Source organism: Schistocerca nitens, chromosome 5, assembly GCF_023898315.1.
Source record: "Schistocerca nitens isolate TAMUIC-IGC-003100 chromosome 5, iqSchNite1.1, whole genome shotgun sequence".
Lineage (NCBI taxonomy): Eukaryota > Metazoa > Arthropoda > Insecta > Orthoptera > Acrididae > Schistocerca > Schistocerca nitens.
Window position 1 is genome coordinate 373,808,025 of NC_064618.1, and position 1,153,433 is coordinate 374,961,457.

The following is a 1,153,433-nucleotide window of genomic DNA, read 5'->3' on the forward strand; positions in this document are numbered from 1 at the left end:
TTGGGATGTTTTGAAACGCTGACTTCGTGCCAGGCCTCACTGACCAACATCGGTACCTCTTGTCAGTACAGCACTCCGTGAAGAAGGGACTTTCATTCCCCAAGAAACCTTCTAGCACCTTATTGAAAGTATGCGTGCTAGAGTGGAAGCTGTCATCAAGGCTAAGGGTGGGTCAACACCATATTAAATTCCAGCATTACCGATGGAGGGCGCCACGAACGTGTAAGCAATTTCCAGTCAGGTGTCCAGGTGCTATTGATCACATAGTGTATGCATAATATGCAATGCATAGACAATTGCTGAGACATGCACTGCCAATAGCCAAGGGCAATAAATATAACATCAAATTCTGTGTAATAAATTCCTAGGTATCATATAGTGAAACATATCAATAATCTATGAGAAATTTGGTGCAACTTACAACCTGCGTGCATGGAGAAATGATGGAAAAAGGCAAGGCTCTGATGCAAACAAATGACATTGAAGTTCGGTCAAATTGAACTCCATTAAAACGCTCTGAACGTATTGTGCAGTAGTTTACTGATATGCTATATTTCGATGCAAAGCCTTGCTCCACAGACTTTTCCTTGAACTGTCGTTCAAGAACCTACACATTGTAAAAATAAAAATCAGTGAGTGAGAACATCGAAAGGATTAGTCCATATTTGTCCAAAATCATTATTTTAGTTAAAGTACTTTTATGTAAACAGTAACAGAAGACATTCCGATTCTGTTTATGCATTCAAAAGTGTTTTATTCTCTTTAGCTGCATCTATGTTGTCTCGTTGTCACTGTAGATCTGTACCATGGGAAGCAAGGAGAGGAGGTTGGTTGGTGGACGCTATCCTCGTTCTATAACACAAACTGCATGCAGTTAATAACTGGGTTCTTTATTCATAAACAAAGAGCTACTTAACTTTAGTTTCCATGTGCTGTGATACAAGCTCTCTTCTGTGTAGTACACGAAGCTTCAATGCTGTTGAAGTAGAAGTCCGCTATATACGCTATAAGGTTGCTGTGTGCTGTCTGTGCTAGAGAATAAGTCTGTGGCTCCATCTCGGCAAAACGCTGGAACTCCATGGCATACAGACTCGCAACTGGCTAAACTCGAATGAACTGGCTAAGTAACTGGGCGTAACGGGCTCGAACTAACTGGCTAAACTGACGGGCTAAAATGGCCCTCCGGTCCGTGGGCGCAATCGTAAATACTGTCGGCGGAGATGGCATTGGCGGCCCGTTCCCACACCGTTGGCCTCTATCGATACTCTCGTAACCTCTATGTCGCATGGTGTGCTGACGGCAGCGTACGCCAGTACAAAAAGTAACACGAGTAATCAGCTTTATACAATTTTACGTTTGTATTTCGATAAATAATAGTGTAGTACACACTCGCTAGTCACAATGTTTTGGTCGAAAACATATGGCGGAGTACGTAAGTCGCTGGCTTCACGTTTTCGGCGTTAAGGCATCTCCATGGATTCTAATCTCTTTGGTATCCCCGTTGAGTGAAATGAGAAACGAAGAAAATGTGGGCGCACTGGGCTGGGGTTGATGATACGAACTGAAAAGGCACCAAGAGAAAGATGACCAAGCCTATTTTATTATATTTAAGTATAAACGACAATTCCAACTCACATTTCATTAAATTTACACATTGATAAGCCAAAGCATTGTGACCATTGCCCACCCGACGTTACAGACCGCCTTGTGACGTTGTGGGCACGTGACGCGGTAAGAAAAGTATGTAAGCGAAGCAGACACTGACGGGGGACCATCCTAGCGAAGATATGGGCTCTAAATGGGGAAATGCATTGAGATAAGCGACTTTGACAAAGGGCAGATTATTATTACACGTAGCCTGTGAACGAGTACTTCCAAAACGGCGAAGCTGTCCAAATGTTCACGTGCTACTGGCGTGAGCATCTACAGAAACAGGTAGAAGGACAGTGAAACTACCATTAGGCGCTAAATATGGTTGGACGCCCACGACTCTTCACAGAACGTTGTGTTCGGAGGCTTCTCTGTAAGATAGACAGTGATCTGTGACATCTCTGTCGAAAGAGCACAATGCTGGTACATGCAGCAGTGTTTCGGAGCACGCCTTTCACTGTATACTGTTGAACATGAAACTCCACAACCGACCACCCCTAGTGTTCACATTTTGATCCGCGACATTGTCAATCACAATTGCAGTGGGCGCAGGACGATCTGGATTCGACTGTCGATCTATGGAAACATATCGGCTCGCCGGGTGAATCACATATTGGCTACACTAGGTCGATGGTCGTCTCCGTAAGTCTCGTCATCGAGATTAATGGCAGCTCGAAACGTGCCGCGCGCCATGGACGCAGGCTGGTGGGAGCAGTATTATGCCATTGGAGATATGCTTCTGCACTTGCGTGGGACCCAGGGTAGTAATCGGAGACTGCTGACAACGCGAACCTCCTGCATCCCATCTTTCCCAACGGCCATGCCATTTTTCGGCAGTATAAGAAGACATTTATGATTTGAATGGTAAATTAGATTTCTGACAAAAGTACAGTTTAATGTTTCAAATTCGTGTATAATGTTAGAAATTCTTATAAAAATGCATTCTTTCCTACGCTATGTGCACGGGAAACGTGCGTTTCACTAGACTTTAACAATGTCGATACGAGCAAATACACTGATCACTTGGCATGGAAATTTCGTAAGGGAATATATGATTTGTGGTATCCTGAATTTACTGTAGTTAAAAGATTTATAAAAATTATGCTCCTCCAACACAAACTGCCTCAAACAAACCTTGGTACAGTATGGACGACTGGTTTGTGAAATCAACTTACCTTGAATATGACTGAAGTGCCGAAGATTTGCATATTCATTATACACTGTAGGGCCAAAGAAACTGTTAAGGGCGTGAGTATTCAAACATGTAGGTATGTAAACAGGCAGAATACGGCGCTGTGGTCGGCAACGCCTATATAAGACAACAAGTATCTGGTTCAGTTGTTAGATCGGTTACTGCTGCTACAATGGCAAGTTATCAAGATTTAAGTGAGTTTGAACATGGTGTTATACTCGGCGCACTAATGATGGGACACAGCAACTCCTAGGTAGCGACGAAGTGGGGATTTTCGTGTGTGGCCCTTTCACGAGAGTACCGTGAATATAAGAAATCAGGCAAGACATCAAATCTCCGACATAGCTGCGACCAGAAAAAGATCCTGCAAGAAAAGGACGAACGATGACGGAAGAGAATCGTTCAATACAACAGAAGTGCAACCCTTCCGCTAATTGTTGCAGATTGCAGTTCTGGGTCATCATCAAGTGTTAGCGAGCGAACCATTCAATGAAACATCATCGATGTGGGCTTTCGTGTACCCTTGATAACTGCACGACACAAAGCTTTATGCCTTGTCTGGGCCTGTCAACACCGACAATGGACTGTCGATGACTGGAAAGCCGTCCGCGGTGGTCTCGTGGTTCTAGGCGCGCAGTCCGGAACCGTGCGACTGCTACGGTCGCAGGTTCGAATCCTGCCTCGGGCATGGATGTGTGTGATGTACTTAGGTTAGTTAGGTTTAAGTAGTTCTAAGTTCTAGGGGACTGATGACCACAGCAGTTGAGTCCCATAGTGCTCAGAGCCATTTGAACCATTTTTTGATGACTGGAAACATGTTTCCTGGTTGGTCGAGTCTCATTTCAGATTGTATCGAACGGATGGACGTGTACGGATACGGAGACAACCTCATGACTCCATGGACCCTGCACATCAGCAGGAGTCTGTTCAAGTTAGTGGAGATCTGTAATAGTGTGGGGCGTGTGCAGTTGGAGTGATATGGGACCCATGATACGTCTAGATACGACTCTGACAAGCGACACGTACCTAAACATCCTGTCTGATCACGTACGTCCATTCATATCCATTGTGCATTCTGACAGACTTGGGCAATTACAGTAGGACAATGCGACACCCCAGACGTCCAGAGATACTACAGAGTGGCGCCAGGAAGACAAATCTGGGATGCCTTGAAACATGCTGTTCAGAAGAGATCTCCACGCCTTTGTGCTCTCACGGATTAATGGACAACCCTGCAGAATACGTGGCGTCAATTCCCTGTAGCTGTACTTCAGACGTTAGTCAAGTCCATGCCACGTCATATTGCAGCACTTCTGCGTGCTCACAGGGCACTACACAATGTTAGGCAGATGTATCAGTTTCTTTGGCTCTTCATTGTATACAGATGCATGTTTCATGCCTCTGCAGAAAGGTGCAATCAATTTGACACCCGTGTTTGAGAGCTTTGACACCTTGCTGCCATGGACTGGGGGAAATCAAATGTTTGTTAATGGTTTACTTTCTGATAGCTATCGGTGCTCCTTATTCTTACTGCCTTTCATGGTTTTCTTCAGATTTTGCTGACTGGTGACGGAGAAATTCATGTTGCTCGCCAATCGTCTCCTATCTCGCCAAGCAAAGGCATAGGCTGCCGTATTGCTGCTGTATTATTGAGAACTGCGTCTCGTCACGATTTGTTGTTTACTCTAGCAGATTATGTGGAAAATAATCACCACACAATTAAGGAAATTATTCTGTAGTAATAGTAGGGTCATAAAGAGACTGGGGCCAGGGGGTAAATGCCCCCGACGGTAAAGAGCCGCTTGAATTTTTTTTAAACGGAACAAAAATTAAACCTAGAAGGTAAAGTGTAAAACTTAGTAAAACTTATCAGTCAAGACAAGTCTTTCCCTAAAATGATGAAATATGGATTTGGAAACCATTCTGAGGAAAGATTTGTAAGACATTTACCTCTTTCATGCAGGTCAAAAATTTAACCTGCATTAGGATATGTACATCAGTTAATTGAATATACAGGGTGTTCTTGTGTACTGGTAAAAATTAATATAGGAGGTAGGGAGCATCTCAATAAATACATTTCGATAAAATGGTTCAAATGGCTCTGAGCACTATGGGACTCAACTGCTGTGGTCATCAGTCCCCTAGAACTTAGAACTACTTAAACCTAACTAACCTAAGGACAGCACACACATCCATGCCCGAGGCAGGATTCGAACCGGCGACCGTAGCAGTCGCGCGGTTCCGGACTGCGCGCCTAGAACCGCGAGACCACCGCGGCCGGCTTTTTCGATAAGGAAAGTATGGTTTCTAAAGTCAGCTTGTAATGTTGGGAAACATTTTGTCATTTATACAAAACTGCAATGCTTTTTTTGTTCAGAAGACCGGTGCAATGTTCCTTCGGACATTCATGCATGCATACATGCATGCCATGCCCATAAACAAAGCACAAAGCATTTTCATTCGTAAACAAAACGAAATCAGCATAATAAGTAGATACCCAAATCACAATGCATACTCAATAAATTGGTTTTTCCTACCCAAGAAGTCAAATATAAGTAAAACCTACTGAAAGAAGAAAAAGAAATTTCGCTAAGTTTTTAATACCCATGTCAGGTTATCTGTATATACTAGCAAAGTGAATTCAGAGTTAGTTTGTAAAGATAAGATTGTAGCGCTTAGCTCTATCACTGATGTAAACATCAGAAAATACTTCTTTCAACTACGGTCGCAGGTTCGAATCCTGCCTCGGGCATGGATGTGTGTGATGTCCTTAGGTTAGTTAGGTTTAATTAGTTCTAAGTTCTAGGCGACTGATGACCTCAGAAGTTAAGTCGCATAGTGCTCAGAGCCATGTGTGAACCATGTGAACTTCTTTCAACGAGATAAAAGAAAAAAAAAAAAAGAAAATTAACAGGGCCATTTATTGGTTCTTTGGTGTACTACGAAACTAACAGAGACATCTATCGATTCTTTGGTGTACTGCACCATGATGATCGCGTCACTGAGGAAAAAAGTTGAACTACTAAACTGAGTAGACACCAAAAAATTTAAATTAAGAATCTTTTTTCCAGAGATCCGCTTTGGTGAAATAATTGCGATGTGTTGCCCCAAGCTATGCTCAAGTTACCTGTGAAACTCCCATCAAAACGTCTCTACTAGTTTTGGAGTTTAGCGTGTTCAAACAGACAAACAGATGGAGAGCGTTACTAAACATAGTCTTATTGTATTCTGTTACAATGCTTACATCACTCGCAATCAGTTATTGGCAAATAATTTGAATGTATAGACACAGCAGTTTTACAAATGGCTCTGAGCACTATGGGACTCAACATCTTAGGTCATAAGTCCCCTAGAACTTAGAACTACTTAAACCTAACTAACCTAAGGACATCACACACACCCATGCCCGAGGCAGGATTCGAACCTGCGACCGTAGCAGTCCCGCGGTTCCGGACTGCAGCGCCAGAACCGCTAGACCACCGCGGCCGGCAGCAGTTTTACAGTTTTGTTATTAGTGTAGAAGAAGAAGGAGAAGAACAACAGGAAATATAGAAGAAGATATCTGCATCCGCATAGACAGTGTGTGAGACAGTATGGGAGACAGTCCTGACAATGTGGGATAATTTTATTCAGAAGTCCCACCATACATGGAACGACTATCAGAAAGCAACCTTCAACTGTGAAAATAGAAAATCTCCCGCGTTTCCCAGCCTATTTTACGGTAGTCAGTCTTCTGTGCCTGATGATAATGGCAATGAAAGACATATATATACCAAGATGGTATCTGTTCTTTCGGACATGTCCAAAAGTATATATATAGTTAAGGCTCACTGGCCACTTGACCATCTTCTTCTTCCGTGAGAATGCACAAACAGTGCCCGAACTCTTACGGGAATCGGCAACACGCCGCGAGTAATGAGTATAATGGGCGGGGGCACTACGGATGTAGTGCGGGACAATACGTTGAGAATGTGGGTTTCGCGGGAGGCGTGCCAGAGATAAATCTCTGCAGTCGCGCTATCTTCTGTGTCCTCAGTGGCTCAGCTGGATTACTGGCACAGTAGCTCATCGTGTTCGATCAGAGGGTATGCTGCCCTCTGTAATAAAAAAACTGAGTTAATCGATCAACAATGAACTTATACGGATGTCTTCCGACGTCCGCCCCGAGCACATGCAACGAACAAAAGCGAACAAAATGAGATTAAAAAAAATGGATAGAGCGTCTGCCATTTAAGCAGGAGATCCCGGGTTCGAGTTCCGGTTGGGGCACATATTTTCATCTGTCCCCGTTGACGTGTGTCAATGCCTGTAAGCAGCTAAGGATGCTCATTTCAATGAAAGACATTTTTTTCATATAAGTACTGGTATCTGTCAGCTCAGGTTTTTATTTCCAGTCATTAGTCTCCTGAATTATTTGACACAGTCCGTGACCATTCCCACTCATGTAGTATATGAAATGATTACATTTACCGATCAATAGCACAAGCGGTTCTGAAGTACCAGGGATCAACACATCCCTATCAGAATGTGATGTAGCCCCCACTGGCACCAACGCAGACGCTGACTCTGACATCCAGTCGATCATACAGATGGCGATTACTGTTCTGGGATACATTATTCTACACCTGCTCGACCTGTTGTTGTAGTTCGGTAAGAGTTGTTAGTTGACGCCGGCCGGAGTAGCCGAGCAGTTCTAGGTGCTACAGTTTGGAACCACGCGACCGCTACGGTCGCAGGTTCGAATCCTGCCTCGGGCATGGATGTGTGTGCTGTCCTTAGGTTAGTTAGGTTTAAGTAGTTCTAAGTTCTAGGGGACTGATGACCTCAGAAGTTAAGTTCCATAGTGCTCAGAGCCATTTTTTTGTTAGTTGACAAGTCACATGAGTCACTTCTTGTTCCACCACATCTGACACTTGCTCGCATGGAGACACGTCTGGAGATCATGCTGGCCAACAAAGTTGCTGCACATCTTGCAGAGCATGTTGAGTCTCACGGGCAGTGTGTGGGCGATCATTATCCTACTGGAAGAATACATCACCTTCCTGTTGCAAGAATGGTAAAAGAATGGGTCTAACAACATTCTGAAAGTACTGAGTGCTGCCTAGCGTCCCCTCCAGAAACACCAAAGGTGAACGAGAGTTGTAGGTTATCGCTCTTCAGACCATAAGGCCTGGGATGGGGCCATTGTGCCTTGGACAATTTCACTCTACGAGACAGCGTTCACAAGATCTACGTCGTATGTGGAAATGACAATCACTTGTATGCAGACAGAATCTGCTTTCATTGCTGAAGATCGCAGCGCTCCATTCCATCTTCCAAGTCATCCTCTGAGGGCACCAGTCGAGCCGTGCACGTCGATACTGTGGCGTGAGTGGAAGACGGGTAGAGATGTGCATCTCCATAGTCCCACTGCTAATAAGCGGTTTGCTACAGTTCGTATAGACACGTCTGGGCTCACAAACACTCTTATCTGTGCTGTGGTGGTCATACAATGCAACTATCCTGGCGGGTGTCTGTGTTGCGTGGATGTCCAGAACCTCGTCTACAGGTGTGAGAAAGTTCAACTGAGCACTGATACCAGTATTGCTGCACAACTGACGCAGCACGTCCATCTTGTGTCGCAGTTCTCCGAAAGGACCGTCCTGTCACTTGGAAGACCACGATTTGATCTCTTTCATACTCACTCAGTTAGCTGTAGGAAGTGCGAGTGCATCTCCGTGGCGTGGTTGCCTGCTTGCTTCACACATTTGCACCACATGAGCCTCCTGGCTGTGAGCATTCCCTATTAAAGGGTAGACCAGATGACGCCCTGGCAGCTGTGCCACTGTGCTGTCAGTAGGCGGGCGATGTTGAAACCTTCAGTACGTCTACTATCCTCCAGGTGGCATGTACCATCATTGGATCAAAATCGATGTCGGCTTACCTGGAGTACTATTTTTTATTCCGGCATTATAACCACCCAGTAAATAACCGCCAAATTATGACAATGAATTTTTTTTGTAATGGGACTGTGAAATTGGAAAGAGGACTTTGACGACATAACATTGTGTTGAACTCGATCAGTTATAAGAAGACTACAGCTCCGCAAAACCCGCAGAACTACTAATGCTGTGACCCTCCTCCTTCTCTTCACCTCCATAAAACTATTTTCTGCCATTTTTTCTACACAGATTTAAAAAATTTAATAATTTTGTTAGTACGTTCAATAAACCAGAGGCTTTATTGGAAAATATATGAGATTTATCGATGAAAAATATTACACACAAAAAATTAAATGTGTCTGCGTTACGTAAACTGTCTGACAAAAATAGTGAAGCACCCAGAAGATATGGTAGGATGTAAGTGTAAGTTCAAAACCGTACACGACATAGGCGGGTATGTAAATGAAGAGAATTGAAAGTCTCTGTGACTGCTTGAACGGCCCACAGATTGCAATAGTGTTGTTCCATTTTAGTGACGTTACTAGGTCTGCAATGGTATTACAAGGGCGTGAATAGCGTGGGATGTTGAGAGATCGCTATGAAGGCACTGAGGTGTTGCGTACTCGAGTACGAGTAACACCAACAGAGTTTGACAGAAGCCTCATTGTGGGGTCACCATTTGGCTGACTGGTCGAATCGTGCAATATCCAGATTTGTGGGGCATTCGGATGTAGCAGTGGCCCAATGAAGGACTGCATGGGAACCTCATGGGAGGCATACCCGTCGTCAAGATGCCGATCGCCCACGTCTGACCACCACAAGGGAGCACCACTGTACCGTGCAGCAAGCACTTCTTAATCCCGACACATCTGTGCCTGCCATCTGAGAACAAGTAATGGACTCCACGTTTCATTCTATGTCACGCAGCACCATTTGTCGGAGACTAGCAGCAGCTAAAATAGGGAATTACCGTTCCATGTGTATACCGCTGTTAACACCACAGCACAAACGGCTACATTTGGAGTGGGGTCATTACCGGGAAACGTGGACTGCTGATGAAAGCCGTTGCATTGTGATCAGTGATGAATTGTGCTTCTCCACGACCCTTGATGACCATCGTCGGCGAGTGTGCCTGCGGCGTGGAGCGGACCCCACTCTTTTTCATGTTTTGGAGAGCCACAGCTATGTTATTCCCTGCGCCATGATGTGGCGAGCCACTGGGTGTGACTTCAAGTCACTGCTGATAGCGAAAGAGGGAACTCTGATGGCAGTTCATGTGTTGCCTCTCATGTGACCATACCTTGGTGCCAGTTTTCCGCAGGACCACGTGCAGCCGCACGTGATGTTGTAGCCCAGGAAAAGAAGCCCGATAGCCAATAAATATGCACAAGCTAGAAATAATTCTAATCGACCTTAGACACCCCAAATAAGACTTAAATGAGTTGGCGACGGTTTCTGGCTTGTGCTAAACTTTTGAGAGCCGAAATACCAAGAAACTTTTAGACTTTTCTCAGTTTTTCGCTTGTAACTCGAAAACGATACATCGTACAGAAAATTTCGAAAATCACTACAATGAAATAGCGTAAAATTTCGCGTAGGATGTATCACTTAAATCTTAAAATGTGTTCAGATGTTTAGCCACAATCGATTGTCAAAGACGAAATTTTTACAACCTTGGTGGAAAAGTGAATTATGCTCATGTTCCAACGCCTGTTATTCAAAATCGGCTATTCCAAATGAAAAGTGTCATTCGTGGAAGTCATGGACCATCAAAACCTGAGGAAAAAGGGCTCCTAAATTTTAAAATTCACTCACTTCCCTGCGAAGATACAAATAAATGACGTGAGAGTTTTCATAGCGCTAAATTTTTCCATTCCGTGAAGTCAAATTACTTTTGAAAGCCAGATCATTCACATTCTTCCAGATATAAAGATTTAAGGGCAATTTAGTTAGGTACTTAACTACTTAGGTAGTTAGTTCCGTTCATTGATTTAATTATTCAAGTAGGTAATTTATAGTGTTTTGTGTTAATCATTTGTGTTTATGGTAATCATACAAGGAGTATCCAACAAAAGGGGATAAAAGCATGGAAAATATTGCAGGGAAAAACTTTAAGGAAGTGCAGTTCCTGAGGAAAAACCGATTAGTGCCGTGAAGTGTACTGTGAAGATGACTGGTCAGTCATTCCCTGTCTGTTCTGATACAGTTTTCTGTCGAATACGCCTCTATATGAGGTCACCACAATAGCTTGAGTCATACTTCGCCTTTGAGTTAGCCTCATATCCATTAACTCTTTTTGATGACGACGTAATAATGTGCAAGACAAGAAAATCAGACCTCTTTGTACCGATCAGTACAGTCAATGTTAAAATCACAACACAGACTTCGTTCTTGACAGTGATTAAGTGTTTCCTCCATGCTTGAAAAGAATGCGAATTCCGTCAAAAACACTTTGGGTCAAGCTGTACCATAGTTTTTGACGGTTACCGTGAGGAGGGAGCTGAGAAAAGCATTAAATCTTCTGTTTATTTGATGAGACAAAGTCACCAACTGTGTCAAAAGAATGTTTCTTACTGTACGAACTTACTAAAAACATCTTATCTCAACGCTGACAGAAAAAATTGTTCATGAGGGGTATCATGTCAATTAGGCTAAGGTTTAGCACTTCATATCGCGCTTATGTTGAGTAAGAGAAGGTAGCGGACATATAGCTTCAGGCAATGAGACAAGGTTACCTTAGTTGCAGACAATGAGTCATGGTTGTTCTGACAGATGCTCTCTGAACCAGTGGCTAGCTGCAAGTAGTTACAACTACGGCCGAAAGATGTCAGCTTCTGACGGACTATGAAACTATCAAGCCGTTAAACCGTATTTTGGAAATAAAACTGTTGTTATTGTGATTATTACAACTGTCTTTAACTATTGCTTATTTGTTTATGACGGTGTGAAAGGAAAGTAAGATGTTATATGAATATTGTTTTGTCTGTTATCTGAGAACACATTAGTGTGAGGACAGGTTATACAGAGAAAGTGGTAATACTCAAAGTGAAATTTTGTAATGTACAACTGGCCATTTTGTGGTTCTGGAAAAACAAGAACAATTTACGATAATTTTACTATTTAGAGAGGGAGTTATTTTAGTGATCGTGGGTTTCTGTTCATACAAGCTCTGAGATGGTTGGTCAAGTGCAAAAGACGCGGGAATGCGCGATTTAATTCTGATATCGGATTGGCTGTTACGTACCTCAGCCAATCGGATGACTGTAAGTTCGCGTGTGTAATGTGCTCTGCCAAAGCTAAAGAGATTTCGGAGGTCAGCCACCACTAGGATTCGAATGTAAGGAGCTCTGAGTAGGTGTGATAATTTTGCGGACTACTGACTAAAACTAGACCATGGAGTGCCGCGAAGTGGATGCGATCGTGTTAGAAAAACGAGCACTTGAAATTCCGATTTTAATATGTAAACCATGACTTTTGAATCCCCATAATCCGCTTGGCATGTTATACGAGCCGTGACCGCCATCGTAGTGGTCAAATAGTATGATATTTGAGCGGGCATCCTGTCACAGATAAGCCGTTTGGTAATCCTTTTGATAACGGGTTCGGTTAGTTACCATTAAGCTGGGTATAAACTAGTGGATGTGATTGCGTGTGAGTGTTGAAACTGGAAATTATGATTAATACGGGCTTGACAGTGTTCTTGCATCAAACAAGTGCCAATGTGTAGAAGTCTTCATTCACAAACTACCTTTCAATCAATCGCTCAGTTAACCTGATGCTGAAAACAATTGTTTACCCATTGGATACGTGTAATGCTACTGGTTCTACTACAGCTTTTCCATTAGAGTAGGTCAAGCATACAGTAAACTACACCATGTGATCAAAAATATCCGGACACCCCCACAAACAAGCATTTTTCATATTAGGTGCACTGTGCTGCCACCTACTGCCAGGTACTCCATATCAGCGACCTAACAGACTTCGAACGTGGTCAGGTGATTGGGTGTGACTTGTCTCCTACGTCTGTACGTGAGATTTCCACACTCCTAAACATCCCTAGGTCCACTGTTTCTGATGTGATAGGAAGTGGAAACGTGAAGGGACATGTACACCACATCTGTTGACCGACAGAGACCGCCGACGGTTGAAGAGGGTCATAATGTGTAATAGGCAGACATTTATCCAGATCATCACACAGGAATTCCAAACTGCATCGGGACCCACTGCAAGTACTATGGTAGTTAGGAGGGAGGTGAGAAAACTTAGATTTCATAAGCCACACATCACGCCGGTAAATGCCAAACGACGCCTCGCTTGGTGTAAGGAGCATAAACACTAGACGATTTAACAGTGGAAAAACGTTGTATGGAGTAACAAATCAAGGTACACAATGTGGCGATGTGATGCCAGGGTGTGGGTATGGCGAATTCCCGGTGAATGCCATCTGCCAGCGTGTGTAGGGCCAACAGTAAAATTTGGAGGCAATGGTGTTATGGTGTGGCCAAAAGTAAAATTCGGAGGCAGTGATGTTATGGTGTGCTCGTGTTTTTCATGGAAGGGGCTTGCACCTGTTGTTGTTTTGCGTGGCACTATCACAGCACAGGCCGACATTGATGTTTTAAGCACCTTCTTGCTTCCCACTGTTCAAGAGCAATTCGGGATGGTGATTGCATCTTTCAACACTGTCAAGCACCTGTTCATAATGCATGGGCTGTGGCGGAGTGGTTACAAGACAATAAAATCCCTGTAATGGACTGGCCCACACAGAGTTCTGACCTGAATCCTATAGAACACCTTTGGCATGTTTTAGAATGCCGACTTCATGCCAGGCCTCACCGACCAACATCGATACCTCTCCCCAGTGCAGCACTCCGTGAAGAATGGACTGCCATTGCCCAAGAAACCTTGCAGCACCTGATTGAACGTATGCCTGTGAGAGTGGAAGCTATCATCGAGGCTAAGGGTGGGCCAACGCTATATTGAATTCCAGCATTACCGATGGCGCCACGAACTTGTAAGTCCTTTTCAGCCATGTGTGTGGATAATTTTGATCACATAGTGTACGTTTTCCTAGATGCGGGAATCCGTCGCAGTGTGCTGCGGAAGACACTTGCGTCTTCTGCTGTCCAATGTGAGATGTAGGAAGCTGCATGAAACGTTTTCCTAGGTGCAGGGTGGTGTGCGTCAGAACGTAAAAAATAAAATCGATGTTTTTTGTAATTTGACATCAGTACATGGTAAAGTGATATGCAAACTATCTTCTGACATCCTTTTTATAATTCAATGAAAATTTTGTGCTATTGTAATAGAGAAATATTTAACCTTTTAAGAAAAGTTGGTTTGTCACGCTACTCAATATTTATCACGCCATGTCTCCTAACCTGTGTGGTGTACAACAACATAATTTTGTAGTTGGCTTCAGTAATACATGTTGATAACATGTGCAAACTTTATGACCAATAGAGTCAGTAACAACGAAGTAATAAGTTAAGATGCCACGTGTGACTCGGAGTTTTTAGCAAACCAACATCCGAAATGTTGTAAGCGACCAACTTTTTCGCTTTGTACTTTTTGTGTGGGTTCAAAGCAAGAAAAAATTTTGGAACTTTTTAAATTTAGTTTTATAGTTTGTTGGATGTCAATGGGTGCTACAGTTTACCTAGATGAGTGCAATATTGTGTGGTTTATACGTAAATTGAAGGTGGAGAGGGAAAGAAAGGAAAGGGAGTGGATCACTGCTGTGAGCTGCATTGGGAAATTACGTGGAATCAGCGACGATGAGTGAAAATATGTAATATGTACCAGACCAGGATTCGAACCCAGGGACGACTGCTTACTGAGCAGTTGCGTCAACCACTGCGCCAGCTGGGACTCAACAATGTTGTAACTGCATGAACTATCTCTGCACACCTCATGGCCAATCCACATTCCCATCGAGCACCACCAATCCGCAGTCCTTGTGGGGCTTAACTCTTTCACGTACAACTAATCTGACCAAAAAACAGCTCTAGAAGTACACGACTTACTTTTATTGTCAAAAATTCATACAAGCAACATATTTATAATAGAATGAACATAATTATTACCATTGTACACAAAAATTGCTGCGTGGGATTAGCTGAGCGGTCTTAGGCGCTGCAGTCATGGACTGTGCGGCTGGTCCCAGCGGAGGTTCGAGTCCTCCCTTGGGCATGGGTATGTGTGTTTGTCCTTAGGATACTTTAGGTTAAGTAGTGTCTACGCTTACGGACTGATGACCTTAGCGGTTAAATCCTATAAGATTTCACACCCATTTCAACATTTTTGAACAAAAATTCAATTTTTATAATCATTGTTGGTCACAAGGGAGGTGGTTCATTTTTTGTACCACCGTGCATCGAGATGCATGATAGTCTTGGAAGCATGTCTTCCTTTTCCCTAAGCATAGAGGAACCTTACACACACTACAGATCCAGTCGGTGCGAATTTGTTGTTTCTTGGAACTACATGCTGCACATCTCCTCCTTGTAGATCTTTCTGGCTGATGAGATGAACTTTCAAGATGCACAGATTTCGGAACATTGGGTTTATTCTTGTTGAACTGGAGATGGCTGCTCGGACTTCGCTTTTTACCTCTTGAAGCTACCAAGGCAGGTGCCACTAAATCCCTTGCAATTTCTCTTCCGAAGTCATTCTGAGTCATCTTAGGCAACTTCATTTCTTTATGGGTGATGAAAGCATTCACCACGGTGGCATCAATAAAGTACCAAAATATTCTGTGCCACCACTTTCTGCTCTTTCTGTCAGTTTCATATACACCCTTCAGCTGGTCAAATTTATCAACACAATTCATGTTAACTGCTCTTTCTGTCAGTTTCATATACGCCCTTCAGCTGGTCAAATTTATCTACACAATTCATGTTGGCATTGTAATCGGAGAGAGCAATGGGGCAATAAACTTTTATTTCATTTCCATCTTTTTCCTTCCTTGTAACCTCTGTTGTTTGAGTTGGATCATGGAAATTTGAAAGCAGATGGATGGATCTCCTCTCTTTCCACTTCATCACACTAAGGTCTGTATTGATAGTAGCCCAATCATAATCATCCCTTTTCATTTCCTTGTCACTTTTCAGCATAGCAAAGATTTTCTACTTGGATTCACTGTACCACAAGCATGTATTTTGTTTTCTTTCAAATCTCGAAGGAGATCTGGGCCACTGAAATAATTATCAAAGTAAACTCTGTGATCTTTACCTTTAATATTTTCAGTGAGGTCTTTCACAACTCTTTCTCCCAATTTCTTTCTTTTCCACAGCATTATCTTTCTTTCCTGTGTAAATATCCAATTTCCATGCATAACCAGATTTGTCTGCTAGTACCAACACTTTGTAGCCTCTATTGATAGGCTCCTTTGGCAAGTACTGTTTTATAGAAGATCTTCCTTTAAATTTAATCATACATTTGTCCACTGCCATACATTCATTTGGATTAAGTGCTTTCTGAAAGTTATGTGAAATTCTTTCAAGGAAAGGACGCAACTTATAAAGTTTATCATAGTTGGTGTCCCCTTGTTGTGGCATTTTACTATTGTCATTCAAATGTAAGTTGGTGAGAAACCATTCGAAACGCCTCCTTGACATCGGCTGACTCACATGACTATCATGTAGATCAGCACCTGAACTCCAGTAGTCTCTGTAACTAGGAAGTGGTTTTATGCCCATCAAGATATTTATCCCTAAGAAAGTTTTTAATTCTTCCATGGATACTGGCACATAAGGTTAACCAGTAGTCAGAGACAACTGTTGCGCATATAAGTTCGTCTGAAACAAACCCCTCCCCCCATGAACCATGGACCTTGCCGTTGGTAGGGAGGCTTCCGTGCCTCAGCGATACAGATGGCCGTACCGTAGGTGCAATCACAACGGAGGGGTATCTGTTGAGAGGCCAGACAAACATGTGGTTCCTGAAGAGGGGCAGCAGCCTTTTCAGTAGTTGCAGGGGCAACAGTCTGGATGATTGACTGATCTGGCCTTGTAACATTAACCAAAACGGCCTTGCTGTGCTGGTACTGCGAACAGCTGAAAGCAAGGGGAAACTACAGCCGTAATTTTTCCCGAGGACATGCAGCTTTACTGTATGATTAAATGATGATGGCGTCCTCTTCGGTAAACTATTCCAGAGGTAAAATAGTCCCCCCTTCGGATCTCCGGGTGGGGACTACTCAAGAGGACGTCGTTATCAGGAGAAACAAAACTGGCATTCTACGGATCGAAGCGTGGAATGTCAGATCCCTTAATCGGGCAGGTAGGTTAGAAAATTTAAAAAGGGAAATGGATAGGTTAAAGTTAGATATAGTGGGAATTAGTGAAGTTCGGTGGCAGGAAGGACAAGAATTTTGGTCAGGTGATTACAGGGTTATAAATACAAAATCAAATAGGGGTAATGCAGGAGTAGGTTTAATAATGAATAAAAAAATAGGAGTGCAGGTTAGCTACTACAAACAGCATAGTGAACGCATTATTGTGGCCAAGATAGACACAAAGCCCATGCCTACTACAGTAGTACAAGTTTATATGCCAACTAGCTCTGCAGATGATGAAGAAATTGATGAAATGTATGACGAGATAAAAGAAATTATTCAGGTAGTGAAGGGAGACGAAAATTTAATAGTCATGGGTGACTGGAATTCGTCAGTAGGAAAAGGGAGAGAAGGAAACATAGTAGGTGAATATGGATTGGGGGGAAGAAATGAAAGAGGAAGCCGCCTGGTAGAATTTTGCACAGAGCATAACTTAATCATAGCTAACACTTGGTTCAAGAATCATAAAAGAAGGTTGTATACCTGGAAGAATCCTGGAGATACTAAAAGGTATCAGATAGATTATATAATGGTAAGACAGAGATTTAGGAACCAGGTTTTAAATTGTAAGACATTTCCAGGGGCAGATGTGGATTCTGACCACAATCTATTGGTTATGAACTGCAGATTGAAACTGAAGAAACTGCAAAAAGGTGGGAATTTAAGGAGATGGGACCTGGATAAACTGAAAGAACCAGAGGTTGTAGAGAGTTTCAGGGAGAGCATAAGGGAACAATTGACAGGAATGGTGGAAAGAAATACAGTAGAAGAAGAATGGGTAGCTCTGAGGGATGAAGTAGTGAAGGCAGCAGAGGATCAAGTAGGTAAAAAGACAAGGGCTAATAGAAATCCTTGGGTAACAGAAGAAATATTGAATTTAATTGATGAAAGGAGAAAATATAAAATTGTAGTAAATGAAGCAGGCAAAAAGGAATACAAACGTCTCAAAAATGAGACCGACAGGAAGTGCAAAATGGCTAACCAGGGATGGCTAGAGGACAAATGTAAGGATGTAGAGGCTTGTCTCACTAGGGGTAAGATAGATACTGCCTACAGGAAAATTAAAGAGACCTTTGGAGAGAAGAGAACCACTTGTATGAATATCAAGAGCTCAGATGGCAACCCAGTTCTAAGCAAAGAAGGGAAGGCAGAAAGGTGGAAGGAGTATATAGAGGGTTTATACAAGGGTGATGTACTTGAGGACAATAATATGGAAATGGAAGAGGATGTAGATGAAGATGAAATGGGAGATAAGATACTGCGTGAAGAGTTTGACAGAGCACTGAAAGACCTGAGTCGAAACAAGGCCCCGGGAGTAGACAACATTCCATTAGAACTACTGATGGCCTTGGGAGAGCCAGTCATGACAAAACTCTACCATCTGGTGAGCAAGATGTATGAGACAGGCGAAATACCCACAGACTTCAAGAAGAATATAATAATTCCAATCCCAAAGAAAGCAGGTGTTGACAGATGTGAAAATTACCGAACTATCAGTTTAATAAGTCACAGCTGCAAAATACTAACGCGAATTCCTTACAGACGAATGGAAAAACTGGTAGAAGCAGACCTCGGGGAAGATCAGTTTGGATTCCGTAGAAATGTTGGAACACGTGAGGCAATACTAACCTTACGACTTATCTTAGAAGAAAGATCAAGGAAAGGCAAACCTACGTTTCTAGCATTTGTAGACTTAGAGAAAGCTTTTGACAACGTTAACTGGAATACTCTCTTTCAAATTCTGAAGGTGGCAGGGGTAAAATACAGGGAGCGAAAGGCTATTTACAATTTGTACAGAAACCAGATGGCAGTTATAAGAGTCGAAGGGCATGAAAGGGAAGCAGTGGTTGGGAAAGGGGTGAGACAGGGTTGTAGCCTCTCCCCGATGTTATTCAATCTGTATATTGAGCAAGCAGTAAAGGAAACAAAAGAAAAATTCGGAGTAGGTATTAAAATTCATGGAGAAGAAGTAAAAACTTTGAGGTTCGCCGATGACATTGTAATTCTGTCAGAGACAGCAAAGGACTTGGAAGAGCAGTTGAACGGAATAGACAGTGTCTTGAAAGGAGGATATAAGATGAACATCAACAAAAGCAAAACGTGGATAATGGAATGTAGTCAAATTAAATCAGGTGATGCTGAGGGGATTAGATTAGGAAATGAGACACTTAAAGTAGTAAAGGAATTTTGCTATTTAGGGAGCAAAATAACTGAGATGGTCGAAGTAGAGAGGATATAAAATGTAGACTGGCAATGGCAAGAAAATCGTTTCTGAAGAAGAGAAATTTGTTTACATCGAATATAGATTTAAGTGTCAGGAAGTCGTTTCTGAAAGTATTTGTATGGAGTGTAGCCATGTATGGAAGTGAAACATGGACGATAACCAGTTTGGACAAGAAGAGAATAGAAGCTTTCGAAATGTGGTGCTACAGAAGAATGCTGAAGATAAGGTGGGTAGATCACATAACTAATGAGGAGGTATTGAATAGGATTGGGGAGAAGAGAAGTTTGTGGCACAACTTGACTAGAAGAAGGGATCGGTTGGTAGGACATGTTTTGAGGCATCGAGGGAACACAAATTTAGCATTGGAGGGCAGCGTGGAGGGTAAAAATCGTAGAGGGAGACCAAGAGATGAATACACTAAGCAGATTCAGAAGGATGTAGGTTGCAGTAAGTACTGGGAGATGAAGAAGCTTGCACAGGATAGAGTAGCATGGAGAGCTGCATCAAACCAGTCTCAGGACTGAAGACAACAACAACAACAACAACGGAAACAAAAATAAATCCATAATATCATCTGAAAGCAGAATTCCAAATAACTGATATGATGATGGTGTGCCTAACTCCACAATAAAAACACAGGGACCACACTGGGAAGTAAATGCAGGGGCATCAGCAGAGCCTTCAGGTTTGCTCCACTTATGTTCAGTCTTCGACTGATGATTAGCAATCTCAGATGGAATCTGATGCTCTGTGATGGTTTGACTTAGCTCAGTCTCTGGTGACCTAATCACTGAAATGGTAGCTGGGCACTCATCCTCAGAATCACTTGACATATCAGGATCAAACAGAATAGTCTTGGATGTAGTTGGTTCCAGACAATAAGAATTGTCATTGGTGTCATCACTGTCCCCACTATCAAATGATATGTCAGATGGAATATCCTCTTCAAGGGCTTTCAAAATTTCAGACTCAGTCAGCTTTCTCTGACCCCTCATTATTACTGAAAAGTAAAGAGTAAGATTTACCTATGTTTGAAGTAGACTGACTGTTGTGGTACAGTGGTACATATTTTGAACTGATGTATAATTAGCTACATTTTAATAATATCTCATAGAAATAGTCTGAACAACACAAAAAACTACAATAAACAAATGTACTTACATATTATAATAGAAATTTTGTTGGAAACTTCCGTTAGCTGGTAACAAATAACAATGTTGCACAAACAATGTCTCACAGTGTACTTGAGCACACCTGACGTAGAAATATGAAGTACTCGCGCTGCTACAAGAACCCAGTAACAACTCCACCTGGTGCATACATCTAAGAACTACAAAGAACATGCCCTGCTAGTAGTTCAAGTAATCTAGCATGACAATGCGCTGTTCTACGCATCCAAATTGGTGGTACAAATAATGTACCACCATACAACCTTGGTGCAACATAAGGTGGTACCTAAATTGTACCACCAAACTTGAAAGAGTCAATGTGGATGTGGATCAGCCGTGAGGCGTGTCAAGATAGTCCACACAGTTACAACTTTGTTGAGTCCTGGCTGGCACAGTGGTTGATGCACCTGCTCAGTAAGCCGGAGATCCTGGGTTCGAATCCTGGTCTGGTACGTATTTTCACTCATCATAGCTGATTCTGCGTAATGTCCCAATGCAGCCGACAGCTGTGATCCCCTACCTTTCCTTTCTTTCCCTCTCCACCTTCAATTTACATATAACGTACAACAGCAGCGGATTCTGTGTGGTGTCTGTTCTTTCGGACATGTCCGAAAGAACAGACACCACACATCCATATAACAGTACTGTCTGGTTAATTGGCGTGACGCCAGTTCCAGTGCTCTACAAGGAACATTTTGCTATTACAGATGCAGTGCAGTACGATGCAACAGAAGTAGCGGAGGCAGCAAAGTCAAAACGTGCAGCACAGTAATCGATTTAATAACCTCTTAATTCTGATATTTTGGAAGTTAGGGAAGGGAAGGAAGACTGTATAATTTTAGAAAGAGTACTCAGAAAACATAAAGCAGTGACAAAAATGTGCTTACATTGTGAAGAAGCAAGAGCGTATAAAATTTTAATAACAAAACAGTTGCTCAGCGATGCAGAAGAATGCCAGTTCCCACTGCCTTGTAACACAGACATATCTGTAATTAATGAGGTGTCCAAGGACAATATGATGATACCCTTGGTTGGTGTCAGTAGTTACACCAAAGTTGAGGGATTCACAGTGAGGTGAGGATCAACTGATTGCTTTAAAGGGCCAAATTTTAATCATCGTTCACAGCACTGATCACGATATCAACATTCAACTCATTATAACTTTGGTTAAAAAAAAAAAAGCTCCGTCTTTAGGCCACAAGTGGCCCTTCCGGGACCGTCCGGCCGCCGTGTCATCTTCCGAGGAGGATGCGGATAAGGAGGGGCGTGTGGTCAGCACACCGCACTCCCGACCGTTAGGACGGTATTCTTTGACCGAAGCCGCTACTAATCGGTCGAGTAGCTCCTCAATTGGCATCACGAGGCTGAGTGCACCCCGAAAAATGGCAACAGCACATGGTGGCAGGATGGTGACCCATCCAAGCGCCGGCCACGCCCGACAGCGCTTAACTTCGGTGATCTCACGGGAACCGGTGTAGCCACTGCGGCAAGGCCGTTGCCTCTTTGGTTAAAAGGTTAGTACAAATATAATTACAAATGTATTACACTGCACATAAAGTCTTTTCTTTTACATGTTTCATTCATTTTTCTTCTGGTTGCTACCCAAATTAATTCCTTTTGCATTTAGTTTTTCAGCTCGGCGTCAGCCATGTTCCACAAGATATGATCTTCGGATACCAGCTTGATAAGCTGCTCGTCCTCTGAGGCAGGGAAGCAGTTAGCCGACATTTCTGGTGAATGTTTCAGTAATGATCAGAGAAATACCCACTCTACTGTTGCCCTTGCACTCCAAACAAATACTGCAGCTGTCACGTAGTAGTCACTGCTCCTTAACTTGACTTCCCTCACTCCTCTAACTAAGCTAATCGCTGCTACGTGTGGGACAGTGTAACGTCCCTTAGCAAAAGACATATTTTGTAGTAAAGAGAGAACATTGTGCATCATATTCTGTTATTGTATGGAATTATGTATTTTTTTATTATTATTTATTTTAGATAATATCTGTTTCGGCGAGTACTGAAACCGCACAGACGATAAATATCATACAAAGATAAGAATATACCACTAGTATAAATAATACAGAACGAACATTAATTTCTCTGTCTTCTTCTTGGAGTTGTACGTGTAAGATAGCCTGTGACGTTGCAGTGTATGCTAACGTAATCTTCTTTTGTCATGGTCAACAGATGTACGCCATTACGTACTCATTGCAAAAGGTGTGTATTAGTTAACATATTTGAATGTTTTGAATAGAGTTATTTAATGAAACCTTGCATTATTATTTGTAGTAGCTTGCTTGGAATATTATCCCATCCTTTAAGTAGCAAACACTAACATGGTAGACGAAATAGGTGTCTTAGCCAACCGATTAGAAAAGCTAGAAGTAGATTCCACACAGCTTGTAGAGCAGAAGTGGAACGAACAAGCAACTAAAATTGAAACCGAATTCAACTCATGGCTAGAAGTGAAGGAGAGTGAGATCGAAAAAAAAATATTAATTCTAAGGTACAAGCAGCCATAGCAGATAGAAATTCCGAATCGTTCAGTACCGCAGTGAATAGTCAGGTACAGAACGACGTGCAAACCATCAAACAAATACTCAGTGAGGATATTCCGCAGTGGCAAGTGAATATTAACAAACGGATATCCGACTTGGAAAAGGGTTTAGCGCAAAGTAGCAAACATCTTGAACATGAAACTGTGTCGCCAACAGCCAATGTTTTTGGCAACGCACAAACTTATATGCGACGCAACAATGGTGAATCTTTAGGCGATAATGCGAAGAGCTGTAGCTTCGGTTCGGAGCACACAGCCTATGTCCCAGGAACAAACCAGTACAGTCCAAAAATATTAGTTGAAGAAAGTTTGATAAAAAATAGGCAATTTCAAACGTTTACTACTGAATGGAAGTCAGTACACCCAGTAGTATTCATAAAAAGCTTTAAAAATATCTTGCCTAGTGTGTGGAACGAAGCACAGAAAATTCAATACGTAATGTCATACATTCAGGGTGATGCAGCATTGTGGGCTACGGAAGTAGCAGACAGCTGCATGACATACGAACAGTTCGAGAGGGCGTTTTTGTCGAAATACTGGTCGCCTTGTATACAAGAGCGGCTAAGAAAAGAAGTATACAATCCCGAACCGTACTCACCCCGTCTTGGGAATCTGAGATGGTATTTCGAGAAGTACATAAACAAAACGCGCTACTGGGACGAGCCTATCTCACCAAGAGACATAATAAGACTCCTAAAATCACATTTACCCATCCATATCAAAGAGAAATTAATACACGTACCAGAAAGCGACATGGAACCTTTCCTGTCTGTTCTAGATTCAATAGACTTAATCCAGGAACGCAAAAGCAGCGTGTGATCACTCGCGGAATAATGGATCAGGGTGTAAACCTGACAGAAATAATAGTGCACAAAACCACAACCATGGAAATGGTGGGGGTGGTAACAAGCGGCAAGAGCATTCGCAAAATGGTAATAATGGTAGAAGTCAGAACGGGTATGGTCAGCCGTCCCATAATAAAAAGCGTCGATTTGACGACCGGTACGATTCCGGACTGCCAGGGACCAACCGCTGGAAAAATGCGCGAGGTCAGTGGCATAGCAATTACAACGACGGTAATCGTAATTGGAATCAGAATCAGCGACCAAGCCCAGAGCGGCAGGGTAATGACCGGTACGATAACAACAGACCACCACTGCAAAACGCGCCTATTGCGCAGTCGTGGCGGCCCACAAACCAAAACGTAAACATAGTAGAGGTCGCGGACAATAGCCGTCCAAGTACCTCGCAAGTAAGCCATCCAACAAACTAGAATCGGCCTCGATATGCTCTCCATCGCTGGCCGAGGGGTGGAGTGAGAGCAACACGAATGACAATAATATCCCTGGAGTACATATGCTGCGATACAACGACGGTATCAGTATAGATAAAGATCTACTGACCGAACCGCATGAATGTAAGAAGGATAGCAACGAAAATGTGCAAGCCATAATAGAAGCGAAAATCAATGATATTGCAGTGAATATAATCATTGACACAGGTGCCTCAGTGAGTGTAATGAGTACAGAGTTGTTTAAAGTGCTAGGGAAGGGACGTAGCATACCGACTTTTCCGGTTAATAATTGCAAGGTGTCTGGAGCTATAAGTGCACAGAGCCAATTAGTTAAGTACCAGGTGCAGGTGGAGATTTGTAAGGAGGGCGAAGCCATAGTGAGCTGGTTCCTCATTTTTAAAGGGTTAAAGGTGGCCTGCATTCTGGGAGTAGATTTTCTACGTGAGAGGGACGCAGTGATCGACCTCTCCTCGGGAAAACTAAGCATAGTTAATAAAGGTAGGAGGATTGAGTTGTCTATGATGAAATCGAAGGAGGTACTTGTGCCATGTTGCAATCGAATTAATATCAAATGTAGGAACCCCTGGGTACTACACCTCAATGATTATTCACCTGTGACGGATCTCTATTATCCGAATATAGAAGATAGAAATTTTGAACCAAATGTTGATGAATTTCAAACCAAAGTACAGGAATCTGAAAGTTTAAGCAACATACAAAAGCAACAGTTTACGCAGCTGCTATCAGAATATAACATGGTATTTACCGACCGATCAGGAATAGTCAAAGGGTACCACTATCACATAGAGGTGATGCCTCACAAAACATACTGTCGCGCATCTTACTCCATCCCTTGGTCGAGGAGGGAGGTAGTGGCTAAAGAGATTTGAAGGATGTTGGAATGGAATAGTAAAATTATTTGTTCAGTGACATGTCTGATGTAAATAGTAGTAGTAAGAAGATTTCAATTGTGTTTTAGAGTATAAGTATGTTGGTTTTAAGAAAGAATTTGTGTGTAATTAAACTTTGAGGAAGTAGAATCAGTAAACTGAGCAATAGCATGCAAATGGAAGACTTTGTTTACAGACAGTTAGTGTCATTTAAATACTACATGCTCTTCAAGCAATGAATAATCTTTTTGTTGACACAATAATGATAAATTTCTTGAATCATTTTGTAGTAAGTAAGTACAATTAATGATGAAATCTCATATAATTATGTAACAGATGTAATTGTGTTAGAATTAAGGAACCCTGAGAGAGAGTCTCTACTAGCCAAAAATTGACTTTGTAGTACGAAATAATTATGTGATGTAATGTTTACTGCCAATAGTGATCTGAGAACGACACTGGAGCAGAATCCAATCAAAAACAAACCCGTTCCGTGTAACCTACGCTTTGTATGTATCGATGCTTCAATTGGAGCCTGTGTACTTGGTACACGAACTTGAATATTAATTACGCGGTACGCGAATCAAATTACGCGGAAACTGCACTGTAGTTCTGTAGGACAGACCGTTAAAAAATAATACTAGTACTAAATGAAGTATTTATTGAGCAATATGCCCAAGTCAAGCTGTCATGCACATGGTAAAATCTGTTTGCTAGATGGGTGATAACCTGGCAAGCTACACTGAAAACGGAAAAGAAAGCTATGTACCAAAAATCACACACCTTTAAATAATTACAAAAAAGCCATATATGTCTAGTAATAGTATTAAAAGTGTGTAATGACAGGGTAACACAATGGACTCAATGTAAATGAGAATGATTATGCTAAGAACAGTTGTTATGCATTAAAAATAAACTGTGTGCATAAACAATCTAGGAAAGGACGGAATATTGTGTGTAGTAGGGACAGAAAATGACTGTTGTACCTGCACCAATATATACGTCGGTATAAGTTAAGTGTTGAGTGACTAACTGTCATAGTGCAGTGCTCAACGAACAATACACTGAGTAAAAACGGTAGTTAGTGATCCGTTCGGAGTCGATACAAACAAACATCGCTCAACGGAAACATTTAGTGTGTGTGTGAACCGAAACATTTTCGCGTGTTGAGAGACGCTCTGGCAGCGAATCGACCGTGAAAACAAATGAAAGTGTGTAGTACAATGTGTGTGTGACGAACCCTAAATACCAGTGTCACAAGAGACCCGTTATCATGCCAAAACAGACTGTGCATACCAGCGAAGCGACGGCGTAATGAACAATAAACGCTTTTAACCAAAGTGCATTTTCTTCCACAGCTAATAATTTGTATCCTTAAAGACAGTACACCGTTGTGGAATATTTGTTTCATGCTTACGACGGGGAGCCATGCGGAGAAGCAGAGACGGGTGCCGTGCCACCAGCCAGCCGGTCGCGAGAAACTACCACCGCGCGCCGACATTGGTGAATGGTTCGGCGCGGTTCGCGGCTGCTCGGGTGCCACCTCAGCACGCCGTCGCTGTTACTGCGTTCCAGACGACGCTACGCAACAATTGCTTCGCGCCGCCCGCTCCGTGCGACATTGTTGACATTCAACCGAACATTACCAACTACGTTGTTGATGTACTAATATAAAAATAATTTATTGGACACGAAATTACGTGACAAACATTTTTTTTCCTCCTTTAATTTACTGTGTATAAACTCAAAACATTCACTTGTTCGATGATATATGTCATATGTTTTCGTCATATTAGTGAAACAAACTGACACCAATGCCATACCATGGTAGAACATTTGTCGTGAGTAAGTGTAGAGACAATCCATTACATTACTATAAAACTGTTGAATGATTGACTTTCATAGTTACACAGAACACAAATGTGAAAGAGTGTAGAAGGTACATTTTTAACAAGGAGACTAAAAGTTTAACATTGTGTAATAAATAACCTTTGTTATCTGAGAACATTGGATAAAGTCCAACCTTTTTTGATGAACAATCAAACTGTGTGTTAAGACAAACCAGGCGAGATGACCATGGCTCCGGCGCAGTTTTCCCAGGTTTTCTGACCGCACGTAGCCCAAATGGGGGAGCCAGAAAACTGTAATGACCCTGGGACTAGGTTTACGGTCACCTCGCAAAGTGTGAAAAAACCATAAAAGAGTGTAATTAAAACTATAATGTAAAAGAGCAAAGAAGTGATCAGTGAATATTCCAAACAAGGTGATAGACAATGACAAAACCGACGTTAGTGGCAGCATATTGCCGAACATTCTTAACGTTAGTCAATTGCTGCCAGGGGGCATTGTAACGTCCCTTAGCAAAAGACATATTTTGTAGTAAAGAGAGAACATTGTGCATCATATTCTGTTATTGTATGGAATTATGTATTTTTTTATTATTATTTATTTTAGATAATATCTGTGTCGGCGAGTACTGAAACCGCACAGACGATAAATATCATACAAAGATAGGAATATACCACTAGTATAAATAATACAGAACGAACATTAATTTCTCTGTCTTCTTCTTGGAGTTGTACGTGTAAGATAGCCTGTGACGTTGCAGTGTATGCTAACGTAGTCTTCTTTTGTCATGGTCAACAGATGTACGCCATTACGTTCTCATTGTAAAAGGTGTGTATTAGTTAACATATTTGAATGTTTTGAATAGAGTTATTTAATGAAACCTTGCATTATTATTTGTAGTAGCTTGCTTGGAATATTATCCCATCCTTTTAAGACATTTTCAGTTATTTAAATATTATCCGTGGTGCAGAGCTGCGCTACGAACGAACGAGCCGCTGCCGCGGCGCACTCAAACTGCATTAAAAGAAATCTATCGTACCGCAAAGAAGCGGGAAGGTAAAAGTGAAATAAAATCATCTCTTTCAGCTTCCGGACTTGCAGAGCAGAGCAGCAGATTTTATGATGTGTTTTGCAGGTTGACGCGGGCTGCTGATAATAAATTGCTAACAGTACAAAAGAGATAATTTACCTTCGTAACTTAATAGGAATTTTGCTGTGCTTAGTTCTGGTCTGGCAAACCTTATAGTGAAAACGTATTTTTCTCCGACAATAGTCTCATGTTCTTGTGCTAGTCGTGGTAATTATTGGTGTTTTACTCTTAACAAAAATCCACTGCAAAATTTTGATGTGAAAAATCTTCGTGAACTGTAACATCAGTATTCGTAACAAAGTAAATTTTCATTTTCAATAACTATAAAGTAGGGAAGATATGTTGACTTTTATAGTGAGTTACAGTAACGAAAAATGTTCCTTTAATAGAAAGCCAGATACAGAACAATAAGAACCCAATATATTCCGTTTTGTTGAAAATTAGTGATTATAAAGAAATTCAAGGCACAGCATTACTAAAAGGTATTTCGTGACTCTTTTCGTATATGCGTTGTTACCCAAATAATAATCACAATAATAAAACAAAGCAAAAATAATAGAAAAGAGTCTTTTACGAGAAGCGAAAACAGGCAGATTCCTCCCAAAGCACACAGCTTGAGGCTGTTGCCAATGGGCATCACTGTGGGGGTCCAGATAGGGGTTTGTCGGGGACGGCCAGCTCGTCCCACGCATCCCCCGATCGGACTGCCGCCGTTGGATAAGCAGCTGCAGCAGCAAGTCGTATACTCCTAGCTCACTCATTTGTTAGTACCTGAATAGTGTAAAATCGCGTAGTCTCCTTCCGCCGCCGAGCAGTGTGTCAGCAGTGCGCAAGTAGCAGCATTACTGCATTTACTAGGCAATCTTGTATTTTAATAACCGTTTAAATTTTGTCAATTTGTTTGCACTCTCTGTAGATTAGTTCAGACGTTCTTTGCACAACAGTTTTTAGCATGGATTGGGACTGCAACTGCTGAGTTCGGATGCAGTCTGAGTTGACATCCCTTCGCTCCCAGCTTCAGGCAGTGTTGGCTTCGGTCACACAGCTTGAGCCTGTTACCAATGGGCATCACTGTGGGGGTCCGGATGGGGGTTTGTCGGGGACGGCCAGCTCGTCCCAAGCATCCCCCGATCGGACTACGACTGTGGTTGCCCGGGATACTGTCCGCATTGAGGCTTATCCCTCACCTGTGGTAGAGTGGGAGGTCGTCTCAAGGTGTGGCAGGGGGCGAAAGACATTCCGGAGGGCTGAACGGAAGGCCTCTCCAGTTTGTCTGACAAACCGGTTTCAGGCTCTGTCTCAGGCTTTTGTCTAACAAACCGGTTTCAGGCTCTGTCTCAGGCTGATACTGATCTTCGGCCTGACATAGCTGCTTGTCCTGTTGTAATCTCCCCACGGAAAATTACCCTCTACTACGCAATAATTAATAATGGTCAATCAAATCATCCACATTTATTTACGTTTGAAAAGTATCTAATCAGATTTCCTAGTAATATATGCGCCGACAGCTCGTCGACGCCAAGGTATTTTTCTAGTACGTTTATTCTTTGGGAACAACAGAGGTACGGAGATGTATGCTCCATGGTTATTATAGCGAGAGAAAGGAACAGCTTCGGAAAGTATCGGTTGGGAGTTTTTTCGGATTGCTAAAAGAGATTTATTTACTCTTCTTCGCGCTAAAGCGAGAAAGGAAGTTTGTGCCGCTAGCGTGATAGGTCAAGAGAAAGAGAGACTGTAAAAACAAATTTCATGAGACTGAAAATCCACAGAAAACGGAACATGTACGGAAATGGATTCAATAGACAATTTTCCTCAGAAATAAGGTTTGTGACCATTTTATTCTAGAGTGAATGACGAATGAGTTCTCTGTCTGAATCATTGATGATTGTCTGGGCCCTGTAATTAATTGGGAAGTTTCAGCTGTGACGGAGAGAGCCTGCAATCTCTGAGTTTTTATAAATCGTCCAAAAAGGCTTCGTCTACATCTGAAATTTTAGATCTGTCGTAAACTGAACGAATTGTTCAAACGATCGATTTTCCCAACTGAATGCAGCGCTTAATAATAATAACAAATGCAAAGATCTTTTCTAGCAAGCCAGCCGTTGAATATTAAGACGAGGGGCTCCACCAGAGATTCTACTAGGCTGATTTCATGTAAATAATAGATTTAAACTGTACACAGATAAAGGACAGAGAGAGAGAGAGAGAGAGAATGAAATTCTAGAAATTACTCAGAATCCTCAATTAGCATAATTGTTTGTCTGTCTTTTCAAGGATCAGCCTATTAAGAAAACATAAAGCCCTGACTTTATTGTAACGATTTATGTGTGAGAGTGAAAGAGCGATAAAGGCGACAGATACACTTCTGTACAGACAAAACATTACACCAAGTTAGCGGCAAGCTGCATTCACATAGACTTTCATCATTTACAAAAACAGTAGTGAGAATTCATTATAATGGCCAATCCGTGACAGGACACGTTTTTGGACGTTGTTAAAATAATTTTGTTCTCTGTTTCATGTGAATTACGACGAGCCAACTTAACTTGGGAAAGAGAAGAAATACTCGCAGTCAAATCTACACAGATAAACAGCACGCTGGGCGCAGAAAAAAGGCCAGATCTATAATTTTTTATTAAAGCTTGCTAGTATTCTGGAAGCAGACGTAGATTTGAACATTTACTAATTGTGTTCATGCCAGACGTAGATTGATTGAACTGCCCTAGTTGCATTTACCTGTATAAGTACTATAAGAAAGTAGCCACAGAAGTATTATTGTGTGAAGGGAGATATATACATATTGACTGTAGAATATTTATATGGTTTTAACTAGGGCAATGTTTAAGATGAGTCAAGCAGAGCAGAGCAACACGCAACAGCCTTCAGCTGTTAGCACTGAGGATAATAGAGGATAATAGTGATGTAGTAAGAAGTGTTATAGAACCGATCGCTACAGATAGCGCGATAGAACGCCCTGTAGACACGGTTGGAGATGTAACAGCAAGTATGCAACATGGATTAGATCCATTGGTCATTATCATGAGGCAGATGCAGATGTAAACTGAGACCATGAATAAGATGAATACAAAATTAGCTTCAGTTACTGAAGGGCAGGATAATTTGAAAACCGACATTAATGCGAAGTTCGCCTCAGTTAATGAGGGGCAGGAAAATCTGAAAGCTGAGATTAAGCAGCAGTTACACGACAGTTTTTCCGAATTAGAGCAGCGGATAGAGGCAAAGACAAAGGAACTTAAAGATCAGGCCGAAGAGACGGAACGAAAATTAACTGCACAAATAGAATTGGTTAAAGCTCAATGTGAGGAATCTACTCACCGCGTACGTGTAGAAATGAAGGAGTATGTGGCCATTAAGATAGATACCGTACGGGAACAGGTGGAAATGGTTCCGCAATTAGTACAAAAGCAAGATGCCATGTCATGTGCAATTGCGCAACTTCCTGAATTGGCACGTACGCAGACTAACCTAAAGGAAAGTGTCGAACATCTGACAGAACTTCAAGACGTTATAGACCACCAAATTAATGTATTAACGGGTAAATTATCCGAAATCACATTAGAAAACAAAAGGCTAATGTGTGAAAACGTTGAGCAAAATGTTAAAGCAGCATTCCAGAGTCTATGTGGCAAACAGGAAGAGAATTTGTTTGCTAAAGGACTTGAGGAAGTGCGACAGCAGTTAGGTGCTGATTTCGAGCATTGGAAACAAACGATCGCAGAGTCGATACGCGTTTCACAACAAGGCTCAGAACAAATGAATACAGGCCAGCAGCAGAAGTTGCCAGCGACTATAGAGCCAGTTACTGCACATTCGCACACAATACCGACTTGTGTAAGTAACTCAAATATTAAATTGCCACGAGCTAGTTGTTCGCGTGAAGTTTTATCTGACGGAGATTACGAAAGCCTTTGCCATGCCGAAGAAAAAATGATAAAGCATCGGCAATTTCAGATTTTTAACACTGACAAAAGGGGGGTCCATCCGATTGTTTTTATTCGAAGTTTTAGAGGAGTGCTACCCAGAAATTGGTCGGAGTGGCAGAAGATCAGTTTCGTTACTGGGTATATACAAGGTTCGGGGGCGATCTGGGCCTCGGACATGACTTCTGTTTGCTCGACCTATGACGATTTTGAGAAAGCGTTTTTAGCAAAGTTCTGGTCAGAAGGGGTACAGGAACGCCTAAGGCAGGAGGTGCTCTACCCAGAGCCTTTCTCTTTTTCGAAAGGAAGCCTTAGGAAGTATTTTGAAAAATATATAAATAAAACCAGATATTGGGACAGACCTATGCCTTTGCCAGACATAATAAACATACTTAAGGCAAGATTACCAACTAGTATACGGAATCAATTAATTTACGGGAACGATACATATGCCATCTCTACGTTAAGCCGCACGAAACATATTGTAGAAAGACTCACGACGTTAGATCATATAGACATTATAGAAGAGAACAACCAGAAAGCCCGTAACAATAGATTCCAATATAGGGAGATAGAACCTCCGGCAAATGGTAGGCAAGGGAACGCACAGAGATCGATAAATAGTGGAGAAACCCCTCAAAATCTCAATAATAATACCGGCAATAGTCTTGCGAGGGGCTATCCAAGGAACAACAGGAATGGGAAACGATACAATCCCGTATGGGGAAACGAAAGGAATTTCAGACCGCAAGCTTGGAACAATAACGGTAATAGAAAGTGGAATCAACCGGGGGGAATAAACTCAAACAATCAACATCAGTGGGGACGGACATCTGTGAATCAACCGGTAATTACCGAAGTGACGGACGATGTCAACCAACAGGCGAATCAAAATCCAACAAACTTGTAAGGACCCACTCGTGCCCCGGAGGAGCGGTCAACAATAGGTTGAGGGGCAACAGGATATGTGTACCCATGCTAACGTATAATGATGGACGATTACTGGCAGATGAATTGACCGAGGACTTAGAACTCCAAGATGAGGATAAGGAACAGGTGGCAGTAGTCGAAGTGCAAGTCATTTTGGAGACTGTACCTACAGTGGCGGTTTTAGACACAGCTGCAACCACAAATGTTATTTCGGAGGCTCTATTCAGCAAGATCAGAAATATAAGACGAGTACCAATTTTTCCAGTTCAAAATTGCAGAATAATAGGCGCCGTTGGGTCTAGATCGGCTAATGTAAAAGTGCAGTAACTACTTAGTGTAGAAGTCGGAAATGTAGCAATATTAAGCACATTCCTTGTTGTAAAAAATTTGGTGGTAGACTGCATTATTGAGTCGACAGCCTACGTCAATACGGATGCAGAATAGATTTTAAAACAGGAAAAATTTGGTTAAATGTAAATAAACAAGAAATTGAGTTGGACTTGTTGAAAAAGGAAAGCCTTACCAGAAAATATAATAGTGGGATCAGCGTGCAAGTAATCAGGACTGCACAGAATTCTAAACAGCATGTAAATAATGAGGTCCAAGTCAAAGGAGATTTCGGTCAATTAGTGTATGAGAAGTTAAATGAATCCGACTGCATTACTGAAGATCAGAAGAAGCAGCTCAAAGAATTATTATTAGTCTATGAAAACGTGTTTGATGAAAGGCCAGGTGTTATTAAGGGATACATATGCCATCTCTACGTTAAGCCGCACGAAACATATTGTAGAACTTTCTATCCTGTTCCCTGGAGGTTAAAGGCTCAAGTTCAAAAAGAAATAGATCGCATGTTGAAATGGGGTTTGATCGAACCCTCTACAAGCCCATACTGCTCCCCATTGTTGGTCGTGCCAAAAGCATACCCGGGATCGAACAAAATAAAAGGGTTATTTTCTCATAACGACTTAAAAAAATATAATGAAGATTAGAAGATAGTGAGGAATGGTGTTCCGAGTGACAGAAATGAACGCTCGTAAAAAACATAATAATAAACTGTGTGTGTGTAGTGATAGAAACCTTTAAATTGAAATAGTTAATCAGTGACATAGAGTATAGAAATAGTGACTAACTATTATTATCGAGTGTTGTAAAGAAGATAGTGGAGATAGGCTTCACTTGTGGTTTGGGTGAACATAGAACTTTAACATTGCTAATGTCATCAAGAATGATTAAGGATCTAACTGACCTTCAAGAAGAATGAAATGTTTCCCGCAAATGACGCTGAATAATCAAAAAAGGTTCCGAGTGAATATTCATATATAATCTCATGTGAACGCTTAGATGTGTAAACGAGTGAAGGGATGTGTTGTGGTAGTGAATCGTGAGTGACGGTTAACGCCGCCAAGATAATTTCCCGCGCAAAACAGTTGACGTCGGCGCGAGAGGTAAAATCGATATAGACGATACAGATATGCTTTGTAAGAGACTCGCACCAAACGCGAGGATAAACTGATTCATGTTAAACTCTAAAAGGAATAGGTGTTATAATTAGAAGTTAAGAGTTTTTAATTTATTAATGAATGATTAAAGAAAGTAATATTCATAGATTCAGTAGTAATTTAATGGTTCGTGTTCGTTTGGGATTTTTGTGTGAAAAATCCATTTCCATATATGAGCATGGATGAACGCCGTATGAATCAGAGAGTAAATGAAAGAAGCAAATCCGCATTCCTCAATGCTAATAACTTTTACATGTCAGTACTCAAGCGAAAAAATATATGTATTTAGAAGAAAAGGTTTTGAGTATAGCTAAATTATATGACTTATCAAGGAAATATGGATGATGTCTTGGTGTAAAATGAACTACACTTTCCATTATTCGATGATTTGAATCCAAAATCTGTAGTAAGTTACATGAATCCTTTAAATTACGAAGAACAAATCAGTCATAGTAAATCTGTTAAAATTTTTGGACTTATAAGCACAAGTGGGGAGGCAAAGTCAAAAGGAGTATTCAAACGAGAGTAAATCGGATGATGCTTTTGGCAACATCATTAGTTAATGGTTGAATTCCTTGAAGTACGTCGTAACAAAAAGGACCCATGAAGCCATAAGGATTTTGCTTTCAAAAAGGAGAATCTTGGACGGTGCAACCTAATCAGTTCTCTTACAGGAAGAGTTTTCCTTTTGGTCATTGCTAATTCTTTTGGAATGAATGTTGCATGTGAATTCGAGTATCCCTGTCTCTTCTACTCTTCCCATTGTGGGCCGCGTAGAAGATCAACTACAAAGGGGGCCGCGTAGAAGATCAACTACAAAGGGGGCCGCGTAGAAGACCGACTACAAATGTGGACGTCGGGGACATGCAAGACCCGGGGGAGTTTAGCACCGCAAGATATTGTACTTGGAGCAAGATTGTAAAACGAGAATTTACGTTATTTATTGTAAAACGTTTTTTTTTTTTTTTGCTAGAGGCACAAACCACTCTTTTCCAAATCGTGATACAAATTGATCCCTATCTTTCCTTTAGAGATGAATTTCAAAATTATTTTTGTTCTTCTATAGGCTTTCCTATCTTCTATGTACCGTAGGCTGGGGGTCTAAGCTTAAGAGGTTTTCCAAGGTTTCCCTGCTTAAGAAAGTTCCCGAATGGGTAGACCCTGACATCAGTTCATGAAAGATCATCTTCCTTGGTTGTGCACAGCAAACATAACACCTAGATGCACGTAAAAGCAATACAGCCACGGTACCTGTCTCTTCATTTCTTCTGTCTTCAACATTTCTTTTCTTCGTCTGTCTCAAACATAATATTCCCTTTCAGTCGGAGGACTGACAATCATCACTTCCGGGTTATCCACGTTAACAGATAGCTCGCGAAGTGTGTTCGATGAATCAAAATTGAGCTCACAAACTTCGCTCGCTGCGAGGGGCATTGTAATCTCCCCACGGAAAATTACCCTCTACTACGCAATAATTAATAATGGTCAATCAAATCATTCACATTTATTTACGTTTGAAAAGTATCTAATCAGATTTCCTAGTAATATATGCGCCGACAGCTCGTCGACGCCAAGGTATTTTTCTAGTACGTTTATTCTTTGGGAACAACAGAGGTACGGAGATGTATGCTCCATGGTTATTATAGCGAGAGAAAGGAACAGCTTCGGAAAGTATCGGTTGGGAGTTTTTTCGGATTGCTAAAAGAGATTTATTTACTCTTCTTCGCGCTAAAGCGAGAAAGGAAGTTTGTGCCGCTAGCGTGATAGGTCAAGAGAAAGAGAGACTGTAAAAACAAATTTCATGAGACTGAAAATCCACAGAAAACGGAACATGTACGGAAATGGATTCAATAGACAATTTTCCTCAGAAATAAGGTTTGTGACCATTTTATTCTAGAGTGAATGACGAATGAGTTCTCTGTCTGAATCATTGATGATTGTCTGGGCCCTGTAATTAATTGGGAAGTTTCAGCTGTGACGGAGAGAGCCTGCAATCTCTGAGTTTTTATAAATCGTCCAAAAAGGCTTCGTCTACATCTGAAATTTTAGATCTGTCGTAAACTGAACGAATTGTTCAAACGATCGATTTTCCCAACTGAATGCAGCGCTTAATAATAATAACAAATGCAAAGATCTTTTCTAGCAAGCCAGCCGTTGAATATTAAGACGAGGGGCTCCACCAGAGATTCTACTAGGCTGATTTCATGTAAATAATAGATTTAAACTGTACACAGATAAAGGACAGAGAGAGAGAGAGAATGAAATTCTAGAAATTATTCAGAATCCTCAATTAGCATAATTGTTTGTCTGTCTTTTCAAGGATCAGCCTATTAAGAAAACATAAAGCCCTGACTTTATTGTAACGATTTATGTGTGAGAGTGAAAGAGCGATAAAGGCGACAGATACACTTCTGTACAGACAAAACATTACACCAAGTTAGCGGCAAGCTGCCTTCACATAGACTTTCATCATTTACAAAAACAGTAGTGAGAATTCATTATACTGTTCCAGAGGTTGCCCCTCAGTCTGCAAGATCTGGACGGTCGCAGAGGGTGGGCTTACTGGTAGTTGGGAGCTCCAACGTCAGGCGCGTAATGGGGCCCCTTAGGGAAATGGCAGCAAGAGAGGGGAAGAAAACCAATGTGCACTCCATGTGCATACCGGGGGGAGTCATTCCAGATGTGGGAAGGGTCCTTCCGGATGCCATGAAGGGTACAGGGTGCACCCATCTGCAGGTGGTCGCTCATGTCGGCACTAATGATGTGTGTCGCTATGGATCGTAGGAAATCCTCTGTGGCTTCCGGCGGCTATCTCATTTGGTGAAGACTGCCAGTCTCGCTAGCGGGATGAAAGCAGAGCTCACCATCTGCAGCATCGTCGACAGGACTGACTGCGGACCTTAGGTACAGAGTCGAGTCGAGGGTCTGAATCAGAGGCTGAGACGGTTCTGCGACCATGTGGGCTGCAGATTTCTCGACTTGCGCCATAGGGTGGTGGGGTTTCGGGTTCCGCTGGATAGGTCAGGAGTCCACTACACGCAACAAGCGGCTACACGGGTAGCAGGGGTTGTGTGGCATGGGTGGGCAGTTTTTTAGGTTAGATGGCCTTGGGCAAGTACAGAAAGGGCAACGGCCTCAACGGGTGCGGGGCAAAGTCAGGACATGCGGAGACCAAGCAGCAATCGGTATTGTAATTGTAAACTGTTGAAGCTGCGTTGGTAAAGTACCGGAACTTCAAGTGCTGATAGAAAGCACCGAAGCTGAAATTGTTATAGGTACAGAAAGCTGGCTGAAGCCAGAGATAAATTCTGCCGAAATTTTTACAAAGGTACGGACGGTGTTTAGAAAGGATAGTTTGCATGCAACCGGTGGTGGAGTGTTCGTCGCTGTTAGTAGTAGTTTATCCTGTAGTGAAGTAGAAGTGGATAGTTCCTGTGAATTATTATGGGTGGAGGTTACACTCAAAAACCGAGCTAGGTTAATAATTGGTTCCTTTTACCGACCTCCCCATTCAGCAGCATTAGTGGCAGAACAACTGAGAGAAAATTTGGAATACATTTCACATAAATTTTCTCAGCATGTTATAGTCTTAGGTGGAGATTTCAATTTACCAGATATAGACTGGGACACTCAGATGTCTAGGTTGGGTGGTAGGGACAGAGCATCGAGTGACATTATACTGAGTGCACTATCCGAAAATTACCTCGAGCAATTAAACAGAGAACCGACTCGTGGAGATAACATCTTGGACCTACTGATAACAAACTGACCCAAACTTTTAGACTCTGTATGTGCAGAACAGGGAATCAGTGATCATAAGGCCATTGCAGCATCCCTGAATATGGAAGTTAATAGGAATACAAAAAAAGGGAGGAAGGTTTATCTGTTTAGCAAGAGTAATAGAAGGCAGATTTCAGACTACCTAACAGATCAAAACGAAAATTTCTGTTCCGACACTGACAATGTTGAGTGTTTATGGAAAAAGTTCAAGGCAATCGTAAAATGCGTTTTAGACAGGTACTTGCCGAGTAAAACTGTGAGGGACGGAAAAAACACACCGTGGTACAACAACAAAGTTAGGAAACTACTGCGAAAGCAAAGAGAGCTTCACTCCAAGTTTAAACGCAGCCAAAACCTCTCAGACAAACAGAAGCTAAACGATGTCAAAGTTGGCGTAAGGAGGGCTATGCATGAAGCATTCAGTGAATTCGAAAGTAAAATTCTATGACTGACTTCACAGAAAATCCTAGGAAGTTCTGGTCTTACGTTAAATCAGTAAGTGGCTCGAAAAAGCATATCAAGACACTCCGTGATGATGATGGCATTGGAACAGAGGATGACACGCGTAAAGCTGAAATACTAAACACCTTTTTCCAAAGCTGTTTCACAGAGGAAGACCGCACTGCAGTTCCTTCTCCTAATCCTCGCACAAACGAAAAAATGGCTGACATCGAAATAAGTGTCCAAGGAATAGAAAAGCAACTGGAATCACTCAACAGAGGAAAGTCCACTGGACCTGACGGGATACCAATTCGATTCTACACAGAGTACGCGAAAGAACTTGCTCCCCTTGTAACAGCCGTGTACCGCAAGTCTCTAGAGGAACGGAGGGTTCCAAATGATTGGAAAAGAGCACAGGTAGTCCCAGTCTTCAAGAAGGGTCGTCGAGCAGATGCGCAAAACTATAGACCTATATCTCTGATGTCGATCTGTTGTAGAATTTTAGAACATGTTTTTTGCTCGAGTATCATGTCATTTTTGGAAACCCAGAATCTACTATGTAGGAATCAACATGGATTCCGGAAACAGCGATCGTGTGAGACCCAACTCGCTTTATTTGTTCATGAGACCCAGAAAATATTAGATACAGGCTCCCAGGTAGATGCTATTTTTCTTGACTTCCGGAAGGCGTTCGATACAGTTCCGCACTGTCGCCTGATAAACAAAGTAAGAGCCTACAGAATATCAGACCAGCTGTGTGGCTGGATTGAAGAGTTTTTAGCAAACAGAACACAGCATGTTGTTATCAATGGAGAGACGTCTACAGACGTTAAAGTAACCTCTGGCGTGCCACAGGGGAGTGTTATGGGACCATTGCTTTTCACAATATATATAAATGACCTAGTAGATAGTGTCGGAAGTTCCATGCGGCTTTTCGCGGATGATGCTGTAGTATACAGAGAAGTTGAAGCATTAGAAAACTGTAGCGAAATTCAGGAAGAACTGCAGCGGATAGGCACTTGGTGCAGGGAGTGGCAACTGTCCCTTAACGTAGACAAATGTAATGTATTGCGAATACATAGAAAGAAGGATCCTTTATTGTATGATTATATGATAGCGGAACAAACACTGGTAGCAGTTACTTCTGTAAAATATCTGGGAGTATGCGTGCAGAACGATTTGAAGTGGGATGATCATATAAAATTAATTGTTGGTAAGGCGGGTACCAGGTTGAGATTCATTGGGAGACTGCTTAGAAAATGTAGTCCATCAACAAAGGAGGTGGCTTACAAAACACTCGTTCGACCTATACTTGAGTATTGCTCATCAGTGTGGGATCCATACCAGATCGGGTTGACGGAGGAGATAGAGAAGATCCAAAGAAGAGTGGCGTGTTTCGTCGCAGGGTTATTTGGTAACCGTGATAGCATTACGGAGATGTTTAATAAACTCAAGTGGCAGACTCTGCAAGAGAGTCGCTCTGCATCGCGGTGTAGCTTGCTCGCCAGGTTTTGAGAGGGTGTGTTTCTGGATGTGGTATCGAATATATTGCTTCCCCCTACTTATACCTCCCGAGGAGTTCACGAATGTAAAATTACAGAGATTAGAGCGCGCACGGAGGCTTTCAGACAGTCGTTCTTCCCGCGAACCATAAGCGACTGGAACAGGAAAGGGAGGTAATGACAGTGGCACGTAAAGTGCCCTCTGCCACACACCGTTGGGTGGCTTGCGGAGTATAAATGTAGATGTAGATGCATTGCCCGCAGGTAGAGCCCATGGCGGCATTGCTTTGTTCTCATGCTAGGAAAACGGTCTGGCATGCCTGCATTGTGCGGTTGGTGAGCGCAGTCTTGCACGAGTTTTACACAGCATGTTGAGGGCAATTCCTGCAGCTAGAAAAATGTAGCTTCCCGTGATGCTGTTAGACCATTGAGGATGCAGACCCCTTCATTATTGGTACTGATATTGAAAAGTCGAGACAGGAAGGCACCGTCTTCTTTGTCGGGGAAGATCCTGATTTGTTGGTCCTGCTGACTGAGCAGATAGCTAATAGTAGGGAGCAGGAAGAACCCATCACCAATATGTTCCTTATGAAACCTGGAAAAGGCAACCAAAACACAGTCATTTACTGCCCCAAGAGTTCCTAAGTTCTCCGAAGAAGCCAAAAAACGTGTTATTTCTATACACCTTCAGTGGCACTCCTGATAAGATCACTGAGGCAGGAGTGAAGTTTGTTGTGTGTTTGTACATGGGTGACAGCTCCAGACCTTTGAATAAATTTGTCTCCACAACTCTTCCAGAGAGCTTTATCGGAAAATATTTACTTCAGTTTGATATGTTTGCCTTCCGTCAAAGCTGCCGTTCGCCAGCACTTCCTCAGGGTCTTGCAGATTCAGATCTGGAGGAACAATCAGTTGGATCCACTGAAGTGGGGCTGGAAGACCGCATAAAATGGCATGATTCCCATTTCAAAAACCCAACCACCAGCGCCCCAGGAACTGCCCGAAACGATATCCTGCACATGCAAGAAGGTATGCCAAGCAGTTTGTCCCTGCAGGAAAGCGACTAGAAAGTGTTCACCTATAAGCAACAATTGTGGGGAGCTTTCATGCGTGACTCACAAACAGAAAAGGACACTTTCCTTGATTCGTCACAAATCTACAACAAGATTGGCATCACCGAATGGGAAATTGATTCAGAATATACAACAGTTTGTAGGTGGGAGCGGGGGAAGGGGGGGGGGGGCTGGGCCTGGTGCTATAGAGTAACAGAGTATTTTTAATATTCTGGAAGACAAATGGTGACTTTTAAGTAGCCGTAAAAAAGTTCGTGTTCCTGTGCAATACTGACTTTTGAATGATTTTCTTGAGAGTCAAACATCTGATCTCATTATCCTTGTTTCTTCTTCCTACAATGAGAGCTGGGTGGGGGGGGGGGGGGAGGGAGGGGGAGGGCGAGGCTGCAGACTACCCCCCTTGGCCCCATATATGGGCACCCTTGATGATAGAAGATAACGAAGAATTCAATGACATTACCTTCCTGGAACCCTCTCCCCTGACACACAGAAAACACACACAAAAAAGAATTTAAATGAACGTAGATAAAATAATAACTGCTTAAAGAATGTTTGTATAAAGTTTATCTCTCGTCAGCTTTATACGAGAATTGAAATATTTTTCCATTAATGAAACCTTTCATTTGATGTGTTTTGTTTTTAAAGTTTGAGTTTGTTTATTATCACCTTGGACAGTATAATAATTAATTGACATAAATGCATAGAGCTAACTACCAAGGCAGGTAGTTACGTAGCTAAATTTCCCTTAAATTACATGGGTAACTTTATGAAGTAGGGTGAACCTATGTGTTGTGCAACCTGTGCTGGCAATATGCAGATATCATAGGTGTAAGTTGTTGCCTGAATCCAGCATATTGCAAGCATAACAGAAATTAACTTTTAATTATTGACAAAATTATTTAATTGGATGGATAAAAATCTACTCACCAAGCAGCGGTAGAACACATGCATAAAAGACAATTGTAATTGGCAAGCTTTCGGTGTCAGTGGCTCCTTCTTCAGGCAGAAGGGTTGAAGGGGAAGAAAGAAGGTTGAAGGAATAGGACTGGAGAGGTCTAGAAAAAGGGATAGCTTTCTGACCGTGGTTCAGGAGAGACTTACCATATGGGATAAGAAGGAAAGACTGATTTTTGGAGACTGCATCAGACGATATTTGAAAACCTGAGAGGTTAAAGGCAGAAGATAGGGTAATAAGCAGACAGAGATTATTGCTTAAACATCATGTGTGAGTCAATAAGAGTTAAAAGCTAAGTGCATTGTATGTAACAGAGGTGGGAGGGGAGCAGTGAAAAATAGATGGGAAAGACAATGAAAGATGTAGAAAACTAAAAGAGTGAAGCAAAGAGAAGTTACAGTGAAGAAATTTTTAGACAGAAGAAATTAGTGTAAATTAAGGCCAGGTGGGTGGCAAGAACAAAGGACATGTTGTGGTGCTAGTTACCACCTGTGGAGTTCTGGGGAACTGGTGTCTGGGGGAAGAATTCAGTTGGCTCATGTGGTGAAACAGGCACCGAGGTCACAAATTTTATGTGTTCCGGTTGCAATGGATTTATTTATCAATTGTTATTTTTCATTCATAGTTCACTGTTGCTATTTGAGTTTACATATTGTGGGATAGTGAATGGAGCTGTGAATGCTAAAAAATTGAGTGCTAAATGGAAACACTGGAACGTTTCTGACATATTCTTCTGTTTGAGTTCAATAGAGGGGTGACAGCAGCTGAGGCAGCCAGAAACAGTTGTACTGTGTATTGTAAAGTGGACAGAGCATGGCAGGAAAATGGTTTCTTCATTATGAGGAGGAGCATTTTGACATTAGTGACTCTCCATGTACAGGAAGACCTTCAGGGTGTGGTGAAGACCATTTAAATGCATTAATCCCCAATGATCCATATCAATGTACTCAAGAACTGGCAAATACGATGAATTGTGATCATTCCATCATCATGAACATTTGAATGCAATGGGGAAGGTTCAAAAATTGGGCTTATAGGTATCACAAGCTCTGAGCCAAAATCAGCAGGTATCCATATGTGCACCTCTGCTTTCTTGTCATCAATTGGCTCATGAACACCAACCATTTCTATCCAGTAGCATTGCTGGTGATGAGAAATAATGTCTTCCTGTTAACCTAAGGATAAAAATGAAATGGTTGAACCCAGAAAAAACAGCAATTTTCCTTACAAAGAACTGCACACATCCACAAAAATAAAGTTATGCATCTGGTGGAAGAGCAACCAAGTGGTGTTCTACGAACTGCTTGCCCAAGTTGTAACCATCACTGCTGACATTTATTGTCAACAACTGAGACAACTTGCAGATGGAATGCAAGAACAATGACTAGGAAGACTGCATGAAGTGATGCTACTCCATGGCCCGCATTGTGCTAGACTGGCGAATGACATTTTACGGTAGTTGGATTGGGAAGTCATTCCACACTTACCTTATTCACTTGATTTTGCACATTCAGCTTTTCACCTTTTCTGTTCTCTGTACAACAAACTTCAAGAAACTTCCTTTCAGAAAGAAAATGCACTCTAGGCATGTCTCAGCAACTTCTTCTCCTCAAAACCACATGAATTGAAAAGTCCCCCCTGCTTGGCAGACATGAAAATAGTGGAGGAGCATATACAGGGTGTCACAAAAAGGTACGGCCAAACTTTCAGGAAACATTCCTCACACACAAATAAAGAAAAGATGTTATGTGGACATGTGTCCGGAAACGCTTAATTTCCATGTTAGAGCTCATTTTAGTTTCGTCAGTATGTACTGTACTTCCTCGATTCACTACCAGTTGGTCCAATTGAAGGAAGGTAATGTTGACTTCGGTGCTTGTGTTGACATGCGACCCATTGCTCTACAGTACTAGCATCAAGCACATCAGTACATAGCATCAACAGGTTAGTGTTCATCATGAACGTGGTTTTGCAGTCAGTGCAATGTTTACAAATGCGGAGTTGGCAGATGCCCATTTGATGTATGGATTAGCACGGGGCAATAGCCGTGGCGCGGTACGTTTGTGTTGAGACAGATTTCCAGAATGAAAGTGTTCCGACAGGAAGACGTTTGAAGCAATTGATCGGCATCTTAGGGAGCATGGAACATTCCAGCCTATGACTCGCGACTGGGGAAGACCTAGAACGATGAGGACACCTGCAATGGACGAGGCAATTCTTCATGCAGTTGACGATAACCCTAAGGTCAGTGTCAGAGAAGTTGCTGCTGTACAAGGTAACGTTGACCACGTCACTGTATGGAGAGTGCTTTGGGAGAACCAGTTGTTTCCGTACCATGTACAGCGTGTGTAGGCACTATCAGCAGCTGATTGGCCTCCACGGGTACACTTCTGCAAATGGTTCATCCAACAATGTGTCAATCCTCATTTCAGTGCAAAGGTTCTCTTTACGGATGAGGCTTCATTCCAACGTGATCAAATTGTAAATTTTCACAATGAGCATGTGTGGGCTGACGAGAATCCGCACGAAATTGTGCAATCAAGTCATCAACACAGATTTTCTGTGAACAGGCATTGTTGGTGATGTCTTGATCGGGCCCCATGTTCTTCCACCTATGCTCAATGGAGCACGTTATCATGATTTCATATGGGATACTCTACCTGTGCTGCTAGAACATGTGCCTTTACAAGTACGACACAACATGTGGTTCATGCACGATGGAGCTCCTGCACATTTCAGTCGAAGTGGTCGTACACTTCTCAACAACAGATTCGGTGACCGATGGATTGGTAGAGGCGGACCAATTCCATGGCCTCCATGTTCTCCTGACCTCAACCCTCTTGACTTTCATTTATGGGGGAATTTGAAAGCTCTTATCTACGCAACCCCACTACCAAATGTAGAGACTCTTCGTGCTCGAATTGTGGACGGCTGTGATACAATACGCCATTCTCCAGGGCTGCATCAGCGCATCAGGGATTCCATGCGACGGAGGGTGGATGCATGTATCGTTGCTAATGGAGGACATTTTGAACATTTCCTGTACCAAAGTGTTTGAAGTCACACTGGTACGTTCTGTTGCTGTGTGTTTCCATTCCATGATTAATGTGATTTGAAGAGAAGTAATAAAATGAGCTCTAACATGGAAAGTAAGCATTTCTGAACACATATCCACATAACATATTTTCTTTCTTTGTGTGTGAGGAATGTTTCCTGAAAGTTTGGCCGTACCTTTTTGTAACACCCTGTATTATTGATGACTAAAGTCCTTATTATGTGTGTATGTTGTGTTTTATTAAATTTATGGAAAAACACTATGAACTTATGCAACAACTTAATACATTATGTTTATTATAGACCTGTTTATGAATGACATGTCTCTATTATTGTACATGATGATGCAATGAAGAACAATTATTTTTATTATTATTATTGCTGTCATTATTACTACTATCATTATTATTACTACAACTGTGATTACTACTACTACTACTGTATTCAAAAATAGATTAAGAAGACAGCTCATTTAGCATTCATTCATAAGTACTTATAGATGAGTACCTGGAACGTAGAATCCAAAATGTTTCTTAATAGGCTCAGATAGAAGCTTTCGGAGTCAGTGGCTCCTTCTTCAGGCAGAAGAGTTGAAGGGTAAGGAAGAAGGTTGAAGGAAAAGGACTGGAGAGGTCTAGGAAACAGGATAGCTTTCTGACCATGGTTCAGGAGAGACTTACCATATGGGATAATAAGGAAAGACTGGTTTTCGGAGACTGCATCGGACTCATTTAAGAGATTATGCTAGCAGGTGAAAGACTTGTGGACAGTTTAATCAAGAAAGTATTAGCTTCTCAGAAGCTGCCTGTTTCACCTGATTAATGGGAATACATTAATTTACTGCTGTATAAAACATTGTTAGAGCAGGATTAATTGTTGTACCATGAACAAAGTTGTGAAAGAATTTTTGTATAGTTATTGCTAACTAAGGAATCTGTTTTGTAAATATGTTTTCCTTTCTTATTGAAATTATTGATATGTTTAATCATGTAGTGGGTAATGTACTTTTTTAACTTAAAACTTATCTGCTTTAATGAAAGTAATTATACTTGATTTGAGATATACTGTTTTGCTGTCAGAATACAAGCTTATTTTGTTTTCTTGCACCTTATAATTTATGTACTTATTTTACAGTAAATTCACAGTGCACACGTTACATATGTGCACTGACAGTCCTAGAAGGAAGGAAGGAAGCAAGCTGGGGTTTAACATTCCATTGACAATGAGGGCAATAGAGACTGAGCACAAACACAGACTGGGGAAATATGAAGGAAATTGGTCACACCCTTTCAAAGGAATCATCCCGGTACTGACCCTTAGCAAATTAGTAAAATCATGAAAAATTTAAATCTGGAAGGACAGGTGGTAATTTGAACCCCTGTCCTTTTGAATATGGGTCCAGTGACTTACTCTCCATTGCTGTATTCATTATCATTGCAACTTTTAATTTTTTTATAGGCAAAATGAGGCCATCTGATGGGAAGATTAGAAACAACACTCTGTTCCTTCAGAATCATTCAGTATTTATTTATGTAATAAATAAGCTCTACAGTGGTATGTACATATAATTTACATGTTTAGCACTACTGTCTATCAGTATTCAAATGAAGTTTCTCTGTTAAGTGCTGGAGCTGTATAAAGAAATATATATTTTCTGAGAACCTTTGTTTTTCAGATATCTGAAAATCACAAAATTTCATCCACACATTTTTTGATCGTTTGAAACAAATAAATTGTTACATCAAACATTTTCTGGGCAATATTTTCTACAATCTTTAGAACATAAATAGTGAAAAACTAATTGTGCAATAATCACAAGGGCTTTTCTTTGGTGGTGATAGATTCTAGACTGTAGTAGTAACAAAATTCACACTTGTCTTTTGCCCAAAACAGGAAGAAGTGGATTTTCTTACACATCAAATATTGCATAGCACATTTTATGCAGTAGCAACATATAAAAATTTTATATAGAAAGGTCTTCACTATATCTTTAATGAATGGTAACATCCATTCTCAAACACTGTGTGCCTTCAATCACTTGTGCTCACCCAGGCATTGATACGTAAAATTCTTTTTCTGTTTAAACTGCTTTGTTCACAAATTTTCTGGAATGAAAAAAGTACATGATACTTTACTATAATGTTGTTTTACATTGGTATTGCACTGTATGAGGCATTAAATAACAAAACAAAACATACAATGCAGTGTACAAATCCTGATGCAAAGAACATATGAGAAGATTTTAAATGTGAAATTTAAATCTATCTGTACCACCTAATGCAGATTCTTCATATGTCAGTACAACAGGTTTACCATACCACATATTTTAATGTCCCCACTGGGCAGTTAGTATCATCGATTTGTTCACAAAGCTGAGTATATTACAAGGACCTGAAATGTTTTAAACAATAATTGTGTGATTCTAAAAATGTACAATCATCAATACTGAATTAGCAGAATTGGTAGGTAACCAAATTGTGAGGAGCTAAATAGACTGAAGAATGAAAGCACACATTATGACCACATTCTGAAACATTTCCCATTCCCAGCTGTGAGATACAAACATATATTTTCAAATATAGTATGAAATTCATGTAAAGTTTCCTGAAAAGTTAGTTATTTTGTCCAGAATCCTCTGCTTTATGCAAGGAAAGTATTTTCTGATGGAATAAATGTGCCACTTCTTTGTGGTTGTATCTACAAAATATACTTTACATGTGCATGTATGTATGCATTATAGCTACATTGTGATTCATTATTTTCGTCTTTAATTCCTCATCACTGTTTCAAGGCCAAGTGCTGAAATCAAATCTGTCTTCTATTCTCATTTGATTGCCTTAGCTAATCTTACAAATTTCCAGGTAAATACTTAAGACTCCGCTTTGTTGTTAGTTCAGGTACATATCTTTCTGGACTAACATGCCAGAAGGTAAATATTAGCTATCTTTTGCAACTACAGAGATCATAAAAGTGCAGAAGAGGCAGCTGAAACCTTGGAAAAATCACAAGCGTTTAATCCCATACTGTATTAACATGTGAAGGAAGATTTTATATTTTATAATCATAAGATAAAATTGTATATTAAAATCCTGTTACTATTTACAACTGTTGCACAGCTTATCAATCTAACAGAAGATGGAGGAGGAAGGTAAAGGAACAGGAAGGCTTTCCTGACTATAAATGAAAGTCTACTGAGTATTCCAGGTTAACATATGAAGGACATTATCATGTACAATATATACAATTACAACATTTTGACTAAAATACTTAAATATTTATAGTCATGTACAATAGATAATGGTATTCAGAAGTGTGGTGAAAAACTTGTTTGAAGTTAGTAAATCATCTGTATCAGTTGATTGCTAAAGTAAACCAAACAACTGCTTAGTCATGAATATATTAGCTACCTATGTATAAACTACTTTATGTATATAAAGCTATGTTCCCCAATCAGCTGGTACCACAAAAGTGGTAATAAGCATGGTCCCTTCATTTTATAATTATAATATAGGTAACTACATTTTAATTTCAGAAAAAGAACTAAATTTTATGTGATGAGAAAATAGATCACAAGCAGTAGTGCAACCAAAAATATTACATTTTTCATACTAACAGACCAAAGCCATGGTTCCTCTCTAGAATGCTAAAATATTGTCGTATCAACCATTTACAAACACTATTTTAGCATGTAATTTTCTCAATAAACTTAAAGTAAGGTTATGAAATTAATTTTTAAGCTTGAAGTTATATTAAAGAGAAATAAATTGATTGCTGCTCTGTAAGTTCCTACAGAGCAGGAATTCAGTTGCACTCTGTATTGGTTAAGCAGATTGCTTATACAAGTGCTATTGATAGCTACGGCAGTTTGATTTATATATTGTTGTATTAACTGGTTAATTACATTCAGACAAACATTATCGTAGATTAGAAGTCTTTGAAACTGTGGTATATGACACAGAAACTAGAAGATAAAATGAGAGATGTGATTAAAGCTACGCACATCTTCAGAATAGGCAGTCCATTATTTACTGTTTTAGTAGCAAGCTCTGCATAGAAAGATGTAGCATGATGTATTGGAATAGATTTGCTCAGCTACTACCCTCTTCCTAGGCTGTCCACTATATTTACAATTGCACAAGCCAAAACATTATTTTTACTTAATGCTTTCTATTAGAAGGAGTTATTAGAGAGATGGTGTGAAACAGAAGGGACTGTGGTAAGTTATACTTATTGAACACAGGAAAGTGATGCAACTGGAACAGATTGGAGAACACATTTCAGTCTGCTTCAGAACATAAATTCTTGGAAAGAAAAAAATGAAAGTGTAAATTGAGTAATCAAGTTAGGTTGATTTCCACAAAGTGACCTGCAGAATTTTAATACTACATCATAAAGATGGGTGCATTTACCTTGGGAAAAGAACTAATAAAATGATATGTTTTGGAAAGTATTTATTTATTTGCTTAACAGAGTGGTATGAATACACTGCAGTCTCAACTTTATCATGCCGCTGCAGCAAACAAATAAAAAAAAAAGTAACTGAATTTTATTGACTGCTAAAAGAGAAGAGAAGAGAAGAGAGAGAGAGAGAGAGAGAGAGAGAGAGAGTGGGGGAGAGAGTATGACTACACATGGATCTTTCATTCTCCTGCACAGAACAGACTATCATGGAAAAAGAGAGGGAAGAACACTGTTGCTACAGATGTGAGGTAAGGCAAGGGCAGACTTAAAGAAATGAGTCAGTACACAATTGTATCCTCTGAAAATGAATACACATCAATACTCTTCTGTCTCTTGTATAAGGACTTTTGTGTGTGCTTATGTTTTATGTACTTGTACAACATGTTCTGATTTTTATTAAAATATGTCCACAGTCAGCATGGTAAAGATCTTAAGGGCAACAGAAGTGATGTCCAAGCCAACTAGGAAACAATAATTTGTTAATTTTGCACAGGATATACATATAGTGGAGGTGTGAATTACTTGACTAATGTATAAAGTTCTTGATGAACTTTATTCTGCAATTGCAGGCTGGTTTTTTGGGTTAAATTTAAAAACTTAATCATCATCAATGGTGAAATATTTCCTATTTCAGTACAAAATAATAAAAACAGTTTTCTGTGTCCTTTCATTAGTACATTCAGTGCATTTCACTGTATTTTCTTCTTATAGGTGTAACACCTACTTCCACAGAGTTTCATATAATGTTTGTAAAAACTCAGTTACTAATAAATATAGAGGAAACTATGAGATTAGTAGAGAAAGGAAGTTAGTAGTAAGGATGTAATAATCATCAAAATTCATTCTGTGATGAAATTCAAAATGGGTAAGGAATAATCCCAAGTTAGTATTCTTATGTATTTATTTTCTGTTATCTGTTGTCAAGGTTAAAAACTTTGTTGTATGTTTCTAGTAGTGTCAAGGAACATATGTGATACAGCTAGATTTCTGTCTTTATGACAGCATTTTATCATAAAACAATTTATGTTAAATGTATGGTGAAATGGTTATAAAGCTTATCTGCAAGGCAGCCATCTGCTACCATGCTGATGGAGCCACATGTTTCTGTAGTTCCTGACTTTCACACATCAAAATATACATAACCTCACTGATATACAAAACAGATTATTGGGTAAAACTAAAACCACAGAGGAATGTAGTAACAGATCGTATTTTCTGGTATATCATTGACTTTATTCATAAGGAGTTTTCAAAATCATACCTCATTTAAATACTTTCCTTTTTTGGGGGGTTATGCCATCTGTTCACTGTTCAGGCAGTCATCTTCAGAGATGTTTTGTTCTGTAATTCCACTTGTGATATTCATCTGTAAACTCATTTTCAAAACTTGTGCACATTCTAAGCTCGAGATCTAAAATATACCTTCCGTCTGGAAAGGGCAGTGGTTCTTCAAGTAAAAACTGTTTAGTGTCCTTCCACATACATTAATTATGGGCACTAATAGAACTTATAAGACAATCAAGAAACTTCTTTTGGAATGAAAACATAGTGAAATGGAAGTTAGCACTCTAAAAAACATTTATAGGTAATTTTGGATTTTGTCAGACCCATGGTGTATAATGAGATAAAATGAAGCTAGTGTAGAAAACTATCAATTTTTACCTTCATTGTCTCTACTGTTAGTTTTCTGCAGTGTCATTTTTCTCCTACTTATGACATCACAAAGTATTCTTATACTAACGTTATATGGTTTTATTATTCATTTTGTCATTTGTTTCTGGTTACCCATCATTGATGCCTTAATAGCTCAAAATCTGTTTTCCCAGGTTATTCTTCCAATTAATGTATTCTACCATTTTATACATCTTCCTCTGCTATGGTCAGAAAAATGTAACAGACTTATAAGTTATTTATTTTTTCGAGTATTTAGAGGTCCTCGGCTTCCATAAAGTATGATGAGCCATAACATACCATGTACACAACATCTGTATCAAGATATTCTCCAAGGCTCTCAGTTTTATCCTGAATAATGTCTTGTAAAGAGACTGGAGACAGTGGTACACAAATATGCATCACATATATATATAAGTTCCTGAATTAAAAACAGTGAATTGATGTTAAAAATGTAGGAAGGACTTCAGTAAGCATGATGACACATTTTTCCAGATCAACAATGACTCATTTAAATAAAGACCACTAACAAAAAAAAAAAAATTGGAATAACTTATGGAAGGCATAGCAAGAGGAAAATTAATAAGTACAGAGCATAGCAAAAACAGCTTTAAAAACGTTGATGAAATTAGTTTCTTCTAGATTTAAGCATTAACCCTTTAACTGCTCTAGATGTGTTAATGCACGTGCCTTTGTACCTGTCCCTGTGTGCTCTGAACGTGTTTACGCATGCCACCAGTTCTTCTGTCTACGCGTAGACAGAAGAACTGGTGGCACGCATAAACACGTTGAGAGCACGTGCATTAACACGTCCAGAGCAATTAAAGGGTTTAGATTCAGGTATATAACCAGGAAAGTGTGGTGGATATACTTCTGATATGTGAGTCATATTAAGAAGTTAACGCTCTTTGAGAAAGTGTTAATAGTACTTATGGCAACATATATGAAGTTTCAGAAATTTACTACCATCATCTTGTGTGCACCAATATTTTTGGATCTGCAAACACAACAATCTAAAGCAATATCTTGCTGAAATGCTGAACTATGACTGCAATTATTGAATTCATTAAATGTAGATTTATGTACTTTTATTTCTAGAAGACACCGTGAGAACACAGATTTCCTTAATCACAAACCTTCTTCTCTGTATAATGGAATGCATCCTATGAAAAAAGTAAGCACATTTCATACTGCTTACGATAACCTTAGTTGTCAGTACTTTATGTACTGATTATGCAACTGTTTATGCAGACTCATAATGCAGCATGGAATTTTTTTTTTTTTCGTTATATGTATTGTATAAGGTCCAGATAATATTAAAGAATAGCAAGGAATAACATGTAATGGAGAAAGTATATGTTGATGGTTAGAGAACTCAGTTTTTGTAGCCATATAAATAATGTGTACCTATCTTCACTGATGTTAAAAGCAGATACATAAAGCTTTGCACCTGAAATTATCACCATAGGAAATGTTTCACGTTCAAATTATAAGTGGCCAATCTTGCATTACCCTGCATACAGAATACATACAGAAGTTACAATTTTACAAGCAAACATAGCAATTGTTCTTATTATAGTTTAGATTCTGTACCATTATAACTTATGTAAACATTGATGTACCTCACCTTATTTACTATTTAAACCACAGCAAAAGCATACAGGCACATGACAGATGTTAAGGAACTTTTATAACATTTGTTTCCTATTTGTGTTGTAGGTCTTAATAATATGAGTAATGGGGGTTAAAGAACATAAAGATATACATGTGGAAAGAGTAAGCAGTGGCAAAAAAAAAAATATGGAAATTTTTTTGGATAATACCAGCAGCATCATCTTTAAAAGTCATAGCTACAATAAGGCCTATTTCAACTTTTTAGTGTTCAGTCTGTTATACAACTACTATTATGTTCAATAGACTTTGCTTATAGATGTGATGGTTTCATACGTGTTTTCCCACTCACTTGCATACTGAATAACTGGGTTGTGAAATTCAGCTTACTATCGATGTAAGGCCTGAACTATCATAAAAAATGGTTTTTGCTATGTGTGGATTTTAATACCTTGATTCTGGATACAATCATATTCCTAAGGAGAAATATTATTTACAGTAGTTTGTATGCATAAAAATAGCTACATTTTTATTAATTTATCAATAAATAACATTGTTTTCACATTGTTTATTTTTGTACACATAATTCATATCTACAGTGTTATGTACAAATGTATAAGCTATCTCAAAATGAAGTAAATAAATATGATACATTTGAACTATTAGAGCAGGTTATTTACCTCTTTCACACATAATAATCATATGTAGCAATTGAAGTGCCAATAAGTATGATATTTTTGAGCAGATGCAGGATTGTTTCTTAATGCACCAGTGACATTAATGCATTATCTCATGGAAAGAAAGTAAATATTCCTAACATTGTGAGGTTTCATAAGTAAGTGAACTTCCATGTCAGTGCCCTAACTGCTTTCTTAAGTTCAACACTTCACTTCTTTCTGTGGCATTACACATGTTGATTCATTTGTTTAAAAGTAGTCTACTATGACCATAATGTGCAGTCCACAGCCTGAAATCCCATGTTTAAACTTAAGGAGCAGGTAAGGATACTTAAGGAATATTCCTAAAAGGCCCTTAAAGTGTTGATACAACTATATTTAATGCAACTATTTGTTTTTCATTTTGTATTGCACTATTCACTTCGTGCTACTGTACAAAAATTAGGTATTCACACTTACATTCCAGTTTTACACATTTTTGTTTGACCAATATACTGAAGTTGACTAATTTCATCCAGCACAATGAGGATATAATACATAATGTGGCGCAGTTTTTATTGTGAAAATGATGTTTTCAGTATAAGTTTGTGTGAATATATGCAGCAATGAAACTTCCTAGTAATTGAAGCTGTGCAATAGCTCTGAAATATCTGTGGTATATTGAGTGATAAAATACTCCTATCTCTGCAAAGAAAAGAATGAAAGTGAGGTATTACTTGGTATTTCTTTTATACAACTGTTTGGTATGGAGAGAATAGGAATTTTATTGCACTTCTGTTTAAAGAAAGTTGCTGTTACTTTAGTACAGAGTTCTATCTTTTGTTTTGGCAGCAGGACACTTTTGGTTCTCCATTCTCAAAATATTTCCACACTTACAAACATTTTCACTTCATGTTGTATTTCTGTACTCTACATTATATTATGTTTCCCAACAAACTGCTGTTTGCTTTGATGAGTGAATAACATTTTGTTTAATTATGCTCCCTTTTGTTTTCGAGCAGTAATTTAAAGTTTTCTGTCTGTAGCACAATGTCAGCCTTACTTGGTGATTGCTCCTATGCCAGTTGCACAGTCTGTCAATCATTATTTTATGTTCACAACACACTCAGATTTGAAAAAAATTGACAAAAAAAGAAAAATAAACTTGAAATTGATACTTCATTACAGATGCACTAGTGATGTAAAAAAAGTGAAATTACAACAATATTAAGAAACTGTTGCTGTACTCTGATGGTAACATGCAAATTCAGAATTACACTCACAACAGTGCTATAAATACAAAATGGATGTTATCATTTTTCTGTTTCTTTACAAGCTATTTAAGTACCATAAAATTAGCTGCAGTGATAACACAGCACACTACCCAGGATATAGATTTGAAATAAGTGATTTTATGTATTTTGCTCTTTCTCCCTCATGTTTTGACCTACAGTTCCCTTGGAGCCAAATGAATATGTCCTCAAGAACCTCTGTTTTCCTTAAAATTAAATCTGAATGCAAAAATGTGCCTGTACCATAAACAGATGCCTTCTCATCTGCAACTTTGCAAAATATATAACCCAGTCAATTTCAAGATAAAAGCCATGTTTCACAGAATCATTATTACAATTATTATTTATTTACAACATGGAAGGCACATTTTATGTTTAGAATTCTGTATCTTTAGACCTGAAGAATCAACTCTGTGCATGGTACATTCCAATGACCAAAAATGCATATTATTTTCAATGTTAGATTAAGCTTGTTATGTATGTGTATCTGCAGAAAATGATCCAGTGCAAGAATTTGTAGCAAAATGAACACAGAGAACACACTATTCACCTTAATAAATAATTTTAGGGACATTAGAATACTCACTTCTGTGACAGTCTTGGGGTCACTGAAGACAATTTGAGTGCCAATAAGAATTGATGATCCATAGGGTCTTTATATTTGAACAACTGAATTAAAGAAGTAGTATTTCAAACTGTGTAGAAAGAGTGACACATTGATCAATGACGCTGATGGACTGTAATCACAATAAAGTAGAAGACCAGGAGATACATATCACATACCTCTTGATGGCGTACATCCAGTTGTTTTTAGAATCAAGAAGAAATATTTTTACATCCAGTGTAGAATATATATAGAGCATAATACCTTTTTTAAATAATATGAAGGTTTACTAAAATATCTGTAAATTACAAGAAGTACAGTCAATGTACTGAGTTAATACTATGACTTTCTACATTGTAATTTGAATTCAGTGAAAGAGAACCATATTTATGTTAAGAAATATTCATGATCAGTGGAGAGAAAGGAACTGCAGATACTAGAAATTGATGAATGAAATGCAAATACACCACAAGAAATGTTAAGGCAATTAATTAAAATGAGATGTTAAATGATTGCAAGAATTTCTTTCTTTCTTTTATGTTTCTTTAAGAGAAAGTAAAGCCAAATATAGATGTGTTAGAGAGAAGCATAACCTATTGTCAATATAATTTATTTTTACTGCAAAGAAAGGCTAGCAACATATGTAATAGGCATATGATCACACTAATAGATATCATCATGACAGCAAAATAAATTAAAAAACCGCATATACGATGACTAATGTAGATCCAATTGTCTTCTCTTTGCCACTGTGACAATAGGAAAAACAGATAATATGCACATACTAAATGACCAAATAAACTCAAAAAGTCACTTTAGACAGACAAGGCTCAAATATCAGTTTAAACAAAGATCCTGCACTTATATAAGATCCTCAGAAACTATTTCTCGTATGTATGGAGAAATCACAGCAAAATCTGAGAAAGAATTGCTAACACAGAAATTAAAGTAAGGTTGTTGGGCATACAGATGTAAAACTAGATGTTGGATCATTTAGGCAATTCCTGCATCAGAAGAATTAGAAAGATCTGGAATAAGGATATGGAAAAAGAGTAAGAAATGTAAGTGACCTTAGAAGAAATAATCACTCTAAATACTTGAATGAGAATGAAGCAATGTGTAGAAAGAGAGACTGAAGTACCATTTCTTACTATTTCATTGAATCCTTCTAATCAAGGTAGTGTCAATGACTGGGTTATGATATGCAAAAGATGGAAAGGATTCATATTCATCTAGGTAATGCATAGACCATTTGAAGTATATGGTGGCAATAAATGATAATTACTAGGCATCAGAGATCCCTTTTTAAGAAAAATAGTGTGCATTAAAATATAGATGTTGAGACTAACACAAAAGGAGTATTAAATGAAGAATTATGTCAATGAGAAACCAAATTCACTTTTAGACCACATGAACTACTGTCAATAGAAGCAGACTAAATGTGAATGTGGAAATGTGGGTGGCAGTGCAATATATTCATGTTGTGCAAAGTATGAATTTAGGCATTGTGCAGTTCTTCTAAAATTGTGAACAAAAATAGCAATGACAACTATTTTGTTAGAAAATCATAAGGATTCATTTTGTCTACATGCAGAGAGGAGGAGAACAGAGGATGAATGAACTGTAGTATGTTTGGTATGGTAATCATTAATAATAATTCTGTGTTATCACAACTGTTATCAGTTTTGAATCAAAAGCAACTGTTGTCATTGACCTCATCTGGCAGACATTTCATTAACAGGTGCTATCTGAGACATCATATGAACTATTTGCTTCTGTTTTACAGTACAGGTTATTAATTATGTGCTAAGCAATCATACAACAAAGGTTTTAATTAATCATTAAAATTTCTATATTCAGAAGCCTTACCTACTGTCACAGAATATAGTTAACATAATGGAGAGTCCTGGAACTAAAATACTTTGTAATTTAGACAAAACTGGGAAGTTTCTTTCAAACTAAATCAAAAGAATTCTATCAAGGGAAACTAAATTCATGGAAGGACAACACTACTGATTTGTGGAAATAATTTCTCAGGAAGTTTACAATTTTGTAGTAGATAACATAAAGAAATTTATCCTTTTGGGTCAACAAATATGAACTTGAATCATAAACACTTGAATCATAACACTGGATAACAGAACATAAGTATTTTGTAGAAAGATTAATTGTGTATCCCTATCAGCTTTGTGATACTTTGGTATAAGATTTATGATTTAGTCTGAATGTGCTTTGCTTAGCAGCCAGATACATGTCTCTGTGGCCAGGAACATATGTTTACACCTTTCCAAAAACACAAAATTCAAAATCGTATTTTTTCTTAGAAATCAATTGAACTGCTTACATTTTCATTATGAATTTAAATGGTATATCATTCAACATTTAATGTTGTACTTCAAGTAATGAAGGTATTCCAACTTTTAATCAAATAAGTCATGGCTATGAAGTCTACCAATAAACTGATAGTCAAAGAAAGGTTCATTACAACTGCTATGAACATGCTGTTATATAGGTTTCTCAAAAAATTTCAGTTACAACAGTCACAACCAATTGTAAATTAAAGTACATATAAAGATTACCTTAAATAACAATCTTTTAAATGTGCAGTTCTTAGTGTTGAGTTTGTAAATATCTGTTGATTTCCTGTTGCTCTCTGAAACAAGAAACATCACTAAGCTGTTTCGCTATTTTATGACAAACTGGTCGAACTACTAACAGACTTCGCTTGTGCCTGCAGTTTGCTCTTGCGTTTAGAGAACATTTCTTTCCTTGAAGTGGATTTTGAGTTAATGTTTAGGGGTAGACAGCTGCTGCGGAACCAAATATTGTTATTGAAAATTAACTGTTGTAAAACACTGGTGTTTCATTGTTTCTTTCTCCTTCTCTCACATATTGTTCAAAAGATGCTACTGAAATTAAGTATCAAAGTGTAAGAGCAGAACTGTTAACCATATAATATAATATGAGAAATATGCATAATATTACAACCATATCATGTCATGTTTAAAGGGTTATGGGACAGGGGATTGCAATATTATCAATTACAGAACAAAGAGCTCACAATTAAGATTTAAGAAATTAGTGGCAAAATGCATATATCATAATAAACTATTGTTGCACAGTTTCAAAGTAAAATGAAATGATGTCACCAGGACGCATGTTTCACATTAATAACTAATTATAATGCACTCTAAAAGTATCAAGTTATGATGTCCTAGTCTGGCAAAATTCAACACTGTTTACACTAAATGCAGAAGACCTAGCACACAGAACAATATCAGTTGCGGCTGGTATTTGTGATCTTACATATCTGAGAGCTCTGAGAGCTGAGTTTGTGTGTCCATATAATCTTTGTACCTATTCCAGCTGATCTGTGGAAAATAAAGTAGGATATACATACGCTTGATTCCTACATTTATGACTATAAATATATATTATCAAAGAGTGAAATAATTAAGAGCAGAACAAGATTCACAACAGCTGAGATGTATCAAAACTCATACATGAATTCCATTTATCTCTGTGACATTATACAGGTATACCAAAAAGTGAAACCAAAATAATTAAATGAGGAACTCATACAAAAATGTCTAATACATATGAAGAATTAATTCAGTTTAGGTGATCAATGTAAAATGAAACCATATTTTTGTATGCGAAACACTACTGCTTTTCAGTGATCCACACATCAATTTCAAAATATTTTATTTTAGACAGAAACCAAAAACTGAAATTCAAACATCTTGCACTGCATGTGACATATATCAATTCCAAGAATATTTCTGTACTTGCAAAATATATGAAATTCACAGTATAAATATTCCAGTGCAAATGCTATGTCATGTGAAGTATTTATACTGAGACACACTATGCACAAAGTGTTCTGTAGCCTACAAAAAATCACAAGATAATACATTTCATTTCGCTATTAATATTGTGAGTATCTGTTTTATACAAAATATTGCTCTTCAGTAATACCCTTATATTCTGTGCTACTTGTTTTATACATTATTATGCAGTATTTATTTTATATTTTAACCGATTATAGAGCTGTGTAAAGTAACAGTGATTTTTTAAAATTTTTGAATTTCTATGAAAACTGCCCCATCACATTAGACTTGTGTGGTTTTTACTGAATTTCATTATCTACACTTTCTTATTTGCAATCTGTTGGTAAGCTCAACTCATGACTCTTACATTCTTTCAATAGCAACAATTATTATGAAATGAAATTACTAATTAAAGTTATTCATAGCTTGGAAAAGCATGTATAAAATTCAGAAGTACATTTTACCAATGTGAATCCTTATAAAATATAAATTAATTGGTGTTGACATTCAAGGTAAGTAGAGTTCAATTTTCTTAGGAATGCTCATTGTACTTTCACAGAATTTCCAAAGTACAAAGGCATGTTTACTCTGTCATAGTTGTAATGTTTCATGTCTCATTGTTACACCTACAACAAAGATTAACTTGAGAAAGAGTGCTACCATGATGGTATTAGAATGATACCTGATACAACCATTTCCAGATTCAGTAATATTTTTAAGCATACCTTTCCTGAATGTCTTACAATAACACACGATTATTTTAATTTAGGTAGAAATATAGTACATCAAGGAGCACTCAGTTACACTGGTTGATCCTCTGTCACATAATTTATAATAATAACTGTAGGAACTGGCTCATATTTACTGTGTAAGAAACAGACAGAGAAATATCCCAAATTGTGGATAACCACTTTTCCTTTTAGTCAGGATTGTAACAAATAATCAATTGAAGTGCACCTTGTGAGTGGTAACAGTGAACTTAATATAAGTGAAATATAACATCAGTCTTTGAGTTACTTAAAATGTAACAAAATGAATTAGTAATATTTAAAATGTACATAATAACAAAGACATTTCTAACATCTGAGAAACTGAAAGAAGAATGTGTAATTACTGACATATTTATGCAAATATTAATTAAAATAAGACAGATATAACAGTGTGAGAGAATACTGATTTTATGAAGTCACCAGTCACTGTTAGAAGTGATCTAATTATTTAATCTGTTATTTTCAAACCAAAATGAAATAAATAAAAATATTTAAAATTTTATCATTATAATGTCATTTTGTGAAAAAAGTATGTTTTGAAGTTAATGGAATAACACAATAGCTTTTTCCAGGTATCTTCTGACATATTTCAAATGAACTTTAATCAACATCAAATCACTTCAAAACTAATGCTCCCCTTTCTGTTTCCCTCCACGGTTATCAGCTTCCTGATACCCTACACTCTTTTCTCTGCAGTTGCTTATCAGTTGCAGCTATGATACAACAGATTCAGTGTGCTGCATAATGGAGGTTTTGGAATGCAGTACATACATTTTGAATATCTTTAAGGAACACACTTCTGATTGCTAAACAGGTTCACCAGCTCTTTAATATTTTGTTCAAACTTCAACTTGCCTAGAGCTAAAATATATCATTAGCTTCATCAGTCAAGTGCAGTGATCTTGCTGAAGTTCTGAAATGACTTTATTTCACATCTGTAGAGTTGTTTTCCTCAGCATTTTGTTGTTGTTGAGCACGAGCTTCAGCATCTGGAAAATGAATTTAAAGTTCTAACTTCTGCCGTGACTTTTATGCTTCTGGGAAATACACATAGGAAATATTTAGTGTGTATGTACAGGATTCAACAGAGGAATGTTTGACTATATATGACAGTAAAAGTAAAACAAACCAAATAACAAATTTCAAGCAATTGACTTTCGTACCTCCAGGACAGGGGAGTTGTGAAAGCTGGAGGAAAAAATAGTTATCCAAACCTCAGGTGGAAAGAGTGTGCCTCAGTATGTAATTCCATTTCCAGTATTCTGATAAGCCCTATTTGTATTACATGAACAAAATTGTGTACCTTTGGTTACTAGTATATGTATAGTGTCTGTTGTTGTGGTCTTCAGTCCTGAGACTGGTTTGATGCAGCTCTCCATGCTACTCTATCCTGAGCAAGCTTCTTCATCTCCCAGTACTTACTGCAACTTACATCCTTCTGAATCTGCTTAGTGTATTCATCTCTTGGTCTCCCTCTACGATTTTTACCCTCAACACTGCCATCCAATGCTAAATTTGTGATCCCTTGCTGCCTCAGAACATGCCCTACCAACCGGTCCCTTCTTCTTGTCAAGTTGTGCCACAAACTTCTCTTCTCCCTTATTCTATTCAATACTTCCTCATTAGTTACGTGATCTACCCATCTAATCTTCAGCATTCTTCTGTAGCACCACATTTCGAAAGCTTCTATTCTCTTCTTACCTAAACTATTTATCATCCACATTTCACTTCCATACGTGGCTACACTCCATACAAATCCTTTCAGAAACGACTTCCTGACACTTAAATCTATACTCGATGTGAACAAATTTATCTTCTTCAGAAACGCTTTCCTTACCATTGCCAGTCTACATTTTATATCCTCTCTACTTCGACCATCATCAGTTATTTTGCTCCCCAAATAGCAAAACTCATTTACTACTTTAAGTGTCTCATTTCCTCAACTAATTCCCGCAGCATCACCCGATTTAATTCGACTACATTCCATTATTCTCGTTTTGCTTCTGTTGATGTTCATCTTGTATCCTCCTTTCAAGACACGGTCCATTCCATTCAGCTGCTCTTCCAGGTCCTTTGCTGTCTCTGACAGAATTACAATGTCATTGGCGAACCTCAAAGTTTTTATTTCTTCTCCATGAATTTTAATACCTATTTCGAATTTTTCTTTTGTTTCCTTTACTGCTTGCTCAATATACAGATTGAACAACATCGGGGAGAGACTACAACCCTATCTTACTCCCTTCCCAACCACTGCTTCCCTTTCATGTCCCTCGACTCTTATAACTGCCATCTGGTTTCTGTACAAATTGTAAATAGCCTTTTGCTCCCTGTATTTTACCCCTGCCACCTTTAGAATTTGAAAGAGAGTATTCCAGTCAACATTGTGAAAAGCTTTCTCTAAGTCTACAAATGCTAGAAATGTAGGTTTGCCTTTCCTTTATCTTCCTTCTAAAATAAGGCGTAAGGTCAGTATAGCCTCAAGTGTTCCAACATTTCTACGGAATCCAAACTGATCTTCGCCGAGGTCAGCTTCTACCAGTTTTTCCATTCGTCTGCAAAGAATTCGCATTAGTATTTTGCAGCTGTGACTTATTAAACTGATAGTTCGGTAATTTTCACATCTTTAAACATCTGCTTTCTTTGGGATTGTAATTATTATATTCTTCTTGAAGTCTGACGGTATTTCGCCTGACTCATACATCTTGCTCACCAGAGGTATAGTTTTGTCATGACTGGCTCTCCCAAGGCAGTCAGTAGTTCTAATGGAATGTTGTCTACTCCCAGAGCCTTGTTTCGACTCAGGTCTTTCAGTGCTCTGTCAAACTCTTCACGCAGTATCATATCTCCCATTTCATTTTCATCTACATCCTCTTCCATTTCCATAATATTGTCCTCAAGTACATCACCTTTGTATAGACCCTCTATATACTCCTTCCACCTTTCTGCTTTCCCTTCTTTGCTTAGAACTGGGTTTCCATCTGAGCTCCTGATATTCATGCAAGTGGTTCTCTTTTCTCCAAAGGCCTCTTTAATTTTCCTGCAGGCAGTATCTACCTTACCACTAGTGAGATAAGCCTCTACATCCTTACATTTGTCCTCTAGCCATCCCTGCTTATCCATTTTGCACTTCCTGTCAATCTCATTTTTGAGATGTTTGTATTCCTTTTTGCCTGCTTCATTTACTGCATTTTTATATTTTCTCCTTTCATCAATTAAATTCAATACTTCTTCTGTTACCCAAGGATTTCTACTAGCCCTCGTCTTTCTACCTACTTTATCGTCTGCTGCCTTCACTACTTCATCCCTCAGAGCTACCCATTCTTCTTCTACTGTATTTCTTTCCCCCATTCCTGTCAATTGTTCCCTTATGCTCTCCCTCAAGCTCTCTACAACCTCTGGTTTAGTCAGTTTATCAAGGTCCCATCTCCTTAAATTCCCACCTTTTTGCAGTTTCTTCAGTTTTAATCTACAGTTCATAACCAATAGAGTGTGGTCAGAGTCCACACTTGCCCCTGGAAATGTCTTACAATTTAAAACCTGGTTCCTAAATCTCTATCTTACCATTATATTATCTATCTAATACCTTTTAGTATCTCCAGGGTTCTTCCATGTATACAACCTTCTTTCGTGATTCTTGAACCAAGTGTTAGCTATGATTAATTTAAGCTCTGTGCAAAATTCTACCAGACGGCTTCCTCTTTCATCTCTTACCCCCAATCCATATTCACCTACTATGTTTCCTTCTCTCCCTTTTCCTACTCTCGAATTGCAGTCACCCATGACTATTAAATTTTCGTCTCCCTTCACTACCTGAATAACTTCTTTTATCTCATCGTACATTTCCTCAATTTCTTCATCATCTGCAGAGCTAGTTGGCATATAAAGTTGTACTACTGTAGTAGGAGTGGGCTTCGTGTCTATCTTGGCCACAATAATGCGTTCACTATGCTGTTTGTAGTAGCTTACCTGCACTCCTATTTTTTTATTCATTATTAAACCTACTCTTGCATTACCCCTACTTGATTTTGTATTTATAGCCCTGTATTCACCTGACCAAAAGTCTTGTTCCTCCTGCCATCGAACTTCACTAATTCCCACTATATCTAACGTTAACCTATCCATTTCCCTTTTTAAATTTTCTAACCTACCTGCCCAATTAAGGGATCTGACATTCCACTCTCCGATCCGTAGAACACCAGTTTTCTTTCTCCTGATAACGTCATCCTCCTGAGTAGTCCCCACCCGGAGATCCGAATGGGGAACTATTTTACCTCCGGAATATTTTACCCAAGAGGACACCATCATCATTTAACCATACAGTAAAGCTGCATGCCCTCGGGAAAAATTACGGGTGTAGTTTCCCCTTGCTTTCAGCCGTTCGCAGTACCAGCACAGCAAGGCCGTTTTGATTAGTGTTACAAGGCCAGATCAGTCAATCATCCAGACTGTTGCTCCTGCATCTACTGAAAAGGATGCTGCCCCTCTTCAGGAACCACACATTTGTCTGGCCTCTCAACAGATACCCATCCATTGTGGTTGCACCTACGGTACGGCCACCTGTATCGCTGAGGCACGCAAGCCTCCCCACCAACAGCAAGGTCCATGGTTCATGGGGGTCTATGACCATGAATATGAAGCATTTAAATCAAATGTGAGCCGAGAGAGCAAAGCTTCTGACATGTAGCTATTTAATATTTTAAAATGTTCTTTTGGGTTAAACTGAAGAAACAGGCATGTACAAAATGAACAGTAAATATAAAATTAATCAAGCAATGAAGTAACTGTAAACACAGTCTTTCACTGCTCATTTATGACAGGATGTGGTACTGGAACAATGGTTATTTGCCAACAGTGCTTTTCAACTGAACCACCTGAGCTCACCTCACAAATAACTGAGAAGCTTCAACTTATTGTTCTTCCCTCTTCATACCTTCCAAATGCAATCAAGCCTCTCCCACAATGCTTAGGAACTTGCATACTTGCATTCCTGAGGAGTTCCTCTCCACGTCTTCTGAAGTTTAAGTCACACAGAGTTTTGGCTTGTCACATATGATCAACAAAGCTTATTCACTACCGAAGTAAAATATTTTAATTGAATCAATGGTGGGTTCTTGGTGAAACATTGTAAACTAACTAAGCAAATGTGTGAAACAAGGCAAAAAAAACAGTGTTTATTTTGTTAAAAGTAAAATAATTTAATTTCCAATGCATTTGAACATTGGCTGCTGCAACAATAATCTCTACTTGAATGAAAGGTGTCTCCTTTTTATTATAATTTTTAATATACATTCTGACTACCAGTAGCTTTAGTATCAAGCCACTTGCAGTACTCTTATACAAAGCCAGAAAAAAATAATTTGTAAAAAAAATACATGTGAAGTAAATGTTAAGTAACTGTAAATAAACATCAGGTGTTACCTTACATACAGAGACCTTTGACACGTACAGATTAAAAATTTGTGTATGAAACTTTCTTTTGCAATAATATTAATAGGATGACAATCGTCATACACCAATGTATTTTTACTAGGTAAGAAAAAAGATGTTTTAAAATAAAACAGTGTAAGAATTAACTCTTCGTTAGATGAGTGTATTGCTTTCTAGTTAGAATATGGAAAGACTAAGAGTCTTCACTTTACACTTATTGGAAAAGGTATATATGAGACTGGTAAGTAACATTAGATTTATTCTTAACATAAAAAAGTAACAAATGATTTGAATATCCCAAAGAACTACTACCACATGCACAGAATCTGGTGTCCTTTACTTTCAGTTTATTAAGATAGACCATGAAAATGCCATCACTGAATCATATCCTGATTACTGATGATATAATTTTCCTGCTGCATCTAAAGTTATGAAATCATGAGACACTTGTAATGTTAGAGCCATCCATCCATCCATTCATCCACAGAACTGACCTTTCTTTTCACTACTTACTGCAACTTGGCTTGCCATTTTGTACAAGCTCTCTTGTTTATTATTGTCATGAAATCTGCATGTATGGGAATGGAAGCTGAATAATTTCACCATTGACTATTTAGCAAGTTTACCAACTTTCTCATTAAATTCTGTATTATGGTGTGCTTTTATCAACAGAAAGTTTATTCCTTTACTTCTTATACAACATTCTACTACCTCTTGAGCAATATTTATATGTACCTATATGAAGTATAGTTCCAGTTATGGTCTTGAAGTGCTCTCAGTACACATTGTGAGTCAAATGCAATAAGAACTCTCTTATGCATGAATCTTTTTTGCATATCTTTCACTATTGCTATAGCTTCAGCAGTATATTTGGAGGCACATTGTGGAAGTATATACTTACGTAAGTTTTCTACAATGAGTTAGAATCCTAAAATGGGACAGTTTCCTTCCTTTTAACCCAAAAATGGACAACTTGAGTCAGTATGAGGCAGCTGGACATTGTGTTCATTTGTACAATAGCTGTATGTGGTCTCAGAGGGATGGTGGACTGGCTATCAGTCTACAGTGGTTTATTTGAGGAGCACATTTTTTCCAGACAAATGTGTTAGTGCCACAAAACTATTGCATGTGGAGGGTATTTATGTCTGTGAGGAATTATGTTGTAAATATCACTGAGTTTAATTCAGTTTCCCTTGTAGAAAAATTGTTGAAATGAATATCTATTTGTTAACACTTGTCTTCTTATGTGCAGTAAAATTACTTTCACCTCCACCAATAGAACACTTGTTAGAGTACATTTCATTGTCCTCAAACAAGTGCACACACAAAAAACTGTAATCTTTGTACTGTACATCATATTTCATTCCAAACCTCTTTGATGAGCTTGTTAACAAATTTTGAGGTTGCCTTCAAGGGCAGATCACTGAGATCCCATGAGGAAAGGGGCCCTCTCATTCTTGATCTGAGTGACCTTCCTCTCTTTCCTAACGTTCTCCAACTTCTTATCCTTCTTTCCTCCATGAAGAAGTAACTAATAGTTACAAAAGCTAAAAATATTATTTAACTTCTAAATGTGTCCATCAGCAGTAAGTAGTTGTAACCATTATGTCTCGCTGTAAGTTTGAATTTGTTAAAGGATAAGTTGTTTTAAGATGACAAAGTAGCCCAAACTGGCTATGATAAAAGTTAAGATGTTTCATGAGAAGTGTTCAGAAGTGTCACATCTATAACTGATGACTGTATGTGGACAAGCCTCATGTGTTACAGAAGCATGACCAAAATTTTAGAAATGAAATGAAGAACAAAGACAAACTAATAAAAGTGTGGTAGAGAGACAGACTCATTAAATAGTAAATATAATATTCTAACAAAAATATTCTGATATAGAAAAGAATCAATGACCTGACTATTGTCATCACAAAAGCATCTCAGAAATAAAAAAATAATGAGGAGTGCTATAAATAACTAGGGAATACATGATGTATTTCTGTAATAATCAAAATTAAAACTGTAAGTGATATAAAACTGATGAACAGATTTGCTGCTCTTGGTGTGGAAGATGACTTACATGTGGTCATAAACAAAATTAGTGTTAAAAGGATTAGTGTAGGTAATATGAGTATTAGCTCCCCAATTAAACATCCCCCCCCCCCCCCCCACACACACACACAGAAAAAAGTAAACACACAAAATTTGGAAAATTCAGTGCACACCGTGACACAAAGTGTAAACATGGTTGTGATTTGATACTTACAGTTACAGACACTCAGTTGATACTGCATACAGTGACACAAAGTGTAAACATGGTTGTGATTTGATACTTATAGTTACAGACACTCAGTTGATACTGCATATCTATCACCTAACTGGTGTTGTATACTCCATGATGTATGTTCATTTTGGAAGAAATAAATCAATATTATACTGAAATCAGGGCATGTATGTGTGTGTGTGTGTGCGTGTGTGTGTATGCAATAGTCTGGCACCAAAACTTGTGTAGAAATTATGATTTCCTGTATGAGTTCAGTGATTAACAGCTTACTTCACACTGCAGGAAACAAGTGACAGTGTCAGACCACATCATAAGACAAGTACATTCCAACATAACTGCATGAATTGCTTCCTTCAAAAGAATGTTTTTGGCATGGTTCATGAATTTTCCTTTGTATTGCAAGAATGAAAACTTTTGCCCTGAGCACCTAATTTACTAACAAAATTTTGACCCATTTTACATTAATGCTTATGCTCTCTATTCACAAAAAGAGTCTTATGTCTAGCTGTTTTTATTAAGACATAATCCTAGACAAATCAGACAACCAGCTAGCAAACTTCAAAAGAAAGTGAACTTGGGACAAGACTAATGAATGTAAAATTTGCTTGGATACCCAAAGTGGTTAAGGTGACCACTTGCAACATGCAGGAAATCCGGGTCTGAGTCCCAGTCCAGCAGAAATTTTCAGTGTCCACATTATTACCTCGTTACATACAGGGGTTGACATTCATTGGTGCTATCTCTTGCTTATTTGGTCTGGCAGTTCTGGCTGCTATAAGCTGCTTTATCTCTTCTCTTACAACCTGGTGTATGAGAAAGATAAGGTCGTGTTGGTCTTCCACGACTGCCACAGGGACCATATCCAGAAGTTGGACATATCTCCTTCATCTGTTGTCGCCCCTCCCCTCTCCATGCACTGATACCACTTACTAATTTCTCTGTCTAATTTCTCTGCCTTCTCTGACAGCTTTCGTCAAATGTGATATTTCGACTACTTCTGTCATACACAGATTCACAATGTGGCACAGGGGCAAAACATTCTGTATGTAAGACTGTGTCATTTTCCCCATGTGTTCTTCTGTAAGAGTGGACTTGCTGCTTATTGTTGCCAATGGTTTTATTCAGTTTGGCATGGAATTTGTTCCAGGTACTGTGCTTCTCTTCATGTTTCTTAAGCCATTGCTGGGCTGTGCCATCCATATAAAAGTACACATTTGCAAAACACATCATGTCTTCTGAATATATGGATGACAGGAATGATGTACTGCTTGTGTTCCAGTTCCTGGCCATGTAGGTGATGGCTTTTACATTGCCTAATTGGAGCCAAAGTAATATTATTAAGTACCCAGCCAATTACTGTCATTTAATTACATCCCTATCCAAAATTAAAGTCACTAATGAAAAACAACACTTCTTATTGAAAGCACAATTCTTATGAACATGGCCACAGCTGAACATAACATGCACTCATGGGTGGAGAATGGTGATATTTATAAAAACTTCAAATATTCCAGAATATACAAACATTACAAACACAAGAACTTTTGAGAACCATCCAGAAATGATACATATTAAATAATAAGTAATCACTTGTGGCTGAGATTGAATTGGTTACTTGCAGTACACCAGCCAGCGATGCTAACTTTTATGCCTCACCACATATAGCACAGCTCATGGCAATATAATAATGCTTGCCATACAGTAAGCTCCATAATGATTTTACTTAAATGTAACAATTGTTTATTCATTAATTCACCATGTTAAGCAGACCACATCTTAAGAAATAACCTTAATGGTTGTGGAGTGAGTCAACACAGATGTTACAAAAATAAGGTATCTGTTAAAAAAATGCATTTAATAATTAACTGAAATTGAACTGCTATAATCTATTTGTGTTTACTGAAGTTGAGTTTAACATAGCAGAGTTAACAGGACACCTAATACTTTAAAAAAGAGATTCTGCTCCCTTAGTTATCTCCTCTTGTTTGATTTATATTTATGTGACCGCACTACAGATATTTATTATACAACACTCATCTAGTTCTAACAAAGGCCTGTTTACAATGAAAAGTTCTATTTGTCTTGCAGCTAATAGAAATTTTAAATTAGACAATTTGTAGGAGTAGTGTGTAAAGCAGCAGAATGGGAACTCTCTTAAGGAAAACTGCGATTCTGAGTATATTGAGGTACCCGATACTATTTTGCGATGATTACGTGAAGTAGCACAAATGTATCAACATCCTTTGGAACACTATGAATTTGACATACTCATGAATTAATTATATGATGAAATATAGTTGCCACCTGTGAATCAGTACCAGAAATGTAAAAATGTTAAAACCTCTACTCATCTATTTGCAGACAAAACCTGACTGTAATTATTGTTCAACTAAGTGTGAAGATGCAAGATTCATGTTCAGTATCAATACTAACCCATATTTAAAATTTATTAAGATATCTATATCAAACATTAGTGTAGAAAGGTATTTCACATAACTGGGCAATGATAACTGTAATGTTTCATTTTAATTATTCTTGAAAGATTGTAACAAATTGTGGATCCAAATTCTGTAATCTGTTCTGAAAAACTAATTAAATTTTAACTGTAAACTTCAAAGTTACCATTGGAAATAACGGATTTATTCACATTTTGATTGATAAAAGCTATATACACAACAGCAGCAATAGCCAATCAGAGTTAGTTTTGAGTCAGTATTGTTTGAGTTCAGTGCACTATGAGTGTCAACTCTATGGCGCGAATAAACACGTTATTAAGTACATTTTCATTCTGGCCACTTCATTTACTACATTTGATTAACTTGACAAGCCATTCCTGACACACAAAGAGCCCAGATTTTCTTTCAGATGGAGACAATTTGGAGCAAAGATATAAGATTTACAACTTTGCTTACACCGTTTGCCAATAGGTGGCGACAACGGTAAGTAGCGGTCAAAAGAAACAGATCGCAGATGTCAGGCATTTAGCTTGGACCTTGGTCAACATAATGTCATTCAAATATTAGTTGATTTGTGTCTGCATCATAAAGTTGTCCTTGATTGAAAATGTCAGTTTACGAGCTTAATTCTCGTCATTTGCGGGAGGTGTTACTGTTTTGTTTCAATATGAAGAAAACAGTGGCTGAGTCTCATTGAATGCTCTCAAGTACATATAGTGAGGATGCTGTTTGTCAAAGAATGTGCCATGAGTGGTTTCAACGTTTCAAGAACGGTGATTTCAACATCGTATACTGGCATAGTGGTGGAAAAGAGAATGTTTTCGAAGATGCAGAATTGGAGGCATTGCTGAGCGAAGACTCACGTCAAACTCAAGAAGAATTGGCATGATTAGTGGGAGTGACACAGCAAGCCATTTCAAAATGTCTCGAGGCTATTGGCATGATTCAGAAAGAAGGAACTTGGGTCCCATGTAACCTGAAACCAAGAGACGTTGAACGGCATTTGTATGTTTGTGAACAATTGCTTCAGGGAATTTTGCATTGCATTGTGACCGGGGACGAAAAATGGGTTCATTACAATAACCCTAAATGCAATAAATCATGGGAATATTCAGGCCATGCTTCCATGTCGACAGCCAAACTGAATGTTCATGGCTCCAAGATCATGCTCTGCATTTGGTGGGACCAGCTCGGCATCATGTACTATGAGGTGTTGAAACCAAGTGAAACAATCACAGGTGCTCTTTATTGAATGCAATTAATGTTTAAGCAGAGCATTAAAAGACAAATGGCTGCAATACAGTGAGGGGCACGATAAAGTGGTTTTGCAGCACAAAAACACTCGACATCACGTTGCAAAAGAGGTCAAAATGTACTTGGAAACATTAAAATGGGAAGTCCTACCCCACCCATTGTATTCTCCAGACATTGCTGCCTCTGAATATCATCTGTTTAGATCAATGGTGCATGGCCTGGCTGAGCGACACTTTCAATCTCATGAAGATGTCAGAAATTGGATCGATTCATGGATTGCTTCAAAAGATGAACAATTTTTATGACGTGGGATTCGTACGCTGCCCAAAAGATGGAAGAAAGTAGTGGCCAGTGATGGAAAATACTTTGAATGATACATGCATAGCCAAATTGTTTCACTAAAGCCTCAAATGTTGGGGAAAAAATGGTGGAAGCAAAGTTGTACGCCTTGTATATACACCTCAAATATGATCATCGAGAAACATCCCGTTAAGTATCCAGTTTGGTAGACATGAAAAGTTGTTACATTTCAAGTGTCTATTAAGAGATTTGTGATTTTCTTTTGACATTATAGGAATTCTCAAATTATTGCTTTATGTCAGATGATATATGGTTGATGACCTTTGCAAAAGGAAACAGGAAACTATTCTGAACCCTTGAGAAAGAGGCAAAGTTTATAGGGTCAAAAAGGGACTTGATGTCAACAATGCACCACATTTTGGTTACAATCCAAGTAAGCGTGTACAAGGCACTGCTTGCAGTGCTATAAGTACGAGAGTGGAACAAATACAAAAGGGATTTTATTCTTTATTTAAATTCATTTATTTAAAAACTCAAGGTGATTATAATTTATTTTTCCACATAGTCTCCTGCTTTGGAAATCCATTTGTTGCAACATATGGACAGCTTTTTGATGCCCTCATCATAAAAAGAAGTGGGGCAGTCACCAGCCAGTTGCACATGAAATCTTCCACACTGTCGTTATCTTCAAATTGTCGCCTCCTAGAGCTCCTTCAAGCGATCCAAATAATTAGAAATCACAGGGTGATAAGTGCAGGCTGTAAGGAGGATGATCAAGTGTAGTCCATTGCATTTCCTGTAGCTTGGAGACAGTTAGAGCTGTAGTATTGGGTTGTGTATTGTCGTGGAGGAGGATGAGTTGTCAAATCAATTGGTCTCATTTTTTGTGACAATATGCAACTCTTGCCTTGTTCAACAGTTCACAGTAGTAAGCAGCATTGATTGTGCATCAATCATGCAAAAAATCAATCAGCAAAATGCCTCGCTGATCGAAAAAAACGGTTGAAAGAATCTTGCCAGCTGGTAGTCAAGTCTTGGCTTTCACTGGTTCTGCCTCCCCTTTCCTCCGCCACTCCTTACTGGCTTGTTTGGTTTCTGGAGTGTAGTTGTGAACCCATGTTTCGCCACAGGTGGTGATCTGACTCAAAATGCATCACCTTCTTCTGCAAACTTTGCTTTAAGCCTCTGACAGACCTCCAAATGTCTCAACTTCAAATTTTCGGCCAAAAGATTAGGGGCCATCCGGAACACACTTTACGGAACTGTAGAACTTTTGTGAAGATTGCTTGACAGCTCCCATAACTGATTCTGACTTTTTGTGCAATTTCTGATACCATCACCTGTTGATCTGTCAATAATTTCTTTAACCGCACAAATGTTTTTGTCTGTAATGTTGGTCTGAGGATGGCAATTGTGTTGCTGATTTTCCACATGTTCTTGTCCTTCCTTGAACTTTTTATGTCTGGCAAACACGTGTGTCCTTGATAATATTTTATCACTGAACTGTGCAGTCAATCTCTGGCAAATTTCCGCTGTTGTAACTCTTTCACAAGCAAGAAATTTGATAATTATCTATCGCGCAATGGAGGGGTGCACCTGCTGCTCAGACATTATGAGTGTTACTGACAAAATGGCAGGAAATATCTAACAGCCTGCTCTCCTCACTTATGACGGTTGTGCCTAAGCATAGCAGAAGTGCGGGACCAGTCCTACCAACTGTTGATGTTGAGGAACAAAAATCCTGTTTATATTTGATATCCCCTCGTAGATGACTGGATCAGCTGTCAAAGCAAAAAGAAATTGCAAACTCTGCTAGAAACCCTTGGATATACCAGCTGAAGTGAAACTGTTTGGACGGTTGATGTAATATTAATAACACTATGTAAAAAAAAAAAAAAAAAAAAAAAAAACTACTACTAAGTAAGATAAAGTCATTACCTTTAGCTGCCTGTTCCTTCCATATCCTCTTGTTTTCTGCTAAACAACCAATCCATGGCTTTTTAATTGTATACTTCTGGCCTCGTTCTGGGCTCCGTGTGGACCCTGAAACCAATTTGTTAGTGTAATTTTCTGCATGATTTTCGTAGGATGTTATAATGTCCTCACAACCTTAACAGCGATAGAGTATATTTCATTTACAGGATTTTGTATCAAGAAATTACATCAAACTGAATGTTAATCTGTTGTTGCTAATAAACTCACACACCCATGCACATCTGTATGCAAGTGTGTAAGCACACACACACACACACACACACACACACACACACACACACACACACACAATCTGCAATACCCAAAAGCAAGCTTCAGTCTTACTGTCGCAGATATCAGTCTGGTGTAGTAATCATTTCTTCCAGTTTGTTGGATGTTACTGAATCATTGGAAGCTTCTGTCTTTGAAACAGTATAATTTGTAATAGATTTCACAGTTGAATAAATTATTTTCTTTGTCACCCATTTCAACTTTGCGAATTCAGGTTTTTGTAAGTGAAACATTTGCATCCACCAACTGTTTTATTTATTTATTTATTTTGATCCAACATCAACTGATTACAAAAAAGGTTTTTTTTTGTTCCAGTCTTCTGGATAAGTCAGAGCCTTCTAAATTATCTAAAAATATTACACCATCTGGTCATGAGTAAACTGTTCATAACTGCCGTTATACACCGTAACACAAAGTCATTGAGATGTGACACAGTATTTGCATTATATGTTGGTTTACAATTCAGTAGCTCAGGATTCATTTTCTAGTTGACCCTAAGCCATTTCCTGGTGCTAAACATGACTTTCGACATAGGAAATATTTGTTAAAACCCATGTTGGACCACAATTAGGATTTCATACTAAATTGTGTGATTCTCTCTTTGTTACTTCTTGTCAATTTGCACTTACCTCCTCAATTAATCGCTCAATCACTTTGCCCAATTTTTTTCCCAGAGTGTACATTGCCAGTATGTGGGCATTATAAAAACACCAGTAGAGAGGATATGAAATTAATGTCGTGTGCACCCAGACCTTGCAAGGCCAATTGAGGAACTACTTGACTGAGAAGTGGTGGCCCTGATCACGAAAACTGACAATGGCCAGGAAAGTGACATTGAACTTTTCTGTCCACAGGGATCCCTAATTGGCCCATTACCCTTCTTATAACATAAAAATACACCTTAAGCACTGATAATGATAGCAACATTGTTATATATGCAAATGACACAGCTCTATTCCCCAAGAATAATAATAAAAACAAAAGTATGTAAATAAAAGCCAACTTGGAAATAAACAATACTATTCAAAGGTCTGCAGAAATAAAGTCACAAAATAATACTACTAAATCACTTCTTTTTCTCTAATTTCAGACTAAATAAAAGACACAATCAAGATATCAACTTTTGCATAGCTGCTATCCTTGCGTAATCATATGGCAAATATGTAGTCACGTCCAGAGGCTCTGCCTCAGAAAACTTTAAAAATTAGAATCTTGCTTAGCCAATGGCCTTGCCACTTTGGTAACATCAGTTCCCATCACATAATTGAAGTTAAGCACTGTCTGGCTTGGCTAGCACTAAGAAGGGACACCATCTTTGTCTGCTGAGTGCTGTTGGCAAGTGAGATACATTAAGCCCTTGTGAGGCCAATTTTGGTATCACCAGCAATTTGGAGGCCAAGCACACAAATGTAATTTGTCATGCGTGTATGTCAGCAATAAACATCAGATGGATGTAGATGTACCAGGTCATCCTTCTGCACTCCTATCCAGTCAGAACAAAAGTATCTGAGCTCAAGATTCTGCCATGAGGCAAGCTACACAAGTACCATCCAGCAACCATGTTTTGACTGTCAACTGCTAACAGCTCTGTTATCATGATGTGCAGCACGCCACTTAGAACTGGACCTAGGACTGAGGTGCGCTTTGGTATAGAACTCTGTAATTGCAAATGTGACAGAGCCTATCTTCAGTTCAGGCCTCTTGGTGCATTACCACCTGATTCCGAACATTGTCAACAATTAGCTAATGGACACCATCACCAGGCTGTCCACCATTAGGTTGCAGCATCACACTGCCACATTTGATGCCTAGGTCACAAAGGCTGCATGAAACAGGTACTCCAAACTGCTCAACCTGCTATTACAAGGCCTCTGGGGGTTCTGCAATAAGTACCTCATTATACTGTGGCCCTCTGATTTCATGCAGGCCCAAATGATTAACTCCTGAGGTGTACACAATCGCTAAGTCAGAGTTTGACACTATGCTAACCAAGGCTCACCCACACCTCTACAGGGCTGTGGTCATCACTTTTGCATTTGGTCCCAAACAAGAATGGCTTGTGGTGGCCATGCAGAGACTACCAAGATTTAAACGTGAAAATGATCCCAGACAATTATCTGGTGCCTTTGCTATGAGACAATAACCACGCATTGTGAGGGACACGGGTATTTAGTGTGTTATATTGTGCCGAAGCACACACACATATCATAGTTGCTGAGAAACTCATTCAAAAGACAGCCATTATAACACCTTTTGGTTTGTTCAAAGCTTGTTCATGAATTTTGGCCTGAGAAACACCGCGTAATCATGGGAATGATTCATTGATTCAGTGTTATGAGGCTTACCATGTTATTTTGCCAACCTGGATGGCATACTAGTATTCTCAGCAGCGCCACAGGCACATGAGCAGCATCTCACTGGAGTTTTTAAGTGCCTTGATGCATATGACATTGTTTTGAATGTCTCTAAGAGCATCTTTGGACAACCAGAGATAATGTTTTTGGGCCACTCTATTTCAATAGCGGGCTCATGCCCCCAGCTGGAGAAAGTTGAAGCCTTTATGAATATTTCTTGCCCAGAGACAACCAAAGAATTATGTATCTTTCTTGTAGTGCTTAATTTCTACTGCTGCCAACAGCCACACGCATCAGAAATTCAAGAGCCACTTATGACAGCTCTAATTGGTCTAAAAACAAAAGGCAGGGTGCTTGTGCAGTGGTCACAGTCAATGAAACATGCCTTCAAGGCCGCCAACAATGCTTTTGAGGCCGCCAACAAGAGTATAGCAGAGGCTGTGCTTCTCATTCCTCTTCCTTTAGGTGCACCCCTCATGCTATTGATCGATGCTAGCCAGGTAGCCATCAGTGTAGTGTATCAAAACTATGTTAAAGAGACCTGAAAACCCCTCGTTTTTCTCTAGGAAGCTGTTTCCAGCTCAGCAACAATGGAGCATGTGTAGCTGGGAATTGTTGGCAATCTGTGCGTCCATGAAATTTTTCTGTCTGCAGCTGGAGGCAAGAGTATTCAAAATCTACATGGGCCACAAATCTCTGACCTTTGCCTTCTGCCAGAACAATGAATAATGCTCTCCAAGGCAATTTAATCACCTGGAATTTATTGCCCAATTCTCTATTGACATGAAACATATCTCAGGGTTTAATAATGAATTGACAGACTGTTTGTAGTGAGTCAGTGCCATCACAGAGAAAATTAATTTTGCATGCCTAGCTCAGACTCACCAGTCCAACAAAGAAATCCAAGATTGCCAAAATGATACTACAGCAGGCCTGCTGCTAGCACTCATTAATGTACCAGAGGCAAATACCAAGGTGTATTGTGACACCTCCAGTGGAAAAACTTGCCCATTATGGCATAACTGCGCAAACAAGTGTTTCATAACCTCAACAATTTATGTCACCCCTGAGTAACGGTGACAACAAAGCTCATATCTAATTGTTACATGTGAACTGGGATACAAAAGGACTGCTATCAATGATCTAACACACATGTGAATTGTCAATGCAGCAAATTTTCATGACATGTTCACATGCCAATAGGCAATATCCCAGACATGACCAACAGGTTTGTCCACATAACTGATGTCATGGACCACTACCACCATCAGAAGGTCAATGATATTTGCTAACCATTGTTGACAGATTCAGATGCTGGTTGGAAGCTATTCCTAGAGATAATATCTCCATCGAGATGCTAGCTGCCATGTTTATATCCAACTGGGCCACTCACACAACTGACAGATGATGCCAATTTGAGTCTGATTTGATTACACAACTGAGCTAGTTTTGCAGTGTGTCAAATCACATAACAAAGAGTTATCATCCAGTCAGCAGAGGCATGATCAAGCAGAGGCACTGGTCTCTAAAAGCCATCCTCATGTGTCATAAATGAAAGTGGACAATGACCATATCGTTAGTTCAGCTTGGCCTCCATACCATAAGTAATCTGGACCTCAATGTATGCCATGCTGAACTGATCTATGGGGAAATGCTTTGGCAGCCAGGTGGAGTTTGGTGATCTGGGTGCCACAATGGGGGGCATATCACAATCACATCAGTTCATAGTCATTTGAGAGATTCGATCTTGGACATGCAACTGCAACCAGCATCCCGACATGGCACACAGCAAATGTTTGTCCATAAAGAGTTGAAGAACTGCAGCCACGCCATGCTATGAAAAGACAGTGTCAAGGCCATGCTCACAGCACCATATACTGGACCACACTGTGTAGTAGCTAGACAAGATAAGACAATGGGCATTTTAGTTAATGACAAGAGAAACAGCGTGTCTATCGATTGAGTTAAACAAGTGTTTGCCCTTCTTCCACTCTGATCAATGCCATCCCCAACAATACAGATGCAATATCAGACACAGTCTGGACGCATTTCTCAGCAAAATTCAAGGATGGCACTATATTCAACAAATGCAGATGATGCTCTACTTCCCCAAGGGGAGTTGTGTGGTGACAGGTGGTCATACAACTCTCATTGCATGATCAGCTGATTCCTTACAAAGTGTCAATAGAGATTGCATGTTGGCCACTAGGAGTGCCGAAGTGTGGTTAATCCTTGCTGCAGCATGCAGGCATTCTGTTGTTTTTGAGTGTTATATTTTAGATTATTCCGTTTTTTGACTACTTTCTGAGACTCCTGCTCTCAGTGTCAGTCAACAAATTGTTTCCACTAGTTGTGTTACTCTTATTTGCATTTTTATTATGATTCCTGTAATTTGGCAGCACTCTACTTACAAAAGTAAAGTGCACTGACTGTAGGAGCTGCCTGAATGCAATTCTTCCACAGTAAGAACATGAAATTAAGCAACAAGCCTCAAGCAAAGCAAGGCTTGTGACAAATTTATAGTTAAAAACATATTTTGGTTTCTGTATTTTCTTCAGATCTTTGTCAGTTCCAGTAACTGTTTGCCATAGCCCCTCCTGGTTTAGGTGCATTTGTTGTGACTCGCCGATCATTCAAAGCACCGCCGCACAATTACGTGCATACTCTACGTGCGGTGCTGTCTGCCAGCCATGCAGCAGCTGCGCCACCTAAGCGGCCAGCCGAGCAGCGGCCGCTAGACTGGGACTCAGTGCTCATTCGAATGTTAACGTGTGTGCATGTATTGCTTGTCAACTTACTCTGTGACTTATAAGTGTTGTGTCATTCTGAAATATATGTGTTCAACTTGACGTTACAACAATTGGTGAAGAGGATGGGATTTTTCCTTTTCACCGTTGAACCACAGTTTTCCATGGCTACTATCAAGCAACTATTGCAAAGTCTCCTTGAACAGCAAACGCTTCTAACAGCGGCGATTCGTGATTTCGTCGCTGCATCAAATGCGGGGCGTTTCTCGTCATTGGCTATACCTCCTTTTCCTCCTTACGACGAGATGGCGGAAGACTGGTCTGATTATGAAAAATGTCTTCGACAGCACTTCTTGGCATTTCATGTCACGGATGAACAACCATGTAAGTCTCTGTTCCTTTCCTGGATTTCACCTCAAATGTATCGGTTGTTGTCACAATTGGCTCCTTTGAAGGATCCTGCGTCTTTGTCCTCTGCTGAAATGTGCTCACTTCTGTCTGTCTATTTTCAAAAGCAAATGCATGTGGTAGCCTCTCGTGTTGCCTTTTATCATTGTCAAAAACAGTCGCATCAATCCTATCATGCTTGGGCTGCTGAACTTCAAGGCTTCAGTCGAAAGTGTCAATTTGTTACTGACGTTCACAAAGAATCCTATGCCAATTCCATGGTATGGGATGCTATTACCCGGTCGGTGCTGGACAAACAAGTTCGGCAACGTGCCCTTAGTTGGCAAATCCGACTCTAGATGAAGTTCTCTCCATTGTGCAGTCTTTTGAAATTTCTCGCGCCACTGGGGCACAAATAGAGGCGTGGGGTGATGTCGGGAAAATACAACCTCTGTGCGCTGTTGACGACGTGTGCGGTGCGTCCCCGCCAGCCGACGTGGCCGCAGTGCGCTCCCACACACAGCCTCGGCCTACCCGTAAACAACCCGCTAAGAAACTGCAGCAAAACCCCCGGCAACTTCCTTCATGTCCGCGGTGTTTTACGAAACATTCACGCGAGGATTGTCGCAAACGTTGGGATGTGTGTCACAATTGCAAAAAGAAAGGTCATGTGTCTTCCATTTGCAAATCCGACCACATACATGATGTTCATGACCATGATACTGATTCTGATTCTGTGTTGTCTGTCAATTGCACTTCTTCCCTTTCAGGGAAGTTATTCCTCAATGTCCAAAACCTTGGTCAAGATGTTCACATGCAGGTGGATACTGGGTCTGCTGCCAGTATAATTAATTCTCAGACGTATCTTCAGTTGGGTTCTCCGCTCCTGTCACCTGTCACTCAGCAATTATGGACGTACAATAAGCAGAAGATTTCTCTCTTGGGACAATTTAATGCTGAGGTATATTACAAATCCGTCGTTCACACTGTTCCCATATTTGTGGTCGACCAGAGTAATGCAGAGAATCTTTTTGGTTTCGATGCCTTTCGTGTGTTTGGGTTCTCCATAGATGACTCTTGTCAATATCGTTTCTGATGCTATTCCTTATGCTCAATTGGATTCCTTGTCAACGACGTTTTCATCCCTTTTTTCTCCTGGGTTAGGCCGTGCAAACGCCTTTGAAGCTCATATCACACTCAAACCCTCTGCTCGGCCTAAGTTTTTTCGGGCTCGGCCCATTCCTGTGGCCCTTCGTGATCAGGTAAAACGGGAGCTGGATCGTCTCACTACTTCAGGGGTCTTGATTCCTGTCACTTCCAATGAGTGGTCCTCTCCCGTCGTTGTCGTTGCTAAGCCAAATGGTGATATTCGTCTCTGTGGCGATTTCAAAGCCACTGTAAATGCTCAATGCCTCATCGACACTTACCCTATGCCCCGACCTGAAGAACTGTTCACTAAACTTGCTGTAGGCCAGTATTTTTCTGAAATTGACCTGTCGGAAGCTTATCATCAACTTCCTCTCGATGCTGCTTCCCAGCAGTTTCTGGTCCTTAACACGCCTTTTGGCCTCTATCAATACCAACACTTGCCTTTTGGGGTGGCTAGCGCCCCTGCTCTCTTTCAGCGATTCTTGGAACAATTGTTGCTCCCTGTCCCTGGGTGTATCAATTACGTGGACGACATTGTTGTCACTGGCTCAACCACTGAAGAACATCTTCAAAATCTCCGCACACTTTTTCATGTCTTACAGACTGCCGATCTTAAGTGTAATCTTCAGAAATCACAATTTTTTCAGGCATCTATTACGTACTTGGGGTTTCAACTCTCTCGGGATGGTATTCATCCGCTTCAGCAAACTGTCGCTGCAATCGATGCCCTTCCTCGCCCTACATCTGTAAAGGAACTGCAGGCCTTCTTGGGGAAAATAGCATACTATCACAAGTTTTTACTGTCTGCGGCTTCGGTGGCTCAGCCGTTGCATCGCCTGTTGCATAAAAACGTGCCTTTTCACTGGTCTGCGTCATGCGATGCGGCTTTCCAGAAATTGAAGACTATGCTGAAACAGGCCCCGTGCCTGGCTACTTATCGATCTGGCCAACATCTTGTTCTTGCCACAGATGCCTCTCAATATGGGGTCGGTGCAGTCCTTGCGCACCGTTTTTCTGACGGTTCGGAACAACCCATTGTTTATGCCTCCAAAACGCTCACGGATGCCCAACAAAAGTATTCTCAAATTGAAAAAGAAGCTTTGGCCATTATTTATGCTCTTCATAAGTTTGGTGTTTTTCTCTATGGATCCAAATTTCATCTTGTTACGGATCACAAGCCACTTGTTTCCTTGTTTCATCCATCAATGTCACTTCCCGACAAGGCTGCTCACCGCCTCCAGGGGGCTCTTTACTTGTCTCGTTTCAATTATGAGATTCATTTCCGGCCAACGGCTCAACATGCAAATGCTGATGCTCTGTGTCGCCTTGCCATGGGTCCTGATCAAGCATTCGATAGGGGACGAACTTTTGTGTTTCCACCTGGATGTTGCCGAGCAGCGGGTTGTGGACGGGTTCTCCATCACTGGGGACAGGCTGGCGGCTGCTACGGGTTCTGACCCAACCCTCTCCTGGGTTTTACGCTGTATTCAGAAGGGTTGGCCAGATCGCCCGTCCGCTAAGACTTCTGATCCGTTGCGGAACTACTACGCTTTGCACTACCGCCTCACGGCTAGGGATGGTGTTATCCTCCTTTCCACTGACAATGCTTCGCCGCGTGTTCTGGTACCTGCGTCTTTGCGTGCTTCGGTCTTGCGCCTCCTTCACCAAGGGCACTGGGGTGTGTCTCGCACAAAATCTCTGGCACGCCGTCATGTGTACTGGCCTGGCATCGACTCTGAAATAGCACACATGGTCGCCGCCTGCGGCCCTTGTGCGTCACAGGCCGCTGCCCTGAAGTCATCTTTGTAACCGTGGCCTTCGCCTGAGAAGCCCTGGGAGCGCATTCATGCTGACTTTGCAGGACCCTTTTTAGGTACTTATTGGCTCCTTGTAATTGACGCCTACTCTAACTTTCCTTTCATTGTCCGTTGCACGTCGCCTACCACCACGGCAACCACAAGTGCTCTCGCCCGCATTTTTTCTTTGGAAGGCCTCCCCTCTACTCTTGTTACTGATAATCGTCCGCAATTTGCCTCTTCTGAATTTGCGGATTTTTGTGCTCGTCATGGCGTTATGCATTTCACGGCCCCGCCATTCCATCCACAATCAAACGGTGAGGCTGAACGACTGGTCCGCACATTTAAGGCTCAGATGCGGAAATTTCTGACTTCTTCTGCTGCTGATGAGGCGCTTCTCCAGTTCCTGGCGTCTTACTGTTTCACCCCCATGGGTGACCACAGCCCGGCTGAGCTCTTGCATGGCCGAAAGCCCCGCACGCTACTTCATCTTCTGCGGCCTTCCACCTCACGGCCGCGGGTGCCTTCACTTGGCCGGTCCGCTGCCGATGACCTTGTCTAGGTACTGGGATATGGTAGGTGGCCAAAATGGAGCCCGCGCCACATCTTACGACACCGTGGCCGACGCCTGTATGAAATCCAGATGGACATGGGTGTTGCAGTGCGTCATTCAGACCAGCTTTGGCCTCGTGTGCTGGCAACGCCTCTTCCGAATGCTGCTACACCACCTTCAGCTCTACCTGACGCTCGGGATCTTGGCATCTCTCAATACTCATAATGCAGCCCTCTCACCATCATCGCGATGCCAGCACAAGAACGGATGCCACCAGGAGACGTGCCCATGCAGGAACCGGATGACCATTCTCTGTCAGAGCAAATCTACTCGCCTCATCCTCCAACGGATGCCGACACATCGCCCATGTCTCCTGTCATATCAACTGGACTTGTCACAACAGGCAGATTGGTGCATGGGGCCCCAGCAGATTCGACCCCTACGTCTCCTGTCATCTCAACCCATTATCATCGGGGACACTTCCGTCCGTACGGGAAGCCTCCTCCTCGAGACTTTACGGCGAGTCAAACAACGCCTATGGACGTTAGCCATCTCCAGGACACCTCCATCAGGACCAGTGCAACAATTTCAAAGGAGGGAAAAGTGTTGTGACTCGCCGATCATTCAAAGCGCCGCCGCGCAATTACGCATGTCCTCTACGTGCGGCGTTGTCTGCCAGCGATGCAGCAGCTGCGCCACCTAAGCGCCCAGCCGAGCAGCGGCCGCTAGACTGGGACTCAGTGCTCATTCAAATGTTAACGTGTGCACATGTCTTGCTTGTCAGCTTTCTCTGTGACTTGTGTGTGTTGTGTCATTCTGAAATATATGTGTTCAACTTGACGTTATACCAGCATTTCCATCACAAATTCCCAGTCGTTGTAGTTAGCCATTCCATGCACAAATTCCCAGTCATTGTAGTTAGCCATTCCAGTCAACTATTCAAAATTAAACTGTGATTGTCCACCTAAAGCAATCTTAAATATATTCAGCTGGTTCAACAATAAATCTTGAATGATTCTTGAAAAAAATATGATAGCAGAAAGTCAAAAATATGAGAAATTTGGTAACTTCATCAGTAAAAATCGCAATAACAATCACAACAATTGATTCCATGCAGATATCAGTGATCTTGTTTTATTAGTTTCTGAACAGATGGTACTTTCATCAGTCTGGAAACTTCACTAATTCCTTCCTGGGCCCAGAAGCTGTTGGATATTGACTCCAGTTAGTCCTGTGAGAGATTATAAAGTTGGCTTCTTTGATGAATGAAATTCATGTACAACATACTGCCAGGAACATAGATTATCAAACACAATTTATTGAGAAAATTACTAACAAACAGAACAAATACGAAAAACCAAGAAGCTACTACACAAGGTGTCAGCGAAAGAAAAACCACTGTTGTTCCCTAAAATGCTGAAGGAGTCTCTAAGGCCTTCACACACAGGCACTATCCCCTCAAGCTAGTCCACAAACAGATATACTGCATAATTTCCTCAAAAACCCCTAATACTCCACCACCCCTTAGAACCACCTGCAAATGAGCAGCCCCTCATCGTTCCAGAGTGCAGCAACTGCATCAGGTATTTCACCAGGGCTTCAATCATCTATCTATCATTCTTGGAAATGGCGACATCCTACACACAATCCTTCTCAACCCTCTTACAGTGTTATTCTGCTATCAACCCAACATATACAGTACTGTGGCCCATCTCTGTGCTACTCCCACACCCATTCCTTGCCTGTTGTGTCCCTGTGACAGACCCAGGTGCAAGACCTGCCCACTTCATCCATCTGCACATCCTACTTCAGTCCCATCACAAACTTATCCTATCCTATAAGAGGTAGGGTCACCCGCAAAAGCAGTCACATCATATACTCACTCTGCTGTTATTTTTGCACAGCATTTTTTGTGGGCATGACAAGCAAGTACTTGTCCACCCAAATAAATGGACACCACCAAACCATGGCCAAGAGCAGAGTTGAACAACCAATGGCAGAACATGCCGCTAAGCACAGCATGCCTGATTTCAGTGTCTGCTTCACAACACTTGTGCCATATGGACCCCCCCCCCCCTCCCCCTGTCCCCACACCAGGTTTTCTGAATTATGTAGATGGGAGTTATTCTTGCAACACATTGTTCATTTCCCTAAAGCTCCTGGCCTCCATCTCTGCTAGCCCCGACACTACACTAACAGTCTCCCTTCGTCTGCTCTGTCACCTCCTCCCAGTCCATTCCTCATGTCATTATCGTCATGTGCTGCATAAATTCATGTGTCTCATTCCTATCCTGTGTACTTGCTGGCTCTCTCTCCCCATTCGTACCTCATATACCTGCTGCCTCTGTCTGAGCCATCAGCCATACTTCTACAACTGTTCACAGTGCTTCCTGCCTTTTTTCTCCCCTCTCCCACCTCACTCAGTATAATGCTCATTTTACATGATAAATCAAAATGGTGTGGAATGGGTAACTTTACACTCATATCACAAATTAATAATTGATTTGTAAATATGGCTATATGCTGAACATTTTTTTTAACTATACAGACCTGAGTTAGTAATTTCTGCATAACACTTTTTACACATTACAGAAACAGAAATTCTTCTGTGGAACAGAAAGAGTTGTCAAATTGTTCCCAATTTTACCTTGCTGTCCAGCAAATTTTATATCTCTGGGTAAGTGAGCAAAAATTTTTGTCACAGCATTGTGCACCTGTTTTTGTGCTGGAGACAACCTGGTATTGTAATTATGTACATCATTGTTCCTTTTGAACTGTAGTGGATTATTTACAACAAACTTCATGAGGGAATAAATGTACTGTAAGCAGTAGTCATTCTTTAAACAGATGTCTACCAGTTGATCATGGATGAGCACAATATATTATTTTTGAAGTACATTTCTGAGCAACGGCTTTCTTTCTTAAAAATGAGTTACTGCAGAAGATTCTTCTATATGAAATTATTGAATGAAAATATGCAAAATATGTCAACTTACTGATTTGTCTCACCTGAGGATTTGAAATGATTCTAAGAGCAAATGTGGCTGAAATTAGTTGTTTTACAAGTTCCAAAATGTGCTTTTTCAAGTTTAAATTCTCATCAACATGGTTACCTAAGAATTTTTAAGTTTCCACCTTATTTATTACTTCCTTACTACTTGTTACACTTATCACTGTTGCAGTAACCCTAGTTTTGCACAACTGAATATGTTGTGCATGAAATGTATTCACAGTAGCAAATATGAACAACAGTCAGCTGAATAATGGAATGACACTGAAAATTTGTCTCAGACAGGGAATGGAACATGGATTTCCCACTTATCGCGAGCAGTTCCCTTATTTTTAAGCTATCTGAGCACAACCCAAGGTCAGACCCAAACTTCCATAATTCATCAACCATTTGTCTACAGCCTGTACTTATACATCCATTATGTATATCCCCATACAATGGAGACATTTCACTTGAAGTTCGCTTGCCTGATGTCAGTAGATAAATACAATATTGCACTGCCCATGTTTTTCCAAATTACAATGTAATGTTTCTTCATATATGCACGCATGGTTGTAGACATATGGTTGACGACATATGGAAGTTTGATGATGGCATGATATTGCAGTCCCTGTGTTATTCTGATTACGATGCAAAGTTCCTTTGGACACGAACACATGTTCAAAGGGACAGGAACTGTGGTGACTACAGCCATTACAAAACACATAAAATGAATTTGCAGTTGTGAATAAGGACTACCATTGACTGTAGGATGGAACGACAATGATGAAGATTTGTGCCGGACTGGCAGAAATTTTCATTGTCATCACTCCATTCTATACCTGACGGTAGTCCTTATTCACAACTGCAAATTGATTTGACGTGTATGGAAATTTGGGTTTGGCCATGAGTCACACTTGGACAGCCCAATGGTGAGGCAACTGTTCACGATAAGCATGAAATCTGGGTTTGAGTCTCGGTCCAGAACAAATTTTCATTTAACATCATTCCATTATGCAGCTGATGGTTGTTCATAGTCACACTGCAAATACATTTCACGTATTTCATAATGGCTGTAGTTGCTGCGGTGTCTGTTCCTTTGGACATGTATGTTTCAAGGAACATTTCATCATAATTCAGAATAACAAAGGCACTGCAATATTGTATTTATCTGCTGACACCAGGCAAGCAACTTTCAAGTAAAATGTCTCTACTGTACAGTAATATACATAATGGATGTGTGAGTACAGGTTGTAGACACATGACTGATGATATAATGGAAGTTTGGGTCTTGCCATGGGTCATGCTTGGATAGTCAAATGGCAAGGTGACTGCTCACGATGAGTGGGAAATCTGGGTTTTGGCACAAATTTCCATTGCTGTCATCCCCTTACACAGCTGATGGTTGTTCATATTCACAATTGCAAATACATTTCATGTACTTCATAACAGCTGTAGTTGCTGCAGTGCCTGTTCCTTCGGACATGCGCGCATGTCCAAAGGAACACTGCATTATAATTCAGAATAACACAGGCACTGTGTTTCTACAATTGAGAGTGAGACCATTCAAACAAATCCAGTCAATGATAGTATTAAGAACACTGTTTACCATTGCACCTGTTTCTGTATGTATGCTTGGACTGATGACAATATTAGTGCCACCTGCAAATAGAACTACTCTGCTTGTTACATATTGTACAGAAGATCACTCACACATACAAGTTACAACAGTGGGCATAAAACTGAGTCTTGAGAAACCCCATAAGTAATTTTTCCCCAGTCAGAATTACATCTCCAGTCTATATGGGTTCAATTACTAAGTATAACCTTCTGCATTCTTTTGGTTAGATATGAAATTATCCACTTGTTAGTTAAACCATCAACCCCATAAAACCTCAATTTATCTGGGAGAATGCTGTGACTCACAAAGTCAAATGCCTCAGATAGGTCACAGAAAACACCAACCAGCACTATTTTATTATTTAATGCTTGTAAAATTTGTCGAGTGAACATTTAAATGGCATTCTCAATAGAGCAACTCTTCTGAAAGCCCAACTGTGTTTTGCTGAGGATACTATTGTTGCAAAGGTTCTAGACTACATCACTTTCTCTAAAGTTTTGGAAAATGATTTCAGCAGTGAAACAGGTTGGTATTTATTGACATCTGTTATCACCTTTTATTAAAGAGGGGTTTAACAATGTCACATTTCAGTTTCTTTGGTAAATTGCCTTAAATTAGTGATGCATTACATATTTCAAACAAAAATGGGCTTATTAGATGGAAAGAAATGTTTAGTACCCTATTATATTTGAGATAATGTATAATTTTCTTAATTTGAGAAAGATTCTGAGTGCTTTTTGTAGTGTGCAACTACTGCAGGACTCTATTTGTTCTTGTCAATAGATACACTTCCCTTTTCCTTTCACAAGATAATTTAATCGCTATAGTGATTCATAATTCTTTGTATGGCTGTTGAATGTCCTTTCTGATTAGCTTAAGTGGAAAGATATTTTCAAATAATGATATGACTCTATAATATAACAGATGAAATTTTATGTTAGAATTTGGTTTACTATGAATTTCATCCCAGGTCATCTCCTGTAAACTATTCTTAAAAACACTTGCCCTGGAGTCATTAATTACTCTCACTGATTTCCAAAGAGGAGTATCCATACTGTTTAAGTCACTGAATTATTTATCCTAACAGTGGATCATGATCAGAGTATCTGCTACTGGGTAAACAGTTATTTTGTTGCATTGAGTATTACCAAAAAAACATAATAAATTAGGGTCCTACAGACTTTATCCACCTGTGTTTGAAAGTTAAGTTAATTACTGAGATCAAATTGTAGGATCCAAATTAGGAATCTACATCATTTTTCCTAGCACAATCCTCTAGAGGATCTATGCTAAAGCCTCCACAGACTTTTAACTGCATGCTGCTGTCCAATAGAGAGCATGGTATGGAATCCAGATCCCTCATAAACACTTAAAAATTTCCCAGTGGGGCTCTATACAGTTACAATTAGAAGTGAACCATTTTTCAGAATTTATTCACATGTATATCCATCTATGTGCTGATCACCAAAAAATCTACTTATCTCAATATTTCTGAACTTGTGTTCTTTCTTAATATACATAACAACTCCTCCTTTACCCATGTTAATTCTGCAAGAGTAATCTGCTAGGGTGTAATCTCATCATTAAATGTATAGCAAATAAATGTATAGCAAAAGAAATTGAAATGCCACTTCTCTCACTATCAAACAGAGTACTTGATGAAGGAATATTCCCCAACTGTCTTAAGCTCACAGTTACATTGCCTGTGTATAAAAAAGGTGAAAGAAACCTCCCAAATAACTACAGACCCATTTCAATAGTACCAATCATATCCAAGTTATTAGAAAATTGTGTCCATAAGCAGATGTACAGGTATTTTGAAACCAACAAAATTTTAAATGAACAACAGTTTGGCTTCATGTCACACCTATCAACCGTAAAAGCAGTAGAAGCTTTGGTAGGCAATGTTTATGAAGGGTATGAAAAAAGGGTATCAATGTCTGGAACACTTATTGACCTAAGTAAAGCTTTTGACTCCGTGTCACATGACATACTCATCAAAAAGTTAAAATACTATGATATTGAAGATGACACACTCCGACTATTCAGATCTTATCTAAGCAATAGGTTACAACTTGTATATGCAAATAAGCAGAGGTCAGAAATACTCCCTATAGAAAGAGGAATACCCCAAGGCTCTGTTCTTGGACCTTTTCTGTTCATTGTCTATGTTAATGACTTCTCGAATTACATACCACGTAAGACCATACTATATTCTGACGATATGACATTAATAAGTACAGGAGAGAACTTACAGAGTGTACTGGACAAAAATAGAGACATGATGCAAATGGCTAATTACTAGTGTCAGGCTAACCAGCTGTGAATAAATCAAACAAAAACAGAAGAAATAATATTTAATCTCAAAGTAACTAAAAATGAAAACAAAACAGTGAAATCACTTGGACTAATAATAGACCAAATGCTCTCATGGGAAGGACACACCAATTATCTATGTAGTAAACTAGCACGAGTACTTTTTTTATTGTATAAATTAAGAAACAGTGTGAGAAAGCAATTGCTACTCCACTCATATTATGCTTTTTTTCATTCCCAGCTGCAATATGGAATATTGCTTTGGGGTAACTCCCAGGGGCTGAATGTATTTTCAGATGGCAGAAGAAAGCAATCAGGTGCGTGGAGGGGTTAGCACCCAGAGTGTCTTGCAGAAATTATTTTAAATCTCTTGGCGTAATGACAGTGCCAAGCATGTACATATATAACTGTCTAATATATGCCAGAGAAAATCTGAAAGAATTGAACACGATATGTGATGTGCATGCACACAGTACAAGAAACAGTCACCTGCTGGACTTGCCTTCCACAAGACTTGCTGTAGTCCATAATAACTATAAGTATTTAAGCATAAAATTTTTCAATAAGTTACCATGCTCAGCTCGTACAGTACCACTAAATAAATATAAGAATACACTGCAAACTTGGGTAAAAAACAACGAATTGTATACAACTGAAGAATTCTTAGAAACTAATCATCAAAATATATGTTTTACCTAAGTTATGAAGAAAATTTTTTGATATTATATGACCTAGTTATTTACTGTGATTCTTTTCTTATGTGTGTTTAATTACTGTATAAAACATTGTTTTACATAATTCTGAAGAAAACGTCTTTAGTTCCTTTTCTCCCCTTTCTGTAACTACACTCCTGGAAATGGAAAAAAGAACACATTGACACCGGTGTGTCAGACCCACCATACTTGCTCCGGACACTGCGAGAGGGCTGTACAAGCAATGATCACACGCACGGCACAGCGGACACACCAGGAACCGCGGTGTTGGCCGTCGAATGGCGCTAGCTGCGCAGCATTTGTGCACCGCCGCCGTCAGTGTCAGCCAGTTTGCCGTGGCATACGGAGCTCCATCGCAGTCTTTAACACTTGTAGCATGCCGCGACAGCATGGACGTGAACCGTATGTGCAGTTGATGGACTTTGAGCGAGGGCGTATAGTGGGCATGCGGGAGGCCGGGTGGACGTACCGCCGAATTGCTCAACACGTGGGGCGTGAGGTCTCCACAGTACATCGATGTTGTTGCCAGTGGTCGGCGGAAGGTGCACGTGCCCGTCGACCTGGGACCGGACCACAGCGACGCACGGATGCACGCCAAGACCGTAGGATCCTATGCAGTGCCGTAGGGGACCGCACCGCCACTTCCCAGCAAATTAGGGACACTGTTGCTCCTGGGGTATCGGCGAGGACCATTCGCAACTGTCTCCATGAAGCTGGGCTACGGTCCCGCACACCGTTAGGCCGTCTTCCGCTCACGCCCCAACATCGTGCAGCCCGCCTCTAGTGGTGTCGCGACAGCCGTGAATGGAGGGACGAATGGAGACGTGTCGTCTTCAGTGATGAGAGTCACTTCTGCCTTGGTGCCAATGATGGTCATATGCGTGTTTGGCACCGTGCAGGTGAGCGCCACAATCAGGACTGCATACGACCGAGGCACACAGGGCCAACACCCGGCATCATGGTGTGGGGAGCGATCTCCTACACTGGCCGTACACCACTGGTGATCGTCGAGGGGACACTGAATAGTGCACGGTACATCCAAACCGTCATCGAACCCATCATTCTATAATTCCTAGACCGGCAAGGGAACTTGCTGTTCCAATAGGACAATGCGCGTCCGCATGTATCCCGTGCCACCCAACGTGCTCTAGAAGGTGTAAGTCAACTACCCTGGCCAGCAAGATCTCCAGATCTGTCCCCCATTGAGCATGTTTGGGACTGGATGAAGCGTTGTCTCACGCGGTCTGCACGTCCAGCATGAACGCTGGTCCAACTGAGGCGCCAGGTGGAAATGGCATGGCAAGCCGTTCCACAGGACTACATCCAGCATATGATCGTCTCCATGGGAGAATAGCAGCCTGCATTGCTGCGAAAGGTGGATATACACTGTACTAGTGCATGCTCTGTTGCCTGTGTCTATGTGCCTGTGGTTCTGTCAGTGTGATCATGTGTTGTATCTGACCCCAGGAATGTGTCAATAAAGTTTCCCCTTCCTGGGACAATGAATTCACGGTGTTCTTATTTCAATTTCCAGGAGTGTATTTGAATATCATACTGAAACTAAAACCCTCTGTAAACTTTGACGAAGCCAATTGTATGAAAAATACTGAAAGGCTAATAAAAATATTCTATTCTATTCTATTTTATATGTAACTTATCCAAACCAGTGGTTAGTGGTGCTCAGAAAGGCATACAATTTCTCTCTTTTCGGAGCTCTCTAAATTTTCAAAACAGACAAGAAGCTCTTATACCTTATCACTCAGTCCTTTAATATTTTTATAGAGTAAGCTAATTTTATTTCTCTGTGCAGTTGCAAGCATTTTGTCAGGCTCTTCTGTTATTCTGCCTTATTTCAAAACATGGTGTCTGAATCCTGATTCTAACCTAAAAAGTATGCCTCTCTGACATCAGTAACACAGGAATCTTTAATTGCGTGATGATGCCCCCCCACCCCTTATTACCTGCCACAAGCTCAGCCTATCTATCTTTCCCTCTCCTATGCAGGTGTAGGCCATGTCTATATCTCCATCTTTTAATTGTAGCAACAAGCACTGCACTCATATGATATTTCATTTCAGTCTGCATTCAACTTGGTGTTCACATGGCTCACAGCAGTGTTAACCCAGGGGTCGTCATGGTGCTGCAAGACCTCCACAAAACTCACATTTGTGCATATAGTTGCTACTCATACTTCATTCGGGTCACCCCTAAATCTGTAATTACTGTCCTTAGTCATGCTGTTCCCTGCTCCACCTTCTACAATAACCTGATCCTCTTTGCCAAACCCTTTCCACAAATTCCTTATGTCCTCTGTCACCTGGCTACAGTCAGCACTTAGTTTCACAATACTTGTGACTTGGTACCATGTTTTTAATCTTTCCTGTATCATCAGATCCCCTGCTTTCTTCTCCATAGCTGCAGCAATCTCAGAAGTAAACCACTGTCCCACATAATAAACTCTTCATTCCTCAATGACATATTTCCTAATAAACTCAAGACCACAAAAATCATACCCTTTCATAAAAAAGGAAGCAAAGATGATATCAGCAATTACAGGCCAATAGCAGTACTCAGCAAAATATTTGAATATTTCATCAGTAACATTACCAGATGCTCAGCAAAATATTTGAATATTTCATCAGTAACATTACCAGATGCTAAGTTCGTTTTGTTTGCTGTATATGTGTGGATGGATATGTGTGTGTGTGTGAGTGTATACCCATCCTTTTTCCCCCCTAAAGTAAGTCTTTCCGCATATACATACTGTATATGTGTGGATGGATATGTGTGTGTGTGTGAGTGTATACCCGTCCTTTTTCCCCCTAAGGTAAGTCTTTCCACTCCCGGGATTGGAATGACTCCTTACCCTCTCCCTTAATACCCACATCCTTTCGTCTCTCCTTCTTTCCTGATGAGGCAACAGTTTGTTGCACGGGCTTGAATTTTGTGTGTATGTTTGTGTGTCTATCGACCTGCCAGCACATATAAACAAAGATGATGTGACTTACCAAATGAAAGTGCTGGCAGGTCGAAAGACACACAAACAAACACAGACATACACACAAAATTCAAGCTTTCGCAACAAACTGTTGCCTCATCAGGAAAGAGGGAAGGAGAGGGAAAGACGAAAGGATGTGGGTTTTAAGGGAGAGGGTAAGGAGTCATTCCAATCCCGGGAGCGGAAAGACTTACCTTAGGGGGAAAAAAGGATGGGTATACACTCGCACACACACACATATCCATCCACACATATACAGACACAAGCAGACATATTTAAGACAAAGAGTTTGGGCAGAGATGTCAGTCGAGGCACTGCCCAAACTCTTTGTCTTAAATATGTCTGCTTGTGTCTGTATATGTGTGGATGGATATGTGTGTGTGTGCGAGTGTATACCCGTCCTTTTTTCCCCCTAAGGTAAGTCTTTCCACTCCCGGGATTGGAATGACTCCTTACCCTCTCCCTTAAAACCCACATCCTTTCGTCTTTCCCTCTCCTTCCCTCTTTCCTGATGAGGCAACAGTTTGTTGCGAAAGCTTGAATTTTGTGTGTATGTCTGTGTTTGTTTGTGCACTTTCATTTGGTAAGTCACATCATCTTTGTTTTTAGATATACTTACCGAACGTATATATATATATATATATATATATATATATATATATATATATATATATATATATATATATATATATATATATATATATATATATATACAAACAAACACAAACACACACACAAAATTCAAGCTTTCGCAAGAAACTGTTGCCTCATCAGGAAAGAGGGAAGGAGAGGGAAAGACGAGAGGATGTGGGTTTTAAGGGAGAGGGTAAGGAGTCATTCCAATCCCGGGAGCGGAAAGAGTTACCTTAGGGGGAAAAAAGGACGGGTATACACTCGCGCACACACACACATATCCATCCACACATATACAGACACAAGCAGACATATTTCCCACGTGGAATGTTTCCCTCTATTATATTCATATATATGACATCTGTCCAATATAATAGAGCGAAACATTCCACGTGGGAAAAAATATATCTAAAAACAAAGATGATGTGACTTACCAAACGAAAGCGCTGGCACGTCGATAGACACACAAACAAACACAAACATACACACAAAATTCAAGCTTTTGCAACCAATGGTTGCTTCGTCAGGAAAGAGGTTGAATCTAGGAGTAGGGCTGAAGGAGAGGCCTTTGGATAGGACAGAGGTTTCAGATTGGGAGAGAGGTTTGGAGGAAAGGTTAACTACTGAATTAGGGTGTTGTGGTTCCAGATTGTATTGATTAGAATTTTGAGGTTTTGGGGGGAATGGAGCTGGAAGTGGGAGATTGAGTACCCCTGGAAACCATCCTTGTAACCATTGATGCCACTTCCTTATACACAAATATTCCGCACGTCCAGGGCCTCGCTGCAATGGAGCACTTCCATTCATGCCGATCACCTGCCACCCTACCTAAAACCTCTTTCCTCATTACCTCAGCCAGCTTCATCCTGACTCACAACTTCTTCACTTTCGAAGGCCAGACATACCAACAATTAAAGGGAACAGCCATGGGTACCAGGATGGCCCCCTTGTATGCCAACCTATTTATGGGTCGCTTAGAGGAAGCCTTCTTGGTTACCCAGGCCGCAAACCTGAAGTTTGGTACAGAGTTATTGATGACATCTTCATGATCTGGACTCACAGTGAAGAAGAACTCCAGAATTTCCTCTCCAACCTCAACTCCTTTGGTTCCATCAGAGTCACCTGGTCCTACTCCAAATCCCATGCCCCTTTTCTTGACTTTGACCTCCGTCTGTCCAATGGCCAGCTTCACGCGTCCGTCCACATCAAACCCACCAACAAGCAACAGTACCTCCATTATGACAGCTGCCACCCATTCCACATCAAACGGTCCCTTCCCTACAGCCTAGGTCTTCATGGCAAACGAATCTGCTCCAGACCGGAATCCCTGTACCATTACACCAACAACCTGAAAACAGCTTTCGCATCCCGCAACCACCCTCCCGACCTGGTACAGAAGCAAATTACCAGAGCCACTTCCTCATCCCCTCAAACCCAGAACCTCCCACAGAAGAACCACAAAAGTGCCCCACTTGTGACAGGATACTTTCCGGGACTGGATCATACTCTGAATGTGGCTCTCCAGCAGGGATACGACTTCCTCAAATCCTGCCCTGAAATGAGATCCATCCTTCATGAAATCCTCCCCACTCCACCAAGAGTGTCTTTCCGCCGTCCACCTAACCTTCGTAACCTCTTGGTTCATCCCTATGAAATCCCCAAACCACCTTCCCTACCCTCTGGCTCCTACCCTTGTAACTGCCCCCGATGTAAAACCTGTCCCATGCACCCTCCCATCACCACCTACTCCAGTCCTGTAACATGATCAAAGGCAGAGCCACGTTTGAAAGCACCCACGTGATTTACCAACTGACCTGCCTACACTGTGAAGCTTTCTATGTGGGAACGACCAGCAACAAACTGTCCATTCCCATGAATGGACGCAGGCAGACAGTGTTTGTTGGTAATGAGGATCACCCTGTGGCTAAACATGCCTTGGTGCACGGCCAGCACATTTTGGCACAGTGTTACACCATCCGTGTTATCTGGATACTTCCCACTAACACCAACCTGTCAGAACTCCGGAGATGGGAACTTGCTCTTCAATATATCCTCTCTTCCTGTTACCCACCTAGCCTCAACCTCTGCTAATTTCAAGTTGCCGCCCCTTGTACATCACTTGTCACTCAACAACATCTTTTCCTCTGTACTTCTGCCTCGACTGACATCTCTGCCCAAACTCTTTCTCTTTATATATGTCTGCTTGTGTCTGTATATGTGTGGATGGATATGTGTGTGTGTGAGTGTATACCCATCCTTTTTTCCCCCTAAGGTAAGTCTTTCCGCTCCCAGGATTGGAATGACTCCTTACCCTCCCCCTTAAAACCCAAATCCTTTCGTCTTTCCCTCTCCTTCCCATTTTCCTGATGAGGCAACCGTTGGCTGCGAAAGCTAGAATTTTGTGTGTATGTTTGTGTGTCTATCGACATGCCAGTGCTTTATATACACTCCTGGAAATTGAAATAAGAACACCGTGAATTCATTGTCCCAGAAAGGGGAAACTTTATTGACACATTCCTGGGGTCAGATACATCACATGATCACACTGACAGAACCACAGGCACATAGACACAGGCAACAGAGCATGCACAATGTCGGCACTAGTACATTGTATATCCACCTTTCGCAGCAATGCAGGCTGCTATTCTCCCATGGAGACGATCGTAGAGATGCTAGATGTAGTCCTGTGGAACGGCTTGCCATGCCATTTCCACCTGGCGCCTCAGTTGGACCAGCGTTCGTGCTGGACGTGCAGACCACGTGAGACAACGCTTCATCCAGTCCCAAACATGCTCAATGGGGAACAGATCCGGAGATCTTGCTGGCCAGGGCAGTTGACTTACACCTTCTAGAGCACATTGGGTGGCACGGGATACATGCGGACGTGCATTGTCCTGTTGGAACAGCAAGTTCCCTTGCCGGTCTAGGAATGGTAGAACGATGGGTTCGATGATGGTTTGGATGTACCGTGCACTATTCAGTGTCCCCTCGACGATCACCAGTGGTGTACGGCCAGTGTAGGAGATCGCTCCCCACACCATGATGCCGGGTGTTGGCCCTGTGTGCCTCGGTCGTATGCAGTCCTGATTGTGGCGTTCACCTGCACGGCGCCAAACACGCATACGACCATCATTGGCACCAAGGCAGAAGCGACTCTCATCGCTGAAGACGACACGTCTCCATTTGTCCCTCCATTCACGCCTGTCGCGACACCACTGGAGGTGGGCTGCACGATGTTGGGGCGTGAGCGGAAGACGGCCTAACGGTGTGCGGGACCGTAGCCCAGCTTCATGGAGATGGTTGCGAATGGTCCTCGCCGATACCCCAGGAGCAACAGTGTCCCTAATTTGCTGGGAAGTGGCGGTGCGGTCCCCTACGGCACTGCGTAGGATCCTACGGTCTTGGCGTGCATCCGTGCGTCGTTGCGGTCCGGTCCCAGGTCGACGGGCACGTGCACCTTCCGCCGACCACTGGCGACAACATCGATGTACTGTGGAGACCTCATGCCCCACGTGTTGAGCAATTCGGCGGTACGTCCACCCGGCCTCCTGCATGCCCACTATACGCCCTCGCTCAAAGTCCGTCAACTGCACATACGGTTCACGTCCACGCTGTCGCGGCATGCTACCAGTGTTAAAGACTGCGATGGAGCTCCGTATGCCACGGCAAACTGGCTGACACTGACGGCGGCGGTGCACAAATGCTGCGCAGCTAGCGCCATTCGACGGCCAACAACATGGTTCCTTGTATGTCCGCTGTGCCGTGCGTGTGATCATTGCTTGTACAGCCCTCTCGCAGTGTCCGGAGCAAGTATGGTGGGTCTGACACACTGGTGTCAATGTGTTCTTTTTTCCATTTCGAGGAGTGTGTGTGTATATATATATATATATATATATATATATATATATATATATATATATATATATAGGGAAACATTCCACGTGGGAAAAATATATCTAAAAACAAAGATGATGTGACTTACCAAACGAAAGCGCTGGCACGTCGATAGACACACAAACAAACACAAACATACACACAAAATTCAAGCTTTCGCAACAAACTGTTGCCTCATCAGGAAAGAGGGAAGGAGACGGAAAGACAAAAGGATGTGGGTTTTAAGGGAGAGGGTAAGGAGTCATTCCAATCCCGGGAGCGGAAAGACTTACCTTAGGGGCCAGCACATCTTGGCACAGTGTTACACCGTGCGGGTTATCTGGATACTTCCCACCAACACCAACCCATCCGAACTCCAGAGATGGGAACTTGCTCTTCAATATATCCTCTCTTCCCGTTACCCACCAGGCCTCAATCTCCGCTAATTTCAAGTTGCCGCCACTCATACCTCACCTGTCATTCAACATCATCTTTGCCTCTTCACTTCCGCCTTGACTGACATCTCTGCCCAAACTCCTTGTCTTTAAATATGTCTGCTTGTGTCTGTATATGTGTGGATGGATATGTGTGTGTGCGAGTGTATACCCGTCCTTTTTTCCCCCTAAGGTAAGTCTTTCCGCTCCCGGGATTGGAATGACTCCTTACCCTCTCCCTTAAAACCCACATCCTTTCGTCTTTCCGTCTCCTTCCCTCTTTCCTGATGAGGCAACAGTTTGTTGCGAAAGCTTGAATTTTGTGTGTATGTTTGTGTTTGTTTGTGTGTCTATCGACGTGCCAGCACTTTCGTTTGGTAAGTCACATCATCTTTGTTTTATATATATATATATATATATATATATATATATATATATATATATATATGTGTGTGTGTGTGTGTGTGTGTGTGAGTGTGTGTGTGTGCGTGTTTGTGTGTAAGTACAATCTAACTTCTGCACCATTTCAGTGCAGTAATGTGTTCATTGTAAATAAGTATTATAGTAGTTGTATTACATGTTTATTACCTTATAAATAAATAAAAAACTTTTTTATTTTAAATTCAGTGCATTAGTATTTGTAAAATGATTTTCATATAGTGTTCATTAAAAAATGACGATCATTCCACTTGGGACCTGTGGAATGGTACATTAGCTTATTTGTTTTAGTTGTAAATATTTGTCATGTATTGTTGTTTTTCTGACATGTTCCACATCCTGGAGGACCCCCTCACTACGGATCAATTGGAATGAAAGTAAATCTAATCTAATCTAATATAGTATGGTAGACAGACTAAATTCATTTCTGAAAAAAAGAAAAATTCTGTATCACCTGCTCAGTTTGGTTTCCAAGAAGGAAAAACCACAACTGATGCAATACAGCAACTCCTAGATTACATCTTAACACTAGCAGACAAGAAGCTTTCAGCCAGAGGCATTTTTCTTGACCTAACAAAGGCATTTGATATGGTCAATCACAATATAATGCTCCAAAAAAATTTATTCCCATGGAATAAGGGGCACTGGCCATGACGTTAAAAGCTACTTCAAAGACAGAAACCAATATGCCCAAATGAATGTAACCAATCGATCAGGAATTGCTAATACTGTACAGTCATCTACCCAAATCACAGAACATGGAGTTCCCCAACGCTCAGTGTTGGGACGCCTTATTATTCTTACTTTATGTAAATGACCTCCCCTTAAATTCACACAGCAACAGAACCTTCCTCTTTGCTGACGATACCACAATTATGATATCCAACTCAAATGAACATCTTCAAGATACAATAAACAGGAGCACAGCATGACTAAACTCATGGCTTAATTCAAACAGGCTACTCCTAAATATAAAAAAGACAGCTGGTATTACTTTCCACACAGTCCAAAGTAAAAACCCACCAGTACCAAATACATCACTGAGTGATGATAAAATAAACTATGTAAAGGAAACCAAATTTTTGGGGGTTACCATTACTGACACACTTGCATGGAAAAGTCATGTTGATATAACCTGCACCAAATTGAGTAAAGTATGTTTCATGACTAGACAAAATGGTTCAAATGGCTCTGAGCACTATGGGACTCAACTCCTGTGGTCATTAGTCCCCTAGAACTTAGAACTACTTAAACCTAACTAACCTAAGGACATCACACACATCCATGCCCGAGGCAGGATTCGAACCTGCGACCGTAGCAGTCGCACGGTTCCGGACTGCGCGCCTAGAACCGCGGGACCACCGCAGCCGGCCCATGACTAGACAAATAAGGAATATTGTTAATACCAGCACCCTCACATCAATGTACTATGCTCTTTTCCACTCTACATTAAGCTACAGAATTATCTTTTGGGGCCACAGTGCAGAAGCAGTGAGGTTGTTTAAACTCCAAAAAAAGTAGTTAGAATAATATTATTCAGACAACAGTGAGAATCTTGTAACCACTGTTCCAGAATCTGAACATATTTCCCCTCCCATGTCAGTGCATACTGGACATACTATGTTTCACCAAGAAAAATATTAGCAACGTACATATAAACTGAGACTGGCACCAACATGATACAAGGTCAAAGAACTCTCTACGAGTAATTCTGCATTCAACAAAACTATACAGTAAAGGTGTCAAATATATGGGAATAAAACTCTGCAATCATCTCCCAATAGCAGTGAAGAACAATACACAAGTGAAGGATTTTAAAGTAAAACTATGGTCACTCCTAAGGAAACAATGCCTCTATAGCATACAGGAATTCATTGAAAACAACCTGCTTTAAGAAACTGCTAGAAGGAACTGCTCAACAAAACATCAGATAATGGATCTCAAACTAATGACTTTTGTAACATAACTGAATGTAAGTTTTATTGGTATAAATGCTAAATTATGGTACAGAATAAATACAAGACCTAAGTACATTACACAAGTGATATAAATATGTGATCATTTTATAGATTCATAGGCATGTACCTCTTCTATAAATGCCTAATATGTATCAAATGACCTGTTCTATATCATGATGTGCATTTCTGTACAATGTGTGATTCAGAGGATCAAAACAAATAAATAAAATAAATAAATAAATAAATCTGGCCTACATCCCTTCCATGGCTACTACCTAGCAGCAAGACTCTTTTCTTCCTCCTCTATTTTGTTGGCGACATACTTCGATTTTCTTTGCTAGAAGTCTGCTGCACCCTACTGTGACCTGCTGAATGAGCTCTTCCCCTCCTACTTCAGGTAACAACTCAAATTTATTTTATACTGTAATCTTAAATGTAGATGAAGTTGAAGAGCTGTTGCCCTTTCACTCATTGCTTGTTACCTTTACTCTGTTCCCATAATCTTCTTCCTCCTTCAACTTCTCTAACTCAAATTTCACATGTTGTAATTCAACCTGAATGGTACAAACCTTTGCCTCCTGCTCAATGATTCTCTTGTCTTTTTTGCAGAGCCTACAGTTCCATGGAAGAGCCTTGCTGAGTTACACTTCCAGTTTCCCACTACAGTCACCAAGTGAAATTCCAAATCACATTCTACATATGCCACTCCTTCTTTGACTATCACAGAGCAATGTCCACACTTATCACACATTTCAACACAGATTACACATTTCAAAATAGAATTAAACCACTTAACACTTATTACACTACACAAATTTTTGTTATTTACAAGCCACAAAAATTTGGCATACAGGTCACTGCTTCAGGTGTGTGATATAATGTAAAAAGTTAATTATTTCTGCTAACAACAAGAACTCAGTACTCACTTAACTGCAGTATCTGTAAATTAACTTAGTCACAATATAGTGTAACTTTAATGTACTAAAACTATATGTAAACAAACCATTATCCAAAATTTTCTAAATCAAACAACTTAAGATTTATGCTACTTTCTGGAAAAATGAACTTAATAATGAATGAACATGCTTTACTTAAACTACTGGAAAAAAACAGAACATTGTGTAATCAGACAGCATATTATAGCTATACAGGTGTGTGTGTGTGTGTGTGTGTGTGTGTGTGTGTATTCATCCAAGGCAGTTAAGTTCATTCTTTTTGTGTGCCTGTCTACCATTCATTTGCACTGAGCAAAATTCAAATATGTTCCTAACACTCAGGACATCCAGATATGACACAAAGAAGCTGAACTACTTCCATGGGCCCACACAATGAAGCAAACAACAAGATATAGTTTAAAACATACATAACATTCTGGTGAAAAAGTGTTACTGTAGCACAGATTATTTTCTTTGCAATAAAATGTTAGCTGAATTGTAATGAAATACCATGTACAACATGTGATGTAGTTTATATTAACAACAAAATATGTATTTTAAAAAACCACTCAAAGCAGCTGGACATACAAGATATAAAGGGAGATCTTTGGTGGAATATAAATAATGGACAGAGTAAAGTTAACAACATAACACGTAGCGGAGGTGCTGAGTGATTAACAGGCACAGAAACAAGGCTTAGAATGTTGCTGACTGTCAGAAGAATTCTTCTTCAGAACTAATAGATTACACATACACCTGAACGGCTACATTGTCCTGACTCAATACATTGTGCTGACACGGTAGCTTGATGGGTGTGAATGGTTTTGTATGCTGGAGTGGGTATTGGAAGAAAGCAGATGAGGAGTGAAAGGAAGGGTTTGGGAAGTGCGGTTGGTGGTTCAGATGCAGCAGGAGCAGGGGATAAGAAAGTGGCAATGATAAGCTCATTCTGGTCACAGGCAGAGGGAGTTATGCCCAATTCTCATGTACATAATTCAGAGAAGTTAGTATTGATGTATGGGAGGGAAGGATCCAGATGGCACAGGCCACAAAGCAGCCACTGAAATCAAGGACGCTGTGCTAGGCAGTGTGTTCTGCGACTGGCTGGTCAACTCTGCTCTTGACTGCAATTTGTCAATAGCCATTAATTCCAGTGTAAAATTGGCTAGTGGCCATACCCACTTAAAATACTGCATAGAAGTTACAACAGAGACAGTATATCACAGGACTGCTTTCACAGGTAGACTTAACTTTAATAAGGATAGGATGTGCCTGTGATGGGATGTCCTAGTTGGGCATATCAGACAGGTCTTGCACCTGGGTCTTTTGCAGGGGTGTGATCTTTGAGGCAAGGGGTTGGGAGTAAGTGTGGTGCAAAGATAGACTATTACGGTATATTTCATGGACTGACTGGGTGGCAGGTTACTGCATTAGGAGAGGTATGAAGGATTGTGGGTAGATGTCCCTCATGTTTGAGCATGACGATAACAGTCAAATTTGAGGAAAGATATGGTTTAGTTGTAACAGTCTGAGATGACACTGGGTGTTTGAGTGGTTGCTTCTTTGCAGCTCATTCATTGAGGCAGTCTGAAGCAAGGGGCACGGGGGGATAAGGCATGGAAAGCTGTTTGTAGACTTTGTTTGGGTATAATAATCCCAGCCTCATCACATGTGTCATACTGCCAGGGAAGGTGCAGATATAAGTTCTGTCGGATAAACACATCCCCTACTCCAGTTTTGCTGAATTATTTAGATGCGAATAGCCCTTGTAAAACAGTAACACATCCTTTGATCCTTCTGGCCTGAATCTATGCCGTACACCTATCTTCATGCTCCTAACAACTTCATTAGTCCTACACCTATACACTCCTCTTGACAGTCTCCCCCCCCCCCCTCCCCCCCCCTCCCCGTTCTACCACCCTCTCCCAGACTACTACTCCACGTCACTGTGTACAACTCTCCCCCAGCCTGTGGGTCGAATGGGCTCATTGGTACCTGCTGTCTCTCCCTCCTAGCTCTCAACCACCTTTATTCCCCCCCACACACACACTCTTTCAACCTGTCCACACCACCTGATGCAACTTCTCATCTCCAACAAGTTGCAGTGTCAACAGGAAACATATTTATAAACATGGAAAATAGAGTAAATAATGACCACAAGAACACTGTGTAATCAGCCAGCATATTATAGCTATACAGGTGCGTGTTTGTGTGTGTGTGTGTGTGTGTGTGTGTGTGTGTGTGTGTGTGTGTTTGTACATACCCCAGCTTGGAAAAGGATCCATCCAAGGCTAGTTAAGTTTGTTCTTTTTGTGTGCCTGTCTACCATTCATTTGCACTGAGGAAAATTCAAATATGTTCCGATAAGGCCAAGTATGTGCTTTTAGAAGCACTGTCAGAAGAAGTGATCTAGAGGGCATGAGTGGTGAAACTAACATCTATTGTTATTATGGTTCATAGCAATATTTGTAGCAAGACATTGTGTGATGCTGATGTCAACAGTTTGGTTGGGGCAATTCATTTTGACTGATAATGTGGTAGTATGGAATTTTAAGCTCAAAAATGAGTCTGGTATTATTTCTGAATCATCTGAAGTACACCAGGTCTCTCTGGAAGACATTTCCCTTTACTCAAAACATTCATTTTTCTGTCTATCTTTCTTTGGTTTTCTAAATTACTCTTATAGTTAATGAAATTCTAAGATTGCCAGCTATCTGCAAAAATTTTATGTATGTATACTTGTTTTAGCCATTTCAAACAATGGAAAATCCAGGAGGGAATGCAACAATATTATGAGAAGGAAAGCTGCCACTCGCTATATAACGAAGATGCTGAGTCACAAATGGGCACAACAAAAAAAATGTTTTAGCCATTTATATTTTGGTTACTGGTAAGAAGGCTACAGTAACATGTACAGTGAGTAATCAGGTGTAAAGACTAGCAGTTGATCCTAAACACAAACAAATGTACCATACTGCACATACATAAGGAAAGAGCCCCCTTATATCAATAGGACTATAACTAATCAGCTAACAACCAGGAGGTCTTTATGTATGAGACTAGTATAAGTTATTTGATTCTCATGTCAATAAAATTCTCTTCCCCATGCAGGTTGGTAAGGCAAGTCCCTCCCACCAGTGTTTTCCCAGAGAGTAGTGAAATGTATACCAACTTGTGCTGAAACTGTTCCATACATTCCATATTACATATATCATCCTATTTCCTCCACACAGCCACAATTAATGAAAAATTTTCATTAGAGCTGTTACCATTTGGCTTAGCAACCCCAAATATTATGGATGTGACAGAAATATTTGCCATTTTTACTAATTTAATTACTCTTTTCTGCACCCCGCCCCCTCCACCCATCATCTGTTGGTGGCAAACACCAGTAACTATAGATTACACCAATATAAACTGTTTCCCATCGTAATGTGTCACCTCCTTACCACTCTGTTGTTTTAACATGTAACCTTCTTCCCAAGCCTAAACCCATTCCTAGCAGTGCTTGTCATCCCACCCCATCCTATCACAAGTATTTTTTCTGGACAGTCAGGCATATCTGTAGTGCTGTTGAAATTGCTTCAGGTGTCCCCTTTTGCCACCCCAAACCTACAAATGGAGGTTTGCAGGATATCTCACCACCACTGTACTTATTCCTAGGTAGTAAGCCTTACTTGTACTAAGTTAGTTTGAAATTAACCCAGGCAGTCTAAATGCTTTACAAGTCATCTCACTTACCATCACCCCTCCACCACCCTCACTCCCTAGATGTTAAATGTCACTGGATCTGTCACCAATCAGTATACTGATCATGAGAACTAATGAGAACTAAGGATTTGCACTAATATAGTTTGTTTTCTATTATTTTTATATGGCACCTCCATCACAACACTACCCCACCCTTAATCTGATAGTCTTACCTCGACAATGTATTTCCAGATTTATTCTCTAATCAATTTTTTTTCTTTGCCCCTTCCTTCTTCCTAATATTATTTCTCTCTGATTTTTCTGTGTACTTCATGAAACCAGCTAGATGCATGGAAATCTAAAAAACTGCAACATGTCTGTTGTTTAACACTAAGAACTATAATTAATGACTGGTTTAATTCATATCTCAATCATAAGCAAGTTGAGAGTTTCCTGGTATGAATAATGGAAGGTTTATGGTTGCACATATGGGTTGATGATTCCATTTTTCTTCACAATATTTCAATAAATTTGGGCAGGCACTGCAAGCGATGGTTTGGTTAGTATCCAGACAGTGAATACATCTACTGCTGTCATATGTAGCACCTGACAAAAAACAATGAGTCAGTTTCTAAAATACTGAGCACAAGAACAAAATTGTTAAGCCAGTTGGATATTTATGAATATATCTTTTTCCTCATTCCATGCCAGTGTGTGTGATTTATGTCATTATTAATATGCCCACCAAGAAACAAATTTCAGTTCCTATTATTAACAAATTTTGTTCTGGCCTTCACTGCACTGTCATGTGGTTTATACATGAAGAAATATATAAGAAGAGTACACTGCTATAAAGACGTGAAAGTCTTCTACTTTCCTGGTCACAGCACATTGAGAGGAACATTAAAAAAGAAGAAAAAATTTTTACAGAAATATGTCAATCGATCTGCTGTTTCCCAGTAAGCAATAGACCTTTCTATCATTTAATTGCAGTATAATTCTGAAAATTCTTTATTTATATGTTTCTTTAAATGGAATAAGTATGTAAGTGAATGAAATAATGATAATTTTTGTACCATTCTTAGATCTGTCAATTTCAGCACTTTCTGATCCTGTACTCTGGATGCTTTCAGCAGATGTTGGTTTACAAGATGAATGAAGTGGACCCAAAATTGCTTCCAACATATCACTGCATACTGCCATGCTTGGCTCAACAATAAATTCGATGAAACCTAAAACACACATAAGTTTTTTTTATAGTAAACTTCATAGATTTACTTTATTGGGACTAACAAATGCAACCAGTATTTTAACAGAATACGAAGAACTAAAGTGATATGCTATCATTACAACAACTTTGTCTTACAAAAAATACCTTTCTTTAAATTACAGTAATTCCAATGATCAGAGTAAAGAAAATTTAAAGTTAGTCTTCTCTTTTTAGTCTGGAAACTAGCTGACTTAAAGAATAACATCAAACTTCAGATATCTTAACACTACTCTTGTTTTTGAAGTAAGTAAAATTATAATAATCTTATAGCTGTAATTAAAAATACATCATTACTAAGACAACTTGAATGTAAAGGAAACTGTTTTAAACTTGGCTCATCAAGTGTTACTGTGATCACTATCACAAATATACTATGTCTTATTTTATAATGTGAATATTGCACACAGTAATATTACAGTTAAGCAGAAAACTTTGGGAAATATGTGATTAGATGGAAGTAATTTAGTTTTAATTATATCATGTTAAATTCAGAGCTTCACTCCCTCCCTCACATATATCAGTATATATTTCCTGCTAGATTTACCTGTTCTGGCGCCAACACATTCTAAGGCAGAATGTACAAGTATTTTGTAAACAATCTTCTTTCTTAAGCGATAGCATTTTCCCAGCATCCAACCCATGAAACGAAGTCTGCCACTTTCTTTACCTTTGAATGAACCTATGTCATCATTTTGTTTTTCCACTGTTACACCAAGTTATTCATACAAGTTGTTGCACTCTAATAAGGATACTATGTGTGTATGTGGGTTTTTTCTTTCTCTTTTTTTTAAATTGCACAATTTTACCTTTTTGGACATGTAAAGCAAGTTATCAGCCACTGCACTACTTTGATATCTTATCAAGATCTGACTGAGTATTTATGCAGTTTTCTTCAAGTTTCCCTTGTATAATATTCTATAAGCACCAACAAGCAGCTGTTAGACCAGGAAATACATCTCTATGGATGTCTACATTAGTAATATTCCCCTGCACATTGTTTTGTTGAATGTCAGTCATTGACGTTTGACATCAAAGTTAAGTCTGCTACCTCCTCTGGTGGGCATGGATGGGATCAGTTCAAAGAAAGACATGATTTCCACCAGGTTGTTTGGTTAAAATGAGTACTTTATTTAACACTATTGGCCATTTTTCAGCTTTAGTTCACATTCAAGTGCACAAAGGGACAAGTGTACAAATGGATGTGGATATCTCCACCTAAAAAGTATTAATAAGCCAGATACCATGATTATTTACACATGGAAGGGCCACTAACAGACACAACCTCTTAACAAATAGTAAGAAAAGAAGCATGTACAACTGTTTGCAGTCAAACCACTTGTCTTTAGAAGTACAAGCAGTCAAGTCTTTATTTGAAAGATAAATCTCTGTTACTGTTAATTTGATTATCCAGAACTATTTTAGGTGTGTGCACACATGTGAAAGGCACCCCCTCCACCCCAACACACACTGGAAAAATTAGCTCTGTGTGAGGGTGGGGAGGGGTGGGGGGGTGGGGGGTGGGGGCACATGTGCGGGCATACACATTCACAATGATGTAACATGATGATTCTGTGGAATAACATGTTCCATTTCTAACCATTTAGACCAATGGAAGATGTTCATGGAAATCCTACATGTCATTTAGGCACATGTTAAGTGTGGAATATCTCACTACATGTTGGATGGAAAAGATGGAAAAGAAATCACTTCAGAATATTGACAAGGCGCAATAGCGAGTGCCCCTCTCCACCTGCTGTGGAGGCCCACTTATGTTTTGGCATCATGGCTTGGCAGTGCCTTGGAAGTTATGGAACAAAGGGTGTGGGCAATATTGTCAATGCCAGAACAATTGAAGAATACAGGACAACTGTCAGTCTGAAATGTCAAATTGTAACAGCAACACATGTTATGATCTATCTTTGAGCTACAAGTTGTGTGAGACTCACAACTAAAACTGAAGTTGTATTTTGGAAACATTGTGAATATAGTATGGAAGAGCTATCACAAAACCAATTATTTCATTTTAGAAGCTTCAATAAAGTGAAGCTCTTTTCAGCACCCATCCACAGCAAAAAGTGAAGTCACATGTCATGTTATAATGACACTGTGTGCAGATCCACTACAAGCAGATAAATTCCAGAATGGCAACCTCAAGGTATTTGTAAGATATAAGTCAGCACATATACCAGCTGGGTGACAAAATGTGCATGAAGTGGTACACAACATACTAAAACAATTCACACATAACACTACATTTGGCACTGTACAACAGGACATGAATTACAAGTTCTAAAAGAAGAGAGCTTTAGTAATAATAAAAAGAATTTTCAAGAATTTTGATGGTAATGATAGAAGATATAACTTTGTCCAGAGCAACACATGGCAACAGCTGATAAGTTTAAGTGGGCACACACAGTGTGTTGACTAAATTAATTTTAATAGTTATGAAGAAAGAAGTTTAATTTGGTTAAGATCAAAGAAGCATTCATTGACTGACCATAGTGTCAAATGATGATTGACCAAACATAGCAATAAGATCAACAGCAAAACATATTTGGGTGGTTAAGCAACTTTGAGACATGACTAGAGAATAATATCATCAATAACACAGAAGAATTTCATATCGTGATTTTGAGACTACAGTGGCAGCAGCAATCCCAGATGTCATCCCTATTGTGGCCAATGAGAGCAACAACATCCCAGCTCTGCTTTGCAGTGCAGCAGCTGATCAGCTGGCTATGCAATGACTATGCAGCAGTTCATCACAGTGTCATTCAGTGCACATGTAATGTATCAGCAGTGCAGTGCAGTGCAGCTAGCAGTATGACTGATTATGTGAGCTGTAAACAGCACTGAACTGAGATTTTTCTTATTAGTAGTTCGTTCTGTGAAGGGTAGTTAGGGCAGAATCTAATGATATTGTTTAAATACAAATGAGGATATACTTATTGTTGTTAACATTTAAAAGAATACTGGGCCTAGGAAACCAACCATTTATGCCAATATTTAAAGCATGAGCACGTGATCGCACGTGTGCATGCATGTTTATCTCTTTTACAGACAATAGCTGTGGCTGAATTGTGTCTTTTAATTAAGATTAAACAAGGAATAAGAAAAATAACTTGGAAATTAGTCTCAACACAGCTCAAAAACTACTTTTTGATATACTTACCAATTATTTGTCTACAGAAAAGTAGAAGAAAGACTATGTTCGCAACATTGATTCCCAGCAGGGATTGGTTTTTGATGTGGGTGGAGTGTAACTGCTTTGATAATACAGAATAAGTACAAACTTAATAATCTAGTAGCAGCAAATAGATTCCTGGTGGACAGTCACTGACAATAAGTATTTAATGGAGGGTGAAGACTATTTCGAAAAGCATGAAGGGGAAATAAAATTAATAAAAAGAATTATTACTAGATGATTTAATATATGTATGTTGTGGCATTGCAAGAAGTGTAGGTAAAAAGGCACAAAAAGAAAGAACCAGGAAACAAACGTTTGAAATAATCAGGTAGAGTTGATATGCTATGGAGAAACTTCATCACTGGGATGTATGATGATAAGGGTCAGAGGTTCTACATACTGTTAAAGATTTATGATGAGGTGTACACAATTTTATGTAGGCACTGGAGAAAAGGAGGATGGTCGAACCCAAGGAAGGGACAGCCTAATCCTTGGTCACGTACATCAATCATCAGAATGACCTGAACTGTTTTTTTTTCTTTTTATGTATAGATGGATTAATAAAGGGATACTCACTCTGAAAGGATAAAAAGTTATTTACACAGTCTCTGCTCATAGGAGAAGGTGCAAGCACAGCTCTTATGTAGGCAAGAAGCTGTACTTTGACTGTTGGTCACACTATTGATGTGTTCTCCAAAATAGTTAAAGGCTAAGAGACTTACCTGGGCACTGATGATTCTTTGCATTTACATTTCTGCACATTTGACTTAGCACAGATCTGAGATTTGAAATTGCTGAGAGTAATGTAGGTTAAAATGGCAGCATGCAACTCCTTATAGTAAAGATGAACATAAACATTTTCTATCTCAATAAATTTGAGGAACTTATGCTGTTGTGATCAGTGAATTAAAAGCAATGTAAATGCAGTTACCTTTGAGAAAGAGTACTGGAATAATGATGTAGCCTGATCAAACAGTACAAATATCTCATATTCTTATGTATGAAAAGAATGTACATATAAAATAACTGGATGATAATAAAAGGGGAATCGAATACAAACAGAGCAATAAAATGCAAAATGGGAAAGTCAATAACTAGATTATATCATGTAATGAACAGTGGTGTGGTTCAACATACACTAGTACTTTGAATGAAGTATGTTACATGTGAAACAAGGTCATAAAAGAGATACTTCATCTTTTATCTTAGCACGCTAAATTACATGATAAATGCTTTTCTACGGTGAAAATGCAAAGGGAAGAGCTCTGCTCTCACAAATTTTGAAAAAAGAAAGTACATGTATGAAATTATGAGTCAAGACATTTGTTACAAAGAAAAGTTATAGTAAATGTGATGGTGGTTTTTGAAATGTGTACAGATAAGTAAGTAGAGACATTGTGGATCATAACTGCCAAGTGTATCCTGTGGAATCACATATTCATTAATTAAAAAGGATTAAAAAAATGAAATATGTTTATACATGGTTCAGCTGTTTGAAGAAATAAGAAGGGTTTGGTCTTAAGGGATCTTACGTGGACTTAATAATATAATCTGGTGTGCAAAATATCATAAATATAATATGATATATGACATTTCATGAATCCATAGCTTGAATTTCCTCAGTTCACTAAACTCTGTATTCTATCAGATAGTTTGGAATATAGTATTGTGCAGCAGAATAATTTTACTGCACATGTTTAAATTTTTGAGTTCTATCAGGTGAATTCATAACAGAGAAGGCTAGCGTTGAGTCAGTGTGCCAGTGAGAATGCCAACAAGGCATACCACCAATGTAACAGCTGTCAGGACATGAGGTGAGTACTGCCACACAACCTCAGAGTGAGGCAGGCAGAAATGCAAACACTGCTGTGCTACATAACAAATCACAGTGATATAACTTCACCACGAAGTGCCATTGAAAAATCAAATATAGGCAGACCAAACTGAGCCTGCTGACCCAGAATAATTACTGAATTACCACAGAGGGGCAAGAAGCATTGGTTGGTCTGATAAATGAGGGCAAATGCACTGCATCATAGGTGCAGACTTGACCATTTAAATAAAAAGTAGCTGAAGACAACATTCTGTCATGGTGCCATTCTGTCAGTGTCCCTAAACCCAGAGACAATGACGGTGAAACCACAATACCCTGATTGATAATGACCAGCCTGCTACCTGCTTGCTGAGTTCAACACTCAGATGCAGCCAACCAGAGGCACACCAAAGCTATGGTCTCCCACTGTTGCCTACTGGGCCATTGCAAATGAGAAGACTGATGGGCGGCCAGTCTTCCAACAGTATGGGTCATCGAAGATGATCTGTAAGCTGCCATATCCACACCAACCAGGTATGATGTATCTGTGCAGCCTCCTGGCTGACTCATGAGCATCTGACGCCCTTTGGTTGCTCCATGGTGAATGGCTAGGATCTAGTCTTCACGGCAACTGATATGCTGGACCTCAGTTGGCAGTCTCCACCTGAGTGCACAACAGACTTCTTTGAGAGTATTCAGGTGGAAGCCTCACTGGGTTATTGCGGAATGTCCAAGTACTGGTGCTTTCCTCAGCCTTCTACCACAGCCAATATAGCATGTGGCCATGGCAGTAACCTGTGGGAGTGAGGTTATGATGTGCTGACAAGGCATTAACACTTCTTCTGCGTTTAAGCTCGGCCACTGACCGCAGCTCTGAACGCACTTATAACTCTCTAAATTTTGTATCGTACATAAATGTTATTGCAAATACCACTGCATTAATGACACCTCCGGGCATGAACTACACCCCTCACCAAAACTCTGCACCCGACCTCCTGTTCACAATGTGACCGCAGCTTCCCAGATTGCAACTTTGGCATAAGGAACTGGCCATCTTATGTTCAGACATCAGAATTGGTGTCAGAATTGGCTATCACATCAGGACTTTGGCAACAGTGGAACCATGCTGACTGCTGCCATTCCTAGGAAGACTGCTCAACTACAGCAGGGTTGCAGTTTCATCAACACATGGTATGGAGAGTGCAGTATCTATTTTTGTGCTCTTGTTTGACTATAAGGATCATAGGGATGCAATGAGGTTTTTTTTCTGTGTGTCCAGCTGCATTGATATGTATTTTATAAAGGAAGTGAGTGCAAATAATGATCAAAGATGGTGTCTATCAATATGTATTGTTTTCAAGGGACACTGTGTTTTATTGTGAGTCTAGCTCATTCATTATCTTTTAGTATGGGTAAATGATATTCCTGAGTAGCTATTCTGGTGGAACATTATGTTGTAGTAAGTGTATGAGAGTAGTGTATTTAAGTGTCTGCATCATTATTTCATGTCTCTCTCTTTTGTTGGGTTTTGTATTATTATTGGGTCAAACACGTCATCATCGATTCCACACGGTGCTGCCATGGAGGAAACATTGACGATTTTATCTGCACCAGTAGCTCGTTTTCAGGAGAGCAATGCATAGCAAATCACAAGCACTAGGGATAAGGCTGTAGGTGCAGATTGTGCAGTTACAGAGTACTGAAGAAGAGAGAGAGAGAGAGAGAGAGAGAGAGAGAGATAGCTTATTTAAGATTCTGGAGTATGTGGAGGAATTTCAGAGCAGTTGTGAGGATGGACTGGTTTCTTGAAAATCGTGACATAAGGAACAACATTATTACAGAGGGGGACAAAGAAGAGATAGAGAGGAATCTGAGAGGAGGAATCAGGAACAATTATGGTTGAAGAGCATTTGTAGTGGACTAGACAATGCAAAAAGATGTTAGTAATGAAAGGCTGTGGAAGTTGCTGTAATTTTACTTGATATGCAAAGTATTAGCATTGTGGAGAGTAGTGTAAAGGTATCAGATCCAATATCCTGTGAAAATGTGGAGTCTGAAGTACATGAAGTGTCAAACAAAGTGAGTGAGTGCTGTACAGAAGTAAATGGGTATGTGAGCAGCAATGTGGGTAATACTGAAATAGGTGCAGTAGTATCTAAGCCACTGGTTGATAATGGTTGTTGTTTTGAAGCTGTCAAGACTAGGCCAAATTTACAAGGAAGTGCATGTGCCACTGATTTTTGTGTCATGTAGAGCGGAACAGCAGCCTGTGTTTTTAACGTAGGTGCCATCAAGAATGCACAAAAAGCTGTTGATAATGTTAGTTGTATAGCAAATTTTATGAATAATGAAGGGGTACAAATACATTATTTCTGAAGTATGCTGATTCTTCACAATTTGGTGTGGCACAACCTTCTCCAGAGGGGGAGAGGATGGAACAGAAGAAAGGAGAAAAATGCTTGTAAGGCTAAAAATCAAGCCAATGAGACTGAATCATTTCAGGAATGTGAGTCTGAGGATCAGAGTAAATCTGACAATACTTGCAATGTTGTAAGTAAAGAGGATAAGAGGAAACATTGTGTAATTATTCATAAAACCACAGCAGCTGAGTGAGACAGTTGCAAGCAAGGCAACATGTTGTTGTTGTTGTGGTCTTCAGTCCTGAGACTGGTTTGATGCAGCTCTCCATGCTACTCTATCCTGTGCAAGCTTCTTCATCTCCCAGTACCTACTGCAACCCACATCCTTCTGAATCTGCTTAGTGTATTCATCTCTTGGTCTCCCTCTACGATTTTTACCCTCCATGCTGCCCTCCAATGCTAAATTTGTGATCCCTTGATGCCTCAAAACATGTCCTACCAACCGATCCCTTCTTCTAGTCAAGTTGTGCCACAAACTTCTCTTCTCCCCAATCCAATTCAATACCTCCTCATTAGTTACGTGATCTACCCACCTTACCTTCAGCATTCTTCTGTAGCACCACATATTGAAAGCTTCTATTCTCTTCTTGTCCAAACTGGTTATCATCCATGTTTCACTTCCATACATGGCTACACTCCATACAAATACTTTCAGAAACGACTTCCTGACACTTAAATCTATACTCGATGTTAACAAATTTCTCTTCTTCAGAAACGCTTTCCTTGCCATTGCCAGTCTACATTTTATATCCTCTCTACTTCGACCATCATCAGTTATTTTACTCCCTAAATAGCAAAACTCCTTTACTACTTTAAGTGTCTCATTTCCTAATCTAATCCCCTCAGCATCACCCGATTTAATTTGACTACATTCCATTATCCTCGTTTTGCTTTTGTTGATGTTCATCTTATATCCTCCTTTCAAGACACTGTCCATTCCGTTCAACTGCTCTTCCAAGTCCTTTGCTGTCTCTGACAGAATTACAATGTCATCGGCGAACCTCAAAGTTTTTACTTCTTCTCCATGAATTTTAATACCTACTCCGAATTTTTCTTTTGTTTCCTTTACTGCTTGCTCAATATACAGATTGAATAACATTGGAGAGAGGCTACAATCCTGTCTCACTCCTTTCCCAACCACTGCTTCCCTTTCATACCCCTGACTCTTATAACTGCCATCTGGTTTCTGTACAAATTGTAAATAGCCTTTCGCTCCCTGTATTTTACCCCTGCCACCTTCAGAATTTGAAAGAGAGTATTCCAGTTAACGTTGTCAAAAGCTTTCTCTAAGTCTACAAATGCTAGAAATGTAGGTTTGCCTTTCCTTAATCTTTCTTCTAAGATAAGTCGTAAGGTTAGTATTGCCTCACGTGTTCCAACATTTCTACGGAATCCAAACTGATCTTCCCCGAGGTCCGCTTCTACCAGTTTTTCCATTCGTCTGTAAAGAATTCGCGTTAGTATTTTGCAGCTGTGACTTATTAAACTGATAGTTCGGTAATTTTCACATCTGTCAACACCTGCTATCTTTGGGATTGGAATTATTATATTCTTCTTGAAGTCTGTGGGTATTTCGCCTGTCTCATACATCTTGCTCACCGGATGGTAGAGTTTTGTCATGACTGGCTCTCCCAAGGCCATCAGTAGTTCTAATGGAATGTTGTCTACTCCCGGGGCCTTGTTTCGACTCAGGTCTTTCAGTGCTCTGTCAAACTCTTCACGCAGTATCTTATCTCCCATTTCATCTTCATCTACATCCTCTTCCATTTCCATAATATTGTCCTCAAGTACATCGCCCTTGTATAAACCCTCTATATACTCCTTCCACCTTTCTGCCTTCCCTTCTTTGCTTAGAACTGGGTTGCCATCTGAGCTCTTGATATTCATACAAGTGGTTCTCTTCTCTCCAAAGGTCTCTTTAATTTTCCTGTAGGCAGTATCTATCTTACCCCTAGTGAGACAAGCCTCTACATCCTTACATTTGTCCTCTAGCCATCCCTGCTTAGCCATTTTGCACTTCCTGTCGATCTCATTTTTGAGAAGTTTGTATTCCTTTTTGCCCGCTTCATTTACTGCATTTTTATATTTTCTCCTTTCATCAATTAAATTCAATATTTCTTCTGTTACCCAAGGATTTCTATTAGCCCTCATCTTTTTACCTACTTGATCCTCTGCTGCCTTCACTACTTCATCCCTCAGAGCTACCCATTCTTCTTCTACTGTATTTCTTTCCCCCATTCCTGTCAATTGTCCCCTTATGCTCTCCCTGAAACTCTCTACAACCTCTGATTCTTTCAGTTTATCCAGGTCCCATCTCCTTAAATTCCCACCTTTTTGCAGTTTCTTCAGTTTCAATCTGCAGGTCATAACTAATAGATTGTGGTCAGAATCCACATCTGCCCCTGGAAATGTCTTACAATTTAAAACCTGGTTCCTAAATCTCTGTCTTACCATTATATAATCTATCTGATACCTTTTAGTATCTCCAGGATTCTTCCAGGTATACAACCTTCTTTTATGATTCTTGAACCAAGTGTTAGCTATGATTAAGTTATGCTCTGTGCAAAATTCTACAAGGCGGCTTCCTCTTTGATATCTTCCCTCCAATCCATATTCACCTACTATGTTTCCTTCTCTCCCTTTTCCTACAGACGAATTCCAGTCGCCCATGACTATTAAATTTTCGTCTCCCTTCACTACCTGAATAATTTCTTTTATCTCGTCATACATTTCATCAATTTCTTCATCATCTGCAGAGCTAGTTGGCATATAAACTTGTAGTAGGCATGGGCTTTGTGCCTATCTTGGCCACAATAATGCGTTCACTATGCTGTTTGTAGTAGCTAACCCACACTCCTATTTTTTTATTCATTATTAAACCTACTCCTGCATTACCCCTATTTGATTTTATATTTATAACCCTGTAATCACCTAACCAAAAGTCTTGTTCCTCCTGCCACCGAACTTCACTAATTCCCACTATATCTAACTTTAACCTATCCATTTCCCTTTTTAAATTTTCTAACCTACCTGCCCGATTAAGGGATCTGACATTCCACGCTCCGATCCGTAGAACGCCAGTTTTCTTTCTCCTGATAACGACGTCCTATTGAGTAGTCCCCACCCGGAGATCCGAATGGGGGACTATTCTACCTCCAGAATATTTTACCCAAGAGGACGCCATCATCATTTAATCATACAGTAAAGCTGCATGTCCTCGGGAAACATAGCAAGGGTCAATTATCATGAACATAGAACAATGTAAACTGTGTATGGCATCACTAAGTGCCAATGCACATGGTAAAGTGCCAAAGAGGATGAGGATGTTGGTTCTAGAAATGTAAGAATAAGAAAGCGTGGCACTGAAAGACATAGTTAATCTGCAAATAACTGTAAGATAAGGTAGGTAGCTACTGGCCACTACATTGTATATGGCAGTACTGCAAGTAGTTGTTGTCTAAGCTTAGTTTTAAGGCTGTACATTTTGAGGAAATGTACGGGAATTTTTTGTTTAAAAGACAAAGATTCAGACGATATACCAAAACAATGGGTTAAAAAACCACAAGACTAGTAAAACTGTAAAATTAAGTATAACTTGTAAACATAGAAAAAAGGATAATGTAGCATACTATAAAAACAAAAAAAGGGATTGACAAACTGAAGTTTAAGAATTATGATACAGAATTTGGAGACAAAGAGACAATCCATGTAAGTCAGCTATCACAAACAACAAAATTGGTGCAGTAGGCACAATGTACAATTGTGAAGTAGATATATGAGCTTAGCACAGAAGATAATCAAAGGAAAAATCTGTGATGAATTTTTCAAAGGGAGGAGTGTTATGTAACAGAATAAAATAGTTTAATTTTTCATTTTACATGTTATCATCAAATTTCTAAATTATTTCACCATTCACTGAGGACTATTTTCCTTGCAACTGAAAATTCATGAAACGTTATAGGATCCCTGAAAGAATTATGTGTAGTTTTAAATAGCTCTTTACTGATTTAGTTTAAAATTATTGGTAACACAATGTTATGAATGAAATATCTTTAATTTTTGCAGAGTGGTGAGTCTCTCTTTCCATCAAATGGCACAAAACTGTGTGCTCTAATTCCATGTTTTGTTCCATGTATTTGTACATAAGAAAGTAACTTTATAACAACTGAAGTGCTGCTGCGCCACATTCTTGTTTTAATTTGGTATATATCATTTTAAAAATCTTTGTTCTGTGTTATGTACTTACCAATCTGTGACTCAGCAACAAGTGTGTTGTTGCGATCACATAGAGGGCTGAATGGCAGTCCTAACTCACGTTCCTTATCTCCTTGTCTGAAGAACTCCTCAAGAAGTTGAGAAGTCCATCTATGGTGGAGATCCCATCGCTTAGCAGGATGTGATATGTCACAACAGTGAAGCACCAGTGATAGAGCCTTGGACTTGTCCACACTGCAAAGACATGATCATGCAAAACAAAATTCATTAAAATACATGAGCAAAACACAGGCAAGGAAGAAAATATGTTTTCTTTGAACAAGATAGTCAGGTAACAATTACCTTATAGTAAAAATACAACTGAGAAAATTTAAAATTATATGGAGGGAATAGGTGGTCAATACTTACCTCCAGGAAGTAAAACTTCGAGTACTTACTGAAGGAAACACTTATTTAAGTGAAAAAAACTAAACCGAATTTTTGGAACTTGTATGTTCTTTCCTTAGTGAGAAAATAGGGATAGGTTGGGAAATTTTGGAAAGGAGAGGTGGGTCACATAGGCCCTAGGTTGAGGTGGATCCAACTACAAAGATGAGGGGAAACTCACCACAAAGGTAAGCACCAGTCTGTCATGCTGTCTCTCTAATTTCATAGAAAAAGATACATACTTTTTCTGACTAAGTTCACATGACTTCAATAGTTCACTTTCACTCTAGGCTTTGGTGAAATGCTTGTAATTGTGAAGGATACACAACATTTGGCAAAACATTCTTTTTCTCAAATAATGTATTGTAGCTTAGACAAAAGCCTTCTTCATTTCAACTTGAAAGAGTTGGAGCTGGACATGAATCCATGTGGAAACTACTGAAGAAATGTGGAGGTGAGTCTGCAAGGTGAAGACTGTTTACATTATTTGTATCATTCATGTACTCCTATAGACACTGAAAATGCACTATAAAATTATTAGCAAAAAAGGAGAAATAATCCAGCATTTCCAAACAATCTGAAAGCTGCATTAATGGAAATTTCTCAAATGCTGAATGTCAAAGCAATCATACAATAGATACATGTTACACTGTTAATATAACAATTTTCATTTAGGCATATCCAACAGCCTGAAAAATCAAGAGGGGCCTGGCGCTTGCCAGTAATCAGAGTAGGTATGTGGAGAGCCTATTGTGGATGTCTTTGTAATTTATAGTCATTATTGTCTTAAATATGAATACTAGATTTAGCAGTAGTATTTAAAACTTAGGCCCTTTGGTAAAAGGTTTAACCCATGATGATCTATGCAAGTCTATGCAAGAATAAATAGGTGTGACATACTGTTAGGTATCAAGGAATGTATGAGTACCATATGATTTATGAGAAAAACCAAGAAAAGCATGGGCAAACATTTGTGGAGCTCTGTATACCAGGAAATAACATGGTCCCTGCATGTGAATGCAACTATCAGTCATGGCTATTACATAAAGTCATATCTTATCTGCTGTATAGACATCAGTCTTTCATTACTGTGAGATAAAAATGATAGAGACTACAAATCATTGTGAATAAAAATAAAACTATCACAAATAAAACACAAAAATAATTTCTTAAAATCCATTTCCAACATACTGACACACTAACATTTGAAATTAATGAACCTTACCTGGCCTCAGCGAGTGTCAGGAGATTCCTCATGTTTTTCAGCTGCTGAAAATGGAAACTCATGTCTGTTGCTAAAACCATATCAATAACAAGAGTGCGGAACTCCCGAAACTCTTCACGTGACAGATTTTGGAGGATGTTACATTCCTCATCCCGCATCACCCTTTAAAACAGAAAAGAAAATGGGTAAGTTCTCTTCAATAAATACACAACTGTAAAAGGTATAAAGCTGAACATTAAACTGGAGAAATTTCCCTGTCTGGCAAATACAAAGTATTACTTTTTTGTTAATTGATAACTGTTTCTCAGATTAAGAAAAAATCTATTCTCCTTTGCAATTCTAAGAGAAAATTAGAAATCAACAATGTATAATTATTATAATAAAGGAAAACAATTAATTCAGAACTGTAGATCAGGAAATACAAATAACATATACACCAGTAGTCAGAGGTGACTATGGGCCCAGATTTTTTTAGTCACTCAAGATTTAGCTGTGTTAGTGCCTTCTGCCAAATCACCTCCACAATTGTCAATGTTGATAGACTCAGAGTGGTAAAGAACTTCATAATCTTTCTGTTACATTGAGTAACTGCCGGCCAGAGTGGCTGAGCGGTTCTAGGCACTTCAGTCTGGAACTGCGCGACCACTACGGTCGCAGGTTTGAATCCTGCCTCGGGCATGGATGTGTGTGATGTCCTTAGGTTAGTTAGGTTTAAGTAGTTCTAAGTCCTAGGGGACTGATGACCACAGATGTTAAGTCCCATAGTGCTCAGAGCCATTTCAACCATTGAGTTCCTTTGTCATTCCTTTCTTGGTCTTTCTGTTGATTTTGTACTACTTCTCTCAAGATCAATATTTATGTCTCCAGGTCTGCATATTTAGTAATGTAAAAGTGTAATTAGCTTTGAAGTGTGACATAACAGTTTTCTCTGTTTTATTTATCAGATGACTGGGAAAAATATATGCTACATTCATCAAAATTATTAATGCTTAGTATTGTGTTGCACTATAGAACCATCCCCTTTTGTCATAAGCATCATCACCCAGTTTCATTATCCACATTAAATTCCAATAGAGAAATACACAATGGAGCGAATTCAGTAGTTTCTACAAAATGAAAAGCAATTCTTCTACTCATTTATGATTTATATATAATATATTTTTTGAAAAGCATTATAAATAGGAATTTATAATTGTTTCATACCTAAAAGAGGCACTTATATGATGATTTTCTAGGACAGCACGATCATTATATAATAATGCTGTCTCTGTGCCTGACATGACATGGAAGTTGTTGGTTGTACCTGTATGTTCATAGTCATGAATTAAAGCTGCAACAAGGGTTGCAAAGATCTCCAGATCTGTTAGCCAGTTCTGAAACAGAAGATATGCACGGAAAGATATAAAAATACTTAACTTTAGTGAAAAAAATATAGCTGTTGTACATGAAGTAATAGTGAGATAGAAAAAAGTAATACAAGCAAACATGAGAGCAGGATGAAGATAGAATGGAGTTATAACCAGAAGTATAACAAATATTCTATTTACACCACAGCTGTAAGTCTGATCCTGGAGTTGCTGCTTCCATTAACTGGGACAGAACTCCAGCAATGTAGATGATGATGGCTTTAAGAATGAATACTTGACTAACTTATTAATATTATGTTTTGTATTGTCTTAATTTCTTCTATATTACAAGTAAGTTGTTTGTTCACCGTGCCTATCAATGTTCAAGGAAGTTTAACCAGAATTAAAACATGAGCATGAGAAGGCAAAGAGATCTGTATCTTGTTCATTACAAAGATATTGTTTTTTACAATCAGAGACATAATCATGGCCACACTGTGTAATACATGGAGCGCCAGTATCAGCCTCAAATCTATTGTTTTAGTATCATTTCAAATAGTCAATAGCCAGGGTTTCTGAAGCCATATATCTACACAGAGTATACATTTTTATATATACCCTTTACTTGCATTCTCTAATTTTCAGACATGTATAGGATATCTTACTGTTTATCTAGGATGGAATAATGACAATATTGTGAAAGGGACAGATTGCTACTCACCATGTAGAGGGAACACTGAGTTGCAGGTAGGCACAACAAAAGACTGTTACACATTTGAGCTTTTCGCCAAACACTCTCTCTCTCTCTCTCTCTCTCTCTCTCTCTCTCTCTCTCTCTCTCACACACACACACACACACACACACACACACACACACACACACACACACACACACGCACGACCACTGTCTCCAGCCACTGATTGCTGGTATGTATTTCAATCTCAGTGGTCAGAGACAGTGGTCATGTGTGTTTTAGTTGTGCTTGTGAGAATATGTGTGTGTTTTCTACTTTTGAAGAAGGCCTTTTGGACAAAAGCTCAAATGTATAGCAGTTTTTTTGTTGTGCCTGTCCGCAACTCAACATATCCTCTATAAGACAAATAGCAATATATCCTTTAGTTTTCATTTGCTGAATATTAAATGGTGAATCAGTTCTGCTTCTACATTTATAACTACAGATACAATCTACAATCTTCAGTTATGAAGGTACATGCATAGTAGAGATGAATCAACTATAAAATATCATATTCATGTCTGAAGTATATGAAAGTTATAGAATGCAAGTAAAAGGTGTACATAAAAAAATCTCAGGAAAGACTCAGTAAACTATAAGACATAAATAATTTGAGGCCAGGTCTAGATATCATTCCCAGATAATCTAAAGAAGGAACATTCTAGTTTTTTCATGAGATCCAGTAGGTTTAACAACTTCATTGTCCATTAACCAAGCACAGGTCAAAATACAAATAAATGTCATACTGTCATCAGATATCTCATGAAAGGAAAGTTGGTGTCTCAAGATGTCTCCTACTGTTGAGAACCACCTACTACTGACTTCCACTGTTGAGCTACTGTGAATGGGTTCAGTGCATGGTGACAAACTGGAATCAGATATGGTGAAGAAAACAGGGTTTATTTGGACAATGATGATCCCTGTATGCAGTGTGGGAAGTCTTACTGTGAATAGATCAATCCAGTGTTTTCTACACCTACATCTACATGGATATGCTGCAAATAATATTGACGTGCCTGGCAGAGAGTTCATCAAAGCACCTTCACAAAAACTGTCTATTATTCCAATCTCGTACAGCATGCAGAAAAAACGAACACCTATATCTTTCGGTGCAAGCTCCGATTTCCCTTATTTTATTCTGGTGGTTGTTTCTCCCTGTATAGGTCACATCAACAATATTTTCACATTTAGAGGAGAAAATTGGTGATTGAAAATTCATGAGAAGATTCCACCACAACGTAACATGCCTTTGCTTTAATGATTTACACCCCAAATTTTGTATCATTTCAGTGACCCTCTCTTCCCTATAATACAAACCTTGCTGCCCTTCTTTAAACTTTCTCAATGTACTTCATCAATAAGTGTCCTGCCAATAAAATGCAGTCTTTAGTTAGCCCTTCCCACAACATTTTCTATGTGTTCCTTCCAATTGAAGTTGTTTGTAATTGTAATTCCTTGGTATTTAGTTGAATTTATGGTCTTTAGATTTGACTGATTTATTGTGTAACCAAAGTTTAATGTTTAATAGATTTCTTTTAGCACTCATGTGGATGACTTCACACTTTTCACTATTTAGAGTCAACTGCCAATTTTCAACCCATAAAGATACCTTTTCTAAATCATTTTGCAATTTGTTTTAATCTTCTGATGACTTTACTAGCGATAAACAATAGTGTCATCTGCAAACAACCTAAGATAGCTGCTCGGATTGTCTCCTAAATTGTTTATACAGATGACAAACAGCAAAGGGCCTCTAACACTACCTTGGCAAATGCCAGAAATCACTTCTGTTTTACTCTATGGCTTTCCGTAAATTACTACAAACTGTGACCTCTGACAGGAAATCACAAATCTAGTCACTTAACTGAGATGATATTCCATAAGCATGCAATTTCACTGCAAGCTGCTTGAGTGGTACAGTGTCAAAAGGCTTCTGGAAATCTAGAAATATGGAATCTGTTTGAAATTCCTTGTCAATAGCACTCAACATTTTGTGTGAGCAAAGAGCTAGTTGTGTTTCACAAGAATGACGTTTTTTAAATCCATGTTGACCATTTTCTTTGAGGTAATTCATAATGCTTGAAACCAATATATATCTCAGACCAGCCTTCTAGGAACCATTTTACAAGCAGACAATGTTGCTCAGATGCAGAAAATACATTGTAGGAATGTCTCCATACTATTATCTAATTTCTGTGGCCTGCCAAATGATAAGGCCATGTATGGCACTACCCAAGAATCCGCTTACATCTCTTTTGTAGAGGACTAAAACAACTGGTCCAAGTGCAGCAAATATGGGTGGTCTTTCACATATTATTGTTAAGAATTCCTATACCTAGCAAACAAGTGGATTACATTTTGTATCCAATGTGGTGGTCTATGAAGACACTGGAGCTCAATACTGCCTTGCTCAAGAGAGTCATTGAATTTCAATGGTTGATTTCATATTTATTTAGATCTGCCTCAACCTGCCATTTATTTAGTAGTTTTACTCAAAGCAGTGGCTTTGACTTAATTATGAGTTTATTCACAAGTTAATACATTTGAGAATGGTTTGAAATTGAGTCATACCAGCTGTATGAATGAAACTACAACGTTACTGTCAACTGAAGCTTTTGATTTCAGTAATCATACGAGAGTGTCACTAAATGTTTACAGACTTCATACAGTAAATAATTTTCCTGCTTTAATGTGCTAATCACTTCTTGTGCTCGACAAAAAGTTTCAGGTGAGTGATCCTCCACCTTCTCGGTACATAATTATTTTCAAGATATGGTTAGTGAATTTTGTCATTTACCTCTTGACATTAGGGGGATATTTTTGGGGGATATGTCCTGAACATAGTTGACTGATACTCCAGTTCATAGGCAACATGTTCTTAGTGCGTTCAACTTCTATAGAAGTTTAGAGGTGTTGGCTTGTTTGCTATTCAGCTGTAGTGAAATACAAATTTCATTATATTGGAATGCTACTTATGAATCACCATAGTGAACAAAAAGCTGCTGACCTCCAATGAACATATCAGCTTTGTGAAATATTGACAGCATACAAAGATGCTTCTCATCCCGCCATTTCAGACTGATTAGTTTCTCTAATATTTATGACTGGAATGTCATTTTTCCTTTCGTCAATTTCCCTGTCATTAATAGCATTTGTTTGTATGTTCACCTGACTTTACCAGATTTTGATGGAGAGTGCTCCTGAAGTAATGTTTATTTGTGGAACAGAGACAAATTTGGAAGGATTAGATTTTTTTTTTTTTTAATTTATGATCCACACATGCTTTTTCTTGGTCTTCACAGTCACTAGTGCAGTGCCTACAACATCACAATACTAATGACCTGAAATTAAAACCATGTATGGTAACTGGTTCTAACAAGTCAACGGGAATACTCAACCAAAGTGATAAGTTCATCAAAACAGTGGAAAGTATAAGGAATTTTCTAAGTAGTATAGAAAATTATTCTTCCAGTTTTCAGATGTGGCGATGTTAACCCATCTTTAATATTCTGAATATATGAGAGAAAAATGGAGTATGAAACACTCATTCAATCTAACTGGAGAAATTACTGAAACCTTTGACATCAAGCAAAAGAAAGCAGAGGGTGGCAAACATCAAGAATGCCCTACAAGACTCGCTGGGTCAATGTATTTACCATATAAGTGGTAAAAGTACAAGAAGTGTAAAAATGATGTTCAGAAACAAATTCTTATTGTAAGAAATATCATTTGATTCACTGTGGATATGTGGGCTTCAAAATGTGCCACAAACAACTCCAGCAGTAAATGGTCTTGTTATGAGTGAAATTGTGAATATATCACAACTGTAACTTACCTGTTTTTGTTTATGTACAATACAAATACATCAAAAATGAATCTAAAAAGTGTAAATTTTATAGATAACTAATTTCAACTCTTCCAGTGTCTGCACAAATTACAGAACAAAGAATCAGTTGGGAATGATCTTTGTATGAGGAAGCATTCAGCACCTGAGGCAATGCCACCGAGTCTCTCAGGTCAAAGTTGTAGTGTCAAATGAGTAATCTGATTCACAACTTAAAATTTACATTTAAATTACATATTTGCAACTGGCAATTAACATTATTCAGCACTGTAGTAAAATCTTCTTGGATTTCTGTGTCAATCTTCAGTGAGTCAGTGTGTTTACTGAAACATCATGAACGTCTTGAGGATTGACGATAAAACCAAGAATCATTCACTGCGGAGCTTTGCTCTGAAAATCTTCAACTACACATACAGAGTAATGTTTTGGAACAGATTTTGTTGATAAAAAATGCAACTGGAAAATATCATTGAGCAAAACAAACTTGTGTTGACATGAAATGCAATTAGGATATCTCAGCAGTCAACAGAAAGTAATTTTATAGATATTCCTTTGTAACATTGGTATTTTGTTTGTTAATGACTACAGCAATTTAACACTCTGTTTGTTATTATTTTTGTGCTATGGAATGGGCCAATTATTACGAAAAAATCCAATCTGATTGCGAATGCTGAAAATATGTCCTACTAGCAAAAACCAATAAAAACAATAATCTTACTTGAATAGACCTACATTAAAAACAAATGTTAAGTATATGAAAAAATGATGAAAATCATCACACAGGTCACTGTTAGAGGGCATAATCATCTTTTTTGGCACAACAGATTAGTTCCTTATCTTCTCCCAAGTGAGAGATGTAGGCAAGATTTACAAGAGGGAGGGGGTGGAATTATAGAGCATATTTTTAAAACAACAAAAAAGTAGTAATCTGGTCTTTTAGTTATTTGTGACTGTAATCACACAAACCTGAAACACATATTTTAAATCCTCAATATTTTGATATTGGAGTAATACTGCAAATGGAACAATTAACATCTACATATTGTTATGACTCATTTATCAATGATTACAATTGAGTCCACTTTAACTCATAACAAACACAGATTACAAACTGAGTCCTCTTCAACTCATAACAATAAAAAATAATAATAAAGAAGAAGAAAAATTTTCTCTTAAATGTGTGGAAAGTAATGTAATTAGGAACAACATTTAAAACAGAAAAATAGCATGTACAACTTTTTAAAGACTTTAATAAATAAGGAAGAAATTCTGTTTACTGAAAAGTCACTACATTTCAATATATTGGTTGATACATCCCTTCAAAAACTAAAATGTGATTTGCATAAAAGAACTGATAAAATCTTACCATGAGCCCTGTTTGGCACAACATATAGTGGACGGTCTGTGCCACATCAGCTGCATGTAGGTTGTTATGATATGGATTTCGGTAACGACAATAACCTTCCTCTATTCGTGTAAGAAACGCCTCCAGTGTGGAAGGTGGAACCTGAAAGATATTACATAGAATATAAATTAATGACTATAAAGGAAATTCATCATAGTTGTGAGAACGATATAGAATATTCTTCAAATATAAATAACTGTGGTTAGATGCCAAAATGTATAACATGGGTACTCTTGGTGAAGTTGCAAAGACCTGAGTGTTTATAATTAATGGAACATGATACAAAGAATGTGATTTGTTAAACTTCTTATCTAGAAAAAAGAATTCACTATTTGTCTCAGTAGGTGAAAATAAATATAATGATAAATTCATACTGCAGTAATGGTTCAGGAACTCTCAGGTTTTTTTACTTAACCAACTGATTTTCTAAAAAATATTAACAAACAATCAAGTAAGAACAGTGACTTTGGTAATAGTACATGCTTTTTGACCAAATATTCTAAGTTGACAGTACAAAATCATATAAAATAACTGTAAAGTAGAAGAAAATTATTCACACCAAACAGTTTTATTCCATGTCCTCTACGTACATCTACACTTCACACAGCACTGCAAATTGTATGGCAGAGGTGCTTTCATTATACAATATACTAGGGTTCCCTCAGACCAAGTCACAGCTTATTTTATTCCACACCATTATCCAACTACATTTGTGTTCTGTTTCTAATGGCTTTAGTATTAGCACAATATTAAATCATAAACTTTAGTCACCAACTAACAAGTTGTCCTATTTTCCATTCAAATAAAGGTGTAGGAAGAAAGGTTACTTGCGGGTTAGTTGTTATGTCTAATTTTATCGTAACGGTGTTCGAATGGGAAAATGGAGAGGCTGTAATATGTATGTTAATAGATAGTTCTCAATTGCACTTCTTGGAATTTTCTAGTACAAGTGCAGGAATCTGTCAGTTGAGATTCTGTTGTGTGACAACTTATTTTGTGCCACATTCTTATCCAACTGAATTTGTGTTCCATCTCTAACAATTTCAGTGTTGGCACAATGTGAACAACATTTAATCATAAATTTTAGTCATAAATCAACAACTTTTCCTCATTTCATTCAAAGATAGATGTGGGAAGGAAGATTATTTCTGGGTGAGCCCATCCACAAGACAAACAAGCCTGTAAGCATTTGTAAAGCACTTCTATGTATATACTCAATTTACTGCAATAATCCAAGCTTATAAAGAGCCCAAGTATTTGAGCAATATTCCAATATGGGTAACACAAATGTTTTGTATGAAATCTAATGACTAATAAGACGAAATTTTCTATTAACATATAAAAATAGAAATGTATGGCTACAATTCAGCATAAACACTAATTTTATGATGTGTGTTAAATGTTATGGAACACTATTTAGAAAATTTATGTTGGGAATTAAAATCAGACAAACAATATATTCATTTTCAAACACAGAGATAAGATTAACTGTAGTTTGGTCTGTTGTCAATTCAGAATTGGGAACCAAGGTTGAAGATCAAGATATTTTTAAAGTTAAGCTGTGTCATCATCATCATCATCATTATCATAATCAGAAGTCATTCTGCCTTGCGCCAGATCTAGGCCTGGAACTTTGTCACCTCTGGTTGTTTTGTACGTTTCTCTTCAATGCTCCTTAATTATCACTTTTGTTCTTAGCACTGTCCATTAATTGATATTCTCTTCTTCCTCACCCTTTCTTTCCCTTTACTATCTATTGAATTTCTTACCGGAGTAAGCACTGTCTTATCACATGGGGCCAAGTCTATTTTTCTTCCTTTTCCTTACAGTGTCTAAGCGGTTTCTGTTCTCCCCCACTTTTCTCAACACCCCCTCATTTCTCAGTCCTTCTACGCACCTCACACCCTCTAGTTTCCCCCATACTTACATTTCCAGTGCTTCTGGCACTCTTTCCTCATCATTTTGTGAAGTCCATGTCTCTGCCATATATAAAGCCAATCCTTTCACCAGATTTTTATTCTCGGGTCTGCATAGTAATTTCCACTTTTTTTGTTGAGCACTTCCTTGGATAATGCTATTCATGATCTTATATCATGACACATTTTATTTTCCAAGAATCTGAATTTTGGAACCATCTATCAGATTTTGAACTTCTCTCTTTTCCACTCAGTTTTATGCTTTTGGACTTTCTCTTATTTATTTTCATTTCAGATTCTCTACATTTATTATTTAGGTATTCCAAAATTTTATTAACTACCTTCTTGGATTCTGCCAAGATTATAATGCAATCAGCAAACCATATACTCTCCACCCTTTTGCATCTTACACACATTCCTCTTGTTTCATCTGTATACTCCCCTATGATCTCTTCCCTCCACTAGTTCCCCACTAACTCTAACTTTTTACTTAAGGTATATCTCCTTAGTCAATCTTATTTCTTTCCATTCAATACTGTTGTCAAGCAAACCATGCATGCTCATATTTAGCCATGGTGGTGTACTTTTTTTCATCACTGGTTCTCTTAGAGATGCTGCACAACTGGCACTAGCTGGGGAATTGTTGTGGTACAAAACAACAATGTGGGTTAGGAATGCAAGGCATTTAGTTACCGTAGAGGAGAGATACACTGAAGCGATGTCATAGAGTATGGCCGATATACCCCCCCCCCCCCTTTTTTTGAGTCATCAGTTTTCTGATTGATTTGATGCAACCAGCCATGAATTCCTCTCCTGTGCCAGCCTTTTCATCTCAGAGTAGCAATTACAACCTATGCTGGATGAATTCCAATCTCTGTCTTCCTCTACAGTTTTTACCCTCCACCCTGGTACCATGGAATTTATTCTCTCATGTCTGAAGAGATGCCCTTTCATGCTGTCCCTTTTTCCTGTTAGTGTTTTCCATACATTTCTTTCCTCAATGATTCTGCACAGACCCTCCTCATTCCTTACCTCATCATATCACTTAATTTTCAATATTCTTCTGTAGCACCAAACCTCAAATGCTTTGATTTTCTTCTATTCTGGTTTTCCCACAGTCCATGTTTTACTGTCATAGAATACTGTGCTCCAAAAGTGCATTTTCTGAAATATCTTCCTCAAATTAAGGCCTATGTTGATACTAGTAAACTTCTCTTGGTCAGGAATATGCATCAATCCAAAAAGTTTCACAGTATTGGTAAATAACAGGGAAAGCATAAGACAGTGGTTAGAATGCTTCACATGTTCTGCATGCCCCCTCCCACCTCCCTCTTGAGTACACTGTACAGAACATTCATATAACCATGTGATACTGTCAGAAAAATATTTCTTTGGGATGTTGCTCAACACATGCGTCACATTGGCTTGAATGTCAAAGTTGTCAAGGCACTGACCTGTCAATATGAATTTCTGCCTTTGTTGTTTTGTGGTAGGTTCATTTTGATAACACAAAGTCGCATTGCCCATACGGATTTTCTTCAGAAAAGAATTGTTCACATTTTGAATTTCTATCAGCATACATATACTGTCGTTTCTGTTCAGGGTATGTGGGCCAAACTTTGCACACTGTTTTCTCATCTTCAAAACATTCTGAAGTATGCCTAGAAGACTTGATTTAGAGATGTTACTCCTTTAATTTGTGACACAACAATGTTGACACACTATGGGCACATATCCTCTATTTAATACTGCCTGCTCACAACTAACTGTTCGATTGCACATTTGTTGTTAACAGTTGTTAATTCAAGCTGCCACCTTAGTTACTGTGCTTGTACATCATGACTAAAATCAGTCTCAGAATGTTTTGGATGGACAGTGTATATCAGAGACACAGAACATTTTCTAAAATGATTAACCTTGTGTAAAAAGTATATATTTCTAATAATCTAATTATATCAAGAATTAAGATTTCACAACATGTTATGGATGGTCACGTTTTACTGGATTTACCTGAAATTCTCATCAACTGTTCAAAACTTATAATGGGCTTATAGTGAGTGTTGAACAATCTTAGAACATTTACTATATAAGTTTGTGACTGTGAGTGACTGGAGCAGCAAACTGAACTCACGTTAAATTTATTTTGAGTGTGTTAATAATCCCACAGGTCGAGTAACGCATTATCCAAAGAGAAAGTAAGACTTGTGAAACCGAAACTGTGTTTGGGCACCTACGAACTGAGAGGTGTAAATGACTGTTTACAAAGTAAACCCAAATAAAAGTGAAGCTAAGTTCTAAAACTGTTTATATTTCATATTCTCTTCACACTGGGCTATACTAATAAACAGGGAGTTAAAAAAGTGTAGAATATTTTGAGTGGTGATAGTATCTTCCCCCTCCCCCCCCCCCCCAAAAGAGAGAGAGAGAGAGAGAGAGAAAGGAGAATGGGAGGTATCTAGGAAAAACAAAAAAAGAAAAAAAAAGTTCCCGGTGAACATGGGCTCTAAAACACACACCTTAGGAGCTATTAGCACTTGTTCATCTTTGCTACTGTGAAACACATCTCTTCTACTGAATTTGTGCTCATACTTCATAAAGTATGCATTTTAAAGCATATGTTTATGGGTACTTTTCTTTTTTTTCTGTTTCATCCAAACTACCTCATCCCAAAATATGGAAAGCAAAGAGCTTGCAGTAGAACAGATGAGTTACACAGTATCAAAGATGGACAAGTGCTCATAGCTCTTAATGTATGCATATTAGAGGCCTTGTTTAATGGACTTCTTTTCTTGTTTTGGTGGGTGCTACCACTCACAAAATATTTGACACCTTTTTTTAATACCCTGTCTAAAGGGGGGAAACTGTTAGCAAAAATATCAAAAACTTCTTGACCTATTTACTTCAAATTTGTACATGATACTCTAATAGACATCATTTGGATGAACATAGCCTGTATATACATATTTTTAAACAACAATGTACAGGTTTCATGTTAAAGGTGACTGACAGAAAGAAAATGCTGTGTTGTGCTATGAGAATGTGTGGTTTTCTTTTCTTTCTTGCAGTTGGTTTCAAGTACAATAGCAGGGCATTTAAATCATTAGATGAATTGTTTCTCTCATATGTACTGTTTCTCTGCATAAATAATTTGAAACAAAAACTGTATGCACAACAATGTGTTGTTTTGTCCCTCACAGTTGTTTTCAATAGAAAACTTGTGTATTAGGAATATTGTACTTATGATTTTCAGCTTATGATTAGAATAGAATACTGCTATGCATTCTGAATTGTCAGATATTATAATGCTATCTGCATGCAGATTAAAACTATGCAAAATACTATCATTGATGGTAATATCCTCACAGATCCCACAGTTGGAGAGATCTCCCTCCTACCTCTTATACCAATGACCCTACCAATATACATTTCAAATTAAGCAAATAAAGGATTTCTTTGCAGTACCAATAAGGGAGGCAAAGGTCTGACATTCAGATATGTCTGAATCAATTTACCAATTCATTTTAAGCGACTGCAATTCCCAATCCAGGTTTCATTTGCAATAACAATAAACAAGGCTCTACGTAAGACATTCAAGTACTTTGGAACTGATTTACAATCTGTGTGTTTTTGCATACGGTAGTCAGTTGTCTGTTGTCCTTTCACAAACTGGTGGTGCAGAAAACCAGTTCACATTAATACCATACAGTGTCAAAAAAGGTAAAAAATGGTGAATATTCTGAAGTTCTGTAATTGTAGTGGGAAGAATACATTTAAAAAAATGAAAATAATAATAACCACAAATGAAAGCAAAGGAATCTTCTTCATTCCTGACCTACATAATTTTTTACAATTTGATGCCATCTCTTTAATGTGAGCAAAGTTGCAATGAGAAACTAAAATCTGGGTCCTCACACAATTCCCAAGGATACCCCAGACTGGGACACATATCCATTTCCAGTACATATTCAGCAATTATTGTGGAGCATTGCCAGTTTTGCTAATAATATACAATTTGAACAAATAATCTAATTTAGATTGTCTGTGAAGATAAATGATTATTTTTAGCAATGAATATGAACTACAGATGTGAACCCTGCTACAAGTCAGTTGGGCTGACTCATAAATTCGGAACATAATACAATAACAAAATGTGGTAGGGGGCTTACATGTGGGTTACTGTCCTATGACCTCAAACTTTGGTGACAAGTGTTATAGCGCCTGCTAGAAACTTTGTGTCAAACAAGAATAATGGAACTGATAGGAACTGGAATAGCTCTAAACAGCATATGGATTGGTTGTTATGTACAACAAGAAGTAGTTTTCCAGAAATTTAACCATCACATTGCTTTTCATCAACTATAATCTAGCAACAGCTGTTGAGTGAACAAGCTATGTTCCTACAGTATCAAAATGAAGTGGTACTGTAGTCACTATAAAGAGCATTTTCAAGCATAATTTGCTTTGCAAGGCTTCAGAGGGCTTTTTGAAATGGAAATAATCTGGGATGGTGTATTGGTCAGCGATTTTGGCAAAATGTTATGTAAACTGTGTGATACAATTGCAACATTGTGACTGTGATGAAGTCTTCTCAGGTTATCAGCCAAGTCAAGGCTTCATTCTGTGGCAATGTTTCAACAAGTTCCCTATTTTTCATCCTCAGGTGAAGTGTTGGGTTTGCATCCTGCCCAATTCTTTATCACTGCTGGACCACAGGCTCCTCTGCCTTGTCTGCATCGGCAGCACCAATCGCATGACTCTGGAAGGGATGTCACAGCACCTGGGGTAGGGGGAGGGGGGGGGGGGGGGAATTATGGCCAATGATGGTGGGGGCATGCTGACAAGTGCGGGCATCGCATCCTGGTGAGGTCTGGCCTTCTGTCCACTGCCTTCGCAAGTTTTGCATCAGAGCATTCTTGTTGTATTTTTGTTACTGCCGCATCCCATGTGGTGCTAAGTTGGAAACCGCTATCTCGATTGACAAGGTAGTCAAGGAATTGTATTTTACAACCTTCTTGAAGGTCAAATCCCAGAACCCGTGTCTTCTCCATGTATGTCTCGTCTCTTCTTCTTGTTCAGTTGGAAAGGCCATCCTATCTACATCTCAGAATAGCCTTTCTTATAAAAGTTTTTTCTCAAGTGTTGTAGTTCAGCAGGTAGACTCTCCTTGTTGGATATGTCTCATGCTGTGTGCACTAAGGTGGTGCACACAGATCTGTGTTGTTGCTGGATGGTGGCAGCTGCTGGCATTAAGGTACAGGGCGGTATGTGTCTTCTTCCTGTAAACAGAATGATCTAATGTGCCTTCAGTCTTCCTCTTTATCATGATGTTGACGAAAGACAGACATCCATTTTCTTCCACCACCATGGTCAATTTAATGTTGTCTTACATGCCCTTGATTTGGTTGAGAAATTCTTGTAGATTTTTCTTCCTCATATGGCTAAATCACAAACATGTCATCCACATAGTGATAGAACACCTTCAGATTCAGGCACACCATTTCAAGAGCCATTCCTTCGAAGTGTTCCATGCATAGGTTTGCGATACATGGCACCAGGGGGAAACCATGGCCACTCTGTCTATCTGTTGGAAGAATTTTCCACCACACTAGAAGTATGTGATAGTGAGTGTGCAGCCAGCAATTCCACTGGGTCTTCATTAAAGTGGCCCTTAAGTATTTTCAAGGAGTCCTCAAGAAGTACCTATGTGAACAGGGATGTGACATCAAAGCTGACCAGGATGTCTCCTAGGTCCAGATGTATCCCTTGAAGTATCCTCACTTGGAACTGGTATCCAAACTCTCACCTTGCTCATGGGAGTGGGTAAACACTAACATAGGCACTAAAACCTTCACAACCAGTGAATTCTGTAAACACAGACACCATGAAACAACAAAACAAGTTCCATCAACTGCCGGGGGCTTAAGTGCAGAACATTGATACCAAGATGTCAAGGACTGTTATCAGTTTAACTGGAAAGGAACTGGACAAGGCAACAACATCCATGCTGTCAAAAGAATGAAATTTTGCATCAGCTCCAACTGTGGCTCTGTGCAGTGCCTAGACTTTATGAACTGAAAACACTGTCAGTTGATTGTGTACTCATTTGTGAAAAATAAAATGTATTACTTGGCAAACATGCTCTACATCAATTATCATTTCTATAGACTACATCCTGAACACAGTGCTTGGGTGCGATGGTAAAGCCAGCTCACAGCACAACTGTCTTGTAAGTGGCAAAACCTTGCGTTATCACTTCAGTAGCATTTCAGTGCAGTTTCAAAGTTGTGTTACCAGACAGCTGGCCAGAGGGACATCACATCACATATGTAGCAAAAATCTTGGAAGACAAAGTTGTAAACTGTGGAGAGAGGCCAGAGAAAGGGAAGGTGATGTATGACAACTCTGAAGCTAAATTTCTAGCAAAGTATTGGCCCAAGAATTAACAAAATGCAAAAGTGAGTTCAATTAACAACAGACTGTATAACCAAGTACAAGATGTCATGTATTCAGAATTCCTGGAGAGAGAGCATGAGCAAAATCAACTCCTTGACACCTCAGTTGAAAAATGTGTGGCACTAAGATAGGTGATAAACCTCTTGCCACCGGATGTACATGAAAGATTGATTGGAATGCTCATTGAAATGGCTGAACAAGTGAGGAAGGCTCTTAAACAAATTAACTGGCACAGTGGGAAATACCATTTGCCAAGCACTTCACAGTGGTTTACATAGTATGTATGTGGATTAAAGAAACATGACATTGGCACCCAAAGTATTTCTTTCAGCACTAAAACAAGATTGCAAGACAGTGAAGGGACATCAGATAGAAGAGAATATTATGAACACAATGATATCAGGCAAACACCCACAAATAACTGGCCAAACAGATGTGGGTGAGGTGGTAGATCAATACCAAATAGATCAGGAAATGAGTGACATGGATCTTGCCAATAAACTGACGGAAGTTTTGTTGACAGAATTCCATGTGGGCTAAGGCTGAATTGTTATAAGAACAATGAGAGGGTTTGCAGCCAGTAAGGCTAAATATTATTCCAGAAATGCCCCACCCTGGAATTTTGCTGAAGGGGTAAACAAGGCAGTTGTGGGTACATAAGAAGGAAAGAGTTAGCTATGCACAAGAGAAGTTGTTGGTTGAAGAAAGGAAGGTAGAAAAGTTCACTTGCACTCGGTCTTGAAATTTATGGTCAGAGGATTCTTCTTTAGGAGACACAGGATTGTGCAACATCTAATGTTCAATACAAGAAGCTTTGGAAGTAAAATGAAAATGTGCCTAGTCTACCCATGAGTGTCTTTAAAGTGGACAGTTCTGTCAGACAAAACAGTAAAGCTATTAGACATCATGTACTGTCTAGATGTCGAGGTAAGCAAGAAGAAATATGAGATACCTGCTGTGATTCCACAAGGACTTTAGTGTACCTACAATAATTTGTGCAGACTGGTTCAGTGCAAATCAGCTTCAGCTCAATTTTTGCACAAGGAAAATATTAATCTGTGTAAATGGAGAACTGCATACTGTGCTATTTAGTACAAAAACTGTGGGTAAGTAGGTGGAAGAAATAAACAAACATAGCCAAAATAACAAGGGAAGATGGTGTCTCAAATGAAGCAGGAAAGTATTATGCAGCAGAAGAAGAGATGGGTGAACTCTTGTATCCTAGCCCAATATCAGCTCAGACTGTGACTTGGACATCAATATTGACAGAGCATAATCTCTGACATACACTAGTCTGTGGTAGGAGCTGCTTACAACACACCACAACTTGCACTAGGAGTCACTCACAACCTCAACTATAGTGAATGGCCATTCTATAGGGATCAGCATCAGCCATGCAAAATTACTTCAGATCATCAAGCAGCTGGTAACGTTACCTAAACTGATTGAGTAAACTTCCTGTTGCTTGTAGACTTCGATATATAGGAGACTACTAAATTGGAGGACTCTGCTATTGTGTACGACAACTTGGATTTGGATCGCTTGGACATACTGGTGAACTATCTTGTTCTGTTTTTGGTTCTTGTGGACTCCAACTCATCATGGACAGGATGTTATTGTTGTGGTCTTCAGTCCTGAGACTGGTTTGATGCAGCTCCCCATGCTACTCTATCCTCTGCAAGCTTCTTCATCTCCCATTACTTACTACAACCTACATCCTTCTGAATCTGCTTAATGTAGTCATCTCTTGGTCCCCCTCTACGATTTTTACCCTCCACACTGCCCTCCAATGCTAAAATTGTGATCCCTTGATGCCTCAGAACATGTCCTACCAACCGGTCCATTCTCTTGTTAGGTTGTGCCACAAACTCCTCTTCTCCCCAGTTCTATTCAATACCTCCTCATTAGTTATGTGATCTACCCATCTAATCTTCAGCATTCTTCTGTAGCACCACATTTCAAAAGCTTCTATTCTCTTCTTGCCCAAACTATTTATCGTCCATGTTTCACCTTCCATACATGGCTATACTCCATACAAATACTTTCAGAAACGACTTCCTGACACTTGAATCTATACTCGATGTTAACAAATTTCTGTTCTTCAGAAACATTTTCCTTGCCATTGCCAGTCTACATTTTATATCTTCTCTACTTCTACCATCACCAGTTATTTTGCTCCCCAAATAGCAAAACTCCTTTACTACTCATTTCATAATCTAATTCCCTCAGCATTACCCGACTTAATTCTATCACATTCCATTATCCTCGTTTTGCTTTTGTTGATGTTCATCTTATATCCTCCTTTCAAGACACTTTCCATTCCATTCAACTGCTCTTCCAAGTCCTTTGCTGTCTCTGACAGAATTACAGTGTCATCGGCGAACTTCAAAGTTTTTATTTCTTCTCCACAGATTTTAATACCTACTCCGAATTTCTCTTTTTCTTTTGTTTCCTTTTAAACAACAATGTACAGGATACAAACTACACTCCTGGAAATTGAAATAAGAACACCGTGAATTCATTGTCCCAGGGAGGGGAAACTTTATTGACACATTCCTGGGGTCAGATACATCACATGATCACACTGACAGAACCACAGGCACATAGACACAGGCAACAGAGCATGCACAATGTCGGCACTAGTACAGTGTATATCCACCTTTCGCAGCAATGCAGGCTGCTATTCTCCCATGGAGACGATCGTAGAGATGCTGGATGTAGTCCTGTGGAACGACTTGCCATGCCATTTCCACCTGGCGCCTCAGTTGGACCAGCGTTCGTGCTGGACGTGCAGACCGCGTGAGACGACGCTTCATCCAGTCCCAAACATGCTCAATGGGGGACAGATCCGGAGATCTTGCTGGCCAGGGTAGTTGACTTACACCTTCTAGAGCACGTTGGGTGGCACGGGATACATGAGGACGTGCACTGTCCTGTTGGAACAGCAAGTTCCCTTGCCGGTCTAGGAATGGTAGAACGATGGGTTCGATGACGGTTTGGATGTACCGTGCACTATTCAGTGTCCCCTCGACGATCACCAGTGGTCTACGGCCAGTGTAGGAAATCGCTCCCCACACCATGATGCTGGGTGTTGGCCGTGTGTGCCTCGGTCGTATGCAGTCCTGATTGTGGCGCTCACCTGCACGGCGCCAAACACGCATACGACCATCATTGGCACCAAGGCAGAAGCGACTCTCATCGCTGAAGACGACACGTCTCCATTCGTCCCTCCATTCACGCCTGTCGCGACACCACTGGAGGCGGGCTGCACGATGTTGGGGCGTGAGCGGAAGACGGCCTAACGGTGTGCGGGACCGTAGCCCAGCTTCATGGAGACGGTTGCGAATGGTCCTCGCAAATACCCCAGGAGCAACAGTGTCCCTACTTTGCTGGGAAGTGGTGGTGCGGTCCCCTACGGCACTGCGTAGGATCCTACGGTCTTGGCGTGCATCCGTGCGTCGCTGCGGTCCGGTCCCAGGTCGACAGGCACGTGCACCTTCCGCCGACCACTGGCGACAACATCGATGTACTGTGGAGACCTCACGCCCCACGTGTTGAGCAATTCGGCGGTACGTCCACCCGGCCTCCTGCATGCCCACTATACGCCCTCGCTCAAAGTCCGTCAACTGCACATACGGTTCACGTCCACGCTGTCGCGGCATGCTACCAGTGTTAAAGACTGCGATGGAGCTCCGTATGCCACGGCAAACTGGCTGACACTGACGGCGGCGGTGCACAAATGCTGCACAGCTAGCGCCATTCGACGGCCAACACCGCGGTTCCTGGTGTGTCCGCTGTGCCGTGCGTGTGATCATTGCTTGTACAGCCCTCTCGCAGTGTCCGGAGCAAGTATGGTGGGTCTGACACACCGGTGTCAATGTGTTCTTTTTTCCATTTCCAGGAGTGTATTTATTTGTTGTCCTGTGACTGTATTGAATAAATCAATGTATTCAACAACTTCAGTGCCTAATACCTCAGTGGCAACATGGACTCTAAGTCAGTATGTTGACTGTACTTGATCACTGAACTCTAAATGCAACACTCAATGCTGCCATGGACTCAAAATTCTTGAAATTGTGGCAGCTGCAGCAACAGTCTGAGCAACATTCACAGTGACAAGCTACATAACAAGCTACCTTAGAGTGGGTTGCCCTCCAGTGCAGTGTCTGCCTGAAGAAGGAGACTGGGACAGCTTCCATCACATACTATTCCTGCACTCTCAATCAGCTAATATCAAAGGTATTGTTATTCACTGCATTTGTCTTTCAGCAAATAATCCCAAGTTTCTCTCTGTTCTTCATAAATTGCATTCTCTTGCAGATTCTGAGACACTAGCTTTTGCAGATATTTGTTTCCTCTTGTCGTCCTACTATGAACAAAAGCATCACATGGTCACTGATAGGCTTGAATTTTTTTCAGTGTCACAAGATATCTTCAAAAACTTACATATCTTGGGTGGCAGACTGAAAAGGTTTGCTGCAAAAGTATCACATTACAAGCGATAATATTATCTGTAAACAATTACGTGTGGTATCTTTAGCCTTTGATGTCATAAATCATTACATTCCTAAATAGGATTTTTCATTACAAATCTTAAGATTGGACAACCCCACACTAGATGAAGTTATTGCAATCACTAGACCTTACAAAATCTTCATGTCAGCACGTTTGTGCAAAGAACACACCATGTCCTCTGTGTCTAAAGCATTTCCACTAGTGTAAAACTGATTGGGATCATAAATCAGATCAGCCTTCAAACAATAATTCTTGTCAATGCCTGTTGTCATGTTACTGGAATTCAGAATGTTCATCAATGGAAAGTGATACAGCCCAGCATGCTATTAACAGAAACTCTTATGCATGCAGAGTGCATACTTCAGTGTGAACTTCAGTTCCTGCACATGAGCAACTCAGGATTTCCCAGCTTTCTGTCATTGTTTCAATAGGCATTCTCATTTCCAGTCTCCTTCATAGAATGAAGATAGTGGTCACTGTGGGAAAATCAAACATACAGTGTTTATCGTATCACACATTAGTGGCCGCTGCAGTCTTAGTTGCTGCAGTCTACATCTACATCTACATTTATACTCCGCAAGCCACCCAACGGTGTGTGGCGGAGGGCACTTTACGTGCCACTGTCATTACCTCCCTTTCCTGTTCCAGTCGCGTATGGTTCGCGGGAAGAACGACTGTCTGAAAGCCTCCATGCGTGCTCCAATCTCTCTAATTTTACATTCGTGATCTCCTCGGGAGGTATAAGTAGGGGGAAGCAATATATTCGATACCTCATCCAGAAACGCACCCTCTTGAAACCTGGCGAGCAAGCTACACCACGATGCAGAGCGCCTCTCTTGCCGAGTCTGCCACTTGAGTTTATTAAACATCTCCGTAACGCTATCACGGTTACCAAATAACCCTGTGACGAAACGCGCCGCTCTTCTTTGGATCTTCTCTATCTCCTCCGTCAACCCGATCTGGTACGGATCCCACACTGATGAGCAATACTCAAGTATAGGTGGAACGAGTGTTTTGTAAGCCACCTCCTTTGTTGATGGACTACATTTTCTAAGCACTCTCCCAATGAATCTCAACCTGGTACCCGCCTTACCAACAATTAATTTTATACGATCATTCCACTTCAAATCGTTCCGCACGCATACTCCCAGATATTTTACAGAAGTAACTGCTACCAGTGTTTGTTCCACAATCATAAAATCATACAATAATGGATCCTTCTTTCTATGTAATCGCAATACATTACATTTGTCTATGTTAAGGGACAGTTGCCACTCCCTGCACCAAGTGCCTATCCACTGCAGATCTTCCTGCATTTCGCCACAATTTTCTAATGCTGCAACTTCTCTGTATACTACAGCATCATCCGCGAAAAGCCGCATGGAACTTCCGACACTATCTACCAGGTCATTTATATATATTGTGAAAAGCAATGGTCCCATAACACTCCCCTGTGGCACGCCAGAGGTTACTTTAACGTCTGTAGACGTCTCTCCATTGATAACAACATGCTGTGTTCTGTTTGCTAAAAACTCTTCATTTCAGCCACACAGCTGGTCTGATATTCCGTAGGCTCTTACTTTGTTTATCAGGCGACAGTGCGGAACTGTATCGAACGCCTTCCGGAAGTCAAGAAAAATAGCATCTACCTGGGAGCCTGTATCTAATATTTTCTGGGTCTCATGAACAAATAAAGCGAGTTGGGTCTCACACGATCGCTGTTTCCGGAATCCATGTTGATTCCTACATAGTAGATTCTGGGTTTCCAAAAACGACATGATACTCGAGCAAAAAACATGTTCTAAAATTCTACAACAGATCGACGTCAGAGATATAGGTCTATAGTTTTGCGCATCTGCTCGACGACCCTTCTTGAAGGGTCACTGCCACAGCCAGCTTACTCTCAGCAGAAACAGCACCAAACACTACAGCATAAACATGTCAACAAATTGTTCACAAAGTTCAACTTGTTCACATAAAGGAAAAAGCAAATATTCTTTCACCTCATTAAAAGGACTCCCTATTCAATTTCAGCTTGATGTGGGAGTCACTGTCTTGTTAATAAATGAACTTCAAGAAACTTTGGACATCACCCATTAAATCTACTGCACAGTGTCTCCATTATTATAGTGAACAAAATTTTCTGCCCCAGAATGTCTGTGAACTGGAGGCAATGTGCAAAAATGTCTCATACTGTCTCTCTTTACTGGATGCTGTGTCTAGCCACAAACAGAAGTTTTTGACTTAGATGCCTATCAGGTCATGTGTGACAAATTCTCTTCTCTCTTTGATGCTGGCCTGCAGGGTCATATTTAGGACCTGTATGCCACAAGGTTGCAACTGTCATGTGGATTCTGCCAGAAAAAATGTTGTGGTAAGTAACCCATGAAAATAGCATTTTTGAGCAATTTTCAAATTAAAAAGCTCATAATACAGCATTTAAGGTTTATTATTTAACTGTATAAAACTTTGCTACAAAATGTCTGCTTTAATTTTCATTTAGCACTTTTGCTTTTCAATTGTTCTTCCTTTTTATGGCAATTGGTTCTGGTTTTATGGTGGTTCATAATAAAAGATAATATAGAATATGCAAAACAGCATTATTACAGTGACAGCTTGACTTTATTAATTGCTGTTATGTTCCTACTATCAGGGACAGAGTCATCTTTGGTGTGTGTGTGTGTGTGTGTGTGTGTGTGTGTGTGTGTGTGTGTGTGTGTGAGAGAGAGAGAGAGAGAGAGAGAGAGAGAGAGAGAGAGAGAGAGAAATGGTGATACCTACAAACCCACCCACAGCTCATTACTTGTTTCTTTAGGTCTGGAACTACCTCTGTTGTGCTCTACAGTGGTTGTGCAGAGGTAGCTGTTCTGGTTACGGAGATACGCCAACACATCGTGGTCACCAGGATGTCTTCTGTCTTTTTCACATTAATGTATTTTTCAAGGAAAAAATTTGGGATTGTTCTATACTGTTCTGAAGCTTTTATGAATATTCTCAAATGCTAGAAAATGGCAGTTCAAATCTGCCTACAACCTCCAGAATTTGGTTTTTCACAATTTCCCTAAATCAACCCATGCAGATGTCGAGATGGTTGATGTGAAAGGCATGGCTGATTTCCTTCCCAATCCTTAGCAAAAAGAATCTGAGCTTTCACTCCAACTGTCGTAATCTTATTGTCAATGTCATGTTGAACACTAATCCTCCTTCCTTCCGTTTTGAGAAAAAAACTACAAAATGTTACATGTTGCACTGATTCACACTCATGCAAAATTGTCATGTCCAGTGTGTTGTACAATGTATGCTCATTGTAGCCAACTCATCAAATAAGTTTATCCACTTACTGAGAAAAACTACATAAATAAAGAATGCTTCTGTGAGCAAACAATTTTAGCAACAAAAAGTGATGTAGTTCAATAAACAAAACAACAAATACAGAATATGTTGCTGGGGTAAAAAGCTTTATGCATTGATGCAATGATGGACCAAGATGAAGGCATCAACTTCCCCATAGAATTTCTAAATTCCCTCAATGACTCTGCTATGCCCTTACAAGAAACTCTGTAAACCATACCACAGAGTTGGCAAAATTAACTGAAAAAAAAAGGCAAGTCAGTATTCATACCACAAATTCCACTCATTTCAATTAATGTATCAATTCAGCTTAAAAGGCTCCAATTTCTGATAGGTTAGCATACAATACGACTATCAATAAATCACAAGGGCACCCATATTGTATGACTATCAATAAAGCACAAGGGTACCCATTCCAGTGTTGCAAAGTGAATTTATGAGAATCATGTTTGTAGCATGGACAACTACATGCAGCATGTCTGTGTGTTGGACAGCCACAAAACACATTCCTTTTGGCAACCAAAAGAAAAACACCAAATATAGCTTATTACAATATATTTTGAATAAGTTAGAGATTATTAATTGCACCTTTTTTTATTTAGAAAGTAAATGGGACTGCAGAGGCCAAATGAAGCATGTCCTTCACAGCACTTATATTATTTAAATAACACTTTTGATTATTTCATTTTTTTCCTGCTAAAATGCTCACAGTGGTTGCATGACATTTATGATGTCATGAGTCAGTATGCTATCTTGTCAGACTCTATGGGTTTTAAGACACTTACACATTTCCTGCATTCTCTTAATAACAAATAAAGTTGCCTGAAAATTGTTTTCTGCAACTTTAAGAGCTCAAGAATCCAATATTTTATTTTATTCATGGCTGTAATTTTCAGCAACTGTAGTATGTACTCTTTTCACAATAAAATTCAGTTGTCAGTTGCAAATATACTTTTATTATGTTTTACCAGTTCTCACAAACTAATTTATAATCTTGAGAAGCCTACAAAGTTAGTGAGATTATTGTAGGCTTCTGTAGGTGACAAATTACATTGTCAAAACTGGTAAATCATAGTAGAAATATATTTGCACCTAATGACTGAATTTTATTGTGACAGGAATCTGATGTATCAAATCCTGAGTGCCAACAAAATGGCATCTGAATGGTTTTGTCACAAAAGAATCTTGACAGACCTGAATAACACATTTTTAGAAAGAACAGCCACCACTGGTAGCAACAATGGTTCTGATCCAGCTGGGCATCAATTCTAACTGAGCTTGGATGAAAGATACAGTTATGTCATTTCATGCTGCTTCAACCCTATGCCAGAAATCATCAATCATAATGGCTGATGAATGTTGGCATGCCAGTCTCTTGGCATTCCATTACCAGATGCTTTCAATGGGTAAGAAGTCTGGGGAGCATGCTGGGCAGGGCAAGAGCCAGACACCTTCTGTATCAAGTTACACCAGGACAGCACAAGCAGCATGTGGTCTTGTGTTATCTTCTTGAAACATAGCATCAAAGAACCTCAAAGCTAGGGCACAGCCACCAGCCTCTACATACTGAAAAGATAAAGTGTGCAGTCCAAATTAAAGACTATGTGAAGCAGAGAAGTTTGTGTTGTGTATCCAACTGCACCTCATACCATAATGCCAAGTACTGGGCTTTTGTGATGTTGAGGAATATAATCTGGCAACATCCATTCTCCCCAGAGCCTCCACAGATATGTATGTTTATCATGATGCTGCATGAAAAACAGTGACGTGTTTATGTTGGGTGCATCACTCCCAGCACACCTCCCTCTACTGCGATGTCAAGGGAAGCTGCAACAGTGATTACTATGCTGAAAGTCCCTATGCTCCAGACATCGTAGCACTGTCTATGTGGATGCCTGTCTTTCTGCAGACAGGACAATTTCCTGACTCAGGGTATGTGATGTGGCCATACCATCCTCCATATCCCAGGTAAACAACCTGACTGCCTGATACAACATTGCAGTACCTGTGCTTTTTCAAAGTAAAATGTAACGTTCCTTCGGACATGCATGCAAGCATGTCTGAAGTAACAGGCACTGCAACAACTACCAGCATTATGAAATAAATTAAATGTATTCACAGTTATGACTATGGACAACCATCAGTTGTATAATGGAATGACGACAGTGAAAATTTGTGCCAGATCGAGTCTTGAACTCAGGTTTCCGTTTATTGCAAGCGGTCACATTAACATTAGGCTATCCAAGGAAGGCTCATGGTCAGATCCAAACTTCAATATGCTGTCAACTATGTGTCTACAACCTGTGTTTGTACATCCATATATATATTCCTGTTCAGGGGAGACATTTTAACTGAAAGCTAAGTGGGCAGATAAATAAGATATTGCAGTGTCTGTGTTTTTCCAAAGTATGACAGCCTTCGGGCATGCACTCTTGTGCAAACAGGCACTGCTGTGACTACAGCCATTATGAAGTGCCTGAAATGCCATCACAGTTGCAAAAATGACATATAATGGAATGGACCAGGGCTCGAACCAGGATTTACCACTTATTGTGGACGGTTGCCTTACCACTAAGCTATCTGAGCATCAAACTTCCACACGTTGTGCTTGCATATTCTAAGGAACTTCACTGCAATATTGTATTTATCTGCTGAAACTGGGCAAGTGACTTACAATTAAGATGCCTCCCAGGACAGGAATGTGCATAATGGATGTACGAGTACAGGTTGTTGACACATGGCCGATGACATGTGGAAGTTTGGGTCTGGCCATGAGCGTGTTCAGATAGCCTAATGATAAGGCAACTGCTTGTGATAAGTGGGAAAGCTGGGTTTGAGCCCTGGTCTGGCATAAATTTTCACTGTCGTCATTACATTATGCAACTGATTGTTGTCCATGTCTACAACTTCAAGCACATTTCATACATTTCATAATGGCTGTAATCACCCCAGTGCCTGCTCCTTGGACATGCACTCGTGTCTTATGGAACAATGCATTGTACCTTGGAAAAACACAGGCACTGCAATACCGTATTTATCTGCCGATACCGAGCAAGTAATCATCAATTAAAATATCTGCCTTGTATGAGAATATATATAAAAAATGTATAAGTACAGGTTGTTGACACATTGGAGATGACATATGGAAGCTTGGGTCTGGCCATGAGGTAGTGCTTGTGTAGCCTACCTGTAAGGCGACCATTCTCAATAAACACAAAATCAGAGTTCGAGTCCTGATCCAACACAGATTTTAACTGTCATCATTTCGTTCTACAGCTGATGGATGTCCACATTTGCAACTGTGAATACATTTCCTTTATTTGTCTGTCCTATTGGGCGCTAGTCATATGGGGCTACTGAGATCCTGCAAGGCAGTGATGCCCATTAATGATAGTTGTATGATACTGATCAACACATGCAACAATATTGTTGAACAACAGACCACAATGACAGGCCACAATGCAACTGCTGTCAAATTCTGACACATTCTGGTAGTCATTTCTCCTTACACATAACACAACTGCATCACAAACAAATAACATTGAGATGTAATTTCTGATTTAGAAATTTGCTGCATAATCTTTCCTTATACACAAAAGATAGGTGCCATCACTCCTATCTACTTTCTGCAGTCACACTGAGATATTAATCATTTGAGTATCCAAAAATGTATTACTTCTAATGCCATTTGATGTTCACTGCATAGTGCCTTCATGATGTTGCAATTTTAATGATCAGCCATGTACAAGTTGCTCTTTAATGGACAGAAATCTGTCTTAAATTCATCCATCCACTTCCACATACTGTTTTTCTTTATCAAATAGTTCAACACATAGCTGTTCTGTATTTCTATCCCAACAAATCTTCTATAGAAATTGAAAATCGGTGCAACCAACTTTGACAATTAGGTCTTGGAATATCACTGACTGCTCATAGTTACTCATCATCTGGTTTTATTCCTCAGTTTGTAATAGTGTAAACTTAAAATTTTGCCTCTTGCCTTGTGAACTCTGTCTTATTAAAACTGACAGTAATACTTTCTTCTTGAAATCTTCAAAGTATTTGTTCTAGTAACATTGTACACACTTGCCACATCACAGTAGTTATCAATATATCATCTACATACATTATAATTTTACTCCTTTCTTCCTCACCCAGGACTACATCAAGTTCCCTTGTAAAAGAAGTGACTGACAAGTTTAATCCAAATGGCATCATGCACATTTATAGCATTTTCACTCAGACATAAAAGCTGTGTACTGCCTTGAATCTTCCAATCTGAAGATATCCTGCTGCCATGTCTTGGTTATAGAAGATTTTAGATTGGTTGAACTTCTACAGTAATTCATCCAATGATGTGTGTGCAGTCTGTTGACATCTTGAGGTGTCGGACATTCTGCACAATATCAGAGCCATTCTTGCATGTTGCCTGAGACTGCAGTCATAGGTGTGTGTTGCATTTGTGTGTGTGTGTGTTGAAATATGATTCATTATCTTCATCAGGTAGCAATGAAGATAACATGTCACATTATTGAAATATCACGCAAGAATGACACTGATATCTCACAGAACACCCGACACATCAAGATGTCAATTCATCTAATGTTTCTGACTGATCTCTTTCAGGCTCAAAGATTTGGTTTGCATTGAGGGCACTGAGAACCAACACCATTTTTCTTGTCTACTGAATTTAAAGGATTATAGTGTTGACTGTGTCCTCATTCAACAGTTTTTTGATAACATGCACTGTTTCTCTTTCTCCACAATGAACTTCTTTGCCTGTAGTACAGGGTATTGTTTTGTGTAATGTGGCTTACCATGTTTAATCTTAGTTTTGTACAGTGGGTCTTTTATCACAGCTGGTTTCTTTGAGAAAACATTTTCAAATAAACAATTCACACATCTTGTTCACCATTTATGACTCCATTCTTGCATTTTCTTTATAATCATTTCCTCTTTGTCTTGCTCCAGTAGAGATTCACACCAACCTGGTTCATGAAGTATTCTACACTTAAATTGAAAAATACATGATTCATTCAACACAGTCACACGACAACAAGTCAATACTTTGTATCCTCTCCATGCTGAATCAATGTCCACTAGAGCCAAAAACAGAACAAGACAGTTAACCAGAATGTCAAAGGGATCAAAAGCCTAACCATCACAGCCAATAGCAAAGTCTGCCAATGTAGTAATCCAGTGTGTATTCAAGTTAGCAGGCAATGGCAGGTTTTTTTATTTAGTATGCTAGTTTGAAACATGACTTGGGAGTCCATTTGCATCAATCAGAAGAAACTGAGGAAGTATAGAGAGTCAGGACCACTGGTTTTGTCAGTAGTTCTTTAACATATGGAAAAGAAAATGCCCTGTGACTGAACGAAATTTGATTGTATTACTTGCATTCAGATAATTTTATATTTATCTGGCTGGAAGAAAAACAGAAGTAGTGGCAGACCACCAAGAATTATTGTTTATAATGACTACAACATTGTGACACAGCAGAGTTGTTGTTTTATTGAACAGTGGTTTGATCCAGCAAGGTCAAGCATTCTAAATAAATGAATGATCTGCTTTATTACAGTAAAACTTGATCCACAAATTTTACTTGCAAATTTTGTGTATAGTGGGAAGTGAGTTCACAATACCAGAGTCTCTTTTTAAAATGGCACAACATGATGGCAATGAATATACTGCAAACTCCAATGCAGGTATGATGCCACGGGAAAGGTAGATGGAAGAAAAACCAGACCATTTCATCCTCATATTGGTTGTTAATATATCCTTTTCTGTGATTTCTTCCATTTGTCTTTTGAAGCAGACATCTTAAGTTTTCATGAGTATAGGACAAATTAAAGGACACCAATTTGAAATGTAACACAAATGTTTCTATTTCTCTGTACAAATACTGAATATCTTACATACATTTTTTATAAAGTTTATTATAGTAAAATTTGATCAACCCGTTATGTATATAATTCAGAAAGCTGACTAAACAGTACAAATATTTCAGTCCTGACACACTCAACACACTTTTATGGGCAAAGTTTTTTTGTATAAAGCAGAATATACCTAACACAGAAATGGTACGCGAATTTTAAGACTTCTGTATCTACACCTGTTGTTGTTGTTGTGGTCTTCAGTCCTGAGACTGGTTTGATGCAGCTCTCCATGCTACTCTATCCTCTGCAAGCTTCTTCATCTCCCAGTACCTACTGCAAGCTACATCCTTCTGAATCTGCTTAGTGTATTCATCTCTTGGTCTCCCTCTATGATTTTTACCCTCCACACTGCCCTCCAATGCTAAATTGGTGATCCCTTGATGCCTCAAAACATGTCCTACCAACCGATCCCTTCTTCTAGTCAAGTTGTGCCACAAACTTCTCTTCTCCCCAATCCTATTCAATACCTCCTCATTAGTTATGTGATCTACCCACCTTATCTTCAGCATTCTTCTGTAGCACCACATTTCGAAAGCTTCTATTCTCTTCTTTTCCAAACTAGTTATCGTCCATGTTTCACTTCCATACATGGCTACACTCCATACAAATACTTTCAGAAACGACTTCCTGACACTTAAATCTATACTCTACGTTAACAAATTTCTCTTCTTCAGAAACGATTTCGTTGCCATTGCCAGTCTACATTTTATATCCTCTCTACTTCGACCATCATCAGTTATTTTACTCCCTAAATAGCAAAACTCCTTTACTACTTTAAGTGTATCATTTCCTAATCTAATTCCCTCAGCATCACCCGATTTAATTTGACTACATTCCATTATCCTCGTTTTGCTTTTGTTGACGTTCATCTTATATCCTCCTTTCAAGACACTGTCCATTCCGTTCAACTGCTCTTCCAAGTCCTTTGCTGTCTCTGACAGAATTACAATGTCATCGGCAAACCTCAAAGTTTTTACTTCTTCTCCATGAATTTTAATACCTACTCCGAATTTTTCTTTTGTTTCCTTCACTGCTTGCTCAATATACAGATTGAATAACATCAGGGATAGGCTACAACGCTGTCTCACGCCCTTCCCAACCACTGCTTCCGTTTCGTCCCCCTCAACTCTTATAACTTCCATCTGGTTTCTGTACAAATTGTAAATAGCCTTTCGCTCCCTGTATTTTACCCCTGCCACCTTCAGAATTTGAAAGAGAGTATTCCAGTTAACATTGTCAAAAGCCCTTTTCTTAATCTTTCTTCTAAGATAAGTCGTAAGGTTAATATTGCCTCACGTGTTCCAACATTTCTATGGAATCCAAACTGATCTTCCCCGAGGTCCGCTTCTACCAGTTTTTCCATTCGTCTGTAAAGAATTCGCATTAGTATTTTGCAGCCATGACTTATAAAACTGATAATTCGGTAATTTTCACATCTGTCAACACCTGCTTTCTTTGGGATTGGAATTATTATATTCTTCTTGAAGTCTGAGGGTATTTCGCCTGTCTCATACATCTTGCTCACCAGATGGTAGAGTTGTGTCATGACTGGCTCTCCCAAGGCCATCAGTAGTTCTAATGGAATGTTGTCTACTCCCGGGGCCTTGTTTCGACTCAGGTCTTTCAGTGCTCTGTCAAAATCTTCATGCAGTATCTTATCTCCCATTTTGTCTTCATCTACATCCTCTTCCATTTCCATAATATTGTCCTCAAGTACATCGCCCTTGTATAAACCCTCTATATACTCCTTCCACCTTTCTGCCTTCCCTTCTTTGCTTAGAACTGGGTTGCCATCTGAGCTCTTGATAGTCATACAAGTGGTTCTCTTCTCTCCAAAGGTCTCTTTAATTTTCCTGTAGGCAGTATCTATCTTACCCCTAGTGAGACAAGCCTCTACATCCTTACATTTGTCCTCTAGCCATCCCTGCTTAGCCATTTTGCACTTCCTGTCAATCTCATTTTTGAGGCGTTTGTATTCCTTTTTGCCTACTTCATTTACTGCATTTTTATATTTTGTCCTTTCATCAATTAAATTCAATATTTCTTCTGTTACCCAAGGATTTCTATTAGCCCTCATCTTTTTACCTACTTGATCGTCTGCTGCCTTCACTACTTCATCCCTCAGAGCTACCCATTCTTCTTCTACTGTATTTCTTTCCTCCATTCCTGTCAATTGTTCCCTTATGCTCTCCCTGAAACTCTCTACAACCTCTGGTTCTTTCAGTTTATCCAGGTCCCATCTCCTTAAATTACCACCTTTTTGCAGTTTCTTCAGTTTCAATCTGCAGTTCATAACCAATAGATTGTGGTCAGAGTCCACATCTGCCCCTGGAAATGTCTTACATTTTAAAACCTGGTTCCTAAATCTCTGTCTTACCATTATATAATCTATCTGATACCTTTTAGTATCTCCAGGATTCTTCCAGGTATACAACCTTCTTTTATGATTCTTGAACCAAGTGTTAGCTATGATTAAGTCATGCTTTGTGCAAAATTCTACAATGCGGCTTCCTCTTTCATTTCTTCCCCACCAATCCATATTCACCTACTATGTTTCCTTCTCTCCCTTTTCCTACTGACGAATTCCAGTCACCCATGACTATTAAATTTTCGTCTCCCTTCACTACCTGAATAATTTCTTTTATCTCGTCATACATTTCATCAATTTCTTCATCATCTGCAGAGCTAGTTGGCATATAAACTTGTACTACTTTAGTAGGCATGGGCTTTGTGTCTATCTTGGCCACAATAATGCGTTCACTATGCTGTTTGTAGTAGCTAACCCGCACTCCTATTTTTTTATTCATTATTAAACCTACTCCTGCATTACCCCTATTTGATTTTGTATTTATAACCCTGTATTCACCTGACCAAAAGACTTGTTCCTCCTGCCACAGAACTTCACTAATTCCCACTATATCTAACTTTAACCTATCCATTTCCCTTTTTATTCTGCAAACCACCATGAAATGCATGTGGAGGGTACGTCCTATTGTATCAGTTGTTAGGGTTTCTTCCCATTCCAGTCATGTATGGAATGCAGGAAGAATGATTGTCTAAATGCCTCTGTGCATATTGTAATTATTCGAATCTGGTGCTCCTGATCCCTATGAGAATGATACATAACAGGTTGTAGTATGTTCCTAGAGTCATCTTTTAAAGGCAGTTCTTGAAATTTTGTTAGTAGACTTTTCTGGGACAGTTAACATTTGTCTTCACAAGTCTACCAGTTCAGCTTTTTCAGTATCTCTGTGACACTCTCCTATGGATTATATAATGCAGAAAGAAAGCTTATACAGTACTACTGTATTACAATATACCTAAGTTACTGATGTCTATACCAGATCATTGCTTTTTAACACAAAGAATGTAGAGCCCTGACGATGTTGTTTCATAAAAGTGTTGTTGTCTCATTAAACAATGGTTTGATCCAGCAAGGTATAGCATTCCAAATAAATGAACAATCTGCTTTATTATCTGCCAATTTATGTAGGCTTATAGCATTTTAAGTGACAAATTGATGTTGAACATGAGGCAAGTGAGAAAGACAAATTATCTGTGTGTGAAATATTGTTGCATTGCAAATGTGTTAAAACATAAATTTATGAAACCTTATGAAACAATGGTAATAAGGATAATATATGGGATGACTGGATGAAAGTGAATGGGCAAATGAAAATAAAAGGCAAAGGTGATGGAATTGAAGAAATTAATGAGATAATGTGGGAACAGTTTGTAAGTGTGTGGGCAATGTTGCAGAGTGAGGCACTGAAATTCACTAAAGGTCTAAAGCACCTACAATACTGCTGGACAGTGTCAAAGCTAGATACGACATCATGTGGAATGAAGTGCATGGGGAAGCTAAAGATGAGCAGGAAAATGTGGCAACAGAATGGAAGACAATACCGCACAAGCTAATTGTGAATTATGACCCAAAAGACATGTTCAGTGTTGATGAAACATGACTGTTTCAGGGCACACTGCCTTCAAAATTCCTAGTAATTTGAGGTGTAAAGTGCTTTGGCAAAAAAATGTCCTAGGAAAGACTCCTACACTGCTGTGTCAAAACATGTTAGATGAAATGGAGAAGCCCACGATGATTTGAAAGGCAGCAAAATCCTGTTGTTTCAAAAATATAGATGTCAGTAAGCTCCCAGTCACATGGCAAGCAATAAAAAGACATGAATGGTGAGTGGTCTTATTGAGGACACTTATTCCTAGACAGTGAGACCTGACACCTGAAAGTCAAGTTAATAAATGTGAAATCAGGTTCAATCAGCCTTGCACAACACAAGGACCAAGGGATTATTTATACATTCAAGCCCTATTAAAGACAAATATTGATGCTGTATTTTATTCTTAGTGTTGAAGAAATGAAAAGTGCTTTTGCTCTTGCATAGTCAGTTTCTGTTTTGCATGTAGTGAATTTGATTGGCTTGGCAATAAGTGAAATAAAGCCCAAAACTGTCACTAAGTGTTTCAACAAAGAGGGGTTTGGAGGTGATGAACAACATGCTTCTCCACTCTTTGAAGCTCAAGAAAAGCAACAGTAATTGCTGAATTAATTCAAATCCAAAACATTTCATGTAGTCCATATGACTACATCTGAAAAATCTGAAGTGATGATTTTCTATCAATTCACTCAAGTTTTACTTTGGCAACAGATCTGATAGAAATCTCCAATACAAAAGGAAACAAAGGAGGAGAAGTGGAACAAAATGTTGTCTCTAGAAAAAAATTAATCCACCTAAAGAAGCTATTGCATGCATAAATGATGTTATGCAATTTGTGGCACACTCAAATTCTCTCAAGCTGTTAGAAATATTGTATATTGCAAAAAGTTGTGTACAAAAATAAATAAATATATCTAAAAACAAAAATAAATAAATAAATTGAAAAGGAAATTTAAACAGCTTTCCTCTCTTGATAAGTGGCAGAAAAAGTGAAATGTTAAGTAGACAAACAAAGGAATAATATGTATGTACAACAATACATGAATTTAAACAATACATGAATTTAAAGTAGAAATACACACATGGCAAATTATGTATTAATTAATGTAATACTCTATAGTGTTCCACTATACAGTAGACAGAAACTGAACACCTACTGTACAGGAGTAAAAATACATAAATATTAGCATAATCACAAATTTAAACTTTTGTGCATATTGATTGACAAATTGTATGTAGCCTAGTGCTGGAAACTTGTGCAATTTGGAAAACTATTGTGGCCCCATGCCATTCTGTTTCGACCAAGTTTTACTGTATTAGATTTCATAATGACATAAATATTTACATCTATGTGCTAACCAATAGTAAGTACACTTGTGTGGCAGTTACAATATTTCTAATTCAATAATTTCACTTTGCTTACAATGAAACTGGATGTATACTCATGTGGCAAGATGTGGGAACATGTAATGCACTGAAGACCATTGTCCAACATGATCATGTTGGTGGTCCAGGTGTTATGGTTTAGGGAGGCATAATTTGCAAGAATGCATTGATCTCACTATCTTTGAACATGGTACACTCACTGATCAACATTATTGTGACACTCCTTTCCCACGTGCAGCTTTTCAGGAGTGCACTCAGCTCTGACTTCATTTTTATGGATGACAATGTGCAAATGCCTTAAACAGTGCAGGTGCAGGAGCTCTTGGAAGAAGAGAATATTCAGTGATGGACTGGCCTGTCCAGTCCCTGATTTAAATCCCATCAAGCACATGTGAGATGTGTTGGGGGAGACATATTGCAGCATACCCACATGTACCTTCCAGCAACTATGAATCATGCTGTTGGAGGAATGGAACATAAAACTACAAGAACTCCTTACCAGTCTTGTGGTCAGTGTGGGAACATGTTGTAAGGCATGCATTGGCACCTGTGGTACACACACCCTTTTAAGAAACATATCCCATCTTTTGTAATGTCTAGGAGACAATCATGAATCCCGATCACTTCAGTGTGCTTGTTGACTTTGAATAAAAGGGCCATTTCTGTTCATCTCATTGCGTATTTCTTTCATTTATGTTCTTTACTATATTGCAGCAGTATGACCCAAGTTTCTTTGAGCTATGTTACTGGTAGTGAGAAATCATTCAAAAGTTACATTTTAATTTTCTTCAATTTTTTTAAATTATCTGAAGACAATTTTGAAAACAAGTTCATATGGGGGTGTAAAAGTGCTGCATATGCTCACACTTAGCCAGGGCGGTGAACTTCTTCTTCTGTTATTGGCTTTATTTGAGCTACTATACAGTCAACATGATTTTGGGCATTGACATTGTGCAGAATGGCAGTGTGGGTTTGTAGGGTGAGGTGTGTAGTTGTATTGGAGGAAAGGAGTCCCTGAAGTGATATAATAGAGTACAGTCAATATACACAAGAGACAAGGAATAAAGTCATGACTCAAGAACTGAGGTGTCACACACTGTTATGGAGAGACTGAGGTTTATTGGATTTAATTAATACTATCTGTGATTGCTTCATTCTTATAATAGTCATACAGTGATTATAGAACCAATTTGTTATACATCTTTTTATTCAGCACTCGCAGTAAATCCTTGGCTGCATGTGGTAACAGGCTTAAAGATCTAAGTTCTTGACAAGTAGTTGTGTTGGTTTTCTTTTTGTGGGATACCAAGATTGTTTCCAAAATGTCATTAAGTCAATATCCCATTGAATATATTTCCCTGCATATTCCAAATAGCTCTTCCTTTACTATTCCAACTAAGGATTTTTCATACTTTTCTTGGCAGCTCATCATTTCCTGTGGCTTTCTAGTTTTTTATCCCCATAATAGCTGCCTCTAATTCATGCTTTAGAATTCTGTAGCTCTTCTCTTCATCCTTCGCTATACACTTTCTAGTTCCAGTTCAAGTTGTTCCGACTCCAGTCTTCTCCACCCCTCCTCCCCTCCCCTCCCCACTTCTCATGGCAATATAACCACTCAATGTATTTGTTCCACCTCTTTTACTTTGCAGGGATTGTTCAACACCCTTTCATGCTCAGTCTCTGTCTCCATGACACTCTCTTGTCCCTCCTCATACAGCAACCCAACTGTTTCTTTATACAGTACTGGTCATTAATGTCCATAAACCATGACTGTTACCTGATACTTCAAATATGAACACGGACAAAAATTTATTTCTCCAAAAATATAATTATATATACTTAATATAATACAAACAGAAAAATTATATTTTACTTTCATCAAAGTACCCTCACTTGACTGCCTCACAAGCTCAATTCATATGATCAATCGGTTTATGTAGGTATTGTGAGTCTATATGACTCAACATATCCTTAACGACATTCCGGAGATATTTCTTTCTTGTTGTGTGTACTTCCTGGACAAGTCTGTCCACTTCATCCTAGAACATATCAGTAGGATTTCAATCACGGCTTTGAGATGGCCACACCATGTCTTTCAGCACCTTCTGTTTTTCCTTTGATGCAATGTACTTCTTACAGAATGTGACCAATGTTTTAGGTCATTATCCTGGTATGTTATAATACTCAGGTATGCAGTGGTAGTGCTTCTGGTCCATATACACTCCTATTTTCACAATGATGCCAAATCTATCTTCCACGAAACACCTCCAAACTGCTATAGAATCCCAATTGCATTTAACTATAGGTAGAATGCACTGCTGGGACACCCTTTCTCCTTTGGGTTGCTGAACAAGTGTCCTCCTTCTGATATCAACAATCTTCAATTTCCATTCATCTGTGAATAACACTTTCTTCCACAATTCATGTGTCCCCTTACTATATTTCCTAGCCTGTTCAAGTCTCTACATTTTATTTGTGGGCTTCATAAGGGATTTCTTCGCTGCCACACACAGCCAGCATCAATCAGTCTGGTTTTTACTACTGCAATATATATGGTTTTCTTATTCATTTCAACTAATTCTGCATGAATTTTTCCTACTGTTGTGAAATTATTTCTCTTACCAGCAATTTCAATGAATTTTTCATCACTTTTAGTCGTTTAAAACCCCGTTATGGTTGTGGTAGGTCCTTATTGGTACCAGTTGTCTTCTGGCAGTGAAGATGTATTGCTTTCCCATTGTAGATACACCACATTGTTTTGCGATTTGGGGCATAGATACACCTGATTGTCTGAATGTTACAACTGCAGCACATTTGTCTATGGACCTCCACTGCTGGAGCCATAATAGAGATATGTAAACTGTTAAACATCACTAAGGAACTGTACTGCAGTAACCATATAGTCTGTATTGTACCAATAGCTTGGGGTACATTGTGGACACCACAATAATACAGGGAACAAGAGGGCAATATGGAATAGGTATTACTTCGCCACACAGGTAAACAAACATACCAGTTCAGGAAACTATTTCGCAAGTGTACAACACTCTTCTGGATAATACTGCATGTAGATGAAAACAAACACATAAACCTGACATGTTCATCAATGCTGTACTATTTCTTTGTTTACTGAACTATAGCTGTGGTATCATACAGTAATTACAAGGAATTAGATGTCAGTTATTAGTTTTATGGAAATTAATGAGTGGTAGTGTACATTTAGTCATATTCTCTCTAACTGTTGTCTGATGTCATTACATTTCTTCTCTACCCACATCTGTATGGTTTTACCTGCCTCTATTATGAATTTAACAATATTACGAGAAGTAAAGTTGCTACTCACCATATGGCGGATATGCTGAGTCACAGATAGACGCAACAAAAAGATTTTCATACTTAAAGCTTTCGGCCAATGGCCTTTGCATTTGTGTGTGTGTGTGTGTGTGTGTGTGTGTGTGTGTGTGTGTGTCTACTGTTGACAAAGGCCATTGGCTGAAAGCTTTAAGTGTGAAAATCTTTTTGTTGTTCCTATCTGCAACTCAGCATCTCCACTATATGGTGAGTAGCAATTTTCTTTCTCATAATATTGTTACATTCCATCCTGGATTTTCTATTATGAATTTATTATGTAAATCATTGTACATTCTTTGCCTTCTTTGTGTTCAGATTCTTCTATGTCCTCCTTTCCTCCATGTTATTGACCTTTTCATCTGCTATCCATATGTTTCCTTTTCTCTTTATTTGTAGCACTTGTTTTGCTGCCTCTTTTAAGTTATATTTGTTACCTGGCTTACTCTTCCTGAATTATGCTACAAAATAATCTTCTTTTCCACCTTTATTTGATATTTAAAAATTCAATATTTCTCTTTTCTTACCTTTCCAAACCTTCTTCAGTCTAACACACTGTTCTCTGATGGCTATATTATGATTTTTGCAGATATCTTCTACGGGATGACTGATATCATTTCTAATGCTATTTTTATTTACTGTTTGTGTTAATAAAAAGTCAAATTGGTAACATTTGTCATTAAGACTTGATTTACTGATTTATCTTCTTCTTTCATAGTGCTCACACAAGGTGTACTCTACCATGACACTGTTCCTACATTTTCTCTCTCTTGTTCCTTCTTCCAAGGCCAAAAGTTCCAACATATCTGTCCTTCTCCTCTTGCCCACTATTGTTCAGCTGCAAAACGTGAGATTGATTTGATGAATTTTTCATAAATGTAATGAAAACTGATGTAAATGTTACAACCTATGAAGATAATGTGTTTCATATTGCCTATAGAAGACAAAAATTGAATTCATTCGGAACAGAATACACAGCACTGTAACCATCTATGTGTATGATATGATTCCACACTTATTGATTGTCAGTTGGTTGGTTGGTTGATTTGGGGACGAGGACCAAACAGCAAGGTCACTGATCCCATCAGATTAGTGAAGGATGTGGAAGGAAGTCGGCCATGCTCTTTCTGAGGAACCATCCTGGCATTTGCCTGAAGTGATTTAGGGACATCACGAAAAACCTAAATCAGGATGGCCGGATGTGGGTTTGAACCATTTTTCTCCCAAATGTGAGTCCAGTGAGCTAACCACTGCACCACATCCCTCAGTCTGATTGATTGTAATTAATGTCCAGCCCTCTGAATAAATGTGTTTCTCAAATAAGCTTAAATATTCTGAAGTACACAAAGAAAGGGTTGTGTGAGATAAAGAAAAGTTGATAGGCATGTTTCTAAATCTGAAAAATTATGTTTATTCAAACTTCACACCAGTCACATAAGAGTGACACTAGCAGTGCCACTATGAGAATGTAAATCAGGTTTGCTCTAAATACATGCTGTAGCGTTCATGAGCATTATTCACCTTCGTGATTGTATGAGGTGAGCTGATGTTTGCTGATTTTATGATAATTGTTGAATGTTAGATAAAAACCTTCATGTTAAATAAAAAAAGACACTCTATTAAAGTTAAATTAGGTAGTTGGTCACATTTTATTGGAGTAAAATTTATGGCCTTTTATAGTTGTTTTGTATCATCTATCAAACTAGCAACATTCTACATGGGAAAAAAAAGAAGAATGTCATTACCTTAAACTTATGTATCATCCCATATCGATTGAGGAGATCATACCCAAGATACTTGACAGGCATATTTGTGGCTGTCTCGCTAAGTGCAAACACATCAAATGACCACTCGTCCAGCGTCTGAAATGATACAAAAAGAGTTGGTGTGAATTTTATGTGACATCTGAATAATAATATATAAATATACTCAAAATGGTAAAGAACCATTAGTCTATTTGAAAATAGTAAATACATGGCATTTAAATATTTTGATGTTTTGCAAAACTTGTAGTGCCTATTTTAATGACAAATGAAGAGCTACATATACATACAATGTAGAAGTTGTAGGGACAGCAACATAAAAATATAACAAAATCTTGAACATGTTTCATAGACTGAGGAAAAAAGGAAATGATTTTGGAAAGAACAAACAACACGTAACAAACTACAAATTTCTTTTTGTAGGCTTGTTTAATAAGCACATCTGCATTACTAAGCAACTGTCCCACAACCCAGTACCAGTTGCAAGTTACCTTTCTGACTGCTTCCAGGGGCAACAGAAATTTGGTTTTCAATATTTCATTTAATTATTGAATGAATTTAAAAAAAATTAAATGCTGTCATAATCTACACATTAAAGAGAGATAATCTTATGTTAAAATTCCATCACAATAAGACAAATAGTACAGTTAGAAACTGGGCAGCATTTGTCTTGAGGCGGTGTGTCAATATCAGTGTTTGGCAATGAGAGCACTCAGCGACTTCAAACACACTTCACACATACTTTTAAATCTTTACAACCTTTCTCTTGCTGACTGCACCCACAAAATGATGAAAGGTAAAAAGTTTATTGCTTACTTTATTTTAGGTGTTCATGCAGTAAAACTTCAGCAGCAGACATTGTGTTTGATTTTTTCAATTCTTTATTACCAACCCTATACATAACACAGTTTGCACACAGTATTCACATATACCACTGAATGTACCTGAAAAATTACGTAATTGTACAATAAACAATTCAGGGATAGTTCAGGAGATATAATAAAACATTGAGATGTGTGAAAAACTTGTCTTTGCTAAAAATGTAATGTAAATTACCTAGAAAATATTGATCCAGTGTTTCATGATGAGAGCACTTAGCAACTTCCAAAGAACTTTAAGCATAATTTCAAATCTTTTCTAAACTTTTGCTCACTTACATACTTAGTGTCAAATATTTAACTCATTAACCCATTTGTAATGCACCCATGTTTGAAGCTGTTTTATACATGGAAGTACAATTCCTTAAAGAATCATGGTTACTGGTGTTTCAGTAATCTAATTGATGATATGGTTCCACAACTGGTTGCATTTGTAACCTTTATTTATGTTACTGCAGTTTAAGCTGTTAAGCCATTTTCAACACATAAGCTAGTGCAAACTATACAGTAACATCAATAAAAAACTAAGATGGCCCAATTTTAAATGATAAATGTCATAGAATACCAATGTTTGTCAGCATGATCAACAACTTACTTTACATAGTGCCTCTGAGAAACAATGACTAGTCAGAGAAACTTGGCAATCAACATTTAAAACTTGTGTCTTCTTTTTATATTTATGAGACTACATAATCAGAACAAACCTATGTACTGATGGAACTTGCTTTAGTTCAAGTAAGTTTACACATTTATGTAATTGCCTAGCTAACCATGTAAGTATTTAAATTTCTGGTATGTGAATTGAGGCATCTGAAAATGATCTAACAGCCATAACTGCAGAACATCAACAACAAGATTATGAGAAAGATAGTTGCTACTCACCATATAGCACAGATGCTGAGTCACAGATAGGCACAACAAAAAGACTGTCACACAGTTTTGTTGTGCCTCTCTGCGACTCAACTATCCTTAGCAGTATGGTGAGGTAGCAACTATCCTTTTCATAATATTGTTATATTCCATCCTGGATTTTTCACTGTTAGAAACATAAATAAGGGTTACAAATTCATCCACTTATGGAACCATGTTGTAACTTAAAAAATTCATAGTGACTCAAGGCACAATTAACTATTAGTAAGTCCAAACAATACTGACTTAAATTATATTGTCAGGTAGGTTAGATAAGAAAAATGATATCTGTACCTCTAAGCTATCTCTGGCTGAACTTGAAATATCCTATTTATCCAATCTGCTTCCCTTATAATTTAGCAGAAGTGCTCCTGCTCAGTTCTCATTCTTAAGTTAACATTAACTTACTACAAAAAATGTAACAAGTTTATGAAAACGACAGATTGTTGTACATGGTATAGAGGACACACTGAATTGCAGAAAGGCACAATGAAGAGATTGTTACAAATCAGCTTTAGGCCAAGTCCTTCTTCAGAATAGAGAAATGCATACACATTCACACAAGCAAGCACACCTCACAGAAACAAGACCACTATCTCTGGCCACTCCAGCTAGACTGCAACAGAAAGGCACTGCCTGAGAGTAACAGTCCAGAGTTGGACAGGGACAGGGGAGGGGAATATCAGGAAATGGGTGGGGGAAGAGGAATCGGCCCTGCATGGTGGAGCATCATGGGCTAGAGGTGCAGGACAGGGCTGATAGTCATCATGTGGCTGTGGGAGAGGGAGGACAGGAGGAAGGGAAAATGGGGAGTGGAAAGGAGAGGAGCAGAGAAGGGGAGAAGACCAGTGGGTGTTGTGGCAGAGAGTAGCCCACGATATCAGTGAGGGGAGGCAAATTGTGAGGAGGTGACAGGACAGGGAAGCAGTAACAATTGAGAGTGTGTGAATATTAGATTGCTGTTGAGTTGAGGCTGGGATGATTTCAGGAGCAGACGAAGTGTTGCCTGTGTAACCCCCATCTGCACAGTTCAGAAAAGCTGGTGGTGAAGGGGAGGATCCAGGTGGAACAGGTTGTGAAACAGGTATTAAAATCAGTTGCATGTTGTACTACAGGGTGATCCACTTTGCTCTAGGCCACAGTTTGGTGGTAGTCTTCCATCCTTGTTGACAGCTGGTCGGTAGTCATACAAATATAAAAAGCCAAACAGTAACTGCAACAGAGCTGGTATATAACATGGCTGCTTTGACCAGTGGCCCAGCTGTGATAGGGTAGAGTATATTCATGACAGGAGAAGAATAGAAATGTCTGGGTGGGTAGACTGGGCAAGTTTTACACCTGGATCATCCAGAGGGATATGATCCCAGTGACAAAGGGCTGAGATTGGTGATGGCACAGGAATGAACTTGGATGTTGTGCAGTTTTGGTGGGCAGCAGAACACCACTTTAGGTAGAGTGGGAAGAATCTTGGGTAGGAAATCCCTAATTTTAGGGCATGATGACAGAGAGATAATGATATCCTTGAAAAGAATATCCTTCAGTTGTACCAGTACAGGGGGATCGGATGACAAAGGGGGCACTCCTTCATAGTTGGTTCTTGGGTGTAGTCAGTGGATTGGGGGTGTGTTGGGATATGGAATCTGTTTACAGACTAAGTCTGGGGGAATGGCTTAAAATACCTTCAGCATACTGGGTAAGGAAGCTCCAGTCAGTGCAGATACACCGTCCCCAGTTGGCCAGGCTGTATGGGAGGGATTTTTTGATGAGAAAGGGATGACACTAGTTGAAATGCAGGTATGGCAGATGGTTTAATGTGGTCAGAAATGTGAATTGAATCATCAGAAAGGAGGAGGACAATGCCCAGGAAAGTGGCACAATGAGTTGAGGACCACAAGAAGTTGATGGGAGAGAAATTGTTGAAGTTGTGAAGGAATGAGGATAGGGTGTCCTGGCCCTGGGACCAGATTATGAAGATATCATCAATGAAACTGAACAAGACCATAGGTTTGCGATTTTTGGAGACTAGGAAGGTTTCTTCTAGGTGGCCCATAAACTGGTTTGCATAGGAGGCTGCCATGTGGATGCTCATGGCAGTGCCATGGATCTGTTTATATAATTTTTCCTTCAAACAAGGAATAGTTGTGTATAGGATATAGTTAGTAAGATGTATGAGGACTGAGGTAGTGGGTTTTGAGATGAAGTGCATTTGAAGAAGTAGTGTTCAATAGCAGCAAGGCCATGAGCTTGAGGATGTTGGTGCATAGAGAAGTCACATCAATAGTGACTAGTTGGGGTACATGAGGTTAAGGGGTGGAATGGAGGGGAGTTGGTGAAGGAAGTGGATGGTATCTGTCATGTGTGAGGCTAGGCTTCGGACAGTAAGTTGGAGGTGTTGGTCAATGAGTGCTGAAATTCTTTCAGTAGGCACATGGTAACCAGCTATGTGATGCACCAAGGATTATTGGGATCGTGGATTTTGTGGAACTTGTAGAGGGTGTGTGTGTGGGGTGTCATAGGAGTGAGGAAGGTAATGGTTTCAGGGAATAGGTTCTGGGAAGGGCGTAAGGCTTTAAGCAGAGATTGGAGGTTATGTTGGACTTCTGGGATGGGAGACCTTATAGGTGGATGTGTCAGACAATTGTCATTCATAATGACAATGTTGGAACTTTTGTCTGCAGGTAGTATGATAAGGTCAGGATTGGGTTTCAGGTTGTGTATGACTGTCCTTTCTCCTGCTGAAAGGTTGGTGTTCTTGGGAAGGGGTTGGAGAATGATAGTGAGGCCACGCTGGAGGTATCTTATTCCTGAAAAGTGACCAGAGTGTGGTTATGTGAAGGGGGGGGGGGGCATCGCAGTTGGATGGTGGTGTGTGTGTGTGTGTTTGGGGTTTACGGGCGCTAAACAGCGGGGTCATCAGCGCCCAAACGCATAAAAAACTGGAACACATGCAGTGAAGGGACTAAGACGTGCAGCGAACAAGGAGAACGGCTAAAAGGCACGGATCTGACGCAGTTTCAAATCCTCACATACAGAGGCAAAACAAGAGGAGAAGGAACACAGTAAAAAGGAAGGGAAACAAGGAATAGAGAACAGAAACCGAAGGGAAACAAGGAGGTATTCGTGACTGGCTGACCTCTTACCTAAAACCTGGGTGAGCCAGTCACCCAGCAGCACATTAAAACCCTCTCCCTAAAATCCGAGGCAACAAATTGGACAGGATTGGATGGTGGTGTGAAGAGGGACAGGGATGAGGGTTCAATGTTGTGATTAGGTTGGATTTGGTTGGACGAATTGGTGGCAAAGAAATGTGTCAATTACAAGGATTGGAAGAAGGAGAGTAGGTCTCTGACAAGGCTGAAGTGGTTAAATTTGGGTGCAGGGCTGGAAGTTAGATCTTTGGATAGATTTACACTTCTGTGGGACTGAGGATTTTGGTGGAAAGGTTAACGAGAGTGTTCTGGGATTGTTTCAGCTCTTTATTTAATTGAGTGTTAGAAGGGAGTTCAGGGAGATGTGGCAAGTTGAAAAGATCAGCTAGGCAGGGTCCAAGTGCTATGAGGTATTGATAAGGAGGAACACATTGGATAGGGTAGGGGTTGCACAGTGGCTGGGTAATTCTGGAGGTGGTACAGCTTTTTATGGATATGCATCTTTTCCTTCAATCCAGCTTTCCTCATACCACCTAACAATTTCATCTGCCCATTTCCTGCATCATTTCCTGTTCCCCAACTCATTCCCTACCACAATGAACCCCTTCTCTATCTTTCTGCACCAGTTCAGAAAAGTATATCTTCCCCTGGCTAAAACCTAATAACCCCACATCCTGTTTCTTAAATGCTACCTAAACCATGGACCCCCCTCCAAAGGCCTAACCAAAACAGTTCCATTTTGAATCACACTCCTCCTTTCACAATGACTTCAGCTTTTCAGATTCTACCAGTCCTTGTCTCTCACAAACCCAATTTTGCAAAGCACATCTCCATGGCACAGGCATCCCAGAACCACCTCTGCTCCCTCCACAAGATACTGATACTGTGCAGTCCCCACTACAAACATCATGTCTCTGAAACTGAACCTCTTGCACTCCAGCATATCAAAGAACTTTCCAAGTACCACCTCCAGTTATCTAGCCAGCTGACATTGTAATATCTCTTGCAGCGGTCTCTCCGCAATATTTTCAGAAATTTTATAAATTATATAACTTAGTACATATCTCTTCTTATCTTACCGATTCCTAAACTTTAATATACGATGATTATCAATGCAAAGTAGTTTCAAGCCCTATTATTCCTTGGAGTGTCCATTTACTCCATGGAATAGCTTCTCTGCTATCTATGTTTTCTCTTATGAAAAGAATGAAGGAGATCTTGCCGATTAGCCGTGAAAGGAGGAGGATGTATATGTATGTATTGTTGAGCTAGTCACCATCTTGATGAGATTCTGTATGAGAAGGAATTTAATACATGAACTAAACTAAAGTAAGTGTGTTCGCATATTATTTAACTGATTATTATTGACAGTGTCTGCTTACTACGGTGTGTTGCACGGGATCAGTGGGGAACATCTGATTTACACTGGGCGAACCTGCCATTTTGTATGCTCAAGATATCCAGTTTATTACTTCAAAAAATTAGGCCAACACGGTCTTACCAGCAGATCTCTGGTCTTCCCCCTGTGATCACCGTAAGTTAATAATTATTACAAATGGTTCAGGAGATCGACTGACAATTTTTGTCGCACCGAGACTTCGAAATTGCTTCACTGCCTTATGGAATTTAAGTTAAGCTCAATTTAATCAGGATAGAACAGTATTGAACTGTGTGAATGTGATAAGCCTGCTTTGTGAATGAAAATTCCCTTAATATACGCATGTTTTTACTATCCTGATCAGTGAAGCTAAATCAGGCCGGTGTGAGAGAGGTTTTTTAAATTTTAGATCCCACTAAAAAAAATATTAAATTTGGCTTCACTGTGACAGGACACATTTTTGAGCATTGCTTAAACACTGTGTGAATTTTATGTTGCATGTGCACGAGAGGAAAGAAGACGAGGCCTGTTCCAGAAGTCACAATTTCGCCACAACCTACGAGAACGTCGTTCAGGCCAGACAATATACAATTAAATTTTTGTAGATAGAAATTTAGAATAACTATTTAAATGTCTATTGGTTTGAATCACATTGATTGAGTGACTGTTGGGTTGAACTTTAGATAGGAAGTGTTTATTATAAGTGAGCATTATGCAAAGTTTAGGTCAGTGACATTATTAACTCAGATGCGAGTGACTTTATATATTTGTTGTTCTGTGTATTAATGGTTCTTACTAGGGCGGCTTATAAAATGGCAATGCAACAGCAGAGTGAATCACAACAGCCCTCAGCTGTTTCTGAGGTTAGTGAAACATTAGACGCTAGCTTAACTGAAGTAGTGCCTAGCGGCAGCATTAATCAGGCCCCACAACAAAGCTTAAGTGTTTCGATGTCATCTGAGCAGGACGATATAAACCCATTGACTGTAATCATGCAGCAGTTAACACTGTTAGCCAAAAATGTAACAGACTTAACTAAAGCGCAAATAGAGACTAAAAGGGAATTATATAAAGCGCAAATAGAGACTAAAAGGGAAATGAATGAACAATTAGCAGCCAATCAAGTGAAAGTGGAACAATTAGCAGCCAATCAAGTGAAAGTCCAGGAGCAATTACTAGCTAATCAAACAAAGTTGAATGAACAATTAGAAGCTAATCAAGTGGAATTAAATAATAAATTAGTAGAGAGTTTTCAGAAACTTGATGATAAATTAAATAAAACTACAGAAGAATTGAAAATTCAGAATGAAAAGACAGAATTAAAATTAGCTGCTCAAATTGAGCAAGTCACTCAGCAGTGTAATGAAAATGTGAAGAAGTTACGCCTAGAGCTAACCGAGTATGTTGCTACTAAGCTTGATACTATTAAACAGCAGGTCAAGTCAATCCCACAGATAGTTCAAGCACAAGAACAGATGCAATGTTCTATGGCGGTAATTCCGGTATTAGTTGAAGTTCAAGATGAATTAAAGCAACAAGTAAATGAGATGTCAGTAGATATGCAAGATTTGAGACAATCACAAGACAAGATTCCGAAGGACATCCAAAATTTGGATAAATCCATAAATAACATAAAGGAGAGACAAGACGAGGTTGATCATAAGGTAAACATTCTCGCGGGAAAATTCTTGCAGTTAAGTTTGGAAAGGCAAAGCATTTCTTCAGACAATATTGAACAAATGGTCAGAACCGCTATACAATCTATGACCAAGAGTTCTGAAGAAAATTTATTTAATAAAGGTTTGTGAGAAGCCAGAGAACAACTAGGCGAAGAACTTAAACAATGGAAAGAAAACATTGAGAGATCTTTAAATCTATTTCAAGAAGATTTGTGTTCCACGCAAGGAAATGAACCCATAACAAGATCTATCAATGAAGCTACATTATTTAACCAATCAAGTACAGAAAGGGACATTAATGCAAACATTCGTTTTTGCAATCAACATCAATCCCACCACTATGAGGGTAGTCATAATGACTGTAATTGTAAAGGCAATACTGTAGAGAAAATGCTGAAACAACATCAGTTCCAGATCTACAACCCAGACAAGAAAAATGTTCATCCCATAGTGTTTATAAGAAGTTTTAGGGGAGTATCACCAAAAAAATTGGAGTGAGCGGCAAAAGGTTAGTTTCGTGACCGGTTATATTCAGGGGTCAAGAGCTATATGGGCATCTGATATGATATCAACTTGGGACACATATGAAGATTTTGAACGAGCATTTTTATCCAAATATTGGTCCGAAGGAGTACAAGAACGTTTAAGGCAGGAGGTATTATACCCGGAACCTTTTTCCTTTTCACGTGGGTCTTTAAAGAAATACTTTGAGAAATATATAAACAAATCGTGGTATTGGGATAAGCCTATGCATCTACAAGACGTGATTGGCATATTAAAATCTCGACTTCCGCCCAGCATCAGAAATAGAATGCTGTATATTAATGAGCATGACCTTGACTCTTTCATGACTACGCTTGATGCTATAGATATGATCGAGGAAGATGAACATCAGCCAAGACAATCGGTTATGCAGAGGAGAGCGATTGAGGCGCCAAACACAAATCGGAACGGAAACAGATTTAATAATTATTATACTAGGAATAGTCAGAGATTCAATGGAAACAATTGCAACAGAAATGGAAATTTCAATAACAGTGCTGTGAGGGGTAGATTCAGAGACAATCGAACAGGTCGCAGATACAACCCAATGTTTGGAAATGCAAGAGATTATCAGAACCAGCACTTTTCAAACAATAATAATGTGTACAGAAATTCTGACCCTCTATTTGAAGCAAATAACACAAGCAGTCATCAACAACAACCAATCATAACAGAAGTAGTAGATGATTCAAGAGGAAATAATAATCGACATTTAAACTGAAGAGGGCTGCTTTATGCTCCATAAAGTCGGCCGGGGAATACAAAAGGGGCAAACCTGTTTTAAACGAAATTAATTCCGTGGCAATGTTGAGATATAATGAAGGCAAATTAATGACAGATGAATTGACGAGAGACTTAGAGGCCTGTGTAGTCGAAGATAAAAGGGTTCCTGTGTCTGAGATCATCACAGAAGTGGGAGGAATTTTAACCAATGTTGTAGTGGACACAGCTTCATCTACAGACGTAGTATGTGGAACTTTGTTTTGCAGAATTAGTAAAATTAAGAAAATCCCTGTCCTACCAGTACAAAATTGCCAAGTTATAGGTGCAGTGGGAGCAAAATTCCGGAACGTCAAGATACAAACGCTTGTAGAGATAAAATTGAGAAATGTAACTAAACAATGCACATTCCTTGTAGTGGAAAAGTTGTTAGTAGATTGTATTCTTGGCACTGGAACTTTGCAAGCCCGCAATTGCAAGTTGGACTTGGTGGAAGGAAAGGTGCATTTTAGAATCAAAGATCAATTTCTTACACTGATCTTACTGAGAAAGGAGGCAGTGTATGAGCGATATTTCCATGGTGCTGGTGTGCAGTTGATTTGTGCTGAAAATAATAATATGTACCGTCTACCGATCAAGTCAATTCAAGTAGAGGATTTCAGACAAACAGTAGAACAGAAGATTGCTGAGTCAGATTGCCTAACGGATAGTCAGAGGGAACAATTATTCAATATATTAACAGAATATGAGTCAGTTTTTGATGAAAAGCCCTGAATTATTAGAGGATATGTTTGTACATTACAGATTAAGCCCCATAAGACATTTTGCCGCACACACTATCCCATTCCCTGGCGATTAAAACAACCAGTTCAGGAGGAGGTACAAAAAATATTAAACTGGAATCTTATTGAATCGTTGAACAGCCAATATTGTTCTCTGTTGCTTGTTGTACCAAAGCCAGGAGGAAAAGTTTGATTAGTATTAGATGCAAGGGAAATTAACAAAATTATAGTACCTTTGCACACACATCCGGAGAACATCGATGAGTTAATACAGAAATTTCAAGATGTATCCTATTTAACCAGTATTGATTTGAGAAGTTCATTCTGGCAAGTCCAGTTAGACAAGGACTCAAGAAAATATACTGCTTTTATATATGGAGGGAGAAGCTATCAGTTCAAGGTCGTTCCGTTTGGTCTCAATATCAGCTCTGGAGTTTTTATTTCTGCGTTGGACTATGCCCTTGGACCAGAACTACGTAGTTGAATAACAATTTTTGTGGGCGATCTATTAATTGCCTCTAAAACTTGGGAGGAACATGTACAACTTATTATGAGAATTTTTGCTGTGTTCAAACAAACTGGTATAACTGCAAATCTAAAAAAATCCCAATTTTCTCTACAGAGAATTAAATTCTTAGGACATATGATGAATGCAAAAGGCATTCTTCCTACAGAAGCGAAGATTAGTGCGATAAAAAATTTTTCAACTCCAAGAAACAGAAGACAACTGAAAGGTTTTATAGGCTTGGCTTCATTTTTTCATCGATTTATTAAAACTCAAGCAATGAACTCTGAAGCAGTAAACCGGCTCCTGAGGAAAGATGTACCATGGCAATGGTCTAATGATTGTGAAAAGGCTTTTTGTGAACTGATAAATGCTCCGTTATTATACCACCCTGATATGAATGTTGGATTCTGTTTAGCCACTGATTCATCAGATGTGCGATCAAAATCTTGTTTATTTCAAATTAGGTACATCGATGGTGTAAAAATCTTTTGTCCAATTGCATTTGCTAGCAGAGTTTTATCCACCTGTGAAAGAGCATATACCACTACGGAATTGGAAGCTTTAGCAGTTATTTGGTCTTTGAAAAGGTTTAATTATTATGTATATGGCTCAAGGATAACTGTTTATTGTGACCACCAATCACTAGCCTTTTTACAAACTTGTAAGTTGCTGCATCCTCGATTGTCAAGGTGGACGCTGGCGCTGCAAGAATATCAGTTTCAAATTATTCATGTAGCCGGAAAATAAAATATTATAGCTGACGCGTTGTCAAGATCTCCAGAAGGAATAACACCTGAAATGGATGTAAATAATAAGGCAGAATTTCCAGTGCTTCTTCTTCAAGAAAATAATTACAAGTTATATTATATTCATTTATGTAAGACAATGGCTCAGCTTCAGAAGAAGGATCGGCGATGGAATGCTATAATACGACAATTCAATCAACAAAATCCTACGGTCAATTTGGAATACTACCAGCTTGTGAATAATATTTTATTTTTTAAATCTGGGAAGACCGAGAATCCAAAGTGGTGTGTCTGCATACCCGAAGAATATGAAGAACGATTAATTTGGTTTACACATTTGACCCGGGGTCATGTTGTTGCTGTAAAGTGTGCTCATAAGATTAGATATTATTGTTACTTCCCAGATATAAGGCGAAAAGTGCACAAAGTCATACAGAAATGTGTTCTCTGTCAAAAGGCTAAGCCAGACAACAAGGGAAATAAAATTGCGCTTCACTCAATAATACCTGAACCACCAAGATCACTTATATCATGTGATATTTGTGGACCACTTCCTAGAGCCAGAGGTGGTGTTACATACATTATTGGATTCTGTGATGTGTTTACAAAATATGTTAAACTATATCCTATAAAATCAGCAACTGCAAGAGCTGCCGCAGTAAAGTTTGTAAATGACTACATTTCTCATGCAGGGATTCCATAATCTATAATCTCTGACAATGCGAAGATATTTACTGGATATTTATGGAGAAAATTAGTATCACAACTAGGAATAAAACAGATATTTACATCTTGCTATCATCCACAAGGGAATTTAGTTGAACGGGTTTTTCGAGAACTAAACAGATTCATGAGAACGTACTGTCATGATAAACAAACTACCTGGATAAACTATTTGACCGAGTTTGAGCAGATTTATAATAATTTACCACATAGTTCTACAAACTTTACCCCGAATGAACTGATGTTCAGAGATAACGAAATAAACTTTTGGGTAGATAACTTGCCTAAACTTGAGGACACCAAAATGTCATGGGAAGAAAGAATTCGCAATTCTCTCATTAATATTACGGAGAAAGCAAGACAGCGAAAGGAAATCCCTGATAAAAACATCAAACGTATTCAGACTTTCAATATCGGACAAAAAATTCTTATAGGAAGACACATCAAGTCATCAAGGTTGAAGAAGACCATCAGAAAATGGAATCTAATTTATACAGGTCCATATATAATAGTTGGTATACCGAATCCTGGTGCGTATTTATTAGCATATCCGGATTCTGGAAGAATTAAAGGATTATTTCCCCATGTAGACCTAAAGAGGTACTTTTAAGGAAGGTGTTTCAAATTAAATGAAAAGTCTGTATAAAGTATTTGGGTGTTAAAAAAAAAATTGAAGTGCGAAGGACAGTATGCCTCAGCTACTGTGATAGGTTAAATGACAGCATGCCAAGCATCTGTGATAGTTTAATGAACAGTAAGCAATTGCTACTGTGATAGTGTAGGAATATTTAGAAAAGTAAGTGGAACTGTAGCTATTGCTGCTGTGAAGACTTACGGGTTATCTGTCTACGCGATGACCACCAAAGAAGCTTGTGCGTGTGAAATAATATACATTCAGGGAGTGTTAATCTCCAGTGATAATAAGTTTACTGAAACTATATGATCGAATATGGCGCTTGCATGTGAAGTTAGTGTTTGTAAACTAACAGTTCACAGGGGAACAAATGAACCACGTTAGAAAATTAGAATCGATTGCAACTGTCCACAGACATAAAGACTTGCTGGTTTCTTTTCTTTTCTTTTCTTTTTTTTCTTTTTTTCTTTTTCTTTTTTTTTTTTTTCCACGAGCTAAATTCTATTCTAGAGAATTTAATTAACTAGCTTAGTGTGTGTTTATAAAATTAGAGTTAATAAGAAAGTTCTTCATTGAATTTATAATAATGTGTCATTTTCCAATTGGATTTGTTTATTGTTTTATTGCATTCATATATGTTCATGAGAAAATGCGGCAATCAAAGTATAAAAGAGAAAATTTTGATCGTCAGTCACTACTAGCAAAGATTAATTTCAGCTGGAGAGGTCATGCTGCAAGACTTAATTAAACGTTCTCTTTCAGCAAAATTTCATTGTAATAATGTATGAATAAGATATAATTTTTTTTGAAATTGTCTCAAATAATAAAGTTTTTAATATTCTGACATGCTATATCCACCTGGAAAAGCCCCCCCCCCTCCCAAAAAAAAAAAAAAAAAAAAAAAAAAAAAAACAGGCTTAGAACCTTTCGGCTTACTCAAGGAGATGGATGAAATTATCCATGTTTTCAAAAATTGTTTTCTGATCTGGAGTTGTGATATTGTGCAACTACAGTATCGATTAAGACACATAGGTGTGGAAAGTAGGAAAGTATAAGACGAATGGATTTTCCCATTCCTCAGATGGAAGATTGGATGGATCAGGTCCATATTTGAGTTCAAAATGAATCTGGAGAAATTCGACTAACCCTTCTCTTCCAGGAATCTTTAATAGCTGACCATTCCTTAGACGAATTTTGATTGTTTCATGCCACAATCCTGAGTACCTCTTCCTGAGGTTCCTTCTGGTCTCTCAAATCCGTTACGTCTCCTGTCTGGTACGCCAATGTGACATCTGTCCTCTGTGCCGTGTCCCATGTTCCTGTTCAATCAGTTACACCGCAGTTCAGCATGACATTGATGAAGAAAATTTTTCAGAAGATTGCAAAAAATTTGCATGTGTAAAGATTTTTTTTGGCTATGAGGCAGATTTTATCTTTCCTATGAATTCTAGAATATCTCTCAAATTTCTACATTAATTTGTCTTTCCTATCATCTATGATACCCAGTTGGGGTCTAATCCTCCAGATTTTCTGGGGTTTCCCTGTGAAGGCCAGTTCCTGAATAGGTAGACCTGATTAACAACTATATAAGTCCATCTTCCCTGGTTGTGTACGTGGGATGTGGGTATGCCCCAGTACACGTGAAAGCAACAACTAGGTATCTAGGTAACGAAGATCGGTCTTACCTATACCAAATCTCTTTCAGTTCTTGTAATCAAAAAATCTTACTAACTTCTTAAAAATTTATAGGCACGTATGTTCCACAAATTCTAACGAGTTAGCTAAGCCAATAGTTAGCTCGCAAAGTGGATACATATCAACTTTGCTCGCTGCGAGGGGCGATGTAATGTCTCTTACAGTGGTCTCTCCACGATATTTTCAGAAATTTTATAAATTATATAACTCAGTACATATCTCTTCTTATCTTACCGATTCCTAAACTTTAATATACGATGATTATCAATGCAAAGTAGTTTCAAGCCCTATTATTCCTTGGAGCGTCCATTTACTCCATGGAATAGCTTCTCTGCTATGTATGTTTTCTCTTATGAAAAGAATGAAGGAGATCTTGCCGATTAGCCGTGAAAGAAGGAGGATGTATATGTATGTATTGTTGAGCTAGTCACCATCTTGATGAGATTCTGTATGAGAAGGAATTTAATACATGAACTAAACTAAAGTAAGTGTGTTTGCGTATTATTTAACTGATTATTATTGACAGTGTCTGCTTACTACGGTGTGTTGCACGGGATCAGTGGGGAACGTCTGATTTACACTGGACGAACCTGCCATTTTGTATGCTCAAGATATCCAGTTTATTACTTCAAAAAATTAGGCTAAAACGGTCTTACCAGCAGATCTCTGGTCTTCCCCATGTGATCACCGAAAGTTAATTATTATTACAAATGTTTTCAGGAGATCGACTGACAATTTTCTTCGCACCGAGACTTCGAAATTGCTTCACTGCCTTATGAAATTTAAGTTAAGCTCATTTGAATCAGGATTGAACTGTGTGAATGTGATAAGCCTGCTTTGTGAATGAAAATTCCCTTAATATATGCATGTTTTTACTATCCTGATCAGTGAAGCTAAATCAGGCCGGTGTGAGAGAGGTTTTCAAATTCTAGAAAAAAAAAGAAAAAAAAGAAAAGAAAAATTAAAGCATCCTACTGCCACTTTGAGGCACCACTAACAAACTCATATCCCCCCCCCCCTCATCCTCCTTGTAAACCTCTCATAACACCCAGACCCCACATAATTGACCTTTTCAGCTTATCAAATACCCCCAAATTCCCTTCTAACACTCCATTAAATCCAGAGCTGAAATAATTCCAGAACACTGTTGTTAGCTTTCTACCAAACTCCTCAGCCCCAGAAACCTCACCTTCAGCCCTACAGCCAAATTTAACCACTTTGGCCTTGTCAGTGACCTACTCTCCTTCTACCAGTCCTTGCTATGGAAACATTTCTTTGCCACCAATTCATCCAACCAAAATCCAACTAATACCAACATTGAACCCTATCCAATTTTACACCACCATCCAACTGTGATACATACCCATATGCTGGTCACTTTCCAGAAAATCAGTACCTCCAACTTGGCCTCACCATCATTCCCCAGGCCACTTCCTAGAACATTGACCTTTCAGTAGAAGAAAAAGATAATCATGCACAACCTGTAAACAGATCCTGAACATGACATACTATCTGCAGATAAAAGTTACATCAGTTTCATTATGAATCACAGTGACTGCCTGGTTGAAGCCATCTGCCTGCCACCTTCGCCTATAAGCTCTGCCACTGTGATCGCATACCAGAAGTACAACATAATCTCCAATCTCTGCTTAAAGCCTTACGCCCTTCCCACAACCTCTTCCTTGAAACCATTTACTTCCTCACTCCTATAATACCCCACACACCCACCTTCTACATGGTCCCCCAAAACACACAATCCCAATGATCCTTGATGCACCACATAGCTGGTCACTGTGCACCCACTAAAAGAATTTCAGCCATTATTGACAAACACTTACAACCTACTTCCTGAAACCTAGCCTTCCACATCAAAGATACCAACCACTTCCTTCACCAACTCTTTTCCATCCCACCCCTCAACCTCCTGGATCACTACTCATCACTACTGACACCACTTCGCTATGCACCAACATCCTTATGCCCTTGCCGCCACTGAACACTACTTCTTCAAATGTACTTCAGATCAAAACCCACTACCTCAGTCCTCATACATCTTACTAACTATATCCTATCACACAGCTATTCCTCCTTTGAAGGAAAAATTATATAAACATATCCATGACACGGCCATGAGCAGCCACATGGCAGCCTCCTATGCAAACCTGTTTATGGGCTATCTAGAGGAAACCTTCCTAGTCTTCCGAACCCCAAACCTATGGTCTTGTTCAGTTTCATTGATGATATCTTCATAATCTCGACCCAGGGCCAGGACACCCCATCCTCATCCTCATCCCTTCACAATTTCCACAACTTCTCTCCCAACTTCACTTGGTCCTCCTCGATCTATTTTGCCACCTTCCTAGCTGTTGACCTCCTCTCTGATGGCTCCATCAACATCTCTGTCCATATTAAACCACAAACAGTACCTGCATTTTGACAACTATCATCCCTTTCACATCAAAAAATCCTTCCTATACTGCCTGGGGACTTAGTATCTGCACTGACAGGAGCTCCATTGCCCAGTATGCTGAAGGTCTCACAAAGCTGTTCAAAACACACTATTCCCCAGACTTACTCCATAAACAGATTTCTCGTGCCATATCTTAACACATCCCCAGTCCACCAACTACCCCCACGAACTAGCTACAAAGGAGAGCCCCATTTGTCACCCAGTACCACCCCAAACTGGAGCAACTGAACCATATCCTTTGTCAAGGCCATCATTATCTGTCTACAGTCATGTCCTGAAATTAGGGATCTCCTCCTAAAGATCCTTCCCACCCCTCATAAAGTGGTGTTCTCCCAGTCACTAAAACTTCACAACATCTACTCCATCCCTACATCACCCTCAATCCCAGCTCCTTGCCACCAGGATCATATCTGTGTGAAAGACCCAAGTGTAAGACCTACCCAATTCACGCCCATCCTGAACTTCTCATTCCAGTCATGTCATGAGCTTGTCCTACCCCATCAGAGGTTGGGCCACCTGTGAATGCAGCCGTGTTATATGTCAGCTCTGTTGCAATCATTGTTCAGCTTTTTGTATTGGTATGACTACCAACCAACTGTCCACAAGGATAAATTTCTGTCAGATACTTGATTTCGATGTCTGTTTCACTACATGCACCATCTGGATCTTCCCCTCCACCACTGGCTTTTCTGAATTGCACAGATGGGAGTTATCCATACTACACATTCTCCACTTCTGATATCATCCCTGCCCCAACATACAGTAACCTACTGTCTCCACATCCTCCACCCTACTATTTCTACCTCCTCTGTCCTGTCACCACCTTACAATTCACCTACCCTCACCATCATTGCAGGCTGCTCTCTGCTGGTGCATCCACCGGTCTTTCCCCTTTCTCTGCTCCTCTCATTCCACTCCCCATTTTCCCCCTCCTCTCCTTGCTACCAATTTTCCCCCTCCTCTCCTTCCTCCACAGCCTCCTGATGTTGCGCCTTGTCAGCTCTGTCCTACCACCTCTAACCCCTGATGCTCCACCAGGCAGGGTTGATTTCTCTTCCCCCACTCATATCCTGCTATTCCTTCCCATTCCCCTTCCCACTCTGAGTTGTTGCTCTCATTTAACACCTTTCTGTTGCACTTTGGTTAGAGTGGCCAGAGGAAGCTGTCATGTGTGTGTGAGGAGTGCTTGCTTGTGTGAATGTGTGCATGTGTTTCTATTGTTTGAAGTAAGCTGTGGCCTAAAGCTTATTTGGAACAGTTTTTTCATTGTACCTGTCTGCAACTTAATGCTGGACTTGATGGTCTTACATGTTTTCATCAGTCTTACACACTGCTACACAAAATTGATGAGAAATAAATGGTTGTTCAGGTATGAAAATGAATACATTTCATTTTTGTTTTCTTAGGAAAGACAAACCTTCCATTTCCTGCTCCATTTAACAGTCCTTTTTAGACATAACATTTACTATTGTATATAGGAACTTCTCTCATACTATCTTCAATAATGATGTACAGTTTTACAGGACTCTTCTTCAACATGAAAGAATGAGAATGACTTACCCATAGAATGTTGGCAGGGCCTCAGTGAAAAACTTGACACATGCTTATCAAAGCAATTTTAGAAAAAGTGATTCCTACTCACCTAGAGCTGAAATGATGATGAAGTTGAAAGGAAAATGAGGCTATAGGTAAACTATCACCAGTTTCCATGTCACAAGTTCTCTTCCAGGGAGACAGGAAAGATAAAGAGAGAAAGGAGGAGTCAAGGCAAAATCTTTCTCCCTTTGTCTGTCTCATCTCCCAAGGAAGCAATCCACTGCTCCAAAAGCCGCAGAAGTCATTTCTTAAAGATAATAGTAAAAGAATAAAATAAGAAACACGGATACATACAAGTAAGAAATTCATACTCACCAAAATACAATGTGTTGAGTGACCACATGATATTCTCAGTAAGAAAATTCAGATAAAGGCAGTTACAGTTCTGTAATGAGAGTGCTTAAAATAATTTTTCAGAGGACACTCAGAGCAAAATAGAAATGAAAAGCAATAGCAATAAGTGTGAATTGCTGGCAATTCTGTCTCATAAATGCTTTTAATATTCTTGAGTGAAATTTATTCTCAGCATACCTCAGATAGAGTGTCAGGGAAACCTTAGTTTTTAAATATGTTATTTTCTTCCACACAACTTAAGTTTCAATCTTTTTCTTTTGTGTGTGAATCCTTCCTTTCTCAAATAGGGCTATACTCATTAATAGTACTATACTTCCAGTCTATATTTTTTTTTTTTTTTTTTGTTGCTCATTTTTACCACTCTCTTCTGTTTTCACAATGTGATGTACTTCCTGTATCTCTTTTCTTCATGAACTACATATATATATACTCTTTTACATTATAATATTACAAATTTTCACTTAACTTTGAGTGTATAGAAGGTGTGGTTCACATTCTCATCATGATTTTAATTTATGATGGTTATTTCTCATGTGCTTAGTGACTCTATTAGTGATTTAGTTGCAGCTGCCTTATCCATTTTTTTCCCTTCTTCCCTCTGTGAGTTTGACCACATCAAGTGTATGCTGTAGAGTTGATCTCAGTATTTATTTACTGTGTTTGTTTCTTTCGAATTTCTTCAATGTTTATGTACTTTAATTTTTGTATGTTCATTCTGCTAATATCAAGAATTTTGTAACTGTTACATGATGACTGAGTTTCTTCCATGAGCATTCAAATTTATCACCACTTTAGTGCTATATGCTAGTTTACATTAACTGTTATCAGTATCATTAGCACAAACTAAAAGTATGGCACTTGGCATATCATTTGTGAAATGACTAATTTAATGACAAACAATTTTCAAAGGCATACTCCAATGTTCCTTCACACACAAAATTATAAAACATTATACAGATTTAGTTTAACACACATAAATATGCACTGACATAACTGAGACTGATTCTATGAACCTATATATTACAAATAAATGCACCAGCTACTAATTAATTGGTACTTTTATTTAATACGGTATCATATAGAATTGTATATGATGACATACACCTGTGTAATAAAATTCAGTGGTTTAGTGTAGCTGAGTGATATATTTAGACTCCATGTACCATTGCAATATCTGCATGTTTCAATGTAACACGTAATAGGTACTAATATAACTCAATGGCATAAGGAAAATGAATATCTACCTTTACAGGGGATAATGAGTAAAAACTTAGTCTGTATAAATGAAGAAACTTACAAATAACTATTAGTGGTTGTGGAACTTTCCAACATAAAGCTTATTTCATTCACTGTTTACTAATTTTCAGCATACTGGAAGGCATGACATCAGCAACAATTCTGGTTAACCAAATTATGCAATAAATTGCAGAGAACCATCTAAGTTGTAATATTAATTTCCTTTATTACTCTTGATGACTAGTTTTTTGAGCCTAAGCTCATTATCAGATCATTATTTCATTCACTTATGGATTTTACTGCAGAAACACTTCTCTTCTCTTGGGGAGGTGGGGGGCGGAGGGGGGGGGGTGGAGGAGGAGAAGGAGATAAGATGCCATTAGAGATTAGAGATGTAGCACAAGCTTGTATAATGCAAAGAAAGAGAATGAAATTGGTCACATCCTTTTCAAAACAAGTATTCACCTTAATCAATTTTGGAATTTTGGGAAACGATGCAAAGTTTAATTCAGGTTGAACAGCTCAGTATTTGAACACCCACTACTCTTGAAAGTGAGCTCAGAGTGTTAACCACTTGCTGTGTTTGGGAGGGAGAAGGCTCAAGGGGGCACACAGTAGCACTCAGTATGTGAAAAGTGAAGGTTTGTGTAAAGTAATAATGATATTGTGTTGATGATGGAAATTAACAGTAGAAGTACACAGAGAGGCAGCAGGAGGGTTTCAAAATGTAACTAAAACAGTTTGTATTTATCCAATAGAAATGTATAGGTACCTCTGTTGAGGAAGCCACACACAAATATAATGATTTTTTTCTTTCCTCATGGATCTTTAATGTGATCCACCTTAATTAGAAAGTGGCACCTTTTAGTGTGTTTTACTGACTTACTGCACAAATGTCTCCAAAATGCAGAACAGAAGTATAAGAAATTTAAGTATGTAAAAGATAACACCTGAAGAGCATTTTCATAGAGAGTAATACCTCAGTATGGTACAATAGATTTCTGGAGTATATAACATGAAAATACTTACTGTGCCTGCTTTCACACAATGTAATGTGCAGCACACTTACTCCTGAGACAGGGAACTGTACCTGACTCATATAGAATATATCCAGTTGATTAGCATTTACTGTAATATTACATGAATTACATGGATGAAATTTTTAGGTGATATTCCTGTCACTTTAGAGGATTTCATCATGCTAGATATAAATTTTGATTCCATATGAAAAACATACAAACAACAAAAACAGAATATTTCTAGCTTTCCCATAATGATATATGAGAGTCCCTTTTTTCAGAGTTCAGCCCAGCTAAGATTTTGTTTTATTTTACTTCTGTCAAATGATTATTCAAGTTGTTTTATTCAATCGTTGAGTTCCAGAGATAGCATGGAGGAGACAACCTTCATGCATGTGGAATAATAATAACAACAACAATAAGATAATAGTAGCAGTAGTAGCAGTAGTAGTAGTAGTAGTAGTAGCTTCATACTGCATTAAACTGCCACAAATTATTTTTGCTTAATTACATAATCAAGCTAAATTTGAAATACCAGTAGTAAAATTAATAGGAAGAGAGAGAGAGAGAGAGAGAGAGAGAGAGAGAGAGAGAGAGAGAGAGAGAGAGAGAGAGAGAGTTCTTGTTTCCTCAGTCATATTAAATATTTCAGTAACTTCTGTTTATCTCCCATGGCTAGCTTAATATGTACAAGAATAACTGAATGATATTTATCTCGGATAATAATCATCTGGGTGCCATAAGAATAGAGACCAGTTTACAATGAGCACTGCTAATCATAATGCAGTTAACAGCAATATTCAGTTTTTGAGCTAGATAATTAGATAGTTTGTAGAAAGAGTGGGTAATAAAAATGTTTCCAATTTAGTTTAGTACCAATGCAATAAAATGATACCTGAGATAACAACAGGAGTTTTATGCTTACATCTAAATATACATGACAACTCTGCAATTCACACTTAAGTGCTTGGCAGAGGATTCATAAAATCACTTTCAGACTATTAACTATTTCTCAATCATTCCACTCTCAAACAGCGTATGGGAAAAATGAATACCTAAATATTGCTGTGTGAGCTCTGATTTTTTAATTTTTTTAATGATGGCCACTTCTCCCTATGTAAGTTAGAAAAAGGAGACATTTTTGCATTCAGAAGAGAAAGTTGGTGATCAAAACTTCAAGAAAAGATTGAGCTGCAACAAAAAACACTTTTGTTTTGATGACTGACACCCCAACTCATGTATCACATTAATGACTCACTCTCACTATTTCATGATAATAAAAAACAAGCCACTTTACATTGAACTTTTTCAATGTTCTCCAAGGATTCTATAATGCAGCAATACTTCAGAAAAGGGTAGACAAGTGTAGTGTAGGCAGTCTCTTTAGCAGATTTGTTGCATCTTCTAGATTTTCTACCAAAACACACACACACACACACACACACACACACACACACACACACACACAAAACCTCTATACAGCTACACTGTGCTGAATACGTAATTCTGGGGCTGTGGTTTGGCATGCAGATGGAGGTGAGTGGTGGTTGTGTTGGGAGGAGTGGAAGTGGGTGAGGAGAGAAAAGAGTCAAGGAGTGGGAGAGAGGGTTGCAGAAGCATGGCTGATGGCTTGGAGGGAGGCAGCAGGTGTGTCAAATAGGAATGTGGCAGGGAGAGGGAGCACGTGCATGGGATAGGAATGCTCTATTCTGTCATATCCTCCCAATACATATGACCCCCACTCCATTGAGCACTACCGAGCGAGGTGGCACAGTGGTTAGCACACTGGACTCACATTCGGTAGGACAACGATTCAATCCCATGTCTGGCCATCCCAATTTATGTTTTCTGTGATTTCCCTAAGTTGCTCCAGGCAAATGATGGGATGGTTCCTTTGAAAGGGCCCAGCCAGCTTCCTTCCCCATCCTTCCCTAATTCGAAGAGACAGATGACCTCGCTGTTTGGTCTCCTCCCCCAAACAATCCAGCCTCATTGTGCACTGCATGAACTCTCTCCTGCCGGTGTCTATGTGTCACATTCCTATCCCATGCAACTGCAGCCTCTTCCTCCTGCATACCATCTCACACACTTACAGCCTCCCTCTGAGCCTTCAGCCACCCCTCCCCAACCATCCACCCCAAACCCTTACTCTTTACTCCCCTAACCCACTCCATCCAACACAACCCCTCACCACAGTCTACAAGCTAAATTGCAGTACCAGCATTATGATTTTAGCTGACACAATGTAGCTGTACAGGTGTACGTGTAAATCTAGCTCAAAAAAGAGTTTGTTGAAAAGTTAGCTTTGTTTCCATTCTTGTTTTGCATGCCTGTCAATGACTCGGTGGTACTGCTTTCCAGTGAGTTTTTACATTTATTGCTAAATTATTTGCATTCTGCTGGATCTTTCCATATTGACCTACAAATTTGTACGATTTATTGTTTAAACAAAATTCAATGGAATTTTTTAGCACTAATCCAACTCTCACTTTCTATTGCTGCAGGTAAACGGCTTCTTTTTGCTCCCTACAGATATCTTGTATTCACCAGTTTGCAATATATTCTGATCTTCTAATGCATTTTCTAGATGGTAAATGACAGCATCATCGGCAAACACTTTAAGAGAGCTGCTATAATTGTCTCCTTAACAGTTTATATGGGGTGAGTCAGAAGGAAAGGTACATGCTTCGAGGGGTGAAAGTGATTCTGTGAAGAGGGGGAGGGGGGAGGGGGGGGGGCGGAAGAATGCTTCATATGGACTCTTGCCCTATTCTGTATGCTACATTCCGGATGGTTTCCAAGATAGAACACATTAAATGTACACTGTTATTTATTTTCCATATTATTCAGTACATTGTCACAGTCTGCAACATACCTCAGTAGTGTAGAGGAATTTGGGATGAACAGTTTGGTATAGGACACTTGTGGTCTATCAAGTTTGGAAACTTACCTCAAATTGCCCTACAAAAACTTTCTAAACTACAGAGCATGCTCATTGCATGAGATTTCCAATATTCTCTCACTCTCTTTGGAAAAATTACTAGGCCTAGAGAAAAAATTAATACAACCTTTTTTGTAGGATACATAATGTAATTATCAATATACCATAATACATAATGTAATTTAATTTTGCACTGCAACACATTTTCACTTGAGGCTGCAGTTTTCGAGTTATTCAAGAAAAACATACAGAACTGCCATTAAAGGTGTTCAATCTAAGAAACCATTCAGAGTAGGGCATATGTCCACATGAAGTTTTTTGTTCTGAATTACCAATGGTCCCTTTCCTCCTGATTCACCCTCAATAATTAAAACATCAGAAGGGCTATAACACATACTTGGCGAAGTCCACAGGCTCATTTCTCTTTCACTCAATAACTTCACATCAGTTACTTTGAACTGTGACTATTCTAACACGAAATCATGTATCCAGTCACACAAATGAGATGATACAACATAGGCACACAATTGGATTAGAAGCTGCTACTGAGGAACTATATCAAAAGCCTTCTGGAAATCTAAAAATATGAAATCAACTTGAGATCCCTTGTCAATAGCACTCATTACTTTGCATGAATAAAGAGCCAACTACTCTTCACATGAACAGTATTTTCTGAATCTGTGCTCAATTTGTGTCAACAAAGTATACGTTCCAAAATTGAACAACATTCTACGTCAGTGATATGGGGCCATAATTCAGCAGAATAATTCTATTTCATTTCTTTTGTATTGGTGTGATATGTGCAACTTTCCAGTCTTAAGGTGTGGATCTTTCATCATGAGAGCAGTTGTAGATAACTGTTAAAACTGAGCTATTTAATCAGTATACTTTTAAAGGAGCCTAACTGGTATTCAATCTGGACTATATCCCTTGCATTTGTCAAATTACTTATCTTACTTCACTCCAATGATGGTGTAGACCGCCTCCCAAATTACTCATGTTGGCAACTGTTACTTATTCAAATTCTGGAAACTTTATGAAATATTCTATGGTGAGGTTATTTTAAAAAGCCGGTGCTGTCATTGTTAACATTACTATTGCTGTCATGCAGTGAAGGTATTGATTGTGTCTTGCAACTGGTAAACTTTGCTTATGACCAGAATCTTTATGGATTTTCTGACAGATTTTGAGTCAGAGTATTGTTGTGGAAATTATTAAAAGCATCTCACATTGAGGTCTTTGCAAGTTTCAAGCTTCTATAAAACATTTTCAGTCTTGGAGATTTTGCATTTTTTAAAATCTGGCTTGCTTGAAGATTATTTGTAAGTCATTAAAATTGAACATAAATGTCTATATGGATACAAAGTAACATAATAATATTGTATAAATAGTAAAAGGAAGGGGAAATGATTATAAGTACAAGAGTAACTATTAAATCACAGGCCCTCAAAGTACTTAAATATTGTTGTACTGAATAGATATTTGCATATTGTGCCACAACAGTGTATCTGGACATACACTACTTGTAAATGAGTTGATGTAAGCTGACAATTGCAGTGGACTAAGTGCACCAGCTTTGCATGCCCACTTCAACCAGTAATGTAACCTGATTTTATCAAAGTCTCTAAGGAAATGAGTCTGTGTTGTGAGAGCTCTGTAGATGGCTGCTGTTTCAGTCTGCAGCTGATAGCACATTCCATTTGAAAGCTGGCAGCACCACTGTGAGCTGTCAGGGAACTTTTTATGTCATTTCAGATATAGTTATATTCACAATTTACAGGTTTCATCAAAAAGTTATACGAACTTAACTAAAGATTCGCTATATGTTGTGACTACATATTGATTTTCTGTCTGATAGTAGCAATAACGGACAAATAGTTACTGATGTTCATCTTTTAATTATTTCCCACAGAGAAATTCCCAACAAGATTTGAAGACCATAGTACAACAGCCACTGACAACTTGTTCTTAGGGAAATAAATCCATCAGTGATTTATATGTAAAAGTGGCAGAAAATCTTTTATGTAACCACGATGTCAAATTTTGGCAACAAAACATGACAAGCAGTTAGGCTGATATCATAAAAGGTCTCACAGGGTTTCACATTAGGGCAACACCTACTCCTAATCTAGATAAATGACTTTCCAGTAACTATAAAGGACTGTTCAAAGACTGTCATGTTTTGTGATGATACAGTCACAATAACCAACCAAACTAGATTCAGCACAGTGAATAGCAGAACACACATACAATTAGTTCAGAACAATAGTTCGATGATAATCTCACAGAGGCTCACATTACCCAAATTCAAATGAATCAAAATGGTCTGCTGGTGTGAGAAACTGACATTAATGTTATATGTCAACTGAAATACTATGTGTTAAATTCTGTGAGGTTTAACTGAATAAGAAACTAAAGTGCAACCAAGACTTTTTTCCTTAAAATATTTGTTTCAATAAATCCAGTTTAGCATGTTTTATATTTGGAAGTATCTATCTCTCATGGAATTGATTGAAGACATAGAGCTGCTTCTTTATGGAATTAACTTTTGTTGCTGAGCAGCTACAGTACATTAAATACGTATTTATTAAATGAAAGTGAGCAAGAAAGCTACCAGACACACTTTCTCCTTAATGAATGGCGCTGCTAATAATAAAAGTCAGTTTGAATTATACAGAAAAAAAACAGAAAAAATAATTCTACTGCTTCCTCCTAGTCTAAGGTTCAGAGTGTATTTCTGTATTCTGATGCAAAGGTCTTCAGTCAGCTAACATATGACTTGAAATAAGAAAGTGAGAGTCTCTAAAATCCAAAATAAAATGAAAATCATCCTTTACTAACTGCTGTTACAAATTGTCTTACCACCCGCATTCGATACCTGAAGATTCTTGTTAGCAGTATGACAAGGATATATTGTGAGTGAAGACAAGTAGCTGTTCTTTGCTGGCTGTGCAAAATTAGTTACTTATGGTAATGTCAGGTTCCAGGCATCATTTGTACAATTACTCACAATGATGTGGAACGAGTGATTTTACATTCATATTACACATTCACATGTAAATACGAGGTGTGGCTAGAAAAAAACCGGACTAGTACTGGTGAAGCAATAAAACGAATGCAATAAGGCTGAAAGTCGCGTGGCCTGTCACGTGACTCTCGCTCCGGCTACTGCTCGAGTTTCATCTGCCTCCTGCACTCAGTCTGCCCATGGCGTCTGTTTTAAGTAGTTGACGTTTTGTCTGTGCATCGGAAAATGTTGAGTGTACAGAAAGAACAGCGTGTTAACATCAAATTTTGTTTCAAACTAGGAAAATCTGCAAGTGAAACGTTTGTAATGTTACAACAAGTGTACGGCGATGATTGTTTATCGCGAACACAAGTGTTTGAGTGGTTTAAACGATTTAAAGATGGCCGCGAAGACACCAGTGATGACACTCGCACTGGCAGACCATTGTCAGCAAAAACTGATGCAAACATTGAAAAAATCGGTAAACTTGTTCGACAAGATCGCCGTTTAACAATCAGAGCAGTGTCTGAGTTAACAGGAGTTGACAAGGAAAGTGTTAGGCAGATTCTTCATGAAAGTTTCAACATGAACAAAGTGTGTTCAAAAATGGTTCCAAAGTGTCTCACAATTGAACAGAAGGAACGCCGAAGAATGATTTGTTCTGACATCCTGGAAAACATTGAAAGTGATCCCACCTTCTTACAAAATGTTATTACTTGCGATGAATCGTGGTTTTTTACTTACGATCCCGAAACTAAACGCCAATCGATGCATTGGAAAACTCCTGGTTCTCCATGGCAAAAAAAAGCACGAATGTCAAAATCGAAATTCAAGGCAATGATGATTGTTTTTTTTGACATCAAAGGGATTGTACACATTGATTGGGTACCAGAGGGACAAACAGTGAATCAGCATTACTACATTAGCGTCCTGGTTACCCTATGTGAGCAAGTACGGAGAAAACGGAACGATTTGTGGAGAAAAAAGTCATGGATCCTTCACCAAGACAATGCCCCAGCTCACAGTGCGTTGTCAGTGAAGACGTTTTTGGCAAAACACAACATTCCCATCTTAGATCATCCACCCTACTCACCTGATTTGGCCCCCTGTGACTTTTTTCTTTTCCCTAAAGTCAAGTCAGCTTTGAAAGGAACTAGATTTGAGACTGTTGAAGCAGTAAAAGAAAAAGTGACGGAAGTAATGTATGGACTTACCGAAAATGATCTGCAGCATTACTATGAACAGTGGAAAATTCGTATGGAGCGGTGTAGAGACCGAGGAGGAGAGTACATTGAAGGAGATAACATGAAATTGTAAATAATTGTAAATAAATGTTTTTTCCAGCATCAGTCCGGTTTTTTTCTAGCCGCACCTCGTATGGCTACATTCTGACCATTTACACTAAAAAAAAGAGAAAAAAAACTATAGTTGTCAGTAATTCTTGCCCACCACCTTTTATCAATTTCAGAAATAGTAAGTCTTCTATTGACTAGAAGGAGTTGTCAAAGAGAAGCCTTTTCAGTTTATTTTCAAATTAAACTTTATTGTCTGTCACACATTTTATATCACTGGGTAAGTGATCTAAAATTATGGTGGCAGTATTGTGCACCACTTTTTGTGCAACAGACAAGCATAATGCACCATACTGGATCTCAATTTTTCTCCTGGTACTCTAATTATCTACAAGGCGCGTCAAAAAAATGTATACACACTTTGAACTGTCATAGACAATTTATTTCACGTTCTACAAAGTTAAATATCTGTGAGAAAGTAACGTTATGTTTCTTCAACAGGTGGCAGCAGAGGAAAGGAAGTAACTGCAACATGGCGGACATGTGTTAGAGCTTAGCAGCGCGGAAGCAGATAATTAAGTGGTACTGGAAGTTTGAGAATGTAGCTCGGGTTCGAAGACAGTGCAGAAGTGAGTATGGTACAGAACCACCTTCAAGATTAACAATTACACATCTACAAGACAAATTTGAAATTCATGAAACAGTGTGTGATGTGCATAAAGGTTGATCAGGGCAACCTCGTACAGCTACAAGTGATGATTCCACACCTGTGGTCTTGGAACTGTTTCAGCGATCACCTCAAAAATCTTCAAGGCAAGTGGCACATGAGAGTAATGTAAGTGCTAGTAGTGTGCTACGCATTATGAAGAAAGGCAAGTTTCATCTGTACATTCCAAGGCTGGTGCAACAGCTAAGTGACAACGATCCAGATCAAAGGCTAGAATTTTGTGAATGGGTTCAGGAGATGGTGAGACGTGAACTGGGATTTATGGGTAGCATAATTTGGTCGGATGAAGCCCAATTCAAATTCAATGGAACTGTCAGTAGGCACAATTGTGTGTACTGGGCTGAAGATAATCCTCACATTACAGTTGAAAAGGCTGTGAATTTGCCTGGTGTAAATGTGTGGTGTGGTTTGTCTGCAAGGGGACTCATTGGGCCTTTCCACTTTGAAGGTACTGTTACTGGAGAAATGTACCTAACAATACCTGCTGACTCCATATTCCCTGCCATTTGTGCATTATACGGTAATGATGAGTTTTATTTCCAACACAATGGCGCCCCGCCGCACTATCATAGGGACGTATGAGCATACCTGGATCACAATGTGCCAGGCCAGTGGATAGGACGCAGGGGACCAATCGAGTTTCCTGCACACTCTCCAGACCTCATGCCACTGGATTTCTTCTTATGGGACACAGTAAAAGATGAGGTGTACAAACATAAACTACATAACCTGGACACACTTTGGAATGAGATTCAGGTGGTGTGCACAGAAATCTCATTGGACACTTTGGTACAATGTACGGAATCAGTGGTGACTCGTACTCAGAAATGTATGGATGCTAAAGGCCACCAGTTTGAAGATTAATCACATTTGCAAAGTACATTTATTTTTCCAATTGGACTTTAAGCTTTCCATTTCCAGAAATTTAACATTGTAGAACGGAAAATAAATTTTCTATGATGCTTCAAAGTGTGTATACATTTTTTTGACGCACCCTGTATATTATTGTTCTTTTTGAACTTCAGTAGATCACTTACAACAAACATCACGAGGGAATAAATAAGCTGTGAGGCAGTATCAGAGTACCTAACTCCTTAAACAGAAGAGGACTGTGAGTGAGTCCACCTATTAGTTTTACAGCATGTCTTAGAGTAATGAACACTTTCTTTCTTAAAGATAAGTAACCCAAATCATTAAGTATCAGAGGATAATAAAAATAACAGTTGATGTTGTTGTCTTCGGTCCAGAGACTGGTTTGATGCAGCTCTCCATGCTACTTTATCCTGTGCAAGCTTCTTCATTTCCCAGTACCTACTGCAAACTACATCCTTCTGAATCTGTTTAATGCATTCATCTCTTGGTCTCCCTCTACGATTTTTACCCTCCATGCTGCCCTCCAGTACTAAATTGGTGATCCCTTGATGCCTCAGAATATAACAGTATTCTGAATAAAAGAAAAACTGGTATCTTTCGGCTTGTGCCATACAGTTGCTACTGCTACCTTAATATTGACTTATAGACAAGTGCCTACTTACAATGAACTTTATCATCTACTATTCTGTCATTATGGTTTTGCAGCATCTAAATGAAAATCATTAGATGATTTATATTAGTAGTAAAGAAATTATGATTTTAAGTAACTTTTGAATTTTCAGATCATGCCATAAAGGTTTTCAGCCCCTTATTCTATGCTGTGAACAGTCCAATTGCCAACAATGCAGTGTCATTACATCTGCAGTACTAGTTATCCATACGAACAACATGTAAAAGTCCATTGGATAATATTTGTGAAAGGCCTGGAATATTAAATCACACATTCATTCAAGTAATCAACACTAATAATTAATTACTTTCTGCTAATAAAAAAATCTTACAATGGTATGTTTAAATGATGTCAATCCGATTAATTTCAAGTACTAATCTTGTCCATCCATCTATCCACAATGTCCTACTCTAGTTCTGTCAATGGTATATTACATTCCATTTGAGGTGGAACTACTTCTGAACACAGCCATTCCAAATACCAACTTCACTATGGCTACCACAATGCCTTGTATATGAATACAATCAAAAAGAAACTCGTGTCCTGTACGAATGCTACTGGCCATATTGCAACCAAATACATGCTTGACATCCTAGCTACTGATGCTGATGTTCAGCAACATGTGGTGAATTTTAATAACTGTGCCTCTGTCTATGCCACCAAGATATTCCCCTCAAACACATGCTTTTCAGAAATGTAATCTGGATACTGTTCCTTCAACAAATTCTTCAGTCTTCCAAATCTCCTGGTATTGGATTCTATTCCTGTTATGTCCACCACTTTATACTGTTCATCTTCATACTTCTGTCTGATTGTGTTGCCATCTTGTGATTAGAAATCCTCCCTTTCACTACATAGTGTTCTTCATGATCTCCATCTATCCTCAGCCATTTCCTTTTCTCTATCATGTATCCCGCTATTCCAACTGTGAGAATTGTGCTCAAAAAAATATATTCCTATTCTTCTCCTTCCTGACACACTATCCTCATATCACACACCTCTTCCTATCTTTTGACACTTCCTAGTTGACATCATACTCTCCATTTGAGACACCTAGAACACTTCTACTATAGCCTTGTGAGTACTTTGTAAGTAAGTACTGCATGTGTGTTCTATGACAAAGAATGCAAGTTTGACACCTGAATTACATCTGTAACACATTGTTTGTGTGTCTATATATTACCTAGTGCTTCTTTTATGTGGATAGTTTACACAACTGTTTATATTTTATCTGGGACTTTCTATCATTGCATTAATGAATGCCTTGACTCCTTTTATAACTCCCAAGTTTATAATGTTTAGTATCCCCACCAGTGGCATTGACAGGGATGTAGGAGAGCTAGTACGGGTTCCCACAGCAAAGTAGTGTGGCAAGCTGTCACAGATGGCATGTTCAGAGCATTGTATAGGCAGAAACCCTGAACCAGATGTTTACTTGCCAGCAGAAATACACCAGGCCTATCAGTTCTAAGGCTGACAAGCATCAACTTGGACCTGGCTTTTGCATCATGCAGTGCTCTTGGTTCCACATGCTAGCTCTTCAGTCATTCACACTGGTCATTTTTTGTGACTTTCTCCATCCTGTCTCTACATCACATTTGAACTCTCTACTCTCTTGTAGACTAACCTGTTTGTTGAGCTTTGTTTTGCTCTTCTAGGAACCAGTTCCCTGGTTTCTGTAGTCAGGCCATTGCTGGCTAGAGTAGTTGCTTTTGTTCTGACAGGACTGTTTCATGGCAAAAGTGACATGGGAGGATGTTCTTATGCATGTGATGCATCTATTCTTTTTTGTGTGTTAATCTGTGGTCACTATGGACCTGCATTTTTGCAATGCTGGAAGGAAAAGTTGTGGCACCAGGAGCTACTCAAACAGCATGCAGAATCAATCCATTCTCACACCATGCTGGTGGTGGGCCAGGCACCTGCAAAGAAGCCTTCTCTCTCACTGCCCATGATGCCATTCACTTGTTCCAATGAACCTATGGAAAGGTGGGAGAATTACCTGAGCTGGTTCTTGCTGCACTGCCAGGTAAGACTTATCACCAATGCATCTGATAAGGTCACTTGTTATTGTCAAGCAATGTGGATTCATATGAAATTTTACAAAATTTGAAGCCTCCCTGAGCCCAAGAAACTTAACTTTGAGGAATTCTGTCAGTTGATCACACAGCATTTTGGACATTGAACCCATGTGGTGGCAGAATGGTTGCAGTTTAACCAGCACCATTCACCCTCGGCACACCCTATGCAGCCTGGATCACTGACCTGCAAGTACTCTCGCGCAAGCACTGGTTTGAATGTTCCCACAATGTGCTACCTTGTATGCAGATACACTGATTAGGGATGTGATTGTTTGATTAGCAGAAGACCTAGTGTCCATATTATGGCATTGGCCTTGCCTGTCCCTTCTTTAGCTGAAATTGCTCAGACTGCTGAACCATTTCAACTTACTGCAGTGACAAGGCACATACTTTCTGACAACTGGCAGCTGGCAAAGTTGGATATGCATGGTAAATAGCCACTGGTACCCCATGGGACTGGCCAAGTGACCTCACCTTCTCCTGGGCTGCCATGTGCTGCACTGTTGATAATGCTAATGAATTAACTTCACGGTGCAGCCCAACTTCACTCATTTTGAGCTCGGTCAGTACAAGCTGACACACTGTCAGTCCCACTTGTGACATTTTTTGGGATCTTAGTCTTGTTCTCCTTCTGAATCTGTTGCCCCTCAATGGGCAAGCTGGAAGTCTTGTACCAGTTGTCAGTTGGTGCACATTTGACAGGCTTGCCTGCATGTGGATACCATGTGGGGAGTATGCCTTAAAATAGGCCATGTGGCATAGGTTTGTAACAGTAAGTGAGCCACAGGGTGTCAGAGGCCACAGTGTTTTCCCTGGATTCAAGGAGGCTGTCTCTGATGCCTCAGCATATTCTGCTAATGTTGGCTGTGGGTGGGCGACTGATTGAGTTTTGGGTCAACAGATTTTCGGGTGGATGTGGGGGCAACAGTCAGCATAATTAACTTATACAAATGTCTGAAAGCACAGAAACCATGCATTCATATAATTAATAGCTCTCTCAGTGGGCTATAATCCACAACCATCAGTGCTGATGCACATTTATGTTCGACTTCCAGTACGAATCTAAAATTAGGGAGCACCAAACACAGGGACGGGGACAGCAGATAAGTGGTGGCGCTGGGAGTCAGCCAAGAACAGGCTGAAATAGTTCACACATTAGTCATTAACACTGTTTGTGGGTGACACAGTGGTTAACGCAACTGCCTAGTAACCAGGAGATCCTGGGTCAAGTCTCAGTTCGGCACACATTTTCACCTATCGAATAAAGTCCCTATGCAGCTGATATCAGAAGTTCCTTCGCTTTCCTTTCCTTTAACCCCCCTTCACCTTCAATTTACATTATTATTTAACTTAGATGTGTACAGGCTCCTAGGTTGCCCTGTGTGCAACAGCCACTATATCAAATTGTATCTTATAGTAAACAGTGTATTCCATTTTATCTGTCACAGCATTTAACACGTGGAACAGAACCTTACATTGTTAGGGGTTAATACAGTGCTGGTGCATAATATTTTTGGCTAGGTACTTTTTCTGTTTTTGGCTTCTAGGTTGATGACAAAGTCCACTTAGATTTTGACTCTCTTTAATACAGTCACATGGCCAGCTGTTTGAGATTACCTTGGGTTGTACAGAAAATTTTGAGGCTCATGTTCCTCTTAAGCTATCAGCAATACCTAAATTTTCTTGCTCTTGCCCTCATTCTTTTATCATGTGAAATGAGGTCACGACTGAGCTGTAGCCTTGGTAGGAATTCCATGTAGTCTCTCTTATTTCATCTAGTCACTGAGCCACCCCTTGGTAGTTATTGAGAAGCCAAAAGGCACTTTGTGCTTTTGTGGCAATTTTAAACAGGCAGCCAAACCCAATGTATTGTGGATTCATATGCCATTATGTGTCAGGGGAATTGTTGATAAAGTTGTCTGGGTGCCAATGTACCCACACTACCTTTCACAATGCATATCTGCATCTGTTGCTGGACACCATTTCTTAGTGTTTCTTAGTGCTCAGTACTCCCTTTGGGCTTTACCTGTTTAATCACTTTGGAATTTTGCCTGCTGCAGGAATTTATCAAAGATATTTGGAGCATTTTATTAAGGTTATTACCTGTTGTGTGTGTGTGTATGTTTTTTTTTTTTTTTTAATCAAAGATACATTTTTTGGGACATATGCTTAGGGAAGATGGCCTTATACCTATGAATGAGAACATCAGGGCCTTTTTTCAACCTGCTGCACCCAAGAACCTGAAGGAACTTTTGTCCTTTTTGGGCAAGATTTCTTACTGAGCTATGTTCATTCCCCAGGTTGTGCACATTTGCCATCCTTTTAATTGGCTTTGCTACAGAGTGCAACTGTATGGTCTGCAGCCTGTCAATGGACTTTTCAGTCCCTCAAGCAGTGCAAGCAATGTCTATGCTCTGCTCCCAGTTTGGCATCTTTACAGCAGCTATATGAATTCCTATGTTGTATAAAATTCAGATATGTTCCCAATACTCAAGACACAACACAACCATGACATGAGAAAATGGAATCTATTCCATGAGCCAACACACAACAGTATGAAATGCAAATCAAAGCAATCACATGCATGATGAAAAGTCCTAGACTCCCTTCAAACTTGAGAGAAATAAACAATAAAAATATTTTCAAAATATAGCACAAAGTTTTTTTGATAGAAAACTGTTACTAAGGTATAAATGATTTCAAGTGCACTACTGTTTAAGAAAAACTACAATGCATTTACTGTGTCAAAAAGAAATGTAATTTACATGTACATAAAGTAAAAATGATGTAAACAAAATTTTAATTTAATATGAAATAGACCTGGAATATAATTGCACAAAATCATAATTTGCTAAATGTTAATTATTAAACCATATATACTTATCAGTGCACATAATACAATTTTACCTGATCCATGTAATAAATTCTGCCTGTGGATCCAATAAATAAATAAATTAGCTTTGGTAAATTTGTTCAAACTGTAAGGGGCCAAATCATTCAACTCAGCAGGAGCAGAGTACGTGGATTGGGAAACACAGAAAGACCCACATTTTGGCAGGATTGTACAGCTGCTAGAGGCAGGAAAGCATGCACTCAATACAAGACCCTATAGCTAAGTACATATTGTAGCTAACTGCTCACTGTTTGGGTATCTTATCATCATTCCACCTGCACTTTGGGAACAATCCTGAATGACTATATGCAGCTCATGCATGAATTGTTGGGCAGTGCCCATTCATTTGTCTGGTATTACCACAGCTATGGAACTGGCTGCAAATTTTAATGCACTCAACTAGAGTTAAATTTGGAATATTCATAGCTCCTTATCATCAAACAACAAATGAATAGGCTAAAGGTTCTGTAAAGACAATTAAAGGCACACTTCAATTCATGTTTATAATATCTGTATCATTACAAGTAAAATAAATAAATTTCTTCAGCAACATAGAAATGTTTCAGATGCTACAGTGGGATAAGCACCTGCTCATTTGTTCTTTGGACACAGTATGTGAAATAGACTACACTAGTTTGGCATAATGGCATATATACAAAGATGGTAGGAAAACTTCACTCATGTGGGTTCCCACAAGGCTCAGTCCTGGACCCATGCTTGTCTTAACATACATAAATGACTTTCAAGAATTAGTCTCAGTCTGTACTGTTTGTTGATGACACAGGTTTATTAACCAGTTGTTCAAAGTCAGCCTTACCATACACAGCTCAGATGATAGATGAACAGACCTATGCAATTTCTCAGGCTCTTCTGGCATTGTTGGTGATGATTTGAGTCCTCCAAGGATTCCAGCCATATGACCATGCCTCACCAGCATAAAAGTTCATAGAAGTACCTCAGCAACATCATCACATTCTCCCCATGTACTGAGCTGCTGTGGGATCTTGTCCTTCCTTTATTCCTGCCCCCTACCCTAGCCACTCGCCCATGTTCCAGCCAGTAGTGCACCATCATGCCATCTGCAAGTGTGTACATACCCATGATCACTTACAGCTGAATTACTAATGTCTAATGTTTTGTGCACCAATGGTGGATGAGCCAAGGCAAGAGATACCTCAATTTTCATAGTTGTAGGCTCTGTTCACTTCGTACAGATGCTATTGCTCCTTCAGCAATTTGAACATTGTGTTCCATGCCTAGCTGGGCTGGTAACCAGCATCCCTCTTGCTCACATTTTCCCCCAAATCTATTTTTGCCCAACTTGATTTCATTCAAGTTCTTAACAATACTGTTTCAAAACCTGGAAGACTGCACCAGGATTTGTGTCTTGTCATACTTCATGGAGTGCTTGTATTCCAGACAGTGTTCACCTATTGCAGATTTACTGGGTTGTCCTTGGCTAGTGTGGCACTGGTGTTCCACACACTGAACTTTCAATGGTCTAGTTGTTTGGTCAACTTATGACATCCCACACTCACAAGGAATGTTATAGATACCTGGATTTTGCAAGTCCAAGTTGTCATTTGCACTGTCAAGTAGGGTGCCTATCTCGGTGACTGGGCATACCACACATTTAGTATCAAATTTCTTTAGAAATCTGCTGATCTGCATGGAGACAGCTGCTGCCTAAAGCAAGTACACTAATGCTTTTGGTTTGTTCTGTTCTACTTCTTTTTTTTTTTTTTCTTTCTAGGAGCTGACTGATATACAGCATGTTCAATTTGGGCTGTGGAGCAGCCATTTTTGTGGAAGACCTATACCCAAACCAAGGAATGACTATCAAAAGCCAGTACTTATCATTTTACTGAGTTTTTTGTCCTGTGTTGGAGAAACTATGGAGAGGTTACGAAAACAAAGACTGCAATGTTGGTTGGAAACACCCAACATTAATTCAGCAATAGCGTACAGTTTTAAGAAAGGCAAGGAACTCACAGATAATTTAGAGATATTAAGCCTGAATGTCACTTCTACCTTCCAAAGGAACCACGCTGTTGCATCCATCTTTCTGGAAATTAACAGAACTTATCACTATGTAAATGTGAATAAACTCTTCAGACAACACAATAGTCACCACCTTAAGAGAGCACATTGGTTTCTTTGGAGTGCCGTAGAAAGTGTAGGACTAGTACCACGTGGCCACATGGTCCTCTACCACTGACATAAGTTGTGGCAGTGTAATGATTTGCATGTGCCATTCAGGTGTAAGGGATCAGTGCTGTAAGATGGGCTGATGTGGTAACATGGCAAAATGGTCGAAATGAGCTATGTTGTTTGGACATGCTCCTGTCCACATAAGGAATGAAGTTGCCTGGTTTATGGTGTATCAATGTGAACTGTCCAATGTGTTTACAAGGAATGATATATCCTTGCAGCCAGGAAACACAACTTAAGAACGGAGGTTGTAAAAAGATCCTAAGTAACAGGTACTCGAGATGAGTGTCACACCTTGTCAATGACAACTGGTTTCACATTCAACAGTAACTGATCTTCCCAGTGAATGTTAGCCAATTTCCTCAAACAGTTGCTGAGGGAACATTCTGAAGGGAACTGCATGCAATGGACATTTGGAATCAGGTACCTTGCAAAAGGCTATTGGTCCAGTGGCACATAAAGTTGCACATCTTTGATGGGCTGTTACAAATTGGAGGCATGTAGTGTGGCACAATAAGTCAGAGTTTTGTGTCTTTTTAAATGATGCAAAGTGTCAAGTGTACCTATAGTCCAATGAGGTGTTTGACATGCAATGTGTGGAGTGTTTTTGTTTCTGGTTGGAGGAGTTTCTCTATGTTTTGGTGATGTATTTTGTACCACTACCTGGGTCCACTTATTTATATTACCATGAACATGAATGATGCTGTTTACTTCAAAATTCTCAGTGACTAAGGAATGCCGTTCATTCTACATATTCACAATGCTTATGCTCTGGACATTTTTAACTTCCAAGACAATAACTGCCATGCTCATAGCATTGAATACATACATTCTCAGTTTGAGGCACACTCAGGCACCTTATCAACTTAACTGGTATGCTAAGTCATCAAATTTCAATTCTGCAGAAATTGTCTGGGACTATTTGGAACAACAAGTGAAATGTAGTAATCAACATCCTCACAAATTAATAGCTCTACAAGATCTAATCCTCAGTGAGTAGTTTCAACTGGATGTGGCATATGCGAAGAAATTATGGAGTCTCTTCTTCACTGAATTTAGGTCATTATCAAGGCTAGAGGTGGTGTTACTAAGTATTAACATGATTAATGTTTTGTCCAGTGCACTTACATTGGCAGAAAAGATTGTTGCAGGGCGCAACACTAAGCCGCTTGCTCTACATTATTTATTCGTATGACCTCAAGGTGTGTGTCCCAGCTACAGTTCACAGTCTTCAGTACACATATGTTGTCTGCTTCCATTCAAGTCAGAAGATCAAACAGAGGACTATCTGAATAATGCAGTGAAGAATGTTAATCAATGGTTGTTCAACAAAAGGGTTTCAATCACAGCAGAAAAATAATCAGTTACACAATTTTCAAAGAAAAGAATTAGATGGTTCTTGCGTCCATCTGATTTGAATTAAATCCACAAATTAGATTCCTGGGAGAAACTTGATACCCAGCTCACATGGATACCTCAAGTCAGTGATGTAATTGGAAGCTGTGAACTGGCACTTACTGTTGTTCAATCTGTCCCAGAAGTATGGTGGAGACTACATCTCATTTGGTTTATCATGTTCTGATCTCTCATTTTGTATAGAACAGATTTTGGCAGTATTTTATACCATAATAATCACCAGACCAGGCTGAGGAAATTAGACCAAACATGTATTTGATCAAAGAGGAGCACACTTGTGAATAGCACTGGAGAAACCACTGGGTCTAAGAAAGTAATAATTATCTAATAAATATGTCTTTCCCAGGTTATTTATTAACAAACATTCTGCATATATAAAAATCCTGGCATTTTTATACATACTGAGCAAAAGGAGAACTAACAAAAAGCAACTGGCATTATATGGTAGTTACTTGGGGCCATTTACACTACTGGCCATTAAAATTGCTACACCACGTGCTACAGACGCTAAATTTAACCAACAGGAAGAAGATGCTGTGATATGAAAATGATTAGCTTTTCAGAGCATTCACACAAGGTTGGCACCGGTGGCGACACCTACAACGTGCTGACATGAGGAAAGTTTCCAACCGATTGCTCATACACAAACAGCAGTTGACCGGTGTTGCCTGGTGAAATGTTGTTGTGATGCCTCATGTAAGGAGGAGAAATGCATACCATCATGTTTCCGACTTTGATAAAGGTCGGATTGTAGCCTATCGCAATTGTGCTTTATCGTGTCGTGACATTGCAGCTCACATTGGTCGTTATCCAATGACTGTTAGCAGAATATGGAATCGGTGGGTTCAGGAGGGTAATACGGAACGCCATGCTGGATCTCAATGGCCTCGTATCACTAGCAGTCGAGATGACAGGCATCTTATCTGCATGGCTATAACAGATCATGCAGCCACGTCTCGATCCCTCAGTCAACAGATGGGGACGTTTGCAAGACAACAACCATCTGCACGAACAGTTCGACGACTTTTGCAGCAGCATGGACTATCAGCTCGGAGACCATGGTGGTTGTGGTTACCCTTGACGCTGCATCACAGACAGGAGTGCATGCGGTGGTGTACTCAATGACGAACCTCAGTGCACAAATGGCAAAACATCATTTTTTCGGATGAATCCAGGTTCTGTTTACAGCATCATGATGGTCGCATCCGTGTTTGGTGACATCGCGGTGAATGCACATTGGAAGCATGTATTCGTCATCACCATACTGTCGTATCACCCGGCATGATGGTTTGGGGTGCCATTGGTTACACGTCTCGGTCACCTCTTGTTCGCATTGACGGCACTTAGAACAGTAGATGTTACATTTCAGATGTGTTACGACCCGTGGCTCTACCTTTCATTTGATCCCTGCGAAACCCTACATTTCAGCAGGATAATGCACGACTGCATGTTGCAGGTCCTGTATGGGCCTTTCTGGATACAGAGAATGTTCGACTGCTGCCCTGGCCAGCACATCTCCAGATCTCTCACCAATTGAAAATGTCTGGTCAATGGTGGCCGAGCAACTGGCTCGTCACAATACGCCGGTCATTACTCTTGATGAACTGTGGTATCGTGTTGAAGCTGCATGGGCAGCTGTACCTGTACACGCCATCCAAGCTCTGTTTGACTCAATGCTCAGGCGTATCAAGGCCGTTATTATGGCCAGAGTTGGTTGTTCTGGGTACTGATTTCTCAGGATCCATTCACCCAAATTGCGTGAAAATGTAATCACATGTCAGTTCTAGTATAATATATTTTCTAATGAATACCCATTTATCATCTGCATTTCTTCTTGATGTAGCAATTTTAATGGCCAGTAGTGTACTAGAATCAACTGTCTGATGGATCTGTGATCCAGTGTGTGAAAGTGCTTACTCTGTAACAACATTTTGAGCTTCAGCTCATATAATGGAAAGGTATGGATTTCATGATCTCTCTGATACATTGAATCATTTACTAACACTGCAAACTGAGTGGAGATAATATCTTCTCATTTACACCAATTGATCAAAACTCAAAGTATGTAGGATGTATACTTTGCTGTGCACTGATTTCAATAGAAACAGTGTTCCAAATTACCTGAGAATCTTCTATGAGGGCATGCTGAAAAATAACGCCTCTCAATTTTTCGTGGGAGAATTCTTAAAACTTTTTAAATAAAACAATAGTCATTAATATTCTACATCTTTATTCTTAATGTAAACATATTTATTTCTCAACACAGTCAACCTAGCAATGAATGAATTTGTTGCAGCGAGAGACTAGTTTGTTGATACCGTTATTGTAGAATGACTGACTTTGTTGATGAAACGTCATCACCTCTGCTTGCACCCCTTCATCAGTATTGAACTGAAGTCCTCTGTTGTGACTTGCCGATCATTCAAAGCGCCGCCACGCAAATATGCCCGTATTCTACGTGCGGCACTGTCTGCCAGCCATGCAGCAGCTGCACCACCTAAGCAGCCAGCTGAGCAGCGGCCGCTAGACTGGGACTCAGTGCTCATTCGAATGTTAACATGTGCACATGTCTTGCTTGTCAACTTACTCTGTGACTTATGTGTATTGTGTCGTTCTGAAATATATGTGTTCAACTTGACGTTATAACAAATGGCGACGAGGATGGGATCCTGCGTCTTTGTCCTTTGGTGAAATGTGCTCACTACTGTCTGTCTATTTTCAAAAGCAAATGCATGTGGTAGCATCTCGTGTTGCCTTTTATTGTTGTCAAAAACAGCCGCATCAATCCTATCGCGCTTGGACTGCTGAACTTCAAGGCCTCAGTCGAAAGTGTCAATTTGTTACTGACGTTCACAAAGAATTCTATGCCGATTCCATGGTACGGGATGCTATTATCTGGTCGGCGCCGGACAAAGAAGTTCGGCAACGTGCCCTTCAGTTGGCAAATCCGACTCTAGATGAAGTTCTCTCCATTGCGCAGTCTTTTGAAATTTCTCGCACCACTGGGGCGCAAATAGAGGCATGGGGTGATGTCGGGAAAATACAACCTCTGTGTGCTGTTGACGACGCGTGCGACGCGTCCCCGCCGGCCGACGTGGCCGCAGTGCGCTCCCACGCACAGCCTCGGCCTAACCATAAACAACCCGCTAAGAAACTGCAGCAAAACCCCCGGCACCTTCCTTAATGTCCGTGGTGTTTTACGAAACATTCACGCGAGGATTGTCCCCAACGTTGGGCTGTGTGTCACAATTGCAAAAAGAAAGGTCATGTGTCTTCCATTTGCAAATCCAACCGCATACATGATGTTCATGAACATGACACTGATTCTGATTCTGTGTTGTCTGTCAATTGCACTTCTTCTCTTTCAGGGAAGTTATTCCTCAATGTCCAAATCCTTGGTCGAGATGTTCGCATGCAGGTGGATACCGGTTCTGCTGCCACTATAATTAATTCTCAGACGTATCTTCAATTGGGTTCTCCATAGATGACTCTGTCAATATCGTCTCTCATGCTATTCCTTATGCTCAATTGGATTCCTTGTTGACGACATTTTCGTCCCTTTTTTCTCCTGGGTTAGCCCGTGCAAATGACTTTGAAGCTCATATCATGCTCAAACCCACTGCTCGGCCTAAGTTTTTTTGGGCTCGGCCCATTCCTGTGGCCCTTCGTGATCGGGTAAAACGGGAGCTGGATCGTCTCACTACTTCAGGGGTCTTGCTTCCTGTCACTTCCAGTGAGTGGTCCTCTCCTGTCATTGTCGTTGCTAAGCCAAATGGTGATATTCGTCTCTGTGGCGATTTCAAAGCCACTGTAAATGCTCAATGCCTCATTGACACTTGCCCTATGCCCCGACCTGAAGAACTGTTCACTAAACTTGCTGGAGGCCAGTATTTTTCTAAGATTGACCTGTCGGAAGCTTATCATCAACTTCCTCTTGACGCTGCTTCCTGGCAGTTTCTGGTCCTTAACATGCCTTTCGGCCTCTATCAATACCAACGCTTGCCTTTCGGGTTGGCTAGCGCCCCTGCTCTCTTTCAGCGATTCTTGGAAAAATTAATGCTCCCTGCCCTGGGTGTATCAATTACATGGACGACATTGTTGTCACAGGCTCCACCACTGAAGAACATCTTCAAAATCTTCGCACACTTTTTCATGTCTTACAGACTGCCGGTCTTAAGTATAATCTTCAGAAATCACAATTTTTTCAGTCATCTATCACGTACTTGGGGTTTCAACTCTCTTGGGATGGTATTCGTCCACTTCAGCAAACTGTCGCTGCGATCGATGCCCTTCCTCGCCCTACATCTGTTAAGGAACTGCAGGCCTTCTTGGGGAAAATAGCATACTATCACAAGTTTTTACTGTCTGCAGCTTCGGTGGCTCAGCCGCTACACCACGTTCGGCTCTACCTGACACTCAGGATCTTGGCATCTCTCAATACTCACAATGCAGCCCTCTCACCGTCATCACGACGCCAGCACAAGAACGGACACCACCAGGAGACGTGCCCATGCAGGAACTGGATGACCATCCTCTGTCAGAGCCAATCTACTCGCCTCTTCCTCCAACGGACACAGACACATCACCCATGTCTCCTTTTATATCAACTGGACTTGCCGCAATGGGCAGATTGGTGCATGGGGCCCCAGCAGATTCGACCCCTACGTCTCCTGTCATCTCGACCCATTATCATCGGGAACACTTCCGTCCGTACGGGAAGCCTCTTCCTCGAGACTTTACGACGAGTCAAACAATGCCTATGGACGTTAGCCATCTCCATGACACCTCCATCAGGACCAGTGCAACAATTTCAAAGGGGGGAAAAGTGTTGTGACTCACCGATCATTCAAAGCGCCGCCGCGCAATTACGCGCATCCTCTGTCTGCCAGCCATGCAGCAGCTGTGCCACCTAAGTGGCCAGCCAAGCAGCGGCCGCTAGACTGGGACTCAGTGCACATTCGAATGTTAATGTGTGCACGTGTCTTGCTTGTCAACTTACTCTGTGACTTATGTGTGTTGTGTCATTCTGAAATATGTGTGTTCAACTTGACGTTATAACATCCTCGAAGGTGTTCTTTAAGTTTAGGATGCAGATGAAAATCAGATGGGGCCAATTTGATACTGTATGGAGGATTATCAATGACAGTGTACCCAAGGCACTGCAACACACTAAAACCTCCAGCCTAAAAACTTAGCCCAGACACAGCTCAGAACCCTAAAACATTTGTCACACACCTCATCATGAACTAAAATAGATGACAGATCCCCACCAATATTTGCTTCTGCCCGTGTATCACAGTGTAAAATACACTCTGTTAAAATGTGGCATACAGAGTTTTACATGCCACAAGCACTACAAAACAGAGGGCCCTCTCGTCATAATAAAAAGCCATGTGTAAGAGGGCAGTGCACAATTTGAAGATGTGAGGGTCATTTTATCCTGCTTGAGCAACTGGCAGGAGGAATGCCATAACCAAATAGTTGATTTCACCAACATCAGCTTATTGTTCATTACTGCCAGACATTCCTCATCTCACAACTGCATGTACTATGTAGTGCAGAAACAACAGCCTGCTGGGGAGTAGGACACTGTTCTACATCCTGTCCTCTGCAGGCCTCCTTGGCAGCCTGACTGGGCTGTTCATTTCCCTGTAACCCCACATGCCCTGGCACTCAACAGAATGACACCTGCTTTTCCTGCTGTTGGAGTAGGTGTAGTTGGTCATTTATCAGTTGGGCCAACATCTCAGCTGGATACTGGTTCTGTAATGATTGTAAGGCACTAAGGGAATTGGAGCAGATGAGAAACTGTTTGTCCTGAATATGTCACATTTGTTCAAGTGCCTTCAGGATTGCATGGGGCTCCACTGAGAAAACTGTACATTCACCACAAAGGTGAATCCTGGTGACATGGTCAGGGAACACTATAGAGCAGCCAAGGGAATTCCCTTGTTTGTTGGAGGAATCAGTGTACACTACTGTGAAACTGTGGTGTATCTAAAATGTTAAAAAACAGAGATTGAAATGTAAAATCTGGTGCACTATCTTTCTTAAAATTGGTCAAGCCCTGCAGGAGCCAAGGTGGAAATCTGCTCCAACCTTGATTTAGACTGGCCCCACCCATATCTAAAAGGCAATCCTCTGTGCAACTCCCCTAGAGCCTCACCACTCATTGCCGGTTACAAAAAAGTCTTTCCATTGGATGCTGAGCAGCAGTATGGTATGCAGGTGTGTATGGTGTGGACAGTGTTTTATATGCCTGTTGCACTGTAAGTAGCTGCCATCTGATGTGACACGGCGGTATACCAGCCTCTATACAGAGGCTTGGTATGGGGCATGTTCTGAACATACCAGTGGCCAACCAAACCTTTCATGGTGTGCCACAACCAACATGTTTACATACGAGACCCATACACCCATACAGATCCATACACTGTACACCCACCATCCAGCCAAGATCACATAAAGGCTTTGTAAAACCAGAGCAGAAAAGTCCTGTCTGCTCCCCATGTACTGTGACTAATAAATTTTATAATACTTAGAGCATTAAGGAACTGTATTTTTAGGCCTTTAATTTGTGGCAAAAATGTAAGTTTACAGTCAATTATGAGGCCCAGGAACCTCACTGTGTCCTTAAAATTAAGGACAGCATCCCTCATCCTCAACTCAGGGAAGTTTTAAATGAAACAAGACCAGTTAAAAAGAACACACACAAACTTCTCGGTTGAAAATTTAAAACCACTCTTTTGCGCCCATTCACCCAAACATTGAAGAGTTAGTTGCAACTCATGTGTTGTCATTGCAAGTCTTGAACAAGAGCAAAACACAGAGAAGTCATCTACAAAAAAGAACACGGGACAGAACTTTTCACTACTGATGTAATACTACCTTGAGGGACACTGCTCTCCTACTCAAAGTGATCAGACTGGATGTCACTGACTCGGTAATGAAAATAATTTGGCGAGTTAAATGACTGAATAAAAATGGGAAGACATTCACAAAAAAACCATTAGTGAAGCTGCTCGAAGATAAGATGCATCTAAGTTGTATTGTAGGCTTTCTCTATGTCAAAAAATATACCTAGAAGGTATCTAGGGAGTGTGCTACCATCTAGTGGGATTTATGTCAAGCTAATGGGGATAAAGTCTGCTGCAGCATGCTACCACCTAGTGGCAGTGACATAAACTTGTAGCTGAGTGACTGCGGCTAGTTTTCACACCATGAACTGTGCACATTGTTTCCCATATCCATATGTATTTGACCCGTAAGGCAATTATGTCACACCAGCTGTGCATGTGCAGAAGCTCCTTAAAATGTGTGCAACTGAAGGTGGGCTCACGAAGATGATGCCAAGTTTCATGGATCTAGAAGAATAGCAATGTAACATAGCTTGGTAGATTTAGTGCCTTTTATTTCAGATTACTGCATCTATGTTGTGTTTAACAGCATTCAAAGAAAAATAACCAATAAATCTGCAAGGTGTCCAAAGTTATGATGTTCAAATGCTCTTGTGTTCTTACAGAAAAGCCTGCACTGACACACACACACACACACACACACACACACACACACACACACACACACATTTGTGCCTCAACATGATGCTAGCTTGACACAGTGCTGCATTTCAGCAGGTGGATAGCTGGTGGGGATTGTGTCAGGGTGCATGCAAGAAGAGAAGAGGTGAGAGGAAGGAAGAGGGACAGGTGGTGCGTGGCCAGTGGCTCAGATAGAAGGAGCTGGTTTGCTGGCTAAGAATGTGGTGGTGGTGGTGGTGGTGGGGGGGGGGGGCGGTGGCAAGTGCTTGAGTTAAAGATAAGATGCACAGTTGTCAGAGCCAGTGGGCAGTGAATAACGCTGAAGTTGATGTGGGGCATGAATCGAGAGGGTGAGACATGATGGTGGAAGGGGAAACTGTTGAGTGGAGGGTGTGGAGCCAGTGGGTTACCAGAGATAACTGTTGAGTGGAGGGTGTGGAGCCAGTGGGTTACTGGAGATTGATATCACTAACCTTTCAACAGCAGAAAGGACAGTCATACACAACCTGAAAACAAATACTGACCTAATCATCCTCCCTGTAGACAAAGGCTCCAAGACAGTCATGATGAGTTGCAGTGACCACCTGACAAGGCCTCTACAACTGTCTGTCTCCTCCTCCTATGATCTCTGGCATAGTGATCCCATCCCAGAACTCCAACATAATCTCCAGTCCCTACTGAAATCCATACACTCTTCCCAGAACCTCATTCCCAAGTCCATCTCCCGCCTCACCACAATGCACCTCACACACCCACCTTCACATGCTCCCCAAAAACCAACAAACTCAACAATCCTGGATGCTCCATTGTAGCTGGCTATTTTACTACCACTGAAAGAATTTCTACTTTTGTTGATGAAGACCTCCAGCCAATTGCCTGAAATCTAGCCTTCACATCAAAGATACAAACCACTTCCTTCACCAATTCTCCACATCCCCACCCCTCTATCTCCTGGATCCCTACTCATCACTGCTGATACGATCTCCTTATACATCAACGTCCCTCTTGGCCATGGCTTTCCACTACAGAAAACTACCTCTCTCAATGTCCTTCAGAGTCTAAACCTATCACCTCATTCGTTATACAACTTATAAACTATATCATGCCTCTCAGCTACTTTTCTTTTGAAGTGAAGGCATACAAACAAATCTGCAGTACAGCCATGGGCACCCACATGACACCCTCCTATGCCAAGCTGTTCATAGGCCTCTAGAGGAAACCTTGATCTGAACTCAAGGCCAAGACACCTTATTCTCATTCTTTCATAGTCTCAATACATTCTTTCCCACCGGGTCCTCCGCAACCCAACATGTTACCTTCCTGGACACTGATCTCCATCTCTTTGACTGTCTCACTCACATCTCTGTCCACATTAAAGTCACTAACCACCAACAGGACCTGTGTTTCCACAGATCCCACCCTTTCCACAACACAAAATCCCTCCCATACAGCCTACCCACCCGTGGACACTGTATTTCCATTGACAAGAAATCCCTTGACCTCTATCCTGAAGGAATCATGAAGGCCTTCATACACAGGCACTACAACCCCAGGTGTAGTCTGCAAACAGATTTCCCGTGCCATATCCTCACACACACCCAACAGCCCCAATAATCAGCTACAAAGAGGTGCCCCCCTTGTCACCCAATATAACCTTTGACTGAAACAACTGAACCATATCCTTCATCAAGGCACTGATTATGTCTCATCATGCCCTGAAATGAGGGATATCCCACCCAACAACCTCCCAACCCCTCTTAAAGTATTGTTCCACTGCCCATCCAACCAACACAACATCCCACTCTGTCTCTATGTACTCTCACTCCTAATCCCTGGCCACAGGGGCATACACCTTTGGTAGAGCAAGGTCCAAGATCTATGACAGGACTGGAGTAAGAAGTGCTACCTAGTCCATCTGCCAAAATGCAGCTCTGTCACTGTGTGTCCAACCAGCACCATGTAGGGGCACAGGTGTGTGTAAGTTTTCTTTCTTTTTGCGTGTGCCTATTGATGACTCAATGCTTCTGCTTTTCGGTGAGTGGTCTCCTTTAATATAAAAGTATTTACATTTTACCAGAACTTTCTTACAACATCAATAAAGGTTAACAGCTAAATAACAGACTATAAACTGTAATAAGCAAGGTGTAGAGTAGAATAGCAGTAATTAAATCTGGGAGAGTGGGTGTTAGAGTGAATGTAATGCTTTCTTTTCAAAGACAATATACAGCAAGTACCACGGATTCAAGGTTGCTAACATGTAGATATCTGTCTTTGGTGCTGGAACTCAACCTCTGATGGGCCCTGTTGAAGAAGAGAATAGAAATTGAAAGATGTCACATAGCTCAGACAGTTCTGTAGTTGGTGATGATGATGTCTGGTTTGTGGGGCACTCAACTGAGTTTTGTAGTTGGATCATTAGTTAGTGGAGGAAGTCAGCAGAGTTCTTAGGGAGCTGATAAAATCTTGACACAGAGGAAACCTAGGGCATCTAAAACAAATCTCATTAATGAGAGTACCTGAGTGGAAACAGTCCTTCCACCAGCAGCATCAGAGTCAATGGAATCAATAAGAAAATGAAACCACAGAGCTGGTTAAAAATGAGAGGGCTAGAAAATTGGGAAAAGCAGGTGATTGACAGATTGCAAACACTTCATTCCTATAACACTGCTGATGAAGTGGAAAAATATAGATCTTTCTTGGGATTCAGATCAGCTAAACCATCCAACATTATGCTGTAGAATTCAAATGTTATGAGCCAGATGTCTGGCTGATTGGTCCTGAGAAGAACTGTTGTAGTTGTGCATTCTTGTTTAAGCCAGAAGATCTGTAATAGATAAGTCTGGCTGCAAGCTTTGATACTCATTTAGCACCACACATAGGGAGGGATATATACTGCTGATGAAGGGATATTTTGCAGAATTAAGTAACACACAAATACATCAAGAAATGGAGGTTATTATCAAGTCCATCAAAGACCTAAGTTAGTTGTTTCCATCTTAAAAATAGAATGGCCAATGCAAAGCTAAATGTCACTTTTAGTTGTCGCATCCTCCACCACCAAGATTTACTAAAATATTTTGGTGTTACTCTTGCTAGAACCTTGTTCTACAAGAAACACACAGAAAACACTGCTGCAAAGCTGAGATCACACAGTAACATCATACAGAAGCTGAGTGGTACCTCATGGGATACAACACAACAATGTTCTTCCTCAGGACTCATCTAATCTGCTGGGGAATAATTTGCTCCAGTATGGCTTAACAGTTTGCATGTGAGAAAAATCAATATTCAGATAAATGCTCCAATAAGGACAACAGGATGCATCAACTTACTCCTCTTCACTGGTTACCATTTCTAAGTCACAACGCACCACTAGATCTGTGAAGACAGAATGCCCTACTGAAGGAATATTAATAATTACTTAAAATTCCCCAGCTCCCAATCCACTATGACGTGCCTGTATGTTTAATGATCTGATTAAAATCCAGACAGTCACATATCATACTGGCAGAATCAGTGCAAGCAATGGCTTTCAATGTAAACAGGAAGTGGCCAGAAACATGGAATAACATTGCCCCTGATGAATATCAGACTCTCAGACCATCTGGCACAAGCTATCTAGCATGGAATTTAATTCATGGGAGCTGGTTGTGTTACTACATTATAGGTCAGTAGCGCAGAACTTTTAGAGAGCTAGTTTGATGTCCCCTCCCCCCCCCCTCCCCCCCCCCTCCCCAATTCAAGTCAGAAGCAAATACAACACATTGTAATTCCCATTACAAACAAAGAGACAAAGAATTATTAAGCTTCACTACTATTGCCCAAAATCTTGCGACATTGATTGCACTTGGAGTTGTGAGCAGGAGATCTTCTTCTGTGAAAGATGCAGAGAATAGTTGCTCCACCAGTAGGTGGTCCATGGTACATTCTTCTCTGCAGTCAAGTTGGTGGTATCATCATATGATACAAAATATCATACTCTCATGCAGCTGTTCCTAGCTAAAGTATCTCCTACTAGATTTTTAGAGATACAGTACAAAATGGATGAAATAATTTTGCTGCTAATCGGAAGTTAGTTAGTTTGCTTGTTTCATGTTCATGGATCATTTGCATGATAAATGGTAATGATGTGGAACAAGTCATTTTATGTTCACATCACAAAATTAATTTGTAAATATGGTTACATGCTGAACATTTATATGATTTTTTTAAAAGAAATATACAGATGTGGGTTATTAATTCATACTCACACCTTTTACGCATGAGAAGAGTAGAAAAAAATGAGTTAGGCAACAGCTCCTATAGATAATAGCACAGACTATAGAGCAATTTAGATGACTTCTAGTCTGAAAGAGTAGTTAGGAATGCTGAAGGGGATGGAAATAATAGTGCATCAGAATTACCATAGAATCAGGAGACTCATTAAAATATAAATACAGGGAATTCACAAGTTGTGTGGTAACGAAGTCATTCTGAACACCAGCTAAGGGAGCTTTAGGCTAAACTTAAAAAGAAGAAGCATAAGCTGCAGAGTATGTGAAATTGGTTTAATGAAATATCAAAGGTACAGGACGTGACACCAGGCAACAAAATGGAGATTCCCTAGTCCTCTCAGAAATCTTGGGCAATCAGGGAAGCCAAGCACAATATATTGTTCTGCAAAGCACTCAAAATGAGTGTATTACCTTCAACAGTTCAAGGAAATCTTGAATCACCTAATACATTCATTTAGAGTATAAACACCTGAGGAGCTATAAACAGGGGAACCACTGAGAACTTTGACTGGGGATGCAGGTAAGTTTCTAACAAAAATGTTGTGGTTGTGAAATGAGAAACTTCAAATGGCAGCAGAGCAAATCCAGGAAAGATAGAAAATAGGAAGAGAGCGCTTTACTCTAGTGCATGGAAGATAGCATCTAGCTCTACATGTATGTACATGCTCGGCAAGCCAAAGTACAGCTTGTGGTGGCGGGTACCCTGTACCACTACCAGTCATTTCCTTTCCTTTTCCACTAACAGATAGACTGCTTATACACCTCTGTATGAACCTAGATTTCTCTTATCTTATATTCGAGGTCCTTATACAGTAAGATTATTCTGGAATCAGCTTCACATGTCTATTCTCTAATTTTCTTACTATTATTCCTTGAAATGAATGTCACTTTCCCTCCAGGGATTCCCAATTGAGTTCCCAAAGCATTTCTGTAACCTTGTGTGTTGTTCGAACCTACCAGTAACAAATCTAGCATCCCATCTCTGAATTGCTTTCACTGCATCCTTTAATCTGACCTGGTGCAGATCTCAAACACTTGAGCAGTACTCAAGAGTAAGTAGCACTAGCATCCTATATGCAGTCTCCTTTACAGATGAGCTACATTTTCCTAAAATTCCCCCAATAAACCAAAGTTGAGCGTTTGCCTTCCCTTCCAAAATCCTCATATGCTTGTTCCATTTCATATCACTTTGCAATGTTATGTCTAGATATTTAGACTATGTGACTGTGTAAACCAGGACACTACTGATGCTGTATATGAACATTACAGGTTTGTTTTTCCTACTCATCTACATTAACTTACATTTTTCTACATTTAAGCCAAATGCCACTCATCACACCAACTATAAATTTTGTCTAAGTCATCTAGTATCATTCCTAAGTAACTCATCTCTGTCATCTTCCTGTACACCAAAACACCATCAGCAAACAACTGCAGATTGCTGCTCATCCTGTCTGCCATATTATTAGGTACACAGAAAATAATAGTAGTCCTATCACACTTCCCTGGCATGTTCCTGATAATACCCATGTTTCTGTTGAACACTAGCTGTCAAGGACAACATACTGGAGATTATAGGTGAGCACATCTATAAACTGGAAGCTCCAGTAGAAACAGAGGCTATTTACAACATAGCCAACCTTTAAAACTTCCAACAATAAAGGTAAAAATTTGAAACCAGCAAAATTGCCAAAGTGGTAGAGAAAGAAGTACATGAAAGAACAAAAGTGTAACAATAAGCACATTAAGGAAAGAGTAACAGATGCATGAAGCCCTAGAAGGGACAGAGCAAAGGACTTTTCAAGAATTTGATGGAAATCCACGAAGTACTTTATAGGGTATCATTAGGCTGAAAGGTCATTTGAATGATTCTTTTATGGAATAGTAGAATGAGTTGTTTACAGGAACTGGGGCAAAGATGCTGCAAAGAGAAATACTCAGTACTGCTCCAACGTAAGCAAATGAAAAGAGAAGAAGGGGAGACATTTCCTTAATTAATCCTTAGTACCATCACATGCTGAGTTTCAGTGGTTGCTGCAACGTTTAGTAAATGATTATGTCTCTGTCCCTGGAATGAATCGGGTTGTTGAGGAAACATGAAATTCCATCAGAAACATTTACCCTTCCACAAAAATACTAAAAATGTAATAAGGTATTTCAAAGAAAATGCCAAAGGAAAATGGCTACAACACTAAAGTGAGCTGCTATCTTGTTGAAAGTGGCAGAAAAAGGTTTGTTTCAAATGCTTATAATTTTTGGATGAAGATATCTCAAAAAGAATGTAGAGCCCTGCTACTCAAGTGACTGATGTAAAGGAAAGGTAACTCAATGTTTACGAGTCGAGCACTGGTATCCTCACGAATTCCAGATGAATATAGATGAATTTAAGGAAAGAATATGGTAGAGAAAGGGTAGTAGAGATTATATGACAGCAGTTTCAATGAGAAAGCTAGTAAGCACTTGTCTTACTTTGTAACTGAATAACTGTAGATTAAATGTAGTAATAAGGTAATTACAAGAAATGATTGTAGAAGATGACAAAGATGTGGGAGTATAGACTCTATAGGCCAGAAATATTACTCTACATTGTGTTTTGTTCTTGTTACATTATAACCAGCAAATCCAAAGGCTGTTGCATGAAAACATTCCAAGACAAAAATGTTATACTGCATGTAGTAGTGGTAGATTTGCCACAAGTGGGGACTAAGGTTTGCCTGGTTCAATGTAAAAGAGGGACTGATGGCCCCAATTTTGCCATGGATAATGCTTAAGCAGAAAGGTGGCAAGGAATGCAAGGGAAAGCAGAAAGGTGGAAGGAATATAGAGGGTCTATACAAGGGCAATGTACTTCAGAGCAATATTATGGAAAAGGAAGAGGATGTAGATGAAGATGAAATGGGAATATGATACTGCGTGAAGAATCTGACAGCACTGAAAGACCAAAGTTGAAACAAGGCCCCAGGAGTAGACAACACTCCTTTAGAACTACTGATAACCTTGGGTGAGCCAGCAATGACAAAACTATTTCATTTTGGTGAGCAACATAAATGAGACAGGCGAAATTCCCTCAGACTTTAAGAAGAATATAATTATTCCAATCCCAAAGAAAGTAGGTGCTGACAGATGCAAAAATTACCAAACTATCAGTTGAATAATTCATGGCTGCAAAATACTAACACAAATTATTTACAGACAAATGGAAAAATTGGTAGCAGCCAACCTCAGGGAAGATCAGTTTGGATTCCATAGAAATGTTGGAACATGTGAGGCAATACTGATCCTATGACTTATCTTAGAAGATAGATTAAGGAAAGGTAAACCTACATTTCTAGCATTTGTAGAGTTAGAGAAAGCTTCTGACAATGTTGACTGGAATACTCTCTTTAAAATTCTGAAGGTGGCAAGGGGTCAAATACAGGGACCAAAAGGCTATTTACAATTTGTACAGAAACAGTTGGCAATTATAAGAGTCAAGGGGCACGAAAGGGAAGCAGTGGCTGAGACAGGGTTGCAGCCTGTCCCTGATGTTGTACAATCTATAGATTGAGCAAGCAGTAAGGAAACAAAAGAAAAATTTAAATAGGAATTAAAATCCATGGAGAAGAAATAAAAACTTTGAGGTTTGCTGCTGATATTTTAATTCTGTCGGAGGCAGCAAAGGACCTTGAAGACCAGTTGAATGGAATAGACAGTGTCTTGAAAGGAGGATACAAAATGAACATCAACAAAAGCAAGATGAGGATAATGGAATGCAGTCAAATTAAATCAGGCAATGCTGAGGGTGTTAGATTAGGAAATGCTACACTTAATGTAGTAAATGAGTTTTGCTATTTGGGAAGCAAAATAAGTGATGATGGTAGAAATAGAGAGGATATAAAATGTAGACTGCCAACGGCAAGGAAATCTTTCCCGAAGAAGAGAAATTTGTTAACATCAAGTATAGATTTAAGGGTCAGGAAGTCTTTCCTGAAAGTATTTGTATGGAGTGTAGCCATGTATGGAAGTGAAACATGGATGATGAATAGTTTAGACAAGAAAAGAACAGAAGCTTTTGAAATGTGGTGCTACAGAAGAATGCTGAAGATTCGATAGTAAACATTATGGCCGTGAGAGTAGAAGTGTGTGATTCTAACTTGAGAAATAGTTATAGTTATGCGGTTAAAAAGGAGTCTGTAAGAATTGTAACACTGAAATAACAATGCTAAAAGAATGAACTGCAAGCTTACAATTCAGAGTCAGTGCCTTAAGAAGCGATATTGATTCACTCAAGAAAGAAAATCGGGATCTACGATCGTAGCCAACACCAAGTAAAGTGATGCAAGTCAAAAGTAATAAATCATCCGAGTGGATAAAAGTGTCACATGAAGATAGTTTTCTGACTGCAAAAAGAACAACAAACTCTGCTAAAACTGTCACATTTTCCGATAAAAACAAATATCATGTTTTGCAAACAAGTGACTGTGAAGACGTCTCTCCAAATGATTGTGAACTTGAAAAATCAGTGAACTGAAAATGAATAGCACTTTTGCAAGAAATGTGAACTGCAAACACAGATCATCATGGAAAAAGTGTAATGTATTATTACTAACAGAGAGTCATGGCAGAAATCTATACAGCATGCTCCTGAGAAAAATCGTGACATAGCAGTGACTAGCATAGTGAAACCAGGAGCGGGATGTAAAACTGCTGTAGACGCTAACTCTCAGACGAAATTAATGCAGGAAAATGACTATCATCTGTATAATGGGTTCAAATGATGTGGCAGAAAATGAAGCAGAGGTTAGCGTGAAAACGTTGCAGAATTTTATACAAGCTAACAAATGCAGAAGCACAGTAGTTGCCACACTGCCTCATAGGCACATTCTAATTTATAGTTCATATGTAAACAAAGAAATTCAGAAAACAAACATTAAAATAAGGAATCTGTGTTCTCAATGCGCTAAGTGCGATGTACTGGATATAAGCAAGCTGCACCGAAATCTGCACACGAAGCATGGAATACATTTGAACTATGAAGGGAAAAGGTTTATTTGTGATCATGTTAGTGGAATAATTAAAGAAATACTTCTATGGAATAGAACAATCTATCAGCTTCCTGTACATTCTTCCAACAACAGCGAGCAGACATAACCTGCTAGTGCAAGACAACCACCATTAAGAAGTGAGGATTTTTACTGGCCACAGATGAAGACAGCACCTAGCTTAGTTCATCCCAGAAGTGTTCTTCAGATTAAAATGAAAGGAAGGTGGAGACAAATAAAGGTAAGTGATGAATCAGATATGCCAAGCAGAAACCCCAAGTTAATAATTGTCCATCAACATGTGCAGTCATTGTGAAACACAATTAATGAGCTAGAAGTATTACTGCCAGATCAATTAAAAGAAGTATCTGTAGCGTGTTTCAGTGAACATTGGCTAACTGATGAGATATTAACAACTACAAGTATACAGGGTATAGCGGAGATGCTGAGTCACAATAGGCACAACAAAAAGATGCACACAATTATAGCTTTCGGCCATTAAGGTCTTCCTCAGCAGTACACACACACACACACACACACACACACACACACACACACAACTTGCATACAAATCTGCACACACACACACACACACACACACACACACACACACACACAACTTGCATACAAATCTGCAGTGTTAGAGAAGTGTAGTTTCAGTTAACTGAGACTGTAGATGTGTGTGCAAGTTGTGTTTGTGTGAGTGTGTGTATGCATGTCTATTGCTGACAAAGGCTTTAATGGCTGAAATTTATAATTGTGTGACTCTTTTTGTTGCGCCTATCGCGACTCAGCACCTCCGCTATATGATGAGTAGCAACTTTCCTTCTCTGGTATTGTTACATTCCATCCTGGATTTTCCATTGTTTGATAAATATACAGGGTTATGTTATGACATCTCATTTCTTTGGAAAAATATCTACACATGGAGGAACATGTATATTTGTGAAAGACAGTATCAGCTATTGCTGCCTAAAAACTCTCCAAAATTTAGTAAAAGAAGGCGACTTTGAAATCTCTGCTGTATAACTAACCTCAATAAAAATGATCATCATTTGCCTGTACAGAAGTCCAAACTCAAACATAAAAATATTCTTTAAGGGGCTCCGGAACGCCCTATACTTGCAATGTTAAAATAACGCTTATAAATTACATCTTTCCTCACAAAGTATTTGAGGTAGGAAGTTGAACTTTTTACAGATTATTTATTAGAATATGGGCTACAACTTAACACAGGGATTTTACAAAATTTTAGTTCAGTTATTAAAGATGATTTTTTTTTAATTGTAATGAAAATTCACAACATTTTTTTGCAATTTTTTATTTATATATTCAAAAATATACAGTTTTTTGGAAAAAGGCTGTGTTAAATTATGCAGAAGGTACTATGTAACATTTACTGAAAGTTTGAAACAAATATGTTTGGAAGATCCTTAGAAAACATGTAATTAGTATGAGAAAATAAAAGTTTTGGGAATCGAGCAACAAAGATTGGATTAACTTTTTAGTGCATTCCAGGTCCATAGGATGGATTATCTTCATCCTCTGCAAACTCCTCCTCCAGCTTCCTCTTGTTCCTCCTCCAGTTTACTCTTGCTTGTATTTCTAGACTCTTTACAGCCCTGTCTGCAGCCCGAAGGCGTTCCTTGTCTAAAGCAAGCATCGCTCGTACCATGTTAGAACCTATCTTCATTCCCATACTTCTAAATACCTTGCACCTTACAATGTTGCCATCATTGAAAGTCGCAACAGCATCATACACACCAAAGTGAAGTGTTTCTATTCCAACAAATACAGTCTTGGGGATTCTCGACCATATAACACTATTTACACTTTCATTGGGGTTTTGAGTTTTTCCGTGAATATACTTTTTCAACAGTTCAGGTGCTGCTAAGTCTCTGAAAATAGGTTTTATCACCTCCATTATTGCATGAGGCAGACTATGCTTATGAGTGTACACTTCACCAGTTAGCAATCCTTTGTTATATTTACACCAACTGTCTTCTTCTTTGGGACACAAGCTATGTTGGGGATTTTCATCGGTTGAAGAAGTATGAAAAAAAAGAGCCCAAACAGCCTTCTTCATTTCGTCGACACTTTGTGTATTTTGCCTAATAGCCATTCCATAATAGTTCTGTATTTTGTCAATTACACTGTCAGTTAACCTTCCCTTCCCATCCAACTCTTTACCATCACTGAGTTTTTGTTTTTTGTACGAAGCTTTCAGTCGCCGAAGTCTTGTTCCCATTTGCTTCTGTACGTGTCCAATACACTCAAATTTCTGCACTACAACATCATCACCATAGGGCTTCAGTCCTTGAACATGTTTGAAACTTTTAGAATCACCGTCACCAAGGTAATTAACTTATCGCACTTTATCACACGCCTCAGAACGCTGGAATATACTGGCAACACCAGCCACTTACATTCCTCCACTACTGCCACTATAGTTACCTTTGCAATTATTTTCATGTGTACCTTTATATTTTTGTGGACATCTACAATACTTTGATATTACTGCTACATCTAAAACTTTCCCTGTATACATACTGGTGGCAGATACTACACCATGAAGAGATGTGTGTCCCCATTTATGCCAGGTACCATCGAACGCTGCAGTCAAATCTCTGTTACCATTATTTTCCATTACTGCCTCTTCCACAGCGTTCTTCATAGATTCTATACAGACATCTTCTACTTTAGACACTATTAATTTATTATAGGTCATAAACTTGGTTGGGGGATTTGGAAGATTCATGATGCCACAGAAAATTGCACCTGCAGTAGCACCCTTACCAACTGAACGCAAGGAATAAACAAATCTAATGTTGTGTTCGTAGATTTTGCTACCATTTTCTTCAGTTGCAGTTACTGCAACACTGTTCCAAAAGGTGGTCATGTATGAACACTTATCACATTTCAGTTGTATTTCACTAGCAAGTCCTACGTGCTTTATTATGGAGAGTTCCAGACCAACTTCACTACAATGAATACATCTTACACAGTTTGAAAAAATTCCTTTGAGAACCGACATATCAAATATTTCATTCACATCCGATTCGCCCATAAAACATTCATAGTTTTCACTCATTGAACCAAGCTTCTTCTGTGAAGTATTTTCTTTCCCAATTTAACTGCTATGGGCAGGTGTACTTGAGAGGTTCGGTTCATTCACTTGGTTATCGTCTTTATTGTTTACAGTAATAACACGTACCATTGGCTTTCCAACATTTCTCCTTTTCTTAAAAGCCTTCAGAGGATTTCTAATAACTTTACTTTTACTCATTATTATACTTCAACAAAACAGAGACTCAAGAAACAGAATTAATTACGAATATTTTTGAGATAACGACAGAGTAAATAAACATGAAACAATCGACAATCACACCAGCGATATATATTGAACCATTACAGGTTAGCCACAACACATACTTTATCTCACATCACTAAAATGTACCTGATGAACACGGACGTTAATAATAACACCATTTGACAGCAGTTTAACAGCGCCACCGTGGGTCACGCCCATGTAGAACACATTTCAAAAAAAATTTAAAAATAGTTGTAGTCTTCGGAATTGAATAAATTATATATCTATTAAAAGGTAATAGTCTGCAGATTCAGAAAACGCAAAAAAGTAAAAATTGAACTTTTCATGATTTTGAGCCTTTCTGGAGCCCCTTAACCAACTTGAAGGTAGTCTTGACAGTATCAGGGACCTAAACACAACAGTTATAATATGTGGAGACTTCAACATTGACTTTAACAAAGTTTCAAAAGATAGAGATGATCTTATGGCTATTTGTGCATCATACAACCTGCTCCCAATTATAAATTGTGTATCCAGCATCACTGTTGATGTGATACTGATAAACAAGGATAGCCATGAATATGCAGCTAGAAACTTCAACACAGGCTTTAGTGACCACTAATGCACAGCTTCTTGAAATATCTTCAATGTCAAACTTAATTAAACAAGCAGAAACAATAAAAATTGGAAGAACCTTCAGTCATCAAAATATTGAATACTTTAGGAATTTACTAAAGAAGGAAACATGGACTGAAATGTACAGATACGAGAACACAGATAAGAAGTTAAACATATTTATGGATATATTTACACATTCTTTTAACATGTCATTTCCAGCTAAAAAACAGAAAATCAAGTATAGTAGGCTGGTTGACAACAGGTATAAAAAAGTCATGTGCTGAAAAGCGAAGATTATATGAATCTCCAAGTCTTCCGTAATATCCAGTGAATTCCTTGCATATTTCAAGAATTATAAAATGATACTTAAAAAAGTGACCAAAGCAGCTAAAGTAATGGCAAATGACTGCTATATAAATAATTCCAATAACAAAAAGAAAGCTGTGTGGAGTATAGTGAAACAGCAAACAGACAATGTATCTCCTCAAAATTCCAATATTAAATTGAATTGTAATGACAAAGAAATTAATGATCCTAAAGAAATAGCAAATGTGTTCAATACTTATTTTAGCAATATAAGTGACCAATTAATCGCTGAAATCAAACATTGCAATACAAACTGCCCAATATCATCTGTAAATACCAACATAAATCCTACTTCACTGTTTCTCTTTCCAACAACCAAGAAAGAAGTTCTGTCAGTTATCAGAACTTCAAAAGTGAATCATTCCACTGGAATAGATGGCATCCCAGACAGCCTTATTAAAAAATTTGGAGATCTCATTAGTGAACCATTAACTCGCCTTTATAGTAGTTCCTTTCAAACCGGAATTTTCCCATAAAGCCTAAAAACTTCTAAGCTCAAAACCACTATTCAAAAAAGGTAAAAAGGATGAAGTGGCTACTACAGGCCCATTGCCCTACTATCTGTATTCTCAAAAATCATAGAAAATTTTTTTCAAAGAAGAGTAGTAGATTTTATGGAAGAGCACAAAATACTATCCACAGCACAACATGGGTTCAGGAAAGGCCGATCAACTGATACAGCCATTTTTGAACTATTAAGTGAAGTACTTCACAGACTAGATAATGGTGAAAATGTCATTGGTATATGTCTAGATCCCTCTAAGGCTTTTGATATCATAGATCATACAAAAATATTGCCTAAGCTTGACAACTTGGGGATTAGAGGAACATCTAACAACTGGATAAAGTCATACCTAAGCGGTCGAAAACAAGTGGTTGAAGTACAACATCAAAATTTCATCAAACACTATTCAAACTATGAAACCATTAAATATGGAGTGCCACAAGGTTCAGTTCTGGGGCCTCTTCTATTTCCGTTATATGTGAATGACAAACAAATTATGCAGGAATGTCATCCAATTTGCTGATCATAAAAGTGTGCTAGTGAGTAGGAAAGAAATGGAAATGCTTCAGAAGTCTACAACAGAGACACTGAACAATACTGAAAACTAGTTCAGGCACAACAAATTGGTAATAAATGCAAGTAAGACACTGGCACTAAATTTCCATAATGTGGAAAAAGGTGAGCAAACTGTTCAGATTCAGATATCTGACAAAGACCTTCAGAATGCACACAACATTAAGTTCTTAGGAGCAGGGCTCCAAGGTAATCTTAAATGGGGGACACAAATTGAAAAAGTTTGTAAGAAATTAAGCACTGTATGTTACTTAAAGAGAATATTAGAGGGATGCTGCAACAAAGATTTTCTGGAGTAACTCTTCTTATTGCCAAAACCTCTTTAGAAAAGAAAAAAAAGAATAATGGAAGGTGTAACATGGAACAAAACCTGTAGACCACTCTTTAAAAAGCTAGAAATCCTCCCACTTCCATGTATATACACTCCTGGAAATTGAAATAAGAACACCGTGAATTCATTGTCCCAGGAAGGGGAAACTTTATTGACACATTCCTGGGGTCAGATACATCACATGATCACACTGACAGAACCACAGGCACATAGACACAGGCAACAGAGCATGCACAATGTCGGCACTAGTACAGTGTATATCCACCTTTCGCAGCAATGCAGGCTGCTATTCTCCCATGGAGATGATCGTAGAGATGCTGGATGTAGTCCTGTGGAACGGCTTGCCATGCCATTTCCACCTGGCGCCTCAGTTGGACCAGCGTTCGTGCTGGACGTGCAGACCGCGTGAGACGACACTTCATCCAGTCCCAAACATGCTCAATGGGGGACAGATCCGGAGATCTTGCTGGCCAGGGTAGTTGACTTACACCTTCTAGAGCACGTTGGGTGGCACGGGATACGTGCATTGTCCTGTTGGAACAGCAAGTTCCCTTGCCGGTCTAGGAATGGTAGAACGATGGGTTCGATGACGGTTTGGATGTACCGTGCACTATTCAGTGTCCCCTCGACGATCACCAGTGGTGTACGGCCAGTGTAGGAGATCGCTCCCCACACCATGATGCCGGGTGTTGGCCCTGTGTGCCTCGGTCGTATGCAGTCCTGATTGTGGCGCTCACCTGCACGGCGCCAAACACGCATACGACCATCATTGGCACCAAGGCAGAAGCGACTCTCATCGCTGAAGACGACACGTCTCCATTCGTCCCTCCATTCATGCCTGTCGCGACACCACTGGAGGCGGGCTGCACGATGTTGGGGCGTGAGCGGAAGACAGCCTAACGGTGTGCGGGACCGTAGCCCAGTTTCATGGAGACGGTTGCGAATGGTCCTCGCCGATACCCCAGGAGAAACAGTGTCCCTAATTTGCTGGGAAGTGGCGGTGCGGTCCCCTACGGCACTGCGTAGGATCCTACGGTCTTGGCGTGCATCCGTGCATTGCTGCGGTCCGGTCCCAGGTCGACGGGCACGTGCACCTTCCGCCGACCACTGGCGACAACATCGATGTACTGTGGAGACCTCACGCCCCACGTGTTGAGCAATTCGGCGGTACGTCCACCCGGCCTCCCGCATGCCCACTATACGCCCTCGCTCAAAGTCCGTCAACTGCACATACGGTTCACGTCCACGCTGTCGCGGCATGCTACCAGTGTTAAAGACTGCGATGGAGCTCCGTATGCCACGGCAAACTGGCTGACACTGACGGCGGCGGTGCACAAATGCTGCGCAGCTAGCGCCATTCGACGGCCAACACCGCGGTTCCTGGTGTGTCCGCTGTGCCGTGCGTGTGATCATTGCTTGTACAGCCCTCTCGCAGTGTCCGGAGCAAGTATGGTGGGTCTGACACAACGGTGTCAATGTGTTCTTTTTTCCATTTCCAGGAGTGTATATGTATGAGATAACTGTGTTTGTGAAAAAATATTCAATTGAAAATGGGTTGATCCATTACATGCAGTCTCCCATCCTTCATAAAAGACACCAACCACTTTCTCGAACGCCTGGAATCCTTACCCAATCTGTTACCCCCAGAAACCATCCTTGTAACCATTGATGCCACTTCCTTGTACACAAATATTCCGCACATCCAGGGCCTCACTGCAATGGAGCACTTCCTTTCACGCTGATCACCTGCCACCCTACCTAAAACCTCTTTCCTCATTACCTTAGCCAGCTTAATCCTGACCCAAAATTTCTTCACTTTTGAAGGCCAGACATACCAACAATTAAAGGGAACAGCCATGGGTACCAGGATGGCCCCCTCGTACGCCAACCTATTTATGGGTCGCTTAGAGGAAGCCTTCTTGGTTACCCAGGCCTGCCAACCCAAAGTTTGGTACAGATTTATTAATGACATCTTCATGATCTGGACTCACAGTGAAGAAGAACTCCAGAATTTCCTCTCCAACCTCAACTCCTTTGGTTCCATCAGATTCACCTGGTCCTACTCCAAATCCCATGCCACTTTCCTTGACATTGACCTCCATCTGTCCAATGGCCAGCTTCACACGTCCATCCACATCAAACCCACCAACAAGCAACAGTACCTCCATTATGACAGCTGCCACCCATTTCACATCAAACGGTCCCTTCCCTACAGCCTAGGTCTTCGTGGCAAACGAATCTGCTCCAGTCCGGAATCCCTGAACCATTACACCAACAACCTGAAAACAGCTTTCACATCCCGCAACTACCCTCCCGACTTGGTACAGAAGCAAATAACCACAGCCACTTTCTCATCCCCTCAAACCCAGAACCTCCCACAGAAGAACACCAAAAGTGCCCCACTTGTGACAGGATACTTTCCGGGACTGGATCAGACTCTGAATGTGGCTCTCCAGCAGGGATACGACTTCCTCAAATCCTGCCCTGAAATGAGATCCATCCTTCATGAAATCCTCCCCACTCCACCAAGAATGTCTTTCTGCTGTCCACCTAACCTTTGTAACCTCTTAGTTCATCCCTATGAAATCCCCAAACCACCTTCCCTATCCTCTGGCTCCTACCCTTGTAACCACCCCTGGTGTAAAACCTGTCCCATGCACCCTCCCACCACCACCTAATCCAGTCCTGTAACCCAGAAGGTGTACACAATCAAAGGCAGAGTCACGTATGAAAGCACCCACATGATTTACCAACTGACCTGCCTACACTGTGAAGCTTTCTATGTGGGAATGACCAGCAACAAACTGTCCATTTGCATGAATGGACACAGGAAGACAGTGTTTGTTGGTAATGAGGATCACCCTGTGGCTAAACATGCCTTGGTGCACGGCCAGCACATCTTGGCACAGTGTTACACCGTCCGGGTTATCTGGATACTTCCCACTATCACCAACCTGTCAGAACTCCGGAGATGGGAACTTGCCCTTCAGTATATCCTCTCTTCTTGTTATCCACCAGGCCTCAACCTGCGCTAATTTCAAGTTGCCGCCGCTCATACCTCACCTGTCTTTCAACAACATCTTTGCCTCTGTACTTCCGCCTCGACTGACATCTCTGCCCAAACTCTTTGCCTTTACAAATGTCTGCTTGTGTCTGTGTATGTGTGGATGGATATGGGTGTGTGTGCGAGCGTATACCTGTCCTTTTTTCCTCCTAAGGTAAGTCTTTCCGCTCCCGGGATTGGAATGACTCCTTACCCTCTCCCTTAAAACCCACATCCTTTCGTCTTTCCCTCTCCTTCCCTCTTTCCTGATGAAGCAACCGTTTGTTGCGAAAGCTTGAATTTTGTGTGTATGTTTGTGTTTGTTTGTGTGTCTATTGACCTGCCAGTGCTTTCGTTTGGTAAGTCACATCATATTTGTTTTTAAATATAATATTATATTTTGTTATACATTGACTTGTCCTACATCAGAATGTACTATTTGTGTACTATATGATTACCAGGACCAATAAATTCTACTCTACTCGACTCTACTCTACTAGATGGGTAGATCATGTAACTAATGAGGAGGTACTGAACAGAATTGAGGAGAAGAGGAATTTGTGGCACAATTTGACTAGAAGAAGGGATCGGTTGGCAGGACATATTCTGAGGCATCAAGGGATCACCAATTTAGTATAGGAGGGAAGTGTGGAGGGAGACCAAGAGATGAATAAGCTAAGCCAATTTAGAAGGATGTAGGTTGTAGTAGTTACTTGGAGATGAAGAAGCTTGCACAGGATAGAGTGGCATGGAGAGCTGCATCAAATGAGTCTCTGGACTGAAGACAAGAACAACAACAAAAACAAAGCTCATTCAAATTTGTTGCCTTTTTCTGATTGCAGTCTGTTCATATGAAGTACATTAAGAATATATGCAATTTTTAACAAGCTGTGTGTGTGTTTCTCTTCTCACCTACAATACAGCTATGGAACTGATCTGCAGTTAAAACAGTAATATTGAATCCTGCTTATAAGACTGAACTGATGCCCTTGATGAAGAGCATGAATGTAATTAATTTTCTGATTAATGTAAGCAGTTACTCTTGCTGAGGATTCATCAAGTAACTGTAATATTGTGACTATAAAGGAAACATGTAGTAGTGTTGCCTTTGTCACTGGTAAGAATGCAGATAACATGTCTGAGTCAGAATACGTCATTAAGAGAATAATTTAACTGTGGAGAAAGTTAAACAGAGAGTTCCTGACTACTGCTTCAGTTTATGCAGCACAGTTTGGATGCATTCAAAAGGAGAAAGGTACTTTTCTTGGGGACCTTAAAGAGTGTGTACAGGAAAACAATATAAATGTGGTAGGAGATTTAAATGTCATAACAGCTGAGGAAGGAATAGGATATGAAAATGTGATTGGTTCTAATAAGTTTGGAACCAGGAACAGAGTAGATGAATATCTTTTGGATTTCTGCCTGAGGAATGTGCTCATCATTATGAGGAAATTGTTTGATTGCTGAAAACAAAGGGATTATCTACCACTGTCTTGATGGGCCTATCACAGCTTCACCAGAGCACATTTGGCCATCTTTTTTAGTGTTCCTATAAGACTTTTACAGCTACAGTAGTGTTATGGGGCACACAGATTCTCCATAGTCCTACACTTCTACTGGCAATCCCTTACTTCCCTTTGTTGCCCATCTCCCACTGTCAGAAGGGAAGAGATAGGGCAAGTTCTGGATAGACTGGAACTATTACAATGGATGCAACTCAGAATCAGAAACATGTATAACAAATGACTGAATTGTAGGCCTATTGAAATAGATGGCAAAATGTCTGAATGGCTTAGAAAAAATAGATGGGTTCCACAAGGAAGTGTGCTCTCACCAGTGCTCTTCAACAACATCATAAGGGAAGTTCACCAAGGATTAACAGCAGAGATACGAAAATCATAGCTTATGCAGATGATGTGATGGTTTGGAAGACAATGAGCATAAATCAGAAGAACAGCTAAACATGTGGCAGACAGTAATTGAAGAAGCAGGTATGGAAATTAGCTTAACAAAAACTGAGACAATGAAACTCAGCAGTAAATATGAAACAGTAAAGAATGCAAGTTATTATTAAAGAAGTAAGTGCTTTCAAATAACAAGGAAGTAAGCCAACCAAGAAAGGAAATGTCAAGGAAGGAATTTCTGAGAAACTGTAAAATTACTCCAAATTTTATTATTCTGTATTGGAAATAATTATAAATTGGAAAATACTTATCAAAGCAAAGATTATGATATATAAGTCATATTATCTAACAGTTTTGATCTATGGATCAGAATGTGGGACTTGGACAAAGAAAGATCTGAGCGGAATACAAGCAACAGAGCTGCACTTTCTATGAAGGGTCTGGGGTGGGACTAGAAGGGACAGAATAAGCAGTGAAACAATACAGAACATGCTTCAGTTTAGTCTCATAAAAGAAAGTATGGAGAGAAATAGGCTGAAATTGTTTGGCCACATTAAAAGAACTGGTAAAGAAAGACTTCCAAGAAGAGCTCTGAAATGGACAGAATCTGCAAGAAGACCAGTTGGAAGACCAAGAACTAGATGGGGAGAAGAAGAGGACTACAGAGCAAGGAAATACTGAATGCTGTGGGAGAGACAAGAAGATTGGAAGAGGCTCTGTGAACAACCTGCATAAGTAGGAATCTTTCAAGAACAAGAAGAATAAGAACAAGAATAATAATAATAATAATAATAATAATAATAATAATAAGATTATTAATACCTATCCAAAAGCCATTCCTGAGGAAAGTTTGAACAGTGTTCATAGGCGTCTTACACCCACCACAGGAATTATCCCAAAAGAAGAAGTGCAAACAATATGGAAACGCAAAATAAAAGTTTGGGAATTGGAGAAACTTGGGAAAAAAGCATCAAAAGAAGATTTGTGATCAGTCATACAAAACTGAAGGAAAGAATTGGACAAAAGTTTAATGAAGTCCTTGTGGCTACTGGAAGAGACTCTGTGGGAAAAAATAGTACAGCAGTGGAAGAGGAGGAGATACACTGACAGAATGATTCCATTCAGTGTGTTATAAAAAGCAAGAAAAGAAAGGAATAATGACAACCAGAAGCATGCAGAAAATAACATGACCAGGCTTAGAGAATTACATAAAAATGTAGAGATCTGAAACTAAGAGCAAAGAGAGTAAGTCAGGAAAACAATTTTGACAGTGTCTTCTAGGAATCTGGCTGAAGACTATGTAAACAACCAGAAACTACTGTAAAGAACCATGAACAATTGTTCCAATAAAAGTTATGGAGATGGAAGATGGACCATCATTTGGAGGTATTGGACATACAAAAAGAAATGTATTTTATATAGCCCTATGTTAGAATGGACCTATCAGAGACTAAGGTAGGAACATAAGAAACTCTGACAAAGAAATAAGTAAGAGAAAAGCCACTGACTTGGTCTGAAGCTGAAAATGCTTTGAATAGCATGAATAAAAATAATCACAATGCATGTGTGACGACTCAGCATCTCTGCTATATGGTGAGTAGCAACTTTCATTCTCATAATATTAATATTCATTTTATAGTATTGTTTGTGTGTGTGTGTGTGTGTGTGTGTGTGTGTGTGTGTGTGTGTGTATGTGTGTGTGTGTGTGTGTGTGTGTGTGTGTGTGTGTGACTGTGTGTGAGAGAGAGAGAGATCAGTGTTGTCTGACAGCTCGCAGGCCTTCGGAGCTTTTTCAAGCAAATTTGGTTAATCATTTCCGAACCAACATCGAGTGGGCTCGACACTGCAAATTTTCTTTTCTGCTCCTATGTTGGCCCTCATTCAACACGATTATACATAGCTCTAACATACTTCACTGTCGATTCTGACAGCATCAATGCTACATAGTGCTGCCATGTAGGGCAACTGTTTGGATGCACAGGTATATAAAATGCTGTCCATAAATCCATATGAGTATGAGGGGGTGGAAATCTCTTCCCAACAGCATGTTGCAAGGCATCCAAAATATGCTCAATAAAGTTCATGTCTGGGGAGTTTGATGGACAGTGGAAGCGTTTATAAACTCAGAAGAGTTTTCCTGGAGCCACTCTGTAACAATTCTGGAGGTGTGGGGTGTCATATTGCTCTACATGAATTGCCCAAGTCCATCAGAATGCATAATGGACATATATGGCTGCAGATGATCAGACAGAATGCTTACTTACGTGTCACCTGTCAGAGTCGTATCTAGACGTATCAAGGGTCCCATATCACTCCAACTCCCGCCTCACCACTACAGAGCTTCCACCAGCTTGAACAGTCCACTGCTGACATGCAGGGTCCATGGATTCATGAGGTTGTGTCCATACCCTTACATGTCCAAATGCTAGATACAATTTGCAACGAGACTCGTCCGACAAGGCAACATGTTTCCAGTCGTCAATAGTCCAATGTCGGTGTTGACGGGCCCAGGGGAGGTGTAAAGCTTTGTGTCATGCAGTCATCAAGGGTACACGAGTGGGCCTTCGGCTTTGAAAGTCCATATCGATGACGTTTCATTGAATGGTTCGCATGCTGGCACTTGTTGATGACTCAGCATTGAAATCTGCAGCAATTTGTGGAAGGGTTGCACTTCCGTCACACTGAACGATTCTCTTCAGTTGCCGTTGGTCCCGTTCTTGCAGGATCTTTTTCCAGCCAAAGCAATGTCGGAGAGTTGGTGTTTTCTGGGTTCCTGATATTCATGGTACGCTCGTGAAATGGGCGTATGGGAGAATCCCTACTTCGTCACTATCACGGAGGTGATATTTCCCATTGCTCGTGCACCGATTATAACACCATGTTCAACCTCACATAAATTTTGATAATCTGACATTGTAGCAGCAGCAACCGATCTGACAACGGCGCCGGACACTGGTTGTCTTATTAGACTTTGCCGACCGTAACGCCGTATTCTGCCTGTTTACATATCTCTGTATTTGAATACGCATGCCTATACCAGTTTCTTTAGTGTTTCAGTGTATGTAGTAAGGAAAATAGATACTTCTTTTTTGCGTAGCTCAGTTCAATGTATTTAAGAGGGGTAGGACGTCAAATGGGTCAACTTGGAGCAGGAGAGGCACCATCGGACATTTTAATTTCCACTGTCTATACTTTTACAAATAAATTCATAAAAATTTGTCAGCTTGACCATGAAGGATTCAGGATTCACACTCATAGCGTTGGATGTTCAAAAACATAACAAAATAATTTTTTTACATATGAAATTTCATCATATTTTCACCTACTATTGGCTTCATTTGTTGCTATAGGTACACTTTTCTTCATAAGTAAGAGAGATCCTTCGATGAATTTTGCACAGGATACAAACCATACTTACAGGTGTATGAAACTCTAGAATCTACTTAATTTATGAAAAAATGAATGAGCTGTTGTATCACAAACTTCTTGTTTAGAAAAAACTCAAATTTTATAGTTAATTATCTCAATTTTTAACACAGTTTTTAATAGATTTGAAAAATTATAGAGTTTCATACACCTGTAAGTATGGTTTCTATTCTGGCAAAATTCACCAAAGTATCGCTCTTACTTATGAAGAAAAATGTACCAAGAGCAACAAATGCAGCCAATAGTAAGTGAAAAAATGATGAAATTTCACATGTAAAAAATTATTTTGTGATGTTTTTTAACTTCCAGTGCTATGAGCGTGAATCCTGCATCCTTCCTGGTCAAGCTGACAAAGTTTAATGAATTTATTTGTAAAAGTATACACAGTGGAAATTAATATGTCCTGTGGTGCCTATACCCACTCTTAAGAATTGTTTCAGTCTTTTGCAGTGTGCAATACAGAATAAGATGAACCGCGTGCTACCCTTATGCCACACACACAGACCAATAACTCGAGAATGAAAATAGATATCGCTTTATGGCAACTATAGTAAATCTTTGACATTTTAGCTACATTTCAAAGTCAATAATGTACGAACTAAAGTAAACTAGCACCAACATGAAAAATTCACTGTAAGCACAGGCAATGGCATACTTCATTTCAAAGCTGAACAATAAACGTAATAAATTACGAAAAGATTGTCAATTCGTTATCAAGCTAATAAATTTTACTATGAGATGTTTAAAGTTCCAATTTTATATACTGAATAGTTTCCTTAAATTTGAATAAGAAGTATTTCTGAGAGGCAGTCACTTCCCCGCTAGCAAAGTTCCTATTGTAAAAATGTCAAACCATGAAAAGTTTTTACTGTAATGTTTATGTAAACATATTTGAATGAAAGCCACTTTTTGTTTTAATATGTATCCTAACTGTTGGTCAGTGGCCTCATTGTTTCCATAAAGATATCTGCGCAATTCTCTGTGGCGCACTTCAGCCCAGGCAGCGGCGATTTAAACAAGAGCGCGCGATGCCGCCGTGTGTCTTCTTTACGGGGTGCAAAGGATTGACTTCTCGCTTCCTTCCCATGTTGCGCTCCTTGCATTAAAAATAATAATATGTTATCCGCATTTACACAGAGGTAATAAAATAACAAATTTTTCTCACCGAACGCGACACTAGGAATTAATGAGTTGATTGATCTAGCTTCATTTTATTCTTTTTGATTAAGTATGGTGTTAGGCATTGGGTTGCCAGGATTGCCGTATAAACTGCCGTATAAATATTTACATGTATATTTATATAATTTTGTAATGTTTTTTAATTTTATTTTGTGGATGTCTGGATGAGATGATAGGACGACTTGACATGATGGCATGGCTTGGCATGGAATAGCGCGACGTTTTTCTCTCTTCAGAAAACAATTTACCACAATGAGTGCTGCTGAAAGTGACAGACTTGACCGCGATAGCCAAAGATCCCGCGTTTGAGTCTCGGTCCAGCACACAGTTTTAACCTGCCAGGAAGTTTCATATCAGCACACACTCCGCTGCAGAGAGAAAATTTTATTCTGATGAAAAGAAACAGCTTTCGAGAAGCACATCGAACTTAATGACAACTTTTTTTCCAAAATGTTAATCAGCAGAATTAATATGATACTCCCGGCTGAATTAACAGAAACATATCATTGTGTTAAACATGATATTGCATTCTGATACAAGGACTGTGCCATGAAATTTTGCTTCCTCATATACTACCTGATTTAGCTATTGAAAAAAAAAGGGGGGGAGGGGGAAATCCTGTGGCCGAACAAAGTCTGAATGTATAATAACAGATGTACTGGCCCCAAAGCTGAGGAAATTGCAGTGACAGGTCATAAATCTTGTCCGCATCTTGTGGTCGTGCGGTAGCGTTCTCGCTTCCCACGCCCGGGTTCCCGGGTTCGATTACCGGCGGGGTCAGGGATTTTCTCTGCCTCGTGATGACTGGGTGTTGTGTGCTGCCCTTAGGTTAGTTAGGTTTAAGTAGTTCTAAGTTCTAGGGGACTGATGACCATAGATGTTAAGTCCCATAGTGCTCAGAGCCATTTGAACCAATCATAAATCTTGTTGTTGTGACGGTTATACTAAAATTTACTTTAGTACTACAGATGCATCTAATAAAGGACATAGAAAAAGTACCCCCTTTTGTATTCAATATTTTTCCCATGGAGACGGATGTCAAACAAAATTATTGGATTTTTTTGCGTCCATTCGAAATGGCTGATGCTATAAGCGATGCTATTGTAGCACCGCTTTCAAAGTTTGATTTAGATATTTCATGTGTTACGAATGTCAATTCTGAAAAAAAATAGATTTACGTTTAACCTTCTGAAGGATAAAAATCCAAATATATTTAAAGCTGAAGGCCTAGCTTATGTTTTGAATAATTCAAACACGCTATGAACCAACTGGAACGTGATGCGGAATCTGCGGTTTTCAAAATTTACAGTCGTTTCTATGGCTTTCTTGTGGTACAGCTATACAAAAGAGTTCGAAAGCTTACCCAGCAATAATTTGCTATTTCATATCGACTGGTAATGAATGTCCCAAAGCAAGTAAGACATTGATATCCATTACGATGAAAGCGACGTGAAATCGCATACGTTTCGTAACACGTCTTTATGCTTACATTTTGTTGCCAATGTATGCACAATGTTCGAAAAAGGTGTTACAAGACACGACAACCGCTTCAATCCAATTATATAGAATTTTAGAAGATGTGGCGGAAGGTCTGCAGACAAGAACTAATGAAAATTTTTTGGATCGTATTTACGTGTTGCACGAATCAGCGTTGATGGGAGAGTTTATAAAGCATCTGCTTTAGATTATTTTACCAAAATTCACTTGCTTATCTCCAAAGCCACTTTGATTTTAATGAATCAAATCTATTAAAAAAAATTGGAACCATTGTCACCTACTTGCCAGTTGACGTTTACAGAACTTTCTGATTCTGCTTCTGTTTTAGGATTCGATACAGATGAAGGATTTTCAAACGATGAACTATTTTAAGACTTCGTTGTTTTAAAGAAAATATTGACTCACATCGATCAAAATCAAAGAGTACATAAAATATGGGTACAAATATTTAAAACTGCAGAAGGTCATAAATTAAATATGGTATTTGGTATTGCAGCTCGCGCTCTGAGTAAACCGCCCTCAAATGCATACGTGTTTTTTTGTAATGACCATGAAATGGACAAATATTCGTAACCGTTGCTCTGTGGCCTTAACAAAAGCAAAATTGCAAATTTCGCTTAATATGAAAGTAACGTGTTCGGAATTTGTTAGTATCTACAAAAATAGCGCCACATTGAAACTCTCTGGCAGATTAAATCTGCGTGCCAGACCGAGATTCGAACTCGGGACCTTAGCCTTTCGCGGGCAAGTGATCTACCTTTTTTTTTTTTCGTTGTGTTTGGGCTTTGCGGACGTCACATGACATCCGGTCAAGTTCGTTTGGTGATCCTTCCACTCAGTTTTTCATCACAGAGGCCAACCAGCTCTCTGACCGAACACGCCGAGCTACAGTGCCGACTAGACCATCTGAGCTACCCAAGCACGACTCACGCCCCGTCCTCACAGCTTCACTTCTGCCTGTACCTCATCTCCTACCTTCCAAACTTTACAGAAGTTCTCCTGCGAACCTTGCACAACTAGCGCTCCTGAAAGAAAGGATATTGCGCAGGCATGGCTTAGCCACAACCTGGGGGATGTTTCCAGAATGAGATTTTCATTCTGCAGCGTAGTGTGCGCTGATATGAAACTTTCTGGCAGATTAAAACTGTGTGCCGGACCGGAACTGGAACTCGGGACCTTTGCCTTTCGCGGGCAAAGTTTGAAAGATAGGAGACGAGGTAGTGGCAGAAGTGAAACTATGAGGACGGGGCGTGAGTCGTGCTTGGGTGGCTCAGATGGTAGAGCACTTGCCGGCGAAAGGCAAAGGTCCCGAGTGTGGGTCTCGGTCCGGCACACAGTTTTAAACTGCCAGAAAGTTTCACATCAGCGCACACTCCGCTGCAGAGTGAAAATCTCATTCTGATAACGCCACATTGTTGGAAGAGACTCATAGTAACAAAAAATATAAATGGAAAAATAATAAATATATTAATGTAATTATAAAATTAACACATAAGTATAACGTGTTTTTATTTATTTTCTTACACTCGATGGTCCATAATCCCCACCCCCGCCGATCCTTCGAGCAATTGTCCCGATTTCTGTACCCCGAAAGGTGGCAGCCCTTAAGTGCGGATAATCTCATTGATCGATGCATATTCATTCTAACGTCTCCTGGCAGCGAACTTTTCCTATTTCATTCAAAGCTTACTGGGAAATGACGTCAAAATAACGTGTGCTTGTCCAGAACAGTGTTGCCAAGACAAATATTTATTCCGTTAAACGAGTTAAAATTCGGCTATAAACAAGTTAAATTCGGCTAAAATCCGCTAAATGCTTATTAGTGTTATAGCCCCTAGGAATGAAATTTCAATGGACTGATAACTTACAAAGCAATATTTTTGTCATCATCATTGATACCATTATTATTATTATTATTGGTGTTTTGCCCTTAAAGAGCGCAGTTAGACTAAACAACATGGCCAATTCTTTTGCTGCCTTCCTTGCTGCCCAAACTTCCCTCATTCGCTCGCTGTTTTTCTGTTTCCGGTCCTCTGTCCATGCTTCGTGTCTTTGGCTTCGCCGGACGCAGTGACCAAGCTGTTCTAGGCGCTTCAGTCTGGAACCGCGCGTCCGCTGCGGTCGCAGATTCGAATCCTGCATCGGGTATGGATGTGTGTGATGTCCTTAGGTTAATTAGGTTTAAGTGGTTCTAAGTTCTAGGGGTCTGTGACCTCCGATGTTAAGTCCCACAGTGCTCAAAGCCATTTGAAACATTTTTTTTCCTTCGGCTTCATCTTGGTTGCCTTTTTGATTGCCTATATTTCTTTCATCTTCCGGCTGTGATCTTGTTTGCGTTCTTTGGTCCATTTTATGCCTGTTCGTTTGTCACAGTGTATCTCATGTAGTTTACTTTTATTAATGATGTTTCTGAATTTTATTCTGTCCTTTATTGTGTCTGGTGTGATGTTGAGTTGGTTCAGGTCGTTTTTTACCTCTGCCACCCGTTTCTTGTTTCTAGTGGTTACCCAGTCAAAGATCAGTTTGGTCAATCTGTGTGATGGCATTTTGTATAGGTGTCCATAGAATTGTAATCTGCGTTTTCTAGTCTTTTCTGTGGTTGTCTCCGTATGTTTGTATAGTTCCTCTGTAGGTTTCTTGATCCATATTCCATTGTTGTTAGTTGCGCCAAATATTTTCCTAAGTATTTTCCGTTTAACTTTTTCTAGTTGTCTGATACGTGTATGCCCTAGGATTAGTGTGGTCTCTGCTACATGCAGTGCTTCGGAGAGCACCACCGTGTCGTAGTGGCGTAATTTGGCTTTTTGTGAGATAGACTTCTTGTTGTAATGGTTCCACACTACTTCGTATGCCTTGTCCAGTTTAGTTTTTCTTTCTTCGTTTGAGTCTCTGTTATGTCCACTCATTTGTAGTGTTTCACCGAGGTATTTGAAGTTTGACGTTTTGTAATTCGTGCCGTACTTTGTATTCAGAGATGAGAGATTCTTTGCGCTCATAAACTGTGTCTTTTCGTAAGAGATCTGTAGTCCACTTTTGGAAGCGGTTTCGTGCAGTTTTTCAATACCTTCTTTTTTTTCGTTTATACCTTTCGTGACAATCGTCAAATCGTCTGCAAAAGCCAGGCATTTAATCTGTAGGTTTCCTAAGGTTATCCCCTGTTGTGATATTTCCAATTCTTTTATTATCTTACCTAACACTAGATTGAAAAGGAGAGGTGAGAGGCCATCGTCTTGTCGGTCTCCTGTGCGAATTTCAAAGGGCTCTGATAGTTCCCCCACAGAACTTTACTTTGGAGGTCGTGTTGGTCAAGGTTTGCTCTATGATAGTCCGTTTTTTGTTGTCTACTTTGTATTATTATTATTATTATTATTACTTCTTCTAAAAGGAAGTTTACTAAGTTTAGATTCTAGTCACCACATTATTGTAGTTCATACCACGGTATTTCATTTTCCTCCTCATCGTGCCGTAGGGGGTCTTGCATGAGCACTGCGGAAGTACAAGGTATTAATAAATTAGTTATACAAAAGTAGCCTTTAATTGTGAAAAGAGTAAATAACTTACAGAAATGTTTGATACAGCACTGAATGCAACATATCTTCATATTTTACTACCCGCAACCTGTTAGTTCCGACGTTCCTGCTAGGTGGCATGCGCAAATGAGTGATTCCAACAGTCATCATGCAGTCGTATAACGGTGCAATGTGTGCACACTGTTGTTTATAGCTTCATGAATCCAAATCCACTACTAAAGTTCAGAGACAATTCAGGGCTAATTAACGCAAGCCACCAACTCAAAGACAAACTGTCATTGAGTGGTAAAATCGCTTCACCAGAACCGATTGTGTTTCACATAGGATGTCAGGGTCGGGCAACAGTCTCTGATGTAACAGTTGAACGAGTTCGGCGGTCTTACATATGAAGGTGGCAGGGGTAAAATACAGGGAGCGAAAGGCTATTTACAATTTGTACAGAAACCAGATGGCAGTTATAAGAGTCGAGGGGCATGAAAGGGAAGCAGTGGTTGGGAAAGGAGTGAGACAGGGTTGTAGCCTCTCCCCGATGTTATTCAATCTGTATATTGAGCAAGCAGTAAAGGAAACAAAAGAAAAATTCGGAGTAGGTATTAAAATTCATGGAGAAGAAGTAAAAACTTTGAGGTTCGCCGATGACATTGTAATTCTGTCAGAGACAGCAAAGGACTTGGAAGAGCAGTTGAACGGAATGGACAGTGTCTCGATAGGAGGATATAAGATGAACATCAACAAAAGCAAAACGAGGATAATGGAATGTAGTCAAATTAAATCGGGTGATGCTGAGGGGATTAGATTAGGAAATGAGACACTTAAAGTAGTAAAGGAGTTTTGCTATTTAGGGAGCAAAATAACTGATGATGGTAGAAGCAGAGAGGATATAAAATGAAGACTGGCAATGGCAAGGAAATCGTTTCTGAAGAAGAGAAATTTGTTAACATCGAGTATAGATTTAAGTGTCAGGAAGTCGTTTCTGAAAGTATTTGTATGGAGTGTAGCCATGTATGGAAGTGAAACATGGACGATAACTAGTTTGGACAAGAAGAGAATAGAAGCTTTCGAAATGTGGTGCTACAGAAGAATGCTGAAGATAAGGTGGGTAGATCACGTAACTAATGAGGAGGTACTGAATAGGATTGGGGAGAAGAGAAGTTTGTGGCACAACTTGACTAGAAGAAGGGATCGGTTGGTAGGACATGTCCTGATGCATCAAGGGATCACAAATTTAGCATTGGAGGGCAACGTGGAGGGTAAAAATCGTGGAGGGAGACCAAGAGATGAATACACTAAGCAGATTCAGAACGATGTAGGTTGCAGTAGGTACTGGGAGATGAAGAAGCTTGCAGAGGATAGAGTAGCATGGAGAGCTGCATCAAACCAGTCTCAGGACTGAAGACCACAACAACAACAACAACATATGTAGTCCGGGTAAATCAACGGCACGTGCCAGGCTGGAATTGAATATGCCTAGTGTTACAGTGTGGACAGTATTACAAAAACGCGTGTCATTCAAAACCGACAAACTGGAACTGCTGCAGGCTTTAAGGGAAAGTGAAGAAGAAAAACGGGCTTCATTTCGTGTTAAATATTTAACAAAACCCAAACTGAAGATGGTTTTCGTTATAAAACTGTATTTAGTAAGGAAGTCACCTCCCACATCTGCGGTAAAATGAAATGGCATAATGTTCGGGTATGGGCTGAGCAAAAACCACGTCACGCAACTGAAGTAAGAAAACTCACCTAAGGTAAAGGTTTTTTTGCACTGTACACTGTAACAAGATTTGCAGTCCTTTCTTTCTTGCCAGGTCAACTGTAACTGTCATCTCGTACCTGGACGTACACGAACATTATCTAATGCCTCAATTACTGCTGGATATGAGCACAGAATTGGTTTTCCAAGAAGATGGGCCGCCACCACGTTATCATCGTGAAGTTGTCGTGTATCTCCGTAGGAATGTGCTGAACTGGCCTGGACGTGGTGGAACAACATCCTGGCCACCAAGATCTCCTGCTTTAACCCCAATAGACTTCTGTTTATGGGGTTGCGTTAAAGACACGGTGTTTGTTCCTTTGTTTCATAACACAAGAAGTTGCCGCTATACGCCAAGACTTGCTTTATAGGATTTAGCAGGACACTGATTACAGAAGACACATTCGTCATTTTGCGAAAGATAGCCACGTTAAATATTTGTAAATAAAATTTGAAAATATTCTGCATTCAGTGATGTTTCGAAAATTACTGTAAGTTATTTACGTTTTTCACAATTATATGTTACTTTTGTGTAACTAATTTATAAGCACCCTATACTGGGGCTTGGTGAAGAAATACCTGTGACTTATGGTCTCATAGCGCGATTTCTCAGAGAACATTCCCCGGTTTTCTGTAACCGTATAATAATGTTCGCCATAATGGTAGTTAGTCTGTTCCGGAGAGACGTTTTTATCAAATTTTGTTGGCTAAATGCCCTTTCGACCTCGGCATTGGATTATGGGAAAACAAAAAGCACAATAGCCAGATCTAAAAGATCTTGGAAAGGATTTAATACGCTGGCATTTTTGTAAAGCCTAATTTCATTCCAGAACGCCGCATTATTGTTTATTTCTTTCTACTGGACAGCAGTGAGCTTCGACCACTGTAAATCAAATTTTGTCACTGTACTGTATGAGAAGTTCATTTTCTTAGCCAGCAATACAACAGGTTCTTTTATCATTCGTAAGCATTCTCCTGGAGCAGCTAAGGATACGTTTTGCAACGCATTCACATGTTGGGGCAAGAGCATTGCAGCTCATTGTTAGAAGCAAGGGAAATAAGAAAATGTTCACATCTTTTCATTAATACATTCTCAAATTCAAATGAAATATGTTGTAGTAAGACTTCGTCTTCATGACCTAAACGTCCTCTCAGCGACTTATATTTGCGAACGTTTTATGTTAAAAGATCAGCTCTATATCCTGGTGTAACAATTCTCCTTACATGCCCACTTACTGGTAAACTAGCATCGTTTAGGAGGCGCAATTGATCTGCAGATCTTGAATGAAATGTCGTTTTTACTAGCTGACGTTCTTCCAAGTGAAGTTCCAGAGCAGTAAGACAATTTTGTTTATGTTATCAATGTACATTATGTGGGTGAGTTGGGCGGTATAGCGCTTCTCATCAAGCGCTGCTATCTCAATGTGGGTATTTATTTCAAGACACCGGGACAAAACACAAGAAAATCTTCAAAATAGATATCCAACGTATGTTCCACTTCTGAACTATTTTCAATGGATTTGCTCCGTCATTTATTTCATTGAATAACTTTCTATAATTTGACGAGATGAAGATTTGGAAAAGCAAGAATACGTCTCTGACGACAGAAACTCCAAACTCTAGGGCAAAGTTTCATCTGCGATAAAAGACACCGCCAGCTGCACGGAATAGCAGACACAAGGAATTAAGACAAGATGAGAAACTTCACTTTTCAGATTCTGATACCCACCATTATTGATGCGTATCATAACTGTTGCATTGTCAGTGCACAATCCTCGCATTAAATGAATGTCCATGCTGTACTCTGTAAGCAAGGATTTGAGGCCATTGGTTATAGGCACTGCGTTGAATTCTTCTAACTCTTACCATTCTCAAGAATGTGGAACCAGTCCCCTAAACTTCGGTCCCGAGTACCATTTAAATACATGATTAAAGCGAACTAAGGCTGGAAAGGATTGTTCTGTTGTACTGAGGGTCTATATTGAAAACTGATTATTAAACTTCACTTATATGCAATAAGCACATGGATGATAGGAAGTAGGGGAATACTGAATTGCATTTTCATTACTTGGCCTTACGCGCTGAAAGGAATTCATTTGTTCTCTACTGGTCTTATGGGATCTCATGGTTTAAAACTGAGAAGAATGCAGAAGTGTGCTATTTTTTAGTAGCATTATTACTTTGGCCGAATCGTATTACGATAATAGTTCATGTAAACACATTCCTCGTAGGCAGGTTGGAATGAATAAATGACATGTAGTGTGTAACGTGTACGTTTCATGGAAATGGATGTTTGGGAGACGGGAGGTTAAGTTGCAGTCTCATTGTAATGTAATTGTAAGACTTATCTGGAGTCGTATCGTTGCCTGTTTAGGATTTTTCACACTAAATGCAATTTATAATTGTGTAATGGAACTGAATTAAACAAAAAATATTGTTGCAGCCAGCAATTCCACAAATCCGTTAACCGGTAAATGCTAAATTTCACCCCCTGACAGGGTGTAAAATCCATCAAATTTGGCAGAAATTACGCCAACTTGGTAATCCTGTCTAGAACTTGTTGACTGCTATTGAGTTTCGCGGTCGCATACAGTTTTTTGGAAATAAGAAGTGTGCGGGTTGGATAAAAGACGGAGAGGGGTTTCACTCGAAGGTGGCTCGGTAGCGAAGACGTTTCTCGTCTGCCGTTAAAGGCTCCTTGATCGTGTTGATACAACGCCAGAATGTAGCGAACATTTTTGTAAGCGAGAAGCCAATGTCACACAAAGTTTACAATGTCAGTGACATATCAGCGATAAAAGCTTTCAGGAGAACCTAAGATGAAAGACACTGCCAGAACTTGCATGAGTTCACCTTAGTGTAGCGGGTACAGGATGGAGTTACGAAGTCAAAAGAAGTAGGTTCCAGTTCTGTTCTGAAACAGACTACACTTCGCGCTTTTTGAGCTCTGTGTTTCGATGTGATATTTTTTGTCACCAGTGTCTGTTTAGAAACTGGTGAATTACAGAATACAGCAATAATGCTCTAGCAGAACCAAAATAGAATTAATTTCATGCATTCCTCAAATACGTCGAGTAAATGCACGGGCCACAAATTAAAACGCCGTATCCGAGGTTGAGGCTATTCATCAGTGACGTTACAGCGTCAGCCAATAGCATCTCAGAACGCTTAGTGCCCAACCTTATTTTTCTGCGGAACTACGTCTTAATTTCACTTAATGTGGAATTAGACACAGATCTTTCAGAAAAACTGTTAAGCATGAATGTATACCGACAGTATGAGAAGATGTACTAAGCAGTCAGTGGTATGTATTATCGTTTATTAATATTAACATTAAAAGTAAATATGCGCTTAATTTTATTATCCTACTTCTTCGAAAAACATTAGTTCTTTAAATTTTGAAAAAAGACCTCATATAGCTGGAAAGATTGTTATTATTATTATTATTATTATTATTAACGCAGAAAATGAGTTCGGTAAGCTGGATTTCGTATTTTATCACTACTGGGACGCTTCCAAGCATCTAGGACTACATGATATATTGGCATTTAATTTCTGCAGATCCCAGAAAAAATGACTTTTTGCAGTTGGCAGATGGATATTTATCAGTACCAATGGTTTTTAAGTGTCCCTCCAAGATCCTTTGGCGCTGTTTCGAGTAGCACTGGGACCACTTTCGTTCCAGTTCGATTTTCAAGTGCTCGTATCTGGCAAGTTGTTTCTTGTCAGTTCTGCTACCATCTGGGATGGCAATATCAATGACGCATCCTTGTTTCTCTCCACAACTGTGACGTCTGGCGTGCTGTGTTCCAGCATTCCATCCGTGTGAATTCCGAAGTCTGACACTAATTTGGCATGTTCGTTTTCGACTACTTTTCCTTGTTTGTGGTCCCACCAATTCCTTGCCACGGGTAGACAGTAATTTTGGCACAAGTTCCAGTGGATCATTCTTGCCACATCATTGTGCCTCTACTTGTAATCAGTTGAGTGAACTTTTTGCAACTGTTGTTACATTAGCTTATTTGCAAAAGTCTACACTTTGGGTATTTGCAGCTTTCTGGGTTCTGGCTTTGAGGTGTTAGTTCTGATAGCTTGGTCCTGTGCAGCGAAAAAGTTCCTTTCTTGATGGCTCTATTGGTCAGCCAGGACCAACCTTTTCTTTATCTATTTTGCCTTCAATATTCTTCATACACTACTTATGCAATTCTCTATTGCGTAGGTTGTAAGTCAGTCATTGGGGTACAGGTTTCTGGTATTGGTTCTTAGTTTGCTGTACCTTTAGAAGCTTTCTGTTGTTGATTTCAGTCAGAGCTGATAGTTAGTTATTTTTCAAAAATCGGTCAATGCAGGCTTCTCTTCTTCCAATGTCAGCCACACTTGCAAGAGTGCTCTGCCGACTGATTTTCTTGTCAACTAAAGCCTCTCGATGTCATTGTCAGGGTGGAGTACGTGGTGAATTGTCAAGAGTTTCTTGTTCAGATTATCCAGATCTACTTTTTTCAAGTTCACAATGCCTGCTGTGCATCTAATGACGGGTGTGGTCAAGACACACAATACCTGGACCATACCATTCATTAGATACATTGTAGGTATTGAGAACTAGACGACAAGCGGAGTTGGATAATCTGGACAGGAAAACAAGAAAATTCACGCCAATTCAGCTTACAGCAACATCGACAGGTTGTTCTTGTTCGGAAAAGCAGACACTAGGGGACTCTTTCAAGTGAGACAGACCGTGGAAAAAGAGAAGCAAGCATTGGCTGACTATGTGAAAGATGGCAAAAGTCAGGACCGATTATGATTATTATCAAATCAGAAATTATTATTATTGTTACTGTTTTCGAACACTGTGCATGACATCTTAACGGGAAAAAATATTTCTTTGAACAAGAAGAAGATATTTATTTTATCGCTTTTTAGACTCTGAAAATTATACATACGATTTCCGAGGATAGTTTTCTTTATCACAGTTTGGGAAGCAAATTCTCAAAGCCCGGTCTTGATGAACGTGTAAGATTAGAAGAGACGAACCTCGAATGTGTCATTGTCAATATGAGGCAAGTTTTAAGTCGACGCAAGGCGCTGAATGACTTTTCAGAGTATGTTAACGTTACTGACACTGTCATAAAAAGAATGAAATGGCAAATAACTTCCTGAAACAGTGCGTTCATCTTACCACGTTTAACACTGATGTCCAATAAAGGATGGATTACGTGGCTGTACGCCATTCGTAATGGTTCGCAGCAGCTAGAGCTGTGTATAAAGCCTGTCAAAGTTAATCCCCTGAGCATACTTCAAGCAAACGTCGTGTAACGATTTGTTTGGGAGGACGTAACAAGTATCTCTTAATGACTCAATAGTCATTTTAGATGCTCTTACTTGAACCTTCGATCAATCGCATTCAGAAAGATACCAAGAATTTCATATACATCTTCCTTATATCTTCGTTCGTGGGGCAGTTCTTGTGAACATATGATGTCTCTAAGAGTTTCAGTCTGACTGATACTCTTCTTGACTTTGAGATATTGAGTGTTTTCGATTTAGGTTCTCTGAATAATCCTTGGGTTTTTCTAACATTGTAACAAAGTCTTCCGCACTCGTAAGGCTCCGAAGAGCTGCGTCTAGGACCTCTACACAAAGTTTCACCCTGGCTGTGGTAAAATTTGGCGCGCTACTCGGCCAATGTATTGCTTACACAAAAGAGGTATCCTGAATTTGCAATGTATACTGAGAAAGCTTGTCTCCCATCTAGCATTTTTCTTTGAGGTGTGTTAAGAGAGATGAACTGAAAAACTGGGCCGAGGTGGAAGGACAGGAGAGAATGTAGTTGGAATTTTACTTGAAAGATGCAATAGCTAGATTCAAACATACGTAACTGTTCCTGTCGATCAAAGTACTAATCCCGTATTTGCTGACGTGCAGCCACCGACTCTGCCTGTAAATCACGTACATCTCTAAACGAATAGTGAACTGAACAGAGAGAGAGAGAGAGAGAGAGAGAGAGAGAGGGGGGGGGGGTAGAAACCATATCTGGACCACTCTAGACTTCGAAGTTTGAAGGAATGGCGAAATATTTCGGTCTTCATGATTTAGGTGCTTATAATAACTTTCGGTTTTCTGTGACAGCATAACCCTCCTTCCCGGCTGACCGACTGGCCTTCTTTGCAGAGAAGCATTCTGGTATTCGCCTGCACTCGTAAAACTGAACAGAGCCGGAGATCTAAACGTTCTTCAAGGCTGAGTACAGTGTGGTGACAACTCTACCACCTCGTTTAGTAAATTTGAAAAATCGATACGCCAATCTGTAGCAGATCAAGTAACGTCAACATGGAGTGTGACTACCGCGAACAGTAGTGATCTGTAACGCTTTTCACGAAAATAGTATAACACCTGTAAAGGATACTACTATAACCAGCAGTAGCCCCCTATCTCGTAGTAAATTCTATCTTTCGCATCGCTGGTTCTCTGGAACTTTAGGAGATGATGACGCATTTTTCCACCAGGGAACTGTTTCGCTATTTTTACGTTTAACAATGACCGAGCACTCCCGGCCACACGCCAGGTCCGAGAAGGGAGTCGTCGTTCGGGTTTCGCATAAAATGGTCTCCTGTAGGTGCGTAGCACGAAAATTGTTTGAGCGAGCTTGGAAGATTACGTCGTTTGGTAAGGCAACAGTGAGTTGGTGGGGCAATAGTAAGCAAAGATAAAGTTTATTCGCAGAAGGTGGACATAATTATATATGAAATCTGTGGACGAAACAAGTATCGTCGTTGTTTGTCAGTAGCTTCCGTTGGAGGAACATAGTACTGTTTGAACTGTTATGAAAAAAGTTTACCACGGACAGTTATAACCTGAAGGATTCATTTGGAAAAGGAATACAGCAATGTTAAACTTCAGTGTGAAAATGGAATAAATGAATACGAGAGTGGTTGAGTCTAGGCATTATTAGGAAGCATGTTACTTGTAAAAAAAAAAAAAAGTCAATAAAGGAAGTAAGATGGTCTGTACTGATATTCTTTTAAAGCAACATTTTTTCCCTTAAAACTTAGGAACATTAGTATGGTGACACAGCGATCTACAATACATTGGATTACAGCAGTTCGAGACGACCAACACGATGACACATAGGGAGTAGTGCAGTTTCAGCACCACATCACTGCACAGCAGCCAACTATTGCAGAAAGAAAAGAAGTAGTCACAAAAACGCCAACTGCACGTAGTTTGACATTGCTGCTGAAAGCAAAACTTTTGAACCAAGTGGAATGTGATGAAATCTATGTGGAGGAAGACAGTCAGGATTTTGTTCCATACCTTTGATTTTCGAGTTTAAGAACGTCGATGAGAGAGCAGAATACCTGTAAGTAGTATTTTGGGAGATTGGCCTGGTAAAGAGGGGGAATACAATATTGCAGGATAACTGATAAAAGAAAGGGCAAAGGAAGTGAAGAGAACTTCCTTAAGGAATTAAAATCAGTATTTAAAGAGCGCTGAGAGGAAATCGTGTAAGCATTTAAGGAAAGTCAAGAGAAAGTCACACAAGAATTTAAAAAAATTTAAAACAGAATTAAAGAAAGACAGAAAAAAACTGTAAAGGAATATAAGGAAAGTTAAGAGAAAAACTCGAAGCAAATTAAGGAAAGTCAAGAGGAAATCTTCAAAGTATGTAAGGAGAGTCAAGAAAGGAAATACACAGCCAATACATAATGAAACACAAAATGCGCCTATTCTTTTTCACGAATGCTCGCTACTAATGAAGCCATGTTTGAAATCAACATCAGACCCAGACTTCTTGAATGAAATACCTAGTTCCGGTCGTTGGATGTCATGCAAAGTGCCTGCTACTGTTATTTCTGATGACAAAACGAATAACATCTGCACAGGTAATGAAGGTACTGAATTGGTGCTAACATTCTCCATACGGATTCGAACGTATGATCAGTGCACAAAGAACGTACTTTAAAGTGGAAGGTTAAGACAAAGCATATGAAAACTATTCTTAATAGAAAAGCTGAAGCAGATGATTAAAAAGCAAAAACAAGATTTAAAAGAGTAGAGTCACATGAAACTTCCTGGCAGATTAAAACTGTGTGCCGGACCGAGATTCGAACTCGGGACCTTTGCCTTTCGCGGCCAAGTGCTCTAGCGACTGAGCTACCAAGCACGACTCACGCCCCGTCCTCACAGCTTTAATTCCGCCAGTACCTCGTCTCCTACCTTCCAAACTTCACACAGAAGCTCTCCTGCGAACCTTGCAGAACTATGGACCGAGACTCGAACTCGGGACCTTTGCCTTTCGCGGGCAAGTGCTCTACCGACTGAGCTACCAAGCACGACTCACGCCCCGTCCTGACAGCTATAATTCCGCCAGTACCTCGTCGCCTACCTTCCAAACTTCACATAAGCTCTCCTGCGAACCTTGCAGAACTAGCACTCCTGGAAGAAAGGATATTGCGGAGACATGGCTTAGCCACAGCCTGGGGGATGTTTCTAGAATGAAATTTTCACTCTACAGTGGAGTGTGCGCTGATATGAAACTTCCTGGAAGATCAAAAGGTCACTGGCAGATTAAAAGGCAAAGGTCCCGAGTTCGAGTCTCGGCCCGGCGCACAGTTTTAATCTGCCAGGAAGTTTCATATAAGCGAACACTCCGCTGTAGAGTGAAAATTTCATTTTAGAATAGAGTCACAGTTATATCTCGAGAAAAATACTTGAAGACGTGTTATATTTGAGGCAAGAAAAAGGAAGTTTGCTTTACACGGAGTTTGAGATGATATTCCTGGCATAATGCTGGACTAAAAGCAAGCAAGACGAGAGTTTAAAATTGTTTTGAAACAGTCGATACCACTGGAGATATGGTGAAATGTACTCCACATATGTTGAGGAAAAAATTAGCAAGAATCCAGAATCTGGAAGTGCTGTATGAAAAACGCCACGTTGTACGCTGAGCGGTGAAATGCCTGTCATGCAAAGTACGTAGTCACCAGATTGGCACAATAATTGAAGCAGTAGAGCAGGCATCACATATATTTGAGCAGATCGAAAGAGAGGAAAGGCAATGGGAGACAAGGGAAAACGCTGGTGGAGGAAACGGGAGACGGCAACATTATTGCAGCGAACATGCTCGAGAGAATTACGGTTCACATAATTAAAGAGAAGTACACGGGACAAAGCGAAATGACTGTGGGATGCAGCAAAGGGCAACTGTATGCTTGTGGGCTGGTACGTAGCATAACAGAAAGAGCCGAAGACGTGCGTCCCCTTCCGATCGTTAATTAACGCTTCGACAGTGATGTGACTGAGCATGATGTAGGCCAGGAAGAAGACTGAGAGATACCTACAAAATAAAAGATCTGCCAGTTGTTTATGAACAGTGCTGTTAAAGTTTGTGTTAAGAGCATTGTATGTGTAACGCTAGCAGCAATGCAAGATGTCCACTGCACTGCTGACCAAACAGTTATTTATTTATACTATGACGAAAACATATACTAGTACGCAACATTTGTGGATAAATGTGGACAGCCACAAGATCGTACAATCTTACAGCTACAGATCCAGCTCTCTGAGTCATTCGATCACTTCAGCCGATGCTTGGTGACCAGGACTACAGCATGACACTGTTGTCCATCCATCTGTAAACGTCCACTGCTATGAACGGCTGTAACACGCGGAGCTGAGGTTACGACAGAGTGTCCACACTCTGACGAAAACATATACTAGTACGCAACATTTGTGGATAAATGTGGACAGCCACAAGATCGTACAATCTTACAGCTACAGATCCAGCTCTCTGAGCCATTCGATCACTTCAGCCGATGCTTGGTGACCAGGACTACAGCATGACACTGTTGTCCATCCATCTGTAAACGTCCACTGCTATGAACGGCTGTAACACGCGGAGCTGAGGTTACGCGTTGGCGTGCGCATCTCTGATTCCACGACAGAGTGTCCACACACAAGAACTGCAGTCATGTGATTCACTTTCTGTTTTATTCTTCTGCCATCGACATCACCCGCACAGCCTACTGCCGAACAGTGTCAGCAGCTGCGTAAGCGCCACAACGAACTGGCCGCTCCAGACATCATAATCAGCTGTCATATCCATCCATCAATGAGTTTTGTGTTGTTTAACGTGTCGTGTGGCAAAGGAAAACACCAATTACGTGTGTGTTAGTGCAGTATTTTCTTTCAGTATCACTAATCGCTACTTGCATTATTTATTTCTGAATCTTTTCCCACTACAATTACAATTTTTTTCTGTCTGTAATTATTTACTGGATGTATTCCAATCTCTGTCTTCCTCTACAGTTTTTACCCTCTATAGCTCCCTCTAGTACCACAGAGGTTATTCCCTGATGTCTTAACAGATGTCCTACCATATTGTCCCTCCTTCTTGTCAGTGTTTTCCATGTATTCCCTTCCTCGTCGATTCTGCGGAGAACCTCATCCCTTACCTTATCAGTCCACGTAATTTTCAACATTCTTCTGTAGCACCACTTCTCAAATGCTTCTCTTCTGTTCCGGTTTCCCCACAGTCTATGTTTCCCTATAATGCTTGCTCCAGACGTACGTTCTCAGAAATTTATTCCTCAAATGAAGACCGATGCTTGATACTAGCAGACTTCTCTTGGCCAGGAATGTCCTTTTCGCCAGCACTACTCTGATTTTTATGCCCTCCTTGCTCCGTCCGACGTGCGTTATTTTGCTGCCTAGGTAGTAGAATTCCTTAACTTCATGTACTACTTTCGTCTTTCTTCGATTTACTCTCAATCCATATTCTGTACTCATTAGACAGTTCAATCCATTCAACAGATCCTGTAATTCTTCTTCACTTTCACTCAGGATAGTAATGTCATCAGCGAATCTTATCGTTGACGTCCTTTCATCTTGAACCGTTCTTCTATTTCCATCTGTACTTATTCGATGTGTCAACTGAACATTAGGGGCGAAAGATTGCGTCCCTGTCTTCTGCTCTTTTTAATCCGAGCATTTAGTTTTTGGTCTTCCACTTTTATTATTTCCTCTTGGTTCTTGTACATATTTTATTTTACCCGTATTTCCCTATAGATTACCCCTATTTTTCTCAGAATTCAGAACATTTTGCACCGTTTTACATTGTCTAACGTTTTCTCCAGGCAGACAAGCCCAGAACGTGTCTTGATTTTTCTTTAGTCTTGCTTCCGTTATCAACCACAACCTCAGAACTGACTCTCTGGTGCCTTTACCTTTCCTAAAGCCAAACGGATCATCATCTAACAGATGCTCAATTTTCTTTTCCATTCTTCTGTATATTATCGTTGTCAGCAACTTGGATGCATGAGCTGTTGAGCTGATAGTGCGATAATTCTCGCACTTGTCAGCTCTTGCTACCTACGGAATTGTGTGGATGACGCTTTTCGGAAAGTCTGATGGTATATCGCTAGTCTCATACATTGTACACACAAAAGTGATTAGCCGTTTTGTTACCACTCCCACCAATGATTTTAGAAATTCTGATGAAAGGTTATCTATTCCTTCTGTCTTATTTGGTCTTAAGTCTTCAAAAGCTCTTTTAAATTCTAATTTTAATACCGGATGCCCTGTCTGCTCTTTCTTCTTCTATCACGACATCAGAGAAGTCCTCCACTTATAGAGGCATTCAATGCACTCTTTCCACCCATCCGCTCTCTCCTCTGTCTTTAAAAGTGAAATTTCCATTGTATTATTAATGTTACCAATCTTGCTTTTAATTGCACCGAAGGCTGTTTTGACTTTTCTATTCGGCGAGTCTTTTCTTCAGCGAATCATTTCTTTTTCGATTTCTTAACATTTTTAATGCAACCGTTTCGCCCTAGCTTCTCTGCACTTCCTATTTGTTTCATTCCTAAGTGACTGGTGTTTCTGTATTCTTGATTTCCTGAACATATTTGTATTTTCTTACCGATATGAAAACAAATTTTTAGCTATTCCTTAATGTCACGCTAGGTAATAAGCTTGGTCACTGCTCACACCATATATATTTGTGTCATATTGTTTATCCTTGATATAATACATTTTCACTTTTGCTTTTGTGCTTAAGATGTGGCAATAAACAGAAAAATGTTTTCTTCTCTTGATTAGAAGTAGTGAATTAGAATAGTAAATGTATTGTTCTCTGTTTTCTACTAAGTCCTACTATTATACATCCAGTAAATTTGTCTTAATTTCCTTTTGAGAATTAATACTCATTTTACGCATAGTTTTAAAATGCTTTACTATGTTAGATGAACGATTGGTAGCTTCCCATTCAATGCGAAGAATATATATATATATATATATATATATATATATATATATATATATATATATATATATATATATACACAGGGTGAGTCACCTAACATTACCGCTGGATATATTTCGTAAACCACATGAAATACTGACGAATCGATTCCACAGACCGAACGTGAGGAGAGGGGCTAGTGTAATTGGTTAATACAAACCGTAAAAAAATGCACGGAAGTATGTTCTTTAACACAAACCTACGTTTTTTTAAATGGAACCCCGTTACTTTTGCTAGCACATATGAACATATAAACAAATACGTAATCAGTGCCGTTTGTTACATTGTAAAATGTTAATTACATCCGGAGATATTGTAACCTAAAGTTGACGCTTGAGTACCACTCCTCCGCTGTTCGATCGTGTGTATCGGAGAGCACCGACTTACGTAGGGATCCAAAGGGAACGGTGATGGACCTTAGGTACAGAAGAGACTGGAACAGCACATTACGTCCAAATGCTAACACCTTTTTATTGGTCTTTTTCACTGACGCACATGTACATTACCATGAGGGGTGAGGTACACGTACACACGTGGTTTCCGTTTTCAATTACGGAGTGGAATAGAGTGTGTCCCGACATGTCAGGCCAATAGATGTTCAATGTGGTGGCCATCATTTGCTGCATACAATTGCAATCTCTGGCGTAATGAATGTCGTACACGCCGCAGTACATCTGGTGTAATGTCGCCGCAGGCTGCCACAATACGTTGTTTCATATCCTCTGGGGTTGTAGGCACATCACGGTACACATTCTCCTTGAACGTACCCCACAGAAAGAAGTCCAGAGGTGTAAGATCAGGAGAACGGGCTGGCCAATTTATGCGTCCTCCACGTCCTATCAACCGCCCGTCGAACATCCTGTCAAGGGTCAGCCTAGTGTTAATTGCGGAATGTGCAGGTGCACCATCATGCTGATACCACATACGTCGACGCGTTTCCAGTGGGACATTGTCGAGCAATGTTGGCAGATCATTATGTAGAAACGCGATGTATGTTGCAGCTGTTCGGGCCCCTGCAATGAAGTGAGGACCAATGAGGTGGTCGCCAATGATTCCGCACCATACATTTACAGTCCACGGTCGCTGTCGCTCTACTTGTCTGAGCCAGCGAGGATTGTCCACGGACCAGTAATGCATGTTCCGTAGATTCACTGCCCCGTGGTTTGTGAAACCCGCTTCATCGGTAAACAGGTAGAACAGCAACACATACTCTGTTAATGCCCATTGACAGAATTGCACACGATGATTAAAGTCATCACCATGTAATTGCTGATGTAGCGACACATGAAACGGGTGAAAGCGGTGACGATGCAGTATGCGCATGACACTACTTTGGCTCAGTCCACCGGCTCTCGCAATGTCCCGTGTACTCATGTGTGAGTTCATGGCAACAGCAGCTAACACACCAACTGCACCCGCTTCTCCTGTGACGGGCCTGTTACGGACCCGTTTGCGTGCTACGACCATACCTGTTGCATACAGTTGGCGGTAGATGTTTTGCAATGTGCGGCAGGTTGGATGCTCTCTGTCCGGGTACCGTTCTGCATACACCCTGCAGGCTTCAGCTGCATTTCGTCGACACTCGCCATAGATTAGTATCATCTCCGCCTTTTCAGAGTTCGACTACACCATGGTCATAGTTCCTACAACACTACACTATCACAGACGTCTGGTAACACGGTGTACTACAGTTGGTCTGCGTGCGGAGACGAATGCAGAATAACAATAGCAGCAAGCGCTACATTCGGACACTGCGACAGCTAGACCAAACCACAACAGTGCACTACAGCCACACTCGTAAACACGGTCGTCATCGTAAACATGTCCCTGCAGATGCTATTCGCCGACGTGGCCCGTGTTTGTTACAACACGCAACTGAACGTCGGAGGTTTCAAGCGTCAACTTTAGGTTACAATATCTCCGGATGTAATTAACATTTTACAATGCAACAAACGGCATTGATTACGTATTTGTTTATATATTCAGATGTGCTAACAAAACTAACGTGGTTCCATTTAAAAAAACGTAGGTTTGTGTTTATATATATATATATATATATGGTGAGTCACTAACTATTGGCACCGAGAATAACTCAGAAAGTATGATAATAGCTGAAAAATTTGTGGGACAAATGTTGCATGGGGCAACGGGGGGTAATAAAATGTCGTTAGTTTTTTGTTGCTAGGTGCGGTCGCGTCAGAGATATGAAGGTCAACTTCGTTTTTTGGCTATCGCAACGAATGCAATGATGTGTAACAGTAAGGTCTTTGAAGGTCAACGAAGGTCAAAAAGGTGGCATGAACGCCCATTTACAGAAGGTGTTCGAAGTGATGACCGTTGGTATCAGTGCCGTGCTGTAAACTTCTGATCACGGATTGAGTGGTATTCCCTATCACTTCGGCACTTACCGAAGCACACGCTCTGACAATTCTCTCTCGTATATCGTGCAAACAGTAAATTTTCACCGAATGCGGCGTATCCATTTAACATGCCATAGACATGTAAACACCATACGACGGTTTTACAATACAACATTAATAGGAACGGTAAGACCAGTAGCGCGAATCAAGCGAATGTGAATAATGTATTCCTTGAAGAAGAAGTCGATATGCTTCTCATATACGGAGAATGCCAACGAAATTCAGTGAGAGCTAGAGACTTATACGCTGAAAGATATCCCCAAGGTATTCATCCTACACGTCGTACATTTAAATATGTGTATGATATATTGAGAACAATTCGATCTTTAATGCATAGGAAACATATCCGGCAAAGAAAAGTTACTAACGAGAAAACGGAGACTGGTACTCTTGCCATTGTGGTTCGAGATCCTTGTGATAGTTCGCGTCAAATCGCAAGGAAATATGGCATGAGACAGAGTAGTGTTGTTCGTGTTCTGCTTCGCCATAAATATCATCGTTACTATATCTGTCTCCACCAAGAATTAACTGGTACGGATTGTATGTGTCGCATTGAATTCTGCCGATGGGCTCAACTTCAGAGTCAGAGGGATGAAACATTTATTATTTTGATTTTATTTAGCGACGATGCTACATTCACGAACCATGGAAATATTAATTTGCATAACATACGTTATTGGGCAACTTTAAATCTATGTTGGCTGCGCCGGCCGGGGTGGCCGAGCGATTCTAGGCGCTACAGTCTGGAACCGCGCGACCGCTACGTCGCAGGTTCGAATCCTGCCTCGGGCATGAATGTGTGTGATGTCCTTAGGTTAGTTAGGTTTAAGTAGTTCTCAGTTCTAGGGGACTGATGACCTCAGAAGTTAAGTCCCACAGTGCTCAGAGCCATTTGAACCATGTTGGCTGCGGCAGGTTGCACACCAAAAGCCGTGGTCGGCGAATGTACGGTGTGGGATTTTGGAGGTCAGAATTATACGCTCCTATTTCATCGAAGGAAATCTTAATGGTAGGAAGTACAACACATTTCTACAAGAAACACTAGATCTGTTATTGGAAGAAATACCTATAGAAACAAGGAACAGAATATGGTATCAACACGGTGGGTGTCCGGCATATTTTTCGCTGATGGCTAGAAATGAGTTGCAGAGAGAATTCCCAAATCGTTGGATTGGACGCGGAGGAGATGTGTCGTGCCCGGCTCGTTGACAAGACATAACGCCTCTGGATATTTTCTTGTGGGTTTCGTAAAATACATTGTTTATAAAGACGTTACAACTACCCCTGAAGATGTGCGAGAGAGTCAGAGCATGTGCTTCGATAAGTGCCGATGTGATAAGGAGTATCAGAAAATAAGTACCAAACTATAGCATCCCATTCAAAAAAAAAACAGTTGACCTTCATATCTCTGAAGCGACCACACCTAGCAACAAAAAACTAACGTCATATTATGGCTCCCGTTGTCTCATGCTACTTTTGTCCCACAAACTTTTCAGCTCCTATCATACTTTCGGAGTTATTCTTGGTGGCAATAGTAAGTGACTCACACTGTATATATATACAGGGTGGTCCATTGATCGTGATCGGGCCAAATATCTCACGAAATAAGCGTGAAACGAAAAAACTACAAAGAACGAAACTTGTCTAGCTTGAAGGGGGAAACCAGATGGCGCTATGGTTGGCCCACTAGATGGTGCTGCCATAGGTCAAACGGATATCAGCTGCGTTTTTTAAAAAATAGGAACCCCTATTTTTTATTACATATTCGTGTAGTACGTAAAGAAATATGAACGTTTTAGTTGGACCACTTTTTTCGCTTTGTGATAAATGGCACTGTAATAGTCACAAACATATGGCTCAATTTTAGACGAACAGTTGGTAACACGTAGGTTTTTTAAATTAAAATACAGAACGTAGGTGCGTTTGAACATTTTATTTCGGTTGTTCCAATGTGATACATGTACCTCTGAGAACGCATGCTGTTACAGCGTGATTACCTGTAAATACCACATTAATGCAATAAATGCTCAAAATGATGTCCGTTAACCTCAATGCATTTGGCAATACGCTTAACGACATTCTTCTCAACAGCGAGTAGTTCGCCTTCCGTAATGTTCGCACATGCATTGACAATGCGCTGACTCATGTTGTCAGGCGTTGTCGTTGGATCACGATAGCAAATATCCTTCAACTTTCCCCACAGAAAGAAACCCGGGGACGTCAGATACGGCGAACATGCGGGCTTCGACGACCAATCCACTTGTCATGAAATATGCTATTCAATACCTCTTCAACCGCACATGAGCTATGTGCCGGATATCCATCATGTTGGAAGTACATCCCATTCTCTCATGCAGTGAAACATCTTGTAGTAACATCGATAGAACATTACTTAGGAAATCAGCATACATTGCACCATTTAGATTGCCATCGATAAAATGGGAGCCAATTATCCTTCTTCCCATAATGCCGCACCTTACATTAACCCGCCAAGATCGCTGATGTTCCACTTGTCGCAGCCATCGTGGATGTTCCGTTGCCCAGTAGTGCATATTATGCCGGTTTACGTTATCGCTGTTGGTGAATGACGCTTCGTCGCTAAATAGAACGTGTGCAAAAAATCTGTCATCGTCCCGTAATTTCTCTTGTGCCCAGTGGCAGAACTGTACACGACGTTCAAAGTCGTCGCTTTGCAATTCCTGGTGCATAGAAATATGGTGCCGGTGCAGTCGATGTTGATGTAGCATTCTCAACACCGACGTTTTTGAGATTCCCGATTCTCGCGCAATTTGTCTGCTACTGGAGCATCATCATTTGTTGCAGGTCGTGGTTGACGTTTCACATGTGGCTGAACACTTCCTGTTTCCTTAAATAACGTAACTATCCGGCGAACGGTCCGGACACTTGAATGATATCGTCCAGGATACCGAGCTGCATACATAGCACACGCCCGTTGGGCATTTTGATCGCAATAGCCATATATCAACACGATATCAACCTTTTCCGCAATTTGTAAACGGTCCATTTTAACACGGATAATGTATCACGAAGAAAATACCGTCCGCACTGGCGGAATGTTACGTGATACCACGTACTTATACGTTTGTGACTATTACAGCGCCATCTATCACAAAGCGAAAATAGTGGTCCAACTAAAACATTCATATTTCTTTACGTACTACACGAATATGTAATAAAAATGGGGGTTCCTATTTAAAAAAAAAAAAAAAAAACGCAGCTGATATCCGTTTGACCTATGTCAGCGACATCTAGAGGGCCAACCAAAGCGGCATCTGGTTTCCCCCTTCAAGCTAGACGAGTTTCTTTCTTTGTAGTTTTTTCGTTTGACGCTTATTTCGTGAGATATTTGGCCCAGTCATTATCAATGGACCACCCTGTAGATTTCCTTATTTAACTGCTGGAAAATAGTAAGTGGAAGTTAACATGAAAGGTGTTTTTCGATATTTTATTGTTGTTTAGTCAAGATATGTAACTAAATAGATGTTCTTGTGTATCCTATGTCCACTTACGACGATTGTAACTTCAGATATAGGGATGAGAGAATGTGAAGTGTGCCTCATATTTTTATCGTATTGCGGCTATGATGACTTGGGAGGTGAGAGCCATTGATGGGTTGTTGGTTAGTGTAAAATTGTTTGTTTTACGGAGGATCTTGCTGTTGGATACAGATTTTCTTTGGGATTCCTTATCTCTCGATTTTCAAAATATATTTTCTTGGCATTTTTAGAAAAATTCTAGTGGGGAGATGTAAGTGTTCCTTCTATCGATAGTAGTGTCGGAAACTAGCCGCGTGTTTGTTGTCGTGGGAGCCTTAACGGATATGCAAGTTAGGGACAGAATCACGATGTTACGCAAATCACACCCAAGTGGGTTTATGTTGAATCTGCACAGGGTGTGTAACGCGATCTTATAATGGCCCTGAAATAAATCTTATGGGGGATGAGTAGCCTCTCACATAATTTATTCATTAAATAAATTGACCAAAGTCTGGTGAATGTGACTCTTTAACAGATGAATGTCGTCATAAAAACTTACCACTACATTTATTTTCTTTATTGACCATGAATTTGTACAAGGAAAAATCATGAGTATAAATGCAAGCCAAACACTTAAATAGGCATCACTTGACAGAGGTGTTGGCAAGAACTTAGTACAAACGATACTCCATGGAATCTAGTGTGCTTCTCTACTACCAGAAGGGAGAGCAATAAGAACAGGTAAAATGTGTAATAATGGTAAACTAATGGGTAATCGGATGCAGAACCACGATGTCACCTAAGGAGGTATACTGTTCACCAGATGCTTCCATTGAGGAACCTCGCTTCGATTTTTGGGCGGCTGAAAAATTAGCTGAAACCCTACAGGCCGGAGCTGCGTGTATTACCGACAGTAGGATGCAAGGTGGGGTACTGATGATAGCTGCTACTGGTGGTCGCCTCCGCTGCATGGAGATGGGTCCCGCCTTAGAGACCGATCGAAGCGCGACCACGAAAAAAAAAAAAGTGTTTGTCTTGGTGGCCGGACAAGTGAAACTGTTATGCAATCACTCTGCAGCAAGGGTGGCAATGTACACGACCGACTCCTGCGGTGGCCAAGAACCAACTCCTCACTCTCCTGCTCAGCGTTCAGAGAGCGACCGCTCTGCTTGTGCCAGAACTCTGCCAATCGTCGCTGATAAACAAAACTTTCGCCAAATATGATCTTACAACATATTCATCTAGACTCCCACTACTGTTCTCCGCCAACCTAGACGCACCATTACTTCCCGCCATTTCCCGACGGTGACAGCAAACATGTGCCGATGTAACAGTCGAGCGGCGTATCATAGCCTCCACCAGGGTTTTGCGCGGTAATCTTTCTGGCGACGGGCGCTATCGGAGTATGATAATTGGAGTGCGACGTGTGGCGTTGTTCTGTCAAGTATCCCGTGGATCTCGGTGACCATTGTCCTGGAACGTATCAGTCAATAGCACAGTCCCATTGTAAAAATAGCGAGCGTCCATCGGTCTGGTCCCTGAGGCCCCACATCAAATGAGAAAGTCACCAGCCCGGGGGAGAACTCTGTCCGCAGTTCCCAGTGACCGGATGTCCTGCCACCTCTTGTTGTTGTGAGCGGTTGGCCTCCTCACAGCCCAAAAGTTCCCACTCATCTCCTACGTGAAGTGAACAGTATTACGATATGCATGTATTCTACTCCCGTCATTGACATGCCGGTACATAGCGTCCGATTACCTACTTTGCATGACAGTGTAATATGGTAGAGAAATGACGCTAATTTGCACGTATGCGAATTCAGATTTTACAGATGCAAGATGGGTTGGTTTGATGGTCCTCAATAATTGTATGACGAGGGCAGAGGGCCCTGCCGTCTTGCGGTATGAAACCTAAGGAGACAAAACTCAACACACCGAACGAGGTGGCGCAGTGGTTAGCACACTGGACTCGCATTCGGGAGGACGACGGTTCAATCCCACGTCCGGCCATCCCGATTTAGGTTTTCCGTGATTTCCCAAATCACTCCAGGCAAATGCCGGGATGGTTCCTTTGAAAGGGCACAGCCAACTTTTTTCCCTGTCCTTCCCTAATCTGATGAGACCGATGACCTCACTGTTTGGTCTCTTTCCCCAAACAACCCAATCCAAAATTCAACAAGTAGTAGCACATCTAGAGAGAGAGAAAAAAACGTGCTGCAGAAAAAAATGGCACTAGCAGGAAGATACCACAAACTTTGACAGAAGCTGAAAATTACAAGCTGATTTCCTCATTTCTACTTGTGACCGCCATGGCTGAATGTCTGCATCACGCATTCAAATGATCAGTGGGGGGTAGGGGGCACGGGAGGACAGCTTTCCCGCATCCAATCTTTCCATCTACAAAGAAAATCTTCACAAACCGAACTTGCATCCTTCTTCGCCAACAGACAGACGTATCAATTCAGCATTAGTTTTAGCAAGTGTACCAATCTCAAAATTATTTCGTCATTCATCAAAAAAGCAAACCGAGACATACGCCCACCCCTCCCGGGTATGCTGAGTCATAGCCTATGTTGATTAGCACTGGGAACAACCTCGATTTTTTGTCATGAATACAATTTAGAATTCTAACCGAAAACATTATCCTGTCTGTCAGTCTACTGGTGTGTAACTGTCCTTTAACGTACCACCTCAGATGTTTTAGTAAACTAAAACGGAGTGTGTGATACTTAAATAGTGCTAACATTGTTTCCGGTCAGTGTACGGACTTTCCACGACTATATGGCTTAAGTTCGAATACAGAATTCTTACGTAGGACTTAATTGAAGCAGTCAAAAACTGATAATTTAGAAGCCGGTAAAGCTGAGTTGTCAGAGGAGTTATTATTGGGTCTGAATTTCAGAGTGGATATTACTGTTACGTGCGTTTATTCAAGCGTGAGAAACAGCTGAAGTTATTGTAACGAGCGTGGGCGTCAATGAGATTTTCAGAAGACATTCCAAACTGCCCGGGAACTGTAAGGTCTGTAACAGTAACGACTAAATTTTGTACTATATGTATTTCGGTGTTCTCGAGAAATATATTCGTTACTAGTTATTTTCATAACTGAAATGTTTTTATCTTACACTTCTTGTGAATGAATGACCACGGTTGTCGACGCAATCACAATTTATTTTATTTCCTGGCTCTTCGAAAAAAAGAAAAAAAAAGAAAAAAGTCACATCGTTGCTTCTTTTGTGGTTCATGATGGTCCTACTGCATAGTGAGAAAATATACTCAGATCCTCGTTCATGCGAACTCGTACGAACAGTAGGAATAATGAGTTGTTGTAAAATAGGACCAATCTCCAACAGTTTAATTTTATAATCGGTCTGAAACACTTTGTAAGAAATGTAGGTAGGTCGAACTGATTGATAACGGAAACATACTGTTCCGTTACCCATCATTCACTCCATCTATTGCTCGCCCACTGTGTAGAGTTCAAGGGATTAGCGAAACGTATCTGGCAGAAAGGAACTGGAGGTTTAAAAATACTGCTGACACTGCCTGAACTGGACACGAACAGCATGCTGGAAAGGAAACGTGGTGAGTGTCAAACTGTAATCGGCACTTCATGTCACTACCGACTAGACTTGCCGAGAATAAGAAACTAGAAGTGTTCGAAAACTACATAATCGGGTCGAACTGCGTTGCGGGTTAAGAAGACATGCGAGTAACCAAACGTTTCAGGCAGCATCTAAATGATTTCACAGCATATTCGTTGCCCAATAATGCACATACATCATATGCAACAGCTGTAACTGGGATATTCCCTTAATAGATAAGTTCGTGAGGAAGTGCAGATTTTCCACAACCGAAGCGTAGTGTGGTATCTGGGGAAGACTTCAATACATGGTAATACACAGGAAAACAAATAATGAGAGAATAATTTGGGGATGAGGACAATTGCAAGGCAGGCTATAAAATGCTGCAGAAAGCACTCCTATCTACCGATCAGCTCCTCGTGCATGTCCATCCACACACTACTTCAGCAATTTATTAATCAAAAGGGTTTATGCGTCATTTGTAAATAGTACTGGCATAGAAACACAGATCCTTATTTCTCTACTATGGGCCGTACTCACCAAAGGATCAGCTTAAGACACCCAGACGGAAGTAAAATGTTCTGCATGAAGGTCTTCGTTTTCCTGGCGATTCTTCTATTCATGAATCGTCTCCTAGCAACGGTTCTGGATAATTCATCGTCGATTGATTGTAGGGGATTTGGCGACCGGCCTACCAGACGGGAGGCCCTAGCCACACGACATTTCATTTCATCGTGTTATTTAGGACAAAGACAAAGCACTATGAAGTAGATGCAGATGGCAGATGTAGAAAACGTGAATCAACCGAAGCTACAATAGTATACATAACAGCTAGTTTTCTGCGCTCTCAAATGACGCTCATTTCAGCAGATATAATTTATTTAGTAAAATTAGTCCACAAGCGATTATTCTGCGTGGCTAATAGCTCGATACCCTTTCTCTCGCCAGTCGTTGTAGCACCAACATCTCATGTCACCTGTAAGTTTTGTGCCAAATTCGATAATATTTGAAGAAAAGCCATGTGTGAGTCATGTAAGTACTGAGGAAATGTCTGCTAATAATAGCCGTCACTCACACAGCATCGTTGCCTCCAGGAAAAGTAAGCCAACTCTTTTCATTATGGCTGGAAAAATACATCTGCTAGCATTTATTGAGTGTTTCTCATGAGTGCAGAATTTCAGTTACATGTTACCAATGATAGGATTCCGGCCCGAGTCATAAAATCTATTTTAGTATTATAATCATAACGAAAGACAGTAAAATTTATTCCAACAAAAATTGTTAGAACTGCTTGAGAACTGATTTACAGAATGAGGAAAGCAGAAAAAGATTTAAAGTGTACAATTGTGCAGTGTTGAAGAAAATTTTGAAATTAATTAAAACAGCCATTAATTTGAAAATAACTTGAATTTTACAGTTCTATTCAATAAATTTAGGAAAAACGTCTAAACTACGTTTGGTATTGCATTGCTTTGTGTGTGACTGAACATATGTACTTGTCTATGTAACAAAAAAGTGGCCCTGCAGGTTAACTTTCTTAATAATTTTTGATTTTGGTTTATTCGGAACTTTCCAGGTTACTTTATTAAGGTTTGTTGTGAGGAAGCAATTTTTCTGTTAATTGGTATTCCATAGTAAAGAGCAAAACTAATACTTCAGTTAACACTAGATTTCACGAAATAGTTCTCGCACGAAGTTTTTAGAGAAGAAACCCAATATACTTATTGAAATTTTGACTTCAAAGATTGTAGTTGTTTTTTACCGAAATATTTGTCCAGCTTGGACTGGTGTCCGTCCCATTACCTTGCAACAACTAGTAACAACTAATTTATCTGACTTAACTAAAACATCCCTAAATTCACATTTTTTTGTAAACTGATTACGGTGTGTCTCGGAGACGAGGAAATAACAATAGCAGGATCACTGTCAAAACCTAGTAAAATACGTAATAATGCAGGAGAGAGCGTGCTAGATAATCGGTTAACCTAAGGGAGAAAAGCCGTTTGGGTCTAGTGCAGCAGGGGATACAACCCGTCGGCTTTGAACAATGACGTCATTCCTTAGTCATAGATCGTAATGTCTTCACTTCGAGGCATAGATAATAAAGCAGTTCTGTGTTCTAATAAGCACTATCATTAAAATAATTGAATGTTAATCTAAAAGCGATCGCTTGATATTCGGTGCATCATTAAATGTGTGATTTAGTTAACTTAATTGTTTGTTTTTTATTCGTCCGGTACTTAATATTTTTCGTAATGATATTGAGGTAATGTGGATTGTGTTTTTTGGCTTTTTTTAAAAAAAATCTCACGAGATAGAATAAACTGATCCTACTTTATTCAGCAATCAAAAAAAAAAAAAAGTAAACTAAAACATAACAGCTTTTGCTGTTATCTTTCCATTTCGTTTTTTTACTGATTGCTTAATAAAGTAGGATCAGTTTATTCTATCTCGTGAGATTTTTTTTAAGCCAAAAAACACTTATCAGCTACTGAAGGCAGCTACAACACTACGAAGAATCGCTTCTCGGCTTCTGACAAGATATTGCTTAATAAAGTAGGATCAGTTTATTCTATCTCGTGAGATTTTTTTTTAAAAAAAGCCAAAAAACACTATTGCTTAATAAAGTAGGATCAGTTTATTCTATCTCGTGAGATTTTTTTTTTAAAAACCCAAAAAACTCTTATTACGTACAGAAGGGAGCTAGAACACTAAGAAGAATCGCTTCTCGGCTTTTGACAAGATATTGCTTAATAAAGTAGGATCAGTTTATTCTATCTCGTGAGATTTTTTTTTTTAAAAGTCAAAAAACACTTATGCTTTTGACAAGATCAATGTTTATCTCTCTCGCATTCCTTTGTTTCTCAACATTCTCCTCAGCTCTTTCATCTCTGTAATACATGCTCTCTGGCGACTTGTGACGTCATTGTTCAAAGCCGACGGGTTGTATCCCCTGCTGCACTAGTCCCAGCCGTTTGCACCATTCATGTGTGAATCGTGCCAACTTTGATTTATGGATTATAGTATTTTAACTGTTTGTGTATCGTATTTTCGGAGGCGGAGATTGAGACCAGCCCAGAATTTGACCAATCGAGCGTGTAAAACCACCTAAAACCCACACGCAGGCTGCCGATCAACTGTCGTTGTCCGGCGTGGAGATTCAATCCAGGTCTGGCTCTGCTTCCTGTCTCGCAGCTAGCGGGTTACGAGCAGGCCAGCTGAACTAAATTCAGTGAAATCAAATGAGCAGAATCAAAGCAATGAGCAAGTGGCACAGGTTTAAGTTCCGGCTGGGAGTGCGAGTGTGATAGTAATCCCCTTCGAAATATGGCGACAGCTGCTGTGTAGCATACCCTGCTGTATACGGTGGGATGGAAGGTGAAAATGTGGTTGAGAGTTAGCGAAGCCAACGAATGTGAATCTGAAATAAAGATTTTGGTAACATACTGGTCTCTAACGTAGTCCCAAGTTCGACGTTTGCTCCATATTCAAACACTCTTAGAGATAACTAAAACAACACAGTAAGTCCATGAAAGTTGTATTAAATAATTGCGATTCCACAGATAGCACTTCGGATATTAAGTACATATACTGTAAATAAATGACGAAAAATGTACGATCTCTTTTGTGTGTGTGTGTGTGGGGGGGGGGGGGGGGAATGTCACCACGTTACTCTTACCCCAGGGTGGCCCGAATCTTCGTTTTAAGAACGGTTGCCCAGCAAGTTCAGAAGTTCTAAACGGTTTTCGCTGATATCATTTCACGTCATTCCATCGTTGGTGATTTCATCATCACTGCCTCTAATTATTTCTTTTCAAATGAGTCTCTTTCAACTTGTGGTAGCGTAAGCTGTCAATCCAGAAAAACCATTCCCTCTTGGTCCTATTCCGGCACACGCCATGGGAAAGCATATGTGGAAACCTCGGTGACAATCTAAGTTTAAATTATGCGTGGAGGTGTGCTTAGACAGTCTAATGGTTAAAGGGACTATCCAAAGAAAACAGGAAATCCGAACTTGAATTCCAGTGTACCAGAAATTTTTTATATTTGCAACAATCTATTAGTTTAGCACCACGACTCTGTTGGGTGTGATGAACCAGTCACCTACCAACTACTTCGTCTTCAGCAGCAGCAGACAACCACCAGAGCTGGGGACCGTACGTAGACGTCATGGCACTTTCGCACTGCTGAATCTCCCTCTGGGTCACTACTTCCTGCTGGTGGTCTGTCTGTAGTGGGACGCATGTCTGAGTATGGGCTGGATGTGGCTTGACCTCTCTGTTGCCCTACACTGGTTCCTGAAGGATTCCATCATAGTTGATCACCACCCAGCATGGGCATATATCTTCAACTTTGGCTGTGCTGGTGGTTATGGTTTGAACACCACCCATCCCAGTGCGGTATGCGTCGACTACTACTTAGGTAAGCTGCTACAATCTGTGTCAACACAATTTGGGGGAAAGCTTCGCTGTCACTACTGCCCATCGCCACTGGCATATGTTGTGCTGGCTCCCAAGCTGGCATTTGCTGACTACAGTGCTTGATGCACAGGCAGTCAGCGGTTACATCAAAGGCCAAAAACCTCCCAGTTGCTGCAATTACGTCTCAGTACTAAAATGAATAAAAGGCTATTGTAAATCGGGATGCTTCCTTAAAAAATCGACAAGCAGTTCCAGTTTCACTGAAACCCATGTCTCGATGAGACAGCTGCACCTTCTTCTGACCTACGAACAGCCGAGTCCTCCACTGCTTTGGGGGTCACATCCGGACCCCAACATTCGTTGCGATATAAACTGTTTCTGTCTGACAATGTTTTGGAAGTGAAATGCAAGCGTTGCACAAAATGCAGTATCATGTGTTCTGGCCTCTACGTATGATGGTCATATATTTGATGTGCAGATAATGTCATCATTCCACATGCAGAACGAAACAAACGTGACTCTGTGTGTAATACACAGATTGTGGGTATGGTCATTTACATTAATAAGGAAGAAAGACAGTTTTATACAGACAAGCACACGTTAATGGTTGGTTAATTTGGGGAAGGACCAAACAGTGAGGTCATTGGTCCCATCGGATTAGGGAAGTATGGGGAAGAAAGTCGGCCATGCCCTTTCAAAGGAACCATCCTGACATTTACCTGAAGCGATTTAGGGAAATCATAGAAAACCTAAAACAGGATGGCTGGACGCGGATTTGAACCGTCGTCCTCCCGAATGTGAGTCCAGTAAGGACACTGAGATGTATTCTGTGCAACAGGGTAAGTACAGTTGTTTATGTGCGAAACATTGGGCGTTACTCAAACTAGGAACAAAAGGAAAAACTGTTCATGTATGGACACATAAATAGCAATGGGCCTAAATATGGAGCACAGCAGCAACCACCGTTCAATATATTTGTGGCATTATATCCTTTGTTTCTTGTCTGAAACAAGTATCAGTCAACTTGGTAAGTTACCAAGATCAGGCACATGTCGGTATAGTGTTTTTTTCCTTGTGCCCATGCCACCAGCAGAGGGTGCAGGGTCATGTGTAAGGAAAAGACCTCACAGCCATGGAGGCTGCTGTGAGCAGTGTGGCACTGTACTAGCCCTCAGCTGACAGGCATCACTCAGTGTGTGCACTTTGCAGGTGCATTTTCTGCTCCAGTGCTCATGTGGAAATTGTTTGTGAAAATTGTTTATAAATAATAATAATAATAATAATAACAATAATAGTTCGCACAGCTTCATCACTCCAAAATTAGTCAGGACTAATACAAACAGGAGCAAGGGATTTGCTGTCCAATAGGAAGAGGTGGGACAATTTTGGGTGTTTTAATTAGTAGAAGTAGACAATCTCCAACATAGTACTAGATATAAAACATTGATTCAAATTCTTGACATTTCAGATGTCATTGATGTTCTTATATTCAACAGTTTCTCATTGTATTTTACCATTTTGAGTTCTAAGTAGCACAAGTGAGCTACATCCACAATACTGGATGCATGGGAGGATGACCATAAGAGGTGAGGGTAAGGGATTGGGTTGAACCCTCACAACACAGATTATCATATGATCTTGATCTGTTCTGGAAACAATGCTGCTCCACTACTAACTACATAAGGAAACTCGGTGATGCCTGCATGAGAACTGCCTGCTGAGGTTAGAGTTGCTCAGAAAATGCTGCTTCCCTACAAAGTGTATTGCGTGTTCAAAGCAGTTAGTCGGTATGGCATACAACTCTTTGCATGCATGAAATCCTCAAAACTGCGACTTGAATAAACGAACGAGTTTGATCTTCAAGGATGAATCTCTCATCAGATGGCAGAATAATCCATGTTATAACGACTGTTTGGTAGAAATAAGGGAGCAGCAGCCGTTACACTCATTTGCACATTATGAGACGATTATGGTTTGTTATGACAGTAAGTGCAATGTTCGTGGGATGCATTGCTGGAAGAGTGTAAAGAGCTTAGCACCTTCATTTGTGAATTAAGAAATGATGTTAACGCACTGAGACACAGTCATAAAATACTGCTGTCAACTCTGTGAGCTTTCTGTTGATTCATATGCCCTGTTCATGAGTGACAGCGCCTGTACACATTACGATGGTCTGCTGCATAAACTTATGATGGGTGAAGATATTTACCATACGAACTGGCCAACTTTCTCTCCAGATCTGAATCCTAAGAACATGCATTAGATGCATTCCAGTGATGAATACCAATCTGTCATCCATCACCAAAGGTTTTCTCCTGCCCCTCGCTCAAATGTTTTTCAAGAATAGGATTCACTGCCCAAACATGTCTTGTACCACCTCTGGAGGGCATGTTGCAATTCTGCGAAGTGTGTGTGGCAATTGGAGGTGAACATAGTGTGTGTGGCAATTGGAGGAAAACATATGCAGTTTTAACTGTACCGTTATGGGAGAGAATAATTGGATATGCAACTTTTCTAAGTTTGTATCTTTCGTTTTGTGACATTTTTGATTAGGTGATTTAGATAATAATGAATTTGAAACGTTTTGCGATAAAATTTTACCTTATTCTGTACTCTTTCCACAATTCTGTTGACTATGCATAACCTTTGGGTACAGGGGTTTGGAAATATCACAGCAGTCAATGGGAACAACATTAGTAAGTTTCTCTAACATTTTTAAATCAGCCAAATCAAAACAGAAAGACCTGTTACTCCATTCTTCAGTAATAATAGGCTATGAATGTCGCTTCAAGCTACGAGCACATTCAAATGGTCAATATGACATATTTAATCTGTTTCAAACAGCTGTCTCACAGAAAAAGTTGAAAATGGAGCTTATGTTTGCAAGATTATTTACCTCTTATTGTACCTACTAGTGTAGCCAAAGTAGATAATATATCTTTTTTAGTGACATTAATCTTGGAGACAGCCCAAAGAATCCTGATGGATAAATTATGTTTGACTGTCAGGGAAGACGGGAGATGGTTCAAAAATGGCTCTGAGCACTATAGGACTAAACATCGATGGTCATCAGTTCCCTAGAACTTAGAACTACTTAAACCTAACTAACCTAAGGACATCACACCATACCCAGGAAGGGAGATGGCAAACAGTTCTTAATCACTCGACCATTGGTTAGACTTCATCAACATTTACATCTACATGGGTACTCTGCAAATCACATTTAAGTGCCTGGCAGTATTAAATACCAATCCACTCTGAAATGCTTTGTGGGATGAGAGCTGTAATACACTGTTGTCGGTAATCCATCCGTCAGATGGGGACATTAGACTCAGTAGTCCCCTAATTGCTATTTTGGGGGCTGGCACTAGGTTTCACTCTGTTGTTGTTGTTGTTGTGGTCTTCATTACTGAGACTGGTTTGATGCAGCTCTCCATGCTACTCTATCCTGTGCAAGCTTCTTCATCTCCCAGTACCTACTGCAACCTACATCCTTCTGAATCTGCTTAGTGTATTCATCTCTTGGTCTCCCTCTACGATTTTTATCCTCCACACTGCCCTCCACTGCTAAATTTCTGATCCCCTGATGCCTCAGAACATGTCCTACCAACCGATCCCTTCTTCTAGTCAAGTTGTGCCACAAACTCCTCTTCTCCCCAATTCTATTCAGTACTTCGTCATTAGTTATGTGATCTACCCATCTAATCTTCAGCATTCTCCTGCAGCACCACATTTCGAAAGCTTCTATTCTCTTCTTGTCCAGACTATTTATCGTCCATGTTTCACTTCCATACATGGCTACACTCCATACAAATACTTTCAGAAATGGCTTCCTGACACTTAAATCTATACTCGATGTTAACAAATTTCTCTTCTTCAGAAACGCTTTCCTTGCCATTGCCAGTCTACATTTTATATCCTCTCTACTTCGACCATCATCAGTTATTTTGCTCCCCAAATAGCAAAACTCCTTTACTACTTTAAGCGTCTCATTTCCTAATCTAAATCCCTCAGCAGCACCCGACTTAATTCGACTACATTCCATTATCCTCGTTTTGCTTTTGTTGATGTTCATCTTATACCCTCCTTTCAAGACACTGTCCATTCCGTTCAACTGTTCTTCCAAGTCCTTTGCTGTCTCTGACAGAATTACAATGTCATCGGCGAACCTCAAAGTTTTTATTTCTTCTCCATGGATGTTAATACCTACTCCGAATTTTTCTTTTGTTTCCTTTACTGCTTGCTCAATATACAGACTGAATAACATCGGGGAGAGGCTACAACACTGTCTCACTCCCTTCCCAACCACTGCTTCCCTTTCATGTCCCTCGACTCTTATAACTGGCATCTGGTTTCTGTAGAAATTGTAAATAGACTTTCGCTCCCTGTATTTTACCCCTGCTACCTTTAGAATTTGAAAGAGTATTCCAGTCAACATTGTCAAAAGCTTTCTCTAAGTCTACAAATGCTAGAAACGTAGGTTTGCCTTTCCTTAATCTTTCTTCTAAGATAAGGCGTAAGGTCAGTATAGCCTCAAGTGTTCCAACATTTCTACGGAATCCAAACTGATCTTCGCCGAGGTCGACTTCTACCAGTTTTTCCATTCGTCTGCAAAGAATTCGCGTTAGTATTTTGCAGCCGTGACTTATTAAACTGATAGTTCTGTAATTTTTCACATCTGTCAACACCTGCTTTCTTTGGGATTGGAATTATTATATTCTTCTTGATGTCTGAGGGTGTTTCGCCTGTCTCATAGATCTTGCTCACCAGATGGTAGAGTTTTGTCAGGACTGGCTCTCCCAAGGCTGTCAGTAGTTCTAATGGAATGTTGTCTACCCCCGGGGCCTTGTTTCGACTCAGGTCTTTCAGTGCTCTGTCAAACTCTTCACGCAGTATCATATCTCCGATTTCGTCTTCATCCACATTCTCTTCCATTTCTATAACAATGTCCTCAAGTACATCGGCCTTGTATAGACCCTCTATATACTCCTTCCACCTTCCTGCTTTCCCTTCTGTGCTTAGAACTGGGTTTCCATCGGAGCTCTTGATATTCATGCAAGTGGTTCTCTTTTCTCCAAAGGTCTCTTTAATTTTCCTGTAGGCAGTATCTAGCACGACTATGAGGATGCAAATCAGGTTTGCTTTAAATGCACGCTGTAACGGTCGTGAGCGTTCGTTACCTTTGAGATTAGACGTGATGATTTGATGTTAGTCAAGAATTCCTTTAAGGCAAAGGAGACGCCATTGTCAACACCTCAGTGAGTCCGAACGATACCCTGTAATAGCGCTACGAGAGGCTGAATGTTCCTACTGAGATACTATAGAAAAACTTGGCAGGTGTACAGCCACTCTACATGAGCTGCATCAAACCAGTCTCAGGACTGAAGACAACAACAACAAGTCTACAAATGCTAGAAACGTATGTTTGCCTGTCCTTAATCTTTCTTCTAAGCTCCTCTAGCTTCACACAATACCACCAACATGAATGTGAGACTGCACATCCACATACTGCATTCACACACATAAGACAAGTACACTCGAGATACATGACACGGAAGCCATACAAGAGGCAATAATTAGAAAAGGCTTGCACTAGGCGATGAACTGCTAGAGTTGTTCCTACCTCTCAATAAGTGTCAATATCCTCTTCGAGCACTCTGTACAAACTATTCAGCCCAACAGTTGTTTTCATTGGCCCAAAAACTTTGCTCCCTACGTCTACTACTGTTTGTATTAGAAATTCTGTGCGGTTGTGAGAGGTAAGGGTGACAGGTGAGGCGACAGGCAAGTACATATACTGACCTTGAGCACTTTAACGACGTCGGGCGGGAACTGCATAAGCGAGGTGCTGGTGACGCGGCGGTAGATGCGGTCGACGAAGATGCCGGCGCGGATGGCGTGCGCCACCGACCGGAACTTGGGCTTCTCGTCGGCCTTGCGCCTCGTTGTGGCGAGCTGGCGCGTGAAGGTGGACGCCAGCCACTCGCGCACCTCGGGCGGCACCGCGTCTGGCTGCACCTCCGACAGCTCGTCGTCCTCGTCCGCCAGCCGCCTGCAACGGCGCCACGAGCGTGTCAAGCCGACGAACCCAGCAACGCGCGCCCAGCCCCGGCCCCCTCACACCTCACTGGTATCTCCGCCTCCATAATGTACGTCGACTATCACTTCGCAGCAAGTTTCCAAATTTCTCCTTCCACATTGTTCCAAGAAGGTTACTTCGCTTTCCTCAGTTATTTTTCATACACAATGTCGTGCTTACATTTATACAGGATGTTACAAAAAGGTACGGCCAAACTTTCAGGAAACATTTCTCACACACAAATAAAGAAAGGATGTTATGTGGACATGTGTCCGGAAACGCTTAATTTCCATGTTAGAGCTCATTTTAGTTTCGTCAGTATGTACTGTACTTCCTCGGTTCACCGCCAGTTGGCCCAATTGAAGGAAGGTAATGTTGACTTCGGTGCTTGTGTTGACGTGCGACTCATTGCTCTACAGTACTAGCATCAAGCACATCAGTATGTAGCATCAACAGGTTAGTGTTCATCAAGAACGTGGTTTTGCAGTCAGTGCAATGTTTACAAATGCGGAGTTGGCAGATGCCCATTTGATGTATGGATTAGCACGGGGCAATAGCCGTGGCGCGGTACGTTTGTATCGAGACAGATTTCCAGAATGAAGGTGTCCGGACAGGAAGACGTTCGAAGCAATTGATCGGCGTCTTAGGGAGCACGGAACGTTCCAGCCTATGACTCGCGACTAGGGAAGACCTAGAACGACGAGGACACCTGCAATGGACGAGGCAATTCTTCGTGTAGTTGACGATAACCATAATGTCAGCGTCAGAGAAGTTGCTGCTGTACAAGGTAACGTTGACCACGTCACTGTATGGAGAGTGCTACGGGAGAACCAGTTGTTTCCGTACCATGTACAGCGTGTGCAGGCACTATCAGCAGCTGATTGGCTTCCACGGGTACACTTCTGCGAATGGTTCATCCAACAATGTGTCAATCCTCATTTCAATGCAAATGTTCTCTTTACGGATGAGGCTTCATTCCAACGTGATCAAATTGTAAATTTTCACAGTCAACATTTGTGGGCTGACGAGAATCCGCACGCCAATTGTGCAATCACGTCATCAACACAGATTTTCTGTGAACGTTTGGGCAGGCATTGATGGTGATGTCTTGATTGGGCCCCATGTCCTTCCACCTACGCTCAATGGAGCACGTTATCATAATTTCATACGGGATACTCTACCTGTGCTGCTAGAACATGTGCCTTTACAAGTACGACACAACATGTGGTTCATGCACGCCGGAGCTCCTGCACATTTCAGTCGAAGTGTTCGTACGCTTCTCAACAACAGATTCGGTGACCGATGGATTGGTAGAGGCGGACCAATTCCATGGCCTCCACGCTCTCCTGACCTCAACCCTCTTGACTTTAATTTATGGGGGCATTTGAAAGCTCTTGTCTACGCAACCCCGGTACCAAATGTAGAGACTCTTCGTGCTCGTAGTGTGGTCGCCTGTGATACAACACGCCATTCTTCAGGGCTGCATCAGCGCATCAGGAATTCCATGCGACTGAGGGTGGATGCATATATCCTCGCTAACGGAGGACATTTTGAACATTTCCTGTGACAAAGTGTTTGAAGTCACGCTGGTACGTTCAGTTGCTGTGTGTTTCCATTCAATGATTAATGTGATTTGAAGAGAAGTAATAAAATGAGCTCTAACATGGAAAGTAAGCGTTTCCGGACACATGTCCACATAACAGATTTTCTTTCCTTGTGTGTGAGGAATGTTTCCTGAAAGTTTGGCCGTACCTTTTTGTAACACCCTGTATACATTTACTGGCTCTGCACTCGCTGCTTCACCTGTATAGGCTATGGTCTGCACAGATTTTCTTGTTTTTCTTTAATCGAATTTTTATGTTGTTCACAAATTGCAATTCCTTCTAAACTTTTCACGCCAATTGAGACCAAAACCATGGTATTTTCCAATGAGCGATTCTGACAGGTGGCGTCCTCTAAGTGTTCGTGAACGTGTTCTTGTGGCGATATTTCCATTGGAACTTTCATGCCCTAACATGCATTTCTTTATATCTAACCGAGAAATGCAGTTATCTATTTACACGGATTTAACTTCTAAAATTTTTTAATATAACGAAATATTTTCTTAAAAGTTTTCATCCCCTATTTCACCCTCTTTGCGGTTGAATTTCAAGGAACAGTGAAACATATTTTTACTATACGGAGAATCCAAACACAAATTTTAATGGATTCAGCTTGGAAAATGCTTTCATAATAAAATAATTTCATAATACTTGTCATCTCCTATTTCTCTCCCTTGCGTGATTGAATTTCCGAAATAGTGTCACATGTATCTTTTTATTTCCAATTGGGAAGTCAAATTCAAATTTTCATAGATTTAACTTTAAAAATGAAATAATTTCATTAAACATTAATCCACTATATCACCCACTTAGAAGTTGAATTTCCGAAAACAATGAAAATGTATTTTTTATTTGTACCCAAGAAGTCCAGTGTCCATAGATGCAGCTTTAAAAAGACTTTACTTCTTTAATAATGTTCCATTTTTTAAAGAAAATTTTAACACACTGTTTCACCTCCGTAGCTATTAAATTTCCAAAGTTGCTGAAATACGTATTACTTTATTTTTGAACGAAGACTCAAATACCAATATTCATAGATCTTGCTTCAAAACTGCCGTAATAACGACATATTTTCAAAAAACTTTTCATCTCCTATTTCACTCCCTTAGGGGTGCACTTTAAAAATCTCTTCTTAGACGACGCCTACAATATAAAATTAACACATTCTCCAAATTTCAAATTTCTATCCTTAGTGGTTTGAGTTGGCGGTGATGAGTCAGTCAGGACTGTGTAATTTTTTGAATGATTTTGTGATGCCTTCAACAACCATTCTGTTTATTTCATGCACGATTGTACAATTCCGACGTGAGGCCATTTTAAAGTATGTACATTTGACACATTATTAACCCTTGTGATTCTGACATAGGAACAAATCGTATCTATAGACATACTAGATGCATTACAATTTACTTTATGGATGATTCTTTAGCAATATATTATGCCATGTACATCCTTGTTCCTATGACTGTATGTAATGGTCATAAAAGAAATTAGAAAGGTTTTTCGCTATTTTAAGAGCACGTTACTTTCGATTAGTTGTTGCAAAGCTTTTATACATAATGTCGATGTTTTCACGTACTTAACAACAGGAAGATTATAACTGTTTTACAGAAATTCGTTGATTAACCAATTTGTCTTTCTTCTCAATTATATCTTATTATCATTCATCATTGATGTAAATATGTCTGTATGTAATTTCTCTGAAGTAAGTTCTAATATTTGTTCTCTTATTGTGGGAATACGTCATTTTTGAAAAGTTGTTACAAAGATCTTATATACAAAATCGATCACTGTACTTTAATCAAGCAGTGAGGTAAACTATGAGAATCGAGTAAAAACTGCTTTATGGTTATTTGATCTTTCACGATACAGTCATATTTATTAATGAGTGTAGCGATAATTTTACATTCTGTGGTTCCGTAGTGCATTGTCGTAGAACTGGTAAAACGTTATCTAGGAATTTCTCACTCTGCGTTGATCTTTTTACTCATTTGAAGCTCTGTCTGACTGGTCGCTTAGATGGATGAACCTTCAATTTTCTACATGTAGTGTATTCTTTCTCATATGCATAATATTCCTTAAGGAGTATGTTGCGTTTTATAATGACAGCATGTGCTGGGCTATTAACTATGAAAATAACAGGGCTAACTGGGATTTGTCCTTTATGTGTCTTGGGCTCGGCATACAATGATGATGCTGTTGGATTCATCATTATGGAATCTCTTATGACTTTTTCTGTGAATATAAAGTTGCATCCTTTTAGTGCTTTCTTTAACTGTGCATTAAATTTGTTGACTGGGTCCCAGTCGACGCTTTTAGTATTATTTTGATCGAAAAATTCCAGTACTTTTCAAAAAATGGTTCAAATGGTTCTGAGCACTATGGGACTTAACATCTGTGGTCATCAGTCCCCTAGAACTTAGAACTACTTATACCTAACTAACCTAAGGACATCACACACATCCATGCCCGAGGCAGGATTCGAACCTGCGACCGTAGCAGTCGCGCGGTTCTAGTACTTTTCTTTTGTAATTGTATGTCAGAGGAATTCTGACATATTCGTCAATGTATTTCCTTTTTCTGATTCTTTACTAATTGTATTATGTTCTCCAAGCTTGTTATTAATCTGACGTATGATACTACTGTCCTCTGCTCTTATATTGGTGCTACTTTTTTGTATTATTTTTGCAATTTTGCAAGTAGTGTTGGTTTACTCATGAGGTGGCAACTGGGCCATACAAAGCGCTACTGTACTGTTTGCAATAATATTTTTAATAATATTTTTAATCAATGAGGCTGTCTCTGTTATCTTAAATCAGTTCTATGAACTAAATTAGGTATATTTCAATGTTTCCTTTAGTCCGAAGTTTGGTGCAGCTCACCACGCTATTCGTCCTGTGCATGCTCTTCGTAACTGCTGCAACCTAAATGTCTTTGAACCTGCTTAATGTATTCAAACATTGGCCTCTCTGTATAGTCTTTGCCATCCCACACTTTCTTTGATTACCAAATTAACGATTCCATGTTACCTTAGGGTGCGTCCTATCAATCGATCCCTTTATTTAACACAAATTGTGCCCCTAGACTTCTTTTTTCCTCAATTAGGTTTAGTTTCTCTTCATTATTTATTTAATCTACTTATCTGATTTTGAGCTCGTTCTTCCATAGCACCAAATTTTAAAAGTTTCTATTGTTGTTTTGCCGGCTGCTGTGACCGAGTGGTTCTAGGCGCTTCAGTCTGGAACCACGCGACCTCTACGTCGCAGGTTCGAATCCTGCCTCGGGCATGGATGTGTGTGATGTCCTTAGGTTAGTTAGGTTTAAGCAGTTCTAGTTCTAGGGGACTGATTACCTCAGATGTTAAGTCCCATAGTGCTCAGAGACAATCTTTCCATTGTTTCCTTGTCTGAACTGTTTGCCGTCCGCGTTTTACTTTCGTACAAGGCTACACTCAAGAAACATCGTAAGTTATTTTGCTTGGTACGCGCAGACTATTAGTCCTACAGAAGACAAGAAACAGGACCTTTTAGTAGGAAATCTAATATAGTTAAATTTCGTACTGGGATACGTTTTCGCTAGAGGCCGTAGTTTTCGAGTTATTCAAGAAAAACGTACCTGTGGCCTCCAGCGAAAACGTATCCCAGTACGAAATTTAACTGTATTAAATTTCCTACAAAAAGGTCCTGCTCATTTCTTTCTACAGATCTAATAGTTCGCTCATATTGTGCGAGAGAGTTTGAAAATCTCGCATGTTGTTTGAGGAGGCCACCTATAACACTACTGGTTGCATAGAACGTAGGTATAGGGGTAACTGAAGCACCCTCGATCTGAAGAAGATGCTTTTATAAACGTTCAAATCATGGTAAAGAGGTTTTGATAAAGATTCCATATTTCCAAGTGGGTTATTTTGTATAAATTGCTGCAAATTATCAACAATAATTTTTCTTTTTACAAATCAGTTTGTTGATAATTTATACCTTCCTTTACTCTGAGCGTGCTTTACTCAACCGTCAATACAGTTCGACGAAGGCGTCCGAAGTCCTCTTCCGTTCAAGAAACGTATGATGATGTGGAGCAGATAACTACTGCATAGAGGATAAATCGCATATAACTTCAGCTTTTACTTTGTGATCCGTTCAAGATATGGGAACAAAGTTTCTCGGAATATAATAGGGCGCAAAGGAGCACGTATTTGTGTTGCACATTTAATCCACTTAACTTTTGTATCAGCCGTGATATTGAAGCAAAACCGTTCTTTTAGTGGAACGATACAGTTTTTTAACGACATTCGAAAGTTGGTGAAAGACGAGTAAGTGATGTAACAGGCATTAATGTCGGAATTGAAAGTTTTTGCAAAAGCATTCGAGAGATAGGATAAAATTAAAAGCAAGGCAGCCGCTAGTACTGGCTATTGCGCGTAAACACCGCCAGTTTTTATACCTTGTCGACATCGAAAACGATTTTACTAAAATGTTACTGGATAATTATTCGTCATGGATAACCTCACCCACCTGAGAAAAACATAAGATTCAACTAACATAGTCTACTGTGTGAATGAGGTAAGACATGAACATTGATGGAGGAACGTATCATAGCCCTGTGATACAGCTGAGTTTGCACCTATGTTGCATTCTGTCTGTCAAAAAGCTCTTAAAACAGTCGCAAATCTACCTTGGTAAGCCATATTAATGCATTTATTTTAGTAGACCTTCGCTGCCGAAATGGATCAAAAACTTTATTGAAAATTTACAAATACTGAATGTATCTCAAAGTGAATCCAGTTACTAGAATGAAAAAAAAAATGTATGGTAACAAGAGCTCTCGCTGTCGTTCCACTCCAACAGGTGATTGTAATTCCGTCTGTGACCGTGGCAGATGGCGATTGTATTACAAGAGAGTCGATAGATACGATCATATTTGGATCACCCGTTGAAAATCGCTCTGTCGTTAAAACAATTGTCGTTAACTACAATATTGTGTACTCTGATCAGATTTTTGCCTCTATAAGGTATCACACTAGCAGAAGGATCCGCCACATTGGCCGTAGTAGCTAATGTAACGTCGCCCTACCTTGGAGTAATCGGTTCACAAATGTTTGGCAGGCAAGAAGGATGGAAGCCTGACTGCACGCCAGCGATTGCTAAATTCCAAACCTGTCCAACGTGTCTCATATGGTGAGAACTCTGTTGAAGATCCACCGCTCACATGGAAAGATCAAACTTGTTAGCCATTTTGGTTCTGTTTTAAATCATAGAAGATGTAGCGTCCCCGAATTCCTTATTGTACCTTTTTTCGTCACGAGGCGAAACAATGGCGATCTTAATGACACAGTTCGCCAAGCATTACAAAACTCGGCAGTGTGCTGATATATCAGTACATCGATTACAGTGAAAACATATCGTCGCTACTGGAACCAAAACGGGAATGTGGGTGCTTCGGGGCCCTGTGCGAACTCAGCAACCGCGATGAGAAAGAAAAGAGTTTGCGATGAGAAATAAAAAGATGTTAAACCTTATAAAAACGAGTACCTCCATGCATAATAGTTAACCACCACAATAACTGGAATGTAGCTCACATGTAGAACGCGATATAATTCAAATTAATTGTAACTGAACTATTGTATCCTAACACTTCCTGGCAGATTAAACCTGCGCGCCACATCGAGACTCGAACTCAGGGCCTTTGGTTAACTACAATCTCGGTTTGCGCCGCGTATAAGAGCGATCGGAATTTAATCGCAATTAATATAAAAAAGGAGAAGGCAACAGTGCATTGTCACCTTCACTTGGACTGAATGTCCCTCGAGCAGGTTGACACACATTTCAAATTAATTTGCGCTGCACTGTATAATTTAAGCTAATCACAACTTACTTATTCACTCTGCTTTGTAAATAAGAACTGCCAGAAACAGACAGCAGCTATCCCACGTTAACTGATTTGTGCTGTTTGTGATGCTATTATGGATACTCATTCTGCAAAATATATTCTCATTGAAAAAATGATGTGAAATGGTTATTATTCCACGAAATACTAATCACCACGATTTTTCCTCTTTCTTTCGCTTTGATCGTATTGTTTGCTTCATCCACATAGTCCAAATGCAATGGCATTAAATATTGGTTCTTGTAATATAATTTTCGTCTCAGTTACAGAAATATGTTCCACACGTCTGTACATTGCTACGCTTCTAAATATGAGGGAAATGTGACGTCATAGTCGACATGTACACCGTGACGCCCTTAGCCCTATTGTTAACTCGATCTGTGATCATTGTTAAAATGATCTTGCGCACAGCCTCCAATAAACTCGACATCAAAAATATGTTGAACTTACGCTTTTTTCTTTCCTCCTGTTGAACTCTATGCCTCTTTCCTTCCTGCCTTTTATATAATACAGACAGTCACTAACGTAAGTCCTGTACGAAGTTGTCTCAATTATCTATGTTAAAATGTCATACTTCACGTCGCATATTCTTCGCGAAGAGACGGTTTGAATCAACACGAGTGAAGAAAATAGCCTTTCCAAATTCGGAAACCGAATCTCTTCGCTGGTTTCCTGGAACAACAGTGGATTATTTTTTATCAGGAAAATCCCTCTGTAGACTTGTGTGCTAGCGAACAACACATATGAATTGTTGGGGCAGTTTGGGTACGTGCTTTTGGACCAAACACCCTGAGATACAGTTTCAGCCTCTGGGATTACTGAAGAAATACTTGTATGATAGATTCACTGTTCACTTACAGTTCAACACGTAGTCATGATATCGATACAGCTGTCCGACACTGTTTTTCCAGTGTTGTTATGAATGTTTTAACATAACTATGAAACAAAATTTATGGGGGAGCATAGTATTACTTGAGAATGTACTAGAGACGTACTATAACATATCAGTACTAGAGCTTGTGGAACAAAATTTGTACACGAGAGCTCTTGTTACCTTAATTTTGATTCACCCTCTCAGCCGATTTAACTTGGTGAACGAATATTCCTGCTGCGTACCTTCCATCCCAGTATGCCATACTCGAGGAATTGCCCGCAGCACACGCGTGAGCATTTTACATTCACTCAGTCAGTAAGCGTGTATACAGCCAGAGATAATAAAACTCACAGATGCTAATAATGAACGTCAGAGATTCCAGTACTGTATTACGAAAACGATTAGTGTTTGTGTTTAAAGATCGTTTGCAGACCATGCAACGCACATACCAGCCAAACTACACGCACCATATTCCCCTTCGTCACTTCGTCCAGATTCGCGAAAATTTTCACAGCAATCTCTGACAGCCCGTGCACGTTTCGAACACGGTTGAGCGTTTCACATGGGAGCGAGTATCGATAGTGGAAGAGGAAATCGGCAGCATTTCCGAATTCGATATGTCCAGAAAACAATTTGTGATAACCGGACTTCGGAGCCCTACGTAAACGAAGTGATTGATCACTGTCTGACGGCGTATAAGCTTTATCGCTGACCGTGAATATCTAATGTTAATGAGTACAAGAATACGCAGTCTTTGACTGACTTACTCACTCCGTCTTCATGCCACGAATGGCCTACAGAACATAACTGGAAAACGCCCTGCCAAAAATTTGTTCAGTCAACTACTGGGTGGTTGTAATTAAAGTGCGATTACTCATGGAAGTCCAATGTGAGCTGTAATTATTATATGGCAGCGAAACTTTAGTAGATACGCTGATGCGTTAATGCGGAACCGATTTACTCTGGAAAAAAATTAGTTCCAGGTATGGCCACCAGGTGAAGTTTGGCGCAGTGCACTATATGACGGTATGACATCCACGCTGTTATTTGGCAAGCTATAACGTGAGTGAAGAGTCTGGCTACTGGTGGTTACCGAGAAGAGAGACCGTGAGCTGTTAGTGAAACTGTTATATGTGAAAGGCAGTGGTGCATTGAGAAAGTATCGCCGGCTTACAGGTTCATTTGTTATGCCAACCTTCTTCGTCCCTGAAGCTTACTTTGTGACTTTTTACGACGTGGGCCTCTGCTGGTGTCACAAAGGTTTGCTGTAGCCCAATGTTAACTTTATGTTTACTTTTTGTTCTATTGTTTTGAAATTAAATTAGTAGTTCTTACGGAGGGGAGGGGGGGAGAAGGAGTGTTGCGGCCTTTGCACTGCAGCGCGTTTTATGGGCTTTCTTATTGGAGGTTAGTCCACATTTTATGACGTTGATTGTTAACAGCGATTTCTATTTTTTGTGTTTTGTTTTAGATGTTATTAATGTTGTCAGTGCTGATGTGAGCAATGTTCCTTAAAAATCTTTCATTGCGCTTTATATTGTAATGACTGTTCTTAATGTGATCAGCAGTGCTCTAGCTTAACCGCTTCTGCTGCAACTGCTCGTAGGCTGTAACTGTTTTATTGGTTTCTTTCCAATCGCATTAGTTGTTCCACAACTTAGTACATGTACAAATTAGTGACAATCTGGCACTGTTTGTTTTTTCTTAGGCCTGTTGTTGACGGGTACTAATTTGACCGTCAGATGGCGTGAGCAGTCCACTCGCTTAACTACGCGCACACGGCCGCTCCAGCCGGCATTTCACCTTCGCTTTGTGCTTTGTAGGAGTCTGATAGGTGTCTCTGCAGCACTGGTGACTCGCAAACTTTTCTCAGGGGGTTATATTGTGTCTTCACACATGCCTGCAGGCACACCCTTCATTGGACGTTTCAGTGTTCGAAAGTCCGCCTTTTTATCTTCAACAGTCAATAAATAGGTACCTGTTGAAGTTTTTGAAAGCGAAACCACAAATGAAAACATCGAAAAATTGGTAGTGGACAATTTGCTATTAAAGGCGTATGAAGTAGATGACGTCATACGCGTTAGGAGAACAAGTACGATTTATTTTACGTGAAGAATTAGCTATGATAAAGCTTTGTTCAAGACGGTTATTTGTCAAATACTGACCAAAAGTAAAGAGGAAAAGGAATCTCTCTAACATATTTGGACCGTTTTGAAAAGAATCCAAGTGATTTAGAGGGCCCACCTGGTACACTTCACGCCAGAAACAATCTAGCAACCAAAGCAGTAGTAGGAAATCAGTCACTCTGCAGAAAATAAGGCGGGATTGGCTTTCATCTTTCGGAAAGCTTCTGGCCAATCTCTCCTACAACATTAAAATGATTTAATCAATTCCAAAGAGCAAAATAACAACTAGGGAATCCTACTCAAGTCTTCGGGACCTAGGGGATGAGAATTTGTTGGGGAGGGCGCTAATAGACATGGGATGAGAATACACTTGAGAAGAAGCCTGGTTTGTAAAAAAGACACTTTCCTACCCAAAGACATGGTATGGCAATGGTAAAACTGAGAAATGTGCAATGTGAATTACTGCAACAGTCAACCTAATCAACAGATTTGGTACCCTTCCACGTCGGTATATTATCACCTCGAAAGGAAATTGTGGCTGGCTAACGTTTTGAGTTGAGACAACCATATGTGGATATTTTGCAGATCTACCTGAATAGCTCTTCAGAGGTAGAATCTACTCACTGGAAAAAAGAAATCTGACGAAGAAAGTTGACCTGAAACGGGAATACGTCGTGTAGTAAGCGCATTTTGTCTTGGAAGGAAGAACATTTTCCCTACCGGACGGAGAACTTTTCATCCGTTTCCCACACTGATAGGCTGCGTGGCTGGAGGACGCCACGTTAATATGCGGTTTGAGCACCCTTATAAACTACGCCTTTTTTTTTTGTATAGTGCATACCGCCATCATCTCATGGTGTGTGGGGGAGGGAGGCTGTACTCCGAAACTACGTGGGGTAGTCATGAAGTTTTAATTATCACCTCGAAGAAATAAGCACTCCGTCTTCAGGCCACGAGTGGCCTACCGGGACCATCTGACCGCCGTGTCATCCTTAGGGATGATGCGGATAGGAGGGGCGTGGGGTCAGCACACAGCTCTCCCGGCCGTTATGATGGTATTCTTGACCGAAGCCGCCACTATTCGGTCGAGTAGCTCCTCAATTGGCATCACAAGGCTGAGTGCACCCCGAAAAATGGCAACAGCGCATGGCGGCCTGGATGGTCACCCATCCAAGTGCCGACCACGCCCGACAGCGCTTAACTTCGGTGATCTCACGGGAACTGGTGTAGCCACTGCGGTAAGGCCTCGAAGAAATGAAGTACTTATTTTTTCTATCACAGGTACATGTCTGCTGTCCTAGTACGAATTGAAATCCCCGTGTCACAGTACGGTAGCACACTGCTGTAGCTGAAGTCAAGAACGATGGCGGTCGAGTTTAGGTAGGAGGGTGCATCCCGGGTTCCCGCGCGTCTGCCGAGGCGTGACGTCATTGGGCAGCTACTGTGCTATGTCCACGGGATTCGCGCTGTTGTTGCTAGAGCTGTGTTGTCGCTTGCTTGAATGTAGTGCGTGACCTGTCTCGTATTCCGGTACCAAGTAATATCTTTTGTAATCATGCCAGTTGTCTACAGTATTTTCCGAGTGAAATTAGCAAAAACACATCGTACTGTGCTGTTGCTAAGTGCAGCAACTTTGGGCTTAGAACTGAAGGGCGTTCTTTACCATTGGTTTCCGAAAGACTTAGAACGCCAACGTGAATGGTTGTCTCGTTGTAAACTAGAGGACAAGATCAATATTAAAAATGTAAGGATACGTTCTGAACATTTTCGTCCTCAGGATTACAAACGGGACATGCAAAATGCTGAAATCTGCTGAAGTCAGATGTAGTTCCATCTCACAAAATACGAAGCCAGGACGGAATTAAACCTGTTTCTGTAAGTTCTAACAACGCGAAAGACAGCGAAGCAGAAAGAGAACGTCGTAATATCAGAGCAGTAGGGAAGAGGGCTCTCAAAACATTAGAATTTTTCTCTACCAAGGAAACAAAACTGGACAAGTCAGTCAACACATAAATTCCTTCTAACCCCACTGTTATAATCAAAGAGCAATAAATTGAGGACTTGCAAAGAGAATTGGCTACTGTGGAAGAGTGGAAACGCTTAACTAGAACAAAAAATTACAGCTATGAAGAAAGCTAAAAAACAGGCTGTACCTTTCAAGACATCTGTTCCTCCCAGTAAGAACACGGGAAGACTAAGTAAAGAAGTTAAAATTATATTGGCTCAGTGCTTCTCACAAGGACAAATTCGATGTCTGATGGGGGAAAGAAAAAAAAAGTGTACAATGGAGTTCAGAAGCCATTCCAAATACCTTACTTTTACAGCACTGTCTTCAAAAGCATATGCTTATCTAAAAAGAGCGAACTATCCTTTGCCCTGTCTATCAACGCTCCAAAAATGGAAAAAGCAATTTAAGTGTCAATCAGGCATTTAAATGGAAGTACTAGATTTAACTAAGGCTAGGTCAGATATGTTTACACCATTTGAGGCCATGGCTTCTAATTATTGATGAGGTGAACTTCGACAGTGGTGCTGCTACTATTCATCTAAGGATGCTAGTAGTCATGATAAGAAGTATATTTTCAAGGTGGGAGCAGCCAATATACACTCCTGGAAATGGAAAAAAGAACACATTGACACCGGTGTGTCAGACCCACCATACTTGCTCCGGACACTGCGAGAGGGCTGTACAAGCAATGATCACACGCACGGCACAGCGGACACACCAGGAACCGCGGTGTTGGCCGTCGAATGGCGCTAGCTGCGCAGCATTTGTGCACCGCCGCCGTCAGTGTCAGCCAGTTTGCCGTGGCATACGGAGCTCCATCGCAGTCTTTAACACTGGTAGCATGCCGCGACAGCGTGGACGTGAATCGTATGTGCAGTTGACGGACTTTGAGCGAGGGCGTATAGTGGGCATGCGGGAGGCCGGGTGGACGTACCGCCGAATTGCTCAACACGTGGGGCGTGAGGTCTCCACAGTACATCGATGTTGTCGCCAGTGGTCGGCGGAAGGTGCACGTGCCGTCGACCTGGGACCGGACCGCAGCGACGCACGGATGCACGCCAAGACCGTAGGATCCTACGCAGTGCCGTAGGGGACCGCACCGCCACTTCCCAGCAAATTAGGGACACTGTTGCTCCTGGGGTATCGGCGAGGACCATTCGCAACCGTCTCCATGAAGCTGGGCTACGGTCCCGCACACCGTTAGGCCGTCTTCCGCTCACGCCCCAACATCGTGCAGCCCGCCTCCAGTGGTGTCGCGACAGGCGTGAATGGAGGGACGAATGGAGACGTGTCGTCTCCAGCGATGAGAGTCGCTTCTGCCTTGGTGCCAATGATGGTCGTATGCGTGTTTGGCGCCGTGCAGGTGAGCGCCACAATCAGGACTGCATACGACCGAGGCACACAGGGCCAACACCCGGCATCATGGTGTGGGGAGCGATCTCCTACACTGGCCGTACACCACTGGTGATCGTCGAGGGGACACTGAATAGTGTACGGTACATCCAAACCGTCATCGAACCCATCGTTCTACCATTCCTAGACCGGCAAGGGAACTTGCTGTTCCAACAGGACAATGCACGTCCGCATGTATCCCGTGCCACCCAACGTGCTCTAGAAGGTGTAAGTCAACTACCCTGGCCAGCAAGATCTCCGGATCTGTCCCCCATTGAGCATGTTTGGGACTGGATGAAGCGTTGTCTCACGCGGTCTGCACGTCCAGCACGAATGCTGGTCCAACTGAGGCGCCAGGTGGAAATGGCATGGCAAGCCGTTCCACAGGACTACATCCAGCATCTCTACGATCGTCTCCATGGGAGAATAGCAGCCTGCATTGCTGCGAAAGGTGGATATACACTGTACTAGTGCCGACATTGTGCATGCTCTGTTGCCTGTGTCTATGTGCCTGTGGTTCTGTCAGTGTGATCATGTGATGTATCTGACCCCAGGAATGTGTCAATAAAGTTTCCCCTTCCTGGGACAATGAATTCACGGTGTTCTTATTTCAATTTCCAGGAGTGTATTACGATTACGATGTGATTATGAAAAGCAATTTTTTGTAGGCTGTCATTACAGGACTTGAAGAAGTTGGGTTCGTATTGGAGAAATTATGCGAGTATGTAATACGGGAGTGGAAAATTGAAAAGTGTGAAAACGACATGGGTAATCCAAAACTAAGACTTGTTTTTCGAACTCTGCGGATAATGGAAGGAAAATACTGTATTTTTTTACGATGTACCGCATTTCTTAAAATTATTAAGAAACCACTTTGTTGACGACGGAATCACCTTGACCGACGGTTCCGTACTTACGAAAGAGTGTAGTAGGAGATGATCTGAAAAGTTTAGTAGGAGATCATCTGCAGCCTCAGACAAGTGATCTTTCGATCATCTGTCACTTAACGGAAGTTCACTAGACTGTGAGTGCACGTGCACGTCAGAACACTAGAATGACTGTATAGCTATTTTCATATTGCACTGCCCAAGCTATGAGATACGTCCTCCATAAAAATCGCGAAGGAAGCTTCATCGAAATGATAAACTATATTTTTGATGTGCTGAACTCGAGACACACCCAAGATCAGAAAGCACCTCTTAGAAGTGATTATGGTTTCAACGTCAGAAGTCAAGAACATTCAGTGAAGAGTTTTTCGGAAATTTGCTCGGATACGTCAATAAATGAGCTTTTTGGACTTTTTACAGATGTGAAAAATGCCGTTGCAACCTACATCCTGACTGCCAGATTGAATCAAGATTGTCTCGAAAATTTATTTTCTACGATTCGTGGTCTTGGTGTATTTTATAATAATCCGACACTCTTCGAGGTTAAAAATGGAATTCGCTTACTAATATTGACTGACAATGCGACAGATATACATTTGTCCCTTGGTGCTTCCAGTGCACAGGACAAAGAGCAAAATTCTGCAGAAGAAACAGCGGGCCAATTCGAGAATTTTATTTATAGTAAATTATTCAAAGAAGTAACTGCCACGTCACGTCGCGACAATCCGATTAAGAAGAGTTGCATCGAGATTGCGATCTTAATGAACTCCAGAGAAGACGTTACTAATGATTCCTTAAAATACTTGGCGGAATACACAGCATTAAAGTGCAAATAAATGGACCATTCATTAGGAATTAGAACAGCAAAATGCCATGTCGACGCAAAATTAACAGCTAAACAAAAAAATAAGGCTTACTTCTCCATCTCCTGAGTGGTTTGCTACAATACCATATTTCAAAATTAATTTTGCGTCTTTTCATGGAGCAAATGTTTTACGTTGCAAACATGTGATGGAATCATTAGCAGCGCTAGTGCAATAAGGATTTCCCACAATCGAAAAGAAAATCATTGGTTTGAATGTAAGAACGCGAACTTTCAACCAAATTAGATTTTTGAATAAAAGAGCCAAATGGCATGCAAGGAAGCTGGCTTTGGCGAAAAGATATATTCTCTGGACTGCGCCGTCTTCAGCAACTTCGAACTAAATTTTGCGCGTCAACATCTATATCATAATAGTCTCATCTACGACCAGCTTTGGATGTTAACAAGTGTTGTCATCAGTGCTTTTACAGCTTAACATTCCGTTTAGAATATTTCGGAAATTACTTCTTTCGATTCATCTTGAACCACATCACTGAGATGCTGAAAATGGAATTAAAAAGAGACTTGAAAAATTGTTTTACAGTGTGAAATTCCCATTGCCGAGAACGCGACTGCGCCAGTACTGGTTGCCAAGTGACGTATCACGTCGCTGACCAATCAGAGCGTACGCGCCGGAATGGTCTACATTTCTAGTCTGTATACCTAGGAGTTTAGGGGCCAAACCGCATATAACACTGTATTCGGTGTGGGGCGGCGGCGGGGTGAGTGGACTGCTGTAGCCTGTTGTGGGGTTGTGAACCACTGAGTGCTATGGCGGGGACGAAGCGTCGCCGTCGTTTCTAGGTCCCCAGTTCAATACAATACAATACACTGTATGTCCATCTTTTTAGGCATGGTTTCGGGACTCGGCTGTTCGATAGAGGATGTCAAATTAAATACCTTTCAGCGGTCAGTTTTCAACCTTATTTTATTTGGCAACCAATTTCAGCGGTTTACTACGCCATCTTCAGGCCCTTAACCGACGTGTAGGGAGAATCTACCTCATTTGTGATGAAAACAGGAGCCAGCACTACTGGTATTAGTAGATATTTGCTACAGTTGTCACTTCAAACGTCCCCTGCAGGCTCGTTCGCGAATGGAACTACAAGGGAGCCACAACGAAATGGCCCAGCTTTTTGAGAAAGTATTGGTATCTTTTGGTAGTCCGGCCATCCTGATATAGGTTTTTCACCATTCCCCTAAATCTGTTCAGGCAAATGCCGGGATGGTTCCTTTGAAAGGGCATGGCCGACTTCCTTCCCCATCATTCCCTATTCTGATGGGATAGGTGATTTCGCTGTTTGGTCCTCCCCCCAAATCAGTTAACCAACCAAACAACCGTCGTTTGGTAGATCGTTTTTTGCATTTGAAAGGAAACTCTGCTGAGTTGGTGAAAGTTTACGGCAACAATGGCACCATCATGCGACTTAATGGTTAAAGGGTGCAGTCGCTTCGAGTGATCAAGCAACTCTGAATGATGAAGAAAAACCGGCAGAGCAGCTCTCTGTAAAGAATCAGGAATCGCAAGGGAAGAGGAGGCATGGTCCTCCAAGACGAGTGCATCACTATCAAGACGGTAGCAGAAAAAGTCAAAGTCAGTAGCGGATCAGTTTTCAACATGTTGAGCGAGATTTTTTAACATGCCACAGATCGCCCGCTGGATTCCGCGACTGCTCACATCTATTCACTAATCAAGTCAGGCCGAAGCAGTAGCGAAAATGTTGCTACTGTGTCAGGCCAACCCAGACGCCTTCCTTAGCTGCCTAATTACAGTGCTAGGTGAAACACTATGACACCAACACAGAAGAGAAAAGCAGACACGTGCATCCACCGCCACCGGAGAAGGCGACGACCCAACCATCATTGGGCAAGTGACGCCAAGTGTTCTTTTGGGACTGCCATGGTGTGGTGTTAAAATATGCTCGTAATGGGCGAACCACCAGTGGAGCATACTACCGATATCTCCTGTCGGGACTGCGGGAGGCTTTCAAGACGACAGCGCTGCACCTCATTCTGCAAAGGACTCAGTCAAATACGCTGCTTCTACGGGTAATCAAAGTTTTCCCCAGCCAGTTATTTTTCTTTAACTCGCTTGAAGAAGCCATTGCGTGTAAAGCATTTACACAATGACGACGATTTTCGAGGTGGAACGTTACCTGAATAGCCAAAATTCAGACTTCTACAACTAAAGGCTCCGTCATGTCACTCATCGTTGGGAAAAACGTGTCGCATTGAACGGTTAATATGTAGAGGAGGTGTAAACGCCATCACTAGGTTTCATGGTAGCAGCTTGAGGTTTTCGTGGTAACAATTAAAACGTTATGACTACCACTGTTTACCGTGTCTCAGAAGAGTCAAAAGAGTATTATATTTGTGTATAAACGTTACATCTCGACTGCGAATATTGCTTCCAGCCACAACACAAAATAGCGCGCTACAGTATGTCTTTAACCCTAGCATTATCAGCGGGTGGGGGGAGGTAGTTTATGCACATCTTTTGAAAATACTCTAATCTGGCGAGTTTATTTATATTTTAAAATTCTGAAAAAATTCATTGTTTTTAATGACTTCTTCTAGCAGATTACATGCTTTTAATTTTTCATTTAAACTTAACCCAAAAGTTCAGTTCTCCGTAGTTGACATCATGTTCCCCAATGAATGTCGTGTTCAATATTCCCAGGTTCAGCGCCTTACTTACGCTTCGCTATTTCTTTTAAAAGGATACAGAGTGTAAAAGTGAACAACAATAAACGAAATTGGCATTTAAAAAAATGAAATGATAATTAAATAGACACCCTAGCTGCAAACAGGCGTTGATATACTTCATTGGGGACATGCTGAAAATGTGTGCCCCGACCGGGACTCGAACCCGGGATCTCCTGCTTACATGGCAGACGCTCTATCCATCTGATCCCGGGTTCGAGTCCCGGTCGGGGCACACATTTTCAACATGTCCCCAATGAAGTATATCAACGCCTGTTTGCAGCTAGGGTGTCTATTTAATTATCATTTCATTTCTAGCAAAGCTGCATGGTCATCCACGGTATGTGTTCTTTCGAGAACAGATACTACCGTCATATATATTTAAAAAAATGTTTTCGTGGTCATAAAGTATCCCCTCTGCCACCCCCTTCCGTAACAAACGTTACAGAACGTTCGTTGATACTGCTAAATGTGTGCTAAAATATACTTTCAGCTGATGAACTCTACTTAAAAATCAGTAAGTCTTTAACAGGTATGTTGTACAACAGCTAATGATTTTTTTTTAATTTTTAGGGTTCCATGCCTCAATCAACAAAAAACGGAACTCTTATAGAATAGCTTTGTTGTCCGTTTGTCTGTCTGTTCGACTGTTAAAACCATTTTTCTCAGGAACGAGTAGACGTGTCAAGTTGAAATATATGTCACATAGTGATGTCTGTGACCCTATGGTCCCTTGCCGGCGTAAAAAATTGAAGCTTATAAGTCAATGCATTCAAAAGATAGATACTCGCAAACTCACTCATTAAAACCGATAGGGCACTTCCCCCTGACGTATAATCAAGAAATTTGGCAAGAAGCAAGGTTTCACAGAACAAGTAAAGGGAAAAAACATGAATTTGTTAATTTGTAAGATATCTTGTTCAAAAATGGTTCAAATGGCTCTAAGCGCTATGGGACTTAACATCTGAGTTCATCAGTCCCCTAGAACTTAGAACTACTTAAACCTAATTAACCTAAGGACATCACACACATCCGTGCCCGAGGCAGGATTCGAACCTGCGGCCGTAGCAGTCTTGCGGTTCCGGACTGAAGCGCCTGGAAGCGCTTGGCCACCGCAGCCGGCAGATATCTTGTCAGTATCAATGTCGATAACAAGTTTGCATGGATGCCGCAGTGGGCGAGTCTTACTCGCACCTGGCCAGTTTTTATTTTCGAGTGGGCAGAAAGTACGCCTCCCCCCTGTCCCGCACCCTCGGTAATGTGCATTATGGAAAATGCGTTGATACTGCTAGGGTTAAGCACGAGATCAAGTGACCCGTAAGTTTCAGTAGGAGTGAAATCTGCGTACGATATCGATCAGCGAAGTGTAATTGGCCAGCACGAACACTGATGTTTGCGTTGGCAAAGTTACTGAGGCTGCAGAACGAAAGGTGTATTCCGCGGCGGGCGCTACAGGTGTCCGCCGCGAGGCCCTGCAGCCCGGGGGTGGGAATAGGCGCAGCGGCAGCGGGCCTTACCAGCTCCTCCAGCGGAGGGCAGCGGCCAGCAGAATGGCGGCGATCGGGTCCATGCCGTCCGCTCAGAGGCCGGCGGCACACTGCACGCTGGACGCACGCCCCCGCACACGCCTCTCCGCTATCGAGCGCCTTCCGACGTCACCCCGCCCCCACATAACCCCCCACCTTTTCCCGTGCCACGATGCTTCCGACCGGCTACTTATGCTATGATCTATTGAATCGTTAAGGTAACTTACGGGAATGCAGCTGTGAAACGCCCATATTTCGACAGGTGACACAGTCTGCCATTTTAGAGGCACAAATGAAATGAGAGGTCGCTGTGTACTGCTGTTTTATTCCCCGCTGAGCGGCGCTACATCAACCAGGAAACAAAAAGACAGTGCTCTATTAAACTTCCTGGCAGATTAAAACTGTGTGCCGGACCGAGACTCGAACTCGGGACCTTTGCCTTTCGCGGGCAAGTGCTCTACCAACTGAGCTACCCAAGCACGACTCACGCCCCGTCCTCACTCGGTCCCGAGTTCGAGTCTCGGTCCGGCACACAGTTTTAATCTGCCAGGAAGTTTCATATCAGCGCACACTCCGCTGCAGAGTGAAAATCTCATTCTGGAAACATCCCCCAGGCTGTGGCTAAGCTATGTCTCTGCAATATCCTTTCTTTCATGAGTGCTAGTTCTGCAAGGTTCGCAGGAGAGCTTGTGCAAAGTTTGGAAGATAGGAGACGAGGCACAGGCAGAAGTAAAGCTGTGAGGACAGGGCGTGAGTCGTGCTTGGGTAGCTCAGTTGGTAGAGCACTTGCCTGCGAAAGGCACAGGTCCCGAGTTCGAGTCTCGGTTCGGCACACAGTTTTAATCTGCCGGGAAATTTCATATCAGCGCACACTCCGCTGCAGAGTGAAAATCCTCATTCTAGTGCTCTATTAGTTTCCGTCATTATGTCATCAGACTGCGCCTACCGAGCCGGGACCGATGACCGTAGCAGTCTGGTCCCTTTAATCCCCCAAACCAACCTACCGAGCCACTTCTCAGAGTGCGGTGCTGAGCTGGGGGCAATCTAGAGCCTACTGGGAAATATGCATAGCTGGGCATAAGAAGCTTCATACGTTAATCGTTAATCGGTAACTGACGAAGTTAAGTTACCGAATATAACTTTTAAGTTACTTTAGAAAACTTTAATGGACTCTTTTAACTTCTATTACCTTTCACCAAGTCCTTTCTTTCTTTCTGTCACTGGTGCCATGTCCCTCGCTGACGCAGGGTCGGCATTGTTAGGAACGGATTTTGAAAGGGGTGGCCGGATGCCCTTCCTGCCGCCACCCCGTACCCCCCGGGACGGAATTAATGTACCCCTACTGTCTGCGTCGAGTGTAATTAATGGAACAGTGCGAGCGTGTTCAGAAGTCTGCGAGTCGTGTAACTGAGGCGGAACGTGGGGACCAGCCCGGTATTCAGCTAGTGGGATGTGGAAAACCGCCTAAAAACCACATGCAGGCTGGCTGGACACCAGCCCTCGTCGTTAATCCGCCGGACGGGTTCGATCCGGGGCCGGCGCGCCTACCCGAGTCCAGGAAGCAGCCCGTTACCGCTCTCGGCTACCCTGGCGGGTACCTATCACCGAGTCCGTTAATCCTTAATTAGGTACCTACTATTTATACCACAAATGACGTGGGAATCACGTTCTAACAAGTTCGGGCCATGCATATGTGTGGCTACGCAGGGGTCGCGCGTTTACCCTAAACAATAAAGTGCGAGCGAGATTAGCATGGTGTTAGCTGTTTATTGTTGTGTTTACTGCGTTCGCATGAAGTACTACTGTTTCTTAGTGGACTGACTGGAAACTAAGTCATGAGATCTGATTCTAGCTCTAACAACATTGTAAAGAGAAGCCCAGTAGTAACACCTATGTAGAATGAAAAGCCCACAGTCTTAGTCAAAATGTGGCTGGATATGCAATCAAAAGACTCATTCAGCGAAGCGCTATTTCTTTTGGAACAGATTTTAGTAAATTAATTTGTTAAATGTAATACCCCTATACCCTCGACTGCTGCATTCAAACGACTTTTTCGTGGGCAAAGACATTTTGCCTCCAAAAGTAGCCTTTCTCTCGGATGAAAACTTCAATATGTTGATATTCGTGAATGGAAATACGCATCTGATGTCGAATACTTTCTGATTCTTTTAAATTTGATTCTCTCGTGATTTAAAACTGATAACTAAAAAGTATAAAATTTATAATTATCTAATTATACAACTAAATGATTATTTATTTTTATTGTTATTTATAATTATAAAAGTAAATGATAAAATAATTAAACTGTTTTCGTATTTATCTTCAATGAGTTACGGAACTTGCCCAACCAAAATACTTTTATTTAAGCAACGGTAATAGACTTCATTCACTTGGTAAGTTCACTACAACCGGCAACATAAAGCTTACGAGTACGAGTTAGCAATTGACGATTAACTTTAACTTCCGATAAATCTCCTGCAAAGTAACGCTTTAACGTTAACGAAGGTAACTTTTTCAGAAATGGATTAACGATTAGCGAAGTTAACTTTTGATTAACGTTGCCCTGCTATGGAAATATAAGATCGCTGGGTTGTGGGAAGCTACTTATCTGCTCCGACTCCTTTTCTAGTTTACAATTCGCGTACTCAACAGAGAACCTAGTCCAGACAGTAAAGAACTTTATCCTTTTCCAAAAAATCAAAGGGAAGGTCGAAGTGTATCGCTGGGTACTTGCATACATGCTAATCAAGGGAAATGAGAGAGCAGACAGAGCAGCGAAAGCCAACAGCGAAAGCAGCCTGAAAGGTAATGTATTTGATGGTTATCACTGTTAGCATTCAACCGCGACTCTTACACATATATTTTAACAACGCGTTTCAAGAGACAACGCTCCCATCATCAAATTGTAAAGTCTATGTCATGAAATTAAACGGACTAAAAAGACAAAATTGTTGTGGACTACAACAGCTTCCGAGCCGGCACAGTGCGACATCATATTTGGTAGCTATGGGACGGCCATCGACTTGTGTCAACAACTTCAATGTAAGACGAGGACCCACAGTCCAATATACTTTTAATTCTGTTTTACTCTATGGACTTCCCAACTATTTGTGATGGTATTTTGTCTTTTTAGTCCGTTTAATTTCATGACATAGACTTTACAACCTGATGATGGGAGCGTTGTCTCTTGAAACGCGTTGTTAAAATATATGTATAAGAATCGCGGTTGAATGCTAACAGTGATAACCAGTATAACGACAACTGCTACCTCGACTCCATAACGGATTATATTAATGTATTTGAACTGCAGGGCTTCGTACAAACGGGTATTGGTCTCTTTATTTCATATTGCGATGCGGTACCGGTAAGTTCAGTTCGTCGTTTTGTATCCAGAATTCTCAGAAATAACTATAGATTTATTTTCGAAGTAAAGACTGCGTAAAGAACACTAACCACCTATTAGAAATGTTTTTATTTAATCTTCCTAAGAACAATATAAGACTGTTTCAAAATAATTCTTTCATTTCATAAAATTAATTTCTAGAAATCGGAGTTACTGTAACAAGTATATGAAAGACTTAAAACGAAAGTTATTATTATTTGTTAATTCACAAAAACCGTATTCCACGATCATTTTATGTGTCGACTCATCAGCATCAGCACATTAACTAGGAATGGGGCTGGTTCGATAGGCCCCGGGGCGATTGTAATGCTCTCATGTTGGATCACATCCAACATCCTTAAACTGGAGGATCTGGCTGCTTCGTACAGTGTGTAGCTATAGTGAAATCGCGTTTGAACGAAGGTTGTGCAAACCATGAGGAGGCATTCGTTTTGCATCCCTATTCTTGTCATAAACAAAATTTAATACTTTCACTGCCTTCATACATCAAAGTTTCAAATCGAATAGGCTGAGGAATCCATGACAACGTCTCGTAAAGATCAAGACCAATAACTTCACTGGGGTTTTGAAATAGAGATCGGTGCGTCTCATCCAATGTTCTGGTAAATCTTAAAGGAACGATATGCACGGCTAATAACATGCAAACAGGTTTTCCAGTATAAAATTTAATATTTGAAATCTCTGGAATGCCAGATGGAGTTGGCCAGCAATGGTTGGGACAGGGCAGAAAGAAAAATCGCCCATAAATAACGAATGTTGAGCTGGACTCCTAAGTCTGGAAGAAATTCTGCCTGTTACTGTAGTGAAAAGAATAATGATGACAATGCTACTCTGGGGGAATCGGTTGAAAGAATAACTAATGAATTTTTTGAAATGTGTAAGTAAGATCAACTTCATATTTGTAATAGTCGTAACATATGTGCTATGCTTTGCTTTTATCTGCGCTATAGCTATTTTATGTGTAGTAGCGAGCATAAATTTTCACCACAGGCTGCCCTGAGAAGCCAAATTATGATTCGTGAACAAATGAGATTGTTACAGAATTGTTTTTCCTTTATTAATTAAATATATTGTCTTCTTTTAGAAACGTCCTTGATGTGTGCTAGTTTTTTTGAAGAGCTCGTATTTCCTTTTTCAATAATATTAAGTGTGTTGCTTCCTACAGGGTAGTGTCCTTTCATTTCTTCTATTTTTTTTTTCTTGTTACAGTCTTACTTTCTGCTGATACTAATTCCTGTTGTTGTACTGAATTTCACCCTTGACCCAGTTTCTATTCTAGAAAGTTTCTCTGTTATACCTGCCTGGAATTGTGATTTTATTTAACAAACTCCTGGCCTCTTCTTTTATTTATTCCATTGTTCCCTTCAGTATATAAGGTAAAAAGTAGATAGAAACTACAGTCCTTCATGATATCTTTCTTAATATATGCTTGTCTTATGTCACTTCATTTTGATTATTTGACTTCAGACTTTTCGATATTGTAACTCATTCATATCTTTGTCGCTCGCCCCTGCTGTCCATAAGATTAGAAACACGCAAGCCTTTCTGCTTTAAAACTGTAAGCATATGTGAAAAAGTGTAATTGATAACTAAATATGTTGTGGTCCGTTTGTGATAATGTATCAATTTATCAGCTGTCTTAAGCAACTCCAAGAGTAGTGGTTTGTATTCAGTGTTTTTACTTTTCTGCCTTCTCGATTAAAGTGCTTACGGCTGAAACTATTGTCAGTACTAATATGAATACAAGACTAACAACAAATAGTTGCATCGTTTTAACTTTGGAAATATGCCCTAAGAACACAACTAGTATTTAGTAGCAAATGGATATTTTGTATTTAACGATTAAGGCAAAAAGAAAAACTGATATTTTTTTTAATGGTAAAGTCAAAACGACCGTAAAGCGAAGTTATTGGTTACTTACAACAACAGCTTTTAACACAGAGGCATACTTAAATGCAGTATGTTAGCGGGCCAGTGAGGCGGAGGTAGTCCTCTGAGGCTGTAACTTAGAACTATAGTTAAAAACTATCTAATACACTAACTATTCCTGCTGCTAGTAACAAACCACTACGAATCTACCGCTAATTACACACACTCTGGTTACAGAAACAATAGTTACACATAAATAAACATAAAAATTAATCCAAGTCGTGTACACACAATCAAATCTTCAAAATTTAATAGCACAATTACTGAGGTGTGAAGCACTACGTGTGAGACAGTGTAAGCGTTACTGAAGGAGCACCTCCTGCATCGCTGACGCCTTGTGCAGCTGTATTTATATTTTTTTGCACACGTGACTGTAACTTAAGTCTAATGTAAATAACGACCAGTGAAACAAAATAAAAAACGTGAGATGTGATTTGATATAAGGATGATTAGATCGTTTTAATAGTGTGTTGAAGAGTAATGGTTCGTTGTTTCACTTATGAAAAGTAAAAGAAAAGAAAAACTCAAACCAGAAAACAAGTTTCTTTTTTATGTTAGAGCTTACCAGCAGGCAGGTATAAATTCCTTGTTTCGTGCACAAAACTCACAACTTCATGCAGTCAATATGCAATGTGTATCACCATCGTGCAACGCCTACATCTGCTGTCATTATCTTGCTTTATCTACCATTCACATTATACAAGGTGAGTGAAATAAAACAGGCCCTGAAAATATGTGCCCTGGGCGAGAATGATGTAAGTTGGGTTATCTATCTTAAGGTGCACTAAATATTTTCACAGCCTGTTTTATTTTACTTATCCCGTATATGCAACTAACAGGTGTACTAATGGAAAGACACATCCAGCTGAAAGACATACGTCTGTTCCAACGTAAGCAGATAATTGGAATAAACTGATCTTTGTTGCTGCATCAAAAATATTAAAAGTATCTTGGGAGATATTTTACATCAGCGGTTAAACTCTGCAGTCACAATACACAAAATTTCTGTTGTTAGGCTATGTAGAATCCGAAAGGTTCAAAGATTATCTGACTCTACATGAATTCTCTTTTCCGCAGCCAAGTAAATCTGTACATTGACGGGCTGAATGACGCCAATCAACCGTCCGTATGTAGCAAGGAAAACAAATTTTTTCCTGAATTTCAGCAGAACATTGTACGTTTTTGTCCACATCGGAGAATAATAGAATCATCTGTATGATTTAGTTACGCAAGTCAAATAAGAAAGTTGCTTTCTGTGCGCCCAATCTATGTTCTGGGGTCTGGTTTATGGAACGAAAATGAATCTGTGGTGAGCCGCATCATGCGTTAATTTCTCAGCTACGAGTTGTAAGTTACCTTACCCCTGATACTGTAGTAGATATTTCAAATTTCGTTCTTGTGATGTGTGACGTGCTGCACAGGTACCACTCAGTTACAGCTGGAGATACTGATATCTCCGTTTTTTGCTGCCATCAATAATAAATATCCTTGGGATGATCATGAAACCAGACAAATCTGAGATGATTTCATCGACCAGGCACAACTGATTCTTGAAACAGCTATCTTTTATTAATGAGTACCAAAACGATGTTTCACTTGACGTATGGCGTAACGAGAAACACACTCGCAAAGAATCCTTATTTTGGTCATTTTGATCAAAACATCAGAAGAATGACATTGACACTATCTTTACCATTTAAAGAAAAAAATCGGAGGAATCTTGATAGAGACATGCGGTTAAGAGGAACACTGCAAAATTCATAAACGGTGCAGTTATATCGTCTTCAATGCTATTTCGTAAATACTAATTTTCCGCCTTTGTTTCTCGAATCTCATTAAAACTGACTTAATAGCGTATGAATACGCACTGATTTTGCGTTTTGGAGATGAATCAGTGGTCATTGTAGAAATTTTGCGTCACGAGCCTGTAGAGAAGTGGAGAGAATGTGGGGCAAGCACATAGGATGTCGCAAGGCGCGCGGCTTGCGTTCACCCCTTGCATGACGCACAAAACGTAATTTTCTTAAGAGACCGTAAGAGATTGGAGCCGCTTTTCTCCGTCTCGTGGGACGGTGCCCTCATCTTATGACTATGAAGCACTGAACCCTGTCCCTTCCAACACCCGCGCAATCTGCCCCGTCGTTGTACGTCTTTTATCTTTTGCACTGGTACCTTCTTCGGTTAATAAAACTTTCTTTACTCTAAATTCTAACCGTCTGAAGTTTCACTGCGAAGTTTGATATGCAAAAACGTGATATGTGCAGTCCTACCCCAGACGTATAACGTTAAAAAGGAATGGAAAATGGTTTAACAACACTAGCATCTTCGCTCCGTCTATGTCAACTTTTTGGCTTATGGAGTTCTCCGAAGAGGATGGCGAAGAGTTCGTCTCGATTATTCTATTCAGCTGAAAAATCTACGAATATGTGCGGTGAGATCGACTTACAGTTTATTGCTCCCTGCCCCGCCAACGACGTCACTGGACGGTTCTAGTGCAATGGCGTGTGGTTAGTACAACTCATTTATGGCTGTTTATAATGGTTTCCCGAATAACAGCAGCTACTTCTTCCTCAGCCAGCTGCAAAGTTTTCCTATTAGTGTTTGGGACTGAACTCAGTTCTACAGATTCTTACTGAGTTATGCAACTGTACAGCTACGAAGACTTAAAAGAAATGGTTATTCAGTATACGAAGGGTACGTCTTAATTAACAGTGAAAACCAACACAAGTGAATATGTAGTATAATAAAAGCAAAAAAAAAGTTTCGGTACATGTGGGTCCGAGATATTTGCGAATGAATGATTACTAACCGCGACTCATTTCAATATGAAATATTGCCCTAGTTAGTCAGATGTGTTTGAAATGTAAACTTTTCAATTAATTCATCTCCTTGGGCTAAAATTTGACGTACACGTACATGCTGTTCATGAATCGCCACATCAGGAGCGTTTCTCACTGCTTGTATGACTGGGGTCGGTTGTCTCTTTGGGCCACAAGTTCTTCCAAAAAAAGTTGATGGACGAGGCTATTTCAATTTGTGTTTGAGGATGTACTCCCTTCTACAACGTCAACGAATCTGATGCAAGCATGGCGGGGACCGGTAGCATTTTCTGTGTTTGTAAGGCGACAAATGGCGCGCTAAAATCGACCAAAATGTATATAGATCGAGCAGCGTCCGTACGTTGGTCTAGAAGATCACTGGACCTCAGTCTTGTCAATTTTTCTGTCCGGGGCTGTCCTAAAAATGTAGTGTACTGCACTCACGTTGATGCGGTTGAAGAAACGGGGTAACGAATTCAAGATATATATCTACGTTGTCTACATCAATGCTTCGCAAGCCACCGGAATGTGTATGACGGAGGGTACTCCTGGTACCGCTGATTAGTCCCTCCTTCCCTGTTCCACTCGCGAATGGAGCGTGGTAGAATGCATGTCAATAAGCCTTTCTATTAGCTATAATTTCTCGGATTTTCCCGTCGTGGTCATTTCGCGAGATGAATGTTCCAGTCGCGAATGGAGCGTGGTAGAATGAATGTCGATAAGCCTTTCTATTAGCTATAATTTCTCGGATTTTCCCGTCGTGGTCATTTCGCGAGATGAATGTTCCAGTCGCGAATGGAGCGTGGTAGAATGAATGTCGATAAGCCTTTCTATTAGCTATAATTTCTCGGATTTTCCCGTCGTGGTCATTTCGCGAGATGAATGTTCCAGTCGCGAATGGAGCGTGGTAGAATGAATGTCGATAAGCCTTTCTATTAGCTATAATTTCTCGGATTTTCCCGTCGTGGTCATTTCGCGAGATGAATGTTCCAGTCGCGAATGGAGCGTGGGAGAATGTTTGTCGATAAGCCTTTCTATTAGCTATAATTTCTCGAATTTTCCCGTAGTGGTCATTTCGCGAGATGAATGTGGAAGGAAGTAATAATAGCTTTCCGACTCTTCTCGGAAAGTTCTCTCTTGAGATTTCAGTGTAAACGTCTCCATGATGCATAACGCCTCTTTTGTTGCGTCTGCCACAGGAGTTTGTTGAACATCTCTGTAAATTTCTCACGATCCCGTGACGTAACGTGCCGCTCTTTGTTGGGTCTTCTATATCTCTTTTATCAGTCCTACCTGGTAAGGTTCAAGATTGCCGAACATGACTTAAGAATTGGTCGAACGAGTGCCTTATAAGCTACTTCTTTCGTGAATAAGTTACATTTCCTTCAGTCTTCCCCTGAATCTCAGTTTGGCATCTGCTTTACCTACTGTTTGTTTCATGTGGTCATAAGATAGCTCTGTATAGTTATTCCTAGATATATTACAGAGGTTTCTGTTTCCAGCAATTTGTCATCAATAGTGCAGTTGTACAGAACTAGATTTCTTTTCCTATTTATGCACAATACGTTAACGTTTATTTACGTTCAGTGATAACTGCCAGTTCCTGCACGATTCATCAGTTCTGTGCAGGTCATTCTGCGAATCGATACTGTCTTCTGGCATCGCTACTTTCTTATAGACAACCGTATCATCTGCAAACAGTCTCGAAAAGCTTCCGACACTTCCTGCTAGATCATATACAGGGTGAGTCACCTAACGTTACCGCCTGATATATTTCGTAAACCACATCAAATACTGACGAACCGACTCCACAGACCGAACGTGAGGAGAGGGGCTAGTGTAATTGTTTAATACAAACCATACAAAAATGCTCGGAAGTATGTTTTTTAACACAAACCTACGTTTTTTAAAATGGAACCACGTTAGTTTCGTTAGCTCATCTGTACATATAAACAAATACGTAATCAGTGCCGTTTGTTGCATTGTAAAATGTTAATTACATCCAGAGATATTGTAACCTTAAGTTGACGCTTGAAACCTCCGACTCAGTTGCGTGTTGTAACAAACACGGGCCACGGTCGGCGAGCAGCATCTGCAGGGACATGTTTACGATGACGACCGTGTTTACGAGTGTGGCTGTAGTGCACTGTTGTGGTTTGGTCTAGCTGTCGCAGTGTCCGCATGTAGCGCTTGCTGCTATTGTTATTCTGCATTCGTCTCCGCACGCAGACCAACTGTAGTACACTGTGTTACCAGACGTCTGTGATAGTGTAGTGTTGTAGGAACTGTGACCATGATGTATTCCAACTCTGAAAAAGCGGAGATGATACTCATCTATGGCGAGTGGCGACGAAATGCAGCTGAAGCCTGCAGGGTGTATGCAGAACGGTACCCGGACAGAGAGCATCCAACGTGCCGCACATTGCAAAACATCTACTGCCAACTGTATTCAACAGGTATGGTCGTAGCACGCAAACGGGTCCGTAACAGGCCCGTCACAGGAGAAGCGGGTGCAGTTGGTGCGTTAGCTGCTGTTGCCATGAGCCCACACATGAGTACACGGGACATTGCGAGAGCCGGTGGACTGAGTCAAAGTAGTGTCATGCGCATACTGCATCGTCACCGCTTTCACCCGTTTCATGTGTCGCTACATCACCAATTACATGGTGATGACTTTAATCATCGTGTGCAATTCTGTCAATGGGCATTAACAGAGAATGCGTTGCAGTTCTACCTGTTTACCGATGAAGCGGGTTTCACAAACCACGGGGCAGTGAATCTACGGAACATGCATTACTGGTCCGTGGACAATCCTCGCTGGCTCAGACAAGTAGAGCGACAGCGACCGTGGACTGTAAATGTATGGTGCGGAATCATTGGCGACCACCTCATTGGTCTTCACTTCATTGCAGGGGCCCGAACAGCTGCAACATACATCGCGTTTCTACAGAATGATCTGGCAACGTTGCTCGAAAATGTCCCACTGGAAACGCGTCGACGTATGTGGTATCAGCATGATGGTGCATCTGCACATTCCGCAATGAACACTAGGCTGACCCTTGACAGGATGTTCGACGGGCGTTTCATAGGACGTGGAGGACGCATGAATTGGCCAGCCCGTTCTCCTGATCTTACACCTCTGGACTTCTTTCTGTGGTGTACGTTAAAGGTGAATGTGTACCGTGATGTGCCTACAACCCCAGAGGATATGAAACTACGTATTGTGGCAGCCTGCGGCGACATTACACCAGATGTGCTGCGGCGTGTACGACATTCATTACGCCAGAGATTGCAATTGTGTGCAGCAAATGATGGCCACCACATTGAACATCTATTGGCCTGACATGTCGGGACACACTCTATTCCACTCCGTAATTGAAAACGGAAACCACGTGTGTATGTGTACCTCACCCCTCATGGTCATGTATATGTGCGTCAGTGAAAAAGACCAATAAATAGGTGTTAGCATGTGGACGTAATGTGCTGTTCCAGCCTCTTCTGTACCTAAGGTCCATCACCGTTCCCTTTGGATCCCTACGTAATTCGGTGCTCTCCGATACACACGATCGAACAGCGAAGGAGTGGTACTCAAGCGTCAACTTTAGGTTACAGTATCTCCGGATGTAATTAACATTTTACAATGCAACAAACGGCACTGATTACGTATTTGTTTATATGTTCAGATGTGCTAACAAAAGTAACGGGGTTCCATTCAAAAAAACGTAGGTTTGTGTTGAAAAACATACTTCCGTGCATTTTTTTATGGTTTGTATTAACCAATTACACTAGCCCCTGTCCTCACTTTCGGTCTGTGGAATCGGTTCGTCAGTATTTGATGTGGTTTACGAAATATATCCAGCGGTAATGTTAGGTGACTCACCCTGTATATACATTGTAAACAGCAACGGTCCTATCACACTTGCTTAAGGTACTCCTGAAATTACATTTACACCTGCAGTTTTTGTTACGTTGAGAGCAACGAGTTGAGTTCTATCTGAAGGCAGGTCTTGAATACAGTTGCAAATCTGGTCGGATACTCGGTAAGATTTTTTCTCCCTAAACGGCAGTGCTGGACAGTCTAATGCCTTCCTGAAGTCGACGAATGCAGCGTCAACCTGAGCGCCGTTGTCTACAGCAGTATGGCTCTCATGGAGGAACAGAGAGAGCTGAGTTTCGTAAGATCTCTGTTTGCGGAATCCACGTTGATTTTTATATAGGAGATATTCGTCCTCCAAAAACGACACTGACGTCAAGGATATAGGCCTATAATCATGTACAACTGCCCTACGACCCATCTTGAGAATGGGAATGACTTGTAATTTTTCCAGTAGCTAGGTACCATTCGTTGCTACAGCGGACTACGATAAACTGCTACTAGAACGGGAGCATGTTGTTTCGTATAATCTTTGTAGAATCCTACAGGTATCTCATCTGGTCCAGATGCCTAACCCAATACTAAGCGACTGTAGTTCGTTTTCTGTTCCACGATTGGTTATCTCAGTATGTCACATTCCAACTTTCGTACGATAATTGAAAGGAGGAATGATCTTCCGCGGTGAAACTAAAGACGAGTCCAAAAAAATGTATCCACTATTTAAAAGTCCATAACTTGCAAACTAATTGACGAAGTTGTCTCATTTTTGGTGAAAGTGTAGCTTAAAGTCCAACTTAAAGATATCACTGTAGGTGTTCGGAATGGTCACCATTAACATCCACACACAAACGATGCCGCCGAACTGCAGCACGACCTACTGACTGCAACATGTTCAGTTGGATATTTGCACATGAATGTACGATGGATTCTCGAAGTTCATCCAATGTGCGTGGCTTTTGTCGATAAACGACGTCCTTTAGTATTCCCCACAGACAAAAGTCCAGAGGAATTAGGTCTGGGGAACGTGATGGATACTCCACACCACCTCTACGGCCTATCCATCTTCCTGGTAGATTTTCGTCGAGATACGCCCTAACACGATTTTGGTAGTGGGCTGCGGCAACATCTTGTTGAAAAAAAAAAAAACTCTTCCGTCTCCATACAAGTCTCAGATGGCAGATAAAATGGATGTCTGAAGCTTCTGAAGGTACACCTCACCGGTAACTGTGCCGTCAAAGAAGAGTGGCCCAATCAAGCCCAGGTAAGACAACCCACACCACACATTTACTCCTGGCAAATTCACGGCTTTGTCTACATGGACGTTCGGATTTTCGGCGGCCCAGTAGATGCAATTGTGGCGATTTACTGTACCATTCAGTTTGAACTGTGCCTCATCAGACCACACAATCATCTCTGCAAACTCTTCATCGTTGCGCACATTGTTAGTAAATCACTCGCAGTACTCCATTCTACGATCTGGGTCGCCCTCGTTCATTGCATGTAGCAATCGTGGGATGTAGCACTTCCATTTTGCTGTCTTCAAAATTTGCCGAACACCTGAGCGACTCACTCCAGTTTCACGGTCACACTGTCTCACAGACTTCTGTGGTGAGCGAGTGAATTTTTGCAACACACGACGGGAGTTAGCTGGACTTGTTACTGTTACAGGTCGTCCAGATCGTTGCTTGTGTACATCTTTAACAGAGACTTCGGCTTCAAATTTGTCTCGAATGCGACGAATCGTTAAACGTGTTGGTGGCTCTATTTGATACTCATTTCGCCATTGCCTTTGAACCTCATTAATGTTTTCGTACTTATAATATCACTTCAAAACTGACTTCCTTTCATCGAATGTAAGCCTTGCGGCAGCCATGTTTACTAGAGTAAATAGGTGCAACTTAGAACAAAACACTGACTATCTGGCGACTGTCATCTGACAAAAAAAAACAACGCAATACAATGCTTGTGTGGCGATTACCGGAACTACAAACTATTACACTACCAAAGATGAGACAACTCCGTCAATTAGTTTGCCAGTTATGGACTTTTAAACAGTGGATACATTTTTTTGTACCCCTCTGTATTTCGGAAGATCGAATTCAGTACTTCGGACTTCTCTCTGTTATCTTCCGTCTTGCTGCCAGTACGGTCACAGTGATTGAGTAGGTCCTTTCGATCCGCTTACTGATTTTACGTAAGACCTGAACCTCTTAGGCTTTTTAGGCAGATTGGATAAGAAAATTAAGTCTTGTCAAGACTTACGAGATGATTCTGCGTCGTTCGTGAGAAATCGTAACTCACTGAGACGAAGACACGTCCAGCATCTCCTTTAACACGTTGTGTTGTTGTTGTGGTCTTCAGTCCTGAGACTGGTTTGATGCAGCTCTCCATGCTACTCTATCCTGTGCAAGCTCCTTCATCTCCCAGTACCTACTGCAACCTACATCCTTCTGAATCTGCTTAGTGTATTCATCTCTTGGTCTCCCTCTACGATTTTTACCCTCCACGCTGCCCTCCAATACTAAAGTGGTGATCCCTTGATGCCTCAGAACATGTCCTACCAACCGATCCCGTCTTCTGGTCAAGTTGTGCCACAAACTTCTCTTCTCCCCAATCCTATTCAATACCTCCTCATTAGTTATGTGATCTACCCATCTAATCTTCAGCATTCTTCTGTAGCACCACATTTCGAAAGCTTCTATTCTCTTCTTGCCCAAACTATTTATCGTCCATGTTTCACTTCCATACATGGCTACACTCCATACAAATACTTTCAGAAATGACTTCCTGACACTTAAATCTATACTCGATGTTAACAAATTTCTCTTCTTCAGAAACGCTTTCCTTGCCATTGCCAGTCTACATTTTATGTCCTCTCTATTTCGACCATCATCAGTTATTTTGCTCCCCAAATAGCAAAACTCCTTTACTACTTTAAGTGTCTCATTTCCTAATCTAATTCCATCAGCAGCACCCGACTTAATTCGACTACATTCCATTATCCTCGTTTTGCTTTTGTTGATGTTCATCTTATATCCTCCTTTCAAGACACTGTCCATTCCATTCAACTGCTCTTCCAAGTCCTTTGCTGTCTCTGACAGAATTACAATGTCATCGGCGAACCTCAAAGTTTTTATTTCTTCTCCATGGATTTTAATACCTACTCCGAATTTTTCTTTTGTTTCCTTTACTGCTTGCTCAATGTACTCAATATACAGATTGAATAACAATGGGGATAGGGTACAACCCTGTCTCACTGCCTTCCCAAACACTGCTTCCCTTGGATGTCCCTCGATTCTTATAACTGCCATCTGGTTTCTGTACAAATTGTAAATAGCCGTTTGCTCCCTGTATTTTACCCCTGCCACCTTTAGAATTCGAAAGAGAGTGTTCCAGTCAACATTGTCAAAAGCTTTCTGTAAGTCTACAGATGCTAGAAACGTAGGTTTGCCTTTCCTTAATCTTTCTTCTAAGATAAGTCGTAAGGTTAGTATTGCCGCACGTGTTCCAGTGTTTCTACGGAATCCAAACTGATCTTCCCCGAGGTTGGCTTCTATTAGTTTTTCCATTCGCCTGTAAAGAATTCGTGTTAATATTTTGCAGCTGTGGCTTATTAAACTGAGTGATCGGTAATTTTCACATCTGTCAACACCTGCTTTCTTTGGGATTGGAATTATTATATTCGTCTTGAAGTCTGAGGGTATTTCGCCTGTTTCATACATCTTGCTCACCAGATGGTAGAGTTTTGTCAGGACTGGCTCTCCCAAGGCCATCAGTAGTTCTAATGGAATGTTGTCTACTCCGGGGGCCTTGTTTCGACTCAGGTCTTTCAGTGCTCTGTCAAACTCTTCACGCAGTATCGTATCTCCCATTTCATCTTCATCTACATCCTCTTCCATTTCCATAATATTGTCCTCAAGTACATCGCCCTTGTATAGACCCTCTATATACTCCTTCCACCTTTCTGCTTTCCCTTCCTTGCTTAGAACTGGGTTTCCATCTGAGCTCTTGATATTCATACAAGTCGTTTTCTTATCTCCAAAGGTCTCTTTAATTTTCCTGTAGGCAGTACCTATTTTACCCCTAGTGAGATAAGCCTCTACATCCTTACATTTGTCCTCTAGCCATCCCTGCTTAGCCATTTTGCACTTCCTGTCGATCTCGTTTTTGAGACGTTTGTATTCCTTTTTGCCTGCTTCATTTACTGCATTTTTATATTTTCTCCTTTCATCGATTAAATTCAATATTTCTTCTGTTACCCAAGTATTTCTACTAGACCTCGTCTTTTTACCCACTTGATCCTCTGCTGCCTTCACTACTTCGTCCCTCAAAGCTACCCATTCTTCTTCTACTGTATTTCTTTCCCCCATTCCTGTCAATTGTTCCCTTATGCTCTCCCTGCAACTCTGTACAACCTGTGGTTCTTTCAGTTTATCCAGGTCCCATCTCCTTAAATTCCCACCTTTTTGCAGTTTCTTCAGATTTAATCTACAGGTCATAACCAATAGATTGTGGTCAGAGTCCACATCTGCCCCTGGAAATGTCTTACAATTTAAAACCTGGTTCCTAAATCTCTGTCTTACCATTATATAATCTATCTGATACCTTTTAGTATTTCCAGGGTTCTTCCATGTATACAACCTTCTTTCATGATTCTTAAACAAAGTGTTAGCTATGATTAATTTAGGCTCTGTGCAAAATTCTACCAGGCGGCTTCCTCTTTCGTTTCTTACCCCCAACCATATTCACCTACTACGTTTCCTTCTCTCCCTTTTCCTACACTCGAATTCCAGTCACCCATGAGTATTAAATTTTCGTCTCCCTTCACTATCTGAATAATTTCTTTTATTTCATCATACATTTCTTCAATTTCTTCGTCATCTACAGAGCTAGTTGGCATATGAACTTGTACTACTGTGGTAGGCGTGGACTTCGTATCTATCTTGGCCACAATAATGCGTTCACTATGCTGTTTGTAGTAGCTTACCCGCATTCCTATTTTCCTATTCATTATTAAACCTACTCCTGCATTACCCCTATTTGATTTTGTGTTTATAACCCTGTAGTCACCTGACCAAAAGTCTTGTTCCTCCTGCCACCGAACTTCACTAATTCCCACTATATCTAACTTTAACCTATCCATTTCCCTTTTTAAATTTTCTAACCTACCTGCCCGATTAAGGGATCTGACATTCCACGCTCCGACCCGTAGAACGCCAGTTTTCTTTCTCCTGATAACGACATCCTCTTGAGTAGTCCCCGCCCGGAGATCCGAATGGGGGACTATTTTACCTCCGGAATATTTTACCCAAGAGGACGCCATCATCATTTAATCATACAGTAAAGCTGCATGTCCTCGGGAAAAATTACGGCTGTAGTTTCCCCTTGCTTTCAGCCGTTCGCAGTACCAGCACAGCAAGGCCGTTTTGGTTATTGTTACAAGGCCAGATCAGTCAATCATCCAGACTGTTGCCCTTGCGACTACTGAAAAGGCTGCTGCCCCTCTTCAGGAACCACACGTTTGTCTGGCCTCTCAACAGATACCCCTCCGTTGTGGTTGCACCTACGGTACGGCTATCTGTATCGCTGAGGCACGCAAGCCTCCCCACCAACAGCAAGGTCCATGGTTCATGGGGGGCCTTTAACACGTACGGCTGTAAAATTGTAACATACAACATACTGACGTGCTTTTTTTATTTTTTGTTGACGTAGGCCATGCTGAAATCTGAGCCGAATTCGATTGGAGTTTGTTTTTGTTGTTGCTGTTGTGGTCTTCAGTCTTGAGAATAGTTTGATGCAATTCTCCACGCTAGTCTGTCCTTTGCAAGCCTCTTCATCTCTGAACCTCTGTAAAATACACCGAAATGAACCTACATACTGTATTCATGCCTTGATCTCCTCCCAAAATTTGTACCTCCCACACTTTCCTCTACTACCAAACTCAAAATTCCTTGCTGTCTCAGAATAAGTCCTATCAACCGACCCCTTCTTTTGGTCAAGTTGTACCACAAGTTTGTTCCTTCCCCAGTTCGATTCAGCACCTCCTCGTTAATTGTTAGATCTATCGATCTAATCTCCAGCATTCTTCTGCAGCTTCTTGATCGAAAAGTTTAAATTTCTAATAAATTTGCGCTAACTACGACAGTATTTCATAGTGAAGCCAGTGGCGGCTAGTAAAATATATTCGCAATTATCTCGCAAGCAGCTTGTTTGAGATTCGCATTTAACAGAACGTTTTTGCTGGTATTATCGTGTTACTTTTCGCTATAAATTGTTAGTTTTCATTTCCGATGACATTCTGAATAGCAGTCTATGCTACCAAGCGATTTAAAACACGATAGATTTCAAAATTATTTGGACGTCTCTATTCGAAACAAGAAATTATACAAATTCTTCCAGAACATAAGCTGAACTGTGGAAAGGAGAAAGCACACGTTGGACTACTCGAAAGAAAAGGTGTACTTAATATTAATAACACCTACATGCATTACATATATGAGAGGTAAGTATAGAAGCAGTAAAATGAAAGCTACAGTTCTAACCCTACATATTTACTACCTCAAACATTTAAATGCACTGTAATAAGTTAGTCTACTCAATCATCTCCGCATAATTTCTAGTAGGACTTCTAACGCTATAAACAAAATCTATTGCGACAGCGGTCACCTACTAGCATTAGCACGCTGCATACACAACAGTTACCTCTCGGCACGCTAAAAGCGCCGCAACTACAGCCACGCAAACACAACGCACAAGCGCACGAAGCGAATTCAACTAACCGTAGAAGATCTGAAAGATAGACACACCTACTAACAAGAGTGGCGGCTGCCTTTAGTTTTTCGTCGAGAAATCTACAAGGAAAGACAGAAACATGCTCAGGCTGGTTGCATCACCCTACATCGTGGCGCCCACGCGCGCAGGGCCTAGCTGCAGCAGACACACACACAGGAATCCCTTTTAGATGCAGAGAACAGGAGTCAGTCAACAAAGTAGAGCACCACACAGCACAAAGAAATCTCTACTCACTCTCAGGGCAAATGCAGGAATGCACGCAGTGAATAAAATAACAGGAAAGAGTTGAAAGGTATTTAAGGCACTGGCGTAAAATTCACTCGAATGCTGATGCTGTATCTTTCTGAGAAAAAATGGCTAGCGGATGACAGGTTGCATAATCCCGAGAGAGTGCTTACTTCAAACTGAGTTCGTGGCAAGAGAAACTGGAGAATGATCTTCACGATTCCTGTATGGGGATACACAGCTTCCACACACCTGGACCGCCTCCAGAAAATACATAGCAAGGTATTACGCATCATAAGCAATGCTCCCCGATACACACGGACAGCGGACCTTCACCGAGAATACCTACTGGAGACTTTCCAGGAGGTATTCAAAAAACTTGCCACACGACTGTACAAGAAATCAAGTCACTCGAACAATCCTCACATCCTACACCTGGGCAACTACCATAGATGGAAACACAAGCGCCCAAAGACACTCCTTAGGGACAACCATCTATGGTAACTTCGTAACTACGCAAACGACACAATGAGGCGAGCCCCTGCACTTCAGCCACTGACTAGGTTGCTAGCTGAGCCTCTGCCAAGAGAACTGGCAATCGCAGGGAATCCATACACGACTCACAAAAAAACTCCCAACACATATCACACTGCCAGTTCCTTCGAGGACCATCGAAATGACAAACCTACAACGACATGGCTATGTTACAGGAGCAGCAGCAGCAGCAGCTGGCCCAGGAGACATCGTCGGCCCAGCAGCAACAGCGCTCACCTCCTCGACAGGACTGATCATTCCATGACAATCTGGCATTGCTTCTATGGTACTGATGTATGATACCTAACTGCTAACATAACCTTACCTTGCACGATCTGTAACAGATAGCAAGAAACCGCTACTGCCCTTACTATCCAACCTGACACTGTCGCAGAGCTTTTTTCCCTTGGCACTTTTTTCCCTCTGCCTTTTAAATCGCTCTTCTTTCAAGCTTGATTCTGTCAAGCTTTTGCGACCACTTCTATCACCCAGATGCGCCCGCATTAATGGGTAACCTTACCCAGACGTACGGATAACATCGCAGTTCCTCGCTCTTGCGATCTCCTCGATTCTAAATACTAACAACGCAGAAGTGGCAGTAGACTTTCTGAGTTGGTCACCATGCTTGTGCGAGCATGGAGGGGCTCACACCTATATACAAAAAAATGTGTATCACACCGTAGTGTCACCAGGTTAGCTTCAATTCTTGCCGAAACGGAATGAAACGAAATGGGCAGGGCATGACAGTTTCTCGAACGGAATTACCAATCTAAGTAGCACTGAACTATAAGATGCCGCGAAAGACATATAGGAATTCTATGGAACATTTAAAGGCTAATGAACTCAACTGAACAAATTACGTTAGTAAAATCACCTTATTTAACTGTGGAAAACCACTCTACAATTAGTTTGTAGCTACGCTAAAATAAAAAAGTCTGCAAGTTCTACATAGCTTGGCAAAAAGTTAACGAAAGCTAAGCACTGCGCAAAAGACAAGTAATTTTCTTTAGGTTCAGTGTCTTGAGCAGTGTTACAGGTCTTCGCTAGAGGACAGCTCCACCACTAATAACGTAAAGATGAACCTCTCTGCTGTTCAAAATCCCACAGGCTACGGAAGTCAGCATCTATAAAAGAAATCATTAACGTTTGGTGGCGCGGCATCTTGCGGCAGTATTGGCGCTGGCGCCCGCTTTTGTTGAGGACTGACAAAATGAATCATAAGAACTCATGAAACTGTCCCATATAATACCCTGCAGTATACCAAGATGTGCATAAATATAAAACTGATAATTCTAGGGATGTCAACGAATAGTTTATTTTGTTCTGTGGGTAACCACAATTTTATATTTCTCGAAAGTGGATCTGTTCTGAATACACCCTCTGATCAAAGATATCCGGACACCGCTACGCAATGTGGAATGGACCACAAGATGTCACAGGAGGCGGACCAGCGAGTATAAAAGTAGTCAGGAAGTGTGTTGAAGTACAGAAGCAGTAACGGCACAATGGGTCGGTCAGGAAACTTCAGTGACTTCGAACGTGGACTAAAAATTGGATGTCATCTGAGTAACAAATCAGTCAGGGATGTTTGAAGAGCTGTCCAAGTCGACTGTTTATGATGTGATTATGATCAGGAACAGCCACCGCTGAACCAAGACCAGGCGCACCTTATGTACTGACGGTCAGAGGCAGTCAAGGTTTGCGGATTAAATCAGCAGAAGACATCACTCGTGAGTTCCCAACAGCTACCAGCAATCTGGCTAGCATAACCGCTGTGTTCAAGGAATTAAAAACAATGGGGTACAATGGTGGAGCAGCTTTTCATGAGCCACGCATTGTTATAGTCCAGAGCTTTCCAAACTGCGTGTCTCGACACCCTGGGATGTCGAGTAAGATGTAGCGAGACTAGTAAACTCAGAATGTAAACCAAATGAAAAACTTGTAAAAAGTGCATTGAGAAGTTTTGTACCTGCGAAAAGGTGTTTAACGTGTAATTATACAGTATTTAAAAGTTAAATATAAAAATGAATATTTCTTTACAGTATGATCTGTAGTAAATAAAAGTCTTTTGTTAATATTTGTGAAAGGGTGTCTCGTGAAATTGTATATACGAGGGTGAGTCAAATGAAAACCTTAAATTTGTAATAACAAATCGAAATTTCGCGCCGTTATCCTGTACGTTGGTAAGCATGCTACAAACAGCGTGCAGAATGGCCTGTACGTGGCAGCTTAGTGCAGATGCACACATACCGTCGCAGTATCAATATAAAGATGGCCGCCCCACTTGCGACTTGCACCAGGGAAGAACAGCGTTCTGTTATTCGGTTTTTGCATAGTGAAGGTGTGAAACCTATTGAAATTCATCCACGAATGAAGGTTCAGTACGGTGATGCATGTTTGTCACAGCAGCAAGTCTACGAATGGAGTAGGAAGTTCGCAAATCGTGTGAGTTCAATGGAAGATGCTCCTCGTCCAGGTCAGGCACAACGAGTTGGACTCCACAGAACATTGCAGCAGTGAAGGAAAACCGCCGAGTGACACTGAATGACATTGCAGCATGTTTACAGATTAGTCATGGGTCAGCACACCACATTGTGCATGATGTGCTCCAGTTTCAGAAAGTGTCTGCAAGATGGGTGCCACGGCAGATGACTCCTGAAATGGGAGAACGACGTGTTGATGCTTGTGAAGAACTACTTCGGCGCTTTGAACGAGAAGGTGATGGCTTCGCTGCAAGAATCGTTACTGGGGACGAAACCTGGGTTCACCAACCGGAAACGAAGAGAGCGAGCAAGGAATGGTGCCATTCCTCATCGCCAAAACCAAAGAAGTTTCGAACAGAGCCATCAGCAGCGAAGGCTGACACTCTTTTGGGACAAAAAAGGCGTCATTTTGGAGCATTACATGCCTAGAGGGACCACTGTCACCAGTGCATCATACACACCAGTGCATCAACTACTTCGACGCTTTGAACGAGAAGGTGATGGCTTCCTTGCAAGAATCGTTACTGGGGACGAAACCTGGGTCCACTTTTACCAACCGGAAACGAAGAGACCGAGCAAGGAATGGCGTCATTCCTCATCACCAAAACCAAAGAAGTTTCAAAAAGATCCATCAGCAGGGAAGGTTATGCTCACTCTCTTTTGGGACGAAAAAGGCGTCATTTTGGAGCATTACATGCCTAGAGGAACCACTGTCACCAGTGCATCACACACAGATCTCCTAAAACATCATCTGCGGCCTGCAATCAAATCAAAGCGACGTGGATTGCTGTCAGATGATGTCCTTTTGCAACATGACAATGCAAGGCCTCACACTGCCCGTACAACAGTTGCAACAATCAGATACCTGCATTGTGAGCGTCTTTCTCATCCACCATACTCACCAGACCTTGCCCCAAGCGATTTCCATATGTTTGGACCACTCAAAGATGCATTGGGAGGGAAGAAGTTCCTTTCTGATGAAGAGGTACGCCACGCGGTGCATGAGTGGTTGCGCAGACTACCAAAAGAATTTTTTTATAAAGGAATTTATGCACTTAGTAAGTGCTGGAGGACTTGCATTGATCGTGGGGGAAATTATGTTGAAAATTGACACAGCTTTGTACCCTTCTGCACAATAGATAATATTTTAAAAAATATTTAAGGTTTTCATTTGACTCACCCTCGTACTAGAAGGGTGCCGCAATGAGGATAAGTTTGGAAAGCTCTGCTATTGTCAGTTGTAGGCGTCGGTTGAGATGATGTAAAGAGCGACACCACTGGGCAATGGATGACTTGCAACGAGTGATTTGGGGTAATGAATCACACTGTACCCTGTGGCAACCCGATGGAAGGGTTTGGGTTTGGCGAATACCTGAAAAAGCGTTACCTGCCGACATGTGTAGTGCCAGATGTGACGTGCAGAGGAAGTGGAGTTACAGTATGGTCTGATTTTCATGGTTCGGGTCCGGTCCACAAACTGCGCTTAAGAAAACGATAATACGGAGATTTTACAGCATTGTGTACTGCATAAAGTGGAGGAACAGTTCGGGGACGATGGTTGTTTGTATCAGCATGAAAATGCCCCCTGCCATAAGCAGCATCTATGAGGCAATGGTTTGTGGCCAATAATACCAATAATATTTCTGAAATGGAATGGCCTGCCCAAAGTCCAGACCTGAACACAATGGAATACCTTTTGGATGATTTGGATCGTCGACATCGCTACAGAGCCGAGCGTCCGACGTCACTACCTTCTCTGGTTCCGGCTCTTGAGGAAGAATGGACTGCTATTCCTGCACAGACATTCTGACACATTGAAAGGGTCCCTAGCATAATGCAAGCATTCATAAAGGCGAAGGGTGGACACATGTTCATGTCCACTAACAGGCGTCCGGAAACTTTAGATCAGGTAGTGTATATATGGTAGTCGTACTCATCGTAATCGTCATCGATATCTAAGTCTATTTTCGAGAGCAAATATTACATCCAAGGGAAGCTGAATCCTGCGAATGAATCTATTATTTTTGAAATCGAAAGTGAAATACTTGGAAGAGAAGCTTTTAAAAAAGGGAAACTGAATGCCGTATCAGGATAGAATCATGAACTCCCTCCACCGATACATTTCTTCCAACTATTAGTCTGTACAGGTCGAACATCTCAACGCTTTAATCTGTTAAGGATATAACTGAACATGGTAGGGATACAAGGGACTTCGAGATCTCATAAATCTCTGCGTTGGAGAAATAGTTTACGTAGCACAGCAGTCAGTGAGGTGGTCCAGTGCCCCTGCTAGCTAGAGAGGAGCCGCCAAGAGCTCGTCAGCGTGCCAAAATGTAGGGGTTGGGGAGTAGGGAGGAGAAGAGGGGGGCGCATGCGCAGGCTCTTCTGGGTACACACTCTGGGCGCCATGCAGAATGGATCATTTTTCCACTGCCAGGACTCCACAAGTACTCGCAACAGTTGACGTTCTCACACTGTTTATTCTACTTCCTTTGACAGAGGGGGGACAGAAGCATGTGAGGAGGAGAACAGAGATAAGAAGATGAAGGAGCAAAGGTAACAGGAGGGAGTAAGAGAACGTAGAGAAGGACGAGAATAGCAATAGGTTAGATAATAGGAAGGAGAAAGGTGTGAAGAATGGGAAAATATGGAATGTGAGGACAAGGATGTAAGGTTTGAATAGGAAGGAGTACAGCAGTGGGAAAGAGAAGGGACACAGGAGCAAGAAATAGAAGGGCATAAAAGGGAATGTAGGTAATAGGTTGGGCAAGAGAGAGAGGGATTAGAAATAGCGAAGGATGGAGTATTAAAGGGAATGGGGAGTACGGAGGGAAACTTAGCAGAAAGGGTAACTGGGAGGTGAGGCAGGGAGAGAAAGGGGGAGGAAGAGTGTGAATGACGGGACAAAAACAGGAATGTAAATGGTAAATAGTATGAGGTGGAGAACAAGATGGAGAAGAGAGTGGGAAGGGACAGAGCAAAGGCATTGAGAAGGTGAAAGAAAGGGCAAATAACGTTTAGAGGAAAGATAGGTGTAGGATAAAAGGAAAGTTACAGAAAGTGAAGATGTTGGAAAGAGAGGATTTAGGGAAACGGAAGAGAAGGGGAAAGGATAAAGGGAAAGATATGGCCCAGGGAACTGGGAAGCTTAGGGAAAAGAAAGAATGTAGAAAATGGGGCAGTAAAAAGAGACAAGAAAACATACAGGGAAAAGGGGAAAAATGAGAGTCTAACGAAGTCAGAAGGAAAAAAGACTTTCAAGGCGTAACGGAGAGGAGGATAAAGGTGGAACAGAAAGTGACAAGAGAAAGGAACAAGGGTAGGGGTAGAAGAAACGAAGTGAAGTGATATTTACTTCTTTTCTCAAGAAGAGCAGATTTCTCAGTCGGAGATTTCCTATTACTCTTCCGTCCGCAAGTTACGGCCGGTAGAAGATGGCTTGTGTCAATTTCGGCACTTGACAGCTTGCGTTGTACTTGGAATAAGGATGAGTGTGAGTGTACGATGATACCAAGCATGAGAATCTTTCATCTTATTTTGTGCACTGATAGGATGACGAGTGGGGGTTAACGCAACGTCATGTAAAGCAATATCGGACACTCTGCCCACAGTTTATTGACGGCTGAACTTTGAGGCATACAGTAATCCGTAGTTGAACGTAAGGACGTATTTACGAGGAGGTCATCAGATGGTGATGTTCCTTAAAGATTTTGTACACTGTTGTGGAGTCCTGGCGTGGCAGACTAAAATGCTGTGGCGTCGACTGCCGGTAGCGTCTTGTACTGCCGGTCCAGGTTTAACAGGCAGGCAGCAGGCAGGATTTGTGGCAACCCGTAGATGGGTGCCCTAGGGGGCATTCCGTATAGGGTACAAATCATCACACACAAGAGTCAGGCCATACACGCAGTTCACGGCAAGAGAAAAATAATTAGGTAGAACATAATCTACAGCAAGACAGCACAAATAATAAAGTAATATAGTCTGTTCATCACATCTACAACCAGACAACTTAAGTCATATAAAACATTCCGCATACAGTATCTGAAAGAAAAGAAAACTGAAATAATATCATGTTGAAAGATGAGCGTGGTGGGGGGAAAGAAGGTGTGTGTAGTAATGAATGCAAGATCAGACGTGACACGCAAAAATAATCAAAAGCAGAAACACTTCGACGTGTGTGGTGAACAAGTCTCCAGACGATGCTGTAAGGCCACTGGTGGAATGGCGTGGCTGATAGGAAATAGGCAGGAAGCCCGACATCCATATTCGTGTGCCGAACTGCAACTCTGCTTGGTTACTAACACTACAGTGTGTGTTACTTCTTATCTCGTGACTGCACTTATTTTTTGATGTTAGTTTTCATCTGCGTAGTACGTATACGATGGGAAAGGAGTTCATAGATGCATCACAGACAACTGTCTGTTGTTTCTTAAGGTAGTGGCATTAATGTCGACACGGTAAGCAGTTGTTTGTTACGAAACTTGAGCAGTTTACAAACACTTGTCTCATACAAATGCTCTTTAAAGGCCTTGTACCCCCTGAAATTTTTATATTTAGGTTCTCGATAATTGTCATCCTAACGTTCTGTGACGTGCCGTGTAGATCATGCTGTTGTTGTGGTCTTCCGTCCAAAAAATGGTATGATGATGCCTTCCCGGCTAGCCAGTCTTCTGCAAGTACGTTCATATCGGCATAACTACTGTAACCTAAATCCACTTGAATGCCCTTATTAAATTTAAGCTTTAGTCTGTCTCCCTCTACAATTTTTACGTCCAATACTTCCGTCCATTACCAAATTAACGATTTCTTGACGTATCATAACATGGCCTATCCACCGATCCCTTCTTTTAGCCAAGTTGTAACACAAATTTATTTTCTCTGCGATTCGATTCAATACCTTTTCATTCTCTGATCTTCTCTTTCATGTCTGTGCTATTTATCGTCCACGTTTTACGTCCATATAGGGCAACACACAAGAAAAATGGTGCCTCCACGAATCATGGACGTTTTTCGGCTGCGGTGTGTGTCACGTAATTGAACAATATAGTCGTACGTAGCTACAACTACACGTGAGAAATATCTATGGAGAGGACAGACATATTTTCTGTGAGTTGCAGGGACAACGGTCTGGATGATTGATAGATATGGTCTTGAAATATAAGCCCACATGTCCTTGCTATGTCGGTACACCCACACGTTCGAAAGCAAGGGCAACTACGGTCGCAACATACCCCAACGGTATGCAAATGTACCTTAAATATGATTTAGTGTGGAATCCGAATTGAGTTCGCCTTCGTGACGCGTTCTCTACATTACTTCATTTCGTGAGTCAAGTGTTTTCTCATAGGACGATAACATCATCTGATCGGTATTTGCGATCTTTGTAACTATGTCCAACAGTCTTTTGCTCTGGAAAGTGAGCTATAGTACATACCTCAAAAGAACATCCCTGGCGGCTAGCCGCGCGCCGCTACCAGCTTTCACCTAAGCGTAGTTGATAACTATCGTAACGTCCGCCCCCGATAAGTGAGGTCAGCGGGACAGAATGTCAATCCTAAGGGCCCGGGTTCGATTCAACAATTTAAAAAAAAGGAAAGCGTTCTTGGTTTGTCACTAAAAGACGCCTCAAAATTCAGTTTCACAAATTTTTTGGCTACAGTGGGGTCAGGGCGTTATGTGTTACACCGCAGCCGTGATTCACAAGGAGACCGTCAGACCTGTTATGTTAATCACGGGTTTTGATGTATCTCAGGTATGTTGTAGAGGGGTCTGTCCTGCGTACCTGATTATAAGTTTTTCATGTGACGACAGCTGGTTTCCGGGAAATTCTATGCTGACGTGATATCCGTACTCCGTATACCTGTAACGTTTTACATGTCACCATCTAGCAAAGGTAGTGCAGCGGCTAAGGTTCACGGCTATAACGCAGAAGTTACACGTTTAAATCCAGCACATGCACTTTTTTCAGTTTCAATACACAGAATATCATTAAATAGAATTTAGATACTCATTCAAAATAATTCAAAATAGTCATTTTTGTCGTCTAATTCCATTAACAAATCCATCTTTGCAGGAAACTTCCTTCACATGTGTATTTCGTTTGTTACAGAATCGTCTTACTCGGCATCGCTTGCTGTGCTAGAACAAGATTCATGACGGTGCGAGCCGAGCGGGGTTGCCGCTCGGTCCGCGCGGCTCTCCCCGTCGGAGGTTCGAATCCACCCACGGGCATGGGTGTGTGTGTGTAGTACATAGCGTAAGTTACTTTAAGTTAGATTAAGTAGTGTGTAAGCTTAGGGACCGATGACCTCAGCAGTTTGGTCCCATAAGATCTTACCGCAAATTTACAATTTTACATGACGTTGTTTGTCGTAAAAGCGACGGAAACACAAATTCATAGAGCTCCACGCACTTTTAATGAAAGCTGTTGCCTTGCTGGTATACTGATATTTCCAGATTCGATCGCAAAACGCAGTTCGTTTGAATTCAAAAATATTGTTCTTTCTTCGGACTACTTCAATGCGTTGATCATTCCTGGGAAAGCAGGTGCACTAAATCGATGCAGAATTAAAGAATGTATTTTGTGGACTTTTCCCTAGAAGCTATTTCTCCGTTAGCCTTTAGCAAGTTGGGAGAATTTTTAAATTTTTTCGTGAATGCCTGTAAAAATAAACATCACAGGGTTGGCAAAGTGGAGACCATTTGGGTGAGATAATTTTTAAGGTGCAGGTGCTTACTTTCCTCTCATCAACAAAGATTTGTTCGTGAAGTGTCCGATTAGTCTGCCTTCCCCACGAAACAAGTCAATGTTCTCCAATTATATGATATTTTAACAACAAACCACAAACAATTACATATCTGAAGAAGGTTTGCTGTAATTATTGATATATTAACGAAATTATTGAAGAGAAAATGACTATTTTTGACTAATTGTGTATGACTTTTACTATTCATTGTATTCTGCACGACGAAATTGAAAAAAAAAAAATAGACGGATAGGATTTGAACCGATCCGATCAGAGTAACAGCCTTGAATCTTAGCCGCTGTGCTGCTTTTGCTTGGTCGTAACGTGATAACGTTACAGGGAAGGGGATACGCATAAAACTTCAACATCGATCTTCTCGGAAACTAGGGGCCGTAGCATTAGAAACAGCTAACCAATTAAACAGGGCAGGTCGCTCTACAACATATATGAGACTCACTGAAGTCCGTGACTAGCACGTCTGATGGTCTCCTTGTCAGTAATAGCTCCGTACTATGTAGAAGCGAACTATTAAATAATTAAACGAATTAGCTGGATGTAACTGCAATTCTAGTACAAGTGCAGTCCTTACCTACTTTCATCCTTGGGCTCCAAAAAGCAGCCACATTCCTGGCACTAAGTCATAGCCCCCTAACACTGCGGCAAGTCTGAGACGTTGCCATAGAAACGCAAACAAAATCGTGTTTTGTTGGGTGGTCGCAGCAGACACGCGGCGCAGCTGCGCCGGACACATTTTGATATGGGGGTCTTCTCGTGCCGTTTGGAGGCTACATCGCACCAATATTATCTATTTTGTGTTCTATTCGATTCGCGCATTGAGTGCGGGAGAAATGACTGCCTGTATATCTCTGCACACGCAATAATCTCTCTTATGTTATTCTCGTGGTTGCTACGCGTTATGTACATGGAATGAACAAAAATGCGGTAACACGGCCAAAAATGAATGCTTGAACATAAATGCTGGAGGTTGCCCTGTTGTATTCGACTACGAACGGCACCTGTGTAGTGTCCTCAATGCGTTTCCAGTGTCAGTCGTGGTCAGGACAGTGTTCCGAATAGTTGTGGCTGCGGTAACTTCCAAGAAGCCTCGGATATCGAAGTCGCGACGTTGGGTATCGATATGCGCCATCAACGTTGTGAAGAGCCATTGGAGAGTCTCTTGAAATCGCGAGTCCTAATACCCTTATGTGGCTCCAATTAGTTCCACGCATATGCACAGTAGGTAAATGATTACAGTTCTGTTGGGAATATTGTTTACTGACGAACCAACATAAAAGAAATTGCGTGGATTGTCACGGTGAATCATAACTGAGTTCAGTGTGATCGAAAGGGAATCCAAAAAGTGTTTTATACTTCGTGTTTACTTTGGGGGTAAGACAACGCTAGTACCGCTTATAAACCTTTTCATTATTCTAGGTACAAAAATTGTACGATTCTGGCGTTTTTATGTTCGGTTTCTTCTAGACGAATTCGTGTGCGTTATTTCTTAATTATCTTGTATTTTCGGTAGGGGGGTGTCTGGTATCGTTGTCTTCGTTTGAGCAAAAGGTCAAGCGAACTATTCGATTCTAGTTTTGTGATTTCTGTCTCTTTACTTTCAGCTCCTTCTAGACGATCTTGCGAGTGTGAATTTTCAATTTTTAGGTTGCTATGCAATGGTCTCAGCTTTATTAACGTTTTAAAGTTTTGTTCCTGCCCCAAACGTCCCCATCCCCATGGTTGTCCGGTCAATTTTTTCTTCAGGTACAAGGGAATTACAGGCATTGGCTGCGAGTGGGCATTGATTTAAGTAATGGAGAACACTGAAAATTTACTCCGGACCGGGATTCGAACCCGGGTCTCCTGCTTATTAGGCACATGTGCTGACCACTGCGCCATTCGGACACAGTGGTCATCGAAACTGCACGGACTACCTCTGGTACCGCGCTCTGCGGAATTTGAATCCCCGCCAGACGTCACGGACGTCGAAGACCCCTGGTGGTCTCTGCACCATCGCGCCGAAAGTTGTGGCGGCGCGCGCCTCCTGGCCCGCTTTTAGTGTGAGGGCGCCACAGTGGAACACGTGGTTCCAGCGGCCAATAGCGGCGCCCCCGATAGACTATTTAAGCGCCTGCCTCTCGCTCAGCCAGCCAGTCTAATCTCCGTACGTCTGTGGACACATCGCCTCGCGTTAGACAGCTTACTTACTTTCTTATTCTGTGTACGAGTGGACGTGTTTGTTAGGTTTCCTTGTGACTCCGTTGTTCGATCTTGTTGCTCGTTCTGTCCTTCGTTGGTCGTGTCCGTCCTCTCCTATTGTGTTGTTGTTCGCTGGCCTCTCTGCGGGTCCCGCCGCGCTTTCCGTCATTTCAACCCCACGACCGTCCCGGTCGCAGTTATAACACTACCCCAGCACGCCTTCCATCGGACCCAAATTCTCAACTTATCCACATACTAATGATGTAGTGGTCCTTGACCATTATCCTCATTACTAGCGGCAGTTCGCAGATTCCCGTAAGGGTCGAACATGATTTCTATCTGCTCTGAAGAGATCAATTGGTCGGCCTCACCTTAATTATACCGGATGATCAAAAGGTCAGTATAAATTTGAAAACTTAATAAACCACGGAATAATGTAGGTAGAGAGGTAAAAATTGACACACATGCTTGGAATGACATGGGGTTTTATTAGAACCAAATAAAAGGAAAACACCCCTATATTGCTAGACGCGTGAAAGATCTCTTGCACTCGTCGTTTGGTGATGATCGTGTGCTCAGCCGCCACTTTCGTCATGCTTGGCCTCCCAGGTCCCCAGACCTCAGTCCGTGCGATTATTGGTTTTGGGGTTACCTGAAGTCGCAAGTCTATCGTGATCGACATCTCTAGGAATGCTGAAAGACAACATCCGACGCCAATGCCTCACCATAACTCCGGACATGTTTCACAGTGCTGTTCACAACATTATTCCTCGATTACAGCTATTGTTGAAGAATGATGGTGGACATATTGAGCATTTCCTGTAAAGAACATCATCTTTGCTTTGTCTTAGTTTGTTATGCTAATTATTGCTATTCTGATCAGATGAAGCGCCATCAGTCGGAGATTTTTGAACTTTTGTATTTTTTTGGTTCTAATAAAACCCCATGTCATTCAAAGCGTGTGTGTCAATTTGAACCCTCTATCTACACTATTCCGTGATTTATTCAGTTTTCAAATTTATACTGACTTTTTGATCACCTGGTACGTGTGGTGTTGGACTGAAGTACTTCACGTGTTTTTTTCATCTCTTTTTGGGCGTAATAATCTATCATGTGGTGGCTGTCTTGAAGAGTGGAATCGGTCTTCGTATGTAAGGTAAGCGACCGTCTTTATTGGAAATATTACATCATTGGTCAAAGAAGACGGGTGTAATCTGATCTCTATTCCGCAGGTTTCCACCGAACTGTTTTGTCTTAACACGATCGCGGCCAAGCAGAGATGCAGAGCGCGGCACGCGAACTTCAGTCGCAGGCGTGGATTGTGGAAGTGTGGTGGTGTGGTGTGGAGGTGTGGAGACGGTGAGGAGGAGTCGGCGACCTTGCCCAGACAGGCGTCCGCAGGCGGCGGCGCTGCACGGGCTGGGTGGCAGAGGCCGCGCAGGTCGCGGCAGTCTCTCCGTGGCGAGGGCCCAGCGCCGACGGCTTGCGCGACGGCTCCTCGTCGGCGGCGCGCTCCCTGGGGACACAGACACTCTGCAGCCGCGGCGCAGCAGCACCACACTGCGCGGCCTCTCGTCACGCCTTATGGCAACCGTTCTACGGCAGAGGCCACTGCCGCTGCCCCTCCACCGTAGCGGACGTACGTAGTCTCCCAGAGTACAAATCCCTCTGCCCCCCTCCCCTTCCCCCCCACTCTCTCGCTTTCTCTCTCTCTCGCTTTCTCCCCCCCTCTCTCTCTCTCTCTCCCTCTCCCTCTCCCTCTCCCTCTCCTAATACTACCCTCTATCTGAGTCTCACCCTCTAGTACATGGTACAACATAACTAGTAGCGACAACTGACACAACTGAAATTATACTGTAACAGAAGCAAAAACGTTCCTCCAAACATGGGTTCCCCAAATGAAACGTCAACCAGATAATAGTGAATTTTTGTTTACGAGCCACCAGTGACTTCAGTTCAAAATATTGGTCTGGTTAGTATGGCTGGTCCCGGTGGAGGTTCGAGTCCTCCCTCGGGCATGGGTGTGTGTGTTTGTCCTTAGGATAATTTAGGTTAAGTAGTGTGTTTAAGTGTCAGGAAGTCACTTCTGAAAGTATTTGTATGGAGTGTAGCCATGTACGGAAATGAAACATGGACGATAAATAGTTTGGACAAGAAGAGAATAGAAGCTTTTGAAATGTGGTGCTACAGAAGAATGCTGAAGATTAGATGGGTAGATCACATAACTAATGAAGAGATATTGAATAGAATTGGGGAGAAGAGGAGTTTGTCGCACAACTTGACAAAAAGAAGGGACCGATTAGTAGGACATGTTCTGAGGCATCAAGGGATCACAAATTTAGCATTGGAGGGCAGGGTGGAGGGTAAAAATCGTAGAGGGAGACCAAGAGATGAATACACTAAGCAGATTGAGAAGGATGTAGGTTGCAGTAAGTACTGGGAAATGAAGAAGCTTGCACAGAATAGGGTAGAATGGGGAGCTGCATCAAACCAGTCTCAGGACTGAAGACCACAACAACAACAATAGTGTGTAAGCTTAGGGACTGATGACCTTAGCAGTTAGGTCCCATAAGATTTCACACACACACAATCTGGTTAGTAGAAGAGTAAAAGAGTCCAAATACGAGGGTAGAACTTCGACAGTGGCAACTAAATTCTCGAGCCTCATTAACCTGACCATTTGTCAAAAGGCTCAATAACCACCTTCGGCAGTGCAGACCGCTGCGAGACAAGCAGCAAGAGTCAACGAGATTCTGGAAGGTACCAAAAGGGATGTGGAGCCATGCCAAATCCAGAGCCATGGACACCTTCACCAGGTGTCTCGATTGAGACAGGGAACAGCGCGATCGCAGAGGTCCCACAGATTCTCGATAGTAAATTTTTGGTTATGAGCCACCAGTGACTTCAGTTCAAAATATTGATCTGGTTAGTACGGCTGGTGCTGGCGGAGGTTCGAGTTCTCCATCGGGCATGGGTGTGTGTGTGTTTGTCCTTAGGATAATTTAGGTTAAGTAGTGTGTAAGCTTAGGGACTGATGACCTTAGCAGTTAAGTCCCATAAGATTTCACACACACACAATCTGGTTAGTACTAGAGTAAAAGAGTCCAAATACGAGGGTGGAACTTCGACAGTGGCAACTAAATTCTCGAGCCTCATTAACCTGACCACTTCTCAAAAGGCTCAATAACCGCCTTCGGCAGTGCAGACCTCTGTGAGACAAGCAGCAAGAGTCAACGAGATTCTGTAAGGTACCAAAAGGGATGTGGAGCCATGCCAAACCCAGTGCCGTGGTCATCTTCACCAGGTGTCTCGACTGAGACAGGGAACAGCGCGATCGAAGTGGTCCCACAGATTCTCGATTGGGTTTGAATCTGTGGAGTTTGGTGGCCGGGGGAGAACGGTAAACTCAGTACACTGAAAGCTCTGTGACACATTGTTCTGGTAGATCCCACCGTGTCAAGGAAAAACTAATTGCATGTTGGTGTGGACATGGACCACAAGGATAGATGCATACTTGTGTTCGTCCATCGTCCCTTCCAGAATGACGAGTCACCCAGGGAGTGCCAAGAAAACATTTCCCAGACCATAACGCTCCGTCCTTGCTTGATTTCAGACGTTTCACGTGATACATGCCAAAGGCCATCTGCTCAGTGGAGCATAAAACGTAGTTCACCTGAACCGCTTGGTTCATCTGGGTGGTAAGTTGCTCAACAACTGCACTTCTAATCGTCGTACACATCTCCGAAGCCGTCGTTCAACCTTGTCATCCATGGCCTGTGATGCACCACAGTTGCTTAGGCGTCCGTTTTGGATAGCGCCACTTTGCCATGCATGGTATATATTAACCACGGCGACATCCGAACAGTTTAAAAACTTAGCCATTCCGGAAACGCTTCCACCCTTGGCCTGAAAGCCACTGATGATACCTTACAACTTACACTGAACAGATACATGTTTCGAAGTTTTTTTTCCTTCAGGACTGCCACCAGCACCGTGTATTACCCGCTGCCAGCGATGTGGATGTCGTAGTATACCATTAGTAGCGCCAGTTGTGTTGGTAGTTCGAGTGGAGCGATCTATTGCCCGACGAATCTCTGTAACAGTTCTCAAGCGCGTGCCATAAGTGCTTCCTTCATCTTAGGAATCAATTTGAAGTCACTAGTGGTTATGTCCGGAGAGCGTGATAGGTGGTACATCGCTACCAGCCACATCCACAGAACGAATCAGTTACAACTTGTGTAACATGTGCTGGACATTGTCCTCCAAAATTATGAAATGGTCCTGCAGAAAGTGTTGAAGCCGGTCGCCGACTGTGTTCCAGAAATGAACAGCTTAGAGAAAGAAGCGGCGACACTTTCTGCAAGGCCCTTCCATCGTTCTGCAGGACAATGCTCGGGAACATGTGGCACGAACTCGTTCGATCTAAGGGTCTAGGAAGTGCACTACCACGCAGCACACTCCCCGTCATTAACTACTTGTGACGTTAACTTCATTCCTAAATTAAAGGAAGCACTTCATGACATTCGCTTCAGGACCGTTACAGAGAATCGTCGAGCAACAGATGGCCCCACTCCAACTATCATCACAACAGGTGCTACTTGACATTTATATCGCTGGCAACGGGTTATACACAATACTGGTGATTACTCTGAAGGCCATTAAAACTTTGAAACACGTATCTATTTTGTATAAGTTGTAAATAAATAATGACCACTATTAAAATTCAAACCCTCGTGTGTTGGGGCACTATTCAGTGACAGGAATGAGACGGATCAGGAAGTAACGGCAAGAATTAAAGCAGGAGACAGGTCAACGTTTGCACTCGGAAAACCGCTCAACTATCGTCTTCTATCGAGATCTAGGAACATTAGGATCTACACCTCTGTAGTCCAAACCGTGATCCTATACGGAGCAGAGACGTGGACTTTGACCCAAAAGACAGAAAGATGGCTCCTGACATTTGATAATCTGTTCTGGAACAGATTTTTGGACAAGCGAAGGATAGAGACGACTGGAGGTACAGGAAAAGCCGAGAAATGCATGAATTACACAAATCGCCAAACACTGTGCCAGTGATTAAAGAGAGGAGATTGCAGTGGTATATGGACGTAAAGGGTCGAAAAGGACATATCATCAGGCAGTTGGTGGCAGAAGACATCAGAGCAAGGAGAAGATCACGGCTGAAATGGATAGACAGTACGGTATCAGTGAGGACACAAGTACAATGGGACTAGCTGGACAAGAATACATGGGCCATAGAAGACTCATGATGTCGACTGGCGAGGCCAAAGAGCGACTGCCGGTTTTGTGGTCAACCTAGTAAAGTAGTAAGTACAAATGTTCTTGAAATGTAAATTTCTCTTTTAAGTCTTCATCTACTTTGGCTGAATTTTGACACACAGTCGCAAGATCTTCATGAACCACATCGGCAGCGTTTCTCATCGAAGGCGTGGTTATGGGTCGTCTCACTGGGTCACACATTCTTCCAAGAAAAGTATAGATGGACGAGAGTATTTCAGCTTCTCCAGCTTCCAGGATTGCTTGAGGACCTTCTGCAACGTTGGAGAATATAGTACATCCATGCTGATCAGCGCTGAACATTTTTCTGCTATGTAACAGCCATCTCCAGGATGGTCCAAGATGGACTGAACTGGACCCATACCTTGGCGTCCAATATGATCTGACATCAGTGCATCGGGTTTTTCTGGCTGGGCCATCTTGAAAAATCGGAAGAGAAGTGTACAGTACTCTCATTGACACGGTAAATAACTGGAGCAGGGAACTGTACGGTCTTATCAAGCTTTACGAGATGCTTCATGGGTGTTTGAGAGAAACTGTAGCCCACTGCAGTGGCGAGTGCAGTATAACACACAAACGCGAGGGCGATACGTGGAAATCCCCTCTAACCCTTTCGCTACCATTTTAACGTATATGTCCCACGACAGGCTATCAGAAAATCAGTGAGAATTTTCTGCATGTTATTGCTATATACTATGTGTCAAACTGCTTGGAGCAAAAACTGCCTCACACTGTTTCACAAATAGGTGGTTCGATCTGACTGTCACATGAAACGTTCGAATTTGCATGTAGTAATAAAGAGCTTGCCATTTGAAACAATGTACTCAAATGTCAAATATCTATAATCATGAACTCGAACCAAGTGCTTTTATGAAAATATATGTCCCACCCATCCCTGCATTGGAAAACGAAAGAAGAGCGGGAAATTTTTTTTTCATATTATTACTTCGGACTACGACATTAATTAAAATAACCAAACGTTAATCTTTTCCATTAAAAAAAAATTGGTAGCGAAAGGTTTAACAAGCTGGAGTATACACTAAACTGCAACGCGTAACATGCTGAAGCAGTATTTCATTTCTTGTTAACGTAGGCCAAGGGTGAAATATGAGCCCAATTAGATGGGCAGTTAATCGAAAAGTTTGCATTTCAAATAAATTTGTATTGACAGGGAGGCGAATGCTTCATTCTGAAGCCGTTGCGGCTCAGAACCACCCACCTGTAATTATCTCACTAACAGTTCGTTTGGACACGCATATTTAGTGGAACGTTATTGCTTCTGATATAGTACACTTTCACCTGTATCAGTTTTCACTGTTCATTAGGATACACTCTGCGTAGTCTCAGAAATTGCAATGTGCAAATCTATCTATCTCTCTCTCTCTCTCTCTCTCTCTCTAGATGATGTACACATGCGATAACATCAACTTTGATCATCACACACACACACACACACACACACACACACACACACACACACACACACACACACCGACGGGGAACAGAGACATGGTGAAATTTTTCTCTCTTGGTAGTGGCTTATTCACTGGTACGAAGCATAATGACTTGTAATATATGCGGAAGAGCGAGCCCCCAGATCGCCTGGGGACACAGACAAAGAGAGCATGAACACGGCTGATTCGAGAACATTTTTCCACACAAGCAACTCATCATCATTTGCCCCCCCCCCCTTTCCACCCTTTTCTCTTGTACACTACAGCGCATGTCACTTTTCGCCACTTACTGCGATACGCACAGTATTCAGATCTTGCATTTGACCGCCCCTCTCTTATATGGCACTATTATTTGTGATAGATCCTGTATAGAAACCTTACAGTCATGACGCTTCTGGCGCTCCTCTCAGTTCGACACCCCAAGCGGCTAATTGTGACGCTTTGGTCTTAAACCGGCCCCGGCTATGAGGAAGTTGCTGGCCATTGTCACCCCAGACAGTCTCTCTCCTCAGCTGTCCCCAGTTATTGTATGTGTGGACAGTCTGGTCAGGAACCCAGAACATGTTGTCTTCTATAATGCAGTTGGTGCCCGCAGAACAGATCCGACAAATGGACAACACAACAGAACACAGAGTTTTCTAGACATCGGCCAATTAAACATTAACTAAGATTATGCAACAGTGCTTATATAAAGGAACAGTCTGCGAGTGTTCGTTTTTTTTAGTATGGGAAAGGTGGAAATGCGAAACGGCTACAAAAGCTACTGACAAATAATTCGATTTGGGAGATGAAGAAGCACAGCTTGCCAATCAAAGTATAAAAATGCCAATAGAAAATTTTGCGAGCACTACGGAAGATCCGACACACTGTGGCACAGTTCGCTGCTAGGTCTGATGTAAGACACTTTAACTGCATTGCGGAAGTTACTCAAGGCTTTTACGTAGGGAAAGTGTCCTTGAGACAGTTATTGACTTAATGGGCATATTGTTGCTTACTTTTTAATGTTAGTGTGTCACAGATAGGTATGAAAATTGTTATAATTAATTTTGCGAAGGGTAACTACAATCAATGTAGTGTCAGCAAAACACAAAATAAGTATAAAAATAAAAGCAGTGCAGTATACTTTAATTTTCTTCCTGCAGCTGATGAACCTAATCCTTTTATTTGTTATTTAGTGTAAATTTTGCACTCAAATACCAACAATTCTTTATATTAATAAATGTCGTTTATGTAATAAATCCATTACAATTAATGAACTTCAATAGTGGACATAAAAAATTGTTCGCGATAGAATTATTGAAACTATATGCCTAAATGGAACTTTACTCGGATATGTGCGCATTGAGGAAAAAGACTCTTTTTGGCATATCAGAATGACTGGAGGCTTCATACTAGTGCTTATTCACCGAGCGAGGTGGCACAGTGGTTAGTGCACTGAACTCGCATTCGGGAGAACGACGGTTCAAACCCGGGTCCGGCCCTCCTGATTTAGGTTTTCCGTGATTTCCCTAAATCGCTTCAGGCGAATGCCGGGATGGGTTCTTTGAAAGAGCATGGCCGACTTCTTTCCCCATCGTTTGGTCTCCTCTCCCAAATCAACCAACCCACCCAGTGGTAATTCTCTCTCCTACTCCAAGCTCCACACAGGGTATCCCATTAACAATGCATGGCCAGCATAGCATGCATAGCGGGAACAATACGTCAGAAAGAACGCTTTAGCTGTAGACTAACAGGTTTGAAGAACGAAATCTCTTATTGCTTGGTAGATTATTCGCTGCGTCGTATCTACGACATCAGTGAATACTTGTCGGGTATGGAAATAAATCAAATTCGCCAGAGGACAGAAAGAGTAAATCTGATCTAACAGCCGAGGAAACCCTTTGTATCGAATTCTGATAAGCTTGTACAGCAATAATCGGACAGGATGGTATTTGAGTAACAGCAGGATAAGCTGTCTACAAAAACATGAAACATTCGGGTACTTTAGGTCATGAGAAGCTTACAAAAATGTGGGGAGTATGGAATAGTGACCTGTATAAGGGATTACCTGAACCATGAGGCTCTCTGTGATTAACAAAGTCTGAACGTTTATGAAAGCTATCATATTTTTTCTGTACAGTTGTCTTTGAAATTGTAAAACCTAAGACAGTGATATATAGAACAACAGATAAATGACAGCAATGCCAAAACAGGTCATGTGAAAGATTACAGTGATATCCAAATGGAAGATCAAGAGCGTCGTGAGCAATGAGTTTTTGCAGCCTGGGAGCAGCAACCGCTCACAGGTAATCATCATCTATAGGTTTGATGCCAGGGACATGTTTATGCAGTGACTCGTTTTTTGCTGCACTGTTCTTGTTGAAATTATTTTCATCGTTTCGATCTTGTGAAATGCGTTTCCAACGAGATACAGCCCGTCTATATTCTAAATAGTGCTCAATGTATTTATTGTCTTCGCGATGACTTTATTGTCTTCTCATTCGTGGTGTTTCTTTTAACTAATCATCGAACAGACACCTGCTTTTAATTACCGTAATGCTGAATTTGCTGTTCAAATAGAACTTCTAGACAGCGCGTAATGATGGAGATTTGGAAAATTAAATATAGTTATCTATTCTGAAAGTGTATGTGCTGGTCTTTTGAATTTATAATAATTTTTAAATCGAATCCGTTTCTCTACTACTATTGCAGTTCATACGATTCCCACTGTACGTTACTGTTTGATAACAGTGAGTCTACTGGCAGTACACGCCCTCGAAACGAAGAGTTCAAAATCTATCAGAATGTTGAAGTACAACGTTTCAGTAGACAGTTGGAGAGAGCCAAAATTGAGTAAATGTTTGATTCTTTTATTCCGCTTGATTTTTTCCAACTTCATATTTACAGAAGTGTGTTTTTAGTTCATCTAGCGCCTTGTTCATTACAGGGATTGTAACTATCACATCTCTCGTATCAGTTCTGGCATTAAGTTCGAAATTTCCTAAGGAACAGCCGTTTTTCGACGTTCTGAATTAAAGCTGTCCATTGTTAACATTTAATAAGTTATACATTTTTACAAATGTTCCTAATTTTTCACAGAAATTTTAAACTTCTGCATCAGAACATGAGGACATCGAGTCGCACTATTGTTTGATTATCTTGAAGTATCCACAATTTATCTTTAGTAAAATTTTTGTTATACCGCTTCAGATTATTTCAACTTCTAAAGTTCTACTTTAATTTTCTTGTTGATACAAAAATGTAACGCTGTATTCTCCCTAAAACATATTAACTGTTAACAAACCGGTTGTGAGCTCCAAAATGTTTTTATGCATTCTCATTGAGTCGCAATACGCTAGATTATCTTCAGGACCGTTGTAGATGATCGTAACAGAACGTGAAACGATTTGATAGGGAAAGAGGCTTAATTTTTAAAATCTTATGAATCAGAAGAGAATAAGAAAGTGTGAAGGTGATGTGACAGGCGCAAGTGCTTTGAGGTGAGACAGCTGATAAAGACACTGAAGGTGTCATCAATTTCGTACGTTGTCACTAAATTATGGGCGGGAGGTGTATTGAGTCACATACTTCGATATTTTCAAGGAAGTGACATCTGGTAAGTCACAGGTGTCTCTGAACAGTTAGATGATGAAAGCACTTCCAGGGAACAAGGGATTATGAATGCCTATTAACAAATGGAGCCTATTACTGATATGATATCCGGACATTTCTGATAAATTTCAATAGTTTATGACCCTTTTCACATAACTGTTTCTCAATTCCGTGTTGTCTATATCAAGTCTATGGTCAGATTGTAACAATGGATGTTGGTCTGTTTATGAACGCATCCTAGTATACGGGGCCAATTTAAGGCTCGAAACGACACAAATTGCTTTTGGGGTGCCAGAGGGAACCAAGTGAAAATTTGTATACTGGGTGTATCATAGTTAGTATCGGAAATAACCCAGTTCCATTATTACTAGATTTAAATTTATTTCGAAAGGTGTTACGAAGAGCCTAAGGGAAGGCAATTTAATGTCTGAGGGGAAGGGGGTGAGGTGCCAAATGACATGTCGCTTCCGCTGGAAAAAATGTTTTCGAACCAGCCCTGCAAGTAAACGCCTTTTTAAGGAAACAGCTGAGCAGCAGAATGAAAGAAACGGGATTAACAAATATTTCTAACATTAAAAAAACTAAGAAAAGTATTTACTGTACAATCAATAATTAAGAACTTACTTGTTATCGTATCTGGAGAACCAAAGTAATATATGTACGTGTGAACATACATCAGAAACACACTTGTCTTATGGCTAAAAGGAAGAGTTCGGCTTACAGATTTCTTTTTTAAGAACACCCTGATAGGATCATACCTCTCTTGTCTCCTCCCTCCGCCCTCTCTCTCTCTCTCTCTCTCTAACACACATTTACACAAACACACACACACACACACACACACACACACACACACATACATGTTCACACAAATGTTCATATATTCACATATAAGCACTCAACGCTCATCTGCATGCACAAGTAATGTCCTTCTTTCTTTTCTACATCGTTCATTCTTTTTTTGCAGTTTATTTTTATTATTCTCTGCCAGTAACTGTTATGACAACCATATTTCGTGAACGTACAACTTTCTCATATTTAGGACAATGAGAAAACGAACATTTATTTCAAATCTGAGAAAAATTTACGTTGGAAATAGTGTCACATACCCAGTTTCCCGACCTGATACAGTCTTAAAACATGTGAAACACATTTAAGAAGAAGGCAATAACATAGGTGATAGTGTACTCTTGTAATGGAATGCATGAGGCAACAACATATATAATAACAGTTTCTTACTTGTTTCTGCAGTACAACAGTACCTGTACAAAATCACAGGATTACACATACAAATGGTTCTTAACATTACTTCGAATTTCAATGCATATGTAAGTTAATTGTATACGTAATGCCTTACCGATAATGATGTCTCTGTAAAAGAAATTTCGTTGTACATCAGTCTGATACATATTCATATGAACAAGAAGTGTGAATGTTATTGTGGGTTAGCGTAGGAACATACTTATAAAGACATAACATTGTTGATGTTCAATCTTCGTATAACGCGGTGTTGCGCTCCTTAATGCTGTTGCGCACTGGTGTCTGTTATCAAAGTTGTGACGAAGCTACGAGACATTGTATAACATACCGTTTTATAACAAAGAGGTAGTAAAAGTATTTCAACTTAAATATAAAGAGAATGAGAAATATCACTCTTTGTTTGAATTGAATGCTGTTCCATTGATACAACCAACAACTGCAGTGGTGCTTTTGTTACTGCGTATGTCGCAGGAAACCCGAATATTTTTGTTCCATGTGAATTGAGATATAAGCGACCGCACATGACGACCATGTAACGTACCTTTTTTGCGTGTGTACTAGCATGCGGCATCCTCAAACCTTCAAAGCGGAGGCATCGTACCGTACACAGCTTATAAATGAAGTGATTTCAGGAATCCCAAGTTGGACAATAGATTTTTCAAGTCCTCCAGAACGACGGAACTGCAGCACAAAAAGAAAATGAAAATATTCTCAAGCCTATTCTTCTGGCTGCCGCAGCAGCAACACACGCCCGTAATTCGCCGACTCTTCTTGGCGCTAGTATACCACGTCATCGCAGTTTCGTTAGGACTTGTTTGTCTTACAGTATTCGTGATGTAGCTATTGTCACTGTTACTCTAGCTTGCATAGAGTCAGTTCCTTGTCTTCCTTGCAAATAGTACTTATTGTCTCCTTTTCTTAGCCTTAAACCTAAATATCGAATACTTACATTTGTTTACTTGACTCTTCGATTTGTAATCAGTCGCTGTCATCTACATATACTACATCTATACTTCTCAACTGTGACGGCGGAAAATATGTAGCGTCCCAGTAAATCTTCACCCCCCCCCCCTTTCCTATTATTTTCAAGAATGATTAGCGGGAAGGAAGACTGTCGGAATACCTCCGTATGGGTCCGAATTCCTTTAAAGTTAGCATCGTACTCATTACACGAGGAGAAGTAATCGGTGCGCAAGCGATAACTTAATGTTAACTAATACGTTCCAAAATTCCGTGCATAATTCTTCCGGGGCTCATACCTCGGTTTCTATTGATGATAAAAAGGTAGGGTCAAAATTTTTGGGTAGCCGTTGAGCTTGGGACCATTTGTATACCTAACAAAGGAATCATCACAGTGTCACTATCCTACAGTACGAGGTCAAAGTTTGAATATTACACACTTTATCGTGCTTAGGCAAATGGAGCAAAAAGTTTCGTTCTTTTTGCATTTGATGTGGCCTCCTATGGGTCTTAAGGGACTCACGGAGGCACCATTAGTTCATGGTCGGTTCCTTAGAAAACCCTACAAAAGGACATTTTTTACCATTTTTTCGAACCAAAACTGAGCAGCGGTTTCCGACAAGACTACAACAAATGGTTGATATTTTTATGATATATTTCCAAGATCCCGATCTCGAACAGCCATGAAAATCTTCTCGATGTCTTTATTCGCTTCCGAGGTACGGAAGTTCAGAGTTCTCCTATCTGTACACGTAAAATAGGCACGTAAAATTCGGTGTGAGGCGAAAACGTAGTTTATAATGTGACGTAGCACGGGGAAACATGCCGTAAAGTGTATCCGTTATCATTAGAAGTGTTCTGGGAACTCCATGCCGTAGTACTGAAGCACATTCAAATATTTCATGCACGTAAATCCGGTCTGAGGGTAAAATTAGATTTGCGTTTTTTCGGTTTCATATAAGTAAACCATCAAAATTTTACTGACCCATAAAGTTCTTTTCAAACGAGCGATAGGTCCAACTGTGGTAGGGAAAAGAAGGGAATCAGCAGAAAAACGCTCCTATCGGCGCACAAAAAAGGCGAATATGCTCCTGTTTAAAAGATTCTGATTGAAAAGTGTGGTACCAGGTGTTTCACTCTACCTCCCTCAGCACCTTTAACGATATTGCCAAAAAATTTGGCATGCGAACATATTTGCGCTTTTTTTAAGCCGAGAGATATGGGACAGCGGTAATGGAAAGGAAAAATAGTAACACTGGAAGATAGTAGACAATGCTTGTGCTGTAGGAAGGACAAAGGAAACAATTGCAGTGTGAGAGGAAGAGAGGGACTTAGTGGCAGTAGAACAGACACCGACGGAAAAAATCGCAACCGTAAAAAGTAATTAATGTAGAGTAATTTAGGGACTACATTTGACAAGGTAAAATATGTAAGTGATCAACACTGCAACATCACAGGTTAATGTATGCGCGAGATAAGCTATTGCAAATGTGAAATGCTGGTACATTAATAGCCGCCAGCATGTTGAATGCAAAAGTGCATGCATTGTGTTGTACAGGTGGCGGTGGCATTTTGCGGGATAGAGTTCCATGCCTGTTGCACTTGGTCGGTCATTACGGGAACGGCTAATGCAGGTTGTGGATGACTATAGAGTTGCCGTCCGATTATGTCAAATATGTGCTCTGTTGGAGACAGATATGATGATCAAGCAGACCAAGGCGACATGTCGACGCAGTATAGAGCATGGTGAGTTACAACAGCGTTATCCTGTTGGAAAACACACCCTGGAATACATTTTATGAGTGGCAGCACAACAGGTTGTAACACAACAAGTCTATGGGCTACCAAAACTTTTCCTTGCAATTTTACTTTTCAATGTACTTTTGTAAGAATCAAAGTTTGTAAATAAGTGTACTAATGTTTCTATGATGAAATGAAATGTTTCCTCATTGTAAAGCTAAATAACTGTTATTTGCAAGGTAGTGTAAGTAGAGACGCTGGCTTAGTCAGGGCGATACGATATTGTCAGAGAGTACAGTGAACTGGCAGCATCAAGCGCGCCAGCATTTCAGTACAGTGCAGAGGGAACGCAGGACACCGTTGGGAGAGACAGTCGGGTCAAGTCACGCAGTGGCTCTTTTGTTGAGAAATGGTCGTAACGCAGTGGTGCTACAGTATGTAATGGCTTGGCGAATAATTTGGTGTGGACAGGTGAAGTATATGGCATTAAATGGCCTCAAGGAGATGCAAATCAACATAAAGAGTACTGCAGGCCCAATTTCATTTGTTACGGAGTTTCAAGAAGAAGAGCCTGTGCCACACATTGCGAACGGACACCGCCTTACATTACACTGACGACGTCTCAGCCTGCAATAAGATCCAACTAATTACTTGGCCAGACTTGTGTATGGCTATCAGGTATCGCAGTTCATTTTGTGTTTGAATAATACCGAGTTACACTAAAGTGTTGACCTTTAATTTGACCCAAGACAAAGTGCCTAAGAAGGATTCATCTTATTCTTATCCATTATTGATGATCCGCGAGATTCCTGATGATTGAGAAACTATTGCAGTGTTTTATAAAAAAATAATAATTAAAATTTGAATAATTTGCAAGACTACTATTAACAGAAGTGAAAGAAGGTACTTGACAGAGCAATATTCAGTAAAAGACATTTTTGTGTGTTTTTCTAGGGATAAATAAGTTTCCAATTTTACGCAACTTCAATCAGTCAGAAATGTTTGTTAACGCCTTGATCAAGTAATAGTAATAAATGCACAAAGTGATTAGTAGTAATTGTTAATGAATAGTAATAAAATATGAATCTGCATGACAGCAACAAGTCACTAAAATCGTATCACAAACTTTGCGTCTTTTACAACTGAAATTTTAGCTTTGCAAATTATCTAACTGTAACTTTTTTTTCACTATGGGACTAACTGTAACTCACAGGAAAGTGATTATTGAATGACGGCAAATCAGTACGATAATTTTCAAGCTAAATGACAACATTAAGTAATGAATAAACATAAATAACTTTCTGAGTAAAACTGAGGCAGTAAGCATTACAGTGAGCGACGTCACGAAATTCTTGCGTTTACGTAACTGTTTAATACTGTCGAGATTTTGTTGTTCTTTGATTATCAGTAACTGATTTCCAGGACTGCTAACTAAGTGACGTATCCATTTGAAATTACACCAGGGCAAAATTTATCAATTTTGTGCTGTTTTAACTTTGCAACAAAACAAAGCATTTTAGGTAAGCTTCTCAGTATTAAATGACAGTAATTAGACAGTAATTTTGCTCAAGTAGTGTTCTGCCGACCGTTAATTTTCATCGATTCGTTAATTAAATATGCCCATTTTCAACTTTAAGAAACCACTTTAATTCCATCCAGCCCTGTTTTATATTCATTTACTTAACCGAGTTTTCCTTTCTTATCGTCAATGCTGCCAAGTAATGAAGATTACCGATTCGATTATAAGTGCACAAACATTTCACGGATATCACTTGATCTTCGGAGTAGATGCCCTTCCCACACAACAGGGAACTTTAGGTACACGGTTAGTTTAGGTTCTAAAGACCGGAGATGTAGGAAGGAGGTGGTTATGAGGTCCAGTTACGAGACTGGCGTACAAATTTGGAATCAGGTTGTGAGCCACGATTGTGCTCCTGCTATCATACGAAATCGAACCCCAGACTATAACTCCAGGTGTTGGTTAAGTGTGTCAAGCACACAGACTGATTGGTACCAGCCGCTCTTCTGGCCTCCTCCTAACCAACACACGGCATTCACTGGAACCGAAGCAGAACCAGCTTTCATCAGAAAATACAACAGACCTCCACCTTGCCCTCAAATGAGTTCTCAGGTGACACCACTGAAGTTACAAATAGCGGTGGTTGGGGTCAGTTGAATGCACGCTACAAGGCGCTTAGCTAGGAGTTGTCCTTGAAGTAACCGATTTGTAACAGTTCGTTGTGTCACTGGTGCCAACTGCTGGTCAGATCGGTGCTGCAGACACAGTTCGATGCGCCACAGCCATACGCAGAACACGGAGGACTTCCCTCTCAGCAGTACCACGTGGAATCCAGAGCCCGGTCTTCTTGCGACCATACATTCTCGTGACCTCTGCTGCCAACAATCATATGAAGTGGTTACTTTCGCGCCAAGTCTTTTTGCAATGTCGCAGAAGGAACATTCAGCTTCTCGTAGCCCTACTACACAGCCATAGGCAATTCTTGGCTAACATCAACTCACCACGTCCAATCTCAAAGGCAGCTAACGACCGCTACAGCGTGTTTTTAAAGCATACCTGATTTGCATCCTCAGTGTCGCTACTGCAGCCGCTCTTACTGGCGCGAAATTTGAGCAGACATTATCTTTCAGCAATAGAAACACGCCTACCAACTTTCCTTTATGTCGCACGACTCCTTATTGGTGTTGCGATTTACTTTTCTGTCAGTATGGTTGACAGTGACAGAACAGTACTAGGAAAAGAGTGGAGGAGGCGGTGCCTGCGGGACGGGAATGAAGAGAAGGAGTAAGTGGAAGGGGGTGAGAGCCAGTGATAATGAGGGAGATAGTCTATGACAATGACAGCGAGGAAGAGAGAGGTAGTACAGTGGGAAGAGATACCAGCAGTGGGGAGGATTGAGTGAGACAGTAGCAATAAAATAGAGCAAGAGGGAAATGGTGACAATGAGAGGAGACAATATTAGTAGGAGAGAACAGAGGAGACAGTGGTTGTGAGACACGGAACAGTGACAATTAGAGAGGCACAAAGAGATGTCAATGAGTTGGGCTGAATGAGTGAGTGAGAATGGGCAAGTGGGAGTGGATGGGTATGAGCGGCTTACAGCGAGGGAGTAATGGGCGTGAGGGAGTTACACTTAGGGGAGCATGTGCGAGTGAGAGGTGAGTTTCATCTTAAAAAGAGCTCGAAGATGTTCGCACGCCAAAATTTTTGGGAAAGTTTTTCAAAATGGTGAAGAAGATAGAATGAGGCAGTTGTAACCCCACTTTTCAGTCAGTCTTATAAACAGGACCATGTTCGCCTTTTTCTGCTTCGATAGAAGCATTTTTCCGCTTATTTGTTTCCTGACTCGGTTTGGAACGTGGGTTCTCGGAATTTTGTGAGACTCTCTGCAATGTAAATCATCTCTCTTGCAAAGTCTCCCATTGCAGTTTGCGTTTGCGTGACTCTCCCACGCTGACAAAACAAATCCGTGACGAGTCGAGCAGATCTTCTTTGAATCATTGCTATTGTTGTAGCCAGCGACTCAGCGAGCGAAACTATGTATTCATTTCCACAACTGTCTGGGCGATATAAGCGCAGCAGGCATTGAGCACATCGCAACGGGCCGGGAACGTGTTGTGTGGTCCCACGGTCTCCGGAGCGGAATAAAGCTGCCTGTACAGCGACAACAGGCCAGTGTCGTATTCTCTGTACAAGCCTATAACGTGCGCGCCGGCTACTCTCTTGTTGATGAGCAGTGCTGCGAGCTTGGACCACGTTTGGAGTTTGACCATGGCTGGATTTCTCATAGCAGTACGACGGACTTGGGCTTTATTCACAGACTTGCAGTATTTCATAGTGATCAGTCTTTGTGTAACTATAGCGAGCCAGACGGTGGTGCTACGTACCAAACTCCGAACTTGTACCGAACTTGTAACTAGTGTTCTTGTTCAAATAAAGAAAACGGAAGCACAGCTCCAACATCTGTATTTTCTGATAATTCAATCTGATAAGCACCGCAAAGTGGCGAACGAAACTCAAGAATCGATCGAACAAGATTTTTTAAGGATTTCTTTCGCATCTGAATTAAGCTTTCTCAGGGTTAATGTAATAAAACTAAGTCTAGCGTCTCCTTACCCCAAGGCTACGCCACTTTAAATGCTTCGAACAATATTGTCACTGATTCCAGGGATATATATTTCGTGAACAACAGCTGAGTTACGCGGGACGTTACCTTTACTTCTCACGATGGCTCCTCACTGTCATTTAGTATTATGCATAGACGGCATTAATAGTTTGAAACAAATAATACATTGCACATTACAGATTTTAATACTAGGCTCATATGGCGTTCCTGTCTTTTAGTAAGCTTTTGATAACGTTGCAAGAGCTAAACGCTGGGGAAAATAGAAAATAAAGGCTGTTTCATACATCCAATAGCAACATAAAAATCTCCATTACAGAACAGCAATATTAGATCTGGTTGGACGCGAAGCAAAACAAACTACAATAATAAAGGAGTGAGACACGATTGATGGCTGTCCCTTGCACTCCTTTAATATTTACTTTGACTTCCTCTTCAGGGAGTGAGAGAAAACACGATTAAATCCAGATTTTCTGAATTTTGACGCACGTGACATCATTAGTATGTAAAGATTTGAAGATGACTCTAAAGAACGACGTGAACTACGCACAAAAGTATCACTTTTTAAAAACCCTGTAATTGTCTCCTACTACGACGCGTGAGTCTGAAATTTGGCTCAGAGGTGCCTGCAACCTTTTCCTGTGATGATGCAAAAGGGTGGCACTCTGTGACGTTGGCCGCACACTCGGTGACATTTCAAACAGCATGCGAATAAAAGGCTACAGTTCATATGAGGTTAAATAGGTTAATGATATCGCATCGGCACCAACTTTCACCACAACTCTGCCCAGTGCCATCCCGGGCCTGTCACACGATTTCAAGGTCTCACACTCCCTCTCACCGACATGTCACCCCTTCTTTTGACGCCTCTGCGATGGAGGTCAGACCAGCGACGTCCAGCGTTGAAATCGTGCGGTTTTCTTATGGGTAGTCGCGGAAAAAGCTTCAGACACACCGCCGCGACACGAAAAACCCTCAGGAGGTGGCATAAAGGGAGTCAATGAAACCATCCCTTCGCCGGCTGGTGTGGCCCTGCGGTTCTAGGCGCTTCACTCTGGAACCGCGAAACCGCTACGGTCGCAGGTTCGAATCCTGCCTCGGGCATGGATGTGTGTGATGTCCTTAGGTTAGTTAGGTTTAAGTAGTTCTAAGTTCTAGGGGACTGATGACCTCAGATGTTAAGTCCCATAGTGCTCAGAGCCATTTGAACCATTTTTGAAACCATCCCTTCCCGTTGGGTGTTGATCTCTACATATTCACGGTCGAAAACGACAGTTCGCAGTGTGGTGAACAGCAGTTCGACGTTCTTGACAACGTTCGACACTACTGACACACCAAGAATTATTCAACCCTGCTCTGAACGTGATCTAATCCGTCTGGATTAGTGTGACCGCAACTTTTGGTCTGGTGTGCAAAGTGGAACCACCGGGACCGCCAAAAACCATTCAACGAAATTCGAACGTGATCGGAAGTAGCAAAGGGTTCTTATGCTTTTTCTGCCTTCGTGTTTCGCGACCTCCTTTGGCGTGATCACGGAGGGGTGCAACATTGACATCTGCGTGAATAATACGGCAGAGGATCTAAGACCCCTCCCCTCCAGTTCCACAACGCCCTCGATGGCACCCACACATCTTTATTAAGCATGTTAAATATGTAGCTGTCAGAAACTTCGACACCTACTCAACTGAGCGGTGCCTCGCGGCTGCTCTAGCAACTCCTTCGACACACCTTAGGTGGTGTTGCCTGCGATATGGAAGAGGTCGCAGCTATTCTCACAGCAGTGTGGGACTTCAGACATCGCCATAGAACCGCTCCCATTGTGTCTCTCGTGTGACCTCTTGGCCATGATTTGCAAATAAAAAGACCGACTCTACAGCTATGTGGCCTACAATCAAAGGTATAGACGTGTACACTGCACATGTCTAATAGTGGACCGACATTGCTGTGTATATACATAAATACCCTTATACATACACTAGGTGTTCATATTTTTTATCTGGGACATATTGTCCCAGAATTAAAATAAAACAGTTTCCATCCACTGGTTCATACCACTGCTTCCAGAAGGCTTTACTTGGTCACATGGCAAATGTTCGGACTGGAAATCGTTATCCCAGATATTCCCAAATAGGGCTACCTATGTCCCACCATTATCTCTCATAGCATTTGGCTGAAAAGTCCCAGACTATAATGGGTCAATGCTTGAACATCCCTAACCAGAGAATGAAAGGATATAATTTAGAAAATTGTTCGAAAAATGGTCAAATGTTCTCTGAAATAATTTCTCTAAAAATTATAAATAAAATAGATTAGGGACACATTTGACACACCTATGAACGATGCTCGAAATCATCTACAGCAAATGAGGCTGCACTGTCTATACAATCTATCAGACGAATATCTTCCAGTGCTCTTTAAAATTTTAAGATTCAAAGTTAAACATTGAACTTTAAATTCTCAGTTGACACGTCAATTGCTGTATACAACTTCGAGCATCATTCAAGGGCACGTAAAATGTTTCTATAATCTATTTTATTCCTTACTTTTAGACAAATCAGTTGTTAAAACATTTGACCTTTTTTCCAGAATTTTTTATTTCAAAGATTTGTTTTACTGATAGTTGAATATCAACACAACGTAACTTCTTATGCACAAAATAACTAGTGTTCGAAGAGGAGAACGTTCTGAAACGTCATTTACATAGACAGGAGCTATGTGTGAAATATTTTAATTTTCCCCCATATATCTAAGTTTTCCTAACTATTCTGATTATTTTCAGGTAGTTAAATTTTTTTCCAAAAGTAGACCTCATGCTGGTAAATTTGATACAACATTTATTCATTTTCCACTGTTCATGTGGTTGAACAAAATCCATTGCTTAATTAAGTTTTATTTTGCTACCATCAAACATTTAGGGAAGAAAACTTACAAAGAATGCTGTGTGTATAGAGAGTGCTTTCACCACTTATTTGAATCTTCACGATGGATTGTTTATGCCTGAATAGCTCTTTGGCTGTTTACTTGTTACTCTCGTATTGGAAGTGTGCTGCTGACAAGTCTTCCTTGCAGCGGCCCTACAGCTGATTTCTCTTTAGCCCAACTGCGCAGCACCAGACTATCACTATATGTATCCATATCCACTCCTCTGGGCATTATAATGTACAGTTTTAATTTATCTTGTGGGTACAGATATAAAACTGGATATCCTGTAACATGAGCTATTTACGTAATGCTCAGATGAGCTGCAGAATCCCACTGTGACTGGCTACGGCCAGGCGATGCATGCAGAGAAGAAAATGAACAGTCAAGAAAGGCAGAAAGATGTGTGAGAGGGATCTGACGGATTCCTTTCATCACACCAACCTCGCGAAAAGAAAATGTATTGAACATCCCTGCAGTGAAAGGTTATATACAAACGCATATATGAAAGCCTTATTTCAATAGTGGTACACCTCCAATTTTATTTATTTCGAGATATTTGAGGCTTAAACATAACTGAGTATTGACAATAGAAAGAAGCAGTAATCCCTTGGAATGAGTGGTGGACTGCAATATTTCAGGTATCTCAGCCAGAGAATTGGTCGTCACTCAATTATGTTTAAGCCCCATTATCTGGAAATGAACAAAATTATAGATGTTCCACTACTGAAATAGGCCTTCTATGTTTCTGACTTTCTTGACTGTTCACTTGCTTTGCCACTCGCTGCCTATTTGAGAATGTAGTAAAGCCTCTTGGAAGGAAGTATATCATTGTTTTCTACAAGTTTTTATGATGAAGAAATAACGATATGAGCCCAAGCTCCCTACTACTACCCGACCCAACTAATAGCAAAATTCAGTCTTACAATGGATAACGGAGAGAGAAATTAAAAAAGTGAACATAGGAAGGTGCGCCCATGTGTCTCATTACCTTTAGTGAGACATCCCCTTGCTGTGATGAAACATCGTGCTTCACGTTAATTTGACTAGTTATTTCAATGTAAGCATGAGCAGACATTAGTTACAGCAGCAGTAATGGCAATCAGCCTAGTAGCTAGCGCCTTTTTACAATCAAATAATAAATAGATGCTCCTCTTGACTTGGCAAGGAATAATTAAATAAGAGTTTATTAGAAAAATAAAATTTTTCGTCTCGTGCAATTTTCGTATGACAGGGTTCTCATTTGAGTCACATGTCTCCTGGGAGACCAGCCTTTATGTTCCTCAGACAATGAAGACTACTTCCACATAAGATACACAGGCATCACAGTGGTGACGAGGGGCCCTCGCGTGCTTCTTTCATGTTAGACAGGGAGCCGATACGTGAAATTTTAGGCTGGAATGCGCTGGAGAAGCCAGTCTTATGAGTGACAAGGGTAATGTCTATAGGTGACTCGATGGCACCAGTGGTGGCTGTTCCCTCTCTACCGCCCAAAATCATTCCTTTTACGTGGTACGTTAGTCTGATCAAGACATTTCAAGAATACTCAGAATGGAAGGGGAGGCACAAGCATTTCCTCTTGTCTCATAGGCTAACAACGAGCCGAGAGCTCTGATTGGCTTCTAATATCATGGCGTGGATTTTTCTCTGGGACATAACGCAACAGGAGGGTATTACGGTGGAAATTTTCCTCTTCTCTGATAGGTCAAGAAACACCCATGAGCGTTGGCCGGGCGACGCTGGTCTTCGGCAGATTTTTTCGGTGGGACACAGAATTTAGAGACACGCACACTTTTTCGGACATTCGGGGCCCAGTTCCGGAGCATTTTACATCGGGTTCCGACTTCGGTATGGTGAAGACTGGTAAGAGTTCTCGTATCAGAGTTGGAATGTAACTGACAGGGTTGGATATAGCTGATCAGGCATCATGTGAGATTTAGGAACGTCACGACAACGTCAGATTTTGCTCAAATCCGTATTCATGATTCTTATTTTTGTTATTTCAATTCTTTCACTTATTACATTGAATCTCGTGTTACCATGTATTGCCTAGTTTCACGTGTTAAATACTGTGCATGCATGACTGAATAGCACCTCACCTTGTACCATGGGTAAAACAACTATTTCTGCCCTAACTGATATCTGCTTATGCTTACAGTTAAATAACTGGTGGAAATTAATATTAAACGACGTTTCATAACAGCAAGGAGATGTCTCATCCAAGGTGCAATAGTGAGAAATGCAACAGCATCTTACAGCATTCACTTCTGCAGTTTCTCTATTTGTTATCCATTGTCGGACTGAATTTCCATATTAGCTGGCTTGGGAAAGAATGCGACACTCTTCCTTCCAAGAGGCCTTACTATCTTCGCGAACAGGTTGCGAATATGAAAGCAAGTGAACAGTCAAGAAACGCAGAAGATATGAGGGCTTGTTGATAAATAATGCCTTTGAATTTTTTATGTGCAGACTATTACAGCTCTTTAAAAAAACGAACTTTATTAATACTCTACAACTTCTTTCTTAATATCTACATACACTACTGGCCATTAAAATTGCTAGACCAAGAAGAAATGCAGATGATAAACGAGTATTCATTGGACAAATATATTATACTAGTACTGACATGTGGTTACATTTTCAAGCAATTTGGGTGCATAGATCCTGAGAAATCAGACCCAGAACAACCACCTCTGGCCGTAATAACAGCCTTGATACGCCTGAGCATTGAGTCAAACAGAGCTTGGATGGCGTGTACAGGTACATCTGCCCATGCAGCTTCAACACGATACCACAGTTCATCAAGAGTATTGACTGGCGTATTGTGACGAGCCAGTTGCTCGGCCACCATTGACCAGACGTTTTCAATTGGTGAGAGATCTGGAGAATGTGCTGACCAGGGCAGTAGTCGAACATTTTCTGTATCCAGAAAGGCCCGTACAGGACCTGCAACATGCGGTCGTGCATTATCCTGCTGAAATGTAGGGTTTCGCAGGGATCGAACGAAGGGTAGAGCCACGGGTTGTAACACATCTGAAATGTAACGTCCACTGTTCAAAGTGCAGTCAATGCGAACAAGACGTGACCGAGACGTGTAACCAATGGCACCCCATACCATCACGCTGGGTGATACGCCAGTATGGCGATGACGAATACACGCTTCCACTGTGGGTTCACCACGATGCCGCCAAACACGGATGCGACCATCATGATGCTGTAAACAGAACCTGGATTCATCCGAAAAACTGACGTTTTGCCTTTCGTGCACCCAGGTTCGTCGTTGAGTACACCATCGCAGGCGCTCCTGTCTGTGATGCAGCGTCAAGGATAATGGCAGCCATGGTCTCCGAGCTGATACTACATGCTGCTGCAAACTTCGTCGAACTGTTCGTGCAGATGGTTGTTGTCTTGGAAACGTCCCCATCTGTTGACTCAGGGATCGAGACGTGGTTGCACGATCCGTTACAGCCATGCGGATAAGATGTCTGTCATCTCGACTGCTAGTGATACGAGGCCGTTGGGATCCAACACGGCGTTCCGTATTACCCTCCTGAACCCACCGATTCCATATTCTGCTAATAGTCACTGGATCTCTACCAACGCGAGCAGCGATGTCGCGATACGATAAACCGCAATCGCGATAGGCTACAATCCGACCTTCATCAAAGTCGGAAACGTGATGGTACGCATTTCTCCTCCATACACGAGGCATCACAACAACGTTTCACTAGGCAACGCCGGTCAACTGCTGTTTGTGTATGAGAAATCGATTGGAAACTTTCCTCATGTCAGCACGTTGTAGGTGTCGCCACCGGCGCCAACCTTGTGTGAATTCTCTGAAAAGCTAATCATTTGCATATCACAGCATCTTCTTCCTGTCGGTTAAATTTCGCGTCTGTAGCACATCATCTTCGTGGTGTAGCAATTTTAATGGCCAGTAGCGTACTTCTCAGCACGCCCTCGTTTATGAGATGGATCTGTCGGATTGCTTAGTACTGCATTCATAAATAGCCCTGGTTCCAGATTTAAATTTCGCGGGGTAAATTTGTTTGGAATCATCTAAGTAAATCCCAGAAATAGGCTCGACTGGTTTCATCCGTTTCAACTAGTCTATATCTGAAACTATACAGTAGTCAAGACCAAACACGTTAACGAAAGCAACAAAATTGCTATCGTTCTGTAAGGTGACCTGCCTTGCACAATCGACAGCATTACTACTAACGGGAGGTGCGCTGACGCAATGATAATTTAGTCAATCGTTATTAGAAAGTAGTCGTCAGCAGCTGGACGAGAAAGGGAGTGCGAATTGTGAATGATGTATAATTTTATTACGAATTTCGATTTTCGAGAATGAACCGTGAAACAAAACAGCTATGAGAAAATTCGCATCTATCACCAGCAGTCAAACTAAGCTGCCTAAAGCGCAGTTTAAAATCCAAAGGCGTTTATTGCAACAACATTGAGTCCGTCCGTGTTATAAAACTTTTGGTTTACTCAGATATCATGACTGAGTTAACAGACCTGTGGTATCTAGTTGTGCAGTGCGAGAGTGAGTAAAAAAACGATGTTAACAAAGTTCAGAACTTTAAACTGTGAAAAGTGAAGTTAGGACAGTGCATCACCGTCAGTCGGTACGTGGGATGTAGCCATTAAGGTTAACTCAACAGTGCGTTTGTGAGGGGGCTGCCGCATGCATCAGTAAGGGTAGGGTCCGATAGTTCAAACTGTGGTGGCAGCAGGGCTCTATTGATATTCTGCCCCTGGAACTTTGTTTACACAGCGTCTCGGGAACCTAGAACCAATTACAGGTTTGCACACAGTGTATTTAGGAACAAGCATCTTGTTCTCATATGCACCTGCCAGAGCATGCCAGTGTGTTTGTATTTAGCCCCCAACTGACCGTGTTCTCACACTGGAACAGCTAAACGGTGGTTTAATATCTTCTTTCAGATCTGCAAACAAGCGATGGACACAGTCAGAATGCAGATGCTTATTTTATTTATTGGCTACTTCACATAAATGGATAAATTTCACATTTATTTGGTAAGCGTACAGAGCAGCAGCATCCTTGTCATAGGAATTCTTGTGTACCACGTAGTTTACTGTATAAATTTTTTGCAGTAAGCTTCACATTATTCGGGGCATGGATGCTACGATGGCATTTGTACACATTCGGCATCCTACATAAAGAACTTTCATTCACAAAAATTCGGCCCTTGGTGTCTCAACTTCCTACCAAAGATCAGTCTAAAATCTGATGCTCCAAAACTGCTTATCGGATTTGCTTTCAAGAGTGTAAGCATAAAAGGAGCTCAGCGATGACGGTAAAGAAAGTGGACTGCAATTGTAACGAAAGAAAGAGGGATTCAATAGAAGTAAAATATTTTAGGTCGGCTTTACCGTGATTGTTATTGGCACTGAATGAAACAACAAGTTTACTGTGACTGGTAACAGTGAACTAGTTTCATTCAATGTCAATAACAGTCACGGTAAAGCCTAACCTAAAATGTTCTCATTTAAAGTTAATCAGGCAATCAAGGCTATTTTCGTGTGCAATAAACAGTGACTGGTAAAAGTAGGCAGTCTTAAGTAGAATAAACCTGAGCGAAACATTATATTTTTTTTTGTAGGAAAGTTGACGACGGTGCGAGTTATTAGCGTAGAATGACATGGAAGGGAACCAGTTCCAGTGATCAGGATCGCTGGACACTGAAAGGAATAGTTACGAAGTACGGTGAACCTGATGTTAATGCCATTATAACAACTCTATTAGAATCTCCAGCAACTTACAAACACAATCTGATGCAAGCTGCACATACAAGACATCTATCACAGGGCATAATTCTTAAACTCTCTTACCATCATCAAGACTGAGCTAGTTCCTTGGACATCGGGCTAAGCCTATGCGCCGGCCGGTGTGGCTGTGCGGTTCTAGGTGCTTCAGTCTGGAACCGCGTGACCGCTAGGGTCGCAGGTTCGAATCCTGCCTCAAGCATGGATGTGTGTGATGTCCTTAGGTTAGTTAGGTTTAACTAGTTCTAAGTTCTAGGGGACTGATGACCACAGATGTTAAGTCCCATAGTGCTCAGAGCCATTTTTTTAAGCCTATGCAAAAGCGGTAGTGGATGAAAAACAGTACGAGCTCAGAGAATAAGGTTTCGTCTGCACTAGTGTCATGAAGATCTGTTCCCATTCCTTCACTCTTAAGGTCACCCACTCCACCTCCCTTTCCCCCATGCTTCGTAAATCCAAGATGGCGGATCTAGCCTACTTACTGAACTTAAAAAATTCAAGATGGTGGAAATAGGTGGTGGAATCGGCTTTTTACTATTTACTCATACACAATTACGCTGCAGCAGGCAGAAGCACGTGGGCCGGGAGACAGATATCGAATTGAGGCCTGCGCCAAACCGTACTACGTCGCTATGCAGCAGACACAATTGAGGCCACCACTGAATATGGTTAGCAGCAGACCCCGCAGAGGCCTCGCTCATCCCTGTTGTCACCAGGAGGCGTGGGCTGTGTATTCTATATGAGACTCATCTGCAGGGAAGCAGCCGGTCCACCTAGCTAATTAGTATCAGAATAGCGTCATTTCTGCTGTTACTACAAGTGAACTTCCAGTGGTTCTAAACGTATGACTGCTGGCATGTTGGCATGGCACCTCATAGTGGATGTGAAGCTGTAATGGAACTAGAGCATCCTCAGTAGAATGGGAAGATGGTGTTCACCGCATGTTCACGATCCATATAAACACAGTGGACTAATGGTTCAAATGGCTCTGAGCACGATGCGACTTAACGTCTGAGGTCATCAGTCGCCTGGAACTTAGAACTAATTAAACCTAACTAACCTAAGGACATCACACACATCCATGCCCGAGGCAGGATTCGAACCTGCGACCGTAGCGGTCGCTCGGCTCCAGACTGTAGCGCCTAGAACCGGACGGCCACTAGGGGCGGCACAGTGGACTAAAAATTAATCTCCTCCAGCAGACATCGCGTCAATGTCGTGTAACTGTCTACAGTCTTGATAACGACCTCATTTCGGTGAGGAAGAGAGTCCACAGGTATCTTCAGACATGTGATATACATCTGAAGCCACTCATTCACGATTAGATCTCGAAGAGCTAACATCTTGCGGGTAACTGATTGCTATGTTTCATCCGTTCCAGATAGTCCTAGACATATTCTATGGGATTAAGTCTGGGTGATTTAACGATCTAGTCGATGTGCGGAAGGGTGGCAGAGTGTTTATCAAACCAGGAATGTAAGCGTGCTGCCCTGTGAACAAGGTCGTTCTCATATTGGAAGATGGCGATGGCTACCACATACTTATCGTGGAGATGTAGAAGAAAAAGCAACAATTGGTCAATGAGAATGTTGAAATAAACACCAGTGCTTCATGTTCACCGCCATCTGTATAAGTGGACCTACATATTTTACGAAAAACACCCCCGAAAGCATCGCGGAATTACCTCCGGCGTGTTGTACACTCTCCACACATTGGGTGTTAAACGTCCCGTCAGGCCCTCGATCCACTCGAGGCTAAGCATAATTTAAAAACAGGTAAAATTGCGATGTTTCGGACCACATTACAAGCCTTAACCATTCGACTGTCCAGTTTCTGTCTTGTTTGGCCAATTGAAGATTTACGTCATGCTTTGAGCAATAGCCTTATGCGAGGTACCCTATTCCAAACGCCCATTTCATGCAGTTCGCTTGGCTCGGAAAATGGTTGAGACGGACCTACATTCACTGACAGCAGGAGATCCTGCTGGGTTTCAAACCAATTATCAGTAACAAGGTTTGAGACTCGTATCTTGTCTGTGTCAGTTAGAATCTTTATATGACTGCTGTTTTTACATAGTGTTGCATGGCTGCGAGTGGTAAACCATTTCTTATAGAAAAAGTGGGACGGTCCACCTCACATATCAACGAGTAAAATATCATTCACGGTGTGATCAATGGCACATAAAATACGATAGCTCCTTTCTGCCTTTCTGTTACATCTCCAACTCGATCTATCTTACTTCATGGACTCCATACAACCAACTGGCACATACACTCCTCTTCACCGTTGTGACGTTTTTCCTGTAGGGGCTGCCTGAGATGACGACCATGTGGAGTGAAGTGTGCTTATTAGTGTGATTGAATGAATGTGTGTGCGTCTGTATCTTTTCTCTTCTGAATAAAGCTTTGGCCGAAAGATAAAAGTGTAACAGTCTTTTCGTTTTGCCTGTCTGCACCTCATCGTGTCATCTTTACGCTGAGTAACAATCTGTTCTTTTCCTTATTCACTGAAGTTCCAAAGAAACTGGTGTAGGCATGCGTATTCAAATACACACATATGTAAACAGGCAGAATACGGCGCTGCGGTCGGCAACGCCTATATAAGACAATAACTGTCTGTCGCAGTTGTTGGATCGGTTACTGCTGCTTCGATGGCAGGCTCTCAAGATTTGAGTTTGAACGTGGTGCTGTAGCCGGCTCAGGAGCGATGGGACACAGCATCTGCGAGGTGGCGATGAAGTGGGGATTTTCCCGTACGAAAATTTCACAAGTATGCCGTGGATATCACGAATCCGGTAAAACATCAAATCTTCGACGTTACTGCGGCTGGAGAAAGATCCTGCAAGAACGGGACCAACGATGACTGAAGAGAATCGTTCAAAGTGACAGAAGTGCAACCCTTCCGCAAACTACTGCAGATATCAGTGCTGGGCCATCAACAAGTGTCAAAGTGCGAAGCATCGCTACGGTCGCAGGTTCGAATCCTGCCTCGGGCATGGATGTGTGTGATGTCCTTAGGTTAGTTAGGTTTAAGTAGTTCTAAGTTCTAGAGGACTGATGACCTCAGAAGTTAAGTCCCATAGTGCTCAGAGCCATTTTTGAGTGCGAAGCATTCAACGAAACATCATCGATATAGGCTTTCGGAGCCGAAGGCCCACTCCTGTACCCATGATGACTGCCCGTCAACACCGACATTGGACTGTTGATGACTGGAAACATGTTGCCTGGTCGGACGAGTCTCGTTTCAAATTTTATCGAGCGGGTGGATGTGTACGGGTATGGAGATTACCTCATGAATCCATGGACCCTGCATGTCAGCAGGGGACTGTTCAAGCTAGCGGAGGCTCTGTAATGGCGTGAGGCGTGTGCAGTTGGAGTGATATGGGACTCATGATACGGCTAGATACGATTCTGACAGGTGACACGTACGTAAGGATCCTGTATCGTCAAGTGCATCCATTCATGTCCATTGTGCATTCCGACTGCCTTGGGCAATTCCAGCAGGACTTTGTGACACCCTCATGTCCAGAATTGCGACAGACTGGCTCCAGGAACACTCTTCTGAGTTTAAACACTTCTTTAAACACTTCGGCTAGCCACCAAACTCCCCAGACATGAACATCATTGAGCTTATGTGGGATGCCTTGCAACTTGCTGTTCAGAAGAGATCTCCACCCCCTCGTACTCTTAACGGATTTATGGACAGCCCTGCACGATTCCTGGTGTCAGTTCTCTCCAGCACTACCTCAGACGTTAGTCGAGTCCATTCTACGTCGTGTTGCGGCGCTTCTGCGTGCTCGCGGGGGCCCTATACGATATAGGGGCAGGTGTACCAGTTTCTTTGGGTCTTCAGTTTATTAAACTGCTGATAAGAAAAATTAAAATAATGCTATATAATACAATCATCAGAGCAGTTATAACGTAGGGAGCAAAAACATGGAGTTTAAATGGAAGAACGCTAGTTAGAAGGATTTGAAAACAAAGATTACAGGGATAACTTTGTTCCACACTGTAATAACGAATCGCGAAGCTAGAAAAAAAGTTAGAAGGATTTGAAAACAAAGATTACAGGGATAACTTTGTTCCACACTGTAATAACGAATCGCGAAGCTAGAAAAAAAGGTCAAATTCCACATGCTATCACAACAAGCAACAACAATATGGAAAATAAATTCTGGAAGACTTCAATGGGCAGGCCATTTGATGAGAATCAAAGAGGATCAAGTTGTTTCAAGAATATTCATGGAAAATTCATTTGGTAAGAGACCGAAGGGGAGACCAAGTAATACATGGGCAAATGAAATTAAAACAATATGCAACAGAACTGGTGTAAAGATTTGGCAGGAAGTAGCACAAAATAGAAGCATTTGGTAGCAACATGTGAGATCGGCACGAGGATTTAGAGCCTTTTAGAAGCCGAGAATAAGAATAAGAAGAAGTAGATGTAGAAGTGGCAATTTACCCTAAATAATGATTAAGTGTGAGGTCATGAGTGCTAAAAGGAATCCGGTAAACTTCGGTTACACGATAAATCAATCAAATATAAAGGCCGTAAATTCAGTTAAATACCCAGGAATTACAATTACGAACAACCTAAATTGGAAAGAAGGAATAGAAAATCTTGTGGGGAAGGCGGAACGCCTAGAAGATGCAACAGATCTATTAAGGAGACTGTCTGCATTACAACTGTCCGCCTTATTTTGGAGTACTGCTGAGCGAAACAGGATCCTTATCAGGTAGAATTAACGGAGTAAATCGAGAAAGTTCAAAGAAGGGCAGCACATTTTGTATTATCGAGAAATAGGGGAGAGAGTGTCGTGAACATAAAACAGGATTTGGGGTGGACATTATTAAAACAAAGGCGTTTCTCGTTGCGGCGGGAGCTTCCCACAAAATTTCAAACTCCAACTTTCTCCTCAGAATGTGTAAATATTTTGTTAATGCCGACCCACATAGGGAGAAACGATCATCATAATACAATAAGGGAAAATACACGTGTTCGTTTTTTCCGGCGATGTTCGAGAGTGGAATAATAGAGAAATATTTTCAAGGTGGTTCGATGAACCCTCTGTCAGACGCTAAGTGTGATATGCAGAGCAGTCATGAAGATGTCGGAAGTGGTGTGAGATATGATTTGCAGTGACTGAAGATGTACACTTTTTTTAGTCAGGAGGAATCCTTACGATTACGCACTGTGTATAAGGACACAGCTCAGAAAGAGAGACTTAACTGGGGGACGTAATTTAATAGTCCATGCCTCTTTAGTGGACGGAGAAACAAGACAGCGAGACTCTACATTCGCCGGGGCTGTCTGTTCAGGCAGAGCCCTTTGTGCCTCCGCGCGTGACAGGTGTTCCTGACAAGGCGTATTGCCGCACACAGATTCGCGCGCAGGTCCATTTCGCGTCGGCTGCCGCGTAATTGCCACGACACGGCTGTTCGTGGCAGCCCTTCAGCCGCTCGGATTAATCTCGGACGTTTTTAAAGCTCGCAGTTTACGAGGCGGCACTTGTACTGCGCACTGTTGTTAAACTGCGCCGTCCGTGTGACGTTTATGCTTCCCGGAACACAAAACTGCCCCACAGTTCACATACCTAGCCGGAAGACGTGGCGCACTGTGCCCATCGTCAGCGAGCGCGCGTCTGTGTGTGTGTGTGTGTGTGTGTGTGTGTGTGTGTGACGGGGCGGGAAGAGTGGGAGGAGGGGCACGGATGGATGTTCGGTAGGATAAGCGCACATATAAACGTGTGCATGTGTGTGTGCGTGCGTGTGTGTGTGTGAGTGTGTGTGTGTGTGTGTGTGTGTGTGAGAGAGAGAGAGAGAGAGAGATGGAGGGGGCGGGACACCTCTCAGTGTTTGGTTTAGTTACTTGCGTGTTATCACTCACTACGATGTAGTGAAACTGGGCAATGTCTCACGCAGATTTTTAGTAAACATTACGATTCACCGCTTTAGCACATTTTACGGTACGGTACATTAATTTTGTCATGCTACTTATTGGATCTGAGTTTTGATATTTGTAACTTGCAAGTACACATGCATCAATATGAAATGCTTTGATGAATTGTGCCTGCACTCAAACAATGTTAATTCAAGAATATTTCGTATATTTTGTCATTTCTGTTTGTGTTTCAATCTTTTGAAAATTTTCTTATAATAAATTCATAACTAACATTATTGTATCTTGAAATGTTTGGAAATGGTAAATCAAAAATGTGTGTTGTAAATGAACATCTTTTATTTCAGTTAAATTGTTAATGTTGAGGCCACTAGAATAAACGTTGAAGCTTTTGTCTGGGGGAGTTGTAAGTGTGACCTCGTGTCGTTTGTATGTGCTTGTAAAGTGCAGCGACAATGTGAAAGGACTGAATACAATGTTGAAGATTCAAAACTAACAGCCGGGGACATTTCATTTAGTAATTGTATGGCTTTAATTGGGACCCTGAAATCCTTTTGCAAAAATGGATCATCAAATCTGAAATCCTTTTGCAAAAATGGAACATCAAATCTACAGGGTGTACAGTCTCATGGAAAACCTTTAAAAACCGTAGTAAAATGTTACGATTACCAGTAGTGAACGGTGTCAATAACGAACAAAACAATGCTTGTTTATGTGTGGAATGTGCTGTCAATGATGGAATATTATTTTTGAACGAGAGAAAAACTCTCCAACTTTACGTATATATATAGATAGTATTTGTCCTTGTAATCTCATTTCATACCCCTCCCTCAGTGTGAATACAACTAAGTGGAAATAATCAATTACCGCTAGAATTCAAGTTTTGTCATTGGCCATCTGCCAGTCTTTTGTCGTAATGGCGCATTCGCAGCCATTATGCGAAATATAATGAAGCACTTGATTTTCGGGCTTCACCCACAAGGCAACAGAAAAAATACTTTAAACATGTCTGATATCAGGAAAAGAAAATAATTTTTGCAGAAAAGTTTTCATTAAATAGACACGACGAAAGCAAAGATAATAAATAATAATACGAAGCTCAAGCTTGCTTATGAGTACACTGACCGGTAAAAATCTTGTTTTCACTGGGGTAAGTATTACTCAAATCATAATTACCAGTATAGAAGGTCAGTGTGTAACAAAGAATTTACGTCACATTGAGAATAATAGTGCAGCTACATAGGTGATTATATCATGTCTTTCTCTGCAACAATATTTATTTATCGGTCGTTAACTACAGCAGTTCTAAACAAACCACGTATTTTTGAGATAGCCATGTTTGTTGACAATATAAGTAAATTGTTAGAACCAAACCTAATACTTTACTCGGAATTATTTGCCCACGTAGCAACAATGATGGTTATTAGCGTATATTTTAGCTGCTACTATGAGTGTGCGAAATATACGCGACGTTACGGCTTATAAATATTCTCATCCACGATTCCAAACGTAAAAAAAAGGCGAGAGAGAGAGAGAGAGGCGATATAAGTGCCAACAACGACAATGAATACTGATAGACAATCAACATGAGATACGTAGAAGAAATGTTCGATATTTAAAAACTCGATTTCATTTCACAGATAATTTAACCGTTCCTCTTATTTCTTCTCTAGGTGAAAACGAAGTGACGGCAGATATTTATGAGTAAATTCTTAAATATTAATTCAATTTAATAAAATAAAAGGTAGTAAGATCTACAGCTATATAACTATAGTACCCTCCCTCAGCGAAAAATAAGCCAACATGCTGACCATTTGCAAGACAATCTTAAACTACTGTTTAAGATACGGAATGCCTTGGGCAGTTTCATCGAGACTTGGTACAAAGATGACTAATTACAAGGAGGTTTTTACTATGGGGGTCTTTAGTAACCATATACGTGAGGATGAAGTGAGATAGTAGTAACATGTAAGTGTAACTTTGACTGTCTAGAAAAATTTCGGAAATATTGAAGCTGCCTATTTCACTCTTCTGCTTTGATAGACGACGTCATTTAAATGGCAAACAAAAACCACTCATCGAAATCCAAAAACAGTAAAATACGCGCCATAACAAGAATTAAAGCTATTCTCATGACATTTCATTCCTTGGTCTTGCCAACAAACAACCCATAACCTTCCACCTAACCCAGACCATTTGTTACCGTATACTACAAAAAATAGTATAGAGGCAAATTAAATATTACGTGAGTTCTTTCTCTCTCTACCTGCGGATATATGACGCCAAACAACACAGCATCATCACGTTATGATTCAAAATCAAGTTGCAATATGAGTAAATTCAATCCATCGACAATTTCGATCCAACATGGTGTCGTATATATATAACTTATTAACTGCAAAAATAGCATGCTGAGGTAAGAAATCGTAGTGCACGTAGGAGTCGGGTGGGGAGAGGGGGTTGTGTAGCTCAAGGGGATAACACGGAAAAATACTCGAAAACGAACTAGTGTCGAATCCTAAGTTTGTGCATTTACTAGGCTGATTCGTGGCAGTCAGGATGAGTTTGACCCCTTGACGCCTTGGCTGACTCTTTGAGGTGGGAAGCTGGCTGGTGAAAGTCCTGATGATAACTACAGCGTAGTGGTGAGTAGAGGGTTTGGGATGGGAAAGGGGGTTATCTATACACTGTAAATCTGTAACGCGTGGAGCAATTTCAACCAAACGTTGTAGTCAATTCACTATTTACCTGGAGAAACACAGGGGTAAGATATAATGTGATGACAGTGAAAAATAGTTGAAACTGACTGAAAGCTTTGATGGATTCACAGCTTTCGTGGTCGCTGGACTAATTCGTAACAGTTCCCATGACTTTATATCGTAACTGGGTGAGGTGATGAACGGAAGTCTGTAAAATGTTTTGAACTTTTAAGAAACGCGTATAAATATGTAAAGCTTCCCATAAGGAACTAAATACAAAAAAATATTCCCAAGCCAACATTTTCTGATTGTCTGGAATTGCCTATTTGTTTATTTAACCCAACCTAATAGCTGATTATTTATTATAATGAAAATAGCAATTTAATGTATGTGTAAAGTGAGACAACCGACTGACACAAGTCTGATGGTTACGGCAGTTATATGCATGTTTTCACTAAGTCTCTGGGTTTGAGTGATTTCACTTACATACTTTTTCAATATTTTCGGCTAGAAATAGCCCATGACTTGTGTTGCCAACTTTTCTAGAGAGGTGAATGAAAAGCATGTTTCTAAAAGTTCAAACTCTATGACTTTATTTACGTAACTCGAATTATTCGACTTCTGACATTAAATGTGGTTGGTTTTACATGATTAATAAGTGATGCTACATCATGAATTTATGTTTAAAAAATGAACAGTAAGTTCTTTATTTACATTTGTTGATGCTTTGACTTTCTTCTCACTGGGTTTCACCCACGACCGATAATTCCCTTTCGGTTAGTGCTGAGGTGATGTGAACAGAAAGCTTATATGATGCATTTTTTAACTGTTTCGTAACTTAATCACTTGAATTTTAAGCATATACAGTCACTTGTCGAATGCATTTTTGCCGCTAGAAATATTTGTCACCATTCGTTAATTTTCGTAATTAATGTAGTTTCAGAACATGATTCATCCTTGCAGATACTTAATATCACACTGAATTTATCTTCAGCATCACTTTTTTTCAGTCATATAATTTCTTCCACTGCCACTGAGCGTTTCGGCAGATCCTGACACGAAGTTCATTAGTAAGACAACGATTATTCATGAACACAGGCAAAAAGCTGAATAAAAAGCTGCTTATTAGCACTCAGTAAAAAGCAATAACAGTGGCGACAGGCAGCAACAGAATGCAGTCAAACGACGATTTAACAATGCCAAAATGTTGTGCTTTGCGATGTATCTGTTCCATAAACAATCTGTCAAAAGATGGTCATTAATGAAACAGAAATGAGATTATACACAATGTGATCAAAAGTATCCGGACGCCTGGCTGAAAAGACTTACATGTTCGTGGCGCCTTTTATCGGTAATTCTGGAATTCAATATGGTGTTGGACCACCCTTAGCCTTGATGACAGCTTCCACTCTCGCAGGCATACGTACAGTCAGGTGCTGGAAGGTTTCTTGGGGAATGGTAGCCCATTCTTCACGGAGTGCTGCACTGAGAAGAGATATCGATGTCGGTCGGTGAGGCCTGGCACGAAGTCGGCGTTCCAAAAAATCCCAAAGGTGTTCTGTAGGATTAAGGCCAGGACTCTGTACAGGCCAGTCCATAACAGGGATGTTATTGTCGTGTAACCACTCCGCCACAAGCCGTGAATTATGAACAGGTGCGTGATCGTATTGAAGGATGCAGTTGCCATCCCCGAATTGCTCTTCAACAGTGGGAAGCAAGAAGATGCATAAAATATCAGTGTAGGCCTGTGCTGCGATAGTGCCAAGCAAAACAACAAGGTGTGCAAGCCCCCTCCATGAAAAACACGACCACAACATAACACCACCGCCTCCGTATTTTACTGTTGACACTACACACGTTGATAGATGAGGTTCACCAGGCATTCACCAACCCACATCCTGGCATCAGATCGCCACATTGTGTACCGTAATTCGTCACTCCACACGATGTTTTTCCATTGTTCAATCGTCCAATGTTTACGCTCCTTACACCAAGCGAAGCGTCGTTTGGCATTTAGCGGCGTGATGTGTGGCTTCTGAGCACCTACTATCATAGTACTTGCACTGGATCCAGATGCAGTTTGGAATTCCTGAGTGATGGTCTGGATAGATGTCTCCAACTGTTGGCGGTCTCTGTCAGTCAACAGAAGAGGTCGGTCTGTACGCTTTTGTGCTGTACGTGTCCCTTCACGTGTCCACTTTAACATCGGAAACAGTTGACCTAGAGATGTTTAGGAGCGTGGAAATGTCGCGTACAGACCTACGACACAAGTGACACCCAGTCACCTGACCACGTTCGAAGTCCTTGAATTTTGCGGAGCGCCCCATTCTGCTCTGTCACGATGTCTAATGACTACTGAGGTCACTGATATGGAGTACCCGTCAGCAGATGGCACCAAAATGCACGTAATATGAAAAACGTAAGTGTCCGGACACTTTTGATCACATGGTGTAGTCTAGAAAAACAGCTATTGGTTATTTTGGAGGCGGCATTATTAGAGAGCGAGGGGGGGGGGGGAGGTTATATGTTGAGGTGGAAGAACCATTTGGAAAGAGTCAGCAAAAAAAAAAAAAATACGACTAGTCTTCTTCTTGCTGCGTTTTGTACCCAATTTGTAAGACTGGAAGGTCCTGTGCCTTTTATTATAGGTAATTTGGTGTGAATAATAAGAGTAATTAAGCTTAACTATGTATTCATTTATTAATAATATCGTTAAATCCTCCTGCTAATAGTACATAAAGTTTATATCTATGTCTCAGCCAGATAAATAAGTTGGAAGTGGTTGGTTTGGTGACGCAACGATCGCGCGCCATCAGCACGCTATCGTTTGTGCGATTTCACTTTCATAATTTGAACCTGGTATCTAATGTTTTTTTGCGAAGTCCGATCATCACTATTACTATCACGCAAACCATTTATTGCACTGAAACTTAACATTATGAAGGGCCTCTGTCACCAAATCTTACCACTCGCCAACAACGGCTTCTCTGCCTGATGAAACTAACATATAATTTCACATGTATTAATTAATCTGCAGACACTTCGATGAAACAGGAGAACTTTTAACTGCATCAATCAATTTCGAAGCATACGATTCTCTATGTGATTATTTTTATCTCTTGCTATCGTCAATGTGATGCGGGCTTATTTCGCATACATTTTATTTTGAATTCTAAACGTTTATAAAATCCACCCAGGTGCGGATATAAGGTAGCATTACAAATGATATCCACATTAAATAGTTCCTTTTCGCACGGTGGATCATACTACTATTTTTCAGTTGCCGTGTATCGTAGTAAAGGCGAAGTATGTCCCTTTTCTTTTAGGATTGCCCGTTTTTGCTTCATCTGAACATGTTCTGACTAAGCTGCATCTAACTGTATGAAGACACAGAGGAATCCATTCAAACGTAACTAACCTGTGTATATTTACGATAACAGTTAACAAAAGCGTCACTGCAGTATGTTGGTTTACTGTATCAGGTTGCACCTATAAAAAGCGTTAAGTCGAATAAGGGGTGAAAAACTGCATCAGTTTCAGACACAACTATACAGACACAAAGAGACACATGGTTGTGCTAAATATACCAAAGTGGTAGTGGCAGGTGCCGTGAAGCAACGTAATTAGAGTACTTACTTGGTTTCATCGATGAATACCGCTTCGAGGACGCGTGCCGCATAATGGAGGTTCTTCTGCAAGATTTCCGCGGAAATCTCCCCCCTCTGCAACTGCCGCAACAGGCAGCGTAGCCTGCCAACAGACAAAACACAAGCGAACATTGTCAGAACTGTCGTAGAAGCGCAGCAGTGGGTTATTGCGTACAGTATTGAGCAAATAAACATATAAAGAAACATTCAAAGCGATTAATCTCTGTCATCCGTTAATCATAACTAATTGTTTTCTTGTGAAATGAACATGCAATTGGGAACACATTTCTGTGACTTCAGGATTTTTAACACATTATCTTCGTTAAATAGAGTTACTATTGAAACAACCGTAGAATCATACAATTAGTTTGTAGCTTGGAAATGGGTTGGAGTCCACCCTCAGTTCCATTTGCATGAAACTTCATTGCGAAAGACAATGAAAACTTAGTGCGACATATTAATGATTTATTTGCTTATGTGTCTTTAAGTGATTTAAAGAGCTGGACTGAGTGCACGTTATGCAAAAAAGGATGCACCACAAGAGACCAAAGCATGGAGATGAAATACGTCGCCCACTGGAAATGCGTGCAGTAAGAAACCGGCTGACGCAACAAGGGACAAACGGTTTCGAGGTCTACTTATCGGTAGTAAATGTTATACAGTAGTGGAAATTAGTATAAAGACACTCACTGTCCAGTCGTGTTATTGCATTGTTAGTACTTTGTCGAACCTCCGTTCTTCGTTATTACCCCAGAAATCCTCTTCAGCATTGATTTCGTTAGTGTTTGTAGTTCTTGCTGTGAAACTGTCGCCAGTCTTCCCGTATCACTCTTTCCAGATCACATACGGCCCTTGCAAGTATACCACGTAGATTTTCGAAGGGGTTCATAATCGGGCTATGTGCAGGCCATCGGTATCTTTATCTTCAAACCACTTTTTGGTTCTAGTAGAATCATACACAGATGCGGATTATGTTGTTGAATCATTAGACTTTCGTCCCATAGATCTTCATAAATTCTAATCATTCCGTTTCTAGCGCACAGAGTTCGTCCTAGCGTTCAGTCAAGCAATGCGTGATTTACTTTCAGCGCAGAAGGCTGCCCATATCATAACGCTTCCACCACCAAAATTTTTCGTCATTCCTACATGCTCCTCTGTTCTCAGATAATGCCAGTAATATTGAAATCCATCCTGCCCGTCTAAATTAAACTTCTTCTCATCACCGAAGATCACTTTATCCCACTTTGAAATCCTTGACATTCGTTTTTCATCAAACTCCAATGTAGTCTGTTTATGTTTGGGTGTTAATAAGGGTTTCTGCTGTTATTTCATGAATGCAAGACGTATGTCATGTGACGAAATTTGTCATACAAGTCTGGCAGTTACTGGCAACTATGAATCAGTAACAAGTTGAGAATTATAACGGTTTGTGGCCCTTGCTTTGCTTTCTCTGCTTCAGATAATTTTCTACTTTGTCCATATTTTCCGTTCTGTCCACATCGTGCACCCAGTCCAACGAAATTATCAATCACTGTACTTGAACAATTCACCTTCCTGGAAATTTGACAATTAGAGAGTCCTATTTCGTTGTACGTATCGATGTTTTGCTTTTCATCAAATGATAACTGTTTTCCGCGTAGCATTGTCACAATGGTGCTTTACGTACACAACATTCACTGTCACTAATGGTTTTTGTTTCCTCTCTGCAGTAAAGGCACTTACGCACACACTAACGCTGCACAGAGCTGTCTGCCTTTGTACCGAGTTCCATCCTCTACCAGTTGAAAAGTTAATGTCTTCTTATATGCTGTACCACTGATGTCGATACCATTTGACTACGTTTGTCGGTATACTGGATTTCATACTATTGTATATACATTATGCACAATTATTGCAACCGACAACGTTGATTTTCTTCCAAATATCCACGCCTTTATACTCATTTCCACAATGTATGTTCGGTTAAATTGATAGAGAAATTAAATACAATAAGACATAAAAGTTTGTACAGGTTACGGAATTTTCTAGCTGCATACATTGGAACACTTGTTACCATCAAGTGGCTACATCCGAAAACACATTATACACCACTGGCCATTAAAATTGCTACACCAAGAAGAAATGCAGATGATAAGCGGGTATTCATTGGACAGATATATTATACTAGAACTGACATTTTCACGAAGTTTGGGTGCATAGATCCTCAGAAATCAGTACCCAGAACAACCACCTCTGGCCGTAATAACGGTCTTGATACGCCTGGGCATTGAGTCAAACAGAGCTTGGATGGCGTGTACAGGTACGGCTGCCCATGCAGCTTCAACACGATACCACAGTTCATCAAGAGTAGTGACTCGCGTATTGTGACGAGCCAGTTGCTCAGCCACCGTTGACCAGACGTTTTCAATTGGGGAGAGATCTGGAGAATGTGCTGACCAGGGCAGTAGTCGAACATTTTCTGTATCCAGAAAGGCCCGTACAGGACCTGCAACATGCGGTCGTGCATTATCGTGCTGAAATGTAGGGTTTCGCAGGGATCGAATGAAGGGTAGAGCCACGGGTCGTAACACATCTGAAATGTAACGTCCACTGTTCAAAGTGCAGTCAATGCGAACAAGAGGTGACCGGGACGTGTAACCAATGGCACCCCATACCATCACGCTGGGTGATACGCCAGTATGGCGATGACGAATACACGCTTCCAATGTGCGTTCACCACGATGCCGCCAAACACGGATGCGACCATCATGATGCTGTAAACAGAACCTGGATTCATCCGAAAAACTGACGTTTTGCCATTCGTGCACCCAGGTTCGTCGTTGAGTACACCATCGCAGGCGCTCCTGTCTGTGATGCAGCGTCACGGGTAACCGCAGCCATGGTCTCCGAGCTGATAGTACATGCTGCTGCAAACGTCGTCGAACTGTTCGTGCAGATGGTTGTTGTCTTGCAAACGTCCCCATCTGTTGACTCAGGGATCGAGACGTGGCTGCACGATCCGTTACAGCCATGCGGATAAGATGTCTGTCATCTCGACTGCTAGTGATACGAGGCCGTTGGGATCCAACACGGCGTTCCGTATTACCCTCCTGAATTCACCGATTCCATAGTCTGCCTAACAGTCTTTGGATCTCGACCAACGCGAGCAGCAATGTCGGGATACGATAAACCGCAATCGCGATAGGCTACAATGCGACCTTTATCAAAGTCGGAAACGTAATGGTACGCATTTCTTCTCCTTACACGAAGCATCACAACAACGTTTCACTAGGCAACGCCGGTCAACTGCGGTTTGTGTATGAGAAATCGGTTGGAAACTTTCCTCATGTCAGCACGTTGTAGGTGTCGCCACCGGCGCCAGCCTTGTGTGAATGCTCTGAAAATCTAATCATTTGCATATCACAGTATCTTCTTCCTGTCTGTAGCACATCGTGGTGTAGCAATTTTAATGGCCAGTAGTGTATAACATGATCACTCCAATCATTACTAAAATTGAGGGTTAACACTTTTTCTCCTCACTCTTTCAATGTGTAACTAGGTGGTGCTTGAATTTAGAGTTCTGGATGTTCTAGAATGTTAGTACATCAATAATACCGAAAATTGTTTAGTAGATGCGCACTATATCTGCGAGGATGTCCTTTGGGTACGGGAGTGGAACCATCAGTTTAGACGCCACAAAGTGTACACGTTTTTAATAATTTTATAACTGCACTAATGGGAGAAGGGAAACGAAAGAAATGTTGTTATGCTCTGACGACTTTCTTTTAACGCTTCGTGTCTGTTTTGTCCTGACGACGGTATCCGTTCACTGCTAGCCCTATAGTTGCAATTAGTACGTCAAGGAAATAAGAACTCTAGTCGAAGTTTGCAATGGATTTAAACGGCTTTGGAAAGTTGTTCTGTACAACAAATGGCGTTGCAAATAAACAGCTTATTGTGTGCGGGATCTTTCGTATTTCAGTGGTTTCATCAAGGAATATAATTTTATACTGCCTTAGTAGTGGTGATTAAAATGTGTGTGGAAAGATGCATGCTTGACATTTAGTCTTCCTGCTTTGGTGCCCTGCACAGTTGTATTTGGGGAAGTGTGTTGCCTTCAGAAGCCACAACTCTTTCAGATAAATACAAGTTCATTTCAAATGGTAGTTCAGCTCCTTGCTGGACTACCGTAACGCATACTTTCCAGATTAAAGTAACTGATGTTCTCTAACCATTTTTCTAACGCAGAAGGCGCATCGTGTGCGCATTTTGTAGCTACCAATAAGCAGCCAGGTCTCGCAGAGCTCCGATCCACGAGTAAGCGTGGGGTTAAGAAGTATGCAGACACATTATCAAGTTACCAGAAAAAGGAGGAAGGTGTCTTCCCAGTTCGACGTCTACATGCTTCTAACTTCCACTCCACCACGTCTCCGCAACCGCTGTCTCTAACTTCTACCAGTACAGTGGCGTCGACCTTCTGGTAGTTGGTTCCAGTCCTCTGGGACGAGAGAGTTCCCTCACTGGAATTTGCTCCCAAAGGCGAGAGGTTAGTGGCCTACAGTTCTTTATTACCAATGTACGCTTCATTACTCTGTGTTAAACGACGAACTCCTTTTCAGTGTCTCAAAGAGTAAGGGCGCCAACGGCCTTCGCAGTGAAGTTAAGAGCTGTCGCGCTGGACTAGCACTTGGATGCGTGACCATCAGCTCTGCCGAGCGCTGTTGGTAAGTGGGGTGCACTCAGCCCCAGCGAGACAAACTAAGAAGCTACTTGATTGAGAAGTACCGGCTCTGGTCTCGTAAACTGACGTACGGCCGGGAGAGCAGTGTACTGACCACATGCCGCTCCATATCCTCCATCCAGTGACGTGGGTAGACTGAGGACGACCCGGCGGCCAGTCGGTACCGTTGGGCCTTAATGGCCTATTACGGCGAAGTTTAGTTTTTTAAAGATTAAGGGCACTTGATATTGTTGGTTGTTATCCGTCTGTAGGATGGGCGTCTCTCACTTCGGTAATCAATCAGAACTACAGTAACACATCACTTTATTCGACAGTTTCTGATAATATACCTGCTGAACGAGTTATTTTGAGAGTTGTGGCCCATATGTACGAGAATGTGTCAATTGTGGAAGTACAAGTTTAACTGTGGCTACTAATGTCGTGACAGGTAAGTCGCGATGACACGGTGACAACTAATTACGTATGTGTTTCAAATGTTAAAAAATTTACCAGTTGATAATTATTGTTCATACAGATTAAAAAGTTAACTGCTTGGCGTACAGGGCTACAGCCAGCATAGGCGTCTTCTTGATTTTGATAAAAACCGTTCTTTACTAAATGTTTACATACTGAAGGTCCTATGATCCGACAATGAGAACCTGCTCTACCAAGCAATTATGGGGAAAGTTTCTGTTCGGAATCAGAATGATGGAGCGATTAGCAATTTTTATTTTCATATCAAGAGGTATTTCCAGAGATGGAAACGACCTAATGCTTTTTAAAAAAAGCTTAAGATCGACTGTTATTCGAACAATTATCCTTCGAAAAAATGGTTCAAATGGCTCTGAGCACTATGGGACTCAACTGCTGAGGTTATTAGTCCCCTAGAACTTAGAACTAGTTAAACCTAACTAACCTAAGGACATCACAAACATCCATGCCCGAGGCAGGATTCGAACCTGCGACCGTAGCGGTCTTGCGGTTCCAGACTGTAGCGCCTTTAACCGCACGGCCACTTCGGCCGGCTTATCCTTCGATGACAAAACTTCTTTTCCTCAGAAGAGTTTGTGTCGAAATGAAGTATTCTGGTAAAGTAAGAGTGCTTGCCAGAAGAAGCTTACGAACCCAGTTCGTTTCCGTGAAAGGAAAAATTGAGACTTTGGATAGCAGTTCGGTGCGAAGTTTTAAGTTGGCAGTGATGCACAGCAGTCGTCTGGATGGTCGTTCTGCATGATTATGCCATGGGACAGTCACTCTTTGTTAGTGATGTACCTTTCCATTTCTTTAGATGATACAAATGTTATTCCCACGCCTAGCAAAGAAGCATCAACAGGTAATATACTAAACGATACCATTGTTAAAGTTATTAACTCCATCTGAGCATCTGAGCTGGATTGCTCATATAGCTTTTACTGCAGAAAATGCCTCATATTCGAGAAATGTACTTTTCCCACAAAATATACAGTTAATTTGACCACAAGAATAACTGCCAACGTTGAAGATACTGAGAAAATGAAGTCAACAAATACAGGAAAGTTTCATTCACTGATGTACTGCAGGGATAATCTTGCTCGGGTACCTCCTCAGTGAGCCACAAAGTATCAATTGCACAAAAACTAATTAGAAATGTATGTAGGGTTCACACATTTTTGAGCTTTCTCTGGGATAATGAGTAATATTTTTCCAGAAACAAGTTAAAAATAGATCCAACTCTTGAGTCCGATCAAAGGCTTCGGGAGGTTTGCCTTGATTATAAAGCCAATTTATGATCTGGAAATCCGATCATGAGTATTCCCAGATGGGAACTTAATTCGCCCCCTACCTCATCCTAGTGGGATATTTAGCTGAAAAGAACAAAGTTCTACATAATCCCGCTAAACTCTCGTAAGCAGCGAATGAAATACATAGGCCTATGAAGAAAAAATATTTTTGTACAGAAAACTGATGAAATTTAGTGTCTATAGTCAATTGCAGTTTCAGAGTAATGGAGATATTCACAAATAAAATACTAGCTGCAAAATTGATCAGCACTGCCTCACAGTGAATCTAATTTCGCCACAAAAAGGGGTGAAACACACAGGTATAAATCTCTGACAATTTGCCAATGGAGATAAAATGTCTGGCAGACAGTGAAAATGTTTTCAGGTGCACGAGTATATTAAAATGGTTTCTTCATAATAATGACCTGTATATGACAAAGAAATAATAGTCGATTACAAGTCTGTCAATGGTCATCATATAGCCATACAAATATTTTTTTAAATGTCTGTGCTCTCTTCTTGTTCAACTGAGCATTAACGTTTATCGTGAATATATGTACCAAACGTATAAGTAGTTAACTGAGTCAATAATATGATACATATACCACTGAGATGCAAAGTGGCAAACGCTAGAGTCATGTGTCAACTGAATATAAAAAGTAAAGAAATGAATTCCATCTTCAGGTGCTGGCCGGCCACGGTGGCCGAGCAGTTCTAGGCGCTTCAGTTTGGAACCGCGCGACTGCTACGGTCGCAGGTTCGAATCATGCCTCGGGCATGGATGTGTGTGATGTCCTTAGGTTAGTTAGGTTTAAGTAGTTCTAAGTTCTAGGGGACTGATGACCTCAGATGTAAAGTCCCATAGTGCTCAGAGCCATTTGAACCATTTTTTTTAGGTGTTGTTCACAAATAACTGACAACCATTTATCAGTTAAGAAAGACTCTTGAGACTTGTGGTTACGGGCCATAAATGATTACTTTTAGCCCACCAAACGACAATGCTCCTGAATGAAAGCGAATGAAGTACACTTAAATGTTAATATGTTGTGTTAACAGGCAGAGTCAGCTACCAATTTTCGTAACATTCTCAACAACTATGTAACTTAAAGTTTCAATAAACTCATCTTGTGAATCTGTATACTTACAATTATAGCTCATCTGCAACTGGGCTCTTAATTCCAGTGATAAATCAACTGGCTGAATCACATAATTTGGAAACGAATTTAACTGAATGCGCTATGTTAACACTGGTTAAAAACCTTTTTCTCTACTCTTAACTTGTCACATTAGAATAATTCAGTCTTTCTGCATCTTTAATTGTTAAACGACATTTAGTTAGCTTTCGATAAAATTATTACATGAACAATTAATTTCAATTGCTTATGTATTTCTCGTTCAGAACAGACGCTTGAAAAAGCATGTCGTTAGGAAAGCAGCAAACGGACGTTACAGTTTGAATTGTTAACCAAATATTGATCTCAACCTAAATTCAACTGTCTATTCAGAGAACATTTGGTGAAATGTATCGCCGGTATCATTAAAATTTATGCTCTGTTCTGATTCCCTTATCCAATATTTAACTGCATTTTCATTTCGTTTTTTGGCGATCTACTGAGCCCAAAGCACAGTTTCGGAGCATTGTAATTTATACACTGCTTGACATTAAAAGTGAAGCACACAGAAGATGCGATCGGATTTCAGTGTAACTTCGAACACGTACACTCCATCGGTGGACGGGTATATGATTATAAAGTTGCAGTTCTCTGTGATATGCAGAACGGTCACCAGAGTGCATTAGTGTGGTTCGTGTTAAGTGATGTTATGAGGCCTGGTGGGATGTATAAGGGGCTTGAACAGCGTCAGATGTTGAATGATCACTGTGTAGGAAACGGAGTTGCCACGTCTGCAATGTCGTAGCGATGTGGGCTCATGCTTTCAAGTTCTTCGTAAATTTGGGTAGATTTCGTAATCACTGAAGTAACATCACATACCTGCTCAAACCGTGAAGTTTCGTTTCGTTTCGTCCTCCTCTTCTGTGTGCTTCTCATTTTTTTCCCTAGGCAGTGAATTTCTGCCATGTCTACGATTCATTATATTATTATTTTTGGTCGCTGGGCACCACCCATTAATTCATCCTCAAATACATAAACAGTCCGAATTAATGTGGTACGGAAGTTACATTCTAATTTAAGTCCCACGATTGCTCACACGTACATGCTCTCTCTCTCTCTCTCTCAAATCGTATGTATGTTCCGCAATCTGGAAACTAGGATATAATTCTTTAAACAACGTATCATTATCTGTGCAACGGTAAAAATGTCGGAGAAGCGTTTGTGTATCCTCACATCAATTTTCACTACCAGGTATTGGTTGTCCACTTTTCACTAGATGCTATAGTAAAAAACCTCTTACTTGTGATCACAGAAGACGACAAGTGCGATATGGCTAAGTGCTGCTCTGATAAGGAGGGGTGTTTCACTTCACCGCAATGGATGGAGATGCTGTCCATTATCAACACCTTTCGTAAGTAAAGTGGAGGCGGAACCCTGCCGCCAAAAAGTTCCTGCGATGCATGTGAGATTTACACCACAAAACCAATTAGAGCTGTCACGCTGACTTATGCAAATATGTTTCTTAAAGTGAGTTAGCCGATAAGGGCAAAACGTAGAAAAAATTAAAAGAGCGATACATTTGGAAGGAACTGATGTCTTCGCCGACTGAACCACAATTTCTCATATCCAGGAGTACAAATTTGTTATATGCGTCCACCATTATTAACGAACTTCATCATGCATTTCCATGAGTTTTTGTAGGTTGTTCTGTCACACAACGCGTTTTCTCAGTTTGGTGAATCAAGTGAGTCCTTTTCTTGTATGTGTGTGTCATATCTGGACGACTATGGATGTTTTTATGTTTAGATGATTACGAAAATGAAAGGTAGGAGGAGGCAACATATCGGTGCCGCCACATATTCCTCTTAAAGAGTACCAGGGAAGCTTCGAGCTTAACACCCCCGTTCAACGCATAAAACTACAACAGTCTCCATGAGGCAGGGGCAGACTACTGATCCGGATCTTCAATTCACTATCTCTCCTCACCTCGCTGCTCACGTAGGGCCACTGAAAATTGCTTCGACCTGGGTTCGTGCTGCCCCCCCCCCCCCATATGGCATAGAACCACAGCAATAAGATGATGTAGATTTCAACTACAACGTCGAATACAGTACTTATAATCGAAGCTGCCAAACTGAAATTGTAAAAAGAAACAGTATCACAAAATTACAAGGGACAACAAATGCGATGAAGATTGCACAAATGTGTAGGGCAGTGTCTCTAGTACGCCCATCGATCGCATCACTTCACTTTTTCAGTTCTAAGCGCACTATGAGCACGTAAAGGTACCTAGAAATTAGTATTTCTCGCCAAGTATGAGAGACTGGTGTGAGATTTCTCCTGATGTCATGCAGCCCACATAACATAACTGTCATGCGTTTCCTTAATCATGACAATTCTCGGCCGCACTCTGTAGGAACAATGAAGACGCTCCTGCAGCATCTTCGATTGGAAGCGTTTGGTCACACACAACACAGCCCTTAACTGGCTTCCTCTGAGTTTCACCTCCGTTCACATAAACCGCTGGCTATGAAGACAACATTGTGGCACAGACAACGAGCTATAGACCAGCGTAGAGAATTGCCGGTTAGCACAGTCACTGCCTTTTATGACGAGGGTATTGGAAAGTTGGTAAAACGCTACGACAAATGTCTAAGTCGGAGCCTCGTCTTCGTAGAGAAGTATCTGGAAAGTGAAGCTAAGTGTTGCAAAATTTTTTTTATTTTCACAGAGGTTTCCATTTCGCGACCGAGCAGGTCTTATTTCCGAATAGCCCTGGTATATTCTCTAATAAACTGTGGAAGATTGTGCAATAATTCTTTGGAATGGTTACTATCACTTCCAATGTACTTAATATTTAGTGAATACTCCAAATAAAATACCATTTATGCCTTTTTTGCTATCTATTTCATCAATTTGCAGAAATTTCCTAGCAGATTGAAACTGTATGCCACAAGCTGGTCCGAAACAGGGACCTTGCCTTTTGCGAGCACTGTTTTCACGGATTGAGCTATCCGGTTACGATTGACGTCTTCCCCTCAAAGCTTCATCTGTGTGAGCTACTGCTCCTCTGTAAATGGGCGTAGGCTATGGATAAGTCATTTATCCGTGATATCCTTTCTTCCAGGAGTGTTAGTCCTGCAATGTATGCAGGGAAGCTGTGACATCTGATATTTAGGATCTCTCCTATATTTAGGAGAGAAGCTGTTGGGGCGGGTCGTGAATCATACATGGGTAGTGCAGTATGCGAAATCCAAGGTTACGGGTTCAGATGCCGGTCCGACATACAGTTATAATTTGCCGAGTGAAAGATTTATTCTTGAAATTTACAGAGATGTTGCGAGTCGTGTTTAGCAGTGCTAATTATTAGAGAGAGGGGTTGGCGTTTTCTCAATTTGGCCACAACGAAGAAAAAAACTGTTTTTCAAATTACTGATGATTCAAGGCAACTATCTGTGAGGTAAAGTTCCCTAAATTGCTTTGACGTAGAAGCACACGAACGTAGAGTTTTCAATTCAAATCTTGGTTGGCTAAGTAGTGCACGAGCCTGTGATTAGTGAGGAAAGATGATGGCCGCCCTCTTGCAACACGGAGATCGTCCAGCGGTGAGCACGAGGATACCTATTTCAGGACAGAAACCAGCTCACTCTGCTGGAACTCGTGTCATTCTTTGTGCTCGAAGTACCTTGCATTGTGCTGACGGGCCGCGCGCGCACTCTGTCCACGGGCGCTCGGCAGCAAACGGACGAAACGTGTAAATGCTTGTAACGTATAATTCTCCGATGTCGTACTGTGTGTGTATCCTGGTGGATGAGTGTGGAATGGTCGGGACTAGAACGTAACCCACTCCTTCGGAAGAGTACTAATTTAGTCGTCAACCTTGGCGTCACTGTCCATTGGAGATATACTACCTAATAAAATGTATCCGGATATCACTATGTAATGCGGAATTGATCACTAGATGTTACGAAGAGTGGACCCGTTAGTATAAAAGGAGAGTATTGTGTTGTCAATAGACCAGCAATAACAGCAGTCAAGAGAGCTTAATAACATCGAACGTGGACTAGTCATTAGATGTAACCTAAATAACAAATCCACCAAGGACATTTTAACCCTTCCAAAGCTGGCCAGTTCTGCGGTTGGTCATGTGAGCGTGAAGTGGAAACGTGAAGGCATAACCACAGCTAAACCAAGACCTCATGTACAGACGGACGGGACCGTCGCTCATTGCGAACGGTGGTTGTAAAAAATCCGATGAAATCAGCGGAAAGAATCACTGTTAAGTTTCCAAGTGCTACTAGCCGTCTAGATGGCACAATAACTATGTGTAGGGCTTAAAAATAATACAATGGTCTTGCAGCTTTCATGAGGTACACATTTCTGTAGTCAATGCAAAGCGACGCTTGAGGTGCCGTAAAGAGTAACGCCACTGGACAGTGGATGATTAGAAACAAGTGCTTTGGAATGATCAATCACGCTATACTCTGTGGCAGTTCGATGGCATGGTTTGGGTTTGTCGATTGCCTGGAGAACGTTACCTGCCACCATGTGCAATCCCAACAGTGCAGTATGGAGGAGATGGTGTTATGCCCTTTGGTGGTGTTTTTCGTGATTGCGATGTGGTCTCCTTATCGTGCTTAAGAAAACTATAAGGCGGAAGGATATGAGCACCAACTGGAGCGCTGAGTACAGCGTACAAGAGTGGATGAGTTCGGAGGGAGACAACTATTGTTTCTATCAGCATGACGGTGCACCCTGTCATAACGCAGTGTCTGTGAGAAAATGTTTTGCGGACAATAACGTTTACTAAATAGGCTAGCCTGTCCAAAGTCCCAACCTAAACCCAATGCAACAACTTTGTGATGAGACAGAATGTTGAATCACTTTAGATATCAGCGTTCAACTTCACGACTTTTTCTGGTTTCGGATTTAGAGGAATAATGGGTTGCCATTCCTCCACAAACATTCGGATATCTCACTGAAAGCGTCTCCAGAAGAGTTCAAGATGTTATAAGAGCGATGGGTGGACACAGCCCATATTAATGTCCACTAGTAGGTGTCTGGATGCTTTTCGAATAGTGTATGGGACATTCAGTAAAAAACTTGCAGAACTGTACACATTCATTTTTCTACTTTTGTCAGTTGTAGTAACTTAATTTCGGCGCTAAGTGATTTGTCAACTGGATTTCGGTATTATATAGCCCTACTGCTACGTTTGCATACTTTCGTGGGCGTCCTGTAATGCTACTTCTGTGTGACTGAGGACTGACCGTGAAGACAGACCATTTCAGAGCCTCTAATTCTTGACAATTTGCGATACTTTGTTAGATTAGAAACGAATTTTTTCGCAATGTTGTCATAAGTTTATAATTCATTTGTATTGTTACAGTGCACTCTAAATAGCGATTTTTAGTTAGTTTATTGAGTACAATAGACAAATGTTAGAGATAAATAAATCAGCAGCATTAAACATTATCTGAAAGAGACACACAATGCTTGGATAGTTTTTGGACTTCACGCCCGTATACAATATATTAGTAGCATTTCATCTCCTTGCATGCTATGTTGTGGATGAGCAGCAAAAGGTAAGGCTGTGCAGTTGAGCATAACGATAAGGCGAGGGGACTAGCGAATACCGTCACCGACTGGCTGTGCAGTTGAGCATAACGATAAGGCGAGGGGACTAGCGAATACCATCACCGACTGTACAACCACCTGAGATGTCTAGAAGCCCCACAAGACTTAATTCAGCCTATTGCTACGAGGCCATGTAAGTAGTTGGGCAAAAGGAGTATTGGACCACATTGTGGGGTGCCTACTTTCAGGGGCAAGTATACATTCAGGGACAAACCTATTGTTCTCTTAAGAGGATTATGACCCTCTTTGGATAATCCGTCCTTTTGACTGACAGGTTCTTAACCTATTGTTCTGCTAAGCAGTTTTCCACATCACCCCGACCCCTCCTCCATCCCCCTCTCTCCACCCTCATCTCTCACTACTCTGGGAACTCCTCTCGCCGATACAAGCACACTTTTGATGTCAATCTGATTAATTAACTCAATCAATTAATTAACCCCTCCCCCTTTGTAAAACCCCCAGCCCTCCTCCACCCCTCTATCACCCGGAAATTGTCGGGAAAAAGACTCAGTTGATTGGATGTTTGTCAGGGAATCGATTGCTGTGTAATGGTATGTGGAATACAGGTTATTTAAAGAATTTGTCAGGAAATCGATTGCAGCTGAACATCACACGGTGTAAGCTGTGCTGCTCCCACAACACACAGGATAGTTGAAATAAAAGACAGAAGGGGTGTATCTTATTGACAAAAATGTGGAAGACATGATGACATATAGAAACTGGAAGAGTTTGTGGCATTGTGGGGCGATTCCAAACGGCTGCCCAACATCAGTGACCTCTACATTTAAACTCATCTTCCCAGTGATATCGTAGCAGTTGCCTCAGTGTTTCATTTTGATAGATCTCTCATATTGCAGTCATGTACATGATCACTGTTTCGTGCAGGCCAGCCCCAGAAGGTGTTGCTCCCACCATCTCGATTTCAAACAAGTTGTGTCAGTCAATCATTATGATGTAGTCAACTGTGTGCCAGTGGACAGTTGGGATGAAAAAGACACCATTGATGTACTGTAATGAGCACTACAGTTGATAGTGTGATCAATTTTAGCACTTTTATCAGTTTCTCCATAGTTTCAATGCTGACCAATGATGCAGCAGCATACTTACCATTTCCTGTACCATTGCTAAACCACACCTCCACTACTTTACATATACCATATAATGGATTGCAAATGTAGATAGATGACTGTGCAGGTATGACCATTCATGGTTAATTCTCGAACATATACACCAATAGTACCAGACAGCGTTCTATACCGCTGCAACTAGGTTACCTACATATTTCTAGCACTTCGATCATGGTACATAACTTACAATTACGATTGCCTATCTTTCCTATGTGGATAAAGAGTCACAGAGCATTCTCGCATTTTTAGGATAAAGTTGGAGATTGAAAGATCTCCCCGCATTGTCGTTGACCAACCCTCCCTGCAACATCGTCACTGATTTAACTTGCAGCTGACCAGAAGTAGGAGGTTACTATATGGACTACATCTGACGTCTCGTAGAGCAGTAGAGTGAGCCAAGTCCATAACTGCTGTCCAGTGAATACCGCTCCGCACCAATCCTAGTCATGGCACCTGTCAAAGTGCACAAGATGTGCGCATGGTGAGGAGGTTAGCACCCCTGTGACATGTTGGCGCTCCAGATGGACGTAGTTTGAAGCATTTTACGTAAATCAACTGCGCTATCAATTTTGAATTGTTGATCTAGCGTCTGTCGTCAGCACCAAGAAGGTACTGGTAAAAGAGAAATGACTGTGGAACATAAACACACGCATTCCTAAGCCTACACGTTTTACACTTAAAACTCGCTATAATGCCAGAGTGGTGTGGTTTCCGACCTATTAGTCCTGTGGAATGTAACACAGTTAATATTTCAATGTAAGAAATATATAGCCAACGCAACATTCACCCTGAAAGTTTCTCTACTATAAAATATGGTGGCAAACTGTGAAGTGATAAAACTTCTACCTTGCACACCAAAGAAAACATCGATTCTTTGTAACACAAACACTGCATAGGTTTCTAAAGGTGTATGATGCCTATTGTTTACGAATTACGAGCCTGATTATGATTCAGAATTTATGATATGTTCACACCGGTCCTATAAAATGATCGTCAGCAGCTGGGAGATATAACAGTCTTATCGCAGTTTAGCACTGGCCCTGGTAACCTTCCTCTTGCACACAGAAGTCATGGTCTGATGTCAGGCTGTATTGGTCATGTGTGAGATAATATTGCCATTTTGCCATGACGCCATGTCTCTAGAATGCCTCCTCTCTCCACTATTAAGCTGTGTAGCATCAGTCTACTCTCCTCCTCCAGAACATACAATTTTATTGATTTTGTTCAGTACTCATTTCATGATATTTGTCTCTAATTTTATGTATTTCGGTAATTGTACACGGTTTCTGGCGATTTACGTATTTATTCATATTGCCCTCAGTTTTTACGTATCTCACATCAACTATTCGCGATTACCAGATTTTCCTGGAATTTTACAGATTTTATATAATTTTTCATATTTTTTCCATAGTTTTCTATATGTATGTGGTCGGTCATATTATTGACATACCCATGAGTTGGCTGATTTTCTATAAGAGTATTTGCGCATCTTATACACCAACCTACTAAAAAATCCTAAGCCTCGTCCTCTCCCTGCTGATTCACTTGCCTGCATTTTGGGTAGGACGAACATGAAAAGTGTAGTAACAGTTGCTTCGTACTTATATGAAACTGAAGACTTGACTTACGTCCAAGATGTGTCAGAGAAATGGCCTACTTCACATACATCTTCGTTTGTCTAGAGGAGGGTTTCCATTGATGGACATATTTCATCACACATCAGCTGGAAGTCTCTGATGTCTGTGGTATCAAGAGGTTTGTTGTTAACGATCGCAGATAAATAATGCTCCAAGTCACACACAGAACATGCAATTGCATACGAGTCGATCACTGGTTGTACCACATAACTGATACACCCTGAGAGGAAAACGGGAAAAATGATTAAATGCATGATAAATGACCTGCAGCAACACCTCCCTCTCTCTAAAATGCATCATCAGTTTGCTATTAAATCATTCCTCTTTACGTCCCCCCTCAGCTGATCACTCCCTCTACTTTCTGTCATACTTTAACGCAGATCGATGTCAATTTAGAGGCAGATGGTTCTCTTTTCCAGGAAAGCAACATAGATAAAAGTCAACTTGCATATATAATTATTACCTCAATCAACATATAGTAGAATGTTGTTAAAAACTAAGCAGCAACTGTTTGTACGTTATTTGTTAGCTGACACCACATGGTTGTGATTGGTGGAGAGTACAGAGGAGCATTTTGAAAATACTGATTGTTACGGTTTAAAACACCTTAACAGTCCTGCACAGAGTGAAACACACGATCCATTCTGTAGTTGTATATTGCCATCATCCCAGCTTGTAATACAATGCTCTTTAGCTAAGGACACTTTACAAGAATTTACAAGGCGGTTGCCAATAACTTTGGGGTCACCTGGGTTTGTGATCCTACGTATATAATATTTTAATCACCCCTGTACAAAGAGAGAGATGAGCATCGTAATAAGATCAGATGTATTGCCGAATTTACAAAGTGATATGCAGTACAAACTTGATATTTATAACTTCTCTGTGCTGTTATCTTAAGAGGCTTCGGTTACTTTAAGGGAGTTCGAAAGCAAGCAGGGATCCTGTGACAGAGGTAGATCTCAGCACTCCGTCATGAGCCAAAAGTGAGTTTAATAATCTAGTCATGTGATGCATGACATAACAGATATTAAGCAAATTTTCTTCAACCTAATAAGAAAATAGAGGAAATGTAACCTATGCCATGCTGTTACAAGACTTTCACAACAAGTAACGGTACTTTAGCCACTGAAAAAGTGTGTATGCCATGATTTCTTCTCTCTTCCAAAATAACTTCTATAAAAGGGAGAAATTCGAGGCGTATGGTCAACTACATCGGTGTCTCGGATTGGGTAAGTAGATTTTTTAAACTAGGGGGCGGTGTATGTTGGGGTTGAAATGTTTAGAACTACTGTGTACATCGAAGCCACAGCTGTTTGTTTCACAGTGCACAGTAGCTGGCTGCAGGGGTGGTCATGAGGTGGCAGCGAGCAGAAGTAACGGATTAGCTCAGCCTGTGATCGGCAGTTACGTACACAGAATGCGTCGACCTGTCTGCTCTTGTCTGTAGTAGCAAGGGCTAGTGAAGTGACCAAAGTGCTGGGTGAGCAGGGGTAGAAGCAGATGTGTGTGTTGCGTGAGAGAAGATTCAAAATATTAACAACATCCAAATTCCTACCACTCTGGCCATCCCTGGATGCCCTCCATTGACGGAGGTGGTGCACTATGGCATACACGCGCATACAAAACTGTGGCTGAGTCGCAAAGGTATTTTTCATCGACCTGTGAACCTTAGCGCCGATGCCGAATGAGAGGATTGGCGCAATGTTTGTGGGCATTGTGACTTGAGGATGTGGGATGTGTGGGTGTTTCTGCAATCTCTGACATCTAGCCATAGCAACTGATACTGCAAACTGGACGGTTGTTTAAGTGTGTCGTGTTTAGTGCTTATCAATACATCGCAGTGTACTCTGTCTTGCAAAAGATATTTTTTGTTGTTATTGTTATTACTATCTCATCAGGTGGTAGACCCTTCCTCCTCCTTTTGAGTGTAATGGAGAGAACCAGTTTAGGAATTCTATAGTGCTTTAAAAAAGAAAAAAAAAACACTTAACGGGTGGAAATTTCATAACCATGACGGTACAAATTCATGTCTAAATTTGAAATTCTAACTATCATTTCATATATCACCACTTACAGTTGTGACGTCAAGTAGTAATAGGTTTGGATTATTTAAAAAATTTCTTTTCAAAAACATCACACTCTTGTATATGTATAGAATGTTGATTTTTTTATTTAGAGTTGTTTTAAATTGTGAGTGTGTTTGAAGCTAATTGTTTAAATGCCTACAGTAACGATTTAATTAATATTTCCTGTGGCATACCTTCTTAAGCAGCAACATTTGTGACATATTCAAGAAATGATATTCCGCACCAGATTTAATAACTCCTGAAGCAGTTTTTGAAGTGTACCACAAGAAAGTGCACCAAGAAGGCCGGGCAGTTTAGAATCCATGGCAGAATGAAAAAGTGTTATTGTTTAAATATCCCATGGTAGCTCCTATTTAGTCTGCTCCCTCTCTCTCTCACTTTCTTTGTAGGCAAAGTGTGTTTTGAATCAGCCTGCTACTAGTTTTGGGACATTGTCAATTTGTGTATGTGTGAAATAACTACTGTGTCTGTCTTGTATCCCCTACACCACGATCACGTGACCAGAAATTAATTATTTATTAACTTCAGCGGTATTTCTGGATCGATTCCCTGTCAGGCATTTGCTTTGGAAGGAAGGTGTCTCTAATGTGCGCTGCTATCTGACAGGTTGGTTAACACATGCAGAAACAGGACATGACCACTTGAGATGCTGGGGGACGCCAACAGGATGTGTGCCTTAGTTCCGGCAATTAGCTCGCTGCTGCTTGCAGCAGCTGGCATGGGCACCAGCAGTTGCAAGTCCTCCCAGCACACCCTGACTCTCGGCAACCTGCACGGATGGGATGGTTAGATGTGAGAAAGTTTTTCAGATATGTTTAAGTGATCTATGACAGTGTAATTATGTGTTTCCTTAAACGATAAGAATGAGAAAGAGCTTCAGTTGTTTAAATACTCTATACATTGCAATCCATTTCCTGACATTCTTTATATTAACTATATTCCACACACCACTGTGTATCCCATAAATTGTTTAAATAAATAATATTCCACACATTGTCTAAAATGTTTAAACAATATTCCACACACTGCAATCGATTCCTCACCAAATAGTCAAGCAACTGAATCTTTTACCTGCCAATTTCCGGGTTTGGAAGGGGAGGGGGAAGGCTGGGGTGTTTCCCAGAGTGGAGGCGTTAATTAATTGATTGAGTTAATTAGTTAGTTAATCAAATTTATGTCAAGAGTGCGCTTGTATTGGTGAGATAATTCCTAGAGGGGTGAGGGATGAGGATGGGGGAGAGGAAAGTGTCGAGGGGGGAGGGTGGAAATGACATGGAAAACCACTTAGCAAAACAATAGGTTAAGGACATGTCAATCAAAACGACGGATTATCCCCAGAGGGTCATAATCCACTTAGCAGAATAACAGGTTAAGGACCTGTCAATCAAAAGGATGGTCTTAATCCTCTTAGCAGAACAATAGCTTTGCTCCTGAATGTATACTCGCTCCTGAATTAAAGCAACCCGCTATACGTGCTGATGCTAACCCTTACCCCATGGCTCATGCATTCACACCTTCCGCAACGACCTGTTTATAGATTATGACAGGTGTGGCTGGAGGCACTTAAATCAATGAGGTTTCATAAAAATAGTTGATTTCTTGATAGTTGTCTCTGACAGAATTAATCTTGTCAATCATGTTAATGATCATATGATTCTGTCTTCCTAATAAAATATTTAAGTTCTTTAAATGACTTAGTCCATCGCCAAGAAAGGATATGTTTGTTTTCCATTAGGCATCACTCAGTCTTAGCTATGCCTCTCATTTCATTTCCATAGACGTAGTAGAGTATGGCAGCCGGGAACATTTTCTGTGGAGGCACAGCCGGCCGGAGTGGCCGAGCGGTTCTAGGCGCTTCAGTCTGGAACTGTGCGACCACTACAGTTGCAGGTTCGAACCCTGCCTCGGGCATGAATGTGTGTGATGTCCTTAGGTTACTTAGGTTTAAGTAGTTCTATGACCCCAGAAGTTAAGTCCCATAGTGCTCAGAGCCATTTGAACCATTTGTGGAGGCCAGTTCTGCATTCAGCGAAAAGAACGAGGAAGGGCAAAAGAAGAGGAATGGAAGGAGCACAATGGTGGATGCTCCTGAAATTTGACTAGGCTAGTATGTGTCTGTATCTACGTCTATAACTTGCAAACCACTGTAAAGCGGATAGAAGAGGTTTTCAGTTGTACCAGTTATTATGGCTTCTTCCCATTCTATTGCGAATGGAGCGCCTCTGTGTGTACTGTGATTAGTCTGTTTTTGTCTTCACAATCCATATAGAATCAGTATGTAGAATGTTGTAGTACATTAACAGATTGCACGCTTGAAGCTAGATTTGGAACTTCACGAGTAGGTTATGGAGGTTGGCTGGTGTCTATCTTCCCTTCTCTGTGAATGTTCAATATCCCCTGTTAGTCCTTTTGGTACGCATCCCACACACTTCAGTAGTGATCTAGAATTGGTCGCACATGTGTTGTGCATGCAGTCTCCTTTCAAGACTGACTACATTTCCCCAGTCTGCTGCCAATGAACCAAACTTCATCTACGACTGAGCTGATGCGACCCTTTAGTTTTATACCCTAGCAAATTTCTACACTCAGATATTTGTTTAAGTTCAATGATTCCAATTGTGACTCACTGCTACTATAGTCAAAGAATATTAAGTTGTTTTTTCGTTTTGTGAAGTGTACAGTTTTACATTTCTGAAGACTTAAATAAATTACCAATCTTTGCAGCTCTTAGATATCTTGTCTAGATCTGACCGAATATTTGTGCAACTTTTTTCAGACAGTGTTCCAATGTAGAAAATTGATTCATCTGCAAAAAGTCTGAAGTTTCGATTAATGTTGTTTACAAGTTCATTAACGAACAACATGACACCAAGGGTCCCAATATATTTCCCTGGGGAACATCTGAAGCCACGTCTATATTTCTTTGATGATTTTCCATCCATGATAGAATGCTGGATGCTCCCCACCAAGAAATACTTTTATCCAGTAACAAATTTCGTTCGACATCCCATACTACCGCAATATCGACAATAAGCGTAGGTGTGGCACTGAGTAAACCGCTTTCTGGACATCAAGAAATACTGCATATACCAGATGCCCTGATCCATAGCTTTCACAATATCACGCGAGGAAAGCGCAGTTGGGTTTCGCACGATCAGTGTTCTGGGAATGCACACTGCCTGGCATCGAGGACGTCACTCTGTTCGAAGTACCTCATCATGAATAGGGTGAGACTAAGTTTTAAGATTCTACAACAGATAGCTGTCAAGCATATTGAGCGGTAGTTCACTGGATCACTTCTACTACCGTTACTATAGCCACGCGTGGTCTGTGCTTTCTTTCAATCACGGGTCAAAGTATTTTGTTCGAGGGAACAAAGATGGATTATGGTTGAAGACGGGCTAATTCACCTGTAAATCTGATGCATCTGATCAATCAACCATAGAGCTTTATTCGGTTTCAATACTTTCAGTCGTTTCTAAACTCCTCTGACACTAATATCTATGACACTCATCATTTGCGAATATCCGGACACAGAATTCGGTGTCACTGGTAGGACGCACATACACTCGGAATTTCTTTGGGTTTTGTGAGACATATTTCGATAATATTTTTCTACCGTAGTCGTTGAAGGCTTCGTGCATTGCCTTCTTGACAGCCAAACGCTTTTCAGTCAGCATCTGTTTACCTACAGCCGCGTGCTTTATTTTACGCGTATTATGTTGTAATCTCCGTTTCTTTAGAAGTTTATTTACAGTGACTGTAGCACGGAGGGTTCCTCACACTGTTGCATCCAGTATATGGTCTACCACTGTTTCGTTAACCAAAATTCTTCTAAATGGTGCGTGGAGTTAAATGTTTCAAATTCGTCTCTGAAATATTATACTACTGCTTCTTTATCTAGTTTGCTGCAAAAAAGTTTTCTTCTTGTTTTAGTTGGCCTCTATACTTAGAAAATTATTGTTGTGCCAGTTAAGATGGTAGTTATCGCTGAAACAACCGGTTTGCCGGCCGGAGTGGCAGAGCGGTTCTAGAAGCTACATTCTGGAACCGCGCGACCGCTACGATCGCAGGTTCGAATCCTGTCTCGGGCATCGACGTGTGTGATGTCCTTAGGTTAGTTACGTTTAAGTAGTTCTAAGTTCTAGGGGACTGATGACCTCAGCAGTTAAGTCCCATAGTGCTCAGAATCATTTTAAACAACCGGTTTTCTCTTAAATCGCTTTTGTTTACCGCAAATTTAGCCTGACTATTAAAACCCCTCAGAAAGCAGGCTTCTGAAATAACCGATTTTCCTTTTTTTTTATTCCTGTTATGTCCTGTGATAAACGGAGAAACAGAACAAAGATCGACAAATTTTGATTATCTCAGTCTGAAGATATACAGAATCAAAATATATAATTAAATAGACAAAGAAAAGAAAACTAAGTCTTTTGTCGAAAAATACTAAAAAAATTTCTATAATAATGTATTACATCTCCAGTAACTTGTACTTTAGCAAATCTTCCTGCACCTTTAATAAACAAACACACACTCTCCTGTTCACTAATTTTACGATGATTCCTTGTTCTCAACGAAAACGCCTGGTTAGATATGAAGTAGGAAATACCCAAGTCCCTATTATACACTTCTCCAACATGAAAAGTGCGGAAGGCTATAACATCTCTTGCATTAAATGCTTCCAAACCAGTAACATTCTTAACTTGATTACCATCATAACGAACAACAGAAACAGTAATCCAACCATTACCAGCTTGATGTGAGTCTAATTGGGTAAGTGTAAAATTAATAATACAACCACAAAACACTGATGGCACTCGTCTTCGACGTCGGAAAGTTTTTCGTCGGCGGAAGAGGCGTCTATTAAAAAAGTATAAATTAACACGCACAGTAAATCCAGGTCTGAGGCATAAATTGTATATAAATAAAACCGGCACTACAGGATATTCTTGGTATTCAGGTTTTAATTACGATCATCAGACGTGGCCAGTTCATCAATATGGCTTAGATTACTTCTTTCCTACACCCTACACCAATGACTGGAAACTAATGAAAAATTATTTTGGTAAAGTAACAATTTCAAAAGTAATTATTAAAATATGGGATGTAAAGTACGACACATAGACTGTTTTTACAAAAACTCAAGCTGTAAAACGTAAGAGCCAAGGAATTGAATATCATTCTTTGGAGGTTCCAAAGTACGTTAAAGATTTTATATTATTTTCTTCTATTGATTGTAGTTTTTCGAAATCCTGCTCAAAAATCATATTGTAATTGGGGATCATACCAATATCTGGACTTTATGAACAATCAGTGCCAAAGGGTAAAAACTGGCGCTGTGTTGTCTGTTTTCAAGGGCTATAAGCAGATAAAGTCATATTAGATAAAGTCATGTTATGTAGACACAGGTAGCAGATCAGCTACTTTCTATTTTTACTGTATACTATGAATGAAATGTTGTTAAATTTCTAAATTATTACTATTGCCATAATTCCCTTACTCTCTTATCATTTCACGGAAACGGCAGACACATATTTAATATTTTCAAGTAAATGAAGCATTTTCCGGGCGGGAAGAAGTGCCTGGTCCCCGGCACGAATCAGCCCGGCGGACATGTTTCGAGGTCCGGATGCTCGGCGACGACAGTGAGAAACTACAGAACAGACCACGTGGGGCTAACTAAGTCTTGCACACTGCACGTACATGAGTGCCGTAAGCCACGACACACGGCCATAGAGATATTATTGTCTCAGGAATGCTATACAAAATCTTATGACCTGTGTTTGTTGCTCGTTTCAGTCGCCATTGTTATTAAAACGGCACTGATAACTTTTCCCATTTTTTATAATAACGCAATAATTGAAACCAATACATATTTCAAATATAAAAATTACTTCTTTTTAAAAAAAAAATGTTTATGCACGAACGAAAAATTTTAGCGTTGCTGCTGTGGATATTTGATATTTCGGTTTTTTTACTCGGTTATTAGTAAAAAAATAAAAGAACCTGTTACAACCAAGACCAAACAAATACCGAAAAATACCTGTTATTCGGAACTAAAATAACGCTATCGGTTTTAACTGGTCGGTTTCTCCCATCCCTGGTTCCAGCAGCCCCGAAGAAACGTTTCTAATAGTCTTCCACGCTATACACTCTTCGGGGGCTACAAATTCGTGATATTTTCGGCGCTCTGGCGCCAAAGCGCGGCGCACCACGACGGGCCGAGGATGCAGCGATTTGGCCTCGGATTGGATGCGACGCGGCGGCTCCGCGGAAGCGCTGCCGAACCCGTTTTACGGCAGTTGGCGTAAACCCGACGCCCTTCGTCGCCGTCAAATATTTATTGTTCTGTGCGGGGGCGCGTGGAGATGCATTCTCTGGCATCCGATAGTATTTATGGCAGTCGCTGCACAGCGTGAGAAGACATTCATTCCTCCGGATGTGAGCTTTGGCACAACAGACATGTCGAAGCGAGTCCAAAGTTTAACTGTTGTCTTCAGCTCAGTAGTGATATAGACGAATGAGTTGTATCAGTTATAGCCTATCTAGAAGAAAAATGTTTACCAAAGAAAGATTAGGAAGGGAGATCGAGGTTTAATATCCCACCGACAATGAGATTATTAGAGACATAACCAAAGCTCGGATTTGGGAGGGATTAGGAATAAAACTCAACGTGTCCTTTTTGAAGGACCTGTTCCTGCATTTTCCCGAGGTGATTTAGGGAACACACGGAATATCTAGATCTGGATGGCCGGACAGGGACTCCAGTGTCTTAACGGCTGCGTCAGCAATGCTTATTAGTCAGGGCATAATATAAAAAAAATTCTACACCCAATCTTCTATGAAACGAATCAGTCGTCTAGTAGGCCTAACAGTTTATCTAAGGCCTCTGAATATATTAAGCACTACACGTGATTGGAAGTACATACATGTTCATCCAAACACTCAGACAGTTCACAAGACAGAAGTGTAGAAACATGAATAATACTTAAGTTTCTTCCATAGATAGACGGAACTATAGACCTACTAACTGCACAGAAGTATGACGTATAACTATGGAAAAATATTTTGATGTCCTCTTGAAATGTGTCAGGCTGTGGTTTCCTTCTAATTATCCTTACTTATACATCAGTCCATGTGAAAGTTCCTTTTGTAAGAGGTCCATGATTAAGGAATTTGTTGCTAGCGCACTCGAGCACATGTAATTTCGATGGATTGCTCACGCGCTGCCTGCGATATGTAAGCTATAAGAGAATCTCAGACCAGAGAGCAGTGTTGTCAGCAGTAGGAGTAAGGAATTGCTAGCGAGCAGTCTGGTGTGTCGAGTTGGCTGGGCCGGTCGTGGGGAGCGATGGTGGAGCCTGAGCGATATAATATAAGGTAAAAGCAGCCTCGCGCATATGTAGTATTGTTATATCAAGTCCCATGTAAATGTTTAAAAAAATCTCTTAATAATAATCTGTCTTATAAAAATTAACTTTTGACAATTATTCATCTCAATTTAAGGAATTTACTAATTTCTCCAATCGATGGTCATCCCGATTATTGCAAAGAAAAATCAGTTGTTCTTTTTTTACATGACAAATCTATCGGCCATCATTGCACTCCGCTGTGCCAAAAAAAAAATTCGTATAGGAGCAGATATATATGCATTATCCGGCGACTTAATTGAGGTAAGAATTTTCATTTTTTTTATTCAGATTGATCTTTCAGGGCCATGACGCAGCACTGCTGACGTCCAAAATTTACCAGTTTAAATTCACAGTCAATTATTGAAAGGTTATAAGTGAGCCACGGTTTTGTTGAGAGATTGGTCACATTGTGTTATTGATAGGTTGCGGAATTTTTCCATGGGGAGGTTGCATTGAATGTGAATTAGGCTATATAATTATATTTATCTGTTGGGAGATTGCGCTGAGTGTGAATGTTGTACTTGTTATTTTTTTGTGGGGAGGTTACACTTTTTAAGCTTTTTTTCTTGGTTAACTAAACGTTGATATAAAAATGTGTGATACACGTGATTACAAAGATCAGGCCATTCCCCCATAAAATGAGTCTGATTAACTGAATATTTAGTTTGCAAGCGGTACTGGGCTGGAGAATCTGGTCAAATCTTGGCGAGCCATCTGGCTGGGGCGACTTGCTAACTAGAAGCCGAGGAGGTCTTCTCAGGAGACAGCTTAACCTGACATCTGAAGGCCCTCGCTGTGGTGCACAGCTACCCCCTGAAGCAACCGGTCACGATGACAGATGGTCGCTGAGCCACTGTTATTGCGCTGTCGGTGCTGCTGTGGTGTGACGCACTGGCTTTTCTGAGAATCTGCAAAGGCAGCTAGCAGGCAGGTCTTACTGAACAGACCTTAGCTCTGCGCACTAATGAGAAAGCCGGGACTGTGCAGAACGAGTACATTTCTTTATGTGGTGCCCTGTTCAGCTAAAACAGTACCACACTATAGCAACTGTCTGTAGGCCAAACGCTGGGCATAAAAGAATCGAGTGAGGGTGGTCATAGAGAAAGATACAATCGCACCAAAAAGTATTGGCACACGTGCATATTTATCGTTGCTGGTAGCAAACGCCGCACCTTCGGGTACACAGCACATTTACGTGCTACCTCACATGCCAGACATTACAATTCTGGTCACAGTGCCTACCATTAACAAAGAAATGCAGTGTTAAGGCAAACATGCATCTCCTCTGCACACAAGAAGTATTGGCACAGAGTGTGGCTTCTCGGTATATTGCTGGGTTTTCAGGTACCGGAACGTCATCTGCTGACGCAATAGACACTGCGTGTTGTTGACGGCCCAGTCGCTAGTATGTTGCTGTATTGCGCGATAGTGGTCAGCATAGGGCCGAAGAAGAAGGTACATTCAGTGGCGTTGCGTGGGAGAGTGGTATTGCTCCATTCACAAGGGAGAAGCCATCGACAAATCGGAACAGAGGTGTCTGTTAGCTACAGCACGGTACGAACCATCGTTGATAAATATAAAGAGACTGGAACAACAGTGAATAAGTGTCGTCCTGGACGACCAAAAGTGCTTACAACCCGAGAGCGTCGCCGTATCATCGCACTTGCTTGGAAGGAACCTGCTACAACTGCAGCAACTATTGCTGAGGTTGTTGAGACACCATCCGACAAGACGGTTAGTGTTCAAACTATACGAAATGTGTTGAATGAGGCTGACATGAATGTATGTTCTTCCAAGAAAAAGCCATACATATCGGATATTAACCGGCAGAAACGCCTGCAGTTTGCCAAGGACTAAATCAGCAAGCCGACGGAGTTTTGGAACACTGATATTTAGCGACGAATCGAAGTTCAATATGTTCGGATTTGATGCAAGAAAGAAAGTTTGGCGCAGACCGAATACGCACCTCGACATCAAACACATGCATTCCACAGTCAAACACGCTGGGGCCGGTATCATGGTCTGAGGCTGTATGGCGGCGTCCGGCGTTGGAAATCTAGCTGTAATCCACGGTACAATGGATCATATGAGATACATCGACGTGTTGCGAGGTAATTTACACGCTGGTGCACAGACATTGAGCCTTACTGGGATGTTTCATTTCCAGCAAGACAACGACCCAAAACATACTGCCATGAAAACCCGGGAGTGGTTACTGTACAATGCCCCCAAAAGGGTTCTAACACCACCTCAGAGCCCTGATTTGAACCCCACAGAGGACCTGTGGGCTCATCTTGACACACAAGTCAGAAAAAGGCGTCTGTCCGGTAAAAACGACTTGGAGAAAGTGCTCCTGGAGGAATGGTCGAAAATTACCTCTGATATCACCCGGAATTTAATACAAAACATTCCTAGGCGTTTATGTGCTGTTATAGATGCTAAAGGGATGAACACTAGCTATTAGAAGGTGAACATCAATGAAGAAAACGAACACACTCTTCGATTCATACGCGTGTGCCAATACTTTTTTGGATGCAGAAGGGTGATGTTTATTTCCATAACACTGTATGTTACTTTATGGACAGGTGACTTGGACATATTTATAACCTATGTAATGTAAGGTAGCACGTGTCTGGGTTCTGTTCTGAAATAAATGTTTCATTTAACCAACAACCATTAAAATGTAACTGTACCAATACTTTTTGGGGCGATTGTAAATGAGGTCTTGCTTGGCCTGTGAGAGTTAAAAACTCGCGGAATGTCGGCCATGCTTGGTAAAAAGCCAGTATGTGACACTCTGTTGCCAGACCATGTACCCCGAGCACTGCAGAAAATAGAAGGAAGAACTGCGATTGGACGGTGCTTGAAAAGTACGAGGAGCGTTCAAAAAGTAATACAATAAAACTTTTTTCTGAAAGCGAGTTGGTTTTATTCAGGATTCTAATACATTGTATTATTTCCCATTCTTTTGGGTACAAAATCCTATTTCTCAACAAAATCTCCGTTCAATGTGACCGCCTTATGCCACCCTACTAGGAAGGCCTGTACACCCGCATGGTACCCCTACTGGTCGACGTCGGAGCCGACGCATTGCTACATCAATAACCTATCCGTCATTCACATGCTTCTTCCCGCAGAGTGCATTCGTCATTGGGCCAAACAGATGGAAGTCGAAAGGTGTGAGGTGGGTGAGGAACAAATGCCGAATGAACTTTAATGACCATCTCTGGTGTGCAGACTTACGTGAGGCCTTGCATTGTCATGGATAAGGAGAAATTCGTCTGCATTTTTGTAGCGACGAACACGCTGAAGTCGTTTCTTCAATTTCCTGAGGATGGAGCAGTATGCTTCAGAACTGATTGTTACACTATGAGGGAGCATACGCTTCAGAATTGATCGATACACCATGAACGAGGACATCAAACAGAATAACCCCTTCAAAGTCGCAGCATCTTTTCTTTTTTAGTTACTAATCGCATGAAAAAGTCAGTATTCTGGTCAAATTAAATTTTGATAGGAAACTGGGAAATATTTATATTGAAACGAAAATATTGTGTGGAGATCAATAACAACGCTCAGTTTGAGCCTTATAGCGTCCCCAGTGAAATAATACGAAAAGACTTAAAAAACAGTATTTATAAAGAAGAGACATTTAAAAATTGAATAATATAACAAAATGATCTAAAGAGACGACAAGATGCGCTCTTTTGTTAAATTTTTAGTCGTCTTCACTTCTTCTCTTGTCTTGGTTGCGTGTAGACGGACATCTTGCGAGTGCTGGCAAATGTAAGCATATTTGTATGAGTTAAGCATATAATATATTCATTTAATATCACTGTTCACTTTTAATTTGTAAGAGGTGATCCCGATTTCATGTCCGCCTTCTTTGAATTATCTTGCATTCGAGTAATTTACAGTGTAACAATCGCAGCGGCCGATGCAGCCAACGACGCCATTACGTGGCGATATTAACTTATAAAAATTAGTGGAAGCGAAAAAGTCGCGCGCTATTAACATAATATACATTTTTCACCACAGCCGCCCGACGTTGCAGAAAATCCGTAGCTTTAAGATTCTTATTTTCAGTACCACAGCCGAGAGCCAGAGCCAGGACTCCGACTACAATGCAATGGATAACGGAGGTAAAAAGAAACACTCTCGTGCGTGTGTGGGCCGCAATTGTAATTAATAACTAAAGATTTTTTGCTTTAAGGAGAACTGATTAGCCGAGGAAATTAATATGAAAAGTTTATTCCATTGTTCAACTTATATACTCATGTTTTAAGATTCAGCGAGTCTAATTCCACTGAAGATCAATATTGTTAAAAAAAAAGAGAACTTCACCAAAGCGTTTAATTGTAAATCAAAATTAAAATGAAGTATCATCGTGATTATGGCTCACCACGTAAGTCGGCAACAATTAACGTTATCAATAAATAATATATTAAATTACGATGGCCGACGGACGCGGGAGCCTGTTAGAGTTTCTGATTAGTCTTTGTTGAAGATCGATTATGGTTCTGCATTCTTAAGTTTATTGTGGACAGAAGGTAGCCTACAGGAAAGTGGAGAAAATGTCGCTTCTGTAAGAACAGATACTGTTCAAAATTCTAATTTTACAATTTCAATTTAGTAATTAATACCGAATTGCCTGTAGTGAGAATCGAACCAGCTGCCTTGTAAGACCGAATCTACGAGGCCGTGCCAAAAAATAATGCCTCCAAATTTTTCATGTCTATACTCCTAAAGCTTTTTAAATAAACCAACTATTCTTAACATCCTACATCTTTATTCTTCATGTCTGCATATTTATTTCTCAACATAGTCACCTTGGCGGTGACCAGGCTTGTCTCAATGAGAGACCAGTTGGTTGATTCTGTCACTGTAGAATGTTTGTCTTTTTTGGTGGAACTACAACCTCACATCTGCTTGCACCGCTTCATCACTATCAAAGTGAAGTCCTCGAGCCGGCGGGTGTGGCCGTGCGGTTCTAGTCGCTTCAGTCTGGAACCGTGTGACCGCTACGGTCGCAGGTTTGAATCCTGCCTAGGGCATGGATGTGAGTGATGTCCTTAGGTTAGTTAGGTTTAAGTAGTTTTAAGTTCTAGGGGACTGATGACCTAAGATGTTAAGTCCCATAGTGCTCAGAGCCATTTGAACCATTTTTTTTTTGAAGTCCTCGAAAGCATTCTTTAAGTTTTGAAATAAATGAATCCCGGATGGGAGTCAGGTCACGACTGTATGGAGGATGGTCGATGACAATGAACCGAAGGCGTCGGATTGCTGCAGATGACGCAGCGCTCGTGTGTGATCTGTCATTGTCCTGCTGGAGGGAAGGGTGCTCCATGTGTGCACGAATTCTCTAATTCGTGCTTTTATTTTTCTCAATTAAGCACACTGTTTCTCACTCACCGACATAGTTAAGGTACATACAGCCATGTTACACGCTATATTCGGAGCCCTCTATTGGCAAAGGGCTGAAAATATGTAGCCACGAAGAATAAAGATGTAAAATGTCAATAAACTGTTTTATTTGGAAAGATTGAAGAGTTTTCACATAAAAAATTCGGCGGCGTTACTTTTCATCACGCCCTCGTAGAACTCGTAGTGCTCAGCAAAGGGAGATTCGACTAATTTTCTTGAAATGCGTTGTATGTAACAGCGTCCGAATAACTTCAGGAGCGATTTTTTCGAGCGTTTTTGAGAACTGTATTGTAGTGTTTTAGCAACTTGATGTCCATACAGAACTGTGAAGAAAATCGAAGAGCCCCATCGGTAAGGCCCATTGTCGGTGTACTGTTCTAGATTTTTATGCGTTTTTTCCATGCAAGAAATTACCAACTCGACTGGCATCCTTAATGGTACATCTGTTTGACGCGAGTAGAATGCAGGTGGGAATAACAAACACGTGCAACTAATGGATGTATGATGCTCTGCACCAAATTCCACTCGCCAAATGGGAGCACCCAGCTTAAAAGCTTTTTATGATTTATTAATGGAATACCATCACTGGTAATAGCGAATGCATTCCGAAATTATGTTTCCAGTACGTGTACAGTCAATTCACTGCAAAACGTCGGCCATCCCGCTGACGAGTAGCCCTGCAGAAATTTATGCACAGCTTCAGCCGTAAATTTCCTGCAGCTTACCAGCATTCGTGGGACACAGCGCCCTTTTTCAGCAGATCAGCGCCTGGTTTATGGGATGATCGAGGTCTGCATGTGCAGTTCGCGGGGTAAAGATACCGAAAAACACTATTCTACGTGCGAGTGTACGCAAATGGGTCGTATTTTATGGTCGGTGTTATATTGTTGGTTGCGTGAACAGATGTCAGCCAACAAATCGAAAGATCCTTGGGGATTGTATTCAATCCCAAGTTCTTCGTAGGATTTTTCCGGAAGTTGGAGCAACTTTTACCTGTGACAATGATGTGTATGTAGAAAATAATTGGAATTGTTATTCGGATTTGAAGTAAAACTTTAAGTATCATTTAACTGTTCTGATGATCGATTTCTCATCTCGAAAGAAGTAACGGATAACTAACTTCAATAGCACTGTGCCTGTTGTTGCTGTGAATCTAAACAAAAATTTACGACTTTTTTAAATTTCTGAAGGCTATTAGAAGAAAATAAAAATTGCATTCTTCAATACCTGAATAGATAAAAATGTTTCAGAAATTAGCTGCAATGAAAAATCGTTTCTTCTTTGTGTATTATCAATTGGCGAGGAGCTTGTTTCATCACTTTAAACACTACGTCAAATATTCGTGACGTCTAATTCACATGCGATATCTCGTACATGATAATAGCTACTTACCACAGAGTAGAAATTTTTGAACAACTGTCTGTTTTGCTGTTTTGGTGCTGCTATTTCAGCTTAACCCTGGCAATGTCACGGCATTTTCCGTAATACATTACCAGAGGCGGTGGGGGGGATTACTTTATGCTCATTCTAAAAAAAGTTAGGAAAAGCGAAATTAGTTAATTATTGCTGAATTAATTTAGCAATATACTTTTTAAAGAGGCACTGATGTGTAAGTAGGGTCCAGAATCTGAAAATACATTTTAACACACTCTTCTCAATAGGCGGAAGAGGTCGTACCAGACGAACTGGCTGTAAAGATGCTGCTCTACTGTCCTTGAGCTCTCGGCAGTTCGTTGCAGTTCTGGTGTCTGAAATCAAATGTCTCATACACATGTGCCATCATGAACCATTCCACAACCGTAGTGAGTGGATTACTTCCTTGCAAGTTGAGATCCACCTTAAACAAAGTCACGCGAATGGCGATTTCTCCTGTCATTATCCTTAAGGTCGAGTGGCGATGGGATAAGGACGTTGGTAGGAGGCTTGAGTGAAGAAGGAAGCCACTAATCTGGTATAAATTATACGTCGTCGTGTTGGAAGTCAGATCTGGAAGCTGGAGAGATCTGTAGAGATTGAATAAGAGTCTCTAACCGTTCTCTCCACTAACCTGTCGTCTTCTCAAGTTGTCTCAGTATTAAGAAAACAGTCTTAATCGCGATTTTTTATTTATTTAGTGCCGACCGGTTTCAGCCCATCGCATGGGCGATCTTCAGGGTGAACATACTGTGAAATTATAATATATGTCTTAGACAAAACCAGGGATAACCGTCATAAAAGAGTGGATTACGTAAATATGTTTTATCCACTGTTCGACTGCTGGTGGCGTCACGTCTACCGAGGTGTGGCAGGAGACTGTAAAGAATTTGCTTTTTTTTTCCTTTATTGTATTTCGATTCCCCCCGAAGGAGGTGGGCTGGCAGCAGCTTATTACGCTGCCCTGCAGCCTACAGACCTTTTAAAATGTAAGGAGAAGTTAAGAAACAATAAAAGCAGGCGATAAAATGGGGACTTAAATCGTAAAACGGCGGAAAATGGGGGAAAGTTAATACATAAAGCAAAGTGTTGGCAAAGCGAATAAAAATACACAGGATGCAGACAGGTAACAGAGTAGACAGACAATTAAAAAAACATGGCGACAGTCTGGTTTCTGTTCGCAAGAGATATAAAATCACACCCAGCGACAGTATGATGGCTGTTCGCAACTCTTCGGAAAAAACACACAACAATGAACTCTCACTGTAAACACTGCACTAAAATGTTGGCACAAAGAGGACACACCATAGCCTAGGGCAGATGGGGGAATGGACCTGGACAGATGAGGGGGAAAACAAGGAGGGAGGAGAGGAAAACGAAAAGGGGGGGGAACCAAAGGAGGGAGAGTACCCATAAGGGGGGGGGAGGGGCAGGGCCGACGCGAGAGGGAATGGGAAAAGCCAGAGGACGGAAATGCAAAAGGACTCGGGGGAGAGAAGGAGGCAGGGTAGGTGGGGAAAAAAGAGGATGGAAGAGGGGGAGAGGGAGCCCAAGAAAAGGATGGAGGAAAGGAGGCGGGGGTGAGGATCAGAGTTGATAGGAGGGATAAATGGAGGGAGAGAGGGCATCATTCGGGAGGAGGAGTTGATGGAAGCCACCTTGGGAAAGGAGATGAAGGGTGTAGAGATGGAGGGTAGGGGGGACACAACAGTGAAGACGCGGCAGGGGGGCGGGGATGGGAGAGGAGACGAGCAACCAGGGGGTGTGGGGGATCAAGGCGGCAGGAGGTGTAGAGGATGCGGATATGTTCGTGGAATAGGAGCAGATGGGGGAAAGGAATGAGGTCATAGAGGATCCGAGTAGGGGACGAGAGGCGTATACGAAAGACGAGGTGGAGTGCATGACGCTCAAGGATCTGGAGGGACTTATAGAATTTTGCAGGGGCAGATATCCAGGCGGGACTGGCATACCAGAGGATGGGACAGATTAAGGATTTGTAGGTGTGGAGGATGGTAGAGGGGTGCAACCCCCATGTCCAGCCAGAGAGGAGTTTGAGGAGTTGGAGGCAGTTGTGGGCTTTGGATTGGATGGAGCGGAGATGAGAGATCCAGGTGAGGTGACGGTCAATGGTGAGGCCAAGGTAGGTGAGGGTGGGGGTGAAGCGGACAGGGCGGGTGCAGACGGTAAGGGAGAAATCCAAGAGCCGGAAGGAGTGAGTGGTACGACCTACGATGATTGCCTAGTTCTTGGAAGGATTGATTTTCAGGAACCACTGGTTACACCATGCGGCAAAAAGGTCAAGGTGATTCTGGAGAAGGCGTTGGGACCTTTGGAGGGTAGGAGTGAGGGTGAGGAATGCGGTGTCATCAGCATATTGCAAGTGTACTGGTGGGGGGGGGGGGGTTGGGGCATATCTGCTGTGTACAGGAGGTAAAGGAGAGGGGGGAGAGGACAGAGCCCTGGGGCACACATGAAGAGGGGTAGAAGGTGTGGGAATTGGCATTATGGATGGTAACATAGGAGGGGCGGCAGGAGAGGAAGGAAGCCATCAGACGGATGTAGTTGACAGGAAGGGCGTAGGTTTGGAGTTTAAACAGGAGACCGGGATGCCAGACACGGTCGTAGGCCTTTTCGAGGTCGAGGGAGACAAAAATGGTGGCGCGACGAGAGTTAGACTGGAGGGAGAGGAGATGAGTGAGGTGGAGGAGTTGGTCATCAGCAGAGAAGGGAGGTCGAAAGCCACATTGGGTGTCGGGGAGGAAGTGGTTTTGGTGGAGGTGGTGATGGATGCGCTGGGAAAGGCTGGATTCCAAGAGCTTGCTGAACACCGACGTGAGACAGATAGGATGATAGGAAGAGGCATCAGATGGAGGCTTGTTGGGTTTGGAGAACATCAGGATATGGGAGGTTTTCCACAGGTCGGGACAGAAGCCAGTGGCAAGAATGACATTGTAGAGGGTGGCAAGGACTGAAAGGAAAGAGGGAGGGCAGTGTTTGAGGTGGCGGTAGGTAATGCAGTTGTGGCTGGGGGTAGTGTTGCGTTTAGTGCGGAGTGTGATGCTGATGTCCTGTGTAGTGATGGGAGTGTTAAGTTCAGATGGTGGTGTGTGGCCCTAGTACTGGAAGCTAGGAGAAAGGGGAGGAACAGAGGTATTCGTACGGTCCAGGACGTCAGGGAAGAGGGAATAATCAAAGTGAGGATCATCTGGGATGGAAAAAACATCTGAGAGGTGAGAGGCAAAGTGGTTGGCGTTACTGAGGTTGTCAGGAAAGGGACGGACATCAAGGAGGAGAGGGTACTGGGGGGTGGGGCGGTTCCCTGTAAGGCGGTGGAAAGCAGACCAATACTTGGAAGAGTTTATGGGGAGCTTGGTGTTGAGTTGTGTACGTGCCTGGCGCCAGGCACGGCGTTTCTTCGCAGTAAGCAGGTTGCGGATGTGTCGTCTTGATTGCCGGGGGCGGATAAGTGTATCCCGGTCACGAGTGCGGAGAAAAGAGCGGTAGAGGCGGCGGGACTCTCGAAGGAGAAGGACGGCCTGTGGAGGCAGAACGGGGCGGTGAGGGTGGATGGCTTTGGTGGGGATATGGGTGGCGACGGCGTCAGACAAGGTCTGGTGCAGGAAGGCAGCAGTGCGAGAGATGTCATCAGGAGATTGGAGGGTAAAGTCGTGGCCGTGAACCTGGGTGTGAATGGAGTCCCGGTAGGCATCCCAGTTGGCACGGGAGTAACCATTGACAAGTTTAGGAGGGATGTCGGAGCGAGGAGCGTTGTGGAGAGGGCGACCATTAGAGATAGTGAGGAGAACAGTAGCATGGTCACTGCCAATGAGGTCAAGGACATCTGCGGTGATGCGCCCAAGGAGGTTGGGAGAGGCAAGGACCACATCGGGAGTGGTGTTGGATTTGGGTTGGGTGTGCTGAGGGAGGGGAACCAGGTCTCCCTAGAGGATGGTGATAAACTGATGCCACCGCTAAGAATTTGCCTTATGTCTGGGTTTATATAGCAAGCCAGGTGCACGTGAGCGTAAGCAGTGCCTCCAGCGGTGACCAATGGTAGATGTCTAAGCTTAAAAATTGAAGTATAATACATTGTAAAGATACCATGTTCATTTTAAAACAACATTGTTAAATAAATAAACATAAAAAAAGTATGAGAAAAAACTTTTCAACGTCAAACTTATAAAAGAAAGTAAGTTACCTTATCTACATTCGTAATATACTATGGGAAACGGATAACAATTTCCTGTCTGTATTCTATTTAATTTGTGCTTATTTATATCCTATTTCTATTATTTAATAACTCAACAAGTTTTAGTGTGCCTATCTGTAATCGTATATACAGAGCCCTCTAGTTCATGTACTATGGACGCCGTTGCCATGGTAGCGGCCCAACATGGCTGCCCTCTCTGCTACGATGTTATCTGTTGCCTAGTCTAGGCCCTATTGACGCTGTAGTCATGGCAGCGGCGCAATACGGCTGCCCCCTTTGCCACGCTGCTGTCCATCGCCTAGGCAACGATAGGATCGATTCACACTTCGGAGGGAATCCATCGTCATAGTGTAAAAGATAATGGCAGCCTACACTGTGTATAGAGGCGTCCGCCAAAAATACGAATATTTTACCTTTATATTTAATATAATTGTATAAACGATATTTAGTAGGTGACGATGTATTGATAATCATAAAACTATGTCTCCTGTCACACCTCGGTAGACGTGACGCCACCAGCAGTCGACCAGTGGGTAAACATTATATTTACGTAATCCACTCTTTTATGATGGTTGTCGTTTGTTTTGTGTAAGACATATATTGTAATTTCACAGTATGTTCGCCCTGAATAATGGCCCCTGCGATGGGCTGAAACCGGTCGACACTAAATAAATAAAAAATCGCGATTAAGACTGTTTTCTTAATACTGAGTTAATTTATAGCAGTCGCTGTTTCTCCACAATCATGTTGTCCAAACTTCTAAAGATGTGTCTCCAGCGCAGAAGACAACTCGTCGGTCGTGGGATCTTCTTCGGTGGAGGCTGCTATGCTGTCATCTCGAACTTGAACCTGCGTTTGTGCTTTTTTTTTTTTTGTGGGATGCCACTTGCCCAGGTTAGTCTCTGTATCTATAGAGGGCAACATCTGTAGTACTGACAATGATGGTAGGCGACACCTCTCATTAATGTATCCTGTTTGTTTATATTTTATAATATCACGTTTCACGCTGTCTTCTAAAACATTCGACATAGCTTTCTTAATAGTACGGTAACTTTTCTGACAACTTCCTACACAGAGTACGACAAGTCCGTCCGAAACAGAGATACACGTCCGGCTCTGAATAACACCCGAAACAGAGTGACTAGCACAGCCGAAGTACTTCATCTTCGAGGCACGCCAAAGCGACCCGAAGGTGTCCGAAGCACTTTGGTTGTAATATAGTTACTCTTATATTTCTCAAAACTAGTCAAATTTAATAAACAAAAACGGTAGACTCGTAGGGTAACCACGAGAGACTGCGATACTGAAAACTGGGTTAAATACAATGAAAAGTATATAAATAATTAATAAGAGACGTTAGGCATTTTGGCGCCCAACACCCGAATGTGCCGATCAATCAGAAGCAAGCTCTGTACAATTGGCGGACTCTCCCACGGGAATGGTACATACTGCTGCTTGTACCACTTCTGTACCGTATGCTACTTCACGTGTATCAAGCGGCATCAAGACGGGCTTCTAGCAAGATAAAATATTGGTGGCCACAGCCAGGAATATCACACTGGACCTGCACGGTAGCGACAAGTATGTCATTGTCGCCTTCCTGAGAACTTGCGTGACCACTCAGGGATCCGGTCCTGTATCTGAGACTGGGCAGGCCAACTTATGATAACCGCTGCCCACGCTGAATGGGAAAGGCCCTAGAAAAAGTGGGCTAAATACCGGTAGTCACATTTGCACCTGGCTAGTAATCCACACCCAGAAGTTCATTCCTAATTTGCGGACGAAAACCAAGAGACAACAATATGACTTTGACTGTTGGAACATGGAATGTCAGGAGTCTTCTGGACTTAAACGTAATAGGCGAGAAAGAAGAACAGCTCTGAAACCAGACTTTTGGAGAGGAAATGATCCAGGAGAACCACGCACCCATGGTGTAGGATCTGCAGTAAAAACGAAAATAATGAAACAACATCGATCTATCAGCAACTCGCAGTTCCGCTTACGTAATCGTTATAAGACCACATGGATACATCCACGTTCCAAACACTGGCATCTCACTATGTCATCAATCGGTAGAGTGACAAGAAAGACGTCCCGATAGCAAAAACAGCTCGAAAGATCGATGATTGCTGGACTGGCCACAAACGGCTGGTTAGCCATCTAAGGATCCTCGTCTATCGCAAACCATGATCGTACTTCCAAATACTTCAACATCAAGGGCCTTCACAGCGAAACTGTTGGCTGTTTCTTGCAAGACACACTTTTGGATCGACTTAGCAACATCCCAGTTAACAAAACAGATGTTCAATAGAAATGGTTTACTTTACAAAAACCATCAACAAGGCTGCAGAGGAGGTCATTGATTTTGATGCAAAGAAGAAAAATAACTAGTTTGATGACACAATTAAGTGTCAAGCGGGATGCTTACCAATTTCTTCCTCAAGATCCATCCTCCGTGGAAAAGAAAGTAGACTTTCAAGAGCTCAAGCAGAAGTGTCAAACTGAATTAGAACAATCAAGAACAAAAATCCAAGGAACTCCTAAGTCTGTCAGATGCAAGGGGACTTGAGGAGTTTTTATGCTGAAATAAAGGAAATATGTGAGCATGTTCATTCCTTATGAGGAACCCTGAAAGCTGTCGACAACACGACCATCATAACTTACAGTAAGGTCATCTTAAACCGCTAGAAAGAGCATTTCAGCTCACTCTTAAACCATAGTTCTACTGCTGCTGACGTCTGCCTCGAACATGTTCCTTAACATCCAACACAACCTTGCATGACACTCCCACCGACATTTTATGAATGCAGCAAGGCGCTAGACAGCGTGTCACAAAGAAAGGCACCCGTACCTGGCAGAATCCTCCTCCAGATAATTCAAAGTGGTGGCTTATCTCTAAAAACCAGGCTCCTCTCTCTGTTACCTTTAATGTAGGAAACTTTTAAGGTACCATCTTTAAAAAAAGGCGACCGAAGCATATGCGGTAACTAGCGTGGCATATCCTTGCTTTCCGTGGCTGGCAAAATTTTTGCTATTAATCTGATGAATCGCCTCCAGGCCCTTCCTGAGACTGTACTTGCTGAATCTCAGAGCGGATTTCGCCCCTCCAGAGGAACTATAGATATGATCTTCTGTGCACAACTGCAGGAGAAATGCAGGGGACAACATAAGCCTTTACAATATGTGTTCTTTGACCTAGAAAAGGCCTTTGATACAGTGCCCATAGAAGCTATGAGGAAGGTATTAAAACGTTTTGGCTGCCCTAAACACTTTGTTAAACTGATCCAAGTTGTCTATGATGACGTATCTGGGCAAGTGCTATACCAGAATGAAAGATCGGACAAATTCCCTAATACTAATGGGTTCAAACAAGGATGCATCCTCGTTCCAACGTTGTTTGCTCTGTTCGTAGCAGCCATGCTTCATGAGACCTCGTCTGTAAACAATGAAGGAGTAGAATTCAATTATAGAGTTGACGGAGGACAATTTAATCGGCCCAAACTGCACTGTAAAAAGGTTACAAGTCTCACTCAGCTAACTGAACTCACATACTCACAGAGCTGCAACTGTCTGTAAATTGTGTCAGTATTGCATACAAACTGTTTGACCTCACCATTAACATCCAAAAAACAAAGGTTCCAGCACAGCTTGCTCCTGGAACTGCCTTTCCGGATCTCAGTACCTGTATTCCCAGCACACGTTTGAAACAAGTGGATTACTTCCTCTATCAAGGAAGTATATTGTCGACTGACTGTTCATCGGAAAAAGACGTGCAGAACAGGATGCATGCCGCACATGTTGCTTTTGGACGTCTTCTAGATCGGGTATTCCTGAATAAAAATCTGATACTGTGCACCAAACTGACGGTATATTGAGAAGATGTTGTTTCTACCCTGCTCTATGGCAGCGAAGCCTGGACATTATATCACCATGATGTTAAGAGTCTAGAACGCTTCAACCAACAGCAGCTTAGATACGTTATGAACATCAAATGGGATGATTTCGGTTCAAACATTACGGATCTAGATAAGGCAAAGATGTATAGTATAGAAGTCACCAACTCAGACGGATTAGGCATGTTAATCGGATGAGAAACAACAGAATTCCTCGACAAATTTTGTATGGTGCAGTGAGCACAGACAGAAGGCTCCGTGGTGCTCCTCTGAAGCACAATAAGGACCAATTCAAGAAGAATCTAATGAGTCTAAACACTGACAAAAGTAATTTGTGCGCCGTAGCAAAATATCGTAAACATTGGCGCACAACTACTTCAGCTGCTATCTCGCATTTCGAGCAGGAACGTCGGAGGCAGGCAAATGAAAAACGTCAGAGGCGCAAACTTCGCTAGGCCCAGCACGCCCTCCACCGTCTATTATAAGTAATGAATGTGGCCACATGTTTAATTCCAGGACTGGTCTGCTAAGCCATCATAGGCACCTGCATACCTGAATTGCCAAGCAATAACGGCAATGCAGAAGAAAAATGAAAACTCGGATACGAGTATCAGCCGACGATCAGTATCAAAGCACGTTCAATAACGTGTTCTACCAACTTCATGACCACCACAAAACATTTTAAAAAATGCTAATTGCGTTTATTGTTATTAACTTTTACTCTGAACACACTTTTTATAGACATACAGATGTGCACGTAAGACCTCAAACCTCGAAATACGGAATACGACACTCATTGGGGAAAGTGACATCTGCTAGGGAGACTTAAATTTTTGGCTTCAGTTTAACTGAAAAATTTAGAACATTAAAAAAATAAATATTTTTTTCAGAATTTATAAAGTGACTGACTAGATTCCAATATTTTCAAAAGGTGGGCATGCATTAAACTGTGTTCTTGGGCTGTAATAAATTTAATAACTACCGATAAATTCAGTAGCAGCGAACTACCACTGAGATGTTTTTAGAGTCCCATGCATATAAGTGTTCGAAGCCCGCCAAAAAGAGACAGATCAGGAGCGTCGCCATTTTTGCCTTCCGGTGACCTAAAGACCAAATCTGTGACAAACTGCTAGTCCAATGTTACTGAGCTGTGTGCTAATCGCTTTTGTTTAAACTTGCTAGACCCTGAGGACAGGGTTTAATTAAGGTCGGAAGTCTGAAGAGCGTTAATAAGCCAAGTCACTTTTTCCTCGGAGTTTGTGTTCTGTATAGAACCAAAACTTATACGAGGGTGGAATGAAAAATAATGTCTTTGTCTTCGCCTCTTCTCAGAAGATAGCACCACTGGTGTGCGATAATTCGGACAGGCTTTCTTATTACCAAGTGAAACGCGGCATTACTGTGCCCGATCACCATTAACGTCAAGCTCATATACTATAAAATATTGATTCGCTCTTCCCGTCTCATTCTCCTCACACTTGATCGGTAACGAATAATGTGTGTGTCGTTGTTGCTCACAGCGCTCAACAAAGTCAATGACTTCTGAAGTCCACATGACGAGTTGTGTTAAGTCCATTTCTGTATTCGCTGTCGTACAGTGGAAAATAGGAACTGAGATGAATTTTAACAATCAATCTGTACGTTTAGAAAATAAAATGAGAGTGTTCGATAAAATCCAAGTCGTGCTTCTGCCCATAGGGTTATAACAGCGAATGGTATTGTTGAGTTGACTTTTTACGGCGTGAAAATAAATGCGATAGTAAAAAAATGAACACCCAACAATAAATTCCTTCCTTAAGCTTATCAGCAGATACTGGTGATGAAAATATTGCCGTCGTACCAACATGACGCAGTAGTGCTACCAACATGAAGCAGTAGTGCTACCAACATGAAGCAGTAGTGCTACCAACATGAAGCACTAGTGCCTCTTTGGCTGCTATAGACCATATCATTGTAGATACAAATGGCAGCAGCAGTGTATCATATACATTTCCAGTACAATGAAGATTTTCATTCTTTAATGCATACGACAATGTATACGGGCAGCAGTGCACATATCACACTTGTTTAGCGTAGCATTTGAATATGTATAGTAACTTTAATTTGTTTCATTCTACTGTTTAATATTGCGATATCATCATATTCGTAGCTTTTAGTATTCCGGATGTCTCTTTTATGGGTCGTCAGGTGCATTTCTTCTGGTGTTTCAGCACATATTCGCAATGTCTTCCTTGCAATGTGTAGCTGGAACGAGCCTAAACAGACAGTGCTCATTAAGTCTCTCAAGCGAGTCCCAATTTCGATGGAAAGCATTGATTTGTTTCCTGTTCTACACAAAATGATTTTTAAATCGGATTTTTACGTGCCAAATTACTTCAATGCGACATTAGTTTTATCGATATGTGTTTGCAGGGACAGTAACACACGAAGAACAACGTGGAACTCCAGCAGCGACGGAGCAGCACTGCTCCATGGCGGTAGCAGCAGCACAGGCCAACGCGCTGTTGCCGCTGCTGGAATACTGGTTATCCTCCGTGTTTTACTGTCCCTGTAGATGAAAATCGATAAAACGAGTGCCGCATTAGACTAATCTGACACTACTTTGTCGAATGGGGACGGAAAATTCCGCTTTAAAAATCACTTTGTTTGTAATGGGAAACAAACCGACGCTTTCCGCTGACGCTGGGTGTCGCATGAAAGACATGACGAGCCATATTTGTTTGGGCTGACTCCAGCTACATGACGCAAAAAGCGAACCCGCGAATATCTGCCGAAACACCAGAGAAAATGCGTCTGATGACTCTTAGTCAAGCCTCCCTGTAAATCATGTACAGTACTTCATGTATTACAGTTCACACAGTTTTCATTTAACCTGTACATGCACTGCATGTTATATTCCTAATTATAGTTTCAGGTAACTTTTACAAAAAACTCCCGCAATTCGGTCTTTTAAAAATTCGTTGCTGTGCTTCACTGACAGTAGACTCTTCTCAACATCTCCAACTGGTAGGAACTAGAGTTGTAAATCTCCCGTGGGCTACCACGGACTATCAAAAGTAAGCATATACTACCTTAGTTTTCCTAGTAGTTTTGGTCAGTTAAGGTCGTATCCACGTTACCTGTACGTTAGGTGTGTTGCATAACAACCACTTTCTAGGATCCCCTAAAAACTGGAAGCTGTAAACCACAGAACATCTTAGAGGATATAAAGGGCCACGAGACGTACGGCATATTTTTGTTCTACATAGTTATCCTCCTGTCTGCTACTTGAAAATAAACAGTATCTATAGCAAAATTAAACTTGTCAATGATTAATTCAGGTTTTATTCGGAAACTGTTGATTTGTAATGTGAAGCAGGGAGATGTTGTAGTAAAAATAAATAAAGCAATTAAGATTTATCATTTAGCGCTACAAAACATAATTTCCACAACAAAAAGGTAAAAATAAAGGAAACTCCAAAGCAGAAATATAGCAAATATCACTTCAATAGTTCGTCGTACGTATATAAAACATGTTTCTTTTATTTAAAACAACTCTCACATTTATCAGTAATAACAGGATAACTTTGTCTTTGATCCTGACGAAGAATATTCTGTTGAGCACAAAAAAGTTTAGTAATTTTATATATATTTGTTTGCGCGTGTAAACTGTAGTTGCATAAAAAGTAATTCCTTTGGTTACATAAAAGCGCAGAAGTTATGCGATCAGCTAATTTTTATTTCATATAAAACGCAATTTATATTCTGTAAGGGTATAAAATACACAACGGACTAACAATGAATAATGCGCAGTTCTAACTAAGGAAAAAAAGAGAGGGAACTCGTCGGCTCCCAGTTTCTCTGTTACACATTCATCTATGTTTCCTTACCTACCAATGCTACCAATACCATCGGTAATCCTATAATTTCCTTACTTGGTGTACCAAAACTACCAAACCGTAGTTATGGTAGAGAACAACTATACTGGGTACATTTAACAGCGAACGGTTGAGGCCGCGCGGGGTAGCCATGCGCTCTAGGGCGTCTTCTCACGGTCCGGACGGCTCCCTCCGTCGGAGGCGCGAGTCTTCCCTCGGGCATGTGTGTGTGTGTGTGTGTGTGTGTGTGTGTGTTTTGTCCATAGCGTAAGTTAGTTTAAGTTAGATTAAGTAGCGTGTAAGCTTAGGGACCGATGATCTAAGCAGTTTGGTCCCATAAGAACTTACCACAAATTAAAAAATTAAATTGAACCGTTGTGTTGTTTGCACGTTTCTGCCTCCGGCAGCTGTAACATTCAATCGATACTTCACTTCTTACAATGGAATGCTCTGCTTGACATATGCAGTAAGAAAGTTGAGTGAGGTACAGATAACAGATAGCACAACGAGTACAAATTCCGTGAGAAACTGTGCCAACTTAGTAGTCGTACAATCTGAATGCCTGCCACTACAGAAAGCGGAGGAATTACCATTTGTCCACAGCGCCAAAGCTCAAATTTTCATTTTTAATCTTTGCTAAAGGATGCCTAAGTTCGTAGCGTTTTCCGTAAGTTTACCGAGCGAAGTAGCGCAGTGGTTAGCACGTTGGTTCAAACCCGTCTTAGGCCATCCTGATTTAGGTTTTCCGTGATTTCCCTAAATCGTTTCAGGCAAATGCCAGGATGTTTCCTTTGAAAGGGCAGGGCCGCTTTCCTTCTCCATTCTTCCCTAATTCGACACTGTACTCCTTCTCTAATGACCTCGATGTCGAGGGATGTTAAACGGTAATTTCCTCCTTTCCATAAGTTCAATAAACACAACATATAGACCTAACAGTCACTTTAGTCATCAACCATTTACAACAGTGTGCCAACGCCGGAGTAACTTTTCGATTTGCGATTGCAGCAATCACGTGGTTTAGAGGCGAACAACTCATCGAGCCGTGTTCGGAGCGCATTTTCATACGGAAAGGAAGTTCCTTGAAGGTTGTTCGATAGAGAGCGGAAAAGATGAAAATCTGAGGTCCCAAGATCAGGTGAGTAAGGTGGGTGCGGAATGACTTTCCAACCCAGCTGCTGTATAGTGTTTTTTGTCAATCTAGCAGAATGCAGGCGGGCATTATCGTGGGGTAGTATCACTTCACACAGTCTTCCTGGTCGTTGTTCTTGGATTGCGTCTGCAAGGCGTCTCAGTTCAGTAGCGATGGTTACACCTCGAAGCAATTCGTAGTGGACCACATTATCTTTTCCGGGTACGCGCAGGTCCTTGTACAGGGAATTGGTTGGTTGTTTCGACATCCATTCCGGTCCTTTTGTTGTGTTACCAAGAAGATTCTATTTCTCTTCACCAGTAACGATACAGGATAGGAACGGATGGTGTTGTTCACGAGCCAATTGATAAGAAGCAAGCAGAGATGCACATATGGCCACCCACTGATTTTGGTGATTTTAGCGTCGAACATGCGGTACCTATACATCCCATTTTTGAACCTTCCCCATTGCATCCAAATGTCGTACGGTGGTGGAATCACCACAGTTCATCACATTTGTCACTTCTCTAGTACAAGGACGTGGATTTTGTGGGTTAATGAGTTTAAACGATCTTCATCGAACTCCGAAGGTCTTCCTGAACGTAGAGAGAGAGAGAGAGAGAGAGAGAGAGAGAGAGAGAGAGAGACACTAATGTCAAAACGATCCTCCTTAAAACTGAAAACCATTTTCTTTCCGTGCTATGTCAAATGGCATTATCCCAATACACGGCAAAAATGTTCGTGGTTTCCTCCACTGGTGTCACCGCTCTATTGAACTCAAACAGAAAAAAGACTGAAGTGCCAAAGAAACTGGTACGCCTGCCTAATATCGTGTAGGGCCCCCGCGAGCACGCAGAAGTGCCACAACACAACGTGACGTGGACTCAACTAATGTCTGTAGTAGTGCTGGAGGGACTCGACACCGTGAATCCTGCAAGGGCTGCCCATAAATCCGTACGAAAACGAGGGACTGAGATCTCTTCTGAACAGCACGTTGTAAGGCATCCCAGATATGCTCAATAATGTTCATGACAGGCGAGTTTGGTGGCCAGCGGAAGTATTTAAGCTCAGAAGAGTGATCTGGAACCACTCCGTAGCAATAAATTCTGGACGTGTGGGGTGTTACATTGTCCTGTTGGAATTGCCCAAGTCCGTCGGAATGCACAATGGGCATGAATGGATGCAACTGATCAGACAGGATGCTTAAGTATGTGTCACCTGTCAGAATCGTATCTAGATGTATCATGAGTCCCACGTCACTCAAACTGCACACGCCCCACGCCATTAGAGAGCCTCCACCATCTTGAACCGTCTACTACTGACATGCAGGATCCATGGTTTCATGAGGTTGTCTCCATACCCGTAAACGTCCATCCGCTCGATACAATTTGAAACGAGACTCGTCCGACCAGGCAACATGTTTCCAGTCGTCAACAGTCCAGTGTCGGTGTTGATGGGCCCAGGTGAGGTGTAAAGTTTTGTGTCTTGCTGTCATCAAGGGTACATGAGTGGGCCTTGGGTTCCGAAAGCCCATATCGATGATGTTTCGTCGAATGGTTCAAACGCTGACACTTGTTGATGGCCCAGCACTGAAATCTGCAGCAATCTGCGGAAGGGTTGCACTTCTGTCACGGTGAACGATTCCCTTCAGTCGTCGTTGGTCCCGTTCTTGCAGGATCTTTTTCCGGCCGCAGCGATGTCGGAGGTTTGATGTTTTACCGGATTCCTGATATTCACGGTACACTCGTGAAATGGTCGTACGGGAAAACCCCACTTCATCGTTACCTGGGAGATGCTGTGTCCCATGGCTTGAGCGCCGACTATAACATCACATTCAAACTCACCTAAATTTTGACAACCTGCCATTGTAGCAGGAGTAACCTATCTAACAACTGCGCCTGACACTCGTTTTCTTATAAAGGCGTAGCCGACCTCAGCTCCGCGTTCTGCCTGTTTACATATCACTGTATTTGTATACGCATGCCTATACCAGTTTCTTTGGCGCTTCAGTGTACAAAGAGTGCATTATTCAACAAATAAGATGGAAGTATGGATTAAATACACTGCAGATTATGTATGCATTATATTCAGTACTTCGAATCATATATGTAGCAGATATCAACCAATAAAAACATTTTCACAAATGTGATGAAGATCAAAAATGAAAGAGTAAATCCTTTTTCAAAGAGTAAATATTATTCCCGTAATCCGCGTAACATTCTTCAAGTCAATAAACATTTATACTACACACTTTCTAATGTAGCTTCGTTCTGCCTCGAGGTTCACACTATCTCCATACCAAATTTCTTCGCAATCGATTCAGCAGTTTCGTCGTGAAAACGCAAAGGACAGAGTTACTTCCGCATTTATAATATTAGGTTGTTGAGGTTTTCAGAAGGAGCATTAGGCAACAGTTGACTCGAACCGGGGAAAGGAATACAGTGGAAGACGAATGGATAGCTTTAAGACATGAATTAGTGAAGGCAGAAGAGGACCAAACAGGTAAAAAGACAAGGCCTACTAGAAATCCTTGAGAAAAACTAGAGATACTGAACGTAACTGACAAAAGGAGGAGATTTAAACATGCAGAAAATGAAGCAGGGGAAAAGGAATACAAACGTTTAAAAAATCAGATTGACAGGAAGTGGAAAATTTCTGAGCTGGAATGGTTAGATAACAAATGTAAGGATTTAGAAGGTATTTAACCAGGGGAAGGATAGATACCACTACAGGAAAAGTAAAGATGTATATGAGAAAAAGAGAAGCAGCTATATGAATATCAAGAGCTCAGATGGTAAACCAGTCCTAAGCAAAGAAAGGAAATCTGAAAGGTGGAAGGAGTATACAGAGACTCTATATAAGGAAGATGAACTTGAAAGCAATATTATAGAAAGGGAAGTGGACGTAGAGGAAGATGAGATGGGAAATACGATAATACGAGAATAATTTGACAAAACTATGAAACATGTAAGTTGAAAATAGGCTCCGGTGGAAGACGATATTCCGTCAAAACTACTGATAGCCTTGGGAGAGCCAACCATGACAAAACTCTTCCATCTGGTGTGCAAGACGTATGAGAGATGCGAAATAACCTCAGATTTCGAGAAGAATGTAGTAATTCCAATGCCAAAGAAATAAATTACTGACAGGTATGACAATTACCGAACCATCAGTTTATTTTGTCATGGTTGTAAAATACTAACACGACTTCTGTACAGAAGTATGGAAAAACTGGTAGAAGTTTACTTCGGGAAAGATCAGTTTGGATTCTGCAGAAATGCAGGAACACGCATGGCAATACTAACCCTACGATTTATATGAGAAGATAGGTTAAGGAAGGGCAAACCTACGTCTATAGCATTTGTAGACTTAGGGAAAGCTTTTGACAATGCAGACTACAATTCTCCCTTTTAAATTCTGAAGTTAGCAGGGGTAAAATATAGGAAACGAAAGGCTATTTACAACTTGTGCAGAAACCAGACGACAGTTAGAAGAGTCGAGAGGCAGGAAAGAGAGGCAGTGGTTGAAAAGGGAGTAAGGTAGGGTTGGAGCCCATCCCCGATGTTGTCCAATATGTACGCAGAATAAGCAATAAAGGAAACCAAAGAAAAAATTGGAACAGGAATTAAAGTCCAGGGAGAAGATATAAAAACTTTGAGGTTTGCCGATGACATTGTAATTCTGTTAGAGATAGCAAAGCACCAGGAAGAGCAGTTTTGTGGAATGGACAGTATCTTGAAAGGAGGATATAATATGGACATCAACAAAAACAAAACAAGGATATTGGAATGTAGTCGAATTAAATCAGATGATGCTAAAAGAATCGGATTAGGAGACGAGACATTGAAGTGGCAGATAGTTTTTGCTACTTGGGTAGCAAAATAACTGATGATGGCCGAATGAGAGAGAATATAAAATATGGACTGGCAGTGACAAGAAAAGCTTATCTGAAGAGGAGAAATTTGTTAACATCGAGTATAGATTTAAGTGTCAGAAAGTGTTCTGAAAGTGTTTTTATGAAGTGTATCAATACATGGATCCGGTCTTGGAAACTGACGAAGGGAGAGCGGTGTGCTGACCACATGTCCCTCCATATCCGCATCTAGTGACGCCTGTGGGCTGAGGATGACACGGCGGCTGGTCGGTACCGTTGGGCCTTCATGGCCTGTTCTGGAGGAGTAAGTTAGTTAGTTAGCCACATATGGAAGTGAAACCTGGACGATAAGCAGTTTAGATAAAAAGAGAATAGAAGCTTCCGAAATGTGGTGCTACAGATGAAAGCTGATGATTAGATGGATCGATCACGTGAGTAATGAGGAAGTACTGAACACAACTGTGGAAATTAGAAATTTGTGCCACAAGTTCACCAAGAGAAGGGGTCGGTTGATGGGGCAGAATCGCAGACAACAAGGGATCACCAGTGTAGTATTTGAGGGAACTGTAGGGGGGTGGGGCAAAGAGTCATATAGGGAGACCAGGAGATGAATAAATTAAGCGGATTCAGAAAGATTGCTGTACTTATTTGAGATGAAGACGCTTGCACAGGATAGAGTCGTATGAAAAGCCGCATCAAACCAGTCTCCAAAAACAGTTTTGGAGAAGCGTGTTCAAACAGACAACCAGACAGACACGATAGTTTTACATATTTATTATTAATGTAGATTATAACGGACCTGAATTTCGAGTGTGAAGTATTTGAACTACCTCGCGTTTGACTTTGTCGGCGTTCGTTTATTACAACTTTTATAATTATTTTATGGCCTACATTGATACAGGTACGATTAAAAAAGCGATTGGCATTCCAGTAAACTTTGGATTTGCATTTACTAGCGTAGTGGGCCTTTTCCCACTCGCTAGCGACTTTCTTATAGCCTCATCTCAAGAACACCGGATACGCGACCTAAGTGCTACTTGTGTTCAAAAAAGGCTCTGAGCACTATGGGACTTAACATCTGAGATAGTCAGTCCCCTAGAACTTAGAACTAATTAAACCTAACTAACCTAAGGACATCACACACATCCATGTCCGAGGCAAGATTCGAACCTGCGACCGTAGTGGTCACGCGGTTCCAGACTGTAGCGCCTAGAACCGCTCGGCCACACCGGCCGGCAGCTACTTGTGTGAAGGGACGAGAACATCATTTGGAGACACAGATGGATGCACATTTTAAAACTTCAGTGTTCTACTCTGATGCGGCAAAACACAAGTAGGTCACTGCCACGTCCTGGTACTCCAGTACAAATGAAGGAATTTACCTGTAATTTTTGGTAACGCAGAGGAGGAATCCGCACCGTAGACTGACTGACGTGACATTAAGTAGCAAGCATAGCGCCGTTAAACGGATAGATCGCCGTACGTTACAATGTAAAGAATGGAATCCTGCGCACATTGTCGGTCAATTTGATTTAAGCAGCGTATGTCACTGAGTTATTATTAACAGAGGGTGTCACTTGATAGGAAACAGATCCGAGAACGGAAGTCGTTTCTTGCGATTGTGTTGATGTGAGAGTTGTGCCTCGTCGGTCCAGTAAGTTTAAAGATGGCGAGGCGGGAATGTCTGACTTGCGTTACCGAGAAAGTGTTGGACGTCCTGTGACAGCAGTCACTAAACTGAACACGTAAAACGTTGAAAGACTGCTTCAGTACGATCGTCTTGTCATTCTGACAGAATCTGAAGGCATATTTGGCATTTCACAGAAACTGTTCGTCACATTATTGTTTTACTTGGGTATAGGAAAATCTGTGCACAATGAGTCACCCATGCTCAGACTTGAAGTTTTCCAGAAACTGCTCTCACGTAATGAAAATGATGGTGACTTTTTTCTGTATTCAATTGTGACGGGTGATGAGAAACCACTAAGAACATCAGTCCACCGATTATGAGTACAAAAGCTTGCACAGAAACAGAATTCAGGACACAGTGCAAGACGCCACTGTGGTTATGGCTAAGCTTTACTGAGTGAGTCTTACCGAATATCCCATCTCGATATGCAAATCACCCCATTATGATTCAAATGTATGTAAACGATGTAAGTACAAGGGAACGAAAGGGAAGGATGGCACTGACATGTGAACTGTAGCTGTGGGTCTTGTGTAAAGTTAATAAATATGAGAGTAGCTTTGGGGAAAATGGCAACTGGAGTGAAACAGGAATTCAGAAACATGGTTGCATCGATTTTATAGGTATACGATAAAAACCGACAGCAAGGTTATGGCCAAGAAGTCGAGAACAGAGTTTGACCGATTAATATCACGAGGTCAAATTGCGCCTATTCCCTCGCGAGTGTTACTTGCTTGCCACATTGCTGCGTAAACTTACACAAGTTAAACGGAGCCAAGGCGACAAGAAGTGCAGCGGGTGATGTACTGCCAAGTTCGCGACGCATCCGCTTCTTCCTGCTGTTGTATCCTTCTCAAATGTCTCGGAAGAAGGCTACCACCTCTCTATCAAGAAGTCTCCTGTCTCATTGTTCAACAACTTGTGCTCTCGGCTTCTGCCCTACTGAAGCAGCCAAAAACTGCTGGTAAGTCTATGTACACATTTTCTTTCGCTGCCAGTTTCTGTTAAAAAAATGCGGAATTTACAGTGGAACGTCCCGCTTCTGCCCGTATAGTTTTATGACGTTCCGGTAGGTGGCGATGCTATACGTAGCCTTCAAAATAGCGTCTGTAACGAAGGTGTGCTCCAAGCAGAGAGCTGTCATTGAGTTTCTTGTGGCAGAAAACCAGAGCATTGCTGATATTCATAGCCACTTGCCGGCTGTCTAAGTAGATCTGGCAGTAAACAGAAGCACAGTGAGTCATTGGGGGAGGCATCTGTCATCTTCGCGACAAGACTGCTTAAATCTGTCTGATCTCCTGCGTGCCAGCCGGCTGCACATAGCTTTTACTCCTACAATGTTCGGACGTGCGGACACTCTCATTCGAGGTGATCGACAGACAGAATTTAAACACCTCGTTGCACAACTGGACGTCTCTGTTGGTAGTGCTGACACACTCGTCCAGGAGGCGGGATACTCAAAGACGTGTGCCTACTGGGTTCCTCGCCGACTAACAGAGTTACATCTGTTTTGCCCCATAAAAGATGCACTCCACGAGAAGCAGTACGTGGATGACGGGGAGGTAACTAATGCAGCAAGACGTTCATTCCGAAATCGACCGTACCGTGGTACGATGCAGGCATACAGGCTCTCCTAGTAAGGCTGTGTAAGGCTGTCGCACTGAATGGAGATTATGCTGAAAAACAGGGTTTTGTAGCTGAATAAAACCAGCCTGCTTTCAGAAAAAAATTGTTGCATTACTTATTGGATGTTCCTCATACTTTTTCAAGTACCATCCAATCTTAGTTCTACCTGCAATTTTCTGCAGTGCTCGGAAAAATACCATGGTCTGGCGACAGAGCGTCACGTACCGGATTTTTAGCCAGCATGGCCGACATTCCGCTAGTTTTGCACTCTCAAATGGTTCAAATGGCTCTGAGCACTATGCGACTTAACTTCTGAGGTCATCAGTCGCCTAAAACTTAGAACTAATTAAACGTAACTAACCTAAGGACATCACACACATCCATGACCGAGGCAGGATTCGAACCTGCGACCGTAGCGGCCGCGCGGTTCCAGACTGTAGCGCCTAGAACCGCACGGCCTTTCCGGCCGGCTTTGCACTCTCACAGGCCAAGGAACACCTTATTTATCTTTCTATATGACCACCCTCACTCGATTCTTTTATGACCAGCGTTTCGTCTACAGCCAGCTACCAGTGTGATAGTGTTTTAGCTGAACAGGGCACCGCATAAAGAAATGCACTGGTTCTGCACAGTCCCAGCTTTGCCATTAGTGCGCAATGCTCAGGGCTGTTCGGTGACACCTGCCTGCCGGCAGCCTCTGCAGTCTCTCAGAAAACTTAGTGCATCACACCACCATAGCACCCACATACAATAGGAGTGCCTCAGCGATCATCTGTCATCAAACCGACTGCTTCAGGGCGTAGCTGTGCACCACAGCGAGGGTTTTCAGGTGTCAAATTAAGCTGTCACCTGGTAAGATCTCCGTGGCGCCTGGTTAGCAAGTGGTCCCCATCCATATGGCTCACCAAGACTCGACCAGATTCTCCAGCCCAGTACCGCCTCCGAACTAAATACTCAGAGTTTAGCAGATTTATTTTATAGAGGAATGGCCTGAACTCTGTAATCACGTGAATCACCCATTCTTATATCTACGTTTGAATTAACCGAGAAAAAAGTCAAAAAACGAGCTGACACATCGACGGATGTATAATTAATGATAATTATAAGGAAACGACAGTCTGTCACCAACCTGACTCATTTCAAGAGGACGTCAAAATATTTTCCATAATTGTACATCACATTTATGTGCAGTTAGTAGGTCTATAGTTCCATGTATCTACGACAGAAAGTAAAGTTTCATCTATCTATGCTTCTGTCTTGTGAACTGTCAGAGTCCTTTAAAAAAAAGTGTGTTGCGTTACTTACTGACCCCTTGTAAATGAACATCTCTACTCTGCCAGTGAGAAAGTTCGTGTCAAAAATTGCGCGCTCATTTTGTATAATAATCTGATCTTTTCCGGAAGTTAATGGTACTGACGAAGATAAGCCACCGTTCCCCGTTCCCGTTGTTTGCGAATGCCAACCAATTGTAACTCAGTCTTACTCCCCCCCCCCCCCCCCCCCCCACACACACACACCACGTGGGCAGTGTTTTGAATAGCAGCCCCAACGAAGCTTGAAAGCTGCTCCTAGCGGTGGAGTTCTGCTCTTCACACATTATGATGTGGATCTTAATTTGTCAAGGGTCTGCAGTCGCACACTTTTACACCCACTATGCGGGTGGTCAATAGCTGTTTGGAGATGCTCTGTTGAAAATATCGTATCCTCTCGAAAGTGCGGGGGAGGGCGGCGGGGGCGATTAGCGGACCACACCAGCACATGCGCTGTCAGTTGGAGGAATCGTTTAATCCTCTCCAGAGAGAGACCGCGGCAAAATGGCTCGCGGCCCTCGCCAATACATATACTTGTGGGCTACGGGTCCCCGAACGCCGACCTGGCCAATAGCCCTATCCTAATGGTGTCCCGTGTACAACGCTTTGCTATTCTGCCATCTAACTACACAGAGATTAAGTAAAACAAGATGTATTACAATTGGGAATGGATAATCTCAGCAATCGTCACTCATTACCCTTGAGAATTAAACCCTACATTACGCATGCGTTACAATCTCGAGACCAAAGTAAGCCTATTGATTCAACAGATATGCATAATTAGAATCAATCGCGAGGCTGGCTACAGCCTGACGCCGTTAGATAGTCCTCGGTGTCTTGGAATGCTGATTTCTTCGAACGTGTAACAACAATTAATTGAGAGTATCACATCACAATGCTGCCAAGTTCGATATGACGACAAACAATGGGCCGAAAGAAAATGTTCTCTTGTAGAATGACAGTACTAGGCCTCATACTTCAGAAGGCACCACAGAACGTAAGAGACTCGAGCTTACCACCATATGGCATTCTCTCTACAGTCCAGATTTGGCGACGTCTGACTGCCATCTGTTACCAATAATTAAGTAAGGTTTTCAGGATGATCATTGTTCATTTTAAGAAAAAGTTGGGAGAGCTGCGAAAAGTTGGTTGTGGAAACAGAGTGTCCATTTTTTCCCTGACGGATTCAGGAAACTTATTCATCGTTGGTAGAAGTGTATGCAGGCTTCTGGAGATTATGTGGAAAAATGAATATCGATAATTAAAGAGCAAATTCTACGAATTATTTCTCTGTCTGATTTATTAAAATATGTTCATCGAAACACAAGTTCCGAAGGTGGAGGCATTACTTTAAATTTAACCCTAGTAGGATACACGAAACCTGAGTTAAAGATAATCTTACGATCTTTACAACTATTAGGACCGAACAAGTAAACCTTCATATTCTCACACTAGCTTCAAACACGAAATAAAGTAATATGACATCCATAGCATCTATAATATAAGGGGCGAGCAAAAAGTTTCCGTTTAAGGGCGTGCAGCAGCGTATGTGCAACACACCACGGCTCCGATGCGGGTATAGAAGCACCGACGTGTAGGGAAGGCATTAGTGCTACATTCGTGTTTTTCCGACGTGCGTGCGGTGAATGCGGAAACGTGAACTAAGGTGGCGTTATTAGAAAATGCATCCAAGGAAGACCAACGTGCTGTAATTCTTTTAGTGGCTGACGATGGAAAAATACCGGTAGATATCCACTGGAGAATGAAGAATGTGTAGGGGTCACCATGACTGTCGAAGACCAACGTCGTGAAGTGGTGCTTTAAGTTCCACGCTGCTCGCAATTCGACACAAAACGCCGGTCGATCTGGGAGGCCAGCCACAAGGAATCTGGTGTCTCCATAACTGAGGAAGGGTACTGCGCAACGCTAGAGAAATTACGACGTACAACTAAGACGAAACGCCGCGCGAATTGGCTGCGTGGTTTGAGGCGCTATGTCACGGATTGCGCGGCCCCTCCAATCGGAGGTTCGAGTCCTCCCTCGGGGATGGGTGTATGTGTTGTTCTTAGCGTAAGTTAGTTTAAGTAGTGTGTACGTCTAGGGACCGATGACCTCAGCAGTTTGGTCCCTTAGGAATTCACACTCATTTGAACATTTAAGACGAAATGTACGGGAAAACTATGACAAGGGGTGCTGTTGTTTCATGGAAACGCACGTCCCAATATCGCAAATTTCGTAATACAGTAATTATGCCAACTCAAGTGGGAGACACTCGAACACCCGCCCTATAGTCCAGATCTCCCTCCATGCGAGTATGACGCCTTCAGCCAGATGAAAAATCCCTTGAAGGGTCGACGATTCCTGTCGGACGAGAATGTACAGCAGACATTTACGGACTTCTTCATGCAGCAGGACACGGTGTTTGGTCAAATGAGTATCTTCCACCTGGAGCGTCAGTGGGATGATTCCATCAATGCTCACGGCGATTTTGCCTGATTCGCATACCGACTATAGACTGTACGGCCTTCGAACGGAAACTTTCTGACGGCCCATTATTTAGCAAAAGAAACACAGCTACCTTGATTAATTTTAAATCTGTGTCTGGTTTATGCCTGCCACTGCACTACATTAATACGACTGCTTTGTTTCACGTTTAGCATCCACTGTAATTGATTAAACTGCTCATCGGGTTGCAAATCAGAGTTAATAGAGTTACGGTAAATTTCATTTTACAAGTTATTTTTGCAACGACCCGGAATTTATTACAGTACTCTAAAAATATTTCGATATGAAAAGTTAATGGTTTGTAAAACCACTGCACCGAACAGGAGGGATTTTTCTATCATTAGTTATCGTTAAGTAATTAATTTCCGAAGTGCACAGCGGTAATGAATCTTCGTGTTTCCGCCACTTGCTTTACTCCTTTCCAAAAGCCCGCCGAACCGAGGCAGCAGCCTATATGTTGTAGCGTGTTAGTCCAGTCGAGGTGACGTCTTTGGCCACCTAGTCAATAAGGTGTGGGGGGGCTGGGATTATCAATATGAGACAAAGGAGCAAAGAAAGCGGTGGAAACATGTGGGATCATCACCGCTGAAAGAGGCGAAGATCCAACCGTAGGGCGAGATGATGCTGGATGTTTTTGTTTCTGACTGTCATAAAGTGATGTTATCAGACTATTTTCGTAATGGGCAGAGGATCATAATATTGCCGTGCCATGGTGACGCTGCAGGAACCTGCCCCCATGTTCCCCTGACATGTAGCCCACAAACTGCTTATCTTTCCTGGGATAAGAAACCATTGCATATTTGGCTTTGCTAGAATGACGATAAAGCGAATTCAGAAGTGGATCATTCCCTGAACGATCAAAATGCAGGCTTCTGAATCTAAAGTACGCAGAAACTGTTCATCGTTGGGGAAAATGTGTCACAGTGAAAGCTGAATACGCAGAGAAGGACTAAAATCATGGGTCTCTCTCCGTCTGATGACAGCTGAGTCACATGAGACAGTGTTCTATTCCTCTCGTCATGGGAGTAAGGAGGGGTCTCTCTCTGTCCAAGAAAGCAGCAGACTACAAATCAGAACTTAACTAGCTCATATTATATTCAGTCAAAGGAAATTGCTTTGGACTGCGATTCCATTCAGAAATTTACGACCTATTCTGGCTGCAAATAGCACAGCAATTTCTCTTCCACAGGTATAGACAATTATTCCACACTATCACTTGCAGTGTCACCAAGGTTTTGTATTGAGGGTAGAATCTTTATTCAAGAAATTCTCACTTTCTGTAATGCGAGTTATTAACTGCTGTGGCAGATTTTATATTTGAAACGCATTACAGTCCAGTTATAAATTTTAAACTACTTATGCAGAAGGAATTAACAATTATTGTTAACATATGTCGCTATGTGTAACCGAGGATGTAAGCAACACGAAAGTAAGTTCTTATGGTAGCATGTTGTTAAATTTTGCAATAACCGCTGTCATAGCAGTAATTACGGAATTGATCTTGTTGTGGTCTTGAGTCCGAAGACTGGTTTGGTACAAATCTCCTCGTGAGTATTCCCTGTGCAGATCTTTTCATCCCTACATGGCTGCTACAATATACATCCATTTTAAACGCTTACTGTAATCAATCCTCGTTCCCCATCTACTGTTTCTACCAACACACTTCCCGCCATTACCAACGTAACGACTCCTTGATGCCTCAGGTTACCCTATCAACCTATTACTCTTTTTATTCTCCTTTTATTCAAGTTGTGCCATAAGTTTCTTTTTTCCCCATTTCGATTCAGTGCCTCCTCGTTAGTCATGCCATTTACTCACCCAATATCCATAATTCTCCTGTTGCAGCATAAACAAATACTTCTATTCTCTTCCAACATTTAAGTTTATATTTGAGATAAGTAATTTCCATTCTCCAGAAAGACTTTTCTTTTTATTGCCAGTCTGCATTTTATATCCACTCTACTTAGGCCATCATCAATAATTTTGCTGCCCGAATAGCAAAATTCATCTACTAAATTTAGTGTCTGATTTCCAAACCGAATTCATTCTTCGTCACCTGATTTACTTCGACAACATTCCATTACATGTTTTTTATGTTCGTCTTACATTCTCCTTTCAAGACACCGACCATTCCACGTTCTTTGTCGCCCGTGACAGAATTACAATATCAAAGATAAACTTCAAACCTTTTATTTTGGTGTCCTGAGTTACAATTCAGTTTCCAAATTTCTTCTTGATATCCTTCTCACTTTGCTCAATGTGCAAATTAAATGATATCGCTGGTAGGCTACAATCCTGTCTCAATTCCTTCTACTACTGCTTCCGTTTCATCTCTTTTCAACTCTTACGTGTTTGTGTTCTGTAGTTAGCCTTTCGATCCCTGTTTGAGAGTTAACTGAGAAACATTATTTCTCTGAAAATCGTTATTAAATAAAATTACAGAAAAAGGCTCATATCTATACTAGCAATATATATATATATATATATATATATATATATATATATATATATATATATATATATATATATATATATATATAAATAAATCTTAGTTGCAGCATAACTGAAGAGATGGATCAAGAGGAAAATATTTATGTCATAGCGACTACGGCGGATTTGTTGACTCATTGAAGTGTGTGGACACGGGAATAAAATTCCTTCAGGTGCTTGGGATTCCTACTGAATAGATGGAGAACCTTTTTAGAGGAACGAGAAGCTGTCTAAGTGTAAATTGAGGAGAGAGGCCTTTTTCCTGCAGCCGGGGATTTTATGTCACCCAGGCGTGAGAAGATTACTTCAGTCCCACTGGCTGCGATACTCCACAGCCCAGAGAGGAAATAAAACACTGAACCTTCGATGAGAGGTAGAGGAAACGAGTGATCAGTTTCGGTGAATTACAGCATTGATAACTTATTGAGATGCCTCGCTTGGTTTTTCTGTACAGAATTTTAAACAAAAAAATTTAAAAGAGAAACTGAGCTTCTAGGTTTACATGGAAGTTAGATTATTGTGTTTTTTAGAGACCCCCTTCCTCTAAGCGATTTCGGACAGAAAATTCGCGCTGAACTCTCTTACAATAATAATATTATGTTACCAATTTTAGCTTGGTCGCACCGTCGAGGAGCAGATTCTAAGCAAATAATCCTTTTAAGCAAAGTTTACATTTTCTCTTATAAGTCTCATTAGTACTTCCCTCACCGCCCGTGGGAAAAGAGCCAGAACTTTATTTATGTATTTTTTAAATAGATCAGTCACAAAACTAGAAAAAACGTGTCGAAATTTCTGGATCATCAGATTTCTATATGACGTACTGTATTCACTTATCCAAATTTTCTCATTCTCTACCTGTAATAAGATCACCCAAAAAGAAACTATAATTCTTTTTCTGTGGGAAACATGTAGGTGACTGTGCCGGGTAGGGGGCGGACGATGACATCAAATTAAAATACAGGTAAATGAATAGAAATAAATAAATATAACATTAACAGGTTATGAGCACATGCAAGAACGCTGAATTCTCAAAACTGGTGAGATACCTATACAGCCAGATCGGCAGACATCAGTTAAAATGAATGAAGTACAATGGGTAATAGCTTGCCTGTGGCCTTTCGTCCGTTTTCCGACCCAGTCTAAACAAAGGCGGAACTGGTCTTTCATGTCCATATCAGAAACGTAGTACATCTAAAAAAATCGCGTTTGAGGATTATAAGATTTACAAGCACTGTTAAGTAAGAAGTATTTCTATAACATTGACATAATAATCGTAAAGTCGCAGGTTCGAATCTCGTTAATAGCAACTTCCTGTTTGGTTTTCTTTAAATTCCATATTTATTAACAAATGTAAATGCAAGTTAACCAATACTAAATCATAATTGTTTAGTAAAAATAACGATGTTCATTTTTGAATACTGGTCGTATGAAGGCAATTAAAATTTAAGAAAGACACGAGAAAATCGCGTTTGAGGATTATAAGATTTACAAGCACTGTTAAGTAAGAAGTATTTCTATAACATTGACATAATAATCGTAAAGTCGCAGGTTCGAATCTCGTTAATAGCAACTTCCTGTTTGGTTTTCTTTAAATTCCATATTTATTAACAAATGTAAATGCAAGTTAACCAATACTAAATCATAATTGTTTAGTAAAAATAACGATGTTCATTTTTGAATACTGGTCGTATGAAGGCAATTAAAATTTAAGAAAGACACGAGAAACGCCCAGTTCTTCTTCACCTTCTTCTTCTTTTCGTAAGCGTTTACCCCGTCTAGTCAGGAGTTGTGCTGTACTCAAATCGTGGCAAATTTATTTCATTTAACTTTGCAGGTGGATTGCCTTCCTGTCGCCGCATCGCTAGTTACCTAAGATACGAAAGTCGTGCCCGTACTTGTTTGTGAATTGTGTAAGCTTTCATCTGTTTGTGTATTGCTTTTTCTGATGGGGAAAGTGGGGACCAGTCCAGCATTTTTCTAAACGAGTGTGGCAAACCACGCAAAAACCACACTCAGACTGGCCGGTGCCCAACCACGGTACTTAAGCCGCCAAGCAGATTCGATCATGGGCTGGCTCTCCTTCCTGTCTCGAAGCACAGCCTGCTCCACGTTACATTATACCAGCTGGTGGAATTGCCTTATCGTTAAGTGAAAAAAAATTAATAATTCCGTTCGATTTCTAGAAATAAACAGTCATTCTATTTCCTACTGATGTTTCGTATTTTAGTACCAAATTTTAATTTACTTCATGCAATAAATAACTAAAAATAAAAACGGTATTTTTATTAAAGAATTATGATGCAATATTTATTAATTGATATTTCCATCTGTTAAGAAGATATAGTTGCGAACATCCTTAAAAATCAGGTATTTTTAGTCTTGTTAATGCCGCAGTTACTTGGCTACAAAAACCATTTGTTTCAGTACATCAGTTATTTGTGTTCTGAAGTAACAAAAGAAGTAGATCAATTGAATGACCGAAAATATGGCCCAGGTTTTGGTGACAGTTTTCAGAAACGTGGACATACATCTCCAAATGGTGGTGTCTCAGCCACTTCTGCTAATGTTGGAAATATCCTGGATACTTAGATAATTACTATGTTCTATGGCACATGCAGCAAAAATCCCAATATGAAACATGTGTTCGGAGAGGACTGTAATGATTCTAATGAAGCATGGAAGTGGCTGCTTTTAATGTATTCGAAAGGCCTAAGCAGTCAAGAAATATCCTGTATACAGTATGGGAACAGTAAGGCTTATTAGAAAGTCGTTGAAGAGAATTATATGAGCCCCGTCAAAATTAGTAAATTGGAGTGTATAGGGCATGTACAGAAAAGAATGGCATCACAATCTCTGGATATATGTAAGGAAAGAAAGTTAGGTGGTAAAAATAACCTGACAAATGTTGAAATACACTCCTGGAAATTGAAATAAGAACACCGTGAATTCATTGTCCCAGGAAGGGGAAACTTTATTGACACATTCCTGGGGTCAGATACATCACAGGATCACACTGACAGAACCACAGGCACATAGACACAGGCAACAGAGCATGCACAATGTCGGCACTAGTGCAGAGTATATCCACCTTTCGCAGCAATGCAGGCTGCTATTCTCCCATGGAGACGATCGTAGAGATGCTGGATGTAGTCCTGTGGAACGGCTTGCCATGCCATTTCCACCTGGCGCCTCAGTTGGACCAGCGTTCGTGCTGGACGTGCAGACCGCGTGAGACGACGCTTCATCCAGTCCCAAACATGCTCAATGGGGGACAGATCCGGAGATCTTGCTGGCCAGGGTAGTTGACTTACACCTTCTAGAGCACGTTGGGTGGCACGGGATACATGCGGACGTGCATTGTCCTGTTGGAACAGCAAGTTACCTTGCCGGTCTAGGAATGGTAGAACGATGGGTTCGATGACGGTTTGGATGTACCGTGCACTATTCAGTGTCCCCTCGACGATCACCAGTGGTGTACGGCCAATGTAGGAGATCGCTCCCCACACCATGATGGCGGGTGTTGGCCCTGTGTGCCTCGGTCGTATGCAGTCCTGATTGTGGCGCTCACCTGCACGGCGCCAAACACGCATACGACCATTAATGGCACCAAGGCAGAAGCGACTCTCATCGCTGAAGACGACACGTCTCCATTCGTCCCTCCATTCACGCCTGTCGCGACACCACTGGAGGCGGGCTGCACGATGTTGGGGCGTGAGCGGAAGACGGCCTAACGGTGTGCGGGACCGTAGCCCAGCTTCATGGAGACGGTTGCGAATGGTCCTCGCCGATACCCCAGGAGCAACAGTGTCCCTAATTTGCTGGGAAGTGGCGGTGCGGTCCCCTACGGCACTGCGTAGGATCCTACGGTCTTGGCGTGCATCCGTGCGTCGCTGCGGTCCGGTCCCAGGTCGACGGGCACGTGCACCTTCCGCCGACCACTGGCGACAACATCGATGTACTGTGGAGACCTCACGCCCCACGTGTTGAGCAATTCGGCGGTACGTCCACCCGGCCTCCCGCATGCCCACTATACGCCCTCGCTCAAAGTCCGTCAACTGCACATACGGTTCACGTCCACGCTGTCACGGCATGCTACCAGTGTTAAAGACTGCGATGGAGCTCCGTATGCCACGGCAAACTGGCTGACACTGACGGCGGCGGTGCACAAATGCTGCGCAGCTAGCGCCATTCGACGGCCAACACCGCGGTTCCTGGTGTGTCCGCTGTGCCGTGCGTGTGATCATTGCTTGTACAGCCCTCTCGCAGTGTCCGGAGCAAGTATGGTGGGTCTGACACACCGGTGTCAATGTGTTCTTTTTTCCATTTCCAGGAGTGTAGATAGGATCCAGAGTTATAATGGCATGACAATTAGGAATAACTGCAAAATGCAGAAGCAATGAGAAGAGATACCTGGACATACTTTCATAAAATCTCAACGGATGAGAATTCAAAACATCACCTTTGCTCACGGGGATCCGACAGCTGGTGCAGGTTCAACAACTGAGCCACAGCTTCCAATTATAAGCATTAGCATTTAATTCCAGAAATATTCCTACTTGCTGTCAAACCAATTTTCAGAGACTTTATGCAACAAGAGCTCTTGAAAAAGTGTCTCCATGATAAAATTCAGACTCGGAATGAAAGTTTGTAATATTTGGACAAAGCTACCAAAAACTACAAAAAACTTAAAGCCTCGTGTTCATGATGAAATGGTGAGCTTCAATAGTGGTGTGTCAAAGAAGACTATTGTGTTAAAGCTCGGAGGAATAAAGGATGATGTCAGTACTGAAAAGGGACTGTGAAGCATCGATATGGGCCGTATCCTTTGTGTTGAAATTTCTACACGGAATGCTACTAAGGAGGCCAGGATGCCCAGAAAATCAAAGAAAACAAGATACAGAGGATGATGCTGAGTCACAGAATAGGCCTGGGATGTTCTAAAACTGTATCTGTGTGGTAATGTATATTAGTTTCTTGTATGTAAAACTTTAATACGGTCTTTCTCAAAACTAATGTTCTATATTCTGTTACGCTTTCCTAAAAACTAACGCCGATAAAGACATCAAACTTTCAGAATCTCTTATTAATGAAACAATGATTAATCACATAAAAAAGGGATGAGTAGTGACACCAAGACAAATTTTCAAGCTCTAAAGCATTTAACAAGTTATAATTTTTTCTCTTAGAACCAAAAAAGCATTACTCGTAACATATATGAAATACAGTAACCAGTGTTTATGTGATTTGAGGATGGTACTTCATTTGTAATCTCTAGAAGTTTCCTGTCTTTATCTCTACCACTTTTTCAGAAAGTGTACCTGAAGTACGTTTACTTTAATACTGATTGCTTATGGGAGATTTTTCGAGACTCTGTTTCCTTAATAGATAAAGAATTTAAATCAAGGAAAAGAAATTGGTATTAGTCAGATTTTATATTTATAAAACGTTTTCGCTGCACGCTCACCTGACGACGGTGTTAGCAGAAATGTACTGTACATAACAGCGCTAGGAAATCTTCTAATCTTGAAAGGTATCTTTTTAATTTTAATTTTTATTTTTTACGTTTATCTTTTCTCCCTTTTCAGAATTGTTTCGTACTGCTTTCCAAATGCTATGAGTTTCAATTGCTATAAGTATGAAAGAAACCGGAAGGCTCTCTCCCTTATCAGACCAAAATGTATAGCATTCGCAGACGACTCTTCCTCCAACCTCAACGTCATGGACAATACGGCGGCAGGAATTGCATCCAGCCACAGAAATACAGTAATTTATAAATGCAGGATGGCCAGCCGGAGTGGCCGAGCGGTTCTAGGCGCTTCAGTCTGGAACCGTGCGACCGCTACGGTCGCAGGTTCGAATCCTACCTCGGGCATGGATGTGTGTGATGCCCTTAGGTTGGTTAGGTTTAAGTAGTTCTAAGTTCTAGGGGACTGATGACCTGAGAAGTTAAGTCCCATAGTGCTCAGAGCCATTTGAACCATTTGAAATGCAGGATGTATCACTGTCCACCACGTGCAGATTCCGCAACGCAAGAAGAAGAAATATTTCAGGCGTATCGCATGAATGGAAACATAAAGAACTTAATACAAAATTGAAACGAATGGAAGATCGCATAGAACTTGGGAAAGAGAATATTCGGCCAGCTTGTTATTAATGACTTTTACTGTCGACTTGCCATGCCATCACACACGGGCGGAAGAAAGAAGTATTTTACTGCGTTCGCAAAAAGTAACCAGGCTGAGTACAGCGGTAAATGAGGCAACCTTCATTAAATCGTAGCGGAGGCTTTGTTCGGGGCTTCACAATTTCGATCAATACCCGAGTCTGTGTTATGAAAGCAATTTAGCTCTCGAAAATTACAACACCGGGAGGAGCACAGCTGTTTTTATTTCCCTCAAGCACCTGCGAAGGGGCACAATCTCGTTGGTTAAATTTGTGAAGTCCACTAATTGTTCACGCTGGGCAGTCAGGAGCGGAAAATAAAACATTTAAAATTTTGCTCTGCCCTGAGTTAGTGCGTTCTAACAGGGCGGCATGGGAGGGCGCTGAAAAGGGCTCGCGAGCAAGCTCGCATCCGAGTCCCAGGAGTGCCTCTCGCGCTGTGCGTAGAAATTTTTTTGGCGTTTCAAGCTGCAATTCAATTTCCAACCCCTTTTCAGATACCGTGCTCTCACATTTTTCAAACGGAATACTGTTCTGTTATATGCATCTAAAATCGAAACTGTGCTCGCATGCATCTCTGCCTAGAACCCGAGTTTTTTTTATTTAATCTGCTGTTGTTAGACCAACTATTGTTCGACGCAAACTCAGATTTCAGACTGTCAGTATTAGACGAAGAACATATAACTGAAAATTTTGTGGCAGAAGCACGTGAGGATGAAAATGACGTTAAAGGAAATTCATTGCATCCTGATACTAGAGGCTCAAAAAGAAATAACTTCTAATTTGTTTAGATGAGCTGATGTATGCAATCATGTAAATATATTGGATGCATCAAACAAGAAATTACTATGTTGAAATCTGATATTGATTTATTTATTTAATTTATAGACATGGCTTTAGTTTCATTTCATAGCAAAATACATCAAGTTTTCTTACCTTACAGCTAGACAGATTCCATGTGACTTATATCAGTAATGTGGCAAACACTGAAGTTGATTTTTTGCCAAACTCACTACAGCATGTTGGGCACGACTTATTCAATTGTGCGGCAGATCATAACTTTCAGCTTTGGCAGAGAGTGCAGTAAGGGTGTAACAAGCATCATATCATTTATGAATCTCCCAAAGAAAAAGTCAAGAGATGTTAGTTGGGGTGAACATGGAGGCCATGGAATTGGTGCACCTTGGCCTATCCACGTTCCTGGAAAGCTGATATTTGGGGCATCTCAGACATCCGAGAGGCAGTGCAGCAAAGTGCCTTCTTGCATAAATTGTACTCTACATTTATGGTCATCAACATCAAAAAATTTCACACCATATCTGTCTACACTGGAAAAAAGAAAGTCCATAAGCTTTGCGCTTGTTCACGGCACAGAGCACATTCAGTTTTGGGCTGTAACTTTCATGTTCCTGGGATTTTCGTAGATTTCACTACCACAAACTCGAAACTTGAATTTATTAACTTTACCATATCATGTTCACCCAACAGATGTAACACTTCCACACAAAATTCCTTATGAGCAATCCTATCAGTATCTTTTACTTCTTGCACCATTTTAAACTAGAATTGTTTGAGATGCAACAGTTTTCTTCAAAGAAGTTAAACAATCATGTGTGGTACACCCAGCTCTCGAGAACACACCGTGTTGATTTTGTAGGACTCTTCACAAAGCTTTGCCTCACTTGCTCTGCGACATCATCAGACGCACCAGGGGTTTTGTTATGCCTTACCGAACATTCAGGTTTCAATAAAATACTTAAGGCTCTCATAAATAGTAGGCCAACTGTGAGGATACACTGTACAAAAATTACGTTGCACAGCTGTTGCAGACTAGTGCTCTTCGAACCAAACTACACTGCGACAGCCGGCCGGTGTGGCCGAGCGGTTCTAGGCGCTACAGTCTGGAACCGCGTGGCCGCTACGATCACAGGTTCGAATCCTGCCTCAGGCATGGATATGTGTGATGTCCTTAGGTTAGTAAGGTTTAAGTAGTTCTAAGTTCTAGGGGACTGATGGCCTGAGAAGTTAAGGCCCATAGTGCTCAGAGCCATTTGAATCATTTTGAACCACACTGCGACCACGCTCAAGACCGTCAAAGGCACCTATCTTGGCTGCAGCAGCCGCTAGTGCTTGCCGTAGCATGATTCTGTACAAGCGTACCATATGTGTGAAAACTTCATCTATTTTTCTGAAAGGCCACGCTAAGACTACGTCTATGAATAAGTTTGTAGTTGTGAAATCCTTTCTGATACAGCCCATAATATTCATTTCTAAACATCATTTGACCAGTGATTAGCAATGCTGAAACAAGGGGCTGTAACTTAGCATCCAGTTCTAAAGGTCAGATATGTACAAAGGAGGACTTGCCACTTACATTAAGAAGGGATACAAAAACAAAAACAAAGGTACTCATAGGTTTTGCAGTGATCCGCATTTTGGTCATACAGTGAAATAGATTTGTCAACGGCCTTGCCGCAATGGTAACACCGGTTCCCGTCAGATCACCTAAGTTAAGCACTGTCGGGGTAGGCTAGCAACTAGATGGGTGACCATCCGGTCTGCCGAGCGCTGTTGGCAAGCGGGATGCACTCAGCCCTTGTGAGGCAAACTGAGGAGCTACTAGACTGAAACGTAGCGGCTCGAGTCTCGTAAACAGATAAAACGTCCGGGACAGCGGTGTGCGGACCACATGCCCCTCCATATCCGCATCCAGTGACGTCTATGGGCTGAGGATGACACGGCGGCTAGTCGGTACCGTTGGGCCTTCACGGCCTGTTCGGGAGGAGTTTAATTTTTTTTTTCGCGAAATAGATTTACTCCCAACGTGCAGGGCTCCATCTGATAATTTTGAATTATTTATGAAACCTTTTGATCCTTTATTAAACTTTTTAACTTCCAAGCAGAATAAAATGTTATTTTTAATTTGAATTAACATTTTTAAGACTGTTCCTGTGCTAGAGCTATACTCGAGTCTTTTACCATTAACTGCAATTTAACTTTCTTCAGTCTGGAACCGCGCGACCGCTACGGTCGCAGGTTTGAATCCTACCTCGGGCATGGCTGTCTGTAATGTCCTTAGGTTAGTTAGGTTTAAGTAGTTCCAAGTTCTAGGGGACTGATGACCTCAGATGTTAGGTCCCATAGTGCTCAGAGCCATTTGAACCATTTAATTTTCCTCATGCAATCTAGAGAAGGGGCTATAGGTACCAACAGAGCTCATACTGATATCTTTTTTTATAGATTCATGGAGATTGTTAAGTCATAGTGTACTTCTGACAGTTAATGGTTCACGATGTAAATAGAGGAAACTGGGAAACTACAAGATTCAATACGAAAACATACGTACATAATTCAAGTAATATTTTCGAAATACAGACTGGAAAGATCTACACATCCTACATGGTGTTAATGAAAATGTAATGTATCCTGTAAGATAGTCATAGGTTGTTTTGAAATCTGTTGTTCTAAGAAGTTAATATGTGGATGTTGACTAAATACACCACATCCTAAGCTACAGACAGACTCCGATTATCTTATATATCTAAGAGAAGTCTAGGGACAGAGATGACGATTGAGTAAAACCACATTACAAACTTAACATTAAATTTTAAAGAAATAATTCAGAGTATCAAAAATGAATGTATTTTCAGCAAAATATAAGCTCTTTCAGTAACAAGATTAAGAATTATTTAGAACGTAGAAAAAGTAAGAAAATGAGGTGGGAAAAAAGACTCATGGAAAGGAACAAACATCTTTGAAGGAAAATAAAAATCTCATCACAGATAGCCAAAAAATGTCAGTCGTATTTTCTGTCAATAGTAAATAACTTAGGTTTGAAAATTCAAAGAGGAGGGGGAAGAAATGAAAAGAAAGGGAAGGGATTATTGATATCAGCTGAATCAGGACTTTGTGGGGATTCAGCGGCGTCGAGTGAAAATGTGTGCTGGACCGGGATTTGAACCTGGAATCTCCTGCTTACCAGGCAGCTGCGTTAACCACTTTGCCGCCCGGGATACAGTGTCGTCGTCACTGCGAGGACTATTTCGACACGCCTCTCTACTGACCCAAATTCCTACCGAGCACCACCTATCCACAGCCCCCGTCCACTTCCTCCATGCTCGCTACTCGGAGAATTCCCGCAGGAGGTCGAACGTAATGGTGCATCAGCACTGAAGAAGGTGGATTAGTTGCCCATCGAAGCAAATCAATTATTTGAATGCATGGTGTCTATTCTTTCGGACCTGTCCAAAAGAACAGACACCACACATTCATGTAATTTAGGTTTGATCGCTTTCTTTGTAGATAGTCAACAGCTTCTAAGAAAGACATTCCAAAACAAGCATGATAACATTCAGCTACATCCTACCTCTCCGAAACAAGTTTGCAATGTTAACATTTCACTTAGAAATAAATATTCAATTACATATGATGAGAGCCAAAGGAAAATAGTCAAATAATGTCGAGTTGAACTTCGTTAATGCACTAAGTTTCTCATGTGATATATCATTTCAAAGTGGTATTTTCGCAGACAGACTTAAACATGCTACTGTCAAACCAGTTCACAAAAAAGGAGACAAATATTACTAAAGAACCATTGAGCAGTCTCGTTACTCCCAATATTTCCAAGAATTTTATTCGGAAGGTAATGCACAACATGCTTCATGGACACTTTGCACAGAAAACCGTTTGGATTTCAAAATCGAATGTCAACTGAAGATGCTATATTTAATTCAACAGATGAAATACTATACTCTGTAAACTGGAATTTGTTGCCAAGGGAATGCTCTGTGACTTGGTCAAAACTTTCGGTTGTACGAACCACGATATCCCCACGCGAGAGTTAAAATATCACAGAATACTAAACACAGCATGTTCAATGTTTATATCATTTCTGAATGACAGGAAACGGAGTGTACCAGTTCCAAATCAGTTGTGTATCAACAGGCACTCAGGTTATAGAGCAATTTTTTTCAGGGCATGAAAAAAAGTGTCACTGGAATGCTGGACGGCGAAGAAATTTCTGCTTATAGCCTAACTACATACAAGGGAAATTCCCCATCGCACTCCCCCCCCCCCCCCCCCCTCTAAGATTTAGTGCTACTATGAGCCAGTAAATAGTGCTTAAGAAACTGAACACAGATCAAGCATGAAATCAGGAAGAAGATGCACTGAACTGTGAAAAAAGGGACAAAATAGAAACAGTGAACGGTCCAAGATCATATTGTGTGGTGTCCCATTTTCTTTCACAAAATTATGAACCGTCCGTTTGGTCATTGACGTGTCTGTTCGCTGTATTCATATTTGTGTCTATGTCGTCGCGTAACGTCTGTTTGCAACAGTGAGGTGTAAGGAACAGACCTATAATGAAAGTTGATTCAAAGATCTTGTGCGTTTTCACAGGTATTCGGCACTGGGATCCAATGATTACAAGACGATGAGGTTTCGTACATACTACCTCCTATTTGTTCTTAACAAGTACCACATGTTCTGACTCTTCAATGAAAGTCTATGCAGCATCTCACCTGTTTTCGCTATTCATCACACTTACTTGCGACGCTAATATATTGTTACCATATGAGTCATATTCTGTAACCAGCGTGTGGTATGACAGGTGCCAAGACTACAGAAAGAGAACAGGCACGTCAATTACCGGAAGGACAGTTCATAATTCTGTGGAAAGAAAGGTATGCTCGAGGGATATTTGAACGTGAATCTATCATGACCACATAACCATGGCACCGCAACTTTTCTAATTCGTTCGATGTTGCACATTTTGAAGCAGGACCGTTAGCTGTTTCTATTTTGCTTCATTCTTCACTGTTCAGTACACTTTCTTCCTATTTTGGTGCTTGATCTGTGTACAGCTTTTGACGGGCTATCCATTGGGCATCTTACAATTCAAACTGAGGGGGTGAATTTGGAGTCTCCCTTATTAGCGCTGGTGACCCTGCGGCCTTTCCCGCTTTAGCAACGACAGACAAATCGTCACATTTGACATTTTATTACATTTGCGATATTAATGTTGATAAAGTATATACACAAATGTGTGTTTTCTTTGTTTCGTGCGAATTTTACTGCAGCGGCGATATTCTGAGGCGAACCTTCGCAGTGGCGGACGACGTTCTCTCTTAGCTGAGACTTACAACCGCGAGAAGATGGCAGCCTGTTTGTCAAGACGTGCTATGTTCTTTAATATTTTAATGGGTCGAATGAAACCTTATTACGACAGAAGGAGTATAACACATGTAATTTTATCGTAGAAACGAATAACAGGTATTTGACTGTAAATAGAGACGAAATATCTTCCGAGTGAAAGAAATTTAATCATTCTGACATGTCGTTTTTCTGCATCAAAAACACATGAAATGAACTTAAAACTCAAGAAAAGAAATGAAGCACAATAATCATTAACAAATTCGTGCCCAGCGAAGCTGCTGTCGCCTCGTAAAGAAAAAAAATGAAATGTCAAACCTGGCTGGCCGGTGTGGCCGAGCGGTTCTAGGCGCTTCAGTCTGGAGCCGCGCGACCGCTTCGGTCGCAGGTTCGAATCCTGCCTCGGGCATGGATGTGTGTGACGTCCTTGGGTTAGTTAGGTTTAAGTAGTTCTAAGTTCTAGGGGGCTGATGACCTCAGATGCTAAGTCCCATAGTGCTCAGAGCCATTTGAACCATTTTTTGTCAAAACTGCTTCGTTATTCACTGCGGCATTAACATGTGCCAGTCCCCTCCCCCCACCCCCTGTCCATACATCCTCTCCTCCATCCCCCTCCCTCCCCCTCCCCATTTCAGAGCCTGGGTAACATTTAAAAATGAGTACAAACTATTTATTGCACAGCAAAGTATCGGTGAGAATTACATAGAATCCAAAACAAACTATAAGTTTTTTGGCCTACTTTATGGGTACTGAGAAGCACTTTCCTTGGTAATAAACGAAGTCCAAATGATAATCGATTTCATACCATACATTCTGAAGCATAAGTAGAGTTGGTTTGCCCCATAATGCTGAAGGGATGTGGTGAGTGGAATCCGTATCGGCAGTTGTCACGCATGTCCACATAATTGTACGCTGAAACACTTAGCTCGATGAAGATAAACTGACGGCAAAATTTTTGTTCTGACATCGCACAGAGCACATAAACTTTCAGTGAGTCATGTAATGAACGAAATTTTGAACTATATTTTGCATTCTCTCTAACTCTTATCAGTGTATCCTACGCATTAAACACTTACAGCCTTCTGTAATGGCTATATCATTTTTAATTCCCTTGTACATAAAGGTTTAATTTATTTCAGATGTGAATAATCTCCTGACGAGGATATCGGCGAAGTCCAATACTAACGCTCTCAATTTCGGTAAATAATATTCATACGCTATGAATATACAGTCACATTAATGTGACCACCGCCTGTGTTGGACGTCAGCGTTCAATAACCACTCACAGATGGCAGGTGGCAGCACCAGTAGTGGAGGGTATATAAAGCGCGTCGTGGAAGCAATTTGGTAAGCTGTTCGCGTGCCTCCGTGGTTACATCATACCGTGCACGGCAAAATGGCACTTTCCCAAAACCGGCCCCGGGGCAACTGTGGTGCACCAAAGGCCCTAGATGACAGGGGTGAAAGACGGTTGCAATGTTGCAGGCGGGTAGACGTGCAACTTTTGAGCAACTGACCATCCAGACGAACAAAGGGGCTATCAACAGCGTCTCCTCAATGACGGTTCAACGAATGTTGATGCTTACCGGCCTCCGCAGCAGGTACCTGATTCGTGCACCCATGCTGACTGCTTGTCATCGGCCACGGAGGCTGGAATTTGCACGCCAGTACAGGAACTGGAGGTCCGTTTAGTGGTGACGAGTGGCTTTCAGATGAATTACGTTTTATGCCCCATCGGACAGACGGCCGTTGGCGTGCACGGCGTGTAACGTCTGAAACTAGGAAGGAGGCTGTGGTCTGTGAAATGTTTTCGTGGCGTTCCCTAGATGATCTTGTCATTCTGGAAGGTACAATGAATCAACACATTTATGCATTTATCTATGGGACCATGTCAACCCCTACACGCAAGCACGATGGCATCTACCAGCAGGACAATGCAACGTGCAACGTCTCACATAGCTCGCAGAGTACATGCGTGGTTCGAAGACCAGCAGGATGTGTTTACCGTGTTCCCCTGGCCACCAAACTCCCAGGATTTAAGCCCAATCTAGAATCTTTGTGACCACCTCGATCGGGCTGTACGCGCCATCCTCATCCGAGAAATCTTGCGCAGGTGGCCACGGCCTTGGAGTCAACATGGCTCCACATTCTTTTCAGTATCATCCAGAATCTCACTTACTCTCTTCCTGCAGTGCAAAACGATCTCCAGTGTCGGTGGCGTCCCTGCTCCACCAAGAACCGACGATATCAAACATGGTACAAAAAGTTGACACACACTGTCTAGCTCAGCTGAACTACTCAGTTCTGCAGTGAAAATGAAGCTGTCTTGTTGTTCCTCTGTTGTACCATAAATTTTCATTCTGTCTGAAACTGACCTGTAGCAGTTTCGTACTTCTTGCAAGACGCTAGTACATAATTAATTTTGGTGTTGTGTATGTATAGTTGTATCACCCGTAGGACACGCACAAAAGACGCATGACTGTTTTTGACGCGTGACAGGAAGACAAGGCACATTCTGCTTTTCAGTCACGTGTACTATAGCTAATGATACACGACATGAGAATGGACTTTTATACGTATTAGCAAATCACAGCAATGCCCGTTGTTGCTCTGTTACTGTTTAATCCATATTCAGTGCGCAATTTGTATGCCAAATGGACGGAACGAGTTTATTCGGATTATCGTCAACCCAATTTCAGATAAATTGTCTGTTAATTAAGAGAGCGGAAGAGCGCATCCGCACAAATATAACTACGTTTCGAAAACATTTGTGCACTTGCCCGCCGTCTGCTGGCACCGACTATTTAGGCTTATTGTATGAGCTATTCAGTCAATTCATGTCCCTAGAAATCTGACGGATGAAGAACTGAAACTACATGCTGCACAATACAGGGTGTAAATTTTCAGTTGACAAACCAGAATAACTCGAAAAATAAGATTCACGCGAAAAAATGTGCAGAATGCAAAGTTGGTTATTTTCGATCGGGACATCTGCTTGTGCTAAAATTAGCCCGCCAGCCCAGCCCTCTGGGGGTGGGAGGGGAGGCAACTTAAAATTTCAAACGGGAATCCCCATTTTTTATTGCAGAATCAGGTTCTACAGAAAAAACTACGTACATTTTGTCGTAAATATTTGTTTTTATTCTTGGTTTTTGGCGCTGTAATTCAAGAAAATCCATGTTCTCATTTTTGCGTGGAAATTGGTTACGAATAAATAAAAAATGAGTTCACTCGTTAGGAAGTAGAATGTTTTGTTAGTTAGTTAGCTAGTCAGATGATTTGTTTGATAATTAAAAGTTGTGTGGCCTCATGACCACGAGACAAAGAAAAATTATCCGAATCTGAGGAAAAATTAATATTTGGGTCAATATTTGTAAAACTCTAATTCCTCCCTCTCAAACCCCACCATATGGGGAGAGAGGGAGAGTTTTAGTTTTAGCGAATCAAAATATTTTATTTATACGTAACCATTTTCCACGCAAAAATGAGAACATGGATTTTCTTGAATTACAGCGGCAACTACCAAGAATAAAAACAAATGTTTAAGACAAAATGTACGTAGTTTTTATGTAGAATCTGATTCTGCAATAAAAAATGGGGGTTCCCATTTGAAATTTGTAAGTTGCCTCCCTCCCCATCACCTTGGGGCTGGGGTGGAGGGCTAATTTTAGCACCAGCAGATGCCCCCCTCGAAAATAATCAACTTTGGATTCTGCACATTTTCTCGTGTGAAGCTTATTTTTCGAGTTATTCTGGTTTGTCAACTGAAAATTTACACCCCGTATAATGTTAACTGGACTTATTTTACTGAATCTTCAAGCGATGTTAATCAATCGCCGACCATGTGGCCGAGCGGTTCTAGGCACTTCAGTCTGGAACCGCGCGACCGCTACGGTCGCAGGTTCGAACCCTGCCTCGGGCATGGATGTGTGTGTTGTCCTTAGGTTAGTTAGGTTTAAGTAGTTCTAAGTCTAGAGGACTGATGACCTCATATGTTAAGTCCCATAGCACTCAGAGCCATTTGAACCATTTTTGTTAGTCAACCGTGTTGTTCACTCTGTTTTCATTCCGATTCAAATGGTTCGAATGCCTCTAAGCACTATGGAACTTAACATCTGAGGTCATCAGTCCTCTAGACTTAGAACTACTTAAACCTAACTAACCTAAGGACAACACACACATCCATGCCCGAGGCAGGGTTCGAACCTGCGACCGTAGCAGCAGCGCGGTTCCGGACTGAAGCGCCTAGAACCGCCTGGCCACAGCGGCCGGCTCATTCCGATTCGCTCTTGGTTTTCTCGGTGGTGCTGGGAGATCGTAGATACATCTTAAATGTTTGTATCACACCATTTTTTGGTGAGTGGAAATTCGATTGGTATCAAATTCAGCGTTCTGTATAGCTATCGAAGTGGATGAAAATAACATCATTGCATTTTGATTTGCTGTTTCAGATGCAGCAAAAGATCTGTTGACTTACAGTGTTACGACTACCGCGATAACGAGACACAATCTAATACTGATATTCATTATATCTACCTTCAAACTACTGGTCTTTGGTAACATTCTGTTCAAAAATTTTTCTTGTGCATGTCATCCCTTTTTATGTCCTTCTCCTCAGCAACAGTCATCCACAGTTTTCGATTAACATCGAGAGAATGATACCGGTTGCCTTTCATGTTCCAAATAAGTGGCTTTGTGCAGACTACACCAATCAGTAGGCAACTATTTAGAATGGGATTAGTCGCTTCTAGACGCTCGTCGCAAGTGCATACACAGCTACAACCAGAATCGTCATAGATGTATATCGTGAAAGGGTGCACATGGTAGCGCCACCGTTGACGAATACTGTGAGGAGCGATTTGTCACAGTCCAGAAAACTTGTCACTAAGATCTGCTACTGGGCGTGTCACAAGTGATGTCACTCCACACATCTTAAAACGTAGTTTGGTACTGTTCTCACGAAATGTCTAGATCCGGCAAGTTGATGAAACGGTCCTACAATTTGTGTTGTTTTACGTGAAGGCACGCTCAATGATTTATTATATTTGTTCTTGTTGAATTTTTGCTGGTAGCGCTGACGGCTTCTGGCGCACGCGACGTGGGACTTAAACTCCCTTCATCCATCTTCTCGCTGCTGAAGCAACCATAAGACTTTTCTTTGATTTTGATAAAAACTGTCACAGCATAGGGAAATATTTCAAGGCTGGAAAACACTAACAAAGTATGGGAAATATTTCATCGGTAGAGCGAACAGGCTCGTTTCATTTTTGAGAGAACTTTTATTTCAAGAAAATGGAACCGATGTTTTCTGCAGTATTTTAATATGATGTTAGAAAAATAATACTTAATATAACTTCATTATGTTGGCATTGTCTTTAAAAGTCCTTGGAACTATTGTCGCAATGGAAGCAAATCCTGTTAAACAGAGTACAAATGTGCAATTTCTCGGCGATTTATACTGATAAAGTGTTCTCCAGCTTCCAGGTGCGTCAGTTTCTTAAAAAGCCCCGACCTTTCGGCCGAGTGCTCCTAGGCCATGTAAGGTGACGACACTCCAGTGTTCACCGTGTGAAAAACCATCGTTCTCACGAACGTGGTACAGCGGTTGATGATATAAACAAATGAAAAGAACCGTCACAGCCATATTATTAAAGAAATTTGTTTCTACCGACCAGCTTCGGCCGAACTCTTATGCCATCTTCAGGTCCACTGGAAACCAAAATGTTAATTTTTGAGAGTATTATTTAGGTATACCGTAGTCTGAGAGTTACATCATCATTGCAGGTTGCATTCGACGAGACAACAAAAGAGTTTTGGGGTAGCGTTATAACCGAAGTTGTTGTTGTGGTCTTCAGTCCTGAGACTAGTTTGATGCAGCTCTCCATGCTACTCTATCCTGTGCAAGCTTCTTCATCTCCCAGTACTTACAGCAACCCACATCCTTCTAAATCTGCTTAGTGTATTCATCTCTTGGTCTCCCTCTACGATTTTTACCCTCCACGCTGCCCTCCAATTCTAAATTTGTGATCCTTTGATGCCTCAGAACATGTCCTACCAACCGATCCCTTCTTCTGCTCAAGTTGTGCCACAAACTTCTCTTCTCCCCAATCTTATTCAACACCTCCTCATTAGTTATGTGATCTACCCATCTAATCTTCAGCATTCTTCTGTAGCACCACATTTCGAAAGCTTCTATTCTCTTCTTGTCTAAACTAGTTATGGTCCATGTTTCACTTCCATACATGGCTACACTCCATACAAATACTTTCAGAAACGATTTCCTGACACTTTAATCTATTCTCGATGTTAACAAATTTTTCTTCTTCAGAAACGCTTTCCTTGCCAGTGCCAGTCTACATTTTATATCCTCTCTACTTCGACCATCATCAGTTATTTTGCTCCCCAAATAGCAAAATTCCTTTACTACTTTAAGTGTCTCATATCCTAATCACCCGACTTAATTCGACTACATTCCATTATCCTCATTTTGGTTTTGTTGGTGTTCATCTTATATCCTCCTTTGAAGACACTGTCCATTCCGTTCAACTGCTCTTCCAAGTCGTTTGCTGTCTCTGACAGAATTTCAATGTCATCGGCGAACCACAAAGTTTTTATTTCTTCTCTATGGATTTTAATACCTACTCCGAATTTTTCTTTTGTTTCCTTTACTGCTTGTTCAATATACAGATTGAATAACGTCGGGGAGAGGCTACAAACCTGTCTCACTCCCTTCCCAACCACTGATTCCCTTTCATATCCCTCGACTCTTATAACTGCCATCTGATTTCTGTACATATTGTAAATAGCCATTCGCTCCCTGTATTTTACCCCAGCCACCTTTAGCATTTGAAAGACAGTATTCCCGTCCACATTGTCAAAAGCTTTCTCTAAGTCTACAAATGCTAGAAACGTAGGTTCTCCTTTCCTTAATCTTCCTTCTAAGATAAGTCGTAAGGTCAGTATTGCCTCACGTGTTCCAATATTTCTGCGGAATCCAAACTGATCTTCCCCAAGGTCGGCTTCTACCAGTTTTTCCATTCGTCTGTAAAGAATTCGCGTTAGTATTTTGCAGCTGTGACTTATTAAACTGATAGTTCGGTAATTTTCACATCTGTCAACACTTGATTTCTTTGGGATTGGAATTATTATATTTTTCTTGAAGTCTGAGGGTATTTCACCTGTCTCATACATGTTGCTCACCAGGTGGTAGAGTTTTGTCAGGGCTGGCTCTCCCAAGGCCGTCAGTAGTTCTAATGGAATGTTGTCTACTCCCGGGGCCTTGTTTCGACTCAGGTCTTTCAGTGCTCTGTCAAACTCTTCACGCAGTATCGTATCTCCCATTTCATCTTCATCTACATCCTCTTCCATTTCCATAATACTGGCCTCAAGTATATCGCCCTTGTATAGACCCTCCATATACTCCTTCCACCTTTCTGCTTTCCCTTCTTTGCTTAAAACTGGGTTTCCATCTGAGCTCTTTTCCTGTAGGCAGTATCTATCTTACCCCTAGTGAGATAAGCCTCTACATCCTCACATTTGTCCTTAGCCATTTTGCACTTCCTGTCGATCTCATTTTTGAGACTTTTGTATTCCTTTTTGCCTTCTTCATTTACTGCATTTTTATATTTCCTCCTTTCATCAATTAAATTCAATATTTCTTCTAGCCCTCGTCTTTTTACCTACTTGATCCTCTGCTGGCTTCACTACTTTATCCCTCAGAGCTACCCAGTCTTCTTCTACTGTATTTCTTTCCCCCATTCCTGCAAATTGTTCCCTTATGCTCTCCCTGAAACTCTGCACAACCTCTGATTTAGTAAGTTTATCCAGGTCCCATCTCCTTAAATTCCTACCTTTTTGCAGTTTCTTCAGTTTTAATCTACAGTTCATAACCAATAGATTGTGGTCAGAGTCCACACTTGCCCCTGGAAATGTCTTACAGTTTAAAACTTGGTTCCTAAATCTCTATCTTACCATTATATTATCTATCTGATACCTTTTAGTATCTCCAGGCTTCTTCCATGTATACAATCTTCTTTTATGATTCTTGAACCAAGTGTTAGCTATGGTTAGGTTGTGCTTTGTGCAAAATTCTACCAGGCTGCTTCCTCTTTCGTTTCTTACCCCCAATCCATATTCACCTACTACGTTTCCTTCTCTCCCTTTTCCTACTACCGAATTCCAGTCATCCATGACTATTAAATTTTCGTCTCCCTTCACTACCTGAATAATTTCTTTTATCTCATCATACATTTCTTCAAGTTCTTCATCATCTGCAGAGGCAGTTGGCATATAAACTTGTACTACTGTAGTAGGCGTGGGCTTCGTGTCCATCTTGGCCACAATAATGCGTTCACTATGCTGTTTGTAGTAGCTTACCCGCATTCCTATTTTCCTATTCATTATTAAACCTACTCCTGCATTACCCCTATTTGACTTTGTGTTGATAACCCTGTATTCACCTAACCAAAAGTCATGTTCCTCCTGCCACCGAACTTCACTAATTCCCGCTATATATAACTTTAACCTATCCATTTCCCTTTTTAAATTTTCTAGCCTACCTGCCCGATTAAGGGATCTGACATTCCACGCTCCGATCCGTAGAACGCCAGTTTTCTTTCTCCTGATAACGACATCCTCTTGAGTAGTCCGCGCCCGGAGAACCGAATGGGGGACTATTTTACCTCCGGAATATTTTACCCAAGAGGACGCCATCATCATTTAACCATACAGTAAAGCTGCATGCCCTCGGGAAAAATTACGGCTGTAGTTTCCCCTTGCTTTCAGCCGTTCGCGTACCAACACAGCAAGGCTGTTTTTGTTAGTGTCACATGGCGAGATCAGTCAATCATCCAGACTGTTGCCCCTGCAACTACTGAAAAGGCTGCTGCCCCTCTTCAGGAACCACACGTTTGTCTGGCCTCTCAACCTCCGTTGTGGTTGCACCTACGGTACGGCCATCTGTATCGCTGAGGCACGCAAGCCTCCGCACCAACGGCAGGGTCCATGGTTCACGTGTAACATTACATTTCAGTTTTTCTGTTATATGAAAAGGGCATTCTAAATATCTCTATACACATTAATTGCTGTTCGGTACACTTCATACATGCAAAATTTAATATTTTATAAGAAATATTGTAAATGTTGCCTGAATAGGTTAACCACCCACAAAGTAAACATTACCGAATCCTCAGAGTCGGGGAAAACGTGGCGGATGATTCAGCCTGTTATATAGGATCTCTACGTGATATTTAAGGATAGCAGCAGCAGCAAACACAAGACAGTCACCATTTGACAATGGACAAGGAGTAATCGGCCGAAAGCTCGTACGTTTTTAACTATTTGACGCGGCTAGAGAACCTTTTAGACTATATTTATCGGGCTGGAATTCGTCTGACAGCTTCATGATTGATTGTACAGTTGTGATTCCTGAGTTTCTCCTGGCGTATTTGATAATCAATATATCCACGGGTGTACTGCCGGTCTACAGTGTCCAACGGGGACAATATTTCGGCGATCATACATGTCGCCATCATCAGCTGAACTGACGGACTGAGCTCCTGTAAACGTGCCGGCACGGAAATCCGTGCGCTATGGCTGCTCACAAGGGAACCTCCACATCGCACCCCCCTCAGAGTTAGTTATAAGTTGGCACAGTGGATAGGCCTTGAAAAACTGAACACAGATCAATCGAGAAAACAGGAAGAAATTATGTGGAACTATGAAAAAATAAGCAAAATATACAAACTGAGCAGTCAATGGGAAAGATAGGCAACATAAAGGATAATGTGAGCGCAGGAGCGCCGTGGTCCCGTGGTTAGCGTGAGCAGCTGCGAAACGAGAGGTCCTTGGTTCAAGTCCTTCCTCGAGTGAAAAGTTTCATTTTTTTATTTTCAGACAATTATTATGTCCGTCCGTCCGTCCGATGTGAGGTAACTGCACTGTAGTATGGGGACGCTACACCTAAACAAACATCGAAACACACGATGTCAGTCGACTATTCCTGCTAACGAGGCTCCCTGGCTGGCAGTTGACTGTTCGCTACTTTGGACGAGAGTGCATTAAATACGTGAGATGTATTCCGTGGGCAATATGAATCCAGCAAATATTGTCCGTGAAAATAAAGAAATAAACGGACAGATAATAATTGTCTGAAAATAAAAAATTAAACTTATCACTCGAAGGAGGACTTGAATCAAGGACCTCTCATTTCGCAGGTGCTCACGCTAACCACGGGACCACGGCGCTCCTACGCTCACATTATCCTTTATGTTGCCTATCTTGCCCATGGACTACTCAGTTTGTATATTTTGCTTATTTTTTCATAGTTCCACACAACTTCTTCCTGTTTTCTCGATTGATCTGTGTTCAGTTTTTCAAGGCCTATCCACTGGCCAACTTATAACTAAATCTGAGGGGGGTGCGATGGGGAGGTTCCCTTGTCAGAGGGAACTGGGTTCGTGGATATTTTGATTGTACAGATGTTCTGGGCGATGTTGAGAGATAGCAGCACCGTCGCCTTTTTCTCGCGACTCTCGAGCGAGAACGAATGCCAGGGCTTACCTGAGGGCAGCCTTATCGCAGGCGTCCGGCGTGTCGACGGCAGGCAGGTTGTCGGTGGACAGGTCGACGGCGTCGAGGGCGTCGTCGTCAGCGACAGCGGACGCGCCCCTGGCGAGCGGGCCCGCCTTGGCGCCGTTGCCGCTGCCGCTGCCGCCGCTGGCGCCCCCGCCGCTGCTGTTACCACCGCCGCCTCCTTTGCCGCTGCTGCGGCGGACGATCGTCAGCGAGCCTTGCTCTGCAACATCAGCGCCGCCGGAAGGGCCCGTTTCAATGCTGCCCGTCATCCCCACTAGTCTACAGATACATCTACAATACTCGACTGCTCTACAATCCAGTTTAAATAAACTCCTGGAAATTGAAATAAGAACACCGTGAATTCATTGTCCCAGGAAGGGGAAACTTTATTGACACATTCCTGGGGTCAGATACATCACATGATCACACTGACAGAACCACAGGCACATAGACACAGGCAACAGAGCATGCACAATGTCGGCACTAGTACAGTGTATATCCACCTTTCGCAGCAATGCAGGCTGCTATTCTCCCAAGGAGACGATCGTAGAGATGCTGGATGTAGTCCTGTGGAACGGCTTGCCATGCCATTTCCACCTGGCGCCTCAGTTGGACCAGCGTTCGTGCTGGACGTGCAGACCGCGTGAGACGACGCTTCATCCAGTCCCAAAAATGCTCAATGGGGGGCAGATCCGGAGATCTTGCTGGCCAGGGTAGTTGACTTACACCTTCTAGAGCACGTTGGGTGGCACGGGATACATGCGGACGTGCATTGTCCTGTTGGAACAGCAAGTTCCCTTGCCGGTCTAGGAATGGTAGAACGATGGGTTCGATGACGGTTTGGATGTACCGTGCACTATTCAGTGTCCCCTCGACGATCACCAGTGGTGTACGGCCAGTGTAAGAGATCGCTCCCCACACCATGATGCCGGGTGTTGGCCCTGTGTGCCTCGGTCGTATGCAGTCCTGATTGTGGCGCTCACCTGCACGGCGCCAAACACGCATACGACCATCATTGGCACCAAGGCAGAAGCGACTCTCATCGCTGAAGACGACACGTCTCCATTCGTCCCTCCATTCACGCCTGTCGCGACACCACTGGAGGCGGGCTGCACGATGTTGGGGCGTGAGCGGAAGACGGCCTAACGGTGTGCGGGACCGTAGCCCAGCTTCATGGAGACGGTTGCGAATGGTCCTCGCCGATACCCCAGGAGCAACAGTGTCCCTAATTTGCTGGGAAGTGGCGGTGCGGTCCCCTACGGCACTGCGTAGGATCCTACGGTCTTGGCGTGCATCCGTGCGTCGCTGCGGTCCGGTCCCAGGTCGACGGGCACGTGCACCTTCCGCCGACCACTGGCGACAACATCGATGTACTGTGGAGACCTCACGCCCCACGTGTTGAGCAATTCGGTGGTACGTCTACCCGGCCTCCCGCATGCCCACTATACGCCCTCGCTCAAAGTCCGTCAACTGCACATACGGTTCACGTCCACGCTGTCGCGGCATGCTACCAGTGTTAAAGACTGCGATGGAGCTCCGTATGCCACGGCAAACTGGCTGACACTGACGGCGGCGGTGCACAAATGCTGCACAGCTAGCGCCATTCGACGGCCAACACCGCGGTTCCTGGTGTGTCCGCTGTGCCGTGCGTGTGATCATTGCTTGTACAGCCCTCTCGCAGTGTCCGGAGCAAGTATGGTGGGTCTGACACACCGGTGTCAATGTGTTCTTTTTTCCATTTCCAGGAGTGTATTTGGCAGAGGGTGCACAGAACCACGTTCAGACTACTTCTCTGCTGTTCTACTCTCGAACAACAAGTTTGGAAAATTAACATCTACTTAGATAATACCGTAAGATATATGATTTAGGTGGGTAGTTCCTATGGGACCAACGAGAGATCTGATTTATCTTATTTTATCACGATAATTATTTCTCTATTCCTCTCTTTGTAGATGGGAGACAACAAAATACGCTGCCGGAAGAAAATTAGTGACATCTTTTAGATGTTTACAATTCACTCAAGATTCATTGTTGCAACAGTGCATATGGTTTCTCCTTTCAGTTTCTGTGATATGTGCTTTTGGTGGTGCAGGTTATCAGCCCACAGCCCCCCGAGTGTCCTGGTGGGGCTGCCACCTCATGGCCTGGACACCTGCCAAGGTTTTATTTCAGGGCCTTACCCCTTAGACAGCTTGTCTTCACCACGACTACAGAACGCTATCCATCCTTTCGCCGTAAGGCCTATGTGCATCAACGTTGTCCTGGTTTCCAACGATCTTCCGCTGTCCACATTAGGGGACTGTGTCTGCTGCCACACAATCACAGGGAGGAAAAGGAAAGGAAGTGAGTGTATAGGATGGGATAGAACAGAATAGGATAGGACAGGACAGGACAGGACACTAGACGGGACGTTGTGAGACACACTTTGTCTGGATCCTCTATGGAGACCTCTCCGGCTTGGGAGGCCCTGCTGGTAGTTACACCACCGCCGGCATAGCCCTCCACTTCATTGGATCACACAAACCCCCTCGCCCAACACGGACAGTGTTTCGTTAAGGCTGTGGCTCCTGAGGGTGAACAGTGCATATGGAGTAGATGAAATGATTACTTTTACAGATCAATAGCACAAGCGTGCCGGCCGTTGTAGCCGAGCGGTTCTAGGCGCTTCAGTCCGGAACCGCGCTGCTGCTACGGTCACAGGTTCGAATCCTGCCTCGGAAATGGATGTGTGTAATGTCCTTAGGTTAGTTAGGTTCAAGTAGTTCTAAGTCTAGGGGACTGATGACCTCAGATGTTAAGTCCCATAGTGCTTAGAGCCATTTCAACCATTTTTCAATAGCACAAGCGGTTCTGAGGTACCAGATATTGACCCATGCTGAAACACCCATATTAGTACATGGTGTAGCCTCCATTGGCGGCGATGGAGGCACTGACTCTGGCATCCAGTCGATCGTAGAGATGGCGAATACTGTCCTGATGTACGTTATGTGCCACGCCTGATCGACCTGTTCACGTAGTACTGTAAGAGTCCACTAGAAACAAGTCCGGATACCGTGCTGGCTAGGGAAGTTGCTTCACGTCTTGCAGAGCAGTTGAATTTTATGGGCAGTGAATGGGCGAGCATTATCCTGCTGGAATAACACATCACCTTCTTGTTTCAACAACGGTAAAAGAGCGGATCTATCAACATTTTGCACGTACCGAGCGTTGTTTAGCGTTCCCTCCAGACGCACCAAAGGTGAACGAGAGCTGTACATTATTTCACCACAGACCATAAGGCTTCGGGTGGGGCCAGTGTGTCCTGGACGAATGCACTCTAAGAGATAGCGCTCACCAGGTCTACGTCATATGCGCAAACGACCATCACTTGCTTGCAGGCAGAATCTGCTTTCATCGCTAAAGACCAAGGCACGCAATTCCATCTTCCAAGTGGTCCACTGACGGCTCCAGTATATCCGTGCACGTAGATGCTGTGGCAGGAGTAGAAGACGAGCTAGAGGTGTGCGTGGCTGTAGTCCCTCTGCTAATAACCGGTTCGCAACAGTTCGTGTTGACAAGCCTGGTCTCACAGGCCAACTTATCTGAGGTGTGGTAGCTGTACAATCTGCCACTGCTGCTCTTACAATACGACATCCTGGTAGGCGTCTGTACTGCGTGAAAGTCCAGAACCTCGTCTATGGGTGTGAGAATGTTCGCGTGAGCACTGATACCAACATCCTTGTACAACTGACGAAGCACGTCTAACTTGTGTGACGATTCTCAGAAAAGACCATCCCGCCACTCGTAAAGCCACAATTTGACCCATTTCAAAGTCACTTACTTGGCAGTAGCAAGCACGAGTGAGTCTGCGTGGTATGGTTGCCCGCTCGCTTCACACGTTTACACCACACTGAGCCTTCAGGCTGTGTGCATTCCCTATTAAACGACAGGCACAAAAGGCGCTCTGGCAGCTATATCACTACGTTATCTACTGATGGATGACGTTGAAACCATTATCAGTATACCTACTATCCTCACGTCACATATGCCGCCATCGGATCAAAATCGACGTCCTCTTTCCAGGTGTATTTTTTTTCCGGCAGTGTGTTTTAGCTGTGGGAGGAGAAAGTTAGTGAAACTTCCTGACGGATTAAAACTGTGTGCCAGGACGGGACTTTCACAGGCAAGTGCTCTACGATTTTTTTTCTTTTTTGTTGATCTCAATTTGGTAGTTATTGTTTGTTCAGGGGGGACGTCCCACGATACCCGTTAAAGTTCATTGTTGATCTGTTCACTCAGTTTTTTTTGTTACAGAGGACGAATAACCCTCTGACCGAACACGCTGGGCTACCGTGCCGGCTCCAACTGAGCTATCCCAACACGACTCGCGGCCTGTCCTCATAGCTCTACTTGTCACTAACTGATCTGCTACCTTCCAAACTCCACAGAATTTCTACTGTGTAGCTTGGGGAATTCTTTACAGACGAATGGAAAAACTAGTAGAAGCCGACCTAGGGGAAGATCAGTTTGGATTCCGTAGAAATATGGGAACACGTGAGGCAATACTGACCTTACGACTTATCTTAGAAGCTAGATTAAGGAAAGGCAAACCTACGTTTCTAGCATTTGTAGACTTAGAGAAAGCTTTTGACAATGTTGACTGGAATACTCTCTTTCAAATTCTGAAGGTGGCAGGGGTAAAATACAGGGAGCGAAAGGCTATTTACAATTTGTATAGAAACCAAATAGCAGTTATGAGAGTTGAGGGGCATGAAAGGGAGGCAGTGGTTGGGAAGGGAGTGAGACAGGGTTGTAGCCTCTTCCCGATGTTATTCAATCTGTATACTGAGCAAGCAGTGAAGGAAACAAAAGAAAAATTCGGAGTAGGTATTAAAATCCACGGAGAAGAAATAAAAACTTTGAGGTTCGCCGATGACACTGAAATTCTGTCAGAGACAGCAAACTACTTGGAAGAGCAGTTGAACGGAATGGATAGTGTCTTGGAAGGAGGATATAAGATGAACATCAACAAAAGCAAAACGAGGATATTGGAATGTAGTCGAAGTAAGTCGGGTGATACTGAGGAAATTAGATTAGGAAATGAGACACTTAAAGTAGTAAAGGAGTTTTGCTATTTGGGGAGCAAAATAACTGATGATGGTCGAAGTAGAGAGGATATAAAATGTAGACTGGCAATGGCAAGGAAAGCGTTTCTGAAGAAGAGAAATTTGTTAACATCGAGTATAGATTTAAGTGTCAGGAAGTCGTTTCTGAAAGTATTTGTATGGAGTGTAGCCATGTATGGAAGTGAAACATGGACCATAACTAGTTTAGACAAGAAGAGAATAGAAGCTTTCGAAATGTGGTGCTACAGAAGAATGCTGAAGATTAGATGGGTAGATCACATACCTAATGAGGAGGTGTTGAATAAGATTGGGGAGAAGAGAAGTTTGTGGCACAACTTGAACAGAAGAAGGGATCGGTTGGTAGGACATGTTCTGAGGCATCAAGGGATCACCAATTTAGTATTGGAGGGCAGCGTAGAGGGTAAAAATCGTAGAGGGAGACCAAGAGATGAATACACCAAACAGATTCAGAAGAATGTGGGTTGCAGTAGGTACTGGGAGATGAAGAAACTTGCACAGGATAGAGTAGCATGGAGAGCTGCATCAAACCAGTCTCAGGACTGAAGACCACAACAACAACAACAACAGCTTGGGGAGCTAACACTCCTTCAAGGAAGGATACCGTGGAGACATGGCTTAGCCACAGCCTGGAGGAGCGCTTACCCGCTAAAGCCAAAGGTCCTGGATTCGAGTTCCTGTCCGGTACACAGTTTTAATCTGCCACGAAGTTTTGTAACAACGCAGAGTGAAAAACTCATCCTCGAGAAAGTGACAGAAATTTCCTTAAAAGATTTCACCACTAGGAAAAAAGTCTTTGCTTCAACGACTGCCATCTCCACTAGCTTATCATATCCGTGACACATTCTCCTTCAAGATAACACGAAGCGAGCTGTTCTTCTGTAAAAGTTTCTTTTCTAGATGACCCCCGTCAATGTAATGTGAATGTAATCTGGTAAGGATTCCATACCGCGCAACCATATTCTACAATGGGATGGACAAGACTAATGCAGATAGTCTATTTGGTAGGTCTGTTGCACCTTGTGGCTATTTTGTCAATAACCGGCAGTCGTTGGTTTGCCTTTCCCACAATATTTTCTGTGTCATGTTCCCAGTTTAAGTTGTTTGCAGTTGTAATATCTAGATATTTGGTTGAACCGACAAATTTTTGTAATTTATCGTGTAACCAAAATCTAACGGATTTTTCCTACTACCCATGTGGAAGACCTCATACTTTCCATAGTTCATTGTCAATTGCCGTATTTTGTATTATGCAGGTAATCTGTCTATGTCAGTTTTTATCTTTTTGATCTTCTGATGACTTTACTGGACGACGGCATCATCTGCAAACCATCTAAGAGAGCTGCTCAGGTTGTTTCCTTAATCTTTTATATGGATTAGAAACAGCAAAGGACGTATAACGCCTCTTCAGGAACACAACATATAAGTAATGCCAGCTTGCAAGTTGCTTAAAATTTTCTTGCTTGCTAACGCCGTTTTCTTCATAAAGTGTGTTACTTGCAAGTTTCTTTTTGTTTCTTGATACAAATTTTGACGGTTCTCGCAACGTGTGGTGTTAGTTAGATCTTTTAAAAACAGGTAGTTTTTGGTAATAATTGAAGCGAAGAAAAACATTAGGGCCCTCAGGCACAAGAGAATTTGACCCATGTGGAAACCACAAACCGCGACCGTTCATAAACGAATAGAGTACAGGGAAAGCACGCGCGTGTTAGGGGATGTTGAATTCGATGAATGTGTCCAGTGTTAGAGCCCAGTGAAGTGTGGTGCCTGGTAGTAAACAGAAGCTCCAACAAATAATGCAATTCACAGGCTGTACGCCGCATTAAGTAAAAATAGCGGTTTGTCAGGTGTGACTAAAACGTGCCGACTGGGACTGTCAGCAGGAAGATAGCAATCAACGTAAACGTTTTCATATGAAACTATATAGAGTGCACTTCTTTGCGTATCACGAGATTGATTTTCATTTTTACACATACTTCCAGCTGTGTTTACAGGGAATTAGATATGGACAGAATTTCCTCTTTAGTAGCAAAATCACCCTTCATATGTCTAGTAACATGAATATTTTACCGCTACATATGTCCCTAATGTGACTAAGCAACAAGTTTATAATGGATATGTTTGTTTGTGATACGTATTCCTGCCAATTCCACAGAATCGTTACTGCTGACGTGTACGAATATCTTGATTTGCTGCAAAAATGCGTCATAGCGCAGTTACGAGGAAACAGTGAGGAAATCCACAATGAATCTTTCAATCTGCAACAGGGTGTTCGCTATTATGAAATCCGCTGGTAAATTAAAACTGTGTGGCGGACCGTAGCTCGAACCCGGCACTTTCCCTTAAGCGGGCAGCCCTCACAAGTTAATTCCAGTGGTACCTCTCTCCCATTTTCCAACCTCTAGAGGTTCTGCTGGATACCCAGCACTCCTTGCAGAAAGGATATTGCGGAGAAACTGCTTAACCACAGTGCGGGAGATAGTTGCCAGTATTAATTTCTCCACAATACTCCTATTCTTCCATCCATAAGTGTTAGCTCGCTAGATATAAAGGAGAACTTCTGTGAAGATTTGAAGGTGGGATAGAGGTATTTTTGGAAGTAAATCTTGAGGCAGGGTCGTGAGTCGTGCTTGGATAGCTCAGTATGTAGGGCTAGGATCCCAGTTCGAGTCCTGTTCCGAAACAAGACGTTTCAGTGATAACTTCGTCTTGCGGTGTAATTGTAGCTCTTCTCACTTCCATTAAGACATCAGCCATAATACTAATGTCGAACTTGTTCAACCGAATTCACAATCATCAAATCTGATTTATTTTTCTTGTTCCTTAACTTGCTTACATCGTCGAATGTTTTGGAGAAATGGCGAGGAAGGATAGGGTCTACAATCACTGACCTCGACAACTCAAATTTGAGACTTGTGCTTATGGTAGAATCTATAATGTCATATTAATGTCAGTCCCATCACAAAGGAAAGCCGCATTGAACACCTGCAAGGAATGTTTATATCTTGAAGAGCGTTTTTCCGCTTGATCATCTTGCTGACGCGTAGTCTTATGCTGAAACCTTGGAGGTGCATACTTTCATAAACAAGAACGCTGGTAGTTGATGGTCACACACAAAATACAGGATGTTTCATAACTGGAAGAAAGGACTCTTATCTAGAAAGAAGAAACAAATGTTAATTAAAGTAAATTCACTGGCATTAAATGTATAGAACTGGGGATGATGAATCGAATAAAATGCAATGATAAAAAAACGATGTTAGTGATGTATACTCAGAAAATGCTGAATCGCAATGTAATGAATACGGCATGATTAATAAAAAAATGTGCCAGACCTGGTTATGACCCATTATCCCTGTTTTTTGCGAGTAATCACCTACACCATTAAGTTACCTGAGCGTACCTCTAGGTGTGACATAAATTTTCGTTGTCTATGGTGTTATTTTCTATTGCTTTAGTACAAAAGTAAAAGCTTCTCCATTTCGGAATACGACCAACAGGGAAACGGATACGATACAGAAGCACGATTTATCCTCTCACAAGGGTTATCTGCTAACTGAATTGAACTTACTGATCAAGGCAGTTGTCTTGCCATATTCCTGAAATTGTTATCGGTAAGTGTCAAACCGCTCATTCGTCTAATTAATTAGGTGAGAATTCAAATTTCTATGACCATGAAGTTACATTTACATTAGCGGCTTGGAGATCGTTTCCGGTTATGACTGATGCATGGTAAATTGATAGAGAAATTCTGTAAGCTAAGTGAGAGACGTCGACAACACGTCGTTTCATATCCACGATACAAAGAAAATCATACAGTGGAAACACAAAAAAGGGCACAATTGTGATTCCTGAGGCTAAAAGAGACCTCATGGCGGGTCTATCGCTGCGATGCCAAGTGATCTGTCTAGCCTTGAGCATCTCGCCTTGCCCTCAGCATTCATGCATTGGGTGATCTACCCCTTTTTTTCGTAAATGATGCACGCGTCAAAGGACACCACTTTCATCAAAGGGTTGACGCCATTTCTGAAGCGCCGTAATGTTCACAACCTCAAAGCCAGCGTTCTATAATAATAATCGCTTACACAAAGAGAAAAATCAAAGGGCAGTCTCAGACGAGGCAACATGATAAGGAAGGTAGCCGTGATCCATAGCTTTCGCCTTCAAATTAGCCGCCTGATGTGTTTTAGTAACGGCTTATATATCCTACCCTAATTTGCGACCAAATAATTTTTTTGAAAATACACTCCTGGAAATTGAAATAAGAACACCGTGAATTCATTGTCCCAGGAAGGGGAAACTTTATTGACACATTCCTGGGGTCAGATACATCACATGATCACACTGACAGAACCACAGGCACATAGACACAGGCAACAGAGCATGCACAATGTCGGCACTAGTACAGTGTATATCCACCTTTCGCAGCAATGCAGGCTGCTATTCTCCCATGGAGACGATCGTAGAGATGCTGGATGTAGTCCTGTGGAACGGCTTGCCATGCCATTTCCACCTGGCGCCTCAGTTGGACCAGCGTTCGTGCTGGACGTGCAGACCGCGTGAGACGACGCTTCATCCAGTCCCAAACATGCTCAATGGGGGACAGATCCGGAGATCTTGCTGGCCAGGGTAGTTGACTTACACCTTCTAGAGCACGTTGGGTGGCACGGGATACATGCGGACGTGCATTGTCCTGTTGGAACAGCAAGTTCCCTTGCCGGTCTAGGAATGGTAGAACGATGGGTTCGATGACGGTTTGGATGTACCGTGCACTATTCAGTGTTCCCTCGACGATCACCAGTGGTGTACGGCCAGTGTAGGAGATCGCTCCCCACACCATGATGGCGGGTGTTGGCCCTGTGTGCCTCGGTCGTATGCAGTCCTGATTGTGGCGCTCACCTGCACGGCGCCAAACACGCATACGACCATCATTGGCACCAAGGCAGAAGCGATTCTCATCGCTCTCATCGCTGAAGACGACACGTCTCCATTCGTCCCTCCATTCACGCCTGTCGCGACACCACTGGAGGCGGGCTGCATGATGTTGGGGCGTGAGCGGAAGACGGCCTAACGGTGTGCGGGACCGTAGCCCAGCTTCATGGAGACGGTTGCGAATGGTCCTCGCCGATACCCCAGGAGCAACAGTGTCCCTAATTTGCTGGGAAGTGGCGGTGCGGTCCCCTACGGCACTGCGTAGGATCCTACGGTCTTGGCGTGCATCCGTGCGTCGCTGCGGTCCGGTCCCAGGTCGACGGGCACGTGCACCTTCCGCCGACCACTGGCGACAACATCGATGTACTGTGGAGACCTCACGCCCCACGTGTTGAGCAATTCGGCGGTACGTCCACCCGGCCTCCCGCATGCCCACTATACGCCCTCGCTCAAAGTCCGTCAACTGCACATACGGTTCACGTCCACGCTGTCGCGGCATGCTGCCAGTGTTAAAGACTGCGATGGAGCTCCGTATGCCACGGCAAACTGGCTGACACTGACGGCGGCGGTGCACAAATGCTGCGCAGCTAGCGCCATTCGACGGCCAACACCGCGGTTCCTGGTGTGTCCGCTGTGCCGTGCGTGTGATCATTGCTTGTACAGCCCTCTCGCAGTGTCCGGAGCAAGTATGGTGGGTCTGACACACCGGTGTCAATGTGTTCTTTTTTCCATTTCCAGGAGTGTAACAATGAGTTAATGAAAAGGCCGTTGCATGAACAATTTTCCAGGTACTGTCAGTCAAGATGCAGAGTAAGATCTATGAGAATTATCAGGATAAGGCAAATCTCGTTACGTTATTGCGATGTTTTCAATAAATCGTGAACTACTTGTCAGCAATTAATTTACACGTACTACAAGGCTACCATACTTTTTTTACACTGACACTCCTTTAAATTCACGATATGATCAAAAGTATTTGAGTACCTATTACTGGAAAATACTATGGAATGTGTCCGCCCTTCGCCTTTATGACGGCTTGAAATCTGCTGGGGACGCTTTCAGTGAGGTGACTGAATTTCTTTGGAAGAATGGAAGACCAAAAACAGTTGTCCTCTCCGATCTGTTACTCTACTGTACTCAGAACACAACGGTCCAAAATGTGTTCATATCCTTCCACATTCAGCGTTTTCTTAAGCGCAATAAGGAGACCACTCCATAACCACGAGAAACGCCACCTCTCCCGTACTCCACTGTTGGCACTACATATGATGGAAGGTAACTTTCTCCAGGCACTCGCCAAACCCGAACCCGTCCATCGGATTGCCGCAGGGTATAGCGTGATTCATCATTCCAGATCACTCGGTCCAGTCATCCCCTGGCCAGTGGCATCGGTATTTACACTACCTCAAGCGTCGCTTGATTAACATGGGGCTTATGAGGAGCTGCTCGACCATTTTATTTCACTCACTTCAAATCTCTACGCATAATCAAGGTGTTATCCGGACTGCTGCTAGAGCTTTGGGCCTCACGAGTGAGTCTTTTCCGGTGATTTTATGCATTTTTTACAACCACCTCCCCAGCGCTTGACGGTCCCTGTCCTTCAGTGTATGAGGCCTACCTGGTCTTGGTATATCAGTGGTTGTTCCTTCGCGTTTCCACTTCTCAATCACACTATTTGCCGAGGTCCCGGGTTCGGGGTACCACTGGCCTCGCCTCTGCGCTGCCGCGTGGCGCTACCGGTGTTTTGCTGTGGAGAGCACTGCCGTCCAGAGCCAAAGAAGCCATCCCGACCCTGTCTACAGCGGCCGTAGGAATTCCTGCTGAATAACGTACACCGGGGTGGCAAAGTCATGTGATAGCGATATGTACGTATACAGATGTCGCTAGTATCGCAGTATCGCGTGCAGAACATACAAGAGGGCAGTGCATTTGCAGAATTGTTATTTGCACTCAGGTGATTCAAGTGAAAAGGTTTCCGACGTGATTATGGCCGCATGACGGAAATCAACAGACTATGAACATGGAATGGTAGTTGGAGCTAGGTGCATGGGACATTCCATTTCGGAAATTGTTACGGAATTTAATATTCCGAGATCCACAGCGTCAAGAGTGTGCCGAGAATACCAAATTCCAGGCATTACCTCTCACAACGGACAACGTAGTGGCCGACGGCCTTCACTTAACGACCGAGAGCAGCGGCGTTTGCGTAGAGTTGTCAGTGCTTACAGACAAGCAACATTGCGTGAAGTAGCGCAGAAATCAACGTGGGACGTACGTCGAACGTATCCGTTAGGACAGTGCAGCGAAATTTGGCGTTAATGGGCTATGGCAGCAGACGATCGACGCGAGTGCCTTTGCTAACAGCACGACATCGCCTGCAGCTTCTCTCCTGGGCTCCTGACCATATCGGTCGGAACTTAGATCACAGGAAAACCATTGACTGATCAGATTTGTCTCGTTTTTATTTGGTAAGAGATGATGGTGCAAACCCCACGAAGCCATGGACCCAAGTTGTCAACAAGGCACTGTGCAAACTGGTGGCGGCTCCATGATAGTGTGGGCTATGTTTACATGGAATGGACTGGGTCTTCTGATGTAACTGAACCGATCATTGACTGGAATTGGTTTGCTTAGTATACTTATTTCCAAACAACCATGGAATTTTTATGGAAGACAATGCGCCACGTCATCACACCACAATTTTTCGCGATTGGTTTGAATAACAATATGGTGAATTCGAGTGAATGATTAGGCTACTCAGATTGCCCGACACGAATCCCATCGAACATTTATGTTATGGGACGTAACCGAGAGTTCAGTTCGTGCACAGAATCCAGCACCGGCAATAGTTTCGCAGTTATGGAAGGCTATAGAGGCAGCATGGCTCAGTATTTCTGCAGGAGACTTCCAACGACTTGTTGAGTCCATGCCACGTCGAGCTGTTGCACTACACCGGGGAAAAGGAGATCCGACACGATGTTACGAGGTATCCCATGTCTTTTATGATCTGATTGTATGGTGCTCTTCTGATTCCATGAAAGCGGAGGAAGTGGTTCTTCGCACCTACCGCGCAACCAAGAATCCTGATATTTTAGAGCAAAAATGAATAACATGTACATAATTGCCAAAGACTACTTCAAATATATGCTATGTGAACTTAGCACCTAATTAGGCAGTTTAAGTGCATGGCACTAGCTAGTTTTCTAACCTGGGAACAAACACAAAAAACTATACCTATTTTGTCCAGAAAAAGCGAAAAGCTGGATGACAGTAAATTCTTCTATCAATGGCAAAGTATCACATGTCATGTAACAAAAATCTTTGCACGTGAAAAGTGCACAACTTATTTCGGATCACAGCATAATAAATAATTTTTTTCGGAATCACTGAAGCTGGCAGAAACATACTTTGCTTTTCCAGGTCATAGTGCTGACGTCGAAAGGGTGTTCTCTTTCATATAAGCCCAGTGGGCAAAGGGACGCAATAAGCTGCAAAACGATACAATCACAAATACGATGTTGCTTTCGTGGAATTTGTCAAGAGTTCCACGAAATTATTTCCAAGAAATGGGTTTAAATGAGAAATATTAATATTTAACTACAGATTATTATTGTTTCTTTATAAGTCTGATTGAAATGACTGAAGTTGTTGAATCTTTTCTTTTCCGTCCTAAAAGAATAATTAATTGTTTATTCTGCTTAATGAAGAACTTTTATCTTGACATACGATTACCTAGAGAAGAAAACCGAGCAATTAAGAAGAGTGACTATCATAACTTTTTTTCTGTTTAAGTACATTTAAGGTTGATTTCACAAAAACTGACTGTAACTGCTTATTATTAATGGTTGAAAATACCGTACCGATTCTATTTCTACCTAAAATATAGTATCCGGCTTTTCTATTTTTGGACCTGTCAATCCTGTCTGCAACATACACAGAATAACCACGTTTTCTACGTAATTCTCCGCCTTGATCGCAATTATGTCTTTATTTTACAAATACAGCCATCATCAAAATCACATTTAAAAAGCTGTATTTTTGAAGTAAAGATACAATAGCGACCAAGAAGGACAATAATATTGGCTAATGATAATGATGGCGGACTTGTATAATGATTTTACGAGGGCCATTCAGAAAGTAAGGTCCGACAGGCCGCGAAATAGGTACTACAGTGAAAATCCCATGAAGCTTTGCACAGATGTGTTGGGCACTGTCTCTAGTATGCCTATCCATCGCATCACGTCGCTCTTTTCAGTTATGAGCACACAGTGGGCACATGAAGATACCTAGAACAATAGTATCTCCTGCGAAGTATGATGCCGGCTGCGAGGTTTCGTCTTATTTTATGCAACCTCACATAACGTACCTATCATGCGTTTCCTTCTTCATGACAGTTCTCAGTCGCACACCGCAGGCGGAATGAGGACGCCCCTGCAGGGTTTACGGCGGAAAGTGTTTGATCAACCACCATACAGGCCGGACTTGGCTCCTTCTGATGTTCATCTCTGGCCACATGAACCGCTGGCTATTAAGATAACATTCTGACACAAGCGACGAACTAAGAACCAGCGTAGACAAGGGGCGGTAGGCACAGGCTGTTACCTTCTATGACGATGGTATTGGAATGTTGGTACAACGCTACGACAAATGTCTAAGTCGGGACGGCGAATATCTAGAGAAGTTGCTGGAAGGTGTAGCTGATTTTCACTGTGGTTTCCTTTTCGCGACCGATCGAACTTACTTTCCACACAGCCCTCGTATGCCCTTTATAGACATAAACATGTTTTCTTTTATTTGAACGTAGCTACACCAAGAAAGGTCATCCCAAATTAGTACACGAACCATACATTGCTCCCCCAGGTAAAAATTACAATTCGATCCACTGGCCGTAAGAGCCTCGTCCGGAATCCACTGGGCTTCATAAAACTGGAAAGAAATTTCACTAACTAAGGGCGTATTTAATCGACAGTGAAAAATGAATGTTTTCTGATGAAATGAACTAGAAGTGTAATATTTTCAAAGTTAGCCAGTTCTTGGATTATTGTGTCGCGAGAAAAAATATTCAGATTCTTTCCATAGTTCTCAATAGTCGAAAAACTGTAACTTTCTTATATTGATCGAACACGGTATTAGTGTGGCATTTCACAATAAAACGTACTGTGAACCGATTTTCTGACAACAACGTTGTTTAAATCATTGTAGCTTTTTCTACAAAGAAGTTTAAAGGAATTTTTTATTTTCCCCTCAGGTCGCAACAGACTTCTCATAAAAAATAAAAAAAATCCTGTAACAATGCTAACTCATGGAGATAAGAACAACACATTTTTTTATAACGCATTAACTACTTAGCCTTGTCTAAACAAAAAACATGCGACTTCTATAGTGCATCAACAAAGGAATGGGGCGGTGCTATTACACGAGAAAGCTGTTTTACGGTCTACGAGCAAATTTATGTGGAGCGGCTCTCGACAAAAGCGCAGCAGTAAAATAACTTGTTTTTAGGAACGGCCGGTGTTCACAGCAACCTGAAAGTTAGGGCTTTTGCATTAAATCCCAACAGCGAGGAATCTCTATTAGTGTTAGTACGCATCAACGCTTCGTACGTGCGTTTACAGAACAGTGTGGGTACCTGAGGTAATGTGGCAAATATAAACGCTACGGTGTAAGTGGCAATATTTTAACCAATAAAACTCAGTGACAGCGGGATTATTTAAATAGCGCCGTTACCGGTTTCGAACCGATAGGTGAGTCTTCAGACGCATAGGGCACGTTAAGATACATTTTAGATTAGCTTTCACCTTTTGTTTCCCCAACTGATGAAATTTCTTTTGAGTGATGATGCCGATGAAAAATCCGCTCCATTATGTTCCAGTGCAGATTGCTTGTGATCTTACAGCAGCGAAAACTGCATGACGCACTTTTTTTAATGTACATGTATACACACAATCTAAAGCACCACTCACACACCAAGAAGTTTCACCACATGGAGATGTGCATGCTCTTTCGACAAAATAGCGCCTTACCGTTTCTAGTAATACTATCATTTCCTAGTTTCCCAGTTCTATTTACAAATGACACGTGGGAAATAGTAACTGTTGACAAACCTCCGTATGAGTTCTAATTTCTCTGACTTTCACTTCGGGATCATTTCACGAGACCAATGTGGAAAGCAATAATATGTTGCCTGACTCTTCTGCCAGTCTACTCTCTTGGAATTTCAACAGTAAACCTCTCCGTCGCACGCATTACCTCTCTTGTAGCGTCTGCCAGAAGAGTTTGTTGGAAATCTCCGTAACGACATCGCAGCGATCAAACGATCCCGTGACGACAGCTCTCAGTGGCATAACGAATAATAACAGACGCTTATCGTAGCCTGGAAACGTCAGCGAACGTTTTGTCTCTAACAGGAGTTATTGCCTATGACAGGATGTATCTCCACTAGAAGTCTGCTGCAAAGACTTTGAAACAATCTATTTACTACAAACATTAACGGGACCCTCATCTTGCGAAATGAGCTCGACGATAAATTGTGGAGGCTTCACGTGACACTGAATCTTCACAGTCAAAATGCAAGTACAGATCTTTTATTTGAGTCATTTACATATTGTCATAATTTTAATCAATGGAATAAATTTCTTTGTAAGCACGTATCTCCTCGGTGTTGCAGTTTTCACAAACAGTAATGTATTCGCCTGTGATAATTCATGTGACCTTTATTTAGAGTTATCGATTATGCACTTAGCAACGCATGGAAACGTGCGGCCAACAAACAAAGGTCAAAGAGAGATACATCTGAGTGGTGCCGCTGAAAATGGCGACAATGCAGGCAATAATAGAAAGCTTGGAATTTTATCCGAATATTCTCCGAGGGCATCGTACGTAACAGCTACCAGGAAAGAGGGCGTTTGCTTTGAGAGTGGGTCGTAGAGAGGGCGTTACACAAGGTGCGTCCCCTCACCCTCACCCCCATCCCTACCCCCACTCCCACCCACACTCCCGCTGCCGCCCCCGACATCCGCCGGGGAGAGTGGGGCGTGGTGACGTTGCGTCACGGCTCGTGTCCTGGCCTGTGTCACGTTTACAGCCACGAGAAGCGAAAGCGGAAATTTTCGATGGCACACCACGTGATGTTACCAATACTTTACCGCCACATTAACACAGCGAGGTCCTTCTGATTAATCTGTCACCCCATCCCAAAGATATAAAAGGACGATATTCATGAGCTTGTCTAGCAAACGTACAAGACTTTACTGACCAGAATATCTCTGACAAGAAACAATCTAAGGAATGGATTATTGCCGCACGACAATGCGTGTGGTACACGGAAGAACAGCACGGTGGATGCATGAGATTTTTCCAAGCATTTGCGATATAATAATTTATTAGGTCCCACTCGCTTAAAATATTACAATTTTCACATTATCGATTTCAGCAAAGCACAGCTGAATATATTTTGAATGTGGTCACTATATCGAACGAAGACCGGGAGTGGACATAAAATCAGAAAATGTGTATCGCACGGTCTGTAATGAAAAAATTGGCAGCTAGCTTGAGTGTATAGAGAGTAATATAATGAGCTAAACTAGATGGATATGAAAATGCAAAAAGACTAGAGCAAGAAAATTAAGTCATTAGCAGTCAAAACAGTTCATAGAAGTTTCGGACCAGCAAGTTCTAACGACCCATAAAGAGACATTATGAAGAGTTATGACAAGATCAAGATGTTGCCTTTCAAATTATGTGAGTATTTAGCTCTACAGAAGATCAGTGACAGAAGAACTACTAGTGGAAGACAATTTTTGTGAGTACAACTGAGGTGGTGGGGACAGACGTCCAGTGCCGTTTCCTCCCCGGAAATTCAAGAAGAAAAGTCTCCGGGCTAGTCCGGCTGGGGATGCCATGTTGGATGTTGTAAGAAGTGCAGTTGAGGATGTAGGGCCACCGATCACGAAACTTTCCTGAGGACGAAGTGGTCATCTATTCAAAGCGATATAATCCTGATATTTAGATTTAAAGGGTTAGGTGGTGAGTTCTTAGGGTAGATAGTTCAAGTTATTCCAGTTCTAACAAATTTATTCGACACTGAATAATGATTGTATCCTTGCGCTGGAAGGCTTCAACCGGTAGGGCCTTTAAAATGTCGCTCACATTTTTTTTAAATGTTCTCCAGAGTTCCAAAATGACGTCCTTTTTAAGACATTTTTCTGTTTTAGGAAAAAGTCATAAGGACTCAGATTAGGTGAATAGGGGCAGGGTGGGGAAGGGGGCTATCTAACCACAGGAATGTCTCTTGATGTCAAACATTTCGTAATGTAAGTGGCCGTGTGACATGGAACGTTGTCATGATGGAGCATCCATTTGTCTGCAATACCCGGTCTCACTCGATTTACCATTTTCCTAAGCCTTTCAAGGACATCTTTTTAAAACACTTGGTTGACAGTTTTTCCTGGAGGAACAAATTCTTTACGCACGATACCCCTAATGTTTTAAAAAAAGTCAGCATTGGTTTAATCTTTGATTTGCTCATTCGAGCAATTTACGGTTTACTTTTCTCACACGCGTTGTCCTTTAAGCACAGCTAGGAAGGGAAATTCAGTCTGTGTACAAGAACACCCAAAAAAAGTGACTCACTGAACAGTAGCTGGCCGCTGTGGCCGAGCGGTTCTAGGCGCTTCAGTCAGGAACCGCGCTGCTGCTACGGTCGCAGGTTCGAATCCTGCCTCGAGCATGGATGTGTGTAATGTCCTTAGGTTAGTTAGGTTTAAGTAGTTCTAAGTTCTAGGGGACTGATGACCTCAGATGTTAAGTCCCATAGTGCTTAGAGCCATTTGAACCATTTGAAACCGAACAGTAGACAAATGGTCTGAACGTGGTCCTATGCACCATTTGCCAAACACGTAAGTGTAAGTTACAGGACAGTCATGTAGACGCAGATATAGATATGACAATACTGTGTATCCTAGCTTTAATAGTGGCCTCAATCGGTGCAGAGGAGAGAGCGTCCACAATGAACTATATCCACCTAACAGGTACGATTCACCCGCTTTTCTCAATACTCCGAGGCACTTCCTATGGCATTAAGACTGATTGATTTAGTGAGCCAGTCGAGGTGCGACAGGCTACCTGAGTGTTTGTCAAAGCAGAAACCAGCGTTGGCCAGTAGTCACGTGCTAAAATGTTACAGCAGACTGTAAATATATCACTAAAATTATGCTACTTCTCTTCGAATGAGAGCCGGAAATTACACTACAAGTACGTCATTTCTCTTCAAAGGATTGCTGGTATCCAAATAAAACAGAAACATACTTTGTAGCGCTCTCTCCAAAATAACTAGAAACCCGTATCGAGTGCTGAAATGATGGTCAGCCGGACTCACTACGATAAACTCAGAGAAGGGACGCAGCTGTCTGTTTTCGACTGCATGTAGTCTGATGTGACGGCTTTCCTGCCGGCAGTATGAGTGCTAAGTTGCTGATAGCGCCAGGTCAATTTTTTTTCTTTGAAGTGCATGTGAAGTACTATGAAAGCAACATGGCGACTTCTGTAGATGATCTGCTAAGAAGGCCATTTTCCAGACTACACTAATAGCAGATAAGACGATAAAAAACAACTGTTTTTAATTCTACATGAACACCATATAGAAGGAGGAGGCTAGCCAGCATATTCCCCAGGATTAAGAGGAAAAAAGAGAAGCAGTAATATAAAAATATGACATCATTCACCTCCAAAAGCAAAGAACCAAAACAATTATATACATACACCAACAGTGTACTACAGACAGAATGCAACTGGAACCACAAGATACACTTCAGCATGAGAACAACACATAGACAATCCAGGATTTGTAATGAGAATATGACATATGGACGCACTTTACAAAACTATAAATTTGGTACATAGGAACTGAGAACAGGAGACTGATCTAGCGTCCAGCACTTACAACGAAAGAGTAGGAAAAAGTTAATTAGTATGGAATCCAAGCTCAGACTCGAACTGTTGAAGAGATTACGAACCAAACGATCGCAGTCATGATTTGATATTGTACATAATTAATGAGCAGGTAAATTTGATAGGCAAATGAAAAAGTCCATAGATTTTTAGATCTGAGTAAACCAGTTCAGTAAAATAGTCCGAAGATGACATGTTCGTTGAAAACGAAGTTGGGACTTGCTCTGCCGCCACGCTTCCACGCAAGAGATTTTTCTCCCCCGGGGGCGTTGGGCTGGTGCCACCGCAGAATGACCAACTTAAAAGCAAGGGAGCCTCCTCCGCCTATCTACATGAAACGCAACCTCCATGGTCAAACTGGCTGCAAAACTTCTGTAGACAGCCGTCAGCATGCTCTTCGATGCTGTTTTGGTAAGAAACGCGCTTATGCTCCTGTGCCTTTGTTCTCGTCTCTACTGCCCTCACGGCTCAGTAATTGCCTATTTACTTCCTTCTGAATCTCTGTCTTTCGATACAACCAATAATTTTTCCTAAGGACTGGACCAAACTACAACTGTCACTTTCTTGTGTGTTTTACGGACTCTTTTCCTGGTGGATAGCTTGTTTATGCCAATAGCAGATTAGTGGATTGTTGGCTGTTCCAATATTGCGAAGACTGCCTCACCATTTCCTATGTGTTTCTGGTCAATATACGGATTCTGAATTCAATTGTAGCATCTCTCTTATTCCACTGTAACCCTTCCATCAGTCCCTGAGAGACCCTAACAAGCTACAACTGTAGCACCTGCATTACTCCGGGAGCTCCGATGTGGAACGGTCAAGGAGATAGCCAGTTTTTACAGGTAAGCCAAAATTTCTCTGTAAAATTGCAGGAAATTCAGACATCATCAGAAGTATCTACCAATTACGCTACGAGAAATGTAAAGTATGTGTCTGGGAATGACCACCAGAACTTTTGACCTAATATACAAAGAACAGTATAGGACGTAGAAGAACAAAAGTGCAATATTATCAGTCACCAGCAAATGGGAATGATCAAAGCTGGTAATCGCAGACATCTCCCTGACAGAAGTGCTAACCAATGAAATGGTGAGAGGAAGTTCCGCCGCCGTATTGCAAGTCCTTTTTAGTTGACGCCACTTTGGCGACTTGCGAATCAATGATGATGAACACACAACACCCAGTCATCATGAGGTAGGGAAAATCCCTGACCCCGCCGGGAATCGAACCCGGGACCCCGTGCGAGGGAAACGAGAACGCTACCGCAAGACCACGAGCTGCGGACTGCTAACCAATAACTTAACGTCTGAGGGATTTGGTGTGCCCTTGTCTTCCTCCGACATTCGAAGTGATTGATAGAGTCAGTTATATGGTGGTCTACTGTTTAACGTGGTCTCCAAACCACAGTAAAACTTGTGTTTTTCTTACATAACTACATAAATCATTGCCAGAGGTGAAAGAAACGATAAACGACAGGCAAAAATCCCAGTATTAGCCGTGCGTCGAACACAGCGATCCGCACTTACGTAGAGAGTAACCGAATGTAATTTTTTGCGTAAATATTATCACTATTTTTCAGTAATAACTAGACAATCGTACAAACAGCTTAATGAACTAAAATCTTTGAATTTCATGTGTTTTGTTTTATCAAGAACACTAGAGCATTACTTGAGTTTAGATTGTCTTCTTGTATTGACTCTTATCACAGTCATAGAGTAAATATCTCTGGAGTGAGCACTCACATGCGCAGAACAGATTTTGTGTTGTCAACATACATTGCCGGCCTGGTCACGTGATTTCGGGACGTCGTGTGTTTGTTCGTATAGCGCCCTGTATATTTAGAATGTCACTACATCCCTAGTACAGACGGATTCTTTTCGTACGTGTCGTGGATTATTTATATATGTTGTGAAGACATTTTAACAGTATCCATTTGATACCGGGAATAAACCAGCTACGTAACTTTTAAGGGCAAGTGATATTACATTCCGCTTCTTTGCGATAGGTGTCATAGTTCAGATGCACTCGATTTTTGGTAGTTTTCGGTATGATACCGTACTTTATAGTATTACAGAGCCTGAAGTACATTTTTGCAGTGATAGTCCTGCAAAACGACTTGACAGTACGTTAGTACTTTCGCAAGTGTCCGAAAAACACCGAATTTACCACACATTAGCGCTTATATCCCTGCTAATTCGTCCTTTTTTTCAGCTATTTCTGCATATTTATTTTCTCGTTTTTGCGACCTAAAGCACAATTTTTCTTACTGGTGGCATTTTGAGGTATTTATTTAACGCATTTTAAGTACTTGCTCCCAGTTCATTAAATAAATAGTAGACGGAGTAATCTATATACATAATTGACAAGTCACTGATAAATGCATGGAGGATAGTATTTACTGAAACAACTAACCTTTCCCTTTCCTATTCCACTAGCAAATTTGCGAGAGGAAGCGATTGTTTGTAAGCTTTTGTACGAGCCGTAATATCTATTATATAGTTATAAAATCGTAGAAAAACAGGTCTACAGAATCAAGTCTTAATTATAATGCGTCTCGAAATTTTTAAACGTATACAGTGTCTCTTACTAAAATGAAAACTATAATTAGAGCTATATGGAATGTACTCATGAAAAGTTACTATCCCTCCTTTCACATATTTTTCTTTCCGTCCGTAGCAACAACGTAATTCACCATCGCTATTACACTATCAACAAACGGTGAAACACAACAAAAACTCTTGGTATTATAAACTTCAAACGCTGCAGAAAGCACACAGGCACAGCGAAGTCCCGAGATCACGTGACAATCCTGGTTTAATGTTGACAACACGCGCAGAACGCAATGCTCACTCCAGAGATATTTACTCTATGATCACAGTAAGACGACTTTAACGATTGCTATCTTTAAGCTTGAAGACTTATGCAAATTACATAAGTTATTCATGAAAGAATAAGAAGGTACGTAACAGAAGACGTAGTGACAGGTTTAATCATATGTTCGTATGAAAATGCGCGTCAAGAAGTTAATTAAAAGGATATAGGACAAACTCCGACTACTTACATCGATTTATTAACTTATTTGATTTTATTAACATTTGCTAAATTTTCTGTTCAAGTTAGTATGATCTCAAATACGTTGTGACGACATATTTCACGTGTGTTGTGAATTAATCAGCTGCGAAATTGGAGAACCTGGTAACGGTAAAAACGTCTTTGTTGTTACATATTCGCACTTCGTAATTATCGAAATAATTAGTCTGCACTGTTATACGGTCCCACTATTTTAATTGCGGTGACTGATTTGAGCATTTTTGAAACACTTGGGAATTTTTCCTTATTATTACGGATATTATTATATTTTCCAAAGATTAAACGTTTCTTGTTTCACGTCACCTTTGAAATGCAGCACAGTCAGAGAGTGTGTATAAAATAATAAAAAAGAATATTTTTATCAGGCGCCACATGAGCCACATTCCAAAAACCTACCGTAGTATAATGTGATTACCGGAATAAATAACACAGCTGCGAGGAAAATATATTTGGCACAATAAATAATATGATAGCTAACAATCCCAGTTTTTATTCCGTCATCTATGGAATCAACAAAATTAACACGATGTGTTGCATATGAATACATATCTCTTTCACAATATTGAGATCATATTACGAAAATAGAAGATTTGGAAAAAAAGTTTGTTTTCAGATATACCATACAACTGGTTTATAGCTGTTTGTGCAGACTTTGGAAAACTACCTGCGAATTTGCTTAGCTGTACTACCCCCACAGAAACTAATTTTAATAATTATTTTACTATTTATGTTCGCAGCCATTCGAACCTGTTCACTGTTGCACCCGCTAACAACGCATCTTTCACCGACCTGAATCAAATTTCTGCAATTCATTTAGCGTCCGAGAATGCCGATTTTATTCCATCTGCGTGAACATTGTTAACGAAGAAACTAACTGAACTTTGCTACTTTCAAGATTAATAGTGGCTGGAACACGCTAAAACTCGCTTTGAATAAGTGAATGAGCGGAAGCGAGGAATTGTAATAAAAGGGTACGAAGCATTTGCACCGGCGGAACAATCGAGTCGGAATGAAAAGCAAATGCGATTGTTCGTTCGCTGCGAATCGCGAGGGGCTGATGCCAACGAATTCGGGAGCGATAAATAATTTAAAAACGGACGCGGGAGGTCGCGGCTAATGGATCGGCTCCTAACGAAGCTCAGCGATCCCGGGAGCGCGGAAACAAAAGAGGACAAAAACGTACGTGAGGGAGGCAGGCGCTGGGGCGGGTGCAGCTGCGAAGGGGGCTGCCTATACAAAGAGCAACCAGGGGTTGACAGGGCTCACGTCGGTAAGAGGGTTGTGTTAAAGGAAACACACTGCCTTTCCGACTGGGCTCAGCCACAAATGGATGACGCTCAACGATCGTAACTGAAGAACGAAATTTATCCACCTCAGATCATTGCCAAATTACAATCATTTTCATCTTTAAAATCAGTTAACTAGGTAAACTAAGAACAAAATACAAGGTTCTTTTTAGAAACACATTCTGCATTTCATATCGTCGTAATGAACAAAGCTAAAGTTGCAAGAAAGGCAGTCGAAATTTTTAATGTACCCCTGGTAGGAAAACAAAGTGTTCTTGATACATTATGTATTTCGCATCTGGCCAAAAAGTTATTCGGGGTGATCGAGATAAAAGGGAAACCCTTATGTAAGACTTGTATTGTGTATAAAGCTATAGATTTCGAGAAATAACACACGTATTTTACATATAGTTTCCGAGACAGGTAGGTTAGCTAGACCCAGACTGAATTCTTGGCTAAAATAATACAGTTTCCCCAGTTGCCCACGTGCACTGATCAGCATTGCCTTGCTGTCAAGCAGTTTTCCTCATGCCGTTGGATAAAGAATGATAGGTTCCCTATATATCCCTTAGTAACAAAACACACAAAAGGTTAATATACGGAAATTAACAGCAGCGAATTTACTCTATTTGACGACGTGCTGCTTACACGATAACGATCACAATTCATCAAGATGATGTTATGGCATCAGGAATTCCATCTCGTCACAGAAACAAGTACAACATAAACGACGAGTATGACTCATTAAGTGAAGACCTGTAGAAGAAGAAAGAAAGGATAATGCAGTTGAAGGGAAGAAAAAAAAGAAAAATAATTAAAAATAGAAATATAAGAGGATGAAGAAGGGAAGAATGATTAAAAATTAACAAGAAAGAAGCATATGAAGAAGCAAGTAGGAAGAATTAAGGAAGATAAAACGAAAAAGGAAGAAAGTAAAAACGAAGAAGAAAGGAGGAAGGACGGAGAAAGGACGGGAATATCTAAGTGACTGCACTTGTTTTATTTCAAGAAAGAAAACGGCTACTCACAAAGTAATTCACATTGCCATCATCAACGCACGTGATACCGTGTATTAGCTTTTGAAAATAATCTTCAGCAGCAGCAGCGTTAATTTATCATCCACTGCTGATTATAAATTTGTTCTGCTTGTTTCTTTATGAACTCAATCCATCTTCCGCTAGGTTGTCCTCTAAGTCGTTCCTTATCGAGAGGAATTCAACACGGTTTCTCCCATCATTTCGTCTAGCTATGTGTCCAGATTATTTCTGTCCTCAACTCCTGTCTTTTCTGTCATCGATTTTTTATTCGCGTTATTACCAACGTGCATGTTTCCACTGCTCGCTCGGCATCCCTCACTTTTCGAACTATATTACCGTTTAACGCACGTATGACACTCCCGTAAATTAATATTGACAGTATACGCTGACTGTCGACTTTCATTTAAGGGAGATTGGGAATTTGCTTCTGAATATAACATCCAGTTTTCCGCATGAACTCCAGGTGATTTTTATTCTTGTATTTATTTCTTTAGGTACACACCCCTTTTTTCAGCTGTAATAAATAGAATAAATTGTCAACTGTTCTATAGCATCATCATCAATCTTTAATGCGCTCCTATTGGCATATTGATTTACATGTTTTGGCCATACTGTAATTAAACCTCAAACCGAGTGACACGGTGATTCAAATCCTCTACCCGTTTCTGAACTTCTTATGGATCCAAAGCCATATGCAAATCAAAGATGATTCTGCCAAGATCCATGTGTAAGGATTCCTTGTTCACCGCAGATCAATGAAAGCCTGTTCCAAGAGTACAGGATCGAGCGCTAATTGTCACAAGAGGCAGACCAACGGGTATAACACCAGGCAGGAAGTATTGTGTTGTCAGTATAGTAGCAGCAGAGCAACAGGAGGGTCGGTCAGGAGCGTTCAGTGATTTCGGACGTGGACTAGTCACTGGGTGTCACCTAAATAACAAATAAATTCTACACTACTGGCCATTAAAATTGCTACACCAAGAAGAAATGCAGATGATAAACGGGTATTCGTTGGACAAATATATTATACTAGAACTGACATGTGATTACTTTTCAAGCAATTTGGGTGCATAGATCCTGAGAAATCAGTACACAGAACAACCAACTCTAGCCGTAATAACGGCCTTGATACTCCTGGGCACTGAGTCAAACATAACTTGGATGGCGTGTACAGGTACAGCTGCCCATGCAGCTTCAACACGATACCACAGATCATCACGAGTAGTGACTGGCGTATTGTGACGAGCCAGTTGCTCTGCCACCATTGACCAGTCGTTTACAATTGGTGAGAGATCTGGAGAATGTGCTGGCCAGGGCAGCAGTCGAACTTCTTCTGTATCCAGAAAGGCCCGTACAGGACCTGCAACATGCGGTCGTGCATTATTCTGCTGAAATGTAGGGTTTCGCAGGGATCGAATGAAGGGTAGAGCCACGGGTCGTAACACATCTGAAATGTAACATCCATTGTTCAAAGCGCCGTCAATGCGAACAAGAGGTGACCGAGACGTGTAACCAATGACACCCCGTACCAACACGCCGGGTGATACGCCAGTATGGCGATGACGAATACACGCTTCCATTGTGCGCTCACTGCGATGTCGCCAAACACGGATGCGACCATCATGATGCTGTAAACAGAACCTGGATTCATCCGAAAAAATGACGTTTTACCATTCGTCCACCCAACTTCGTCGTTGAGTTGAGTACACCATCGCAGGCGCTTCTGTCTGTGATGCAGCGTCAAGGGTAACCGCAGCAATGGTCTCCAAGCTGATAGCCCATGCCGCTGCAAATGTCATCGAACTGTTCGTGCAGATGGTTGTTGTCTCGCAAACGTCCTCATATGTTGACTCAGGGATCGAGACGTGGCTGCACGATCCGTTACAGCCATGCGGATAAGATGCCTGTCATCTCGATTGCTAGTGATACGAGGCCGTTGGCATCCAGCACGGCGTTCCGTATTACCCTCCTGAATTCACCGATTCCATATTCTGCTAATAGTCACTGGATCTCTACCAATGCGAGCAGCGATGTCGCGATACGATAAACCGCAATCGCGATAGGCTACAATCCGACCTTTATCAAAGTCGGAAACGTGATGGTACGCATTTCTCCTCCTTACACGAGGCATCACAACAACGTTTCACCAGGTAACGCCTGTCAACTGCTGTTTGTGTATGTGAAATCGGTTGGAAACTTTCCTCATGTCAGTAAGTTGTAGGTGTCGCCACCGGCGCCAACCTTGTGTGAATGCTCTGAAAAGCTAATCATTTGCATATCACAGGAATTTCTTCCTGTCGGTTAAATTTCGCGTCTGTAGCACGTCATGTTCGTGGTGTAGCAATTTTAATGGCCAGTAGTGTACATCTGATCAAGTCGACCGTTGGTGCTGTGGTTGTGGAGTGGAAATGCGAAGGGACATCCACGATTACCAAGACCTGGAAGATATCATTTACTGATGATCAGGGACTGCCGAGCATTGCGGAGGATGGTTGTAAAAAATCGCCTGAAATGAGCTAAAGGAACTCTCCTGATCCCAAAGTGCTACCAGAAGTCTTAATAGAACAATGACTGTGGTTAGATAGTGAAAAGGAATGAGGTACAATGTTCGAACACCTCTTCATAAGCCAAATATTTCTGTAGTCCAGGTAAGCGACGGTTCAGGTGGTCTAAAGAGCGACGCCACTGGACAGTGGATGACTGGATGACTGGAAACGAGTGATTTGAATTGTTGGATTGATGAATCTCACTATTCTGGGTGGCAATCCGATGGATGGGCTTGAGTTTGGTGAATGCCTGCATACCGCCACCTGCCCTTATGTGTAGTGCCGGTATGACGTACAGAGGGTAGAGGGGTACGGTATGGGGGCGTTTTTTGTGATTACGGTGTGGTTCCATTACTGCGCTTAAGAAAATTCTAAAAGTGGAAGTACAAGAACATCTTTTGCAGCCTTGAGTACTGCCTACAATAGAGGAACAGTTCGGGGACGACGATTGTATCAGCATGACAATGAACCCTGTCATAAATCAGCGTCTGTGAGGCAATGGTTTGCAGACAATGATATTTCTGAAATGGACTAGCCTGTCCAGAGTCCCAGCCTGCATACAATGAAACTCCTTTGGAATGAGTTAAAACGTCGACTTTGTTGCAGACCCCAGAAAACCACGCGTCCAACATCATTACGTTCTTGGATTTCGATTTTTAAGGAAGAATGGACTGAACAGACATTGGCACCTCATTGAAAGTGTTCCCAGTAGAGTTAAAGCCGCCATAAGAGCGAAATGTGGATGACCTCCACCTTAATGCTCACTAATAGGTGCCCGGATACTTTTTGATCAGAGAGTGTAGTTTTGGTGAAATGAAATAACCTTGCTTAACTTATACCTATTTTCTGATTTTTTCACTCTTTTGATGTAATTGAAGAAGTTCGCAGAAGAACGAGCCAACCATTAATTTAGTAAGGATTAGTCTGATCACTTAATCTGTTGCGTTTGCGAATGCACCACACGTTAGTAATAAGTTTGGCATATATACTGCAAGTAAAAGATTTCTACTACATAATTTGCTTTGTACTGCTGTATTTACACTCCTGGAAATTGAAATAAGAACACCGTGAATTCATTGTCCCAGGAAGGGGAAACTTTATTGACACATTCCTGGGGTCAGATACATCACATGATCACACTGACAGAACCACAGGCACATAGACACAGGCAACAGAGCATGCACAATGTCGGCACCAGTACAGTGTATATCCACCTTTCGCAGCAATGCAGGCTGCTATTCTCCCATGGAGACGATCGTAGAGATGCTGGATGTAGTCCTGTGGAACGGCTTGCCATGCCATTTCCACCTGGCGCCTCAGTTGGACCAGCGTTTGTGCTGGACGTGCAGACCGCGTGAGACGACGCTTCATCCAGTCCCAAACATGCTCAATGGGGGACAGATCCGGAGATCTTGCTGGCCAGGGTAGTTGACTTACACCTTCTAGAGCACGTTGGGTGGCACGGGATACATGCGGACGTGCATTGTCCTGTTGGAACAGCAAGTTCCCTTGCCGGTCTAGGAATGGTACAACGATGGGTTCGATGACGGTTTGGATGTACCGTGCACTATTCAGTGTCCCCTCGACGATCACCAGTGGTGTACGGCCAGTGTAGGAGTTCGCTCCCCACACCATGATGCCGGGTGTTGGCCCTGTGTGCCTCGGTCGTATGCAGTCCTGATTGTGGCGCTCACCTGCACGGCGCCAAACACGCATACGACCATCATTGGCACCAAGGCAGAAGCGACTCTCATCGCTGAAGACGACACGTCTCCATTCGTCCCTCCATTCACGCCTGTCGCGACACCACTGGAGGCGGGCTGCACGATGTTGGGGCGTGAGCGGAAGACGGCCTAACGGTGTGCGGGACCGTAGCCCAGCTTCATGGAGACGGTTGCGAATGGTCCTCGCCGATACCCCAGGAGCAACAGTGTCCCTAATTTGCTGGGAAGTGGCGGTGCGGTCCCCTACGGCACTGCGTAGGATCCTACGGTCTTGGCGTGCATCCGTGCGTCGCTGCGGTCCGGTCCCAGGTCGACGGGCAGGTGCACCTTCCGCCGACCACTGGCGACAACATCGATGTACTGTGGAGACCTCACGCCCCACGTGTTGAGCAATTCGGCGGTACGTCCACCCGGCCTCCCGCATGCCCACCATACGCCCTCGCTCAAAGTCCGTCAACTGCACATACGGTTCACGTCCACGCTGTCGCGGCATGCTACCAGTGTTAAAGACTGCGATGGAGCTCCGTATGCCACGGCAAACTGGCTGACACTGACGGCGGCGGTGCACAAATGCTGCGCAGCTAGCGCCATTCGACGGCCAACACCGCGGTTCCTGGTGTGTCCGCTGTGCCGTGCGTGTGATCATTGCTTGTACAGCCCTCTCGCAGTGTCCGGAGCAAGTATGGTGGGTCTGACACACCGGTGTCAATGTGTTCTTTTTTCCATTTCCAGGCGTGTATGTTCACAGGGGCCGGCCGTAATGGCCAGCGGTTCCAGGCGCTTCAGTCGGGAACCGCGAGACCGCTACGGTCGCAGGTTCGAATCCTGCCTCGGGCATGGATGTGTGTGATGCCCTTAGGTTAGTTAGGTTTAAGTAGTTCTAAGTCTAGGGGACTGATGACCTCAAATTTTAAGTCCCATAGTGCGCAGAGCCATTTGAGCATTTTTGTTCACATGGTTGCATTTAACCAAACGTGCAACACACTGCAGCACAAAATACGGTATTGTGAATTAGCACTTTCTTTAGTAGACCTCTTCATTTCAATTGAAGCTGTAGCTTTATATACTGAGGCAACAAAAGTCATGGGATACCTCCTAATTTCCTCCTAATATCATGTCGGACCTTTGCCCTTACATACCTTGTTGTTGTACGCCATGCTACCACAATCTATACATGTGCATGTCACTACCCCACGACTTTTGTCGCCTAATTATAGATTGTTCAACTAACTGGTGTTAGTAGATACTCTTCCTTGCTTTTCAAGTGCTGCCAGCACAGATTTTATTGAGACAAAATGAAACTCATAGCCTACAAATCTTGTAAAAAACTGAAGCTGATATTTCGTGCTTCTTTGTGTAAATTCGTTGACAGTGTGGAGATTGGTCATTGTACTACATCCATTTTTAAAGTCAACTTGTTATTAAGTCAAAATATTTTTTTCTTCACAATCAGAAAGCATTTTGTAAACATCTTCTAAACCAACGCTAAACACTAATGGGTCTAGAGTTGTTCACTTCTCTCTCTCTCTCTCTCTCTCTCTCTCTCTCTCTCTCTCTCTCTCTCCCCTCCCCCCCCTTACTTTCTCTACATCTGTATCCTGCAGCAATGCTCTGCTTCTTTCTGTTCAATTTACGTATGGACAGGGGAAGAATGATTACGTAAACCCCTCTATGTTGCTGTAATTGGTTTAAGGTTGTCCTTCTAATCTCTACAGGAGCAATACGTAGGGTACTATAACACATACCTAGATTCTTCAGCTGAAGCTGGTTCTTAAAGCTTTGTAGGTAGGTTAATGAGGGAAAGTGTGTATCTGTCTTTAAGCGTCTACGAGTTCAGCTTTTTCAGCGTCTTCGTCACAGTTTCCAGCAGGTCAAATCAACCTGTGACAATTCGTGCTGCTGTTATTTGCAACACATTTTATAGTCCCTTTTAGTCATATTTGGTTCGGATTCTACCAAATATACTAGGATGGGTTGCACAAGTGTTTTCTGAACAATTGTCTTTGTAGCCTGACTGTATTTCACCAGAAGCCTGCCAATGAACCGAAGTCTGACACCTGCTTCGCCTACGAAAGAGCCTATACGATCGTTCTTCTTCATAGCCATACAAGTAATGTCACCCAGGTATTTGTGAGTACATCGATTCCAGTTGTAACACATTGGTATTGCAGTCATAGTATACTACATTTCTTCGTTTTGGTAAGCGCACAGTTTTACAGATCTGAACATTTAAAGTAAGTTGCCAGTCTTTGTATCAATCTGAAATCTTGTCAATGTCTCATTGCACATTTATGGTTTTAAGACAGTACTTCGTTATCCATAACTGCACCATCTGCATAAAGTCCAAGGTTAATGTTAATGTGCCCTGGCAGGTAATTAACAGACAACATGAACAGCTTTGGTCCTAGCGCAGTCCGTGGGACACATCTGAAGCTATTTCCACATCTGATGATGACTCTTCATTCAAGATAACATTCAAAGTAACATGCGGTGGCCTCCATACAGAGAAACCCTTAATCCAGTCACAAATTCTGCTTGATATCCCTACACGATCATAATAAGAGTAGGTGTGTTTCTCAATGAAGTACGTTTCCCCCTTAGCTCGTCAGAAAACCGAAATTATTATGTCTGTTCTCTTGAGATTATTAATTTTATCAAATCTGAAAGTCCGATGTCACATATTGAAGACCTGACTATTGATTTTTAACTTTTTGGTCATAAATCTAGAAATAGTTTCTTACTTTTACCATCCCAATACGATTTTGGGTCGTAATAAAGTACGGTAACGTGGTTGAAATAGGATTCGGACTTGTATTCTCTGTTAATGGCGTGGTGGTTTTATATACGAAAAACAATACTGTATGAGAAAGTGTGGGTTTGTAAAGTACTTTCGTTCACACAAAGGAAGACAAACTCTTAAATACCAGCTTAAGAAAGACAATATTTTTGATTTTGAAAGGAAACAATGTATGTACAGGATAAGGAAAAATATGGTGACGGTAAATCGGCGTTGTCTTTTCCATTGTGTAACGTAGAAAGATAGCTGCCTGGATAGAGGTCTTTCCCTCCCCAAGTATCGTACTAGAAATTCAAGGCCTTGACCGAACGGGATGCACCATCGCGCCTGACAATTGGCAGGATCTAGAAGAAGTTTGTAAGGATGGTGCCCGTTCAAGACGACTGCAAGCAAAAGAGCGGTATAAGGAGATCTGTCCGCACTGAAGAGAATATCATCATCATCCAGGGAGCGATGGTAGTCATCCCAACCAAGCCCTCGCCCAGATTCATTCTAGAGACTAATATTTCTCAAAGGTCAGTGGTTAGAAATTTGCACCATGATTTGGGAATGAAGCCATATCATTTGCAGGCTGTGCAGTATTTCAGAAAGCGGACAACAAACAAGTGAGAGTGCTGCACAAGTTATCTTAGAAATGGTGCTCGTGGAGGCCAGCCGGGGTGTCCGAGCGGCTCTAGGCGCTACAGTCTGGAACCGCGCGACCGCCGCGGTCGCAGGTTCGAATCCTGCCTCAGGCATGGATGTGTGTGATGTCCTTAGGTTAGTTAGGTTTAAGTAGTTCTAAGTTCTAGGGGACTGATGACCTGAGCTGTTAAGTCCCATAGTGCTCAGAGCCATTTTTTGCTCGTGGAACCACTCATTCTGTTCATGTTTTCTGACGAAGCGGCATTTTGTATCAGCAGTAGTGTGTACAAACGCAACTGTGTCATCTGGGCGACGGAGCAACCCCTGGAAGTTTGAGAACGTCACGTTCGGTAAGCGTTGAATTGGTAGAGGTGGTCCTCTCCCATGGCCACCACGTGCACCCGACCTGACAACATACGATTTTTGGCTGTGGGCCATGGTGAAGGATCATGTCTGTCCCAACAAACCTAGCAACTTGGACGACCTGAAACACAGCATATAAGTGTACTGAACGGGATAGATGCCAAATTGAAACCCTGTAACCAAATTCTTGCCCTTTATTTTCACGTAATTAAAAACCCATTTAATGTTACCATCTTTTTGGATCACCCTGTATAAGTTAACAGAGAAGAGTCGCCGGCGTGTGTGGCCGTGCGGTTCTAGGCGCTTCAGTCTGGAACAGTCTCAGGTTCGAATCCTGCCTTGGGCATGGATGTGTGTGATGTCCTTAGATTATTTAGGTTTAAGTAGTTCTAAGTTCTAGGGGACTGATGACCTCAGATGTTAAGTCCCATAGTGCTCAGAGCCATTTGAACCAGAGAAGAGTCGAGGGACAGAGCAGAGTCGAGGGACTGATCTGTATCTGATGTTCGCCAATGGGAGTTTCATAAGAGACTGCAGTGAACAGGAGGGAACAGACGAGCTTGGGGAGTGGGATGGGAGGTTGGGGGGGGGGGGGGGGTTCGCTGCCAAGCTACGGTCAACGACGCCTCGGGCGGAGTAGCTCGTTATCCCAGACGGAACAAACTCGTGCTTTACTACTAACACGTGTGGCAAAAGGCTATGCATACGAAAAGAGGGCGAGACGGAAGATCCGCCAAATAATACATGCTACAGGGAAAGGCAGCTGTAACTACACTGGTGTGTAGCGTAGTGGTTTCCTCGTCTTAATATTTCGAATGGCAACTGTGGCAGCCTCGCAGTAAGTAACGATTTAGATGAGCAGGTAATTGAAATACGCCCGAACGTTGTACTTACTTTTTTGACTGTAACGAAAGATCGCTGTGTGTAAGTGTGGAATACCTTGTTGTTGACGAACAGATCAATGAAAGGCAGCAGTTTTATGAAGTGAGTCACCGCTGGAAGATAACAACGGATCCGTATTTACACCAGTGGAATATGTAAACACAACATTCACTAATGCGGCAACACCTTAGATTTTTTCTCCTTTTCTGAATTTTTAAACTATATATACAGGGTGTTACAAAAAGGTACGGCCAAACTTCCAGCAAACATTCCTCACACACAAAGAGAGAAAAATTATGTGGACATGTGTCCGGAATCGCTTACTTTCCATGTTAGAGCTCATTTTATTACTTCTCTTCAAATCACATTAATCATGGAATGGAAACACACAGCAACAGAACGTACCAGCGTGACTTCAAACACTTTGTTACAGGAAATGTTCAAAATGTCCTCCGTTAGCGAGGATACATGCATCCACCCTCCGTCGCATGGCATCCCTGATGCGCTGATGCAACCCTGGAGAATGGCGTATTGTATCACAGCCGTCCACAATACGAGGACGAAGAGTCTCTATATTTGGTACCGGGGTTGCGTAGACAAGAGCTTTCATATGCCCCCATAAATGAAAGTCAAGAGGGTTGAGGTCAGGAGAGCGTGGAGGCCATGGAATTGGTCCGCCTCTACCAATCCATCGGTCACCGAATATGTTGTTGAGAAGCGTACGAATAATGGTTCTGAGCACTATGGGACTTAACATCTGTGGTCATCAATCCCCTAGAACTTAGAACTACCTAAACCTAACTAACCTAAGGACATCACACACATCCATGCCCGAGGCAGGATTTGAACCTGCGACCGTAGCAGTCGCGCGGTTCCGGACTGCGCGCCTAGAACCGCTAGACAACCGCGGCCGGCAAGCGTACGAATACTTCGACTGAAATGTGCAGGAGCTCCATCGTGCATGAACCACACGTTGTGTCATACTTGTAAAGGCACATGTTCTAGCAGGACAGGTAGAGTATCCCGTATGAAATCATGATAACGTGCTCCATTGAGCGTAGGTGGAAGAACATGGGGCCCAATCAAGACATCACCAACAATGCCTGCCCAAACGTTCACAGAAAATCTGTGTTGATGACGTGATTGCACAATTGCGTGCGGATTCTCGTCAGCCCACACATGTTGATTGTGAAAATTTACAATGAGGATTTACAATGAGGATTGACACATTGTTGGATGAACCATTCGCAGAAGTGTACCCGTGGAGGCCAAACAGCTGCTGATAGTGCCTGCACATGCTGTTAATGGTACGGAAACAACTGGTTCTCCCGTAGCACTCTCCATACACAGACGTGGTCAACGCTACCTTGTACAGCAGCAACTTCTCTGACGCTGACATTAGGGTTATCGTCAACTGCACGAAGAATTGCCTCGTCCATTGCAGGTGTCTTCGTCGTTCTAGGTCTTCCCCAGTCGCGAGTCATAGGCTGGAATGTTCCGTGCTCCCTAAGACGCCGATGAATTGCTTCAAACGTCTTCCTGTCGGGATACCTTCGTTCTGGAAATTGTCTCGATAGAAACGTACCGCGCCACGGCTATTGCTCCGTGCTAATCCATACATCAAATGGGCATCTGCCAACTCCGCATTTGTAAACATTGCACTGACTGCAAAACCACGTTCGTGATGAACACTAACCTGTTGATGCTACGTACTGATGTGCTTGATGCTAGAACTGTAGAGCAATGAGTCGCATGTCGACACAAGCACCGAAGTCAACGTTACCTTCGTGGCCGCGCGGTTCTGGCACTGCAGTCTGGAACCGCGAGACCGCTACGGTCGCAGGTTCGAATCCTGCCTCGGGCATGGATGTGTGTGATGTCCTTAGGTTAGTTAGGTTTAACTAGTTCTAAGTTCTAGGGGACTAATGACCTCAGCAGTTGAGTCCCATAGTGCTCAGAGCCATCAACATTACCTTCCTTCAATTGGGCCAACTGGCGGTGAATCGAGGAAGTACAGTACATACTGACGAAACTAAAATGAGCTCTAACATGGAAATTAAGCGTTTCCGGACACATGTCCACATAACATCTTTCATTTATTTGTGTGTGAGGAATGTTTCCTGAAAGTTTGGCCGTACCTTTTTGTAACACCCTGTATATATATGGTGTTGAAAATACGTTCTGACACAACGTATGTATCGTTTGAAACACAGGGAACTGCTGTCTGAGCTAGGAACTTGAAATATGGCCAGTTATCTCCTGTGATTCCCTGGAGATAGGTGAACGAATTATTTTAAAATTTAGTTTCTTCTTTAGCTGTCTTAATTTGTAATTTCCCTTTCATATCTAATAAAAATAGAGACAAAATTTACTTTTTGGTAAAATGGTTAGGCGTACAGTTTGTTATTTGTCCGCAATATAAATTTCCACTACAAAAATGCGTCTTAAACTGTATTTTGTTTTAACTTTAATCTTTCTTTTTTGACTGAGTTTAATTTGAACTAACGTCAAATTTGTTTTATTCAGTTGAAAACTTGAAAGAGTGTATCAAGTTTCCATCAGACAAGTAAGTTAAAAGCGTGTAGAATTCAATATCGAAACGCATCTACTAGTTATTGACTAAGTGAAGCCTCTAACAATGTAGACAGGAGAATGTTGTGAGAAATACTAGATGTGAGAGGCATAGTACATCACTTACTAACAGTAATTCAAAAAATGTACCAAGACTTAAAAACTGCAATCGCTGAAAAAAAGAATGTTACAGTAACAACATATTTAAGCTTACAACAAGGATGCATGGTTCAAAATGGCTCTGAGCACTTTGGGACTTAACAGTGGATGTCATCAGTCCCTTACAACTTAGAACTACTTAAACCTAACTAACCTAAGGACATCACACACATCCATGCCCGAGGCAGGATTCGAACCTACAACCGTAGCGGTCGCGCGGTTCCAGACTGAAGCGCCTAGAACCGCTCGGAGCAATGATGCATATCGTCTCTGATAGTTTTTACATTCTGCGCTGATTATGAGTTGAGACAGTGGCTAAAAGTATTAATGAGCTACATCCTCATATTAAACTAACGAAACTAACGAAAACACTGTTTACTGATTACTAACTTCTCACTTCAAAAAACTGTTTATAAATTATTAAATTTTACTGCTAGTAGCTATAACTTAGCAATCTGTACATAATAACAAAAATAATGACTTTTAAAGGTCCCTCGCACAATAGTAATGAACGAGCCGGAAATAGAGAGAGTGAATGAATTCAACATTTTGCGAAATACCGTACCATATCTTTCACAGACGATTAAGATTTACCGAAAAAATTAAAAGATTTAGTTATATTAATGGGACCATATAAAGAATAATGAACAAAAAGGTTAGGAAAGAAATTGTAACAAATTTGTACGAATCAATGGCGATACCATATATATTTTATGGCTGTGAGAATCGGAGGATTACAGCAGGAACTGAACGAAGAATGCAAACTGCAGAAACGAGTTTTTTTGAGAAGAGCAGATGGCTAAAGACGATCTGATGATAATGAACACGACTATGAACGAGAACTAGGACTTAGAAGCAAAACTGAACACATCAAAAATTAAATAAACAAATGGAGATATCATTTCACAACAGTAGAGAGAAACAAGAAGTCTAAAGTAGTAATGATAATCCCCCAAAAGGTGAAATATCAAAAGGTACATCAGGAAAGATATAGAGCGATCAAATGAACGGGGTTGGCAGAGGGAAGTGGTAACCTGTAAGAGCGTATTTTGAGTTGCTGCGTGTTATATGTTGGTTAAATCGAATGACAAAAACATAAACAGAATAAGACAAAATAAGTTATGTGGTAGATACCTCTATCTAGTAGCACACGCAGAAAGAAATGTTACCAGCTTATGGTGCATTCGGGGACATAATAGATAATGTGAGCAGACTAATCCTTACTAAACTGAGGGTTAGCACTTTCTTACGCCGACCCCTTCAATCAGCAATTCATCACAGAGGCACCGACCAAGAGGTCATGGCAGCCAAACGCCTAATACTTGAAGAAAGAAGGAGGGCATGAAGAAGAAGTCGAATGACAAAAACATAAACAGAATAAGACAAAATAAGTTATGTGGTAGATACCTCTATCTAGTAGCACACGCAGAAAGAAATGTTACCAGCTTATGGTGCATTCGGGGACATAATAGATAATGTGAGCAGACTAATCCTTACTAAACTGAGGGTTAGCACTTTCTTACGCCGACCCCTTCAATCAGCAATTCACCACAGAGGCACCGACCAAGAGGTCATGGCAGCCAAACGCCTAATACTTGAAGAAAGAAGGAGGGCATGAAGAAGAAGTCGAGAATGGAGCAATATTAAAAAAAACTGACAACACTTCATAGTGATAATATTATAGGATACTGATTTTAATTAGAGGTTATGCAGTAATTTTGGCGTAAAAGTGAGAAACTTTATTTTATATTATAATAAAGTTCATTTAAACAATTTTAGCAGCTCTAAAACGTCTCAGCGTAGGTAAGCAGCTCTAAGATCCTCCTACAACATTTCCATTTCTTGAGCGAAAGTGGTGGATGGAGAGGGGTAGGAAATCATTCCAAAAAAAGAATAATAAGCATTTGTATGTTATGATCTCCTACTTTTGCAGATGAGTCGCTAGTACAGGTTATAAAGGCTGCTTGAATCCCGATATTAATACGAAATTATTAGTAAACGTTTGGAAAAGGAGGAAAGGAGTCAGAGTAAAATTTTTAACCATCAGAATTTACAGGAACAACTTGGCTTACATTTCAGGACTCTTGTATTTATGTTAATGAAGGTGATCTACTCGTCATGTTGACATTAGACTAAACCATTCCCCTAGTGCTATTCGAGGGAAGTAACCTGTGCGAGAGCAGTACATCATTTTTCCATAAGACGTGGAGTTTGATAATCCACCCCCAAGCTTGGCTCTTTCACTTGACTGATATTTGTCATTTATTTATTATTATTTTTTAGAATAAACTGACGTCTCCTGCTATAGATATAGTGATTTATAGGAGGACCTTTAAATGCGAGTTTTGTACGACTGGTGTTGGGTTAGAGAAATTCGCTGAGATGTTTCCATCAATTGCTATATGAAGTCGAACGAATACGACAGCGTATCACCTACGTCGATATTATTGTAGAGTAGTTCCTACCTCATTTCGACAAGAATGTGCTCTTCGTCTTTCTAGTTAATATCCCTTCCACCGTTTCCGTGTTGGCTCCTCCGCTCCACTTCCAGTTGTCGTTTCCCTGTAGGCCTGCATTTGCATGACAGTTAGGATATACCGTGGTCTTCCATGCGACTTGTTCTTATGAAATAACGTCAAATATAGGGTGTTCTTGTCTCTGCTGCCAATTAATTTGGAGGAGTTTTAATGTAGGGTAATCAGTGCGGTCGCTTATATCGACCATAACGTGTTGGGACGTATGTGGCAAGAATTGAGCATCGTATTGACGTTCGCCACGTCACAAACGGTGTCCTTATTAAGCACCTATAACATGAGCTAAAAACTTGTGGAGATGATCTGCCCACTGATACGGGTCTATTCCCTGCGTACACTATAGTTTTCACGCAGTTGTCTTCTGGTACTCTGTACTTGCGAATAACCCTGTATTTGTTCATTCAATGTGTCACTACATTAACAATCGATCCCAACAGAGTATGTACAATGATAAATACATTTCAAAGCAAAAATAAATAAATAAATTCAGTAAAGGTGGAAGGTTGATGCTCTTCTCCGGTGTCTCACAGGCGAATGTCCAGTTCATCTAGCCACGTGAATGCCTCATAGCACACAATATCGTGTCAACATCACAACTAGTCGCCATCAACTGCATCGTCTGCGATCGACACTGACTTTACTCTGTACAAAACAAATATACTGACCACAAAAAAAGGAAACACCTAGAAGGAGAGGAGAAATCGGAATGAAACTAAACGGGTTGAGAGAATACAGAATGAAAAGTGGTGGTGATGGTGAGCGATACCTTTCCCATAGGCGAAACTGCTGCGATGATGGTCCAGGAAAACACATTAGCAGATTTCTTCAGATAGTCTAGCTATGTCAGCACAGATATCTGATTTGTATATATTTAAATTCTCGAATCGTTTGTAAAAACAACTTAGTAACACACAGCCTGTTATATGGGTGGCTGACTACTTTAACAAAAAGCAGGGGCCGAGCCATCGACTCAGAGCTCCCTGACACCCTCTGCCCAACACCACTGCACACTATTTAAAATAGAAAAGCATTAAAAAACCGCAGTTGTACCCTCAAAGCTCTATTTTAGTGCCCATAATCTTTGTGCAAAACCGACTGGCTTTAAGAACCCATGCTTCATCTGGGCATGCATCGCCTCTATATCAGTGATTGTCTTTCCTACATGCGACTTGGTGCTGAAGCGCAAATCATCGTGTACATTGTAAAGACCTGCCATCGGCTAGCATTCAGCAACGGAAAAGCTAAATCTAGAATCAGGGAGCGCTGTTTGAGATTCGGTCAGTTGTGGAGATCGTTGTTTTTTTTTCATGCAAAATACCAAGCGAGTTAGTAATGGGCCTGAACGAATCCCAATTGATTTGCTTTCGTAAATACAGAAGATCAGGATACACTCCACGCCGCAACAAAGTCTCATCGAAAATGTGAGCGTTTCCTTGTTCTAGCCGTCTAGCGGTTAGAGTTCACGGTTAGTGACACCAGAGCTTGCCGGCCGGGGTGGCCGAGCGGTTCTAGGCGCTACAGTCTGGAACCGCGCGACCGCTACGGTCGCAGGTTCGAATCCTGCCTCGAGCATGGATGTGTGTGATGTCCTTAGGTTAATTAGGTTTAAATAGTTCTAAGTTCTAGGGGACTGATGACCTCAGATGTTAAGTCCCATAGTGCTCAGAGCCATTTGAACCATTTTTGAACACCAGAGCTCCTAGATTCGATTATGTGACCACGTCAAACTTTTTCCGATGGAAAGATCTGAAATGGGATATAGTCAGCGTAAGCTAAGTAAGGTAGCTTGAATAATAAGGAGAGAAATTGATAAGCTCACTGCTGAAATTGAGTAAATCATATGGAAAATATCTTAGCTAATATTATCTAGGAGTATAATCACACTTTTTTGTAGCGTTTTATATCCTCACCTAACGCGATTCGTTGAATTCATTGTGTATATTACTAATGAGGAGCTAATGCCTGCATACAACAACATTCACAGGCCATCTTTCTGCCGCACAATATTTCTAAATCCCGCAGTGCAGTGTGAAGGAGGAGAGGGTAGGAGCGGGTAGACGAACAGGGAAAAAACATGGAGATGTAAGGGGTGACAGATAGAGCGAGAATACGAGCCAATAGACTGTCGTGATGTTCGTGCATGACGTTACTTTTTTGTAGAGCTGTTTGTTAAGCAACATACGACAGTCACACGAACGCACAATAATACAGTCGTATGGTATAATAACGACGGGACGAGACATCTCCCTTTTTTTGTCAAATGCGCAACAGTAGGTGTTATTGTAGCTCCCGCTATTGAAGCCTTTATTTGTTGCTTTAACCCTGTCGTAATGAAAGCTAATGGAACGCTTTGCACCGCTGATCTCCGGCCCTAAAAAAGCAATGGACGAGCGCAAATAAACAAAAAACTTCAATAGGGACGCTTTTGACGATGAACCGTAAGTGGCAAAAAAAAGAAGATTATTGCCAACAGCTGAACGAATATTTGTCGTGTGTGTCTATTGCGGAGAATGTTCAGTTCTCGTTTAATACTCTAAAAATCTTTTTAAAGGGAGGTATCGGAAGAAACGCGCAAATCTGGATACCTGCAAAACTACTAATTCAGGAAAACTGTCATAGTTGAATTCCTAATCTTTCTTTACTCTTCAAAACTTGCATCCGAGCCTTAGAGTTAAATAATTATACTGCATATACATGCCATAAAAGTAGTGTTTCTTACAAATATTTTAATGAGCGGGAAAAGACCGCCCATACAAATTAGATTCAGAACCAAATCAAACTTTAAAATAAAAGAAAAATGCCCTGTGTTAGAAAAATACTATGTGGCAATCAATCAGCGGCAGATGTTAAGCAAGTAGTACCCCAGATAGAGTCTCGTATCATCTCCCTCTAACGACAAAGGCCACCGCGTTTTTTTTTACTATGGTTAATTGGCATCGTTCCTAATCATAATGAATAATAAAACTGACGTCTTTGATAATGCTTCATAGAAACTGTAAGGTACCAATGGGCTATGGCTAAATGTGGACAGTGTCTCTTATCTGTAACGAATGAATTCTCTCGGTATGCAGATTAACCCCCTCCAGTTCGGATGTGATGTGACAAACTGTGCGCAACGAAAGTGATTGGGAAATGAATGGCCTGAAAACTGACTCCTGGGTGTGGTCCTTGTCAAAATCAGTAGTAATGGGTGGAGTAATTGGGTTCATCTATCTACTGAAATCAAAGGTAGATCCAATTTGAGCACAGTTTGTTATTAAAATGCAAACCGGAAACAAAATACGATCTATAAATGGAATAATACCTTCTACAAATCAATGGGAATAAGAGAAAATTGGTTCTCAAAAATCACTACAATGAATGCAATCAAAGAAACTACTCAACGGCAAATCCTCAGGGAAGGACTGGTAACTAACTCACTCTCCACCGAAATAAATCAAACACACGGTTCCGTATCGGACATGATGATTACATCGAGCCTTGTGGGGTGAAGGAAAATACACGCAGCAACTCCAAATGCCTGAATCATGAGGGAGCACACTGTAATTGCGCCTACCTCCGTCCGGTCACTAGTATCCTACATTACCCTAGGCAGCGTGAACTTACTATAAAACAGCAAGGTGGCCTGCCACCTAAGTAGCTGAAGAAGGCGGAGTCGAAGTTTCGAGCAGGAACCCGAAGAAGTCTACCAAAGAAGTTTCAATGAAACTCGAATCCCAGGGAGAACAAACTTTGCCCTCTCCCCTTCGAAAAGTTTGATAACCCGCTAGCCGATCTCTAATTTTTCCAGTTAAACAAATTACTAACAATCTGGTAGCAAACTCCCACTCTCGAAATAAGTTGTGACTCAGACCAATGCGAGCAAAACCACACTTCCTTTCCTTGGAAGACAGCACTTGATCTCCCACTCAGTCTACCATTTTAGGCAGCATCCGATCATCATGTCTTGCAAAGTGTGTGTCAGTGTTCGGGTCAACAACCCCTTTGCCCTAGCGCCACAACGTAGCGCGGCCTTTTTCCAAAAGTAGACCAAACATTCCGCAAGTATTATGCCCTCAGGACCTGGCAAGATGCTGTCTGCCGATCCAGTCTGCCCGCACTCTCTTCTCTTATGACCAGCGTCTGGCCTGTGGCCAGTAAGCACTACTGGGGGTAATCTGGTTGAACAGGACACAGCGTAAAGAAATGCACAGGCCTCCTGCTATTACAGCTATTTCATTATCCCACATTCCTGCAAGATATTTTGTGCGGATTGACTGACAGCCGCCTGTCCAGTCAGCTTGCGTCACCAACTCGGCGCCCAGTTCACAATGGGCAGCGGAGCGGTGACCCACTGCCGGATCTGAGCGCAGTAAGGGAGGGACTGTGACAGAGCTCTTAAAATTGAGAAAGTCTGTCCCTAGGAGGCCTCCAACCTATTGAGACCCACCGAAACTACTTTCGTCCCATCATAACTGTGGGCTCTTTGTTTACTCTGGGAGAAGGCTCATAACACTAAAACACATGACATATTAGTTCACTTTATTACATAAATGAACAAAAGATTTACTTGACTTTGATACAGTTCTTTGCCTGTTTTTCAGTGCCGGATAATTTACAACTGTAGTTGATTATGAAAGCTTCACTTGATGCATCATTTAACAAACTGTCTGTTGTAGTACAATGTTCGACATTTAGAACTCGTTGGTCCGGCACTGTGATGTTGACTGCAGTATCTGAGATCTTGAACTGGGGCTGAGTGCTTCTGTGCTCGAGGTGTGGTCTCCAGGAGCACCTCCCATACGCCATTGCCGATTGCAGCGAGACCTCAATAACGTCTATGGTATTAATATGGGTCACCGACTTTGGTGTGGCACTGCGATCTCTGGATGATATACATCTACATCTACATCTACACACATACTCCGCAATGCACCATACGGTGCGTGGCGGAGGGTACCTCGTACCACAACTAGCATCTTCTCTCCCTGTTCCACTCCCAAACAGAATGAGGGAAAAATGACTGCCTATATGCCTCTGAACGAGCCCTAATCTCTCTTATCTTATCTTTGTGGTCTTTCCACCAAATATAAGTTGGCGGCAGTAAAATTGTACTGCAGTCAGCCTCAAATGCTGGTTCTCTAAATTTCCTCAGTAGCGATTCACGAAAAGAACGCCTCCTTTCCTCCAGAGACACCCACCCGAGTTCCTGAAGCATTTCCGTAACACTCGCGTGATGATCAAACCTACCAGTAACAAATCTAGCAGCCCGCCTCTGAATTGCTTCTATGTCCTCCCTCAATCCGACCTGATAGGGATCCCAAACGCTCGAGCAGTACTCAAGAACAGGTCGTATTAGTGTTTGATAAGCGGTCTCCTTTACAAATGGACCACATATTCCCAAAATTCTACCAATAAACCGAAGACCACTATCCGCCTTCCCCACAACTGCCATTACATGCTTGTCTCACTTCATATCGCTCTGCAATGTTACGCCCAAATATTTATGGCTCTGAGCACTATGGGACTCAACTGCTGAGGTCATTAGTCCCCTAGAACTTAGAACTAGTTAAACCTAACTAACCTAAGGACATCACAAACATCCATGCCCGAGGCAGGATTCGAACCTGCGACCGTAGCGGTCTTGCGGTTCCAGACTGCAGCGCCTTTAACCGCACGGCCACTTCGGCCGACCCAAATATTTAATCGACGTCACTGTCTCAAGCGCTACACTACTAATGGAGTATTCAAACATTACGCCGGCCGCGGTGGTCATGCGGTTCTAGGCGCTGCAGTCCGGAACCGCGGGACTGCTACGGTTGCAGGTTCGAATCCTGCCTCGGGCATGGATGTGTGTGATGTCCTTAGGTTAGTTAGGTTTAAGTAGTTCTAAGTTCTAGGGGACTGATGACCTCAGATGATAAGTCCCATAGTGCTCAGAGCCATTTGAACCATTTGAACCAAACATTAAGCGATTCTTTTTCCTATTCATCTGCATTAATTGACATTTATCTACATTTAGAGTTAGCTGCCAATCTTTACACCAATCACAAATCCTGTCCCAAGTCATCTTATATCCTCCTACAGCCACTCAACGATGACACCTTCCTGTACACCACAGCATCATCAGCAAACAGCCGCACATTGCTATCCACCCTATCCAAAAGATCATTTATGTAGATAGAAAACAACAGCGGACCTACCACACTTCCCTGGGGCATTCCAGATAATACCCTCACCTCCGATGAACACTCACCATCGAGGACAGCGTACTGGGTTCTATTACTTAAGAAGAAGATGATATCACACACCCTCCAGCAAACAGTCCCCCGTCACTGCGATGGCTTCCTGCAATTTTGCTAATTTTTCAGCCTAGTACAACACGCAGACCGAGTATTAGTGGGGTGTTATGACCTCTACAATCATCTGTGTCCCATCTGAATGGCAAACTCTGCATCACTTCAGCAAGGAAAAGAGAAACAAATCTAATTATCGATGAGAAAATAACAGTAATAAAACTGAGACGATGGAGCGGCTTCAGCGTGACACGTTTCCAAATATGTCAAAATTTCTACATTCCACTGCAGGCAAAACGTGGTTTGTATAGAGCAGGCGAATTCATTCCCGTAAATGGTTTAACATTTTATCTGGAAAGGGAAAAAATAAATTTTGACAGTTGATTAACATTAAAAGTATGTTTACAGCGAAACATTTTCGTATGTTATTAAATTACAACCATGATCGCACTTCCATCTACCTGTGGATAAAACTGAAGTAATTATTGGAACTTCTGCGAATGTGCAGATACGTAGGCATAATATGTCAAATTTTTACCCACACATGCGTTCTTTTTCATTACTAAGTGCACTGCTTGTTCTAGTAGCTAGTTTTGTAAATGGGTAACACATTTCAGTGACACCACCAGACCAGTAGGGGACCTAAAGATCAGACTGTGAGTTTACAAAATTGAATTAATGGCGGGACCCCTTTAATATGAATACAGTTCATCTCAACAACTTTTCCTCTCTCATGACATCTGACAGAAGAATTATATTTATCTGAAAAAGCAAATTTCGCACATGATTTACACATAAATATCTTTGATACAGGTATTAAAAATTAGGGTAAGACTCACTTTTCAAATCCTTAAAATTGCTTATTCTAAGAATGCTTCTGCATCACCAACATATTTACCATCTGGAGATGAACTTAAGCCATAATGTCGATGTAATACAATACATTGAGGCAAATGTTTCAGGTTAGTTGCAGGTTCTACAGTAACTGACTTATTTACTGTTCATTTTAACTTGACATGGGATGCCAAGACAGATTCAAGATAAGTAATCTCTTTCTTTGAATTATTAACGACGAAACTGTTTTCCAAGTGCCAGAGTATTCCATCTACTATGCCCTATAACAAGTGCAATGTTTTTTTTTTGCTGAAGTTCTCTTGGACGCGTGAAAGAAATGTTTGAAAAAAATAGTATGGACAAACGGCACGTAATTTGGCCACTGCATTACGTTTCAAAATATGTAACGTTAAGTCAGTTAATATATGAACTGATCCATCAACTGATAACTACATTGCTGTTGATTAATAAACGTCTGCCAACTTGTATTTTCTCCTTCACCTGCCACATCTGATTATAGGCATCCATACTGCATATTTACGCTGATATCCCTCCACGTTCTGGTATCTAACAGACGCTGCAGATTACTGTCACTTCAACAAATAACGTGGCTTTCAAGCAAACATTTTGTATCCTTAATTCACGAAAATCAGTGGATACAACGCAACGAAAGACATACACCCTACGCGTCGTGCAAGCGCGCCACAGCTTGTGGTAACTTTAGCCGAGACGGTATAAATAGTCGCCGAGGCTGGTCGAAAGTTGCCGATCGGTGCCGAGGAGTTTTGTGTGCGAAGTCGCGCACAGCAGGAGGTGGCTGTGACGTCACAGTGTGCGTCATCCCTACCTCGCGGTGTTGAAGGGCGGCAAGGGTGCCGGTGGGCAGCAAAGGATAGACCACCCGCGGTCTTACGTTTATTCCGCCCACGGCTTCGCTGCTGTGACGTTTACTTTCTTTAGGCCCTCGAGGCAGCTTCTGAATGGACTCAAGAGATAACTGCTACTCGTGTATTTTACTGAAGCCCCCATGTTATACTTACGAAGACAATCTCGGAAACACTGAAGCTGAACCATATAGTGCTAAGTTAGACGTCTTGAAAGCTGTTTTAATACCATTACTAACCATAACCAACAACAAAAATTGAACCTTTTTTCGCTTTCTCTCGTTGTTCCGCATGTAGTGTCAGTGTGTTAGGCAAGAACGCAATTCTTATCGTGGACTTCATGTGCAAGCTCTAAGGAATACTTATAGAACCCACACCTAATGTGAGACGTGTTTCGGATTTTGCAGGTGGAAAATGTTCAGTGCTATGGCATTCACTGCAGGCCTATTGCAGTACACCGCAAAGGTGTTACGAATCTAGTGCATTCGTTTTAAGAAAAAGCGAATATATGCTTAGCCTACGTTCATGAAGCGGAGGGATGTAGGTGGGTCTTCGTTGTCATGTATGGTGCAAAGGAAAAGGTAGATTTGTTTCGTTAAACATGATTAGTAAAGTGAGCAATGAATGTGGAAATGTGCATGTAATTTTAGCTGAAAATCTGCTTTACTGCAGAACCTGTGTACAGCTGTTTGCACAAATGCTCACAGGTTTCCGATTGTTTGCAAGAGTGTGAGTTGCGTCTACATTGTGGATGCACTATCGAAGTGAGCACAGAATACTCATTGACTATCGCATTTATTTGTCCGCCATGTGGACACAGGGATGGCGAGATCCGCGGTAATATAATGGTTTAGTTTTCCCACGATATAATTTTGCCATCACTGTCCTTCTTCTCTTCCTGGAGACGAAGAAGCGTGTTGATTACTATCAGCACTATAGGACTTAACACCTGAGGTCATCAGTCCCCTAGAACTTAGAACTACTTAAACCTGACTAACCTAAGGACATCACACACATCCATGCCCGAGGCAGGATTCGAACCTGCGACCGTAGCGGTCGCGCGATTCCAGACTGAAGCGCCCAGAACCGCTCGGCCACATCGGCCAGCTCGGAACAGCTGAAACGACGGAAATCTATTGTCACTGTTTCCTAGTGACTGCCTGCGTATCACTACTAACATTAGCTAGCAGCAATAAGAATATTTCAAACTTAATTATGTCCGCCTTACCTTTTCACGACGTTAACACCGTGTTTTTTCTAGAACTTTCTTTGACGTAGACGCACTGAATACAGTGTTAGCCGTGACCAGAAAGCAGTCGATACTGGTGGTCCATTCGATTTCTATCGAATCAGCTCCATTTATCAGCGACATCACGTAGAGTTTTCTTAGAGTGCGACTGAAGTGCTTGTGTCGAGGTATGATGAATATATCAATGCTCATAGCGACTAGATGAACGGGATTGATGACAGTCATGACTGCATCGAGCTTGGTCACACAGCGGTTAGACACTGGATTTGCATTCGGGGTGTTGGATGTGTGGAGACACTTTACAAATCCGGTAGAAATTTTGTAACATTCGCAAAAAAATCTAGAGAACTTGAGCGAAGAGGTGCTTCAGATAAAAATATGGAACCACAATAAGCCGCTCGTCCTGGAAACAACACTAAATGGGGAGTGCTTTTGTACTGTACTATAAAACATGACGGAGTAGAAATCTCCCTCTACTTGTCAACATATGTGGTTGTCAAAGACAGAGTGAATCCTTCAGAAATACGGCAAAATGTCAAATATTTGTATCCGCCTTTCTCTTTTAAAATGATAGAAGTTGAATGTACTGTATTACGTCGCAGTCGAGAGGCTTTTTTCAAAGGTTGGCAACACCATAAGTAGGGAAAAATTGACTGTGTGGTAAGTTCTTAGCAGGGATTCTTTATTTGTATGGTCTCAGAATTGCAGGGAGTAAACATATTTCATTTTTTAGAGTAAAACACTGTATGCGCACGAAAGGTATCTGACTCTCACCATTACAACAGAAAAAAGCGCATTCTACAGGAATAAAAAGAATAAAAATTTCTCAGTTTGAATGAAGATGTTTCACGATATTTTAAGGCACAAGCAATTATTGAAGAGCGAGCCTATTCTGGAATTTTTTACTGTTATTGAAGCTCGCACTACTTTTCAGTATAATTCTTTTAAGAAAACACTACTTAAATAAGATTCTAAGACGAACTTTAAAAAATGTTAGTGTTTGATTTTCAAATATTGTATTTAATTTGCAGATCTGCTTTCTGTCTGATATCTATATTAGTATAGGTTTTGCATAATTAACTTACTCTATAAATTTTCTCAAAAAAGTAGTGCAAACATTTTGCAGCTTTTTTTTCCCCAAAACTAGTGCATATAAACTGACCAATCGAAACAGTAAACATCGAAAATATCGATATTTGGCCTCCAATATGTTGTCAGAATAGGTATCACTCATGTATGAGGAATTCGATGTATCGATCCACCAGAAAATGTAGTCATTTCCACGATGGCTGGCTGCTTTGATAGTCGTCTGTAGTCGACGCTTCCCACTCGCCAGTGTTGACGTACTGCAGGCTACGACTTTACCGTAAACCTTGTCATATACGCCGCCACGAAATCCATCCACTGCCTGGTGATAAACGGCACTTCACGTACAGGGTGTTTCAAAAAGACATTACAACTTTAAAAATTCATATAAATTTATTGAAAGAAGATACAGGGCTAGGTTTAGTGTTATTTTATAGGGAAACACATGTGGTTTCCGTTGGTTATCCTACACATCCCATCGGAAGTGAATTTCTTCCCAAACTCGCTGTAGCATTGCAGGTGTAACTTGCTCAGTGGCAGCGTAAATTCTTGCTCTAGGTTAAGGTAGAGAGGCCGGCACAGGTTCAAAAACGATATCCTTGATGAATCTCCATAAAAAAAAAAAAAAATCGAGTGGTGTCAGGTCTGGGGAACGTCGGGACCATGCAATTGGCGCATCACGACAACCATTGATCTGGAAAGCGGTCACTTGGAAAATCCCTGACGTTAGCCACGTAGGGGGGTGGTGTACCATCTCGCATGAAGCAAAAATTTTGTTCTTGGTCATCCTCGCCGATCTGTGGTATCAAAAATTGTAACATATCCAGATACACTGTCCCATTGATGGTTCACTCACGGAAAAAAAAGGGGCCGTACACTTTGTTCTTGTCCAATGCACAAGAAACGTTCAGTTTAGGGCTACGACGAACATGTTGCAACGTTTGATGAGGATTTTCACTGCCCCAAATCCTACAGTTATGCGTGTTAACATTGGCACTTAAGTGAAAAGTCTACTCGTCAGAAAAGATGATTTAGTCCAAGAAATTTTCATCCTCATGTAATCGATCTAACATATCCGCACAGAAGTTCTTGTGAGGAATTTTATCAGTGTCTTTTACTGCTTATGCGAGCGTCAATCCGTACAGCTTCAAATGTAAACGGTTTCTCAACACACGCCAAATAGTCGTATATGAGATTTGCAGTTTGCGAGATGCATGCCGGGTCGACTTCATAGGGCTGTTGACAAAACGTTGTCTCACTCGCTCAACGACGTCGTCAGATGTGCTTGGACGACCTGATGATTTTCTATGTCTTTATGAGCATCCTGTTTCTACAAAACATTTATGCCACTCTTCAATTGTAGGCCTACTAGGATGAGCTTTAGCATACTTGGTACGGAAATTACGCTGTACTGTTGTCGCCGACTTCAGTTCTTCAAACCAAAACACATAGCTAGCATCCTCGGGTCCTGTTAAGGCAGCCATCTTTAACGCAAGTGCCGCTAGCGCTCCTTACGATGCGATTCGGCACTAGCGAACTACACTAGACAAAACTTGATGTATTTCCCTACAAATTGACACTGCTGTCACCTCTGTAGGCACTATGAATTAATTTATAAGAATTTTCAATTTTAAGTCCTTTTTGAAACATCCTGTATAAATAGAAGTCTGCGTTTCAATGTTCCACGTTTGTCTCAAAGGTGTACAATTGAAAATCCAGGAGAATCAAGTCAGAGATAACAAACAGTACTGAACTGAAAATAAGACAAAAAAGGACCTAGTGAAAACAAATGATTAAAGGATTAAAACAGGTAAGCATTTACGTTTATTATCACATCATTAGTAAGAATACACTTCATGACAAAAATGTTGAGCGCCCAGAAGGGGACCAGGAAACAAAATGAATAAGTTGAGATGGTATGTGATATTATTTCAGCGATTACAAAATCGAGTCAAATTTACAAATAACAAGGCAGTATGAACCCACTTATCAGTATGACATTGCACACCCCCTCTTATCTGGAGCATCCACTGATGCGGCTGGGAAGAACACCAACTAGCCGCTGTGTCCTCTCCTTAGCATGATGATCCACAACTACAGCAGCTAGTTCTTGGCACCTCTATACTACTACTGGGCCAGAGTTGACGTAGGATGTGAACCCATACATGTTGTATCGAGGCTAGATCAGCCAATTTGGCTGACCGCAGGAGTACGTCAGCATCATATACAAAGTTCAAAGAGACACGTGCCTGTATAGACGCGCATTGTTCTGCTGACCGCACAACAATATTATCCCATCTGAGGTAACATGTAAGGATGCAGGATGTCCGTGACGTACTGTTGTACTGTGAGAGTTCCGTCAGTCACTGTCAGTAGTCGTTCGTCCGCCCCCAGTAGCTGAATGGTCTGCGTGATGGATTGTCAGTCCTCTGGGCCCGGGTTCGATTCCCAGCTGGGTCAGGGAATTTTCTCCGCCCAGGGTCTGGGTGTTGTGCTGTCCTCATCAACATCCTATCATCCTCATTAACTGCAGGTCGCCGAACTGGCGTCAAATTGAAGACCGGCACCCCGGCGAACGGTCTACCCAACTGGGGGCCCTAGCCAAACGATTAAATAAATAAGTAGTCATTCCATCTGTAGTCACATTTGATGGCCTTCACACCGCGACGCTATGAGTAATAGTACTATGCCTCCCCATAACATTGGTACTATGAGATCTCTTCACAGGTCGCCGCCATTCTCGCTGACAATGGTCATCCGGATAGTGCAGAACAGCTGTTCGTTCCAGAGCGCAAAGCGGTGCCATACATCAGGAGTCCCTGCTTCCTGGTCATGGCACCACTCCATAAGCAACTGTTTGTCCTGTTGTGTTAACGGCATGCTGCACATGGGACGGCAGTTTCCTAGTCCAACTGCTGCTGGTCTCTGACCAGTGGTGCAGGGAGACACATAATATTGCTCGGAGTGCATTACTTGTTCAGTGATGGCAGGTGCAGATGTGCAGACTTAGTTTTGAGGAAGTTACAGAAATGAATTATACTAATTTGTAGAATAAAATATTTTTTTTATTGCCCAGCATTGAACCTGTGTACAAATCATTTTAAATCAAATTCCCATTAATTTATAGTTAAGGAGCTAGAAACGTGTCAAGTTTTATGGAAGGATGCAACATGCTGCTAATAACTGGCTGCGTTCATGCGGACGTTGTGGTGACGGAATGTCATTCAAGTAAAAGAGTTCGAACGAATGATCATGCAATCATCACTGCCATTATTTTTTAATGTCAGCCATTCGATATCCACTACTGGATAAAGGCCGCTCTTACACGCTCCAAGGGACCGATGGCCCTAGTAGTCTGGGCCCTTCAATCCCAGAAACAAACCAACCACACGCTCCATGTATTACACTATTCCCCCCCTTTTGTCTCTATGTTGCTCGTGCATGTTCGCAAAAGTCGATGGTGTACGTACCATTATGTCGTCTTGCAGACCCTTTCTTACACCTCAGAATACAATAGAGGACTTCCTTCGTCCACCCATCATCTGCTTTAGTATACTAGCCGGAGGACGATGTTTGTAGGCTCAGTGACAATCTGTAGGTAGTCAGTTTTGCGGGATGGGATTAAAAGTAGGGAGAATGGTGCGCAGATGAGAAGCTGATTCTGGAAGCTAGAGATGCAAATTCGTAATATTTTATTCCCAGTTTTGGGGTAATGAGAGAAATGGTTCTGAGCACTATGGGACTTAACATCTGAGGTCATCAGTCCCTTAGACTTAGAACACTTGAACCTAACCAATTTAAGGACATCACACACATCCATGCCCGAGGCAGGATTCGAACCTGCGACCGTAGCGGTCGCGCGGTTCCAGACTGTAGCGCCTAGAACCGCTCGGCCACTCCGGACAGCTTAATGAGAGACGATCAAGTTATTCTTGTAATGGAGTTTTGCTGCAGCAGGGTTAGATAACCTACAGATTGTAGGGTTAAAGAGGGAGAATATGAAATGGGTATGCACCTGGGAGCCTGTGCGGCGACGAATATGGAATAAACAGAAAGTGTGACCTGAAGACGGATGTCGGGTCGTTTGGAGGGATGGCTATTTTGTAGGATTAGATCTTCTTTGGTAGGTGTAACACTAGAGCAAATACACTTCGTGAAATTATTCGACCAGAACTAGTGCCCGATTAGATGCGGTAACTAAGCAAAGTAAGAGAGAATTACTGAACTTCTATCTGATTACAGCGCGTTCACAGGAAAGGGAAGAAAATTAGGGCAGGGCTTTAACAAAAGACTGTTCTTTGAGCGTCACCTTGTAGTCTACCATGTCCAAAGCGCTGAAGTGTAGGTCGCGAAGAGTGGGGGCAGAAAATGCGCTCAGCTTCCGACAGGACCCGAAACGAGAGTAACTTACAGTAAGAGCAATTACACTGGTGGATTCCTCTCCAGTACTTGCCTCGTTAATCGCTTCCAGCAGTCTATGCGAATCCCTAAGGCTTACCAAAGACAATGAAGCCTTATAATTAAGCGAGGTCTGTGCAGGTACGGCTGCTAGCGAGGTGGCGCAAATCCTTGAGGAACGGAGCGACATTTTAATAATTGTCCGCAGATGGCGTCTTTGAAAGAACCTTCACTTTCCAGTGGGCCCACTGAAACAGGCAATGAGCGTGGGATTCGGTAATATAATATCCATACCATCACGGCAGAACATATGAACGAGTAAAGAAAAGTGAAGTAAAAAGGTGCTGCAGCACGAACAAGAAGCTAAGAATGATATTTCCGTTTCTTCGCTGCAAAAGTTCGTGAAGCTATTTAAAGTGCGTCCATCCTTAGGGAATCAATATGAGATGAAAATGGAGAATATTCGGGCAATCAGACATTAATTTCTGTCTGTTTTGCCTGTTTCATAGAAAAGATACGCAAAGCTATCGCAGCGCCTGAATGCCCGAGTCAGACGGTCAAGCACAGATGATATTGTAGCACTGGGTAGTAGGGGGTTCGTGAAGACTGTTGGGATCGGCAATAATAAGACCACGTGACAGGTAATTATTATACTGACTGAAAAATTGAATACAAAGGATACTTCTTTGTGATTAAGTGTGCTGAGTTGAGCAAACCCGAGTCAGAACTTAAATCATCTGATGTTAACGAACGTTTAGTGTCGGCTATCTCAGCAGATATTTGTACGGAGAATTGGGTTATGATATGTAAGAAAAACAATGTGTTACAATTTTTGGATACTATTTAGTAGTTTCAAAGAATGTTTCGGATTAGGCACAGTGAATTTGCGCAGCACTAGACAGTCGATCAAGGCAGTACCAGAACAGCGAGATTGGTTATACAAATTTTCACATAAAAATTGGCTAATTTTGAATGTTGTTATAATGGGAAATGCATAAAACGCAACTAACAATTTTGTTTCTTTTTTTAGATTTAATTTTTTTATTCGTTATTTGGTATCGTTATGCTTAGGTATTCTAGAGGGCTATTTTTCAAGTACAGTTATTTTCTCGTTGTTCGAAGAAAATTTACATATTTTCAACATGTGATTTCTATTTAACATACTCATTTTAGTATTCAGCTTTATGGCACCGTTCAGTAAAACAGCTATTATGGCCGATCCACATGTCTTACAGCAAATTTACATGCTACCCAGTAGTCATCAGTTTACTACCCAGTCAATGTGAATCAAAGAAGTATTCAACACTTAAATGAATACGAACGTCTAGCATGTTAGAATAATTGTAGGTCAGCAACTTCTGTTAATCAGTGCCACGAAAAACCAGCCAAAGTTGCAAGTCTTACGTTTTTTTATTTACTCGGGCCGGGACCCATTTCCAAATCATCGTAACAGATAGTGAAAATGGTATTTCCGAAAATGCGAAAACCATGGCAAAAATATATACGTGTTATGAAGCGCCAAATGAAAAGTTAAAACTATCTATATGCGCTGTAACTATTGATTCGCACTTCGTGACACGTATATATTTTTGACATGGTTTTCGCATTTTCGGAAATACGATTTTGACTGTCTGTTACGATGATTTGAAAATGGGTCCCGGCCCGAAACCAGTCATCGAGTAAATAAAAAAGTTCAATTTGCAACTCTGGCTGGTTTTTCATTATTCTGAGTCAAATGAATGTAAACTATTGAGCAGTAATCAATATGGCTTTCGTACAGACAGAGGCATAAAACTGCTGAAAAATCGGAGATTAATATAATAATAAATGTATAATAGGTTTTCCTTAAGTTCTTGATGCTGTTACACATGTTGTTGTTGTTGTGGTCTTCAGTCCTGAGACTGGTTTGATGCAGCTCTCCATGCTACTCTATCCTGTGCAAGCTTCTTCATCTCCCAGTACCTACTGCAACCTACATCCTTCTGAATCTGCTTAGTGTATGCATCTCTTGGTCTCCCCCTACGATTTTTATCCTCCACGCTGCCCTCCAATACTAAATTGGTGATCCCTTGATGCCTCAGAACATGTCCTACCAACCGATCCCTTCTTCTGGTCAAGTTGTGCCACAAACTCCTCTTCTCCCCAATCCTATTCAGTACCTCCTCATTAGTTATGTGATCTACCCATCTACACATTACTATTCAAAATGGAAGCGTGCAAGTGGCCGGTTGTCAGCAATGACTTAACTTGTCAGTTTCAAGCTGACCTCCTCGGCGCTTTCTGAAACTCAGAACACTCCCCAAGCGTTCAGATATGTAATGTAACATTTTTGCACAACTGATAACGCAGAAAGACCCTCGTAAACGAACCACGGTTGCCGGTCATGCACGAGTTATTGAACGATAGAAGCAGGGATTGCCTAACTGTGGAAAAAAAATGCAAGTCCAGATACGCCCAGTTTATTGGTTTTCATGAGCATACAAATGAGAAAAGAAATAAAACGGATATTCACATATGAGAAAGAAAAAAAATAAACATGGGAAGGAATGCTTTGATTATATATTAAGCATTTGTGAGTGGGTCTCAGGGAACTGGTAAAACAAAACGAAAATTACCATCTCTAAGGATCTCGCTAAAATTTAGTTTCACCAGTGGTGCAGGAACCATTTCATTGGACATGGTGGAGGGAAGGAGATGTTAATCAGACCTGCAAAGCGTTAATTGTATGCACTTGGCACTGCGTGAGCAATCTTGCGAAAATGTGTGGACAATGACTATAAATCCACTTGCGAGTCGGAGAAAAGAAATAATGAAACCATTAGGTACTGAATAACTCACGCATCCCCAAAAAACCCCTGAAGAATTAATAACGCCTACTCGAACCTACATCCTATCCACTACGTCGTCCACCGGATCGAAGCAGTACTTACTAGACGAAGAGTCAGCATCAGAGTGCGAAGGCAGAGTCTGTACCACTGGAAATCTGCTGGCAAAGTGTGAAGGTAGAGTCTCTGTCCATTGAAATCTGATGGCGGCGTCTGAAGGTGGCGTCTGTTCCAACTGAAATCTGATGGCAGAATCGGAAGGCAGAATCTGTGCCAGTCGAGATCTGCAGGCAGTGTCAAAAGACTTCACTTCTCTGTTTTTCGTAATGTCCCTGTGAGAAAAAAGTACCTAAATTTGCATCAGCGAATCAAGACACGTAACCAGTGGTCAGGCGAAGAGATGAGAGGAGATTGGCTCTTTGTATCACTCTCCTAAGAGAAATTTGAAAATAACTGACTGGACATTCCGACGGAAGAAGAGAAAGCTTGCTGGTAATCAATCGTTGTGCAGCACACTTTCGCTACGCTCCTTTATTCGGAAAACCTGAAATACAAACGACAGTTCACTTCCACAAAACACGAAGAACGTGCCCTGGTGTAGCAATCGCATGCCACGGTGGCAGGCTGTCGCCTCCCGACGTCGTCCTCGCAATTCATGGAAGGCCGTACGCCGGTGGCGGTCAAGCTGGGCCGACTGTCCACCATCAGTTCAAGACGAAGTAGTCGCTATTCTCAACATTTCCTATGTCCAGAAAAATGTTACCTGCAAGGTGAAAGCTTATTATTTTAGTAAAGATTAAAAATTGCTTATTGGTTGTTTGGTTAATTGATTCGGGGGAGGGGCCATCGGTCCCATCGGATTAGGGAAGGGTCGGGAAGGAAGTCGGCCGTCCCCTTTCAAAGGAACTGTCCCGGCATTTGCGTGAATCGATTTAGAAAAAACACAGAAAACCTGAATCAAGATGGTTGGACGCGGGTTCGAACCATCCTCCTCCCGAATGCGCCTCTAGTGTGCTAACCATTGCGCCACCTCGCTCGGTAAATTGCTCATTCACTGTCTCCATAGGGAAATACATCTAAATTACTAGCGGAAGAGGGGGTGTGGAAGGTGGTAGGTACTTGACTTCTGCAATTATTTCTGATACACTTTTTTTTATCACAGTGGCCGAAATTAGTATAACATTACTTTCTAGTCCCCCTAATATTACGGGATAAGCGACCCGTGGTCTCCGGCGGCAAGTTATAAAGTAATAAAGTAAGTATGATTAATCAGTCTGTTATCTTTACAACAGTGAAAAAGCCTATAATATACAACCACCTAAATGTACAACAGTGTCCTAAAAGCCCCAGTCGAAACACGTACACTGTCAAGTCGTCGCCGTCGCTGCGAGATCATCTCGGCGTAGGTTGTTGGGCTGCTTTCCGTAACATTCAGTGCAACCATATGCAGCGTGCAAATCAGATAACTCTTCATAAGTCAATCAGTCCAAAATGCAATGTGTATGACAGTTACTGTGCGACGAACGCTGCTGGAAAAACAAATCCGAGACAGAACAGTGCGGTACCGACTGACTAGCGTGAGTGAATGAAACAAATTTGTTACGAAACTAGACACACAGTGGATACATCCGTCATTTGCACTGTTACTCTGTTATTTTGGTACAAGACAGATGCAAGATACACGGCGCAGGCCCCTTACGGCAAAATGCTCAAAACACGCCCCTGAACAACCAGCGAAATTTTGCCAGTGGAGTTCGGGTTCACTCGAAGATTTTAGTGAGCGATTACGTGTCTCAGATCCGAGAACACGCCGACGGAATATCTTTTAAATGACACGATAAGAAATATTGCAACCAGCCACAAGTTTTCTTGAAATGTTTTTATTATGCCATTACTAGTTCCAGACTGAGCCCGTCGTCAGATGGTAGCGATGAGATCTCTTACATTTGTGTCCTAAGATATAATAAAATTTTTGTGATGCATAGTTTACAAAAGATTTTACATATGCGTCCTACAATAAACCTGACTGCATACTGAATGATCAACTAGCATTGAAAAACCAAATGTACCTCTAAAATTTCATACAAATCCTATAACTTGAAACGATGAAAACAATAATTGATTGACAGAGAAAAAATTCTTCCTTGCCCATTACCAGCATCTTAATAATCTAAATTATTACATGTCTAACCGTATAAAATTTCCTGTGCTATGTAGAAGGATCTCTGAAGCAACTCCAGAAGTGTAACATATCTGTATACATAACACGTTCTTTGGTACATCAAGTCAGCAGCCGACGTAAACAAATGCATCCGTCATCTTGTTTGAAGTTCAGTTCATTGATCACTAAGTACTGAAAAAGAAAATCAAACCGTTGTTCTATTATAAGCGAAGGAATCCTTTTCAGGATGTAAGTAAAACGTGTGGAGCATATATAAGAGTAAAATTATGTAATCACGAAAAATTCATTACATTTTAGGGCACAAATGTAAAACCTTATGTAAACTATACATCACAAAAATTTTATTATATTTTAGGAGACAAATGTAAAAGAAGTCGTCGCTATCATCTGACGATGGGATCAGGTCCGAAGCTAGCAATGGTATAATAAAAACAATTTCAGAAAACTTGTGGATGGTTGCAGTATTTCGTACAGTAAAATTTACGAAAACAGCCGCGGCGTACTCCAACCAAAACGTCTTTTAAATGAAAACGAGAAATGAGTCAAAATGATACCGTTATAAACAATATGCTAGGCCGGAAAGATTCGCCCTCTAGGAGGGCGACTAAGCCACAGTAGGTGTTTAACCAACACCGACTCAAAGGAAGGCCTCGGCGCTTGTTCATGACGTCACGTCAGCTAGGGACGGCGAACGCCAGGTCTGCTGCAGGCATACTCATAATGGTGGTGTCTCCCTGTCCGACACAGAAAAATGTGAAACTATTGGCGGCAGTTGACCAACACACAATGTTCTGAGAGATTTCTGCAATCAATTAATTGTGCAATTCATTACACTTCTTAACAAATAGTGAACTCCTGAACTTAAATTTCCACCTGTTTTAAGGGTTGACATACAAAAACAACATCATGGTCCAGCAGCAACAGAATTCGTGCTTCTTTACCTTATTTGTAAATCAGAGGAAGTTACGTTTGTACTGGGTTGCTTTTACAAGAGAAACTGTGAACATATTGGTGCTCTTCTTTAGGTATCTTGGTTGACTATGGGGTGAGAAGCACTGAATGTTAATGAAATATCTTGCGATTGTACACGTTGGGGGAGGGGGTGGGGGACAGAAGAAGAGGCAAAAGAGAGATACTTGTTTTATCAAATAATTTTTTTTTATCTTATAAAGTTTCTCCTTTCAGTTGCAAGAGGGGAATATTTATCTTTTCTAATGTGCATGTTTAAAAAAGTTTAAGCTAAGCTGTATTTTCGATGTATGAAGCTATTTTGTTTCCTGTTTAGAATTCCTTTCGTTGAAAACGACTGTAATCTAATGACTGGCAGCAGTTGTACATTTACACATGTAAATTAGTTCACATTTCCAGTGACGATGTCAAACGAACATAAATAAATAAATAAAAGAAACGAGTTCATTGTAAGGGGTTGGGGTAAGTTCTGATAACAAAATGGATCAAGTAAATATAGTTTCTTGAATATAAAATTTCCGAAGTTTGCAATGGGGCAAAGCATCTTCTCATATTAATCTACGTTTGTTTTGGACAGGATTCAGTAATACAGAACTATGATCTTCATTTGTAGCTTTACGATAGTAAGAAAATCTTTCATCTAAATAAAACTGCAGAATCCAAAAGAATGCCAAACAGTTTGTCCAAAAATAAGAGATTTATAGTGATAAGCACGCCCAGGCGTTTCTGCCTGCAATAGACCTGGCGTTCGCCGTGCCTAGCTGACGTGACGTCACGAACAAGCGCCGAGGCCTTCCTTTGAGTCGGTGTTGGTCTAACTGGTTGAAGCTGTTGTGTTATGACTTTCACAGCGCTTGGCAGCGCCTGTGAAGATAAGCAGTGAGCTAGACTGCCGTGAAGCACTTCCCGCTGCCGGCTGTCGGGGAATCACACAGCGCAAGTGCGACCGCTGACTGCTTTGCCGCGCCTATATATGCGACTTAAGAGACTGGACAATGCAGAACGAAGGTCGCTTAGCAGCAGTGGCCACCGGGAATGTCTTTCGCCATGGCTAGCGCTTCCATCGCCACGGCTGTCTTCATCGTGGCTATAGCTGTCGTAACCACCAGCTGTGACGACTGGCGTGAGTATAATGGTGTTTCATAATGGTATTTGTTCCAGCATTAACGGCACAAGGCGTGAGGTCACGACGTGTGTTGTGTACCCGCGGATCTACATCCGAACGACATCAAATTCGGCCATTCTTGTATTGATTGCAAGTGTTTGGTGACTTCAAAATCGATTTTGACGCTGGATCGTTTTTTCAGTGGTGCGGAGGTGTTGTTTCACATGTAAACAAAAACTGTAACGTACTGCCAGTACGCTTAGCAAACGGTAATTTGAGCAGTTAGTAAGGATAAGAGCGGAGATCTGTATTTGCAGCTTGACTGCTAGAACTACTACAGAAACATATCTATAGTGGTACTAATGGTCAGCTGTGACGTAAAGGTAAAAAATAATACAATCATTGCAGTTTTCATAATTCAGTTTATACTTTCATTTTTTCCGCTTTTATGTTACATTTATTTTTGTTTGACTGCAAAATAAAAAATCTTATCTTCCAGATTCAGTTAAAATCGGAACATATTTGTTGTGATTTCTGCTCAACCCACATGTCATTAAAATTTTAAGTATCTTATTCGATTCAGTTATGTAAATGTGCTATTTGATTAACATTAATTACAAAAACGAAACGTAAAATGGAGTACAAGTAAAAAGGAAGTACAACCCATGTGGGTTTCGAACCCGTGATACTTGTATCGGTTACACTGATTTTCAGTTGTTAGACGGCAGACGCTCTTAGGGAAGAAACCGCATGCACTGATACATTACATACGAGCTGGGTCTTTTAAACTTTAAATAAGCACTTCGCAATGTTGAATAATAACACAGGCTAGCGAAAAATATTTTTTGAAACCTTTTTTTTTTTGCTTTGATAGCTGATCTTCCTAGATTTTTATGAGCTGGATCCAAATCTAGCCTTTTTTTTTTTGTATCACCCATAGTTTTCGAGCAATATGCTTTTTACTATATAATATAAAAATCCTATGGTATACGGTAAACGGGGAAACTAGTGAAACGCTTTGTTACAACATAAGCATGGTCTGTATTTACAGTAAGCTACTTAAAACAATGATATGTGTAAACAGAGATTTCACTTGTCAGCTGGAATTGGTTTGTGTTTTGTTTCTCTTTTTTCTTTGAAGCTTCTTGTATGGCTTTTTCTACTATGAGTCGCTTGCTGAACTTCTCGGTGAAGTGACCAACAGTAGACCCCCATCATGTTGGTGTTCCAGCGGCCTTGGTAGCGTTTTACCGTCACTTTAAATCCTGGTGAAAACGCTCTCCTTGCTCCTCACTAATATCTCCCATATTGTTCAGGAAGTGATCAAGGTGATTCTTCAAAAAGTGAACTTTCAGGTTCATTAAACATCCTAAAGTTTTAAACTTCTTTAACATTGTAGCTATAATAGAAACATATTCTCGATCTTTTTCATTTCCTAAGAACTTTGTAGCAACTTGCTTGAATGATACCCATGCTTCTTTCTCATATAAGGTCATTGTGGATTCAAAGTTAACATCAAACATCAATATTCTAATGTCAGATCCGACAAAGACGTCTTCTTTTAGTTTAGCTTCTGAAAGATGTGGAAACTTTTGGCAGAGATAATTAAAACGTGATCCAACTTTAGGCAAAGCCTTTACAAACTGTTTCATTAGGTCTAACTTTATATGTAGAGGCAGTAGGAGTACGTTTTTTGAATCTACAAGGTTTTTGAGTAGAATGTTCTTCTCACCAGGATTTAAAGACTCCCTCACAGGCCACTACTTTCTGCACCAGTGTTGATCTCTAGCCCTACTGTCCCATTCACACAAGAAACATGGAAATTTGGTAAAGACACCTTGCTGACCAAGGAGCATGCATGTTGCTTTTAGATCGCCACATATCATCCATCCTTGAGCAGAATAGCTTATTTTTTCAGCACTATTTCCAGGTTTTCATAGCTTTCTTTCATATGTGCAGAATGTCCAACAGGTATAAATGCATACATGTTACGATTGTGTAATAAAACAGCCTTTAAACTAGTTTTGGATGAATCAATAAACAGCCTCCAGTCCTCCTTTTTGTATTCGGTACCAAATTCATTCATCAGACTGGGAATGTCTGAGCAGTGTACTAAATCACCTTATTATTGAAAAAACTTCGAAAATTGCTGATCTCTCTTTCTATACATGTATATGCCAATAAGTTCTTTTCTTTTAATCTAGAGCAAAGAAATTCAACTTTTTCTTTCGTTAAGGCCAAGTCTCTAACCAAATCGTTAAGCTCGGTCAGAGTAAACAATTTGGGCTCTAGACTTTTTGCATGACAATGGAATTCATCATCATCTGGTTCACCTAAATCACACTGTACATCAGACAATACTTCTGTTGGAATAGAATAAAAATCATCTGGCAGTTCAGGAACCGGCAAATCTACACTATGCCCTACTGGTCGGATGGTGGACAGAAGGTTAGGGTAGCTTATTACCTTCTTGTTTTTTGAATTATGACCAGTAATATCAACACTGCAAAAAGTAGCAATCATCGGAATGATTTCTTGGCTCCCTCCATATCATAAAACAGCAAATCTAAAGGCTTTTTCTCCTTTTTGGACCATTTCCTCAATTCTTCAACACACACATAACATACCTGATGTGGCACCCAAGATTTATCTTGAACACCAAGTTTAGATCAAAAGTATGATGGATAAACCTTTTTCACAGAGTCTGTAATGTTTCTTTGATGTTTTTTAATCACAAATTCACCGCAGATATAACAAAAACTGTCAGCAGAGTTTTTACAACCATGATTAGACATTGTAATGAGCACATGTATAGGAAACGGGAAAGTGAGGTTAGGTTGACAGTAAACAAAACACCCTCTTTTAACACAAAAATAAAATCGACATTTTTTGCCAGCAAATGTTTATCAGCAGTGCTACCAACATCATCTACATTCATTACACCTCCTTTTTAAATTATTTAAACTATATAAAAGCTGTTAAATTCTTTAAAAAATCGCTTAATTTAATAAATTCAACTGTAAAATGTGAAGAAATGGTGGGTGATACAGTTTTTTAAGTATCATATTTAGATTTACCACCCTAAAAAAAAAAAGAGTAAGGTATTTTCAGCAAAATGTTTTTCCATTGTTGGCCTGTGTAATACTTCTGTTTGAAAGTACTTCTAATGGCCATTAAACAATTAAATAGTTTGTTAAAACAAAACGAAAGTGCTTCTGAAACACGATAAATAAATGTTTCCAGTATCAATGAAGTAAGTTTAAAAATAGTTCCTGTCTGTTACTGTGGCCGAAAATCTTTCATAAGTTAAGGGAGGCAACTTGTGCCTGGGAAACAGCTTGTTGAAGTTCAGATCTTCGTTTAAGACGTGGAAACGTACTAAATGTGAAAGTCTATGGTAATTCCTCAGCATAGGTTGTCTCTTATCATTGTGTGTTTTCGCAATTAGGAAAATTGAATTACCACTTATCCCAGCAGACTCAGTTTTTATACTTAGCAAATTTCGTTACAATTTTACCAGCAATAATATCACCGAATGTGAACAGTCAATACATCACTACTCCACTCTTTCCAAAATCTCTCCGATACTGTCCGAAAAACTACAGCACTCCGTTTATAAAAAAATATAGTTTCTTCATTATCTCGGAGCACGATGTTATGCGCATTGGCCGTACAACAAAAGACTCTCCACTTGATGTACAGTCAGTTGTCGGAGATCTTGAACTGTTACTGCAGTACACTATCTGATAAAATGTCACCATGTGCCCCTACGTAATGTAGGATTGGCCAAGAAGATATCAAGAGAGGCGCCCCCGCCGATATAAAAGGAAGCGGGGAGTGTAGTATTGTCGGTAGAGAAGCGGTAACAGCAGAATTGGTCTGTTAGGAGACCTCAGTGACCCTGAACGTAGACAAGTCATTGGACGTTACCTCAGTAACGAATCCATCACCGACCTTTCAACCTTTCTAAAGCTGCCCAAGTCGGCTGCTGGTGATATGACTGTGAAGTGTAAATGGGGAGGAACAAACACAGATAAATCAAGATCAGGCGTACTTCATGCAATGACGAACAGGGACCGTCGAGCAAACACGTGTGACTTTGAAAGTTTTAACAGCAGCGTAGCTGGTGCAATGATTGCGCTTAGGAAGTTAAAGAGAACTTTGTACAATGGTCAAGCAGCTCGTCATAAGCCAAACGTTTCTCTATTCTGTGTGAAACGACGATTGAGATGAAGTACAGAGCGACACCGATGGACAGTGAATGACTGGAAACGAGTGATTTGGAGTGATGAATCAAGCTATACCCTGTGGAAATCCGATGGAAGAGTTTGAACTGGGCGAATTTCTGGAGCACGTTAGGTGCCATCATGCACAGTGCCAGTAGTGAAGCGTGGAGGAAAAATGATTCAAATGGCTCCCAGCACTATGGGACCTAACATCTGAGGTCATCAGTCCCCTAGACTTAGAACTACTTTAACCTAACTAACCTAAGGACATCACACACATCCATGCCCGAGGCAGGATTCGAACCTGCGACCGTAGCAGCAGCGCGGTTTCGGAGCAAGCGTAGAGGAGGTGGAGTTACAGTATTGGGGTGTTTACCGTGCTTAAGTAGTGGTCCACTTATTGCACTTCAGGAAACAGTACATTCTGGAGCACATGAACACATTTTACAGCCGAGTAAACTAAACTGTGTTCAGGAGAGCAACAGTCTGGAGACGATGACTGTTTGTTCCAGCATGAAAATGCAGCCTGTCATAAAGCAGTGACTTTGAGTCAGAGGTTTGTGGACAACAACATTTCTGAAACGAACTGATATGTCCACAGTGCTGCAGACGTGAACCCAATAGAATTGCTGTGGAACGAGTCACAACGTCGGCTTCGCTCCATGCCCAAGCGTCCAACATCACTGGTTTCAGCTCTTGAGGAAGAATGGGCTGCCATTCCTCCACAGACAATCAAAAACCTCACAAAAAGTGTTTCCAGCAGAGTTCAAGCTGTCATAAAGGCGAATGATGAACACACCTCACGTTAATGTCCGTCGATAGGTTCAAATGGTTCAAATGGCTCTGAGCACTATGGGACTTACCATCTGAGGTCATCAGTCCCTAGAATTTAGAACTGCTTAAACCTAACTAACCTAAGGCCATCACACACATCCATGCCCAAGGCAGGATTCGAACCCGCGACCGTAGCAGTCGCGCGGTTCCAGACTGAAGCGCCTAGAACCGCTCGGCCACAGCGGCCGGCGTCGATAGGTGTCCGGATAGTTTTGATCATAAAGCGTATTTGAAATGTTTGTGTTAGTGAGAAACGCTGTATACATTGTGTTCCAAATACTTGAGGCCGGCCGCGGTGGTCTAGCGGTTCTGGCGCTGCAGTCCGGAACCGCGGGACTGCTACGGTCGCAGGTTCGAATCCTGCCTCGGGCATGGGTGTGTGTGATGTCCTTAGGTTAGTTAGGTTTAAGTAGTTCTAAGTTCTAGGGGACTTATGACCTAAGATGTTGAGTCCCATAGTGCTCAGAGCCAAATACTTGAGCTCAAAATGATGCCAACGGCAAACTAAGTATTTCCAAATAAAAATAATGTTTCAGTTGATGACAGGACTCGAGTGACCAATGAGTTTGGTGTATTTGTTTGTTGACTTATTGCGGTTCTATATCGGTGGGGTTACATAACAAAAAAACAGCACTGAAGACTGCGTGCATTCACAGTAGAGTTTAGCACTGTTTGCAGTTGTTGAACATGGCGTGTTCTCGTTACAGGAACTTATAGATACGCAATTAATGTATTGTGCAGCTGAATTTATTTATAAGGAGGTTGACTGTGTTGTTACCACCGGATTATAATTACATGACATATTTCTCAGGATTCGTAAGCAGTGGGTCCCTGTGGTACAGAATACGCGAACACCAAGAAGTAAGTTTAAACAGTTTATTAACAAAAGACTAATTATAAAATACGCACGCTACGCGCACCCATCATTACTGCGTCTGACATCCTAACACCGACTAATGACGGTCGTATCGAAAGGCTCCATGGTGAGCTAAGAAAAGAGACATAGTCGCGCCCGAGGCCGCGCTAGTTATACGGCGCGTTGCGAACGGCGGCCAGTGGCTTACTCTCTTGTAGCGTACTGCGGACAGACGCACGTCTACTGACCAAGCAAATTGTCAGCATTCCAAGATAGGTCAGCTGGCGAGCGCGTGTTACGTACTGTACGGCTACGTGCAACCCGTAGACCCTTACATCACTCTCCCCAGAGAAAAAGTCAACCATAGGTGGCTTGGCTCAAAACGACCTCCTGTGCGTTATGAATCTATTTCGCCATTCGTGGCATGAGAAGGCATTGCAACATGTATTTCATTTCCAGACAAAGTAACGTTCGGTACAGAGAAGCGAGCTTTCAGGATGACAATTTCATACATGATAACTGTGGTGTCACAGCCAGACACCACACGTGCTAGGTGGTAGCTTAAATCGGCCGCGGTCCTGTAGTACATGTCGGACCCGCGTGTCGCCACTGTGTGATCGCAAACCTAGCGCCACCACAAGGCAGGTCTCGAGAGACTGACTCGAACTCAGCCCCAGTTGTATGGACGACAGAGCTAGCGACTAGACGTACTAAGCCTTTCTCTCTCATTAGCCGAGAGACAGAATAGCCTTCAGCTAAGTTAATGGCTACGAACTAGCAAGGCGCCATTAGCCTTACAGTGATTGTAATTAGAGTCTCACTTGTGTTCACCATAGAGATGTACAAGAAGAAATTAAAGATAAGTATATGAGAAGCTCCGTTCTTTTCTTCATAGCATTAATTACGTATCCTGTTCCAGTACTTCACGCCCGTCTGCGTTAGTCTCGCGTGCCCTTTAAGCCACCTCTATCTACAAGGTGTTGGCCCAGCTGCCGACACATCAATAACTGCTGTTGACAAAAGACAGATTAACAAAAGCAATAAAAACACAATACTGACAATCAAGTATGAATTAACATTACTGGATGAATCGAAGGACTTAATACTATTTGCTGCTTCAATGAAGTTTGACTCATTATTGGAAGAAATTACATTTTCATGGATATCCTAAATTAAATCATTGTCTTCAGAAAAACTTGATAAGGAATGCTTTCCATATGTTAATATGTATGAATCATTGTAATAAACAGATAACATTATCGTTAGTGGCCAATGTCCAGTTGCATGAAATGTAGTTGGCAATACACTAGCCATATCAAATAGTTCACATGATAAATCACAATGTGTGGTATTCAAGATTAATTCACTATTATTCAATTTGAGTGTAAAGGGTAGCTCAGGTGTATTATAATTTTTACTTGTAAATGTTGAGAGGCACCCACATGCCTTGCTCATACTGTGGCATCAAGCAGTCAGGCCTGCAGGATGAGTGGTCTGCCAAGCGAGTGGATTCATTCTTATTTATCGAGTAACATGAACTCTCGTACTCACAATTAAGTTACAAATTATCCTCCTGTATGAATAATACGCAACGGAAACGCACATCTGACTATCAGTAATTTACAGAACTCTGACTTTTCACTACGCACTGACAATACCACATTTTCTTTCTTTTTTTTATTTAACGGCTTTTATCAACACGTGGCCATCTCACTGAATATGAGTGGCGCACACATTATAAATTCTGGATATCATGACAACATACAATTCGAAAGAAAAGGGCACCAATCTTTTTCTTTTCACTATCTTATTTATTCCGATAAATTCTATAATCTAAACACACAAATTCTATAACCTACAACAATAACACATGAGAAATTCCTCCCAGTGGGCATGGCTTTACATTGGTGAATCTCTCTCTTATGGTCTCGTAATTATTTAACGCTACAGTGCACTTTCTGGATAGGATGGTTGATCTTTTATTATTTCTCACACTTCGACTCTCACAATCATCATCACGAAACTTTCCTCCAGACCGAGCAGTACAAAAGGAACACGCATAACCCACTACCTCTGAAACTACCATGCTACTCTCCCATGCAAACCACACATACTTAAATTACATGACATACACCACACTACAGCATGAAATACAACACAGGGAATAGTCACAACATTATCACTTTCAGCTTTCCCACTTCAATTAATATTTATCCCAGTTTCACACGACACTGCCCCACTTCGTAATTCTACTTTCCTACTATGAACTCTGGAGATATATGCACGTCTTCCTGTGCAATGCAAGCCAAGTGGCGTTGCTGGATAGACGGCTGACTCACCTTGTTTCTCTCTCAGAGTATTATAGTTTGAATCAAGCGTCAAACGGAAACATACCTCGCAAATTAATATTAAGAACATATTCATCACACACACGAGTCCTCAACTGATACCATGGACGAGTACTTCTCTTTATCCTTTGTCTCATACACAGATTGAGACTCACACGGTACTCACCACGTGGAAGTACTCGCCTCTAATTTCAAGTCCTGCACACGCTATTTCTTGAATATTTCAACTTATAGTACAAACGCTAGTAATTCAGCTTAACTTAAGCACACGGAAGTATTTCAACTTATTGCTACACGTGGTTTCATTGTGACCGTTGGTCACTTTCGAAGATTACTACGATCCCATTAATATTACCTGCCTGACATTTAATTCTCCCCACAAAAGTTCCTGAAATAGAGAAATTATTATTTCAAACTACTCTTAAATATTCCACATGCATACCATGTCTCCACTCTTTTGTCTTTACGGAGCACACCTAAGACAGGTCTTAACAGCACAAGATCCAGCGGCAGAGTGCCGAAACATGGCCGTTCTTCAGGTCCTCTCGCACCTCTGCAGAAGTGGGGGAGCACCTTGCTACCGTATTGGTCAGCCACATTTCAGGCGCTCAAAGCTCAGGTAAATTTCATCTCTTTGGTCCCACCAAAGGTGGCCAAAGGATCGTCTCAAAGATGATCATATATTCACATTCACTATCTGCAGTTAGCAGACGACCATACATTCATTCATTTCACAGATCTCACCAAACTGGATGTAAGGATTTATTTTGTGGGAGTGCACATGTGATCAATTAAATAAATAAATTGTCATTCTTTCCCACACTGGTATCCGGCTTCGCTGTATTAACTGAAATTGAGTTATTATTAGAAAAAATGTGTTGTTCTGACAAAAATAATGAAGTATGTTGTACCTATTTTCAATGTCGGGCTGTACTGTACCCTTTCAATGTGACATCAAGGGTGGAGTTAAATGAGAAAATTATACCTTCAGAACTTCTTTTAAGAAATGGATGATAAAGATGCGTTAAAATTCTAGGGCAGTCATCTCTTGGGGGATGATTCATAAACAATTCTTTCTCACAGCTGTACACTCTACTATCTAAGAATACTGCCGATTCAGGGGAAATTAACTTATGACTACGTTTGCACATATGCAATTCGTTTTCATTTAGGGACACAAAATATCTTCGATCGTTGCTGATCAGTAGACACAAAATATCTTCGATCCTTGCTGATCAGTAGATAATCATTTAGTGCGTACTTTACATGAATACCTGCCTGTCTCCATTTCACAGGGTAAGTATAAATCTTATACATTTCAAAACTGTGCTTTGATGTAGCAATGGGTATAGAAACAATAGCAGTTAATTCATCTTCAATCATTAAATTGTATGTGGTGGTTAACTTGTAGTAAGCATATAAATTGCAGGAGTTAACAGGGTAAATCATAGTTTGCATCTAGCTTTCGTTCAATTGATAGTAGGATCTGTAAAAATTTTTCTGGATGTAGTAGTACACTGCTCAAACAATCATTTGAATTACTTCATAAGGCTGTTCTTAAGTTAAGGGCATCAATTCTTAACAAATGAGTCTTTAAATCTAAGTGTGCACTCACAGCATTTAATCCTTGGCATAGTTCTTGGATATTTGCGTTCGTTTCATTACGAATTACATGGAAATGTGAGATAAATTGCGTTAAAATCTGTTCAATGAAAACTGTGTGGTTAGTAATGGTGCTTTGCATGTTCTTTAATACGATAATTTCATTAGAGAGGTTAGTTGAATTGGGACTGGACTGTTATTCAAGAGCTAATATTTTGCGTTTAACTTCCAGTACATCTCGACTAGTTAAAGTACCAAATACAGTACAAAGGATACTCCCTCCAAAATCAAACTAGGCACGTTCACGCCTAATTAAAGTTTTGTGTGGCAAAAGCTTGTTTCTCTATCCTTTGTGTAATTTAAAACTCAGTAGTCTTGGTCACCCTTACTGAGAACAAGAACAATGCCAGAATGCTTACCAGTGACAAAAGCTGTTAAAGTGTTGGTTTCCTATCGTTATTTTCAGTTAAGAAATAACATGGGGATATTATATCCAACGGATCGCAAATTTTGCCCATATTTCTTACGATTGTAATACACATTCAGATGTAGAATATGATGCACAAGTACGATGTGCTGCTGATGCGTTTTTTATGAATCAGGGTTCATAGTTTTACGAGTCTATTGGATACCATAAGAGAGGACCAACCGTTGAGTAGCTGCGTAATCGCAACCGGTTTCTAATTTCCTGGAGCGATTGCAGAGTTCTTCTACATTATTGCACGGCCAGGGACAAATATCACATCGTGAAGACTGCATTATTATTCCCTCCCTGTTTCAGTCGACAGCTGCGGTATTCGTACATATATTTAAGTACGCGTGTTTTGCATGAAATATTATCCTTTTTAATGTTAATGAGACGTGTTTTGCACTTTTATTATTAAAAATCAAATGTGCGTGTCAATATATGGCATTCGTAAAACATGCTTGATCCTAGTGCGTCCGTCCTATGTTTTTCATGCTTTTACGAAAAATGCCATCGCAAATGCTGTCAGCCTACGAATGATGACAAAGAAGCCAAATGATTTCACTGTGATAACATTAATACGTGTATGAATCTATCGATAAATGTTTTATTTCATCACAATCCCTTGTTATAGCTCGATTTATATCTCGCCATGAATGTACCACTATAATAACACTATCATTATTGTTCCTCTGAGGAGAATCACGAATCGTTGTAGTGTTACAAATGTTTGGTATGAAGAGTGGTAAAAACATGACGAGACTGGAAAGCAGCCTGGCAGATTTCGAGTCTGCCGCCTTTAAGACAACGGAGAAACGACGTTGCTCTACGGCTAGCTCTCTCGTATAGTACTCAACAGGCTCTTTGACCTTTTAACTCCGATTCCTCGGAAACTTTGGGCAAGCCCATCGTAGTAAATTACTAGTTTACTGTGTACAACAGTCATGCGAAAAATGAGCAAAATCCGTGACGTGTTGCATGTATGAACGCTTGTAACAGATGGGTTAATCCTAAGGAAAAGTGCTGCTGTCAGTTATTACCCGAGTATTATCTAGAATAATGGTTGTCAACCTTTCTGAGACCATTACCCTTGTATGCAATCAGATATTAGCTAGTATCCCCCCCCCCCCCCCACCTCTCCCTCCCTTCTGCTCACCATATCACCACTACTACTAACTATCAACGTAAGCGCCTAACTAATCTTCCATTGAACAGTTCCATTTGTAAATGATGAAAGTGTCTGCAGCAGTTTTATTAAACCATGAACTAGTGAGTCAATGAGACAGTTAGTACTTATTATTTCTAACACCGCTCTTTTATAGAAGGATGAAACAATTTTCAGTGCATCGCGTTTACTACAACAACTCAGTCTCGGAAAAGAAAGATAGCTGTCGACATCGAGGATAGACACTTGTAATATAACATGCTTGCTGTGCACTACTTCCCTCCCTAGCGAAACTTGCTTCACCCACAGCCTGCACCTCCACTGAAAATCAACCATGTTAAAGTACGTGAACTAGTAGCTTGAAAATCACTTTGATTGCTGGACTCCTTACTTCTGAATTGGCAAAAATTGGACAACGTCAGGCTGTGAGTGCTTTGGGTCTGAAGAACGAAGAGAAAAGAATGTCTAACAATCGAAACTGGCACCAAATTAGTACTCCAGAGGCTGAAGTCTTTGAGGCGGTCAACTTCTTGTGTCTTACTGAACGCGGATCAGTTTATGGGCGCGCAGACAAAGCAGGATGTTGTGGTCACCAGTCGGTGATAACATGGAGCAGCAGGTCGTTACATCAGGCGCGCGCGACCAGGGGAACCACGGCAGGGCCTTTCGACACACGTGTTTACAAACAGCTTCTGGTAGCGATACCGCGTCGAGCGGATAGGGGACCGACAGGCCGCAGCACTCAGCGCTACGTCGGGAGCGCTAATGTTCGAAAAAATATCCAAACTAGAGTTCTAGAACTACTATAGACTGCTATAATTAAGGGTAAACAGCGGTAGTTTTTCCTAGTAGCTTTGGTAAGTTAAGATCGTAACTGCGTTACCTGTACATTGTGTTGCATACCTATCGGGCGTTAACTCATTTCGATCGCTTTGTTTACGTAAACGATCAGTGTCTTACTTAATTCTCCTAGATACTGGAAGCGGTGATTGTCTAGAAACTGTATGTGGGTATACTGTATAAAGGGCTGCATAACCTAAGGTTCAAAATGTTTCAAATGGCTCTGAGCACTATGGGACTTAACTTCTGAGGTCATCAGCCCCCTAGAACTTAAAACTACTTAAACCTAACTAACCTAAGGACAGCACACACATCCATGCCCGAGGCAGGATTCGAACCTGCGACCGTATCGGTCGCGCGGTTCCAGACTGTAGCGCCTAGAACCGTTCGGCCACTCCGGCTGGCCGCATAACCTAAGGAACTTTTTTGGTCTACATAGTTATCCTCCTGTCTGTTACTTAAAAATAAACATAAATTATAGTAAAATTAAAAGTTATTGTTTAATACAGGTTTCATTGGAAAACTGTTGATATGTACTGAAAAACAGAGGACAGTTGTAGTAAAACTTAAAAAATTACAGATTTCTCATATACTGCTAGTAAATGTCATTTCCTCATAATGATAAAATTAAAAAAAAAATCCAAAACAAAAAATATCAGACATCGCTTAATTACTTTATGGAGGTTATATAAAACAAGTTTCTGTTATTGCTAAGCAGCTTTCGCGTTTATCAATTGTAGCAGGAAACACTTGCCTTTTGATCATGATGAAAATGTTCTATTGACTACAAAACAACAATTTCGTTGGTTTTTTTGTGTTTGTACATGTAAACTGTACTTGTATCTAAAGTAACTGCTTTGGTTACATTAAAGTGTATACGTTATGCGAGCAGATAATATTTTCTACTTATAAAATGCAATTAATATATTGAAAGGATACTAAATACACAAACAGTGCACTAACAAAGAACGATGTACGGTTCTAATTAAGTGCAAAGCAATTAAACAAACAGAAACCAGTTACTGTCTCATACATTCATTTATGTTTCTTTCGCTAACAATGCTACCGACACTACCAGTAACCCTATCATTACTATGTCATTCATGTGTTGCACCGCCGCGCGGAGTAGCAACGGGGTCTGGGGGGGGGGGGGGGGGGCTTGCCACGGTTCGCGCCATTGCCCCCGTCGGAGGTTCGAGTCCTCCCTCTGGCATGGGTGTGTGTGCTATCCTCAGTGTAAGATAGTTTAAGTTAGATTAAGTAGTGTGTAAGCCTGGGGACCGATGACCTCAGCAGTTTGGTCCCATAGGAACTTACCACTACGATGTGCTGCACCACATCTCCCGTACCGTACTTCTGGTAGAGCGCAGTTCTAAACCAAGGAGTATGGACTTCGCGAATCCTAATTCACAGGACTTTAAGAACGGAACACCAAATTGGAAACATATCGCTATCCGGGATGCTAAATAAATTCAGTTTATCGCCCGGAAATTCTGTTCATAGATCACCGTGGTACAATGTAAGCATTCCAGATCTTTTTGCTTGCACTCCAACATTTTCTTCTTTCTAAACTGGTAATTTGTCGTTACTCAGAGTATGCGGCGATTGGCGGTAAAGTTCACAAACGTTATCAGAATTTACGACAAGCAATCGAATTTATTATTCATACTCGTACATCGATGGTGCACGTTTTTATATGTTGTTACATTTAAAAAGCGCGAATACTACCACACCTTCAGTTTAATAAGTCGTGGTCGCAAAATACTGACATGAACTGTTTACAGAAGAATGGAAAAGTTGATAGAAACCGTCCTAGGGAAGGTCAGTTTGGGTAATTCTCTCAGGGACGGCAAATGATATAGAAGAGCAGATGAATAGTGCGGTTAGTGTCTTGAAAAGTGTTTATTAAAGTGAACATCAACAATGGTAATAGAATATACTGGAGGCGAATTAAATCAGACGATACTGTGGGAATCAGATTAGGAAAGAGAAATTAAAAGTAGTTGATGAATTTAGCAATTTGGACAGCAAAATAAACGGTAAAGGCTTAAGTTGAGAGGATATAATATCCAGAATAGCAATAGCAAGAAAAACAATTCTGCAAAGGAGAAATTTTTTAACATCTAATATAAATTTAAGTGTCAGAAAGTCTTTTCTGAAGATATTTGTCTTTAGTGTAATCTCGTGTGGTACTGAAACGTACTTGATAAGATGTTCAGGCAAGAGGAGAAAAGAAACTCTTGAAATGAGGTGCTACAGAAGAATGCTGTCTATTAGACTGGTAGGTCGAATAACTAATGAGGTGGTACTGAATCGAAATGGGGCAAAAAGCGTGGGGGGGGGGGGGGGGAATTGTAAAGTGTGTGCTAGGCATGAATACAGTAAGCAGGTTCAAACGCATGGAGGTTGCAGTAATTAAAAGGAACCTGCCTCTCCTTGTCCCAAGAAATTTTTAACGTTGTTCTTATTGTCAGTCACGGAAATTAATTCCCATATCGTAACGGCAAATATAATGCCGTATGAGTATAAGTACTACATCTTAAGTCTGACTACAACTACTGCCAGAAAACCGGCCAGAGTGGCCGAGCGGATCTAGGCACTACAGTCTGGAACCGCGCGACCGCTACGGTCGCAGGTTCGAATCCTGCCTCGGGCATGGATGTGTGTGACGTCCTTAGGTTAGTTAGGTTTAAGTAGTTCTAAATTCTAGGGGGCTGATGACCTCAGATGTTAAGTCCCATAGTTCTCAGAGCCATTTGAACCATTTTGTTCTTCAGACCAATCGTGAACAAGTGGGGCCCGGTGACATGACGCATTGCCATTCATAAAAATTCCATCTTTGTTTGCGAACAAGAAGTCCATAAATGGCTACAAATGGTCTCAAAGTAGTCGAACATAACCGTTTCCAGTCAATAATAGGTTTCACTACATGTAAACACCGCCCACACCCTCATGCAGTCACCGCCAGCTTGCACAGTGCCTTGTTGACAACTTGAGTACGTGGCCTCGTTTGGTTGGCGCCACACTGCAATCCCAACACCAGCTCTTACCAACTGAAATCGGGGTTTAACTGACCAGGCCATGGTTTTCCAGTCATTTAGGGTCCCACCGGCATTGTCACGAGCCCAGTAGAGGTGATGTCGGGCTGTTAGCAAAGGCACCCGCATCGGTCGCTGCTGCCATAGCCCATTAACGCCATCTTTCGCTGCACTGTCCTAATGGATACGTTCGCCGCACGTCTCACATTGACTTCTGCGGTCAGATCACTCAGTGTTGCTTGTCGATTAGCACTGACAACTCTACGGAAACGCCGTTGCTCTCGGTCGTGAAGTGAAGGCCGTCGGCCACTGCGTTGTCCGTTGTGAGATGTAATGCCTGAAATCTAGTATTCTCGGCACTATCTTTGACACTGTGGATCACGCAACATTGAAAAAAATGGTTCAAATGGCTCTGAGCACTATGGGACTCAACTGCTGTGGTCATCAGTCCCCTAGAACTTAGAACTACTTAAACCTAACTAACCTAAGGACAGCACACAACACCCAGCCATCACGAGGCAGAGAAAATCCCTGACCCCGTCGGGAATCGAACCCGGGAACCCGGGCGTGGGAAGCGAGAACACTACCGCACGACCACGAGATGCGGGCACGCAACATTGAACTTCCTAACAGTTTCCAAGTTGGAATGTCGCAGCGTCTATAATCCGTTCAACATAAGAATAAACCTGATGTAAACAAACACAAATGCGATGAGTGGTCAGAAGCCGTAGCACATGTACACTGGTGTTGTTACGCTCTTTGAAATAGGTCCTACTTGTGTACTAGATATCTTATTACTAAGTTACGTTAAGTAAAACATTAAGATATTCAAATGTATTAACAGCCATCACCGTTTTTCTTAATCACGCTTTAGTTACGTAGTTTTTATTTCAAAAACCATGTGCAGTCGCAGCCTCTGCAGTTTTGTGCTCTGATTGTCGCGCTGTTAATGCGCAGTATGAAAATGGCTGGGCTGCTTTCTGTTCCGTAGTGGAACACACAAAAATGGCTCTGAGCACTATGGGACTTAACGTCTGAGGTCATCAGTCCCTTAGAACTTAGAACTACTTAAACCTAACTAACCTAAGGACATCACACACATCCATGCCCGAGGCAGGATTCGAACCTGCGATCGTAGCGGTCGCGCGGTTCCAGACTGAAGCGCCTAGAACCACTCGGCCACACTGGCCGGCTGGACACACACTTGGAATATGTTATAAAGTGCCGAGAAGTAGGCTGTTCTTAATGTTTTTCATAAATTTATGGATATAACGGGCTTTGAAGTTTTCCTTCAATACTCTCTAACGTTACACACAGCTTAATGCAGAAAAATTACCCTGTGGTTTAGGTCAGGAATTTTCATCATTCTTGTATTTAATTACAATAGTACGTTAGCTAAAAACGATAAGTGTTTGCGGTTTTCGTCTAGTCCTCTATGGAGCTATGTAACGTAGTTTGTAACGATTCCAACATCGAATGTTTAGTGCAGTCAGTAGCATACGAATCTAACATCGAACATTTAGCGAGCCGGCACGGTAGCTCAGCGTGTTCGGTCAGAGGGTTACGTGCCCCCTGTAATAAAAAAAAAAGAAAAACTGAGTCAATCGATCAACAACGAACAGAAATGGATATCTTACAACGTCCGCCCCGAGCAGATGAACGAACAAAAGCGAACAAAATGAGATTAAAAAAAAAGCGCAGTCGGTAGCGTACTGGTGTTCCATGCGGTTGTTCGCGCTTAGGTGCGAATCACGCAGTTGGCTTTTTTTTCTCGTTCAATTTTAAATACCTAGAGCCCGTAACTATAAAACTCATCATCATTTTTTATGAATATTGCACGTCTTCTGGTTTCTAATTCCATACTGGACGCGAAATTCCTGTTTCCATTTCAAATGCAAATTCTTAATTATCGTTGTTTTATGAAAGACTGTTAATAAAAGTTGATAAAATTAAGAAAACATAACAATTTAATTTTTAAGGCTAAAACGAAAACTGAATCCTCTTTATTTGGACTATGTCCATCGTTTTATACCCCAGAGGTATGCCGGCCAGTGTGGTCGTGCGGTTCTAGGCGCTTCAGTCTGGAACAGCGTGACCGCTATGGTCGCAGGTTCGAATCCTGCCTCGGGCATGGATGTGTGTGATGTCCTTAGGTTAGTTAGGTTTAAGTAGTTCTAAGTTCTAGGGGACTGATGACCACAGATGTTAAGTCCCATAGTCCTCAGAGCCATTTGAACCATTTGAACTCAGAGGTAGGTAAGTATCGTAGAAACGTGAAAAACATTTTCACAGCATCGGGCACATCATAGAAATGCTGTATTTTTACATTTGCTACTGTACCATTACTATATGAACCCAACAGAACTGATGTGGAGCGAAGCTGCGGGATTTGGCCCGAGGAGTAACAAGACTGTTAAGCTGCCAGCCGTACTGGAACTAACGTACGCAGCTTTCTCACAAGTCACTGTCGAACGCTGTCGGGATATAGAAGGGCTGGTCATAAGAGAAGAGAAAATGCTGCGCTTGGTTGGCTTCGTAGATTCTGTTGTTGTTAGGCTCGTTATCAGCGTAGCAGGTGACACTTCCAGAACTGAAATGTATTTCTCGAATTCGGATAAGGAAGGAGTTAAGAGATTACCAGACGACTGACTGTAAGTAATACCTTCAGTGGCTTCAATATTTAACTATACGATGAAATCCTTCAATACTCTCTTACGTTACACACAGCTTATGCAGAAAAATTATCCTGTGGTTTAGGTCAGGAATTTTCATCATTCTTGTATTTAATTACAATAATACGTTAGCTAAAAACGGTAAGTGTTGCGGTTTTCGTCTAGTCGTCTAAGGAGCGTATTGTGGGAGATTGGCATTGTATAATTTCATTCTACTTAAAAATTAAATGACATTCGAACCTGTATTGCTCCCCTGCTCGTCTCTTTGTGTGTGAACTGCTGGCCAAGTCACTGCAGGCTAGCTGTACCAGCTGACAGGCCAGTGCCGTCCAAGTTAAATTCGCTGGTAAAGCTGTTGTCCCGTATTATCGCTAAGTCGATGTGCGCGTAACGCACTGCACAAAACGTACCGTTATTATCGTGCTTCACAGTACTCCAGACAGCGTGGCAGAAGTCCCACGTGAAACGGAAATCCAATGAGGTTCCAGCAAACGCGTAAGAATACATAGTGCAATGTTTACATCAGGTTTATTCTAATGATGAACGGATTATAGTGCCAACTACCACTCCGCGTTCAAAGTCTGTTAGTTTCCGTCTTGCGAGCATAATCGCTTCGGAAACGTTTTCAAACGAATCACCTGAGTTTAAATGACAGCTCCACTAATGCACTGCCGTTTTATATCTTGTGTTCCGATACAACCGCCATCTGTAAATGTGCACATCGCTATCCCACGACTTTTGTCACGTCAGTGTAACTTAACTAGCTGCGACAAAGGATAACCTCTGCTACAATGTGTAACTTCGTAACAGCCACACGTGTTATATGGGGAAATGCTGACGGTACTGGTTCCGTAAAGGCACAACTTTCGCTTTGTTTCTTCGGACAAAAAGCAACAGCACTTAACAGCTCACCATGGTGTGGAATTTTGGTTACGTGGCAATGCATTGTGCCTACAAGATGTGTAGGGAGACACTGACACGCTATGTTTACGTGATACGTAACATCCGGGCGGCAAAAACCGAATTTCGGAAACAATTTTCGTTGTTGTGTTTATATGTTAAAGTCTGAAGCGCTTTTGCTAGAGCGATTTACCGAATGTCAATTTTTTGACAAATGTCCTGTTGTAAATCATGTGCTCCAGTTTCTGATTTATTCAGTACAATTAAACACTGGAGATAGACAACTTCGTGCTTGATCTGATATGCCAGTTTCGCTTTCATTGCACAAAGAGTCAGTCCGTTCAAGTTGAGCCAAAAATTTTTAAAGCCAAGACGTCATCCAAACGGTTCTACTTCTACATGGGAGAAGGTTAGTTAATGGTACAGAAAAGAAGTCGTACAAAAATTTAAGAAAGTGTATAGTTGTGTTTATACCCACATAAACCGCCTAAACTTAAGATATTTAAGACTGCAGTCACACACCACACACACACACACACACACACACACACACACACACACACACACACACACACACACACACACACAGAAATATCTAAATGTAGTTGCAATTAAAGAATATTTACTGTTAGTAGTTCTAAAGGTAAGAAAAACTTTCCCCAAAATATAATTAACAGATGTTTCTTACGTTTTAATATCACTGGGAATGTGAGTTTCGATTGATGTACGAAGTCCGTACGTTATGCATTCGCCTGAACGCGAAACCCGCAAATGCATTTTATTAAGTGAGAAAATAATCAGTTTATAGTCCATTAATTCATATTAAGTACCTATGAGGGTATTCTAGGACTTAGTGGTGGAAGAATGCTCAAAATAAAGATCATCATCCCATCTCATCTCTACGACAGTAACAAGTATCTGAAAAATCGAGTATCCGACAAAACAGGCCTTCGTAAGTATGGTATCAATTTTGGAGTAGAAAGCTTCCAAACTCCTTACCCATGTTTACGTTTCAAGCTCCATTTGTCAACCAAGATACAGTAGATCTGCATTGCCTGCCTACACTGTGAAGCCTTTCACCTAACGGAAATTTGTTAGTTTAAAACGGCTACTTACCGAGTAACAATTTCCGTCCACACGCACATTTGTCCATTTGCAGCCGGGTCTATTCACATCATTCAAGTAGGCGACAGCGGAACAAAACTGTTGGTTTCAGCTCTATTGACAGCTACCTGGTAATCAGACACCATACACATTTCGCAAAGTTGAAAGACATCTGACCAATGCCAACGATAATTATGCTATCTACAAAGAATAATTATCTCTGAAGTGGAAGAATTTCTGTGAACTAGAAGAGCCTATGAATATGTTTTAATACTTGGAGTAGCATACATGACCACTGTAAGCCATTTGTAGTGAATTAACTACGCCTGTGATCGTTTTGGTTTATATACTGTTTCCAGAACTTAGCTGAAAACTGTCTCACAACGCTACCTGCAAGAAGATCGTATAATCTACACATTCGCTACATCCTGAATAACTGCTTAAGTTCTCTTCACGGGCTACCAAGTCTCTCTAAGCTACGACGGTTGCTAAGAATTTAAAAAATTTACTCAGACCGTACGCTCATGGTTTTCCACTTATTTTTGTGTTACATGTACTCAATATACATCAAAAGATGCTCATCTCCAAATAGTAAAAAAATTAAAAAACTATTTTCTATACAAAGAAAAATAATTATGTGCTGAGAAGTATTCATACTGTCTACATTATTAGATTTTGCTCTGCTTATAATATTTAGTATGGAGCTCTTTTGATAGCAATAGAAAGCTGCGATTAGAATTCGCCCGAACAATCATAAACAAAACTAGAGGTTTCGGTTAAAACACAACGTATTTGGTTCCGATGAGTGCCAGTGGGTTTTGCAGCTGCAGAGCCATCTGGGGGATGCTGAACTAGTCGTTGGGGAGTGATTTTAAATGCAGACTGTTGTATAAATATTTTAGGAAATGTGATTTGAAAAAGTGTACAGTAGCTTGGAGATGAGAAACAGATTTTATTCCAGTAAATTAAAGGCTGTAAATATAAAGCACGTAAAAAACGTATTGTTTGTTCTGAACGTTATTGGGATCCCTTGCTTTTCCGATATATTTCTAATTCTATATGCTATTTTATTATTGTATGATGGTGTGTACCATCTGTTTCTTTTTTCTGCTGGAGTGTGGTCCGCTGTGTTTTGCATTAAGGTGAAATAACATTCGCATATTTGTGTTTTTACGCTAACACGGACCGATGGAAGAGTTTCAAAATAAAATGATTGGAATAAAATTAGTCCCTAATGAGCCGTTGGGGACCACAGACTGCTTATACTAAAATACTCAGAAAATGTACCCGAACAATGTCTGTGGAGTTCGGAATCACACTGTTTATATTTGAAGTGTCTGCTACACACAGGACGTTCTCAGCGTGATTCTAATACGAGATGGCGAGAACAAACTGCAGAATATCTTGCAAGATAAAAGTAAAAAGCCGTTTCACAGTAGTACGTTTAAAACATTTTTTCATCTTTCACTGCTTCTTTTAAGTGGGTAGGTCGGAGTACAGGAGGATTTCAGTCATTAGCTTTTAGTCTCTTTCTTGCTGAAATAACGTAGCCTGAGGAAAAGTTTGTGTGTGTGTGAATGAATGATATCTCTCGATGTTTCAGCGTTCAGCACTAACGTCGCCTGCGAGAACGACGACGGCTTCCCACCCGTGTGCATCGAACCGTGTGCACGAAGAGGCTTCGAACTGGCGCGCTGCGTCAACAGGGAGTGCCGATGCAACACGGACGGTCAGTCGAGAACGTTTTTTCCCCTAGGTTTCAATTTTTACAGTCATAAAGCCATCTCCAGCGTATGAAAAATACTTGTACACTCACAGTACCACAAACTCAAGCTGTCTCTTTGCCAAACGCATTATTTCATTCATAGATCTACATGGCGAGTATGCCATAAAGTACTTGTACAACAATTGCTATGTTCATGATGTCTCGTACAAAGAAAACGCGTACAAGTCTTAAAAACAAGTGTGTCTCCTCTTCCTCCCCCTCCTTTCTCTTCTTCTTCTTCTTCTTTCCTTACGGCCTTTGTAGGCTCAAATGGTTGAAATGGCTCTGAGCACTATGGGACTTAACATCTGAGGTCATCACTCCCCTAGAACTTAGAATTACTTAAACCTAACTAACCTAAGGACATCACACACATCCATGCCCGAGGCAGGATTCGAACCTGCGACCGTATCGGTCGCGCGGTTCCAGAATGAAGCGCCTAGAACCACTCGGCCACGCCTGTGTAGGACCACGTGTACCCCTTTCATGGATGCATTTTCTTCTTCTCCCGCAGAAGCTGTTTATCCTTTCTTTTTTTTCTCTCGGGCTTTTCTTTCAAGGTCTTCAGCACTCCCTTCTCATGTCTGTTGCACTGGTGACGCTCTACCTTTTCCCGTATCCTTCTCTGTTATGGAATTCTTTCACTTCCACTTTGTTTGCGAGTTCGCACCACTCATTCTGGAGTGCAACAAATCACTTGGTCCTGTCTTTCCTCTTGCCCTAGCCGTTGGTTCCTATACCATTTTTAGTCATTCTATCCATATTAATCCTGATAACACGCCCCGCAAAACTTGCTGATTTCTCCTAATATTATCTTCGTGCTCAGGACCCACTAGTTTTCTCACTTCTTTCTCTAGTTGGTCCGCACCATTTCTTTCTAGTATTATCGTCTACGCCGATTATACCCTCCTGGAAATTGAAATAAGAACACCGTGAATTCATTGTCCCAGGAAGGGGAAACTTTATTGACACATTCCTGGGGTCAGATACATCACATGATCACACTGACAGAACCACAGGCACATAGACACAGGCAACAGAGCATGCACAATGTCGGCACTAGTACAGTGTATATCCACCTTTCGCAGCAATGCAGGCTGCTATTCTCCCATGGAGACGATCGTAGAGATGCTGGATGTAGTCCTGTGGAACGGCTTGCCATGCCATTTCCACCTGGCGCCTCAGTTGGACCAGCGTTCGTGCTGGACGTGCAGACCGCGTGAGACGACGCTTCATCCAGTCCCAAACATGCTCAATGGGGGACAGATCCGGAGATCTTGCTGGCCAGGGTAGTTGACTTACACCTTCTAGAGCACGTTGGGTGGCACGGGATACATGCGGACGTGCATTGTCCTGTTGGAACAGCAAGTTCCCTTGCCGGTATAGGAATGGTAGAACGATGGGTTCGATGACGGTTTGGATGTACCGTGCACTATTCAGTGTCCCCTCGACGATCACCAGTGGTGTACGGCCAGTGTAGGAGATCGCTCCCCACACCATGATGCCGGGTGTTGGCCCTGTGTGCCTCGGTCGTATGCAGTCCTGATTGTGGCGCTCACCTGCACGGCGCCAAACACGCATACGACCATCATTGGCACCAAGGCAGAAGCGACTCTCATCGCTGAAGACGACACGTCTCCATTCGTCCCTCCATTCACGCCTGTCGCGACACCACTGGAGGCGGGCTGCACGATGTTGGGGCGTGAGCGGAAGACGGCCTAACGGTGTGCGGGACCGTAGCCCAGCTTCATGGAGACGGTTGCGAATGGTCCTCGCCGATACCCCAGGAGCAACAGTGTCCCTAATTTGCTGGGATGTGGCGGTGCGGTCCCCTACGGCACTGCGTAGGATCCTACGGTCTTGGCGTGCATCCGTGCGTCGCTGCGGTCCGGTCCCAGGTCGACGGGCACGTGCACCTTCCGCCGACCACTGGCGACAACATCGATGTACTGTGGAGACCTCACGCCCTACGTGTTGAGCAATTCGGCGGTACGTCCACCCGGCCTCCCGCATGCCCACTATACGCCCTCGCTCAAAGTCCGTCAACTGCACATACGGTTCACGTCCACGCTGTCGCGGCATGCTACCAGTGTTGAAGACTGCGATGGAGCTCCGTATGCCACGGCAAACTGGCTGACACTGACGGCGGCGGTGCACAAATGCTGCGCAGCTAGCGCCATTCGACGGCCAACACCGCGGTTCCTGGTGTGTCCGCTGTGCCGTGCGTGTGATCATTGCTTGCACAGCCCTCTCGCAGTGTCCGGAGCAAGTATGGTGGATCTGACACACCGGTGTCAATGTGTTCTTTTTTCCATTTCCAGGAGTGTAGTACTGCATTCCTCGCCGTTCTCTTGTAGTGTATTATCTTTGCATCCGTAGAAATATTTTTTTATTGCATGTATCTTTGGTCCTACAGAAGGCTGACCTCATCTTCGTCATTTTGTTTATTTTTCCTGCATTGATCCTGTTTATTACTGTTATAAGTTCTCGCAGGTATTTGTATTTGTCCACCTTTTGATAGGTGTCTTCTGGTGTTGTCCTATTCTAGGCGATCCTCAGTTCCACTCTCCTGGCTATTTTCTTAGATTGTCGAATTGTTTCTTTATATCTGTTTCCGTCTCACTATCGTTATGCCCCCCGCAAAGTCCAGGCAGTCCGCTTGAACTCTATTGACTTTCTGTCTCCGGCTTGCGTCTTTGGTGTATCCATTTCCACGCTTATTGCCTTGCGCTGTCTGATCACTTCATCCAGCGCTTTGTTGAACAAAACCGGTGACTCTCTCCCTGTATGACACAGGTGTTAATCTAAAAGCTATTCACATAGTGCTCCTCTGAGTCTTACCCTTACTATCGTCTTAGCATCTCATTTTCATGAAATATCAGCTATAAAACAATAACGCAGTAAACTAAAGTTAAACTAAAGTTTACCAAGTATCTCAGCTGTAGGTTACATGTGAACTGTCAGATCTCTACTACCACCGCCGCAAGTAAGTCTGGCGACAATCTGAAGAACTTGATCTTTGCTGTTTCCAGGACCAGTATCACATTGAAATATGTGTGGTATGTTTGTTTAGCATTCCACTGTATGGGATCTACGCAAATGTATAGCGCACTACATGACCGCCCCACCCATTGTCCCAGTGGTTTCTTGATGATCCCTTCAAAGATGCTACAAAGTCTAAAAAAGGGACCTTATGGGCAGGCGCTCTTATGGCATTTGAAAATGAGTGCGTCAGCATCAACTTCTTAAACCAATACGATGCTATTTAAAAAATCGCCTTTGATCATTAGAAGGTTTCCGACCACAGTTAACTATAAAACAAATTAAATATTTCAACAAAATGCCGGTAGTTAAATTGTTAGCGTGGAAGTCCAAGAGTCGTGAAGTCATTGGTTCCGTTATCCCCAACACAAACATTAAAATGTAGCTTACCTGCCTACCTTGCTCTCACATACATAAAACACATGCCCAGTGTAGACAGAAAGTGAAGAACACGATCGTGATTCTCGTTTTTCTGTGTCTGTCAACAGCCGTGGACACGAATGAGCCGTGTTCTGCCAGCGACGGCTACCCATCTCCCTGCCGTGGTTTCTGCATGAAGCTGCTCAACTACTCCAGGGCCAGCTGCATCAACGACAGGTGTCGCTGTCTGCCCTGATTCACTTTTACAGCTGTAACCTGCGTGTGCAATGTATCTTTCACATTCTAAAATAAAACATTTCGTACCTTGAACGTATGTTTCCTGTGTGACACTCGTCTCCCTAATCAATTTAGTGGTGTCTGGGAATTCGGAAAATGAACTAGATAACGGCGTACAGAGTTATAGAGCGTTTTATTTGTTCACAAATACCGCATTCATATCTTCCATCAAGAATCCATTCTATTGTTTTTCTGAATGTGTATACCTCTAGTTTCCTGGAATCGGCTACGCACTCAATATCCACAGAACTTTCAGCTGTCATCTGTTTATTCTAACAGAAATATATTCTCTTATAGCTGCATTTTTCATTTAATTTTAATGTTTGTCCCATGTATGTACAAAAGATTCCAAGTCAATACTGTCTCATTCTCAGTTACCAGTTAGGCTTGGTACATAAATCGAATCCCGTAAGTACTGTTACTGTAACTTGATGGAACGGCAGTTTTCGATTGATGATGCCCAAGTACTGGAAGATAAGGCAATATTATCTTGGAGTCGACTACACATACGTGAGATAAACATTAAAATAAATTTAAAAAATACAATTGTTAAGAAATAGATTTCCATTTCGACAAACATATATACTTCACAAGTAATATATTGCCTGATTATCAGTATTTTAACAGTCAACCTCAGTACCACTGGTACTTAAATCCAACAGAAAAATGGAACAAAAATATGATATAGAACAATAAACAGAGTGGCAGACACACAGTTACAGAGTAGTAGCTGCAGATGACTGACTGAAAGTGTGTGTTTATTTCAAATATACTGAAAAACGTAAGTTGTAATACAAGTTTCACTTCTAAGTAGTGACGAAGAAAGTGTCCAGAATACTGATGTCACATACAAAGAATCGGAAGGCGGTTTTACCAACGCAGCATGTAAACTTACATCTACTTAAATACTCTGCAGGCCACTGTTCGGAGGCGTCTTGGGCGTCTTGTCACGGTCCGCGCGGCTCCCTCTGTCGGAGGTTCGAGTCCTCCCTCGGGCTTGGGTGTGTATGTCGTCCTTAGCGTAAGTTAGTTTCAGTTAGATTAAATAGTGTGTAAGCTTAGGGACCGATGACCTCGGCAGTTTGGTCCCATAAGACCTTACCAAAAATTTCCAAATTTCCGCTGTTCGGTGCATGGCGGATGATACCCTGTACCACCACTAGCCACTTCCTTTCCTGTTCCATTCGCAAGTACAGAGACGGAAAAACAACTGTTTATGAGCCTCTGTACTAGCCCTAACTTCTCTTAAACCATCGTCGTCGTTCTTACGCGAAATGTACGTCGGCGGGAGGAGAATCGTTCGGCAGTGGGCCTCAGATGCGCGTTCCCTAAATTTCCGCAATAGGACCTAGCGAAAAGAGCGTCGTCTTCTCTCCAGAGATTCTCATTTGAGTTCACAAAGCAACAGACTGTAAAAACACCGCTGATGAGACAACAGTTACAATTTACTACACAATTTACGACTGCCTACAGTAGTCAATAAGATGAATTATTGTTAAGTAATAAGTATGCTGCATGTACACTATTATTTTCGTGTCGATATTGTTGTTATTGTTATTTGTGTTGCAGTGTTCAGTTGCAGACTGATGTAATGAAACTCTCCACAGCAGTCTATCCCGTACTAGCCTCTTCATCTCCGAATAGCTACTGCAACCTACATCCCGTTTAACCTACTAACTGTATTTATGTCTAGGTCTCCTTCTACAATTTTTACCTCCTCCCCCGCCCCCACCAACACACAAATTACACTCCGTTATCAAACTTAAAATTCCTTATCGCTTCACGAGGTGTCCTATCAACTCATCCCTCCTTTTAGTCACGTGTTCCCTAACATTTTGAAACAGAATGTACTTGCATTCTTTTCTCTCCTCCCTCTCCCCTCACACACAAGTATCCAGATTTATATGTCAACACGTACCAGCGTCCACGCTGTGCAGTGGTAAAGAGAGGAGATTGATGAAGACAGAATCTACATCTACATCTACATGACTACTCTGCAATTCACATTTAAGTGCTTGGCAGAGGGTTCGTCGAACCACAATCATACTATCTCTCTACCATTCCACTCCCGAACAGCGCGCGGGAAAAACGAACACCTAAACCTTTCTGTTCGAGCTCTGATTTCTCTTAATTTATTTTGATGATCATTCATACCTATGTAGGTTGGGCTCAACAAAATATTTTCGCATTCGGAAGAGAAAGTTGGTGACTGAAATTTCGTAAATAGATCTCGCCACGACGAAAAACGTCTTTGCTGTAATGACTTCCATCCCAATTCGCGTATCATATCTGCCACACTGTCTCCCCTACTACGTGATAATACAAAACGAGCTGCCCTTTTTTGCACCCTTTCGTTGTCCTCAATCAATCCCACCTGGTAAGGATCCCACACCACTCAGCAATATTCTAACAGAGGACGAACGAGTGTAGTGTAAGCTGTCTCTTTAGTGGACTTGTTGCATCTTCTAAGTGTCCTGCCAATGAAACGCAACCTTTGGCTCGCCTTCCCCACAATATTATCTATGTGGTCTTTCCAACTGAAGTTGTTCGTAATTTTAACACCCAGGTACTTAGTTGAATTGACAGCCTTGAGAATTGTACTATTTATCGAGTAATCGAATTCCAACGGATTTCTTTTGGAACTCATGTGGATCACCTCACACTTTTCGTTATTTAGCGCCAACTGCCACCTGCCACACCGTACAGCAATCTTTTCTAAATCGCTTTGCAACTGATACTGGTCTTCGGATGACCTTACTAGACGGTAAATTACAGCATCATCTGCGAACAACCTAAGAGAACTGCTCAGATTGTCACCCAGGTCATTTATATAGATCAGGAACAGCAGAGGTCCCAGGACGCTTCCCTGGGGAACACCTGATATCACTTCAGTTTTACTCGATGATTTGCCGTCTATTACAACGAACTGAGACCTTCCTGACAGGAAATCACGAATCCAGTCGCACAACTGAAACGATACCCCATAGGCCCGCAGCTTGATTAGAAGTCGCTTGTGAGGAACGGTGTCAAAAGCTTTCCGGAAATCTAGAAATACAGAATCAACTTGAGATCCCCTGTCGATAGCGGCCATTACTTCGTGCGAATAAAGATCTAGCTGCGTTGCACAAGAACGATGTTTTCTGAAACCATGCTGATTACGTATCAATAGATCGTTCCATTGCTGGCCGCGGTGGTCTCGCGGTTCTAGGCGCGCAGTCCGGAACCGTGCGACTACTACGGTCGCAGGTTCGAATCCTGCCTCGGGCATGGATGTGTGTGATGTCCTTAGGTTAGTTAGGTTTAAGTAGTTCTAAGTTCTAGGGGACTTATGACCACAGCAGTTGAGTCCCATAGTGCTCAGAGCCATTTGAACCATTTAGATCGTTCCATTCGAGGTGATTCATAATATTTGAATACAGTATATGCTCCAAAACCCTACTGCAAACCGAAGTCAATGATATAGGTCTGTAGTTAGATGGATTACTCCTACTACCCTTCTTAAACACTGGTGCGACCTGCGCAATTTTCCAATCTGTAGGTACAGATCTATCGGTGAGCGAGCGTTTGTAGGGAGCTATTGTATCAGCGTAATCTGAAAGGAACCTAATCGGTATACAATCTGGACCTGAAGACTTGTCCGTATCAAGCGATTTGAGTTGCTTCGCAACCCCTAAGGTATCTACTTCTAAGAAACTCATGCTAGCAGCTGTTCGTGTTTCAAATTCTGGAATATTCCATTCGTCTTCCCTGGTGAAGGAATTTCGGAAAACTGCGTTCAATAACTCCGCTTTAGCGGCACAGTCGTCGGTAATACACTCCTGGAAATTGAAATAAGAACACCGTGAATTCATTGTCCCAGGAAGGGGAAACTTTATTGACACATTCCTGGGGTCAGATACATCACATGATCACACTGACAGAACCACAGGCACATAGACACAGGCAACAGAGCATGCACAATGTCGGCACTAGTACAGTGTATATCCACCTTTCGCAGCAATGCAGGCTGCTATTCTCCCATGGAGACGATCGTAGAGATGCTGGATGTAGTCCTGTGGAACGGCTTGCCATGCCATTTCCACCTGGCGCCTCAGTTGGACCAGCGTTCGTGCTGGACGTGCAGACCGCGTGAGACGACGCTTCATCCAGTCCCAAACATGCTCAATGGGGGACAGATCCGGAGATCTTGCTGGCCAGGGTAGTTGACTTACACCTTCTAGAGAACGTTGGGTGGCACGGGATACATGCGGACGTGCATTGTCCTGTTGGAACAGCAAGTTCCCTTGCCGGTATAGGAATGGTAGAACGATGGGTTCGATGACGGTTTGGATGTACCGTGCACTATTCAGTGTCCCCTCGACGATCACCAGTGGTGTACGGCCAGTGTAGGAGATCGCTCCCCACACCATGATGCCGGGTGTTGGCCCTGTGTGCCTCGGTCGTATGCAGTCCTGATTGTGGCGCTCACCTGCACGGCGCCAAACACGCATACGACCATCATTGGCACCAAGGCAGAAGCGGCTCTCATCGCTGAAGACGACACGTCTCCATTCGTCCCTCCATTCACGCCTGTCGCGACACCACTGGAGGCGGGCTGCACGATGTTGGGGCGTGAGCGGAAGACGGCCTAACGGTGTGCGGGAGCGTAGCCCAGCTTCATGGAGACGGTTGCGAATGGTCCTCGCCGATACCCCAGGAGCAACAGTGTCCCTAATTTGCTGGGAAGTGGCGGTGCGGTCCCCTACGGAACTGCGTAGGATCCTACGGTCTTGGCGTGCATCCGTGCGTCGCTGCGGTCCGGTCCCAGGTCGACGGGCACGTGCACCTTCCGCCGACCACTGGCGACAACATCGATGTACTGTGGAGACCTCACGCCCCACGTGTTGAGCAATTCGGCGGTACGTCCACCCGGCCTCCCGCATGCCCACTATACGCCCTCGCTCAAAGTCCGTCAACTGCACATACGGTTCACGTCCACGCTGTCGCGGCATGCTACCAGTGTTAAAGACTGCGATGGAGCTCCGTATGCCACGGCAAACTGGCTGACACTGACGGCGGCAGTGCACAAATGCTGCGCCATTCGACGGCCAACACCGCGGTTCCTGGTGTGTCCGCTGTGCCGTGCGTGTGATCATTGCTTGTACAGCCCTCTCGCAGTGTCCGGAGCAAGTATGGTGGGTCTGACACACCGGTGTCAATGTGTTCTTTTTTCCATTTCCAGGAGTGTAGTACCATCGGCACTGCGCAGCGAAGGTATTGACTGCGTCTTGCCGCTTGTGTACTTTACATACGACCAGAATTTCTTCGGATTTTCTACCAAATTTCGAGACAATGTTCGTTGTGGAACCTATTAAAGGCATCTCGCATTGAAGTCCGTGCCAAATTTCGCGCGTCTGTAAATTTTAGGCAATCTTCGGGATTTCGCGTTCTTCTGGACTTCGCATGCTTTTTCCGTTGCCTCTGCGACAGAGTTCGGACCTGTTTTGTGTACCACGGGGGATCAGTTCCATCTCTTACCAATTTATGAGGTATGAATCTCTCAATTGCTGTTGCTACTATATCTTTGAATTTGAGCCACATCTCGTCTACATTTGCATAGTCAGTTCGGAAGGAATGGAGATTGTCTCTTAGGAGGGCTTCTAGTGACACTTTATCCGCTTTTTTAAATAAAATTATTTTGCGTTTGTTTCTGGTGGATTTGGAAGAAACGGTATTGAGCCTAGCTACAACGACTTTGTGATCACTCATCCCTGTATCAGTCATGATGCTCTCTATCAGTTCTGGATTGTTTGTGGCTAAGAGATCAAGTGTGTTTTCGCAACCATTTACAATTCGCGTGGGTTCGTGGACTCACTGCTCGAAATAATTTTCGGAGAAAGCATTTAGGACAATCTCGGAAGATGTTTTCTGCCTACCACCGGTTTTGAACAAGTATTTTTGCCAACATATCGAGGGAAGGTTGAAGTCCCCACCAACTATAACCGTATGAGTGGGGTATTTATTTGTTACGAGACTCAAATTTTCTGTGAACTGTTGCGCAACTATATCATCGGAGTCTGGGGGTCGGTAGAAGGAGCCAATTATTAACTTAGTTCGGCTGTTAAGTATAACCTCCACCCATACCAATTCGCACGGAGTATCTGCTTCGACTTCACTACAAGATAAACCACTACTGACAGACACAAACACTCCACCACCAATTCTGCCTACTCTATCTTTCCTGAACACCGTCTGAGACTTCGTAAAAATTTCTGCAGAACTTATTTCAGGCTTTAGCCAGCTTTCTGTACCTATAACGATTTCAGCTTCTGTGCTTTCTATTAGCGCTTGAAGCTCAGGGACTTTCCCAGCACAACTACAACAATTTACAACTACAATTCCGACTGTTCCTTGATCCAAGCACGTCATGTATTTGCCATGCACCCTTTGAGATTGCAGCCCACCCCGTACTTTCCCGAGTCCTTCTAACCTAAAAAACCGCCCAGTCCACGCCACACAGCCTCAGCTACCCGTGTAGCCGCCAGCTGAGTGTAGTGAACTCCTGACCTATTCAGCGGAACCCGAAACCCCACCACCCTATGGAGCAAGTCAAGGAATCTGCAGCCAACACGGTCGCAAAACCGTCTGAGCCTCTGATTCAGACCCTCCACCCGGCTCTGCACCAAAGGTCCGCAGTCGGTTCTGTCAACAATGCTGCAGAAGGTGAGCTCTGCCTTCATCTCGTAAGCAAGACCGGCAGCCTTCACCAAATCAGATAGCCTCTGGAATCCAGAGAGAATTTCCTCAGATCCAAAGCGACACACGTCATTAGTGCCGACATGTGCCACCACCTGCAGCTGACTGCACCCTGTGCTCTTCATGGCATCCGGAAGGACCCTTTCCATCTCAGGAATGACTCCACCCAGAATGCACACGGAGTGCACACTGGATTTCTTCCCCTCCTTAGCCGCCATATCCCTAAGGGGCCCCATTACGCGCCTAACATTGGAGCTCCCAACTACCAATAAGCCCACCCTCTGTGATGGCCCAGACCTTGAAGACTGAGAATCATCCTCTGAAACAGGGCAGGCAGCTGCATCTGGCTCAGCCAGAGACAGTGCCTGAAATCTGTTTGTCAGACGCACCGGGGAGGCTTTCTGATCAGCCTCCGGGGACGTCTTCGCTGCCTGCCACGCCTTGGAACGACCAATCAACCACAGGCGAGGGCTCAGCCCCACTGCGGGCAGCAACCGGGGCAACCACAGCGGCAGACCGATCTGGGGACAGACGGGACGAGGTTGATATCCCCGTGATACCCAAGTCCGGCTCCCCACAGTGGTGCCCATTGGCAACAGCCTCAAGCTGCGCGACCGAAGTCAGCGCCGCTTGCAGCTGTGAGCGAAGGGATGCCAGCTCAGCCCTCATCCGAACACAGCAATCACAGTCCCTGTCGATTCTAATCGATGTTGAACAACAGTTACTGGAACACGAGTCAGTGCCTAGATAACGCAAGATAACACGTAAAGAATGTATTAACTAACCTGTACAAATGCCTTAACGACTGCGCTACAATCTGCCTGAATTTACGATTACAGTAACTAAAACTCGAAATTACACCTCCTATACGAAACTCACAAGCAATTTAAGTAAGAATCTACGAAGTAAACACTAAAGCGCGATGCTACAACTCTCAAATACTATAATACGCCCGAAATTTATGAGTTAAACAATGCAAGTACCCAAAAACACGCAAAGAAATTAAGAATTAAACTATGTAACAAATAAGTAATCTAGGGGTATACGACTTGCTGCTGCAGCTGCTTATCCAACGGCGGCAGTTTGATCAAAACCAGACATGATTGTCTTAATGGGATTTCCGTGATCGTTCATTAAATAAAAATATTGCATTTGATCGCTATTTTTATTAAAAATAGCGATCAAAGACTGAAATGCCATATTTTTATAGATTTGTTTTAGGCGAACGACAATAAGGCCTTTAGTGACTATACTATAGTCTGTTGAAACGAACGTGATTAAAATGAACGAAAATCTTACTAAATTGCAGAAAAAAATAAAACGTTATCGAGAACACAGAAACTTCTCGTCTGAAACACAGGCACAAACATCTACCCATCGATCAATCAATAAAGTGCGCGCGCTGGCTCGCTCACTCAGTCACTCGCTCACTCTCTCTCTCTCTCTCTCTCTCTCTCTCTCTCACGCACGCAGGCACGCACACACACACACACACACACACACACACACACACACACACACACACACACACGAACAAAATGCTTGCCATATCTCAATTCTTGATATAAACGGTATAACAGGAAAAAAGAAAAACTGTCAGAGAAAATATTAATAGACAGCAACAGATACATGTGGATGACGTATCGCTAAACAAAACAGGTTGCACCACCCAGTCTGCAAGCGCCAAAGATATGACAGGCAAGTAAGAGGTGTGCAATGGAAACAGACTGTCTTTACAGTAGCAGAACTGAAAGAGGCAAAAACTTAAAAACTTCTTTCTGTGTTAAGGATGAACTTAGGCAAAACTAATCGTGACTTGTGCATAGCAGACAGTGGTACAACAACACGAATCAGAGTCATGTAAGTTCCATGAACTTTTAGGTGTTAATTTTCGTTTAATTTTTCGTTTCTTACATTCTAAATAACAAACCTGTCATTCCCCGGATATTCATTTTACCAGCTTTCTATTAGAAACGGAAACAAAAAATAAATTGTGTTTGTCGTGTAACATAGCGGACAGTTTCAGCACGATGGGTGCAGCTACTTCACTTGTATACAAGGCGAGCGTCTCTGTGGCAATCCCCCATCATAGCTCTATATGCGGCGACTTTTTTCGCATACAGCTATTTGCGTTTCACAATTGAAAGCCGTCAAAGGTGCTGCCAGGTGTCACGGATTTTTTTAAGTTCACTCAATTGAAGGAGTGTCTTAGTAGTAAAGAATAAGTGTATTATAACTTCGTACATGATGCTGCATTTTTTCACGTGTGTCGTTTATGACGTCAAATCTACTGATGTATGTGTCATACTATAATTTTGCAGGTACATTCAACAGCATATGTGGATACTATTTGCAAAATGTGTTGCGAATAGCGTTAGTAAGTAAGAATTAATAAATTTGAAGGTTATGAACAATGTGGCAGTTTTTCATGTATCTCATTGTTTACGACGTCATATTTCCTGAACTATCATAGGTGGTTCTTACCTCCACAGCGACTGTTGCCTGAAAGTAAGGGATATTGGTACCAATTTTAGTTAAAATCCGTCCAGTGGTTTAGGTGGAGACGTGCATCATAAAGCACAAGCACACATCAATTTTTGTAATAAGTATGGATTTCTGTAGCCATTTTAGCATAATGTAAACGACAATGGGTAAACATGCCAGTTGCTGCAGATCAGTCGAGGTCACATGCTAAAATATTCGTAGTATTAATAAAATATCAGCAAAGGGACCCAAAAGTAATTCATCAGGCATTGTAGACGTATGAACTTTTACACAAATACGGCCGCCAGCATAAAAATGTAAAATTACTTTGGGCCGAACGACGCTCTAGCTTCAGACAAAATAAGATGGTGAATCAGTCGTCGAAGCTTCAGGTGATGGGCTGTCCTTGCATTTGAAAAAATGACGAAGCTTTGGAAAATAGAGCCTCATATACCTCAAATCCCGTGGTTCTCTCAGACATGACTAATTCGCATCAGTCTGGGGCTGGATGTCAGCAACACATCTACATAGGATGAAAAGATTGGTATCTGCATATTGCAAAGGTCACCCAGGTTAACTTGCCGGTCCCAACTACGTGATACTGGGATGCTCAATATCCGAAAGACAGCGGGTCATACTTTATACAGGATTAATAAAAAAGGGAATAGCTCTACCCATCGCATTACGACAATGCTGCTGCAGGTACGGAATGAGGATAGCGTCAGTCTGGCTAGATTTTTGGAACGAGCGGATATCCAAATCCAAACCACTTGTTTCAAGACCAAGAATACCTTCGAAGAATTAACGTACTGACAAATCTACAGTTTGAAACAAATCAGTCAATTATTGTCTACGTTACTGTAGTTTCACATTACTTTTATGTCTTACAGTTAGTTATGAATTACTAGCGATCCGTCAGGCCTTCTCACGTAAGGCACTAAGTATCTGCGTCCGGACAACTGGTCTGGCGTACTGTAATAAATTACTTAATTAGCTTTCATCATGACACGGTGTAGCTTTTAGCGAAAGCCGTATCAAAATCCGTACGGTAGTTCCTGAGATTGGTCTTTAAATACGGAAAGAAAAATGTGGTGGAGTACTTCAGTTTATTATATATAGTAAAAACAGAGATTGTTTAAATTAACTTAAATATCAGATGTAAATTAAGTCATCCAGGGCAACAACGACTCAATATACTTTTCATGGGTAAAATGAATCACGCAAATGCCAAAAAAATAAATACATAAAATCAAAATAGGGGAGAAAAAACGTACAGAGAATACATCACGGAAACTCAAGAGGGCCTAAGGAACAACTCTCGACATCTACAACAACAACAACAATAACAAAAACAACTGGCCAGGCGCGAGTAGGGCTTTCGCACTGAGGTTCCGTACAAACTTAATTGTGTATATCGACAACTCATTCATTCCGGGAATCGAGGACCTCGCCGAATTTTGTCTATTATAAACTTTTCTAATAGCACGATATTGGTCCTGGGGCTTCCAAGACTTTCAAATATTTTATTTTTAATTTCAAGCATGAAGTCGCGTAACAAATGACAAAAGAAATATTTTCTCGTATGATATTAGAGCAAATTACCAATTTCCTGATGTTTTTTCCTTTAATTGTACTGTGAAACCATTCCTCTGGCCGAATTCAGTGATTCTACGTCAAGGGAAAGTATCTGATAGGTTTCAGTGAGGGAGATTACGAGTATTAAAATACGTGACGTAAATGGCCGTATCTTCTGGTTGCGTTATTTTGGAAGCTAACATTTATTATACCACCAAGGTACTAAGATCTTCGTACGTAATATAAATTTCAACCGCATGCGTGTATGCGTTTCCGAGAAAAAAGGGGTCTTAACAGACGAAAGGACGAACAGAGAGCCTGATAACAAATGACAAAAATGTTTTTCGTCTGGTATAGCTACAAATAAACAACTGTCGGATTTTTTCCTTTGGTTGCGCTGTGAAATATTGCTTCTTAGCAATTTTCATGATTCTAGGTCAACGAGAAGTACACTTTATGTTTTGACGACCGAGTTTGTTAACATCAAAATATCTAACAAAATTTTATTGCATTAAATTGGAAGGTTCATATTTTTCTTCTCCAAGCGACCGTAGACCTTCATACGTGACATAAATTTCAACTTGACGCGGTTACCGGTTCCTCAGAAAAACGGTTTTGCACAGTCGGACAGACAGAAACGAGGACAACAAAGCAATCCTATATGGTTTCCGTTTTTACAGACTGTGGTACGGAACGTCTCTCCACACATACAAAAATTAGGCACTACAATGTTTGAACCAGAAGCTCTGTATGCCAGCGAAACTAGCACAGCTCACATAAGGCTACATGGAAAACATCCTTCAAGACGAACGCAAAATTTGGAGAAAGAGTATGGGCGAAAACGGTCAGAAGACGGTTATAAGAAAAAAAAATCAGAAAATTATCCAGTCTCGCGGCAGACATCCGGAAACAAGATTAAAATTTTACGGACGCTTCCAGAAAACTCCCAACAGCAAAACGTTCCTACAAAACTTTAACATAACCTGAAAAACCTTTCCCATGATTCAACATGTAAAAAAAAAAGATCTCTAAAGCTCCCAGATAAATTCCTCCGAAATTTTAAGCACAGGCTCGTACAGAGAAAAAATTTACGGATAAGAAATTCAGTCGGAGGACGAAACTGCGAAGGAAACATGAACAAAATGAACTGATGAAAGAAATAGAATTCACGGAGAAAAAATGAGAGTTGCATTGAAACTCAGAAAATTGAATCATTAGGGTTTGCATAATTCAAAAGGGGCCAATCACAGAAATTAGATTGTGATCTAATGATCACCGCCACGACGAATGTCTTAAGCGATCTTAAGGCAAAGAGCTACGCAGTGCGACTACGACAATTGATTTATAGAACGAGGAGATTAATCACGAACAGAAACTGTGATGGAGCATTTACTGAGAGGTTCTTCCTGCGTTAAGGCTGACGTAAAAGACAGATTATAAGAATTCGCAGTTGTTTGATAAGAATTAACGAACTGTGTAGAATAATATTTAATTCCTATGCCTTTTATTGGAAAAATCTTAAAACTAACACTAATAAGTCGAAGAAAATTTTTTTGTGTCGCAACAGGGAAATGTCATCATCCGGAAAGATATGCTGGATAGGAAAAAGACAAAAGAAAATTGCACCGTGAACAGCATTCAAGTAACCGTGGCGGAAGGGAGTAACGCTAAAACTGGGGACGAGGTGGTTCGGAGGGAGGGGTGGGGGGAACTAGGATGCCGTTAAACACAGAATGACATTTAGCTCCAGAGTACTGAGGACGCAAGTCGCCGCAGTGACTCCCGATGAAATTGCGCCGAGTGATTGTCTTTTCTCTCGCGCCAAATTCACATCGCGTAGACGGCCAATCAATTTCTACGGTCGAGATGGAGTCGGAGGGCGGGATTGTCTGCTTTATCAGCTTTGGCAGCACGTCACCGACACGGACGTCACTGATGCGGTTTCCGCGGCTGATGGGGCCTCTTTCAGGGGTCATCTCCTGTGGCATGGGGCTCACAATTCACTTTCACTCCCCGGGAATTGTCCGGGACAGGCGCAGCTCGACTCGGGTCTGATATGGCCGATGCAGTGACAGAGTGGGCAGAGAGAACTGTGTTGGTTTTCATCTCGGGGCTTCCGCAGCGGGCGAAATGAGAAAAAAAAAAAAAAACGGAAACAAAACGGGGGAAGAGGGACGTGGGCAGAAGAAAGGCCGCGCTGCGATAGCCGACGAATGCGCTGTTGGCTGTCTGTTTTATTAACACAGGCCGCGGCGCCTCATGCATATCAAAGCACTGCGGGACCGTCTGGTAGCCGAGATAGCCACACATGTGCGCGCGCGGTATGCTTTACTCACATGGCGCGTGCATACCTTTGTTTCGAAAATTACGAATCGTAAATCAGGGAGCTTAAACTTTATCCAGTTTATGAACCACTGACACAGAACAGGGTATTTAAGTAACGCTGACATCGTTAATATTGATATGCTTAATAGTCCTTACGCTGTGAGGCGTAGCGCCTTACATCGTACCTATTGAGATCATAACAGCAGTGAACAGTCCCGCAGTACGTCACGATCGGAACAGCTGGCGTCAGATGCCCAATAGTATGTAGTTCCTATGCAGTCTGGCAGAGGTCGCTAGTTGACGGACACTGATTGAGGTGCAGTCAATGTACTGTCATTTTTATTTGCAGTTCCGTTTGCTTAATTATCTAATTGTTTATGAGCTGCTATTGTAATTGTGCTTGGCTATGAGAGCGAATGAATGTGTGAATGTGAAATAATGTTTTATGTAAAGTTTTTATATTATACATTGAAGTAACTGGTTTCGTGAGGAATGTTCGAGAATGGCGTGTGTGTTAGTCATTCGTACCGCAGGATTTATTATAAACTATTTCGCCAGTTTATGGTACTGGGGATTATGATTTCGGTAAAGAATTTTTGTTAAGGGGGAATTTATTTACTCTCTTTTACGGTTCTGATTCAGTGAAAAATTTTGTCTGGTTCTGCATAAATGCGCTGGGTTGAGCGGGTTTGATGCTGCTTTCCAATTGGCTGTGATGTTTCCCTGCCATTCAGAAATTAGCATATTTGCGCGTATTTTCGGAACTAGAAACGTCTTTTGTGTTGAGAGATGAGTAGAGTCGCGGCTTGGATTTCATAGTGATCAGACCTATTGATAGATGCCCCTATAAAAATATTATTAATATTGTGATATTTCGGTACCAAAATGTTGGAGAAGTGCCGAAATGTGTGGAACAGAGTACGATTCAATGTACGGTGTGAAATTCAGAACTTTTGGTGTACTGCTTCCTTACGAATGTGAACTTTTTGTTGCGTCAGGCTGATTACAGTAACATTTGAGCGAGCTATTCTAACAGAAACAATCCATTTGTAAACTTTTCGTGAAGGATAATTAATAATTACAATAAACTGACTATGGTTATGAATGATGGTGCGTGTGGACTTTCCAGACTTAGTGGAACTAGAGTAAGACTTGGCAGTAACTGATGTATGCAAGCTTACCATATGAGTGAAATTTTACGCACATAAGTACTTTCATTTAACTATTATTAACCTTCCATCAACAATAAAAATTTTAGTGGTTACTAGGTGTACAGCTGTTTTTTTTCTATTATCGCATTTCACTAACTTTATGGAGACATGTGAGTGAGATGAGATTTACCACAAGGCGAATGGAACATTATACGCAGAAAAAATGCACCCCGCCGCCGTAGCTGAACGAGGATTTTCATAGGCGATATTATGCGAAGTTATTTTACAGTCTTCCCCCCATGAACCATGGACCTTGCCGTTGGTGGGGAGGCTTGCGTGCCTCAGCGATACAGATGGCCGTACCGTAGGTGCAACCACAACGGAGGGGTATCTGTTGAGAGGCCAGACAAACATGTGGTTCCTGAAGAGGGGCAGCAGCCTTTTCAGTAGTTGCAGGGGCAACAGTCTGGATGATTGACTGATCTGGCCTTGTAACATTAACCAAAACGGCCTTGCTGTGCTGGTACTGCGAACGGCTGAAAGCAAGGGGAAACTACAGCCGTAATTTTTCCCGAGGACATGCAGCTTTACTGTATGATTAAATGATGATGGCGTCCTCTTGGGTAAAATATTCCGGAGGTAAAATAGTCCCCCATTCGGATCTCCGGGCGGGGACTACTCAAGAGGACATCGTTATCAGGAGAAAGAAAACTAGCGTTCTACGGATCGGGAAATGGATAGGTTAAAGTTAGATATAGTGGGAATTAGTGAAGTTCGGTGGCAGGAGGAACAAGACTTTTGGTCAGGTGATTACAGGGTTATAAATACAAAATCAAATAGGGGTAATGCAGGAGTAGGTTTAATAATGAATAAAAAAATTGGAGTGCGGGTTAGCTACTACAAACAGCATAGTGAACGCATTATTGTGGACAAGATAGATGGCTCTGAGCACTATGGGACTCAACATCTTAGGTCATAAGTCCCCTAGAACTTAGAACTACTTAAACCTAACTAACCTAAGGACATCACACACACCCATGCCCGAGGCAGGATTCGAACCTGCGACCGTAGCAGTCCCGCGGTTCCGGACTGCAGCGCCAGAACCGCTGACAAGATAGACACAAAGCCCATGCCTCCTACAGTAGTACAAGTTTATATGCCAACTAGCTCTGCAGATGATGAAGAAATTGATGAAATGTATGACGAGATAAAAGAAATTATTCAGGTAGTGAAGGGAGACGAAAATTTAATAGTCATGGGCGACTGGAATTCGTCAGTAGGAAAAGGGAGAGAAGGAAACATAGTAGGTGAATATGGATTGGGGGGAAGAAATGAAAGAGGAAGCCGCCTTTTAGAATTTTGAACAGAGCATAACTTAATCATAGCTAACACTTGGTTCAAGAATCATAAAAGAAGGTTAAACTCTGTACAACCTCTGGTTCTTTCAGTTTATCCAGATGGGACCTGGATAAACTGAAAGAACCAGAGGTTGTACAGAGTTTCAGGGAGAGCATAAGGGGACAATTGACAGGAATGGGTGAAAGAAATACAGTAGAAGAAGAATGGGTAGCTCTGAGGGATGAAGTCGTGAAGGCAGCAGAGGATCAAGTAGGTAAAAAGACGAGGGCTAATAGAAATCCTTGGGTAACAGAAGAAATATTGAATTTAATTGATGAAAGGAGAAAATATAAAAATGCAGTAAATGAAGCAGGCAAAAGGGAATACAAACGTCTCAAAAATGAGATCGACAGGAAGTGCAAAATGGCTAAGCAGGGATGGCTAGATGACAAATGTAAGGATGTAGAGGCTTGTCTCAATAGGGGCAAGATAGATACTGCCTACAGGAAAATTAAAGAGACCTTTGGAGAGAAGAGAACCACTTGTATGAATATCAAGAGCTCAGATGGCAACCCAGTTCTAAGCAAAGAAGGGAAGGCAGAAAGGTGGAAGGAGTATATAGAGGGTTTATACAAGGGCGATGTACTTGAGGACAATATTATGGAAATGGAAGAGGATGTAGATGAAGATGCAATGGGAGATAAGATACTGCGTGAAGAGTTTGACAGAGCACTGAAAGACCTGAGTCGAAACAAGGCCCCTGGAGTAGACAACATTCCATTAGAACTACTGATGGCCTTGGGAGAGCCAGTCATGACAAAACTCTACCATCTGGTGAGCAAGATGTATGAGACAGGCGAAATATCCTCAGACTTCAAGAAGAATATAACAATTCCAATCCCAAAGAAAGCAGGTGTTGACAGATGTGAAAATTACCGAACAATCAGTTTAATAAGTCACAGCTGCATAATACTAACGCGAATTCTTTACAGAAGAATGGAAAAACTGGTAGAAGCGGACCTCGGGGAAGATCAGTTTGGATTCCGTAGAAATGTTGGAACACGTGAGGCAATACTAACCTTACGACTTAGCTTAGAAGAAAGATTAAGGAAAGGCAAACCTACGTTTCTAGCATTAGTAGACTTAGAGAAAGCTTTTGACAACGTTAACTGGAATATTCTCTTTCAAATTCTAAAGGTGGCAGGGGTAAAATACAGGGAGTGAAAGGCTATTTACAGTTTGTACAGAAACCAGATGGCAGTTATAAGAGTTGAGGGGCATGAAAGGGAAGCAGTGGTTGGGAAAGGAGTGAGACAGGGTTGTAGCCTCTCCCCGATGTTATTCAATCTGTATATTGAGCAAGCAGTAAAGGAAACAAAAGAAAAATTCGGAGTAGGTATTAAAATTCATGGAGAAGAAGTAAAAACTTTGAGGTTCACCGATGACATTGTAATTCTGTCAGAGACAGCAAAGGACTTGGAAGAGCAGTTGAACGGAATGGACAGTGTCTTGAAAGGAGGATATAAGATGAACATCAACAAAAGCAAAACGAGGATAATGGAATGTAGTCAAATTAAATCGGGTGATGCTGAGGGGATTAGATTAGGAAATGAGACACTTAAGGTAGTAAAGGAGTTTTGCTATTTAGGGAGTAAAATAACTGATGATGGTCGAAGCAGAGAGGATATAAAATGTAGACTGGCAATGGCAAGGAAATCGTTTCTGAAGAAGAGAAATTTGTTAACATCGAGTATAGATTTAAGTGTCAGGAAGTCGTTTCTGAAAGTATTTGTATGGAGCGTAGCCATGTATGGAAGTGAAGCATGGACGATAACTAGTTTGGGCAATTAGAGAATAGAAGCATTCGAAATGTGGTGCTACAGAAGAACGTTGAAGATTAGATGGGTAGATCATATAACTAATGAGGAGGTATTGAATAGGACTGGGGAGAAGAGAAGTTTGTGTCGCAACTTGACTAGAAGAAGGGATCGGTTGGTAGGACATGTTTTGAGGCATCAAGGAATCACAAATTTAGCATTGGAGGGCAGCGTGGAGGGTAAAAATCGTAGAGGGAGACCAAGAGATGAATACACTGAGCAGATTCAGAAGGATGTAGGTTGCAGTAGGTACTGGGAGATCAAGAAGCTTGCACAGGATAGAGTAGCATGGAGAGCTGCATCAAACCAGTCTCAGGACTGAAGACCACAACAACAACAACAACATTTTACAGTACAGGTAATTTTCATAATGTTCTTCGATACCGAGATATTGAAGCTTTATTTATTTATTGTTCAGCTAATTCAACATTTACAATGTGTAGCCACTTTAATCTTAAGCTAACAAATACAACTTCAGTCGCTCTTCGTATGCCTCTCTATCTTGCTGTCCTCTTTCAGTTGAAGACTGCGGCTTTCTCCTGACTTTTATTCCAGTGGTCGGGTGGTCTTCCTTTTTGTCCTCGTCAGTCTCTGGGTTTCCACTCTAATATTGTCTTTCCACATACCGCGGCATTTCTTATTGAGAGATGTCCAAGACATTTCCATTTTAAATCCATTACCCGTTCCACAACATCCTGGATTCCTGTTGTTGCTCTTATGTTTTTACTTCCTTTCTTATCTTTCGTAGTGAGACCTAGGAGTGTCCTTTCGTAATTTTCTTTTGAAAAATGCGTTTTAAATCCAAGTTTCACCGCCATGTATTAGTGCGGGAAGAACACATTGTCCGAATACTACTTTTTTAAGCTCCTTGGCGTATTAGATTTACAAACGATTGCGTTTCTTCCACAAGCCATCTAGCTTGATTCGGATAAAAATATTCGGGTTTTAAGTCTTTATGGATATCAATTAACTGTTCTAGATAAACATATTCGTAAAAAATTGTATAAACAGTGGCTATTCGATATTATTTTTCTTACAGTTATTCGCTTATTGTGCGTAATGCTTGTTTTGGACCGATTTACTTTAAGGACCAGTTTTTCGCAAGTATCTGATAATCCTTTATAGAGGAATGCAGTTCCACCATATTGCTGGCCAGGACTATTATAAAATCCGAAAATCTCAAATTAGTGACTATTTATGCATTTATTCTAACTTCCCTTTCTTTCCAATCAATTTTGGACATAGCTGTCCCAAGGACTGCTATAAATAGTTTCGGTGAAACGGGATCACCCTACTTTACTTCTTACAATGGAAAATTCCCTTGTGTATTTTTCCATGCTGAAAGAAGCACAACTTGTTCGGTCAGTGCTTGTATAACTGCAGTGTGGCTGACAGAATCAAAGGTTTAAGGATAGTGGCGTTCCATATTCATCGGGTCGAATAATTACTCCACACACTGTGTGTACACGGTTAATAACAGTGATGCGATTTGTCAAGAGTGTAGTGTAAACTTTGTACATAAGAGGGGGTAAACTGATAGGCCAGTAATTCTTCAAATTGCGAAAATTTCCTTTTTTGTGTAGAAGGATTGTCTTTGCTTCGTTTCATAAACGGGGTGCAACGGGTGTAAGTGCAGACTAAGGACTGTATAGTTAAGAACAATGTATCAGTATTTACTTCATTTGCAGACTAGTAATAATAGCTATTAGTAGTATGTATTTAGATAGGTAGGTACCTGCAAGTATATGTGGCAAGAGCAAGCCGTTAATCCTTATTTTCTCCTGGGCAACAGGTCAGGTGCTGTAGTACGTAAGCTTGGACACAAAATGGGTAGTCTATACTGGCAATCGTAATCCACTTAACGATGCAATTACGACTGCAGAAACCATCAGGTCATAAAGTTTGTAGCGTGTCTGTGGGAAGAACGTTCTACACAGAGAAAAAAACAACCAACGCACTGATGTGTGTCCATATTTAGGTACCATATATAATAATACCTGCACTTATACCCAGTAAACTCTGTATATATGAAGTCGATACTGTGATACTATGTGTCTTGTTGGTCCAGAGACTTATGAACAAGACGATATATGTAATCAACCATGTGGTCACTATAATGTCTTATCTCTGGCCGTAGTTCGATCCGTAAATGAAACAGGCAGTTTTCATTAAGTGAATTATCGTTTTCCGCAACTGAACATCTCACCAGCTGTTGAGGGATGCTGACGCAATTTTTCAGACGAACAATAGGAAATTGCGGTACACAAAATGACAAGCAAACACTATCACTGTGGTCTGAAATCAGCTCATAGTTCGTGTAATATTACATAATGAAACAATATGTGTATAGATGTGTGGTGACTGGCAGTGAGAAGTGAATGGACAGTAAAGCACAAACCTTTTACATTATTAAATAACTCCTTTGAATCAAGGAAATGGTACCCTAGGAATAAACCGAATTTCTGTTCTAAGTAGACTGACTTTGTATTCGGGAGAATGGGGACAGAGATTCGAATCTCCATCCCCATCTCGATTTAGTCTTTCTGTGGCTCCCGTAAATCACTTCAGGCAATTGCTGGAATGGTTCCTACTAAGAGGCCACAGCCATATATCCCATCCCTGTCAAAGTAGACAAAGTATATACGAGGGTTGGAACTTTAATAGTGACAACTATTCATTTACAGTTCGTACAAAATAGATACATGTTTCAAAGTCTTACTGACCAAAGTAGTCACCAGCATTTTGTGTAACCCATTGCCAGCGATGTGGAAGTCGTAGAATACTCTTAGCAGTGCCAGCTGTGTTGACAGCTCGAGCGGCGCTGTCTACTTGCCTGACGAATTTGTAGCAGTTCTGAAGCGAATGCCGTGAAGTGTTTCCTTCAGTTTAGAAATCGAGTTGCCTTCCGAATAATAGGAATTGACCAAGTCTGCAAAATAGCTATTAGTTGCTGCAATCACCGCCTCGTTTAAATAAAATCTTTGTCCTGCGAGCCATTTCTTCAAATTGGGGAACAAATAGTAGTCCGAGGGAGCCAAGTCTGGAGAATAGGTGGGATGTGAAACGAGTTGGAATCCTATTTCCAATAATTTTGCGACCACAACTGCTGAGATGTGTTCTGGTGCATTGTCATGATGGAAAAGGACTTTTTTGAGGTCCAATTGCCGGTATTTTTCTTGTAGCTCTGTTTTCAAACGGTTCAATAACTGTGAATGATATGCACCTGTAATAGTTTTACCATTTTCCAGATAGTCGATGAGGATTATCCCTTGCGAATCCCAAAAGACAGTCGCCATAATCTTTCCAGCCGAAGGAATGGTCTTCGTCTTTTTTGGTGCAGATTCTCCCTTGATAACCCATTGTTTAGATTGTTGTTTGGTTCCAGGAGTATAGTAATGTATCCATGTTTCATCCACAGTGATGAAACGATACTTAAAGTCTTGCGGATTCTTCCAGAACAGCTCCAAACCATCCTTGAAACACTTCACACGATTCAGTTTTTGGTCAAGCGTGAGCAGTCGCGGAACCCATCTTGCGGACAGCTTTCTCATGTCCAAATGTTTGTGCAAAATATTACGTACCCGTTCATTCGAGATGCCCACAGCACTAGCAGTCTCACGCACCTTAATTCTTCTGTTATCCAACACCATATCATTGATTTTATCAATGATTTCTGGTGTCGTAACCTCCACAGGGCGTCCAGAATGTTCAGCATCACTTGTGCCCATGTGACCACTCCGAAAATTTTGAAACCACTTATAAACTGTTCTAATCGAAGGTGCAGAGTCACTGTAATGTTTATCAAGCTTCTCTTTAGTTGCCTGAGGAGTTTTGCCTTTCATAAAGTAATGTTTAATCACCACACGAAATTCTTTTTCGTCCATTTTTTGACAATCACTCGACTTCCTTGAGTCACACGAAGGGCAAACACAAAGAAATAGACCAATATGGCTGAGACTTGGTGTGCGTTCTTTCCAAAGATGCTACAAACTAAACATGACCTCGATACACGCCGGTGGTGCCATCTCTCGGACTTTGCACGGACTTTTTAAACGCCCCTCGTATATGAGCCTAGACCAATAGTTGATCTTGTTTGCGCTTAGTTGTCGTTCTGTTATCAGTTTAGTAATTTTTGCAGTTGAAGTGCTACCGTTTGTTGTTTCTGTGCTGTGTGCTGTTTTGATAGTTTCTAATAATGGAGAAGTTTGCAAAAAGAAAAAAGAGGAAAATCGATTTTGATTCATCAGCTAGCGATACAATAAATTAAAAATACGTATGCACTACCACAATAGCCTAGTTACCTATCTATAGTAGTTTAATGTTAGCACTGGATTCGTTATTTGAAGGCTGGTAGAACTTTGGATTGCAATTTCAGTATTTCACAACGCTGCGGAGCGGTAAACATCATACAAATAACATTAAATTAAAATCACTGCATAAAAATACATTTTGATCTGTCTATGTTGCCCTAAAATTGCGTTGATCAACAAAAAAATCATCCAAACGGCGATGGTTGCATTTCTTTCAAAATTTTGCTCAATATTCTATTATTATTAGACCAAATGGCAAAATATCGCCACATATGGGCAACCAGCGGTTATGGGGTATGTGATAAAAGCATATTCTATAGTACGTTTGTTTCTAAAAGTTTTTTTTTCGGTGGGCTGCTTGAATTCATCCGCTCTGCAACCCCCTTCCCCTTTCGCCCAAAATCTATTTACGCTCTTGTAATACTTTAATAACTGAAGCCAGCAGTTCCATGCACAATCCGCAGCTCGTGGTATAGTGGCTACCCTTGCTGCCTCTGGATCACGGGGGTCCCAGGTTCGATTCCCGGCCGTGTTGGGGATTTTCTCTTCCCAGGGACTGAGTGTTTGTGTTTTCCTCATCATTTCACCGTCACCCTCATCATTCGTGACATTGGCTAAATTGGACTGTGAAAAAATTGGACTATGAAAAAATTGGGACTTTGTACGGGCGCTGATGATCGCGCAGTTGTGTGCCTCACAAACCAAACATCAACATCCATGCACAGCTAAATCTTAAAAAATGCATGCATCCATGGACTATGAAATGACCAAACATGTATAATTAACAGAAAAACAGGCAGTGTCAGAATCCAATATTTTGCTGAGATGCATTTTATTTTATTTTGAAGCAGTATAAAACAAGCAGTTATTCTCCACCGACTTGGGGTCCCTGTGCGTGTTGGGCAGCTAAGTTAGCAGTTCATGGATTCGGTTGGCAAGGTGGTTTGAAACCGTCAGCCAGCAACCTTGAAAATGGTTTCCTGCGGTTTCCCATTTTCAGTTAAAGCATATGACGAGGTTAGTTCCGCATTAAAGCCACAGCCATTTCCTTCCACACACCTTTCTTTCCTGAAAGACTGCAATTCCATTAAAGGTGCAGCCCCTCTGCTTTGATGAGAAGAACTGCAGCGAAGGCGAGCCGAGCAGTTCTTTGGAGACTCCCAACACTAAGAACCATATGATAAATAAATAATTATCCAAATTCTCCTCATTTAGGTTCATGCATTTGCCTGCGACAAGCGTTAATGCAGAAAATGCATTTCCTTACATTGCGGGAAGTTAGAGATGCATACTTCAATGAGTATATTTGTGAAAGTGTAAGGTTGAATAATTCAGGATCCTTTGCATCTTCGTTACCAAAAACTGTTCTAGCTCCTCTGTCGAACAGAGCTCTCATTATCCCAACAAATTAGCGCTCGTCCGTTCCTGATCACTTTCTCAGCTGAAATCCAGACTGGAGGAGTGTAAAATGACCTTGGAGGATGAAGTGAGACTGGAGCTTGATTGCTTCTTAGTGGTTTGTCAAAATTCAGAACTACCAAGTAACGAGATCCTATCTCCACTCGGTGAAAACTCCGAGATCATTGTCGAATAAAATTGTTAATCGTTCTTTATGGAAATTTTAAGAATAAATCAAAAACATGAGTCTTTTTATGATCCTCTTTAACGAATGGGACCCCCTTCCCCTTTGACAAAATCCTGGGTGCGTCCTTGCTGCATGTAAATATCAAAGGTCTTTGCCTTACGTGCTGAGCGGATAATACGGGCAGTGTCCGACAAGATATTTGAGAACTTTCACCTGAAATATTGTGTTTTGTGAGATGCGTTTTGCAGGATCCTGTGTATGTTTCTGTTATTAGATAAAGTTTGCTGCGTTCGTGATGTGCATGTTGAAGCAATATGCAGGCGGAAAATGCAATTACACAGCAGCTATAAATGGAGTGACAATCCAGTGAGAAAATGTCCCAGGCGCCGTAGCAGCTGTCCTAGTAAACACGAGCGTCGGGAATTCCCCGCGCCGACAGGCGTGGTGTACTCTGCTAAACAAACGACAAACAAAGCGCACCTCCCCGCTGCGAGAGGCGTAGCCGCCGACGCAGGCCGAACTGAGCCGAGCGCCCCCGCCCTCCCCCGTGTTTGCTATGCCGAGGCGGGCACAGCCGGCTGTGACGTCAGAGCTTGCGTCATCGGTCGCAATGTAGGGCTTCCTCGTCTCGCTGCTGTCGGCCAGGCGTCCTCGGCGGAGTACGCATAGCGTGCGTCGCACGCAGACACAGCTGTTCTCATCAGAGAGGCAAAGTGACGTCGTCGGCTGATGAGTCGCTGCAAGGCCAACGAAAGAGAACGACCCTCGAATACGTCACTCTGTGACTATCACGTGACAACAAGGCGATGTGCAATGTGGACGGCCAAGCCGACAGCTGCCAGCATTCACGAGGAGAAGCCAGGGTGGCACTGGTGTTTTCTAGACAACTACAGTAGCAATAACTATTTAGAGAAGGAACTTGGATGCGTTTTCTGATCTGTTCACTACTGTCCCGTGGCTCTGCTTTCTCAGGTGTCCACAATTGCAGTCTGACAAGTAAATGTTGTGATTCTATTTCATTGTGTACTTGGTGTCAAAAAAACAGTTTTCGGCAATTACACGAAGTTAGCTGCGGCGTGAAATAAGGGTATTACGGTGCTGTAAAGCAAACTCATAGCCGCACGTTCGCAAGAAAGTCTGAACATTTACGTGTTGAAACACACATTGCGCGCCTGGGTAATGCAGAACCGACAACACGGTGATTTCCCTAAATCGCTCCAGGCAAATGCCGGGATGGTTCCTTTCAAAGGGCACGGCCGACTTCCTTCCCCATCCTTCCCTAATCCGATGAGACCGATGACCTCGCTGTCTGGTCTCCTTCCCCAAAACCAACCAACCAACCGACAACACGTTATATGACCTTATCCCGCCGTTCCAATAGACAGACATATTTAATTCGATTACTACGTTCCGGGTCGGACAGGAACAGTGTCCTCAGGATATGGGCGCCCGTCGCTATAGGGTACGAAGTTCACTGACAACGATCGACATGCTAATTAAAAACTTAATATGGTGTAGCACTTAATAAAAATGTACTTTCACGGATTACTCAGTGTGCTATTGTAGTGGCTCTTAACTATTAACAGTGTGGCCTCTGACATTTCAATTAAAAATTATTGACATGCGTGACAGGGGAAAAGGCGTGTAAACATCATAACCTACGTGAAAATGAGAGCAATATTGACTGCGTAACGCGAACAATTCTGTATTCAGCCGCTACAGTACTGCACGTTATTACGTATCAAATACAGCTTAAATGAATGTAATTATATGGAGAGAATTGAGCATGTAAATGACGTCTTAATTAACCCTGCAATACTATACCTACGCATACTAGCCGTGAACGCTGTATTGGGGAACAGTAAACTCCAATTATTAAAATAATGAAATTCACTATTCCAATGGTGGAAATTCGAGTTTTATTGCTACAAAATTATTGTTAATAATCCAATGAATAGTGAAATCGAGTATCACGTGGATAATTTACATACGATCAGGGCACAAAGACACTTTGTGTGTGCTCCAAATATATCTGTTACAGCTTTCAGACCTAATGTTGTATCTCTGTCGTCCTTCCTAGGACAAACACAGCAGCGTCCTGCACTACCAGTATTCTCTTCTTGGACTGCTTGAAGCGGTGTATCTTGAGGTTCTGTTCCAAAACTACCGCTTCATAATCGACTATCACATCGTCTTCAACACGATCATCATCGCTGCACTTACCTTCGTCTATATCACTGACTCCGTATTCACTGCTCTTTCAACGTAACTTTCATCTTCACAGTAAAATGTGCTGTGATTGGGCTTTCCGGACAATTGTTTTGTCACAATTTTCAGTAAAACTAATTAATAAAATAAAATACCTGTATTACGTCGTCAACCAGCATGATTTTTTTATGTCTGCGTAATTTCCGTTGTTGTTGAAGTAATTTTTTGCTCTGATTTTAGATCTGTTGTTAGATTTAATTTTTCCGCAAGTCAAATGTGCTCATTTTTCATTTGAATCTAAGTTCCACAGAGAGAAATTGTAGTGAAAGTAAGAGAAATTTAATTTTAGTACGACGGAGTAGTTGACCACACTTGTCACACCCTTCTGGCTGTTAGGTGGAAATTTTAGTTCATTGTTGACATGCTATATGTTGTGAGGTTTTATTTGTGCTGTTAAGTGAAGTTTCGCAGTTTCTTAGAAATGAGTTCCTGCAAGTTTGAAACCAATTCTGTTATAGCCAGTAATTTTTTTTCTGGGTTTGTGAACGCATTGTCAATATGTAAAACTACCGTTGTTGCAACAGACCTTCTTCAGTGACACCCTGAAGGAGGTTACTTGCAACAGTGACCGAAACGTGGATAGTTTTACACATTGTGGTAGTTACGTAATTGCTAAGCGAAGACAAGACATTAATAGTCTCGTGAAAAATGTCTACTACTCATATTTTGGTTAAGGCTTGGTGATCAGTGCAAAAGCTGGTCTCCACACAAGACAATGGAAAAGTGGGAAAGAAGATACCAATGGCTTTTGCCATTCCTGTGGTTTGGACAGAGCTGCAAAGTCGTGTATGTGTTATTTTTGAGTGGTTAAAGTTGAAGGTCATCAACCAGAAATTGAGAAGGTTATAAAAGATCCAAACATTTCTGTGGCCTTACGGTCAGTTATGGTTAGTGAATCCCTCCCTATTCCAATTCCACCTACCATTTTTGAGGATTTGCAACAGAAGACAATTCAGAAAATCAACACGACGTTGATGATGATTACAAACGGGAAGGATTCTGCACCAGAATTATTTCGTCAAAATCAACTGAACGATTAACTTGAATGTGACAAAAGATGCTGCCGAATTGCTTGGATGAGATTTGAAACGAAAACATTTACTAGCCGGAGTATCATTCTCTTGGGATAGGAACAGTGAAAATGAATAACTAATATTCCTTAAAGAAGAAGGCCATATGGTTTTTTTGTTTTGATATCGAGGGTTTATTGAATTTCTGTAGCGTCACTTACGAACCAGGTCAGTGGAGATCGTTCATAGACTCATCAACATGTAGACTTGAAGACGCTCTTTACGTAATGGAAATCTGTTTCGCTCAATACCTGTTGTCCATGCAGTACACCACAAGGAGACGTACGAAAATCTCAACGCTTCATTGAAATACATTAATAATGAAAAAAATTCTTGGACAAATGTGGGGATTTGAAAGTAGTTGCTGTGTTACTTGGTCAACAATCTGGCTAAACAAAATGAATGGGACAGGCGAGCCGAAGTTAAGCACTGGAAGATAACTACCTGGCTTGAAGGAAAAAAAAAACCCTTAACCCAGTACACAGAATATTATAATGAAGCAATTATTCAATCAGGTAAATAGCATTTGTAGGCTTAGAGAAAGCTTTTGACAATATTGACTGGCAGGGGTAAAATACAGGGAGCGAAAGGCTATTTACAATTTGTACAGAAACCAGATGGCAGTTATAAGAGTCGAGGGGCACGAATGGGAAGCAGTGGTTGGGAAGGGAGTGAGACAGGGTTGTAGCCTCTCCACGATGTCATTCAATCTTTATATTGAGCAGGCAGTAAAGGAAACAAAAGAAAAATTCGGAGTAGGTATTAAAATCCATGGAGAAGAAATAAAAACTTTGAGGTTCGCCGATGACATTGTAATTTCGCCGAGACAGCAAAGGACTTGGAAGAGCAATTGAACGGAATGGACAGTGTCTTGAAAGGAGGGTATAAGATGAACATCAACAAAAGCAAAACGAGGATAATGGATTGTAGTCGAATTAAGTCGGGTGATGCTGAGAGAATTAGATTAGGAAATGAGACACTTAAAGTAGTAAAGGAGTTTTGCTATTTGGGGAGCAAAATAACTGATGATGCCCGAAGTAAAGAGGATATAAAATGTAGACTGGCAATGGCAAGGAAAGCGTTTCTGAAGAAGAGAAATTTGTTAACATCGAGTATAGATTTAAAAGTCAGGAAGTCGTTTCTGAAAGTATTTGTATGGAGTGTGGCCATGTATGGAAGTGAAACATGGACGATAAGTAGTTTGGACAAGAAGAGAATAGAAGCTTTCGAAATGTGGCGCTACAGAAGAATGCTGAAGATTAGATGGGTAGATCACATAACTAATGAGGAGGTATTGAATAGAATTCGGGAGAAGAGGAATTTGTGGCACAACTTGACTAGAAGAAGGGACCGGTTGGTAGGACATGTTCTGAGGCATCAGGGGATCACAAATTTAGCATTGGAGGGCAGCGTGGAGGGTAAAACTCGTAGAGGCAGACCAAGAGATGAATACACTAAGCAGATGGATGTAGGTTGCAGTAGGTACTGGGAGATGAAGAAGCTTGCACAGGATAGAGTAGCATGGAGAGCTGCATCAAACCAGTCTCAGGACTGAAGACCACCACAACAACAACAAGATACTACTACGTTCTTTTCACGTCAAGTTTGTATTAATGAAAGAGGTCATTAAAGCACTTCCAAAAAACAGTTACTGCATCCAGTACTTAGTAGCAAAATCCCAATATTGTTTCATGAGAAACTTAAAGAAAGGGTGCTTGTGTGGTCGGATATCCGAAATTTAATGAAAGACAATTTGTTTGAAAGTACAATGAATCCGATGGAGAAAAGGGTTAGTGTTTCGATTCAAAAAGGAATAGCCGACTTTTTGGGTAACAAGAAACTTCTGAATTACAAACTCATGGTTAAAACAATGTCGCAGAGCTTCATGAAATTTAGACCTAACATGAGTGTGAAGCTTCCTCTTCTAAATTCACATACTGATGTTTTCCCTGCGAATCATGGCAACGTTAATTTTTTAAGAACAAGGAGAATGGTTCCAGCAGGACATCAGGGAGAAGGGAAAGAGGCACGGAGGATAGTGGAATGCAAAACTGATGCTTCGCTACTGTTTTATGCTATACATAGATGGTACTGGTGAAGGCAGACAATTAAGGAGAATTTTCGTCCCATGTCAGAAACACCTTGATGTAGTGATATCAGCGAAGCTGAACTAAATCGTCATTTGTGTGTTTTTGTAATAACTGTTAGAATCTTTAAGTTGACCTACACCATTATTTACTCTAATGCAGTGTGGAGTGATACTATATAAGGTAACAAAGTAAATCATGTATTTTAATACAATTAAAAAATCCCCCGTTTCAAATAAAATGTGATTTCATCTAAAACTTCATACAGGATTTGTACAAAAATCTTCTTCGACTTCGGTGTAGTGAAACGCTACTCCGTAATGCAGTGGAGAACGGTATGCGTAGTGTAGAGATCGTGCTTATTGCTGCAGACAAGTTGCACTATTGCGAGAGCGGGACATGTGTGGTACAGAAGGTCGCTGGGTTACGGTACCGTCCAGCAGCCAGGAAACCCCCGGTCGGAAGATAACACACGCTGCGGGAAGTAACGGCAGTCGTTGCACGTGCGGGCTTCGTGGAAGCGGGTGCACGGAAGCTTACCTCCCAGACGCGTATATAAAGACTCCATGACAGCAGAGACGACACATCTGGGAAGAACTCCGCGCTACGCACACTAACCATGGCCAGGACGTTGCTCGTGGTCACCGCCATGATGGCCGCTGCCGCTGTTGTCTCCTGTGTGTGCGAAGACTGGAGTGAGTACAGCAATACTGGCTGCGCTGGGGGCCATATGATCGTTTCTGTTTGTAGCCTGCCTCTGGGCGTTCAGTGTGTTGACCACCTACAGCTCCCTCTAGTACTATGGAACTTATTCCGTGATGGCTTAACGGATGTCCTGCCATCGTTTCCTCGCCGATTATTCGGAGAACCTCCTCGTTCATTACCTAATCAGTCCACCTAATTTTCAACATTGTACTGCAGCACCACATTTCAAATGCTGCTATTTTCTTCTTTTCCGGTTTTCCCACAGTCCATGTTTCACAACCACACAACGCTGTGCTCCAAACGTACATTCTCTGAAATTTCTTCCTCAAATTAAGGCCTATGTTTGATACTAGTAGATTTCTCTTTGGCAGGAATGCTCTTTTTGCCAGTGCTAGTCTGCTTTTTATGTGCTACTTGCTCCGTCCATCGTGGATTACTTTGCTTCTTAGGTAGCAGAATCCCTTAACTTCAACTAATTCGTAATCACCAATCCTGATGCTCAGTTTCTCGCTTTTCTCATTTCTGCTACTTCTCATTACTTTCGTCTTTCTTCAGTTTACTCTTAATCCATATTCTGTACCCATTAGACTGTTCATTCCAATCAGCAGATCCTGCAGTTCTTCTTCACTTCCACTGACGGGGTGGCCGAGCGCTTCTAGGCGCTACAGTCTGGAACCACGCGACCGCTGCGGTCGCAGGTTCGAATCCTGCCTCGGGCATGGATGTGTGTGATGTCCTTAGGTTAGTTAGGTTTAAGTAGTTCTACGTTCTAGGGGACTGATGACCTCCGAAGTTAAGCCCCATAGTGCTCGGAGCCATTTGAACCATTTTTTGAGCAATGTTATTAGCGAATTTGATCACTGATATCCTTTTACGCTGATATCATTTTACGCTTGAACCTTTTTTTTTTTTCGTTATTGCTTCTTCGATGTATATGGTTCAAATGGATCTAAGTACTATGGGACTTAACATCTGAGGTCATCAGTCCCCAAGACTTAAAACTACTTAAACCTAACTAACCTAAGGACACCACACACATCCATGCCCGAGGCACGATTCGAACCTGCGACCGCAGTATCAGCACGTTTCCGGGCTGAAGCGCCTAGAACTGCTTGGCCACAGAGACCGGCTTCGAGGTATTGGCTGAATAATAGGGACGAAAGGTTACATCCCTGTCTTACACCCTTTTCCATCGGTGCACTTCGTTCTTGCTCTTCCATTCCTACTACTCCCTCTTGGCTCTTCCGCAAATTAAAAAAATGGTTCAAATGGCTCTGAGCACTATGGGACTCAACTGCTGTGGTCATAAGTCCCCTAGAACTTAGAACTACTTAAACCTAACTAACCTAAGGACATCACACACATCCATGCCCGAGGCAGGATTCGAACCTGCGATCGTAGCGGTCGTGCGGTTCCAGACTGTAGCGCCTTTAACCGCTCGGCCACTCCGGCCGGCTTCCGCAAATTATAAATTACCTGTCTTTCCCTATAGCTTACCCCTATTTTTCTCAGACTTTCGAACTTCTCATCCATTTGACATTGTCTAACGCTTGATCCAAGTCGACAAATCATGTGAGTGTGTCTTGACTTTTCTTTGGTCTTGCTTCAGACATTAACCGCAACCTCGAAACTGCCTCTCTGGTACCTTTCTTTCCTAAAGCCTATTTATCATCATCTAACACATCCTCAATTTTCTTTTCCATTCTTCTACATATTATTCGTGTCAGCAACTTGGATGCATGGTCTTTTAAGCTGATTATGCGATAATTTTCGCACTTCTCGGCTCTTTGCAATCTTCGGAATTGTGTGGGTGACGTTTTTCTGAAAGTCAGATGGTATATCGCCAGACTCATACATTCTACACATCAAGGTGAATAGTTGTTTTGCTGCCACTCCCTGCAATGATTTTAGTAATTTTGACTGAATGTTATCTATCGCCTCTGCAGTATTCGATCTTTTAAATTCTGATTCTAATACTCGTTCCCGTATCTCTTCCATACCGACCTCTGTTTCTTCTTTTATCACAACAGACAAATTTTCCCGCTCATAGAGGCCTTCATTGTAGTCTTTCCACCTACCCGCTTTCTCCTTTGCATTTAACAGCGGAATTTCCATTTCACTCTTAATGTTACCACCTTTGCTTTTACTTTCACGAAAGGCTATTTTAGCTTTTCCATATGCTGACTTAGTCCTTCCGACAATCATTTTGTTTTTGATTTCTTCACATGTTCATGCAGTCATTTCGCGTTAGCTTCGCTGCTCTTCTTATTTATTTCATTGCTAAGTTACTTGTATTTTTGTGTTCCTAAAATTTCCTTGAAAGTTTTTGTACTTCCTTCTTTCATCAGTCACTATTTATTACCAGATAAAACAGGTTGAAGACGTAGTCAGGATGGCAATAGCGTAGTGTCTGCACCCGAGTAAAACGTTGGGGAGGCAACAGGTAACAACGCACACTACGTATTCTTATGAGCTGGATGCTACACGCCTAATGTGGGAATGCCAGTTGCCTGAGGGGGAAAGAAATGACCAGAAATTTTGTTTGATATCACTTCCCCCCCCCCCCCTCACTATCACTGTGACAACATTTATCGACAGTGTAATGTGTCTCAACCAACGTCTCGTCTGAATGAAACGCTGGCAGCTTTAATTCAGATGGATCATTTTCTCGCAAAAACCTAAGTCGTCTCGTTCACACAAGTGGTAATTCGTTTATTCTGGCACCTTTTAATACCAGATCCCGTAGACAGAATGATTTTTCCCATGGTTTCTTAGTTATCCATGATATCTAGTTTAGTGGACCAAAAGATGCGAAATTTTCTTAAAGTTCATATTTCTTTGTAATATAACAGAAATTGTTGTCCACAAACGCATTGCCAGTGTCGTCAGTGGGATGTTTAGTGTGTGCGCTCTGGTTCTACGTACCTGATTTCCATGCCGCTCTGCTTCGTTTCCTGTCTATGTAAGTAACACGCCGTCCACTTGTGGTAAAAACAGGTCTGTGCCGCAAGCCCGTGATCGGGCTATTGGCCTAATGGGGACCTCACACGCTCAATATTTAATGTGCAATGATATTGTGTCAGTATAATGCGCGATAGTGCTAGGCGAAGAATGGCACAATATTATTGCGCAGTATTCATGCCTGGGACGATTCAGCTAGAACTCTGCCTTCGACCGAATATGTCGGCGCTCGAGGGTGTAGAAATCGTGTGTATCGCGAAAGAGTTGCTCGCCTTGCAAAATACTTGTAGGAGTTACTACAGAACGGAAGAAATAAGTCCAAAAAGCTTCCAATAAACGTTTCAATGGACATGAGGCACAGTCACTGCAAGACAGATTCGTAATGTAAAATAACAAGAAACTAAAAAATTAAACTAGTGAACAAAGTAATTTATCGTGTACAAGTATTGTTTTCTATGTATTTCTCTACTGTAACAGTAGTTGCAAACGAAATAAAAGAACGGAAGTGGTTTAGCGGGTAAAGACTGCAGCACTGCCGGTTGTGTCTGTCAATTGCAACGGAAACACAGACTAAGATCACTGAGGGTACTTGTTGCCCACTGTGTACTTTGCTGTACAGAAGCTATTCATGCCTTTTGGCACCACATGGTATGGATAGTTATGGTTTACAGCAACGCGTATATTTTGAGAATATGCGTGTCAGCCCTAAACAGATAATCACTAACGCTGAATTTTACATCAATGCAACTGGGACGGACGAAATAAAACATTATCCAATTTCCTCAGTATTGAATAGCAGCGGGCCTACCATCCCATGGCAAAACGCCTCGAATAAGCAAATGTAAGGATGTTAACAGCAAGCAGTTCCCGCGATCGCTTTCAATATTTGCGCTATTGGGTAGCAATGTGCGCTACTTGGAAACGGCACCTGTCTGTGTCTAGTCACGTGACCAAGTTAGTTTCCGCTAAGGCCAGGTTTACTGTTCGCTTTGACGAGTGATACTCAGCAACAACAAACGGTGTTGCCAAACAACTTCTAATACAGATAAGCAGAAGTTGTGTATAGGATACGTTAGAAAGGCTGGATGTACAAGATTTATTACCTTCTAACGGTTAAGTGTGTTTCTGTAGAACTCGATAAATAGGGATCGACTTCACTACATATGCTCCCCAAGCCACTGTACAGTGCGTGCTGAAGGGCACTTTGCTCCAGTGTTCGCGAATTCCTGTTCTATTCCATTCGCGTATTGAAAAAGTTACTATGGTATCTGTATGTCTCCGCACGCACCCAAACCTTATTTTATTCTCAAGATATAAGACGATATCACCAGAATTGTCGGACAGTCTTCGTCAAATACCGGTTCTTTAAATTTACCCAAGAGGTTATCGCGAAAACAACCTTGTCCTTGTGGTTTTTTTTAATAAAGGTTATTAAAACTGCATTTTTGTTAAAGACAGGATTCTAATAATGCATTGTAATAATGGCAAGTGGGTGTAGCATAAAACTTAGTCGAAGCCTCTTCTTTCGCTTATTGTTAGAATATTTCTCCTTTACTGCTTGCGACTGTATTTTATTTTATTATCTACTCGCTTAATTCAAAAACAGAATAATTTCCACACTTTACTTTGTATTCTAAGTAAGTCCTTTTTGTATTAAAAAGCTTGAAAATAGATTTAAAATAAGCAACGAGTATCCAGCAATATTGTCGATATAAATACTTTTGGTCCCAGATTTTCGAGGTATCGATACAGTTTTAGGTATTAGAGTTGATACCTTTGTCTTATCGATTCTAGTATTGGAATGTCCTTATTTGCACACTGATACTTAATCCAATGCGAAAAACGCTTTGAATCTGGCTGTATCACCTGTTTCACTTTCTCCAGTGACAACTCGAGTTGCAAAAGTGCCATAGACTACCGCAGACAATCGTAAGTAAACATAGACTACAGTATTTTTTGTAGTAGCTTTAGTCAGTTAAGGTTGTCCCCGCATCACCTGTACATTAGGTGTGTTGCATACCTATTGGGCGTGACCTCAAAACACACCCTTTTTTTTACGTATGCGGTAATTGTCCTACCGGAAGCGGTGATCCGTCTAGAAAAAGAGTGAGGATATATTAAGGGCCGGGTGATCTACGGAACGTCTAATTCTGTATGGTCATCTTCCTGTTTGTCACTTAAAAGTAAACAGTATTTATCGCAACACTGAAATTGACAACTTTTAATTCTGGTTCAAATGGCTCTGAGCACTATGGGACTCAACTTCTGAGGTCATTAGTCCCCTAGAACTTAGAACTAGTTAAACCTAACTAACCTAAGGACATCACAAACATCCATGCCCGAGGCAGGATTCGAACCTGCGACCGTAGCAGTCTTGCGGTTCCAGACTGCAGCGCCTTTAACCGCACGGCCACTTCGGCCGGCTTTAATTCTGGTTTTATTCGAAAATTGTTGATTTGTAACGTGAAACAGAGGGATGCCGTAATAAAAATGAAGAAGAAAATACAGATTTATTATACAGAGGCAGAAAACGCAAACTCCTCAACAGAAAGGTAAAATAAAAAAACCCACAAAGCAAAAATATATCAAACTTCGCTTCAATACTTCGTCAAACTTCTACAAAACATGTTTCTGTTATTCTTAAAGACTATTCAGGGTTATCAGTAATAACGGGAAACTCTTGCCTTTGATCATGAGGAAGAACGTTTTATTGAGTACAAAATAACAATAATAATTATATATGTTTTTTTTGTGTCTGCGCATGTGAATTGTAGTTACTTCAAAAGTAACTGATTTGGTTAGATAAAAGCGCAAAATTTACGCGATCAAATAATTTCTGTTACTTATAAAATGCAATTTATATCCTGTAAGGATATAAAATATACAACTGACTAACACCGAATGATGATCGGTTCCAATTATGTGCGAAACAGACAACCGAAGAAACAAAAAAAGACAGAGACGTCGTTGATTCCCAGTTTCTCTCTTACACATTCATTTATGTTTTTTTTTCTCTACCAGAACTACCAATACTACTGGTAAACATACCATTTACCACGTCATATGTGTAGCGTACCAAACCTACCGAACCGTGGTTTTGGTATGCGCAGCTATAGTGACGACACACATCTGCATGGTACTGGAGAGATGTCGGGTATCGTCAGACGACTATAGTAACTGCTGAACGTGGTGGTGTTTCAGAGCTGACGACAGATGTCGCCTGCGAGAACGACGACGGCTTCCCGCCGGTGTGCATCGGTCCATGTGACCTCCTCGGCTACGAATCGGGCCGCTGCGTCGACAAACTGTGCCGCTGCTCCACCGATGGTGAGTCTCTTTCACTCCCTTTCTCTCCTACTGTCGTCATTTTTTTCCTGTTACATAATCTTCACTGGGGGGGGGGGGGGGGGGGGTACCTTATCGTAGTCACTACCACTCGACAGCCAAGGTGTCCTGACAGCTAGGCGAATAGTCAATACGTATCTGGCGAGTTATTTAAATTTAATTACAAGAGGCTGTAGAGAATCTACAATGTCCTACTGTTTCCAAGCGTCTTGGTCCACATTTCGAACGCAGTACAGCAGCGATTTTTCGTGCCATGGATTCGATAAGTTTTTGGTACTTTTCCTACTTAGAAATCACGCAAATTCCGTACATTACAGCACTGAAAGACCTGAGTCGAAACAAGGCCCCGGGAGTAGACAACATTCCATTAGAACTACTGATGGCCTTGGGAGAGCCAGTCATGACAAAACTCTACCATCTGGTGAGCAAGATGTATGAGACAGGCGAAATACCCACAGACTTCAAGAAGAATATAATAATTCCAATACCAAAGAAAGCAGGTGTTGACAGATGTGAAAATTACCGAACTATCAGTTTAATAAGTCACAGCTGCAAAATACTAACGCGAATTCTTTACAGACGAATGGAAAAACTGGTAGAAGCGGACCTCGGGGAAGATCAGTTTGGATTCCGTAGAAATGTTGGAACACGTGAGGCAATACTAACCTTACGACTTATCTTGGAAGAAAGATTAAGAAAAGGCAAACCTACGTTTCTAGCATTTGTAGACTTAGAGAAAGCTTTTGACAACGTTAACTGGAATACTCTCTTTCAAATTCTGAAGGTGGCAGGGGTAAAATACAGGGAGCGAAAGGCTATTTACAATTTGTACAGAAACCAGATGGCAGTTATAAGAGTCGAGGGGCATGAAAGGGAAGCAGTGGTTGGGAAAGGAGTGAGACAGGGTTGTAGCCTCTCCCCGATGTTATTCAATCTGTATATTGAGCAAGCAGTAAAGGAAACAAAAGAAAAATTCGGAGTAGGTATTAAAATTCATGGAGAAGAAGTAAAAACTTTGAGGTTCGCCGATGACATTGTAATTCTGTCAGAGACAGCAAATGACTTGGAAGAGCAGTTGAATGGAATGGACAGTGTCTTGAAAGGAGGATATAAGATGAACATCAACAAAAACAAAACGAGGATAATGGAATGTAGTCGAATTAAATCGGGTGATGCTGAGGGAATTACATTAGGAAATGAGACACTTAAAGTAGTAAAGGAGTTTTGCTATTTAGGGAGCAAAATAACTGATGATGGTCGAAGTCGAGAGGATATAAAATGTAGACTGGCAATGGGAAGGAAAGCGTTTCTGAAGAAGAGAAATTTGTTAACATCGTGTATAGATTTAAGTGTCAGGAAGTCGTTTCTAAAAGTATTTGTATGGAGTGTAGCCATGTATGGAAGTGAAACATGGACGATAACAAGTTTGGACAAGAAGAGAATAGAAGCTTTCGAAATGTGGTGCTACAGAAGAATGCTGAAGATAAGATGGGTAGATCACGTAACTAATGAGGAGGTATTGAATAGGATTGGGGAGAAGAGAAGTTTGTGGCACAACTTGACTAGAAGAAGGGATCGGTTGGTAGGACATGTTTTGAGGCATCAAGGGATCACAAATTTAGCATTGGAGGGCAGCGTGGAGGGTAAAAATCGTAGAGGGAGACCAAGAGATCAATACACTAAGCAGATTCAGAAGGATGTAGGTTGCAGTAGGTACTGGGAGATGAAGAAGCTTGCACAGGATAGAGTAGCATGGAGAGCTGCATCAAACCAGTCTAAGGACTGAAGACCACAACAACAACAACAACAACAACAACACGGGTCAATGGTTCGTAAATGCAAAACTGGCTCCAGATAGCGTGCAGATGTGTTCCAGCGGTTTCACGTCAGTTGCAAATACACTGTTATGCTCTTCAGATCACTGTAGTAGGATTCTGCCATGCCACCACTGTTGGGGAGACATCAAGCGTGAAGGGATGCAGGTCATTCTCAATAATGTTCTCATGGTCCACAGCTTTTATGGTTCGTTAAATTGCTGCTACAGGTCTCGTGGAGGACCAAGTAAATGTCCCCCATAACACAATACTGCCCCCTTGATGGGGCGCGTGTTTCGACCAGCCTTTCGCTTGTATGACGGCGTATCCTGACAGGACCACATGTGTGGTGTAACGAGAAACTTATTCATTCGACCAGGCAACTAGTTTCCATTGATCCACGGTCCAGTCTCGATGATCCTGTTGGGTTAACATGCGAACACGTATGGATCCTGTGTTACAGAGCCCCGTGTTCAACGACGTGTGCTAAGTGGTGTGGTCCGAAACACTTGTGGCTGTATCAGCAATGAGCTCTGTCAGATATGCCAGAGATAACCACTTACCGTACTTTACTAAGCGGGAAAGCCTCCGACCTCTACTTTCTGTGATTAGACGAAGACGTCGAATACCTTGTCGCCTACCCGTGGTAGAGGCTCAGGGCAGTGGGAAGCTAACACCCAACCAGCTTCGCACTTTCGAGACCCTCGTTCCCAGTCTTCGGGCCACATCAGTCAGTCCTTTCCGTAAGTCGCTAATGTCAATGGGTTTCCCCATTTGCGGCCCGTATCGTCAGTAGAATGATTGCCCAATCGTCTCTGCTCCGCTTATACGAGGTTTTTCCTGCCGCGTAAGGCGCGTGCAACACCAGCAGGCGCATTCACTCTCTTGGAGCGTACCACGGTTGTGAGAAAAGTGTTTTCACATAAGAACCAAACCTGCTATTTTTTTAAAGAAATTGTAGAAATTGCAGTCTTGGCCATATTTTAATTTATTTAAACAGATAAAGGGTTTCGGTTTTGCGTCCATCATCGGTTAAGAGGAAAATAAAAATAATGTTTTTTTCAGAATTTGTGAAACATGAATATGAACCAATTAAATCTACACGAAGAACAAGCAAACCAATTTCTTCAGAAAGGCAGCGACTTAGAGGAGGCGTAAACGTTAAATAAACTGATTAACAATATAACTGATAAGCAAATAATCCCTAAAAGTTACAAGTATTCGTCCAAAAGTAGGCGTGGTGATATATCTTTAATAAACAGATACTTACAAAGAGCAACTACACGTCACAATGTGTAACCAAAAGGGAGGTTCACATATTTTACAGTTACATAATAATTTTCGTAATATTATATTATATAAAGAAACCTAGTGCAATAATCAACTTGGCACAGGCCCTTCCACCAGCGCCAGTGACACCAAGATTTGTAACTTGAACCCACTATTTAGGTATTACTTATAATATTGTTAATTTTTGCAGCAATTTCACCTCCGTTGCCATTTCAGCTACGCTTTATCATACAGATAAGAAAATTTTTATTTTTTTGCAACTAAATTTATTTTTGTGCATCAAAAATGTTTCGCCTATTTGTGTTAGACTTCTTCAGTGGTCTACAATACAAAGAAAATTATTTAATTATAGAAATAGTTACATTGAAATGAGCTGTCAAGAATCACTGCAGATCTATCAAAATATTAATCAAATAATTTTCTATGTATTATAGACCACTGAAGATTCCTAACATGAATATATGAAATATGTTTCATACATACAAATAAGTTCAGTGTGAAAGACGAATTTTTTCTTATCTATTTGGTAAAGCGTAACCACTTACAATGTTAACCAGTTCACTTCAAACCTATGCAAAAAGTTCAAGCTGATTTTTTTTATTCCTTGTGAAGTATCTCTATTTTTATTTTCCCCTTTTATGTCTAACGATGGCTGTAAAGCAGAAAATGTTTACTTGTGCAAATAAATTAAAACGCAGCCAAGACTACGAATTCTACAATTTAATTAGGAACCAAAATCACTGGGCACCTCGAAAGGTCAAAACCACATTGTGTCATGCAATTTATTTTATTAGATAACTAGTTTTGGAAATAATTTACTGTAACAAGCCCCATGAATTGAAGATTAGTGGAGAAATGATGGGATGGTTCATCCCAGTTTTGCGTAACATGTAGTATGAGTGAAGATGTATATTGAAACTGAAGAGAGGGGAGGAAGATAATTTGATAAACTGGCAGGGGATTCGTGTTGGAGAGGGTAATTGGATGTGGAAATCGAGGCGTGGTGCGTGGCGTACAAGGGGGCACAAAACTTGAGGCGAGGTGCAAAAAAGTATAATCTCACATTTCGCAAACAGTCGGGAGCACTTTCTTTAAATGATTGCACTACGCCCTCTCTTGTCTTTTGCATTTTATAATTTCGGCCTTAGGCAATTTTCGAGTATCGTGTTAAAAAGAACCGGTGAAATCAGTACATCGAAATGTGTCAGAAATTAAACACAAACTAGATCATAATATGTGCTAACAATTAAGATTAATGAGGAATTACAGGACATTTGTATACAGAATGTTTGTCAAAATTGAGTGATGGCAGATTATACCATACAAGCCTCTTGCACATGTTGTACATGAAGAATTTTCACAGCCACTGTACTTGCGACTGCAAATGTCATAGTCGTACTAAAAACCAGTACGATTAGCACCATTAATAAGTCTGCACGTTACAGTATTCAGATTTTGTATAGTACAAAATAGCATTGCACTCGACGTACAGGCGCACATCCTAAACCAAACAGCAAACATATAGCGAAGAAGCACACAATAAGAAACAAGATCATCAAATACGCACGGGTACTCTGTTTCAGTCTATTTTCTTCAATAAGTGTTAGGAATGATGGGTTAATTTCGATCAAATGGCCAGATACCAGTTAAATCAATGTACTCAAGAGACTAGTATGGGATAATGCGTCATCTCTGATTTTTGACGACTGGATTGCCTACAAATGTGTAGTAAATCTTTATTAACCTTAACGTATTTGATGATCTTGTTTCTTATTGTGTTTAATTTTTAACTGTTTTCGATGCACTGAATTCGTACATGTTCTTTGTTAACAGGGTACTTGGAAATGGCATAAGGTGAAAATGGTACAGTACTACTACTTAAAAGTAAAATGGGCAGTTACATCTACATCTACATGGATACTCTGCAAATCACATTTAAGTGCCTGGCAGAAGGTTCATCGAACCACTTTCACAAATCACTATTATTCCAATCTCGTACAGCGCGCGGAAAGAACGAACATCCAATCTTTCTGTACGAGCTCTGCTTTCCCTTATTTTATCGTGGTGATCGTTTCTCCCTATGTAGGTCGGTGGCAATAAAATGTTTTCGCATTCGGAGGAGAAATTCGGTGATTGGAATTTCGTGAGAAGATTCCATCTCAACGAAATACGCCTTTCTTTTAATGATGTCCAGCCCAAATCCTGTATCATTTCAGTGACACTCTCCCCCACACTTCGCGATAATGCAAAACGTGCAGCCCTTCTTTGAACTTTTTCGATGTACTGCATCAGTCCTATCTGGTAAGGATCCCACACCGCGCAGCAGTATTCTAAAAGAGGACAGACAAGCGTAGTGTAGGCAGTCTCCTTAGTAGATCTGTTACATTTCCTAAGTGTGCTTCCAATAAAACGCAATCTTTGGTTAGCCTTCCCCACAACATTTTACATGTGTTCCTTCCAATTTAAGTTGCTCCTAGATATTACAGGAGAAATCAATCATTTGTTTCATTTAAACAATTTGTCGCAGCTGTGAAGACAATGTTTCCACGTTAATTTATTACGCGCTTCCTTTTGAGTAGATAGTAGGTAAAGGTTCAAATCTGGCTTTCTCTTTCTTTCTGTTTCCTTTTTTGTGCCTAACCGTTATTTTTTAGGTACGATCAACCACTCATATTTCTCTTTAGTTTTCGAAACACGTTTTTCCTTTTTCGAATACCTTAAATTGTAACGGTAATTATTTTTTTCTTTTTGCAGCTATAAACACGAATCAGCCGTGTTCAGAAAGCGATGGCTACCCGTCGCCTTGCGTGGGTTTCTGCATGCGGATGCTCAACTACTCAAGGGCTCGCTGTGTGGACGATAGATGTCGCTGTCTGCCCTGAGGCTCCACTGCCTCACTCAACTCGCAACTAACTCATAATCGCTGTACTGCAATACTTACATTTCCTTCTAAAATGTATATCCAAATACATCTAATTTATTCACTATTTGTGGAATTTTATTCTCTTTCTCGAGTGACGTAATTTAGTGGGCGGTGAAGGACTGGACTCGTATACGAGAAGAGCGAAGAGAGAGCGTCGAATCCCTATCTGGTCGTTGTGAATCCTGTATCCTGAGATTTCCTTAAACTACGTCACGCAAATTCTAGAATGGTTCCTTGAACACGGACTTATCCTTCTTCTGACTTGGACGTCGGCAGGACAAAAAAATTCAAACGTATATCTTCACCGCCACGATCACTAAGTAATTTCACACGATAACAAGTTTAGTTGGTGCAACAGCCATCATGGTGCAACATTAAATATCACTGCGAGGAGAAGAAATATCACAACTTTGGCGTAATACATCAACATACAGTGCATTGTTGGTACCTAACAACCTGCAGAAAGATGACAGTAGGTGTCTGAAGATGCGTTAAACCACCCAGTTCCGTCTACACATTGATCAATTTTTTTCGTTAAAGTTTTGGGTTTTAGTCAAGAATATACGTAATGCTCGATGAAACTAGTTTGTTTATAAGTATGATAATTTAATTTGTGAAAACAATGTGAAGGCCTAAAATGAGACTTACATGAAAAATATAGGAGAGTAAGCCAAAGTTACAAGAATATTTTATTTTTTATTTTACATTCTGCAATGTGGAATCGGGACACTGTAATTGATACGATAGTTTTCCTAAACGTTGAGCTTCATTTCGTAAAGACACATTGCTCTAGAATTTCTGAGGCGTGGTCTAAAATTTTCAGTACTGATGAAGCTTTGTCACAGTTACAAACGCCGTAAAATGGTGGAAGAGAAACAGGACTACACTCAAAAGTCTGTCTTTTTTGCAGCCGTTAGAGTAGTAGTAGTAATTCATTTCAACAAAGGCAAGAGAGTTAATTGACTGAACACTTCCAAGAAATCTACCGGCATCCAGAGTATGGACACAAAAACTGTAAATCAGCTTGGCCGGCTAACAGTTTGGGGCTACACGGGTCCAGAAATTTTGGAAATTTGGGACCAAACTGCTGAGGTCATCGGTCCCTAGGCTTACTCACTACTTATTCTAACTTACACTAACTTACGCTAACGACAACGGAAACACACACACACACACACACACACACACACACACACACACACACACACCCATGCCCGGGGAGGACTCAAAACTCCGAGGGGGGGGGGGGGGGGGGAAGCCGCGCGAACCGTGGCAAGGCGCCCCTGTCCGAACGGCTACCCCGCGCGGCCTACACGGGTTCAGCACAAGCTTAGACAGTATAAAAAACGAACCATACATTCTTATCTATCATAGTTTACGAAATACCTTCATGTAAGGTGTTTCAAAGCTTAATGCCTTCTTATCATGTTCATATTTCGCATGTCTTCGATGCTTCTTTGAGAGTTAGTCTAGCCATTCTTGTTGTTCGCGATGTGATTGTGATGTTGGTTTGGTGAGACTCGTCATTTTCATTGGTAGAAAAAAATACATATTCAGTTGCATCGCTGTAGTAATTCATTCTTGTGAAATAGATCCCGTGCTGGCCTGTGTTTCAAGCCGACGGTTGTTAATCTGCCTATTGATTCGCCCCTCGCCTGGATAATCTTCCTTTCTGGAAAACCACATGTCTACGCGTTTTAGTTTACGGGCAGCTCACATATTTATTTTAACTGCCACGACGTTGTTTGCCGCTCGACGATAAATCACAGGATGACATATCTCGTTTCTTGTCCGAAGGTTTTCATCGCGCCGGGTTCCCAGAAAAGAATAGCCGGTCAAGGAGCTTGATCGATTACGCTGACGATTTTCTCGTAACAAGTAACGCCACCGATCCGATTATATGGATTGCCTGTTTATTAAGTAAACGCTTTCGTTTCAGATTCCAACTTGTCTGCTAATATACTAATGTCCACACGAACGCTCTCAAAATAACAGAGATGAGTTCCGTAAAACATGTCACAGAATTCCCTAAGGTAAAAGTGCTATAACAATTAAATGGTTAAAGTTACTTAATTATTTTTCAGAGAAGTAACAGACTCACATGAATTTAAACCTACTAGCTGTCACTGTTAATAGCATACAGTATTGTTTTAAAGTTTAAAGCATTTTTGCGAGAATAGTCCAAGAGTTTTATTTCTTTCCTGGGAGTGGATTACCTACGATTTCGTGGAAAAATTATAGACACACGTATACACAGACACAGGCATACACTGTACAAAGCTGAGTATGTCTCGCGTAATTTACAATGAGAAATTATTTTCGCAACTCCAAGAGCACGTACGTGGTTAGACGAATTTCATTAGAGCATACTGGTCTCTCATTCGGGAGGACGACGGTTCAAACCCTCGTCCGACCACCTGATTCAGATTTTCCCTGATCTCCCTAAATCGCTTCAGGCAAATACCGGGATGGTTCCTCTGAAAGGGCACGGCCGGATTCCTTCCCCATCTTTCTCTAATCCGGTGGGACCGATGACCTCGTTGTTTGATCTCCTCCCCCTAACAAACCAACCAACCAAGGTGGGAAGACAACTTCAAGTGAGAGGCTAACTAAATGTTCACCAATATGTCTGAGAACAATCGTATCCGTCAATCGAAGAAGTTTAATGATAGAGAAATTTCAATGTTTACGAGTCAGATAAGGTATTCAAACAGATAATCTACACGAAGATAAGTCCTTGGCTCATGAGAGGAAAGGCGATTACTGATCAATCAGCGACTCTTTCATAAAAATTTTGAACCTGTCAATGATATGCGGGTGGTTCAGTTCAACGAAAGTGGCGACGTCTACAGATAATGGAGAAAAGTCATCTCCTTAACGTGATATCAAATGTTCAAATGTGTGTGAATTCCTAAGGGACCAAACTGCTGAGGTCATCGGTCCCTAGACTTACACACTACTTTAAAATAACCTAAACTAACTGATGCTAGGAACAACATACACACACACACACACACACACACACACACACACACACATACACACGGGCGCGCGCGCGCGCGCGCGCGCGCCCGGGGTAGGACTCGAACCTGCGCAGGAGGGGCCGCGCAATCCGTGGCATGGCGCCTAAAACCGTGCAGTCACTCCGCGTGGCTAATGTGCATCCATTTCATTTACCTAGTCATCACGAACGAGGCAATACGGTGGTTTATGCTTATCGCTTATTAGATTTTGGAAGGTAATTATCATTTATGCAGCCAACGTGTAATCATTTATGACAGTGATGAAACAGAATAGAACACGCATCCATCACATTAACAGATCTATTTCACTTTTAGAGGTTCTTACAAGTATGACGTCATAGCTGATACTACGTAACTCTCTGTTGTGCATTTGCATGTAAAGACATTGTAAGCAACGACATTTGTGTAAATATGCATTATGCTGTTAAGCAGTACTAGCTGTCCATGATATTATTACACTTGGTCCCTTGTGGCCGTTATCGGGAACAAGTGTGACGTTCCAGTAAGCAAACACAGTGGTGATTCAGGAAAACGCATCGCATTGTGGAGGATTTCACGACAGTTGGGAATGTACTATCAACTGATTCAGGGCATCCTCTTGGAATATTTCGATAGACGTTAACTATAAGCCGACTGAAGCATCCTTACTCCCACGTACAATATTATTGTGGGCGACTAGTACTTGTCTTGTTATTGGTAGTTATACAAAGACTGCTTGGAGTTGATCCTACATCTCATCTGGCGGGTGACATGAAGAAAAGCTCTACTAGCAGCAGTAGTGACTAAAATTATGTTGTCCATACAATTCTGACATAATACGATGTGTAAAACGTGTTACAACATATTACTATTAGTAAATGAAAAAACAGAAAAGTAATTATAAGCAATGAGGTTTATTTCATTCCATGAGATACTTCATAATGTTCATAGGTTCACAATCGAGCAAATTACATTACTGCTAGTTTACTATCATGCTGTGCTTGTGAACGATTTCAAGGGCGGCACGTGGAACTATTTGGAAACAGGAGATAAAACAAACTCATAACAGAATCCGAAACAATACTGGCAGTGGTTTGAATACTCATGTCGTTTTAACAACAAACAATGAAGCATTCCAGTGGGCACATTTTGCTTTTAAATTTCTTGAGCAGTTAGCCCTAGATTGCTAAACCCTCGTAAAATTTATGACTGCAGTGTGGTATAAAACGGGACATTTTGCACTTAATTTGGTATGTAACTTACCATTGGAGATCTAATAATTGTAATTAACTACTGCATAACCTATAAATTATGACTTTGAAATAGATTTGGGGTAGTACAATTTTCGGTGGTTTGGTAGCAATGTAACATTTCCCCCGATTAGTGTTCTACGGTTAACATGCTCCACTTAACAAAAATGGTTCAAATGGCTCTGAGCACTATGGGACTCAACTGCTGTGGTCATCAGTCCCCTAGAACTTAGAACTACTTGAACCTAACTAACCTAAGGACATCACACACATCCATGCCCGAGGCAGGATTCGAACCTGCGACCGTAGCAGTCGCGCGGTTCCAGACTGAAGCGCCTAGAACCGCTCGGTCCACTTAACAGATACCGGTGATAGTGGGTTTGTGTACTGGAGAAATAAGGCGCTCAAATATTTTGTATTACTAGGATTACACCACTTTTTAAATGATAACATTGAACTGAACTGAACTGTACGTGGAAGTTATCATTTACTTTAGGTTATGTATGAATAGATTCACTGACGAAACGTTGGTCGATTTGCACTTCGTGTATGCGTTCACTGAGTGAAATAGGATATATATATATATATATATATATATATATATATATATATATATATATATATATATATGGGCGAGGCGGGGGCGGGGGAGGTGCAGGCAACACATTGGCGCTGAGGTCGCTTATTCCTAAGCGACTGATAATATGACTACAGTGTTATCACTGTTACTAATAATCTGCTGTATTGTTTTGTTCATGTTCGTGTGTATTCAGTTTTCTCATTGAATGGACTACAGAAAAAAATCAAATCTTTCTCTAGCCTTGGAAGGCGAACAGTTACATCGTATGACTGATGGTCTAGCTTTATTTTCAAGCACTAGGACTTTCGCAGGACTGTTACTGCGCACGTCAAATTACTATATCATAGGTATTACCTGTTCGTTTGTCTTTATTTTCGATTGTACTGTATGTGCCAATGCGTAACTATATGAGGGCCAAAACACGAATACCACCGACCATATTTCAGAGTTGTTCAGTGGCATTTCCTGAGTATCCACAGTCTCCGGCACCTCGTTACAAAGTTTGGTTTCTTGCCCCAATTAGCTTTGTATCGATATTGCTTTGAAAATGGCCCCCAACAGTGCTGTGTGTGTAGTCTGGAAACGCACCTGTGACGTTTGGTCATGGTACTCGCTGGTGGCAACAGTAACGACCACTTTACTCTTCGCCTTCAAGTTTACATACAGTAACGTTCGGTTCTGTCTCAGGTTTGTTTTTCAGGTAGTGCTAGTTATACGTCAACAGCGATAAACAGAATTATGAATAGATTCACTGACGAAACGTTGGTCGATTTGCACTTCGCGTATGCGTTCACTGAGTGCAATAGGAGAGAACCACAACGACCCATAGTGAACTGTTGCCGCAGCGACGGCAGTCACGCGACGGTACTATCGCATCTAAGGGTGTTGCACTACTCCGTGGTTTGTGTTGTTAATTTTAGTGAAGGCATACTACAGGAGTACTACAGGAGTTTTCACAGGTATTTTCACAGAAACAAAGGTGATTTGGTTAACAAAGCAAATAAATCATAACTACATTATTACTCCGCATCGAGTCATCTGACAAAATGTGTCTCTTACACCAAAATATTCCGGGCGGGAAGGAGCGCCTGGTCCCCGGCACGAATCCGCCCGGCGGATTTGTGTCGAGGTACGGTGAACCGGCCAGTCTGTGGATGGTTTTCAGGCGGTTTTCCATCTGCCTCGTCGAATGCGGGCTAGTTCCCCTTATTCCGCCTCAGTTACACTATGTCGGCGATTTCTGCGCAAACAATTTCTCCACGTACGCGTACACCACCATTACTCTACCACACAAACATAGGGGGTTACACTCGTCTGGTGAGAGACGTTTCCTGGGGGGTCTACCGGGGGCCGAACCGCACAATAGCCCTGGGTTCGGTGTGGGGCGGCGGAGGGGTGAAGTGGACTGCGGTAGTCGTCGTGGAGTTGCGGACCACTGCGGCTGCGGCGGGGACGGAGCCTCTCCGTCGTTTCTAGGTCCCCGGTTTACATACGATACATACAATACACCGAAATAGACAGAAAATATCCCTGAACAATGTTCGACTTTTTGTCGTTGAAGTTCGACTTCACCCTGTAATGTCCCGTCGTTGCTTCCTGTAACTAGTATCGTTAACTTCTTCAACTTAACTTTACGATGCTGCGCCTAAAATACTGACTTTGTGTATGAAGTAATAGGAGCAAAAAATAACTTTCGACATTCAAAATCTGTTTCTATCCTGTCGTACACATTATTTCTCAAGTCAACATCTCTTTTTCTGAACACATACTAATCGCACAGGGGTGAATAAGGTACTTGTAGAAAGACGTTTTACCCACGTTCTGACATTGCGTACCAATTTTGCACGAAAACTTACTACTTGTGAAGAATTTTAACAAGAATGAGACTTTTAACTATCACAGGCGAAAGGGCATCATGCATCCCCAGATTCATACAAATATTATACGAAGCTAACATATTAATCACGAATAAGAGACTCCCTCTTCATATTAATTCCACAAATACCACTTACTTACTCAACTGGATAATTTGTATACAGCATTCTCATAGATAATTACATGGGCCACTGTCGTAGTCCATTATCTCTGCCCATCCTAGAAGGAGACTTTTCTAAACGAATATACTTTCCGACACGAGAAATATTTTCGTAATTGTCACCTTGAATTGTGATTTACCTATTGCTACTAAGGCCTAATGTACTTACTGCAAGTGAAAGTGTTTGCCGAATTGTAGTTATTTGTTATGTGGCCCTACTGACAGTGCCTGATCTCGACCGGCACAAACAATCTGAATGCAAAACACATTTTTGGACACGTGCAAATGTGTATACAAAGATTCATCATTATTATTTCACGTTGTTCCGTTCATCTTTAAAGATGTTTTCTCTTCATTCCCACAACTGTCCTTATCCCAACGACTACACTTATGGCAAATACTGTCATTATTTAACACTATAAAAATTTGAATGTTTCGCAAGGGTCTCCTGATTACAAACGAATACATAAAAGCTTGTTAAAATACGAGGGCAGTTCAATAAGTAATGCAACACATTTTTTATCTGGAACAGGGGTTGTTTTATTCAGCATTGAAATAGACCAGGTTATTCCCCAATCTTTTAGCTACACAACACTATTTTTCAACGTAATCTCCATTCAATGCTACGGCCTTACGCCACCTTGAAATGAGGGCCTGTATGCCTGAACGGTACCATTCCACTGGTCGATGTCGGAGCCAACGTCGTACTGCATCAATAACTTCTTCATCATCCGCGTAGTGCCTCCCACGGATTGCATCCTTCTTTGTTCCAAACATATGGAAATCCGACAGTGCGAGATCGGGGCTGTAGGGTGCATGAGGAAGAACAGTCCACTGAAGTTTTGTGAGCTCCTCTTGGGTGCGAAGACTTGTGTGAGGTCTTGCGTTGTCATGAAGAAGGAGAAGTTCGTTCAGATTTTTGTGCCTACGAACACGCTGAAGTCGTTTCTTCAATTTCTGAAGAGTGGCACAATACACTTCAGAGTTGATCGTTTGACCATGGGGAAGGACATCGAACAGAATAACCCCTTCAGCGTCCCAGAAGACTGTAACCATGACTTTACCGGCTGAGGGTATGGCTTTAAACTTTTTCTTGGTAGGGGAGTGGGTGTGGCGTCACTCCATTGATTGCCGTTTTGTTTCAGGTTCGAAGTGATAAACCCATGTTTCATCGCCTGTAACAATCTTTGACAAGAAATTGTCACCCTCAGCCACATGACGAGCAAGCAATTCCGCACAGATGGTTCTCCTTTGCTCTTTATGGTGTTCGGTTAGACAACGAGGGACCCAGCGGGAACAAACCTTTGAATATCCCAACTGGTGAACAATTGTGACAGCACTACCAACAGAGATGTCAAGTTGAGCACTGAGTTGTTTGATGGTGATCCGTCGATCATCTCGAACGAGTGTGTTCGCACGCTCCGCCATTGCAGGAGTCACAGCTGTGCACGGCCGGCCCGCACGCGGGAGATCAGACAGTCTTGCTTGACCTTGTGGCGATGATGACACACGCTTTGCCCAACGACTCACCGTGCTTTTGTCCACTGCCAGATCACCGTAGACATTCTGCAAGCGCCTATGAATATCTGAGATGCCCTGGTTTTCCGCCAAAAGAAACTCGATCACTGCCCGTTGTTTGCAACGCACATCCGTTACAGACGCCATTTTAACAGCTGCGTACAGCGCTGCCACCTGTCGGAAGTCAATGAAACTATACGAGACGAAGCGGGAATGTTTGAAAATATTCCACAAGAAATTTCCGGTTTTTTCAACCAAAATTGGCCGAGAAAAAAAATGTGTTGCATTACTTATTGAACTGCCCTCATATATACAGATTTATACCTTTAACAGGCGAGTCTGAGGAAGGCTATAGCAAAAATAAACGCACTAATCCGTACAGTTATCGATAAATAAATGAAGTACATCTATAAAACACGAAAAGGAATTGGTATCAGTAATAGAAAGTGAATCTGAAAATCAACGATGGGAATTTCAGACTAGCAGCGGTCTCAAGCAATTGTGTTACGAGCTTGTAACCGTAAATGTACTACGTGTTGCTTAAAACTTTCCGACGGCCTAGTCCTAGGAACTATTCTCCGCCGAACGTCAGATATCGTCGTGAAATCCCCATACTGTTTAATCGACGCAGTTGATTGACATCTTCAGGAACAGACTGCTGAAGTATGGCTGCAGCCGTCTGTTCATCGCAACTGAAGATGTTGGAATGTTGTGCCTAAGAAATAGTTTTGGGTTTCATAAGGAATAGGACGTTTCTTCCGAGAACTATTTCTACAACTAGGCCGTCGGCAGAAGGCTTAAAGGGAATCGTCCCTGAACGTGCTGCGTTTTTAACATTACCTTCCCCCTCACAGTCTTACTGATCTACGAAGCAGAGGTAGCTCAGAATTTGTAACAACAATTGGCGTTATTATTGAAAGCGTTACTGACAAAATTAGGTAGATATCTGTTATACTATGATGTTGACACCAATACTTATAAAAGACTAAAAATCAGGTCACTGTTTAACTGAGCTATCATTTTCAGTGCCAACATTGGCTACACAGCTTGGAAAAGCAGAAAGCCTACAGACAACATTAAGGTAACTGTGGTATGACTTCAGTTTCGTCCGCATCTCGTGGTCGTGCGGTAGCGTTCTCGCTTCCCACGCCCGGGTTCCCGGGTTCGATTCCCGGCGGGGTCAGGGATTTTCTCTGCCTCGTGATGGCTGGGTGTTGTGTGATGTCCTTAGGTTAGTTAGGTTTAAGTAGTTCTGAGTTCTAGGGGACTGATGACCATAGCTGTTAAGTCCCATAGTGCTCAGAGCCATTTGAACTTCAGTTTCCTCTACTGACTCTAATCTGTGAAAATGTACAACATTTATTTTACTACGAGATATATGCAGGCTGAAGCGAAATCCGCGCACGCGGGCTTCGCACCGCGACTCCTCACATACCAGCGATAAACAAACGCCTGTATCAAAATTTCGTCCGGCGAGTGCGCCCGGCAGAAAAAGGACGTTCAAGAGTGGCAATCTGGCAACACTGTAACCACACGTATGGTAACTTCCTCTGTGAGCACACTTTCCTGCTGCTGTATAGTTGGTGCAGTGGATAGAGTTTTGGGTTAGCATGCAACAGGTCGATGGTTAGATCCTGGGTTGGGGTGTTTTTTTTTTTTTTTTTAATTTGCTAATTGCATTCTGACATTTCATACTGTAATATACGCCGTTTCTAACGCAACATGTATCGTAAATTTACAACATTTTGTAATTCTGAACGTAACAAACACATGGTTAGACAAATAAGAAATAGACAGTTGAAGCAAATGACCTGTCTTAGGACAGAATAACTACAAAAACAATATCCATTTCGAGATGCTAAAGATGCGCCTGTTCCATGCAATGCGCATTACCCCTTTGCAGATATTGTTCTGCATGATTCATACTTACATCGTTAATTGTGAAATGTTCTGTTTCGATTTACACTGTGTCCCTAACGGTAACAGACGTGATGTTTCCACAGTCCCATCGATATAATAATAATAATAATAATACATTGAAATACATACTAAACAGTATGCGGTTGCCAGACTCAGTGTTGAAAGGCATGGGACCATGGTGATAACACATACAAATAGTAACCGAGTTTGGACATTATTCGCAAACCACATTGGTAGTCCTCTTGTTAACGTAAGACCCGAACGAAATTTATGGACCTGAACGAGGCAAGAACAATAGTTGCTACTAATCTCTGGGACCATTGGAGGAGGATACAAAGAAAATAGGTTTCGCATATAGTGGATGCGGTAATTGTGAAATTCCATGACATGAAAAGGGCTTCTTTCAAAGCTGACCAATCTTCCATTTCTACGATTGTAGTATGTAAGTGTTTTCTAGAGGACCCGCTGCAGTCGCTGTTGACGATTAAGATGCCAGGTACCGTACCACCTGCACTAAATTTACCAAATAAAAAACATAGGCCTCAACCCAGGATCGAACCATCGACCTGTTGCATGCTAACCCAAAAACTCTATCCACTGCACCAACTGTACAGCACGAAAAAAGTGTGTTGACAGAGGTAGTTACCATTAGTGTGGTTACAGTGTTGCCATATTGCCACTCTTTATCGTCCTTTTTCTGCCGGATGTACTCGCCGGACGAAATTTTGTGAGAGACATTTTTTTTTAATCGCTGGCATGTAAGGAGTTGCGCTGCGAAGCCCGAGTAAGCGAATTTTGCTTCACCCTGTATTTAAAACTTCAGATCAATAATCACACACATTACCTCTATACTTCCGAATTTTCTGAAAATAGCGGGCAAGGGAGGTACAAAAGGTCATTCTAATTATATGTGCCAGTTTTCGTGAATCTAACTTCAATCATCAAGGAGAAAAGTGTACCAGAATGATAAAAATTCACAATCGCAAAAGATGTTTTACGAACTTATTCGCTTATCAATAAGCAGTTTTAGAACATTCCAGCTGCATATTTCTGTTGATCACCTGTTTCCTTATCCTCCATATTCTTGCTCTACATTCTTTTATTTATCCTAGCCACATCGTTAACAGCTTCTTCATCTCTCTCCTCTTTGGTTACTCGCAACCCATCACTAACAGTTAGAACTTAAACCATATTCCTTCCAGTCTTGATATCTAACTTTATCACAGTCTGAATCTTAGAAGTTCTGTCAGACCGACAAATACGGTCTTCGCTCACCTACGAAGCGCCGCGCGGGGTAGCCACGTGGTCTAGGCGCCTTGTCACGGTCCGTGCGGCTCCCCCCGTCGGAGGTTCGAGTCCTCCCTCGGGCCTGGGTGTGTGTGTGTTGTCCATAGCGTAAGTTAGATTATGTAGTGTGTAGGCTTAGGGACCGACGACCTCTACAGTTTAGTCCCGTAAGACCTTACCACAAATTTCCAGTTTCACCGACGCAGCCGTTCAAGCTTCCGTGGGGTTTCTGAGAGACTGTGGAGGTATCTCCACAGAAGATCTGTAATTGCAATATCCCTTTATTTACACTTAATTGCCTCCTTAACAGCAAGGGATGCTTGTGGGTGTGTTGTGTGCCTGTACACGCAATTTCTATAGGTGACTGTTGTTCCAAAAGGTGTGCATATACATGTTGCTTTGAATTGGTTGCCTCGAAACCTTTTTGTGTCAGACGTCTTTATTCTCGACATTTCTTTCATAGAAAACATGTACACCGAAACAGAATAACACAGAAGTAACTACGAAGCACATGTCTTTCAAATGCAAGAAATAAATATATGATAAGATGTTTGGTTGAAGCTAAGCCACAGTCTTTTGTTTACACCTGGCCTTAGATTCCGGTAGTCAGAGCCTTCTAGATTGTACCTGTGTTTACGATGCACATAAAAAAGCTAAAAAATGCAAGGAAAAGACGAGTACATCACGTACCCTGACACACTTTAAATGACAGAGGGACGTGCAGCCTGTGGAACATTACATTCAAACTAAATTTTCGAACAAACGGAAAAAGAAAATATACACAAATTATACGTTTTTGTAATGGGCGTGAAATGCTCTTTTCTACAGAGCAGAGGGAGTTTTTTTTCGTATTTTTAGTCATTTTTCACTAGCAGGTCCCCTTAGGCAACAAATCCTATCCTCCATGGGGAGGAGATGTTGAAAGAAGTGAGTGCCTTTGATAAACTTCGCAAAAATAATAGCAGACTGTTGTGGTCTGCAGTCAAAGCTCAGCCGCACCTCAAGATGTCGGTCAGTGGCGCTGAGGAACTACTGTGGTGCTTTAATAACGACATCCGACGTTTCACCCGAGAACCCTCTCTACTACAGGAACCTACTATTTGACTTGAAAGCGTTAACAGGACCTTCTGTCGTGGTTGGGAGCTGTCGTAGAACAGTCGAATTCTCTCTCCATAACTACGTCCCTTGTGTAAAACGAGCTTCAGAGGCATTACCGCCGAGGCCGATGAAGGGGCCAGTTGCGAATTAGGAAGGCGGCTTGTGAGGGCTGAGATAACTTGACCCGCTAGGGAGCCAACTATGTGGGCAGCGGCGCCCTCTCAGCAGAGGTTCTCCACGTCTGAGAGGCTTCCCTACAGCCGCACAGTGGGCCTTTGTGCGCATATACAAATTAAGGCCGAATGCGAGCGACAATGGCGGAGCTGTGCATCTCCCCGGTTTCACTCGTTATAGCTCCTAATTAATCCGCGAACGCTGCAGTACAGAGTACAAGTTTGTAATCCGCCAGCGTAACTCGGCACCGCCGTAGGTTAGTTGACGGAGCAGCTCAGAATGCGCCTCATGCCCCGAAGTAGCGTCAGTTAGGAAGTTGAATCGAGATTAGAAGGGAAATTCCCACGGCACCATGGCTGTACCGCCGCGTTAGCTGCCTTGATGCTTCAGATACTGAGCAACTTGTTCTTCGGCAACTGGCGTCGACAGCGATATAGGCGCAAGACTAGAGACGTACACCTGCATTCACAGTGGTGTATCTGGAGTACGTCAGCCGGGCACGTACCGTGAGAGTGTGGTCTTGTGACAGGCGAAAACAATGATTGGCAAAAAAAAAAAAAAAAAAAAAAAAAAAGAGGGGAAGAGGAGCAGCGAAGCGGGATGGGGAAGAAGAAGAAGAAGAAGTAAACGCTATCTGGTAAAAACAAACGTCAAAGCCATCTGAAACTGTGTATTTTTATTCCAATTAGCTTTTACTAGAATGAATTAGAAAACTTATAACTCTATACTAAAGAAGCTACCATGTGAAATTTTGTGTTGTGCCGTGCAGTGAACATTGCTACAATGTATGATGTCACAGGACGTGTCTTGCAATTCTAATACACAAAGCTAACTAAGAAAAAATCCTGCACGGAATTCCAAATCGAATTTTGAAAGAATAAATGTCAAAAATTCTTCTGTCAAATACCCTGCAAATATAAGTACTGAACCTGACAAGCAAAATTCCGAACATTAAATCACACACACGCTAACATGTAAGAGCATTCCGGGAGTAAGAATGTCTGATAAAAGAATAAGACCTGAAATAAACTTCTACTTAACTGACATTGGTAATAATTTTGAAATGCAATGCTTGAGTGTAAATAATCTTACTGTCCTAACAGTGATGTTAAACTGTCCCTAACGACCTTTTGTAACTTACCGTGCGGCAACTTAAACTAGGTACTGTACGAAAGTTGTGACTGTTAAAATGTTGCGCAGAAGCAAACCAGCTAAAGAAAAGCTTGCCCAACTGCAACGCAAGGAAAAGTATCCAGGCCAAGCACGTCCTATTTGAAGCTTTAAGTAACTGTGTGCAATGCGGTGACAGATGTTTACAAAATAAATTTTTTGTTAGGGGGCCGTGAAAGAATTGAACTTAGTGAATGATGTAGAAGAGACTAGCATTTAGAAATAGTATTATGAAACTCACCTTTATCTATTACAACAATCTCTACAAAATTCACTTCTTATAAAAAATATAACTCCGCCATGTAATTCGCTAATGAAATGGTAAAAGACTTGTGGACCTATGAGTCCGATCCATGTGAGCAGATAATTTTGCTTGATCTCGTCTCGGCAATCGAACTAAACGACCCGAATCAATAAAGAAATATCACACCGAAAATTTATCTTTCTCAAACTTATCATAAATTACGCTTGAGCTAACAATGCTATGAAAACATTACCTGAATATCTTCACACTCTTAAAATCAATCTTTACAAAACCATATTTGCAAAAATCGATATCCGCAGCGTTTGCATCTCTGTGTTTTGCCAGTTGTTCAAATGGCTCTGAGCACTATGGGACTCAACTGCTGAGGTCATTAGTCCCCTAGAACTTAGAACTAGTTAAACCTAACTAACCTAAGGACATCACAAACATCCATGCCCGAGGCAGGATTCGAACCTGCGACCGTAGCGGTCTTGCGGTTCCAGACTGCAGCGCCTTTAACCGCACGGCCACTTCGGCCGGCGCCAGTTGTTCCTAATCCGCTCAGCAGCGTGACGAACACCAGACTCTAACTTAATATTCTCGAATGTTACCCAGGCAATAACAAAACAACAAAAGATCGTATTGCCTGTACTCAGAACCTCTGTACTATTAAAGACTTGTGCCTGAAAAATATCCAGTGTGTAAGTACGAAGTGTGATTCATCGAATGAAAAGAGAACTCTCATCAATCTCATCGAATAAAAAAAACTACAAATCTTGTAATTTATCAAAGGAAATCATTAGGAGATCGGACTGAACTGTATTGAGGGCAATATTTCCGTAAGACCTACCTTCCACTGATACTGATACACAGACGTTTCCTTCTCGTCGTGTCGTGTCGCTCACGTTATGTTCAGCGTGAGCCAACGCATCGAAAACGTGAATATTATATTTTGCGACTGTTGTTTTTATTTGTTCCGGCTTTCCATTGATCAGCAATCAAACAACGAGAAAGGGACCGCGGTACCGTTGTAACAAAAGCAATTATGGACTCTCTGTTTTCCCTACTTTGAATTATATCATATAAAAAATCTCAATAAAACGAAGATTAAGCGAAAAATGGGCTGTTGTTGGCGGAGGGGAATGGAGGAGACCATGACGAATATTTTTCTGGGTTCCCGTGACCCAAATGCGCCATTGCATTTATACCTATATTTACCTGCATTTTTCATTTCGCAAGCCCCTATACGGTTAGTCTACCAGTATCATTTTTCACACTTTCTGTTCCCAGATGGTGCGCGACTGTCGGCATGTCTTCATAAAAGTCCGAACAGTCGCTGGAACTAGATGTACCTGAGACGGAGTTAAGTGTTCCTTGATCTGCCTTGGGAGAGCTTCTCTAGTAATTTTAAGATGCTCTGTTAAGCAAACCTGTGACTGAAATGAAATTTATCACGGTAACATCCTCACATAATATGCCACGTCATATTAGAGTAATAAATCTATCTTTAATGAAATTACAAAACCATCAATGTTGTACAGAAGCTTGTTTTTATTTAAGTGGCGACCAGTTTCGGACTTAAATCCGTTATCAAGCCACGCACATAAGTTCTATTATAACAGCATAATGTGTGTACGCTAGCCACTTCGCTTGTATGAGTGGCCAACGCACACACATTGTGGTGTTGTGATAGGACTTATGTGGGTGGATTATATGAGTGGCCAACGTATACGCATTTTGGTGTTACGGTAGGACTTATGTGGGTGGCCAGATAAGGTATTCAACTGGTCGACATTCAAATAAAAACCTACTTCTGTGTGCAACTTTGATCGTTTTGTAATTTAGTTGTTATCTAGTAAGTTATGCCTACCACCATCCAGTATATTGGAAGTGAGTAAACTCTATTTTTACACCCGTCTTGACGACCTCGATGTTGACATAAAGTTAATCCCTAATCTTCCTTCTTCTTCTATCTTTAGACGATTACTCCATCAGCTTTGTTAGGAGCAGTTGACTGTTGTGATTCAACGCGCAGTAGAATGGGATGGGGTTACTTCTGTCCTAGGCTAAAAGTGGAATTCAAGCTCAAAAGATATCTGACTCAAAATAATTTGTAGTCCTCATTCCTCCTCTCTTGCCGTTGCTGGCCACTCTCAAAGAAGAAAGCCCTTTACTGATAAGGGGGATGGACAATCGTTCTGAGTTCTTCAGCCAACAATGGCACACGACTTCCGTTCTTTGTCGCCAAACTCGATTGATCGATCTGAAGTTGGATTACACTGAAATTTACAGCTGGGTGAAAATCAGTGAAGTAGGTAAATAATTTGATTACGTACAATCCCTCGAACAGCTTTATACCGTTCTCTTCTATGTGAAGTAAGTAACAATAAAAAATTGAAATAAAAAACGGTTAAATGTTTTGTGAAGTCATTGGTCTAAAAGTTAGAAATAAAATATATAAAAAAGAAACATTTGACGCACCGTTAAATGATACGTGAAACCACGTACAGCAAAAGAGGTGCTGATTGAGAATGCACATTCTCTTTCTTGATATCTGAAATGTGCCGTATTGAAACATCTTTGAGGCTGAAAAATGCTTGGCAGTTTTTTACACCTTCGGGCACAGATTATCAACGTTTGTTAAGGCCACAAAGCAGGAGACTATACGGTATATATAATCCACTAGGTATATATCCTCTAGTACTCTTTAAAATTCTGCGATTCTAAAGTAAACATTAATCTTTTAATTCTGAATCGGCACTTCATTAGATGTACATGATTTCGAGCATAATTCAAAGACACATCAACTGTTTTTCTAATTTGTTTCATTTTTTGCTTTTGGACAAATCATGTCACAAAACATTTGGCCACTATTTTGTAAACTTTTTTATTATAGAAACTATTACGTGTTTCGCTATGTATCTGGGCTCATAGCCCTCCAGCATGACAGCACTGCATCGCGGGTGGTCTGTGCCGTACGTCGCAGGGGCTACATTGGCGAGCCCTGCCCCTGCAATTCCGAGAGTAATAGAGCACTGCTCCGGTGTTTCCAGCCGTTATTCGCTATTAGAAGAGTGACAGGTCGATAAGTCCATACGGAAGTCTAAGAGATATGTTCGGGGAACTTAAATGGGAATCCGTAGAAAGAAGGCTACATAGTTCTCGCGAAACTGTGTTGATTTACACAATCCTGTCATACTAACGGTACCACCGCCTATATTGGACGTCAGTGTGCAATGACCACTCACAGACAGAAGGTGGGAGCACTGGCAGTGTAGTGGACGTAAAGACTGTCGGTGAACAGAAAAACAGTGCAGACGCTTTCGAGATGGAAAAACGGAGCGATTTATCTGACGTTCGGAAAGGCATGATCATTGTCTTTCTAGCCAATGGTGGAAGCATTTCCGTGACGGGAGAGGCTTAAAATGCTCACGTGCCGCCGTGGTTAATTTTTACTGTGTGCGGCGAAATGGCGCTATCCAAAACCGGCGCCTAGAGAATTGTGGTACACTACGGGCCTCAGATGATAAAGGTGAGCGACGGCTGTGAAGATGTCACGGGCGAATAGACTTTCAGTTGTTGAGCAGTTGACAGACCAGACTAACTAAGGGGCTGTCAACGACAGTTGAGCGGACATTGTTCCATATGCGGCTCCACTGCAGGTATCTGGTTTATGCACCCATGGTGACTGCTGTTCATTGGCGACAAAGGCTGAAATTTGCACACCAGTAACGCAACTGGAGGTCCACCGAGTAGCGGGAGGTGGCCTTTTCAGATTAATCACGTTTCATTCTCCATCGGACACGCGGCTGTTGGTGTGTATGGCGTGAAATACCTGATAGCAAACACCTGGAACAATCTTCGGGAGTGTCAGGCCACAGGACGTTCCCTGTGAGATCTCGTCATTCTGGAAGACCCAGTAGATCAACAGAAATATCATCTATCCTTGGGGACAATGTCCACTCCTACAACCAGCTTTGCTTTTCCCCGGCCTGATGGCATCTACCAGCAGGACAATGCAACGAGTTACACAGTTCACCGTGTACATGCGTGGATCCTCGACTGCGAAACCTAGAGCATCTGGCCACGGCAGTGGAGTCAGCATGGCTCCACATCCCTGACCGTATCTTCTAGAACCTCACTGACTCTTCCTGCACGTCTCACAGCAGACCGCGCTACTAAAGATGGTTATCCAGGATTTTGGTTCAAATGGTTCAAATGGCTCGAAGCACTATGGGACTTAACATCTGAGGTCATCAGTCCCCTAGACTCAGAACTACTCAAACCTAACTAACCCAAGGACACCACACACATCCATGCCCGAGGCAGGATTCGAACCTGCGACCGTAGCAGCAGCGCGATCCCAGACTGAAGCGCCTAGAACCGATCGGCCACAACGGCCGGCCCAGGATTTTGGCAGGTGGTCACATTAATGGGACTGGAGAGTGTAGTTTTGAGAAACGGTATTTGACGGGAATTATGCGACCGTCCTGTTACCGCCATCGACCTCTCCCATAAGTATCATGTGAATACCATAAGAGATATGGCGCTTACAAGGATATACTGACAGTTATTTTTCCTTCGCTCAGTACGAGAATGGAACAACACAGAACATCGATAAACCAGTATGAAGTATCTTCCACCATTCAATGTTCAGTGAGTATCTTCTCCCATTCAATGTTCAGTGGCACAAGGGGAATATAGGAAAAGTGAAAATGGAAAAAGTACTAAGTGCTATTTTCTGTTTCAAAAACGCATCTCCCGTGTCATAGTGTTCTAGACACTCTGCTGCATGTCACTAGATATGTTCCAAGTGTTAAATGATGGGGAAAATGTTTCAAACATACTTTACTACAGGGTACATGGTCTTTGTGCCATGCAATGCTTCCCTCAGAATTTCCAAATGCCATTCCAATGAATAGAAATGACTTCACTGATTTTAAAAATGTAGCTGAAACATTGTGAATGCAGGCGTGTAAGATCTCCAAATGCAGTGTGGCCAAAATATTTCACACTCACAGATTTCAAATATTTCAGTTCAAAATACTTCCGGGCGACTGCTACGGTCGCAGGTTCGAATCCTGCCTCTATAAAAACATTCAGAGCTAGCTGCCATTCATCACACCAACTAGAAATTTTTTCTAAGTCATCTTGTATCTTGCTACAGTCACTCAACTTCGGCACTTTACCATACACCACAGCATCACCATCAAACAACGGCAGATTTCTGCCCACCCTGTCCGCCAAAGCATTTATTTGTATAGAAACCAACCGCGGTCCTATCACGCTTCTATGGGGCACTCCTGAGGATACACTTGTCTCTGATGAACACTCGCCGTCGAGGTAACATACCATGTTCCATAACGTAACAAGTCTTCGAGCCACTCACATGCCTCTGAACTTATTTTATTTGCTCGTACCTTCTTCAACAGCCTGCAATGGGGCACCGGGTCTGACGCTTCCCCGAAATCTAGCAATATGGACTCGGCCTGTTGCCCTTCATCCATAGTTTCCACTACATCATGTGAGAAAAGAGCAAGCTGAATTTCGCATGAGCGATACTTTGTAAAACCACACTGATTAGGGGACATAGGCTTCTCGGTCTCAAGAAAAGTTATTGTGTTCGAACTGAGAATATGTTCAAGGATTCTGCAGCAAACCCATTTTATGGATACTAGTCTGTAATTTTGTGGATCCGTTCTTTTGCCATTTTAATACGCAGGAGTGACCTGTACTTTTTTACAGTCGCTTGGGACTTTGCGCTGGGACAGAGGATCACGATATATGCAAGCTTAGTAAGGTGCCAATGCTGTAGGGTACTCTTCGAAAAATCGAATTGGGATTCCTTCCGGAACTGGTGATTTTTTGTTTTCAACTCCTTCAGTTGTTTTTCTTCGCTAAAGTTGCTTGTTACTATGTCCTCCTGAAGGGAATCTGTTCGACAGCAAAACGGAGGTATGTTTGTACGATTCTCCAGCGTAAACGATTTCTTGAACATGAAATTTAAAACTTCGTCTTTAGTTTTGCTATCTTCAGCTGCCACACCAGACTGGTCAATGAGTGACGAGATGGAAGCCTTAGACCCACTCAGCGATTTTACATAGGACCACAATTTTCTCGGGTTCTCTGCTGGATCTTTTGTTGAGGTATGACGGCGGTAGTGGCTGTATGCTTCACGCACCCGTTAACGAAGTTTCTATTTCTTTCTCAACAGCACAGGCAGTTCTACAACAAAGTTTGCAACGTCTGATCCCAAGAACGGAGTTGTGTAAGAAACAGAAGTAAATAAGGTGAGATTTTATTCATGATTTTAGTTTCGTTATTTTCTTATAAAATTGTAAAATAAATGAAAAATGCTTTTGCTGACTACCCTTCTAATAGCTTAACTATGTCTTCTGTATTTTTATACTTGTATTATCACAAATAAAACGTAGTGCTTCTGCATTAATGCCACTGGGAACAGAAACCTCCTTATTAACACTTAGCACTAGGCAGTTTCCTGGTATGGTGCTTGGTAATTTCTTAATGAATTATTTATTTTGTGACTTGTCTCAATGTATTTTGCTGAGATGAGGTGGACAGCATAATTCTGTGGTATCAGAACAACTTCCCAATATTTTTGGATACAAGTACATTTTCTACAAAAGCAGATACGTTACTTTTCATTCTCCTCACAAACTGAGATTTGGTGCTTGAAAAGTTTTCGACCTCCACTGGTCATATGTAGATGTAGATGCAAGCAGGAGAACGAGGCAGGAATTGTAGCCCAGATACCCATCATCCGACGAGCTGTAAAGTGTCACATGAACGTGGTGTAAATGACTAGAATGCTTCCACAATGTAGCGTTGCGTTTTGGTGATACGAATGCTTATGAAATGAAAGGAGCAGGAAGGGTTAAATTTTACGTCCAGTCAAAGCATTCGGCGCTATTCTTGACCAGCGTCGATTTTCAAATCTCATTCGGCCAACGGAGCACCTTCAGGCTCTGTTGAGCTCACTTCATGAGACACTGCGGAGGTTCTGAGATTTAAGTCTGGACAGTAGGACCTTGTCTGAGTGCAGGAACTTTTCAAATGGTTCAAATGGCTCTGAGCACTATGGGACTCAACTGCTGTGGTCATAAGTCCCCTAGAACTTAGAACTACTTAAACCTAACTAACCTAAGGACAGCACACAACACCCAGCCATCACGAGGCAGAGAAAATCCCTGACCCCGCCGGGAATCGAACCCGGGAACCCGGGCGTGGGAAGCGAGAACGCTACCGCACGACCACGAGATGCGGGCTACAGGAACTTTTCCCGCTAACTCTTCCCTTCATGTGCCGAACACTAGAGGTCAGCCATATGTCACCACCAGATTCGAAGAGGTTACCTCTTGTCGTTCGCGACCACGAGAACGGAGGTGGGTAGCACTTCTTAACAAATCGTTTTACAAATACGGTTCCGAGAATGTCGTTAATCAGACAGTCGAAATTCAGTCAGATGACCTCATGAACGGTGACTGCGGTTCTCCTTCAAATAAAACGTGGTGTACATTTATCACAATATTTGTGCTAAAATGTCTTGTTACTGAATGACTGTGTAGGAAAGCCGTTGGCATTCAAAACAGTTTCCAGGCGCCTCGTAATGGATAAACACGGGCCTGTATGGTTTTCAAGGGACTCTCATACCACTCTTCGAGCAAAATAGCGGCAAGTTTAGGTAACGATGGTGTAGGTGAAGAGCGATAACGCATTCTTCTCTCCAAAGGAGAGCACAAAGGGTCAATAATATTGAGATCTGGTGGCTGTGGCGGCCAGAGGAAATGTGCCAATGCATCCTCGTGCTCACAAACGCTTCCACTGGACTGTGTGAGCTCTGTCTTGGTCTTCTTGGAACACATCATCACCACTGGGAAACAAACATTTTACGACTGGATGGACCTGAGAGCCAAAAATATTGCATAAGCCTTGGCAGATACACGACTTCACAGAGTAGCTATGGGATCCATGGAATACCATGATATGGCTACCCAAATGATCACCGAACCCCTGCCGTGTTTCACTCTTGGGACTCGGCTAGAAGTTGGAAACAGTATGAAACAAGACATATCTGACTAAATAAATTTCTCCCATTACTTCATAGCTCAGATTTTATTGCTTCGGCACCACTTTTTCCTGTTACGGGCCTTTGAATCAGTGATGACTGATTCTGGAGTTAAAGCTCGCCCTGCAATTCCCTCCTCATGGAGTTGTTTTGGTGCTAGCAGGGTTCGCTAGTGCAACATACAGTTCTACAATGACATTTGCAGCTGCCATCATCTTATTTTTAGTCACAATCATCTTCAACGAGCGTCTATCACTATCACTCGACACACACTTCGTCTGTGTTGTGACGTAGACGATGATGTTTCCTCGCTTTCGCTGAATGCTCTGTAAGTCGTTATTACAGTGCCTCTTGAGACACCAAACACTTCGGCTATCTTGGTTAGCCGCCTTGGGGGACGAGCGGTTCTAGGCGCTACAGTCTGGAACCGCGCGAGCGCTATGGTCGCAGGTTCCAATCCTGCCTCGGGCTTGGATGTGTGTGATGCCTTTAGGTTAGGTTTAAGTAGTTCTAAGTTCTAGGGAACTGATGACCTCAGCAGTTAAGTCCCATAGTGCTCAGAGCCATTTGAACCATTTTTATCTTGGTTACTGAAGCACCCAGCATTCGAGCACCAACTATTTGCCCACGTTCTAATTCAGTGAGCTCTGACATAACGCACTCACGACTACACAGAACACTGTTCCGACCACGGCTGACATTTGCCACGTATGGAGGACACTGCACAGTTCCCTTTCGTGGTCAAATACAACAGTGCCACCAGCAGGCTTGGCTAGCTTCTGCATTTAACCGAGCATTTCCCACGATGTTTTCATATTTTTGACCAAATCTTGTAGGTTGTGAGTAGATGTCTAAGACGCTCGGTTGCACAAATAAGCGTCCAGTCCAAACAGCGATAGCATGGAAACAAAAGGCGTCTCGCGATCTCTGTTTCAAAAGATGCAATTCAGTTACAACTAGGACTATTAATATTTTTACAAATATCGGATATTTGATGCGTTAATATAAAAAAAAGCAGTATCGCACCTCGATATATCGAAGATCGATATATCATGAGGAAATCGTCGACATATCGATCTATAAAAATATCGGCGGATCATTGTACACTACTGGCCATTAAAATTCCTACACCAAGAAGAAATGCAGATGGTAAACGGGTATTCGTTGGACAAATATATAATACTAGAACTGTCATATGATTACATTTTCACGCAATTTGGGTGCATAGATCCTGAGAAATCAGCACCCAGAACAACTACCTCCGGCCGTAATAACGGCCTTATTACGTCTGGACATTGAGTCAAACAGAGCTTGGATAACGTGTACAGGTACAGCTGCCCATGCAGCTTCAACAAGATACCACAGTTCATCAAGGGTAGTGACTGGCGTATTGTGACGAGACAGTTGCTCTGCCACTACCAGACGTTTTCAATTGGTGAGAGATCTGGAGAATGTGCTGGCCAGGGCAGCAGTCGAACATTTTCTGTATCCAGAAAGGCCCGTACAGGACCTGCAACATAGGGTCACTCATTATCCTGATAAATGTAGGGTTTCACAGGGATCGAATGAATGGTAGAGCCACAGGTCAAAACACATCTGAAATGTAACGTCCACTGTTCAAGGTGCCGTCAATGCGAAAAAGAAGTGACCGAGACGTGTAGCCAATGGCACCCCATACCATCACGCCGGGTGATACACCAGTATGGCGATGACGAATACACGCTTCCAATGTGCGTTCACAGCGATGTCGCCAAACACGGATGCGACCATCATGATGCCGTAAAAAGAACCTGGATTCACCCGAAAAATGACGTTTTGCCATTCGTGCACCCAGGTTCGTCGTTGAGTACACAATTGCAGGCGCTCCTGTCTGTGATGCAGCATCAAGGGTAACCGCAGCCATGGTCTGCGAGCTGATAGTCCATGCTGCTGCAAACGTCGTCGAACTGTTCGTGCAGATGGATTTTGTCTTGCAAGCGTCCCCATCTGTTGACTCAAGGATCTAGACGTGGCTGCACGATCCGTTACAGCCTTTGGGATAAGATGCCTGTCATCTGGACTGCTAGTTATACGAGGCCGTTGGGATCCAGCACGGCGTTCTGTATTACCCTCCTGAACCCACCGATTCCATATTCTGCTAACAGTCATTGCATTTCGACCAACACGAGCAGCAATGTCGCGATACGATAATCCGCAATCGCGATAGGCTACAATACGACCTTAGTCAAAGTCGGAAACGTGGTGGTACGCATTTCTCCTCCTTACACGAGGCATCACAACAACGTTTCACCAGGCAACGCCGGTCAAATGCTGTTTGTGTATGAGAAATCGGTTGGAAACTTTCCTCATGTCAGGACGTTGTCGGTGTCGCCACCGGCGCCAACCTTGTGTGAATGCTCTGAAAAGCTAATCATTTGCATATCACAGTATCTTCCTCCTGTCGCGTCTGTAGCACGTCATCTTCGTGATGTAGCAATTTTAATGGCCAGTAGTGTAAATATTTTGCCGTTTTTAGATCTGTATATTTAAGTATTGATTTATTATTAGTTTTTCTGTGCATCAACAACCTAGCTGCCTGCTTATCCCACTTGAAAGGAAATCGATGCACGTTCACGCTTGGCGATAACCACTTCTCTAACAGTGGTGACTGCATGTAAGCGGCACAATAAAAGGTGTCCCATGGCTCGGTCGTTCGGTTTCGTCACATAGCGGATTTCTCTTGAACACTTCATGCTAAATTCCCTGTTCTTTCAATTCTGCAAACGCCAGCAACCTAGCAAGTGTAGTGTCAAAATTGCGTGGTGAAGTTAGACGTTGCAATTTCTATTGGTAGCGACGAGCGCCGATTACGTCAGCGTATCCACTCACATGTCTCCGCCCACCGCAAAAATCAGTCTTGTCATTTGGATTACGGTCATCTTTTTCAGAAACTGTTTTGAAGAATGCCAATATGAAGAAATAAGACCCTAGCTGCGTTAAAAAATATTTTTAACGCAGCTGGTACGCTATTTTTTCACATCGGAAATGTTGTTATTGCATTCACACCACCACCCCTCACTGCAATCGGACTTCTTGTCTGTGCCACCTATAATAGCTTCACACAGTCAAAGAGAAAGACTGGAAGTGATAGGCGCTCAAAAAGTAGTAACCTTCACACAGTGAAAGTAAAATTATGTTCTACACAGTGAAAGTAAAATTATGTTCTGCACAGTGAAAGTAAAATTATGTTCTACTACGATTTCGAAGAACGACGGCATGTATTTACCGAAAATTGCGAAGAGAATATAATATAAAATAAAAATATCGGCATAAAGTATTTTTTGGAAAAATATCGATGTATCGATATTTTATCAGCAGCCCTAGTTTCAATTGTGAGACACAACCTTTGCTGAGAGTATGGCACTGCACTGACCATAAGAGGCGTACGGTTCTCGCATTGCGCCTCCAGGATCTCTCCACCTCTGTGCGCGTCTTTTATGTGTGTGTGTGTGGGAGGGCGGGGGGGGGTGGTTAGTGGTTAGTGTGAGGTTTGTGAAAGGCTCCGTCAATGCAATACCCTACCAAAGACTTCGAGTCAACCGTGACGCTGCATAGCAACAGTAATGATTGTAGTAATTCCAAATACGCTCGCAAAAGATTGGCGTGTGTACTGTCCCGTGCACATAGAGCATTTGCGAAAGGTAAGAAAATCTTGATTCTAAACGTGAATTTACAGACTATCGTAACGTTTTATTGCATGTATGTAAAAGATATACCCTCAAAAAATCGAATGTTTCTGTCGAAAACAAAAAAAACTGTAGTCGTATGCGTGAATTAAAATTCATCCAGAATTTACGTCTTCATTCATACGGAAAATATAGCTTGAAACCAGATGAATTGTTTTGAAATACGCAGCTTTTTAAAACAATGAGTATGCTTCACAAAATGCAAGCGTCTTGCTGACTCATATCACGTATGGTTGATATTTCTTTACCAAAGAGGTCTTTCGAGCCAAGATACCGCTCACGTAGCCTCTAGTGAAGACTGATTTGCCCAGAGAAGAAAGCGTAAGAGTGAGTAATGAGAGGCAGCAGCGACGTTCAACACAAAACTAGGATAAATGGTTCACGTTGCGTAGCGCTGGCGTTCCAAATTCTTTGAAACATACAGCCCTAAAGAGGTTTCATCGGCCTGCACTCCAAAATGACATTAAACACGAGAATAAGCTGATACTGTTTCTGTCGAAAAAGGCGGCGTCCAGTTGTAGTAATTTCATTTTTCCAACCTTTTCCTTTCTGGCATTTTATGTTTAGGTATCATTTGCAATATACGTCATACAAGTAACTCCGTGAGAGACAAGCCATTCGGTATTCCAAGCTTTTAATCTCCACTTTCTTGCCTTCCTGACTGTTTACCCGAATCCGGGATAAAAGCTCGCTGCATTTAATTTTCGAAAGGTCAGAGGGCCATTAAACAAAAACAACGATACGGAGATAAGCTGATTTGTTGAAAAATACCCTTAAATCGGCTTAGTGCTTGGAAAAAAAATCTGCTCGTATGTGTAGGTCGTCTTCATCGTCGATTGGAATGGCTTTGAGTCAACAGGATTGTGTTTTTCCCTTGCGCGCTCGATAATTTCATGTTATTCGCATTTGACTTTACGTACAGGGAGCCTGCATCGTCAGAAAACCGTTAAACATATCGGAAGACGCATAGATGGACAACAATGAGTTCTGCAAAGTGTGACAGCCGACTCTCGAAAAAGGCAGATCCAACAGTATCATGAACGTAAATAAGCGAAATGACCAGACATTGTCTGATTACCTAACAACCGATAAATTACTGGAATCAGTCACTAACAGCAGTTTCTTAATGGACTGTCGCAGTCCATCTGGACTGCCGTAGTACGATTTACATACCAAGAATGTACTGAAGGCAGATCCTTAGAGACGGAGAACAAATCAATTATAACTTGTTCCGTTGAGACTCATTGCGAATAGGTACCCGACTCACACAATTATAGTTGATGCTGACTTCAGTCGATGCCTTGGCGAAAATACATGTTTGAACTCAAAGACAGACATAAAGAAACGTTCGAAGTTGTTGTAAATTCTTTTTACGAAAACTATTTGGCGCAGTTAGTTCAAGAGCCCACACGAGGTGTATATAGTTGTGATAACATACTAGATCTCTCAGCCACAATCAATCCTGAGGAAATAGAGGGAGTATTATATTTTTAATAATAAGAGATCGACCTAATTCTGACAATGTCAGGTAACCACAAAGAAAGGGCTTCATAATGGGTACAGAAATTAGTCACAACAAGATCGTTGTTACAACACTGAATACATCCAAAACAACCAAAAACAAACGCAGAATTTACGCCGATGGAAAAAAATCACATCACTAAAAAAGAATTAATGTAGAGTCATCAAATTTCGGGAATAAGTTTGTCAAGGTAGCTATCTATGTGATTAACAATGCAAGATCACAGTTTAATCTAAGCGCGAGATAAGCCATTACTAATGTGAAATGCTGTTACATTAACAACCGTTGTAAAAGCTAGAATGTTGCATGCTAGCATACGAAGGTGCATGCATTATGCCGTACAGGTGCCGAATGCCACATTGTGGGATGGGTTTCCATGCCTGTTGCACTAGCTCGGTCAACGTAGGGACGGTTAATGGTATTTGTGGATGACGCTGAAGTTGTCGTCTGAAGATGTGTGCTCGATTGTAGACAGATATGGTGTTAGAGCAGGCCGAGGCAACATATCGACACTCTTAGAGCATGTTGGGTTACAATACTGGAATGTGGGCGAGAGTTATCCTGTTGGAAAACATTCCCTGGAATGTTGTTTATGAATTGCAGCACAAAAGGCAGTATCACAAGACTGACGTACAAATTTGCAATCAGGGTACATGAGATAATCACGAGAGTGTTCCTGTTATAATACGAATTCGCACCCAGATCATAACTCCAGATGTGGGCCCAGTGATTCTAGTACGCAGACAAGTTGCTGTTAGCCCTCAGCTGGACTCCTTGTAACTATCACACGGCCGTCATTGGCACCGTGGCAGAAGTAGCTTTCATCAGACGACACAACAGACCTCCATCATGCCCTCCAATGAGCTCTCGAGTGACACCAGTGAAATCGCAAATGGCCTTGGTTTGGGTTCAATGGAATGCACGTTAGAGGGCGTATGGCTCGGAGCTGCCCTTTTGTGCTTGAAGTAACCGATTCGCAACAGTTCGTTGTGTCACTGTGGTACCAAGTCGTGCTGCTCAAATTGCTGCTGCAGATGCAGCACGATGCGCCAATGTCATATGTCGAACGTGATGGTCAGCTCTCTCAGTAGTGTACCGTGGTCATCTGGAGCCTTGTCTTCTTGCGACCGCACGTTCTCGTGACCACCGCTCGCCAGCAATCATGTACAGTGGCTACATTTCCGCTACGTCCTTCTGCAGTATTGCAGAAAGCACATCCAGCTTCTCCTAGCCTTATTACACCAACTCGTTCAAACTCAGTAACGTGTTGGTAATGACGTCTCTGCCGCCTTAAAGACATCCTTGAGTAACATCAACTTACCACGTCCTGTCTCAAAGATAACTAACGCTCACGATCGTTACAGGTTGTATTTAAAGCAAACCTGATCTGCATCCTCGTAGTGGTGCCACTAATGCTGGAAAGAAGCCTACGAACTTTGGTTTATGTCGCACAATTCCTCGTTGGTGTTGCGATTTTTCTCTGTCGCAGTATCTATTTGAAGAAGCAGATAAAAGTTTGCTTGAGAGTTTTCTAAGAGACAATTTACACTCCTTCCAAATAAACTATGGTAGTGTGGACTACAGGAAGCTTAATTTCAAGCAAATTGTATTTACGGCAAATGAGAGTTCCATACCAAGAGAATTAATGAAAGGTGGAACAGATTCCCCACGGTACACGAAACAGGCCAGGTCGCTATTGCAGAAGCAACGAAAAAAGCATGCCAGATTTACAAGAACACAAAAATCTCCAAGACTGACAATGCTCTACAGAAGCCCGACAATTAGCTCAGACTGCAAAGAGAGATACTTTTAACAGTTTCCAAAACGAATCTGTCTCTCGAATTCTTGTAGAAAACCAAAGAAATTCTAGTCGTTTGTAAAGTATGCTAGCCGCAAGACACAATCAGTACCTTCACTGCGCGATAGCAACGAAAAAAGCATGCCAGATTTACAAGAATACAAAAATCTCCAAGACTGACAATGCTCTACAGAAGCCCGACAATTAGCTCAGACTGCAAAGAGAGATACTTTTAACAGTTTCCAAAACGAATCTGTCTCTCGAATTCTTGTAGAAAACCAAAGAAATTCTAGTCGTTTGTAAAGTATGCTAGCCGCAAGACACAATCAGTACCTTCACTGCGCGATAGCAATGATTGTATTACCGACGACAGTGCCAATACTGTAGAGTTATGAAACAGAGTTTTCCGTCGTTCCTTCACCGAAGAAAATGCAGTAAACATCCCAAAAACCGAATCAAGAGCAGCTGATAACATGAGTAATTTGGAAGTAGACACCCTTGGCACAGCGAAGCATCTTAAGTCATTCAACAGAGACAAATCTTCCGTTCTAGATGGTATAACAATTAAGTTTGTTTCGGAGTATGCCGATGAAATAGCTCCATTTTAACAACCAAAATGGCGCCTTTCCTTGTCGTGAGTGAGAGCTGGGTCTTTTAAGTCCATGTGTTGAGTGTCAGAGACTGTGTGGTGTCATGCTTGTAATGTATTACTATGAGACAAAGGAGGAGTTGAAACTCCAAACCTAAAGTCGTCATCTGGAGGCCAAAGATGAAAAATGCGTCGAAAATTCTGCGGTCAGTTCGTAAAAGACTAAAAAGATTCAAGACAAAAACTAAGAGGCTCATGTTTCTTCAACATGTGGGTTATTAAACGGTGGAGACTTCTTCAGTACGGTTAAGACGGGAATAAAGAAGTGCCAGTGGCATGCTAAGGAACCAGCCCAGCACTCATCTAAACTTGTATGGGGAAGCTACAGTAAACCTAAGCCAAGATCGCTGGACGGGCATTTGAACCCTCCGCGAGAATGCCAGTCTTATCCAATATGCGTTTTTGCTCCGTAAAACGATTGTGCACTTAGCAATGCATAGTTCATTCATTTTACATTCCCCTAAGCATCGTTAGAAATGCATATCTGAGATGAGAGGATCACTCAAATAAAAACAAAATATGTTCTATCTCCACATTTGCATTACAGCTCCAGCCAATTACTGGGGCAATAATCGAATTTCCATTGAACTGACAGATGTTCTGTCAACCATGCCAGTAGCAGATGGATACGTGAAGCGTGATTAAAAATTTGGTTTTACTAACGAGAAAAGAGGAGAGTAAAAAAGAAGAGGGATGAGAGAACATAAAAAATCATAGTGCTGTTCCTACCAAACATTACAATATGTGACTGAATTTACGCCACGTTATTAACAATACACACAGAATCGGCGGATAGCAGTTAATTGTGTGTACAGACGTCGGCGATTGCAAGAGAGGATATATACTCTCGTGAGAGCAATAGGAAAAGTAATAAAGTAACAAAATACTGTCACAGAAAACAGAATAATATTACGACTGCTTTTTTTACTGTGTGCTCCATACATTCTTTGACGACGCGTTTTATTTCGAGGCGTGGATATTGGACAGTATCGGGCTGTGACACCACTTACTGAAATGAAGTTCGTAATTCGACAATTTTAAATTATAATTAATTCAATCAAACAAACAATGCAGCAAAAGCATGCATGTCTCTCATACTATCTACAGCGTCCACGGTTTTAATTAAAACGGAGTTACACAACTGTAAAAATGTCGGTTCCAGATACCAAAGGCTACTCACCTACTGGTAATATTCAGGGTAAATAAAAGAGCTACAGAAATTACATTTTCAACTCATTTATCCTGACGAGGGATTATGACTAGTTTTTATTTTTATACACTCCTGGAAATGGAAAAAAGAACACATTGACACCGGTGTGTCAGACCCACCATACTTGCTCCGGACACTGCGAGAGGGCTGTACAAGCAATGTTCACACGCACGGCACAGCGGACACACCAGGAACCGCGGTGTTGGCCGTCGAATGGCGCTAGCTGCGCAGCATTTGTGCACCGCCGCCGTCAGTGTCAGCCAGTTTGCCGTGGCATACGGAGCTCCATCGCAGTCTTTAACACTGGTAGCATGCCGCGACAGCGTGGACGTGAACCGTATGTGCAGTTGACGGACTTTGAGCGAGGGCGTATGGTGGGCATGCGGGAGGCCGGGTGGACGTACCGCCGAATTGCTCAACACGTGGGGCGTGAGGTCTCCACAGTACATCGATGTTGTCGCCAGTGGTCGGCGGAAGGTGCACGTGCCCGTCGACCTGGGACCGGACCGCAGCGACGCACGGATGCACGCCAAGACCGTAGGATCCTACGCAGTGCCGTAGGGGACCGCACCGCCACTTCCCAGCAAATTAGGGACACTGTTGCTCCTGGGGTATCGGCGAGGACCATTCGCAACCGTCTCCATGAAGCTGGGCTACGGTCCCGCACACCGTTAGGCCGTCTTCCGCTCACGCCCCAACATCGTGCAGCCCGCCTCCAGTGGTGTCGCGACAGGCGTGAATGGAGGGACGAATGGAGACGTGTCGTCTTCAGCGATGAGAGTCGCTTCTGCCTTGGTGCCAATGATGGTCGTATGCGTGTTTGGCGCCGTGCAGGTGAGCGCCACAATCAGGACTGCATACGACCGAGGCACACAGGGCCAACACCCGGCATCATGGTGTGGGGAGCGATCTCCTACACTGGCCGTACACCACTGGTGATCGTCGAGGGGACACTGAATAGTGCACGGTACATCCAAACCGTCATCGAACCCATCGTTCTACCATTCCTAGACCGGAAAGGGAACTTGCTGTTCCAACAGGACAATGCACGTCCGCATGTATCCCGTGCCACCCAACGTGCTCTAGAAGGTGTAAGTCAACTACCCTGGCCAGCAAGATCTCCGGATCTGTCCCCCATTGAGCATGTTTGGGACTGGATGAAGCGTCGTCTCACGCGGTCTGCACGTCCAGCACGAACGCTGGTCCAACGGAGGCGCCAGGTGGAAATGGCATGGCAAGCCGTTCCACAGGACTACATCCAGCATCTCTACGATCGTCTCCATGGGAGAATAGCAGCCTGCATTGCTGCGAAAGGTGGATATACACTGTACTAGTGCCGACATTGTGCATGCTCTGTTGCCTGTGTCTATGTGCCTGTGGTTCTGTCAGTGTGATCATGTGATGTATCTGACCCCAGGAATGTGTCAATAAAGTTTCCCCTTCCTGGGACAATGAATTCACGGTGTTCTTATTTCAATTTCCAGGAGTGTATTTTGTCCGCAAAATACAAGTAACTCGTCTATATTCTGTTAAAAGTTGTGTTCCATTTAGCTTGTGATATTTGAAGACGAACATTATTTCTGAACTTATTTACACAAAATTCAGTTCCTCTTCATCTTGATTCTGAACTGACGTACGTTTCCTTTTTTTTACGTTGGGAAACTGCAAGAAGTATCTTCAACCCTAGGAAACAGCGTTGCCAGTTAGTACGTCCTATGGCTATGTCATACTTCTGAGATAATGTAACACTAATACATATAGGGTGGAAAAAATGCTTACACAATATTTTACATTGTTTAAAGGAGATAAAAAGAAACGTTTTTTTTATGTGACAAAACTGCCACAAGTGCACTGTTTTCTCGCTAAAGGGTCCATGAAAGTTTTGTCGCTAGTGGTGCTCAGAGACGGTGTTCAAACTGCCCGTGATGAGTATTGCTTTAGAGATGTTGTCATTTAAATTAATGCACAACTGGCATCTGCGTGCTAAGTGGTGCCTAAGACGCTCAAAATAAGCAGTTGTTCCACCAACAAAGGCTGTAACCCCAGCTAAACGGGCAAACATCTCTTCTGGAGTGCATCCCTCGAGTGTCTACAACGCCACTATCTCCAATGGAGCAAGCAGTTCTTTGTTTTGAAATTAAAAGTAAACGTGTCCTAAAGCTGAAGGTTGGTTCTTCGGCTCTGTCCACTTATAACGCAAATGTTTTTTTTTAATATTTATTTTGCCTGTTCAGTCGTTATTTACCTTCCCGTTTTGGAGGTGAACTGAACTCGACTAGTTTGCGGATATGTAATAATATGTAACAATATGTTTCAATAGAATAAAACAACGATTCATTATATGAAGACAATGAAGTGGCGATTTCAGTTCTTCTGCGCTATGGGAATAATGATGTCGATGGGTCCTGATAAGTGTAGGTAAGGATGTTGATGAGGATGGACAGAAGATATTATACGAAAAAGGATGTGTGACTGATTTCAGTAAGGAACTGATAGTTGGTATGTATCAATACACTGCTTACTTGAATTAGAGAAAAGTTAGAAATGTAAGGAGGATTCAATATTTGTCCTACATTTTGACTGCGTTTCATCACAATCGACATACAACTTTCTGGGTATGATTATCATTTTGCTTTTTCCAGAAGTTACAGGAACCAGTATTTCTCGCTGGCAGATGTGCGTAGTCATAAGGAATTTTAGTGAATTTGGAATCACGTTAGTACTTTGTATTGTTTGAAATTTTCATCTACATCTGCATATAAAGGGTGCCTATCCTAAGAGTTATCAGGCGTATTTTCTCTGGTGTTTCAGCAGATATTTGCAATTTCATTTTTGTAATGTGCAACTGGAGTCAGGTCAAGCAAATACTGCTTATCAAGTCTTTCATGGGACGCTAAGTGTGGACGGAGACCATCGAGTTGTTTCTCATTACAAACAATATGAATTTTAAAGCTGATTTTTACGTGTCCATTCGTTAGAGCGGTCCCAAATTAGTCTAGTACAATATTCGTTACATCAATATGTATGAACGGGGACAGTAAAACGCGAAGAATAACCAGTACTTACACAGCGATAGCACTGCCCTGGCCCGCACTGAGTGCCACCATCATGCAGCAGCGCGACTCATTCGTTGTTGGAGTACTTTTATTCTTCGTGTTTTACTGTCCCTGTTAATACATATCGATAGAACGAATATCGGACTAGACTAATTTGGGACGACTCAACGAATGGGCACGCAAAATTACGCTTCAAAAATAACTTTGTCTGTAACGGGAAACAAACCGACGCTCTTTGTCTACAATGGACGTCACTTGGAAGATGTAATTATCAGTATTTGTGAGGCTGACTCCAACTACACACTGCAAAAACGAAACTGCAAATACCTACCGAAAGACGAGAGGTAACGCGCCTGACTACTCCTAAGAGGGACACACTGTATTCTCCGCAAACCGCTATACAGCTCATGGTGGATGATACTTTGCACCAACATTATGTCTTTACTTTCGCATTACCTTTATGTATTGAGCGAGTGAAAAGTGTATGTCTGTGTGCCTCTGTACGTGTCATTGTCATTCGTATCTTATTCTCAAGACCAATACGCAAGATACGCAATGATGAAAGCATAATTAAGTAATCCTCTTCAAATATGGTTCTCTAAATTTAGCAAGTTTTCATCAGAACTTTCTTGCTTACAGGGATACCAATATACGTTCCCCACGCAATTTCTTATGGTCTTCTGTTGTGAAGATGGCTTGTGTCATGCCTACTTGAAAAAGACCGTCCTCTAGACTTGGTAGCACTAGTGTTCTGTACTCGATTTCTTTTACAGATGCATTCCATTCCCCCAAATTTTCTCCAGGAAATGTACATCTTCCTTTTATCTTCCCTGATACGTTTCTGGTGTGATAGCAATATTTTACACCGCTTCTTAGTTTTAAATCCAAACGCAGGGTGCCCGAGAAGTCCCTAACCATTTCTGGGACAACGCTAATTTTTGTCCCTTTATTGAAGGTAATCCGAAATATGTTGACCACAGCGTCGTAAACTAGTGACTCAATGGACTCTTCTCTGCTGAGGTTCAAAAACAGTTTCGTCGACGTTGCCGTATAGAAGCCCTAACGCGAACAATTATTGCGGCATCCTAAAAATGCTTATCACATCCAAGTGCTCCATCACCTCGAACATGAGAACTATGTGGCACGCATGGCCATGTGCCACGACTTAATTGAGATAGTAAACAATGAACATCTGTTGACACAGGCCCTCTTTAGTGACGAGGTTGCCTCTCATGCCTGTGGCCTCGTCAATCGCCACAACAGCAGGATATGGGCTGATGGACAACCATATATCGCCATGAAATAAGAACGTAACGCTCCAAATGTTACTGTATTGTTTGGTATCAGCCAACAGCACATTTACGGTTCATTCTTTTTGCTGAAGCAACAATCACATCAACACCGTACCTGGGCGTGCTTGAGGAATTGCTGCAGCCCCAATAGTCTGACGACAACATTCTGGATTTGGTGGTGGTTCTACAGGATAGCGCCCCACCCTGCTGTGCATACATTGTGCGTAATTACCTCTAACGCACTTTGACTTCTTTGCATGGAGCCACATCAACAGTCATATGTACAGCATTTGCGTAAATGCATTTGGCAGTTACCTTTGCAATGTTCGAGGGTGCGTTCAGTTGCACCGAGGGGAGATGGCAATTCTGCTTGGATATGGAGGGCAATCATGTCGAACGAAAGTGATGTCCTCCAATTACGGTATTTTCTTCCACGCTATATTCGTATTCTTTCACATTCTAAATATTTCATTTGAATTTCAGTGCTCCTTCCCAAAAATGTTTAGAGAATTCTAGGGCACTATGTACTTGTCCTTGTGATACGCTCAAGATATTCACCACCAATCTTCTAATCGGACTTACGAGTTCTTTCTCTTTGTAGCAGGCATTAGCTGACACTTGTTGATACTGAAAGAGAGCAGACATACATTGCATTACGCGTAAATTCTCTCCGAGTCATTCCGCCACTGCTTACGATGTTCCTACGGCGACAATTTGGCAGTCACCACAGCATCTACAGTGGAGAATTTTTCAATGTTAGTGACGCAGTCTGATGAATCATTTCGGTGTACTGACAGTTCTAGAGGTCCTGATTCGGGTTCTTGGGCGCATCACATTTGACTACCGTGCCTGTGGAACTTCCATCGTCCCATACCGCGTACTGGATTCTATTCTTCAAATATTTCTCGATCCAGTCAGATGTAGCGAAGATGCTCCATATGTTCCTTTTAGCGGTGTGCAAAACTTAAGGAAGAGTGTAACTTTCGCATTATGTGTCACTGCCGAGTAACATAGCTCCATGAGACTTGGACCGAAGACTGACACAACTGCTACAGTATAGTATAAAAGGCAACTGTAAGAAATATGCAAATGAGAGGAACAGAACTGACACTTTTATTCAAAGAGAATAGATCCACATGAATCACAGCGATATGCACTGAAGCGCTAAAGAAACTGATATAGGCATGCGTATTCAAGTAAAGAGATATGTAAACAGCAACGACTATATAAGAAAACAAGTGTCTGGCTCAGTTGTTAGATCGGTTGCTGCCGCTACAGTGGCAAGCTATCAATATTTAAGTGAATTTGAACGTGGCGTTACAGTCGGCGCACGAGCGATGGGATACAGCAACTCCGAGGTAGCGACGAAGTGGGGATTTTCCCATACGACCATTTCAAGAGTGTACCGTGAATATGAGGAACCCGGTAAAACATCAACTCTCCGATATTGCTGCAACCGTGAAAACAGTCTACAAGAACGGGACCAACGACGACTGAAGAGAACCGTTCAGCGTAAGTGCAACCCTTCAGCAAATTGCTGCAATTTCCAGTGCAGGGCCATCAACAAGTGTCAGCGTGCGAACTATTCAACGAAACATCATCAATATGGGATTTCGGAGCCGAAGGCCCACTCGTGTACCCTCGATGACTGCACGGCAGATTGCACTGTTGATGATTGGAAACATGTTGCCTAGTCAGACAAGTCTCGTTTCAAATTGTATCGGGGGATAGACGTATGTGGGCACGGAGACAGCCTCATGAATCCATGGACCCTGCATGTCCGCAGGGGACTGTTCAAGCTGGTGGAGGCTCTGTAATGGTGCGGGGCGAGTGCAGCTTGAGTGATGTGGGACCCCTGCTACGCATAGATACGACTCTGACAGGTGACACGTACGTAAGCATCCAGTGTGATCACCTGCATCCACTCATGCCCATTGTGCATACCGGCGGACTTGGGCATCTCCAGCAGGATAATGGGACACCCCACACGTCCAGAGTGGTCCTAGGAACACTCTTCTGAGTTTAAATACTTCCGCTGGCCAGCAAACTCCCCAGACATGAACATTATTGCGCATATCTGGGATGCCTTGCAACGTGTTGTTCAGCAGAGATATCCACCCCTTGTACTCTTACGGATTTATGTACAGACCTGCAGGATTCATGGTGTTAATTCCCTCCAGCACGATTTCAGACATTAGTCGAGTCCATGAAATGTCGTGTTGCAGTACTTTTGGGTTTCCGATGGCGCCCTACACGACATTAGCCAGGTGTACCAGTTTCTTTGGCTCTTCAGTTTATTATAAAAAAATGGCTCTGAGCACTATGGGACTCAACTGCTGTGGTCATAAGTCCCCTAGAACTTAGAACTACTTAAACCTAACTAACCTAAGGACAGCACACAACACCCAGCCATCACGAGGCAGAGAAAATCCCTGACCCCGCCGGGAATCTAACCCGGGAACCCGGGCGTGGGAAGCGAGAACGCTACCGCACGACCACGAGATGCGGGCTCAGTTTATTATAGTCCGTGGAAATTACAAAGGAAGCGGTACGGTTTCTAATAGGATATATGATGACCACGGACAACAGTGCATGTTCTGCAAAGTGCACCAACGATGATGAAAAGGTTGGTAAGGAGTTTTGTGGTAGGGCGTTCCATTCTTCACTCCTGCGGTTGACGACTGCTGAACGGTCGTTGGTGCACGTGGTCGCGGTGCAATACGTCTCCACAACGCATGCCACACGAGCTCGATGGGATTTAAGTTAGGGGAGTGAGCAGCCGGGTCCATTCGCCGAATACTCTCGTTCCATTGGCTCCTCCAGCTGTGCTGTTCGATGCGGCCACGTTTTGTCATACATAAGAACAAAGTCAGGGTCGAATGCATCTCTGAAAGCACGCACATGGGGAAGGAGTACAAACTCACAATAACGTTGAGTAGTGAGTACCGTGTTCAAAGGTTTGGAAGAATGTACGCGCATGCAACACTGTGCCTCCCCACTCCTATGAGGATCTTTTCAGGGGTGCATTCGGCCCTAACTTCATTTTTATGGATGACAGCGTCGAACTGGGCAGGCGGAGGAGCTCTTGTAACGAGAATACATTCTACGATCTGTTGGGCCCGAAGCATAGTATATGTCATTGTAAGACATAATGAAAATGAAAGCTGCAAAACTAGCTGAAGTAAGACAATATCTACATATACATGGATACGCTGCAAAACTCACACTTAAGTGTCTGACAGAGGGTTCATCGAATCACCTTCACAATAGTTCTCTATTATTCCTCTATCGAACAGCGCACGGGAGAAACGAACACCTATATCTTTTCGTAAGAACACATTTCCCTTATTTTATTATGATGATAGTTTCTTTCTGTGTAGGTCGGCAGTTAACAAAATGTTTTAACATTCGGAGGAGAAAGTTGGCAACTGAAATTTCGTAAAAAGATTCAATCGCACCGAAAAACAGCGATGTTTTAAAAATGTCCACCCTCTTTCCGCTATTTCGCCATAATACCAAACATGCTGCTCTTCGTTGACCTTTTTCGATGTATTTCGTTAATGCTATCTGGTAAGGATACCAGAGCGCTCAGTAGTGCTCCGAAAGAGGACAGACAAGCGTAGTGTAGGCAGTCTCTTTAGTAGACCTGTTACATTTTCTAAGTGTTCTGTAACTAAAATGCAGTCTTTGGTTTGTCTTTCCCACAACATTTTCTATGTGTTATTTCCAATTTAAATTGTTCGTAAGTGTAATTCCTGTGTATTTAGTTGAATTTTCGGCCTTTAGATTAGATTGAAGTTTAACGGATGCTTTTTAGCACTCATTTGGATAACCTGACACTTTTCATTATTTAGGATCAATTGCTAATTTTCACACCATTCAGACATCTTTTTTAAATCAAATATTTAAGATAATACACGACAGGCTTGTTTCGGCTTAGTTGTTATTATCAAGTGAACCGCGGAAATAACATATTTAAGATTATTTATACGTAAAGCGTGGCTGTTTTAAGTTTAAATTTGAATAGGTACTTACGTCTAATGGCGAGTGACGACCATATTGCGTCTATAGTTTTTTCTATGACAGGATTATTACACAGTGTGCCGAAAGGACTTACTATGAACATTCTCGCAGAAGTGGAAATATGCATTCATACAATAAAATATGAACACGAAATTCTAATTGAATACACAGAGTTTAAACTTAAATTCCCTCTTGAAATCTTTATTGTCACAATATAACGCGATAAGGGGTAGTCATATGGAAAATACAACATACACACACCACAGAAAAAATTAAAACGAAAATAAAACAACGAAATGTAATATCATCTCCTGTAAGCTGTATATACTTCATAAGTATATTGTTTAAGATATCGAACAGTCAGAACATCTGCCAAGAACGTATTTTACTTTCGCAACTACAAAAAATATTATACTTACCACGAATTAACAGAAAGAAATGTATTACAAATTACATTTGGTTGTCATTTTCAACTAGACGTAAGTACTAATGCAAATGGAGACATATAACAGCCACCATTTACGTACAGATAATCTTACCAATGTTATTTTCGCAGGTCACTTGAAAGTGGCAATGTAGCAGAAACAGGGCTGTCGTATAAAAGGCGGCCGGGGTGGCCGAGCGGTTCTAGGCGCTACAGTCTGGAACCGCGCGACCGCTACGGTCGCAGGTTGGAATCCTGCCTCGGGCATGGATGTGTGTGATGTCCTTAGGTTAGTTAGGTTTAAGTAGTTCTAAGTTCTAGGGGATTGATGACCTCAGAAGTTAAGTCCCATAGTGCTCAGAGCCATTTGAACCATTTTTTTGTCGTATAAAATATTAAATATATTACTTCACTGCAGCTAGTTTTGGAGCTTTGATCTTCATTGAGTCTCATAATGAGAGTATATTCGCGAACAGACTGGCCTGTCCGTCCCGCGCCCTAAATCCCGTCGAGCACGTGTGGGGTGTGTGGGGGGAGACGTCTCCATGCACCAACGACCGTTCATCACTTGTCAACAGCGCTGCTGGAGGAATGGAATGCCGGACCATAACAACTCGTTATGAACCTTGTGGCCCGCATGGAAGCACGTTCCACAGCAAGTATTGCCGCCCCTGGTGATCACATGCCCTATCAAGAACCATATCCCGCTGTTTGTAATGTTCTGCGGTCCATCAAGGTGATTACAGTGTCATTATTACCTTTGAATAAAAGTGTAGTTTCTGTTCGATTCACTGCCTATTTCTTACAGTTGCCTTCTATACTATACTGTAACAGGTTTTCTCTGTGTGGACCAACTTTCATCGAGCTATGTTACTTGGCAGTGACACAGTAGGTAAAAGTTATTTTCGTTCTTAAGTTTTGAACACCAGTGAATGCTGGTTAGTACGGCACCGTGGGGTAAAATGTCTAACGCCTCTCGGAAATCTAGGAAGAGGAAATCTACCTGTACACCTACATCTATTGTTTGCAGGAAGATATTCTTTTTGCTGAATCAGTACTGACTCTTTGAGACAAACTTATTTTCCTTCAGAAGCGACGTAACTGTGTGTGATCTTAGACCATTCCCTAGGTTCCTCCAACTGATGGGCCTCAGCGGCAATTCTGATAGCGTACTCTGATAGAAACGTATCCACGTCTAACTGTACAGATGGTCCAGTTGTAAGGTGGACATGTCAGTTTTATTTTCGTAAGTTATCGATGTACACGTCAGAGAGAGCAAGTTATGTTACTGTTAAACAATCTTTGGTCTTGTGACACAGTCTTTGCCTCTGCGCAGACTGATACGTTCTTAGTTGAAGTGTGGTAGGTGACGGACGTATTCAGTAGTGCTGTGTTGACTTGTGATTGTATCTATTAGATGAAGAAAGATTTATTGAACAAAGTTTTTTAAGAAGAAGAAATTTGAGGTAGACTGCAGCACTGCGGAGCCAATTTGTCGGTGTGATTACTATCAGCAAGTTAAGTTTTTTCACTTGTTCAAAACTGAGAGAAACAGCACCCCACTTCCATAAGTGGTGCATTAACATATCAACTGATTAAGTTGTTTGGTTTTCATAGAAATTCTCTGTTAACATTGTACCCTTTTTAAATCACAATAGTGTTCAGACCAATGTTATGTGTGAAGATCACGCGAAGTTCTCGTCTGTGCTTCTGAATACATACTTCATTCTAAAACCGTTGTCTACGAATATCATTTCGTAGTAAGAGTTACTCTATCCATACAACTGTTTAAAGAGGGCTTTTCATTACGCATTACCACATTTCACCATGTGGTATGCAAAAGTTTGTACTGGCAGAAGTAAAGCTGTGAGGACAGGGCGTGAGTCGTGCTAGGGTAGCTCAGTTGGTAGAGCACTTGCCTGCGAAAGGCAAAGGTCCCGAGTTCGAGTGTCGGTCCGGCACGCAGTTTTAATCCGCCAGGAAGTTTCATATCAGCGCACACTCCACTGCAGAGTGAAAATAGCATTCAGTTTGAATATTGCTTGGAAATTTTGTTAAAAATAGAAATCTAGCTCAGCTGCTGCCTGGTCGCTCTTTGCTGTTGTGCTGTCGACAGATCTGCAACAATGCTGTAAAGACACGAGGTAAATGGAAATTTTGATTAGGGATAGATAATTGTTTTACTTCAGTTACCCATTTAATACATTGAACCGCCAAAGAAACTGATATAGGCTTGCGTATTCAAATACTCACAAATTAGTTACAACCGACAGAACATTTCGCTGCGGTCAGCACTGCCTATATAAAACAACTGTGCGCCGCAGTTGTTAGATCGGTTACTGCTGCTACAGTGGCAGGTTATCAAGATTTAAGTGAGTTTGAACGTGGTCTTGCAGACGGTGCACGAGCGATAGGACGCAGCCTCTCCAAAATCGCGATGAAGTGGGGATTTTCCCGTACGACCATTTCACGAGTGCACCGTGAATATCAGGAATCCGATAAAACATAAAATCTCTGACATCGCTGCAGCCGGAAAAAGATCCTCCAAGAACTGGACCTACGACGACTGAAAAGAATCGTTCAACGTGACAGAAGTGCAACCTTTGCGCAAATTGACGCAGATTTCAATGCTGGGCCATTAACAAGTGTCAGCGTGCGAGCCATTCAATGAAACGTCATCGATATAGCCTTTCGGAGCCGAAGCCCCACTCGTGTACCCTTGATGAATGCACGACACAAAGCTTTACGCCTCTCCTGGGCCCGACAAAACTGGCACTGGACTGTTGGTGACCGGAAACCTGTTGCCTGATCGGCGAGTCTCGTTTCAAATTGTATCGAGCGGATGGATGTGTACGGGTATGGAAACAACCTCATGAATCCATGGATCCTGCATGTCATCAGGGACTGTTCAATGTGGTGGAGGCTCTGTAATGGTGTGAGGCGTGTGAAGTAGGAGTGATATGGGACTCCTGATATGTCTAAATACGATTCTGACAGGTGACACGTATGTAAGCATCCTATCTGATCACCGGCAACCATCCATGTCCTATGTGCATTCCGACGGACTTGGGCAATTCCAGCAGGACAATGCAATACCCCATGCGTCCAGAATTTCTACAGAGTGGCTCCAGGAACATTATTCTGAGTTTAAGCACTTCCACTGATCACCAAACACCCCTGACATGAACATTACTGAACATATCTGGGATGCCTTGCAGAAGAGCTCTCCACCCACTCGTATTCTTACGGATTTATGGACAGTCCTGCAGGACTCATGGTGTCACTTCTCTTCTGCAGTACTTCAGAAATTAGTTGAGTACATGCCACGTAGTGTTGCGACACTTCTGCGTTCTGGCAGGGGCCCTCCTACACGATATTAGGCGGGTGTACCAGTTTCTTTGGCTCTTCAGTGTATAAAGAAAGGCTTTATTCAGAGTAGTTACAGTTCAGTTCAGATTAGATTTTGTTTAGTCAAAGGCTGGCACACGAGTTGAAGTTGGATAACAGTTTTTTTGGTACATATGGAGAGGCAATTATGAACTATATGAAAGAAAAACATAAATTAGTTAGAAACTACGGCGTGCAGATACTTTATTCAAGATGTAAACTTCACTGCTGATATTCGAATTTAAGTTATGACATGTTCGAGTATAGATTTAAGTGTCAGGAAGTCGTTTCTGAAAGTATTTGTATGGAGTGTAGCCATGTATGGAAGTGATACTTGGACGATAAATAGTTTGGACAAGAAGAGAATAGAAGCTTTAGAAATGTGGTGCTACAGAAGAATGCTGAAGATTAGATGGGTAGATCACATAACTAATGAGGAGGTATTGAATAGAATTGGGGAGGAGTTTGTGGCACAACTTGACAAGAAGAAGGGACCGGTTGGTCGGACATGTTCTGAGGCATCAAGGGATCACAAATTTAGCATTGGAGGGCAGCGTGGAGGGTAAAAATCGTAGAGGAAGACCAAGAGATGAATACACTAAACAGATTCAGAAGGATGTAGGTTGCAGCAAGTACTGGGAGATGAAGAAGCTTGCACAGGATAGAGTAGCATGGAGAGCTGCATCAAATCAGTCTCAGGACTGAAGACAACAACAACAACATGTTCGAGATGCCTGGCATCATTGCGACGACGTTTCGCAGACGAATAGCGAAATTCTGCATAACCCGCTGATGTGTCGACCCATCGATGTTGTTGTAATCACCTCCTGAGTGGCTGTTTTCAGCCCAGCAATGGTTTTGGTGTTATTGCTGTACACCTTGCCTTGAATATAGCTCCACAAGAAGGAGTCGCGTGTTTTCAGATCGGGAGAACAAGGCGGCCAATGGAGGCCCATGGCAGAGGCCTCTGGGTATCCCAGAGCCAGAATGCCGTCCCTAAAGTGCTCGTCCAATCGTCCAAGACGTCAAACACTCTCCTGCTCCGATGGGGTCGAGCTCCTTCTTTCATGGAACACATCTTGTCGAAATCACGGTCACTTTGGATAATAGGGATGAAATCATGTTCCGTGACTGGACTTTGCATACCACACAATCTCACGTTGTGGGTAAAGAGACTTCTCGATCGCGGAATGCGGATTCTCAGTACCCCAAATGAAAGTAGGCTTTGTCGTTTAACCAGTCCAAGCATGCGAATATTAATTCCCATCATGCTGTGAAGTGAGGGGCCGGTCGTGCAGTTGGAACGTCCTATCGCAAACCTTTCAGAAGTCATAACGATTTTATTTCATATATTTTAATAATTGTCACCTGTAGTTTTGGTAATACGTAGACATTTTACAGAGTGGGAGGTAAATTTGGGCAAAATGTAAATCAGAAACACATTGTGGAGAAGTTACAATGTGTCGTACCCGAAACACCCGCTTTGGAGCGAAGACGAGCCAATGGCTGTGGAGGCAGCTGCGAGGGCCACGTGCTGGGTCGCGCGGCTGTGGCTGGGGGCGGGGGCGGTAGCGGGGGCGGGGGCGCGTGACACGGCCGCCGCTTCCGCTGCCGACCTTTCACCTTTGGCGGTCCAAACGCGGCCACCGCTCGCCCTGGAGGTGGCGCGTGCTCTGAGCCACCGCCCCCACTGACGCTTCCTAGCAGCCCCTCACATCACTAATCATCGTAAGTGCCGTACTGCTGCCGTCTACATCTACATCAGTACTTCGAAAGCCACCTGACAGTGTGTGGTGGAGGGTATTTTTCGTACCACTAACTAAGCCCCCGTCCCCGTTCCAATCGGTAATGGCACGAGGGAAAAACGATAGCCGATAAACCTCTGTATTAACTCTTATTTCTCTAATTTTCTCGATTCGGTCATTTTGCGATACGTATTTTTATATGGCGACAGAAAAATAAAGGAATAGAATTTTAAACTGCGATTTACTTTGGCGAATATCAAATTGAAAATGTTGGATCTTCTATATCTCTTCTGTTACTCCAACAAGGAAAGAGTCTCTGAGTGATGAACAATATTCGAGAACCGCTCGAACTGTTATGCCTGACACTTCTTTCTTGGATGAATTACTTTTCTTGCTTCCTCCTATGAATCTTAGTCTGGCGTCTTATTTCCCCACTATTTGTTCAATGAGGTCGTTGTTCCACCCAAGGTCACTCCGGATGATTACTCCTAGATATTTTACGGTAGATACTGTTTCCACTTGTCATTGGTAGTGTAGTTGTACAACAGTGAGATTTCTTCTCCTAAGTGTGTGCTACACGTTACATTTATTTACTTCCAGCGTCAACTGCTACTCCCTGCACCATTCGTCAATCCTCAGCGTGTCCTTTCCGAGAATGCCTAATCTTCGGCCGTCGCTAGCTTTTTGCAGACAATCACATCATCTACGAACAGCCTTAGGGGCTTCCGACGTTTTCCACTAGATCATGTATTGTAAACAGTAGCGGTCCTATCTCACTTCCTCACTTTAATTCATGCCGATCCGTAATAGATAAGCCATTATCGATTAGATCAGTGTCGAAGGAGTCGCGCAAAGATAAGAAAATCTTAAATGTTACTTTTTGTATGATATTCTCCAATTTATCTGTTAAAATTATTTAGTCATGTTATCCATTGTTGCGGTTTTGACTGTTGAGCCATTTTCCAGAGAAACAACTCGAATATGTTGTGTTCCAGCAAATGTCAAAATTTTGAAATATCAGATACGTAAAGTTCCTATGCACTCACAATATGTACGAGGAATTTTATAAAATCTAAGACCATTCAGTCCAAGGCTGTCTTTTTTTTTAGCATGATAGGAGAAGAAGACACAGTGGATTCAGTATTCGATGCATAGTTTAACAGAGTTTTGAAAGATTTAACGATCAAATAAGGCAGAAAACACACACAATATTCGTTTTGAATTTCTGGAAATATTGGAGGAAATGACAACTGAATGACTGTTCAGTTTGGTGTGTAGAATTTATGAGACTGGAAACCAATCATACATTCCCAAAAATATCATCCACACAGTCTCTAAGACCTAAGTGTGAGAACTATCGCAGTGTAACCTTAACAGCACGAGCGTTCAAAATGCTGACAGTAACCATATATAGAGGAATGGAAAAGAAAATTGAAGATTTGTTGCATGATGATCACATCAGCTGTAGGAAACAAAGGCACCAGAGAGGCAGATCTTACGTTGTCCGTGATAACGGAAGCAAGATATAAGAAAATTCAACATACGTTTATAGGGTTTGTTGACGTAGAAAGCGCGTTCGAAAATGTAAAATGGGGTAAGATGTGCGAAATTCTCTGAAAAATAGTTATAAGATAAATGGAAAAACCCGTGCAATTTACAATATCTACAAAAACCAAGAACGAACAAAAAATCGAAGATCAAGAACGAAGTGTTCGGATTAAATAACAGGGTGTAAGATACAGGATCAGTACTTCGAGAGTATTGTTCAGTCTTTACATCGAAGAATTAATGACGCAAGCCGGCTGGTGAGGCCGATGGGTTCTAGGCGCTTCTGTCCGGAACCGCGCGACCTCTACGTTCGCAGGTTCGAATCCTGCCTCGGGCATGGATGTGTGTGATGTCCTTAGTTCGGTTTAAGTAGTTCTAAGTTCTAGGGGACTAATGACCTCAGATGTTAAGTCCCATAGTGCTCAGAGCCATTTGAACCATTTTTGAACACAGGCAACGAGGGCGTTTCTGACGAAAAGAATTTATGAGAGCGTACGATAGGCGCACAGTATTAGATGAAAACGGATCATGAACAAAGGGAAAAGAAATAAGTCGAAGCGTTAGAGATGTGGTGGTATTGAACGATATTTAAAGGGAAGGAATGAGGAGGTTCTCCGAAGAATTGGCAAGTAAAGGAACATGTGGCGAAGAATGGGACAGAGCGGGGTAGTGCAGTGGTTAGCATACTGGATTCGCATTCGGGAGGACTTCGGTTCAAACCTGCATTCGTCCATCCTAAATTAGGTTTTCCTTGATTTCCATAATTCATTAGGGGAAATGTCAAGATGGTTCCTTCGTAAGGGTACGGCCGCTTTTCTTCCCCATCCTTCCTTACCGAAAGCTTGCGCTCTATCTCTGATGACCTCGTTGTCGACGGAACGTTTAACACTAATCTCCTCATCCTCCACGAACAATGGAAAGAAGAAGGGACGGGATGATAGGGCTTGTGTGAGGCCATGTGGGATTACTTCGTCAGTACTAGAGGAAATTGCAAACGGTAAAAAGTATAAGGGAATACAAAGATTAGAATATATCCAACAAATAATTGAAGAATTTGAGTACGTAGGAGAGGAATTCATGGCTTCTTTGGAACACACGCCAAGAAATTTAAAAAAAATTGCGTGATGCTCTTTGTAGCCCTCCTCTACGTCCGAATAGGTCTCAGAAGGCCCGACGGTTCCGACCGACCGCCGTGTCATCCTCAGACGAGAGGTGTCCCTCGATGCAGATATGGAAGGACATGTGGTCAGCACATCGGTCTCCTGGTCGTTGTGAGCTTTCGTGACCAGGACCACTATCTTGCTTGCAGCAAATAGCTCCTAGATTGGCCTCATAACGGATGGGTGCACCCAGCTTGACAACAGCGCTCGGCGAACCCGGGCGGTTACCCATTCACATGCTAACCAAGCCGTTGGCGCCATCCTTTATAGGGCTGATATCAAATAGTTTATTCGTTATAGAATAGGGAAACCTCTATCAACATTTATTCTGTGGAAACGACGGTTAATTACCTTTCATTAACGTTAAATTTTGTCCGGACATTAACAAATATATGCTTGTACATGCAGCACTTCCTGGTACAAAATGCTTGACAGTGAAGCTAAATTTTTAATAAACAAATATAATAAAAATCTCGGCAGGTTGTTTCACATTAACTTGTACCATATGTAATGCAAAAGAAATATCTGATTCCGTTATTTAATCAGTTTTTTTGACATATCCATTCCCCTGCATATGGTCAGCGTCCTCCCATTTTTAAATATTAATTATGCTAGAAAGAGTGTAAAGTAACACGTTCCACGCGTTTACAATGTTCTTCTTAACGTGTGATTATACAAGTAAACGTGACTACACAACTCCAGCCGCTTTTTGCATGTTTCGTCCGTCATACGTTATTTTGCTAGTGAGTAGGAGAAATGTTTCAACTTTGTCTTTTTCGTTCATATTGACCCACAAACTGACGGGGTACTCACTTCTCCAAAGAAATCAGAAAAGAAGAACACAGATAGAATTCCCTTGCGGCCAGTTCGAGCACAGCGAAGTAAGATGGCGGCGCGCGAGGAAATCCGGGACGAGGGCGGAAGACCGTTGAGGCGCGCTGTTTCCGGCTGAGTGCACTACCGGCTTGGCTCGGCCATCGCGGATATAGCTGGCGCGCCTTTCTGCCCGAGATGCCGCACCTGGCGTCGAGTCGCCGCCAGAGACGCGTATTTCGCTATCGCAGTTCGGTCGGGCGAAAATGTCACCGTAAGGGGTAGCTCCGTTCTTGCAGCAGCGTACGAAAATGGAACGGGCGTCCGCACCGAGACGAAGGAGCTGACAGAATGAGGGAGAATAGTCGATGAAATTGCGGGGCTGAATATAGATGTAGCTGACGTCTTGTTCTAGCACTTCAGCTGAATGCCTTGCAACCATCTTCTGAGCGAAAAGAAGACTGTTGCTCTATATTTTTTTCCTCTCTGTCTTTTGTGCATACCGACAACCGCGTAGACGTTTGGCTGTAGTGCAGGGCAATTGGTGGTGAGATTGGCTACGGACGACGGTAGTCACGGGCCCTTCCGGAAGGGTTACACCACGAGAAGATCGTAGGATTTTTCGACTGAACCCAAAAAATAGACGAATAACGACCACTGAATTTTATGCAGAGGTTGCATGCAGGGTGTCTCCACGAACCTACGGGAAGAGATGATTGGAAATTGGGTTGAGTTCTCGAGTTGCCATACGTCCTTTAGAGCTGATACTACAGACAACAAAGACTTGCGTGGTATAGAGCCGATGTCAAATGGGACATTATGCGGTGTTCAGAGATGTGCCTCCGCTGGGAACAGCCGCACAGTCCATGACTGTAGCGCCTTACACCGCTCGGCTAATCCAGCGCGGCTCTCCGGTGTTTATTGGACAAACTGTAAACGCGGCCGTTAATAATAAAATCAACTAATGCCTTTCTCACTTGTTTTATCTTTTCCGCCCACGTCCAGTTCCTAATCCATTACCCATGGAAACATTATTATACCGCTTTCTTGCATTCACAGTGCGAGATTTACACTGATCAGCCAGAACATTATGACTTCTTGTCTAATAGTTGGTATGTCCACATTTGGTACGGATAACAGCGGCGACGCGTCATAGCATGGAAGCAACGAAGCCTTGGTAGGCCGCTGGAGGGAGTTGGCACCACATCTGCCCACACAAGTCACTTAATTTCCGCAAATTCCGGGGAGGGAGGGGTGACATTTGACGCCACGTTCAATCAAGTCACAGATATGTTCGATAGGGTTCAGATCTGGCGAGATGGGGTACCACCACATCAATTTGTACTCGCCACTGTGTTCTTCGAAGCAACCCATCACACTCATGACCTCATGACGTAGCGCACTTGTTCCACTGCTCTTGGAAAACATTATCGCCATGAAGCGTGTACGTGGTCTGCAACCAGTGTACGATGCTCCTTGGCCGTTATGGTGACTTGCACGAGTCCTACTGCACCCATGGATGCCCACGTGAACGTTCGCCAGAGCATAATGGAGCTGCTGCCAGCTTGTCCCCATCCTGCGGTACAGGTGTAAAGGAACTGTTCCCCTGGAAGACGACGCCCTTCCATCGGCATGATAGGGGTGTCGGGATCCATTCGACCATGCAACGCGCCAGAGTCCAGTGCCGATGGTCATGTGCCCATTTCAGTCGTAATTGCCATTGTTGTGGTGGTAACATTGGCAAATGCATGGGCCATCAGTTGCGGAGGCCCCATCATTGGGAATATCCGGTGGACTGTGTGTTCCGACACACTTTTACTCTGTCCAGCATCAAAGTCTGACGTTAGTTCCGCCACAGTTTGCTGCCCGTCCTGTGTTACCAGTCTGCCCAACCTACGACGCCCGACATCGGTAATGAGGGATGGCTGCCCAACCTCGCGACATCTGGACGAGGTTTCACATTCGCTTCGCCACGTGTTGAAAACAGTCGCCACGGCACTCCTCGAACATCCGACAAGTTCTGCAGTTTCCAAAACGCTCGTGCCGAGCCTCCGCGCCATCACAATCTGCCCTCGGTCAACTCAGATATAATGCGAGCCTTCGCCATTCTACACATGCCTAGCACGCTCACTGATACTACATGCACCGTCGATGTGTCTGACTAGCAGTCATTCCTCACCAGGTGACGCTGCTGTCGCTTGGACGGGTTTATATCGATAGCAGGTCGGTGGTCATAATGTTCTGGCCAACCAGTGTACACCTGATTGCCAAACCTGGAATTAATATTTTTCCAGCGTAAAACAGTTTTGCTGCATACGAAAATTGTAGCCTATACTGGGCCTCTGTCAGTAGCTGAACTTCGATTACAACCACCTGGTACCCTTACAACCCTTATTTTTAATCCTTCTTATAGATATCTACAAAGGATACTAGCTGACGCTATCAGCTGAAATGTTCATCTAAATCTAAGATCACTGTTCCGCACACGATAATTTCGAACGTAGCTGCTAACGGCCTATTGCAAGTAATTGCCAGAAACGTTAACGATGAAGATCACAAACTAGCTTTTATTTCCATCTCTTTTTAACGCGGCCTAAAAGGATTTATCGGCAGTTAAAATGTAGCATGTAGATTTTACGTAATTTTAAGTACGAGTGACAGGAAAACTACGTTGTCTCTGCCCATAACGATGATTTCGAACAGAAAGTTTCCGCCTTGTTGGGCTGCAACATGCAGAACTCGCGCGCGGGCAATTGCAGCCCACTCAGGCGTTATTCGGAGGCTGCGAAAATGTCAGACAGAAAATGGGATCCCAGAATGGTGCTTACGGGTTCGCCCCATCATTGACTGAACTGAGTTGGTGACAACCAAAGGATTTGGAGCGTTCCATTGCTTCCGTTGTCTGTTACAGATAGCTATGGCGAAATGTATTATTTCGAATGCAAATGGAGAGCATATTGAATTCCTGCGATGACATGAGACAGATGTTCTCCACTTTTACGCACACCTTTACAGTAACCTAGCATCATCCCAGTTCCGTTCATTTTACTTGTCTATCGCAGTGAATGCATTTGTTGTTCCCATAGGACCAATTCGGTTTCTTCAAGTGATATCTTGTCAGGTGCGTGCTGGATTAAACGAGAAGACGTGCAGCGATTATGTTCCGAGTTACACAGGGCGCATCCAGATGGAGTATATAGTTTAATATCTCTATGGGAAGTCTGCCAAGTTTACAGCGCTTCTTGATCTTGATATAATGCACCATGTGAATACCATTGTATGTATCTGAATACTGCAAACCAATTTTTCCACCTTGAAGCGGTCAACAGACTGAATCGGTCTAATAAGCTACACAAATTTTCTTGCTTTACTATTCTACTAAAACTCCTTAATCACAACGCGCAGAAGGTTTATTTGCTTCGGTGGGGTTCCCTTTGAACTGGACTTGCAGTCTTTCTTGTCTTATAGGAAGTACCCAGTTTTGAAAGAAAAGTGCAATAAGTGAATTGCTTATAACAAAAAAATTATAGTGAAATAAAAGCTTCCTCATAGGCAAAAGTAGCTTTTTACATTCGGCTCTGCTTTATTCGAGTACGCTACAATTCTTTCAGTAAGAAGTATCAATTGCTCTTCTGGCAATAAACTATCTATTATTCGCGGTGAAGTGAAACTTAGACTGAGGAAATCGGAGAAAAAGAGAATCGAAGCCTATGAGATGTGGCGCTATAGAAGAATGTTGAAAATTATGTGGATTGATGATCGGTTTGGAAACATGATTTTTCTTAACGTTTTTTTCCTTTCTTCTTTTCTTTCCATGGACAGAATCATCAAGTACAACTTATTAAGATTCGTAGAAACTTGCTACGAATTCCAGAGATACTCGTATTTGCAGATGATGAATGTCTACTTCAGAAATTAGCAGCTGACGCTACACTTAAATAAATACAACGAACGCACGAAAACTAGGAAGAGATCTGGTACAGTTTGATTACACGATTGGCGATCACCACTGGAATCAGTCACAGCCGTTCAGTAACTAGTAGTTTTTGTGCAGAGAGATTTAAGATGGAACAACCACATTAATGTGGTCTTAGGAATGCAGATGAATCATAAGAAAGTGTTACTAAAGCACGAAAGAGGTTGCTTACGAAACCCACGTCGAACAATTCCTGAGCACCGTTCGTCTGTCTGGGACCCTTATCAAGTTTAAGTAATGGAACAAGTAGGAAAGATACTAAGAAGAGATGCTTGGTTCGGCACGGGTCTGTAATGTTAGCGTGTGAGTATTAAAGAAATGTGAACGAACTTCAGTTGCAGACGTTGTATAAAAAACGTTGTGCATTGTGCAGAGCCTAAGAAAGCCCGCACATGGAGTACTCGAAAGGAATTGCCACTTCATGGTGACCCGCCGTACCGGTCGTCTGTGACTATATTTTCTCACATATTCTCCTTTACAAGAAATACATGTTTACGATGGCGAGTGAACAAGTTTTTAATTATACACTTCTCTGACGCCAATAAAAATGCACATTTAAACGTTTTGCCTTCTCTGCTTAGTTAGCATTAAAATATTTAATTTAACTAATTGGTCATAATTTAATTATTTTTACTTTATCTATAATTTATTTGGTGAACGGCTTCATCATTAGCGTGATGAAGGGTACGCTTCACATACTACAAAATAATATGGAAAAAGGGCTGCCGCTCTCATCGTACGTTAGCACAACTGGGAATAGAATACCAAGGCCTGAATGCGTTATCCAGCGTTTGATTGCTAAAGCGGGAAAATGCCTCCGTCACTACATCTTCCAGCGTAACTGCGTTTGTTCGTAGTAAATAATCAATCAGCACCACAACATACCGTTAACACAATAGAGTGACATCATGTATAGCTGAAGTACAGTATGTTGATCACTACTCACTAAATTTTCAACTGAGATATGCTTGCCACTCAGTGTATGAAGAGATTTGAAGATACCGTAACTGACCAAAACGTTTGCCAATATTTTCATTCCTCTCCTCCTCACAGGGACATACACCTTTCCCTTCGGTAGATATCAGAATGGTTTTTATATACTCTCTACTACGCATTCAATAGCGGTTTCTTCTCACGGAAAATATCGTGAAAATTAAACAAATGCGAAGTCCGTATCCTAGTACCTGTATATTAAACACTTCACATGCTTGTACTATTAGCTGGTGTAGTACTTGGCTGTGTTTTCCATTTCTAGTTCATATGAGCGAACTCATCTTTTTATCCAAATCCAAGAAAATGGAAACACTTACGAACTGTCTGTCTTGTAACACGAGAGCTACACTCACTTGCCCACTGCCTTACCTCAGAGTAATTCATGTCAGTTCTTTTGCGTTAAAATATTTTCTCGTGTTCGTATTACGCCCTGTGATGGTTTGAGAAACAAGCTGTACTAAATCACTGGTTAGCCATTTTATAAAAGCATATTAATTTCGAATCTGTTCATTGCAGGTCCTCTGTTGCTAAAAGCAGCTTGCAGCTTGCTTTTTCCTGGATCTTAATAATATTTTTCATATTTCTGTAATAATAATATGATACATCATTTTGCTTTGAGCTTGAATGTGTACCCGATGTATCGAGTGTAGCAAAAATTTGCTCCAGCGATATGACACGCACTACCCTACGTCCTCCTAGCTCGAGCACGAATTTAATGAAATGTATGGGGTATTCCAATAGATACGTAAATATTAAGTTACGCTCATTCCATACTCCGGTCCAGATTTTTGCACATAAGTCCAAACCTATCTGCGACTTCGTCTGTCTGAATCTACAGGGTATCCCAGAAGGAATGATCGATGTTCAGGGCAGAAATGATCATTCGAAGCAAAAAAAAGTCTAGTAAAAGCTGGCTCTAAAGTCTATACCTTAAGAGCTAAGAGCACTTGTCCATATTCGCTAATGTGAAACACATTTCTTCTGCTGAACAAGTGCTCATAGTTCTTAAGGAATGCATCTTAGAGCCCATGTTTAGCACTCCGTCTTCAGGCCACGAGTGGCTTACGGGGACCATCCGACCGCCGTGTCATCCTCGGAGGAGGATGCGGATAGGAGGGGCATGAGGTCAGCACACCGCTCTCCCGATCGTTATGATGGTATTCCTGACCGAAGCCGCTACTATTCGATCGAGTAGCTCCTCAGTTGGTATCACGAGGCTGAGTGCACCCAAAAAATTAGCAAAAGCGCATGGCGGCCTGGATGGTCACCCTTCCAAGTGCCGACCACGCCCGACAGCGCTTAACTTCGGTAATCTCACGGGAACCGGTGTATCCGAGCCCATGTTTACGAGACAAATTTTTCTTGTTCTGGTCCGTACTACCTCCTACTAAAAGACGGAAAGCAAAGAGCTTGCAGTAGAATATATAGATTTCACAGCATCGAAGATGAAGCAGTATTCATATCTCTTAAGGTATGCATTTTACAGCTCACATTCGCTAGACTTTATTGCTCCGAATGATCGTCCCCGTCATGTTCCTGAGTATTACCACTCTTCATGGGACATTCTGTAAAATAGTGATGCATTATAAATATATGTTTGTAACATTTTATCAATATTTAACATTTTGCAATAGTTACGTGTTGCAGATCGTGTATTTGTTTGTTTTATTCTTTTCCTGTTCTGAAACAACTCTGTGTGTAAAATATAAACTGTATTTGTCTAAGCACGTCTGATAATATTTGGACTGTTTCCTGACGACAGCGCCGGCCGAAGTGGCCGTGCGGTTAAAGGCGCTACAGTCTGGAACCGCAAGACCGCTACGGTCGCAGGTTCGAATCCTGCCTCGGGCATGGATGTGTATGATGTCCTTAGGTTAGTTAGGTTTAACTAGTTCTAAGTTCTAGGGGACTAATGACCTCAGCAGTTGAGTCCCATAGTGCTCAGAGCCATTTGAACCATTTTGAACCTGACGACAGCTCCCAGTAGGAGTAATGGCAACAGAGTGCGAGAATTCAGGGCTTTACTTTAGACAATTTAGCGGGTAAGAACCATTCAGAAGTAACGTTGACCTGTGTGCGTGCTGAGATCGATACCTTTGATCAAGGAACGTCTTTGAGTTTCGTCACCTAGTTACGGCCTCTATGGTGTCTTCGTAAGTATTAAGCGTGAGTTCTGTCTGTTGAGGATTGACTGTCTGCGAAGGAGTAGCTCTGGATCGCGGCCTGATCTTGCTAACCGCGGATTTCCGCTCGCCAAAATTGGATGACGGATGTTTACTTTTAGTAGCATGCCACACCTAGTGGTGAGTCACCGCGTACCTCTGTCTGTGCAGTAGCGGGCCATAGTCTGAAGGTATACTGGATTAGTTTCCTGCTGCCTTGGTTGGTGGATGTTGCCACATACACCGTCCTTAATTCTAGGCCTGACGCAGGAATAACGGCGAGTAACATTTCTTATGTGCAATGAAGCGCCTGCCGCGGCTCTTAAAATTCCCTGTACTTCGCTACTGGATTTCATTTGATGTTCTTGCCGCAAACTGATTTGGCTTGTACTGCTGGCCGCTGTTTTGGCCGAACCCTTTAACATGGGTTAGCATCCTTATAGTAAGGACGTGCCCGAGTTGAACAATTACTCGACTGTAGGAGAGCTCCCATTTTAACTTTTTTTCTGTTTATGAAAGACTTGCTTTTATCTGCTCTACTGGTGCGAGTGTTTCCTAGGTTTAGGTATCTTTAATTTTTCTTTTCATTGCCTGTTAACCTTGATCTTTATCCGCACTACGGGTGTGCGTATTTTGTAGGTTCAGGTACATTTAAAATATTTCTTAGTCAGTTAACTTTGACCTACAAAGAATGGCCTTTACATGCACTGCTGGAGCGTGCACTCTCTGGGTTTGGATATTTTTAACATTTTTCATTGTTACTTAAGGGTAAAAAACATATGGGTGTTGTAATTTAAGTAGTTATGTAAATGCTACTCAGCTACAGGTAATTGTGGGTCAAACGGACTCATTTGCCTTTCCTGATTTCGTCTGGCACGTTTGGGGCCTGTATGCTATTTGCCATTTATATATTATATAAATTTAATCTATTTTCTGTGTGTATCTTTTAGAATCTGCACTGACTTGAGCAACCATTTAGGGCGTGACCCGAGCCCAAGCCGATTAACGTGCATTGATTGATTCTCGGGTTTGAGGACTTGTCCCTGGTTGCTCTTGTATATAACTGCTCATCTTTGTTGATTTGCTAATGCTCACTTTCATATTTTAAATTCCATATAGGGGCATCTGTTACCTTGCATATTCTGTTATCTTGAAAGTTTTCTTTAATGATTAAGGTGTATGCACATTGTGGCCATTGTAACATCCATTTAAAAGGAGTCAGAACAACTGTGAGACACAGTAAATATTTTGTAGGCGATTTTCTAATGTTATAGAGTTCAAAGCGTTCATTTGATTTTAAAATTCTCTGTACTGTTATAGAACCTACTATTTAAATTTTTAGCTTTGTGGCGAATAAATATTGCTTTTCCTTGCCGAGGTTTAATTTGGACTCTGTGGTAAATAAATAATATGTTAAAAATATTATTATCTTTATGCTCAGCACCTTATCACTCATAGATCCTAACTGCCTACCATTTCAAACGATCTTTATTCTTTCCTAGCAACTTACACTTCTTGGTGACAGACATTTTGCTTGCGGAATTCTTACAATTGATTACCAATGAAGAAGGAAAACTAAGAGCTTCCGACCAGACTCGTAGGATCTTACCTTGTTAGTCTGGTGCTGATGGATCCCGGGACTTCAAGGAATTACCCGTCGTGGGTAGATGACGGCAGGTACATCACTTTCAAAATAATTCAGATATTCGCAAATCAAGTTCGCATCCTGCTCCACCATGCAGATACTCGTAGACGTATCAGTTTAATATCAGAGTGAGGAAAGCAGAAAAATGCTGTACAAGTCACATGACATGGCACTGCCAAGTAACACAGCTCGGTGGATCATACGTAGAAAGAATTGCTATAGTGAAGGACAGAAGATAACTCAAAGATATACGCAATGAGACGAGCAGAAGAGACGCACTCATACAAAGACAATAATTACACTGAATGCACTGCGACTGTTGATGGTCCGCTGGATATTAAGGATGGGACATGGTTCTGAATAGGGTGTGTGATCACTACGGACGGCAACGTGCTCTCTTGTTGGCCACAAGGTTTGTAAGGACTTCGTATGGTATGGCGTTCCATTCCCCCACCGGCGCAGTTGAAAATAGCTGGATGCTCGTTGGTGCATGAGGGCGTGCTGTAACACGTCTCTCTAACGCATACCACACGTACTCAATAGGATTTAAGTCGGGAGGAGTGGGCATGCTAATCTATTCGCCGAATTTTCCTCTCGCTCCAAGCTCTCTCCGATCTATGTTTTTCGATGCTATCGCGCATTATCACCCATAAAAATGAAGTTAGGCCCGAAAGCATCCCTGAAAAGACGGATATGATGAAAGAGTCACAACAAGCTCGACTGGTGAATTTACCGCGTTGAAAATAGAGGTCAGTTCAAAATGGTTCAAATGTCTCTGAGCACTATGGGACTTAACTTCTGAGGTCATCAGTCCCCTAGAATTTAGAACTACTTAAACCTAACTAACCTAAGGACATCACACACATCCATGCCCGAGACAGGATTCGAACCTGCGACCGTAGCGGTCGCGCGGTTCCAGACTGTAGCTCCTAGAACCGCTCGGCCATACCGGCCGGCTAGAGGTCAGTATTCACGTGCGACGTTATGCCTCCCCACACAGTAAAACATAGACTTCCAAAACAAGTACTGGAGCTATAGTCATATGGCGAGAGATTGGAAGATGTAATGCACCCAGGAACTTCTCTGGTTTCCAGAAGTACGTAGCATGGGATACTATATAAAGGTCAAACAATACTCATAAATTATGGGATGATGGCTTGTAGGCAAAGAGCTGGTGCTCAGCAGCAGTTTTATTCAAGCATGTTCAGATCAGACATAAAGCTGAGTTATCATGCTGGAATATACCATCGCGGTCAGAGAAGACAATAAGCGTGAAGGGGTGCAGGTGATCGACAATAGTGTTCATGTAGTCCACAGGCTGTCATGGGCTTCGATTACTACCAGAGATCCCATGGAAGCCTGGGTGAATGTCTCCCGCAGCCTCCATTGCCCTGCATCTGTGAGGCGGAGTATTTTTCGAACAGCCGTTCACCTGGCTGAAGGCATACCCGCACACGACCATTTACCTAGTGTAACAGGTAATGTGATCCATCCGACCAGGCGATACATTTCCACTTATGGCAGTAGTATGCCAGCCACTGTCCACACTCATTGTTCTACTCGTCCGTAATTGGCTATATAAAGAAGTGAGCAAGTAAAATAATATCTCACCACATACAGTCTTCTGCTAGAATATCTGTGAAAACCACAGCATGATCTGAGTAGTGAATGGCGAGATATTCAAGTTTTATTTCAGCTGGTTGATCGGAGTGGGCTGCGCCATCGCCGCAGAGTGGGGAGGTGCTGGCCGGAAAAATGAAAGTCACTGGGACACGAGTAAAGCCACGATGTCGAGAAAGTTTTGAAGACTAGTGGATCGGTACGAACTGCGTCCCAACCAAAACTACTGTATGGTTTGCAGCAGCGGACACCCCTTCTTCCCGACCTGATGGGAGAGTCCAAAGTGCCGAAAAAAACAGACGAAAGATAGAACACGATAAAGTTACGAACTGCAATACGAGATAGGCAAATTCTAGCAGATATCGTTCCGCGAGCATATCACATGGACTTAGGGATGGGAGATGTCCTAATATCAAAAACATTAAAAATTCCCATAGATGATGGTGTGATGCCAATGTCGCCCAGGAAGGGCATCAATGGGAAGGACACAATATTGTTCAGGCGGACGCAATTGGGGCCTGAAGCGGTCGGACACGTTGCGAGAGGCGGCTGTAAAGCTGTGATAAAATACTCTTTCTCTTTGCTCATATTACACACACAATGTATTTGCAAGTAAAGTCGCTTAGGAAAGGAATTTCCTTGGTGATTATAAGCATGTTTTGGTTTCTGACAAATTCGTCGACGTAGACGCCACTGCTACAATTCATTTGTATTATTTGGGTGTCTTTACAATTTCAGTATTTACTGCCACGGTTTTCTGACTTTAGCGTCGCTGTTGACTATTTGGTTGCGACAGGAAGAGAGGATTCTGTTATTTAGTGTTTGTTGAGAAGTGTCAGCATTTCCTATACTATCGTGACGGTCTGGTAGCAAGCCCGCATCTCGTGGTCGTGCGGTAGCGTTCTCGCTTCCCACGCCCGGGTTCCCGGGTTAGATTCCCGGCGGGGTCAGGGATTTTCTCTGCCTCGTGATGGCTGGGTGTTGTGTGCTGTCCTTAGGTTAGTTAGGTTTAAGTAGTTCTAAGTTCTAGGGGACTTACGACCACAGCAGTTGAGTCCCATAGTGCTCAGAGCCATTTGAACCATTTCTGGTAGCAAGACCTGCGTGGCAGGTACAGGCTTCAAAGCATAGTAGAATCGTGGCAGATTAGTAATATGCATTCTGGTGCAAGTAACTTTTTCTTGCATATCGACAGTGTCAGCACAAGAATAAAAAGTTACGTTCGCGAACGCACTGTGAATTCTGATCGAAGAATTTGTAACTTAATGCAACTGCTCAAATGAATGTACTTCTACGAAATTGTAGGACACAGTGCCTTAACAATAAACACTGACGGAAAAATATTGCAACACTAAAAAATAATTAATCTAGAGTAATAAAATTTCGGCAATACGTTTGTTTAGGTACCATACACTACTGTCCATTAAAACTGCTACACCATGAAGATGACGTGCTACAGACGCGAAATGTAACCAACAGGAAGAAGATGCTATGACATGCAAATAATTAGCTTTTCAGAGCATTCACACAAGGTTGGCACCGGTGGCGACACCTACAACGTGCTGACACGAGGAAAGTTTCCAACCGACTTCTCATACACAAACAGCAGTTGACCGGCGTTGCCTGGTGAAACGTTGTTGTGATGCCTCGTGTAAGGAGGAGAAATGCGTATCATCACGTTTCCGACTTTGATAAAGGTCGGATTGTAGCCTATCGCGATTCCGGTTTATCGTATCGCGACATTATTGCTCGCGTTGGTCGAGACCCAATAACTGTTAGCAGAATATGGAATCGGTGAGTTGAGGAGGGTAATACGGACCACCGTGGTGGATCCCAAAAGTCTCGTATCCCTAGCAGTCGAGATGACAGGCATCTTATCCGCATGGCTGTAACGGATCGTGCAGACACGTCTCGCTTCCTGAGTCAACAGATGGGGACGTTTGCAAGACAACAACCATCTGTACGAACAGTTCGACGACGTTTGCAGCAGCATGGACTATCAGCTCGGAGACCATGGCTGCCATTATCCTTGACGCTGCATCACAGACAGGACCGCCTGCGATGGTGTACTCAACGATGAACCTGGACGCACGAATGGCAAAACGTCATTTTTTTCTGATGAAACCAGGTTCTCTGTACAGGATCATGATGGTCGCATGGCGACATCGCGGTGAACGCACATTGGAAGCTTGTATTGGTCATCGCCATACTGGCGTATCACCCGGCGTGATGGTGTGGTGTGCCATTGGTTACACGTCTCGGTCACCTCTTGTACGCATTGACGGCACTTTGAACAGTGGACGTTACATTTCAGATGTGTTACGACCCGTGGTTCTACCATTCATTCGATCCCTGCGAAACCCTACATTTCAGCAGGATAATGCACGACCGCATGTTGCAGGTCCTGTACGGGCCTTTCTGGATACAGAAAATGTTCGACTGCTGCCCTGGCCAGCTCATTCTCCAGATCTCTCACCAATTGAAAATGTCTGGTTAATGATGGCCGAGCAACTGGCTCGTCACAATACGCCAGTCACTACTCTTGATGAACTGTGGTATCGTGTTGAAGCTGCATGGGCAGCTGTACCTGTGCACGTTATCCAAGCTCTGTTTGACTCAATGCCCAGGCGTATCAAGGCCGTTATTGCGGCCAGAGGTAGTTGTTCTGGGAACTGATTTCTCAGGATCTATGCACCCAAATTGCGTGAAAATGTAATCACATGTCAGTTCTAGTATAATATATTTGTCCAATGTATACCCGTTTGTCATCTGCATTTCTTCTTGGTGTAGCAATTTTAATGGCCAGTAGTGTATTCAAGTGATGAACATTTTAAGATCACAGATTAATGTAAGCGTGAGATAAACCATTGCACATGAGAAATGTTGGTACAATAATAACAGACTTAAGCCCCAGAATGATGAATGCACGCACTCAAATGTGCATGTGTTTGTTGTGTAGGTGCTGGATGTCAGTTTGTGGGATGGAGTTCCATGTCTGTTGTATTTGGTCGATCAATACAGGGACGGTTAACGCTGTGTGTTGAAGACGCTGGAGCTGTCGTCCGATGGTGTCCCATATGTGTTCGATTGGAGACAGATCTGGTGATCGAGCAGCCAAGGCAAGTTCGACACTCTGTAGAGTACGTTGCGTTGCAGCAGCGGTATGTGGGCGAGCTTTATCCTGTTGGAAAACACCCCCTGCAATGCTGTTCACGAATAGCAGCACAACATGTCGAACCACCATATTGACGAAGAAATTTGCGGTCAAAGTTCGTGTGAGAACCACGAGAATGCTGCTGCTGTCGTACGAAATAGCACCCGGGACCATAACTGCAGATGTATGTCCAGTGAGTCTAGCACGAAAACAGGTTGCTTGCAGGCCTTCAACTGACATCCTTCTAACCAAACGGGGCCATCACTGGTACCGAGGCACAACCACTTTTCATCAGAAAACACAACAGACCTGTACCCTTCCCTCCAATGAACCCTTGCTTGGCACCACTGAAATTTGGCTTTAGCAGGATGCAAGCTTAAGGACGTCTGGCTCGGAGGTGTCCTTGAAGTAACCGATTTGTAACAGTTCGTTGTGCCACTGTGGTGCCAACTGCTGTTCAGATTGCTGCTGCAGATGCAGTACGATGCGACAGAGTTATATGCCTAACACGATTTTCTTCCCTCTCAGTAGTGGCACGTGATCTTCGGGAGGCCGGTCTTCTCGCGACCGTACTTCCCGTGACCACCGTTGCGATCAATCAGTGGCTACATTTCTGCCATGTCTTTCTTCAGTATCACAGAAGGCACATCCAACCTCTATTACACGACCTCGTTCAAACTCAGTGAGTTGTTGACAATGCTGTCTTTGTCGCCTTCAAGGCGTTCTTGACTAACATTAACTCATCGTGTCCAATATCAAAGGTAACTAACGCTGACGACCATTACAGCGTGTATTTAAGACAAACCTAATTTACACCCTCATAGTGGCGCTACTAGCGCCACTCTTATGCGACTGGCGCGAAATTTGAGTAGACATCATGTTTCGTATGTAGAAACGTGCCTACCAACTTTCGGTTACGTCGCACAACTTTTTCTTGGGGTTGCTATTCGGTCGGTGTATTTACCTTTTACTAGAATTGACTGTGATTCATTTACTGGTGCAACAAATTCCTCAGAGTGTCATTTTTGTTGCACATTCACTCTCAGAATTCGTATGCTGGAGTGCAACGAGCCAGTAGCTGTCCTGCAGGTAACATCAGGTAACTTTGAAACCTAACCTAACCTAACCTAACCTAACCTAACCTAACCTAACCTAACCTAACCTAACCTAACCTGACACATGGGGAAGATGCAGTTGGACTTCGAAGACGCAAAATCACATTGGTAGGTCTGCTATTCACTAGGTGCTCGCACCCCTGTTAGTCTATCGCGTCCTTGTACAGGCAGTTCGCATGTGGTAAGTCGCAAGATGCAATCAGTACCTTCACTGCGCGATAACGATTGTGATGTTATTGATGACAGCGCCAGTAAAGCAGAGTCCTTCACAAAAGAAGGTGAAGTAAATATTCCAGAATTCGAATCAAGAACAACTGCCAACATTAGTAACTTACAAGTATATATCCTTGGTTTGGCAAGCAGCTTATAACACTTAAGAAAAGCAAGGCTTTCGGACTGGATCGTAAACCAGTCAGGTTCCTTTCAGAGTATGCTGATACAACAGCTCCATATTCAGCAATCATAGACAACCGCTCGCTCGTAGAAACATCCGTACGCAGGGGGTCGAAAGTTGCAAAAGTCACACCAGTACCCAATAAACGAAATAGGGGTAAAACGCTGAATTACAGACCCACACCACTAACATCGATTTGCAGTAGGATTTTGGAACATATACTGTACTCTAACATTATGAATCACCTCGAAGAAAACGATTTATTGATAAATAGCCATCACTGATTCGGAAAGTATCGTTCTTATGAATCATAACTAGCTCTTTTTTCTCATAAAGCAATGAATGCTATCGACGGGTAACCGCAAATTGATTCCATATTTTTTGATTTCCAGAAGCTTTTGATACCGTTCCTCACAAGCGACTTCCAATTAAATTGTGTGCCTATGGAATGTCGTGTCGTCGCAGTCGTGGAACTGGTTTCGTGATTTCCTGTCCGAAAGATCATATTTCGTAAATAACTAACGGAAAGTCATCAAGTAAAACAGAAGTAATGTATGGCGTTCCCTAAGGAAGTGTTATAGGCCCTCTGTTGTTCCTGATATACATAAATGATTTAAGCGACAATCTAAGTAAATCTTTTAGATTGTTTGCAGCTGATGCTGTCATTTACTGTCATGTAATGTCACCAGATGATCAAAACGAATTGCAAAATGATTTAGAAAAGATATCTGTATGATGCAAAAAGAGCTAATTGACTCTAAATAAAGAAAATTATGAAGTCATCCCCACGAAACGAAAAGGAATCTGCTAAATTTCAATCACACGATAATTCACACAAATCTAAAGGCTGTAAACTCAACTAAATAGTTGAGGATTACAGTTACGGATAACTTAAATTGGAACGATCATATAGATAGCGTTGTGGGGAAAGCAAACCAAAGATTTGTTGGCAGAAGACTTAGAAAATGTAACGGGTGTACTAAAGACTGCTTATGCTACGCTTGTCCACCCTCTTCTGGAGTACTGCTGTATAGTGTGGGATCCGCATCAGATGGGATTGGTGGAGGACATTGAAAAAGTTCGAAGAAGGGCAGTTAGTTTTGCATTATCGCGAAATAGGTGAGAGTGTGCCACGGGTATGGTACATGAATTAGGGTGGCAGTTATTAAAACAAAGGCGTTTTCGCTGCGGCAGGACCTCCTTATGAAATTTCAATTACAAACTTTCTCCTCAGAATATGAAAATATTTTGTTGGCGCCCTCTTACATAGGAAAAATGATTATCATAATAAAATAAAAGAACTCAGAGTTTGCACGGAAATATTTATGTGTTCGTTTTTCCTGTGAGCTTTTCGAGAATGGAGCGGTAGATAAATTGCTTAAAGGTAGTTCGATGAATCCTCAGCCAGGCAATTAATTTTGAATTGCAGAGTAGTCATGTAGATGTGGATGTTAATGGTTAGGGTTTGAAACAGTGCTATTTTGTCTGTTAGCAAACCTGTGTGTTTTGTTTGATACGAAGAAGATAACAAATCAGAGTCACCTAAATGGATAAGGGAATAGGGTACACACGGATAAACCTCGATGACCCCGTGCCCACTGCAATTGTAACTGATGATGGAGTTGGGTCAACATGGGAACTTTTATGCGTCGTCTGCTGCGGAGTCCCTTTCTCAACAGAGTGTGCTGCACAGTGTGCACCGAAACTCTTATGCCTGCACCACCATCATCCCCTGTTGTCCGGCCGGCCGCGGTGGTCTCGCGGTTAAGGCGCTCAGTCCGGAACCGCGCCACTGCTACGGTCGCAGGTTCGAATCCTGCCTTGGGCGTGGATGTGTGTGATGTCCTTAGGTTAGCTGGGTTTAAGTAGTTCTAAGTTCTAGGGGACTGATGACCACAGATGTTAAGTCCCATAGTGCTCAGAGCCATTTGAACCATTTGACCCCTGTCGTCCGACCTGCCACATGTCCTCGCCTATCTTACTTTACAGTGCGGGCAAGGCTCCGGCCTCCATGTTCCGTGGTAAGGCGTGTACGTAAGGCACCTTGTCATCACTCGTGGTTGCAGTGTCCTCCAGTCACACTGCAGGGATGATCACGACGGCAGCACGACGACAGCCGACCAGCTTCGACGTTTCTGAGATGCTCATTCCCAGAGGACGACCCGCAACAACCCACCCTTTGTCAGAATCGCTTATGTCAACAGATTTCATCCCTTACGGAAAGTTTTTATTAGTTCGAACAAATCTGTCTTCTGACTGGTTCGATGCGGCTCGCCATGGCTTCCTCTCCTTGCAGCCCTGTTCTTGATCTGAGAGCAGCACTTGAAGCGTATGTCCTGTGGCACGTATCATTGCTAAAATGATTCATCATTTGCCTCTGCTTCGCTTACATTATTTCCTTGCTGCGTCAGGCGCCGTAAAACAAGTAAACGGTTTTCAGCCTCGTGGTGAGCGAATGTGAATTGATAATCAGATTTCAAATAAAAATTGCTCACAAGCTGCATGTGCATAAGGCAAAGGCTTCAAGAGAGAGCCTGAACACAGGCAAAGAACCACAATAAAATTCTTACGTACATAGCTCCTGCTTACCTTGAATCGTACTCATATCTAAAATTAGATGATGTTTACGGAAAAGTTGTCAGATACGTTACTCAAGATGAAGATAAATAGATCAGCAGTTTCAGTGATCGTATACGGGAATTGCTGTGATTCTGGAAATGTTTCGGTATGCTGTCCAATTAAGCTATTTGCTTTCAAAAATTATTACAGTCAAAAAGTAAATACGGAAAAAGTCCAGATTTACACAAAATCCCACGCAATTTTCATCCTAACCGTAATTTTATAAAGTTAGCAGTATTCTAACAAAGATAATAAAATGATGGTTACATGTATATCTGGGTGATTTACAACAAATACAGAAAATATTATCCCTACGTAGTTCACGGATGTAAGAATTAGACATGGCTTGTTTTTATTATTGCAGTATCTACATCTACATTCGTACCTCTCACTACTTAGAACATTTCTGCATCACCTGCGCAGAAGATCCGCCGTATCTGCCCTCCTGCGGGGTGTAAGTAAGTCTCTGTATTAAACTGATCGTCCAGTGGTACGAAAATTAGCGATTGAGATGAAGCGTATCGCATTCAAAGCACACATTCAACTTCGGAAAACAAATTCGCACCAGTACGCCAAGACAAATAATGTCTTAGTAATGTCTACACTATCGCTTCTTTTCGGTCACACCTATTTTTGAGGTAACTTCAGTTTAAGTTAGTCACATGAGTTCTGCCCGTAAGATGGGAGAATATAGTGGCCATCGATGCTCAGTGCTTTGAATTGTAAATTTTTTGTAAGTTTCTCACAATAAAGCCTTGAACTAAGAGAAAAAACGGTAGAAGCAAAATTGTAGACTTAATATATAATACATGTTGCATGCGTTTGTCTACTGGTGTAATGATAGCAACTCATTATTGCAACAATGAGGTAATTACAAGTATTGCGGTACAAGTTGCTAGAGAACAAAGCCCAAGCTCTTTCGATGTTATCGTGTGCACATATGGTCTTTTACCGCATAATGTAGTTTCCTAGGAGGAGACGAAGGCACTCGACGTGACGGTAAAAATAAATGTACTGGAAGCATGATGTTTCCCATTAAAGAAAGAATGGTGACTGTCTAGTGTGAGTGATAGACCTAAACTACCAGTCCTATCGCTGGGAAAAATTGAGAACAACACAGCCAACGGGCATTATTGTTGACAAAGATTAGGTTAATGCAACATACAGCTGTGGAGGGATACAGAGAGAAGCAAAATGAACTTACCTTGGGCTTCGTTACCGCCATTACTGGGAGCGTTTGAAGTAGGTTGGTGTTAACCTCCGTAGGAGCGTATTTTGTAGGGCTATACATTACGGCATTTACAACGCCATACGAGCAAACGAACATGCAGGAGGGGACCGGATATGCAACGCCAGCTACAAATTACGTAGGCCTGCAGTCTGTGCTATGAGTGACGCCTGTGATACGTTATTCTCCCTGACGGCCAGAATGACCGACAAATGATAATGAGATCAGAGCTGCATAGCGGCCTGCATGTGTGCGAACAATTGGCTGGGCCGTCTATTAAATCCATTACAAACACCAGGTACGCAGCAGGCAGTACACAGCGCATCATAGTTGCTGCTGGATGAAAGAAAGCATAGCAAATAGGGCAGAGGCGTAAAGGAGCATGAGGGATGTTTACATGTGTAGATAATAAAATATTAACAAAATTTCTATCAGGAGATTTCTTCTCACATGCTGCTCTTCACCGTTTAATATCGGATCTAAATGATCTGTTCAGTTACTCGGTGGCCATAATGACATCGAAACGTAAGATGGCATAAAGAAGCGTGAAGTACGGAACTCACTATTCCGAAACTGTTTCGCCGTGAAACATCGTGACACGGCTCCTCCTATCAATTATCGCTCGAAAGCCGAAATGGCAGATACTGAATAGTTGGTAGCGGAACAGAAAATCAATTAAAACCGTTCAGTAGTGGAACGTCATCTGGACCGATACCTATGACATTCTACAGGCATTATACAAAAGAATCTCCTCTCCTTCTAGCAATAGTTTATCGTAGATCATTGAAACAAAGGTTATCACATTAATGGAAAAAGGGTAGGTCATTCCCGTTCTCAGAAAGGGTTGTCGAGGTGATGCACATATTATAAGCCTGTATCGATGACGTCAGTCTTTCGTAGAATATTTATTGACAGTCGTTATTCTCTAGTGTGGTGCAGTGATTACAACTCCAGATTTGCATTTGAGAGGAGCAGGATTCTACTCTTTGTCCGTCATCTCGATTTAGGTTTCGAATAGTTTCACTAATTCACCTAAGGCTAAACTCGGGAGAGTTCCTTTGAAAAGGAAACTTGAGGCGAACTGAGGAGCTGCTTAATTGAGAAGTAGCGGCTCCAGTCTCGTAAAGTGACAAAACGGTCGTGAGGACGGTGTGCTGACTACACGCTCTTCGTTATCCGCATCCAGTGACGCCTGTGGGCTGAGGATGACACGGCGGTCGGTCGGTACCGTTGGGCTTAGATTGGCCTATTTGGGCGGAGGTTAGTTTTAGTGTCTATTCTAGACTTCACCCTTCCCCTTCCCTTTTGTTTCCTTTACTGCTTGCTCAATATACAGATTGAACAACATCGGAGAGAGGCTACAACCCTGTCTCACATCCTTCTCAACCACTGCTTCCCTTTCATGTCCCTCGACTCTTATAACTGCCATGTTGTTTCTGTACAAATTGTAAATAGCTTTTCGCTCCCTGTATTTTACCCCTGCCACCTTCAGAATTTGAAAGAGAATATTCCAATCAACATTGTCAAAAGCTTTCTCTAAGTCTACAAATGCTAGGAACGTAGGTTTGCCTTTCCTTAATCTAGCTTCTAAGATAAGTCGTAGGGTCAGTATTGCCTCACGTGTTCCAATATTTCTACGAAATCCAAACTGATCTTCCCCGAGGTCGGCTTCTACTAGTTTTTCCATTCGTCTGTAAAGAATTCGTGTTAGTATTTTGCAGCTGTGACTTATTAAACAGATAGTTCGGTAATTTTCACATCTGTCAACACCTGCTTTCTTTGGGATTGGAATTATTATATTCTTCTTGAAGTCTGAGGGTATTTCGCCTGTCTCATACATCTTGCTCACCAGAGGTATAGTTTTGTCATGACTGGCTCTCCCAAGGCGGTCAGTAATTCTAATGGAATGTTGTCTACTCCCAGAGCCTTGTTTCGACTCAGGTCTTTCAGTGCTCTGTCAAACTCTTCACGCAGTATCATATCTCCTATTTCATCTTCATCTACATCCTCTTCCATTTCCATAATATTGTCCTCAAGTACATCGCCTTTGTATAGACCCTCTATATACTCCTTCCACCTTTCTGCTTTCCCTTCTTTGCTTAGAACTGGGTTTCCATCTGAGCTCTTGATGTTCATACAAGTGGTTCTCTTTTCTCCAAAGGTCTCTTTAATTTTCCTGTAGGCAGTATCTATCTTACCCCTAGTGAGATAAGCCTCTACATCCTTACATTTGTCCTCTAGCCATCCCTGCTTAGCCATTTTGCACTTCCTGTCGATCTCATTTTTGAGACGTTTGTATTCCTTTCTGCCTGCTTCATTTACTGCGTTTTTATGTTTCCTCCTTTCATCAATTGAATTCAATATTTCTTCTGTTACCCAAGGATTTCTACTAGCCCTCGTCTTTCTACCTACTTGATCGTCTGCTGCCTTCACTACTTCATCCCTCAGAGCTACCCATTCTTCTTCTACTGTATTTCTTTCCCCCATTCCTTTCAATTGTTCCCTTATGCTCTCCCTCAAACTCTCTACAACCACTGGTTTAGTCAGTTTATCCAGGTCCCATCTCCTTAAATTCCCACCTTTTTGTAGTTTCTTCAGTTTTAATCTACAGTTCATAACAAATAGATTGTGGTCAGTCCACACTTGCCCCTGGAAATGTCTTACAATTTAAAACCTGGTTCCCAAATCTCTATCTTACCATTATATTATCTATCTGATACCTTTTAGTATCTCCAGGCTTGTTCCATGTATACAAACTTCTTTTATGATTCTTGAACCAAGTGTTAGCTACGATTAAGTTGTGCTCTGTGCAAAATTCTACCTGGCTGCTTCCTCTTTCGTTTCTTACCCCCAATCCATATTCACCTACTACGTTTCCTTCTTTCCCTTTTCCTACTGACGAATTCCAGTCACCCATGACTAATCAGTTTTCGTCTCCCTTCACTATCTGAATAATTTCTTTTATTTCATCATACATTTCTTCAATTTCTTCGTCATTTGCAGAGCTAGTTGGCATATGAACTTGTACTACTGTGGTAGGCGTGGGCTTTGTGTCTATCTTGGGCACAAAAATGCGTTCACTATGCTGTTTGTAGTAGCTTACCCGCATTCCTATTTTCCTATTCATTATTAAACCTACTCCTGCATTACCCCTATTTGATTTTGTGTTTATAACCCTGTAGTCACCTGACCAGAAGTCTTGTTCCTCCTGCCACCGAACTTCACTAATTCCCACTATATCTAACTTTAACCTATCCATTTCCCTTTTTAAATTTTCTAACCTACCTGCCCGATTAAGGGATCAGATATTCCACGCTCCGATCATTAGAACGCCAGTTTTCTTTCTCGTGATAACGACATCCTCTCGAGTAGTCCCCGCCAGGAGATCCGAATAGGGGACTATTTCACCTCCGGAATGTTTTACCCAAGAGGACGCCATCATCATTTAACCATACAGTAAAGCTGCATGCCTTCGGGAAAAATTACGGCCGTAGTTTCCCCTTGCTTTCAGCCGTTCGCAGTACCAGCACAGCAAGGCCATTTTGGTTAGTGTTCAAGGCCACATCAGTCAATCATCCAGACTGTTGCCCCTGAAACTACTGAAAAGGCTGCTGCCACTCTTCAGGAACCACACGTTTGTCTGGCCTCTCAACAGATACCCCTCCGTTGTGGTTACACCTACGGTACGGCTATCTGTATCGCTGAGGCACGCAAGCCTCCCCACCAACGGCAAGGTCCATGATTCATGGGGGTAAGGGGAAGGATGAAGCCTAGAATAGAGTGAGGGGAAGGGAGTGAGACAGGGTTGTAGCCTCTCCCCGATGTTGTTCAATCTGTATATTGAGCAAGCAATAAAGGAAACAAAAGAAAAATTCGGAGTAGGTATTAAAATCCATGGAGAAGAAATAAAAACTTTAAGGTTCGCCGATGACATTGTAATCTATCAGAGACAGCAAAGGACTTGGAAGAGCAGTTGAACGGAATGGAGAGTGTCTTGAAAGGAGGATATAAGATGAACATCAACAAAAGCAAAACAAGGATAATGGAGTGTAGTCGAATTAAGTCGGGTGATGCTGAGGGAATTAGATTAGGAAATGAGACACTTAAAGTAGTAAAGCAGTTTTGCTATTTGGGAGCAAAATAACTGATGATGGTCGAAGTAGAGAGGATATAAAATGTAGACTGGCAATGGGAAGGAAAGCGTTTCTGAAGAAGAGAAATTTGTTAACATCGAGTATAGATTTAAGTGTCAGGAAGTCGCTTCTGAAAGTATTTGTATGGAGTGTAAACATGTATGGAAGTGAAACATGGACGATAAATCGTTTGGACAAGAAGAGAATAGAAGCTTTCGAAATGTGGTGCTACAGAAGAATGCTGAAGATTAGATGGGTAGATCACATAACTAATGAGGAAGTACTGAATAGAATTGGGCAGAAGAGAAGTTTGTGGCACGACTTGACTAGAAGAAGGGATCGGTTGGTAGGACATGTTCTGAGGCATCAACGGATCACCAGTTTAGTATTGGAGGGCATCGTGGGGGGTAAAAATCGTAGAGGGAGTCCAAGAGATGAATATAACAAGCAGATTCAGAAGGATGTAGGTTGCAGTAGGTACTGGGAGATGAAGAAGCTTGCACAGGACAGAGTAGCATGGGGAGCTGCATCAAACCAGTCTCAGGACTGAAGACTACCACAACAACAACAACAACAACAGCAACATCCTTCCCCTTATCGGTCTTGTGCTTCATCTATCTATATGGCTAAATGACTAATCCAGGGTACAGTTCCACACGAGGATCGCCATCAAACCGCTTCCAGGGGCTAAACAAATTTGATGTTAAATATTTCACGTAATTACTGAGCGAATTTAAAAATTTTAAATGCAGTCAAAATCCGTTAAGAGATATAATATTATCTTACAGGTTTAGCAGAAATACCTAGGTATTTCGGTTAGCAACTGTTTTTATGTCTTGAGGCAGCGTAACTCATGCCGTGCTTCCAATATTTGACAGTGATGGTACTTACGGACTGCCATTAAACTTTACACATACTTCCATCCTTATCGAAACTTCCTTGTTGACGCCTCCCAAAAATAATGAAAGACAGAAATTTTATCGCTTACTATATTTTCGCTGCCGGCCGCGGTGGTCTCGAGGTTCTAGGCGCGCAGTCTGGAACCGCGCGACTGCTACGGTTGCAGGTTCGAATCCTGCCTCGGGCATGGATGTGTGTGATGTCCTTAGGTTAGTTACGTTTAAGTAGTTCTAAGTTCTAGGGGACTGATGACCACAGCTGTTAAGTCCCATAGTGCTCAGAGCCATTTGAACCATTTTTATATTTTCGCCTTTCGTGCAGTAAGACTTCAGCATCAGGCAGGACGTTTTAATTTCCTGCGTTACTTCTTTACTACCAAACCTATTCGCAATAAATTTCGCAGACATATATCTGAATGTCCCTGAAAATCATACTATCCTATAACAAATGCTTCAGGAGATGTGAGGTTATGAACATTGAGGTACGTGAAACGGACGTAATACACATGGGAGTTCGATACTGTAAAGAATCTTTAAGCCACGTACCTCCATCTTCCTTCCTACCAAACTCGGCGTCTGCTTCATTTCACGCAACACAGAGCGGCAGGCTCCATTAGTGATCGGACAACCGCAGGTTTTAACATCCGTTTGGGCAGTCGATTATTTTCATTCAGTCGAATGAAACAACTGAATGAAACTAAAATCTGCGATCACGTCCCCTACGTGAATGATGTACACTCACTCACCAGCTTTGACTGGTTTCACTTAATATGAGGTGACAATCGTTGGACGCAAGTTTCCGGGTTGTGTGAGTTCACTACCTTTTCGGTCGTTCATGAACCGTGGCTAGGAAGGCCACCTTTTATAAAGACAAATAATATACCTTTTTTCAAGCGGAGATGAATAAAATGTATTTTTACAAAAATCAAAAAAATTTCAAAACTTACGTACTTATTTACTTAAATACGAATTTTTTGATCTTCTGGCATTAAATATGAATTATTTCTTGCTTTTAAAAATTTGATAACTGATGATATATTAAAAATTTATGTTTAAATAAATGAACGATTACTTTTTTATTTAAATTTATTGAAGCTGTTTTTCTCTCTTTACGCTGGTTTGTTCCATTTACCGGTAATTCTCTTTAGCTAAATGCTGAAGTGACGTGTACAGAAAATTTGTGAGGTACAGTTTCCTCATTGTTTGGTGACTTAAAAATTCTGCTTTTTAAATATATATTGTCACTTGTTGCAAGTAATTTATTTCGCGACAATATTTGTCATCATTGATTTGAATTTGTTTAAGAAATGTAGTTTAATAATATGAACCATCTTTGCAGATACGGTATATCACACTGAATTTATCTTGAGGATCACTTTTTATACTGCCATACGAATTCTTTCACTAACACGGTGCTAAACGTACGGCATTTTCATCTACATACGAAGTTCGCTATCTCGTAAACGACTATGCGTAAAGAAGGATGGAAAATTTTAAATAAAACCTAATTATTAACCATCAACAAAAAGCAAACATCGAAAAGACTATAATAGTCACTACAGACGATAAAAGAGAGCAGTCAACAATAATAATTTAACAGTGCCAAAGCGATATAATCTTTCTGCTCAGAGATGAATGCATCGAGGATCATGTGACATCAATTATCTCTCCCAGTGATCCGAGATGGGAGCGAACGTGGTTGCAAGCTGATTAAAATAATGGCTATACGCAGGTTTTACTGTGGAACTAAAATAACAATGTGTGAATGTGAATAGTATTTCAATGTGCCCGTGAAACGCTATATCTGTTACATTTCAGAGGCTGTAAAATGTAAACTGCTTTGTGTGCATGGGTCTGATATGAACGTACGTAGCTGGTAACGTAATTTTTAGGACTATATATTTACCTTCCACAAAAATAAATGTCAGCATAACGGCTGGATTCAAGCGACTTTTAATTAATGAACACCATCACACTTTTTCAATAAAACGGAATGCAAACAGTCGCTAAAATTTGCCGATTTTCTTTTTTTCCACGTATCCGTAAGAGAACTTTTATGCTTAGCTTTTTATACACAACGATACACCAGCTTAACTATTTACATTTTAATTCCACCTGAAACAGCTTAATCCGCAGCAGTATATTACATTAGTGTCTATGTTAGTAGCGTTTATGTTTTGGATGTTGATATTCTAGTTGCTGTAGTTTATTTATCGATTGTCACTATTTGTTTGTAGTTCACTGTTGCTGCCTGAGTTTAAATATTGTTATTTTGTCTTATGGACGTAGTGAGTGAAGCTGTGGATGCTAGAAAATAGAGTGCCAAGTGGAGGTATCTGAACATTTCCGATATAATCTTCTGTTTAAGGGCAATAGAGGAGTGACAGCAGCGGAGGCCGTCAGAAACTTTTGTGCCGTGTACGGGCACAGAGCCATTGGACAGAACGCGGCATGAAAATGGTTTGCCGGCCGGGGTGGCCGTGCGCTTCTAGGCGCTACAGTATGGAACCGCGTGACCGCTACGGTCGCAAGTTCGAGTCCTGCCTCGGGCATGTATGTGTGTTATGTCCTTAGGTTAGTTAGGTTTAAGTAGTTCTAAGTTCTATGGGACTGATGACCTTAGAAGTTAAGTCCCATAGCGCTCAGAGCCATTTGAACAATTTTTTGAAAATGGTTTTATCGTTTTACGGAGGATTGTTTTGACATTAGTGACTCTACACGCTCAGGAAGACTTTCGGGGTTTGGTGAAGATCGTTTAAACTCATTAATCCACAATAATCAAGGTCAGTGTACTAGAGTGCTGTTAAAAGTGATCAACTTTGATCATTTCACCATCATGCGGCATTTACATGCAGTGAGGAAGGTTGAAAAACAGGGGTATGGGTACCACATACTCTAAGCCAGGGCTTAACAACTGGCCGGTTTTGAGCGCGAGTACTCGCGTCTGCTCAGGCACGTGCTTGCGAGCAGCTGCAAGGTCGCGGAGTAGGGAGGGAGGGGAGGGAGGGGAAATGCGCGAGCATGTTTGAATAGGGCCGCAGCGTGCCTATTGAATTCGCGCCGACTGTGTAACGTTTAAAGTACTACGATCAACTCTTAACAGTCACTTCGCTGGTTAAGAATCATGTGAAGTCGCCGTTGTGTAACCCCAACCATGCTTTCGCAGTTCAACCCCTATTGGGAGGAATTTTATCTGTTTACTGAAAAAGATGGTGTTGCAAAATGTTTAGTATATCACAAAACGGTGAATTCTTTTACGAAATTTAATTTGCAGCGACATTATATGTCATACCACGCGAAAGACTACGGATGTGGAAAATGTGATTGACCAGATCGCGCACAGGAAGTTATTAAACATAAAAGGAAGCTATCCGAAGAAGATCTGGACGACGAAGAAAAATCAACTGAGGCAGCTCTCAGAGTGGGTTACAAAATTGCTTTGCTTTTAGCAAAATCCCTGCGCCCCATAACTGATGGCGATTTAATAAAAGAATGTTTGGTAGTTGCAGCGGAACATTTGTGTCCATCTCAAGTTGAAAAGTTTCGGATTTTGCCATTATCTAACATGACCATTATACGTCGCATACAGGACATGGCAGACGACGTCCAGAGCCAGCTTGCAAATATCTTTTAGGATTTTATGGCGTATTCTCTAGCTCTGGACGAAAGTGTTGATATCACTGGAACAGCGCAGCTTGCCATATTTATTAGAGGTGTTAACAGAGACCTTCAGGTGAGGGAGGAGCTCCTCGATGTAGTAGCCATGAAGAACACTACAACTGGAGGTGATATTTTAAGTAGTGTTGAAGAAAGTGTTGAAAATATAGGATTGTCGTGGAATTCTTTAGTTTCAGTGTCTACAGATGGTAGAGGCATACACTAAGCTAATAAAATTATGTGGCACGTGTACATTCTCCTTTATTTGTTTCATTTGTCGCAGTAATAATTCGTGAGTGATATCCCTGCAGCTGGCCGCGGATTTACATCGACTGGCGGCAGCTGTTGTGTACCCCACGTGACTCTCCCCACTCTCCGCTCTGGTCCGGTAGTGGGGGTAGCGTGCTCGCGCTGCTCCGTGCTCGCGCCTTGCTGCTCACAGCTTGCTCCGCGAGCACGTATGTTGTGAAGCCCTGCTCTAAGCCAATATCATAAAAATGAGCGGGGTGCCATATGTACATCTCTTCTTTCTCATCAATTAGATCGTGAACAACACCGACTATTCCTATCCTGTATCGTTGCTGGTGACGAGGAATGGTGTCTTTATGCTAACATAAGGAAAAGATAGAAATGGTTGAGCCCAAACAGAGCAGCAACTCCCCGCAACCTGCATCCATCCATAACTGATAATATTATGCATCTGGTGGAACAGCGATGCTGTGATGTGCTACGCATTCCTTCCACGAGGTGTGACCATCACTGCTGACGTTTATTGTCAACAACTGAGATATCTTGCAGTCAGAATCCAATAACAACGACCAGGAGGACTGCGTTGAAGTGATGCTACCCCACGATAAGGAGCGCCCGAGCTCTGCTAGACTGACAAAAAACTCTATACAGGAGCTACGTTGGGAAGTCATTTCGCACTTATCCTATCCATTTCATCTTGCGCCCTCAAATTTGCACCTTTTCTGCTCTCTATCGAACAATCTTGCAGGAACTTTCTTTCCGAATGAAAATGCGCTCAGAACATGGTACAGCGTCTTTGCTTCAAAACCACGTGATTCCTACAGCCGTGGAATAGAAAAGTTAACCCTGCGTTGGCACTGTGTTGTAAATAGTGAAGTAGAATGTGTTACTGAGGACTAAAATCTCTGTTATGTGTATCTGCTGTGTTTCTTAAAATTATGGAGAAACGCTACGAACTTACGCACCGACAAAATATGAATCAATTTTAATTAGTCCATTCAGTACGTAATTAAACACATATGTATAACACTTATCTTAAGTTTTGCGTACCCTGTGCGATGTCTTGTACCCATGGACAGGGATACCTTGTGTACCACTGCTTTAGTTAGAGTTACTAAGGTAATACAAACCGAGAGAAAATCTAGAGACTGATTTCAATCGAAAAGAAAGAATGAATAATCCTGTCAATATATAAAACTGCAACACAATGTGTCGACTGATTTCTTTCGAACGCTCCCAGAGTCTGGTTTTACTCTAAAGAGACGAATGAATAATAATCCAAGCAGTTCGTAAAACAACGACTGTATCGACCGTTTTCATTTGGTTTTTCTCTACACTAGTTTCTAGAAGCATACTCAGAACATTTGTGCCGAACGCTTAAAGAGTGTTCTTCACAAAGCTCTTCTGCAGTGCAAGCCGCATTGTTTTGTTAAACAACTCAACTATTCGATTACTACCAGAAATGGTCTTCCTTACAGTACACAATACTACTGGAACTACATCATTTGAAAACAGGTGGTGTTTCTGCGGTAGTATTACGACAATTAATGACGGCTACTTGCAAAAGTGGCTGATATAACGTGGTAAACATTTCTCCCCCCTAAAAAAAAAAGAACCTGTCTACAGTCGAAATTTACGAATATGAATGAAATTTTTTCATACACAACCGTTTTCTTCAATTCCGTATCCAAATATTCAGGTCTAGTGCTTTTACAGTCGTATGAGCAGCTCAGAATTCAAGGAATTATTGACGTCAAACTACCATTGTGTCAACGCATGAAAGGGGAAACGATCTCCTGAAATCTGAATAGTCATGTGTCCACAATAGATTTTGTCAGTAAGAAAGTAGACGTTTTTCTGTCACATTAATCTCACTGCTGTTGAATAAGGTTACTAATCTGAGTTTTATTGATGCTGGATACACTACCCTATCATTTTTATCAGCATGCACTTCTAGTACACCCTGACAATAATTCGCCGTGTCCGGTTGTACAGGGTGCGGCCGCGGTCATAGCGTAATTTGACTTGCGTAGTACAATGACGTACTGCAGGAATGCGTGCCAGCTCGTGCCGCATTCGTGGACTAATGAGCTGCCATTTCGAGTGTGACAGTGATATGGAGCGCTGGAGTGCACAGCATCGTGCCTTTGCTGTTGAAAGTTATTTCAAGAATAACGACGTAAGTTAATGGACGTCAGACAACCATTTTGCGTCGCACGAAATGTGATATAATTCTGTACAAAAAAAGTAAATACAATTTGATGAGAATAGCTACGTTTTTGCGAATTAATTTTTGTAATTAGAAACTTCCTGATTAGTCACCATCTATGCTTTTTCTTGAATCATTTGTAAAAAATGTGAGACGGTATCACTGTCAGCTAATGGTTTGGCCCAAAGCGGTCTGCAACTTAGGATCAAGTTTTATTCTCCTACTGGTTTAAAGGAAGCTTTAATTACTTTAGAGAGACCAAATTTTGTGGACCATTAGTTGAAAACGATTGATGTGGGTAACACCATCACGACCACACTACCAGCAGATAATGTGTTGACAATCACTACTTGCATTGCAATAGTTAACTTCATTAAAAAACAGTATCTATAAATAAAATACGAGGCGTACACTCAACCTGGAAAAATAGTTTTCTTTAAGAAACAATAATAATGATAACAATAATATCAGTTTTTCTTTAAAAAATTTCTCACACATTCTGTCGGAACAACGCCATTCGATCAGACTGTTATGTGGCACTGCGCACGATGCTGTTGTTGTTGTTGTGGTCTACAGTCCTGAGACTGGTTTGATGCAGCTCTCCATGCTACTCTATCCTGTGCAAGCTTCTTCATCTCCCAGTACCTACTGCAACCTACATCCTTCTGAATCTGCTTAGTGTATTGATCTCTTGGTCTCCCTCTACGATTTTTACCCTCCACGCTGCCCTCCAATGCTGAATTTGTGATCCCTTGATGCCTCAAAACATGTCCTACCAACCGATCCCTTCTTCTAGTCAAGTTGTGCCACAAACTTCTCTCCAATCCTATTCAATACCTCCTCATTAGTTACGTGATCTACCCACCTTATCTTCAGCATTCTTCTGTAGCACCACATTTCGAAAGCTTCTATTCTCTTCTTGTCCAAACTGGTTATCGTCCATGTTTCACTTCCATACATGGCTACACTCCATACAAATACTTTCAGAAACGACTTGCTGACACTTAAATCTATACTCGATGTTAACAAATTTCTCTTCTTCAGAAACGATTTCCTTGCCATTGCCAGTCTACATTTTATATCCTCTCTACTTCGACCATCATCAGTTATTTTACTCCCTAAATAGCAAAACTCCTTTACTACTTTAAGTGTCTCATTTCCTAATCTAATCCCCTGAGCATCACCCGATTTAATCTGACTACATTCCATTATCCTCGTTTTGCTTTTGTTGATGTTCATCTTATATCCTCCTTTCAAGACACTGTCCATTCCGTTCAACTGCTCTTCCAAGTCCTTTGCTGTCTCTGACAGAATTACAATGTCATCGGCGAACCTCAAAGTTTTTACTTCTTTTCCATGAATTTTAATACCTACTCCGAATTTTTCTTTTGTTTCCTTTACTGCTTGCTCAATATACAGATTGAATAACATCGGGGAGAGGCTACAACCCTGTCTCACTCCTTTCCCAATCACTGCTTCCCTTTCATGCCCCTCGACTCTTATAACTGCCATCTGGTTTCTGTACAAATTGTAAATAGCCTTTCGCTCCCTGTATTTTACCCCTGCCACCTTCAGATTTTGAAAGAGAGTATTCCAGTTAACGTTGTCAAAAGCTTTCTCTAAGTCTACAAATGCTAGAAACGTAGGTTTGCCTTTTCTTAATCTTTCTTCTAAGATAAGTCGTAAGGTTAGTATTGCCTCACGTGTTCCAACATTTCTACGGAATCCAAACTGATCTTCCCCGAGGTCCGCTTCTACCAGTTTTTCCATTCGTGTGTAAAGAATTCGCGTTAGTATTTTGCAGCTGTGACTTATTAAACTGATAGTTCGGTAATTTTCACATCTGTCAACACCTGCTTTCTTTGGTATTGGAATTATTATATTCTTCTTGAAGTCTGTGGGTATTTCGCCTGTCTCATACATCTTGCTCACCAGATGGTAGAGTTTTGTCATGACTGGCTCTCCCAAGGCCATCAGTAGTTCTAATGGAATGTTGTCTACTCCCGGGGCCTTGTTTCGACTCAGGTCTTTCAGTGCTCTGTCAAACTCTTCACGCAGTATCTTATCTCCCATTTCATCTTCATCTACATCCTCTTCCATTTCCATAATACTGTCCTCAAGTACATCGCCCTTGTATAAACCCTCTATATACTCCTTCCACCTTTCTGCCTTCCCTTCTTTGCTTAGAACTGGGTTGCCACGCACGATGCTAATCTCAGTTAAATCCTAGCACTGCAACGAGAATTCTTACTATTCTGACTGCCGCCTTGGATCTCAAACGAAGAGCTACTCTCCATTTGTTCCACCTATCGGAGAAGGGAAAATTTTCCACACGACTGCGCACCTCTCGTCTACGAGTCTCAGAAAGTTCCACATCACATATTAGAGGCTAGTGAGAGCTCTAGTGTTGGCGTAGCGCCGGCCGAAGTGGCCGTGCGGTTAAAGGCGCTGCAGTCTGGAACCGCAAGACCGCTACGGTCGCAGGTTCGAATCCTGCCTCGGGCATGGATGTTTGTGATGTCTTTAGGTTAGTTAGGTTTAACTAGTTCTAAGTTCTAGGGGACTAATGACCTCAGCAGTTTAGTCCCATAGTGCTCAGAGCCATTTGAACCATTTGTTGGCGTAGCGTATGAGACATGAGGAAATATTCGTTTCTACCCGACTGGCCCCGATATTTCGTCTTGGGCCGTGAACAGGCGTTAGTGCCTGAGCTGTCATTTCTAGTCTGGAGCCATCGTGTCTGCACGAGGCGTGTCACCGCAAAGTATCCACCTTGGCGCATACTGGCGAGAACGTACCACGACGAGACCCTGCCGGGAACTGACCATTCTACGCAGCGTCTCTTCTGAATGCGTTACGTGAAGGGGGTGCATTGTCTGAGTGACCCAAAGAGAGCGCCCTACCCTAAGAAGTAAATGTCTTTCGTGTGAAACTCAGCCAACCGAACATCACCTCAAACGAACCAAAATCTATTATTTCAATAAGGTCTGACTTGATTGTTCTTCGACTTGTTAAGAGAAGTATCAAACTGTCTGTCTAAATTCTATTAAAAGAAGCTACTGCGAGGAACGCTGCAATTGTTTCTGTTCTGTCCACAATGAAAGTACTGGCGGACACCAAACTTAACTGACTCTCAATTTCCGTCGGAGATGTCTCAGTCAAAGTGCATCTTCGCATGCTCCTTTTATTAATGTACCTTTTTGTCGCCTTTTCTCATACTGGACTTTCACGCTGGATGGATGAGGAAGAAAGTGAGGATTGCGCACACACATAATCATTTAAAAAACGTGTAAATCTAAGTAAAACAATGGCACACTTTTTTCGCAGAGTTTGGTCGTATTCGCAAATATTTAGTAGATGGAAAAAGCCAATAAACAATGTAGAAAAGCAAAAATGTATATGAGAGGGATCTGACAGATCTCTCTCAACATTATCAATTAATACATCAGGAAATAGATAACAAATATCGATATAATTCCTGTGATAGATTGCTTTTATAATTTAAATATATTTATCAGGTTAAATATCTGAAAATATGGATAAACTATATCGTTATAAAGAGGATGTTTTATTTTTAAATTCTGAAATCGTATGTTTGGATCCAGTGACGTGCAGACCAGTTTAGGTATTTGATTAAGGTACTCAGCTCTCTTTTTTGGTCTTGTAAAACTCGGCGCATAAGTAGAACTTAACTCGAGAAAGACATTTACTTTTTGCGCATGTTTACTATATTAAGCAGCTTCAAATTAGTAGTTTACCCTGGAAATAAGATCTGTTGATGAAAATCTGCAACACTGTAGTTCAGTTGCTGTTTCGGTCATGAGAGTACCCTATATGATTTACTTGCGAACAATGCAGGAATGATGACAGGTGCTTGTAAATACCAAAATGATCTGCTTTGCCTGGTTTTTATTTATTTGTGTAAGTGGAACTAAGTGGAGTATGATGCAAAGGGACATTCACCGCAAATTGTGAGCACAGCAGATCCTGTGAAAAGTCAGCGATGAATTCGAATGTTTAGGGAAGCCACTCATTTCACAATAAAAATACTTGTGCTTGTATGCCGACATCGAATAGTAATCATCACTGACGGTCATTTCGTTTAGCTATCAGCGTAGAAAGAAACTGACCTCCCACCTCTACAAGTGTCTCGATGGGGTCATATATCTGAAAAAAGTAGTCGAAGACGTTTTCGTCCATACGCAATAACATTATTTATGTGTTACCTTCCGTTTTATTTTCTGTTGTTGTTTTGGATCTGTTGAAACGTGACATCAGTGATGACTCGAATATTTACAAAACTAGAAGAAGTGAAATTATTACACTGTCCCTTCCTTGTCAAATGAGGTCGATGAAGTTACGCGAAAGTGACTCACCAGAACGGACTCTATTTAAAAGACACACTGTATCGCATTATGTGCTCACTTTCAGCCAACGGAAGACGTTAGTAAAGATGTCTTCATATGGCTGTGGACGTGTTTCGTTAGTAAAGATGTCTTCATATGGCTGTGGACGTGTTTCAGAAGACATAAGACTTACGCTTCAACTGAAAATAGTCAAAAAATCGATTACTCCAAGAGAAATCTGATGGATCATTAATGATTCCCTCATACCGACTGCTGCTGTTATCAGAATAAGACGTCGGTCCTCGCCCACGTACCTAGACTCAGGAGTTAAAAGTGCCAAAGATCTTTTTAAAATCTCGGATTAGAATTTGCATGTTATAATTGGATTCTTTGTGCTTGCAGTGGAATCCCTAGCGAAGTAACTTTTAATTGAGAGAAAATTTTAATTTATGGAGGCGCCGAAGACAGCATTATGTGATCCCGTGGTGCTACTTTCGCAGAGAGCGTGACGCAAACAAACAGTTACGAAAGCCACTGAAGCGCATTTCTCGCAGTAAAATCTGAGTGGACAGTTAGGTCGCTCCTCGTCTGCTATACAGAAGTGCTGATACACAGCCATTCACACAAGGTCCCTTGTCTTTCTTATTCTATGGCTGTAGACTCTGACGCTGAGAAAGCAGTGCTCCATGCAAAAAAAGGAAGTATGGTATCTATTGTCAGGGATGTGTGTGTGTGTCTGTGTGTGTGTGTGTGTGTGTGTGTGTGTGTGTGAGAGAGAGAGAGAGAGAGAGAGAGAGAGAGAGAGAGAGAGAGAGCAGTGACGTTTCAAGCTCTCTGAGATTTTCACAGACATTATATTCTCCGTGCAGCTCGTAGGCAGCTTGAGGCAGCATGACAGTCACGTAGTACGATCACTTCTTATCTTCTTGTTTATTCAAATGGGTTGACATGCATGCGACAATTCCATTTCTGAGAGCAAAAATAAAGGAATCAGAACATTCGAACACCAGTGGTCAGTAAATGTAATCGCACGATAGGCAGCCTCCTGCAGGTGAGTTATACACTACGAGGGGCATTCAATAAGTAATGCGAAACATTTTTTTTTCTGGGCCAACTTCAACTGCCGGCCGGTGTGGCCGAGCGGTTCTAGGCGCTTCAGTCTGGAACCGCGCGACCGCTCCGGTCGCAGGTTCGAATCCTGCCTCGGGCATGGATGTGTGTGATGTCATAGTTAGGTTTAAGTAGTTCTAAGTTCTAGGGGACTGATGACCTCAGATGTTGAGTCCCATAGTGTTCAGAGCCATTTTTGAACCAACTTCAACTGAATAGGTTACGGAATGTGGTGGAATATTCCCCCCCCCCCCCCCCTGCCCCTCCCCCCTCACCAAAGTTTACCGAGTAAGGTGGTGCATTGATCAAAACACCACACTGGCCTCACATTCTGGAGGATGACGGTTAAAACCCGCTTCCGGTCAATCTCATTTACGTTTTCCGCGATTCCTCTAAAATCGCTTGAAGCAAACGCCGGGATGGTTCCTTTGAAAGGGCTTGATCGACTTTCTCCCCCATCCTTCCCCAATCCGATGGCACCGATCACCTCGCTGTTTGGTCCCCTCCCCCGAATCAATCAATCAACCGCTGTACCTTCATGCAATTCTGATAGGTGGCGGCGCTGTATGTAGCCTTCAAAATGGCGTGTGCAACGCAAGTTCGCTCCAAGCAGAGAGCTATCACTGAATTTCTTTTGGAGGAAAGCCAGAGCATGGCTGACATCCATAGACGCTTGAAGGATGTCTACGGAGAGCTGGCAGTGAACAAAAGCCCGGTGAGTCGTAGGGCGAGGCGTCTGTCATCATAGCAACAATGTCGCGCAGACATTTACGATCTCCGTTGCTAAAAAATGGTTCAAGTGGCTATGAGCACTATGGGACTTAACGTCTGAGATCAAAGTCCCCTAGAACTTGGAACTGACCTATGGACATCATACACATCCATGCCCGAGGCAGGATTCGAACCTGCGACCGTAGCGGTCACGCGGTTCCCGACTGAAGCGCCTAGAATTGCTCGGCCACAGTGGCCGGCTCCGCTGCTACCGGCCGCTCACAGCTGTGACCTCTGCAATATTGGAACGTGCGGAACTCTCATTCGAGATAATCGCCGAATCATAATCAAACACCTCGTTGCACAACTGGATTTCTCCGTTGGTACTCCTGACACAATCATCCACCATCTGTGGTACTGAAAGCTGTGTGCCTGCTTGGTTCCTCGCCGCCTAACAGAAGACCATAAACAGCGACAAAGAGTCACCTGTGCAGAACTGCTTGCGCGTTACGAGGTTGAGCGTGACAATTTCTTGTCGAACAACACCACAGGCGATGAAACGTGGCTTCATCACTTCTAACCGGAAACAAAACGGCAATCCATGAAGAGATGCCCCACCATTGCTCCTCCGAAGAAAAAGTTCAAGCCGCAGCCGGTAACATCATGGCTACTGTCTTCTAGGACTCTGAAGGGATTATTCTATTCGATGTCCTCCCTCATGGTGCAACGATGAACTCAGAAATGTTTTGTGCTACCCTTTGGAAATTCAAGAATCGACTTCAGCTCGTTCGTCGTCAAAAAAGTGCAAACGAGCTTCTTCTCCACGAAAACGCAAGGCCTCACAGAAGTCTGCGCACAAAACTTCATTGAACAGTTCTTCTGCATCCACGCCACAGTTCGGTTCTCGCACCTTCCGATTTGTATCTGTTTGGGGGAATGAATGTTGCAATCTGCGGGAAACAGTACATGAATGATGAGGATCTTATTGACGTCACAAGATATTGTATCCGTCTTGCACCAGTAGATGGCACCATACGGACATGCAGGCCCTCTGAGTAAGGCGGCGTTAGGTCGTCGAATTGAATGGAGATTATGTTGAATAATAGGGTTTTGTAGCTAAAATAATGAGGAGTAATGTGGTTTACTGGTATCTTGAATGAAACCAATCTGCTTTCAGAAAAAGTATTGCATTACTTAAATAACACCCCTCGTATATACAGAGCAAAATTCATCTGATGAAACTTGCCAGGTTGATATCAAAAATGTAGTGGCAAGTTTTCGAAGTCATCCGGCTGCAATCCCGAAATCCCCCTGCTCACTAAGCCGGAAAAATTCCAGGAAGTTGCATATATAGTTAATAAATTATTTAATATATGCTGAACTGATTGGATATTACTTTGAAAAAGCCTTGCAAGAAGATCTACATTCAAAGAAAATCCCTTACAAAGGAGGTATTTGAAGAACAAGATTTCTCGTTTTGCTGTGTGTTTTACGCACTTGTATAGAGCGCGCCTCAGTGTCGAAATTTTCCTCAGGAATTCACGAGAAATCTCGAATATCTCTAACGAGAGGAAGTTGTACCTCTGTCTGCTTTTCACTATTTGTTGGACCGAGCAGGACAGTACCAGCATGTTATTAGGGAAATGCGGATGAAAGCCGGAGAGAAATAAAAATAGTGGCGTTTTTATTAATATGTTCGCGCTTTGTGCGAAACTGTCGACCGAGGTTATTTATATTTCGTTCCCTATGAATAAATTAGATGTATGCATTTTATTCGTCTCCTATTCGAGCAGATCTTCAGCAGCTTTTTGGAGAAGTACCAAACTTTATTTTTATGCTGCATTCTATAAATTTAGTATTTTCATCAACTTTTATAGTATTTTATGTTTATGATGGTACCAGCAGATAAAGAAACTGTGAAGTGCTACCAACAACTGGGTAAGATGAGGAGTGCAGGAAAACAGTTAAGACTATTGCAGAAAATTCATCTCCAGTTACAATTACCAAGCGATGCGACACTGTTTTTAACGTACGTCTGCTGAACTCGGCTGGAGAACTGTTCAAATCCACATCTACTAATACTGTTTTAGGTTTTACGCGTTTTCCACAAATTGATGTGGAAACGGTTCGTTACAGAGGGATCCGACTAATTTCATTGCTCCTCCTTCGGTATCTGAGCTCCATCTCGAATGTTCCAGTACTGCAAGGATTCCTTATCTTCTTTACATTCCTACACAGTGCCATTAACATAACTGTTTTTATATGTGACATTTACAGCGACTTACGGTCTCTGTTGACGAGTAGTACGGAAGCAGATGTGTATTTCAGCTGACATGTCTATACGTATTCCTGTCGTCCGGGATGGCCGACCACTGTTTTCTGCCGAACATAATCGAGTATACAGCTGTACTGTGCTTCGCAGTAGTCATGACAGAAGTTAAATACGCCGCAAATGTGCTGGATCGAGACATAACGAGTCACATACTAACTTAAAAGTTACTCATACTGCTCTCCGAGTTATCCGAAAACTGAAAGGCGTCACAAAAATCTCATTACGTTGAAAACTTTAAAAGCAACTTAACAATTTCATTTATATTTTAATAGCCATTTTCCTTTCAGTTTATTGCCAGTCGACTAGGATTTTTATAAACTTATTGTTATGTTATACTACATACACTACTTTATCTACTATTGTACTGTTAGAATTTTGCATTTGAAAATGCCATTAGGTTGAGGATGTTCAATGAATTTAAAGTATTCTATGGTCTACTTTATGTAGAGTACTGGAAAGAAAATAACCATATGACGAAGTGACCGCCAAATAAGAAATAATAAGTAAAATGCGCAGTGCATCGTGCGAAAGGAATGTCGTATAAAGGAGCACCTCTTCCTCATCTCGAGGTGGCACTTATCCCTTATACGTTCTTCTAGCTAGCACTGTTTTTCAGAGGCTATGTTAATTAAATTTATTTACAAGATTTATTTTCAAGCGCCCATCTTCTTACTAATTAAGTTGACTCTCGTCTGATAAACATCCGGATATTAATGAAGTAACGCAGAACGCTTTACATATTCTCTACCATTGTCCCCAGTTCTATTTTCCATCAACTTCAGCAATTAATTTAGCTGCTAGCTTGGTGACACATACTTCTCTTCGTTTCAGTGTTCCAATTTCGTCAGCGTATCGTCTTTTGCTTCTAGAATGTGGCAGCAAGTGTAGACATCTGGCCTCTTATTTCGCATTATTTCCTCCAAGAAGTTCCAAGTTCATTACCAATTTTGAACGAACACTGAATTACTGCTGTCCCTTTTAAGAAACTTTGACGTAATCTATTTGCATGGGATTAGCAGAACAATACAGACGGTTAAAGCCTTATTTACGAGATACCGAGAGCAGAGAGAGAGAGAGAGAGAGAGAGAGAGAGAGAGAGAGAGGGAGAGAGAGGGAGGGAGAGGGAGAGGGAGAGGGAGCGAGGGAGAGGGGGAGAGAGAGAGAGAGGGAGAAAGCTCCTCCGATTACTTACTGTTGCTGATTGCATTATTGGGAAGACAGAAGAGCAGTGGAGCAGTGGCTAGAAGGATGAGCACATAACAAAATACTGAGCGAAGTAGTGCAGTCTAAGGCAATGGACTCAGTTTCTGAAGGAGTTATACTGTATTTCGCGAGTGACATGAAAGTGATCACGTGATATGGAGTCAGCAAAACGTAGATGGACCTGTCAGTGTCCGATATGAGACACAGCATATAGAGGAACGAATTATACAACCCAAAATAATGAAGAGTACGTCCCACCCTTACATTAGAGAGGAAAAAAACTAGTATAGTGACGATAGACAAACACTATCTTGAGTCGTAAGTCGTGTCTGCTTATTTTCTTTTTTTTTATTGTACTTCAATTCCCCATCTGGGGCGGGCTGGCAGCAGTATAGGCGCTGCTCTCTGCTTAGTTCAGCGGTGGAGCATTTTATCGCGAAAGGGAAAGTTCCATTTGTGGGTAGTGGTCCAATACTGTTGTGTCAGGAAGTTCCTAATCAAGGCACTCTCCAGTGCAGAGTGGATATTCATTTCGTAAACAATACGTTTGGATGTGCCTAAGCCAATTCTCCTCAGTTTTTTTGATCCAGGAGTAATAGTTCCACAAGGTGTGAAGGACATTTTGCGTGAACTTTGGAAACTAGTAACGAGGTGCTCGTAGAAGTAAATCTGTGAAGACGGTTTGTGAGACTTGTCTGAACAGCAAACATTCTATCGCAATTAAATATCCAAACACAAATTGGTCATAAATTTGGAGAAATGGCAAGGGGAAGAGCGATTCACCTAGGGATCATCACTCAAACTATCACAATTTTTGCTAAGAAACAAAAAACTCCTCAGATGTGTCGGAAGTGTGTAATATTAAAGCGAATATAGCACATATAAATATCTTCGCAAGAAAACGATTACTCCTTGAAGACGGTTGAAAAAAATCTCTCTGTCATTACGAGAACTATAAATAGGATAAACGTCGATCAAGTTTTGTGGCAAGATGGGAAATATTTCCCGGACGCTAAAAATCGTGCTTTGCACGGACTGTTGGTCGTTTTACGTTATTTATAGCCATTTAGGTGCAGCGACTTACAAGAATTTATTGACTACCTCTTAAAGTATACATTAGTGTCTCAAAACTCAATCAGAAGTGATATATGTGGACAATCAGTGCACACTAATCTGCGTGTAATCTCGAGAAAATGTTGAATAAATCGTGTTGAAACCATTTACACCATCACTTAATGCAAAAAGGCAGTTGAGAAAATTCTCTTGTGGTATGACAGAGGGAACAGACTAGACTCAATGCAGATTGTGTTGGGACTGCCGCGTGAGATTAGTCGAGCGGTCTAATCACCGGCACGGTAGCTCAGCGTGCTCGGTCAGAGGGTTAGCTACCCTCTGTGAACGGATCAACACAGAACCTGAACAGGTGTCATCGGACGTCCGCCACGAACAAATTCAACCACCAATATAGAGCAGAACGAGATTAAAAAAAAAAAAAAAAAAAAAGGCGCTGCAGTCATGGACTGTGCGGCTGGTCCCGGCGGAGGTTCGAGTCCTCCCTCGGTCATGGGTGTGTGTATGTTTGTCTTTAGGATAATTTAGGTTAAGTAGTGTGTAAGCTTAGGGACTGATGATCTTACCAGTTAAGTCCCATAAGATTTCACACACATTTTTTTGTGTTGAGGCTGCATAAGAAAGACAATAAAGATAAAAGTATTATTTTGTGTAACATGAACTTTTTATCTCCCAACTTTTTTATGAAGTCGAAGAAAATAATGTGTGTGATATTTCATGTATAAATTTCATATACCGGGTGATCAAAAAGTCAGTATAAATTTGAAAACTTAATAAACCACGGAATAATGTGGATAGAGATGTAAAAATTGACACACATGCTTGGAATGACATGGGGTTTTGTTAGAACCGAAAGAAAAAAACAAAGTTCACAAAATGTCCGACAGATGGCGCTGGAAAGCAAAACGTCAGTAATTGTTACCGTGACGGGTGAGAGGTACGCTGATATGTTACAGAATCGCATCATCCCCAGCCTGGCTGATAAACATCTGCTGGAACGTACGATGTTTATGCAGGATGGCGCTCCACCCCATATTGCTAGACGCGTGAAAGATCTCTTGCGCGCGTCGTTTGGTAATGATCGTGTGCTCAGCCGCCACTTTCGTCATGCTTGGCCTCCCAGGTCCCCAGACCTCAGTCCGTGCGATTATTGGCTTTGGGGTTATCTGAAGTCGCAAGTGTATCGTGATCGACCGACATCTCTAGGGATGCTGAAAGACAACATTCGACACCAAAGCCTCACCATAACTCCAGACATGCTTTACGGTGCTGTTCACAACATTATTCCTCGACTACAGCTATTGTTGAGGAATGATGGTGGACATATTGAGCATTTCCTGTAAAGAACATCATCTTTGCTTTGTCTTACTTTGTATGGTAATTATTGCTATTCTGATCAGATGAAGCGCCATCTGTCGGACATTTTTGAACGTTTGTATTTTTTTGGTTCTAATAAAACCCCATGTCATTCCAAGCATGTGAGTCAATTTGTACCTCTCTATCTACATTATTCCGTGATTTATTCAGTTTTCTAATTTATACTGAATTTTTGATCACCCGGTATATAAAGTTTAGTTAAAGAAATGACACGTCATTTTTACGTATAACAAATTTGAACTAACCACTCTTACAGTCCACAGAAATATCACAAGTTTCTTATGGTGACCATCTATCACAGCAGCTATAAACAAGTTGCAGTAGTTCGCAAGAAAAAGACATTTTTGATACTGCACTTGAATTTTACTTATACATGTATGCACGTTTTGCGTTTATGACTAAGCATCCAGCGCCCGCCCTATATCAAATTCGCCGGCGGGTTAATGACGAATGCCGGAGTGCCGGCCAACCTGGATGTGGCATTTAGGCTGTTTCTCACAGCCCACCAGGTGAATACCGGACTGGTACCCACGTTCCGTCTCAGTTACACGATTTGAAAACATTTAGGGAACGTTCACGTACTTTAAGATGGGATAAGAATAGTGGCAGAGGGCTGAGGTACACATACTCTGTCCTGGGGATAACAGGGTGGCGACAGCAAGGGCTTTCGGCCACTCCTTCAGTTAACGTTGCCCAATACGTTATTGACCAGGCAGATGCCGGACAAAGACATAAGAAAAATAAGAAGTACCAGGAATTTTCAGTGCGTGTCAGTAAACATCTAAATGATTACTTGAACATCGAGCAGTTTCCCCTCAGCAAAAACTGGCTGAAAATCACACACACTGTTTCGTGTAGGCCCACTAGCAGTTTCTTCTCCTGTGGTGGCAAGATGTCAAAATACATTTCACGTAATCTACGCGTTCCATTCTAAGTTTCAGCCTCTTTCTAATTTGTTTGTACAGTTACGTATGCAACATTCCCACAATAGTAGCCTACTTTGTACTTATGCAGCTAAATCCTATGTATCGAAAACAGGCATGGTTTTTTCTATTGTCTGACACGAATAGAAAACCTTTACTATTCTGTACACTAATGTAAGCAACGGGCAGTGGGCAGAAACAGCAAAGCTGCTGACTTGGCACTGGGCACCAAAACTGGCGCACTAGTGGCCTTGCAGCTGTGGAGTATACAACATTTATTTTGGCTCGTTGATACTACAAGTGAAGATACTGATAGTGACTCTACCCGAAAAAATCGACTTTCAACAGCTTTTGCACATGGAGAAAATTGCATGATCCTCAAATAATGAATTAGATGCGATAATGATTGAAGCAGAAGAAATGTATCAAAATTTGTGCTGCAGCCGGGACTCGAACCCGGGTCTTCTTGCTTGCTAGGCAGGAATGCTAACCATTACACCACCACAGTCCGATGTTAACACTGATGCACAAACTACCCAAGTTGAGTGCCCTCCCCAACACAAGCAGAAGATATGAATTGAAGTTTGTGTTCGGGAGGGCACTCAACTTCTGTAGTTTGTGCGGCAACGTTAACCGTCGTGCTGTGGTGGTGTAATGGTGCGTGTTCGGTCAGAGGGCCGATTGTCCTCTGTAATTAAAAAAAAGACTGAGTGAAGGAATCAACGATAGACTTGAAAAGATGTCATGTGACGTCTGCCCAACCAAACCAAACGAACAAAAAAAAAAAATAATAATAAAAGAAATGGTTAGCATTTCTGCCTAGCAAGCAAGAAGACCTGGGTTCAAATCCCGGCTGCAGCACATATTTTGATCCATTTCTTCTGCTTCAGTCATTATCGCAGATAAAGAAGAGACTTAAATGTGTCAGGGAAGAATACAAGATCTAACGAATTAGATGTTTTACTGACACCTACTGAGGATGTTTTGTTAAACAGATGAAACGTTTCTGAGCGTATAATTGAAATTCATCTGCAGCATGAAAATTGGCGTTTCCTTGCTATCTAATATAATTCAGATATTACATTTTTCCTTCCTTGCAGTGGACCAAAATTTTAATCTTACGGTAACATACAACATTCTATGGTAATTTTTGCAATTGTACAAGGTTATTCACTAATATTTCTGGGGTTTCAGAAGAGAAATGCGTGAAAGCTGCAGGGTATACAGCTAATAGATACGTAACGGTGGACAGCGCATCGCTCAGATTACATTTGCTGAAGATGGACTTCGTTCGCGCCTTGGCGACCGTCAGTATGTGCGTGCAATTTATTAAAGGCGACGACAGTAGCACACTTTGGAAATCTCTTCATTTTTGGTTTGCCTATGTTCAGGGGCAAACTAAGTCAATGCGACTACAAGGAGCGAGTGATCCGTCTATTAGAGATCAGAAATGAGTTTTGGATACTGTTTTCAAACTCGCGGGCGAGTTCTGTGACGTCATCTCTGAATTCGCCGTCTCCGTGTGCCTGCAGACCCGACTCCTCACCTGAGTCTGCTGTCGGTTTCAAGTGGACTCGATTCACTCAGAAAAGAGAACGAGCAGGCGAGTCCACAAGTGTAACCGTGGATTCGCGGCATTCCCACTACATACGTAACCGTTTTGAAAGAAATTTCCGCAATTTAATCAAACATTACTATTCATTTATTTCAAACATAATTTCTGCTTTATAGCCTTTCTCAAATGCAAGTTGAAATGTCGCAAAATGTCCGACTTACCCTAGTGACAGAACCACGTTGTATACCAATATAACTACTGATCGGTTAGAAGAGCGGCTGGTCCCGGCGGAGGTTCGAGTCCTCCCTTGGGCATGGGTGCGTGTGTTTGTGCTTAGGATAATTTACGTTAAGTAGTGTGTAAGCTTAGGGACTGATGATCTTAGCAGTTAAGTCCCATACGATTTCACACACATTTGAACAGTTTTTGGTTAGAAGAGAATATGGTTCTGTTTATACTTATATTTACATACATAAAACTTTTTCCAAGACTGCTGTAAACTAATTTTAATATTTAATATCTATTCAGATAACGTTTAGCAATTAAACTGACACATACACACTTTCGAAGCGATACCGAGTCTGTAACGACGGTATCAGATAACATGATACGGGGAGATGTGCAATCTCTAAATAATGATTAACTATTAAAATAAATTACAGGAATCAATGATAAGCTACGCTACTCGCTGTTGGCCCATAAACGTAGGTTGCCATGACCAACGAATTCACAAATAGCGCGATTTTTTGTCGCAGCGATATAACAGTGACGTTGCAGTGCGGCCAGTTTTTGTTTGACACAGCACAAAGGTTTTCTCTTGACGGAGGTGGAATAAACAGGAATACAATCATTTTGTTTGCACTGGAGGAAAATTGTATGCTTTTCGTATGAAGCGTGGACTGCAGCACGAAACTTACTCCAGATATTACCCCTCCTCTATTGGAACAAATTTGCAGTTGTGTACTTCGCATCAATTAATTTTCACCTTACACCATACATAGTCTCACAAAAAAAAGGCTTCATTAAAGACCATCTGATCCCGACAATCGGTCATTTCGCGTTGTCAGTGTTACTTCACCGCAGCAAGATCTTGTACTCATCTTCCCTACTAATAATCAGTAACGACTGTCCTCACATCTCAGTATGCTTCGGTAGGAGAGAACGAGTCTACAAGTATGGAGCGACAGCAGCGTCACAATTCTCATACTCGTCATTCTCGCGGAACTAGAGCGAGAACGAAGGAATCTCGTTAGCACTCATGTAACAGAGGGGCCTTGATTTGTGAAGTATGCAACCCGAACACAGACCGGCACTCCCCGTTTTTCTGATCTGTATGTTTCACATGTTCTGACATGGCTGTCCCTTGCTGGTGGGTTCTATAACTACGTCAAGGCGCGTATCACGAACAGAATTCTGAAGAAATGCTCTGTCGACTGACATGTATTATTTGTCTGTGTGCCTTGTAATTTTTGCGCATTAGGTCCTCTGAAACCTTGGAGATACTTGTGAATAACTTATTTTAGTTTGAACTGCACTGGTATAGTGGCTGTGGTGGATAATAAGACTTTGGCTGTGTGGTGTGCGTACTGTAAGACCTTCGGTACACACACCATCAGATTATTTGACTTGTCGCTCTAACGAAGTAGGCGAGTGTCAGCAATATGTCTCATGGTCTTATTGTAGGCGTGTTTATCTTCTGCCGTTAGGTCAGACGATAGAAATGCCACTTGCACGCTTAGAGTAGCAGATTGACGGTGACCAACTTTAAATGGAACTTGATTAATTTTCACACACATTTATTAAAATAATAACAAGCATAAAAATTACTTAACTTGGTTCTGGATGCTATTTACAATTGACAATCTGAAGTTCCTTTGGTATTGGTACGTTAATCTTATTCTTACATATATCTCTGATACTTGACAAAGTGTCTATACATTTATCTTCATGGCTATATACAGGAATATGGTAATCTTATTAGGCGCAGACTGAAACTTGACTATAGACTGGTACAGACAAATGCAGACTGGTACAGACTGGTACAGACTGATGCAGACTGGTACAGACTGGCGCAGACTAATACAGACTGACTAATCGGAGGTCTGTACACTCGTTATAATACCTCGCGCGTTCATGTATCACTGAGCGAGTGTGATCCGCGAGGAGAAAAGGTTGTACGTAAGCAGCAATCTCATTGGCTGCGTTACATATTAATACGCGGATCGGCGGAAGCAGAATTTGGTTCGTCTCTATGGCCGCGCCATCTCGTAGTGCGGAGACGGACGAGCGCTGCGCCTGCGCTGTTGTGCTTAGCGGGGCGCGCTCTAGTGGGAAAGTTGTGTACGCGCTTACTACGCGGAACTATGTACACAACAGGCTCATAATGCAGAGCAGAGGGCTTGGCCAGCTGCAGGGCAAGCTGCGGTACTCACTGGCTAGCTGGCCGTTGCGACCGGGAGAGCCACGGGCCAGCGAGCTGTCGTCTTTGGCCACGCGGCGATCGGGCGGGCTGGCCACTGCAACACACAACACAGCACAGCCGCGTTAGCCAACAATTCTTCCGCACAACCCATCAATCAAATCTGGGTTACCTACAATAAGCACAAAAATGTCAATCTGACGAAGCAGTCAACATAAAAGTACAAAAATTATGCTGTTGTTGTTGTTGTTGTTGTGGTCTTCAGTCCAGAGACTGGTTTGATGCAGCTCTCCATTTTACTCTATCCTGTGCAAACTTCTTCATCTCCCAGTACCTACTGCAACCTACATCCTTCTGAACCTGTTTAGTGTATTCATCTCTTGGTCTCCCTCTACGATTTTTACCCTCCATGCTGCCCTCCAATACTAAATTGGCGATCCCTTGATGCCTCAGAACATGTCCTACCATCCGATCCCTTCATCTAGTCAAGTTGTGCCACAAAATTCTCTTCTCCCCAGTCCTATTCAATACCTCCTCATTAGTTATATGATCTACCCATCTAATCTTCAACATTCTTCTGTAGCACCACATTTCGAATGCTTCTATTCTCTAATTGCCCAAACTAGTTATCGTCCATGTTTCACTTCCATACATGGCTACGCTCCATACAAATACTTTCAGAAACGACTTCCTGACACTTAAATCTGTACTCCATGTTAACAAATTTCTCCTCTTCAGAAACGATTTCCTTGCCTTTGCCAGTCTACATTTTATATCCTCTCTACTTCGACCATCATCAGTTATTTTGATCCCCAAATAGCAAAACTCCTTTACTACTTTAAGTGTCTCATTTCCTAATCTAATTCCCTCTGCATCACCCGACTTAATTCGACTACATTCCATTATCCTCGTTTTGCTTTTGTTGATGATCATCTTATACCCTCCTTTCAAGACACTGTCCATTCCGTTCAACTGCTCTTCCAAATCCTTTGCTGTCTATGACACAATTACAATGTCATCGGCGAACCTCAAAGTTTTGATTTCTTCTCCATGGATTTTAATACCTACTCCGAATTTTTCTTTTGTTTCCTTTACTGCTTGCTCAATATACAGATTGAATAACATCGGGGAGAGGCTACAACCCTGTCTCACTCCCTTCCCAACCACTGCTTCCCTTTCATGCCCCTCGACTCTTATAACTGCCATCTGGTTTCTGTACAAATTGTAAATAGCCTTTCGCTCCCTGTTTTTTACTCCTGCCACCTTCAGAATTTGAAAGAGAGTATTCCAGTCAACATTGTCAAACGCTTTCTCTAAGTCTACAAATGCTAGAAACGTAGGTTTCCCTTTCCTTAATCTACCTTCTAAGATAAGATAAGATAAGATTATGCTAGATATGAATAATGGTGACGAAAATAAAAACTGAGTGTTTCAGATTGATATAAATGCATAATCACCAAACACATGGTCGTAAGTGACACACATCTTGTAACCTCACAGCCTTCTTCGTTAATTGCTGACACAGTAGTCCACTCGAAAGGTAGCGGAACACAGTGCTACGATACGTTAGTTGTATTTCACGGATCACACTGAAGGGTCTCTGAGATGTGAATGAAGCCAAGGAGTCCTTTTATTTGAAAAAATAGAGTGCTTGACTTACGAAATGTTTCTATTGCATTATTACCCACGAAACAACATAAAATATCAATTCCTGTAAAGATATAAATAAAAATTCTGTTTTAAACTCGTCATTGTGATTTTGCAGGTTGTAATACACGTGTGTATCTATATATCTAACTGCTATCGATTCTAATATGAAGCAAAAAGTTGAAGATATACAGCCAACTGCCTCTCAGTTACAGTGGCCTTCGGACGGCTGCTTCACGCTTCCACCACAACCATTCCTATAACACGATTTTATGTGCGTCTCCTGGCAACGGCTCAGTATGGCCGTAGTTCCATAAACAGCTACTGTTCTCACTGACGTGGTTTTCGTACCACTAACAACCTTTTCTGTTTCGCAGTTGAATGCTGGCAACAGCACTGCCAACTGTCATGTCTCTTCTTTCGTCATAAGAAAGGCTCTAAGCACTATGGGACTTACATGTGAGGTCATCAGTCCCCTAGACTTAGAACTATTTAAACCTAACTAACCTAAGGACATCTCACACATCCATGCCTGAGGCAGGATTCGAACCTGCGACCGTAGCGGTCGGCGGTTCCAGACTGTAGCGCCTAGAACCGCTCGGCCACCCCGGCCGGCTCTGTCCTACAACCGTTTGGACTACCATGTGTCTGGCATTTTCTTAGGTTGGTTCGATTGTAGGAGTGTCTTAATAGTAAATAATAAATGTATTAAAACTTCAAGCAAGATATCACAGTTTTTCAAGCATTTCATTATGACGTCATACTTACTGAACAATGAAATGTAAGGAGTTATCACCCCAACATCCATTGTTGCCTAACAGTAAGGGACACGTATACCAAGTTTGCTTGACAACGGTGCGGTGGAGGTGGAGATGTGGAAAACACACACACACACACACACACACACACACACACACACACACACACACAAGCAGACAGGACTATAGTCACATACTGAATATACATACATCTATATTTACAATAAGCATGCGTGTTAAGAGAGGCCTTTCCTCTATTTAGGAAGTGGCTTACATGGAGTACATGTGGCTCTTTGACATTTTGTGGCGACCCGGAGGTTTTCGCGGTGTGGCGGCCGTGCGCGGCGCGCAGGCCACGAGACGTGTGGCGCCCAGCCAGGCGGAGACCGCAATTTTGGCCACCGGCCGCAGCGACCGCGCGCTGCCGGCCGCCCGGAGCGAACCGAACGGAAGCCGCCATCAGCGTAATGAGACCGCACGGCCGCCGTAATTGGATTGGCCCGGGGCGCGGCTGACACCTCGCGCCGCCGCCCCCTTAGTCAATTAATGGACACACATGTCACACGCCACGCCACGCCGAACGTGTCTTCAGCCACGCGGCCGACGCCTCGCTTGTCATCGAGCGCGTTAGTAGGGTGCCGAGGCGCACCTGTGACCCCGGCACTGGCCGAATGATCAGCTGCTACGCTCGTCTCGTTGACATTTGACTCTTGGCCTAAACAGCCCATGATTATAATTAAAACGCAGTTACTCACGCAGGTCCATCGTAGGCTGTAATTACATTATGGCCGCGAAACTTGGTAGAAAGACTAAAGCGCTAATGTGGAACCGATTTACGCTGGAAAAGAATTACACTACTGGCTATTAAAATTCCTACACCACTAAGATAACGTGCTACGGACGCGAAATTTAATCGATAGGAAGAAGATGCTGTGATATGCTTATCAGAGCATTCACACAAAGTTGGCGTCGTGGCGACACCTACAACGTGCTGACATGAGGAAAGTTTCCAACCGATTTGTCATACACAGACAGCAGTTGACCGGCGTTGCCTGGTGAAACGTTGTTGTGATGCCTCGTGTAAAGAGGAGAAATGCGTACCATCACGTTTCCGACTTTGATGAAGGTCGGATTGTAGCCTATCGCGATTGCGGTTTATCGTATCGCGACATTACTGCTCGCGTTGGTCGAGATCCAATGACTGTTAGCAGAATATGGAATCGGTGGGTTCGGGAGGGTAATACGGAACGCCGTGCTGGATCCCAACGGCATCGTATCACCAGCAGTCGAGATGACAGGCATCTTTTCCGCTTGTCTGTAACGGATCGTGCAGCCACGTCTCGATCCCTGAGTCAACAGATGGGAACGTGTGCAAGAAAACAACCATCTGCACGAACAGTTCGACGACTTTTGCAGCAGCATGGACTATCAGCTCAGAGACCATGGCTGCGGTTACCCTTGACGCTGCATCACAGACAGGACCGCCTGCGATGGTGTACTCAACGACGAACCTGGGTGCACGAATGGCAAAACGTCATTTTTTCGGATGAATCCATATTCTGTTTACAGCATCATGATGGTCGCATCCGTGTTTGGCGACATCGCGGTGAACGCACATTGGAAGCGTGTATTCGTCATCGCCATACTGGTGTATCACCCGGCGTGATGGTATGTGGTGCCATTGGTTACACGTCTCGGTCACCTCTTGTTCACATTGACGGCACTTTCAACAGTGGACGTTACATTTCAGATGTGTTACGACCGGTGGATCTACCCTTGATTCGATCTCTGCGAAACCCTACATTTCAGAAGGATAATGCACGACCGCATGTTGCAAGTCCTGTACGGACCTTTCTGGATACAGAAAATGTTCGACTGTTGCCCTGGCCAGTGCATTCTCCAGATCTCTCACCAACTGAAAACGTCTGGCGGAGCAACTGGCTCGTCACAATACGCCAATCACAACTCTTGGTGAACTGTGGTATGGTGTTGAAGCTGCATGGGCAGCTGTACCTGTACATGCCATCCAAGCTCTGTTTGACTCAATGCCCAGGCGTATCAAGGCCGCTATTACGGCCAGAGGTGGTTGTTCTGGGTAATGATTTCTCAGAATCTGTGCACCCAAATTGCGTGAAAATGTAATCACATATCAGTTTTAGTATAATATATTTGTCCAATGAATACCCGTTTATCATCTGCATTTTTTCTTGGTGTAGCAATTTTAATGGCTAGTAGTGTAGTTTCAGTTTTGGACACCAGGTTCAAATCTGGCGCTGCACTGCATTTCGCCGACGTCTCTGGTGCCCATATTGAGCAAGTTCTGTATTTGGCGGTTAATAATAAAATGAACATTACAATGAGGTGACAAAAGACATGGGACAGCGATGTGCACATATACAAATATCGTGCACATAAGGTGTAAAAGAGCAGTGTATCTACAGAACTGTCATTTGTATTCAGGTGATTCTTTTGAAAAGGTTTCCGACATGATTATGGCCGCACGACGGCAATTAACACAATTTGAACACGGAATGGTGGTTCGAGCTAGAAGCAGGGGATATTCCATTTCGTAAATCGTTAGGGAATTCAATATTCCGAGATCCACAGCGTCAAGAGTGTGCCGAGAATAGCAAATTACAGGCATTACCTCTCACCACGGACAACGCAGAGCGACCGAGAGCAGCTGCGTTCGTGTAGAGTTGTCAGACAAGCAACACTGCGTGAAATAACCGCATAAATCATTATGGGACGTACGACGGACGTATCCGTTAAGACATTAAGGCGAAATGTGGCGTTAGAGGGCTGTGACAGCAGGCGACCGACGCGATTGCCTTTGATGACAGCACATAGCCTTCAGTGTCTCTTCTGGGCTCGTGACAATATTTGTTAGATCCTAGACGACTGGAAAACAGCGGACTGGTCCGATGACTCCCGATTTCTGTTGGTAAGAGCTGTTGGTTAGAGTGTGTAGCAGACTCCAAGAAGCCATGGACCCAAGTTGACGACAAGGCACTGTGCAAGCTGGTGGCGACTCCATGATGGTGAGGGCTGTGTTTACGTGGAATGGACTGGGTTCTCTAATCCGACAGACCCATCATTGATGGGACATGGTTATGTTCGACTACTTGTTCCCATACAGCGATGAACTTTTTTATCGATGTCAATACTACATGCCACTGGGCCACAACTGTTCACGATTGGTTTGGAGAACGTTCTGGAAAACTCGAATGAATGATTTTGTTCACTTGTTCTGCTGCTGTAGTGTCTATTGTGGCATTCAGTGTAGTGAAAGTATGTCAAAACAGTGTTAAAATAAGCAGTCCAATATCGTAATGTTGAAAAAGAGCTCTGCCAGTGCACCAACGATTCAGATCAGTCTTTAGGACATCAAAATAATGAGCGAATAACCGAGATACGAAAAGTTGTATCTCACGATTATCATGAGATAACACTTGACTCAAAACTATCTGCAACGTGTAGAAGCTGTGGTATGAACCACAACAGCAGAAGACAACATTGGACATCGATATACGGCTACCCACTGCCCTCCGCCCCCCCCCCCCCCCAAATATCCCAACAGCCACTCCACCAGCAGAAGAAGTGAACAAAACAGTTGTAGGTAGATTTAGATTAAGACATTTTCTCTTTAAGTAGCAATTGTTTGTGGAAACGCCTAATGATGAGTAATAAATGCTCGAAAAGTGTCGGAATGTGTTAAATTAAACACAAAATAAAAAAAATGTGACTGGTAGCAGAAACATACAACTAATTGTTCCACATAGTTATGGTTCTTCAAATGGCTCTGAGCACTATGCGACTTAAATTCTGAGGTCATGAGTCACTTAGAACTTAGAAGTAATTAAACCTAACTAACCTAAGGACATCACACACATCCATGCCCGAGGCAGGATTCGAACCTGCGACCGTAGCGGTCGCTCGGCTCCAGAATGTAGCGCCTAGAACCGCACGGCCACTCCGGCCGGCCCACATAGTTATGGTTCCTAACTTAGTCAGCTTGCTTTGGCAGTTAAAAAGGACGTGTTACAAAGGTCGAGTACCTTCTCATAAGACACATTTCTGTAGTCAGTACTAAACGAGGCTTTAGGTGGTGTAAAGATTGATTTGGAGTGATGAATGACGGTACACGTCATAGCAATCCGATGCAAGCATTTGGGTTTGGTGAATTCCTGGACAATGTTACCTGTCGCAATGTGTTGTGCCAATACTGAAGTACGATGGAAGTGTTACTGTATGTGAAGTTTTTCATGATAAAGGCGGGGTCCACTTGTTACGTTTAAGAAAACGCCGAGTGTCGAAGGTTATGAACACATTTTGCAATTTTGTTTTACTGCATACAGTAGAGGGACAATTTGGAAAAGACGATTGTTTGTATCTGCATTAGAATTGTCCTGTCATAAAGCAGAATCTGTGAGTCAGTTGTGAAGCGGCGTGGCCTGTCCATAGTCAGTACCTGACCCCAGTGGATCACTTGTAAGAAAACTGACTTCGCTCCACACCCCAGCGTCCAACATCACTACTTTCCCTGGTTTTGGCTGTTGTGGTGTCACAAGGCTTAGGCCTGTCCCATCCCTCATTAAATCGACCAAGCTTATACTAATAATTGTAAGAACAGTTATTATTATTATGTTCCTTAAGTTTGTTTTTGGGTTTTCAGAAATACTGTGGGAAGAAAGTTTATTTATGTTGCAAATAACGTGGAAGACGTTGCCCAACGATCACCACGAAGGTTCGACGTAGCGGCAAGTGGGCAATGAATAAAACGAATGGTGCAAACTACCGAGAGCCATGGAAGAGCCTGAGCGGCGAGGGCGTCGAGCTTCCTAGGTCGTTGTTGGACAACGTCAAAGGAAGAGAAATTCTGTTTTCTCTTTGAAAACAGATCGATCGAGTCTTGAAAGGTTCATGTAAAACGTATAGGCGGGTGACACATTAGATGGGACCTAATGCCTGTAATTATTCTACAGTTATTAAAAAGTTGTTAAACGGCAAAACCGATAGTTCATCATTTATATAGATAAAAAATAGTAAAGATATAGGAAAGGAAGAGTTGCGGCGTCAGAACGAAAAGTGATACATCGCTCAGCAACGAAGAAGGACGTGAACAGCGGGCGTTACGTGGTGATAACAAATCAACTGATAAAATAGTAAGTCTGTAATTAAGCATGAAGCCACGTAACACTGCACTGTTAAGGATGAATAATATGCTATTCCTCCACAGACACAGAGACACCTCAGTGGAAGAGTCCCCAGGAGAGCTCAAGCCATGATAAAGACAAAGTGCGGACGCGTGTAATATTATGGTCACTAGTAGGTGTATGGGTATTTTTGACCAGGTAGTGTAGAGAACGTTGTGGGGAAGACGAACCAAAGACTGCGTCTTATTGGCAGAACACTGAGGAGGCGCAACAAAAAACAAAGACCGTCCGAACAGGCCGTGAAGGACTACGGGACCGACCGACCGCCGCGTCATCCTCAGACACCACCGAATACTGATATGGAGAGGCATGTAGCCAGCACACTGCTCTCCCGGCCGTTACCAGTTTTCGGGTTCGGCGCCGCTAATTCTCAAGCAAGTAACTCCTCAATTGGCCTCACAAGGGCTGAGTGCACGCCGTGTGGCAACAGCACTCGCCAAATCGGACGGTGATCCATCCAAGTGCTAGACATACCCGACAGTGCTTAACTTCGGTGATCTGACGGGACTCCTGAGCGGTATGGGATCCATACCAGACAGGATTAACGGAGGACATCGTTAAAATTCAAACACGGGCAGCTAGTTTTGAATTATCGAGTAACAGGGGATGCAGTGTCACGGATATTATACTTGAGCTGGGGTGGCAATCATTAGAACAGGTCTCCTTCGTTGTGCCAAAGTCTTTTCACGAAATTTCAAACACAACATTTCTCCTCTGAAAAGTAAAAAAAAATTGTTGACTGCCTCCCAATAGGGAGAAATGACAATCGCAATAAAATAAGAGAAATCAGAGCTTGCACGGAAAGATTTACGAGTTCGTTTTTCCCAGGTGCTGTTCGGCAGTGGAATGGTGGAAAAATAGTCTGGAAGTAGTTGTCTGACTCTCTATCAAGCTCTTACGAGTGAATTGCAGTGCAGTCATTGCAGATGTAGATGTGCGTGTAGATGTAGATGTACGTGTAGATGTAGATGAAAATGTTTTGATAGTATGATTATGTTCCTGAGCACATAGGCCTTCATTTAATTTAGTTTTTACATGTTGACCACGCATGTATTCAATGCTGAAAAAGAAACAAACTGCGTTTTGTGCTACTAAAATTTTTATTTCGAATTTATTTTCGACTTATTGGGACATCGTCAGGAAACAGCTGCATAGCATCCATAAGAGACACTAGTGTGTTGCAAACAAAACCTTAGAAACAAAGATAGCATCAACAAACACACTTTCGTCATGGCATTAGATGAGCACAATATTACAATATATAAGTAGTATGAATGTAACACTACAGGCTGCAAGGAAAAATCTGAATAAGGTATAGTGATAATTCTATTGCGGTAAAAGTTTGTGGAGATCAATGTGGTCGTTAGGATGGAGGTCTGGAAGTGTATGGCTGATTGAATCATGTGAAGATTAAAAATGGATATGTACTAAGCTGCAACTAACCATTTAGAACGAGGTGGGGGTTTTAGCTGAATGCTTATTTACCTTATGTGCACCTAACATATTAAGCTTTTTTCCCCATGTCTGTTTTTGTTCCAAAACATATGCTGACCTATTTTAATGGTGTGTGCCCGTGTATGTATGTGTATGTGCGTGCGTGATTTGTGTGTGTGTGTGTTTGTGTGTGTGTGTACTTTTGAACAGCGCTCAGACCTCCATATAGCTTCCACCTTTTTGGTCCATATGCAGAACTTCCACTATGTGACTGCACGGACAAAATACTGGTCATCCAGATATGACGCTAAGATCATGTAACACCCACGAACTCTAGCCTTAATAACGGCCTCAGTTCTGCGAGGAAAATAGTAAACAAATTTCTTCAGATATGCCATCTCTATCTGAAACCATTCGTTGATGTTTAGATACAGTAGAGCTTCGAAGAAGAACAAATAATGGAAGAGGAGTAGATAACATTCCTCGGCAAGGTACGAAAAACACCCTCAAAACGTGAAGGGTCTACTTCCATCCTCAACTGCTACTTTTACGCACTGCAGACCTACATCTACATAGCTACTCCGTAAGCCACCGTACGGTGCGTGGTGGAGGGTACCCTTTACCATTACTAGTCATTTCCTTTCCAATTCCACTCGCAAATAGAGCGACGGAAAAACGACTGTCTATATGCCTCCGTATGAACCGTAATTTCTCATGTTTTATCTCCGTAGCCCTTATGTACAATGGATGTTGGCGCCAGTAGAATCATTTGGCAGTCAGCTTCAACAGCCGGTTCTGTAGTTTTCTCTGTAGTGTTCCTCGGATAGAATGTCGTCGTCCCTCCAGGAGTTCCCATTTGAGTTCCCGAAGCACCCGCGTAACATTTACGTGTTGTTCAAACCTACCGGTAACAAGTGTAAGCGTAGGCTTCCGCGGCCGTTGTCTTCTTCAATAAAATTCTTCAGGGTATCAGACCGCATCGTCATAATTTAAAATGCGCCAACGTTTCGGCCAGCGTTGCAGCTAGCCTTCATCAGGGCCTTACGTTAACTGCTAAATGAACACACGTGGTTCCTTAAATAGCTGCACGAGAAAACCGTGTCGTTACTTGATTGGCTGTAAAAGGAGGAGGAGGAGGGGTGAAAGGTATGCTTTATTGGTGTTTCCTTTATTATCTGTCATTGGCTGAAATAGCTGTTTTCTATTGGTCTTTATATTAATCCACCCCATTGGAGGAGACGGACGAATAGCGAACAGGTGATGGCTGTGACGTCACACTGTTTCCATGCTGTCCAGAAGCCGGCTGCGGCGTGCCATTGCTTTGTGTACTCGCGACCACTACTGCGGCTCTCCGCGTGTCTGCATGGGCCGCCACGGCTCTGCCGCCGCTCCGTAGCCCAGCTATTGCAGGCAGCCAAGACCTCGGAAGCTTGTACCCGTCCTCTCTATTCATGTTGGCGGGTCTTTTGGCTATTTCTATCGCCTCTCTAATCTTTCTTTTGAAAGTGAGAGGCTGTTTCGCCAGGACGCGGGCTTCTTGAAAAAATATTGGTTTCTCGCACTCGTCTCGGTGTTCCGCCACTGCTGACTTAGTGTGTTGTTTCAGGCGGATATATCTTTCATGTTCCGAGAGCCTTGTGCTAATCGGACGTCCCGTCTCATCTATGTAGACTAATCCACACGCACAACCAATTTCATACACGCCAGCTGTGTGTAGTTTGTCAACTGCATCCTTGGTAGAACCGAGCATGTCTGATATTTTGTTTGTGCTTCGGAAAATTGGTTTGATGTCGGCTTTTCGTAGAATTTTGCCAATACGTTCGGTGACCCCTTGTACATATGGTAACACAGCAATGCTCTGTGCCTCCTTCTCCTCTTCCCTATTAGTCTTCTCCCTTGTCGACATGGTGCTGTCTATCATCTGCTTCCCATAGCCATTAGTTCCGAAGATGGACCTGAGGCGTTCAAGTTCTGTCTTCAGATGTTCTTCGTGGCTTATCCTGTACGCTCTCTTCGTTAGCGTGTGCAGGACGGACTTCTTCTGCGTGGGGTGATGGTGGGAGGAGGCGTGAAGGTACCTGTCCGTATTAGTTGGTTTCCTGTACACTTTGTGGCCAAGTTTACCATCAGGTTTTCGATAAACTTCCACGTCGAGAAAAGGCAGCACCCCATTCTTCTCTGTTTCCATTGTAAACTGAATTTTCCTATGCTGTTGGTTAAGGTGCTTGTGGAACTTCTGTAACTCCTCTTCACCTTGGGGCCAGATGACGAAAGTATCATCGACATAGCGAAGCCAACAATTTGGACGTAATGGTGCGGACTGGAGGGCTGTTTCCTCAAATGCCTCCATGAAAATTTCTGCTGCGATAGGCGATAGGGGTGAGCCCATAGCTACACCGTCAGTTTGTTCATAAAATTGACCTCTCCACTTGAAATAGGTGGTCGTCAGACAGTGGCGCACAAGCTCACATACATCAGGTGCCACGCGTTCTTCTAGGATGTTCATAGTATCTGACACTGGGACATTCGTGAATAGGGATTTGACGTCGAAACTAACCATCAGATCTTGGTCCGTAACACGCATTTCCTTTAGGAGAGACACGAAGTGAGTGGAATCCTTAACGTAGGACTTGGTTTGATGCACTAGGTGTCGGAGGCTAGGTGCCAGTTCTTTCGCTAGGTAGTAGGTCGGCGAATTTATTCATCCCGCAAGTGACACAGGCACCAAGGATATATGGTGTACCGAAGGTACACAAAACCGACTTCCCCTTAAGGCCCATAGTAAACAGTATAAATTCGCCGACCTACTACCTAGCGAAAGAACTGGCACCTAGGCTCCGACACCTAGTGCATCAAACCAAGTCCTACGTTAAGGATTCCACTCACTTCGTGTCTCTCCTAAAGGAAATGCGTGTTACGGACCAAGATCTGATGGTTAGTTTCGACGTCAAATCCCTATTCACGAATGTCCCAGTGTCAGATACTATGAACATCCTAGAAGAACGCGTGGCACCTGATATATGTGAGCTTGTGCGCCAGTCTGACGACCACCTATTTCAAGTGGAGAGGTCAATTTTATGAACAAACTGACGGTGTAGCTATGGGCTCACCCCTATCGCCTATCGAAGCAGAAATTTTCATGGAGGCATTTGAGGAAACAGCCCTCCAGTCCGCACCATTACGTCCAAATTGTTGGCTTCGCTATGTCGATGATACTTTCGTCATCTGGCCCCACGGTGAAGAGGAGTTACAGAAGTTCCACAAGCACCTTAACCAACAGCATAGGAAAATTCAGTTTACAATGGAAACAGAGAAGAATGGGGTGCTGCCTTTTCTCGACGTGGAAGTTTATCGAAAACCTGATGGTAAACTTGGCCACAAAGTGTACAGGAAACCAACCAATACGGACAGGTACCTTCACGCCTCCTCCCACCATCACCCCACGCAGAAGAAGTCCGCCCTGCACACGCTAACGAAGAGAGCGTACAGGATAAGCCACGAAGAACATCTGAAGACAGAACTTGAACGCCTCAGGTCCATCTTCGGAACTAATGGCTATGGGAAGCAGATGATAGACAGCACCATGTCGACAAGGGAGAAGACTAATAGGGAAGAGGAGAAGGAGGCACAGAGCATTGCTGTGTTACCATATGTACAAGGGGTCACCGAACGTATTGGCAAAATTCTACGAAAAGCCGACATCAAACCAATTTTCCGAAGCACAAACAAAATATCAGACATGCTCGGTTCTACCAAGGATGCAGTTGACAAACTACACACAGCTGGCGTGTATGAAATTGGTTGTGCGTGTGGATTAGTCTACATAGATGAGACGGGACGTCCGATTAGCACAAGGCTCTCGGAACATGAAAGATATATCCGCCTGAAACAACACACTAAGTCAGCAGTGGCGGAACACCGAGACGAGTGCGAGAAACCAATATTTTTTCAAGAAGCCCGCGTCCTGGCGAAACAGCCTCTCACTTTCAAAAGAAAGATTAGAGAGGCGATAGAAATAGCCAAAAGACCCGCCAACATGAATAGAGAGGACGGGTACAAGCTTCCGAGGTCTTGGCTGCCTGCAATAGCAGGGCTACGGAGCGGCGGCAGAGCCGTGGCGGCCCATGCAGACACGCGGAGAGCCGCAGTAGTGGTCGCGAGTACACAAAGCAATGGCACGCCGCAGCCGGCTTCTGGACAGCATGGAAACAGTGTGACGTCACAGCCATCACCTGTTCGCTATTCGTCCGTCTCCTCCAATGGGGTGGATTAATATAAAGACCAATAGAAAACAGCTATTTCAGCCAATGACAGATAATAAAGGAAACACCAATAAAGCATACCTTTCACCCCTCCTCCTCCTCCTTTTACAGCCAATCAAGTAACGACACGGTTTTCTCGTGCAGCTATTTAAGGAACCACGTGTGTTCATTTAGCAGTTAACGTAAGGCCCTGATGAAGGCTAGCTGCAACGCTGGCCGAAACGTTGGCGCATTTTAAATTATGACGATGCGGTCTGATACCCTGAAGAATTTTATTGAAGACTACCGGTAACAAACTTAGCATCCCACCTATGAATTTCTTCGATGTCTTCCTTCAGTCCAACCTGCTACGGATCCCAAACACTGGAGCACTACTCGAGAATAGGTCGCACCAGCGTCCTACATGTGGTTTCCTTTACAGGTGAACCACTCTTTCCTAAAATTATCCCAATAAACCGAAGTCGACCATTCGTCTTCCCTACCAAGGTTCTCACATGTTCGTTCCATTTCATATATGTTTGCAACGTTACGCCCAGATATTTAAACGACTTGACTGTGTCAAGCAGGGCACTCGTAATACTGTATCCGTACATTACAGGTTTGTTCTTCCTACTCATCCGCTTTAACTTACTACGTTGCGCCGGCGGTGGACTCGACACCTTAGGTCATTTGAAAAGGCAAACCTGCGACTCGTTGGACCATGCTACACACCTTCAGAGACCTAATGTCTGTCCCACTGAATACCAGTAGTTTTGCACTGATGAACCAAAACATTAAGATCAATGCAATGCACACTGCGGGACTGGAAGCCTTCTGGGACTTTAAGTGTTCGTGACGATTGCAGTGAGCACGGATCGTCGATACTGGAACGGGGATCAATGTAAACGTGTCGTCTGCAGGATGAATATGTTTTTTTATTAGACCAGGGCGATGGTCGTATCCGGATACGATGTCATCCAGAGAAACGACTGCTCGAAACACTCACCGTGCCATAGACTCAGGATGGTGTGCAATGTATTGTACTATGTCGGACATTAACACAAGCTTCCATTGGACCTGCGGTAATAATCACAGGTACCATGATAGTTGTGGACTACGTGAACGTTACTGCTTATCACCTGCATCCCTTCAGCCTTGATGTCTTCACCTATGGTGACGGCATCTTTCGGCAGGATAACTGTCCATGTCACAAAGCAAGAATCGAATTACAATGCTTTGAGGACTATTATAGTGAATTCACATCAGTGTCCTGGTCACCAGATTTATATGATATGAAACCGATGAAACAATTCTGGACGTTATAGAGGGCCAGCTTAGCGTCCGCAACCCACCGGCTGATAATTTACGGAAACTGATGGCCTGTGAAGATACGTCTGGTGCCACACATCTCCGAAAACATACCAATGACTTGTTGAACCCTCACCATGCTTAATCACTACTGTATCGCGTTCGAAAAGAGGACCCACACGCTATTAAGTAGATGGTAGGTGGTAACAAAGTTTTGGCCCATCCGTGCATGTGCCGCTATCGGCAACGATCTTTTGCGAGGTGCTCGACTATATGTTTCCACTGAAGGCGGTTCCCTTGGCAGTGTTCGTTCGGAAAGTAATTGAGATTGTGTCTCATTCGCTGTCATCAGCAGTTCCTGTTGGGTTTGAAACCGTTTTTCATTGAGCCTTGTCCCCGTCTCTGTCCGTTAGGATTTTTCTACGAGCGTTGTACTAACGCAGTGTGACATGGCGACAAGTGGTATGTCGTTCCTTTTACACATATTGGACATTACACTTTAATACCTAAACAAATGGAGAAACATCGTTCATCTTGTGTCCGCCTCTACAGCTGAGTGTTGAGCGTGGCTGACTGCCATGCCGAGGACCCAGGTTCGATTCTAGGTTCTGCTGTTGATTTTTCCTTGGTGGAAGGAGGGGTAACGGGTGCACTCAACCTCATGTGGGCAACTGTGGATCTGCCTGACCGACTAGTAGCTGATCCAAAACTAAGAAACATCTGGGACAGCGAAGTGCTGACCACATGCCTCATCACTGACAGAAGATGACACGGCGGTCGGTCACGTCTCCATGTCGACCCATCTCAGTTCGCTGGTTGCATACAGTCGATTAGCACATATGCAACACTGCCACGGCTTAGTCGGCGGTGGCGGGCGACTTGACCGCCTCATACCATTTCTATACCAGCTACAGCACTCCAAGGCGATCAGTGTGCTATTTTAAGAACTCCACCCGAACATACCTTGGAAGGCCCAACGGCACCGACCGACCGCCGTGTCGTCCTCAGCGGCAATGCGTCACAGGATGCGGATAAGGAGGACATGTGGTCAGCACACCGTCTCCCGGTCGTTGTCAGTTTTCTTTATCGGAACCGCTACTTCTCAATCAAGTAGCGCCTCAGTTGGCCTCACTAGGGCTGAGTGTACCTCGCTTGCCAACAGCGATCGGGCGGTCATCCATCCAAGTATTAGCCAAGCCCGACAGCGCTTGACTTCGGTGATCCGACGTGACCCGGTGTTACCACTGCGTCAAGGCCGTTACCGTACTCTTTTAAGAGGGGGACTAACATTTTGCCCAATGATATTCTTACGACATGCGCCGGGACTACCTATCGCCATTATTTGTTAATCTTTCTGCACTGGTGTGCGGATAATGACATGCTGTAAATGGAAACATGTAACGAATTTTTTGCGTATCGTTACTTGATAGTAGAAATGGGAACGAAAGTAGATAATCACCATCGACATGAAGTGTTCATTCGAAATTTTAAAACAACTCTTACGGTGAAAAACGACTTCTTTCTAGTAGAAATTGAACGCGTGTGTGGTTGTGCATGAAATACTATTGACCTAAATTGTTGTAGGCCTCAGTTTAAATAGCGATACCTGATCCACAGAGTGAGCTTCAGCGCTCGTTTCGAACAGACCTGGCTACTGTGCGATTCTACTGAAACAAAAACACCGCCAACGGGAAATATGGGGAAGCATGTTCTTTTATTCCGTTATTTAGTATCTTAAATTTTATTTCTATTAATAGGATATTAAACATCACAAGGAGGAGTTCTGACGTCATCGTTCACAAATTTCAACACCCACCAGCACCCTAACAAAGTATTTCCAGACAGGAGTTTCCAACGGAAAAATGACCAGGTTGCCGTCCCAAGTAACGCCGTAAATAGTTTTCCTTTTTGTCCCGTCTCTTCCACCTTCCGCAACAGAGATTATTATAACGTAAGGCTCCAGAGTAGAGTAAATTTTTTCGTGACTGGAAAGAGTTTTTTGTTATAAGTATTAACTTTTGTAGCTACCCGTTAAATACAGTTTGTGAATATCAGCTTGTGCATTACATGGATCAGGTGTGGGTAAATATTGATGCTGTCAAGACATGCGAGGATCTGAAGTAAACTTATTTGCGAGGCCGAAGAAGTGACCTTTAAAGAAAGTGAAACAAGTTTAATGGTCTGTTAATTTATAGGTAAATTAGAATTGAATGTGTTGACGTCGGGGTCACTAGAGAAGAAACACAAACTCGGACTGGAGTGGTGTAAGGGAAGGAAATTGGCAGTGCCCTTTTCAAAAGAATCATCTCAGTCTTTGCCTAAAAAGATTTAAGGAAGTGACAGGAAACCTCAATCCCGAAGATATGACCTGCCGTCATTAAGAAGAGTCCAGAGTCCAGAGACTTAACCACCCTCTAATGACCTCCGTTGGTTATTAGAGATGGAATCCACGCTCGGACATCATGTTTTCCAGAATAATGTGTGTCCCAGGAATAAACCAAACCATCCAATGATGAATCGCTAGGCGATTCTAAATCGGCAATGGTGAACAAAAGGCTACTGGTTGCAGTAATTTCTGGATTAATCGTGATTAATCGTTTCCTGTGCATTTTGGATGAAACACATTTTAATTAAAAAATTCGGCACTTACTATGTTATTATGCCCAGAAATATAGTAAGGAGAGACGGCGCAACAGAGTTTTGCAGTACCTAGCTTTGAAGCCGGCGCCGACGTCTTATATGCCCCAAAAAATTTACACACTAGTGTTTACTATTTCTTCTTGTTCCTAACCCACGCCCGGGTTCCCGGGTTCGATTCCCGGCGGGGTCAGGGATTTTCTCTGCCTCGTGATGGCTGGGTGTTGTGTGCTGTCCTTAGGTTAGTTAGGTTTAAGTAGTTCTAAGTTCTAGGGGACTTATGACCACAGCAGTTGCGTCCCATAGTGCTCAGAGCCATTTGAATCTTGTTCCTAATTTCTGTGGTGTGCATGCAACAATTGTTTTAAGTAGAAATAACTTTCGTGAATAACACGGCGTCAGAAACGAATTTTTAGACATTTATCTGGTCTCAAATGCATATTTGATCCAAATATACGACTAATTTTACATCGTTAATATAACATTCGTTTTGTTACACGTTTAGAATAACCAAGAAGAAAGGTATATGATGTAAAAAGAATACTTTCGTGATCCATCATTTACCTTAATACGGACTGAAGAAGCTGTTGTTCGGTCTATGTTCTCATACCGAAAACGTAGAAAACATACTTCGCTTCTTTGGCGGGTTTTCAATCTCTTCTTCTTAACCGCGCGGGGTAGCCCCGCTGTTTGTGGCGCCTACCGTCGGAGGTTCGAATACTCCCTCGGGCTGTTTGTGTTTGTGTGTGTGTGTGTGTGTGTGTGTGTGTGTGTGTGTGTATGTGTTGTCCATAGCGTAAGCTAAAGTTAGATTAAGTAGCGTGTAGGCTTAGGGACCGATGACCTCATCAGTTTGGTCCGTTAAGACCCTACTACAAATTTCCAAAATTTCTTCTTCTTACAGCGTCGACTGAAAGTCTTTTTGAGTTGGACTGATAGTAAATCTCAAGTAAAACGATACAAATAGAACCACTAGAATAAAAGTAGACAGCCCAACCAAAACTAATGTATTAAAAAAATATATCATTTGAAGGAATCCACTTACGAATGAAATACGATTCTTTTACACTTAAGACCACAATCAGAACCGTTAGTACAGCAGTAATCGACGCAAGCCGGCAATTTTTTTGTTAAAACGGTTCCACCAGAAGCTAATCTTTGGGGGAACGAACGTGGCGGACGTCGGATTCAAGTTGCGACGTCATGACAACTCCCCCCTTATTATCCCTCCATGTTGTTATGTAACTATTATGATCTCTGGGTTACGACTGACCAAAGGTAATCGTATATTTGCCACTGGTATATCTCCCCAACAATAACTTTGGAATTTGGAAAGTGCGTGTGCGCGCTGCTTGCGGAGGGGGAAAGGATTTGGCCGCCGGATGCTTCGTTAGCCATCGCGTGCCTACGTGAGGTGCGATTTAACGGCGTGTGAACTTATCGGTGGCGTTAGTCTCGTGCGTTGCAGTGGGCAGAGAAAAGAAATCTTAGTACAGTTCGCGCCACTGCACAGTAATAATGAGTCGTCGCAAACATCACATACGAAGTAGTTCTGCACCGTTGTCGCTGCCGATAAACCTGTCAATAACACTATGATGCTCGAAGACGCCAACATTACAAGACGTCCGACTGACGCTTAGAGTCATCTGTAATTTAAATTGTGAATCTCAGTGACTCTTTTGATAAGAGTAATTTTACTGTAGTACAGTGTTTCGTTACAGTGTAGATGGCATATGGCAGGATACATTTTTGATCGCCTGGGTTAGAATATATGGCACGGGAGACGGCACGAGCACTATTCTAGATGTGAGATGAATACAGCCGAATATCTCACTAATGATATTATGAATGTAGTTATCCTGTTAGTAAGGTAGTTTGGTTGCGGTGCGTGGCAGCGTGGCAGTGGGTGGTGTGGTGGGCAAAAATCCGCGGAATATAGAGCAATTAATACTCTTAGGTAAAGCTAAATAATGTATGACCGAAGAACTTTATCGGATATGTGACAATGTTTTATTGTTTCACTCTCGATCAGGTGTTATGGTGAGAGAGTCATCTACATGTTTCATCGATTCTCTGGAGGGTGGAAGTGGCTTACTGTGATTGGCAGGTACTGAATATAATGCGCGAGATGCAGCACTTAGTTCTCCTGAAAAAGCTATATTCTCTATGACATTGGACATTACCGTATCATTGAATATACTCGCTTATTCAATTCTCACCCTGTTTCGTCCATATTGGCATTAACATTACGTAACACAGGCGTATTAAACCGCGTGTAACGCCAGGGGCCAATGCTAGTTTAGTAATATTGTCTTAACATAATAGTATTTAAATGAAGCCGGAAAGGAATGGAAATAATACTAAATCATCCGCCGTAACTAAAAGAAGTATGATAAGGATTACACTCACGAAGAATAAAGCAAAAGAAGAATAAGCGAAGCGATTGGGGAAAACGCACTCAATTCTGAAAAGAATTACACTCACGAAGAATAAGCGAAATGTTTATTCGTAGTCAATGTAGTGTACAGTTCGATTATCCATTTGTTCCTTACGAGTTTTTTTTATCTTAGAGTATATATGGATTTTTTCCTTGTGTCTCTGTTGATAGTCGGTAAAGCGCGATTGACGAAAACGCGCGGAGAGATTAAAAATTGATCTATTTGATATACACGTCGTTATTAAAATCTGGATGCCGAAACCGCGCAAGCATCGTATTATGTAGGGAGAATGAAACAATATACGTATTTTCGTTAAGTTCGTAAGTCACAGAGTATATAGCTTTTCCTAAGAGTACTGCTCCCCACACTTACCCATTGCCACGCACCGCGACCAAACTTCCTTACTAACATATGAAACCAAGGGCTGTCTACCACCGCAACCACTAGTGGGTGGGAGTGGGTGGTCCTGGTGAGAAGCCTGTCAGTATGTACACCTTCAAGCCTTTTATACAGAGAAATAGATACAGATTACCTTGGAGAAGTTCCTGATTCCAAGATTACTGTTTAAATGACTGAGTATATAAATATGTAACAGAATGTAAAACAATATCATATTTTGTCCCCTTGGAAAATTCATGTATAAATCATAAAATATTACGTTTTGTTAATAAATAACTACACAATAAGAAACAAAATCCAAACCTGGTCTTCAGCATAGTATTTTGAAGGTAGTATTTTAGTTTATTTAAACACTGGCACTAAAAATATAGAAAGAAATTTACTTTTGCTATTTTACTGTTGCTTGTAGTAATTCAGCATAGCAGTCATTGTTTCTTAGTGAGTTTCAGTAGTTTGGAGGTTTTACTTGTGTGTTCCGCCTAATTATAATGAAAACAAATTTGTAAAGGTAAGTGTTAGCGTGCTGCGACGTCTGTGTATTGTCGTGTTACAATAATAACGGTATGTTTTACTGTAATAAAAACATTTTGTCAAAATTGCTGAGTGTTTCAGGCACTTTAAATCCCTTAATCGAAGGGAATATTTGCATCAGCAGGCGCGATACAAGATTAGGTAACCAAGCTGAACACAGAGTTGTAAATTAAGTGTGTCATTATTGTAATGGACAGGATTTACAGTGAAGTTTGTTCCTTTGGACTGGCGTCCGTATTATCTCCAAATTATCAAAGTTCATTCAGCCATTGGAAATATTTACTTCCGTGAAATATCAGTACGAACTTTAACACTTTTATTGATTAATAACTCCAAATAAGAAAATGTTGCCATAGTTGAGTGAGTTGTTATTGCTATTCTCGACAGTGCTTTGCATACTTTTCCTCCCCTCAGTTCGGGAGTAGTCGGAACCGACAGCCGTACATCCGCGATCGTTAAGTACGCGACCGCACGGTGATTTAAGCGTTCGAAGTATGGGGACGCTAACAACAAGACGAGAAAGGGGGTAATGTCTGGCACCCGCCTGAAGTGGAATAACAGAAAACAGACAAAGAAGAAAAAAAATGGACTGACGGATAGTAATGAAACCCTCCTCTTGGCCAGAGGAAGTTGGGCACATTAACTATATTGCTCCATCTCAGTCTATTTGGTCAGTGGGCGTAACAGTAATCGGACGGAAATAAGCCACAGTATCGAAATGGACTGATGGACACTGTCAAATACAGATGCTCAAGCTCGATAATGAAACACAAAACTGCCCAATTATAGCTATGCATATTGGCAGAGGCAACTGCGCTACTAGCAAGTGACTGATGTCCGATATTCAAGCGGGAACTATTGCGCACAGGTCAGTTACATGTACACCAATTAGGTAATCTATGATGTAACAAACGTCACGACTGTGGTACTGTGCATTCGAAATGGAAATTTTTTAATTTCAATTCTGCTGGTTTTGACAACTTGTCAACATTTACAAATATATATCAAGCTGCACAGCATGGTTGTCTGAGAATAAGGAATTTAAGTCTAATCACATTAACTAAAAGGCAGTTGTAAAATAAAATAAGAATAATTTCTAAGGGAGGAGTATTGAAGTCTTAATCTTACGATAACTGTTGCTAGATTACTACCCGATTTCGCAGTTATGGCGAACACAGTGATGTAACCAAACCTGTTTTTCTTAGAGTTCCTTGTATGTGCTAATATTGGTTACGTGTGTATGTTACAGATGAGTGTTGGTTACTACCTTGACGTTGTTGAACTTATTTCTGTTGAATTTAAGTGCACAACTTGTGTTCTTTGAGCTCCTATACCTGACGGTAAAGGTATTAATAAAACTGTGTTCTACTGAGTAAATAACTGAAACTATTCCTCTAAAGAAATTTTGGACGAGCTTGTGCAGACGCAAGAGCAGATTTATGTTAATGTATTTTTTCTTAACAATAATTATTGCAATTGTAGCCGTTCCAAGTACATAGACCGCTATCACCACAAATGGGTGGTTATCTTTACGTTGCCTCTAGCTACCCAGATATTTAACCATATGCACATTTAATTAATATTTTTATGAAGTGTGGAGTATTTGATATGGATACAAAGCATTTTCGATACATCTCTCTCAGCTTGTTTAATACTTACTACTAAACAGAATAAAAATTTTTATTGTTGTGCAAATGATGGTCTTCTGCTGATAATTAATAATGTCAGGCAATTATGTGACACTTGTGATAAATATTACGGCGCTAATCGTTAGAGATAAATAACTAACATAGGCTGGAGGTTAGTGCTGCGAAACATACAGATAGTTAATGAATAGATAGAAGGAAAGAACCATAGAGTTTCTATCTTTCGCTGATTTTTCTCGTTCTTCTTAGGCATTCTTGTGACCACCTCCCTTCACTGCTCCATTAGGAACTGAACCTACCAGCATGTCATATCGAACTCTTCCCTACATGAAATGTTTAAATTACCCACTGTCTCATCAAAAGTATGAGGACAACCTTACTTAACTCCCCACCAGATGTCACGTGAGACCGTTTTTCTTTCATAAAAGGATGCGGAGAATGTTAAGTTGTGAGTAGAGAAGCAATAACAGCAGAACGGGTCGGTCAGGAGAACTCACTGACTCCGAAGGTGGACCACTTTTTAGACGTCACCTGAATAGCAAATCCATCAGTGACATTTCAACCCTTCTAAAGCTGCCCAAGTCGATTGCTCGTGGTGCGACTGAAGTGCAAACGCGAAGAGAGACCACGACCACTCAGACCTCATGTACTGATGAACAGGAACCGTAGAGAATTGCTGAGGGTGGTTGTAAAAAACCGAATGAAATCACCGGAAGGAATCACTCGTGAATTTCAAAGTGCTACCAGCAATCCGCGTAGCACAAGGAATGTGCTTAGAGAGCTGAATAGCGTATCATGGGGGAGCACCCATAATCCACACTTTTTAGTTGTCAGTGCTAATAAGAGAGGCTTGAGGTTGAGTAAAGAGCGACGGCACTGGACAGTGTATCACTGGAAGCGAGTAATTTTGAGTTGTGAATCACGCTATACTCTGTGTAAATACGATGGAAGAGACTGGATTTGGCAAAAGCCTGGAGAACGTTTCTTGCAATCATGTACAGTGACAACAAGACGGAGGAAGTGATGTTACGGTACGGAAGAGTTTTCCGTCGGGGGGTGGGGGTGGGGGAGGGGGTGGCGTCCTGTTACTGCGATTAAGAAAATGCTAAATGAGGAAAGACATAAACACATTTTATAGCATTTTTGTTCTGCGTACTTTAGAGGAACAGTTTGGGGATAATGATTATTTGTATCAGCGTGGCAGTTCACCGTGTCACAAACCAGCATCTGCGAGGCAATGGCTTGCTGGCTTGTAGACAGTTATAGCCATGAAATGGACAGGCCTGCCCAGAGTCTCAATGTGAACCCAATGTGATTTAGAACGCCAACTTCGCTCAAAACCCCAGCATCCAATATAAGTAGCTTCTCTGGTTTCTGCTCTTGAGGAAGAATGGGCTGCTGTCCTTTCACATACACTCAGACGCCTCACTGGAAGTGGCCACAGTAGTATTGAAGCCCCCAAAAAGGCGAAGTGTGTACATTCCATATCAAGCCCACTAAGAGGTGTCCGTGTACTTTTGATCAGAGGCTGTAGTTTTCTATATCGATTTAATCCATTATAAATGGTTTTTGAAAGCCTGCTACTGTGAAAACAATAGGTTTGTTTATAAATAAATCTTCTGCTACCTGTCACGATTTTTCTGTATTTACTTTTCGCACTACGCATTTCGGGAAATGATTCCCATCTTCAAGTGCGTTTCTTGTGTGTATTAAGCCATTTCTATTGATGTTGTCAATGTGTGAGAGTCTGCTTCATTTCGTGGACTTTTACTGCAATATATAAAAAACACGCGATTTTTTAGTTTGTTATCAATTTTTTTGGTGAAGTTAGTGGCGAAATTTATAAGAATTTGTACTTACAGTTATCTAATGGTCCATTTGTGCGCAATCTCACACACACTAAACATCACACACACCTTGTCGTAGACTTTAAACATTGAAAATATCTTATATAAACAAAACAGTTACAAAGATCTTCTTACAAGTAGTTCACAGAGATAACATTATAGGTTTTCCACAGATTATGATGTGCTTTTGTTCGGAGGTTATTTATCTTAACCAGTTGACTCATAAATTACTTCTATCGATTTTACAGTTGTGCTTAATTCTATGTTTCACTATTTTTATTGAAGTATTCTCTCGAAACATCTGAAGAAATTCACTGATTCACTTTCAAGTTTTACGTTTAATATTTTATCTTCATATTTCCTGTAGTGTGAATATATCTCCAGTTCTACAAAATCCATTTTATGTCCTTTATTTAGTCGGTGGAGTTCTTTGACATTTTGCTCTATTTTTCCAAATGGGTGTCCTGTATTATGCATATGTGTTGCTATTGCTGACGTAGTGTGTTTGTTGTGTGTGTAGGCTTTAATGTGCTCTGTGTACCTGGTGTTGAAATTTCCCCTGTTTGTCCTAAGTAGAACATGGAGCATTCCTGGAATGTCACCTTGTATATTCCAGAGTCTGAATATGGATCATGATTACACTTTATATTATATATTAGTTTTTGTTGTAGTTTATTAGATGTAGAAAACCCAATTTTTACTTTGTGATTTTTGAAAATATTTGCAATCTTCTGTGATTCATTGCCTATGTATGGCATACTAGATATACATTTGTTTTTCTCTTTTTCTTCTGTGGTGCAGTTTACACCTGGGTCTTTCTTCACTTTGTCTAGGATTGTATCAACCATGGAAACATTGTAACCACTGGCAACTCCAATATTTTTCACTGAGTTTATTTCTTGTTGCATGTTTTCTTGGTTCAATGGTATTTTTGTTGCCCTATGTAGCACTGACCTGCATGATCCCTGTTTATGGATATTTGGGTGACATGAGGTTGCAGAACTGTGGTGTCAGACAGCATGATAGTAGCTGTGAGTACAAATTCTTCTAAATTTCGCCACCTACTTCTCCAAAAGAATCAATAACCAACTAAAAAATCGCGTGTTTCTTATATATTGCAGTAAAAGTCAACGAAAGCAGACTCTCACACATTGACAACATCAATAGAAATGGCTTAATACACACAAGAAACAAACTTGAAGATGGGAATCATTTACCGAAACGCATCGTGCGAAAAGTAAGTAGCGAAAAATCTTTAATAGTAGCAGAAGTATTTATAAACAAATATTTTTTTCTATATCGATTTTCAGTCTCAGTTGGGTGTTAATTTACTGGGAAAAAAGCCATAGATTTTTGTTATTTCAAAATGTTTTGATTAGTCTGTGATCTCTCTCTCTCTCTCTCTCTCTCACACACACACACACACACACACACACACACACACACACACACACACACTCTTTACTACTACCCCAGTGTGCCTAGTTTCTCTGTACGTTTCGTACCAGATGGGCCACACTGTCCGACTGTCCGATAGAGCATCTTCCTACCTCCAGACAGCATAGTGACACATTAGAGCGCATCAATTACCTGTCACTGATTCTTCTCGTTCTTCTTGCTTACGTTTGTGACCACCCCCCTTGATTTTTTCTTTAAGAGCTGAACGTACTAGCATGCCACATGGAACTCTTCCCTGCATTAAATGTTCAAACTGCCACAGTCGACACTGATACATATATCAAGCCGCCAACGCAAGAAATTCCGGATGTGTTGATGTATCGCTGAAATATTATGTGTGTGGTTTCGTAGTCTTTTTAAACAGATGCACCAACACACATTGCAGCTTGCACAAGAGTTTGAGACACAAGAGCATGCAAATGCCCCCACAAATAAAAACCTTGGGTGTTTCATTCCGGAGAACTTAGAGCACAGGAAATTGGTCATATCCTCTTTCTATCCATCTGTTACAGAATCTGTTATTTAGAAACCAATTGGTGTTAACGCTGAAGTGGAAAGAAGCTACAACGTGCAAGAAGTATATGTTTTACGGTTCTGATAAAAGCATATCTTCACGGATGCATGCCAGTCTTTTGTTATAAGCTTGTAAATCATTAACACATTTTACGCTGAAAAATAATGCTTTGTAAAATATTTTTCGAAGTAGTATTGCAGCTTTGTAGACTAGTCTAAATTATATCTTTACTTCAGATAGTGTTACTATCACTCAGAAACCATTTTTCAAAGTACGGTACACTGCATTTAGGGCAAATATTCAGGTAATTAAACCTGAGAATATGTTGTATATATATTCGTACTAACGTATTTCATATGAAGTTACTTATGACCCATAAGAAAATCACAGACAACCAGCCTGAACAATGCAAACTCGATTTCATTGGCTCGTTTACAGTTGTATAGGCTACTGCTCCTGCGGTGCTGTGTAGGTGGTAACGTATGGTATTCTCTGCAGGCGCTTGTTCACAAAGGCTCTAGAAACACATCGGTAAGCTGCAAACAAGATGTTATGTTTTTTATGATTAGAGAAACAGTTGAACCAAGTATAACCTCAATATTGGTACCAAGTTAATGCGAGAGGCACAACCTAAGAAATATTATATAGAGGGTGAATCACCTAAAACGTGCATCGCAAATTTGCGGAAATCGAAAGTGCTGTTGACGTACGGTTATCACAAAATGAATTGGTAATCAGGCTCGTATTGTTAGCCAATAAACAGATTTTGATAATACTTAGAAAGTGTATTTTTTGTGCAAACATACACTTCTTTAAAAAGAACAATGCCTGTTGACATTAACAAACTAAAATTAGAGTAAATTAGAATGTCAGTGGTGTCAGTGTTGCAACATTCTAGTGCGAGTCGTTTATGAAAAGTTCATATACCGACACTTATATGTGCCATCAGCCTACGTAGTTGCTAGATGCGATGTTGTTATGATAGCTTACTGTGTACTAGTGTGTGCCTCGAGTGCATTAGGACTTGCTAGTCAATTAGTGTATTAATGTGCAGAAGGTCGTGAGTGGACGTTGGGATCTACCAATGCAGAAAAAGCCGACCCGCTCATGGTGTATGGAGAGTGTAGGAAGAATGTAGTTTGTTCATGTATGGTGTATGCGACAGGATATCCTAATAAATGACAACTATCTCGCCAATTATTTACCAAATTCTTCAATCATTTACGTGAAAGTGGTAGTGTAACACCAAGACAACGTAACAGGAGGAAACAAGTGACGACGGAAGAGGGGGAATTGATGTTTCTGCTGCTGTTGCAGTTGGTCCGCATGTTAGCTCCCGCACAATCGCACGAGAGAGTGGTATCAGTGAGGCAAGTGTCCTATGCATTCTACATCAATATAGATTCCATACATCTCTCTCACAATCACATCTCTCCTCATCAAGATGCTTGGAAACGGTTAAGAGAATCGCGTTAACTTCTGTACTTGGGCATTAAGATAGGATACTCCAGACGTTTCATGTATCTTGTTTAATGATGAAGCCACATTCATCAATGACGACCAGGCAAACCACCTAAACATGCGCCATTAGTCTGTTGACTATCCACGTAGTGGTGTCAGGTGGAACATCAGCATCCGTAGAGTGTAAACGTGTGGTGTGGGATAATGAACCATCAACCCAAAGCCCGTCTCTCATAGACGGACACAACACACGCACAAGTATCGCAGCCTCCTAACAGACCGTCTTCCACGGATTCTGGAAGACGTTCCTCTGCGGACTACGAGGAGCCTGTGGCACCAACATAATACCTGTCCAGCCCACAGTGCACGAAGTACTACAGCAAGTCTTCACGAGTTTTTTCCAAATCGTTGGACTGGACGCAGAGGACCTGTACTTGGCCGGCTAATTATCCGGACTCGAAGCCTGAAGACTGTTTTCTATGAAATCTGAAAGACGGAGGAGATACCAGTTACACCCCATCATATGCAAGGACTTCTTATAGCAGCGTGCTCCGTCATCTACAATGAATTGCTAGCACGTGTGCAGCAACCGTTCCATACCATACTGGAAGCGTGAACTGCAGCTGCCGATGGTCATTTTGAATACGACCTGTGATGATCAAGTCTCGTTACTGGTCGGAATCCACATAACTAGTCTATGCACTTGTGTTGTTCTTTACTGTGTGCTATCACAGGTATTGTACACGTGTCGGTGTGGTCTCGTAAACGACTCGCCCTAGAATTCTTCAACCAACACCACAGAATTCTAATTTACCTTACTTTTAGTTTGTCAATGTCAATAGGATACGCTTTCTAAGTTTTATTACAATCTCTTTATTAGCTAACAATACGAGCCCCTAGCTACTAATCCGTTTTGTGAAAACAGCACATCAATAGCACTTTCCATCATTTGTGTGTGTGTGTGTGTGTGTGTGTGTGTGCGCGCAAATACACAGTTTTTTAAAAGGAATATATATATATATAGGGTGGTCCATTGATCGTGACCGGGCAAAATATCTCACGAAATAAGTGACAAACGAAAAAACTACTAAGAACGAAACTTGTCTAGCTTGAATGGGGAAACCAGATGGCGCTATGGTTGGCCCGCTAGATGGCGCTGCCATAGGTCAAACGGATATCAAGTGCGTTTTTTAAATGGGAACCCCCATTTTTTATTACATATTCGTGTAGTACGTAAAGAAATATGAATGGTTTAGTTGGACCACTTTTCCAGCTTTGTGATAGATGGCGCTGTAATAGTAACAAACTGTGTGTTTGCACAACAAATTTGTTTTCTAGGTATCAGTACAATCTTATGTTACAAACTGGTTAAATTCTTTCCTTCGCTCTCCATTCTCCTTCGCGTCCATCTTCCTCAACTTTCAATTTCTTCTGTTTCTACTTTTTTTTGTTAAGTTCTTTGTATTGTAGCAAATTTTCGATTAAACGTTTGTTCAAATGGTTCAAATGACTCTGAGCACTATGGGACTTAACTGCTGAGGTCATCAGTCCCCTAGAACTTAGAACTACTTAAACCTAACTAACCTAAGGACATCACACACATCCATGTCCGAGGCAGGATTCGAACCTGCGACCGTAGCGGTCGCGCGGTTCCATACTGTAGCGCCTAGAACCGCTCGGCCAACTCGGCCGGCAAACGTTTGTTGCTAATGTATCCCTGTGTCAGTCAGTGACGTCCATGGAAAGTCTTACAGAGTGCACTCCGAATCCGGAATCGTTCCTGTGTTTGATGCAAGCTCTACTTACGAATTAAAGCGTAAGCTATACCCACGATGATTGGGCTAGGATTTCAATAAAGAATCATAAGAACAAGAAAACAATTTACTGATGTTTTGCATCACTCGGTACATCAAATATGCAATGAAGATGATTAAAGAAGGTGAAAACGAGAATGTGATAAAAGTGAAACTGACAGAAAAATTAAATTCAACACACGTTGGATATGAGGAATCAGGCGAGTTCGAGTGGCTTAGTTTGTACGAATTATGTAAAAGAAGGGTATAGTGTGTGTTCGAAATGATTTTCACTGACAGTTAACGGATGTTGCATGATGTCCCATTTATCTAGCGCAGATTCATATTACTTCTACAGTCCATTAACTAATCGTGAACTATAAGTGGCGCACGATCAATCAGCTACTAATTAACCTAGTTGTACTTTCACTCCTGCGTTGTTGTTTGCCGAGTTCTTTACAACGAGTCTCCGTTCGCTACGATTTGTTCAGTGTAAATGCGCATTGCCTACCTTGACATGTTCCGGTATGTGTTTTTCAATTCGCAGAAGTTAGATAAATCTCACGACTGCTCCTATAAATAGTTTCAAAAGACGCAAAAAGGAACATATTACGTGTGGCAGACCAAATCTGTTTCCAAGTCTGCTACTTTTTCCAATTATCAAATTCCATCCTGGACGTGCGACTCAGGAAGCACTGCACGAGAAACATCCACAGAAGACATAACCCCGTTACTGGACTTAGAACGTTCTGCAGCTAAAAACGTCTTCAGTGATGTGGACAGACGGAGATTATAATACATCTTATGTGTAGAATAATACGAATGTTCCAATCAGTTTGTACTTCAAACCCCATAATTTTCTAGTTGCCAAATCATCTTTGTGGCCAGGTTCATTGCATTGAAATTAGTTTCCTTTTGAAAACGAGGTCTCTTAAATATTTTTTGTACAATTGTCCGGAAGTGCCGCACTGTACTCTCCATTTACGCTTTCATTGTTCGTAAGGTAGTCAATAGGAATAATTGCTTTTGGATCTAGAAAGTACAGATTCCAGCGTTTCCAGCGGATGACGTCTCTTAGAGTTTTTGTGCATATACACCTAGTGAATTCGACTGCTGTTTTGATTTTGGTGTCAAGTACTGGACACACGTCTATCTCCCATAACAATATCAGCCAGATCCGTTTTGAAATGGTCTAATGTCATGTTTATGACTTTTTCAGGCATGTTTGTAATTCGAATTATTTCACAGGTTGTCGCAGCAATCTGATGTCACAAGAAAGTGTTTATTGCTGTATGTGACTAAGAAATGCTGCCACTTGTTGGTTTTCACCGAGCACAACAGTTTTGTGAGCCCCTCCGCGTGGCTGATGTGGAACCATCGGGGAAATACTACTCCCTGATTGGCTGCTGGGGTACAGTACGCAAGCCAAAACTCATACCTTCAAGACTTTTTATTAACTAAAGGCGAATAGTATTGATAATGAAACCCTTCCGAAAGTTCTGCAAAATTATACGGTGACAAAAAAAATCGCAGCACTAAAAGATAATATATGTAAAGTAATGAAATTTCCGGAATACATTTGTCTAGATAATCTATTTAAGTGGTAATATTGCTAGATAATAGGCTGATGTAAGCGCGAGATACGTCACTGAAAATGTGAGTTGCTGGTATGTTATTAACTGGTGTAACCGCCAAAATGTTGAATGTAAACATGCAAACGTGAGTGCATCTTGTTGTACATGTCCTGGATATCAATTTGTAGGATGGAGTTCCATGCCTGTTGCACTTGGCCGGTCAATACAGGGACGGTTAATGCTGGTTGTGGATGACGCTGGAGTTTTCGTGCGACGATGTCCAATATGTATTCGATTGGGTACAGATTTCGTGATGAGCAGGTCAAAGCTACATGTGGACTTTCTGTAGACCATGTTGGGTTACAACAGCGGTATGTGGGCGAGCGTTATCCTGTTTGAAAACATCCCCTGGAATGCTTTTCATGAAGGGCACCACAACATGCAAAACACTAGACTGGCGTACAAATTTACACTCTGGGTGCGTGCGGTAACCACAAGAGAACTCCTGCTGTCATACGGAATCGCACGCCAGATCATAACTGCCGGTGCTGGGCCAGTTTTCTAGGGCGCAAACAGATTGTTTGCAGGCCCTCACCTGTCCTCTTTCTAATCACACTGGCACCGAGGCAGAACCAGATTTCATCAGGAAATACAACAGACCTTCACCCTTCCTTCCAATGAGCTCTCGCTTGACACTACTGAAGTCGCAAATGGCGGTGGTTTGGGACCAGTGGTAGGCACGGTGCAAGGTGTCTGTCTCGGAGCTGTCCTTGAACTAACCGATTTCGAACAGTTCGTTGTGTCACTGCGGTGCCAACTGCTGCTCACATTGCTGCTGCAGATGCAGAACGATGCGCCATTGCCATTCGCCGAACACGATGGGCTTCCCTTTCGGTAGTGCCACGTGGCCGTCCGAAGGTCGGTGTTCTTGCGACCGCACATTCCCGTGACCACCGCAGCCAACAATCATATACAGAGGCTACATTCCTAACAAGTCTATCTGCAGTATCACAGGAGGAATATCCAGTTTCTCGTAGCCCTATTACACGACCTCGTTCCAACTCTGTGAGTTGCTGATAATGGCGTCTTTGTCGCCTGTAAGACATTCTTGACTAACATCAGCTCGCCAAGTCCAATATAAACTGGCGACCGTTACAGCGAGTATTTAAAGCAAACCTGATTCGCAGCCTCATAATGGCGCTACTAGCGCAACTCTTACGTGACTGGCGTGAAACCTGAATACACTTCGTCTTTCTGATATAGAAACACGCCTGGCAACTATCGTTTATGTCGCACAACTCTTTTTTGGTGTTGCGATTTTCTTCTGTCATTGTTTTTATTCGGTTACGAACCAGCTTTCGGCTGCTTAAGCCACTGTTATACGACACACCCAACGTGTAAAAGTCATTTGTAGTCGGCCTGCATCCCCCGTGGAGAACAGGAACTGGTATACTCTGCCGTGGATGCACCCATGCACAGTAAAGGAGGTGTATACGCGCATTCGCAGAACGTAATATTTCGAGCGGACTTCTTGTTTGTTATTGTTTATAATTTTGGTCGGCAGACGAGATATATGTAAGCTCTTAAGGACTCTTTTGACTATAGCTCTTGATATACGAAGCATTTTTCAGTGAGTAATTAAAAAAATACAATAATGAAACAAATGAAAATCTTTTCTTGTATTGCCGTTGAGACAAGCTGTATATCTAATGATAGCTTCTTATTGGAGAAAAGGGAAGAAACAAAGAAAATATACGCTGCTTACTGAGACGTACAGCAAGGAAAGGTGTGTGTATGATTACATAGACACCTTGTTCCATAATAAGGTACGTCTACAAATGTTTAATTCTGAATTTGTGCCGGCCGGTGTGGCCGACCGGTTCTAGGCGCTTCAGTCTGGAACCGCGCAACCGCTACGGTCGCAGGTTCGAATCCTGCCTCGGGCATGGATGTGTGTGATGTCCGTAGATTAGTTAGGTTTAAGTAGTTCTAAGTTCTGGGGGACTGGTGACCTCAGATGTTAAGTCCCATAGCGCTCAGAGCCATTTGAACCATTTTTTTCTGAATTTGTATATTTTGGGTAAATGTGCATATAATTTCACTTTCGATGTGTTTACGTATCATCTTAATTGGTAAAAGTGCCTCAAGTGTTTGATTTGACTGCACCCTGTGTATTATTGCAGCATGCCAGGAAGGGTAGTGTTGAGAAAATAACCACAAAAACCAGAGTAATTGTGCCGGCCGCGTCCAGCGAGGACTGTAAAACCCGTTTTGCATCTTTGCGGTCGCTCTATTGTGCCGATCTGAAAAGGTAAGAAACATTGAGAGGGCTGTCACATGCACGACAGAGTTGCATAAACCGACTAGGCGAAATAGGTCCCTCATTACCCTGTTACTTGTGTGACTCATATAATGTGCAATTTACGGCAGTTTGTCAAAAGAAGACACATGCATTTTGACGAAGTTCCTAAATTACGTGGATCTCTCGGGCCTGAACTTCTTCGGTATATGTACCTACTTTCACCCGCTCTTCTCAGCCAGTTTATAATCCAATACCTAGTCGCGGCATTACGTCGCCGTTCCGGCCTTCTAATAAGGACTGTGGCGGTCAGTGCCACGGCAACTGCTGCATTGCGTCCTCCATATCCAAAATGCTGTTGAAAGTGAACTTAAACACTTTCTTATACCAGCACGACATAGAACAAACACGTTAGTCCATGCTTCTTTATAATCGTAACGTAATTTCATTCTAGCTGCACAAGTTAACAGTGACCGCTTAATAAATATGAACATAATCCAAAGAGCAGTTTCAAAATCAGTAAATAGCAACTTTACAGAAGTATTAATTTTCACGCTCATCGGCGTAAATAAGCCTGCAGTTCCGAATATGTAGACTTGAAGCTCTGGTGCACACCTACACGTTCGTTGTATCATGTACTAGCGAGCTAACGAAAAAGCTGACAGTTCCAAAATTATCCGCTTGGGGCACTGGTGCAGATTTGTATACAACAGATGTGTCGTGAAATACCAGTTTTTGGCCACCTTCAGGTGACAACTGAATCTCGCAAACACAGATAAAATGACGTGTGACTTATGCAGGTATTTACAAAAAACGATACAAAAGTGATGTCATGTGGAATGTTCACATAGGTAAGTATTACATTTTTATCACACAGAAATAATAGATTAACAAAAACAGGAAAGAGTTTTTATGTGGAGATACATAATTTCGAATTTACAATTTTAGTCTATTATTTGTAACTGAAACTTATTTTAAGAGATGGGAAAAAGAAAAATTGAGATTGATCAAGTAATAGTAAGCTGTAATTCTGCCATATGTTTGTTGATTTGCAGTGTTTCCTGCAGGGCATGTTTCTCCTTTCCTTTACAGAATGTAATGCCTCACATTCTACGTCATATGTGTGGTTTTCTGTTATAAAACTTATCGGCGAAGGTTGAATCTTTCTTTGTTGATACCAAATTTTTTGCTTTTTTTCACATATGTGATGATAGGACTACACTGCTAATTAGCTCCCTTCTCCTTGTCTACCTTCCATTTCGAAGTTTTAGATGCCATAACACAAATGATTAAAACGTGAAACATTTTCTAAAACTTAGCTTTGCCAGTAACAAGATTCCTCCCCCACCCCTCTCCCACTTTCCTCCCAGATTGTCGTAATTTTTGTTTTTGCAGTGGTGACATTTTTCTCATCCAATAAAATACCTGTGTAGCAGCAACTAGAGGTCACCGTTAATAATTACGAGGATTAAAAATAAGAGCACCTGAAAACAGCATTTACCTTGAAACTGCACGCGATTGCTCCTCCCATTCACTACACAAAAGGTCTGTAGAAAAACTTACATTGTTTGTGCTATGTATCTTATTGGAGTCCGCTGTTTGTTCACTTGCAATTAGTGAGTCCTTGCAGTTTCATTCCAGTCACGCCATGTATACCATTTACAGTCGATAAACGGTAGTTTGAAATGTTGCCATCATTTGTAGTTTCTTGGGTTTATATATGACCTAGTATGCTGATAGAGGAGATCACAAGTCAATATGCTGAAAAGCTACCGAGGTAAAACAGAACCGCAAACTTGTGAAACTTACAAAGAACCTAAGCGGAAAAACGAGGATACTGGAAATTATTTGACGTCTAACGTCCGGAAAACCTTAATGCCCCTGCTCTGTTCGCTGAACTACGCCCACAGAAAGAGATACTTGGTTTAATGTCAGCCATAAAATTCGTAATAAAATTCAAATTAAACCTGGCGGAGAGCGCCGCTCATAAAGATATGAAACTTGGATGCAGCCCTCCGTCCAGCACGCCGTGAACTCTTTCTTCCCCGAAGAGATGTTTTCGTAATTTTGAAATAACGACCAAGTTCCGAGTGGCAGGCTTACGTGTGTGGCAATAGCGAAGGAAAATTCTGGCAGCTAAGTTGCTCAATAATGCAGTGGTTTAATGCGGTAGCTCCGAACCGTCGAAGCCTTTCGGACTTCATAAATTATGCACGCTCCCTTAGTGGTAGGCCAATCCGGCAACGGCCTTTTTGCCACTGGCCATGGTTCCGTTATAAAAAGTGGCGTGTATGTTAACAATAGAGAGGCTGTCAGGAGCTGTCGATGAATAAGGTGGAAAGGGACACAGCGTGAAGCGAAATACACTGACCGGAATGGAAGTGGTACACTATGAACACCTTTACCGTAGGTAAGGATAGGGAAAACAGACCTGTTGAAACTGATACCAGTATTTTAGTTTCGAATAACCGATATTTTTCGGTATTTATTTGGTCTCGGTTATTACAGGTTTTTTATTTTTTACTAATAACCATGTGAAGATCCGGTATATAAATTTGTCATAGAAGTGATGAAGAAATTTGTAGTGTTGGAATAAAACGATTTAAAAAACGAGTAATGTTTATTCGTAAAATTTCTGTTGATATGGAATACTGAGTCATTAGAAAATGGGAAAATCGATCAGAGGTCTTTTAATAATAACCCTGAAAATCAGAGACGAGCAGGAAACACATAACATAAGAATCAGTACAGCACTGCTGAGACAATAATGTATCTTTGCCACCCAGAGGCAGTGATCCTTTCTTTTTTTCGGAGCAGAGCAGAAGGTGTATGCCAGGTTTGTCATTTGTAGCCCAAAATCATTTATCGCTGCTACGAAGTTCTGTGGCTTCTGAAGATTGGTATCGGCTTCGAATGATACTGTTTGTGAAAGCAGTCTACAGATCAGCACGTAATGGAACGAGTATTTATGAATGTATTGGGAAATAAATATTGGCTAATAGATCAGTTCAATTCCGAAATTTTAGCTGTTGCCATGTAGTATTTCCTGCTATCAAAACCGGTCATCTGAATTATTGGAAACAGCATTTTAGTCATCGAAAAATCAACTGTACTCAAATTCCTGTTGAAAAGTAAGTAAATATGTTTGACTGCGAAACGAGTTGTCCATTCGAAGTAATTGAAGAAAAAGAACGCCACAAATTTTACACCAAAGCTTATTATTTGTGTGCCTTGTCTATGAAACAATAAAAGAGAAATGAAATTAAGGCAACAGTAATAGTGGGAAACGTAATGAGACTAATAAAAATGCAAGCGATCTGGCAACACTGTGCTGTTCTACTTGTGTAGAGCGATGAGTTCATCCCTTCCAGATGCTGAGGCTCAATGCAGCCTTCGTGTGATTTTAGGAGAGTGCTATCAGTGAAGCAGTGATTTTTTGTGTGTGTTACGAAAATGAAACAGCGGAATTTGTGCCATCAAATTTTCTGTTAAACTAGGGAATCCGCAAGTGGGACCTTTGAAAAGATGAAACAGACCTATGATGACCCTTCCTTATCAACAGCACAACTTCTTCGTTGGCACATACCATTTTTGGAAGGCCGAGAACACGTTAAAGACGACCCTCGCTCAGGAATACCAACTTCAAAAACCGACGAAAACGTCAAGCGTATGACTGCTCATGTTGTGAGTCTCCTCCTAAACTTAAACACTTTGACCGTACATCAGATTTTGACCGAAGTGTAGCACATAGGAAAGGTCTCTGCCAAGATGGTGCCGAAAAACCTCACAAATGAGCGGAAAGATGATCGAAGAAACGTGTGCGTTGATCTTCTTGAGAGGATTACCAATCACCACGAATGGTTCAGTCGTGTGATCACTGGTGATGAATCCTGGATTTTTGAGTACGTTTCTGAGACAAAGAGCACATCAAAGGTCAAAACATTGCTAGTTTACTTGACGGTAGCGGTATCTTGCATAAAGAATTTGTTCCTTCGGGACAGACTGTCTACCAAGTGTTTTACAAATATGTCCTTGAAAGGCTCAGGAAAAGCATGAACCGAGTGAGACCAGGCATGGGAGACAAGTGGACGCTGCATCATTACTGCTCCCCATGTCACGAATTTATGAGGTCAAAAGGTACTTCCGCTGGTCATCAGTTCCCCTATTAAACTGATCAGAGACCTTGTGATATTTTTCCTTTCCCGCAGTTGAAAAATGTCTTAAAAGGACGTCATTTTGTAGCTCTAGAGAATATTAAAAAGAATGTGGCAGACATGTTAAAGGCCTTATCAATTGAAGCCTTTCAGCGCTGCTAGCAAAACTCCGCCGGTATACGGCTGACGAAGGGAACTGCTTTGAAGGTCACTTTGTTGTTTGAAATTGTAAGAAATTTGGTAGATAATGAATCAGTCTCATTACTTTTTTCGTACACCTCGTACATTAAAGACTTTACAGGTCTTTCACTATTTAAAATAAGGATAGAAACTAGCTGCTGTGATGCCTTTGTCTACATAATAAGCCTTTATCTGTTTGCAGTTCTTAGAAACAGACAACACAACGCGAAAAACAGACTTCACCGTCATCACGCTTCAACGTTTAATTCGGAGTAGCAATTAAAATCCATGGAGAAGAAATAAAAACTTTGAGGTTCGCCGATGGCATTGCAATTCTGTCGGAGACAGCAAAGGACTTGGAAGAGCAGTTGAACGGAATGGACAGGGTCTTGAAAGGAGGATACAACACGAACATCAACAATAGCAAAACGAGGATAATGGAATGTAGTCGAATTAAGTCGGGTGATGCTGAGGGAATTAGATTAGGAAATGAGACACTTAAAGTAGTAAAGGAGTTTTGCTATTTGGGGAGCAAAATAACTAATGATTGTTGAAGTAGAGAGGATATAAAATGTAGACTGACAATGGCAAGGAAAGCGTTTCTGAAGAAGAGAAATTTGATAACACCGAGTATAGATTTAAGCGTCAGGTAGTCGTTTCTGAAAGTATTTGTATGGAATGTAGCCATGTATGGAAGTGAAACATGGGCGATAAATAGTTTGGACAAGAAGAGAACAGAAGCTTTCGAAATGTGGTGTTACAGCAGAATGCTGAAGATTAGATGGGTAGATCACATAACTAATGAGGAGGTATTGAATAGAATTGGGGAGGAGTTCGTGGCACAACTTGACTAGAAGAAGGGATCGGTTGGTAGGACATGTTCTAAGGCATCAAGGGATCACCAATTTAGTATTGGAAGGCAGCGTGGAGGGTAAAAATCGTAGAGGGAGACCAAGAGATGAAAACACTAGGCAGATTGATGTAGGTTGCAGTAGGTACTGGGAGATGAAGAAGCTTGCACAGGATAGAGTAGCATGGAGAGCTGCATCAAACCATTCTGAGGACTGAAGACCACAACAACAACAACACAGTACTGACTATTCGTAATGCCCAAATATTTGTGTGAACCTCGACTACAGCATGACTTTTGAGCAGTTTGCAAAGATTAGACTCAATTGGAGAACAGCGGTGATAATGTGTAGTATTCAATCTCTCATTCCTTTTCTAGAAAAGCAGCTAAAGTAAACAGACTAAATTTTCTGTCATCTGCCTATTTTATTTGATATTTTTACTCTAGGCATCTTGAAATGAGTACTACAGGAGTCTGAGAGTCTTAGAATTTTTCAGTCTTTGTTGTGTGTATACGTTTATTACCGGAAAAACAGCAATAAAAAACCGAAAAATCTGTTGTTTAAGAAACCAATTAATTTGAGCGGTTTTAAACTGTATATGAAAAAAAAACCGTATAGCCAGAAACAGGTTGTTACAGCGATAACCGCCATACCTGATCGGAGGATAGCAAACAAATTCTGGTATTTAACACACAGTTCCAGAAAGATAACTCTGGGGATAAAATTTAGTCTTTTCGTAAAACATGTGATGTCCCGTGTCCAGGAAATGCTCCGCTACCGCTGCTTTATGGGGTTGCCCCAGGCGTGTATGATGGTGTTCGACGCAACGTTCCTTCACGGTTCTTCATGTCTGCTCAATATAATATTTTCCACATTGGGTTCAAAATGGTTCAAATGGCTCGGAGCACTATGCGACTTAACTTCGGAGGTCATCAGTCGCCTACAACTTAGAACTAATTAAACCTAACCAACCTAAGGACATCACACACATCCATGCTCGAGGCAGGATTCGAACCTGCGACCGTATTTCCACATTGGGATGGGATCTTATGGACGCCACGTTTCCTAAGGCCAAGGCCGTTGTTGACTGAGCACAATAAATTCCTCAATTTTGCAGGTGGCCACCAGAAGATTGAAGGAAGTCCATTACCTATTTTTGGATGGTTGGGGCAGATGTGGAGGAGCTACAATAACGATGTCCTTGGAGCACAATACGCCGATCCTTCCTTGTGGTGGTCAAACGTGGTCAATCGGAGCCTTGGTGACGGGTTCGGCCCGTCGGAATGCTCCTATCTAGTCCAGCAAAGGTCTATTCTCACAAATCTGGATACAGCACGATTCGACCAGCGTCCAAATAAGCGAGAATGATGCTCCTTTCGAACTCTGTCAGGTCTGACCACATTATCTCGTACGACTACAAAGCACCACCGTGTCCTTCACAGCTGTCACTCAACATCTGGCGGTGATCACGCTCTGATATACTCTACAAGGGTTGGAAAGAACACTAAACATGAACAACAGTAATGCACTCTAATTGCCGTTCTGTATGTCGCAGAGAATTGCAACTCTAATGATTTATGTACACACATACAGTGTACATGTGAACGAAATTACATTGATATCCGACCATGTCTACTGGGTGCTTCACGTATCTGAGGAGGCAGTGTAGTTCAAAAAGTGGCTCTCCTCACATTTCCTTATTCCATTCATATACAGATTCTAGAACATCCGAAATGGACAAGCTTATAACGTAACTGTTATAAGGGACGATCAAAAAGTTTCCGTTTGAGGGAGTTGTTGCAGCGTACTGCGACATCGCGCAACTCTTATGCTGGTATATATACGTCTACATCTACATGGATACTCTGAAAAACACATTTAAGTGCCTGACAGGATTCATCGAACCACCTTCACAATTCTCTATTATTCCAATCTCGTATAGCGCGCGGAAAGAATGAAAACCTATATCTTTCCGTACGAGCTCTAATTTCCTTTATTTTATTGTGGTGATCGTTCCTCCCTACGTAGGTCGGTTTCAACAAAATATTTTCGCATTCGGAGGAGAAAGTTGGTGATTGGAATTTCGTGAGAAGATTCCGTCGCAACGAAAAATGCGCTTCTCTTAATGATTTCCAGCCCAAATCCTGTATCATTTCTGTGACTCTCTCTCTCCCATACTCCGCGATAATACAAAACGTGCTGCCTTTCGTTGAACTTTTTCGATGTACACCGCGCAGCAGTATTCTAAAAGAGGACGGACAAGCGTAGTGTAGGCAGTCTCCTTAGTAGGTCTGTTACATTTTCTAAGTGTCCTGCCAATAAAACGCAGCCTTTGGTTAGCCTTCCCCACAACATTTTCTATGTGTTTTTTCCAATTTAAGTTGTTCGTAGTTGTAACACCTAGGTATTTAGTTGAATTTACGGCTTTTAGACTAGACTGATTTATCGTGTAACCGAAGTTTATAAGAACAGACATGTGAGCAAGTGGTATTCGTGTCTGTCAGACTTGCTTTCGGTAAATGGGGAAACGTGAACTATGGCTAAGTTATTACCGAATGAGTCCAAACAGGACCAACGTACCGTTATTCTTTTCTTTTTTGGCTGTCGAGGGAAAACACCGGTAGCTATTAATCGGAGAATGAAGAATGTGTATGCGACAGCATATCTGACGAAAACGACCGTTGTGGAATGGTAACAAGCGGTGATGCTGCTTCGTAATAGCGCAGGTCGCCGTACAGCAAACTTCGTAAAGGAGAAGTTACGCCAAGTAGAATGGAATACACTGGAGCAGCCGCCCTACAGTCCTGGACCTTCCCCATACGATTATCATGCCTTCGGTTCCTTAAAAAAAGACCTTGGAGCGTCGACAATTTCTATCGAAAGAGGATGTGCATCATGCAGTTATGGGCTTTTTCACGCAGCAGGACAAGGAGTTTAACCAAACAGCTTCAACCTGGTGCGTCGGTGCGACGATTGCCTCAATGATCGCAGCTATTTTGTCTGATTGGTTCATAAATGGTTCAAATGGCTCTGAGCACTATGGGACTTAACATCTCTGGTCATCAGTCCCCTAGAACTTAGAACTACTTAAACCTAACTAACCTAACGACATCACACAACACCCAGTCATCACGAGGCAGAGAAAATCCCTGACCCCGCCGGGAATCGAACCCAGGAACCCGGGCGTGGGAGCGAGAACGCTACCCCACGACCACGAGCTGCGGACAAATGTCTGATTGGTCTACCGATTCTAGAGTGAACGGTTCTTTGAACGGAAACTCTTTGAACGCCCCTCATATTTTCGTACGAAGTCCTGCAGGTGAACAACTTTTCTGTTGGCAGAAGTGCAGGTAGTCCTCATAATATCACTGCCAAAGTATGTTGTACATGACTATCCTGTCAAACGCTTCCCGAACGGACAGAAGAGCTTTTCGCTGACAATGAATGGACGGATTTGACAGCATCGGTGCCGAAAGCGAGCCGTTATTAACACCGACAATTCGGCCTCGTGCCCGACTAGTGCGCGGGTGTACGGGCGATGATGAGAAGGGGGGGGGGGGGGACGAGACACACCGGACGCAATGAGGCACGCGGAACAGCGATTATGACGCGCGCAAGCGACAGCGGCGGCCGCCCGTCGGAAAATATAAAGCGTGCCGCCTAATTGGAAGGGGACTGTTTTGTGTCGGCTCGCTAATCAGCACGCTCCGTGGTGGCGTCTGTTTGGCTTCGATTAGCGGCTCTGCGGGATTACCGCGCCGTGGCGCGGGAGGCTGCAAACGAACACACGTGCAAGCAGCATACACGAACTAGGGAGCGAGGCGGACGCATGTGGCTTGCCCGGCGAGAGGTCTCTCAAACACTTTGATGTGTGAGCCTGCGACCAACTACAAGCCGGAGTTTCGTGCGGCCGTAACTTCCGCTCGAATGGCCTCTCCTCTCTGGTCTTCTCTGTGAGGCTACCTCCAGCACTTACTCATCACCAGCAAGACACTATCTTTAGTCTCATGACATACACTGAGGTGACAGGAGTCATCGGATAGCGATATGCACATATTCAGATGGCCGTAGCGTTGCGTACACAATGTATAAAAGGTCTGTGAATTGGCAGAGCTGTCAGTTGTATTCAGCTGAGTCACGTGAAAATATTTCCGGTGCGATTATGGCAACACGACTGGAATTAACAGAATGGTTCAAATGGCTCTGAGCACTATGGGACTTAACATCTGAGGTCATGTCCCCTAGCACTTACAGCACTTCGTCTTCAGGCCACAAGCGGCCCATCGACACCATCCGACCGCCGTGTCATCCCCAGTTGAGGCTGCGGATAGGATGGGCGTGTGGTCAGCACACCGCTCTCCCGTTCGTTATGATGGTTTTCTGTGACCGGAGCCGCTACTTTTCGGTCGAGTAGCTCCTCAATTGGCGTCACGAGGCTGAGTCTCCTAGCACTTACAACTACTTAATCCTAACTAACCTAAGGACATCACACACATCCATGCCCGAGGCAGGATTTGAACCTGCGACCGTAGCGGTCGCGTGGTTCCCGACTGAAGCGCCTAGAACCGCTCGGCCAAACCGGCCGGCGGAATTAACAGATTTTGAAAGCGAAATGGTAGTTAGAGCTAGACGCATGGAACATTTCATTTCGGAAATCCTTAGGAAATTCACGATTCTGAGTTCCACCGCGTTGAGAGTGTGGTGAGAATACCACATTTCAGGCATTACCGCTTACTAAGGACAAAGCAGTGGCCCACGGCCTTCACTTAACGACCGAGAGCGGCGGCGTCAGTGCTAACAGACAAGCAATACGTGAAATAACCGCAGAAATCAATGTGGGACGTGCGACGAACGTACTCGTTAGGACAGTGGCGGAAGTTGGCGTTAATGGGCTATGGCAGCAGACGACCGACGCGAGTGCCTTTGCTAACAACAAAATAGACATCGCCTGCAGCGCCTCTCGTGGGCTCGTGACCATATCGGTTAGACCAACAGACGACTGGAAAACCGTGGTCTGGTCAGATGAACACCGATTTATGTTTGTGAGAGCTGCTGGTAGGGGTCGAGTGTGGCACATACCCCACGAAGACATGGGCCCAACTTGTCAACAAGGCACTGTGCAAGCTGGCTGTGGCTTCATGAATGTGCGGGCTGTGTTTACATGGCATGGGCTTGGCCCTCTGGTCCAACTGAACCGATCAACGACTGTAAATGTTTACGTCCGGCAACCTGGACATTTGCAGCTATTTAGCTAATGATGAGACCCGTGTGTCTACGGTTTTTAAGTTTTGTGATGTGTCTGGACTCTGGCCGAAACTTTTAGGCTGGAGGTTTTAGTGTATTGCAGAGTGGCTGGCTCCTCCCTTTTCTACTTGCAGTCAGCCAGCCACTTCCATCTGCTATATTGTTTTAGCTCCCTCTACCACTTTCTTCCTGTGTTGTCCATGTTTTACTGCTGACAATATGCTTCGTCCCACGCTTCGGTGTGGGTAGGCACATATTTTCCAACGATTCTTACCTGTGTTTTACGTTCTGTTTTATCTTACTGATCTGAGTATTTTCTTGACACCCGTCTCACTATGTTACTGAGCGGGTGCTGAAGACCTTGCTGTCATGCGCCCAAAAAACCCTCTACTACTACTACTATTTGCAGCTATTCATGGATTTTATGTTTCCAAACAACGATGGAATTTTTATGGGTGACTGTGCACCATGTCATCGGGTCACAACTGTTCGCTATTGCTTTGAAGAATATTCTGGACACCCAGATCGCCCGCCTTGAAACGTATCAGTGTGGGAGATAATAGAGAAATCAGTTCATGCACAAAATCCAGCACCAGCAACACTTTCGTAATTATGGACGGGTATAGAGGCAACATGGCTCAATATTTCTGCAGGGAACTTCCAACGACTTGTCGAGTCTATGCCATGTCGAGGATGGAACAAGGAAATCCGACACGATATTATGAGGTATCCCATGACTTATGTCACCTCGGCGTATGCCTTTCTCACTTGTTTAACCTTTTCTACCCACGTCCTATTTCTAATCCATTATATACGGAAACATTTATATACGTCTCTCTTGCACTCACAGCTCCACATTGCACCTAATGGTCAAAATTGTAACAGATTTTTTGCAGCGTAAATTGGTTCCGCATTTGAATATCTATTATGTTCTCCTGGCGTACGGTAAATTATTCGGATAATTCAATGCATCGAAATGGCATTTGGAGTTCCTTACAAATTGCCGGTTCTGTTCGTATGAAAATCGTGTTTATAATACGAGTACATTGACTTCAGCGAGATGAGAGGGGGCCGTGGATAGGCCAGAACTATAGAAAAACATAACTACTAGAAAAATGCCAAATAAAATCTAGCAGAATTTTAGAATGATGTGTATCAAAGAATTCCATTGGATCAACGGGTTACGAAACTGAGAGATTTTGTCTAGGCTAAGTATTATGACAGTTGTCGAGGTAACTTTATGTACATTTTATTTAGTTAATAGCAATTAAATCATCGACTTTTAAAACTGACAAATATACAGCAATCAGTGTGAACTGAAAAACTGTCATGGATAGTCTATTAGGGGCTATTTGTACAGGCAAGCGTTAATCATGATTTGACTTGCATCTTACCGCATTTATGATAGCCACAAAGTGGCAGAATTCTAGATCTGCGATAAACACATTATTAGCGACTGATTCCTATATATTTCTCAACTTTAAATAAACAGGCAGGTTATACATCTTATTAATACATCTACTTCCATATCTCATTGATACACAAATTATTCATACCCAATACTACACAAACCAAACCAACGCAGCTTGATACATGATAGTGAGCACGTCCATTCCATACGGTATCAAACCTGATCGTCTTTTAAATAAAACTAGTTAGTAGAATCGTGGTGATTTGGCCTCCTGCTTCGAATGAAATATCTCAGTTTTTTCAAAGGCCTTTTCTAAAAAAAGTGCCAAAATTAAGAAAAGCAGTGCTCTCATAATAGGCTTTGCGGGGCTTCTTCAGGGAAGCTGACCCCAAAGAAAAGTTTAATGTCACAGCGAACAAGAGGTGGTTCTGACTACCAACCTATGTTCGTAATGTCAGGCATAAATTTTAATTAAGAAACCAAATACGAAAACATGAACCATATGGAGAAAGCTGACAAAGAAAAGACAAGTAAGGGACGGATGATTTCTAGAAATATTTTGTGGTAGTTGGAAGTCTCCTACTACGTTGGATAAGAACCAACTTTTATTACGTAAAATTTTAGGTTGTTCTTTACAAAGACGTTGTCATCTGAAGCGACCGATTGGATACAAGGTTAAGAGCTTCTATTCGATCTTAGACATAAAAAGTTTGGATAACTCAATAAAATTATATCAGATAGTAGGGAAAGAGACGAAAATCAAAGAATAGTGTTTCAATCAGTATGTAATACTGGATTATTACTAATCGCCGCTGTTGTTATCATTATACGCAAACTAAGCAGTTAGAGAAGCGAAAGGGAATTTTAGAATGTGAATAAAAAGACAGATAGAATTGGGTTCGCGGACGACAAATTAGTGTACGTCGAGAATTCTCAGGGATTTCCAGTGTAAAAGAGGCTGCACACAGCATCTTTATGCAAGGCCTTCCACGTGCGACACAAACGCTGTCTCCGGCGTTGCTTGGAAACTTTAGCCCTGTAGGCAAAGCTGGCATTACCACATGATGCCCCAGCCCTTTGCTTGGACAGTGGGGTAGGCGGTAGGAGTATCGGTGTTAATAGCGATGGACAAAAGTGTAACGAAGTCATTGTGTCATTTAGTATTATATGTAACATCTGTTCACAGAGCTGTACTCGACGCCAGCATTGCTTTTATCGACACTGCTAAACTTGCAGGGATATGTAAAGAAATTTAGTGTGTAAATTATACAGATGGTAGAGGATCCTGCACGGAGTATTTTGAAGAGCAAATAATGTTCGGAAATGAATATTATGTATTTTTTTTACATCAACAAATTAAGACTGAAGTGATGTAGTCCAATGAATAATTAAAATAATATCGTCTCGCAGACAACATGGGGCAGGACATCTCGAATAACCACCGTGTAACTACGCAGTGATAGTAAAATACGTCGTATTACTTGATGCTGCACGCATTGCTGACTCAACACGTCATTCATCTGAAATATTCATTCATATCTTTATCTCAAAATTCTCTCTCTCTCTTACACACACACACACACACACACACACACACACACACACACACACGAAACAATAGCTACAGACCCTTATAACTTGACCCAAGGGATCTACTCACATAAAATAATGAAACTTCCTTAGGAATGCGATAATTTTTTTTCGTCAGTGGTTCAATTCCTTCGTATTGTCGTCCAGACTTGAGCATATGAAAACGAAGTCTTCATTTTATTTCGTGTTAAAAGTCAATTTGGTGAATGTCCATACAGGCAGCTTATACATCTTATTAATACATCTACTTCCATATCTCATTGATACACAAATTATTCATACCAAATACTACACAAACCAAACCAACGCAGCTTGATACATGATAGTGAGTTACAACTTCATGATGAGTGTCATCTCCATTAGTAAGTGATATTTTTATACAGCGTAGTCAGTCTGAAAAGCTAATAAGGGTGTATGTTGTGTAGGTTGTGTTGAGAAACAACTGTTACGAAAAAATGCCATTATTTGCGTCGCTTCCAAGTGCATTAGCACTGAAGTTAGGCAATCAGGCCTTTGCGCCCGCAGATTCAAGCCAACCGCCAGAGATGGTGTCGTCATATGTGATCTTCGTTTGATTTCCAGAAAGCAAACAAGAGGGCGATAGAAAAATTGGACATAGCACAGCAGTAGGGATCGAACCCGAGCCAAAGGCTGAGCAGTCTCGTGTGCTATCACCAACGCTATGAGAACAATTGACACTAACTGTATCTGGCAGGTCATTGAATTATGCACACACAGCAGCCTGATTGGCTAACTTCAATGCTAATTAACTCAGAAACGGCGCAACATATCGAACTTTTATCTTAACAGTTGTTTCTCAGCACAAACTATCCTGCAGCACGTTTACGAGCTTTCCAGACGGTTTCTGGCCATCCTGTATATTACATAAAATTACGGCATAGATTTCTTATGACTGATGTAAATTTCAAACGCCACTATACTTCACCCTTTCTCTATGTTTGTGTAAATATACGGGATGTTAGAGGCATAAGTGCAGATATACTTATCGATGTCTGAGAACAGTGAACTGAATAACATGAAGTCAGTTTTTACTTCATTTGCAAGCTATTAATAATTGCTATTAGTTGTAGTATGTTTTATGGTGGTCAGTACCTTCAAGTACTTGAGCAAGAGAAAGACATCAATACTTATTTTCCCCTGTGGAACAGGTCAGGTGTTGAAGTGTGGACCCGTGGACACAAAATGTTTCATCTGAACTGACAGGTGAAGTCTACTTAGCGGCGCAACTACGATCGTACAGAAAACATAAAATAGTAAATTATGCGACGTGTTTGCGGGAAGACTGTTAGACAAAGAGAAAAAACAGCTGAAACACTAAAGTGGCTACATGTTAAGGTATTAATGACCACAATATTGCAGTTATATCCCTAACGCCCTGTATTTTACACTATATATTTTGAGCGTTAGAATTCAAAGGCTGTCTTTACACAAGTTGATGACTCACAGTTTCGTCGTGACAATCTTACAAAATAAGTCTGGTATCTTTCACTGTGATATGTCAGAGGAGAACCACGTGTCCCAGCACATCCACACATTTTACGTTGTTACATCTTAGCCGAGCCAAAGTCGTTACCATTTTCGAACAGTGCTTTTGACTACCAAACCACGTTTGTCTCGTGGTACATGGCAGAAAAGCGGTATAATCCACAGTCTTCTAAGTGTAGATAATTCTTCACCCCGTAATTCACTTCTTCATAGTGTACTTCCTAATTTTTGGTAGGTGATCTTTTGGAGGAATCACTGATGGTGCCTCTATTCAGTCAGCCATTACTCGTTCAGTTAATCCTGCTAAGGTACTCTTTTCAAATATTTCAAAGTGCACTTTCATCTAAGCAACATTACGTTAAAATCTTGTTCTGAGGACTGATGGGATTAAAACCAAACAATCCTTTATGCTATACGTTCCTTCACGTACCAAACAGCCAGCATCGACAGAATAGTGTTTGCTATTGTATGCAGCGTCGCCATAAATAGTCTGAAAAGCTTGTAAGTGTGTCGCAGGGTAGGCTCTGCTGCGAAAGAGTTCTTAAGAAAAAATTTGATACATTGCGCCACTATCGATTTCATATTCAAGAGGCCCGCCAGTGTTCCAGACGTGTTCTTCGTTTGGTTTCCTAAATTAAATTTATCGCTTCTGAAAAAGGCACATTTTAATAGGCAATGAGCGTTTAAACATGTGGTAACTCACGGACTCATAGATGTCTGTGTATTACGTCGTTTTAGCGCGTGCTAGTACTTCAATTTGTGCGCCCGACGACGGTAAATAACTCGGAAACGGTACACGCGTATCAACATTTTTTTATTAACAATTATTTAACAGCACAACCTTCCCTGCAACACCCATGGAAACTTTCAACACTGCTTCTGACAACCCTGTATCTGTTCGTCACTGTTCATTTAAAATATTTCAGAACTGCTGTCAATTCTGCTGTCACTGTCATGGCTTCCTTTAACTGTTTGTGTTTCTTCTTCTCTGTGTCACCCTAAAATGCACTCCCGACTTCAAACTCTTTCTTGGATGCGTTGACATAAATCATCGTCCTGTTTTTATAGCTTAGAATTCAGTGAACGGGGCTTTCTTATCAGTGTTGTCACTGTCGTGTGCGTCGATCTCCGATTTAATTCCAGGGAATTCCGCATGCCCGCCTACTGCACTCGCGCAGATCCAGAAGAATTTTTCTCGAGAGACTCACCTCGCACGATTTTTGTCGTCCGTTGCCGGTTTATGCAAATAAGCCTATATAGGCGTCGCCTGACAGATGAATACGACGGTAGTTTCCTCCGCGGGAGCTGATGATGCATGGACCCTGACAGTTCTGCGGACGGGTATGATATTTTCGCTCGCAGAGTTATCTGCCTCGACAGGCGATCAGATAGGCCGCGCAGCGGCAGCATTAACTCGTTGCCGCCGACATCACATTTGAGAGGGCGGTCGTCATATGTCGCGCGCTTGTATTCAAATGCGGCGAATACATCATCGTAGCGACTGATACCCCGCCAGCCGTTCCCGTCGCCCGCACCGCTCCCGATCACACGCTGGTGGAGTCGCGTAACGCGTATTTACTGCCGCGCTGCACCGCGGCTACCGAGCGAGAGGCAAGCTGCCAGGGTTGCCGACCCGCGACACACGTCAGCCGACAGCCTCACACCCACTTCCACGCCCCTGTCTGTCACATAACGACTCGTGTGCTTGGCTGGCGGTGTGCCAACAACGCGGCCTGTTCTTACGCGGGGGAAGGGGGAAGTTATTAGACATCATGCTGCACTGTCGATTCATGGCGAAGAAGTGAACATGTGGAGTCTCTTTGTAAATTCACTGGTGCACATAACTTAAGGGGGGTAGGACGTCCAACTGGGCGACTTGGAGCAGGAGTGGCACCACAGGACATTTTAATTTCCACTGTCTATACTTTTACAAATAAATTCATAAAACTTCGTCAGCATGACCAAAAAGGGTTCAGGATTCACGATCATAGCAGTGGAAGTTCAAAAATATAACAAAATATATATATTTTTTACATGTGAAATTTCATCATTTTTTCACTTACTATTGGCTGCATTCGTTGCTATAGGTCATCATGACCAGAAAGGGTTCACGGATCACGATCATAGCAGTGGAAGTTCAAAAATATAACAAAATATATTTTTTTTTACATGTGAAATTTCATCATTTTTTCACTTACTATTGGCTGCATTCGTTGCTATAGGTACACTTTTCTTCATAAGTAAAGGAGATTCTTCGATGAATTTTGCACAGCATACAAACCATACTTACAGGTGTATGAAACTCTAGAATTTTTCAAATCTATTAAAAACTGTGCTAAAAATTGAGATAATTAACCATAAAATTTGAGTTTTTTCTAAACATGAAGTTTAAAATGTAACAGCTCATTCATTTTTTCATTAATTAAATAAATTCTAGAGTTTCATACACCTGTAAGTATGGTTTGTATGCTGTGCAAAATTCATCGAAGAATCTCTCTCACTTGTGAAGAAAAGTGTACCTATAGCAACAAATGCAGCCAATAGTAAGTGAAAAAATGATGAAATTTCACACGTAAAAAAAATTATTTTGTTATACTTTTGAACTTACATTGCTTTGAGTTTGAATCCTGAATCCTTCCTGGTCGTGTTGACGAAGTTTTATGAATTTATTTGTAAAAGTATAGACAGTGGAAATTAAAATGTCCTGTGGTGCCTCTCCTGCTCCAAGTCGGCCCGTTTGACGTCCTACCCCCCCCCCCCCCCCCCTTAAGGACCAATGTAACTTTCGCATGAAGTAATGTAGCTCGATGAAACCTGGATCATAAGAGGGTGAGTCAAATGAAAACCTTAAACATTTTTTAAAATATTACTTACTGTGCAGATGTGGTACAAACCTGTATCACTTTTCAACATAATCTCCCCCACGCTCAATGCAAGTCCCCCAGCGCTTACAAAGTGCATAAATTCTTTTAGAAAAAAATTCTTTTGGTATTCCGCCCAACCACTTATGCACCGCGTGGCGTACCTCTTCATCAGAAAGGAACTTCTTTCCTCCCATTGCGTCTTTGAGTAGTCCAAACATATGGAAATCCCTTGGGGCAAGGTCTGGTAAGTATGGTGGATGAGGAAGACACTCAAATGCAGCTGTGTGGTTGTTGCAACTGTTGTACGGGCAGTGTGGGGCCTTGCATTGTCATGTTGCAAAAGGACATCTGCTGACAGCAATCCACGTCGCTTTGATTTGATTGCAGGCCGCAGACGATTTTTTAGGAGATCTGTGTATGATGCACTGCTGACAGTGGTCCCTCTAGGCATGTAATGCTCCAAAATGATGCCTTTTTCGTCCCAAAAGAGAGTCAGCATAACCTTCCCTGCTGATGGTTCTGTTCGAAACTTCTTTGGTTTTGGTGATGAGGAATGGCGCCATTCCTTGCTCGCTCTCTTCGTTTCCGGTCGGTGGAAGTGAATCCAGCTTTCGTCCCCAGTAACGATTCTTGCAAGGGAGCCATCACCTTCTCGTTCAAAGCGCCGAAGAAGTTCTTCACAATCATCAACACGTCATTCTCTCATTTCAGGAGTCAGCTGCCGTGGAACCCATCTTGCAGACACTTTGTGGAACTGGAGCACATCATGCACAATGTGGTGTGCTGACCCATGACTAATCTGTAAACATACTGCACTGTCATCAGTGTCACTCAGCGGTTTTCCTTCGCTATGGCTTCAACTGCTGCAATGTTCGGTGGAGTAACAACTCGTCGTGCCTGAGCTGGACGAAGAGCATCTTCCACTGAAGTCATACCATTCGCGAACTTCCTACTCCCATTCGTAGACTTGCTGCTGTGACAAACATGCATCACAGTACTGAACCTTCATTCGTCGACGAATTTCAATAGGTTTCACACCTTCACTACGCAAAAACCGAATAACAGAATGCTCTTCTTCCCTGGTGCAAGTCGCAAGTGGGGCGACAATCTTTATACAGATACTGCGACGGTATGTATGCATCTGCAATATGCTGCCACCTACAGGTCATTCTGCACGCTGTTTGTAGCTTGATTACCAACTTACAGGATAAGGGCCCGAAATTTAGATTTGTTATTACAAATTTAAGGTTTTCATTTGACTCACCCTAGTATATAGAAAACTGCTACAATGCAGCAAGGAAATAATTGAAAGAAATAGGCTGTCATAAGAACAAAAATTACACATTTATTCAAAGACAATAATTACGCTGAAGTCACCGCGATTCATGATGATCCTCTGGACATTGAAAAGGTGGAATTTGGTTCTTAATAGGGTGCGAGATCAACACGAACGGCACTGCAACGTACTCCCAACTTGGCAACGAAGATCGTAAGGAATTCTTGGGGTAGGGCGTTACGTTGATTCACCAGCGCGCTTTACAACTGCAGGATGGTCGTCGGTGCATGTGGACCTAATGCAGTGTGTCTGCCCAACGCATCCCACAGGCTCCCTATGGGGGTTAACCCAGGGGAACGGGTAGCCCAGTCCATTCGCCGGATACCGTCTCGTTCCAAGATCTCAGCCACCTAAGCTTTTCGCCGGCCGAAGTGGCCGTGCGGTTAAAGGCGCTGCAGTCTGGACCCGCAAGACCGCTACGGTCGCAGGTTCGAATCCTGCCTCGGGCATGGATGTTTGTGATGTCCTTAGGTTAGTTAGGTTTAACTCGTTCTAAGTTCTAGGGGACTAATAACCTCAGCAGTTGAGTCCCATAGTGCTCAGAGCCATTTGAACCATTTTTGAACCTAAGCTTTTCCACGCGGTGGTCCATTCTTATCCACGCAAATGAGGTCAAAGCCGAGTGCACCACTGAAAAAACGCACATGAAAGAGTACAGTGTCACAATAACATTGACCGATGAGTGTACCGTGCTCGATGCCCGCCTGGTTAGCCGAGCGGTGTAACGCACGGCTTTTCTGAGCGGGAAGGAGCGCCTGGCCCCGGCACGAATCCGCCCTAAGAACTTGTGTTGAGGTCCGGTGAGCCGGCCAGTCTGTGGATGGTTTTTAGGCGGTTTTACTTCTGCCTCGGCGAATGCGGGCTGGTTCCCCTTATTCCACCTCAGCTACACTATGTCAACGATTGCTGCGCAGACAAGTTCTCCACGTGCGCGTACACCACCATTACTCTACCACGCAAACATAAGGGGTTACACTCGTCTGGTGTGAGATGTTCCCTGGCGTGGTCCATCGGGGGCGGAACCTCACAATAAACCTGGGTTCGATGTGGGGTGGCGGAGGGGTGAAGTGGACTGCGGTGGTCGTCGTGGGATTGGGGACCACTGCGGGTGCGGCGGGGATGGAGCCTCTCCGTCGTTTCTAGGTCCCCGGTTAACATACAACATATCGTGCTCAAAGATTTGGAGGTCATCAAACCCATCTAACACTATGTTTTCTCAAGCCGGAACACCTGGAACAACAAAGTGATCATATTCCGCCACGTTCCTTGGTGCGTTACGTGTGCCCACCTACCGCCGCCTTACAAGAGTACGTCCAGCTTTGCCGAACATGAGCATTTTGGTGGTCCACGTGTTATCGTGCGGGGACCCCTAATGTTACATTGGCGTACTGATCTCCAAAGCTTGGAATGCGGGACACACACACACACTTCAGTGCTATTGTGACACTCTACTCCGTTTCCATGCGTCTTTTCAACAATGCATTCGGCCCCACCTTCATTTTTATACGGGACCGCATCGAACAGCCCACGTGGAGGAGCTCTTGGAATGGGAGTACAGACGGCCTGCGCTTCCCCCGGGCTTAAATCGCAACGAGTATGTGCAGTTTGCGCTGGGGAAACGTGCTGCAACACGACCATGCAACAGTCGTCAACAGCGCTGGTGAAGGGATGGAACGCCCCACCACAAGAACTCCTTGCCATCCTTGTGACCAGCAAGAGAGCATCCATCCGTGGTGATTACAAACCCTATTAAGAACCATGTCCCGTCGTTTGTAACGTCCAGGGCACCACCTTGAATCGCAGTCACTTCAGCGTAATTATTCTCTTAGAATAACAGTGTCATTTTTGGGCGTCTCATTGAGTATATCTTCCAGTTACCTTCTATACTATACTGTAGCAGTTCTACGTATGGTCGAAGTTTCAAAATGGTTCAAATGGCTCTGTGCACTATGGGACTTAACATCTGAGGTCATCAGTCCCCTAGAACTTAGAACTACTTAAAACTAACTAACCTAAGGTCACCACACACATCCATGCCCGAGGCAGGATTCGAACCTGCGACCCTAGTGGTCGCACGATTCCAGGCTGACGCGCCTAGAAAAGCTCGGCCACACCGGCCGGCTCGAAGTTTCATCGGGCTATGTTACTTGGCGGTGGCAAATCATGCGGAGGTTATTTTCGTCATTTTTTTTTTACAAACCATTGTAAAGTACTCTCTTTCTTCATAATAACAGTAGAGGAAAGGGGAAAAATTGCACTATCTTCGTTTTTATTTAAAAAGTACAAAATAACAAAATAATTCATAATAAACTAGTTGGAAAATAGTTGCCTAAAATAACCAAAATAATAGCAATAAAAATTAGAAATGGTATTAAATGAGAGAGAACTTAATCTAATTTAAAAATGTTCGGGAATTTCTGGTTTATAGTAGGTATAAAAGATCATCTTCCAGAAGACAATAGAATTTCTCTGTGTTCTCTTTGCAAAACGCATGAGCCTTGTTAGGATGTTACTGAAGGCCTTATTTGTGAGGGTTTAGATTTGTGGCGTTTAAGAAAAAGATTAGCCCACTCCGACATAAAAATTTCATCTTTGAACAGGTGTATAGTATTATTTCTCTCTGCCAATTGTGCGGCTACTCTGAGCAGATCGATACAAATAAGACAAAAGAATAAAGCTTTCATAAAAACACAATACTAAACCAAGTGTTCTTCAAAATCTTTACGGTAAATTGTATGTCTGTTTCTCTTTGTTTTTGCTGCTCCCTCTGGTGTACTGTATTGCCTTCGGAAAAACTCATAAATGTTTTTTTTGAACGTTAGCCCGTTCTTCCAACCCATCTTTTTTTTTCTGAAGTGCATATAGCGTTAGTCGTTTTAGACAGATTCTGCTATATTCAATCAACCTTCCCCATTATCCTCTTGGAATCTGAAAGAATAAATTTTTACCAAAACCTATAAATAAAATGGACTGATCGTAAACCTTAACCTTAAAATTCACTGTTTAAGGACGCATAAGCTGAAAGGCTTACCTGCCAATATCTAAGAGAAACAACGAAATGTGAATGCACGACGTAAAATCTTTTTCCTCTGCCAAAATATTCAATAGCAAACTGTTAGTAACTAGTGAAGCCGGAGACTTGTGCAGCCTGCTACACAGTGCTAGAAATCTAAACTGCTATTTAGACTTGAGTTCGAGTTCAGGAGGAAGTAGAGGTAGGAGACCAGGGCATCCACTTTAAGGGAGGGAGGCCAGTTTAGAGCTCTTCTCTCTAATAATATAATAATAATAAATAATGTCTCTTCCAAGTGAGACAGACAGTGGAAGAAGAGACATGCATTGGTTGACTATGTGAAAGCAAAAAATCAGCTCTGATAGAAGGCAACAACAGAGAGCTTCTAAAAATGCAGCAAACCGTGACCGAACGCTGGAAAATTGTACTCCATTGCGCGACTGATAGCTGCGCAATAAAGCACCACGTGGGCAGCTTTTCGAGAAGACTGAAGGCAAAATAGGCAAATAAAAGATCTGGTCTTGGGTGACAAACGAGGCCCTAAAGAAGGCAACTGCAGAACTGATTTTTGCTACACTATAAGAGCCGTCGGAATCGAGAAATTAGCAAAGGCTCAAGTGCAGCTCTGCAAAGAAGGTGACATAACAATTGACCCTATCATGGATTGTTGCAAAAGGATTGCTCAGACTGATTACAAGAGGGGGCACAGTGATGCAGCATGAATGATCCACTGGTACTTACGACAAAATTACCATCTGCCGATGGTAAGGAACTGATAGGATCACAAGACAAAAAAGTTGTCGAATACGAAGGTCCCCATTTATTGTGGGACATCCGACTTCAGACAGATCGAGTGCTGGAACTTAATACACGGAACATCAAATAGTGGAGAAAAAAAGTGTCGATCATCGACATTGGCTTCCCTGTTTATAGAAGAATCGACGAGAAACAACTTGAAAAATTTGGAGGTATGAGGACTTGAAAATCGAGTTCCAGTTGCTCTGGCGTAAAGCAGTGAAAGTGGTCGCAGTGGTTCCCGGCACGCTGGGAGCAGTGCCAAAATATCTGAGTGATCACTTGAAAACCATTGGCATTTACAAAACATCTTTCTGAAAAGTGCAAAAAGCCACTTAAATGTTATCTGCACCAATTATCTGCCGATACATCTCGCAGCCCTGAGCGCTTGGGAAATGTTCGACTAGCGATAAAATAGTGAACTAATTTGATATATAATAATAATAATAATAACTAAATTGTTTTTGACAGCGATAAAATATCAGGTCCTTGCGACAAGGAACGACCGCAAGTATATGCCGAAAGATCGAGGAACAGACGACAACTGCACAAAATACGCCGAACTAAAGGAGACGATATCACACGTCTGGATGTAAAACCTTGGAAACGACGGATTATTTGAAAAGCCATTATGAATTCGCGAAAATAATCCACCAGAACTTGGAACACCAGCATAATTTAATGAAAGACTTTCCTCCTTACTGCAAATAAGATCCTCTCTCTGCTGTACAATAACGAAAACTTCAAACTTTACTGGAATCCCAGCATAATAACCCACGAAATGATGCCGTTGTAATAGGTCTAACTTGACACTGATCAGTAAAGCTACCTTCACTATTGACATCGCTGTCCCCTACACCAATAATTTGCAAATCATCTGCAATGAGAAAATGGACAAATACAGAGACCTGCCAGATGCGGTAACAGCCATGTGGCTACAGAAGTCTGTACTCGTAATGTCGGAGACAGAACTTGTTCGGACTGTGAAAAACCCACACGATCTAAAACTGCATGCTTCGCTCTGCTAGCGCAGCTGTATTGAACTCGTGCAGGATAGTTCATCGGGTAAAACATAATTAATTTAGATTATTTAAATAGTAATAATAATTTAGATTACTTAAATTGTTATCATTATATCAATACCACGTATAAATGGTAAAGTAAAACGTCTGTGACGCAAATTTGTGAACAGGCTACTGGCCTGATTGCAGGCAGAGTGCATCCTGTATTTGACATGGTGTAAGTAGACTGTTTAGGTTTTTATATTGGTAACGCCACGTAGCGCTCTGTATGAAAATCACTGGCTGTGCTGTGTGCAGTCTGTGGCTGCTTTGCATTGTTGTAATACTCGCCATTGTAGCGTTGGGCAGTTGGCTGTTAACAGCGCGTAGCGTTGCGCAGTTGGAGGTGAGCCACCAGCAGTGGTGGATGTGGGGAGAGAAATGGCGGAGTTTTGAAATTTGTAAGACTGGATGCCATGAACTGCTATATATATTATGACTACTAAGGTAAATACATTGTTTGTTCTCTATTAAAATCTTTCATTTGCTAACTATGCCTATCAGTAGTTAGTGCCTTCAGTAGTTTGAATCTTTTATTTAGCTGGCAGTAGTGGCACTCGCTGTATTGCAGTAGCTTGAGTAACGAAGATTTTTGTGAGGTAAGTGATTTGTGAAAGGTATAGGTTAATGTTAGTCAGGGCCATTCTTTTGTAGGGATTTCTGAAAGTGAGATTGCGTTGCGCAAAAAAAAATATTGTGTGTCAGTTTAAGCACAGTCATGTATAATTGTTCTAAGGGGACGTTTCATATGTCGACCCTTAGCCGAGGATACCTCACTGGAATCTTCTGATTTTTTCTTGTAGTTTGTGTAATTAGTGTAGATTTTGTTTATTGCTAGCGCGTAATTGTAGAGAGAATCTTCTTTGTAGTTGCAGTCTTTCATTGTTGTACAGTAAAACAGGTGAGGCACGCATGTAAATTTGCACCAAGTATTTCGCAGCTGCGCTTGCAATTAACTAGATATTATTTTCAGTGCTATGTTAATGTGTTTTCATATTTTGCTCTTCAAATTGTGCTTTTCTGTGTTGTCGTGTGAAATATTGTGACAGTAATGGCGTGTGAAAAACGTAATACTAGGCTCCAAAGTAAACTGAGAAATGACAGTGAAGACGAAAGCAGTGTGTTAGCGCCACCGTGTAATGAAGTAACTAATGTTCAAACTAGTGATGTGGTAATTGTGCATAGGGAAATGGAGCGAGCGGCAAATAATGGCGTAGACAGTGAAACAATTAGTGAACAGGGAAGCATTATCGATCGATTGGTCGGCAATAGCTCGCGTCAGGAATCCGAAATGACAGGACACAATCTCGCAAATACTGTAGATTCAGGTTTTGGGTCCTCACCGTTTTCTCAAATAAGTCAAGACACATTTTCTGCTTGTCAAAATGTGAATGTTGCCGGTGCAAATTCACTGCCGAAAAGCACTGAGGAACATGTTTCAGACACCAGACACAATTAGTACAACAAATGGGACAAACACAGCAAAAGCTTCAAAAGTTACACAGTGGAACAACACCAGAGACAAACACAGCAACAGTTAGACACAATGGAACAAAATCTTCGGAAGTTAGTCACCACACTTGAACAAACACGTGAAGATTTAACTACTGAGTTACATAACATTGAATCGAAATGTCAAAAAGTCTGTAATGACATTACAGAATCACGAAGCAGCCATAAAAGAACTGCAAACCATTGTTCATGAAAATCATGAGACCTTGTGGGATAAAATTGACTCAGTTTCATCTACCGATTCGGTTACGCTACTTGCAAAAACTCAGGAAAACTTAAAGGACACAGTAGATACGATTTCAACACAAATGGAAACTCTGAAACTTGGTTCAGAAAAACACACTGAGGAAATAAGTACACTGTCGGAGAAAGTAGCCGAACTTTCGGATCAGTTCACTAACTTATCTGCAAAGGTAGATGATGATCTGAATGACACAAGACCTGTAGCCATCACTGACACAGAAGAGTACGAACAAATTAAGAAATTCAAACAAAATCAGACTCAAATTAATCCGCAACACAAAAGAGAAATCCGGGAAGTACAAGATCAGTTGGCACAAGTAATACAAAAATTACATACTCCAGAGGACACTCGCGCTCCAACACGGGAAGAGGGACATAGAAATACGGAGCAACCACAAAATAATAACACAGGGCATTTCGAAAATTATGAAAGAAATTGGCAAGGTGCACCGAATTTTGAAATGGAACCGCCGAAACGACGTAACAATGACCGCTATGCGACTCGCCGACATGATGATTTTGACTATAAGCTGTTCATTACTACACGTAAATTTAAAACATTTAAGAATTCTGGCAACGACATTCATCCACAAGCGTGGCTCCATCAATTCTCTCATTGTTTTCCTCCCAACTGGTCATTAGAGCACAGATTAGAATTTATGTGTGGCTACTTAGAGAATGAACCAGCTGAAAGAATACGATCGATCATTCACGATTGTCACAGTGAAGTAGAATTTTACCATGCCTTCCTCTCAGCATATTGGTCTCAAGCTACACAAGACCGAGTAAAACATAGCATCATGATGACGAAACACTTTGAACAATCTGAATTTCCCAGTCTTGTCAAATATTTTGAAGACATGTTGCATAAGAATCAATATCTTTCAAACCCATACGGCCCTTCAGAACTCATCCGCATTTGCTTAATGAAACTGCCTGAACATTTAAGAAATATTATTTTGGCAGGACGTTGCAAAGACGACATTGAAGCTTTTCAGGGACTCTTACAAGAATTAGAAATTGACAAAGACAGCCGCGGGATGCGAAAACAGGAAAACAATCACTACAGGTCACATCCGTCACAATTCCGTGACGACAGAAACAATAACTGGACACGACAAGTCTATTCTTACAACTCAAATCGTGACCAAAACAGACACCACCCATATGACAAACACTGGCAGAGTAATAATAGTTACAGAGAAAGATCGCATTTCCGTAGCAATGAATATGACAGAGATTACCATAGAAACAGACAATATGGGAACAAAAACAATTATTATCAAGGGAGACAGAATAACTTCAGACACAACAGTTCAGCGCGCAGTTACGATTCCGGGAGAAATTCTCCACCACATGACCGACAAACAAGAAACTATGTAAACTACCGACAAAACGACAGACCTGAATTCCATCAGAACTGGCGGGATTCAAACAGAGCAGGGCACTCTCGACAAGGTGAATTTGTAGAAGTTAGGTCTCCTAATCCCAATAACGACGCATGCCAACAAAGAGACAGACAATGACTCGCACCGCAGGCAGCCACGTGCGTCGGCTGGCTCAGGGAAAAATTATATAGACGCTAACCTTGAGAAAAATTTTAGCATTCTTTACCGATGTACCATATACCACATGATAATTCCACTGAAGCTGAAACTCTGCGTACTAGGAAGAGTAAAGGTTTACACCACATTTCACATGTAAAACCGTTTATTGAAAGATAATCTGCTTTTTAACTTTGTCTTTGCCATAAAACTTTTCACTTCACATTTCTAGTATGCATTGTCAGACTTAGAAACTGTTAACATGCAACAGTGTTTGAAGTTAACTATCCAATCTAGAACCTAGGATACATATTTAGACAGTAGTTACGAGTGCATTGTTATAGTGAACAGACGACACAGTGTTACTGTGTGTGTACATTCTTGTTTCTTAGTTGCACAATCACGTAACGACTATAAGGCTCAAATACTTAGAACATATACCGGCACTGCTAATGAGATTTTCATGCAACATTTTGGTTTACTTGAAATGACATTCTTTATTTGAAGTACTTTCTGTGGGATTAAATATGACTTAGCATTTGGTTTCTTTGACAGCAACACGATTTTATCAAGACGCTACTAATGAGTGACCATTTACAATGTTGCTTTTGAGGTGTTTCTGTTTTATATCTGCACAGTTTTTCTGAATTCTTCTGGAAAGTAAAACATGTTTTAGTACTAACTTTTGTGGTATAGCTACAATGAGACAGCCTTTTCCGTAGCACAACAATATGTTACATTATAGTACTTTCTTGATCACGGTAAGGTACGTAATAACTACGATATCTTTACGCAAAGCATTTCACATTAGTTTATCATGAGGTAAGTACATTGACTTCTGCAGCACTTAGCTTTCGGAGGACGATAACTACGACACTTCCACAGAGATTATCTTACAACAAGACGCACAGTGTAGCGCTACAGTACACGAATTTGAGTGATTAATTTTGTACTTAAAACATTTATTTTAAAGATATTTGAAGTACAATGATACAAAGGTTTTCCGTGATACATTTCATTCCATTGCTGTAATCTGTAACACCTGAGGGTATAATTACATTAATCCTCAGGGGGGTACATGCTTACTTTGTGCATCATGTGTTTGGCAAGCACAAGGAGCCCTAGCTAATATGGTATTTGCTTATACAACTTTACACATCGGTACCATGTTTCTCTAACACAGAATTACACAGCTATCTGATTATCTAACTGAGAGAGACAAACATTTATTTTACTACATCAGTGACAGATGTTTACGTAATTACACCGTTGGATACCTTCACACTTATGAAATTGTATTTTGTCTATACTTTGTGAACTCTTCATATTTTTTCAGAACCATTGTGATACTACGAGAGTTTTGAAGGACGTATTTGGTATGGGATCATGATTTTTAAAGTACGTTTGAGATAGATTGCACTTTTTAAATGAGCAGGGAATTTTTTTTAGGTTTTAAAATATTCAGAAAGCTACGACGATTTTGAGATGTGATTGATCTGTTATGATGTTATTATTACAACGACGATGTGTATTATGCCGTTGAGGTATGTTTATGATCAATGAGATGATGCTATATGAGGAATCTGATTATGCTATGTATTTATTATGATGAAATATTGAAGACATGTTGATGAATATGTATATGTGTAATAAGGTAAGGAATAAGGAGTAGTGGTTAGGGACTCTGACTTATGAAAAAGGATGTTGGAAACCAAGAATCGTACTTTAAGAGTTACGAAATGTGTGTAAATGCGTGAATGTATCACAACGCCGGCGAAAATTTTTTGGACACTGTTATATATGAGATTTTGTTTCTACACACTTCTAATGTAAATTTCTAACCTTTGAATTTTTAATTTTATATGAGACTGTCACTGTAGTGGAAACTGCTTCCGTAAATATTTCAGTAAAGAAGGTAGATGACCTTCACGTAATGTGCCATGGAGGCACATCCGAGCGACAGTCACCTGGAAAAAAAGCCATTAGTGTGTGCCTTTCAGAGGCACAGGTGGAGAAAAAAGAGAGGCCATTATCCTCGCTATAGACATTTCTTTGCAGAAAGCATCGCAAATACGACATGCTCATTACTTGGAAACATGATTACTCGTACTTTGTGCTACTTACTGAAATGCTTATGACTTGATGGGAAATATTCGTACATCTGCACACCTAATTATGACAAGTGTCTTTCTATGAGAAATGAGAGATTTTCTACTGACTTATGAAATGCCACATAGCTGTTGAATGATGTTTTTATGCTTTGGTTTGCGTAAGTGCTTATTTCATTTGATATCTGTTTTCCAGCTGTGTTGCAGCATTGGTTTTATAAAATAAACTTAAGTGCATTTGCTAATGTGAAAACTTTCTGTCAACAGATCTATTAAATAATTATTTTATGATCCATATTATTCGAAAAAGGATCACTTGGAATGGAAAGAACAATAAGAAGGGATTAATAACAGTAACTGCATACATAATTTTATTTTCAAGTGCTTGGTAATTTCTTTTGTAGAATAAATTGTGATGCATCACTCTAGTATTAAGATGTGACATAGGTATTAAACATGGCCATTTGTACTGTAATATTTTTTCTGCTTGAGCTTTGTCATGTTTAGATATAAGTTATTGCATTTGCTGCTGCTGTTTTCCAGGCATAGTGCTACTGAATTTTATTTTGTGTTACTCTGCTAAGCCAGTTTACTACTGATTTATTTTTCTTGTTTCTGCACATTGCCTTATATTAGTTGTAATATTGCAATTGCTTTGCTATTTTCTATAATGCTGCTTGCTTTGCAAATCTGCATTTTTTCTCATTGCTGTTTGCGTTAATTGTTTTGTGCTGATGCATTGCCTCGTCACTTAGTTTAGCATCTGAGCTCAGTAGATTTAAGTTAGCTTAAGAGGGGTAGAATATATAAGAGAATGAGCTGCGATGAATTGGAAGAAATGCATTGAGAAGTTTTACAAAAAAGTATAGAAAGCAGGTATAGATAGCACTTTTTGAAATAATTAAGAACGAAGGGAGATATCCAAGAAGTAAAGAAAGTTTTGTTTGCAAGATACTGCAGTAAAACAAACCCTGTCTTTTCCCTTTCTGTTATTCTGCTATGTGTTTGTGTACTCTTGTATATTTGTGTTTTTCCTTTCTTTATGTGTTTAGCTAATAAGAGTTATGTTGTAGAATTTTTCTAATAATATGTTATTTACTTTGTAAAGATGTTTAGACATTATTTATTCTGAAACTTCCTGGCAGATTAAAACTGTGTGCCCGACCGAGACTCGAACTCGGACCTTTGCCTTTCGCGGGCAAGTGCTCTACCATCTGAGCTACCGAAGCACGACTCACGCCCGGTACTCACAGCTTTACTTCTGTCAGTATCTCGTCTCCTACCTTCCAAACTTTACAGAAGCTCTCCTGCGAACCTTGCAGAACTAGCACTCCTGAAAGAAAGGATATAGCGGAGACATGGCGTAGCCACAGCCTGGGCGATGTTTCCAGAATGAGATTTTCACTCTGCAGCGGAGTGTGCGCTGATATGAAACTTCCTGGCAGATTAAAACTGTGTTCCCGACCGAGACTCGAACTCGGGACCTTTGCCTGGCAGAAGTAAAGCTGTGAGTACCGGGCGTGAGTCGTGCTTCGGTAGCTCAGATGGTAGAGCACTTGCCTGCGAAAGGCAAAGGTCCCGAGTTCGAGTCTCGGTCGGGCACACAGTTTTAATCTGCCAGGAAGTTTCATATCAGCGCACACTCCGCTGCAGAGTGAAAATCTCATTCTGGATTATTTATTCTGTTTTGTTTTAATGCTCATGTGTGAAGTTGATGTTTCAAAAGTTATTCTGATCTTTTATGTATGTGCTTATGTCATAATTCTTGTAACACTGGTGTACATCTTTATTTCTATTCTTTTGTAAAGCCTGCATTACTACAAATGTTATCTGTATTGTTATGTCCTTTAATGATGTATTTTGTACCTTTGTAATTGTATTCTTATGTTATAAAATTGTAATTGACACAAGTTCATGATATTATTAACTTGTAAGTTCCATTTCACTGCACACATTTCTGTTGGTCATAGTATATGGACAATATGTGAGAAGTAGGGACTGTTAGTGTTTGCACGTGTTAATAATTCAGCAAGGGACTGGTTAACAGCATTGCTGGTTCTAAGGACAATTCCAAAAACTTTGTGAGTGTACAAGTGGTGGTTCATGGACTTGCTATATTGTCCACAAGACTCTTCGATGGTGATTGTGCACCTGCACAGTCGTAACGGATGGCTGCTAGCCGTCTCTACATGGACTACAGTTGGTCTGCATCTTTGATGGCCCATCAATACCATTATTTCTACAAGGACTGCAGTGGGTCTGCACCTTTGCTGGCTCACCACTACCATACTCTCTACCAAGACTATAGTGGGTCTGCTCTGTGATGACCTACCTACCAATATTCTTCAAAACGTCGAATGACTCTGCTGTGGGTTTCCTCTGTTGTGGCCCATTACCTGTCTGCATGTCAAGGGTCAGCACTGTCTTTCCGTTTGGAAGGACAACACTACTTCTTCAAGACTGCATGCAAATCCACTACTTCCGTGTGCATTTTCCTTTACTGCTCAGACTTTGAGAAAAACACTGCAATTTTACTGTGATGAATGATCAGGACTGTCTTTATGGACTGTGAGAAAATTTTAGCTTTTGACCAACATTGTACCAATAAGTGTGTGCATTTCATATCTTTGTTATTGTAATTATGAAAAATTTTTCAAATCTGTATTGGCCACTGCCCAAAATAATTTGTAAAATTTTTTGTGGGGAGCGTGGGGGCTATGTAAGTAGACTGTTTAGGTTTTTATATTGGTAACGCCACGTAGCGCTCTGTATGAAAATCACTGGCTGTGCTGTGTGCAGTCTGTGGCTGCTTTGCATTGTTGTAATACTCGCCATTGTAGCGTTGGGCAGTTGGCTGTTAACAGCGCGTAGCTTTGCGCAGTTGGAGGTGAACCGCCAGCAGTGGTGGATGTGGGGAGAGAAATGGCGGAGTTTTGAAATTTGTAAGACTGGATGTCATGAACTGCTATATATATTATGACTATTAAGGTAAATACAATGTTTGTTCTCTATTAAAATCTTTCATTTGCTAACTATGCCTATCAGTAGTTAGTGCCTTCAGTAGTTTGAATCTTTTATTTAGCTGGCAGTAGTGGCACTCGCTGTATTGCAGTAGCTTGAGTAACGGAGATTTTTGTGAGGTAAGTGATTTGTGAAAGGTATAGGTTAATGTTAGTCAGGGCCATTCTTTTGTAGGGATTTCTGAAAGTGAGATTGCGTTACGCTAAAAAAATATTGTGTGTCAGTTTAAGCACAGTCATGTATAATTTTTCTAAGGGGACGTTCCAATAGTACCGGGAACGAGAGACAAAGCCGTCCTTTACCCGAGGGAAAAATCTGCGGTATGCATTAGGTAACCAGATGAGTAGAACTGGTGGCGTTCTAGAGTGACGAGGACGAGGAAAAGTCCCTAACCTTACCCAGGTTGAACCTAGGACCTCCAGGACCGGAGTCTACTGCTCTACCAGCTAGAACACCTCGGCCTATAATAATATTAAGTATCTACAGCATAGGGAGACAATGACATTGAGAAGAAAAGAATGAAGGTGCAAAAGAAAAAGCGAAGAAAAGAGTTATTCGAGAATACTACTCGAAGGTAAAACTGGTGCTAAAAATCGAACACACCTTTAGGGAACACGGTTCCTGTGTGTGTGTGTGTGTGTGTGTGTGTGTGTGTACCGTTTCGGTCTGGTAGACTGGTTCCAGCAAGAGATCGTATCTGCTATTCCTAAGACACGGAAGTTGTTTGTTATGTTTGGTGTAGTTAACTCCAGAGCCAACACCGACAGACTATACATACCAGGTAAATGAGGAGCACGGGATCTGGGATAAATAGAGACAGCAGATCATTATCCCATAGCTTGATTTTGCTGTAGTCGCAGCTGGCGCCTACGGTCCAGCCACCAACCACACAGAATCGCACGGCGGGTTGCCGAACTACCAAGGTGCCACCAACACAACCGAAGGGTATCACGCCTCCAGCAAGCAGTGGGTAACCGGTAGCATCATGTTCGCGTATTCAGCGCTGCTACCGTCAGCACTGGCTGTCCTCCGCGATTCACGTACCACTATCGCCATTTTCCTGGCAGTCTTCCGCCAGAACGGCTTTAAAGGACGCTGTCCAGCATTTCGCCAATCAGAATAAGAGCAGTGTAACAAACACTAATGGTAGCTGCCCAAGATCAGACTATGAGAGCAAAGAACTATGAAAAGTAAAGAATAAAACCGCACGAGACGACAGATGTCGACTTTGTGCAGTAAACTCTGAGACTAAATACCACATAATACGAAGCTGTCCTGTATTGGCAAATGCAGAATAATTCACAATGCTGGGAAATATTCAGAGCTCTAGGAGTACCAGACCTCCTCAACAATTGGTATGACCGAACACATAAAGCGGTCACGACTGCCGGATGTAGTACTACACTATACGAAAAGCAAAAACACATAGCCTGACAGTGTTATATAACGGGCGATAACAAGTTTTCGTTTGAAGACGTCGCTGCAGCATATACTATGTGATCAAAAGTATCTGGACACCTGGCTGAAAATGACTTACAAGTTCGTGCCGCCCTACATCGGTAATTCTGGAATTCAATATGGTGTTGGTCCACCCTTGGCCTTGATGACAGCTTCCACTATCGCAGGCATACGTTCAATCAGGTGCTGGAAGATTTCTTGCGGAATCGCAGCCCATTCTTCACGGAGTGCTGCACTGAGGAGAGGTATCGATGTCGGTCGGTGAGGCCTGTCACGAAGTCTGATACCTCAAAAAAATTTGAAAAAATATAGGTTTAGTCTATTAATATATACGAAGGGCGGGCAACTAGCGGCCCGCTGGCCTTCAACCAGCGACTGGCTTCAGTCTGGTTGCAGGGGGAGCGAGGTGCTGCAGAATTTTGCAACGTAACTTTTTACGACAGATGTTGTATAACGTCGTCAAGTAAAGAAACAAAGTTCACGAACGGTAAAAAAAATGTAAACATCTGGAGATAACGTTGCCCATTTCTGCATATACACGATCAGGGCGTAAGGTTCCGTCGAAGTGGTCATCAAATAACCATAATCTCTGGTTGTAAAAGATATAAAAGGAAAGCGGTTATGTATTTTTAATGGCACCATCACGGTATTTTGTCTTACGTGATGTAGGGAAACATCGGAAGATTTAGGTGAATGGTGGTCCTCTCAAATGTGAGTTCAGTGGCTTAACCACTGCGCTGTATTACGTGTTCAGTGTACGAAGAAGAGAGTTGGAATTTAATACAAAGCATCTGTGTAGAGCCTGGTGATCAGGAATTTTACGTCAAGACATCTCCTCTCATCCTGTCTGATGTTACCACCAGGATACGAATAGATTGCTTCAGTCTCGAGAGCCACTGCAAAGGCGTGCATTATTGATTTCGGCTACGAATACGATAAGCCATTAATGATCATATTTTTTATCTGCATCTTGACCTATCTGAATCACGTAATGCTTCAGTTCCTCTTTTTCGTTGATGTATTTTTCCTGTACTCCCTCACTTACCCTACCACACAGGTTTTTAAATTTAGTATTTTTACCGTTAAAATGTTTATTTAGTTGTTTCCTCATGTTGTTTCCTTCTTATTCTAATCGTATTCCTGTTGTCCAAGTCGTCTCTGGCCTCTTTATTCAGAAATGCAGGAATATTTATTTGTTAATCTGTTCTTATTCATTCAACAGAGGTGTGATATTTTCCGTTTATTATAATTATTGTTAGTATCTCAATCTTTCATAAAACATTATGTTGTCCACACCAGCATGCTCAGGACTAGGCTTGCTAGTGTAAGTTTACTCAAGATATGGTCGGTTTCGAACAGTACTACATCTTGGATTTCACCGTGTTTATTAATGTAGACAGAGCGCTCTTCTCGTTATATTGTACGAATTTCAGGGCATCAGTGATGGCGTGGATGGAGTCATACATGTCACACTCGACTGATCTGGGTTCTCACATTTTAATTTCTTCTGATTAGCTGATTATTAACGTACCAATCCTGCAGGGCACAGGCGACTAAGAGGGACGATCATTTATCCGTCTGACGATCAGGGGCGATCGAAAAGTTTCCGTCTGCAGGTCCTACAGTCCAGAATGTGTATGCATTCAGGAAATCGCCTCGAGCCCTGAGTCAATCATTCTACCGATACATCAGATTCCGTTTGGTTAAACACCGTCTCCTGCTGCGTGAAGAAATCCATAACTGCTCGCTGCACATCCTCGTCCGATAGGAATCTACATCTACGTGATTACTCTGCTATTCACAATAAAGTGCCTGGCAGAGGGTTCAGTGAACTATCTTCAAGCTGTCTATCTACCGTTCCACTTTCGAACGGCCCGCGGGAAAAGGAGCACATAAATTTTTCTCTGAAAGACCTGATTTCTCTTATTTTATGGTGATGATAATTTCTCCCTAAGTAGGTGGGTGCCAACAGAATGTTCTCGCAATCGGAGAAGAAAACTGGTGACTGACGTTTCCTGAAAAGATCCGGTCGCAACGAAAAACGCCCTTGTTTTAATGATTGCCACTCCACTTCACGTATCATGTCTGTGGCACTATCGCCCCTATTTCGCGATAATAAAAAACGAGCTGCCCTTATTTGAACTTTTTCGATGTCATCCATCAGTCCCACCTGATGCGGATCCCACACCGCACAGCAATACCCCAGAATAGGGTGGACAAGCCTGGTGTAAGCAGTCTAGTAGACCCGTTGCACCTTCTAAGTGTTCTGCCAATGAATCGCAGTCTTTGATTTGCTCTATTCACAACATTATCTACGTGATCGTTCCAGTTTAGATTATTTGTAATTGTAATCTCTAAGTATTTAGTTGAATTAACAGCCTTAATATTTCTGTGACTTATCACATAATCGAAATTTAGCGGATTTATTTTAGTACTTATGTGTATAACTTCACAGTTTTCTTTATTCAGGGCCAATTGCCACTTTTCGCACCATACAGATATCTTATCTAAATCATTTTGCAATTCGTATTGGTCATCTGATGAATTTACAAGACCGTAAATGACAGCGTCATTGCAAACAATCTGAGGGGGCTACACAGATTGTCTCCTACGTCGTTCTTATAGATTAGAAACAACAGAGGGCCTATAACACTTCCTTGGGGAACGTCGGATATTACAATTGTTATATTTGATGACTTTCCCTCTACTACGAACTGTGAGCTTTCTGACAGGAAATCACGAATGCAGTGGCACGACTGAGCCGATATTCCATAGGCACGCTGTTTGCTTATAAAACGCTTCTGAGGTACAGTATCTAAAAACAGGGAATCAATTGGACATCCCCTGTCAATAACTCCCATTACTTCATGAGTATAAAGAGCTAGTTGTGTTTCACAAGAACGATATTTTCTGAATCAGTGCTATGTGTCAATAAATCGTTGTCTTTTGATGGCTGTGGGTGTTACGGTATTCAGCCTAGCTTCAACTGCCTTGTGGTCGCTAATCCCTGTATCCGTCATGACACTCCCTATTTGACCAGGATTATTTGTTGCTAAGAGGTCAAGTTTTATTTCGCAACGATTTACGCTTTGAGTCGGCTCATGAACCAGTTGTTCAAAATAATTTTCTGAGAAACAATTGACCCTTGAAGGTCTTTTTTAAGGAACTGAAGACGTCATAATCGCATGGGGAGATATCGGAACTATGGGCTGGATGCTCTAGCGTAATGGAGGAAGCTGGCCTCCAGGATGGACCAGCTTCTTGTGTCGAATCGCTACCAACACGGAACTAGGAGCACCATCTCATAATGGTGATTTTCGACAGACATGCTGCCCCATGTAAATTCTTCATTCTCCGATGGATGTTACAGGTATTTATCCTTCGGCAGACAAGAAAAGAACAAAAGCACGTTGGTCTTAATGGACGCATTTGAAAATAGCAACGCCATAGCTCCCGTTTCTGCATTTACCGCATGTCTGTCGGAAAGACAAGAATGCGGCACTAATCACTTGTCTATATGCTGGTGCTTTTATTCTCGCATTGGAGTCGCTCTACGTTGCATATACACTAAGCTGCCAGCCGCGAATTTCTCCCTTGTCAACTCTTCATCTAAGAGCAGCACTTGTATCCTACGGTCTCAGTTATTTGTTGGATATATTCCAATGTTTATCTTCCTCTACGGTTTTTACCCTCTACAGCTCACTCTAGTATCAAGCAAGTTATTCCCTGAAATCTTAATACGCGTCCTATAATCCTGTCCATTCTTCTCGTCAGGGTTTTTCATATACCCTTTTCTTCGCCGAATCTGTAGACAATGTCCACATTCCTTAGCAATTCAAGTAATTTTCAACATCCTCCTATAGAATGACACATCAAACATTTCGATTCTCTTCTTTTTCAGATACTCCAAAGAGCTCCATACGTACATTCTCAGAAATTTCTTCCTCAAATTAAGGCCTATGTTTCATACGAGTAGACTTCAGTTGGCCGAGAGTGCACTCTTGGCACTGCGCTAGTTTGATTTTTTAGGTCCTCCTTGCTTCGTCCATCGTGTATTATTACGCCTTCAATTTTGGCGTTAAGTTTCTCGCAATTCTCATTCTCACTAGTCCTCATTACTCTCGTCTTTCTTCGGTTTTCTCAGTTCATAAACCGTGCTCATTAGACCGTTCATTCCATTCATCGTGTCTTGTAATTTTCTTCACTTTCACTGAGGATAGAAGTGTAATCGGCGCATATTATCACTGATATCCTTTCACCCAGTATATTAATCCATGTCTTGAACTTTTATTTCCACCATGCCTTCTTCCATGCATAGGTTGATCCCCATCTTATGCCACTTTAAACTGAGCATTTTATTATTGGTCTTCCAATCTTATCGTTACTTCTTACTTCTTGCACTTCTTCTTCCCTACAGCTTAATACTACTTTTCTTTTACTTTTGAACATTTCACCATTTTACAGTGCCGGAAACTTTATCTAGATAGACAAATCGAATGAACTTGTCTTGATTTTTCGTAAGTTCTGCTTCCATTGTTAAAAGCAATATCAGAATAGCATTACTGATGTCGTTACCTTTCTTAAAGCCAAACTGATTGGCAGCTAAATATCCTTACTTTTCCATTCTTCTCGTCAGCAGCTTTTATGTCCATAAAAATTAGGAAAATAAGCTTAAAATTATACAGACGTTTCAAAAGCAATCACATATTAGTCAAAAAATCAAAGTTTTCACGCAAGATCGTTGAAAGTGCATTCTTTTAAAAATTCTCAAAAATATTTAATACATTGGCACAACATATTGAGTAACAGATTTGTTCGTAGTCGTGGGTGAAGTGCACACACGAGCAAAATATTATTTAAATTGGTTACTTTCGGTGAAGAAAGCAGAACAAATCTGTCGCTTTTGTAGTTGGCTCTTATGCATTTTTTTCAGCAACACGCCAAAGACGTAAACTGGAAATATTTATCGTCATTGCTACACTGTTTTTAATATTGTGTTCCTTATTAGGTAGAGTGATGAGCGTCGGCGGACATTGAAAGCCGAGAGACGAAATAAGACCAACTCTGTTCCGTAATTTCATTTGCAATAACGCAGTCTACTTTTCCCAGTTTTGCTGCGTTCCCACGTTTGTTGAACCTACGTTGCTTACTTTTATGAGTGTGGCCGTATTTCCCTCTATGTCTGCAACGGCAGCGAAGTATAAGTTTGGCGGGGACGCAAATACAAGCAGCTGCACGGTTGGTACGGATAGGAGTAGGGTGGTGGGAGGGAGGTAAGGGCGGGGGGGGGGGGGTTTAGAAAACATCTACGACATTAGTCTCAGAGTTGTGTCGTCCCTGATTCGCATTGTAAGAGTTTGCGAAAATGAGGAACAAACGAAAGACTTTAACGAGATCAACTTGAGTGGAAATAGGAAGTGAAGGAAAACCACTGCAGAGCCGTTACTACATTTGCATGAAGCGACTCAGGCAGTCCACAGAAATTCTGAATCAAAATGGCTTGGAATTGCAGAGGAACAGATGAAAACATTGAAAAGGTGCACAATATGTCCTGGAACTTCAGCCAATAGAGATGTGTAAACTGCTCACACTGTAGACATAGCGTAAGGAAGAGTGCGGTACATTTTAAACGAAAAGTTAATAACAAAAAAAAGCTTTGTGTAAATTGGATATTGGTTACGCTGAACGCTGAAGAATTTCTCACCAACGTTTTAACAATTTCTCAAAGACTCCGACTGATGTCGTTACTGTGTGAGGCGCTGTTCCATTACTTCTAAGATACGCAACGGTTTTTAGAGCAATGGGCGGAAGCCAGTGATCTTGTACCAAAGGGATAAAGCTGATCTAATACACCCGAAAGTTTGCTACCACTGTTTTCTGGAAAGTAATAGGTTTCTTTTTAGTGATTTCCTTATAAATGATAAACGCTTACTTTTCTGCATAAGCTGGATCGATTATTACGTGTGTACAAGCCTGGATTGCAAAAGAAAAAGAAATGATTCATCGGGACAACGAATCTGTTCTCACAGGTGTTCTTCAATGGGAAATCAGGACTGGTGTAGGAATCGTTGGACCACCAAGCTGATCACAAGACTTGGAATCTTCGAGTTTCCTCCTACGAACGCATGTGGAAGAAAAGTGATAGGTTGTGGCAGATTAGTGTCCTACAGGCCTTTCAGAGACCCCGGAATAACATGATTGTTCACTGACGTAAAATGGTTCGACTTAGAAGAAAAACTAGATTTTGACTTAAAAAAAAAAAAACATATTTACGGCCAAGTGAGGATCGTTCGAACTTCCGATTATACGTCGCCTTTAGAATTTAAGAACCAAACGAATGATGCCAAAGGGACGACAGGTGCATTTTCTATGGTGTTTCGGCAGATATTTGCAGTTTCCGTTTTGCAATGTGTAGCTGTGTCACCCCCAACAAATACTGCTCAGCACGGTTTTCAACCGACGCCCAGTGTCGACGAAAAGTGTCGGTTTACGAACAAAATGATTCATAAAGCGGGATTTTACTGCCCACTTGATAGGACGGTCCCAGTTTAGTCAATTTCGACATTTGTTTTATAGATATGAGTTAAAAGGGACAGTAAAGTTGGAAGAATAACCAATACTCCAACAACGACTGAGCAGGCCTCTGGCCCACACTGACTGTTACCGCCCTGCAGCAGCACTGGTCAGTCGCTGATGGAATACTGGTTATTCTTCCCACTTTACTGTCCATTTTAACTCATATCTATAAAACAAATGTCGAAATAAGTTTCCTTTAATTTACGTCTACGGTCACAAACTTTTTGTTAACAGACTACTGGTTTCGGTCTATAGTGACCATAATCAGATCTGTAGCAAAAAATGGGATAAAACATAAATACACTCGCAGATTGTCCACAGTTTAAAAAAGATAAATAAACCATAATGGAAGATACTACTGACATATATATGCATTTGTGCGCTTTAAGTATGAAGAGGCTTACCCGTTTTATAAAAACAAATTCCTAAAGTACTGCAGTCATAGTGGAATCGTCAAATGTTAAATGCAAAATCAGCACCAACATCGTCGAATATATATAAATAACATCATATGCACGAGTCATGTTGTCAGTAGCACTACTGTTCAAAACAAGCTGCCGTACAGTAGCCACAAGATGTTTGTGTTGCAAGTTCACCAGATGTCGCTAATGTAGGCATATACCAGTTTTCAGTAATTAATTGAAGAGCGTAAAATAAAGGGGGGATACAATAGTTGAAGTCTGCAATGAGCTTATAGCGTATAAAAGTCATTACAGTAATAGAAAGCGATGAAATAGAAAACGACAAAAGTCAGATTATTAAAAAGAGGAAGAGTTAAGAGACAGTAGTTGGCGTATGCTAAGTGCCAATATTATAGATAATGACATAAGTAATAAAGACCTTTGACAGTGCACAGAATAATATTAGAAAAACTGTAATACAAATAGCTAAAGAAGCCATAATGAAAGAAAACATAGTGCTGCACATGATCAGCGCCAGAATTACGTATGGGCGAAAAGTGTTTGGAGGAACGTGACCGTCGGAGGGCCCCTCGTACCCTGACCCTGCGGCACTCCGTTGCAAGAAAGGAATGATAAAATTCCGTAACGGCGCATGACCAACATTATCTATAAAACATTAATTTATAATACATATACATATAATACATATAATTTATAATGCATATTTAAAGCGCACAAATGCATATATATGCCAGTAGTACTTTTCATCGTGGTCTTTTTCTCGTTTTTAAGCTGTAGACAATCTGCGAGTGTATTTATGTTTTTTCCCATTTTTTGCTGCAGATCTGATGATGGTCATTATAGACCGAAACCGGTAATCTGTTAACAAAACGTTTGTGACCATAGACGTAAATTAAAGGAAACTTATTGTATATACGGGTCACTGTTTTATTCGTGACAATGTCGCAGCTTGTGTGACAAATATCGCACTTGGCTAATTTTGGACCGCTCTATCGAATGGTCACGTGAAATTCCGCTATAAAAATCAGATTTTTCGTAACAGGAAACAGACCGACGCCTTTCGTCGACAATGGGAGTCACATGAGAGCCATGGTGTGCAGTATTTGTTTGGGGTTACTTCAGCTACACAATGTAAATAAGGGATTGCAAATATTTGCAGAAACACCAGAGAAAGTGCGCCTGACGACTCTTAGTGGGGACATCCTATATATGACGAATACCTAATCCAAATTACCATTAATTCGGTTATATACTCAGAGTTGTAAAGTAGCCAATCCGATGCATAAACTGCTTTGGCCGTCTTTCGCAATATCTCATCTTGTACCTGGAAACCAATGATAATGATTCATTGTATTGTACTAGTGCTATCACTTCCGTAAGATCTTAGACATTTACGAATCGGTATATGGAACTGCGACAATGAGCACAAAAAAAGAGCTCTGTCAACATTGTGACACGCGATACACTGATAAAGGAGACAGATACACCGGAAACCGGCTATGAACAATGGGTATTACTTACAGTATTTGGTGACAATCCGCCGATGTCGTGCAGTACTATATATATTGATGAAAACAGTGCACATACTTCTGAAGGATTCAGTATTACAGACCACAGCCATCACAGTACCCATAGGAAACACATGTCGTTACGTATGTGGTCTTAATATGTTGCCGCCACAGACGAGAACAGCCATCAACCATATCACTGTCTTCCCACAATACTGTCGGAGTTGTAATGTGTTGCTGCTGGGCACCAGATGAAAGGGCGGCGATAATCAAGCTACAACCTAAACAGCACTTCCTCTGTGAGAAGGGCGCTGTCCGGCTGGTCCTGCAGCCACTCGTACTTGGCAAGGTACCACAAGAGCAGAGCTAGAAGTTGTTTTTGTGGATTACGCGCGCGCTTATACTTCACTTTCTGTCATCAGCTACCAGCCATCTTTACGACAACACGCTTCTCAATGCATTCGGCTTACCTGTGAGTCGTACTCTGGCTAGCTATCGTGAAGCCTGGATGGTTGGTTTTAGGACTGGACGTGGTAATTGTTTATTACTTATAACTCAGTGTCTGGTTTTCTGAGTGTTCCATAAATAAACTGCATTCCATCCACAACACACAAATGAAGACCTCCCTCACAGAAGATTGAACACTGATCAACCGAAACATTATGGTCACCTACCTAATAGCCAATATGTCCACCGTTGGCACGGATAGCAGCAGGGAAGCGTGATGGTACGGAAGCGATGAGCCCTGACGCCACATTCAATCAGTTTCAGATCTGGCGAGTTTGGGGGAGCCAGCACATCAACTACAACTCGCCACTGTGATAGTGAGACCACTCCATCACACTCCTAGGCTTGTGACATGGTGTATTATCTTGCTGAAGAATGTCACTGTCGTCGGGAAACATGATCGTCATGAAGGTGTGTACGCGGTCTGCAAACGGTATACGATTCTGCTTGGCCGTCATGGTGCCTTGCTGGAGTTCCACTGGACCCATGGACGTCCACGTGACGCCGCGAACTTGTTTCCACCCAGCAGTACAAGAGTCTAGGAGCTATTCCCTGGAAGACGACAGATTCGCACCCTCCCATCGGCTTGATGTCCGTAGCTGAGTGGTCAGCGCGACGGAATGTCAATCCTAAGGGCCCGGGTTCGATTCCCGGCTGGGTCGGAGATTTTCTCCGCTCAGGGACTGGGTGTTGTCCTAATTATCATCATCTCATTACCATCGACTCGCAAGTCGCGTCAAATCGAAAGATTTGCACCCAGCGAACGGTCTACCCGACGGGAGACCCTGGTCACGCGACATTTACATTTATCGGCATGATGAAGGAGGTATCGGGATTCATGCGCACCGATCACCGAGATGTGAGCGTGGCGAAAGCAATGAGTTAACACTAGAATTGCGCTATACCAAAACTACGGCTCGGTGATTTTGGTGCACTACATAAATGACGTATTAAATAGTAGGATTACGGATAGTATTGGTAGCACTGGGATAGAAACGTAAATGAACGTGTAAGAGAGAATCTGGAAGCCGTCTCCTACAGGTGATACCCGAGAATGGTCCTTGGATGGAACGAGTCCAGTATTCATGCCTGGATGGTGCTGGGTGCTCCGTGACTGGTCCCCGCCGAGTCGGCTGTTCCAACCGCGGTCCGCGCCCGCCAAGTGCGGCCCCAGTGGTCGTCTCTGGTCATCTGAGGTGTATCAAATCTGATCTGTAATGTCTGATACTCTGTCTCATAGCTGTTTTCTCGATCTGCACTTCTGGTTCTTGCCAAATATCGAAGTGTCCTGCACTGAGTTTTCAGAAGCTCAAGGGCAGGATCCCAGGCAGTGCTGAGCTGGTATCCTGCGTTATGGTTTATGCGATTCTCCGAGACCTTGATCTCGATGGATTCTTTTATGACACTGTCCCAATATCTCGGGGACTGTGTGATAACCTTGGTGTCATTGTAGTTCATTGAGTGACCGAGTTCTAGGCAGTGCTCCTGTATGGCTGATTTAATTACCTCTCTGAGTCTGGTGTGAATCTGGTGTTCTTTACACCTTATGTCCACAGTCCTGGTGGTCTGGCCGATGTATGACAACCCACACGGTTAGGCCCCCAGTGTACGCGTACGTGGAAACGGTGTTTGTGCAGCAATGGCCAACGCAGTGTAGCTGAGGCGGAATAAGGGGAACCAGCCCGCATTCGCCGAAGTAGATGGAAAACCGCCTTAAAAACCATTCGCAGGCTGGCCGGCACACGACAGTAATCCGCCGGGCGGATTCGTGCCGTGGACCGGCACGCCTTCCTACGCGGGAAGCAGCGCATCAGACCGCGCGGTTAGCCGGGCGGGGTAGTAAAGTATTAACTTCAATAGAACAGCGAGTTTAGAATACTAACAATTGATCGTATCACGAACGCTTTACGTGACACGGGGTAATGGGAACTACTAGAGAAACTACGACGATTTAAATATGATTTTTAGTCGTTAAATATTTACTGAGATCAGTGCACTAGCATTCTAACATCAAAATTGACGAACTATTGACTCACGATTACAATATATATAGTAGATTCATAACATCTGGTGGGTCCAATGGAAGTATCATGAATAGTGAATAGTGAAAAGTGCAGTAAGAACGGTGCTCCTTATTTGTGAATACCACCCTGTAACGAGCAGTAAGTCAGAGACACTAGTGAATTTTGTGGATGAATGAGAGCGTGCAGTAGCTGCTACTGCTTGCTAATATGTAGCTCGATTTCCCTGAAGAGTCTTCTTCATGATGGAATTCACTGAAAATGATATGGTGCCGGCCTCTGTGGCTGAGCGGTTCTAGGCGCTTCAGTCTGGACCCCGCGACTGCTACGGTCGCAGATTCGAATCCTGCCTCGGTCATGGATGTGTGTGATGTCCTTAGGTTAGTTAGATTTAAGTAGTTCTAAGTTCTAGGGGACTGATGACCTCAGCGGTTAAGTCCCATAGTGATCAGACCCAGTTGAACAATTTTTTTGAAAACGATATGTGTGTGTATGGATGAATGAATAATTGAATCAATAGGGAGAAGCAGTATGGCGATACAACTGGCGGCGCACACGACCGTGAAATCTACATACCGGTCATCACGTGCGTAGAACGGCTGAAAACAAACTGAAACAGTATTTACCCCTTTGCCCACCCCCCTCCCCAAATTACAGCGCGGGTGTTTACGATCTAGATCACCCATATCAGTAGCTTCTCGGTAGGCGACTGTGTTGGCTACATCAGTAACGACAGGTTAAGCAGACATTTACTTTGCTAGATAAATGCAGTGAAATTGAAACGAAACGATAGTGTCAGCTGTGGTGCGATGTGTGTATTCCGCTCAGTCGATAAACCGATGATGAAGTGTGATCGATAGTAACGAACGGAAGGCGGCAGTCGTTGGCGTATGTTTGATATGACAGAGCAGCAGTTGTGATCCCAAATGACGAAGCATCTTTTAATAGACACGAATGCAGCAGGCTACACAGCTACATGGGCATTTTTTCATTTATTGTTGTTGAACAGGTCGTTTGCTGAGGAATAACATGCCAAGTTACTACCGTAACATGTCACTTTCAATTAAGATCAAACCTCCATTGGCACATAAAATTCCTAATACTTGTAAAGTTTCGGAGTTTTAAAATTATTAATGCCCATATTAATACGGTTTGAAACTGTTACTTAGCTCGTTTTATGTTGGCTTCGTTGATTTCTTCGGGGTATGACACTTTTGTCAACAAAGAAATCTAACACTTCCAAAAATGGTATTAGTATTAGTTCATTGTGTGACTTCAACTACTATGTAATAATAGTTCATTCATTTTACCCATTGTGTCTTAAACACCCAAACAAATTGTCTACAATAATAGTACAAGTTCCGCAGTAATCTCATTTCTATCTTCTCACACGAGGTACAATATTCCAACTATTCGCAACAATTGCACAAACATGTCTGACTTTTTCAGCTGGCTGCTTCAGACTCCGATTATTATAACCACTCTTCCCGCCAAGTAAAAAAGACCACAGATTACAACTGTAGGGAAATAATCCAATCATTTAAGTAGCCGACAAAGAATTTATTTAAACTGACTTTAAAAACATTTTTAAGTAGTAACAAAATTCAACGGAACTATTGTTGTAAATAATTTTATAAAATTTACATAGTGAAGTTTCTTGGAAAACTTCAAAATTATTCTACTCATATCTAATGAAAACAGCAGTTCAAGAAGTATACCATTTATACTAACTGTTTTATATAAGGTACTTGTTTACAAAGAAATGGTATCATTGGACTCCTGACACGCATTAAGATTGATTGCAGCACACTAATTAAAACTGAAAGGACGAGTACAGTAATGACTGGTTCGGATTCAGAATACGAAACGACTAACAAGATAAGCATTTTGACTGTCTGAATAAGGAGAATACTAACGGTTTAGAAAATTTTAATTTTCATTACTTAATACACGAAAAACTTTCAATATCCTCCATTCAACAGAAACTACTGGAATATATTTAGTAGTTGGTGGCCTTCCATCAGTTGTTGTCAGAGTTTTATTTCAACTAGAACATGAAAAATCATTTATCGTTTTGAATCTAATGAGCACAACAATAATTGCAGTAGGTAATCCAATAATCTTCCCGCACCCAAACTTTGCAGTAGTCCTGAGAATTTGTGTTTAATGAAGACAGTACAGCGCATTCATTCTCATATGATCTCCATATTGTTGTGAGCACCGAATCTTGATAATATAGTTTCTCCGTGGGACAGATAAAGAGAAATCAAATAACATTTCAGGAGAGCATGTTTATGATGACTGTTTAAAGAAAATTTTGCCTTACTAAATTTTAAATTCTCGTACATTATTGTTATTAATAGGTTCGTTTGGTCTTACTCAAGAGTTCAAGCGGGCACGTTTTTGTTTTACTGAACCTGTTATTGTTTAAAAAAAACGTGTTGCACAAGTGATAACTCTGTTTTCATTAACACCCGTGTAATTATACCTTGCTATTTGTAGTGTATGATTATTCGTTTTTCTATAATGTAAATATGGCCCATTATTAAATGAAACGGTGTATAAGACATTATACGTTTACTATATATCGAAGAGAATAAGGTTTTGGCTGTAAATAGTTAGCAGTTGTTGTGAACAGAGGTTAGTGCGAGTTATATCCTATAGCTCAATTGAACAGTGCTCCGTCATTGTGATACTAAGTACTTTGCAGCTGCATCGGACGCTACACTGCTGTGTGCAACGTAGCGCAATGAAACAGCAACATCAGAGGTGGGCTATTGATAACCACAGTGCTTGATTACGAAGTGTATTGTATTAACAATACAAACGATTCCATTCGAAATATTAGTACGCAGCAAGAGATATGAATGAGAATGCTGATGACAAATGCAGCATGAAAATAGTTCAGTGAATAAAAACAGGAAACATTTATTTGATGTGGCAGTAGTATAAATAATTGTATTTTCTTCATAATCACCCTTATTTGGAACAATGTGAATGTAATAATTTTGAACAGCATGTTCTTCTTAGTCCTGTATACATCACTTGCAACGAATTCTTATTTTGCAAACAGGGTAATATGTTAGATTCTGTATTATGTTATCCCATGCGGTGTTAAATTAATTGCGTAGTGTGGTAAAATACATCTTCTTTGTCAGATTTAACTTCACACTTTTATACTTAGCAGCATAGAGTAAAGAATTTTTACACTCCGCTTTAAAGAGTTCAAAGTTCTTTGATACAAAGTTGAATACAGTGTCTTACATCAAATAATTTTAATTTACTACAAGGAGGAGAAAATATAAGAAACAGCAGAAATAGAACGAAAATACTATTCTAGTGTACGATCAGAGGTCGTTTTATTTCAGGAATGTACATTTCGTTCTTTATGACCGTTGCACGATAGAACTTGTCACACGAAACAAGAATTCTCCGTCCCGGTTTCATTATAAGCAGCCGGCCGCGGTGGTCTCGCGGTTCTAGGCGCTCAGTCCGGAACCGCGCGACTGCTACGGACGCAGGTTCGAATCCTGCCTCGGGCATGGATGTGTGTAATGTCCTTAGATTAGTTAGGTTTAAGTAGTTCTAAGTTCTAGGGGACTGATGACCACAGATGTTAAATCCCATAATGCTCAGAGCCATTTGAACCATTCATTATAAGCGGAAGTTCAAGAAACTAATAACAACGTAGCACGACTTGAGCTGTCACTGGTGCCAACAGGTTAATCGGGCCTTTCTTAACTCGTCTTTACGATACACTCTAATTACGGTGTCACTGCTGATGACACAGTATTCTTCCTCGTTTAAGAGAAGTTTTGGGGTAACAAATCTGCCTCGAGTCCCACTAATATTTCGTTTATTATGGACAACGATTCCAAAAACCTGTTGCCTCAATATCAGAAAGGGGTGAAGCAATTACACATGTTCTGCAAGAGAACAGTTTTATTTGCTCGCAATAAAATATTGAGTTTAGAAGCAAAATGTGATTAAATCACATACAATTGTATAACAGTCTGTCATGCAGAAGTTAAATTTGTATGAAATTTTAAGAGTAACATTTTGAGGATACATAACGAGTACTCTGTCACTCGCGTTTACAACTACACATATAGTCTATGCAGCAGCTTTAAATAAACCAAAAAACTTACTGCACACGAACAAAAAATATTATAACATCCGCAACAATACGAACTTGACGTTGGTGCTCAGTGAGAAATCCTTGTTACTATGTGGAACAGAAAGGGACGCACTAAAGGTGTGTACTTTTTGTTAAAGCAGCTCGGCGTGCTGCGATGCTGACTCCGGCTAGAGGCTGGCGAACCCGTCGCTAGGAAACGAATTGCACAGATTTTTAACGAGCTGCAAAAATCAATCCTAACACGTATGTGGCTTACAAATATTGAATAATAATTTTTAATAAAAATAACTTTATACTGTTAAATAGTAGTCGTATGATAATGTTTCGAAATTTGCCACAGGCTACGAATTTCCTTAATGTTAAACGAAACAATTACACATATCAATAATACTGTTCAATCCCTGGAGACAGAAAAGCATTTTGTTTTCTATTTGATATTCTGAATTTTTGTACAAAATTTTAATTCAATGTCGATATTCGAATTTTGCATCAAAATAAAAACATATTATTTTTGTTAAAGACTGAATTAATATTTGTCAGTTAACATTTCCGTCTAATAATAAATATGGAATTCAAATAAAAGTAAACACTCTGCTACTAGTGGGACTAGAACTGATGAATTTTCGATTACAGTTCTCCTACCGGCTACAATATTAATCTGTACATATAAAAGGCAATGTCCTGACTGACTGACTCGTCTTCGCCCAGGCCAAACCGCTAAGGATAAACACCCCCTAAGGGGGTGAAATAGAGGATTAACCTTTTTTAAAAGTACGACAATTATGAAGCTGGACATACGAAAGTTGGTGTTTGGTTTGTCAGTCAAAATTAAAAAATAGGTGTTTCAGAATATTTGGAAACTCAACCCTTATGGGGGTGAAATAATGGGTGAAAGCTTTTTTAAAAAGGAATCATTATTAGAGAACTAGTAAAGCATTTTAAAGCTACATCTATGAAAACTGGAATTTTCACTTCTCGGTTAGAAATCAAACTACGTGGTTCAGCGTTTTTGGAAATTCAGCACCCTAAAGGAGTGAAAGGGGTTGAAAAAATTATTTCATTATGAAAGTATTTTCAAAGCTAAATCTATGAACATTTGTTTCTGACTGCTCTGTGAGAAATGGAGAAACACGCATTTCACTGTTTTTGAAAATTCAACCCAGAAGGGAGCCAAGTAGGTCACGAAAATTTTTACGAAGTATCTCGGTACATTAAAAAAACGGTTAAATCTCTGAAAATTGTAATTTCACGTCTTCGTTAGATATAAAGAAATATGTGTTAGAGGAAAAAAGTTTCTACGGAAATAACACCACAATGACGCTATAGGTATAATTAACAAAACTCTTGGACTGATCCAGCTACGGGAATTCCTTTTAGGTCAGAAGTACATTCGGAAAAGACCATGCCTAAACTAACGTAAAAAGTTTAGAAGGTGTTGCAATGTGTGTACAACATATAAACTCGATTACAGAAAAATAATCTATGTAGACCATGCAGTCGACCCGAGGGAAGCAGCGTGCACTAGGTTATACTCAACAGCAGTCTGAAATACTCTTCTCCTCATAAGCTATTTTTTCGAATTTTTTGTATAATTGCATCGTAGTGCTCTGGGAAATTGATGTCCAGTCAGTGAGCATCAAATCGTATGAGTTCTAATCCGCAAGATTCTCTATTTAGATCCGTACGGATAGTACATAACGTAGCTCGGAGAGGAAGTACTGAAGCTGCAAATGGTACTCCAGTTACGTGCGAACGATGTAAGCCCCTTGTGCAAGGAAGCTTCTAGACTTTTTTGTATGAGATACGACACGAAAGAGAAATCAAGAGAAGGAGGTGGGTATTCCGCGGCTGTGCCTGAAGAGCGCGCCCGACCGGTTGCCGGTGGCTGTCGACTGATTGATAGGGTCTGGCTGCTGCAGACGTCACGGTAAGTGTTCGCTGTCAGCTCGAGTCCCGTCTAGTGGCGGCAGAGCGCTGGACCCACGTCACTCGCCCACGTGTACAAGGCGTCTGTGTGTGTGTGTGTGTGTGTGTGTGTGTGTGTGTGAGTGGACGGCCGGTAGGAGTCTCCAGCCAGGTGCAGGCTTTCAGCGGCAAGTACTCCGCCATGCTACTGCTGGTTCACCCGTTTTACATACTGCACAGGCTCTTCTACTTGAATCTCAAATATGCACTTCCAGCAGGAAAAACAGTCTACGTTGCAAAAACCATATAAGCTTTATTGACTCGTTTTGCCCTTTTGAGACATATTCAGAATTAGTATAGGATCTACAGGTAACTAATTAGTCATAAGTAGTCGAAATTTTAGTGTAAACCTTCAGCGAAGGCATGCAGCTATGATTAGATAGGGCCGCACTTGTTGGCACAAATATTGGTAGTGAATACATGACCGTACGTGTGGACGCTACGTGAGACTAAAAATGTGCAACAAAGATGCAGCTACTGTTTATTGTTATTAGCTGTAATCCCAGTGATTGATTGCATACGTATATCAGTTTCTCATCAGTTTCGGTGTTTCAAAAAATGGCTCTGAGCACTATGGGACTTAACATCTGAAGTCATCAGTCCCCTAGAACTTAGAACTAATTAAACCTAACTAACCTAAGGACATCACACACATGCATGCCCGAAGCAGGATTCGAACCTGCGACCGCAGCGGTCGCGCGGTTCCAGAGTGAAGCGCCTAGAACCGCTCGGCCACACCGGCCGGCTTTCGGTGTTTGACGACCATCTTCAGAGCTTCCGCTTTTCTTAATTACAGAGCAACACTTGCTGCTGTCACCCACAATTTTCTTTTGTATTTTCTGCTCGATGCGTTTCGGGAAATAATCCTCATTTTCAAATACAGTTTTCGTGTATTACCTCCCTTACGCGTGATGTCTACGATGCGTGGGCTGCTGCATTATTGTGGCCCCCGTAGGATTTCTTGTCTCTTAACGTGTAGTGTGGACTGTGAATTGCGTAAGTGGCGTTTCATATGATTGAATTCCAGCACGATAGGACGACAAAAAGTTATAAATCCACCAGAATAGTGCCACAATTCACAGACGGCAAACATCAATCATAAACTCCTTAATTCATAAAAAAGGCATTTCAGAATGAGAATTACACTGGTGTGCGAAACTGGAGGAAGAAAGGAAGTTTCGTGTGATGTGTCACTGCCAAGCAACGTAGTTCGATGAAACTAGGACCATCGGAGTAACAATTGTTGCAGTATAGTACAGAAGGTAACTGAAAGAAATGAAGAAATACGCGATGAGACTAAGAGAAGTGACACGTCTGTTCCAAGGCAGTTACGAAGTCACTGCGAATAATGATGGACCCCTGGACAGTACAAAAGAGCGAGACATAATTCTTAATAGGGTGAGGGATCAGCACAGACGTGCTCCCATGGCGACCACAAGGTTGGTAAGTTCGTGTCGTAGGGCGTACCAACGCAGCTGACAAATCCTGAATGGTCGCTGGTGCATGTGGACGTACTGAAATACGTCTCTCCAAAGAATGCCACGTATAGGCTCATATGGCGAGAGGTGGGAACACGTAATGTACTCAGGAACGTTGTCGAATGTGATCTTCTGTGTGGTCCAGGTAATCGGATTATGGTGTGGGAAGGTGTAACGATGCAGGGGCGTGTCGACTTACAAATCCTTCAAGGCAGTACGCTCACGGAAACTATTGTGACACTTTACCTGCTACATCCCCCCCTCCCAACCCCCACCCCAAGTACGTCTTTTCGGGAGCGCATTCGGCCCTGACTTCAGTGTTACGGATGACAATGCATGAGAGCTTTGAATACCGTAGGGGGAGAACCTCTTGGCACTAGAGGATATCCGACTTAAATCCCATCGAGCACTTGTGGGATGCATTGGAAGGTGTATTGCAGCACGTCCACATACATCAATGACAACACAGCAGTTGTCGACAGCGTCGGCGGAGGAATGGAACACACTACGAGAATAACTCCTTACCAACCTTGTGACCAGGATGAGAACACGTTGTAGAATACGCATTGCCATCTGTGGTAGCCACACACCATATTACTAATCATTTCCCACTTCTTTTAATGACTTCGCGATGATTTCAGTTCAATTATTGCCTTTCAATAAAAGTCTGTTTTCTGTTCAACTCATCTCGTGTTTCTTTCGGTTACTTTCTGTGCTATTCTCTAGCAATTCTTTCTACATATGGTCCAAGTTACATCGAATCGTGCTACTTGACAACTGATAGATGGTCGTTGGTGGATGTGGAAGTGCTGCAATACGTCCCAGCAGTGCATCCCACACGTGTTCGGTGAGTTTTAAGTCGCGGGAATGGGCAGGCCAGTTCATACGTCGAATATCGTCTCGTTCCAAGAGCCACACCACCTGCGCTATTCGCTGCAATAGCGCACCATCATCCATGAAACTGAAGTCAGGGCCGTATGCATCTTCGAAAAGACGCATATAGGAGTACAGCGTCACAATAACGTTTACTGGTGAGTGAGCCGTGTTCAAAGTATGGACGTCTGTCCTACCATGCATCATATGCTCTCGCTAGAGCATAACACCTGTAACACCAAACCGCTCATGTTTAACTATGTTGTATGAACGCTCATATGGCCAGCGATGGGAACACGTGATGCACCTAGGAACATTGCCGAACATGATAGTTTCACGTTGTAACAGGAATCATATCTTCTTTCTCTTTGTCAACAGAAAGCAGCAGACCCATACAGTAACTTTCATGATGAAGTTAAAATAACTTCAACAGACTGATACATTATTCAGTACTATGTTTCCATACTGGTGGCAGTAGTTTTGCCGTTGTGATAATGGCTATAAAAAAAAAGACCCTACTTGGTCTCCTAAAATAAAACTGTCATAAAAATAAACTGATAGACTCTGCGTCAGATCTAATATCATCTTTAATAAGATTGCAGGAATAGCGCATCGTATATAACGTCAAAGATAATTTAGTTATTTATGTTTCACAAAAAACGCAAGCGCAGATAAGTGGCAAAACGTTTCTAAGTTTCTTCGCTATTGATACTTTGAAAAAGTCATAGAGATAATGAGAAATACTTTCATCGAAGAAATCTGTATTTATGGCTCACAAGTTTTACGAAACACGAAATTGCCCTCCCTCCCATCCCTCCCCCCTCTCTCTCTGTACTCTGAATATAACTTCGTCGGCAATTCCAATTAAACTGGCAGCTTCAGTGTCTACGTATAATTTTAGCAACGTAAATATCGCTAACGGCTGTGCACAAACAACTCATTTGCTTCAGCTGGACGTTTCTTTAGTTACTTTACAAGCATCCCTATAGAAAAGTAACATCGAACTGGGATCCTAGCTTCATTAGTTACACTGGAGCAAAAAGAAGTTCTTGGCTTGTTCTGACAGCCGGAGATCTATAAACTGCCTATTACGTCTGTATATGCGAAAATTGATTTGTTGTTGTTGTTGTTGTTGTTGTTGTGTGCGTGTGTGTGCGTGTGTGTGTGTGTGTGTGTGTGTGTGTGTGTGTGTATTTTTTAGCAGAGTTATGGAGCAAATTTAAACCAAAATGGCTACGCCTCTGACTAACCACCGGGAAAAAGACTTTGGGGATAAGGCATACGTATCAGAGTACGCGTGGCCAAGGAGTGACGTGTACAAAACTATAACTTATGAATGCTTGCAGAAATTTCAACCACACTTGGCACACGCGTGGCTTACTATCTGAAACAATGTATTGTGCGAGATAACACACGACACAGAACTCTTAGAGTCGGGCTAGGATTGAGAACGAGGTAAGATTTAACATTAATTAATAACGACTGAAATTAGCGTCGAACCCCAAACTTTTGGGTTTCCTACGGTGACTGCTGACCGTCCCGATAATAATAAAATTCATATTTAGGTGAACATAATGAATAAAACTCTTTCGAACCTTACGGAATGTTTTTGAAGCAAAAAGAACGCTCCATACACTTTCATAGAAGTAGAAGAGCTAAATATGGTTTCATTTCCAACGTCGCGTCGGGTGGAAATGCACATTTACAAACGCATCCGTACAGTTAGCTGAGAATTTTTATTACATATCCGTGCTTCCTAAATAACAGACGACCAAGTGTGTCGCTCTTCTTTGAATTTTCTCTGTCTCATGTTCGTGGTATACCATATCAGAAACATACTGCGCTCTTCATATATCATTTGCGAATGGTACGCGTGAAGGAAGCTTATCGGTAACGTCAGAATTTCTGCAACTTTACCCTCTAAGTCTTTAAACGGTGTAGAAGTAGGAGGAAGATACTTGCTTCTTGACCTGTAGAGTAAGGTGAGTAATAGAGAAGTTATCCGCAAATCACAACGCCTTTATTGTATCTTCTACGCGTACAATTAGTTGAGAATTGTTGTGACGCGTTCGTTGTGTCTAAATGAACCGATGACGAAGTGTGTTGCGGTTCTTAGAACTTTCTCTGTCTCATCCGTTAATACTCTGTGGTAAGAGCCTATCAAACAATGCTGCACTTTTATTCAAATTAGGTTTTTCAGGCGACGTCCTTTGTGTGTCAATTACACTTTTATAAGATTCTTTCTTATGATAAAACTGAATTTGATATCTGGACTCCTGATGACTAGATTTATGTGGTCATTACACCTTTGGTCATTCATGACAGATGTTTGACGGGAGTGGCTTATTTTAGTGATTAAGCGACTATTCTGTAGATTAATAAATCTCGATATTATTTCCCCATCATCATCGAACTACGCCAATTTTATGTCTCTTAATAACATCTTTGTTGGAGACAATTGAAAGTGGAAATAACAGGATGGAACAAGAGGCAGATCTTCCCATAGTTCGACATAACTATTAATATGACGTGCTGAACGTAAACACGCCTCATTTTAAATTTCAACTGTACGTGGGGGTGCTTAATGAATGATCATGAGGAGTGGTATTGTTACATACGGACATGGAGTGTAATATAAATTGATGAAAATGATGCTGATGTGTAGCCTATTGCTCTAAAAAGGAACCAGAGAGATGAGATTTGACTGTGCCACTGAATTTCATTACAATGCAAAGAGAAATTTTAAGTAAAGTTTCTGGATATGAAACTGGGCCCAAATATAAAAAAAAAGAAAAACCGTACATGTTTATTTTGCGAGATGCTAGTTGTGCAAAACACAAGTTTCAAAAAGAACAGAAGAACCTGTGAACCCTGTCTGTGAAATGACCACGTATTCATTTAAGATCACGATGATGAACAGAAAGTGTGTGGCTGGGAGAATCAGTCGTGAAATGTCAAACTACGCATAAAACGGTCTTGTGTTCGAACACTCGTCGGTCCTACTAATTTTGTGTGTCAGGTGTCGTTTCTTTCACATCTGGCAGTGTTTGTTGATGTGAAAAATGTTGAGTTGCAACGTGATCTAGAATTCACTGTAAATTGTAGGCCCAGCTATAACTGACTGTGATATGAAATGAAACGAGGGAATGAAGTCGGTAGTAGGGAAGGCGAAAGGGAGGATTCAGGGAAAGTGAACTCATTTATAAAGGAGAACTTGTATAGGACGGGAGTGCAGCTCAATTTTGAGTACTGCTCCAGTGTTTGGGATCGTCACCAAGTCATATTAAAAGAAGATATCAAAGCAATTCCGGGTGTGCTGCTAGATTTGTTACCAGTAAGTATATCAAAACGCGAGTGGTACTGAAATGCTCTGTGTACTCAAATGGGAATCTTTTCTTGACTCAACGTTGAGAAAAGTTATAGAACCGGCATTTGTGTCTGACTGAGGAATGATCCAACTTCCTCCAAGTTAAATTTCGCGTAAGGACCAGGAAGACAAGATAAGAGAAAGTAGAGCTCGTACGGAAGCATAGAAAGAGTTGTTTTTGGAATAACTAGCTTGATTCAAGGTACCTACCGCCATGCACCGTGTGGTTGCTTGCGGAATATCTATGTCGATCTGGAAAGGTGGGAAGAATGCATGCCACCTCAATAGGTTCACGCCAAGTAAAACGCTCTGGTGTACAAACGAATCTTCTGGTTTATGAGTGTTTTACCCTTACAAGGGTATCGCGCCTACTCTCTCATCACCGATTTCGTCCAAATTCGTGGTGTATGTAGGGCCTGACTAGAAATAAATGTGAAAGAAGTTGGAGCTCCAGATGGCCAAACGTTAAAAAATAGAATTTTTTGGCAGAGTCAGGCGAGGCATGAGACATTTGTGTTAACGTAGCTTACAGGCAAGGGTTGGCTCAGTGGAAAGAATGCAGAGCAGTAATCTGATGGTCGTGGGGAGAGTACCTAGGCTGAAAATTATTATTTTCGTTATGTTCAATTTTTAAGTTACTTACTCTGCAAATTAACTCAAATAATGTTCAATTAATGAATTTATTAATATAAGCGGAGACTGACCTATTAACTGTCAAGAGTGCATGTGTAACTCACTTAACTAAGCTGAGCCAGTCAAAATCTGGGTATGTTGCATTTTACGTTTTTCCATTGCTAAATTTGGTATATGAAAGTGTCTTCTATAAGAAATAAGTATATCTAAACCAACAGATTTTATAATTTTTTCCATTTGATGATTAAAACAACCGAAAGCGTTCGAATAAATATAATTTCTATAGCTGATTGGTAAATAAAAATGTTTTTCTGTAAATATCCCACAGATATAGCCATTTACCGACATAAATTCTTCTCCGAATGGATTTCTCTTTCGATGAGATAAGAGCAGTTTTAATGCTTTTTCATCAAATTGTTTGCCTGACGATAAAAATAAACTTCGCAGGATTGCACAAGTGAAGAGCAATTGGGGGGGAATCACGAAAACTGGACGATGGCAAGCTTATTCATCTTGAAAAATCTTGTCGTATAACTGTGGATTTGTTTGTCCTTGACACGTGACAAATAACAGAAGGAATTTGTTGTCCTGCACGCATGGTTTCATAGCATCAGCCAAAAACTATTGTGCAAATCTGTTGTAAGTTTCCTAGATTTTGATGAAGTAATGACGACATTCCAATTTTTTCAATTCTCGGCCCAAAAGAGCCAGGTATAGGTAGACTGTTGGAAATAATTTTACAAAAAGGATTGCAGCATATTGCACTGAAATGAATGTCATTTTGTTCATATCCTATCATTCACGAGCATTAAATTTGACCCTCGATGGTCCAGGATTCGGCTATAAGTCGATTGGTAGTGGCAACCTGGATGTTAAAAAAAGAGTATTCCAATTGACTTTCTCTCCCTTGCTTGCTTTCATTTCTCGTAGATTTCAGTGTCTGAAGCGGGGCTCATCCGAAAAGGTTACATGTTGCCACTCAGCACTCCAGTGACGGTGTTCACGTGGCCATTGCAGTCGGAGGAGCTTGTGGTTTCTACACAATGGAAGCCGACGTAATGGCATGCGTGCAACCAGTCCAACCTGCAGCAGACGGCGACGAGCCGTCGATGCAGACAAGTTCAAACCTGTTGCAGTGCTCCAGCGACGAGCCAACACTGTGGACGACGCTGCACGGTCCGTAATGGCCATGCGGACAAGATGGCGGTCATCCTGTCCCGTGGTCATGTTCCGTGGTCCAGTTCCCGCTCGTCGCTGGCTCCGACTTTCCTCTATCCACTACTTCCACACACGCATCACTGTCGTAGCCGCATGTGTGAGGCAAAATGTCACAGTAAGACGACCCCGTTTCCCAGAGACCTATCATTCACGTCAACGAGGCATACTGGCACTCACTGTATAGTTTCCACGTTGGGTAACAGCTCTGCACCGACTACACTAGACGCAACATCGACCCTGTCGGACCGACACGAGAGGTCTCTGCTCGGACAACGTGTACCCCATGTCGCTGCAAAACGTATCACGTATTGCTTGCACACCCGTCGCCACTTCCACCAAGTGTGGCGCTATTCGGGTAATTCCTTCTTGGTGTTGCACTTTTTAACAAACGGCAGTGTACATATATACCCTTCGTGAGGTTAGGAAGGGTCTAAAATTGGAGTAATGTTCAAAATATACAAAAGGACGTAAAAATAGCTAAATGTGTAAAAAAGAAACATCAATGTAAGGCATAAATTAACGAGGTGTTCTGCTATACTGCTGGTGAGTTGTGGGCGTGAGTGAAGGAAGAGCGACCGAGTGTCGTACAAAGTTTAAACTTTCGTTCATCCAAATCATTGTCCCTTAAAATTGACAGATCAGTATGCAATAGGGCCGCCAGTTTCACTTGAGTAACTTACTTGCATTGTTAGAAACATGATGAATTGGACCTCGTTCTTACTTGCAGGGTTAATTGAAGGGGTCGGTGGAAGAGAGTGATGAATCTTAAATAAGAAAGGTCTGGTCTGATAACGATGTCTGTTGTTTTCGAATTCACCACATGCTAGTAACAAGAAGCTCTATATACATCGCTAGGTATCGCTGTCTGCTACATGTATTGTTTTATTCTTATTGTATTTTTGTTCCTGTTTATGAATTTATTCAAACGTACAGTACCTGACAAAAAACGGAAACATCAAGAAGCCATGGTCACCTGTCACTGTAACTTCGTACACCTACACAACATCGGTGGGTATGTAGATGATCACAGGTGCAATTCTCTGTGACAGAACGGCCATCTGAGTGCATTAGTATTTCTCGTGCTTGAAGTTGTTAGCAGGCCTGGTACGGTACTCAAGGCGTGTGAACAGCGTCGAATGTTGAATGGTTACTGTGAACGACACGGAATACCGCGTATTCAGTTGAGACAGCGTTATCACCACCTGACAGAGTTTAGATGGCGCCTCATTGTGGGTTACCATTTGGTCGGCAGGTTGAATCGTGCAACATCCAGTTTTGTGGGGCATTCGGATATGACGAAGGCCTTTATGTATAGACTGCATGGGAACCTAAGAGCAGGCATACTTGTCGTCAAGGTTCCCGGTCGCTGGCCGATGTGGCCGAGCGGTTCTAGGCGCTTCAGTCTGGAACCGCGCTACCGCTACGGTCGCAGATTCGAATCCTGCCTCGGGCATGGATGTGTGTGGTGGCCTTAGGTTAGTTAGGTTTAAGTAGTTCTAAGTTCTAGGTGACTGATGGCCTCAGAAGTTTAGTGCCATAGTGCTCAGAGCCATTAGAACCATTTTGAAGGTTCCGGCCGGCCACCATATTTCATCTCTCATGAAACAACACCTTGTCTTCCTACATACTGGCCAACACATGTGTGAGTGCGAAGCAGTGGAGAGAGACACTTCGTAGCCACCAAAATGGCATGTGTTATAGAAAAAATTGGAATTTTATGACGAACTTTATTTTCAATGTCATATTTACAAAGTGCAAAAATACTTTTCCATGTTAGGACTGTTCTGTAATCCACAAGTTATAAAATATACGATGATTTAAAGCCTCCGCCAAGGCTGCCAGATATAAAACAGCTGACGTTTCCCTGTCTGTCTTTTATCATATATTCGTTAATCAAAGAAATTTGTAGAATTCTTTTCAGTTAATCACAACAGAAATAAATTATCTCGTCGCAGAAGTAGAGAAAAAGATGTTCAGGGTCGAGTACTTACGTTCGTAGATACGCCACTACCACGATGTAATAGCTTAATTTCTCTCAACATTATCTCTATTAGAACTGTCTTATTGCGATTGTTTCTCTCGTTGTTTTATTTTTGATCTGAGAGGTAATGGAACTCATAGAAACATTCTTTAATTTGTTTTTCGATACTGCGTCTTCTTTCATGCATATTGCTGTACAGTTTGTTACAATATCGAAATGCATGCTTTAATGTTTGGCTCCATCATCGGGTGCCACATAGTGGTTTGGCAATTCATGGATGTAGAACGGTGGGCCAGTTGAAAGTATACAAAATATTTTGAGTCTTTGTGGAAGATGGAAAAGATGGAAGCAGGCTTGAATTTACTGTCCTATCGACGACGATAGCATTTGTAAAGGAGTACATGATGATTTGGTTAACGTTATTGGAATAGATCGTCTGTTACACTGTCATTTATCTGAAGTGAATTAAGGAGAACACGGAAAACGCAGTGTACGATATTTCTTTCGACTATACTGCACTATTTTGATCGTCATGTATGAGGAACAACTGTTCATTATATTAGAATACCTTTTTTTGATGCTACTGTTTCATAGTGCTTACATGGCGTGCTAATTTGCAAAAATATCGAAGTTATTGTTATAGGTGGAAATTTCACTAACGAAATGAAAGCCGATGGTATCTTATAGAAGCCAAACTACATTCTTCCTCGGATAGAGCGAGGGGTGACGGGATGTAAATTCCCTCTAGCCACCTACATGCAGTTACAGTGTAGTTTCTTTCTTTAAGTCGTTTTAGGCAAATATCGATACGGTTCCTTTAAAGGAAGGAATGCCCCATCCAAGATGAACCTTTTTAGAGACAAGGCACAAGGATGATGAAGGAAATCTCCCAGTCTAAGATTTCAGGAAAGCACAAAATACCAAAATGAGGTCGTATGGACGAAGATTTGACCAGGCTCCTAACGCCCAGAGCCTTAACCAATGAAACCCGTCTCCCCTCCCTCCTTTCCGCCTCTCACAGTGCAAATGAAAGTAGATATGTGTCTTTATGAAAAACAGCGTACAGTTTCAGTTCCTGTTATTACAAGTAGCAAAGTCTCTTATGAGCTGCTCATAATTACATTCATCACCATTATCATCACCATCTTCTTCTTCTTCATCTTCTTCTACACCTACGTCGATTCTCTACAAACCACCTTTTAGGGTTTCTTTCCACTCCATTCACGTGTACAGCGCACGAAGAATGATTGTTTTAATTCCTCTGCGCGTGCCGTAATCAATCTAATCTTGTCCTACGATTCCTATCCGAGTGATACGTAGGAATTATACTATATTCCTAGAGCCATCATTTAAAGCCAGTTTTTGAAATTTTGTAATTGGGCTTTCTCGGGATAGTTTTCGTCTTTCTTGAAGAGTCTGCCAGCTCAGTTGTGTCATCATCTCTGTCACACCCTCCCAAGGGTCAAACAAACCTGTCACCATTCGTGCCGCCCTTCTCTGTATACTTTCAGTATCCCCTGTTAGTCCTGTTTGGTACGGGTACCATACAGCAGAGCAGTGTTTCAGTAAGAGTCACACGACTGATTTAATAATCTTTGTAGACTAATTTCATTACCTTAGTATTCTGCAATAAACCTAAGTCTGCTACTTACTTTATCTACGACTGAGCTTACATGATCGTTCCATTTCATGTCCCTACAAAGTGTTACGGCCAGGTGTGTGCGTGAGTTGACAGAGTCCAACTGTGAGTCAGTGATATTATAGTCAAAGGGTACTATGTGTTTTCGTTTTGCGAAGTGCTCAAGTTTCATTTCTGAACATTTAAAGCAAGTTGCCAATCTTTGCACCATTTTGAAATCTTATTGATATCTGACTGAGCACCTGTGCAGTTACTTTCACCTCTGCTGGCATCTTCTTCAAGATATTGTGGTGTCAACTGTAGATTGAGCACTGTCGGGGGACCAGTGTCGCCTTCTTTTATAAAGGAAAGTTTTCCCGCGCTTGTGCTGGAGAAGTGGGATTGCTGTATAAAAAACCTTAGGCTACCACTGGAGGGCCATCGTCATTGGATACTAAGTACAAGTTTTCCCGGGCTAATGTCGAAGAATGGGATTATTGCTAAAAATCCTGTGGGTAACATTGTTGGGCAAAGGTCAGTGGTTAAAAATGGACTTTTCTTGCACTTGTGCTGGAGAGGAGTTATTGGTTATAATTCCTCCAGCTGCTAACTTATGACGATGGTTCAAAGTCTGTCAGAAAACTTGTGCACAACAATTTATTGGAAATATTTAAGTCATAGTATTTCGATACCTTACCAAATTTTCTACAGTTTGTAATAGCGTTTTCTAAAACTAATCTGAAATTGACATTAACTAAGGACGTTGTGTGTATTTCGTTTTAATTGATGTTATGAAGCTGTTTAGTAAATTTTCTGCCTTATATTTGTAACTGAATCTCGTATGAATCTGGATATATAATAGATTTTTGCTGCTCGCAGTTTAAAATAAGTGATTTGATTTTTGAAAAGATCATGCAACACATCCAGAAACTGAGAACGAAACGAAATCTGTACGCAAAGGGAAACAATTCTGCGAAAGTTACTGAATGGGTATTTTTCGTAGGGCATGAGAAAAAATACGCTGTTCTTCACTGAAACTCACGGTTTATGGAAATTAGTTTGTATTCGTCTCTCTGTTCCTCAGCTTATTTATATTCATCTGTGTTGTAAGCCAGATTAAGTTAAAGCTATTGCTGATGCTTCTTGGAATTACCTACGAGCTCGAAATTTTGCTGCGGCTTCGAATTCTAGAGCAAGTTGTAAGCTAATGTTTGAGTACGAAGTTATTTTGTTAACGAAGTTCTCAGGAAAGACGGCAAGAGTTTGCAGATAGTGCTGTAATGAATCTTTAATGCCTCGGACAAACTCAATCTACTTGCATCTGTAACAGCTAAGCAATAAATAAAGCAAGCAAACTTCTGCACAATACCAATGCCTCATGTTCTCTGAGAGACTCTCCGGCCTGAAGCTACTAATTTGGGCTATGGTGGCGAAACAGTCTCATATTTGAAACTCTCAAAGAAGCTTTCCTTGTGCCCCTTCTCGATATTGTCAATATATTTCTTTCCATTGACCGTCTGGTAACTCTATACTTCTGCGTGGTTTACGAATTTCACTTCTACGTTCCACAGACATAGACTAAAAACAAGTGTACACATTGGTTGAAAATGATCTGTTTCAGGAATATTCTGAGCTTACACTGCATTGTAGCTGCATACTATTTCTTTATGCACTGAATATTTCGCTGTTAAATTATTCATTTGGGGTCACTACACAGAATAGGGGCACAATATGGAAACTACTGAAAAGGACCATAAGAATCATAATAAAATCAACAGTGACAGTTGTGAAGAACAGTTGAAACAGTTGGAAATGTTGGGTCTAACGTATCAGTAGATCTACATATGTGCTTCTTACATTAAGAAAGACGTCAGTAATTATTACACTAACAGAAGTATTCGTTACCTGTGAACAAGAGGGAGACGAAAATGTACGGAGAAAAAAATTACTAAAATCACAGAACATCAAATTCCACCAGGGAATAAAATTACACAATAAACTGCTAATGAAGATTAAACTAAAATCCAGATACTTACAAAGACCATTAAAACCTACCACTTCCATAACGCTCACTACTGTTGAGGACTATTTAGAGACCACAGAGTATGCATTGACAAAAATATTAATGTATGCTAATAACGAAGACCTCTGTCATCATACAGTGTACAGTCAATATATAGTACATCTTACTGTAAATACTGATGCTCAAGTTTGTGATGGATAATATACGACCATCTGTCCATTTTACTGAGCATAGCTACCCGGTCCTAAAGTTAGCCGTGTGTGTGTACACAATGCATACAATGTGTGCAGTGTAGGGGGAAGAGAGAGGGGGGGGGGGGGAGAGAGGCTTGAGAGAGAGAGAGAGAGAGAGAGAGAGAGAGAGAGAGAGATTATATGTGCGGGTGCGCGAAGACCAGCGAACCGATGTGATTAAATTGTGTACCATCATTTTTTAAGAATTTTGGTTCCCTTTCTTTTAAACAATTACGAGGATTATTGAGTAAGTATAAGATTTTCTTCTGAAAGCAGGATGGTTTTATTTAGGATTCCAATACACTGTACTACTCGCCGTTATTTTGTCTACAAGACCCTATTTTTCAACATTATCTCCATTCAATGCGACGACCATATGCCACCTTACCACCTTACTGGGAGGGCCGCTATGCCCGGATAACAACACACTACTGGTCGTCGTCTCTGCGTCGGAGCCATCCGCTTGCTGCATTCCATCTACATCTACATCTACATTCATACTCCGCAAGCCACCCAACGGTGTGTGGCGGAGGGCACTTTACGTGCCACTGTCATTACCTCCCTTTCCTGTTCCAGTCGCGTATGGTTCGCGGGAAGAACGACTGTCTGAAAGCCTCCGTGCGCGCTCTAATCTCTCTAATTTTACATTCGTGATCTCCTCGGGAGGTATAAGTAGGGGGAAGCAATATACTCGATACCTCATCCAGAAACGCACCCTCTCGAAACCTGGCGAGCAAGCTACACCGCGATGCAGAGCGCCTCTCTTGCAGAGTCTGCCACTTGAGTTTATTAAACATCTCCGTAACGCTATCACGGTTACCAAATAACCCTGTGACGAAACGCGCCGCTCTTCTTTGGATCTTCTCTATCTCCTCCGTCAACCCGATCTGGTACGGATCCCACACTGATGAGCAATACTCAAGTATAGGTCGAACGAGTGTTTTGTAAGCCACCTCCTTTGTTGCTGGACTACATTTTCTAAGCACTCTCCCAATGAATCTCAACCTGGTACCCGCCTTACCAACAATTAATTTTATATGATCATTCCACTTCAAATCGTTCCGCACGCATACTCCCAGATATTTTACAGAAGTAACTGCTACCAGTGTTTGTTCCGCTATCATATAATCATACAATGAAGGATCCTTCTTTCTATGTATTCGCAATACATTACTTTTGTCTATGTTAAGGGACAGTTGCCACTCCCTGCACCAAGTGCCTATCCGCTGCAGATCTTCCTGCATTTCGCTACAATTTTCTAATGCTGCAACTTCTCTGTATACTACAGCATCATCCGCGAAAAGCCGCATGGAACTTCCGACACTATCTACTAGGTCATTTATATATATTGTGAAAAGCAATGGTCCCATAACACTCCCCTGTGGCACGCCAGAGGTTACCTTAACGTCTGTAGACGTCTCTCCATTGATAACAACATGCTGTGTTCTGTTTGCTAAAAAATCTTCAATCCAGCCACACAGCTGGTCTGATATTCCGTAGGCTCTTACTTTGTTTATCAGGCGACAGTGCGGAACTGTATCGAACGCCTTCCGGAAGTCAAGAAAAATAGCATCTACCTGGGAGCCTGTATCTAATATTTTCTGGGTCTCATGAACAAATAACGCGAGTTGGGTCTCACACGATCGCTGTTTCCGGAATCCATGTTGATTCCTACATAGTAGATTCTGGGTTTCCAAGAACGACATGATACTCGAGCAAAAAACATGTTCTAAAATTGTACAACAGATCGACGTCAGAGATATAGGTCTATAGTTTTGCGCATCTGCTCGACGACCCTTCTTGAAGACTGGGACTACCTGTGCTCTTTTCCAATCATTTGGAACCCTCCGTTCCTCTAGAGACTTGCGGTACACGGCTGTTAGAAGGGGGGCAAGTTCTTTCGCGTACTCTGTGTAGAATCGAATTGGTATCCCGTCAGGTTCAGTGGACTTTCCTCTGTTGAGTGATTCCAGTTGCTTTTCTATTCCTTGGACACTTATTTCGATGTCAGCCATTTTTTTCGTTTGTGCGAGGATTTAGAGAAGGAATTGCAGTGCGGTCTTCCTCTGTGAAACAGCTTTGGAAAAAGGTGTTTAGTATTTCAGCTTTACGCGTGTCATCCTCTGTTTCAATGCCATCATCATCCCGGAGTGTCTGGATATGCTGTTTCGAGCCACTTACTGATTTAACGTAAGACCAGAACTTCCTAGGATTTTCTGTCAAGTCTGTATATAGAATTTTACTTTCGAATTCACTGAACGCTTCTCGCATAGCCCTCCTTACGCTAACTTTGACATCGCTTAACTTCTGTTTGTCTGAGAGGTTTTGGCTGCATTTAAACTTGGAGTGAAGCTCTCTTTGCTTTCGCAGTAGTTTCCTAACTTTGTTGTTGTACCACGGTGGGTTTTTCCCGTCCCTCACAGTTTTACTCGGCACGTACCTGTCTAAAACGCATTTTACGATTGCCTTGAACTTTTTCCATAAACACTCAACATTGTCAGTGTCGGAACAGAAATTTTCGTTTTGATCTGTTAGGTGGTCTGAAATCTGCCTTCTATTACTCTTGCTAAACAGATAAACCTTCCTCCCTTTTTTTATATTCCTATTAACTTCCATATTCAGGGATGCTACAACGGCCTTATGATCACTGATTCCCTGTTCTGCACTTACAGAGTCGTAAAGTTCGGGTCTGTTTGTTATCAGTAGGTCCAAGATGTTATCTCCACGAGTCGGTTCTCTGTTTAATTGCTCGAGGTAATTTTCGGATAGTGCACTCAGTATAATGTCACTCGATGCTCTGTCCCTACCACCCGTCCTAAACATCTGAGTGTCCCAGTCTATATCTGGTAAATTGAAATCTCCACCTAAGACTATAACATGCTGAGGAAATTTATGCGAAATGTATTCCAAATTTTCTCTCAGTTGTTCTGCCACTAACGCTGCTGAGTCGGGAGGTCGGTAAAAGGAGCCAATTATTAACCCAGCTCGGTTGTTGAGTGTAACCCCCACCCATAATAATTCACAGGAACTATCCACTTCTACTTCACTACAGGATAAACTACTACTAACAGCGACAAACACTCCACCACCGGTTGCATGCAATCTATCCTTCCTAAACACCGTCTGTACCTCTGTAAAAATTTCGGCAGAATTTATCTCTGGCTTAAGCCAGCTCTCTGTACCTATAACGATTTCAGCTTCGGTGCTTTCTATCAGCGCTTGAAGTTCCGGTACTTTACCAACGCAGCTTCGACAGTTTACAATTACAATACCGATTGCTGCTTGGTCCCCGCATGTCCTGACTTTGCTCCGCACCCTTTGAGGCTGTTGCCCTTTCTGTACTTGCCCGAGGCCATCTAACCTAAAAAACCGCCCAGTCCACGCCACACAACCCCTGCTACCCGTGTAGCCGCTTGCTGCGTGTAGTGGACTCCTGACCTATCCAGCGGAACCCGAAACCCCACCACCCTATGGCGCAAGTCGAGGAATCTGCAGCCCACATGGTCGCAGAACCGTCTCAGCCTCTGATTCAGACCCTCCACTCGGCTCTGTACCAAAGGTCCGCAGTCAGTCCTGTCGACGATGCTGCAGATGGTGAGCTCTGCTTTCATCCCGCTAGCGAGACTGGCAGTCTTCACCAAATCAGATAGCCGTCGGAAGCCAGAGAGGATTTCCTCCGATCCATAGCGACACACATCATTGGTGCCGACATGAGCGACCACCTGCAGATGGGTGCACCCTGTACCCTTCATGGCATCCGGAAGGACCCTTTCCACATCTGGAATGACTCCCCCCAGTATGCACACGGAGTGCACATTGGTTTTCTTCCCCTCTCTTGCTGCCATTTCTCTAAGGGGCCCCATTACGCGCCTGACGCTGGAGCTCCCAACTACCAGTAAGCCCACCCTCTGCGACCGCCCGAATCTTGCAGACTGAGGAGCAACCTCTGGAACAGGACAAGCAGCCATGTCAGGCCGAAGATCAGTATCAGCCTGAGACAGAACCTGAAACCGGTTCGTCAGACAAACTGGAGAGGCCTTCCGTTCAGCCCTCCGGAATGTCTTTCGCCCCCTGCCACACCTTGAGACTACCTCCCACTCTACCACAGGTGAGGGATCAGCCTCAATGCGGGCAGTATCCCGGGCAACCACAGTCTTAGTCCGATCGGGGGATGTGTGGGACGAGCTGGCCGTCCCCGACAAACCCCCATCCGGACCCCCACAGTGATGCCCATTGGCAACAGCCTCAAGCTGTGTGACCGAAGCCAACACTGCCTGAAGCTGGGAGCGAAGGGATGCCAACTCAGCCTGCATCCGAACACAGCAGTTGCAGTCCCTATCCATGCTAGCTCCCCATCATCCACGTACTGCTTTCCGCAGAGTGCACCTTTCATTGGGCTAGACAGCTGGAAGTCGGAAGGCGTGAGATCCGGGTTGTAGGGTGCATGAGGAAGAACAGTCGAAATAAAGTTTTGTAAGTTCCTCTCGGGTGCCCAGGATTGTGTGAGGCCTTGCGTTGTCGTGGGAAAGTAGTTGTTTTGCATTTTTGTGGCAGCAAACACGCCGAAGTCGTTTCTTCAGTTTGCTGAGGGTAGTACAACACACTTCAGAGTTGCTCGTTGCACCACGATGGGGGACATCAAGCAGAGTATCCCCTTCAGAGTCCCAGAAGAGCGTCGCCATGACTTTACCAGCTGAGGGGGGAAAGGAGGGGGCTTTGATTTTTTTCATCGGACAAGAGGTGATGTGGCGCCACTCCATGGATTGCCGTTTGTTTCCGGTTAAGACTGGTGAACCAATGTTTCACCGCCATTGGCGGTGTTCGGCAAAAAATTGTCACGATGAGCCTCGTAACCCGCAAGTAATTCCGCACAGGTGGTCCCTCGTTGCTCATTATGGCCTTCTGTTAGGAAGGGTGGAACCCAGAGGGAACACAGCTTTGAGTATCTCAGCTGATAAACGAGAGTATCGAAACTACCAACAGAGACCTCCAGTCGTTCAGCGAGGTGTTTGAGTATGATGCGTCGATCACCTCGAATGAGAGCTCCCGCACTTTCCAACATGGCAGGAGTCACAGCTGCGTGGCCAGCCGGCACGTGACCGATCGGACGGATTTGCTCGACCTTGTTGCGATGGTAACAGATACGTCGCCCAACGACTCACCGTGCTTTTGTTCACTGCCAGGTCTCCGCAGACATTCCGCAATCTCCTGCGAATATCTGCGGTACTCTGGTTTTCCGCTGAAAGAAACTCAAAGACAGCTCTCTGCTTGGAACGGAACCTCTATTATGGCCTCCATTGTGAAGGCCACGTATCGGAACTTCATGAAACTTCGGTGCTGAAGCATAAATATTCCGCGACGTTCCACAAGAAATTATGCATTTTTTACCAGAACTGACCGATAAAAAAATGGGTTGCATTACTTATTGAACGCACATCGTAATAGTAGCATTCAGTTACTACATACACCGCGTTGTGAAAATGGCCGAGTTACGCCTTGGTTAGGAGTCGATGGGAAGCTGCAGGTCCGCCTGTAACTGTAGGCCAAGTCGGTTCGAAAGGTCGGATAACCACAGCCAAAACAATGGTATCTAATTAACAACTGTAGTCTTCAATCAAACTTTGGGTTGAGGACATATTTACCGTACCTTTTTTTAACTACTTTGCAGACGTTAAATTCCCTAACTATTCAGGTGTCTTACTTTTGAATGCAGCATTAATTATCCCAAATTAATGCCAAGCTGTTTTTTAATCTACTTTTTGATGCTTTCAATAATGATTATATTTCCTGTTGCCACAACTATAGGAATTCATCGACTGTAACTGCGTTGTTCATCTCACTGTCTTCTTTATATATTCAAGACATTGTGCCAGAATGGAGGCGATCTGCATTGTAATAAACTCAGAAGAAAAACTTCAAAAGCCAAACTGCTAGTAAAGAATTTATTTCGATAACCGATTTTGGTAAACTACAAAATACGTTACCACCCTCGTATCTGCAATGGACAGAAAGGTCAGCGCCACCATTCGATTTCTAGACATAACGTAAATACACCTAGACATCGGGCGATATATTACGACGTATCAAGACATCTCACTGTATTGGCAGCTGTGTGATATTTAAATACCATAATAAGAGTATATACTGCCATTTTTAGTTATCTAATTCGAATATTTAGTAGATTTAATTTGTTAGTTTGTTGTCCAAATACAAATTTGAAAATTTGGAGCCTCTTTTATCGATGTATGTTACAGAGTACGAAGAAGGTGGCTTGATTACTTATTGGTCTACGTCATAAATTGTTAATATAAACCATTTTTACATACTAATAGATTAGAGTCTATTAAGACTTCTACAACACTTTCTATAAAAATTGTTGTTTTGAGTAAAACAAGTCGAGTGAAACAGAAGTGATTTCTGGCGCTCCACAAGGTAGTGTTATAGGCCCTTTGCTTTCCTTATCTATATAGACGATCTGGGAGACAACCGTTTTCGGTTGCTTGCATATGACGCTGTCGTTTATCGACTAATAAAGTCGTTGTTTGTGTTGTTGTGGTCTTAAGTCCTGAGACTGGTTTGATGCAGCTCTCCATGCTACTCAATCCAGTGCAAGCTTCTTCATCTCCCAGTCCTAATGCAACCTACATCCTTCTGAATCTGCTTAGTGTATTCATCTCTTGGTCTCCCTCCACGATTTTTACCCTCCACGCTGCCCTCCAATACTAAATTGGTGATCCCTTGATGCCTCATAACATGTCCTACCAACCGATCCCTTCATCTGGTCAAGTTGTACCACAAACTCCTCTTCTCCCCAACCCTATTCAATACTTCCTCATTAGTTACGTGATCTACCCATCTAATCTTCAGCATTCTTCTGTAGCACCACATTTCGAAAGCTTCTATTCTCTTCTTGTCCAAACTATTTATCGTCCATGTTTCACTTCCATACATGGCTACACTCCATACAAATACATTCAGAAATGACTTCCTGACACTTAAATCTGTACTCGATGTTAACAAATTTTTCTTCTTCAGAAACGCGTTCCTTGCCATTGCCAGTCTACATTTTATATCCTCTCTACTTCGACCATCATCAGTTACTTTGCTCCCCAAATAGCAAAACTCGTTTACTACTTTAAGTGTCTCATTTCCTAATCTAATTCCCTCAGCATCACCCGACTTAATTCGACTACATTCCATTATCCTCGTTTTGCTTTTGTTCATGTTCGTGTCGTATCCTCCTTTCAAGACCCTGTCCATTCCGTTCAACTGCTCTTCCAAGTCCTTTCCTGTCTCGGACAGAATTACAATGTCATCGGCAAACCTCAAAGTTTTTATTTCTTCTCCGTGGATTTTAATATCTACTCCGAATTTTTCTTTTGTTTCCTTTACTGCTTGCTCAATATACAGATTGAATAACATCGGGGAGAGGCTACAACCCTGTCTTACTCCATTCCCAACAACTGCTTCCCTTTCGTGTCCCTTGACTCTTATAACTGCCATCTGGTTTCTGTACAAATTGTAAATAGCCTTTCGCTCCCTGTATTTTACCCCTGCCACCTTCAGAATTTGAAAGAGAGCATTCCAGTCAACATTGTCAAAAGCTTTCTCTAAGTCTACAAATGCTAGAAACGTAGGTTTGCCTTTCCTTAATCTTCCTTCTAAGATAAGTCGTAAGGTCAGTATTGCCTCACGTGCTCCAGTATTTCTACGGAATCCAAACTGATCTTCCCTGAGATCGGCTTCTACTAGTTTTTCCATTCGTCTGTAAAGAATTCGTGTTAGTATTTTGCAGCTGTGGCTTATTAAACTGATTGTTCGGTAATTTTCACATCTGTCAACACCTGCTTTCTTTGGGATGGGAATTATTATATTCTTCTTGAAGTCTGAGGGTATTTCACCTGTTTCATACATCTTGCTCACCAGATGATAGAGTTTTGTCAGGACTGGCTCTCCCAAGGGCGTCAGAAGTTCCAATGGAATGTTGTCTACTCCGGGGGCCTTGTTTCGACTCAGGTCTTTCAGTGCTCTGTCAAACTCTTCACGCAGTATCGTATCTCCCATTCCATCTTCATCTACATCCTCTTCCATTTCCATAATATTGTCCTCAAGTACATCGCCCTTGTATAGACCCTCTGTATGCTCCTTCCACCTTTCTGTTTTCCCTTCTTTGCTTAGAACTGGGTTTCCATCTGAGCTCTTGATGTTCATACAAGTGGTTCTCTTATCTCCAAAGGTCTCTCTAATTTTCCTGTAGGCAGTATCTATCTTACCCCTAGTGAGATAAGCCTCTACATCCTTACATTTGTCCTCTAGCCATCCCTGCTTAGCCATTTTGCACTTCCTGTCGATCTCATTTTTGAGACGTTTGTATTCCTTTTTGCCTGCTTCATTTACTGCATTTTTATATTTTCTCCTTTCATCAATTAAATTCAAAATTTCTTCTGTTACCCAAGGATTTCTGCTAGCCCTCGTCTTTTTACCTACTTGATTCTAATAAAGTCATCAGAAGATAAAAACAAGCTGCAAAACGATTTAGAAAGATATCTGAATGGTGCGAAAACTGGCAGTTGACACTAAATAACTAAAAGTGTGAGGTCATCCACAAGAGTGCTAAAAGGAACTCGTTAAACTTCGGTTACACAATAAATCAGTCTCATCTAAAAGCCTTAAATTCAACTAAATACCTAGGTATTACTAAATACCTACGCATTACAATTACGAATTGGAAGGAATACACAGAAAATGTTGAGAGGAAGGCTAACCAAAGACTGTGTTTTATTGGCAGGGCACTTAGAAAATGTAACAAATCTACTAAGGAGACTGCCTTCACTACGCTTGTCCATCCTCTTTTAGAATACTGCTGCGTGGTGTGGGATCCTTACCAGATAGAACTGACGGAGTACATCGAAAAAGTTCAAAGAAAGGCAGCACGTTTTGTATTATCATGAAATATGGGAGAGAGTGTCAGAGAAATGATACAGGATTTGGGCTGGGAATCGTAAAAAGAAAGGCGTTTTTCGCTGCGACGGAATCTTCTCACGAAATTCGAATCACCAACTTTTTCCTCCGAATGCGAAAATATTTTGTTGACACCAACCTACACAGGGTGAAGCGATCACCTCCATAAAATAAGGGAAATCAGAGCTCGTACGGAAAGATATATATCAGTTCATGACATCCTGTCTTACAAATTTACTCTCTCTGATGGACACACGTCCGGATCATCCGCTCTCAAAACTCCGCCATCTCACTCCCCACATCCACCACTGCTGGCGGCTCACCTCCAACTGCGCAACGCTACGCACTGTTCACATCCAACTGCCCAACACTACAATAGCGACTATTCCAACAATGCCAACCAACCACAGACTTGACACAGCGCAGTCAGTGACTTTCATATAGAGCGCTACGTGGCGTTACCAACATAAAAACCTAAACAGCCTACTTACAAATGTATGTTGGCTGCAGTAGAATCATTCGGCAACCAGCTTCAAATGCCGATTCTCAAAATTTTTTCAATTCCTCCAGAGATCCCCATTTCAGTTCCCGACGCATCTCCGTAACACTTAATGTGTTATTCGAAACTACTGGTAAAAATCTAGCAGCCCGCCTCTGAATTGTTTCGATGTCTTCCTTCAGTCCGACGTTGTACGGGTCCCAAACACTCCAGCAGTACTCAATAATACGTCGGACCTGCGTCCTGTATGCGGTCTCCGTTACAGGTGAACCACTCTTTCCTAAAATTCTCCCAATAAATCGAAATCGACTATCAGCCTTCCCTACCACAGTTCTCAGTGTCTCGTTCCACCTCACATCACTTTGCAACGCTGCGCCCAGATATTTAAACGACTTGACTGTGTCAAGCAGGACATTAATAATACTGTATCCGAACATTACAGGTCTTATCTCACTACTCATCCACATCATCTTACATTTTTCCACATCTAGGGATAGCTTCCATTCTTTACATCAACTGGGAATTTTGTCTAAGTCATTTTGTATCTTCCTACAGTCACTCAACTTCGACGCCTTACTGTACACCACGGCATCATCAGCAAACAACGGTAGACTGTTGCACACCCTGTCCACCAAATCATTTATGTGTATTGAGAACAACAGCGGTCCTATCACACTTCCCTGGTGCACTCTTGACGGTACCCTTGTCTCTGATGAACACTCGCCGTCGAGAACAACACACTGGGTTATATTATTTAACGTCTTCGAACCACTCAGCTCTGTGAACTTATTTCACATGCTCATATCTTCATTAACAACCTGCAATGGGGCACCGCGTAATCTAGAAATTCCAGAATCTTCCTGTCGTTTCTCAACCACAGTTCGCAATATATCATGTGAGAAAATGGAAAGCTGAGTTTCGCACGAGCGACGCTTTCTAAAACCATGCTGATTCGTGGACAAAGCTTCTCAGTCTCAAGAAAGTTTGTTATATTCGAACTGAGAAATGCTCAAGAAATCTGCAGCAAGCAGAATCTTTGAACATATTGTAGAGCATAAGGTATGTTATTTTTCCAAAGTGTATGGACAATTAATTTTGTACCTTGTTATACTTATAAAGCTATTACCCTTTTAACTTGGTTCTATCCACTGCAGATCCGAAACCAGTTATCGAAATAAATGCTTTAGTAGCGATCTTGGGTTCTGAAGGTTTTCTTCTGAGTTTGTCTACTTTCATGATGCTGAATAAGGAGAGGCAGACAGCCAGCTCCGTACTTCAGCAGCTAGTGAACTCCTCACGTCGGTACAGTGGCTGAGGAATGCTTGATGAGTGATGGAGGTAGGCGGTACCGCAGCGGCTTTGGCGGGACTTGCTGGAGGAGGCTTAGCAGCGCCAGGCGAGGTGAGGTGCGGCGGTTATCCCGGCAGATAAGCGCATTAGCGACTCCGGGGCGCCTGCCGGCTGCTGCAACTCGCTAATGAAGCCACCAAGGCGCTCCGCCAGGTGAACTCCTCGTTAAGGCGACGCGGAGGCGTAAAAACGGGCGTTGCGGCGACCGCAGTGTTACGTGCCGAGTTTCCGGCAGCTCCGCTAAACCGAAACACAGCGCCGGCTGAGCCGTGCAGTAGGGAAAGGCACAGCGGGGAAACTGCGGAGTAGCTCGCCCAGTGCCGCTGACGTCACTTGAACGTTGCAGAGTTCACATATTGTGCACAGTGACGGAATAATGTGGTTGACACCTCACGTACTGTAAGTGTACACAAAGTAGTAATTGTACACATGATCTATCTGTAAGAGCCGGCCACTGTGGCCGAGCGGTTCTAGGCGCTTCAGTCCGGAACCGCGCTACTGCTGCTATGGTCGCAGGTTCGAATCCTGCCTCGGACATGGATGTGTGTGATGTCCTTAAGGTAGTTAGTTTTAAGTAGTTCTAAGTCTGATGACCTCAGATGTTAAGTCCTATAGTGCTTGGAGCCATTTGATTTTTTGTCTGTAAGAATATGCCTGACAATGATAACAATATAAACGCCACTTTATAAAATTAGAAAATGAAGCTGTGCCCTTACATCAGGGGCTCTCACAATGTGGAGGAATCCATAATCCGTAAAGGTCAACGAACGCCACCTTCAACATTCCCCCATCTCTTCCTATTCCTTGAGCATATCTGCATCCTCTACACCTCCCGCTGCCTTGATCCCCCTCATCCCCTGGTTGCTTCTCTCCTCTCCAACCCCCGCCCTCTGCTGCATCTTCACCGCTGTGTCCTCCCTACACTCCACCTCTACACCCTTCATCTCCTTTCCCAAGGTGGCTTCCGTCGACTCCCCCTCCCGGATGATGCCCTCTCTCCCTCCATTTATCTCTCCTATCAGCTCTGATCCTCACCTCACCCTCCCTTCCTCTGTCCTTTTCCTGGGCTCCCGCTCCTCCCCTTCCATCCTGTTTTTTCCGCACCTACCCTCTCTCTGCCTCCCTTCCCTCCCCCGATTCCTTTTGCATCTCCCTCCTCTGCCTTTCCCCACTCCCTCTCACGTCTGCCCTGCCCCCCCTTATGAGTCATCTCCCTCAGTCGGTCCCCCCCCCCCACTTCGTTTTTCCTCTCCTCCACCCTTTTCTTTCACTCTCATCTGTCCAGGTTGCCCCCCCCCCCCCTCCCCAACACCACCATCTGCCCTTGGCTGTGGTGTGTCACCTTCGTGCCAACTTTTTAGTGCAGTGTTTCAGGTGAATGTTAAGTGTTGTGAGTCTTTTCCGAAGCGTTGCGAACGGAAATCATACTGTCGCTGCTGGGTGTGATTATTATATATTTTGCGAACGGAAACCAGTCTGTCGCCGTGTTTTTTCAATTGTCTGTCTACTCTTTTACCTGTGTATTTTATTAGCATCGATAACCCTCTGTTTTATGTTTTAACTTCCACAATTTTCCACCATTTTACAATTTAAGTCACCGTTTTTATCGCCTACTTTTATGGTATAATGTCTTCTTCATATATCTTAAAAATTTTGTTGGCTGAAGAGCGGCGTACTAAGCTGCTGCCAGCCCGCCCCCTTCGGGGGGAATCGAAACTCAATAAAGGAAAAGAAGCACCTTCAACAAAAAGATAGGTTCCCTTAAATGACACATGTATGCTTTATCTACATAAATGAAAACTAGAGGTACAATTAGAGATAATAGACTTGTTTTCACCGTTCTAAGCTTCATACATTCCGAAATGATAGTTTTTTTAAGAATGGCAACGGCGCCGCGGGTTGTGCCGTAATGCGCAGTGGAAGGGTTGCCTGCTGTCCAGCAGCCTGCTGTAAACCATTGTCGGTATGCACGCTCTGCCTAAACTGTTCCGTCTACTGGTGTCTCCGGCTCGGGCCCGTTGTGCTGCTGTCGGTGTCAAACAGGAGAATGTACTTTGGAGCATTTCACTTAAGTTTCGGACAATGATCTTCCTGTTCTGATGTGGCATGTGACATTAGCTGTCGTCTCGTGGATGCCGGTCTTCATTAATGAAAAACTACTAGATATGGTGCTAATTTACGGCGAGTATCAGAGAAACGCGACCACAGTTCTAGTAGCGTACGCTGAACGCTACCCAGATCGACGGCGTCCTTCACGTCGTGCCATTCCCAACATCTGAACAAGTCTCATGAAACAGGTAGCTGGACACCCAGAAAGCGTCGACGTACAAACGCAGCAGCTAACAATGACAATGAAATTACCGTTCTGCCTGCTGTAGCGCACAATCATGAGATGGTTCAAATGGTTCAAATGGCTCTGAGCACTATGGGACTTAACTACTGAGGTCATCAGTCCCCTAGAACTTAGAACTACTTAAACCTAACTAACCTAAGGACATCACACACATCCATGCCCGAGGCAGGATTCGAACCTGCGACCGTAGCGGTCGCGCGGTTCCAGACTGTAGCGCCTAGAACCGCTCGGCCACTTCGGCCGGCTCAATCATGAGATGAATGTACGACAGAATGCACGCGGAACAGGACGTAGTAGTGCGTGGAAAATTTTGCATAGGCATACGTTTCATCCGTATCATGTCTCACTCCAAGAGAACTGTGCGGAACTGACTTTGAAACCCTCACTGAATGCTGTCGTTTTGCACTTCAGCGGTTGCAAGGTCATCCCGACTTCCTATTGATACGTTCTTTACGGATGAAGCTTCCTTCATAAACCATGGTCATATGAATCTGCAGAATATGCACTGTTGGTCAGTGGAAAATCCCCACTGGCTTCGCGAGGCATCTCGTCGACGACCGTGAGGTTTTAGTGTTTCGTGAGGCATCATTGGTATCCGTATTGTAGGTCCCTAATTTTGCCAGGGAACATTAATCGGACGCCGAAATGCACCATTTCTCGAAGACACTCTACCCCTCATCATGGAAGCTGTGAGGCTGGAAAAGCGTCTATCAGTGTGATATCTAAGAGTATGATGGCTGCCCTGCACACTGCGCACTTGTTTTCAGGGAAGTTCTGGATCCAATGTTTCCAAATAGGTGGATAGAACGGGGAGATCTTGTGAGCTGGCCAGCCCGGTCTCCCGACGTGATGCCTTTACAATTCATTCCCGTGAGCGCAAAGAAAATTTAAGTGTATTACAAACCCGCAACGTCAACACAGGATATGCAACAATATATTACCGCTGCGTGTACAGCAGTATCTGTGAATACACTACAATCTGTGCAACGCTGACTTGATTATCGTCCCCTCAATTGTACTTATGCAAACGGTGGGCACTTCGAACAACCGTTGGGATGACGCAGTTTCCTCGGACGTGACGTTATCGGTCATTTGCGAGTGCCTTTTTCCATGCTGGATGCCATGCACAAATTTGAGGTTTATGTGGATATATGCCACTAAGAATTGTGTCTAGGACGTTAGAACCATATTTAGGACACCAGAACCACGTCTTACCATTACACTGTAGCTTCAGTTTTCATTTCTGTAGAATAAACATACGTATGCCTTTAATCAACAGCAACTTTATGATGAAAGTGGATATTCGTTTACCTTTACTGACAGTGCATTCCTGCATATTGTGTGAGTCTCTGACGTAGTCGCGTTCCTGGAAAATTCGTTTTTCCACATTTTGTTTTATTTCGTAAATTTATGAGGTGGCAACCCCGTATACATATACACTGACGGAAAAAAATCACAATACCAAAAAATAATTAATGTAGAGAAATGAAATTTCGGTAACACATTTGTCCAGGTGACATATTTAAATGATAAACATTATTAGTATTATTTCGTATCGGTAGCGAACTAAAACATTATTGCGTACATTACTGCATTGCATTACTATGTACATTATGGTTTATAAATTAAACCAGTCAAAGAATAACATAGATATATATACACATCGACTATATTAATAAACATTGGTTAATTTAACTATACAATGAATGCCCAAAAATCAGCAACGTCCAGTGCACTTTGTGTAGCATTTAAAAGATCTTCCATAGTGCACACAATTGGAGGTACAAAGTCACACTTGAGGGGGTCCACCTGGAAGCCCCACCTCTGCAGGTTGCTCTTCGATCTTGTGACACAGGGACGCAGGCGGTTAAGTGGTTTCCATGTGGACCATTTCTCTGTGTGGCCTGGCGGAAAAGCTTCTTGTGGAATCAGCCACTCCTCCAGATGCCGGCATCTGGCCTACCATGATTAACATTGCAAGATCACAGTTTAATGTAAGCGTCGCAAATAATAAATACTGGTACATTAATAACCAATATAAACGTCAGAGTGTTGCAAGCAAGCAAACGTGCATGCAATGTGTCAGTTTGTGAAATGTATTTTCATGTCTGTTGCAGTTGACCGGTCAGTACAGGTACGGTTAGTGAATGGCACTGGAGTTACCGTCCGATGATATCCCATATGTTCTCGACTGGAGACAGATCTGGTGGTCAAGCAGGCCAGCAGAACATTTCGACACTCTGCTGAGCATGTTGGGTTACAACAGTGGTAAGTTGGCGAGAATTATTCTGCTGTAGATCATCTCTGGAATGCTATTCCTTAATGGAAGCATAACAGGTCGAATTACCACACAGACGTACAAATTTGCAGTCAGGGTGCGCGGAGTAACCATGAGAGCGCTCCTGCTGTCATACTAAATCGCGCCCTACAGTATAAATTCAGGTGTACGTCCTTTGTGTCTATTACGCAGATTGCTGCAGGCCCTCAACTGGACTCCTTGTAACCAACACACGGCCATCACTGGTACCGAGGCAGAACCAACTTTCATCAGAAGACACAAAAGACCTCCATCCTGCCCTCCAATGGGCTCTCGCTTGACACCACTAAAGTCGCAAATGGAAGTAGTCTGGAGTCAGTGGGATGCACGCTTTACGGCGTATGACGCGGAGTGTCCGTGAAGTAACCGATCTGTATCAGTTCGTTCTGTCACTGTCATGTCAAGTGCGGCTCAAATTACTGCTGCAGTTGCAGTACGATGCGTCAGAGTCTTATGTCGAACACCATGGTGTTCCCAGTATTCACTTAACACATGAAATCCTTGTAGAATACATTAGTACAGCTTTAAATCAACAAACTGTTCAGCGCGTTTCACAAGAGTCTTGTCCAGATACCAAGTTAGTAGGAATATATCCTTTTTACTTCTTATGAGTCAATACTAATGTGCAATACATCACAGTAATAATTTATTTATAGTTAATTTTAATTTAATTACACACCATGTAGCGTATGCAGTTGGACCGTAACTATATCGCTGGCTTGCGCTAACAGCAAGACCGACTTTTATTTACACACGCGATATAACATATCTCCCGTGTCGCAACAACAAAACAATAAATATTTAAACAAGCCTAATGATTGAGAAGTGCATTTTACTTACAGTTGTTCGAAAAAGAGATATTAACTGCAGATTTTATGGTAAATTTATGCAAAGATTAAGTTTACTGCCGAGTCGGCGATATAATTTTAGTCTTATCTGTGTTTTCTATCAATTTCAAAAAAGTATCTTTCTTTAATTCTTTTAGTATTGTAAAATTACTATCAAGTATCTCTTTTCTATTTATCGCCTATACGTATTAGTTACTTTCAAGTTCTTAGCTCTTTTCTTCAAAAAGAATTTAACAGATTATACCCGTATGGTTAGCCACAATATTCGTAAATCGCATCTTTGACCGTTATTCTCTAAAGTAGCAAGCAGGAAAATCTTAATATCTTGGCTTTTTCTTTCCTCCTTCTTTAAAGTATCTTTTCTCTTATTCTTTCTTTCTTTTGGGCTAAAGTGAATTCGTAAAAATATCTGTTTTCTTATTTTTACTTCAAAATAAAGAGTTGGAATCTCTGTCCAAATTTTCAAATTTCAGATATTTGATCCTAATTTTCTTACAGCAAGTTATCGTCGTTAAACAATTAAAACAAAATTCTACCTCCTCAGATGTTGCTAAACGCGTCCCACTAAAGTTCTCTAAGTGAATTCTCACTAGCTACAATAATTCTGCAATTAATGTTAATACTTCACAAAGCTCGCTTGCATGTTTCCGATAGGGTGCGACTGTTAAATAATTCCAGGAAAGCTCTTTGTGAATTTTCGGACAGCGAACGCTGTATGGCCAAAGAGAAGTTCCTTTTTAGAACGTGTAGTGTCTGTTAAACACAGTATCTTGCAATTAAGTAAATACTTCACTTAATGCAAATCACCAAACCAGGCTCCCACAGACTTTAAGCAACCATCAAATTAGTTTAGAGAGTGCCGAATGCCCAACACAAATATCACAATCACTCAATTACATTACAGTCTGCCAAATTCCAATATAAATACAGCAACCACTCACTTACATTAGAGATGACGGACGGGACCAAAAGCCACAATATACGGAACAAATCAAATCATTGTCCGATCGCAACAAATCTTCAAACAAGAAATACCAGTATACCTGCATGGTGAAGATACAGCTCTAACAGCCCAGTGCTGCAATAATGTAACAGCTCATAACACTTGTCCTTGTCCTCTTTATATCGTTGCGTCGCAAGATCTCTATTACTAGTAGTGCTATTCTGCATTTAAAACCATTTCTGTCAACGCTAACCGAAACCCACTCTACCGTAATTTACCACTAGCATACTAAAGGAGTTCCAAAATTTCCTGGTAATCACTCTCTTTGTAGTTGACTTACCACTTCTACAAATAAGCTCCTGACTAAGTCTGGAGTTCCAGATATATAGAGTAAGTACCTACTCTTACCCAGTGATTACTCAAAACTCAGCTGCCACTGCTCCCACAAGATCAATGTTAAAACTTTTTGCCCTGTCGTTAATCAATTCGCAGTTTTTCAGCGACGCCCTACGAAATATATCTGAACAACAAGGTATAAGCAAACATTTATAATAATACGTGATAAGCACTTTTTCTGTGACCATTTACACCCTAGGGCTCAGTGAACAATTTAACGGGACTAAGCTACTGTGACTTCAAATGTCAGCAAATCTTTTGAACAGTCACAGACGCTGTAACATTCTCTTTTAGCGCTTGATAATGACTGCACAGAGGACTAACAACAGGACAAAAATATGCAATAATGTCTTTTGTAAATGTAGAATCACTGCGTGAACCACAAAATTCGAGTATTAAGAGAGACCGGGGTTAGTTGGCATAGTGGGCTAGCTGGAACACAGCTTCTACAACCTGCCACCGTGGATCTAGATCGCTGTCGTCGTGTTAGTGGTGAGTGTCTATAAAGGTGCAACATCCACCATAACTGTAGTCACGAAGGAAGGAAGGATTCCTGTTTCATCGTTTTCCTGACTGGTGAACAAATTTTTTGATCGTAAATTTGTTTGTACTGGTGGACCTGTAGGTCGAATTATGGTGCTGCTGATGGTTGTTTTTGAAATAGTGGTTTGCTTTGGTCGTATGCATGCATCATAATCTTTTGTTTCTGATCTATGTGTGGTATTTATATACGTGTAGTATCCGTTTTGTTTTTGATATCCTTTTGGAGCTAGTTGGCGTAGGTAGGGATGCGGTCAGTTGCCAAAGTTATACCAACATATAACATCTAACAAGGCTAACAAATAATGTCCCACAATATCAAGAGCCTCGTGAATGAATATAGTGTAATGGCTTCGTTTTGGTGAGGTACAATGCCAGTCAGTACCCTGGAAAAATGTCGAAATCGATGGCAACGAGATTTGCGTGCCCATCATGGCCAAAAAGGGGAAAAACTGAAGATGGCCACGTGAGGATGCTTCAGTTTCGCACAGCCGGAGTAAAATTGTGCGAAAATTGAACCAATCTTTTCAAATAAAGGAGCATCCAACTCTTACATTTGTGGCTGAGTTAAAACATTGCACTAATGCTATTTTAATAAATACAGGTAACTATAATAATAAGCAGAACTTATTTTTCTTGCAGAATTTATTGTTTGTTCATACATTTAAGTTCACAACGTTGTTTGTACATCTAAGCAGCATTTGTTTTTGTTCAAATATTATTTCTTCATGAGGAACTTATTTTTTTTTTGAAGAATTTGTTCTTTGAAAATGAAGTTATCCCAAGGTTTGATAAAATAAAATGTATCTTCTTCACAATTGCTGTGTTCTGCGTACGTATCCCTACCCATATCAGGTAACGAAAACTGACACTGCAACGAAGCACCCTAAAGTGTCTTACTTAAATCTAGTTAATTTCTCTCGGCAGCTTTTCGTACTAATCCACCCAACGACAATAGCATAATAATTTTCGTTGCCAGTCTCTCTATAAAAGGTTCACCCCGTGAGACAAGGGCAATTACTCTAAACACACATCATTGACCCACCTGACAGTCGCAAAAACCCAGCGTCCATTCATAAGAATCGTCGAAGCGTAGGGAACCAATGCAGAAAAACTGACAACTGTATATAAAATAACCCATCATCACACAGTGCTTACAGCGTACACTTAAAATTAAATAACGGAACGTAGGACAAAATACAAACAGATGAAAGCCTAATTGTTTACGGGACACAGCCATATCGATTAAATATCAAAAGGTTCCTATTTACTTCCTTTAATAAACGTTTTCGTTCTTTCACAGTCCGACTAGTAAGGTTTTATCTAATCTCTGTATTTATATTGTCTGATAAACGCTCCATTTTTATGACAGATTATATTTAACCTAGCCTCTGTAACATCCTTAGACATTTCCGGTCAGTTCTGACAGCTAGTAAAACCCAAAAGCTACCAGTCCTCCTGTTTTCGACAGACTAGAATTACCTGTTCCCACCCGTAAAAGAAACTACAGGAAGTTTACTACGGTGCTCTACCTTTGGCAGTGAGCGCTGCGCCTCCCCGTTCTCCACCCATCCAGTTCAACCTGCCACCCTCTTCCTTCGGGTTGCTTCCAACTCCCCACGCCGCTGTCGCCACTTCATTCTTACACGACCAGCCCTGACTCCAGACAACCAGCCACTGTCCTCTCCTGTATCCCAACGCACAAATCATGGCCCCCGCTCTCTTTTGATTGGCTGTCTCCTAAACAACTACAGCGACGAGCTCTCCTTCGTCACTCAGTTCCCTGCAACTCCTTGCCTCTCTTGCTCCGCCCAGATGAATTTCTCGGTTTCACTGTGGCCTGGGAGGCACAACTATTAAAGTTAACTAGAAAGTAACTTTTGGCAGCTGCTCCATTCGGAGTTCGCAAAATAGCTCCGAGTTCCCAGAGCCGCTACGGTTTCATAACAACTCTAAGGGTCGAAAGGCGTCGTGGCTGATATTTCCGATAATGGTTTAATTTGACTGTGTACTGTATTTGGCAGCTGCCGAGAGACCTCCGTTCTATGTTTGCGAAATAGTATCAGAGTTCCAACAGCCGCTATGGTTCCATAACGACCAGGGGTGGTGGCAAGAGGGGGAGGGGCTATGGGGGCTGTAGCCCCCTCCCCCAATGGAGTATCATATTACACTGGATAAAATGACTTCAGAAATCAGCGAATATATTACTCCTACAGCCTGAATCATTTTTTTTTTAAATCATGTAGTAATATTGGTTACAATGTGTTTCAAACACATTGTAAGAAAAGAATAGGCGCGGCAAATAGCTTACTATCTAAACCAATAAATATCATTTAACTTAAAATAGGCGTCTTATTATTTATTAATACAAATTTTTTACCCTGAATTCCAAAACAGTTACCAAAAACTACTTTAAGCAACATCAGATGTTACCAATTTGTCGGTGGAGGACCCCAACTCTCTTTTGGTAAACGATATTCCATTCCCCCAAACCCCCTCCCCCCTAGCCCCCCCCCCAATTAGCGCCCCACCCTCACTCCTTGACCGACTTCTAGAATCTCCCCTGATAACGACTACAGGGGTTGCAAGGCGTCTTCACAGACATTTCTGAGAGCGGGATGAATTCGCTGTGTCCAGATTTCCCAGGGCCCCTGTCCCGAGCGTGCGGCCAGTCGCCCTCTCCGTCGCCAGAAACCAGAATCCAGTAAGCTATTTTCCTCGTGGCTGAAGCACCGGGCTTTCCAACTTCTCCCTTTAACTAAAGCGTGACCAGTATAGATCCTAGATAAGCCGTCACCCGAGGGTGTACATGGTGGATCATTAAATGGAAGTGACTTTTTCACGTTCTCCATTTGATTAATGTAGAAAATGCTCAAAATGGCGAATTTCCTTAAGGGGAGCCGGAGGTGCCTATGCTGCCCATGTTAAAATCACCAAGTTTGAGGAACATTTATGAATAAACTACCAAACAGAAAAATTTGATTTTTTTTACATATAGAGTGGTTTAGTATTGCAGTTATGACAGAGGGATTTTGGAGTATCTTTTCTAGTTTCCTTCCAATTATTTTTTTATTAATTACCCAAATTTTTTTACAGATAATTGCTTTATAATTAAACTGAAATGAAACTACTGAACATATTGCCAAATGGCTGTGTAACAATGTAAGTTTGACCACTAGGAGTGCTGTATAAAAATTTCATCTCCCTAGCTTGAGTGGATTTTGAGAAAATGTTCCTTATATTCGAAAAATTCTAATTTACGGGAAATGGCTATCAAAGTTTCTCAGTACATTCCTGCACTGTAGGATGGATTATCGGGGTCTTCTTCTTCATCCTCCAAAAACTTCCTTCTCTGTCTTCTTTTCTGGCCTGTTTTCCTTCATACTTCATACGCCTTTCTCTGCTTTCTGCTCCTCTTATCCTTTCTCTGTCAATATTTCTTAGTGCTCGTACAGTGTTCACCCCAGCTGTAAATCCTAATGCCTTCAGAACTTCACACTTCCCACTGTTCCCTTGGTTGTAGGTTGCTACTGCATCATAAATGCCAAAGTGCAGTGATTTTATGCTTACAAACACCCTTTTAGGAAACACTTTCCAAATCAAATTGTTTACGCTCTCATTAGGATTCTGCGTCTTTCCGTGTAGACATTTGTGTAACAATTCTGGCTGTGCTAAGTCATGAAAAATTGGTTTTATTGTTCCCTCCTGATTCTTGTACATACTGCATATTACCCGTTTTATACAAGAAGTATAATATTACCAACAACAGGCGCAACACTGAACTAATTCCAAACGGTAAACAGCAAAGAGACGATGTTCCACGCCCTTATTCATTGTAGTATCGCAACTTGGTATTAGTGTTAATTTTATTTTCCCTACGTTCTTCCTCTTCTTATATACACGTTTACTAAAGCGTGGCATCGCAACCAGAACAAAAGTGTACGACAATATTAAATGGAGCAAGATGTTCGAAATTCTGAGGAAAATAGGAGTAAGCTGTTAGGAAATACGGGTAATATTTGTCACAGAAAACAATGTAGCCAATTCTTGCACACTCGCTGTATGCGTAACATAAGGCGCTGTATGCGTAACAGGCCGAGAAAATCCCAAGCAGTTCGCCAGGAAGTCACGAGAGGGTGTTAGATGCATTAAGCGGCCGCCCATTTCCTCTGCAGGCGTGGTGGAAAATGGTAATAACTCCACTTCTAGGGCGAGTAGAACAATAAATCAAAGTTTACATTAAAGAGGGATCTTAATTAAGTTTCGGTAGCAAACAAAAATCGTAATTTTTTGGATTTGACCACCTCCGGCTCCCCTCAACATTTCCTGCACGTTACATTCGAATGTAAGGTGAAGCCAGGCTGTGGCGTAGGTATACCAGTTTTACTTCGTTCGGAGGATTCGCAGCCAAACAGTTGTCCCAATCTGAGAGGCAAACAGACCTAGCCGCCTTAGCGAGTCTGCACCAGCAGTTCGTTCCCTCCCGCTATTAATTTGACTACTGGGCCTATTTGTGAAATGCACACACACACACTGTGGTGGGGCGCCCGAATTTACAAATACCGCCGAGAGCCAAAATCCAAATCAAACGTCTTCACTTTGCGGACAGTAGTGTTGCGGAAGGCACCGCCATTTTGTCACTGGAGTGTTATGTTGTCTATCATCATCTTCGGAGTGGCCGTGTACTAGCACCGTGTTTATAGATCAGCATGGTTCGCGTTCGGAAGCTCGCAGCAGTCACGTTGTTTGCTAGTGAACAATTCCACCGCTTGTAGAGCAAACACCCCGTATGGCGACCTCACAAATCGTTATGAGTTAAGCTTTGTTGTTCGCCCCTGCTGCTTTTTCGTTACACGGATCACAGAGCTAGTGTCTGAATCACGCTCTCATTCAGCCATTCCTCGTTCTCTAGCGAATGGACGTAATCTCGTTTAACTCCAATGTGTTCTGATGTATTTTCTTGTTTTAATTCCTTGTGTTACCCCAAGGTGGCTCCGTGCCAAGTCACTAAGATGTGTGGGTGCATGTTATAAGACTTGGAAAAGGGCTACCGCATATTCGTGTATTTTAATGTAATACATATGCCTATTTTAATCATATTTAATGCCTATCATGTTCTGTAACTTTCCCACTGTTCCTTCGCCGTCAAATGAAGTTATCAATTAGGCGTCTAAACACATGCAAAGACAAAAGGACCGATGCCTTCACGGTCCAGGAGCCGCAGATCAGCAGGCGAATGTAACTTCCTGTCTGAGAGGTAAATGCGATAGGCGGAAGAACACTATATCGCATCAGTCAATCAGTTCAAACAACAGATCATCATTTACAGATCATGCTGCAATTCGGCTGCCTTCACCACAAGAACATAGGTGTGTAATAAGAGATGTAGCGCTGCATAGGGTGACACATATGTAGTTACTTTTTTCTCGCTCGACACGAGAATGTAATAAGACCGAAAGAAGATGAAATTGACAGTGAGCTGTGGAGTATATATTTAGATGTTAAATGTCAGGAAAAAATCAGGGAATATGCCCAGATGGATGTTTGAAACCACAAAACACGAGAGCAATAGCTTGATCAGTTTTATTGTCATTTTGAGTGAATCAATTGTATAAAACATTCCGAATGCGTTCTTAGACTAAAACTAGCCAGTGGAAGCTCCCACTGGTGTGTGATGTGAAACACATTGTCTGACACCCGAATATACACGCGTGATTTCAAAATTTTGTAGTAATATACGTAAGGATTACCGAAAAAGAAAAGGAATAAGGAAAACCAGAGAAGTTTGTGGTCGGAGCGTACACGGACAGCCACCAGAAAAATGAACGGTTGCAGTGAAAAATTACATCTGTACCTGTGTACAATAAGCTCATTCAGCGTGACAAATTATTTTCAGACAAGCGACAACCGATGGAACGATTGCTGACTATTATTCCATTAATTCAGTTCAGTTCTATGCGCTATCGAAGACAGATCGCGGCCGTCCGACATACAACTGTATTCATATTAAACATTGCCTCTTTGTTTCTTGACACATGCATTTTGTTTTCTAGATGACACGTAATCAGGAGACAGACAGCAATTCGTCTGTCCACGCAACAGGACGTGCTCTCTAGTCGTTCTGCTTTTCGCTACCTGTTAAGACATTTCAAAAGAACCACAAACCGTAAACAACTTCGGTTCACCAACAGCATTACAATTCTCGTTAGATAAAATGGCAAGGGACACTCTGCAGATGAATGCTCTTGAAATCGGATACAATATACGAGGATCCTAGACGCTTGTTGTTGTATTCTCTTTTTAAAAATTACTTATATATCTCTTAAAACTTTTCATACTCTCTCTTCTTTTTCCCAGACAAAACGATCTTTGTTGTTTTAAGAAGAGATCCATAAATAAGTGTTCAATTTTCGGGGATTGAGTGAGTGCATTATCTGAGAGATCGATGATGTTTGAAGCACTCTCAAGATAATAACTGAATAAAAACAATGTTGTGGGAGTAAAATCTGCCACTGTGTGAAATTTAAACAATATTAATTTGAAGCGCAGTTGTATGCACTTAATCGCGGTTCTCTGACAGCTACAATGTTATCACATTGACAGCATTGAAACTTGCTATTCCTACAGCGTTTACACGTAATAATGTTTTCGTCTCTTCCTCTGCATGGTAATAATTGATTCGCGTAAATGATTATTCATTAAACATTTTAAATTGGTAGTGTTAGACAAATTAATATAGTGATAATTCGGGGACAGTAAACCTAGTTTATTGTACAATGCGTTTGAATGTATATCAGAAAGTACGATCGTTTCCATGTCCACATTTTTGTCCCGGTCGATGTAAAAAGAGCAGAAGAGTAGAAACGGAAAACTCTCTGAGTGATACGCGATTTCCGTGCTGTTGTGTCCTCGATACTCTGTTGCGGTCACTAGACGTTTTCCACGTATCGAATCATAGAGGAAGTGTTTCAATCATTATTAGGGGCAGTATGGTCTCTGCGCCAAGCAGCACTTCCCACAGGAGTTCAAATGCCACGCGTCAAAATGTTTGTTCTGCAAGATTTACACGAGACTGAAGAACCAGCTCAAGCTATGAACCCATTCCGCGTAATTACAGTACATACAACATTCTTTGCTGCAGGAAAATTCTTGTCAATACAGGCGTATGAGGTCTCCAAATGCATCATGATCACAGTGTCTCATACTCATGCATCGGCCGGCCGGGGTGGCCGAGCGGTTCTAGGCGCTACAGTCTGGAACCGCACGACCGCAACGGTCGCAGGTTCGGATCCTGCCTCGGGCATGGATGTGTGTGATGTCCTTAAGTTAGTTAGGTTTAAGTAGTTCTAAGTTATAGTGGACTGATGACCTCAGAAGTTAAGTCCTATAGTGCTCACGGCCATTTGACTCATGCATCTCAAACAACTATTAAAAATCCCTACTTTGAAACAGAAGAATGGAAAAATGTGTGCCATAACGTACTTCAAACGAAAGACCAGCCACGTTTTTCTGCTGCAAAACAGAAAGATCTGTTGACGATGTTGCCATTTCTTCCTCAACATCACAGGACGTTTTGCAGTATACTTTGCGACATCTGATCTCACATGTGTGTAATAAATAGAAATCAAGATTAAAAGATCTTTTTTTTTTCGTGAACTTTATTTTGTTATTCACTCATAAAACAATTAAAAAAATCATAAATGGCTTTTTCTGACTACAGATCTAGTACTTAAAATATTACTGCTGTATTTCTCTACTTGTACTGTCACAAATAAAACGGAGTGCCTCTCTACTAATGGCAGTTGGAAAAAAATCTTTGTTACTAACACTTAGAACCAGTCAGTTTCCTGGTATTGTACTTAGAACGTTCTTAATGAACTATTTATATACCGATTCGCCAAATTTTTTGCAGTGGCGAGATGGGCAGCAAAATCCTGTGGCATCAAAATACCTTCCCTATTTTTGTATACCAGTAAGTTATGTACAAGAAGAGGCGTATTGTTTTTTGATTTTCCTAACAAATGTGGGTTCTGCCCCTTAGAACTTTCTCCACTTCCACTCGTCAATTAGTCCACTTAGCATTCGATTGATGTAACAAGAAATGCGAAAACTGAAAACACACACACACACACACACACACACACACACACACATATATATATATATATATATATATATATATATATATATATATATATAAATTGAAATAAGAACACCGTGAATTCATTGTCCTAGGAAGGGGAAACTTTATTGACACATTCCTGGGGTCAGATACATCACATGATCACACTGACAGAACCACAGGCACATAGACACAGGCAACAGAGCATGCACAATGTCGGCACTAGTACAGTGTATATCCACCTTTCGCAGCAATGCAGGCTGCTATTCTCCCATGGAGACGATCGTAGAGATGCTGGATGTAGTCCTGTGGAACGGCTTGCCATGCCATTTCCACCTGGCGCCTCAGTTGGACCAGCGTTCGTGCTGGACGTGCAGACCGCGTGAGACGACGCTTCATCCAGTCCCAAACATGCTCAATGGGGGACAGATCCGGAGATCTTGCTGGCCAGGGTAGTTGACTTACACCTTCTAGAGCACGTTGGGTGGCACGGGATACATGCGGACGTGCATTGTCCTGTTGGAACAGCAAGTTCCCTTGCCGGTCTAGGAATGGTAGAACGATGGGTTCGATGACGGTTTGGATGTACCGTGCACTATTCAGTGTCCCCTCGACGATCACCAGTGGTGTACGGCCAGTGTAGGAGATCGCTCCCCACACCATGATGCCGGGTGTTGGCCCTGTGTGCCTCGGTCGTATGCAGTCCTGATTGTGGCGCTCACCTGCACGGCGCCAAACACGCATACGACCATCATTGGCACCAAGGCAGAAGCGACTCTCATCGCTGAAGACGACACGTCTCCATTCGTCCCTCCATTCACGCCTGTCGCGACACCACTGGAGGCGGGCTGCACGATGTTGGGGCGTGAGCGGAAGACGGCCTAACGGTGTGCGGGACCGTAGCCCAGCTTCATGGAGACGGTTGCGAATGGTCCTCGCCGATACCCCAGGAGCAACAGTGTCCCTAATTTGCTGGGAAGTGGCGGTGCGGTCCCCTACGGCACTGCGTAGGATCCTACGGTCTTGGCGTGCATCCGTGCGTCGCTGCGGTCCGGTCCCAGGTCGACGGGCACGTGCACCTTCCGCCGACCACTGGCGACAACATCGATGTACTGTGGAGACCTCACGCCCCACGTGTTGAGCAATTCGGCGGTACGTCCACCCGGCCTCCCGCATGCCCACTATACGCCCTCGCTCAAAGTCCGTCAGCTGCACATACGGTTCACGTCCACGCTGTCGCGGCATGTTACCGGTGTTAAAGACTGCGATGGAGCTCCGTATGCCACAGCAAACTGGCTGACACTGACGGCGGCGGTGCACAAATGCTGCGATGCTGCGCAGCTAGCGCCATTCGACGGCCAACACCGCGGTTCCTGGTGTGTCCGCTGTGCCGTGCGTGTGATCATTGCTTGTACAGCCCTCTCGCAGTGTCCGGAGCAAGTATGGTGGGTCTGACACACCGGTGTCAATGTGTTCTTTTTTCCATTTCCAGGAGTATATATATATATAACAGGTAACGTACCTGCTATCTTTCGCATATATTGTCGAAGTAGAGTATAATGTGTTTCAAAGTTAAGTCAACATTGACGACCACAGATGGAGTCATGTTTGAATAACCGGAAACATCTGTGTTATCGTTGCATAAATCCTAAATGTACTTCATCACTGTGTCATTTCGCAGTATCACACAGAACTGCCAAGGCTGGAAGGCACATCATGTACGAGGGGAAAAACGTATGACGTTTAAGAAGTATAAATAAGGTGTCTCAGTTACAAATACTTTTTTATGAACTGGTGTAGTGACCAATGCAGTACAAAAAATATATATTTTTCATTTCTTCGCTTAAAGTGTGTGGCAATGGACATGGTGTATCAAAAGACACTGGCGGAGACGACAAAATGGTCATTTTTCACGAGGGGTCACCCAGCATGATTTGGGAGTGATGGTGCTTCGATGTTTTCGAACTGTGACGTTGTTGTGTTTGGCAGGCTAATTGAGTGTAAGGTGCGTTTACTGAGTGTGCCTAAGGAATTCATGTCCGTGCGCTGCCTCTTCCTATAGTCCTTCGTTCTTTTCATAACGGGATAGTTGGGCTGTGTACCAGTGTAGTAACGTTGTTGCCAGCGTTACGAGATGTACCAGTAGACAACCAACGAAATGACTGGCATAAAGTATACATGCAGCAAACCTAAAGACATCAGCACAGCTTGTGCACGACTGTCTACGAAAAGTTATGTCAACGGAAATACCACGCATCATTCCACTTCCGTGGAAAGTAAGAGAAGACAACGAGAGAGCTGGAAGTTGAAGAGAGCTGCCGTATTTTACTCCTGGAGTTCATATATATTTGTAGTGTTTATACACAGAAAACTGTGTTTTCTGTGGTTTTTACATTTTCTTGTATGTACAACAGTACTGTAGGGTATTGGGAAATTCCCTTTACGTGTGGTAAGTCATTCAACCCCAAATTGCTCTACTCTTTTCTTTATTGAGGCAAAATATTTCTATCTGCGCTGTTAATGTTTCTCCAATGCTGTCTGTTCTCTTACAAAGGCTATAAAGGCTGTTTGAGCTGTATTATTCCAAGAACATTTGGTATTACATTCCTTGCACACTTTCTTATCTACAGTCCAGTGTGTGTATGTTTGTGTGTGTGTGTGTGTGTGTGTGTGTGTGTGTGTGTGTGTGTGTGTTTGTGTGTGTGTGACGCCTCCAGATACTGGATTAAAACTACTTTAACTCCGAAATATTACATACACCGACTTTCACTCGACTGAAAGTTTCATGCAATATATGCTCGACAACGATTCGAATATGGTTAATCGTGTTCCGCCTGCAACGCTGAGCCGATAAAGATCGATTGCCATGGGGAAATATCGTATCAGAATCTACGGAATGGGTGTTTTACGAGTCATAGTCTTGTATTACATTAATTTTATGTTTACGTCATTCTAGGTCCACGGCGTGATATAACTCTTGCAACGACAGTACAAATATGAATTCAAGACTGCTGCTTCAATTGAATTTCTGTATTACAAGAGGCTTCTTCCTTCTATAATTGCGTTTGTCAAACCAAATACGAAAAATACGTAAAATTTTGTTATTAGTTGCTTAATTTTTTTTGTATATTTATGTTATCCTATACGGTTTGTGTAAATACGCTAACAGAAAAAATCGCAACACCAAAAAATAGTGTAGAGAAATGAACGTTAAAGAATACATTTGTCTCGGTAGCATATTTAAGTGATTAACAGTGTGTGGTGTAACAGACGACAAGTGGTCTGTTGCATGCGCCATCTATCACCCCTGGCCTAGCACAAATTCTAAGTAAATGATAAAATTGAGTTGGGGGTTAGGATTTGTTAGTTATATGCATAAATGCTGCGGAAGTATTTGGTTTTTATATGTGCAGATAATTCAAACACCGAGCCAGCAACCGGCGCGGACTTTCGTTGACGCGGCAAGTAGCGGGCCGCCATGGAGCAAACACAGCGAGGCTGTGAGGTCCAGAGTAGCGGAAAAAACGAAGAATGTATAATGAGGAACTTTGTGTATAACAACGAAAGTAGGAAGAAGCAATTTGACGGCTGGCAACGCAGTAGGCGGTACCTCAAGAGCCGACTGTACATGAGTATCAGAAATAAATCGCTGAAACTATTGTAAAAAATGAGTTCTGAAAAAGAGTTATTGCGAGAAGCAGTCAGACAGCGTCAGTTACTGGTCAATGATCGCCATAGGCGACATTTTCTTCATCAGCTGCGCCGTCCCCTCTTTCACTCGACGAATTTAGTCAACATTAAGACAGAGCCGAACTACGCAAATAATAAAACTCATCAGTGGGGCAAGTGCAAGATCATGTGCTAATATAAGCGTGAGAGAAGTCATAGAGTAGAGTTCTTGTTCTGTTAGATTGTCAGGGCACTAGTCGACAGATACACCTAACGGTCGAAACCGGGCATCGGGACGTCGGAGTAACATCACGGGTAAGTATCACCGGGGTTAACCAGGGAGGTAGAAGTGCGCTGAACCTCATGCTTTGGGCTATATAACATGGCGTATGTTGGCTTGAAGTTTGCGACTTAATGGAAGCTCCATTCTTTTTTTACCTATATGCATCTCCCTTCCTTTTTCACCTCCATGTCTATGAAGATCTACGTCTACATCTAAGTGATTACTCTGCTATTCATAATAAAGTCCCTGGCAGAGGATTCAACGAACCACCTTCAAGCTGTCTCTCTACCGTTCCTATCGAACGGCGCGCGGAAAAAAAGAGCACTTACATTTTTCTGTGCGAGCCCCGATTTCTCTTATTTTATCGTGATAATCATTTCTCCCTATGTAGGTGGGTGCCCACTGAATGTTTTCGCAATCGGAGGAGAAAACTGGTGATTTAAATTTCATGAGAAGATCCCGTCGCAACGAAAAACTCCTTTGTTTTAATGATTGCCACTCCAATTCACGTATCATTTCTGTGGCACTATCTTACTAAGATAGTTGATTAACCGTTGAATCCTTGCTGCTAATTAAATCTTTGACTTTGGAGTGTTTTTGTTATGTCTCTGTTCATCTGCTATCGTAATATAAAATTGGAATAAAATATTCTACATCGTTTCAATGCTAAAAATATGTTTGTTCGTTTAGAATGTTTTGTGGTTCCTAAAATGTGTGCATATAAATTTCCATTTCTTCAAGTACGTTCACCGCTAGTTCCTGTGGTATTATGTGTAGGATGTTCATTGCTTGTTCTATTTGTTCCGCTTTGTGGTTCTTGAATTTTAATTGTTTAAAAAAATGGAAATATTACTCTCGTAGTCTCTAGTGTGTTCTCGATATCTAATGGCAAAATTTCGTTCTCTTTAACATATGTAAAAAACGTAAAATTTACGGCGACAGATAAACAGGCATAACAAAAACACTTTATAATCGAATATGAAATTAGGAGAAAAAAGATCAAACGGTTGATCAGCTAACCTCATAGACTATATATAGCACCTTTCTAACCATATAGCACCGTTGGTGCAACCACGGAGGTAGAAAAAAGTTTTCATTACGTTACAAACTTGAAGATGACGTCCGCCATCTGCCATAGCCTAAAGCATTAGTTTCACTCACTAAGACGTCCATACTTGACCACGGTGATACATCCCGGTAATGTCATTCTGACGTGTCCGTGCCCAGTTTCGATCATTGGGGATATCTATCCACATTTATGGTCATACCTCAAATAGCATCTAGTGCTTTGATTATGCGGATTCGTAGATGTTTCATCAACACTGACAGCTTACGTCGTCAGCTGATGTACTAATCGATCCGATCGTAATCTAAAGTTTAAAGCCTTCAAATTTCATTCGTAAGTGGAGCCATTCAACCAATACTATCTTTTGTATACAAGAATTATGGTTGCACTGTTTAGTTTTATTCTGACTTGTGGTTTCCGTTGCCTTCCAAAATGCAAACGCTCCGACATCGGAGCCACAGTACCAACAGTCTTGTTCCCGCCCAACACACGGCTACGTGCTATAAATTCCTCCGACGTGCTCTCGTAGCTGAAAAGTAACTACGTTGGTGACACTACATAGCACTTACAATTTGACCTGTCAGAAGGAGTTTAACGCTAACACCACTACTTAGCCACTCTGATGCTACACACAAGGATCGAATCCCACTAGGTTACAAACAAATCTTGATTTCAATGGTGTACGAAAACGTCTGTTGAATAGCAGTACTTAAGAAATTCGACAAGAAATCATTCTTTCTCATCCTAACAATTAACGCGAATACAAACTCTCTATACGGTTTTTAAGATGAGCCAGCACATTATATTACGTCAGAATGCTGAATGGTGGTGCAACAGATATCCTAAATTTAAAATTCTGTTTTATAAACGTTAGTTGTAGTATATAACGACTGATCTTACAATTGCAATAAATGTTAAAGAACTGAACTCTAGGATCACATTAAACGCCTATTAAGTATCTTGTTTCATTAACGACACGCAGTCTAGATTACGTACTTTTTATTGTAATACTGATTTCGCACCGAGCGAGGTGGCGCAATGGTTAGCACACTCCACTCGCATTCTGGAAGGCGACGGTTCAAACCTGCGTCTTGCCATCCTCATTTTGGTTGCCCTAAATCACTTCAGGCAAATGCCGGGATGGTTCCTTTGTAAGGGCACGGCCGACTTTCTTCCTCATCCTTCCCTAATCCGATGGGACCGATGACCTCGCTGATTGGTCCCTTCCCACAAATAAACCAACCAACCGACCGATTTCGGCGGAATTAGTTCATCTTCACATTTAAAGATTAGGTTAGTTCTAGTTAGCTACATGATATGAAAGCTACCACCCTCTCCGTATTTTACGTCTAAAGACGGCCAATTTCTGTCATTAAGTAAAGTACGTCATCTAGGCTACCACTTTTTTCGTAAATCATTAAACGAAATCACTATGTTTTCTTGACACGATGTCGTCTTTCTGCTAACTCGTTGGGTATTCATAACACATTTGGCAAATTAATTTAGGAACTACATGCGAAATCTATGGCGTTGCGTTGATGCTAGGGCGAAGAATGCAAGATCCAATATTAAATCAATTCAAACATATCTTTTAACGCAATGTTTTATGTTGTGTAAGTGATGAAAATTCTTGTCGAATTTCCATAGCAAGGGACAGTGTGAATCAAACGGGAGTCAGCGTACACAATCGGGTATCGAGAATTGTTATGAGTTCAGGCGATTCTTTCCATTCCCGTCAGATTTCTGCAATGTGAAATAGGAGGTGGCATTCGAATTATGGTATTTTAATTCTCGATTCGATTTTTGAGAAAAGTGAGACCAGATTAGATCTCAGAATTTATCAGTTCCTGGATTACCCATTGTTATCCATGGGAAGTATGCCTGCGAATGAGGAGCCAATACTGATCTTCAAAAGCAATCACTTCAGCACATGGTGCAGCAAACTATGGCTTCTGAACCTAGAATACTTTGGAGCCTGAAATTAAGCTTACTTGTTGCATCGACACACACACACGCGCGCGCGCGCACACAGAGAAAGAGAGAGAGTGAGAGAGAGAGAGAGAGCAAGCTGAATACTTCATTTCCAGCAGTTCATCGCCTGAAATGTTTGTATTTACTTCTGCACCAAGTGTCGTACACTTCCGATTCTTTCAACAATGAATTCAAGAACCCAATGATCGGAATGTAGACACGATTAACTAAAAAAAGAAAAAAAGAAATAACGAATTTTCGATATGCGAGAAAGAAAATTCTGTAGAACATTTCCACATTACAATCGATGATGTTATAATTTTCAGTGACTAGAATCTACTAAACGGCGTCTCGTACTGTTTTCCTGATACCGGTAAGTAAATTTTCTGCAGAGTTGGATAATTATTTCAGTTTGTAGTCAAGAGATCCCTTTTACATCATAGTAGTGACTATATTTTTTCCTCAGTATCTGCCATATACAATAAATGCACATTGATATCGAATCCAAGAGAAATTCTGAAACATCCAGATCCACTAGGCAAGATTTAATAGCTCTTCCTGTGGGATGATTGTGCAACGAGTATGCCTACTTACTAAGGCTTCGTTCAGAATTTGGCTCCCTTTCAAAGTAATCTTTACTGAGCTTTCTGTAACCACGATAAAATACAACTGAAACTAAAAGTGAAAGTGAAGTCTTATAAAATGTTTTAGCTAGTCGCGATTCTGTTCTTTCGTCAAAAGGAAGATTTTCTGAAAAAGAAACCAAAGAAAGAAACGTAGATAGTAATAGTGGCATTAACTGCATTCTCATTAAACTGTCCTCAGACGACTTGACAATGTGAAGAATGAAAGGATGTGGCCATAGTTTCCAATGTGTACAGTGTGTGCTCACAGAAACAGTAACATGGGACGTGCTCAGCAACGCTCTCTAGCGGCAGTTGTCAGCTACAGCTAACTTGCCAAACGCACAGAATTTGCTTCCCAGAAAGGATGTATGTGATATAGCTGGATTACCTTTATTAGTGGTTCTCGAAGATGGGTGGAAGAAATTCTGAAGAGTAGTATGGAGATGACAATGAATATGATGGCAATCCATGAGTAGAAATCATTAAAATTAATAAATTTCCTCCTGGAATAAACGGATTTGAACAAGCAAACAAAGTTTTGAACATATTAGTGACTCAAATTTTTGTGACCAACCAGAATGGAATGCAGATCAGTGTGTTCTGAGAGCAGTACACCACCGCATGTACTAGAAAGGCCTGCATTATTAAAGTTCTCGAAGTATGTATTTCTAACCATTTTTCTCCATATCTTCAAAATTCATTATAAACAAAAGTTTTGCTTCCAAATAATCAATACAAGATTCACACAGACATATGTCTGGTATAACATCTGAAGAAGTTTTTATTCCCATCCATACATTTCGGTTTTTGGCACCAGTTTTGCCTGCCAGTCCACCATGACCTGAGATTTTATTTTAACAAGTGGTACAAAAAACAAAGCGTGTTTGCTAGGTCTTTAGTGCCTCAGAAACTGATATGTTGGTATGGCTTCTGCTCAGTGCCCCATGTAACGTAGAAAGCAAACATCAATCACAGTGGTTCATGCTTAACAGAAATTGAGAAAATTCCACTTGCAATAAGCTGCTGCTCACGTTTGGTAATTCCCCACAATGTGAAACGCCACATTATGATGCTACTAAACTAACTTTGCCTCATATACAAGTTCACATTTGCACCACAAGTGAGGCCAAATGAAGTATTTGTTTTGGAAATTGCAGTATCAAGGAAACCACCAGACATACGATTGAAGTATGTTTAGGAAAACAATAGAAATCTTAAACCAGGATGAATCAGGTGATATGGGCAAAAACATGTTTTTGACAGCCCCTGACATATAGGCTGCTCTGCAAGACAGGCGTGTTGTGTGGGAACAGTATTGGACTGCCAAGTTAACCTACTTTTCAGGGCAGCCTACAAGCAATGAACAACTTTCTGGGCCCTAACATGTGGGTTGCTCTACATGACAGATGTGTTGCAGTGAGTAGTATCAGCCCACTTTGTTCAGTTCTCGTACTGCTGAGAATGGCAGGGGACAGATTGCGATGGAAAGGGGAGGGTATAGACAGAGTGAGAAGAGGAGGAAATGGACAGAGAGAGGGGAGGACGGGGAGATGCATGAGGCAGGTGGAAGAGGAAGAAGGTAGACAGAGATGGAAAGAGAAAGGAAGAGGAATGACCAGGAGGAGTTGGGAGGAAGAGATGGTCAGAGAGAGAGAGAGAGAGAAGGTGGAGTAAATGGACAAAGAGTGGGGAGAAGGAAATGAAGAGACACACAGAGTGCAGAGGGGAATACAGACAGATAGAGATCGAAGGATGAGATGGACAGACAGAGGGAGGAAGCAGAGGACAAAGAGAGAGGGAGAAGGAGGCATGTTCAGTACATGTGTTGAATGCATATGCGAGCAAAGCTGCAGGGAAACGACAGATATGTCTATACTGGGTAGTTATAATTAAACATTCCCTATTTAACAAATTATAACACGGAAACGAATTACTGTACATGTACCAAACTTAGTAGCATTAATGTACAGAGTAAGGGGTGCATAATTTCCATGCATAACAGCGCCATCGTCCAGTTCCAACTATGGCCACCAGGTGCTGTGATCAGTCATCTTTATTCATAGTCTCACACACCTTACCAGTCACAGTGCACTTGTAGACTTTTAGAACAAAAGGAGCAGGGCATTACTGGTGAAGCTCTATTATCAAAACATAAGTAATGCTGCAGCTGCACTTCGAGAATATCTCTCACTTAAAGGATTATGGAAAGGTCCTCTTTCTTCAACTGCTGTGCAGACCATGATGAAGGAGCTCAAATCAACTGGAGAACAGGACTTCACTCCAGGAAGAGGCCAATGAAATAGCTGTTGCTATGGCATACCCTGCTGCGTGCAATTCCCAATCATTAGGCAGCGCACTTGCTGTGTCAAGACAGTTGAACATCCTGTTGTCCACTATACAGAAGTTGCTTTGAACCATTCTGAAATGGTATCTGTACAACTTCCATATCGTAGAGCAGCTTGCACCACAGGACGCACAGTGAAATGTTGACTTTGCTCTCCACTGTCTTGCAAACATTGAATTTGATGCTTTGTTCCCTGGACCATCCTATGGACAGATGAAGCCCATTTTTCTCTGATAGGTGAGGTGAACACACAGAATTGACAATTATGGGGACTTTACCTCCAGTCACTGTGCAGGAAGTCCTCTCTATGGTGAATGTGTCACTGTATGATGTAGCTTCACAGCTACAGTCATCATTGGCCCTTCTATTTTGAACAGATTGGCACTCAAGGAACAAAGACAAGCAATGTGACTGGCCAGCGTTACTACGATATGCAATGCCAGCATGTTATATCCGCCCTACAGGAGAAAGATGCATTGAAGTCAACAGTTTTCTTTCAAGATCTGGCGCCACCACACATCGCTCGTGAAGTTCACCTGCTTCTTCGAAACACATTTGGAAACGATCGAATTATCAGTCGATCGTTTCCAAATTATTGGCTGGCATGATCACCTGATCTCACTTACTGTGATTTCTGGTTATGGGGCTACCTGAAGGACAGGGTTTACCAGGGGAACATTCACACATATGGTGATCGTAAGTACAGAATATCAAGAGAGGTAGCCAACATATCTCTGGACATGCTTCGTTCTGCTGTGCAGAATGCAGTCCCGTGCTTTCAGATTCTTTTCGACACTGATGGGCGCCATATTGAGCCCCCCCTTTTTTTAGTAATAATGGTACGATTATGCAATGGTATGATGTACCATAGCAAGAAATTCAAAGTGTTTCAACTGAACTGATTCTGCATTATTTCTCTTCCCCATGCCCTTAACATTAATCTTACAAAGTTTGGCCCAAGTACAGTAATTAGTTTCCATATTATAACACACACACACATGCACACACACACACACACACACACACACACACACACACACACACACACACATACATACATACATACATACATATATATATATATATATATATATATATATATATATATATATAAGTATGTGTGTGTGTGTGTGCACTAGTGTGTGTGTTGAACGTCTCTTTCAAAACAACTGAAAAAAATTTCAACTGCAGTTGGTACACATGTTGCTTATTGCTTATTGTATAGAAAGATGTACTGTAGGGGTAAGAACCATCTATTCCCATAGTTTGTATTAGGAATAGACAACATAGGTTACAGAAGCAGCATATAAGAACAGTTACACTGTTTGCGGAACCGATTTGATACAATGAACGCTGCTGGAAAGAAAGGCAACATCCTCAAGGACTGTGTTCAGTGGCATACTGAAGGGTTGTAGTATTGTAACACATTATCTGCAATTCCTGTCAAATTCTGAAGATTCCTGAAAAAAGCATGATGTGTCAATAAAGCTTATGTAATTTTTGAAACCTAGGCTGTTTTTTCCTACTGAAAATACAGTACAGTTGCTGCACCATGGCCAAAGAGTGGGAGGATTTACAAGGTGCCCATAGGGCTTGGTAATGCCTGACATCTAGGCTGCCCTGCATTTATAGCACGCCATATGTGGAGAAGGAGTATGAATGAGCAGAGAGAGGTGGGAGAAAGAGGTTGACAGTGAGAGGAAGGTGGATGAGATGGACAGAGAGAGGTGGGGGAGATGGACAGGTAGAAATGGGAGAATAAGGTAGGCAGAGAGTGAGGAGAGGGGGAGATGGACAGACAGATGGGGAGGATGAGATGGACACAGGGAGAGGAGGATGAAATGGACAGTGTTTTGAAAATAGGTTATAACTGAAAATCAATAAAAGAAAAACAGTGTAATGGAATACACTTGAATTACATCAGGTGATGATGGGGGAACTAAAGTCCACGTCATTTATGTTGGCGGCCGAGTTTAGGTTCGTTCTGCGCATCTGACGTCACAAAACACAGTCAGCCAATGAACAGAGAACGACGTTGCCAGATCTCGACTGCAGAGCAGAGCACGGACGAGTGTTTTCAGTTTTAGAAACGTTCAGTCATAAATAAAGTAATAGAACAAAAGCAGTATCTTGATAGCAGACTTTCTTTTATAGAAAGTTTGCAAAAAGCATTCTTTATACCAATTGCTTCATATTCTATTAATTAATTAAACCAAACAAGCAATAAGACTCCTAATTCAGGCGATAGCAAGGAAAGATGTTTGTATCAATCTCACGAACCGCTTTTTCGCAATAAAGAACAGCGGTAATTGTTTATTTCCTATTGTACTTCGACGAAGTGAGAGTAATTCATAGTCATACCAACAGTGTTTGTCAGTATTTTGCGTGATCTGTTAGAGTCCTCATGGACTTACATTGTAGGACGAGCTGCGTTAGCATAACGGTTAAGGCGTTGAGTTAGTGAGCAAAAGGCGAAGAGTTCAAACCTCGTGCGGTGCTTAATATTTTCTTTATTTACAAACAATATCGAAGTGTCTCACTTCACGAATTTTATTCGTTTGAATGCAATTTTTTGAAATTTCTAGTGCTTTGTCTCTTCATTAACCCTTTCGCTGCTGCAGACACGTGCTCCCCGCATTCAGCGCTGTGGGCGACTTTGTCATCACTGCACTGCTCGCCTGTGCAGACACATGGTGTTCCCACTGCTTTGACACACTTATCATTCGATTTCACAAAAACTATTTGGCCCAAAAATTAGATTTTTACGCATCTTATTGACTGATACCTTTCCCCCATAAATGACTTAATTTTGTTTCGATGTTAAACCCAGTTATTGTGCAGCATTAAATGTAGTAAACCATTGCACGAAATTTTGCCACAGAAGAAGTGGCAGGAACACATTCAAATGTTGTTAGACGAACAAATACCTAAATTAATGTACAAATACACCTCAAGTGAAAAGAAATGCCAGGCGTCCTCAGGAGAGATGGAAAGTTCAGTTGCAGTGCACTTGAAATTGGAATTGACAAGGGTGCCTAAACCAAAACTGTATATCAATATAAGGAACGTTGAGATATAATGTTCAGGCATCTTTCTGTCAGCAGGGTAGTTATCTAGTTCAATTGTGCTCCCACATTCACTATGGAAAGCGCATTTCGAGTGTATCGAGAGGGTACGAAATACAATAGCTCCGGCAAGAAACTCTGTCTCGAACCTCATCGTGTTGTTCGTCCTGGCGAGGTGCGTGGTTGGAGGCAGAGTTTGTGCAACGAGGCCTGCGCATGCCAGGAGTGGCTGCAGGCCAATCCAGACGGCGCGCCGTGCTAATGGCTGCCCCTGCCCGGGGCGTCCTGCGAGTGACCACTCGGCGCAGAGCGGGCGCGCAGCCCCGGGCGCGAGGATAACGACGTCGCGTCGCACCACTAAAAATACTGGCACCAGCTTCCACGTCTTGCACTAAAGCCGCAGTTGGTGTGCACAGAAGTGGTGCGAATAATATTATGTTTCCATGCTGGGAACATTTTAGGAGAAACTTAGCTGTTCTCGCTCCCATCCGCTCGTAATAACAAGCTACAGCAGTGCGGCGAAGGCTAGGAATTGCAATTATTTAATTATTTGTTCGATTAATTACAATCGCACTGTGATATCGACACTAGTTTCTTTAGATTACAGAATAATCACAACACCACTCACGAACACATGAAACAACTGATACGGACCATTTCCGGGGCGCGATCGTTGGGGAACGCTGTTCGCTGTCGTGAGCGACAGCGTCGGTTTCGCATGCTCTGGGGGGATGGGAACTGTTTTCACAGTTGAAACGATGTGCGCAGTCTTTGCTTACGCCCGTTTCACATGGAGTAACATTCGCCCTTAAGTTTGCTAGAAGGCGTGCTTGACTGCGAGCTATCAGGCAAGGGTGACGGCTACCTCGCAGCCTCAACCTCTCACATGGTGTATGGTTCCATGCAGAAGCTACAAGACTCGCTTGACTGCATGAACGGCAGAAAGCTCAAACCGACAGATCTGAAATCTTTCTCAGACGATTGCAAGGAAACTATTTGGTAAAAACTTCAGTTACCGTCCACATCACAGCTTAATTTGTCAGCTTCATGATCAATTGCCTATAATTCCGTTAATGGAGATAGTTATTGTGATATTTCGAAATTAAGTAAAGCACTGACAGAATTTCGGGAAATTTGCATTAAGAAATTGGGGTCACTATGAATTTGAATTTGATGCATATTAGGTTATATGTTATTGTGTATGAAATGTAGCTAACATACTGAATTATTCATTGAACTTGGAAGGACATTGCTGTCTATCACCAATCTCCAGAAGATTGATTGCACGTGAAGCACTTCATCCCAAACTCATGGATCAGCGAAAAAGTCAAAATGAAATATTCACAAAATTCCTCATATCTGATAAAAAGTGTCAGATATCTAAACAAAATTTTGGTAAATGATGGTATCCAAAAAGGAGAGTATTTTGCCATATGGTTAATACTGCAAACTTCCGTATGTAGTGCGATAAATGACTAAAGATTCTTCAATGAAATAATGTAATATTCAAGTGCCTTCAATAGTTGGCAAAAGGAGAATTGTTGTGGGTTTGAAACCGTACATGTGAAGATATTACAGTATAGTTTTATACCAAGAATGGGAATTTTCATAAACTGTTGGCTTGTTTTTCTCTCAGTTGCTAATTTAACAATAATCTCATGCTTCTGTCTCGATTGCTACTGCATTGGAATTTTAGTGAGATGAGTGTTTACAAAGCTCTTCTGTGTTTTGCCGAAAGAAGCAAATTTTATGATGTACTTCAGGCACATTAACATGTGACACTTTTCTCTGGAAATATATTTCGAGTGTCGGATAGAAACCAGTTGAAATATTAGTTTTATTGCCTTCTTATTGATCTCTGACTGTGAAACAGAATCAAATGTGTGTCGCTGCACCAGAATAATTGGCATTTTCGACGCGAAAATAGTAGCAATAGTTCATGATCTTCAAATTCTTGGTCAGTTTAGTATTACTTTAATACGATCTGCCTTTTATTGTGCTACTTGTACGTTTCAATAAAAATTTCAAAATTAGGTCATATTGAGTTTTATACGTAATTTGATAGTTGTTTCACTACAGCCCCATTGTTAACTATAAACTGTTTAATTTCAGGATTCCTTTTCATTGTAATATGTCCACTGATTCAGTGCCATTGGAGAGAGACAGTAGACGACTGAGAAGAGACGAGTCATCCACAATAATTCCATCGTCGCTTTTGAAAATGAAATCCATGAACAACAATTCCATTCGATGATTGGGTTCAGTTTGACCAGAGGATCCAGTCTATTCCGTGTAAACACAGTCCACACCATTATGGAGCCAACACAAGCTTGCAGATTGCCTAGTTGACACGTTGGGTGCATGGCTTCATGGGACCTGCTCCACACTCGAACGCTACCATCAATTCTTACCGGCTGCAATCGGTACTCATCGGACCAGGTCATCGTTTTCCAGCCGTCTACGGTGCAACCGAGGTGGTCATGAGCCCAGGGGAGTTGCTGCAGGTGATGTCGTGTTGTTAGCAAAGGCACTCGCATCAGTCTCCTACTGCCGTCGCCCATTAACTCCACATTTCGCTGGAGTGTCCTAACAGATACGCTAGTCGTACGTCCTACATTGATTTCAGCGTTTATTTCACACGGTGCCGTTTGTCTGTTAGCACTGACAACTGCACGCCAACGCTCTCGGTCGTCAAGTGAAGGCTGTCAGCCACTGAGTTGTCCGTGGTGAGAGGTACTGCCCGAAATTTGTTACTTTCAGTACATTCTTGACACCGTGGATCTCGGTACATTGAATTCGCTAAGGATTTTCGAAATGGAATGTCTGATGGGTCTAGCTCCAAAAACCACACCGCGTTCAAAGTCTGTTAATGCCCGTCGTGCGGCCATAATGACGTCACCTTTTCCCATGAATCACCTGACTGCAAATGACAGCTCCGCCAGGGCACTGGCCTTTAACACCTTGTGTTAGCGATACTACCGCCATCTCTATATGTGCATATCGCTATCCCATGGCTTCATCACGTCAGTGCCTATACAGGGTGAAAAGTATTTAAACCGACAAAGTCTGGGAGGTTGTAATGGACATCAAAACAAATATTTTTCCCTAATGTCATTTTTTCCTATGAGGAGTATTTAAACCGTTAGAGGAAGACTTCTCTCGCGGCAAATTAAGTAAACCAACAAACACTTTTCCATTTTTTTTATGATTAGGAGACAACACATTAACACAACCCAATTTCAATTACAGTACATTTTCAAATATTCCTCCATTGACACGTAAACAAACGTTACACCGTCAAATCATGTTCTGTCTGACACGGGCAAAAACCCCAGGAGTATCCTGAATTGTTCCTGCTGATGCTACTATTCGGGCAACAAGATCCTCTTCTGATGCAACAGGAGTTGCGTAAAAGTTTCTGGGAACTGTCGGTCCAGGAATCGATGCACACGACGACTGAAATGTGCCGGCGCCCCGTCATGTTGGAACCAGATGCGTTGTCTTGTAGGGAGCGGGACGTCTTCCAGCAATTCTGGAAATGCTCTGGCGAGAAAATTGTAATAGTGCCTGCTATTTAATAGCCTAGGTAGCAGATACGGCCCAATTAAACAGTCCCCAACCACACCGACCCACACATTAACGACGAACCGCACTTGATGAGCGCTAGTAACTATGAGATGTGGGTTATTCCCACTCCAAACATGCGAATTGTGCATGTTGAAGACTCCATCACGCCCGAACGTTGCTTCATCGGTAAACAACACAGAGGATGGAAATGTAGGATACATTTCACACTGTTCCAGGTACCACTGCGAAAACTGTGCTCTGGGTGGATAATCAACTGGTTCCAGGTTGTGGACACGCTGTAAGTGAAATGGACGTAACAATTGCTCTCGAAGGACTGTTCTTACATTAGTCTGATTCGTCCCCATGTTAAGTGCAATTGCACGAGTGCTGACTGAAGGATCCTGCTCCACATGCTGCAAGACGCTTCCTCAAATTGCAGCGTTCTTACCGTGCGACGGCGTCCCTGTCCAGGTAATCTGCTAAATGACCCGGTCTCACGCAGACGTTGATACACAGCAGCAAAGGTCGTATGATGCGGCATATGGCGATTAGGATATTGTTGTTGATAAACCTGCTGTGCAGCTCGTCCGTTGTGGTGCGCTACGTAGTACGCACCAACCATATCAGTGTACTCACTCCAGGTGTATCGCCCCATTAATAATCAGAGACAATGCACTACTACACTGGTGGACAGCAGTTGCCTACAACTGAAGAACGTAATACGCCCTCTAACAACTGAAGATCGTAATACGGCCTCTAACAACTGAAGAGCGTAATACGGTCTCCACCGGTTTAAATAACCCTCATAGGAAAAAATGACATTAGGGAAAAATATTTGTTTTGATGTCCCCTACAACCTCCCAGAATTTGTCGATTTAAGTACTTTTCAACCTGTATCACCGTAAGGCAGCTGACACGCAAGAGACGATCTTCTGATGAAGCGGTTGTCGCGTCCGCCGAGCCTCGAAACGTTGAGCACGATTCCCCGCCCCGCTGTGTGTGCGTACAGGACAGCCGCCATCAGAGGCGCACGTCTAGCCGTCCACAGTGCAGATGCGACACAATAGCCGTCACGGTCCGTTTACCCAGCCGAGCACACGTAATGGCCAGTGAAAGGCCTTTCAATAGGCGCTAGGTTAATCATATTATTTATCTCGTTCGTCGGGGTCCGCGTGGGCCTTTGTAGTACATTGTTAGCAGCACACGAAACGCGCAAGCAGGATACGGCCCAGCAGCGATATATGATTACAGAACTGTCAGTCGCTGTAACGGAGACAATTGTTGCCGTTTCGTACCGTTAGTCAAATATTAACGTTTTGTGCGGTACCGTTTTGGCTCATGTGAAACGCATGACAGTAACCAGAACGTCCTAAGAATAACATGGAGAAGTTTTCTGTGTTTGCAAACAACTTTAGAATGTTGCTATTTTTACATGTACTATACGTGGAAAAAATAAAATCTGTATCATATGAAATATCTTGTTTCGCTCGTGAGAAATTCAATCTGATCATTGTCATATTTAACAAGATTTATTTATTACACGTATAGATGGGAACCATATTTACATTTGTATTAAGCTGCATATATCATGGCCAGTGGCCTACTCTTCTTCATCAGTTGCTGAGATCTATCAGATAGAAAGTACTTAATATCTGGATTCCAGACAGACTCGAGAGTAGATACGTTCTGAAAGGATTCTGACTTGATCATAGATAATTCGTTTTGTTTCACTCGACTGGAGAGTTTTTGAACTACTGGTGTTGACAGTATTTCAACGACGTAAACAAGAGGAACGTCATATTATTTCCCAGTTTGCTAGTATAGAAACGGGATTTGTAATGAGAGTTACAGATGGATTTTGTGGATGCTTCGCAGAATTTGTTCTCTAATACTTAATACTCGGCGGGTTAACGGCGAGAGCCGGGTTCTGGACGTGGTTTTAGGTGGTTTCTGATATCCGACTAGGTGAATACCGGGCTGGTATCCATGAACAGCCAGTTAACACTAGACACAAACTGATGGGGTAAACAAATTCTGACGCGAAGCAGAAGACGTGGCGACAGGGAGACAAACCGATCACCCTGTACCACTAATGCTGCTGTCCGACTGCTTAGCCGAGTGGTGACGCGTTTGGCTACTATACAGCCACCGGTGGAGGGGCCGGGGGGGGGGGGGGGGGCAGAGGTTTTCTCCGCCCGTGGACTGCGTGTTGTGTTGTCCTCATCATCATCTCTCCGTCTCTAATGACCTCGTTGTCGACGGGACGTTAAACACTAACCACCACCACCATCATCATCTCCAACGCTCAAGTCACACAATCTGGCTGGCGTAACCTAAAATAAGACATGCGCCCTGCGGCAGAATTTCCCCCGTTGGGGCCTTCCGTTCAACAACACCACACAAGCATTTCATTTTAATAATGTTACTAAATCCTGATTAACGTTGAGACTGTCTAAGACATGGGATAAGGTCAAGAAAACTAAGACAAAAATAATACTTGTCGTCCCATCGTTGCATGAGAGGTGAATTTATCGGACCGAGGAGCGCTTACTCCGAGTCTGGAATGTTGAGGAAGGAAGTCTATCGTGATCTTTGCTAAAGAAACATCCTGGTCCGCCCTGATTTAGGGGAGCCACGGAAACCTTACGCTGGATAGCCGATTAGGTACTTAACAGCTGGGCCACCTACCCTGGTTCTTGGCGGATAGGTCATTCATTATCTGCCTCTTGAAGCGTAAGACGTCAGTCAGTTCGTTGATATTCTGAAGATGGAAATTCTAGAGCAGTGTTCTTATGAGGGAAAAGAAAGAAGAGAAGGCGGCTAGTAGAGTGGTACAAAAGGGGTTTTGCTTTAATGGGAACGATTGTTTCTAATGTGATAAGTGTCAGCAGGATGAGGATAAAAAGAAGGGACTGTACATAGGACTCAGATCATCCTTGCCCATACGGGGCACCTGCGTATGAGATGGTGAAGTATGACGAGAATCACAGGGATGTCGCACGTAGCCATTCATTGGGTCTAAGCACTATGGGACTTAACATCTGAGGTCATCAGTCCCCTAGACTTAGAACTACTTATACCTAACTAACCTAAGGACATCACACACATCCATGCCCGAGGCAGAATTCGAACCTGCGACCGTAGCAGCAGCGCGGTTCCGGACTGAAGCGCCTAGAACCGCTCGGCCACAACGGTCGGGTCGCAGCCATTCATCACCAGATCCAGACGTGTGAGCAAGTGCATTCGCGACAACGTCAATGCAGTCAGCAATTCTAAGTAAAATTGCTGCGACAAGACTTTGTAGGGCTTATAATTAAAGTTATAGCCGTTAACTGGAAATCATTAGCACAGTTACTGAACCATTTATGCAGGACTTTGGACCCTAGCTGCAGTGTCAATTTTCCTGCCAGCAAATTGCATTTGTGGGGGGAAGATATGGGTACTGAAGAATCGCAAATACTCGGCATTAATGTGGACGTGGTCTACAAGCCTCACGAAGGCCTGGTTGACAGTCCTCCAAAGTACTCATAGGCATTGGACGACTTGTAGTGTAGGCATGCTCCTGGCTAATCGAATTCCTTGAAAGGCTCATCTCGTGATGCAACAGAACGTACAATGCAAATAATTTGTTACTGTTGACCCGTGGTCTGAAGGGTATGTTCCTATGCCCACTGAAATCCACCTTAGACTCTAAAGTCACATTAATGTGACGATTGTGGCAGGGTGTTTGGTTCTAGACGTTTCGCGGCACGACGTACACAGCAACGGCCTTCTGCCCAGTGGAGCACAAAATGTGATTCATCAGAAAAGGCCACTTGTTGCCGTGATTCATCTTAAAAGCCACTTGTCGCCAGTCAGTAGACGTCCAGTTGCGCTGTAACGTGCAAATTCCAGCCTTCGTCGCTGACGAACAGTAGTCAGCACGGCTGTTTGATGCAGACACCTGCTGGCGAGGCCCATACGCTGCAACGTTCATTGAAAGGTCGTTGAGGAGACACTGTTGGTATATCCCTCGTTCATGTGGGTGGTCAGTTGGCTCTGAGCACTATGGGACTTAACTTCTGAGATCATCAGTCCTCTAGAACTTAGAACTAGTTAAACCTAACTAACCTAAGGACATCACACAAATCCATGCCCAGGCAGGATTCGAACCTGCGACCGTAGCGGTCGCGCGGTTCCAGACTGTAGCGCCTAGAACCGCTCGGCCACCCCGGCCGGTGGTAGTCAGTTGCTCAACAGTTGCTCAACTGTTGCAATAACGTCTCATATTTGCGACAAACTCTCCTGTTTACCCAGCGTTGTATTCTGCTGCTAGCAGTAACGAAGACTGACACAAATATTGTGTTTTCTGTAGCAAGCAACTATCCAATGTTGACATTCTTAGGTGATACACAAACGTCCAGTTCTAGAGTGTAATAAAGGCACCAGCCGACGTTCAAGGCAGCATCGTTTTTATGGTGATAATCATAACCAGCACTTTCGCTATCATCGTACGCTTATCATTAAAGTATCTTCAATCAACAAACTTTCCACATTCTTGAGACATAAAGCCGACCAACTGAAGTTCCCCTATTACGAACCGTTTTCATAAAATTTTAATCATTAGATTGAAAAAATAAAGTAGCACAATACATCTTTTGTTTGTTTGAAGGTACAGTCCTGCAGCCCTGGTACACACTGAAATCCTCGCCCCACAGTATCGGGTACGCCGCCAGAGCAGTCGAAACAAATGGCGTCTCCAGTTTGTCAAGCTTCTGCTACATTCTGTTTTCGATTCCCTAGCGGCATATTTCGGTGCTGTGAAATGAGAATTACAGGACTGCAGACACGATCCTGCAGTCAACAATTAATTTATTTTTACTTTTTCGAGTTGACAGTTAAAACTTCATGACTACACGTCGCACGTCTTGAGCCTTACACAACGTCTCACATCCATGGGATATTTCTAGTCAAAATTTCTTTACTGAATAATGTCAAAAGACTGTTTATGAATTTCGGCGAGATCTCGCAATGGAGAACTAAATATCTACTCTATTCCAAAAGCAGTTTAGGCGCATCGCAGTGCTTACTGTGGGTTTCAACAATTTAAGAGAAATATTTTAACGCGGAAATCGCGGTACCTTTCGGGGAAGAGTAGGCTGGTTATTGACAAGTTTTGAACCTCAATAATTACAGTAAAATAAGCATTATCGAATAAATTTAGATCACTTAATTAAGTACGTAGCAAAGCGGATCTAATGGAATTCACTTTTAGACATAGTATTAAATGTTATCGTAATACTTTGTAGTAGTATGTGTCAGTAACTGTGGTTTTATCTCTTTATACAGCTGGAGAAGGTGTCACTGTACAGTTAGCCACATCATCTCTTTTTAATGTGCAGTTAAAAAAGGAAAAGTTTACGAAAACTAATTTTTAACGTGTTCCGACTGTTTTAATGTTGTCTTCTGTTTGTTCCTTTTTATTTTCCTACCTTCTCATGCTTATATTTAGAGTATAAGTGGCGTCACTTTCAACTAATTTCTCTTTACCTATATATCCCTCTGTTTTCAGTTAGATACTACTCGGTAAACTGTCGTACTCCCTTCTTCTGTTCTGCGTTACACTTCTCCATTTTGCGGCTGATTTGTCCAACAATTTTTTAACGTAATTCGTGTAGTGTCACATATTACAATATACAAGGTGTTTGTTTTAACTTGAGACAACTAAATATCTCGAAAACGTCGCCTCGTACGAAGAAACAAATGTTCTAAGTGAAAAGTTAATTGTAGTAAAGGGGACATCTGCGTATGCTACAACTGGCCACCTGCTAAAACCGCCCGCGGCGAGTGGTAGCGCGGTTTGAGGCGTCATGTCACGGTCTGCGCGGCCCCTCCTGCCGGAGGTTCGAGTCCTCCCCCTCGGGCATGGGTGTGTGTGTTGTTCTTAGCATAAGTTAGTTTAAGTAGTGTGTAACTCTAGGGACCGATGACCTAAGCAGTTTGGTCCCTTAGGAATTCACACATTTGAACATATTTTTACTAACGACCCTTCCTGCATGGGTGGGGTCAACATTGTTTTATCAAATGAGAACCCTCCATTTTTATTGAATATTCGGATTCTACGCCAAAAATACGTATGATTTACTTAAATCATTGTTTTGCATTCGTGGTATATGCTGCTATAATCGACAAAAAATCAAGTGTGCCTGATTTTGCAATTAAGAACCAACGCATTTGGTTCTACATTCCATTTACGATGTAAGTGTAAACCTTTGTGTCTTAAGGGATGATACTGATGTTCAAACGTTACCTGAGTGTAACAAATGTGATTACAGAATAACTAATATGGCTAGACATTAACGAGAACGACAACCTAATATGAGATAGGTACACAACAGTTAAAAAAAAATAATGCTGGAACAATATGGATGTCCATCGACGACTTTGGTAGTTTATGGAAAACTCTAGAAAAGGCCTTTACTCAACAGTGGATGTCAAACGGCAGGTGGTGGCGATAGTACTACGTTGTCTGTAATATAACGATCATCGCCAGCTCGCCTCGTGTGAGGTCACTTAAAAGTGCATTCACTAGAGCCCACTAGCAAAGGAAGAAACCACGAATAATTCATATCCCATGCACGTCATCGCAGATTCCAGACTCAATCTTAACGATTAGCTCACTGGTGAACTCATTATCACGTTATAAATGTTATTTAGAAGTCTCGTAAATTTTCAGTGCAAATTAACATCTTATTAAAAATTCAGAGTGAAACAAGAATGTAACTGGCAAATTCTTGACCTACTGAGAAACAGTATCCCGTAATTTGCTTTCGAGTGCCGTCATTTTGAGAGCATTTATTTGTAGCAGCTGTTAAATTTGAATAAGAATTCAAATTGCTTCTTTCCTCTTCCTCAAGGAGGTGCACTGATACAAAGACGACTGCGTTCCGTCGGTTGCAGCCGAGGCAGGGTGTGAAGCGTTTGTAGGCTAAAAAAACATCGTCTGATCTCAAGTGTGGCCACTGTCCTTCACAGCAGTAGATACTGGGCGTATTTTTTCAGGCTGGACACTCAGAGGCCATAAAACTCCGGAGCACCGCCGTCTCAGCCTCCCTTTTCGCCAGTTTCTCTTCGGACTAGCAGTTGCAGCGAGACGAAACTAACGCGAAAACGCTCTCGTCTGGGGTCATGGTGTGTTTGTCGCCAAAGGAGGGGGGCGGGCTTGCATGTAGTTGCTTGTTGTACATTCGACGACAGAAACAATGTAGCTACTTTGCGAAATGAGAAGACATTGACTGAACTATTAAGTAACCGAATTATTAAATAATTCTCGATTATGTACATTATCTGTGTTACAACATTATGTCATCCATGTTGGGCTGTTGTAAAGAAGTCCGACTGTTTATGACAATAAAAGTTCAAATAAAACAATTATCCAATTATCTGGATCAGTTACTCCTCGCATTTCTTTACACGACGTGTTTCGAGAGTTTAACTCTGATCTTCAGGTGGACATCCCACAGGCGTCGTGGGATGAAATAAAAGGAGTGACTTATGCGGATAATTGTATTATTTGAATTTTTATTATCTGTGTTATGCATCATATTCTTTCATTTTTCATGTAAATGATGGCTGATATCGAAGTTGATATTTTTTGTGAAATTATGGTCTCTAATTGCAATGAAAACAATAAAATCATTTTATACACAGAGCCGTGCGATATTGTTTGGCTCTCATATCAAATAGGTATGGTTTACTCCCAGCTCGGTGCTCGCACTACCTACCCATGATTCTCGTAAATTCTATCGAGAACTCACGAATCAGCCACTATGACTGAACTAGCTGTGTTGCCTGATTTGCAGGAATACGTTTACTGTGACCCTTGAGATTTGAAAGGAAAGATGGATGCGTCAGTCACAGTGAAAGCTTTAGACATGGCTGGAGGCATGCTCATATAGCTTTAATCACTGGCTGTGGTAAACAGGAAAGCGATTTCGGGTCACAGTCTAACACAAATTTTCATTTATCACAGCATATTCATAACTTCACGTTAATTTGCTTCCTAAAACTTGTAGCGTAAAAGAAGAAGTGAAAATGCGTGAAGGACAGTTTCGGACACAAAGGAATTAATGATATTTATCTGCTAGTGGCCACTGATTTACAACAACAGGGAAAACTGACAATTGGTGCCGGACCGGGATTCAAACACGGGTCTCTTGCTCAGTAGTCTGACGCTCTAACCACTTTTTGTTGTTCATCTCATTTGGTTATATATTGTTCGTTGAATTTGTTCGGAGCGGACGTCTGATGAAAACCGTTCAGGTCCTTTGTTATCCGTTATCCGTTCACTCAGGGTTTCTTTTCTTTTTACAGAGGGTAACTAACTCTCTGACCGAAAACGGTGAACCTATCCTAACCACTAAGCCAGCCAGACTCAGTGGTCATTGCAAGTGCACAGACTACTGTAGCAATCCTCCCGTTCGACGTATATTCTCAGCTTATCCTTACTACTGACGTAGGGTCCCTGCCGTATCCATACAATTTCCATATGGTTCCCCTTAGACACCTACAGCATTTACCGTTTTCCTTTGCCAATGAACCACAATTATCAGCAGTTTAGTTATCAACTGTCTTGTAAGAGTATTTGTAGAGATTAGAAAAAATGGCTCTGAGCACTATGGGACTTAACATCTTAGGTCTTCAGTCCCCTAGAACTTAGAACTACTTAAACCTAACTAACCTAAGGACATCACACACATCCATGCCCAAGGCAGGATTCGAACCTGCGACCGTAGCAGTCCCGCGGTTCCGGACAGCAGCGCCTAGAACCACACGGCCAGCAAGGCCGGCTGTAGAGATTAGAAAGATACACTACTGGCCATTAAAATTGCTACACCACGAACATGACGTGCTACAGACGCGAAATTTAACCGACAGGAAGAAGATGCTGTGATATGCAAATGATTAGCTTTTCAGAGCATTCACACAAGGTTGGCACCGGTGGCGACACCTACAACGTGCTGACATGAGGAAAGTTTCCAACCGATTTCTCATACACAAACAGCAGTTGACCGGCGTTGCCTGGTGAAACGTTGTTGTGATGCCTCGTGCAAGGAGGAGAAATGCGTACCATCACGTTTCCGACTTTGATAAAGGTCGGATTGTAGCCTATCGCGATTGCGGTTTATCGTATCCCGACATTGCTGCTCGCGTTGGTCGAGATACAATGACTGTTAGCAGAATATGGAATCGATGGGTTCAGGAGGGTCATACGGAACAACGTGCTGGATCCCAACGGCCGCGTATCACTAGCAGTCGAGATGACAGGCATCTTATCCGCATGGCTGTATCAGATCGTGCAGCCACGTCTCGATCCCTTAGTCAACAGATGGAGACGTTTGCAAGACAACAACCATCTGCACGAACAATTCGACGACGTTTACAGCAGCATGGACTATCAGGTCGGATACCATGGCTGCGGTTACCCTTGACGCTGCATCACAGACAGGAGCGCCTGCGATGGTGTACTCAAGGACAAGCCTGGGTGGACGAAAGGCAAAACGTCATTTTTTCTGATGAATCCAGGTTCTGTTTACAGGATCATGATGGTCGCATCCGTGTTTGGCTACATCGCGGTAAACGCACATTGGAAGCGCGTATTCGTCATCGCCATACTGGCGTATCACCCGGCATGATGGTGTGGGGTGCCATTGGTTACACGTCTCGGTCACCTCTTGTTCGCATTGACGGCACTTTGAACAGTGGACGTTACATTTCATTTCAGATGTGTTGCGAACCGTGGCTCTACCCTTTGTTTCGATCCCTGCGATACCCTACATTTCAGCAGGATAATGCACGACCGCATGTTACAGGTCCTGTATGGGCCTTTCTGGATACAGAAAATGTTCGACTGATGCCCTGGTTAGCACATTCTCCAGATCTCTCACCAATTGAAAACGTCTGGTCAATGGTGGCCGAGCAACTGGCTCGTCACAATACGCCAGGCACTATTCTTGATAAATGTGGTATCGTGTTGAAGCTGCATGGGCAGCTGTACGTGTACACGCCATCCAAGCTCTGTTTGACTCAATGCCCAGGCGTATCAAGGCCGTTATTACGGCCAGAGGTGGTTGTTCTGTGTACTGATTTCTCAGGATCTATGCACCCAAATTGCGTGAAAATGTAATCATATGTCAGTTCTAGTATAATACATTTGTCCAATGAATACCCGTTTATCATCTGCATTTCTTCTTGGTGTAGCAATTTTAATGGCCAGTAGTGTATTACGGGGAATTTCGTTAAAATGTAACGTTTCGGACAGGATGAAAACCAGAAGTTCCGGAGTAAACATACAATACAGTACTGGGGTTTCTTGGATACAGTCACATACATTGACGACTTGTTGCGGGATCAAGTGTAATTATGAATGAGGCGTCATTTATTTCCATGCTGGAAGCAACTAATGTGATAAACATGCTCAATGCTAACGGGCAAACGAAACGCACGTTTCCAGATGTCACATCTCAGGCTGACGGTGTCTCATTCTACACTCCTGGAAATGGAAAAAAGAACACATTGACACCGGTGTGTCAGACCCACCATACTTGCTCCGGACACTGCGAGAGGGCTGTACAAGCAATGATCACACGCACGGCACAGCGGACACACCAGGAACCGCGGTGTTGGCCGTCGAATGGCGCTAGCTGCGCAGCATTTGTGCACCGCCGCCGTCAGTGTCAGCCAGTTTGCCGTGGCATACGGAGCTCCATCGCAGTCTTTAACACTGGTAGCATGCCGCGACAGCGTGGACGTGAACCGTATGTGCAGTTGACGGACTTTGAGCGAGGGCGTATAGTGGGCATGCGGGAGGCCGGGTGGACGTACCGCCGAATTGCTCAACACGTGGGGCGTGAGGTCTCCACAGTACATCGATGTTGTCGCCAGTGGTCGGCGGAAGGTGCACGTGCCCGTCGACCTGGGACCGGACCGCAGCGACGCACGGATGCACGCCAAGACCGTAGGATCCTACGCAGTGCCGTAGGGGACCGCACCGCCACTTCCCAGCAAATTAGGGACACTGTTGCTCCTGGGGTATCGGCGAGGACCATTCGCAACCGTCTCCATGAAGCTGGGCTACGGTCCCGCACACCGTTAGGCCGTCTTCCGCTCACGCCCCAACATCGTGCAGCCCGCCTCCAGTGGTGTCGCGACAGGCGTGAATGGAGGGACGAATGGAGACGTGTCGTCTTCAGCGATGAGAGTCGCTTCTGCCTTGGTGCCAATGATGGTCGTATGCGTGTTTGGCGCCGTGCAGGTGAGCGCCACAATCAGGACTGCATACGACCGAGGCACACAGGGCCAACACCCGGCATCATGGTGTGGGGAGCGATCTCCTACACTGGCCGTACACCACTGGTGATCGTCGAGGGGACACTGAATAGTGCACGGTACATCCAAACCGTCATCGAACCCATCGTTCTACCATTCCTAGACCGGCAAGGGAACTTGCTGTTCCAACAGGACAATGCACGTCCGCATGTATCCCGTGCCACCCAACGTGCTCTAGAAGGTGTAAGTCAACTACCCTGGCCAGCAAGATCTCCGGATCTGTCCCCCACTGAGCATGTTTGGGACTGGATGAAGCGTCGTCTCACGCGGTCTGCACGTCCAGCACGAACGCTGGTCCAACTGAGGCGCCAGGTGGAAATGGCATGGCAAGCCGTTCCACAGGACTACATCCAGCATCTCTACGATCGTCTCCATGGGAGAATAGCAGCCTGCATTGCTGCGAAAGGTGGATATACACTGTACTAGTGCCGACATTGTGCATGCTCTGTTGCCTGTGTCTATGTGCCTGTGGTTCTGTCAGTGTGATCATGTGATGTATCTGACCCCAGGAATGTGTCAATAAAGTTTCCCCTTCCTGGGACAATGAATTCACGGTGTTCTTATTTCAATTTCCAGGAGTGTACATTTACATCTACATAGATACACCGCAAACAACCGTACGGTCAGATTTCGTACTCCGTTCCGCTGCTATTACATATGTTAGCATTAAGAACTGCAAACGCGTTTGTAGTTGGTTACAAATGTAAAAACCACCAGCGATTATTGTTGCTCTTCTGTCCAGCGTAGTAGAAAACATTGTTCTCCCTATTTATTCACGTAGCATTAAGACTATACATACCCATTCATGAATTTTCTTTTTAAAAATGGTGCTTTCCTGTCTCCTACTCCAACCCCATAAAGTGTGTAATGGAACTTTGGTAACATTTGGCATACAGCATTAGTTCATAATTGATCTTTTTTGATAATTTTTCTTTAGGAAGTTTGTCATTTGTTTTATTTGCGATTTACCGAAAAATCATAAATTTTTACACCTTACATAAAAGCAGTCAGAGAATAACCGTTTCTTGTCATGACAACTGACTAATACGTCCCTTGACAAATGTAGGTAAAGTAAAGTTCATAATAGCGGACAATATTTACAATAACTGTTTCTTTTCAATGTCAGTGTAACAATTCGTATTTGCGGTCTATTTTAGCATTTATCATTCGATCTCAAGAAGGAAACAAGATGATGTTTAACGTCTCATCAGTGATGGGGTCATTGGGGATGTAGTATAAGTTCGAATTACGGGAAGATGGGGAAAGAAATCGCCAGTGTATTTTCGATCGAACTATCCAGATTTTTACCTTAAGCGATTTAAGAAAATTATGAAAAACTGGAACCTCATGGCCGAAAGTGCAACTGAGTCCTCGCCCTTCTGAATGCGACTCTTACAACAGCGCCACATCGCTCGGTCTTTCGCTTTAGTTTTATTTAATAAAACCTCCGAAATATGCATTATTAGCTAAGGTGGCATGTCTTTTGAAGCTAGATAAATCTTGTCTTATGTATATTACCGAGCGTCGGTCTGTAAATTTTTTTCCCCAGTTTTATTGAATGTAAATGTATTTTTTCTCCTTCGACGTTTAATTAAACTTGTGTCTCATCCTCACCTAGCCACCTCCCTGTCGAGAGTTTTATACTACTTGATTTGAGATTCAGTTCACTGTAATACCTACAGCTTCCAAACGTATTGTTGTGATTTCATTTATGAATATCCCGTTGTAAAACAAATCTGGTGAATTAATGCGAAAATAATTACTGAAACAACACACAAGATGTTGCGGTTTTTACTCCAGTTCGCATGAGAACATATAATCAAAGAAGGGAGTCGAGGCGGAATACGTAAGTACCAGACTTTCCGAAAAACAAACGAATAGTGATCATGTATTTCTGTGATGTATGACTTACGGGAGCATCGATCCATAGTGAAATTTTAAGAAAAGTCTAAACATGTGAAGCAATCTTCAAGACTTTGATGGAAGGAATTGTTTCGAGGATTTCTCCCGATTTAAAAATACTCTTCAACTGAAGATGAATCTCACCCAGGAAGGTTCTTTTACTTAATGTCTAATTTCTGACTTTTGCATCAAGGTGAAAATGCTTGTTAATCGAAGCAATATGGCATTCGCGCAGGAAAGCCTTTTTTACGTCAGTGGAATTGTACATTCATATTTTCTGTCTCAAGGTGAAACATTTGACAGTCATTACAATGCAAAATGGGTGTTGGAAAGTTTGGGTGAGATACCTGGAAAAAAAAAGACTCCAGAGTTGTAGCAAGACAACACATGGTTGCTTCACCATACCAGATAATCTGCTTTCACAAGTGTGTCATTTTTGGTGTTTTGTGTCAAACATGAGACAACTGGCTTTCCCAACCACCTTGATCTGCTGAATTCACTCCATGTCACGTTTACTTATTTCCAATACTGGACTCAGTGCGGAAAGGACACTGTCTCGTCACAACCGTTGATAAAGAGAGTTTGCCGTGAATACCAACGGACATTTCAAAGGATGCTTTGCAGAACTTGGTCGCGAATTGGAAACATCAGTAGGCCTAATTCGTAAGTACAGGGTGGGGGAGGGATCAGGGGAATACTTCTAAGAAGGCAGCGAGTAAGCATCTGTATGTTGAATAATAATATTATTAAAACTGGCTGTTTGTTTAGTGTATTCCAGCCGAATGAGAAATACAGTCTACAAGACATACTCGTACTTGCCTACAGCCCATTTTCCAGTTTCCCATAATATCTTACGAACAACCGTCAGCTTTTTATGCACGCTAATTCTTCACTTTTTAAGTTGGCTTCTCTGTTTAGCATCTTAATTACTATCACAAACGGAACCATTAAGCCCTTTTTATAATCAAATTCATGGTACAACTAATCAATTTGGTAACACTATCTGATTTCGACAACGAAAACGGGAATTAAAGCAGTAGCTCATACTTACGTAGACTGCGTACCTTAACGAACGACAGGCATCGTATGAATATTAGAACATAACTGCATAGGAACTTACAGTCAACCACTGTGCAGTGGGGAGCATGCCCTCTGTCTAATTGCAACATTCAAATCTAGAAAGCGAATAACTGTCGACAACGAGTCTCAAAGCCATTTGAACAATACTGAGTCGGAAAGATCTGAAAATGCATTATCTGAGAAGTAATAATGGGCACATCGACACTACATTCTCTGAAACATAAGCACAGACATTTTATACTATTAGCCACCGGTTTTTTTGATTCAGCTATTGCTTTTAAGACTCACCTTTACAGCTGAACCTATTTGCAAATAACGGGGTATTTATCTCTATTAATAGGATGAAACAATTTGTGTACTGAAATGGTTCATGAGCTTTGTCAAGTACGGTTTTTATGCAGATGAAAGTGACAATTTGCCACGTGTGAAAACGAAATGTCGGCAGACAAAGCAACCTCAACAATGTACGTTAGTATTCAATAAATGAGCGAGGAAAGCGGAATTTGTTATAGGTACTGAAAGCTGGCTGGAGCCGGAGATAAATTCAGCCGAAATTTTCGCAAAAGACCTAACGGTGACCAGAAATAATAGATTAAATACAGTTGGTGGTGGCATGTTTGGTGCTGCTAGAGATAGTTTATCTTGTACCGAAATTGAAATAGATAGTTCCTGTGAGTTAATATGGGTAGACATCATTCTTGTCAACTGGAATAAAACAATAATTGGATCCTTTTACTAACCTCCCAACTCAGACGGTACAATTGCTGAAAAATTCAAAGGAAACTTGAGTCTACTTTCAAACAATTACTCGACATATTATAGTCGGTGGTGAATTCCATTTACCCTCTACATGTTGGCGAAAATACATATTTAAATTCGGAGGTACGCATAAAACATCATCCGAAATTTTGCCACGTATATTCTCTGAAAATTATTTCGAGCAGTTAGTTCATGAGTCCACTCGAATAGTAAAAGCTTGTGAAAACACGCTTATCCTCTTAGCAACAAATAATCCTGAGATAATAACGAGAATCAAAGCGGATACAGGGATTAGTGAACACAGGGTTGTCGTAGCGAGACTGAATACTGTAGCTCCAACAACCTCCAAACTGTATCTATTCAAAAAGGAGATAAAAATTCGCTTGACATCTTCGTGAGAGACAATCTCCACTCCTTCTAAGTTAAGTGTGTAAGTGTAGACCAGATGTGGCTTGAATTCATAGAAATAGTGTCGACAGCAGTTGAGAGAGTTACCCAACTAATTAACAAACGACTGAGCTGATCCTCCATAGTATGCAAAACAGGTCAGAACACTGTTGTAGAAACAACGAAAAAAGAATGCCAAATTCAAACGAACGCAAAATCCTCAAGATTGGCGATCTTTTACCAAAGCTCGAAATTTAGCGTGGTATTCAATGCGAGATGATTACAACAGTTTCCATAACAAAATTTTGTTTCGAAACCTGGCAGGGAATCCAAACAGATTCCGGTCGCATGTAACGTTTGCTAGAGGCAAAACACAATCGATATCTTCCCTACGCGATAGTAATGAAAATGCTATCCATGTCATTGCTGCTAAAAGAGAGATACTAAACACCGCCTTCCGAAATTCCTTCACCAAAGAGGATGAAGTAAACATTCCAAAATTAAGAACAGCTGCCAACATAACTTAGAAGTAGATATTCTCGGAGTAGTGAAGAAACTTAAATCACTTAATAAAAGCAAGTCTTCCGGTCCAGACTGTCAGAGAGGACAAGCTGCTCTCTCATCTATTTTTAGTATACAGAAAATTATTAAGGATTTTGTTACAACCTGACGCACCTTGAGCGAGACTCTAGAAAGTTAACGGCTTGAGCAGACGTTGATGGAGCCTGGTAGGGCGCTAAAAGCATGAGGTATTTTTATGGTTCTTAGCTTGTAGAAACGGCATGTTGGGAGTTAAAAGCAATTGGCGGCGAGCCCATCCCTCAGTAAATCTTGCAGGACAGGCCCACAGCCATACAGGGCAGACAGAGCAGCCCCTCGCCGAGACAGGTCTCCAGCAGAACAATGCCATGATACCTTGCATTGGCGCCAGCTGAAGCCTGAGTTGGGGGCGATGGACTGTAGGAACTCGTCTACACAGTGAAGTCATAAATCGGGCATTGTGTGCAGAGTCACATGTAATAAAATTCACAACTTTTCGTGTTTGATGATACTGCAAATAGCCCTGTGAACCACTTCCATCGGCCACCTCGGTTGTATAAGAAACTCCGACGCATCAGGAAAGTTTAGAGATAGAATCTTTATTACACCTCATAGCTAGGACTAACAAGCTCCAAGGCACAGGCGATTTAGATGAAAACCTTTAAGACCGTATCTGTTCACTTGTTGCTGTGGGAAGCGACGCGATGTTGGAGAAAATCTGCGAAAATTAAAAAAAAAGCGAGTAATTGGTGGTTTCTTCTTTTGTTCCTAAGACGTAGATTTCGTAACTCTTGCCCTGGGTCGACATGAGTTTGTACAGTTGTGTGGGAGGGGAGATCTAGCGCCTCTAGAGCCCTGTGATTGGCTCAAGACGACGTGAAGGCGGTGTCGCTTGTGTACTTTGCAGGAAAACGGACTTTTTTTTTCCGGAGATGGTTCAAATGGCTCTGAGTACTATGGGACTTAACATCTGAGGTCACCAGTCCCCTAGAACTTAGAACTACTTAAACCTAACTAACCTAAGGACATCACGTACATCCATGCCTGAGGCAGGTTTCGAAACTGCGACTGTAGCGGTCGCGCGGTTCCAGACTGAAGCGCCTAGAACCGCTCGGCCACAACGGCCGGCGAAGGCAAATTACAGGAGACAAATTGACATAACTGACAACGAGATTCAAAACGTTGTCAACGATACCGATTAAAATGCTGGCTTTTCGAGAGAGGTGCGAGGCACTCGAGTGCTGGACTTTGGTCTGGTAAGAGTACTTCTGGTCGATGCTATGAAATGTGTGGTTGGAGCTTCGGACCTGTCCTGACTTCACTTGCGAGTAGTTTAGAGTGTGGAGCCTGTTGCGAAGTTCCTACTGTACTGACAGTGTGACTTCAAACGTCTCAGACCACTAGTTTGTCGAGGGCACACTAATTCATTTTTGGTTTACCAGTCTGGACATTTGGTATCCTTGTGCGCTCTGTTGTACGATAACGACATCGCTCGGCTAGAGTGACCAGCATGTTCTCCAGACATGAACCCTATCGATCGAGCATGAGATAGATTGAAAATTGCTGTTTATGGACGACGTGACCCACCAAGCACTCTGAGGGATCTACGTCGAATCACCGTTGAGGAGTGGGACAATCTGGATCAACAGTACCTTGATGAACTTATGGATAGTATGCCACGACGAATAAGTGAGCCAAATTGGTCCTTGGTATGGCCAGCCTACGAGTGTGTCACACACTGAAAACTACCATGATTTTGGGGCTCTGGTAGAGAGTAAATTGCGATCCGTCTGCCTGATAGCTAAACCATGAGATTTTCGCATTTCTTTCGTGACCGTGATCGATTCACAGGTGCCGCCTCACGTCTCACCTCCGCGGTACACATCTCGCCAGTTGCATGTTACATTGCTGCACGAAGCAAACAGGGTAATGTACTGCCGCTCCGGCCTTTTCAGAGCGTACAGATCTCAATCGCCACTTGCTCTCAGCTGCACCTATATAGAGAAACTTCTGTAGATTTGGACAATCAAAGCTTGCTCAGCGTCAGATCAATTCAGATTGCGTTACTCACAGTTTTAGGGCCAGAGTACTTGACTTACATCTGCCACCCAGAATCCTTGTCCATCGTGGTCTTAAACCGCCTGTTAGTTGTTTACTGTATTCAATCATAACTTATTTAGCATAATTATAACTGTATTTGTTTTAGGAAAATAAATGTTGTCAGTAAATTAAATTTTGCTTCATTCTCAATCATTTATAACAGCCCCACAGGATTAATTTTCAACTTCATACCAATTGAGTTGCTTTCAGAGTATGTCGATGAAATAGCTCCAGACTTAGCAATCATATACAACTGCTTCAAATTGGTTGAAATGGCTCTGAGCACTATGGGACTTATCATCTGTGGTCATCAGTCCCCTAGAACTTAAAACTACTTAAACCTAACTAACCTAAGGACATCACACACATCCATGCCCGAGGCAGGATTCGAACCTGCGACCGTAGCAGTCGCGCGGTTCCGCACTGAGCGCCTAGAACCGCGAGACCACCGCGGCCGGCTATACAACTGCTCGCTCGACGAAATGTCCGTACCAAAAGACTGGAAAGCTGCACAGGTCACACCAGTATTCAAGAAAAACAATAGGAGTTATCCACTAAATTACAGGCCCATATCACTAACGTCGATATGCAGCAGGATTTTTAAAGATTTATTGCGTTCAAACATCATGAATTACCTCGAAGAGGACGATCTATTGACACACGATCAACGCGGATTTATAAAACATCGTTCTTTTGATTCACAGCTACACTGAAGACCCACAGAAACTTTACACCTGCCTAATATTGTCCCCCCCCCCCCAAGCATGCAGAAGTGCCGCAACGTGGCATGGACTCAACTAATGATTAAAGTAGTGCTGGGAATTGACACCATGAATTGTGCAGGGCTTCCACAGATCTTAAAAGTACGAGAGAGTGAAGATCTCTTCTGAACATCACGTTGCAAGGCATCCCAGATACGCTGAATAAGGTTCATGTCTGGGGAGTTTGGTGGCCAGCGGAAGTGTTTAAACTCAGAAGAGTGTTCCAGGAACCACTCTGTAGCAATTATGGACGTTTGGGTGTCACACGGTTCTGCTGGAAATGTCCAAGTTCGTCGGAATGCGCAATGGACATGAATGGATTCAGGTGATCAGATACGATGATTATCTACGAGTCACCTATCAGGGGTGCCATATCACTCCAACTGCACACGCCCCAAACAATTATAGAACCTCCACCAGCTTCAACAGTCCCCTGTTGACATACGGGGTCCATGGATTCATGAGGCTGTCTCCATATCCGCTCGATAAAATTTGAAACCCCACTCGTCCGACCAGGCAACATGTGTCCACTAATCAACAGTCCAATGTTGCTGTTGACGGACCCAGGCGAGGCGTAATGCTTTGTGTCGTGCAGTCATCAAGGATACACGAGTGGGCCTTCGGCTCCGAAAGCCCATATCTATGATGTTTCGTTGAATGGTTCGCACGCTGACTGTTACTGATGACCCAGCATTGAAATCAACAGCGATTTGGGGAATGGTTGTACTTCCGCCACGTTGAACGATGCTCTTAAATCCGTCCGGTTCTTGCAGGATCTTTTTTCGGCCACAGCCATGTCGCAGATCTGATGTTTTACAGGATTCCTGATATTCATGGTACACTCGTGAGATGTTCGTACGGGAAAATCCCCACTTCATCCGAGATGCTGCATCCCCTCACTCGTGCGCTGACTATAACAACACGTTCAAACTCACTTAAATCTTGATTACCTGCTGTTGTAGCAACAGTAACCGATCTAACAGTTGCACCAGACACTTGTCGTCTTATATAGGCGTTGCCGACCACAGCGTCGTTTTCTGCCTGCTTACATATCTTTCTATTCCTACACCAATTTCTTTGGCACTTCAGTTTAGTTCTTTACTTGTGTGTTATCCGCTAAGGATTTCAAATTGATTCCGCGTTTTTCGATTTCTAGAAGGTTTTTGACAACGTACCTCAGCAGAATTTCTTAATCAAATTGCTTGCTTGTGGAATATCGTCTCAGTTATGCGACTAGATTCGTGATTTTCTGTGAGGGAAGTCACCTTTTGCACTAACTGACGGAAACTCATCCAGTAAAACAGGAGTGATATCTGGCGTTCTTGAAGGTATAGGTTCTCTGCTGTTTCTTACCTATATAAGCGATTTAAGAGACATCTCAGCAGCCGACTTACGTTTGCTGATGATGCGGTCGCTTATCGTCTAGTAAAGTCATCAGAAGATCGAAAAAAATTGTAGAACGATTTAGAAAAGATACGGAAATGAGTGCTGAAACGAATCTGTGAAACTTCGGTTACACAATAAATCACTGAAATCTAAAGACCGTAAATGCAACTAAATAGCTAGGAATTACAGTTACGAACAACTGAAATTAGAGAGAACACACAAAAAACCAAAGACTGTGTTTTATTGGTAGAACACTCGGAAGGTGCAACTGATCCACTAAGGAGACTGCCTACGCTACGTTCGTCCACCCTCTTTTGACGTACTGCTGAGCGATCTGGGATCCTTACCAGATATGATTAACGGAGCACATCGAGAAAGTTCAACGAACAGCAGCACGTTTTTTATTATCGCGAAATAGGGGAGAGATTGTCAGGGACGTGATTCAGGAGCCGGCCGCTGTGGCCGAGCGATTATGGGCGCTTCAGTCCGGAACCACGTTGCTGCTACGGTCGCAGGTTCGAATCCTGCCTCGGGCTTGGATGTTTGTGATGTCCTTAGGTTAGTTAGGTTTAAGTAGTTCTAAGTCTATGGGACTGATGACCTCAGATGTTAAATCTCGTAATGCTTGGAGCAATTTGATTTTCGTGATACAGGATGTGGGATGGATACCATTAAAACAAAGGCGTTTTTCGTTGCAGCAGAATCTTCTCACAAAATTTCAGTCATCAAGTTTCTTTCCCGAATGTGAAAATATTTTGTTGATACCGAACTACATAGGGAGAGACCATCATCATAATAAAATAAGGAAAATCAGAGCTCGCACGGAAAGTTAAAGATATTCTTTTTTTCCGCGTGCTGTTCGAGAGTGGACTAATAGAGGGTTATTGTGAAGGTTGTTTAAGTGTGATTTGTAGAGTATCCATGTAGATGTAGATAAAGATGTAGATTAGAATAACAGAGAATTATTGTGAAGGCGATTAGATGAACCCTCTGCCAGACACGTAAGTTTGATTTGCAGAGTATTCATTTGGATGTAGATGTAGATGGGTGAGAGACATCATATGCAATTAGATCGCATAATTGTATCCAAAAGCATGTTAGCAACGCACACTAACCACTCAGCTTCCGAAAAACACGTGCACATGAATTGTAAGGACTAGCAATCACAAAGATTCAAATACGTACGTACTACTCCAAGAAAAGTGGGGAGAGTGATTGAATTGACTGCACAGTATTTCGGACTGTATGATATGAACACGATTCTGTAACCAGATTCAAGCTAAGGAATTCTCAAAGACGCGGAAAGTTTTTAATACTGAGCGCATAGATACACTCCCACCTTCGCAATTCAGAGCAAGTTTAGCACACGAAACCGTGGGATATGAAAACCTGAAGTATGAATTAATAGTAAAATCTTGCTTATGAAGAACCACTTCTGATAACCACTAATAAATGAAACCTTCCCACCAATAATGAAACACACTACGCCGCATCTAGCCTCCAACCTTAATCAGCGCCCTCGAACCAGTATGTTCCATAGCGATCTACAAGCATGGAGTCTTTTCCGCCAATACGCTGATTGGCTGAGAGCGCCCGGAAGCATCAAAGGTGACCACGCTTTCGCCACAATGTCAGAGCGATAATTCAAAGAATCTATATTTTGTATTTTCATATCTCAGCTACTTACTAGCTACTTATTAAAAATACGATAGCGCACCACAGGCACTTGTAAATGTGGAGCAATCGGCACCCCGGATCACGTCGTTTGAAAATGTGCCATCGGTCAAGATGTTATGGACGAGGACAGGAACGCATCTGATAATGCAACATTTCGTAATATAATACGGAATGAGGAACTGTGTCACAAGCTGAACTCCCTGACAGCTAAAATACCAGCTTATGAACTGGAAGGCTACATGGCTGAGAGACGACCAAGAAGAGGCCGTACATCATGATAACAGGACGCTCCACAGGACAACATCCGCCTGCAACAGCCTTCTGGAAGCAGTGCGGAGACGGGCGTCAGGGAGGACAAGGAATGACTGCCTGAGACCCTGACAGCCATCTCCGGTTATCTACACTTTTGGAGACACAGCAGTGCCCCTGTAAATCCTGAGTTGCACCTCAGCGCTCTGGGGGCTAACCATCCACACAAATGAGAGATCCAACTTGCTTCTAATAACAAGAACAGTAGTGTAGCGTATTGTTGTGTAGTGTAGTGCTGTGTAATGTAAAGTTGTATAGCAGTGTAGTCCAGAATTATAAATTACAAAATTTGTGATCTACCAATGCAGCATAGTGTAACAGACCAGTAGCGCGTCCCTTCTGTAGTTCGGATGAACAGCTGTCTGTGCACTAGATGGCCAAATGGCAGTATGTAGACTTTTTTTAGTTATTATTATCACTTTTCTTTTTTTATAGAAATTATACGCAGATTTTTTCCTCACAAACAGCTTAATGCTTAGTTACTGGTAACACATTTGAAATTATGTTAAAACAGAATGTGCTATATTCGTACCAATATACGTGCAAAATTCAATCTGTTCTTTTATATAGATAATACTAAACGTAAATAATAAATAAATAACTTATATATATATCTCCCAATGCTGGCTACGGAAAATGTGTACAAAGCGTCAAAAAAGGCAAGTACATGATTTATTGAAACAATGTTACTGAAAAATTGAAAGTAGTTGTTTAAGAGATAACTTTCAATGTGTACTCTGATACTATGGTGGTGGAATGTGATAGTGGGGAGTAAACTTGTCTGAAAATACGCGAAGACAGTTCATTATTTTCGTGAATGCTCCATCGGGCGTGTCGAAAAAACATCAGAAGGCTGCAACGCCGGTTACGCGTTGTCCTTCCCTCGAAGGCAGCCGGCGGCGTACTCTGGCTCGGTGACGCAGAAAAAGTCCACGCAAGCGCCGCGAAGCGTGTAATCTGCTCAGATCGCGCTGCACAGGGCCCTCCGAGGACCTACCATACTGTTGGGGCGAAAGCAGCTTCCACCGTAGCTACCCCAAGGCGTTCCTCGCAACGGCATGATATTGGAGGTTTACGCCGAGCTGGCACATACCTCGTTTTGGGCGATATGTCGTTTACTCTCTCTGTGCCGTTTTACAACGCTGTACCTATAAAACCCTTCCGGGGAGCAAACAAGAAAACGTTGTAGCGAGGTGGGATCACTGTTCGCATCTGACCTTTACTCTGTTACAAATATAAACAGAGACACAAACACACGTCACGTCTTGACATTTTCCTCAGGAATACAAAATGAAAACCGAAACTTGCAATTACCACCCCCCCCCCCCCCCCCACTGAGCAATTCACCATATTCAAAAGCCCCTCTGCCTACCACTAATTCACTTTATTTACATACCACAATTTCGTCCAAAATGAAGCAGGAAGGCTAGAACGATTGACGGCTACCTCTCACACATGCCGTGGCCATTTGAAATTAAACACTAGCTTGTTTTATGTCTATGTAAGTGGAGATGGCTTGAAGACAATACTAGAGAAACAAACACGCCGGCTAGGTATACGACTGACGAAGAAAATGGTTTAAATGGCTCTGAGCACTATGAGACTTGACATCTGAGGTCATCAGTCCCCCCCAACTTAGAACTACTTACACCTAACTAACTTAAGGACATCACACCCATCCATGCCCGAGGCAGGATTCGAACATGCGACTGTAGCGGTCGTGCGGTTTCAGACTGAAGCGCCTAGAACCGCTCGGCCACTGCGGCCGGCTACGACTGGCGAGTCGCCCCTATGCTACTGTATGTGCTGAAAAAAACTTGACTGTTTTCGGCCACATGTTTGAGCGGAACGAAATCCAGAACTTAAGCAATGGACTTCCCGAATTTTCATAGCCAAACTAAGGTTGGGAAATAGACAAATAGGGTATAAAACTAAACATCTCGAGGTCTAGTTTCGCAAAAAATGATTTAATTGCCTGAAAGTAACCAGGGTAATCACGAAAAATTAATTTGTGATTTAAGGGAAATTGAAATATTTCACGAACAGCAGTTGCTGTAGTGTCAAAAAGTTCACATTTTCAATACCTAGCTATTCTGGACATAGAAATTTGCATTGTTTTGATATTTAACTGTCAATAAAAGACATTTTAAAACAAAAAGGTTTAAAAAATCGTCAGATGTTTTGTGAAATGGTTTATCTAAACGTAAAATATAAAATAGATAAGAGAAAATTGGTCCCATCCCATACTGGACTGCTGGTATAGTAACCGGTTATGAATTTTTTAAATAAGACAGACTTGGTTGCAATCTTATCTATTTATTGGTAATGTCACGTTTCGCCCTTGTGAGACATCTTCAGATTAACCTAGAGGTGTAAAATTACATTGTGAGGCGTAGGTACAATAAAAACAGGTAACAGGCGTAGTGTGAGGCAAAGATCCAGGGTGTGTAGCCGTCTCTACAACTAACAATAACTGAGAACTTACGCAAGAAGTAACATGATGTGCCAATATCCGCCCTTTAATGCCAGCATATGGCGTTGAGATAAAAATTAAAATGAAATATCGCCCTATCGTCATAAGGCAACGCTATCTACCCTTAATGTGTGTTACTGCAGCTTTATAATCTTGCTTTTACGACTCTATGTTCGTGTGGCCGACTGTGATGTCTGGTGTATCTTGTGCTCTCGACTCCATTACATGTACATTTCATTCACTATATGCAACGTTCCATGCAGGATACGCTGTAACGCGGTTGGCTCCGTATTATGTAAGCTCTTTTAAATATTTTTCTTGGTTTGCCATCTTCTTTCCAGTAGATATTATAGTTATATTGGGAATTTTATTCCCGGTATCAGGTCTCTTATACTTTTATTTATCTTATGACGATATGACGATGTTTCTTTACAATTATTATCTTAGTGTCATATACTGGCATTAAAAGACGGATATTGGCTTTCCACATTTGTTCTTACGTAATTTCACAGTTATTGTTAGTTGTAGAGACGGCTACACAGCCTGGAACTTAGTCTCATACTATCCCCATTCCCTGTTTTAATGTACCTATGCCTCTCAATGTTGTTTTACACTCATAGGTTAACCTGAAGATGCCTCACATGGACAATACACGTCATTGCCAATAAATAGCTAGAAATAATATGAGACCAAGACTGTCTTATTTTAAGAGGATAGAGAAATATTTGACAGGCCTTTGGATTATGCTCAAAATCGTGTACAGTAATAGAAGCGCAGATTAAGAATTTGAAGTTCAATATTTAACTCAGAATCTTAGAATTTTAAAGAGTATGAGAGGACATTTGTCTGCTGGATTACACAGACTGTACAATCTCGTTTGCTGTACATAATTTGAAGCATCATTCAAGTGTTTCTATAAGCTATTTTACTTCTTACTTTGAGACAAATCATTTCATATGACTTTTGGCAGTTTAAAAAAAAATTATCTTTGGATTTGACAAAAATAGATACAGTATGAGTCTGAACACAAGAAGACTTACCACTCAGTGTGACATTGAAGTTGCTGTTTCCAAGGTGTACAGTTGAACAAACCAGTAGTGAAGAATGAAATTCTTTTAAGAAAGTAAGATTTTTTGGTAGCTGTGAGATTTATTACAGAAAAGGAAGGCGTTATGCAACAACAAAAAATTGCTAACAAATAATTTAATAGGTAAGAATAATAATATGAGCTAGCCAATCACATGTAAGGATACACCCACAAAAAATTTTGCAAGTCGCTAAGGGTGATTTGCAACATTACCAGTCAAAAGGCCTGATGTCAGGTACATCAGTGTCTGCTAGGATGTTTGTCAAGCCTTTGACAGTAGGTGGATGTGATAACCATCAGTTTGTTACTGCTGTTCCTTTATGCAGAAATGCAGTTGACTCACTCGCATAGCACCTTGAGTCTCACAATGGCATGTTGTCCATTCATCAGCTGCACTAATGCAAAGAAACATCTGCCTGCCAACACTCTGTTTGCCTCAAAGTAATAACTAAGATTGAGGAAAGATACCCATATATATTCTGTTATCTATAAAAAGCAGACAGTATATGTTTGTGTATGTCCAGGGTATGCTCCCAAACCCCCATATCGATACCAACCAAATTTGGTACAGAGATAGGAGACCTCACAAAATTCAGCACTGTGGCATTTATAACTTCCTAGATGCGGTAAGAGTGGAGGTACTGGCCAAAATGTGCTTTTTTACAGCCCCTGGCGTATAGGCTCTCCTGCACAACAATTATGTTGTGTGGACTCAAAATTGGCTTGCCAAATCAAGCTGCTTTGCACAGTAACCTAGATGTCAGGGAGAAGAAACAGTTTTCTGGGCCCTGATGTGTAGGCTGCCTGGCATGACAGGCATCTTTTGTTGGATTAGTATTAGCCTGCATTGTCGATCTGAATTGCAAGGTGGTCTATATGTCATGAGCAAATAGATAATTTTCAAGCCACTGATATGCAGCCTGCTCTGCATGAACTGCATTGCAAGGGCTACAGTGTCAATTAGCCAATTAGCATTGGATGGGGTCAGGTTGAGGGTGGTAGAGGAGGGGATGAACAGAGTGAGGGGGAGGAGAAAATAAATAGAGAGAACAGAGGAGGGGTTGATGTATGAGGTAGGTGTAGGTGTAGGTGTAGAGGGGTAGTGAGAAGGTGGAAAAGGGAAAGGGGGAGGTGGAGATGAAAAGACACACACACACAGAGGGGGGGGGTCTCCTAAGACGGTCAGAGGGAGGAAGGAATTAAGATATGGTAAGAGAGAAGGGGTGGGTGAAATGGACAAAGAAAGTGAGTGGAGGAGGTGAGGAGACAGAGAAAGTGGTGAGGAGGAGCTAGACAGATAGAGGTGGGAGGAGGAGGTAGACAGGCAGATGAAGGAAGGACTCAGAGAGGGGGTGGAGGAAGTGTTGAATATATGTGTCAAATACATAAATGGGCAAACTGCGGCTAGTTATTAATACAATAGACATACTTGTATTATTATGGCCTTGGTGATGTTTCTTTTATGGGAATTACGCCATCTTCCAAGGCATATTTCTGTAACTAACGTTTCCTGTTCTGATGCTGGAGACATCGTCACAGGCTATAAAATCTCAGGTAATAGTTTCAGACTAAAACTAGCTGAGCATGCCCAGTATCTGCTCAACGGTGGGTTCGCGACGTCATCAGACCTCTGCCTGTGATTACGGAGTGTCGGCGACGTGTGTTACGGAGCTTGAAGAGGAGAAGAGTTGGCGCTGTTTTATCACTAAAAGCTTATTTAATTTCAAACTTTCTTCTTTTCTGTCAAACTCATATTTGTGATTTTGAGTTTCTATGGCCTCTCTGTACATCCTAGTGTAGTAATAACTGAAATGATCTTGATGGTTTCTTGGTCCCTGGTCCAATTACATGATTTGCTGCTGCCGAGTTATCCGTGTTTCCCAGACAAGTGATCATTTGTTCCTTTATCCGGGTGTTAATCCTAGTTTCTGTGCTTCCTATTACACATCAGGAGTACTTAAAATCCTTTGCACAAGCATTCAAGTGCACATGGGAACTACAAAAAGAAACTCTTACTATAGAAAGTACGGTCATGTGGGCTATCAGTTGAATTTTTGTGATTGGATTGAGGATTTCTTGGTAGGGAGGGCGCAGCATGTGATCATGGATGGAGAGCCCATTGCCATTCATGTTGTAGGCTATATTAATGGACATATTAACAATAACTTCAGAATATTCGCAGATTGTGCAGTTGCCTATGCTGAAGAATTGCCTCCAAAAGCTGCATCAATATTCAGTAGGACATATGTAATATATTACAATGTTGCAGGACATTGGCAGCTTGTATAAGTGATCAGAAATATAAAATAGTGGACTTTAAAAACAAAACAAAAAATCTAGTATCCAACAACTACAATAATAACAGGTCTCAATTGGAATTGGTCAATTCATACAAGTACCTGGGTGTAACATTTTGTAGGGATATGAAATGGAACAATCATTTAGGCTCAGTCGTAGGACAAGCAAAAGACAAATTTTGATTTATTGGTATAGTTCTAGGAGATTGATTATAAAACGCTCGTCAACCTGTCCAAGAATATTACTGGAATGTTTGGGAGTTTTACCAAGTAGGAATAACAGAGGATGTTAAATTCATACTGAGAAGGGGAGCACCAATGGTCACAGATTTCTTTGACCCATGGGAGAGCGTCACGGAAATGATGAAGAAACTGATTGGAAGATTATCGCGAAAAATAAATACTACTTACAGAATCTGACGAAGCAGCTTTAAATTATATTACAAGGCCCTATGTATGGCGAATACAAGAAAAGACTAATTACAGCGTGCACAGAGTTTTCTGAACAGTAATTCTGCGCATGCTCCACACATGAATGGAATGGGAATAAAGTGTAACAGTCTTTAAAAATATAAAAAATTAAAAATAACTGGTCGTAATTTGATATTAATGGAAAGTTGTTAACTCTGGCTGCCAATGGATGAATGTGTGACACTGTAGCACTATTTTGCCGCGCAACTGTAAGGGTAGTAAAAAAGGGAAACGTCGATATAAGGGCATGAACTCTCTACAGGGCAGTATGCCTCGCAGACAAGCGCATGAACAATGTACCGAGATGTCAGCATTTGAGACAGGACGTGTTGTTGAGCTTAAAGAAGCCGTTTGGAGAAATCGGCGAATCGCTGGACATTTGAGTAGGAGAGGTGCCACCGTTCGACAATGTTGACAGGAATGGGTGAGCCATGGCCGAACACAGCGTCAAGAAGGAAATGGTCGATCTAGAGAGACGACAGAACGTGAAGACCGAGCAATCGTCAGAGAGCCACTCAGAGCCCCAGACTCATCATTATCATCGAGCCGACAAGCAAATGGTGCTTCAGCGACCACAAAGTCCATTAATAGGCGGCTCATAGAAAGGCGGCTGAGTTCAAGGCCCCCCTTACGCCGACGACCTTTGACCTTCGTAAACCAGCAAGCCCATTTGCAGTGGAGGCAGGCACATTCGGCAGGGAATCTGACTGACTGCAGCACAGTTGTCTTCAGTGATGAGTTCCGCTCCAAACAACCGAGCTCCGATGAACACCGCACACTTGTGTGGAGACGCCGGGCAGCGGTGGGACACCAACCTGGCTGTCACTCTCCATACCACCCGACAACCAGGAATGTTGATCTGATGCGCCATTTCATTTCATAAAAGAACTCCTTTAATAGTTATCTGTGTCACCGTACAGTACAGCTGTCAGTCGAAGACATTCTACGCTCCGTTTTAATACATTTCGGCAAAATAATGCCTGCCCGCACTCGGAACAGTTTCTACTGCTCGTTTTGTGCTTGCAAACTCTACCTTGGTCAGCTACGTCACCGTTTCTCTCTCCAGTTGAGAACGTTTGGAGCATTATGGAGAGCGCCCTCCAACTAACTCGGGATTTTGAAAATCTAATGCGCCAGTCGGACAGATTTTTGCACGTTGTCTCTGAGCTGGGGATCCAACAACTCCATTAATCAATGCCAAGCCAGAGGTGGACCAATACGTTATTAAGCTGCTCAACTCGTGAAAGTCTTTCCCGTGAGTAAATCATCCAACTTTTTTGAAACTGTAATCTTTTATTTGTCTGTACAAAGCACTCCGTCTTCAGGCCACGAGTGGCGTACCGGGACCATCCGACCGTCGTGTCATCCTCAGTGGAGGATGCGGGTAGGAGGGGCGTGGGGTCAGTACATCGCTCTCCCGGTCGTTATGATGGTATTCTTGGCCGAAGCCGCTACTATTCGGTCCAGTAGCTCCTCAACTGGCATCACGAGGCTGAGTGCACCCCGAAAAATGGCAACAGCGCAATTTCGGCCTGGATGGTCACCCATCCAAGTGCCGACCACGCCCGACAGCGCTTAACTTCGGTGATCTCACGGGAAGCGGAGTAACCACTGCTGCAAGGCCGTTGCCCATTTTTTGTACAGGTACATCTCATTTACATTTACCGATTTCCGTCCTACTATGAACGTTCCTTCGTCGAGCGACGTTTCCTTTTAGTCTCAGAGTGTAATTGGTAGAATGGGAAGCGTCCTTTGCCATGCATGCACTTAGCAGAGGCTTGCAGAGCGTAGAAGTAGACGTAGAAGCAGGAGTCGTGCTCCCGTCGTGTAATCTCAGCTATTCAGTTTGCGTAACTTGGATCTTCCTGTTAACTGACGTGCTTTCGGTCCCATAATTTGTAAGACTGAAAACTACTGTATTTACTTGTAAAATCGTCGTGTGGAATGTTCTCTAACTATTCCTTTAAAATGTAACCGGCGAAAGTGTTGCCCTGCTGTCAGAAGGCGCGCCACGGTCCAGTGACACATAAACTTGCTGAAAAAGAGCACAATCCCGACGCCACTACCAGGCTGATTTCATACGCTACCACTACTTACAGAACGTTGACGCCGGTGTATCCTGACAGCACAAGTGTTCTTTCAACCGCGCGCACTTCCAGACCTTACGAGAACCTAATGCTTAGACTTTGCTCGCCGCTATGTACTCGGGCTGGAGCGCAGTGTTGTTTGGGCTGGCAGCATCAGTCGGGCGGTCGCTCTGGGGGAATCCCCTCGGCACCTTTCAGTGCGAGGTGGCGACTGCTATTGGCGGCGGGCAGGCTCGGAATTTGATTTGGCGCGGAAGCTGCGGCGAAGAGCGCCCCTGTGAAAACACACTCTGCAGGCGAGAGCGGCCGCAATCCAATTCCGGACCCCACGAGTCGCGCCGCGCACCCAGAAGCAGGAGGCGGCGGCGGGGCGGCCGGGCGAGCCGTTCTCAGGGACTCGCGCCCCTGCCGCCGCGGAACCGAGTTCAAGCGTGTCTCCCTAACAAAGCCGAGAGAGCGCGATTGGGGCTAGCGATGAAGTCCGGTGGATTTATAGTGCACTACAAGTGCAGCTCAAAATACGCGTACGTTTGAACCGAGCAAGGTGCCGCAGAGGGAAGGCACTGGATTTGAATTCGGGATGTTCCCGTGAAATCCCCATCAAGCCATTCAGGTATAGGACTTCTCTGATGTTATTTTAAGGAGCCTATCATTTACGGCTTGTAAATATTTTTGAGAAACAATAATTTGGCACAACAGCTGTATTACACTTTACTAAAACTGCCAGTTTCGTTCAAAAGATTTCATGTGTCTACAGTGACTGACAAGAATAACCAAAACTCAAAAAGAGGGGGGATAGAAGGAACGAAATGGATCTTCGCGGATAGAGAGGGTGTGTGATATATCAGTGACTGTAAAATCGAGTCAAATTTATAAAGAATTTGGCTGTATGATGCCACTTATCAGTATGACGTTGCCCCCTTTCTGGCCTTGATGTATGCACTGATGCGGTTGTATGTTCTCCTGAGGCAAGATGGCCCACAAGTCTTGCAACAGGTCCATGATATTCTGGATACTGGAACTGGGACGGAGTTGAAGCCCGTGATGCTCCTACACGTCTAGTGTCGCGGACAAAGCTGGGAATCTTGTTGACTACCTCAGAATAAGCAGGCTGTTCAAAGGAAGATGTACCACATGTGGGCAAACTTACTGATGTTGAAAAATGGAACCACTACATAGACACGCGATAGATAATAGATTTTGACGCAGAATATCTTCACGAACCGTTGAGCAGCCAGAGTTCCCTCAATCACGACCAGCCGTGGCCAGAACCCATGCCCGATGGTTCCCCACACCAGGACTCCAGTAGTAGTACCGCTATGCCTCTGCAAAACTTTGGAAGATTCGGACCCCTCCCCAGGCCGCCACCGTACTCGCCGAAGTTTGTGCAGATCTGCGATTCATCGCTGAACACAATGTGATGCTATTCGTCAGCGATCCATGACTCTAAGGCTCGTATCAACTTCAAACACAGGCGTTCGTGTTGTGGAGTTAACAGAAGTCTACATGTGTGATGGTAATTCCCTCTTCCGGATGCTGTTAGTGTCCGAGCAGTGATGCGGCATGACTCAGATGCTGCAGGAAGTCCATTACTTGTTCTCGGAAACAGGCGCAGATACAAATGGGTAACAATGTGCTTGGTGGACAGCACGGCGATCTTCGCTTGTTGCCATCCGATGTGGTCGTGGCCGAACGAAACCTTGACGACGTAAACGCTTCCTCTCACGTTCCCGTGCAGACCAACATAGAGCCATTGTCCTAAACGAATGTCCCACAAATCCAGGATAGTGCACCATTCGACCAGCCGGCCAAATGGAAACATGCAATGAGGACCCATTCAAACTCCTTCAGCTGCTGGTAACAATGTCTCACAACACCATGCGAAGTCTTCGCTTTCTTTACAGTGGTTACTCAACATCTGAAGCTATTGTGGCCCTTATATACCCTACCAAGCCTGGTGACAGCACTAAACAAGAACAACATTAATGCTGTCTAATGCTACTTATAATCCGTCTTGATTGCCAAAACGTTTATTCACATGACCAGTTTCGGTTCCTCTAGAACCATCTTCAGATCTGCTATTTCGGTTGCAGGAGTAACCAGTCCACACACAGCAACCTTCACATGCTGCGTCACATCATGTGTGCTGGAACCTTGACCGTGATCGTTTGTTAAATTAAAATATTCTTTATAGTAACCAATACCAGTTGCTATTTGTTGCTTTTTTTGTAATGCTATAGGAGGAGGTAAATTTCATCATAAGGCAAGTATATCCTTGGAGAAATTTACAGCTCAAATCCACTGTTTATACTGATTTGCGCTGAGGAACGATTAGGAGGAAGAGCAAGTACAAAGTGAGAGGGCGCTCCTTTGTTATCTGGCCTGTTTGTATGACGAACATTTAAGTAATCACTCATTGTGCCCGGCATTATTATATGTGTTTTTTTTTTTTTTTTTTTTGCACTGTTGTGTAACTGATTAAATTTCAGTGCTCACAATTAATGCTATTATTATATTTAATAATAAAACGTTGACCGTCAGTGACTACTAAAACAAACGAGAAGATTACGACATGTGCTATAACCAGACTTCGCAGAATCTTCGCTCAGTTGAAGAAGGGTCAAAATAAGCGAACACGTGTGGCATCGTATACGGAGATACTCTATCGTTTTTGAGAAAACGACGGTCAAAGGATTCGAGGTACTTCAACTGCCTTTTAAGGAATAGCGTCGCAGCTTAACACTTTCGAGCCCCGTTTTCAAAACCAGATTATTATTTTTAATTTTGTTTTTCATTTATCTATCATGTCCGTACAATATTGTTACTCGAATGTTTTCCAGTGTAAAGTGAAATAACGTCCTCCTTATTCGTCTACTAAATGTATGTCTGGCGAATTAAATTAAAAAAAAAATGAGAATATTATTTGAAATTGTTTTCCGTGAAATTCCTGAAGTATATCTTCGTTCTAAATCAATTAGGAGCGCCAATTTTTGGAAACGTGATCCGTCCTTTATGCGTGGTTTGCTGCGAAATTATTGCCAAAGCGTGAAGTCTTCAGCAATGGTAAAGACGTTTCTTCCCCGAGTGAAATCTATATGTAGAAATGTCACTGAGGCAAACCTGTCTTCTCGCGATGCTCTACCAAGAGCATCGCGAGAAGACTGGTTTGCCTCATTCGGAATTTGTATGTTTCGAATGTTTCTACGATCGGTATCATCCAGTCTTCATGAAGAATAAACATAAGAATAAAATATAAAAAGTAATATAAGAATGAAATTATAATACACACATATATATTACATTAAATTAAAGTAAGACGTTTTGAAACTCAATTGTAATTTTACAATTAATATAACGTCCTGCTATCCCCTTACTTGGTAAGAAACATTCTACAGACATGGGTAGATAAATGAAAAAAACAAAATTAAATAAATAAAAACAATAATCTGGTTTCGAACCAGGGGCACAAAAGTGAGTAGCCGCGCCGCTAGCCACTTCGTCACCGTTTAGGCAGAGATTATCGCCCTATAAAAGGCATCTTAATTACGTCGAAAACTTTGATCGTCGTTTTTGTCAGAAACGCTCGAGTATTCTCTGATAAGCCGAGTCACGTGTTCGCTTATTTTAGCTCCTCTTCCACTGAACGGAGTTTCTGGGAAACCGGGTTACTGCACTTATCACGTTCTCCTCGTAAGTAGAGGGATGAGAAGAAAACTTTTTTCGACTTCATTATCGATTTTTCGGTGCTGACGATGCTTCAGTCTGTATTGTCTTCTTCATAAACGGCCAGTTCATTGTTAATGTTAATAGGGAACCCTGTGTGGCAACGCTCAGTAGAACTAACACGCTGAACATTAACTGTTCTGTATTCCTAAATAATATAAATTCTAATTGACATAATTACTGTCAAATTATGAGTACACGATTTTAGAACATAAATCCATGTATGTACAGTATACTACGTATTATGAACATTGTTCTTCATTGGCACTGGGCTATCTAAATCCAGCATTTCATGTTGGATTCAGTATATAACGTACTTCCGACGAACTGAGAGCTATTTCTCGCCCCTACTATACGTCTTAAAAGAGCCACTTTTAGGATTCCGTACGCCGATTGCCGCTTCTGTTCTATAGGCCTCTAGAAACTTGCATCTTCAAAACTAGGAATTTATGAATTTCAGAGATGCGCGATTGAGCCTGTAAAGGAGATGATCAGTGCTTTCCGAGCAGAATCTCTGCAAATGGACTGTTGTACATCAGCCGATGGCTCGAGTTTCGCTTCCATCCTCGAATAACAGCATTCACTTGATCAATACATCGCTTGACGAAGGAAATCGAGCGAGAGGAGCTCTTCTGGCTAAAAAAAAAAAGAAAAAAAACGCAGTTAACTAGACGCCAGACGTTTCCGATTTGAAATACTGTCTACTTAACTGGAGACCTTGGCGACTATGGTGTTGATCAAAAGCTCGTATCCCACCTCAGTGCGAAAAATACCATTGTCTTTGAGCAGTGTAGGCTTTGACTACCGCTATTTACACTCAACAATGGCAAACTGTTTATACGTAACGACTGGGTCGTGACGTTATCCGATCGCCACCACAGAGTTGCACTGACGTGTGTTGACAGAGCTTGAACAGCATAAGAGTTGGTGCTGTTTAGAGTTGCGCTGTACCAAAACTACTGTTCGATCGTTTCGTTACAATACATAAATGATGCAGTAAATGGGAGTACTACCGCTACGCGGAGTGACCTCGTGGTTTGATTATGTTATGGATTGCGCGGTCACTCCCGCCGGAGGTTCCAGTCCTCTCTCGGGCATGTGTGTGTGTGTGTGTGTGTGTGTGTGTGTGTGTGTGTGTGTGTCGGTGTCTGGGTGGGTGGGTGGATGTTGTTCTTTGCATAAGTTAGTTTAAGTTAGGTACCGACGACCTCAACAGTTTGGTCCCTTAGGAATTCACACACGGCAGTATTACCGGTGCTAGCGGTAGCACTGTTAAGGAAAGAGACACGATTGAATGTGTGAGAGGACAGAACTAAATGTGTGAGATAGAAAATAAGAGCCGACGACTTATATTTGTTTATTGTCTGTATGTTTTGCACATAATTAGAGCTGCACATCTTTCAGTGTTAGTCCATTGTGTATTTTATAACCTCACAAAATATAAATAGTATTTTATAAGAAATAAGTATAAGTTGATCGCGTAAATTCTGCGCTTTTATGACCCAAAGCAATTACTTTTCATGCAAGTACAGTTTAAATACACAAATATAAAAATATACAGGGTGAAGAGAAATTCGCGCAATTGGGCTTCGCAGTGCGACTCCTCAAATGCCAGCGATAAAAAATGTCTCTCACAAAATTTCGTCTGGCGGGTACATCCGGCAGAAAAAGGACGTTAAAGAGTGGCAATTTGGCAACAACGTAACCACATGTACGGTAACTACCTCTGCCCGTACGTTCTGGTGCCACTGAACAGTTGGTGCAGTGGTCAGAGTTATGGGTTAGCATGCAGGAGGTCGCTGGTTCGATCCCAGGTTGAGGAATATGTTTTTTATTTGGTAAATGTAGTCCAGGCGGTACGGTATCTGGCATCTTAATCATCAACAGCGATTACAGTGGGTCCTCTAGAAAACATTTGCACTTACTGCTATCGTAGAAATAGAAAATTGGTCAGCTTTGAAAGAAGCCCTTTCCACGTCGTGGGCGTGAATTTATTCGCACCACTTTATCTACTAGATGCGAAACCTGTTTTCTTTTGTACCCTACTCCAGTTGTCCCATAGATTAGTACAAACTATTATTATTCTTGCCTCGTTCAGGTCCATTACGTTTCGTTAGGCTAGGGCCTTACGTTACCAGTAGGACTAGCAACGTGCTTTGCGAATAATGTCCAAACTCGGTTACTGTTTGTATGTGTTATCACCACGGTCCCTCTAATTGTGCCTTCCAACAATGAGTCAGGTAACCGCATGCTGTTTAGTACTATCTCAATGCGTTGTTATTATTGTTATTATTATTATTATTCTATCTATGGGATTGTGGAAATATCACGTCTGTTACATTCAGGGAAACCCAATATTTCTCAGTTAGCAGTGTCAGGATGAATCATGTAGAACAATATATGTCAGAGTGGTAAAGCTCATTAGGTGGAACAGCGCGCAGGACTGACGGCGTGTTTATATTGTATGGGCTGTGCACCAGACAGGGACCAGTTGCGAGCGGAGTAACGTGTCCGTGACAGAATCCAATGGTTCCAACAACAGGAAGCCCACGATGACTTCGTGAACACCGTAATATGGTCGGATGAAGCAGCATTCCCTCGCGAGGGTGTCTTCAATATGCACAATGCCCGCCATTGATGTAACGTAAAATCTCACGTCACCCACGACCGTGGTTATTAAGTTCGCTTTGCTATCAACGTCTGGGCAGGAATATTCAGTGACAGGTGTTAGTGCCCCTACATGTTGCCTGACCGGTTGACTGCACGAAAATATCATGTATTCCTCTCAAACTGTCCGCCTGATGCGCTGGAAGATATTCCACTACATGTTCGGCAGAGGATACGGTTCCAACATGATCATGCGCCTCCACACTCTGGAATTAATGTGCGACAGTATTTGGACAGAACATTTCCAGGGAAATGGCTCGGACTTGGAGGTCCAGTTGTATGGCTACCGCGTTCACCTGACCTAAATCCCCTGGACCTCTTCCTGTGAGGACAACTGAAGGAGCACATGTACTCTGCTCCGCCGACGAATGTGGAAGAATTGGTAGTGCGTGTTCGTGGTGCTCCTGTTACTTTGCAGCTTTGCAGCAAAAGGTCCAGAGCTGTATGATCCGGCGGACTGCGCAATCTTTGGACGAGCAGGGAGATCGCTTTGCGCATCTGTTGTCCTGAGAACAACGTATTCTGTTGTGAAGCTCATGCTGTCATTAATATAGACATTATTTTTGTCACAGGTTGCTAATGTGCGGCATCTGAGCGCTCATATTAGATGTAACATAAATGACCAGTAGGTGGTGTCTTATTGTACTGCGCTGTCGTCTTTAGCATCTCGAAACTGATATTGTTTTTGTAGTTATTCTGTACTATGACAGGTCACTTGTTTCAACTGTCTATTCTTATTTGTCTAGTTATGTATTTGTTATGTTCAGCGTTACAAAATGTTGTAAATTAAGGATACATGTGACGTAAGAAACGGTGTATATTACAGTATGAAATGTCAGAATGAAATTAGGAAATTAAAAAAATACGCCATAACCCAGGATCGATCCCTCGACAGCCTGCATGCTAACCCAAAACTTTATCCACTGCATCAACTGCACGGCACGCCTGACATGTGCTGACAGAGGTACTTATCATACATGTGGGTACAGTGTTGCCAGATTTTCACTCTTTAACGTCCTTTTTCTTCCAGATGTACTCGCCCCACGAAATTTTGTGAGACACATTTTTTTATCGCTGGTGTGTGAGGAGTAGCACTGCGAAGCCCGAGTGCGTGAATTTCACTTCACCCTGTGTATTACTGCATATATATATATATATATATATATATATATATATATATATATATATATATATATATATATATATATATATTGTACTCAACAGAACATCCTGTTATTAGTGATAAGTGGGAGAGTTGTTTATGAATAACAAAAACACATGTTAAATAAGTTAGATGAAGTATTGTAGCGTTGTTTGTTGTTTGATATGCTTTTGGTTTACGGTTTGTTCCATTTCACCTTTCTTTGAGGATATTACTCTTTTCACCGCTATATTGTAAATCTGTGATTTTTTAAATTTTTATTACATCCCTCTGTTTCACGTTAAAAATCAACTGTTTTCGAATAAACCTGAATTAAATATTGACAATTTCAATTTTTCTATAAATACAGTTCATTTCTGAATAACAGGCAGGAGGATAACTATGTAGAACAAAGATGTTCTGTAGATTACGTGGAACATAATATATCCTCACTCTGTTTCTAGACGGTTCACCCCTTCTGATTTCTAGGGGAATCTAGTAAGACACTGATCGTATACCCACACAAAGCGATCAAAATGAAGTAACGCCCGGTAGGTATGCAACCTACCAAAACAGATAATGCAGTGACGATCTTATCTGACCAAAGCCACTAGGAAAACTATCAAGATCTACGTTAACTTGTGAGAGTCTACCGCACACTACACTAGTTTACAATTCTATTGCTGTTTGCTTTATTTAACGCTAAGGTCCACAAATTGTCTAATTTAAATCCTTCTTCTTTTGTATTAAAGCCGTTTTTGTGTACTTCAGTTTCTATGGCCTTCCATTACGTACAAGCATAGGATTGATTGGACCTTTATAAAACCATAGTACCAGTGAGATGAATCTGGTGTCTGCCTGGTTTCACTGCAAGATTTGTGAATGAAGTAAAATGGACAGGAGTGCCGAGCCTCGCAGGAGGGCGTGCGATGGCACTGACGTGTCGCGAGGTGATTGTGGCCATCCCGCAATCCAAATGTGCACTCTAAGACAAAACAAAAGACACCCAACAACCGGACCATGTTGGAAATCGGTAGATGTGACGTCGTACATGTACAGACAAGCAAATGGCTGACAATATCAGAAAAATTGGATGACTAATTCAAGAGGAACAGCTTCACAAATTGAGCAAGTACATAATGCGTTAGTCCACCTCTGGCCCGTACGCAAGCATTTATTCGTTTTGGCATTGACTGATGGGGTTGGTGTCCCACCGCAGGCACCGCTGGTAATCGGGCTCAGTTCGAAACTTATCAATGACGACAGTTCTATCCTAGTCAAATTAGATTCCAGGCCGAAAAAATGTCTGGAGTTCAGATTGGTGGCGGCGCCACACGTAGCCTTCAAAATGACCTCTGTTACGGAGGTGCCTCCCATGCAGAGGGCTGTCATTTAGTTTCTTTTGGCGGAAAACCAGAGCGTCCTACTTCCAGATATTCAGAAACGTCTGCAGAATATCTATGGAGACCTGGAAGTGAAGAAAAAGCAAGGTCGGTCGTTGGGTGACGCATCTGTCATCATCGCAGCAAGGTCTCGCAAACCTGTCCGATATCCTGCGTATCTGCCTGACGCACAAAGCTGCGACTCCTGCAGTTGGAGAAACGACTTCAGCGTGTCCTCCGTCGCACAAAAAAAAAAAAAAAAAAAAAAAGGGCAAACGAACTTGTCCTTTTCCATGACAACTCAAGGCTTCACACAAGTCTGTACATCCAAGAGGAGCTCACAGAACTTCATTGGACTGTTATTCCTCATCCACCCTACAGCCCGGATCTCGTACGTTCCGATTTCCATCAGTTTGGCCCAACGGAGGATGCACTACGTGGGAAGCAGTTGGGGGGATTGCTGCGCAGCAAGATGTCGCCAGCGTCAACCAGTAGAATGACACCATGCGGGCATAGAGGCCTTCTCAGTAAGGTAGCGTAAGGCCGTCGCACTGAACGGAGGTCATGTTGAAAAACAGTGTTTTGTAGCCAACAGAATGGGGAATAATATGGTGTACTGGAATCCTGAATAAAACCAGCCTGATTTCAGCGATGATGACGGACGTCTCATCCAACGACAAACCGTGCTTTTGTTCACTGCCAGGTCTTCATAGACATTCTTGAACCGCCTATTAATATCTGCGATGTTATGGTTTTCCGCCAAAAGATACTCAATGGCCGCTCTCTGCTTGGAATGAACACAGACGTCATTTTTAAGGCTACGATAGCACGGCCACCTATCGGAACTTCATGAAACTATGGGCTGAAGCGGAAATAATCCTCGATGCCCCACAACAAATTTTTTCAACCGAAACTGGTGAAGAAAAAAACAGTTGGTATACTTATTGATCACCCCTCGTCGGCCGGAGTGGCCGAGCGGTTCTAGGCCTCGGGCATGGATGTGTGTGGTGTCCTTAGGTTGGTTAGGTTTGAGTAGTTCTAAATTCTACGGGACTGATGACCTCAGAAGTTAAGTCCCATAGTGCTCAGAGCCATTTGAACCATTTGATCACCCCTCGTAAATCCCAACGGTACATTCCCGGACATTTGTTCCAATCAAAACTTTGTCTAGTAAGTCCGGTCTAAAATCTCTACAATCTTGTAACAAGAATTGTGAATCATCCTCTATCACATTTCCCTACGATTGATCCCGCGTTCACCAAACATTAGCTAGTAGACTCGACGTTATTTGTGAAAACACTCTGGAGTTCTCCAAGTTTTCAAAAATGGTTCAAATGGCTCTGAGCACTATGGGACTCAACTGCTGAGGTCATTAGTCCCCTAGAACTTAGAACTAGTTAAACCTAACTAACCTAAGGACATCACACACATCCATGCCCGAGGCAGGATTCGAACCTGCGACCGTAGCGGTCTCGCGGTTCCAGACTGCAGCGCCAGAACCGCGCGGCCACTTCGGCCGGCTCCAAGTTTTCATTGACAACCCGGCGCCGAGCCGTGTCCACGAAGCCGGGAATTACAGCAGTGTGTTTCAGGTACACTCTACCTGGGTCGGTTTTGTAATATGAAAGATTGTAACCCCCCACGTATCTGCTGCCTTCTCCAGTATTTCAATACTCGAAGGTCTGTCGTCGTATGTGTGTGTGTGTGTGTGTGTGTGTGTGTGTGTGTGTGTGTGTATGTTCAGAAAAGACATATCGCTTTCCCTCCTCATTCGCTTTCACAAGAGGTTTGAAGCAGTTACGAATAGCCTGTTGATTGTGAGACAAGACATATCATTAAATACGATTAAAGCAGTTCTCTCAAAGCGAGACGGTGCAGGAGTCTAACCTTGAATCACTACGGCCATTGATTATTACAGGACGTAGGATGCTCTTAACGAGATAATTCGTCGTATTCATTACTGCTATTCTGGGCAGCCGAACACGGCTACCAATTGTGGATATTCTACGAATACTACACTGCAGAGAAGCGAGCCTGGAGCACGTTCGCTACGACAACAATAGCATTCTGGATTTAGAATTGGAAGCTAGAGAGGAATGAACAGCCAGTCACAGTTACAACGTGTGAATTCTAAAAAAAAAAAAAAAAAAAAATCAGTTAACGCCCAGTTATGCCGGCCGAAGTGGCCGTGCGGTTAAAGGCGCTGCAGTCTGGAACCGCACGACCGCTACGGTCGTAGGTTCGAATCCTGCCTCGGGCATGGATGTTTGTGAAGTCCTTAGGTTAGTTAGGTTTAAGTAGTTCTAAGTTCTAGGGGACTAATGACCTCAGCAGTTGAGTCCCATAGTGCTCAGAGCCACTCGCCCAGTTATGATGTCAGTGAAGTGTATGTGAATGAAACAACCACGTAACTTCACTCCTTCTAGAAAACGTGTGATCCTCTTCGATATATTACATGGTCTATCGCCTCCGCGCTCCCAGCATTCGTGACTGAGGTTGCCTTATATCAACAGAAGCAGATCTTCCTGGAGACTACACTGTCTTAACTGATAAATCTCACTAATCCTCGTTTTAGGAACTGAGATACTCGCAGTGCGTTTGTAAACAACGAGGCAAGTCAAAATGTGAAGGTAATTTTTTAAAAGAAACTTTTTACTAAGGAAAAAACATTACAAGTAACAGATTTTCTCTAAATGTATCAACCACTCCGCACTTGATCCATCTCTTGACAAGATTCGTAATTTCATTCCGAAAGAGTATTCGTTGCATTATGCTCATCCACTCTTGCAGCGCGTTAAAAACCTCGTCATCCGAATGAAGCATGGATTCGTGCATGTGCGCCTTCATAAGACAAAAAAGTTGAAAATCACTTCGAATTAGGTGAGGACGCCGTGGGTGTTCCAGCAACTCAGAACCAAGATTTAGAATAAATTGGATTCTTATCGCAACAGTATGATGGCGGGCATTACCCCGACGCAAAATCATACCTTTAGAAATATTTCCTCTCCTCTTGGCTTTGATTTTGAGTTTCGGACCACGCAGTGACTAACAGTAGCTACGCTATTCACTGTTTAAGCTTCAGAGTGTGTAATAGATCAGCAGCGGACTTTTCATATACCCAGCAACTTTCAACATCAATTTTCCTGCCGAAGCTTGATTTTAGAACTCTTTTGCTCTAGGCGAAGATGGACGGCTTCCTACTAATCTCTGCCGCTTACTCTGTAGTTCTTAGCTGTTTTGTGTTTGTCTGTCAATTGAGGAGGTACTCAATGAAAACGTACTTTGCGACAACGTGGAGATTCACTGACGATTGCAATTTATGATCCGTGGTTAATGTTCAACTCATTCACAATATCATTAATTCTGGCATGGCGATCACCACCAGTCATCGCTCAACTGTCACAATGTTTCTGTCCGCTTTCGAAGAGGGTGTTGTACCCAAACGCCTTTAGACGCAGAGCACCTTTAAAGTCACTTAACCACTCGTTTACTGTGGCAGCTATCACAATACGACAGCTGCATTCTACGAATAATACCCGGAACTTCAGTCGCTTCAAAGTACACGAAACGAATGATTTCCCTCATGTCTTACAAGGTGCATAAGCTCAGTCAGGTACTCATAATAAAAATCTCTGAAGTTACTACGAATGAACTAAAACAGCTAACTCACGCGAACGATAGAGAGATGAGGCATGTTATTGCTCAGTTAGTGCTGTCCATCTATGAAGCAGAGAAAAATATTGCCTTTACTTACTGACTTGGTCTTGCATTTCTCCAAATGAGGAAGCAGTACATTCGTCCACACTGATTACTCGCTTAACGAACGATGCGGAGGCGCTAAATGCGATGCTGTTGTCAAAAGTGTGTGTTTCAACCGGACCTCGGTGTTTTAACAGCAGAGCTGTCAGCCATCCTACAGGGTCTTCGATATGGCTACCACCACATGGAAAACTAGATCACTATAATGAGATTTTCACTCTGCAGCGGAGTGTGCGCTGATATGAAACTTCCTGGCAGATTAAAAGTGTGTGCCCGACCGAGACTCGAACTCGGGATCTTTGCCTTTCGCGGGCAAGTGCTCTACCAACTGAGCTACCGAAGCACGACTCACACCCGGTACTCACAGCTTTACTTCTGCCAGTACCTCGTCTCAGGTATCCACCAAAAATAGGGGAGGAAATTCGGCACAAATATATCTACTGGCACTAATGCATCACGGGAACAACTGTCGATTCCGACAGAGCTTCAAGACTGCCGTCTCTGGCTTGAGATTCATTTATGTTTGCTTCAGGAAATATGTGGACCGTATCTGTCTTCGTCCTTCCTGTGTGCATGTGGTGAAGAACGTTTTTCGGTTGCATTCATGAGAAAAAAACCTATTTTGTGAGAACTTGTAAACATGATTTCTATAAATTCGTTACTATCGAAGAAGTTCTACAATGTTCAGAGATTCTTACAAAATTAATGGAGCAATTTTGATTGTGGAGTCATCACCGACACATTCGGCTAAAACAACCTATAAAATCACCTGTCCCGGAGCACAGCCTCAGTATAATCTTGAAACGAAATATGACGGGATCAATATTGTGTTGCAAACGCCAAGTTTCTGAGACAACATAATTAATGGTTCAAATGGATCTGAGCACCATGGGGATTAACATCCGTGGACATCAGTCCCATAGAACTTAGAAGTACTTAAACCTAACTAACCTAAGGACATCACACACATCCATGCTCGAGGCAGGATTCGAACCAGCGACCGTAGCAGTCGCGCGGTTCCGGACTGAAGCGCCTAGAATCGCTCGGCCACCGCGGCCGGCAACATAATTAATGGGTCTACCGAAATGTAGATGTTGGAAAATCTAAGAAACTGGAGGGGGATTTCAGTTCAAGAAAGGGATGGCATCCGGGACTCAGTTTATTGAGATCTCACCAGCTATCTCATCCACTAGAGATGGAAACAATTAAGATAATATGCATTTCATGCAGCAACTGTGCGATGCTCGAGGAGCAAATGCGCATCAAAAGACTTAGACGGGAGTCGAATTTGGGGATAGTGACGCGATACCTACAATACTTCAGTCTGATTGAAGTCCAGGTAGCGACTATAGACAGTAGCACAGCTCATAGAACCTGGTGAAGATGACTGGTTCGGTCGTCGAAATGTCGGGCAGAAAAATGGAATCAACAACTGGTCCAAACAACTCTTACACAAGTACTTGGAAATTCATCCTTAATATGAAGCTACTAGTGTGGCTTACACAATCGTGCATGGCATTAATGAAAGCTAAGACTGTTTATTTGACTGTGTTATAATCCTGTTTCTCGATACAGTTTCCTGAATGTAAGAAATATAGTCAAATGTCAATAATAAAAGGCGCGTCTTATCAATGATCATATTAAGGAAACACAGCAACAGAGCTTAAAATTCAAACAGTCTAAAAAGTTTGCTGCGTAACACACAGAAACCTCGACATCACTGGCATGACATTGTCATAAATATAGAGAGATATGACATTTTTTGCTGGTTAACACTCACAGGCAATAGAAGTCGTATATGAATATCAGCTGCACATAAAGTATTTTTTTCCTTTACGGCAAAACGATATATCTCTCAGAAAAATTGGCAAATTGATTAAAATGACTGGAACATTCAAGAGGGCAAAATGTTGCAACACATATCGTTAGTCAGCTGGCTTCGTAATTAATTCTCTTCGTCCACCGAGAATGCTTCTTGATTGACATTAAATTGCCAGCAGTAAAGATATAATTGAAGTGGTACTTACAAGTCGCAAAAATGGCACTGCCGCTCTGGGTACTCACCTGAAAGAAAAAGAAAACAGTGGATTAATTATTCTCTAGTAATTAATTTCTGTGCACCCTTATCTTTTAGTTCAGACGAGTACGAACTATTAGACAGAATACATGTTTTTCGAGATAACAAAGCCACTAGAGTTGCCAAAGATGAAAGGAGAGTTGTTTCTGTGATCATCGTCAAGTTATGTAGGACAGCTTGATACATCTGACACCTAAAGCGCGTAGCACAATGAGTTTTGGCAGTTAGTTATACAGTTAATTACTTGTTATTTACCGCTCCACAAATCACTTTACAGTGATATTAGCCAAAGCCAGCTTCATTCGATGACAAAATATAATTAAACTTTAACAAACATGCAGGTGTATAGTTATTTATAGGTCTTGTTAATTCGAAAATTACCGTTACTCACATTATTCAAATTTCGTCCCTGATCACGGCTAACATCAGGATCATGTTGATACCCTTTTTCTCTGTCACCGTTTTTATGCATTACAGTAAATCTGTCTGTAAAACTGATTCAGCATCAGTCCGTAATAAAGGAGACGTTGAGCTCATTTATCTTAACTACCCCAAATAACTTTTTAACCAGAAGCAAAATAAAAAATAAATCAAGTAAATGTTATTTAGCTACTAGGGGGACTATAAGGACTATAACGAGAATGACTGTCTGTCTTGTAGCTTTATTTGTTACGAAGATATAAGTGCAGTACGTCTTTTTAAAATAACTCCCTAAATATTTTACTGGGTAATCCACTTCCTGTTCTCAAGTTCTGTTCAAAAATACATTGCAGTGTACCATTACGTAAACACGACTTTTTTTAAAAGCGCAACACAAAATTGAATTTGACTCTCCTGTAACACAAGAAACATGGGCAGGTTGTGTAGGTAACGTAATTCACCCGCTTGCTGGAGTTCACAGTAAACAAATCATATCACAAGGACAAAACACACTGGTCATTCAGTCAATCGTCATCAGGTGAAGGTTTGTGAGAGAAGAACGTAACCAACAAAAAGAAGTTACAGTTATATTGCAGTACTCTGGAACATGTACCCGTGTCGTAAGTAATAAAACGTTATTGACATTACTGTTCTGCTAACCTCTGCTCTCCATAGATGAGTAGCATCCCCACCGTCTCTTCATTGCTGTGCACTGCACTCATACAAATTTACACCCAAAACGATTGACTGAACGACCGGAGTTTGTTTTCCTTCTGTTTTCATTTTTTTTACTGTCAGCTCCAGCATGTATATGAGTTACGTTACCCAGGACACGTGGACAGTGTACTGATACTGTAGAACCAGTCACTTTTGTTTATATCTCCACTAAGGTCATGTTTACGTGAATGGAACAGTGCGATATATGTTTGGGCACATAATTGAGGAGAGGAAGTGAATTACTGATGAAAAAAGCTATAGGCTGCTATTTTTTTAAAGTTCATGTCTTTGTAACGAACAGAGTTACAAGAAAACTAATCGTACTGATTACTGTGCGCTGGTAGCTAACAAATATTTATGATGTATGAATGCAGACTGAAACGTGGAATGAAAATTTGTACCAAGGCCGGGATGTTCGAGAGTAGGAAAGATCTCTGGAACCATATAGTTTCACTTACCCAATATTTGCTTGATGCATTACTTACTTTGCGTCTGGACAAAAAGATATTTCTTGAGGACAAGATAAATGGGACACGTTGTATATAATTTAGGATGTAGTCTTTACCAGTCTTTTTGAACACATTGGATTTACTTTTTTCTTTCATTTCGTTTGGATATCCATTGCACAATTTGGTTTCCTGGAATAAAATGTTGTAAGTTTTTTAATTTTTCTCGAAGCCTGTAAATTTTATCTGGTTCTTGTTCCACCATTATGGATAGTTTAATGGCCAGTAATAAATTTCTCAGTGATCATAGCTAAACTGGACAAATAAGCAAGATAGGAACAACAGGAATGTGCATCTGCAGAAATTTTCCAGGGGGAGGCAATGGGGAAATCAGTAAAAGCTTCAGGCTTGCCTCTTTTATGCCACAGTGAGCTTGACGACATTTATGCCTGTAGAATCAGACTCTGTAGGAGATACATAAGCTTATTATATCGCAAAAGATAGGTAGTTATCGACTCAGTCCTACTGTTTAGGTAGATTAGTTTAATATTTAATTAACAACAATGATTTCATTAGAATTAGTACACTTTTTAAGAAGAAGTTTGGTTGCGCGGTCATCATCCGCAGAAAGCACAGAAATATTCGTTGTATAAACAACAACCACCTTTCTCTTGCTGCAATGTATTTTATTCGTTCCAGATGCGTTTCGCCTTTTACTTTCGGACATCGTCAATGGAACCTAGAATGATACAGTTTTGTTTTGATGCACGATGTCTGTAGATTATAAAACAGTTCACGTCTAAATAAGTGACTAGTTACAGTTATTCAAGTTTTTCGCTGGCAACTGAGATTCCTCTCATCTGGTTACATGCTATAACTTCACTTACGAAACATTAGCACATTTTCACGCTACGAACTTTTTTCTTCCCAATTTTCATGTTCTTTGCTCTATTTTCTGTCGAGCACTATTATTTTTCTATCGATAGCAGTAGTGATTTAAAGTAGTCACTACTGTGTGTTCACTTTATGACCTCCCCCCCCTCCCCCCACATACACACACAAAAAGAACTATATGTATACTCTTCTCTCTCTCTCTCTCTCACACACACACACACACACACACATGCACACACACACACACACACACACACACACACACACACACACACACGAAAAGATATAAAGAGAACAGAAGTGAATAGACATTAGTCTTGAGCATATACTGCATTAGGTTGGCAACATGTACAAAAATAAACCAAACGGGATGAGATAAAGTGAACACACAGTAGTTACGACCTTGAATCAGTTTTCGTTAAAATATCTAAAGCTAGTGACAAAAGAATAATAGTGCTACACAGCAAGTAGCGCAAAGAACACGAAAATTCGGAAGTAAAATTCGTAACGTGTAAATGTGCTTATGTTTTATACGTGGAGTTATAGTGTGACCCCCAGCAAGTGACCAAAAAAGAGGAAACACAGATGCCAGACAAAAACTCGAATAATTGTAATTGAACACTTATTTACGTAAAAAATAAGACGTGAACTGTTTTATAATCTGCAAATATCGCTTATCAAATCAATACTGTATGATTCTAGATTCCATTTTTCATGCGTTAAAGTAAAGGGCGAAACGCAACTGGATCAAATAAAATACACTGCAGAAAGAAAAACGTGGTTTTCTTTACAAAATGATTATCGTTCTAACTCATTAAAATGATTGTGGATGACACATACTGGGAATTCGCGATGGATATCAGCGAGTCACACGACATTGTTTTGGTGGGAAGAAGGGAGCGGCCAATGTCCCCTTGAGAACTGGCGAGGTTCCCACCTCCCGGGTTGTTTCATTAGACCCTTTCGTCCGTTTGATAAGGGTGCGTACAAGCAAATGACAAAGAAACTTAGGGCTTTATTCACCACTGTTCTGCTGAAGTTCGCATCTGCCTTGACTTTACAACGGTGCCGAAACGGCTAAAGCGCCAGGGAAACGGCCAAATTTCACGCGAAAGCGTGAGCGTGACGTAAAGAAAACAAACGTAAGGTATGCAGTGATGTTATAATCACAGTATTTCTCCTAGCGCACGTCTACGTTATGCAAACGTAAACTAAATGTGTGGATTAATAGTTTGATAGACAATCACGTATACACATCTTCAGAATTCTGTAGTCGAGATTCAACAGGCGGGTGGGGAACTATGTGTCTGCGACACGTCTCTGCGAGTGATTTCTCTGCGGACTTCCGTGGCAGCAGGATGTTCTAAGAATTTCCTCCCCACTCCCACCAGCAAAGAGAGCGATCGACTGCAGTTGCAAAAAGGTACTTCTCTGTGCTGCCGCCACGTCAATCCCAAAAGCTGTCGTATCGTGTAATGAATGTAACACTGCTTCATATCCCTCTGTTGCCAGATTTTTAAGACGTGTAACAACGACAGTTATTCCATTAAAAATGCTTTTCACTTTTGGCACCGAGGGAGCTGCAGTATTAACAGTCAAAAATCTTTTCTAGTTGTAGAGAAACTCAACGGCACAGGATAAGAGATCTATTTTATCATTCTGAACAGATACTAGCGACTGTGTATGAGATTTTTAGTGCGTGCATTAATCTTACCAGTGTTTCTTCGTCACAAAAATAAAAAAATAAAATAAAAAGTAAGTGGAGCAGTTCTGTCCCGTAGCACTGTTAGTATGTATTTTAGAGACGTTTCTCCAAACTTTCGCAGTTGATAATAGTAATTGCAATAATTCTATTTTGCTACAGTGACGGTTTTAAAAATTTCGATGTTCCATAGTAATACATCAGGCCAGTGTGGACAAATTTTATCTGTGATAATCTCATGAGTAATGGTCCGTGAAAAACGCGGATACCGAGTCGTAAAGTATGGAAGGTTGATTGCTATTCATCAATACGTCAATCGGACGTTGCAATTTATCAGTAACCACCAGACGGGTGCCGCGGTAGTAATTCGTCATTAACGTCCGTTTCAAAATTTTGAATTATCGCCGAACAGCTAATATGCTCTGTTTATCTACTTTATTACAGCACTCGCCTCAAAAGCGGCGCTGATCATTTTTTTCTTAGTAATTTCATTTATTGCATCAAGAAGAAATTAGAAATTTATACTGCATATTAAAAATGCACTGACAGCTGACGGATGACTGAGACAAGCCTTTCCACAGCAGCAGTCATCCTTTAACAAGACGAAACGTTGCATCTTAACTGTCCGTGCGTTACAGAACAAACTGAGCGAAGGCGAACGTGAGAGGAGGAGTCGCTCGTGACCTGTTATCAAGCTGTTCCATCTGAAGTCACATGGGGGAAATACGTGATACCTGTATCAGGATGGTTGAACGTGAATTTGAACTATGAGAAAAAAGGTGTCAGTTTGCTGGTGTACGTCGATTAAAGCGTCATCAATAATATCTGTTGAATGTAGGCTGGTTATAAGCGTTGAAAATAAGAACGTATTTGTATGAGACGCTTATGTGTTGCGGGTTCAGTTTAGTGTGTCATGCGCGAATGTAAGTGCTGTATCTAGATTTCAGGGGTTCCCGTCTGATTTTCTAAAATACTGAGGCACGATCTCACTCTGTTCCTCAGTACAGTGTCCATGTTGTTCTCGGGTCTGTGAAGAGCGCTAGTGCGAGGGTGTCGTTGTGGCTCTGAGCACTATGGGACTTAACATCTATGGTCATCAGTCCGGTGTCGTTGTATTTTGTGTTACTGTAGAGGGGTACGAAAACGCATGGATGAGAGAGGATGACAAGCGGTGATTACACGTAGCGCACTAATCTATTACTTTACTAAGTTGGATTCATGAGGTTGATAAGAAAGATTCGAAGTAGAGCGCCGAGGTACGGCATGGATTCGTTTAGTAAGCTATAGAGAGTCACTGATATTCTCATCTAAATCCAGTGGAAGATGCTAAACGAGAGGCTTTGTGCATACCGGAGAGCTTTGCTGTGCTGTTGCAAGACGTACGTTGCAAAAAAATAAAAGAAAATTTTACATACTTCGTTCACAACATATCAAGGACGGGAAGAATCAAATGGTTCAAATGGCTCTGAGCACTATGGGACTTAACATCTTAGGTCATCAGTCCCCTAGAACTTAGAACTAGTTAAACCTAACTAACCTAAGGACATCACACACATCCATGCCCGAGGCAGGATTCGAACCTGCGACCGTAGCAGTCCCGCGGTTCCGGACTGCGCGCCTAGAACCGCGAGACCACCGCGGCCGGCGGGGAAAAATCAGAGAAGATTTGGTTCATAATGAGACTTGCCTACAGTCGTTCTACGCGCATTTTTCCGAAATCTCCAGCTACGTCTGTTCCTCGCTAGCCACCGGAAACACTCTCACGGAGTTTCAGTAGTAAACCTCTCAGTGATAAATAACTCCTGTCCTGCAGCGTCTGACAAAGGAGTGTGCCGAACGTCTCCGTAACGGTGTCGCGGCGCCGCTCTTCGTTGGCTCTTCTATGACTCTCCCATTAATCCAACCTGGTAAGAGTCCCATATTGATGAGCAGTACTTAAGAATCGGTCGAAAAAATCTTTTGTAAGTCGTTTCTTTCGTGGATGAACTACATTTCCTTTATATTCTTCTTATGAATGTCAATCTGGTGTCGCCTTCTCTTACTATTTGTTTAATGTGGTCATTCGATTTAGGGTTTCTCTGGATGGTTACTCCTGATATTTTACGATACTTACTGTTTCCAGCAGATTGTCATCAATAGTGTTCCGTTAAGAGCTACGTGTTGAGTTTTATCTGCTAGATTTGGTCCGATATTCAGTAAGTCCGTTTTTTCTTCGTTAAACAAAGAGCAGGACTGTATCGAATGTCTTCCTGAAGTCAATAACATGGCATCAACCTGAGCGCCGATGTTCACAGCACTGTGGATCTGATGGAGGAACAGAGAGAGTTGAGTTTCGTAACATACTTGTTTCCGGAATCTGTGTTGATTTTTGAACAGGAGATGGTTCAAATGGCTCTAAGCACTATCGGACTTAACATATGAGGTCATCAGTCCCCTAGACTTAGAACTACTTAAACCTAACTAACCTAAGGACATCACACACATCCATGCCCGAGGCAGGATTCGAACCTGCGACCGTAGCAGCAACGCGGTACCGGACTGAAGCGCCTAGAACCGCTCGGACACAGCGGCCGACTGATCAGGAGAGTTCGTTCTCCCAAACGAGGTAATACTTGAGCATAAAATTTATTCCATAGTTCTACAACAGATTGGCATCAACGATATGGTTGGTTAGTTGACTTGGGGGTGGGTATCAAACAGAGAGGTCATCGGTCCCATCGGATTGGGGAAGGATGGGGAAGGAAGTCGGCCGTGCCCTTTCAAACGAACCATCCCGCCATTTGCCTGAAGCGATTTAGGGAAATCACGGAAATCCTAACTCAGGATGTCCGGACGCGGTTTTGAACCGTCGTCCTCTCAAATGCGAGTCCAGTGTGCTATCCACTGCGCCACCTCGCTTGGTCTATGCTGTGTATACTGCTTTACTACTATAGAACCAAACATGTTGTTTAACGTTTTTACCAAAAATCAGAAAAGTTCTTGACTAATTTATTTTAAATTGTTACACGATTCCCTAATAAACATTCGAAAGGACACAGGATATACTTTTTTATGTTTATAGTACATAAACATCATTTACAGATACGGGAAATGTTGTTAGAAAAAATCTCGAAAAGTTATTGGCTAATTTACTTCAAATTTTTACGCTATACTGTACTACATGTTGAGGTAGACATAGGCTACATATCGTTGTAGACATAAAGGAGGATATATGTACGTGGACTGATCAACAAAGACTGAGACTAAGTTTTACCTGTAGCTTCCGTTTAATTCCGTATCTGTCCCATGAATATTTGAGAAGATCGGGTTTTTAATTATAACTTCCGTAGGCAGAACTACTGTCGTGTCGGTGGGTTGGTAATAGTGCTCTGTTTTGTAGACGTTGTTTGAATTTCGCATATCAGGCAATGGAGGTGACATGAGGGAAGCAGTACGGAGCCATAAAAGTCTGTATTTGTTTAAGCCATGGAGCCACTGAAACTTACAAAAAGCTGCAGTGAAGAGGCACTACCTCGTACAACAGTGTTAAGTGGTTCAACGACTTCAAAGAAAGCCGACGTGTCTATGTTAAGCGATGCAATTAAACCCTCTTTTCCAAAACCAGACTCCACGCTAGACAATCTGATACTTTATCTGTCCATTTCCCTCTCTTCATTTGGCTACGAAATTTCGGCAAAAACCCATCGCGTAATTTATAGGGAGTCACATTCAGATATTTGAACAAAAATGCACTTCACAATATTCTGTAATAACATTTTCGTTACGAGACAGATCTCGACTTGCTTACAGTGGGGGAAAATTTCTCATTAGCCCTTATGGTGGCTCAGTGGGACATAGTATATCTGATGTAAGCTGCTTTGAGATTCAGAGAACTGCTCCAGAGACGTACATTATGGCAGAGTCCACGTATATCAGTCTACAACGTTATCGGATAAGATTAGCGCAGAGTTATGGAAATTACAGAGAAGAGGTTACGGCCGGAGCTGTAACGATAATCCTCATGGTGTTCTAGTTCAGCTCCATTATCCGAGCTCTCAGGAGGATAAGCTGCTCTGAATCAGCAGGGAACTATAAGGGCAAACTACGTTTTGACATCGGGTGTGTATGATGCGGGTCGGCGTCAAAAACAATACTGTACAAAGCACTTTGAACGTGCACTGTAGCAATGAACACAATACCTGTCTACAAACGTCTGGTGGCAGCGTTACAACTGCCGCCATATTCACGCCACATACTCCTGTCAGATACGTTTTTGATCAAACATTGCGAATTAACAAACACTTGCTCTATTAAAGCCGGTCACGACCATTAATACAATGCATAACGATGAGCTATTTGGTAAAAAAAGGAACTTCCAACAGCAGTTTACGAATACTTTTGTTATTAATACGCAGTAAGAATATTCTGTTTTTCTGTTTTAGCCCAACGCGTTTAGTTGCTAAATCTCTATTTTCCAAAATTACACTGACGTTTTTTGGGTACTACATCTCCTTCAGTTTATCATTTAGCAGTAAATGAACGACACAGTTGTTAGTGTTATGCAAGAAACATTTCAGACGAGATAAACGAAATAAATGAACTATTGAAAATGGTTCCTTTCATTTAGCTACGAAACGTTCATCTTCTGCGTCGATGCAAAATTTCCATATTTGCGCTTACACCTGAAATAATGCAGCATGTTTATTATTCCCTTCCCTCTCATACTTACATAAATGCATTCACTCCTCTCCATCCATTCCAACCTCCACCCTCAGATCTATCTTGCTCTCATCCACAAAATCAAACCACACCCTCGCGAGACACGCAGAAGAACCGCAAGGAGATGGTTCAGATGGCTCTGAGCACTATGGGACTTAACATCTGAGGTCATCAGTCCCCCAGAACTTAGAACTACTTAAACCTAACTAACCTAAGGACATCACACACATCCATGCCGAGGCAGGATTCAAAACTGCGACCGTAGCGGTCACGCGGTTCCAGACTGAAGCGCCTAGAACCGCTCGGCGACAACGGCCGGCAGCAAGGAGCTATTATGACACTAACACTGGGGAGGCTGTTTCTGACGTTGAAACAGATAATGAAAACAAGTCTTACGACAAATCACGACAGGTTTATAGGATTTGAAAAAGTGTTCAGCAGTGTAAAATGGTGCAACATGTTCAATATTCTGGGGAAAATAGGAGAAAGGGATTATCAAACATGTGCAAGAACTAAGTGCGAACAATAAAAATGGAAGACCAAGGACGAAGTGCTCGCATTACAAAGTGTGGAAGAACCGGATGTAGGTTTTCGACCCTACTGGTCAACCTAAACATCGAAGAAGCTATGACGCGAATAAAAGAAAGGTTCAAGAGTGGGATTAAAATTCATGATGAAAGGATATCAACGGTAAGATTCGCAGATGACAGTGCTGTCCTTATCGAAGTGAAAAACACTCACAAGATGTGTCAACTGGAATAAATAGTCGAATGAGTACAGATTTTGAATTGAGAGTAAACTGAAGAAAGACGAATATATTGGGGAGTAACAAAAAAGAAATTAGCGATAAACTTAACATCGTAACTGGTGACCACGAAGAAGATGAAGTTAAGGAATGCTGCGGCCTTAGAAACTAAACATGACAGGCGAAACAAGGAGAGCATAAAAGGTAGATTAGCACAGAAAAGACGACATTCCGGGCCAAAAGAAATCTTTTTAATATAGGGGAGAAATTTCTGAAAATGTACGTTTGGAGCACATCATTGTATGGCAGTGAGCCATGGACTGTGAAAAAACCGGAGCTGAAGTAAAGCGAAGCGTTTGACAAGTGGTGCTACAGAAGGCTGTTCAAAATTAGGTAGACTGATAAGGAATGAGGGAATGAGGAGGTTCTCCTCAGAAGCGGCGAAGAAAGGAACGTATTGAAAACACTAATAAAAGGAAGAGACAGGATGACAGAACATGTTTTAAGACATCAGGAAATAACGTCCATGGTACTAGAGGAAGCTGTAGAACATAGAACATGTAAGGGAACTCAGAAGTTCGATTACATCCACCACATAATTGAGGACGTGGAGTGTGAAGTGCTACGAGGAATTCGTGACTGGCCGAATCGGGGCAATCAGCCACAAAAAAAGTGTAACTGCGATTAGCTATATCTCTAGTAAAAATCATTGTAAATGCGATTATAATAGTACTTTTGCTTATATTCAGAACTGCAAGAAAGTTGGAAGTTAGTGAAAAGAAGGTGTTGCTCTTATGTCTGATGGACCATAGAAACACTCAAGGCAACGATAAGGCAGACTAATTAGCAATAAGACGTTTTGTGAATAAGAGCGTGATAATAAAATAATCACATTAAAAACAACAACTCAGTTTCTTTTTGTCATCAGTATCTGAGTGGTTTCGTGCGACTGACACTAATTCCTCTCCTGTGCCAATCTTTTCATCTCCGACAAGTTTTCGCAACCTATGTCGTCAATTATTTCCTGGATGGTTCCCATCTCAGTCTTTGTCTTCTTCTATAGTTTGTGCCCTCTAAATCTCCCTCTAGCAGCACGGAAGTTATTCCCTGATGTCTTAACAGATGTCCCATCATCCTGTCCATTCTTCTTGTCAGTGTTTTCCGTATACTCCTTTACTCGTCGAGTTTCCAGTGAACCTCCTCATCAGTCCAAATATTCAACATTCTTCTATATCACCACGCATCTCAAATGCTTCTAATCTCCTCTATTCCGGTTTTCCCACAGTCCATGGGTCACTACCAAACAACGCTGTGCTCCAAACGTACATTATCAGAAATTTCTTCCTCAAATTAAGATCTATGTTTGATACTAGTAGACTTCTCTTGTCCAGGAATGCCCTTTTTGCCAGTGCTAGTGTTTTTTTGTACCATCCTTGCCCCGTTCTTCATGGGTTATTTTGCTGCCTAGGGAAGCAGAATTTCTTAACTTTATCTACTTCGTGATTACCAATTATTATTGATGTTACGTTTCTCGCTGTTCTCATTTCTACTACTTCTCACTATTTTCGTCTTTCTTCGATTTACTCTCAGTCCATATCCCATTATAATGTTCATTCAATATATTCTGTAATTCTTCCACATTTTCACTGAGGATAGAAACGTCATCAGCGAATTGTGCTGATGTCTCTCATCTTAAATTTTAATCCCACCCTTTAATATTTCTTTTATTTCCGTCGTTGCTTCTTTAGTTTATAGATTGGACAGTAGGGACCAAAGACTACTTCTCTCTACACTACTTCGTTCTTGGTCTTCCAATCTTACTGACATCTCTTGGATCTTGCACATGTTGCATATTACCTGTCTTCCCCTATAGCTTACCACTACTTTTCTCAGGATTTCGAACAACTTGCACCATTTTACATTGTCGAACGTTTTTTCTAGATCGACAAATTCTATGAACGTGTCTTCATTTTTCTTTCTTTTTACTTTTGCTTCCATTATCAACCGCAACGTCACAACTACCTCTCTGGTGCTTTTACCTTCCCTAAAGCCAAACTGATCGTTATCTAGCACATCTTCAATTTTGTTCCATTATTCTGTATATAATTCCTGTCAGCAACTTGGCTGCGTGAGCTGTTAAGCTGATTGTGCGATAATTCTCGTACTTGTCGGTTCTTACAATTCTGGGAATTGTGTAGATGATGTCTTTCCAAAAGTCTGATGGTGTATCGCCAGCCTCATTCATTGTACACACCAAAGTGAATAATGATTTTGGTGACACTTCCCCCGAATGATTTTAGAAATTCCGATAGAATGTTATCTATCCCTTCTGACTTATTTGATTTGCAGTCTTCCGAAGCTCTTCTTAATTCTGATTCCAATACTTGATCCACAGTTTCTTTCCCAACGACTCTTCTTTCTTCTTCTGTCACTTCGTTAGATAACTCTTCCCTTTATATAGTCCTCAATGTATTCGTTTCACCTATCCGTTCTCTCCTCTGCATTTAAGAGTGAAATTTCCATTACACTCTTAATGTTACCGCCCTTGCTTTTAATTTCACCAAAAGTGTTTTTGACTTTTCTGTACGCTGATTCAATGCTTCCGACAATAGTTCTTTTATGATTTCTTCATATTTTTCATGTAGATATTTCTCTTTAGCTTCCCTGTTCTTCCTACTTATTTCACTCCTAAATGACTTGCATTTCTGTATTTCAGAATTTCCCGGAACATGTTTGTACTTCCTTCTTTCGTCGATCAACTGAAGTATTTCTTCTGTTGCCCATAGTTTCTTGACAGTTATCTTCCTTGTACATAAATTTTTCTCGCCAGCTTTGTGACTGGCCTTTTTAGAGATGTCCGTTCCTCTACAACTGTACTGCCCACTGAGCTATTCACTATCGCGTTATCTATAGCCTCACAGAACTTCTATGATATCTCTTTTCTTAGTATTTCCGTATCCCACTTCTTTGCGAACTGACTCTTTCTGACTAGTCGCTTAACCGTCCGCCTGCTCTTCATCATTACTAAATTCTAATCTGAGTCTATATCTGCCCTGGGTACGCCTTGCAATCCAATATCTGATTTCCGAATATCTGTCCGACCGTGAGGTAATCTAACTGAAATATTTCCCGTATCTCCCAGAATTTTCCAAATATACCTCCTCCTCTTGTGATTCTTGAACAGATTATTCGCTATTTTCATCTGAATTATATTGCAGAGCTCAATTAGTCTTTCTCCTCTCTCATTCTTACTACCAAGCCTATATTCTCCGGTAAGTTTTTCTTCTACTCTTTCCCCTACAACCGCATTTCAATTCCCCAAGACTATAAAATATTCAGCTCCCTTTACGTATTGAGTTACCAGTTCAGTATCCTCATATACTTTCTCTATCACTTCATCTTCTGCACGTTATGTCAGCATATATATCTGAACTATTGTTGTCAGCCTTGGTTTGCTGTCAATTCTGATGAGAACAACCCCTACCATTCAACTGTTCACAGTAACTCACTCTCGGCCATATCTTTATATTCATATTGTATCCTATTCCCAGTACACCATTTTCTGCTGCTGTTGATATTACCCTAAACTTGTCTGATCAGAAGACCTTGTCTTCTTTCCATTGCACTTTACTGACACCTACTGTATCTATATTCAGCCTTAGCATTTCTGTTTTCAGATTTTCTAGTTTCTCTGCCTCGTTCAGACTTCTCACATTCAACACCACGGCGCGCAGAACGTTATCCTTTCGTTGGTTATTCAGCTTTTTTCTCATGATCATCTCCCAATTGGCAGTCCTCTCCCGGAGATCCGAATGGGAGACTAGTCTGGAATCTTTTGCCAGTGGTAAGATCATGATGTCGCCTTTTCAATTACAGACGAAAAGTCACGTGGATACACGTTATGAGTCTGTAATGCAGTGGTTTTCATTGACTTCTGTATCTTCATACCGTTGATCGCTGCGGATTCTTCGTCTTTTAGGGACAGTTCTTTGACAAGGCAGAATGAGGGTGGCCTCCTATGTCAGAAGTCTTCGGGCACAATTTCTGATGACTTTTATTCAAAATTTAAGCAGTGTTGGGTTAGAACCCGTGACCAAGGACTTATTACTAACCAAAGACGCTACCCCTAGACCACGGGTGCATACCAAATATATGCGGAAAAAGTAGTAAAAACACAATATAGATATGTGATATAATCATGGTTGCCACAAGAAATATTTGTTCCAAATAAGCGGGCTAGATATTTAAAATTACTCCTGCAACTTGGAAGAAAGCCAGTAGTTTGATTTAAGAAAGAAAAAGGTCAGAAGAATGCAGTAAATCCATAAAACGCTCGAGAGATTTAGCTATGAACTATCAGCTTATCTACGTTTCTATGGATACACAAGTTTACACAGCAATACATAATAATTTAAACATTGATAAAGAACATAATACGTTAACGTATTCTGAGGTAATGAAAAACTACAACGAAATAATGCAGAATTTGATGAAGTATGCAATTGAACATATGAAAGCGTGTATTTAAGTAATGAATGATATGATGCAATATACAGCTGAACATCAGTAATCGTATGTATAATAGTAGTTGTAAATAGTTTGAATGGATGTCTGGATTTGGTATTTAAAGCCAAATAGAAAGTAAAGCTTCACTCTTTTTTCTCAATGTGGGGCATTTACTTCTCCGTAACATTTATTTCCGTATGCAGCTTCTCAGAGCAGTCGTTTTTCAACAAAACTGTCACTAATTTTCTTCTGTTAAGTTTTTCGAATCGCTTAGCAGTTTCACTAAGGGTTTTCACAGGTCTGTTAGTAAGTGTTCTTTACACTTGACAACGACACCCAATAATGGCTCCGTAGGCAAGACACAGTATCTGCCAAGACAGAAAACTACAAATGTAATTTCTATGTGTATTTATGTTAAATGTTTTTTTCATTGCCATTTGTTTGCCTAATGATGCGAGTCTACAAGGAGATACGTTGCAGAATTAAATAATTGAAGCAAGTTAACAAACACAACTAATTTGCGGCGGTCTCTGAAACACCTGCGGCTTCAAAAAATTGTAAGGATCTATAAATTGGGATTATAAATCACAAAACTAAATTAGTAATTCAGAAATGAAAACAAATGAAGTTAAGGTCTACTACCTGGGTTGTGCACTGTTCTGGAAAAGTTTGAGAGAAGCTGGAAAAGTAGTTACCGGTATTAAGATAAATGTTCTGAAAAAACAGCGAAGAAATACCGTCTGAAAATTTCAGTTGCCAAAACAAAGTTCATTACTAGTATAAAAAAGCACCAAAATACACAGAAGTGCAGACAGGTAAAATTGTGCAATTCCATAAATTTTAATATCTTGAAGGAACTATCCAGCAGAATAGACTGGAAAAATTTATAGTAGATATAAGAGTTGATAAAATGGAAAGAGCCGTATGTTGTGCCATAAAATCTTCAACCAAAAATGTATATCCAGAAAACAAAACTAAAACATTACTTCACAGTCGACAGTCGTAAGACAAGAATTTTTATACGCATGAGAATGCTTGAAGATGAGCATTAAGCTGGAGATATTAGAGCTGCTTCAAAGACGAATTATTAAAAAGAATAATGGGTGAGGTACAAACTACAGGTGATCAAAGATGGGTAATAAAGAGATAATCTACGAAAATATAGGAAACAAATTCAGAAGTAATGATAAAGCGAAGATGAATCATTTTCGATACCTCTACCGAATGTATGAGAACAGGCTAGAGAAACAAATATTGCTGTATTGCTGGAAAAAGACTCTGGCAATACAATGGAATACAGAAATAAGAAAAGAACAAGAACGATACAACATCAAAGAATCGGAAATAACAGAAAGAAACGTTTCTATGAATAACGTACTAAATTCAGAGGGCTTTCAAGGCTGAATAAACAAGCAGTCTGGAATAATATTGGCAGGTGAAAGAAAAACACAACATGTGGAGAAGATGTAGTACTGGTAAATGGGAAATTATAGAGGAGGAAGAAGCACTGAATTGGTTATGTGACACTGGTTGGTCAATATGGGTTAAATGGGAGTAGGTTTCACGCACATAGGGTTCCTTGCATACTTAATTATGTATACAGATAGTTCATAGCTCCCGGGAATCGAGAATCTTGACGATTTTTGCCTGGTATTGGTACTGGCAAGACAACAGCCCCGGTAAGTCCAAGATCTTCGAGAATGAGAAAAAAAATTTTCCCGTGATATAGTTACAAATTTAAAAATTTCGGCATTTTTCCCTTTACTTGTACTGTGAAACTATTCTCCGTACAAATTTCAATTGTCTTGGTCAACGGGAAGTACGCTGAAGGTTTTGACGAGTGACTTTTCGAGTGTCAAAATATGTGACCTAAATGAGAGTATCTTCCGTTTGCATTACCTTAGAAGCTTAAATTTTATGCACCAACAAGGGGCAATAGACGTGACATGAATCTGAATTTGATACGTTCACCTCTTCCTGAGAAATAGGAGTCTTAACAGACGGACAGACAGTAGGTCGGATTATAAAAGAAAGACAGAAGTACAACAAATTGATCCTATAAGGGTTCCGTTTTTACCGATGTGAACGGCAGTCGCATTAGCAAATATTTGTTAGAGTTATTTTAAGTTTGTAGTTGTTTAATTATAATATAACGAGCTTTAGCGCTGGTATTTTTGACGTGCGACTCGATAACGTTCTGACGAGCGTGACGTTGGTAAAGTATTGCGGGCAGCGTAATCCCGGTGTGCGATTTGCCCCGCGAGGCCGCGAGAACCGCTGAACGGCCCTGACAAACGGCCCAGGGCGGCCCAGCGTGCTCTTAATTAATGCCGGTAATTACGTGGCGAACACTAATTACAAGGGCCGCGGGCGGCGCATCTTCTGGGGCAGACGCCGAGCGCTGGGGGAGCCCTCTTGTGATCACAGACCTTCACTGCGCGCACAAGTTGCAGCCCTACACACTGAAACATCGTTTCTGGCCCAACTGCGCATAGGGCTACACGGTACAGAGTGAACATTAATAAAACCGACAAACTGCATTGCCGGATTCCTGACTGGAAATAGAAGAAAGAAAAGATCCTACGAACATGTGTCCGGAAATTGTGTTGCCACGGTAGATGGTGCTGACAAATGAAAGTCCTTCCGACCGTACTGTAAGCAGCAGAATGGTCCGGGATTCAAGTCGGAAACAAGCCGAGATGGTGTTTGTGTACGGCCAATCAGATGTAAATAGTCGAGAGGCGGCACGGCTATACGAAAACAAGTACCCTCACAGACACCAACCACATCAAACAACATTTCAAGCACTTTTTGTGGTTCAAATGGCTCTGAGCACTATGGGACTCAACTGCTGAGGTCATAAGTCCCCTAGAACTTAGAACTACTTAAACCTAACTAACCTAAGGACAACACACACATCCATGCCCGATGCAGGATTCGAACCTGCGACCGTAGCGGTCGCGCGGTTCCAGACTGTAGCGCCAGAACCGCTCGGCTACCAGCGGCCGGCAATTCACTAACAGATACTGCCTGTGCAATTTCTAGCATTGTATTTGGTTCTGATCGTATTATTCGCAAGTATTTCGTTTTATTGATGTACACTTCCAATCCTATTTCTGTTGCTGCTGCCACCAGTGCCCTATGTGTTTCCTTAGCTGCTATTTATTTTCTTGCAATAGTATCCACATCATCTGCATAGGCCACAATCTGCACCATTATATTGTATATTGTGCCTGTTGTGTTGATATGAACTGTCCTTACTACCTTCTCTAGCGCTTTGTTAAAAAGCATACATGAGAGTGCATCCCCTTGCCTCGTTCCACGGTTTGTTTCAAAACTCGGTGTTAAATTTCCTTTTATCCTTACTGTACATACTATTTTTCCATAGTCAAACATACGAAGCGTATTAAATGTTGTGGTACGACCGCTCGTTCACGGCTTCAATAAGCTTAGTTCATTTTATCGTGTCGTATGTTGCTTTAACCCCCCCTCCCCCCCCCCCTCCCGATATAATTTTTGGCCTATTTAGTGTACACATTTCAATAATGATTTTGACCTTTGTTATCGAGGCAATGCGCCCATAAATAATGATAAGTGCTGGTGAAATCGCTCAACAAAAGGTTGGGACAGGGTTTAACTGCCGACCGGAGTGGCCGTGCGGTTCTAGGCGCTACAGTCTGGAACCGGGCAACCGCTACGGTCGGAGGTTCGAATCCTGCCTCGGGCATGGATGTGTGTGATGGCCTTAGGTTGGTTAGGTTTAATTAGTTCTGAGTTCTAGGCGACTGATGACCTCAGACGTTAAATCGCATAGTGCACAGAGCCATTGGAACCAGCTAGGGTTTGACTTCATTTGCCATCATTAGTGTTGAGGAGGCAGCCACCCACCCGTTGCATTTCCTGGTTGCTGTTCTGATATTTCCAGGAAGTCACTCAGGCTGCAGGCAGGATATGGCTGTAGGAAAGTAATAAACAACACAGAATGGCACTGTGATTGAAACCACAGATTGATATATTTCCCTTTTTACCGAAAGCTCGGCGCTCTAGTTTCAGATGCGATACTTTGCAAAATACTGTAATGTTTCGATTAGTATTGGTGTTTTGTTCAAATTGGTTCAAATGGCTCAAAGCACTATGGGACTTAACATCTGAGGTCATCAGTCCCCTAGACTTAGAACTACTTAAACCTAACTAACTTAAGGACATCACACACATCCATGCCCGAGGAAGGATTCTAACCTGCGACCGTAGCAGCAGCGTGGTTCCAGACTGAAGCGCCTAGAACCGCTCGGCCACTGCGACCGGCTACGATCAGTAGAACCCCTTTCTTCGTGTTCCACTTGTTAGAGGAACTGGTTCAGAACACTATGTAGTAGAGACCGGCTCTTGTAGCTGTTCGTAGGTAATATGGCGAGGGGTTATTTACTCGTGCTCTGACGTGAATTGCCATGTTAGTGAACAAATCACCCAGAAGAAGAAGGCGAGCATTAAACTTGTTGAAACGCAATTTTAAGAGGAGCTCTCATTCGCATGACAGCCCAGAAAAATTCCAGGATGAGCCATTAAAATCTGCGTCACCGTGAAAGTGGCCAGCACAAAACGTCATATTATAATGAAGTTTACTGCATGATTGGATATGCAAATAATTACTATTTCAGAGGAACAATACACAATAGGCAGGACCGAGACCATCCAGGAAAGATTACACAGTAGGGTTTTTCCTTCAGATAACACATTTAAATGTTGCTGATTTGTGAGGAAGTCGCATTAGCTAGCATCTTCCTGCACATGTCGTAATTGAAAGTGACATGACGATGGGCTATGGAGATTGCAGCTGATCGTTCAGTGATAATGTTGCCCATGCCGGTCGTGATCCCACAACTGTCTTGCAATTATAGAACCGACGATTTTGCGATGACCATACTCAACGTTACGCAGGATGTTAACGAGATGGCAGTCCTAGGCAGGCTCAAATTAGCTACAGACTGAATTATGTATCCTTTCTATTTAAGCCGTAACCACGCAATAATTAAAATTTATTTATTTGCTATTCGTCCCTGGTGTTGCAAATTTAATGCCAGACAGTGCAGTTTATACCGAATCTTTGCACAGAGTTACGGTGGATAGCAGACAGAAAATGTAGTAAGAGCACCTTATGATTTTATCTCGGGAATGATGGTAAATAATAAGATATTTCTTGCTTCAAGCGACATAGGATATTTGTCCTGCGACAGGTTCTTTGGCCCACCATTGCTTGCTGGGATGTCGGGACGGTCCGTATAAGGTCAAGGCGGTAGGGCGTGAGCAGGACTGGAAATCGATGAATTTCAATCAGGCAGCCGCCTCGGGACGGGAGCTGCAACTTTAAAGGCTAATTAGCGACGCCTCGCGCTCACCGCGTGGCGCTGGAACCGGCTGGGCGCCGCCTGTGGCCGTGGCGCGTGCAACTGGAGGCTGCCGCTCCGGCAGGCGTAGCCGCGAGGCGGTAGCCGCGGTAGGGGCCGTGGGGTCCGAGCGCCAAGCTCGGGGCGTCTAGGGGAGGCACTTGCTGGGGCGCCGGAGCTTCCGTGCCAACATTTATTACTTATATTACTTAACTCGCTCGCACATGTGTACACTGATTTTCATACTGATGAATTCGATACAGGGGAAAGTTACAGGGTGTCCAGAAAAGGGCTCCCTGATTTCACAATTAAATATCTCGAAAACAAAGAGCGATAGAGGAATGCAGTAAACGGTATGTTTATTGTGAAAGCTGTAAGAAGTTTATACAGCAGTTACAAAAGCTGCTAACAGATGGCGCTGTACGCTGTACAGCTCATATCAGCGTACATAAGTGAAATAATCGTATGAAAACAATCTTTGCAAACAATTACATCACAATGTTTTCAAAATGTTCACCATTGGCACTACAGAGATGGCGCAAACGAAGAATGAATTTCGCCATCACATTTCGTAGTGTCTCAACCGAAATGGATTCACATGCCACAGAGATCGCCGATTCAATCTCGTCCAGCGTGGCGGGATGCTTCGGGTAGACTATGTCTTTCGCTGTGCCCCACAAAAAAATGTCACAGGGAGTCAAATCCGGCGAATATGGAGGCCAATCCATGCCTGCACCAGTAAATTTGGGATATTCCAAAGCAATGACTCGATTCCCGAAGTATTCCTCAAGAAAGCGAAACACTTGTTCGGTCCAATGTGGTCGGGCTCCATCTTGCATAAACCCGGTCGATCCTCTAACGCTTGCTGTGTGGCGACAAATTGTTCCAAAATTGCAACGTAACGTGCACCAGCGACCGTTTCTCGAATGAAAAAAGGGCCAATAATGCCTCTGCTGCATACTGCAGCCCACACAGTAACTTTAGGAGAATACAGGGGTTTCGCTTCACACCAATATTGCTTTTCGGAACCCCAAAATCGCCAGTTCTGCTTATTCACGTATCCATTCAGGTGGAAGTGTGCTTCATCTGTAAACCAGATGCAGCCAACATCAAATCCTTCACTATCAATCATTGTGAGCAACTGATTAGCAGAGGGAACCCTTTGTTGCACAGCTCGTACGGGTATGGCCTGGTGCGTTTGAACTTTGAATGGAAACATGTGTAGGCTCTTTCTCAGTATTTTCTGCGTGCTGGAACGCTTCAAACCAGTCTCAGATGCTATTCTACGGACGGATGACATTGGATTTCGCTGAATAATTCCAGAAACTGCGACGATATTTTCAGGCGTAACTGCGGTTTGCTTGCGGCCAACATGCCCCACTAGATCATGGGTTACGCTGCCTGTTCGTTGACATTTTGCAAAGAGCGTACGAATGGTTTTCGCATCGGGTCCTTTTGGAACATTAAATCGTGCTTGAAAAATTCGCCTTGTTGCCGTAGGACTCTCTTCTAACCTGTGGTACTCTAGCACCAGAAAAAAGCGTTGTTCAATGGAGTACATGGTTTTAATCTCTTCCTTCGGTACGCTAACCTCCTTTCACGTTTCAGTAGTGGAACTGATCGCTCTGGGCTTCGGATCACTATTTATACTAGGTATTACGTATGGCGATTACAGCGCCATCTGTTAGCAGCTTTTGTAACTCTTATTTCAAACTGCTGTATAAACTTCTTACAGCTTTGACAATAAACATACCGTTTACTGCATTCCTCTCTCGATCTTGTTTTCGAGATATTTAATTTTTAAATCAGGGAGTCCTTTTCTGGACACCCTGTATCTATACTGTACTGCCTACTAATCTGTATTACTGTTATAAAATTCATACCTGTTTTACTGATCCATATTTGGTGCCGTCAGCGTAGCTACGTTCTTCTTGGAGCCGTATTGTCAGCTGGGAACTCTGCTGAGGAACAGATCGTCTGCGCAAAGTGTTGATTTGGTTGTTTCTTTAATCTAACATTTTGTGTGCGTAGCGAAGAGAATTTCTGTTGCACCGTATGTAGCAACAATTGTTTTATTTATAGGTGGACACAGATTAAATAACCAAATGAAACTATACGGTTCCAGAGAGTCTCAACCATTCTATCACTATCGCTTGAGCCTTGTCCCGAAGTCACGCAGTGTCAGCCATCGTTAATCGGATTTGGGATTTTAATGGTTAAGGGGTGGCTGGATGCCCTTCCTGACGCTACCCTGTACCCCCCGGGACGGAGTTAGTGTGCCCCAACTGTCTGCGTCGAGTGTAATCCATTGAATAGTGCGAAAGTGTTCAGATGTCTGCGAGCCGTGTAACTGAGGCGGAACGTGGGGACCAGAACAGTATTCACCTAGCGAGATGTGGAAAACCGCCTAAAAACCACATCCAAGCTGGCCGGCACATAAACCTTCGTCGTTAATCCGCCGGACGGATTCGATCTGGGACCGGCGCGCCTACCCGAGTCCAGGAAGCAAAAATGGTTCAAATGGCTCTGAGCACTATGAGACTTAACTTCTGAGGTCACAGTCCCCTAGAACTTAGAACTACTTAAAGCTAACTAACCTAAGGACATCACACACATCGATGCCCGTGGCAGGATTCGAACCTGCGACAGTAGCAGTCGCGCGGTTCCTGACTGTAGCACCTAGAACCGCTCGGCCACCCCGGCCGGCCCCAGGAAGCAGCGCGTTAGCGCTCTCGGCTACCCTGGCGGGTCCAGAGAGTCTCAAAGCTTCTATGATCGAAATACACAGACGGAAAAGAAGAATGAAAATTTGTACCAAGGCCTCGACTCTAAGCCGGGTCTCCTCCACACTAGGCAGATGTGCTAACCACTACACCACCCTGCCACAGTTTGTTGCCAGAAACGCACGGATTACCCTAGCACAGGGGCGGGCAAACGTTGCACGCGGCTCATGAGCACACAGCGCTGCACGCGTGCTGCTCGCCTGCAATCGTCGAACGGAGCAGTGGCGACAGCCGGCAGGTTGCCGCAGTGCAGTTCGAGGCTAAGCTGCGGACGTTGAAGCGAAGCGACCACTACGTAGTGAATTTCAGTAACCGGAAAATGCAGAGTGAATCAAGGAAACGGAGAATTGGAGATTTGCTATCTTTTAAAAAGGAATGGGAGAATCATTTTTTCTCTGTGCAAAAACGTGAAAATTGGAAATTTATAATATGTGACAGTATTCTCGCTGGTCAGCGGAAGTTTGATATTGAACGCCATTATAATAAATTTCAGTATGTTGCCGTTCTTCGTGCAATAAAAGAGGAATTTCTCAAGCGATTTGGGGATATGTCTTACTTATCCCAAGGTTTTGAATAGTTCTCGAGACAATCTGCTGTTTCTGTAGATGATATTCATCCCAGTTTGCAAATGGAATTAATAGGTCTACAGCGTAATTCTCGTCTGAGAGACAGGTTCCTTTTGGCAAGACGTGTGATAGATTTTTATCACGACTTTCCACAGCAAGTTTCCTCGTCTCCATCGTGAAGCCGTGAAGATAATGTTAATGTTTGGCACGACATACGATTGTGAGAGATTTTTTTCTGTTATGAAAATTAATAAGTCTCGGTTAAGAGCAAACATCAGTAATGAAAATTTGCGTAACTGTTTGCGTTTGTCTGTATGTAGAAATTTTGTTCCAGACATTAAACGTATTGTAAACTCCACCTGTGATGAGACCTGAGTTTCTCCTGGCGTATACAACTTTCAAATAACTTCCGGGAATTCAGCCAGGTAACACTTTCAGCGACCGCCGATATTTCGGCGGGAGAACACCCCGCCATTTTCAAGGCAAACTGCAACGGACAGGCGGCGTGCATGCAAATTTAATACCTCGGTTCTGCGACAGAAGCAGGAAAGATAACACACACACTGAACACTAGTGCCACCAAAGATGACCAAAGTCAGAGCTATCGATAGTGAGACTATGAATTCACAGGTGAGGCAGCATTGACTCTGTTCCTCTGTTTTTTGACAAGGGAGAGAGCCGGATTCCAAACAGAGTTTAAACAGAAACCTCCATCCCTGTTAACGAGGTTGCTCGCTAGTTTAATCTCAACTGCCTCCTTAATGACACTGTCCCAATAGCTGGACGTGCATGCCAATATCTCGGTGTTATTATATAACATGGGGTGACCAGTATCCAAGCAATGTTCGGCAATAGCAGATCTATTTGGCTGCTGTAATCGTGTGTGCCGTTTATGCTCAGTACATCTGTCCTCCACGGTCCTGATAGTTTGACCAATATATGCCATACCGCAGCTACAGGGAATACGATACACACCTGCCTTACGCAATCCAAGATCATCCTTAACGGAACTCAAAAGTGCTCTAATTTTAGATGGAGGTCGGAAAACACATTTCACATCGTATTTCCGTAAAATACGACCGATCTTATTGGACGTGTTTCCTACGTAAGGCAAAAAGGCAGTAGACTTGGGTGTTGACTCAGAATTATCATCAATCACCCGATGTACAGTTGGTCGATAGCGCAACGCACGTTCAATCTGTCTATCACTATAACCATTTAGACGAAATGTAACTTCAAGATGGGACAGCTCAGCTGGCAAAGTCTCAGCGTCAGAAACGACATGTGCCCTGTGTACCAAGGTACGAAGTACCCCTTCACGCTGAGCCGAATGGTGACAACTATTAGCTTGTAAGTACAAATCGGTGTGAGTACGTTTCCTGTAGACTGCATGTCCCAATGATCCATCATCCTTCCTCCTAACCAACACGTCGAGAAAGGGAAGGCAACCATCCTCTTCCACCTCCATCGTAAAACGAATTTGGTACTGATTTAACTAATCTCTTTAGGCATGTGTTGACATCCACTTACTTTTTATTTAATGACCAGTATTACGAGCAGACAGATGGAGTTGCGATGGGTAGTCCGTTGTCTCCTGTGATCGCAAATTTATTTATGGAAGACTTCGAGGAACGTGCATTGGAGTCGGCGCCTTCAAAAACCCGCCTGTTTCTTTAGATACGTTGACGATACCTTCGTTGTTTGGCCTCACGGTAGGGAGAATTTGAATGTCTTTCTAGAACATCTGAACTCGATCCACCCGAACATTCGTTTTACGATGGAGGTGGAAGAGGATGGTTGCCTTCCCTTTCTCGACGTGTTGGTTAGGAGGAAGGATGATGGATCATTGGGACATGCAGTCTACAGGAAACGTACTCACACCGATTTGTACTTACAAGCTAATAGTTGTCACCATTCGGCTCAGCGTGAAGGGGTACTTCGTACCTTGGTACACAGGGCACATGTCGTTTCTGACGCTGAGACTTTGCCAGCTGAGCTGTCCCATCTTGAAGTTACATTTCGTCTAAATGGTTATAGTGATAGACAGATTGAACGTGCGTTGCGCTATCGACCAACTGTACATCGGGTGATTGATGATAATTCTGAGTCAACACCCAAGTCTACTGCCTTTTTGCCTTACGTAGGAAACACGTCCAATAAGATCGGTCGTATTTTACGGAAATACGATGTGAAATGTGTTTTCCGACCTCCATCTAAAATTAGAGCACTTTTGAGTTCCGTTAAGGATGATCTTGGATTGCGTAAGGCAGGTGTGTATCGTATTCCCTGTAGCTGCGGTATGGCATATATTGGTCAAACTATCAGGACCGTGGAGGACAGATGTACTGAGCATAAACGGCACACACGATTACAGCAGCCAAATAGATCTGCTATTGCCGAACATTGCTTGGATACTGGTCACCCCATGTTATATAATAACACCGAGATATTGGCATGCACGTCCAGCTATTGGGACAGTGTCATTAAGGAGGCAGTTGAGATTAAACTAGCGAGCAACCTCGTTAACAGGGATGGAGGTTTCTGTTTAAACTCTGTTTGGAATCCGGCTCTCTCCCTTGTCAAAAAACAGAGGAACAGAGTCAATGCTGCCTCACCTGTGAATTCATAGTCTCACTATCGATAGCTCTGACTTTGGTCATCTTTGGTGGCACTAGTGTTCAGTGTGTGTGTTATCTTTCCTGCTTCTGTCGCAGAACCGAGGTATTAAATTTGCATGCACGCCGCCTGTCCGTTGCAGTTTGCCTTGAAAATGGCGGGGTGTTCTCCCGCCGAAATATCGGCGGTCGCTGAAAGTGTTACCTGGCTGAATTCCCGGAAGTAATTTGAAAGATCCACCTGTGATAATTAAATAAAATGCATCGTAGGTAATAGGTACTCTTTCAAACGATGATTACTTTCAAGCACTGCTACTACCCTTATTCCTTCATTCAATAAAGCAGGCCAGGAAACAAAACGCATTACAGAGGAAGAAGCGGAGAGACGGTGTGGTGGGGAGGGGAGAGAAGCGGGTGGCCAGCTTGCCCCTGTGTGCACGTAGAACGCCTGTTAACTGCACACGTGCATGTGCACCGCACACGTGCAGAATTCCTGCCCGCCCCTGCCCTAGCACGTCTCGCTCCTCAGTCCAAATTTTCTTTCACATCATAGTCCATTTTGTATTCCCCCTAAACTGGAACAGCATTGCAGAAGCTCTGTGTCAGGATGGCGTGGTGGATGGCACATATAGCTAGTGAGCTGGAGTCCTGTTTTCGACTCCTGGCCTTGCTTCAAATATTCAATCGTCGCTTCAGTCTACATACATACATTATATGTTTCGTGGTCGAGCGGTTCTAGGCGCTTCAGTCCGGAACCGCGTAGCTGTTACAGTCGCAGGTTCGAATCCTGCCTCGGGCATGGATGTGTGTGATGTTCTGAGGTTAGTTAGGTTTAAGTAGTTCTAAGTTTAGGGGACTGACGACCTCAGATGTAAAGTCGCATAGTGCTTAGAGCCAACCGAACCATCATATGTTTGGTTCGTTTCCAGGAAACTAACAGAGAGGAAATCGTGATGCTGCCTGAGATGTTCCGCTATAAGCTTCCCATATAGTACCGGTGCAATCTTAGAAACCTACTCGTATAGTATGCTTTAAAAAATGAATTTGGTATTATTAGTGTAACATAAAGTTTAGAAATAATCACTGCGTCACCTCGCTCGGCGTTTTGAAGGGAACAAACTACAAGTAATATAGCAGTGAAAAATACACACTTTATGTAACTGAAGTGATCAGCTGCAGGAAATAACCAAAAGTAAAAAAAATCTGGGTTTGCCTTGTATATCCTCTACGAGGGCATGCTGAACGCTAATGCCTCGAAGTTTTTTTATGAGCAAACTCTTAAGACTTTTTAAATAAAACATGCATTGAGCCGTGTGTGGCTCGTGTTCATGCTCTTTATTGTTTGTCATTTTCTCTTACGGTACTGCCGCCTCGTTTTCTTATTCCATTGACTGGCGTCACTAACTTCCTGCCTTACTTGCCGTGAGTGGCAGCAGCAGCGTTTATCAATAAGTGCACTGTCGTACCATCTCTGGGGCGACCGATAGTATTTCCGGGTCGTCGTGTATCTGGGGGCAGTTGGGACGCAGCAGCAGTGAAGCTGGGGACGGAGCGCCAGTGAGGCACGGACAGCCAGTGCTCGCCAACCGCTGGCCACACTCTTGAACTGTCCGACGGAAGGAGACTGGAGCGGGAACGACCGTTGGTTGGTCGTTCGGTCGGTCGTCTCATCGGCCGACGAGTATTTCGTACTTCGACCATTTCCAGGTCTAGGCAGTCGGTCGGTTAGGCGAGAGCAGCGAGGAAGTCTCCGTGGTGCGTGGTCAGGCTGGAACCGCTGGACGCGTGCATGTACGGTTGGAGTTGTGAGGCGCCTCTTGCCAGGGTTACGAAGTTAGTCGCCCACCGATCCTGGACACTAAAGTTGAGTGCTCACTTAACCTACTATCGAGCCTCAACTGCTAAAACATCTCTTCGTTTGATCCTCGTTGTCGCTTTCTGGGAGATTCCTGCGAGCAACAACATTAATGCATTGAAGTCGGCTAGAATTGCAGCTGTCTTTCTGTGTGGTGTTTAATTTAATTTAATTCATTACTTTATAAATGAAGTGTACCAGCGGTATCTTCTGACTTGTGGCCGTTGTCGTTCCGGTGACCTGCCCTGGTCACTGACATAGTTTTTGGCAGTGTATTTTTCTCGTCGTGTTGATGCTGTCGAGCACGGCGTGTAGTTCGACAGCTGAGGTGTTGTTGGTAGTTTAGGGCATTTATTCTGACTTGGCTGGATTGGGCACCAGTATCCAGAACATTGTGCTATTGACATCTTGTTGTCGTTTTGCTGGTCGGGTGGAGCAGAACTGATCTTGTTGGTTGGTTTGTCGGCTGGCTTTCGGTTGGGTTACCTTCCGATTAAGAGGTTGTCGGTCTGGCTGCCTGCTTCACCGATCCTTGGAACCTTCTGAGCGCCGCTCCTTGTGTTTTACATAGTGATTTCCTTTTTAGTCTGAAGTACCCTGTGTGGCCTTCAGCCGAGTTTTAGCTTATTAAAATTGCAAGGCTTTTCTTCTTATACCCTAATCTGTAAAATAAAAAAAAAATGTTACTTGTTTGGTATGTGGCCTTCGGCCGAGGTTCAGCCTTTCAAAATTAAAACTGAAAATTCCTTGTGCCTAGGCCTTAAGCCGTAAATTGGTTTCAAGTTGGTATGTGGCCTTCAGCCGAGTTTTCAGCCTTTTCAAATCAAAAGTTGAGAAATTTTGTCTAGGCTTTAAGATGTAAGAAATATTTTCTATTTTTTATGTGGCCTTCAGCCGAGTTTTCCAGCTTAAATAAAAAATTGGAAATTTCTTTGTCTGGGCTTTAAGGGGAGGTTTACTATCTTTTTTGTTAAAAAACTAGTTTTTAAAAAAAATGCATTTTTGGATACATAACAGTGTTTAGAATCCACCCCTGAAACAGTTTTTCCGAATACGGAACGGAAATGTTTGTTATTCGCGGTTGAACAAAAAAATGCACCTGCCTGAAATCGACCTTTTTCACGCACCTGTTTTTTTCTTTCGCAGGACGAGTTATTGTACCGATGCTTGGGAGGAAACACGCAAAATTCAAATGAAAGTTTGAACGCGTATGTTTGGAAGTTAGTTCCCAAGCATTTGCATTCTGGTGCGAAGACTGTGGAGATTGCGACTTTCCTGGCAGTGAGCAGCTTCAATGAAGGGTATTCAGCAATTCTGATAACAATGACAACGATCGAAGTCACCCTGGGACTCTATTCGACGCAGTTCGTCAGGTATTCGGACGACCACCGGATTCCAGAGGTCGAAAACCGCTTGTCACCGGCCGTACGAGCGGCTCTGGAGCAGCGCAGAATGGCCCAGATCGAGCAGAGCGCCCTCTATGAGGAAGAGGAAGGACTAGTTTATGGACCCGGAATAGCAGATTGAACTTAAGTTCCATAATATTGCATTTATATGTAGTCAAAACTTCAAACGCGTTTTTCTCGAAATGACTTTGTTCGTTTTATCGCGCGGTGTGGTAACTTTCAATCTACTGAACCGATTGGCATGATTCTTTGTTTCAGACGAAGCTAACTAAGTTGTATTGGAGTTGTACCACTTTTATTCCGATCCATCAACTATAAATATTTTTAATCAAAATATCCACGGGTGTACTGCCGGTCTACAGTGTCCAACGGGCACAATATTTCGGCGATCATACATGTCGCCATCATCAGGTGAACTGACGGACTGAGCTCCTGTGAACGTGCCGGGACGGAGATCCGTACACTATGGCTGCTCAGGTGGAACTGGGTTCGGTCGCGGCGGCGGCGGATTTAAATACCCTCCGCCCGCGGCGCGCTCACTCCGCCGTCCGCGCCCCGCGCCACGGTCGCGCGGTGGAACAGATTGCGACGGCGTCTGAGATGACGTCGGTGTGATGGCTCCGTCCGCCGTGGTCGTCACAACTATACATTTGCTCGATTTACTCTTGATTAACCCAATCGCTGGTTCCCAAGCCTTGCTAAGATTATAGCCACAGTCACGATTTATGAGGTCGTCATTGGTGCGAATTTCGATGGCCTCTCTAACAACGCTGTCCCAGTATCTCGACGTCTGTACCAGAATCCTCGTGCGTTCATACTCCATAGCGTGATTTTCCGACAAACAATGTTCAGCGACCGCCGACTTGCTCGGATACATCAGTCGAGTGTGCCTCTGGTGTTCACGGCATCGATCCTCGACGGTACGCATCGTCTGACCAATATACGACTTGCCACATTGACACGGAATCTGGTACACGCCGGCCTTCCTCAAACCGAGGTCATCTTTGGCGCTCCCCACCAGTGCACGAGTTTTATTCGGAGGACAAAACACCGTTCCGACCCGGTGTTTCTTCAAAAAAACGAGGGAGGAGGTAGGCACTGCGTTTATCCCATATACAGGCGCTCTCTCGGGAAAGATCGCCCGCATTTTGAAGAAACACCGGGTCGGAACGGTGTTTTGTCCTCCGAATAAAACTCGTGCACTGGTGGGGAGCGCCAAAGATGACCTCGGTTTGAGGAAGGCCGGCGTGTACCAGATTCCGTGTCAATGTGGCAAGTCGTATATTGGTCAGACGATGCGTACCGTCGAGGATCGATGCCGTGAACACCAGAGGCACACTCGAATGATGTATCCGAGCAAGTCGGCGGTCGCTGAACATTGTTTGTCGGAAAATCGCGCTATGGAGTATGAACGCACGAGGATTCTGGTACAGACGTCGAGATACTGGGACAGCGTTGTTAGAGAGGCCATCGAAATTCGCACCAATGACGACCTCATAAATCGTGACTGTGGCTATAATCTTAGCAAGGCTTGGGAACTAGCGATTGGGTTAATCAAGAGTAAATCGAGCAAATGTATAGTTGTGACGACCACGGCGGACGGAGCCATCACACCGACGTCATCTCAGACGCCGTCGCAATCTGTTCCACCGCGCGACCGTGGCGCGGGGCGCGGGGCGCGGACGGCGGAGTGAGCGCGCCGCGGGCGGAGGGTATTTAAATCCGCCGCCGCCGCGACCGAACCCAGTTCCACCTGAGCAGCCATAGTGTACGGATCTCCGTGCCGGCACGTTCACATGAGCTCAGTCCGTCAGTTCACCTGATGATGGCGACATGTATGATCGCCGAAATATTGTGCCCGTTGGACACTGTAGACCGGCAGTACACCCGTGGATATTTTGATTATCAAATACGCCGGGAGAAACTCAAGAATCACATAAATATTTTTATTTGGCCGTCGAAGTAAAAAATTCGATGAAAAAGCCCAATTTTTTTTCAAATGGCCGCCATTTTGTTTCCTATGATCCAAGTAACTTAAGCGAGGTACAACACCTAAAGAATCTTATATACTTCGCTAACGTCAACTCAATTTTGATTTCAGACGAGCCGGCTGACCTGTGACATACTGCGCGTGGAAGTCTACATCGAAATTTTGCTTCGTTCCGACGGCTCTTTCGCCTTTGATCTTCGACATTTCCGGTTTAAAAAATTCCATTTTGTATAGGAAATATCAATAAATATTTTGACCAAATTTGACATTGATAGCTATAACACATCCCTTGAAAAAAGTTCTCGAAGAACATACTTTCTTTCGGGCCAAAGATAGTAAACCTCCCCTAAGCCGTGAGATTGTTTGGGTTTCGTATGTGGCCTTCAGCCTAGAGTTAAGTGAAGCATTTTAGGATAAAGTCTTTAGCCTATTTTAGTTGAAATTTCGAAGGTCTTCCCTTTACGCCTTAAGTCGTAAAATTGTTTTCTGCATGGTGTGTGGTCTTCAGCCGAGTTTTAATCTCTCTTAAATTAAAAATTCAAAATCCTTGTCTTGCCCTTAAGTCACAAGATTGTTATTCTTTAGTATGAGGCCTTCAGCCGAGTTTTACACGAAATATTTTAAGATAAGGCCTTCAGCCTTTTCAAATAGAAAGCTCTTCTTCCTAGGCCTTAAGCCGTTAAATTGTTTTGTTGACATGCGGCCTTCAGCCGAGTTTTCAGCCTATTTAGATTTAACTTTGAAAATCTTTGTCTCGGCCTTAAGCCGGAACACTGTTCTTGAATAATGTGAAGTCTACAGCCGAGTCCTAGGGGAAAAATTTAAGCTAAGGCTTTCAGCCTATTTATATTGAAGATAAAAAATGTTTTTTCTAAAGAAGTGAAACCTCCAGAAGAACTCCTGTACCTCAAATCTTTGCTTAGGCCTTGTGCCTTGAATTTTCGATGTGGCTTCAGCCGATTTAAACTAAATCAAAGGAGGTCTTTCGTTAAAACCTTGAGAGTTTTTATTCTTGCTTGTGTGATTGTGTGTTTTAAGAAATAAAGTTTATATGTTGACATAACCGACAGTAACTTATATTGGCCACTTTCCACAAACATAACCGCATCCACTCTGTCCTGCTTTGGCTTTGTTCACGGAGCGTCCACCTTTACAGCTCGCTGTTTCTCAAGCACCGACATAATTATGTTACTCACCGCCATGTTACACGCTACAATTCGGAGCCGTCAAGCGGTAGAGGGTTGCAGATTTCTAGACACAAAGAATAATGTTTTATATGGAAAGCTTTAAGAGTTCTCATATGAAAAATTCAGAGTCATTACTTTTCAGCGCGCTCTCATGCATTCAGAGATTAATGCAAATCCCTGCGCGCATGGAAGTGTAATAGCTGTGCGGCAGTATTACGAGGGCTATTCGAAAGTAACATACGATCGGTCGCGAAATGGAAACCACTGTGAAAATAAATAATGTTTTATTTGCAGGAGTTAGCAACACCTTCCAGCTGCTTCTTTAAATTATCGCCGCTCCGACTTAGATATTTGTCGTAGAGTTTTACCAACTTTCGAATACCATCGGCATAGAAGGCAGCCGCCTGTGTTTTCCGTCATTTCTCTACGCTGGTCTACAGCTCGTTGTGTGTCTCAAAAGTTTTATTCATACCCAGAGGTTCATGTGAGCAGAGCTAGTACTCAGGGGGAACCAATTACGGACTTTATTGTGGGTGATCAAGCATTTCACATCGAAAACGCTGCAGGAACATCTTCATTGCCCCTGCAGAGCGCGGTCATGTAAGAGGAGCTGAGCACTATGGGACTCAACTGCTGAGGTTATTAGTCCATGTAAGAGGACACGCCTGATAGTTATATGGGTTGCATGATATAAGGCGACATCTCTAGGCAGGCCCTCATACTTGTCCGGAGACAATATTTTCTAGGAACATTTACGTGCTCGCAGTGCACTCAGGACTGAAAAGAGCAACGAGTCGCGATCGATGGGCATACTAGAGACATTGCCCAACACATCTGTGGAAAGCTTCATCGGATTTTCACTGTGGTTTCCAATTAGCGCCCGATCGGAACTTGCAGCAAATATTACGTATGACTTTAATCCGAACTTTCATTCGGTAAAGATAAAATCAATTGTGCCCCTATTCTTTCCAAAATTTTAGACGAGCCCGCAACAATATTCTTCGGAAAGAAAACGTAATACTGACCCTAAAGTAGCCAGACAGTTTCGTTTTGAGCTTCGAAGACAGGAAATTGTTATGGCACAAGGCTGCAGTACACGGATCGTAACACTCTAAAATGAAACTCTTTATGATTGAATAACACGTTGTCATTTTCAGAACATATAAATGTAGGGTAAATTTTCATACACCCTTCGCATATTGCGTACTATTTTCGGTCGACAAAACGTACACCAATCATCGACAATACGACGAATGATCGAAAGGTTGGAGGACAATGGCTCGGCTTCTGATATGGGAACAGAAAAGCGACGTGATTCAGATCGGTCTGCTGCAAATATCGCCTCAGTAAATGAGAATATAGCCCGACGTCACGGAATCTTGATTTTCTGTCCATCACAAGAATTGAATTCGATGAGCGCCTTGTAGCGGAGTCTGACGAATATTTTCAATTACTGCGCTACAGGGGTTCAATTGAAGCTACAAATACTGCCAAAAGAGCATTTCAGCGGCTGAGTTTGACGATTGGGTACTGGAAATCCAAAATGTGGATGGCAATTTTGTGAAGAATGTCATCTTTCGCGATGAGCCGAATTTGCATCTGGACAGCCTACGTCAGCAACCATAACTGGGGCGATAAGAATACTTTCATAACTTTAACAGTACATGTATTTTGGGCGGGCGGACTAAGTGGGCTTTACTTTTTCGAGGAAGCCTCGTTTAATGTAACGATAGTGAATGGCGTACACTATCGTAACATGATGAGTGTGTTTCTTTGGCTCTAGTTGCCGCGCTGGTTAACCACGCGGTCTTGGGCGCCTTGTCACGGTTCGCGCGGCTCACCCCGTCGGAGGTTCGAGTCCTCCCTCGGGTATGGATGTGTGTGTTGTCCTTAGTGTAAGTTAGTTAAAGTTACATTAAGTAGTATGTAAGCTTAGGGACCGATGACCTCAGCAGTTTAGTCCCATAGAACTATCAAAAAAAAAAAAAAAACTACATGGATCCAGCTCAGTGACATTGCGCATAATACAGTTCACGAATCAAGTGCATTGTTGCAGGAGAAATTTCCAGGCCATGTCGTTTCACGTCATGGAGGCCACAACTGACCAGAAAGATATTGCACCATGATGGCGATTCACCGCTTCTTGTGGTGTTACGTGAAGTCACGTCTTTACGCGAAGAAACCGAGAACGATTGCTGAGTTAAATATCGAAATAGAGCGCGTTATTGCAAAAATCTGTCAAACATGTACAAAAATTTCATTACAGCTTTTTAAAAGAGTACATAAAAAGAGAACATTTCTACGGTATTGTTTTACACTTGTAGATCCTTTCTATGCTCAATAGTTTACACTGGAAGTATTTCAACTTTTCAAATAACTAATGTGTTTTATTCAAAGATTAAATTGTGCGTTATTACTGAAACGCCTTTTTCGCTTATGAATATGAAACAACTGAATACCTCAAAGAGAGCCGTAGTGTTCGACAGCTGCCTTGAAAGAGATATCACCGAGTAGTTGTGAGTCAGAGCAGCCATCATGGAAGCACATTCTCAAAGAAGACTCGTATGTTTCAGTCATTGGCCCATTCCTATTTCGTCGAATAACAATGGTATTTCATCTGTACTGAGTACTTGGTACAAATTTTCATTCGTTGCCTCGTTGCATGCATAAATCAACTAGAGACAATTAGATTCATTTAATACAGATTAACAACAGCAAACGGAGTTCTTGGGAAAACGTGATCTGGTGAAATGTTAGCCAAAATAAGAAGTAAGTTTTTATAGATATATGCACTGAAGCGACAGAAGCCATGGGAAAGCGATATGCACACGTAGAGATGGTGGAAATATCTCATAAGCAAGGTAGAAAAGGGCAGTGCATTGTCGGAGCCGTCATTTGTAATAAGGTGATTCATGTGAAAAGGTTTCCGACGTGATTATGGCTGCAGTACGGGACTTAACAGCGGTAAGTACTTGCTTATGAGAAACAGCAGGAGAAGCGTGCTTTACAATCCAGGCGGTTTACGTCAGGCTGGAAAATTTGGTGGAGTGTCTGTAAGAATTTGGCCCGTCAATTTTTCATGAAGTATGCGTTACGGTCACACTCCAGAGCAAACTAAATAGTAAGGGACTATGCGACAGTTTTAGCTAATAAAGTTCAGTCAGACTTGCAAGAATATTTTTTTATTAGAGAATTTTATTATCCAGTGTGGTTATCACACCATCAAACTGCTGTAAATAGCCAATATTTGTCTAGCGAACATGAATATGCAGTAACATACAAATCGTAATTTGGATGTTACTGAGTTACGTTATTACGGTTTGCATTTCAAAACTATTTTTCAGCATCTCTCAAGGAACGTGATTTTTTTATTTGCTTCGAACGGTGTATAAAGTTCAGAGATCATTGTTCAAGAATTATATGACTCGAATCCGACGAGGTTTCAAGCTTTTCTGGATGTCAAAGTTATCTGTACTCGGTAAGGCTGAAGCAGCTTAGAAAGCAGACAATTGGAAGGTGACTTCTTCTGTGTAAAATATGTTTTCCTTTTATAATGAGGAAAGCTTTCAAAAAATATGTATTGACTTGCAAGCAGTGGGTACGCGCCTATTGAGAATTACTGCGATGGAGAGGAAGGTAAGGAACTGGCCCAGGGAACTCTGGAGTGGAAAGCGTAGTTACGAGTGCAATGGAAAGAGAGGAGAATGGGGCGTGCAGCCAGGCGATGGATTGGGCAGGGAAATTTTTTACTGGATGGCAAAATTTAGGAACTGACAGACAAGATGAATTAATAGAAGAACAACAAGTCACAGGAGAACGCACAAGGGGGTAGCATGGCTGTGTGCAGCCGGAAAACATGATGCACGGGGAAGTCTCGGGGATGCATTTGTCCTGCGCTGTAAGTCAGATGACTGATTATGATGACTAGGGCTATTACAATCGCCCACAGCTATACCATCGAGTATTCGCGTACCTTGTATTAGCAGTGGTCATGACATCTCCACAACTATCCACGGACTGGACTTTTTGTTAGGTCTACACTACCTAAAAAGAAAAGTAAAGCACGCAGATACGTGGTCGTACGTCGCTGAAACTTCGTACACACAACCGGCGGGTATCTAAATGGTTAGTCGCAACCACTAAACATTTTTGCCTGCCATTCGAGAAAAATTAATGGACTTTCTGCAACATTCAGTGTTGTGGCACACCATTCGTCGGCTAACAGCAGGCAGAGTAGGGAAATAGCATACCATGCTTAGGCTGCCGTCAACACCACAACGCAAACGGCGGCTTCTGGACTGGGGCCTTAACTAGGAAGGATGGGCTGTTGGTGAATGGCGTCGTATTGTGTTTAACGATGAATCGCTGCTCCGCACTACTCAGGAAAACCACTGTCGGCGACGGTTTTGGAGGGACGAAGTGGTGTTGCTCCTGGAATCATGGTGCGCGGAAACGTGGGGTATGACTTTAGGTCCTGGCTGGTAATGACTGAGGGATCTTTGACAGTACAACGGTACACGGGCATCCTGCTTCCTCATGAGCTACCTTTCAGGCGACAGTATCGTGGTGACGTTTTCCAACAGGACATAATCGCCCATGGCGCGTCTCCCTAACGACAGTCTGCATGATGTTGACGTACTCCTGTCGCACAGCAAGATACCCAGATCTGTTCACGCCAGAAGAAGTGTGGGACCAACTCGGACTTCAACTCCGCCCTAGTGCCAGAATTCCGGATATCAAGGACCAGCTAAAGAGGTGTGGGCGAGCTTGCCTGAGGAGAAGATACAACGGCTACGGCTCTGTGACACCCTTCTCAACCCAGAGGGGGTGCAACGTGATACTGATAAGTGGGCTCATTCTGCCGAGATTTTTGTAAATTTTTCTCGATTTTGTAATCACTGAGATAACATCACACACCCCCTCAATCAATCCGTGAAGTTTCATTTCGTTTCCTACTGCCCTTCTGGATGCCCTCCCCCCCCCCCCCCCCCTCCAACCCCTTCCTCACCAATGTTTTTCCAGGTTGTGCAAATTCTTGCCTATGCATCGACACCTATAACAAACGCTGGTAGACCCTTTAGGTACCAAAGACAGTTCACCGCTAGCTTCCCAGTGAACGACTAGTTAACAAGCTGGCTACTATCACGATATGCGAGGTCCCTTTGACTTCTTCTAATTCGCCTCAATTTCATGACTTTTTCGTAAGTGCATTATAACTGATGGAATGTAATTAATACGATCAGAATCTTCAATACTACGTACCTATACGGCTTTCCGGGCGGGAAGGAGCGCCGGTCCCCGGCACGAATCCGCCCGGCGGATTTGTGTCGAGGTCCGGTGAGCCGGCCACTCTGTGGGTGGTTTTTAGGCAGTTTTCCATCTGCCTCGGCAAATGCGGGCTGGTTCCCCTTATTCCGCCTCAGCTACACTATGTCGGCGATTGCTGCGCATACAAGTTCTCCACGTACGCGTACAACACCATTACTCTACCACGCAAACATAGGGGTTACACTCGTCTGGTGTGAGACGTTCCCTGGGGGGTCCACTGGGGGCCGAACCGCACAATAACCCTGCGTTCGGTGTGGGGCGGCGGAGCGGTGAAGTGGACTGCGGCAGTCGTCGTGGGGTCGCGGACCACTGCGGCTGCGGCGGGGACGGAGCCTCTGCGTCGTTTGTAGGCCCCCGGTTAACATAACATAACATAACATAACATAACGTACCTAAGATGAGAAGAATTCATAATTTGCTATTAAGAGATTGATGAGAACATTACATTCATTCTAGCTATTAGACCAGAATATTGCTACAAATCATAGCATTGGGCAGGACAGGTACCACCAAAACAGAGGTTTGGTTTATCATTCAGAACTAGACAAGGAACTCAGATTTTCCTTATATGATACTGTAGATGGGAAGAGAGACGAATATGAAACAATTATTCCCATAAGTTATTGTTCTTCTTGTATTTACTAAATACCTTATCTTCTAGGGCATTTAGGCTGGCCGCTGCAGTATGACTGTCAATTCTGACCACTCATAGTGCTTAACATTAATTTGTCTCGACGCCGTGAGTACCGATAAACCGTATTGACTTATGAGTGAAATAGCGAAGCGGCAATGGAGTGGAAAGTCATTTGAGACTGGTTTCAGGCGGCTCGCGCCGTGCCTATTGTTCATGCGCGAGACCCTCACGATGGTCACGGTCTAATAAACCTGGAAAGCTCACGGCTAGGAACAGGCACTATCCTGTTACGTGAATACCTGTCGACTGCGTGTCATTCTGTGAAAGTAGTGCCACTTCTTAGAAAGTATTTCGAAAGGGTTTCATAGGATCGTCGGTTATTTAATATAATGTACGGGACTTAAATTCGCACATCATTTTGTAAAAGACCCCAGATGTGTTTAAGTGAGTGAGATCTCGGCGGTCACGTACACTGATGAGTCAAAACATTACGAACACCTGCATAGCACTTGGAGACCGATCACTTTGAAGAATACTAAAGCGTTACTGGTACATATGTAAAGGACGTATCTTCATACCAAAAAAGGGCCAAGTCCCAAGATATACTTTTCATATTTACTATTGATCTTTGACAGGTTACAAATTTTAAAATAATGGTGACAGAAAGTGTAATTATCCTACCAACAAATATGTGCAAAGTGAGTTCCTGAGCAATATCGATCTCTTGAGCTTCCAAAACTTCTTCCTTACTCAATAAACGTGACATTTTTGTAGCAGAATTACAGCAAAAGGCGAAACCTAACGAGTAGAAGCACAAAATTATGATTGCGATCATGTTGGCTCAGCCATTCACGATAGCAGCTGTTACGTTCGCTGAAGTAAATTTGAAATAATTCTAGAGACTGACAAAAGACGGCAGCACAGGTCGAGGGATGTTTAGCGTCAGCTTAAGATCAGACGAACTTTGTGGCCAAGACATCAACGGAAATTCATTATCATGCTTCTCAAACGTCTTTAGTACAATTGTGGAGTTGTGACACGTACGGTTATCCTACTGGAATATGCTGTCGCCATATGAGAACACGGGCATTAAGGGGTTCACGTTGTCCACAGTCAAGTTCGTGTAGTCAACAACTGCAGTGTACTACGTAGGCCAGATGAATGTCCCATTAACATAATACTGTCTTCAACAGCTGCAGTGTACTACAGAGGCCAGATGAATGTCCCCATAACATAATACTGTCTTCAACAGCTGCATCCGTACCGTAATCCACGTTTCGAGAAGCCGTTCATCTGGATAGCAACGCAATTGGACACACGACCATCCACATGATGTACCAAGAAATGCGAATCATTCAAGCAGGCTACACGTTTCCACTGATACACCATCCAATATCGATTATCCAGAGCCCACTACATTCGTAACTGACGATGCGTTGGGTCAACATGGGAGCGTGTAGAGGTCGTCTATCGTGCAACTCTAGGATACAATGTGTGCTGCACGGTGTGCTTCGAAAGACTTGTGTCTGCATCAGCTATGTACTTTTCCACCAGATCCGCCACATATCGCCACCGATTCTGCTTTACAGAGATAACAAGCCTCCAACCACGTTATGTGGAAAGGCGTGGACTTCCTGTATCTTGTTACTTACTTATTGTTTCACCGTCCTGCAACCACTTTCTGTATATGCTCAAGAGAGTGGCAGGAGAACAACCGTCCAGCTTCGGCATTTCCGGAATGCTTGTTACTTGGTGCTGGACCATAACAGTATGCCCTCTGTCAAACTAGCTAATGTCATTATGTCATTGTGTGAGCATTTAGAATACTCCTGGCATGCTAACAAGAGCTGAAGCCGGTGAGCCGGCCGGAGTGGCCGTGCGTTTCTAGGCGCTTCAGTCTGGAAGCGGGCGACCGCTACGGTCGCAGGTTCGAATCCTGCCTCGGGCATGGATGTGTGTGATGTCCTTAGGTTAGTTAGGTTTAATTAGTTCTAAGTTCTACGCGACTGATGACCTCAGAAGTTAAGTCGCATAGTACTCAGAGCCATTTGAACCATTTGAAGCCGGTGACATATCCATTGTATTGACTGGTCCCCAAAAGATCATGCAAAATGCCATGATTAAAACATGAAACGGAAACTAATGAACATCTGATTTTAAACAGGAGTGGCATAATTAAACATGAAATTTGGGTACCATAGCTCACATAAAGAAACCATTTCACCTAACTATGGAATGAAACTAAAGGTCACAATAAAGTCTTGTTTGTTACTAAATTGCATGGACTTGATTACAGTCATTGAATAGGCATTTCAAATAACTATAGAGTGCATAAAGGTTCAAATGAATCGCTAAACATGTACGATAATACCTCGACAGAGGTGAGTGGAACTGGAAATGAAATGCGACAATTAGCTACGTCCACGTAAACTGCCAATGACTGATGATTTCGTTAACAGATTAATTAAAATGCCCAGACAAGTACATATAAGCATCAATTCCCTTGCCTAAGCCCATTTTGAGTTCAGCTATCTGACTGGGTGAATTAAATCAGAAAAGCAAAACTGTAACTCGAAGCAAACGACTTCGTGGTCCCCTCGTCACAACGTATGCAAATGCGGCTCGAGCTTATGGGCAGAGGATGGGTGCGTTCATAGTTGAGAGTTATAACTTCATCCCCGACATCCATGATCAGCTCTAGGACGAAGTACTCCATCTCTGCCGGCCGCTGTCGCCGAGCGGTTCTAAGCGCTACAGTCTGGAACCGCGCGACCGCTACGTTCGCAGGTTCGAATCCTGTCTCGGGCATGGATGTGTGTGATGTCCTTAGGTTAGTTAAGTTTAAGTAGTTCTAAGTCTAGGGGACTGATGACCTCAGACGTTAAGTCTCATAGTTCTTGAAACCATCTGGATCATTTTTGAACTCACTCTCTCCAATTCTAAAGACAGCTCCCCCTCTGACGATCCAAGCTGAAGTGTCTATTCTTCTTCTTAAAATCTTGCTGGTTCCGACAGAACCTGATTCTTGCTAACCAATGCTGTAGACATTCCGAGTTCCGACCAAAGAAAAATTTATAAAAGATCTGCTCTGATTAAACAGAAATAGAGGTCTTTATGTTAGAGTGGGGCAGAAAGCAGGAATTCTCTCCTCCTATGAGGGTTTCACGATTCAGCCGACTATAGCAGTTGCTCGTATGCACTCGCGCGACTTCATCCCCACTGCACAGTAAGTTTGGTGAACCAATCTGGTGATTCCTTACGAAATTTAAGCACCTGATACCCTCCCTTGGGTCCAACGGATGCTTCTCACTCTGAGTGCCTCGTGTTTTCCCATCCCCTTTCAGACCTCTGTCTGTTTAGAAAGCATTTCTCACGCTGCTTCTCACAATGGATATTTACACATTGTCCAGTGTCACCTTCTCTTCTTTGCGAAGCTCTCACTGGAACGTGGGGCATCGTATTTGGCAGCGGTCAGCGTTCAGCACTTCAGTGTGTACCTGACTGGGACTATGCCTTTCAGTGAGGAATAGTTTTGCGACTCACTTGAAGTTGTACTCCGGCGGTCCTTACTCCCCCACAGTGAGCGACTTTGCCGAAAAACATCGTACATATTCTTCACCATGCATAAATAAAACGAAGAAGTACTTACGAATGGCGGTCAATAACTAACGCGACACATATTTTTCTGAAAGCAGGTTGGTTTCATTCAGGATTCCAGTAACCTATACAGGTTGTCCCAAAAAGAATGACCCGATTTTAAATAGAATTATTTATTAGGAAGAAGGGCTTACACCAATAAATTGCATACTAAATTACTCAGAAAAAAGAGGAGTTTATAAAAATCCATCATAAATGTTCAATATGTCCTCCGTTGGCTGCAGGGACGACATCTAGCCGATAGCCGAATTCATCCCAAAGTGAGCGTAAGGTGTCTTCTACCACTGAAGCTACAGCGACTGATATTCTGGTTTTTAGTTCATCAATATCATGAGGTAATGGAGGAACGGAAGCGCATTGTTTAACATTTTCTCACAGGAAGAAATCACATGGTGTTAAGTCAGGGGACCTGGGAGGCCAAGAGTGTAAAGCCTGGTCTCGCAGTCCTGTATGCCCTATCCAACGTTCAGGCACGTTGGCATTGAGGAAACTGCACACGTTGTTGTGCCAGTGTGGTGGTGCTCCATCTTGCTGATAGATGAATATGTCAGAGTCAAGTCGTGGGAATAACCAGTTCTGTAGCATTGCAAGATATGATTGTCCTGGTACGGTTTCTTCCTCAAAAAGGGTGGGTCCATAAACCTTGCTTTGCAAAACAGCACAAAAAACATTCACTTTTGATGAATCACGTTCGTGTTCAATTGCTTCATGAGGATTTTCGAGCCCCCATGTACGCACATTATGACGGTGAACCTTACCGCTACGAGGTGCATTCAAGTTCTAAGGCCTCCGATTTTTTTTCTTCGGACTGGAAAGAGATAGAAACATGCACATTGTTTTAAAATGAGGCCGCATTCATTGTCAATACGTCCCAGAGATGGCAGCACCGTACGGCAGATGGAATTTTACCGCCAGCGGCGAGAATGAGAACTGTTTTAAATACTTAAAATGGCGACGTTTTTCTTACTTGAACAGTGTGCAATCATTCGTTTTCTGAATTTGCGTGGTATGAAACCAATTGAAATTCATCGACAGTTGAAGGAGACATGTGGTGATGGAGTTATGGATGTGTCGAAAGTGCGTTCGTGGGTGCGACAGTTTAATGAAGGCAGAACATCGTGTGACAACAAACCGAAACAACCTCGGGCTCGCAAAAGCCGGTCTGACGACACGATCGAGAAAGTGGAGAGAATTGTTTTGGGGGATCGCCGAATGACTGTTAAACAGATCGCCTCCAGAGTTGGCATTTCTGTGGGTTCCGTGCACACAATCCTGCATGACGACCTGAAAATGCGAAAAGTGTCATCCAGGTGGGTGCCACGAATGCTGACGGACGACCACACGGCTGCCCGTGTGGCATGTTGCCAAGCAACGTTGACGCGCAACGACAGCATGGATGGGACTTTCTTTTCGTCGGTTGTGACAATGGACGAGACGTGAAAGCCATTTATCAATCCAGAAACAAAGCGCCAGTCAGCTCAATGGAAGCACACAGATTCACCGCCACCAAAAAAACTTCGGGTAACCGCCAGTGCTGAAAAAATGATGGTGTCCATGCTCTGGGACAGCGAGGGCGTAATCCTTACCCATTGCGTTCCAAAGGGCACTACGGTAACAGGTGCATCCTACGAAAATGTTTTGAAGAACAAATTCCTTCCTGCACTGCAACAAAAACGTCCAGGAAGGGCTGCGTGTGTGCTGTTTCACTAAGACAACGCACCCGCACATCGAGCTAACGTTACGCAACAGTTTCTTCGTGATAACAACTTTGAAGTGGTTCCTCATGCTCCCTACTCACCTGACCTGGCTCCAAGTGACTTTTGGCTTTTTCCAACAATGAAAGACACTCTCCGTGGCCGCACATTCACGAGCCGTGCTGCTATTGCCTCAGCGATTTTCCAGTGGTCAAAACAGACTCCTAAAGAAGCCTTCGCCGCTGCCATGGAATCATGGCGTCAGCGTTTTGAAAAATGTGTACGTCTGCAGGGCGATTACGTCGAGAAGTAACACCAGTTTCATCGATTTCGGGTGAGTAGTTAATTAGAAAAAAAATCGGAGGCCTTAGAACTTGAATGCATCTCGTAAGATGGAAAGTTGCCCCATCGCTGAATATCAACTGTGACATAAAAGTGTCATCATCATGTCCTCTAGAATTCCACTGCTAAAGTCCACTCGCTTCAGTTTGTCAGTATCTCGTTGAGCTGGTACCCGTTGTAATCGGTATGTTGTAATCGACGCCGTAACACACGTCATACTGTCATGCGCGGTGACGCAAGTTCTCGACTAGCACGACGCGTAGACTTGCGGGGGCTCTGCTCAAATGGTCACCGGATTTGCTCCACTGCTTGTCCAGCAACAGGTGGCTGGCAAGGACTTTAGCCTTTACAGAGGCACCCTGTTTCTTCAAACTGTTTATACCACCATCGAATGTTCTTTGGTGATGCTGGTTTAGCATGAAATCGAATATGAAACGCCTTCTGAACTTGGATCACTGATTAAAACTAAATTCAGTAACACAATACGCCTTGTGCTGCACGGACGCCATATTGCGCGAGACTGGCTGCACACTCCAGATTAGCGCTCGTAGCGACATCTAGCGGATTTTTTCTGGAACTCTAGACCATGCCGATTACATCTAGCGCTGTTTCTGTTATCTAGTGACATTTGTCCCAGATTATTAGAAGTTGAAATCGAGTCATTCTCTTTGGGAGACCCTGTATTATTCCCCAGTCTTTCGGCTACAAAACCGAATTTTTCAACATAATCATCATTCAATGCGATGGCCTTATGCCACCTTGCTGAGAAGGTCTGTATGTCCACAAGGTACCATTCTACTGGTCAACGTCAGAGCCGACGTCTTCCTGCGTCACTAAACTCCCCATCACCAACATGCTACTTCCCGTGGAGTGCATCCTTCATCGGGCCAAATAGATGGAAGTCGGAAGATGTGCTGTCCGAGCTGTAGCGTGGAAGAGGATGAAAAGTCCAATGAAGTTTCTGTGAGCTTCTCCCCGGATGCGCGGACTTGCGTGAGCCTTGCGTTGGGCATTGCGGTGTCTTGGAGAAGAAGAAGTTCGTTTGCATTTTTGTTGCGGCGAACACGCTGAAGTAAATTGGAAATTTGTGGTAAGGACTATGGAACCGAACTGCTGAGGTCATCGGTCCCTAGGCTTACGCACTACTTAATCTAACTTAAATTTACTTACGCTAAGGATAACACACACACACACATGTCCGAGGGAGGACTCGACCCTCCGACGGGGGGAGCCGCACGCTGAAGTGGTTTCGTCAATTTGCTGAGGGTGGTACAGTACACTTCACATTTGACCGTTGCACCATAAGGCAGGAGATCAAACACAATAATTCTATCAGAGTCCGAGAAGAGTCCCAGAAGACCGCCGCCATGAATTTACCTGCTCAGGATGCGGCTTTGAACGTTTTTTTCGGAGGAGAGTTGGTTTGGCGCCACTCCATGAATCACCGTTTTTTTGTGGTTAGAGGTAAGGAACCCATGTTCCATCGCCTGATCGACAAAAACTGTTACAATCAGCTTCGTAAGAGATGGTCCTTCATTGGCGTGTATAGTCTTCTGACACGCGGCGCGGAAGCCAGCGGCACTCACCATTGAGTACCCCAACTGGTGGAAGAGTGTACCAGCACTACCTACAAAGGTGTCCAGTTGCTCAGCGAGGTGTCTGACTGTGATCAGTCGATCACCTCGAATGAGGGTGTCCGCAGGTTACAATATCATAAAAGCTACAGCCGTGTGCAGCCGGCTGGCACGCGGGACATTGGATAGGTTTGCACGACCTTATTTTTATGATGACAGACGCCTCACCAATCGACTCAACGTGCTTCCGTTCACTGTCAGGTGTTCATAGAAATTCTGCAAGCTCCTCTGAATTTCTACGAAGTTCTGGTTTTCCGCCAAACGAAACTCAACAACAGCTCTCTGCTTGGAAAACACCTCTGTTACAGATGCCATTTTCAAGGCTCGTACAGCGCCGCCACCTCGGACCTTCATGGAACTACAGGATCTGCAGCAGGAATATTTCGCAATGTCTCACAACAAATATTGATCTTCTTTAAACAGAAATTGGCCGAGAAAAGAAATGTTGCATTACTTATTGAACGACTCTCGTATTAGATTCATAGTCATTGTTGTTGTTTCAGTTTTTCCCATATCTTTATGAGTCGTTAGAAATTTGAACCGTTTTGGTAGTCCAATTTGAATAGCGGTTATTAATTAAATTACAGAGCGCTTTTGTGAAAAAAACTGTCCATCAACTACTGGATTTGCAGAGTCGTCACCCATATCCTTACTACAACCAATCGTCACTGTTCCGCTTACATATTTTCTTGTCACGTCACATGTTTGCAAAGCTATCAAGTGGCATTCAGTTGTGCATATTTGATGTTTTGGCATGTCTGTTTAAGTAGTAAGTGGTCTGTAGAGGGCTCATAGATTCATTCTGGCAATATTCAGTGAAGGTGGGGGTAATGTGTTGTATCACTGAACGTACATGCCTTTGCTGAGAAGTTGTAGGTGAATCCAATTCGCCTGTGAGAAATCAAGACAGATGTGCCTATTTCATCCAGTACAACATATCAGGACATAGCGACAGCACGTTTGCTACTGACAAGCCTACCTTGCCTCATGTATTCTTGGTGTTACTGGCACATCGCGAATGATCGATTCGGACGCAAAATGGTGAACGGTATATGTAATGAATCAATGTACCTTCCGACAGTGCAGTTATAACCAAATATTCTCTTCAGGCCAAACGTTGGATAAACCAATCTGCAGAATTTCCCAGTTGCTGGACTGGTGCGGCTATCCATTCTCTGGTTGGTTCGTTTACCAGGCACTACAGTATTTGTTATTTCTTTTGAGGCGCAGTGGCAGACATCTCTCCTACCTACTATGGTGGATAACGTGCCTATGTTGAGGACATGTAGCGAAATCAGATATCTGGAATTAAAATCGGCACGTTGCAAAAGACGTTGAATAGTTTTGATATCATTCATGCAACACTTTCTTCACGTATAGAGATATACTGAAAGGCAAAGAAAACTTATGGATGGAATTATTGAGGCATTTTATGTAATGTCTTTTTTATGCCTATTGTATTTAGTTAATCGTTCGAAATGTGAGTGGTTTTAAACTGTCACTTCTAATTAATTCTTTATAGACTTTAGATATCGAATTCGAGAATTACTGCCATTATTTGACATATATACCACCGTTTGTCACTAAGGAATCAATTATGCCATGTGAAAAAATCGAACTTTAAAATTACCAGCTGAATCTATTCAATTATGTCCATCACCAAATAGACATCGTCATCGTAAACTAATTATGGACAGAGGAAATACTATACATTGATACAATCCATGCTTGATATGGAGTGTCTAGAGAAGATGACGTGCTGAATCGTTGCTTTCAGAATGTGTAAACGATGCAGTACGTACCAATAAGGGTGCTAGCAACAAATCTCGTACACATGTTTCTCTGTTTCCCACTAATGATTTCAAATGAGTAACTGGAAATACTTCTTGTATTTTATATTAGTTCATAATGTTCATACACCTCACAAAATTCTCTTTTTCTTCTAGACAGGGCGTGTACATTTCCACAAAGTTCTGTAAAAGTATGAAATATTATTGCCAGGATTGAATTTTCATGTCACCAGTATTTTCATACGTGTAATTGCGATACAATTCTGCCTTCAGTTTAATATTTTCTGTTAATACTACTTTTGTTTGTGCTCTTTTGCGATTTCTCAGAACGCGCTGTAGAATGTACCTATCTTGGACCTCTTCAGATTCCCTCACCCGCCTGTAATGTGTACCTTCCCTTGGCTTCTCTGTTTTATTTCATATAGTTTTTTATTGTGCAATTCTACTGTTTTCCAAGGAATGCTTTTTATATCTCGCAGGGTCACCATTTGTGTATTCTATTTCCATAATTGGCATGACTAATTTAGCGTAGTTGTGATAAGATTTATACACTCTATGTAATAGACGCACTAGAAAACAGATAACACGGCAACGACCCAAGTGAATTTCGCTGTCGCGACAGTTTGTTACGAACACATCTGATAAGCCAACTTGATTACATAAGACCACGTCATGTAAATTCCGTGAGTGGAGAACAGAAATAAGTTTTTTGTTTTACAAGATAGTAAATTAATAACTCACTGAACTTCTAAGTTTTAATGCAGTGGTCTCGTAAATACAATGCAGCAATGGTAAATTCTGCAAGCTACAATGCTGTACTTGCCAACAATAGAAAAACAATGAAATTTCAGAATGGACACACATTGTCCCACACATCATTCATCCTTCAACACAACGACCACTAGCAAAAGGAACAATACACATCTGGTTAAAATCATGTATCACAGAAACATTAATAAATAATCTAGCCGTTTCACTATACAATTCAGTACATATCTTCCCAAGTATGCACGCAGAGAAACGTATAAGACGGGAAATTGTGTGTTGCTTAATTATTTGAAATAAGTAATTACCCAGCAGGTATCTCGGCATTATTTAAGAAATGGACTGAAAAGGATTAATAGTATTTTTATGAATCAACTATTGGAAAAATAATGCGGCCTCAGTAGGTAAATTAGCTAGTAACTGAATTACAGTCAGTAGCTGTATTGGAGAAAGCGTGCTCCTGTTACCACGGCGAATGGAACAGATGGGGGTGTCACGAGTTTAACAGGTCACTTGGCTCGCATCTTGTCTTGCCTTCTAATGGACGTCAGCATGAAAATCGAGTGCACGACAGACATAACACGTGGTATCAGCGTCTTTGAACGTGTACAGTCGCCGAGCCTGTGTAGCCACCGGCCTATTCGAGTGCTACCCTATCCAACGGTAAACCGTAATTATTTCTATGTAAGAAGCACCACCGCCTCCAACTGCAGTAACCAACAATTTTTTGATGACAGGTGTTGGTGTCGACAAACCTGAATAGATAGGCCACAGTGCAGCAAATTTCTCCTCCAGTTCATTACTAGATAACAGCAACCAGTGACCAATCGTACTTCCACAATAATCTCAGTGGTACACTGTCTGGTCAAAGATATATGTAATGTGAAACTGACCTCCAAATATCATGAAAGGAGGAATCACCTGTGTAAAAGGAGTCGGGGAGAACTGTGTTGTTAGAGGAGCAGTCACAGTGGAAGGGCCGCTCAGAAGAGTTCGGTGACTGAACCTGGGCTAGTCATTGGATGTCACCCGAGTAAAACATCCATCAGCGACATTTCAGCCCATCTAAAACAGCCCGAGTTAACCGTTGGCAATGCGACTGTGAAGTGGAAACGGGACGGAACAGCCATAGGTAAACCACCACCAAGCAGATCTCATGTTCTCAGGGGCAGGGACCGTTGAGCATTGTGAAGGGGGATTCAAAAATCGCATGAAATCAACGAAGGAATCACTCGCGATTTCCAAAGTGGTACCAACAGTCCATCTAGCACAATGACTGTGCGTATGGAGTTGAAAACAATTATGTACGTGGTCGAGCAGCCCTTCGTTAGCTACACATTTCTGCAGTGAATACTAAATGACCTCGAGGAGGTATAAAATCGATGTTACTGGACAGTGGATGACTGGAAACAAGTGATTTGGAGTGATGAATCACGTTATATCTGTGACAATCTGATGGAAAGGTTTGGTTTTGGCCATTGCCTAGAGAACGTTATCAGCCATTGTGTGTAGTATCAACAGTGAAGTACAGAGGAGTTGGTCTTACGGTACGAAGGTGGTTTTTAATGTTCCATGTCAGGTATACTTATTGCGCTGAAGAAGATGCTGGACGCGGAAAGATATAAACAGGTTTTACAGCATTGCGTATTGGGTACAGTAGAGAAACAGTTCGGAGACTATGGTTGTATCAGAATAACAATGCACACTCTCACAAAGCAGAGCCTACGAGGCAACGGTCGGTGAACAATAAGATTTCTGAAAGGGACTGGCCTGCCCAGAGTTCCGAACTGAACACAGACCTCTGGGATGAGTTACAACGTTGCCTCCGCTGCAGATCACAGTGTCTATCATTACAACGTTCTCTGATTTAGGCTCTTCACGAAGAATGGTCTGCCATTCCTCCACAGACTTTCAGACATTTCATTTTATATGTCAACAGAGTCCAAGGCGTCATAAAGGCGAAGGTTGGATACACCTTGAATTAATGTTCACTACGGAAACGGAATACGGGGAGCACCTCACAACTGGTTGACCTCTTGCTTTAGCAGCAGACAGAAAAAGGTCATTATTAACAGAGTTGACAATAGCTGTGAAGTGGGATCTGAGTGGGTGCAATCAAATGGGATGTGCCCCAGGGATCAGTGTTGGGGCCACTCTTGTTCCTTATTTCTATAACTGATATGCCCTCTAGTATTACAGGTAACTCTAAAATATTTCTGTTTGTTGATGACACTAGCTGGGTAGTAAAGGATGTGGTGTGCAACATTGGCCCAGTTTCAAATAGTGCAGTTTATGACATATGTTCATAGCTTGTAGAAAATTAAAAAAAAACGCTAAGTCAGAGTAAGACGCAGTTTCTACAGTTTCTAATACACAATTCAACCAAACCTGACGCTTTAATTTCACGGAATGGGCATGTGATTAGTGAAACTGAACAGTTCAAATTTCTAGGTGTTCAGATAGATAGTAAACTGTCGTGGAAAGCCCACGTACAGGATCTTGTTCAAAGACCTAATGCTGCAATTTTTACTATTCGAACGGTCTCTGAAGCAAGTGATCGTTCGACACGAAAATTTGTCTACTTTGCTTATTTTTATTCGCGTATGTTGTACGGTATTATATTTTGGGGTAACTCTTCCAATTCTAAAAGGATATTTTTGGCTCAGAAACGGGAGGTTCGAGCAATAAGTGGTGTAAATGTTCATGAGTCTGGGTATTTTGACATTGGCCTCAATATATGTATATTCCTTACTGTCATTTCTTGTTAACAATGTTAGCTTTTTCCCAAGAATAAGCAGCTTTCGCTCACTTAATACCCGGCAGAAATAAAACCTGCATTTCGTTCGGATTTCCTTAACTCTTGTGCAGAAAGGTGTACTGTATACTGCTGCATCCAGTTTCAATAAGCTACCACAATGATTCAAAAACCTTAGCAGTTTCAAATCGAAACTGAAGAGTTTCCTCATGGGTCACTCCTGTTCTGTCGAGGAGTTCCTTAAAAAATTAAGCTGATTCTTGTTGTATTGTTGATTTTGTTTATTTAAACTTATTGCTTGTCTTTTTTAGGGTTCATAAACGTTTTATTTTTATGTGTTATTACTTTTACGTTGTAATTTCATGTACTGACACGTTCCATAACCTTGGAGATTTGCTCCTCAATTTGATACTACGCAACTTGACGTGTAAATAAATAATAAATAAAACAAATAATAGGTGCACGAATGCTTTTGATCGGATAATGCACGTGCTGGAGAAACAACCTCCCCAAACACGTAGCTCTGCTCAAGAGATCTCACAGCACTTAGTGAATGTCTATAGACGGAGGAAAAGCGCTATAGGACACTGCCATATGAGTAACTATTGCCCGGACTAACGAGTACGTTGCACATTAATACTCGCTACAAGCTGCACACTGTGGCAGGGTACGAGTTAGCTTACCACATGAGGCATTTCTTACCGTTTATCTTCAGAGCCGACTTGCAGTGGAGGTTTTGTTCTGTGAAAGGTGGGAGTAAGGAGGCCCCTGACATGTCTTAGTCGTCACTTACAGACGAACTATTCAGTTATATACTGTTACCTCACGTGCATCTATTTCTTTGCTTACAATACACAGTATGCGGCTGGGACTTTAACAAAGATAATGCACCATCTCCTCACTCGTGAATTATGTCTTAATGGTTTGTGGCATTGTGCGCAGATATGAATGGCTTTTGTCACCTTAGTTTACTATGTACATTCATAACGACGAAGAAATTTCCCATGTCCAATTTTTTAAAGATAACGATTTCCATTACATTCTAAAATGTTTGAAGTTCAACTCTAGGGGTTATGTTTTCTCTCTTCCCTACACAGAACTACATCTTCATTGATAGGATGATTGCTTTGTGATAACTACCTTACTTTTGCACTGGTATTGTCTTTCTTAGTTACACAGCTGTAAGGCAACGGAAGCTTGGCTCTTACCAACTCCGGTGACACTCAAAAAGTTTTGTCTCAGCCACTCCGTGGAAGGAGAAACACATCGAAAGGGAGGTCGTATGGCAAAAAATGGATATTTACGATTAACTTCCAGTGGATGACAAGGTCATTAGAGACGAAGCACAAGCTCGGAGTGGGAAGCACGTGGTAGAAAATCGACCTTCTTTTAAAGGAACCATCGCAGCATTCACAATAAGCGATTTAAGGTCACCCGGCAAAACCTAGACCAGGATTGACAACGGGGTTTTGAATCGCCGTCCTTCCGCATAGGAATCCACTGCCTTGCCGGTGAGTTATCTCGGTTGATCAAGTCGTAATGTATGTTGTATGATGAAATGCAGGATATGTTCCACTTTAATGACAGCTGAGGAATGAGAAACGGTTACAATCTTGTACTTGATAATGGAAAATCGAAAAAAATAGGATAATATGTTCATCGAACGAAGCTGAAAAACCTACGATGGAATTAAATGTTCAAAATTAAGAGAAGGTGGGGATGAAGTACAGGACAAAATAGCAATCAATCAGTGGCATCTAAAAAATAAGGGAGTAACGAAAGACAGTGTTAAGTAGTACGTCCTGCAGAGTTACATGAAACATTTCTGCAACAATGGAACTCTTCTGATATGAGTAGCGAATGTCAAATTGACGGTATGTGTTGAGTTGTATGTAAATGAAACGTGGACCGTAATGAAAACAGACGACGCTGCAAACATTTTAAAAAAAATATTGGCAGAAAAATTTCGCGTAAAGAAACATAGCACAAAATCGGTGATTTGTATCAAATGTTGCGAAGTTTGGCATTTTCAGAGTTCATATATATATATATATATATATATATCGAAATTTATCCCTGTAACAATTTTAATCAATGATGTCATATTTCCAGACACTTTTGTACAACAAATAGTACAAAAAATTACCCATTTTTGAGAGTTCTTTCATGCAGTGCATTAAATGAATCGTGTATTTTCATAACATGCAATTATAAATATGAACTCATCTAAACGCTGCACTTGCATTTGAAACACGTTGAACAAAATGGGGTTTACTCGGTTTCTTTCTATCATCCAGTCACAGCACAGGATATGTATGTCACGCAAACCTAACTGACGTCAGATACGAACGTATATAACAAGCTGGGTGAGTAATATCGTAGCTTCCTATGGACAAACGTGGTTCACAAAACAGAAAAAGAGTGAAGTGTTGATGGATCAGTTGAATAAAGTCTCTGAGAAGCACTCTGAAAATGTGATAATGTTCTCTTTTGAAAAACTTTCGAGCAGAGTTATTGTTTCTATAATTGATTACATTTACAAGTGTTGATGTAGATGTTACCTTGTTTTTTTAATAATGTGAATAAATATGACGTTGGTCTCAACAAACGTAATATAACTGATATGTTGAAAATATACCTAACGCTTAAAACAATGAAATTAGAGGAAAATAAAAAAGACACACGTTACTTAAAAAATTAGCAGTCGGAAATAAGTACCAAAACTGACCAAAAATAATGCAGAAATTGGAGGAAAATAACAACGAAAATGACCAAAAATAACACCGAAATTGGCAATAAAATAGAACGACTATTTCCTGTCACTGAAATGAGGCACCCTGGAAGAATTTTGTAAGCAAGTAGTCACTGAAAATATGATACGTCGAGCTTGTAGGAAGAACAGATGAAGAAAGAATTTAGTGAGGGGTTTTATCAAAAGAAGCGGCATTTCAGTGGGGAGTCTGCAAAGCCGTCCAGGAGGAAACAGGCTCAGATAAAATACGGAACGTACAACACGTACTGTCGAGAATTTTGGAGTAAGAGGTGCAAAATGTGAAAAATCTGGGACAACAGGAAAGAAGAGACAGAGAATACCACAAAAGCAGGTGAAAGGCTGATAAATTTTACACAATGATATCACGCTGACTTCTTAAGGTGAGCGATTCTTCACAAAAGGTCAGAAGTATTCAAGCTAATTCTCCACCTTACGAAATGCAAGTGACTTATACCTGTACCTATATATCTAACACTCGTACTTTTCTCCAAAGAGAGATACCTTGAAATATGGAAAGATCTTTGCCAATAAAAAAGTAAACTTGTTGACAAGCTAAATACCCGCGAGATACATTTCCGACCGTAAGGCGATTATTTCAGCGCTGGGAAGCACATTAACATTATTAATATGCAATGAGGACCGATATACAGCTGTCTGGCATTAAAACGGCTCTCGCAGAGACACGCGCACACAAATCTCTAGCTACCAGTCTGAATGTTTCATTGAGGTGTCGACGTTAAGCGAGCAGTCACGGACAGCTCCAACACATACAGAGACTCACGGTGGCAGCTCACTGCGGTTGGAGGGAACTGTCGCCTGGATGTGTGAGGCGAGGCGACCTTATCCGCAGATCTCGTGTTGCAGGCTTGCGGCTGCGATGGGTCGCGGTAATTAACTTATCCAGTCACCGGACTGGAAGCTACTCGCGTCGCTCCTAACATATGTCCCACTCGCTACCGTCCGCGCATGCTACGCCGCAGTAGCGAGCAGCAGTCCATGTGAGAAGCAGTCAGCAAGTTCAGGACGGGATTACGAAACCGGAACAGCAGAGGACGTACATGTAGTTGCACGTGTAGTATCAGATTTCGTACAGATCTAATTTTGGTGACGTATGGACAAACATCGGAGGAAGAATCATCAGTGAGATATTGGAAGGCAGTTTCATTTGGAGTCACATCGAAAAAACGTTGGGTACCTGTATCACGACGGCCAAACGTGAATTTGACCCCACTCTATCAAAACTACGGTTGTAATTCTTCAGGCTTTCCCGGCGATCTAATGACATCTTGGGTTTTCGGGTGTTCTGCCGGATATCAGCGTCGAACTTGCACGATATTTCGGTAGCGTAACTCGTTACCTTCATCAGGTGCGACCTGAGACAGTCTTAGGTCGCACCTGAAGAAGGTAACGAGTTACGCTACCGAAATATCGTGCAAGTTCGACGCTCATATCCGACAGAACACCCGAAAACCCAAGATGTCAAAACTACTGTTGTTTATGAATAACAGAATCATTTTTTGTATCAGTTGGACAAAGTATTGAAGTGAAATTTGACATATTCTTGTTTCAATCTTCTTAAATGTAGCCTTTGTTGAGGAATGTGCCTTATTTAGCGCTATGTGATAAATTTCTATTATTTTTTATTAAATGTACCCTTTGTTGAGGAATGTGCCTTATTTAGCGCTATGTGATAAATCTCTATTATTTTTTATTTTTACTACAATATTCCACTGTTCCACGTTACAAATCAACAATTTTCGAATAAGACCAGATTTCAATTTTTCTATAATTTCTTTTTATTTTTGAGTAACACACTGGAGGATTACTATGTAAAACACAAATTTTCCGTAGGATACGCGACTATTTTTATATCCTAACTCAGTATCTAGACGGTTCACTGCTTCCATTTTCTAGGGGAATCTAGTAAGATGTCGATCGCATACGGAAAAAAAAGCGATCGATATGAGGTAGAGCCAGACAAGTATGCAACACACCTGACGTGCAGGTATTGATGGTAAGACCTTAAGTGACCAAATTTACCATAAAAGCTATCGTAATCTACGTTTACTTACAGTACTTTGCAGTAGGATACCGTAGTTTAAAGCTCTAATTATGATCACCTGCTTAATAGGATGTTGATCCTCCTTCGGAATGCTATACTACAGCGATTCTGTTTGGCATGAGTTTGGTAAGTCCTTGGTAGGTTTGCAAAGGTATGTGCCACCGGATGCTTATGCACAGGTCAATAAATTCATATGAATTAATGACCGGTGCTATGCGGACGCGGAGCTGGCGCGCAGTAGCATCCCAGATGTATTCCATTGGGTTCGGATTAGGCGAATTTGGTTGCCAAGACATCAACACAAGTTCACTATCATGTTCCTCAAACCACTGAATCACATTTCTGTACATTTTGCACGGAGACTTTACCATGCTGGGAGATGATACTGCTGTCGCGGAAGACATCAGTCATGAAGGGATGCAGGTCGTCCGCAATAATGTTCACGTAATCCTCAGGCGTTCAAAACTGTTCAAATCCCTCTAAACACTATAGGTCATCAGTCCCCCAGACATAGAATTATTTAAATCTAATCAACGTAAAGACATCACACACATCCATGCCCGAGGCAGGATTCGAACCTGCGACCGTAGCAGCAGCGCGGTTCCGGATTGAAGTACCTACAACCCCTCGGCCACAGCGGACGACTCCAGAGCCATCGTGGTGCCTTCGATTAATACAGCACATTCAATAGAAAACCTGATGAATTCCTTCCATAACATAACACTGCGCTGGCCGCTGTGGCCGTGCGGTTCTGGGCGCTTCAGTCTGGAACCGCGTGACCGCTACGGTCGCAGGTTCGAATCCTGCCTCGGGAATGGATGTGCATGATGTCCTTAGGTTGGTTAGGTTTAAGTAGTTCTAAGTTCTAGGGGACTTATGACCACAGATGTTAAGTACCATAGTGCTCAGAGCCATTTGAACCATAACACTGCCCCCACTGACTTGCATCTGTGGTACAGTGCATGATTCGAGCAGTTATTCGCCTGGATGACGACGTGTACGGACACGACAGTCTACCAGATATTGCTTTAAGCGTCATTCATTGGATCAGGAGACACGTTTCTATTTTTCATCTGGCCAATTTCGATGATTCCGTGTCCACAGCAGTCGTAATTGACGATGTCGTTGGTCCAATATGGGAACACGTAGGGGCCTCCTGGAGTAGAAACGCACGTTCTGCAGTATGCGCTAAACGGCGTGCTCCGGAACACATGCTGTCTGTAGCAGCATTGTATTCTATTGCCATGTCTGCCACAGATCGCCGCCTACCGTGCTTTGCACGGTCTGTGATGACCCGTAGACGTCCCGTATCTTGTAGCCTACTTGTGGATTTCTCGTCCTTTGACCACTTTCTATAAAAGCTCACGACAGTAGTACGCAGATAGCCAACTACTTTCGTCATTTCCAAGATGCTCGTCCCCAGGTACCCAACCATAGCAATGTGACTTTGTCAAAGTCATCTATGTCATTGCTATTACATAGATTTATTCTATCTAAGAATACTTAATTAAAATACTATTCAAAGAAACCAACCTGAGGAACTAGGGTTTCGTTTCATTTTGAATGTGTATTACGAAGACCTGCATGCACTCGAGTGTGTTACATTTAACACTAATGGAGTTTGACAGCCATAATAGGTGTGCTTATAATGTATGCGGTATCTATGTGGTATACAGTATACAGGAGTAAGAAGGTAAGAAATACATGCGCCATGCATCGATAATGAAGACATCAGACTTTGCAATCACAGACGAGTAACATTAACAATATCGAGTAACGTTAACAATATATACACTACTTTGGAAAAGCAATTCGAGTTTTGGTTTTACCAAGAGGCGTTTTGTGAAAGCATTATCTAATTCCGAAATTTTTGCCTGTGTTCAAAATATGTGCTTCTGTCTGAGGGCAAAGCTTGTAATGATACACTCTAATAATGACTGAATGGGTAGTATAAAATTTATGTCGTGGACTATATTTTGTATGTGCTTGGAATATTAAACACTTATCTACTGTTTGCGTTTGTGTTCTATTCTATGCTGAAGCTGATTCATGAAAGCATAATTTTCATGTATAAATCTGAATGATCCTTTTGTGTTGAAGAAAATTTTATAAACACGTAAGTAATCAGTACTTTGTACTGGTGACGATATCGAGATATTGTTACAATTTTAGGCAGTGGAGTCGCTGCAAATATCGTGTGGAATCAGGTCCTGGAGCACGGCCACGCGTGTTGACCTGTGCCCCTGGGCAGGTCTGAGTCAGGCAGAAAGCCGTGTCTGGCGTGCCTCCTGGAGATCGATCGCCACGGCGAGCTGTCACCGGCCACCACGCAGCCGACCGACCGAGCACGCCTACCCTCCGGTAGTTCCCAGCCGTCAGCGGCAAGACGCTTCCACCTGTAGTGAGGCAGCCCGTCCTCCCGAGCCACTTCCTGATCTGTTGGAGTATTTTCTTCACTGTCAACGTTCTTAATTGAAAAGACGGTTAACTTCGTCGTTCTCTAACAGTGGACGTAACGTAAACGTCAATCACATGATAGGCCTTGGCCAACTGCTTCCTATAAGGCAGCACGAGGAGTGATCTATGATTTTAGGACTTGCGGTAAGAATGTCGCCAATTCATCCATTCAAACAGTTTCTCATTTGGACCCGCGAGGCTGAATGGATCCCGTTCTTGACCTCCCTAACTGACAAAAAATCTAGGCAGGTACCGGAAACCACACTTAAAGCAGCGACGCTAACCATTTTTTCCCTTCTTCTCAGTTTCTATCCTTTCCTTTTGCGTTTTTCTTCTTTATCAGTTGTGTTCGTTCGGATGTTGTACGACATCTCTCATATTATATCGATGAGAACGTCATTCAGTTTTTTTATTGGACATGGGACTGGAATAGTCTCTTTCAAATTCTAAAGGTGGCAGGGGTACAATTCAGGCAGGGAAAGGCTATTTACAATTTGTACAGAAACCAGATGCCAGTTATAAGAGTCGAGGGGCATGAAAGGGAAGCAGTGGTTGGGAAGGGAATGAGACAGGATTGTAGCCTCTCGCCGATGTTATTCAATCTGTATATTGAGCAAGCAGTAAAGGAAACAAAAGAAAAATTCGGAGTAGGATTTAAAATCCATGGAGAAGAAATAAAAACTTTGAGGTTCGCCGATGACATTGTAATTCTGTCAGAGACAGCAAAGGACCTGGAAGAGCTGCTGAACGGAATGGACAGTGTCTTGAAAGGAGGATATAAGATGAACATCAACAAAAGCAAAACGAGGATAATGGAATGTAGTCGAATTAAGTCGGGTGATGCAGATGGAATTTAGATTAGGAAATGAGACACTTAAAGTAGTAAAGGAGTTTTGCTATTTGCGGGGCAAAATAACTGATGATTGTCGAAGTAGAGAGGATATAAAATGTAGACTGGCAATGGCAAAGAAAGCGTTTCTGAAGAAGAGAAACTTGTTAACATAGAGTATAGATTGAAGTGTTAGGAAGTCGTTTCTGAAAGTATTTGTGTGGAGTGGAGCCATCTATGGAAGTGAAACGAGGACGATGAATAGTTTAGACAAGAAGAGAATAGAAGATTTAGAAATGTGGTGCTACAGAAGAATGCTGAAGATTAGATGGGTAGATCACATTACTGATGAGGAGGTATTTAATAGAATTGGAGAGAAGAGAAATTTGTGGCGCATCTTGATTAGAAGAAGGGATCGGTTGGTAGGGCATATTCTGAGCCATCAAGGGATCACCGATTTAGTATTGGAGGGCAGCGTGGAGGATAAAAATCGTAGAGGGAGACCAAGAGATGAATAGAACAAACAGATTCAGAAGGATGTAGGTTGCAGTAAGTACTGGGAGATGAAGAAGCTTGCACAGGATAGAGTAGCATGGAGAGCTGCATCAATCCAGTCTCTGGACTGAAGACCACAACAACAACATCGATAATTCCTCCTGGGAAACACAATATAGCTACAGAATATCGTAAGGAGAATATTGTGAAAATAATGTTGAACCTATATGTCGGCGAGATTGACATATTACGTACCCAGATTACTTACATATTTTTCGCGTAAAGTAACATATGTTCTCGAAGAAGAATTCAGAACACGTTGGCCACATGTGTCCACCTGCCCCCTTCTCTTTCCGCGTCTTCAACATGCCGCGAATAGAAGATATTCGGACATCAGGCACCTACTGTGGAACAGGAGGAACGACAAACAACCGGTACGCGCGAAAATTGAAAAACTGTACTTTGTGAATGTTTTAACTGAATGCTATCAGAATTATGGCCCAAATTTTCTCGCGGAATCCGTTGTTGGGCTGATAACCTGCAAGAGTTCTTCTTTCTCCTTAAACTATGAGGTCAAGTTGGTGATGTCCTTGTTACTTACGGATAGTATAGCAGTCCATCACCGCAATTCAGGATTTATTATCATCAAAATGGTTCAAGTGGCTCTGAGCACTATGGGACTTAACTTCTGAGGTCATCAGTCCCCTAGAACTTGAACTACTTTAACCTAACTAACCTAAGAACATCACACACGTCCATGCCTGAGGCAGGATTCGAACCTGCGACCGTAGCGGTCGCGCGGTTCCAGACTGTAGCGCCTAGAACTGCTCGGCCATCCCTTATTATCATCCCTGCAGAAAAGGCACAGCATTAGGATTGCTGTTGTTATTTTGAGCACCTCTCCTACACTCCACCAGGAGCTTGTGTGCGTGCAGAGCCTAGACGCTGAGCCCGCAGCGCACAGAATACGGACGCTGTGGCAGCAGCATTCCGGTCACGCGGGCGCTGCTTCGGCCGGGCGGCTTATCCGCCAAGACTCCAGCTGTAGCGGCCTGCCGGCGTCAGCTGCGCGCGTTTTTGCTGAGCGCTCGTACAAGTCTATCAGGAGAGCCTGCCGAGACGGCAACCCGCAAACCGCGCTAGCCCCTGGGTAATTGTCTGGCGGTGGCGGTTATCGCTGAAACAACCGGTTTTCGGTTACACCGGTACTTTTTCTCTCCGGTTTAATCTGACTTAAATCCGCTCAGAATAACCGGTTTCTGAAATAACGGATATTTTTCTTTTATTGCTGTTACCTCTCGTCCGTTAACAGACGTAGGCTTCGAACAATGATTGAAAAATTCTAATGTGGGCGAAGGAGTAGCAGACCACGATCGATATGGGATTGAGGTGCGGCAGAAGCCGGTCTTACTGTCTTTAGCAAAGATTGCGTAGTGAAAAAGACGGGCGTAGTGACAGCACGACCGGGAGGTTCCAAGCTGATGATTTCTCTGCGTCATCACTTCTGGATAGACTCAATTTTTCACACTAAAGCGACCACGAAGTTGAGAAAATAAAGAAAACAAACCACCACACCGTATCATCAAAGAAATTTATTTCAAACGACTAGTTTCATCCAACACTTACGCTTTGTTCAGGTCTACTATAAATCAAAAGAGTACTTTCATTCCTTGGCCCTTGTGGTGAAAACACGTTACGGATTATACACTCCTGACGGATTCAGTTCACGACAGCTAGCGTTACACGGGTTCGGTACATGGGCCATGGAATGAAAGTACTCTTTTGGTTTATAGTGGAACTGAAGATGGCGTAAGTGCTGCGCCAAAACTAGTTGTTCGAAATAAATTTCTTTGATGATACGGCGTGGTGCTTCTTTTTTTGTATAATCAGCCACAGCCCCGCGTCTGCGAGAACGAAGGACTTCAACAAGCTGAACTAAGTTAAGGGTTCAGTTATCATCCTAAGTTCGTAGCACGTCAGTGGAAGTATAGGTACCTTAGTCAAATTGACCTTCTCTTCCAAAGAGCATTGTGGATGTGTTCTCCTTATATGATGTCGCAAGACTATTGCGCCTTGTTCCGTTTTTAATTTTTTAAAGACAATGAAGCATTGTACCTAACTGCTACCGCACTTTGTGAAATACTTCCAAACTTGGGACGTACCATTCTCCGGTGCAAATGATGTACCGTCTAATAGCCCACGCTATACGGCAACATGGACATTATTGTCTCTGCAGTGCATTACTGTTCTTACGTCATGTGTTTTTTGATGTTTTCTAACTGTAGGCAATGTTATTAAAGTAGTGCTAAACGCTTTTCTCAAGTCCTATAGCCGGCCGCTGTGGCCGGGCGGTTCTAGGCGCTTCCGTCCCGATCCGCACTGCTCCTATGGTCGCAGGTTCGAATCCTGCCTCGGGCATGGCTGTGTGTGCTGTCCTTAGGTTAGTTAGATTTAAGTAGTTCTAAGTGTAGGGGACTGATGACCTCAGATGTTAAGTCCCATAGTGCTTAGAACCATTTGAATCATTTCAGTTCCTGCAATAATCCAATGTTTCAAACGCTTGGAATTTTACGAATAAACATCACTCGTTTTTGAAAAAAAAGTTTTATTAAAAACCAAAAATTTTAACACTGCTGCTATTGCAAATCGATATGCTGTTTTATTTACCCGGTTATTAGTAAAAAGCGAAGAAAAACCTGTTACAACCTCAAGTAAACAAATACCGAAAAAAAGCAATTATTCAGAACTAAAATACCGATATCGCTTTTTCCCATTTTTACTGTGTAACTCCTCACGGAAAGTGTGGCTAACCTACACCTCTCTGCAAAACGTAAGGTGAACTAGATAAAGTAACATAAAATATTAAATAATAGGTGTAAATGAATGAAAGTGCGAGTGCACGTTGCCAGAGATCTCCCACTCGTGCACAGAAAGTAGTACGGCACTTGCCGTGAGTTCACAATGACTACTGCGGCAAATGGGGCTTGACCCCACAATTGAAGGAACGGGAGAAGGTAGTGCGTGTCAGTCAGTGAACGGTTACTATGTACAGAGGTGATGTTCTTCATTACACTACAACCTGACCCTGAGACAACATTTTAATGACTTAACACGGGGAAGAATCATCGAGAAACTGGAAGAAGGTCGAAATGTGGCGTGTGTAGCCCAGGAGTTTGGTATGCGTCACAGCAATGTTCGGAATCACAGGCACTGCTGCCCGAAGGAGAAGAGGGGGTCAACTACAGCAACACATGACCGCTGCATTATGCGTCAAGCAAGAAAGCGCGCACGTCAAACAGCGGGTGCAAGTGCAACCACATTTAACAGGACGACATAGCAAGCACTCTCCCACTCAACGGTAGCATGGGGGTAGCATAGCGGTTGCATGGGGTCGGTCTCTTTGTAACACGCCCGGGAGTACAAACGGAGGTGGGGGACCCTTAAACTGGTTTCACTTCTGCTTTTCTAGACTGTGCGCTCTGTCCACACCACGTACCTGGTAATCCCTCGGCGGTCGTACTATTCTACTCCACACTGATGCTGGCTTGCCTGAAATTGTCTGCCGGCCGCGGTGGTCTCGTGGTTCTAGGCGCGCAGTCAGGAACCGTGCGACTGCTACGGTCGCAGGTTCGAATCCTGCCTCGGGCATGGATGTGTGATGTCCTTAGGTTAGTTAGGTTTAAGTAGTTCTAAGTTCTAGGGGACTTATGGCCACAGCAGTTGAGTCCCATAGTGCTCAGAGCCATTTGAACCATTTTTTGAAATTATCTATCGAATTAAGCAAGCGAGTAAGGGGAGCCACTCAACGTTAAGCATAACACTTTTCTACGCCTGGTATGAACATCTATATTCTGAGGCGATATGGAAATCACAGGTTGCACTGTTTACACTCTAAGTCGTAAATGTTTATCCCAATTGACAGTCTTGATGATTATCTGTCCACAATATCACTTGGACGAACGTACGCGTACCGAACACGGCGCGGATGATTGTTGATGATGCGAAAGCCGAATAATCGAACTAAAGTTCTTACGCTCGCCACGCATACACAGATTTCTATTGGTACCAGTTGTCCATGAGACTAGTAATGATATAACACTGTCCGTAAAGTTAATTTTTTCAGTTCTCACTTGTACGAGCGTGCGTGTAACCGTCGCGGTGCGGCTGATTGCTGATGATGCGGAAACGCGATGATAGAACGCACGTCCTCACGCTCGCTACAAGACACTTGCACTTGACTGCACTCTTTTATGGTAACTAATTTCTACTGATTCACATCATTTCATTCTGCGAGACCGAACACGGCGCGGATGATTGATACAGCACGGTACGACACGCAACGAGAGGATCCACAAATCCGCTATCAGCAGCACTGCTCATTTTTAAATTACTTCTTGCACTTTCCTCTGAATCATTTACTTATTTTATCACTTTACTGTAATAGCACTCGTAGCAACACTTCAACTTCCATACTGACAATGCCTCTCACATGCAGAGCTACCCACTGCACAACATAACAGTTACGTGTCCCATGCTCGACTCCACATACGCGGCTGCGCGCAAAGATACTCCACAACTAATCCAGCGATATGACAGTACGCTTACATCTTTGCCCGGCTACAAGGACTGGTATGCTATATTTCATTGACAGCTGCACATCGGCGGCGCCGTTTGTGGTGGTGCCAAAAACATAGGGGTGGGAGCGACGAGGAGGAGTGGGGTTGCGTGCTCATATCGGATGAGGGCAGATTCAGTCTGAGTAGTGATTCCAAACATACCCTCATGTGGCGAGAGCTGGGAATAAGTAATGCGCCCAGAAACATTGTCGAACATGACCGTTTGGGTGCTCTGTGCTCCAGGTGTTATGGTGTGGGAAGGCATAACGTTTCATCGGTGTAGTGACCTCCAATCTTTGATCAACGTTGTTCTGACTCTGTACTCCTTCTCCATGCATGTCTTTCAGGGGTGAATTCGGCATTGACTTCATTTTTATGGATGATACTGCGCGACCATAACGAACAGCGCAGGAGGAGAGGATATTCGGCGAATGAACTGTCTTGCTCGTTCCCTCGATTTAAATCCCACTGAGCACCTGTGCGATGCATTGAAGAGACATATAGCAGCACGTCCAAATGAACCATCTACCATTCAACAGTTGTCAACGGCGCTGGTGGAGGAATGGAACTCCCTCCCACAAGAGTTCCTTACCAGTCTTGTGGTCAGCCTGGAAACACGATGCAGAACATGCGTGACGATCCGTGATTATCACACACGCTACTGAGAACCATGTCCCACCTTTTTTAATGTTGAGGGGACCATCTTAAATTGTGGTGTCTTCAGTGAATTTTTGTCTTAAAAAAAGGAAGAAAAGCGTAATTTGTGTTCCTGCCGTTGTGTATTTCCTTCAGTTCAGCTTCTGTACTGTACTGTAGCAGTTGTTTCTACGTATGGTGCAAGTTTCGTCCAATTATTTTACTTGGCAGTGACACATCATGCGAAAGTTTCTTTCGTCCTTAAGTTTTGAACAATAATGTATTTTAATGCAATTACAAGGCGGAAATTCCGTTTCGCTGTTTTTTGGTAATATTACCTGAAAATCCAACTGATTGCTAGTAGTATTATCCTTACGTATTAGATGAAACGTCGGGCCTGGTGATCCCATGGTAAAGCACATGCCTGGAAACCGACAGATCATGGAATCGAATGTCAGTCGTACCCAGGAAATTTTCATTCTGCCTCTCAGCGATATAAGGAGTTGCCAGAAACGACATGTGGTTAGGATTCCACATTAAACTGTAGGTCCCCTTTTACAAGTTGGATAACTGGGGTAGGTTAGGGGCACTCAAGTCGCGGAAGTGGCGCCCAACTGAGAGACATGCATCAGACCGCTGAGCCACGTACAGTTGCAAATAGATAAAGAGTTATTAATGTTTGTAAGTTTTATGAAGCTAGGTTTGGATGGTTAATGAAGTAAATGTTCCTTGGATCGTTTACACTATGCGTATCGAAATGATGTGAGGCTATCCAGCTTAAAGGAGTAGTCATCTTTGAAAAATTCAAAACACTGATTTTGTGTTTAAAATGTTCAGTCTTTGGTCTGCCTTCCCCACACATACAAAATGTTGTGGGTAAGGCTAACCAAATACTGCGTTTTATTGGCAGGACACTTAGAAAATGTAACAGACCTACTAAGGAGACTGCCTACACTACACTTGCCGCCCTCTTCTGGAATACTGCCATGCGGTGTGGGATCCTTACCAGATAGGACTGACGGAGTACATAGAAAAAGTTCAAAGACAGGCAGCAAGCTTTGTACTATCGCGAAATATGGGAGAGTGTTATAGAAATGATACAGGATTTGGGCTAGACATCATTAAAAGAAAGGCGTTTTTCGTTGCGACAGAATCTTCTCAAGAAAGTCCAATCACCAACTTTCTCCTCCGAATGCGAAAATATTTTCTTGACACCGACCTACATAGGGAGGAACGATCACCATGATAAAATAAGGGAAATCTGAGCTTGTACGGAAAGATACAGGTGTTCATTCTTTCCGTGCGCTATACGAGATTGGAATAATAGAGAATTGTGAAGGTGGTTCGATGAACCATCTGCCAGGCACTTAAATGTGAATTGCAGAGTATGCATGTAGTCGTAGATGTAGATGTCTACTTTATCGTAATGTTCAACCCAAGTTTGTCAGAACCTCCGTTACTGAGTGACAAGGCCATTTGTGAGAACGTGTCTCCGAAAACCATGCACAGCGGGAAAAAATAGTTGATATGTAATTTTTAATTATAAACGTGCCCCAACTTGAGATCGGACCAGCCCGTCACATCTCTGCACAAAAATGGACGAAAAGTGTATGGAGCTAGCAGAACAACGGATGACAAAACCTGCCAAAGACGACTGCAGGGCCATTATGGTGAAGAAGACTTTGAAGAAGAGCCCCCTTTGGATTTGTAAGGATCGCTGCGTGATCCACGGATCGCTGACTAGAGGTATGTTTAGCTTAACCATGAAAAATGTAACCCAAAAATTCAAATGCGTTTTTCTCGAAACCTTATTTCTAAAATTGATCGGAGTCATATCTTGAGAACAGTACATACGATTTTAATGGGAATTTGATGCTGGCATTCTAAATTGAATTCTCTATCAGAGTACGCAGCAGTTTTGCGATATCTTCATAAGTCTAATCACGGTGCATACCTGTGTCTCGATCTTGTGGGGGAAAAAATTGCATTTGTTTCAGTTTGTCACCATTATGTTAGAACTCAATATTTTTCAATTGTCCTATGTTTCCCGATAAAAATATATTGAAAATGATTGATACAAAATTATTTTGTTACAGATCCAATAGAATGCTTTGGAAATTACCATCGATGACCATCGTTCTGGTAGCAGTGGGTCCATCAACCTGGTGCAGCAGTTACAGAGCGTCGGACGTGGACACAGAAATGATTTATTAAAGACAAAAGTGTAAGAAATAGAACTGTGTCCTCATATTTGACATTAGTTTATATTTTACTTGAAAACACCACGATAATCATCTATTTTCCATGCTTTGAAAGAGGGATACCCTCTTAAACGCTATTATGTCCCTATGAGACTCCATTCGTAATTCCTCCCCCCAGCCACTAAAACTGTCTCACCTTTCAACACATTTTGCGTCAATTAGACCACGTATTGAACTATTTCTGCTAACTATGATGCAAACCAGCTATTTTTAAGGCCATTAGTTCCATAAAGATTTAATTTTCTGAGGAAATGTATTTTGTTGACAGAACGTTCAGAAAAATATCAACTGGTGATATTTTTTTGCTTAAAATTTCTAATATTTGGTGAGTAAATGTATCAACAGTGCTATCACTGCTTTACATACAGTGCTTTACATACCCTTCTGTAGGATAAATTGTCATCTGTTGAGCAAATTGTTTATACTTTAGTGCGTCTCCAAATTTAAGTACATTGCTTTCTCGACTATCTTAAAAAATGAGCTCTTTTAAACATCATGCACAGAGGAATGTGCGACGCCGGCTGACCGCCGTGTTATCCTCTGCCTTATGGTGTAATGGGGAAGCGGTATGGAGGGGCATGGCGTCAGCAGATCCGTCTCCCAGCAGTTGTCGGTTTCCCAAAGCTTGCATCCGCTACTTATCATTCAAGTAGTACCTTCAATGGGATCACGAGTTAGAGTGGACCCGTTCTTTCTGTCATAAAAAAAATATTCTGTCAGTACTGTGAACTGAATCCGGCACCTCAGCATGTTAGTCAGTCTCACTGATGACCAGCTAGGGGGGCGGACTACATTATATAAGGTTGAAAGAAGTGTATAAAACACATAACGATACGACCTATTAATTTGGAATAACTTCAGAACTCTTTTCGAAATCCCATCAACACAATAAAAGTTGTAGCGGAGACATGGCTAAGCCACAGCCTAGGGGATGTTCCCAGAATGAAATTTTCACTCTGCAGCGGAGTGAAACTCGAGACCTTTGCCTTTAGCGGGCAAGTGCTCTACCATCTTCTTTTTGTGCATTTTGTTCGTTGTTGATCGTTGTGCTGGGTCGTTGCGGACGTCACATGACACCCGTTCAAATTCGTTTGTTCATCCATCCACTCAGTTTTTTATTACAGAGGTCAACCGGCTCCCTGACCGCACACGCTAAGCTACCGTGCCGGCGTCCAACTGAGCTACCTAAGCACGACTAACGACCCGTCCTCTCAATTTTACTTCCGCCAGTACCTCGTCTCCTACCTTCCAAACTAAACATAAGTTCTCCTGCGAAACTTGCAGGACTAGCACTACTGGAAGAAAGGGTATTGCGGAGACATAGATTAGCCACAGCCTAGGGGATGTTTGGAAGCTAGGAGACGAGGTACTGGCGGAAGTAAAATTGTGACGACAGGTCGTGAGTCATGCTTGAGTAGCTCAGTTGGTAGAACACTTGCCCGCGAAAGGCAAAGGTCCCGAGTTCGAGTCTCGGTCCGGCACACAGTTTTAATCTGCCAGGAAGTTTCAAAACCAGCGCACACTCCACTGCAGAGTGAAAATTTCATTCTAAAATCAAAGTTTACGGTTTTTGAAAATTTTTAATGATTCTGTTAATTTCTATGAACGAGGCAGCTGCTAATTCTAGTCTTTTTTTATTTTGAGTATCTTAGCTTGCTTCTTTAGCTACATAACCCTCCTTGTTCTGCTGCATGTGGAATGTGAGTGTTGAAAATATTAACAGCTTGAAAAGCATCTGTCACACCACAGTCATGGAGTTTAATTGTGATGCTATCTGATGCAGTGGCTTTTTGGTTTGTCTCTCGATGGAAAGTACTCTATAAGGCTTTAAGTCGATTGTAAGCATATCCAGGAGCACTTCCATGGCCTCAAAATTCTCATTTGATGAGCGTGCTGGTCCATAGTTGCAAGTGAAGGTACAAATCAGATATTTTAATTCTCTCCAACCTTTTCCGAGTCACACTGTTCTGCTGTTGTCATTGCTGCTCCAAACAGGGAGTATCGTACTCACCACTAAAATTAACTGCATGTTCTTTGCAGTGTTGTTTAAAAATACATTCAAAATTAACGTGGCGCTACACTCAGCATACACTAAATTTTGCTTGTCTTTCCAATCTCTCTGACTGTTAAAACGATATCGTCAACGTTTCTCTCACCTCCGATACTACGAAGTAAATAAATGTTAGGTAACACATTTTATCTCCTTAGAGTGAATGCTTATGTGCTACAATACGCGTGTTGCCATCTATGAACTTAAAAGATCATTACTCATCATTTGACGGTTAGCTTGGCTGGAAATCTATAATTTCAAATTTAACTGAAATTATTTTTGTGAGACTCTTTAAATACTTTCTCCTTTTTAGATTTTCCTTAATTCAGGCTAAAAATACTGTTAGCAAGCGTCACTGACGAAAGAAACGGTTGGTGAGTGTTTAGGAACAAAGGAGGGATGTATCGATCAACGTCTATAGATATTTGGAACAATAATCGTTAAGACGCCGTAAAAAATATTTTATAGGTATGTACTGTTAGTCGTTGTGGGTCAGCAAGAGTAGCGTATTTTACCACAATACTCTCGACTTATTCCAGAACGCTATAACGAGGATAGTATGTTCGTTTCGTCAAAATTATCAATAAAAGTGTTGGCTGTACGTACGTTCAGATAACATATACCTTGTATAGTATTCTATGATCCGAGCGGGTGTGTCAAATGGCAGTTTCGTGACTTAATTTTGTGTGGAAATATGACGTAATTTGGTTAGTTAGAATAGAACTAACGAAGGACTAATGGCAGAAGAGAAATTATTAGTTTATTTCTAAAAAAAAGTACTACTATTGCTTGTATATTTTGTTTAAAGAAATTCAGGTACTACAGCGAAAATAAAGTACCAGTGACTTACCTTTCCATTCTGTTTCCGTCGAAAGAGAGATGATAATGGAATTATTAATGAAAAATGTTAGGATAGACTATGTGTATTTATTCTGGCGACGATAAACTGTGGCATATGCCCACAGATTGAGCAAATGGTTTATCTCTTTATGGAATCACTATTCACTGCCGTGACTGAGACAGACACTTCAAAATTAATCAAAAATCTCGTCACAATAAATTTAGAAGGGGGCCTTATGTGTTAAATTTGGTGGTAGATGCAAGGACGATGTCTTATTTCTCCATGACCAATTATCGCACAAGCGGAGAACACGTATGTCCCGTTGACGATAAGGCCATTGGAAAAAGGAAGATTACGATATAACGTTCCGTCGACATCGAGGTCGGTAGAGACAGAGCACAGGCTCAGATTGTTTCAAGGATGGGGAAGGATATCGCCGCGTTCTTTGAAAGCGTTTGCTTGGAGGGATTTAGGGAAATCATGGAAAATCTAAACCAGAATAGCAGGACGCGGGTTTGAACCGCTGAGGTCACCGGAATAAGGCATGAGCTCCGACATGACGAGGATTGAGGACAAAATGGAAGGCGTCCGTTTCACAGGAATTAACCCAGAATAGGCCTTAATCTATCTACGAAAACCACCTTTATCTGTAGGAGAAGCTATAATGTGGTGTAAAAACTACATGCGTATAGAAACAAGTTGGAAAGCTCTGAGGCAGCGTAATATGACAAAATTACTCGCAGCGCTTAAAAAGCAAGAGATCTTAATCGCGTTTGCTTGCTACATTACCTTCTTTCAGCGCGAGTATAACTGCATTCACCGCGGTAAAGTGAAGTGCAAACGGCAGACGCGGCGTAGAAATTAGCTCCCCTTAAAATTTTCGTCTCGCGGACGTCTCCTCTTAATATTCTGAAAGGGCGAGGCGGGGCGGGGCGGGCTGCTTTATCGACTTAAAGTTTCGCCGTCCTCATTGAGGCGTGCGCACCCGTGTTTATTAAGCCTACACCGGTGGAGTAAATTGGAAAATCTTTCAAAGTTAGACACCACTGCTTCCAGCGGCGACTTGAATTTCAATCACCTTATTACAATGGAGCAGCATTTTCGATGATTTGCGTAACTAGTGTTGCTACGTAGGCGAGCAAAGTCAGATTTTCATTCGCTTTTCATGAGAGATAGACGAGAGGAAAGAATAAAATTAACTTGAGAATTAAAAAGCGCAAACGTATTTCGTTGTTGCAGTCCATTGCGGGTAGTGTGTCCTAAAGTTCATCAGACTCTAGAACTTTACACTACATGTTACAGAGAAAGAACATCCAATTTGCTGTTAGATTCCAGGGTCACCCCATTGATAATCAGTACAGTTGCGGATTCTTTCCATGCTTCTGTTGCTAGGATTCCCTATTGTAACATACGTTTCTTTTTTTGAAACATATGTATTTATTTATAGTTTGTGCTCTCATTTTCTTTCTCTCTCTTGGTGTAATGTTTCGATTCGTTCTACTGTTACACATGTATGTGTAATGTTCTCATTTCGTTTTGCCTGTGCCACCGTTATGTTCGAGTATAATGACTTCTCTGGAGACTAGAAATCTACTCTGTAGGAATCAGCATGGGTTTCGAAAAAGACGGTCGTGTGAAACCCAGCTCGCGCTATTCGTCCACGAGACTCAGAGGGCCATAGACACGGGTTCCCAGGTAGATGCCTTGTTTCTTGACTTCCGCAAGGCGTTCGATACAATTCCACACAGTCGTTTAATGAACAAAGTAAGAGCATATGGACTATCAGACCAATTTTGTGATTGGATTGAAGAGTTCCTAGATAACAGAACGCAGCATGTCTTCTCAATGGAGAGAAGTCTTCCGAAGTAAGAGTGATTTCAGGGGTGCCGCAGGGGAGTCTCGTAGGACCGTTGCTATTCACAATATACATACATGACCTTGTGGATAACATCGGAAGTTCACTGAGGCTTTTTGCGGATGATGCTGTAGTATATCGAGAGATTGTAACAATGGAAAATTATACTGAGGAGGATCTGCAGCGAATTGACGCATTGTGCAGGGAATGGCAATTGAATCTCAATGTACACACGTGTAATGTGCTGCGAATACACAGAAAGAAATATCCCTTATCATTTAGCTACAAAATAGTAGGTCAGCAACTGGAAGCCGTTAACTCCATAAATTATCTGGGAGTACGCATTAGGAGTGATTTGAAATGGAATGACCATATAAAGTTGATCGTCGGTAAAGCAGATGCCAGACTGAGATTCATTGGAAGAATCCTAAGGAAATGCAATCCGAAAACAAAGGAAGTAGGTTACAGTACACTTGTTCGACCACTGCTTGAATATTGCTCACCAGTGTGGGATCCGTACCAGATAGGGTTGATAAAAGAGATAGAGAAGATCCAACGGAGAGCAGCGCGCTTCGTTACAGGATCATTTAGTAATCACAAAAACGTTACGGAGATGATAGATAAACTCCAGTGGAAGACCTGCAGGAGAGACGCTCAGTAGCTCGGTACGGGCTTTTGTTGAAGTTTCGAGAACATACATTCACCGAGGAGTCAAGCAGTATATTGCTCCCTCCTACGTATATCTGGCGAAGAGACCATGAGGATAAAATCAGAGAGTTTAGAGCCCACACAGAGGCATACCGACAATCCTTCTTTCCACGAACAATACGAGACTGGTATAGAAGGGAGAACCGATAGAGATACTCAAGGTACCCTCCGCAACACACCGTATGGTGGCTTGCGGAGTATGGATGTAGATGTAGATATTATTTACGGAGGAAAAAGGACGGTTGGAATATTGCTTTACGAAGCATATATGCACGAAAATATTTCGTAGGTTCTAGCAATTTCTATGTGTAGTGAAATTATGACGTTCTCATTAGAAAATATTCTGCTTCAATACTTAGTTTCACGTTATAGTTCGATTCTACTTAGAAGTCATGCTACGGAATGTCTATGTGAGGGTGATACAACACTCTATTGTTGCTAGAAAATTTGGTATAAGAAACGCCGGTTCGAAAACGAAAATTTCTTCCATCAAAGGAATTGTGGGAGGGACACTCTGTTAAAACATTGCTTTTATTGTGATGTGTACCCTGTCATGGCCACTCCAGATATACAGCTATGTAAGACTGCACTCTGCGCTAACAACGTGTTTCAGAATGTATGCTGTTGGAACATCTAGGGACCGATCAAAAAGTTTCACTTTCAGGGAGTTGCTGCAGCGTAGTGAGACTCTGATATGGGACTGCAAACGCCGATATATAGGCAAGGCATTAGTGTGGCATTCGTGTCTTTCCGACGTGCGTGCTGTAAACACGAAAACGTGAACTGTGACGACATCATTTCCAAATGGGTCCAAACAGGACCAACGTACTGTTATTCTTTTCTTGGCTGCCGAAGGACAAACACCGGGAGAATGAAGACTGAGTATGGGTCATATCCGTCGAAATCCACCGTTTTGGAATGGTGCGCCAAGTTCCGTGATTGTCGGATTCAACACAAGATCGATCTTGCAGGGCAGCCTCAGGCCGCCCTGTGTGGCCGAGCGGTTCTAGGCGCTTCAGTCTGGAACCGCGCGACCGCAGGTTCGAATCCTGCCTCGGGCATGGATGTGTGTGATGTCCTTAGGTTAGTTAGGTTTAAGTAGTTCTAAGTTCTAGGGGACTGATGACCTCGGATGTTAAGTCCCATAACGCCGGAGCCATTTGAACCATTTTTTTGAGCGAGCCACATCCAATACGAACAACAACATGTGGGGGACAATCGATCTTCTCTCTTCCCACACGATTACCACGCCTTCGGTCGCTTGAAAAATGCCTTAAAGGGTCGACGATTCCTGTCGGAATAGGGTGTGCGGAAGGCAGTTACGGACTTCTTCACGCTGCTGAACACGGTGTTGCACCAAACAGGCATCTTCAACTTGGTGCGTCGGTAGGAGGTTTGCCTCAATGCTCATGGTTATTTTGCCTGATTCGCGTACCGATTCTGAACTTTATGACTTTCGAAGGGAAACTTTTTGTTCGACCGTGATAAAACCCACTTTCATTAGATCCTCGTAAAATAATATTTAAACAGCAGCTCACTGAAAACGTTTAAGCGTATTTAAATTGCAAAAATACGGTAGATCTTCTTTGCCCAGTTTGACAAGTGTTTTGTTTAAAAGTTTAGTAGGTCAGCTTGGTTATACTCTTGGCAGCTAGAAGCAACATATAATACGAATAAAAGCTGAAGACAGCCTGAGCTGTGTATCAACAGTGAAAGAAACTATGTTTCGAACAGAAGTGCACAAAGTGCTGAAGTATATCAAATTATCAAAACCCAAATTTTATAGAAGTCAAAAACGCTTTTTCAGTTTTTACTTCGTGGAGTAGACAACTTTCCATTAGAACTACTGACAGCTTTTTGAGAGCCAGTCCTGACAAAACTCTACCATCTGGTGAGCAACACGTATGAGACAGGCGAAGTACCCTCAGACTTCAAGAAGAATATAATAATTCCAATCCCAAAGAAAGCAGGTGTTGACAGATGTGAAAATTACCGAACTATCAGTTTAATAAGTCACAGCTGCAAAATACTAACGCAAATTCTTTACAGACGAAAGGAAAAACTGGTAGAAGCCGACATCGGGGAAGATCAGTTTGGATTCCGTAGAAATGTTGGAACCCGCGAGGCAATACTGACCCTACGACTTATCTTAGAAGATAGATTAAGGAAAGTCAAACCTACGTTTCTAGCATTTGTAGACTTAGAGAAAGCTTTTGACAATGTTGATTGCAATACTCTCTTTCATATTCTGAAGATGGCAGGGGTAAAATACAGGGAGCGAAAGGATATTTACAATTTGTACAGAAACCAGATGCCAGTTATAACAGTCGAGGGACATGAAAGGGAAGCAGTGGTTGGGAGGGGAGTGAGACAGGGTTGTGGCCTCTCCCCGATGTTATTCAATCTGTATATTGAGCAAGCAGTGAAGGAAACAAAAGAAAAATTCGGAGTAGGTATTAAAATCCATGGAGAAGAAATAAAAACTTTGATGTTCGCCGGTGACATTGTAATTCTGTCAGAGACAGCAAAGGACTTGGAAGAGCAGTTGAACGGAATGGACAGTGTCTTGAAAGGAGGATATAAGATGAACATCAACAAAAGCAAAACGAGGATTATGGAATGTAGTCGAATTAAGTCGGGTGATGCTGAGGGAATTAGATTAGGAAATGAGACACTTAAAGTAGTAAAGGAGTACTGCTATTTGGGGAGCAAAATAACTGATGATGGTCGAAGTAGAGAGGATATAAAATGTAGACTGGCAGTGGCAAGGAAAGCGTTTCTGATTAAGAGAAATTTGTTCACATCTGGTATATATTTAAGAGTCAGGAAGTCGTTTCTGAAAGTATTTGTATGGAGTATAGCCATGTATAGAAGCGAAACATGGACGATAAATAATTTAGACAAGAAGAGAATAAAAGCTTTAGAAATGTGGTGCGACAGAAGAATGCCGAAGATTAGATGGGTAGATGACATAACTAATGAGGAGATATTGAATAGGATTGGGGAGGAGTTTGTGGCAAAACTTGACTAGAAGAAGGGCTCTGTTGGTAGGACATGTTCTGAGGCATCAAGGGATCACCAATTTAGTATTGGAGGGCAGCGTGGTGGGGGGTAAAAGTCGTAGAGGGAGACCAAGAGATTAATGCACTAATCAGATTCAGAAGGATGTAGGTTGCAGTAGGTACTGGGAGATGAAGAAGCTTGCACAGGATAGAGTAGCATGGAGAGCTGCATCAAACCAGTCTCAGGATTGAAGACCACAACAACAACAACAACTTCGTGGAACGGTATTATAGGCTATTTTATTGTGCTGTTCTTATGTTCATGTTTGACTATTTGATTATATAGCTGAAATGAACTGGTATAGGGTGTTTGATGGGAGTTCACGGCGAACCGTATCACTGACAACACGTGATTGTGAATAAAACGCTAATTAGTGCCTATAATAATGAGACCGTGACTTCATATCTCCAAAAGCAAAAAGCCAATAGTTCATTGTCATCCACAACAGACACAGAAGATAGTATACTATAAGGCATACGCCACTGGCAGTCTGTTACTGTAACGAGTTTTTAAAGATAAACTTAATTCCATAGTCACGGAGATGAATAAATTGCGTCGCAACATTAAATTTGCAGTCGAACATAAACTACATATAACAGTGAACGTTTCAGACCTTTCGGTCACAAATAACAATTTAGATCATTCTTTCGATATCAGTTGTTAGTCCACTAGAGTGATGTTACTGATGTTTAATAATACGTGTCGGGCCACAAAATATAAAAACTCCTTTTTTTGACAACAATCAGCAGTTTCATCAAGTTGCGTTTAAACATAGAAGAAACGATGGACTAGATATTCTGTGACAAATAACATTTAAAAGCACGCTTCATTGTATGGCTGTCAACGAAATATAGTGACAAAATTGATAAATTGGTGTCCACAAGTGTACGGACGTATTATTAACACCAAAACATTACAAAACGTACAGGTGAACACGAGTCAGAAGATCCTTCGTTAGGGAGTTATACGATTTTATTGCTGAAGTCACATGTGATACATTAACAACATAAATTCTTAAAAAAATGCTTGAAGAGAGCGCCTACTGCTTCGACCCACGCCCTGCGCCTGTGTTGCATACTTTGCGGTCATCTATTGAAAATTTCTGGAGTGTGTCGTATTTGGTCAGATCCATTTCGGACACCTCCCTCAGAGCATCGACACTATGTAAAGTAGTTCAATACGTCAAGAAATTTAAATAACCGCTTAGGTAAAGACCCATTCTATTCAAATCTGCTGATCAGGCACGCCATGCAAATGGATCACCCTCGATCGGTCAATTGTTTGGGATACGCATCACCAGCATTGATACACCATATTTGTTCAGTGATGACTAAAGGTGCATGACGAAGTAAATGAAGCAGCTAATTTCTGAGAAACCGTAGGTACGTTCATCCAGTAAGATGATGTGAGACGGCATAGGGCAGGGCCGGAAGTGCTGCACATGTGCGCACGTGTGCGACAGCGACATCTGTTATTAGACATGTGTGCTAAATGAACGGCGGCGGCTCCACTTCCCTGTGGTACAAGCAAGAGCGCAACATATCCAGTCTCGTTTACCCCTGGTGACCGTAACCTTAACAGAGAAGTACTGAGAAATGGCAAGTGCTGTGAAAAAGCAAAGGACGGGAGACCTATGTTCTCAGTCGTAGAAAAATGACTGGGAACTGCAATTCTTTTTTGTAGCCGTTGGTGAAAACTCGCAGTGTTTGCTGTGCCGCCGAATAATAGGCGGCCAGCGTAAGTTTTCAATTGAAAGACATTGCAATACATATCACAAAGACGAGTGTAGTGTACTCAACAGTGAAGAACGGTAAGCAAAATTAAATGTCCTTAAGAAAATAGATGAGACACATCAACTCGATTTTACTGTACGTCAAAGTAACTGATACTTCTTGAACTCTTAGTTTCTTGTGTTATATTTATGTCTGTTTTACTGTACGCTGTACAATGTACTGTTTTCAATTTTCCAGAACGACAACCACACTAAATCTTCACCGGGAGCAAGTTTTAAAATCGCATTAAAAATTGCACAATCTGGGAAACCCTTTCCCAAAGGGGAGTTTGTGAAAGGGTGTCTGATTGATGCTGCAGAGCTTGTGTGTCCCACGAAAGTTAGCAGGTTTCAAGAAATCAGTCTGTTCAAACAAACAGTGACAAGACGTATCAGTGCTATGGCCGGCGATCTGCACAGGCAGCTAATAAATAAGGCTAAATACTTTGTTGCTTTCTCTGTTGCGCTCGACGAAGCAACAGATCTTACAGTTACAGCCCAGGTTGTGATATACATACGAGGTGTCGATAACGCACTTTGTGTAACAGAGGAGCGACATCTGTACGCTGAAACATGCACTACATGAACGCTGACGGCTGCGGCGTGCACGCTGTGACCCGGAAGCTGCACATGTGCAAGAGCACCGCACGCGTGCAGAATTTCTGGCCGGCCCTGGCATAGGGACTAATAAGGTGAAAATGAGTGATTCGCAGATGTGATTGTTACGATAACTCGAGATACCGTCACTTATAAAGCCAACCTCGTCAGTGAATAGGATCAATTCTAATAAATACTTGGTCGCATCAAGCTGCCGTAAGATACGTTGGCAGAAAGTTCTTCTTGGCTATAAGTCACCTGCATTTCATCCTTGCATCCGATGACGATACGGGTACAGTAGGTGTTCACACAGAATGTTCCAGATTGTGATGCGATTGACGCCTTCGTATCTCACAATTATTGGTTTAATAGTTGAAGGGTCCGCAGCTCATGGTCGTGCGGTAGCGTTCTCGCTTCCCACGCCCGGGTTCCCGGGATCGATTCCCGGCGGGGTCAGGGATTTTCTCTGCCTCGTGAAGACTGGGTGTTGTGTGATGTCGTTAGGTTAGTTAGGTTTAAGTAGTTCTAAGTTCTAGGGGACTGATGACCATAGATGTTAAGTCCCATAGTGCTCAGAGCCAGAGCCAATAGTTGATGGGGTTCCATCCACAGAATTAAGAATTCATTCTTCAAGGCAGAACATCACACCTCTCAGGGTCTCTCGACACCTGAAACTCTTCTCTCAAATACGTCTATGTCGCGCAAGCATTGTTGGAGTCGTGCAGATATTTTTACACAAGATAACTGCTACTTCATCTGCTCGGACATACGGAAAATGTAAATCCGTCATTTCACTCGGTAAATGTGAAGCTAGTTACTGTGAAAGTAGCACAAAAGGGCAAAAGACGATCAGTGAACAATCTGTAAAAGAGGCTGTAATTTAAAATGCACGTTTGAGGTGCGTTGCATAATGAGGGAGCACTACAAGGAATTCCTTTCGTATGTCCCTAACGAAGAATTTTCAGTTCCGTGTCCATACGGACTTTTTGTAATGTTTTCGTGTCAGGAACACATTCCAACATTTATGGACACAAATTGTAAACGCCCTGTATATTCAAATCTCACACTTGGAGCACTGGAAACTAATTTAAGACTAACTCTACTGAAAATTTAAACTCTGTCATGTTTCATTTTAGGATGTAGTCCTACAAATTTAGCATTCTGTTTCGTAACTTTAATGTCAAAATCGCTTGTAATGTCAGCAACATTCTGTCTCTAATGCTAATATATAATATTAAAAAATAAATAACTTTGAAGCCACAGATATGTATAAAATCCGATGCAATGATATAGAGCGTGCGATATCCACTAAAACTGTGTAAGTTTCAAATTAGATACGAGCAACATATGACAAGGGATAATTCCACTTTTGCATTATCTAATCAAAGATAAAATGTCATGACTAAAGAGAATAATCTTACTATTTTGACAAAAATGGAAGTATTTCCTCGTGGACATTCATGAATAAAGTGAAATTACAATTCTTATGAGCAGAAAAATTTGAAAAACAACATGTTTCTTAACGATTTTCCAAATAATTTTTATGTATTTCGATGTAAAATAATCTGAATCCATCATATCATACCTATGCCTGACCCAAAAGTGTTTTGTTTCTGGTTAGTCTGTTAACAGCACATGGCGTCGCACCATTCCGTAATTCTTCCTCGCGTCCGAGCTGGGGTGCTTCCGCCGATCGTTCAGTCGAATGTAATATTTATGTCATTTGTAGCCAAAGGAGAACAAACTTACATAAAATGCATATAACGACTGTACAAAGCGCTTCATAAAATATTGTTCCCTCACTTATATATGCATTATCGACAGTGTTTCACGTTACTGTACCAAGAGTACGCTTACAAAAGCTGCCCAACTGTGTATTCTACAACTACAATAACTAATCATTCTGAAATGTTCTATTTAAGTGTAACCTGTGTTATAACAAACATGTCTTCCATCTTGCAATGTAAACATTAATGCGTCTGGAATAAACCTTGTTGTCTAGTCTATTGTTACTACTGACCAAAGATCTTGATTTACAAGCTCAGTGATATACCAGACAGTTAAAACTTCAAAATTTGCTTTGCTTCTCTGTAGTATCCATTCTTGAAGAAATGATAGTCCAGAAAGCACACTATGGGGTCTAATATATCCGGACAGCCCTATGTAATGCGGAATTGTCCATTCGATGCGGACCCGCCAGTATATAGGAGGCGGGAAGTATTGTGTTGTCAGTATAGAAGCAGAAACGGCAGAATGTGTCGGTCATGAGATCTCAGTGGCTTCGTGCTTCCTGTAGTGATTTTAGCCCCTCGAAGTCCTTGTAGAGGTTGCTTTGGTCCTAGTGTTACGTTAATGCTTTTCGATATTTTTTAAAACAGAGATACAAAAAAGTGGTTCAAATGGCTCTGAGCACTATGAGACTTAACTTCTGAGGTCATCAGTCCCCTAGAACTTAGAACTACTTAAACCTAACTAACCTAAGAACATCACACACATCCATGCCCGAGGCAGGATTCGAACCTGCGACCGTAGCGGTCGCTCGGTTCCAGAACCGCTCGGCCACTTCAGCCGGAAAAACAGAGATACAGATAACAACAAAAGAGTATTAATGAAGTAACTTCCAAAATAGTAAAGAGTTTTTCTTTTAATTTTTTGAAAGAGATCTCTGCAGGATGTTCTGGAACCAACAGTGAATATAGTTGTTATAATATACTTCTATATTGTCTTTCCCTTGTAAGTTGATCGTCCCAAGTAACAATTCTGCCGCTCATAAGTGAATGGAAATTCGAAGAATAAATTAGTTTCTTCATTTTTAGAGATCCGTATTTAAATCAGTAAAAACGGATCACTTTGTTGTCCGTCTGTCTGTCTGTCTGTATTTCTGTCCATGTCTTAAGACCCATTTATCGCAGGAATGGGTAGACGTTTCAAGTTGAAGTTTATTTTACATATTAAGGTCTGATTTCCCTTGACGATGTAAAAACTTTAAGCTTCCAAGTTAATGAAATCAAAAGAAACTCCCATTTCTGTCACATACTTCAATACTCGCAGACTCACCCTTGAAAACACAGAATCATGAAATTCGACAAGAAGTGAGATTTTACAGTACAAATAAAGGAAATATCCTGAAAATTGTTAATTTGTAATTATATTAATCGAAAAAAATTATTTTATCATTTATTACCCGACTGTTAAGTATCGATATCGGTGACAGGCAGAAGTCGCGGCTATTCTCGATTCCTGGGATGGGAGAAATGCCTGTATACTACACAATTAAGTTTGTACCCACAAAGTGCGTATCCTACTCGAGTTTGTCCAATTTTTTAAATCACTTATAGCAGTAATCACACTTACTGAAAATGTAGCTAAACTTCGGCGCCACATAATTCTAGAATCTGGATTTTCCAGTTAACACTGTGATGTATCATTACTCTACAAAACTTCACATTTTCTACTTGTTGTATTTCATCTTTTGGGTAGACCACTTTTGTGGCTTCTATGAGCAATGTTATTTTGTATATAGTGATCCTTGTGAAAATTTCGTTAGCTGCGTATTCAGTAAGAAGACTGGAACTCCTTTCTATTTCTATACTTGACAGAAATCTAAATTCTGACAATGCAAATTTGGAAATGATTTATGTACATTAGAAACAACAGAGACCAAAAAATAATAACCAGTTGTATACCATGTCTCACTGCTTCAAACTGGGAGAAGCTATTACTATGAGATCGATAAGGAACTGAATCATTCTGAGTTACGTCATGCAGACAAGATAATAACAATTAACCTGGTGTGTCTGCTATTTCATAACAGCTTGCCTGTTGCTTGAGGATGTTCAGACAATCAGACTTCTTAGCTATGTCACAAAATACACCTACGGTAATAATTTCTGATTTGTTGATTCTAGTGTAGCATCTCTCAAAAAATGTGTGTGAAATCTTATGGGACTTAACTGTTAAGGTCATCAGTCCCTAAGCTTACACACTACTTAACCTAAATTATCCTAAGGACAAACACACGAACCCATGCCCGAGGGAGGAGTTGAACTTCCGCCGGGACCAGCCGCACAGTCCATGACAGCAGCGCCCAAGACCGCTCGGCTAGTCCCGCGCGGCGCCATCTCTCAAAGTAGATGGAGCCTCTATACTGGACACATCTTTCTGAAATCCAGAGTGTTTGCTACTGAGTTATTTTGCTTTGCTAAGCCTATTGTACATATTTTCTATTGAAATACACTCCTGGAAATTGAAATAAGAACACCGTGAATTCATTGTCCCAGGAAGGGGAAACTTTATTGACACATTCCTGGGGTCAGATACATCACATGATCACACTGACAGAACCACAGGCACATAGACACAGGCAACAGAGCATGCACAATGTCGGCACTAGTACAGTGTATATCCACCTTTCGCAGCAATGCAGGCTGCTATTCTCCCATGGAGACGATCGTAGAGATGCTGGATGTAGTCCTGTGGAACGGCTTGCCATGCCATTTCCACCTGGCGCCTCAGCTGGACCAGCGTTCGTGCTGGACGTGCAGACCGCGTGAGACGACGCTTCATCCAGTCCCAAACATGCTCAATGGGGGACAGATCCGGAGATCTTGCTGGCCAGGGTAGTTGACTTACACCTTCTAGAGCACGTTGGGTGGCACGGGATACATGCGGACGTGCATTGTCCTGTTGGAACAGCAAGTTCCCTTGCCGGTCTAGGAATGGTAGAACGATGGGTTCGATGACGGTTTGGATGTACCGTGCACTATTCAGTGTCCCCTCGACGATAACCAGTGGTGTACGGCCAGTGTAGGAGATCGCTCCCCACACCATGATGCCGGGTGTTGGCCCTGTGTGCCTCGGTCGTATGCAGTCCTGATTGTGGCGCTCACCTGCACGGCGCCAAACACGCATACGACCATCATTGGCACCAAGGCAGAAGCGACTCTCATCGCTGAAGACGACACGTCTCCATTCGTCCCTCCATTCACGCCTGTTGCGACACCACTGGAGGCGGGCTGCACGATGTTGGGACGTGAGCGGAAGACGGCCTAACGGTGTGCGGGACCGTAGCCCAGCGTCATGGAGACGGTTGCGAATGGTCCTCGCCGATACCCCAGGAGCAACAGTGTCCCTAATTTGCTGGGAAGTGGCGGTGCGGTCCCCTACGGCACTGCGTAGGATCCTACGGTCTTGGCGTGCATCCGTGCGTCGCTGCGGTCCGGTCCCAGGTCGACGGGCACGTGCACCTTCCGCCGACCACTGGCGACAACATCGATGTACTGTGGAGACCTCACGCCCCACGTGTTGAGCAATTCGGCGGTACGTCCACCCGGCCTCCCGCATGCCCACTATACGCCCTCGCTCAAAGTCCGTCAACTGCACATACGGTTCACGTCCACGCTGTCGCGGCATGCTACCAGTGTTAAAGACTGCGATGGAGCTCCGTATGCCACGGCAAACTGGCTGACACTGACGGCGGCGGTGCACAAATGCTGCGCAGCTAGCGCCATTCGACGGCCAACACCGCGGTTCCTGGTGTGTCCGCTGTGCCGTGCGTGTGATCATTGCTTGTACAGCCCTCTCGCAGTGTCCGGAGCAAGTATGGTGGGTCTGACACACCGGTGTCAATGTGTTCTTTTTTCCATTTCCAGGAGTGTATATCCGTTATCAACAGAGCTGTAATCAAAACAATTCACAACTCTTCTCCTGTAACTTAGAGCTTACAGTTGCATCCAGACGCTGATTTTAGTAGATGTTTGCGTAAGAAACGCATTTCTAGCACATAACTGGTGCGAAACATTTTATTACGAAATGCCACATTCCGAGTGTAAGTAACTTATTGTTTGCTTTTGTCTGCTGTGTTACAGGTCCAGTGCAGCGGTCGGTTTGTGCGGCAGCGGACTGTTGTTGCCGCAGCACCCTGCTTTGCTTGTCAGTGAGAGTGTGCGCCATCGGCAGGCAGTATTGGGCGGACCGCAATTCCGGGATTATCGGCAGCCCCACTTGTCACTGGACGGGCGCTACCGCACTTTGCGTTTGCACTCTGAAGTCGATTTTAGCGGGCGACCTTTCCACCCCTCTCCCTCCTCAGCGAGCTTGCTACTGCACGTAGTCCCAGGCGCGGCACGAACTGAACTTAGTCAGATGACATCGTACAGCCACGGATTCCGTGTGCGCTTTCTTGCTTTGCTTTGCCACAAAACACTTTTAGCTCAAGATAAATTAGTTTCAACATGATTCGGAAATCTTAATTACGCATTTAATTCTATCTATTTATATTTTCGGTCACGTCCTCAAATTGTTACAATATGTATTCGCACATAGGGCATTTCATTTTGTAAACTCCAACAGCTGTTTCACCGATGAGTGTTTGTGTGTTCTTCTTTTGCCTTTTCCATTTCGTCTCAGTGTGTTCTGGCAATATTTTGATTCAATCCCTGAACGATCTCGTAGAACAACGATTCCTGTTTCGCATTTTGTTCAAATGGCTCTAAGCACTATGGGACTTAACATCTGAGGTCATCAGTCCCCTAGACGTAGAACTACTTAAACCTAACTAAACTAAAGACATCACACACATCCATGCCCGAGGCAGGATTCGAACCTGCGACCGTAGCAGCAGCACGGTTCCGGACTGAAGCGCCTAGAACCACTCGGCCACAGCGGCCCGCCTTTCGCATTTTATTCAACCATATGTATCCCAGTTAATTTATTACCACGTTTTGTAACAGCATTAACGTGTAAACTGTATTCAGTAGCAGCACTAGCAATCATAGGCAGGCAAGCAATTACGAGTAGTTAAGGTATATAGCAGCCATACACTAAACGCCGAAGGAGGGAATTAACGTACTCAGGCAAACCGTTCTCCGTTGCACTGTAGTTCCTTCTCTAGATTGTCGCACAGATGACAAAATGGTAGATATCGAAATAGACGATAGAGGGATAGAGAAACAATTAAAATCGCTCAAAAGAGGAAAGGCTGCTGGACCTGATGGGATACCAGTTCTATTTTACACAGAGTACGCGAAGGAACTTGCCCCCCTTCTTGCAGCGGTGTACCGTAGGTCTCTAGAAGAGCGTAGCGTTCCAAAGGATTGGAAAAGGGCACAGGTCATCCCCGTTTTCAAGAAGGGACGTCGAACAGATGTGCAGAACTATAGACCTATATCTCTAACGTCGATCAGTTGTAGAATTTTGGAACACGTGTTATGTTCGAGTATAATGACTTTCCTGGAGACTAGAAATCTACTCTGTAGGAATCAGCATGGGTTTCGAAAAAGACGGTCGTGTGAAACCCAGCTCGCGCTATTCGTCCACGAGACTCAGAGGGCCATAGACACGGGTTCCCAGGTAGATGCCGTGTTTCTTGACTTCCGCAAGGCGTTCGATACAGTTCCCCACAGTCGTTTAATGAACAAAGTAAGAGCATATGGACTATCAGACCAATTGTGTGATTGGATTGAGGAGTTCCTAGATAACAGAACGCAGCATGTCATTCTCAATGGAGAGAAGTCTTCCGAAGTAAGAGTGATTTCAGGTGTGCCACAGAGTAGTATCATGGGACCGTTGTTGTTCACAATATACATAAATGACCTGGTGGATGACATCGGAAGTTCACTGAGGCTTTTTGCAGATGATGCTGTGGTGTATCGAGAGGTTGTAACAATGGAAAATTCTACTGACATGCAGGAGTATCTGCAGCGAATTGACGCATTGTGCAGGGAATGGCAATTGAATCTCAATGTAGACAAGTGTAATGTGCTGCGAATACATAGAAAGATAGAACCCTTATCATTTAGCTACAAAACAGCAGGTCAGCAACTGTAAGCAGTTAATTCCATAAATTATCTGGGAGTACGCATTAGGAGTGATTAAAAATGGAATGATCATATAAAGTTGATCGTCGGGAAAGCAGATGCCAGACTGAGATTCATTGGAAGAATCCTAAGGAAATGCAATCCGATAACAAAGGAAGTAGGTTACAGTACGCTTGTTCGCCCACTGCTTGAATACTGCTCAGCAGTGTGGGATCCGTACCAGATAGGGTTGATAGAAGAGATAGAGAAGATCCAACGGAGAGCAGCGCGCTTCGTTACAGGATCATTTAGTAATCGCGAAAGCGTTACGGAGTGGTAGATAAATTCCTGTGGAAGACTCTGCAGGAGAGACGCTTAGTAGCTCGGTACGGGCTTTTGTTAAAGTTTCGAGAACAAAAACCTAACCTAACCTAACCTAACCTAACCTAACCTAACCTAACCTAACCTAACCTAACCTAACCTAACCTAACCTAACCTAACCCTTCACCGAAGAGTCCAGCAGTATATTGCTCCCTCCAAAGTATATCTCGCGAAGAGAGACGCTTAGTAGCTCGGTACGGGCTTTTGTTAAAGTTTCGAGAACATACCTTCACCGAAGAGTCCAGCAGTATATTGCTCCCTCCAAAGTATATCTCGCGAAGAGACCATGAGGATAAAATAAGAGACATTAGAGCCCACACAGAAACATACAGGCAATCCTTCTTTCCACGAACAATACGAGACTGGAATAGAAGGGAGAACCGATAGAGGTACTCAGGGTACCCTCCGCCACACACTGTCAGGTGGCTTGCGGAGTATGGATGTAGATGTAGATGTAGAACGCAGCTGCACAGAGGTAGGTACTGTGCTGCGTTATAGTATGACTGAGCTTCATTTATTTGGTAACTAGTTTCAATTTACATCATAATACAAAGACCGTAACTTGTCAGGGATCACCAAAAATTACGCAGTTCAAAATTAATGCGCGATTACATCACCTGTGTCCTGTGGTGCGTCTGACCGATTGACTGTCAACTCCTGTGTGAAAGATGGAAGTACACTATGAGTCTTCGTTGAAGGGACAAACGAAGCGAGTGTCGCTGCTGGTGGCGTGGCGACGAGGTAACCTAGACGTGGCATCTGGCTTCCTCAGTCCCCCCCCCCCCCTCGTCCCCACCTACCCTCATTTCTCGAGGTTCATGCTTGTGAGTCAGCATTACAATCGGTATCGTTGAGAAAGTTTTGAATCTCGTTGTTAACGCCTGTCAATTTGTCCTCTGTAATCTGCCCTCACCGTACAGTACGTGCTACTGCGGCATAGAATCTCTAATCTCCTCAACTGACGAATGCTAATGTTTGCATCATTGGTTTACATATCTGACATTGCGACGGATGGTCGTTCACAGGACTTCTACTCGTCTGTTATTTGTTTTATTGTGGATAATGTAACGAGGGTCCACAAAGCAGCTTATAGTTACTCTTTGCTGTCGATAAATACTGTGTTTACAAATATTCTACAAGAATACTGCTCTTTTAGAGAATTCTGTTACGCTCATTAATTTAAAAATTATCTTACCCATAATCCAAACAATAAGTGGTGAAAAGCGTGTATCTGCAAACCTTTAAAGATCCACAATCTTATCCTACGACGTGCGGAACAAGTGTTCAGCTATTCTGGGGCGTCATCTCTGTAATACATAAACACAAATGAGCTGGAGCTCTGCGTATTTTGACACCAGATTTTTGATACGTTGCGTACGATAGTCGTGAATAGCAAGACAGTTATTACATATTTTGCCCTTTACTTCAAGCAACGCGTTACAGTCAAATATATGGCCGAAGACAAAGCAGCGAGTTTGTATATGATGTAATATTTCTACAGGAATTTGCTATGCTGATATCGGTTGCTAATAGTAGAATAAAAACGGGTTACAAGCCGTGAGCTGTCTGGGGAGGTTAACCGTGCGTTTACTGGGCAACTGTTTCACGATTGGCTATCTAGTCTAGGTTTACCACATTACCAATCAGACTAACATTGATTATAATCTTTTACAGTCATACAACAACTGGTAATATATATATATATATATATATATATATATATATATATATATATATAAAAGGAGAATTTAAATAAAACGAAAGAAATCAGTTTATATTTGGAAGTTTATTTTTAAGATTGATCATCGAAATTTCAGCATATTATACGTGAGTTATAACTGAGCTGGTGCCTTATTTACGATTGTGAAAATGTGAGATTGGAATCTTACTGAACAGATAAAATATGGAGTCAAGATTGGGAGACTGGATACAACACTGCATTCATAAAACAACACACAAAGAACATTGAAACATAAACAAGAAGAAATTAACCACAACCAACAGATTCAGTTTTCGCTCAAAGAAATTAAGTTCGTAGCACAATCCTGTCCGTCATGTAATTACCACACACTGGTATACTAAATTCATATTAACTCTTTGTGAAATCTTTGCGAAAAGAATAGCTGAGGGCTACTTTGATGATTACACCACATGCTTCACGTGGTCAACTTGGTTTACACAAAGCGTATAACTCCACAGTAATTTTGATAATAAAATAAATTAGCTCGAAAAGCAATTGACAAAAGAAAAACCTTGAACTGGTTACTAACGTCTTACTATTAACCTGATGGGTCACACAGTTATATAAGCACGTGGTACTGGTCTCACAAAGTACACGCCACGTGGGTTGAACATAAAGAAAAGTTGCTATATTCAAAATATTGTCAAGACGACACGTTATAATCACACAAGCATTTGCATTTAAGATTGATCTTACTTAGAGTTACTGATCAACACGTGGTTCCACTTTACTCACAAAGTAGTAACAAAGCAACTCCCGAAAAATAATATGAACCTCACACGAGAATTACACTACGCTGCAATTTAAGATAACCTTAGATATCTTAGAGCTAAACCCGAAATAAAAGTGATTAAATTCTCAGTTAAGCTGAACTTAACAAATCCATTGTCCTACCGACTCAGCAGACACGCGCTTAGCCGGAGATCTTACCATTTCAGACGCTCGCTACCGCCAGACTGCAACTGCCTACCGCCAGACTGCTACTCTCCAACTGCCTACCACCGAGCGTGCTCCCTGAGGGTCGCTCACAAAGACAAACGGAAGGGGCCAGAGGGGCAGCTTCCTATACCAACCTGACAACGGACGGACCGGACCATACTAAGAATAGAAACCTCTCTGCTTTTAGGAACCGTAGCTACCTGTTCCGACGTTGGTCCTACTGTTCTCTAGCAGACAGCCTTGTCTGCTACCCTCAAGCATGCAACTACAAACGCATTCGATCATTCATCCTCTCACACAGAAGGGAAGGGGGATGACAGTATCTTATCATATACAGTATATAACAGAAAGCGGATGTAGGTTCCGTATGAGACTGTGTGACATGAATTACATATAAGAATTACATATAAACTGTGCTTTAAAGTGTAGTAGTGTGACAGATCGTTCTTGTTTACGTGTAAAAGTAACACGTTCCACTACTCAGTCTCCTCCCAGATAGTCAGAAACGCCACAGTAAATTTAGAAGAGGAATTTATTCCATAAAAGACAACAAATTTGAGAAATTAAACATGAAAGGAATCCAACAGAGACCTTTCATAACCCCAACGCTCCGGGAAAAGACTGTGCAGGGAATTTTCTGGCCATGCTAGGACATTCCCAAGCAGGCTTCTCACACCCTACTTAAACCAAAAGTGTAAAGGCAAAAGGTCACCAGCTACTTGCTAAAACACAATAATTTCAAACATCTTTACAATCTACCAATTTCAAAGAGAGAGAAAAAAACACACAATCTGTGACACCTATTTAAAAGATCGTGTAGACCTAAATCGGTCAGCAAATAAAAACAATGGTTCCTGTGTCATTAATATGAAAACAATTTCTGGTTGTTACCCTTATGGAGTTCACCAGTATTTGCTCATTGCAAGAGCCAACTGATCACAGGCAAATTTATGAGTGTTTATTAACAAGCAAAATTTATGAAAATAGCAAAGGTGCCACAGCAATTAAAAAAGAACATGAAATAACATCAGTGTTACAAGGCAGAACATTACAATGCACAATCGGCAAAAGCAAAAAAATGATAAGAGAAAAAACATGTTTTACAAAGTGGTTATCGCAAAAAAATTCTATATCTTATAAAACTAATAATCTGTAGAATTAACCTAACTATGTGGCACTAATTTAATCACTCTACAATATTTCAGTTAGTTAGCAAACAATGAGCACTGTGTCATTATACTGAAGCTACAATAATTGTGTGATTGTTACCCTTAAGGGGTTCCTCACAATAAATATGCCCCATGCAAAGGCTAATCGATCACAGTCCAATGAGAATGAAAAGCTATCTGACTGATAAAGGAAGCAGTGCCACAGCAATGAATTTACGAAACAAAATATCACAAATCTAATACATAACAAAAGAACAAACATTGATCAATAAAACAGTACAATAGTCAACATCTAAAACAAAACACCAATGAATAAAACACCTGCAAAATACAAGAGTCAAAGTTTAAAAAAATATAGAACACCTGCAAAATACAAGAGTCAGAGTTTAATAAACACCAATAAATCGAGTCCCTGCAAAACACACGAGTCAAAGTTTCTGTGACAGAAACACACGTATATGCATTGAACTAAGAACCGTATAATCACTGTTCACTGATACACTCACTAGTTCCACTGTTCCGAGGCACAATATAAGGGGTGGGGGAGGGGGTTCGTCGCCGCAGCTGTCAGTAGGGATTTTTTTGTCCATCTGTTGCGTGCAATCCCGCCGTCTCTGCCCTCTCATGAAGTTTCTCTTGGTGGTCTGTGTCACGTACATCTCGATTTGGTTCCATGTTTGTGTTGTCAAATTCGTGCGGTATCCTCGATTGACACGCCAGGTTGATATTCCTGGGCAAGGATGACACTTAATGGCTCTTCTTTGTGTCACCCTTAGCGACCAGAGAACATCGAACCATGATTCACTGTCGCTTGACAGTAGGCATCCGTCAGGAAATGTCGATAGGCGTCGTTGACGTCTGCAAGTTTCTTTGGACAGTACCTGTCAAAAGGCTCCACGCCCTTTGTGTTGTTTCACCGCGGCCGTCTCGTCACGGTCGCGTGCGTGAGGTGCGTTGCCAGGAGATGGATTTCCGCGCGGTGGACCGCTCGCCCATCTCAGGTCTTCGCCTCGAGGAAAGGGTCGCCCGGGGCGGCTGCCCATTGGCAGCAGGTACAAGGGAAAGTGTTTGCGGCGTCCTTTCTTTTGTTGTCGGCGGCGCTCCCGAAGTGGCCTGGCTGACAGCGTGTCCTGCTGGGAAACCCGCCAGTTTACCACTAGTCCGGCTGCTCCCGCTGTCTCTTAAGAGTTTTGCCGGTTCGCTTTCACGTTCTCAACTGCATTCACAGAAATTTTTCATCATCCTTATGTAATTACACAATGTCATACATAATACCACTTAGTATTGTCTTTCACAATTTTTAAGAATAAACGTGAGACTTAATTATTTTTTTTATATAAAAATAATTAGATGAGTCAACAATATAAAATAAAATTTAAATGACTTGACAATGTAAAGAAAAATAAAAGTTAAATGACTTGACAATGTAAAGAAAAATAAAAATTAAATGAACTGACAATATAATATTTAAATCCACATCACTAATGTGGTTCACTTGTGTTTTAATAAATCAAATGCCACTTATTAATTCACTAAAATGAATAGGGTTATGCCTTGCGCAAGTATAGGTCAGGAGAGCATGGGGTTCACATGTTATTTACACACACACATGCACACCTGTTGTCTATTCTACAAACTAACTACCCATAAACATGCATTACTCAAAATTCTACTTCTATCCACTACTAATTAATCCCACAAGCCACTTCAATGCTACTTCAACAAAGTGTTTACACCACTACAGCAATGTTCTAATTCGCCCTCTTCTTGACGCTCGCGGCATACGTCTTGTCACATGATAAATATGGAGAAACTTTCCTTAAACATACACAGTAAAAGAACAATGGTTATTTACACGCCAAAAACATTTATACCAGTTCGCACACCTGAAAAGAGACTCGCAATTATACATTTATCATACTCATATATTCACACATAACACAGTAAGAAAATTTCATCTAAAATTACGTTATCACAAGAATTAATCACACAGATGGCTCTGAGAAGGGTAAAAATATTTTAATTATACAGGTTATACTACATTCTCTTACCCATTTTGCTTCGATTTCGTTCCTTCTTTACGTTACCTTTCGCTTCCAAATCAGTTATTTCGCCTGTGGTGGTTATTCTGGATTCATTTCTCATGAATGGCAAAATTGTGGTCACCTCTATTCTGTAAAACAGTTTCATCTTAACATATTGAACTTACAACAGACACAAAAGATCCGAATCCTCCTGCAGTTTAAATGACAAATGTTTTGCTTCATCCTTATTACCTTAAACCAAGCTTTCCTTCGTTCCCATAATCAAAATTATTTAATCATCCTCTACCTTCAAGAGGGAAACTTCCTGAGTACAAATCATATAAGCTGCAGTGCATCCCGCACCAGCGAAAACAGTAAGCTGCAATGCTCACAGCATCAGCAAAATCACATAAACGTCGCTTTTCTAGGACAAGTATTCACGCAGAATAATTTTTCGGGCTTTGGCTCAACATCAATCAAGACTACAAAAAGGATCCACATTTCCGTTCCATTCTCCATTTGCTGGAAAACTGCTCGTATTTGACTACCACAATAATATTTCAGGGCCACGTAAATTACACAAACCGCAATTCTTCTTTCACCTTGAAGGGAATCAATATACTTACGAAATCCACAGACAGCACTTTACGTACTCCGCTATAAAGAACAAAAAAGACATATATCATCAATATTAACATATCATCGCATATTGGGAAGCCATTGGTTAAACAATCGTATTATCGCATCCTGTTTTCAAGATTCCAAACTTACTCATTCCTTTCTCAGAGTTCTCCTATCTTAAAATATTCATACAGCACGCATACTATAGTAAGAGATCCTCATTTATACTGACAGATATAGAATAGTAATAGACAGATAGTAGCACTGAAAGCAGAAAATCGGAAACAAGGCTACTAACAGCTGGGGACCTGGGTTTGCCAGACCCATAATACCCACAGATCGGATATTCCCCTGAGTTTTTGCACTAATTCAGCAACGATCTTGCTTCTCTCAGGAGCGACTCTTTTCAATTGACACACAAAAAAAAACATAAACAGCATTTTACTCGTTCACAAAGAAACCTTTTATCTTCTTATTTGTAACCAACCTAAATCCTAATTGCACAAGGAAAGAAAAAAAACTAAAACATCACTTCAATCCATCACATAGAAATATCTTTATCACTATTTTTACCAACGTATTATTCAAAATGCATACGTCACAAATTTAAACTAATCAATTGTTTCTCTTCACCGTCCTCTCTATTCCTCACTGTCCTTTCTACTCATTTGCCATGTCGCTCTCATTTGTTCCGATTGGCGCCTTCTGGGCTGATCATTTGTCATTGCCGGTTTCGTTCATTTCCATTTACTGGATTATGTCTAGGGTTGGCCGGCCGAATTTCAACATCATGTGGGGCTCCGCCTACAATCCTACTCCCACTGTGTTCATCGTAGTAACGATGCTGGTTGCCGTACCTGTTGCGTTCACGATCTTGTCCCCATCCTCTATCATTTCTGTTGTTCCACCTGTGTTCGCGACTGTTACCCCAGTTTCTATACGGCCTGTCCCGATTATTGTTCCGTTCGCGTCGCGACGACCAGTCACGCCGTTGATTAGTATTACGGCCACGACTGCGATCGCGCTGCTGTGCCCCGTAATAACTTTGTGCCTGATTAGGCGGGCATTCTGCTGTATTATATTCCAACTCTTGGAGAAGTGTTTTAAACGTTTCCACGTCCTCTTTGCATCGTCCCGCAAGAATGACGTGCCGCAAGTGCATCGGCAATTTGGTGATGCATATCCTAATTAGTTCCGCAGGCCCGTATGGGTCGTATAAAAATTGATTTGCCTGCAGCATGTGGTCGAATAGGCGTGCAGGGCTGCCGAAACCAGACTGGTTCAAATTCGGCAGCATAATTATGCCATGTTTGACCCTATCTTGTGCCGCTTGCGACCAATAGGCGGACAGAAAGGCTTGTCGAAACTCCCGAGTGGAGTTGCAGTGATGCGCTGCCGACCTCATGCGACTCGCCGGTTCGCCTTCCAAATAGCCACACATATACTCTATCTTATGTGAACTTGCCCAGTCGGGAGGAAGACAGAACTCAAATTGCTCGAGCCATGCTCGTGGATGTATGCCTTTTTGAGAATTTCGGAATATCTCAAACTTTCTTACCGTAAGGAAATGTTTGAAATCAAATCCCCGCATTTCCTCCTGTCGAGGCCCTTGAATGTTTCTATTTCTCTCATGTCTGCCCCTTAAATTACATTCTTCACTGTCGTCAAAATCTCCCTCGTGGCCGGAGTCACTCTCTGCACTGTTCGTACGGCTATTTTTATTGCTATTGGCGAGTTCGGAATCACACGCCATGCGGTTTTCCAGATGCGCCACGCGTTCTTGTAAATCGCCTGTTACAGCTTTGTGCTGTCTGTTCACTTCAAACTGTCCCTTCTGAAATTTAAGAAGCGAACGCACTTCTTCGGTCTCTGCGGCCGCTACCGGTGTAGTATTGTTCTCGCTTTCCGTCAGCTTCATCGTGCCTACAATGTCCGCTAATGCCGCGATCTTATCATCTATTTTTCTCTTGTCCTCCGCCCCAGGCTGCTTCAATTGTTCAACCTGCTGTTCCAACGCGCGGATCGCTAAACTGTTGTCCGCTATTGTGTTGCTAACGACCGTGGGACAATGCGTTTCAGCCTCTTGGACCCTCGAGAGTACCTGTTGGTGCTCCCTTTGGCATTCTTCTCTCAGCTCTTGGAAATTCCTAAGTAGCTGTTCTTCGCTCTCTTTAAATTCGGCATCGCCACTCCGCTTACCCTGTTCTAACGCTTGCAGACGGTCATCGATTTGTTCAAATGTTCGGCCTAATTCTTTCATAATATCGCTTTTTATTTCACTTGCCAGATTGTTTATTCTTTGTGAGATATCATCGGACACTCTCTGCATCGACTTCTCGACTTTATTTGTCTGCTGGATTAGTTTTTTGTCTATTTGTTCGCCTAGCTCTCGGATCGATTTCTCAGATTTTTCTGATTTCTGCGTCATTTGTTCGCCTAGCTCGCGGATCGATTTTTCAGATTTCTCTGCGTTTTCTTTATTTTGTTGCAATAAGGCTTTCATGAATTCTGCCAAATCAATTTGCTTAGTTGGGGGCAAACTAATTTCTGGCTCTGATGTGAGCCCGTTCGTGCTGTTTTGCATTTCGTCTGAAGTATTTTCCATTGCATTTTCGGAACCGCCCGACGCGTTAATATTGGAAATCAAATTATCCCCTTGGTCCATGTTGCTTAAGTTGTCGGACCGCTTACTTTTAGCTTGGTTACGTGTCAGCATTAGTGCAATTTACACCCAGTACGCAACACACTAATCTCAATAAATGTGTCCCCCAAAAATTACGACAGTCACACGAAAGATACCTAACCTAGTACGCACTTTTTCACACGCAAAACAAATTTTTATCTTTGATCGAAACAGTGCAATGTACAAGCGAGAACAAAAAACACACACACATATAAAACACACAAATATAGAAAACAAAACAACAAGACAAACAACACAACGCCGCTGAACAACGCCGTGAATCTTTTGAACGTCTGCTCGGAAACAACGCAAAAGTTGTTTGAGCGCTGTAGGGAAAAAAAATTAAGATTATAACACGCTCGCAATCTAACGTATCAGAGATTCCAGAGTCTAGCGGAATCACAGAACAGGGTCGCCATGTGTAATATTTCTACAGGAATTTGCTATGCTGATATCGGTTGCTAATAGTAGAATAAAAACGGGTTACAAGCCGTGAGCTGTCTGGGGAGGTTAACCGTGCGTTTACTGGGCAACTGTTTCACGACTGGCTATCTAGTCTAGGTTTACCACATTACCAATCAGACTAACATTGATTATAATCTTTTACAGTCATACAACAACCGGTAATATATATATATATATATAAAAGGAGAATTTAAATAAAACGAAAGAAATCAGTTTATATTTGGAAGTTTATTTTTAAGATTGATCATCGAAATTTCAGCATATTATACGTGAGTTATAACTGAGCTGGTGCCTTATTTACGATTGTGAAAATGTGAGATTGGAATCTTACTGAACAGATAAAATATGGAGTCAAGATTGGGAGACTGGATACAACACTGCATTCATAAAACAACACACAAAGAACATTGAAACATAAACAAGAAGAAATTAACCACAACCAACAGATTCAGTTTTCGCTCAAAGAAATTAAGTTCGTAGCACAATCCTGTCCGTCATGTAATTACCACACACTGGTATACTAAATTCATATTAACTCTTTGTGAAATCTTTGCGAAAAGAATAGCTGAGGGCTACTTTGATGATTACACCACATGCTTCACGTGGTCAACTTGGTTTACACAAAGCGTATAACTCCACAGTAATTTTGATAATAAAATAAATTAGCTCGAAAAGCAATTGACAAAAGAAAAACCTTGAACTGGTTACTAACGTCTTACTATTAACCTGATGGGTCACACAGTTATATAAGCACGTGGTACTGGTCTCACAAAGTACACGCCACGTGGGTTGAACATAAAGAAAAGTTGCTATATTCAAAATATTGTCAAGACGACACGTTATAATCACACAAGCATTTGCATTTAAGATTGATCTTACTTAGAGTTACTGATCAACACGTGGTTCCACTTTACTCACAAAGTAGTAACAAAGCAACTCCCGAAAAATAATATGAACCTCACACGAGAATTACACTACGCTGCAATTTAAGATAACCTTAGATATCTTAGAGCTAAACCCGAAATAAAAGTGATTAAATTCTCAGTTAAGCTGAACTTAACAAATCCATTGTCCTACCGACTCAGCAGACACGCGCTTAGCCGGAGATCTTACCATTTCAGACGCTCGCTACCGCCAGACTGCAACTGCCTACCGCCAGACTGCTACTCTCCAACTGCCTACCACCGAGCGTGCTCCCTGAGGGTCGCTCACAAAGACAAACGGAAGGGGCCAGAGGGGCAGCTTCCTATACCAACCTGACAACGGACGGACCGGACCATACTAAGAATAGAAACCTCTCTGCTTTTAGGAACCGTAGCTACCTGTTCCGACGTTGGTCCTACTGTTCTCTAGCAGACAGCCTTGTCTGCTACCCTCAAGCATGCAACTACAAACGCATTCGATCATTCATCCTCTCACACAGAAGGGAAGGGGGATGACAGTATCTTATCATATACAGTATATAACAGAAAGCGGATGTAGGTTCCGTATGAGACTGTGTGACATGAATTACATATAAGAATTACATATAAACTGTGCTTTAAAGTGTAGTAGTGTGACAGATCGTTCTTGTTTACGTGTAAAAGTAACACGTTCCACTACTCAGTCTCCTCCCAGATAGTCAGAAACGCCACAGTAAATTTAGAAGAGGAATTTATTCCATAAAAGACAACAAATTTGAGAAATTAAACATGAAAGGAATCCAACAGAGACCTTTCAATGACTACAGCGTAGGAACCGGCCGCGGTGGCCGAGCGGTTCTAGGCGCTTCAGTCTGGAGCCGCGCTGCTGCTACGGTCGCAGGTTCCAATGCTGCCTCGGGCATGGATGTGTGTGATGTACTTAAGTTATTTAGGTTTAAGTAGCTCTAAGTCTATGGGACTGATGACCTCAGATGTTAAGCCCCATAGTGCTTAGAGCCATTTCAAGCATTTGAACAGCGTAGGAATATCAACAGAGTTAGCATAGCGTACTGCGCACGTCATCATCTTCTAACGGTAATTGTTACTTGACTTTTCATATACTCTGTTGTTTACATTTTGAGCAAAAGACTGAAGTACTATTTCTCACGTTTATTTATTAGTAGCAGCAGCAGTGGAAAATTTTTGCTCCTACGGATACGATTCGAAATTCGTGAGTAATAGTTATTTTTCATTGGTGCATACCAATGACCACATGACTTTGGAGATAATATATGTTCGAAAAAAATAAATTAACAAAAATAAAAAATAATAAAAATTCCATAGTTTCAGAGGTGGTATCACGATCAAAATTAAGACAAAAATGTCCATTAAGCATTGGGTCTAAAATGCGTTCCTTACTGTGAAAGACGACCTACAGAATCCGATAAGCAAACTAGATACGGTTTGCAGTTAACATCTGTCAGTGTTGTTACTGTAAACCATATTCACAGTTCTGGGGAAGTGTAGTGCATACTTATGTTCTAATGAAACAAGATTGCATTTCGATAAGTGTGTGAAATACTTTTACATTCTGGCTTTATCTTGGTACTTATCTGCATATTATTCCACGCGGGAAATAGCAGACATGACCTTCGGCTCCTTCCATTTGACAGATCTTAACAGAAGGTCCTGTCTGCCATTTCACATTTGGAAACGTAGCCCTCCTTGATGTAAGTCTACAGGTTTTCGTGGCCGTTGTAACAGAAGTTAAAATCTTCTGGGCTGTCAGGTCGCGTTATATTTCTTCAAATAATCGACATTTCGACCTTTCTGCTGGATGTTCTTTAGGATCTTGTGGTGTCCACCGTAGACTATGCACTATCAGAGACCAGTGTGGCCTTGTCTTGTAAAGGGGAGTTTTCCCGCGCCTGTGCTGGAGAAGTGGGATTAAAGGGTAAAAAACCTTGCGCCACCATTAGTGGGCCGTCGTCATTGGACAGTAAGAGAAATTTTCCCCTGCTAAAGCCAAAGAATGGGTTTATTGGCTAAAACTCCTGTGGCTACTACTGTTGGGTCAACGTTAGTGGCTAGAGAGAGATTTTTCCCGTACTTGTGCTGGAGAAGTGTTATTGGTTAAAATTCCTCCTGCTGCTATTGGTGGACATACATCATTGGCTAGAAGCGAAATAGGAAGAGCATGAGAGGGGAACATTTATCCACGACGCAATGAGAACTAACGTATGGGCTGATGCCGTGTTTACGGGCTATCTTTTCTTGATTTGGCCTCTACTACGACCTCTCAAAGTATGGAATACTTTTTTCTTTAATACCCTGTATCGCGAGTAGGAATCGTGGGAGTAAGACAAGGAATATAATAGGTCCATTGCAGAAACTATAGACAGTCCTTTCTCCTTCGTTCAATAAGCGAATGGAATAGGAAAGAAAATCGCTAATACTGATACAATGTACCGTCCGCCAGGTACGGCAGAGTACATGACGTAGAGAGTGCGGTAAGGAAACCGTACACGGCGACACTCAATTCACTACTGCACGCAGCCTTGTGTCCCCACCGCAGAGTCAACAGACAGCGTACACGACCGGTGTTGTCGTCCACGCGACATGACGGAAAGATGAGAGAGTCGGCGATATAGACTTTCAGGCAGCCAGTCGCCGGGACGGAGCGGAGCGGAGGGCAAACATGGCCCTTATTGATTGGACTGTCACCCGAGACGACCGCCCGAGCAAACACCGTGGCCGGCCCGGGCCCGCCTCCGCTGCACTCGGGCAGAGTGCGTCCACCCAGCAGAGTACGGTGACGCGCAGCTGCTACAGCCAGCAGCGGCGTTGCCACACTAATTACGGCCTCTCTGCCTCACCCCCCCCCCCCTCACCACACGGCTGTCTTGGTATACCCGTCGCCCAGGTCCGTCCGTTATTGCATCCTCGGCACGTAAAGCTGGCAGGCAGGCATTTTGGCACTCTAGCCGAGTGAGGCATCCCCCCCCCCCCCCCCCCAAACTCTCCCTTAACCCGTTGTTCAGTCTTATCTCCACTCCGCAGAAAGGAACACTAAATTGAGATACTGTTTTCTTTAGATGGATAATAACTGGTGTCTCGAAAGAAAGTTTGTATCTGACATGTCAAAATAAAAGAGAGGTTGAAGTCTATCAATAAGATCTTTATTTATTATTGACATACATGGTACAGGAATTTACTTCTTAAAAATAATATCATTTAAATGCATTCCAGCTCACCGACGGCACTAATTTAAACGATGAAGAAAATTTTGCACGACGGCTCTGCTCGTGGATAATTGGAGTGGTTGACACATCGCTACAGTTGCTACAGAGAAGTCAGATTGTCATACACTTTAATTTGACATATCCCCGTAAGAAAAAAAAATCCATGGGGCTCAAATCTGGAGGCCAGTTTATGTCACTCTTCCTGGAGATCAATTTGGCAGCGGAAATTTCTCGAAATCGCATTGGACATGTATGCTGTGGCTCCGTCTTGCTGAAACACGTTCCTTAGCTATAACCAGGAAAGTTTTGCAGTTTACACACCATAAAGTCATTTAACATCGTCATTTAACGTTCAGAAATCACTGTAACTTCTTGTCCTGTCCCGTCCTCGAAAAATTACAGGCTAATTTTTCCTAGAGCCAACATCACATCCCATACAGTAATTTTTGGCGAATGAAGGGGTTTCTCATACTTCTGGTTAGGATTCGTTGCACTCCAACAGCGACGATTTGCTTACTGATGTGTCCGTTCAAATGAAAATGTACATCATCAGAAAACAGCATGTTCTTAAATGAAGGGCATTCAGTCACATCATTAACGAACTACAGCCTATCTCTGGCATCCTGAGGCTTGAATTCTTGCACCAATTGGTTTTTCTAAGGGTGCAGTTTAAGGTCTTTTTGCAGAATTTGGTGCAATGGTCACCTATGCACATTTAAATTACTTACGAATGGAGAGGTTAAGATCCTCACGAACAGCACAATCTACACTCTCCACGGATTCGTCCGCTCTTGATGACCTTGGTTGCCTGGATTTCAGTTTGCCCAGTGTTGAACCGGTCTCCTCAAATGTTTTCATCCATTTACGGATAAGGGGAACACTTGTAGCATTATTTACATTATGCAATCCACGATCACTGAAAAATTTCCTCCGTGATACAGTCGCCGTATAACCTTTTTTGTAAAATTCTCTCACACACAATGCGCGTTCCGCTCCCGAGAAACGCCACATGTGGACTGAATTCCCAAAGGCCAAGCAAGCGATTAACGTACGTTGGCGTTGTTTTGTTTTCCAGTTTTAGTGAATTTCTCGGATTCTTTTGCGAAAGGTTTCAACGTCCATAGCAACAAGTGCAACATTACTGTAATAGTCTGTTGCAGAGCTATTGAAAGCAGTTACGAAAAGTATACGGTACCATAAAAAAGTACTTGTTTCAATATCTCGGTTAACACCCGACTTCAAAACATCATACACACAAAACATAATGTGCCCCTAAACGTTCTATGAATCGTAGGAAACCTCGTTTCGATAACTGTAACCATACATGTGACTCAATTTGTATAATATGAGGGCGAGCTGAAAAGTAATGCCTCCAGATTTGCTATGTGCAACTTTTAAAGCTTTTTCAATAAAACAAACTTTATTAACATTCTACATCTTTACTTTCATGTCTACATGTTTACTTCTTAATGAAGTCACACTGACGACGAACACATTTCTCCCGACAAGATATCAGTTTGTTGACACCGTAGCTGTAGAGTATTTGACTTTGCTCGCGGAGTCACAACCTCATCTCAGCTTTCTTCATCAATATGAAAGTGAAGTCATCGAAGACGTTCTTTAGGTTTGGAAACGGGTGAAAATCGGATGCGGCCAGGTCGGGACTGTATGGAGGATCATCGATGACAGTGAACCCATGGCGTCGGATTGTTGCAGGTGTCGCAGTTCTCGTGTGTGATGCAGTCCTATCATGCCGAAAGAGAGGTTGCTGCATGTGTGGACGAACACTCTGCAGTTAGAAACTCCATTACAGTACGCTGTTTCTCACGCATCGACATACACTATGTGATCAAAAGTATCCGTACACCTGGTAGAAAATGGCTTACAAGTTCGTGGCGCCCTCCATCGGTAATGCCGGAATTCGGTATGGCGTTGGTCCAACCTTAGCCTTGATGACAACTTCCACTGTCACAGGCATACATTCAGTCAGGTTCTGGAAGGTTTCTTGGGGAATGGCAGTCCATTCTCCACAGAGTGCTGCACTGAGGAGAGGTATCGATGTCGGTCGGTGAGGCCTGGCACGAAGTCGGCGTTCCAAAACATCCCAAAGATGTTCATAGGATTCAGGTCAGGACTCTGTGCAGGCCAGTTTATTACAGGGATGTTACTGTCGTGTAACTACTCCGCCACAGGCCGTGCATTATGAACAGGTGCTTGACCGTGTTGAAAGTTGCAGTCGCCATCCCCGAATTCGTCTTCAACAGCGGAAAGCAAGAAGGTGATTAAAACATCAATGTAGGCCTGTACTCAGATAGTGAAAAACAACAAGGGGTGCAAGCCTCCTCCATGAAAAATACCACCACACCATAACACCACCGCCTCCGAATTTTATTGTTGGCACTACACAACGGTGGCAGATGACGTTCACCGCGCATTCACCATACCCACACCCTGCCATCGGATCGCCACATTGTGTACAGTGATTCGTCACTCCACACAATGTTTTTCCACTGTTCAATCGTCCAATGTTTATTCTCCTTACACCAAGCGAGGCGTCGTTTGGCATTTACCAGCGTGATGCTTGGCTTATGAGCAGCTGCTCGACCATGAAATCCAAGTTTTCTCACCTTCCCCCTAACTATCATAGTATTTGCAGTGGGTCCTGATGCAGTTTGGAATTCCTATGTGATGGTCTGGATAGATTTCTGCCTATTACACATTACTACCCTCTTCAACTGTCGGCGGTCTCTGTCAGTCATCAGACGAGGTCGGCCTGTACGCCTTTGTGCTGTACGTGTCCCTTCACGTTTCCGCTTCACTATAACATCAGAAAGTGGACCTAGGGATGTTTAGGAGTGTGGGAATCTCGCATACTGACGTATGACACAAGTGACACCCAATCACCTGACCACGTTCGAAGTCGGTGAGTTACGCCGAGTGCCCCATTCTGCTCTCTCACGTCCACTAATGGCTACTGGCAGTAGGTGACAGCACAATGTACCTAATATGAAGAAAGTATGTTTTTTGGGGTTTCCAGATACTTTTGATCACATAGTGTAGTTATGTTACACACTGTTATGTTATTACAATTCGGAGCCCTCTGGCGGCAGAGGATTGCAACAAGCGTCAGCGAAGCAGGAAAGTCAACTGAGTAAAATGCAAGACGTGTAATACCGCCACCGATATTGAGAACACAATAAAAAGTTCGGAGGCCTTACTTTGCAGCACGCCATCGTTCTATACCACTAATCCGTGGCAAGGTACAATTGCAGGCTGCCTTTCTAACGGCTTCTCGGACCAACAAAAATTTGATTTTCAAAATCACACATAGCTGTTGACCAAATTAAAAAACTTAAAATGCTGCTATTGTATTCTCATTAATCTTATGTTAAAAACTTATGTTAGAAACTGTGTATATGTCTTGAGGTAGCGTAACTCAAGGCGCGCAAACTACCCCGGCTAAATTCATTCAGTATTTGTCAGCGAAACCCCTTAGTGATTTGCAATAAACTTTACTTGGAATTTCTAACCTTAATGAAACTACTTCTAGCTCATGCTCCCAAAAATGATGAAAGGCAATTAAGTATATCCCTTACTACATTTTCGCTAATCGTGCAATTGAACTGCAACATCAGGCATGACATTATGATTTATTACTCCTTTACTACTACCTCTATTCACAACATATTTTACTGTCATTGTCAAAAAATGGCTCTGAGCACTATGGGACTCAACTTCTGAGGTCATTAGTCCCCTAGAACTTAGAACTAGTTAAACCTAACTAACCTAAGGACATCACACACATCCATGCCCAAGGCAGGATTCGAACCTGCGACCGTAGCTGTCATTGTCCATTCATACCACTGAATGTACTTGCAAGGATATATCACCGTATGGCTCATAGTTCGGGGTATTTGACGTTTTATCCATGGGAGCTCGATTCATTGAAGAATAAATTGGAGGTTTACTGGTTGATTCCTAAAAAGAAAAGAAAAGGTGCTGCGATAGCACAAAGATTGTAGTAAAGTGACAGAAAAATACATACATTGGCAGTACCCATACTAATATTATAAATGGGAAAGTAGCTCTGTCTGTTACGCGTTCACGACTAACGGCTGAAATGATTTTGATGAAATCTGCTGCGGAGATGAATGTCGAGGAGCGCTGAGGAAGAACATTGGCTACTTTAGAAAGTGTGTAGTGCAAGTTATTTAGTGATTGAAAGTATATAACGCGAAATACTCGTTGAAAATGCTATTTTCTCCCTGACTTATGAACTTTATCATATTTGTGAAAATGCTTTTATGGTTCGACATGTTCTATATAATATGATTCAACGTAATCAGTACGATGTTTACACGATCATCAACGACTTTAATGCATACTTCTATATTAATATTCTTAAACGCGAAACTAACTCTCTCGGTCACGTTTTCACGATTAAATCGCTCAATCCATTTCAATGAAATATGGTATGGAGACAGACTGATGCCTGAGGAAAAACGTAGGCTACTTTAGAAAGAAAAAAAAAAACAGACACCCAATGGGGTGAAGAAAGGAATGGAACACTGTCTTTTACATCAGTGCATGTAACCATTTTAAAAAGGGTTAAATTCGTTGCGTAATACACACATTGTATGATGTCCACATCGATAATGAATATATGCCTGTCTGCATGGACTATCATTTTCAACAGTGTGTGAACGACCTGAACTGCATTTCGACTGCTTTGTATGCAACTCACATAACGTATCTGTCTTACAGGTACTCCGCACACTTTATAGTAAAGTCGTTTACCGCACAAGATGATTACTTCCAGAGGCCACAAGAGATAACTGCTCTGTATGGGCATCAATCCAGATGCAGATTAAAATCACGATAATGCAAACGTTACAAATTACGCTATTTTAGAACTGACACAAACATTACGTCTGTAAAATCAAATTATTAGTGTAAATGACATTTCAAAAGGGAAGTTTCATCTTAGAATTACATTTCAACCAGTTTTGCAGTGGACTGGAAGCTCGCACATCAGTCCAGTAATTATTATTTCTGTTAACCAATCAGGGAAGATCTTAAGTACAGTTTCGATCACCAGTAACAAAGTGTATGCAGGTTTAAACTTGAAATGACGTGACGTAGAGTTTTGTATTGGACGGGGATTCGAAGCCAGCACCTAATCAGATTGTTAACTAAGCACAATCAAATTTTATAAACAGTATTTTTCACCAATAGCGAGCTGACTGAAACTGATTTGACGAGAAGAAAAATTATGACCTACTGGGATTCGAACCCAGTACCTTTCGTTGGCCTCTAGTGACGAAAGGACGTTAAAATCTGTTTGTTTCAACAGTAGACAGATGTGCACATGTCTGAACTGGAAATAACGTGACGTGAAGTGCTGTGCTGATTGGAAGTCAATCTCTGAAAAAATCGTCATCGTTAACTACACACGAAGAGACGTTAACTATCGAATTCCTTTTGACCAGTACCTAAGAGTGGCATTTTTCAACCTGAAATGATGCAACGAGAAGTTCTGTGTATGACTGGGAGTCGAAACCGGTACCAGTAGTTATTGCTGAAAATGCATGGAGAGGTATTAAAAATCGTAACCATTTGTCAACTGTTGTTTGGTGAGCACATGCTACAACTTCAAATGAAATGATGGAAGGTTTTATGCCAAACCAGGATTCGAACCGAGGAAACGCACCCTTCGTGGAGACCTTGAAGGGTTTGGAATCGTGGGGAAAAAAATGAAACGATGGAAGTGCATCGTCTCAAATGCGTCAGAATCGGCGAAAGGAGAGAACTGAGCTCGAATCACAGTCTATAATGAATATTACCAACATCTCAAATTCAGATACAATAAGAAATAAGTGCCCTTTGGAACATATACGACGATTCAATTATTAATAAAACACAAATAAACAAACTCGCATAAGGAAGCAGACTCGTGAGATTGTTTCCACCTGGCTTGACTACCGCCTCTCTCATATATCAACCTATTCCGCTTCCCTGAAGTAGGTAGGGAAGGGACATCACGTTCAATGTTGCTCTAGAACCAAGGTGCAACCCTACCAGAGGTGAAGAGGGTCTGTTTGTGCCTGTAAAAATGGTTGCATGATGAGTGAATAAAAGCATATGTAGCTAGAATCATTCCAATAGACCATTAACTACCACTACCACTAATCTACACAAAGGATTGGTTCATGATTGTGCCGTAAAGAAGAATGCTCCTCACGGAAGACAATTCTGATTCTCTGGAGGTTGGCCGGCCGTGGTGGCCAAGCGGTTAAAGGCGCTACAGTCTGGAACCGCGTGGCCGCTACGGTCGCAGGTTCGAATCCTGCCTTGGGCATGGATGAGTGTGATGTCCTTAGGTTAGTTAGGTTTAAGTAGTTCTAAATTCTAGGGGACTGATGACCTTAGAAGTTAAGTCCCATGGTGCTCAGAGCCATTTTCTCTGGAGGTTGACTACAACCTGCTCGATACATTCATTTCCTTATCCGTCCACATCGATATTACTAATTGAAATAAATGTCAGCTCGATACTTCTATTCTTTCCTGAGAATGAGAAGTCTTAACAGACGGACAGACAGACAACGAGCAACAAATGACAAAAAATAGTCGATTTAAGGAAATAACGGAAAACCTAAATCAGAATGTTCAGGCGAAGATTTGAATAAATATGTATTAACTTCATAGTAAAAAGAAAAGAAAAAAAGAAAGAAAGAAAAACGGAAGCATGTGCCAGTGTGAGTGGTCGAAATATAAATTTATGCTTCTAGTAGCACAAAGAAGCTGTATCGCGTTAATAACTGCATCCTAGACGTGAATCCGTCGCAGCTGGCATCTGTTGCAACAAATCGGGCGCTTTGCGTAGCAATATACAAAAAGCGGCCTGGGAAGCTTCAAATAGTTTTGCTGCTGTATGAGAACTCCTGTGCACACTCTGCTGATTTTACAAAGGAGCCCATCTAGAAGCTCGGTTGGAAAGCAGTGCCCATTGTACTGCTTCTTCTGCGGGGCATTATAAGATGGTGAAGTTAACCTTGGTAAGAGAAGACGTAAATATATACAAAACGTTGAAGCTTCTTGCGACGTTAGAATCTAGGACTATTGCAGCGTTCCCACAAATGACGCCATGTGTTACTGCGTAGACAGCGAGCCAGTACTGCTGAGATTTCGCTCTCACTGTGGTATGATAGTTAACAGACATAATTAGTAATGTTGAATATGAAGTTAATTATTGGTTCAGTGTGGGATGATCCTTCTGGAATGAAATAATAAATTTGACAGCCCAGTGTTACACCTTAAGTGAGAATCTTTCAGATTATTTATCGGAAATGAGAACGAAAAATCAAGTGAATTTAGAAGAACAGTTCTGAACCACACCAGGAAGTAAATCGTTGGTCAGGTAGTTGCCAAACATATTCTACAGTGATGCCAGTTCTCCAGCAGATTAGCAACACGAGGAATAAGCTCGCTCTGCCGACGTGCTAAGCTGACCAGCAGTAGGGATGCTCGCCTTTCGCGGCGTCGGCACCTGCTACCGCGTTGACTGGGCAGTCGAAATGCTGAAGCATAGTCCAATGATTTTGATCTAAAGCGTAGTTATGAATAACATCCAGAATTGTCGACTGTAACTCAAACATTACAAATAAAGAGCGGAGAGAATTATTTAGCCGATCCTCCACATTAGTAGATGTCTCGATTTTTTCCCCGTCAAACTGAGAAAACTCATTCGCAAGACGCCATTCATTTTTTTTTTCAGCGTCAGCCGTAGCTATCCTGTAAAGATTACGAGGGAAAATCACTTTCTAGTCGTCTGATCATTATGAACTTACAAACAACTTTTCTTAAGAATACTTTCATTGGCATGACGTAAGGTGTCAAATCAAGCAAACGAAGTGGCATCAGAAGCTAGCAAAGAAATGGACCCGGCGAATGTGTGCCGAAGAAATCCGATTTATGCTTCTTCTAACACGAATGGAGAAGCAGCTGTCATCAGAACATTTAAAAAGGAACATAAAACGTTGATGGTATTGTCTGCAATGCCTGAAATATGTCTTCATTAAGCGATACTGCCATTCTCTCTACAGTAATGGCTCTGAGCACTATGGGACTTAACAGCTATGGTCATCAGTCCCATAGAACTTAGAACTACTTAAACCTAACTAACCTAAGGACAGCACACAACACCCAGCCATCACGAGGCAGAGAAAATCCCTGACCCCGCCGGGAATCGAACCCGGGAACCCGGGCGTGGGAAGCGAGAACGCTACCGCACGACCACGAGATGCGGGCCCTCTACAGTATTGAAAATAACGAATATTATCATGTACTTTTTTAATTACAATACAATCGCTGATACTGGTTTGTCAGTGAAAGCGAAATGCGTCTGATGAATGGTCGTGACAAAACGCAGTGCACTTCAGGCTGAGGTAAATCGAAATATCAATGAGAAGTTGATCAATCTGAGTTTGGGGTGAAGTTTCTACGCAGCGCTTTGCAGTTGGAAAACTTTTCCACACAAGCGACTTATCATAAGGCGCCCCCCCCCCCTTCCCTTCCTTTTCCCTTGTGTGTTCTCATCCATGTCAGTTTTCACTACCAGCTGTGGGCGTCGTAAGCGACCACTGCGGATAGTGATGGTTCAGATTGTTCAAATGGCTCTGAGCACTATGGGACTTAACTTCTGAGGTCATCAGTCCCCTAGAACGTAGAACTACTTAAACTAACCTAAGGACATCACACACATCCATGCCCGAGGCAGGATTCGAACCTGCGACCGTAGCGGTCGCGCGGTTCCAAACTGAAGTGCTTAGAACCGCTCGGCCACATCGGCTGGCATAATGATGGTCCTGTCTAGAAATCTTATTGTTGTGGCACCTGTCAGCTTGGCACCCGAAGCGGCGGTTTGTGTCGCTTGGGCCTAAAACCGCCCCTGTTAATTCCGTAGACAGTTTGCATAAGAAATCTGGTTGTCTGGCACACAAGTGAAAAGATGATCACTGTACATGTTTTATATGTTACAATTTGATAAATAATTAGTTCACTGCCACTCATCTTCCAATGCTCAGAATTTTACTGGCAGTTGGCAGTCCTGCATGAAACTTCCCAAGAGTACAATACATTTTTGTAGTCTCATTTCCATCTACACCTCACGTTCGACGCAGTATCTCGTTTTCACAAGTCAGAGCCACTTCACAAAAACTCAAAACCGAGATACTGGTTGTTCTTCAATGTTTGATCATACTAGGCAATGTCTAATACATTACAATTATTGAAATGGCTGGTTTTCGAACTTTTCCACAATTTTTTGACACGATTATATTTTCATTTGAAAGCCAGGAAAGAGAAGAGTCGATTCATCTGAGGTGTGGTCTTCCACAAGAATGACGAAAGTTGAAACTTCCTGGCAGATTAAAACTGTATGCCGGACCGAGACTCGAACTCGGGACCTTTGCCTTTCGCGGGCAAGTGCTCTACCAACTGAGCTACCCAAGCACGACTCACGGCCCGTCCTCACAGCTTTACTTCCGCCAGTACGTCGCCTCCTACCTTCCAAACTTTACAGAAGCTCAGTTAGTAGAGCACTTGCCCGTGAAAGGCAAAGGTCCCGAGTTCGAGTCTCGGTCCGGCACACAGTTTTAATCTGACAGGAAGTTTCATATCAGCGCACACTCCGCTGCAGAGTGAAAATCTCATTCTGGAAACATCCACCATTCTGTGGCCAAGCCATGTCTCCGCAATATCCTTTCATTCAGGAGCTCTAGTTATGCAAGGTTCGCAGCTTATGTGAAGTTTGGAAGGTAGGAGGCGAGGTACTGGCGGAAGTAAAGCTGTGAGGACGGGGCGTGAGTCGTGCTTGGATAGCTCAGTTGGTAGAGCACTTGCCCGCGAAAGGCAAAGGTTACGAGTTTGAGTCTCGGTCCGGCACACAGTTTTAATCTGCCAGGAAGTTTCATATCAGCGCAAACTCCGCTGCAGAGTGAAAATCTCATTCTGGAATCATGATGAAAGTTGTCTGATAAGATAAGAAAAGAGGATATTAGCTGTAGAAACGACGACGAAAGAAATACGCGGAAAATAATTATTAAAACCGGTCGACAAAACAAATCTTAAGACAGTGTGAGAAAACATCCGTGGTACTAGACAGAGCAGCAGAGGGCAGAAACTGTAGGGGAAGACAGATACCGAAAAACATGCTTCATGAAGCTGAAAACGTTCAGTGCAAATAGAGAAATTGGTACAGGAGACGAAGTCGTGACAAGCTTAGCACGTCAGCTAAGCGAGTTTATTCCTCCTGTCATTAGGATAATGGAGAATTGGTAACACTGTAGAATACGGTTGACAATTACATGACCGACAATTTACTTCCTTGTGTGGTTCAGAACTGTCCTGCTAAATTCCCTTTATATTTCGTTGTCACTTCGCATAAATAATCTGAAAGATACTCACTTAAGGTATAATACTGGACTCTCAGACTTACTATTTGGTACCAGAAGGGTCGCCACAGAATCAATAACCAATTTCATATTTAACATTACTAACTACCTCTATTAACTAAAACTACCACAGTGAGTGCGGAGTCTTAGTAGTACTGTTTCGCTAATTAAGTAGTAACGCGGTGTTAGGCCTAGGTTCTAATCTCGCAAAAGGCCTCAACGTTTTGTATGCTTCTTGCGTCTTCTCTTACCGAGGTATAGGCTTCCAGGAAATCTTAACTTTACGATCGTAAGATTCATCGCAGAAGAATCAGTACAATAGGGATTGCTCTCCAGCCAAGCTCTTGGATAGGTTCTTTGTGAAATCTGCAGATTGTTAACTGGCGTTCTCGCACAGTAGCAATACTAGTTGAAGTTTCGTAGAATGCTTTTCGTATGTTGCTACTGCTAGGCACCTCAGTCCCTGAAACAGATGCTGCTGTGATGGATATACTGGGAAGAGGTTGATAACACGAAACATCATCTTTGCGCCACTAGATACGTAAATTTATATTTTGAGCTGTCATATTGGTATACGCTTCCGTTTTATTTTTAGTATATTATGAAGTTAATCTCCGTCTAACTATCCTGACTTACATTTACTGTAATTTCCTTAAACTGACTTTTTTCCGTTTGTTGCTCGTTGTCTATCTGTCCTCTTTCTCTGGAACGGATAGATGTGTCGAGTTGACATTTATTTCAATTGATGTTTAGGGTCCCTTGGCGGTGTAAAAATTTTATGGCTCTAATTCAATGCAATCAAAGGACACCGCGGCATGTGTCACATATTTTTATACTTGCAAACTCATGCATCAAATCCTGTGGATGAAAAACGTATAGCGATCTTGGTCCTGGTGGTCCAATGGCGATACATGTGTCTGGGGACACTATAGGTTGCTATGATCGAACCTCAATCGGAAACCGATTTCTAAAACTTCGTTTTAACACATCCTTCTCCTCTCAACGACGTGAGGAGTCCACGTTAAACTGTAGGTCTCCTTTACCCAGCTGGATTACTGGGCTAGGTTAGAGACACGCAAGTCTCTGAGGTGTTGTTGACAAAGTATACCTCTTTATGTTTTCAAGAAATATTTTTTATTTTATGAAGAACGTCGTCTTTTATTTTCAAAAGATAGAGATTTTTTTAATTTTCTTCGTCACTATATCTGCAACATGTTGCTCATGTAGTAGGGGTATTTTTCGTTCTCTACAAGGAAGACATTATTCTTTATTTCAAGAAGACATTACTTATTTACTTCAGCCAAGACAGATTTGTTAGGGAAATAGGAATAATAATGATAAAGAAGCAACCCCGACAAAGGTGGTTATGGTCAACGTAAAGAAGTGCTCAAGGGGAGGAAACTGGCCCGTAAGGAAAGGAAAAAAAAATGAAAAAGTGGCGCCCACTGGAAAGATTTGCACCAGATCGTTGAGGCACACGAAATTACTGTTATTATTAATATCTATAAACATGATTACGTTCGCAAGGCGTCCTCAGAACACGAATCCTACTCACAGTTGTCCAGTTTTCTAGGTAAACTTTTCTCTGGCGGATTACATATATTACTATTCTTCTGCATGCTGAAAGGACTATACCCTTAGCTACTTAATTATGTCGGATGAAATGTGGGTTAAAACCATAAAAGTGTGTATGTGCTCCATATCTGTCCTTTCGGTTTACACTGCGCTATATTTATGAGCAGACTATAAATACATACACTGATGAGCCAAAACATTATGACCACCTGCTTAATAACTTGTTTGTCCGTCTTTGGAGCGAAATACACCGCTGATTCCACGCATCACGGGTTCGACAGTTTGTTGATAGGTTTACGGAAGTAAGTGGCATTAAATGTCTGCGCACAGTCATGAAATTCGCGTAAATAACGAGCCGCTGATTTGCGTACGCACTGACGGCTCGCGATAGCGACCCATATGTGTTCCGTAGTATTTACGTCAGGAAAATTTGGTCTCCGAGACATCAACGCGAGTTCGCGATAATTCTCCTCGGATTACAGTGGCGCAGCTCTGGCTCCGAGACACTGACAATGGAGACACTGACAATGATAGTGCTCGGTCTCTTAGGGAAGACATCAAGAATGAAGGGGTGCAGGCGGTTCGCTTTTTTGAGCTTGTCTTCGATTGCTACCATAGGTCCCATGCAAGCGTAAGACAATGTCTCCCGCAGTATAATACTGCTTCCACCAGCCTGCGTCCGTGGTGCGCTGCACGTTCTAGTCGCCATTCACCTCGATGACGGCGTTCGTGGAGACGACCAACGACTTAGAGCACCAAAAATGTGATCACCCTAAGAGCTTACACGTTTCCATTGATCGACGTGCCCACTGCCATCGTAATACACGATGTTGTTGGGTCAATAGGTGAACGCGTAGGCGTGATCCGCTATGGAGCTCCATGTTTAACCACGTACGATGAGCGGTGTGTTCCGGAAGACTTGTATGTGCGCCAGTATCGTGCTGTTTCGGCTGAGATGCTACAGATAACCATCTATATTACTTTACAGAGCAGACAAGCTCCGAACCTCACATTCTGTGAAGGGTCGTGAACATCCAACCATTTAGCTCCTAATGGTAGTTTCATAGACCTTCTACCTCTTTTCGTAGATGTTCGTGACAGTAGCACGTGAACATTCGACAAGCTTCGCAGTTTTCGAGATACTCGTTCACAGGCTTTGCTTATTAATAATCTGTCCTTTGATGGTTCAAATGGCTCTGAGCACTATGGGACTTAACATCTGTGGTCATCAGTCCCCTAGAACTACTTAAACCTAACTAACCTAAGGACATCACACACATCCATGTCCGAGGCAGGATTCGAACCTGCGACCGTAGACGTCACGCGGTTCCAGACTGAAGCGCCTAGAACCGCACGGCCATACCGGCCTGTCCTTTGACAAAGTCGCTTATCTCAGTGGATTTCCCAATTTTCAGACCGTATCTTCGTTAGTGTGATCTCCCAATCGTCTCAGCTGCGTTTACACACTTTTCATAGCGCGTCACGTGCGCGCTACGTCACCAGGCGGCATCCAGCCTCTGGTAGCCAGTGGTAAAAATGTTTTGGGCTATCAATGTGCATCTGCACAGGATCGCAAGTGAAAAAGCAACTCTTAGAACAGTAATTTCTGCGTCCTACCATGTTGCCAGTACGTGCAGCTGGTTACTAAGTGATTTTCTTTCAGTGATTACAAATTCTCTTTCCGCGTGGAACATTCCTTACGACCTTCTTCATGATACAATCTTCAACCAGTCCGCTGTGTAGGTTCGTGGGCTGTTGGAATGATTCTACCTACATGCGCTTATGGTACAGGTTCGATTTACATATCAGGCAACTATTTTTAAAAAGCACAAACAGACCCTCTTCAGCTCTAGTACCGCAATTTGGACAATGCAGGGTATGCACCATAGTTTCATGGTTACTATCCTAACACCTGTCCGTGCGTTTTCAGTAATAACCACTGGTACCGGTTTCGACTCCCAGTCAAAATGGTTCAAATGGCTCTGAGCACTATGGGACTTAACTTCTGAGGTCATGTCCCCTAGGACTTAGAACTACTTAAACCTAACGAACCTAAGGACATCATACACATCCATGCCCGAGGCAGGATTCGAAACTGCGACCGTAGCGGTCGCGCGGTTCCAGACTGTAGCGCCTAGAACCGCTCGGCCACTCCAGCCGACGACTCCCAGTCACACACATAGCTTATCGTCATATCATTTCAGGATCAAACATACCACTCTTAGCTACTGGTGAAAAAGAAGTCGATAGTCAACGTCTCTTCGTGTGTGGTCAACGATGATGATTCTGTCAGGGTTCTCGTCTCCCAGTCAGCACAGCACTTAACGTCACGTTATTTCCAGTTCAGACACGTGCACATGTCGCTACTGTTGAAATGATTTTTGACGTCTCTTTGTGACTAAAACTCAACGTCGACACATGCTGAGTGCGAGTCCTGGTAGGTCAAATTTTTTCGTCTAGTCATTTCAGTTTCAGTCAGCTCGCTATTGGTGAAAAATTACGATTTCCAACATTTGATTGTGATTAGTTAACAGTCTGATTAGGTGCTGGGTTCGAATCCCCGTGCAACACAAAACTTTACGCCATGTCGTTTCAAGATTAACCTACGTACACTTTGTTACTTGTGATCGAAACGACATTGAAGATCTTCTGTGGTTTGGTAACAGGAAGAATAGTTACCAGGTTGGAGTTCCAGGTCCCAGACCAGTGCAAAAATTTGATTTCGAGACGAAAATTGTCTTTTGAAATGTAATTTAGAGTAATAATTTGAGTTTACAAGCGTAATAGTTGTGTCAACACTAAAATAACGTGTTTTGTAATGTTTGCATTGTCGTATATTAATTTACATCTGGATTGATAGCCACACAGATCAGTTGTCTCTTGTGTCCTTTTAAAGTAATCATTTTGTATAGTCGAACGACTGTACCGCAAAGAGAACATTGTATCTGTAAGACAGTTACGTTATGTGAGTTTCATACAAGAGGTGAAACGCAAATCACGTCGTTCTGATACTTTTGAATATGATAGCAGCTCTCGGGAGTGATGCTGCCCATGCTATTGCGTCGTGTATTTGGACAGTTTGGGAAGGGAGCCTATCACGAGATATGCTTACCCTTACAGCAGACATGCGAGGGCAGCTGACATTATTGTAGGTACAATAGCTGAGTTACCATCACTTATCATAACAAAACTACAGATATGCAAACACAGCTCCAGGTAACAGCTAGTACAAAATAAAACAACGTGAAGCAGATCAAAATGAACTACTGCAAAACACAAATCGTCAGTAGGCAAATACTCAGTTAAAGCTACTAAAGTTATGGAAAGTGAAGACAACTGGATGACAACGTACTTCAGCGCCCAATATAATAAAAGCCGCCTTCGTTATATGTTAACATTCAAAAGTAAATGCAAAAGCAAAATAAAGATTAAAATTACGCATACTTAAATGATTAAAGGTACTACTTATTATTTATTGTAAAAAACGTTTAAAACGTACAAGCTTACTGAAGGCTAAGTAAAGATAATTACAAGAAGGCACCACCTGCTACAGGTTGAGGTCAAGCCTGGCAGTGGTGTTCGTTTATGTTTGTACGCTGCAGACAGCCAGTCGCTGAGCAGACGTATTCCTTCGCTCCAAAAAAATCACTTGTGTCGCTTCGAAATTGGAAATCACGTATCCGTTAACTTGCTATGGTTAAACACAACTGTAGAGTAATAAGTGGTCAGACTCCCCATGTTTCCTGTTTCTTGTTTGTCACTAGAGTGAGGCGGGTGGGAAGGGGGGGGGGGGCAAGGGGTGTAAGAAGTACTTCCCCTTTCATGCTCACGGCCTTAAGGACGATACGATTTGTCCAATATGACACCGTGACTTGATATTGGGTTGGCTGTTCATTCGTCCCCATTCCATCATTAGCGTATCACTTCCTCACTCTGTCGACCGAGCGAGGTGGCGCAGTGGTAAGACACTGGACTCGCATTCGGGAGGACGACGGTTCAATCCCGCGTCCGGCCATCCTGATTTAGGTTTTCCGTGATTTCCCTAAATCACTCCAGGCAAATGCCGGGATGGTTCCTCTGAAAGGGCACGGCCGACTTCCTTCCCCATCCTTCCCTACTCCGATGAGACCGATGACCACGCTGTCTGGTCTCCTTCCCCAAACCAACCAACCACTCTGTCGGGGGATTGAAATGGGCTATAACAAACGTATATTCTTTTATGCGTCCATTATCATGCAGTATCGCCTTCAGGTTTACTTACCGTCAAGCTGAAAAACCCTACAAATTGATTAACGAATTCATTTCTTTTGGCCCGTCATCAACTTCCACGAAATTATTCGCGTTACTCTGTACGAAAACTTGACTAAGATTCATGCTTAGGAGAGACGTCATAATGTTAATACTATCGTAAGTTAACGTGCATCGCAGAATAAATATACTATGTGTGGAAATGTGAATTCAAAGAGGGGGTGGGGGTTGCGGTGGATGCGGTCATAACGCCCCCCGTCCTCCCCAGAAATGCAAAAGCACTGTACTAACTACTGATCTAGACAAATTATTATGATTATATTAACATATATTTTATTTTATTACAATACTAGGCAACTGTGGCACGTTAACTGAGGGTGACGGGAAGTTATACTGGCAGGGGCTAAGGCGGACGATAAAGATCTGTGACACCCTCCAGGTCCGAACTTTTTCATGGCTAGGTACAGGATTACAAGACATCGACAATATCCTAGTCGTACCTGACGATATAGCTTTGTCTCCAGCGCGTTTCTAAATTCTAAATTGTGAGAAATGTTATGTTATCCAGCTTCTCACTATTGCATTCCTATTCGTGCGGTATACAAACAAAGTTTGTTCACTGCGGTAGTGCCGTCCCAGCATGCTTGTCTCTCTTGCCTTTAGTGAACTGATTACAGACGCACATAGTAATGTAATAGGACCAGAAGTAAATGGTGCCTTCGTTGCCATCAGAATGTCTCGTATTATGCTTTCTTTTCATGTAAGCAGGCACCGTAAAAGAAATTGCTGAAATTTTGTGGTTTTCGTCCCATATCTGGCATGTTTTCAATGTAGATGTCCTTGGTTGTTGCCTACACGTTCATAAAGCATTGTAATTCTCCCCTTCAGTCCACTTTCGGAAGAACAAGGTGGCAATCTGTCAATAAGCGACGGGCATATTCTCAGCAGAAAAATTTTGCATTTAAATGTGAAAAACAAACAACTTACATGTTGTTCTGCTAATATTTGTTTATTACTTACGGGTTTTTGGTTTATTAGGTGATCATCAGATCTCAAATGGATTTGAAACTAACCAAACTGCACAGAATTTTTGGCCATAACATGACTCGAAAAAATTACTTTATTTGCAGTGGTGGGGAAATACACCTGTTTTTCTTGTTATTTAGGATATACGTTGTTGTGTTTTAACTCCCACGACTCGTTCGGCTTTTACGCTTAGCTGGCTGGAACACCAGTAAGTTCTCTACCCCAGTTTATCTGCAAGTTTATGAGTAAGCTCTCGCAACAGCAGTTACCTGTTGAAAATTCCCAGGCCACCTCGTTCCCATTTCTTGCCGAGTGCTCCCTTCCGAATTCCAGAGGCACCAAATACTTCGCCTCATGTGGTACAGAGAGTTATTAAAGTAGTGTAATGGGCGATCAAAAAGTTCCTGTTTGGAGGCCGTACAGACCAGAATCGGTATGTCAATTAGGAAAAGTCGCCGTTAGCATTGAGGCAATTATCCCACCGATGCACCAGGTTGAAGATACCATCTTGATAAAACACCGTGTTATGCGGCGTGAAGAAGTCGCTAACTGCACTGTTGCATATCCTTGTGCGACAGGAATCGTCGACCCTTGAAGGCTTTTTTTAAGGGACCAAAGGACGTGATAATTGCATGAGGAAAGATCAAGGCTATAGCTGGGGTACTGGAGTGTCTCCCATTTGACTGAGGCTTGCTCCCAAGTCGACCTGCGTCTTGTGTCGAATCGCTATCACTGCGGAACTTGGCGCACCAATTGACAACGAAGCTTTTCGAGAGACATGTTGCCCTGTACTCATTCTTCATGTATGGACGAGTGTCTATGGGTGTCTGTGCATTGGTAACGAAGACGAGGATAACAGCACGTTGGTCCTGTTTGAACGCGTTTAGTAAGAACGTCTTCATAGTTCACATTTCCGCATTTACCGCATGCACTTCGGAAAGACACGAATGCCGCACTAATCCCTCGCCTACATGTCGTTGCTTACATGCTGGAATTGGAGTTCCGCTACGTAGCGTATACCATGTAGCTACGCCTTCAAATGGGAACTTTTTGATCGCCCCTTATAAACGCGCCTCGACGTTTTAAAATAGAGGGAACGCTGCAAACGTTTCCCTGATATGGCGTATAAATAGGCATAAATCATTTACTAGGTTGCTCCCGAGTTTTAACGGTCTTCGACTATTGGAGGACGTAGCACATACAGTGTCTAGAGGCCGGTGCAATAAACAGGATTGGCTGAACTTAAACACTGTTGAGGTAGTGCTAAATTTCATGGGAAAATAAAGGCAGAATTCTTGTTGACATCCGTGCTGAATATATGCTTGACGCATCACAAGCGGGCACTTGCGGGCAAGGGCCTCTGCAGCCACGCGTCAGCGGTCAAGCGATCGACTTCCTGAAACAGCAAGTTCAGAATATACCAAGCACGTCCTGGGGACCACACCAGAATTGCCAGCCAACTCGAGGAAAGCTTTTTCTGTCACAACTCCAAGGAAAACATTGGTTGTATCGGAATTCGAATCATGTAAGAATCTTTCAGCCGGCACCCAACGTTTAGTATTTACTTTGAACGTGAAATGGAATTTAACTAAACTGATAAAGTTTCAATAACTGATTTTTACCAGTCATGTTACAAAAGGTTTGCCCTCCATTATATAGAATCACTTGTTTGTTTTCTGAGTGCAGTTCTATACTTTATATAGACTGCTGGTATTGAGATTCTGAGTTTTATCCTGATAATGACCGTTCAGATAAACTCAGAAACAGAATAAAACTGTAAAAACTGTTATATTTGAAAAGAGTCACATGTCTGTAACATTGACAAGCATACAAAGACTATAAACGGTAGTAAAATTGAGAAAAAGGTTTTGTGGTCTGATTGAAATGGGAAATTGAAAAGGAGAAACGAATTTATGAAGGCAGCTTTACATTCAATACAGAAAGCGCCCCCCCCCCCCCCCCCCTGCTGGGCACAGTGACGGCAAAGGTCACAATGGGGGCCGAATCCAATATCAGGAGAGCACTGCAGAGCCGAAAGGGAGGACAGCCTGCTATGAGGCGTCAATGCAACAACGCCGGTGTGTAATAGAAACGTATCGCCCGCGCCGCCTTGCGCCGCCGATAGAACATCGTTCAGACTGCGGGATATCAAGAATGATGCAGGCAAATATAACCGGCAGCTAGGGTGCACAATACAGCTTCTTAACTGCGTTGAAGGATAATATTTTTGTGTGCACGGAAGAAAGGAAGGGATTGTATTGTCGTACCTAAGAAGGAAAATTACGTAAGGTAGGGAAGCAATTAAACGCTGTCTAGGACAGAGTGAGAGAATGTTCTGCAAGAAATGGATCATATGTTGTGTAACTCTGGCCCAAAATTAAACAAACTGCTGTGTCGATCGCCGGCCGGAGCGGCCGAGCGGTTCTAGGCGCTACAGTCCGGAACCGCGCGACCGCTACGGTCGCAGGTTCGAATCCTGCCTCGGGCATGGATGTGTGTGATGTCCTTAGGTTAGTTAGGTTTAAGTAGTTCTAAGTTCTAGGGGACTGATAACCTCAGCAGTTAAGTCCCATAGTGCTCCGAGCCATTTGAAGCATTTTTTGCAGTGTCGATCATTTTGTAATGTACTATAGATATTTACACTGATGAAGGAAAGCATTAGGACTATCTGCGTAATTCATTGTTGGTCCACATTTGGACAGCGATACAGCAGCGATTCTGCATGGCATGGATTTGATAAGTCCTTGGTAGGTTTCTGGAGGTATACGTGGTGCGCTATCGTCGAGCAAAATATTGCTCCCAGAGGCCTACGTCGGTGGTGGGGTGCATGTTTCAAGCAACCGTTTGCTTGCAGGACCGCGTATCCCAACACGACGGCTGATCTCGAGTAACAAGGAATGTGAATCATCCGACTAGGCGGCATGTTTTCCATGATACACGGTTCAGCCTCGATCTGCAGCTCATTATAGATTCCAGTTATCGGTCTCAGTAGCGACGGTGCTGTCGAACAGAAGCTACAGCGGCGGCGACAGCAGTAGAAGGCTATAAAGCCAACGTGCAAAGAGAAAAAAGGACGGAAGAAAGAGCAGAGTTTAACGTCCCATCGGCATCGAGTTCATTAGAGACGGAAAGCAAGCGCGGATTGTGCTCTTTCGAAGGAACCATCATGGGATTTGCCCGGAGCGATTTAGGGAAACAACTGAAAACCTAAATCTGGATGGTCGGATGTGGATTTGAACCGCCGTCCTCGCGAATGCAAGTCCAGTGTGCTAACCATTGAGACACCTCGCTCAGCACAAACATACACAACCACATCCAAACCCACCCACACACACACACACACACACACACACACACACACACACTGAGATCCCATAATGTTAAATTACACTGAAATAACAAAATAAAAGAAGAAATACAACAACAAAACTGTATCAACCTACAATAAACATTATTGTTTTAATTTAAACAATACATTAGATTAGATTAGATTAATATAGTTCCATGGATCATGAATACGATATTTCGTAATGATGTGGAACGAGTCGAATTTTCCAATACATGACATAATTAGGTTAATTTAACAACATACTTAAGTTAATATAACAACTTTATTTTATTGTGTTTTTTGTTTTTCTTTATTTTTTATTTTTATTTTTTTAATTTTTTTAAATATTTTTTTGTTTTTTTTTTCTTAATTTATATCTAAAAATTCCTCTATGGAGTAGAAGGAGTTGTCATTCAGAAATTCTTTTAATTTCTTCTTAAATACTTGTTGGTTATCTGTCAGACTTTTGATACTATTTGGTAAGTGACCAAAGACTTTAGTGCCAGTATAATTCACCCCTTTCTGTGCCAAAGTTAGATTTAATCTTGAATAGTGAAGATCATCCTTTCTCCTAGTATTGTAGTTATGCACACTGCTTTTACTTTTGAATTGGGTTTGGTTGTTAATAACAAATTTCATAAGAGAGTATATATACTGAGAAGCTACTGTGAATATCCCTAGATCCTTAAATAAATGTCTGCAGGATGATCTTGGGTGGACTCCAGCTATTATTCTGATTACACGCTTTTGTGCAATAAATACTTTATTCCTCAGTGATGAATTACCCCAAAATATGATGCCATATGAAAGCAATGAGTGAAAATAGGTGTAATAAGCTAATTTACTAAGATGTTTATCACCAAAATTTGCAATGACCCTTATTGCATAAGTAGCTGAACTCAAACGTTTCAGCAGATCATCAATGTGTTTCTTCCAATTTAATCTCTCATCAATGGACACACCTAAAAATTTGCAATATTCTACCTTAGCTATATGCTTCTGATTAAGGTCTATATTTATTAATGGCGTCATACCATTCACTGTATGGAACTGTATGTACTGTGTCTTATCAAAATTCAGTGAGAGCCCGTTTACAAGGAACCACTTAGTAATTTTCTGAAAGACAGTATTGACAATTTCATCAGTTAATTCTTGTTTGTCAGGTGTGATTACTATACTTGTATCATCAGCAAAGAGAACTAACTTTGCCTCTTCATGAATATAAAATGGCAAGTCATTAATATATAATAAGAACAACAAAGGACCCAAGACTGACCCTTGTGGAACCCCATTCTTGATAGTTCCCCAGTTTGAGGAATGTGCTGATCTTTGCATGTTACGAGAACTACTTATTTCAACTTTCTGCACTCTTCCAGTTAGGTACGAATTAAACCATTTGTGCACTGTCCCACTCATGCCACAATACTTGAGCTTGTCTAGCAGAATTTCATGATTTACACAATCAAAAGCCTTTGAGAGATCACAAAAAATCCCAATGGGTGGTGTCCGGTTATTCAGATCATTCAAAATTTGACTGGTGAAAGCATATATGGCATTTTCTGTTGAAAAACCTTTCTGGAAACCAAACTGACATTTTGTTAGTACTTCATTTTTACAGATATGTGAAGCTACTCTTGAATACATTACTTTCTCAAAAATTTTGGATAAAGCTGTTAGAAGGGAGATTGGACGGTAATTGTTGACATCAGATCTATCCCCCTTTTTATGCAAAGGTATAACAATAGCATATTTCAGTCTATCAGGGAAAATGCCCTGTTCCAGAGAGCTATTACACAGGTGGCTGAGAATCTTACTTATCTGTTGAGAACAAGCTTTTAGAACAAGCTCTTAGAACAAGGAGGTGTAGTGTGTCGTAACACTATAAAGGAGCGACAAGGCGATTAGTTTAGTAAAAGTTCCTCAAGTGGACGCTTACTTACAGTGAACAGTGCTAAAGCAACGAACTACAAATGAGAAAAAATTGTGCTAACGATTTGTTCAAGCTAGCATTAACAAGACAGTAACAGCGTGAAAACAAGTAACAGCGAAACCGAGACGTAGGTTTGTGTTTTGGATGATAATGATACTGAGATTTACATAATACATTGGACTGTTATGGCAAAGAAGCTGCCGAATCTTTAAATTATCAGTAAAGACTGGCCGATATAGGCTTCATAAGGCTCTGTAGTCCTATGCACGAAACTATAAATAAAGGTAATGCGTAGAAAGACCTGTATATTGCAATATTTGGTGACACGAGTGATGTTTACAGGAGCAAACTGAAGCAGCCACCAGAAACTCTCAAAGTCACTGTGAGTAAAGTAAAGAAGCAAACACTTCTCAAGACAGGCATCTAATCGATTCCTCCTGCATAAGAAAGACTCAAAAGACACGACTGTATGTGCAGAAAAATCTGCTAGTCAACTGCTAATCCTCCTGTGTGTCTTATATCTCCTCTGTTTACTGCAAATGCCCACTGAGTTCTTCTTGCCTTACTGCGTGGAAATATGGGCATACGAAATCCAGCCTCGCTTCTGTTTCCACACGTAAGATTGTTTCTGACAATCTGCTGAATGAATGGAATATGGCCGAATACAAGTGTTACCATGCTTCTTTTAGGCCTTATGGGGTTCATAACGTACTTTCATATTGACCATCAAAGAGATAGTTCTCACTGTCAGATAAAACCTGATATTTACACTCAAAGTCGTAAAACCACCAAAGCGAGCTTTCTGACCAAATACAAACACACAGTGCGAAACAAATCCGAAAATGCATTCTAAGACAGAAACAACGACGCCCCACGAAGGAGTTATGAAAACTGGTGACGAATTGATATTCATACGGATATCGAGGGAAAATGCAAAACTGTTAACTTCGGCCACCGATGGGTGAATAAGTGACCCTGCAACGCAATTTCACCGAGCAGAAGGCAAGGTTAGTAAACAGGGGACATGTGGATACCAGGGAATAAAACCTACGAATTTCATTCAGTGTCCTTAGTTGTATAGTAACTACGTCTCGGCGAGTTGTGGCGCCCTGGAAATATTCTAAGTTCGCAGTTGGCGTGGCCACGCGGGGGCCTCTCGGCGGGCCGCAACGTTAGCTGAGCGTGAGGGGTAGCCCCAGCGCATGGTCCATCGGCCGCGTGGCTGGGAGTCCCATAGTGACGCTGTGTCGATGAAAGAGACTTGTATGCCGAGAGTGCCAAAGATGGCGGACTTTGTGAAACCAAACCATAATGGCAGACAATTCACAGTTCGTATAGAAATTAATAGTAGGCAGATGAATGATGATACCACAAAAAGAAACATATACATTACCATTATTTGCAGGACGATTCTGATGGTGTAATCAGATTTTCAATATCTTTATTAGTTTAAAGTTTAGTATCTGACTGTATATTATACAAGTAACACCCAGCAACGAATTTCCAAAATCTAAACGGTTCATCCGATTTCGTCGATCGACGTGTCTTTAGAAAGCTACCAGTATACACATAAATTGGTGTAAATTACAGGCATGTAACTTTAACAGTACATGAGTTATTGGAGCTCAAAGTGGCCGATTACTATCGATCGCGTCAGGCCATAAGTACACCACAGTTACACAAAAAAACGGTAGCAGCATGCTTATAAAAATATTTATTCATCTCTGTCTTTGTTTATATCCGATATATATTATTCATGAAGAAATTGGTCAAAAATTTACTGTGTTTTAGAAAGCAGAGAGACAGTAGGCTACTGGTCTATTTTTGCTTGCTATTCCTTGGATATATGATTATTTAATTTGTTTATGTATTTAATAATGTGTGTTAGAGTGTGTTTGTGATCCAACCGTAGGAATATTTATTTAATTTAAAGATATTTAAATCTAAATGCAGTATTTCGAATGTGTTTTAATATGTTTGTGAATGTGCTTTGGCTTGAAGACATGGCGGGAGTGCTCTTGGCCAATCACGGCATTCGTTAATGCAGAGACTGTATGGAAGTGGGGGAGGAGCATGGAGTATGGGAGATGATACGAGAGGCAGTTCAGAACAGTGCGGCACGAGGGACAGTCGCACAGGACACGGAGAGAGTGCGGGACGTGACGGTGCGACGGATGCACGGTCGCGGCAGAGACTTGGAGAGTGTGGAGCGGTTTGCATGTGGCCGCGGCAGATAGAAATACTTCGGAGTGCCGACTAGTGCACTTGTGAGATTTCCGTGGCTTCTACAGTTAAGATGTAGTGTGCGTTTAGAAGGGAATATCTCGCGAGCTATGTTCTTCAAAAATGGTTCAAATGGCTCTGAGTACTATGGGACTCAACATCTGTGGTCATAAGTCCCCTAGAACTTAGAACTACTTAAACCTAACTAACCTAAGGACATCACACATATCCATGCCCCAGGCAGGATTCGAACCTGCGACCGTAGCAGTCGCGCGGTTCCTGACTGAGCGCCTAGAACCGCTAGACCACCGCGGCCGGCGAGCTATGTTCTTGTTCATGACTAATTACGTGCAGTAGAAATCTATTGTTTCCCTGTTATTCAACTTATATTTTATTTAATTGCTGGACCATTGTCACTGATAAGTGTTTTGCAGAAATACACCGCATTCTCAAGAGTACTTCTACTATCGTACTCATAATTTAAAGTCGTTAAGATAGTACCTACAGATTTTATTTAACTGAAGTCTTTCATTCGTAAACGTCTATATTGCGTTCAAAATTCGCAATTGCCGAGTTATAGGATCCTTCGACCATTCGATTCATGTGTATATTCATATTGTGTACTGTAGACTCAGCAGTATTTCGCTTGTAATGTGGCATCTACGTATTCCAGCCCCTAGACAACAAAACCAGCCAAAACTATTAATATTTCAACTCTGAGTCAGAGGGTACGTAGTTGAGGGCCACCACCTCATATCCTTTCATCATATTTTTTGAAAGGCCGCAGACGTGCAACTGGTGCTTCAGTGACCACAAGGACCATTAACAGGCGGCTCACAGGAAGCACGCTGATCTCACGTCGCCACTTGCACCGACTGCCATTGAACTCTGTGCATTAACAGGCACGTTTGCAGTGGTGTCGGGCAAATTCTGCCTGGAACCTCACTGATTGGAGTAGAAATGTCTTCTGTGATGAGTCCCGCTTCGAACTGAGCCTCAGTGGCTAGTGGAGACGCCTCTGGAGACGCCAGACAGCGGTGGGATACCAACCTGAGTGTGCCCCGCCTCACGGCCCGCCAGCCAAGAGTGATGGTCTGGAGTGGCGTTTCATCTGTGGCGACCTTATAGCACAGCGGTATGTCGACGAAATGCTAAACCCTGCTTTGTTGCCCGTCAAGGCAAGCCATTCTAAGCTTACATTTCAGCAAGCTAATGCCCGCCCGTACATGGCGGGAGTTTCTACTGCTTGTCGTCGTACTTGCCAAACACAACCTTGGCCAGCAAGGTTACCGGATCTCTCCTCAACTGAGGAATTTTGGAGCGTTAGGGCAGGGCTCTCCAACCAGCTCGAGATTTCGACGATTTAGCGCACCAGTTGGACAGAATCTGGCACGATATCCCTCAGGATATCCAACAACTCTGTGAATCAAAGTCAAGGCGTATAACTGCTTGCATACAAGCCAAGTGTGGAATAATACGTTATTGACCTAATCAGTTTGTGAAGCTCTTCCCCTTGAATAAATCAACCAAATTTTCTGAAATTGTAATCGTTTGTTTGCCTGTACATGTGTATCACATCTATCGATTTCAGTCTGATTTGGATAATGCCTTCGAAGTCTTCTTTTTTGTCTTAGAGTGTGACTCAAAAGGGGCATTCTAAAAGAAACGACTCGGAGGCTGTAAAATGAGAACTGCGCACGAACGAAAGTGTGGTCCCCATAACAGCGCTGAGGTCCAAATTCGTCGCTAAGAGGAACATCGGAGCACGCCATGTGATAACACCACAGGCAAGTGCATACGTAGACCTTCCGCTGCTCTCAGTCGTACTGATGAATATGAAGCCTCAAAACAAGAGGAGTATAGCGCAGCGAGTTTCCTGCGGGGAACGGAAATACATTGAAGAATGGCTCTAGTATACGAAAAGCACTGGATGTCCGTCGCAGGCGTCAAGGTATGGAACAAGAGATTCAACGAAGGACAGACGTCATCGGGCGAAGACGCACGACCTGGAACGCCACACCGCATTACCGATGCCGTTGTCCAGTTGGTGAATGCTGTCATTATTGAAAATCGTTGAGATACGGTGGCAGACATTGCCCCAGTCGTTGGATTGATAGTGGGAATTGCACCTTATACGCAGTGCTAACCGTACACATGTGACATTCTTCGATGAATTTTCACTCCCCATACTCCTTCCGCTGTGATAAAACGCACACCACCCGTTTGCTCTTCTTTTGAAGCCTTCATTTCTCTGTTTTCAGCACGACCGAGTGCAGTGGACAGACGACGCGTGCCCCAGACGCTCTATCGTCATGTGGATGTGCACCCAAGTCCCTTTAGCGGCGATTTCGGGGCCTCAGCGGTCTTATAGGATATACATCTCCTTCCTGGGCCAAAACATTACGATATCCCTTCGGCGGTTTTCATTTTACAGCCCGCCCCTTTCTTTTTGCATGCCCTTATACATTTGAATCATTTCCACGAGTCTTGAAAACAAATTTCCGACGCCGGAAACCACTGTGAACAAATGAATCAATAGAGGCCCGCGAACTAAACATGGAGCCTCGGATCTCTGAATCTTTCTCTCTCTCTCTCTCTCTCTCTCTCTCTCTCTCTCTTTATGTACATGGGCTCTCTACAGGAGACATAAGCTACACTACTGGCCATTAAAATTGCTACACCAAGAAGAAACGCAGATGATAAACGGGTATTCATTGGACAACTATATTATACTAGAACTGACATGTGATTACATTTTCACGCAATTTGGTTGTATAGATCCTGAGAAATCAGTACCCAGAACAACCACCTCTGGCCGTAATAACGGCCTTGATACGCATGGGCATTGAGTCAAACAGAGCTAGGATGGCGTGTACAGGTACAGCTGCCCATGCACCTTCAACACGATACCACAGTTCATCAAGAGTAGTGACTGGCGTATTGTGACGACCCAGTTGCTCGGCCACCATTGAACAGACGTTTTCAATTGGCGAGAGTTCTGGAGAATGTGCTGCCCAGGGCAGCAGTCGAACATTTTCTGTATCCAGAAAGGCCCGTACAGGACCTGCAACATGAGGTCGTGCATTATCCTGCTGAAATGTAGGGTTTCGCAGGGTTCGAATGAAGGGTTGAGCCACGGGTCGTAACACATCTGAAATGCAGCGTCCAGTGGTCAAAGTGCCGTCAATGCGAACAAGAGGCGACCGAGACGTGTAACCAATGGCACCCCATACCATCACGCCGAGGATACGCCAGTATGGCGACGACGAATACACACTTCCAATGTGCGTTCACCGCGATGTCCCTAAACACGCGATGCGACCATCATGATGCTGTAAACAGAACCTGGATTCATCCGAAAAAATGACGTTTTGCCATTCTAGCACCCAGGTTCGTCGATGAGTACACCATAGCAGGCGCTCCTGTCTGTGATGCAGCGTCAAGGGTAACCGCAGCCATGGTCTCCGAGCTGAAAGTCCATGCTGCTGCAAACGTCGTGGAACTGTTCGTGCAGATGGTTGTTGTTTTGCAAACGTCCTCATATGTTGACTCAGGGTTCGAGACGTGGCTGCACGATCCGTTACAGCCACGTGGATAAGATGCCTGTCATCTCGACTGCTAGTGATACGAGGCCGTTGGGATCCAGCACGGCGTTCCGCATTACCCTCCTGAACCCACCGATTCCATATTCTGATAACAGTCATTGGATCTCGACCAACGCGAGCAGCAATGTAGCCGTACGATAAACCGCAATCGCGATAGGCTACAATCCGACATTTATCAAAGTCGGAAACGTGATGGTACGCATTTCTCCTCCTTACACGAGGCATCACAACAACGTTTCAGTAGGCAACGCCGATAAACTGCTGTTTGTGTATGAGAAATCGGTTGGAAACTTTCCTCATGTCAGCACGTTGTAGGTGTCGCCACCGGCGCCAGCCTTGTGTGAATGGTCTGAAAAGCTACTCATTTGCATATCACAGCATCTTCTTCCTGTCGGTTAAATTTCGCGTCTGTAGCACGTCATCGTCGTGGTGTAGCAATTTCAATGGCCAGTAGTGTATTTATGGCAAACAAAGCAGTGTCTGAGCGAAAACGCCGCGGTACAGTACAGTGTTCGATACTGACAGCGCCAAAGTGGCTTCAAAGTTTAACGTTGTGGCGAGTACTTTTAGAACAAATTATTCGTCGCCTTCTGGGTGCATATCTAAATTATTGACGCCTTTCTAACTATTCACAGGTTACGTTGTCGGTCCACCTGATATGAGCGGCACAAAAGGGGAAATACGTTGATTGTTATTGAAGTATTACCGTCTCTCATACAGATGGTGGCCAAAAATATGGAAATACACAAACCCAACACATTACCACGCCTAATACGGTGTACGAAAACCGTTGTCATTCAGAACAACTTCCAGTCGTCTCGGAATGGGTAAACAGATGTCCGTTATGGTCTTCAAGATGATCTTCCATCACTCCTCCTACAAAATTTTGGCAACTTCAGGTAACGATGATGGAGGCGGTATAGCGATCACGTACCCTCCTCTCCAATGTAGACGGCCAAACTCTCAATAGTGCTGAGATCTGGTGGTTGTGGGGACAAGGGGAGATGCGGAAATTTATCCTCGTGCTCACAGTATCAGTCCACGAGGATGCGAGCTGTAACAGGGGCGCTGTCGTCGTGGAACAAAGCACTGGGGAACAAATACTGTACTGTGGGATGGACCTGATCAGCGAAAATGGTCACATAGTCCTTGGCAATAATGCGACCTTGCAGAGTACCCATGGTTCCCATGGGACACCACAATATGGCTGCCCAAATGAACCACCGTCCTGTCTCGTTCTTGGGTCATTCATTTGGCCGGAAGTTGGAAACACTATGAAACTAGACCCATTGCTCCATAGTCCAGGTCTCATGGCTTCGGCTCTACGTTTTGCTATTGCGAGCATTTGCATCACTGATGAATGGCTTTGGAGTTCCAGCTCGTCCTGAAGTTCCGTATTTACGGAAGTCTTTTCGTGTTGTTTTGGTGCTGACAGTGTTCGCGAGTGCGATATTCAGCTGTGCAGCGACTTTTACTTATTTTTCGTCACAATTCTCTTCAGTGACCGACTGCCACCATCGCTCAACACACACGATCGCCCGCGTTGTGGCTTAGCGGATGATGTTTCTCTTCTTTCCCTGTATGTGGTAAAAAATCTTCGATAGGATGCCTCTTGAAACAGCAAACACTTCGGTTCCCTTGGTTACGGAAGCACCCACCATAAGAGCAGCAACAATCTGCCCAAGTTCGAATTCACTTAGCTCCGACATCATGCAGTCAGAACCACAGAGAACACTTTTCTGACCGCGACCGATACTTTTAACTTGTTGAGGAGTTTATGGAGCCACAAAGTAATGAGGACATTGCGAAAATGCCATTCGTGGTCAGTTACAACAGCGCAACAGTCAAGCCTGCAGACATCTCCATTTTTGTTCACGCATGCATTTCTCCCGGTGTTTCCATATTTTTGGCCGACCCCTATAGTGTCGATACGCGTAGCTTGTAATATTTTTGTAATTTCTAGTAGGCTACTGATCTATATAATCAGATGAATGTTGCGTAAATATTACCTACTGTGAAAACATATTTCTTTAATCACAAATTTTTGTTGTACTAATGGTTCTGTAATTTAAAAATGACTACTCACATCAGCAATCTGAATATTTTGATAATATAGAAATCTCACACTGCTTCGGGGCCAGTATCCTTCTTTGAATATTTATAGATAACTCAGAACTCTGTTAAATGCGTTAGCGATTTTTCTAAAAACTTTGTCGGATAATGTACAAATAAAAATTAACAAAATTTTACGATGGTCGTCCCTCAACAAACACCCTAGTCAATATTAACCACGTCTTGTGCGTTGATCATACAAATATGAGCGTACGAAGTACCTCCGTCACGCACTGTACATTGGCTTGCAAAGTATATTTGTAGACGTAGACTGTTATTCGAGTCGTAACTATATTGTAAGAGACGAAAGAGATGATCTGTGTACTTTTAATGGACTCCCCTGGCATATTCGCACATTCCTTAGATATTCATTAGCACTGACGATCTGCATTTTCATAATCACGTCACTGAACGAAAAATGTTGAAATGTATGTCAATTCCTAAAGGACCATACTGCTTAGGTCATCGGTCCCTAGTCTTACACACTGCTTAAACTAACTTAAACTTACTTATGTTAAGAACAACACACACACACCCGTGCCCGAAGGAGGACTCGAACCTCCGGCGGGAGTGGCTGCACAGTCCGTGACATGACGCCTCAAACCACGTGACCACACCGCGCGGCGCCACTGAACGTACACAGCTGTTCCTTATTGTGTAGTTCTATTTTCTGTAGATAAATGTCTGGCGAGAGAACACTACTGTGACGCCCTCTGTTTTGTAGGCACCTACTGCATCAAGAAATGGACGTGAACAGCTTGGAGATTGGAATACTTGTCTAGACACCCAACCATGTGCATTGACAGACGAATTACATTCCTACAAACTCTCCGCACAGGAAGGCTATTAGGCAAACACTCGGTAATGGATTGCCTAACATATTAGCATATCGAACACAAATCTTATAAACTTTTATGCCATCACTCTGAGACCTCGATGGGCCTTATGGCTCGAACTACACATTTCGGAAGAGATGTTAGCACTTGAAAAATGAGCAGTTTGCTACCCCACACAATGTACTAAACGTTGCCGCTGTTTTGCCAATACAGTATATGAACGGATTTCTTAAATTTTCGCCACGTGATTAATACATTTCGTGTTATCAGATCTCCAGCATGGTCTACGTTTCTGTTTTCATGCACAATGTTACAACTAACCTTGTACTCAGGTATCGCGAACAGTACTCAATGCGTTCCCGCCGCATGTAAATAAATCAGGTAGATCGAAATCTTTCTTCTTTTTTCTGGCTTTTTTCCCCATATCTTCAAAGGATCCGCTTATTAATCTGGATTTGGCAATGTCAATGGCAGAGGATGGCAGAATAGTCTTCCTGTTACTCGCCCCTTCTCCTCCGGGTTGGAATATGTATACCATATCTGTTTGCGTTAAGTGTAATCCCATGTGAAAGTACGATAACGTTTTCGAAATATTTGCGATTCTTGTAACAGATGGAGTGTGGGTATCAGCCAAGAAATCACCTATCTGGGTGTGGGAAACCGCCTAAATACCACATTCTAACTGCCAGCACACCAACCCTCGTCGTTAATCCGCCAACTGCATTCGATCAGAAATTGATGCGCCTGTCCGAATCCCAGAAGCGGTGTGCTAATGCGCACGGATATTCGGGCGAATAACCGGGCAGGCTGAAATGTATTACATTGAAGTGGTTATCATGAACCAGGCTGCACAGCTTGAAACATGCCTCTAACAGTGTGTTATTGTTTCCAGAGGCAAATGTTGCAGGTGATTTGAAATATAATCTCAGTGCTTAGATACTTATTTACTCTCTGTCATTCGTTTCTAAAGCGTGCAACACTTGCGGTTACTGACTACATTTGTTGCAACACATCGCTCTACAGAGATCAAAGAGCAGCGTGAGTTGAAATTGCTACAACAAGGTGTGAGCTGCACAACAACCACCTCATCACTACTGCACCAATTAGCGAAAGAGGATGAATTCATTCTTATATGTAGGTTCTGGGATTCGAGATACAGAGTACAATAAGGCCATTAATACGGTGTCCCGTACGTGGAATACAAGCCACATCAAAAGTGCCTCTTTGTGCAAGCAACTTGATCGCCATTGTTATTTCTGAATAGGGAGTGGAGATGGGCAGCCGATGAAAGTGATCCCTCCTCCCCCCCCCCCACACTTTTCTGCCTCATGTAATATAATAATACAGGCGAGGTCGCAGCTTAATTAGCCTGGCTTTCAATGCGGACTCGATTTAGAACAGGGCGCTCGCAGTGTTCGCTACTTTTATAGTCAAAATTTTTGTTCAATTTATTTTACTTTTTCAAACGATGGAAGCGATCATAGCGCTCACCCGAGCGCATACCCTGTGACAAAGAAGGAAGATTACGGCTTAACGTACCGTCGACATCGAGGTCTTTAGAGATGGACCACAATTCGGATTGCATCAGGGATGGGGAACGAAATCGGCCGTGCCCTTTCAAAGGAACCATCCCAGCATTTTCCTGGAGCGATTTCTAGAAATCACGGAAAAACTTAAATGTCTGGACGTGGATTTGAACTCTGGAAGGCGAGTCCGGTGTGCTGACCACTGCGCCATCTCGCTCGGTGTACCCAGTGCAGTAAGTCACAGTGTAGTATCGAACATGTTTTTAGCCTCACACTGTAAAACTATTTTGTGGGGTGTACTTTGTATGACTAGCTCTCGACAGATCCATGACAATTAAGTAACACCTAGAACTAACAGCACAAAATACTAAGATCATGAAATAATATATCAAGGAAACTGGCTGGTGATATCTGTGGATCTAATGCAAACACCTTAAAAACTACAGAGCAAGCACTGGCGTATCCTGTCGCCAGATACTATTCTCGTATTTGGATTAGAAATAGCCATATCAGCAAAATAGATATACAACCAAACGACGCTGTATTATCGTGACACAAAGGCTTACATCCACATCAGGTAGAGTACAGTCTTTCTTCGCTTCGGCATTAGGAGGGGGAGGGTGGGGGGTCTCAACGACACGGCAGTTCTTTATCCCACAGGAAAGATCACCGACCTCGTTTTGACAGCAGGATGAGTGGATCTTAGGCCGTCCTGGAGGAACTGGAAAGAGAGAAAATCTCTGCCTCTATCCCGGATCTAACCCAGGACGCCCAGCCGGAATCTAGTGCTGTAACCACAAGACGACCACCACTACTTTCAACACAAACTAAAATTCAATAATGACGGTGTGTCGATTCTATTAAATTATTTCAGTGGTCTTTCTGAGATATTACAGTTCACATCACTTTGGATGAGGCCCAATTTTCTGACATTCTGCGTATTAACCACCTGCAGCAATGATATGTATTATCCCCCATATCGCCGAGCCATGAATTGCCTCTAAACAGTGGTAATTGCTCTCCTCCAGACTGAATTGTTTCCATAAATTGCTGCCGTATATTTTCGTTCATAGAGCGACAGGATTATTCGTTGTATCTGAAACGTCGTAAGTATTGTGATAATGATATGGCTTTGCACGTGTGCTATTGCGGTCCGTAAATACGAGTAAATATGTCTGCTGACGGCGGTGAAGATGAAGTGCTTCACAGGAAAACACAGGACATTATTTATTAGGCTTTTAACTTGTCCGAATGTTGATATGAAAGCGGGGCTCCTATTGCCGACCTATCAAACACAAGATAACGACGTCTTCAATAATAGCCGCTTGGCTGCTGTTATCAACAGTTTATTTAACGACCGGTTTCGTAGCCTAGTTGCCACATCATCAGATTAAAACTATTAAATTACAAATATCGTTCGGTACAATTTTGGTAGAATTATAGTTACAATCAATAGTTAGACGAGAACAAGTGAATCATAACTTAGCGTTGCAACATAGACGGGACCGACTATTCCTTGTCTATGAATAAACTACGCAAGTTTCGGGTCGTCAGATAAGGAGAAACGACGAGTACACGGTTCCTAGAGCGAGCCTAAAAGATGTTTGCAATTACAAGAAAAGTCAAGAAAGAATACGATAAAAGATTAATTATGGGCTACAAAACCAAGTAAAAAATTAAAAATTAAAAACACGTACCACGAATCCAAATAGACGATGAGAGGCCGGACATAACCGATTATCCATTAGATAAAGGAATCCATCCAGAGTGCCCGAAAATCAGTGAACATATGGAAAGTATCAATAAGAACTCGACAAACCATAAATACAGCAGACTGCACTGCATGGAGATTCTAACGAGAAAATGTCCAGCTATGGTGGCGGAAATTATGGCTGTACGTATGCTCAGTGGGCCACTATGACCTATGGAAATTCATTCGCATGGTGACATAAGCAGACAAAAAATTTTTGAGATCCTCCCCCGAATAACATAATACAATAATTGCAGGTGAAAAAGAACCATGAGTAGAAAGTAATGCGATTTGTCCTATGTAAAGCAACCACTGAGAATAACACTGGCCAAAATCATCATCAGAATATAAAAGTATAAATTATCATTTGAGACACGCTTACTTGAACGTGAGGAACCGTGGAGAAATACTTTCCGCTTACCTGACGATCCGCTAATTGCGTCGTTTATTCATAGACAAGGAATGTTCGGTCTCGTCCACGATGCAACTTTAATATCATGATTCATCATGTAAGTAATTTTCTCTATTCTCACTATTAATTGTAACTGTAATTCACCACAATTGTAGAGAACTATTTTTGAATTTAAAAATTTATTCGAATGATGCGGCTTCTAGGCTACGAACCCGATCGTTTAACACATTATTTACAAGAGCAGCCAAGCGGCTATCATATGAGATGTCTACTTATGGCTGCGGTTGTCTTCATACAAGACAGTGTGTAACATGCGAATGAACTGTAGAAGTAGTTAAGAAAGATGTACAGCGAATTATAAGAGATTGTATCAAAGCTGTATAAACGATAGGAAAAGGCGGTATCGTACTACTCGAAAGCATCCTGTCACATTCCAAAGTCTGCTGTATATCAAAGCATTTACATCAAATGTCTAGCGGTGGTATTTCGCGTCGCGAGAAATAATTTCCGCTAGAGACAACTTTTTCGCTGATGCTTCCTGGCGACGTTAGGCGTCCTTGTGTGCTGATTATGCCCCTGAGCAGTGACAGGGTGTAGGCCATATGCTGCGTGCGTGTACGATACGTATTGCTTATAATCCAGTAACACATGAAATTGGCTGGGATGATCGAAATTAAAGTTCCTGATTCGCTTTTAAAATATGTTTCTCCGCTGAAAGACACTCATTTGTATGGTTTCCTTGTTCAAACTCACTCTAACAATTTACTGCAGTAGCTTCTAAGCAGCAGACCTTGCTAGTTTGGCGAAATCTCGTCGTCCCAGAGCCGGCGGATACTAAAGGCCGCTTAGTGTCTCCGGGAAGCGTCAGATGTTTGCTTCAAAGAATTTTAGACGCCCTTTGTTTGTGATACTTTTAATAGAACGTTAAAGAACGGCGTCAGAAAGGAAACAAAAATAAAGTGTAAATTTTGGGGTTGTGACCTCTCTGTTGTAAGGGAATGAAACCCGGGTTCTCATAAAGAGGTATAAGAGCACATACAGGCAACCGAAATGACATTACTAACAACGGTGAACGGCTGCACGCGCCAAGACCAGATTAGCAGTGAAAATATTACAGAAGAATGGAATGTTGAGGGGATAACAATACAATAGAGAAATACAGAAATAGGTTGAAAGAACATGGGAGCAGAACTCCAGGAGAAAAACTGACGAAGGAACTGTTGAGTTACAGGCTGTGAAAAAGAAGAACCGTCGGTAGGCAAAAAAATGACGTAACCTTTGTAGACGAGACAGGCAATTAGTCTAATATCTTGATGTGAAGATGATGATGATGATGATGATGATGACTAAAAAATTTGAGGTATTAAGGCGTTGTAAGTACTTATTACGAGAGTTCTGTAACACTCCCATTTCAGTTCATTGTACATTTATTCGTTCACAGAATTTGCATCTTCTGGCAATACGAGTGGAAGATCAGTTATATACCAAACAACAAGAGACCCATAATAGAATGCTATCTCATTGCTACAAACTCTGAATGCCTAGTGCTGTGTTTTCAAGTAATATACTCTGCTTTCTGTCACGCTGTGATAATTTCCTCACCAGGAAATTGTGGTTCACAAAATCAAGTCACAAAATATTCCTAATGATAATGAATTCGTGTCATTGATCCTAGTAAAACATCCGCGTAGGTAAATACACGCTATGCTATACATTCAACAGCTCCGAATTCAGTCAGATAATTCCTTAAGGGATGGACTACCGCAAATCCAGCAAACTTCTTTGCAAGTTATGTATTAAGCTACAAGCAGCAGACTAGTCAGAGATAAGAACAATTTCTCTCTCGGTGAGAGCACTCTCTGCAGTTAATTTCTGAGCCCGTTTTAGGAGTGTCGACGGTGACGCAGAGATTGTTGCGTTAAGAGTCGTCCAATTATTTGGCTAGCGTCTCCAGCGCCCGTCGAAGCGAAAGGCGTGGCCTTAAGCCTGCATCAGCGCGCAGACACTCTGTTTTTATTTCTGTCTCTTTGCAGCGAGGCACAGCCTTAAGCGCCGGCTGATTAAAAAGGGGCGGCGTTGCGTGACACTGGAAAACTGCGGGGAGAAAGAGAGAGAGGGGGAGAGAGAGAGAGAGAGAGAGAGAGAGAGAGAGAGAGAGAGAGACGTTGGCAGCTGGCGGTGGGCGGACTGCAGGATGGGCAGATCTGTGATCTCTCCGGCCGTAGGGGGACGGCTTTATCTGACTGTGAGTGCGCTCCTCCGCAGGCAAGTCTCATTTCAACCGGCTCGAATTAATTATTGCACGGAGATGCGACACACACAGCCGCCGCCCTGGACAACGCGCCAGCGGACGCTGTAAAAAGAGGAGCAATAGGAGTGGAGACGAAGCGGACAGAGGGCTGTACGGGGCAGAGATGCGAGATATCGGCGAGCACCATAAACCGGAAGCATAGCCGCGGTGGGCAGCGGCGCGGAACGCCCGATAAAAGAAACGCGCCACGCCGGTTCTGCTCCTACCCCCCTCCTCTCTTTTGTCCTCATCCGCAACGTTATTGGCTCTGCTTTGTGCCTTTTTTATTCTGCTGCCAAGCTGCGAGCCTGTCTGTCGTTTCGTCGCTACAGCAATCTGTCCGACACTTTGTAATGTAAGTCGTGTCTTCGGAGGAGGAGGAAGGGGAAGAGGAGGTTACGTTCAAGCAGCTGTTGACTGCGTGATGGGATATTTGGATCAATTTATGCATGATAATGTCCTATGCACTTTGTGAAGGTTCCACACTTTGTCAGCACTGGGAGTGTCTGGAGCGAGCACCTGCTGGGTGACTCGACAAGAAAAAAAATACAGAAATCGTGGAACTAGCTATATCTATATTAAGAACAATCGATTCAAACCTCAATGAGTATACAGTGCCCGACAATTACAAACACAATTTGAACATTTCTCGGGTATCCGACGGGTAGCATCGTAATTTCTCCACAATATTTCGGCAGACGTACACGCTGCAATCTTCAGGTGGTTCCTGACGAATGCTACGCTGTTCCTCTCGGCGCCCTGTATATATATATATATATATATATATATATATATATATATATATATATATATATATATATATATATATATTGCCATTGCCCCGGCCGGCGCGGCGGCTAGTGGAGGTGGTGGGGAAACGGCGCCTGGGTCTGAACTGGGGTCTGCATTCTCCCTGCTGCCGCCGTCGGGGGCGGTCCTCGATCTCTGGAACCGCATCTTTCTCTCCAGGCTGAGTGCAAGGTTCCAAGCCTGACTAAGTTTAAGGCCGCTGTTTTTATTAATTAATCGTCCTGTAGTCGGATTTCGATGGCCTCTTTAGTAACGCAGTCCCAGAAGTAGGAGGATTGACAGAGTATTTTTGTTTTTTCATAGTACATAGTATGGCCAGTCTTTACACAATGGTCAGCCACGCCTGATTAGGTGGCCTGGCATAATTCGGTATGGCGCTTGTGTTCGCGGCACCTCTCTTCTACAGTGCGGACTGTCTCCCCAATGCATGATTTTCCGCACTGACAGGGAATTTGATAAACGCCTGGTTTTTGAAGGCCTAGGTCATCTTTCACTGAACCCAGTAGAGTCGAGGTTTTTGCAGGGGGTCGGAATACACATTTCACATTGTGTTTCCCCCGAATTCTACCGATTTTTCTTGAGGTGTTTCCGACAAACGGAATGCACGCCAATGACTTGTGTTCTTCTGTTTCTATTTCTTGTTCTCTTGGCGCAGTCTGTCTGAGTTTGCTTCTGGTTGTACCCATTTTTCCGAAATGTTGTCTCGAGGTGCTGCAGTTCTGCTGGAAGGCTCTCCTGATCACAGATCGATCGTGCCCTGTGTACAAGTGTACCTAAATGCCTTCAGCAGCCACCACAACTCCCAGCGTGAAGGCGTTTTGCGCTGCTGCTACGGTCGCATGTTTGAATCCCGCCTCGGGCATGGTTGTGTGTGATGTCCTTAGGTTAGTTAGGTTTAAGTAGTTCTAAGTTCTAGGGGACTCATGACCTCAGATGTTAAGGCCCATAGTGCTCAGAGCCATTTGTAGCATTTTTCAGATGATGTAAAGAGCAACGCCACGGAGCAGCGTATGACTGGAAACGAGTGATATGGAGTGACGAATCACGCTGTGGCAATCCGATGCAAGTGCCTTGGGTTTGAGGAATACCTGGAGAAATTTACCTGCCATAATGGGTTGTGGCAAAGCGAAGTACGAAGGAAGTGCTGTTACAGTATGACGGTGCTTTTCGTAGTTAGAATGCGGTCCCGTTATTGCACTGTAGAAAACGATAAATGATGAAGAATATGAATACATTTGACAGTATTTTATACAGTGTACAGCAGAGGAACTGTTCGGAGACAATGACTGTTTGTATTGGCATGACAATGCCCCCAGCGATAAAGTAGCATCTGTGAGGCGATAGTTTGTGGACAACATCATTCCTGAAATGGACTGTATTTCCGACGTGAACGCAATGGCACGTCTTCGTGAAGGTAGGATGGAAGATGAAGGCTTAAAGTCCTATCGCAACGAGGTCATTAGTGATGGAGTATAAGCTGGACTGTTTCAAGAACTGGAAAGGAAATTGGCCGCGTCCTCTCAAACGAACCATCTAGGCATTTGCCCGGAGCGATTTAGGGACAGCACAGATAACCTAAATCTGAATGGCCGGACGCGGATTTGAACTGTCGTCCTCTCGAATGGAACGCCTTTGCGATTAGTTAGGACATCGGATTCGCTCCAGACCCTAGCTTCCAGCACACTACTTTCTCTGGTTTCGGATCTTGATCAAGAATGGGCTGCCATTCCTTGACAGACAATCAGACGGTCCGTTGAAAGTATCGGCAGCAGAGTTCAAGCCATCATAAAGGCCAAACACAGATACACCCCTTATTAAAGTCCAATAATAGGTGTCCGTATCCTTTTTATGAGCCGACCGATGTGACCCAGCGGTTCTAGGATCTTCAGTTCGGAACCGCGCTGCTGCTATGGTTGCAGGTTCGAATCCTGCCTCGGACATGGATCTGTGTGATGTCCTTTGGTAAGTTAGGCTGAAGTAGTTCTAACTCTAGGGGACTGATGACCTCAGATGTTAAGTCCCATAGTGCTTGGAGCCATTTGAACCATTTTTGAACTTTTCATCAGGTAATGTATTTGTTCTGGTTACAAATCTGTAGTGAAATAATATGAAATTTTGGTATGAACAAGGTACTTCTCGTCTATTACAGCAGAATTTTTTCTAAGACTTTGTTTCCGCTTTGCAGGATCTATACGCGATGAACGGAGGAATCTTTGCTCACTAAAGTCTAAAATTTAGGAATCAGCGATTTAATATGCGATTTTTGAGGTCCTGTACGTGAATCGCTAAAAATAGAACCCTTATAGGATCACTTTGTTGTCCGTCTGTGTGTCCGACTGTTAAGATCACTTTCTCTCAGGAACAAGGTACCGAGTTGAAATTTATGCTGCCCTCTGTATATTTAAGCTTCTAAGTCCGTGAAATCGAAAATACGGCCATATAAGTCGCATATTTTGATACTCGTAAACTCATTCATCAAAAGCTTTAGATAAACTTCATGCACACACACACACACACACACACACACACACACACACACACACACACACACACATATATATATATATATATATATATATATATATATATATATACATACGAACACGCGGAACACGTTGAGCTACCGTGCCGGTACCACTAGTAAATTTATCTTCCGCGCGTTCGTTAAGAGGACTGGCTGCCCTCTGTAATAATAATAATAATAATATAAAGAACTGAATGAAGTATTCAACGATCAACTTGCCAAAGTGCCATGTGACATCCGCCCTGACCAAACTACTAGAACAATGACGAAGCAGAAAAAGCGGCATAGCGTGTGCCAGGAAACTGAACGGTCATGGGATCGAATCTCGCTCGGACCACCGATTTTATCGTCTACGTTCTAACCGTGACTTCACCTCCCAGTGATGTGAGGAGTCGCTAGAAACATGATGTGATTCACATTCCACGCTGAACTGTAGGACGCCTTTCCAGGTTGGAATACTGAGGTAGGTTAGGAACACGCTAATTGGCGACGTGGCGTCCAACAAATACTAGCGCAAGACCATTGAGAAACACTGAATTATTATTATTATTATTATTATTATTATTATTACCTAAACATGTACTTAACTATGCTCAGAAATCTGAGAGCCGTAGTCCTACTCGCACTTGTCCGTTTTATTTATTTATTTACTTTAATTTTCAATAAACTTCTCCCTGCAGTCAGATCGCGCTATACATGATAATGCCATCAGTGTTTCGGCTAAATATTTCAGGCAGCCTTCATTAAGGTGAATCACTCTGATGAAAGCTGCCTGCAGTAGCAGTCGAAACATCGGTGCTTTTATCACGTATGATGCGGACATCAGTCATCAGTGAACTCTGGTCGTTCAGTGGTCCTACAACACACACCTTGCTTTATCTGCTCCATTACAATCACAATCGGAAGTGTCTTCAGGAACAGCATTAATAGAAAACAAAGTAGGATAGACACCAGACTCTTGCCTTCTAAATTACCTTGTGTCTCTATCCCGCCAAATCCTTGCAAATGTTTATGCTAAGTCATAATAGATTCCACCAGTCTTAAACAACAACAACGTATTAACTTCGCCTATGTGTCCTTCACTACGACCACTGCCCACCGACTTGTGGCGCTGGAGACTCAAGATGCAGATAAGGAAGTACGCGAGTTGGGCAGAGAGTATCGACGACACGCGCCGAATAGGAGAAAATCCACTGGCATAAGGGACTCTGACAAAAGGAAAGACTGTTACGTCCCGGAGCCTGAGATCTACCATCTGCGTGAGCTGACCGATTCCAATTGTGACTTGTTATTTGTAGTCATAGGATACTACATTTTTTCGTTTTGTGAGGTGTGCAGTTTTATATTTTTGAACATTTAAAGCAAGTTGTCGATCTTTGCAGCATTTCTAAATCTTATCAAGAGCTGACTGAATATCTGTGCAGGTTTCTTGAACGTGACTCCATTATACACTGAGGTGACAAAGGTCATGGGATAACAAGATGCACATATGCAGATGGCGGTAGCACCACGCACACAAGGTATAAACGGACAGTGCACTGGTGGAGCTCTCATTTGCACTCAGGTGATTCGTGGGAAAAGATTTCCGACGTCATTATGGCCGCACGACGGGAATTAAGAGAATCTGAACGTGGAACGCAAGTTGAAGAAGCTAGACGCATGGGAAATCGTTAGGAAATTCAGATTCCGAGATCCCCAGTGTCAAGAGTGTGCCGAAAATACCAGATTTCACGCGTTACCTCTCATAACGGTCAACGCAGTGGCCCACGGCCTTCTCTTAACGACCGAGAGCAGCGGCGTTTGTGCAGAGTTGTCAGTGCTAACAGACAAACAACACTACGTGAAATAACGGCTGAAACCAATGTGAGATGTAAGACGAACGTATCCGTTGGCATAGTGAGGCGAAATTTGGCGTTAATAGGCTATAGCAGCAGATGACCTACACGAGTGCCTAACACCACCACATTGCACGATGCCCCTCTCCTGGGCTCGTGACTGTATCCGTTGGATCCTAGACGACTGGAAAACCGTGGTCTCGTCAGAAAAGTCCCGATTACAGTTGGTGAGAACCGATGGTAGAGTTAGGGTCTGGTGCAGACCACACGAAGTGCAAGTTGTCACCAAGGCACTGTGCAAGCTGGTGGTGGCTGCATAATAATGCGGCCTATGTTTACACACAACAGCTTGGGTGCTCTGTTCGAACTGAACCCATCACTGACTGGAAATTGTTATGTTCGGCTACGTGGAAATCATTTTCAGCCATTGACGGATTTGATGTTCCCGAACAACGATGGAATTTTTATGGATCACAATTCAACATGTCACCGGGTCACAGTTGTTCGGGACTGGTTTGAAGAACGTCCTGGACAGTTCGAGCGAATGATTTGGCCACCAAGATCGTCTGAGGTGAATCCCATCGAACATTTCAGGAACATAGCGGAGAGGTCAGTTCGTGCACAAGATGCTGAACAGGCATCGCTTTCGCAATTATGGACGGCTATGGAGGCATCTCAAATGGTTCAAATGGCTCTAAGCGCTATGGAACTTAACATCTGGGATCATCAGTCCCCTAGACTCAGAATTACTTAAACCTAACTAACCTAAGGACATCACACACATCCATCCCCGAGGCAGGATTCGAACCTGCGACCGTAGCAGCTGTGCGGTTGCGGACTGAAGTGCCTATAGAGGCAGCATGGCTCAATATTTCTGCAGCAGACTTCCAATGACTTGCTGAGTCAGTGCCACGACGAGTTGCCGCACTACACAGGGCAGAAAGAGGTCTGATACGACATTAAGAGGTATCCCTTGAGTTTCATCACCTCAGTGTACATAACTACATCATCTGCGAAAAATCTGAGGTTACTGTAAATATGGTCTGCCAGGCCATTAATGTAAACCATGAACAGCTGGGATCTAGGGCACAACAGAACTTAACTTCTACATCTGTCGATTGCTCTACATCCAAGATAACATTGTGTGTCCTCCTTAAAGAACAATTGCGGTTGATACCACATACGATCGCACTTTTGATAATAACCATAAATGTAATACCGAGACAAATGTTTTTCGGAAGTCGAGAATTACTGCATCTGCTTGACTGCCTTGATCTGTGGCTTCCAGGATCGCATTATCTCCTCTGCCTACTCTTTTGATACTCTTTACCATTCCTGTTTCTCTATATGTACGAGGGCAGTTCAATAAGTAATGCAACACTTTTTTTTCTCGGCCAATTTTGGTTGAAAAAACCGGAAATTTCTTGTGGAATATTTTCAAACATTCCCGTTTCGTCTCGTATAGTTTCATTGACTTCCGACAGGTGGCAGCGCTGTACGGAGCTGTTAAAATGGCGTCTGTAACGGATGTGCGTTGCAAACAACGGGCAGTGATCGAGTTTCTTTTGGCGGAAAACCAGGGCATCTCAGATATTCATAGGCGCTTGCAGAATGTCTACGGTGATCTGGCAGTGGACAAAAGCACGGTGAGTCGTTGGGCAAAGCGTGTGTCATCATCGCCGCAAGGTCAAGCAAGACTGTCTGATCTCCCGCGTGCGGGCCGGCCGTGCACAGCTGTGACTCCTGCAATGGCGGAGCGTGCGAACACACTCGTTCGAGATGATCGACGGATCACCATCAAACAACTCAGTGCTCAACTTGACATCTCTGTTGGTAGTGCTGTCACAATTGTTCACCAGTTGGGATATTCAAAGGTTTGTTCCCGCTGGGTCCCTCGTTGTCTAACCGAACACCATAAAGAGCAAAGGAGAACCATCTGTGCGGAATTGCTTGCTCGTCATGTGGCTGAGGGTGACAATTTCTTGTCAAAGATTGTTACAGGCGATGAAACATGGGTTCATCACTTCGAACCTGAAACAAAACGGCAATCAATGGAGTGGCGCCACACCCACTCCCCTACCAAGAAAAAGGTTAAAGCCATACCCTCAGCCGGTAAAGTCATGGTTACAGTCTTCTGGGACGCTGAAGGGGTTATTCTGTTCGATGTCCTTCCCCATGGTCAAACGATCAACTCTGAAGTGTATTGTGCTACTCTTCAGAAATTGAAGAAACGACTTCAGCGTGTTTGTAGGCACAAAAATCAGAACGAACTTCTTCTTCATGACAACGCAAGACCTCACACAAGTCTTCGCACCCGAGAGGAGCTCACAAAACTTCAGTGGACTGTTCTTCCTCATGCACCCTACAGCCCCGATCTCGCACCGTCGGATTTCCATATGTTTGGCCCAATGAAGGACGCAATCCGTGGGACGCACTACGCGGATGATGAAGAAGTTATTGATGCAGTACGACGTTGGCTCCGACATCGACCAGTGGAATGGTACCGTGCAGGCATACAGGCCCTCATTTCAAGGTGACGTAAGGCCGTAGCATTGAATGGAGATTACGTTGAAAAATAGTGTTGTGTAGCTAAAAGATTGGGGAATAACCTGGTGTATTTCAATGCTGAATAAAACAACCCCTGTTTCAGAAAAAAAATGTGTTGAATTACTTATTGAACTGCCCTCGTATATGTTGTATTATAGTTATCAGAATTTATGTAAGATAATAATTCAGCATCAACAATTTATATGCTTTCACGTATTGTTCAGGACATGTAAAAGTAAATTTGCATGGACTGCAGACTGAATCTGGTCTGGTAACAGGCCTATATCAGAACCTCGAAAATAACCGGTAAAGCAGACAATAAATTAGTGCGTAAATTAGCGTCTACACTTTTTGCCGTGAACAGAGTAAAGATCACTGCGAGGATTTTTGATTTAACTGTTAATGTATTGTGCTCAGAGGTGTAGTTGGGATCCACCACGTCATATTCCAAGAGGGGTATGGGAAGTCACTTGAAGCTACACCAGCGCTGACCACTATTCCGGATAAGGTCTTCCCATTCCAATGTCTTTTTGTTACAGAAATGTATCATTGTACATTATCCAAACAAGTACCATCACTGTTAATCGGCGAGAGAAAATTGTAGCTCTTATTGAAGAAGTAGAAGAGCAAGACAAATTCATTAAGTGTGGTACACCTGTTATCAGAATACAGTACACTGAAATTACATACCACATCTTACTTCACGTACACTACAATATTTACTATATTGAGGACGTTCAGTGTAATCACTTTCCCAGATGTCACGCTCCGTTCTCGTTTCCAGAGGACGGAACTGTTTATTGTGCTTTCTTGCAGCATGTCATCTTCGGTGAAACATATGCTGATACCCGAGCATTATGCTGGGAACCAGCATGTTCTATTGACTGTGCAGTTATGCACTGGCTTTTGTGAACAGGACTCAATACAGCAGTGAATAAAACGTAATTAGTTCAGTAACTGATTCGAATTAGCTATAATGAATTCCAGTTTGTAATGCGCGTAATAGGTATGTAATTAATACTAAAATTCGAAATGGAGCTTCTAATTTTACTGCTGTAGTCATTAACATAGAGAAGAGCAAAGTTTGCGAGGACTTAGCAATCAACTTACCGAAGTTGTGCATGGTTTCCATCGTACCAGGGTAGAACTATTCTTGTTACGGATACTGAAGGTTAGTGGTCAGACTGTGATCGACAACTAAATTTCAGAATTACGATTACACGTAACTGCTTATTTTGAAATAATTTAACTTGCGAATACCAATGAACGCACGCATTGCTCACCTCATGTTGTTCTGGTTTGGTTATTGGAACCATTTCTTTTCCCTGAGAAATTGAAAACGTATACCGAACCAACTCAGAAATTGGGAAACTGACATTCTTCTTGCCCTGCTCTACCAACTGACAAGTTGTCCGCGCCTGTTAGTCATCACCGACTTCGTCGATTTATGATATATGCAGGGATTGGCCAGAAATGAAAGTGACAGATGTGAAAACTCAAGACAGCTAAGCATTTAGAACAAATAACATTTTTGGCCCAGGTCGGGCAAGGCATGAATAATTTATGTTAGCATAGTTTCCACGAAGCAGTTGGTGCAACGGAAAGAGTACAGAACGGCACTTCGAGGGTCGTTGGGTTGAATCGCTATGCAGGAAGCTTTTCTTTTATTTTTAGTTGGTTTTGATTCACTTACACCGCAAACACATCGAGATAATGCTTACCATCATAAGGCATTTATTAATACTTTCATAAAAAGCTTGAAAAGGATTGGCTAAGGAAATTTTGGGCTTGCAAATAAATTTCCAGGAACGAAGTTTAAGGCGTACATGAAAACACTGTATACAAAATTAGATTCTTTTATTATTTTACAGCTGAAATTGACACGTCATGAGTGATAATCATCATAAAAAAATGGAGACCCTATTGTTCGCATGCAGATGACGAGGGCTGCTCGAAGGTAAAAATGAAGCACATGGAATACGAAGTTCTGTTCGCTTTAGTTACAATTCCATCTTGAAAAGTTATTCGCAGCATTCTCGTAGACGCTGTAAGTACAATCCTTTCTTGCAAATATTTTACAATTTCAAATTTTCGTTTGCCTTCTGTTCCCATGTCTTTTACGAAGATAGTAATAAATAAACTATACTGACCATTATTTCCGTTTATTTGCAGAATGTATAAAGAAAAAACTTAAACTAAAACAGTTTCCCCATAGGGACTCGAACGCCCGACCTTCGGATCACTGTTCTAAAATCTTCACGCTCCGTCAACTGTCGCTTGGATGATACGCCAATATGAATGTCTCAAGCGCCGCCCGATCGGATCCACAAATGCAATGTCCTCTAAACGCTTGATCATCTGGAGCTCCCACTTCAGTCGCTTTCATCTCTGGACAAGCCTTGGGCATACCACAAATCTGAACGAAATCGGTGATCAGTAGGCGCCGTCTCGTTGTGAGCTGATCTGGGCACCACTCAAAGGCCGGCCGCTATGACCGAGCGGTTCTAGGCTCTTCAGTCCGGAACCGCGCTGCTGCTACGGTCGCAGGTTCGAATCCTGCCTCGGGCATGGATGTGTGTGATGTCCTTAGGTTAATTAAGTTTAAGTAGTTCTAAGTTATAGGGGACTGATGACCACAGATGTTAAGTCCCATAGTGCTCAGAGCCATTTGAACCACCAGAACGACTCAAAGCCTCCATTCGAAACGAATTCTGTGTTATCGTTCCACGCTTGAGAGTGGGTCTTCCAAGACGCTGTAGGACTAACAACTCTGGCGTAATGGGACAACTCTGAATCAAACTCAACCTCAAGTTTGTATCGCAGAATGATTTCCTTTAGTCTTAGCGCAGTAATCCATACACTGTCATTCGGATTGTCACAAGAAATTAACATAATGTGTAGCTTATTGGGGACCAGCCTGCTTGTTCCTCAAACAGCGGAAATTCCTCTAGCGCCATATTAAATTGGTGTGTAAGCTAGTAGCGTTTTTATTTTGCACATTGGTATTCCGATTGCTATGGGTTTATTTAGCGATTGCAATTTCTTATATGTCGTTCACTGTTGCTATTTGCGTATGCACATGGTCATTTTATCATTTCGAGATAACGAGTGGAGCTGTGGACGCTATAAAATGGAGTACCAAGTGGAGAAATGGGAACATTTCCGACATGTTCACCTGTTTGAGATCACTGGAATAAAATATTTTTCTCGTGATAAAGAGGATCGTTTTGATATTAGTGACTCTCCATGCTAAGGAAAACATTCGGTGTTTGATGAATATCGTTTAAACGCGTTAAACCACAATGATCCGCACCAGTGCATCCGAGAACTGGTAAATGTGATGAACTGTAATCGTTCCATCATCGTGCGACATTTGCATGCGATGAGGAAGGTTCAAAAATCGGACGTATTGATACCGCATGCTCTAAGCCAAAATGACGAAAATCAGCGGGTGGCGATATGTAAATCTGTGTTTCCTTGTCAGAAATTGGCTCTTGAATAACACGAACAATTCCTATCCTGCATGATACTGGTGTCGAGAAATGGTGTATTTATGCTAACATAAGGAAAAGAAAGGAATAGTTGAGCCCAAACAAAGCAGCAACTCACGGTACAAAAACCAGTGCGCAGCCACAAAAAATGTTATGCATGTGGTGGATCAGTGACGGTCTTGCAGACGTAGTCCAAGAACAACGATCAGAAAGACTGTGTGAAGTGATGCAACTCCATGATAACGCCTGCCCGCTATCTGCTAGATTAAAAAAAACTTTATACATGATTTGGATTGGTAAGTCATTCCACATCCACTTTATTCACTGTTATTGCGCTTTCAAATTTTCGTCTTTTCCGCTTTCTATCGAACTTCCTTTCCCGGATGAAAATGCGTTCTGAAAACGTCTCGACAAGTTCTTCGCCTCAAAACCATGTGATTTATACACTCGCGGACATTCAGAGGTTGCCCAAACGTCAGCAGACTGTTGTAAAAAGGATGAAGAATAAATTATTAATGACTAAAGTCTCTGTTATGTGCATCTGTTCTGTTTATTAAACTTACGGAAAAACGCTACTAATTTATAAACCAACCAAATATATACAGGCGTCTCTGTGATGCGGAGGGCCTCTCAGGTCCTCTTTCAAGCAAAGTAGGGGTCGACACGCTAAATTTTGGAGTCGAACGCGCTGGAGAAGCAAGTATTATGATTAGTGAGAGGAAAGCCTACGATCTCTTCTGCAGCGCTAGCAACATTCGTCTCCCTTGTACCGTGCAAAATCGTACCCTTTTCTCGCCATACGTCAGTGTGATCGAGATATTTAAAAAATAGTTAGAATAGAAGGGAGAGGGGCAAGTCTTTCCTCTTGTCACGAGCCGTGAGCTCTGATTGGCCGCTAATATTGTGGCGTAGGTTTTTCTAAGGGACATAACAACACCTGTGGAAAATTTCCTTTTCTCTGACAGGTCAACAAACAGCCACGAGCTCTGGTTGGCTGACGCTAGTTCATGACGGACTTTTTCGGAGGGACGCCGGAATTAAATATGGGCAAAAGTTCTTCGAGACATTCAAGACCAGACTTGATCGATGACCAGGCTGGGGAGAGACTCACACTTCTTCGAGCAATTCGGAATCCGAGGGTGGAGCAGTATACTGTCGGGGTCAGATTCTGGAGCAGTTTAGGCGGAGTTCCGACTCCGGTGCTGTGAAGATTGGTAAGTGTTCTCGCTTTAATGTTTGAATTTAATCAAGACCGGCATCGTATGAATTTTAGGAACGTCAATAATTTTAGATGTTGCTTAAAGCAGTATACACATTCTTATTTCAGTTATTTCAATTTTTTCTTGATTCTGGAGTGGATTCCTGTTACAGAGAATCTTATACTATCATGTCTTGCTCGTTACCTTGCCCAGTCGACGTATTAGTTTCCGTGCATGTCTGAATGGCACCCCTCCTAGTATCATGGCTAACGCAATTGTTCCTGCCACTTCATTAACGTTGATTCTGTCGCCATCTCTGGATGTAACAATACTTAAACATTATATTTCCCAGTAGTATGTGGGCTAGTATGTATGTATTATGCGTACCAGATACAATTTAATGCTACATGCTCTCCTGCGTCGCTCCCCTACGCTCTGGAAAGGAGTATGGGACTCATCATCATCATCATCATGTCCATCTGATCGGTTTTGAATGTACATGTTCGCTATGTTTAGTTTTTTCCCATGCGTGTATATTGTAGTGAAATAAATTTACAGTAATTGAATTCCTTTTGCTATTACTTCGGTAGCTAGTTGACGTCTGTCACTTTCTGATTGCTGATTAACCAGGGCAGTTAGCCATACTTACAGACACTGAAGGAAGAAATCGCAACATCAAAAATAATTAATTTAGAGTAATGAATTTTAGTGATTACATTTGTATAGGTAACATATGTAACTGGACCACTGGTTAATGTAAGCGCGGGAAATCCATCAGCAATCGTGAATTTCAGGTACATTAATAACCGGTAACCGCCAGAATGTTGGATGCAAACATGCAAACGTGCATGCATAGTGTTGTAGAGGTGCCAGATGTCATTTGTGGGACGGAATTCAATGCCTGTTGCACTTGGTCGCTCAATGCAGGGACTGTTAATGCTGGTTGTAGATGACGCTGGAGTTGTCGTTCAATAAGGTTCCATATGTTCCCGACTGGAGACAGATCTGCAGATGGAGCAGGCCAAGGTAACACGACGACTGCCTGTAGAACATGCTGGGTTACAACAGCGGTATGGGACCGAGTGTTATCCTGTTGGAAAACTCCCACTTCAATGCTGTTCATGAACAGCAGCACAACAGGTCAAATCACCAGACTAGCGTAGAGATTTGCGGTCAGGGTACGTGTGATAGCCATGAGAGTGCTCCCGCTGTCATACGAAATTGCACCCCAGACCATAACTAGCACAGAGACAGGTTGGTTGCAGGCCCTTAACTGGCTTCCTTCTAACCAACACACATCAATCAGTGGCACCGACGTAGAACAAGCTTTCACCAGAAGAGACCTCCACCCAGGCCTCCGACGAGTTCTCGCTTGACACCACTGAAGCTGCAAATTGGGGGGTTTGGGGTCAGTGCAATGCACGAAACAGTTTGTTGTTTTACTGTAGTGCCAACTGCTCCCGAAATGTTCCTGCAGATGACATACACGGAACACGTTGGTCTTCTCCCTCGGTAGTGCCACAAGGTGGAGCGGGGCCCGGTGTTCTTGCAGCCGAACATTCTAGTGATCGCCGCTGCGAGAAATCATATACACTGGCTAAATACCTGCCAAGTCTTTCTGCAGTGTCGCAGCAAGAACATCCAGCTTCTCGTAGCCCTATTACGTGACCTCGTTCAAACTCAGTGGAGTGCTGATAATGGCATTTTTGTTGCCTTAAAGGCATTCTTGACTAAAAACAACTCACCACCACCTACCTCATAGGCATCTAACTCTCGCGGTCGTTATTTCAAGCAAACTAGTTTGCATCCCCATAGTGGCGCTCTTGTGCGACTGGTGCGAAATTTGAATAGACATAATCTTTCAGACAGAGAAAAGCGCGCCGGCCGCGGTGGCCTCGCGGTTCTAGGCGCTCAGTCCGGAACCGCGCGACTGCTACGGTCGCAGGTTCGAATCCTGCCTCGGGCATGGATGTGTGTGATGTCCTTAGGTTAGTTAGGTTTAAGTAGTTCTAAGTTCTAGGGGACTGATGACCACAGATGTTAAGTCCCATAGTGCTCAGAGCCATTTGAACCATTTTGAGAAAAACGCGTACCAACTTCCGTTTATGCCGCACACCTCCTTCCCGGTGCTGTGATTTTTCTTTTCCGTAAGTGTATGACGAACGTTGTCTTTTGATAATTCTGTTTGCAAAACTTTTTCTCCAAATGAGAGATAGAGTTTTTATTGGCTTATCCTACCAGGATCTCTTCGCTGTACCCACAATTATAAGGTACGTTACAGTCAATGGATAAGAACTGATCGTGTCTTCTGGAAAGAGATTTATTTCATGCACGGCTACAATTTTCTAAAGTTGACTGGTTTTGTAATTAAAGCTTCGAGGTGGAAGAACACATTCGACGACAAATTATTACGTACATTTAATAGCATTTAGGATACAAAAATAATGTAAATGTTGTTTTCAATGACATATCATCATAGGTTTTGGAGTTAACAGATTACAGAAACAAATTAACTGACAGGCGTTCACGACCGGTATTAGCGTCTTTAGTGATTAACTGGTTGTTAAAATAAAATCACAAGTGCTGTACGTGATTTTAAAGTATTGAGTTTCACGAAAATTTTCTAACTGCGCGCACCAGTACTTTATTGTTCTCTAAGCTTTTTTCGATTCACAAATATTCGTACTGAACTTTTATTGCCCCCATTTCGGTCTCCTTTTAATTACTATACAAATTCAGCACGTAAGATCCTTTTTCTAGGTTTTAGTAATTTTACTGAAACTTTAATTTTAACGTTAAGTTTAACAATGTATGTGTTAGCGTCAGTGTGAGATGCTAATTGTTACTGTTTATCCAGATCGCACTTACCTGTCAAATACCTGTTCTCTTGACGTTGTCTACTTCTTTCTGTCTACAATTTGGTTTCTTTCCTGCCTATACAGGGTGAGTCACCTAACGTTACCGCTGGATGTACTTCGTAAACCACATCAAATACTGACGAACCGATTCCACAGACCGAACGTGAGGAGAGGGGCTAGTGTAATTGTTTAATACAAACCATACAAAAATGCACGGAAGTATGTTTTTTAACACAAACCTACGTTTTTTTAAATGGAACCACGTTAGTTTTGTTTGCACATCTGAACATATAAACAAATACGTAATCAGTGCCGTTTGTTGCATTGTAAAATGTTAATTACATCCGGAGATATTGTAACCTAAAGTTGACGCTTGAGTACCACTCCTCCGCTGTTCGATCGTGTTTATCGGAGAGCACCGAATTACGTAGGGATCCAAAGGGAACGGTGATGGACCTTAGGTACAGAAGAGACTGGAACAGCACATTACGTCCACATGCTAACACCTTTTTATTGGTCTTTTTCACTGACGCACATGTACATTACCATAAGGGGTGAGGTACACGTACACACGTGGTTTTCGTTTTCAATTACGGAGTGGAATAGAGTGTGTCCCGACATGTCAGGCCAATAGATGTTCAATGTGGTGGCCTTCATATGGTGCGGAATCATTGGCGACCACCTCATTGGTCCTCACTTCATTGCAGGGGCCCAAACAGCTGCAACATACATCGCGTTTCTACATAATGATCTGCCAACGTTGCTCGAAAATGTCCCACTGGAAACGCGTCGACGTATGTGGTATCAGCATGATGGTGCACATGCACATTCCGCAATTAACACTAGGCTGACCCTTGACAGGATGTTCGACGGGCGTTTCATAGGACGTGGAGGACGCATAAATTGGCCAGCCCGTTCTCCTGATGTTACAGCTCTGGACTTCTTTCTGTGGGGTACGTTAAAGGAGAATGTGTACCGTCATGTGCCTACAACCCCAGAGGATATGAAACAACGTATTGTGGCAGCCTGCGGCGGCATTACACCAGATGTACTGCAGCGTGTACGACATTCATTACGCCAGAGATTGCAATTGTGTGCAGCAAATGATGGCCACCACATTGAACATCTATTGGCCTGACATGTCGGGACACACTCTATTCCACTCCGTAATTGAAAACGGAAACCACGTGTGTACGTGTACCTCACCCCTCATGGTAATGTACATGTGCGTCAGCGAAAAAGACCAATAAAAAGGTGTTAGCATGTGGACGTAATGTGCTGTTCCAGTCTCTTCTGTACCTAAATTCCATCACCGTTCCCTTTGGATCCCTACGTAAGTCGGTGCTCTCCGATACACACGATCGAACAGCGGAGGAGTGGTACTCAAGCGTCAACTTTAGGTTACAATATCTCCGGATGTAATTAACATTTTACAATGCAACAAACGGCACTGATTACGTATTTGTTTATATGTTCAGATGTGCGAACAAAACTAACGGGGTTCCATTTAAAAAAACGTAGGTTTGGGTTAAAAAACATACTTCCGTGCATTTTTTTATGATTTGTATTAACCAATTACACTAGCCCCTCTCCTCACGTTCGGTCTGTGGAATCGATTCGTCAGTATTTGATGTGGTTTACGAAATATATCCAGCGGTAATGTTAGGTGACTCACCCTGTATATAGGTTTTGACATGATGTCTACGTGCTACTCATAATATATTTCTGAAGTGCTGTGGTTTCGTGCACAATGTATGTATACTACACACCTGTGTATATGTTTGCACGTAATCGGCACCAATATGTACACATTTTGCTATTCTGGTTATGATGTTTCTTGTTATAGCATCGTAGGCGTTTTACAGCCGCACTTTCGACCTCGAAACTGTCTGCAAATGTCTTTCATCAGATATGTATTTTTACTTCGGAAGCAAGAAGCATTTTTCATGCAGTTGATGGTGAAACGACTCTCAGACTGGATCTTTTCTTTGCTGTTACGCCATTTTATCAGAAACTGCAAGACACGTGGCTTGGAACTCACTAGACGTTTTGCCTCTTCATAATATATTCAACTTTAACAGAAAAAATGTAAATATAAGACAGCCACTATTTACGTATAGGTAATCTCAGCAATATTATTTTCGCAGGTCACTTGATAGTGGCAGTTAAACCTAAACAGGCCTTTCGTGTAAAATATTAAATATATTACCTTATTGCGGTTAATTATGGTGCTTTAATTTTCATGACCTCTTATAATCACGTACACTATGGTTGCGGTCCCAATGAAACGTAAAACCTTTTTATTTCTTCATTATGTATCTCATTTTGTGATAATTATCATCAGCTAACAGAGATTAGGAGATTTACAGAACCATATAGCAAATTACACTTCTCTCACCTTATACACGAATGAGGTAGGATATGCAGTTGACAATAACTGTGCGAAATATTCTTCGTCACGAACTGTACACTGGCTTGCGGTTTACACTGTGTGTGTGGGATAACAGGTCACGTGAACACTTATTTTCTGTAAGTCTTCTCACATCATCTTCGTATTATCTACTCATTCCGGACCACCATTAATTTTAACAATACACAACGACATTTGTATCTGTGGTGGCAGCATTTAGTTTAAATCGTTCGAAATCTACATTCCATGAACACATGACCACAGCTAATACTGTGATGTTCTATTCTACATGATTTGCTAAGAAGTGCCTGTGTGTCCTGCTTTTCTCATATTGAATTGAATGAATGCATTAAGTATAGTTTGTTTAAGTATCCCTTATGTAACTGTGGAACGTGAAGTAAAAGACGTTGCTCAGCTACGTGATAATTTCCTGCCTAGCACCGGAACGAAGCAAGTCAACCAATGTCAACGCCTAACCGAAGACGGCAAAGGTTGAACAGCGTTCCCGAGAGCTTCGCAATCAAGCCCGCCTCGTAGCAAATTCTGCGCAGTTCTCGCATTAAGTCTGTGCAAGCAGACCATGGCAGCAGACAAGCAACTTCGTTATCTTGTAATACACGACGACGGAGGCGACAACAAAACTGACAAGAAGAAACTTTTCCAGACGCAGCACCTGGAAGCTCTTCCAGCAGGGCTTTTCCATCCTTGGAGCTGTCCTGCAGCCGTGATTTAAGCCGCTGCGGAGAGGGAAAGAAAGGGAGTCAGTGGGGGTGGGAGGGGAGCGGAGATGGGTAGAGCCAGAAACTTTTTAACGCAGCCGCGGACAAAGCTGTTTTCCTTACCGTCCTTTTTGCTTTCTCCGCCCCACAGAGCTCTACCAGCGCACCTGGCGGTGACTTTCATAACGAGCAGTAACGTAGCCCCGTCATTCCTCTCTCGGCTGAGACTGATGGCGGTCATCTCGACTAGGCTACAAATCTAATGTTTCATCGGGACTTAGGGCATTATATCGCCCAGGGCCGATTCTAGGCTAAAGCAACGTTCTTTACAAAAGACCAGAAGCATCTAGTATTTGTCGTTGGTATTACTCGTAATACTTCCGCCGTCACTTTCTTCTTTACTTTGGAGGTTTTTGACTGACTGAATTCTAGTACTCACCACACTTCTTCCGGCAAGTTCCTAGTAAAGGTGACAGTCGATTGCTTTCTCCCAAGCTTTTATGGATAATACCTATTTGTCTCCTTCCTTCGCCCCCTTCCGCTTACCCTCTCCTACAGTGTAACTCAAACAGGTATCATCAACAACAGATTACAAGAATATAATGGAATATTTGTATTCAGAGCTTTGATTAAAAATCTTAGTGAGGACTAAGATTCAGTCACTTAGCTTCCACGTACGAGAGTATCACTGATGTCTCTACTTGAAAGCAGCACCTATTTGTAGGTGTAGGCTCAGTATTTTGCAGCCGGCCGTTCAGGACAAGAAGGGACATTTAGGTTGCAACCTGCACGTGAGAGGCTTCCAAAACCCAGACTTTGCTCAAAAACGGCTGCCCCTTTTATACACTGATGGAAAACGGGAAGGGTAGCGCTGAGTCACAAATACCTGAAGACGTCAGAGCTAAACACAGGCATTGTTACACACAGACGTGTCTCTCAATGGGTCGCTGTGCTTGACAACTCTGGAATGCAGACACACACTTGAGTAAAATCATAGTGGTGGGACCCAGCAGCCAGACGTGGGAAGTGTCCCCACGAGGAAGACATGAAAGTTACGTGGGAGTTCTCAGCAGGTCAGAAATTTTCATCTTGTATGAAGAGTGAGACACGTAGTTATGCAGCACTGGTTGTTCTTTGATGAGATTGCAACGTAAAATATACAATATCACACACAGTGATGTTCATAACTGCACGCTACATTAAAAATTGCGATGTTTATACTTTTTTGGCCAGTCACTTACAAACACTTCTGGTAATGCAAGACTTATGTACATATATAATCTGATAATGGATGAGCCATCCGAAACTAGTCATCAATAAGTAAATAAAACTTCCTACGCAACTTAAATAAGTTCCTCTAACTGCTATTGTAATATTTGTGTCATGTAACAATAGTGTATCTTTTTATCCCCTCTAATAAGTCTAGAAAATTGTATAGGTACTCTTTTTTTATACTTTGGATGTTCTACTGATATATTTCACATACACAAGGGACTCCTCACTATGGATCTATAGAACAAACTACGCTGCTGGAGTAAAAACTGAAGCACCCAGAAGACATGGTCGGATGTCTACATAACTTATACCGTACACATACAGACTGTGGTCGGATATGTAAATGATTAGAGCTGCAGTTCTCTGACGTAGGCAGAATGGCCAACAGAGTGCGTCAGAATCATTCCTATTTAGAGTGTCAGAGGTTGAGTGGTCACTGTGAAAGACGAGGAGATGCCTTGTACTAGTGTGAGACAGCGTTATCAGCACCTGAAAGACTTTAAAAAGATTCCTCCCTGTAGTTCTCCATTTGGCCGACTGGTCGAATTGTGCAATATCCAGATTTGTGAGGCATTCGGATGTGACAGTGGACCGATGTTGGACTGCATGGTAACGTGGCAGCAGGTATCACATTTGTCAAGGTTCCGGTCGACCATGTCTGACCGCTACCAAGCAGGTCGCCATATTATCCACCAAGCTCATTGTACCCCCTTCGCATCTACATCTGCCTTCCAATATCAAGTAATCGATCCCCTGAAACATTCTGCGTCTTCGTTTGGTGAGTGTCATCACACTGTGCTGAAAGATGAATTGCGGCTCGGCATAGAAAAATGGTTCAAATGGCCCTGAGCACTATGGGACTTAACATCTGAGGTCATTAGTCCCCTAGAACTTAGAACTACTTAAACCTAACTAACCTAAGGACATCATACACATCCATGCCCGAGGCAGGATTCGAACCTGCGACCGTAGCGGTCGCGCGGTTCCAGATTGAAGCGCTTAGAACCGCTCAGCCACTACGGCCGGCCTCGGCATAGACCCGGATGTTCATCACTGGTGAGTGTGGAGGCGACCTGGAGAAGCGTCCCAATGTCCAGGAGTTTGGAGATGAACAGCGGCGTTACTCCTGGCGCCATTGCCTGGATGACTATCGAATATTCCTTCAAGTCACAGCTGGCAGTGAATGGGGGAACTCTGACAAGAAAACGGTGAGTCATGGACATCCTGCACTCTTGTGTGTTACTTCTTATACAACAGAATCAGGATGCCACTTTTCAACAGGACACTGCTTGTCCATACATGGCACTTGTCTTTATGAGTTGTCTGCGTAAGGCAGAAGCACCCGTCGCCATCACCATCCACAGATCTGTTCCCGATAGAACATGTGTGGGACCAGCTAGGACGCCATCTCCATCCCAATATCAGTACCCAGATCAAGGAGCAGCTGCAACAGTTGTGGACTAAATTGTTTCAGGAGAAGATACAACGGCCTTATGATGCCCTTCTTAACCGAAGGAGAGCAAGCGTCTATGCCAGGGTGATACAACGTCATACTGACAAGTGGGCTCATACTGCCAATGCCTTTGTAACTTTGTAATAAGTGAAACAACATCACACACTTTCTCGACCTGTTTCCTCTTCTCCTACTCAGTGGCTCAAATGGCTTTGAGCACTATGGGACTTAACATCTGAGGTCATCAGTCCCCTAGAACTTAGAACTACTTACACCTAACTAACCTAAGGACATCACACTCATCCATGCCTGAGGCAGGATTGGAACCTGCGACCGTCGCGGTCACGCGGTTATAGACTGTAGCGCTTAGAACCGCGCGGACACACCGGCCGGCCCTACTCAGTGGTTCACTTTTTTGTGATATAGTATACATAATTCATCTAATCATCTTCTCCTGCCGCAAGATTAGATGTGTGCTTCACCACATTATTTTAGTGTATCCCTTGAAAACGAACGAAAAATCATCAGAATATTTGAGTTCTTTTATTTGCGCAATCCATGGGTATGGGTATTTTACTCCAGAAGTCCCTCAGACCCGGAAGATAAGTACTACGTTCGAAAAGACATACTGAACTTGCAACAGCAGCTCCACTGTTTAACTTAATTTTGTATCCAGTTTCATTAGTAATACATCTCATCAGACACGAAAAATCTCTACAACGTCGGTAGTTGTGTAGTGTCACGTTTTTCAGATATAACTGGCTGAAATATTTGCATGTTTGTGATGTCTTTAACAAATTCGTCGACGGTGTGTCAAGTATTTTCGGACAGTATGGTTATAGCCGTACCCAGCTGCCGATATGATAATGATTTTCCGTCCATGCTGAAGATGATATTTCTACTGAACCTTATTGGGAAACTGATTCGTCATAGCAGCTGTTGATTTTTCTAAATGCCTTTTAATAAAAACAAACTGAGGGACACCACCTATTAAAAATGTTTCATAGTCAATATAATTAGTCACACGGTGACACGACTTCTATGACTGTATTTATGCGGCGTGCAAAACAAAGACAGAAAACGGAGCAATCATTTAGTTGCCCGATGAGGTTCTAGCGCGCAAAAAGCGGCAGTACGTTATGGAAGGTCTACAGTAGTTAAGAAGCAGTTAGACTCGCTTTAATTGACCGAGGTGCGTACGTGACGGGAGCGCAGAGCATGTGGATGGAAAGAAACCAGGCTACTCACGGAACGTGTCTTCGAGCTCGTTCCTATGAGATCGCAAAGAGTTACACTGTGGCGTAGGGATATAATCCCATGAACAGCTGGGGCAAGACAGCACTCTGTAGCCCGTGTTTCCGATTATAGTACATACTAGTCCTAAGCGTTCTGATTTTTACTCTTAATGTGATAATTTTGCTTGATGATGACAACCAAAGAATTAAGTCGTGAAATCGGTATGATCACTCCTGCTATGCTTTACCGGCATAGGAAGTGAAACGCCAAGAATGCGGCCGGATGTGAGTAGCCAGTTATGATGTGGAAGGTGTCAGCAGGTTTATAAATATTACACATTTACTCAGTGAAAATTTGCCTTCATGATGGTATTAAAGTAACTACATTTTTACTTTAATGTTAATTTGGAATGAAATTCACATACAGAAATCATTCAGAAATTAATGTATGGAGTACAAGAAGTTGTCAGATATGATTTTAGATACATTTTCAAAGTTTTCTTTGTCTGGTAAGACCTTTTAATTAGTAAGTGACAAATGTTTTGATGAATGTATATTTTTCACCTTTATGGGTAGTGTATGTTCACGAATGCCGCTGTTATTTTGAAATTTTGACATGATCTGTAAAAAAACGCCATAAAAGAATAAATGTATTGTAATGCTGCTGTTAGTACGTAGTTTTTCAAAAAAGCAAAAATTACTAAACTTCACCGTTTGAGATGATCTTTAATATATAATTTCCATTTCAGGTTCTGATCCGTAGGATGTCCAGAAATTTTAAAGTTGTAGTTTCACATGTTTACTTTCCCTCTTCGTATATTAGTATTCATGATGGTGTATCATACCTTGTACAGAACAGAATTAAATGTGTTTTTCCTAGATAAGGTAATGGGCAGTTTACCGAGAGCCAAATAAAATTTTTTAATTTATTTGATTTATTGCTCCTTCTACTGCCAATTACAATACATTTTGGGTCATTTTCCAAGAAACAATCAATAGTGTCTCTAAATATTTCATTTATGTTTCTTCTACTGCTATTTATAGTACATTTTGGACAGAATTTTGTGAAGACGGGAAGCGGAAGTACCTCGGGTCGTTCCCGAATGCAACACAGTACTCGACTGACTACACGAGGATAATACTTTGAAAACATCGGAAATAAATACTTTATTGACTTAGAACCATTCTGCTGATTAATATTTTCAGATAATTTGAGACCTAGGACGTAGAGATGATTAGACTCTAAACTTAAGTTTAATTTTTTGTATGTGAGAAACCATACAAAAATTGATTTGCTATGGTTTAGGGAAATCATGAGAGAGTGAATTATGGACGGATGAGTTGCTAACACAATGCTGCTTCTCACACATGTAATTTACTTTTCTTACCAATTGCATCGCTTAAATTTAGGTATGTAATTTAACGTAGCGGGAGGGGCGGGGGGAGGGGGGGGCACGGAAAAAAGAAAAAAAAATATTTTGCTTGCAAATGGGACCGCAACAGAAATAAATAGGTTGAAGCGCAATAATATTCTGCAGTGGTTGTCGTAAGTTGGACTAGAACACGCTAAATTAATGCCTCAGAATATTTTATGTGAAAACTCCTAAAGCCCTTTAAATAAACGAGATGTTATTAATATTCTACATATTTATTCTTTATGTCTACATATTTGCAGCCCTCTGTCGCTACAGCGCTCCGAATTCTAGCCTGTAGCATGGCAGTGGGTAATGTAATTACGTCGGTGCGCGAGATACAGTGTGCTGTAACACTGTTGCAAATTAGAAAAGTTTGTCCACACATGGATCACCCTCTCCTTGACCACGACAACGGCAGACCACACACGAGCGCTGCGACGTCTGCAACACTCACAAGCCTAGCATCATCGATCATCCCTCATACAGTCCCCACTCGGCCCAGTCCGATTTTCATCTGATTCCAGAACTTAAAGAACTCTTTCGAGGTACTTCACTTTTGATAGTGATGAAGCGATGCCAGCAGTGGTGAGGTTGTGGCCCCATTAACAAGGTCAACCATTCTACAGTGGCGGTATCAAAAAACTCGTCTCTCGTCAGGAGAAACGCACACATGAAGGATAAAGGTAAAGAATATTAATAATAAAGACTCTTTTATTTAAAACGCTTTATGAGTTTAAACTAAACATTCGGAGGGATTACTTTTCATCAGGTTCTCGTCCAACCTGTCAAATGGGCATTACACCTGCAAGATGTATGTTCCGTCAAGCACTTGTTGTCATGTTATTTAGTCTAAACTCATGACATTCAGCTTCATTTGAAAAACATCTGGCCAACCTAAGTTTTGACTGTAACCCAGATTTTTCCGATTTGAGAGTTATACCGTACATCTTAAAAATAAACGGCTACATGGCTGAATCTGCAGCAGTGAAAGAGACGAAAGAAAAGGATATTCTCGTTGACATTACGACTGCCAGTGCTGAAAATCCATGCCATAATAAAAATAGATGTACGTCTGTATCTATATATGCTTGTGTGTATGTTCACATCTTCTCCTAAACCACTGGAATGATTTCAACCAAATTCGGTACACATGTAATTTATTGTCTGCAAAAATCGCTGTGGGGGAATTTAAGGATGAGAGCACAAACTTTAGACATACACTACTGGCCATTAAAATTGCTACACCAAGAAGAAATGCAGATGATAAACGGGTATTCATTGGACAAATATATTATACTAGAACTGACATGTGATTAGATTTTCACGCAATTTGGGTGCATAGATCCTGAGAAATCAGTACCCAGAACAACCACCTCTGGCCGTAATGACGGCCTTGATACGCCTGGGCGTTGAGTCAAACAGAGCTTGGATGGCGTGTACAGGTACAGCTGCCCATGCAGCTTCAACACGATACCACAGTTCATCAAGACTAGTTACTGGCGTATTGTGACGAGCCAGTTGCTCGGCCACCATTGACCAGACGTTTTCAATTGGTGACAGATCTGGAGAATGTGCAGGCCAGGGCAGCAGTCGAACAGTTACTGTATCCAGAAAGTCCCGTACAGGACCTGCAACATGCGGTCGTGCATTATCCTGCTGAAATGTAGGGTTTCGCAGGGATCGAATGAAGGGTAGAGACACGGGTCGTAACACATCTGAAATGTAACGTCCACTGTTCAAAGGGCTGTCAACGCGAACAAGAGGTGAACGAGACGAGTAACCAATGGCACCCCATACCATCACGCCGGGTGATACACCAGTATGGCGATGACGAATACACGCTTCCAATGTGCGTTCACCGCGATGTCGCCAAACACGGATGTGACTATCATGATGCTCTAAGCAGAACCTGGATTCATCCGAAAAAATGACGTTTTGCCATTCGTGCACCCAGGTTCGTCGTTGAGTACACCATCGCAGGCGCTCTTGTCTGTGATGCAGCGTCAAGAGTAACCGCAGCCCTGGTTCAAATGGCTCTGAGCACTATGGGACTTAACATCTATGGTCATCAGTCCCCTAGAACTCAGAACTACTTAAGCTTACTAACCTAAGGACATCACACAACACCCAGTCATCACGAGGCAGAGAAAATCCCTGACCCGCCGGGAATCGAACCCGGGAACCCGGGCGTGGGAAGCGAGCAGCCATGGTCTCCGAGCTGATAGTCCATGCTGCTGAAACGTCGTCGAACTGTTCGTGCAGACAGTTGTTGTCTTGCAAACGTCCCCATCTGTTGACTCAGGGATCGAGACGTGGCTGCACGATCCGTTACAGCCATGCGGATAAGATGCCTGTCATCTCGACTGCTAGTGATACGAGGCCGTTGGGATCCAGCACGGCGTTCCGTATTACCCTCCTGAACGAACCGATTCCATATTCTGCTAACAGTCATTGGATCTCGACCAACGCGAATAGCAATGTTGCGATACGATAAACCGCAATCGCGATAGGCTACAATCCGACCTTTATCAAAGTCGGAAACGTGATGGTACGCATTTCTCCTCCTTCCACGAGGCGTCCCAACAACGTTTCACCAGGCAACGCTGCTGTTTGTGTATGAGAAACCGGTTGTAAACTTTCCTTATGTCAGCACCTTGTAGGTGTCGCCACCGGCGCCAGCCATGTGTGAATGCTCTGAAAAGCTAATGATTTGCATATCACAGCATCTTCTTCCTGTCGGTTAAATTTCGCGTCTGTAGCACGTCATCTTCGTGGTGTAATTTAAAAACTTTAGGAAACTTTTTCTCGCTTACAACATTTTCGCTGTTCGCGCAATAAAACTGCAGCTTGAAGCATCACGTTTTAATTTTATTACTTCTTTACTACTAACTGTATTCGTGACGTTTTGAAGAAAGTATTCACATATACCACTGAATGTACTAGAAATATTACAACACTGTATGATAGTACAGGTGATATGACGTCATAACCACTCAGACACGTGAAAAACTACTGTATCATGCAAGACTTTAAATTTATTACTTCGTTGCTAGTAATTCTATTCTCAATCCTTTTTGCATACAGTACCCACTTGTGCTGCTGAGTGCACCTACAAAAATATATGACTGTACGGTACATAGTTCAGGAGATATGACATCACAAACACTGAGATGCATGAGAAACTGCCACTTCATGCATGACATTTTAATGTATTATTTATTTACAAGTAACTCTCTTCACAACACATTTTGCAGACAGTAGGTACACCATGTAGCTCAGGAGATACGCCATCATAAAAATTGAGCAGCGTGAAAATGAAACTTCAGGCCAAAATACTTGTGTAATACTTGTGTTAATGAGGATGAAATACTTTAAGTGTGTGTGAAATATATTTGACACGTGCGTGTGCAGGCAAAGCTATGGGTAAAAAGCTCATCCTAAACGCCTGGAACTATTTCATTCAAATTTGGTACACACATTATTTACAACCCGGAAAGAAATACCGTGGGGGTAAGAACCAACAGCCTCCTACTGGGATGAGTGTGATAATGTGGAGCGAGAAGGCAGGACGAGGAGATGGCCAGAGGCAGGGGGAGGGAGAATGAAATTTTCACTCTACAGCGGAGTGTGGGCTGATATGAAACTTCCTGGCAGATTAAAACTGTGTGCCGGACCGAGACTCGAACTTGGGACCTTTGCCTTTCACGGGCAAGTGCTCTGCCAACTGAGCTATCCAAGCACGACTCACGCCCCGTCCTCACAGCCTTACTTCTGCCAGTACCTCGTCCCCTACCTTCCAAACATTACAGAAGCTCTCCTGCGAACCTTGCAGAACTAGCACTCCTGAAAGAAAGGATATTGCGGAGACATGGCTTAGCCACAGCCTGGGGGATGTTTCTAGGATGAAATTTTCACTCTACAGCGGAGTGTGCGCTGATGTGAAACTTCCTGGCAGACACACAGTTTTAATCTGCCAGGAAGTTTCCGGGGGAGGAAGAGTTAGGCAGAGAGATGGGGGAGTAGGAGATGGAGAGAGGAGGAGGAGGAGGAGGAGATTGACAAAGAGAGGGGAAGGAGGAGATGGACAGTGGGAGGGGGGGATGATATGGAAACAGGTGGGGACTGGTGGAGGTGGACAGAGAGAGGGGATGGTGGAGATGGACAAATGGTTCAAATGGCTCTGAGCACTATGGGACTTAACATCTATGGTCATCAGTCCCCTAGAACTTAGAACTACTTAAACCTAACTAACCTAAGGACATCACACAACACCCAGCCATCACGAGGCAGAGAAAATCCCTGACCCCGCCGGGAATCGAACCCGGGAACCCGGGCGTGGGAAGCGAGAACGGTACCGCACGACCACGAGATGCGGGCCCAGGAGATGGACAGCGAAAAAGAGAGAGAGAGAGAGAAGGAAGAGTGGGACTAATAGAAGATTGGAGTAACTATATACCCCGAGCGATGCCAGCTACTCTGCTAGTTACTGTCGTAAAAAGAGACCTTAAAGAAGCAAAGTACCGCACAATAAAGTAACCCAATTCTGTTCAGAACGTCCCGCTGTCGTCACTGATTGCAGGCAGGCCAGTGTTGGAGCACTCTGACAGTCGGCGACTACTGTGGGCGCGAACAGGCCCTGAGCTGTCACCGCAGAGGCTGTGACGTCAGCCGCCGGCCCGTCACAAGGGAGCCGCGTGCTGGTCTGCGGCCGCTGCTGCCGCACTTACCCCCAATTGGCACCTCTGTCCCAAACAGCGGCGCTTTCCGCCAATCAGCGAGCCAGATTACAGCCCTGAGCTATTCGGCTCGTCTCTGTCCCCCGTTCCTAATCAGTACGGCAACTGTCCCCTGCAGGTACTAACATCAGTGGCCGTGATCAGCACAGCCACTAGCCAGCTTCCAGACCGTATCCCTAAAACAGAATCACATTCTCTATCTCTATCTATATATATATATATATATATATATATATATATATATATATATCACACACACACAGGAGGAAGTGGGACAATCGTTACAGACGTAACGAGGGAAACTAAATTTACGTGATAAAGAGTTACAAACTTGTGGAAATTGTAAAGGTGAGTGAGTACACAATATTTTGAACAGGAAACGTCACCCAACGACGCTATAGAGCGTCGAAGTTACAGGTGACGACGCCTGTAACTGTATCTATAAAAAAAAATGTTCAAATGTGTGTGAAATATTATGGGACTTAACTACTATGGTCACCAGTCCCTAAGCTTACACTCTACTTAACCTAAATTATCCTAAGGACAAACACACACACCCATGCCCGAGGGAGGACTCGAACCTCCGCCGGGACCAGCCGCACACAATCCGTAACTGCAGCGCCTGAGACCGCTCGGCTAATCCCGCGCGGCAACTGTATCTATACACGGAGTGATTTCTTGGTGATGTTACCAACTTTATGGATAATGGAGAAGGATAATTGTAACAATTTGAGGTAAGGACCCCTGTACCGGAAACGAACGAGTCGAAAGTTATAAGCGAAAACCGTTCTTGTATCTCTTACGGTGGAATACATGTACTGGTACTGTTGGTGCTAAGACTATAAGGTAGGCAACTTTCAGATATTCAGTAAACATGGGCTCTAAAATGCATACCTTAACAACTAGGAGCACTTGTTCAGCTTCGATACTCTGACACACATCTCCTTTATTGATCAAGTGCTAATAGCATTTCAGAGCCAATGTTTACTGGACATTTTTTCTTGCTTTGTCGATATTTTTGTTTGGCCCATATTACCATCTCTGAAAGTTGTCTGCCCTACAATCTTAGGAACAACAGTACCAGTACATGTATTCCACTGTCAGAGGTATCAGAACGGTTTTAGCTTATAACTTTCGTCTCGTTCTTTTCCAGTACACGGACCTTTACCTCAAATTGATAGATCTATCCTTCTCCATCAGCCTAGAAAGTTTGTAACATTATCACAGAATCACCCTGTATGTACATACATTTACAGGCACCGGTGCCTATGACTTAGATGCTGTGTGGCGTCGCTGGATGAAGTTCCCGGGCATCGGTTCCTATTGAAAACTCTCTACAAATCCTAGAAGTTTGTAACGGGATTTTCTGAACATCCTGTATGTCTCCATAAATGCCCTAATCTATCTCATTTCACGATCCCTACGTCAGACATACGATGTTGACAGCGCAACAGATTCAGTATTGTTCGAATACAGGTTTCCTAATTGCCCCTACAGGGTTTCGCAAAAACTACGTCGTCTTTAGTCCAAGGATTCCTGTTATGTACCCCGATGATTTTCGTTACACTCTTTATCCGCTATACCGACCTGTTACAATGCTAACAGCGCTTCTCTGAATTCGTTCGATGTGTCTTGCCATGCATATTTTATGAGGCTTATAAACACTGGAACATTAGAATTGGTCGCATTAGCGTCTTGTTCGCAGTTTCCCAGAACTTTTACAAAAGATCTAAATGTTCCATTCACATTCTCTAGTAATGATTTTACGTGATCGTCCCAATGTATATAGTTACCCTTAAATATTTACACTGTTTGACGTGCTCAAGATGTTTGCCATTACTCATTTTTTTCTTATAGGTATTGTTTTACATTTGTCTAGATTTAAAGAGGGCTGATAGCCATTACACCATGCTGAAATTTTGTCCAGGTCTTCTCGCAATTATTTACCGTCCAACCGCCGTTTTTGTACCCAACTGCATCGTCAGCGATGTCCTGCTAATATTGTCTGGTCAGTTCTGTGTATACGGGGTACCCTAGGAGATATGGTCAATATTCTGGAATATGACAAGAACTATCGTTCGAAGGAAAAAAAATCTAGTAAATATGGTCTCTAAAATGCATACCTTAACGTCATTTGTTTAGTAGAAGAAATGTGTTTCACAGTAGTGAATATGAAGAAGTTTTAGCTTCGAATAATCGTTCATGTCATATCCCTGAATATTTACCCTTCCTCCAGGGATGTCCTGTATACAGGGTGGTCAGAAAAAATCTGAAGATAGGTTCTGCTGAGAAATAATTGTTAAGAAGAAATCCTATACGTTGCACCGTTCCCGAGTTAATTAACTTAGAAGTTAGCCAATCAGCTGTCAAGCCCTGTATTTGAGAAAAGTCGGAAGAATTTTTCAGTGACAGAATGAAAAAACTCGTGACATGTTGGAAGAAATGTGTTAGACTTAACAGTGATTATGTTGAAAAGTAAATATATGATTTTAAATCTTAAGAATTGTTCTTGAATGTGCTTTTTGCCCGAACTTCCTAAACGTTTCTGTTCGTGTTCTACAAGCATGAGCACCTTATTTTTCAACACACCGTCACACTTGCGCTGATTTTCAGTTTCGCGGTCATCTTTTTCTGCGTCTGCTATTTTAACATCCGTGCGACGGAAGAGAGTGATTTCGGGAAGCAAAAATTAGCATTACACCACCATTTTTATCAGTTTCTATTTGGTCATCATCACGTTCAACGAGCATATAGACAGATAACATTGTCCCATTTTCTTATTTTACATAGTACTCACATCATTTAGGATTTTAGGCAGTTTGGGATTCAGTGAAGACTTCTTGCGTACCTGTTCTTCATTTTGTTATGAATGTGTTCGGATTTCGCTTGTCAGAAAGGTTTAGTTTCCATCCGAATCTGCCTCGCAGTCCGTCTGCAGATGACGATCATGCATTGCGTCAAAATACTGGGAAGTTTTAGCGACTTCAGCTTGTAATGTATCCGGGAGGCCAAGTTCCCAATTAATCTTAAGAGAAATAGGCTATGGGACCGATTTAAGAATTGCTGCAAGAAAAAAAACTATTAAGCAAACATTAAATATGCATCGAAATTTCTGGAGACAGGTATTGGGTAAATAAAGAAGGTTAAAAATGATCGATCAGCAGTAACTGTGCAGTTTCTTCGTTTCTCGAACTCCCTCTCCGACCTATTATATCTATATCTGCCACGTACTGCATCTTTCATAACGTTAATCATAAGTAATAATCTTGCTATTCCCACTTTCTCTCCGTTCAGTTCAAATTGTTTTTAATAGACTCTTTTTTCGGTGAATGTCCAATAGAACGTATTTCTCTGATAATTATCAATTTTGGAGTACTTCACTTTCACCTATTCCTCTTCAGTTATTACGTGGTATGGCAATTTGATCTACATCATGCATGCGTGCCACAGGCCGGAGACGAATTGAGACTTCTCCACTTTCCATCTCGCAAAGTCCAGTTTCCATATCCACTTACGCAATACATACGTTTTGAACGACGTGTTCCTGACTTCAACTGGACTACTAAGAGCTGTTATCCTACATACTGTCTGATCCGGTCGCACACGATAAGGTGAAGGGGGCCTCACCTAACAAATAAATAAAATAACAGCACAGCTAAGCCAGTTCACGAGTCGGGGTAGATGCCAACTGCAGGTGAAGGACTGAGCACAGTGTGGCTGCCAGCTTCTACACGCACTTTAAAGTGACGTTCTGTCGGCTGTTTTCTTGCCAACATCATAGATGTACAAAGTTGTATTACTGCATGTATGGAAGAAGATTCTAGTTTTGCTCAATGTGAGTTACAGAGCCATGTGGCGCAGTGACAAAGACTCTGGGGTTTTGTTCAGATGGTGGTTCAGATACTGAATGTACTTTGCAGGGTGTTAAGACTGCAACATCATCAAGGTGGTATCCAACAATTGTCAAATTGAACCGTCAAGGTAGTATCCAACAAAAGCCACACTGGAACAAAATGTACTAGAAGCTTGAACACGCAAGTGATTGGCATTTCGGCACACCGAAAAAGGTAGGTAAGATGAACGCTCACTGCATTGCGTATGTAGGGATAGATTACGCAGGGGGTTCGCCATTGAGAATTAGTACTGGGAAGACGACTGGGGCGACTGTGCAGCGCCTTGAGTTGGAAGGGAAGCATCTACCAGCACTTGTCGGATTTCGACAGTGGCAAGGATCGTAGGCTATCGAGTCTATGATGTATCTTTTCGTGATATCGCTGCTCGCATTGAGTAGGACCCCAAGACTGTCACGCAAATATGCAATGGATTCAACAGGGCCATACTCAGCGTCATGCAGTATCTTAACCGCCCCAAACAACTAGAGCCCGAGAGGAGAGACACATTGTTCGGTCAGCCTTGCACGATCGTACAATGACGTCATATGTTTATAGCCAGGAAATGGGCATATCTGCTGCGGAGTAAGTGTCCACGTGGACATTTATTTATTTATTTATTTATTTATTTATTTATTTCACTAACAGTACAAAGTAACCAATCACTTTGAAATGTATGGTGGGTCGGATGCCACTAAATCTAATAGCAAAGACTTCTTATTGCTACAGTCTTATTGGTATTCTGTTGTTAACGCTGTTTTAAATAAAATAAAGAAAATTGTATACAGGGTGTTACAAAAAGGTACGGCCAAACTTTCAGGAAACATTCCTCACACACAAATAAAGAAAAGATGTTATGTGGACATGTGTCCGGAAACGGTTAATTTCCATGTTAGAGCTCATTTTGGTTTCGTCAGTATGTACTTCCACCTACGCTCAATGGAGCACGTTATCATGATTTCATACGGGATACTCTACCTGTGCTGCTAGAACATGTGCCTTTACAAGTAAGACACAACATGTGGTCCATGCACGATGGAGCTCCTGCACATTTCAGTCCAAGTGTTCGTACGCTTCTCAACAACAGATTCGGTGGCCGATGGATTGGTAGAGGCGGACCAATTCCATGGCCTCCACGCTCTCCTGACCTCAACCCTCTTGACTTTCATTTATGGGGGCATTTGAAAGCTCTTTTCTACGCAGCCCCGGTACCAAATGTGCTCGTATTGTGGACGGCTGTGATACAATACGCCATTCTACAGGGCTGCATCAGCGCATCAGGGATTCCATGCGACGGAGTGTAGATGCATGTATCCTCGCTAACGGAGGACATTTTGAACATTTCCTGTAACAAAGTGTTTGAAGTCACGCTGGTACATTCTGTTGCTGTGTCTTTCCATTCCATGAATAATGTGATTTGAAGAGAAGTAATAAAAAGAGCTCTAACATGGAAAGTAAGCGTTTCCGGACACATGTCCACATAACATATTTTCTTTCTTTGTGTGTGAGGAATCTTTCCTGAAAGTTTGGCCGTACCTCTTTGTAACACCCTGTATATATAATGAGTAAACTCATCATCTGGAGCACCACAGACAGTCACTATGATAATATTGTTGTAATTTCGTTTGATGTGGCTGCAGGGTGAGAAGGGCCGGTCGTGTTTGGAGGTTCAGAGAAGAACGAACGTTGGAAGACAGCATTCGCATGACAATATGGGGCCTCTGGTCTGATGGTACGAGGCGTCATTGGGTAAATAACACGGTCATTTGTGGATTCCGTAACAGGTAATTTGGAATGCAGACTTTATACACTCTAAGCCACAAAAAAAAGGACACACCACGATGGACTTCTTCGAATGGGACGCATATTGGTAAGTGAGACGTACATGTCCAGGAAAACAAATGTCTACAATTTCAGAAGAATTGGATGATTTATAAGGGAACGAGAACCGCAAATTTAGCAAATCAGTAATGCGTTGGTCCCCTTCTGGCCTTTTGCAAGCAGTTATTCGGCTTGGCATTTATGGATAAATTTGTTAGATGTGCTCCTGAGGCACAGCGAGCCAAATTATGTCCAACTGGCCACTTAAACCGTCAAAATCAGCAGCTGGTTGGAGTAGCCTGCCCATAATGCTGCAGACGTTCTCAATTGGAGAGAGATCCGGCGACCTTACTGGCCAATGTACGGTTCGGGAAGCACGAAGGCAACTCGTAGGAACTCTTGCAGTACGCGGACGAGCAGTATGTTGCTGAAATGTAAGCCCAATATAGCTTGCCATAAGGCCATCAAACTGGGTGTAGAATATCGCCGACATATCGCTGTGCTGTAAGGGTGCAGCGAACGAGAAATAAAGGGATCCTGCTATGAAAAGAAATGGTACCCTAGTTCAGCACTCCTGGTTGTCGGGCCGTATGGAGGGCGACAGTCAGGTTGGTATCCCATCGCTGTCCGTGGCGTCTCCAGACACGTCTTCGGCGTGGAATCTCATTGACTTGAGTAGAATTATTTCCAGTGATGAGTCCTGCTTCGAACTGAGCCCGGACGACCAGCGAAGACGTGTCTGGAGATGCCCCAGACAGTGGTGAAGTACCGACCTGACTGTCTCCCGCCATACATCAACATCTATATGGATACTGTGCAAATCACATTTAAGTGCCTGGCAGAGGGTTCATCGAACCACTTTCACAATTCTCTATTATTCCAAACTCGTGTAGCGCCCGAAAAGAACGAACACCTTGATCTTTCCGTACGAGTTCTAATTTCCCTTATTTTACTGTGGTGATCGTTTCTCCCTATGGAGGTAGGTGTCAACAAAATATTTTAGCATTCGGAGGAGAAAGTTCCTGATCGGAATTTCGTGAGAAGATTCCGCCACAACGAAAAACGCCTTTGTTTTAATGATGTCCGTCCCGAATCCTGTATCATTTCAGTGACACTCTCGCCCATATTTAGCGATAATACAAGACGTGCTTCCCACTTTGAACTTTCTCGATGTACTGCGTCAGTCCTATCCGGTAAGGATGCCACACCGCGCAGCAGTAATCTAAAAGTTGTCGGACAAGCTTAGTGTAGGCAGTCTCCTTAGTAGATCTGTTACATTTTCTAGGTTTCCTACCAATAAAACGCAGTCTTTGGTTAACCTTCCCCACAACTTTTTCTATTTGTTCCTTGCAATTGTAATTCCTAGGTTCAAAACTGGTTCAAATGGCTCTAAGCAATATGGGACTTAACATCTGATGTCATCAGTCCCCTAGACTTAGAACTACTTAAACCTAACTAACCTAAGGACATCACACACATCTATGCCCGAGGCAGGATTCGAACCTGCGAGCGTAGCAGCAGCGCGGTTCCAGACTGAAGCGCCTAGAGCAGCTCGGCCTCAGCGGCCGGCTGCAGCACATCGGTACGTCGGCGATATTCTATGCCCCGTTATGTTTTCCTTCATGGTGACCAATCCTCGGCTTATATTTCAGCAAAATAATGCCCTGCCGTACACGGTGAGAGTTTATACTGCCTTTCATCGTGTTTGCCAAACCCTACTTTGGCCACCAAGGTCACCGGCTCTCCCCCAGTTGAGGAAGTTCCGATCATTATAGGGAAGGTCCTCCATTTCGCGATTTTTTTGATCTGATACACTAACTGGACAGCATTTGGCACGACATCCCTCAGGAGGACATCCAACAACTCCAAGAAAGTCAAGCTGTATAACTGCTTACTTAGGGCCAGAGGTTGATCAACAGGTTATTGACTTCCTCAATTTGCGGAAGTGTTTCTGTTAAATAAATCATCCAAATTTCTGAAATTGTAATAATTCGTTTGTAAGTACATGCACATCTCACCTACAGATTTGCGTTCCATTCGGATAATCTCCACCCGATGCGTTCTTTTTTTTTTGTCTTGGAGTGTGTTTATTTCTTAGTGAGACTGATGGCAGTGCCCTATCTAAGAGGTGTCCGTGAAGTAATTTTTTAACTCGATAATGCAGGACCGCGTTTACCCATGATGTGCTCACTTTCATCGATATCGAGCGTGTTCAGCGGTTGCACTCTCAAGCACGTTGTTTAGATCACCAAAAAATTCTTGTCATAGATTGCCGAGAGAAAGACACTGCACCAGTCGTCAGCCACAATCATTCATGAAATCTGGCGTATAGTTGAAGCAACATGGAATGACGTACTCGCATCTGTCATCAAAGCTCAGTTTGACTCGACGCTCTTCGGTGATGGAGCCAGTGTTGATGCCACAATTGTCATCTGTGTGCGCCAGATTTCGCATCACGAACATCCCCAAATCGTCTACTGTATTAAATATGCACAATACCTAAAATTTTGTTACTTGTAAAATATCGTTATTTGCCGTCCTTCGTGATATTGCAAGTTTAATGGCCGACACGAAACTAAGCGAGGTGGCACAGCGGTTAGCACACTGAATTTGCGTTCACGAGGACGACGGTTCAAACCCGCGTCCCGCTATCCTGATTTAGGTTTTCCGTGATTTCCGTAAATCGCTTCATGCAAATGCCAAGAGGGTTCCTCCGAAAGGGTACGGACGACTTCCTTTCCCATCCTTCCCTAATCGGAGCTTGTGCTCCGTCCCTAATGACCTCGTTGTCGACGGGACGTTAAAGACTAATCTCCTCCTACTCCTCTCCTCCTCTTTTCACAAAGTTCTACTGGAATGACTTGCATTTATTGTCACTTATATCCTTTCTCTTCTTAATCAGAGGACATCTTTCTCCACCTACAAGTTTTCTAACGTAATCCATCGTATAATCAATATGAAACGTTTCCCTCGTTTTCCTGCGTCACACATCTTTGAGTCCTTATTAAGTAGGCATAACAGTAAACATAGAAGGAAGTAAGAGGCGCTAGTAAGTCATTTTGCCCATAGTAAAGTGTAACAGGGGTGTTTGGTAATTGAGAATCCTGGCAAGAAAGGTGACGTTGTTTTCACAAAATTCTGCAGGATATGTGTAGAGAGGCAATATTCAAGAAAGAATGAACAACAATTCCACCACAATAAGAACCCTGAGAATAAGGTATTATAGTGGAAAACGTATACAGAAGCACGTGGACATTCGTTTCATCCCCTCGTTCAATACCCGAAATGAGTAAGACAGATAGTCGCTAATACTGGTACTGACGTGCCCACTGTAGTGTACGGTGTAGACATGTTATTTGCTTATCATGTGTGCAGGTGTAATTTTGTTCGAGGGACGTTCGATAAGTAATGCAACACTTTTTTAATAAGTAGGTTGATTTCATTCAGGCTGCCGATACCCCATATTATTCCCCACTCTTTGCATACAAAACCGTATTTTTCAACATAGTCTACGTTGAATGCGACAGCCTTACGCAACTTTACTGGGACAGCCCATATGCACACTGGCCCAAATACATGAAAGTCTTCTGTTAGGCGGCGAGGGAAGCCAATGGCCACACACCTGTGAATTCCCCAACTCATGGACGTGTGTGTCAGCACTACCAACAGAGCTGTCCACCTCGAATGAGAGCGTCCGCACGTTCCAACATTTCAGGAATCACAGCTATGAGTGGCCGGCCGGCACCCGGGACATCGGAGAGGTTTGCGCGACCTTGTGGCGATGATGACAGACGCCTCGCCCAACGGCTCACCGTGCTTTTGTTCACTGTCAGGTCTCCATAGACATTCTGAAAGCCCCTATGAATAACTGAAATGCTCCGGTTTCAACCGAATAAACTCAATGACATCTCTCTGCTCGGAATGCACCTGCGTTACAGAAGCCACTTTGTGGGCTACGTAACTTCAAGAAACTATAGGCTGAAGCGGAGATATTCCACGATGTCCCACACAAATTCCGCATTTTTTCAACCGAAATGACCCGAGAAAAAAATGTGTTGCGTTAGTTATTGAACGCCCGTCGTAGATTGTTCATCAATTACATTGAGCGACCTCAAAAATCTCTCACTGACAGCCATGGTGTCGTTTTTCAGGGAAGCAGAGATGACAACGACTACACGAGTGTACGTCACATAGTAGAAGTAATTTATTTTCCGTGCAACGTCTGCGATGGAAGCAAAACGACGTGAATGAAGTGGAAGTTTGGGGCCGCTCAATATTTCCCTCCGGAGATTCCGAGAAGGGAGACCGAAGTTCGTGCTAAGGTCATCATCCTCCGTCACTGGAAACAAACAACAATTCCGGGAAGATGTAAAAGGTCGGCAGAATTTTTATTGCGGGGCGAGATTTATGGAGTGGTGGAAGTTAATTACGGAGATTAATGTGAGTCGCAGGAGGGCGCCTTCGCGGGTATTTGAGCCGATCGCTCAGCGTCGCGGCCTGGCCCTCCGTGCGCAGTTTACTAAATAACGAGGGCAGGGCTGCCGGCGCGGCGCGGCGGTCACGAACACTTCTGCCACCTGTTGCTGGGCGGCCGCCAGTTTGCGGCGAGCTGGGCTACACTCGGGAGCAGCGCATTCCTCGCCCCTTCCCACCAGCTGCCTGGCGGGCCGCAACCACCTCAGAGGCGCATTGTCTCCACTCGGCCAGTGGAGGCCGCAGTCAAAGGGTAGTGCGCTCTGAAGAGTAACCCTCCATATTCAGGGTGTCCACCGAGTCCCTTATGCCCCCTGCTAACCTGGACTATAAACATGATCACAATGAGTCTCGGAAAACCGTTTTAGACACTGTTTTCCGAAACTCCTTCACCAAAGAAGACGAAGTAAATATACCTGCATTCCAATCAGGAACAACTGCCAAGATGAGAAACATAGAAGCAGTGTAAGGTGTCAGGCAAATCCAACACCTTCCATGAAAACCCTGACATGATAGCAAATCCGGCAGTATGTCACATAGCTCCGAATATATCCTGACATTAAATTAACCAAAGTAATACGATCAACGAGTGAGCAAATGGAATACCACAGACTAACACAAGAACGCCTAAATGCATGTCATACCTTCCCACCGTGAAACAGACGCAGTTCCGAGGGAAGAAACGAGAACAGAAGCCGAGAGCCGCGTCATGTAGGCTAGGAGGCCCTACGATAAGGGACGGACATCCACGTCGCCAGCCGACCGCCAGGACCACCCCCCAGCCCATGTTAAAAGATAGAGCCCTCCAGAAGAACAGTATAGATCTTACGATAACACTAAAAGGACCACACCAGTTGAAAGTTTTAGCGTGAGACTACACGCGTCTCTGTTACGTTAGAAACGTTAAAAACATTGCCCCACCACGAAAAGTATAACGTTTCTCGTTGGATAGACAGAAGTTTTGTAGGTGGAGCTTAAGGTTAACATTGAGACCCTGATTGGTCAGTTGAAAACACAGCCAGATACCTTTTTGTTATAAACCAATTTCGGTAAACTGTAGTAAGGAGAAGCGAGGAGAGAGTTGCTTCCTAGACGGCGAGGTGTGGTGCTGCGCCGCCCGCCGCCCCCTGACGCTGTCTAACCAACGACAAGGTAATGAACGCATGCGATGCCACGCGTATAAGGCTTCACTCAGAACTGCAGAAGTCTCATCTGTTACATCCCCTTTTTATGTAATACTAGTGTCGATCGTCAATTAAACTTCGTGGTATTCACATTTGCTACTAGAAGTTAAAATCTGAAACGCGATGATTTTTCTGTGATATAATTATTGAGAAGCCACATCAGCCACTGTAATTTACGACAAGTTAAATAAGTAATTAAAGATAACTGAGGGTCACTGTAGACAATTTTTGATAGTTTTCTCTTTTTTGAAACTTAACTTCAATCTAGATTATAGATGTGATATGGCATAGGTCATCCTTCGATCCATTGTAGAACTTGGAAACCCATTCAGGGAATATTCGTTCACATTTTTGTTGAACACAGTTGGTTTTTATCATCCTGTATTAAAATATTTCCTTTTATCAATAGTGTAATTTACAAACAATGTTTTGTGAGTAGAATAAAATTTCCAATGGTAAACTTAACTACTTTTTCGACGTTATTTTACCAGCTAACTAAAAATAGGAAAGCCTTGAACCCCTTCCACTAAATTTAGTTAGTATTAAGATTCTTTTACAGGGAGTGGAGTGGAGCTGACGCTGAAATCATTAAGTATTTGATTATATCATCGCTAGTCTCACTGAACTCTTCTGAACTCTACATGTCATGTGTGGTCTGGCGTCTCATTACCAGCAACAGGTCCCAGGTTCAAACTAGTCAGTTTCCTAGAAAACACGCTCAGAGCGTTGTTGCGCGAATGTGGCAGGGTGGCACGACTTAGAACAAACCGACACCACGCACAATGTTAGAGTAGATATCCTCGGTGTAACAAAGCAGCTTAAATCACTTAATAAAGGCAAGGCCTCCGGTCCAAATTATATACCAGTCAGGTTCCTCTCAGAGTATGCTGATAAAATAGCTCCATATTTAGCAATTACACTCCTGGAAATTGAAATAAGAACACCGTGACTTCATTGTCCCAGGAAGGGGAAACTTTATTGACACATTCCTGGGGTCAGATACATCACATGATCACACTGACAGAACCACAGGCACATAGACACAGGCAACAGAGCATGCACAATGTCGGCACTAGTACAGTGTATATCCACCTTTCGCAGCAATGCAGGCTGCTATTCTCCCATGGAGACGATCGTAGAGATGCTGGATGTAGTCCTGTGGAACGGCTTGCCATGCCATTTCCACCTGGCGCCTCAGTTGGACCAGCGTTCGTGCTGGACGTGCAGACCGCGTGAGACGACGCTTCATCCAGTCCCAAACATGCTCAATGGGGGACAGATCCGGAGATCTTGCTGGCCAGGGTAGTTGACTTACACCTTCTAGAGCACGTTGGGTGGCACGGGATACATGCGGACGTGCATTGTCCTGTTGGAACAGCAAGTTCCCTTGCCGGTCTAGGAATGGTAGAACGATGGGTTCGATGACGGTTTGGATGTACCGTGCACTATTCAGTGTCCCCTCGACGATCACCAGTGGTGTACGGCCAGTGTAGGAGATCGCTCCCCACACCATGATGCCGGGTGTTGGCCCTGTGTGCCTCGGTCGTATGCAGTCCTGATTGTGGCGCTCACCTGCGCGGCGCCAAACACGCATACGACCATCATTGGCACCAAGGCAGAAGCGACTCTCATCGCTGAAGACGACACGTCTCCATTCGTCACTCCATTCACGCCTGTCGCGACACCACTGGAGGCGGGCTGCACGATGTTGGGGCGTGAGCGGAAGACGGCCTAACGGTGTGCGGGACCGTAGCCCAGCTTCATGGAGACGGTTGCGAATGGTCCTCGCCGATACCCCAGGAGCAACAGTGTCCCTAATTTGCTGGGAAGTGGCGGTGCGGTCCCCTACGGCACTGCGTAGGATCCTACGGTCTTGGCGTGCATCCGTGCGTCGCTGCGGTCCGGTCCCAGGTCGACGGGCACGTGCACCTTCCGCCGACCACTGGCGACAACATCGATGTACTGTGGAGACCTCACGCCCCACGTGTTGAGCAATTCGGCGGTACGTCCACCCGGCCTCCCGCATGCCCACTATACGCCCTCGCTCAAAGTCCGTCAACTGCACATACGGTTCACGTCCACGCTGTCGTGGCATGCTACCAGTGTTAAAGACTGCGATGGAGCTCCGTATGCCACGGCAAACTGGCTGACACTGATGGCGGCGGTGCACAAATGCTGCGCAGCTAGCGCCATTCTACGGCCAACACCGCGGTTCCTGGTGTGTCCGCTGTGCCGTGCGTGTGATCATTGCTTGTACAGCCCTCTCGCAGTGTCCGGAGCAAGTATGGTGGGTCTGACACACCGGTGTCAATGTGTTCTTTTTTCCATTTCCAGGAGTGTATATACAACCACTCGCTCACAGAAATATCCGTACCTATAGATTGGAAAATTGCTCAAGTCACACCAATACCCAGAAAGGGAAGTAGGAGTAATCCGCTGAATTATATCACTAACGTCGATTTGCAATAGGGTTTTAGAACATATACTGTATTCGAACATTATAAAGTACCTCGAAGAAAACGATTTATTGGCATGTAGTCAGCACGGATTGAGAAAATATCGTTCTTGTGAAACACAACTACCTCTTTATACTCATGAAGTAATAAGTGCTATCGACAGGGGATGACAAATTGATTCCATATTTTTAGATTTCCAGAAGGCTTTCGACACCGTTCCTCACAAGCGTCTTCTAACCAAATTGCGTGCCTAAGGAGTATCGCCTCAGTTGTGCCACTGGATTCGTGATTTCCTGTCAGAAACGTCACAGTTCATAGTAATGGAAGGGAAGTCATCGAGTAAAACAGAAGTAATATACGGCGTTCCGCAAGGAAGTGTTATAGACCCTCTATTGTTCCTGATCTATATTAACGATATAGGAGACAATCTGAGTAGCCGTCTTAGATTGTTTGCAGATCATGCTGTCATTTACCGTCCTGTAAAGTCATCAGATGATCAAAACGACTCGCAAAATGATTTAGATAAGATATCTGTATGGTGCGAAAAGTGGCAATTGACCCTGAATAAAGGAAAGTGTGAAGGTATTTACGTGAATACTAACAGAAATCAGCTAAATTTCGATTACGCGATAAGTCACACAGATCCGAGGGCTGGAAATTCAACTAAATACCTAGGGATTACAATTACAAATAATCTAAATTGGAACGATCTCATAGATAATATTGTGGGTAGAGCAAACCAAAGACTGCGATTCATTGGCAGAACACTTAGAAGGTGCAACAGGTCTACCAAAGACACTTGTCCACCCTATTCTGGAGTATTGCTGTGCGGTGTGGGATCCGCATCAGGTGGGACTGACGGATGACATCGAAAATGTACAAAGAAGGGCAGCTCGTTTTGTATTATCGCGAAATAGGGGAGATAGTGTCACAGACATGATACGTGAATTGGAGTGGCAATCATTAAAACAAAGGCGTTTTTCGTTGCGACGGGATCTTCTCATGAAATTTCAATCACCAGTTTTCTCGTCCGATTGCGAAAACATTCTGTTGGCACCCACCTACATAGGGAGAAATGATCATCACGATAAAATGAGAGAAATCAGGGCTCGCGCAGAAAAATGTAAGTGCTCGTTTTTCCCTCGTGCCGTTCGAGAGTGGAACGGTAGAGAAAGCATGAAGGTGGTTCATTGAACCCTCTGCCAGGCACTTTATTGTGAATAGCAGAGTATTCACGTAGATGTAGATGAAAAATGTTCCCATCGTAGCACAAAAAAAGGCGAGAATGTCCCGCGGAGAGTAATGGATGTATAGGACGAGACTAGCTTTTAGACTTATCTGGCCTCTTCGAAGACATTTAAATCAAAACATCTTGACATATTCGTGCTTTATTACTTGCTAGTACACTGACGGAAAAAATCATAACTCCGAAAAGGAGTTGTGCGATTTAAACTACAACTGGTGGTCGTGTTTCTGCAGATAATGTCTATTCAAATTTCGCTCCATTCGCATACGAGTGGTGCCAGAAGAGTCACTATGAGCAGGAAAATCAGGTTTGTTTTAAATACACGCTGTAACTGTCGTGAGCGTTAGTTATCTTCGAGAATGGACACCGTGAGTTGATGTTAGTCAAGGATGCCATTAAGGCGACAGAAGCGTCGGTATCAATACCTCAATGAATTTAAAGAAGGTCATGTAACAGGGCTACGAGAAGCTGGATGTTCCTTCTGTGATATTGTAGAACGTCTTGACAGAAACATAGCCACTGTACGTGATTGCTGGCAGAATTGGTCATCAGATTATACATTTACGAAAACAATAAGGAAGAAGAACGGGCTCCGGATAGCGACGTGGCCCTACCGAGAGGAAAGACCATCGTCTTCGGTGTACGGCTCTGCCGCATCGTACTGCATCTGCAGTAGCAACATGAACAGCAGTTGGAACCACAATGACAGCGAGCCAGATGCCCTGTAGCGGGCATTCCACCGATACCAAACCACTACCATTTGGGACTTCAGTGAAGTCAAGCGAGAGCTCATTAGAGGCCAGGGTGGAGGTCTGTCGTGTTTTCCCATGAAAACTGGTTCCGCCTCGTTGCCAGTGATGGAAGCGTGTTTGTTAGAAGGAGGCCAGTTGAGGGCCTGCAACCAACTTGTCTATGTGCTAGACACACTGCACCTACTCATGAAGTTATAGTTTGGGGTCCGATTTCGTTTGATAGCAGCAGCACTCTTGTGGTTTGAGCCGTGCTAAAATTTGCTGTTTAGAAGAGCGCGCCGCAGCGCGCAGTGTAAAGCACTCGCCCTCCGTTTCTGGCCGTCGCGCCGCTGTGGCAATCGTAGCTTTGGTGTCTCCCTCTGGTGTGAAAGGGGAAAGGTAGCCCGTTCACGTGCATTTAAGGGGCGCTATGAGCTCGCTAGGCGGCGAGTCGGGTCAGTTGGTCATCCGGGTCAGTGTGGGGCAGTCAGTGTCTGTCTGTCGTCCGGAGTGCTAGTATGTGTTAGGCCGCCAGTCTGCTTGAGTTTGTTCAGGCAATGGTCATTGGCGGTTGGATCGATCGGTTGGTCGGTCGCGCACTGGGACACAAGATGACGTGTCCGTCTTGAGCGTCGGCGCATGTGAGGTCGCCACATCAGTCCAGTGGGCCGCGCCGTACAGCGAGGGGTAGTGGCTTCGCGGCCGACACGAGAGCAACAGGAGTCAACCCACGACATCGGTCTGGCCGGCGCGAGCTGCGACGCCGTGAGACGGGAGATCGGCGCGCATTCCTGCGTCCGTTGAAGCAGCTGGCAGCGAACGGTTCGGGAGAGTGTTTTGGGGGTGCTGCGCCAGGTCTTCGCCAGACATCGCAGTTTATTAGAAGTTAAGTGATTCGTGATATGTTGCTTCATTTACTTGTTAAAGTGTACTTGTTTTCTTGGTCAGTCTCTCGTCCCCAGCTTGCTTGTCTGTCTCTCGTCCGCATTTGTTAGGCAGTTAGTGTCTGTCTGTCTGTCGGTCTGACGTACGTTAATAGCTGCCTCCGTCATGTTCGTCGGATTCGGTGTTAACGAATTTATTGCTTAAGGTGTAAAGGCCGAATTCCTTAAATATGTTTTTATCTTGCCTATCATCTTGAAAGGCGGTATATGTGTAATGTAGAGCATGTTTGTACATTTTATGTAAGACTGCATTTCATGGTTTTTTTTATTAAATGGTCATTTTAATATATAAAGTTGCCACCCTTCCACCGTAAGAGTTTTCTTTTAAAAACAAGTTGCACTTTCGGTGGCAAGTAATTTTTTTAATGTGAGTGTTTTGTACCATTTCCATCCCTCCTACGGGGTGCATAGTTTATGTGTTTGTGTGAGTTGTTAAAATTTTTAATTTAAAGTAATCTGGTGTGTTGCAGATTTGCACCAGTGTAGTCTTTCAGAGTTTGTTGTGAGCGGTCGTGACTACGGCCGTGTTAAAAGGGAGCGGCAAGGTTCTCAGCCCGAAAGCCCATACTGTCAGAAATTGTTATTTCTGCCTGTGAATAAATTGTAACTTGATATTTAGAGGGTGCTTTCTGATAATGATTTTTAAATCTGTTTTTTTTTTAAAAAAAGAAACGGTTTTTAGGAATAAAATTTCCATTTGTTGAAAGAAATTTGTTTTCATCAGTTACCCACTGGCAGCTACTTCCACGCTCACATAGTGTGATTAAATGTGTTAATGTTCTTGATGAATTGCTAGTAAATAATGTAAATTCTTTAAGAAAAGATTTTGAAAGTAAGTCCACGGTTCATGATTATCTCACGCACTCTGAGTGCAAATTTTTAATTAAGTCTGCTGAGTGGATCTGTTGTGGTGCCGTTTATGAACAGCATTCAAATGGTTCAAATGACTCTGAGCACTATGGGACTTAACTTCTGAGGTCATCAGTCCCTTAGAACTACTTAAACCTAACGAACCTAAGGACATCACACACATCCATGCCCGAGGCAGGATTCGAACCTGCGACCGTAGCAGTCACGCGGTTCCAAACTGTAGCGCCTAGAACCGCTCGGCGACCCCGGCCGGCGAACAGCATTCCAGGGGGTGTTTTCCTATAGGATAACGCTCGCCGACATACCGCTGTTGCAGCCCAATATGCTCTACAGAGCATCGACATGTTGTCTTGGCCTGCTCGATCACAAGAGTGTCCCTATATTGACCGATCAAGTGCAACAGGCAAGGAAGTCCATCCCACAAACTGACATGCGGCACGTGTACACCACAATGCATGCACATTTGCATGCTTCCATTAGACATTCTGGCGATTACACAGTGTGTTAATGTACAAGCATCTCACATTTGCAATGGCTTATCTCGCGGTTACATTAACCTGTGATCTTGCAACGTTAATCACTTACATATGCTGCCTAGACAAATGTATTCCCAAAATCTTATTAATCTACATTAATTATTTCCTGGTGCTGAGATATTTTTTCCGTCAGTGTTAGTACCCATGTCATGTAATATAATGCATCCTCCTTCTCTAGAAATTTTATTCCCCCTGAAAAACTGGTGTAGTTATTATATGTATCCTCTTCAGCCATATTATAATTATTATATGTTGTTTACCACTGCTGGCGAATCTTATGGATTCTGGGCGCGGGGTCAGAGACTTAGGCCCGTAAACTGCAAGATGCACGTTTGATCACACCTTGCAGCTGAGGGAGTTCATTGCGTTGGGGAAGGAGGGTTAACTCGTAAAGAATCACCAATATGACCAGAAGTTTTGATTTAAATGTCTCTGGATCTTCCAGATACGTCTTTTAAATCACTAACTCTGCTCAGGACACATTCACCTAGTTTGTGCTATGATAGGAGCATTTTTCGTTCGGATTCCCAACTTTTACTCAACCATAACTTGGATTTAGACCGCCATAGCTAGACACAGCGTTACTTCGATCATCACTTGCCGACTCAAGTGATGATCGAAGAGATCGCTGTGTCAAGTAGAAATCTACGAATACCAGTCACTGAATGGTGGCTCCTATTTTGACTTGAAAAGATTCTTCCTATAAGTCGATTAAGGGCCTGAAGATGGCGTGATGTAGCGCCGAAACTGGTTGCTCAAATACATTAACAATTGGAAATTTACACGGCTGAAAGGTGTTTTCATTCGACATTTTCTTCTTTGCTTGTGGAAACTGAAATCCAAAGAATATGTAAATACACTGAGAGCTAATTCCAGTTTTCGAATCAGTTTTGCCAGAAACGAACAGTCAACATGTCGGAAAAAAATGCAAATCCTTCGGGATTCATTCAGAAAGAAAATGAAATAAGTTCTCGATATCAGGCGTAGTGACAGGTCTCTCAACGACATGTACCTACCGGTTTTCTGGTGCAGTGATTTGGTGTTATGTATTTGTTCAGTTAGTTTTCAAACGATATGGCTACAACATACCATGCAAAACTTTACGAGTGACGAAACTCCACATGCCACGCAACAGCGAGTGCTTGCGTACGGCTTTCACAATTTACACGCAGACTCTTGCGTGGAAAGAATGAACGCCAATCAGCACATTGGTAAGAACGAGTGACCCAGTCTCGCATATGAAAACATAAACGTAAGACCTCTAATGAATATGTTTAGAGATCGGTTTGGCACGGCCCCACCCCGTAACAAATCCTGACAGAACGAGTGTGCCGTACTTTTGTTTTCTTAAAATTAAAAAAGTAATTTTTACAGTTGTCTAGATCGTGAACACCATAGAAAATAAAAATGTGATTAGTTTCAGTTGACTAAGATCCGAGAACACGCAGAAAACAGACTATTGCCCTAAGTTTAATTTTACGAACTAAACCTCAATTTTGAAAACATTAGAATGTGAGGAATAAATGAAAGTAAAAAGTAACGCTCATGGTAAAATATTTGTAATTATACAGGGTACTGAGAACAGTGCATCGTCAATATAGCTGGGAGATATTTAAGAAAACGGAAATGGCCGTCAGATAAGCGTGGACTCTATATGAAGTAACAATATTAGACCAAAGAAGTGTAAAACATACCATCGTCATATGAGTAACTCTTTCAACAAAAAGGGAGCTGAACAAACCCTCAGGTTAAAACATACTACTTCAATATCTACATGAGCAACAGAAAAAAAATTACTACAACTGAAAATTATTACAAAGTTTAAAATCGTAGTAATATTCAAAAATAAACATACTATGTTTAATGCGATTGCAGTCAATAATAAAATGTGTATGCAGCATCGCTACATAGCGTAACTTGTGAAAGCTGAGAAATGTTTATGCATCCAGTAGGTCTGATTTGACAAACTGATGTGGGTACTTGCAAAAGCCAAGCCGTAAGTCAGCGGAAGTGCCGGCAGTTGGCGTGCAAGTATTCACAGTTACATCATGCGGCGTGTGTAAAAACAAGAATAATTGCAAGACAAATTGAAATTTATACAGTGAAACATTGGCATAAAGGAAATATAAGAAAAATATAGGGGGAGAAGTTTGACACTATAAAATAAGGTCATAAAGATCGCATGAATAATGTTTAATAGAGAAGCTGAAAATTGACCAACAGTATGTCTTAATACGACCTTCGGTGCGAAACTTAGAATAGAATTACAAATTCGAGATTTAGTTCATAACATTAAACTTATAGCAAACATCTGTTCTTTTCTTGTGCTCAGATCTAAAGATGGTTGCATAATCAACTGAAATAAGTCATCATATTTTATTGTTTTATAATATACGCGATCTATAGAATAATTTAAAAAATTAATCGTAAATTTTAAGAAATCTATATTTGATAGCATTTTCGTTATCTGATGATATCAAATATAACTGGTGCTAATGTTTCGAGGAGTGTCAAAAAGAGAAAGCGCGAGAAGAAATGTGAGCCGCCGTTGCTCAATTACTTGAGCAGTATCCATTGAAATTTCTGATGAATGTGCGATCATACAGGGTGGTCCATTGATCGTGACCGGGCCAAATATCACACGAAATAAGCGTCAAACGTAAAAACCACAAAGAACGAAACTCACCTAGCTTGAAGGGGGAAACCAGATGGCGCTATGGTTGGCCCACTAGATGGCGCTGCCATAGGTCAGACGGATGTCAGCTGCGTTTTTTTTAAATAGGAACCCCCATTTTTATTACATCTTCGTGTAGTACGTAAAGAAGTATGAATGTTTTAGTTGGACCACTTTTTCCGCTTTGTGATAGATGGCGCTGTAATAGTCACAAACATAAGGCTCACAATTTTAGACGAACAGTTGGTAATAGGTAGGTTTTTTAAAATTAAAATACAGAACGTAGGTACGTTTGAACATTTTATTTCGGTTGTTCCAATGTGATACATGTGCCTTTGTGAACTTACCATTTCTGAGAAAGCATGCTGTTACAGCGTGATTACCTGTAAATACCACATTAATGCAATAAATGCTCAAGATGATGTCCGTCAACCTCAATGCATTTGGCAATACGTGTGACGACATTACTCTCAACAGCGAGTACTTCGCCTTCCGTAATGTTCGCACATGCATTGACAATGCGCTGACGCATGTTGTCAGTCGTTGTCGGTGGATCACGATACCAAATATCCTTCAACTTTCCCCACAGAAAGAAATCCGGGGACGTCAGATCCGGTGAACGCGGGGGCCATGGTACGGTGCTTCGACGAACAATCCACCTGTCATGAAATATGCTGTTCAATACCTCTTCAACCGCACGCGAGCTAAGTGCCGGACATCCATCATGTTGGAAGTACATCGCCATTCTGTCATGCAGTGAAACATCCTGTAGTAACATCGGTAGACCATTACGTAGGAAATCAGCATACATTGCACCATTTAGATTGCCATCGATAAAATGGGGGCCAATTATCCTTCCTCCCATACTGCCGCACCATACATTAACCCGCCAAAGTAGCTGATGTTCCACTTGTCGCAGCCATCGTGGATTTTCCGCTGCCCAATAGTGCATATTATGCCGGTTTACGTTTCCGCTGTTAGTGAATGACGCTTCGTCGCTAAATAGAACGCGTGCAAAAAATCTGTCATCGTCCCGTAATTTCTCTTGTACCCAGTGGCAGAACTGTACACGACGTTCAAAGTCGTCGCTATGCATTTCCTGGTGCATAGAAATATGGTACGGGTGCAATCGATGTTGATGTAGAATTCTCATCAACGACGTTTTGAAATTCCCGATTCTCGCGCAATTTGTCTGCTACTGCTGTGCGGATTAGCGTCGACAGCAGCTAAAACACCTACTTGGGCATTATCATTTGTTGCAGGTAGTGGTTGACGTTTCACATGTGGCTGAACACTTCCTGTCTCTTAAATAACGTAACTAATCGAGCAGCACACACAGCACACACCCGTTGGGCATTTTGATCACAATAGCCATACATCAACACGATATAGACCTTTTCCGGAATTGGTAAACGGTCCATTTTAACACAGGTAATGTATCACGAAGCAAATACCGTCCACACTGGCGGAATGTTACGTGATATCACGTACTTATACGTTTGTGACCATCACAGCTTCACCTATCACAAAGCGAAAAAAGTGGTCCAACTAAAACATTCACATTTCTTTACGTACTACACGAATATGTAACAAAAAAATGGGGGTTCCTATTTTAAAAAACGCAGTTGATATCCGTTTGGCCTATGGCAGCGCCATCTAGCGGGCCAACCATAGCGCCATCTGGTTTCCCCCTTCAAGCTAGACGAGTTTCGTTCTTTGTAATTTTTTCGTTTGATGCTTATTTCGTGAGATATTTGGCCCGGTCACTATCAATGGACCACGCTTTATAGTGGGTTCAGACTACTGATATGTAATGTCGACGTTGGTCCATCAAATAATGTTATTGCGGCATGTGATATCAATACATTCGGCCCAGAGACAGTCGAAAACAGTGCCAATATTCATTTTGCGTCTGTATTATTTTTATGAGTGCACGTCTGGCGAAAGTTTGATTTGTAGAATTGTAGAGCCCCTCGAGATGTAGATAACGTTGGAAGTAAACAATTTCGTCCTGAGCTGACGAAGCCAACGACTGAATACGACATCTTAATTGTGGTCATTGGCGTAACTAGGTCAACTAGCGTCCAGGACAAATTCGGCTTTGCACCCCCCTCCGTTCCCTCTGACGATATCACACCAATTATTATTTAATCCTGCTTCTTCGTCAACAAGACTTTACAATGAAGGGAAATGGGGAGTCGCATTACTTACAACAATAACGCGATTCCATTTTTAGTGTTTCGTTATAGAGCAATGAAGATTAATTAAATAACAAACAAGACAACAAATGCGTAACATATTCTTTACACTTTGCATTGTTGGCTCACTTGGCATAATGAGAGTGGCTCCATCTATTAGGCGAAAACAAGCACTTCCATATCAGGGCGATATCTTTGCGTCTGTTCCTCAACAGTTCAGTCCTAATCTCCACTTAATATCCTTTCATATATCTCTGCCCCCTTTTGGTGTCTTCAAATCCTTTTCTCCTTCCATTCTTCTTCTACATTTCTTCTTCTTCTTTTTCCTTTCTTCTCTTTCTTCTCCCCCTTCACCTCTTTCTTCACGCTCCCTCTTTACCATTTACTTGACATTGATTCAAGTCAAACAAACAAAAGTTGACAAGCATAGGAATACCAGACGATGAGCTTCCTATTTGCATCGGTTTTACTGCTTCCATATGATGAAACTACATTTGTTAGCACTTAGGGGTCAGACGAGACTTTGCTCGTTTTTATGGCTAGAGACATGATTAAACCTCGGCTGTTATTGCTTGTTTGCGAGTAATTTTTATTCGCTGTCGTTTACACGATTAGCCAATGTCGGCCTTACAGGCTATTCTCAAGTGCTGTAGCAGGGCCTAGGTATAAAAACAGCGACAGCTTGGAGGCGTACTCACATAACAGGTTCATAGCTGCCAACGTTCTCCATGGTAGGTAGAAGCACAAACAGCTTTGTATCCTATTACAAATAACAGACATTGCCGTTTCTAAAGCGAGAGCTTACTCATTCAAGCGTGAAATTTAAAAGCAATAGTTAGTGGAATAAGCAGAAGTCATTAATGTGTTAATAGTGTTAAAGGTGACCGTTAATGTGTTCCAGTAACTACTGATTTCAAGTTTTACGCTTGCATGAGTCTGCTCTCGCATACCTATAGCATTTGAGAATGACCGGCAAGGCCAAAACTGGCCAATCGTGTAAAATACAGTACATAATATACTTGAAAATCAAGCATTAACAGTCAAGTTGGAACCATGTTCTAATCTTCAATAAATTCACGGCTACGTTACCCCGTATGAAGAAAATGATCGAGACTTCTTGTTTTGTTCATGTAAGCTTTTAAATCACCCAGCATCTTGCGTCAGATCATTCAGGTAGATCGTGCAACGTATTACTCGACAGTGGACGATGGTTTGTCCAAGCTTTATAGTTGGTGGTATGAGACATGCCATGACGAAGAGCTCGACTGGCGCTGTAATAGCGACGTCACGAACCACTGTGTTGGAAGGAGCAGCGTCGATGTTGGGCAGTTAGTGTCGAGGGCAGCAAAAGTCTTTGTGGCCGCGCAGTTTGAGGCGTCATGTCACGGATTGCGCGGCCCCTCCCGTCGGAGGTTCGAGTCCTCCCTCGGGCTTAAGTGTGTGTGTGTTGTTCTTAGCATAGGTTAGTTCAACTTAGTCTAAGTAGTGTGTAAGTCTAGGGACCGATGACCTCAACAGTTTGGTCCCTTAGAAATTTGTTGAAACAGTTTTGGTCTGCACATGATAAACATACAAAGAAAGAGCGTTCCGTACAAAGTTAACTACGTATATAGACAGTTTATCCATTCTGAGAATCAGAATGTCGACCATTTTTACCTGTTATTGACGTTGATAATAGGAGATATCGGTCCCAGAGATTACAAGACTTCCGAGAATTTTTTAATGTCAGTATTATGAGATGAAGTCATGCAAGACGCAGGCGACCATTACTATAATAACCAGTAGTTCTCCATTCAGGCTGACTGTCGCAGTGGTAAAAGTTAAACATCAGGCTACGAACGACTTTATTGCTCATAATACGCGCTTCGGAATTTACCCATCATCGGATATGCTCGTTTCACATACAACTTGAAACGCTGTATCTTCGTACCGTAATCACTCCTGAATATCTGATGATGGATAAATTTCGAAACGTATCATATGAACAATAAAATCATTTCTTACCTGATGTTTGATTTTTATCATTGCGACCCAGCCAGCCTCACTGGAGAAGTTAATTTCAAGTTTGACGTCAGATGTAATCACAAATTAACAATTTTTGGAATGCTTTCTTTACTTGTACTGTGAACCCTTGCTTCTTGCCAAATTTGATGATTCTATGCCAACGATAAGCGCCCTATAGGGTTTGATGAGTGAGTTAACGAGTATTCAAATATGTGACCTAAATATCCGTTTCTTTTGGTTTCGTTGACTTAGACGCTTAAATTTATTACAACACCAAGGGCCTATAGACCTTAGTATGTACCGTAAGTTTCAACTTGATAGATCTACCCGTTCTTGGGAAAAAGGGGCCTTAACAGACGGACGAACGGACAGTCAGGTAAGAAATGACAGTTTTTATGTGATATGATTAAAAATATACAGTTTTCGGATATTTTACTTTTTTGTACTATGAAACCTCCCTTTTTTGCAAAATTTCATGATTCTAGGCCAACGGGAAGTACCCTATCGGTTATGATGGGTGAATTAATTAATTATTCAAAAACACTCTTAATCGCATTTATTATTATTATATCACCAATAATATCAGTTTAATAAGTCACAGCTGCAACATACTAACGCGAATTCTTTACAGACGAATGGAAAAACTAGTAGAAGCCGACCTCGGGGAAGATCAGTTTGGATTCCGTAGAAATATTGGAACACGTGAGGCAATACTGACCTTACGGTTTATCTTAGAAGAAAGATTAAGAAAAGGCAAACCTACGTTTCTAGCATTTGTAGACATAGAGAAAGCTTTTGACAATGTTGACGGGAATACGCTCTTTCAAATTCTAAAGGTTCAAAATGGTTCAAATGGCTCTGAGCACTATGGGACTTAACATCTATGGTCATCAGTCCCCTAGAACCTAGAACTACTTAAACCTAACTAACCTAAGGACATCACACAACACCCAGTCATCACGAGGCAGAGAAAATCCCTGACCCTGCCGGGAATCGAACCCGGGAACCCGGGCGCGGGAAGCGAGAACGCTACCGCACGACCACGAGCTGCGGACTAAATTCTAAAGGTGGCAGGGGTGAAATACAGGGAGCGAAAGGTTATTTACAATTTGTACAGAAACCAGATGGCAGTTATAAGAGTCGAGGGGCATGAAAGGGAAGCAGTGGTTGGGAAGGGAATGAGAGAGGGTTGTAGCCTCTCCCCGTTGTTATTCAATCTGTATATTGAGCAAGCAGTAAAGGAAACAAAAGAAAAAATCGGAGTAGGTATTAAAATCCATGGAGAAGAAATAAAAACTTTGAGGTTCGCCGATGACATTGTAATTCTGTCAGAAACAGCAAAGAACTTGGAAGAGCAGTTGAACGGAATGGACAGTGTCTTGAAAGGAGGATATAAGATGAACACCAACAAAAGCAAAACGAGGATAATGGAATGTAGTCGAATTAATTCGGGTGATGCTGTGGGAATTAGATTAGGAAATGAGACACTTAAAGTAGTAAAGGAGTACTGGGGAGCAAAATAACTGATGATGGTCGAAGTAGAGAGGATATAAAATGTAGACTGGCAGTGGCAAGGAAAGCGTTTCTGATTAAGAGAAATTTGTTAACATCGAGTATAGATTTAAGTGTCAGGAAGTCGTTTCTGAAAGTATTTGTATGGAGTGTAGCCATGTATGGAAGTGAAACATGGACGATAAATAGTTTGGACAAGAAGAGAATAGAAGCTTTCGAAATGTGGTGCTACAAAAGAATGCTGAAGATTAGATGGGTAGATCACATAACTAATGATGAAGTATTGAATAGAATTGGGGAGAAGAGGATTATGTGGCACAACTTGACAAAAAGAAGGGACCGGTTAGTAGGACATGTTCTGAGGGTAAAAATCGTAGAGGGAGACCAAGAGATGAATACACTAAGCAGATTCAGAAGGATGTGGTTTGCAGTAAGTAGTGGGAGATGAGGAAGCTTGCACAGGATAGGGTAGCATGGAGAGCTGCATCAAACCAGTCTCAGGACTGAAGACCACAACAACAACGTCGCCAACCGGTTTCAACCCGACGTAGGGGTCATCTTCTGGGCGTTTACACTGTGAAATTATAGATATCCCTCAGAAAGACTCCATTATACAACAGCTAAAATTACGTAAATTTAAAATATGTTACCCACTGGTCGACTGCTGGTGGTGTCGCTCCGGTCTACTAACGGCAGGAAACTATGCGAGACTAACCCTTAGTTTGGGCTTAAATAGCGTGCTGAGATCACGTGAATAGACGGCAACACCCCCAGCGGCGATCAACGGCATTTAATACAGTTTATGATATGTAATTACTAGTCACCTTGATTAAATATAAATTTAAGTGACAGTAATTAACATAAAACGGAACCATTCCATTTAAAAAGAGCTACAATTATTAAATAATAACAAATGTTCCGTAGTCAACTCGTAAAATTCGTGAAAGTATATTACATTATGTGCCATAATATAAAGCAAAACAATTTGTGACGCACAAAAACTGGTGTCGTCTTGTATAATAATATATCTGTTCGTACATTTACCTAGAAAACATTTGAGTCAATTAACTAAAACGGTTAATATGGAAGGACTACAACGTCCTCTAATCCTTGTGGTGAGGACACCGTTGCCATGGATTACAAAGCGTCTATCAGGCGCCCTGTAGTCTGTGTAGCGAGTACGCCGTCGTCATGGTAGCAGCTGGTGTGTTGATATGGTGTTATTTACTGTCACTTAAATTTATGTTAAACCAAGGTGACCAGTAATTACATATAATAAACTGTATTAAATGCCGTTGATCGCCGCTGGGGGTGTTGCCGTATTTTCACGTGATCTCAGCACGCTATTTAAGCCCAAACGAAGGGTTAGTCTCGCATAGTTTCCTGCCGTTAGTAGACCGGAGCGACACCACAAGCAGTCGACCAGTGGGTAACATGTTTTAAATTTACGTATAATGTTGTATAATGGAGTCTTTCTGACGGATATCTTTAACTTCACAGTGTAAACGCCCAGAAGATGACCCCTACGTCGGGTTGAAACCGGTTGGCGGTATATTAATAAGAAATGCGATTAAGACTGTTTTTGAGTAATTGATTAATCATACTAACCGCTGCTTCATCTCCACAACCATATTGTTCAACAATCTATGATGGGTGAGTTTGTGAATATTGAAGTATGTGACGTAAGTGGCCGTATCTTCTGATTGTGTTGTCTTTCAAGCTTCAATGTTTTAAACCACCAAGGGACTATAAACCTCAGTATGTGACATAAATTTCTACTTGATGCGTCTACCGTTTCCTGAGAAAAAGGGTTTTCGACATACGGACAGACGGAAAATAGAGCGATCCTATAAGGGTCCCGTTTTTACAGACTGAGGCACGCAACCCTAAAAACGGAATCTTTTACTTTATCAGCTGTCGACATGAAGACGAAAAACCTTTACAACCTGAAAAGAAGCTGTTGGTTTACTTGCACCTCTAGAAGGGACTCTGAGCTCGCAAGTTTAAACGATAAGTTAATTCACTAAAGATGTGGAATTGCAGATCTGCGTGTTGACATTTATGGAGGCTCGGATACTTGACTGTAGGTAGATAGCAGCTGCTGAATCAGAAAATTCCTCGTAGCTGTATCAATTTTCTTGTTGCACGTAGCGTGACACGTTACTTGATTAACCCTTCACTACATCATTAGCGATTCCTGCGCTGTTTCTCGCGGACAGTCACAGATTACAGAGCACGGCGTGGGGAGGAACAAGCTGCGCGGTCTAATAAACCTCGCAGAGAGCGCCGGGAGACCGATAAACTACGTGTCGAGCTGCCTTCTGGGCGTAAAAAAGAGGGAGGGGGGGAAGAAACAGGGAGGCTCATTTGCGAGACTTACCGCCAGGCGGCAGCGCCGGCAACGACACCACCGGAGTATCTCACCGGGGCGGGTACTCACCTGTAAACACAAACAAAAACAATGCGTCACGACACTAGCAGAAGCAAAAATATAACAATATTCTATTAAAAGAGGCTACTCCAGTCATGTAGATCACATTTGTTCCTACTTGTATATCTCTTTGATTCAACGCTGAAACTACGAACTAATTTCTTTCTTTGTTTATTCCTATGCAAACTCGACTCTAACAACTCTATTATTTTCCCTATAATTTCAAATCCTGGTTTGCAAGTCTACACATACACACGCTCCATAGCATCTTCCAATTGAAATTCAAGGATCTCTGTCCCCCAGACAATAAAATTCATCCCGATATTTATCCTTTTCTTACTGTCGGGTCTAACTCCCCCACCCACGGCATTCTACTACACATCAGAACTCCCTATACTCACTCTCCATTTTTCCGTATTCCTTTCCACTGTACACAATGGGCCAGTGCACACTCCTATGTCCCTTAACATAATCAGACCCCTTTGTTTGTACCCAAAACCTATGACCCTGACCGGCCGGAGTGGCCGTGCGGTTCTAGGCGCTACAGTCTGGAGCCGAGCGACCGCTACGGTTGCAGGTTCGAATCCTACCTCGGGCATGGATGTGTGTGATGTCCTTAGGTTAGTTAGGTTTAATTAGTTCTAAGTTCTAGGCGACTGATGACCTCAGAAGTAAAGTCGCATAGTGCTCAGAGCCATTTGGACCAATGACCCTGTCTTAACTGTATCCTTTCGCAGCGGACGTCCTTCCAGTTCTCCGTGTACGTACAGTGATTGTCTTTAAGGTCTTGCCACTTTGAAGGCCATATCCTTTTATAAACAAGAAAGAAGTCTATTTTGTCTAAAACTGACATGGTGTGACCGTGGCTGTGTACAATTAATGTAGGTTAATTCTGGCTGGTTGCTGTCTTCTTCTTTGTAAGAATTAACCTACATCAAGAGAAAGTCAACAGCGATACGTTTTAAATTCTAGAAATGGAAATTATTTTAATAACTCTAAATCCACATGTAATGTTTTGCCTTTTTAATTATATGGCAATAATTTGAATGGCTAACGGAATATTCACGCAGTTGATAGTCTCCCTCAGCTCCACTAGGGGGCGAGAAGGCGGAAAAATGTAAGGAAAAATGTCTTTCTATTTCCTCCCATTCTTCTGTGCCATCAATTACTATTATTATTATTGTTATTACACTGAAGAGCCGAAGAAACTGGTATACCTGTCTAATATCGTGTAGGGCCCCGTGAACACGCAGAAGTGTCGCAACACGACGTGGCATGGACCCTACTAATGTCTGAAGTAGTGCTGAAAGGAATTAACACCATGAATTCTGCAGGGCGGTCCTGAATAGCATGCTGCAGGGCATCCCAGATATGCTCAATAATGTTCATGTCTGGGGGGGTTCGGTGGCCAGCGGAAGTGTTTAAACTCGGAAGAATGTTCCTGGAGCCACTCTGTAGCAATTCTAGGCATGTGTGGTGTCGCATTTTCCTGTTCGAATTGCCGAAGTCCATCGGAATAGATAATGGACATGATGGATGCAGGTGATCAGACAGGATGCTTACGTACATGTCACCTGTCAGAGTCGCATGTACACGTATCAGGAGTGCCATATCACTACAACTGTACAGGCCCCACACCATTACAGAGCCTCCACCAGGTTGAACAGTGCCTTGCTGACATGCAGGGTCCACGTCTCCATACCCGTACACGTCCATCAGCTCGATACAATTTGAAACGAAGCTCGACGGACGGGGCAACGTGTTTCCAGTGATCAACAACCCAATGTAGGTGTTGACAGGCCCAGGCGAGACGTAAAGCTTTGTGTCGTGCAATCATCAAAGGTATACGAGTTGACCTTCGCTCCGAACGCCCATATCGATGTTGTTTCGTTGCATGGTTCGCACGCTGACATTTGTTGATGGCCAGCATTGAAATCTGCAGGAATTCGCGGAAGGGTTGTACTTCTGTCACGCTCTACGATTCTCTTCAGTTGTCGTTGGTCCCGTTCTTGCAGGATTTTTTCCCGGTCGCAGCGATTTCGGAGATTTGATGTTTTACCGGATTCGTGATATTCACGGTAGACTCGTGAAGTGGGAGAATGGGAAAATCCCCACTTCATCGCTACATCGGAGATGCTGTGACCCAATGCTCGCGCGCCGCCTTAGAACCAGTTCAAACTCACTTAACTCTTGATAACCTGCCATTGTAGCTCAGTAACTAACAAGTACGCCAGGCACTTGTTGTCTTACATAGCTTTGCCGGCCGCAGGGCCGTATTCTACCTGTTTACATATCTCTGTATTTGAATATGCATGCTTATACCAGTTTCTTCAGTGCTTCATTGTATTACTGTTGCTATTTAAATCACTGTGTTATTTCAAAAAGCGTTACTACACTGGTTTCCTGGAAAACAAGCAATAATTTACGAAAAAATAAAGCGGTCAACTATAGAATTAAGTAATAACGCTCATATGTAAACAAGCAGCATCCCAGTTTACCCGTGTCGTTTGCAAATGCTAGAAATCTTCATGTTCAAGTGCAGCAGGGAAGTTGGTGTTCTAAGAATAACAGAAGGCGGTTGGGTTATTTCTTTTGTCAGATGACACTGACTTTTGGTTTGTGTGGGGCTCAACTGCACGGTCATCAACGCCCATACAAAGTCCCAATTTTTCACAGTCCATTTTCCTTTTACAATCCAATCTAGTCACTCTCACAAATGATGATGATGAGGATGATGATGAAATGATGAGGACAACACAAACACCCAGTCCCCGGGCAGAGAAAATCCTCAACCCGGCCGGTAATCGAACCCGGGACCCCGAAATGCCTTTAGTCAATGCCGTGAGCTTTCTACTGTAGCACCGTAATCCAAAAGCTCCTGTTCCCTTCTTGTCTATCCCGCTCACACTTATTTTTAATCAATAAGTAGTGACAATGAATGCTTGCTTCGTTCATATGTTGGTGATACTCCTTATTAGAAGTTTATTATGTAGCTATTTGTTTATTTCCATACTTTTATGATGAACGGTGTCACCTCTATGTCTGGTTTGTTAGTTGAAAGCGTGGGGCATGCATTGAGTAAATATTATGCGTTTATCTGTGACAATTTCCTCTTTACATGCGGTACTCCATTTAAGACCAGTATGGCAATATTTGTGGGACTAGGACTATTATACAAGTGACGTGGTTAGTCCCTGCTTTATGAAATGGTATATTTTTCGTTGCCGCAATATACCTTTCCACATTCTTAGGAAGATGTGAAATATACCTAAAGATTTATCTAATTTTTGAAAGATTTGACACTACCAAGTCTTGGCGTAAATAAAGAGATTAAGGGCTGCATAAGTATTTGATGACGATTTTTCTCTACCTGAAAAGAGCTACTGCGATATGGAATGCGAATTCAGAATGATTTAAAACGTAGCTTTAGCGGTCTGTGCGCGATGAAACATCTGCGCGGATGCCATTCTCTAGAAGTATCGTGTATTAGAGGTCGGGACACTTCATATGGATATTTCCATTATACAACGAGTCCTGCTGATATCGCTTAGCCCGCAGGCCGCAAAGACACCGAGGAAGCGTCGATAAATGTCCGGGAACAGCATCGACGAACGAGATAAAGTTCGATATAGTCGTAACGAGCGATAAATGGACAGCGGCGAAGTTTGGAAGCCCGCAGCTGTTACCCGGGTGCAGAATGGGGTGGGCGCTGCACGCTGGGAGCGGAAGCAGCGTGCGGTCGCTTTCATCGCCTTTTATAACAGCGACTACCAGGGCGGAAGTAGCAGTTTTAAAACTGCGATGCAATCTACATTTTCTGCACCTTCTATTCTTCGCAGCAAACTTTTTTAACGAAGAAAAAAGTGACTGGTTTGATGTTATTCTATTTTTTTACAACTACATCTACATCCATATTCTGCAATTCGCTGTAAAGTGCGTGGAGAAGGGTACTTCATATTGTACCCGTTGTTAAGACTTCATCCCGTTCCATTCACATATGGGGCGCGGCAAAATGACTTATGTACCTAGCTCAATGGGCGCCGTAATTAATCTAATTTTGAATAAAACATTCTCAGACTCCTTGCCGTGACGGTTCAGGCTAAAACCTCGTGCTTTCGACGACTGCCTCCACTGTTTACGTCAGGACCAAATGGCTCTAAGCACTATGCGACTTAACATCTGAGGTCATCAGTCCCCTAGACTTAGAACTACTTAAACCTAACTAACCTAAGGACATCACACACACCCATGCCCGAGGCAGGATTCGAACCTGCGACCGTAGCAGCAGCGCGGTTCCGGACTGAAGCGCCGAGAACCGCTCGGCCACAGTGGTCGGCCGTCAGGACCAAGTGACTATCTGAACTGCTACTATGGTGGCCTTGTGTAGCTCATAGACGGCTTGCAATTGATCCGTAATTACGCAGTGCTGTCGCTGATGATGTCAACGTCTGCGCTGGTGGGGCCACGAATGCAGAATCCCAATATGTAGTAGCTTGGGACAAAACTTTCGTTTCGTCAAACAATATTGTGTGTTTCTAAGGCTGTGATCAACAACTGCAGATTTTTCGAGTTCTCGACTTTTAATGTGCTGTTGATTTTATGCACAGCGGTCGAAACGGTACGGATGGACTGACCGAATTAACTGCTTCGGCACTCGCAGGGGATTTTATAAATCGCACGAACCATGAGGCCGAGACTGTCATAAAAAAGCGTAGTATCTTCTTAGGTCCTAAAGTAGGTCTTACACCTCGTCTTCCCAGGACTCCGTCAATTTAGCTGGATGGAGCACAGCAGGAAGGAAGAAATACGATCGGTGGCTCATCATATGAAAGTTTATTTTCACGTTTCCTTTTCTTGGAGAACGGTGGCGTAATATCGCGTGAACCAAAGCCTTCCTTTCGGAAGACGTACTTCAGATGTTTAATTAGAGGAATAGAAGAAGTCCTAATCAGAAAGAGGTTTAGTTTTGTTTACCGATGTATTTTAAACGGCTCTCTTCTGGACTGGATGATGAAAACCCTGGGCGCTAACATATAAATCAGAGTGCGTCGACTTGCGGTACGCTGAGTGGCCGAGACGTCTGTCCGACTTTCGTTGTACCAAAACATCTAAAAATTACAGTCTTTCTTCTTTCTCTATCTCGACAGTGGACTGGGTGTTTGGGTGCATACAGTTCGTATGTTCTGGAAAGTGATGAAGAGCTCCTACGGTGTGGTTAGATCATAATTATGTCCTCACGAATCTTAGGAGAGTGGTACTTACGGGGTTGTAGTACATTCCTTGAGTCATCACTTAGAGCCGGTTCTTGAAACTTTTTAAGTAAGCTTTCTTGGGACAGTTTGCGTCTGTCGTCAAATGTCTGCCAGTTCCTTTTCTTGAGCATCTCTGTGCCACTCCTCCACGGGTCAAACAAACCTGCGACCATTCGTGGAAATTTATGGTAAGGTCTTATGGGACCAAACTGTTGAGGTCATCAGTACCTAAGCCTACACACTACTTAATCTAATTTAAACTAACTTACGTTATGGACAACACGCACACCCATGCCCGAGGGAGGACTCAAACCTCCGACGGGCGGAGCCGCACGGACCGTGACAAGGCCCCCAAGACCACGTGGGTACGCTGCGCAGCGACTATTTGTGCTGTCCTTCTCTGTATCCGGTCAACATCCCCTGTCACTCTTATTCGGTACAGGTACCGCACACTTTAGCAGTATTCTAGGATGCATCGCGCTAGTTAATTACAAGCAATCTCCTTGATGATAACATCATCTCAGGTTGACAGCCGAGTCAATACATTTTTCTCCGGCAACGTTTCAGCAAGTTTCTTATTTGTCATATTCACTTCGCTTGAAGATGGCAAGTAAGAAACTTGCTGAAACGTTGCCGGAGAAAAACGCATTGACTCGGCTGTCAACCCGATAAGATTTTATCATCAAGATTCGCCGAGAAAGCCTGCATTCTCATATAAGCAATCTGATTGCATTTCCGAAGTATTTTGCCGATGAAGCGCTGTCTGACACCTGTTATACCTACCACAAAACCTGTGCAATCGTTCCATTTCCCTACGAAGTGATATTATAGTCGGAAGATAATACGCTTTAACGTTTTGTGAAGTGTACAATTTTATATTTTTGAAGATCTGAAGCCAGTTATCTACCTCTGACTGAATATATGTGCAGCGTTTCTCAGGCGATACTTCATTAAAGATAACTGCATCATTTGCGAAAAGCTGCGGATACTATAAGTTAATATTGTCATAAAGTTCATTAACGTACAGCACGAAGAGCAAGGGTCTCAACACACTTCACTGGGGCACGCTGAAGTTACTTTTACGCCTGTCGATGACTCCCCATCGAAGCTTTTTGGTGTGTCCCTCTACCAAAAAAATCGGCAGTCACAAGTTTCGCATGATACCTCATACGATCGTACTTTTGATAATAGGCGTAAATGTTGTACTGCGTCAAATGCTTTTTGTAAGCCGAGAAATACTTCGTCTACTCGGCTGTCTTGCTCCATGGCTTTCAGGGTGTCGTGTGAGAAACGTTGGGTTTCACATGTTCGATGTTTTCGGAATCCATGGGATTGCAATGGTGGTATCTATTCGCTATACCTCATTATATTTGAGCTCAGAATATGTGCTAACTTTCTTCGAAAAATTAATGTAAAGGATACTGGCTGCTAGTTTTGTGGATCACTTCTTCTACCATTCTCGCAGACGGGTGTAATCTGTGCTTTATTCCAACAACTGGACTCGGTATTTTGTTCGTGATTGTAGTTAAAAGAAGGGCTAACTCAGCCACAAATTCGGTACAGGATATAATGGGATTCCATCGGGCCCAGGAGCTGTGTGTCTCCGGTGCCACACCTGTTTCTTGAAGTACTATGTCTGTCATTCAAAACAATCCCTTTTACTAGAGTCATTTCTTTGCCGCTAGCGCCACTAAGTATCTGTGTGTACCCTATCATCTTTCCTAACATGCCCCTTCCTCCACAAAGAATCTTCTTTGCTACTTGCTTTACACAAAAGAATATTAACAATAACAACTTCGATACTTAGATATGCTGCGGAGCTTCCCCGTAAGTCCGCACTGAACCCTTTTTTTAAGTTGCAGATATATGTACTGGAAAGGATCGCACTCCACGATCAGTTTGAAATCGTATGCGCTGTAAAACAAAGCAAAATAATAACGTCATTTTATCTACGTGATAAATGTGGTATGTAACGATACCGGTGGTTGTCGGCTGGACAAGTGTGGACATATTACATTGAATCGATGTAGATGTTACTGGTTTCCCAGATAAATCTAATGATGCAATATGTACTTCATAACGGATAATGCATGTTATTTGAATATCAACACCAATAAAATATAACCTGAGGAAGTCTGTTATCTTCGACATAATAAGATGGGCGTTGAATAAGTAACAAAACACCTCTTTTTTCTGAAAGCATGTTGATTTTATTCAGTATTCTAGTACAACATACTATTCACCACAATTTTGGCTACAAATCTGTATTTTTAACATAGTCTCCATTCAATGAGACGGCCTTACGCTACTTTACTGGGAGGGCCTGCATGCTCCCAATGTACCACTCTACTGGTCGACGTCGGAGCTAACGTATTACTGCACCAATAGCCTCCCCAACACCCACGTACTGCTTGTGGACCAAACAGGCGGAAGTCACGCCTTTCAGCACCTCAATTGGTGGACGAGTGTGTTAGCACTACCCACAACAGAGAGTTCCAGTTGAGTAGCGAGGTGACTGATTACGATTCGTCGACCACCTCGAATGAGTGTGTCCGCACGTTCCAACACTGCAGGAGTCACAGCTGTCTGCGGCCGTCCGTAAAATGGGAGGTCAGTCACGTTTGCATGACCTTACTGCGATGAACAGACGCCGCATCCAACGACTCACAGCGCTTTTGTTCACTCCATGGTCTCCGTAGACGTTCTGCATATGCATTCGAACATCTGCGATACTCTGGTTTTCCGTCAAAAGAAACAGTGACAGCTCTCTGCTTGGAGCGCACCTGCGTACAGACGTCATTTTCAAGACAATGTGTAACTTCATGGAACTACAGTGGCTCAAGCAGGAATATCCCACGATCTCGCACAAAAAATTTCGCATTTTTCCAACCGAAATTGGCTGAGGAAAAAACTGTGATGCATTACTGATTGAACGTCCCTCGAACACACACTGAGGATGCGAGCCTCCGAGGTGCAGTCGTCAACAACGATGGGAAAATTAAGACATTGAATCAGATTTTCCATCTTGCTGTTGTATTGAATCTAACAATATAAGCTCGGTGATATGAACATCCCATTTTAGAAGCTTATTTCTGATTTACCTGAACCGCAACAGCATTCTCTTTTTCTTTCTCGTTGTACTGTGATGTCATCGAGAATACGCCGGTATTCACAATGTTGATCTGCCTTTATGTCAGACGATCGATGCATTCGTCATAACGAGCTCCTGGCATATGTAGCATATGAGAGGTGTAAATAACGAAATGAGACTGATTTTTCACCTATTTTATTCCAATAACGTTACAATTGAATATTGACCCTTTCAAAGTACAAAATGTTTCAAAATGAATATACAGGTTTTAAGGGTTTGTAGCGTTTATTACGTTCACCTTACAAATATAAATAATGTATCAAATGAAAGAGCAACTCAAACAGTTTTGTTTGTATACCTGTACGCAAAGGGAAGAGACTGTAACGACCAATAGAGACTGAAGAACGTGCTGAATGAGTGAGAGCCTTTCAAGCGTAGCACCAAGAAATCAGTTCGGATGGCTAACCGTGTTTTATCATTTCCAGTGATGTCTCTGTGGAGACACTTGGGGAGACGCTTACAGCTACGTCCTTAACGTCTGCAGTTGTTAAAAGCTGTAAAAAACCTACAGCGTACGGTTTATGTGTCAACTTTGCAAACGACACGTGGCTGCAAAACGATGAAGATATTCTGGATCGTGTCGTCTTCGGTGATGACTTGGCATTTCACCTAAGTGAACACTTGTAAGAAAACCTGTTTCAGCTTCTCTTTCATTTGATCTACTATTTATAACTATAAGTTGAATGTAATAAATGCTACAAAGCCTTAGAACCCGTACATTCATTTTGAAACGCCCTGTTCTTCCCTTGAGAAACAACACAGCGCTGGACACGGTACCTCCAGTCTTTATAGCAGTGCTTGAACTCGGATACTGGAATAACCTTCAGCTTGTCAGTTACAGCCATTTGAATGTTCTCTAGGGCCTCTCTTGACGTGCGTTTTCAATATCGTAACCAGTAACGACATGTTCCAGAAGCGATCAGTTTCGATCGATTCCAAGAAGTAGATCCTTTTGGTCGTGCGGTGCTGTTGGTCCCGCGTGAGATTTCTCGTAATCTGTTTTGAGCAGATTTTCCTCATCACCAGAGGCCACCGTCTGATGATCGGTAGTGTGACCCACATTCAACTCTGCCACAATCACTTTGACTGCACCGATCATCTGCAAGCACAAGATCGCAAACTCCGTCGACGTTTGCATCAGTTCTTGAAACAGAAGGCCTTCCACTACAAGTTCATCTTCAACTATCTATCTCTCTTCTGCAAATACCTTAAACCACCAAGAAACCTGCGCCCTTGACGAAACACTGTCCCCGCAGGCCTGACGAATTTTTGCAAACCCTTCTGTCGCACTGTGTCCAAGTCGCTCAAAATTCGTGTCGTTCGCTGTCTGAATGCACAAGTAAAAGCTTCTTCACTATAATAATAATAAAAATAAACAACTCTATGGATAACCAACATGACCTTAGCGCTGTCCGAAGCACGCTAATGGAGCCTCACATATTCGCCTGCCTCCCCTCCAAGTCCGGCATCATCAGCGTTGCTGGATTGAACACCATGCTGTCAGTCTCATTACTTTACGTACACACCTCGTGTTCCACTTGACGAAGGATATCCTCTTCAGAGTTGAGAGTGCGACGTGTCCGTGGAGCACCAGAGGCAACCCTCCTAGTAGCGAACGTACCATTTTCTCGCAATCATTCTTGTAGTCGGACAAAAATGGTATTTGGTGTTATAATTATAATAGGGACTGACGATGGCGTCCTCTTCTCACTTTGTGGGCGTACCCTGGAGCAGAAACTTTGAAAGTGATCCGATCTTTAAACTTACTTGTCTTTTATATACAAATGGTACACTTCCGGACATGGATTTTTTTATCAAAACCTTACCTACTAAATCTCCTCTACAACCTATAAGAGCATGTAAAAGGAACTGTGAAACACCCTGGATACTTTTCTTACAGCGTCATTTGCGAGCAACGTCACCAGATTCAGTTCCATGCAGGGCAGTGGTCATAATATATTGGTTATATAAATGCGTGGTGTCCGAAAGAACAGACACATATCATATAATGAACACGCATCGATGGGGTATGAATCCACAAACATCAGTGCAGACGCACGTTTACGTTCAACTTCCAGCGGGAATCTAAAATTAGCGAGCATGCAGGACGTGGACAGGGAATGCGGATAAGTGTTGGAGCTAGGTGGGAGTGTGAGTCGGTAGAGGAAGCTGCCGAAATAGTCCTCGCATTTGTGCGATTAACATTGTGTCTGGATGGTTTAGTGGTTAACACAGCTGCCTAGTGAGCAGGTGATCCCGGGTTCCTATCCCAGTCTAGCACATATTTTCACTCGTCGCCGCTGACTCCGTGTAAAATCCCGATACAGCTGATATAATCAGTTCATTCTCTTTCCTATCCCTTCTCTCCTTCGCCTTCAGTTTACATACGATGTACTGGTACACCAGTCTATTATGTTCGAGTAATACAGCTTCTGTCTTAATATTGGAAAAAAAATGAATTATCGTTAAATTCGTGACACAACGTGCCAAAATCTCATGCTGCTTGCTATTGCCGGTAACACTGTTTTATGTCTGCGTAAGTTAGAATTCGCGACGTTTCTTCCACTACATAGCGCTTTAGACAGAACTGAGGGGGGGTCAATACAGCGTGCCTGTGGAATATAAATTACTCACTTCTCTGCGGGTAACATGAGAAATAGCCGGACTTTACAAAGCGTTTGGCAGACTGAGAAATAGGCTGAATGGATATTGAATATTGATTTCCCATCGAAAGTGGGAAGAACGTTGGCGTGGGAGATGAAAGGCCAGGATTCATAAAGTTTATAACAGAGGACTGAAATACACCGAACAGAGAATTGTTCTGGGAACAGACGTAGGGATAAAAAGTGCGTGCGGCGGCCAGTCTGAAGGGGAAAAGTCAAAGAGCGCATGCGCTCATAGTGCCAGCAGCAGACGAGGAACAGCTACGGAACGAGGCCACGTGTCTCCTAAAACCAGCGAGTGTAGTGCGCAGATAGTGGATAGAATCGAAAATGACTGGACGCGAAATCTGCGAGTGAGGGACGAGGTCATTGTCTGTTCTGGATTGAACAAATGGAAGAGACACCACAGAATTTGTGTTCACTGATCCGAGACGAACTCAGATTGACTTCATTTGTCCAGTTACATGAAGAGACATATACGACTATGACGTTATCACGCAGGTGATCAATATACGGAGTGTAAAGGTTATAAGTACAGATATTTTTATATGTGGTATCTTAATACGTAAGCACATCAGTGTGCTGGTTGTTTTTTATCTGTGTCGAACAGATTTCTTACAAACATGTCACAAACTTTACGACCTGATGTTTTCTGCACGGGCATAACTGCACCATAAGTGACTTTATCTGTCAGTATAGACTATGTTTTTTGCGTCTACGCGTCCACAATTCAATATCTGATCTACTATCCAGGGGAAAGTAAGCATTAATTGTTTGGCTCTTTTGTCACATATACTTGGAGGTACTAACCAACATACAGAAATACGATTTGTAATAACTATATTTATTAATCAGCTAATGATGTAAATACTGATGTAATGTTGTTCAGTATAGCGTCCTCAGTCACCAACTGAAGTAACTGCAAAAAAAAAAAAAAAATGGTTCAAATGGCTCTGAGCACTATGGAACTTAACATCTGAGTTCATCAGTCCCCCAGAACTTAGAACTACTTAAACCTAACTAACCTAAGGACATCACACACATCCATGCCCGAGGCAGGATTCGAACCTGCGACCGTAGCAGTCTCGCGGTTCCAGACTGAAGCGCCTAGAACCGCACGGCCACCGCGGCCGGCAAGTAACTGCATTTCTACCTGTTACACCGTGTATATAAACAATTTCGTGTGGCTCGACTGACTGGTGCAAGTCTTTCAGTTGGATGACACTTTGGCGACTTGCGTGTCATGTGGACAGGCTGTAAACGATAACTGTTTTCAACGGTCTGCAGTAGTGTAGGCGGAAGTGAAACAAACAATTTGACACAAGACGCTTGTGGTGAATCAAGCCGGGAAACACCCTTAAATTGACCTACAAAATCCATCGAAACTACAACGTGAGATGTTGAATATCCTTTTCCCTCCTCTCATGCCACCGCCTTTTGTTAGCATTAGTAAGTTAACCTTTCTAGTGAAGGTAATGAAAGAAAAAGACTTTTTGGACATGTTATACAAAAATAAAACTACGCTTCCTATTCGATTAAAGCTTAACTCTTATAAGCACGTTAGTCTCGTAGTAAGATGGCCGGAGGAACAACACGGCTTCATTGTTAACTTTACTCTGTTAAAATTCACAAAATTGCGATGAAAAATGTCACTTTTACAATTCGTAAGTGTGCGACTAAACAGGTGTGTATCACTGGACGAGGCACTAACGGAAAGGATTCTATAAGTACGAAATTAGAAAGGATGAAGTAAAACAGCACTCAAGATCTTGATGCCGGAAGAGTGTCTACGGTTGCAGATGGAGAGTCGTGCAATCACAGTCGCAAAAACGTAAGTGTGACAAGAAAGTTTGTCTTATATTTTCATATGGTATAATGTGACTGATTGTTTGTGTGGAAAGGTGTCTGCAGCGCTTTGGAAACGATTCCATTCATAGATGCCGTGTATGTCGATACATTATGTTCGAGAGTATTCATTAGGACGGTACGGAGTGTACGTTGCTAGAGAGAGGAAAAAAAAAAAAATTCGGGATGCAAAAGTAAGGCCTAATTTTCGATGTACTTTTCTACACACCTTAAGCTTTCCCTATGAATTTACATGATTTCAGCTGTAGTATTCGTTTTATAAATCCTCCGGCCACATGTCTTGCAGTATCTGCGGTATACATCGTACGCTCCTCAAGACGCTATCTTTGCTGCACGCGACCGTTGGTATGAATATTACTGAAGGGCGTTTTCAATGCACCAAGTATGTGTAACCGGTAAACAAAAATAAAAAATAGTGAAAAACTGTTAATAATAGCAACTTCCTTGATGTAACTGAATCATCATACGTCAGGATATGTGTTTTCATCGCTAGTTCTGGAATAAAATAGCTCTGAAAACAAGTGTCACCAGTCTGAAATGGATTACGCCGTTTCTGTGCTATCATTCAGTCATTTCACAATGTCGCTAAGTGGAGATGTGGCAGCCTACGAACTTAATAAAAAAAAACTGTTCCGAACGGCTGTGAGAACATACATTATGGGAAATACCAGTTACCATGGTATGATACACCAAAGAATACGTTTCTAGATGCAATATAATTTTCAGACGCGGGTGCTCTGTAATTCTTCTGTATATTGGTTGAGATATGGAAGAAATTTTTTTCACCGGCGGAAAAACTCAGAAACAGTAGAAACAGCCATAGTTAATATCACTAGCCTAAATGACAACAACCTGATAATAATTTAATATTGTATACTGTCACCACGAACGCTACTATTGCTTCGAATATTTTCGAATAAGATACAAGAGCACGTACATCTACATCACATGCACACACTGCAAATCATACTTAAGTGTCTGGCACTCCCGTAAATAATAATAATAATAATAATAATAATAGGGGAAAAGAATAGGCCTCCGGTATGTTCTGCCAGTCGTAAAAGGCGACCAAAAGAACAAACCACTAATAGGGCTAACCCCCCTTTAGTGTGATTAGTTGGTTCAGGACAGAACTAAAGAAGCCTCGGACAAGCGCCGTCATGGTCGGGGACGACGCTTGAACCCTATGCCCGCCCACAATGGTAATGACACTGCTAGCCAACTGGAAAATGATTTAAATCCAAATAGAGGTGTTTTGCAGGATATGCTTCCTGCAACCACCCTAGAAGGAAAACAAAGACAGAGGATGAGATGGTCAGATGAAGTTAATCGACACCTCATGTTCTGTTATTACCAAGCAACAAACCTAGGAACCAACACAACTGGATACAGATCACAAGTATACACAACATTTATTACCAGATACCCAGAATTAAAATTTTTAACAGAACAACGACTAGCTGATCAGATCCGTGTAATAATCAAAAATAACAGGATACCCCAGTCAGAATTAGAAAACATCAAACAACAAGTACAACAAATACTGGAACAAAATAATGTGCAATCAGAAGAAGAAGAAAATACAGTAATGGACTCAAACATCCCAGAGCAAACAAACAAAGAACAACACGCACCAATTAAACAATCAGAGGAAAACGAAATCTTAAGACAGCCACCAGAACAAGCACAAATAGAACATGAAGTGACACACATGTTAGATATAGAAGAAAAATTTCAGCTGACATATATAGAATACAAAGACACAAATACAGACATAAGACCATTCTTGCATAGACCACCAAATAACCCACAAGTCGAAACAACAATAAAAACTATCAACACAATCATACACAACAAAATAAATGAAAACACAACTATGGAAGAGTTACAACTACTGGTTTATATAGGAGCACTCACTACACTAAATATACACACTAGACAGAGATCAGAACCAACCAACACACAGAAGAAACCCACAAAACCAGCATGGCAACACAGGCTACAGATCAGAATAGAAAAACTGAGAAAAGACATCGGACAGCTAACACAAGTTATAAGAAATGAAATCTCGGAAAAAAAACGAAAAAGGTTAGGTAAAATCTCACAACAAGAAGCGACGGAGCAATTAGACGAAAAGAAGCAGAAATTACAAGCATTAGCCAAACGACTCAGAAGATACAAAAAAAGTGAAAATAGAAGGAAACAAAACCAAACATTCAACACAAACCAAAAGAAATTTTACCAGACAATAGATAACACACACATTAAAATAAACAATCCACCAAACATAACATACATGGAACACTTCTGGAGCAACATATGGTCTAACCCGGTACAACATAACAGGCATGCACGGTGGATACAAGCAGAAACAGACACATACAAGATGATACCACAAATGCCTGAAGTGATAATTTTGCAACATGAAGTCACCCAAGCAATTAATGCTACTCACAATTGGAAAGCCGCTGGAAATAATAAAATAGCAAATTTCTGGTTAAAGAAGTTCACCTCAACACATTCACATCTAACTAAATTATTTAACAGTTACATTGCAGACCCATACACATTCCCTGATACACTTACACATGGAATAACTTATCTGAAACCTAAAGATCAAGCAGACACAGCGAACCCAGCTAAATACCGCCCCATAACATGCCTACCAACAATATACAAAATATTAACTTCAATCATTAAACAGAAATTAATGACACATACAACACAGAACAAAATTATAAATGAAGAACAAAAAGGCTGTTGCAAAGGAGCACGAGGATGTAAAGAGCAACTGATAATAGATGCAGAGGTGACATATCAAGCTAAAACTAAACAAAGGTCGCTACACTACGCATACATTGATTACCAAAAAGCTTTTGATAGTGTACCCCACTCATGGTTACTACAAATATTGGAAATATACAAAGTAGATCCTAAATTGATACAGTTCCTAAACATAGTAATGAAAAATTGGAAAACCACACTTAATATCCAAACAAATTCAAATAATATCACATCACAGCCAATACAGATTAAGCGTGGAATATACCAAGGAGACTCATTAAGTCCTTTCTGGTTCTGCCTTGCTCTGAACCCACTATCCAACATGCTAAATAATACAAATTATGGATACAATATTACTGGAACATACCCACACAAAATCACACATTTGCTATACATGGAGGATCTAAAACTACTGGCAGCAACAAATCAACAACTCAACCAATTACTAAAGATAACAGAAGTATTCAGCAAAGATATAAGTATGGCTTTTGGAACAGACAAATGTAAGAAAAATAGCATAGTCAAGGGAAAACACACTAAACAAGAAGATTACATATTGGATAACCACAGCGACTGCATAGAAGCGATGGAAAAAACAGATGCCTATAAATATCTAGGATACAGACAGAAAATAGGAATAGATAACACAAATATTAAAGAAGAACTAAAAGAAAAATATAGACAAAGACTAACAAAAATACTGAAAACAGAATTGACAGCAAGAAACAAGACCAAAGCTATAAATACTTATGCCATACCAATATTGACCTACTCATTTGGAGTAGTGAAATGGAGTAACACAGACCTAGAAGCACTCAATACACTTACATGATCACAATGCCATAAATATAGAATACATCACATACATTCAGCAACAGAAAGATTCACATTAAGCAGAAAGGAAGGAGGAAGGGGATTTATCGATATAAAAAACCTACATTATGGACAGGTAGACAATTTAAGAAAATTCTTTATAGAACGAGCAGAAACTAGCAAAATACACAAAGCAATCACTCATATAAATACATCGGCTACACCACTACAATTTCATAACCACCTCTACAACCCTTTAGACCACATAACATCAACAGATACGAAGAAAGTAAATTGGAAAAAGAAAACACTTCATGGCAAGCACCCGTATCATCTAACACAGCCACACATCGATCAAGACGCATCCAACACATGGCTAAGAAAAGGCAATATATACAGTGAGACAGAAGGATTCATGATTGCAATACAGGATCAAACAATAAACACCAGGTATTACAGCAAGCATATTATTAAAGATCCCAATACCACAACAGATAAATGGAGACTTTGTAAACAACAAATAGAAACAGTAGATCACATCACAAGCGGACGTACAATACTAGCAAATACAGAATACCCCAGAAGACATGACAATGTCGCAAAAATAATACATCAACAGCTTGCCTTACAACATAAACTTTTAAAACAACAAGTTCCTACATACAAGTATGCACCACAAAATGTACTGGAGAATGATGAATACAAATTATACTGGAACAGAACCATTATAACAGATAAAACAACGCCACATAACAAACCTGACATCATACTCACCAATAAAAAGAAGAAATTAACACAACTAATCGAAATATCCATACCCAATACAACAAATATACAAAAGAAAACAGGAGAAAAAATTGAAAAATACATCCAACTGGCTGAGGAAGTCAAAGACATGTGGCATCAGGATAAAGTTGACATCATACCAATTATAGTATCAACTACAGGAGTCATACCACACAATATCCACCAGTACATCAATGTAATACAGCTACATCCAAACACATATATACAACTACAGAAATCCGTAATTATTGATACATGTTCAATTACCCGAAAGTTCCTAAATGCAATATAACACATACCGTACAGTTAATAGGAAGTGACGCTTGATCAAGGTCCGCGTCACTTTCCATTCTCAACCAGACTTAACGTCTGAGAAAGTAAAGAAATAATAATAATAATTGCTTCTCAAGAAGAGCTTTTCGAACAGTCTTGGAAGGTTTCCACTCTGCTGTAGTACCTCTTCCCCGTGATTTCCCGAAGAGCTCAATAGGATTCAACGCAGGGAAGCAGAATAGTCACGGCAGTTAAAATTACACACTAATCTTGCTTCACATCGTTCACACGACCTCTAAAAATGCAAAATTGATTGCCTTTTAAAAAATACTCACTAAACACACCAGCATAAAACAGAACAAATGGTCGGAGTATCTCGTGACTGTACCTATTAGCGTCCAAGAAACAGTTCCGGATGACGAGGTGTTTTCAAGTCACATGGCCCTCTGCTAACCTTTCACTCCGTTGCTTACCCCGTGCGCTCCATCCATTTTGGGAAATGGACACTGTTGGTTGGATATTATGTAGCAAGTAACTGAGATTTGCTCTCGACGTATATGAGGAAGATAGCAATGATGTCGAAATATAGTGACAACATCAACTCGGCCGTAGACTCGTAACTCTGGAGGTTAGTAATGTCACCAATAGAGCTTAACATATCCCAAGCTGTCGTCCAATGGTGGAGTCTGCTGTTTGACTATAATTACCTGTGATCTGGAATCAGATATCTGTAGATAACATATTTATTTATCTTCAGCGCTAAAATACCATGCCTGAACTGGAATAGAAACAATAAATTCTGTTTTTTAATCAAATTCAACCATAACACATCAATGATTATGAGCAAATCTTGAAACTCGAGTATATTTATCATACTTTTACGCGAATAGATACTAAAAGAATAGTTACTATTGTTGCGCCGGCCGGGGTGGGCGAGCGGTTCTAGGCGCTACGACCGCAGTTTCGAATCCTGCCTCGGGCATGGATGTGTGTGATGTCCTTAGGTTAGTTAGGTTTAAGTAGTTTTAAGTTCTAGGGGACTAATGACCTCAGAAGTTAAGTCCCATAGTGCTCAGAGCCATTTGAACCATTTGAACTATTGTTGCCCATAACTTAAGTACGGTAAGATACATACATCATCATTTTTCTGTTTAAATCTTAATTCTTTTTGTCGAAATTAATGAGATACCACAAAGTCTACTAGGTAACTAGAAAAATACAATGCCTGACAAAAAAACTGGAACAACCAGAAAGGGAAGAGAAATGAAATGAAATTTCAGGGCGTGAGAGTGTGTGTGATGTTATTTCAGTATCAAATTTACAAACAACTCGGCAATATAAGCACACTATCAGTGAGACGTTGTACGTCATTAGTCTGGATAGATGCACTGATTCATTTGAGAAGCGTGTCATGAAGCTCTTGCATTCTCTCCTGAGACAAGTTGGCCCACAGCTGATTTAGTTGATCGTTGATATCCTTAATACTGGCACTGGGACGGAATTGACGCCTGAGCTGGTCCCACACAAGTTCTGCCTGGGACAGCTCTGGGGATCTTGCTGGCCACGGAATAACCTCGACAACACACAGACATTTCATAGAGACCCATGCCAATTGTTGTCGAGCATTGTCCTGTTGAGAAATGGTACCACAATACTGTCGCACGATAGGTACACACGAGGAGGCACGATGTCCGTGGCCTACCTTTGTGCCATCATAATTCCCTCAATAACTATCTGAAGTCATACCCGATAGCTTCCTGGACCTGACTGCACCTGACTGTTAAAACCACTGAACTAACTGGTTTCTGAAATAACCGATTTTCGGGTTTTTCTTTTAGTTATTTCCTGTAACCAACGTAGAAATGAAGCAAAGACTGAATAGTTTTATACTCTTTGATTCAAGATACATAGACTCAAAATACAGAACTAAATAGGCAAGTAAAAGAAAACTTAGTCCGTCCACCATTCGCTGCTTCTCTCGAAAAGTAATAAGTGGTTGAATTCTACAAAAACATCATCAAGATTCTCCTACTGACTATAATTTTTTCTAAACTCTGCTCAAAAATCGTGTTGTAATCAGGGATCGTATCACTACTTGGGCATTGCCGCGCGGGATTAGCCGAGCGGTCTCAGGCGCCGCAGTCATGGACTGTTAGGCTGGTCCCGGCGGAGGTTTGAGTCCTCCCTCGGACATGGGTGTGTGTGTGTTTGCTCTTAGGATAAATTAGGTTAAGTAGTGTGTAAGCTTAGGGACTGATGACCTTAGCAGTTAAGTCCCATAAGATTTCATACACATTTGAACATTTGAACTTGGGCATTACAAATAGTCAGTGCTAAAGGGAGAAAACTGTGGGTGAACTTCGTTTTTCGTGTTAACGTTTTCGTTTTCAAGTTACAAGCAGATAAAGGCATATTAAGTAGACAGTGGCAGCAATTCAGCGACTTTCTGTTTTCATTGTATACCACGAATGAATTGTTGCTAAGTTTCTGATTTAGTACGCTTACCATAATTTTCTTCCTGCTTTATTATTTCATAGAAACGGCAGACAAATCTTTTCTTTCAAACTAAATGGAGCATTGTACTCCACTGCTACATCACTCCGTAAAAATATTTCCAGACTACGGTTGGTACCATTCTGAAATACAACGGATGTCCAGCGACGACAGCGAGAAACTACCGTAAAGACCAGATGGGAGAAAGTCCTGAACACTGCACGTACATGCGTATCTTAAGCCACAACAAATGGAAATGAGGACATTATTGTCTTAGCAGCGTTTTACCAATTCACAAGCCATGTGTCTGTAGCTTTTTTCTGTCGGCATTGTTATTAAAATAGCATTGATCGCTTTTTTCATTTACTATAACAAAGCAATATTTCAAATCAATCGACATTTTACGAATAACTTTTTTCTAATAAAGTTTATTGATAACTGATATTTCGGTGTTTTTATTCGGTTATTAGTAAAAAGTCGGTTTTTCACAGCCGTAAGGAGGATACGTAGAGATAACACTAAGACGGAAAGACGACAGACCAATCCTTAAGGTGAAATAGAAGAAGAAGAAGGAGATGATGATGATGATGATGATGAAGAGTAGGGGTATGAGAAGGAGAATATAATAAGAGAAATACAGCCTTTACTTAAGCAAAAAACACGTTTCGTTATGTTTCAGTGAGTATTGAAGATAAATAGCTGTTTCGTTAGTTACTTTTGCAAGTTTCCTTCATGCACTGTCCAAAAGCGTCCTTTCACGCCACATTCTCGCGGCTGATGTGGTGCACATATTTACCGTAGCGGTACAGTAGATCACACAATGATTAGCTCGGCAGAGGGCCAGCTATTGTGGTTGCCCACAGGTGGCGACAGTGCTGAAGCTCGGAACGTGGTGCGGAGAATTCCTCGTCATTGTTAATGGATAGCGCGGTGGCTGTACAGTTGCTTTGTCTGGGAGGAGCCGTGGCGAACAATAGTCGCATTACGCCGTCTTACGCTCCGAGTCGGAGCTTCGTTAATGTTGCAGTACGCTTCATTAGCTGGTTACGACGCACAAAATGCCAAAGGGAGTGGCGCTCTTGTTCTTCCCACGCTGGAATGTGCTCTCATAGATGCCGTTTACTCTCGCTAGGGTATCGTTTGGATAGTGCTAATTAATTAAGCAGTCACCAGCTACTCGATATGTATGGACAGCGCAATTGTGCTGTCTAATAGACTAATATACCAGTACGTATCTCAGCCACAACGACTTCCAGTGAAATACGGCCTGCTTGTGTCATACCAGGTCCACGTCAACATAGCTTAGATCAGGGGAGAGTGACCCAGTCAGTCATAAGATGTCCCGAACTTCAGGCTTGCACGATATCAATTCTTAATAAAAAAAATGTAGGAAATCATATTAAACATTCACCTCTATGTTGTTGGTTGTTCGTTCTCTAACATAATTACCCTTCCAAGTGTCTTTTTGTTATATAAACATTGCCACAAGTGATAATAGTCTTTATTTACTAGCATACTCGAGTATTGAGTTACCCTCCTTCTGCTCAGTAGAAGTGAGCCAGTTGTACAATGGGTAGTATAAAACGTGAAGCACCCAGAGTACGTGATCGGATGTTAATGTAATTTCGCACACATGCTTATCAACTGCAAGTATGTAAATGATTAGAGCTGCAGTCCTCTGGGAGGGGTAGACCGGCCTCCAGAGTGATTAGTTTTCTTGTTTAGAGTTGTTACCAGGCTTGGTGGGGTACATGAGGCGCGTGAATAGCGTCAGATGAACAGTCATTGCGAAGGACGTGAAGATGCTGCGTACTCGTGTGAGACTGTGTTATCAGCGCGTGATAGAGTTTAAAAGGGGCCCATTATAAGTCTTCATTTGGCCTGCTGGTCGAATCGTGCTATATTCAGATCTGTGGAGACTGCAGATATGATGGTAGCCCGATGCTGGACGGCATGGGAAAGTGAGGGCAGCCACACTTGTCGTCGACATTCCGTAGGCCACGCCAGATCACCGCAAGGAAGGATCGCAGTATTGTGCACCATGCATATCGTAAACATTTCACACCTGCGCCTGCCACCCGAAAACAAGTAAAGGGCTCCCATTTGTCGGAGACTACCCTTAGCCTGACCAGGGAATTACAGTCCCATGCGTAGGCTGTCGTTATCACCTGCGTTTGGAGTGGTGCTGTGACCAGGAAAAGTGGACCGCAGATGAACGGTATCGTATAGTGTTCAGCGACGCATCAAGGTTCTGTGCAACCGCGGATGGTCGTATTCGTCGAATATGACGTCGACCTGGAGAGCCTTCCACGACGGGGAGGAGTGCAAGCCCCGGATAGAATCCGACCGGCTGATTAACGACGAGAGTCGATGTGCCGGCCAGCTTGGCTGTGGTTTATTAGACGATTTCCCTCATCCCACTAGGTGAATACCAAGCTGGTATTTAAGTACCAACTCGGCTGCACAGGTCGCAAACATTTAGGAACTTTCGCTCAGTTTCACATGAATAACGAAGACAAGTGGGGTGGAAGTAATTCGTTCCGGGAAGTGGCGGAGATTAACGAGGTGGTGACAGTAAGGGCATCGGACCATCTCTAAAATTAACCATGCCACATCCGTTAATAAGCACGAGGATCCTGCGCCGATGCGATACGAAGACAGACACACTGACACACGCATACATACACAAACGAAAGAAGTATCCTCCTTTCTCCCTAGCCTCTTCTTCTGCTACGCGCATAGGACAGAGCTACCTTTGGATACCTGGTGTCCTTCATCTTTTCGGCGCTGTACAATCTCAGTTGCAAGTATCAAAGAAGGCTTTTAGAAGTTCATAATTGTTTGTTAATTGTAATAGTAAATGAGTAACACATTCAAGACGTTCTTGAAAATATTAATTGTATGATCACGAACTGGTTTACAGGTTCTTAGCCAACGTCAGGTGGCATAACATTTTCATTTTTAGAAGTTCCGTAGAGAATTTAAATTTTTTGTAAGAGCTGACAGTCGAGTAAAGGAGATACATCGCTCTATATTGTTCGTGAAAACTTTTAACAGTCTTCATCGCAATAAAAAATAAAATTACAATTTGCTGATTATCCGTTTCGGTTTATTAACACCCATCTTCAGGTTGATTTACACCCATATTTAGATCATCTGACTAAAGAATTAGTACGTACAGGAAGTACAGTGTTGGCCAGATCATCGTTACAAAGTGTAAAACGAATAATTAAACGAAAAACTCACTCACGAATTAGGCCTTAAGCCTGTTCCAAATGGACGACTGTCACCTACAAGACAGTACGAGAAGTGATCTTTGACCGTGGGTCATGTGATCAGCATGTCACCAAAACCTCCGTCCGTTGTTGCCAGTAGATGAATTTAGTTAATGCCGATGTTTCTTTATCCAAGCAGCTCCTTATTTGGCCTCAAGAGACTGAGTGGACCTGTTATAAACTTCCCTTCATAGATAAATCTGAAGAGGTATCATGAATCGAACCCATGTCCTTCTACACCGAAGGTAGCGACACTAAGTATTCGGTTGCAGAGTCGGCCTTTTACCAATAATTGTGTCTAAATTACTTAATCAAAATGGCTCTAAGCACTATGGGACTTAACATCTGAGGTCATCAGTCCCCTAGACTTAGAATTACTTAAACCTAACTAACCTAAGTACATCACACACATCCATGCCCGAGGCAGGATTCGAACCTGCGACCGTAGCAGCAACGCAGTTCCGGTCTGAAGCGCCTAGAACCGCTCGGCCAGAGCCGCCGGCATTACTTAGTCCTTTTATGTATTACGTTAGTGTTATATTTCAGCTTGAACATCATCAGCGCTCTTCCTACTTAGAATTTATGAAGAAAGTTCAGTGTTTGTTGAAATAAAATTTATGCTGATGTATTCAACTGACACTGGACTATGTTTCTGAAGTTGTTAAGCTTCGTGGAGTCTGCTGACGTTAGGAACCAAAACATGTCAACTATACAATCACTTAAAAAGGCATTAAGTGATATAGACAGTATTATTTACCACAATTTTATTCATTTCCTAAACACTTCAATATATCCTGTGGTACTGCTGCAGAACAGTATTCGCCATGTCGCCGGCTTACCAAATTTGACATGCAAATCTGCATGATTTATTGTTAGCAACTTGTCGATTACATCACATGCCACGAGGGGGGGGGGGTTTCGATAAATAATACAACACATTTTTTTCGGTCAGTTTTGGTTGAAAAACGTGGAATATTCCCGTTCCAGCCCCCGAAGTTCCGATAGATGATGGTGCTATACGTAGCCCTCAAAATGGCATCTGCAACGTAGGTATATTCCAAGAAGAGAGCTGTTTTTTAATTACTTTTGTTGGAAAACCAGAGCATCGAAGATATTCATAGGCGCTTGTAGAATATCTTCGCAGACCTGACAGTGAACAAAAGCACGGTGAGTCGTTGGCCGTTTCTCCTGTCATCATCGCAACAAGGTCGCACGATCCTATTCAATCTCTCGCAAGCCGGCCGGCCTCACGCAGCTGTGATTCCTGTAATGTTGGAATGTGCGGACACTCACATTCGAGATAATCGACGAATAACAATCAAACACCTTGCTGCATTACTGGACGTCTCTGTTGGTACTGTTGACAAGCTCGTGCACTAGTTGGGTTCCTCGTCACGTAACAGAAGACCATAAAGTGCAAGCAGTTTGGCCCAACGAAGGATGCACTCCGTGGGAAGGAGTACGCGGATGATGGAGACGTTGCTGATGCAGCAAACCGTTGCCTCTGACGTCGACCAGTAGCTTGCTACTGTACTGGCATACAGAATCCTACCAGTAAGGTGGCATAAGTCCGTCGCGTTCAAAGGAGATTATGTGGGAAAACTAGGCTTTTTAGCCAAAAAGTGGGGAATAATATGGTGTATTAGAATCGTGAATAAAAACAACCTGGTTTCAGAAGGAAATGTATTCCATTACTTATTGAACGCTCCTCGCATGTATTATTTTTCTTCTAATGTCGTTTTTTAAATAAAAATATTATTTCATGTCTGTCTACACCCTTTGTTATGGCACACATCGGCGCATACAGAGTTTGATTCTGGAGGTTCACAGTCTGTTACTGCCCTTGTCCCCGCCACATCACCCCTCCTGTCCCTCCGAACATAACTTCGCGTCACCCTCAACTTTTTGGCACATTTTCTGTTCTTGGTTTTCTTGTTAGATTCTAATAATAATAAAAAATGCGAAGATAAAGGAAATTATTCAGATAGCTAAGGGAGACGAAACTTTTGTAGTGATCTGTGACTCGAATTTGATACCAGGAAGAGGAAGAGAAAGTATAATACGAGAACCTGGACTGTGGAAAAGAAATGAGGGATGAAGCCACCTTGGAGCGTTATCCGGAGCTTAATTTAATCATTGCTAACACTTTATTTAAGAATTATGGATAAAGGTTATATAACTGTAAGAGATATGGAAGGGTTCGGACTGATGATACAACAGCAAAGCAGCGATTTCTAAGTCAGATTTTAAACTGTAAGACGTTTCCAGGAGCAAAGGTGGACTCTGATCACAATTTATTGGTTAAGAACTACCGATTAAAACTGAGGAAACTGTAGAAAAATAGGAATTTAAAGAGGATGTATCTCGATAAATTGAAGGAACCGGAGGCTGTTGAGAGTTTAAAAGGAGTATTACGCAACGTTGGATTGGAAAAGGGGATATGAATTCAACAGAATGCGAATGGGTAGCTTTGAGAGACGAAATAGTGAAGGCAACATAGGATCACCTAGGTAAATAAACATGGATTTGTAAAAATTCTTGGATTACAGAGGATATATTGAATTTAACTGATGAAAGGAGAAAATATAAAAATGCAGCATTTGAAGCAGACAAAGGTAATACAGGCGTCTAAAAAATGAGATTGACAGAAAAAGCAAAATGGTTGAACATGAATGGATAGAGGATAAATGTAAAGCTTCAGTAACATGCTTGAATAGGGGAAAGATAGATGAAGACAATAGGAAAATTAAAATAGACCTTTGCGAAAAATGAAGCGGCTGTGGGAATATCGTGAGCTCAGATGGCAAGCCGATACTAAGCAAAGAAGTGAGAGCTGAAAAGTGAAAGGAGTATATGGTGTGGTATAGAGTGGCATATATAATGAAACGCATTCAAAGTCAACATTATAGAAAAAGAAGACGCAGTAGGTGCAGACAAGATAGGAGATATGATACTGCGAGCGGAATCAGACAGAGCACTGAAAGACCTAAATGGAAACAAAGCCACTAGAGCAGATAACATGCCCTCAGAATTATTCAGATCCTTGGGAGAGGCAGCCATGGCAATACTATTCAACCTACTTTACAACATGTATGAGGAAGACGAAATACGCTAAGACTTCAGGAAGAAGGAAATAATTCGAATTCCAAAGAAAGCAGGTGCTGAAAGAATGAATATTATCGAACCATCAGTTTAATACGTCGTCGTTGCAAAATACTGACACCAATTATTTACAGGAGAACGTGAAAATTGGTAGAAACCAATACGAAGGACGACCAGCTTGAGTTCCAAAGAAATGTACACACGCCTGAGGTAATACTAATCTTAAGTCTAATCTTCGAAGATAGATTGAAGGAAGGTAAACGTACATTTGTAATTTTAGAGACAGGTTTCGTCAATTTTGATTCACTACTGTCTTTGAAATTTTGAATGTAGCATGGTTAAAATTCAATGAATGGACGGTCATTTACAGTTTGCATAGAAAGTAGACTGTAATTACAAGAGTCGAAGGACATGAAAGTGAAGCAGTAGTTGGCAACGGAATGAGACAGGATCGTAACCTCTCCTATGTTATTCAGTTTGTGCATAGAGCAAGCAGTAAAAAAAACCAAGAAGAAATTGGGAAAGGGAATTAAGATTCATGGAAAAGAGATAAAAATTCCAACGTTTGCTGATGCCACAGTAATTCTGTCAGAGACAGCAAAGGACTTGGAAGAGCAGTTGAACGGAACGGATAGTGCTTGAAAAGAGTATATAAGAAGAACACCAACAAAAATAAAACAATAGTAATGAAATACAGTCGAATTAAATCGGAAAATGTTGAGGCAATGAGAGTAGGAAGTGAGACACGGAATGTAGAGGATATAAAAAGTAAACTAGAAAAAAAAAGAATTTCCGAAAAAGAGCAATTTTTTAACATCTAATATAAATTTAAGTGTTGGCAGTCTTTTCTAAAGTGCATGTGTGGAGTGTAGTGTTTTATGTGAGTGAAACATGGACGATAATTGCTTCAGACAAGAAAAGAATACAAGGTTTTGAATGTGGTGCTGTAGAAGAAATTTGAAGATTAGATGGAATAATTAATGAGGAGGTTCTGAATCGAATTGGTGAGAAATGAAATGCATGGCACAACTTGACTAAAGAATAGTCCATGTAACTCATTCTCAGGCATCGAGGAATAGTCGATTTGGTAGTGGATGACTGCATGTGTGTAAGGGGGGAGGGGAGAGGCAAGGGGAAGGAAGTAAAAATTATAGAGAGGAAGACCTAAGTATGACTACAGTAAGCAGTTTCAAATGGATGTAGACTGCACATTTATTAAAAATGACGAGTTGTATAGGATAAACCTAAATGAAGATCCACATCAAAGCAGTTTTCATACTGAAGACAACAACAACAATAGTATATTAATAATAACGAGTGGACTGGTACGTAACTTTCGCACTTTTATCGTTTTAAATAATGACAGTATTTGTCATATGTGTACTCTTTGAGATAAAGGTAGTTGCAGGAGTGAAACGAAAACATCGTTAAAAATGAACCGAACGACGTGAAATAATAATTATGGATTTATGATATATCCCTGTATAGGCATTTCCATGTGTTAAAAATGTGCTTCGCATTCGCAGTCTTGGCCCCGGTTTGTACGACAGACTGAGATCAGGAACTGTCAGTAGGGTCACATAACCTATAACTTTAACTCGACAAAAATTTTCAGTAACAATGAGTACGTTAGGCTGCAGTAGTAATAGATAAATCAGAATTCAAGGCGACAAACACAAATATGTTTGTCATTTCGGAAAATATCTTCGTTTAAAGAAATCAACTTGTACGACGGACAGAGATAATGGGCGACAGCAGTGACCACGGTCATTATCTATGACAATAACGTACCCAAATTATCCAGTTAATAAGTACTTTAAAACAAATAAGATAACAGGAAAAGAGATTCTCTTACGTTAGCTACGTAAAATACACTGATCAGCTGGTACATTATGACCACATACATAATAGCCGGTATGTCCAACTTTGACACGGATAACAGCGGCGACGCGTCACGGATTGGAAATAGTGAGGCCTTGGTAGGTTGTTGGAGGGAGTTGGCACGACATCTGCACTCACAAGTCACCTAATTTCTGTAAATTACGAGGAAGTGGGCGATGAACTCTGACGCCACGTTCAGTCACATCCTAGATATGTTCGATCGAATGCAGATCTGACGAGCTGGAGGACCAACACATCAATTGGAACTCGCCACTGTGATCCTCGAACCACTCCATCACACTTCTGGCATTGTGGCATGGCGGATTATCTCGCTGAAAAATGCCACTGCCATCGGGAAACATGATTACTATGAAAGCGTGTACGATGCCTTGTACGAACTCCACTGGGCCCATGGAGGCCCACGTAAACTTTCCCCAGAGCATAACGGAATCGCTGCCAGCTTGTCTCCGTCCCGCAGTACAGGTGTCAAGAACCTGCTCCCCTGGAAGATTACGGATCCACGTCCTCCTATCGGCATGATGAAGAAGGTATCGGGAAGCATCAGAACGCGCAATGCTCTGCTACTACACCAACGTCCAGTGCCGATGGTCACGTGCACATTTCAGTCGTTGTTGCTGATGTGGTGTCAACATTGGCACATGCACGAGTCGTCGGCTGCGGAGGCCCATAGGCAGGAGTGTTAGGGTCACTGTGTGTTCGGACACACTTGCATTCTGCCCAGCAGTGAAGTCTGGTGTCAGTTCCGCCACAGTTCACTGCCTGTCCTGTTTTATGCGTCTGCCCAGCCTACGACGTCTGACATCTGTAATGTGGAGTGGCCGCCCAACCCCACGAGGTCTGGACGTAGCTTCACCTTGGTTTCGCCACGTGTTGAAGGCACTCACCGCAACACTCCTCAAACACCCGACAAGTCGTGAAGTTTCCGAAATGCTCGTGCCGAGCCTTCGGGCCATCACAATGTGTCCTCGCGTCCCTACCTTATTCCACACATGGACGGCACGCTTACTGATACTACATGTATCGTGCGTTGTCTCACTAGCAGGCATTCTTCTCCAGGCGACGCTGCTATCACCAGGGCGGGTTTATATCGATAATACGAGGGCAGTTCAATAAGTAATGCAACACATTTTTTTTCTGAAACAGGGGTTGTTTTATTCAGCATTGAAATACACCAGGTTATTCCCAAATCTTTTAGCTACACAACACTGTTTTTCAACGTAATCTCCATTCAATGCTACGGCCTTACGCCACCTTGAAATGAGGGCCTGTATGCCTGCACGGTACCATTCCACTGGTCGATGTCGGAGCCCACGTCGTACTGCATCAATAACTTCTTTATCACCCGCTTAGTGCGTCCCACGGATTGCGTCCTTCATTGGGCCAAACATATGGAAATCCGACGGTGCGAGATCGGGGCTGTAGGGTGCATGAGGAAGAACAGTCCACTGAAGTTTTGTGAGCTCCTCTGGGGTGCGAAGACTTGTGTGAGGTCTTGCGTTGTCATGAAGAAGGAGAAGTTCGTTCAGATTTTTGTGCCTACGAACACGCTGAAGTCGTTTCTTCAATTTCTGAAGAGTAGCACAATACACTTCAGAGTTGATCGTTTGACCATGGGGAAGGACATCGAACAGAATAACCCCTTCAGCGTCCCAGAAGACTGTAACCATGACTTTACCGGCTGAGGGTATGGCTTTAAACTTTTTCTTGGTAGGGGAGTGGGTGTGGCGCCACTCCATTGATTGCCGTTTTGTTTCAGGTTAGAAGTGATGAACCCATGTTTCATCGCCTGTAACAATCTTTGACAAGAAATTGTCACCCTCAGCCACATGACGAGCAAGCAATTCCGCACAGATGGTTCTCCTTTGCTCTTTATGGTGTTCGGTTAGACAATGAGGGACCCAGCGGGAACAAATCTTTGAATATCCCAACTGGTGAACAATTGTGACAGCACTAGCAACAGAGATGTCAAGTTGAGCACTGAGTTGTTTGATGGTGATCCGTCGATCATCTCGAACGAGTGTGTTCGCACGCTCCGCCATTGCAGGAGTCACAGCTGTGCACGGCCGGCCCGCACGCGGGAGATCAGACAGTCTTGCTTGACCTTGCGGCGATGATGACACACGCTTTGCCCAACGACTCACCGTGCTTTTGTCCACTGCCAGATCACCGTACACATTCTGCAAGCACCTATGAATATCTAAGATGCCCTGGTTTTCCGCCAAAAGAAACTCGATCACTGCCCGTTGTTTGCAACGCACATCCGTTACAGACGCCATTTTAACAGCTCCGTACAGCGCTGCCACCTGTCGGAAGTCAATGAAACTATACGAGACGAAGCGGGAATGTTTGAAAATATTCCACAAGAAATTTCCGGATTTTTCAACCAAAGTTGGCCGAGAAAAAAAATGTGTTGCATTACTTATTGAACTGCCCTTGTAGATCGTTGGTTACCATGGTACGGCTGATCAGTGTATAGTTACGAAGCTGGGTACCTATCGTAGCCTCTTTTATTTCCGAAAATAGTAAGTTTTAGCGCAAAATCGGCGTGCAGTGTTAGAAGCCGGTTACAAAACCTTTCTAACCATGTTTCATTCATCCCTGTCCGATTAGAATGTGTTGAGAAAGGAGGATGTAGCCTTGAGAGATAATATGTATGAGAATTTCCTTACATCAGTGAATAATACATCATTTTAGCATAATGTTCAAGAAATTACATTTCAGAAATATAGTTTCTGAGAATATATGTCCAAAAATTTCAGAAGTACATTTCACGTAATTAATTTAAGAATCATAGCAGTAACAAACTTTCCAAAATTTGGTAACAAAAAAAATGTTCAAATGTGTGTGAAATCTTATGGGACTTAACTGCTAAGGTCATCAGTCCCTAAGCTTACACACTACTTAACCTAAATTATCCTAAGGACAAACACACACACCCATGCCCGAGGGAGGACTCGAACCTCCGCCGGGACCAGCCGCACAGTCCATGACTGCAGCGCCTCTGACCTCTCGGCTAATCCCGCGAAAAATTTGATAACATCATAACACACACCTTATAGGTAAAATCGAAATGTGCAATATCAGTTGCCGCGCGGAGTGGCCGTGCGGTTCGAGGCGCCATGTCACGGATTGCGCGGCCCCTCTCGCCGGAGTTTCGAGTCCTCCCTCGGGCATGGATGTGTGTGTTGTTCTTAGCATATGTTAGTTTAAGTAGTATTTAAGTTCCGGGACCGATGACCTCAGCAGTTGGGTCCCTTAGGAATTAAGACACATTTGAACACTTTTTTGCAATATCAGTTATAAGTAGTTTACCAGTCTCTAGGACTGTGTGGACTGGTTCGCAAACTACCGCTATACGGCCATGTGAATGGGCGAAAAGTTGTTTCATTCGGTCGTTTCCACCAACATTGTGAAAGTCAGTTCTTATGTTTTTTTCCCCATCAGTGAATAGTCTTTTCCTTTCTGTCTTGTCTCACTCCGCTTCGGCTTCTACCTGTGGATTCATGAACACTGTCGGATGTGTTGCTGACAGCAGGTAGGTCAGACTGGAAATGGACCACTTTAGCTGGCAGGAATGTTGTTACGCCACAAGCCCATCCTAGTGAAAGACCCTTACGAAAAGCAACAAAAGAGTGTTCTGCGTAGAACTGAGCTTGTGAGTTGTAGAATTCTTCGCTAGTTTCGAAATTCTTAACTTTCACCGTACTTTACTCACCGAATGTGTGCTATGAATTTTGTAAAAATACAAATGCTTCTAGCAATTTGGGGGGGGGGGGGGAGGGGGGGTATTGGGGAGGCTGTCATGTCTCCGATGACCCTTCCCCTTCCTCCCCTTTGATATGCGCCTGTGACTGCACAGCAATAATGTGTGCATCTAATTAATTTAGGCTGTAAGCAAGGGTGTTTACCCTTCCTTGAATGGCTCTGGACGCTTGCTTGGACGAGGCGGGTCCTGTGTCGTCCTGCCAGAATAGCGCAGCCCGCCGCCCGCCTCTCTCTCTGCACAGTGTCAGCCAGGCAGGACACACAGAAGCCGTGGGTCGATGCCGCCTATTCACCCCTCCCCCCCCCCCCCCTTCGTACCCACCCATTTCCACCCCCAACCCCCGTGGCGGCTGATTGCGGACGGAAGACCATGCCTACGCTCGTGTCACAGTCAGAGAAAGCACCCCCCCACCCCCAACACACCTTCCTCCCCCGCCCAGTCTTCTCCACCCGCACGTTGCTCGACCTGTTCTTCCAATACCTGCGGACTGCTTCTAACTCAATAACACAGAAATAAAAACAATGTTGTTCACGTCCCAGTGTTGCGATCTGTTTTTGCTCAGGCCATTCAAAACAAACAATTATTTATAACTGTACTAGCTGACAAACTCGACAATGCTGCCGGCCGGTGTGGCCGAGAGGTTCTAGGCGCTTCAGTCTGGAACCGCGCGACCGCTACGGTCGCAGGTTCGCATCCTGCCTCGGGCATGGATGGGTGTGAAGTCCTTAGGTTAGTTGGGTTTAAGTAGTTCTAAGTTCTAGGGGACTGATGAACTCAGCTGTTACGTCACATAGTGCTCAGAGCCATTTGAACTGACACTGTCCGGGTATTCGTTTTACAAATTGTCTGTTAGAACAAGAAATGAACTGTTTTTGTAGTGCAATACCGGAAAAAATTCGTTGCCATGTATTCGTGAAAACGTCTTTCAAATTATGTAACAGTCGCAAAAAGAAATATGCATAATGTACACATGTACGAGGCTTTGTAAACGTCTTGATGAAACGCTTCTTCATAGCTGCATAGACAGTTGTCGTTTTCACTTACACCCGTCTGCGCTTCGCAGTTGAAAGCTGTCAAAAGAGCTGCCCGGTGTCGAGGATTTCCTTAAGCTGACTTGACTCTAGGAGTGTCTTAGTAGTAAAGAACAAGTGTATTAAAACATCATATATCATGCGGGATTTTTCCAGGCATCTCAGTGTTTCTGACGTCATTTATCCTGATCTATGTTTTCATACAATGATATTATTTTGTACGTATATTCAGCGGCATATGTGGCTACAGCATGCAAAATGTGTTGCGAGTAAGAGTTAATATGAAGGAAATACCGTAGGCTAGTGTTACTTTGGCCCAATTTTTGCCTGTCTTTTTATGTGTGGCAAGAAAACAAATAGTGACAGACTCCCATTTCAAATACATTTTTCTAGTATTGTCATAGACTTGTACCATCAATTAGGTAAACTATTAAACAGAAAACATCACATCTGTTGCTGTGGTACCATAAGCAAAGGTGGAGCAGTGTTACCTGCACTTAGGTCTGCTTCTACGAACTCAGCGATTTCTTTATGAAAAAATAGTAATATTATGTTGGGACAAAGTAAACTCAATGAAAATCTTTAAAATAGATATTCAGGAGCATAAAAAACAAATAAAACACCAAATTTTGAAGGTAAGGACAGGGAATTTTGAACTTTATTTGTAAAGTGGTACGTAAATATACAAGTGTTGTATATGTCATCAGTTAACTAATTAACTTTAAAGGTAGATGATACACTATGGCAACTATTTTCAAAAACAATATATCATATATTAACGATACTGTACAGCATTGATATGAGCCTTATTAGACAAATTAATGAAGGCTTGGTACTTGAGAACAGCCACATTATTTAGTTACGGTGGACTGATAATTTCTACCAAATCCTCCCAATGATAAAATAGTTTATCTTTTTGTTCTGGCCATTGGCAGTAAGTCTTTGTCTTTCCCATACACTTTCATCTAGCATCCTCAACACTCGCCTTAGTCTCAGTTCTGGAATATTCTTTGTTGTATAAAACTGTAGCGTATTGCCGACTCCTAAATTATTTATCAACATCTTGTGGTCCTAGATATCATCTTGCACATCAGATAAACTGTTATGATCACCATCAGATTCTAGCGCCACTTCATTTTCAATTTGTGGTTACTTTGGCCCAGACTAAAGTAACCCCACAGTTTACAAAAATATGCACCATTTTACAGAAGTGTTAAATATATTATCTAAATTGAATTTCACACAAATAACAGGTTCTCACCTTCTTACCTGTCTCGAATGCAAAATTACTTTCTACTTATTTTTAGCTCCACTGATGTGAACCCCCCCCCCCACCCGAGGTAGAAGTTATTACGTTGTAATAAGTGTTAAAATTTTTATGATCAATGTTGACTCTAGGGCTAGCAGTATGATATTATTTCAAGGAACTCACCCGGTTCTAGACCGATCTTTAGGCATTGTAAACGATACTGCCTTGCCTACTCCATTTCAATGATATAATTTTAGTCGGTAATGAACATCATAGGTAATGCGGCAGCTTTACACTTATGTCATTCCTTATGACGTCATATCTCCTCAGTTGTGATATGTAGTTTATTCTTACACCCATAGAGATTGTGGCCTGGCAGTAAGGGATGTGTGTACCAAGTTTGGTTGAAATTATTCCAGTACTCTAGAAGGAGATGTGGAATGTAAACAAAAAACTACACACACACACACACACATAAATTATTGTAATACTTGTTTGTGTGTATTTTGTTTTATCCATTTAAACGAAACACACAAGATGAACAGTTTAAAATGTTGTACGCACGCCGGCCGAAGTGGCCGTGCGGTTAAAGGCGCTGCAGTCTGGAACCGCAAGACCGCTACGGTCGCAGGTTAGAATCCTGCCTCGGGCATGGATGTTTGTGATGTCCTTAGGTTAGTTAGGTTTAACTAGTTCTACGTTCTAGGGGACTAATAACCTCAGCAGTTGAGTCCCATAGTGCTCAGAGCCATTTTTTTTTTTGTTGTACGCACAGAGGTAATCTTAGTCCAACGTGCCACACGACTTTACGCTAATGCTCAACCAGTACCAACAAGGGGAAATTCATAAAGATCAACGGCATCACCACCCCAGCCCGAATACTTTTCATCTTGCCATCGTGCACGAAGTATTATATTTGCGATCATCCCAGAAAGCATGATGTGAAGAAGACGAAAGCACCCTTTGCGACGATGCGCATAAACTTGAAACGACAACGAGGAAAATGTCAATAATTATGTTTTTCAAGAGTGTGGATAGCAAATTTTGTGTATTCATCTCTCTAGATTAATTTAACAGCCACAGTGCCCGAAATAATTGAAGAATTTTTCTTCCGGCTCTTTTCTGAGACGTCGTATAGACAACAAAGAAAGAAAAAGCAGAGGACGTTGTAATATCAGACTACCTCTCGAGAGTGCCATTCATGGGATGGTGTCGAGATTGCCACTGGAAGCCTGGCAAATTGCAGCAGCTCCCTAGCACTGGAATTTGCCAAATATTTGATTAGTAACTCGCTATTTCTGTGCTCTGGGAAAGATTTGAGATTGTTCCTGAATCCAATGGCCATGGTAGCGTGCGAAAAGATCTGTTTAGTCTATCACTTCTTTTGTAGCTCTGAAAGCACGTATTAAGATGAAAATAAGACGTTATATGCGAAACTCTCAAATCAGTGGTGGACCCTGACTAAACATAATTCCACCACCAGTATATACATATTTATCCACGTAAAAACTTATTTTTTCCTTTATGTAGCTATTTCTTGGGAGTCATTATTACTTCTGTTGTATACATAAACGTTTCATGAAACAAGAGACTGCATGTAAGCGCATGTATGAGATGTATTTGAGATAGTGCTGATAGTATGTACAACGCACATTGATTTAGAGCAATCTCACGTTGAATGGTCTTCAAATTAACGGTTCCGTGGTACATTTATGACGCTCTCTTTACCTGCTTGGAACATAACTGCGAATAGAACAGACAGTATATTATTTAACTTACCATCTTATGGACCGAGAAGCAGTAATATAAACGAGAAAATAGTTAACAGTTTCTTGTTCACCGATGAGAGAGGTATTGAAATCAACATCAATACGACCTTCGCGAGCAAACTGTGTTGCTTACAAAATGTGGCAGTTGTGGGTTTACTTACAGGCCGTAGGAGTTACCATACACTGTATTTGCCCCATCATATTTTTAATAATCACAAAGCTCCATATTTGTCGTCATAGATAATATTCATAGAACATTGCCACTCAATTTATGCTGGATTTGTACAGGGTGGTAGGAAAACGTCTGTAAGGGTGTTGCATGGAAGATTGTGTTGAGGAGTATCTGTTCATAAAAAAAATTCGATATGTTGCGATGTTTCCGAGTTAATTAGCACTGAAGTTAGCCAATCATGACGTTGCGCGTGCAAATAAAGCGGTGCGTCAAATACAATTGGTGACGTTGTTCTCCTAGAGTAGATGATAGCCCACGAGATTGCTCAGCTTTTGGCATGGGTTCGATCCTTACTACCGTCCCCTGTCCAATTTTTGTACCGCCCTTTTGGTCGGTTTTAGGAAACCAAATGAAGAACACGTTTGGGGACATCGTCTCTGACAGGCTGCTTAATTTGTGATTGTTTAACTTTAATGCTGATCAACACGGAAGCTGCGCGACGTATCGAATTTTTTTTCTTAACAATTATTTCTCAGCACAATCTAGCCTGAAAATACCATACAAGCTTTTCAGACGGTTTGTGACCACTCTTTATGTTACAGATTATTTTAAACTTCTCATATTCCTTCAATCTCAAGCCAGGTATTTATAAGAGATATTCGTGAAACTAAAATAAAACTTAACTTGTATAATCAGAGGCGCAGCAGTTCAAAAAACAGACTAGAGTCTTGTCTCCTGAAGTATCTCTTTAGTCGTCGCTATGGTTGGCAAAAACCGACCATTTAAAATCGATACCGATATTTTAGTTCTGAATAACCGGTATTTTTCGGTATTTGTTCGGTCTCGATTATAACAGTGTTTTTATTTTTTACTAATAACAGTGTAAAAAGCGTCGTACCAATTTTTGTAACAGCAGTACTAAAACTTTTGGCTTTTAAATTAAACTATGTTTTTAACGAGCGAGTAACGTCTATTCCTGAAATTTCTATTGCTTTGAAATACTGGGTTGTTACAGAGTATTTTCAGTAACAACGCCGGTAGTTAGAAACCTGCTGTAAACATGTTTCGTAAGGATCGGTACAGCATTGCGTGGACAATACTGTATCGGTTATCGTGTGGCGTCGCCTATTACACGGTACGCTGTCGTCTTCAGACATCGGTCGTACTACAGAATGGCAGCAGCCCTAGTTTTGAAATATTTTGTGATGTGCTGTAGCAATAAAGTGCGATGTTCCATTTGCTTTAATGGATTAAAGTCATCAATTCTCTCTCTCATCATGGTTGCCCCTCAACTTCGGATGGATAGAGATCTACTACTCCTTCTCCTTCATTAGAACTTTTCAGTCTTTCTACGAAATCTACATTTATGTCAGGAAATAATAGCAACAAACATTGCTTATTTCAGAAACCGGTTATTTTGAACTGTTTTAACGGCATTGATAAACTGGAGTAGAAAACAACCGGTCGAACCAAAAACCCGACGTTTCAGCTATAAGCGCCGCCCTAGTTGTCGCTAAGCTGCTGTTCGTCGGTAACTTTAAATTTCTCTTGCTCAGTTATGGTTCTCCACCTGTGGCTGTTGGAGGAACGTTGGCTACAAAGATAAACTGAAAATGCCTTTCTTTTAGTAGTGTTTATTTAAAACCAAACACTTTACGCAGTAATTCATTTGAATATAATAATGAATCTTAGGAGTAGGAACTTTTAAAGTAACTATGACGATAGTGTTTGCAGGATATATTAATTTTCGTAAATGAAGTTACTGGCAACATCAACTTACTACATGGCATGAATATTGTGGCAGATGATTGAACACAAGCAACATATCTCTTTTTCCTACCAGATTACTGCTGTGGTTACAGTGTCTCGATTTCTTGTTTTTTGTGTTAATATTAGATTTAACGTCCTCAGGAAAGCAAGTCTTGGCTACTCTACAGAGTAGCCTTTGTACGTTATACGAGGCCTGTTCAGAAAGTAAGCTCCGATTGATTGCCAAATTGAAACCACAGTGAACATCAGAAACGTTTTACTTGTAACAATTAGCTACACCTTTCAGCTACTTCTCTACGTAGTCGCCGTTCTGACTTAGACTTTTGTCATAGCGTTGTACCAACTTTTCAATAGCCTCATCATAGAAGGCAGCCGCCAGTGCTTTCCGCCAATTCTCCACGCTGGCCTACACCTCGTTGTCTGTGTCAAAATGTTGTCTTCAAAGACAGCGGTTCATGTGACCAGAGATGAAACTCAGGGGGAGACAATTGCGGACTGTATTGTGGGTAATCTCACATTTCCATTTGAAAACGATGCAGGAGCATCTTCATTGCCCCTGCAGAATGCGGCTGAGAATTGTCTTGAAGAAGAAACAGCACGACAGTTATGTAATGTTAGTTGCATAGCTTCAGGCGAAATTTCTCACCAGGCCCTCGTACTTGGCGGCAGACACTATTTTCTAGACATCTTTACGCACTCACTGCGAGCTCAGAAATGAGAAGAGCGACGTGATGCTAACTGGGGGTGTGCAAAGCTTTATCGGATTTTCATAGTCGTTTCCATTTCGCGACCGATCGGAGCTTACTTTCTGAACGCCCCTCGTAGATTACGACATGCATCATTCAGGTCCCCACGTAACCCACATTAAAATTAGCAAAGTTAGTGGTTTTTTGTTATAAATAAAGGCCCAATATGAGGGACAGTAAAACAGTGACCATCACACAAAAATGGTTCAAATGGCTCTGAGCACTATGGGACTTAACATCTGAGGTCATCAGTCCCCTAGACTTAGACCTACTCAAACCTAACTAACCCAAGGACATCACACACGTCGATGCCCGAGGCAGGATTCGAACCTGCGACCGTAGCAGCAGCACGGTTCCGGACTGAAGCGCCTAGAACCGCTCGACCACAGCAGCCGGCGTCCATCACACGGTCAATAAACACTAATAATACTAACGTTCTGTCTCCGATTGCCATATGGTTAGTTAACCTGCTTAACAGGAGAAAACCGCGCTAGTACTACAAACAGAATAGCAAAATGTGCATCATGATCGACAGCGGTGCGAGTGTCGGATGTTTCACGATTGTCGCCAATAGATCATACGTTTGACTCCAAGGCAGTGATATACAGTAATTGGGAATGGTACAAAATGTAGCAGCCAAACGGTCGATGCATTCAGCTGTTCGTAGTTCATATGCATTTAACTAGAATGCACTAGTGGCTCATATATTCCTGTGAACTATAATGGGTGTAATGCTGGTCGGATTTCTGACAAGCACAAACATGACGTCGGTGAAGAGATGATTGGTACCAGTACAGTAGCAAACGTTTGTATTTTAACACACACCGATGGCATGTACCTTCGAAACATTTAAAGTCTGTGACTTTGTAAGAATGTTTATCGAGTGCCACAACTGCTACATCCGAAAACAGCGCAAAGTGAGGTCGTCGCCTCGAGTCCGATGTCGTCTTCCATTTTATGCGTAATTCTCAGTTGTAAAAAGTCAAAGTAGAGTAGGTCAAGAGCGTGACGAAATCCATCTGAGAGAATGTTGTGGTTTATAAACGTTTGATCATGTTTGTGTTTCACTGCAAAACTAAATTTTTTATTGTACAAGCCATTCCACTGTATGTTGTAAAGATAGCCTCGCTTTGTTTACGGACTGCACGATAAAAAAATTACAACATCAGCGTCTAATATCTATGTTTCACAGTTACCTTTTCCAAGAGTATTTCTGTACGAAACAGTAGTATATTTCGAAATATGCTATTGGAAGACAGATAATCGAAGTCCGTAAGTTGGCAGACGCTTGGCGGAGAATGTTCTCATTATATTTGTTCATCTTCCTCATACAGCATTCCTGCTATCTAGAAAATAAAGCGAGGAAACGGGTATCTCATTTGAAAATCCACGTCATTTAAGAAATAACGTCAATAAAAAAACATTACCAAGGACTTGGTGTAACGAGTATATTACATGTGATCCTCCTTTGTAATTGTTGGTCTACCATTTGAATTCAGTGCAGCAGAGACAGTTCGTGGCATGCACTGGAAGAGTGCCTGGAAGATTTCTGGAGATATGTGGCACCAGATGCCTATTCAATGGGCGAACATTTCATATAAATTACGAGTTGGTAGTTTATGAGCGCGGAACTGGCGTCCGATAACGTCCCAGACGTGTTCCATAGGGTATACATCAGGCTATTTTAGTGTTCAAGATATCAACCTGAGTTCGTTATCATGCTTATCAAACCACCGTAAAACGATTCTGACGTTGTGACACGGTCAGTTATCCAGCTGGGAGGTGGCGTCGCCGTCGACGAAGAAGCCAAGCATGAAGGGCTGCAGGTGGTCCGCAATAATACTACGTAATCACCAGCTGTGGTGGTGCCTTCGACTACTATCACAGATCCCATGGAAGCCCAAGTGAATGTTTCCCATAGCGTCGAACTGGCGCCCATTGCCTGCGTCTGTGACACGGTGCATGTTTCTGACAGCCATCTGTCTGTACAACGGCCTATCCGGACACGATCATAGACATGCTTTAAGAAGAAACGTTATTTATCAGACCCGTCAACCTGTTTCCATCGATATACAATCTCAATGACTGTATGCCCACTGCAGTCGTAATAGTGATGTCGATGGTGCAACATGGGGAAATGTATGAGTTGTCTCCTGCGGAGCCCCATGTTCACGCACTGAGCGAGGTGCTGTGAAACGCTTGTGCTCGCGCCAGCATTGTATTCTGTCGTCAGAATTGCCACACATCGCCACCTATCCTGCTCTACATAGCGGGAAAACCTCCACTTTCCACGTCAACACCTTGTCACCTACTCTTGCACTGACCATCCCTCAACCACTTTCTACAGACGCTCACGATAATAGCACGCGAACAGCTGACTAGCTTCACCATTTCCTAGATGCTCTTTCCTAGGCTCCGGGTTATAGCAATCTTCCCTTTGCCAAAATCTTTTACGTCAGTAGCTTTTCGAGTTTGCGGCCCGTAGCATAGCAAGAATGATGCCCCATTTGTCTCTGCTCTGTTTACGTACGAGAAACGTTCCGAACGAAAGTTTCGTCATTTTCTTTAAGAGAAGATAGTACACCAGGTGTCACAAACAAACGCCATAGGTACGAATTAATGGTTTCACGGCCATATGTACAGATAAAATTCTCTCGAACAGCGTCAAGTGGTTTAAAATGCACGAGCTTCCGGCCGAGAAAGCAGAAAGTAGAAACACCCCGAGAAGGACGCAAACAGCCGGCTGCTTGTCCGAGACGTTGTAGGCGCTCCAGTCAGGAACCGCTTGACTGTTACGGTCGCGGGTTCGAATCCTGCCTCGGGCATGGATGTATGTGATGTCCTTAGGTTAGTTAGGTTTAAGTAGTTCTGAGTTATAGAGGACTGATGACCTCAGATGTTAAGTCCCATAGTTCTCCGAGCCATTTGAACAATTTTTGAAGGAGTCCAACAAGCTTGCTTTTTCGCCGCTTTCGGTAGCGTTCTCGCTTCCCACGCCCGGGTTCCCGGGTTCGAATCCCGGCGGAGTCAGGAATTTTCTCTGAATCGTGATGTCTAGGTGTTGTGTGATGTCCTTAGGTTAGTTAGGTTTAAGTAGTTCTAAGTTCTAGGGGACTGATGACCATAGATGTTAAGTCCCATAGTGCTCAGAGCCATTTGAACCATTTTTAGCCGTTTTGTGGCTCAGTTCCAGGAAAGATTAGCCGGCTCTTAAAGAGTCATAAAGTTGGTTTGGCCTTTAGGACTCCAGCAAAAATTCGACAGCTCATGAAGTGTGTGAAAAACGATGTAGGCCTCAGGACGCCAGGAGTATATAAAATACCGTGTGGGTGTGGATAGTTATCTCGGACAGACTGTCCGTACTATTGAACAGCGCTGTGTAGGACACGAGAGATGTTTTCGCCTTCGGTACTCTGAGAAATAAACAGTAGCAGAGCATGCTCTAGAAAATACACGTAGTATTACATTCGACGAGAAATCTGTTATTACACTAACTACTAGACTCTGGGTTAGTGTAATAAAAAAGCGATCGAGATAAAAAATTTGTGAGATGGCAGCCTGCAGCTAAGCACGGCTTAGGACCCAGCCATCGGAAGATTGAAGCGGGCGCGCAACGAAAACATCTTATATGGCGCTGGACAGAGCACTAGTGACGTCATAGAAGGCCGCGCGGCTAAGTAAGGACGGTAGCAACAACCAAAAGACAGTCACCACTCGACAATGGCCGAGGCATACTCGGCCAAAAGCTAGTGGACTTTGAACCACTTGACGCTGCTGGAAGTTCGAGAGAATTCATCAAGCGCCATATGAATCCACACCCGCTGCTGGTTCAATGACGGAAGGGGCGTCAGCGGAGGAGCAATACGACATGCGCATAGCATCATAGAAGAGAGAGGAGCAGCAGACCGATGTCCTCGAGGGTAATCGAGTAAAAATCACGATGCAGACGGACGTGTTGACAACGTGGTCGCCAATGGGTATGAATGGGCACATGGGACTAGTGTGTCCGTCATCAGTGAACGCGTAAGACCGTGTATGGTGAAGAGGTAGCTGGTGTTGCATGTTCCGAGAAGGAAGGCAGAGTGCGGAGACGAAGGTCGAAGTCGACGTCCCTCCACACCCACGACTGAAAACAGTATGCTGCGGTGGAGCATGTCGTGCGACACTACCTTGCATCGCAGGGCACCGAGTTTACCAAAGTGGTTTCTTCAAACTGATTGCACAGTACGACAAAAATCTCAATGTTTCTGGTAACTGTGTCGAAAAATAGTGCAATGGTGCATACTTCATGAAGCCATGCTGCATTCGTTTTTGGCAATAAAGTTTTTGTGTGAAAACCAATGACGAAACCTATTTTCGGAATGTCGCTCGTACACTCCTCAAAGCGTCAATGCCCATAACGCCACCTGGCGGTATTCGGTCTCACAAAGGACACCTGTAGTAATGTTTTATCTGATCAGAGTATCCCATTACTAATCTCTGGCTGGTATTAATTTCCCTCACTCAGACACATGGGGTCTTGTTTCAAATGGGCCGTATTACAGCACTCGATCGCTTCTAGGCCGTATTCGGTGATATATCGCTGGTGCTGTACTAAACATTAATGTATTATGTTACATGTACTAATGAGGAGAGCCAGCTGCTAAGTATAGGATTCGATACCATCAACGTGACAATTATACCGGCTATTGCGGAAACCAATGGTGGAAATCAATATTTTGAGCGCTACGAAGTCTTGTAGCAAAGCGTATGTAGTAGATGTTTGCAAACTGTTTATGTTTCATAATAAGCTGCGCGCGAAACGCCGAGCGATTGTATACAGAAAATTTTCGCAATAAGTTTCTTCTTAACTGGAAGAAGTTTATTGCTATGAATAGAAATGTACGAAAAACGCCGTCGTATAAGCCACAGAAAGTTGGCCAAGATCCTCGACACAGAATTTTTCGGACAGTAAATTTTGAGGAGATAAGTAGTTGAATCGTGTGCGCAATGATCTGTCAACAACTACAAGTCAACTTGTCAGTGAAACGCGTCCTTCGAAGAACATATTTTGGTAAGCAGTAGTGGAACCGCATTTCCACAACAGTCGGAAACGATGTGTGTACGCTTTGGGGCTGTATGACTCGATGCGCTATTGTACTATACCAAGTAAACTAAACCACACGTTATTATTTGTAAATGAAATTGAAAATAAATCTGGTTATCAATAGTACTCAGAACGGCTCTGTCATACAATAATTAACTGTTGCGTAACAAAAATGAGCCCCGTTAGAAAAACGAATTCACTGAAGTTATATGAAATTTTGTAAATGAATATTGTTCCTCATTTTCTATGACAACGTTTATTTAGACGCTAAAATAGATTTTTTCCTTGCAACGGATAACTCGGCTCTATTCTGTCTCCACACTATAAGATTATGAACTGCTGAACTGCTTGACTTGTAATAAATCATTGGGTGGCAAACTGATTTATTTTATTGTACTTTCGTAAACCAAACTTTTGTTTTCTTTCCGAAAATGTGATGCACTACCCACGCAGTAATGCAAGGCGTGACAGTGCAGGTTTTGCCAAATCTGTCTTTCACCTAATACAGGGGATAGGCTTCATAAAATATTTATAAATTGTACTGAATCCTTTTAATGACACAGAAATGACATGTACTAAAATTAATTACAACCTGCCTTAGCATTGTCAGACAACATAAAATTTACTTTTGTACTTGATCTTTAAATTACATAAGATTTACACTTTGCCTTTTCTTAATGAAATACTTTACTAACAGCGGAGGGAGAAAGCTGATTACAATACTGACCACAAGACTGATAATTCACCCCCGGTACCAACACGTAGATATTATTGGACATAATGGCATGTTTACACTACAATATTTCTCTGTTAGCACTTACACCCAGAAAAACATAATGCATGTTACATTCTTCCAGAAGTGTCGTGTCTCTTTTAAATAATTTCGGAATCATTTTCTATCCTCAGTGACATCATGGAGCATCTCAAATCTCTGTACGGCACGTCCGCCATCCAAACTCCTCACTCTTCCATGTCAGCACACTCTCTCCCCCTCTGTAACCGACAACTGCTTCCGACTCCTTCGCTCGCGCGACCTCTCCACAATAACACTACGACCTCTGGAAGCCAAAGGACATATCACTCATGTGTTCAACCACGCAAATATGCTCTTAGTGGTAAACCTTTCAAATAAACAAAAGAAACTGTCATTTGACATGATATGTAAATCTTTCATGACCAATTGACTTAACAAGTGCACCTTTCCACATTAGTTTTTGACAGTCACTATCGCTGCCCCCGTGTTTCACATCCGTACAGCAAATAATTTCAGAGAGCTAGCAGTGTTGTTGAACCATTCATATACATTCCGAGTTAAGCTTTTTGACAGACAAATGGTTCAAATGGCTCTGAGAACTATGGGACTTAACTTCTGAGGTCATCAGTCCCCTAGAACTTAGAACTACTTAAACCTATCTAACCTAAGGACATCACACACATCCATGCCCGAGGCAGGATTCGAACCTGCGACCGTAGCGGTCGCGCGGTTCACGACTGTAGCCCTAGAACCGCTACGTCACCACGGCCGGTTTTGACAGACAGCTAAAAACCAGAAAAATATAGAGGGATACCATTACTGAAAACGACGTATAAGGCATATGTCAGAACAATAAGGGAAACACTGAAGCCCATTATGGAATGCATCGTATCAGAGGAACAAAATGGATTCAAGAAAAGAAAAAAACTGTACAGACAGCTCAGTTATGTAGAGAAATACAAGGAACACAATAAATAAATACACATCCTTTTCATCCCTTATACAAAGGCCTTCGATAAAGTAAACAGACGATTACTACGGGAGATGTTAAGAAGAAGAGGCATCTCGAGACGTACAAGTAATTCAGAAGTTCTGCGACATTTCTAGGATAAAATAATTGAGGACGGTGAGAAAAGAACAAAGGATGTTAACTTAGGAGCTCGACAAGATTGAAGGTTTTCGACACAGCTCTTTTATATATCCATTGACGAAATTGTACGGAAGTTAAAAGTGAAACTACAGAATTACACACACGATATTAATCAATAAGATTATACGATGCCGATGCTATTTGTAGATGATCAAGCTTAGAAATCGAACAGTGAAGGCATACTACGAAAAGTTGTCTTTGAACTACACAAAATACGTGGTACATAACATGTTGACGTCAATACAAAAAAAAAAAAAAACCACGTATTTCTGTAGCAAAAATCCAATGAGGAACAAACTTGTAACAGAACACAATACCATAGAGCAAACACATTTAAATTCTTAGGGGCCGTACTAACATACCGAGAACACCTAGATAAAAACGACAAAAACGGTACCATTAAAAAATTTCTCCGAAATAAAAGAAGAACAGAAATTTTCCTTCAATTTTATAAGTTATGTAGGTCCGGCACTGTTATATGGAAGCGAATCTTGTGAAATAAAAGATAAATAAATAAAGAAAATAATATTACAAGCAAATTAAATGAAATGCCTCAGGAACATAAGAGGAAACACAAAATAAGAGCATGAAAGAAACTTAGGGATTAGTGAGGAATTGAAAGTATTTTATATAAACGAAAAGGTTGACGAAAATAGACAAAACTGGATGTCACATCTGTTGGGAACCCAAGAGTTAAGATTACGACTGTATTTTTGACTATATATCCCGCAAGTTAAAAGATGCATTGGAGGACCACCAAAAAGTTGGAAGGACGAAATGTGGATGCAACAGGTTGAGGAAGGCCTAAGGCATGACAGAAGAAGAAAGAGAAGGACTTTTTGATTTTTTTTTTCCTTAGGAACCCTCAACACTACGCTAAAATTTGATTTCTCCACCTAAATGTAAATTTTACAAGCACCGTATCCAATCGAATGAAAAACGCTTCAAAAAATTTTTGGGATATTATTGCCAGTAGGTACATCTGCATGATTCTGTGGTGATTTACTATTTGTTGGGACCGAACTCAGGATCGTATTGGAACAACTTCCCTTCATCCTAATACCCCAGCTCTTTACTGTGGTCCACTGTGTTTCAAAGATCCTCTCTGGTGGATTACCCATTGTTCATGAAATTTTCATCCAATTCCTTAGCAGCACGATCAATGACCGCTTTAGACCTTCCTTCTGCGGCCTGTTACGGAAAAGCACGTTACCTTCACCGGGTCGACAAACGACTCAGATCTACACCAAAACGGTCAAAAACCGTAGTGCGTTGTTTTGCAACACATATATTAGTCCCACTTCGAGAGTGGAAGTTCGTTGTCAATGAAAAGACGTGATGTACTTTAGTTTTCATAGCAACTGCCAATAAATAGCGATAAAAGCACTGTGCTGCTGGTGCAGAAACGAAAAATTTAATAATTTCGCAGAGACGTTAAGCACTAGTGGAGTTTCTTGACATTTATTTTAAGGTTAATTTTTTCTTTTGTTACTACTACTATTTAGAAATAAATCAGCTGAATAGCTTGACTCGTATATTTAGCGGTATTCACGTCGGAGTTCCGCTTATGGTTCTGTGGTTTTCGAGTTTGTTAGAAACAGAGAAATTTGATTACTGTGACTCGCGCCATACTCAGGGCAGCGTGACAGTTTTGCTACAGGGTTCCCCGGCGCCAGAGTGAGGCTTGCAGGCGCATGTCTGCTGGTTGTGAACATTTTGACGTGTTACTGTTTCCACGTCGAGTGACAGTGCTGCCGTGTTTCCATAAGCGAAATAAAGATTTTGTGGTACCGACAACAGTCGCCGGGGTAGCGTTACGTACGGATAAGGCCATTAATCATCGGCGCTGTGCTGTATGTGTGTGTGTGTGTGTGTGTGTGTGGCGTGTACGGACTCGTGCACGTGCATAAACGCACGTTTGCGTGTGTACTTATGACTGTTTACTTGCTGTTGGGCATATGCACATATTCTTGTTTCAGCCACACACACACACACACACACACACACACACACACACACACACACACACACACACGCGCGCGCGCGCGGATGCATGAACGCACGCATTCACCCACGATTCACCACTTACGAAACCAGTTACTGCCATCTCTCCTGTTCCTGCTTCCCCGCATTTCCTATTAGAGATATTTCTTGCTTATGGACATTTCTGAGGAAGAGTTGTTTTAAAGCACCACTCTTTCCGCGTTTACGACCTTCAGTCTGTAGAATTTAAGACAAACTCGGCGTATAGGTTTCAACGAAACTAGGAGTAAAATGTAAGATCTGTGTTGGAAGATTTGTCGTTATGCTGTAAATAAAGATCAGAAACCAGTACAAAAATAGGCTGCAGTTACGGAGTTAACGATCATCCGACCTGCAGAAAAAAAGGCGCGAGGCGTCGATAAGGAAATAACTTCAAGTACTGAGGGAAAAAAATTTGCTTATCGTAACGAGTTCCGCTGCCCATGCACTCTCTTCAGGTGAAACACAAGCTAGACTGTTCCTGTTAGAAGCTTAACTGCTTCAGTTCTGTAGCCACTGTCTACCTCCTTTCTGTTCGTCGACACACATCTTCAGTCGTATTTGCGGGTAGAAACCTCTATAAACTCTCCGCACATATTTTGTCACGACTGCCAACAACACTGACGGGAAAAAACCTCAGCACCACCCACCAACAAGGGGTTGTGCGTCATAAACGAAAGCTGGTGAACGTGTATCTACATCTGAAAGATGATGTCTACTCAAATTTCGCACCAGTCACTAGTAGCGCCACTATGGGGATGCAAATCAGGTTTGCTTTGAATACACGAGGCAACGGTGGTGAGCGTTGGTTACCTTTGACATTGGTTGTAGTACGATGATGTTAGTCAAGAATACCTTTAAGACGAGAAAGTTGCCACTATCAGCTTTTTACTCAGTTTGAATAGAGTCGTGTAGTAGCACAATGACAAGCTGCGTGTCCCTCCTGCGATACTGCAGAAAGACTTGGCAGAAATGTACCTACTCTACGAGGCTGCTCGCAGCGGAGCTCACGAGAATGTACGGTCGCAAGATCATCGGGCACTGGACTGCAACGTGACACTACCGAGAGGGAAAATCATCGTGTTCGGCGTGTGGCTCTGGCGCATCGTACTGCATCTGCAACAGCAATAAGAGCAGCAGCTGGTGCCACAGTGACGTAACGAACTGTTACAAATCGGTTACTTCAAGGACAACTCCGAGCCAGATGACCCGTTACGTGCATTGCAGTGCTCAGTGACCTTGAACCACAGCCATTTTCCACTTCAGTGGTGTAATTGGTGGGCAGGAAGGAAGTCTGTTGTGTTTTCAAATGGAAGCTGGTTCTGCCTCGAAGCCAGTGACGGCCGTGTGCTCGTTACAAGAAGGCCAGCTGAGGGCCTGCAACCAATCTGTCTGCATGCTAGAACACTGGAGTTACGGTATGGGATGCGATTTCGTATGACAGCAGGAGCACTCTCGCGGTTATACGACGCACCCTGACTACAAATTTGTACTGTGATTAGACCTGTTATGCTGCCATTCATGAACAGCATTGCAGGGTGTGTTTTCGATTTGATGCGCTCACCGACATACCTTTGCTGTAACCCAGCAAGTTCTATAGAGTTTCGTAATTTTGTCTTGACCTGCTCGATCACCACATCTGTCTCCAGTCTAGCACATATTGGACGTTATCGGAGGACAACTCCAGCGTCATTCACAAAAAGCGTTTACCGTCTCTATATTGACCGACCACGTGCAACAGGCATGGAACTACATCCCACAAACTGACATCCGGCACCTGTAAAACACAGTACGTTCACCTTTACATGCTTTCACTCACCGGTTATTAATGTACGAGCATTTCACGTTAGCAGTGGCGTATGTCGCACTGCGACAAGGTCCCAATGACTGGCTCACTCATTCACTGAGTCATCATCACTCATTTCCACCTCTAAGGGGCTAAAATAGGAGAAAAAAGAGTTTTTGAAAATTTGTATGGGTTAAGGCAAAAGCTAGACCTGCAAAAATGGGTATTTGGTTTCTTAGTCAGAAATAAAGAACTGCTTATTTTAGGGTTTTGGAAATTTAATCCCTATGGGGATGAAAGAGTGGATGGAAGTTTTTTGAAGATAAATCATTATCACAGATCTACTAACGTGTTTTTAAAGCTACATCTATGAAAACTGGTATTTGACTTATAGGTTACAAACAAGAAATATGTGTTTCAATGTTTTCGGAAATTCAACCCCTAAGGGGGTCAAACAGGTGGTGAAACGTTTTATGAAAATAATAGTTTAGCACCGGCTGCTACACTCGCGTAGACTGTATGCCATGTACAGATTATTTTGTTTTTCTTTAATCGAATTTTTATGTTGTTCCCAAATTACAACATCTTCTAAACTTTTCCCGCTAATTAAGACCATAGAAGCATGGTCTTTTCCGGAGGTACTTCTGACCAAAAAGCGATTCTAGTAGCTGAAGTCCAAAGTCCTTTTCATCATGCCTATTGCGTTCTTGTCTAGATATTTCCATAGAAACTTTCATCCCCCCCCCCCCCCCCACAAATATTTTCTTAAAAATATTTTCTTAAAAATTTTCATCCCTTATTTCAAAACCTTAGGGGTTTGAATTTCCGAAATCAGTGAAACACGTATATTTTTATTTCTAACGGACAAGCCAGACACAAATTTTGAAAGATTTGCCTTTAAAAATTCTTTCACAATGAAATATTTTCATAAAACGACTGACGTACCTAGCCACCAGCAAGGTTCAACCACCTCAAGACGTCAGACGGTTGCTCCGAGGAAAGACAGTACTGTGGAATTTGCACAAGGTCATCCGGCGGCAAACCCGTGATGACTATTTAGAAAAGTGGGTCTGATTTGTTCCATTAACATGTGAATCTCCTTCGTTTTGCAAGTAAGAGTAGATGAGAAAAGGTGAGTCGTTACGGGTTTTACCTCTGCTCCACTTCCAGCTAAATGCTAGGACAGTTATTTTAATACGTTACAGTCGATTTCTTGCACAGTCTCTGCACACCTGAACTAGCGCTCCGTCGTTAACACTTTAGATGCCGACCATACGTTAAAGTCTAATCATCTGACCACGTTTTTAATCGTTTATTTTTTGTTGGGAATCCTGACCTGGTCGTATATCTTAACGCATAGCGGACTAGCTTGTAAGAAAGCGATCTGAGCTAGAATCGGATCGAATCCGCTCGGTGGATTAATTACTACTGGTGTAAAGCACTGCGCAGCCTCACTGCGGTTCTTGAGCGGTTTCCTACCATCTTTTAGCATAATCCTGGTCTGGTCCCCGATCTCCGCATCGGAAAATACGACTCGTAAACAGTTAAAATACAAAGTTTACACGATTCACAGAGAGAAGATGCATACGAGTTCCCTGCTCGAGTTAACTTATGACTGCGGCAAGAGTAAGGGCATTCGTCAACAGAGTCAACAAAATTGAATAATTTTATCAAACCATAGTAATTAGCGGACCCCTTATCTACATCTACATCCACATCCATACTCCGCAAGCCACCTGACGGTGTGTGGGAGGTTACAACGGCTTTGTGACATCCTTGCCAACGGCATCAGCACGTGCATCCAAGCCAGAGAGGCTGAAACCTCTTACCGATAATTCGGCTCATATTGCCAAGTTCCCCGTAAATTTAACTCGATTCTGTAATCACTGGAATAACATCACATACCCCCTCACTTCGTAAGATTTTATTTCTTCCTTCCTCCTCTTGCTACTGCACAAGCTGAGACACATTATTATTAAACATTTATTAATTTCTGCATACTTTGCTCTCTTTCAATCACAGCTGCAGTTGGACTACTACTTTAGTGTAACTAAGGGTGTCCCTGTATCATCTTCAAGTGGCAGAAAAAAGACAGCTGGATGTATATTACACAAGCTCCAAGACAAAGCTACAAAAATCACTTTAAAGAACTAAAGATAATGACATTGCCTTGTATGCTTATCTACAACCGTTTAGTACGTGCTAAACAAAACATAAGCAATTTTAACTTGAGATCATATCCATAATACTCGAAATAGTAGTAATCTAGATCTTCCACGCTTAAGACTGACATTAACACACAAGACCCATGAGTACCTTTAAAATTCTGTAACAAGCTCCTAAGGACAGTGAACGATCGACCAATAAATAGTTTTAAGCATACCATAGACGTGTAGTTCAAACACATGCCATGCTACTCAACTGACGAGTTTCTAAATAGTGACACACGGGAGATATGCAAGAAGCAGACGATGAATACATTAAGAAGTATGCCTATATGTGTGTGACGTTAATGTATTGGCATTTACACTTTTTTCTACGTGGTACTTAAATTAAAACATACATATACACTGAAGAGCCAAAGAAACTGGTAGGGGCATGGGTATTCAGAGATATGTAAAGAGGCAGAATACGGAGCTGAGCTCGGCAACGCCTATATAAGAATAGGAGTGGGTGGTGCAGTTGTTAGAGCGGTTACTCCTGCTGCAATGGGAGGTTATCGCAATTTAAGTGAGTTTGAATGTGGTGCTATAGTCGGCGCTCGATCGATGGTACACACCACCTCCCAGGTAACGATGAAGTGGGGTTTTCCCGTACGACCATTTCACGAGTGTACCGTGAATGTCAGGAATACTGTAAAACATCAAACCTCCGACATCGCTGCGGCCGGAAAAAGATCCTTCAAGAACGGGACCAACGACGACTGAGGAGAATCTTTCAACGTGACCGAAGTGCAACCCTTCCGCAAATTGCTGCAGATTTCAATGCTGGGGCATCAACAACTATCAAGGTGCGAACCATTCAACGGAACATCACCGATATGTGCTTTCGGAGCCGAAGGCCCACATGTGTACCCTTCATGACTGCACGACACACAGCTTTACGCCTCGCCTGGGCCCGTCAACACCGACATTGCACTGTTGTTGACTGGGAACATGTTGCCTGGTCGGACGAGTCTCGTTTCAAATTTTATCGAGCGGATGGACGTGTACAGGTATGGAGAGAACCTCATGAATTCATGGACCCTGCATGTCAGCAGTGGACTGTTCAAGCTGGTGGAGGCTCTGTAATGGTGTGACGCGAGCGCACTTAGAGTGATATGGGACCCATGATACCTCTACATACTGACTGGTGACACATACGTAAGCATCCTATCTGATTACCTTCATAAATTTATGTCCATTGTGCATTCCGACGGATTTGGGAATTCCAGCAGGAAAATGCGCCACCCCACACGTCCAGAATTATTGCAGAGTGGCTCCACGAACACTCTTCTGAGTTTAAACACTTCCGCTGGCCACCTAATTCCCCAGACATGAACATTATTGGGTATATCTGGGATGCCTTGCAACGTGCAGTTCGGAAGAGATCTCCACCCCTCGTACTCTTACGGATTTATTTACAGCCCATCTGGATTGATGGTATCAATTCCCCCCAGCGCCACTTCAAACATTAGTCGAGTCCATGCCATGTCGTGTTGTGGCACGTCTACGTGCTCGCGAGGGCCCTTCACGATATTATGTAAGTGTAAAGGTTCATTGGGTCTTCGGTGTATCACGAAAAGCAAATATAGCTTCTATTCTTTTCTATTCAGCTGGCTTCACTAATTTCATCAGGCAGTGTATGCTGCAAATACACTACTGGCCATTAAAATTGCTACACCACGAAGATGACGTGCTACAGACGCGAAATTTAACCGACAGGAAGAAGATGCTGTGATATGCAAATAATTAGCTTTTCAGAGCATTCACACAAGGTTGGTGCCGGTGGCGACACCTACAACGTGCTGACATGAGGAAAGTTTCCAACCGATTTCACATACACAAACAGCAGTTGACCGGCGTTGCCTGGTGAAACGTTGTTGTGATGCCTCGTGTAAGGAAGATAAATGCGTACCATCACGTTTCCGACTTTGATAAAGGTCGGATTGTAGCCTATCGCGATTGCGGTTTATCGTATCGCAACATTGCTGCTCACGTTGATCGACATCCAATGACTGTTAGCAGAATATGGAATCGGTGGGTTCAAGAGGGTAATACGGAACTCCGTGCTGGATCCCAACGGCCTCGAATCACTAGCAGTCGAGATGACAGGCATCTTATCCGCATGGCTGTAACGAATCGTGCAGCCACATCTCGATCCCTGAGTCAACAGATGGGGACGTTTGCAAGACAACAATCGTCTGCACGAACAGTTCGACGACGTATGCTGCAGCATGGACTATCAGCTCGGATACCATGGCTGCGGTTACCCTTGACGCTGCATCACAGACAGGAGCGCCTGCGATGGTGTACTCAACGACGGAACTGGGTGCACGAATGGCAAACATTTTTTCGGATGAAGCCAGGTTCTGTTTACAACATCATGATGTCGCATCCGTGTTTGGCGACATCGCGGCGAAAGCACATTGGAAGCGTGTATTCCGTGATCGCCATACTGGCGTATCGCCCGGCGTGGTGGTATGGGGTGCCATTGGTTACACGTCTCGGACACCTCTTGTTCGCATTGACGGCACGTTGAACAGTGGACGCTACATTTGTGTTACGACCCATGGCTCTACCCTTCAGCCCGCATCTCGTGGTCGTGCGGTAGCGTTCTCGCTTCCCACGCCCGGGTTCCCGGGTTCGATTCCCGGCGGGGTCAGGGATTTTCTCTGCCTCGTGATGGCTGGGTGTTGTGTGATGTCCTTAGGTTAGTTAGGTTTAAGTAGTTCTAAGTTCTAGGGGACTGATGACCATAGATGTTAAGTCCCATAGTGCTCAGAGCCATTTGAACCATCTACCCTTCATTCGATCCCTGCGAAACCCTACATTTCAGCAGGATACTGCACGACCGCATATTACAGGTCCTGTACGGGCCTTTCTGGATACAGAAAATGTTATGTTCGACTGCTGCCCTGGCTAGCACATTCTCCAGATCTCTCATCAATTGAAAACGTCTGGTCAATGGTGGCCCAGCAACTGACTCGTCACAATACGCCAGTCACTACTCCTGATGAACTGTGGTATCGTGTTGAAGCTGCATGGGCAGCTGTACCTGTACACGTCATCCAAGCTCTGTTTGACTCAATGCCCAGGCGTATCGAGGCCGTTATTACGGCCAGAGGTGGTTGTTCCGGGTACTTATTTCTCAGGGTCTATGCACCCAAACTGCGTGAAAATGTAATCACGTCAGTTCTAGTATAATATATTTGTGCAATGAATACCCGTTTATCATCTGCATTTCTTCTTGGTGTAGCAATTTTAATGGCCAATAGTGTAGTTATGGCCCTATAACACTTCCTCAGGGTACTCTTGAAATTACCTTTACCTTGGTCGATTTGTAGTGCAGTGTTCGATACGAAACGGCCTCAGTCCTTCCACTACTGGCAATACTCCTCAGCGGACACTTTGCTGTTGGTTATTAAGACCGCAGACAATGCGTGGCCGTACCGGACAGACGGCGCCTGAGCAAAGCTTTCCCACTCGCTATTCGTTAGGCAGCGCGGCGCCCGCTGGAACACGGATTTGCCATTACGGCCGGTGGCGCGCTTTTAAACTCGCGGCGGACGGCGCAACGCCCGGAATGCCTCGTCGCTTGCCAGGCGCCGCCCGCCCGCTTGGATTCAGAGGCGGTGTGCGGCGGAGCGTGCTTTGCGCGCCCCCTCATTTGCGGCCGCTCTTTGATTCGCCGAGCAGATGGCCGGACGACTCGCCGGACATTACGTCTTTCTGTCGCGTTACTGCGCCATGATGTCGTCCCCTCCATTCCTTTGAGCTGCGGTAAATTCTTTACCCTGTACTCGGCGTTGAGGCGGAGCTTTACAGCCACGCTGCTCAGCACACAAACAGAAGTGGCTCTGGGGCTGTACACGCCTCCTTGCATTCCAGTTTCTGGTGAGATAGGGCAATAAGCGGGACTACTGAAGTTATCTTGCTGCTGGCTACTCACCGTAATCGAGAAATGGCATTGGAAACAGTATTGGGATTTACATCTACTACGTGTATGTGTGCGGGTTTTTGGACATTAAGAACACACTGAGACGACGAAACTCATTAGATACCTCCTAATTTCATGTCAGTAGACATCCCTTGCGAGGGGTAGTGCAGCAACTCGACGTGGCATTGACTCGACAAGTCGTTGGAAGTCTCCTGCAGAAATAATGAACCCTCTCGCATCTATAGCCGTCCATAATTGCAAAACTGTTGCCGTTGAAGGGTGCTGGTCACGAACTGACCTCTGGGTAGCCAATTCATTCGCTCGAGTTGTCCAGAATGTTCTTCAAACAAGGCGCGAACAATTGTGGCTCATTGTCATCCGCAAAAATTCCATCGTTGTTTGCGAACGTGAAGTCCATGAATACATGAATTACTGCAAATGGTCTCCAAGTAGCTTAACATAACCATTTCCAGTCAATGTTCGGTTCACACAACACCATTCACCATTATGGAGCCACCACCAGCTTGCACAGTGCCTTGTTGAGTGCTTGGATCCGTGGCTTCGTGGGGACTACGCCGCTCTCGTATGCTCCATCAGTTCTTACTAACTGAATTCGTCACATCTGATCAGACCACCGTTTTACAGCAGTCTAAGGTCCAACCGATATGGTCACGAGTATACGAGAAGCGCCGCATATGATGTGCTGTTACCAAAGGCACTTGCGTCGGTCGTCTGCCGCCATAGCCCAATAACGCCAAATTTCACAGCACCGTCCTAATGGATACGTCCGTCGTACGTCCCACATTGACTTCTGCATTTATTTCACGCAGTGTTGCGTGTCTGTTAGCACTGACATCTCTACACAAACACCGCTCCTCTCGGTCGTTAACTGAAGGCCGTAGGCCACGGCCTTGTGCGTGGTGAGGGGTAATGTCTGAAATTTGGTATTCTCGGCACACTCTTGACATTAAGCGTCTCGGAATATTAGATTCCGCAACGATTTCCGAGGGCAACGGTCTTGCTGCAGTGGATACACCGGTTACCGTCAGATCACCGAAGTTAAGCGCTCTCGGGCGTGGCTGGCGTTTGGATGGGTGACCATCCGGGCCACCATGCGCTGTTACCACTTTTCGGGGTGCACTCAGCCTCGTGATGCCAATTGAGGACCTACTCAACCGAATAGTAGCGGCTCCGGTCAAAGAATACCATCATAACGACTGGGAGAACAGTGTGCTGACCACTCGCCCCTCCTATCCGCATCCTCACCTGAGGATGATACGGCGGTCGGATGGTCCCGATGGGCCACTTGTGGCCTGATGACGGAGTGCTTTAACGATTTCCGAAATGGAATGTCCCATGCGTCTAGTACCAACCAGCATTCCGAGTTCAAAGCCTTAGTTCCCGTCATGCGGCCATAATCACGTCGGAAACGTTTCGACATGAATCTGCTGAGTACAAATGATAGCTCCGCAAATGCACTGCCCTTTAACACCTTGTGTACGCGATACTACTGCCATCTGTATAAGTGCATATCGCTATCTCATGACTTGTCACCTCAATGTATGGACCACTGCTGCGGATTCCGCGTGAAGTCTTTTTTCGGACGTTTCCGGAAGAACACACACCATCCATTGATATAACTGATACGCCTCGATGGGCTAGGAATATCCAAGTTCGGCCTCTAGCGGGGATCAAAAATTAGCGAGCACGGATGTTATGGACGCGGCTGTGGATAAGGAGTGACGCTACGTGGAAATGTTGATCGGCGAAAGAGCGTGCCGAGGTAATCCGCGGATTTGAGATTCACACAGTGTCTGGGCGGCCCATTGGTTAACGCAACTGCCTAGTAAACATTAGATACCGGGTTTGAGCCCCGGACTAGTACACATTTGACTCGTCGCCACGGACAAGTCCTGATGCAGCTGGTGTCATCAGTGCCTTGTCTTTGCTTTCCTTTTTCCCCATCCACCTTCAATTTACACAAACAGAAGTGGCGATGGGGCTATACACTGACCCTTGTTTTCCCGTTCCTGAAGAGTTACGGCTTTAAAGGGTGTTGTTGAAGTTATCCTGTTGCTGGGCACTCACGGTAATCGTAATGCGCCCTTGGAAATTGTGCCGGAATTTACATCTACTCTGTGCGTCTGTGTGTGTGTGTGTGTGTGTGTGTGTGTGTGTGTGTGTGTTTGTTTGTTTGTTTGTTTGTTTTAGGAATAAAACAAAAAAACCCCATTCTAACAGGCCTTGAAGGCCCAAAGTTACCGACCGGGCGCCGTGTCCTCCTCAGACCTTAGTGTCACCGGGAGCAGATACGAAGGGACATTGATCAGCACACTGTTCTCCCCGCCACTGTCAGTTTTTGAGACCAGTGCCGCTACTTCTCAGTCAAGTAGCTCCTCAGTTGGTCTTAACAAAGGCTGAGTGCAACCCACTGGGCGACAGCACTCGGCAGACCGGCACGGTGGCCCATCCAAATGCTAGCGAGGTCCGACAGCCCTTAACTTCTGTGATCAGACGGGAACCGGTGTTACCCTGCGACAAGGCTGTTGGCGTGTTTTAGGAAGGGTCATTACAAAACACATCAATATTTTTCGATGCAATATGTCGTATAGTGACACTGATGTTATGACGATACATCGAAAAATACATTGATATTTTTTACGACTGTATCCGGACAGGGGTTAGAGATTCCTGAAACTGGAACAAACCAATATACTTTCATAAGTAGTACCAAACTTACAGTTTTACGAAAATACCAATATTTCTTTTCTGTGCGTTGCTAAAAAAACTACCCCATCTTAATAGTGTGCTTCAGGGTATTCTGTTGAGTTGTTGTTCCTATTTTATGTAAATGAAAAAAATGGAGAGAACAACTCGGCAGAACACCCAGAGGCGTACTATTAACTAATCACCCTGAGAAAACGTGAGAGATAACTTACACAATCTTTTCCCTTTCAGTCGATTTCATCGTTGGTTCAAATACCTGTGAAAGTAGCCCTGAGACAGCACAACTGCGCCGATTTTTGTCAAATATCTAAATGCAATTTTATACAGTTTATAAAATTGTATTTTATGATCTTCCAAAATTCCAACTTATTTTATTTTTTGTGAAAAAAGTTACCGATGACACTTAATATATAGCTTCTATTTATAATGTCACGTGACTGCTGCTACCATCAGACCAAACTTACAACTTGGAAGACAATGTTCACTGTCAGAAGCACATTTAAGTGATGTAGACAGCTTTTTTCACAAAAAAGATCCAAAACGATAGCAGTCTCATCCAGGAAATTTATTTTCTTTTTTAATGCTTTTCGTTTATTTTCCCTACAGGATTTCTAACATAAGTTTTCTTTTCTATTACTGCTCCAGTTTAGATGTACTGATCTTGGATGACTACTCTCGCAGACGCCGAAAATTATTTCAGATGAGGCAATAAAACAAACTTGGAAGTAGATTCGCTCACCCCACGTATCAAATAAAAGAAATCATCAATGGACGCAATACATCGAAGCATTAAATAGTACATGAGTTCATCCGATACATCAACACTATATATTGACTTTTTATATAAATGTATATCGTCCGTACCTAGTGTATCTGTGTCTGTTTTCTATTCCAATGTAACTCAGAAACATCTAGAATAATTTACCCATAACCTGACAGTCGGGATAAAGCCTTTTTATTTACTATTCCATGCTTTACAGCCATTGACTATACGCACCCATGTTGCTGCCGATGGTTTCTAGCATCACCTGCTGACCTTACGTTGGGCCGTCGTCTGGATTCTCTCTCATCTCTTGAAATCCAGGGAAGAAACTCCTTGCTTCATTTACTATCCATCATAATTTCGTCCTCCACTCAAATTTATTCCGTGATTCATTTGTTTCTTCCCCTGTCTCTCGTAATTACTGCCAATAGACATCTCTCGATTGCTCGTTGGACAATACAAAATTTTTGAATAGCTTACCCAGTAAACTCCCTATCTCTCAGTCATTTTAATTATCCGGCATGTAATGTTACACACGAGTATGCCAAAGATATAGACAACAAAGTGCCAAAATTTGGGAACTTATGTAGAGCAATGAAAGGTATTTTCTGAAACAAGACAGAGAACATACAAGAATCAAGTTTTATAAAGTAATGGTCGCTACCACACTACTCAATAGAGGTGAATTGTAAATCGAATACAAACGACAAAAAAGTAATATCAAGGCAGCTGAAATGAGATTTCTTAGTATTGTGAAAGGCAGTACCAGAGTAGACAGATTAAGAAGCAGCGCTAATGAGAAAGAATTAAGAGAGTCAAGCGTAAGAAACAAAACTGAAGACAACAGGAGAAAGTGGAGTGAGCATCTTGACAAAATGAGCTGTGGAAGACCGCCTTACAGAGTCTGAAACGGGTAGGGCTGAAAAGACTGGGAAGGCCAAGGTGAAATGGGTACCGAGACAGACAAGGACCTAATTCTTGTAGTGCAGAAGCGGAAATGGGATTCCCCGAGCCCTTACTCAAATGCATGCTGATTCTAGAGATTCTGTATCAAACATACTGATAAACCAGATTTGAAAACTCTATTTAGCTTACCAAAAGCCCTGTAAAATCTATAGTGTAGACCACTTTCCCCATTCTGTTTATTTCTTCCCTTTCCATTCAGTCGTTCCCTTCAAATGTCGTGAATTTAAAAAGAACTTCTCATCTCATCCTATGGCTTCATCGATCATTTCTATCACTTTTTCAACACTTCACTAATAATTATTTTAGTCTAATTTTGATTGATTTTGAGCTCTGATTCCCTCTGGTAAGATCTTTTATTCGTTACTGAAGTTTATTATTAGAGGTGTGGCTTAAAATACGGAAAAAACATTCTAGGGTTAAAACTCAAGGTGTCAGAAGAGTGGGAAAGTGCTACAAAGTGCTCTTGTTATTCGATGACTTCTAAAATTAAGTACCTGCAAGTACGTTTATCACTATCGAATGACAACGTATTGCTTGCTACAGAGCAAATGGTATGTTCTGTGTATATTCTCATTGCTGCGTCATCTGCCTACCACCTGCGACACAGCCATCAGCCAGACAGTTGTCCGCGAGTCACGTGCGTCCATCGATATGCTTCCGCCGGGCGGGTATTTAGGCTACCACCCGTCCCCTCTGCAGCCATTCACACTCAGTCGAGCGCGTTATCCCACAGTGGGCGGACGGCGATGCGCACGTGGCCGAGGCGGCTGCGTCGACCGCACAGGAATCGACAGATCGCCGTTCGGCGGGGATTGTGCCGCCATCGGCCCCATCGGCTGCCCCACTTACAACGAGTCATTCTATGGCAGGCGGACACACGATTACGACAACTTCAACTACGGACACGGCACGTGGAGGAACGGCAAGAACAGGAAACGACGGAGCGCTGGACCCTTATCTCGCCCCTTCAGGCAACGATCAAGGTCATTCACCAGGCGAAACTCTGCGGGCACGTCTATCATTTTGGCGTACTATTCACAACTTTCCATACGTATTCATCAACGGATGCCACTCAGGACAATAAAATCACTGATGCTTATCGGCAACGCCGCGATAACATGCCAGGCGCTTGGCCGTAAGGCGTGGACTCAAAACACCCGACCACGAACGCGACATCTTATCTGACGACGAAAGCAAGAGGGGATCAGCTTTAGGATCTGACTCCGACATATCTCAAGTTGACGATGAAGACGCTCAGTTTCAGCTCATCTGCCGAAAGAAGTCCGTTAGGAAGCGGAAGAACTCGCAAGAAGTTAGCGATGCAACCAAGAAGCAACCACCACTGCCCATCACCAGTAAATTTGACCCTCTGCAGCCAGAGGGCGAGCAGGTGGAAGTTACCACTCAACCAACGACAGACGGCACTAGCCCAGGAGCCATTCCGGCCCCTGCCAAGCACCACCCACCCGACCGGCGAGGATCCTGCCAATGACGATTTAATACACGGGAAAATATCTATCGCTTGGCGTGGAACAGAAGAAACAAGTTCCCACACCCATCAAGGGCATATATAAAGGGGATTCAATAAAATATCGCCTTGAGACGTTGACGGACCAACGGACGCCGCTGAAATTTTTCGAGAAGGCGAAGATTCCTTTTTATACCCATCAACCCCCTACAGAGAAAATGTTGAAAGTTGTCCACAGATATTTACCAGCCAAATTCACGGAATGTGGAAACTGAACTACACAAACCTGGCTTCTCACAAGCATCATTACATCAATTCAAGAGCTGGAACGAGAAGACAAACCAACTAGTTGACCAGCCAGTCCACTGTGTCACGTTGCCGGCTGTACCGACCAGCGACTCCATCTATGACACCAGAATTCTAGCTGAAACATACCGTCTAAAGGAGGGGCCTCCGCAATGTAAGCAGGCAAGTGGTGCTAGCCATATTTTCACATATTAACTGCTACACTCTCCGAACGAGATATGTAAAATGTAGTAGCTACCATCAGACACACAACTACTCCAAGCTGCCAAACCAGAAACTGACCTGCGCCAAGTGCAGAGAATTTCAAACGGCACATTGCACATACATGGCACAGAGTCAAACGGCGAAGGAAAAGGCCCAACAAGCAGCCGAAGCAGTAGTACCAGCGCCACCAGCAATGGAAGACATGTCAGACTTCTTACTGGCGCCGTCAGTTTGGGCGTCCACCACTTGGATCAACACACAAGCCAGAGAAAGGCGACCTGCAGTTACCCAACAGCGGAGCATATGCCATCCAGTAACGACGATCTTGCGTCCATTATGTCCAGCATCATGGGCTTCCTGGGAACGTTACAGCAGAGGAACACCCTGACCATCGTAAAGAAGACATTCCAGAAATTCGATGCAGCACCGATGACATTCATGAAAATCATAACCCTCTTTGAGCGAACCGTGAAATTCTTCACACCAAGCCACGGCTCATAGAGCTTCACAAACTGAAAACCTCAAACTTTGTATATACAACGCCAATGGTCTACAAACCAAGGAGCCTGAACTGGAAGACTTCTTATACCATTTCCATGTTGACATTCTCCTCCTTACAGAAACACATCTGCTACCAGCACGACCATTCGAGCTTTGGAATATGGTGGGCTATTACACCAATAGAGACGTGGTGGGGTCATGGCTCTCTATGTATAAAGAACCAACACCCTGCTCCAGTCGCCTTGTCCCAACAAGCAGCACTCGAGGTCATGACGACCGCCATTTTCACTGTGTATGGAATCACAACACTCATGATAGCCTATTTCATCCGTAAAACAACATGTGGAGAGGACGCTTTTATGGCACTGTTTCATAGCTTCGACAAAATACTTCTAGGGGCGACCTCAATGTGAAGTTCACATTCCAGAAGGACAAGCCCCTGTTGCAACAAGCTCCGCACATTGGAAGGATGCCATAGGTGATTGCCTATGGTCCCAATGACCCAACTCATATCCCTACCAACCCCAACGTAGACCGAATGTCTTGCGCATTTCCGTGATGAAAAACTTGCATCTGGACTTTCATCTTATCACAGTAATAGATTTAAATTCAGACCACAATCAGTGCTCGATACCTTGGTGGAAGCTGTGAACCAACTCCAGCTGTCCTAGACCACCGGTACCATCTGGCACCAGTACAACACATGGTTCAGTAACAGTATCTGACCGATTGAGGATATCTCCACCAATGCCAACATTGATGTGGTGTATCCACTCTCACCGGCAGACTTCGTAGTGTGTTCTGAGAAAGCTCCAACAGTTCATCAGGGCCTACCAGATAACAATACGAATTCTCCCCCTTGTTTCAGGATCAGAAGATCCTGCAGAAGAGAGCCCAGAAATAATGGCAGTGCTACCAAAACCAGGTAGACATATAGGAGGTGAAACAGCTCTCCTGCGAATTAAATTACTGCGCAGTCGAACATCGCACGGAAATTTGGGAGAGCAGGATGGTCAACTTCAAATTTCAGTCTCATGACGAATTTTCGCTCGTAAAGGCATTGAAAACCTCTAGTCCACTGCAGCACACACTCCAGGACCCTGCCAGCCTTGTCTACATGCCACTGGGCAAGGCAGAAATCGTCACTGAGACTTATGAATGCCAAAATGTTCAGAACATTCAAGATGACAATGTAGCAGTGCACAGGTTACACTGACAGCTGCAGGAACGTCAACTGGCTGACCCCAAGGCTGACATACCATCCACCGAGATCAGGTACATATTCTGACATTTGAGCACTCACTCGGCGCCAGGGCTGGGTAGCTTTATAAACTTCCATCTGAAGCAGTTTTACCATGTAAGCCATTACTCGTCGTCACTAGGATTTTCAGCGGTAGTCGCTGCCTGGGTTACTTTCCATCCTCCTGGAAGGTAGCAAGGGTCATACCAAGCTTCAACCCATGCAAAGATGTAATACAAGCAGAAAATCACTAGCCCATCAGCCTGTTAATGTGCCACGGCAAAGGTCTTTGAATGGGTGTTACTGCAGTGACGAAAGTTATTCTCATCACTCATGATGTCATATGGCCAGAACAATTTACCTTCCAGCCAGCTCTCTCTGCCGAGGTTCAAATGCTGCGAGCCTCACAAAACATTGCTTACAACCTCAACCATGTCTACCACACAGCAGCTGTGTTCCTGGATGTGAAGAGCGTGAACGATAGGATCTGGAATGAAAAACTTCATCTCTAATTACTGAACCACATTTTCCCGGGCTACCTAGTCAAAGTTATTCCAGCTCCCTAATGGACTGTCGATTTTTTGTCAAGATTGAGGGGCAGCGATCTACCATCAAGGCTTTGCAGCAAGGAACTCCACAAGACTCAGTGCTGACTCCCAACACTGTTTATAATCTGTGTCAGTGTTTTACCAGAACACTCACAGGTGGTGCTTGCACAATTTTCGAACGATACAACCCTGCTCACTAGTAGTTGAGGAGTTACCACCGTCATCAACAGAATGCAGCGCCAACTCAGCCGGATGGAAAACTGTGTGGCCGACCGACTCATTGAACTCTCAAAAACACAAGGGCCATAATGCTTACATGTTGCAGACCCTACCTTCGTGACAGGCTAATGGTGAGTGGAACAGAAATCACCTGGTCAAACCGCGTCACGTATCTTTATGTCCATTTCGACAACAAGCTCCTCTTCATACTCCACCTGACTGAGAAGAAAACGAAAGTCCTTGGTTTGATCCACACCAGCTCTTTCCACTCTTGGCCAGCACGCATATGAACTTCCAAGCAAAGCTTCACCTCTATAAAGCCACAGTTCTTCTGGCCATTTTGCATGAGTGCCCCACCTGGGATACAGCACATGCTTCCGACATAGAACAACTACCAGTTTTACAAAATCGTTGCATCGGCCATGGTCCGTGACTTGCACCAGGAACTCGACTGCCGACTGTCCAGGAACTTATCATCTTCCACACACACAAACTTTTGGACAAAATGGACAGAATGAGTCCTTCGGCAGAACACCTGGACTACATGGTGACCATCGCCAATGCTCACTGACACTGCATCCGGATACCTCGAGCCTCGTCGAGGCGCCATAATGAAACATTAAATAAAGTCAAATGAAGTCAAAAAAAAAATGGCTCTGAGCACTATGGGACTCAACTGCTGAGGTCATTAGTCCCCTAGAACTTAGAACTACTTAAACCTAACTAACCTAAGGACATCACACACATCCATGCCCGAGGCAGGATTCGAACCTGCGACCGTAGCGGTCACGCGGTTCCGGTCTGAAGCGCCTAGAACCGCACGGCCACTCCGGTCGGATCAAATGAAGTCAACCCACACCTCACACTGCCTCAACCCCCACACCAGAAGGACTCAAGGACCTCTCCTACACATTCCTTCTTATACTTAAATAAAGAGTGAATCACCCATTTACCTGCCACCCGGGAAGTCTAGCCACCAACATGGTAGCACTTCAACACACAACAATCCAAAAAACAAAAACCTCTTAAGCCAGTTCACGCTCCTGGCTTATGCTGGCTGTACCTAGTGGTTTATCGATCAGAGTACACATCACTGCTCCTTCGGGGATATCCGGAAAGAACAGGCACCGCGCATTCATATAACTGATACGCCTGGGTGGGCAACGAATCCACCTTCTTCAGTGCGGATGCACAATTACGTCTGACGTCCTGCGGGAATCTCAAAGCAGCGAGCATGGAGGACATGACAGGATCTACGGACAGGTGGCGCTAGGTGGGAGTGTCGGTCGGCCGAAAGGCCTGCAGAGACAGTCAACGCGTTGCGGTGAACACTGTGTCAGGGTGACGCATCTGTCTACTAAACAGGAGATCCCAGGTTCGAATACTGGCCTGGTATACATTTTCACTTGTCGCGGCTGATTCGGCGTAAAGTCCCGATGCAGTTGACACCGATAGTCCCTTCCCTTTCCTTTATTTTCTCCCCCCTCCACCTTCAATTTACGAATAATTTAGTTCAATGCCTTAATTTCATGTTGTCGACAATACAGGCCGGTAACATTGCCGGGCAACATGAATTGCAGAAACATGTTCGGCAGCATTGACGACCAATGTTGCGCAGCAATGTAGGCTGCAATATACAGAATGATCAGAAACAGTCTGAAAGGTTGTAAGGGTAGTTCATAAGGAGAAATAAATTTTTAGAAAAAAATTCGATACGTTGCCCCGTTTCCGAGTTAATTAGCATTGAATTTAGCCATATCCAAGCGGCCCGCCAGATACAATTGATGGCTGTTCTCACAGCGTAGATGACAGCGCCCGAGACTACTCAGGCTTAGGCTCGGGTTCGGACCTTACCACCGTTCCACGTCCTATTTTTATATCCCTATCTTGTTATGTTTCAGGAAACCAATGAAGAACACGTTTGGCTACACCTTATCTGGCGGGCCACTTGAATTTTCGCGCGCGGCTGCCTGATTGCCTAACTTCACTGCTAATTACCTCGGAAACGGCGCAACTTATCGAATTGTTTTCTTAACAATTATTTCTTAGCAGCACTTACCCTACATCCTTACAAGTTTATCAGACTGTTTCTGGGAATCCTGTGTTTCCTGGCCAGGAGTGTTTACATGAGCTACAGCATGGTCAGGAAATGGACGACACCGAATTATGGAGAAACAAAGTACGCCTCTGCCACAAGGAAAAACGTTGCAAGTGGAGTGATCGGGCTTTGTGAAAGCTTTTCTTTTTATCTGAGCGAACTGCTAAACTTTTGTCTCGTGAGCCGATGCTAAGAACATACCTTTGCCAGAATTTTTAATGTATCCTAAAAGCGACTGGTCCTTGAATTGGTAAAACTAACACCAATATACTATATACTTGTTACAACCAAACCATCAACCACCGTTCAGGTTTTAGCTTCTGGCGATACCTTCAACAGTTTTATGTACCTCTTTAAAGTGCAGTACTCATCGACCTGCCTCTGCATACCTTAATTATGCAACGCTTTCGTGGAAGGACTAAAAGAAGTTATTAAGGTAGTTTGAAATAAAAATCAAATATTGATGTCAACATTTTGTTGCGGTTCACCGGTACTTTCAGAGCACAAAGAACTTCGTTAAGTGCGGTGCTACTACGACGAAAGCTCAAGGCATATGGAAATTAATGTATACAGAGATCGCAGTAAATGGGTCATTCGGAATGTTGCTGTCTAGAATCACCGAAAGAGATGAAGCACCAAAAAGTTAAAAATCTGAAGAAGTTCCGTAGAATACAATTATATAAAAGATTTTAGTCTTTGTGCTCTACGAACCTGCAGTTTCTGGTCCTAGATACGCGAACCACGTCTATGAAATTCATGATTCTCCTCGTCTTCCCACCTCAATATTCGTGTAAGCAACAAACAGATCGTGTACCTATATACATGAGCTCCATCTTTTCAACTTAATGGAAATAACATTGTCTGCTCTGCTCAGATAACATGATTTAGACTGCAGCGCTTTCGGAAAGCAAGGCTGAGTGGAAGAGGGATGCATATACCCACGGAAACAGACGTATACAGGGTGTTTCACAATTCCCATTACAAACTTCTACTGGATGTAACTAGGCCTTAGCAGATAAAGTTTTAATAACAACCCATCTCTGGAAATGAATCACTTTGAAGACCGGCTCGGTTTCACGATACGCACACGGTACAGACACTAAATTGTTACTTTTGTGCTCTTCATCAGCCCATGACTTGGACATTGTTTCGAGAGCTCGTCATGGGGTTCTCTTCAACGTAACGAAGGACGTCCTCTTCAAAGTCGAGAGTGTGACGCGTCCAGTGAGCACCACAATCAATCTTCTTAGTTGTGAGCGTACCAGTTTCTCGTAGCGTTTCTGTCGTAAGACAAAAATGATATGCGATGTAATAATTACGACAGGCACTTATGACAGCACCCTCTTCTCATTTTCTGTGTGTACCACGAAGCGGGAGATTTGAAAGTGATCAGGTCTTCAAACTTATTTTGTATCGAAAAGGCACATTTCCGGACGCGGGTTCCGTATCAAAATTTTATCCAGTAAGTCCTCTCTGCAAACCCTAGGAGCTCGCAATCCGAATTCTAAAACACCCTGTTATGCCCCCCCCCCCCCGCCTCATAATGTTCTCCATCTTCAGCGAACAACACCTCAACCAAATATCCGCAACTACTCAACTACTGGGTTATTATAATTAAAGTGTTACTCACGGAAGCCCAGTGCAGGCTGCAATTATCCTATGTAGTTGATAGATATGGCAATGTGTTAATGCGAAATCGATAAAATGTACGCTGGAAAAAAATTTGTTCCAAGTGTGGCAACCAGGTGCAAATCTGGCGCTGTACACTGTTTGTATGACGGTATGACATCCACACTATTATGTGACAAACCATAATGTGAGTGAATAGTGCAGATATCGACAAGAGACACCGTGCAGTATTAGTGAAACTATTTTATGTGAACAGTGCTGCATTGGGTTTAAAGAAGATGACAATGAAACTCGAGAAGACTGGCGTGGCACCTCGAAGACGAAGGTGTCCTATGCCGGTGGGAGTTGTTGACGAAGTTGCTGTTGCTGTAACTGTGCTCGTGCAGTGTTACGAGAATTTTCAATGCCATGGTTAACAGTGCGGAAAGTTTCCCGGTCTATTTTATACTGGTAGCGTACAAGGCTCAGACGGTGCAGCAACTGAAACCTCATGATCCGTTCTGAATTTACTCTTCGATTTATGGTAAGTTTCAAAGTTGACGACATGTGGCCGGGTAATACTCTGTGGCATGACGAGGAGCATTTTACACTATTTGGTGTATTGAATAGACAGAACTGCCGAATATGATGTACTGTTATACCACGTGTTGACTACGAAGAGCCATTGCACTCGCCGTATGTGACTGTGTCGTATGGATTCACAAACACCTTTATTCTCTGACAGTTCTTATTTGAAGAGAATACTCCCAGACGGCCTTTCAAGTCTATCGTGACGTCTGCACGTTATCGATACCTCTGGGTACAGCGTGTGATTCCTGCTTTGGGAGAGCGCATCTTTGGAAACCACTTTTGTCATGCTAGATGGGGCGACATCTCATGTCGCTCGCCCATTGAAAGATCTGCTTCATGCAGCCTTCCACGACCGTGCTATCTTCGCAGGTTTTCCAGATGCATGACCTGCAAGATCACCGGATCTGAATCCATGTGACTTTTGGTCCTGGGGATAAACGAATGCGTTTACCAGGGACACGGAGATTTTTACAGGAACGTGTTGCCCAGATCCCACTTAACTACTGCGAGCAATCGTTCAAAAAAAAAAAGAAAAAAAAAATGGTTCAAATGGCTCTGAGCACTATGCGACTTAACTTCTTAGGTCATCAGTCACCTAGAACTTAGAACTAATTAAACCTAACTAACCTAAGGACAACACACACATCCATGCCCGAGGCAGGATTCGAACCTGCGACCGTAGCGGTCGCTCGGTTCCAGACTGTAGCGCCTAGAACCGCACGGCCACTCCGGCCGGCAGCAATCGTTGATCACGACGTTTTACGGATGTAGTATCTCATGGACATCTCTATTGCCCATACTGAACCAGTTGTGTATGCGCGGTTACTAATTAAATGAACATTACGCCTTTATCGTTTGTTTCCGCTTTTCTGTCCGCATCCCGTTCCAATTACACATTGAAGAGCCAGAGAAACTGGTACACCTATATAATATCGTGTAGGCTCCGCGAGCACGTAGAAGTGCCGCAACACGACGTGGCATGGACCCTAATAATGCCTGAAGTAATGCTGGAGGGAATTGACACCATGAATCCTGTAGCGCTGTCCATAAATTCGTAAGAGTACAGGGGGGAGGAGATCTCTTCTGAACAGCACGTTGCAAGGCATGCCGGATATGCTCAATAATGTTCATGCATGGGGAGTTTGGAGGACCACTGAAGTATTTAAACTCAGAAGAGTGTTCGTGGAACCACTCTGTGCAAATTCTGGACGTGTATGGTGCTCATTGTCCTGCCGGAATTGCTCAAGTCGGTCGAAATTCACAATGGACATGAATGGATGCAAGTTATCAGACAGGATGCTCACGTACGTGTCACCTGTCAGAGTCGTATCTAGACGTATCAGTCCCATGCTGACATGCAGGGTCCATGGATTCATGAGGCTGTCTCCACACCCTTACACGTCCATCCACTCGAAACAATTTGAAAGGGGACTCTTCCGAATGGGCAATGTGTTTCCAGTCATCAGCAGTCCTATGTCGGTGTAGACATGCCCAGGTGAGACGTAAAGTTTTTTGCCATGCAGTCATCAAGCGTACACGAGTGGGCCTACGGTTCCGAAAGACCATATCGATGATGTTTCATGGAAGGTTCGCACGCTAACACTTTCTGATGGTCCAACAATGAAATCTGCAGCAATTTGCGGAAAGGTTGCATTCCCGTTCTTCCAGTACCTCTTGGCGGCTGCAGCGATGTCGGAGATTTGATGTTTTACCAGATTTTTGATATTCACGGTACACTCGTGAAATGGTCGTACAGGAAAACTGCAACTTCGTCGCCACCTTGGAGATGCTGTCCCATCGCTCGTGCGGCGAATATAACACTACGTTCAAACTCACTTAAATCTTGATAACCTGTAGCAGCAGTAACCAATCTAACAATTGCGCGAGGCACTTGTTGTCTTATATAGGCGTTGCCGACCGCAGCGCCGTGTTCTGCCTATTTACATATCTCTGTATTTGAATACGCATGCCTATACCAGTTTCTTTGGCGCTTCAGTGTATAGCGAAACATTTCTGTACATCTTTCTTGCATTCAGAGCGCCAGATTTGTACCTTGTTGCCAAAACCGAGGCTAGTTTTCCCAGCGTAAATCAGTTCCTCATTAATCATCATCATCATCTTGGACAGTTTCCAGCCACTGGCTGGGTCTGTCGGGAACACAAGCCTCTCCATCGTGTTCTGTCTTTCCACTATTCCCCCTCTTCCACCTTCGTCCAGTTCTCTCCTCTTCTCGTCACACATTCCTTCACTCCCTTCACCCATCTATCTCTTGGTCTTCCTCTGGGCCTCTTCCCCTCCAGTTGCAGATCAAACATCCTCTTTGGAATTCTTCCCTCATCCATTCTCTTCATGTGTCCATACCACTGCAGTCTTGATTTTTCTATCCTGTCCTGTACTGGTTCCTCCTTTAGTCTTTCCCTCACATACACATTTCGCAATCTGTCTCGTCTTGTTACACTCAACCTGCTCCTCTGGAACTTCATTTCACTAGCCTGTATTCTACTTTTGTCGCTTTTGTGCATTACCCATGTCTCACTTCCGTATGCCAATATGGGGACAAAGTAGGTTCGGTATATAATTCCCTTCGATTTCTGTGGCACCTCCTTGCTCCTAATAAGCCCCCTAATGCATTTGTAGAACTGCCCTGCTTTTCTGCACCTTTCATTTATTTCCATTGCGTTTCCCCCCTTACTTTCAATCATGCTTCCCAGGTACTTGAAGTTCTCTACCACTTGTAGTTTTTCCCCTCCACAAGTTATATCCACATTTGGCCTATTTTCTTCCTTGTTGTGACAATTGTTTCACTCTTCTTTGCAGAGAAATGCATTCCATATTGAGCTACCGTTGCCTCCCATGCATCTAACTGCTCTTGCACCTCCTTCTCGGCCGGCCGAAGTGGCCGTGCGGTTAAAGGCGCTGCAGTCTGGAACCGCAAGACCGCTACGGTCGCAGGTTCGAATCCTGCCTCGGGCATGGATGTTTGTGATGTCCTTAGGTTAGTTAGGTTTAACTAGTTCTAAGTTCTAGGGGACTAATGACCTCAGCAGTTGAGTCCCATAGTGCTCAGAGCCATTTGAACCATTTCGAACCTCCTTCTCGCAATTTCCCCATAACATCAGGTCATCGGCAAAAAGCACTGCTTTCATTTTATGATCTCCAATTGCATCTGATACTTGCTGTAGGATTTCATCCATAACAATAATAAACAATAAAGGCGGAAGTGCACTTCCCTGTTGCAGCCCATTTTCCAGCTTGAACCATGCAGTACGTTCCCTCCCCACTTTCACACAACTCTCACTTCCCTCATACATTTTTCTGACTTTTCGTGCTATCTCTTCATCTATCCCTTTTGCGTTCAGCACATCCCAGAGCTTGTCCCTACAGATACTGTCATACGCCTTCTCAATATCTAAAAAGGCCATGATTAAGTCCTTCCCGTACTCATAGTGCCTTTCCTGCAGTTGCCTTACCGCAAATATGAGGTCCGTTGTTGATCTTCCCGGTCTGAAACCGTACTGCTCCTCTTGCACTCTACTTTCAATACTGCTTCTTATTCTCTTCTCCAGGATCTTTTCATAGATTTTTCCACAGTGGCATAGCAGGGTGATTCCTCTGTAGTTCTCACATCTCCTTTTATCCCCTTTCTCGAAGATCGGGACTATAATTCCTTTCTTCCAATCCCCAGGAATTCTGTTCTCCTTCCACACCACCCTCAGCACTCTGTATAGCCACTGGGTTCCTACTTCTCCTGCTGCTCGTATCATATCCACTGTTACTTCGTCCCAACCTGGTGCCTTGCCCCCTTTCATTCTCTTTATGGCTTCTTCCACTACATTCCAAGTTAGATCATCAATTTCCCCACTATTATAATCGTCTGCTGCCTTAGGCTCTCCATCGCTGTTAGTTACCCGCTTGGCGGCATTCAACAGATCTTCAAAGTACTCCTTCCAAATCTTTTTGAGCTCATGCATTTCCTCCACTACTCTTCCATTATTATCCATGATCCTCAGGCACTCGCTTCTGTCGTTCCTCTTATTTCTTACCATGGTGTAAAGTACTTTTTTGTTCCCTTCACTGTCCTCTTCTAACATTCTTGTCCATTTTTCCATCCACTTCTTCTTCTCCGCCCTTACTATGGTCTGTGCCGCTTTCTTGCTTTCCTCATTAATGCATTAGAATATCTAACAAATTTTGCTGTCATACGGTAATTACAGTCTACACTGGAGGGGTGTGAGTAACTGTACTTTAATTACAACTACAGTCAGCTCCATCAGAAATATTGTCTGGAAATACAGCAATGTTGTCTTGTGCTGCAATCACAGTGCAGGCAAGTAGACGGCAACGTTATTTCAGTTACACATTGCCGTAAAATACGGATCATATCACCATAATCAACGCTGCGATATTAGGCACTAAAACGACAGTAAGTGCAATCATTAGTTCCATTTTCCTGGTATGAAAACATGTGTGGTCAGAATCTGTTTCATGTAGTGGTATTAGCGAGATAAATTCACGGAAAACTGCAGTACATGGCTTTCACAGCCTGATGTCGAGTTTTCTGGGGTGCACCGGGATCTCGATCGGCCACACAGACGACAGGCGCTCCTTTCTAATGCAGATTGCAGCGCGCCGGATGGCCTGGGAGGTAACAGCAGTCGTTGTCATGCCTTACGAGACGAAACATAGTTCTTCGGAATGCTTTCATTTCATCAGTTACGTGGCAGCTCTGTGATCACTCCCCTAGCCGCCGGCCGATAAGCTACCCCGGGAGTTTCTCAAGCACGATAATTACGCGAAGCCACTCTCCGCACTGTAAGAAAAACTTGCGTTAAGTACCCGAGCGCACGCCTCCGTCGCCCGAGGCTTGGTCAGTAATCTTGGCGAAAGCCGTGGCTGTGTCTCGAAATTCGCAGTAAAATTACTCTCGCAATTAACAAAGTGTAACACCTAATTTGTCAAGTACTTAGCACTTGTATTTTCGGCAAGGGAATGTTAAACGGAGTCCTCAGGAAATGAGATAACCAGCTACACTCGGTAGCAAACCATATATTCGAATTAAGCAACAAGATTATGTAATTTATCACTTAACAGAAAGCTTACTTGGACTTCAAGACCTTTCCATCGGTAAGTATATAACACGAAAGGCCGCATCTGAGGACCTGATATTCTGTCGGCGTTGGGACACTTGAAGATTGGTAATGGAAAATGTTCTAAATGCCAAATACGACATTTTTAAGGAGAATAAACAAGCAGTGTCTCTCTATTTGCATATAACTGATTTTTATCCAAAAAAGTCGAAGAGGAATTTTGATGCTACAGAATTACGATGCTCACCGCATCACCGCAAAAAATAATTAGACACATTAGAAAGTAAATACTTTATTGAGAACGATATAAGTGTCAGACCAGGAAACTGACTACTTCTACGTGCCAATAAGAGTGTTTTTACGATACTAGCAAAGAACAAAACAGCAACCAGTCATTGCTAACACTGGTTTTCATTTACACAATTATCGCCGTTCCAGGTCTAGAACTGACAGATCTATCTTCAAACGGCCGTTGAAGTTTATATGACTTTTTTGTTGCTTACATTGGTTGTTGGGTTCTCGTCCGTTTTTTTTTTTTTTTTTTGTACGCAGCCACCGTCTCAAAAACGTAGGTTTTCAGCAAAATATTATGAAGAAAGCTTTCATTCCAAGTCCCATTAATACTGAGTCACAACGTTTTATTGTGATAATACAAGTACAGAAATACAGAATTAGGTTTCAGCTAGTAGGGCTGTAGTCAAAACATCAATTTCTACTATCTTTAAAATTTTGGAAGTGCAGTAGAAAGCACGGCTTCGCACATAGGCCAAGCGCCACCTCCTAACGGATGTTTGAAGGCCTTTCTCCACGATTTAGCACTTGGGTCAAGTCAAGGGGCATGCAACAGAGTACCGAGAACACAACAGCAATGGAAGTGCGTTTTTTCAAATGGGACGTAGAACTTATTTATTTGCACTCTGCAATTCATAATGTATTAAACTTCTGTCTGTCTGAGAACAGAATATAGGAGGTATTGCAGTCTACTTTAAAAACAGGGAAACTATGGAAATAGGGTAGGCTCTATGGGGATGAAAACACCACTCGCTGCATTAGGTATTGATGTCCATCAGCAAAAAAAGTGTGTGTGTGTGTGTGTGTGTGTGTGTGTGTACGTGCTCGCGCGCGCGCTTGTGTCAGAGGGAGAGAACGTCTGATTGCAATGTATTTTCATTACGTATTCATTTTTCGAGACACACTGAAAGTGTTCTGCAGATGTCCTTATTCATATTCAAACAACCGTGGTCTCCGAATGAGGAAACTTGATGCCGTCCAAGATGTGGACAAAGCGATTGAGATAAACTCACCTGGGGTGAGGGAGAAGAGAGAGAGAGAGAGGGGGGGGGGGCGGGGGGGGGGAAGTCACACAAATGCCCCTTCTCCTTAAAGAGTTACTCAAACAATTCTGGTACATTCTGAGCGATTAAGTGGCGAACTGTCTTGTTGAAGATACAGGTCGCCTGTAGGAAAAGAAACGGATGCATATAATAGAAAAGTATGTAAGTATGTGATGTACCGCATCAGACGGCTGAAGTCATCCCATGCAAGGATACTCGATCATATGCGTCACACTGTTGCCCTGTTGACAAATGGGATGGATCGGAACTAAAGATTTTGATGTACTCACACACAACCACTGGCGTGTATACGTGTCTGTCATGACTTCGTACTTCGAGCGCCCAATGGCAATATTCTTGTGTCCGTACCAATCTCTAAGCTGTGCAACGTACGTTGAGTAGATGTACATATGTGGAAGAGAGAGAAGGAGTGGGGCGAGGGGAGACGAGAGAAGGCGAGCGATTTCTGTATCCTGTGGTTTGCTTTCTTACCGGTTGTTGTCGCTGTTGCTGTCCAACATTGCTGAGTGATCTGCTTCACTGTGGAGCGTCCTTTTGTTGCTGCAACCCGCAATATTCGTTGGCGACCTGAGACGATAACTTGATTTGCAGCGGCGGCGATCTACCTAATTAGAAGTTTTCATGGTACACTCTCAAAGAATTGCTATGTGAAAATTTCGTATATGGAGAGCCCCAAGCATTGGACAATCACGATTTGGTCGGTATCAAATCCTCCAATAATAGCGCACTCAATCCGTCAACAAGAGGACTGACGGTAACCTACACGCGTTAATCACTGAATTATTCCATTCATCGTAGCATCTGGATCGCCCTCTTCCGACAGAGTGGCTAACTCTGATCCAGGTTTTCATAGGGGCCTATATTCTCTTTTTTAGAGATCAGTCTGATTTTTCTGTATTATTATTATTGTTATTACTACCATTACGCGAGTGACTCATGATCTGATACAAGGCTTTATCTTTGAAGCCAATTTAGTATTTAATCTTGTGGAAACATTCCACATGTTATTCCACCTTCGCTAAAAAATCTAATCTGTTAATCTGAGTCTAGGAAACGGATCAGTTCTCGGCTTAAATAAAACTGATCGCGCAGCGACACAGCTATATGATCCGTTTGGACCATCAAAACGAGAAGGTTTGTTGATGGTACATCTCTTCTGTTATGATATTATATTCGTAGCTGTTTCGTAGAAATAAAATCAAGTTTAGTTAGCTCCCATGTCGCTGTACGAGGACCATTTAAAAAAATGATTTTCGCCTAGAGGTAGATTAGCGATAAGCATCAAAATTGGCGACCACAAAATAGACGAAGATAAGTATTTCTGCTACCTTGGAAGCGAAATGACAAATGACGTAAGAAGCCGTTTAGCAGATGCAAGGAGGTTCAAATGGTTCAAATGGCTCTGAGCACTATGGGACTTACCTTCTGAGGTCATCAGTCCCCTAGAACTTAGAACCACTTAAACCTAACTAACCTAAGGACATCACACACATCATTGCCCGAGGCAGGATTCGAACCTGCGACCGTAGCGGTCGCGCGGTTCCAGACTGTAGCGCCTAGAACCGCTCGGCCACCCGGCCGGCGAATTTATGATGAAAATAAGTCTACTAGTACAGAACATTGGCCTTAATTTGAGGAATGGATTTCTGAGAATGTACGTTTCGAGCACAGCATTGTATGGAAGTGAAATGGATTGTGCGAACATCGGAATCGAAGAGAATGGAAGAGTTTGAAATATGATGATGCAGAAGTGTGTTGGAAATCAACTGAACTGATAAGATAAGAAACTGGATGGAGAGTCATCGACAAACGTAGATATAACTTCAGGTGTGCCGCAGTGAAGTTGTCGGTTCCCTTGCTGTTCATGTTTTGTATTAATGACCAAGGAGGCAATATTGATAGTGAGCTTAGACATTTCACAAATAGCTGCGTTTCTCTAATCATGTACCCTCTGAAACAAGCTGCACAAATATCAAATGGATCTTGATAAGATTTCAATGTGGTGCAAAATGTTTTTACTTGCTTTAAATGTTCAAAAATGTAGAACTACACGCTTCACAAAATGAAAAAAGAAAACCTAGTATCCTACAACTACCGTATCAAAGACTCACAAATGGAATCGGTCAGCTCATATAAATACCCGGATGTAACTCTTTGTAGAGATATGAAATGGAACAATCACATAGGGCCCGTTGTAGGCAAAGCAGGTGGTGGACTTCGATTCACTGGTAGGATACTAGCGAAATGCAATCGGCCTACAAGGGAGATAGCATATAAAACCCTCTTGCGTCACATCCTTGAATACTGCTCAAGTATGGGTCCAAATAGAACTAACAGGGGACATTGAAAGTATACAGTGGAGAGCAGCACGAATCTTGACAGGTTTTTTTGACTCATGGGAGAGTGTCATAGAGACTGAACTGGCAGACATTTGGCGGTAGACGGAAACTATCTTGAGAAAGGCTGCTTACAAAGTTTCAACCACCAACTTTAAATGATGACTTAAGAAATATGCTGCAGCCCCCTACATATTACTCCTGTAGGAATCGTGAGGATATCCTTAGATTAATTACAGAGTGCAATGAGGAATCTAAATAATCATTCTCCCCAGGATCCATACCTGAACGGAAAGGGAAGAAGTCCACATAGCTGGTACAGTTGGATGTACCCTTTGCCATGCACTTCGTGGAAGCCATAGAGTGTAGATGTAGCTGTAAAATGTATTAAGACGTCAAGGTATGAGTTCCAGAATGCTTCTGACGTCGTTCATTACAAGCGACTTCTAATTAAATTGTGTTGCTATGGAGTATCGTCTCAGTTGTCTGACTGGATTAGTGGTATTCTGTCAGAAAAGGCACAGTAGGTAATAACTGACGGAAAGTCATCGAGTAAAACAGAAGTAGTATCTTGCGTTCTCGGAGGAAGTGTTACAGGCCCTCTGTTGTTCCTGATCTAGGATTTAGGAAACAATTTGAGCAGTCCTTTTAGATTGTTTGCAAATGATGCTGTCATTTATGGTACCGTCATGTAAAGTCATCGGATGATTTAGACAAGATGTCTGTATGGTACGAAAATTGGCAGTTGACTCTTAATTATGGAAAGTGTGAGTGAAGTCATCCACATCAGCATTAAAAAGAAAGCGCCAAATTTCAGTTACACGACAAATCACACAAATCTAAAGGCTGTAATCTCAATTAAATACTTAGGGACTGCAATTATGAATAACTTCAATGGTAACGATCAGATAGATAATGTTGTGACGAAAGCAAGCCAAAGACTGCGATTTATTGTCAGAACACTTAGAAAATACAGGTCACAACTAAAGGGACTGCTTACACTTCACATGTCCGCCCTCTTCTGGAGCATTGATCTGCGGATCTGCGGAGTGGGTCCCGCATCAGACAGGACTGTTGGAGGACATCGGAAATATTCAAAGAAGGTCAGCTGAGTTTGTACTATCGAGAAATATGGGAGAGAGCACCACGAATATGATACACAAATTGAGGTGACAGTGAAAAACCAAAGGGTTTTTTTGATGCCACACGACCTTCTCATGGTAATTAAATCATCAACTTCCTCCTAAGAATGTGAAAATATTTTGTTGGCGCCAAACTACATAGGGAGGAATTATCATCATAATAAAATACGAGAAATCAAAGCCAGCACGGAATGATTTAAGTGTCCGTTTTTCCCTCACGCTGTCTTAAAATGGAAATGTAGAGAAGTCGGTTAAAGGTGATTTGATTAATTCCCAGCCAGGCACTTAATTGTGAACTGCTGAGTAATCATGTAGATTCAGATGTACTTGTAGAGCTCTAAAGGGTAAAAACTGAAGGGGTAAATATAGACTGTCTAAGAAATAACTGACGACGCCAGGGGCATCTAAGAGGGGTGTTTGAAAAGTCCGTGCAGAAATAAAGATTAGTTACGTGCTTGGGGTAAACCTTTTTTATTTTTCGACATGTCTCCTTTTACCGTAAACTTCGTCCAACGCTGTTCTAATTTGTTGATGCCTTCCGAATAATAGGAATTGTCCAATTCTGCAAAATAGCTATTAGTTGCTGTAATCACATCCTCGTTTGAATAAAATCTTTGTCCTGCCAGCCATTTCTTCAAATTGGGGAACAAAGGGAACCAAGTGTGGAGAATATGGGGGACGTAAAACGAGTTGGAATCCTATTTTCATTAATTTTGCGACCACGACTGCTGAGGTGTATGCTGGTGCATTATCGTGATGGAAAAGAACTTTTTTGCGGTCCAATCGCCGGCGTTTTTCTTGCAGCTCGGCTTTCAAACGCTCCAATAACGATGAATAATATGCACATGTAATCATTTTACCCTTCTCCAGATAGTTGATGAGGATTATCCCTTGCGAATCGCAAAAGACAGTTGCCATAACCTTTCCGGACGAAGGACTGGTCTTCGCCTTTTTTTGGTGCAGATACTCTCTTGGTAACCCATTGTTTAGATTGTTGTTTGGCCTCAGGAGTATAGTAATGTATCCATGTTTCATCCATAGTGACGAAACAACGCTTTAAGTCCTGCGGATTCTTCCTGCACAGCTGCAAACCATCCTTGCAACACTTCAAACGATTCCGTGTTTGGTCAAGCGTGAGCAATCGCGGAACCCATCTTGCGGATAGCTTTCTCATGTCCAAATGTTTATGCAAACTATAATGTACCCGTTCATTCGAGATGCCCACAGCACTAGTAATCTCATGCACCTTAACTCTTCTGTCATCCATCACCATATCATGGATTTTATCAATGTTTTGTTGAGTCATAACATCCACAGGGCGTCCAGAACGTTCAGCATCACTTGTGCCCATATGGTCACTCCGAAAATTTTGAAACCACTTATAAACTGTTCTAATCGAAGGTGCAGAGTCACCGTAATGTTCATCAAGCTTCTCTTTAGTCTCCTTAGACGTTTTTCCTGTCACAAAGTAATGTTTAGTCACCACACGAAATTCTTCTTCGTCCATTTTTTGACAATCACTCGATTTCCTTGATTCACACGAATGGCAAACACAAAGAAATAGACCAATTTGGCTAAAAATTTGTGTGCGTTATTTCCATAGAATAAATATCTCTGGAGCGAGCATTGCGTTCTGCGCATGTTGTTAACATTAAACCAGGATTGTCACGTGTTTTCGGGACTTCGCTGTGCGTGTGTGCTTTCTGCAGCGTTTGAAGTTGATAATATCAAGAGTTTTTGTTGTGTTTCACCGTTTGCTGATAGTGTAATAGCGATGGTGAATTAGTGTTGTTGCTACGGATGCAAAGAAAAATATGTGAAAGGAGGGATAGTAACTTTTCATGGGTACATACCATGTAGCTCTAATTATAGTTATCATATTAGTAAGAGACACTGTATATGTTTAAAAATTTCGAGACGCATTATAATTAAGGCTTGATTCTGTATACCTATTTTTCTACGATTTTATGACTATATAATAGATATTACGGCTCGTACAGAAGCTTACAAACAATCGCTTCCTCTCGTAAATTTGCTGGTGGAACAGGAAAGGGAATGGTTAGTTGTTTCAGCAAATACTGTCCTCCATGCATTTATCAGTGATTTGTCGATTATGTATATAGATTACTCAGTCTACTATTTATTTAATAAACTGGGAGCAAGTACGTAAAATGCATTAAATAAATACTTCAAAGTGTCATCAGTAAGAAAAATTGTGCTTTAGGTCGCTAAAGAAAATAATTACGCAGAAATAGCTGAAAAAAAAGGACGAATTAGCAGGGATATAATCGCTAATGTGTGGCATATTCGGTGTTTTTCGGACACTTGCAAAGGTACTAGCGTACTGTCAAGTCGTTTTGCAAGACTGTCTCTGCAAAACTGTACGCCAGGCTCTGTAATACTAAAAAGTGCCGTATCATACCGAAAACTACCAAAAATCGAGTGCATCTGAACTGTGACACCTATCGCAAGGAAGCAGGATGTAATATCACTTGCGTAGCTGGTTTATTCCCGGTATCAAATGGATACTGTTAAAATGTCTGCGCAACATATATAAATAATCCACGACACGTATGAAAAGAATCCGTCTGTATTAGGGATTTAGTGACATTCTAAATATACAGGGCGCTATACGGACAAACACACGACGTCCAGATAACACGTGACCACGCCGGCAATGTATGTTGACAACACAAAATCTTTTCAGCGCATGTGAATGCTCACTCCAGTGATATTTACTCTATGGTTATTTCCAAAGGTGCTACTAACTAAACATGACCTCGATACGCGCCGGTGGAGCCATCTCTCGGACTTTGCACGGACTTTTCAAACGCCCCTCGTACTACCATGAGATGAATAGGTTGTGGCGGACCGAATCATAGCAGTTAAATGGCTGCTGCTGCTGTTTCTGCTGCTAACGACGACGACTTCTGTATTCCAAAGCGTCGTTATTATCAAACAGCCTTTTCCCTTCTCGTCAGGAGTTGGTAGAAGCAGATGACTGTTTAACGAAGAAAGAGAGAGGAGAGAGTGCCGTAGCACAGGGCGCTGCGCTCGACCCGCTGTCGACAATGGGTGTTGTCAGTCAGGGGCGGCGGCGGCCGACATCCGCTGAGGACAGGACGCGGCGCGGCGACAGCTATTTCGGGGCGAGTGCAATTAGGGGCGCGCGAGCCCGGACCGCGGACGCAATTCCGCTCTGCTAATTGAAGCCCGGCCAGCTGGTGGCGTGGCGTGGCGTGGCCAGCGCCCTCGCCGAGCAGGGGACGCCCGCGGCGGCCACTGGCGCGCTGCCGGCAGCTGCTGGCCGCACAGCCCCTCTTTGTGCGGGCACTTCGCCGCTATCGCTGCCTGCGGGCATCAACAGGCCAGCCGCTGACGCACATCGGGCCCATCACGGACTATAACTACCCTCTTCGGGGCATGACTGCCAAAACACACCTGCAGTAGCTGCAGTACTCAGCAGGATGTACACTACTGGCCATTAAAATTGCTACACCAAGAAGAAAGCAGATGATAAACGGGTATTCATTTGACAAATATATTATACTAGAACTGACATGTGATTACATTTTCAAGAAATTTGCGTCCATAGATCCTGAGAAACCAGTACCCAGAACAACCACCTCTGGCCGTAATAACGACCTTGATACGCCTGGGCATTGAGTGAAACATAGCTTGGATGGCGTGTACAGGTACAGCTGCCCATGCAGCTTCAACACGATACCACAGTTCATCATGAGTAGTGACTGGCGTATTGTGACGAGCCAGTTGCTCGGCCACCATTGACCAGATGTTTTCAATTGGTGAGAGATCTGGAGAATGTGCTGGCCAGGGCAGCAGTCGAACATTTTCTGTATCCAGAAGACCCGAACAGGACCTGCAACATGCGGTCGTGCATTATCCTACTGAACTGTACCGTTTCGCAGAGATCGAATGAAGGGTAGAGCCACGGGTCGTAACACATCTAAAATGTAACGTACACTGTTCAAAGTACCGTCAATGCGAACAAGAGTTGACCGAGACGTGTAACCAACGGCACCCCATACCATCACCCCGGGTGATACGTCAATATGGCGATGACGAATACAAGCTTCCAATGTGCGTTCACCGCGATGTCGCCAAACACGGATGCGACCATCATGATGCTGTAATCAGAACCTGGATTCATCCGAAAAAATGACGTTTTGCCATTCGTGCACCCAGGTTCGTAGTTGAGTACACCACAGCAGGTGCTCCTGCCTGTGATGCAGCGTCAGGGGTAACCGCAGCCATGGTCTCCGAGCTGATAGTTCATTCTGCTGCAAACGTTGTCAAACTGTTCGTGCAGATGGTTGTTGTCTTGCAAACGACCCCATCTGTTGACTCAGGGATCTAAACGTGGCTGCACGATCCGTTACAGCCATGCGGATAAGATGCCTGTCATCTCGACTGCTAGTGATACGAGGCCGTTGGGATCCAGCACGGCGTTCCGTATTACCCTCCTCAACCCACCTATTCCATCCATATTCTGCTAACAGTCATCGGATCTCGACCAACGTGAGCAGCAATGTCGCAATCGCGATAGGCTACAATCCGACATTTATCAAAGTTGGAAACGGGATGATACGCATTTCTCCTCCTTACACGAGGCATCAGAACAACATTTCACCAGGAAACGCCGGTCAACTGCTGTTTGTGTATGAGAAATCAGTTGGAAACTTTCCTCATGTCAGCACGTTGTAGGTGTCGCCACCGGCGCTAACCTTGTGTGAATGCTCTGAAAAGCTAATCATTTGCATATCACAGAATCTTCTTCCTGTCGGTTAAATTTCGCGTCCGTAGCACGTCATCTTCGTGGTGTAGCAATTTTAATGGCAAGTAGTGTAAAAATGTACTACGTCAAGATCCTGTAATTAGCACAAATGTTCACACTGCTGGTTCAAGCATAACACTGCCATCTCCAGATGTCAGGTCCGATCGGTCGCGAAGAGAAAACCACAGTGAAAATCAAAAAATTTTTATTCTCAAAAGTTAGCCACACCTTTCAGCTACTTCTCTAAATAGTCGCGGCACCGACTTAGACATTTGTCGTGGAGATGTACAAACTCACCAGTACCCTCGTCACGGAAAGTAGCCGCCTGTGCTTTCCGCCAATTCTCTACACTGGTCTGCCTTTCGTTGTTTGTGCCAAAATGTTTCCTTCGTAGCCAGCGGTTCATGTGAGTATAGATGAGCAACAGAGGGAGCCAATTGAGGGTTGTATTGGGGTTTGTAGCCTATTACCGATGTTATTCAATCTGTACAATGAGCAAGCAGCGAAGGAAACTAAAGCAAAATTTGAAGTAGGAATTAAAATCAACGCAGAACAAATAATAACTTTGTGGTTTGCCGACGCTATAATTCCGTGCAGAGGCAGCAAAGGACCTGGAAGAGCAACTGAACGGAATGTGTCTTTAAAGGAGGGTATCAGATGAAAATCAACAAAAGCAAAACGAGGGTAATGGAATGTAGTCGAATTAAGTCAGGCGATGCTGAGTGTATTAGATCAGGAAGTGAGACCCTTAAAGTAGTAAATGAGTTTTGCTAATTGGGGAGCAAAATAACTGTTCAAAAAAAATGTGTGTGAAATCTTATGAGACTTAACTGCTGAGGTCATCAGTCCCTAAGCTTACACACTACTTAACCTAAATTATTCTAAGGGCAAACATACACACCCATGCCTGAGGGAGGACTCGAACCTCCGCCGGGATCAGCCGCACAGTACATGACTGCAGCGCCTTACACCGCTCGGCTAATCCCGCGCGGCGCAAAATAACTGATGACGATCGAAGTAGAGAGGATTATAAAATTTAGACTGCCTGTGCCCAGGAAAGCGTTTCTGAAGAAGAGAAATTCGTTAACATCGAGTGTAGATTTAAGTGTCTGGAAGTCTTTTCTGAAAGTATTTGTGTGGAGTGTAACCATGTATGGGAGTGAAACATGGACGATAAACAATTTAGATAAGCAGAGAATAGAAGCTCTCGAAATGTGGTGCTACAGAAGAATGCTGAAGATTAGATGCATAGATTTCATAACTAATGAGGAGTTACCGAATAGAAATGGGAAGATGAGGAATTTGTGGCACAACTTGACTAGAAGAAGGGATCGGTTGGTAGGACACGTTCTGAGGCATCAAGGAATCGCCAAATTAGTACTGGAGGGAAGACTGGAGGGTAATACGCTAAGCAGATTCAGAAGGCTGTAGGTTGCAGTAGTTATTCGGAGATGAAGAGGCTTGCACAGGGTAGAGTAGCTTGTAAAGCTGCATCAAACCAGTTTCTGGACTGAAGACCACCACACACATTGTGGGTGGTCAAACACTTCCCATCGAAAACGCTGCAGGAGAGTGTTCGTTGTCCCTGCTGTATGCGGCTGAAAATTGTCTTCGGGGAAGATGATGATGAGGATGATGTTTGGTTTGTGGGGCACTCAATTGCGCAGTTATCAGCGCCCGTACAAATTGCCAACCTTTGCTCAGTCAAGTCTCGCCGCTTTCATGAATCTTCTTCCTGCCGGTTAAATTTCGCGTCTGTAGCACGTCATCTTCGTGGTGTAGCAATTTTAATGGCCAGTAGTGTAAAAATGTACTACGTCAAGATCCTGTAATTAGCAAAAATGTTCACATTGCTGGTTCCAGCATAACATTGCCATCTCCAGATGTCAGGTCCGATAGGTCGCGAAGAGAAAACCACAGTGAAAATCAAAAATTTTTTATTCTCAAAAGTTAGCCACTCTATCCTGTGCAAGCTTCTTCATCTCCCAGTACCTATTGCAGCCTACATCCTTCTGAATCTGCTTAGCGTATTCATCTCTTGGTCTCCCTCTACGATTTTTGCCCTCCACGTTGCCCTCCAATACTAAACTGGTGATCCCTTGATGCCTCAGAACATGTCCTACCAACCGATCCCTTCTTCTAGTCAAGTTGTGCCACAAACTCCTCTTCTCCCCAATCCTATTCAGTACCTCCTCATTAGTTATGTGATCTACCCATCTAATCTTTAGCATGAGGACAACACAAACACCCAGTCATCTCGAGGTTCAGGGAAGAAACGTAGGACATTTATTCTATGTGGGCTGCATAGCTTTAGGTGAAATCTCTCATCAGATCCACATACATAGCGGGAAACACTGTTGGTTTAGGCATTTCTACGTGATCACTTTGCGCTCTGAACTGAAAAGAGTGAGGTGAAGCGATCGACAGATACAGCAAAGACATTGCCCAACACATCTGTGCAACGTTCCATTGGATTTTCACAGTGGTTTCCATTTCGCGCCTAATCGGACCTTAGTTTCCGAATACGCCTCGTAATTAATCCGAAAACAGCTTCGTCAAGATATACAGGGTGTGACGAGTACAAGTGCAGATTTTTAAATGTAGTGCTTTCGTGTGAACACGCTTCAGTGGGTTGTTTGTTATTTCATTATGTGGAACAGTCTTCCCACAAACACGTCACAGACTTTACGATCTACTGGTTTCTGCATGGTCGTAGCTGCACCACTAGGTCGACTACTCATGTCAGTACAAACTAACCATTCTGCGTCTTGCGTCCATGCATCCACATTTCAATATCTGACTTTCCGCCCAGGGGTGACTAAGAACTTATGGCTTGTTCTTGCCACATGTATTTGGAGTTTTATGTAAAGGTTTTTAACTACCACTACCACTACCACGCCATTGTTGTTGCGGTCTTCAGTCCTGAGACTGGTTTGATGCAGCTCTCCATGACACTCTATCCTGTGCAAGCTTCTTCATCTCCCAGTACCTATTGGAGCCTACATCCTTCTGAATCTGCTTAGCGTATTCATCTCTTGGTCTCCCTCTACGATTTTTGCCCTCCACGTTGCCCTCCAATACTAAACTGGTGATCCCTTGATGCCTCAGAACATGTCCTACCAACCGATCCCTTCTTCTAGTCAAGTTGTGCCACAAACTCCTCTTCTCCCCAATCCTATTCAGTACCTCCTCATTAGTTATGTGATCTACCCATCTAATCTTTAGCATGAGGACAACACAAACACCCAGTCATCTCGAGGTTCAGGGAAGAAACGTAGGACATTTATTCTATGTGGGCTGCATAGCTTTAGGTGAAATCTCTCATCAGATCCACATACATAGCGGGAAACACTGTTGGTTTAGGCATTTCTACGTGATCACTTTGCGCTCTGAACTGAAAAGAGTGAGGTGAAGCGATCGACAGATACAGCAAAGACATTGCCCAACACATCTGTGCAACGTTCCATTGGATTTTCACAGTGGTTTCCATTTCGCGCCTAATCGGACCTTAGTTTCCGAATACGCCTCGTAATTAATCCGAAAACAGCTTCGTCAAGATATACAGGGTGTAACGAGTACAAGTGCAGATTTTTAAATGTAGTGCTTTCGTGTGAACACGCTTCAGTGGGTTGTTTGTTATTTCATTATGTGGAACAGTCTTCCCACAAACACGTCACAGACTTTACGATCTACTGGTTTCTGCATGGTCGTAGCTGCACCACTAGGTCGACTACTCATGTCAGTACAAACTAACCATTCTGCGTCTTGCGTCCATGCATCCACATTTCAATATCTGACTTTCCGCCCAGGGGTGACTAAGAACTTATGGCTTGTTCTTGCCACATGTATTTGGAGTTTTATGTAAAGGTTTTTAACTACCACTATCACTACCACGCCATTGTTGTTGCGGTCTTCAGTCCTGAGACTGGTTTGATGCAGCTCTCCATGACACTCTATCCTGTGCAAGCTTCTTCATCTCCCAGTACCTATTGGAGCCTACATCCTTCTGAATCTGCTTAGCGTATTCATCTCTTGGTCTCCCTCTACGATTTTTGCCCTCCACGTTGCCCTCCAATACTAAACTGGTGATCCCTTGATGCCTCAGAACATGTCCTACCAACCGATCCCTTCTTCTAGTCAAGTTGTGCCACAAACTCCTCTTCTCCCCAATCCTATTCAGTACCTCCTCATTAGTTATGTGATCTACCCATCTAATCTTTAGCATCCTTCTGCAGCACCACATTTCGAAAGCTTCTATTCTCTTCTTGTCCAAACTATTTATCGTCCATGATTCACTTCTATACATGACTACACTCCATACAAATACTTTCAGAAATGACTTCCTGACATTTAAATCTATACTCGATGTTAACAAATTTCTCTTCTTCAGAAACGCTTTCCTTGCCATTGCCAGTCTACATTTTATATCTTCTCTACTTCGACCATCACCAGTTATTTTGCTCCCCAAATAGCAAAACTCCTTTACTACTTTGAGTGACTCATTTCCTAATCTAATTCCCTAAGCATCACCACGCCATAAGAACAAAGATAACCACAGCATTTATGAAAAGACTGTTTAACGTCTGCATGATGCTATTGTGAAATTGTGTTTTTGTAATGCCATATAGCCTGATGATGGGATATACCCTCGAAACATGTCTCACAATAAACAAATAATACATTAGTTAAGAAATATTGTGACTGGTAGCGTTACTTAAAAACTTTTACATAATTTTTGAGACAGTCATGATCGAAAAATAGTCAAAATGGCTTAAAATTATTTGGAGTATTTTTTTTCCGCTCATCGGTCTTCTGAGCAGTTTGAAACGGCTCGCTATAAAGCCCTCTCCTGTGCCAACCTCATCATGTCAAAGTAGCACTTACAATCTAGGTCCTCAGTTTTTTGCTGGATGTATTCCAGTCTTTGTTTTTCTCTAAAGTTTTACTCTGTACAGCTCCCTCTATTACCACGGCAGTTATTTCCTTATGTCTTAACAGATGTCCTACCATGCTGCCCCTTCTTGTCAGTGTTTTCGATATATTCCTTTCCTCGCCGATTCTGCAGAGAACCTCCTCATTCTTTACCTTATCAGTCCACCTAATCTTCCACTTCTTCTGTAACACTACATCTCAAATGCTTCGATTCTCTTCTTTTCTTGTTGTTCCGCAGTCCATGTTTCACTACCATACAATGCTGCGCTCCAAACGTAGATTCTGAGATATTTCTTCCTTAAATTAAGTCTTACGTTTGATATAAGTAGAATCCTCTTGGCCAGAAATGACCTTTTGTCAGTGTTAGCATGTTTTAGGTGTCTTCCTTGCTTCGACCGTCATGGGTTATTTTGCTGTCTAGGTAGCGCAGTTCCTTAACTTCATCTGCTTCGCTATCACCAATCCTAATGTTAGGTTTCGCACTGTTCTCATTCCTGCTGCTTCTCATTACTTTCGTCTTTCTTGATTTACTCTCAATCCACATTCTGCAATCATTAGTTTGTTCATTCCATTCAGCATATCGTGTAGTTCTTCTTCGCTTTCACTGGCGACAGCAATTTCATCAGAAAATCTTATCATATCATTGATATCCTTTCATGTGGAATTTTAATTCAGTCTTAAACTTTTCTTTTATTTCCATAATTGCTTTTTCGATGTATAGAATGAACAGTAGGGGCGAAAGACTGTATCACCGGCTTACGCCCTTTTTAATCCGAGCACTTCGTACTTCGTGTCCCGCTCTGGATTATTAGTCTGCAAATGACGTAAACGCTCGTGTAATTTAGTTCAGTACAGTGTCCTCAGGCACTTAACCTGTTACACCCCGGTACAAACTATAGTTATATGCATACTGAAAATAATGAAACTTTTACAAAATATGTTAATAAAATATGTACACCATCCTTCTAAAAGGTTATGAGACCGATTTTATTCTTGGCGTTAGCACAGTAGCTACGGTGGCAGCTCGAACTAACAACTGTAAACAGCGGATGTGAATCCAGTCGGTCAGTCGTGAGGAGCCAGTATTAAGTAGTGAACGTCTGACTGTTGTGTGTCAAAGTTGTTGTGTCTCAGATTGGAATGGAGCAACATCTCTAAATCCGGTGCTCCGAATATTTTCAAGATGGAAAAAATGTGTGTAAGCTTTGTCCCGCACGCCTCGGCTGCCGAACAAAAACAACCAATTTGGACGCCTGCTGTTACTTGATTTAAATGAGAATGCGGATAATTCTTTTCTGGAAAAGGTCATCATGGATGACGAGATACGGCGTTATCAACACGAAATTAACACAAAACGACAAAATGCAGAAATTCACATCAGGGGTCAACACTTCTACGGCATAACCGACATTCAAGTCAACTGTTTCTGTAAAAAGAACCAGGGGTTTTCTTGAAGTTCCAATTACCACTCCAAAAAACAAAGATATTCAATTTTTTTGTTTGCTTGCAGGTTCCTGTGTGCTGTCCTGGTACACAGTGAAGTCGACGCACCACAGTACCGTACCATGCAGCTGGAGCAACCAAAATACAATGGCGCATTTCATCTCTGCTTTACCAGTGGACAGGGCAATTTTGTTTTGGCTGCTCCAAACGTGCGGCATGGTGTGGTGGTGTGGCGATTTCACTGTGTACCAGGACTGCAGACGTTAAAATTAATTACGTAACTTTATTTTTTCGATGTAATAATGTAATATTGTAGCTTTAATTTTGGTATGATGAAAGCGGTACTGATGGACAATGAAAGCGGGTTGAAAGCTGTGAGCTGTCTGGGGAAGTTAACCGTGGATTACTGGGCAACTGTTTCATCAGGTATCTAGTCCAGGTTTACCCAATTCCCAAACAGACGAACATTAATGATAATCTTTTAATAGTCATACAACAACCCGTAATATATATATAAAAAGGAGAATTTAAATAAAAAGAAAGAATTCAGTTTATATTTGGAAATTTATTTTTAAGATTGGTCATGAAATTTCAGCATATTAAATTTTATTCGTAACAAGCTGGTGCCTTATTTAGGATGGTGAAAATCTTACGGAACACATCAAATATGGAGCCAAGATTGGGAGTCTGCATACAACACTGCATTCATAAAACAACACACAAAGAACGTTGAAACACATGCAAGAGAAAGTTAACCACTACAAACAGATTCAAATTTTTACCCAAAGAAATTACGTTCGAAGCACAATCCTGTCCGTCATGTAATTACCACACACTGGTATACTAAATTCATATTAACTCTTTGTGAAATCTTCGCGAAAAGAATAGCTGAGGGCTACTTTGATGATTACACCACATGCTTCACGTGGTCAACTTGGTTTACACAAAGCGTATAACTCCACAATAATTTTGATAATTAAAATAAATTAGATCGAAAAGCAATTTACAAAAGAAAAACCTCGAACTGGTTGTTAACGTCTTACTGTTAACCTGACGGGTCAAACAGTTATATAAGCACGTGGTACTGGTCTCGCAAAGTACACCCCACGTGTGTTGAACATAAAGAAAATTTGCTATATTGCAAAATATTGTCAAGACGAGATGTTATAATCACACAAGCATTTGCATTTAAGATTGATCTTAGAGTTACTGATCAACACGTGGTTCCACTTTACTCATAAAGTAGTAACAAAGCAACAACCGGAAAATAATATGAACTTCACACGAGAATTACACTACGCTGCAATTTAAGATAACCTTAGATATTTTAGAGCTAAACCCGAAATAAAGGTGATTAAATTTTCGGTTAGGCTGAACTTAACAAATCCATTGTCCTACGGACTTAGCAGACACGCGCTTAGCCGGAGATCTTACCATTTCAGACGCTCGCCACCGCCAGACTGCAACTGCCTACTACCGAGCGTGCTTCCTGAGGGTGGCTCACAAAGACAAACGGAAGGGGCCAGAGGGGCAGCTTCCTATACCAACATGACAACGGACGGCCAGGACCATACTAAGAATAGAAACCTCTCTGCTTTAAGAAAGCGTACCTACCTGTTCCGACGTTGGTCCTACTGTTCTCTAGCAGACAGCCTTGTCTGCTACCCTCAAGCATGCAACTACAAACACATTTGATCATTCATCCTCTCACACAGAAGGGAGGGGGGATGACAGTATCTTATCATATACAGTATATAACAGAAAGCGGATGTAGGTTCCGTATGAGACTGTGTGACATGAATTACATATAAACTGTGTTTTAAAGTGTAGTAGTGTGACAGATCGTTCTTGTTTACGTGTAAAAGTAACACGTTCCACTACTCAGTCTCCTCCCAGATAGTCAGAAACGCCACAGTAAATTTAGAAGAGGAATTTATTCCATAAATGACAACAGATTTAAGAAATCAAACATGAAAGGAATCCAACAGAGACCTTTCAATAATTCAAAATTTATGACTACTTCTCGTACATATTGTACTGAATGTCATTTAATATTTATTTGATGTCTATATTTTATATGAGTTTCATTAGAGGCTCGTTTTTGCCACTGCGTTAGCATCATGTACCCCCAATGGGCATATTTTACTTCAGATGCTGCAACTGTGGCCCTTATGCTCGGTCGTGATATGCTTTTGTGACGCGATGAGGGAGATAATCGAACACCTTCACACAAGGTGCCAACAAAAATACGCTGGGCGCGTTATAAGAAAGTGCTTTAAAAATACTTTGCACGAATCAAGAAGAAACGTCATCAAATATTGATTTATAGCAATGCTTTGTTTAAACTATAGCTAACATATGCTACCAAAATTATTAAATTATAAAGATTACCAAAACGAATTAATTTCTCTAAGATTGGGATCGTGGATGAAGCATTCTCCACACGGCGAAGGTAAGAGATGGGTGTTTGCCGTGTATATCGTATGGCAGTTGTCATGGAATAGTCGATGTAGCATGACCACCAAGAGAAAAAGTAAAAGTATTTTCAGTCATCGTGCCACCTTATCCCCAAGTTCGCAAACACGTAGCAGTGCTTTTTAATGTAAAACCGAACGATTTGGAAACTTTCAATTGGTGCGAGAGGACAGCGCACTAAGTCCTGTTTCACAGTCAATACTTGCGACACCTGGGCCATCTGCAGAAGCTCTTATATGCCAATACCCTCATTCCTACGCTGCACATTTAGTATCTGTCTTTCCGGCGCCCCACAAAGTCACACAGGGAATCCTAGGGGCGATATTTTGATATATCGCCCCTAGAAGTGTCAGAGGATTAGAGCCATAAGAGCCTCTACAACTTTTTTAAACTCTCACTCTTTTGTATACGCACAATGAGCTTGTCGAAGAGACCGACAGTCTTATAAAGGGCCTTTTACAACACTTTCTCTTACACCGTCCATCAATCTTAAGGGTGGGTCATCAACTTCGGGCACTGCTGTTGAATTTTATTGCCGATGGAGCGGTCTCTGGCCTTCCAGATTCAGGTTTTCTGTGGTTTTCCTAAACCGCTTAAGGCATATGCGAGGATGGTTATTTTGAAAACACACGACTTAGTTTATGCTCAGACTTAACTGACCGCCGCTTCGATAGGACGATATGCCCTAATCACAGTTTCTGGTTTCGAAATGAATTTGGATTTGGATTACTTCGCCGCAGCGACGTTAAGACAGCCCACAGTCTGTATACTCACCGAGATGTTGCGAAGGCCCCCACAACATCCCGCATTCATACGCAACACGAAATCCACTTTTCCTCGTTTTGAGCCAAGGTTTTTCACAGGATTCTTCTCATCTCTGTGCGCACAACTCGATACAGTTTCGTAACGTGCACAGTTTCGTCTCGTGACGACTCCGAGGTGCGAACAATGTCACATGGTAGGTACTCTGGCACTTATCTTACTTTGCGCGAACGTTGCTGCAATTTAGAATTGGAGCAGGTCGACTGAAGACGCTTTCATTGTATCCTTAATGTTCTGGTCGGAATGGAGCCATTTTCCACTTGCTAAACATTCTGTGTGTGTGTGTATGTGTGTGTGTTTAACAGAAAAATTCGCCCAATATTCGCTAGCAACGATATTATCTATACGTAATCCATTACGTGACGCAAATCAATACTGAATGCTGGTGACTCGTCCGGCGGTGTGCGGACATTTGCCACACCGGACATTTGCCACGATTTTACCTGCTCCGAAGGGTTGGGTCCCTTGTCTCCCCCTCCTCCTCCTCCTCCTCCTCCCACCATCGCTTACTGAGCCTTTCCGCTGGTTTACTTAACACAGAACCAGTCTCTTTGGATTTTCCGCCACATGTCTAGAGAGAGTTTCGTTGTGGAAACTATTAAATGCATCTCGCTTTGAAATCCGCACCAAATTTCGAGCCTCAGTAAAACTTCGCCAATCTTGGAGACTTTGCGTTCGTCTAAATTATACTTGCCTTTTTCGGTGCTCCTGCAGCAGCTTTCTGTCGTGTTTTGTGTACCATGGGGGATCAGTTCCGTCTCTTATTAATTTATTCGATATGAATCTCTCGATAGCTGTTGATACTATTTCTTTGAACTTAAGCCATATATGGCCTTCACTTACATAGTTTGGAAGGATTGGAGACTGTCTCTTAGAAAGACGTCAACCGAATTTTTAGTTGCTTTTATAGATAGATATATTTCGCATTTAGTTTTGGTGAATTTCTTTGTTACGGAATTGAGCCTCGCTACGACTGTGTGTTCACTAATCCCTGTATCCGTCGTGATGCTCAGAATTGGCTCTGAGCACTATGGGACTTAACATCTGTGGTCATCAGTCCCCTAGAACCTAGAACTACTTAAACCTAACTAACCTAAGGACATCACACACATCCATGCCCGAGGCAGGATTCGAACCTGCGACCGTAGCAGTCGCGCGGTTCCGGACTGAGCGCCTAGAACCGCTAGACCACCGCGGCCGGCTGCTCAGAATTATTTGTGGCTAAACGGTCAAGTGTGTTTGCGTAACCATTTACAATTTGAATGGTCTCGTGAACTAATTCTTCAAAATAATTTTAAAAAAAGCATTTAGAACAATTAAGAAAGTTGTTTTCTATCTACAATAGGGTCTGAAAATGTATTTTTGTCAATATGCGGAAGGTAGATTGAAGTCACTGCCAACTATACTCGTAATTGTATGAGTAGAGTACCTATTTGTGATGAGACTCGAGTTTTCTTTGAACTGTTCAGCAACTGTTTCATCTGAGACCGGGGGTCGGTAAAAAGAGCCAGTTATCAATTTATTCCGCTTGTCGAATATAGCCTCTGCCCATATTAAGTCACAGGAACTATCTGCTTCAATGCCGTTTGTGAGCTGGAACACACATTACATTATTTTTCCTTAAGTTGTGCTTCCTGTTTCTGTTGTAGTGCAGATAATTACAATTACAGCTTTTCCCTCCGAAACGTAGCATGCTTTCTCTGTGACCCTGTAAATACCAGAGCTAAACAATGTAGAACAACAACGTACGTTACAATCATAGCATTCTGTAATACACTGCTGGCCACCGTAAATGCAACACCCTGAAGGAAGCATCCGAATCAAGTGAAATTTACACCATGGGTTTGCAGCGATGAGATATGCAACTGATTAGAATTTCAGCGCAGACGCACAATTCGCGCGCCTGTGGCGCCACCTCATAGCGCCATTTAAGGCTTGGCGATTTCGACGAGTGTACGTTCGGCACGTGTGTTTACCTTGTGGTTGTTTCACAAGACGACCAGTTATGCCTCGTAGACAACAGCGAACATCGTTTGATCAAGTATCCGAGTTCTACAGAGGAAGGATAGTGGCTTACCGAGACTGTGGATTATCATACAGAGAAATCGCTAGTCGTGTTGGACGAAACCAAACAACTGTAATGCGGATATGTGACCGTTGGATGCAGGAGGGTACGACGGACCGACGTGGTCGATCGCATTCACCTCGGTGCACCACTGCACGTGCTGATAGGCAAATTGTGCGCATGGCAGTGACGGATCGCTCAGTGACATCCCGAACCATAGCACAGCACATTGCGTCTGTAACGCATCATCCAGTGTCTGCGCGTACCATTCGACGCCGTTTACAGCAGAGTGGTCTGTCCGCAAGACGTCCATTGCTTCGTCTACCATCGACGCAGAACCACAGACGTCTCCGTCGCCAATGGTGTCATGACAGACGGATGTGGACGGCAGAATGGAATGACGTTGTCTTTACTGACGAGGCACGCTTCTGTCTGCAGCACCACGATGGTCGGATTCGAGTGTGGAGACACCGTGGAGAGAGGATGCTGGACAGCTGCATTATGCACCGCCACACTGGTCTTTCACCGGGTATTATGGTATGGGGCGGCATTGGATATTACTCTCGCGCGCCTCTAGTACGCATTGCCGGTACTTTAAATAGCCAGCGCTACATATCCGAGGTGCTGGAGCCAGTTGTCCTTCCTTACCTTCAGGGCTCGGCCACAGCCATATTTCAACAGGTTAATGCGCGACCACACGTGGCACGCATTGTCCAAAGGTTCTTCGTCAATAACCAGATTGAATTGCTTCCCTGGCCGGCTCGCTCTCCGGATCTTTCGCCGATAGAAAACATGTGGTCCATGGTTGCTCAACGAGTGATCCAGATTACATCCCCAGCTGCCACACCAGATGATGTTTGGCAACGTGTGGAAGCTGCTTGGGCTGCTGTACCCCAGGAACACATCCAACGTCTCTTTGACTCAATGCCGAGACGTGTGGCAGCGGTGATCTCCAACAATGGCGGCTACTCTGGCTACTGATTCTGGCAGGAACCACATGTCACAGACGTCTATAAACGTAATCATTTGATACTTGGTCAACATGTTATCTACAAAATAAATTTTGTTGTGCTACCTCTTGTCTTTCTTGGTGTTGCATTTACGGTGTCCAGCAGTGTACTTCATTTCTTTATTTCTAACATTTTAAAATTGTATGTCGACTTTAGATGACATGTCAAACACATATGATCTTATCTCTATTTCGTGAGCGTATTTTCAGTCATGTTTTAAACATTGTCCCGCTACACTTTATTAACTAATGTTTCGCCGCAAGGGATATCGCATTTTAGAGAGTGAATTAATATGAAGTGTGTCGTTCTTCTTTTCAAACATTCACATGCCCATTTCTTCTTTCCTTATTGTCTTTTGGGAATGAAGTTGTAGTAATTAAAGTAGGCACAAATGCGGTGATCAAAAAGAAATGATTAGCGTACATTGGCATTCTCTTTACATCTTTTCTTTCTTGTTGCTCTCATGGCGATGGACTGTTTCTATCGCAATTAGTAAGCGTGAAAGGAAGCTACCGTACAGACAGAGGAATCTATATTTATACTTGGCAGAACTAATTACTTACTGACATAATCGTCGGTATTTCTTTCGTTTCCCAAAAGTTATAAATATTTCGATTTCGGAAAAGAAGCTCTGTATTTGGCCAAGATGTCGAAGAAGAAGGTCCCTTACGTACTGGTTGTATCGAGTAAGATGTGGAGACGGTGGTTTGAAAGCGAACAGAAGTAGTACGAGGAAGGGCGTCCCTTACCTGAGGACCGCTACCTGGTGAAGGGGCAAGTGTGGCAAATGTCCGGCGTGGCAAATGTCCGGCATTCCGTCCGGCGACCACTGGCGAATTTTATGCTTCCCTTCCGCAACTTCCTGTGTGTCATTTTATCCTGGCCAATTTGGTGTTGGCATCTTTAATTTTTAGACATGGGCATGAACTATGTCGATTTGTCCAACCTTCCACTAGTGCACTAGCCGTTTTGTATTTGGTTTTTCTTTGTTGCTTTTCGCGTCTATGTGAAGCCCTAACGGTGGCAGCCATTGGTCGACGTATGTTTTTGTTTGAAGCACTTACCATTTTTCGTTTGCAGCACTTAACATTTTTCTTAGTTTTCCAGAAAGAATAACTTTTACGATGCGATATGTTATTGCAATGGCAGGATTATTCCGAATTACGGTGGAATGTTCTTTCGAACATGCATGCATGTCGCAAGAAAAAGGCACTGCGGCGAATACAGCCGTTATAAAATACATGAAATGTTTTCGCAGTTGCGAATATGGACGATCATCAGCTTGCGATATGTAGGAAATCCGGGTTCGAGTCCCGATCCGGCACAAATGTTCATTGTCGTCATTCCATTATATAGCTGATAGTTGTCCATATTCGCAACTGCGAGTACGTTTCACGTGTAGAATAACTTTTGGTTGGCGAGTATGACGAAAATTTGATTTTTCTTAAAGCGGAGAGTATTGGTGTTTGAAGGGAGAAGAAATTTGTTTTATTAGGCAACTCCCCGCGAAAATCTGTAAATACTGATGAGTCCCCTGTGGCACAAATTTTCGATTGACGAAATATATTACGTAATTATATTGTAAGGTGCAGTATGCATGAACGATTAGCAAAACGCCATTTTCCTTGTGGCAGTTAATTTTAGAAAGTATCCGAGGTAGGTTGTTGAACAGTTCTGTTGCATTCACCGTAAACGTCGCGTAGGAACGAATTACATGCGACAGGGCACGTGCGGTTCCTTGCTGCATACGCGGATGATATAGACAGAGTGACTAACATTGGAATGAACTGCTCTTTGCCGTCCACTGAACAGTGGCCTGTGTACGGTATATGGAGACACAGATGTAAAGGACAGACCGACATAAACCTTTCTGACAGATTAAAATTGTGTCCTGTACTATGAGTTAATATCGAACCAGACCGGGGAGAGATACAGAAACGAGAAATACGAAAAGGAATAACGCATCATAAAGCAGTAGAACAGTCATGTATCAAAAGCTGTTTCAGAACTGGAGATCCGAAATGATGGGAGATATAATACAGCTTCAGCTACTGCAAAATGAAAGAATATTTTGCTGCATTTGCGTAAGAACGAAGTCAGATAAGCTCTAAAGCCGTCTCTCCTCTTGTCACATACATCTTGACGCTTAGTAGATCTTTATGGTCCCAGGATGAGTTCATTCCTTTGCTATGAAACGCTGTTCCTAAAGTAACGCCAATAATAAAAAAACAGTAATAATATTAACAGCATCGATGTTAGAAGATATCTACTAGTCTTCCGGAAAGACCCTAATTTGAAGCCGCTTTGGCCCATATATAATTTCGGGTACACCGCACATGGCCCATATATAATTTCGGGTACACCGCACAATCATGGAAAACAAGGTTTTTCGTGAAGAATGAATACATGCTGTCCTTCTACAAACCACGATTTTATTGCACTGTATTACACTACCAATCTTTATACTCCGGAAAATACAGATACAGACATCATACAGCTTTAGTAACTACCATAGTAAAATATTATCATAGGACCCATCTCAAAACACAAAGAAATTTTGGTAATATATCGAGGCTCTCTGTGGTAGAAAATTTGGACACTAAGGTGATAGAAGAACCGAAAACGTAAAATCATAAAATAAAAACTGAAATATTTTCACACAGTCTTGAAACATTCCTTTACAAAGAAAAATCAGCCGATGGGTGATATATTAATCGGAAATGCTAGCGTTGAAAAGCAGTTTAAAGCGTTAAAACTGCATAAATCCCACGGCCCAATGAGGTTCCTTTCAAGTTCTATACAGAGTTACCTCCGCTCCAGAACACCGCAGATCCCTTTAGAAGAGACGGTCACTCGTGCCTGTAAATGGGCACAGGTGACATCCAGCCACGAAAAACAGAAGTAGAACTTATTCCTGGAACCGCCGCCCTATGCCACACAGTTGTGTGTGTGTGTGTGTGTGTGTGTGTGTGTGTGAGAGAGAGAGAGAGAGAGAGAGAGAGAGAGTGTGTGTGTCTTTCGTCACCCTTACAAATATTAATAGGTTCGAATGTCGCTAAAATGCCATAATACTTTAATACTCGGAAGAATATGTCGTGCGCAAATACACCTCACTCTACTTCAACCCATTCACGACCAACAGAACATTCACACTAGATCACACTAGTTAACACAGCGTGAAAGTGGGCAGATGGTTTCAAACTGGCAAATAATTACACATGGAACTGCAATTGGCCGATCACCCAGAAAAACCATGAAGAGCTAGCCACCGTGATAACACATTAAAAACTGCGGCGTGTAGTAGTGTATAGTGGAGTGAGTAAGAGGTTCGTCAAATACTGTTTTGACACTGGCTACATGCTTTGTTCATTATGTCAAAGTGCACGGTTTTTAACCCGTAGCTAATGTCGGAGAGCTATTTGCTTGGAACATTATTTGTGTTGCGATACACTAATGCAGTGTAAATGAATGAAAACAATAAGTGGGTCATCAACCAAATCTCATCAAACGACGAGCTCTAGTCCCTTTGGCATTTAAATCGTATGGCAAGCTCACCTCGCAATTGCACGTTTCACTTTGTGAATTTTGGGGCTCAATTTCTACCTATAGATGGCTCTTAAATGCGTTTTACAAGTAAAGCGAAACACAGCCGGTGTGTCACATGGTGACTCATCTTAGTTAACAGCCAACAAGGCAAAGAGAGTGTAGAGAATCTTGTTGATATTGTTTTCAAAAGTGGTAATGAAGTTAGTGGTTCGTTTTTCAATGATTCTGTTTCCAAAGAACCGCTAGTAGTAGTGAATCTATTCTGCAAAGTATTGATGAAACTGACGATAATGATGAGAGTGCACCAGGCCCTTCAAAAAGTGTTCGTACAATGAGGCAGACTGAGCAAAGTGAATTATAATGGAAAGAAATTGATAATAACCCTTTTTCCTTACTCTTCAATGTTTACGTTAGGGTTTGTGAAGTTTTGATGAATAAATAACTTTCGCATCCAGGATCTGAACCACAATATTTAGAGTTCTTCGGACCATTGTTCGGAGTTCTTTGTGACAAGACCTGTGCTTACACGAAAAAAACAAATTTAATAAAAAGATGGAAATAAAATGAAGATGTTGATCATCGGTTCACATGTAGAACATCCATAGATGATATGTATTAAATCTGATTTCACAGCAATCACTTGGGCTTTTAAATATGATCTCTTTGCGTTACGGAAGTAGCGTAATGCCATTTAATTATTAAAATCGCTGTGTGCGTTGTTTTCTTTGGATTTTAAAGGCGACACTGTTAACGTGACGAGCTATTCTTCAACGTGATTGGCACGATGAAGCCTTAAATCGAAAATTATTAACTTCATTTCTTAATAATTCTTCAGTTGCTTACGTTTATTCATTTAGATTTTGAAACACATAAACAGTTGCAGAATTTCATTACGTGGAAATTTTTAAAATAAATCTGAACGCAAATGTGCCTGACGCTGACATATTATATACTCAGATTACTTACCTATTTTCGCGTAGAGTAAAAGGTGTTCTCGAACAGGATTTCACATCACTTCGGGCAGACGTGTCCACCTCCTACTTCCTCTTCCCTCGCCTGCGACATCCCGCGAAGCCGGCCGCGGTGGCCGTGTGGTTCTAGGCGCTGCAGTCTGGAACCGCGGGACTGCTACGGTCGCAGGTTCGAATCCTGCCTCGGTCATGGATGTGTGTGATGTCCTTAGGTTAGTTAGGTTTAAGTAGTTCTAAGTTCTAGGCGACTGATGACCTAAGATGTTAAGTCGCATAGTGCTCAGAGCCATTTGAACCATTTGAACATCCCGCGAGTAGGAGGGCCTCGGTTGTCAGTCCGCTGCACAGGGCTTCGCGCTCGGCCATTAGGCGCCTGTAGTGGGGCGGAACGAGTGACAAACAATCGGTGCGCTCAGGTTAAAAAAACTGCACTTTTAGGAGACGGTAACTGCTAACTGTCAGAATCATAGTCCAAATTTCCATGCGGATCGATTGCTGGATCTGATATCTTGCAAGTGTGCTTTTTACTAAATGCGTCAAGTCATCCTTGATGATGCGTACTATTCAGCGTGTGTGTGCTCGCACTTTGCATTCTTATCTGCGCTTTTAGCGATTAGGCTGACCTGACGATAAGGGGGCGACCCTCTGACATTTGCCTAGTGAGCGACGTGTAACCGTGTCCTGCGTGTTACAGGCCTCATGAGCCCACTGTACATACCTCACTGTGTTATCTACTTTCACTCCTTCGTTTCTACCTCTAAAATGCACAAGATTCCAATGAACATGAAACTAGGTTTATTCCGGCCACACAAATCACTAAATGCTATGTATTATCTCCATGTAACTGCAATATTTCCTCCTTGTGAGTTGCTGGCGATGAGTCTTAACATTTCTACGTTCACACTTTCTTACACAAATTTACATTCAGAATGGAAATGGAAATGAGCGTTTGGCGTAATTGGCCGGGAGGCCCCTTGCGGGGCAGGTCCGGCCGCCTTGGTGCAGGTCTCATTACATTCGACGCCACATTGGGCGACCTGCGCGCCGTATGGGGATGAAATGATGTAGACAACACAACACCCAGTTCCTGAGCGGAGAAAATCTCCGACCCAGCCGGGAATCGAACCGGGCCCTCAGGACGGCAATCCGTCACGCTGACCAGGCAGCTATCGGGACAGACACATTCAGAATGAATTATGGAGTAGAACCGCCATCAAACAGTGCATTATGCGTTGGTATCGGTAATTTATGGACATTTGTTGTCTCTGTAAACAGAAAGTACCAGTCGACTAAGATGCAACCGTGAAGAGAGTGAGGGAAATTAAAAAAAATTAACAGTCCTCAAAAGCCACGAATTTAGAATACCACAGCAAACAGTGCGGGAAGGTATTGTGGAGGCGGTTTTATTTCAAACCGTGGTGTCAGCAGCTCGTGCAACAGTTACAATCGGAAGATTACGACTCGCGCCTTCTATTTAGCATCTCCCTGTAGGACGCCTTGAGGATGAAGATTTCACATGCGGCGAAGCAATCTTCCACTTACCTGGAAAGATTAACCGCCAGAATGTGAGAGTTTTGAGCACAGAAAATTTCATGAACTTGTGACGTAAGAACGAGATTCGTCTAAGGTGAATGTTTCCTGTCCAGTTTCACATGTTATAGTTTGGAAAACAAATTAATCACTTATGGTAGTCTCGCATTTGTTTGAACAGTGTGGAGAAACGAAAAATGACTCTTAGTCTCTCTCATCTTTATGTGTCACGAATCTTCATCTTCTGGACAGGAAACTTCTACATCGTTTCAGTCCTTGAATGTTGTTCGCTAAAGTCGAATTCGTTGATTTACAGAGACCTGTCTACAAAAGGAAATGTTTTTGACAGATTTTTCCATTGTTAGAGAGGTATTCCCAATACGACGAGAACATATACTGGTATGCTGCTCTGAAGGTAAGAAAATCTGTTATTAGTCATATAAATTTGTTCTCCGGAAGCGATACAACTACAAATATGAAAATGTATATTATTGTAACTGAAGTCGCTTTATCTCAAACGTGAGCCTGCTAATCGTTACTAGCCTAGTGTGACGTATCCGATCGCACCTGATATTTTATTTCAGAATCATAGAAATCAATATTTTTATCAGAGAGCAAATCATAGCTAATATTATCAAGCAATAACAGGTATAGTTAAGTATTGCCCGTGCCACGGTATTTTAACAATAGGCTTCCTGTAACGAGCCATTAGGTGTTACCATGATTTGGATGGAGAGTCGTGTCCTATGGTGGTAACAGCAGTTAATCTATAGTAAAGTGACATGCCCATAATTAGTCGCCAGCAGCACTTCTGTTTCTGATGTTTACACAAAATGGAAACACACTTTTAAAGGAACTAAGGGCAGACCCATATGATCGCTCATCTGTAATTTGATAATTTTGTATGAACACTTTATATCAAAATAATAAAAAAGCAAACAAGACGCGTCAAAGTATGGTCAGGAGTGCGGCAAAGGACGTACCATTAATCAACAATAAGAGTTCGCCCTCTTCAATGATTCAGTCGGCGTTCGAGTATAAAGGATACCACACCTCCATGGCAGTGCATAGCGAAATGTTACATACAGATTCTGCAGTAAATGAATGTTATTTCTAGAGCTGTTAGAGGTTAGTGCCCGCCTAATAAAATACGCAAATTACCGTAAATCCCACCCTTGAATGGAAAACCTCTCATGTCATTATCCACATCTGTGTATTCACTTGAGTGGAGGTTAGTGTTCGACTAATAAAATACGCAAATTACCGGAAATCCCAACACTGAATGGAGAACGTCACCTATCATTAGCTGCACCCTGCCTTAGCTCCATTTTCCAAAAGGGTTAATTGGATGGGCCATGTTACACAGGGACAAGTCAATGTCATTTACCTCATGACAGTGATGGAAGCTCGTTCAAGATCAATTAAGGTTCAAATGGTTCAAATGGATCTAAGCACTACGGGACTTAACATCTGATGTCATAAGTCCCCTAGACTTAGAACTACTTAAACGTAACTAACCTAAGGACATCACACACATCCATGCCCGAGGCACGATTCGAACGTGCGACCGTAGCAGTAGCGCGGTTCCGGACTGAAGCGCCTAGAACCGCTCAGCCACTGCGGCCGGCGTCAATTATGGGAATGTGTTTTTTTGTACGTACGCTTCTCACGTGCAGCACCATGTAATATGTATTCGTTCGGCCTCGCTTATCATCTCCGTGACATTATCTAAGCCATTTTGGTATTAAAAAAATGAGTTGCCTTATTTGAATTATTTCGATGTTCTCTGTCCATCCTGTCTGAGGTAGATCCCAAACCGCACATCAGTACTCCAGAAGAGCATGGACAAACGTTGAACAGGCAGTCACTTTAATATATTTGTTACATACCTTAAGCGTTCGGCCAACGAAAGGCAGTCTTTGCCTAGCCCTCTCCACAATAATTTCTATGTGATAGTTCCAGTTTAAGTTGTTCGTAATTGTAATCCGAAGATATTTAGTTGAATCTAAACCTTTAAATTTGTGTGAGTTACCATATAACTGTGGAGAACATCTCACTTTTTATTGTTGATGTCAACTACCACTTTCCGCATCATGCAGATATCTTGTGTCACTCATTTTGCAATTCATTTTGGTCTTCTGGTAGCTATACTATAGGGTAGACGAAAGCATCGTCTCCAAACAGCCTAAGAAAGCTGCTTATACTGTCTCCTAACTCGTTTATTAACAGGGTGAACATCAGTAAAACTGACAAACTGCAGGGACGTATTCCTGACTGGAAATGAAGGAAAAAAGCTCCTATGAATATGTGTCCGGGAATGCGTCGTTGCCACGGTAGCGCTGACGAATGAAAGTCCATGTGAGCACGTACCGTCTCGTCCTTGTCTGTTGCACGCTGTGTAATTGACGCAGCGAACTGTAAGCAGCAGAATGATCCGGTATTCAAGCTGGGAACAAGCCGAGATGGTGTTCGTGTACGGCCTAGCAGATGAAAACGTTCGAGAGGCACCACGGCTACACACACACACACACACACACACACACACACACACACACACACACACACACACACAAAAATACCACCACAGACACCAAATCACATCAAACCACATTTCAAGCCCTGTTTGGGAGTTTGTGTGATCATGGGTCCTTTCAGACAGACGAACGTGCAGAGAGGCGGCGGACTGTGCGTGCACCAGTGATTTGGAGGACCAGGTTCTACAGGATATGCTGCCTCTCGATCGTTTCCATTTGGTTGGCCGTACACAAACACCATCTCGACTTGTTCCCGACTTGAATGGCGGACCATTCTGTTGGTACACAAGAACTTTCATTCGTCAGCACCATCTATTGTGCAACGATGCGTTTCAAGACACATCTTCATAGAACCGTTTTTCCCCAATTTCCAGTCAGGAACCCGTCCCAGGAATTTGTCGATTTTGTTGATGTTCATTCTGTATATTACAGGTGTATATGTTTCTAGTCAGATTACGAAATCTTATGTAGACAGTGATCTTCCCCTTCTATTGAACGGAAAATGTGCAAAATTTCATCAGAATCGAAATAAAAATGTAGATTTGCACGAATGACAAACAAAGAGACGCTCTTTTTTTTTACACTGAGCTGATAAAAGTCATGAGATGCCTCTCAATATGGTGTCGGACCATCTTTTGGCGGCGTAGCGGACCATCGCGGCGTGCAGTTGACTCAACAAGCCATTGGAAGTCCCTTGCAGAAATATTGAGCCATGCTTCCTCTACAGCCGCCCACGGTGCAGGATTTTGTGCACGAACTGATCTCTCGATTCTGTCCCATAAATGTTCTATAGGATTAATGTCGGGCGATCTACGTGGCCAAAAT

General features: G+C 42.1%; 3 protein-coding genes and 2 non-coding genes across 5 annotated transcripts; 2 read left to right on the plus strand and 3 right to left on the minus strand.

Annotated features, from left to right (window-relative positions):
• Positions 1-46,902: 46,902 nt before the first annotated feature.
• LOC126260462 (dual specificity calcium/calmodulin-dependent 3',5'-cyclic nucleotide phosphodiesterase 1-like) lies at positions 46,903-667,397 on the minus strand. The gene is made up of 14 exons (XM_049957791.1): positions 667,394-667,397; positions 667,257-667,340; positions 442,632-442,866; positions 360,854-360,967; positions 309,294-309,338; positions 270,324-270,573; positions 160,292-160,408; positions 127,647-127,787; positions 121,560-121,729; positions 120,357-120,518; positions 118,737-118,939; positions 106,877-107,032; positions 73,890-73,994; positions 46,903-47,452 (listed from the first exon to the last, which is right to left on the minus strand). The coding sequence occupies exons 1-14, from the start codon at positions 667,395-667,397 to the stop codon at positions 47,442-47,444; spliced, it is 1,797 nt and encodes a 598-aa protein (XP_049813748.1). The 3' UTR covers positions 46,903-47,441.
• Positions 503,946-529,617, plus strand: LOC126260045 (uncharacterized). Its single transcript, XM_049957228.1, has 3 exons — positions 503,946-504,087; positions 525,724-525,849; positions 529,416-529,617. The coding sequence occupies exons 1-3, from the start codon at positions 504,000-504,002 to the stop codon at positions 529,541-529,543; spliced, it is 342 nt and encodes a 113-aa protein (XP_049813185.1). The 5' UTR covers positions 503,946-503,999; the 3' UTR covers positions 529,544-529,617.
• On the plus strand, positions 558,911-571,491 carry LOC126260046 (uncharacterized). The gene is made up of 3 exons (XM_049957229.1): positions 558,911-559,084; positions 565,257-565,382; positions 571,259-571,491. Exons 1-3 carry the CDS (start codon positions 559,009-559,011, stop codon positions 571,384-571,386), a joined length of 330 nt encoding a protein of 109 aa, XP_049813186.1. The 5' UTR covers positions 558,911-559,008; the 3' UTR covers positions 571,387-571,491.
• Trnaa-agc (transfer RNA alanine (anticodon AGC)) lies at positions 663,705-663,777 on the minus strand. The gene has a single exon. It is a non-coding gene; the product is annotated as a tRNA-Ala (tRNA).
• A 294,777-nt stretch (positions 667,398-962,174) lies between the features above and the next one.
• Positions 962,175-962,249, minus strand: Trnas-cga (transfer RNA serine (anticodon CGA)). The gene has a single exon. It is a non-coding gene; the product is annotated as a tRNA-Ser (tRNA).
• Between the last annotated feature and the right edge of the window lie 191,184 nt (positions 962,250-1,153,433).

Coding starts and splice junctions, on each gene's coding strand:
- LOC126260045 (XM_049957228.1), top strand. CDS start 504,000: ATGTCTTTCGCCATGGCTAGCGCTTCCATCGCCACGGCTGTCTTCATC. Junction 504,088..525,723: donor CACCAGCTGTGACGACTGGC/GTGAGTATAATG, acceptor TCGATGTTTCAG/CGTTCAGCACTAACGTCGCC. Junction 525,850..529,415: donor GTGCCGATGCAACACGGACG/GTCAGTCGAGAA, acceptor GTCTGTCAACAG/CCGTGGACACGAATGAGCCG.
- LOC126260046 (XM_049957229.1), top strand. CDS start 559,009: ATGGCCAGGACGTTGCTCGTGGTCACCGCCATGATGGCCGCTGCCGCT. Junction 559,085..565,256: donor CTGTGTGTGCGAAGACTGGA/GTGAGTACAGCA, acceptor GTGGTGTTTCAG/AGCTGACGACAGATGTCGCC. Junction 565,383..571,258: donor GTGCCGCTGCTCCACCGATG/GTGAGTCTCTTT, acceptor TTCTTTTTGCAG/CTATAAACACGAATCAGCCG.
- LOC126260462 (XM_049957791.1), bottom strand. Junction 442,867..667,256: donor TCGCAACGGCCAGCTAGCCA/GTGAGTACCGCA, acceptor CTGATGTTGCAG/AGCAAGGCTCGCTGACGATC. Junction 309,339..360,853: donor GTATTCATCGATGAAACCAA/GTAAGTACTCTA, acceptor CTTTCCTTGTAG/ATTTCTCGACGAAAAACTAA.